The sequence below is a fragment of the Scyliorhinus canicula genome, chromosome 4 (assembly GCF_902713615.1).
Source record: "Scyliorhinus canicula chromosome 4, sScyCan1.1, whole genome shotgun sequence".
Lineage (NCBI taxonomy): Eukaryota > Metazoa > Chordata > Chondrichthyes > Carcharhiniformes > Scyliorhinidae > Scyliorhinus > Scyliorhinus canicula.
In genome coordinates, this window is record NC_052149.1 from 53,493,114 (window position 1) to 54,646,546 (window position 1,153,433).

The window sequence follows — 1,153,433 nt, forward strand, 5'->3', positions numbered from 1 at the left end:
TTGGGTTACTGTCTGTGTGGAGTTTGCACTTTCTTCCCGTGTCTGCGTGGGTTTCCTCTGGGTGCTCCGGTTTCCTCGCACTGTCCAAAGAAGTGCAGGTTAGATGGTTTGGACATGCTAAATTGCCCCTTAGTGTCCAAACGTTAGGTGGGGTTACTGGGTTACGGGAATAGGGTGGAGATGTAGGCTTAAGTAGGATGCTATTTCCAAGGGCCGGTGCAGACTCGGTCGGCCAAATGGCTTCCTTCTTCACTGTAAGTTCTATGAATGGGGACAATGTCTGAACTTAAACCCAAATGATAAGGTATTCTATAGCATTCTGTTGCAACATGTTCACAAAGTTTAATTTGAAGTGTTGACACCACAAGCTGTAAAGGCATCATTGTGCACATAAAGGATAAAACAGGCAAGTATCAGCAACTATTGTGGGATAGTTGATGTTATTTATTGTATGAATAATCAGCATTTTCCCTGCTAGTACAGTACATTTGATTAGAGAGAGGGAGAGACACTGCAGGATGTTGCAATACAGATGGATCTGTATGTCTTTGTACATGAATCACAAAATGTTAGCATCCTAGTAATTAGGAAGGCAAGGGGGATGAAGATAAAAGTGGGGACATCTTGCTACAGCTGTACATGGCATTGGTGAGATGGCAACTGGAGTACTGTGTATAGTTTTGGTCTCGGTGGTAGGGACCAAAAATCAGTCCCACCTTAGCCAGGGTGCAAAGCATCCATTTTGTGACAAATCAGGACAGATATTCTGTAGAGAGAAAATGCTGGGAAATCTCAGCAGGCCTGGCAGTAAGGAGAGAAACGAACTAACATTGAGTCCAGATGATCCTTGTTGTGAGGACTGCCAACAGCAGGAGCAGCGTCTAGCAAATTTAAAAAACGTGACACAAACCCTGGGGTCAGGTCCTGGTTAACTGGAACTCAATTGTAGGGGTGCTCCAGAACAAAGGGGAAGGAGCCCAGGAGTATGGTTTTAGAAGTCAGTGTGGAAATGTGAGTTTTAGAAAAAGTCAGTATGGGAATTTGTGCTCCGGATAGTTGGGGATTATTTCAAGGTTAAAAGAAAGACCAGTGCGTCTTGTTATATGAAGTTTTAGAAGTCAGTGTGGAAATCGGTGCACTGGGAGCACCTTAACGTTAGAAGTTAGAAAAAGCGGTTAACGTCTCCAGTCTCTGTCTAAAGGGGTTTGGTGCACGCTTTTGGGGATCAAGCGATGAATAAAGACAATGGAGGTATAGATTGGGGAGATATGCCTTTTGAATATTGGAAAAAAAGCTAAATTAACAATCTGGAAAGGGGTTTGAATTAAATTCTGAATGCATATCTGAAAGAAATTGGGAAATTATTGGTTTTAATGAAAATAAGATGAAAAGATAGTCTGCAGACTTTAATCAACTCATTCAGAGCTGTTCCCCGTTGAAAAAAAGAGAATCTGTGTTTGTTGGGTTGCTGTTTGTGTGTTAGTGTGTGTGACTTTCCCTTGTCTGTCAGTCCGCCTAGTGCCTGGGTCACTGAGGGTACCCTTTACGGTCTGGTTTTGTTAGTCATTTCAAAGTTGCTTGTTTAATGTATGTAAGAATGTAGTTGTAATTTGAATTAGTTTAAGGAGCAGGATAAGCTATAAAGCAATTGTTCGAGTGGGAGACAGAACCTTGGTTCGAATCACCCCAGAACAGGCCGGATTCGCCCTGAAGTGGAGAGGACCATTTGACATTATCCTCACAAGTGATAGATGTGTGGACATGAAAGGCAAGGGCCACTGGAAACATTGGCCTCAGCTACAGAAATGTAACTTGGGAGCACAGGGCTAGCTCTGCCATTGACTTGCGGAGTGCAGCATTTACTACCGCTTTAAAAACTGATACAGCTGACCTGTTGACAGTCTTGACAGAAAATAAATACTACCTTTTACCACAGGTCCGCCGTGGTCCTGGTGCCTGATGGTTCGGCAGCAAGGGCAGGATTCTCACATTTTTTAATCACTCTTTTCTCCCAGTTACCCGACAGCAGGAACATAGCCACTAACCCCCGGCACCGACCAGGCTTTCTGCTTGTACCTACAGGCCATGGAAAGAGCCCTAAGCTATGGCTGGTACCTACTGCTGCTAACTACATTCACAGAGGGAAGGAACAGCAACGATTCAATCCCCCATATATGACTCCATATATTTGAGGGGTTGGTTTAGCACAGTGAGCTAAACAGCTGGCTTGTAATGCAGAACAATGCCAGCAGCGCGGGTTCAATTCTCATATCAGCCTCCCCAAGCAGGTACCGGAATGTAGCGATGAGGCTTTTCACAGTAACTTCATTGAAGCCTACTTGTGACAATAAGCGATTATTATTATTACTCCATGGAGTATGGAGCCCTGTTTAATTTCACTGACCGGGTTTGCACTGCCCCAACCAAAGACTGGACTAAATACAAGACTGCATTCACTGCCTGGCAACAGGAATACCCGGGCATTGAGGAGATATGTGTCTGGTGCTCCACTGGCATTGCCACCAGCTGTGTGTACCCAAAGGAGGCCCTGAAGTCAGACGGTTGCATTTTTGGGACACCTACAAGAGGACCGACCGCAGGGATGGGTTGGTTGTCTGCAGTGGCTACGAGTAGTCGGATGCAGCTGCAATGTTGTTATACATCTGCTTCCCCCCCCCCCTCCAACAACAACACGCCCACCTACAACAACAACCCTGAGATACTGAGGGGGGACTGGTATTGCTGAATGGGGGGGTGGGGGGGGAAATTGTTTCTGAAAACGTGAAGCGGGCGATTGTGCCTATTCTGATTAATGTCTCGAGGATTCAGGTCCCGGAATATTGCACAGAACAGGCACGCAATATGTACTTAATGTTATGCAAAGTGGTCATGGAACAGGCAGTGGATGCAATGGGTGCAACCCAGTTTCGAGGTCGAACATCAACACAGAGGGGGTAGTTAAGGTATATATAATTTTTAACAACAATTTTTAAGAGGAGAAAAAACAGGGCAAATAACACCCAACCAACGTGGCTTACATACACAGTTCCCCCGTCTCCCTCTCCCACTAACTATTTCCCACCTCAACCAAACCCCCTGCCTCCCTCTTTCCCTTAACCACCTCCCCTTTATATCTGCTGACAGCTTCATTTTCCCCAAAGAAGTCGATAAACGGCTGCCACCTCTGGGCGAACTCTAGCATTGATCCTCTCAGGGCGAACTTGATCTTCTCAAGCCTGAGAAACCCGGCCATGTAACTAACCCATACCCCTGATTTTGGGGACTCCGAGTCCCTCCACGCCAATAAGATTAGTATCCGGGCTACCAGGGAGGCAAAGGACAAAACATCAGCCTCTCTCGCCTCCTGGGTCTTCCGTCACATCAAAAACCACCACCTCTAGACTCTGAACGACCCGTACCTTCAATACCGTGATCATAACATCAGCAAATCCTTGGCATAATCCCCTAAGCTTCGGACATGCCCAAAAACATGTGGACATGATTTGCGAGCCCTCCAGCACACGGCCCACACCTATCCTCCACCCCGTCAAAGAACCTGCTCATATGGGCCACAGTCATATGCGCCCTGTGGACCACCTTGAATTGTATCAGGCTAAGCCTGGCACACAAAGAGAATGCGTTAGCACTACTCAGGGCATCCTCCCACAATCCCGCCTCTAATTCCTTGCCCAACTCTTCCTCCCATTTTTGCTTTACCTCCCCTATCGGGGTTCCCTCCCATTCCATGAGTTCTTCATAAATTTCTGAGACGCTCCGCTCCCCCACTCCCGTTTTCAATTGGGGTAAACACAGGGTCTGTCATTGTCAACTCCATAGCCATACAAGGCTTCGAACGAGAAAGTCGAACAGCTAAAGGGGGTTCTGAAGGATCTACTACTGAGATCACTAAACAGGAAAATAGAATAGGCTTTTCCTGGCAGAACAATAAACCGCCTCATTGACAGAGAGAGGGAGAGAGAACACTGCCTGGTTACAACAGGGGCAGCTGTACCATGAATATGGCTTGTGGTCGTGGCACAGATTAGGCACAATTTTGACCAGATCCAAAGAGGACGTGCCCGACTGGTTCGGCAGTGCCCAGCTGGCCAAACCCGCAGATCAACAAGTGATACCGGATGACCGAACCCTGAAGGGCTTGACCAGGGTGTACCCAGTTGTCCCAGCTTGCAAGGTCAGTGAGGCCACCAGAGTGGGGATGGTCCTGTTGGTACCCCTTGTCACACAAGACTCGGGGCCATTTCCCCTGGACCAGATAGACAACCTCAGGGTCGTAAGGGACAATACCTCCCTACGTTACCACCTGATTGAAACCTCAGCTAACGGCAGGAACAACTCATCTCGTGGGCTGCAAGCAAAGGGGGAGATTACAGTGTGCCCGGGGGGGGGGGGGGGGGGGGGGGGGGAGAGATGGCTGAGTGCGGTTTTAACCGCACAATTGGTTGTGCACTGCAAATTGTGCCTGAGCCCACCCACTTTGTCCAGGCAGGATATGGAGACAAGGGTAAATACTGTCTCCACTACAGAGGCGTCCTTCCACTACAACAGCCTGCAATGGCCGATTCCCCATCCTAACATTGCTTCATCCCACGGCGAGCTGTCACTATCGGTCAGGCACACATCACACAGGTCAGGTGCAGTACGTTAATGTGATCCAGGAAGGTATAGCAAGGGATGCTGTGACATAGTAGTTGTGTTCCTGAACTAGCGATTCAAACACCTGGACATGCCCAAAACATGTGGACAGGATCTGCGGGCCGCCCCGCACAGAAGTCATCAATGCCACTGACCAACTACACAATGATTTAAAATACTACAGGGAATCTGAACAAGCCCCTATCCCCCACTTAACACAGGTACTGTGGGAACCCAGATTTAAACTGGGACCAACTGCAGGCACAAATCAAATCGCTTGAACAGGACACAGAAACAGCACTAGAGTCAGTGCTGGGTGCAAGAGGTATGGGACTGGAGTTATGAATGTAGACATTCTTCCATGGATCAGGATCATTTCACATGTGCTTGTGGGGGTGCAGTTGGTGCTCGCCATCATTTGGAGCAATATGACCTGTCACTCATTCAGGCAGCATGTGCGCAGTGCAGGAAGATTAGGACCTTAGCTAGGGCACGGGAAGTATGGGGCTGCCTGTGGGCAGGAGGACCTGAACCCACCTGGAAACAATCTTGACATTCACCGGGGCTCACCTAACCGCATGACTGCAGTGTGCTGGGGCAGAGAGTACAGGGCATACCAATCTTTCTTTATGCTGGTTATGATTCCAACCAGCAGAGGGGTTCCCTCCGCCCCCGTTTCTAATTCACTCGTTTTGCTCGGGCTTCCTGATTCCACATTTGGTTAAATGATGCCTTGATGTCAAGGGCAGTCACTCTCACCTCATCTTTGGCATTCAGGTACTTTGGACATTCTGAATTCTCCCTCAGTGTACCTGAGCAGGCGCCGCCAGAATGTGGCGACTAGAGGCTTTTCACAGTAACGTCATTGCAGTGCTACTGTAAGCCTACTTGTGACAATAAAGTTAATTATATGTGATACATAGAAGAGTCACATGAGTCAAAACACTGGCACTGTTTCTCTCAGATGTTTCTCTCAGATGTTGCCAGGCCTGCTGAGGTAATCCAGTATTTTCTGTTTTTAATTTCAGTATTTTGCTTTTATGCCAGGCTGTTATTGACATGTCTGGAACAGCCCGCTGAATTTTTGCACAATCTGGATTTTGTTCCCAAAAGGAACGGATGGATTTTTATGACATTCTAATCATTTCATAGATACCATTACTTCAACTCGGTTTTAAAAAAGAAAATCACATTTATTTAATTGACAAGTCAAATTCTCCAACAGCCATGGTGAAACTTTACCCTCTTTCTCTGGGTCGTTAATCCAGGCGTTTGAATAGCTAGTTCAGGAACATCACAATTATGTCACAGCATCCCTTGCTGTACCCACCTGGATCACATTAACATACCACCTAATGGTCAGTTCAGCAGCAAAACTAACCAAAATGTAGGAGGAGTTTGTTGGCTAATGAAGCACGTAGTGCAAACAAGTAAAAGGTACAGTTGTGTGGACTATTTTTAAAAGCTGACAATTGTTTAAGGTCACAGACAGACCTGGACATGGGTGATTGAGACGGAGAGTCACTGCTAACAGTATTTGAATAAGTCAGGACCTGACTTCAAATCAGAAAGAGGTTCAATGAGCGGCAGGTCGTCATCTCCCCAGTTAAATCAAATAGGTTTTGTTTTATTTTTAAAGTAATGGAACTGGTTAGACGAGTACACAGTAAGAACTCCACCCTCGTGTGGTGCACTCTGAAAACAGTGGCACGTGCCTGCAGTGCAGTTGTGGTACATGTGAGTCTGACAAAATAAATTTAACAAGTCATCCAGGAACAGTTGTTTACTGTAGAACAGATGAAATGTTGTGATTGGATTGGATTTGTTTATTGTCACGTGTACCAAGGTACAGTGAAAGGTATTTTTCTGCGAGCAGCTCAACAGATCATTAAGTATATGAAAAGAAAAGAGTATAAAAGAAAATGCATAATAGGATAACACAAAGTACACAATATAACTACGTAAACACCGGCATCGGATGAAGCATACAGGGGTGTAGTGTTAATGAGGTCAGTCCATGAGAGGGTCGTTTAGGAGTATGGTAACGACGGGGAAGAAGCTGTTTTTGAGTCTCTTTGTGCGTGTTCTCAGACTTCTGTATCTCCTGCCCGATGGAAGAAGTTGGAAGAATGAGTAAACCGTAAGGAGGGGTCTTTGATTATGCTGCCCGCCTTCCCCAGGCAGCGGGAGGTGTAGCTGGAGTCAATGGATGGGAGGCAGGTTTGTGTGATGGGCTGGGCTGTGTTCACGACTCTCTGAAGTTTCTTGTGGTCTTGGGCCGCACAGTTGCCATACCAGGCTGTGATGCAGCCAGATATCAAATCGGAATCTCCATAGACAAAAGCAAATTACTGCGGATACTGGAATCTGAAAAAAATCCAGAAAATACTGGACATTCAGCCGCAAAAGTGAATCCGCGGAAAGTGACGGGTCCGACGGAGTCCCTGGGTGAGCACTCAGAGCCTGCGCAGACTAGCTGCCGAGTGTATTCGGAGATATCTTCACCAAACCTCACTCCTCCTCTCTGAGGTCCCCACCTCCTTCAAGAAGACCACCATCATACCAGTACCAAAGAAGAACAAGGTAGCCTGCCTCAATGACTACTGACCGGCGGCCTTGACATCTGTTATCATGAAATGCTTCGAGCGGCTAGTCATGAGACGGATCTCTGCCAGCCTCCCAGACGATTTTGATCCACTGCAGTTTGCCTATCACCGCAACCGATCCACAGCAGATGCTACTTCCCTGGCTCTACAATTAACATTTGAACACCTTGACAACAAGGACACCTATGTCAGGCTGCTGTTCATAGACTATAGCTCCACCTTCAACACCATTATCCCAACAAGACTAATAACCAAGCTCTGCAATCTTGGACTTGACCCCTCCCTGTGCAGCTGGATCCTTGACTTCCTCACCAACAGACCACAATCTGTCAGGATAGGTAACAAAACCTCCTCCACAACAGTCCTCAACACCGGGGCCCCGCAAGGATGTGTGCTCAGTCCTCTACTGTACTCCCTATACACACAGTACTGTGTGGCAAGATTTAACTCCAACTCAATCTATAAGTTTGTGGATGATACGACTGTGGTGGGCCGTAACTCAAACAACGATGAATCAGACTACAGGAGGGAGATAAATCACCTGGCGGCATGGTGTACCGAAAACAACCTCACTCTAAATGTTGAAAAGACCAAGGAATTGATCATCGACTTCAGGAAGCGTAGCACGACTCACATTCCCGTCTGCATCAATAGCTCCGAAGTGGAGATGGTCGATTGCTTTAAGTTCCTGGGGGGGTCACCATCACCAACAGTCTGTCCTGGTCCACTCATGTTGATGCAACAGTCAAGAAAGCCCAATAACATCTCCACTTCCTATGGAAGCTAAAGAAATTTGGCATGTCTGCATCGACTCTCACAAACTTCTACAGATGTGTGACAGAGAGCATCCTATGCGGCTGCATCACAGCCTGGTATGGCAACTGCTCGGTCCAAGATCGCAAGAAACTTGGTGAACTCAGCCCAACGCATCACTTAAGCTTTCCACCCCCACAGTGATTCTGCATACACCTCCCGCTGCCTCAGTAAGGCAGACAACATTATCAGAGACCCCTCCCACCAAGGCTTTGTCCTCTTCCAGACCTTTCCATCAGGCAGAAAGTACAGAAGTCTGAAGACTCGCACATCCAGACATAGGAACAGCTTCTTCCCCCTAGCTACAAGACTCCACAACGACTCCCCCTCGGACTGATCCATTCACTGCAAGAACACTATTCACGACGCCCTATGGTGCTCTTGCTCATGCATTTGCTTTGTTTGGACCCTTGTTCCGCACTGTAACCAATCACTGTTTGTTGATGTACCATTTGTCAATGTTCTCTGTTGATTATTCTTTTGTCTACAATGTACGTACTGTGTACGTTCCCTCAGCCGCAGAAAAATACTTTTCACTGTACTTTGGTACATGTGACAATAAATTTTAAAAAATCAAACATTCTGAGCAGGTCTGACAGCATTTGTGGAGAGAGAGAAGGGAGCTAACTCATCGCCAACTAATTGAAGAGACCAGCTTGCATTTAGTGTCTTTCATGGCTTTCCGGCCTGTGGAATACTTAATTGAAGCGTAGTCATTATGGTAAGGTCTATTCAGCCGCAAACATGAAGATATGTGTCATTAAGTGCGGTTAACACTACTGACCCTTTGTCGGATTTGCTCAATGGTTTTCAACTACTTGTGAAATGTTTTGAGCGTTATACCCGGTCTAAAGCACCTGGAAGGCAGGATTTATCCGAGTTATTTTTTGTTGGTGTACAGCAACGGGGGTAATGTATTGAGTCAACTAACAGCACACGCCACACACACAAAAAACCCGGAAAGCATGGACAAATGTTAGAGCGGTTACGTGCAAAAACATGCCAATCCGCCCAACAGGTCTCCGCCTACGTTGATACTCGGCGTTAACCTGCTCCCACCTGGTTTCAGTGAATTCTCTGAGCATGTGGTTACTCAGCTTCCCCCCTGAAAGGCAGCGCTATTCCCCTCAACTCCTCCCTGTGCTAGTTCCATTCTCTCGATTTGTCCCGCCTTCTTTTTCCTCACTAGAATAATTAAACGAAAGTTGGGGCGATTTAAATTTCCAGCAGGCTGCTTGGTGGGGGGCGGGTTGATGCATTCCTGAATTTTAGATTTTTCATCGTCCAGAAAAGAGTAGTATCCAGAAAGTTTTCAGCTGTGAATAAACTTTGTTAGTTAAGGTGCGGATGGTTAGCGAGGGCGGGACCTGACTGACTGCTGACTGCAAGGTGGCTTCTGGGAGTGGCGTCTGCCTAGAATGAAGACAACATTTCTCTCCTTCTCTCACGTCCCTCACTTCAGGCACAGAAGTCACCGGGAGAGAAATCATTTGAAAGCTTTAAACCCCAACCCGGTCTAACTTTCGTGATCCGTCTGCTAGCTCAATGTCCGCATTCATGAACTTCACATCGCTGTGGAAACACAAGAGTAAGGCTGACATGAGGTTAGTGCTGAACATTAGAATCTCGGCTTGTCCCAGCCCCTCGCCAACATCTCTGTGTCTGTCAATTCGCATTATATCTCATTCGCTATGAAGGCGCATTTGTTTAACATAAATCATTTATATTTATCTGCACATGCAGGAAAAAAAACCGTGATTTTTGCAACCGACTTTGTACTGTTCCTATTTCCGCTCTAATTTTCGTCGACATTCTGAAATGTAAACTATCTGGCGATGTTGGTGTTTTAGTTATCCTCCTTACACTTTCACACTTCTGTAAATGAGGCCATGTAGTCAGTCAGCCCTTCATGTCAGTACACTATCATTGGTCTTTTCACTTATTTTACCCCCATCTGTGTTTCATAGATTCCTTTATAGTTTACCCTTTTATATTAACCTATCGTGCATACTTCCCCTTTAGCCCATCGGATTTTTCAACTCTTCTATATTTAATTCACTTGATTTTTTAAATTCACTTGATTTTCTACCAGATTTAGATTTGTTAATGTCTCTTTCTTTACTTAATACTTCTTACTTTAATGTTTCCACTCATCAAGAAATTTCGCTTTGAAGCACTGGTCTAGTTTATTTCCTGTTTAACAGTCCCCCATTGTTTGTTCACTGTCTTGGCTGCCAGTTTTTCTTCCCAATTCATCTCTCTCTCTTCCTCCTTTCGTGTTATTCGAATTGTCCATGTTTCTATTCGAGTGCCTTTGTTTTGAGTGCTTCTTACTGAACCTAACCGTTACACAGAAACTATTCAGTAGCTATTATTGCTATTAAAGTACCTTTTGTACATTGTTTTATTTCCTAAAATTAGATCCAGTTCTCAGTCGTACAATTATGCAAAGGGTTCCAAACTTATTTAATCTTAGTTTTAGCTAAGAATCACATGATTAGAATCAGCCAAGCACCAATCTTTATATATTTTGGTTATTTTGACATATTATTATACAGTGGATAACGGCAGCAACTTGATTACGTGTAGTATCATTAAAGTATTTGAATTACCAAGCCACGTAAGAGACCTTGGAGCAGCTGACCAAATGTTTGTTCAAGGAAGTAGGTTTTTAACGGCTGTCTTGAAGGAGGGCAGTGAGATGAAATCCTAGAGCTTGGGGACTAAGCTAAAGGTATGGAGCAATTAAAGTCGTGAGTGTGGGGTGCTAGACTGGAAGAGATTACAAAGACTGGGTGAATAAGGCCAGGGAGTGATTTTTAAACCAGAATGAGGCCTACTTAACTGGGTACCAGTTTGCCGATCACAGATATAATGGACAAATAATATAACGGGTCTTAACGCAAGTGAAGACATGGGCAGCAGAGTTTTAGATAACGTTAAGTTTACAGAAAGTGGAATATGGGAGGTTGGCAAGGAGTGCCATAGAATAGTCAAGACTACAGGTAACAAAAAACATGGACGAGAATTTCAGCAGCAGATAAGTGGAGACAGGAGTTGTCTGATGTTATGCGTGGCATGGTGGCACAAGGGTTAGCACTGCTGCTTCACAGCACCAAGAACCCGGGTTCAATTCTGAACTTGTGTGGAGTTTGCACATTCGCCCCGTGTCTGCAATGGGTTTCCTCCGGGTGCTCTGATTTCCAGTCCAAAGATGTGCGGGTTAGGTGGATTGGCCATGATAAATTGCCCCTTAGTGTCCAAAAATGTGCAGGTTAGGTGGGATTATGGGGATAGGGCAGGCAGTGGACCTAGGGTGATCTTTCGGAGGGTCGGTGCAGACTTGATGCGCCAAATTGCCTCCTCCTGCACTATAGGGATTTTATGGAGATAAACTGTAGTACTGAGTGATGGCCAGGTTACACAGAATGACCTCAAGATCGCGGGGAGGATGTATATCCAAGAATCCATCCGATTTCTGTATTTAGAATCTGCTGAAGGTTGTGAAATTGTTTAGCGTACTCGTACAAAGCCTGTAGATTCACAACATGCCAACTTAAGAATCCTCAAACAAAGAGAAATTGAGGTGTCTCCTACTTTGCCTTCTGCCATATGGGTAGTCACATGATAAAATAATAATGGAGGTTTGACAAATAATAGCAATGAATCTCTACCATTTAGTCAACAAAGGACCCAAGCATGATGTGAAGAACACACTGAGACCCAGTGGTGGAAAGCTTTGGGAGTCACAGGTCGAAAGTCCCATTTTCCTTCTAAGCATATCACACTTAAACACATCATATGCACTATATTACTAATTTAGTCTCGCAACATAATTTTTGTTTGAAAAAAATTGTGCAGTATTGAATCAATGCCATCTATTTCTACTGTTCCCCGAGGGAGTCTGTTCAATAGTTGTCTTTGACCTGATTAAATAATGCTCCGTTATTCATGTTAGAAGTTTACAAATGCATTGCATCAATTCACTTACTATAAATTGCAAAGGATTTGGTGACCTACTGGACTGAGACTGGTACGTTTCACAAAGATTCAGTATGTGGTTGGTGTGGGCTGAGGAGCCAATGAGTGTTCAATAGTTTGAATATTAGGTTGAATTGCTGTCACCAGGCATAATTAATGCACTAGTGCCAATTTGCCAATATTGCGCAATATTCCTAATTTATCACAGAGTTGATAGCATCACAAGTGATTGACATATAGCCATCAGTATTTCACATAAGTGTAACACAGCTTAAAATATTCTAGAGAACTTCATTTTAAGTTTTGGGAAGGTAAAATCCATAATTGGATTGCTGGGTGTTTTTCAAACTTCAGGTAATGGAGAATGTGCAAACTCTACGAGGGCAGTGACCCGAATAACAGGGAAATGGTTGTGTTAGATTGAAAACTTAGCACCATCTAGCACACAAACTTCACCTCTGCTCCCTTATTGTAAATATGTTAGATTATATTGATTCAATAGTAGCTTTCAAGATAGTGAGAGCAATTTTAATAGTAACCTTCAAAGAGAAATTGGATATCCTTGACTGCAAAATATTTGTAGGATTGTGGGAATGGAGTCGGGGCAAAGTAGTAATTTGAAAGCTAGTTCAAACAGCTGACGGACCAAATGGTTGCCTGCAGTCCTGTACAATTCTTATGTTTCACCCTGATTTTTAATTGGGTATAATCTCTCTGTAGGTAGTGCTGAAGTAGGGTAGGTACCTGCAACAATGTGTTCAGGCCTGTGTTCTGCATTCCACTTCAAATTCAGCGTGCAGCTGGTTCAAAACCACCACATTAAAAGGTCCATGTTCAACATTTCTCTGTAAGTAAGGGAGTAGGCCAGTATGTCCTCTATCTGTTCTGCCATTCCATCGGATCATCACGAACGTGTACAAAGAATCCCAAACAGCAGGTTTTTAATGGTAAATGAAGGGAACACATATTGCATAAAAGAGTGAGTCTGATGTCAAAATGAAAATTGAGGGAGAATGTGCACCAAACATGAGGAGGAGTTTAAACCTGGAGAATGGTGACCAATATGTCTAATACACCTTGAGTACCAATAGTATTGGGGAGGGAGTAACTCTTTCCTGCTATTTTAAAAGCTCTTACTATCTGTCCAATTTTCAGTTGAAGCCCCATCACTGTACCATTTTCTGATGGAACCTACATATTCTGTTTCATATTCACAATTCAGTATCCCTCAACTGAGGCTTACTTGCTTCTCTGAGTCAGAAGGTTATGGGCTCAATTTTTACTCTAGAGAATGAGCATAATTCCCTCAAGTGGTGTCAGGTACTGCATTGTGAGGCAAATAGGAAGTGAACCTACAGCTGTTGCAGGTAACATTTTAACCTTCCAGGGACCAGGGACACATGAGTAAACCAATATTTACATTAGTTGCAAAGAGAATGTAAAAACGGAATGATCCCATAGTCTATATCTTAAAAATATTTAAATTTAGTAGTGGCTGTTTAAACAATAGTGTTGATACTGGGTTAATGGCGGCAATAAAACTTATTTAAAATCCAATATACTTACCCCCCACCCTGGACCATGCCAGTATCTCAACCAAAAATGTTCTCTCTCTGCCATTGATGGAACCATCAATTCACCAGACACGTGTTTCCAATATGAATATAGGCTTTAATCGACTTGCTACAGAGCCAGCCTGTTACCCGTTGATGAACTCTCTGTGAACTACAGGCTGACTCTGGACAAGGGTATTTATACAGCAGCACTAGGGGGAAGGAGTCGTGGGCGGAGCCAAGGGTGGAGCCCTGTACAAGCTCCTGAGCATTCCCAGAGCTACTCCCCCTAGTGGTCAGATAACACTACTGCGCTTACAAAGACATAGTGTGAATTATGATATTACATTCACCACATTCACCCCCTGCAAAAAAAAAAATCAAATCCGGCGGGGGTGGTGGTCTACAACGTCAGTCTGTCAGGTTGTCGAATTGTCCGTTGTTATCTGCGGAGCACCGGGGTTGCAGCCTCTTGTGGTGGCTGGATGGGTGTTGTGCGCTGGGGTACGATGGCGGACTCCAGGGAGGGTTGTATCTGAGCTTCATACACCCCTGGTTCGACCGGGGACTGGGGGGGCTGGCCGGCGCGGGGGCACGGAACTGGTGGAGCGAGCTCGCGGGCTCGGGAGCGCGAGGGGGTGGCAGCATGGGGTGTAGGGTGAGGGATCCTTCTGTGGGGGTAGAGGGGGCGCTGGATCCAGCAGGTGCCAGATCCTGGAGGGATACCGTGTCCTGACGGCCGTCAAGGAACTCGACGAATGCGTACTGGGGGTTGGAGTGGAGCAGGCGCACCTTCTCAACAAGGGGGTCGGTTTTGTGTGCCCTGACGTGTTTCCTCAGGAGTACGGGGCCCGGTGTCCTCGGCCATGCCGGAAGTGAGACCCCCGTGGTAGTGCCCCTGGAAAGAATGAAGAGCCTCTCGTGAGGGGTCTGATTGGTCGCTGTGCACAAAAGGGACCTCATAGCGTGAAGCGCGTCTTGGAGGACTTCCTGCCACTGGGAAACTTGGAGCTTTCTAGACCGGAGGGTCAGTAGGACAGTCTTCCAGACCGTCGCGTTCTCCCTCTCCACCTGCCCGTTCCCCCTGGGGTTGTAGCTGGTAGTCCTGCTCGAGGCAATGCCCTTGTCGAGCAGGTACTGACGCAGCTCATCGCTCATGAAGGACGAACCCCGGTCGCTGTGTACGTAGCTGGGGAACCAAACAGGGTGAAGATGCTATGCAGGGCCCTAATGACTGTGTGGGAGGTCATGTCAGGGCACGGGATAGCGAATGGGAAACGGGAGAACTCGTCTACGACGTTTAAAAAGTAAACGTTCTTGTTAGTTGAGGGGAGTGGCCCTTTGAAATCAATCGCGAGGCGTTCAAAGGGCCTGGAAGCCTTGACCAGGTGGGCCCTGTCTGGTCTACAGAAGTACGGTTTGCACTCCGCACAGATGGGGCAGTCCCTGGTGACCGCTTTTACCTCCTCGTTGGAGAAAGGCAGGTTTCGGGCACTGATGTAGTGGGCGAGCCGGGTGACCCCCGGGTGGCAGAGGTCATTGTGGATGACTTTCAATCGGTCAATCTGCACGCTGGCGCATGTCCCGCGGGATAGGGCATCCACCACCCTCCGCACTACAGGACCCTCCCAGTTCCAGCCATAGTCTCAGCTTTGTTCTTTCTTTGGCCAATTTTACCATTTAAATATATTTCATGCAAGCCGCTGTAATTATTTTTGGTGGCGACATCAATTGGGATGTGGAAAGATATGATTGAGGGAGAGACAGAAAGAAGAGGGTAGACATATGCTTAGTGAGATGGGAGAAATAATCTTGGGAGAGTGAGGGGAAATAGAAAAAATAGGTAAAGGATCAGGTGAGAGGTGTGTGTAGAAATATGAGATGCATAACAGAGATATCAAGGCTGACATGACCGCCCTGCCTAAACTGATATGAATACTTACCCAGATGCCATGCTACCCACCTGCCACCCTATTGCCATACAGACTGGCCACCCCAGCCCACCGACCTTCCTGCCCGTCACTCCTTCATCCACTCACCCATTTGCCATTTGACAATTCTCTAACATTCACCCTGGACTTTAAACTTATCATAAAGGGGATGTGTCCTGCCTTGCCCCACTGCTGTGAAGTTCTCCAGTGGACACTGCACTCAGTTCTGGAGATGCCAGGTAAGGAAGACCCGGCAAGAGACGTAGAGCACCGTCCAGATGTGGAACCCGCAAATGAGAGATACAAAGCAGCATAATCCATGTCATGGGAGATCTTAAAAAAAAAATAATAATAATTCTCGAGTCCAATTGAGAACTCAAAAAAAAGTATTAGGAAAACAGCTGTAATGTTCTGTTGTTGACATGACTGAAGGTTATTAAAATTGCTTTTTGCACTAAATGTAATTATAATTACTATCCAGATTCTATTAAGTGCTGATAAATAATCATATCTTCTTAAACTATTAACATGCGTGTCAACCGTTGCACGTTGTGCTAACAACTAGCGTTCAAGCCCCAGTGATGATCAGTTCATATGTCAACATGTTTTCCCAACAGACAAGCAATTCATCTGGAAGATGAGCTTGAGACACTGAAATCCACAGGAATGTGTACGATTATTTAGTGTGACATGTCTATCGTTGCAAACCAGTGGTTAATGAGGAAGGAGGCGGGGAACGTGATTACCTTTCCCTTTTAACATTGTAACCTGAGCTGTACTGAGAGTGGAATAGGTTGTTACAGTAGAGATCACGTTGCAGGAGCTGCAGAAATGAGCTGAGGCTCCATTAACGTGTTGGAACATGGACTGAGAGTCTCTCAGCGCTTCGTGCCTGTGGATGTGTTGTGACTTTTATACATTTGCTCAGTTATACATGGATCTGTCACTGTAAACAAGTGAGACCTACTACCAAGTATGGTTTTCTTAGATGACCGTTGAAAGGTCACAGATTAAAACATTGACTGTGTTTCTTTCTCCACATATGCTGTCAGGCACACTGAGTATTTCCAGCATTTTCAGTTTTTATCTCACACCTCCAGCATCTGCGGTATTTTGCTTTAGTTCCTTTAGGGTTTGTAGGGCACCCTTACCTGATGAGTGTTAGTGAAAGAAACTGAATTCTGTGAAGGTGTTTTAAAATCTTTAAAATTTGCATCTTTGTATAATTAAACAATCAGACTAAATTTGTTTGGCTTCAAAGGCAAAATCATATTATTCTCTAAAATCTGTAACATGATGGCCCTGCAAACTTCTCATTCTGCAATTACCATTGGGCCCGGAGATTGACCTCTTTCTATCAGGAATGTCGAAAAGCTGGGGGAGTTGGAAGAGAAATTTGGGCTCCCGCCGGGAAACATGTTTAGATATCTGCAGGTAAAGGCATTTGCTAGACGGCAGGTGGAGGGATTCCCTGCGCTCCCCGCGAAGGGGGTGAGTGACAGGGTGCTCTCGGGGGTCTGGGTCGGGGAGGGGAAGATATCCGATATCTACAAGCTTATGCAGGAGAAGGAAGAGGCGTCAGTAGAGGAGCTGAAAACGAAGTGGGAGGGGGAACTGGGGGAACAGATCGAAGACGGGACATGGGCTGATGCCCTGGAGAGGGTAAATTCTTCCTCCTCGTGTGCGCGGCTTAGCCTCATCCAATTCAAGGTGCTGCATAGGGCCCACATGACTGGGACGAGGATGAATAGGTTCTTTGGGGGTGAAGATAGGTGTGCCAGGTGCTCGGGGAGTCCAGCGAACCATGCCCATATGTTCTGGGCATGCCCGGCATTGGAGGAGTTCTGGAAGGGGGTGGCGAGGACGGTGTCAAGGGTGGTGGGATCCAGGGTCAAGCCAGGATGGGGACTCGCGATCTTTGGGGTTGGGGTAGAGCCGGGAGTGCAGGAGGCGGAAGAGGCCGGTGTGCTGGCCTTTGCGTCCCTAGTAGCCCGGCGAAGGATTTTGCTACAGTGGAAGGACGCGAGGCCCCCAAGCGTGGAGACCTGGATCAATGACATGGCGGGCTTTATTAAGCTTGAGAAGGTTAAATTCGCCCTGAGAGGATCGGTGCAAGGGTTCTTTAAACGGTGGCAACCTTTCCTCGACTTTCTGGCTCAACGATAGGGTACTGGGACAGTAGCAGCAGCAACCCGGGGGTGGGGGGGGGGGGGGGGGGGGGGGGGGGGGGCGTTGATTATGTTAGCTTATTTTATTTAAATTTGATTTATCTAATTTTAATTTATGGTTAAGTTCTCTTGTTTGGGGGGGGTGGGGGAATGTGATACATGTGATGTTACGGTATGGGGGGAATTGTGGGTGTTATGGGGCTGTTAGTTGCATATTACTGCTTTTTGCTATACTTTTTGTTATATTTTCTGCAAAAAATTCCATTAAAAAAAAAAAAAAGGAATGTCGAAAAGCCTGCAAGAGGCAGAAGCAAAAGTACTTGAAAATGACGGGTCAACTTGGCGAAGCTACAATACAGCACCACGTGCATGGTAACAGAGGACAGAACATTGGGTAAAGCAAAGTGATCCCACAACCAACAGATCACCAGTCATGAATGGTGGTGGACAATTTAAAAACTAATAGTGAAGAGGCTACACCAGCATCCCAATCCTCCATGATGGCGGAGCCCAGCATGTCACTGAAAAAGACAAGACTGAAACGTTTTCAACCATCTTCAGCCCAGAAGTGCCAAGAGGATGTTCCATGTTGGCCTCCTCATGAGATTCCCACATGCCAGTCTTCAGCAAATTCAAATTTGGTCCTTGTGATGTCAAGAAATGGATGAGAGCACTGAACATAGTGAAAAATATTGGCCCTCTCAATTTCCAAATCCCAATGTATGGAACACATGTGCTCTGTTCCACTACAACTACAGCATTGGTACCAACCAAACAAAGTGGAAAATTGCTCCGGTATTTCCTGTCCTCAAAAAAGCAGAACCAATCTAATGTGGCCAATTACTGGCCCATCGGTCTAACCTCAATTTCAGCAAAGTGATGCAAGTTGTTGACAGTGCATGTAAAGTGGCATGTACTCAGAAATAACCTGCGAACTGGTGCTCAGTTTGAGTTACGCCAGGGCCGCATGCCTCCAGATTACATTACATTTGTCCAAAAGTGGGCAGAAAAATTGGAACCCAGAGCTGAGGTCCGATACGCTGCCCTTGATATGAAGGCAACATTTGTCCGAGTGTGGCTTCGAGGAGCCCTAGTAAAATTGAAGTAAGTAGAAATTGGAGGGAGGGGGGGGGGGGGGGGGGGGGGATCTCCACAGGTTGGAGTCATTATCTAGCACAAAGGAATGTAGTTGTGATGATTGGAGGCTGATCTTCTCAGTCCCAGGAGATTGCTGCAGGAGTTTTTTAGAATAGTGTCCTAGGCCCAGCCATCTACAGCTGCTTCGCCGATGTCCTTTTCCTTCACCATAAAGTCAGATATAGGGATATTTGCTGATGATTGCACAGTGATTATATTGCGAATGAAATTGAACAACCAGTCTGTGCCTGTGTGCATCTGAGACCTGGACAACATTCCGGCTTGGACTACATAGGTAGCATGTAACATTTGCTGCATGCAGGTGTTAAGAAATGGCCATATTCAGCAAGAACCATACAATGCCGAAAGAGGCACATCGAGTTAGCACCAAGCCTCTGAAACTAGCACCCTACCTAGACCACTCTTCTCCCATATCCCAGTAACCCCACCTAACCACATCTTTGGACTGTGGGAAGAAACTGGAGCACCAGAGGAAACCCATACAGACATGGAGAGAACATGCAAACTCCACGCAGTCAACCAAGGCTGGAATCAAACCTGGATCTCTGGCACCATGAGGCAGCAGTGCTAACCACTGTTCACCATGCAGCCCTAAGAGTTTAGCTACCTTGCCTTAACATTTAGTGGTATATTTCAATTGCTGAATCACCACAAGCAACAGACATGCTGGGGATTGCCATGAACCAGAAAGTTAACTGGATCAGCTACATCAATAGCATTGCTCCAAGAGCAGTTCGGAGGTTGGATATCTGTTGAGTAATTCACCTCCTGATCCCAGATCCTCCTTCCATCTGAGGCACAAGTCCAGAGTCTCCACTTTTCTGGATGAGTGTAGCTTCAGCAATACACAATAATAATAATCAATAATAATAATAATAGCAATAATCAAGCAGTCTATTTGATTGGTACCTCATTAGCAGCTTTAGCATACATTCTCTCTCTTTATTACCAGTGCAGATTGGCTCCCGTGTGTAGCATTTACAAAACGCAATGCAGCAATTCAGTAAGACTTCTTTAACAGAAACTTGCAATATCTGCCGACAAAAACAAGGGAAGTAGATGCATAACAACACCAACCCCCGCCCACCTCACACACGATCCCCCTGACGGAGCTATATTGTGGACAGTGAGAGACTTAGGGTGGACAGTGAGAGCCTTTTTCCTCGGATGGTGATGTCTAGCACGAGGGGACATAGCTTTAAATTGAGGGGAGATAGATATAGGACAGATGTCAGAGGTAGGTTCTTTACTCGGAGAGTAGTAAGGGCGTGGAATGCCCTGCCTGCAACAGTAGTGGACTCGCCAACACTAAGGGCATTCAAATGGTCATTGGATAGACATATGGATGATAAGGGAATAGTGTAGATGGGCTTTAGAGTGGTTTCATAGGTCGGCGCAACATCGAGGGCCGAAGGGCCTGTACTGCGCTGTAATGTTCTATGTTCTTTCATCTTCGCTGTGGCAAAATCCTGGCACTGTGTACCCATCGGTACTGTGGGTGTACCTAAACGATACAGACTGCAGTATTGCAAGAAGGTGGTTCACCACTGTCTTCTCAAAGGCAATTAAGGATGGGCAACAGCAGCAACACCCATTGCCCACAAATGCTGGCTATAACCTCAGACCTCCCCTGAAGTCTGCATTTTGTGCCTTCAGCACTGAGATTTCTCTATAGAATTGTCTAGCTTCAAAACCTACTGATTTTGCCTCTTCCCATCTGGTACACATGATGACGTTAGAAATACCTGCTTCTAAACTCAGCAAGCCCATGCCCCAATGCATTTTTAAACTCCTTCAAGTTGCGTCTTGTCAGCTATTTATCTTTATTGAAACTATTTTTCAGTCGTTAGCATGTAATTTGAATTAAATAGGAATCAGCTGTTCAGTTATTTAAACTGATTTCTTAAAATCCCAATCAACTTTTTTTTCCCTCAATTTACATCAGGGACAATTTTCCTCAGTTACTTGATGTGCTAATGAGCCTCTGAAGTAACCAAGACTGAATCTCAAGCTGCATTGCAAGTTTAGGAACAAGAATGAGCTATTTAATCCTTGAAACCTGTTTTCCCCGTTCAATGAGATCCTGGCTGATCTAACTCCAGGGGCACAATTCAGTGGCATTGTTGTGCTTCAGTGAGAGCACTATGAGGCCAGTGAATAGCGGGAGAGGCCAAAAATGAGAATCGCGCCGGGTGCCAAACCATTTATGATGGAACCAGCCTGCTCCCGTAGGGAAAATCAGGATCCCGCCATAGCATAGCAAGAAAACAATAATCACCACTTTAACCCCATTTCCATACAATTAATAGGCGCCACCATATATCCAATGGCCTCCCATGATCAAAAGGCCACCTCCCCAGCAAGTGGTCACGCGGGCGCTGCTTAGTAATCCTTTGTAAAAACGTGCAGGGACTCTAGGTGAGTAGCCACCTTTGCTCACAGGCAAACAGCCTGGGGACACTGGGCTCGCTACCCCTGTGCTCGGATAGGGGTGGGGGTTTCTGCTAGGGGGGCAACTGCACGTGGCTCTGCCATGTCAACCCCTGGATCGTGTGCGCCCGTTCCACCGGAACCCTAGTTCCTGCCTGTCTGCACCACTGAAAACCCATAACTCCCACTGACCGCGGTGACCTCTGGCTGTGCGGCTGAAGGGTATTGTTAATAGGGAATTGGTAATCGTGGTTAAGTGAGTACCTCGCACATCTCCAGTGGATTGCCGTGGGTGGGCATACCAGGTTTGGGGGGGGAATCAATGGGTGAATGGAGGGTCCCAAGGTGGAAGCCATCACTGTCACTCTCCCACCCTCTTCCAATCCACTTAAAGTTATTGTATGGTATGGGTGGTATTTTGGACCCCGCTGAACTTGCCCTAATGGTACTGCCGCAGGCTGGACGGCCAGGCGCCGGAGACAGCAGCAGTATCAACAAAGAGTCAGCGTGCTGGCCCATGTGCAAGGCCCCGCCCCACACATGACCCGGCCTCCCATCAGACCAGAGGGGGAGGCTCGCGACAGCCTGGGGTGTACAAGCATTGTTGGGCTTTCGAGCAAATGACAGTGCGTGCCCCAAGAGGCTCCATCTCAAAAAGCAGACGGTGCGGCACCACATGGAGGAGCAGGACACCCGCTCTTGGTAGCCATCGAGGTCACCACAGCCCTGAATCTTTACACCTCCGGATCATTCCAGGGCTCCAGTGGGAACCTGTGTGGCATCTCCCAAGCTACAGCCCACTGATGCATCTGACAAGTTTTGGATGCCCTGTTTGCCTGGGCAAAAAAATTATATAAACTTTGACGTGGACCAAGCACAACTGGATGCCCGGGCAGCAGGATTCTCTGCCATCGCAGGGATGCCCCAGGTCTAGGGGCCGATAGACTGCACGCATGTTGCCTTGTGCGCACTTGGCCATCTGGGAGTGCCCTACATCTACAGAAAGGGGTTCCCACGCTCTGAGCATTTAGGTCGTGTGCGACCACCATCTTAGGATCATGAATATGTGTGCACACTTCCCCGAGAGTGTGCACAGCAGCTACATCCTGCGGCAGTCAGACATCCCTGACCTCTGCAAGGATCACCCCAGGATGTTCGGTTGACTCTTGGGGGATAAGGGGTGTCCGCCTAGCACCTGGCTAATGGCGCCAGTACGGAAGCCGGTGACTGATGCGGAGACGGGATACAACGAGGCCCATGTGGCCACTTGGTCTGTCATTTAAGTGGTGCTTTGATCTGCTCAAAATGTGGTTCCGATGCCTTGACCGGTGGTGTCCTGCAGTACATCCTCCCCCCCCCCCCCCCCCCAAAAGGTCACCTGCTTTGTGCTGATCTGCAGTGTCCTCACAACCTGGCAGAGCAATAGGGCGACAAGGAGAGTGAACATGTTGCCACTCCAAGGAGGCGCTAGACCAGCAGGGGCTGGAGAATGATTCCGGGGTGGAACCGGAGGACCAGCCGGATGCTGCTGGAGGACAGGCAGCAGTGACGAGGGTCCAGCAAGCCTGGAGGGCCGTGGAAGCCCCCGCCGTACCCTGCTTCATGTAGCTTGTGGCCTAAGGCCTAGTCTGTCATTGCTCCCAATATTGCTGCCCCAGTGCCCCCTTAATGATCCTCAGTGCACCTTGCTCTACTGCTAGGTCTAGATGTTTCCCCAGGATGCACATCAGGGTTGGAGGCAGCCTGCTGCTTACCAAATTCCGTGGCCTTCGATGCCCCTGGCGGGTGTCCTCTGGGGCACGGAGGGCCCCGCCTCACATAACGGTGGCACATGGCTGTTCCGGGTGCTGACCGCAAAACGAGGCGTCATCAGCAGGGTGGAACTCTGGGGAGCTAGTTGCCACCGTCGCCACTCCATAGGACCGATCTGGGTGGACATCCAGCGCCCCCTCCTCATGGTCAGTACCCATAGGGCCCTGGGCTTCACCTCACAACAGAGGAAGGGCCCTAGGGTTCACCTTGGGACAAAGGGGCAGCTGGACTGAGCCCCAGCTGCCCCTGTGTTATCTGGCTCTGCCAGCCCTGGTAGCTCCACAATGTCTGCATCATGGTGTCAAAACCCTCGGCGATGCTCCTCCGTGATTGGTACATGCTCTGCAGAGCCTCAGTAATGTCCACCTGCGACTGGGACAAGCTCCGTGGGTTCACCTTCCTGAAAGTGAACCCGCAAAAAGTGATGGGCCCTGACGGAGTCCCTGGGCGAGCACTCTGATCCTGCACAAACCAGCTGGCGTGTGTACTCGCAGACTTCTTCAACACGTCACTTCTCCGCTCCAAGGTTCCCACCTCCTTCAAAAAGACCACCATAATACCAGTACCAAAGAAGAACAAGGTAGCCTGCCTCAACGACCACTGACTGGTGGCCCTGACATCTGTCATCATGAAATGCTTCGAGCGGCTAGTCATGTGACCGATCAACGCCAGCCTCCCTGATGGTCTTGATCCATTGCAATTTGCCTGTCCGGCAACCATTCCACAGCAGATGCTATCTGCCTGACCCTACAATCGACACTTGAACACCTCTAACAAAGGACACCTACATCAGACAGTTGTTCATAGACTGCAGCTCCACCTTCAACACCGTTATCCCGACAAGACTAATAACAAAACTCCGCAATCTTGGACTTGTTCCCTCCCTGTGCAGCTGGATTCTTGACTTCCTCACCAACAGACCGCTATCTGTCAGGATAAGTAACAGCACCGTCTCCACAATAGTCATCAACACCGGAGCCCCGCAAGGATTTGTGCTCAGTCCTCTACTGTACTCCCTATACACACATGACTGTGTGGCAAGATTTAACTCCAACTCAATCCATACGTTTGCAGATGATATGACTGTGGTGGGCCATATCTCAAACAACGACGAATCAGACTACAGAAGGTAGATAGATCACTTGGTTGCATGGTGTACAGAAAACAACCTCTCTTGAAATATCAGCAAAACCAAGGAACTGATCATCGATTTCAGAAAGCGTAGTACGACACACGCCCCCATCTACATCATTGGCTTCGAAGTGGAGATGGTCGATAGCTTTAAGTTCCTGGGGGTCACCATTACCAACAGTCTATCCTGGTCCACTCTTGTTGATGCAACAGTCAAGAAATCTAATAATAGCCCAACAGCGTCTCTACTGCCTAAAGAAATTCAGCATGTTTGCATCGACTCTCAAATCTCTACAGATGTGCCATAAAAAGCACCCTATCCGGCTGCATCACAGCCTGGTATGGCAACTGCTCGGTCCAAGATCGCGAGAAACTGCAGAGTGTGGTGAACTCAGCCCAACGCATCACACAAGCTTGACATCCTTCCATTGATTCTGTGCATACCTCTCGCTGCCTCAGGAAGGCAGACAGCATTATCAGAGGCCCCTCCCATCCAGGCATTGCCCTCTTCCAGACCCTTCCATCAGGCAGAAGATACAGAAGTCTGAAGACCTGCACATCCAGACATAGCAACAGCTTCTTCCCACAGCTACTAGACTCCTCAACGACTCTCCCTTGGACTGATCTATCCCCTGTGAAACACTATTCACACCCTATGCTGCTCTTGCTCATGTCGTATTTATCTGTTGGCCATTGTTCTGTACAGTAACCAATTACTTATTTGTCGATGTACTCTGTCGAAAATTCTTTTTGTCTATATCGTTCCCTTGGCCGCAGAAAAATGCTTTTCACTGTACTTCGGCACATGTGACAATCAATCAATCCACAGCCGATACTCATCTGATTCTGGGACATGTTCCACAGCACCTCATCAAGGTCTGCATGGTACTGGGTCATGTCTCCCAGTGATTCGGACAGTCTGCCAAGGCTGTCAGCCATGGCCGTCACTGACTGAGCCACTCTTTGGGACATCTCCATTCGTTACATCGTGCACCAGGCTCTCCACTGGGATTGCCACCCTAGCAATGTTAGCCTCGGTGCCATGCATTGCCGGCACCATGTCCTGTGCCCCGTGGCCTCTGGGATTCCTCCAATTGGCTATGTACTTGCTGGAGTGTTACTGACATTCTCCTCTGAATATCACGGCCGCACCCTAACGCCTGCATCAGCTCCGGGTAAACATGGTCCTGAGGCTCAGCATCAAACCTCCAACTGCAGTCTCGCCTGGGCATTCCTGCCTCCACCTGATGTGCATCTGGAACTGTTGTGGTGCTCAACAGAATGTGCCCCAGAAGTCTGACCATTGAGGAGCGTGTCTCAGCGTTGATGGAGGGTGGGGATCACAGCTGTGGTGCATCTATGGTGGCATCCTTGGACACCTTCGAGTTTTTCTCATGGGAGGCTGGGTCGGGGTCAACCCCAGATGGGCCAGCACCATCAGGTCCTGTAGAGAATGACCATGTGGTCAGTGGGAGGCATGGGTCATTCCGAATGGCATTAACAACTCGCGTTTGACAGTCCTTCTGGATGGGGCCTGGTGGATCCTCACCTCTGCGGCATGCGCCAACCTCCGCATTGGTGACCACTCTGTCCTCGGCCACTCCCACAACATGCAGGGCCCATTCCTTGAAAGTGGTAAGGATTCTGTTGTCTGACACCCCGCCACTTGTCTGGGCCCTATCTCGACGGTTGTGGGACAACTTCTCCTGCAGGGACGCAGAGAGGTAATCCGTTATCTGCACGCGTGGTCACTATGGGGAAGGAGGAGGAAGGTTTGGGGGGATTGGTTGAAGGGGCTTGGGAGAGGTGTGGTAGCGAAGGCGTCAGAGAAGGGTTTTGGGGAGGAGTCGGCGTGTGTGGCATGGGTGGCCCTCAGCACGGCCCGGTGCTGGGCGGGGGGCGGTGATAGGCGCATTCCTGTGGGGTGGGGAGTTGTGGAGGGGGGCGGGGTGGGGTGGGAGGTCCAGTGCCAACCCACCCATGCGGCCCGGTGTAGGTCGTTGACCTTCTTGAGGCACGAGGTGCCGGTCCTCCTGGCGACTCTGCCCGAGCCAACGACAGCTGCCACCACCTCCTCCCAGGTGGCACTGACAGTATCTTATCCTCTGCGACTCTCGGGGGAGCAGGACATCCTTCCTGGCCTTGACTGCCTCTAGGAGCCTCCTCAGGCTTGCATCCGTGACTCGTGGAGCTGGTTGACTCGGCGCCAGAGATGCTCTTGACAAAAGATGATTCATTTCCGAATGGAAGTTGGTTTCTCTAAAGACTGCAAACAATAAACAATTCATTAATCTGTCTTGGCAATCGATAAACACTTCAACGTGGAATTTCCTCCGATCTTTTTGCTGTAAATATGGCTGCACACCGGCTCCTTCATTCTTATTGGCTGCTTCAACGACTCACCTATTGAAACACTGTACCTCTCATTTCCATAGCTCTCAGCTCCCATCCAAGATTACAGCTGGTGCGAGGCTCCTGCTTTAACACCACTTGAGTGGGGTTAGCTGTGCAAGAGTAGTTTATGAGCTGGTCTGCCTTGTTAGCAGGGGGCTGGCGAGTGTGATCCCAGCCAATCGGCTAGTGAGCCTTGATTTGTGGTGTGAAGTTTGTGGGGCCTCCTTAAGTGGACCAATTAATGTTAGACTGCTGTGATGGTCTCACCGGGCCGAGCGCCGGGAAGCTTGTGGCAGTTCGCACTTGCTCCCACACTTAGAAACTTGTTCATTGAATTGCACCCCATATATCTGCCTTTCCCCTTCCTTTCATATCTTTGATAGCAAAAGTCTTTCATTCTAAATGTAACAATTGATCCAGCATCAGTTGCTGTTTGCAGAAAAGTTACAGTCTTTATGCTTCTGATTCCTCAACCCTCAAACCAGTAGAAATGGTTACGCTCTACCTTTTCTATTCAATTTAATATCTTGAAAATGTTGATCAAATCATCCCTTAAACGTCCAGGAAATACAACCCTAATTGGTCTAATATCTCCCTGTAATTGTAACCTTAAAATTAAGGGATCAGTCTGGTGAATCTGCTTTTCCTCCTTTCTTTCTGTGTAATTCCCAGAAATGCTGAGAATACCCCAAATGTGGCCCAGCCAAGGCTTTGGACACTTGGAGCAGGCCTTCTCCCTTCTTGTATTTGAGGTGTACACATGTAAAGGCCATTAGGTTATTATCTGCACCTGTTCATGACATTTTAATGATTTTATGTACCTGAACCCCCAAGTCTCTCTGGGTCTCCTTGTTTCTATCTTTCCACCATTTATAAAGTACTCTGATCTATCTTTTTTAGGTCCAAAGTGGATGACCTCACATTTGCCTTTATTGAAATCTACATATCACAGTTTTGCTGATTCAATGAATTAAACAATTTCTCTTTGTAATATTGTCATCTAATTCATTAAATGTGGTGGATAGTTGAGGCCCCAACACAGATACTTGTGAGATACCACTTGTCACAATCTATCTATTATCTCTACTGTCTGTCTCTTGATGCTCAGCCATTTTCCTAACAAGGTTAATAATTTGCCTTCAACCCCATGAACAAAGAACAAAGAAAAGTACATCGTGTGGAGATGCCGGCGTTGGACTGGGGTGAGCACAGTAAGCAGTCTTACAACACCAGGTTAAAGTCCAACAGGTTTGTTTTAAACACTAGCTTTCAGAGCATTGCTCACCTGAGGAAGGAGCAGTGCTCCGAAAGCTCATGTTTGAAACAAACCTGTTGGACTTTAACCTGGTGTTGTAAGACTTCTTACAAAGGAAAGTACAGCACAGGAACAGGCCCTTCAGCCCTCCAAGCCTGCGCCGACTATGCTGCCAATCTAAACTAAAATCTTCTACACTTCCTGGGTCCGTATCCCTCTATTCCCATTCTATTCATGTATTTGTCCAGCTGCCCCTTAAACGTCACTATCATTCCTGCTTCCACCATCTCCTCGGCAGCGAGTCCAGGCACCTATGAGGTGCAACTTCAGCTGAAATACTGTAGCTATAAGAGCTACACTGGCTACTTTATCAAATGTGTTCAAGAAACCATTTATTCTTATTTGTTCTTGAGTTGTGAGTGTTACTGGCAGGGCTGGCAATTTTGTCCATACATATTTGTTCTAGTGCAGATGGTGGTGAGCTGTCTTCTTGAATCGCTGCAGTCTATGTGGTGTGCTGTTAGGGAGGGATTTCCAGCATTTTGACCCAGTGACAGTGAAGAACAACAATATAGTCCCAAGTCAGGGTGATTTGTGAGTTGGAGGGAAATTTGATGGTGGTATTCCCAGGTATCTGTAGCCCCCATGTCCTTCCCAGGTATCGGCAGCCCCCATGTCCTTCTACAGATAGAGGTTGTGGGTTTGGAAGCTCTTCTAGCTACAGTATTTATATGGTACAGTAAGAGTTTTGGCCAATGATGACCCCAAGATGTAGTGGGATATTGAGCAATGATAATGCCATTGAATGTTAATGGGGATGGTTAGATTCTCTTCTGTTAGAGATGGTCATTGCCTAACACTTGTGGCACAAATGTTACATTCCACTTGGCAGTCCAAGCCTGAATTTTACCCAGGTCTTGCTGTATTTTGACATGGATTGCTTCAGTATCTGAAGGGTGCTAAATGGTATTGAATAACAACTTGTACTTCAATAGTGCCGTCAACATGATAAATGTGCCTAGGCATTTCACAGCAGCATTATAAAACAAAACATGACATTATGTAAGGAGCTATTAGGCCAGATGACCAAAAATTTGGTTAATGTGTGGAAGGGAAATTAATGAGTTGCCAACTTAGGAGCATCCTGGCAAATGCTTGACTATAGTTCAACACTGCTTTTGAATGAAAATAAGTAGGTCAGGTAACATAAATGAAATACTGCTTAATATTCTGGTATTGGCCTTATTGTCCTTCGAAAGATAACAAAATGTGTACTCGAGTTGTTTTTAGCCAAGGGCAAGAACATACGTACTACGTAATATCATCTTGCATACTTTCCAAGGTCTATTTAATATAAACATGCCTGTTCTAAAGTCAATCGAATCCGAGTGCACTGCACTGGCTTTGCAGCTGGAACACTCTCCGCAAATATATTTGTGTAAATAAATGTCCTTAAATCGAACCTTGAGGAATTTGTCTTTATTATCATTTCCACGACAAAGAGGTAGGTTTTAAGAATTGTCCTAAAGGACGAAATCAAGGTAGAGATGGAGGGAGGTGTCGAGTGTATTCCAGAGTTTGGAGCTTAGGCAACTGAAGTTGCGGTTGCCGTTGGTGATACGTTTAAAATCAGGTGCACAAGAAGCTAGCATTAGATGGGTGCAATTATCTGAGGATTGTTAGGCTGGAGGAGATTAGAGACATGGGGAGGGGTGAGTGGGTAGAATGAGGGAGACTAGTCACGAGTGCATTGGAATAGCCATATCTCAAGGCAACAAAGCCATAAACAAAGGTTTCTGCAGCAGATGGACTAAGGACAAGGTCAAAACCAGATGAAGTTAAAGAGGTGGAAGTAAGTGGTATTAGTGATGTCAAATGTGTGATGACACTGCAATCATCAGCAAACATCCATCTAATGTCATTGATGCAACAGCTGAAAATGATGAATCTTGAGGAACTCTTGCAGCATTGTCCTGGAGCTGAGAGAATTGGCCTCCAAAAATCTCAATTATCTTCCTTTGTGCTCCCTTCTAACCACCACTGTGGGTGTATCTACACATGGCCTGCAGCATTTCAAGAAGGCGGCTTACCACTATCTTCTCTAAGGCAATTAGGGATGGGCAATAAATACTGGCCTAGCCAGTGGCGCCCACATTCCATCAAAGAAGGAAAAGAAAGTTGTGATTCCAAAAATTGGTGCACTTTCCCCCTCTATTCTTCAAATTTGCTGGGGCTAGTCCAGGGGTGGGCAAACTTTTCCGTGCAAGGGCCACATTCAGAAATTCACAATTTTAAAGGGCCGCATAGTATATTAAGTAAAATAATTACTTCGCCCGGTTATGATTCTGGGCGCCTCATATAGAACATAGAACAGTACAGCACAGAACAGGCCCTTCGGCCCTCGACGTTGTGCCGAGCAATGATCACCCTACTCAAGTCAACGTATCCACCCTATACCAGTAAGCAACCCAACAGCCCCCCCCCCCCCCCCCCCATTAACCTTAAAAATACATTTTAAAAACTTTTTTTTAATGACTTGGTGGGCCGCATAAAGACCTTTGGCGGGCCGTAGTTTGCCCACCCCTGGGCTAGTCGATGTGAGACTCGGTAAAATGCATCCTTGGTGCCTAGAGTATTTGCTCTCGCCGCTCCTCTAGAATTTAGCTGTTTAGTCCATGTTTGGACCAAGGCATTGAGGAGGCTACAAATAACATCCATGAACTTTACTCTGCTCACTACTTTAGTTCCCAGACTTGATGGTGGTTGCAAAGTGGACTCGTGCACTGGCGAATAATGAGGTAGTCACCTGTCCCATTGATCTTTGAGCCCCAGTGATCAATGTTCATGGCTGGCGAATGGGTGACAGGTTTGATGCCAAGGCTGCTGATTCCCCAAACATAACTGACCACTCGCACAATGAGAACCACTCAGCTACCAGAAATATCATTGAGCAGAGTGTAGGAGTCCTGAGGCAGAGCTTTAGATGTCTGGGCCAGTCAGCACATGACCTGCAGTACTCTGCCAAAAAAGGTCTTGAGACTCGTGGCAATTTGCTGCATGTTCCACAATCTGGAGAGACCAGTAATTTCCAGCAGTTACGTCAGAGATTCACACACAGGAGCCACAAGAGAAGGAGGGGTACAAGGGGAGTACCAGAGTTTTCCAGCTAGACAGGATGCTCCTAGGAGAGACAATCGTCACCATCTAATTGAGCTATTTTGAGACACATGCATCACGATCAGATGCTGGAGCACTTTTGCTGCATGATTTAACTTCCAGGAGGAAAGCTCCATCAGGCAGTCCAGCATCTGCAGTCAATGATTTCAACCCCTTTCGAATAAAGAACACAATTTTAAAAAAAACATTGATTTTCCCCCATGCTCCAATTACCATCATCACTTTTTATCTACATCAGTAACGGTGAAAACCTGACCCAAACAGCACCTACAAATATTAAGCTATTCGCCCAGTGTTTATTCTTAGTGTTATGTGCAAGTGTTATCTTCAGCTCCTACTATTAGGAAACCGAAGATAGCTTTAAGAGATTTGTATTTGTTTTGGTAAATATGAGAAATATGATATAGTTTTAGGTGGGTTTAATTTAATGTTTCTGTGTTTGAAGGGACCTGTCGTTATATTATATATATATATATGTGTGTGTGTGTGTGTGTGTGTGTGTGTGTGTGTAGGGGGGGGGGGGGAGTTCCAACTGTGATACTTGCTTGGCAACCAGAGGTCCTTGTTGGCAATATAAGCTTCCCTTTGTTCTTGAGTTTTAGCTGGAAGCTACAGTAGTTGGTGATGGGCAGCTGGAGAGGGAACATCTCTCACAGCTTTACCAGAAGAAAAGTCATGCAATGGAGTAATAGTTTAGCGCAATCCATGGATCAACTTGGAAAAGACCTCCTCCATTTCCCCAGCCACAATGAGTAAGCATTCAGGCAGGCTGTGCATGATTACATAAGGTTTATCACAACTATTGGTCTTCTTCTGCCTGTGAAGTCTTCATCTGACTCCATACAGTGATATTATTGTGCATTGTCTGCTGGAAATGTTTCATCCACCCTGTGTGGCTGCTGCCCAGTGTGCCTCGCTGTGAGACTCCTGCTGGCTTGCAATAATCTTGCACTCTGGCAAAGCAGCAGTGCCTTTGTGTGAACATGATGCCGAGTCTATGTGTCAACGATTTTGATAACTTACCAACTTGTTACACTTTGTGCGAGTGTCTGTGCTGTTAACTGAGACAGTGGTAATGATGCAGTGCATTCTTCTTTGCCCTCCTCCTCCTCCTCTTGGGAAGGGGCGGAAGTTACCTGTTGTTCATCTTGCACTTGCTCGTGGGAGTGAGGGAGGTCTTTCTGCTGAGAGCCTGCAATGGTAATGCTGAAAGGGTTAGGGTGCAGTACATGTGACCACTATAATGTGACTACATGTGATGAGACCAAATTATCACTCGGATGTGAAGACAGCTTTGGGGGAATAGGTTTGAGATCCGATAAGTTGTGTATATGTAAGGAAGTTGACATGACCAGCTCTAGATGATATACCACCTGCTCTGCCTTTAGCCGCAACATTTGCAATGAGTGGTATAGCCTTTTAGTGCTATATTTTCTTGAAAGCAAAAGATAGGTAACACATGTGATGCCTCACATAATTAAAGAGCTGTGAGGTGCATTTGTGGTGTGAGTGCCTGTGAAGGATGCAACAGTGAGAGTTATGGTAATGTTATTCTGTTGTTAGATGGTAGATGTGTTAAAGTTGGTTGTGCATCACGTTCGATGCTGCTGTGGCCTCCTTCTACCCTGTGAATAGAGGACACCCTTCCTCCTCTGTACCTTCTCCAGCAGGACCTCCGGTGCTACATGGGAGAGCTTGGGAGCCCACTTTCTAGGTCCTTGAGTGTTCCCCCCCCCCCCCCCCCCCCCCCAAACTGACTTCTCTTCCAGCCTGTGCATCTCTTCCAGCCTGTGCATCTCTTCCAGCCTGTGCATCTCTTCCAGCCTGTGCATCTCTTCCAGCCTGTGCATGACCTCCTTCAGTGGATGTGATGTACAGTTTCAGGAAAATTGTGTTAAATCTATGCTTGAGTGACATTTTTAGAGAAACTTTAAGGAGCATGTTACAAAGCTGACTCAACTTTTCAGAATAACTCAAAAGTAAAAGATTGATCAGAATTTAAATATTTCATATAATGAAATAGCAGCCAATATCAGGGGATGTTATAAGTTGTAATTTAATTGCAAGCTTTAGTGTTCAAATATCAAACATGGCAGCACTTCTTCCAAATCCCAGATTCTGAAATAGATACAGTTGTATATAGATTATATTGTTCATGTTTTTAGTTATTTCTTAACCTTCCTTTTGAACAGGTCACCTAAAGCAGACTTGAAGGTGTCTTTGGATGAATGTGTGGCAGCCCTAGACCTCTTTCTTAGCAACAGATTTGAAGAAGCTCTGACCACACTTTGCTCAAAGTAAGTAACATTTACAATTTGGATCAATTTTTCTGAATTGTTTTATAAAAGAAGCTGAAAGTTAAGTTCACCTGATGTGTCTTGCATGAGTTGAGAAGTGTATTGCCCACTTGGTGACTCATACGCACAAAGACGACAACAACGTACATTTATCATTTATATAGCATAGTAAAACACTCCAGGCCTCTCCACAGGAGTGCTAGGATACGACAGTGATAGTTTAAAAAAAAAATTAAAATCAAATTTTCACATTTTCACAACCCCCCCCCCCCCCCCCCCCCCTTTGCTGCTGCTGCGGACCTTTTGTTTTTACCGTTCTGCCAGGAGATCTAGGAATGGTTGCCATCTCCTGAAAAACCCCTGCACTGACCCGCTTAGGGCAAATTTCACCCTCTCCAATTTAATAAACCCCGCCATATCGTTGACCCAGGCCTCCACGCTTGGGGGCCTCGCATCCTTCCACTGAAGAAGAATCCTCCGCCGGGCTACTAGGGACGCAAAGGCCAGAACACCGGCCACTTTCGCCTCCTGCACTCCCGGCTCCACTCCAACCCCAAATATTGCGAGTCCCCAGCCTGGATTGACCCTGGATCCTACCACCCTCGATACCGTCCTTGCTACACCCTTCCAAAATTCCCCCAGCGCTGGGCATGCCCAGAACACGTGGACATGGTTTGCTGGGCTCCCTGAGCACCTAATACACCTGTCCTCGGTCCCAAAAAACCGGCTCATCCTTGTCCCGGTCATATGAGCCCTATGCAGTACCTTAAACTGTATGAGGCTAAGCCTCGCACACAAAGAGGAGGAGTTCACCCTTTCTAGGGCAGCCGCCCACGTCCCCTTCTCAATCTCCTCACCCAGCTCCTCCTCCCATTTATCTTCCAGCTCCTCCACCGAGGCCTCATCTACCTCCTGCATCACCTGGTACACTTCCGAAATCCTCCCCTCTCCAACCCATACCCCCGAGAGCACCCTGTCCTAGACCCCACGCGGCGGCAGCAGGGGGAACCCTGCCGCCTGACAAACGCCCTTACCTGCATGTACCTAAAGGTGTTCCCCGGGGGGAGCCTGAACTTCCCTTCCAGCTCACCCAGGCTCGCAAACTTCCCGTCTATGAACAGGTCCCCCAGCCTCCTGACACCTGCCCTGTGCCAACTCGGGAACCCGCCAGCAATTTTCTCCGGAACAAACCGGTGCTTCCCCCGTATCGGGGACCCCATCGAGGCCCCCCCCCCCTGTGCCACCTCCATTGCCCCCAAATCTTGAGGGTAGCTGCCACCACCAGGCTCGTGGTATACCTCGTTGGAGGGAGCGGCAGCGGCGCCGTTGCAAGCGCTTCCAGGCTCGAGCCCACACAGGATGCCATCTCCAGCCTCTTCAATGCCACCCCCTCCCCGTCCATGACCCACTTACGCACCATCGCTGCATTGGCAGCCCAATAATACCCACAGAGGTTGGGCAACGCCAGCCCCCCCAATCCCTGCCCCGCTCCAAGAACACCCGTCTCACCCTTGGAGTCCCGTGTGCCCACACAAACCCCGTAATGCTCCTGTTAACCCGCCTGAAAATGGCCTTCCGGATAAGGATGGGGAGGCACTGGAACAGGAACAGAAACCTCGGGAGCACCGTCATCTTGACTGACTGCACCCTACCCGCCAAAGACAGCGGTAGCATGTCCCACCTCTTAAACTCCTCCTCCATTTGCTCCACCAGCCTTGTGAGATTTAGCTTATGCAAGGCCCCCCCAGCTCCTGGCCACCTGAACCCCCAAGTACCTGAAGCTCCTCTCCGCCCTTTTCAGTGGGAGCTTCCCAATCCCCCCTCCTGGTCCCCCGGGTGTACCACAAACAGCTCGCTTTTCCCAAAGTTAAGCTTATACCCTGAGAAATCCCCAAATTCCCGGAGAATCCCCATCACCACCGGCATTCCCCCCACCGGGTCCGCCACATACAACAATAGGACATCCGCATAGAGCGACACTCGGTGCTCCTCCCCACCCCAGACCAGCCCCCTCCAATCCCCCAACTCCCTCAGCGCCATAGCCAGGGGTTCAATTGCCAGCGCAAAAAGTAGGGGGGACAGGGGACATCCTTGCCTCGTCCCTCGGTATAGTCGAAAATACTCCGACCTCCTCTTATTCGTGGCCACACTCGCCATCGGGGCCTCATATAACAGCCTCACCCAACTTACAAACCCCTCCCCAAACCCGAACCTTTCCAGCACCTCCCACAAGTACCCCCACTCGACCCTATCAAAGGCCTTCTCCGCATCTAGCGCCACCACTATCTTCGCCTCCACTTCCACCGCCGGCATCATTATAACATTCAAGAGCCTCCGTATATTAGTGTTCAGCTGCCTCCCCTTCACAAACCCCGTTTGATCCTCGTGGATAACCTGTGGCACACAATCTTCTATCCTCGTGGCTAAGATCTTTGCCAACAGCTTGGCGTCCACATTCAGGAGTGAGATCGGCCTGTATGACCCACACTGCAGGGGATCCTTGTCTCGCTTAAGGATCAAGGAGATCAACGCCCGAGACATCGTCGGGGGGCAAAGCCCCCCCTCCTCCCTCGCCTCGTTGAAGGTCCTAACCAACAGGGGGCCCAGCAGGTCTGCATACGCCTTGTAAAATTCAACCGGGAACCCATCTGGCCCCGGCGCCTTCCCCGACTGCATGCTCCCAATCCCTTTAACCAGCTCCTCAAGCTCAACTGGCGCCTCCAGACCCTCCACCCGTCCCTCCTCCACCCTCTGGAATCTCAGCCGGTCCAAAAAGCGCCCCATCCCCCCCTTCTCCGCCGGAGTTCCGGACCGATATAGTCTCTCGTAAAAGTCCCTGAAGACCCCATTAATGTCTTACCCCCCCTCCGCACCACATTTCCTCCCCGGTCCTTAACTCCACCAATCTCCCTAGCCGCATCCCGCTTACGGAGCTGGTGTGCCAGCATCCGACTCGCCTTCTCCCCATACTCGTACACCGCACCCTGAGCCTTTCTCCATTGAGCCTCTGCCTTTCTGGTGGTCAACAAGTCGAACTCAGCCCGAAGGCTGCGCCGCTCCCTCAGCAATCCCTCCTCCGGGGCCTCCGCGTATCTCCTGTCCACCCTCACCATCTCCCCCACCAATCTCTCCCTTTATTTCTGCTCCCTTCTCTCCCTGTAGGCCCGAATGGAGATCAACTCCCCCCGAACCACCGCCTTCAACGCCTCCCAGACCGTCCCCACTCGGACCTCCCCATTATTATTGGCCTCCAGGTACCTCTCGATGCATCCTCGAACCCGCCCCCTCACATCCTCGTCCGCCAGCAGCCCCACCTCCAAGCGCCACAATGGGCGCTGGTCCCTCTCCTCCCCCAGCTCGAGGTCCACCCAATGCGGGGCATGGTCAGAAATGGCTATCGCTGAGTACTCAGTGTCTACAACCACCGCAATCAGTGCCCTACTCAAAACAAAAATCGATCCGAGAGTAGGCCTTATGCACATGTGAGAAGTATGAAAATTCCCTGGCCCTCGGCCTCGCGAACCTCCATGGATCCACCCCTCCCATCTGGTCCATAAACCCCCTCAGCACCTTAGCCGCTGCAGGCCTCCTTCCCATCCTGCAACTGGATCGATCCAGTGGCGGATCCAGCACCGTGTTGAAACCCCCCCCCCATTATCAGGCCCCCCAAATCTGGAATCCGGCCCAACATGCACCGCATGAAACCCGCATCATCCCAATTCGGGGCATATACATTGACCAGCACCACCCGCTCCCCTTGCAGCTTGCCGCTCACCATCACGTACCTCCCGCCGCTGTCTGCCACCACACTCGACGCCTCAAACGCCACCCCCCCCCCCCCCCCCCCAGTTTTTTGTATCCAGCCCCGAATGAAACACTTGGCCCACCCACCCCTTCCAGTGATAGCTTTTAATAAGGGTCTTAAATGGGATGTCATTTGGGAATGAACGTTTCATGCTATGGCAAAAGTGGGAACCTGGCCTCAGTGTATGAACATGACGTTATGGTAAAGATTGGTAACCATTCAGGAGGCGATATCCCGGTCAAGGACTTGAAAGAAAGATTGGAGCGATGACAGCAATTGCCAGGTAGGACGGTCAAGAATGAGTTTTTTTGAGGAGGGTGGTGATGATAGCAGATTTGAAGGGGCATAAAGGTAGTTGGAGCCCCAAGCTAGGGGCAGGGAGCAGTAGCAGTGTCTGAACACTGGGTCTCTTAATAACAAAAACGTCCATGGCTGCTGCAGGACCAATCCCTGGTTTTGTTAAGTTAGCTGTTCTGAGCTGTCCATTAGAAGATCTATATTTATCATTGTAGTTTGGACCAGTGAAGAACAAAGAACAGCTAGTGATTTTGCTTCTCTTTGTTACTTGGGTGATATCTACTGAAAATATAGATATTTGGTGAGGGCTAGTTTTTATTGTGATTTTCTGGGTCCCAGGTCCGATTCCTGGCTTGGGTCACTGTCTGTGTGGAGTCTGCACGTTCTCCCCCGTGTTTGCGTGGGTTTCCTCCGGGTGCTCCGGTTTCCTCCCACAGTCCAAAGATGTGCAGGTTAGGTGGATTGGCCATGCTAAATTGCCCTTAGTGTTAGGTGGGGTTACTGGGTTATGGGGATAGGATGGAGGTAGGGTGCTCTTTCCAAGAGCCGGTGCAGACTCGATGGGCCGAATGGCCTCCTTCTGCACTGTAAATTCTATAAAGAGTTGTCAGCACCCTTAGAATTGGATCTCAGTATGAGTTGATGTTCTCAAGGGAATATGCTGAAAAAAAACAGATATTTACTGCTCACAAGTAAAAAGCTACATGATGGTGCCGCAAGTTGTCCTGTGTACTTTGGCGTGTGTTTGCAGTTAGCAAATAAAAGTTTAAGGAGCTTGCCTTTACGAACACAATCCAACAATCACTTCAGAAATTTGAGTGCATGAAAAATCAGGCATATTTATAGATGTATGAACATTCACACCACCATTGATGTACCCTCCAGTTTAAAATTCACCGATTTTACTTTTATCACATTTATATTTAATGAACATACCATAAATTTTAATGAGGAAAAAAGACCTTTGGGCTCCAAATGGATTGATGTTGTGGCACATGGATAGTTAGCAGAATTGAAGATAAATTTTGTGTTCTTGACACTTCATTCAATGGCACTGCAGCTAAATTTTCTTTTTTCATTTTTAAAAATAATTTTTATTGAAAAATTTTGTATTTATATAACAACAACGAACAGCAATAAAATACCAACAATAACAATCATAAACATTTGCCCAACCTCAATGAACAACAAAACATATTAACAACAAATTAAATTAACACAATATTAAGTTAAATAACCATAGAAAAAAAATAAAGAACACCCTCCTTTACCCCCCCCCCCCCCCCCCCCCCCCGACCAAGATACCTATCTTTGAGTCAGAAAGTCCAGAAAAGGCTGCCACCGTTTATAGAACCCTTGTACTGATCCCCTCAGGGCAAATTTGACCCTCTCCAATTTTATAAATCCCTCCATGTCACTGATCCAGGTCTCCACACATGGGGGCCTCGCATCCTTCCACTGCAGCAAGATCCTCCGCTGGGCTACTAGGGATGCAAAGGCCAAAACACTGGCCTCGTTTGCCTCCTGCACTCCCGGCTCCGCCGCAACTCCAAAATTGCGAGTCCCCAACCTGGTTTGACCCTGGATCCAACCACCCTCGACACCGTCCTCGCCACCCCCTTCCAGAATTCTTCCAGTGCCGGGCACGCCCAGAACATATGGGCATGATTCGCTGGACTCCCCGAACACCTGGTGCACCTGTCCTCACCCCCAAAGAACCTACTCATCCGAGTCACAGACATATGGGCCCGATACAGCACCTTAAATTGGATGAGACTAAGCCTCGCACATGAAGAGGAAGAGTTGACTCTCTCCAAGGCATCCGCCCAAGTCCCATCCTCTATCTGCTCCCCTAGTTCCCCCTCCCATTTAGCCTTCAGCTCCTCCACTGATGACTCTTCCACCTCCTGCATTACCTTATAGATGTCAGACACTGTCCCCTCTCCGACCCACACCCCCGAAAGCACTCTGTCCATTGCCCCCCCGCGAGGGCAGCAAAGGAAATTCCTCCACCTGTCGCCTAGCAAACACCTTTACCTGCAATTATCTGAACATGTTCCCTTGGGGGAGCCCAAATTTATCTTCCAATTCCCCCAGGCCCGCAAACCTCCCACCAATAAACAGGTCCCTCAATTTACTGATGCCCACCCTATACCACCCCCTAAATCCCCCATCAGTGTTCCCCGGGATGAACCGATGATTTCCGCCTAATGGAGCCTCCATCGAGCCCCCCATTTCCCCCCCATGCCGTCTCCACTATCCCCAGATTCTTAGGGTCGCCGCCACCACCGGGCTTGTGGTATACCTATTAGGAGAGAGCAGCAACAGCGCCGTTACCAAGGCACCCAGGCTCGTACCTCTACAAGACGCCATCTCCATTCTTTTCCACGCCTCCCCCCCCCCGCCCCATCACCCATTTACGCACCATTGACACATTGGCCGCCCAATAGTACCCCACAAGGTTGGGCAGCGCCAGCCCGCCTCTATCCCTCCCTCCCTCCAGGAAAACCCTCTTCACTCTCGGAGTCCCATGCGCCCACACAAAGCTCAAAATACTAAAAAATTTGCAGCTAAATTTTCTTAAAGACATGGAGGAAAAAAATGCAGTTGCTAACTACCATCTGTTAAATTACTAGTGTTCTTTAAGCTATTGTGATACTCTGGTAATTTAATTATTCACTGATTAATTCCTATACAATATTCATTTTATTTCTTTTTTTTAATAAAAATCGTATTGTCATGTGAAAATTTATGAATTACTTTCCTGAATGTGACTGCTGGGAACTTGGTTATTGGAAGAATCCCGCAAAGCTTTTCCCATTAACTTCTCTTCAATGCATTGCAGGTCAGGTTTACAAGTAGAGGCAGAAGTAGCGTTTTACAGCACAGAAATAGGCCCTTCGGCCCATCATTTCTCTGCCGACCATCAAGCACCCATCTATTCTAATCCCATTTTCCAGCACTTGGTTCGTAATCTTGTGCCATGGCATTTCAAGTACTCACCTAAATGCTTCTTAAAAGTTGAGGGTTCCTGCCTCTACCGCCCTATCAGGCAGTAAGTTTCAGATTCTATGTAACCATCCTCTGGATGAGTAGGTTTTTCTGCAAATCTCCTCTAAGTCTCCTGCTCCTTGTGTAAATCTATGCCCCGTGGTTATTACCCCTCTACTAAGGGGAAAAGTTTATTTCTATCTACCCTATTTATATCCTTCACAATTTTGTATACCTCAGTGATGTCCCCCCTCCACATTCTCTGCTCTGAGAAGAACCCCTGCTTATACCAGCCTCTCTTCATAGCTGAAATGCTCCAGCTTGGGCAACTGGAAATATTTCAACTAAAGCTATTTTAAATAAATCCATTTAGTGAAACTTCCTTATTATACTTCGAGACAGGCTTAGTTTTGAAAAGCATGTAATGGACACTGGTTTATTGCTGCTCCAGTTCTCTACTATTCTGGCTACTGCCTTAGTGATTTTGAAAGGACTTCCTGATGATGTGGCCTCACCTACAATGCTGTCTCAATGCTGGACCCTGTAAATTGTGTTATTTTTAAAAATGCATTAATGGGATGTGGGCATCGCTGGTTAGGGCAGCATTTATTGCCCATTCCTAGTTGCCCTTCAGTAGGTGGCGATGAGCTGCTTTCTTGAACCGCTGCAAGGTGTAGGTACACCTACTATGCTGTTAGGGAGGGAGTTCCAGGATTTTGCTCCAGTGACAGTGAAGGAATGGCAATATATTTCCAAGTGAGGGTGGTGAATGACTTGAGAGTGGAACCTCCGGGTGGTGGGGTTCCCAGGCATCTGCTGCTCTTGTCCTTCTAGATGGTAGTGGTCGTGGATTTGGAAGGTGCTGTCTAAGGAACCTTGGTGAGTATTGCAGTTCATCTTGTAGATGGTACACATGGTTGCCACTGTTCGTCAGTGGTGGCTGGTTTGAATGTTTGTGGGAGGAGGAACAATCAAGTGGGCTGCTTTGTCCTGGATGGTATAGAGCTTCTTGAGTGTTTTTAGAGCTGCACTCATCCAGGCAAGTGGAGAGTATTTCATTACACTCCTGACGTGTGCCTTGTAGATGGTGGACAGGCTTTGGTGGGTCAGGAGGTGAGTTACTCACCTTTGGATTCCTAGCCTTTGGCCTGCTCTGGTAGCCACACTGCGGAGCCTGTTCGGGTACACTAAGGGAGAACTCAGAATGTCCAATTCACCGAACAAGCACATCTTTCGGGACTTCATGGGAGGAAACCAGAGCGCCTGGAGGAAACCCACACAGACACTGGGAGATCGTGTAGACTCCACACAGACAGGAGATAGCGAGGTCGTTCCCGCTGCTTGCACTCTTTCGTTTCATTTGATCGCACCCAAGATACCTAAAAAAGCATGAAGGATATTTTCTTTCCTTAGCCAAAGCATAGAATATAAGAGTAGGGAGGTTATGCTAAAATTGTAGAAAACACTGGTTAAGCTACAGCTGGAGTATTGTGTACAGTCCCAGTCACTGCATTACATGGAAGGATATGGTTGCACTCGAGAGGGTGTAAGTAAGTCTTGCTGCAGTTGTACAGTGTTTTGGTGAGACTGCATCTGGGCTACTGTGTGCAGTTTTGGTCTCCACATTTAGAAAATGATGTACTTGCATTGGAGGCAGAACAGTGAAGTTCACTAAATTGGCTTCTGTTCTCTGGAGTTTAGAAGAATGTGGAGCATTCTTCATTCTTCCTCCTCGTGTGCGCGGCTTAGCCTCATCCAATTCAAGGTGCTGCACCGGGCCCACATGACTGGGACGAGGATGAGTAGGTTCTTTGGGGGTGAGGACAGGTGTGTCAGGTGCTCGGAGAGTCCAGCGAACCATGCCCATATGTTCTGGGCATGCCCGGCACTGGAGGAGTTCTGGAAGGGGGTGGCGAGGACGGTGTCGAGGGTGGTGGGATCCAAGGTCAAGCCAGGATGGGGACTCGCGATTTTTGGGGTTGGGGTGGAGCCGGGAGTGCAGGAGGCGAAAGAGGCCGGTGTGCTGGCCTTTGCGTCCCTAGTAGCCCGGCGAAGGATCTTGCTACAATGGAAGGATGCGAGGCCCCCAAGCGTGGAGACCTGGATCAATGACATGGCGGGTTTCATTAAGCTAGAGAAGGTCAAATTCGCCCTGAGAGGGTCGGTACAAGGGTTCTTTAGGCGGTGGCAGCCTTTTCTCGACTTTCTGGCTCAACGATAGGGTACGGGGACAGCAGCAGCAGCAACCCGGGGAGGGAAAAGGGGGGGGGCCGACAATGACTATGTTTGTTTATTTAATTTTAATATTTTTTAAGTTCTTTTGTTGTTCATTAGGGTTGGGGGGGTGGGGGGATGTGATACATGCGCCGATACGGTCTGGGGGTGTCACAGTTATTATGGGTTATTTTGTTGCATTTCATTGTTTGTCGTTATGTTTTATATTTTCTGTAAAAAATTCCAATAAAAATTATATATAAAAAAAGAAGAATGTGGAGCAGTCTCTTTGAAACCGACAAATCTCTGAGGATAGATACTGAGGATTTGTCGTCTCCAACTGGGGAGTTGAAAGCACAGGATCCAGTCTCCGGTTACGAGGTTGATCATTAGGACTGTGTTGAGGAGTAATTACTTCAAAGAGTAGTGAATCTTTGAAATTCTCGATCAGAGTTGTTGATGCTCAAATGTTGAATAGATTAAGTCTGGGATACACCGATCTTCAGTCTCAAGAAATGAAGGGATATGGGGAGTGGGCAGGAAAATGGAGTTGAAGCCCCAGATCAACCATGATCTTATTGAATGACAGAGCAGGCATGAAGGGCCATATAGTCTACTCTTGCTCCTATTTATTGTGGTTTTGTGGTGCAGACACGATTTATGAGAATGTGGCCAGGTATGAAAAGTTCTAGATATCAGGAAATATTGGATATGCTGGGGTTATTTTCTTTGAAGCACAGGAAGTAATTGAAATGGACAAAACTCTGAGGGGCAGAGAGAGAGGTGACAGGAAGAACATATTTACCTTGGCAGAGAGGGTTGGGAGGGGCGGTGCCCAGTGAAGGTGGGTGGGAGAGGATAAGTATTAATTAGCAAAAGCATTAGAGAAGTGTTGAGAAGATTATTTTTCTTCTCCCAAGGAGGGCCTGGAACTCACTGCCAGAAAGGGAGGTAGAAACCCTAGTTGCATTTACAAAATAGCTTGAATATAGACATTAATGGGGGGATAACCTGGGGGCTGGGAAGTGGGATTAGACTGTGTAGTTCCTTATCAGCTGGATCAGCCTTCTGTATCAGGTAGCTTGTATGTTGCAACTTTTTGTGTTTTCATGTTTAAGTTGCAGCAGTTTGACTGTAAACCAATATCTATACTTTTTACATTTGCGCAAGGTAGAAAGGAATGCATGCTACTTTGAAGCAGTTATTTAAATGTTGCGTCACTGCATTCTTAACGTTTGTTTTGTGTGTTTCTGTATCTCGTTAAAGGGTGGAGATATCTGTTGTTGTGTTTAGCTCCTTTACTTTTCTTTCCATGAGGAAATTGCCACTGGGCTGGGTGAGTGAATGATTTATGAATTCTAATTCCAGTCTCATGAAATCATTTCACGTGGCTGAGTAAACCGAGCACATCCTGCAATAAGCAAGGTTCACTTCTCCAGGGCGATTTAGGGATGGGCAACAAATACTGGCCTCGCCAGTGCACTTGTGTCCCATGAACGCATTGAAAAGAAGAATGCATTGTAATTTCTAACAGGAAAAGTTTGGTTGTATCCATTTTAAGAAATCTTGTGATGTATACCTTAAATTGTATTTTACAAAACGTTCCCTTACATTTGTCATCCTCGGTATTAAAGATTTTTATGCACCTTTTGTCTGGCTCTCGGAGCAATAGAGATTTGCAATGCATGCAGGATAGAATTTTCTGCGACCTGAAACCTAATCGCAACGTGAATCAAGTATAATTTCAGCTTTTACTCTTAACAGTTGCATCACTCTGCTTGAAACTATTTTCTGATGTTTTTTTTGAGTTTATCCCCCTCATTTTAAATGAGTTAAAATAGCTTAAACAATATATTACGAGCTGAAAGAAACTGCAGAGAAGAAAAATTGGGCAATATGTTAAGATGCATGTATGAAAATAACAATAATGCACAACTGTGTAATTGTTAAAGACTTGTATTTCATTCCTATAACTACATGCATACTTGTCACGTTGAAGAGCGTGTCACCCTCCCACTCAATGGCACATTCTGGGAACTTGCACTTCAGACCTTGAAACTACCTTCACAGGCAAGGCAGAAAGAAATGTAACATTGGCTAAGCATTATATTTCAGAAAGTCACTTCCATTGCTATCAGTTAGTTAGCAAGACAATAAAACCTGTATCATTGTTAAAATGTATCCTCTCATCAATTTAATGACTGAACTACTGCCGAGCAACAGCCAACCTTATTTATCAAGAAAATTTGTTACTGTTTTAATATTAAAGAAACAGCATGTGTTGCACAAAAAAAATCAACTGAGGCATAAATAAGATTTGAGTGAGGATTTTGGAGAATAAATTTACAATGTGAATATATGCCAGGATGTAAATCTGCCTCAACAGAGGATGCTGGAAAAATCTCTCAGGAGAGGAACAGAGCTAACGTTTCGAGCCCATAGACTCTTCATCAAAACGGTCATTGGACCAAAATGGTCATTGCATAGGCATATGGATGATAAGGGAATAGTGTAGAGGGACTTTAGAAGGGTTTCACAGGACGGTGCAACATCGTGGGCCGAAGGGCCTGTACTGCGCTGTAATGTTCTATGTTCTAAAACTGAAAGGAGCGAGAATGTGTTGGAGCTACAGAAACTGTAATAAAATGTAGCAACTTTAAGAATCAATACGACAAAACAAATTTCCCCTCATTCCCCATCAGCATTCTGCATCCACTCCTCCATCATGTCCTACTCCCCATCCGTTTCCCATGGCACCTTCCCTTGATGTCACACAAGATGCAACACCTTCCCCTTTACCTCCTCACCATTCAAGACCCCAAATATTCCTTTCCGATGGAGAGGGGCTGGGGGGGGGGGGGGGGGGGGGGATGATGGATGAGTGGACTAGGGTGTCACAGACCAAGTCCTGGTTTCAGATTCCAGCAACCACAGTCGTTTGCTGTCCTATAAAGCTGTAAATGGAGGCAATGTTACAGGAATGGAGAGGTCCAGATTAGGTTCCTGCTGTTATGTATAGGAGAATGCAAAAGGACCAATATTAATCTCCATATTGTCCCACACTACTCCCTGTTTCTCAGCCCATCTTTGTGTACTCAGTTATAAAGCAGAACTCTTTCATTTTTTCTATCATTCTCACTACCGTTGGTCAGTAGCAATAAAAACAGACCTGATACTTAAAGCAGCCATCACCACTGTAACATGACACCATATAGATGGTTGGACTATAGCTTTGATTTCCAATCTGGTGAGTTTAGCTGAAGTCAGCTGGGACCGTGCCTAGAGCATTACAATTGGTTGCGGTGCTCTTGGGACATGTCGAAGCAAACTCAGTTGAGCTATGATGTCAATCTTTATTCCTGAAACAATCATTTAGTATTGGGATAAGTACAATGAAACTTTCATAAAAGGGTCTGTCTTTAACATGTTCGTAGATATGGTTGATTACTACAGAAATAACAGCAAAAGATAACTAAGTGCTTTCACAAATTGAGGCGAATGCACATTAAAAGATGAGATATACTGAATGATTACAAGACACTGATTTCCTATGGAGAATTGCAGTTTACAATTGTCATCAGTGGCTAGGTTCGATTCTCGGCTTTACAATTGCCCGGTTCGATTCCCGGCTTGGTTCACTGTCTGTGCTGAGTCCGCACGTTCTCCCCGTGTCTGTTTGGGTTTCCTCCGGGTGCTCCGGTTTTCTCCCACAGTCCAAAGATGTGCTGGTTAGGTGGATTGGCCATGCTAATTGCCCTTGGTGTCCAAAATAAAAAGGTTGCGGAGATCGGGTGGAGGTGTGGACTTAAGTGGGGTGCTCTTTCCAAGGGCCAGTGCAGACTCAAAGGGCTGAATGGCTTCCTCCTGCACTGTAAATTCTATGAACTGAACTCCTTCATGAGATTACCTCATGATATTCTTGGTGCATTATAATTCTCAATATCATGGGTGTTGGGGAGTTAATTTCAGTGTTTTCTAATACACGAGCAAAAATATCATAGTTATTAATATTGCACTATGAATGGCACCATGCCTTGATACTTAGTGCCAGCAATAGAGTGGAGGAGAACAAGCAAGGTTCACTTCTCAAGGACAATTAGGGATGAGCAACAATGCTGGCCTTGTCAGTGACACTTTGATCCCATGAACACATTAAAAAAAAGTGTATGTATTGTCATTGCTAACGGGGGTAAAAAGGCTGCCCTTTTTAAGAAATCTTGTAATGTATACCTTATATTGTACTTTACAATATGTTCTCTACATTTTTCAGACATCCTTGGTATTTGAGAAGGTTTTGTTTGCATATTTTCCCTGCCTCCCAGAGAAATCGAGATTTGCAATATGGGAAGATTTACCAGCAGGATGTCTTTTAAATTTTTTTTCAGCAGCTTACTGCCTGACAACTAGCCAGATTGACCGGCTATGTTAGGCTGGAAGCCAGCCAGGTAACAACGTAAGGTAAGTCTGACATTGCTGAGGCACAGAGGGAGGGAGTCTGATTTCAGGGTGGAGTTGGATATCATGTGTGGATACAGAAATTGTTCGGGGGGGACACGGACATGGAAATCAGGGATTGCTGGGTTGATGGCCAATCACTGTTGGTTGACGGTGCTTAGTTGATTGCTAGTTTCTGATTGTGGGGTGGTAAACCTGTGGGGCCTGGGGTAATGCTCCTGCACCTCTTGGCTGCCAGTTAATGCAATGAGGGGCCTTACTTCCTGGATCTGGCCCTTCTCACTTCCTTTAACATGGTTTGGGAAATCCAGGGATTAAAAATCAAAAAAATGAGGTACAGTGCAAGTAGGCAGCCTGCTTAAACAATTTTAGTGGCTGATCCAGAGAGTGGGTTGGTCACCCGCCCTTTTTAAAACCAGAAATGGGTGGGTTGAGTCTGGGGTTGAGAATTTCAAAATGTTTAACTTCACACCTACACACAATCCAACCATCCTGTCCTGTGGCTAAAATTCTTGATGTATCAAATATGGAAGGGGCAGATTTTAGACCACATGGGCTAGGAGTTAAGAAAAAGCATTACGACTGAAAAAGTAGTCCAAATTAGGAAGTTATGAGAAGATAGATGAGATGTATTTCACAGTAGATATGAGGTTAATGAAACAAAAACAGAAGCAAATAGGAAAAGAGTACTGAGGAGTACGAACGTGTCAGATTTTCAGTATTTCTATGCAAACATAAAATAACGTTTTGGTAGCCGGAAGCATGTATTAGAATAGAGGTATATTATTTTGTAGCCTTCACAAAAGCTTGACTTCAACCATTGTATAGAGTTTTCATAAGAGATAGGGAAAGAAAGACAAGGCCAGTACCCTCATTAAGTAAAGACAACGTTTTAACCATGGAGAGCAGGGTGATGGTGTACAGATGGAATCTGGCAGGAAAGCGCGAGGGCATAATGGAGCTTCTATGTGAATCGGAATATGGTATTTGAGAGATCACTGTATAGTATGAAAGAAGTTACAAATGAGACTTTTGGGTTCTTTGCGGCAGTAACAGCGTTGTAAATATAGGGAATTTTAATGAATGTTAAAATGGGATAAGAGAATAGTTTATGGGGAAAATTAAAAGGGACTGCAAGATTGCATCCAGGATAGTTACCTGTTGTGGTACAAGCCCAAAAGATTTTGTTCTTCCTTTTGATCTTTCTGGACTAATCGTGGCCTGTAAATTGCCAGACTAATTGAATTATTTCAGTAAATTGGGGCATAGATGAAAAGAAGCCTAGGGATTTATATCTATGCATTTTTTCAGCAGGCACTTGTTAATGTGCCTAAGAAGCATCAAAAATGAAGGTGTCTGTTATTCAAGGAAATACACAGCTGCATGGCTCAGCGAAAGAAAGCAAAGAGCAAAAAAACGTGTGATTTCAGATCGACAGGTCGGAGTTGATGGTGTACCCAGAGACTTGTTCAGAACCTCTTTTGTTTTCCATTTGGATGATTTTGGCTTGAGGAAGGATATTGAACTTTGCTCGTTGAAAATTTATTGGCGGGCATGACAAGCTGTGAAGAATACAGTAAATTCTAGAGTAAAGTCACCATTGCCCCAGATGACCAGCAATTAAGGATGGACAATAAATGTTGGCCTAGCCAGCAACACATGCTATGAAAGAAAGAAAAAAGTTATTTGAGACTTATGAGTGGCAGATGTGGTTCAATATAGAGAACTGTAAGGTAGTTCCAAACGTTTAATGCATTGCTATGCATGCGGTTTCATTTATTAACTTTGGAAACCAGTGGGGTATTTCCCCCCCCATTCACAGTTGGACATTGAGTATTAGATAAAGAATTCCAATGAGAATAGCATAATAATCTTTTATTAGTGTCAGAAGTAGGCTTACATTAACATTGCAATGAAGTTACTGTGAAAACCCCCTAGTCACCACACTACTGCGCCTGTTCGGGTACACCGAGGGAGAATTCAGAATGTCCAAATTACCTAACAGCACGTCTTTCGGGACTTATGGGAGGAAACCGGAGAATCCGGAGGAAACCCACACAGACACTGGGAGAACGTGCAGACTCCACACAGACAGTGTCCCAAGCCAGGAATCGAACCTGGGTCCCTGGCGCTGTGAAGCAACATTGATAACCACTGTGTTACTGTGCCACCCATTCTTGCTCATTTTAATAGTGATAAATAAAAGGAGCAGTGCAGGTAGTAGGAAAGGAAAACTGGGTTGTCGATCTATAGTTACCAACTCCAATAAGAGAGTCTAACCACCTCCCCACAACATTCAATAGCATCAGCATCATCAAACAATATCCTAGCCTAGGGTCACCATGTTTATTTTTAAAAAAACATTTTATTGAAGGCAGTTGAAATAAATACATAACCACAAAAATACGAAAGCCCCCATCCTACTGCTGCACTGGCACCCGCCTCCCTTGACCAACTTATGGTCCCCACAAACAAAAAAGTAAATACCTCTGACAACTCGATACTCCTTTAAAGAAGTCTTAAACAGCTTCTACCTCAAGGCGAACCCCTCCTCCACCACTCAAATAGCGAAATTAATTTATCCCAGATGCAGGGAGACTATACCCCCACCTTTTTGCAGTTCCAAGTCCTGCGTCACAGTAAAATCTGTCTCTGGGCTATCGGGGAGGTAAAGGCCAAGGTGTCGGACTCTCTCTCCACCTGTACTGCCAGATCCTCCAACACTCGTAGCTACCACTACCCGCAACTTTACTTCGGAAAATTCCTTTCCAGAACTATCAGTCTTTAAAAAAAAATTTGGAGTACCCAATTAATTGTTTTCAATTAAGGAGCAATTTAGCATGGCCAATCCACCTAGCCTGCACATGGGTTGTGGGGGCGAAACCCACGCAAACACTGGGAGAATGTGCAAACTCCACACGGGCAGTGACCCAGAGCCAGGATCGAACCTGGGACCTCGGCGCCGTGAGGAACTCGCTGTCAATCTTGGACACACCCAAAACATATGCATATGGTTCACTTGCCCCCACGCACACCGTCAAGAACCGACTCATACTGGATGCCATCATGTGAGCTCAATGCACCACCTTAAATTGGATTAGACTTAGCCTCACACACACCGAGGACACATTCACCCTCCACAGAGCTTCCTTCCACACTCTGGCCCCAAGGGTCACCAGAAACCTAACTGGGCTAAATACTATTGTCACTGCAAGGGCAGGTAATTCTGTGGTGAGTAATTCACCTCTTGACTCCCCGAAGCTTGGCCACCATTTGCAAGGCACAAGTCAGGAGTGCGATGGAATTACTGTCCACTTGCCTGAATGAGTGCAGCCCCAACAACAGTCAAGATGTTTGACCACATCCATGACAAAGCAGTACACTTGATCTACACCCCATCCACCACATGAAACATTCATGCGCTACATCACCGGTGCATAGTGGCATCAGTGCATACCATTTATATGATGAGCTGCAGCAACCAGCCAAGCCTCCTTTGACAGCACCTTCCAAACTGGTGACCTTTACCACCTAGAAGGACAAGGACAGCAGGCATATGAAAACACCATCAACTGCAAGTTCCCCTCCAAGTCGCACACTATCCTGGAATTCTGTACCTAACAACACTGTGCGAGTTACCCTGGTACTCGATGTTAGCTTCCTTCTCTCTCCATGGATTCTGTCAAACCTGCTGAGATTGTCTGGTATTTTCTGTTTTTGTTACACCAGTCCTGCAGTGGATTTTGACTGGCACTGCTTTACCTTGATCGCCCCTCTCTTCAAAATACCAACCCTTGATAACAGCCTCTTTGCAAACTACCATCCCATCTCAAATCTCAATTTCCTCTCAAGTCCTTGAATGTTGATGTTGCCTCCCAAATCTGTTTCCACCATTTCTGGAATTCCTTGTTTGAATCCCCCCTCCCAGTCAGTTTTCTGTCCCTGCCACAGTATTGAAGCAGCTCTTATCAAAATCACAAATGACATTGTAACTGTGACAAAGGTAAACTTCACTCTTCTCAACCTATCTGGACCCTTTGACACAGTTAGCCCACACTATCTTCTTCCATTGCGTCCAGCTTGGTGCAAGTGCTCTCACCAGGTTTCATTCTTATCCCAGCCAGAGAAGTGTAGCCACTTCCTCAAGGACTATTAGGGATAGGTAATATCCCTAATAGGTAATGGCTCTGAGGAGCCATCCTGGTTCCATTATATTACAAACTGCCCCCCCCCCCCCCCCCCCCCCATGACATCATCCAAAAGCACAGCATTAGTTTTCACACGTTTGCTCACGACACCCAGCTCTACGTCATCCCAATCTCTGTCGACTTCATCACTGTCACTAAATTATGTACTGTTATCCAATATCCAGACCTGGAAGAGCAGAAATTTCCTCCAGTTAAACGTTGGGAAGACGGAAGCCAATGTTTTCAGTCCCTGCTCATAACACTGTTCTCTAGATATCAATATCATTCCTCTTCCTGGCAACAGTTTGAGATTAAATTAGTCAATTACACTCTTGTTGTCACATTTGATCCTGAGATAACTTCAGACCTCATATTAATACCATCATTAAAACAGTCCATTTCCATCTTGAATGGCATAACCTGATTTCATCCCATCTCAGCTCACTGTTGCTGAAACCCTTAGTCTTGCCTTTGTTATCTGACTGGTCTCCCACATTCTGCCCTCTATAAGCTTGAACACATCTGAAACTCTGCTGTCCTTGTCATAACTATTTCCCATCACCCCTTTGCTTGCTGACCTCCATTGGTTCCTGGTCAAGCATCGTCTTGATTTAAAAATTCTCATCCTTGTGTTCAAATCCCTTCTTGGTCTCGCCCTGTCCTACCTCTTTATTTGCCTCCAAACCCTCAACCGTCTTGTGAAGTCTGTGATCTTCTAATTCTTGCTTCTTGTGCATTCCCAGTTTTAATCTATATCTTCAGTTGCAAAGGGCCTAAACTCGGGGCTATCTGCTCTCCCAACCCCACACACACACCTCTCCACCTCTGTACCTTGCTTTCCTTACTTAAGACACTCATACCTCCTTATGTAGCTTGGTACAGTGAGTGCCTTGGAACATTTTATTATATAAAAGGCTAGCTATAAATATACATTGCTCAAGATGGGGGCTCACCACGACCTTCTCAACAGCTTTAGGTGTCCAAAACTGATTATCATTTTAAGATTGGAGTGAGGAGGAATGGGTATAACAAGATGAGCGAGATTCTGGGTTTTACATATTTCCCAGGGCAGGTCTGATAGCACTGTGACCTCTACCATGGGTGGGGTGAGGAGGCAGGTCCAGAATCCACCCTGCCAGAACAGGGAATCAAAAACCCACATTTGTGGCACCAAATTGATCCACACGAGTCATCCAAACAACTGAGCCACCGGCTTCCCATCAAGTCCAAGTTACTGTGGCTACATGCATGTTGTAGCCTGGTGCTATGGATAGTGATAGTGGAAGCTCCAATGTTCTTTCCATCACATGATGACTGGGATTCCCTCCCATTCTTACCACTTTCTGTTGGTGTATGTTGGAAGAATTTACAAGTTGATAATCAACCTGGCTGACCACATTATTGTCATGTGAGAGTCCCTTTAAGAAAAGTGTGTTTTATCAAATGGCTGCAGTGATGTGAGTGGAGCTGGAATGTGATTATGTCCTTTACTTTCGTTTTGAGCTGGCAGCTGCTTTGTGTTTTACTTTCATTTTAGGCAGTTGGAGAGCTGCATTCAAACCAAGCAGATGTATAGTGGTCTTTCTCTCTGTAATAATAATTTAAAAGTGATAACTGTTCGCTGTAGAGAATTCAAACCTACTGTCTTTGTGAAAAAGTGTTTTGGCTTATGGATGTTGTTAGGAAAGTTACTAAGTGTTACCTAGAGTACTGTATCTTTTTGGTGGGCTTATCAGGGTTGGTAGTTGATGAGATGTTTACTGTGCGTTTATAAAATGTTAACTGGATTCAAAGAATAAACATTGTTTTTGTTCTCTGTTGTATCACACCTGTAAAGTGGGCCCTTGCGCTGCCCATAACCAAATTCAATTTAAAAGTTGTGGGTCAGACAGTGTTCTCTAAACCTGGCCTATAATATTATGAACAAATCTTCTATCGCCGTCAAGTCTTGGAGTGGGACTTGAGCTCAGAGCTTCTGGCTCAGAGCTTCTGGCTTAGAGATAGAGATGTGACCACAAGATCTGTTTTACATGGAGGGATATCAAATACACAAGAGGAGGTGGTGTGAAATTTGTACAAAACATTGACTCAGTTGGTATATTAGAGAAAGGACAAGGAACTGGTAGACATAGTGTGGATTCATTTGACTGATAACATGATGTGAGGTTATAGTTATGATTAGAGTTGTTAGCCCTGGTTAAGTAAGTGCAATAACCCAAATTATTGCCATCTCTGGTGTAATTTCCATGATTGCAAGAAATACAAGAGATAGCTTGAGAAAGACCGGCAAAACAAGTACACACTTATCGTTTGTAACATCTGAGCAATGATGAAAAGACCTATCTTTTCTCTGAAAATAAGTTTTGATGATGAAAACCAGCATCCTTTCTTCTTGGTTTCATACAGTTTTGAACAGAAATGTGTGTGCTCATTTTCAAAGTTCAGTAAGGGGTGTTGAGGTTTTCTGCAACATTTGGCAGCCTGGTTCTACTGTGACAGGCCCAAACCCATTATCCTGAATACAATAATTAGTAAGCTTTTAAAAAAAAACAATGGCAATGTTTAATGCTTTATTTGAACCCAGTTCAAGATTTGATGAATATTGCTTTGACAATCCAAAATATATTTTCCAATGCTGTCATTTGTTAAGGCAACCTGGTGAAAATGCAGGCCAATGAAAGAGTAGATAAGAATCCATGGCCCTCTTACTGTTTACTCAGATGTTGGACAATTAAGATTTTATCTTTGCTAAAGACCATCTTCAAAGAGGCTCTCCTTTAACAAAGGAATTCAGTGTATAGATGTGAAATTTGGTGGCCATTCATTTGGTATGTATGAAAATCTGCAAGCAGCTGCTTGTATATTGGGAGAGAGATTCTGTTTAAGAAAGCCCGTTGTAACTGTTTCGTCTTTAAAATTGTTGGAACATTGTAATCCAATTCGTGTTGCAAATTACGAAGGGAAAATTCTGCAGGTGCCGGGAATCTGGAATATAAAAAGAAAATGTAAATGCTTCATAAGTCAGGCAACATCTTTGACGAGAAATGGGTAGCATTTCAGGTCTGTGGTCTTAAATGAGAACTTGCAGCCCAATATCTGAATAAACTGTAGATTGAGTTCTTGCCTTCTTTCTCTGAATGCCTTGCATCTTGTCTTAACACTTGACAGCGATTGGAAAAGATATTACAGTTTGCCAATACGATACCTGTCATCAAGACTTGATGAAAGGTCATCCTGAAAAGTTAACTGCCTCTGAAAGAAAGTCCATGTGTACTCCAATTCATAACAGGGATTGACTATTGGACTTAGACTGGACTAACTTAGTACAGCAAAGAATAAAGCGTACAGAACTCAGTTCATAAGAGATGCTGCCGACTTATGAAAACTGCTAACAAACTATTCAAAACGTTGTTGGAGAGAACCCAAGCTGTTTCCTGCATGTTTTAATAGATTTTAAGCTGACTGCTCTAGACCTTCAATTTCCAATGTCCAGTTTCAAAAATTTCAGTTTAATTGCAAAAGATTTTCTTAGTCTGAGGTATCATCGTGTGTCAGTTTGTCCAAATTGAGCTCCACACCAGGACCTGACCACCTACACAGACTTGACGAAATGTACAGACTTTAGACAGTCCCATTCCTCTCATTAGGATTATCACCCTTGACTTTAAACTGACTTTGAACTATTTAACCTCTGAAGCGGGAAAGAACAGTTGGAGGCTTTGGAAGAAACTGGCATCAGTGACAATGTCAAAGACTACAGATAGGTTGAGGAGGGTTAAAGTGTAGTATGGTCACAGTCACATATGATGTTGCCTATGGCTTTGATTGGGGCTGTTTCAGTTGTTGTGTTGACTTATATTTTTGACATGCAAAAACATTAATTTGAATTTGGTTTATTTCAACTTCCTTCCAGTGGTTCCAAGAGCTGGTGCACTTCTCCAGACTGCATGAGGAAACCGCAGAACCCTGGATCATAGGTTTCTCCCCACATCCCAACTTCAAATCCTTCCACAGCTCCACAGACCCACTTGACTTTGTCAGGGACTGCTCCACCCAAACCCTTGCAGTGGTCTGTTGCTGCCTGCAATCCCCCTCTTGCTTGTCAGTCAGGTAGTGACTCTTGCTGGGTTCAGAAAGCACCTTCAATTTAAACCAGGTTCACACTGTTATGAAAGGTTTTTACAACTTCACCCTTCCCAACACACAGGTCGCACTCTAGCCCTGAATTAAAAGCAGCAGTCTCGCCGCTGTACTCGTGTCCTTATTGGGCAGCATATTGTGGAGTGATGTGTTCTCATTGTGCCAGCTATGAAAGATTTCTCTTTGTGAAATATAACCATACAAATTGCATTTGCTTCTCCAAGATGCAAGAACAGTGAGGATGGCGTTTGAACAGCTTGTGTGAAAACTGTGCTGTCAGATGGTCGAGCATTTGTCATTCCTTGAAGTATTTTCCTTTCGGAAGTTCACATGCATTAACTTAGACAATATTTCTAGAGATAGGAGAGACAGTCCTTCCACATTTGGAGTCCTTGGGCGGGTCTTTAAAAAATCCCTACCTTGCAACTTTCTCGCATGAATATTCGCCCTCAAGTTGGATTGCTAGAACCGTGAGCATGGGCTGTGATTACCCCAATGATTTCAAAACGAAAAGCTGCAAATTAACCCCACTCTTCTCCCCTTTCACAGTAAAAGTTCAAACACACCAGTATGCTTCTATGGATTGTTCCCTTCCCTTCCTTCTCAAACTGAATATCAAAATGTTCCAAAGAGATTAAAAATATATAATCAATGGAAAGACGCAAGTAATTTTAAACTGTCCTTTTTTAAAATTCAGCATTTTGTCTCATCAATTTGTTATTTTTTAAAAATCTCATAATTACCGTTGAAATCTCAAATTAGTCTTTGGGTAATTTTTCATCATCTGCTGTGTTTCACCACCCTCAATTACCTTAAATCTTCACTCCCTCCACCACCATCACACCATGGCTGCGGCTTGCACAGCTGCACCAGACTTGAATAGCACCTTCCTCAAGGGCAGCCAGTGCATGGAAACTCCACCACCTGCAGGCTCCCCTCCAAATTTCATGCTATCCTGATTGGAGCTTTATCGTTTTTCCTTCAGTAATAATCATCTTTTATCGTCACAGGTAGGCTTACATAAAGACCGCAATTAAGTTACTGCGCAAAGCCCCGAGTCGCCACATTACGGCACCTGTTCGGGTACACAGAGGGAGAATTCAAAATGTCCAAATTACCGAACAGCACGTCTTTCAGGACTTGTGTGAACACCCAGAGGGAACCCACGCAGACATGGGGAGAATGTGCAGACTCCGCACAGACAGTGACCCAAGCTGGGAATGGGACCCTGGTACTGTGAAGCAACAGTGCTAACCATTTTGCTACCGTGTTGCATTGTTGCTGAGTCTAAATCCCAGAACTCCCTCCTTAGCAGTACTGTGGGTGTGCCTACACCAAACATCTGCAGAGGTTCAAGAACCCGGAACTACACTGCCTTCTCGAGGAAATATATCCATATATTTCCAACAAATGCAGGTGTCGCCATCAATGCCCACGTCCCGTGAATGAACTTCTTAAAAACAAACTCTCAATTGTATAATGGAAGAATGACTTCTATTCTTTCAGCTTCACAGGAAGTATAACTGGAAAAAGTCAGTCAAATCAGCTGACAAATGAGTTTGGTGAACAGCCACCAAGCACCAAATACTGGGAATGATTAAAGAAAGCTAGATAAATACACAGAGGAGAAAGGAATAGAAAGTTATGCTAATAGGGTCATGTGAAGAGGAGTGGGATGGAAACACCAGCATGGACCAATTGTGCTGAATAGCTTGTATTTGTGCTGTGCATAATAAGCAATTCTAGGCATCATCAGGCTACTTACCAATGACCTAAACCAGTCCAGGTCGAATTAAGACACTTATTAAATACAAGGGCCCATTAAATACAAGGGCCCTTCAGCATTGTATTTGTTATTGCGCTCTTCATTCTTTGAGGGTTATGTCTCCATCGCACAGACTTCTCAATGATGGCTGTATTCGTTGCAGCTTTTATTTCACTGCATCAGATATAGCAGTCAGGTGCAGCTTTGTAGGTAGGATATCTACATATTTCGGAGACTGGCTGACTCCAGTGAGGATTAATGATACCAATGCCCTTCTGAGGCGCATGTGTCCATCTTTTGTAGAATAATCTATAAAATACTGAATATAAAAACTGAACTGTTGGGAGTCTTGAGACCCTGAGTACATGAATGTAAAGGATATCATGGCACTTTTAAAATTCATTCATGGGCTGTGGGTGTCGTTGTGCTGAGCCAGCATTTGTTACCCATCCCTAATTGCCCCAGAATTGAGTGGCTTGTTTGGCCATTTCAGAGGGCAGTTAAAAGTTGCATGTTAGCCTGACCAGGTAAGAACGGCAGATTTCCTTCCCTGAAGGCTATTAGTGAACCAAATGGGTTTTTACGACAATTTGCAATGATTGACTTCTAATTGCCGATTTTTTTTTTTTTAGTAATTCAAATTTCACCATTTGGGATTTAAATCAGGGTCCCCAGAACATTACCTGGGTTACTGATTGCTAGCTTACCAGTCCCAAGACAGTACCACTATGCCACTGCCTACCAAGTACAAATGGATTTCTAGTATCCTAGTCAATACTCATCCTTCCAACAAAATAAATTTGGTGGTTGTTCACCTTATTGCTCTTTGTGGGACGTTCTTGCTTGTGAATTGGCTATTTTATCAGTTATTAATTGTTACAAGTGTCTGAAGCATATGAACAACGCTATACAAATGTGTGTTCTTTACAAGTCACAGGTAAAAGGCATTTCCTTTACCAACAATAAAATCAGACTGCGTGTGATTTGTAAACTATATCTTGCAGTTAATTGCTATTTCACATATTCCTTAAAATTCTACTGTGAACATTTTCTGACGTCTCCACTACAAGCAATAGTTGTTAAGATTGACTAAGAGAGGTGCATCAATTTCAACAAATGTTTGAATGAAATATTGATCACTAACTGCAGGTATAATCGGTCGTACTGATGTACTTGCTTCGTGTTGGGCGCTGAATGCTGTGCTTCCTTTTCATAGAATCACAGAATAAGGCTGTTCAGCCCATTGTGACTCTGCTGGCTCTTTAAAGGAGCAATTCACCAAGAGTTAACCCCTTTACAGATAATCTAATTCTCTCTTGAATGCCTGAATTTAATTTGCCTCCACCACACTCTCAGCCAGGATGTTCCTGGTCCTAACCACTCGCTGTGTGAAAAAAGGTTTTCCTCATGTTGCCATTGCTTCTTTTGTCACTTACCTTCGATCTGTGTCCTCTGGTTCACAATCCTTCCACTGATGGGAACAATTTCTTCCCAAACGCTCTGTCCACACCCCCCATGATTTTGAATACCTCTATCAAATCTCAAAGCCTTTGCTTCGAGAACAGTCCCAACTTCGCCAATCTATTTATCTAAATAGTTTGGTTTCTTCACACATTTTGGTGGAATTGAAGGGGAATATTATCAATTGCTTCATTGTGAATATCTGTTTAAGGCCTGTGACTCAACTGAACAGAAGAAACTTGCACCAACCAGGTGTGTACAATGAAAATCAGTGTCATTTCTGCACGACAACCACATGATGAAGCAGAGATCTTTGTGAGCCTACAAAACTGTGTAGCTATTTCTTCAGACATGGGGAAGCATGATGATTCATACAGTTAATGATATCATTGCATAGTGCTGTGTAAAACTCTGCCATACATACATTAATGAACAAAAAATTAAAACCAGGTTTTTGAAGAGCTAGGCACATGAGCCCATCAATTTTATGGTTCTGGATTTGTCTAAATATTGTAATGAGATTTTTCTTGGGATGTTTAGACATAAAACATTTGTAGGTCCATGGTTACTGGTAGAAATCGCTAATGCATCTTTTTTATAACGTGGTTATTTTCAGCATTAAATAGTTTTCTATTAGTTTCAAATTTCTCAACTAGAATTATGTCAAATTATTTTTTTCTCTGGAAAAATATTCTGTCACGTTAATTACATTGCTTAATTCAAACTGTTGCATAATTCAATGTTTCTTTTTCTAGTGTAAATGGCATTGAATTAACAGGAATGGGCTGCAATTTATTGATTAAATAATTATTGACTATCAATGTACTTATTTTTTTTCTATAATTTTACAGAGCCAAAGACAGCATGTACCATTCTCTGACTTACGCCACTATATTGGAAATGCAAGCTATGATGACCTTTGAACCTGAGGACATTATTAATGCTGGGAATACAATGAAAGAAGCCCAAACAATCTGCCAAAAGCAAGTTGTTGTTTTTTTTTTCTGTAGAAAAAAGTAAAATTGTAAAGTTCAGTAATAATTCAATTGAACAATTTCTACTTTGCAACATCTAATAGTTCTGACACCAAATACAAACATGTAAGATTCACATTTGTCAATTATGCAGCATAATAAAGTTAAATGTAGCAAAGGATAACATTTTAAGCCTGATTTTTATAGAAAATTATATAAAATGTACAAAATTATATAATTATGTAAAAAGCACTGTTGCTTCACAGTTCCAGGGTCCCAGGTTTGACGGTGACCCAAGCCAGGAATTGAACCTGGGATCCTGGAGCTGATCTTGGATTCCTCCAGCTAATTCGAGATCTGGGAACAGGGATAGCATGGATTATGAAGAGATTTAAGGATTTCAAATATGAATATAGCTATTTGGAATAGGAACAAGGAGGAAATAGCTAGGTGGAATAGGAACGAGGAGGAAAGGAGAAAATTAAAGTGATAATATAAACTTGCTGCTCCAGATTGCATTGCAAATATTTTGAATATCATGAAAGTGTTTCACAGTACAGAGATTGATCAGCGAGCTGACTGATCAGGAAATTACAAGGGTGAGGGTGAATTTATACCTTTTTCCTGGGGTTTCTGATGTTATGGGAAATCCTGTAAAACTTTAACCCCATTGTATTAAACACAGTTCAGTGAGGGATCAAGTTGTTTATTACAGTTGAACTATAGCAACCTTTCTGTCATTGGTCTGTAAACAAGATCTAGAGCATGGTATTTATTTGGATCAGTAGCGCTGCAAACACTGACAGAGCTACTGAAACTGAAAGCTCTCCTTGGGAGTGCGGGGAATGGCTCTCATGGCACACCATTGACAGAAGGGTCCTCATGCTGGTGTACCCTGCATGCACACAAGCAACTGAATTGGCAGTGTCTTGATGCATCAAAGCCCTGCTGGTTGATGTGATGCTGGTTTACCAGATTTGGTAACATTCAGGTTAAGTCGATGTATTTGTACATCACTCAAGAAAGATTATGTGCATCACTCAAGAAAGATTAAGTGTTAAACTACAAGGGCCCAAAGCTAGTGTTATTTATAGGGTTGAGCACAAAACTTACAGCTATGGTAATTTTGAAGAATTTCTGCTTTTGCAAAATGTATGGAAGTATTTTGCAGTGTTTTTGGAGGTGATGTGGTGGGTTCTTGGATTTGACAAGGAGTGTTATTGAATTCTCCATGGAGTAGGCAGAGGAGAAAGTGGCCTGCGACGCCAGGGCTTTCACAGATGAGAGTTCTGCAATGGCCGTGCCTCTGGGTAGGGAGCATGACGAGGAAATGGAGCAAGGCTATGTAGAGAGAGCATATTCTACACAATGTCCTCCTGAAGCTGGACTCCTCCATGCTTCTTCATGGTGACTAGAGACTGCCTGGCAGGTCAGACAATTAACTCAGCATCTTTAAATGCATCCTCATCGACATCATCCTGTATGTCATGTTCTGTAGACTGGCCGATATTTAATGATGCACTACAGAACATTTGGTTTAAATAATTTATTATGAAACAACTGCATGGTAAAGATAACTGGAATAAATAAATAACTAACTATTATAGAGCTACTGCAAAATATTTCTATCCACCAACACGACTTACTCCCAACTCCCTCGAGACACAGAGCTGCATAGTAGACTTACACTGCCACCTGCTCGTCGGAGGTCGTGTATAATATAAACAGAATTGCTTTTACGCATTTCATCACTTCCCCTTTCCTTTGGAAAATTGAATTACTTACATTCATTAGATTTTTTTACAGTTCAATATGATATGCATAAATATTTACATCTAAGCTATTTACAGTCTGTCACAAATTCAATCTCTCACGTTTGCATCTTAGCCTTGTTGATCTTCTGAGTGGCTGCTGAACTTGTGAAGTTTCTTCATCTTCCTTTGTAGTTGTGGATGCTTGTTCTTCTTGTATTGTTGCGTCTGTATCTTGTTGCTCCTTATGCTGCACTGTATCTTCTTCAGCTGTCTTGGGACTGTTACATGCTTCTTCTGGTGGTTGCATGACAATGGTTGGAGACTTTTCGTGGATTCATTGTCAAACTTCTTTGTGGATTTGGCCCAAAATCTCTACTTTGCCTCCTTTTTTTGAAAGACTGGTTGCCTTTCTGCTTCTGGAGCACCGGACTCTTTTGACAATTGGAACTGAAGCATTCTACACTGTGTACAGTTTGTTTGCTTCCCGCACTGTGTGCAGACGTTCACTCTCCTGCACAGTGTATAGTTTCGTACCATTTCCTCAATATCTTGGATTATACCTGGCCAACAGACTGTGTCTTTGGCTCTTTTCTTACATTTTTTTCTTCCCGTGTGCCCTTCGTGGATTTTGCTCAGAACCACCGATCTTAAAGATTTGGGAATTACTATTCTCTTTTTTTTTTCACAGCAAAAAACAAATCTGCATCATTTAACTCTGCTCTTACGATGTAAAAACTTGAGCAGGATCCTCTGGGCCATCCTTCGTGGAGATATTGTCTCACCATCTGCAAGACTGCGTCCTTGGTGGTTTCTTTTATTCTGACACAACCGATACAGGTTAACCAGTCTGTAGGTTCTTCTATGCACCTAATACACCTAAAGCTGTCATCCTCTCTACTCGGCCTTCAAATTGTCTTTCGATGGAGCTCGTACATGTCTCGGTGCGTGAATCACTGGCTTCATGATTTTCTTCTATTGGATTTTGTACGTGTACGGTAAAGTGCCAAAGCCTTGGAAAATCTCAGGAAAATCATTTAGCATGGAGTCTCCTAGATCATGTCAACGAAGAGCATGTCTTCGAGGCACACTTCATCAACTGTGTTGGTGGCTTCGTTTGTTCCTCTTTTTGATGAGAAAAACATTGGCTAGCAAAATGATTTGTTATTCCACATTTGGAGCATACCTTCCCAAACGCTGGGCATTATTGTGGCAAATGCCGTTTTCTGCATCGCTGGCATGAAATGGCAGGTTGGGTCGGCCACTCAAAATAGCCGCTTGCGCTGGTACCACGTTTTTTATTCGACTGCGTCACCACACTAATGGCGTCGGCCGCCTCTTCTACCTTTGTGCCAAAATGCCGGAGATTAAATGTGCTGGCCTGCTTTGCTGCAAGCTCACTAGCATGACATGTGAGGATAGCATTTTCGAGTTGAAGCTCTGTTTCTCATAGAAGCCTCTCGCGTACCTTTATCGTTGGAGAAGCCGCATATGATCTGATCATTGATGACTGGAGGGTACCAAAATTACATGACTGCGTCTTCAACCGCAAGTCAGTGAGAACGCTATCAAATTATTTGCCTGCTTTCTGGGTGCATGTGCGAAATATGCAGCGCTCGAAGGTTTCATTTTTTTAATGAGAGCAATGCTAGTCAAATTGCTTGAGGACTTTGAAGTTCTTGCTATCGACCTCACTTTTGAAGACAAATCTGTTGAAAATTTCAATTGCCTGGGAACCTGTTACAGTGAGCAGCAACACGATAAGCCTCTTGTCAGGCTGTGCCTGCAGACCAAGGGCTAAAATATAGCGTTTCAGCTGCTGCTTAAACACCCGCCAATTCTCGTCTACGTTACCTGTAATCCGAAGCTGTTGAGGTACCTTGATACCTTCCATCCTTTTTTTTAATAAATTTAGATTACCCAATTATTTTTTCCAATTAAGGGGCAATTTTAGCGTGGCCAATCCACCTACTCTGCACATTTTTTTTGGGTTGTGGGGGCGAAACCCACGCAGACACGGGGAGAATGTGCAAACTCCACACGGACAGTGACCCAGAGCCGGGATCGAACCTGGGACCTCAGCGCCGTGAGGCGGTTGTGCTAACCACTAGGCCACCGCGCTGCCCTTCCTTCCATCCTGGACTTCGAAGTTTTACTGCGTGTTGAGCACCAGTTGCCAGTAGCTTATCAGGTTACTAGAGAAAAAAAAAGTGTTTTCTTCCTTCTTCAAAGTTATCTTTTAATTGTTCGGATCTGTGCAGAATCTTCTTGCTCTTAGTCGATCATTACTATAGGTACCATGTCATGTTCTGTAGACTGGCTGATTGAATACGCATTACATAACATCTAGTTTAAATAATTTATTATAAAACAACTGTGTGGTAAAGATAACTGGAATAAATAAATAACATACTACTAACACAAACTAAGTATTATAGAGCTACTGCAAAATACATCTATCCACCAACATACTTACTCCCTACTCACTCGAGGCACAGAGCTGCATGGTAGTCTTACACTGCCACCTGCTGGTCGGAGGTCATGCATAATATATATAGAATTGCTTCATGCATATCACACTGTATATCGCCCCTATTGATGTCATCATCTGCATCCCTTGTAGCATAATTCATCTGTGACCTCTCCCTACAGTGAGCTGGGGCACAAACTATTACCCCTGGCTCTGACTGCATGCCATTCACCACATACTGATCCCAACTCTATGCCCTTTGAGGCTAGTGCAGTGCCAAAATCTGAGCAAGTGGTTATTGCAGCTGGCCCTATGATGTGGAGGACCATCTCCTTCATAGGGTTCAGGAGATCCAGGCATCATTGTATTTTACTGGTGGTGACCTGCTCCCTCATGTTATGGGCCACCATATTCTGCAAGTGAGGGAAGAATGGAAGTGATTGTGATGTACTCGATGTTCCTACCATTGCTGACTAGCTGAGATATGAGGAGGCATTGAGAGGTGGGTGTGAGGCTGGCAGCATTGGCAGGTGTCTGAAGGTGAGATTGAGCAACTGGATTTTAGACGCTGGTCCTGAATACCAGGCAGTAGTGCTGGATGAGTTAGGGGTATCATGCATTGAACAACATGAGAAGTTGGCGGGGTAATGGGTAGTAAATGGCATGCAAAGCTCCATTTATTAGTCTTAACTGCCCATGTGAGGTTATTAGATGTTGTGTGGCACTGTTGAAACTCTGGTCCAAACACCCGGAATTGACCTCCCAATCTACCAATTCCCATCTCTTCTGTTGATCTGTGGGTGATCCTTGAGGGCCTCCTTTGCTCTCTGTGGAACCACAACATTGCTTCATGTGTCCACTTCCACTGTGTCTGTCATCCTGGAACCCTCTCTCTGCCTTGGTTTCCCTTCTTTTGAATTACAGCGATAGTTTTCAGCAACAACTTCTTGTGATTCATTGGACAGACTGTCTTTTCAGAACATTCCTTAAGCGAACACTGTTTGGTTCTCTGCTGAGTGCAGAGGCAGTCAGTGGCATGGCAGCCACTTGGCCCTATGCAGCAATCATGGAAATAAGGTAGCAGCATCAAATCTGTATGCTGCTTATCTCCACTGGAACTGTGGACAATTTGCGAATGGCAACCTCTGCACTCAATTAATAGTGCAATTGAACTTTTAGCCCCTAAGCTACTACTTCCCACAATAATTACTTTGTCTGACTTAAAATTACTTTCCTGGCCGAAGATGTTTTAACCCTTCCAAGTGTTGGGCCACACTGCTGTTGTACCAGACTAAAGAAGAGCACTTTTTTACTCGCTGTGTACTCTAATTACGAAACCTGTTCCGTGGTCTTACTTTATTTTGGTTTGAGCTACAGTCTACACTAAGATTAAATTGGTATTTTAAAGATCTATCAGTGGCACATCATAAACAACAACCCAAAATGTTTATCCTTTAAATTGTAAGAGTGTGATTCAATGAACCAATAACCAATTAATTTATGACTATCAGAACCATCAAGATGTAAAGTTATGTCCTTCAAAGAGCAATGTTGCTCAGACTTGAAGCAGCATGACAGAAATCAAATCAAAAATATTAAGCAACAACAGGTGAAGCAAACAAATAACTTTGTATTGCAATGTGTCAAGTTGATGTACAGATATACTTTTTTTGCTTTCAATGCTTAACATTTTAGCCAAGCCCATAGATTCTGGCTTGGGTCACTGTCTGTGTGGAGTCTGCACATCCTCCCCGTGTGTGCGTGGGTTTCCTCTGGGTGCTCCGGTTTCCTCCCACAGTCCAAAAATGTGCAAATTAGGTGGATTGGACATGATAAATTGCCCTTAGTGTCCAAAATTGCCCTTCGTGCTGGGTGGGGTTACTGGGTTATGGGGATAGGGTGGAGGTGTTAACCGTGCTCTTTCCAGGAGCCGGTGCAGACTCGATGGGCCGAATGGCCTCCTTCTGCACTATAAATTCTATGAATAATTCTATGAATAACTGTATCATTCGGCAAAATTAGAGAGCGAAGTGAACTTGTAAATTCACCTTCATTGACATAGCTACAGGCTATTAATGAAGGTTCTTTACTCTCTCCTTCTGTTAGATTTAGGAAAAAGACCAGCGTTGCAGACTCCCTCAACAACCTGATGAATAGGCATGCTGCAGAACAGTTTACTGAAGGTTAGTACAGTGTATTGTAATTTATGGTTTTATCATCCACCAATTCCGAAAATTCTTATCTTTCTTTCCCACTTGTAAAAAGGGTACACAAATTATTTAAAATGATATCTCAGCAGTGTTTTATAATGTTTCTCTTTCCTTCGAGTCTGCCACCATTGTCTGAAATAAAACCCAGCTATTATTGATGTGAGTTTTGATGGTGAGTACTGTAGGCTAGTAGCTTTCATCTGGCCTTAGCCACTCTAGGTACTGCTTTTATTGACTTTTGAACCTTAACTCCCAAATCCCTCTGCTCTTTGGGTCACCTGGCTTTTTCCTATTGTACGTATAACTATTATACACAGGGTTCGATATCCACTTTAAACCTCCTAAGCGATCAGGGATCGTGAAAGTTTCTCTTGTTTAAAAAGACAAACAATTCGTGTTGTTTGATCCAGTGGTTCATTGAGCTGCAGTCTCCTATTTCTTCTCTCCCCACACACACACACACACACACACACACACACACACAAACTGGTAGTAAGTATATCATCACCACGTCTTTCCATCTGGTCTTGGGTCTTCCACTTCTCCTTCTACCTGGGAGTCCCATTTTCATCACCCAGCCCATCATATGTCCGCTGTCACTCGCTGTCTGTCTGTCTGTCTCTCTCTCTCTCTCACTCACGCACTCACTCACGCGCACACACACACCCACCTACCTCTCAGCTACTTTCTTCAATACTCTCTCAATCTTCACTGGTCCCCTGATGAATTGCTGTCTGATTGTGTCTTTTTCTCATTGCTTCACACGTCCATTTCAGCATCTGCATCTCATTAGTATCGTCATTGTTTCTCTCTTCTTGATGTTACTCAAGTTTCTGACTATATAGCAAAACCTCTCGGAACTGCTTTGTAGATTCTTCCTTTCAGTTTCCAGTGATACCAGTGAAGCTACGTTTGCAGTAGGCAGTAATAGAGAATCCAGCAGCAGATTTCTTAACGAGTACGTCAGTGAAAGGGAGCTTGTTAGACTTCTCCATTTCAAATATGAATTTGAGCGTGGGAAGGGACACATTAAAGTGTGTAAAGAAATTCTTGCAAAAGCCTATCCTAATTGGGGCCCAAGCCATTTGCAAGTATGATATCAGGATAAGGCACACCAAAGCTACCCCAGTCTGATCATTGCTTGCTGTGTATTATGCGTTCTCACGAATGGGCCCATTGTTACCTTTTGACCTGAAAAGTGTCCAGTCTACCTCAAATTACCATGGAAGGGTAAGGCATCTCAAATATTTGAGCAACAGGTGTAGCTAGCCATTTTAGGCTGCTATTATGTGGTAGGAAGACATGTTTCCACTAACAGGATTCTGTCGTCAAGCCAAAAGCATGTCTGCCTGTCACAGAAATTTGTACTGTGGTATATTAATTTCAGCACTGGTGTGACATCTCAACGACTGATGGATTGTATAAAAGAGCACCCTTTTCTCATGCAGAATAAATTATTTTTACTTTGAAATTTGGTATTCTTACATCTAATAATAATCTTTATTATCACAAGTATGCTTACATTAACGCTACAATAAAGTTACTGTGAAAAGCCCCTCGTCGTCACATTCCGGCGCCTGTTCGGGTACACTGTGTATGAAATTAAGTATAGAGAATTCTTCAAAAAAAGGTAAGTATGGTGTTTTATTGCAGTATTTTAGTAACAGAATCTTATCTGCAATGTTTGCTCTGCACACAGAGGAGATGCATGCTGAAGTCTGCTATGCTGAGTGTTTGTTACAGAGGGCTGCTCTCACTTTCTTACAGGTAACCGTTTTTTGATCTGGGGAAGGGGAATGAAAAGTTGTAATTATTACTTGATTATCAATTCCTGTTGAGTCATATATAATTAATTGCTGAAATGATGTCTTTCAGTTGAAGTCGTTTTATTTTCTTTACAGAATCATTCCCTGTAATTACACTGATATTTAAACTGTATCTATTCCTCAGTTAAAACACAACTGAATGTACAAAATGAAGGATCAGAAAAGCAATTCGGGGCCATCAAACTTGTCTCATCCAGTAAACTGCATAACCTTGCACATTATCGCATGCAAAAATAAAGTTTGCAAGAAACGGCAAAAATTCAAGGAAAACTAAGAAATTCCTTTCCTGCCCCTGAAGTCGGTCAAGCCAGCTCCAGGAGAAGGTGTTGCCCATGCTACAACACAGTATGAGCCAACTTTTCAGAATTGACAATCTTATTTATTTAGGAACTTGTCAGGTTCCCTTTTTAAAAATCCATAACAATAACACATTTACCACATGTCTTATTTCTTTTTAGAATCTAAGTTCTTTGCCTATGAATTCTATAACTTGACCTTTAGCTATCCATATCCCTTGCAAATAATCTTGTAAATAAATCGTACATTGTTTTCTGAAATCCGTCACATCTAAGCCTGCATTTTGGTCAAATAGATAACCCTAATTCCTAGCCTATTCTCATACTTAAGGGCTTTACATTTGGCACCAACTTGGTTGCTTACCTCTATGTTCTCCAGAGCTCCAATATCCTTCACCATATGTCGAAAACAAAGTTAGTATGGCTCTGTGCTTCCCAAATGTTTGGCATCACTAATCATCATACTGTAATCATTCTGTGATTCCAAGTTATCATTTATCATTTCATACAAAATGTTGTCCAATAGTTTCCCTGCTGACATTTCAACTGCTTATAATTTTCAGGGTCCATTTTTTTCCTTTTTTAGAAGGTGAGCATTTTGTTCTCGGGAAGCACTGGGCTTAAATGTAAATTCCTTGATTTCTTTAAATAATTAAGGAAGCGTGTTATTTTGTCCTGCAGCACGATCGTTTAAAGTTTTGCTAATATCTTTTGCCGGAGGAGGGGTTTAACTCACTTGCATTTAAGCAAGAGTTGCCAAACACTCTGTCCTGTGGCATCATCTTTGTTAAGGCAAGCAAAAGCAAATGATTTGTTTAGCCGATCAGCAATTTCTTTATTTTCGCATGTGAGAAATCATTCAAAGGACCAATCCTTGATTCCCTGTCTTCAAAGATAACTGAAAGAAAGTCCTGCCACATCTACAGCCTTTGGATCTTATGTGTATGGAAATCATTTTTTGAGGGAGCAGGTCACGTTCTTATACTCCAGTTAGCCACTGAGGCTTCAGCTTCCCTTGAGCACTATTTCCAATTTGGAACATGTACACTGTGAAGCAGCCTATAAATTAGCGTTAGCAATGTGAAAATTTCTAATGAATAGGGCTGAACCAGAAAATTTTAAAAATTGGACAGTTTGAATTGGACGGAATCAAATATGTAAAAAAAAAAAATCTGGAATTTTGCCTAATTTGGTTATACACCTTCTCAAGAAAAATGTCCTGTTCTATATATTGTTTATGACGTAGAACTCCTGGGTTGAACAGGGTTACATCAGTTAGCCCAATTCTGTTCTTTTGTAGGACTTTATTTGGCATCAGCTAAAGAACGTCTGATAATTTTATTTTCCATCCTGTCCGACCCTTTGAAAAAAGTATAATATCACAAAATAGATTAATGAGCATTGGAACGAGAAGTACAGTAATAATTATTCCAATTGTAAAGTCGGTGTACCACATGAAACAGTGAAAAAAGCTTGGTCTCCACCCCTTAGGTAAAATTTAGCTGAGGAAAAACCTTGTTGATTTATTAAGTGGCTATGATGATGCAAGTTCAAAATTTTAAAATAAGGCTAGATAATAGGGTTAGAAGCTACGAGTGTAAAGAGATAAAAAATCTACTTTGAATAGATACCAGAACCATCCCGATGGTGTCATAGAGATGGAGGCCTGGATTTTCCCTGACTTGAGAGCCCTTTTAAAAATAGTGGGTGGATCCCAATTCTGGGATTCCCAACCCCATTGTCGGGCTGTGCAATTATTGGGAGGACCATTTAAAGGGTGCGGGGTGCTTCCTGCCGGAAGTTCACATCCAGCATGCCCGACCTGGCTGGTTCAATTGCGGAGAGCAGCATGTCCTAGTCCTCCACACTTTTCATGGAGTCGGAATTTTAAAGAGTCATGAGTCATGGCTCCTTAGAGGATTCGTGAAACCTAGTGTGCAGGAAGGGACTTTTAAAAAGTCTCCTAAGCCAAATTCTGGTCTTTCCCCAACTCCCTCAGGTCGATTTGGGGAGTAGGTGTTTTAGTCTGATAGATGTCACGGCTCTCGCCCAAGAGTTCATACTGAGGGAGTGGGTGGAAAGGCAGCGCTTGGCATAAAGGGCATAACAAGCCTGAGGGGGTGTGTGGTCACTGGGACAAAGACCTTTTAAACAACCCAGCAGCCCCTGCAGCTGCCTTTGCACTTTTTCCAGGGTTGGATGGCAAGATTCCAGTGCGCACCCAGTCCCCAGCAATGACAACCCTAACTTGTTGGCACTTTCTTCCTCCGTGGACTGGCTGAACTGGGAATTTTCCCCAAGTCCCCAACTCGCCTCCAGGATGAAATTCCAGGCTAGAGACTTTACGGATGTTCAAATGTAGTTGGATATTAGGTGAGAGCTAGGATGGCAGGATCAGGGTATTGAACTTGATGGTCAACCATGATCACAATGAATGGCGGAGCAGGCTTGAAGGGCCGAATGGCTTCCATCTGCTTCTATTTTCTATGTTTCTTACCACATTGCACAATGTGTTCCACGATTTAAAGCAAAAGTAATTTTTGTTTTCCAGATTAAGAAGGCAAAGCAAGTCGGTAATCTTTCTTAACAACCACATCATGTACAATACTTCAAATTCACTTCAATTAACATTTTCTTCACAGGATGAGAACATGATTAGCTTTATCAAAGGTAGCATCAAAATACGAAACAGCTACCAGACATACAAGTAAGTTGGGCTGAACTCTGGGTGGATTGTGCTTGTTAGGTGTTGGTGTGGATTTTATGTTTTGTCACTGTAAGAATAACAAATAGAACAATTAAAAGGGATGGTGGCTGTATGATTGATTTTTATAATTATAGTTCCTGCTCTGCTTTAGATCATCTTTTGAGATTGATTCAAGTACAAGGAATGAAGGATAGAATCTTAAGAATTGTACCCAGGCCATTTAGGAGTGAAATCAAGGAGCATGCTTTCACACAAAGGGTCTGGAATTTTCTCCCCTCAAGGCCTGTGGATGCCAGGACTGAGATCAATGGATTTTTGTTAAGGGATATGGAGCTAAGGCAGCTAAATGGAATTTGAGGTACAGATCAGCCGTGGTATTATATGGTAGGCAGGCTTGAGGTGCTGACTGACCTACTCCATTCCTATCTAACTTCACATTTTAAAAAATAAATTTCCCAATACATTTTTTTCCCAATTAAGGGACAATTTAGTGTGGTCAAACCACCTACTCTGCACATCTTTGCGTTGTGGGGTCGAAAACCACGCAAACCGGGTCTAACTTCACATTTAAGGGGTCCTTCAATAGGATCCTGTAAACTTATGTTTTATGCGGCTTGTATTGAGATGTGCTGGAGTGATGACAGCCCAGGCACCCCTTAAATGTGACTGCTGCACCAAATAATAATCTTTATTGTCACAAGTAGGCTTACATTAACACTGCAATGAAGTTACTGTGAAAATCCCCTAGTCGCCACATTCCGATGCCTGTTCGGGTACAGAGGGAGAATTCAGAATGTCCAAATTATCTAACCGTACGTCTGTCAGGACTTGTGGGAGGAAACCAGAGCACCCAGAGGAAACCTGCGCAGACACGGGGAGAACGTGCAGACTCTGCGCACAGTGAACAAGCCGGGAATCAAACCTGGGACCCTGGAGCTGTGAAGCAACAGTGCTACCCACATAACAAATACTGCTCCTCCTACCTTTAATAATACTGGTCTTTACTTGAGTCATGCCAAGAGTCATGCAGTAGCAGTCTGGTGTTGACCTATCCTTTCTCCCTACCTTGTGAGGAATTATTTGGCCTTCAGTTAGTGCATCCCACAGCGGGTCCAGCAAGGAATAAAGCATTGAGCAGGAATATAACCCACACCCCATCTTTCCATTAACTGTCTTATTAGGTAAACTGAGCATTTGGGTTTGTAAAGCTTGTTGATCACTTTCAATAAAGATCTCTGTTTAAAAGGACTAATATAAATAAACAATCCAAAATTAACAGCTCAAGCCACTGTGAAATGTCTCAAAAACTTGAACATTTCTAATTTCTTTATCCAATATTCCAGTTTTGGGCTTAATAAACATGTCTGATGTCTTGAGTTTCTGGAAGCCTCTTGGTCTGGCTCCAAGTACTCCGCATCATGAATATGAGATTTCTCCTAATCTTGAAATCTGGCCATCTCTATCAGACAAGGAAACATTCTATGTCCTGTTGGGAAGAATTGACAAAGAGAATCTGCAGCTGACGTCATCCTAAAATGTGCAATCGATATTACCTTGATATGAATGTCCATGGAGGTCCAGTGATGAACTTTGTCAATGCAAATAATTACAACATTAAATCTGGAAAATAAAATGAAGTCCGATTTTAGATTTTAAGCATAAACATTTAACAACAGTGGGAAGTCCATGATTATTCTGTTGTTGTAAGTTGTTATTTTCTTCACCTCTAAGCCCCAATCACTTTGTTTTATTTCCTGAAAGGGAACTTCTTAATATTGTGCAGTCATCCAACTACACAAAAGGAGAGAACTATAGCCATTTTGAAGGTGGTGTTCAACTCGGAATTGGGGCTTTTAATCTAGTGAGTACAAACATGTTCTTTATCACTGTTGATTTATTTACTTTCATCCCTCCCCTCCGCCTCAACCAGATTATAGTTTATTTTGTGTTAGAACTCCTCGCACTATACTCTACTGAAGAGCAGACAACCTGCATCTTTTATTAGTGGTTTGACTGTTGGTAACAACTGTGAACTGAAAGGCCATCCTAGCTGTGACCAGGGGTAAAATCTGCCGATAATTGCAAAATGGACTCTTGGTGAATGGACAACCCAGTCACCACAACCAATGAACGATCGATTTACAACACTTCTGAAATCCTATTCATCCCACTGTCTCTCAGATGATTTTCTCGACACCCTGTGGAGAAGTGCTTAAGTTCCAGTCATGTCTGGCTTTGATCAGAGGTTTGGCTAAATTGTAAGGTCACAGCAACAGTTGCTCTGAGTCAATCATGCAGGAATTCTTTACTAAATTGAAATCTGATGATATCATGCCACTGGACAAAATAGAGTAATTAAATCAGTTTGATTGAAAGAACAAATTCCTCATAAGCTTGTTGCTAAAAATATTTTTCTTTAAAAATAATTTTGAAAGAATCAAGACTTCGCTCTCAGTGCAGAAAATTGTAATGCTGATAGACAACTATCTTAAACAAAGAATCCTGTTCAAAGCCAAATGCTGTGAGTGCTGGGAATCTGAAATAAAAATAAGCAAATGCTGGAGGTACACGACAGGTCTGGCAACATCTGTAGAGAGAGAAACAGAGTTAACATATCAGGTTGATGATCTTTCTGTTCCTCGAGCAATTGTGCGGAAGGGCAGGATTTCTGGATAAGCTTTTCACATGTTAGTTGTCAATTCAAATTAGGGAGAAGGATTCCTGTTACAAAATAGAGTTTCCCATCTTCTCAGCATACACCATGGACCAGCAAAGCACTCTTTATATCAAACTTGCAAAATTGAAACATATGCATGGAGATTTTTGTCAGTCTTGGACTTTATCCTAATTCTTTCCATTCATTCAGTTTTGGTGAACGCTGAACATCAATTGGTCAACAAAACATTTCTGAATATTTTTTTCCTTCCTTACCTTTCTCAGACTATATCCCTGTTGCCAACAAGGATTCTCCGACTTTTGGAATTTGTTGGCTTTTCTGGAAACAAGGTAAGAATAAATATTCAAAATCTGAAATCTCGAGGATGGAATAATTTTTTTCACCTTGCAGGGTAACATTACTTTTCCCAGTTCCATATGTACAACTTGTCCAGTCTTTGGCAGAGTTTAGAGAAAACTCATGTCTTGTTTTGGGCTCAGTACTGCCCAATGCAGTATCATCAGTAGATTTAATAAAAGTGGCTGGTCCAAATCAATGCTTGCATATTCAGAGATGTGTCAAGTTCTCTTCATGTTTATGATTGGACCCTCACCTCCAAGTTTCTGATCTGTAATCCAGACTTTTGCTATAATACTCAACCTTCCATGAACCACAGGAGCCATTATACAATAGCAATAATGAAGCTTGACAAAGTACTCCTCTCGCCAGTGGAATTCTTTCTCAGCTAGAAATGTAACCATTTTTTTTTGTACAAGTCAAGAAGGCATATGGCATTCTTGCCTTCCATCAGCCGGGGCATTTAGTACAAGAGTTGGCAGGTCATGTTACAGATGTATAAAGCTTTTGTTAGGCCACATTTGGAATATTGTGTGCAGTTCTTGTCGCCACACTACCTGAAGGATGTGGATGCTTTGGAGAGAGTGCAAATAAGGTTTACCGGGGTGTTGCCTGGTCTGAAGGGTGTTGGCTATGAGGAAAGGTTGAATAAACTTGGTTTGTTTTCGTTGGAAAGACTGAGGCTGAGAGGCAATCTTATTGAGGCCTACAAAATTACGAGAGGTATAGACAGGGTGAATAGTCAGAAGCTTTTTTTCCAGGGTGAAAGACTCAATTACGAGGGGGAAAGTTTAGGGGAGATGTGTGGGGAAAGTTTTTCACACTGAGGGTTGTGGTGCCTGGAGCACGTTGCCAGAGGAGGTGGTGGAGGAAGGCACAATAGCAAGTTTTAAGATGTATCATAATAGACAGATGAACAGGTGGGGAATGGAGGGATACTAATCGTTTGGGCAATATGTAGTAGGTCTAAATAAGGAATCTGGGTCGGTGCAGGCATGGTGGGCTGAATGGCCTGTTGATGTGCTTTAATGTTCTTTGTTCTAAGTTCATATATAAAGTTTAAAAACAAGAATTTCTAGATCCCCATTAATAACCATATCCCCTTTTTGTTTCTGTTCTATCCAATTTGCCTACCTTTTTTCGAATCCTACAAATTGTCTCTCTTTCAAAACATTTTCTTTCCGACAACACAAAAAAAAATACCTTTCACTTGCTGAACCAGGATTGCTGGTGCATGATATTGATTGTTGGAAAACTGCTTCACCCATTGATCTTCACTGTTTAATCCTCCAATTCGACACTATGTACCAAAGAATAAAGTATTTTTATCTGTGACTTATGGACTGAAAAATGTAAGTGATCATGGCATAAAAGATATTTGATCGACTGTTTATTTCATAATTTTGATTGCCAGGTAGACACGGTGATATGAGATTAAGTAATAATTTATACTATCTCAGTAAAACTGCCAATCACTCTGAAATATAAGGCAAGTATGTAAGTTAACTTGTACACCCCTCGGTAACAGTATGTACTCCATGTTGGTTATGCAAAGTTGAGTTTAGCATTGACCTGCATTTTGTCACTAATATACACAAACTGAAATGGAGCTGTTATGTTAAAGAAGAAACTGCTTTTTTCAGCTCAAAATAATTAAATGAAAGCTACAAGATCCGTGTCAATTCAGTTTATTTGGTTATAGTCAGCTGCTTCTCCATTTATTGATTTGCTAACATCTGTCTCTTGTATGTCTATCTCTGAGATTTAACCCCTCAAATACTTTTCAAAAGATTTGTCCTGGAAAGATGAAAAATAAATCCTGCAAAATATGCAAGAAATACTGCATCAGAAGAAGTATATTTTTTAACCATTTAACAAAACAGCAATGCACTGAGAATATAATCTCTTTTACTGATGACATACTTTGTCTTTAGGAATATGGTTTGGAACAACTCCAGGAAGGTGCATCCACTGAGAACTTTCGGGCTCTGCTTTGTACCATGCTGCTTCTGTGTTATCACACGTTCATGAGTTTTGTATTAGGTGAGTACTGTTTACACCTGAATTAAACACGTCAGTCCTTGTGCTGTTTTTAAAAAAAATTTATACAAATTTTCAATTTTTCTGACAATGGGTGGAATCTGTGGAGTCACTGGGAGTCACAACTGGCAACAAGAGATTCCCATATCATGTCCTTTGGGAAGGGCCACTCTAGTAGGTCAGCGGTAGGCCTTTCCCCAGAAATAAGGACCCTGGGGTGCAAGTATTGCTCCTGGAGAGCTGCTGGCCAATCAGAGGTGGAAAGAGGTTGGTGGCATGGGCAAAGGGGTGGGTTTCAGTACCCTCCTCCCCACTGCCTCCTCAGATGCTGGGTTCCTCAATCAGGCATCGAGTCACTTTGAACTAGGGACAAACCCACAGCATGTTCCCAGGGTGGCAAATCATACCCGCCTGCTCACAGCTGGACCAATACCAGTGATGATGGCACGAGGCCCTTGAGTGGGAATTATTACCCACCTAAGGGCCTCAATTATTATTTTTTTTTTTTTTAAATTTAGCGTACCCAATTATTTTTTCCAATTAAGGGGCAATTTAGTGTGGCCAATCCACCTATCCTGCACATCTTTTGGGATGTGGGGGCGAAACCCACGCAGACACGGGGAGAATGTGCAAACTCCACACGGACAGTGACCCAGGGCCGGGATTCGAACCCGGGTCCTCAGCGCCGTAGGCAACAATGCTAACCACCTTGCCACCGTGCTGCCCCCCTAAGGGCCTCAATTGGCAGCAAGATGGGACGACCACCCACGTGTCCCAACCACCTGATTAAATGAACCTCCGCCACCAAACTCACCATGGAGGAGGACATGAGGCTAATCGAGCTTCAGGGATTACTATGTAGCTCAGAAAATTGGTTATTGCAAAATTATACTTCTATAACGTTGATATTTTTCTATAAAAATGAAACCTACTGAATAAAGATACAAAGTTTTCTTTTCTCTTTAAAATAAAGATTAAAATTCAGTTTGTGGTTTCCAGTGGAAGTATTCCAGGTTGAACAGGGTGTGCATGTCATCTATTGCTGAAAAATGTTAAGATCCCACTCATGCGTGCATGGGCTGGTGTCGATAAAGAACAATCTTGCATTAATCTGGCAGCTTTCACATTCTCAGGATATTGCAAAGCGCTTTACACTCATTGTTTTTAAAGTGAGTCATTATTTTGTAGGCATGTGACAATTTGCGCACAGACAATCCCTCACGCAACTATGAAATAAATGACCCCATGGTATATCCTTCAGATGAAAAACTTCAGCATGTTCCCTTTTTTCCAGCAATAAAAGTTCTGTATTACCAAATGATTATTTTTCACTATGTTGTTCAGCTAATGTGTTGGATACTCCTTTAGTTTCTGTGGTCATGTCATGGAGGTTTCTGGAGGAGGAGGCTCCACAAATATCCCCACGCTCAATAATGGAGGAGTCCAACACATGTGCAAAAGACAAGGCTGAGGCATTCACAACACCCTTCAGCCAGAAGTGCTGAATGGATGATCCATCTCGGTCTCTCCTCCGGAGGTCCCCAGCTTTGCAGATGTTAATCTTCAGCTAATACGATTCACTCCATGCTATCAAGAAACGGCTGAAGGTAGTGGATTATGCAAAGGTTATGGAGCCTGATGATATCCTAGCAATAGTGCTGAAGACTGGTGCTCCAGAACGTGCCGCACCCCTAGCCAAGCTGTTCCAGTACGTCTACAACACTGGCATCTACCTGGTAATGTGGAAAATTGCCCCAGTGTGTCCTGTACACAAGAAACAGGACAAATCCAACCCAGCCAATTACCGCCCTATCCGTCTACTCTCCATCATCAGCAAAGTGATGGAAGGAGTCATCAATAGTGCTATCAAGTGGCACTTACTCAGCAGTAACCTGCTTACGGACATTCAGTTTGGGTTCCGCCAGGGTCAATCAGCTCCTGACCTCCTTTACAGCCTTGGTTCAAACATAGAGAAACGAGCTTAATGCCAGAGATGAGGTGAGTAACTACCCTTGCCATCAAGGCAGCATTTGACCGAGTATGGCGTCAAGGAGTCCTAACTAGACTGGAGTCGGGGGAAACCTCTCCACTGTTTTGGAGTCATACCTGGCACAAAGGCAGATGGCGGTGGTGGTTGGAGGTCAATCATCTCAGTTCCTGGACATCACTGCAGGAGATCCTCAGGGTAGTGTTCGAGGCCCAACCATCTTCAGCTCCTTCATCATAAGGTCAGAAGTGGAGATGTTTGCAGATGACTGCACAATGTTCAGCACCATTCTTACTCCACAGATAATGAAGCCGTCCTTGTCCAAATGGAGCAAGACCTGGATGATATCCAGGTTTGGGCTGACAAGTGGCAAGTTACATTCGCATCACATAAGTGGCAGGCAATGACCAGCTCCGACAAAAGAGGGTCTAACCACCGCCCCTTGATATTCAGTGTCATTACTATTGCTGAATCCCCCACAATCACATCCTGGGGGTTACCATTGATCAGAAACTGAACTGGACTAGCCATATTAATACTGTGGTTTCCTGGGCACGTCAAAGGCTTGGAATTCCATGGCAGCTCACCTCCTGAACCTCCAAAGCCTGTCCACCATCTACAAGGCACAAGTCAGGAGTGTAATGGAATATTCTCCACTTGCCTGGATGTGTGCAGTCCAACAACTCCAGAAGCTCGGCGCCATCCAGGACAAAGCAGCCCACCTGCTAGCTCCTCCTCCTACAAACATTCAGCCCTTCACCACCGACAAACAGTGGCAGCCACATGTACCAACTATAAGATGCACTGCAGTAACTCAGCAAGGTGCCTTGGACAGCACCTTCCAAACCCACCTCCACCACCATATAGAAGAACAAGAGCAGCAGATACCTGGGAACCCCACCTCCTGGAGATTCCCCTCCAAGTCACTCACCACCCTGACATGGAAATATATTGCTGCTGCTTCACTGTCGCTGGGACAACATCCTGTAACTCCCTCCCTAACAGCACAGTGGGTGTACCTACACCTCCAGGACTGCATTGGTTCAAGAAGGCAACTCACCACCACCTTCTGAAGGGCAACTAAGGATGGGCAATAAATGCTGGCCTAACCAGCAACACCCACAGCCCATACATGAATATTAAGAAATCTAAATAGATGCAAGAAAACCTAGTTTAGAAAGTTAAAAGTAGCCCATCTATCAATGCAGCTCACTCACAGTATTAGCATTTAAGTTGCAGCTGAGATTATGCACCCCAGTCCCTAGTCAGGTTTGAATTCCCAGTCTTCTGACTGAGAGGTGAGGATGCTGTCCATTGTCAAGCTGCAGGACTGTGAAGACTGTTAAACAGCTGAGTGTTGGAGTTTGCACATTCTCCCCGTGTTTGTATGTTGTTTCATCCCCACAACCCACAGATGTGCAGGTTAGATGGATTGGCCATGCTAAATTGTCCCTTAATTGAAAAAAAAATTGGGTACTCAAAGTCAAAAAAAAAACATGAGTGTTTTGGTATTGGCACTGTGTATGTGGAGCCCTTGCTCAAGACAGCCGAGTATTTCCTCACATCGCAACAGAGATGTGCCTTTTGAACATAATTTATTGGATGTGAAATGCTGTGGCATGTATAGACGATGTGATAACTCTTCATTCCTTGATGAAGGAGGCTTGGAAACACTTGCATTTATACAGCAACATTCATGACCACTGGATGTCCCAAAGGATTTCACAGCCATTGAAGCACTTTTGAACTTTTGGAAAAAGTGTTGTAATGTAGGAAGCGCATTAGCCAATTCATACACCAGTTTCCACTAACAGGAATCTGATAAATGACCAGCTAATCTGTTTTTTTGATGTTGGTCAAGACACTGGAGATTTCCCCCCCCCCCCCTTCCCAATAGTGTCATGAGTTCCTTTGGGCAGCACGGTACCACAGTGGTTGGCACTGTTGCTTCACAGCGCAGAGACCCGTGTTCGATTCCCGGCTTAGGTCACTGTCTGTGCAGAGTCTGCATGTTCTCCCCGTATCTGCGTGGATTTCCCCCGGGTGCTCCGGTTTTCTCCCACAAGTTCCGAAAGACGTGCTGTTAGGTAGTTTGGACATTCTGAATTCTCCCTCACTGTACCTGAACAGGCGCCGGTGTGTGGCGACTAGGGCTTTTTACAGTAACTTCATTACAGTGTTAAGCCTATTTGTGACACTAATAAAGATTATTATTTACATCCATAAGATATAGGAACAGGACTAGGCCATTCGACCCATCACGTCTGCTCCACTTTTTGATCAAGTTCTTCATACCCATTCTCCTACTTTCTCCCCATAACCCTTGATCCCCATATCAATCAAGAAATCCCCATATTAATCAAGAACATCGGATTTGTGTTTGAGGTACTGTTACCTAAAGGGCTACAGACCAAGAGTTGGAAGGTGGAATTAGACAGAATGGTTCTTTCTTAGAACATAAGAACTAGGAGCAGGTGTAGGCAATTTAGCCTATTGAGCCTGCTCCACCATTCAATACGATCATTGCTGATCTCAGCATGGCTTTATCTCCACTGTCCTACCCGACCTACGTAATCCTTCAACCCATTACTCATTTAAAAATCTGTCTCACTCCTCAAACTTATTCACTATCCCAGCATCCACGGGGGGGGGGGGGGGGGGAATTCCACAGATTCATGAGTTTCTCCTCGGCTCTGTTTTAAATTTCTTACTCCTGGGTTGGCACTGTGGCTAGCACTGCTGCCTCACAGCTCCAGCTCATTTCCAGCCTTGGGTGTCTGTTTGTGTGAAGTTTGCAATTTCTCCCCGTGTCTGTGTGGGTTTCCTCTGGGTCCTCTGGTTTCCTCCCACAGTCAAAGGATGTGCGGGAGGGGCGGCACGTGTAGCAGCAGTGTTGCTCGTTATGCTTTCCTTAATTTGCTCTGTTTTAATTACCTTTGCTCAAGAGTCGCCAGGTATCTTTTTGATACGGCTACAAGGTTCAAAAACGAATACTGATCAATGACTCGATACACCAGTTAGTAAGTTTGAAATCAATGCACATTTATTTACACACACAGTCAATTATTACTCATGCATAAACTCTACTCACTAAACTACAACTACCACTAAAAGCCTATGCTTAGCTTCGGGTGCCCACTCAGTCAGAGGAATAATGGCCGTTGTCCGGTTCTGATACTGCTGGCTTCGAACTGGTATAGAATAGTAGCTAGGAACGCCTATCTTGTAGCGTGCGTTGACCTTAGACTTACTTGGCTGGTGCTTGGCGGGCCTCTCGTCGCTGAGAGCCAAATGCCAAGGTGAAGTTCACGAGTTCTTCCGAGAGGCCGTTCTGACCTTGGGGACTCTGCTTTATAGTCCAAAGGGTTTTGCGCCCTTCTGGGCAGACCCTGGACTTGGTCCCAATTAATTGGACCATGTCCCAATCGTTTGTATCAATTCTCTCCAATAACTGGGTCGTTCCCTGATCGCTGGGCGGGCCCTAGGTAACTGTTGGCCTGCCTTTGTTTTAATCTCCACTGGCGCCGGGGAGTCTGCCCTGGTACCGATTGTTTAAATGTTTCTCTTTTGTCCCCGGAGATAGCTCATTACTATGCTAATGGCTTGTAGTTTCAGTTCTGTCTGGGCTCTGCAGGTTCCAATCCACAGGAAACCTTGTACCTGCTTGTTTTTCTAGTGCTGTCCATTTTTCCCTGCAGTCTTTGCGAGTGTCCATTTTGGAATCTGGACGTGACCACCCCAGGTGGCTACAGCGGTTAGCACTGGGACTGCGGCGCTGAGGACCCGGATTCGAATCCGGGCCCTGGGTCACTGTCCGTGTGGAGTTTGCACATTCTCCCAATGTCTGCATGGGCTTCACCTCCACAATCCAAAGGTGTGCAGGTTAGGTCGATTGGCCACGCTAAATTGCCCCTTAATTGGAAAAAAAATAATAATTGGGTACTCTAAATTTTAAAAAAGTGATGTGTGGGTTAGGTGGATTGGCCATGCTAAGTTGCCCCTTAGCGTCCAAAAGATTAGGTGGGGTTACTGGGTTACAGGGATATGGTGGAAGTGGAAGCTTAAGAAGGGTACTGTTTCCAAGGGCCGGTCCAGACTCGATGGGCTGAGTAGCCTCCTTCGGCACTGTAGATTATCCTGAGACTTTGACCTCTCATTCTAGAATGTCCCACAAGAGGAAGCATCTGCTCCACGCCTACTTTATCCATACCTTTTCTCATCCTATATACCTACATTTGATCTCACCTATTCTACTAAACTCTAGAGAGTATAGGCTTAAACCGCTTAATCCCTCTTCATAAAACACATCCTTCATCTCTGGAATCAATCTAGTGAACCTCTCTGAACTGCCTCCAATACCACTACATCTTTTCTCAAACAGAGGGACCAAAACTGTGCACAATACTCCAGGTGTGGTCTCACCAATGCTTTATACAGTTGCATCAACACTTCCATTATACTCTATTCCTTTAGCTATAAATGTCAACATTCCATTCAATTTCTTTATTACCTGGATGCTAGTTTTCTGCAACTCTTCCTCGAGGGCACCCAGATCCCTCTGCACCGGAGCACCCCAAAGCCTCTCCCCATTTAGATAATAAGTTGCCTTTCTATTTCTCTGACTAAAATTGATGACCTCACACCTATCCACGTTAAACTCCATCTGCCACATTTAACCCACTCACCTAACCTATCTATATCCATTTGCAAGGTTCTTATTTCCTCATTGCAACTTACTGTCTCATCTATTTTTAGTGTCATCTGGAAATTTGGATAAAGAACCTTCAATCCCAGTATCCAAGTCGTTAATATATATTGTAAATGATTGGCGCCCAAGGACTGAACCCTATGGCATCCCACTGGTTACATCTTGTCATCCAGAAAAAGACCCTTTTCTCCCGACTATCTGTCTTCTGTCCATCAGCAAGTCTTCTATCCAACCTAATAAGTTACCCCTAACCCCATGTGATCCAACCTTGTGTAATGACCTTCTGTGCGACACCTCATCAAATGCCTTCTGGAAGTCCAGATACACTACATCTCTACAGGATCCCCAATTATGCACTTGGTTTGTTGCATCTTCGAAGAACTCTAGCAAAAGTCATATGGTGATGTGCCTGTAAGCAATATTGTAGATAGTTGGTGGCGGTAAAGATCCACCACGTGGTCTCGAGACAGTGGTGATGTGACAATGCAGAGTCGGTGATCCGGGGATGGTTATAAGACGTACATGAGGACAGTTGTGCATTGGGGTAGTTCCAGGGGAGTATAAACAAACTCCATGATAACTTGCTCTGTACCAGATCATTACACAAACAGTTCTGTGGATTCTTTGCTAGACAGCGAACACCAAACACAAGTTGGACATGATTTGCCCTTCATAAAATCATGCTGGCTCTGATGGATTGCGTTTGACTTTCTAACTGTCCTGATATTATTTCCTTCAAAATACATTCTAACAATTTCCTAACAAATGTTAAGCTAACTGGGCTGTAATTTCCTACATTCTGCCTCCCTCACTTTTTGAAAAAAGACATTACATTAGCATTTTTCCAATCCACTGGAACTTTTCCCGTGTCCAGAGAATTTTGGAATATTATAACCAATGGATCCACTATCACTGAAAAATGAAAATCGCTTATTGTCACGAGTAGGCTTCAATGAAGTTATTGTGAAAAGCCCCTAGTCGCCACATTCCGGCGCCTGTCCGGAGAGGCTGGTACGGGAATCGAACCGTGCTGCCGGCCTGCTTGGTCTGCTTTAAAAGCCAGCGATTTAGCTGAGTGAGCTAAACCAGCCCCTGCTACCACTTCCTTTAACATAGGATCTAGGCCATCAAGCCCTGGAGACTTGTCTGCCTTCAATTCCAACAGTTTGTTGAGACTTATTTCCCTATTAATGCTGATTGTTCTAACCTCCACCCTTTCTATTACCTCTGAATGACCCATCCCTATAGGAATGGACCTCGTGTCCTCCACCATGGAAACTGAGGCAAAATATTGATTTCACATCTCCACCATTTGTGTTCCTCACTATTAACTTTCCAGTTTCAACTTCCAAGGAACCAACATTCACTTTAACGACTCTCTTCCATTTTATTTACTTATAGAAGCTTTTGCTATCATTTTTGATATTTTGCGCTAGCTTTCTTTCGTAATTTACCTTGTGTCTTTTTATTACCTTTTAGTAACCCTTTGTTTATGTTTGAAAGTTTCCCAATCTTTCAGCCTGCCACTGGCCTTTGCAGCATTGTATATCTTAGTTTCTGTCTTATATTGTCCTTAACCTCCTTCCTTAGCCATGAATTTTTATTTTTTTTACTCTTCTTACTGCCTTTCTTCCTCTCTGGAATATATTTTAGTTGTGAAGAATTGAGCATCTCCTTGAACAGTTGCCACCGCTCATCAGCTGTCCTACCAACTGAAAACCAAATTGAGCCTCAATTTAATGTCCCTTCTGAAAGACAGCACTCCTGACAGTGTAGCACTTGCCTATAGTGTCAGCCTTGAGTGTTGCACTCAAACCCTAGAGCAGGACTTGAACCCACATCCTTCTGATTCAGGGAAAAGTTCTGCTGTTGAGTCACAACTGACACACCTTGCTGTAATTTTTCTCTTCATTTGGTCTTTTGCACACTGAAATACAACAGTGTGTGGAGAAAAAAATGAGAATGCTGTCCAAAGCTAAGTTTTCATATAGAACTGTGATACTCCAAATCTAAAATACTGTGGGATAAAGTTACTGTGGATCTTACAATGAGGATGTTGACATCTGAGGACCAAAATTTGGTCATCCATAAGTTCTGTGCTTAGTTACAAAGGAAAGTTTGAAATTATCTCTAAATCATATCATGCGTGAGAGGAAAGAGATTCCAACAATCCTAACAACATAATTAAATAAACTGTAACAAAGAAAAGTATCTATTCATTGTCCCTTCATTTAAAACACATTTTCTGGCTCTGCACTATAACTACTCAAGAATGGGAGATAGATTCTATGAACCCATTGTGTTTGTTCAAAACATTTTTCCAGGCTTTATTCTGGTTATGAATTGTTTCATGAGGACTTCCAGTGACGGTGATGTGCTGAGCAGACGCACATCAGATGGCTGTCCCTCAGAACACAACCAAATAGGCACTTTTAAAAAAAATTAGCCCAAAAATTCAGTCTTATCTCACCAACAATAAAGAAAGGGAAGGGATAGAATCACCATGTCAGCAAACAGGAGCCCGAGGGGCCGCAGAGACGGCAGGAGCGGAGGAAAAGGCCACGAGCAGCGAAGGACCCACGAAGCGAGGGATCCTCAGCCTCCCCGGAAAGAGGGAGACCAGCGACCCGAACAACGGCCTCTTCCCCCCCCCCCCCCCCCCCCCCAACCTGGAGATGGATGGAAGACGTTCCTGATAAAGGATAAAGGAACTGATGGCAATGAGTGGGGTGATAAAAGTGGAAATCAAGGCCGCAGTGACGGAGGTGTTGGTCGCCAGGAAGATGGCGATCGATAGACTGGGGAAGAAGTTGCAGGCTCGGGGGAAGGTGATCCTCAAGCTGGGAAGGTGTCGATGGACCAGAGTGACAGGATTGTCATTTTGGGGGGCAAAATCAAAATATTGGTGGTGATCCAGGGGAGCTTTAAGGGGTAAGGCGGGGACCAGGAGAATAGGTCCCGACGCCAGAATATACGGATTGTGGGCAAGCCAGATGCTGAGCAACCTAGTCAGGAGGGACAGATTCCCCAATCCACCAGAGGTCGACAGGGCGCACAGATCACTCTGACCGAAGCTCAAAGCAGGGGAGAAACCAAAGGCAATAATCACAAAACTGCATTGTTACCGGGATCGTGAGGATCCTGTGGTGGACATAAGAACATAAGAACTAGGAGCAGGAGTAGGCCATCTGGCCCCTCGAGCCTGCTCCGCCATTCAATTAGATCATGGCTGATCTTTTGTGGACTCAGCTCCACTTTCCGGCCCGAACACCATAACCCTTAATCCCTTTATTCTTCAAAAAACGATCTATCTTTACCTTAAAAACATGTAATGAAGGAGCCTCAACTGCTTCACTGGGCAAGGAATTCCATAGATTCACAACCCTTTGGGTGAAGAAGTTCCTCCTAAACTCAGTCCTAAATCTACTTCCCCTTATTTTGAGGCTATGTCCCCTAGTTCTGCTTTCACCCGCCAGTGGAAACAACCTGCCCGCATCTATCCTATCTATTCCCTTCATAATTTTAAATGTTTCTATAAGATCCCCCCTCATCCTTCTAAATTCCAACGAGTACAGTCCCAGTCTACTCAACCTCTCCTCATAATCCAACCCCTTCAGCTCTGGGATTAACCTAGTGAATCTCCTCTGCACACCCTCCAGCGCCAGTACGTCCTTTCTCAAGTAAGGAGATCAAAACTGAACACAATACTCCAGGTGTGGCCGCACTAACACCTTATACAATTGCAACATAACCTCCCTAGTCTTAAACTCCATCCCTCTAGCAATGAAGGACAAAATTCCATTTGCCTTCTTAATCACCTGTTGCACTTGTAAACCAATCTTCTGTGACTCATGCAGTAGCACACCCAAGTCTCTCTGAACAGCGGCATGCTTTAATATTTTATCATTTAAATAATAATCCCGTTTGCTGTTATTCCTACCAAAATGGATAACCTCACATTTGTCAACATTGTATTCCATCTGCCAGACCCTAGCCCATTCACTTAACCTATCCAAATCCCTCTGCAGACTTCCAGTATCCTCTGCACTTTTCGCTTTACCACCCATCTTAGTGTCATCTGCAAACTTGGACACATTGCCCTTGGTCCCCAACTCCAAATCATCTATGTAAATTGTGAACAATTGTGGGCCCAACACGGATCCCTGAGGGACACCACTAGCTACTGATTGCCAACCAGAGAAACACCCATTTATCCCAACTCTTTACTTTCTATTAATTAACCAATCCTCTATCCATGCTACTACTTTACCCTTAATGCCATGCATCTTTATCTTATGCAGCAACCTTTTGTGTGGCACCTTGTCAAAGGCTCTGGAAATCCAGACATACCACATCCATCAGCTCCCCGTTATCTACTGCACTGGTAATGTCCTCAAAAAATTCCACTAAATTAGTTAGGCATGACCTACCCTTTACGAACCCATGCTGCGTCTGCCCAATGGGACAATTTCTATCCAGATGCCTCGCAATTTCTTCCTTGATGATAGATTCCAGCATCTTCCCTACTACCGAAGTTAAGCTCACTGGCCTATAATTTCCTGCTTTCTGCCTACCTCGCAAGCGAAGGCGAGAAGCTGGGAAGGACATAGAATCCGGGTCTACCAGGACATTGGGGCAAACATGGCAAAGCGCAGGGCCGAGTTCAACCAGGTGGGTAGCAGGGGGGGGACTAAAGGGGAAATACAAGTACAAGAAAGGGACGGCTCTCAGATTAGCTTCAGAAGGTAAGGTGGCGGTTGAAGGAACAAAATGGCGTCACAAGCAGCCACTTTGGAAGGTGCCAGAGACCCTGGAGTGCAGGGGCGCACCCATGTGGCGTGCACAGTTGGCGGCCATTTTAGGTGCCCCCTCGACAAAGGGAAACCCCGGAGTGCAGGAGCACGTCCGCCAGGTAACTATGGTTGATCCTGCAGGAAGGGGGTGGACAAAAAAACCCCACCAGGATTATCACCTGTAACATTAGAGAACTTAATGGCCCAGTGAAAAGATCCAGAGTCTTCGCACATTTGAGAAGTTTGAAAGCCGACAACGTCTTCCTTCAAGAGATGCACCTGAGGGAGAAGAACTGACTGCGGGTAAGGAAAGGGCTGGGTGGGGCAGACTACAATTCATGTTACAGACGAGGGCTGGGGGTAGCTATCCTGATTAGCAAGAGTACAGTGTTTACAGTGACGAGGATGGTCAGGGACCCAGGGGGACGGTACACCACGTTTAGTGGTGTCCTGGATGGGGCACCGGTAGTACTGATGAACTTGTAGGCTCCCAACTTGGACGACACAGATTTCATGGGGCTTGGCGGGGGAGACTTTAACTGTCAACAGGACCCATTGACAGACAGATACAGGCACGGCTAGGGAACTGGGAGCATTCATGGAGCAGATGGGGGCAGTGGACCCATAGCGGTTCCTACACCCTGGTGAGAAGGAAGTCTCGTTCTTTTCACCAGTGCACAAGGTTATACACCTGTATTGACTTCTTTGAAGTGGGGAAATTGGTGATTCCAGACAAAGTAAGAGCAGATTACTCCACGATAGTCATCTCCAATCACGCTCCAGATTACATGAATGTGAGGTTAGAGACGGGCCATGCCCAATGCCCACATGGAGGTTGGACACGGCCCTCTTGGCCAATAAGGTCTTCTGCCAGAAAACTTCAAAGGCCACAGGCGAATACATCACTCACAACCAGAATGGGGAAGTCTCCCCTTCCACGATCTGGGAGGGACTGAAGGCGGTGATTAGGGGAGAGATTATAACCTACAAGTTACATAGGGATAGGAAAGAGGACGCGGCCAGGCAAGAACTGATAGACTCCATCCTGGAGGTCGACAGAAGGTACTCCCAGGCCCTGACCGTAGAGCTCCTGGTGGAGAGGGAAAAGCTACAAATCGAATTTAACCTGCTATCCACCAGGAAGGCAGTGCAACAACTGCGGCAGACACGAGGCACCTTTTATGAGCATGGAGCAAAGGCTAACCATGTATTGGCTCACCAGCTGAGAAAGCAGGCAGCCACAAGGAAGGTAACACAGATGAAGGATTGCAGAGGCGGACTGGTAGCCAAACCAAAAAAGGTCAACCGAGCATCTGAGCCCTTCTACCGGGGACTGTACATCTCTGTGTACGGGGACGGGGACTCGAGGATGAAACGGTTCTTCGATGGACTGGACGTGCAAGTCATGGGGGACAATAGACGGAGGGAGCTGGAAACACCAATAGGACTGGGAAAGGTAATGGAGAACATCAACTCCATTCAGGAGGGAAGGCTTCGGGACCCAGTAGATTCCGAGCGGACTTCTAAAAATATTTGCCCTGGCCCTGCTCCTACAAGAGATGTTCGCAGCCTTGCTAGCAAGGGGCTCCCGCCTCCAACGCTAACACAGGCCACCATATCACTGATATCCAAGAAAGACAAAGACCAAATGGAATGCGGAATATACAAACCCATTTCGCTGCTTAATGTAGATGCGCAAATACTCGCGAAAGTCCTGGCCAAGAGACTGGAAGACTGTGTATCAGAGGACCAGACGTGCTTTGTCAAGGATAGACAGCTAACTGAACATCAGACGTGCTGAATGTGATATGAACCCCATCCGGGAGAGAACACCAGAGGTGATTGTCTCCCTGAATGCAGATAAGGACTTCAACAGAATCGAATGGAAGTACCTCATGGAGGTACTGGAGCAGTTTGAGGTAGGGACGGGGTTCACCTCGTGGGTGAAACTTCTGTACAACCAACACCACCAGCTCTGAATATTTCCAGTTGCACAGAGGCTCCAGGTAGGAATGCCTGCTGTCCCCACTCCTGTTCGCCCTGGCAATTGAACCCCTGGCGATGCAAAGAGCATCCGAAGAGGAGGCAGAGAGCACAAAGTCCCTGAAAAAACAGGTGCCCGTCTTTTCGCTGCTGCCGCCAGGGGGGGATACAGGATAGAGTCGTGTCCGGTACTTGGGTGGGGGAGGGGCTAGTGTCGGATATTTTACAGAGTTTACAGTGCAGAGGGAGGCCATTCGGCCCATCGAGTCTGCATCGGCTCTTGGAAAGAGCACCCTACCCCCTACCCAAGGTCAACACCTCCACCCTATCCCCATAACTCAGTAACCCCACCCAACACTAAGGGCAATTTTGGACACTAAGGGCAATTTATCATGGCCAATCCACCTAACCCGCACATCTTTGGACTGTGGGAGGAAACCGGAGCACCCAGAGGAAACCCATGCACACACTGGGAGGATGTGCAGACTCCGCACAGACAGTGACCCAAGCCGGAATCGAACCTGGGACCCTGGAGCTGTGAAGCGATTGTGCTATCCACAATGCTACCAGAAGCTGTTGGATGCGGAGGAAACCCCGGTGGAGGAGCTTAAGGGCAAGTGGGAGGACAAGCTAGGTGGAGCGTTAGAGGCAGGTCTATGGGTGGATGCCCTAAGCAGGGTCAATTCCTCCTCTTCATGTGCCAGGATTGGCCTGATACAATTTAAGGTGGTCCATGGGGCACATGACGGTGGCGAGGATGAGCACGTTTTTCGGGGTAGAAGATAGATGTGTGAGGTGTACGGCAGCCCAGCAAACCATGTCCACATGCTCTGGGCATGCCCAAAGCTCAGAGGGTTTTGGCAGGGGGTTGCGAAGGCAATGTCCACGGTGCTCGGAACTTGGGTGGTGCCGGGTCCAGAGGTAGCGATCTTTGGAGTGTCAGAAGATCCGGGAGTTCAGAGAGTGAAAGAGGCCAACGTTCTGGCCTTTGCCTCCCTGGTAGCCTGGAGACGGATCCTTTTAATATGGAGGGACTTGAAGCCCCCGAGTGTGGAGACTTGGGTCAGTGACATGGCTGGGTTTCTCAGGCTGGAGAAAATAAAGTTTGCCTTGAGAGGGTCAATGTTGCATTTCTCTCGGAGGTGGCAGCAGTTCGTCGATTTTCTCGGGGAAAATTAAAATTTCAGCAGAAGCAGTATTCCAAAAGGGGAATAGATAGGAACAGAGCAGATAGGAATAAAGGGAGAGAGGGGGACAGCAAGGAAGGGACCCAGGGAATCATCAGGAGGGGACATGGGAGAAGACCGAGGAGGGGGCCAGAGGGCCCCCCCATACAAAGCCATGGGGGCAGCAGTAACAAATACAAACTGAAAGAGAGCCTACAGCATTTATGATGGAAGAAAGGGCCCATGATGTAGCCCGAACAGCAAAAGGGAAGGCCGACGAAAGGGGAGCATGTCAATTGTACGTATACGAACCATCTTGCTCACCTATTGTATAGTATACAGATGTAAAAATTCAAAATATTTTATTTTAAATGAATTGTTTCATTGTGCATAAAGAACATTTTCTGACACCTTTGTAATGTTGCAAATCCCTAGCACTATCAGCCCATAGACAATAAAACCCTTGTATAAAGTAATTACCTGCTAACGCAAATACATCGAACTCTCCTTGATGGTTTAACATTCCCATCCTTCATTAGCTCCATTTGTCCAGAATATGTAACATACCTCATCTTGCTCTCATTGGCTTGGGAAGACGTTGTTTAGTACCCTTTCTTAAATAGTATCCATCCTCCAGTAAATTTTAAATCATTATTCTTGCCCTTAAAATCTTTTTCAGGCCTTGTTCAACCACATCATTGTAATCTCCTCCAGTTCTATTTCGCCTACAACCATCCTGCCTCGACAATCCATTGATGGCAGAGCCTTCACTCTTTTAGATCCTATTGTCTGGCCATTTCTCCCTAAACAATTCTGTCATTTTACCACCTCCCCATCTCTTTGGTCAGCTTTCAAACCTTTCCTAATTTACCTCTATTGGCTCAGTGTCCAGTTTGTAAATGTGAAGCAGCTTGGGATGTTTTTTAGTTAAGGGTGCTATATATGTGCTATGGGGAAAGAACTTCAATAACCTCAGTTTTTGGGCATGGAGATCCTGAATCATGATTCGCCCACATCTGGTCCATGAGGCAGGCAGCTTGCAAACTCCATGCTACCTCCTCCATTTCAATGTGCAGCCCAGCACCAAGCACATCACTAGCTGGCTATGTGCTCAACATGGGGCCAGGCAACATGTGTGGCTGGTGCATGTTTCAGCTAGCTCAAGTCTAAAAGGCAGTTTGTCCCTCTTCAAGGGGAGTCACAATAATTGTGAAATGAAAGCCTGAAAGTCGCGGATGATGCTACCATGGACCTCATGCTTTCCACCCAAATTCCCTTCCTGCCATACACTCTCTTCCATATATGGTTACAGATACTAAAGATCTGCCATCTGGCGCACCTCATAAGGATGTGTGAGCTTTTAGAAACCTCTAAGAAAGAAGCACTGTCACTTGTTCTGACAGGCGCAGCCACCAGCTCAGATATACCTTAAAGAGTAATATAGAATTGAGTTCTGCATGCATTGAGTCACAGGCACAAGCGACTGCAGCCAGGTCAGGGTGAAAAGACAGTTCATGTATTTGCTCCCTGGAGAGAGAGGTTGCAGGTAATTTCTGTTACAGAACTGAAGAACTGACTCAACTGTGGACTTTGATGGATTGGCATACAGGAGAACCTTGATGAGCTTGCACACAGATGCTTGGTGAATTGGTTGGCCTGCCAGGCAGTATGTTGTTACTGTCAAGGAGCATGGAACAGCCCGGTTCCACTTTGGCAAGGGTTTTGCACAGCTCTTTTGAGCTCATTCTTTCCAGTGGCAGTAGCGACAGGACCTTCGGACCCATCCATGATACAGCATTTGATGGTCAAGGTCTCGGCTTCCATTGCCGCATAGGCAGAAGCCACCCAACATTGCAGTGTTGCAGTGGACTCTCAGACTGAGAACATGAGATCTATGCTTGGTGCCATTCAGATTGCAGACATCATTGCTGTGGATCCCAAGTGCTCAGTGATATGCAGGCTCTCTGCAATCCAGCAACCTGCCAGCAGTTTATTACTATTTCTGAGGTGCTACCACAGGGGAATGCCAGCGGCACCATGATGCCATCATTCAAGTCCCACTGCTGTTACTCAGTCAGTGCCCTTGAATGTTATTTGTCAGCTAGCCAGCCCACGCAGCTCCTGTCTATACAGATATGGTGTGGTACGAAGCCACATCCTTAATTAGGCCCAGAACTACTCAAGTTTGTTCTGTGAAGCCATCTGCAGTCTCCTCCACTGAAAGTCCCCAGCCATGCTGTAGCCACTGGGATGGCACTGAATCGGAACACCAAGTTATTCAAAGCCACCTGCAAGATTGACGCTCGGGGATTGCACAGAGCATGAAGCTGAGCAATGGCAGTATATATTCAGTAACAAAAAAAAAATCAAGGATCGAGCTCAGTTAACAAGTAGGTACTTGATAGGTATCTATTATTGTTGTTTCATTTCTCTAATTGAGAACAGTAGGTTAAACAAAGATATTTAGTTGATTACTTAGTTTGTAGCTATGTTAGGTAAATTTTAAATTTGGTATTTTTAAGTATACGCAAGTAAATAAGTCTTGTGTTCATTTAAATTAACTTCCCTATTCAAAAAAAGTGTTGTGAACACGAGAAGCAGCTGATTGGTTATTGTTTGTTTATGTAAGTTTTAAGTTAAGTCAGTTAAGGCATGTCAAGGCACCACAGGATGCACATGGGGCTTGTGCAGCAGCTGGTGTCACCCCAATACATCTGTGAGGCTGAGAGCTACATGGATGGCATATTTCCGGATAGGGTGACTCCACAGCCATCAAAGTGGGAATGGGTGAGTACAGGATGGACAAGGAGAACCAGGAAGGCAGTGGAGGAGTCCCAACCAGTATTCAGTTCTGAATTCTAATGAGTGATAGTTTCTTTGGGGAGTGCAAACAGAGCTATGTCCATGTCTATGTCAAGCAGAGGTGGTAGAATAATGCTATTGTCACTGGATCAGTAATCTAGAGATCCAGGTTTAATGCTTTGTGGCACAGGTTCAATTCCTGCCATAGCAAATGGTGAAATGTGAATTCAATTAAAAAGATCTGGACTGCAAAGTCTAATGATGGCCATGGAGCCATTGTCAATTGTCATAAAGACCTATCTGGTTCACTATAATGCCCTTTAGGGAAGGAAATCTGCAATCCTTACCTGGTCACAGCAATGTGGTTGACCCTTCTATGTCTTCTGAAATAGTTTAGCAAGTCACTCAGTTCAAGGGGCAATTGGAGATGGGCAATAAATGCTGGCCGAGCCAGCGAAGCCCACCTGTTATTTTTCAAAAATGTCTCCGCTGTACAGGGGCCTGGAAGAACATTGGAAAAACATTAATAATGGGGGTTTCTATGATTAGGGGACCAGGCAGGTGTTTCTGAGGCCGCAGAATCCAAACTGGTGAATCCTGGAAGGTATGAGGCTTCCCTGAGGTTAGGATTCAACTGCAGTGCCCTCTCTTTTTATGCCTTGGAATATTTATACAGTATTGCAGCATGCACATTATCAATTGCCTCATTGTGAATATCTGTTTATGCCTTTGTATTGTGGCATTTGCACACAACCAACAATCCAAATGCAAGAAACCTTCAGGCGTATACAAGAATGAAATGTAAATCTGACATTTCTGTGAGACAGTCTTGTGACTGGAGATCTGTAACTATAGTAGTCTTCCACAAGGATCAGTGCTCAGCCCAGTGTTGTTTTTAATATGTATAAATAATCTGGAGAAAAATTTATATGGTCTGATTAGCAAGTTTGTAGAGGACACTACGATAAGTGGAGTTGTAGATATTGAAGAGAATACAGAGAATACAGCAGAATATAGATAGATTTGGAGAATTGGGCAGAGAAATGGCAGATGGAGTACAATCCGGACAAATGTGAGGTGATGCATTTTGGAAGATCGAATTCAGGTGTGAATTACACAGTAAATTGCAGCATTGACATAGAGGGATCTGGGCGTTCTGGCCCATAGTTCTATGAAAGTGGCAATGAAGGTGGTCGAGAAGGCATACGGCATGTTTGCCTTCATCGGCCGGGGCATTGAGAACAAGAGTTGGCAGGTCATATTACAGTTGTATAAAACTTTAATTAGGTCACATTTGGAATATTGTGTGCAATTCTGGTCGGCACACTACCAGAAGGATGTGGATGCTTGGGAGAGAGTGCAAAGAAGGTTTACCAGGATGTTTCCTGGTCTGGAGGGTGTTAGCTATGAGGAGAGATTGAATAAACTTGGATTGTTTTCTGGATCGGCACATGCTTGGTGGGCCAAAGGGCCTGTTCATGTGGTGTAATGTTCTTTGTATGACAAAGCAGAAATCTTGATGTGGCTCTGTATAAATATGTAACCATTTTTTTCAGGCGTGGGGAAGCATGAAGCTAGTGATGTCATTATATAATCCTGTGTACAGCCCTGATAATCACATCGGTGAACAGAAAATTAAATCAAGGTTTTTGGAGAGCTAGACACATGATCCCATCAATTCTACAGTTTTGGATTTATTTCAGTACTGTAATGAAATATTTTTATTGGCATGTTTCTTTGCAGGCCCTTAGTTTCTAGTAGAAATCACAATTGCATCATTACGCAATAAAATTGTTTTGAGGAATAATTGATATGCTTTATGATAGCAACATTGTGGAGTACACGGCAGGTGACCAGGAACTTGGGGACCCACTCTGCTTAGTAAAGGAGTGCTCCCACTCCAGCTGTTCACGCAGCAGACCGATTGCTTTAGGATATCCATGGTTTGCTCCACAATGTTCCTTCCGACTGTATGCCATTTGTTAGAAGCGCATTGCAGTAATATAGCTGGAGATGGAGGGGAGATATGAGCCAGGTGTCAATAAGCAACCAGCCGTGGTTTGTCACGATGGCCAAAAAATGGTGGGAACGGCTGACTGCTTGAGGATGAAAGTATTATGGCTCCTGCCACGATAGCAGGCATTCACCGACATTGCGTTCTCTGCATGGCTGCACATAAACTACACACTAATAGGGTGGTAGACTTTGGGCTGGATTTTCCAATTGTGAGGCTATGTCTTCATGCCGGTTTGGGAACGGTGGCGTTTTTCTCCTAAAAATCCGACGCAAAATGGCCACTGATGCTCCGTTTAGCTGGGGGCTAGCATCCGAGCAGCATTGAGCACCCAGCTCTAGCTGCTGATATGGCCCGGAGAATTGCCGGGTCCATGGCTGCCCATGCGCACTGTGTCGGCCTGCAGCGACCGCAGCGTGCAACATAGCACCAGCCGCACGCGGACCCGGCCTGCAAAATAATGCCCCCCCTTTGGGCGGCTCACAGGCCCCGGACCACCCCCCAAACAGTGTTCCCAGCCCCTGACAAAGTCCCTCCTGCCCTCAGATCGGCCCTCCCAACTGTGGCAGTGCTGGACTGAGTCCACAGCCGCCACGCTGAGTTCCCGATGGATGATAGCACACACAACCGACACCGTCGAGAACTCGGCCGGTCAGGGGCGAAACATCGGGGGGTTGGCCTCTGGCAACGTCCTAAGGCTGTCGATATGCCCCTTTGGAGGGGGCTGGGGGCGGGGGGGAGCATCGCGAAAGTGGCGTATCCACCTGATTTGGCCGGAAACGGGTATTCTCCGGCCGATCGCGATTTTGCCATTGCCGACCTGAGAATCCCGCCCTTTGTGCTTCCGGTATGATTTCCAGTCCACATGTGGTGCCTTCAGAGTCTCATGTATGCTCTTTTCGCCATTGGGATTCCTGCCACCCTAGTAAAGTCATGTGCCTGCTCGTTCTTCTTTTTCTGATGGGATAGAAGATCAGTGATGAAAGACGATCTGGTAAATGTTGACTAAGCCACCTGATCCTGCCTGGAAGGATGTGCTTACTTCAAATCAGTGTAACAGTAATCTTGATGATCAACAGGGCATTGCCAGTTTCTCCTTGCTGTGTGGCAATAGGTCCTGTTGAAAAAAGTGGTACAGTTTAGTAACCTTCTCCTTTGTAAATTGTGGGCACCTCACACATTCTCCTGGCTGAGGGGGAGATAGGAGGAGTGCTCCCTGAATACCCTTGGTCATTAGGGCCTTGAGTGGAGAGCCATTCTCTTTTCTTTCTCTGTTGATAGCTTGCCCTTTCTGCAGCCGATCCTTTGCATCTCTGTTGTGCTGCAACCCCAGAGGGATCCCATAACTTTGGCAGGCTTTCTGTTTTCAGGGCAGACAACTCCCCATCGGGCTGTAGCAACACCGATTTCAAAATCTAGAGTTACCAAATCTCTTTGAAGAATGCACCACAGTATTTCCATAAACTTTGTATGAAGGAGAGTAGCTCAAAAGTTACAGCTGCCTCACAGCGCCAGGAACCCGGGTTCAATTCTCGCCTTGGGTCACTGTCTGTGTGGAGTTTGTATATTCTCCCTGTGTCTGCGTGGGTTTCCTCTGGGTGTTTCCTCCCACAGTCCAAAAATGCACGGGTTAGGTGGATTGGCCATGCTGAATTGCCCCTTGGTGTCCAGGGATGTGTAGGTTGTGTTATGGAGTTAGGGGATGGGGCTGGAAGGATGGGTGAGTGGACATGTGTAGGATGCTCTTTTTAAGGGTCGGAGCAGACTCAGTGGGCCAAATGGCCTCCTGCTGCACTGCAGGGATTCTAACACATGCAGACTCTGAAAATTGAATGGCTGAGAGCAAATAGGAAACGGTGTTAACTGAACCAGCGTGGTCCAAATTGGCAGAACATGCATCAAATCAGCTGGAAGGACTGGTTGACATCACCAGCCCACTATGCTTTCGGCACATCCTTGCTTGTACCCTGGCAGTCACCTTACTTGCTATTTTCAGATTCTCCCACTTCATAGCACTGGCTCCAGAGGCCTATGGAAGTGAATATTGCGGCCAAGGAGTTTTTGTTCTTATAGTAGTGAATACAGAATAATTTCTGTTCTTTTACAAGACATTAATTGGCAAGGTACATGACCTATTTAAGCTTTCTTTACATATAATATCTTCTGAGAAAGAATTATGTTGCATTTTTGATTTTGGTTGTTAGACCTCTACAGTAACCGTAAGGATGGTGGGTGGAGGGCAGGAGAGTGTGGGAGGTGTTATGAATGGAAAAAAAAAATGATAATTGAACAAATTACCTACTACCATGTCACGTTTTTATAGCCCTGGTGAAATGGTGCGATTTTAACAAATGTTGTCAAGAACTTCTGGTGGCGGCGATGACATAGGAAGCCGCACATTTGGGAGCTCCCGAGTCAAACGGACTTTTTTCGGCTCTTTTTAGAGCCCAAAGCGGAATTTTTTCGATGTCTCCCGGTGGGAGAAGGTGTGGTGATCAACTTTCTCCACATTTCATGACTCGAGTGGAAAGGGGGAAAAAAACGGCAGCAGCTCCCCAGAAAAAAACGGGGGAAGGATTCCAAGATGGTGGCCGGTGGAGCACCAGAGGAGGAGATCTCCTGCTCTGTTTTGCAGATTTTAAGGCTGAGGAATGCGAGAGGACTGAATGGGCCGGTGAAGCGGTCTAGGGTACTTGCTCATCTGAGGGGGCTAAAGGCAGATGTGGCAATGCTTCAGGAGACCCACCTGAAGGTGGCGGACCAGGTCCGTCTGAGGAAGGGGTGGGTGGGGCAGGTTTTCCACTCCGGGTTGGATGTGAAGAACCGGGGAGTGGCGATTCTGGTGGGGAAAAATGTGTCGTTTGAGGCAACTGAGGTAGTGGCGGATAAGGGGGGTAGGTTTGTTATGGTAAAGGGCAGGTTACAGGGAGAGAAGGTGGTACTTGTTAGTGTGTATACCCCAAATTGGGATGATGCGGGCTTTATGAGGCGTATGCTGGGACGTGTCCCGGATCTAGAGGCGGGAGGTCTGATTATGGGAGGGGGACTTCAATACGGTGTTGGATCCTTCACTGGATCGGTCCAGTTCAAGGACGGGTAGGAGGCCAAGGTACTGAGGGGGTTTATGGACCAGATGGGAGGGGTGGACCCATGGAGGTTTGTGAGGCCGAGGGCACGGGAGTACTCTTTCTTCTCCCATGTACATAGGGTTTATTCTCGGATAGACTTCTTCGTGGTGAGTAGGGGACTGATTCCGAGAGTGGAGGAGGCCGAATATTCGGCCATTGCAATCTCCGACCACGCTCCGCATTGGATGGAGTTGGAGATGGGGGAGGTGCGGGACCAGTGCCCGTTGTGGCGGTTGGATGTGGGGTTGTTGGCGGAGGAGGAGGTGTGCAGGAGGGTCCGGGCAAGTATTGAGGGGTACCTCGAGGTGAATGATACGGGGGAGGTCTGGGTGGGGATGGTCTGGGAAGCCCTGAAGGCAGTGATTCGTGGGGAGCTGATATCCATCCGGGCACACGGGGAGAGGAGTGAGAAGGATAGACTGGTGGGGAAGATCCTGGAGGTAGATAGGAGGTACGCGGAGGGATTGTTGGGGGAGAGGCGCAGCCTACAGGCTAAATTTGATCTGTTGACCACTAGAAAGGCGGAGGCACAGTGGAGGAAGGCACAAGGGGCAGTGTATGAACATGGTGAAAAGGCGAGTAGGATGCTGGCTCATCAGCTCCGCAAGCGGGATGCGGCTAGGGAAATTGCTGGAGTGAGAGATAAGAGTGGGAATGTGGTGCGGAAGGGGGTAGAGGTGAATGAGGTCTTCAAGGACTTTTACGGGGAACTGTACCGGTCGGAGCCAACGGTGGAGAGGAGGGGAATGGAGAGTTTTCTCGACGGGCTATCTTTCCCGAAGGTGCAGGAGGAGCAGGTGGAGGGGTTGGGGGCGCCGATTAAGCTGGAGGAGCTGGTTAAGGGGATCGGGCAGATGCAGTCAGGGAAGGCGCCAGGGCCGGATGGGTTCCCGGTGGAGTTTTATAAAAAGTTTGTGGACCTAGTGGGCCCCTTGCTGGTGCGGACACTTAATGAGGCGTGGGAAGGGGGGACTTTGCCCCCGACGATGTCGCGGGCGCTGATTTCTTTAATGTTAAAGAGGGACAAGGACCCCCAGCAGTGTGGTTCATACAGGCCCATAGCTCTCCTTAATGTGGATGCCAAGGTGCTGGCAAAGATCCTGGCCACCAGGATAGAGGACTGTGTGCCAGGGGTTGTACACGAGGACCAGACAGGTTTTGTTAAGGGAAGGCAGCTGAACACGAATGTGCGGAGATTGTTGAATGTCATCATGATGCCGGCGATTGAGGGGGAGGCTGAGATAGTGGTGGCGCTGGATGCGGAGAAGGCCTTTGATAGAGTGGAGTGGGGGTACTTATGGGAGGTGTTGGGGAGGTTTGGATTTGGTGAAGGGCTTATTAGATGGATGAGGCTGCTATATGAGGCCCCGATGGCGTGTGTGGCCACGAATGGGAGGAGGTCGGAGTACTTCCGGCTTTACCGAGGGACCAGGCAGGGTTGCCCCCTGTCCCCCTTGTTGTTTGCATTGGCAATCGAACCGTTGGCGATGGCGTTGAGGGATTCAGGGAGGTGGAGGGGCTTGGGGTGGGGAGGAAGATAGGGTATTGTTGTATGCCGATGACCTGCTACTGTATGTGGCGGACCCGATGGGAGGGATGCCGGGGGTGATGGAGCTGCTAGCTGAGTTTGGGACCTTTTCAGGCTATAAACTAAATCTAGGCAAGAGTGAGGTGTTTGTGGTGCACCCTGGGGACCAGGAGGAGGGAATTGGTAGGCTCCCGCTTAGGAGGGCAGGGGAGAGTTTTAGGTACCTGGGGGTGCAGGTGGCCAGGGACTGGGGAACTCTTCACGAGCATAATTTCACCAGGCTTGTGGATCAGATGGAGGAGGAGTCAAGAGGTGGGACATGCTGCCATTGTCGTTGGCAGGGAGGGTGCAGTCCGTCAAAATGACAGTGCTTCCGAAGTTCTTGTTCCTCTTTCAGTGCCCATCTTCATCCCCAGGGCCTTCTTTAGGAGGGTGACTAGCAGTATTTTGAGCTTTGTGTGGGCACATGGGACTCCAAGAGTGAAGAAGGTTTTCCTGGAGCGAGGGAGGGATAGAGGCGGGCTGGCGCTGCCCAACCTTTTGGGGTACTATTGGGCGGCCAATGTGTCAATGGTGCGTAAATGGGTGATTGGGGGGGGGGGGGGGGGTGGAAATGCATGGAGATGGCGTCTTGTGGAGGTACGAGCCTGGGTGCCCTGGTAACGGTGCCGTTGCCGCTCTCTCCTAAGAGGTTTACCACGAGCCCGGTGGTGGCGGCGGCCCTGAGAATCTGGGGACAGTGGAGACGGCATAGGGGGGAAACAGGGGGCTCGATGGAGGCTCCATTAGGTGGAAATCATCGGTTCATCCCGGGGAACACTGATGGGGGATTTAGGGGGTGGCATAGGGTGGGCATCAGTAAATTGAGGGACCTGTTTATTGGCGGGAGGTTTGCGGGCCTGGGGGAACTGGAAGATAAATTTGCGCTCCCCCTAGGCGACAGGTGGAGGAATTTCCTTTGCTGCCCTCGCGGGGGGCGATGGACAGAGTGCTTTCGGGGGTGTGGGCCGGAGAGGGGAAGGTGTCTGACATTTATAAGGTAATGCAGGAGGTGGAGGAGTCGTCAGTGGAGGAGCTGAAGGCTAAATGGGAGGGGGAACTAGGGGAGCAGATAGAGGATGGGACTTGGGCGGATGCCTTGGAGAGAGTCAACTCTTCCTCTTCATGTGCGAGGCTTAGTCTCATCCAATTCAAGGTGCTGTATCGGGCCCATATGTCTGTGACTCGGATGAGTAGGTTCTTTGGGGGTGAGGACAGGTGCACCAGGTGTTCGGGGAGTCCAGCGAATCATGCCCATATGTTCTGGGCATGCCCAGCACTGGAAGAATTCTGGAAGGGGGTGGCGGGGACGGTGTCGAGGGTGGTTGGATCCAGGGTCAAACCAAGGTGGGGACTCGCGATTTTTGGAGTTGCGGTGGAGCCGGGAGTACAGGAGGCGAAAGAGGCCGGTGTTCTGGCCTTTGCGTCCCTTGTAGCCTGGCGGAGGACCTTGATGCAGTGGAAAGATGCGAGGCCCCCAAGTGTGGAGACCTGGATCAGTGACATGGCGGGATTTATAAAATTGGAGAGGGTCAAATTTGCCCTGAGAGGATCAGTACAAGGGTTCTATAAACGGTGGCAGCCTTTTCTGGACTTCCTGGCTCAAAGATAGGTATCTTGGGGGGAGAATGGAGGGTGTTCTTTATTGTTTCTATTTTTTTTCTCTATGGTTATTTAACTTAATACTGTGTTAATTTAAGTTGTTGTTAATATGTTTTGTTCATTAAGGATGGGCGAATGTTTATGACTGTTATTGTTATTGTTGGTATTGTATTGCGGTTCGTTTTTATATAAATACAAAATTTTTCAATAAAAGTTATTTTAAAAAAAACAAATGTTGTCAATGTTATAACTTGTGTAACAAAGATTCTGCAATTCTCAACAGGGACAGGCGAAGGTGATGTTGATGATGCAGAGCACCTCCTACTACCATTTCTTCAACGGTATCCAAAGGTACTTTATGGGAGATTTATGAATATTTTATTTTAAACATTGCTATTAAATGATAACACATGGATTTTAATTTGAAATTCTGTGTTCCTACAGGGTGCCATCTTCTTATTTTTTGCAGGAAGAATTGAAGAAATCAGAGGAAATATTGATGCAGTAAGGAAACAGCTGGGACAAAATCTCATTTTGACAACATGGGAGTAACCTGACACAACAGTTTTGCCCACGAGTTATAGAACCCGTCTCATTTCCATTGACACAATTAGCAGATTTTATCCTTAATCATTCTAAAGGAGCATAACTGTAGCAATTTCTGTCATGTGCAAATAGAAATCTCAGCTAGTTGTTAAATAGAGTTACTAATGGTCTTAACAATGCAGTCTTGTTGTAACTATCTTGATTTGACTAATTTGTAGAAATGTATTATCATACAAGCTGCAGTAAAGTTTTGTTTTGCAGCCATGTACATTAGTGTTCTGTCAGCAGTACCAGAAGTGTAACTGTAGCATTTTTAATTGGATACACTATCATGCTGTCTCTCTCCCTCTCCAATGGAGCAACAATGACATAACACAGCATCTGTTTTACTTTATATAGCATATTTATTTGAATATGTCAGCTCATGATAAATTGGCCCTTATAGCTTGGGATGTTTTGACTCATTTTGTCTTTAATGTAGCAGAAAATATTATTTCAGGACATGGGAGTTCTTCTGTCCGTCATCTGAAAACTATAATCACAGCTACACATTTTGAGGGAAAAATGGATATTAATATATGAGATAAGAGTGCAGAACATCAGATTTTCTAGTTTGTCTCAAATTGAAGTTAATCTTCATTTTGATTGATTTATTTATACTTTTTTTGTTCAAAAATGCTCTAGGCTATTCTACGTTTTGAGGAGTGCTGTGAGGCCCAGCAACACTGGAAGCAGTTTCATCATATGTGCTACTGGGAGCTAATGTGGTGCTTTACTTTCAAACGTCAGTGGAAAATGGCATATTTCTATGCGGATCTATTGTGTAAAGAAAATGCGTGGTCCAAGGTGAGGGTAATTCTGCATGTGACATTGGTCTGAGAAAGACAGATACTTTCCCCTCCTCATCCAGCTGCTCCCCAGGACTCCCTCCACCCCTGGATGCTGAGTCTTGCTTTTCGATATATGCAGCACAGTAGTGTGTTGCCTGAGATTGCATTCAAACATTGTTCACGCAAGTAAAATAAAGATTCATGGACTACTTTAATTACTCAAGAATGAAATCCTTCTCCTTTTTTTAAGCATTATCCACGGGCAGCACGGTGGCCTAGTGGTTAGCACAACCACCTCACGGCGCTGAGGTCCCAGGTTCGATCCCGGCTCTGGGTCACTGTCCGTGTGGAGTTTGCATATTCTCCCCGTGTCTGCGTGGGTTTCGCCCCCACAATCCAAAAATGTGTAGAGTAGGTGGATTGGCCACGCTAAATTGCCCCTTAATTGGAAAAAATAATTGGGTAATCTAAATTTAAAAAAAAAAAAAGCATTATCCAGGTAAACTGTGTATTACATATTGGAAACCTTTGAATAAAGTACTCTGTAATTGTTGTACGAATCATATTTGCAGTGTGATCCACTTATTTAATCAGTAAGCCAGTGGCATTCCTAATGTTCTGGAGATCATGAAAAATGTTCAAATCTGACATAGTAATGCAGTTGGAGTGTGATGCTAGAGAAATATGAGGGCAATCCTTAATGTAGTTCTCTGATACTTTTACTAACTCATCGGGCAAAATGTGGAGAGACTTTTGCAGACAAGATTACTAACATTGCGTGAATTTTATATAATTCTGATAATTATAGGCATGTTTTATAATGGGGTAAAGAGGTTCTTGTTTGTAGCAATGCATTTTGAATAATGGCTCTATATAAGTCCACATGTACAATGATAACAAAAGTTAAAGACCCAAGTATAGTGAGTCATGCAAATATTAGGCAGCAACACTATCTATTGGAAATTTAAAGCCAAGCTAGTTGAGCTCTAGCTAAGATCAAAGCTAGCACGAGGGGACATAGCTTTAAATTGAGGGGAGATAGATATAGGACAGATGTCAGAGGTAGGTTCTTTACTCAGAGAGTAGTAAGGGCGTGGAATGCCCTGCCTGCAACAGTAGTGGACTCGCCAACATTAAGGACATTTAAATGGTCATTGGATAAACATATGGATGATAAGGGAATAGTGCAGATGGGCTTTTGAGTGGTTTCACAGTTCGGCGCAACATCGAGGGCCGAAGGGCCTGTACTGCGCTGTAATGTTCTATGTCTGCCTCCAGCAAAATTTTCCGTGGTTTATATTGAGCACATTTTATTTATATTCTTCACTGAATTGAGATTTCATCATTTTAGCTTTTCCAATTTGTTATTTCCTGATGCAAAGTAGGAAGAGGGATGCGGTAAAGAAGTTGTTAACCAGGTGCCTTCGCTATTTAAAATCAGCTCCATGGAACTGGCTGAAAATCTCGTTGTGCATCTACTTATTTTTAAGAACTCTTATTCACACTTGCAGGAATGTTTACTATACTCCATATTGATCTTTGTGGATGTTTTTGATGTGTTTCATGAATATATATTTATTGCTAATGTGCCTAATTGTGAATGACATTTCTGAAAAGTTCAAGATTGAAGGAAAGATAAATGATGATTTGGAGTTGGGTTTCAGAACATTTTTCCAAGATCATTTTACTCCTTGGTGTTGCACTGGACACAGACTGGAAAAATAAACTGCTACTGGGTTTTAAAACATTGCTGAATACAGTACAAAAGTCCCAGTCAGTAAAATGGTTTCTTAATGCATGATGGGGTAACCTGCTCCCTGGAAAAGTGAAAATCTCAAGTGCCACAAGACATAAATATCACTCCCAACAACAAGCAAGAAACCTCTTCAGTTATAGGCTGCACTAGGACAAGGAGAAGTGTGTTCAAATAAGCTGCTTTCACCATTTAAAATTAACTAAAAACAAGGTTCCTTTATTCTTTGAAACGCATGATAAAAATGTTGCTTCCGAAGTACGAGCATGGTAAATACAGAATCTATCAAAAACGAGCCCATGATGGTGTTTAAATTCAGAGTTGCAGTTGTAACAGCAATTCCGTCTGTGTGTCCTCATTTGACATTTAATGATGTCTGAGGACATGGCAAGATTACAGTGAAAAATGTGTTTGACTCCTAGAGCTAGGTTCAAATGTAAGTCGGATAGGTGGGATGAAATCTCCCCACTTTGATTGGAAAACATTGATATTGCAAAGATGACATGGAATCCAATTTCCACTGGTATTATTAGTGTTATAAATTGGCTATTTGTTTATAATCTCTGATTGCAAGAGAGAAGGATCAGGTTGGCTGTTCCTATTACTGGAAATAAATAATTTATGTAGTATCTATAATGTAAAAAAAAATCACTATAAGGAAAAAGATTTAGAAAAGATTGAAACAAAATGAAATAAATGTAAAATGGCTGGTTTTGACTGTTGCCCTAATCCTTTCCTTTAACAGTCAACATACATGTACATGAAAGCAGCCTATCTTGGCATGCTTGAGGATGAGGACTACAAACCTTTTGGGGATGATGAAATTGAGTTATTCAGGTCAGTTATTTAATTAATTAATATGTTTGTCTTCATTTGTAGTTGAATACATTTTCATTCTTGAACAATATAAAAGTTTGTGACATTGTGTGCTTTTTACTTCCTCATCTGTATTATCAAGGTTTGGAACATTCAGGTTCAGTTTAAGCTTCATATTTCAGTACATATACATCCTTTTATCAAATAATCATTTTGAAAAGTAACAGAAGCATAAGCAGGAGGCCATTCAAGCCTGCTTCCCCATTCATTATGATCATAACTGATCATTGAACTCAATAGCCTGATCCCACCTGCACCCCCCCCCCCAAGCCTTTGGTCTCCTTTGCCCCAAGTGCAATATCTAACTGCTCCTTGAAAACATAGGGCGCAATTCTCCGCACTCACGACGGTGCGGAGAATAGCGGGGTTCGTAAATTTTTATGGCCACGCTAGTCTGACGCCCTCCCGCTATTCTCTCCCCCCCCCCCCCCCCCCCCCCCCCCACGCCCGACTCCCGACACGAATCGCTGCCGCCGTTTTTTTACGGCCAGCAGCGATTCTCAGCTGGCCGATGGGCCGAAGTCCAAGCCCTTTACGGCTGTTTTTATGAACGGCAAACACACCTGGTCTGGCCGTTCGTAAAAACGGCCGTAAAGTCCCGATTTTGAAAACCATGGCACCGATTGGCACGGCAGTACCACGGCCGTGCCAAGGGTGCCATGGGCCCGCGATCGATGGGCACCGATCGCGGGCAGTGGGTCCGATTCCCGCGCACTCTTTGTCCTTCCGCCGCCCCGCTGTATCACTTCGCGGGGTGGCTGAGGGGCATCCCGGCCCGCGCATGCGCGGGTTTCGTGCAAATGCGCGATGATGTCATCCGCGCATGCGCGGGTTGGAGTCTTCCAATCCGCGCATGCGCGGCTGACGTCATGTGACGCGTCAACCGGCGCAAACTCTGGCAAGCGGGCTTAACGAAATTCGTTAAGCCCGCGATGCCGGAGTTCATGGCCGCGGCATACTGGCCCCGACTGGGGACCAGAATCGTTTCCCGGTCGGGGAGGGGGAGGCTGGCGTCAAACCCGCCTGGTTTTGACGCCAGCCTTACGATTTCTCCCTGTCTGGGAGAATCGAGCCCATAGTGTTTTAACCTCAACTGCTTTCTGTGGTAGTGAATTCCACAGACCGACCACTGAGTGAAGAAATTCTTCCTCATCTCAGTCCTAAATGGTCTACCCTGTGACCCCTTTTTCTGGACACCCTTACCATGAGGAACATTCTTCTTGCATCTATCCTGTCTAGTCCTGCAAGAATTTTATAGGTTTCTGTGAGATGCCCTCAACCTTCTGAACTCGAGCGAGTTCAATCCTAGCTGATACGTCACACGTCAGTTCTGCCATCCCAGGAATCAGTCTGGTAAACCGTCTCCCTCTATAGGAAGGACATCCTTCCCTCAGACTAGGAGACCAAAACTGCGCACAATATTCCAAGTGTGGCCTTGCCAAGACCTGTATAATTGCACCAAGACACTCCTGCTCCTGTACTTAATCCTCTTGCTATGAAGGTGGGACCGGCTCGAGGAGCTGAATAACCTCTTCCTGTCCAATGTTCTATCATACCATTTGCTCTTTACCGCCTATTGCACCTGCATGCTTAACTTCAGCGACTGGTGTATGAAGACACCCAGATCTTGTTGCATATTCCCCTTTCCTTATTTATGGCCATTCAGATAATCTGCTTTCTTGTTTTTGCTACCACTGCCTGCCATTTGGAAAAAGACCAGTTTACTCCTACTCTTTGTTTCCTATCTGCCAACCAGATTTTCTACCCATCTCAATTCACTACCCCTAATCCCATGTTCTTTCATTTTACATGCTAATCTCTTATGTGGAACATTGTCGAAAGCCCCAAATAAACCACATCCAATGGTTATCCTGCATAAACTCTACTAGTTACATCCTCGAGAATTCCAGTAGATTGGTCAAGCATGATTTTTCTTTCATAAATCTATACTGACTCTGTCCTATCCTGATACTGGTTTCCAAGTGCTCTTCTATAAAATTCTTGATAATGGATTCTAGAATTTCCCCCACTACCGATGTCAGGCTTACTGGTCTATAATTCACTGTTTTCTCTCTACCTCCATTTTTTAAATAGTGGAGTTACATTAGCTACCCTTGCAATCTGTAGGAACTGTTCCAGAGACTGGAATCTTGAGAGAATGACCACCAATGCATCCACGATTTCCAGAGCCACTGCCTTAAGTGCACTGGGATGTAGATTATCAGGCCGTGGGGATTTATCAACCTTCAATCCCATCAATTACCCCAATACCATTTCTCTACAAATACTGATCTCCTTCAGTTCCTCATTCTCACCAAACCTGTGTTCCCAACATTTTTGGTATGTTATTTGTGTCCTCCTTTGTGAAGATACAACCAATGTATTTAGTTGGTCAGCCATTTATTTGTACCCCATTATTAATTCCTGTTTCTGACTGTAAGAGACCTACATTTATTGTCTTCAATCTTTTTCTCCTCATGAAACTTTAAACCTTTACAGTCAGTTTTTATGTTCCCTGCAAGATTACACTTGTACTCTATTTTCCCCTTCATTTAAAAAAAAAATTTTTTTATTAGGGTATTTGTAACTTTCTATAGTCATAACAATAACAGCGACATAAATATGGTTTAATAAGCATTTCCATCCCCATCCCAATTTTCACACCCCCCAACAATAAAACAACCCCTCTCTTTCCCCCCCCCCCCCCCCCCCCCCCAAACTTTTGGAATTCAGCTTCTGCTAACCTTTTAATTTTCCCCGAGAAAGTCGACAAACGGCTGCCACCTCTGGGTGAACCCCATTGACCCTCTTTAAGGCAAACTTTATTTTCTCGATGGGAGGGGGAGTGCTTAGAGTCCCTCCACATTAATAAGATCCGTCTCCGGGCTACCAGGGAGGCAACGGCCAAGATGTCTGCCTCTTTCGCCCCCGGAACTCCTGGCTCTTCCGACACTACAAAGATCAACACCTCTGGAATCGGTACCACCCGTATTTTAGCACCGTGGACATTGCCATAGCGAAACCCTGTCAAAACCCTCTAAGCTTCGGGCATGCCCAAAACATGTGGACATGATATGCTGGGCTTCCTGCGCACCTCGCACACCTGTCCTCTACCCCAGAAAACGTACTCATCCGGGCCACCATCATGTGTGCCCGGTGGACTATCTTGAATTGTACCAGGCTAAGCCTGGCACATGATGAGGATGTGTTAATCCTGCTTGGGGCATCCGCCCAGAGACCCACCTTTATCTCTCCTCCTAGCTCGTCTTCCCACTTGCCCTTAAGATTCTCCACTGGAGTTTCCTCTGATTCCAAAAGTTCCTGGTAAATATCTGATACCTTCCCCTCTCCCACCCAGGTACTGGAGACTACTCTGTCCTGTATCCCCCGTGGCGGCAGCAGCGGGAAGGCCGGAAACTGCCTTCCCAAAAAGTCTCGTACCTGTAGATACCTAAACTCATTCCCTGCTGGCAATTCAAATTTATCTTCCAAGGCTTTCAAGCTGGGGAAGCTCCCGTCTATAAATAAGATCCCCCCCCCCCCATCCTCCTAATTCCTGCCCTTTGCCATCTCTAGAACCCACCATCCAGCCTACCTAGTACAAAAACCGATGGTTATTACAAATCGGGGTCCAAACCGATGCTCCCTCCACTCTCTTATATCTCCTCCACTGCCCCCAGATTCTCAAGAGCCGCCACTATCACTGGACTTGTGGAGTATCGGGCCGGTGAGAACGGGAGAGGTGCCGTTATCAATGCTCCCACACTTCTGTCTTTACATGACGCCACCTCCATCTGCTCCCACACCGATCCCTCCCCCACGACCCACTTCCTAATTATGGCTATATTAGCCGCCCAGTAGTAATTGCAAAAGTTCGATGTTTACCCCTTCTTAATCAATCCCTTGGTCCTCCTTTGTTGAATTCTAAACTGCTCCCAATCCTCGGTCTGTTGTTTTCTCGGCCAATTGTATGCTTCTTCCCTAATTTCTCTTGTAAGCAACCGTTTGGCCATCTTTCCTGTTTTACTTTTGAGCCAGACAGGAATGAACAATTGTTGCAGTTCACCCATGCGCTTCTTGAATGTTTGCCATTGCCTATCCACCATCATTTCTTTAAGTAAGGCTTCCCAATCCATCATAGCCAACCCGTGCCTCATATCATTGTAGTTTCCTGTATTTAGATTCAGGATCCTAGTCTCCGAATCAACTAAGTAAAAGTTACTCTCCATCTTGATGAAAACTTCTATTATATTATGGTCGCTCATCCCCAACTAGATTGCTAATGATTCATTTTTCAGTACACATAACTCAGTCAAAGATGGCCTTTTCTCTAGTTGGTTCCCTCAACATATTGGCTCAGAATACCATCCTGTATACACTTCCAAGAATTCCTATGGTATTGTGACTGATTTGTCTGATTTATATGCAGTCTATATTGCAGTTTTGCATGCAAGGATCTGTTTCAATTACAAATTGCTTGAATAAGCTTTCTACAAATTGATTACTATTGACTCAAGATTTCTAGAAATAATTCCAGTTAATCACATTTTATACACAACTATACTTTCAGGACGTTTCTAAATTGTTACACAGTATTCCCAATTAACATACAAACCTGAAGTGTTGTGAGAAACATTGCACCAATGTCTGTGCGGTAGTAATGGGAATCTCTTAATATTTTATAGGAAAGTATTAGCTTGAGAGAAGTCTGTTTTGCCCAATCCCAACTCTGCTGTTCATGTTAACACCTCCTCCGGGATATGGATTAGGGGTAGCAACTGGTTGCTGTTCCCCCACCCAGGTAGCATTCTTCCAGAGTAAGCAGAAAATTCAATCATATTGAGTAACTCTGAAAAAAATCCTGACCTCACAAAAAGACACAAACACGCAATCATATTGCCAATAGGGAATGCAAGGTGATGAGAAATAGTGACTTTAGCTGATTTACCCCTTCATTTAGCGAGTTGGTCACACAGCAGGTGAAAGTTACTGAGGGAGATAGAAAATGGGTGACCAAAAGACAGAGCAAGAGTAGGAAGGCAGTGCAGGTGTCCCCTCCGGTCATCTCCCTGCAAAACAGATATACCGCTTTGGATACTGTTGAGGGAGATGGCTCACCAGGGGAAGGCAGCAGCAGCCAGGTTCATGGCACCGTGGCTGGCTCTGCTGCACAGCAGGGCAGGAAGAAGAATGGCAGGGCTATAGTGATAGGGGACTCAATCGTATGGGGAATAGACAGGCAGTTCTGCGGATGCAATCGAGACTCCAGGATGGTATGTTGATTCAAATTCCTGGGACATTGGAACAGGTTCTGGGGGAGGTGGGACCAGTACAAACCGGACGGTCTGCATCTTGACAGGACTGGAACCGATGTCCTGGGGGGGGGGGGGGGGGGGGGGGGGGTCTGCTAGAGCTGTTGGGGAGGGTTTAAACTAATGTGGCGGGGGATGGGGACCGATGCAGGAAGTTGGAAGGTAGTAAAACAGGGACAGAAGCAAAAGGAAGTAAGGGGGAAAGTGTAAAGCAGAGAAGCCATAGTCAAAAATCAAAAAGGGCAACAGTACAAGGTACAGAGACTGAGGGGAGCTCAGTGAATAGGCCCAGTAATACTAAAAGGAATAAAACTGGAAGTAAAAACATCAATGATAAGCGACGCGGCAGGTTGTTACATGAAGATATGGGTTCAACGACAAGGAAAATTAGGAGAAAAGTTAAGAGGAAAAATAAATTAGGAGAGGTTACAGATCAAGATGTTAAGATTCAAAACAAGAGATAAAAAAGCCAACACAAGTGTACTTTACCTGAATGCTCACAGTATTCAAAATGAAGTAAATGAGTTGATGGTGCAAATCATCGTGAATGACTATGATTTAGTGGCCATTACTGAAACATGGTTAAAGGATGGTCACGACTGGGAGTTAAATATCCGAGGGTATCAAACTATTCAGAAGGACAGAGTGGATGGTCAGGGAGGTGGTGTAGCTCTGTTATTTAAGGATGACATCCGGGCAATAGTAAGGGATGACATCGGTGCTATGGAGGATAAGGTTGAATCCATTTGGGTGGAAATCAGGAATAGCAAGGCGGAAAAGTCACTGATAGGAGTAGTCTATAGGCCACCAAATAGTAACATTATGCTGGGGCAGGCAATAAACAAAGAAATAACTGATGTATGTAGAAATGGTACAGCAGTTATAATGGGGATTTTAATCTACATGTCGATTGGTTTAATCAGGTCTGTCAAGGCAGCCTTGAGGCGAAGTTTATAGAATGTATCCGCGATAGTTTCCTAGAACAGTATGTAATGGAACCTACGAGGGAACAAGCGGTCCTAGATCTTGTCCTGTGTAATGAGACAGGATTGATTCATGATCTCATAGTTAGGGATCCTATCGGAAGGAGCGATCACAATATGGTGGAATTTAAAATACAGATGGAGGGTGAGAAGGTAAAATCAAATACTAGTGTTTTGTGCTTAAACAAAGGAGATTACAATGGGATGAGAGAATTACTAGCTAAGGTAGACTGGGAGCAAAGACTTTATGGTGGAACAGTTGAGGAACAGTGGAGAACCTTCCAAGCGATTTTTCAGTGCTCGGCAAAGGTTTATACCAACAAAAAGGAAGGACGGTAGAAAGAGGGAAAATCGACCGTGGATATCTAAGGAAATAAGGGATAGTATCAAATTGAAGGAAAAAGCATACAAAGTGGCAAAGATTGGTGGGAGACTAGAGGACTGGGAAATCTTTAGGGGGCAACAGAAAGCTACTAAAAAAGCTATAAAGAAGAGCAAGATAGATTGAGAGTAAACTTGCTCAGAATATAAAAACAGATAGTAAAAGTTTCTACAAATATATAAAACAAAAAAGAGTGGCTAAGGTAAGGTAAATATTGGTCCTTTAGAGGATGAGAAGGGAGTTTTGATAATGGGAGATAAGGAAATGGCTGAGGAACTGAACATGTTTTTGGGTCAGTCTTCACAGTGGAAGACACAAATAACATGCCAGTGACTGATAGAAATGAGGCTATGACAGGTGAGGACGTTGAGAGGATTGTTATCACTAAGGAGGTAGTGATGGGCAAGCTAATGGGACTAAAGGTAGACAAGTCTCCTGGCCCTGATGGAATGCATCCCAGAGTGCTAAAAGAGATGGCTAGGGAAATTGCAAATGCACTAGTGATAATTTACCAAAATTCACTAGACTCTGGGGTGGTCCTGGTGGATTGGAAATTAGCAAATGTGACACCACGGTTTAAAAAAGGAGGTAGGCAGAGAGCGGGAATTATAGGCCAGTGAGCTTAACTTCGGTGGTAGGGAAGATGCTGGAATCTATCATCAAGGAAGAAATAGCGAGGCATCTGGATAGAAATTGTCCCCATTGGGCAGACGCAGCATGGGTTCATAAAGGGCAGGTCGTGCCTAACTAATTTAGTGGACTTTTTTGAGGACATTACCAGTGCAGTAGATAACGGGGAGCCAATGGATGTGGTATATCTGGATTTCCAGAAAGCCTTTGACAAGGTGCCACACAAAAGGTTGCTGCATAAAGATAAAGATGCATGGCATTAAGGGTAAAGTAATAGCATGGATAGAGGATTGGTTAATTAATAGAAAGCAAAGAGTTGGGATTAATGGGTGTTTCTCTGGTTGGCAATCAGTAGCTAGTGGTGTCCCTCAGGGATCAGTGTTGGGCCCACAATTGTTCACAATTTACATAGATGATTTAGAGTTGGGGACCAAGGGCAATGTGTCCAAGTTTGCAGATGACACTAAGATGAGTGGTAAAGCGAAAAGTGCAGAGGATACTGGAAGTCTGCAGAGGGATTTGGATAGGTTAAGTGAATGGGCTAGGGTCTGGCAGATGGAATACAATGTTGACAAATGTGAGGTTATCCATTTTGGTAGGAATAACAGCAAACGGGATTATTATTTAAATGATAAAATATTAAAGCTTGCTGCTGTGCAGAGAGACCTGGGTGTGCTAGTGCATGAGTCGCAAAAAGTTGGTTGACAGGTGCAACAGGTAATTAAGAAGGCAAATGGAATTTTGCCCTTCATTGCTAGCGGGATGGAGTTTAAGACTAGGGAGGTTATGCTGCAATTGTATAAGGTGTTAGTGAGGCCACACCTGGAGTATTGTTCAGTTTTGGTCTCCTTACTTGAGAAAGGACGTACTGGCACTGGAGGGTGTGCAGAGGAGATTCACTAGGTTAATCCCAGATCTGAAGGGGTTGGATTAAGAGGAGAGGTTGAGCAGACTGGGACTGTACTCGTTGGAATTTAGAAGGATGAGGGGGGATCTTATAGAAACATATAAAATTATGAAGGGGATAGATGCGGGCAGGTTGTTTCCACTGGCGGGTGAAAGCAGAACTAGGGGGCATAGCCTCAAAATAAGGGGAAGTAGATTTAGGACTGAGTTTAGGAGGAACTTCTTCACCCAAAGGGTTGTGAAGCTATGCAATTCCTTGCCCAGTGAAGCAGTAGAGGCTCCTTCATTAAATGTTTTTAAGATAAAAATAGATAGTTTTTTGAAGAATAAAGGGATTAAGGGTTATGGTGTTCAGGCCGGAAAGTGGAGCTGAGTCCACAAAAGATCAGCCATGATCTCATTGAATCGTGGAGCAGGCTCAAGCGGCCAGATGGCCTACTCCTGCTCCTAGTTCTTATGTTCTTATTTGTTGTCAACTGATACAAGTTGTACTGATCTGCCTGAGTTCAGGAGACATGGTACAGTTTGGGAATCAAACTTGAAGCCGTTGTTTTGTGTAAACCCTCTGAATCTTTGGGGAGTTGTTAGAAAATGTTTGCAGAACGTCTCGGTCAATATGGCACAATTGACCACATTTAACCACTAGGCCAGGTAGCGATCCATTGTGTTGAAACAATACTTATGGAGTATTTTTAAAATTGAAGTATGCATGCTTTATTTTCAAAGATTCTTTTGAGTTTTAAATGCTGTTGATCAAAGTTAAATTCTGGTACTTTCAAATAAATCCTTGAATATTATACTTTGAGTATGGTTCTATTTCTTATCTCTTCAATTCTGATTTCTACTATAATATTGGAGAAATCCCAGATGACAGTTATATGGGTTCAATAATCAATTTTGGCTGCTTCAATTAATGTAAACCGTACCATTGTGGAGCAATAGTCCTGGAGTGGAGTGCTACCCCCTGGTGGCAACATTTTAATGGATCTTTACACCAGAGAATCAGAAGCTGAGATTCTTGCTTAACTAATCTCTTTATCAGGACAACAAAGTAAAAGAGGCATAGCTTTTGCAGCAATTGTAACAATTGCACATCAATGATGGCAAAAGAAAATGAAGCTCAGAGCTATATGGAAAATCACATGTATTAACGCAATTTCAATGTTGAAGCCAAATAGGCTGGTTTAGCTCACAAGGCTAAATCGCTGGCTTTTAAAGCAGACCAAGCAGGCCAGCAGCACGGTTCAATTCCCGTACCAGCCTCCCCGGACAGGCGCCGGAATGTGGCGACTAGGGGCTTTTCACAGTAACTTCATTGAAGCCTACTCGTGACAATAAGCGATTTTCATTTTCATTTCAAATATTCTGGTTTTGATCAACTAATAGTTTAACCATTTTATATAGACTTAAAACCCAGATTGTCCAGCTTGCCACACCTGATGCGTAATATGCTGATCCGAGGTTTGTTTCCTGGGTCTGTATCATTTGACGAATATTGGAGAGCAGTTGACGAGCAAAAGATCTGTGATTAGGAACTTACCCAATGGTGACATTCAAACATAAAACATTAGAATTGACTTGGGAAGGTCAGCAGAGCATCTCGAGAAATGACAGAACGGCCCTTTACACTTTCTCCTAGTTTTCCACTGATCTTCAGTCAAAAGTGCAGTTCATGAAACTAGTTCAATGGATTCAGCAGCACACTTGAAATGGAGCAGATTGGCTAGGTTAACAGATATAAAAGGAAGTGGCTTTTTTTTTGTTAAAGCCTTGATTACAGGAATAACAAATTTAAAATTATAAGAGAAAACACCAATTTACTGCTAGAAGTATACTCGTCCGATATTTAGACAGCCAGCAGTCTCACCAGAAGGAGACCCATTGAATGGCAGCAAAATAATCCATTTAAAATTTCAATGCAATTGTCTCGTTTCAATGCAACTGCTACTTCCTCAACCCACCTTCTCTCCGTGTATGTTTACAGGGTTATGGGGAGAAGGCAGGGGAATGAATTGCACCAGGTGAATTATTAATTTGGAGAGTTAGCACAGACAATGGGCTGAATGGCCTCCTGTGCTGTATCAATTCTTTTGGGGCAGAGAGGAGAAAGTCAGTCGAGGGGAGAGTCCTGAAGTTCAAATAAATAATGCCCTGAAATCAAAGGGGCAGGTTGGTATAAACTATTTTAAAATTGTGTCTTAAGGATAGGACCTCAGACTACAAGGGTAAAGAAATAATGATGGATTTGTGCAAAATATTGGTTAGACCACAAATAGCAACATGTTCCATTTCAGGTAACCCATTATATATGTGACATTAAAGTCCTAGAGGTGATCAGCATAGATTTACCAAATATCAAATCAGGAATGGAAAATGATAGTCATGAGGAAACAAAGCACGTGAATTATTACCACAGGAGCAGGTAGATCTAAGTGGAGAGTTAATAGAGCTAACTAAATTATGAAGATTTTTGATAGGTAGAATAGTTACCATTATGGTATCAGCAATTTAAAATGTTCAAGAAACCCAATGAGGGGGGTTTTAGAGAAATGTCTTTATACACAGGTCTGTTGGAGCATTGAATGCTTTACCACAGGGAATAGTTGGGACAGACTTGGGAGCACTTTTTCCAAGGAAAATTGAATAAATATTGCAGAGGATTTAAAAGGCATGGCAATAGTGAGGTTGTGCCTGCTTATAGGAGACTGTAATCCTCGAAACTTTAGCCTGACGAGCATCTCTAATATGATGAATGTAGGAAATTGTTAAATTTTATATTTTGTTGTGGTAATGTTATTTAAAAACCTGGCTTCAAATACATACAGGCAGCATGTCTGCTAAAGCTGTGATTAAGGGATGTAAAGGCGTAATCATTGGTTTTAATCATTTACTTATTTACAGAGAGCTGGCTAATGGAACATGGTCTTGATTTGGAGGATCCCTGGGTTGTAGACAATTTGAGGGATTGTGTTTAGTCCTAGCTAAGGTTGTGGGACATCTTAGTGGGAGGAGACTGGAGGATGTCTTATGCTTGGGATACAGATGATGTAATTAATGGGAGGAACCAGGTCTGTCTGTAGTTTGCAATTTACCACAGGATTTTGGTCTGAGCAAGTAACCTTGATTGTTGTGGCATTTGAACTGTATTGGGTTGCTTATTTGGAATAGACCGTGGCAGGTGTAGATAGTGTGGTGGGAAAAGGAAAACTCAAACAATCAGTCATGAATAAGAGCAAGTTTAGTTTATTTCTTAGCTCTGCAGAGGACACCCTCCTCTCTCTACAGGAGAGAGAGGAAAGCGCGCCGAGCGTAGCAAGCTACAGTCTTTATTCATTCAAAAGATACAAGTAAATCTCCATTCCATATAAGGAGTTGTTTTTCTCCTAACTTTACTTTCTCGACCTTCAGACAGCTGGGATATCAGTTTTTCTCTCTCTCTCTAACCTTGCACACACACACACACACACACAAACGCCTGCAGCTTTAGTTAATCACACTATTAAGCAGTTATTCAATATTAAGTATTAAAATTGTCCATTACAATTCCCTCCTTTTTGTCATCCTAATGACAACATCTATCAAAATTTTAATCGCAGCCAGTCACCTAAGCAGTATCTACATTCCCTTATTGTTAAACAAATGTTTGCTCAAAGAACATATATCAGGTATCATCGTACTCCTGTAGATTTTTCAATAATACCATCATTAATCTTTGGTACATAAAATGGGAAACAGGTTGTCATTATAGCTATACGATACAGAAGATTAGTCTATTGACAGTTCATTCTCGAATGGAGGTATCCACTGGTTTGCCTCCTCGAAGTCAACCTGTTCTCTTGCTGCTGTTGGGTCAGATAGTTTCAACATCCGGTAACTGCGGGACAGGTTTGCTATAGCTGCTTTCTGTAGGCATTGGCAGATGCATGGTCCAGTTTTTGGGAGTCTTTTCGCCGTGGTCGCCACCACCAGGTTCCAGTTGTATGGGCCACAGGGGTCTCGGCATAAGTACTTATCATCTTGCAAGTATTTTGAGTCATAGGGCCACGGGTCACACGTAAATGTGCCTGTCTCTCCTCTGGTTAATGTCACTGTAACCTCTCCAGCCCAATACGCTTTTCCCATTACCAGTTCCAGCATAAGCATCATGATAAGCGACATTACCCCTTTCATGTTGACTTGTCCGGTGTGAGCTGGGGCTCCGGCACCCGCTTACAATGACTAACGTGAATCCACGTTGCTCTTTCTGCTACCTTTATCACTGTCTGCGTCACAAGGAGCACCTGGAATGGTCCCAGCCACCGTCTAGCTCTCCAGCTCTTCCTCCCGAAGTCTTTCACCACTACCCAGTCGCCTGGCTGCAGGTCATTCCCCTCAGCTGGTTGTGGCATGGCTTCCTTCACTTGAGCTAGCACCTGAGATAAAATCGCAGAGAGTTTTGTACAGTAACGTAACATTTCATCCTCACAATGGCTAGTCAGGGTCCTCGCGACGGGTTTTGGCCCAATTCCAGTGTTGGGTGGTCTGCCGAATAATATTTCAAATGGACTTAAATTTGCTCTACCTCTGACCCTAGTCCTCATGTACATTAGTACTACGGGCAGGGCTTTCATCCATGGTATTCCCATTTCATCGCAACACTTTAGAACATAGAACAGTACAGCACAGAACAGGCCCTTCGGCCCTCGATGTTGTGCCGAGCAATGATCACCCTACTTAAACCCACGTAACCCGTATACCCGTAACCCAACAATCCCCCCATTAACCTTACACTACGGGTAATTTAGCATGGCCAATCCACCTAACCCGCACATCTTTGGACTGTGGGAGGAAACCGGAGCACCCGGAGGAAACCCACGCACACACAGGGAGGACGTGCAGACTCCACACAGACAGTGACCCAGCCGGGAATCGAACCTGGGACCCTGGAGCTGTGAAGCATTGATGCTAACCACCATGCTACCGTGAGGCCCCCTAGCAAATAAACTTTGCTAGCTTATTTTTCAGAGTGGCATTTTCCCTTTCTACCGCTCCTCCACTCGCTGGATGGTATGCACAGTGTTGCCTTAGATCAATGCCTAGGTATTCTCCTACCTGCTTAAGAGCCTGGTTTACAAATGGCGTGCCATTTTCAGTGCTGATTTTCTCTGGGATGCCCCATCGTGGAATAATTTCAGTTAACAGGGCCTTGGTTACTGCGTTAGCATCTTGTTTGGCTGTAGGGAACACCTCTACCCACTTAGAGAACATGTCAACCATTACTAGGCAGTATTTCTTCCCTTCACTTGGGGTTAGCTCAATAAAGTCCATTTGAATATGCTCGAAGGGTCACAGTGGTTCTGGGTGCGCCCCTGGCCTTATCTTAATTCCTCTCCCCACATTATTGGTAGCAATATAACACATCGCTCACAAAACTTCTGGGAGTAACGAGTAAAGCCTCTGGTGTACCAATGTGCAGCGATACTCTTGAACATCCCCCCTTTTGACACATGGTCCTTGCCGTGTGTCAACTTAGCATAATGAAGAAATAGCGCTCTCGGTAGACATGGCTTATCATTGGGGCCGTACCATACCCCTTCTTTTACCTTACCCCCTGCCTTTGACCATTCTTTCTTTTCTTCCCGTGAGGCTTGTGTTTGCAGGTCTTGTATATCCGCTGTTGGGATAGGAACTGTTAGCATTGGCATGTTTACATTATCACTGATAGGTTTTCGCGCTGCTGCTTTCGCTGCCGCATCCGCCCTTGCATTTCCCTGTGAGACTGGATTGGTTTTCCCTGTATGTGCGTCACACTTACAGACTGCAATACACTTAGGTAAGAGGACTGCGTCCAAGAGATCAGAAATCAGCCCATGGTGCGTGATTGGTTTGCCTGTTGATGTTAAGAATCCCCCATGTTTCCACAAGGTTCCGAAATCATGAGTCACCCCAAAGGCATATCTACTGTCTGTGTAGATAGTAACGCACTTGCCTTCTGCAAGTTTACATGCTTCTGTAAGGGCTATCAGTTCCGCAGCTTGTGCGGAGAGGTGTCTAGGAAGTGGCTCTGCTTTTAGTATGTTGTGTGATGTGACTATGGCATACCCCACACAGTTCTGGCCCGCTTCTCGATCTCTGAACGCAGACCCATCCGCAAACAGTTCCATGTCGGGAGTTTGTAGGGGGGGTATCCTGCAAGTCAGGTCGCGGACTACAAACTTCATTAGTTAGAGCAACACAATCATGTGGTTCCCCATCACCTGTGGTGGGAAGAATAGTGGCGGGGTTAAATATGGTACACCTTTTCAACCACATCATGTTTTCCCTTTGCCCAAAGTTTCCCCGGAACTGTCTGCGGGTCATCGGCAGTAATTTGTACAAAACTTCAGGTTGTTCCCCTATGGCTCTGGTCCGAGGCGGGGACTATTTCCACCACTCTCTCTGTCTGAGATAGCCAGTTAAGATTCTTTTTATAAGCTCGCATACTCGTACTGAACCACACAGTTGTGTCTGAAAGCAGTGTCCAATCATTGACTTTGAGATTTTTAAGGACCCACGGTCCCAAATCTTTCCATTGTCTATTGCGCCCTTTCACTAACGATACATGGGGGTGTGACCCTTCTATTGTAAAGGGGTGTGGTACTCCTGATCTCAGACGTATTCTAGACAGGTCTATACTTGCAGCGCACCTATGCTCATCACAATATAACTCCGTATCAGCAGCACCTCAGACTTTTGCAACTTCCCGAGCCATTCAGTCTCATATCGATTATCTGGTCCCCCCAAGTGAATGTGTGCGGTGCAGTGCAGATTCTCCTTGGACATAAAGTCAGTGTTAATAGGGTTAACGTGTTCACGTGCTTCTCCCATGAGTGCTCGGTTTACTGAACTCACTGCCGCTGGAGTCAATCTCCATTCATAAATATACATCAGAGGTCTGGCGTCAAATTTAACTCCTTGGATTCGTGCATCACACTCTCTATAGTCTGTGTAAAGTTTTCAAGAACGTTAGTACAAGAGGTTAGCTTAAGCCGTTCTTCATTGCAAAGCACCAAGGTTTTGGACTCACCCTCTCCTTCAGGCATACCTCCATCGGCCTCTCCTCCCCTTTGTCAATTACCATTGTCATCATCGTCTCTTGGCCCTTCTTGTCTCTTTGTTGGGCAGTCTCTTGCCCAGTGGTCCTTGCTTCCGCACGTGAAACACCCATCCGTCTTACCGCGTCCTCACCTTCGACCTCCCCTGCCTCTTCCTCTTGTCTGTCCTCTACCTCTTCCTCGTTGCTGACCTTCTGCAACCTGTGTCACCATCTGCATCATAGTTAGCTGTGCTTGGTGACTCTGATCCTCCCTCCTTTTGTTCTGCTTCGCCTTTTCTTGTGTCAGTAGCTTTTCAGCGTGCATGGAGTGTTGTTCGATTAAGTTGAGTTTCCCTGTGTCCCATGTAATACATGTATTTTTCACCTTCTTAGCGATATCCTCACTTAATCCATTCATAAAACTGTTCCGCAGATGTGCCTCATACGGAGTCACTTCAGCTGTATTCATGTCAGCTGGTGGTGTAAGTCCACTATGAGTGTTATGGACTTCTGTGAGCCGGGTCAGGTACTGGGACACAGTTTCACCGTCACGCTGCTTACACATGGCAATTTTTGTCATGTCCATTCTTACCGGAAAGGCAGTTTGACAGGCGTCCGCCAGACCTGTAACAAAGGCGTTATAAGGCACATTATCTGCATGGTCTGGTTGAACTTGGCGAGCTCGTACATTATCATCTGGTCAATTGTATCGGATCTTGGATATGTCTGCGCCCAATTTCCTCCCCAATAATCGCCGCATCTCATGAGACGTGGGGCGAAACTCGAGGCAGAACTTGCGTACCTCGCCTGCAAATTTCTGTCCTCCCGCTGCTCTGGGATCCGGGAGTTGTTCATAGGCACATTCAATGTCTTTCATTGTCCATGGTCTGTGGACAAGTATCGTTGTCCTTCCGGGCCCGCCACCTCTATCATTGGAGCATTGAGGACACTGCCGAGAAATTTACTGTCTCCTTCCCTTTCTTCGTCACCTTTGTGATAATTAAACGGTTCTGGTGCATCTGGAAGGGCAGGTTTAGGTCTGCACGACGCCTTACACCGGGTATGGTGAGCTACTGGGGAGTCAGATGTAGTCATGGTACTGATATCTGGGTAAAGGGGGTGACGGTCAGCTCCTGACGGTAGAGTTCCCATGGACGTCTCAGGCATTCCCTGAGGGGGTTCACTATATGGTGGAGGGCTCGGTCGCGACTGTTGGCCTGGGTTCGTGGGGGCCACTTGTGGAGGAGCCGTTGGGCGCGGGAGGCAGCCATCCAGGTCGGGATCATCCGGAATGGGGTGACCTGAAATAGACTTAACACACTGAAGAGAGTTGGTTTTATTTGCAGTTTCTTTGGGTTTCGCCTGTGATCGTCTATTTCTTATTTCTGCCTCTGTTTTCCACATACCATAAGCCACCCAATTTATTGTTTCTCTTTTCCTTTTGCTTTTCTTTCCACTTTCTTTTGCCCTCTGTTCTAACTGAGTTTTTAATAATTCCAATTGTCTTAAACTAAAACTTCCTCCTTCAAGAAAACCACACTCCTTCACCCACATTTTAACTTGACTCACCGAGTCTTGTCCATAATTAGTAACCATGTATCGTATATTAGGGCTATTTAAACTTGCAGCATTTGTTTGTTTTTTCCCATTGCTATTACCCATGACCGGTCTCTTACTTGTGACCCAGGCTCACAGCGACCTTATCCCTTGTGACTTGATTTTCCTCCGGAGGCTCCCGCACGATAGCGCGTCTGCTTAGGTGGCTTGGTTTTCCTAAACCAGCAAACCAATACCTATCGTTTAGGTATTTTTACAGGTCCAACCTGTTTGATGATCCAAGTCTAAATCCACCCGTCACTGTGAGGCTGTTCACCACTGTCTATAATTAATAATAGAGCAATTACTTACCACAGATTTCAGTCCCGATCCCGGTGTTGAGGTGACAGTAATTCCTGGTCCTCTCACGCTGATGGCCAATTGAAGCGTTTGAGATGAGGTGAAAAGCCCACGAGGCGTCAGCGCTAACGCCTCCCCGGAATCTCCCAGTGTCTATCTCATGCACGGGATCCCATCCTCGTCGCCAAGAACTGTGGTGGGAAAAGGAAAACTCAGAAACAATCAGTCATGAATAAGAGCAAGTTTAGTTTATTTCTTAGCTCTGCAGAGGACACCCTCCTCTCTCTACAGGAGAGAGAGGAAAGCGCGCTGAGCGCAGCAAGCTACAGTCTTTATTCATTCAAAAGAGACAAGTAAATCTCCATTCCATATAAGGAGTTGTTTTTCTCCTAACTTTACTTTCTCGACCTTCAGACAGCTGGGTATCAGTTTTTCTCTCTCTCTCTCTAACCACGCACGCACACACACACACACACACACACACAAACGCCTGCAGCTTTTTAGTTAATCACACTATTAAGCAGCTGAATCATAGAATTTACAGTGCAGAAGGAGGCCATTCGGCCCATCGAGTCTGCACTGGCTCTTGGAAAGAGCACCCTACCCAAGGTCAACACCTCCACCCCATCCCCATAACCCAGTAATCCCACAACACTAAGGGCAATTTTGAACACTAAGGGCAATTTATCATGGCCAATCCACCTAACCTGCACATCTTTGGACTGTGGGAGGAAATCGGAGCACCCGGAGGAAACCCACGCACACACGGGGAGGATGTGCAGACTCCGCACAGACAGTGACCCAAGCCGGAATCGAACCTGGGACCCTGGAGCTGTGAAGCGATTGTGCTACCACAATGCTACCGTGCTATTGTCCATTACAATAGTGAATTAAAGTTTTTTTTCTCCTTTTATTTAAGAACCGTTTTAATTGTTAATTGGAAAGGTATTACTGTGTTGCTAATGTGATTGATTGTTTAAATTAAAGTCTGTTTTAACATACCTATTGGTCAGTGTTATCACTCCAGGGCTGAGTAGTCTTCCCTCATTTTGCAAATTGTTGGAATTCTCATTTGGGAGTCCTAAACTAGATCTTGTGAGATGCTGCTTTGACATACTAGTGGTGTGCTTAAAAAAGTGATAATTTAATACTTCACATTATCCTTCTGCTGAACTGGTATGATAGAATCATGGAATTTACAGTGCAGAAGGGGGCCATTTGGCCCATCAAGTCAACACCAGCCCTTGGAAAGAGCATCCTACTTAAGGCCATGCATCGACCCTATCCCAGTAATCCCATCTAATGTTTTTGACACTAAGGGCCAATTTAGTATGGCCAATCCACCGAACCTGCACATCTTTGGACTGTGGGAGGAAACTGTAGTACCCGGAGGAAACCAATGCAGACATGGAGAGAAAGTGCAAACTCCACCCAGTCACCCGACGCCAGAATTGAACCCGGTTCGCTGGAGCTGTGAGGCAGCAGTGCTAACCACTGTGCCGCCCTGTAGTGATGGAACACTACCGAGGAATCATGGGCTTTGTTGCTGTGGGAATTCTGATTTTGAGATGTGTATTATGCTGTGTGACTATCGTTTTGAGAAAATATTAATCAATTTTGACACCAGAAAAGTGCCAAAAATGAAACAGAAAATTGCTGGGAAGTCTCTGCCAACAGAAAAATTTGCAATCAGAAAGGCTCGACGGTATCTTTCACAGAATCCTGTAAAACTCCCAGTCCCTGCTCTGGTGAGTATAGGGTATGGCAATATACCTTTTTATCAGAAAAAGTTGCTATTCTCAGGCCTTTTTTTGTTTTCACCCTTTTCTTTCATGTGATTAAATTGTATCACGAGGTGTAATTGTTTTGTGAGCAAAATTGATTTTTTTACTGGTTAAATCCTACTGTAATTTATTCTCCCCCTCTTTTATATTCCTTCCTGGGATGTGAGCATCAATAACATTTGTTGCCAATTCCTAATTGCCCTTGAGAAGGTGTTGGAAAGCTGCCTTCTTGAGCTGCTGCAGTCCATTGTTCTCTTTCCCTCCTATTCCCTTCCTTATATTCAAAATATTCTGCATCTACCAAATAATTTTTGCATGTACACATTCTTTCCATTTGTGGCAGATCTAAAAGTTGCTGTGAAGCAGGGATTTCCAAATTGGGTGCTGCGGGAGCCTCCCAGGTAGTCCGCTGGAGGCCAGGTTGATTGTTACAAACTGTCTAACCAGTGACTGGATTATTCAGAATCCAGACTCTGAATGGACGAGCTAGAAACAGAACAAAACTCAAATTTCAGGATAGTGATAGTGGGAGTGGGGAATCAGAGAGCAGGAGCGAGAAGGTATCAAGGAGGAAAACTTGGCGAGGGATGGGGTGCAGGGCGAACGGACCATGTGAGTGTGTGTGTGAGCGAGGAAGAGATAGAGAGAGGTGATTGTGTGTGCAGGAGAGAGAGCCGAGTGATTATTTAAAAACAAAATGCCAATTGAGGGCCAATCTAGCTACCCTGCACATGTTTTGGGGGGGGGGGGGTGAAGTGAGAGACCCACGCAGGCATGGGGAGAATGTCCAAACTCCACACAGACAGTGACCCCGGGGCCAGGATTGCATCCAGGTTCTCGATGCCGTGAGGCAACAATGCTTTTTAAAAATAAATTTAGAGTACCCAATTCATTTTTTCCAATTAAGGGGCAATTTAGCGTGGCCAATCCACCTACCCTGCACATCTTTGGGCTGTGGGGACGGAACCCACGCAAACACGGGGAGAATGTGCAAACTCCACACAGACAGTGACCCAGAGCCAGGATTGAACCTGGGACCTTGGCGCCTTGAGGCAACAATGCTAACCACTGTGCCACCGTGCCGCCTGAGTTAACTGATTATATGTATCTGTAAGTGTGTCCAATGTGAGAATCCAAGAAGCCAACAGGACTCCCAAGTATGTTTTTTAATAAAGGGAACTTTTTAGTTGTAGTAATGTATGCATATAAGAAATAGAAAAGATTTCTGTGAATAAGGTTTTTGTATGTTACTGCCTACTTCACAAAAATAATATTTTCATGAGGCTTGGCTGTTCAACATACTGTTTATCAAGAGTTTCAGCACTCTTGGAAGTTTGGGAAACCCTGCTATACAGTAATGTTTTATTTATCTAAATAGGTAAGGTAAAGTTGCCATAGTCCCCGATGACCAAACTGCTTTCCTCTTTGAGGGGGAGAGCTAACTGGTGGTGGTTTGACCCGAGGAGCATCACCACTCAGGCGAGGGGCAAGGTTGAGAAGTGGGTCTTCATGAATAACATCTGTTATTTATCAATTAATCTAAATAACTAAAAATCTTTCCTAAAAAGAACATGCGTAATTTTAAAAAACCAGCAAAAGGAATGTAATTTAGTTGATATATTTTCAGGAAATGATGTATATTTGGAATGGCTATACAGTGATTGGGAAACATCAAGACCTGACTGAAGGTATGCTCGAGACACTTAATGAAGCAGAGAGGACACTTGAACGTGCCCCAGGTTAGTCCAGCTCCTGTTGCACTTTACGAATGTGAAGAATTTTGAAAAAGTAAGAGGCAGTTAGGGGAGGCCTATGGCGCAGTGGCTAGCAACCCTGCCTCTGAGCCAGAAGCCCCAGGTTTCGAGTCCTATGTCGGGACCAGATGGGCAAGTAAATTGAGTTTATAATTCAGACAAATGGGTTGAGTTATCAACTTGTAATTCCTTCCAATACGCCTATGACCGGTGGTAAGAGTGGGAGCATCACCTGGTCAGCCAGAACCTGCAGAAGGCAACAGCAAACCACTGCAGTACCTTGCCAAGCATAACCACAACCGACCAACATATGGGAAGTCCATGCTCACCAACACAGGACATGATAGCTGAAGAGAGAGTGGAGAGAGTTGTCAAATGGTTCTACAGCCAAGGGTTTCAAATATTCCATGAGTAAATATACATTATCTTACAATCTGGTTCGAGACCAGGAACCTTTTGTCTAAAGTAGACAAAATTTGAAATCCCAAACATTTACTAAGAGAATAAAGCTACAAGATTCCATGGTTTTGAACAAAGATCTATCTACCTTGTATTCCAACATCCAGAATTAACAGGAGGTAAACAATAGTTAACAGACAAACGACATACACAATCCAGATGGATCCCATGAATTTTCTCAGCAACCCACCCAGACATCCATGACCACTGAATCACAAAGAATCCTTCAAAATATCTCCCTCACAAAGAATTTCAGCTCCTTTTGAGGATTTAGCCTCTGAATTCCCTTCAGCAGCAGCTCCTATTCAACTTGGGTCTTACTGCATTATTTTTCTGCAAGTGGTTGTCAGGCAACAGAACTGAAATTTATATTGCCCTGGACTCTGCTTGCCTCCAAGCTTTTCAGTCTCTTTTGAAACGGTGTCCTGCTGGGTTTACAAATCTACCCCCAAGCATCTAATTACCAGCACAATCTAAGCTTCCCAGCCACACTAAGCAGGCAACCACTCATGGCCATTCCTTTGCCCAGATTCCTCACTGCTGCATCCAGTTAAATTTTATAAAATCTTTCATGGAATGTGGATGTTACTGTCAAGGCCAGCGTTTGCTGTCTATCCCGGATTGCCCTTGAACTGAGTGGCTTGCTCATCCATTTCAGAGAGCAGTTAGGAGTAAACAGTTAGGACATGTGGGTTGCTCAAGTCACATGTAGGTCAGACCAGATAAGGACAGTAGCGAACTAGATGGACTTTTACAACAATTGATAATGCTTTCATAGTACAGTAGTCACATAGTAGTCACCGTTACTAAGACGAGATTTATATTTGTTTTAAGTCAGAGAACCCAGTTTTTTTTCTTCTAATTAAGGGGCAATTCAGCATGGCCAATCTACCTACCCTGCACATCTTTGGGTTTGTGGGATTGGAACCCACGCAGACACAGGGAAAATGTTCAATTTCCACCCGGAGAGTGACCCGGGGCCCGGATCGAATCCGCGTCCTCGCTGCCATGAGGCAGCAGTGCTAACCACTGCGCCATCGTGCCACCCGAGACAAGATTTTCAATTCCAGATTATTGATTAAATTTAAATTCCGTAGGTGCTAGCTGGAAGAATTTGAACCTTTGTCCCCAGAACATGAGCCTGGATAATTAGTCCACTGACACTAACACTATGCCACCATCTCCCCAGTCTTACAACAGAGGTCATTCTCTATTCTAAGGCAGACTCTTACGTTGCAAAGCGTGGTACACTCTAACAGGTGGTAACTTACCAAGGCCCAATACCGTCACAACATACGACGTTAAAAGAGAGCTTTGTTCTCTGGGGACTGAATGGTACAATGTCCGAATTTACGGTGCTTTCAACTTTGGGCATTGTGTTTGAAACCATTAAGGCTATTATTTCCCAGTACTGTAATGGTTGTATTACTGGACTCATCCAGAGAATACAAATTCCAGTCTAGCAATTTAAAAATTTGAATTTGGCTTTAAAAATCTGGAAGTAAGACAGCTGGCTACAGTAAGGAGAATTACAAAACTGTCACATGGTTAAAAAACTCAACCAGAAACCTTCCCTCGTCTTGTCTGACCTATAGGCTATTGCCCTCTTAGGTGGCCCAGCATGACATCCACTTCTATTAAGCCACCACAAAATGGGAAACTTGTGATGGCCAAAAAGTGCTGGAATGCCAGCAAGGTGCATATCCAGAGAATGAATAAATAAAAACCTTGTTATCCTCGCCAATTGTTATGGTCCTGCTTCTTAACCCAGTTCCCGGTGGCTGTGGATATAAGCACAAAATGTCATAGCAATTTCACAGAGCCATATGGATGGTTGGTATGGAAAATGAAAAAAAAAATTCCTAGTGCAATGAAGGGAATGAATGCATAAACTGAAATTGCCATCAGACCTCTTACGCAGTGTGTACTAGGGTTCTCCTTACCTTCGGTAGAAAATCCATAGAAATCCTAATGTCACATTTAAACCATTTCACCCAGGGTTTCCATAGATTGTCTGCCAAAAGATAAGGTAGGCAATTGAGACTCCAATTAAATTTATATAAAAATTAATCAGGAATGATGATCACCTGATGAATGAGCTGGGCTCCGAAAACTAGTGATTCCAAACAAACCTGTTGGACTGTGTTATAAGACTTCTTACTGTGCCCATGCCAGTCCAACGCTGGCATCTCCACATCACAAATGATAGATAATGTTTTAATGTGAGGCTATTACAACAACGCTCGGAATTAATAGACTGAAATTAGTTTCATGTATAAATATATGAAATGTGTAACCAGAGCTCACAGAATTCACATATTACTTGAATGACCTCACTGCTGGCATGTTTCTTCAATTAGCATTTTGGCACTTCTAAAAAAACCACCTATACAAGGAGGACAATACTGATGAATAACAGTAGGCTGTGTAAAATTAAGTTTTGGCAGATGAGATAAGCAATTGTCATCAAGCATTAAAAAAACATTGCCTTGTCATGTTAATCATCTGGTTTTTGGATCAGTCATATGATCTTTTATACACTCTCAAACTGGATTAAATTGCCATTTCCCTTCTGGTCTTTGCTGGTGCCAAAAATGTTTGAGTCATCCTTATTTTTCTTATTAGATACACAATGGCAGAGCTGACTGGCTTTTCTTTGCCATTTTTATTCACTTCGTACAAACCTGCTGTCTGCTCCACAACTCTTAATAGCTGCATGACTTGAGGTTTAGATTGCGATGGCATCCTGCACTCACTCTCTCTTTCTCTCAATGCAGAACAGAGCGAGTGCTGCACTAGCACTCCATCTTTCAGGAGACCTTAAGTTCAGATCCACTTGGACAGATGTAAAAATATCATGGCACGATTTGAAGAAGAACATCAGAGTTCTCCTGGTGTCTGAGCAAGCATTAACATTTCAACCAATACCCCCATTAAAAGTAGATTATCTCATGGCTATTTGTGAGACCTCGCTATGCACAAATTCTATCGCAGATTTTCCTACATTACAACAGTAGCTGCACTTCAGACATTACTTTATTTGCAATGAAGCACTGAGGATATTCCAAGGATCAAAGAATACGGCAGAATATAGGTGGATTGAAGAGTTGGGCAGAGAATGGCAGATGGAGGTCAATCCGGATAAATGTGAGGTGTTGCATTTTGGAAGATCAAATTCAGGTGTGAATTAAAGAATCTTTTGGAGCATTGACCAGGGGCTGGTTTAGCTCACCCGGCTAAATCGCTGGCTTTTAAAGCAGGCCAGCAGCACGGTTCGATTCCCGTACCAGCCTCCCCGGACAGGCGATTTTCATTTCATTTTTCATTTCAGAGGGATCTGGGCATTCTTGGTCCACAGATCCATGAAAGTGCCAATGCAGGTGGAGTAGGTGGTCAAGAAGGCATACGGCATGCATGTCTTCATCGGCTGGGGCATTGAGTACAGGACTTGGCAAGTTATGTTACAGTTGTGTAAAACTTTAGTTAGGCTATATTTGGAATATTGCGTGTAGTTCTGGTCGGCACACTACCAGAAGTATGTGGATGCTTTGGAGAGAGTGCAAAGAAGGTTTACCAGGATGTTGCTTGGTCTGGGGGTTGTTAGCAATGAGGAGAGGTTGAATAAATTGGATTGTTTTTGTTGGAAAGATGGAGGCTGAGGGGAGACCTGTTTGAGGTCTACAAAATTATGAGAGGTATAGATAGGATGAATAGTCAGATGCTTTTTCCCCAGGGTGAAGAAAACAACTGCAAGGGGGCACAGGTTCAAAGTGAGGGGAAAGTTTTTCACACAGAGGATGGTGGGTGCCTGGAGCGCGTTGCCAGCTGCAGACATGATTGCAACTTTTAAGATGTATCATAATAGACACATGAATGGCCGTGGAATGGAGGGATACAGATCGTTTGGGCAACAAGTAGAAGGTCCAAATAAGGAATCTGGATTGGCACAGGCTTGGTGGGCTGAAGGACCTGTTCCTGTGCTGTAATATTCCTTGTTCTTTGCTCTTTGATCCTAAAGGTCCTATATAAATACACAGTTATACAAATCGTTAGGGTATGTGAGATGGAGTAACCCTTCCTGGATGACATAACACTAACGACACCCTGCGCTTATGCACGGTCAGTTCCAACACCTCTTAACCCGGAGTCGCAACACAGGTGAAATTAGATTTGATTTAAAATACCTGAGGGCCTTGATTGAGCCCAATAAACTAGTCACCAGGTTTCTAACTTTAAAACACAAGTCATCTTTTATTATGTACAGTAACTTACTATCTGACACTCCTTTTTCAATCCACCCTTCCTAACTTGCCCCACTCTCTACACAAAAACAACACAGAAGGGAAAGAATGATGGAAAGGGACAGAAAATATAAATAAAAATAAAAGCATAAGACGCACTGAGATGATTTTGTCATGTCTTTCTAAAGTTCAGGTTTACATTTTGGTACTACTTGCTCATAGGCTTGAGATGGTTTTCTCTGGCAAGATTGCAGTCTCTGCAGGATGGCTCACAGCAAAGGATGTGCTGGGCACTCTGTTTTCAGAAAACAGAGCAGTTCTTTCACTCCAGCAAGCAGGAAAGCGAGAGAGCGAGATCGTTCCTTTCACTTCCAAGGTCTAAACACTGCCCAGTTCTGTCAGAAAGCACCATGCAGAAATCAGTCACTGACCCTTGTCAGGTGGAACACTATCCCTGGCCAGCCCCCACCGGCTGCCCGTTAACTAATCAGACCGGCTCCCTCCTAAGATCCACTCGGTGCCAAGGTGTCCGGTTTCTCCTCTCCAAAATACAAATCCTGGGAACAGTGTGCCCTGGCAAGCAGGCTGTTTCAACTTTGAGTCTTTTGCTTAAAGGTACATCCTGATTATGGATCCACAGACCAAAATAATAAAAATAGGAACAAAGAAAATAAACAGGAAAGACTCTTCCAACCTGGCAGGGTTTTCTGATTCCCCCACCCCGGTGCCCTGAGATGGCTCGCCATTGGCTGCCGGCGGGACCAGATGTCTATGGCATTTTGTTTGGCGTACCCGCCCTGCTGTCTGGGAACCTCCCACGGAGGGTCACCGTCGGCAGAACCGGAAGATTCCGCCAGCAGTCAGGACCTGGAAGTCCCACCCACTGGCTTTGTTTAATATCAATATGGTATCAGAAGCAGGATGTGCACATCTTTCACAGAAGGTAAAGGTGGTTAAATAATGAGAGATCCATTTTAATTACTTCTCATTTTCAGAAACTGAGTTCCTGGTGGATGACCAGTGTTTGGTAAAACTACTCAAAGGTCTTTGTCTGAAGCACTTGGGCAAACATTTGGAAGCTGAGCAGTGCTTCCGTTGGATTCATACAAAGTAAGTACAACTGACAGAGCCTCATTTAGAATCTACACTTTTTCTCTAATATTGTTAGGGAAGCTTATGATCAGGTCAGAGGCCTCAATGCTACAGAAAACCTTTGAGTGGTATAAACATTTTAGGGGTGAAATTAAACTTTATTACATTGTAATGTAAACCTACATGTGACAATAAAATATTATAAAAATAAAAAAAGGGAATTAGGAAAGCAGAGTGAGGGCATGGAAAATATTGGGAAGCCAAATCAAGAAAAACACTTGGAATTTTTTTCACAAATACATTTAAAGAACAAAAGGATAACTAAAAGTGTCAGGCCAATTAGGGACCATAAGGACACATTGTGCTGAGGCAGAGGACGAGTATGATTTAAAAATATCTATATATTTTTATTCAAAGCATTTAATAAATATACACAGAATATCAGAAGAACACATCACCTCAATCCACAACCCTCCAGCCCCCTGACACCAATCCCCCGTCACGTCCCGCCTTTACCATTTTAACCCCCTTACCCCCCCCCTCCCCCTTGCTGACCTTTCAATTCTCCTTGAAGAAATCGATAAATGGTTTTCACCTCCGGGCGAACCCCTCTACCGATCCCCACAGAGCTAACTTGATTTTTTCTGACCTCAGGACTTCTGCCAGGTCACTCGCCCACACTCCCGGCTCCGAGTCCCGCCACCCCAGCAAACTTTGTCTCCGAGCTATCAGGGACGTACAGGCCAATACATCGGCCACTCTCCCCCTGGATTCCCGGATCATCCGACACACCAAATATCGCTACCGTTGGACTAGGAACCACCACCACATCCAGCACCTCGGACATCACGTCCAAGAAACCCCTCAATTTTGGACACGCCCAGAACATGTGGGCATGATTTGTGCTGCCCTGCCCACACCTATCTTCCACCTACGCAAACAGCTTGCTCATCGTCAACCACCGTCATATGGGCTCTATACGCACCAGTTTAAACTGGATGAGGCTCAGGTCACAATGAGGACATGTTCACCCTCCACCAGGCCTCGGCCCACGTCCTGGCCGCCACCTCCCCTCCCAGCTCCTCCTCCCATTTGCACTTAACGTCTTCTATCAGGGCGCCCTCCCCCTCCATCAGTCCCTTATAAATATCCAACACCTTCCCCTCCCCTATTTCGTCCTCCGATAACAGCTTGTCTTACAACACTAGAGGGGGGAGCCGTGGGAAGGACAGCACCTCTCTCGAACCTGTAGGTACCTAAAACCATTCCCCTTGGGAAACTCAGAATTTCTCCAACTACTCCAGCCCCGCAAATTCACCACTTAACAAATAAACATGTCCAGGGAGTACTCGCTATCCCCTGCCACCATCCGGAACCTCTCATCCAGCTTCGCCAGCACCAACCTATGGTTGTCGCAAATCGGCGCCCTCAACGACATACCCTTCAACCCAAGTGCTGCTTACACTGCCCAACACCCTTAAAGCCGACACCAATCAGCTCGCAGAGTACCTGGCCGACGAGAAGGGCAAAGGCGCCAACAACAAAGCCCTCAAACCTCTTCCCCTACACGATGCCGCCTCCACCCGCCCCAGACCGACCTCTCCTCCACAACCCATTTCCTCACCATCGCAATATTTGCCGCCCAATAATAATTTATCAAATTTAGCAACACCAGCACACCCCCCCGCCCCGTTCCTCCCCGCCCACACAAACCCATTGACTTTCCGAAAGAATGGGAAGTTCTGAAACACGAACAGAAATCTAGGCAGTGACGACATTTACAGATCCAAAGATAGGGGTAACACCAGGTTAAAGAGGGATTACCCCTATCTTTGGATCTGTAAAGATTTAATTACCTGCAAATGCTCGCATTCTAAGCATTGTCTGGCATGTTTGAATTTGGCGATATATATGTTTCTGGAACATACCTCTTCATTCACCTGAGGAAGGAGCAGTGCTCCGAAAGCTAGTGTTTGAAACAAACATGTTGGACTTTAACCTGGTGTTGTAAGACTTCTCACTATAATTACATTAAATAGCCTCCGCACGTTTGCCGACAGCTTTTCCCTTTTCAAATCCCGTCTATCCTCCCCAATCACCCCTGGCACATAGTCCTCAATCTGTGATGCAAGCACCTTTGCCAATAACTTGGCATCGGCATTCAGTAATGACATCGTGCAGCACGACCCACACTGCTCTAAGTTCTTATCCTTCTTTACAATCAGGGAAATGGAAGCTTATAACAAAGTCAGGGGAGTTTCCCCCTCCCCCCCTCGCTTCATTATATGTCCTCACCAGTAGCGGCCCCAGCTCGCCCCAAACCTTTTATAAAACTATACTGGGAACCCGTCTGGACCGGGACCTGCCCACCTGCATTGCCCACATGCCCCAATCGGGTTCCCAGACCATGAACCCACCCCACCTCCACTGTGGGAAACTCCAACCCATCCAGGAACTGCTGCATCCCCTCTTCCCCTGTTGAGGGCTCCGGTAAAAGGCCTCAAATGCCCCATTCACCCCTCCGTGTCCATCACACCTTACCCCTCTCATCCCTCATTCTACCAATCTCCCTGGCTGCTGCTTGCTTCCTCAACTGATGGTCCAGCATCCTACTCACATTCTCCCCATACTCGTACACGGTCCCCCCAGCCCTCCGCAACTGCCCCACCGCCTTCCTTGTCGACACTAACCAAAACTCCATCTGGAGCTCCTGTCTCTCGTTCATCAACTCCACCTTTGGCGCCACCGAGTATCTTCTGACCACCCTCAAGATCTCATCGATCAGCTTTTCCCTTTCCTCCTGCTCCACCCTCTCCCAATGCGCCCAAATCAAAATAAACTCCCCTCTAACTACAGTCTTGAGTGCCTCCCTTATGGCGGCTATGACCTTCCCCGGATCGTTCAACTCCACATAGCGCAGAATGGCACCCGTACCCACTCGCACACCCCCTCATCTGCCAACAGTCCTACATCTGACCTTCACTATGATCATTGGGCCTCCCCCAAAACATCCGCAACTCCACCTAATGCGGTGCGAATACCACAATCGCCGAATACTTCGAATCGGCCACCCCCCCAGCAGCACCTTGTCCGTCATGAAGAAATCAATTTGGGAATACACCCAGTGCACATGGGAGAAGTATGAAAACTCCTTCACCCCGGCCTCCAAAACCTCCACAGCTCTCCCTCCCCATGCGCTCTATGAAACCCCCTCTGCTCCCTAGCCACTGCTGACACCCTCACTGACTTCGGACTTGACCGGTCCAGACCCGGGTCCAGGATCATATGGAAGTCACCTCCCATAATCGTCCATTTTGTGTCCAGGCCCAGAATCTTCCCCAACACCCACCTCATAAAATCCACATCATCTCAATTCAGGGCATAAACGTTTGCCAGGACCACCGACGTCTCCTCCAGTTTCCCACTGACCATCAGATATCTACCCTGTGGATCGGCCACAATGCTCCCCATCTCAAACACCACCTTCTTATGAATCAACACTGCCACCCCCCTCGTCTTCATATGCAGCCCTGAGTAGAACACCTGCCCCACCCATCCCTTCCTCGGCCGCGTCTGATTTCCCAACTTCAGGTATGTCTCCTGTAAAACCACCACGTCCGCCTTCAGACTCCTTAAATATGCAAACACACACGACCGTTTAACCGGCCCATTCAGCCCGCTCACATTCCACGTGACCGACCTGGTCAGAGGGCCAGCTGCCCTCCTCCCCTGATAATCAGCCGTACCCATTTTTGAGACAGCTCCTGGCCCCAGGCCCGCTTGACGAGTATGATATTTAATGAATTCTTTACATCTGTTTTCACAAAGAAAAGGTCAGCACAGACATTGCAAACCAAGAGTGTGAAATATTAGATGAAATTAACAGAGTAGAAGTATTAAGGTGTTTAACATATTTGGTATTGAATAAGTCTCCAGGCCGGGATGGAATGTATCTTAGGCTATCAAGGGAAGTCGGAGAAGGAAAAGTGGAGGCTCTGAAAATCATTTTGAAAACCTCTCTGACGACAGGCATGTGCAAAAGGACTGGAGGACAGTTCATAAAATCATAGAATTTACAGTGTGGAAGGAGGCCATTCGGCCCATTGAGTCTGCACCAGCCCTACTTCAGCCCACGCCTCTATCCTATCCCCATAACCCAGTAACCTCATCTAACCTTTTTGGACACTTGAGGGCAATTTATCATGGCCAATCCACCTAACCTGCACATCTTGGGACAGTGGGAGGAAACCGGAGCAACCAGAGGAAACCCACACAGACGTGGGGAGAACGTGCAAACTCCGCACAGACAGTGACCCAAGCCGGGAATCGAACCTGGGACCCTGGGGCTAATAAGCAACCATGCTAACCACTGTGCTACCGTGCTGCATTGTTGTCTAGAGGTTATTCATGAAGGCCCACTTTCTCAACCTAGCCCCTTGCCTGAGATGTGGTGATCCTCAGATTAAATCACCACCAGTCCAAGGATTCATGACCAAATGGCAAGTTGGATGCAAAATTGATTCTGAGGCACAAAGCAAATGGTCATGGCCGATGGGTGCTTTTTGTGACTGGGAGACTGTTCCAGGGGTTTCTTAGGGCCAGGACCCATTCTCTGGTTTTAATCAATGATTTGAACTTCAATATCGTGGCTATGATTAAAAAGTTTGCAGATGATACAAATATTGTCCACATGGTTGATGATGAAAGCTGCAGACTGCAGGAAGGTATCAGTGGACTAATCAGGTGGGAAGAACAGCGATAAATGGAGTTTAATCTGTGAGGTGATGCATTTTGGGAAGGTGAACAAGGCAAGGGAATACACAAGAAATTGTAGGGTAGAGAAGTAGAAAGGAACAGAGGGACATTGGAGTACCTGCCAATAGATCCTTAAATGTGGCCGGACAGGGAGAGAAAGTAGTCAAGAAGGGAAGCAGGATACCTTCCTTTATCAGTTGAAGCGTAGAATATAGGAGTATGGCGGTTAAGCTGAAGTGGTGTAAGACACTGATCATGCCACAGCTGCAAAATCACATACACTTCTAGATACTTGCACCAGAAATGGTAGAGGAGATTTACCAGGATGTTGCCGAGCTGGAGAAATTTACTTTTGAGGAAAGATTGGATAAACTAGGGTTGTTTTCCTTGGAACAATGGAGACTGAGGGGAAATCTAATTGAAGTATATAAAATTATATGGGGTCTACATACGGTGGATAGGAAGGCCCTATTCCCCTTGGTTAAGGCCCATAATCAGGGGCATGGATTTAGGGTAAGAGGTTGCAGGCTTTAGAGGAGTTTCCAGGGAAAATTCTTTCACCCAGAAAGAGAGTTCTCTGAAAGGGCAGGAGGGGCAGAACTCCTCAAAACATGTATAACATACTTGTAGGTTACAGCATTTCAAGTGCTTTTCCAGGGCTACAGGCCAAGATCAGGAAAGCGGGATTAGATTACCTGGCTCCTTGGTGTGGACACAGTAGGCCGGATGCTCTCCTTCCGTGCTGTAAACTTCACTGATTCGGTATCGGAATTCTGCATTCCCCTGTCAACGAATGTGTAAATCTCCAGGCACTATTTTAAAAAGTAGCTTCTGCCAAAGCAAGAGAGATCTTCAAGAAGGCAGCTCACCGTCACCGTCTCCCATCACCTTCTCGAGGGCAATTGGCGATGGACAATAAATATTGTCCGAGTCAGCGAAGCCCACATCCCTTGAATGAATAGAAAAAAAACCTCTGAACTTACCACAGATTAACACTTGTGTTAATGTAGAGAACATTGGTATTGATACTGTTCTGTATTCCTTACTTCAAAAGAGAACCTAAAAAGGAAAGCAATGTTGGAATTATTGCTAATTCTAGCTGATTTTAATCCCAGATCATCAAATCTCTTTTTCTCTTGTTCTTGAAATTAACTTGTCTTGCTGTTACTTTCTGTTTCAGAGAACAGATGATCAAATATGACCATTACTTGATTCCAAATTCTTTGCTTGAACTTGGTCTTCTCTGTATGAAAACTGGAAAAAATGACGAGGCGATAACATTTCTGGAAAAAGCAAAGTAAGCAAATCTAATAAACGTTTGTTTTACTAATATAAAGAAACATCTCGGTTGTCCTTTATCCAGTAAATACTGCTGAAAGACCTGATACTCTTTAGTTCACATACTCCACATTCACAAGTATAATCTAACTCCACAGGTTCTAAGGAAACCTTATTTTAGTATGCACATGAATATGTTGGCACAAGATTGCAGGCATAGGCTGGTCTCCTATTCTTACACTGTTTGAAGGCTCATTACCTGTGCCGTTGCAGAAGTTCATTTTACAAAAGCTGATTTACCCTTGACTTTGACAGAAGGCCAGTGGTAAAATCTCTGGCTCCGAATCAGAATGTTGTACGTTCAAATTCTACCTCAGAATTTGAACACGTGATTTTCAGTGACGACATGTAGAGCGCAGTCGCATACAAGGTAGCTCCCACCAGAGAACTTTGATTGAAGCCCTTTGTACCCAGTTTTTTTAAGGAGATTTGGGGTGGAATTTAGTCTGTTTGATGGGTTAAGATTCCCACATCAAAGGAATGCCCAATAAGTACAAAACTGGGGAGCAGAAAAATAAGGAATCATCGAATGAAGCTTCGAGAGCTAAGTCTGCTATGAAAATTGCAGAGATTCTTGCAGTGTCGGTGACCACTCCACTAACTGCTCAGTTGCATACAGGCATCCTGGCGGGGAACTTGAGGAACTAGGGCGGAAAGTCTCTGAGGACCACAAAAGAGCAATTGAGGGGGTGATGCCCACTCGAGAGGCCTTGGTAAAAATGGATGAAGTGGTAAAGGTGTAGAGTGCGGAGCTGAAGAAGGTGGAGGTAGTTCTTGCAAGGCTAAATGACCAGATCACCACCTTGGAAGCAGATATGATGCGGGTGGCCAGTGACAACAAGACATAAGGGCCAAGGCGGACAATTTGAAATATCGCTCCAGAAGGCAGAACATTGAGAGTTGTCGGGTTGCAGAGGACTTGGAGGGTCCGAATCCAACAGTTGCTTTGAAAGATGGTAGGGGAGGGGGAAAATTGCATCCCCTCCAGAGCTGGATCGGGCTCATAGGTTGTTGAGGAAGAAGTCCCATGTTGGTGAGCCACTGTGTGTGATCATCGTGCGCTTTCAGTTATCAAGAAAAGGAGAGCTTTGCGGTGGGCAAAATATTGAGACTCCAGATGGGAGCGCCACATTGTGAGGATCTACCAGGATGTTGGAATGGAGCTCGCCAAGAGGTGTGCAGCATTCAACAAGGCCAAGGACACATTGTATCTGAACAATGTTTGATTTGGCATGATGTACCCTGCACGCTTCGTGTGACTTATGAATCAAAAGATGATTACTTTGAGACTCTGGAGGAAGCAGAGGCGTTTGTGCAGGAGCGAGATAACTGAATTATATTGGTTGGGAGATATCTGTCTGGGAATGGGAGTATGATGTTTGGGATTGGTGGGGTGTTTATTGGGCATTTTGGAGTTTTGTACTTGGATTTTTACTGAGGGATTTGTGGGATGGGTGTTGTTCTTGTTTATTTCTTTTTTCCTGGAGCAATTAAAGTTGAATTTGGGCGGATCTGGTTGGCATTATGGGTTTGTTGCTAATGTTTATTACTCTGTGTGAGGAGCCCCCCCCCCCCCCCCCCCCCCCACACTAGCTATGTAGTTAGTTTTTAAAATATTTTAATTCTCCTTTTTCATATTTTCTGCCACATTTCTGCCACAAGGGCAGCACGGTAGCATGGTGGTTAGCATAAATGCTTCACAGCTCCAGGGTCCCAGGTTCGATTCCCGGCTGGGTCACTGTCTGTGTGGAGTCTGCACGTCCTCCCAGTGTGTGCGTGGGTTTCCTCCGGGTGCTCCGGTTTCCTCCCACAGTCCAAAGATGTGCGGGTTAGGTGGATTGGCCATGCTAAATTGCCCGTAGTGTCCTAAAAAGTAAGGTTAAGGGGGGGGTTGTTGGGTTACGGTTATAGGGTGGATACGTGGGTTTGAGTAGGGTGATCATTGCTCGGCACAACATCGAGGGCCGAAGGGCCTGTTCTGTGCTGTACTGTTCTATGTTCTATGTTCAATTTACACCCACCAACAATAAACAATAATCAGTAACAAATATGTCAATCCCCATATCAATAACAACGATCCCATCCTCCCACCAAACCCCAAACATTAGCCCGCATGTTAACATAAACAAATGACAAAAAGGAATCAGGAATCACCCACAGTCACCATTAACACACACAACCACCCCCCACCCCCAACTAATGTTCGATGTTATCCAGTCCTTGAAAGTGCATAATGAATAATGCCCATGAACTGCAGAATCCCTGCATCCTACCCCTCAGTTCAAACTTTACCTTCTCAAGGGTCAAGAATTCCAACAGGTCCACCCGTCACGCCAGGGCACAGGGTGCAGAGCTCCATCAGGATCTGCCTTCGGGTGATCAACGACACAAAGGCTACAACATCTGCCTCCGCACCCGTTTCCAACCCTGGCTGGTCCGACACCCCGAATATGGCCTCCCGGGGGCTCGAGTGCAGTTTCACGTGCACCACCCAAAAAACCTCCTTCCAGTAATCCTCCAGCTTTGGACAGATCAATACATATGAACGTGATTATCGCCACCCCCCCCCCCCCCCTTGCAACGTTCACACACATCTTCTACTCCTTCAAAGAATCAGCTCATCCTCACCCTCGTGAGGTGTGCTCTGTATACCACCTTCAGCCGTATCAGCCCCATCCTCGCGCGCAAGGTGGAGGCGTTCACTCTCCAGAGCACCTCACACCAGAACCCCTCCTTCATATCCTTTCCCAACTCTTCCTCCCACTTCACTTTGATCCCTTCCAGCGGTGCCTTCTCCTCTTCCAAAATAGCTCCATAAACCACCAACACTACCCCTTTCTCCAGTCCCCCTGTCGTCAATTCTTCCTCCAGCAATGTGGAGGCCGGCTCCACCGGGAAGCTCTGTATCTCCTTTCTGGCAAAATCTCAAACCTGCATCTATCTAAACATTCCCCCCTGCTCCAGCCCATACTCCGCTTCCAGCTCCTTCAATCCTGCAAATCGACACCCAAGAAACAAATCTTTTAGTGTCTTAATTCCCCTTCTTCTCCCATTTCCGAAAATTTCCATCTCACTTCCCTGGCTCAAATCTGTGGTTCCCCCGAATCGGAATTTCCCTTGACCCTGCAGCCAACCCAAAGTGTTGGCGAAACTGCCTCCAAATTCTCAATGAAGCTATTACTACCGGACTCCCGGAGTATTTCCCTGGGGCTATTGGAGCGGCGCTGTTGCTAGTGCTTTCAATCCCGACCCCCTGCACAAACTCTCCTCCATTCTGACCCACTGGGAATCAACCCCTCTGACCCAGCTCCGCACCTTCTCCACATTCGCCACCTAGTAGTAATACATCAGGTTCGGAAGACCCAAACCCCCTGCCTGCCTTCCCCTCTGTCGCAGCACCTTTCTAACTCTGACCACCTTTGGCCGGGGGGGGGGGGGTGCCGTTCTGTAGGCCAGGGACTCAATTTAGGTACCTGGGGGTGCAGGTTGCCTGGGGGGGGGGGAAAGAGAGATCCGCAGGTACAATGATCGCTGAATTATATCAGCGATCATTGCTCGGCACAACATCGAGGGCCGAAGGGCCTGTTCTGTGCTGTACTGTTCTATGTTCACTCTCCCCGCCAAACTAGAAATGTTGTACCTGCGGAGGCCCCCCCACTCCTGGGCAACCTGCACCCCCAGGTACCTAAAGTGAGTCCCTGCTCTACGGAATGGCGGCCCTCCCCTACCCCTGCCCCCACCCCCGGCCGAGACACCACAAAATATTCACTCTTGTCTGGATTTAGTTTGTACCCCGAGAGAGACCCAAACACGCGAAGCAGCTCCAATATTCCCCCTATCGACATACTCTATACCAACACGTAGAACAGCAAGCCATCGGCATATAACGACACCCTATACTCTATCCCCCCCGCACTATTCCATTCCATACCCCCAAATTTCTTAATGCGATGGCCAATGGCTCAATCGCAGTGCAAATAGCAGGCGGGGGGGGGAACATAGGACATCTTCCTAGTCCCACGGTGAAGAGAAAAGTATCTCGAGCTGATGTTGTTTGTGCGGACACTCGCCCTCTGCTCCTTACAATAGTATCTTTACCCAGTTCACAAATCTTGGTCCAATCCAAAACCGCTCCAGAACTGCCATCAAGTACCCCATTCTACCCGGTCAAACGCCTTCTCAGCGTCCAATGCCACAACCACCTCTGTTTCCTTCCCCTCTGTCGGTGCCATAACAACGTTCAATATCCTTCTAACGTTTGAAAAGAGCTGCCTCCCTCTCACGAATGCCGTCTGATCTTCACCTATCACCTTCGAGAGGCACTCCTCCAGCCTACCCGCCAGTACCTTCGCCAATATGTGTCCACATTCAAAAATGATATGGGTTTATATGGCCCACACTCCGTCGGGTCCTTATCTTTTTTTCAGCAACAGGGAAATCGATGCCTGCACCAAAGTTTGTGGGAACACCCCCTTCCCTATTGCCTCTTCCCCACCATCAGGGGTGCCAGCTTATCCTTGAATTTTTTAATACTATTTCACTGGAAACCCATCCGGCCCTGCCACTTTCCCCGACTGCTTGTGTGTGTGGTGAAGAAAAAGAGTTTAAGCATGAGCTTAGGATTTTTGGTTTAATTTTAATTGGGGTTTGAGAGGGAGAGGTTGGGAGCCTGCTTGTCTTACTGTTGTTTGGATGTGGTATTGATGGGAGGTGTGGGGAGGGGGTAGTTTTGTGACAGTGACTATAAGCCTTTCTTTGTTCTGTTTGGTGGGGGATTTGGTGACCATCTTGGGTGGGCCTAGTGTCGGCTCTTTAAGTAGTTGCTGGACTGCTCCAGAGGGTGAGAATGGCTGACACTGGGGTGGGGTGCATGTAGACGACCTCCCTACTCAGCTGGTTACTTGGAATGTGAGAGGGTTGAAGGGCCCTGTAAAAGATATAGGGTGTTTGCGCACCTTAGGAGTTTGAAGGCTGATGTGGTGCTGTTGCAGGAGGTACATTTGCAGATTAAAGATCAAATAAGGTTACGGAAGGGCTGGTGGCAAGTATTTCATTTAGTATTTGACAGTAGGGCCCAGGAGGCTGCACTTTTGATTAATAAGAGGGTATCTTTTTTGGTGCCCGGGATGTTAAGATTTTGTTAAGATTTTGATAGATCTAAATGGAAGGTATGTAATGGTCAGTGGGTAATTGATACCCTGGTGGACTTAGTTAATTTACATACAGTGAACATGGATGATACAACTTTTGTCAACAAGTTGTTGCCTTCTATTCCCGATCTGGACTCACACCAGCTAATTCTGGGAGGGGACTTTAACTGTGCAGTGGACCCTCAATTGGATAGATCGAGGCCTAAGTTCTTGAGTCCTTCAGGGGTGGCAAAGGTACTTTTGGTCTTCATGGAGCAGATGAGGGGGCAGACCCGTGGAAATTTTTTACATTCAAATGGGAATGAGTTTCTTTTTTCCTCCCAAGATGCACCTGGTCTACTCTTGGATCGTCTTTTGTGGTGGGAAGGTCTCTGCTTCCGGAAGTGATGTGATAAGGGAGTGGGGGATTCGGCTTGTTATTTCGGATCATGCTCCACATTTTGTGGATTTGGTGTTCGTGTCAGTCCCTGCTCTGTGCCTCCCCTGGAGGTTGGGGATGACTTTGTTGGCAGATAAAGGATTCTGTGAGACTGTTTCCTCCGCCATTGGGGAGTACATTAACTTTAAGAGGTGAGGAGATTTCGCCTTCTATGTTGTGGGAGGCTCTGAAGGCAATCATCAAGGGGGTATAATCTCTTGTCGGGCTCAAAGAAAAGAGTGAAAGGTTGAGGTGGCTGAATGCCATCCTGGAGGTCGAGCGCCAATACTCACTTTCCCAGACGCTGGAGTTGTTGGCAAGCAGGAAGAAATTGCAGTTGGAATTTAGGCTGCTTTCAGTGGCAGGTCAGCGCGCCAGCTGCGATGCTGAGGGGAGGGGGAGGGGGGAGCTTCGTAGGAGCATGAGGAGAAAGCCAGTCACCTGTTAGCGCACCAGCTGAGGTGGCAGGCGACCTTTCGGGAAACAGTGCAGGTTGAAGTACTCGAGTGGCAGGTTGGTCTCTGCTCTAGGTAATGTCAATGAGGCCCGAGGCTTTTTATCTTACGATGTTATCTAAACGAGAAGGATTTTTCTTTTTATCTCCAGCAGATCACGTCTACTCTCGGATCGGCTATTTTGTGGAAGTGGTGGGGGCGAGGTATTCGGCACTTGTTATTTCGGGTCATGCTCCACGTTTTGTGAATTTGGTGTTGGAGTGAGGCCCCACTCAGTGTTTCCTCTCACAGGATAAGGATCTGATAGTGTGGGTCGTATTGCCCTATTTTGTTATTGAATACAGATGCAAAGTTGTTGGCGATGGTATTGGCAATGCACTTAGAGCTCTACCCTCCAGGGATTATATCGGAGGAACAGAATAGGTTTGGATTGGATTTGTTTATTGTCACGTATACCGAGTTACAGTGAAAAGTATTGTTCCGTGTGTATCTCAGACAGATCATTCCATACATGAAAAGAAAAACATAAAATACACAATGTCAATACATACACAGGCATATATAGGAGTGTAGTACTACTCAGCAGAGAAGATGTGTGAAAAGATCAGATCAGTCCATAAGAGGGTCATTTAGGAGGCTGGTAACAGCAGGGAAGAAGCTGTTTTTGAATCTGTTAGTGCGTGTTCTCAGACTTTTGTATCTCCTGCCCAATGGAAGAAGTTGGGGTAAGCTGGGTGGGAGAGATCTTTGATTATGCTGCCCGCTTTCCCCAGGCAGTGGGAGGTGTAGACAGTCCATGGATGGGAGGCGGGTTTGTGTGATGGACTGGGTGGTGTTCACGACTCGTTTCTTACGGTCTTGGGCTGAGCAGTTGCATACCAGGCTGTGAAGCAGCCAGATAGGATACTTTCTATTGTGCATCTGTAAAAGTTGGCAAAAGTCAATACTGAGGAAGTATAGGCGCATTTTTGCTGTTGTGCATTTTTGCGTCTGCATAGGTGGACAAAGAGAGATTTTTGGTGATGTGCATATCTAGGAATTTAAACCTGTCAACCATCTCCACCTCGGCCATGTTGCTGCAGACAGGGGTGTGCACAGTGCTTTGTTTCTTGAAGTCAATGACCAGCTCTTTAATTTTGCTAATAGATTGTTGTTGTTACACCACTCCTCTAGGTTATCTATCTCTCTCCTGTATTCTAACTCATCGTTGTGAAGGGCATGCAGCTGTTAGCCAATGATTGCTGTCTCCAGTCCCTGGTACTTGAGGCACAAATGTTACTTACCATTTGTCAGCCAAGCCTCAATGCTGATCTTGTCTTGCTGCATTTAGACGTGGACTACTTCAATATCGGAGTCATCATGAATGGTGAACAAAGGGCAGCACGGTGGCGCAGTGGGTTAGCACTGCAGCCTAACAGCACTGAGGTCCCAGGTTCAATCCAAGCTCTGGGCCACTGTCCATGTGGAGTTTGCACATTCTCCCCGTGTTTGCGTGGGTTTCGCCCCCACAACCCAAAAATGTGCAAGCTAGGTGGATTGGCCACACTAAATTGGCCCTTAATTGGAAAAAATGAATTGGGTACTTTAAAATTTTAAAAAATGAATGGTGAACATATTCCCCCTTATGTCAGGGGGTCGGCTAGTTTACCTTCCTAAAGAGACATCTGTGAATCAGATGTTTTCTTTTAAACAATATGATAGTTGCATTGTTAAATCAAGCATTTCATTATTGCATATTCAATTAAACGTAAATTCCTCAGATGTCATGGGAGGATTTGAGTTTATGACTCTCTAGTCGGTGAACATAACTCCTATATTACCAGACCCTCAAAGCAAAGCGATTCTCTTGACCAATATTCATTCCTCAGCAACAGATGAAACAGCTATTTATCTCAATGTTTGTCAAAATTTTCTGGAGCGCTAAAAACCAGAAAATGAAATCTTGGCATCTGCTAACAAACCTCAAGATACACCAACTATTTTTTAGGACAAGCTACAAAAGAAAATCAACTTCTTATTCCTTAGCTCCAATGCAAAGTCTTTGCCCATTGTGACTGGTTCTTTGCTCTATGGCCATATTGAGAATAAAAGTGGACAAAAAACAATTAGTATTAGCAGATCAAAGCCAAATCACAAATATTGAAATTTTGCAGCCAGCACAAGAATACCAGAAATTATAATACAGCATAGCTCTTCACAAATCCAGAGGTTTATTACCCAGGTTGCAAGCAAATTAGATGTTTCCAGAGTTGGAACAGATGACTTATGCAAGTTTTATTTAGTGTACAGAAGCATTGCTGACTTGCATGATTGTGTATGCAAGCTATGGTTTACTAAAATGACTTTGGATTAACTGGCGCGGAGTTACTTCATTGTGTATCCTGCATTGTTCTGAAGCCAGAATCGCCAGGAAGTCTAAAATTCCAGCCATACACAGTCAGGGGTCGCTGAGTACATATTGATATTAATTGCTGCAAACACCAATTTGCACCATGGGCTTGCTCAAACCTGGCAGCAGCAACAGCACAACTACCAACCAGCATGGAGGACTCTTTCACATCCCTACCTGCCAAGAGTTCACTGGGATCAATCAAACACTAGAACTGACTGGCACCAAAGAAATTTTAAAAAGGAACTGGAGTTGGTGTAATGATGAATGTAAACTATCCACTTAAAAAGGAGGAAGCTATCAATTTAGTAACATGTACATCTTTCAACTAGGAACTTCTTAGCTTAGAGGACCTTCTGCCATTATTTTTATTCTTTCATAGTTTGTAGAATACGTGGACGGGGTCAGCATTTATTGTCCATCCCTGTTTGCCCTTGAGAAGGTGGTGAGCTGCCTTTCTGAACCACTAGAGTCCACATGGTGTAGGTACATCTACACTGCAGTTCTGAAGAAAGTTCATGGATTTTGGCCCAGTGACAGCACGGCAGGGTGTTGTGTGGCTTGGAGAGGAATTTGTGACAATATCACTGAATCACCCCTAATGCTGGTTAACCCCCAAATAAATTACCCTTTTTGTTCATAAGGAAAGTCTTGCCCTTAAAACATTTTGCTTAGAAGCAGAAAATAGGTGCAGGCCGTTCAGCCTTTCGAGCCTACGTCAATTACATTTGATCGTGGCTGATCATGCAAATTCAGTACTCCACTCCCACTTTCTCTCCATACCCTTGATCAATTTAGCTGCAAGGGCCACATCCAGCTCCCTCTTGAATATATCCAACAAACTGGCCCCACAGCTTCTGTGGTAGAGAATTCCACAAGTTCACAACTCTGAGAGAAGTAGGGCTGGATTCTCCGTTCCTGCATCTGTGCTGACGCCAACGGAGGATCCGTGGATTCCACGACAGAAGAATTGGCGCCATATCCTGATCAATTCCGCTACCGGTGAGGAGCTAGCACCGGTGGCACGTGCAACACCCACAGAACACACGAAAAACGGTATGAGAATCACCGGGTCCATGCTGGACACACGCAGGGCTGTTGAGTTGCAGGCGCACATATACTTTACCCCCCCCCCCCAAAAGATGGCACCGGTTGTGTTGGACCGCATACCCATCCACCCCAACTGGTGGACACTGTCCGTATGCCCTCTCCTCGCAGCCACCGCGCCAGACTCACGACCATTGAGACCACACGTGGCCTGCCCCTCAGAGACTGAGCATCACATGTGGGGCCGCTTAGAGATGCGCACGTGGTTGCAACTACATGCGTCGCAATGACACCGATTTGGAGGGCGCAGAGCTTCGCGATTCGGTGACAAACCAGCACCCACTGCAATGTTGGCATCAGGCGATATTCTCTGCCTGATTGCTGTTCCTGATGTCAGCATCGGGCAACGGAGAATCCCACCCGTAGTTCTTCCTCATCTCAGTCCTGAATGACTTACCCCTTATTCTTAGGCTATCTCTCTTGTTTTGGATGTCCCCAACATCGGGAACATTCTTCCCACATCTCGCCAGTCCAGTCTCATCAGGATTTTATATGTTTCTGTGCGATCCCCTCATTCTTCTAAACTCCAGTGAGTAAAAGCCCAGTCGATCCAGTCTTTCTTCATGTGCCCATCCTGCCATCCCGGGAATTAGTCTGGTGAACCTTCGCTGGACACCTCATTAGCAAGAATGTCCTTCCTCAAACTAGCAGACCAGACCAAAACTGCACACAATACTCAAGGTGTGGCCTCACCAAGGCCCTGTATAACTGTCGCAAGACATCCTTACTCCCATACTCAAATCCTCTCGCTATTAAGGCCAGCATGCCATTAGCTTTCCTCACCACCTGCTGTACCTGTGTACCAACCTTCAGCGACTGCTCCACCATGACACTCTGGTCCCATTGCGCTTCCCCTTTTCGTAAACTGCCACCATTCAGATAATAATCTGCCTTCCTGTTTTTGCCACCAAAGTGGATAACCTCACATTAGATTGCATTTACCAATTATTTGCCCACTCAGCCAGCCTGTCCAAGTCATCCTTCAGCCTCTTTGCATCCTCCTCACAGCACACATTGCCTCCAGTTTAGTGTCACCTGCAAATCTGGAGATATTGCATGCAATTCTTTAGGTACATGTTGCTCAAGGGATACATTAATAGATCAAGTCCCCAAATAATTGTTTAATCGCAAAGTATCAGCCAATGTATAAGCTTCAGGGGACTCCATTCCACTGGCCTACACACAACTCCCCATCTAGCACTACTTATTATGCTCATATGGATCACAGTCATGAAGGTAACCATCAGCTTCCAACTCTAGCCTATCACGACTGTGAAGTGTTTGACTGTGAACCGGTTATAGACCTGATCAGAGATGATTGAGTCAAGGCAAAGCCTAAACAGAGTTGAAAAGGCTGACACACTTGAGCAATTTAGTAACATTGGTGCACAAAAAGTGCACTGATAGAGGGCAAATTAAAGAGCTACGCAAGTCAAGCAATTACTAAAACTGTTCATTATTTATTATTTTGAACTGTTTTGTCTGTAAGTCTTTACAAGCATAAGAGTGTGATGTTAAAATTGTGAAAAACCTTTGTTACATTGATATAGAGTAAATCTGAGAAAGTTAAAGGGTGACCTGATTAAGCTTTCAAAGTCATAACGGAAAGAGTAATAGGTTGTTTATCACTACAATTAGATAATGACAAAAATAATTAAAGGAGATATTAGAACATATTGCGATAGACCATGATTAGAATCTAGAATTCTTTGCTGTAGACCTTGCATGCAAAGTCTTTTAAAAGGCTTATAGTTTACTTAAAGTAAAGCAAAGGTTTGGGAAATGAGGAAAATAGTGCGATTAGTCTAGATGGCTTTTGTGGGGAAAACAGAATTCGAAGAGCCAAATGGAGGCTATTGGCTGCATTAGGAAGCAGCTGTTGGGAAGTTTTAACTGGATCAGCAACACACACTGTGGCTACAAGATCAGGTCAAAAGCCAGATATTCTCTGGTTAGTCACTCACGTCCTGACATCCCACAGCCTGTCCACCATCTACCAGGCACAAGTCTGGAGTGTAATGGAGTACTTTCCACTTGCCTGGATCAGAGCAGCTAATAACACTGAAGAATCGCAACAGTATCCAGGACAAAGCACTCTGCTTGATTGATACTCCCTCCAGCACTGCCACACCATTGCTGCAGTGTGTAGTATGTATGAAATGCACTGCAGCAACAACGTTTCAATAGCACCACAAATCCTCCCCTTTTTGTCTGTTTAAGATGCGCGCCCATCAGTCCTGCGCTGTTCCCTCGCTGCTGCTGCTGCTCCTTGCATCTTTCCATGCCTTCGATTTGTTATTTTTTCCAGCCATAAATCCTCTTGTGTGCCTTTCACCTTGGGCTGGGTTTTGGTGGGCTTTATAGGCTCACGCTGTTTCTCACTCTGAGGCTGTTCTCCCTTCCCCCACTGTTCTAACACCCTGGGCAGGGAATTATGGGACAATGCTCCGAGTAGTCAATTTGTCCTTGCCGTGTGCTAAGCTTAGCTTGATACAATTTAAGGTAGTCAACAGGATGCATGTGACTGAGGCCCGAATGAGCAGGTTGTTTGACAGGGTGGAGGATAGGTTGCGGGTGGAGTGCAGGAGGGCCCGCAAGTCATGTCCACATGTTTTGGGCATGTCCGAGGCTTAGGGGACTTTATTAGGGATTGGCTGATGTTATGTCAATAGTACTAAGGTACGGGTGGGCCAGAGTCCAGAGGCAGCGATTTTGGGTGTTTCTGAAGACCTGGGAGTCCAGGGGGCGAGAGAGGCAGATGTTTTGTCCTTTGCCTCCCTGGTAGCCCAGAGACAGATCTTATTGGCGTGGAGGGACTCGGAGCCCTCAAAATCAGGGGTGTGGGTTAGCGACATGGCCAGGTTTCTCTGGCTCAAGACGATCAGGTGCGTCCTGAAAGGATTGATGCTAGGGTTTGCCCGGAGATGGCAGCCGTTTATCGACTTTTTTGGGGACAATTAAACTGTCAGCAGAGGTGGGGGAGGGGATGCTCAACAATAACTTGTTTTCCAGCTGCCTCTATGTTACAGTTCTAAACATAATATAGAGCAACAGATGATAAACAAGCAAAATGGGTATAGGTAGAGAGGCGATGTAAATAAATGCTTTTGATTCAAAATGTTTCAAGTCATTTTGTGCATGTCCATCATTATACATCTTTTAAACTGTAACCCTTTAGGTGAATGCACCTAGATTGTACAAGTTCTCTCTTTGAGAATTCACACTGGGTTAGTTACTTGAGTGGCTTGGTAGCAGTGGTTAGCACTGTTGCTTCACAATGCCTGGGTCACTGCCTGTGCAGAGTCTGCCTGTTCCCCCCATATCTGCGTGGGATTCCTCTGGTTTCCTCCCACAAGTCCCAAAAGACATGCTTGAATTGGACATTCAGAATTCTCCCTGTGTACCCAAACTTGCGCCAGTGTGGTGACTAGGGGATTTTCACAGTAACCACATTGCAGTGTTAATGTAAGCCTACTTGTGACACGAATAAAGATAATTTTCACTGTCTTTCAGACAAAACTACAAGAATTATTCTATGGAGTCAAGGACGCATTTTCGAATTCAAGCTGCTCTTCTCAAAGTGAAGTCTCACACACACAATGGAAGTTATTCATTGCCTTCTACACCTTAAGACATGTTTAAATTATTACAAGAGAGCCACAAGAGCTGCAATGACAGGAGCAAAAGTTTCTCTCTAGAATGGTATACTGATACCACATCTACCGAAAATCTGAGATAAAAGCAGAATGCTGGAAATCTGAAGTAATAAAAACAATGTGCTGGAAATACTCAGCAGGTCTGGCAGCAGCTGCAGAGAAAGAGAGTTCATGTTTCGAGTCAAATACGACTTAAGAACCGGAGCTCTGAAGAGTCATATTCGACTTGCAATATTAACTCCATTCCACCGCTATAGATGCAAACACCTGCCGAGTATTTTCACCAGTTTGTTACTTGCTATGGTACTGAATCACTGCAAGCAGGGTCACAAAGTTTATGTACATCACTGTGCTTTACACAGTCTCAGGGAAACTGTTAATTATTATATTGGTGATCTGCAGCATAATTTAGAAACTTGCCTTTGTTGTAAAAATGTAAATACATAATCAATCTGCAAACAAGCTAGAGTCACAGTTTTAATACACTTGACAATTTCCCCCACCCCCAATCTCCAATTTATTGATCACCTTCACCACATAAACTGCCCTTGTTTGAATGGGGAAAATAGCACATTGCAGTTTCCATTATCGTTATTGTCAATTACAAAAACATTGTTAAGCCTATTTGAAGCAAAAACAACTGTTAGGTGAGCGGTTCATCTCCAGTTAAGGTGAAATTACTTATTTCCCTTTCCAAGTACTGCTGGCGTACTGGACATAGTTGAAGATATTGTGAACACTGATTGAAAAATGCATGAAATGAAATGAAAATCGCTTATTGTCACAAGTAGGCTTCAAATTAAGTTACTGTGAAAAGCCCCTAGTCGCCACATTCCGGCATCTGTTTGGGGAGGCTGGTACAGGAAAAGGAGCAGCTTTCAATTTCTAAAATAAAATAGTTGCTAACAGAATTTTTCACAGGCATATTTTTCATAAATACACTAAAGACGTACTAATTGACTTTTCACCTTTAATTGAAGACTCCTGCTAACAGTGTGGTACATTTCACTGTTCATAACCCAAAAGTGCATCTAGATTGTGTGAAATTAATTCTTTTTTTTAAAAATAATTTTTATTGAAATTTTTACAAAATAAAATACAAAATATAAACATCTTAGCTCTATTAACATACAACCGCGGTAACACCCCATGAACAATACCCCCCCAGCTTCAATAGCAACTTCAAACAAAAAGAAAAAACAGCAACAAAGAGAGAGAAAAAAGAAGAAAAACAAAAAACAAACAAGAGGGAGATAGCACCCTCCACAAGCCCATGTGCACAGTTCTCCCTCCCCCCAATCCTTCCCCCCCCCACCCCGGGCTGCTGCTGCTGTCGGCCTATTTCCCTACCGTTCCGCCAGGAAGTCCAGAAACGGCTGCCACCGCCTGAAAAACCCTTGTACTGATCCCCTCAGGGCAAATTTCACCCTCTCCAATTTAATGAACCCCGCCATATCCGAGATCCAGGCCTCCACGCTTGGGGGCCTCGCATCCTTCCATTGGAGCAAGATCCTCCGCCGGGCTACTAGGGACGCAAAGGCCAGGACCCCGGCCTCTATCGCCTCCGGCACTCCCGGCTCCACTGCCACCCCAAAAATTGGTGAAATTAATTCTTGCTTGGTCAAAAAATAACCATATGCATTGGGAAGGTTAACAAATTGAAAAATCCCAACCATCACCTCTATCTTCAAACACTTGTGTTCTCCTTATATTACACTTGCATCTCTTCATATTTATTTTTTCATCTCATGCTCCAACTTACACGAGAACACCTGAAAAGTTTGCATTGAGACAACACGCTAGCCTGAAGTGAGAGACAGACGGCAAAGTGGAATTGAGACTACAACCAGATCAGCCATGATCTTATTGAATGGCAGAGCAGACCTGAAGGTGGCTGGCTCCTGCTCCTAACTTACTTTGTATTCTCTCTGTAACTTGTTTAAGACATTAAATGTTTTAATTTTGACTCTTATTTCTATGTTCTGCTGGATTCAGAACAAGTAAATTAAGACTATCCTCATATTGTTTAATGATTAAAAATTTTAGACTGCCAGATGTATAACTGTGTCTTTCCTGATTTTCATCTTCATAAAATAATATAGCTCACAAAGTTACTGTTACAAATACTTGCATTTTTATAGCACCTTTAACATGTGATAATGTCGCAAGGCCCTTCACAGGAGGATATCCAACAAACATTTTCTTTTAAATATTTCTTTATTCTCCTCCTTTTTCACATTTTCTCCCAGATTTACACTCACCAACAATAATCAGTAACATATGTCAATCCCCGTATCAATAACAACGATCCCATCCTCCCAAACATTTGCCCGCATGTTCACATAAACAAATGACAAAAAGGAATCAGGAATCAACCATAGCCACCATTAACACCCATCGCACCCCCCCCCCCCCCCCCCACCCCACCCCCCAAACTAATGTTCGATGTTATCTAGTTCTTGAAAGTGCATAATGAATAATGCCCATGATTTGTAGAACCCTTCTACCCTTCCCCTCAGTTCAAACTTAACCTTCTCAAGAGTCAAGAATTCCAACAGGTCCCCCCGCCACGCCAGGGCACAGGGTGGAGAGGCTGCTCTCCAACCCATCAGGATCCGCTTCGGGCGATCAACGAGACGAAGGCTACAACATCTGCCTCCACACTCGTTTCCAACCCTGGCTAGTCTGACACCCCAAATATGACCTCCTGGGGGCCCAGGTCCAGTTTCAGGTGCACCACTTTAGAAATTACCCTAAAAACCTCCTTCTAGTAATCCTCTAGCTTTGGACAAGACCAAAACATGTGAATGTGATTAGCAGGTCACCCCCCGCAACGTTCACACACATCTTCTACTCCTTCGAAGAATCAGCTCATCCTCGGCCTCGTGAGGTGTGCTCTGTATACCACCTTCAGCTGTATCAGCTCCAACCTCGTGCACGAGGTGGAGGCATTCACTCTCCGGAGCACCTCACACCAGAACCCCTCCTCCATAATCTCTCCCAACTCTTCCTCCCACTTTGCTTTGATCCCTTCCAGTGGTGCCTTCTCCTCTTCCAAAATAACTCCGTAAACCGCTGACACTACCCCCTTCTCCAGTCCCCCTGTCGTCAGCACCTCCTCCAGCAATGTGGAGGCCAGCTCCTCTGGGAAGTTCTGTACCTCCTTTCTGGCAAAATCTCGAACCTGCATGTATCTAAACATTTCCCCCTGCTCCAGCCCATACTATGCTTCCAGCTCCTTCAATCCTGCAAACAACCCCTACAAAACCAATCTTTCAGTGTCTTAATCCCCTTCTCCCCCCATTTCCTACAACTTCCATCCCACCTCCCTGGCTCAAATCTGCGGTTCCCCCGAATCGGCATTTCCCTTGACCCTGCCCCAACTCAAAATGTTGGCGAAACTGCCTCCAAATTCTCAGTGAAGCTATTATTACCGGACTCCCTGAGTATTTCCCCGGAACTATCGGGAGTGGCGCTGTTGCTAGTGCTTTCAATCCCGACCCCCTGCACAAACTCTCCTCCATTCGGACCACTGGGAATTAACCCCTCTGACCCAGTTCCGCACCTTTTCCACATTCACCGCCCAGTAGCAATCGGGTTTGGCAGACCCAAACCCCCTGCCTGCCTTCCCCTCTGTAGGAGCACCTTTCTCACTCTGGCCACCTTCCCTCCTCATATGAACGACGTAATCCTTCCCTCAATCGATCTGAAAAAAGCCTTTGGCAGGAAAATCGACAGGCATTGAAAAATAAACAGAAATCGCGGCAACACGTTCATTTTAACCGCCTGGACCCGACCCCCCAGTGACAGAGGGAGACCATCCCACCTTGCCAGATCAGCTCCCACTCTCCCCACCAAGCTAGAAATGTTGTACCTGCGAAGTCCCCCTCCCTGCTCCCCCCCCCCCCCCCCCCCCCCCCCCGGGCATGGCAACCTGCATCCCCGGGTACCTAAAGTGAGACCCTGCCCTATGGAATGGCAATCCCCCCACCCCTGCCCCCACCTGCGGCCAAGACACCACAAAATACTCACTCTTGTCTACATTCAGCTTGTACCCCGAGAAAGGCCCAAACTCTCGAAGCAGCTCCAATATCCCCCCTATCGACACACTCGGTTCCGACATGTATAACAGCAAGTCATTGGAATATAAGGCACCCTATGCTCTATCCCCCCCACGCACTATTCCTTTCCATACCCCCGAACTTCTTAATGCGATCGCCAACGGCTCGATCGCGAGTGCAAACAGCAGGGGGAACATGGGACATCTCTGCCTAGTCCCACGGTGGAGAGAAAAGTATCTCGAGCTGATGTTGTTTGTGCAGACAATATCATCCTAATATCATCTTTGGTTCTGTGTCAATGTTTGGTAGATGCAGGAATTTCTAGATGTGTTGGGAGTACCCGAGGTTAGGGGAGGGGTTCAGGGCTACATTAGAAGGAGTGATAGTGGAGCAGGAGATAAAAGATGCGATTGGAAGGATGCAGTCAGGGAAGGTGGCAGGGCCGGATGGGTTTCCGGTGGAATATTATAAAAAATTCAAGGATAAGCTGGCACCCCTGATGGTGGGGATGTTTGGAGAGGCGATAGGGAAGGGGGTGCTGCCACAAACTTTGGGACAGGCATCGATTCCCCTGTTGCTAAAAAAAATAAGGTTCTGACGGGTCGTATAGGCCCATATCACTTCTGAATGTGGACGCAAACGTATTGGCGAAGAAACTGGCGGGTATGTTGGAGGAGTGCCTCCCGAAGGTGATAGGTGAAGATCAGACGGGGTTTGTGAGAGGGAGGCTGCTCTTTTCAAACATTAGAAGGTTATTGAATGTCGTTATGGCACCGGCAGAAAGGAAAGAAACAGGTGGTTGTGGCATTGGACTCTGAGAAGGCGTTTGACCAGGTAGAATGGGGGTACTTGATGGCAGTTCTGGAATGGTTTGGGATTGGACTAAGATTTGTGAATTGGGTAAAGCTACTATACAAGGAGCCGAGTTTAGAAGGATGAGGAGGGATCTTATTGAAACTTACAGGATACTGCGATGCCTGGATAGAGTGGAAGTGGAGAGGATGTTTCCACTTGTAAGAAAAACTAGAACCATAACATCGAGGGCCGAATGGCCTGTTCTGTGCTGTACTGTTCTATGTTCAGAGGACACCATCTCAGACTGAAGGGACGATTCTTTAAAACAGAGATGAGAAAGAATTTCTTCAGCCAGAGGGTGGTGAATCTGTGGAACTCTTGCCGCAGAAGGCTGTGGAGGCAAAGCCACTGTCTTTAAGTCACAGATAGATAGGTTCTTGATTAATAAGGGGATCAGGGGTTTGGGGAGAAGGCAGGAGATTGGGGATGAGAAAATATCAGCCATGATTGAATGGCGGAGCAGACTCGATGGACCAAGTGGCCTAATTCTGCTCCAATGGCGTATGGTCTTATGGAATTGGGAAAGTCTGGGTTTCAGTGAAGAGGGAGTAAAAGGTGTTTGTTTATATAACAAATGAATACACACAAATCCTGTAGACACAGGTAAAGTGAAGCATTTTCATTATCCTTCCTGGAACTTATGGCCATTTGAAAGTTGAGAACACAGCACTTGGTGGAGTTGTTATGGACAGGGGGGAGATGGGGATGGTTCCTCCTTTTCCCACTTCTCAATTGACCGAAGACACGTTTTAAAAGAAAAAAAGCCATCACGACCAGTGGGCGGGTACGTGGTCAATTCCAGCCCCCCCGTGGAGGTTTGGGAGGCCGAAGGAGTATTCATATTTCTCCCATATGCACCAGGTGTATTCTTGGATTGATTTTTTTCGTGATGCGCAAGGCACTGCTGGCGGAGTCGGCCGATTAGGAGTATGCGGCGATTGTGGTTTCTGACCACACACCATATTGGGTGAATTTGCCAATGGTTCAGAGGGAGGCCCAATGGCTGCAGTGGAGGTTAGATGTGGGGCTGTTGACGATGAGGGAGTGTGTGTGAGTGGGTGCTGTTTGCCAATTGGGGCAATGTGGAGTTGAACGACATGGGGAAGGTCACAGCCACCACACCCTGGGAGGCACTCAAGGCTATACTTATAGGGGAGTTTATTTTGATTTGGGTGCACAGGGAGAGAGTGGAGCGGGAGGAGAGGGCAAGGCTGATAGATGAGATTGAGGGTGGACAGGAGGTATTCGTTCTCACCGGAGAAGGGGTTGCTGAAGGAGAGGGACAGACTCCAGATGGAGGCTGGGTTAGTGTCTACAGGGAAGGCGGTGGGGCAGTTGTGGAAGGACAGAGGGGCAGAATATGAAGGCGAGTAGGATTCTTGCCCATCAGTTGAGGAAGCAAGCAGCGGTATTTAGGGGCGGGTAGAGATGGCGTCATGTAGGGGAACGAGTTTGAGGGTTTAGATGTTGGCGCCTTTGCCTTTCTCGCCAGCCAGGTACTCAGTGAGCCCAGTGGTGGTGTTGGCTTTAAAAGTGTGGGGGCAGTTTTGGGTTGGAGGATTGTCGCTGTGGGCGCCGATCTGCATCAATCAAAGGTTTCTGTTGGTGGGGGTGGGAGGTTGGCAGCAGGTAGGGATTCAGCACTTCAGGGACTTAGTTATAGGAGGCAAAATTGGGGGACTGGACGAGTTGGAGGAATTGTATGAGCTTCCCAAGGGGAATGGTTTCAGTTACCTGCAGGTTCAGGATTTCATGAGGAGAGAGGTGCCGTCCTTTCCTGAGCTGCTGCCTCAGGTGTTGCAAGACAAGCTGTTATTGGAGGACGAAATATGGTCAGGTCAGATATTTATAAAGAATTGATGAAGAAGGTAGATGCTCCAGTGGGGGATATTAAGCACAAATGGGAAGAGGAACTGGGAGGGGAGGTGGAGGCCAGGACGTGGGCAGAGGCCTTGTGAAGGGTGAATGCGTCCTTGTGTGCGAGGTTAAGCATCATCCGGTTTAAGGTGGTGCATACGGCCCACATGATGGTGGCGAGGATGAGCAGGTTCTTTGCAGGGGAGGATAGGTGTGGGCAGTGGGTGGGGGGGGGGGGGGGGGGGGGAGTTGCAAACCACGTCCACATGTTTTGGGTATCTCCAAGACTGAGGGTGTTCAGGTAGAAGTTCGTGGAATAAAGTCTGAGGTGTTAGGTGCAGGGGTGGTTCTGAGCCCAGATGGGCTGATATTTGGGGTGTTGGAAGACCTGGGGGGGGGGGGGGGGGAATGAGAGAAGGAGGCCGATGTTTTGGTCTTTGCCTCCTGATAGCCTGGAGACAGACTTTGTTGGGTTGGTGTGATCCGGAGCAGCTGGGCGCAGGGATGTGGGTGAATGAACTGGCAGACAAAGGGCTGGTTTAGCACAGTGGGCTAAATAGCTGGCTTGCAATGCAGAACAATGCCAGCAGCACGGGTTCAATTCCCGTATCAGCCTCCCCGAACAGGTGCCGGAATGTGGCGACTAGGGGCTTTTGACAGTAACTTCATTGAAGCCTACTTGTGACAATAAACGATTATATTATTATTAATTCCTGAGGTTGAAGATGATTAAATTCGCTCTGCGGAGGTCAGTAGAGTGGTTCACCCGGAGATGGAAACTCTACAAGATTGATCTCTACAAGGAGAATTGAGGGGTCAGCAAGTGGGAGGGGGATTTGTGGGTGGGTGTAAGGGAGTTAAAATGAGGAAGGCAGGTCATGGCAGGGTGCTTGTGTCAGGGGGATTGGAGGGGCATGGCTGTTTACTGGGTTGATGCGTTATTCTTCTGACATTCTGTGTACATTTATTAAACGCCTTGATTAAAACATTAAAAATATCACGAAGGAGGAGGAGTAGTCCCGCGTGGGGAGGGGTCAGAGGTGTGGCGGGGGTCGCTGGGGTCAGTAGAAGTTAGCTGGCTCACGGGAGTGCTACGGAGGGAGGGGCGCGGCTAGGAGGGGTCCGAGCCCTTGGGGGGGGGGGGGTACCAGGTTGCTGCTGAAATGGCCAGGAAGGAGCTGGAGTATGCGGGGGGGGGGGGGGGGGGTAGTTGCCGCCGTGGGGAACAGGCCGAGCGGGGGACGCTGGCCAGTGGCGGGCAGGGGATGGGTTATGGCTAGTCGGCAGGGGAGGGGGGCAGGGAGCCCTCTGATCCGGCTGATAACCTGGAATGTGAGGGGGCTCAACGGGCCGGTCAAGAGGGCCCGGGTGTTTGCGCACTTGAAGGGGCTGAAGGCGGATGTGGCCATGCTCCAAGAGACGCACCTGAAGGTGGTGGACCAGGTTCGACTGAGGAAGGGGTGGGTGGGCCAAGTATTTTATTCAGGGCTGGATGAGAAGAATCGGGGGGTGACGGTCCTGATGGGAAAGAGAGTGGCGTTTGAGGCGTTAAATGTGGTGGCTGACAGTGGCGGGAGGTATGTGATGGTGAGTGGCAAGCTGCAGGGGGAGCGGGTGGTGTTGGTGAATGTTTACGGCCCAAACAGGGACGATGCGGAGTTTATGCGGCGCATGTTGGGCCGCATTCCAGACCTGGAGGCAGGGGGCCTGATCATGGGGGGGGGGGGTCTTCAACACGGTGCTGGATCCCCCATTGGATCGATCCAGGTCCCGGATGGGTAGGAGGCCGGCGGCGGCTAAGGTGTTGGGGGGGTTTATGGATCAGATGGGAGGGGTGGATCCCTGGAGGTTTGCGAGGCCAAGGGCCAGGGAGTACTCGTTCTTCTCCCACGTGCATTAGGCCTATTCTAGGATTGATTTTTTTGTCCTGAGCAGGGGGCTGGTTTCGAGGGTGGAGGATGCTGAATACTCTGCCATTGCCATTTCGGATCATGTCCCGCACTGGGTGGACCTCGGGCTGGGGGAGGAGAGGGACCAGCGTCCGCTCTGGCGCTTGGAGATGGGGCTGCTGGCAGACGGGGTGGTGGCTGCGAGGGTTCGGGGTGTATCAAGAGGTACCTTGAGGCCAACGATAACGGGGAGGTCAGAGTGGGGACGGTCTGGGAGGCATTGAAGGCGGTGATTAGAGGGGAGTTGATTTCCATCCGAGCCCATATGGAGAGGGGGGAGCAGAGGGAGAGGGAGAGATTGGTAGGGGAGATGGTGAGGGTGGATAGGAGATATGCGGAGGCCCCGGAGGAGGGATTGCTGGGGGAGCGGCGTAGCCTTCAGGCCAGGTTCGATCTACTGACCACCAGAAAGGCGGAAGCTCAGTGGAGGAAAGCACAGGGGGCGGTGTATGAATACGGGGAGAACGCGAGTAGGATGCTGGCACACCAGCTCCGAAAGCGAGACGTGGCCAGGGAGATTGGGGGAGTGAAGGATAGGGATGGGAAGGTGGTGCGGAGGGGGGTAGATGTTAATGGGGTCTTTCGGGACTTTTGTGGGGAACTGTACCGGTCTGAACCCCCGGTGGAGGAGGGGGGGGGGGGGGGGGGGGGGGATGGGGCGCTTCTTGGACAAGCTGCGATTTCCGAAGGTGGAGGAGGGGCAGGTGGAGGGACAGGGGGCGCCGATTGAGCTGGAGGAGCTGGTTAAAGGGATAGGGAGCATGCAGTCGAGGAAAGCGCCGGGGCCGGATGGGTTTCCGGCCGAATTTTATAAAATGTGTGCGGACCTGTTGGGCCCCCTGTTGGTCCGGACCTTTAACGAGGCAAGGGAGGGGGGAGCTTTGCCCCCAACTATGTCACGGGTGCTGATTTCCTTGATCCTTAAGCGGGACAAAGACCCTCTGCAATGTGGGTCATATAGGCCGATCTCGCTGCTAAATGTAGACGGCAAGCTGCTGGCAAAGATCTTAGCCACAAGAATAGAGGACTGTGTTCCGGGGGTCATTCACGAGGATCAGACGGGGTTTGTAAAGGGAAGGCAGTTGAATACCAACATACGAAGGCTCCTCAATGTCATTATGATGCCGGCTGTGGAAGGGGAGGCGGAGATAGTGGTGGCATTAGATGCGGAGAAGGCCTTTGATAGGGTTGAGTGGGGGTATCTGTGGGAGGTGTTGGAAAGGTTTGGGTTTGGGGAGGGGTTTGTCCGTTGGGTGAGGTTGCTTTATGAGGTTCTGATGGAGAGTGTAGCCACGAATAGGAGGAGGTTGGAGCACTTTCGGCTGTACCGGGGACGAGACAGGGGTGTCCCCTGTCCCCCTTGCTTTTTGCATTGGCAATTGAGCCCCTGGCCATGGCGTTGAGGGAGTCAGGGAACTGGAGGGGCATGGTGCGGGGTGGGGAGGAGCATAGAGTGTTGCTTTATGCAGACGACCTGTTGCTGTATGTGGCGGACCCGGTGGGGGGGGGATGCCGGAGGTGGTGAGGCTTCTCAGCGACTTTGGGGGCTTCTCTGGGTAGAAGCTCAACCTGGGTAAGAGCGAGTTGTTCGTGGTGCACCCGGGGGATCAGGAGGAGGGGATTGGTAGGCTCCCACTGAAGCAGGCAGGGAGGAGCTTCAGGTACCTAGGAGTCCAGGTGGCTAGGAGCTGGGGGGCCCTGCACAAGCACAACCTCACAAGGTTGGCGGAGCAAATGGAGGAGGAGTTCAATAGGTGGGATATGTTACCGCTATCACTGGTGGGTAGGGTGCAGTCAGTCAAGGTGACGGTGCTCCCGAGGTTTTTGTTCCTGTTCCAGTGCCTTCCAATCCTTATCCCGAAGCCCTGTTTTAGGAGAGTTAACAGGAGCATTACAGGATTTGTGTGGGCGCATGGGACTCCGAGGGTGAGAAGGGTGTTCTGGGAACGGGGCAGGGATAGGGGAGGGCTGGCGCTGCCCAACCTCTGTGGGTACTTTTGGGCTGCCAACGCAGCGATGGTGCGTAAGTGGGTAATGGACGGGGAAGGGGCAGCATGGAAGAGGATGGAGATGGCGTCCTGTGTGGACACGAGCCTGGAGGCGCTGGTAACGGCGCCGTTGCCGCTCTCTCCAATGAGGTATACCACGAGCCTGGTGGTGGCGGCTACCCTCAAAATTTGGGGGCAATGGAGAAGGCATAGGTGGGAGGTGGGGGGCTCGATGGAGTCCCCGATATGGGGGAACCACCGGATTGTTCCAGGGAGCATCGATGGTGGATTTCTGGGCTGGCACAGGGTAGGTATTAGGTTGAGGGACCTGTTTGTGGATGGAAGGTTCGCGAGCCTGGGGGAGTCAGAGGGAAAGTTTGGGCTCCCCCCGGGGAACATGTTTAGGTACATGCAGGTTAGGGCGTTAGCAAGGCGGCAGGTGGAGGGATTTCCTCTGCTGCCCCCACGTGGGGTACGGGACAGGGTGCTCTCGGGGGTATGGGTTGGAGGAGGGAGGATTTCGGACGTATACCACGTAATGCAGGCGGTAGACGAGGCCTCGGTGGAGGAGCTGAAGGGTAAATGGGAAGAGGAGCTGGGTGAGAAGATTGAGGCGGGGACGCGGGCCGATGCCCTGGAAAGGGTGAATTCCTCCTCTTCCTGTGCGGGGCTTAGCGTCATACAGTTCAAGGTGCTGCACAGGGCCCACATGACTGGGACGAGGATGAGTAGGTTTCTCGGGGGCGAGGACAGGTGTGCTAGGTGCTCGGGGAGCCCAGCGAACCACGTCCATATGTTTTGGGCGTGCCCAGCGCTGGGGGAGTTTTGGAAGGGGGTAGCAAGGACGGTGTCGAGGGTGGCGGGATCCAGGGTCAAGCCAGGCTGGGGACTAGCAATTTTTGGGGTTGCAGTGGAGCCGGGAGTGCAGGAGGCGAAAGAGGCCGGTGTTCTGGCCTTTGCGTCCGTAGTAGCCCGGCGGAGGATCTTGCTCCAATGGAAGGATGCAAGGCCCCCAAGCGTGGAGGCCTGGATCAATGATATGGCGGGGTTCATCAAATTGGATTAGGTGAAATTTGCCCTGAGGGGATCAGTACAAGGGTTCTTTAGGTGGTGGCAGCCTTTCCTGGACTTTCTGGCGGAACAGTAGGGAAATAGGCCGGCAGCAGCAGCAACCCGGGAGGAGAGAAGTGTGTACATGGGTTTGTTGGATGTGGCGGGTGTTATCCCTTTCCTTTCTGTTGCTTGCTTTTTTTATTTTTTTATTGTTTTAATTTAGTAGTTGCTTTTGTAGGGAGGTGGGTGTTGTTCTTGGGGTTTTACCATGGTTATTCTGTTAATATTGTTTTGTTGTTTATATTTTGTGAATATCTTAATAAAAATTTTTTTTTTTTTTTTTAAATTAAAAATATATAATTGAACTGACAAAAAAATGCAACTGACTACTTAATGACCCTTTCCCAACCCCACCCACCTTATACGGAAGAAAATAATGATAAAATAAAGTGATAAAGGATCTTCGATGCACTAGGTTGGCTTCCAGTTAAGTGAAGTCTTTCAGCATTCAAGCTCTTGTTTCAATTCCTGGGTATGTCCTGTCTCACTGGCAAGATACAGTAGAGGTAATGACACAGTGGTATACAGTCGGGAAGGAGATGCCCTGGGAGTCCTCATCAGCTCTGGACCCCATGAAGCCTCATGGCTTCAGGTTAAACATGGGCAAGGAAACCTCCGGTTGATTACCGCATCGGTAGACTTCGAACAGATCTTGCAATTCAAGACTGGGCATCCACGAGGCGCTGTGGGTCATCAGCAGCAGAATTGACTCAACCACAATCTGCAACCTCATGGCCCGGCATATCTCCCACTCTACCATTATCACCAAGCCAGGGGACCAACCCTAGTTCAATGAAGAGTACACAAGAGCATGCTAGGAGCAATACCAGGCTTTACCCTTTACACTGAAAGTGAGTTGTCAACCTGGTGAAGCTACAAAACAGGACTACTCAAATGCCTAACAGCATAAGCAGCAAGTATTAGACAGAGCTAAGTGATACCACAACAAATGGATCGGACCCAAGCTCTGCAGTCTTGCCACATCAGGCGTGAATAATGGCGGACAATTAAACAACTCACTGGAGGAGGAGGCTCCACAAATATCCCGATCCTCAATGATGGAGGAGCCCAGCACATGGCAAAAAGCAAGGCTGAGGCATTTGTAACAGTCTTCAGCCAGAAGTGCCGAGTGGATGAGCCATCTCAGTCTCCTCACGAAGTCCCCAGCAATGCAGATGTCAGTCTTCAGCCAATATGATTCACTGCATGTGATATCAAGAAACAAAGAACAATGCAGCACAGGAACAGGCCCTTCGGCCCTCCAAGCCTGCACCAGTCATGATACCACCTTGGCCAAAACCCTCAGCACTTCCATGTGCCATATTCCTCTATACCCATCCTCTCCATGTATTTGTCAAGATGCTTTTTGAACACCATTAATGTATCTACTTCCACAACCTCCCCAGGCAATACGTTCCAGGCACTCACCACCCTCTGTGTAAAAAAAACCTGCCTCACACATTTCTAAACTTTGCCCCATGGATCTTAAACCTGTGCCCCCTGGTGACTGACCCTCCACCCTGGGAAAGAGTGCCTGCCCATCCATTCTATCCATGCCCCTCAATCTTGTAGACCTCTATCAGGTCACCCCTCAACATCTGTCGTTCTAATGGAAACAGTCTGAATCAATTCAGCCTCTCCACATAGCTAACACCCTCCAAACCAGGCAACATCCTGGTTAACCTCCTCTCCAAAGCCTCAACATCCTTCTGATGGTGTGGCGACCAGAATTGTGCGCAATATTCCAAGTGCGGCCTTACCAAGGTTCTATACAACTGTAGCATGACTTGTCAGTTTTTATACTCGATGCCCCGCCCAATGAAGGCAAGTATTCCATATGTTTTTTTGACAACCTTGTCCACTCCTGTTGCCACTTTCAAAGATCTGTGGACCTGCACGCCCAGATCTCTGACTTTCTATATTCCTAAGAGCTTTGCCATTTACGGTATCCTAATTTCCCCTTTATGTTAGACCTACCAAAATGCATTACCTCACATTTGTCTGGATTAAACTCCATTTGCAATTTCTCTCCCAAGTCTCCAACCTATCTATGTCCTGCTGTATTCTCTGACAATCCTCAACACTATCTGCTACTCCACCAACCTTGGTGTCATCCGCGAACTTATCAAACCAGCTACATATTCCTCCAAATCGTTTAAGGCCTCAGCAATTTCCTCCCTTGCTTCCCTCAGTATTCTGGGGTAAATCCCATCCAGCCCAGGAGACTTAACTAACTTAATATCTTTTAAAAGACCCAAACCTCATCCTTTTTGATGTCACCATGATCCAGACTGTCCACACACCCTACCCAAGGATCATCTTCCACAAAGTCCTTTTCTTTGGTGAACACTGATGCAAAGTACTCATTTAGTACCTTGCGTATTTATTCTGGCTCAAAACAGATTCTCTCGACTACTCAAGTGATCCAATCCTTTCCCTGACCACTCTCTTGCTTTTTACATATGAATATGAATTAAAAGCTTTAGGATTCACCTTAATCCTACTTGCCAAGGGCTTTTCAGGAACCCTGATAATTTCCTGCTTATGTACCTTCCTACTTTATTATACTCCTCAAGGGTTTCGACTGTCCCCACCCTTCGAGACTGTACAAACGCCTCCTTTTCCTTTTTGACGAGGTTCACAATATCCCTCATTATCCAGGGCTCCCTAAACTTCCCATACTTGTCTTTCATTCTCTCAGGAACATGACTTTCCTGAATCCTAATCAACTGTCGCTTGAAAGACTGCCACGTGCCCAATGTTGATTTACTCTCCAACAGCCGCACCCAATCCAAATTCCTCAATTCCTGTCTAATATCGTAATTGGCCTTTGGAGATATTACATTTAGTTCCCTCATCTAAATTCGTAATATTGAAAGCTGGGGTCCCAGCACTGATCCCTGCAGTACCCTGTTACAGTTGTAATGAAGTTTTATGCATAGTCCACAGAGCCTCCCATTTTAGGTCACAGATATAGGTTGGAAGGCCATAGATTTTAGAAAAGAGATGAGGAGGAACGAATTCTCGCAGAGGGTGGTGTATTTGTTGGAACTTGCTGCCCTATAGTGCGGTGGAATTGGAATAAATAAATGGTTTCAAGAAGGAGATGAATATGTTTCTGACTTTAAAATGGACTAAAGGGATATCTGAGGGAGTGGATTTGAGACCAGGAAAAAACAGGTTAAAGGAATATGGGGAACAGGTGGGGAAGTGGATTTGAGATCAGGAAGAGATCAGCCATGAATTCTAAGGTTTGAACTTCTGATGGGCAATTGCCCTGCTCTCCAGGGCCCTCCGTAAATGTCCCCAACTCTCCCTATTTAGGAGATTTCAGATAGTTCCTCTATGCTTACCCAGGAAATGTTAAAGACAGGGAAAAAAAAACCTAGTTCAGCACCTGACTTCTCAGCTACTCACTGACCCCATGACTGCCTTCCCTCACCCAACCAGCCCAAACCATCCTACCCAACGTTCCCGATCTACTTACCACCCTACTCCCTTACTTTCTCTCAGCTTTTGGACATTTAAATTCTTTCCTTACCCGAATGCGGCCGCTGGTGCCATAAATGGGGGAACGTGGCTTCTGCACAGATTCTCTATGCTGCTCCCTATGAGATTTGTTGCACTGGTCAGATGTGAGTGATCCTCCATTGGAAAATCACTGAGCAAAATAGAAATTGTGCGCCTTTTTTTTGCCTGATCAGTAATGAAAATAGGGTTCCCAAATCCTGATCAGAAAATCTAGGTCCTTGTCTCTACCAATACTGGGGTTGCCAACTGTGAATACTTGCATTCCTGAAGGTTTCATGACTTTCCCCCACGCGCCAGCCAACGGATCCATCTTTGGCGCACACTGCCTTTCTTCGTCAACTGGAAAGCAAAAAGATTCCATTACCTAATTGGGTGACGTTTGACTGTCATCTAAACAACCTTATTTCCCATGTTTAATATTTTTGGATCTGGTAAAGAGAATTGTTCAAAGGAAAGGGAAAGTATACTGTTTGAATGTCCGGATGATTTTTCTCCAAGGTTGCACAAAGTGGTGTCCTGGAGATTGTCTCAGGCCAAACCTGGAGGGCTGGCAACCCTAACCAAGACTCAGAAAGGGGTTACCAATTGTTCAGTGTTTTCAAACTTCTAACTCTGACCGTATTAAACAAACATTTACTTTAGGCTTTGATTACTTGCCTTACAACCAGTTGCTGCATTATCGTATTTTGAAACTTCAACCCCAACCTTTATTTTATTCCTAAAACAAATGAATCATGAAATCAGACCACATTTTAACAACACCATCTACCAATCGAGATTGTGTAACATGGGATCTAGATCTAGATCCCATGTTAAACAAAGTGCAGGCTTCCAGCAATATCCATCAGCCACGTTTTGTGGCAATGGAGAATTAGTGACAGGGACAGGGCAATGAGTCTGGGAGTCCCCAGTCAAGAATCTGACAAGCATGCTTGTGCCACTGCCCCCGACTCAGGGGAAGATTTTAAGGAAAAGTTCTAATCTGAAGACATCATCAAGGTTACGGTCATCCAAAAGAAGAAAAAAAAATCATTCTAGAGGACCTTAATGCCAGGGCTAGATGCGACTGACATCTGGAGCATAACCATTGGAAAAAAAGATAGGAAAAGCCAATCGACTCGGGGCTTTTCACAGTAACTTCATTTGAAGCCTACTTGTGACAATGTGATTTTTATTTCATTTCAATACAAATGGCGTCCTCCTGCTGACAAAGTTTGCCCAGCATGGCCTCATTATAATAAACACCATCTTCCACCATAAAGACAGATTTAAAATCATACAAAAATATCTTATCCCATTACTCCACAAAAAAGAGCCAACTGTATTCTGCACTGCAAGGATAGGATCATTTCCACCACTCTCCACGGTTGCCCTTCTCCTCTTTATATACAAAACAATTCACATTGCCAACTTTACTTTTTAGGTTTCTAAGTTGGGAGTAGAGTTTATCAATAATTGACTTCCGGTTGCGGCTAAGCGGAGCTAAGCCGCACTTTCAGCAGCTCCCGCCAGGAACGGACTTTTGGGCTCTTTTAAGGGCCCCCAGCTGTACTTGCTCGACGGTTCCTGACGTGGAAAGGTGTCTGGAGCGGATCCCCAGTGGTCTATGGTCTTGACCAGGAGTGGGGCCAGCAAAATAGCGGTGGCAGCGCCTAAGAAAAAGCGGGGGAAGAGAATAAAGATGGTGGCCGGCGGAGACCTCGAGGAATGGAGGCAGTGGGCGCAGGTGCAGCAGGAGACTCTCCGGCGATGTTTTCAGGAGTTAAAAGTGGAGCTGCTAGACTCGCTGAAGGCGAATGCGGACAAGCTGCTGGCGACGCAGGCTCCCGAGGGGGTGGAGATCCGGGGGCTCTGACAACAAGCCTCCGAAAGAAAGGATGATGCTGCGGCCCTCGCAGTAAAGGTGGCGATGCATGAGGCGCTCCATAAGAAGTGGCAGGAGCGGTTCGAGGAGATGGAGAACCGGTCGAGGCAGAAAGATTTGCGGATCCTGGGTCTCCCGGAGGGGCTGGGGGCCTATGTGGTCGTTTTGTTGAACTCGCTGATGGGAGCTGGGTCCTTCCAGGGGCCCCTGGAGCTGGAGGGGGCCCACAGGATACTGGCCAGGAGGCCCAAGCCGAATGAGCCGCCAGGGGCGGTGCTGGTGCGGTTTCACTGGTTCGCTGACTGAGAGTGCGAGCTTAGGTGGGCCAAGAAGGAGCGGAGCAGCAAGTGGGAGAACACGGTAGTGCGGATCTACCAGGACTGGAGTGTGGAGGTGGCTGAGCGGAGGGCCAGGTACAACCGGACGAAGGTGGTGCTCCACAGAAAGAGTGTGAAGTTTGGCATGTTACAGCCGGCGCGTCTGTGGGTCACTTTCAAGAACCGGCACTTTTATTTGGAGTCTGCGGAGGAGGCGTGGGCCTTTGTGCAGGCCGAGAAGTTGGACTCTGACTGAGGGTCAGGGGTTTGTAAATAACTGTGTTAACTTTTGGTGGGAAGGGTCTCTGTTTTATGCTGTTTCACGGGAGTGCTATGGAGGGAGTAACGCGGCTGGGAGGGGTCCTAGCTTGGGGGGAGGGGGTGGGGGGTACCGGGTTGCTGCTGAAATGGCCAGGAAGGAGCTGGAGTATGCAGGGGGGCCGGGGTGGGGGTTTGCCGCCGTGGGGAACGGGCCGAGCGGGGGGCACTGGCCTGGGGCGGGCAGGGGACGGGTTATGGCTAGTCGGCAGGGGAGGGGGGCAGGGAGCCCTCTGATCCGGCTGATAACTTGGAATGTGAGGGGGCTGAATGGGCCGGTCAAACGGGCCCGGGTGTTTTCGCACCTGAAGGGGTTGAAGGCGGACGTGGCTATGCTCCAGGAGACGCACCTGAAGGTGGCGGACCAGGTTAGACTGAGGAAGGGCTGGGTAGGCCAGGTGTTTCATTCGGGGCTGGATGCAAAAAAATCGGGGGGGGTGGCGATTCTGGTGGGAAAAAGGGTGTCGTTTGAGGCGTCAAACGTGGTGGCTGACAGTGGAGGGAGGTATGTGATGGTGAGCGGCAAGTTGCAAGGGGAGCGGGTGGTGCTGGTGAATGTCTATGCCCCAAATTGAGACAATGCGGGTTTTATGCGGCGCATGCTGGGCCGCATTCCGGATCTGGAGACGGGGGGCCTGATACTGGGAGGGGACTTTAACACAGTGCTGGATCCCTCATTGGATCCAATTCTATGATTCTATGAAATCATTGTTGTTTGTTGTAAAAACACATCTGGTTCAGTAATGTCCTTTGGGGACATTAGGGAAGGAAGTCTGCCATCTTTACTGGTCTGGCCTATCTGTGATGCCAGACCACAGCAACATGGTTGACTCTTAAATGTACTCAGGGATGGGCAATAAATGCTGGCCCAGCCAGCGATGCCCACATCCCATAAACGAATCAAGAAAGAAAATCCTTAGCACCTTGGCGCTGCCAGCCTGGCACTATGGCAGTGCCCCTGCTAGCTTGGCAGTGCCACCCGGACACCCTGGCTGTGCCACAGTGGCAATGCAAGATGACAGGATGGCAAAGCCAAGGTGCTCAGATGCTAGGGTACCATCCTGCCCAGAGTCCGATCACCTGGGGATCTCTAGCGACCCGGGAGCGCCCATCCTCGCTGAGCAGGTCATGACATCTTGTGAGGTTCCGTTAAATCTCGTGAGGCATTTCGAGCATTGCGAACCCTGAGAGAGGCCTCTCATGAGATTCAACGGCCTCATTGCATCACCAAGTCAGGTGCGACGAGGCCATTAAAACTCATCATAAGTGTGGGATATTACAGTGAGAATCTCCCCAAGCTCCAAAAAAATGAATACATGTGCGCGATGACCTTATGATTCCTGCCAAAAATGACAACTCGGGCTCGATTGAACCAAATGGGAACAAAGTCCCATCGTGAGTATGTTTACCCACGTGTTTCCCCATGCTCACAGCGCTGAGAAGCACATCACGTGGTATAAGGGACCTCAACGCCAAGTCCGCGCTTAGCCCTGTTTTGTACACTGGGGAACTCCACTCGCCAGAATTCCTCAGTGCAGTGAAAGACAGGGACGCCATTTTTAATTGGTGTCCCGAACGCCGAGGCCCCCAAAGCGATCCCTGATCCCCTAGCCTGAATGCACTATGAGAGGGTCCCCCCCAAATACCCATGCCGGGCACTCCCGGCCCATTCGTGTCTGTGCTAAAAATGGCAGCTTAGCACCTTGGCAGTGCCAGGCTAGCATCCAGGTGGTACTGCCAAGGTGCACAGCACTGTCGGGGTACCAGGTGGCACCAGCAATGTCAGGGCACCACCCTGCTCAAAGTGTATGCAAATGGGGGCCTCTGATCCCCTGGGAGATGCACACGAGTGCTGTTCCGTCTGGTCTCCGTTTGTGGGGACCGTTTGCTGAACAGCACTCGCCCGAGCTCTCTGAGGAGAAGGAGATAGATCCCAAAGCCGCAGGTACAACGGGAATCTGTAGTTAGAGTGAGACGAGCTATCTCGATCTAATATACAGATTAGCCAAAAGATAATCCCTACTTTACATTGCAACGTCTTGTCAGATCGCATTGGATCTTGAGGCGCTGCGAGCCGCGTCAATCCTTTTTTTTAAAAAATAATTTTTATTGAGAAATTTTGATTTTATACAACATTGACGCACCTTAGTAAAATACCGAAAATAACAATAATATTAACAATCATATACATTCGCCCCATCCCCATGAACAACCCAGCATTTTAACAACCACGCATATTAACACACTATAAAGTTACAGAATAAACACTACAATAATGCACCCCCCCCCCCCCCCCGGGTTGCTGCTGCTATTGACCCAGTTACCTATCTCTGAGCCAGGAAGTCCAAAAAAGGCTGCCATCGTTTATAGAACCCTTGTATTGATCCTCTCAGGGCAAATTTGACCTTTTCCAATTTTATAAATCCCGCCATGTCACTGATCCAGGTCTCCACACTTGGGGGCCTTGCATCCTTCCATTGTAACAGAATCCTTCGACGGGCTACTAGGGACGCAAAGGCCAGGACACCGGCCTCTTTCGCCTCATGCACTCCTGGCTCTACCGCAACTCCAAAAATCGCGAGTCCCCACCCTGGTTTGACCCTGGATCCAACCACCCTCGACACCGTCCCCGCCACCCCCTTCCAGAATTCTTCCAGTGCTGGGCATGCCCAGAACATATGGGCGTGGTTCGCAGGACTTCCCGAACATCTGGTGCACCTGTCCTCACCCCCGAAGAACCTACTCATCCTAGTCCCGGACATGTGGGCCCGGTGCAGCACCTTAAATTGGATGAGACTAAGCCTCGCACATGAGGAGGAAGAGTTGACTCTCTCCAAGGCATCCGCCCAAGTCCCGTCCTCTATTTGCTCCCCGAGTTCCTCCTCCCATTTAGCCTTCAGCTCCTCCACTGACGACTCCTCCACCTCCTGCATTACCTTATAGATGTCAGACACCTTCCCCTCTCCTACCCACACCCCCGAAAGCACTCTGTCCATCGCCCCCTGCGAGGGCAGCAAAGGGAATCCCTCTACCTGTCACCTAGCAAACGCCTTTACCTGCAGGTATCTGAACATGTTCCCCTGGGGAAGGCCAAATTTATCTTCCAATTCCCCCAGGCCCGCAAACCTCCCGCCAATAAACAGGTCCCTCAATTTGCTGATGCCCGCCCTTTGCCACCCCCTGAATCCCCCATCCGTGTTCCCCGGGATGAACCGATGGTTGCCACCCAGTGGAGCCTCCATCGAGCCCCCTGTTTCCCCCCGATGCCGTCTCCATTGTTCCCAGATTCTTAGGGTCGCCGCCACCACCGGGCTCGTGGTAAACCTCTTAGGGGAGAGCGGCAACTGTGCCGTTACCATGGCACCCAGGCTCGTACCTCTACATGACGCCATCTCCATTCTTTTCCACGCCGCCCCTCCCCCCTCCATCACCCATTTACGCACCATTGACACATTGGCTGCCCAATAGTACCCCAGAAGGTTGGGCAGTGCCAGCCCACCTCCATCCCTTCCTCGCTCCAGGAACACCCTCCTCACTCTCGGAGTCCCTTGTGCCCACACAAAACTCAGAATACTGCTAGTCACTCTCCTAAAGGCGGCCCTGGGGATAAATATGGGCAGGCACTGAAAAAGGAACAAGAACCTCGGAAGCACTGTCATTTTGACGGACTGCACCCTCCCCGCCAACGACAATGGCAGCATGTCCCACCTCCTGAACTCCTCCTCCATCTGATCTACCAGTCTGGTAAAGTTATGCTTGTGGAGAGTCCCCCAGTCCCTGGCCACTTGCACCCCCAGGTACCTAAAGCTCTCCCCTGCCCGCCTAAGCGGGAGCCTACCAATTCCTTCCTCCTGGTCTCCAGGGTGCACCACAAACACCTCGCTCTTGCCTAAGTTTAATTTATAACCTGAGAAGGTCCCAAACTCGGCTAGTAACTCCATCACTCCCGGCATCCCTCCCACCGGGTCCGCCACATACAGTAACAGGTCGTCGGCATACAACGACACCCTATGTTCCTCTCCACCTCGCACCAAGCCTCTCCACCTCTCTGAATCTCTCAATGCCATCGCCAGCGGCTCGATTGCCAGTGCAAACAACAAGGGGGACAAGGGGCAACCCTGCCTGGTCCCTCGGTAAAGCCGGAAGTACTCCGACCTCCTCCTATTCGTAGCCACGCACGCCATCGGGGCCTCATATAACAGCCTTACCCATCTAATGAACCCTTCACCAAATCCAAACCTCCCCAACACCTCCCATAGGTACCCCCACTCCACTCTATCGAAGGCCTTCTCCGCATCCAGTGCCACCACTATCTCTGCCTCCCCCTCAATCGCCGGCATCATAATGACATTCAGCAATCTCCGCACATTCGTGTTCAGCTGCCTTCCCTTCACAAAACCTGTCTGGTCCTCGTGCACAACCCCTGGCACACAGTCCTCTATCCTGGTGGCCAGGATTTTTGCCAGCACCTTAGCGTCCACGTTGAGGAGAGATATGGGCCTGTATGAACCACACTGCTGGGGGTCCTTGGCCTTCTTTAAAATTAACGAGATCAGCGCCCGTGACATCGTCGGGGGCAAAGTCCCCCCCTCCCACGCTTCATTGAGTGTTCGCACCAGCAAGGGGCCCACTAGATCCACAAACTTTTTATAAAATTCCACCGGGAACCCATCCGGCCCCGGTGCCTTCCCTGACTGCATCTGTCCGAGCCGCGTCAATCCTGGGAGCAGGTCTCCTGGCTTTTATCGGCCACGTTGCGCCGGAAAAGCAGCTCGGCGAGGCACAGCGTGGCCATTGGATTGCACCAGACCCACAGCAACATGGTTGACTCTTAAATGCACTCCGGGATAGACCATAAATCTGTCCCAGTCAGCGACCACCACATCCCAGAAAGGAATAAAGAAAGAAAATCCCTGGCACCTTGACACTGCCAGCCTGGCACCATGGCAGTGCCACTGCTAGATCCCCCATTGGATCGATCCATGTCCAGGATGGGCAGGAGGCCCGCGGCGGCTAAGATGTTGAGGGGGTTTATGGACCAGATTTTGGGGGGGTGGATCCTTGGAGATTCGCGAGGCTGAGGGCCAGGGAGTATTCATTTTTTTCCCACGTGCATAAAGCCTATTCCCGGATCGATTTTTTTGTCCTGAGCAGGGGGCTGATTTCGAGGGTGAAGGATGCCGAGTATTCGGCCATAGTCATTTCGGATCATGCCCCGCACTGGGTGGAGCTTGAGCTGGGGGAGGAGAGGGACCAGCACCCGCCCTGGCACCTGGAGGTGGGACTGCTGGCGGATGAGAGGTGGGCGGGCGGGTTCGGGGGTGTATCAAGAGGTACTTAGAGGCCAATGATAATGGGGAGGTCCGGGTGGGAACGGTTGGGAGACATTGAAGGCGGTGATTAGAGGGGAGTTGATTTCCATTCGAGCCCATAGGGAGGGGGAGAGCAAAGAGATAGGAAGAGGTTGGTGGGGGAGATGGTGAGGGTGGACAGGAGATACGCGGAGGCTCCGGAGGAGGGACTGTTGGGGGAGCGACGTAATCTTCAGGCCAAGTTCGACTTGCTGACCACCGGAAAGGCGGAAGCTCAGTGGAGGAAGGCACAGGGAGCGGTGTAAGAATATGGGGAGAAGGCGAGTAGGATGCTGGCGCATCAGCTACGTAAGCGGCCAGGGAGATTGGTGGAGTGACGGATAGGGGAGGCAAGTGGTGCGAAGGGGGGTGGACATTAATGGGGTCTTCAGGGAGTTTTATGGGAAATTGTACCGGTCCGAGCCCCCAGTGGAGGGGGGGGGGGGCTTTTTGGATAGGCTGAGATTTCCGAAGGTGGAGGAGGGACAGGTGGAGGGGCTGGGGGCGCCGATTGAGCTGGAGGAACTGGTCAAAGGGATAGGCAGCATGCAGTCGGGCAAGGCACCGGGGCCGGATGGGTTTCCGGTTGAATTTTACAAAATGTATGCAGACCTGTTGGGCCCCCTGCTGGTTAGGACCTTTAACGAGGCAAGGGAGGGGGGGGGGCTTTGCCCCCGACTATGTCACAGGCGCTGATTTCCTTGATCCTTAAACGGGACAAGGACCCCCTACAGTGTGGATCATATAGGCCGATCTCGTTGTTAAATGTGGATGCCAAGCTGTTGGCGAAGATCTTGACCACAAGGATAGAGGACTGTGTGCCGGGGGTCATTCATGAGGACCAGACAGGGTTTGTGAAGGGAAGGCAGCTGAACACCAATATACATAGGCTTCTGAATGTTATAATGATGCCGGCGGTAGAAGGGTAGGTGGAGATAGTGGTAGCATTAGACGCGGAGAAGGCTTTTGATAGGGTTGAGTGGGGGTACTTGTGGGAGGTGCTGGAAAGGTTTGGGTTCGGGGAGGGGTTTGTCAGTTGGGTGAGGCTGTTATATGAGGCCCCGATGGCGAGCGTAGCCACGAATAGGAGGAGATCGGAGTACTTTTGGTTGTACCGGGGGACGAGGCAGGGGTGTCCCCTGTCCCCTTTGCGTTGGCAATTGAGCCCCTGGCCATGGCGTTGACGGAGTCGAGGAATTGGAGGGGTCTGGTGCGGGGTGTGGATGAGCACCGAGTGTCATTATACTCAGATGACTTGTTGCTTTATGTGGCGGACCCAGTGGGGGGAATGCCGGAGGTGATGCAGATCCTTAGGAAATTTGGGGGCTTTTCTGGGTACAAGCTCAACCTGGGTAAGAGTGAGCTGTTCGTTGTGCACCCGGGGGATCAAGAGGGGGGGATTGGCAGGCTCCCGCTGAAAAGGGCGGGAAGAGCTTTTGGTACCTGCGAGTCCAGGTGGCTAGGAGCTGGGGGGCCCTTCACAAGCTTAACCTCACTAGGCTGGTGGAGCAAATGGAGGAGGAGTTCAAAAGATGGAACATATTGCCGCTGTCGCTAGCGGGCAGGGTGCAGTCCCTCAAGATGACGGTGCTCCCAAGGTTTTTGTTCCAGTTCCATTGCCTCCCCATCCTTATCCCGAAGGCCTTTTTTAGGAGGGTCAACAGGAGTATTACGGGATTTGTATGGGCGCATGGGACTCCGAGGGTGAAAAGGGCGTTTTTGGAGCGGGGCAGGGATAGGGGGGGCTGGCGTTGCCCAACCTCTGTGGGTACTATTGGGCTGCCAACGCAGCGATGGTGCATAAGTGGGTAATGGGCGGGGCAGGGGCAGCATGGAAGAGGATGGAGGTGGCGTCCTGCGTGGACACGAGCCTGGAGGCGCTGGTAACGGCGCTGTTGCCGCTCCCTCCAACGAGGTCTACCACGAGCCCGGTGGTGGCGGCTACCCTCAAAATCTGGGGGCAATGGAGACAGCATGGGGGGAGGTGGGGGGCTCGATGGAGTCCCCGATTCGGGGGAACCACCGGTTTGTTCCAGGGAGCATTGATGGCGGGTTTCTGGGCTGGCACAGGGTAGGTATTAGGAGGTTGAGGGACCTGATTGTGGATGGGAGGTTTGCGAGCCTGGGTGAGTTAGAGGGGAAGTTTGGACTCCCCCCAGGGAGCACGTTTAGGTACATGCAGGTTAGGGCGTTTGCCAGGCATCAGGTGGAGGGGTTCCCTCTGCTGCCCCCACGTGGGGTACGGGACAGGGTGCTCTCGGGGGTGTGGGTTAGAAGGGGGAGGATTTCGGACGTGTACCACGTCATGCAGGAGGTAGACGAGGCCTCGGCGGGGGAGCTGAAGGGTAAATGGGAAGAGGAGCTGGGTGAGGAGATTGAGGAGGGGACGTGGGCGGATGCCCTGGAGAGAGTGAATTCCTCCTCTTCCTGTGCGAGGCTTAGCCTCATACAGTTCAAGGTGCTGCATAGGGCCCATATGACTGGGACGAGGACGAGTAGGTTTTTCGGGGGCGAAGACAGGTGTGCTAAGTGCTCGGGGAGCCCAGCGAACCGCGCCCATATGTTTTGGGCATGCCCAGCGCTGGGGGAGTTTTGGAAGGGGGTAGCAAGGACGGTGTCGAGGGTGGTAGGATCCAGGGTCAAGCCAGGCTGGGGACTCGCAATTTTTGGGGTTGCAGTGGAGCCGGGAGTGCAGGAGGCGAAAGAGGCCGGTGTTCTGGCCTTTGCGTCCCTAGTAGCCCGGCGGAGGATCTTGCTTCAATGGAAGGATGCAAGGCCCCCAAGCGTGGAGGCCTGGATCAATGACATGGCGGGGTTCATTAAATTGGAGAAGGCGAAATTTGCCCTGAGGGGATCAGTACAAGGGTTCTTTAGGCGGTGGCAGCCTTTCCTGGACTTCCTGGCAGAACGGTAGGAAAATAGGCCGGCAGCAGCGGCAACCGGGGTGGGGGGGTTTGTTTCGGGGGAATGGAGAAATGTGTATATGTGTTTATTGAATATGCCGGGTGTTTATCTATTTCTTCTTTTTGTAGTTACTGGGGGGGGGGGGGGGGGGGGGGGAGTTTGGTTTGGTTTTGGGGGGGTTAGTGTGTTTTTCTTTTTGTTGTTGTTAATACTGTTTTATTGTTGTTATTTTCTGATTTTGATATGTTTTTGAAAATCTAAATCAAAATTATTTTTTAAAAAAGTTTTCATCAATTTATGATTAGTTCCCTTCCCCCATAAAGCTTTCCATAAAAATTGTTAAATTGAAATACCTTAGCTTGCCTGTTTAAATGTTCCACACCAGCGATAACCACAGAACAAATTTACTGTGAAATTACAGAGGTGCAAAACTATATAGTGGTAATGGGGGACTGTGATTACCAGAATACAGACTGGATAGCTAATCCTCTACCAACACCATATCCCCGTGCTCTCCCCATACCCTTGATGCATTTAGAGTCTAGAAATCTATTTCTATCTTAAATAGCGAAGCAGAATTAAGGGGCATAGCATCAAAATAAGGGGAAGTAGATTTAGGACTGAGTTTAGGAGGAACTTCATCACCATAAGGGTTGCGAATCTATGGAATTCCTTGCCCAGTGAAGCAGTTGAGGCTCCTTCATTAAATGTTTTTTTAAGATAAATATAGATAGTTTTTTGAAGAATAAAGGGATTAAGGGTTATGGTGTTCGGGCCGGAAAGTGGAGCTGAGTCCACAAAATATCAGCCATGATCTCATTGAATGGCAGAGTAGGCTCGAGTGTCCAGATGGCCTACTCCTGCTCCTCGTTCTTATGTTCTTATTATATTCAGTGACATGACCTCCACACCCTAGTATAGTAGAGAATTCCACAGGTTCACCACACTGAATGAAGAGATTTCTCCTAAGTTTAGTCCTAAATGGCATTCCTAGCGCCCTGAGACAGTGACCCCTTGTTCTAATATTGTCTTTGTTGGGCATTAGGGTAAAACAATTATTGATCAATAAATCAGCAAAATCAGAACAGATGCGTTTGCCACATCAATGAAAATATTTGTTCAGCAGAAAACAGGAGACAAAGGATTACTTATATTTTAAATCTTTGTGCTACTTACAGTGCTCTTCCATGCGCACTTCCTCTCTTCATATTGAAGCGACACTCCATCCCTATAGCATAAAAATCGCACCTCTGGCCACCACTCCTTGATTTACTTTCAACCACTTCTTGTGGTCCTTTATTGAAGGCCACTCTAAAGTAGGTAATCAGAGTACCACTACCCCTTTCAGTTCCTGATTCTCGGTCCTCAATATTTCTTGGGCCCCTCTGGTTTCCATGACCCAGATGCAATACAACTTGAAAGCCAGATGAAAAGCTCCCATGAGCCAGATATGGGCCTAGGCCATAGCTTTCCCTGCAGGAGAGGAACATTTAGAGTATAGTGGTCATCGTATTAAGGTTTACAGTAACTATAGAAATGGACAAGGAGCATTCCAGAATGGAAGGTGGTTAATTACTGAGGAATGAGAACAAATCTCATCCACGTAAATTGCAATCAATAACTGCAGGCTAAACAATAACAATTGGCTAACGTTCAAAACAAGAAAGTTTGAATATAGCTGAGGCACATTCCCACAACAACCAAAGCCAGAGGCCCCTGGATGACTAAAGAGATGGAGAGCAAGATGAAGCTGTGAACATCTTGGTATGCCAAATGTTAGTTTGATGATACAAAGCAAGATCAAGGCTGAATTTAGAAAGTTCCATTTTTACTTCTTCCTCTGAAATGAGGCAAAGACAACGTGTGAGAACAGATGGGCATCTTCTAAAATTATATATTGTAAAAGGGTAGTATGGGTGGGTGACTGATTACAGACGAAACAAGGCATATACATATCGTGTTAGGGGGCACACCCGAAGCACTAAATGAGTATTTTGCATGTCTTTATTAAGGAAGATGCTGGAGTAAGTGAAAGAAGAGACAGTTGAGCCACTGGTACTACAAAGGTTAGCTATATTTAAGCTAAGTCACCACAGCCAGATCAGATACATCCAAGAATATGAAGGAAATTAAGGGTGGGAAGTATCCATAATTGCCAACTCCTCCTCATACATGGGGTGGTGCCAGAGGACCAGAGAATTACAAACCTTACATCCCTATTCAAAAATGGGTGCAAAGATATACCCAGTCAGTTTAACATTGATGGTGTGAACAAGTTTTAGAAATGATCACCTGGGACAAAATTATCACTTGCACAAGTGCGGAATAATTTACAGAAAGCCAGCACAAATTTTAAAAATGTTTTTATTAAGGTATTTATATTCATACATCTTTATATTCATACATCAAACACAGCCAAAATCAAAAAGAGAACAGGTAATGGCCGAACAAATAAATAACCAACACCCCACCGTTCCACCGTCCCTGCCGTTCCCCTCCACCCTGCCACCATTTTTTAACTCTTGGGTACCCGCCCCCAGCCCACTGACAGCTTAACTATTCTTGAAGAAGTCAATACAGTTTCCAAATCCAGGCAAACCCCTCCATAGATCCTCTCAATACGATCTTGATTTTTTTTTCCAATCTAAGGAATTCCGTAGGGTCGCTCACACACACCCCACCCCGGTCTCGGTGACCTAGAGCCCCTTCATCCCAACAAGATCTGTCTCTGGGCTACCAGGGAGGCAAAGGCCAAAACATCGGCCACTCTCGCTCCCTGGACTCCCGGGTCTGCCGACACTCCAAAAAATCGCCACTTCCGGAATTGGGACAACCTTCGCCCTCAGTACTTCACGTCCGCGAACCCCCACCAAAATCCCTCCAGTTTCGGACAGGTCCAAAACATGTGGACATGGTTTGCAAGGTTCCCCCCCGCGCACCGCCCACCCCGTCAAAAATCCTGCTCATTCTGGCCACTGTCATATGCGCCCGATGGAGTTGTTTAAATTGAATAAGGCTAAGCCAAGCAGAGGATGCATTCACTCTCCTCAGCGGCTCCTCCCAAAACCACGCTTCCACCTCCATCCCCAGCTGTTCCTCCCACTTCCTCATGACCTCTCCAATTGGGACACCCTCCCAGTCCATTAACTCCTTCTAGATCGCCAAAACCTTATCTTCACCAACCCGTTTTTGACACCACCTTGTCCTGCACCTTGAGAGCGGCAGATCAGGAAAGGACGACACCTGCTTCCTCATGTAATCCCGAACCTGTAAGTACTGGAACCCAATCCCGTTGAGCAGCTCCTGCTCCTCTACCAAACCCTCAAAGCTTGAAAACGTGCCCCCTCACAAACAGGTCTCCAAACTGCTCAATCGCCGCCTGCCACTCCATCCCCACCCTCGGAATAAACCTGTAACTTAGCGCAAATCGGTGCCCAAACCGAGGTACCCTCCAGCCTCAGGTGCTGCCGTAACTGCCCCCAGACCCTCAGGGCCGCCACCACCATCAGGCTTATGGACTACTGTGTCGGCGAGAACGTCAGAGGTGCTGTCAACAGTGCCCCTAAGCCAGTGCCCTTACACGAGGCTGCCTCCATCTACTCCCACACCGACCCTTCCCCCACTACCCACTTCCTGACCATGGCTATGTTTGCTGCCCAATAGTAGTTCAAATTTGGCAAGGCCATCCTTCCCAACTGTCCTCCCATGTCCCCGTTCCAACAGCACCTTCACCATGGAGCCTTCCCCGCCCATACAAATCCCGAGATCAAAGCATTAATCCTCCTAAAGGAGGTCTTTGGAATAAAAATCGGAAGGTTCTGAAACACGAATAAAAACATCAGGGGTACCTTCACCTTCATGGACTGCAGCCGCCCTGTCAACAGGAGCACGTCTCACCTCTTTAAAATCCCCCTTCATCTGCTCCATCAACCGCGCCAAATTCAATTTATGTAGTTGCTCCCATCCCCGTGCCACCTGGATGCCCAGATACCCAAAACTCATTCTTACCACCTTAAACGGCCGCTCACCCAACCTCCGCCTCCCTTGCCTGGATCGGAAAGACCTCACTCCCCCCCCCCCCCCCCATGTTTAACTTGTATCCAGAGAACCGGCCGAATTTCTCCAAAGTATCTATGATTTCCCCCCCCCCCCCCCCCCCCCCCCCCCCCCCCCCCACAACAATACCTCCCAATGGGTTTGATATGTATAGCAACAGGTCGTCCGCATATAGTGAGACCCTCTGCTCCACCCTCCCTGTACTATCCCCTGCCAACTCCTTGATTCTCTAAGCGCCATTGTTAGTGGCTCAATCGCTTAGGCAGAAAACAACAGGCAGGCAACCCTGCCTTGTCCCATGATGCAGCCTGAAATACCCCAAACTCACCCGATTCATCCTTGCACTCGCTACCGGCACCCGATACAAAAACTAGACCCAATCTACAAACCCCTGCCCGAAACCGAACCACCCCAATACCTCCCACAGATATTCCCATTCCACCCGATCAAAGGCCTTCTCCGTGTCCATAGCGACAGCCACCTCTGCATTCCGTCCCTCCGAGGGCATTATAACATTCAGCAAGTGCTTAACATTAGCCTTCCCCCATCACCCACAGGCCAAGATCTTTGCCAACAATTTGGCGTCTACATTCAGCAGTGATATAGGATGGTAGGACGCCACCCCCCCCCCCCCCCCCCCGGCTGGAGCAAGCGGTGGAGGAACAGGTGCACTCACAAACAATCGCTGCAATAGAGATAAATGGGTTGAAGGAGCGACAGAGAAGGCTGCTTGACAGAATTGAAGACCTGGAAAACAGAGCCCTCAGACAAAACTTGAGAATTATTGGCCTCCCAGAGGGGGCCGGTGGAGTGGTCGCCACGGCGTTTGTGGCAGAACTGTTGCAGCAGCTGATGGGGGCTAACTCCTTTCCGCGACCGCTGGAGCTGACGGGGCACACAGGGTGCAGGTGGGGCAGCCGCGACCAGGGGCCCCCCCGACCAGTGGTGGTCAGGTTCCACAGGTTCACAGACAAGGAGCGGGTCCTTCAGTGGGCAAAGAGTACGAAGAGCTGTCCATGGAACAACAATGTCCAGTGGGCAGCACGGTGGCGCAGTGGGTTAGCCCTGCTGCCTCAAGGCGCCCAGGTTTGAACCCGGCTCTGGGTCACTGTCCGTGTGGAGTTTGCACATTCTCCCCGTGTTTGCGTGGGTTTCGCCCCCACAACCCAAAGATGTGCAGCGTAGGTGGATTGGCCATGCTAAATTGCCCCTTAATTGGAAAACAAAAAGAATTGGGTACTCTAAATTTTTATTTTTTTAAATTTTTTTAAAAAAGAACAATATCCTGCGCATTTACCAGGACCTGAGTCAGGAGGTGGCCAGGCGGGGGCAGCCTTTAAAATAATTAGAGATTTTGTTCAAAAAGCACGTGAAGTTCGGTCTGCTTTTCCCAGCGCGGCTTTGGGTCATACACCAGAGCCAGCATTACTACTTTATGGACCCCGATGAGGCGATGGAGTTCGCAAAGGATCAGGGACTGGTGCCGAACTGAGGACACACGGACTCGAGCCAGAGTCTGAGTAATATTGTTTGTGGGACTTCTAGTTTTCTTGGACTGACTTTATATTTTTTGCTGCTTCACAGGTACTTTGTAGTTGGTTTTTTCCGTTTTCATTACCTAGGGGTACAATGGGTGAGGTGGGGGGGGGGGGGGGGGGCGAATATCGGTATCACTCATCTGTTTGCTCAACTGGAACAGCATTACAGCTGAAGCGGTCTCGGGTATTTGTTTGATTACCCTTGTTTTTTGTTTGAACTCCCTTACTGCAGGGAGACTGCTCCAGCAGGACACATCAGGGGGATAAGCTCGGGGGAACAATGGGAGCAAGACAAGTGGGTGCCGGAGGGAGGGATGAGTCACCGGTCTAGCGGGAAGCTAGTCAAGGGAGTCAGGTGGGGGGGGGGGGGGGGGATGCATACAGCCAGTATATGGCAGGGGTCGGGTTACAGAAGGGTGTTGTTGCTTGGGGGGGGGGGGAAAAGAGTTATTTTGCTGACATGGGAGGGATCTAAAATAGGTAACAGAGTGGAGGTCGGATGTGGTAACTGCCAGGATGCGAACTGGGAGGGGCGTGGCACATGGGCTGGGGGCGGGCCCAAGAAGGGGGATAGTTGATCGGAATGGGGGGGGGGGGGGGGGTTGGGGGCAGGTGCCCTCCTACCAGGCTGATCACCCGGAATGTCAGAGGACTAAACAGGCCAGTCAAGAGGGTGCGTGTGGTTCGCGCATTTGCGGGCTGTAAAGGCAGACGTAATCATGCTGCAGGAGACACATCTGAACGTGACTGACCAGACCAGACGAAGGAAGGGCTGGATCAGCCAGGTCTTCCACTCAGGCTTGGACTCTAAGTCCAGGGGGGTAGCAATCATTATCAATAAACAGGTTAAATTTGAGGCGGAGGGCACAATTGCAGACGGAGGTGGTAGATTTCTTATGGTCCAGGGTACGCTTGAGGGGGTGAGGGTATTCCTGGTGAATGTATATGCTCCAAATTGGGATGACGCTGACGTCATTAAAAGGGTGCTGGGGAAAATCCCAGACTTAGATTCATGCAAGTTGATCATGGGTGGGGACTTCAGCACGCTCCTCGACCCAGGACTAGACAAGATATGCTCCAGAACGGGTAGGCTCCCAGCGATGGCAAGGGAACTGAAGGGGTTCATGGAGAAGATGAGGGGGGGGGGGGGAAAGGGAGATAGACCCATGGAGAGCTAGGCGGCCGACGAGAAGGGAATATTCGTTCTACTTGCATGTTCATAAAGTATACTGTAGAATCAATTTTTTTCATCACGAGCAGGGACTATGTAGTTGGGGTAAAAAATACAGAGTATTTGACGATCACCATCTCGGATCATGCCCCACACTGGGTTGATCTGCAGGTTTGCAAAGGGAGCTACTAGCGCCCGCAATGGAGGTTGGACGTAGGATTGCTAGCAGAGGAGGGGGTGTGCGAGAGACTGCGGAAGTGCTTGCAGGACTACCTGCAGGTTAATGACACAGAGGAAGTCTCAGCAGCGACCCTGTGGGAGATGCTGAAGGCAATGGTAGGTGGGGGGGGGGGGGGAGAAAGAGAGCGGATTTCAATTCGGATCCACAGAGTTAGAATGGACAAAGCGGAGATGGACAGACTGGTCAAGGAGATCCACTGGACAGATAGGGAATACGCAGAGGCCCCGAGGGAGGACCTACTTAGAGATAGACGAGACTACAGGCCGAGCTGGGAGTGTTGTCCACGAGCAAAGCAGTGGAACAATTCAGGAAGGCAAGGGATGTGGTCTATGAGCATGGGGAGAAAGCTAGTAGAATGCTTGTGCAGCAACTCAGGAGGAAGGAGGCGGCCAGAGAAATAGGCAGGGCAGTGGACGGTATGGGGAACAGAGTGGATGACCCGTCAGGACTGAACAAGGTGTTTCGGGAGTTTTACCGTAAGCTCTATACCTCGCAACCGACTGGGGAGCCGGAGGAGATGAAGCGTTTCTTAGACGGACTGACCTTCCAAAAAGTGGGTAAGGGGCTGGTAGACGGACTGGGAGCCCCAATCAGAGCTGAGGAAGTACTGGGGGGCTTAAAGGCCATGCAGTCGGGTAAATCCCCAGAGCCGGGTGGATACCCAGTGGAGTTCTACAAAAAGTTCTCGGAGATAGTGGGGCCGGTGCTGACTAGGGTATTTAATAAGGCGAGGGACAGAGGGACGCTACCCCCGACGATGTCACAGGCTACCATTTCGCTGATATTAAAACGGGATAAAGACCCGGAAGCGTGTGGGCCATACAGACCAATCTCCCTGATCAATGTCGACACCAAGCTCCTGGCTAAGGTCTTGGCGCTCAGAATTGAGGACTGTGTCCCGGAGATGATTGGGGAAGACCAAACAGTGTTTGTGAAAGGCAGGCAGCTGGTGGCCAACTTGAGAAGACTACTCAATGTGATCATGATGCCCCCGAAGGGCAGAGAGGTAGAGGCAGTGGTGGCAATGGATGCTGTGAGGGCCTTTGGCCGGGTGGCGTGGGACTATTTGTGGAAGGTACTCGGACGGTTTGGGTTCGGGGAGAGCTTTGTTGACTGGGTTAGGCTATTGTACCAGGCCCCAAAAGTTAGCGCGAGGACGAATAGGACAACATCAGAGTACTTTAGACTACACCAGGGGCCAGACAAGGATGCCCACTCTCCCCATTTCTGTTTGCACTGGCCATAGATCCGCCGGCGATTGCCCTGACAGCTGCGAGGGGGTAGAAGGGAATGATTTGGGGAGGGGTGGAGCACAGGGTATCGCTGTACGCAGACAACCTGCTCCTGTACGTATCGGACCGCTGGCTGGGATAGACAGTATACTCGGAATATTGAGAGAATTTGGCAGGTTGAGGGTACAAACTGAACATGGCTAAGAATGAGATGTTTGTAGTGCCAGGCGAGGGACCAGGAGAATAAGATGAAGTAGCTGCCATTTAGGATGGTTGGAGAAAGTTTCCGATACTGAGGGATACTGGTGGCACGAGACTGGGGCAGGCTGCATAAGCTAAATTTGACTAGAGTGGTGGAACAAATGAAGAGCAAGTTCAGATGGGATGCACTCCCGTTATCACTTGCGGGGAGAGTGCAGACGGTAAAGATGACAATCCTCCCAAGATTCCTGCTTATTTTTCAGTGCCTCCCGATTTTCATCCCGCGGTCCTTCTTCAAAAGGGTCAACAAGATTATTATGGGATTTGTCTGGGCGGGGAAGTCCCCGTGGGTGAAGAAAGCGATGCTCGAGAGGAACCGTAGCGAGGGGAGGGCTGGCGTTGCCGACCCTCAGCAACTAGTACTGGGTGGTCAACATAGCCATGGTAAGGAGTTGGATGGTGGGTCTGGGGTCCATTTGGGGGCGAGCGGAGACAGCTTCATGCAGGGGCACCAGTTTGGCAGCCCTGGTCACAGGCCCCCTACAGCTCCCGCCGGCCGGGTGCTTCACCAGCCCGGTAGTGATGGCTGCCCTGCGGATTTGGGGCCAGTGGAGGAAGCATGTAGGGGAGGTGAGAGCATCGGTCTTATGCGACAACCACCGATTCGCCCCTGGGAGTATGGATGGCGGATTCCGAGCGTGGCGGCGGGCGGGGGAAGGATGGGAGATATGTTCTTGGGGGGGGGGGGGGGGGGGGGATTCCCGAGCATAAGGGTCTTGGGAGGAAAAATCCGGACGAGTAAGGAGGAATGACTTTCAGTACTTGCAAGTGCGTGACTTCATATGTAGACAGGTCCCATCCTTCCCACCAAATGGGATCCATGACAGAGTAGTGTCATGGGGAGAGGGGAAGTCTCGGATATTTACCATGAACTTATGAAAGGGGGGGGGGGGGTGCCAGACGGAGGAACTGAAGCTCAAGTGGGAGGAGGAACTTGGTGAGGAGATGGAAGAGGGGGTATGGACGGAAGCCCTGAGTAGGGTCAATTCAACTGCAACATGTGCTAGGTTCAGTCTGATTCAGTTAAGGTCGTCCACCGGGCCCACATAACGGTGGCACGGATGAGTAAGTTTTTGGGGTGGAGGACAAATGCACTAGGTGTGCAGGAGGGCCAGCGGATCACGTCCACATGTTCTGGGCATGCCCAAAACTTCAGAGATACTGGGAGGGATTTGCGGACATCATGTCCCAGGTACTGAAAACTATGGTGGGGATGAGTCCAGTGATGGCAATTTTTGGGGTCTCGGAAGACCCGCGGGTCCAGGAGAGGGAGGCCGACGTCTTGGCCTTTGCTTCCCTGGTAGCCTGGCGACGTATACTGTTGGCATGGAGGGACTCAAAGCCCCCAAAGACCGAAGCATGGCTCTCGGACATTGAGCTTTTTAGGGCTGTACACTAACTGTTTACAATGACAAAAATACCTCAATATAATTGCTTATTAAAAACAAATGACAAGAATGGCTTCAGGGATGAGGGACTCCAGTTACATATTGTAGGTGGAATCTTTTTTGGGGGGGGGGGGGGGGGGGTGTTCTCCTTGGAGGAAGGAAAATTTGATGGAGGTGTTCAAAATTATCTTAAGACAAGAGCACGTGTTCCCATTGGCCAAAGGATTGAGGCCAGTGAATGACAAAAGGACCAGAGTGTTGAGAAATTACTTATGCAGTAAGTGGTCAGATCTGGAATGCACTGCACAAGTGTGTGAGATAGAAGCAGATTTAGTCATGGTTTTTAAAAATGGAATTAGATAAATTCATTCTATCATGGGCCAGTTATCTAACATCTGCGGTGGGGAAATTGTTGGGAGTCTGTAAGTGAACACCTCCAAAATTTTCAGTTAATCAGAGCAAGCCAGCATGGATTCATGACAGGTAGATCATGCCTGACAAACCTCATTGAACTTATTGAAGAGGTGAAGAAGGTAGTGGACAGGGGAATGTTGTTTATATGGACTTCCATAAGGCATTTGATGAAGTCCCACATAAGAAAATGTTAACTAAGGTAGCTCACAGAATTGAAGGCAAATTACTGACTCGGATAATGGGTAGGTACTCGAATTGGCAGGATGCGACTAGTCGTGTCCCATAGGGACCTGTGTTAGGGCCTCAATTATTCCCACTATTCATTTTTTTTCCAATTAAGGGGCAATTTAGTGTGGCCAATCTACCTACACTGCACATCTTTTGGTTGCGGGGGTGAGATCCATGCAGACACAGGGAGAATGTGTTCACATTATTGATGACTTGGATAATAGCACAGAAAGTCATATCCAAATTTGCTGATGACAAAGTTGGGTGGCAGTATAAAATTACAAAGGGATATAATTAATAAACGAGGTGAATGGGCAAAACTGTGGCGGATGGATTCTAATGTAAGCAAGTGTGAGGTTAACCATTTTGGACCAAATAACTATAGATCAGGGTACTTTCTCAAACCTGGAGGATTCAGATGCATAGATCTTTAAAATGCCATGAACAAGTGAAGAAAATAATTAAGGCAGTTAATGGAATGTTGGCCTTTATATCTAGGGGACTGGGGTACAAGGACGCAGAGGTTCTGCTGCAGCTTCACAAAACCCTGCCACTTGTGAGTACTGTGAGCAGGTCTGGGCGCCACTTTTTTCATAGAATTCCCAGTGCAGAAGGAGGCCAATTGAGTCTGCACCAACCCTTTGAAAGAACATCCTACCTAGGCCACTCCCCTGCTCTAGCCCCCATAACTCCACCTGACCTGCACATCTTTGGACACCAAGAGGCAATTTTCACATGGCCAATCCATTTAACCTGCATATGTTTGGACTGTGGGAGGAAACCAGAGCAGCTGGAGGAAAACTATGCAGGGATGGGGGTGGTAACCACAGTCACAAGACCAGAATTGAACCTGGGTTCCTGGTATTGTGAGGCAGCAGTGCTAATCTCTGTGCCACCATGCCCGCCCTAAGGAAGGATATTTTGGTCTTCAAAGGAGTGCAACATAGCTTTACAAGAATTATACTTGGACTTCAAGTTATGAGAAGAGATTATAAAAATGAGGCCCACTTCCTCTGGAATTTAGAAGGTTAAGGGCGATCTGATCAAAATCAAGACATTAACAGGAAAAGACCAGGTAAATAAACTGTTGCCACTGGTTGGAAATTATAGAAATAGGGGGCACTGTCTAAAACTTAGAGCCAGACCATTCAAAAGAAGTTAGGAAGCACTTCTACACAGACAGTGGTACAGGTTTGGAACTTTCTTCCACAACCAGCAATTGATGCTAGATCATGTCTTAATTTTAAACCCGAAATAGAAAAATAAGACACGGTATTAAAGGATGAGCCCAAGATATGGACTTGGGCCACAGATAAGCCATGATCTCATTGAATTGAGAGTCTGAATAGCCTACTCTGATTCCTATGTCCCTATACGCCATGACCTGTGATCAAAGATTTCATGGTCACTATTACTGAGACAAGCTTTTCCATTCCAAATTAATTAAATTCACATTTCACCAGCTGCTGTAGTGGAATTTGAATGCTTGTCAGTAGAGAATTAGCCTGGGCCTCTGGATTACTAGTCCAGTGACATTAACACTTCGCTACGGTTTCCCTCGAGAGAAAAAAAAGGTTGTAAGGCTATGGGGAAAGGGCAGGGGAGTAGGACTGGCGAGTTACTCTTACGAGCAGCAGCCCAGACAAGACAGGCCAAATGTGTTATAACCCATTTATAAAGGATTTATTGGTTTGTAAGATCTCAACACTATATTAATCTTAATAGTGGCAATTGGTGAAAACACAAGGACTGAAAGCAGAAAACCTGAAAATCTCCAAGACATTACAACAAAATATTAACCTGGAGAAAGATTTCATGGTGGGCTGCCATGCGCCATAGCCATTTTGATTTTCTACCCCTTGTTGAGAATTGATGTGATCTTGACTGATGGGCGGCACAGAAGCATGGTGGTTAGCACTGTTGCTACACAGCTCCAAGGACCCAGGATCGATTCCCGGCTTGGGTCACTGTCTGTGCGGAGTCTGCACGTTCTCCCTGCTTCTGCGTGGGTTTCCTCTAGATGCTCCGGTTTCCTCCCACAAGTCCCAAACGACGTGCTTGTTCGGTGGACATTCTGAATTCTCCCTCTGTACTTGAACAGACGCTGGAGTGTGGCGACTAGGGGATTGTCACAGTAACTTCATTGCAGTGTTAATATAAGCCGACTTGTGACACTAGTAAAGATCATTCCCACTCCCAGAGAGTCAAACTGCCTCAATTAAAATGGGAGAGATTGATAAAAAGTTATCAGATTCAGAGATACATCAACCAGTTCTTTACTTTGTGAAATGAAAGAAAGGAAGTAAAACGACACAATGTACTGATAAAAAAACCCAATGATGAATCTTACTTGTGCAATAGTTGTGGAATCTGAACCTCAATTCCTTGTAAACAATGCAAGCTATACATTTATCGTAAATTAGGATTTCCTACTTTGTGAACAATGTGCACTATGGATTTGTACGTGCCGACACAATCACCAGGTGACCAATATGAAGGTCACTACACCTCTGCTGAAGGCCTACGGCCTATAATCCATGAGATTTACATGTGATTAACCCCCACCAACCGTCAAAAGTAAATGCTACTTAAAGCATAATGGAGGTTGCAACCTGAATGATGACCAGATAATGGCTCTTAAAGCAACTCTCGCTGTCTGGCAGGAACCCTCACCCTAAGGCAGTATACACAATTCTGAACTACTTCAAGGATGGCCTTCCATACATAGTCTCAAAAATGGCTGCCATTAAAAATCAAAATCCAGCAACTGTTAATGACAGGCAAGCTTGTAATTTTGCATATAAATATCCTAATTTCCTATGGATTTTAGACTAGTCTTAGTCAACTAATTAATAACTATGCAAAAACGGGTGCTTATAGAACATAGAACAGTACAGCACAGAACAGGCCCTTCGGCCCTCAATGTTGTGCCGAGCCATGATCACCCTATTCAACCCACGTATCCACCCTATACCCGTAACCCAACAACCCCCCCCTTAACCTTACTTTTTATTAGGACACTACGGGCAATTTAGCATGGTCAATCCACCTAACCCGCACATCTTTGGACTGTGGGAGGAAACCGGAGCACCCGGAGGAAACCCACGCACACAGGGGGAGGACGTGCAGACTCCACACAGACAGTGACCCAGCCGGGAATCGAACCTGGGACCCTGGAGCTGTGAAGCATTTATGCTAACCACCATGCTACCCTGCTGCCCCATATTATAAATATATGAAATTGATTTGGCTCCAAGGGAAACAGCCAGTTTAAATCAGAGCCACCAACCTGCTTTCCTCGATGTCGCTGGATAAGGTGCATCAACTTAGTCAGATCTAGTCAGAAGCTTTTTGTTGCAGTCAGTAAAAGGCTTAATTAATAGTGAGGCGATCTTTTAAATTGACAATGCAGTTGAGGGGCTCATCACAAAAAACAAACATTCAAAATTACTTTTTAGTATTGCAGTTTTTAATACCTGCTGTCTTAAACAAGCCCATAAATAATTATACATGAATCTCATCTTATTGGAATGTGCAATGCTCTGTAAATTGAATTACTAATCCACAATTAGACACTAAAAGTTAAGCTAACCAAAGTAAAAGTATGTTTTTACCCCTCTAAAATGCAATGGTTACAACCAATGCCGAAAGTGGAATGTCTTGTACAGTACTTTACCAATAAAAGCACTGCAAGGTTCTTTACTTTTAAAACAAAATAGGTACACAACTAAAGAGGTTTAAACCAAACAAAACACTTTGCAACTTAAAATTAGTATTTCAAAATGTCAAGAATCTAAACATTGAAAAAGCATAATATTTATTGAGACAAGTTGATTACCAATAAATAAAACCAGAACAAATTTAACACATTGGTTATACAACTTGTAAAGAACTTTACAACGTTCTACATTTCAGCAAGTTGGAGTAGATAATGCAATAAAACAGCCTACAATGTGCATAGAAACATTTCATACCATATAGCCAGGAAATTTGTTTTTCACTTTTGAATATTCTGAAAATTCAAGCAAAAATCATTCCACCAAATCTGATGTCCAAAAATTTGTCATGTCACATTTCCAAAGATTCTCTATTACTTTGATTAAGAGAGTTAAGGAAGTCATGGGTAAGCTCATTAAAATTGCTGGCTACACAGTTATCACAGTAGTAGGCAGGTATTATCAGCTTGACAAACAAATATTTTGAACTAAAATATTAACACAATTGAAGGTTAACGATCATCTTCCCCCTCACGCCACAATGTAGTCAAAAAGGTGGATCATTTTTTCACTCTAGGATACATTTAAAAGCTTCAACTCTTGAGCCCACCAAGCAGCTGTAGCTAAGGTGGCACCAAGCAAAAAATAGACCCAAAACAAGTTGTGTTCAACTCCACTCATTTTCAGTAAGCTTTGGTTTTAAGCAAATAAAATATCTAAATTAGTAGTGGGGTATATTTTGCTGTACACAAAATGCATGTGCTTTTATGGGGCTGTTCAGAATCATATGGCAGTATGTGGAAGATACTATTTTTAAATGCTAATGCTTATGGTCATTTTGCTGGTGGTGTAGTAGGGCAAACGAAGGCAATAGAACACAATCTCATGGTAGCTCAAAACGTAAACTGGATTCATTCTCAAGAGTTATCAATTCTCAGGTTGAGGTACAAAAAACATATTTCGTTCAACGTAGATTTTACTGGTATGGCAGGAATTTAAAAAAATAATAATTGTTTTCAGGGTGGGGAAAGATTATGATCAGGTTGCTCATGAATTAATTACCAATTTAGTAGTTTCTCAAAAACTGTAGTGAAGTCCACACCCAATTAATTGTCAAGGAGAATGATGTAGAAGTAGAGCAAAAAATTTATGAAAGGAAAGAAAAGTTGCTTTTCTTAAAACCCACGGTGCCGAGCCATTCAAGGGGACAGGCCAATTTTTACAAACTTGGGAGCAGTAAAAGTTTTTTGAAATAGTATTAAAACAAAATTGGTGTTAGAGCTGTTAACACAAGTGCCTAGAAACATACCACCGCTAAAAAGGCTATTCAACTCACCATTGTTGCATAAATGTGTAATATGCCACTTATAAATAAAATGGAACACTCAAAAAGTTCTGTCAGTTTCACACACAACACTCTTGATTACTCCCACATATCTGTGCACTTCTAAGTGCATACTAAAAATCTGAAATTTAAACATAATTATAGCAAAAGTGTATGGTTATTAAAATGTTTGTGGAATGGTCATAAAAGAAACAGCTGTAAATACTATGGTTTCTCAATTGAAAATATTGCACAAATACAGGTCTTCCTTTACACTGATTTAAGACCGACGGCTCTTAACCATAGTGACATCTATTGCAACTTGTGTCCTTCAAGTTACATGGGGAAATGTTTGAATTTAAATCTTACTTCGCAAACAATGCCAGACCATTAAAGCTAGAGTCTTTAAACTGCTTTGAACAAACAATCTTCCCCTCGAACTATTAATTTATCTGAGCACAGTTTCCATTAGTTTGGAAGACCTGCAAGTCAGCTAATAGTACTCAAAAATTTGAGAATCTTGAATGAAAAAGGTGAATGAAGATTTTGAAAAATACATCTCTGCCTTTACAAGAACCTCTGCACACCACTGGAACTACTATATTCTTAAATGCAGTCTAACTATTCTTTAAAATGATCAGAGGTGTATCCCAAATCAATTTTTTGAGCACCATGCTAGTCTGGCTCATAAGACATCATTTCAAAAGACCTAAGGCCATGAGTTCCATTTGTAATGGAAAAGAACTGTGCAAAAAAGCTTAAATTCCTACTTCTTTGTGCCAGTGTTAAAGATTTTTTTTAAAAAGGAAAACTCCAGGTCCAATTATATGGTTTTTCTTCATTTCACAATTTGATCTTTTTGTAAGTTTTTTTTTTAAAAGAGGCACAATTTTCATGAAAAAGTATCTGCAAATTTTATAAAATGATAGGGACAAACTGCATTAAAATATTGCATTTTATCACTTACATGTGATCATAGGAATAGGGTTCACAGGCATCACCTTTCCTCAATGTGCTTGGCAAGTACCTTTTCATGAAGAACGTTCCTTCAACCAACCCACTACATTTTTGTATTTCACATTTCTTTAATGGTAGATGCAATTGGAATTTGATTAATGTCTATTCACTAATAATCTAAAGCTTCACAGCTCCTTGTCCTTGCAACTAGTGCCAGCCAGATTAAATACATTTGAATTGTGCCATGACTTCAGTTGGGATGATGCAAGTCGATTACAAAGCTGACCAACTTAAGTAAACACTGTACTGCATATTCTATCTTAACATGTACACAGAGAAAAGTACTGTGTAATTTAATTTTGATCTCAATGTTTTACAGACAACTACCAAATTTATACAGGACCAATAACCAGTTTCAGGTTGCAAAATTTCAATTTAAAATAGAGTTCAATCATTGTATCCAAAACCATGAAACAATTATATTGGTTCACTACTCATCTGTAATGTGCTCTCCAGGATTTTGCACAGAAAGTAATCTTTCTTTCAGGACAATGGTCCACAGGCTCAGCATTCTCATTTATGTCTCAATCATCATTGACATTGCTTGATGGACTGTGGGAGATATTACTGTATTATGAAGTCTGTCTTCAGCATGCATTTAGTACCACTCCATGGTTGAAGTGAAGCCAAATGATCCTTCAAAAAACAAAGGTAGTAAACAAACATTTTAATCTTTTGCACAATTTGTTTGCTATACTGGCACCTAGAGTTTTCCTGTAAACAAAGCCCTGACCAAAATGTTAGTATCCCACCAAATCATTTTTGGAAAAAAAACAAGACAAAATACTAAACAAAACATACTGCGGTACAGAAACAGTATCCTTTTAAGTGGGCCAAAAAACTAGATTTCATAACTTGAATCAACATTTCATTTGCTACATGTCAGCAATTTATAAACTTTGCGGTAGTGGAACACTTAAAATGATAATATATTACTGCCACAAGGAAACTAAAGACCCAACATGCCAATCTTTGCAGAGGCTCTTTTGGCTAAAGAGGTGCTAGAAACATTGACCACCGAGGCACTAGAAATGCTAACTATCTGCACAAAACCACAGGCAGGCACTCACATATGCATTTGTATATACACATGCATACATAAATTAAGCCTCAGCAGATGTAAAGTTTAAGATTGCCTCAAAATTATTTTTAAAGGTTGATTCCCCAGATAGCTTCCATAACAAAAGTAAGTAAGCACCAGTTGTTCCTGAGTTCTGCTGCATGGGATACTTTTGTAACCACCGATTTGTATGAGAATGGCTTTCCATACATTCAATATAAAACTATGAACAGCCATAATAAGATGACAAAGAGGATACTGTTGCTTTAACATGCAAGTACATTTTACAAAAACTTTTGAAATGCACACTGTATCATGGTTTTTGTGCCCACGTCACAAAACTACTGGTCACTTCAAACGTCTTAGCCATCTTTGTTTAGATACACATGTGGTCAGGGCTTTGTAGATTACTTTATTTTTTATAACAGCATTTAAGTATTACATACAAGTTTTTAACAACTGCAGTCATGAGTTATCATCAGTGTTGTACTTAGTACATGATCGCATACAATCAGGGTTCTCCAAATCTCTGACTCTTTGGCTCAATTGTAGAGATCAGGATTTTCTTTTCCATGGTATCTATATATAGAAGGCAAAACCTTCTCAGTTGGTCTCATATGAAGAAAGCAATGCAGCATCCACTGGTTCCATACATGAAGGGCAGGTAAAGGATCGCATCAGCCAGTCATCTATACAGTCCAGATGATAAATATGCATGCATGGAAGAAACCTAATTGGATCACCATAAACAAAGTCCATCATACATATAACACACCTGAAAGGCAAAAAAAAAGCTTTGAAGTACACAAACTAGTTTATTGCACACAAAACGATTGTTAATAATTTCATCCAATTGTCTTGCAAATGGTGCTTTGAGACCATTCAGGATACCATTAGAAAAGAAGTAAATTCTTAATATGAATATGATGTTTAACATTTCATTGTTGCTAAATGATAATAAATCATAACTTGTGGGTCTGAATTCCAGAATGGAAAACATGCCAATCAAGCCGCAGAACAAAATATGCACAATAAAGGTTAAAATTTACAACAGATCAGAAACAGTTAAAATGATGGACAGGGAATAAGGAAATACAACAGGGAGAAGGGAACTCAGATTTGACACTGCAATGGTTGAAAATCAGAATTCTGCAGGTTAATCTGAAGCATAGCACTGGTAAATGTTAAAGAAAGACATTACATCACCAGTGTTTCTTGAAGTGAAACATAAAGCAGAAGGTGGGGAGCGTTTGTTCAATTATTTTAGCAATGGCTTCCAATTTTAAGTACATGACATTACTTTTAAGAATGGTTCTGTACAAAAAATGGGGTACAGGAAGTTAATTGCACTGACAGTCTAATAGAAAAAATACTTTGTCCAACAATCTTGGGCTGAGATCAAGTGAACTATTTTAAAGGTTTTTAAAGTTAGAAAAAATTCAAGACTCACTCTCTAATTTTCTTTTCTGATCCATCTCTTCCTGGGTCATAGATCCCTTTGGGGAGGTGCTGAATGAGGCCTATTCTTTGCGCTATTCGGATCTGTTCTTCTTCGGTAAGTTGAGTGGCTAGCCGGGTCTGACTTGGAGTAGGATGGTAAACAGGAACCTGAACTTGTTCCTAAGAATAGTTCAGCGGAGAAAAACATATTGTAACAAAGTAATAATGCTTCAATTAAGGTGCACTAACAACTCTATGATACTAATACAGAATATAAAATTGTTATTTCATTACAATATTCACATGACCACTCACATTGAATCATCTGTTGAAAAAGCCCTTTATTTGTGCATGACAGCTTCCCTTCATTGGAATGAGACTGTAAGTGGCTGTATAAAATCCCACAGCACTATTTCAAGATGACCTGGGGAAGTCACCCTCAATGTTCTAGTCAATATTTATGCCTCAATCAAGATCACAACAAAAAAGATTACCTGGTCATTATCTCACTGCTGTTTTGAGTTTGCTGTGTGAATATTGGCTGCCTCTCCCAAGCCAACCTGTCCAGGATCCAAGTGCTTATTACACAACAGTTGTTCCACTGGACAGGACACGCAGTTTGTATGGTGAACACCTGACTCCCAAAGTAACTGCTCTGCTTGGAAATCGGTTGCAGCAGACTTCCAGGTGGTCAGTGAACACTTTTAGAGATGTCCCTCAAAGCATCTCTGAAGAGATCAAAATTCACCAGTGTTATGGGCCAGGGTTTAGAAAACTCCTAAAGTATATCATGGAGTTCACCTGACCTACAACTGTTTATTGATTATGGTTACGATGAGCACAAGGGCCTGCCTTTCAGGTGTTATTCAACAGAGGCCTTAAGCACTTTTAAGGAGGGCAGACATGGGTTATATGCTGGGGGGTGGGGGTGGTTGGAGGTCGAGGTAGAGGAAGAACAAAAAAGGAAAGTTCTGGGATAGGGTAGAGGACAAGGGGAATTAGATGACAAAAATGTCATGGAACAAAAGGCAATAGATGTGGTAATAGTTATGGTCAAGAAACAAAGCATTCATCAAAAGGTGAGTGTAAATTCTTGAATAAAGTACAACTTTGTACAAAAGCAAAAAACATGAAAAACAATTTATAACAACACATGTCAAACAAAGGAGGGTCAAAATGGGCAGGAGTTACACCCTCTGCGACTTTCATCTCCTTCCAATATAATCGCCCTCTCCCCTATCCCAGACCTTCCCTTTTGTCCTAGTCCCCCTCCCCACTTTTCACAGTGAATAATCCATCACAATTCTACCCTCCTTCAGTTCTGAAGAGTCATACCGACAAAAATGTTAAACTGTTTTGCAGTCCAGAGATGCAGCCAGGCCTGCTGAGTATTTCCAGTTCATTTTGTTCACACTTCAAAAAGTACTTCATCGGTTGCAAAGCCCTTTGAAACATCCCATGGTCTTGAAAAGTGCTGTATAAATGTGTCTTTTTTGTTTCGTAGTTTGATTTGTCTTCTGAAAATCTGAGCTAATTACTTTGATTCAAAATTGGTTGATTTGTTTGAAGTATTGCCCAGCAAACATTTAGTAACTAAAGTTCACGTTTAGAGATAATTGGCTGAATTTTAAGAAAATGCTAAGCAGAAACCTCTACTTGGGGGATGATGAGACATATAAAAGTAACTCTGCCAGTGTTGTTTTGGGGGAAAAAGAGAATTCTGGATGGACAGTCCTGGCTTATTGAATTGCAAGAGGCTGGCTGAGCTGACAAGTGAATGACTATTCTGTTTGAACAATGAAAGAGCAATGACTAATTACTAAAAACTTGTAACATCCATAATTACTGTAATTGGCACAAGTTAACGTGCAAGGGTTAATCGTGTAGTGTATTACTGTTAAGTTCTATACTATTTAGTGGATTCTGTAAATTCCCAGTATCAAGCAACCCAACAGATGGGCTATAAACATTTTGCTATAAAAACTCCTCCCCAAGTAGAATGGTATTTAAAAGCAAAATAATGTATGCACTTGAAATGTGCTATATAATTAAATAGACTCAACAAACAAGCCTTCAATTTTTTGCTAACTGCATTTTCTTCAAAATGTCATTACTTATCCTTTCACAATGCTATTATTTAATAGCAAGCTCTGTCAAAAGATACACGAATTAAAAGCAAATTCCATCCAATTCAACTGTGTTTCCCAGACCGTGTGCAATTTCAGAAATTAGCAGACTAGAAGTTGACCATGACCACAGACCATGGAATTCTTGCAGTGCAAGAGGTGGTCATTCGACCCATTGAGTCTGCACCAACCCTCGGAAAGGAGTACTCTAGCTAGGTCCACTCTCCGCCCTATCCCCGAAACCCCACCTAACCTCCACATCTTTGGACTGTGGGAGGAAACCCATGCAGACATGGGGAGAATGTGCAAACTCCACATATAGTTACCCGAGGCCGGAATTTAACCCTGGTCCATGGCGCTGTGATCAAAATCACCATCATGTTAGTTTCTGCAATTGGTGAAGGCCTCCAAGCCGGGCATTAAAATTAAGCTTTTGTTTTTACACGCAAAGTATATATTTAAGTTACTAAGAAGCCGATTACTGTACACAAATAGGGAATAGTTCTGCAGTATTTTAAATCATTTCAGTTATTTAAAATAAAGTTACCAGTACTTGGAAGTGGAGGATAGAACACTAATTACAAATGTTTATGTTGCGATTGCACTGGTTCAAGGCAGATTTTACATTGTGATAAACAGGGAAGCTCAAGGATGAAAATAAAAGTTAATATATTAGTTTTTGTGTGCAATTTCAGCCCCGAACTGAACCTCTATGCCAACTCATCCAGGGAACGAATTCCAGAGCTTAGGGCCCAGGCAGGTAAAAGTACAACTGCTAATCAAAGAGCAATTAAAAATCAGGATGTTCAAGGAGGTCAGAATTGGAGTGCAGATATCAAAGAATCACAGTTGTTATGGCAGAGGCAGCCATTAGGCCCATTATGTTTGTGCCAGCTCTTCAAACAAGCATCATGGCTCAGTGCCATTTCCCTGCACATTAGATGATTACTTGAACAGAAATAATGTCTTCTTGAATGCCTCGATTGAACCTGTCTCCACCAAACTTCCAGGCAATGCATTCTAAATCCGTACCACTTGCTGTGTCAAAGTTTTTCCTCACATCACACTTTCTTTTTTGTAAATCACTTCAAATCTGTGCCCTCTTGTTCTAACAGCTACTCCCTATCTAATCTGTCAAGCCCCCTCATGATTTTGAGCATCCCTATCAAATCTCCTCTTAGTCTTTTCTCCGAGGAGAACTGTCCCAACCTCTCCAATCTATCTTCATAACTGAAGTTTCTCATCCCTGAAACCATTCTTGTAAACCTTTTCTGCTCTCTCCAATGCATTTGCATGCTTCTTATTGTGTGGCATTTAGAATTGTACACAATATTCCAGTTGTGGTCTAATTAGAGTCTTGTATAAGTTCGGCATAACCTCCTTGCTCTTGTACTCTGTCCCTATTAAGAAAGCCCAGAATACTATATGCAAGGGTTTTGTGGCCAGGAGATTACAGTGCTCAAAAGGGGTAAAGCCACGAAATAATTTGAAAATGAGTGAGAATTTTCAAATGGAGATGTTGCTTAACATAAGCCAGTGTAGGTCAGCAAGTGCTGGGTGAATGGAATTTGGTACGAGCTAGGACACGGGCAGTAGAATTTTGGATGACCTCAAAGTTACAGAGGGCAGAATGTGGGAGGCCAACCAGCTATGTATGAGCATAGTCACGTATAGGCATAACAAAGGCACGAATGAGGGTTTGAGCTGAGGAAGGGGCAGAGTCCAGCAATGTTACAAAGGTGTAAATAGAGAGTGCGGGTGGGGATATGTTGTAAGCTCAAGGTCAAACATGACAAAGATTCTGAACAGTCTGGTTCAGCCTCAGACAGAGGAGAGGGATTGAGTTGGTGGCAAGGAAGCAGTTTTTTTGGCAGTGATCAAAGACAATGGCTTCAGTTTTAATCGGAGGAGATTCCTGTTCCTCCAGTACTGGATTTCAAATAGCAGTCCTCGCCAACTAAAAAAGTAACTCACGTTGGAGATAACAAAGAAAATTACAGCACAGGAACAGGCCCTTCGACCCTCCCAGCCTGCGCCGATCCAGATCCTTTATCTAAACCTGTTGCCTATTTTCCAAGGTCTACTTCACTCTGTTCCCAACCCGTTCATATATCTGTCTAGATGCATCTTAAATGATGCTATCGTGCCCGCCTCTACCACCTCCGCTGGCAAAGCGTTCCAGGCACCCACCACCCTCTGCGTAAAAAACTTTCCACGCACATCTCCCTTAAACTTTCCCCCTTTCACCTTGAAATCATGACCCCTTGTAATTGACACCCCCACTCTTGGAAAAAGCTTGTTGCTATCCACCCTGTCCATACCTCTCAAAGTTTTGTAGACCTCAATCAGGTCCCCCCTCAACCTCCGTCTTTCCAACAAAAACAATCCTAATCTACTCAACCTTTCTTCATAGCTAGCACCCTCCATACCAGGCAACATCCTGGTGAACCTCCTCTGCACCCTCTCTAAAGCATCCACATCCTTCTGGTAATGTGGCGACCAGAACTGCACGCAGTATTCCAAATGTGGCCTAACCAAAGTCCTATACAACTGTAACATGACCTGCCGACTCTTGTACTCAATACCCCGTCCGATGAAGGCAAGCATGCCGTATGCCTTCTTGACCACTCTATCGACCTGTGCTACCACCTTCAGGGTACAATGGACCTGAACTCCCAGATCTCTCTGTACATCAATTTTCCCCAGGACTCTTCCATTGACCATATAGTCCGCTCTTGAATTAGATCTTCCAAAATGCATCACCTCGCATTTGCCTGGATTGAACTCCATCTGCCATTTCTCTGCCCAACTCTCCAATCTATCTATATTTTGCTGTATTCTCTGACAGTCCTCCTCACTATCTGCAACTCCACCAATCTTAGTATCATCTGCAAACTTGCTCATCAGACCACCTATGCCTTCGTCCAGATCATTTGTCGATATCACAAACAACAGTGGTCCGAGCACGGATCCATGTGGAACACCACTAGTCACCTTTCTCCATTTTGAGACACTCCCTTCCACCACTACTCTCTGTCTCCTGTTGCCCAGCCAGTTCTTTATCCATCTAGCTAGTACACCCTGAACCCCATACGACTTCACTTTTTCCATCAACCTGCCATGGGAAACTTTATCAAACGCCTTACTGAAGTCCATGTATACGACATCTACAGTCCTTCCCTCATCAATTAACTTTGTCACTTCCTCAAAGAATTCTATTAGGTTTGTAAGACATGACCTTCCTACAGATTCTACAGATCCTGTACTCAATAGGTCACATTTGGCTGGTCAGGCAGATATTAGAAAGCCTATTATTGAGCAGAATTTCCTGACCAATATATCTGGTCATTTATCTCATTTGTTATTGTTGGGCAGTTGCTATTCAATAATAGCTGCTATATTTGACTTAATATTAAATGTACTTCTAAAAGCAATTAATTGTACATGAAATGCTTTGCAATTGGAGGTGAGAAAGCTCTATACAAAAGGCAGTAGTCTTGTTTGCCTCTCTCTCCACCCACCCGCCAATGCTGGTGCAAAGTCTGCCTCAACGTTGTAGTGATATCATCGTTGTGCTGTAATTCACTGACTGACCACTAGGAGTCTCATTAGTATATACGTGACTGTTAGAGTCAAGTGACCTCAGACTGACTAGGGAGCTGGAAGAGTCTGCTTGTGCATGTTCGTACTGTTATTCATCTGTTGTTTTTGTTTCTATTTGACCCACACTTAATGTTAATAAATCGTTTATAGCTTTAGCTACAAGTCTTCTTGTAATATAAATCACGCCACCCGACAACAACATACAAATGTTCTGCGCTTATGCAGCTAAATAACTGAACATGCAAAACAAAAAAGTTACTCAACAGTAAATGAAGCAGAATGCAAAGCAGGATCAGATCAGAAGCAAAGTATTCCAGATGCTGGAAATCTGAAATAATAGATCAGAGCTAGCTCAGCAGAGAATTAAAAATTCCCAAATGCAGGAATGGAATGGAAAACTGAATTCAGAAGGCGACCAAATACTTCAGCCAAAGAGAAAACTAATTCCTGCCCAAACCACATTCCAGCAAGAGTTAAGCTCAGCCAAGTGGGATGAGCATGAGGCTGAAACAGATCAAAACATGAAGTGACTGAGTGGCCAGGCAGAGTCATGAAATTCAAGTTTTGCAAAGCAATCAAGCACAGCAGCAGTCCTGATGGCAGAGAAATCCACAAGGCGAGGATATCAAATTTGAAGAGTTTACAACCACTAAAAAGAGCATAATAAAATGCACAGGACAAGCAGAGCTGGGCATAAACAATATATTCTGAACGTGGAACTATAAACTTGAAACTGTAGTTTGGTCTAAACTGGTAGAGCAGGGGGATACGGGTCTTTCTTGGCCCTGGATAGAATTGTGACCGAGAGAAACAAGGATCTGCATAGAGCTCAGGAACCATTTTACCTATAAAATGTAACACTGTCTATTCCTTCTACAAATTTAAAGTAACAAAGTTATTAATAGAATCCAAGGACAATAAATACGATTACTTCAGTAAACATAATTCAAATCACTAAAAAAAACAGAGAAGTACAAGAGTTCTTTGCAGGAAAATGTATTAATTGTCAATTCTTCCAGTCACGATACAGCCACTAGGCCTTCATAAAACGTCTGCATAGTTTCCAATTTAACACAATAACATTATTGAACCTTAGTCTAGTTAACATATGAATTCAGAGAAGGAATCGGATTGAACAAAACTTTAACCCTTTCTGCCTCCAGATGCTGCCACACCTGCTGAGCTTTTCCTGCACGTGTTCATTCAGATCTCCAGCATTTGTAATATTTTGCCTTTATTTTAACGTATGAATTTGCACACCTCCCCATAAAAAAGCTCAAGTGTCAATTATAGTCAATGCTTTCAAATTGGGCTTTTATTTGTAGACAAGTAATTTCATGCCTATTAAACACCTACTCATTGATGCAACATGATTTTTGAGTGCATGTTGGCATGCAAGTCCCAATATAACTTGGGGGTCAGATCAGTATGACTGCCAAACACCAAAGAAAATGCACAGACCTTAATAAGTAATCTGAATCTTTGGTAGGTCGTCTTGATCTTTGTATAGGTGCGCTACAAATTCAGTTTAGTACAAGGTTGCTTGCCAAATCTCCAGGGTTGTTCATGAACACAAGGTGGAACACTTTCACAAAGTGAAACTGAACTAGCCCTTCTGCAGTGCCCTCTGGAACTTCTAACAAGACAGCACAATGCAATCTGTAGTATGAAACTGGTAACTGTAGAATTAATTGCAGTATTAACAAAAACAGACAATTCTTTGATGAGATGCGGACAGTTCTATTGTGGTTAATCACAGCCTTCATCAGAGCTGAAATTTTCTATGTCTGCAAAATATATCTTTAAAATCAACTAAATTTGCATTTGCTGATCTATTTTAGTTGGTAAAAAGACAATCTTTTTGAGACTTTAGCTGTCATTAGTCATAGTGACTACATTTTCTAAGTGGGAGAAGATGATTGTGCATGATTTTTTCATCTTGGCAAACGCCTCGATTTTGAATTCCCTCTGTTCAGAATTGCAGATTCCCTAGGGCTACCATTTTTTGGCACTTTCAATCTGTCAGTAGTACATTACACTAAGGTTTTGGTTATGATCACAGAATAAGAGAGATTTAATATGTCTCAGGTGACCAGATAGCAGAAGAAACGTCCTCGCCAACACCTTCCTCTCCCATAAAGTTAGGCTGCTATTTAATTACCCTTTTAACGTGGAGGTGTATGTTCCAGGCATGCTACTCAAATTCTCTATCCAGAACTAAAACCATGGAGTCCCATCTTGTAACTAGTAAATTGTTGGGGGATTTTTACAAGATTAAAATTTGATTATGCTTATTTTCTACCTTCTCTCTCAAACAAATTTATTTCATTTGAGGGAATAAGGGATTATGGGCATAGTGTGGGAAGGTGGAACTGGAGATTAGACATGATCATACCGATTGGCAGAACAGATTTGAAAGGCTGAATGGCCTACTTCCACTATTGTCCATGTATAGACAGAATTCCAATAAAGGGAACTGAAATGACTAATCCTCAAAAAGGAGTTGGGTCAATGATCAGCCATCAAAGGATAGATAAATTCACATGATCAAATATACAATGGCTCTTATGCTGTTGAGATGCAGAAAGGTGTGAAATAGATTACTTATCTAGTAGGACATGCATTCTGAATGACGTGCATTCTCCAAGCACTGTAGCAGGTAGCCTCGCCTAATGGGTTTTGAAGGAAATTATGTGCTGTCCGCAGACATGTAAATTATATCCCATTTAAGGGTTCCTGTCTATGGTCTTCCACTCGGGACTCATCCCAAAGATTCAGCACCGGTACCATTGCAGTTTAGCCTGAAGGGCATGTGGAAATTGATGGATGGAATATTAATCTGGAGAAGATAACGATTAAAAACAAAATTTGCATTCTTCAACATCCTATACATATTACACGAAATATAGCAAGAGCCTATGTAGGAGCCATAACATCTTTTGTTGAGGCCAATCTGTCAGTCAAAGATATTGCTGGGCACTGCAGTTAAGTTTGGACTGCGGTGTTTAGTAAATGTAAGAAAACTGCTTCATGTAATTGCTTTGAATATGCCAAATAGCATCAAATTGAGAAGGTCCCCTGTGCAGCCATGGAATTGCTAGATGGGGTCTGTTACAAATGCTCTTCCTTGTAGCATTTAATATTTGCATATTTAAAAAAATATATTAAGGCATTTGTATGAACATTAAACACAAACCAACACAAGAGTAAGAACAAACAGGAACCTCATAATAAATAAACTATCCAACGCCCCAACCCTCCTGCCATTCCCCTCCTCCCGTCCCCATTTTAACCCCTTTTATCCATCCCCCCCCCCCCCCCCTCCCTCCCTTCCTGGAACCTCAATTTTCCTTGAAGGAATCGATGAACGCTTCCATCTCCGGGCAAACCCATCAATTAACCCTCTTACAGAAAACTTGATTTTCTCCGACTGTCGGAACTCCACCTGGACACTCACCCACACCCCCTGGTTTGGTGGCTCCAAGTCCCTCCACTTCAGCAAAATCCGTCTCTGGGCTACGAGGGAGGCAAAGGCCAGAACAACGGCCACTCTCGCCCCCTGGACTCCCGGGTCTTCCGACACACCAAATATCGGGGACTCGGGGCCACCTTCACCCTCAGCACCTTAGACATTAGATCCGCGAACAGGCGAACCCCTGCCAGATCCCTCTAAGTGTCGGAACCCGTTCCCACTGGCCACCTCAAATTCATTCTTAAAGTCCTCTAAACTCGCAACGCTGCCTGCCTACAAATAGGTCATCAAACCACTCGATCCTTGCCTGTTGCCACTCCCAAATCCTTGCATCCAACACCCCCCCCCCCCCGGTGCAAATCTGTGGTTGCCGCAAACCAGTTCAATGGAGGCCCCAGCCCCTCCACTTTGGGGAACTCCAACCCATGGGGAACTGTCCACCAGCAGAGTCTAGTCCACCAACCTGGTCATCTCGACTCGTTCCACATTTTCCTTATACGCCCAGATTGATATGAAGTTTCTCCCGTAACCACTGCCTGAGCACCTTCCATAACTTTTTTTTTTAATTTAGAGGACGCCAAGTCATTTTTTCCAATTAATGGGCAATTTAGCCTGGCCAATCCACCTAGCCACATCTTTGGGTTGTGGGGGCGAAACCCACGCAAACACAGGGAGAATGTGCAAACTCCACACAGACTGTGACCCAGAGCCAGGATCGAACCTGGGACCTCGGCGCCGTGAGGCAACTGGGCTAATCTACTGCACCACCGTGCTGCCCTAGAGCACCTCCGATAACCTGATGGCCACGACCTCATCCATATCATTCAGTTCCACATACCCTTCAAATGGCGGCCCTCACCTGCTCATACACCATTCGAATGGCAGCCCTCACCTGCTCATACACCATTTGAATGGCAGCCCTCACCTGCTCACACACCCCCTCATCCACTAACAACCCTACGTCCAGTCTCCACTGCAGGCGCTGGTTGCCCCACCCCCTGTCCACTTGCAAGTCCACCCTGTACAGCACGTGGTCTGAAACCACGATCGCTGAATACCCAGAGTCGATGACCCCCGCAGCAGCATCTTGTCCACCACGAAAAAAATCAATCTGAAGGTTATACTCTGTGCATTTGGGAGAAGTACGCAAACTCCTTTGCCCTCGGCTTCCCAAACCTCCACGGATCCAAAGCGCTAACCACTGCGCCACCGTGTTGCCCTCAATGACCTTGTTAAAGTCTCTCCCATCATCAACCGGTCCGAGTCCAGATCAGGGATCTTCCCCAGCACCCGCCTCATGGACTCCACATGATCCCAGTTTGGGGCACAGATATTTACCAAAACCACCGGCATCTCCCCAGCTTCCCACTTCATCACGCACCTCCCTCCCGAATCTGCTGCAATATTCCCCACCTCAAATGGCACCAATTTATCAGCACTGTCATCCCTGCATCTTCATATCTAATCTCAAATGAAAGACTTGCCTTACTCATCCTTAGCCTAGTCTGATCTCCAATCTTCAAGTGGGTTTCTCCACTTTCTCCTTTAGCCACTTCTGGGTCTCCCACAACATTCCAATCTCGGCCGCCAACGAGGTAAGAAGCTGCTCCTCATGCTCCCCCCACTGTCTTCTCCCCTTTCCAAATGGCCTGGCCCTTGGTCTCCAGCCTCTGTTCCACCCAATCAATTTCTGCTTTTAGTGGTTCCACCGCCTTGGTCAGGTCTTCCTGGTCCTCCCTCCTCTGCCGGCTGAGCCTCATTTAAGAAGCCCACCAGCTGCTCTGTTGACCACTAGTCAGGCAGGATTGACGCTTTACCCTCCGCCATCTTCACCTGTGGCACACAAAGAATTTCTTGCTCCTACAGCTCTTTTCTTCTCGATCCACTTCTGGTCCGTGGGTTCGCACCACCAGCGAACTTTCCTCAATCACCTCTAGCCCTTTTTTCAACCAAAATATCTGCCCACTAAACGGGGGAAAAAGACCAACAAAAAAAAAAAGCCTCGAGTGGGAGCTGCCAAATGTGCGATCACTTGCTCCATGGCCACCACCGGAAGCAATATTTGCATATTTGCAAATACCAGTCAGAATATAATTAGTTTAATTTGGTACTAAATAGGCGGTTTTCTCAAAATAAAAGTGATTACTTTTAGAACTTTCGTTTAAAAATAAATTGCACGAAGTAGCTCAGTAGAAGAAAGCCAGGTGTCTTCGACAGCACAAGCCCACAACCTCTACCACCTACAGAGACAAGGGCACCAGATGCACAGGAACACCACAACTTGCAAGTTCCACTCCAAGTCACATAGCTTTGACTTAGAACTGTATTGTCGTTCCTGGGTCAAAATGCTGGAACTCCCCAACAGCACTGTAGGTGTACCTACACCACATGGACTGCAGCGGTTCAAAGCAGCAGCTCAACAAGTTCGAGCACTATTAGGGATGGCCAAAAAATACTGGCCGGGTCAGTGATGCCCACACCCTGGGAATAAATAAAAAAAATGGAAAGAATTTAGCGAGGTTTCAACACATGCATGATCATAAACCAGATACGCACCAAAGCTCGTATGAAAATTATTTTTACCCAGTCAGAGAAACAAAAGGCATCCAAAAAAAATTGTATACTCAAGCAAATCATTGAGAGAAGTAAAGAAATTGTACATTTTTGAGTTTGAAAAAGTAGATTTGAGCAGTTCCTATGCCATATGGTTTAAAGACATTTGGAAAGCTTCTGACAAGCAGCTCTTGATAGACTAATTGAACTAAAAACCCATTGAATTTAGAACAGAACATAGTTTCAGTGGAAAAAAACAAATCAAAACAAAAATAACATGGGGGGGATGTCATCTTAGCTCCGGGGCTAGAATATTTATGTAGAGTTATACAAATGTTCTCATTTCTGAATTTATTCAAAGAATTTGAAAATCTCCCCAAAAAACTGAACAAGTTTGCTCACCACAAAGAAAGCAGTAGAGGCAGACACAACAAAGTATTTGCAAAAGTAGGAGAGATAGGACAAGGGAAACGATACAATGGTTACACGTTAAAAGGAATGTGGGCCATACGTACACAATGAAGAAACTGAACTAGAACAGGTAAATGCAGTCTTAAAATTAAGTTATGCACTTCACTTTCAATGTCAGACAATGTGGGTGAAACAACAAAAAAAAGGAGACACAAAAGCAAACATAATTCTCTATAGGTTATGCTTTCATGATGTGTAATGCATAGATAGCCATATCATATTTTGAATAGATAGTTCACATCAGCTTAGTACAGGAGATAGCAACAAGTCTAATCAAGAGAATAAGCGATAAAGATTTGTGCACAGAATTGTTATAGTGTAAGAGACCAGTGTCTAACTGAATAGCCTACCTAGTACCATTCCCCGCCTCCTCCCTGTAACCCTGCACATTCTTCTTTTCAGACAAGTCTAATTTCCTTTTGAATGCTTCAGTTGAAGCTGCTTCCACCAGACATGGGCATTCCAATCCCTAACCACTCGTCGCATAAAAAGGTTTTGCACGCTGCTTTTGCTTCTTTTACTAATCATTTCAAATGTGTCCTCTTGCTCTCGATCCTTTCACCACTGGTAACAGTTTCTTCCTTACTACTGTGTCCAGATCGCCCATTGTCCAGACCTCTCAGTCTATCTTCGGAAACACAATCCCTCATCTCTGGAACCACTCATGTAGGCTGCGCCCAGACAGGAACCCTCAGATTAAAAGTCTGATGCTCCCCAGACTTAACTAACCAGGCTAAAGTATATAAAACATAAATGGTACTGATAAGAGAATGCCACCTTACCCCATGTGCACAAAAAACTGGATTGTAGAAGTGAACCAAATAAAAAAGATAGAACCAAATATATTTTAAAATCTCCACTACAGAATGATTTGTCTTCAAACATTTTTTAAAATAAATATTTTTCTTAAAATTTTGAGTTTACAAACATAAAACAAAAAATATTCCCCACCACTCAAGCCGCCCCAATTTAAAAAAAAGTTAACAATTTTCCAGAATAACACCAATACAATAATTTATGTACAATTTATGTATTCCAACCTTTTCATCCACCCTCCCACAAACCCAAAAGAAATAACAACCATCAGGCCGACGAGCCACGTTTCTGCGCTGAGCGGGGTCGAGGACCTCCAGCCAAACCAGATTCGCTTACAGCCATCAAGGAAACAGAGGCAAGAGCATCTGCTTTCATCCCGGTCTGCTACTCCAGCATGTTTGAGACCCCCAAAACAGTCAGCAAAGCAAATGACCCCAATTCAACACCAAGAATGCCCAACATGGTGCTGAAAAAGGAGACCCAAATGTTCACAAGCCCAGGGCAGGACCAAAATATGTATGAATGATGGGCAGGGCCCCAGAGCACTGCTCACATATATCTCCTATGTCTGCAAAAAAAACAAAAAAAAAACCCAAAAAAACACTTGTTCGGGCCATGGTCAAATGCACCACCTTGAATTATATCAGGCTGAGCCTAGCGCACAAAGAGGTAGAGTTGGCTCCATACAGAGCCTCACTCCACACCCATCGTCAAGTTCCTGGCACAATGCCTCCTCCCATTTTCTTTTAATTTCATCCAACAGGACCTGATCCGACGACATCAGCCGAACGTAAATCACCAACCTCCCCTACATTTGCAGCCAAAAGAACTTTGTCCATCAACGAAGGAGGGGGGCCCAAAGAGAAGGAAGTAATCTTCTTGCGCGCAAAGTTTTGTGCCTTGTAATATCAAACTGGTTTGCTCGAGGGCTTACCTCTCTCCAGCCACTTCAAAACTCAGGAACTTACCATCAACAAACAGATCCCCGAACCTTTCCAAGCGTCCTCCTTCCAAACCCCGAAGGACGAATCCAAAACCGCTGGCATAAAAAGATGGTTCCCACACATTGGGGCCAACATTAACATAGCACCTAGTTTGAACGCTGTCTAAATTGTCCCAATATTTTCAAGGTGGCTACCACCACCAGCAGTCCATTTCAATGGGGAAAACGGAAGGGGAGCTGTAACCAATGTCCTCAAGCTGGCACCTTTACAGTCATTCCTCCTCATTCTCTCCCACCTAGACTCCATCCCTTTATGCCACCCCTCCACCTTTTCAATATTCCCCACCCAATAATATAACAGGTTGGGCAACGCAAATCCTGATTGTCTATTCCTTTGTAAAAAAGAAACTCAGATCCGTGGGGTCCTATCCACCCAAATAAAAGGACTTCATAAGGAAAATTGGAAGGCACTGAAAAAAAAACAGAACTCTTGGGGAGTTAGTAATTTTAATTGATTGGATCCTTCCAGCCAAAGTCAGCGGGAGGTTATCTCATCTCTTCAGATTCTCCTTCACCGCTCTAACCAGGATGCCAAGATTTAGCTTCTGTAATGAGGCCTAGTCGTGGGCCACCCAGACTCCCAGGTAAAAAAAAATGGGACCTAACCAGACGTAAAAGCAACTTCCTCAGGTTGACTCCCCTTACTGGGATATTCACCAGAAAACATTCGCTTTTACCCAAGTTCAATATGTACCTTGAAAAGAAGCCAAAGCTCTTGAGCAGTTTCATTATCTCCTCTGCACTGGAGAGAGAGGGCCCGTCACATACAGTAACAGGTCATCCGCATCTGCATACAAGGACACCCTATGCTCCCTGTCCACTCTATCTATTCCCCATTCTGTGGATGACCTCAGTAGGATCGCCAGAGATTTAATAGCTAGGGCAAACAGTAGAGACGACAACTGACATCCCTCTCACAGTCAGAAGTATTTAGAGTTTAAATCATTTGTATGGACTGGCAAAATGGAGGTATTTTCTTCAAATTTGACTATGTTCCAAAAGGTTTAGTGGAAAGAGCTTCTTTGGATCAGTGCTGAAGCCCTAACTATTCACAATTTATTATAATCACTTAGTCAAACAGACAGAGTAATTTATCCTTGTTTGCGGGCAAAATGATGCTAGAGAGAAACGCAAGCTGAGGAATAGTCAAGAGGATTCAAAGAGATGTAGATTGATTAAGTCAGTGAGCAACAAGGTGACAAAGTACAATGTGGAGAAGCGATAGGCAGTGAAAAGTCAAGAGATTTCATAGAGATATAGACCAATTAAGTGATTGGGCAACAAGGTGACAAAGAGTATAATATGGAGAAGCGAGAGGCAGTGCAAGCAGTATTTTTTTTTAAAGATGTGAAACATGGGGCAGCCGGGTAGCATGGTGGTTAGCATAAATGCTTCACAGCTCCAGGGTCCCAGGTTCGATTCCCGGCTGGGTCACTGTCTGTGTGGAGTCTGCACGTCCTCCCCGTGTGTGCGTGGGTTTCCTCCGGGTGCTCCGGTTTCCTCCCACAGTCCAAAGATGTGCGGGTTAGGTGGATTGGCCATGCTAAATTGCCCGTAGTGTCCTAATAAAAGTAGGGTTAAGGGGGAGGTTGTTGGGTTACGGGTATGGGGTGGATACGTGGGTTTGAGTAGGGTGATCATGGCTCGGCACAACATCGAGGGCCGAAGGGCCTGTTCTGTGCTGTACTGTTCTATGTTCTATGTTCTATTTAAATGCTGATCTTCAGAGAGACTTAGGTGTATTTGCACAAGGAACACAAAGTTAGCATGCAAAATGCAAGAGAATTGGAGTACAAGAAAAAGTCTTGCTACAGTTGTACAGGGCTTTGGTAAGACAATTAGAATACTGTACTGTGCACAGTTTTAGTCTCCATACCCAAGGAAAGATATTATTGCCTTGGAGGCATGAGATTCACTCCTGCAATGAGGGCTATCCTAATTCGCCCTATACCTGTTTGGAGTTTAAAGGAATGAAATGCGATCTCACTGTGCTTTTCAGACAGTGAGCTCAAGGCCCCAACACCCTCTAGGTCAGTGCTTCTCAAAGTGTGGTACGCGTACCGGTGCCGGTATGCGAGCCATCGTCTGCCGGTACTTGGAGTGTTTCCAGAAAAGAAAGAGACAGCAATCCTGGATTGGCTTGTTTCGCTCACCGGTCCCTGGCACATTGAAAAAAAAAACTGCCGGTCCGCCACATCAGATAGTTTAAGATGCACTGCTCTAGGTGATAAGTTCAATCCCGTCTTATTTCTGCCAGTTACTTCAAATCTACACCCCTTATTGGTCTCCCGACAAAGAGAAATAGATACTTCCCATTTACTCTCTAGAAGCCTCTGAATTTTATACACTTCAATTAAATCTCCCCTAGTTTTCTCTGTTCCAAAGAAAGCAATCCCAGCCAATCCAATCTTTCTTCATAATTTAAGCTCTCAGTTCTTGGCACCATCTTCATAAATCTCCTACACTCTCCAGCACAACAATATCCTTCCTGAAATGCAGTGACCAAAACTATACCACAGTATATGAACTGTCGTCTAATGAGTGTTTTTGTACAGTTCCAACAAAACCTCCTTGGCGCTACCAAGAGGCAAGCATCCCCTATGCTTTCTTGACTACCTTAAGAGATCTATGGACTTGCAATCCAGGGTCCCTCTACTCATCATCCTACCATTTGTGTACAATCAACTCCTGCCGTTCGCAATCCCCATTATCATGAATTTGTTTACTTGCACAAAAAAAAGTGTGCATGATCCCAAATCTTTGCCCATCCGCAATTTAGCATTTAAAATTTCTTGCCTAAACATATGTTGGTCCCGAAATAAAAAATAAATTCAAGGCTATAAAAAATGCTTCAGTTTCCAACGTAGAAAGTGCAAACTACGCATGTGCTGCGATTTACAAAATACAGTAACCCCAATCTGTATTTTGCAGTACAATACTTTACTAAATATAAGTGAAGCAGAACCCAGCAGAAAACATCCCAGGAAAGTGATGGCACTTTGAACAAAGATTTACAAGCTCAGTGGGCTAGGAAGCTGCTTTGTGATGTGGAACAAGGCCAGCAGCGTGGGTTCAATTCCCGTACCAGCTGAGAATTCTGAATTCTCCCTGTGTACCTGAACAGGCGTCGGAATGTGGCAACTAGGGGCTTTTCACAGTAACTTCATTGCAGTGTTAGTGTAAGCCTACTTGTGACAATAAAGATTATTTACATTTACAATCTTAGATAAACTGAAAAATGGTGCAAGTGCTACCATGTTGGCCAGGGAACAATGTCAGTTAATGCACAATCAAGTGATATAGGGAGTCTGAAGAAAAAATAAGAGCCAGTATTATTGTTTCTGGTCGTCATAATGCTAGGTTAATGAGTAGGAGAGATCCACACAGATGAAATGGAGAAGTTACTCAAGGTATGGATAGAGCACTGGCATCAAAAGAGGACCCAGTTAATGGTCCAATGATTTGAAACAAAGCACTTGAATTGTACCAGCACTTAAAGATTAGTAAAGAGGGTAATGTTGGTGTCACCAGTGATGATAGAGATGGTGCAAAAGATGCCTCTCCATTGACTTCCAAAGGATTCTCAGCCAGCACGATTGTTCAATCGCTTTAACAACAGTTTTGGTCTGCATAATGTTAAGTTGCTGGGGGAGGCTGCCAAACTGCTTCAGGAATATATTGAGTCGAGAATCAACCCAGCAGAGCAGGTCTTCAATGCAGATGAAACTGGCCTTTTCTGGAAGATGCTAAATAGGATCTATATTTCAAAAGACAAGACAACTCCTGGTTTTAAAGCAGCAAAGGGCAGCCCAACACTTCTATTATATGTCAATGTGGCTGGCTTTAAATGTAAACCAATGCTGGTGTATAGGTCATAACCCCTTGATCTTTTGAAAGGGAAAAATAAATCTCATCTACCAGTCTTTTGGAAGGCTAACAGCAATGCCTAGGCTTCAGCTGTAGTCATTGAAAACTGGTTTCCAATTGCCAGAGATCAGGACTAATCAGAAGAAAATAACCTGTCTTTCAAGATCCTACTGCGTACCTGGACATCCACCCACTCTTGCAAAGAGTCATCCAGATGTTGGGATTTTGTTTTTACCCCAAATACAATCTCACTTATCCAAAAGACATGGAGTCATTGCCTCATTCAAAACTTGCTACACCCATAGAGAAGTTTCAGCCACATCCTAAATTTTATGGAAGCAGACGCTTCAACCAGTCTTTAATTACTGGAAGCAATTCAACATCCTCAAACGTCAATATAATTAACGGCTCATGGGATGGATGAAGTTAGAGCTTCAACCATAAGTGCCTGCTGAAAAATATTTGGCCTGAGCCTGGAATAATTTCACAGGGTTTCCTGATGTGGATGCTGAAGTGGACAAGATTGTTGACTTAGTTGGAGGGGAGGGGTTTGAAAACCTAACCACAGATGAAGTGGGTGAGTTGCTTCAATATCATCAGAAGGAACTCTCCACTGCAGAATTGGTTGAACTGATTAAATGAAATGAAACTGAACAGGAGCAGGAAGAGGAGCTAAGGTGGTTCAAATTATAACCAAGATGATAGGAGATATCACAAGAACAGCTGAGGATTTGTAAAAACAGGTGACAAGTCATGATGCAAACATGGAAAGGAACATTCCATTTTGGGGAACAATTGACACTGCTATTGCTCATTACAGGGAACTTTACAAAATTGAGAAGGCAAAGCAGTCAGCACTAACATTGTTCTTTCTACTCATCTGCATCAGCCACATAACCCACTCCCTGTACCTACATTCTCAAGTACTGTACTGTAATTTGTATTGTACTATGATTGACAAATTTAACATTGTTCTTGCATTGCAAAACAATTTCTGCAGCAAAATGGTCTTGAATTTATTCCGTTTTTAATTACCTTTTTTCCTTTAAAAATGTTACATTTTGGAATGGCTGGAACCTATATAATTCACTCCCATTGTAAAGTATTTTACCTATCGCAAGGTACTGTGGGAAGATAACATCCTGCGAATGATAGGACATTACTTTATTCCATTGCCTCGATTGTCCTCCCAGATGCATTACCTCAATTCTGTGGATTGAATTTGATTTGCCACTCTGCTCACCTAACCATTCCAATGGCGTATTGCTGCAGTCTACAGCTTTCATCTTCATGATAACCACACTGCCATTTTTAAAAATTATCTGCAAAGATCTTAATCTTGCCCCTAAATTCCAGTCTAAATCATTGATAATTATCACAAAAAGTAAGGGGCACAGTATGAAGTCCTGTGAAACCCCACTGGAAACAGCCTTCCAGTCACAAAAACACCCAACCATTTTTTATTTACTTCCAAAGATGCAAAGACCCTCAAGACTGAGAATGGCTGGGGTCAAGCACTGATTCCTGCGGTGCCCCACTTGGCACAGTCTCCCATTTGGAAAAGATCAGTTTATTCCTACTCTTTGTTTCCCGTCTGCCAACCAGCTTTCTGTCAATCTCAGTACACTACCCCTAATCCCATACTCTTCAATTTTACATGCTAATCTCTTATGTGGAACATTGCCAAAAGCTTTTTGAAAGTCCAAATAAACCACATCCACTGCCAAAAGCTTTCGGAAATAAACAACATCCACTGGCTCCCCTTCATGAACTCTACTAGTTACATCCTCGAAGATTTGGTAAGCATGATTTCCTTTTCAAAAATCCATGCTGACTTTGTCCGATCCTGCCATTGTTTTACAAGTGCTCTGCTATAAAACTTTTGATAATGGATTCTTGAATTTTTCCCACTACCGAAGTCAGGCTGACTGGTCTATAATTCCCTGTTTTCTCTCTACTTCCCTTTTGAAATAGTGGGGTTACATTAGCTACCTTCCAATCTGTAGGAACTGCTCCAGAGTCTATCGAATCTTGGAAGATGACTACCAATATATTCACTATTGCTAGGGCCATTGCCTTAAATACTCTGGTATGTAGATTATCAGGCCCTGGGGATTTATTAGCCTTTAATCCCATGAATTTCCCCAATACCATTTCTCTACTAATACTGATCTCGTTCAATTCCTCCCACTCACTAAAATCTGTGTTCACCAACATTTCTGGTATGTTATTAGCATCCTCTGTGAAAACATAACCATAAGTAGGCATTTAGTTGGCCAGCCATTCTAACTGTAAGGGACATATATTTGCCTTCACCAATCTTGTTCTTTTCACATACCTATTAGTCAGTTTTCATGTTCCCCACAAGCTTACTCTCATACTCCCCTTCTTAATTAATCCCATGGTCCTCCTTTACCGACTTCTAAACTGCTCCTAATCCTCAGGTCTGTTGTTTTTCTTGGCCAATTTGTATGCCTCTTCCTCGGATCAAATACTGTCTCTAATTTCCCTTGTAAACCATGGTTAGGCCACCTTCCCGTTTTACTTTAGTGTCAGGCAGGAATAAACAATTGTTTCAGTTCACCAATGTGCTCCTTGAATGTTTACCATTGCAGTCATCCCTTTAGTAAGGTTTCCCAATCCATCAAAGCCAACTCGCGCCTCATATCATTATAGTTTCCTTTATTCAGATTCAGGACCTTAGTCTCAGAATCAACTATGCCACTCTTCACCTTGATGAAAACTTCCATCATATTATGGTCACTCATCCCAAAGGGGTATCGCACAATTATATTGCCAATTATTCCTTTCTCATTACCGAGTCTACGATGGCCTGTTCTCTAGTTGGTTGCTCAGTGCATTGATCCAGAAACCAACCTGTTTTCATTCCAGGAATTCCTCCTCTATGACATTGTGACTAATTAGATGTGTCTAATCTAAATGCAGATTAAAGTCACCCATAATTACAGATGTTCCTTTATTGCATGTGAATCTAATTTCCTGTTTAATGCCATTTTCAACATCACATTACAATTTGGGGGTCTACATTCAACTCTCACTAATGTTTTTCTCCCCGTGATGTTTCTCAGTTCTACCCATACAGGTTTGTTATGGGCCAGGGGTTAGAAAACACCAAAGTATATTATGGAGTTCACCTGACCTATAACTGTTAATTGATTTTAGTTATGATGAGCCTGCCTTTCAGGTGTTATTCAACAGAGGTCTTAGGCGCTTTTAATCAAAAACAAGCTTTATTCTACGAATTTAGTTAACATTTTTATAAAGACACACAATAAGCATTTTTATCAACTACAAACATAAATACCCCACACAGCTACAGTAATCCATGTATAACCCTTAATAAATTCCCATTTTTACTGCTCCAATTCTATAACAAGATACCATAAACCAAAAAACCCTTTTCAAAAGGTGTGGCCCAGCACACAGCATTCTCACTGTCTTTAAGACTTGTTAGTGATACTCTGTTTCCCTTGTCAAACAGTAGGTTTGAATTCCTTCCGTAAAGCAGTTACCTCTTTTAAGTTATCAAGTAGTCTGGAAACAGCTTTTAAAATGAAAATAGAGAGACACTTATTTTCAACCTATGCAGTACAAAACCAATTCAAACTTAAAGTGAAAGTAAAACCAACTCCCAGTGCCACAGCCCAGCTCCACCCACACAATGACATAATTGAAGTCATGTGATGAGACAAAAACATTTCTAAAAGGGGACACTCCCATGACAGGTTCTACATTGTCGGAGTTAATATGCTTCCTCCCTATTGCATTAATTTTGTTTTTAACCAGCAATGCAACTGCACCAGCTTTTCGTTTTTGTCTGTCCTGCCTAAATACCGAATACCCCTGAATATTCCAATTCTCATCCCTGGTCACCCTGCAGCCATGTCTCCATATTCCGAACTATATCATACCTGTTTACATCTACTTGCATGATTAATTCATGCATTTTATTGCAAATACTCCTTGCGTTAAGTCACAAAACCTTAACTTCCCTTATCCCATTGCCACTAATTTTAACTTGTAGCCCTGTTTGAATCTGGCCCTTGGTGTCTCTGCCTATTGCAGATAAGCCACAGTGCAGATTCGGTAGCCCTAGAGGGCTAGAGCAAGCGGATACAGGTGCAAGGGGTGAAAGATGGTCTTGATATCATCTTGCTAAAAGGTAAAGTGGTATTTTGGGGGAATTCTGTCAAACCAGATTTTTTTTTAAAAAAAGAGCAAGAATTGAGTACCACATAGGCTGTTTCCTCTCAAATGCCAGGCCACAACACAAAGAACAAGGAAGGTGATCCTGTAAAGAGGTCAGCAAATAAAAACAGTTTACATAAACCAATAATCAGAAGAACAGTAGTATGGCGGTCTTGCAAATCAAGTTTCAAGGAGTTAAATGTTAAGTTTAAAAAGGAAATGGATAATAATTGCACAATCTCAGCTAGGACAATTAACAAGCAGCAGACTGGACACAATACGACCATAACTGATGGTGTTAAAGAAATCTTGAAGATTTTCCACACAGTTGGATTTCACCAATGTCCTCCTAGTGGGAGGGGTTTCTATTTTACTCACAAGGAGGGAAACATTAAATAGCGGAAGGATCACAAAGTAGTCTAGAATTTTAGTCAGTATGAAGGCTAAATAGGATGGTGAAGGCAATGGTGGAAAGTACATGAGTCAAAGTTTTGGACTGTGGGTGTGCAAGAATTTAACCAAGCATTGGGAACAGTTGCGGCTATAGAGGCATTAAAAATAAGAAAGGAGGGATATTTAAAACAGCCCCAGAGACTTTCTTCTCTCATCACAAATACTGAGGGCTCAATGCTGTAGAAAATCGAGGGGGTAATGAAAAATGTTTTGGGGTAAAGTTAAAAGGAAAAACAGGTCATGTAAATAGGCAAATAAGTAAAACCTAAAGGTTTCTTGGATAACTAGCCAGGAAGGCCTATTAGGAACCATAGAATAACCAGAGTGAAGGTAGAGAACATAGGAATGGATCTTAAAAAAACAACTGCGGGCAGCACGGTGGCACAGTGGCTAGCAATGCTGCTTCATGGCACCGAGGTCTCAGGTTCGATCCCGGCTCTGGGTCACTGTCCGTGTGGAGTTTGCACATTCTCCCCATGTTTGCATGGGATTCTCCCCCACAACCCAAAAGATGTGCAGGGTAGGTGGATTGGACACGCTAAATTGCCCCTTAATTGGAAAAAATGAATTGGGTACACTAAATTTTTTTTTTTTAAATTGCATCTGTTTTCACAAAAGAGGGACAATACAGCCATTGCAATCAGGGAAGAGCAAGAAAGATTAGATGAACTTAACATAGTGACAGAGGAGACATTAAGGCGTTTAACATCTTTGAAACTGGATAAATCCCCAGGTCCTGATGAAATAAACCAGAAGGAAGTAAAAACAAAAAGTAGTAGGGGATCTGACCATCATCTTCTAATCCTTGCTGACTACATGCACAGTGCCAAAGGACTGGAGGACAGCTAAACTTGCACCATTGTTTAAAAATTAGAGAAAGGGATAGACTAAGTAATTACATGCCACTCAGCCAAACCTTAGTGGAGAAAATTATTCGAATAAAATCTGAGGGACAACAGAAATCTTCGCCTAGAAAGACAAATTAATCGAATATAGTCAGTACTGATTTTTTATGAGATAATAATGTCTGATGAACATGATTTTTGTGCAGGTTGCAAGGGCCATTGATGATGGTCATGCATCTGATTGATGTAGTATATATGGATTTTAGCCAGTGTTTTTGATGAGGGCCCACATGGCAGACCAATCACGAAAGTAAAACCCCTAAGGATCCAAGGTAAAGTGGCAAATGGGATCCAAAGTTGGTTCAATGGCAGGAAGTTGAGGATAGTGATCGATGGGGGCTTTTGTTTCTGGAAGGTTGTTTCCAGTGGGATCCACAGGGCTCAGTATTAGTTCCCTTGCTTTTTCCAGTATACATCAATGACTTGGATTTAAATGTAGAGGGAATGATTAAGAAATTTGCAGATTATATAAAAATTAGCTGCCCAGTTATCGTGAAGACGAAAGCTTTAGACTGCAGCAAGATATCAATACAGAGCACTGGGAGAGATCATGGAGAGCATTAGCTCCATGCAGGCGGGGAAGGCGCCGGGACCGGACGGATTCCCGGCGGACTTCTACAAAAAATTTGCGACAGCGCTGGCCCCGCACCTGCGGGAGATGTTCACAGACTCGCTAGCTAGGGGCACGTTGCCACCCACGTTAGCACAGGCCTCAATCTCGCTGATACCTAAGAAAGACAAAGACCCAACGGAATGTGGGTCATACAGACCCATATCTCTGCTGAATGCAGACGCCAAAATACTGGCCAAAATCCTAGCCAAAAGGCTAGAAGACTGTGTACCTGAGGTGGTCACAGAGGACCAGACGGGCTTTGTCAAAGGTAGACAGCTTACCGCGAACATCAGGCGCCTGCTGAACGTGATAATGACCCCCTCCGGGGAGAGAACACAAGAGGTGATCGTCTCCCTGGACGCAGAAAAGGCCTTCGACAGAGTCGAGTGGAAATACCTCATAGAGGTACTGGAGCGGTTCGGGCTTGGAACAGGGTTCACCGCTTGGGTAAAGCTCCTGTACAACGCTCCCATGGCGAGTGTACAGACCAACAATACCAACTCCCAATACTTCCAGCTGCACAGGGGCACCAGACAAGGATGCCCACTGTCCCCGCTGCTGTTCGCACTAGCAATTGAACCGCTAGCAATCGCGCTCAGGGCAGCAAAAAATTGGAGGGGATCCGAAGGGGAGGTAGAGAGCACAGAGTCTCACTCTATGCGGATGATCTGCTCCTCTATATCTCGGACCCACAAAGCAGCATGGACGGAATCATCGCGCTCCTGAAAGAGTTTGGAGCCTTCTCGGGCTACAAACTCAACATGAGCAAAAGTGAGATCTTCCCAGTACACCCGCAGGGGGGGGGGGGGGGGGGGGCAGCACTATAGGGGCTGCCGTTCAAACAAGCCCGACATAAATTCCGCTACCTGGGGATCCAAATAGCCCATGACTGGAAAGGGATCCACAAATGGAACCTCACCAGCCTGACGGAGGAAGTTAAAAAGGACCTGCAAAGATGGAACACACTCCCGCTCTCCCTCGCGGGGAGAGTTCAGACGATCAAAATGAACGTACTGCCCAGGTTCCTCTTCCTGTTTAGATCCATTCCAATCTACATCCCCAAGGCCTTTTTCAAAGCGCTGGACAAACTCATCATGGCGTTCGTATGGGGGGGTAAAAATGCTAGGATCCCAAAGAAGGTCTTACAAAAAACAAAAACCAGGGGAGGGTTAGCCCTCCCGAATCTACAATTCTACCACTGGGCAGCAACAGCCGAGCGAGTAAGGGGATGGATCCAGGAGCCAGAAGCTGAGTGGGTGCGTGCGGAGGAGGCCTCCTGCATGGGAACCTCCCTCCGGGCCCTCTCCACGGCAGCACTCCCATCCCCACCCAAAAAACACTCCAGCAGCCCAGTGGTGACAGCCACCCTCCAATCCTGGAACCAACTGCGGCAGCAACTTGGCCTGACCAAAATGTCGAACAGGGCTCCCATCTGCAACAACCATAGGTTCACACCAGCACTGACTGACGCCACCTTCAAAAGGTGGAGGCAGGACGGGGGGACACTGACAGTCAGGGACCTATACACGGACGACAGGATCGCAACACTGGACGAACTGACAGAGAAATTTCAGCTAGCTGGGGGGAACGAGCTACGGTACCTGCAGCTCAAAAACTTCCTACGAAAGGAGACAAGGACGTACCCACAACCGCCACGACAGACACTACTGGAAGACCTACTGGACGCAAGTATCCTTGAGAAAGGGAACTGTAGTGACATGTATGACCGACTGGTAGATAGGGACGACACCGTACTGGACGCAACAAGGAGGAAATGGGAGGACGACCTGGGGATGGAGATAGAGTGGGGACTCTGGAGCGAAGCACTGCATAGGGTCAACTCCACCTCCACGTGCGCAAGGCTCAGCCTGACGCAACTAAAAGTGGTACATAGAGCCCACTTAACAAGAACCCGTATGAGTAGGTTCTTCCCGGAGGTGGAAGACAGATGTGAACGGTGCCAAAGAGGCCCGGCCAACCACGCCCACATGTTCTGGTCTTGCCCCAGACTCGTGGAGTACTGGACAGCCTTCTTCGAGGTTATGTCCAAAGTGGTGGGAGTGAGGGTGGAGCCATGCCCGATAGTGGCGGTCTTCGGGGTTTCAGAACAGCCAGATCTATTCCTGGGGAGGAGGGCGGACGCCCTTGCCTTTGCCTCCCTGATCGCCCGCCGTAGAATCCTGTTTGGCTGGCGGTCAGCAGCACCGCCCAGAGCTGCGGACTGGCTGTCCGACCTCTCGGAATCTCTCCAAATGGAGAAAATCAAATTTGCCATCCGAGGGTCGGACGACGGCTTCCACAGAACGTGGGAGCCATTCATGCAACTGTTCCGGGACCTATTTGTGGCCAATGTACAAGAGGAAGAATAGTCGGGGGAAGGTAGCGGGAGGGGGGGGGGGGGGGGCTACAGGTTCGTTACGGGGGTTCGATGGCTAGCTAAGGCCCAAAACCAAACTAAAAAAACATGTTGGGGGGGGGGGGGGGGGGGGGGGCGCAGTTACTACTACGAAGATGCTTACCTGTAAATATGTATGTTAATTTTTGCGTGTTTGTTTTTTTTTCTCTCTCCTAACAATTTGTAATTTGTTCAATATAAAATATGAAAACTGAATAAAAACATTTATAAAAAAAAAGATATCAATACAGTAGTCAGATGTGCCGAAGAGTGGCAAATTGAATTCATTTTGGAGAAGGTCAAGGAAATGCATTTGGGGAAGTCTAACACTGGTTTCAACCTGCATATCCTTCAACATACACCAATGGTAGATAGTGACGGGGAGAGATTCCTCATCAGCCATGTGATGGAGAGAAAATTGGAGCTTCTATCATCACTACCCATGGCTCGAGATGACTGGGGTATTGTCACTGGACTAGTAATCTAGATACCCAAGGTAATCCTCTGGGGATCCGGGTTAGAATCCCACCATGGCAGAATTCAATAAAAATTCGGAATTCAAAGTCTAATGATGACCATGCAACCATTATTAATTGTCATAGAAACCGATCTATAATAATCTTTATTAGTGTCACAAGTAGTCTTACATTAGCTCAGTGGGCTAGACAGCTGGTTTGTGATGCAGAACAAGGCCAGCAACGCGTGTTCAATTCCCGTACTGCTTACCCCAACAGGCGTCGGAATGTGGTGACTAGGGACTTTTCACAGTAACTTCATACTTGCGACAATAAAAGGATGTTATTATTATTATTAACACTGCAATGAAGTTACTGTGAAAATCCTCTAGTCGCCACACTCCGGCACCTGTTCGGGTACACGGAGGGAAAATTCAGAATGTCCAATTCACTGAACAAGCACATCTTTCTGGACTTGTGGGAGGAAACTGGAGCACCCGAAGGAAACCCGCACAGACATGGGGAGAACGTACAGACTCCGCACAGACAGTGTCCCAAGCCAGGAATTGAACCCAGGTCCCTGGTGCTGTGAAACAACAGTGCTACCGTGCTGCCCTGGTTCACTAATATCCTTCAGGAAGGAAAACTGCAAGCCACTCAGTTCAAGGGTAATTAGTGCTGGGCAACAAATGCTGGCCCAGCCCACTTCCCAAGAATGAAATGAAATGAAATGAAATGAAAATCGCTTATTGTCACGAGTAGGCTTCAATGAAGTTACTGTGAAAAGCCCCTAGTCGCCACATTCCGGCGCCTGTCCGGGGAGGCTGGTACGGGAATCGAACCGTGCTGCTGGCCTGCTTGGTCTGCTTTAAAAGCCAGCGATTTAGCCCAGTGAGCTAACAAATAATGTTTACAAAATCCCCTTTAGGGAAGGAAACCTGCTGTCCTTACATGCATGTGACAAATATGACTCTTAGATACCCTCTGAAAGGCCGAACAAACCATTCAGATGCATTCAACCGCTACAAAGAAAACACAAAGGAATCAAACCAGACACTCAGCATCGACCTAGGCACCAGAAAGATGGGACTGCAGCAAGTGGTAAGGGAATCAACCAGAGGGGGAAACATACTTGTCCTCATCCTCACCAATCTGCCTTGCAGATGCCTCTATCCATTGTATTAAGGAGGAACTGAGGGCACTATTGCTACGTTTGCAGATGCTACAAGGATATGCAGAGGACTGGTAGTATTAAGGAAGCAGGGGGGCTGCAGAAGGACTTGGACAGGCTAGGAGCGTGGGCAAAAAAGTGGCAGATGGAATACAATGTGGAAAAGTGTGAGCTTGTGCATGTTGGTAGGAAGAATGGAGACACAGATTATTTTTAAATGGGAAAAGGCTTAGGAAATCAGAAGCACAAAGGGACTTAGGAGTCCTACCTCAAGATTCTCAAGGTTAACTTGCAGGTACAGTCGTCAGTTTGGAAGGCAAATGCAATGTTAGCATTCCTGTTGAAAGGCTAGAATGCAAGTGCAGGGATGTACTGCTGAGGCTGTAGAAGGTTACGGTCAGACCCCATTTGGAACATTGTGAGCAGTTTTGGGCCCTGTATCTAAGGAAGGATGTGCTGGCCTTTGAAAGGGTCCAGGGGAGGTCCACAAGAATGATCCCTGGAATGAAGAGTTTGTCATATGAGGAACAGTTGAGGACTCGGAGTCTGTACGGATTGGAGTTTAGAAGGATGAGGGAGGATCTTATTGAAACTTACAGGATACTGAGAGACTAGAATCTGAGGACACAGCCTCAGACTGAACTAAGATGAGGAGGAATTTCTTCAGCCAGAGGGTGGTGAATCTGTGGAACCCTATGCCGCACGCAGGAGGCTGTGGAGGCCAAATCACGGAGTGTCTTTAAGACAGAGATAGGTAGGTTCTTGATTGATAGGGGGATCAGGGGTTATGGGGAGAAGGCAGGAGAATGGGGAAGAGAAATCTATCAGCATTGATTTGAACTTTCCCAACATTAACTGGGACAGCCATAGCACTAGGGGTTTGGATGGAGAGAAATTTTGTGTGTATTCAGGAAGAATTTCTCATTCAATATGTGGATGGCCCGACTAGAGAGGGGACAAAACTTGATCTCCGCTTGGGGAATAAGGGAGGGCAGGTAACTGAAGTGTTAGTGAGGGATCACTTTGGGACCAGTGACCATAATTCAATTAGTTTTAAGATAGCTATGGAGAATGATAGTTCTGGCTCAAAAGTTAACATTCTAAATTGAGGTAAGGCCAATTTGGAGGGTATTAGGCAGGAACTTTCAAAATTTGATTGGGGGAGACTTTTTGCAGGCAAGGAGACAGCTGGTGAGTGGGAGTATTTCAAAAGTGTTAACTGGGGTTCAGGGTGACCCCATTCCTCAGACTGAAGGGCAAGGCTGGTAGAAGTAGGGAATCCTGAATGACTCAGTATATTGAGGCCATGGTCAAAAGGAAGGGGGAGACATATGACATGCATGGGCAGCTGGGATCAAGTGGATCCCTTGAAGAGTATAGGGCTTGTTAGAGTAGAATTAAGAGAGAAATCAGGAGAGCAAATGAGATTATCTTGGCAGCTAAGGCAAAGGAAAATCCAAAGAGCTTTTACAGATACATAAAGGGCAAAAGAGTGACTAGGGAGAGGGTATGGCGTCTTAAGGATAAACAAGGTCATCTATGTGCAGATCCACAAGGGATGGGAGAGGTCCTAAATGAATATTTCTCATCAGTATTTACTGTTGAGAAAGGCACGAATGTTAGGGAAATTGGGGAAATAAAAAGTGATGTCTTGAGGAGTGTACATATCACTGGGAAGGAGGTGCAGGAGGTATTAAAGTGCATTAAGATAGATAAATCCCCAGTTCCTGATGAAACGTATTCCAGGACTTTGTGGGAGGCTAGGGAGGAAATTACCAGCCCCCTAGCTGAGATATTTGAATCATTGACTGCCACAGGAGAGGTGCCTGAAGATTGGAGGGTAGCAAATGTTGTGCCCTCGTTTAAGAAGGGCTGTAAGGATAAGCCTGCAAACTACAGACCGGTGCCGTACTTCTGTAGTGGACAGGTTGTTGGAAGGTATTCTGAGCGACAGGATCTACAGGCATTTAGACAGGCAAGGACTAATTAGGGAAAGTTAGCATGATTTTGTAAGAGGAAAGTCATGTCTCACAAATTTGATTGAGTTTTTTTGAAGGGGTAACTAAGAAGGTCGATGAGGGCAGTGCGGGCGACATCATCTACATGGACTTTGACAAGGCCTTTGATAAGGTACCGCATGGTAGGTTGTAAAAGGTTAAATCTTACAGATGAGATCTTGGGGTCCAGGTTCATAGCTCCTTGAAGGTGGAGTCGCAGTGGACAGAGTGATGAAGGCGGCATTCAGCATGCTAGGTTTTATTGGTCAGAATATTGAATACAGGAGTTGGGACATCTTGAGTTGTACAAGACATTGGTAAGACCACATATGAAATACGGTGTTCAGTTCTGGTCACCCTATTATAGGAAGGATATTGTTAAACTAGAAAGACTGCAGAAGAGATTTAAGAGAATGTTACCAGGACTTGATGGTCTGAGTTACAAGGAGAGGCTGGGACTTTTCCCCCTGGAGTGTAGGAGGCTTTGGGGTGAATTAGAGGTCTATAAAATAATGAGAAGCATAGATAAGGTAGTTAGTCGACATCTTTTCCCAAAGGTAGAGGAGTCTAGATATAGAGGGCATAGGTTTACGGTGAGAGGGGAGAGATACAAAAGAGACCAGAGGGGAAATTTCTTCACACAGAGGGTGTGAGCAAGTGGAACGGGCTGCCAGAGGCAGTGGTAGAGGCAGGTAATTTTTGTCCTTTTAAAAAGCAGTTGGACAATTACATGGTCAGGGTGGGTATAGAGGGATACGGGCCAAATGCAGGCAAGTGGGACTAGCCTAGTGATAGAAACTGGGCGGCATGGTCAAGCTGGGCCGAAGGGCTGTTTCCATGCCGTAAAGATCTATGACGATGATTGAATGGCAGAGCCATATCTTCCATCGTATTATGTGACACTACCATCATGACTTGGAAAGACTGAGCATCCATGAGATGAGGTGCTGTGTCCATCAGCAGAATTGTACCCAACCACAATTTGTAACCTCATGGCCCAGCATTTGCCCACTCTATCCTCATTGCTAAGCCAGGGATAAACCCTGGTTCAATCAACAGTGCAGGAACAACACCAGGCACACCTAAAAATGATGTGCCAACCTGGTGAAACTACAACACAAGACTATTTGCATGCCAAACAGCATAAGCAGCTAATAAGTCAGAGCTCAGCAATTTGACAACAAATAGATCAGATCTAAGCTCTGCAATCCTGCCACATCCAGCTGCGAATTGTGGTGGACAATTAAGCAACTCACTGGAGGAGGAAGCTCCACAAATATCCCCATTCTCAATGTCGGAGAAGCCCAGTATGTCTGTGCAAAAGAGAAGGCATTCGCCATACTCTTCAGCCAAAAGCATCAAGTGGATGATCTAGGTCTTTTCTAGAGGTCCCCAGCATCTCCTATGTCAGTCTTTAACCAACTGAATACACTCCACTGATACCAAAAAACAGCTGAAGGCATTGTATATTGCAACGGCTATGGACCCTGATAACATTCCGGCAATAGACCTGATGACTTGGGCTCAAGAGCTTGCCACGCCCCTAGCCAAACTGTTCCAGTACACTCCAACACTGGCGTTTGCCCAGCAATGTGGAACATTGCCCAGCTATGTCCTATACACAAGAAACAGGACAAATCCAACCCAGCCAAATACCGCTCCAGCAGTTTACTCTGGATCTTCAGCAAAGGGGTCATCAAATCAACAATGCTATCAAGTGGCACTTGCTCAGCAATAACCTGTTCCTGACGTAATTACAGCCTTGGTTCAAACATGGACTACAGCCTTGGTTCAAACATGGACAAAATAGCGGAATGCCAAAGGTGAGGAGAGAGTAGCTGCCCTTGACATCAAGGCAGCACTTGACCGAATACGGCATCAAGGAGACCTAGCAAATTTGGAGTCAGTGGGAATCAGGAGAAAATCTCTCCACTGGTTGTAGTTATACCTGGAGCAAAGGAAGATGGTTGCGGTGGTCGGAAGTCAATCATCTCAAATCCAGGACATCACAGCAGGAGTTCCTCAGGGTACGGTCCTAGGCCCTCCATCTTCAGCTGCTCCACAATGACCTCCCTTCCATCATAAGGTCAGAAGTGGGGATATTCACAGATGACTGCACAATGTTCAGCATCATTCACAACTCCTCAGATACTGAAGCAATTAATGTCCAAATTCAGCAAGGCTTGGACAATACCTAGGTTTGGACTGACAAGTGGCAAGTAACATTCGCTCCACACAAGTGCCAGGCAATTACCATCTCCTACAAGAGAGAATCAATCTATTGCCCCTTGACATTCAATGGCATTACCATCACTGAATCCCACACTATCAATATCCTAGATGTGTTACCATTGACCAGAAACCAAACTGGACTAGCCATATAAATACCCAGGCTACCAGCACCAGTCAAAGGCTAGGAATCCTGTGGCGGGAAACTGACACCCTGACCTTCCAGAGCCTGTCTGCCATCTATAAGCCACAAGTCAGGGGTGTAATGGAATACACTCATTTGCCTGGATGAGTAAAACCCCAACAACACTCAGGAAGCTCAACACCATTCAGGACAAAGAAGCTTATTTGCTTGCTACCCCCTCCACAATCATTCAATCCCTCCACCACCAAAGTGGCAGCTATGTGTACCATCTACAAGATGCACTGGAAGAACTCATCAAGGTTCCTTAGGCAACACCTTCCAAACCCACGACCACTACCATCTTGAAGGACAAAAGCAGCAGATACCTGGGGACATCACCACCTGGAGTTTCCCCTTTAAATCACTCACCATCCTGACTTGAAAATATATCACCGTTCTTTCAGTGCCTCGATTGGCTTGACAGTCTGTGTTTCACATTGGTGCAAATGGTAGGCAGTTCAATCCCCATTCTTGCGGGGAAAGATTTGGAGTCTGTCTCCTTGCCATACCCACAATGGAAGTTGTTGCATTTTGGGTCGGACCTGCTTTCAGGAAGAGAACAAAAGACAACAACTGAAGTGATTGCATCATAGTCATTTGGAGCATAGAAAGCTAGGGGCCCCGACGAGGGTTGGAATAAGGTAGAGGGCAGGATCCAATGTAGATTTATAAAATTCAACTATTTAGGAGGACAAATAGTTGAACACGCTTTTGAATGGAGAGATTTATAACGGAGAAGCACAGAGGAAATGTTACTATTAAAAGAATAAAGAAGCTAATTTATTTCCTTGCCATCAGGAGAGAGGTGGTTGGGGTGGACAATTAACTAACAGGAGGCTATTCCACAAATATTCCCATTCTCAATGGGGTAAGCACCACCTTCACATCAGTGCAAAAGACTGAAGCATTTGCAACCACCTTCAACTGAAGTGTCAAGTGGATAATCTATCTCAGCCTCCTCCTGAAGTCCCCAGCACCATAGATGCCAGTTTTCAGCCAAATTGATTCATGCCACACGATATCATGAAACAGCTGAAGGCACCAGATACTGCAACTATTATGGATGAAGACTGTGCTCCAGAACTATCTGTACCCCTAGCCAAGCAGTTCCAGTACAACTACAACACTGGCATTTATCCTACAATGTGAAACAACACAAGAATTAGAAGTAGGCCAATCAGCCCCCAGCTTGCTCCATCATTCAAAAAGCTCATTTAAAAATGGCTGTTCGAAATTGTGGCCTTAAGTCCACTTTCCTGCCTACCCCCTATAACCTCTGTCAATCAAAAAATCTATCTAATCTGGCCTTGAACACATTCAATGCAATGGCCTCCAACGTTCTCTGGGAAGAGAATTCCATAGACCAACGATCCTCAAAAGATTTCTCAACTCTGGCTTAAATGGGAGACACCTAATATTTAAACTGTATCCCATCGCTCTCGACTCCCCCACAAGAGGGAACATTCTCTCAGCGTCCACCCTATCAAGTGCCCTCAGGAACTTATGTTTCAAAAGATCTCCTTGCATTTTTCTAAACTCCAAAGGTTACAAAACCCCACCCTGCTCATCCTTCTTCATAAGATAACACCATGAATCTTTGCTGAACTGCTTCCAATGCAATTATATTCTTTAAGTAAGGAGACCAAAACTGTAAACAGTACTCCAGATGTGGTCTCACTAAGGCCCAGTACAACTGTGCAACACTTCCTGACTTTTATACTCAATTTGTCTTGCAATAAAGAACATCCCATTTCTTTAACATTTCCTGTACCTGCACACTAACTTTGTGATTCATATACCAGGGCACCTGAATCCCTGTGCTCTCTCTCCATTTAAACAACATACTGTTTTTCTATTCTTTCTGCCAAAATGGGCATGTTCACATTTTTTCATATTATAACTCCATCTGTCAATTTTTTGGCACTCAGCAAACAATCCAAGACTTTTGTCGATTCTAAGCCCTCCACAACATACGCTTCTTCCTATCTTTGTCATCAGCCAATTTAGCAACCATATATTTGGTCTCTTCATCCAGGTCATTGATATAGATTGGAAAAAATTGAAGCCACAGCACTGATCCTATCCGACACTTGATTAGCTACAGTTTGCCAACCTGAAAATTTCCAATTTATCCCTCTCAGCTTCCTGTTTACTAACCAATCCTCTATCAAATAACTGGACCAAGCATATAAATACAGGTAGAGTGCCTCAAAACTGGCATCTTCAGGACTGAGTCCTTGCCACATTTCGGAACTTGCCCATTTTTGGAAAAAGGTCTTTTAAAATACCTGCAGTGTAACCAGATAAAAATCAACATCGTCCAAATAGATGTCTAAGACAGGCACAAACTGGATAATGCTTTGGCAACGCCACAACTTAAGAGTTCACTTCAGGCACTTCCGGTTGCGGCTATGCGGAGCTAAGCCGCACGTTCGGCAGCTCCCGCTAGAAACGTACTTTGGGGCTCTTTTCAGGGCCCCCAGCAGTGCTTTATCGACGATTCCCGACGTGGGAAGGGGTCTGCAGTAGATCCCCAGGGTTCTATGGTCCTGACCAGGAGTGGGGCGAGCAGAAAAGCGGTGGCAGCGCCTCTGGAAAAGCTGGGGAAGGAAAACAAAATGCCGGCCAGCGGAGCCCTCGAGGAGTGGAGGCAGTGGGCGCAGGAGCAGCAGGAGACTCTTCGGCGCTGCTTTCAGGAGCTTAAGGTGGAGCTGCTGGAGTCGCTGAAGACTACCACCGGTAAGCTGCTGGAGACTCAGACAGCCCAGGGGGCCGCAATCCGGGAGCTGCAGTAGCAAGCCTCCGAAAGGGAGGATGAGGCTGCGGCCGTCGCGGGTAAGGTGGAGATGGACAGCCGGTCGAGGCGGAAAGATTTACGGATCCTGGGCCTCACGGAGGGGCTGGAGGGGTTGGACCTGGCGGCCTATGTGGTCGTTTTGTTGAACTCGCTGATGGGAGCTGGGTCCTTCCAGGGGCCTACAGAATGCTGGCCAGGAGGCCCAAGCCGAACGAGCCGCCGCGGGCGGTGTTGGTGCGGTTTCACCGGTTCATTGACCGGGAGTGTGCGCTTCGGTGGGCCAAGAAGGAGCGGAGCAGCAAGTGGGAGAACACAGTGGTGCGGATCTACCAGGACTGGAGTGCGGAGGTGGCTAAGCGGAGGGCCGCGGACAACCGAAGGCGGTGCTCCACAGACAAGAGTGTGAAGTTTGGCATGTTGCAGCCAGCGCGTCTGTGGGTCACCTACAAGGACCGTCACCATTACTTTGAGTCCCCAGAGGAGGCGTGGGCCTTTGTGCAGGCCGAGAAATTGAACTCAAACGGAGGGTCAGGGATGGGGGTTTTGGATGTAAATGTAACTGTGTCTATTTTTTTTGAAGGGGGGGTTCTCTGTTTCATGCAGGATGTATGTTGGCTTTAGGGTGGGTGGGGCGATGTCTTTATGTCTTTTTATATGGGTCTGGTGGACGGATTTGGGCAGGGAGGGAAACTGGGAGTGCAGGGAGCTGGTGGTGGGGACCGGCAATGGGAGTTGCCCTGAGGAGGCGGGGTTGGGTGGGCGAAAGCGCGGGCTTTCCTCTGGTTTCCCATGCTGCGGGGTGATGGGGGCGGGGTCAGGGCTGAGAAGTGCGGGCCTTTGCTAGTTTTTATTTTCCTGCGCAAGAGAGGGGGGAGGGGAGGAGGGCCTGCTGATGGGCACGGAGGAGGAGTAGCCCCACGTGGGGAGGGGTCAGAGGTGTGGCATGAGTCGCCGGGGTCAGCAGAAGTTAGCTGGCTCACGGGAGTGCTATGGAGGTGGGGGCGTGGCTAGGAGGGGTCCTAGCCCCGGGGGGGGGGGGGGGGGGGTACCGGGTTGCTGCTGAAATGGCCAGGAAGGAGCTGGAGTATGCAGCTGGAGGATGGAGAGGGGGGGGAAGGGGGGGGTTTACGCACTTGAAGGTGGCAGACCAGGTTCGACTGAGGAAGGGATGGGTGGGCCAAGTATTTCATTCAGGGCTGGATGAGAAGAATCTGGGGCTGGCGATCCTGGTGGGAAAGAGGGTGTTGTTTGAGGCGTGGAATGTGGTGGCTGAGAGTGGCGGGAGGTATGTGATGGTGAGTGGTAAGCTACAGGGGGAGCGAGTGGTGCTGGTGAATGCTTACGCCCCAAACTGGGACGATGCGGGGTTTATGCGGCGCATGTTGGGCCGCATTCCGGATCTGGAGGCGGGGAGCCTGATCATGGGGGAGGACTGAGCTGGATCCCCCATTGGGTCGATCCAGGTCCCGGCCGGGTAGGAGGCCGGCGGCGGCTAAGGTGTTGAGGGGGTTTATGGATCAGATGGGTGGATCCCTGGAGGTTTGCGAGGCCAAGGGCCAGCGTTTTTCTCCCACGTGGATAAGGCCTATTCCAGTACTGATTTTTTTGTCCTGAGCAGGGGGCTGGTTTCGAGGGTGGAGGATGCCGAATACTCTGCCATAGCCATTTCGGATCATGCCCCGCACTGGGTGGACCTCGGGCTGTGGGAGGAGAGGGACCAGCTCTGGCGCTTGGAGATGGGGCTGCTGGCAGACGAGGTGGTGTCCGGGAGGGTTCAGGGGTGTATCAAGAGGTACCTTGAGGCCAACGATAACGGGGAGGTCCGAGTGGGGACGGTCTAGGAGGCATTGAAGGCGGTGATTAGAGGGGAGTTGCTTTCCATCCGAACCCACAGGGAGAGGGGAGAGCAGAGAGAGAGGGTGAGATTGGTGGGGGAGAAGGTGAGGATGGACAGGAGACATGTGGAGGCTCCAGAGGAGGGATTGCGGGGGAGCGGCATAGCCTTCAGGCCAGGTTCGATCTACTGACCACCAGAAAGGCAGAAGCTCAGTGGAGGAAAGCACAGGGAGTGGTGTATGAATACAGGGAGAAGGCGAGTAAGATGCTGGCACACCAGCTCCAAAAGCGAGACGCGGCCAGGGAGATTGGGGGGGTGAAGGATAGAGATGGGAAGGTGGTACGGCCTTTTTTAGGAGAGTTAACAGGAGTATTACGGGATTTGTATGGGCGCATGGGACTCCGAGGGTGAGAAGGGTGTTTTTGGAGAGGGCAGGGATTGGGGGGGGGGGGGGGGGGGGCTGGCGCTGCCCAACCTCTGTGGGTACTATTGGGCTGCCAACACAGCGATGGTGCGTAAGTGGGTAATGGACGGGGAAGGGGCAGCATGGAAGAGGATGGAGATGGTGTCCTGTGTGGACACGAGCTTAGAGGCGCTGGTATGGGCGCCGTTGCTGCTCCCTCCAACGAGGTATACCACAAGCCCGGTGGTGGCGGCTACCCTCAAATTTTGGGGGCAATGGAGACGGCATAGGTGGGAGGTGGGGGGCTCGATGGAGTTCCCGATATGGGGGAACCACCGGTTTGTTCCAGGGAGCATCGATGGCAGGTTTCTGGGCTGGCACAGGGTAGGTATTAGGTGGTTGAGGGACCTGTTTGTGGATCGGAGGTTCGCGAGCCTGGGTGAGCTGAGGGGAAGTTTGGGCTACCCCTGGGAACATGTTTAGATACATGCAGGTTACGGCGTTTGCCAAGCGGCAGGTGGAGGGGTTTTCTCTGTTGCTCCCACGTGGGGTACGGGACAGGGTGCTCTCGGGGGTGTGGGTTGGAGGAGGGAGAGTTTCGGACGTATACCACGTGATGCAGGGGGTAGACAAGGCCTCGGTGGAGGAGCTGAAGAGTAAATGGGAAAAAGAGCTGGGTGAGGAGATTGAGGGGGGGACGTGGGCGGATGCCCTGGAAAGGGTGAATTCCTCCTCTTCTGCGAGGCTTAGCCACATACAGTTCAAGGTGCTACATCGGGCTCATATGACTGGGACGTGGATGAGCAGGTTCTTCGGGGGCAAAGACAGATGTGCTAGGTGCTCGGGGAGCCTAGCGAACCATGCCCATATGTTCTGGGCATGCCCAGCGTTGGGGGACTTTTGGAAGGGGGTAGCCAGCACGGTGACGAGGGTGGTAGGATCCAGGGTTGAGCCAGACTGGTGACTCGCGATATTTGGGGTAGCAGCGGAGCCCGGAGTGCAGGAGGCGAAAGAGGCCGGTGTTCTGGTAGCCCGGTGTAGGATTTTGCTTCAGTGGAAGGATGCGAGGCCCCAAAGCGTGGAGGCCTGGATCAATGACATGGCAGGGTTCATCAAGTTGGAGAGGGTGTAATTCGCCCTGGGAAGGTCGGTGCAAGGGTTCTTTAGGCGGTGGCAGCCTTTCCTGGACTTCCTGTAGAGTTTGCACTTTCTCCGTGTCTGCATGGGTTTCTTCAGGGTGCTCCAGTTTCCTCCCACAGTCCAAAGATGCGCGGGTTAGATGGAGTAGCCATGCTAAATTGTCCCTTGGTATCTAAGGATGTGGAGGTTAGGTGGAGTTATGGGGCTACGAGGATAGGGCAGGAGTGTGGACTTGGGTATGGTGCTCTTTCAGACGATTGGTGCACTCAATGGGCCGAATTGCCTCTTCTGCCCTGCAGGAATTTTATGATTCTATGGGGGTTCCACACACACAAGCCAGACCCATCCAGACTTGGAACTATTACGCTGTTCCTTCACTGTAGCTGGGTCAAAATCCTGGAACTCCCTTCCTAACAGCACTGTGGATATCTACACCACATGGACTGCAGTGGTTTAAAGCGACAGCTCACCATCACCTTCTCAAGTACAATTAGGGATCGGCAACAAATGGTGGCCAACCATGATGTGGCCAACGATGCCCACATCATGTACAAAGAATAAATAAAACTCCATGTTTTCCTGTCTCAAGTGTTGCATTTGATCACTACATTAACAGATTAAGACCCAATTTTAAGGCACAAGTTATTAAAAGTAATTATTTGTCGTTCTGACTGGCTAGCAGTTTTATTTCAGGCTCCCAAAGTACTTTTCTAATTGACCAAACTACAGGTTTTGTGAAAGTCCAATGAAATATAGACTGAAAGCGCTGGTAGTGCTTACCAATACATACGTTTAACAACAGATCCTAGCAGCTCAATTTGTAGCGTGAAAGTGAATTTGTAAGAAACTAGAGAGTTGTGAACACTGCCCAGTCTATCATACAAACCCGCCTCCCGTCCATTGACTGTCTACACTACCCGCTGCCTTGGGAAAGCGGGCAGCATAAAGATCCATCCCACCTGGCTTATTCACTCTTTCAACTTCTTCCATTGGACAGGAGATACAAAGTCTGAGAACACGCACTAACATATTCAAATATAGTTCTTCTCCGCTGTTTTCAGACTCCTAAACGACCCTCTTATGGACTTATCTGATCTCTTCACACATCTTCTTTACCGAGTAGTACTTCACCCAATGCCTGTGTCTATGTATTTACATTGTGTACTTATGTTTGTCTTATGTTTTGTTTTCATATATGAAATGATCTGTCTGGACTGTACGCAGAACAATACTTTCCACTCTACCACGGTATGCGTGATAATAAACAAATCCAATTTGAATATTCCAAGTTTGCTTCCTTTGAATCTTTATCAGTTACAAGGAAGTATGAACTCATAATTAGAAACATAAAAGGAGCAAATAGAAGAATATTTTACCACAGGTATTTATTGAAGATAAGCCAACATTTGAGCAGAAGAAAAAGGCACAAAAATTGTAAGGAAATAATAGGTAACCCTAATGAGGTGAGAAAGCACTGGTATGACAGGCCAAATGGCTGTTGTACCTAAATCTGCATGTTTACAAAGTTGCAGTTGGAAGGAATTGAAACACATGGTAAAAGATGGAAATATGATTTATAAAAAGTACTTTAACTTACTGAATTGACATGTTATTTCTGCTATGGTGGACAGTACAGCAAAAGAAATCCAGCACAGAATGGATAAAACCAAATCTAATTTTCACCAAAGTGTTAACATAATTCATTTCCAGTGTTCGTTTCAACTCTGAAACACACGTAAGCCTGATTATAAATTTATCTCAAAACATTGAATAGCTTACATGTTAAGTTTATTTTTTAAAAAATAATTTTTATTCAAATTTTCAGCAACAAATTTTATCACAACAAAGAAAAAGTAACCCCCTCCAAATACAAAAACAATAAATTAAGAAAAATAAATAGGCATAGAACCATGAAAACGAACCCCCGTAACAAACCCTCCTGCACTCCCGGCTCCGATGCTACCGCAAAAATTGCGAGACCCCAGCCCGGTTCCACCCTGGAGCCAACCACCTTTGACAAAGTCCCCGCCACCCCTTCCAAAAGCCCTCCAACGCCGGACACACCCAAAACATGAGGGTGTGATTCGGTGGGCTCCCCGAACACCTGCCACACCTGTCTCTCTCTCCCCCCCCCCCCCCCCCCCCCCACAAAGAACTGGCTCAGCCTGAATCTAGCCAGTCATTCGGGGCAGCAGGGTAGCATGGTGGTTAGCATAAATGCTTCACAGCTCCAGGGTCCCAGGTTCGATTCCCGGCTGGGTCACTGTCTGTGTGGAGTCTGCACGTCCTCCCCCTGTGTGCGTGGGTTTCCTCCGGGTGCTCCGGTTTCCTCCCACAGTCCAAAGATGTGCGGGTTAGGTGGATTGGCCCTGCTAAATTGCCCGTAGTGCCCTAATTAAAGTAAGGTTAAGGGGGGGGGTTGTTGGGTTACGGGTATAGGGTGGATACGTGGGTTTGAGTAGGGTGATCATGGCTCGGCACAACATTGAGGGCCGAAGGGCCTGTTCTGTGCTGTACTGTTCTATGTTCTATATGCGCCCTATGCAGCATCTTTAGTTGGATTAGACTAAGCCGTGCACAAGAGGAGGAGGAATTCACCCTCCCCAGGGCGTCCGCCCACGTCCCCTCATCTACCTCCTCTCCCAGCTCCTCCTCCCACTTCGCTTTCAGCTCTTCCACCGAAGCCACGTCCTCCCCCTCATCACCTGATAAATTGCCAAGATCCTGCCCTCACCGACCCACGTCCCCGAGAGCACCCTATCCTGAACCCCCCTTGGCGGCAATAGCGGAAACACCGCCACCTGCCGCGTAACAAATGCCCTAATCTGCATATACCTGAAGGTATTCCCGGGGGGGGGGACACCCCACCTTCGCTCCAACTCCTCTAAGGTCGCAAACTCCCCATCAAGGAAGATACCATCCGCCTGAAACCTGCCCTAACATGTTAAGTTTATAACTGGCATTAAAAACTCAGTGCACTAAACAATTTCCTGAAAGGAGAACAATTGTCACTCAGAAGCAAGCAAAAATCAGAGTCCTCCCAAATTTCTCCCCAAAAGAATCCATAACTCTCACAAACTGAACCGAATATTACAGTTCTTCTATCTACCAACATTTTCAACTGCATGCTGGTTGGTGTACACAACTATATTTTCCCTGCTCTCTCATCTGCTCTTCCAGCACAACTATACGCAAGTGGCAATACTGCCCGCTCAACTGCAATCCGGACCGCTCCAATGCTGATGTTATATCTCTCTCCCTGCTTAACTATCTTATTTTGAATTTGCAGGAGGAGCCTGGACTACAGCCAACATGGTAAGTTGCTCTTTAAGGGCAACAGAACTGGAGGAACAAGCAACAGTTGGTAGAAATGATGTGCTATATGGTTGCTAGATTCAATATCTTTCAGCATCTTTGTCCACAAGCAAAACTATCAAGAGGGCAACTACAGTATAAAATATCAATGAAAAAAATGTGCAGATACACTTCCTCAACCCTTTTGTGAGTTGTCAGCTACTCCTCATACAGCCACCATTAACTCCTCTGCCCTTTTCAACTATATACAGTCCTTTCTTCTCCAAAGGACCTTCATTATTTTTTTGCAACCTAATTCTGTACCCTTCCCTATTTGAATCTTTACAACGTGCCTGCTGTTTTATCCACCCAAGATAACCTTCAGTCAGTCAAAGTTGCTGATGACACATACAAACAAGAACCATAGCAAGCTTTGGCTATATTTTCCTCAGCCAGTCTGCAGTATTTAACACAGTAGACCATTCCACCTTTCCCCCATGTCTGTCATAAGTGGTCCATCTTTGACTGGCTCCAACAAAGCCAACATTTTCTGTTCAGCCTCTCTTAACCACACATTATCCACTTCTGCTTGTCCACCATAATTATTTGTGGATTTCCAAACTGCTTACTGACATCAAGTTACAAACACACCGAACAAAACGAACCTTGAAAAGAGAAATCTAGAGCCAACTTCTCCCGTATCAATATCTACCCAATTCCAAGGCTGCACTCAAGTTAAGCCAGGATTGTCCACAATCAAACTGTCCTGTTCAATGTTATGTAAATTTCAGACTGCACATTCAGACTGCTAAGCAAGCATGACTCGGTCTACCAACGTAGCACGTTCAAAATTCTTGATTACTTAAATTGCCCCATGGCTTCATTCCACTCCATCTCTGCACTCTCCTCCAGTCTTGCATCCTAGACCACTTCCTACATTCAGATGGGATGAACAGTGGCAGATGGTATTTAACCCTGCTAAGTATGAGGTGATGATGCACTTTGGAAAAAGAAACAGGGCAAAGTAGTATGTAATGAATGACAGGACACTAGGAAGCTCAAAGAAACATGGATCTTTGGGTATTTGTTCACAGATCCCCAAAGGCAGCAGAGCAGATGAATAGTGTAGTTAAGGCGGCATGTGAGACACTTCCTTTATCAGTCGTGACATAAAATGCAAGAGCATGGAGGTTACGTTGCTGCTGTACAGAAAATTGGTTTGGCTGCAGCTGTAGTGTGCGCAGTTCTGGTCACCTCACTATGGGAAGGCAGTGATTGCACTGGAGGGGTACAGAGGAGATTCACCAGGACGTTGCCTGGGATGAGCCTCTGAGCTATTAGGAGAGACTGGATAAGCTTGGATTGTTTTCTTTAAAGCAGAGATGCTGAGAGGGGACACGATTGAGGTGTACAAGATTATCAGGTGTTTGGACAGGGTAAATAGGAAGTAGCTATTCCACTTGGTTGAGGGATCAATCACAGAGGGACATGTTTTAGGGTGAGGGGATTTGAGAAAAAAAAAATCACTGAGGGTAGTGAGAATCTTGAATGCCCTGCCTGGGAAGGTCGTGGAGGCTGGAAACCGCAACCTTTAAAAAGCACTTGGAACACTACCATATTCAAGGATATGGAACAAGTGCTGATAAATGGGATTAGCGCAAGATTAGGGGTGGTCGTCAGTGCAGACTCGATGGGCCAAAGTTTTGCAGCGCAGAAAAAGCTTTATGACTTGCCTCACCTGTGCATCCTGTATTTCTCACAGCTTGAAGTGTTGGCCTCTCCTCTGAAACAGTCTCTACACCTTTTTACTTTGCTTTCTATCACCTTTAAGGGCCTCAAAAAAGCCAATCTTTATTGACAATGCCCATTTCCTTTCCTCAATCCATCTCTTTCCATGGAATTCTATTTTAAAGAGCACTATAAATATTGAAATTGCTGTGACTAAGGATTTGTACACTGACGGTGTGGGGGTAAAAAAAAAAAAAATCAATAAATCCCTGAAAATCTAGACTTGTAATCGAGCTGCTCATGGCCATTCTAATAATGATCCTACAATATCAGAAGCAATATCATAGAAGTCCATTACAAAACTTTTACCTAAAACAATGATACATCTGACAAATTCAGTTGTCCCAAAAGAAATGCTGGCATGAGTTAAAAATAAAAGTTAGGAAACTAGTGAATGAGTGTGTAAAATTCTAATATTTATGACCACAAGTTAACTTTAAAAGCCATTTTTAAAATACCATTAAAAATAATGTTTTTACCAATTTGCTAACAAACCCTGAAATAAAGTTGAAATTCTATTCAGAGGATCTGCAGCATTACAAGACAATGCTTGACAAACTTTTCCCACACGGGTAAAGCGAAATCCAAATTTCATCATAGTGACACCACATCAGTGATTGAACTACACATTTGGCTAGTTTTTTTTTTAGGATTTTCTGTTAGGAAAGATGATAAAGGGTTAGACTAACTTTTTCTTAAAGATAATGCTCCTTTAAAAGATGACTTGCCCTGGTTTCTTAATCCAGTACACACCCTTTCCAAACAAAAATACTAATGAAGAAAACAAAGAATTGAGAATTAAGTCACCCTGTAGTTCAAGATGAATAAACAATCTATTTATAAACTAAGAAAGGCAACTATCTACAGATGTTTCCCAATTCACTAAAGTTGAGATAACCATTAAAAAACTAGGGTGGGAGAATGACAAAATGCACAAACACCAAGAAAGACATCACAATAGCTCAGCATAATTCCAGAAAAGAATGTGGTATATAGTATACATTCACAAGGAAGGGGAGATGGGTAGCCATAACAGGAAGAAATGAGTTACTTTGTAAATTTGTACATTGAGAATTTGGAGTTAAACGGATCAAATTTCACTACCATGCAATGACAAATATTAAACAAAAGCTTTAAGCCTCTAAAAGTCTAGGACGGAGTTTGAAAAACATGCTCATTCCTATTGAAATAGGAGGTACTGAATTCAATATCAGTGCCAAATGTAAGTGTTCCGTTTGTCCAAGACAAAGGCCGAATGTGTTTCTGTAATGAGACGAGAACAGTTGCCGAACCACTGGGAGACACAATTGTGTACTAACTTCACAAAGCTGCCTTGTTTTCTCCGGACTGCATTAACTGTGCTAAAACATAAAGATAAATAAATACCAGTGAAACAAATTGCGCAGGCTGGTTCTCGGATCAAATAAGTAGGTGTATTTAACAATTTCAGTAAATGTTGATGTTTTGTCTAATTTGCAAAAGCTCAGTGACATGCTTCTAACCGTAAGTAATGACAGGGCCTACGACTTTGTTATAGAATAATTGAAAATACAAATCTGTCACGATGAGCCAATACGGTTAAAATAGGACAGACTATTTAGCCTCCCTCGTCCCTTAAAATTACTTAATTTTAAGTTAAGCTGGAGATAGCCCAAGTTTTAGCACCGAAGGCGCTTTTTATTTCGAACGAATAAATGGCAAAGTCTTCTTTAGATGCAGTTGCTTTGATTGCGAATAACGTTAAGATAGTTACCGACGATGAACATTATGGACTTCAAAATCAAAAGGCTTAGTTCTCTTAGGCAGCTGGACACATACAGTAACAGTAGGTCCAGGGACACCAGACAGACAGACAGAGAGACGAACGGCAGAAAGAAAACTTGCCCAAACAAAAGACCAACCTGATATGGCGGCGGCGGCTCCTGGTCTATTTCGGTGCCGTCGCCGTAACTCGCTCGGTCAGAAGACTCATGTAGCAAAGAAATGTCATCTGACGTAGGAGATTTCAAACAATTCCCCATATTTCTCCTCAAATATTACACCGTATTTACCATCACTGCATGGCCCGGGGTGAGGGAAGGCAGGCGGGCTGCGGGGTGTGGGGGGGGGGGGGGGGGTTAGAAACCAGGCAAAATAAACTGGCAGAAAACGAATGTTTCAAAGAAAAACCCGCACGTCGCTTCCTCCCTCTCTCTACCACCAAAAACGGTACATTTCCTCTCAGGAAACAAGGCCGCTGGCTTCTTGTTGTCTCTCCACCGAAAACAAAACAAAAACAAGCCGCCCTGAAATGCAGGGTGTGTGTGTGTGGCGGGGGAGTGGAGACAAGGGGAAACCCACAGGCTGCTGGCTCACTACCAACTTTTCATCAAGGCAGGAAAATAAGCTCTTTATTAGTGATTTGCCGACTGAAGGGAGAGGCCGGTGTCAGCCCCACGGTCCATCTCCCCCCAGGACCGGCAGGCGGGCCAGCTACAGCTTCTCCCTTTCTGATTTGACCCTTCTCTTCTCCCCTGCGCCTCGATACGGGCCCGTCTGCGTATGACGTCACGCAGCTGTGTGCGTGAGCTCCTGCGTATCACGTCACTCGCCGGCACGCGCCAGCTGCTCTCAGCGAGGGTTGTTGGCATTGCTGTGAGGGAGGGCTGTGGGAGACGGTGTGGAGTGGACGCATTCGGCAATTCATCCACACACCGCCCCCGCCTTCCCCAGCACATTTAACCAAGTGTAGTCGCATTTAGAAATTGTAACACGGTCCTCGTTTAAACGGACGATTTTTCTCATAAACTTATTTTATTGTCAGTGTGCCATTTTCGCAGCTTTGGCGAATGCCTTTGCTGCTCAGCCTTGTCGTCTACCCAGCAGATTAGCAGGGGACGAAATTAGATTAGCATTAGGACGAAAGGAGGACTTGTATTCCAAAAGTACATTTCATGGTTGGGAAGTATGTCCTTAAGTCAGCATCACAGTGAAACAGACCGGTAAGAGTGTCCTGCAGTCAGCATTGCAGTGAAGCAGACCAGGAAGATTGTCCTGCAGTTAGCATCACAATGAAATAGACGGAGCGGGAAGAGTGTCCTGCAGTCAGCATCGCAGTAAAGCAGACTGGAAGAGTGTCCTTCAGTCAGCAACGCAATGAAGCAGACTGGGAAGAGTGTCCTGCAGTCAGCATCGCAGTGAAGCCGACTGGGAAGAGTGTCCTGTAGTCAGCATCGCAGTGAAGCCAACTGGGAAGAGTGTCCTGTAGTCAGCATTGCAGTGAAGCCAACTGGGAAGAGTGTCCTGTAGTCAGCATCACAGTGAAGCAGAATGGGAAGAGTGTCCTGCAGTCAGCATCGCAATGAAGCAGACCAAGCAGGAAGAGTAGCCTGCAGTCAGCACCGCAATGAAGCAGACCGAGCAGGAAGAGTGTCCTGCAGTCAGCATCGCAATGAAGCAGACCGAGCAGGAAGAGTGTCCTGCAGTCAGCATTGCAATGAAGTAGACTGAGCAGGAAGAGTGTCCTGCAGTCAGCATCGCAGAGAAGCAGGTTGGGAAGAGTGTCCTGCAATTAGTTCTTGTTGAAAAAACAAAAAGTGACATTGCAGGAAAACTCTAAGTTCATTGGTTGGTAAGAAACTACCGTTCGGGTTTGTCTGCAAATTGCTGTAAATGAGAAAAGTGTATATATTTTAAACAAGTAGCTGTACTTGGATTTAACTAAGAAAGTTAGTGCCACAATAAAGCGGTAACAAAAGTAGCATACGGTAAGTAAAGTTAAAACTTAAAATAAGGTCTCCAAAGACTTACGGCAATTGCAGACGGAATGTTTGGAGGGAAATTAGTATTCTTTAAGGGGACTAGCTAACAAACTTAATCTAGTGGGAAGCCATGGAAGTGGAGCTCACACCTGTGATATGTTCCTCCTGTGCGATTTGGGAAGTCATGGATAATTCCTGTGTCCCTGGTGACCATGGGTGCAGGACGTCGGTCCAACTGCAACTAGGAGAACAATGTCATGGAATCTGTTAAGTCAATTTGAGAGAGAGCACATAGAGCCTTGCTTTAACATCTCATCTAAAATGCTGAATTTCCTCAGCACAGCACTGAAGCTTCACTATCAGCATAGATTATGTGCACAATTCACTGCAGATGATAGAAGACTAAATTTTTTAAACAAGCATTTGGTCACCTACCAACAAGAATGTCTTGCTTTTTTCATTTCGTAATGAATCTGGCCACCCATACTGCTGCTCCCAAAACAGATGAAATGATGAAGCATTCTAAAAGCATTGTAGTTGATCCATTACACACCAACGACCCAGTTACCTTTTCTGCTTAAGTTCAAATCTAGTCCATGCTGTTAGGATGCACTGTAACATCAGAGCTCTATGCAACAAAAATGTTGGAGCACTCCCAATCCAACTAAATAGGCCGGGGGGGGGGGGGGGGGGGGGGGGGGGTTCGGTTGTAGGGGAAAGTAGAAAACCCTAATTAAAGGAGGAGATAAGAGTGCAGGTTAGCGATGTGGTGCATGGTTACCAGCAAATAAAAGTGACGGACAGAATAGATGAATGTCTTGATGCACTAAGGAATTATAGAAGAGTAAGGAAATCTAACATTAAAACAAATGTAAAAGCTTTGTAAATAAATGCAAGAAGCAAACTTAATGAGCTAACGGCACAAATAGAAACATAAGGTTATGACTTGGTTGGGAATACTAAAACGTGGTTACACGGAGACCAGGTCTGGGAATTGAATATCCAATGGTTGACAGTATTTTGGAAAAATAGGGTGAAAAGAAAAGGAGGTGGTGCAGCCCTGCTGGTGAGGAAAGGGATCAGTGCTATAATGAGAAATGACATAAGCACTGGAGATCAAAATGTCGAATCATTCTGGGTATAAATAAAAAATAACAAAGGGAAGAAGTCCTTGGTAGGAATAATCTATAGGTCCCCAAACAGTAGTTCTAAGTGGGCACACTATAAACCAGGAAATACTGGGGGCTTGCAAGAGAAGCACAGCAATAATCATGGGTGATTTTAATATGCACACAGACTGGAGGAATCAAATTTGCAAGGGTAGCCTGGAGGCAGAGTTCAATGGATGTATGCTGGGGAACCAATCAGGGAGGAGGGTACTCTTGATCTGGTATTCTGTAATGAGAAGGGATTAATAAATGACCTCATAGTTAAGGATCCACGAGGGAGTAGTGACCATAGTATGGTAGAATTCAAGATTCAGTTTGGGAGCGAGAAAGTGTAGTCCCACACGAGTATTCTGGAATTAAACAAAGGAAATTACATAGGCTTGAGGACAGATTTGGTCCATACAGACTGGGCAGGAAGGCTAAAAGTTGGGCAGCTGATGAGCAGTGGCAGTTTAAGGAGATACTCAATTCGTCACAGCTAAAATATATCCCAGTGAGGAAGAAAGATGGGTAGAGGGGTAAAAAACATCCATGGCTAAACAAAGAGGTGAAGGATATTATAAAGACAAAAACTAAATTATATCATATTGCAAAGGCCAGTAGCAGACTGGAAGATTGGGAAACTTTCAAACATAAGCAAAGGGATACTAAAAAAGTAATAAAAAGGCTAAGGTAAATTACGAAAAAAAGCTAGCACAGAATATCAAAAATGATAGCAAAAGTTTTTACAGGTACATAAAAGGGAGGAGAGTCACTAAGGTGAACGCTGGCCCGTTGGAAGATGAAAGTGGTGAGTTAATAGTGGGGAACACAGAAATGGCACAGATGCTAAATCAATACTTTGCCTGAGTTTTCACGGTGGAGGGCACTAGTACCATTCCTATAGGAGCGCGCAATTCAGAGGTAATAGAAAGGGTGAAACTTGGAACAATCTGCATCATTAGGGAAAGGGTACTCAACAAACTCTTGGGATTGAGGGCAGACAAGTCCCGAGGGCCTGATGGCCTCCATCCTAGGATATTAAAGGAAGTGGCAGCGGAGATTGTGGATCCGTTGGTTATAATATTCCAAAATTCCACGGACACGGGAAAGGTTCCAGTGGATTGGAAAAATGCTAATGCAACACCCTTATTCAAAAAGGGAGGGAAGCAGAATATGGGAAATTACAGACCAGTTAATTTAACATCTGTTGTTGGAAAATTGTTGGAATCAATTATCAAGGACGTATTATCTGGACATTTGGAAAGCCAAAGTGCTATCTATCAGAGCCATCATGGTTTTATGAAGGGCAAATCATGTTTGACTAATTCGCTTAAGTTTTTCGAAGATGTAACAAGCAATGTGGAGAAGGTAGTCAAGAAGGCATACGGCATGCTTGCCTTCATTGGCCACGGCATTGAGTATAAGAATTGGCAAGTCATGTTGCAGCTGTATAGAACATTAGTTAGGCCACACTTGGAGTATAGTGTTCAATTCTGGTCGCCACACTACCAGAAGGATGTGGAGGCTTTAGAGAGGGTGCAGAAGAGATTTATCAGGATGTTGCCTGGTATGGAGGGCATTAGCTATGAGGAGAGGTTGAATAAACTTGGTTTGTTCTCACTGGAACGACGGAGGTTGAGGGGCGACCTGATAGAGGTCTACAAAATTATGAGGGGCATAGACAGAGTGGATAGTCAGAGGCTTTTCCCCAGGGTTGAGGGGTCAATTACTGGGGGGCATAAGTTTAAGTTTCGAGGGGCAAGGTTTAGAGGAGATGTACGAGGCTAGTTTTTTTACACAGAGGGTAGTGGGTGCCTGGAACTCGCTACCGGAGGAGGTGGTGGAAGCAGGGACGATAGTGACATTTAAGGGGCATCTTGACAAATACATGAATAGGATGGGAATAGAGGGATACGGACCCAGCAAGTGAAGAAGATTTTAGTTTAGACGGGCAGCATGGTTGGCACGGGCTTGGAGGGCCGAAGGGCCTGTTCCGGTGCTGTACTTTTCTTTGTTCTTTGTTTTTTGTTTTTCTTTTTCTGGATGGCAAGATGTAACTAGTGGGGTGCCAGGGAATTTGGTCCTTGCGCCCCAGCTGTTTACAATCTATATTTTTTTAATGTATTTTATTACAAACATGCATCAAAGCAGGTTACAGCAAATAAACACCCCGGGAAACATACTTCCCAACAATTAACTATACCAGGGGTGGGCAAACATTTCCGTGCAAGGGCCACATTCAGAAATTCACAATTTTAAAGGGCCGCATAGTATATTAAGTAAAATAATTAACATTTTAAATAGCCAAAATAAAAGGTCTTTAAAGAAAAAAAAGCACATTTATTTGAAAAACAAAGTAACTCAGTAAGTAACAGAACAATGTCAATGAGAATGATGCATCTGGCTGCAGTCATTTACCAGTTTGTTGAAATCAGGTGTCAAGTTGCTTGTGCTGATCCTTAACACTGACAGAAGCACAGCCTAGCCGAGTCAACGATAAAAAACGCGCGTAGTGGGGTGGATGAGTGGGGCTGCCTTATTGGTCGGTTTAGTTGGGTGTGCGACCAATAGGAGTCCAGGTTACAAACAATAATAAGGCTTATTGTTTGTAACCTGGACTCCTATTGGTCGCACACCCAACTAAACCGACCAATGAGACAGCCCCACTCATCCACCCCACTACGCGCGTTTTTATGCGACCCGCCAATGAGGTGCCCGGAATCATAACCAGCATTTTTGAAAAGCCGCCGGGGAAAAGCCGCTGAAGTAAATGCGCTTATTCAATAAGCGCATTTACTTCAGCGGCTTTTCCCCGGCGGCTTTTCAAAAATGCTGGTTATGATTCCGGGCACCTCATTGGCGGGCCGCATAAAAACCTTTGTCGGGCCACATGCGGCCCGCGGCCCGCGGGCCGTAGTTTGCCCACCCCTGAACTATACAGTCTCTGTTTACAATCTATATTAACGACTTGGATACAGAAGGGATAGAAGGTTCTGTAGCCAAATTCGCAGATGACAAAAATAGGTGAGACAGTAAGTTGCAATGAGGAAATAAGAACCTTACAAATGTATATAGATAGGTTAGGAGAGTAGGCCAAAATGTGGCAGATGGGGTTTAATGTGGATAAGTGTGAGATTATGCATTTGGTTGAAAAAACAGAAAGGCGCCTTATTATCCAAATGGGGAGAGACTTTGGGTGTGCTCTGTGCAGAAGGATCTGGGTGTTCCCGTGCATGAGTCACAGAAAACGAGCACGCAGTTGCAACAGATGAGGAAATCAAATGTTGGGATTTATAGCAAAAGGAATTGAGTATAAAGGTAAGGAAGTGTTGTTGCAACTATACAAGGCATTGGTAAGACTGCACCTGGAGTATTGTACACAGTTTTGGTCCCCTTATTTGAGGAAAGATGTAGTGGCATTGGAGGCAGTTCAGAGGAGGTTCACTAGATTGATTCCAGAGATGTGGGGTTTGTCATATGAGGAGAGATTGAACAGTTTAGGCCTATACTCTCTAGAGTTTAGAAGAACGAGGGGAGATCTAATTGTGGTATACAAGATGCTAAAAGGTATGGATAAAGTAGACGTGGAGCTGATGCTTCCTCTTGTGGGGCATTCTAAAACGAGAAGTCATAATCTAGAATAAGAGGCAGCAAATTCAAAACAGATTTGAGGAGAAACTACTTCTCCCAAAGGGTTGTGAATCTATGGAATTTGCTACCCCAGTATGCAGTGGATGCAGGGGCAGTGAGTAAATTTAAGGAGGAGTTAGACAGAATTTTAATTGGTAATGGGTTTAAGGATTATGGAGAATGGGCAGGACGGTGGGGTTAAGGCCAGGATGGGATCAGCCATGATCACATTGAAGGTGTTTAGACTCGGGAAGCTAAATTGCCTATTCATGCTCTGAGGTCATGTGTTCTAGGGAGGAGATGCTCTGGCTGATTTTGTAATTCAGCTCTTGGTTTGTACCATTGTAGATAACAGATGAGGAACATATCAGCCATGATAGAATGACAGAGCAGACTTGATAGGCCGAATGGCCTAATTCTGCTCCTATATCTTATGAACTTATTATCTAACAGATGCTAACCAGAGATTAATACTCAATGGATGGCTATTGTAAAAGCAGAAACGTTCACACCGGTGTAGTCGTGATGCCAGCTAAGTTTGAGTAGATTTTCCATAAATTGGAAAGTACTGTACAAAGGTATGGTAGCATTGTGCTAATGGGTGCCACGGTGGCACAGTGGTTAGCACAGCTGCATCACAGCTCTAGGGACACGGGTTCAATTCCGGCCTCTGGTAACTGTTTGTGTAGAGTTTGCACTTTCTCCCCATGTCTGCATGGGTTTCCTCTGGGTGCTGCAGTTTCCTCCCACAGGATGATTGGCCATGGTAATTTGTCCCTTCGTGCTCAAAGATTAGGTGGTTTTATGGGGAAGTGGGCCTTGGTCGGGTGCTCTTTCAGAGGGTCGATGCAGATTCTTTGGGCCAAATGTCCTCCTGCACTATAGGGATTCTATGATTCTAATGACACCAGACTAGTAATCCAGGAGCCTGAACTAATAACCCAGAAATGGGAGTTCAAATTCCACCAAAGTAATTAGGGAATTTAAATTCAGTTAATTAAATAAACCTGGAATTTAATGCTAGTATCAGCAATGGTGACCACAGAAATGACCGGATTGTCATAAAAATCCAACTAATAACCTGAGGGAAGAAAACCTGCTTTACCTGCTCTGGCATATATGTGACTCCTGACTCACAGCAATGACTCTTACACAAACAGAAAATGCCGGACAATCTCAGCAGATCTGACAGCATCTGTGGCGAGAGAACGGAGTTAACATTTGGAGTGTGGATGAGTCATCCTGTTAGGATGAGTCGCCCTGACGTGAAATGTTAGCTGCCTTCTCGCTCCACAGATGCTGTCAGACGTGCTGAGATTTTTCAGCATTTTCCATTTTTGTTTCAGTTTCCAGCATCCGCAGTAATTTGCTTTTATCTTCGTGGTTGACTCTTAAAAGCCTCTGAAGTAACCCAGCAATCCATAGAGTTGTATTATTTTGCAATGATAGACTATAGTTGTACAAGTGTTACCACCACTTTCTCAATGGCAAATAGGAAGGGGCAATAAATCTGACATTGCCAATATTGTCAACAGCCTGTGAGCTAATGGAAGAAAAATACTGCGCTTGATCTGCAAGTATCATGATCCCAGAACTGGGTCCCAGAGTGGAAAAGTTATCTTGCTTACATGCTCCTTAGAATGTTCCTTGTCTTATTCACTACAGTAATTCATTCCAAATATCATTTTTTGAAGTATGTCTCTTACTGCGTTACTACATTAAAGTGAATGTTGGTCCCTTGGAAGATGAAACTGGAGAATTAATAGTGGGGAACACAGAAATGGCAAAGATGCTACGTCAATACTTTGCCTCAGTTTTCATGGTGGAAGACACGAGAACCAATCCTATAGGAATGGGCAATTCAGAGGTAATAGAAAGGGAGGAACTTAGAACAATCAACTGGATGGCATGGTAGCACAGGGGTTAGCACTGTTGCTTCACAGCACCAGGGACCCAGGTTCGGCCCAGGTGGCTTGGGTCACTGTCTTTGCAAATTTTTGCACGTTCTCCCCATGTCTGCATGGGTTTCCTCCAGGTGCTCCGGTTACCTCCCACAAGTCCTGAAAGACGTGCTTGTTAGGCGATTTGGACATTCTGAATTCTCCATCAGTGTACCCGAACAGGCGCCATGGTGTGGCGACGAGGATATTTTCACAGTAACGTCATTGCAGTGTTAATGTAAGCCTGTAATAAAGACAGTAATAAAAATAATTAATAAAGATTATTATTATATCAATAGGGAAATGGTACTCAACAAACTATTAGGATTGAGGGCAGATAAGTACCCCGGGCCTGAGGGCCTACATTCTAGGAAGGAAGTGGCAGCAGAGATAGTGGGCGGGATTCTCCGATATTGAGGCAGAGTGTCTGCGCCATCGTGAACGCCGTCGCATTTCACGACGGTGTGAAATGGCCGCGGGCACGATCATTTCAGGCCCCGAAAAGGGGCCAGCAGCGGGGCCGCGTGAAACGCGGTGGGCATGGCACCAGAACAGCGGCTTCATCGCGTGATGCCTGGCTGACGCCGCGCCGCGTCATTTAAAGTGCGCGATCCGCACGCAGGACCCGAAGGATCGAGATGGTGAGCCCCGCCGTGCCGCTCCCAGGTTCCGGGATAGTGATCTTGAGACGCTGCTGGACGCTGTAGAAGACCGCAAGGCCATTGTGTGCCCAAGACGTGGGCTCCGGCATCATCCAGCACTGTGAAGTGTGGCTGGCATGAGGTGGGCACCACGGCTAGCGCTGTGGGGCACACACCCCGCTATGGAGACCAGTGCCGAAAGAAGCTCCACGACCTCACGAGGGCTGCCAGGGTAAGTACCCCGAGGGTTCCCCCGGGCCACATCTTTGCCCTTGCAGGGGGGGGGGGGGGGGTTGGGGACACCACATTGTACCGACCCACTTGGGCAACACACACCCCTAGAGAGCTGCCATTTGTGGTGCACAGTGTCCCCCACCCAGTCATAATGTTGCCAACTTCTGCGCGTCTTGATGCTGACTGCCTAACTCTGACGCTTCCCCCCCCCCCCCCTGCCCCCCGCAGGATAAGACTGCTCACAACCAACGTGAGCGTACAAGAACTGGAGGGGGTTCGCTTGTGCTGCACCCCCTCACTGTCCATGAGCAGAGGGCTCTGGGCCTTGCTGGGGGAGCCGCCACTCGGGAGGTAGCGCCATGCCAGTTCAGAGGCGCACCACGAAGTGAGACTCCCCTGCCTGGCTACACTTCCTCAGCCCGTCACCCCCCCCCCTCACACTGCACCCCCTACCACTGCCACCAAGCCCCCCCTTTCAACACACCCCGTGACTCATGCCCCTCCACCCCCTAACCCCCCGACCCCCCCCCCCCTCAGAATGCCCCCTAACCCCCCCCCCCCCCCGGCACTCCACCCCCTCACAATGTCTCCTCCACCCCCAACCCCCCGACACTCCACCCCCTCACACTGCCCCCTCCACCCCCTCACCCCCCCTGACACTCCACCCCTCACACTGCCCCTCCACCCCCTAACCCCCTCCCGACACTCTACCCCCTCACACCCGACTCCGCATGTCTAATGATACATGCTTCATTGTCTTCCCCAGGGCCAGGAGCCCATAGTCCAGGGACGTCTCGGACAAGCCTCCGCCGTCGAGCTGCAAGCTCATCTTCCCCCACGGACGCACAGCCGAGGGGGGAAGGAAGACGGACAGGAGGGATCTCCTGAGGCCGGGGCACTGCAGTGGGACGCACAGAGGACGGACAGACACGAGACGGATAAACACAGGATGGGCAGGACACTGATGGCCGAGAGTCAGACGAGGAGAGGGCTGCGAGCCAGGACAGTGATGGAGAGAGGACGGGTACTCTGGACAGTGAAGAACAGAGGACGGCCAGACAGTCGACGGACACACCGGACGCGGCACCTAACATGGGCCGCAGACTAGTTTCATCGGTCCAAGGATCGACACAGGAGACCCCAGACCTGCGGACAGATGAGGACCTCGAGTTTGCGGCACTGCTGTCACCCACAACATCCACCATCCCAGATACACTTACCTCGGTTGGGCACATAAGTGATGGGTCACTGACTGGTGCGCACCACACAGCCAAACCGATACAGCCAGTGGAGGTAGGAACAGCCGAGGGGCTGGATGGTCGGAGTGCAGCCCAGTCCCAGCACTCAGCTGTCGCCCAGACGGTTCCCGGGCTCCTGGACTTACTAGAGCCACCCACAGACCCGATGTATTTGGAAACCCAGGGAGTGGACAACGGGATTACGGCCGTCTTCCAGAATCTGGAGACGCAATTGGAGAAGTTCATCCGTGTCCAGGAGCAGGGAGTGGTGCCGGTCATGGCTGCCACCCAGGCTGACACAGCACGGGTGGCGTCTGCGGCGGATGCAATGGGGGCAACGGTTTCGGCCATGGGTCAGCTTCTGCAAGGTGTGGGGCTTAATGTGCACGTGTCGTTGGTGGCCCAGGACAGGGCTGCCCTCTCACAGGCAGCCATGCACCAGAGCCAGCTGAACATTGCTCCGGAGTCTGGCTCTGTCCCAGCAGGCCATCGCTGAGAGCATCGGCGGCCTTACCCACGTGCTAGATGATGTCGCAGAATCCCAGCGGGAGGTTGCGCTGTCCCTGACAGGGATGGCGCATTCCCTGAGCTCCATCGCTGGGAACATTCAGACCCTGGTCGATGCCACAGTGGGCCTCCAGTACTGGCAGCGCCAGGTGTCGGTGGTGCCACGGCGCCTGTCTCCACGCGCACCACCATCCCATGGTGAGGCCCGGGGGCCACCAGGCTCCCCGAGGGAGGAGGAGGTTCTGGTGCCCGTCCCGGTTACTCCAGCAAGGGAGGTCCTGGAACACTTGGACTCCCCCCGTTCCGTCCCTGGTGCATCTGGTGGGCAGCGGGCAGAGCAGGGTGACACCACGCCATCTAGCACGCCCGCCGAGCAGCCTGGCCCATCCAAGCCGGGCCGACCCAGGAAACGCGCGCCCACGGGGACCAAAGCCGCAGGGCAGGAGTCCCAGCGGTCCGCCTCCACTCCTGCTGTACTGTCTGGGGAAACACCAAGGTGTAGTGGTAGGGCCCGTAAGGCCAAGAAGTTAGACACGTAGTAAGTTGGCACGGGTGCAGGGCACAGCTTAGTTATAGGAGCTTGGGCACTTGTATGTGAATGTCACGATTACAGTCACTTTTACACCAAACCTAGGTGCCTCTGTGCTATGTCCGGTGCCTGAGGGGTCGTGAGCGGGACCGAGTGACACTGGGAGTTGAATTTCTGTACAACGGTGAGGCAAGGTGTATGTTTCCTCCACCCCCCCCACCCCAAACACCCTGTCGCCCTCAGCCCACCAACGCCAGCTGGCCCACATGGCCATGTAGTGGATTGTCCGTGACGCATACAGGGACCACCGAGGTGAAGGGTTCAGATATAGCCATGAGTCAGACATTGTCTAACGATCTGGAGCTCACAGACTATCGCAGAGCGGGTTGTCATCATTCAACATGGCACTGATCAACGCCTCGCGTGCTCACTCTCCTAACTGGTGTCGTCGTGCAGCCTCCCGGCCATATCCCACCCCAGGTTATGTCTGTGCCCCCTCCCCATCCTCCTCATGTGCAGAGTGTTATTGAAAATACGGAAAGGTGTGCCATTTGAAACATGGAAGTCTGGCAATATCTGGTCTGAGAGAAACATGAGAGAATACAGTGCAAGATCCCACGAAGGGTTGACAGCAGCTGCAAAGAGCAGGATTATAAAATGCAGATTCCTTCTCCCACAGGATTTTTGTATGAAGCTAAAAACAATGGTTCACACCTTCATTGAATGTAACTATCTTAGTAAGCATCTGGAAAAGCATGGATGAGAGTTTCAGTTGAGCTAAGTGATAAATGTAAACCTTTCAAGTTATAACCAAGTGGATTTTAGCATACAGCTAAAAGCAATGTTTCACACCTTCCTTGAAATTAACTATCTTAGCAAGCAGCTGGAAAGGAAAGGATGAGGTTCTGTTGAAATTGGTGACAATTCTAGGTGTGAAATTCTGCTAACACCAAGTAAATTAAAGAAAACTGGAGACTATCAGTCTACGAGAAACATAATTTAAAGCTAAAATCAAAGTCAAAATTATGAACTGGGGACACAATTGGAAAATAAAACTATAGAAATGACAGGAATTAAAAGTAACACCTCTTGAAATCAAAGCATTTTTGAATATCACAAAGGAACTTTGAACATCACAAAGGAAACAATGTAATCAGAGACCTGAGAGGTGAGGTCATGTCAAAATGAATACTTAGTTGTATTAGAATGTTTAGATCAAAGATACTTTTTACAATCAAAGTGAAATAGTTACTTTACAATAAAGTCATAAAAACCTAATAACTGTTAGAAAGAGAATATAAACCCAGAGACCAGAGCAGGAACCAGAACTCAGAGAGAAGGAACAAGTGAAGTAAGCAGAGTCAGCTTACAGCCAGCTCGGTCATGGGTAAGATAAGACATAGCAGCCGAGCTAAAACAGCTAATACATCTAAGGAAGACTAGAATTTAAAGAGGAGGCAGAGTCAGCTCAGAGATAGCCAGCTCTCATAGCTCAGTACATGGGATCGACAAGACATAGCAACCGAGCTAATCAGCAAATACATCTAAAGAAGACCAGACTTTAAAGAAGATTGATTGTCAAGTTGGACCTGAAGGTCCCTTCAACCAACCAGAAGGATCCAGAAGCAAGATCTTTTTACCTTTCTGTAAAGAAAGTGATTGCAGCTTTTAAAACAAAAAATATAATAATAAAAAAACTTAATTTAACCTGAAACAGTGGTTATTCCTAAGTCTACTTTACTTACTTAGCAATGCGGGACCCAGGATCGATGCTACTAAGTGGTAAGTAGATGAAATCTTCGGTGAAGATATGGGTTATACCGGGGGATAACTTGAAAATATAGTTTGACCTGAATAGCACCCTGAAGCCTGCATCGGAGTCAGGGAGAGAGAATCCCTGTTCACCATTTAGAATGTCGGCCCTTTTTGGTATAGGGGGAATTCTAAGAAAAGTGGTGAGTTTCAAAAACAAGAGACGTCATCCTCATCAGGCTGCCCCTGTGCATCCTCCTCCAGGACATCGTCCCTCTGTTGGGCAATGTTGTGCAACACACAGCAGACCATAACTATGCGCCCGACCCTGTCTGGGTGGTACTGCAAGGCCCTTCCAGAGCGGTCCAGGCACTGGAATCTCATCTTCAGGATGCCAAAGCACCTCTCCACAACACCCCTGGTTGCTGCATGGGCTTCATTGTAGCGGGTCTCCACGTTGCCCTGTGGCGTCTGTATAGGCGCCATCAGCCACGACCACAACGCATAACCCCTGTCGCCCAGCAACCAGCCCTCAGCCGGGGGGTGTTCCCTCGAAAATAGCGGTGATGAAAGAATGAGCCAGTATGAAAGCATCATGCACATTGCCAGGGTATTGGGCGCACACATGCATTATCTTCCTGCGCTGGTCGCAGACCACCTGAATGTTCATCCAGTAGTTCCCCTTCCTGTCCAGGAAAACGTCCCTGTTATCCGAGAGTGGACACATGCCGACGTGCACCCCATCAATCACCCCCGGACCATCGGCATCCCGGCCACGGACGTGAATCCTGGTGCCCAGTCAGCCTGGTGTGAACGGTCCTCCGGAAAATTTATGTATCTGTTAGCGATGGCATACAGGGCGTCGGTGACGGTCCGGATGCACAGGTGCACCGATGCCTGCGAGATTTCAGACAGGTCCCTCACGGTGCCTGGAAGGACCCCGTGGCGAAGAAATTGAGGACAACCGTGACCTTGACGGTCACTGGGATAGTATGTCCTCCCACTGTTCCACGTGGTGCCCGGTGCACCATGAGGTGGCATATATATGCCACATCTCCCGACTCAATCGGAGACTCCTGCATGCCGTATCCGGAAGCTCCTGGAATGACACGCGGTCCCGGTACACTCGAGGCCGCATGGGGCGCCTCCGGTGCCTTGGCACCATCACCTGCTCCTGCTCCTCCCCCTGCACCCCATCAGGATCCGAATTCTTGTCCTCTGCATGCCCGACGATGTGGTGGTCATTGTCACCCTCCGCCTCCTCATGTACCTGTCGGGCAGGTGGGCCTGCAGCAAGAATGGCTCGCACGGGGCCCTCTGCAGCCAGTCCCTCTGCTGCTGCCGCCACTCCAGCAGCTGCTCTGAGCCGCCTGTGTTGGCGGCGCCGAATGGCTACCTGCAGGGCAGCCGCTCCCGCCACGGCGGCAAACATAGCTGGCTGGTGCGCAAACATGACAAACGACACGAAGGGGGAGCTTGGGGGGGGGGTTGGGAAGGAGAGATAGCAAAATGTTTTAATGATGGCACTTTGACACCTCGAAAGCCAGGGCCCATGGGATACATGGATGCCCCGGCTGCCTGATTTTGCTGCAGACACGCATGCAACCTTCGCCCAGCCCACAGTATCCGTCCAGCGCCTACTTCACCCAATCCCTCCTCATTGCGGCGCCACTGGCCTCAGCCCATCATCATGACCTGCACTTGGAAGCGTGTCTTCGCCACCGTCCTGCCATGGCAGGCTGGCTGGCATGTCGCTCCCGTGGGTAACCTTGCCTGCCCCCCCTCCTCCCCCCACAGCATAGCGGCATCATTTTCCCCACCCCCTCCTCATTCCTCCACCCCCTCCTCCATTCCCCACCCCCTCCTCCTTTCCCCACTCCTTCCTCCACCCCTCCTCCTTTCCCCACCCCCCTCCTCCTTTCCCCACCCCCTCCTCCTTCCTCCACCCCACCTCCTTCCTCACACCCAGCTCCTCCCCCTGACCCCCCCCCCCAAGCATGGCGGCATCCTTCTCCTACCACCCCCCCCCCCCGGACATGGCGGCATCCTTCTCTGAGAACCCTCCCACCGCCCCCCAGCACCAGCCCTGGATGTTAGTTCCTGCTGCCTACGGTGAGGCCAGCCACTCACCTCCTTCCTCCATGTCGTGGACGAATTTATTTACCAGGGGTGAACGGCAATGGCTTGACCTGGGGTCACGCCGTCGGACATCAGCCCATCGGGCCGCTGAATAGTGGGGTGCCCGGAGAATCGGCGTATTTAGTACTGTGGTTAATGTAATATAGATGTATGTATGTTAATTCACACTGTTTTTCTAAGCGCAGTAGCGCTATCCTACCACTAGGGGAGTAGCGCTGGGAGCACTCAGGAACTTGTACTGGGCTCCACCCTTGGCTCCGCCCATGACTCCTCCCCCTAGTGCAGCTGTATAAATACCCGTGTTCAGAGTCAGCCTGAGTTCACTATGAGTTCATCGACAGGTAACAGGCTGGCTCTGAAGTAAGTCGATTAAAGCCTAGATTCATATCGGAAACACGTGTCTGGTGAATTGATGGTTCCATCAAGTACCTCGGGTGATTCTCCGGCAGGCACAGTGCCGACCTTGATCGCGCCCTTCTCGCTGGTTGGGAGAATGGCGGAACGGCGTCAGACCGGCGCCGCAGGAAAAAATGGTGCGAACGGCGATTCTCCCATAGGGCGAGGCATGGGAGAATCCCGCCCAGTGGATCCATTGTTCATAATTTTGCGAAATGTTTTGGACACAGGAAAGGTTCCAATGGACTGGACAAATGTTAACACCCTTATTCAAAAAGGGAGGTAGGCAGAATGAGAGACATTACAGACCAGTTAGTTTAACATCTGTTGTTGGGGAATTGTTAGAATCAATTATCAAGGAAGTAATATCTGGACATTTGGAAAGTCAAAACACTATCCATCAGAGTCAGCATGGTTTTATGAAGGGCAAATCATGTTTGACTCATTTGCTAGAGTTCTTCAAAGATGTATCAAGCTAGGGCAGCACAGTGGCCTAGTGGTTAGCACAACCGCCTCACGGCGCTGAGGTCCCAGGTTCAATCCCGGCTCTGGGTCACTGTCCGTGTGGAGTTTGCACGTTCTCCCCGTGTCTGCGTGGGTTTCGCCCCCACAACCCAAAAATGTGCAGAGTAGGTGGATTGGCCACGCTAAATTGCCCCTTAATTGGAAAAAATAATTTATTAAAAAAAAAGATGTATCAAGCCGAGTGGATAATGGGGATCCTGTAGATGTAGTATATCTGGACTTCCGGAAGGCGTTTGATAAGGTGCCACACAAAAAGTTAATTCACAAGGTGAGATCACATAGGTTAGGGGTAATCTATTAGCTTGGATAGAAGACAGGCTGAGGGACAGAAGATAGAAAGTCGGGATAAATGGGTCTTTACACAATATGTGGAGATGGCGAAAAAGAGGAAGTAGTCAGCGACCATCTTGAATGGCCCATGAGCAAGGGCAGACTTGAACAGACAGGCCTGGCCCACAAGGTGAGTATGGTTGATCCCACAGGAGGGGGAGGGTACCCCCCCCCCCCCCCCCCCCCCCCGGCCCCATCTGGATAGTAACGGAACATGAGGGCCTCAACAGGCCGATGAAGAGATTCCAAGTCCTTTCCCATCTCGAGTCTGAGAGTGGAAGTAGCCTTCCAACAGTAAACACACTTTAGAGAGAGGGACCAACGATGCGCAAGGAGGGGCTGGATGGACAAACATTTCATTCATATTTTGACACCAGGACAAGGAGGGTGGCCATACTATTCAACAGGACTGTATCATTCACGCGACGAGCATAGTGATGGACCCAGGGGAGGCGATACGTGATGGTCAACAGGACCCTGAAAGAAGCTCAAGTAGTCTTGGTAAATATATATGCCCCACAGTTGGACAACATAGAGTTCATCAAGAAAACGGTGGCTGAAATCCCGGCACCGGACACCCACCGACTTATCATGGGGGGGACTTTAACTGTGTACAGGACCCAACATTGGACGGATCAAACCCCAGGACAGGTAACATGTCAGGCATGGCACCAGAATTGAAAGCCTTTATGGAGCAGATTGGCAGGGTAGATCCGTGTAGATTTCACCACCCAAGAGAAAATTCTTCTTCTCCCACATGCATATGGCCTTCTCACGCATAGATTTTATTTGTTGTAGGGAAAAGGGTGCTTCCAGCGTCAACAAAGGCGGAATACTCTGCAATCGTAATCTCTGACCATGCACCGCATTACATGGACGTGAGGTTGGAGAAGGGACGGGCACGAACCCCCCACCCCCACCCCCCATGGAGACTGGATTCAGCGCTCCTCGCTGATAAGGAATTCTGTACAAAAATATCCCTAGGCGTCGACGATTGTAATAATAATAATCTTTTATTGTCACAAGTATGAAGTTACTGTGAAAAGCCCCTAGTCATCGCATTCCAGCACCTGTTCGGGTAGCTGGTTTGGGAATTGAACCCATGCTGCTGGCCTTGTTCTGCATTACAAACCAGTTGTCTAGCCCACTGAGCTAAACCAGCTCATGTGTGTCCTGCAACCAGAACAGGGAGATCTCACCCACCACATTCTGGGATGCACTGAAGGCAATGATCAGGGGCAAAATCTTAGCTTATCAGGCCCTTAGAGACAGGAAAGTGAGGGTAGCCAAGCAGCGGCTGATTGACTCCATACTGAAGGTGGATCAGCGATACTCCCCGGCCCCAATACTGAAGGTGGATCAGCGATACTCCCCGGCCCCAATACTGAAGGTGGATCAGCGATACTTCCCCGCCCCAATACTGAAGGTGGGTCAGCGATACTCCCCGGCCCCAATACTGAAGGTGGATCAGCGATACTCTCCGGCCCCAATACTGAAGGTGGATCAGCGATACTCCCCGACCCCAATACTGAAGGTGGATCAGCGATACGCCCCAGCCCCAATACTGAAGGTGGATCAGCGATACTCCCCGGCCCCAATACTGAAGGTGGATCAGCGATACTCCCCAGCCCCAATACTGAAGGTGGATCAGCGATACTCCCCGGCCCCAATACTGAAGGTGGATCAGCGGTACTTCTGACAATAAAAGATTATTATGATAATCGTCAACGGCTTGGGATATTTTTGTACATAATTCCTTATCCGCGAGGAGAGCTCAATCCAGTCTCCGTGGGGGATGGGGGGGGGGGTCGTGCCCAACCTCATGTCAATGTAATGCGGTGCATGGTCAGAGATTACAATTGCAGAGTATTCCGCCTTTGTTGCCCCTGCATGGGAAAGATAACTGGACTCCTTAGGGTTACAAACTCAACCTGGGAAAGAGCAAAATCTTCCCAGTAAACACACTAGAGGGAGGAGTAGAGCTGGAGGAACTGCTGTTTAATTAACCACAAGTAGGCTTACATTAACACTGCAATTAAGTCACTGTGAAAGGCCCCTAGTCGCCACATTCCAGCGCCTGTTCGGGTACACGGAGGGAGAATTCAGAATGTCCAAATGACCTAACAGCTCGTCTTTCAGGACTTGTGGGAGGAAACCTGAGACCCCAGGAGGAAATCCACCCAGACACAGGGAGAACGTGCAGACTCCGCACAGACAATGACCCAAGCTGGGAATTGAACCTGGGACCCTGGCACTGTGAGCAACAGTGCTAACCACTGTGCTACTGTGCCGCCCAAGTGGCCCAAACCAAGTTCAGGTATCATTTGGATTTGTATAGGGGAAAGTCAGATATAGCAGATGGTCCCTTAGGTTTGGTGCAGACATTTTGGCCGGAAGAAAACGGGTGTAATATTGGCAGATATAGATCCCACATAAAAATGTGATCTTTAAAGTTTTGTTGTAGTAGCATTCCGCTCACATAAACAAAATTGTCAAGGTTTTTTGGCCAATCCACCTAACCTGAACATCTTTGGAGCGCGATTCTCCAGCTTCATTCCGCTCTCGCTCAAGTCAAACGAGGCCAGTGAATAGCCAGAGAGGCCAAAAACGAAAACCGTGCCAGGCGCCAGTTTGCGATGCAACCGGCCCACTCCCGTAAGCGAAATCGGGATCTCACCGTAGCGTGGGAAACCAATTAGCACCACTTAAGCTTTATTTCCATACAATTAACGAGAGCCACCCTTTATCCAACGGCCTCCCATCATTCATCGGCCTCCCCAGCAAGTGATCATGCTGGCACCATTAGTACTCCTTTTTAAAAACGTAAACCTGGCGGACGGGTGTCTGTGGAGAGTCGAGAAGGTGAGTATCCTTCTTTGCTCACAGGCAAAGAGTCCAGGAGTGCTGTGCTTGCCAATCCAGTGCTCGGTGCGGAGTGGGGGATCCTCGGCTGGGAATGGGGTGGGGAACAATTCAAGCTCGGGTGGGCCACCGTGGGAGGGGCCAACCGGGCGGGGGCAACTGCTCGTGGTGCCGCCATGCCTACCTCTGGATGGTGTTTACACGTTCCGGGCGAACCCTTGTCCCTGCCTGCTTGGCCACTAACCACCCATTACCATACCATCTGCTGAGGCCTCTGACTGTACAGCTGAAGGCTAATGCTAATAGGGAATTGATTTTCGTGGTTAAGTGAGCACTTCACACAACCCAAGTGGATTCCCGTGGGTGGGCGAGCCATGTAGCATGTGGGAGTCATTGCCCAGCATCCCAATCAGACCGCGATGCATGTGTGGTGATTTTATAGAAGCTCATCCCTTACTCTGCTAAACAAACACAAGTACCAGGCCTGATGGGCGGCCAGGTCCTCAGGGTGTAGGACGGGGTTTGGCACATGGGCCTCTCCCTTTCCAGGTCCAACCTACCCTTCCTGATCCAACCCCTCCCTCCCCCCCCCACCCCTTACCAGTCTGCCCCCGCCACTCCTGGTGCAACCCCCCCCCTCCCCAAACCTTTCTAGTCTGCCCCCAGTCCCTTCCCCCCCCCCACCCCTTGTCTGAACCACTTACATTTGAAAATTACCGTCTCCCTTTTAGTTTTTACGTTAAGCACCTCCTTTATGGCAGCTAGTGCCTTAAAAAGGGGATGTGTCTTTCCTCTGCGCCCCAGTTACTACACCTACTTCGCTGCTCCTGTCTCACCCAGCTTGTGTGAGGAAGGTTGGATGTGACCGAGGCAATGCAATTTCAACGTGGTTAAGTCTATTGAGAGTGGCAATCCGCAGAAGATTGCCACTCTGAGAAAGTTACAGGCCATTGTTCATGAATTTCTGGAATTTCTGGGGCATTTTGTGGTGAGTGGTGTGTGTTGGATTTTTCCATACCCTTCATTTCCACCTAATTTTGTGCTGCAAATTGCTGGAAGCGCAAGTTGATAATGATGTGGTGAGGTCAATGAGACATTCGAGATCTTGGGACAGTTTATCTCCTTAACTAATAAAATTGAGGGATGTCAGGGGCACCATCCAGGTGGCCCTTCCACCCAGTTTTGTTTTCCTTGTTTTGTATATAAAAAAAAGGAAGGGGGAAGAAAGCACCCCTCCCCCTTACTGGCATGTGTAATGAAATTGCTTCTTTGTATATATACGTCCTCAGTTTTTTTAGTCATTTAAAAAAACCTCTTTTTGGTTTCTCGGTGTGTACATTTGGAATACCATGTATAAAACCCAATAAAAACATTAAAAATAAAGAAATTGAGGGATTTGCAAGTTCATAGTTCTGAAGTACTAGCTTAAGTAACTGATTTTAAAAATAAAGTTTATTAAAATGTCATGAAACTTAATGCAAGAAAATGTGTAATTCTAGGTTTTTTGCCTTGGAAACATAACACTTAGACATAAAAATGAAGACAAGCTCCTGCCAAGAGTTCAGACTTTTTAATTCATGATATTCAGTTCCAAAGGCCAGTGCGGCATACACATGAAATCTATATAATTCATTGCAATTCGCAACAAATCAAACTGATCATCTTCTCTGATGATCATACCTTTCTTGTTTTGCTAACCTGCTACGAGCTCACATATTCTCAATCACGACATTCACATTCAGTAGTGCACTTTCTAATTTGTGCTTTCTTTGATTCCTTTCAGTTCTGTCAGTTATTTATATTCCCTCATGCATTTGTTTCTAGAAAGGATTTAATTCATTTTATAATTTCCCCTGTTTAACTTTAACATTTGTTACATGCTGTATGTGGCATGTTCATAACAACTATCATTAATTATTAATTGATTGGGAAGTGGAAGAACATTGGAAAAAAATTACTCCATTAACTCCTTTTGCTGTGGAATAGCAGATCTAACTTTCTTCAGAGAGCTTAATATGCTTTCACAGTGGAAATCCAACAATTTCTTGGGGAGGGTGACATGTTTGAGGCTAATGGTGGAGCAGTTTATTTCAGTTCACAAATCAATACATATTTCTTCTTTACCATAAATTGCTGTTTATTCTACATTAATGAAGACATGCATTGGGAACTCACTGTTATTTTTGCAACACATACATACAGTGCAGACATGAAAAAAGAAAAAGGCGTGGAGACAAGACAGATCGATGTGAGACATACAGAAAATTGGAAACAGAAGACAGCATCAAAGAAAGAACTTGCATTTACATCCTTATCTTTCTTGTTGCGCGGACATTTCAAAGCACTTCACAGCAAACAAATTACATTTTGATTTGCAGTCAATTTGCACAAAGCAGTGACCCATAGACAGCAATGAGAAAAGTAGTTATTTAATTTGCTTTTGGTGGTGTTGGGCAGGGATAATACTAACCTAGACATCAGAGGAACATCTTATTGGAAGGATCTTTGACAGTGCTACAATCTCCTAGTACCACACTAACCTTTAGCCAGAATATGTGATTATTGGAATGAGGTGTCAATGCTGACCTTGGATTCAGAAATGAGAGTGCTGCCATTGAGCAAGATTCAAAGAGGCAATTAAAGACTAACAAAAGGAGAGAGAAAGGTCATGTGTCTAATGTGATAAAAACAAACATATAGTGACAGATTTTTCTCTGGGGACAGGAATTCTGCCCACCACCCCAACTTGGCATTGACCCTGATTCATTTTCCTGGCGACGAAATAGATTCCTGTGAAACATTGAGCACCTGCGACTGCCAGGCATTCAGAGGTGCTGCAATGGGGCACCTGTTACAGGAAAGGTGAGCTATTGCTAAAATGTGAAGAAGCACCCTCAAGTCATTTTTAAAATGTAAAATGAATGCTTGTGATGAGCAATAAGCCCACAAAAAAGTGGAGGGAGGGGCCTGAGTAGATTGAATCATCTCCATTTTGCTAAACGTAGGTTTTCTATTGCCACTCCAGGATGCATTGCTAATCCTCTCCAAGGTTTCTCATGCCCCACTCACCCACCATCACTCACTTGTGGAAACATTACACTTAGACATATGATGGTTAAAAAACAGATAACTGGGATTCCTGCTGGACAAATGGGAGGAGAAGGCCCAGTGGTGATCAGAAGAGTGATGATTTAGTGACAGGTATTTAATTTATTTTCCACCATGATATTGCCCCAATTCAGATAGTATAGCAGAGGAAAGTCTAGCCTGAAGGAATGATAAATCAAGAATGTAAGGAATACAAATTGAGAGAAAGAGGAAGACCCAATAGAGAGATGGAGAGAAGAAATTAGAAATAGGCAAATAAGCTACATGTGAGAAGTATTTCTTATATTTTTTTGTCAGTAAGCAATGCCGCAACTTTTTTACTATTATATAATGCATTAAATGTTGGCATGTATAAGGTTCCGATTATTATGCACTGACATATACAGAGCTATGGAGACCAGCTAATTAGTTATAAATGTGTTAAATGAAAATAATAAAAACAAAGAATGAATGAAGGAAGAATATAGGAAATGGGAAAACAAGGCAAGCCGAAAAAAACTTATTTTGTTTCAAATTGTTTTAAATGTTTACTCATGGTGGCTAAGGATTAATAATAAAGTTACTCCTGGGATTTCAATAGCTACATTGTTTCTGTATCACAAGGTGTGTGCTGAAAACAATGCTCAGCCTCGAGACACTGGCGTTTCTAGGAGTTGCTAGCAGTTTACGGGTAAAATACATTGAGAATGCAAATTGTGAAGCAGACATCAGGTGTGAAGTTTCTCTTTTAATGATGAAATTGGTTTTCTCCATAATTAACAACCACAAATAAAATTATGGATATATGATGCTTTGAAATATGAGATTCATGAGAATGCAATTTGATAAAGCAAATGCCTGCATTTATATAGCAACTTTCTCGACCTCAGGATGTCCCAAAGAGCTTTAATGCAAATGAAGTACTTTTGAATTGTAGTCACTGTTAGAATGTAGGAAACATGGCAACCAATTTTCACACAGCAAAATTCCACAAACATCACGATGATAACCACCTTTAGCAATGTTGGTTAAGGCATAAATATTGACCAGGACATCAGAGAACTGTAGCATAGGATCTTTTACTTGCATCTGAGAAAGCAGACAGGACCTCAGTTTAACATCTGATCTGATAGACAGCATCAATGACACTGCACACTTCCTTGGTGGTGCTTCAGAATGTTAGCTGAGATTTTGTGTTCAAGGGCAGAATTTTACATCCCCCATTGGCTGGTTTGTAGGCGGGGGTGGCTGTAAACATTCTCGGATGGCCTTCCTATTGATCTCCAGCCTGTCCTGTCCTCTGCAATTTTACGCTGGGATAGACAAGGCCAGTCCACCCTTACCCCAGATGAGACCCTTAGGTGGCCAGCTATTGACCACCTAAGGGTAATTTCCCACCCAGCCTCAATTTTCAGGATGGCAGGAGGCGTTCTGGGGCAGGGAGCATGCCTGAAAATAAACTCTGTCCAGGCTTTGCGTAGGAAGTGAGGAGGTGTGGATCTCCATCAACAACCTCTTTTAATTCAGGTATTCTCTCCACCTCCCCCCCCCCCCCATGAAAGGTGTGTCCTCCACAGGTGCTTTCCCTTTTTGGCTTCTCCACCAACACCCGACCACCCTTTGGCAACCCTCTGGGGCACACCTCCCATCCTGTCCTCAGATCCACATTTACCTGGCCCTTGATTTGTGGGACTTAAGATGGAATTCTCCCATCTAGGTCTATGTCCGTGGCGGGGAGGAATAAAGAATATTTCTCACAGCGAGGCTGGTGGGTAACCATGCCATCTCTTCTGGCTGCGATCTCGTTAATTAAGTTAATTATGATGGTGCATGTCCCATCATCATATCAAACTTTCATATTGAAACGGTGCCCAATTGCACTGACCCAACATTGAAGCAAGGTGATGGACCTCCTTAAAAAGATATACCTCTAGGAAGTTTCTACGGCTGTCAGATCCACCTGTAGATGCTCCCCCACCCACTGCTGTAGTGTTTCGAGGTCCAGGGTTGGTAGCAGCCTCCACCCTGAATGCCAGAGGCAGCCTCAGGCATTGTTCAGGTGAATCCCGACGTCTGCATGCCACGTTGTTCCAGATGTGTCCTTGACCGGAGTGTTTTCCCACTCTCATTGTGGAGAATCAGGGGTGGGCGATTCCGGTCAGACCTTCATCTGCATCTGTTTAGTGGGATGTAAATAAGATTCACGCTAGCCTCCAGCAGGTTTCCCAGTCCGCCATGGTGAGCAGCAGTGGAAATTCACTGACTTTTGGACTCCCGCCGAATCCGCCCTCCCTCCCCACACCCACCACTGAACCTGCTGGCAGGGCCAAAGGAAAATTCTACGCTTTGAATCTGGGGACTGCTTGCAGTCCCAGTCCTGTCTACTTTGGCTTCTGGCACTGTAGGGATTAGCTTGCTGCTGGCCAGCCAGACTGGTTGGCAGCTCTGGGAGGTGGGACTTCCTCCCAAATGAGGAGTAGAGGTGCCACCTCTAGCTAACGCTTGGAGCATTAGATGGCTATGGGGTAAGCGGTATCACTGGGAGTATGTTCTCCACTGACCCCTCAGAGGGTGGAAAGGGAAACACCATCCTAAATATCCTGACCCAAGACTCTGGACTGCTTAACTTAAATGCCACCACTGCGCCATGGCTATATTGATGGTGGTCATTAATTAAGGAGAAACATCGTTTTTTGTTAAAAGAGGAATTTCACCCCCCCTCCCCAAAGTTCATCTCTGTATTGGACACTGGGCTCAATAATACACATATACTCAGTGTTAACTCAGTTTGTCTAATTTTTGACAAAATAGGAACACTAGTAAACACTTTATTTTTTATACCTTAAGAGAAAAATGAAATTAATAAATTATTTTATACTCTGTCATTGGTAAAGGTTAAGAGTAAACCATAACTCTAGTACCAATCCCTTAATACGACATAACTTCAGTGATGCATATTTTGTGACCTACCACTGCATATTTAGTTAGTCCTTGGGTACAGTCTCAGGCTCACAAAGTCGATATATGACTGCACCACTTTTGCTATGTCGTGGGAAGACCAGTTTTTGCTCCTTCACACAAGTAGTTTCACTGCAATCATCCTCTGCAGCATGGACTTGTGGAGGATTAAAATCAGTCGGTTTCTTTGGAATGAAAACTAAAGTATCACAGTTGTCTTGTAAAGAAATATTATTTAGAGCACAATATGTTGATTCTTCAGCACATGAACAAGAGCTGTCTGTGGACTGACTACTTGTATCACAGTCACAGTTGAATGCATCACACTGCAGGACACCATGGGAAGAGGTTTCAGAGCAGCATTCATTTATGAAGTCACTTTGACTTGGTGAGTCACCTGTCTTTTCTCTATTCACTGTGGATTTAAATTTATCAATGCTTACTAGATAATAGTGCTTTTTGTCCAGTAGGTCTTCATTTGCCATGGGGCTAGGTGTCTCCCATCCTTTGGCAGCTAAATTGCAGTCAGTGGAATTTTCAAAATCATCTCCTTTTGAAAACCAAGTTTTTGTTGAATCACCCTGGGATCTTGGTGGTAATTTTCTATTTGGCATGCTATCGCTGTCAGATGATGGCATGCTATCAACAAAATCTTTACACTGACAAACACATTGGAAGTCAGCTGGATCGTTTTCTACACCACAGCTTTCAGATACAGATTGAATCACCTCTTTACTGACCTCTTGGTCAGGACATTCACATCTGTCATTCGCTGAAGGGTCTATTCCATCACCTAAACAAAAAAAAGCAAATAATGTCATTTACTCTTGAAGAAAATAAGTTTCTTCTTTGTTCTTCTGTTTATTTCCAATTGCCTTTTTCCAAATGTAAGCTTAACTCAAACAAAGTAAGGAAAGTTAGTGACGGGATTCAACACTTGCACTTTATGCCAGCTGGGTCCCCATTTGGACTCTGCATACATGAATGTGTTTGAGTGAGTTATAGTCTCGCTGCACCCAACGCTGGGAAAAAGCTCCCCACATAGCTGGTTCTTCATTCCAGGAGCCACCCACCATGGCCACCAACTATGTGTATGCCATGTGGGCGTGCCCCTTGTCGACCACCTTAGTATATTGTATGTGTATTGTGGTAAATTGCTACTGTATTACATGTAATGTGGTAAACGACTGCCTGATGGCTCCGCCTCCCCTCGGGCTCGGTATAAAGGTGGCTGGTCTCCGCCTCTGCCCCAGTTCGGGATCAGAGGCCAGGAGGCTTTCTGTTTAGCTTATTAAAGCCTGAGTTACGTTCACTACTCGCCTTGTGTTCATTGATGGCACACCACCCCTGCACTCAGAAGTTTCCCTTTGTTTGGGGATCCTCCAGAGTGGATGTCTGCGGTACCATTTTGTTACTTGTTGTCATGCGAGGCTGGTTGCAGCCAGCCTAGGGCCTCCCACCCCCTTTGTCCCCCCTCCCCCCCAACCTCCTGATGCTAGGGTTGCCCCCCCTCCTAACGTTGATCTAAGCCTACCCGTCCCCCGCTTACATATTTACCCCCTCTTCCTCCTCCTCACCCTCTCCTGCGCTTCGCTACCCTTGCCCCTTCCTTTCTGAGTTTTGGCTCCCAGGTTCAGAGCAAGGCGTTACAGTCCTGTGCAAATTATCTCTTGGTGTTTTAGTCTCTCCGTCCGCAGGGGCTGTGAAGTAATGCTCCCTGTCCTGGAAAGTGACCCATTGTTTGGATGGGTACAGCATCCCAAATTTCACCTCACTTTTGTACAGGGTCACCTTTGCTCTGTTGAACTCAGCCTGGCGCTTGGCCGGTTCTGCCCCAATGTCCTGGTATATCCTAATCTGTTGTCCTTCCCAGTTACAGGTCTTTGTCTGCCTGGCCCAGCACAGGATTCTTTCCTAGTCCTGGTACTGGTCCGTCTTGCCGATTTTGGCCCTCGGATGCTCTCTGGCCTTGGGTTTCGGCCGGAGTGACTTGTGAGCTCTGTCTATCTCTGGTGGGTTGAGTAAACTGTCAGTTCCCACCAGGTTTCCCAGCATCTGGGCCATGTAGTCTGTAGGGTTCCTGCCTTCGGTTGTCCGGCAGGCCCACTATCCTAAGATTTTCATGCCATGACCGGTTCTCCTGGTCCTCTCTCTTCTCCTTTCGGCTTCCCTGTGTTGCCACCAACCTCACTATTACCGTCTCTAGTGCGCTATCGTTCGGGTGTGGCCGGCGTATCTTTACCTCGTGGGTCCGCCATCTCATTTGCTCTCTTCTGGCATCTGCTGCTTTTTGCCTCCCTTCGACCTCTGAACTGCTATTGCTTGGCATTGTTCTTTGTGCTTCTTTGTGCTTCTATTGGAGCGGGTGAGTGGGTGCTTTTTTTCGGGTAGTTGCAGGCTATTTTGGATACAAGAGCCGAATGTTGAATTCTTAGGAGGAGAGCCGCCTTTCATGCATCCGCTTAGCACATCCCCGTCACTGGACAGTGAAGGCAGATTCAATTGCGGCTTTCAAAAGGTAATTTGATAAGCAGATGAAGGGAAAGATTTGCAAGGCTAAGGGCAGGGAAATGGGACCAGCAGAGAGCTAGCACGGACATGATGTGTTCAGTGGCCTCCTGCGCTGTAATCATTCTATGCGTATCGAAACCAGGCGGAATTTCTGGAGGCAGGTAGTTTGGGGCAAGATTTTGGTGCCAATATCAGAGTAAGAACACAAGAACGAGGAGCAGGAGTAGGCCATCTGGCCCCTCGAGCCTGTTCCGCCATTCAATTAGATCATGGCTGATCTTTTGTGGACTCAGCTCCACTTTCCGACCCGAACACCATAATCCTTAATCCCTTTATTCTTCAAAAAACTATCTATCTTTATCTTAAAAAAACATTTAATGAAGGAGTCTCAACTGCTTTACTGGGCAAGGAATTCCAGAGATTCAAAATCCTTTGGGTGAAGAAGTTCCTCCTAAACTCAGTCCTAAATCTACTTCCCCTTATTTTGAGGCTATGCCCCCTAGTTCTGCTTTCACCCGCCAGTGGAAACAATCTGCCCGCATCTATCCTATCTATTCCCTTCATAATTTTAAATGTTTCGATAAGATCCCCCCTCATCCTTCTAAATCCAACGAGTACAGTCCCAGTCTACTCAACCTCTCCTCTTAATCCAACCCCTTCAGCTCTGGGATTAACCTCGTGAATCTCCTCTGCACACTCTCCAGCGCCAGTACGTCCTTTCTCAGGTAAGGAGACCAAAACTGAACACAATACAGGGGACACCCCTGTCTCGTCCCCCGGTGCAACCGAAAGTACTCCGATCTCCTCCTATTCGTGGCTACGCTCGCCATCGGGGCCTCGTATAACAGCCTCACCTAACTGACAAACCCCTCCCTGAACCTAAACATTTCCAGCACCTCCCACAAGTACCCCACTCAACCCTATCAAAGGCCTTCTCCGCGTCTAGTGCCATCACTATCTCCGCCTCCCCTTCTACCGCTGGCATCATGATAACATTCAGAAGCCTATGTATATTGGTGTTCAGCTGCCTTCCCTTCACAAACCCTGTCTGGTCCGCATGAATGACCCCCCGGCACACAGTCCTTTATCCTTTGGCCAAGATCTTCGCCAACAGCTTGGCATCCACATTTAACAGCGAGATCGGCCTATATGATCCACACTGCAGGGGGTCCTTGTCCCGTTTAAGGATCAAGGAAATCAGCGCCCGTGACATAGTCGGGGGCAAAGCCCCCCCCTCCCTTGTCTCGTTAAAGGCCCTAACGAACAGGAGGCCCAGCAGGTCTGCGTACATTTTAGAAAATTCGACCGGAAACCCATCCGGTCCCGACGCCTTCCCCGAGTGCCCCCAGCCCCTCCACCTGCCCCTCCTCCACCTTCGGAAATCTCAGCCTGTCCAAAAAGCGCCCCATCCCGCCCCCCCCCCCCCCCCCCCCCCCCACCGGGGGCTCGGAACGGTACAATTCCCCATAAAAGTCCCTGAAGACCCCATTAATGTCCACCCCCCTTCGCACCACATTTCCTCCCCTACCCTTCACCACCAATCTCCCTGGCCGCGTCCCGCTTATGGAGCTGATGCGCCAGCATCCTACTCGCCTTTTCCCCATATTCGGACACTGCTCCCTGTGCCTTCCTCCACTGAGCTTCCGCCTTTCTGGTGGTCAGTAAATTGAATTTGGCCTGAAGATTACGCCGCTCCCCCAGCTTTCCCTCCTCCGGAGCCTCTGCGTATCTCCTGTCCACCCTCACCATCTCCCATCAACTCCCCTCTAATCACCGCCTTCAATGCCTCCCAAGCCGTCCCCACTCGGACCTCCCCATTATCATTGGCCTGTAAGTACCTCTTGATACACCCCCGAACCCGCCCGCCCACCTCCTCATCCGCCAGCAGCCCCACCTCCAGGCGCCAGACCGGGCGCTGGTCCCTCTCCTCCCCCAGCTCAAGGTCCACCCTGTGCGGGGCATGATCCGAAATGACTATGGCCGAATATTCGGCATCCTCCACCCTCGAAATCAGCCCCCTGCTCAGAACAAAAAAACAAAAAAAAAATAAAAATCGATCCGGGAATAGGCTTTATGCACGTGGGAGAAAAATGAATACTCCCTGGCCCTCGGCCTCGCGAATCTCCAAGGATCCACCCCTCCCATCTGGTCCATAAACCCTCTCAACACCTTAGCCGCCGCAGGCCTCCTGCCCGTCCTGGACATGGATCGATCCAATGGGGGATCCAGCACTGTATTAAAGTCCCCCCCCCCAATATCAGGACCCCCGTCTCCAGATCCGGAATGCGGCCCAACATGCGCCGCATAAAACCCGCATCGTCCCAGTTCGAGGCATAGACATTCACCAGCACCACCCGCTCCTCTGCAACTTGCTGCTCACCATCACATACCTCCCGCCACTGTCAGCCACCACCGTTGATGCCTCAAACGTCACCCTCTTTCCCACCAGGATCGCCACCCCCCGATTTTTTGCATCCAGCCCTGAATGAAACACTTGGCCTACCCGTCCCTTCCTCAGTCTAACCTGGTCCGCCACCTTCAGGTGCTTGTCCTGGAGCATAGCCACGTCCGCCTTCAGCCCCTTCAGGTGCGTAAACACCCGGGCCCGTTTGACCGGCCCGTTCAGCCCCCTCACATTCCAAGTTATCAACCAGATCAGAGGGCTCCCTGCCCCCCTCCCCTGCAGGCTAGCCATAACCCATCCCCTGCCTGCCCCAGGCCAACGCCCCCGTTCGGCCCATTCCCCACGGCGGCAAACCCCCACCCCGGCCCCCCCTGCATACTCCAGCTCCTTCCTGGCCATTTCAGCAGCAACCCGGTACCCCCCTCATCTCTCTCCTCCTCCCCCCCCACAGGCTAGGACCTCTCCCAGCCGCGTTACTCCCTCCATAGCACTCCCGTGAGCCAGCTAACTTCTACTGACCCCGGCGACTCCCGCCACACCGCCGACCCCTCCCAACGTGGGGCTACTTTTCCTCCCCCATGCCCATCAGCAGACCCTCCTCTTCCCCCTCCCGCTCTCACGCGGGAAAAAAGCCCGCGCTTCTCAGCTCCGACCCCGTCCCCATTCGCCCTCAGCGCGGGAAACAAAAGAAAAGCCCGCACTTTCCCTCTGCCCGACCCCGCCTCCTCGAGGGTAGCCCCCCTTGTCGGCCCCCACCCCCAGCTCCCCACACTCCAAGTCTACCCCCCAACTGGAGCCCATCCACCGAACCCACGCAAAAAGGACAGCGCCCCACTCGCCCGAGAAACAACACACAACCAGCATAAAACAGCATGAAACAGAGAACCCCCTCACCAAAAGTTAACACAGTTATTTACAAACCCCCGACCCTCAGTTCGAGTCCAGCTTCTCGGACTGCACAAAGGCCCACGCCTCCTCCGGGGACTCAAAAGTAAAAGTGCCGGTCCTTGTAGGTGACCCACAGACGCACAGGCTGTAACATGCCAAACTTCACACTCTTTCTGTGGAGCACCGCCTTCGTCCGGTTAAACCCGGCCCTCCGCTTAGCCACCTCCGCACTCCAGTCCTGGTAGATCCACAATACCGTGTTCTCCCACTTGCTACTCCGCTCCTTCTTGGCCCACCTGAGCAAGCACTCTCGGTCAACGAACCGGTGGAACCACACCAGCACCGCCCGTGGCGGCTCATTCGTCTTGGGCCTCCTGGCCAGTATTCTGTTGGCCCTCTCCAGCTCCAGGGGCCCCTGGAAGGACCCAGCTCCCATCAGCGAGTTCAGCAAGACGACCACATAGGCCCCCAGGTCTGACCCCTCCGTGAGGCCCAGGATCCGCAACTTTTTCCGCCTTGACCGGTTCTCAATCTCCTTGAACCGCTCCTGCAACTTCTTCTGGAGCGCCTCTTGCATCTCCACCTTTACGGCGAGGGCCGCGACCTCATCCTCTCTTTCAGAGGCTTGTTGTCGGAGCTCCCGGATTGCCACCCTCTGGGCTGTCTGCGTCGCCAGCAGCTTGTCCGTAATAGCCTTCAGCGAGTCTAGCAGCTCCACTTTGAGCTCCCGAAAACAGCGCTGGAGAGTCTCCTGCACCCACTGCCTCCATTCCTCGAGGCCTCCGCCGGCCGCCATCTTGTTTTTCTTCCCCCGCTTTTTCCTAGGCGTGCCACCGCTATTTTGCTGGCCCCACTCCTGGTCCAGACCATAGAACACTGGGGATCTGCTGCTGACACCTTCCCACGTCGGGAATCATTGATCAAGTACCGCTGGGGGCCCTAAAAAGAGCCCAAAAGTCTGTTCCTCGCGGGAGCTGTCGAACGTGCGGCTTAGCTCTGCATAGCCGCCACCGGAAGTCCCGCTATTTCTTCCTTGATGATAGATTCCAGCATCTCCCCTACTACTGAAGTTAGGCTCACTGGCCTATAATTACCCACTTTCTGCCTACCTCCTTTTTTAAACAGTGGTGTCACGTTTGCCAATTTCCAATCCGTAGGGACAACCCCAGAGTCTAGTGAATTTTGGTAAATTATCACTAATGCATTTGCACTTTCCCTAGCCATCTCTTTTAGCACTCTAGGATGCATTCCACCAGGGCCAGGAGACTGGTCTACCTTTAGCCCCATTAGCTTGCCCATCACTACCTCCTGAGTGATAGAAATCATCCCAAGGTCCTCACCTGTCATAGCCTCATTTCTATCAGTCACTGGCATGTTATTTGTGTCTTCCACTGTGAAGACCAATCCAAAAAACCTGTTCAGTTCCTCAGCCATTTCCTCATCTCCCATTATTAAATCTCCCTTCTCATCCTCTAAAGGACCAATATTAACCTTAGCCACTCTTTTTTGTTTTATATATTTGTAGAAACTTTTACTATCTGTTTTTATATTCTGAGCAAGTTTACTCTCATAATCTATCTTACTTTTCATTATAGCTTTTTTGTAGCTTTCTGTTGCAGCATAAAGATTTCCCAGTCCTCTAGTCTCCCACTAATCTTTGCCACTTTGTATGCTTTTTCCTTCAATTTGATATTCTCCCTCATTTCCTTAGATATCCACGGTCGATTTTCCCTCTTTCTAACGTCCTTCCTTTTTGTTGGTATAAACCTTAGCTGAGCACTGTGAAAAATCGCTTGGAAGGTTCTTCACTGTTCCTCAACTGTTTCACCATAAAGTCTTTGCCCCCAGTTTACCTAAGCTAGCTCTTCTCTCAGCTCATTGTAATCTCCTTTGTTTAAGCACAAAACACTAGTGTTTGATTTTACCTTCTCACCCTCCATCTGTATTTTAAATTCCACCATATTGTGATCGCTCCTTCCGAGAGGATCCCTAACTATGAGATCATTAATCAATCCTGTCTTATTACACAGGACCAGATCTAGGACCGCTTGTTCCTTCGTAGGTTCCGTTATATACAGTTCTAGGAAACTATAGCGGATACATTCTATAAACTCCTCCTCAACGCTGCCTTGACTGACCTGGTTAAACCAATCGACATGTAGATTAAAATCCCCCATGATAACTGCTGTACCATTTCTACATGCATCAGTTATTTCTTTGTTTATTGCCTGCCCCACCATAATGTTACTATTCCTGATTTCCACCCAAATGGATTCAACCTTATCCTCCATAGCACCGATGTCATCCCTTACTATTGCCCGGATGTCATCCTTAAATAACAGAGCCACACCACCTCCCTTACCATCCACTCTGTCCTTCTGAATAGTTTGATACCCTCGGATATTTAACTCCCAGTCTTGACCATCCTTTAACCATGCTTCAGTAATGGCCACTAAATCATAGTCATTCACGATGATTTGCGCCATCAACTAATTTACCTTATTCCGAATACTATGAGCATTCAGGTAAAGTACACTTATGTTGGCGTTTATACCTCAGTTTTGAATCTTAACACCTCGATCAGTAACCTCTCCTAAGTTATATTTCCTCTTAACTTTTCTCCTAATTTTCCTTGTCGTTGAACCCATATCTATGTAAAAACCTGCCGCATCGCTTACCATTTACATTTTTACTTCCCGTTTTATTCCTTTTAGTATTACTGGGCCTATTCACTGAGCTCCCCTCAGTCACTGTACTTTGTACTGTCGCCCTTTTTGATTTTTGACTATGGCTTCTCTGCCTTACACTTTCCCCCTCACTGCCTTTTGTTTCTGTTCCTGTTTTTCTTCCTTCCGACTTCCTGCATTGGTTCCGATCTCCCTGCCACATTAGTTTAAATTCTCCCCAACAGCTCTAGCAATCACCCCCCTCGGACATCGGTTCCAGTCCTGCCCAGGTGCAGACCAGTTTGTACTGGTCCCACCTCTACCTGAACCGGTTTCAATGCCCCAGGAATTTGAATCCCTCCCTCTTGCACCATCTCTCGAGCCACGCATTCATCCTCGCTATCCTGACATTCCTACTCTGACTAGCTCGTGGCACAGGTAGCAATCCTGAGATTACTACCTTTGAGGTCCTACTTTTTAGTTTAACTCCTAACTCTCTGAATTCAGCTTGTAGGACCTCATCCCGTTTTTTTACTTATGTCGTTGGTGCCTATGTGCACCACGACAGCTGGCAGTTCACCCTACCCCCCCCCCCCCCTCCCCCAGAATGTCCTGCAGCTGCTCCGAGACATCCTTGACACATGCACCAGGGAGGCAACATAACATCCTGGAGTCTCGATTGCGTCTGCAGAACTGCCTGTCTATTCCCCATACGATTGAGTCCCCTATCACTATAGCCCTACCATTCCTCTTCCTGCCCTGCTGCACAGCAGAGCCAACCACAGTGCCATGAACCTGGCTGCTGCTGCCTTCCCCTGGTGAGCCATCTCCCTCAACAGTATCCAAAGCAGTATATCTGTTTTGCAGGGAGATGACCGCAGGGGACACCTGCACTGCCTTCCAACTCTTGCTCTGTCTTTTGGTCACTCATTTTCTATCTCCCTCAGTAACTTTCACCTGTGAAATGAAAAAAATGAAAATCGCTTATTGTCACAAGTAGGCTTCAGTTAAGTTACTGTGAAAAGCCCCTAGTCACCACATTCCGGCGCTTGTCCGGGGAGGCTGGTACGGGAATCGAACCGTGCTGCTGGCCTGCTTGGTCTGCTTTAAAAGCCAGCGATTTAGCCGAGTGAGCTAAACCCGCCCCTGTGGTGTGACCAACTCGCTAGAAGTGTTATCCACAATGTCCTCAGCATCGCGGATGCTCCAAAGTGAGTCCATCCGCAGCTCCAGAGCCGTCAAGCGGTCTAACAGGAGCTGCAACTGGACACACTTCTTGCACGTGAAGGAGCCAGGGATAGTGAACGTGTCCCTGAGCTCCCACATCGCACACGAGGAGCATGACACGGGTCTGGGATCTCCTGCCATGTCTTAAACCTTAGGTTAACTTATACAACTACAAGTCCAAAGAAAAAACGAAGAAAAAAATAAATATACCAATGAAAAGAAAAAGGGAAAAGAAAAACTACTTACCAGGGTTAAAAAGCACCTCCTCCCCACCCAGCTTTGAATTCCCACCTAGCTTCAAATTCCCAAACTCACTCTTTGCTGTATCTCACTCTGGCTGTGTCTTCTCTGGCTCACTGGGAGTGAGTTACAAGTTGCTCTTTTAAATTGGCCTGAGTTGACTCCCCCCTCCCCCACCTGCTTTTAGATCAAAGTAGATTAAGGTGACTGACACTTAACTGCCAACCAGTTATGGGAGTGGGTGGGGCAGCCCTTGTTAACGTTCACTGCACAATTCTAGATTAATTTAAATTCCTGAAATTTAAAAGGAACAGTCTTACCGATTGAATTTAATTCAATTCCCACCTAGCTTCAAATTCCCAAACTCACTCTTTGCTGTGTCTCACTCTGGCTGTGTATCACTCTGGCTGTGTATCACTCTGGCTGTGTCTCACTCTGGCTGTGTCTCACTCTTTGCTGTGTCTCACTCTGGCTGTGTCTCACTCTGGCTGTGTCTCACTCTGGCTGTGTCTCACTCTGGCTGTGTATCACTCTGGCTGTGTATCACTCTGGCTGTGTATCACTCTGGCTGTGTCTCACTCTGGCTGTGTCTCACTCTGGCTGTGTCTCACTCTGGCTGTGTCTCACTCTGGCTGTGTCTCACTCTTTGCTGTGTCTCACTCTTTGCTGTGTCTCACTCTGGCTGTGTCTCACTCTGGCTGTGTCTCACTCTGGCTGTGTCTCACTCTTTGCTGTGTCTCACTCTGGCTGTGTCAGTAGGAATGGAGGCGGGCAGACGTAGAATTTCCTGATGCTGGCTAGTACGCCAGTTCCCCACTATGGTCGTGATGCCCAGCCATTTGTAATAATCTTTATTAGTGTCACAAGTAGGCTTACATTGGATTGGATTGGATTTGTTCATTGTTACGTGTACCGAGGTACAGTGAAAAGTATTTTTCTGCAAGCAGCTCAAAAGATCATTCAGTACATGGAAGAAAAGGGAATTAAACAAAATTCAAGAAAATACATAATAGGGCAACACAAGATATACAATGTAACTACATAAGCATTGACATTGGATGCCTGCAAGAGAAGATAAAAGAGAGAGGTTAACACTGCAATGAAGTTACTGTGAAAATCCCCTAGTCGCCATACTATGGGTACACTGAGGGAGAATTCAGAATGTCCAATTCACCTAATAAAGTCTTTCAGGACTTGTGGAAGGAAACCAGAGCACCCAGAGGAAACACACGCAGACAAGGGGAGAACGTTCAGACCCAAGCCTGGAATCAAACATGGGTCCCTGGCACTGTGAAGCAAGCAATCATGCCACCCATTTTCCGTTTAAAAAAAATAATATTTTATTAAGGTATTTGAATTTTTTTTTAACAGTAACAAAAACAATAACATCATAGAACATAGAACAGTACAGCACAGAACAGGCCCTTCGGCCCTCAATGTTGTGCCGAGCCATGATCACCCTACTCAAACTCACGTATCCACCCTATACCCGTAACCCAACAACCCCCCCCCCCCTTAACCTTACTTTTATTAGGACACTACGGGCAATTTAGCATGGCCAATCCACCTAACCCGCACATCTTTGGACTGTGGGAGGAAACCGGAGCACCCGGAGGAAACCCACGCACACAGGGGGAGGACGTGCAGACTCCACACAGACAGTGACCCAGCCGGGAATTGAACCTGGGACCCTGGAGCTGTGAAGCATTTATGCTAACCACCATGCTACCCTGCTGCCCCAACATGGTAAAATAAACATTTCCCCCCAGCCTAATCTTCAGACACCTCAACCATACAACAACAGTCAACCCCCCCCCCCCCCCCCCCCCCCGGCCGGAATGCTGCCTCTGCTCACATTTTTAATTTTCCCCGAGAAAGTCGACGAACGGCTGCCACCTCCGGGAGAACCCTAACATTGACTCTCTGAAGGCGAACTTTATTTTCTCAAATAAAGAAACCCAACCATGTCACTAACCCAGGTCTCCACACTCGGGGCTTCAAGTCCCTCCACAATAATAAGATCCCGTTTCCGGGCTACCAGGGAGGCAAAGGTCAGGACATCAGCCTCTTTCACCCCCTGAACTCCTGGATCTTCCGACACTCCAAAGATCGCGACCTCCGGACTCAGCACCATCTGTGCTTTTAGCACCATGGACATTGCCTTAGCAAAACCCTGCCAAAACCCTCCAAGGTTCGGGCATGCCCAAAACATGTGGACATGATTTGCTGGGCTTCCCGCGCACCTCACACACCTATCCTCTACCCCGAAAAACTTGCTCATCCTAGCCATTGTGTGCCCAGTGGACTACCTTAAATTGTATCAGGCTAAGCCTGGCGTATAATGAGGAGGTATTAACCCTGCTTAGGGCATCTGCCCATTGACTCGCCTCTGTCTCTTCTCCTAGCTCATCCTGCGACCCATTTTCCTGTAGAACAGATTGGGCACATAAGCGGCAGGTAGCGTAGGTCAATTAAGGCAATTAATTAGAGGTAGATGATATTTTGCAAAAGGCTTGTGGATCCCTTTGACATTAGGAGCATGACAGATGATCCCATTCGGGCTGGCTGTGGGAGTCCTGGGGCTGGATTTTCCATTTTGGAGACTAAGTCGCCACGCCAGTGTGAAAACAGTGGTCTTTTACGCCAGGAAAACTGGCCTAAAAGGGCCACCTATTCCCGTTTTGCTGGGGGCTTGTTGGAAGCCGGCGTAGAGCTCGCAGCTCTAGCTGCCGTTACGGCCCCCAGCACTTCCGGTTCAGAGACTGCACATGCGCATGGCGGTGGCCTGCAGCGTCGTGTCATGCTCCATGGCGGATTCAACCTACAGACCTGGACTGCCAAAGTAGTGCCCCCTTCCGACTGATCGCGCGCCCCTGACCGCTCGCCCACATTGCCCCCAAGCCCCAAATGAAGCTCCCCCCTGCCCGCCGATTGGCCCTGATGGAACCATTAATTCAGCGAACACGTGTAGTTGGATCTGAACAGAGGCTTTAATACACTTACAATAGAGCCAGCCTATTCGTCGTTGAACTTCAGGTGAAATGGCAGGCTGGCTCTAAGGCACTGATCTTTATACATCGGTCCCTGGGGGAGGAGTCCTGGGCGGAGCCAAGGGAGGAGCCCAGTACAAACTCTCGCGTACTCCCAGAGCGACTCCCCCTGGTGGTCGGATAGTGCAACTGCACTTACAATGGGTAGATAACGAACATATATACATGGAGTGATATTGGCAACTATATACAGCATTGATCTTACAACGGGTAGATAATGAACATATATACATGGAGTGATATTGGCAACTATATATAGTGTGAATCACATTCACCACATTCACCCCCTGTTAAAAAAATCAAGTCTGGCGGGGGTGATGGCTCAAAGAGTCAGTCTGTCCGGTGGACGAATTGTCCGTTTTGACCTGCGGAGCACCGGGGTTGCAGCCTCATGCGGTGGCTGGGCGGGCATCGAGGTCTGGGGTACGGTTGCCGGCTCCGGGGCGAGTCTTGTCTGAGCCTCGTACACCTCCTGGTCGAATGGAGACTGGGTGCGCGGGGGGCGGGCTGGTGCTGGCGCTCGGGACTGGTGGGGTGAGCTCGCAGAATCGGGGGCGCAAGGGGGCGGCCGCATAGGGAACGGGACGGGGAAAGGAGTTCCTCGGTGAGGGTAGATGGGGGGCTGGATCCAGTGGGTGCCAGGTCCCGGAGGGATACTGTATCCTGGCGACCATCCGGGAACTCAACAAATGCGTACTGTGGGTTGGAATGAAGCAGGCGCACCTTTTCAACAATGGGGTCGGTCTTGTGCGCCCTGACGTGCTTCCTTAGGAGAACCGGGCCTGGCGCCCTCAGCCATGCCGGAAGTGAGACCCCTGTGATAGTACCCCGTGGGGGGTTTGGTTGGTAGCTGTACACAGGAGGGATCTAATTGCGTGGAGCGCGTCAGGGAGGACTTCCTGCCATTGGGAAACTTGGAGCTTCCTGGACCTGAGGGTCAGTAGGACGGTCTTCCAGACCGTCGCGTTCTCCCTCTCCACCTGTCCGTTTCCCCTGGGGTTGTAACTGATAGTCCTGCTCGAGGCGATGCCCTTGTCGAGCAGGTACTGACGTAGCTCGTCACTCATAAATGACGCACCCCGGTCGCTGTACACGTAGCTGGGGAAACCGAACAGGGTGAAGACACTATGCAGGGCCCTAATGACTGTGTGGGAGGTCATATCGGGGCATGGGATGGCGAAGGGGAATCGGGAGAACTCGTCAATAATGTTAAGGAAGTAAATGTTTTTGTTCGTGGAGGGGAGTGGCCCTTTGAAATCGATCGCAAGGCGTTCAAAGAGCCTAGAAGCCTTGACCAGGTGGGCCCTGTCTGGTCTATAGAAGTGCGGTTTGCACTCCGCACAGATTGGGCAGTCCCTGGTGACCGCTTTTACCTCCTTGTTGGAGAAAGGCAGGTTTCGGGCTCTGATGTAGTGGGCGAGCCGGGTGACCCCTGGGTGGCAGAGGTCATCGTGGATGGCTTTTAGGCGGCTGATTTGCGTGCTGGCGCATGTCCCGCGGGATAGGGCATCCGAGGGCTCGTTGAGCTTCCCCGGTCGCTATTTGATATCGTAATTGTAGGTGGAGAGTTCAATCCTCCACCGAAGAATTTTGTCATTTTAAATTTTGCCCCATTGCGAGTTGTTGAACATGAAGGCGACCGACCGTTGGTCGGTAATGAGGGTGAACCTCCTACCTGCGAGGTAGTGCCTCCAGTGTCGGACAGCCTCCACGATGGCTTGTGCTTCCTTCTCGACTGAGGAGTGTCGGAGTTCTGAAGCGGATAGGGTACGGGAGAAAAATGCAAAGGGCCGCCCTGCTTGGTTTAAAGTGGCTGCTAGCGCTACCTCTGAGGCGTCGTTCTCAACCTGAAAGGGAGTGGATTCATCCACCGCCCGCATGGCTGCTTTGGCGATGTCGTCCCTCATGCAGCTGAAGGCTTGCCGCTCCTCAGCAGACAGGGGAAATAGTGTGGCCTTGAAGAGTGGGCGGGCTTTGTCCGCATATTGAGGGACCCACTGGGCGTAGTACGAAAAGAGCCCCAAGCACCGTTTGAGGGCCTTGGGGCCATGGGGGAGGGGGAGTTCATGCGGTCCGGGTCTGGGTCCAGGACTCCGTTCTCCACGACGTAGCCGAGGATGGCTAGTCTGTTTGTGCGGAACACGCATTTCTCCTTGTTATATGTAAGGTTTAATTTTTGGGCCGTCTGGAGAAAACAGTGGAGGTTGGCGTCGTGGTCCTGCTGGTCATGGCCGCAGATGGTAACATTATCCAGATACGGAAACGTGGCCCGCAGCCCGTACTGGTCTACCATTCGGTCCATTGATCGTTGGAACACCGAAACCCCGTTAGTGACGCCGAAGGGAACCCGGAGGAAATGGAAGAGGCGCCCATCGGCCTCGAACGCCGTGTAGTGGCGGTCCTCCGGGCAGATTGGGAGCTGGTGGTATGCAGACTTCAGATCCACCGTGGAAAATACCCGATATTGGGCGATCTGGTTTACCATGTCTGCGATTCTGGGGAGGGGATACGCGTCTAGGAACGTAAAGTGATTGATGGTCTGGCTATAATCGACGACCATGCGGAATTTTTCCCCGGTCTTGACGACCACCACCTGAGCTCTCCAGGGACTGTTACTGGCCTCTATGATCCCCTCACTGAGCAGCCTTCGGACCTCCGTTCTGATAAATACCCTATCCTGCAGGCTGTACCGCCTGCAGCAGGTGGCTACCGATTTGCAATCCGGGGTGAGGTTTGCGAAGAGAGGAGGGGGGCGATGCGCAGCATGGCGAGGCTGCAGATAGTGAGTGGGGGCAGGGGCCCGCCGAATCTGAGGGTGAGACTCTTGAGATTACATTGGAAATCCAAGCCTAAGAGGAGTGGCGCGCAGAGGTCGGGCAAGACATACAGTTTAAATTTGGAATAGCTAGCGCTTCGAATCGTTAGCGTTGCTGTAGTGCGGCCTTGGATTTGGACGGAATGGGAGCCCGAAGCGAGGGCGATAGTTTGATTGACGGGATAAATAGGGAGGGAACAGCGTCTTACCAGCTCTGGGTGTATGAAGCTCTCTGTGCTCCCGGAGTCGAAGAGGCACGACGTGTTGTACCCGTTGATCTGGACCTCCGTCATCGAATTTCTCAGATGCTTGGGGCGAGATTGGTCGAGGGTGAATGTGTTGAGTTGCGGGCCGCGTGGTGGGTGCCCGGGGGAGTCAAATTCTTCCGATCGGGCGTCCTGTCGAGTAGGTGTCGCTGCGTTCTGGCGAGCTTGATGCAGGAACACTGCGCTGAGTTGCGGGCCATGTGGTGACTGCCCGGGGAGGTCGTTCTCCTCCGATGAGCTGTTTGAGTCTGGGGATGCTGCTAGGGCCCGTGGATCGCATGTGGAGGATGGTGATGAAGATGGCGTCCAAGATGGCGGCCCCCATGAATCGCATGTGGCCGGCCGCATGGTGGAGGTTTGCCAAGGTGGTGGCCCCCATGGATCTCACGTGGCGGGAGGGGGCGGAGCCTGAGCGTAGGCCTCAGCGTTTCGGGCCCCGCGGGCCTGCTGGTGCTGGGGGCGATGTTTTTGGACTGTTGGGGTGTTGAGGGCTGGGGCCCTTCTGCCGAGGCACACTTTAGCATAGTGGCCTTTCTTCCGCAGCTGCTGCAGGTCGCGGATCGGGCTGAGCAGTGCTGTCGCGGGTGCTGGCTTTGTCCACAGAAGTGGCAGGCTGGAGCAGTTGAATAACTGGTTTGGGGAGCTGAATAGTGGCAGGCTGGAGCAGTTGAATAACTGGTTTGGCGAGCTGAGTAGCTGGCTGGGGGAGCTGAGTAATTAGCTGGAGCAGCTGGATAGTTTGAGTAGTTGACTGGGACAGTAGGACCGGCTGTGGCAGCGCGATAGCTGGGGGGCCTTGTGGCACAGGCTTGGGGGGTCCTCAGGTCGGGGGCCCATGCGGGGTTAGCGGGGTCCACGGGAAACGGGTTGAGGCTGCGGAAGGAAAGTTCCATCATGATAGCAGCCTCTACAGTAGTCTCTAAGCCCTGGGCCCCATTTTCTAATAGTCTCTGGCGTACATAGCTAGATCGAAGGCCCGCTACAAAAACATCCCGCACAGCAAGCTCCCTATGTTCGGCTGCGGTTACGGCCTGGTAATTGCAGTCATTTGAGAGATTGTTCAACTTGCGTGCAAATTCAGCTAAAGTTTCAGTAGCCCGTTGTCGGCGAGTTGTGAGCACATGGCGGGCAAAGACCTCGTTCATGGGCCTAATATACATTTTGTCCAAAATCACCAGCGCAGCAGTGTAGGAACCGGCTGGATTTAATTGTGTGGAAATTCTGTGGCTTACCCTCGCATGCAGTAGGCTGAGCTTGTGTTCCTCCGTAGTTTCAGCAGTGCTGATTTCGGCCAGGTAGGCCTTAAAACATTTCAGCCAGTGGCAGAAGGTTTCTTTCGCCTCTGCATCCTGCGGATCGAGTTCTAGACGTCCTGGTTTTAGAGCGGATTCCATGCTTTACTTCGGCAGCTTCTTAAGTGTATTAAATTGATGGAACCATCAATTCAGCGAACACGTGTAGTTGGATCTGAACAGAGGCTTTAATACACTTACAATAGAGCTAGCCTATTCGTCGTTGAACTTCAGGTGAAATGGCAGGCTGGCTCTAAGGCACTGATCTTTATACATCGGTCCCAGGGGGAGGAGTCCTGGGCAGAGCCAAGGGAGGAGCCCATTACAAACTCTCGCGTACTCCCAGAGTGATTCCCCCTGGTGGTTGGATAGTGCAACTGCACTTACAATGGGTAGATAACGAACATATATACATGGAGTGATATTGGCAACTATATATAGTGTGAATCACATTCACCACAGGCCCTCCCCCAACTGTGGCGGTGGCGCCGGACTGAGTCCGCAGCCGCCACGCGAGGATCCCGGACAGTGTGAGCACACAGAACCCACGCCGTCGGGAATTCGGCCAGTCGGCAACACAGCATCGCAGGGCAGGAGTCAGGCAATGGCCTGAAGCGGTGAATACTCGGCCAATGTACTCCTCGAGTACGCCGATTTTCAGGGGGCGCAGAATTCAAATACAGTTCTGATTCTGCCGGCAAAACAGATTCTCCGTCCCATCCACGAACGCGATTTCGCCGTTGGGGGGGCGGTGAATTCAGTCCCTGGAATTTTGTGCACTGGAAACTTTCACAGTAAATTTGTTTGCATTATAAAATAAACCTTGTCATTACTGTTATTTTATTTTCTCAACAAATTGAATTACAGGTTCCAAACACAGGTTCCAAACACATGTTAATCTCAGAGTATTAATACTATAATCCTGGCAGACTGATTTTGAATCCACTACTGGTAGCAATTTACTCATATGGGCAGGAATAGACATTGGAACCGAATGACGTCCTTATCTGTCATTAAAGCGTACAACGTTTCAAATCAGGGAGCGATAGAACAAAAAAGTTCTGTTTTCTCAACCGAGCCTGGGAACATTGATACCAGTGGTGTAGTGCCCCTTGACACTAAATTATGTCAACACACCAGTGACTAGAAATCAAGTTGAGGTCTGTTTTGAAGAATGCAACACTTTGGGCCGGATTTTTCCGCCCCGCCCGCCGCAAGAACGCCATGAGTGAGCCGTGGACAATGGAGAATTCCATTGACCTCAGGCAGGATTCTCCGGCTGCTGGGTGGACGCGGCCAGAGAGTCCCGCCCTTTACCTCTCCTACCCACTGTTAACAAAATGTTTCTCCCTTTCCCCTTGCTGGAGTTTTCTCACAATGCATTTTCCCCACTGAGACTGCAGATAGATGAGAATTCTTTTGGTTTGAACGCATCCACAAATATATAAGATGGTTTTGAGCGACTGTTGATTTATTTTCCTTTCCACGGGAAAGCACCTGGATTATGCAGTGCCTCTGGAGCAATAGGGCTGATAGCTGATATGTAAAGATTCAAAGGTGAAAGCTAACCATGAAAAACAGATCACTACTATAATATTTTGCTCCAGCCTGCACTGGGATAGGCTATTGCTATACCACCTCCACATACTTTTGTGTTTTACATATCAAACATAAAATGCCAACTCAAGCCATTTTAATTTCATTAGTTACCTGGAAGTAACCTTGACGTTTTGAAGTCATGGTTACTTTCTTTCAGCCATCTTCCTTTGCTCTTTGGGTCTTGGTTGCGAAGGGCATCCAGATTTTTAATGTCATATCGTATTGGTTCAACTTGAAATCTAACATTTTTTTCTGTTGCTTCAGGATCTTTCTGATCATCCTGTCAATAAGATGTAATAACTTAAGCTCAGAAATGCTAACAAGCATAATCACTTAGCAATTGTAATTTGAATTCCCTAGAGCAATGATTCTCAAACTATCTGATGTGGCGGACCGGCAGTTTTTTTTTCAATGTGCCAGGGACCGGCAGTCTCCCGTGGCGTTGAATATCACTACTGTCTCTTTCTTTTCTGGAAACACTCCAAGTACCGGCAGACGATGGCTCGCGTACCGGTGCCGGTACGCGTACCACACTTTGAGTAGCACTGCCCTAGAGGACTGTCTTCTTTGACTGTTTAAATTCCTTTGATTCTTCAAGCCGGCAGTGGATTAACTGTGAGAGTTTCAAATTATATCCCATCTAGCTAGGAATACCAAAAACAATTTACAGTGAGGTTTATGGGCCCAAAAGTCTTAGACCTGTCTTCCACTGACTGTGCATTGGAGCAGGTGTTGCTGACCTATGTACCTGAGTCTGTTAGATGATCTATGCTCAGCTTATTTATACAACTGCCTTAGCATGGCTGCAGCATGGATATATTCTTGGAGGAACGAGATGATGGCAGAAAAAAACAAGGACAGAATTTAATGCCCTCCCCTATGGCGAGTGAGGATCCACCACCTTCCCGTGTGCACCCTGGTTAAGTCTGGTGCAGGGTGATCCACGGATGGCCTTCCTGGCCCACTGTCAATTGATGTGCTTATCCATCTCAAGGAATGCAAATATACACCAATGTATACGAATATACACTCAGCACCCATTTTGCAGGTAAAAAATAGGGATCAGAAGGTCTAATTTATGGCATTAATCCATTCAATGAACCTAAAAACATAAGGGGCCTAATCCTTGTTTTGAACCCACTCTAAGAAACAGAGCTGCCTTGAAGCTTGTGCTAGGTTTTCTTGACATTGATGTGGCCTAACCAGCAGCCACCATCAAAAACAAGTACATTTGCTCATTTTTAAAATCATGTGAAGCTAGTAGAAAGGGTGCTTGTTCTGACTCCACATTACCCCAGATGGCCACAAAATGGAACCCAATGAAATGAACCGATTTTGGACCATGTGGCTTGCTGACAGCGGCCCTCTGGTTAATCAGAGGTGGGAAGGGAATGAGGGATCAAACACCATGGGCTGGATTCTCACTTTGAGAAACTCTGACACCGGGACTGAATGGCGGGTGTTCCATTATCCTGATGACAGCGCTGACAGGGGAGGAACTGCTACTAGGGGACAAATGAGAGGTTGGGGATGGCGGATGCCCGAGGGCAGGCTCGAGGAGGCCGGGATGCGAGCTGGAGGCTGGCCCAATAAGGGTGATGGCTAGTCGGCGGGGAGGGGGGGGGGGGGGGGGGGGGGGGGCAAGGGCAGGGGTCGAGTCCCCCGACAAGGTTGATTACATGGAACGTTAGAGGGCTGAATGGGCCGGTCAAGAGGGCTCACGTGTTCGTGCATTTGAGGGGGCTGAAGGCATACGTGGCAATGTTACAAGAGACGCACCTAAAGGTTACAGACCAGACTAGATTGAGGAAGGGGTGGGTTGGCCAAGTATTCTACTCAGGGCTGGACTGAAAGACCAGGGGGGTAGGGATTCTGATTAATAAACGCGTGGCATTTGAGGTAGGGAGAATCGTGTCAGACACGGGAGGCAGGTACATAATGGTGAGTGGGAAGCTGGAAGTAGGGCGGGTGGTACTCGTGAATGTATACGCTCTGAACTGGGACAATGTGGAATTTATGAGGCAGGTGTTAGGGAAGATCCCAGACCTACTACTGGGTGGCGAATGTGGAGAAGGTGCGGAGCTGGGTCAGAGGGGTTGATTCCCAGTGGGTCAGAATGGAGGAGAGTTTGTGCAGGGAGTCAGGACTGAAAGCACTAGCAACAGCGCCGCTCCCGATAGCTCCAGGGAAATACTCGGGAGTCTGGTAATAATAGCTTCATTGAAAATCTGGAGGCAGTTTCGCCAACAGTTCGGGTTGGGGGCGGTGTCAAGGGAAATGCCGATTCGGGGAATCCACCGATTTGAGCCAGGGAGGTGGGATGGAAGTTATCGGAAATGGGAAGAGAAGGGGATTAAGACGCTAAAAGATTTGTTTCTTAGGGGTCGGTTTGCAGGATTGAGGGAGCTGGAAGCGAAGTATGGGCTGGAGCAGGAAGAAGTGTTTCGATACATGCAGGTTCGAGATTTTGCCAGGAAGGAGATACAGAGCTTCCCGGAGGAACCGGCTTACGCATTGCTGGAGGAGGTGCTGACAACAAGGGGACTGCAGAAGGGGGTAGTGTCAGCGGTGTACGGAGCTATTTTAGAAGAGGGGAAGGCACCACTGGAAGGGATCAAAGCAAAGTGGGAGGAAGAGTTGAGAGAGGTTATAGAGGAGGGGGTCTGGTGTGATGTGCGCCGGAGAGTAAATGCCTCCACCTCATGTGCGAGGTTGGGGCTGATACAGCTGAAGGTGGTATACAGAGCGCATCTCACGAGGGCGAGGATGAGGCGATTCTTTGAAGGAGTAGATGATGTGTGTGAGCGTTGCGGGGGGAGGGCCTGCTAATCACGTTTATATGTTTTGGTCCTGTCCAAAGCTAGAGGAGTACTGGAAGGTGGTTTTTACGGTAATTTCCAAGGTGGTGCACGTGAAACTGGACCCGGGTCCCCGGGAGGCCATATTCGGGGTGTTGGACCAGCCAGGGTTGGAAACGGGTGTGGAGGCAGATATCGTAGCCTTCGCCTCGTTGATCGCCCGAAGGTGGATCCTGCTAGGATGGAGAGCAGCCTCTCCACCCTGTGCCCGGGCATGGCGGGGGGACCTGTTGGAATACTTGACCCTTGAGAAGGTTAAGTTTGAACTGAGGGGAAGGACGGAGGGGTTCTACAATTCATGGGTATTATTCATTATGCGCTTTCAAGAACTGGATAACATCGAACATTAGTTGGGGGGGGATGGGTGGGAGGGTTGGGGGGGAGGGGGGCTTTGTGTATTAAGGGTGACTATGGGTAATCCCTAATTCCTTTTTGTCATGTGTTTATGTAAACATGTGGGCTGATGTTTGGGGGTTGGTGGGAGGATGGGATCGTTGTTATTATTATGGGGATTGACATATTTGTTACTGATTATTGTTTATTGTTGGTGGGTGTAAATTCGGGAGAAAATGTGAAAAAGGAGAATAAAAATATTTTTTAAAAAAAGGTTAGCTCCCAGACTTAGAGTCACATAACTTGATCATGGGGGCAGATTTTAACACAGTCATTGATCCAGAATTGGACTGGTCGAAATCCAAGACAGGGAGGATGCCAGCCGCAGCAAGGGAATTGAAGCGGTTCATGGAACGGATGGGGGGGGGGAGTAGATCCATGGAGGTTTGGACAGCCAAGAGCGAGGGAGGTTTCTTTTTTCTCCTATGCCCACAAGGTATACTCTTGGATCGACTTTTTTGCTCTCATCTACTACCAGGGGTGGCGAAGATTGAGTACTCAGCCATTGCAGTATCGGATCATGCTCCACATTGGGTGGATCTAGTTAATTTGGAGAGAGGACAATGCCCGCAATGGAGGCTGGATGTGGGGCTGTTAGCAGACAAAACGGTCTGTGGGCGGATGAACAAGTCCATCCAGAATTACCTGGAAACAAATGATACGGGGGAGGTCTCTGCAGCAACGGTCTGGGAAGCTTTGAAGGCAGTGGTCCGATCTTGATACGGGCCCACAGAGAAAAGGTGGAACAAGCTGAGAGGAATAGGCTAGTTGGTGAGATACTCCAGGTGGACAGGAGATACTGTCTTCAAAGCTTCCCACACCGTTGCTGGGGAAAAGCGAAATGTTCATGATCCAGGCGAGGGGGCAGGAGAAGAGACTGGGAGAGCTGCCGTTTAGAATGGGAGGAAGGAGCTTTCGATATTTGGGAATCCAGGTGGCTCGGGAATGAGAGGCACTGCACAAGTTAAACCTGTCCCGGCTCATGGAACAAATGAAGGATGGGACTTGCTCCCGCTATCACTGGCAGGGAGGGTACAGACTGAAAATGACGGTCCTCCCCAGATTGCTGTTTGTCTTTCAGTGCCTCCCCATCTTCATCCCGAAGGCCTTTTTTAAACAAGTGAATAAGGTTATTTCAGGCTTTGTGTGGGCGGGTAAAACCCTGCGAGTGAAGAAAGTGTTGCTGGAGCGTAGTCAGGGGGAGGGGGACTTGCGCTGCCGAACATTTGGAATTACTACTGAGCGGCTAATATAGCCATGATTAGGAAGTGGGTAGTAGGGGAGGGGTCGGTGTGGGAGCGAATGGAAGCGGCGTCATGTAAAACCACAAGTTTGGGAGCAATTCTCACCTGCCCGATACTCCACAAGTCCGGTGGTGGTGGTGGCTCTGAGAATCTGGGGGCAGTGGAGGAGATATAAGAGAATAGAAAGAGCACGGTTTGGACTCTGATTTGTAATAACCATCGGTTTGTACCGGGTAAGCTGGTAGGTGGGTTCCGGAGATGGCAGAGGGCAGGAATTAGGGGGACCTATTTGTAGTCGGGACTTTCCCCAGCTTGAAAGCCTTGGAGGATAAATTTGAATTGACAGCAGGGAATGAGTTTAGGTATCTGCAGGTACGAGACTTTTTGGGAAAGCAGGTTCCGGCCTTCCCTCTGCTGCCGCCACGGGGGATACAGGACAGAGTTGTCTCCAGGACATGGGTGGGAGAGGGGAAGGTATCGGACATCTACCGAGAACTTATGGAATTGGAGGAAACTCTGTTGGAGGAGCTAAAGGGCTAGTGGGAAGACGGGCTGGGGGGAGAGATAGAGGCGGGTCTGTGGGTGGATGCCCTGAGCAGGATTAACACATCCTCATCATGTGCCAGGCTTAGCCTGATACAATTTAAGATAGTCCACCGGGCACATGACAGTGGCCCGGATGAGCAAGTTTTTCGGGGTAGAAGACAGGTGAGTGAGGTGCGCGGGAAGTCCAGTAAATCATGTCCACATGTTTTGGGCATGCCCGGAGCTTAGAGGGTTTTGGCAGGGTTTCGCTAAGGCGATGTCCACAGTACTCAAAGCACAGGTGGTGGCAAGTCCAGAGGTGGCAATCTTTGGAGTGTCGGAAGAGCCGGGAGTTCAGGCGGTGAAAGAAGCTGACGTTTTGGCCTTTGCCCCCATGTTAGCCTGGAGACAAATCTTATTAATGTGGAGGGACTTGAAACCCCCAAGTGTAGTGACCTGGGTGGGTACCTTAGTCTCGAGAAAATAAAGTTTGCCTTAAGAGGGTCAATGCTAGGGTTCACCCGGAGGTGGGAGCCGTTCGTCTACTTTCTCGGGGAAAATTTAAATGCCAGGAGAAGCAGAATTCAAAAGGTGGTGGTGGAGGGCCAGAATGTTGTTTTATTGTTGGGGGGTGCGAGGTTTGTGATGGGGTGGAAATGTTTATTATGCCATGTGTACGTCGCTGTTATTGTTATTATTATAAAAAATTGCAAATACCCTAATAAAAATATTTTTTAAACAAATACTCCACTCTTCACACGCTCTCATTCCAGCCAAGAAGATGCCACCCCAGAGAGCAGCCCCAAGATTCGCAGATGCAGAGATGGAGATACTGCTGGATGCTGTGAGGGAGAGGTGAACACCCTGTTCCCCAGGGTGGGAAGGTGGCTACCACCCGCCAGTGTCAACTAAGCCTGGGCGCAGGTGGCAGAGGTCATGAGGCCCATGGGCCCCACCACAAGGGCCAGGCAGCAATGCCGGAAAGAGTTGCACAAACAACTTCTCAGGGCGGCCCGGGTGAGTCACCACCTCCGTGCCCCTGGCACCACCCCTATCCCACAGGCCCCCACCCCTCATTCTCAACCACCTCAACCAAACCCCCATGCGGCCCCCACTAGGTAGTTCGGTAGGCAGAGCTGGGTTAGGAAGGGCAACCACCCAGGTCAGATATGGTGAGTCACCACCTCGGTGTCACCAGCACCACCCCCCTCATCCCACAACCCCACCACCTCCGCAAGCAGCCTCCTTGAACCCAACCCTACACCACATGATAGCACCCCTACCAGCTATCATGGCCGGGTGCCTCGCACACACAGGCCACCAGCCGCAGACCCCCTGCACTGCCCGTGTCTGGGTGTCTCACACTGTACATTATTTGTTCCCCCCCCCCCAAGTGCAATCAGCCCACAACCGCATGGAAAGATAAAAGACCAGAGGTGGCCCGTCGGACCTGCGGCCCTTCACCGACGCAGAGCAGAGGGCATTGGACCCGGTCGGCAGGGTTGGAGAACCATCAGTCGCAGAGGTTGGCATGGCATAACTAAGTGAGCCCCCAATGTGTTGCAATGTCCCTATGGCACATGAGTCACCCCTCCCTGCCACACCACGCCTAGCCATGATTTAACCATCCGGCTTGTCTTGCGTCTTGCAGGATCACCACTAGAAGTTGAGGAACCAGACTGTGTCCCACTTTCCCAGCCGCATCCACGGAAGACTGCCGGGCCCATCCAGGCCTGGTTGCCAGAGGACGGCCGCCAAAGGGGACCCAGGTCACAGAGTGGAATACGCAGTAGGCCACCTCCACTTTTGCAGTAACACCTGGGGGACCACCTAGAAGGAGCATTAGGGCATGCAAGGTTAGCAGGTAGACACACGTTAAGTTGGCACAGGTGCAGCACATAGGAAAGCGTTAGGAGGATTCAGTCGTTGCGGTCCAGCTTATTATGGAGCGGGTCATCATCATCCTCCGCCCTGTGGACTGGACCCGCTAATACTGCTGACCCAGTGCCAACACCCTGTATAGCAGGCGCATACGTGCACGATGTGCATCCAGTGGTCACACACCAGCTGCACGTTGAAGGAGTGGAACCCCTTCCGGTTGATGAAGGGCACCCTCCTGGTGTCTGCATGGGTTTCCTCCGGGTGTTCCGGTTTCCTCCCACAGTCTAAAGATGTGCATGTTAGGTTGATTGGCCATGCTAAATTGCCCCTTAGTGTCCAAAAGGTTAGATTGGGTTACTGGGTTACAGGGATAGGGTCGAGGCTTGGGCTTAAGTAGGGTGCTCTTTCCAAGGGCCAGTGCAGACTCTATGGGCCAAATGTCTCCTTCTGCACTGTAAATTCTATGATTCTCTCATGCGCCTGCGCTTGTAATGGGACATATGTCCTGTCGTTCACCCCCTGGACCTTGGGCATGCCGGCGATTGTAGCGAATCCCGCTGTTCGGGCAACAGGTCCATGCTGAAGGCAATGTATTGTTCTGCCCAGACATATAGGGTATCTGTGACGGCGCAGATGCACCTGTGCACAGAGGTCTGGGAGATCCCAGACAGGTCCCCATTCTAAAAATACTCTAGGCCATTGTGGAGGACCAGGGATAATTCTCTGAAATCAATGTGCAGGTAAAGCCAGGTGAAGCCATTAAAAAGAATCAGTAACAATTTGTGTTTTAGAAGCAAGAGCATACAGTGTAAGAAAAAAGATATAATGATGAATTAAAAAAACATTGGTTAAGATGCTTTTAAACAATTTGCACAATTTTAGCTGCCCCGTTAAAGAAAGGACGTTGAAGTTCTATGAAATCGTGGTGAAACCAGAGGATTCAAATCCAGGAACTATTTCTCCTGGAGGAGATATATATATATAATAGGAAGTTTGAAAGAGGTTTCTAAAATTATCCAGTGCTTTGATAAATTGACAGGAAGTGATTTTTTTCTTTCTAAGAGCACCAAACAAAAGATTTGATGAAGTCACTTCCAGGGTCTTTCTTCTTCTGTAGCAACTATTGAATTTGCCCTACTATTTAGATCACTGCATTGGATGGAGGAAATTCTGGTGGGAGGCAATATACTATCAAGTTTGACTTCTCGTGAGACAGTTTGTCCATTTTTGGGTCTCGTCACAAAATCAGAGCTAGGATAGAGACCCTAAATTTTAGGTAATGCCTAAATTTTCAACCTGTTAAATCAGTCCTGCTGCTGTCAAATATGAGTTTGGAACTCCAACTTGGTCCTTATGTTGAGGTCCCAAAGCCCATGATAAAATGCAGCCCCTGATCTGAATAAGAATATGGTAAAAGCTGAATTTTGACTCGGATACTGGAGGAATATTTCTTGCTGCGAGTGTGTGGTGAATGTATTAACCTAATGCATGTATGATACTGTAAACTATGACCTATGACCTGGAAGTGTAACCACGGTGGGCTCCGCCTCTGGCTCCACCCTCACCGGGGCCATACATAGGCCGGTCGCCTGTTGATGGCATTCATCTGTACAACCGACTCTTGCGAAGCAAGTTCATGATTAATAAAGCCTAATGTTCACTCGCTCTCTCTGCCTCTCGGTGAATTGAAGGTATATCAATTTATTAATCATCGACAGCACTATGGAAGCCGCTCTAAAGCCAGACAGGCTCGAACCCGACGCCTGCACGTCTGAAGCCAAGGAAATATTCGAACATTGGATTCGATGCTTCGAGGCCTACCTCGACTCCACAATGCCTCCCACGGAGACCCTCAAGCTGCGATACCTCCACGCTTGGGTGAGCCATCGAATCTCAGTAATGATCGAGAAAGCGGCCACGTACGACGCGGCGGTTGCAACCCTCAAGGCACACTTCATGAAGCCCGTAAATGAGGTGTTCGCCAGACACCTCCTCACTACTCGCCGTCAACACGCCGGAGAATCGCTGGACGAGTATCTGGAAACCCTGACCCTACTCGCGAGGAACTGCTGCTATCGAGATGTGACGGCGGAGGAACACATGAACTCACAGAGCTGGGACACCTACGTGGCGGGGGTCCGCTCGAACTACATCAGGCAGCGCCTGCTGGAAAACGGGACCTCCGACTTGTGGGACACAGTAAAGCTAGCTACTTCGCTAGAGGTGGCCTGCCAGAACCTCAGTGCGTTCCCCGCGGGCCTGGCAAACCCCTCGTGGACACCCTCGTCGCGGCCCCCGTCGGACCCAACTACGTCGCGGGCCTGCGCCGCGCATCTGCCAGCCCAGCCTGGGGAACCGCAGTGCTACTTCTGTGGCCAGGGCCAACACCCCCCAGCAGCGTTGCCCAGCCTGCACAGCGACGTGCAGCGATTGTGGGAAAAAGGGGGTGCTTCGCTAGAGTCTGTCTGGGCCGACCTAAGGCTCAGAAATCGAAAACGCACCAGGCCCGACCCATGACTCGCAGCCGCACAGACCCCGCAATGTGGCTGCGTGCCTGCCCGGAACGCCCCCGTCAGATGCGTTATCAGCATCGTGCGACTCGTGGGGGCCGCCACCTTGGTCGCCGGCTCCGGCACCGACCAACACGTGCGACCCATGGGGGCTGCCATCTTGTGATTCCACCGACCACACAGGCTACCCGCAGCTGGGCGCAGTCACTCTCGACCAGTTGCAGCCGAAACAGCTGAAGAACTCCATGGTGGTCGTCCGGGTCAACGGGTACGAGACCCCCTGTCTTTTCAACTCCGGGAGCATGGAGAGCTTTGTCCACCCCAACACGGTTCAGATCCGGGCGTACTGTGTCGCCAATCTCGCGATGCAGGGTGCAGAGTATGCTCGTTTTAAGTTCCACGTCCTCCCCCACCTCTGCGCTCCCCACACTGCTCGGATTGGACTTTCAATGTAATCACCGAAGCCTGACCTTACATTTCAGCGGACCCTTGTCCCCCCTCACGGTGTGCAGCTTCGCGACCCTCAAGGTCTCCCCCCCTTCACTCTTTGCGAACTTCACTCCTGACCGAAAGCTCATCATCACCAGGAGCAGGCGGTACAGTTCGCTAGACATGACGTTTATCAAGTCGGAGGTCCAGCGACTGTTGAGTGAAGGGATCATCGAGGCCAGCAACAGCCCCTGGAGAGCGCAAGTGGTGGGCGTCCGGACCGGGGAAAAGAATTGGATGATTGTGGACTACAGCCAGACAATTAACCGGTTCTCGCACCTGGATGCGTACCCTCCCCCGCATGGCGGAGATGGTCAACCAGATTGCGCAGTACCGTGTGTTCTCAACCACCAGCTCCCAATCCGCCCGGAAGAACGCCACTACACTGCCTTTGAAGCAGCCGGCCGACTCTTCCACTTCCTCAGAGACCCGTTCGGCGTCACTAACGGGGTCTCGGTCTTTCAGAGAACGATGGACCGAATTGTGGACTAGTATGGTTTGCGGGCTACATACCCGTACTTGGACAATGTCACCATCTGCGGCCATGATCAGCAGGACCATGACGCCAACTTCCAGAGGTTCCTCCAAGCCGCCCAATTCCTCAATCTCACATACAACAAAGAAAAGTGCGTCTTCCGTACTACCCGACTAGTCGTGGAGAATGGAGTCCTAGGGCCCGACCCCGATCGTATGCGCCCCCTCACAGAACTCCCCCCTCCCCACAGCCTCAAGGCCCTAAAACGATGCCTGGGGCTGTTCTCGTACTTCGTCTAGTGGGTCCCCAACTATGCGGACAAAGCCCGCCCACTTATTCAAACCACCACTTTTCCCCTGACGCTCGGCCTTCAGCCGCATCAAGGCCGATATCACCAAGGCCGCAATGCATGCGGTAGACGAGTCCATCCCCTTTCAGGTAGAGAGCGATGCGTCAGACGTCGCACTAGCCGCCACACTCAACCAGGCGGGCAGGCCAGTTGCATTCTTCTCTAGGACCCTCCACGCTTCCGAAATTCGACACCCCTCGATCGAGAAGGAAGCACAAGCCATAGTGGAAGCCGTGCGGCACTGGAGGCACTACGTAGCCGGTAGGAGGATCACCCTCGTCACTGACCAGCGATCGGTCACCTTCATGTTTGACAACGCACAACGGGGCAAAATAAAAAATGCCAAAATCTTGAGGTGGAGGATTGAACTCTCCACCAACAAATACGATATCAAGTATCGTCCTGGGAAGCTCAACGAGCCCCCAGATGCCCTGTCCCGCGGCACATGCGCCAGCGCGCAAGCTGACCGCCTTCGGGCTAGCCACAATGACCTCTGTCACCCAGGGGTCACCTGGCTTACCCACTTCATTAAGGCCCGCAATCTGCCCTTCTCCACCGAGGAGGTCAAGGCAATGTCCAGGGACTGCCAAGTCTGCGCGGAGTGCAAACCGCACTTCTACCGGCCAGACAAGGCCCGCCTGGTAAAGGCCTCCCGGCCCTTTGTGCGCCTAAGCATTGACTTCAAAGGGCCCCTCCCCTCCACCAACCGTAATATATACTTCCTCACCATCAGCGATGAGTATTCCCGCTTCCCCTTCGCTGTCCCCTGCCCCAACATGACCTCGGCCACTGTAATAAAGGTACTGCACAGCATCTTCACACTGTTCGGTTTCCCTGCCTACGTCCACAGTGACCGGGGCACATCGCTCATGAGTGATGAGCTATATCAGTACCTGCTGAGCAAAGGCATTGCATCGAGAAGGACTACGAGCTACAACCCGCAGAGAAACAGACAGGTAGAGAGGGAGAACGCGACGGTATGGAAGGCAGTTCTTCTGGCCCTCAGGTCTAGAAGTCTCCCGATCCCCCGCTGGCAGGTGGTCCTCCCCGATGCCCTCCACTCCATCAGATCGCTCCTCTGTACAGCCACGAACGAGACCCCTCACGATCGTTTGTTTATATTCTCCAGGAAGTCCATCTCCGGGGTCTCGCTTCCACCTTGGCTGACAACTTCGGGACCTGCCCTTCTCCAGAGGCACACGAGGAGCCAGAAGACCAACCCCCTGGTCGAGAGGGTCCAGCTGCTGCACGCCAACACCCAGTACGCCTCCATCGCCTGTGGTAGTAAGTTTTAGTTTCAGAGGCAAAATGAAAAGACAAGTCGCATTAAAATGAGCCAAGGACTCATGTTGTAGTTATATTTAATTTCAGCTTGAATTTCAGCTTGGTGGCTCAAACATTATGACAATTATGTGCACAGGGTGCATTAAAATAGTGACAGCTGCAGAAAGATGGTGTGCCGATACTTTTCTCTGGTTGGAATTAAACCTGTTCAAGTGAACCTTTTGCCCTAAAAATGGACAGGTATACTTGCTGCCAGCTTTGAAAATCTCTCAATGCCCAGATGCTTCAGGGTAATTTTAGTTGTCCTGTCTTGTTTTTGCTTGGTGGATAGTAAACCTTTTAAGTGTGACTCAACTTTTGAAATTTTGAGATTTGAGTCATGTACTTGCTGATGCTGAGTGGAGTATGTATTAAGTGTGGAGTTTTATGGCTGTGATCCTTTGCTACTGCTATCCCTGTTGTGGAAGTTACAATTTGCATTTTTACTGTTAGGTGGGAATTCAACAAAGCAAGCAAAATGGATGGCTGTTAAAATCATGCTCGTTGGAGGCATCTGCTTGGAATAGGGGGAATGATCCACAAAGGGCAGTCAAGGATTCTTTATTGGACCTGGAGGAACATTTCTGCTCCAACTTGCCAACAAGTAAATGAAAATATAAAATGAAATACATCTTCTTTGCCTCTTCTAGTCTTGGTTCCTAATTATATTGGTCACAGATATAAAAAACTGTCAATTAATACGTAAAATTAGAGATGGCAACACAGGCAGTGTAATTTTTGAACTGTGACATTTGACAAGTGCCCAGGTTCAGCACATCTGCAATAAACATCTTGAGACACTCTGGCTCAGTCTTCCACCTGGAGTGTAGTCTGAGCACTCAAACACCAAAGGAAGGTGGAGGAATTTTTGGATAGCTTTCTCCATATTCCTGTCACACTCTCAAGGAAAGAAAGCCCAGATGCAGAAAGAAGACAGCAATAAACAGGGAACCAAAGGGAGGTAGAGAAGGAGGTCCCACAGACACTGGTCCTGTGTGACAGGTAGAATACTCTTGTTGTCTGTGAAGATAAAGATGCTGTGGGGTGGATAGCTAGAATGCTAAAAATGCTACTGTGGAGCAGGAAGCTGTCTGGGAGATTGGGGGGATGGGAGGAAGAGCAGAATAAAAAAGCTTGTCGTCATAGGGGATTTGATAATTGAGGGGATAAATAATCTGTTGCAATTGTGGTTTACTGGCATCAGTACTGGGGCAGGAAGGAGCTGTACTACTGCGAGGGGGTTCAACTAATCCAGAGTGGGCAAAGTGTTCAGGCAGAAAAAGACAGAGAGCAAAGTAATCAATTGGACAAAAGCTGATTTAAAAAATTTTTTTTTTAGAGTACCCAATTATTTTGTTTCAATTAAAGGGCAATTTAGCGTGGCCAATCTGCACATCTTTGTGTTGTGGGGTGAAATTCAGGCAGATACGGGGAGAATTTGCAAACTCCATGATGTACCATCACTTGGACGCGAGACACGATGAAGATTAATCAGCTAGTTGTTAGCCCGGTGGTTGACTACAGAGAAAGGCCGACCCCCGGGAAACCTGGGTACTTATACCCCGCCTCGGAGGCGGGGTCTACTTGTCTCTCGACCAACTGGTGAGCAGTCACATGACTAGTCCCAGCCAAACAGACGAGAGGCACATGACCAGCCAGAGCCAATGGGAAACCAATGCTTTGCACCAATGGCAGTGCTCCCACTCATATCACCACATCCACCCCTTGTGGAGAAAGAAGGCGGGGGGGGTGTGTGAGGAGAAGAGGGGGGGGGTCCGAGGACTGGTGATATGAGTAGAGATAATCGAAGATATGGGCTGCCCACAGGCTCGTGGCAAAATAAACAATACTACATACTACCAAAAAAAATTACAATAGAGTCCAATAAAGTCCCATGGCTGCATCAGATGGTCACGATCAGCCTGTCGGGTGCCCGTGATGTTCTGGTGGACTGTCGCAGTGGAGCCGGTGATGCCGGGCCGATGGTCGTCCTTGCCTCCGGGAGCGTCGGTCGTAGATGTGTCTCCGTACCCAGGGCCGGTGGTGGAGACACTGTAATCGGGGAAGGAGGGGTATGTGCGCTGGGTCGCGGGGGCGCTGGGGGGAATTGGGGTTGGGGGGGGGTTGTTGATGGAAGAGGAGAGGGCCGCACGCCAGCGGGTGCCAGGTCCCGGAGTGAGACCGTATCCTGCTGACCATCGGGATACTCCATGTACGCATACTGCGGGTTGGCGTGGAGTAACTGGACTCGCTCAACCAATGGGTCGGACTTGTACACCCGCACAAGCTTCCGGAGCAAGATGGGCCCGGGAGTGGCCAGCCAGGTCGGGAGAGGGGATCCTGAGGACGACTTCTGTGTCGGGGTGGACGAAACTTTCCGTGCTACCGGAGTCCAGTAGGCATTTCGTCTTGTGTCCGTTGAGCTGGATCGTTGTCGTAGTCTTGGCGAGTGAGCGTGGTCGCGACTGGTCGAGAGTGATGGAAGCAAGTCGTGGCGGAGTTCCAGGTCATCCTCGGTGGCAGAGTAAGCGCTGGCAGGGCCTTCCGTGTTGGCCCAAGATGGCAGCTCCCAGGACCCGCACGTAGAATCGGGGTCCCAAGGTGGCGGCACCCAGGACCCGCACGTGGAGCTGGGGCCCCATATGGTGGCCCCCATGACCCGCACGTGGCGTCCGGGGCCCAAGATGGCAGCGCCCGTGGGAACCTCGTGGCAGCTGGGGGCAGTGTCAGTGGCGTCTGCGGGCCGGTCGGGGCAGCTGGGAGCGGGGGTCGGGAGGACCGTGGGCCTGTTGCGGGGGCCGGGAGGCGGGCCAGAGAGGTCGGTGCGTGGCACGGGGCCCTGGGGGGGCCCAGAGGAGGCGACCCATGGTCGCTGCGTGGAACAGCAGCGACCGACTTGGTCTGACAGACCACCGCGTAGTGGCCCTTCTTCCCGCAGCTCTTACACGGAGCCGGCCGGGCACGCGAGCGGGGGTGCTTGGAGAGGCCACAAAAATAGCAGCGGGGCCCCGATAGCTTGTCGGAGCGTCCCGCAGCGCAGGCCTGGGGGGGGGTCGGGGTCAGTGGAGGACGGGGGTGGCGCGTGCCATGATCTCCAGGGGGTTGCTGCGCGGCCGGGGGCGTATGAGCGGGCATTTAGGTCAGCGACCTCCAGGGAGGTTGCAAGGGTCCGTGCCTCAGCTAGGCTGAGGGCGTTCTTCTCCAGTAATCGTTGGCAGATAGAGGAGGATTGCATGCCAGCAACATAAGCGTCTCTAATTAAAAGTTCCATGTGCTCTGTCGCCGAAACTTGGGGACAGGCGCACATTCTCCCTAGAGCTGTGAGGGCCTGGTAGAATTCGTCGAGTGACTCACCAGGGAACTGCTGTCTAATCGTTAGGAGATGCCGTGCGTATACTTCGTTGACCGGCCGGAGAAAGTGTCCTTTCAGGATATCCATGGCCGCATCATAATCGCTTTCGTCCTCAATCATTGAATATACCGCCGTGCCCACACACGAGTGGAAGATGTGGAGTCTCTGCTCCTTGGAGGGTTTGCTGGCTGCAGTTGTCAGGTAACTGTTGAAGCACGCCTGCCAATGTTTAAAGATTGCAGGCGCCTTTGAGGCATGCGGGCTGGTGCGGAGGCAGTCAGGCTTGATGCGAAGCTCCATTCCAAAATTCTAGCTGATTAAATTGATGTACCATCAATTGGACGCGAGACACAATGAAGATCCAAACTGTGGCTTTTTAATCAGCTAGTTGTTAGCCTGGTGGTCGACTACAGAGAAAGGCCGACCGCCGGGAAACCTGGGTACTTATATCCCACCTCGGAGGCGGGGTCTACTTGCCTCTCGACCAAATGGTGAGCAGTCACATGACTAGTCCCAGCCAATCAGACGAGAGGCACATGACCAGCCAGAGCCAATGCGAAACCAATGCTCTGCACCAATGGCAGTGCTCCCACTCATATCACCACACTCCACACAGACAGTGACCCGGGTCGAGATCGAACCCAAGTCCTTAGCGCCGTAGGCAGCAGTGCTAACCGCTGCGCCACTGTGCCGCCCCGGACAAAAGCTGATATAAAGAGAATTAGAATGGAAATGAAAACTAAATTGGTACAGCTTACTGACAAAAAGTCAATAGCAATGAGAAACATTTAAAATTATGATTAATAAGGATCCAGGAGAAACATATTTCACAAACAAAATCAAGAACAAACTAGCCAGTAATAATATATCCCAGATGAAAGAATGGTTGGATTTTGGTGAACCTCCTGGGAATGGGAAATGAGGTGGGTTGGGGCACTTAATTGTGTGGGCGGCAAAATGTCAACTTCCTGATGGTGGGATGAAAGTTGTGAATTGGCAGTGGGAAGCAGATTGCAGCTCCAGTCGTAAGCAATGGGAACCTATACACATTGAACATATGCATTGAAACAAATGGTCGCCAGATTAAATTGTACGTTTGTGATTAAGTCAGCAGCAAATGAAAAACAGGCACTTTCAGATTCATGGCTGGTTAAAGGTGGTGTGCAGCAGGCAAGGTAGTTTTCCAGGTGGGTTTGGAACAAGTAAGAGCTGTGCTTTTTGTATGAAGAACTTTGTTGCACCAAGGAAGAGGAAGTTGAGCTGTTGCATTGAGGATGGGTACCGGCTGTCCAGGGAGACTGGAGCATGGATGACCAAGTGGTGGATCTAAGAAGAGTGATGGGAGACAAAAGGAGGGAGCTGGAGGACAACGGGAAGGACAATCTCTACCTAAGGCTGCTCAAGCATGATAGAGGAGAGATCAGGGGTGAGAGCAGGTTAACAGTGTGGTTGGGGGAGTTGAGGGTATCCAAGATTAGGTCCAGGGTGATGGGGGAGGATCCAGGATGACGGTCCACAGGTTGACAGTGGCAGGGGCAGTTCTAGGGTGCCGGGGGCAATTCAAGATTGACAATTTTGATCAATGGCGATAATGGGTGGCGTGGCGATCACAGAAGGCAGGGTTAGGATGATGGAGAGTAGTGGGTAATGGAGGGGAGATCAAAGGTGACTGAGGGAGAGTGCAGGGTGATTGCTCACAGCTCAGTGTCAGAGTGAAAATGTCAAGGGAAACAGCTGTGACAGCTGGAAGATGCGGTTGGAGACCTAATTGAGATGTAAATTGGCCACGGGTGGGTTGGGTGAAGATCAGGGTGTGGTTGATACCCAGCAGTGGGCTCCTCATTGATTCACGGTTCTCCAGTCAGGAAGGAGGGCGAAATCAGCTGTGCTGATTAGATCTCTGCCGGCCTTCTGTCTAAAGTTCACATCAGGGAAACAGATCAGTCTTGTGCACCCAATATCTTGTGATGCCATATTGAAGGAGGAGAGGAAACAGCAGAAGGTAGCCAACGACCAGGCGCAGCATTGGGCAACAGGATAGCAATGGCCAACAGGACAGCAGTGGATCAGACTGCCCAGGATGTTGCCAATTAATGGTGGTGCAACGCTGAGAAATGGTCCGTAACCTAATATATCATGCATAGAGCAATTACCTGCAAATGCCAGGCAGGCAGTGTCAAAGATGGTTAAGTATGGCGCAGCAGTCACTGACCAACGGCAGTTTCTGCAAGATGACCTAAGGTCCTATGGAACATAGAACATTGAACATACAGTGCAGAAGGAGGCCATTCGGCCTATCGAGTCTGCATCGATCCACTTAAGCCCTCACTTCCACCCTATTCCCGTAACCCAATAACCCCTCCTCACCTTTTTGCTCACTAAGGGCAATTTAGCATAGCCAATCCACCTAACCTGCACGTCTTTGGACTGTGGGAGGAAACCGGACCACCAGGAGGAAACCCACGCAGACATAGGGAGAATGTGCAGACTCCTCACAGACAGTGACCCAGCAGGGAATTGAACTTGGGGCCCTGGCGCTGTGAAGCCACAGTGCTATCCACTTGTGCTACCGTGCTGCCCAATATGGAAGCGCCCAATGTGGAATGGGAGGCAATCATGGGAGGTGCTTTAAAAGTCACCGTGGCCGTGAGTCTTTGTGCCATCAGGAAATTTCAGGGTTCCATGGGGGACGTGTGGTATCTCCCAGTCAGCCACACACAGATGCATAAGGCAGTTCAACAATGCCATGTTCAAAAGGGCTGATGATTTTGTGCTACCCCCTTCCAAAACTCCCCCAGCGCTGGGCATGCCCAAAACAGATGGGCGTGGTTCGCTGGGCTCCCCGAGCACCTAGCACACCTGTCTTCGCCCCCGAAAAACCTACTCATCCTCGTCCCAGTCATGTGGGCCCTATGCAGCACCTTGAACTGTATGAGGCTAAGCCTCGCACAGGAAGAGGAAGAATTCACCCTTTCCAGGGCATCCGCTCACGTCCCCTCCTCAATCTCCTCACCCAGCTCCTCTTCCCATTTACCCTTCAGCTCTTCCACCGAGGCCTCGTCTACCTCCAGCATTATGCGGTATACGTTCGAAATCCTCCCTCCTCCAACCCACACTACCGAGAGCACCCTGTCCCGTACCCCACGTGGGGGCAGCAGAGGGAACCCCTCCACCTGCTGCCTGGCAAACACCCTAACCTGCATGGACCTAAACATGTTCCCCGGGGGGAGCCCAAACTTCCCCTCTAACTCCCCCAGGCTCGCGAACCTCCCATCCACAAACAGGTCCCGCAACTTCCTAACACCTACCCTGTGCCAGCCCAGAAATCCGCCATCGATGCTCCCTGGAACAAACCGGTGGTTCCCCCGTATCGGGGACTCCATCGAGCCCCCCACCTCCCCCCTATGCCGTCTCCATTGCCCCAATATTTTGAGGGTAGCCGCCACCACCGGGCTCGTGGTATACCTCGTTGGAGGGAGCGGCAACGGCTCCGTTACCAGCGCCTCCAGGCTCGTGTCCACACAGGACGCCATCTCCATCCTCTTCCATGCTGCCCCTTCCCCGTCCATTACCCACTTAGAACATAGAACATAGAACAGTACAGCACAGAACAGGCCCTTCGGCCCTCAATGTTGTGCCGAGCCATGATCACCCTACTCAAACCCACGTATACACCCTATACCCGTAACCCAACAACCCCCCCCCCCTTAACCTTACTTTTATTAGGACACTACGGGCAATTTAGCATGGCCAATCCACCTAACCCGCACATCTTTAGACTGTGGGAGGAAACCGGAGCACCCGGAGGAAACCCACGCACACAGGGGGAGGATGTGCAGACTCCACACAGACAGTGACCCAGCTGGGAATCAAACCTGGGACCCTGGCGCTGTGAAGCATTTATGCTAACCACCATGCTACCCTGCTGCCCCCTGCTGCCCCCACTTACGCACCATCGCTGCGTTGGCAGCCCAATAGTACCCACAGAGGTTGGGCAGCGCCAGCCCCCCCATCCCTGCCCCGCTCCGCAACACCCTTCTCACCCTCGGAGTCCCATGCCCCATACAAATCCCGTAATACTCCTGTTAACTCTCCTAAAAAAGGCCTTCGGGATAAGGATGGGAAGGCACTGGAACAGGAACAAAAACCTCGGGAGCACCGTCATCTTGACGGACTGCACCCTACCCGCCAGTGACAGCGGTAACATATCCCACCTTTTGAACTCCTCCTCCATTTGCTCCACCAACCTTGTGAGGTTGAGCTTATGCAGGGCCCCCCAGCTCCTCGCCACCTGGACTCCCAGGTACCTGAAGCTCCTCCCTGCCTGCTTCAGTGGGAGCCTACCAACCCCCTCTTCCTGATCCCCGGGTGCACAACGACAGCTCGCTCTTACGCAGGTTGAGCTTATACCCAGAAAAGCCCCCAAATTCGCTGAGAATCCTCATTACCTCCGGCATTCCCCCCACTGGGTCCGCCACATACAGCAACAGATCATCCGCATAAAGCGACACTCGATGCTCCTCCCCACCCCGCACCAGGCCCCTCCAGTTCCCCGACTCCCTCAATGCCATGGCCAGGGGCTCAATTGCCAACGCAAAGGGCAAGGGGGACAGGGGACACCCCTGTCTCGTCCCCTGGTGCAGCCGAAAGTACTCCGACCCCCTCCTATTCGTGGCTACACTCGCCATCGGGGCCTCATAAAGCAACCTCATCCAACGGACAAACCCCTCCCCAAACCCAAACCTTTCCAACACCTCCCACAGATACCCCCACTCGACTCTATCAAAGGCCTTCTCCGCATCTAATGCCACCACTATCTCCGCCTCCCCTTCCACAGCCGGCATCATAATGACATTGAGAAGCCTTCGAATGTTGGTATTCAACTGCCTCCCCTTTACGTCTGGTCCTCGTGAATGACCCCCGGCACACAATCCTCTATTCTTGTAGCTAAGATCTTTGCCAAAAGCTTGGCGTCTACATTTAGCAGCGAGATCGGCCTATATGACCACCACTTCAGAGGGTACTTGTCCCGCTTAAGGATCAAGGAAATCAGCGCCGCGACATGGTTGGGGGCAAAGCCCCCCCCCCCCCCCCCCCCCCCCCCCCCCTCCCTTGCCTCGTTAAAGGTCTGAACCAACAGGGGGTCCAACAGGTCCGCATACATTTTATAAAATTCGGCCGGAAACCCATCCGGCCCCGGCGCCTTCCCTGACTGCATGCTCCCTATCCCTTTAACCAGCTCCTACAGCTCAATCGGCGCCCCCAGTCCCTCCATCTGCCCCGCCTCCACCTTCAGAAATCGCAGCTTGTCCAAGAAGCGCCCCATTCCCCCTCCCCCCCCCCTCCACCAGGGGTTCAGACCGGTACAATTCCCCATAAAAGTTCCTAAAGACCCCATTAACGTCTACCCCCCTCCGCACCAAATTCCCATCTCTATCCTTCACTCCCCCAATCTCCCTGGCCGCGTCTCGCTTTCGGAGCTGGTGTGCCAGCATCCTACTCGCGTTCTCCCCGTATTCATACACCACTCCCTGTGCTTTCCTCCACTGAGCTTCCGCCTTTCTGGTGGTCAGTAGATCGAACCTGGCCTGAAGGCTATGCCGCTCCCCCAGCAATCCTTCCTCCGGAGCCTCCGCTTATCTCCTATCCACCCTCACCATCTCCCCTACCAATCTCTCCCTCTGCTCTCCCCTCTCCCTATGGGTTCGGATGGAAATGAACTACCCTCTAATCACCGCCTTCAATGCCTCCCAGACCATCCCCACTCGGACCTCCCCGTTATCGTTGGCCTCAAAGTACCTCTTGATACACCCTCCCGGCCACCTCCTCGTCTGCCAGCAGCCCCACCTCCAGGCGCCAGAGCGGACGCTGGTCCCTCTCCTCCCCCAGCCCGAGGTCCACCCAGTGCGGGTCATGATCCGAAATGGCTATGGTAGAGTATTCAGCATGCTCCACCCTCGAAACCAGCCCCCTGCTCAGGACAAAAAAAATCAATCCTGGAATAGGCTTTATGCACGTGGGGAAAAAACGAGTACTCCCTGACCCTTGGCCTCGCAAACCTCCAGGGATCCACCCCTCCCATCTGATCCATAAACCCCATCAACACCTTAGCCGCCGCCGGCCTCCTACCCGTCCGGGACCAGGATCGATCCAATAGGGGATCCAGCACCGTGTTGAAGTCCCCCCCCCCCACGATCAGGCCCCCCCGCCTCCAGATCCGGAATGCGGCCCAACATGCGCTGCATAAACCCCGCATCGTCCCAGTTTGGGGCGTAAACATTCACAAGCACCACCCGCTCCCCCTGCAGCTTACCACTCACCATCACATACCTCCTGCCACTGTCAGCCACCATACTTAACGCCTCAAACGACACCCTCTTTTCCACCAGGATCGCCACCCCCGGATTCTTCTCATCCAGCCCTGAATGAAATACTTGGCCCACCCACCCCTTCCTCAGTCGAACCTGGTCCGCCACCTTCAGATGCGTCTCTTGGAGCATGGCCACATCCGCCTTCAGCCCCTTCAAGTGCGTAAACACCCGGGCCCGCTTGACCGGCCCGTTCAGCCCCCTCACATTCCAGGTTATCAGCCGGATCAGAGGGCTCCCTGCCCCCCCCCCCCCCCCCCCCCCCCTGCCAACTAGCCATAACCCATCCCTTGCCTGCCACTGGCCAGCGCCCTCCGCTCGGCCTGTTCCCCACGGCGGCAACTCCCCCTCCCCCCCCCCTCTAGGCTGGGACCCCTCCTAGCCGCGCCCCCCCCCCCCCCTCCATAGCACTCCCGTGAGCCAGCTAACTTCTGCTGACCCCGGCGACTCCCGCCACACCTCCGACCCCTCCCCATGTGGGGCTACTCCTCCTCATCCGTGCCCATCAGCAGGCCCCCCCCCCCTCCCCCCGCTCTTGCGCGGGAAAATAACAACCAGCAAAGGCCTGCACTTCTCAGCCCCGACCCCGCCTCCATCACCCCGCAGCGCGGGAAACCAGAGGAAAGCCCGCACTTTCGCCCTGCCCAACCCCGCCTCCTCTAGGGCAACTCCCATTGCCGGTCCCCACCACCAGCTCCCCACACTCCCAGATTACCTCCCTGCCCAAACCCGTCCGCCAGACCCATACAAAAAGGCAGAAAGACATCGCCCCACCCACCCTAAAGCCAACACACATTCTGCATGAAACAGAGAAACCCCCCCCTCCAAAAATATAGACACAGTTACAATTATATCCAAAACGCCCATCCCTGACCCTCAGTTTGAGTCCAATTTCTCGACCTGCACAAAGGCTCACGCCTCCTCCGGGGACTCAAAATAATGGTGACAGTCCTTGTAGGTGACCCACAGACGCGCCGGCTGCAACATGCCAAACTTCACACTCTGTTTGTGGAGCACCGCCTTCGTCTGGTTGTACCCGGCCCTCCGCTTAGCCACCTCTGCCCTCCAGTCCTGGAAGATCCGCACCTCCGTGTTCTCCCACTTGCTGCTCCGCTCCTTCTTGGCCCACCGAAGCACGCACTCCCGGTCAACGAACCAGTGGAACCGCACCAGCACCGCCCACTGCGACTCATTCGGCTTGGGCCTCCTGGCCAGTATTCTGTGGGCCCCCTTCAGCTCCAGGGGCCCCTGGAAGGACCCAGCTCCCATTAGCGAGTTCAGCAAAACGACCACATAGGCCGCCAGGTCCAGCCCCTCCGTGAGGCCCAGGGTCTGTAAATTTTTCCGTCTCGACCGGTTGCCCAGCTCCTCGAGCCGCTCCTGCCACTTTTTATGGAGTGCCTCGTGTATCTCCACCTTCCCCACGAGGGCCGCGGCCTCATCCTCCCTTTCGGAGGCTTGCTGCTGCAGCTCCCGGATTGCGGCTCCCTGGGCTGTCTCAGTCTCCAGCAGCTTACTGGTGGTAGCCTTCAGCGACTCCCGCAACTCCACCTTAAGCTCCTGGAAGCAGCGCCCAAGAATGTCCTGCTGCTCCTGCGCCAACTGCCTCCACTCCTTGAGGGCTCTGCCGGCCGCCATTTTGTTTCCCTTCCCCAGCTTTTCCAGGGGCGCTGCCACCACTTTTCTGCTCACCCCACTCCTGGACCGGACCATAGAACCCTGGGGATCTACTGCAGACCCCTTCCCACGTCGGGAATCATCGAAAAAGCTCCGTTGGGGGCCCTGAAAAGAGCCCCAAAGTCCGTTTCTAGCGGGAGCTGCCGAACGTGCGGCTTAGCTCCGCATAGCCGCAACCGGAAGTCTGCTCCCAACAGCTTCAAGAGGCTGTGGCCACTTAAGATACTGCAACTTGAAGGGTTGCGAAAATGCCCGAATAACTGTTCCTGTTTCAGACAGTCCTAATAATCCTGCGAAACAGCCGCAGGGTTACTATAACATTTCCAACTTTCAATTTGAAGGCAATGGATCTCCTGAGTTTACTTTCTTCCGAAAAAGCATAGAGCTGTTTTCTGGACCTCAACATTTCTCAACCAGATAAACAAGCTATTAAATTTTAAATTGCTATAAACAATAAAAGTCTCCACAGACTTTTGATAAACACAGATGATGAACTTAAAAATCCTGATTAAATACGGTCAATATTCGAAGATCGAGTGAAGCTCAACTTCTGAATACACCATCTAGAATTCATGTCTTTTAGGCAACAACCAACATTGACCACTGATTAATTCATAAGTAGATGCAGAAACAAGGGACATGATAGATCTCCCATGGCAACAGAGCTGGCTGACAGAATAATCGAGTTGGTGATAGCATCTATCCCAATAGAAGTGTTCCAAACAGATCCCCTTGGACCAACCCAAAGGTTATATTGTGGAAGCACTACCACCAAGTGGAGTCAAGTAGTTAGAATCTGTATGCGATGTGTCGTTCATCCACCGATATCCAATACAGACAAGCCCAGCAAGCAATATGGGTGGTAGAGCTTCATACATGCTCCCAGAAATTGCCCAGATTTTAATAATGTATACAAGTCTAGTGACACCAGAGGATATTGGAAGCACCAATGCAGAAAGCAACGGCCTGAACATGTGGTTCAATGTGTACTGCATTCCAATCAATCAAGAGTGTGTAATAGACATTGTACAAATGTAATCCTTGAAGTGTCTAGCCAAGCTACACAGTCAAGGTAGGTTCTTTACTCAGAGAGTGGTTAGGGTGTGGAATGGACTGCCTGCTGTGATGATGGAGTCGGACACTTTAGGAACTTTCAAACGGTTATTGGATAGGCACATGGAGCACAGCAGAATGACAGGGAGTGGGATAGCTTGATCTTGGTTTCGGACAATGCTCGGCACAACATCGAGGGCTGAAGGGCCTGTTTGTGCTGTATGTTCTATATGTTCTATGTTGACCATAACCAGACCATTGATGCACAAAGTAAGCAGACATTCAGCACAGTGGTACCAACAGAAGCCTTTGTCACCGTCCAATGATATGCCCACAGATGCAAGGATAGCAATAATTGTTTCCAAAATTGGATACTGGTGCAAGTGGAAATATCCTTCCAATTGACACACTGAAATATATGCACCCATAGAAGTGGCAAGTGATGGTTCAACCAATCACTTCCAAACCATTCTGTAAAATGGCTCCGAGATTCCATCCCTGGAATCCATTACACTCAGTTGTTGCTGCTCATCCTGGTCACTTTGAATTATTCATGTGGTGAACACCATGGGTCAGTGATCGCAGGCCTACTGGTGTGAGGGACCTGTCCTTGGTCACCATTCATGGTGTCATCAAGAAAATGACCATAAACCCCTGGGAGAACCATTGGAAATATTATGCTTAACTGGGAGACTGCCTAACCCTGCAATGCAGATTGTCATGGTAGCGTCCCTTTAATAAATGTGTGTATTATCAAATGACTTCAGTGATGTCATTGTGTGGGTGGAGCTAGGCTGTGGCTCTGGATTCTACTTTTTTTTTAAACTGGGAGCTGGGCTGTGGCTCCAAGTTTTACTTTCGGTTTACACTGTTGGAAGCTGGATTCAGAAAAAGAAGGCTTCTTCTCTCTCTCTGTATGTTTTTTTTAGAGAATATTTTATTGAAGCATTTGTAATTTTCACAGTTTTAACAATTTAACATTTCTTAAACAACCGAGCGGGCCGACACATGCACCAACATTAAAATAACATAGCCTACTACCCCCCCCCCCCCCCCGCCCTATCTCCTGATTACCCGTATATTAAGTTCCCTGTCCTTGTCTTACACTACCATGCCTCCCATTTTCTTCCCCCCGCTGCCCCCCTTGTTGCCGATGTTCAATTTTCCTTAAAGAAGTCGATGAACTGCTGCCACCTCCGGGCGAACTCCTGGGTTGAACCTCTCAACGCGAACTTAATTTTTTCCACACTGAGAAACCCTGCCTTGTCGCTAATCCATACGCCTGACTTTGGAGGATCCGAGTCCCTCCATCCCAGCAAAATCTGTCTCCAGGCAACCAGGCAGGAAAAGGCCAGGACATCGCCCCCCCCCCCCCCTCCCCCCGACCCACGGATCTTCCGATACCTCAAATATTGCCATTTCTAGACTCGGAGTCACCCTCCCTTCCAGGACCTCTGACATGATGTCTGCAAATCCCTGCCAGAATCCCCTCAACTTCGGACACGCCCAGAACATATGCACATGTTTCGCCGGGCTTCCCTCGCAGCGTCAGCTCCAGTCGTCCACTTCCTCGAAAAACCTGCTCATCTGGGCTACCGTCATGTGGGCCCGATGAACCACCTTGCACTGGATCAGGCTAAGCCTGGCACATGACGAGGATGAATTAATCCTCCTCAAAGCCTTTTCCCATAGTCTGACTTCCAACTTCCCTCCCAACTCTTCCTCCCAATTCCTCTTCACCTCCCCGATTGGGACCCCTTCCAACTCCATCAATTCCTTGTATATCTCTGAGACCCTCTCCTCCCCAACTCCTGTTTTTGACAACACCTTATCCTGTAGTCCCCTCAGGGGGAGGCGAGGAAAGCTTGGAACCTGCCTCTGAACGAAGTCTCGTACCTGCAGGTACCGAAATCTGTTCCCACCCGGCAACTCAAACTCCTCCTCCAATGCCTCCAGGCGCGGGAAACCCTCCTCAATGAAGAAATCTCCCTGCCCGCTGCTGCCTCCTAAAGCCCCCATCCAGCCCCCCCCGGAACAAAACGGTGTTTATCACAAATCGGTGACCACACTGACACCCCTCCAATCTCATGTGCTGTCTCCATTGCCCCCACACCCTCAGGGCTGCCACCACCACTGGGATTGTGGAGTACCGAGCCGCGAGAACGGCAGGGGCGCCGTTAGTAAAGCCTCCAAGCTCATGCCCTTACAAGATTCCGCCTCTACTCGCTCCCAAACTGACCCCACCCCCACTATCCACCTCCTGACCATCGATATGTTGGCCGCTCAGTAATAGATAATAAAACTCGGGAGGGCCAAGCCGCCCTCCCACGACCCCATTCCAGGAGTGCCTTCTTCACCCTCGGGGTTTTACCAGTCCACAGAAAACCCGAGATCATCGCATTCATTTTCCTAAAAAAGGCCTTCAGGGCAAAAATCGGGAGACAGTGAAAAAAGAACAGCAGGGTAGGGAAGACTGTCATCATCTGCACCCTCCCCGCCTGTGTCAGTGGGAGCATGTCCCACCTGCGGAAATCCCTTTTCATCTGATCGACCGCTCTACCCAAATTTAACTTGTGAAGCTGCCCCAATCCTTAGCCACCTGCATCCCCAGGTACCTGAAACTTCACCCCACCACTTTAAAAGGTAACTCCCTCAATCTCCTTTCCTGCCCCTGTGCCTAAATCACAAACACCTCGCTCTTTCCCATACTGTAGCCTGAAAACCGCCCAAATTCTTCCAGTGCCTCTATAATTCCAGCCATCCGCCCCCGCCCCACCAATGGATCTGTGATATACAGGAGTAACTCGTCCGAGTAGAGCGAGACCCTATGCTCCACTCCCCTCTCACTATCCCCCGCCCGGCATTCTATGACCTAAGGGCCATTGCCAAGGGCTCTAGGGCCATTGTCAAGGGCTCTATGGCCAGAGCAAACAGCTGTGGGGAGAACGGACATCCTTGTCTTGTACCCCTACAAAGATTAAAATATTCTGACTGGACCCGGTTGGTTCTTACATTCACCACCAGAGCCTGGTATAGCAGCTGGACCTAATCCACAAATCCCTGTCCAAAGCCAAACCTGCCTATTGGTACTTCCACTCCACCCGGTCAAAGGCCTTTTCTGCAACCATGGCTACTACCACCTCAACCTTGTGCCCCTCCATTGGAATCATTATAAAATTTAAGAGCCGTCTAATGTTGGACGTCATGTGCCTCCCCTTCACAAATCCCATCTGATCCTCCCCGATTACCTCCAGGACACAGTCCTCTATAAGCGTGTCCAAGATCTTTGCCAGCAATTTAACGTCTACATTCAAAAGGGAGATTGGCCTGTATGATCCACAGCTCTCTGGGTCCTTATCCCGCTTCAAAATGAGAGAGATCGATGCTTGTGATAACATTGTGGGGAGCACTCCCAGTTCCTTAGACTCGTTAAAATCCTTAACCAGGAGTGACCCCAGTATCCATTGGGTCCTGGGGCCTTACCCGATTGCATCGCCCCAATCCGTCTATCACCTCCCCAAGCCAATTAGGCTCCCGAAGCCTTCCACCAGCTCCTTGTCTACCTTTGGGAACTTTAGCCCCCCACCCCCCCAGAAATCGCTTCATACCCTCTTCCCCGGCTGAGGATTCCGATTCGTAAAGTCGACTATAGAATTCACTAAACACATAATTTAGCGCTCCTGGTCCACCACCATCTTCCCGCTCATATCCTTTACCTTCTCAATTTCCCTCGCTGCCTCCTGTTTCCTCAGCTATCCTACTGGCTTTCTCCCCATATTCGTACGCCACCCCTTTTACCCTCCTCAGCTGCCCCTCTGCCATACCTGTGGAAAGGAGCCCAAATTCCATTTGAAGTCTTTGACACTCCTTCAGGAGCTCATCCGGAGACGCAGCCATATCTCCTGTCTACCTTTAAAATTTCCCCTACCTGCCTGTCCAACTCCACTCGTTCAGTCTTCTCCCTGTGGGCCGGAATCGAGATAAATTCCCCTCTGATAACTGCCTTCAGTGCTTCGCAAACCACCCCTGCCGCAGTCTCACCCATGCCGATGCTCTTTATGTACCCTCAGATGGCCTCCCTCACCCGCTCACAGATCTCATTCTCCGCTAGCAGCCCTACATCTAACCTCCATTGCGGACGCTGGGTCTTTCCTGCGCTCACCCGTAGGTCTATCCAGTGTGGGGCGTAATCCGACACCACGATTGCTGAATATTCAGTGCCCTCCACCCCAGCTAACAGCGTTTTGTCCAGCACGAAAAAGTCTATCCTGGAACCTTGTGCACATGGGAGTAAAATGCTCCTTGCTCCTTGGCCTCCCGAAACTCCACGGATCCACCCCTTCCATGCGCTCCGTGAATCCCCGCAGCTCTTCTTTAATTGCTGACACCTTTCCCGACCTGGAACTCCACCGGTCCAGTCTCGGATCTAGAACCATGTTAAAATCTCCCCCCATAATCAGCCGGTGCGAGTCCAGGTCTGGAATCTTTCCCAGCACTCTCATGAAAAATGCAACATCGTCCCAGTTTGGGGCATATATATTCACCAACACCACAGCCATTCCCTCCAGCTTCCCACTAACTATAATAAATCTACCCACCGGGTCTGCCTCTATCTTTCCCACCTCGAATGCCACCTTTTTGTTAACCAGATTTGCCACACCTCTTGTTTTAAAGTCCAATCTCGAATGAAAGACCTGCCCGACCCATCCCTTCTTCAGTCTAACTTGGTCTCCCAGCTTCAAGTGCATCTCTTGCAACATGACTACGTCTGCCTTCAGCTGCCCATTCAGCCCACGCACATTCCACGTGACCAACCTGGTCAGGGGACACTCAACCCCCCTCCCCTGTTGATCAGCCATAACCTTTCCTAGGCCAGCCCTTGGCCCATGCCCTGCACCTCACCTGGCCGCTCCCCCTGGCAGCTATCGTTGTCCACTCTCCTCCTCCAACACCTTGAAAGTCCCCCCCCTCGTCAGCAGTCTATTTCCCCTCCCGTGTCCCCTCTCCCCATCCCCCTCCGCTATATTGATCTTCAGCTCACCCCCCCCACTCTGCTTCCATGAATCAGCCCTCCGAGCTAGCCTGGCAGCTCTCACCCCTTGCCTCTAGCATCCTATCACCTGATGGTTCCCCCCCCCCCCCTTCTTAGTATAAGTTCCTAGAACAATGGCAAAAAACAAAGAAAACCGAACAAACAGTCCCTCCCAAGGTCTGAGCACAAAGTCCCACCCCTCCTCCCTCAACAAAATCTTATCTAGTCAAATACCTTCAAACAAAACCAAATGAAAAAGACCGGAGACAAGATCAAGAATTATACCTGCAGAAACTCGCCCTCCTCTTCGCAAGTTCTACTCCCAAGTCCTGATACACCCGGATCCCAGCATCTTCCCACATGCACCATTTCTTCTGCCTGACCCACCTCATGATGCATTGCTTATCTAGGAACCGGTGCAGTTGTACTACCATCGCCCTCAGGGGCTCATGCCCCTAGGGCTTACGCATAAACGCCCTGTGGGCCCGGTCCACCTCCAACGGCTTAGAGAATGAACCCTCATCCATCAGCTTCTCCAATGTAGCCACCTGGGTTGGCCACTTACCGACTTTAAAATGGAGATCTGCTAAGAATGCAGGGAGAATGCAGGGCCAAACGCAGGAAAACAAGCAGGTGCAAAATCTCCTGTATATTAGAACTTGCAGAAACCCAGACAGCACTGAAACTGATGACCATCTACATATTGATGAGCGATCCCCAGGAACAATTGAAACAGTTAAGATAATCGAGGCAAAGTCAGACTCCTCGGCGCCAGCGGGAGCCAAAACAAAGGGAGGCCAACGGACACTTAGGAACCGCCCAGCGACCAGGGAACAGCTCCAGTATTGGAGAAATCGATCCAAGTGATCAGAACTCAGTCCAATCACTTGGAACCAGGTACGGGGTCCGCCCAAAAGGACGCGAAGCCCCTGGGGACTATAAAGTAGAGTCCCCAAGTTCAATTTGTCCTTCTTGGCAGGGACTCTCAGCAGCTCGAAACAACTCTTGACCGTGACATGCCTAGCAGCTGCACCAACCAAGTAAGTGTCCAGTTAATGCATGGTACGAGATAGGCACTTCTAACTATTAGTCCACACCAGCTGGAAGTCTGCAGACTCAGGATAGAACGAGAGGCCAATTGTTCCCCTGACCTAGTGGGTCCCTTTTCCAAAGCTAAGTATTGGCCTGTTAGTGTTAGAAATAGTCTAGTGAGTAGTATTTTATGCATGAGTAACGATTGACTGTGTATATAATAAATGTGTTTTGATTTGAACCTTACTAACTGGTGTATTGAGTTATTGATCAGCACTTGAACTTGAACCTCGCGGTGGTATCGTAAAGATACCTGGCGACTCTAGAGCAAGGTTATAAAACAGAGCAATTAAGTGTAAAGCACACTTAGCAACATCTAGCAACACCAACATCTTCCCCACATACACACCGGCATCCGCTCCTTCCTTCCCCTCTGGCAGGCCCAAGATCCGGATATTCTGCCTCCGTGAATGATTCTCCAGGTCCTCCACTTTCTCTAGCCGTTGTTTCTGCTGGTCCTGTAACATCCTGATCTCTGCTGCCATCGCGGTGCATTGCTCCTCTCGTTCCGCCGCCAGCTCATCCAGCTTCTGGCTCGCCTGTACCTTGGTCATCAATCTCTCCTCCACACGGTCGACCACAGGCCTGACGAGTCCACCGCCCAGGCCAGGTCGTCCACACACTCCTTGCGATGTTGAATAAACTTCTCAGTCAAGAAGCTCACCAACTTGTCCGTCGACCACTGAGTTGTCGCGGTAGGACACTGCGTTCCTGCCATTGCCTCCCTCGAACTCTGGTCCACACTTCTAAACAACTTTTGAGTCCTCCTTTTTCGATTTTTTTTCCTTGTGCAGCTCCATAAACTAGGGTTCACCTCCTTCTCTTGCTTTTACACCTTTATTTTGAAAAATTCCTGTAGAAATACAGTTTAAAAGCCACAAAAAGATGACTAAGAACGGGTGCTGCCAAATGTGTGACCTTTCACTCCATAGTCGCCCCCGGAAGTTCTCTCTCTCTGTATGTTAAAAGGTGCCCAGATCACTTGATAATTTAAAAGTGATAACTGTTTTCTGTAAAGAATTCAAACCTACTGAATTGTTAAAAGGGTTTTCCTGGTTTTATTGGATGTTGTTATCAAGTTGAAACAGCAGAAAGGAAAGTTATTAAGGGTTACATATATATATACATATATATATAGAGAGAGAGAACTGTAGCTGTGTGGGGAATTTATGTTTGCAGTTGATAAAAAAAATGCTTACTGTGTGTGTTTAATAATAATAATAATAATAATCACTTATTGTCACAAGTTGGCTTCAATGAAGTTACTGTGAAAAGCCCCTAGTCGCCATATTCCGATGCCTGTTCGGGGAGGCCAGTACGGGACTTGAACCTGCGCTGCTGGCCTTGTTCTGCATTCAAGCCAGCTATTTAGCCCACTGTGCTAAAATGTATATAAAATGTTAACTGAACTTGTAGAAAAAACTTTGTTTTGTTTAAAAGTGCTTAAGACCTCTTGTTGAATAACACCTGAAAGGTACACCCTTATGCGTGTCGCGTCTTTTCGTCCGATGTCACTTCGTCCAACGACACTTCGTCCACGTCTTTTGGTCCAACGTCTTTTTGTCCGCACGTCTTTTGGTCCAACGTCTTTTTGTCCAATTATCCAATTACAAATAAACTCCGTATAAAACCATTTAATTGATAAAATGCAAGTACAATACAGCAAGTAAATCTAAAAGTTTACTATGAGAATTTAATTGATAAAATGCAAGTAATTGATAAAATACAAGTAAAATACAGCAAAAGTTTAAAAATGCAGTTAAAAAATCTAAAAGTTTACTAATTACTTAAAATTCCCGAAAGATTCTTAAAGTCAAAGTTACTTAAAATTTAAAGTTACTTAAAATTGATGTAATTTGTAAGCAACATTCCTCAAGAAATCAATTTTTGTTGTAGAATCATATTCAACGACCAATCTTTTGAGGCGTTCAGTTATTTTCTTATATCGCGTACATGAAGTCGACTGATCTCCCTGAAGAATTTGAGCCTTTTTGCCTATTATGAACCCTTCCTCTTCCTTCAGAGTTTTGAGTAACCTCCAGATATTCAAATGAGCTCCACCCGCCGAACGCTTTATCGCAGAATGAAACCCCTCAGCAGCATTATTTGTTCTCGGTAGATCTTGTAGAATACGCTGATTAACATTCCATACAGCTGTCGGGAATGTAGGTGTTTCTCTCCTTCGTCTGGCACCACGTCCTCTCACAATGCCTATGTAAGTCAAGTCGAAGTAAACGATGAATTCAGCAGGTATTTCTTCATCGTCTATCAAATCTTCATAAACCTCTTCGACATCTTCAACGGGGAGGGAAGCTAATGCTGAAAAACATCGAATTCTATGACAGAATTCAGAGTCTGTATTGTATTTTTCTTTGAGGCCTAAATCTGTAATTTTTCAAAACACAGATTGGCTCAAATGAAACAAACATGCCACGAGAGATGAATTAAGGAATGATGAATTAATTGCCTTGTGAACTGCAACTTCGAAATCTGCCATGATATCAATCGGATCTGCATTAGGTTGCATAATTTTCAATTGGTCAAAAAATAATTTGTATGTCTGCTTTCTTATATTCGGCAGTAATGCAAAGACCCGTGGAAAACTGCTACCTTTAACTTGTACATGAATGCAGAACAGTTGAAACCACTGTTGTGGCACAATCTTGAATGTTCCATCACATGCCCAATGACGATATGATGCTAAATCCTGAAGAGCACTTTCTGATGCGAATACTAGTAAGCGCTGTTGATCCTCGGCGCCCGAATCGTATCTCAGAAACTGTTCGCCATTGTCAAGTTTACAATATTTTTCAGGTATTTCAAAACCGTGTCTAGCCGCTGGATTAGCGGGAAATCCAGAATTTTTTTGTCGGCACCTTTGAATAGTCCTTGAGACGACGGGCAACCTAGGTCGTTGAGAGCAGGTATTTTCTGATAGCTGCGTAAACTTGGCCGCTAGAATGCTACGCGAACCTGCTGCTATGTTTTCCACTGCTTCATGCTTTATTTCTGCAACTGCTTTTCTAGCATTTAACGAATCAACATCAGCTGGATTAAGGTGCTCATTAGAAAAATAAATAATTTTCGGCTCATTGTTTTCCGTTACCGTGTGAATCCGCACTGAACACAGCCTTCTTTTCTCACATCTCCAGTATTCTTTTCCTAGGTTTGTACTGCTTGAATGAAAATCGTAGATGTAGTTACTTTCATCAGCTACCTTCCTTTTGCTCTTCGTTGACACAATGAACTTTGCCATTTCGGGATGGGCGAATTAAGAAAGAGAACGATAATATCTATCCTTTAACGAGGCTCGTTAAAGGAAAGAGAACGATAATAACTATCCTTTAACGAGGCTCGTTAAAGGAAAGAGAACGATAATAACTATCCTTTAACGAGGCTCGTTAAAGGAAAGAGACCGGTAATAAAAATCCTTTATTACATATTATACCTTGCTATGTGCATTAGAGAAGATTTCTATTTACAAAAAGTCAAGTTACAAAAAGTCTTTGACAAAAAAAATAATCCGACAAAATAACGTAACAAGTCACAAAAAGTCTTTGACGAAAAAAATCATCGGACAAAAAGACGTAGGACCAAAAGACGTGCGGACAAAAAGACGTTGGACCAAAAGACGTGGACGAAGTGTCGTTGGACGAAATGACGTCGGACGAAAAGACATAGCACCACCCTTATGCTCCTCATAACCAAATTCAATACATAGTTGTTGGTCAGGTGAACTCCTTGATATACTTTGGAGTTTTCTAAACCCTGGTCCATAACAAGATCATCAGCTGACAGACAATGTAGAACAGAATACTATCATTCTGAACTTGCAAACTTCATCGTACTGCTGAACCAACACAGAATTATTGTTTGGGAGACGAGTGTGGACGTCTCTCTCCAGTCACTACTCATCGATATTCCCAGGAGTACGAGATACATTAATCATTAATCAAACAAAACAGAAGAAGATGAGAGTTGCCCATAACCAGCATTAGGATAATGAACTGCCCGGTCTAAACATCGGGCAAAAGGTTTGAGTGCAAAACTCAACTGATGGCACATTCCATCCAGCAGAAATTGTCAGCATATTCCCACAACCAAAATCATATCAAGTATAACCACCAAATGGCATGAAGTGCAAAGAAACAGAAAAAGGACAATACCATAACCTGAAAGACCATGTGTTAATATTGCACTAAAACACTGTCTAAGATGCAGCACCAACACACCACTCCGAGACAGCATTGTAAATACATACAACAGCCTCCAGCCAAAATCACTGTAATTAAATCTGGACGGGCGAGCAAACTGCCAATATGTTTCAGAGACTTGTAAATTTGCTGCTTTCTGTCAGGGTATATTCACATACAATGGCCTAAATACAATGCCTCACAGTGCCAGAGGTCAAGGTTCAATTCCAGCCTTGGGTCAGTGTGTGGAATTTATATGTTCTCCCTATGTCTGCATGGGTTTCCTCCAGGTGCTCTGGTTTTCTCCCACAGTCCAAAGATGTGCGGGTTAGGTGGATTGGCCATGCTTAAGTGTCCCTTAATGTCCAGGTTAGGTTATGGGGATAGAGCGTTTTAAAAAATAAATTTAGAGTACCCAATTATTTTTTTCCAATTAAGGGGCAATTTAGCTTGGTCAATCCACCTATCCTGCACATCTTTTGGGTTGTTGGGGTGAAACCCACAACCCACGCAGACATGGGGCAGAATGTGCAAACTTTACACAGACAGTGACCCAGTTCTGGGATTTGAACCCGGGTCCTCAGTGCCGTAGGCAGCAGTGCTAACTACTGCATTTAATCCAGACTTTCAAACAGGTGTGTCTTATTAGTACCACGACCCTTTAGCAAGTTTTCATCCTTCGGCCAAAAGAACCTCCTACAGTTCCCACTTTGCCGTTGATGGAAGTCTCATTTGCATGTGTAAATTAATGTAAATTACATTCAAAATCCTAATGCTAGTGCCATTCATTACTCAGTACCCTGAGATACAAGGTCATCTCTATCCCATGATTTTCCATTAGAAAAACTGCAGTCCACCACGATAAGTGTCCTTCCCACCCACAGACAAGCAGAAATACTTACAGCCGAGTGCGGTTGTATGCTAGGTGCAGAGGATCTGTTACTATATCTGATTTGTGCTTGGTCTGCGTTTTCAAAAGAGTAAGTGCAGGGCATGCGGGAGGCTTATGCTGCTCCATGGCACAAGCCTCAGGGCAGAATTCTTTCAGGGTGTTTTAGGGATGTTACTTTGCTGCCTGGGTATTCCAATAAAAGTGCACCCTTGCCACCAAGCCTGTATTATGCACAGTTAAAAGTTGGAATAAAGGACTTCTTTTGGCGGCTATGAAGGAGTAGTCGCACATTTGGTGGCTCCCGCTCAGGTCGGACCTTTGGACCTGTTCCCCCGATTTTTTATCGGACTTGATTCGGAAACTTGATGGTGGAGGCAATTGTGGAGTGGATTCCTACATCAGTGCATGGAGAGGCGGACTAGAAGTGCTCGCAAAGGAAGAAATAGACGAACAGAGAAGGCTTGGGCTGAAGCTGCAGTGGGAGAAAGCATGGCGGATGACCGGAGTCCTGGCTTGTCGACCCAGCGGTCGACGGAGCAGCTGATGCAGTTTATTCAGGAGGGCTTCGCCAAGCAGAAACAGGAATGCTTGGACCCGATTAAAGATTCGATTGCACGGTTGGAATTTAGATTGGATGCCCAAGACCGGGCAATCCAGAAAGTAGAGAAGGTGCTGGCTGAGAAGGAGGAACATCAAACTGCGGTGGAGTTGGGGGTGGGGATGCTGAGAGACCAGAAGAAAAGGCTCCTGGAGAAGGTGGAGGACCTAGAGAACAGGTCCCGCCGGCAGAACTTGAGAATCGTTGGTCTCCTGAAGGGGCCCGAAGGAACGGACACTGGGACATACATAGCGGGCATGTTTGAGAAGCTGCTGGGGACGTTCTCCCGACCCTTGCAGGTGGACAGGGCTCACAGAGCGCTCGCGAGGAAGCCTCGAGTGGGGGACCGCCCCCGAGGGCTATGGTGGCGAGATTCCACAGGTACTGGACAAGGAGCGTATTTTACGGTGGGCCAGGTAGACACGGAGTTGTAAATGGGAGAACAGTATCCTGTGGATCTATCAGGACCTGAGTGCAGAGGAGGCCAGGAGAAGAGCCGGGTTCAATCAGATAAAATCAATTCTTTTTAACAAAAAGGTGAAGTTTGGACTGCTGTATCTGGCCCGTCTTTGGGTCACGTATGAGGAGCGACATTTTTATTTTGAGTCACATGAGGAAGTGATGGACTTCGCCAGAAGGAAAGGACTGGTGGCGGACTGAGGACTTTGAACTTTGCTGCAGCGCTCATGTTAAAAAAGTTTCTTGTTTTTTGGACATTATCTGTAATGCCTTCTTTATTGATTTGGGGCCTGCTGCAGAGCTGAGTGAGTTAAAGTTTACATTTGCACAGATGGGGATGGAAGTGTGTTTGTTAGACGTTTGATCTTTTCTTTGTTTTCGTTTTTGTTTCTGGGCAATTGTGTTGGGATTGCTTTTCTTTTGAATATGTGTTTTTGAGCGGGGCGGGGGGGGGGGGACAATAGGTGGGAGAATGTCTGGCGCCATGGGCCACGGTCACCAAGCTAGCTGGGCGGGTTAGCTCACGGAAGCGCAGTGGGGGATGAGCAGATGTTATGCTTGTTGAAGAGATTGATTTACATTGTGTTGTTACTGGTGGGGGAGGGGGGGGGAAATGTTCTGCTGACGGGGGAGGGACGTTTGCTGTGGGACAGAAAGGAGGTCGGGAGCGGAGGCTGCCTGGGGGCGGACCGGCGGATGAGTGGGGCGCGGGCTGGAGACTGCCGCAAGAAAGGTGATGGCTGATCGGCTAGGGAGGGGGGGGGGGCAATGAGCCCCCCAACTAGACTGATCACCTGGAATGTGAGAGGGCTAAATGGGCCGGTTAAGAGGGCACGCGTGTTCGTGCATTTGAGGGGACTGAAGGCGGACGTGGTAATGTAACAGGGGACGCACCTTAGAGTAACTGATCAGATTAAGGAAGGGATGGGTTGGACAGGTTTTTCACTTGGGGCTGGACTCTAAGACTAGAGGGGTCTTGATCCTGAATAACAAGCAAGTGGTATTTGAGGTGGAAGAATAGTTTCGGATGTGGGAGGCTGGTACATTATGGTCAGTGGGAAGCTGGAGGGGTTGCCGGTGGTGCTAGTGAATGTGTACACACCAAATTGGGATAATGTGGAGTTTATAAAGAGGATATTGGGGAAGATCCCGGACCTGGATTCACATACATTGGTCATGGGAGGGGACTTTAACACAGTTATCGACCCTGGGTTATACTGGTCGAGCTCAAGGACAGATAGGTGCCAGCAATGGCAAAGGAGCTAAAGGGGTTCATGGAGCAAATGGGAGGGGGGGGGGGGGGGGTAGACCCATGGAGATTTGGGCAGCTGAGAATGAAGGAATTCTCCTTCTACTCACACGTGCATAAAGTGTACTCCCGGATTGATTTTTTTAATTTTGAACAGGGCTCTACTGACGGGGATAGTGGACACGGGGTATTCGGCTATCACAATCTCAGATCATGCCCTGCACTGGGTTGACCTCCAGGTTAGCAAGGAGAGTAGCCAGCGCCCGCACTGAAGGCTGGACGTGGGACTATTAGTTGATGAAGAGGTGTGCGGGTGGCTGAGGAAATGTATTCAGAACTACCTGGAAGTCAATTACATGGGTGAAGTTTCAGCGCCGGTGATCTGGGAGGCATTGAAGGTGGTGATTAGAGGGGAGCTGATCTCAATACAGGCCCACAGGGAGAAGGTAGACAGAGCAGAGACGGACTGACTGATAAAGGAAATATTGAGGTCGACTGGAGGTATGCGGAGACCCCAGAGGCAGGGCTTCTAAGGGAGCGACGGAGGCTACAGGCGGAGTTTGGCTTGTTAACTACAGAGAGGGCGGTGGAGCAGCTGAGGAAGGCGATGGGGGTGATCTGTGAACATGGGGAGGAGGCCGGCCGAATGCTTGTGCAGCAGCTTAAAAAGAGGGAGGCATCAGGGAGATAGGGAAAGTAAAGGACGGGGACGAGAACCTGATCGGAGATTCAGCAGGGGTTAATAGGGCGTTTAAGGAGTTTTACACTGGGTTGTATGAGTCGGAATCCCCAGGTGGGCCGGAAGGGATGAGGCACTTTTTAGGGGGGCTAAATTTCCTGAATGTAGAAGGGCTGGGGGCCCCAATCGGGTTGGAGGAAATAGCAGAGGGGCTGAAGGCCATGCAGTCGGGTGAAGCCCCGGGGCCGGACGGTACCCAGTGGAGTTCTATAAAAAGTTCTCTGGGATATTGGGGCCGCAGTTGATGAGGACATTCAGTGAGGCGAGGGAACGTGGGGTGCTTCCCCCGACGATGTCACAGGCCACGATCACATTGATCCTGAAGCGGGACAAGGACCCGGAGCTATGTGGGTCCTACAGGCCGATATCCCAACTAAATGTGGATGCCAAACTGCTGGCCAAAATCTTGTCCTCTAGGATTGAAGACTGTGTTCCGGACGTGATTGGGGAGGACCAGGTAGATTTGTACGGTAGGCAGTTGGCGGCCAACATAAGAAGGTTGTTAAATGTGATCATGATGCCCCCAGAAGGTAGGGATGTGGAGGTCGTGGTCGCAATGGACACAGAGAAGGCTTTTGATTGGGTGGAATGGGAATATCTGTGGGAGGTACTGGGGCGGTTTGGATTTGAGCGGGGCTTTATTGGCTGGATCAGGCTGTTGTATCAGGCTCCAGTTGCGAGCATACGGACGAACAGGTCAACATCGGACTATTTCAGGCTGCATAGAGACAGGGATGCCCCCTCTCCCCACTGCTGTTCGCGTTAGCCATAGAGCCGCTGGCAATTCGCTGAGTGCCTCAAGGGGCTGGAAGGGGCTGGTCCGGGGGGGAGTGGAACACAGAGTCTCGCTTTACACAGACGACCTGCTCCTGTATGTATCGGACCGACTAGAAGGGATGGAAGAAATTATGAGGATTCTGGGAGAATTTGGCCGGTTTTCGGGGCATAAACTAAATATGGGGAAAAGTTATATGTTTGCGGTCCAGGCAAGGGGGCAGGAGAGGCGACTGGGGAAACTGCTGTTTAGATTAGTAGGGGGAAGCTTTCGATATCTAGGCATCTAGGTGGCACGGGAATGGGAACGGCTGCACAAGTTAAATTTGGCCCGATTAGTAGACCAAATGAAGGACGATTTCGAAGGTGAGACACGCTCCCGTTGTCACTAGCTGGGAGGGTGCAGACAGTGAAAATGACAGTTCTCCTGAGATTCCTGTTTGGGTTTCAGTGTCTCCCCATCTTTATTCCACGATCCTTCTTTAAACGGGTCAATAAGGTGATCACTGGCTTTGTATGGGCGGGTAAGACCCTGCGACTAAAAAAGGGGATGTTTGAGCGGAGCCGGGGGGAGGGCGGGCTGACGTTGCCGAATTTTGGTAATTATTATTGGGCGGCGAATATAGCCATGATCAGGAAGTGGGTGGTGGGGGGAGGGTTGGTATGGGAACGTGTGGAGGCAGCATCATGCAAGGGCACCAGTTTGGGGGTGTTGGTAACATAGCCTCTGCCATTCTCGCCGGCACGGTACTCCACCAGCCACGTGGTGGTGGCGGCCCTGAGAGTCTGGGGGCAATGGAGGAGGCATGTGGGAGCGGAGGGAGCTTCGGTGTGGTCTCCAATCTGTAATAATAACTGGTTTGCCCTGGGAAGTCTGGGTGGAGGATTCTGGAGATGGCAGAGAGCAGGGATTGAGAGGATGGGGGATATGTTTATAGAGGGGATCTTTTCTAGCCTGAGGAAGCTGGAGGAGAAATTTGGATTGGCGAGGGGAAATGAATTTAGGTACCTGCAGGTGCGGGACTTTCTACGCAGGCAGGTCTCAGCTTTCCTGCACCTACCACCAAGGGCGATACAGGATAGGATAATCTCATGCGGGTGGGAGAAGGGAGGATTTCTGACATTTCCAAGGAACTCATGGGGTCAGAGGAGACGCAGACCGAAGAGTTGAAACGCAAGTGGGAAGAGGAGTTAGGAGGAGAGATAGAGGATGGTCTCTGGGCGGATCCATTGAGTAAGGTCAACACATCCACAACATGTGCCAGGCTCAGCCTGATACAATTTAAGGTCGTTCACCAGGCCCACATGACAGTGGCCCGGATGAGCAGGTTCTTTGGGGTAGAAGATAGGTGCGCAAGGTGTGCGGGAGGACCAGCGAACCATGTCCATATGTTCTGGGCATGCCCGAAGCTTAGGGGATTCTGGCAGGGGTTTGCGGATGTCATGTCCAAGGTGTTAAAAACAAGGGTGGCCCCGAGACCAGAGGTGGCAATTTTTGGGGTGTTGGAAGACCCGGGAATCCAGGAGGAGAACATAGAACATACAGTGCAGAAGGAGGCCATTCGGCCCATCGAGTCTGCACCGACCGGTTTAAGCCCTCAATCTTCCACCCTATCCCCGTAACCCAATAACCCCTCCTAACCTTTTTGGACACTAAGGGTAATTTAGCATGGCCAATCCACCTAACCTGCACGTCTTTGGACTGTGGGAGGAAACCGGAGCACCCGGAGGAAACCCACGTAGACACGGGAGAACGTGCAGACGCCGCACAAACAGTGACCCAGCGGGGAATCAAACCTGGGATCCTGGCGCTGTGAAGCCACAGTGCTATCCACTTGTGCTGCCATGTTGCCCCGTGCTGAAAGAGGCAGACGTTCTGGCCTTTGCTTCCCTGGTAGCCCGGAGACGGATATTATTAGCTCGGAGGGACTGAAAGCCCCCGAAGTTAGAGACCTGGCTAACTGACATGGCTGGAGAAAATCAAGTGCGCCCCGAAAGGATCACAGTTCGGGTTTGCACGGAGGTGGCAACCGTTCGTCGACTTCTTTGGGGAAAATTAACCGTCAGAAGAAGGGGGGGGGGGTTAGCTTAGTTTAGAGTAGGGGGTTAGTAAAGGTGGGAGCTGTAAGGGTTTTTGCACTATGTTTATAATTTCATGTACATTGTTTATTTTGTTGTTGTAAAACCATAAATACCTCAATAAAATGTTTATAAATAAAAAAAAGTTGGAATAAAGCAGGCTTCAGCAAAAGCACAGAAGCAAAAAGTAATTTTAGAAGTTTCCATATTGACAAGTCATTGTCTACTTTTATATCTCTTATTTACTTTTTGCCAATTTGGGATTAAAGGCACTGCAGTATTTGTTCTGACTATTTTTAATTTTACACTTACTCATCAATACCTTGATTAAGATCATTTTGCCTCTTAGATGTGAGTGAACATCTGCCCTAAGAACACAAAACATGGCAACAAAGCCTATTTGCTAATGCTGCTGCCAAAAGGAAGTATAGGTGCCACTTTAAGAAGCAGCACCAGCACAATTATGCTCCTTCCCAGAAATTCTGAGCTTTGTGCTCCAAATTATGCTTGGCAGATATCCGCTGCATTTAAATCAGGGCATGAGGAAACCCAAGGAAATGTCCTCCGGGAACCAGCAGTATGGAAGTCAACAATCAGCGCCGCCCATATGTACAAAGTAGAATTTCAGCCCGCTAAGATATGTTATAGCGTCATCTTGGGTGTGGTATTAATTAGAAGAGATAGCACTCTGACCAAGGGAACAGTGATACTCTTGGACGGAAATGCAACTCTCAACAATAGCTCCAAGCAATCACTTGTGCCTGGTGATTGACACATGCTGGAAAGCAGCGTTGGCTTGCAGACTAAACTAGGTAAGGGTAATTCACGAATGTGAATGCCATGTGACAGAGATATCTGTTTCATTAGTGCACAATGTGACATTATACAAATGTACAGCATGTGAAGAGTTAATGTTATGTTAAGCCTAGCCACTAGAGGGAGCTAAGGGACAGTACTATAAATTGCACTGGCTCTTAAGCAAAGGGGAGATTAGACTGGAACTGATAAAGATAAGATTCATAGTGTATTTGCAGAGTTAGTTAAGACATAATAGAGATAATTAGTAGATAGAGATAGTGTTAGTGAGTGTAGTTTAATTCTTACATGTATGTTTGCTGTTCATAATAAGTTTCAAACTCAAATGTAATAGTGTTATTAAATTAGTTTAGTTCTTCAAAGGAACTTTGTGTATCTTTGTGATCACTATGCCTTCCATCCTGGAAACCCCTCAAAAAGATCTCCACTCACGACATTAACTGTGCCAAAATAGGTAGACTGGGCAGATATACTGACTTCTACAGCTAACACAAAGTAACAATGTGTTATGGAAAACTCACATCTTCACTGTAAATGCATCAGATTGGGGTAAAATGGCCAACAACCTGAATTTTAGGCACGATATGGAATTGAACACTTTAAATTAAGAGTTGGACATTTTTAATTAAAGCACAGTCAGAACCACAGACATGCCTGATAGAAATTCGAACAGTCAAGTAGACGGAGAAAGACAACCGGGGCAAGTATGGGCCTGCCCTGTAAACCAGACATCAGTCCCATTCAAATGGATTGATGTCATGGATTGCTCAAATGAAACCAGGCTTTCTGGCACCTAGATTTCCCACCAGTACCATATATGGGATAAGGTTATGTCTGGACAATGCATCTGAAGATGCACCCCTGGGGGTTGGTTCCTGGTATCTTGCAGAGTTGCAATCGGCAACTCCATTGAGTGTTACGACCCCCTCCCTGAGACCACATTGCCTGAAGGCCAGAGAAGCTTCTGGAGGGCGCAAAGAGGGGTACAAGGAAGAAGCATCCAGAGACCCTCTCCAATGAAGACTCGGGGCAGAGGTAACAGAGAAGACTCCATGGCAGACTAGAGGACAGAAGAAAGCAGCGAGTGAGACCCACCTTTGCAGATGAAGGTCCTCTATACCCGCCGCATGTCAATGGGATTTTCCATTGAACCTACCCCACACTGTCTGGAAACCCGCAGGCAGGAATAGAGAATCTCAATGGCTGGAGAATTCCGTCCAGTATTTCTATGAACATTTCAGACCCCAGGTGAGGATTGCAGCAGGCCACCTCCACTTCCGATGTGCCGCCTAGATGAACCATTAGGACACATAGGCTCGAAAGTTAAGTTGGCACGGATGAAGCACATAAGTTAGTGGTAGGGGCTAGGGCATAATACTTCTATATAAATACATGGTCGCCAATGCTGAAACCTGCCTCGGTGCTCTGTCTAGGGTTGTGAGGGATGGGCTGGGCAGGGTACAGAGGATGTGCCGGGGGGTGGGGGCGGTGAGGCCACTGGTGCAAGGCATGGGCATTGGAGGTGGGCCAGGGCCACAGTGATGCCCCCTGAGGCAGCAGGGGACGGGGCTAGTTATGTGGGGATGCCTTGTGTAGGGCCCACCCGGTGCATGTTCTACCACCGCACACTGCCCAGGCACCCCCCCCCCCCCCCCCCACCTAATGCGACGCTGGCTTGCCACCTCCTCGGCCTGATGGGTGACTGGCTCTCCATCCTCTCTGGCTGGCTCCCCGTTCCTCTGGAGCAGGCTGCGCTACTGCAGAGACCTCCCCGAGCAGCTCCTGCTTGTACAGTCTCATGGCATCCACCAGGGCTGTGGCAGCCAGGCAGATGCTGACCACTCCTGGTTGGATACCAAATTCCATTGTGTGCAGGAGGTGAAAGGTGGACATGTAAGCATTGCGGGTGCCTCCATGCCCAACCAGATCCACCAGGCTGCACGGTGGCACCAGCCTGCATTGCAGGCCCTGCCCCCACATGTTTCCCCCCCCCCCCCCCCCCGACCATTCCCCCTGACACGTTGCTCTCAGCACTGCACCCTGGCCCCATCAGTGCCTGGCACTGGGAAACCTCTGGCTCTGGCACCCATTCCTGCCAGCATGGGTAGCGCTAGCTAGCACTACCCATGCCACCTGTACCCTCTGTGGCCCCTGTCCTGTTCCCTCTTATGGGGGTCCTCTTTGGGTGGGCCGTGTGTTGCCCCACTAGCAGGGTGGTGCCTGGCTGTGGGGGGGAGGGGGTGGCAGGTCAGTGTGTGTCCACAGGCCACGATGAGAGGTCAGTGAGGTGTGCAGCTGATGGCTGCCTTCCAGGCGTGGCAATGGCGGTCTGTGCCTGGACACCCCACCCCTCGGCCCATCCATTGCTCGGCGCCTGCTAATATCACCCCCCCCCCCCCAGGACCAGCAACCTACGGCTGCGCCTTTGGGGACATGTCTTACCTCCCCTCTCATCCTCATCAGCTACGGCACCTGATTCCCGATTTTAAATGGTTATTCTGATGAGCGGAGGCAGAGCATTGTGGGAGGTCCGGAGAATGCCGGGTCGGTCCCATTAATGTTATGTCAGCAGCCTTCACTGTACAATATGCATGCCCATGCTGGCGTGTGCCATTGAGCGCATTCAAGCCACTGTCGAGGCACCGAAGCATGCATTCTGATGGGGCCGGCCTCATTTTTCTGCTCACGCGTGATTGTCCACCCAATCGTGGTTCGCCATTTCATGAAGAATCCAGCCCAAAAACTTGGGTAGGGTTAGCACTTCCTGTAGAAGTGAAGTGCATTGCAGTATGAAGTCTTTGGGCTGGATTCTCCGTTGCTGCGTCTAAATGCTGACGGCAACGGAGGATCCATGGAGTTCAATGATGGAAAAATCGGTATCCCACCCACACCGATTCCACTACTGGTGATAGGCTAGCACCGGTGCCGCGTCAAACACCCGTGGCACACGTGTAAAACGGTGGGAGAATCACCGGACATATGAAGGGCTGATTAGCTGAAAAGTTGGTGGCAATTGTGCTGGACCACGTACCCGTCCACGCAGACCCCACAGCCCACCTCCCACTACTCCCCCCAGCCCTGACAGAAGCCCCCCCCCCCCCCCCCCCCGGCCAGCGGCATAACTGTCGGTGAAGTATTGCGGTACTGGACACTGTCGGTACATCCTCTCTCCGTAGCCATCACGCCAGGCTCACGACTGTTGAGACCACACGTGGCCCGCTCTATTGGGAACTCGGCCCATCGGAGTCGGAGCTTCGTTGGTGGGCCCAATAATGAGATGCGAACGCGGTCGCAACTACACAAGACGCATATTGCAATGACGCTGATTTGGAGGGGGCAGAGCATCACAACCGAGCGTCCAACTGCGCTGCTGCGATTTCTGTGTCGGGAGCTATTCGGCACTCAATCGCTCTTCCCGATTTCAGCATCCAGCGACAGAGAATCCCGCCCTTTGTGTTTTTCCTTAAAAATCATACCAGGGTATGTGCCACTATGTGTATTCTGCAGTACATATCTATATTAAGCAATGTGTGACAATGGGAGTGGCTTCAGTCTATTGACTGCTGGCTTTCCCAATGATGTTCTCAATTATCTTGCATTCTGACATTGTTTCTAATGCCTTTACTGAATTAGATAAATTGTTCATATATAGAAATGTCAGCATATGCCTGATTCTCAAATGGAAACTCCAATGCATTATCCAAACATGAATCCTGAATTAGTGGTCAGTTAATTAGGGATTAATTTAATTTTCTAACAAATGGGTCTTGGAAAGCCCCATTTTTGTGAATCCCAATTCTTTATTCAGAAACCATGATCATTGGGAATATTGTTTATATTTGTTTTTCCTGGTTGGCATCAAACTTTACTCTGAAATCTACCAATGTTAATTTTGGGAAAAATGTCTATGTGGTTAGAGGAAGACTTAATGAGACAGGAAGTAAATGCCCATCTATTTCCAAATGTGTATATTTGTCTTTTTTTCAGAAATGATTTTTATTGAATGTTTAACATTTCATACAAAAGATGACAAAAGTTTCCCAAATACTCACCATCCTTGCCTCCCCCTCCTCCCGCTCTCCCATCCAAACTACCACCCCAACAATGAGTAAATGCCCTCCCCAAAAAGCTAGCAGTGACCAATTCTTTAAAGTATACTATAAACGGTTGTCATCTATGATAGAACCCCTCAATCGACCCTCACAGTGAATTTGAGCTTCTCGAGATGTAAAGACTCCATCAAATCACCTATCTATGCCAAAGCCTTCGGCGGTTCTGCCAGCCTTCAGCCCAACAGGATATGCCTTGGTTCCACCAATGAAGCAAAGGACAGGACATCCGCCCCTGTCCCCGTCCGCAGTTCCAGCACATCGGAGACACAAAAATCGCTGCCAGTGGACAGGGTTCCACCCTCACTCTAAGGATCGCTGACACGGTGCCAGCTTGGGGCTTGACCAGAACATGTGTGTATGGTGTGCGAGCCCCCTCGAACAGAGCTCGCACCTGTCCTCCGACTCTTCAAAAAAGCGGCTCATCCTTGCTTTAGTAAAGTAAAAAAGTACCTTTAACTGAATGAGGCTTAACTGTGTGCAAGGTGATGTCGCGCTCACCCTCCTCAACGCCTCACTCCCACACCCCTTCTGCCAGCATTGGCCCCAATTCCTCCACCCATTTTACCTTTGATGCGACCATCAATTCATGCGACACGTCGTTATAAGTGAACAGTGGTTTTAATCATCTTACAACAGAGCCTGCCTGTGACGAGATGAACTCTAGATGAACTGGCAGGCAGGCTCCAACTGCCAAGTTTTATATAACCAGTGGGGGGGGGAGGAGTCATGGGCGGAGCCAAGGGTGGAGCCCAGTACAAACTTCCATACATTCCCAGTACACCTCCCCCTAGGGGCAAAGCCGCGCAACTGCTTGTGTGCCGAGCTTACAGAGGCATGGTACAACATGTGTGATAACAGTGTGAATTATGCTATTATGATTCACCACATTCACCCCCTGTAAAAAAATCAAGTCCGGCGGGGGTGATGGTTTACAGATTGAGCCTGTCCGGTGGTCGAGTTGTCCATTGTGATCGGCGGAGCACCGGGGTTGCAGTTTCTTCTGGTGGCTGGATGATCACGGTCGGTTGGGGTACGATGGCGGACTCCGGGGGTGATTCTGTCCGAGCTTCGTACCCGTCTGGTTTGACTTGGGAGTGGGGGCGCTGGGAGCTTGCGGGCGCGCGGAACATGTGTAGCGAACTGGTAGGCGCGGGGCGCTGCGAGTTGGGTGGGATGTAGTGTGAGGGGTACCTCGGCAGTGGTAGTGGTGGGGTTTGATCCTGCAGGTGCTAGGTCCCGGAGGGATACAGTGTCCTGACGGCCGTCTGGGAACTCTATGAAGGCGTATTGGGGGTTCGAGTGTAGTAGGAGCACTTTTTCCACAAGCGGGTCAGTTTTGTGTGCCCTGACATGCTTCCTGAGGAGCACTAGGCCCGGTGTCTTCAACCATGCCGGGAGCGAAACCCCCGTGGTAGTACCCCTGGAAAAGATAAAGAGCCACTCGTGAGGGGTCTGACTGGTGGCGGTACACAAGAGGGACCTAATAGCGTGGAGCGCATCTGGGAGGACTTCTTGTCAATGGGAGATCGGGAGATTCCTGGACCGGAGGGTCAGTAGGACGGTCTTCCAGACTGTCGCATTCTCCCTCTCCACCTGCCCGTTCCCCTTGGGGTTATAGCTGGTAGTCCTGCTCGAGGTGATGCCCTTGTCGAGCAGGTACTGACGCAGCTCGTCCCTCATGAAGGATGAACCCCGGTCGCTGTGTACATAGCTGGGGAAACCATCAGGTGGGCCCTGTCTGGTCTGTAGAAGTGCGGTTTGCACTCCGCGCAGATCGGGCAATTCCTGGTGACGCCTTTTACCTCCTCGGTGGAGAAAGGCAGATTTCGGGCTTTAATGTAGTGGGCGAGCCGGGTGGCCCCCAGGTGGCAGAGGTCATTGTGGATGGCTTTCAGGCGGTCGCTCTGCGTGCTGGCGCACGTGCCGGGGGACAGGGCATCTGGGGGCTCGTTGAGCTTCCCCGGTCGATACATAATATCGTATTTGTAGGTGGAGAGCTCGATCCTCCACCTCAGAATTTTATCATTTTTAATTTTGCCCCTTTGCGAGTTGTCAAACATGAAGGCAATCGATCTTTGGTCGGTGATGAGGGTGAACCTTCTACCTGCGAGGTAGTGCCTCCAGTGACGAATAGCCTCCACAATGGCTTGTGCTTCCTTTTCGACCGAGGAGTGTCGAAGTTCCGAAGCAGAGAGGGCTCGGGAGAAAAATGGAACTGGTCTCCCTGCCTGATTTAATGTGGCTGCAAGAGCTACCTCTGAGGCATCGCTCTCAACCTGGAAAGGGACGGATTCATCCACCGCCCGCATGGCCGCTTTGGCGATGTCCTCCTTGATGCAGTTGAAGGCCTGAAGGGCCTCAGCTGACAGGGGAAAAAGTGTGGCCTTAAAGAGTGGGCGGGCTTTGTCCGCATATTGAGGGACCCACTGGGCATAATATGAAAAGAACCCCAGGCACCGTTCGAGGGCCCTGGGACAATGAGGGAGAGGGAGTTCTAAGAGGGGGCGCATACGGTCCGGGTCGGGGCCCAGGACTCCGTTTTCCACGACATAGCCGAGGATGGCTAGTCTGGTTGTGCGCAAAACGCATTTCTCCTTGTTGTACGTGAGGTTAAGCTTCTGGGCCGTCTGGAGAAATCGATGGAGGTTAGCGTCGTGGTCCTGCTGGTCATAGCCGCAGATGGTGACGTTGTCCAAGTACGGAAACGTGGCCTGCAGCCCGTACTGGTCCACCATTGGGTCCATTGCTCGTTGGAACACCGAGACCCCATTTGTGACGCAAAAGGGAACCCGGAGGAAGTGGAAGAGGCGGCCATCGGCCTCGAACGCCGTGAAATGGCGGTCCTCCGGGCGGATTGGGAGCTGGTGGTATGCAGACTTCAGATCCACCGTGGAGAAAATCCGATACTGGGCTATCTGATTCACCATGTCTGCAATCCTGGGGAGGGGGTACGCGTCGAGGAGCGTAAACCGATTAATAGTCTGACTATAGTCTACGACCATGCGGAATTTTTCCCCGGTCTTGACAACCACCACCTGAGCTCTCCAGGGACTGTTACTTGCCTCTATGATCCCCTCACGTAGGAGCCTCCGGACCATGGTTCGAATGAACACCCTGTCCTGTAGGCTGTACCGCCTGCTGCGAGTGGCTACGGGTTTACAGTCTGGAGAGAGATTGGCAAAGAGAGGAGGGGGGGGGGGATTCGCAGCGTGGCTAGGCTGCAGATAGTGAGTGGGGGTAGAGGTCCGCCGAAGCTGAGGGTGAGACTCTTGAGATTGCACTGAAAATCGAGTCCCAGTAACTGGGGCGCAGAGTTCGGGCAGACGTATAGTTGAAAATTAGAGTAACTAGCGCCTTGGATCGTTAGAGTCGCGACGGTGCGTCCTTGGATATGGACAGAGTGGGAACACGAAGCGAGGGAGATAGTTTGCCGTGCAGGAAAAACAGGGAGCGAACAGCGTTTTACCAGATCTGGGTGTACGAAGCTCTCGGTGCTCCCGGAGTCGAAAAGGCACGGTGTACTGTACCCGTTGATTTGGACCGTCGTCATAGAGTTGTGGAGATATTTTGGGCGCGATTGGTCCAGTGTGACTGCTTTGAGTTTCGGGTAGTCGCCGGCTCGGTCGGCTGTGCTGGGGTGGCCCCGCGATGAGTGCCCGCTGAGGTTGCAGTCTTCAATCAAATTTTCTGAGTTTGGAGAGGATGGAGCCCAAGATGGCCGCCCCCGTGGATCGCACGTGGCGGGCGGCGAGGAAGATGGCGTCCAAGATGGCGGCCCCATGGATCGCACGTGGCGGGCGGGGGCGGAGTTGGGGTATAGGCCGCAGCGTTCCGGGGCCTGCGGGCCTGCGAGTGCGGAGAGCGGTTGCTTTGTGCCGCGGGAGGGTTAGGGGCTGGGGCCTTCCTTGCCAGACACACTCTGGCGTAGTGACCTTTTCGCCCGCAGCTGCTGCAGGTCGCGTTGCGGGCCGGGCCGAGCTGCCGCGGGTGCTGGGACTGGCCACAAAAGTGGCAGGCTGGGGCAGCATGGTGGCTGGGCGGCCGCACGGCGCAGGTCTGGGGCAGTCGCTGGTCGGGGGCCCATGACGGGGTCGCGGAGTCCGCAGGAAACGAGGTGAGGCTACGAAACGAGACCTCCATAGTTGTAGCGAGTTCAACAGTATCTTCTAAATTTTGAGCCCCTTTCTCCAGCAGTCGCTGGCGCACGTAATTTGATCTAAGGCCTGTAACAAAGACATCACGGACAGCAAGTTCTCTATGTTCAGCAGCATTTACTGCTTGGTAATTACAGTCCTGGGATAAGGTTTTTAAGTCTCTTAGAAATTCTTCTAGCGATTCTGTGGGGCGCTGGCGGCGATTAGTAAAAACGTGGCGTGCATAGACCTCATTGACGGGCCTCACGTACATTTTGCCGAGTAGGGCCAGGGCCTCTGTATATGAGCAGGTACAATTTAACTGAGTAGATATACGATGGCTCACCCTTGCGTGCAGTAGGCTGGGTTTCTGCTCCTCCGTCGTTTCTGTGGAGCTTGCTTCAGCCAGGTAGGCCTTAAAACATCGGAGCCAATGTGAAAAGATTTCTTTTGCCTCTGAATCCTGTGGGTCGAGTTCCAGTCGATCAGGCTTGAGGGCTGATTCCATAGTCGTTCCTTACTGTTTCTTAAGACGATTAAATTGATGAGACCATCAATTCACGCGGCACGTGGCTATAAGTGAACAGTGATTTTAATCGTCTTACAACAGAGCCTGCCTGTGACACGATGAACTCTAGATGAACTGGCAGGCAGGCTCCGACTGCCAAGCTTTATACAACCAGTGGGTGGGGAGGAGTCATGGGCGGAGCCAAGGGTGGAGCCCAGTACAAACTTCCGTACATTCCCAGTACACCTCCCCCTAGGGGCAGAGCCGCGCAACTGCTCGTGTGCTGAGCTTACAGAGGCATGGTATAACATGTGTGATAACAGTGTGAATTATGCTATTATGATTCACCACAGCCTTCACTCCCTCAACTGAACTCAACTCCTTTCTGACTATTTGTTGGTACATTCCGGACATAATACCCTCCACCGATCCCGCGTATGATAAAATTCACTCTACTAAGGTAGGTGGCTGTACCACCGGAAAGGCTGGCAGCAACCACTGAACCCAGCTCTGCACCTGGAAGTACCTGAACCCGTCCGTTAGCCCATACATCTCCTTTAGCTCCTCCAAACTGGCAAACTGCCCTTCCAAGGGTAGATCCCCCACCTTCTCCAACCCTCTTTCCCTCCATGCACTAAATGTGGCATCCAGCCTTGCGGGTCAAAGAGTGTGATTAGTACAAATGAGAGCCTGCTGTGAAACTGCTACCAATTCAAAATGTTGGCAGAGCATTATCCCCATAATGTTCCCAATAGATGCTTCAGATCCCTTACGTGTAACAGCAAATCATTAGCATATAATGATACCCTGTGCTCCACCCCTCCCTCTAACTATCCCAAGCCATTTCTTCAAGGTCCTCAACGCCATAGCCGATGGCTCAATTGCCTTTACAAACAGTAAAGGAGACAGCAGGCAGACCTGCCTCGTGCCCTGATGTAGCCTAAAAGTCTCAGAGGTCATATCATTAGTACAGACACTAGCATACAGCAGCCCCACCCAGGACACAAATCCCGGACCTAGCTCAAATTTCTTGAATACAGTAAAATACCCACTCCACCCGGTCAAACGCCTTCTCCGCGTCCAGAGATACAATGATCTCCGGCTCCGGGCTGGTTGCAGAAGTAAACATCACATTAAGTAACCGCCGTATATTCGTGATCAACCTCCGCCCTTTCACAAACCCCGTCCGAACTTCTCCTATCACGTCCGGGAGGCACAACTCCAGTCTTAAAGCCAACACCAAGGCCAGCAATTTGGCATCGACATTCAACAGGGAAATCGGACAGTATGATCCACACTCCGTGGGGTCTTTGTCCTTCTTCAAGAGTAGTGACATACCTAGACACCTGCCCCAATGTCCCCGGGAAAGCGCCCCACTCCAAGGAGTCTCTAAACATGCCCAGCAACAGTGGACCCAACTGATCCTTGGACTTTTTATAGAACTCCACCGGAAACCCATCCGGCCCTGGTGCCTTCCCTGATTGCATCTGTTCCAATGCTCTGGATCTCCTCCAAACAAAGCGGAGCCTCCAACGCCTCCTGCCTCACCTTGGGAAACTCCAGACCCCCCAAAAACTTCACCATCTCTCACCCATCTTTTGATGCTTCCGACTGATATAACTTCTCATAAAAAGCCTTGAACATACCATTCACCTTCTCGGATCGCAGACCAACTTACATCCCAATTCCTAACTTGAACAATCTTCCTATCCACCTCCCGCTGCCTTAATTAATGTGCCAAGAGCCGACTCGCCTTCTCCCCATACTTGCAAACTTCCCCTTTTGCCCACCTCAACTGCCACATCGCTTTGTCCGTTGACATCAAGCCGAACTGCATTTGCAGTTCCTTCCTGCACACCAACAGTCCTGGGGTCAGATCCCTCGCACATCTATGATCCATGCTTAAAATCGTATCCACCAATTCATGTCGCTCCTCTATAGCTTCCGCATCCGCCTTAACTGCTATAATCTCTCCCATGATCACCACTTTCAGTGCCTCCCACAGATTTGAGGGTGAAACATCCCCATTATCATTATTTGCAATGTGTTCCATTATGGCCCTCGAACACCTCACATAGACCCCCAAGTTTGATAACAGCCCTACATCTAACCGGCAACCCCTGCAGTGCTCTTCACCCACTCCCCGCACCAGACCCTCTCCATGCGGGACGTGATCGAGATATTCGGCCGCCCTAACCCCAACCAGCAGTGTTTGACTCATAAGGAAGTAATCAATCTGCGAATACACTTTGTGTACTGTGGAGAAAAATGAGAATTCCCTCTCCCCCAGGTGCGTGAACCTCCATGGGTATGGCCCTCCACCTGCTCCATGAACAATACTCTTACCATCCTCCCGTGGACAGTGATCTCGGCATCGATCGTTCTGCCTTCGGGTCCAGCACAAAGTTCATATCACCCCCCCATAATAAGCTGGTGAGTGTCCAGGTCTGGCACCACCGCCACCCACTGCTTCATGAATGACACACTGCCCAGATTTGGGGCATATACGTTCACCAGTACCACTGGTTTCTCCACCAAGACTCCTACCACTGTCACATTTTGTCCCCCTCCCGCCCTGGATCTGCCGTCACCTTTTCCACGTGGAACTGCGCCCACTTGTTGATTAGGATCGCAGCCCCCCCCCCCCCCCCCCCCCCCCCCCGGGCCCTACTGATTAGGGGCTGATTTAGCTCATTGGGCTAAATCGCTGGCTTTTAAAGCAGACCAAGCAGGCCAGCAGCACGGTTCGATTCCCGTATCAGCCTCCCCGGACAGGCGCCGGAATGTGGCGACTAGGGGCTTTTCACAGTAACTTCATTGAAGCCTACTCGTGACAATAAGCAATTTTCATTCATTTCATTACTGTCAAAGCCCGAGTGGAACATCAGGCTCACCCAGGCCTTTGGAACCTGATCTGGTCTCGTTCTCGCATGTGTATCTCTTGTGTGTCCCTTTAGATGGGCAAAAACCCTTGCTTTATTAACAAGACCCCCCAGACACCGTACGTTCCAGGTGACCAGCTGTGTCAGGGGCTTCAACCCCCCACAACCTCAAGTCAGCCATTACCACTGCGGTAGGTCATACAGTCCTCAACAATACTCTTGGACAACGTAGGTGACGACCTGCCCCACCTCAAAGATGAGACAAAGAAAAACTTCTGATCGCTGCTAAGTCCCTCCTCCCTCCCCCACTAGATCAGCAGGCAACATGCCACCTCTATTAACCCTGTTCTTCTCCCAACCGACCGCACTAGACGCATCGAGCCTTGTCTAACTGTCGCAGACCCAACCCCATAACATTCCTCTTAACTAGCCTAACTCCAAGCAATGTGACCACCCCCAAGGTCCAACCCCAAACATCACTAAACCCAAGGCCTGTGATCACTGCCCCCTGCCCATATCCCTCATCTTATCATCCACCATGGACCTAATCTCCTATAGAAAAAAGAGAAAACAGAGTAGAAAATCTCCCCCATCATCAACAAACGAATGACATGGCCACAAAGAACCCGACAAACATAACATACATTATTACAATACTTACAATTACACCAGCCCAGCTTGTCCAGATAGAAAAAGACACCCAACAACCCTCCTCAAACCATTCCCAGTCCTTGTTCCTTGACAAAGGCCTCTGCCTGCTCCAGTGAGTCGAAGTAATGGTCCTTCAAACCCTACCTCGCCCTCAGCTTCACCGGGTACTGCACCGCATCCACCCTCTTGAAGGCTGTCCTCCTTTTCACCAACTTGGTATTGATGTCTTGGTAAATATGCATAATGTTGTTGTCCCAGTCGATATTCTGATGCTGCCTGGCCCACTCCAGGACCCGTTCCTTCCTCTGGTAGTTTTGAAACCAAACAATCACCCCATGTAGTGGCTCATTCGTCCTCAGCTTCTGTCGCAGGACTTGCTGTGCCCTAATAAAATCCGGCAGAGCAAACACATCATCCCTGCCACCAGCCGAGAAAACATCGCCAAAGATTGTTTGATCGGTTCGTACCCTCCAGCAGGTCCATACGCCTCGACCTGTTCTCCAGCTCATCTACCTTGGCTTTCAGGCCCTTGTTTTAATCCGCCAGAATCTGCATTTCAGCCTCCAACTAAACCAGTCGGTCCTCATGGTTCGACAGGGCCTCCTCAACATCCTTTAACGTCTCAGCCTGCTCCCTCACAACCCTGCAGTTTTGTCAAGCTGCTTCTGGAGTGGGCCCAATGTCTCCTCACCAGTGGCTTTGAACGACCTCTTAAGTCCCCTGCCTTGCCGCTCAAATCTACCATCCATCTGTCTTCTGAACTTTTCCAGCTCCTGCGCCATTGCCCTTTGCAAGGTTTCCAGCATGATAGGTGCAGCCGTATCCTCCGCCATCTTGTCTCCCTTGAGTTCCTTTACCAGGCTACCCGTCAACGATTTCTTCCCTGCAGCCTTCTTCAATGCTGCTTTAGATATCCTCTCAGCACCTTAACCATCCTCCCCATGGTAAGCTACCAGGTTAAAACCCAAAGTTTTACAAAGAACAATACAGCACAGGAACAAGCCCAACAGACCTCCAAGCCTGGACCGGTCATGATACCACCCTTGGCCAAAACCCTTAGCACTTCCTCGAGCCATATCCCTCTATACCCATCCTATCCACATATTTGTAAAGATGCTTCTTGAACCCCGTTAATGTATCTGCTTCCACAACCTCCCCTGGCAGCTCGTTCCAGGCACTCACCTGTGTAAAAAAACCTGCCTCACACATCTCCTCTAAACTTTGCCCCACGGACCTCAAACCTATGCTCCCTAGTAACTGACCCCTCCAACCTGGGAAAGAGTGCCTGCCCATCCACTTTATCCATGCCCCTCATAATCTTGTAGACCTCTATCAGGTCGCCCCTCAATCTCCATCGTTCCAATGAAAACAGTCCGAGTCTATTCAGCCTCTCCACATAGCTAACACCGTGGTCCTGGTAAACCTCGTCTGCACCCTCTCGAAAGCCTCCACATCCTTCTAGTAGTGTGGTGACCAGAATTGTGCGCAATATTCCAAGTGCAGCCGTACCAAGGTTCCATACAACTTGTAGCATGACTTGCCAGTTTTTATACTCGATGCCCCGTCCAATGAAGGCAAGCATTCCACATGCCTTGTCCACTTGCTTGGCACTTTCAAAGATCTGTGGACCTGTACCCCCAGATCACTCTGACTTTCCATATCCCGAAGAGTTTTGCCATTTACTGTATATTTCCCCTCTAGTTAGACCTACCAAAATGCATTACCTCACATGTGTCCAGATTAAACTCCATTTGCCATTTCTCTGCCCAAGTCTCCAACCTATCTATGTCCTGCTGTATCCTCTGACAATACTCAACACTATCTGCCACTCCACCAACCTTGGCGTCATCCGCGAACTTACTAATCAGACCAGCTACATTTTCCCCCAGATCGTTTATGTATACGACAAACAACAGAGGCCCAGCACCAATGCCTGTGGAACACCACTAGTCACACACTTCATTCAGAGAAATACCCTTCTATTGTTACCTTCTGCCTTCTGTGATGGAGCCAGTTCTATATCTATCTTGCCACCTCAGCTCTGATCCCGTGTGACTTCACCTTTTATACCAGTCTGCCACGAGGTACCTTGTCAAAGGCTTTACTGAAGTCCATGTACACAACATCCACCACCCTTCCTCATCAATCATCTTTGTCACCTCGTCAAAAAACCCAATCAGGTTAGTGAGGCACGACCTCCCCTTCACGAAACCATGCTGTCTATCACTAATGAGTCCATTTGTTTCAAAATGGGTATAAATCCTGTCCCTGAGAAGTCTCTCCAATAATTTACCTACTACTGACATGAGGCTCACTGGCCTATAGTTCCCTGGATTATTCCTGCTACCTTTCTTAAACAGTGCTACCACATTAGCTATTTTCCAGTCCTCTGGGATCTCACCTGTTGCCAATGAAGATACAACGATGCCAGTCAAGGCCCCAGCAATTTCCTCCCTTGCTTCCCTCAGTATTCTGGGGTAAATCCTATCAGGCCCAGGAGACTTATCTATCTTAATGTCTTTTAAAACACCCAATACCTACTCCTTTTTGATATCAATATGACCCAGACTATCCCCACACCCTACCCAAGAATCATCTTCTACAAATACTTTTTCTTGGTGAACACTGATGCAAAGTATTCATTTAGTACCTCGTCCATTTCCTCTGGCTCAACACATAGATTCCCCAATGTCCTTAAGTGGTCCAATCCTGTCTCTGGCCACCCTCTTGCTTTTTACATATGAATAAAAAGCTTTAGGATTCACCTTAATCCTACTTGCCAAGGGTTTTTATGACCCCTCCGAGTTATCCTAATTTCCCGCTTAAGTACCTTCCTACTTTCTTTATACTCAAGATTTTCGACTGTCCCCACCCTCCTAGACCGTAGATCTCGTCCGTAGGATCAGTTTAAAAAAAAATAATTTATGGGATGTGGACATCGCTAGTTAGGCCAGCATTTATTGCCCATCCTTAGTTGCCCTTCAGAAGGTGGTGGTGAGCTGTCTTCTTGAACCACTGTAGTCCTTGAGGTGTAGATACATCCACTGTGCTGTTAGGGAGGGAGGCAGTACCGGGACCTTAGTGGAAGCCACCTTTTGTGCGATACACCCTCCTCCAAGTCTCACCAGAGGTCTCGAACAATTAATATTAAAATGCATGGTGAATACAGTTAAAATTCTTAGCTTAAGAATGTCTATTCAGAATGAGACTTTTACCGTGGCTACAATTCCTTAAGTACTGGAATATTTTGTAGCTTTCATTAGGCATACCTTTCTTGTTCCGTATGCAGAGTTGCAATCTTCCTGGAAATAGATAAAGATTATAATTATATATAGTTATGAAGCAATATTCAGCAATTTGAAACTTAAGAAAATGTCTTAATTCATGATATTTTGAAAAATGAATTCACCAGGTTGCTCCTATTCATACCTGTTCTTGCCCATGGTTTTCTTTGGTCCACCCCCATTGCACCCACCACGGTTCAAACCTTTGGCTCTCTTAAGCCGTGGACATATTCCTCATATTCTTTGGCCGTGATATAACGGCCGTGTTGCGTGGGGCGTGAATCTGAGCCATCCAGTTAGATTCTGAAATCGGAAACAGCAGGCTTGCACAGGAGGGGGGGTTGACTGCCATCAGTGTGGGGTTGCCCACAGCTGGGCTGGGAAGGGGCTGAGCACCCGCGGGTCCGATATGCCACCCCCAAGATATTGTGTACCCATACCAGGGGTAACCTCAGCTGCTGCCGGTCCATCCCACCGAACACTCCCAAGATAGACGCCATCCGTGGAAAAATGGTGAAGGTCACTTTAATCCCCACTGGCCATGGGCAGCGTCTGACCGCACAGCTGAAAGCTATCGCTAGCAGGGAATTGGCAATGTTAGTAGTGTGAGCACCTCACAGCTCCCATGTAGATACCCGTGGGTAAACCTGCCATGTCGCAGGCAGGTGATAATTGAATTTAATTCTTTTTTTTCCTAATTAAGGAGCAATTTAGCATGGTCCATTCAGCTACCAGGCACATTTTTGGGTTGTGGGGGTGAGACCCACACAGACACAGGGAGAATGTGCAAATTCCACATGGACAGTGACCCGGGGCCGTGATCAAACCCGGGTCCTCAGCGGCGTTAGGCAGCAGTGCTAACCACTGCGCCACTGTGCCGCCCAGAAGGCAGGCGTTACTGCCTGTGGTAAACCACTGTTAGTGTATTATATGTATTGTGGTAAACTGTTACTGTACTACATGTATTGTGGTAAACCACTGCTTGATGGCTCCGCCTCCCCTCGGGCTCGGTATAAAGGTGGCTGACCTCCGGCTCTGCCCCATTCGGGATCAGTGGCCAGGACGCTTTCTGTTTAGCTTATTAAAGCCACAGTTTCGTTCACTACTCATCTTGTGTTAATTGATGGCACATCACTGCCTAGCATCCCAATCAGATTGTGAAGCCTGGACACATCGCCGTAACACTGGAGGCACCAACACTACAGGGGCAGCAGCCAACAATCGAACACCCAATAGCCAGGCAGCAGTAGTGGGGATATCCCACAGCCAGAGGGCGATGTGTGAATCACGAAAGGGGGGGGGGGGTTACCTGAGCCCAGTCCCACTATGGTTCCCGGCGGGGGTCTTGGGTTCCGGTGCCCAGGGGCCCTCCAGAATAACCGGCTCGTTGGCTGGCACCTGAGAGATGGCAGGGAATGTAAGGTTGAAGGAGGCTTGGGGGATTTGAGGGTGCAGGGGTGGAAGGCCTCACTGATTGTCAGCCTCTCGCCCACTCCAATCCCTTACAGATGTCAGACCCAGCAGCAACTGCCGTCGCCCTGAGGACCCGGCCCCCCATCAGGCCTGGGAGAGACCCTGAGGGGGAGGCCGGGGATGGCCCAAGGTGTCACTGGTCATTCGAAGAGATGTCGCATAGCATGTGCCGCAGGAGACTCATCTGACATGTCCAGAGGGCCAGGGAGGCCCTCATCCTCATTCGCTTCACATAGGATGTGGCTTCGTCCGTTATCTCATTCCTTTCCCACCCACCATGCCCCTCAGCACATGTCGCTTTCAAGCGACAGTTGATTAGAATTCAGGAAAGTCACGTTCCTGAGAGAATGAAGGATAAGTATGTGAAGTTTATGTCACCGTGGTCAACGAGGGATATTGTGAACCTCGTCAAAATGAAAAAGGAGACTTTTATATGGTCTAGAAAGGTGGGAACAGTCGTCCCAGGTTCGATCCGGGCTCTGGGTCAGTGTCCTTGTGGAGTTTGCACATTCTCCCCGTGTTTGCATGGGTTTCGCCCCACAACCCAAAAGATGTGCAGAGTAGGTGGATTGGCCACGCTTAATTGCTCCTTAATTGGGAAAAAAAAATGAATTGGATACTCTAAATTTATAAAAGAAAGAAAGACAGCAGGGATGATCCAGGAAACTATAGGCCGGTGAGCCTCACATTGGTAGTAGGTAAATTATTGGAGAGAATTCTCAGGGACAGAATTTATACCTATTTCGAAACAAATGGACTCATTAGTGATAGACAGCATGGTTTTGTGAAGGGGAGGCCGTGCCTCACTAACTTGATCGGGTTTTTTGAGGAGGTGACAAAGATGATTGAAGAGGAAGTGTGGTGGATGTTGTTTACATGGACTTCGATAAAGCCTTTGACAAGGTGACTCATGGCAGACTGGTATAAAAAGTGAAGTCACACGGGATCAGAGGTGAGGTGGCAAGATGGATACAGAACTGGCTCCGTCACAGAAGGCAGAAGGTAACAATAGAAGGGTGTTTCTCTGAATGGAAGGCTGTGACTAGTGGTGTTCCACAGGGATTGGTGCTTGGGCCTCTGTTGTTTGTGGTGCACATAACCAAATCGGAAGAAAATGTAGCTGGTCTGATTAGTAGGTTCACAGATGACACCAAGGTTTGTGAAGTGGCAGATAGTGTTGAGGATTGTCAGGAGATACAGCAGGACATAGATAGGTTGGAGACTTGGGCAGAGAAATGGCAAATGAAGTTTAATCCAGACAAATGTAAAGTATTGCATTTTAGTAGGTCTAAAATAGAGGGAAAATATACCGTAAATGGTAAAATTCTTAGGAACATAGAAAGTCAGAGAGATCTGGGCATGCAGGTCCACAGATCTTTGAAGGTGGCAACACAAGTTAATAAGGTAGTTAAGAAAGCATATGGAATGCTTGCCTTCATTGGACGGGGCATTGAGTATAAAAACTGGCAAGTCATGCGACAGTTGTATAGGATCTTGGTACGGCCGCACTTGGAATATTGCGCACAATTCTGGTCACCACACTACCAGAAGAATGTGGAGGCATTTGGAGAGGGTGCAGGGGAGGTTTACCAGGATTCTGCTTGTCCAGAGGGTGTTAACTGTGTAGAGAGGCTGAATAGACTCTTGTTTTCATTAGAAAGACGGACGTTGGGTGGGGGTGACCTGATAGAGGTCTACAAGATTATGAGATGCATGGATAGAGTTGATGGGCAGGCGCTTTTTCCCAGGGTGGAGGGGTCAGTCACCAGGGGGCATAGGTTTAAGGTACATGGGGCAAACTTTAGAGGAGATGTGCGAGGCAGGTTTTTTACGCAGAGGGTGGTGAGTGCCTGGAACACGTTGCCAGGGGAGGTTGTGGAAGCAGATACATTAACGCCGTTCAAAAGGCATCTTGACTAACACATGGATAGGAAGGGGATAGAGTTATACGGCACTAGGAAGTGCTGAGGGTTTTGGCCAAGGTTGGTATCATGACCAGTACAGGCTTGAAGGGCCGAAGGGATTGTTCCTGTGCCGTATTGTTCTTTGTTTTGTCAGCGGGTCAATATACAAAGCAGAAGGATGCTGATAACCTGCTGTGAGGTGAGCTCTGGTGCTCATCTGTGCCATTGTCTGTCCCCTGACAGCTCATACTCATCACCTGCATGTGGTATGCATTGGGTGGGGGGGGAGGCAAATCTAGGACTACTATGCCCAGGGGCTGGGGCTGGGGGAGAGCAGAGGGCAAATGGGAGGGAAATGCAGGCCGGCCCACAGTGCAGAATAACATGACAGAGGCTACGCATTTCGTGGGTGTAACGGGTTTTAATGGTGCACAATCATGACCCTAACAGTTCCAAGCTACCGATGGTGCCATCTCCCATTTCCGGCCACCTACCCCCCCCCCCCCCCCCCCCCAGTGCCCGCTCAGTGATCCTCAATCTTCTCAGCCCCCCATGCTCTGGTACTACGTCTAAGTGTGTACCCAGTATGCGCATCAGAGGTGGAGGCAGCCTGCTGATTACCGTGTCCTGTGATGCCCCTGGTGGGTGTCCTCTAGAGGGCTTGGTGCCTGCGGGTCCCAACCAACTTGCCGGTGGCACACGTATCGTCATGCCATCCTGTTTCGCCACGGACCCCAAGACGTGCCGTTGTCAGGAGGGGGGCGGGGACTTGGAAGAGCTGGTGACCATCGTCTTCTCCCTGTAGGGAAGCTCCGAATTGGTCTCCAGTGCTCCCTCCTCCCAGTTGATGGCCGTAGGGCCTGGGGGAGGTTACCTTGGGATGGAGGGGCAGCTGGATTGTGCTCAGGAAGCTGCTGTATCATCCAGCTCCCCATTCTCTGCACCATGGTGTCGATGCCCTCAGTGATGCCCCTATGTGATGAGGCCAGGTTCTGCAGTGCCTCGCTAATGTCCGCCTGCATCTTGGACATGGTTCTCAGCGACTGCGACGTGCTCTGGAGCGCCTCGGCAATGCCCACTTGAGACTGGGACACGTCCCCCAGCGACTGGGACATGCTGTCAAGGCCCTCAGCCATGGCCGTGACTGACTGAGCAACACCTTGGACACCACTCATGGTGCTGATGTCATGCTCCAGGCTTTCCACTGAGGTTGCCGCCCTAGCAGTGTTGACTCCTGAGCCCGCAGCCTTTGGGACTCCTCCAACCGACTATGGACCCGCTGGGGTGTCACTAACATCCCCCTCTGAATCTCACGGCCGCACCCTATCGTCTGCATCAGCTCCAGGATAACCTGGTGCAGAGACTCAGCTCCTGACTGGGACCCAGTTGGGTCCTGGGGTCCAGCAGACTTCTGACTGCTGTCCCCCCCCGGACATTCCTGCCTCCAGTTGCATCAGCAACTGTGTGGTACTCATCAGATTGAGCCCCAGACCCTGCCCGCTACATTCGCCCATCGAGGTGTGTGTGTCTGCGCTGCTGGAGGGTGGGGTCTCAAGGTGGCATCCTAGGAGCTCTCGTCCATTCTCTTGGGATGTGGGGGGGGTTGCCCCCTGGATGGGCTGGCACCATCGGATGGAGATCCTGAGGGAGAGTGGACATGTGGTCATGGAAGGATCATTATGTCAGGCATGAACAACACACGTGTGACAGTCATCCAGGTGAAGGTGGTGGATACTCACCTTTCCAGCGCAGGCCAATCTCTACGTCAGTGACCAATCTGTCCTCAGACACCCCCACGACCTCCAGGGCCCATTCCTTGTCGGGGGTGAGATTAGAATGGATTTGTTTATTGTCACATGTACCGAAGTACAGTGAAAAGTATTGTACTGCTTGCAAATAGATCATTTCATCCATGACAAAAAGCATAAGGCGTCCATAAATATGCAATGTAAATACATAGACACAGGTACCGGGTGAAGCATATGGAGTGCAGTACTACTCAGTAGAGAAGATGAGTGGACTTCCGGTGGCGGCTATGAAGAAGTAAGTCGCACATTTGGTGGCTCCCGCTCTGGTCGGACTTTTGGACCTGAATTGTAAAACTGAGGATGGAGGCAAATGTGTACTGAATTCCCACATCGGTGCATGAAGAGAAGGACTAGAAGTGCTCATAAAGGTAGAAACAGAAAGTCAGGGAAGACTTGGGCTGAAGCTGCAGCAGGAGACAGCATGGCGGAGGACCGGACCTCTGGTTTGTCAACCCAGTGGTCAATGGAGCAGCTGATGCAAGTTATTCAGGAAGCCTTTGCTAAGCAGAAACGGGACTGCTTGGACCCGATAAAAGAGTCAATTGAGCGGCTGGAGCTTAGATTGGACGCCCAAGATCGGCGATCCAGAAAGTAAAGAAGGCGCTGGCTGAGCAGGAAGAACATCAAACTACGGTGGAGTTGGAGGTGGGGATGCTGAGAGACCAGCAGTAAAGGCTCCTGGAGAAGGTGGAGGACCTAGAGCACAGGTGTCGCCAGCAGAACTTGAGAATCGTTGGGCTCCAGGAGGAGTCCGAAGGAGCGGACGCTGGGGCATACATCGCAGATATGTTTGAGAAGCTGCTGGGGGATGGGACATTCTCTCGACCCTTGGAGGTGAACAGGGCTCACAGAGCGCTTGCGAGGAAGCTGCAAAATGGGAGACCCCGCCGAGGGCAATGATGGTGAGACTCCACAGGTACTTGGATAAGGAGTGCATTCTCCAGTGGGCCAAGCAGACACGGAGCTGTAAGTGGGAAAATAGTATCCTGCGGGTTTACCAAGACCTGAGTGTGGAGGTGGCCAGGAGAAGAGCAGGCTTCAACCAGATTAGGTCAATCCTTTTTAAGAAAAAGGTGAAGTTCGGACTGTTGTATCCGGCCTGTCTCTGGGTCACGTATGAGGAACAGCACTTTTATTTTGAGTCGCCTGAGGACGCGCTGGACTTCGCAAAAAGGAAAGGACTGGTGGTGGACTGAGAACTTTTGAACTTTGCTGCAATGTTCTTGTTTTGTTTTTTGTTTTGTTTTTCTGTTCTTTTTTTTAAAAAAAGTTTCTATTTTTTTAGTTTTGTGGAAGCTGTTTGTAATGCCTTTTGCATTGATTTGGAACCAGCGGTAGAGCTGAGTGAGTTAAGGTTTTCATTTGTACTGTTGGGGGAGGGAGGTGTGCTTGTTTAGATCTTGGTGTCTTTCTGTCGGGCAATCGCGTGAGGATTGTTTGATGTTGGAGTATGTGTGTATGGGGGGAGAGAATAGGTGGCAGACTATCCAGCGCCAGGGATGGGGGCCACCAAGCTAGCTGGGTGGGCTAGCTCACGGAAGCGCAATGGGGGTTGTGCATATGTTCGGTTTATTATAGGAGTTGGGTTACAGAGTGTTGTTACGGGGGGGGGGGGGGTTAATGTTCTGCTGACGAGGGAAGGACTTGGGCTAAGGGACAGAGAGGAGATTGGGGGCAGAGGCTGCCTGGGGGTGGACCGGTGGAGGCGTAGAGCATGCCCAAAAAAGGGGATGGCTGATCGACGAAGGAGGGGCAATGAGCCCCCCAACTAGGCTGATCACCTGGAATGTTCGAGGGTTAAATGGGCCAGTCAAGAGGGCACGCGTGTTCGCGCATCTTAGAGGACTGAAGGCGGACGTGGTAATGTTGCAGGAGACGCACCTTAGAGTAACTGACCAGATTGGATTGAGGAAAGGCTGGGTCAGTCAGGTCTTTCACTCAGGACTAGACTCAAAGGCTAGAGGGGTCGCGATCCTGATCAATAAGCGGGTGAAGTTTGAAGCGGGTAGAATAGTCTCGGATGTGGGAGGCCGGTACATTATGGTCAGTGGGAAACTGGAGGGAGTGCAGGTGGTATTAGTAAATATGTATGCGCCAAATTGGGATGATGTGGAGTTTATAAAGAGGATGCTGGGGAAGGTACCGGACCTGGACTTGCACAGGTTGGTCATGGAAGGGGACTTCAACACAGTTATTGACACTGGCTTAGACTGGTCAAGCTCGAAAACGGGCAGGGTGCCAGCAATGGCGAAGGAACTAAAGGGGTTCATGGAGCAGGTGGGGGGGGGGGGGGGGGGATCCATGGAGATTTGGGCAGCCGAGGGTGAAGGAGTTCTCCTTCTACTCATACGTGCATAAAGTGTACTCCCGGATTGATGTCTTTATTTTGAGCAGGGCCTTACTGGCAGGGGTGGTGGAAACGGGTAACTCGGCGATTACAATCTCAGACCATGCTCTGCACTGGGTTGACCTACAGGTTAGTAATGACAGTAACCAGCGCCCGCAATGGAGATTAGATGTGGGACTTTTGGCGGATGTAGGGGTGTGCGAGCGGCTGAGGAAATGTGTTCAGAACTACATGCAGGTCAACGACACGGGGGAAATTTCAGCAGCGGTTGTCTGGGAAGCACTGAAGGCGGTGGTCAGAGGGGAGCTGATCTCGATGCAGGCCCATAGGGAGAAGGTGAACAGGGCAGAGATGGACCCACTGGCAAAGGAGATACTACAGATCGATAGGAGGTATTCGGAGACCCCAGAGGCAGGGCTTTTAAGGGAACGGCGGAGGCTACAGGCGGAGTTCAGCTTGCTAACCACAGGGAGGGTAGTGGAGCAGCTGAGAAAGGCGAGGAGGGCGATCTATGAGCATGGAGTGAAGACCAGCAGAATGCTTGCACAGCAGCTTAGAAAGAGGGAGGCAACCAGGGAGATAGGGAAAGTAAATGACGGAGATGGGAACCTGGTTGGAGATTCAGCAGGGGTGAATAAGGCGTTTAGGGATTTCTACAGTCGGCTGTGCAGGTCGGAACCTCCTCTGGGGCTGGAGGGGATGAGGCCCTTCTTGGAGGGGCTGAATTTCCCAAAGGTGGTAGAAGGTCTGGGGGCCCCGATTGGGTTGGACGAGATAGTGGAGGGTCTGAAGGCCATGCAGTCAGGTAAAGCCCTGGGGCCGGACGGGTACCCAGCGGAGTTTTATAAAAAGCTCTCTGGGATATTGGGGCCGGTGTTGATGAGGATGTTCAATGAGGCAAGGGAAAGAGGGGTGCTGCCCCCGACGATATCACAGGACACGATTTCGCTGATTCTGAAGCGGGACAAGAACCCGGAGCTGCGTGGGTCCCATAGGCTGATATTCCTGTTGAATGTGGATGCCAAATTCCTGACCAAAATTTTGTCCTCCAGGATTGAGGATTATGTTCCGGATGTTATTGGGGAGGACCAGACAGGGTTTGTTAAGGGTAGGCAGTTGGTGGCCAATGTGAGAAGGTTGTTAAACGTGATCATGATGCTCCCCCGGAAGGTAGGGAGGTGGAGGTAGTGATCACAATGGATGCAGAAAAGGCTTTTGATCGGATAGAATGGGATTATCTGTGGGAGGTACTGGGATGGTTTGGATTTGGGCGGGGCTTTATTGGCTGGGTCAGGTTGCTGTATCAGGCTCCTGTGGCAAGCATACGGATGAATAGGACAACATCGGACTATTTTAGACTGCACCGGGGGATGAGGCAGGGATGCCTCCTCTCCCCACTGTTGTTCGCGCAAGAGATAGAGCTGTTGGTGATGAGACCATCAATTCACGCGACACGTGGTTAGAAGCGAACAGTGGTTTTAATCGTCTTACAACAGAGCCTGCCTGTGACGAGATGAACTCAAGGTGAACTGGCAGGCAGGCTCACAACAGCAACCTTTATACTTCCGGTTAGGGGGAGGAGCCATGGGCGGAGCCATGGGCGGAGACAAGGGTGGAGCCCAGTACAAGCTCCTCATCTCCCCCTATGGGTAGAGCCGCGCAACTACACATGATCTAGTACAAGGTACAGGTTCAACACATGTTGTACAATACAGTGTGGATTATTAGTGTTTATAATTCACCACAGTTGGCAATTGCTCTGAGCCTCTCAAGGGGCTGGTTGGGGGGAGGGGGGGGGGGGGGGGGGAAAAGGTGGAGCACAGCGTCTCACTCAATGCAGACGTCCTGCTTTTGTATGTATCGGACCCAATAGAGGGGATGGAAGAAATCATGAGGATTTTGGGGGAATTTGGCCGGTTTTTGGGGTATAAGCTAAACATGGGGAAAAGTGAGATGTTTGCAGTCCAGGCGAGGGGACAGGAGAGGCGATTGGGGGAGCTGCCGTTTAGATTAGTAGGGGGAAGCTTTAGGTACCTAGGCATTCAAGTGGCGTGGGAATGGGACCGGCTTCATAAATTAAATCTGGCCCGACTAGTTGATAAAATGAAGGATGATTTTCGGAGATGGGATGCACTTCCGTTGTCACTGGCTGGGAGGGTGCAGGCGGTGAAGATGACGGTCCTCCCAAGATTCTTGTTTGTATTTCAGTGTCACCCCATCTTTACTCCGCGGTCCTTTTTTAAACTGATCAACAAAGTGACCACTGGCTTGTTTGGGCGGGCAAGACCCCGCGAGTAAGGATGGTAATGTTTGAGCGGAGTCGGGGAGAGGGTGGGCTGGCGCCGCCAAGTTTTAGTAACTATTACTGGAAGGCGAATATAGCCATGATCAGGAAATGGGTAGTGGGGGAGGGGTCGGCATGGGAGCATATGGAGGCGGCTTCATGCAAGGGCACCAGTCTGGGGGCGTTGGTAACTGTGCCTCTGCCATTCCCGCTGGCACGGTACTCCACCAGCCCCATGGTGGTGGCAGCCCTGAGAGTCTGGGCACAATGGAGGAGACATGTGGGAGCAGAGGGAGCATCGATCTGGTCCCCAATCTGTAATAATCACAGGTTTGCCCCAGGAAGTATGGATGGTGGTGTACGGATATAACAAAAGAACAAAGAAAATTACAGCACAGGAACAGGCCCTTCGGCCCTCCCAGCCTCCCAGCATGGGATATGGCGGAGAGCAGGCACTGAGAGGATGGCGGACATGGTTATAGAGGGGAGCTTTCCGAGTATGAGTCCGCTGGAAGAGATGTTTCAGTTGGCGAGGGGAAACAAATTTACATATAATTTACATAGAATTTACAGTGCAGAAGGAGGCCATTCAGCCCATCGAGTCTGCACCGGCTCTTGGAAAGAGCACCCTACCCAAGGTCAACACCTCCTCCCTATCCCCATAACCCAGTAACCCCACGCAACACTAAGGGCAATTTCGGACACTAAGGGCAATTTATCATGGCCAATCCACCTAACCTGCACATCTTTGGACTGTGGGAGGAAACCGGAGCACCCGGAGGAAACCCACGCACACACGGGGAGGATGTGCAGACTCCACACAGACAGTGGCCCAAGCCGGAATCGAACCTGGGACCCTGGAGCTGTGAAGCGATTGTGCTAACCACAATGCTACCTTGCTGCAGGTATCTGCAGGTGCGGGACTTCCTACGTAAACAGGTGTCAACTTTCCTGCTCCTACCGCTAAGGGGGATTCAAGACTGGGTAGTTTCCAGAGGAAGTAGGAGGAGGGAGCGTCTCTGACATTTACAAGGAACTTATAGTGTTAGAGGAGATGCAGGCCGAGGAGCAGAAGCGCAAGTGGGAGGAGGAGCTGAGAGGAGAGATAGTGGATGGTCTATGGGTTGATGCGTTGAGTAGAGTCAACGCGTCCACAACATGTGCCAGGCTCACCCTGATACAATTCAAGGTTGTTCATCGGGCTCACATGACAGTGGCCCAGATAAGCAGATTCTTTGGGGTGGAAGATAGTTGTGCAAAATGTACGAGAGGACCAGCGACATGTTCTGGACATGTCCGAAGCTTAGCGGATTTTGGCAGGGGTTTGCAGATGTCATGTCCACGGTGTTCAAAACAAGGGTGGCGCTGAGTCCAGAGGTGGCGATTTCCCGGGTGTCGGAAGACCCGGGAAGCAGGAAGAGAAAGAAGCAGACGTTCTAGCCTTTGCTTCCATGGTAGCCCGGAAGCGGATATTACTAGCACGGAGGGACTCAAAGCCCCCGAGGTCGGAGACCTGGCTATCGGACATGGCTAGCTTTCTCTGTTTGTAGAAAATCAAGTTCGCCTTGAGAGGATCAATGTTAGGGTTCGCCCGGAGATGGCAACCGTTCGTCGACTTCTTCGCGGAAAATTAATCGTCAGCAGAAGCGGGGGGGGGGGTTAGTTTAGGGTAGGGGGTTAATAAAGGTGGGACCTGTAAGGAAGGGAGACGGCTTTTGCACTATGTTTATAGTTTCATGTACATTGTTTATTTTGTTGTTACAATACCAAAATACCTCAATAAAATGTTTATTAAAAAAAGTAGAGAAGATGAGTGAAGAGATCAGAACAGTCCATAAGAGGTCATTTAGGAGTCTGGTAATAGCGTGGAAGAAGCTGTTTCTGAATCTGAGGATTCTGATGTTCGGCACCCCACTGCCCAAATGGGTTCTTTCCCGTCTGTCATCCCGTGCCAACTTCTTCTGAGGGGACAGAGAGAAGGCATCAGGAGTAGCAGGCTTCCTGCATCGCAGGGTTCAGAAGCTATGGTGGGGATCAGGATGGGCACCATCGCTGGGCATGGGTGCGGTGCACAGGTTGGTGTGCTGGGGCACAGGCCTGGTATTGAGCTGGGGGGGGGGGGGGGGTGTCATAATATGCACCCATGCACATCATGAGGAAAAAGCAGGCAGTGACAGACACCCAGGTGAGCCAATCAACATACACGACAGAACACAAGCAATCACCAGACAGAACACCAGAGGGGGGCTTCCAACTATAAACACATGAGGCATCAGCACTCCGCCTCTTTCCACTGGTGACAACTGTAGTGACAGTCAGGGTGTACATATCAATCAGCACCTTCTACACGTGGATCAGAGCTAGCCTGGTCTAGATAGTTAAAGTTAGTTTACATAGAGTAGTAGAGAGTCAACCCACAGCCAGCTGTGTGCATTGTTACAGAAGTTCAATAAATCACATTGAACCAGAGCCTTCATTTGGTGTATGCTTTATAGTCTATCTGCATTGTGTTGCAGTCCATGTTACCCCAGGGCGAATAACACGACAGGGGGGAGGGGTGGTGGTGCGCTGCCAACCGCAGTGTCGTCAGGAGCAGCAGCCAAGGGGTGGCAGATGGAACCGGTGGCAGGGAGCCGATGCCAACTAACCAGTGTGACCCGATGGAGGGCGTTGAACTTCTTGTGTTACTAGATGGTAATCTCTGTGCTGATGGCTGCTGCCAGTGCCTCCCAGGTGGCACTGGCTGCCCTGTTGTTGACCAGCCCCATCGGGAGAACAGGGTATCCCGTCTGGGCTGCACTGTGTCCAACAATCAGGCCATGTTGGCATCACCGAGACGTGGGGCAGACCTGCGTGGTGGCATGGCTACGTGCTGTCTGGGGTTTGCTCTGTGAGATTTGTTCAAGAGTTGCTGTCTGCCCCCTTATTAGTGGGGAGCTGCCAATCGCGATCCAGGCGAATCAGCTGGCGGGGCAGCCAGTTCCAGCGTGAAGACTATGGGGCATCATTAAGTTATATAATTAACGTTAGATACTGGTGACAGCCTTGCCGGGTCAGCCGTTGGGAAACACTCGGCAATTCCCGTTCACCACCACAGTTAGAAAGCTCTCTGTTAAGCGGGGGGGGGGTGGTGGAAGGCCCCCATCCAGGCTGATTACGTGGAACGTGAGAGTGCTGAATGTGCCGGTCAAGAGGGCTCACGTGTTCGCGCATCTAAGGCAACTGAAGGCAGACGTGGCAATGCTACAAGAGACACATCTTAAGGTCATAGATCAGACAAGATTGAGGAAGGGATAGGTCAGCCAGGTGTTCCACTCAGGGCTGGACTCAAAGACCAGGGGGAAGCAATTTTGATTCGTAAGCGAGTGGCATTTGAGGCTGGGAGGATTGTGTCAGATGGGGGGGGGGGGGGGTAGGTACATAATGGTGAGTGGCAGGTTAGAGGGGCGACGTGTGGTGCTCGTGAATATATGTGCTCCGAACTGTGACGACGTGGAATTTATGAGGCGTGTGCTAGGCAAAATCCAGGACTTAGAGTCACATAACCTGATCATTGGGGGGAGGGGGGGGGGGGGGGGGGGGGGGGGGGGTATAGACCCATGGAGGTTGACATGGGCGAGGGCGAAGGAGTTTTCGTTTTTTTCTCATGTCCATAAGGTTTACTCCCGCATTGACTTTTTTGTTCTGAGCAGGGCGCTAATACCGAAGGTGACGGGGACGGAATACTCAGCAATTGCAGTGTCAGATCATACCCTGCATTGGGTGTATTTGTGGGTTAGTGAGGAGAGAGGGCAACGTCTGTTATGGAGACTGGATGTGGGTTGCTTGTGGATGAAGCGGTCTGCGGACGGGTGAATAAGTCCATCCAGAACTACCTGGAAACAAATGACATGGGAGAGGTATCTGCAGCGACAGTTTGGGAAGCTCTGAAGGCGGTTGTTAGAGGGGAGCTAATTTCGATTCGGTCCCGCAGGGAAAAGGGGGAACGGGCAAAGAGGGCGAGATTAGTGGAGGAGATACTCCGGGTGGACAGGAGATACGTAGAGACCCCGGACGCGGGGCTCCTGAGGGAGCAGCGGAAGCTGTAAATGGAGTTTGAGTTGCTGACCACAGGGAAAGCAGTGGAACAGTTGAGGAAGGTAAAGGGGGCGGTTTATGAGTATGTGGAAAAGGCGAGTAGGATGTTGGCGCAACAGCTTAAGAAGAGAAAGGCGGCCAGGGAGATTGGTAGAGTGAAGAATAGGGAGGGTAACACGATCTTGGACCCAGGGGGTTGAACAAAGTTTTAAAGGATTTTTACAGTAAATTATATGAGTCGGAACCCCCGCTGGAGTGGAGGGGATGAGACAATTTCTAGATCAGTTGAGGTTTCCGAGGGTAGAGGAAGACCTGGTGGAGGGGCTGGGGGCCCCAATTGAGATTGAGGAAGTTATCAAGGGGCTGGAGGACATGCAGTCGAGCAAAGCTCCGGGGCCGGACAGCTACCCGGTGGAATTTTATAAGAGTTCTCAGAGTTGTTGAGCCCACTTCTGGTGAGGACATTTAACGAGGCTAGAGAGAAGGGAATCCTCCCCCCGACAATGTCGCAGGCCTCGATTTCACTTATTCTTAAACGGGAGAAGGATCCCGAGCAGTGTGGGTCATATAGGCCGATCTTGCTTTTGAATGTGGAGGCCAAGTTGTTGGCTAAGATATTGGCCACAAGGATAGAAGACTGAGTTCTGTGGGTGATAGGGGAAGACCAGACGGGATTCGTTAAGGACAAGCAACTCAAGGCCAACGTTCGGAGGCTTTTAAATGTTATTATGATGCCATCAGAAAGAAGAGAGGCGGAGGTGGTGGTAGTGATGGATGCGGGGAAACCTTTTGATTGGGTGGAGTGGGAGTACCTGTGGGAGGTGCTGGGAAGATTTGGGTTTGGTGAGTGCTGGGTGCGGTTGCTCTACCAGCAGCCTGTAGCGAGCGTACGTATGAACCGGCTGAGGTCGGGGCATTTTAAATTACATCGATGAATGAGGCAAGGGTGCCCCCTCTCCCCGTTACTGTTTGCTCTAGCTATAGAGCCACTGGCCACGGCGCTAAGGGCAGGGGCTGGTTCGGGGTGGGCGGGGGTGGAGCACTGGCTCTCGCTGTACACGGAACATTTGCTTTTGTACATTTTGGACCCGTTGGAGGGGATGGGGCAAGTTATGGGGATCTTGGGGGAATTTGGCAATTTTTGGGGGTATAAATTGAACATGGGGAAGAGCAGGGTGTTTGTGATTCAGGCTAGAGGGCAGGAGGAGAGACTGGGAGAGCTGCCGCTTAGAATGGTAGGAAAGAGCTTTCGCTATCTGGGAATCCAGGTGGCTCGGAAATGGGAGGCACTGCATAAGCTTAATCTATCCCGGTTCGTAGAGCAAATGGAAGGGAACTTTAAGAGGTGGGACATGCTCCCGTTGTCACTGGTGGGGAGGGTACAGACCGTTAAAATGATGGTCCTCCCTAGATTTCTGTTTGTCTTTCAGTGCCTCCCCATCTTCATGCCTAAGGCCTTTTTCAAGCGGGTGAACAAGATCATCTCAGGCTTTGTTTGGGCGAATAAAACCCAAAGGTGAAGGAAATGTGGTTGGAGCGCAGTCGGGGGAGGGTGGGCTGGCGCCGCCGAACCTCTGCAACTACGACTGGGCGGCTAACATATCATGGCTGAGGGGTCGGCATGGGAGTGGTTGGAAGCGGTGTCATATAAAGGCACCGGTCTGGGAGCATTGGTAACGGCACCTCTGCCATTCTTGCCGGCCCGATACTCCACAGGTCCGGTGGTAGTGGTGGCACTGGGGATCTGGGGGCAATGGAGGAGGTATAACAAGGTGGAGGGTGTGTCGGTCTGGACCCCAATTTGTAACATCCACAGGTTTGTACCGGACAGGCTGGATGGCGGGTTCCAGAGCTGGCAGAGGGTGGGAATTAGAAGGATGGGGGATCTGTTTACAAATGGAAGCTTTCCCAGCTTGAAGGCACTGGAGGATAAATTTAAACCGCCGTCAGGGAATGGTTTTAGATATTTGCAACTGCGAGACTTGCTGAGAAAGCAGGTGCCGGCCTTTCCGCTGCTGCCGCCAAGGGGGATGCAGGATAGAGTAGTTTCTGGTACCTGGATGGGGGAGGGGAAGGTGTCGGATATCTACCAGGAGCTGTTGGAGGCGGAGGAAACCCCGGTGGAGGAGCTTAAAGGCAAGTGGGAGGATGGGCTAGGAGGAGAGACAGAGGCGGGTCTATGGTCAGACGCCCTAAGCAGGGTTAATTCCTCCTCCTCCTCATGTGCCAGGCTTAGCTTAATACAATTTAAGGTGGTCCACCGAGCACACATGACGGCGGCGAGGATGAGCACGTTTTTCGGGGTAGAAGATAGATATGTGAGGTGCGCGGGAGCCCAGTGTGGTGGTATAGATATGAGCACTGCCATTGGTGCAGAGCACTGGCTTCCCATTGGCTCTGGCTGGTGATGTGCCTCTCGTCCGATTGGTTGGGACTAGTCATGTGACTTCTCTCCAATTGGTCGAGAGGCAAGTAGGCCCCGCCTCTGAGGCGGGGTATAAGTGCCCAGCGTTCCCATTCTCTGTAGTCGACCACCGGGCTAACAACTAGCTGATTAAAGCCACAGTTCGGATCCTAAATGTGTCTTGAGTCGAATTGATGGTACATCAATATAATCAGCTAGAATTTTGGAATGGAGCTTCGCATCAAGCCTGACTGCCTCCGTACCAGCCCGCATGCTGCAAATGCGTCTGCAATTTTAAAACACTGGCAGGCGTGTTTTAATAGCTACCTGACGACTGCAGCCGGCAAGCCCACCAAGGAGCAGAAACTCCACATCCTCCACTCATGTGTGGGCACATCGGTCTACGCAATGATCGAGGACGAAAGCGACTTTGATGCGGCCATGGAGATTCTCAAAGGACACTTTCTCCGGCCGGTCAACGAAGCATACGCACGGCATCTCCTGACGACCAGACAACAGTTCCCTGGTGAGTCCCTCGATGAGTTTTACCAGGCCCTCGCAGCTCTAGGGAGAACGTGCGCATGTCTCCAAGTTTCGGCGACGGAGCACATGGAACTTCTAATCAGAGACGCTTACGTTGCTGGCATACAGTCTCCTTCTATCCGCCAATGATTGCTAGAGAAGAACACCCTCAGCCTAGCTGAGGCACGGACTCTTGCAACCTCCCTGGAGGTTGCTGACCTGAACGCCCGCGCATACGCCCCCGGCCGCGCAGCAACCCCCTGGACTTCATGGCATGCGCCACCCCCATGCTCCGTGGACTCCGACCCCCCCCCAAGCCTGCGCCGCAGGTCGCTCCGACAAACTAGCGTGGCCCCGTTGCTATTTCTGTGGCCTCTCAAAGCTCCCCTGCCCTCGCTGCCCGGCCCGCTCCGCTCTGTGTAAGAGCTGTGGGAAGAAGGGCCAATACACGGTGGTCTGCCAGACCAAGTCGGTCGCTGCTGTCCTGCGCAGTGACCGTGGATCCCCCCCCCCCCCCCCCCCCGGGCCCTCCCAGGGCCCCACGCCATGCACCAACCTCTCCGGCCCGCCTCCCGGCTCCCGCAACGGCCCCACGGTTCTCCCGACCCGCGACCCCAGCTGCCCCGACCGGCTCGCGGACGCCGCTGACACTGCCCCCAGCCACCAAGAGGCTCCCACGGGCGTTGCCATCTTGGGCCCCGGACGCCATGTGCGGGTCCTGGGTGCCGGCATCTTGGGACCCCGACTCCATGTGCGGGTCCTCGGCGCCGCCATCTTGGGCCAACTCGGAAGGCCCTGCAAGCGACTACTCTACCACTGAAGAGGATCTGGAACTCTCACCACGACTGGCTTCCATCAAGCTCGACCAGTCCCAACCACGCTCGCTCGCCAAGACTACAACAACGGTTCAGCTCAACGGACACAAAACAAGATGCCTGCTGGACTTCGGGAGCACGGAAAGTTTCGTCCACCCCGACACGGTAAGACGCTGCGCGCTCCCCATCCACCCAGTTAAACATAAAACTGAATTGGCCTCAGGTTCGCATTCCGTCCAAATCACCGGGTGCTGCATTGCGGACCTCACGGTCCAGGGGAGGGTTTTCAAAAATTTCAAACTCCTCATTCTCCCCCTTCTATGCGCTCCGGCACTCTTGGGCCTGGACTTCCAGTGCAACCTGCAGAGCTTGACCTTTCAATTCGGCGGCCCTATTCCCCCTCTTACTGTTTGCAGCCTCGCGTCCCTCAAAGTGGACCCCCCTTCCTTGTTTGCTAATCTCACCCCAGATTGTAAACCTGTCGCCACTCGGAGCAGACGATACAGTGCCCAGGACTGGACCTTCATCAGGTCTGAGGTCCAGAGGCTCCTTAAGGAAGGAGTTATCGAGGCCAGCAACAGTCCCTGGCGAGCCCAAGTGCTGGTAGTTCGGACTGGGGAGAAAAACCGGATGGTCATCGATTACAGTCAGACCATCAACAGGTTTACGCAGCTGGACGCGTATCCTCTCCCCCGTATTTCCGACCTGGTTAACAGGATCGCGAAGTACAAAGTCTTCTCCACGGTGGACCTTAAGTCCGCCTACCACCAGCTCCCCATCCGCGCGAGTGACCAAAAGTACACCGCGTTTGAGGCAGATGGGCGCCTCTACCACTTCCTCAGGGTTCCATTCAGTGTCACAAATGGAGTCTCGGTATTCCAACGGGAGATGGACCGAATGGTCGACAAGCACGGTTTACGGGCCAGCTTCCCGAATCTCGATAACGTCACCATCTGCGGCCACAACCAGCAGGACCACGACATCAACCTCCAAAAATTCCTCCGAACCGCAAAACACCTTAATTTAACTTACAATAAGGATAAGTGCGTGTTTAGCACCGACTGTCTAGCCATCCTTGGCTACGTAGTGCGTAACGGAGTGATCGGCCCCGATCCCGAACGCATGCGCCCCCTGATGGAACTTCCCCTCCCCAACTACCTCAAATCCCTCAAACGCTGCCTGGGCTTCTTCTCATACTACGTCCAGTGGGTCCCCAACTACGCCGACAAAGCCCGCCCCCTCATCCAGTCCACCTCCTTTCCCCTGTCGATGGAGGCCCTCCAGGCCTTTAGCCGCATCAAAGCGGATATTGCAAAGGCCACGATGCATGCTATCGACGAGTCCCTCCCATTCCAGGTCGAGAGCGACGCGTCTGACGTAGCTCTGGCGGCCACCCTGAACCAAGCGGGCAGACCCGTGGCCTTCTTTTCACGAACCCTCCACGCTTCCGAAATCCGCCATTCCTCGGTGGAAAAGGAGGCACAGGCCATAGTTGAAGCTGTGCGATACTGGAGGCACTATCTGGCCGGCAGGAGGTTTACCCTCCTCACAGACCAACGGTCAGTAGCTTTCACGTTCGACAATGCACAGAGGGGCAAGATCAAGAATGACAGGATCTTGCGGTGGCGGATCGAGTTGTCCACGTACAACTACGATATCTTGTATCATCCTGGGAAGCTCAACGAGCCTCCCGATGCACTGTCCCGCGGTACCTGCGCCAGGGCGCAGATTGACCGCCTCCGCTCCCTCCACACGGACCTCTGCCATCCAGGGGTCACTCGTTTCTACCATTTTATTAAGACCCGCAACCTGCCCTACTCCGTCGAGGAAGTCAGGACCAACACTAGGGACTGCCACGTCTGCGCCGAGTGCAAACCGCACTTCTACCGCCCCGAACGAGCGTATCTGATCAAGGCATCCCGCCCCTTTGAACGTCTCAGTATAGACTTCAAGGGTCCCCTCCCCTCCAACAACCGTAACACTTATTTCTTGAGTGTTATCGACAAATACTCTCGATTCCCTTTCGCCATTCCCTGTCCCGACATGACCACAACAACCGTCATAAAGGCCCTCCTATCCATCTTCTCCCTGTTCGGTTACCCCGCGTACATCCACAGCGACCGGGGGTCCTCTTTTATGAGTGACGAACTGCGTCAGTTCCTGCTCAGCAGGGGCATAGCCTCTAGCAGGACGACCAGTTATAACCCCTGGGGTAACGGTCAGATCGAGCGGGAGAATGGCACTATTTGGAAGACCATCCTGCTGGCCCTACGGTCCAGAGATCTCCCTATTCCCCGTTGGCAAGAAGTCATTCCCGACGCCCTGCATTCAATCCGGTCTCTCCTCTGTACTACCACTAATCAAACACCTCATGAACGTCTTCTTGTTTTCCCCAGGAAGTCGTCCTCAGGATCCCCTCTCCTGACCTGGTTGGCCACCCCCGGGCCCATCTTGCTCCGGAAGCATGTGCGGGTGCATAAGTCCGACCCATTGGTTGAGCGAGTCCAGTTACTCCACGCCAACCCGCAATATGCGTACGTGGAGTATCCCGACGGTCGGCAGGATGCGGTCTCGCTTCGGGACCTGGCACCCGCTGGCGTGCGGCCTTCTCCCCCTACACCAACACCTCCCCCCCAACCCCAATTCCCCCCAGCACCCCCCGCGTCCCCGCGCACATGCCCCCTCTTCCCCGATTACAGCGTCTCCACCACCGGCCCGGGGTACGGAGAAACATCTACGACCAACGCTCCCGGAGGCAAGGACGACCATCGGCTCGACCACCAGCTCCACTGCGATGGTCCTCCAGAACACCAGATCATGGGCACCCAACAGGCTGATCGTCTCCATCTGATGCGGCCATGTGACTTTTATTGGCCATTTTTGTGTTATATTGTTGTTATTAGTAGTAGTAGTATTGTTTTGCCACGAGCCAGTGGGCAGCTCACCCCTATCGATTTTCGTTGCTCATACCACCAGTTCTCGGACCCCCCCCTCTCTCTCCCACTTACACCCACCCCCGCCTTCTTTCTCCACACCCACCCCCGCCTTCTTTCTCCACAAGGGGTGAATGTGGTGGTATGGATATGAGCACTGCCATTGGTGCAGAGCACTGGCTTTCCATAGGCTCTGGCTGGTCATGTGCCTCTCGTCCGATTGGTTGGGACTAGTCATGTGACTGCTCTCCAATTGGTCGAGAGGCAAGTAGGCCCCGCCTCCGAGGTGGGGTATAAGTACCCAGAGTTCCCGGCGGTCGACCATTCTCGGTCGTCGACCACCGGGCTAACAACTAGCTGATTAAAGCCACAGTTCGGATCCTAAATGTGTCTTGAGTCGAATTGATGGTACATCACCCAGCAAACCATGTCCACATGCTCTGGGCATGCCCGAAGCTCAGGGGCTTTTGGCAGGGGTTTGCAAAGGCAATGTCCACGGTGCTCAGAACTTGGGTGGTGCCGAGTCCAGAGGTAGCGATCTTTGGAGTGTCAGAAGATCCGGGAGTTCAGGGAGTGAAAGAGGCCGCCGTTTTGGCCTTCGCCTCCCTGGTAGCCCGGAGACGGATCCTTTTAATATGGAGGGACTCGAAGCCCCCGAGTGTAGAGACCTGGGTCAGTGACATGGCTGGGTTTCACAGTCTCGAGAAAATAAAGTTTGCCTTAAGAGGGTCAATGTTGGGGTTCTCTCAGAGGTGGCAGCCGTTCGTCGACTTTCTCGGAGAAAATTAAAATGTGAGCAGATGCAGCATTCCGGGGGAAGGCGGATAGGTGTTAGATAGTTGAGGTGTGTGAGGAATGGGTCGGGTGGGGAAATGTTTATTTTACCATGTTAATGTTTTAAATATATTATTAAAAATATATTAAAAAAAAGAAAATTTTCCATTAGATCGTGCCCTTTATTTCTAAATTAGGTATGCACGGAAGGGTCTCTGATCCTAGAAAAATTGGACGTTTCCTTAGGATAAGTGCTGTAAATACAATTTTATAGCAAATGCTCTATCATGTTGTATATACGGGATCTATCCAATGAGATAAAAAGTTTTGTAAGAAGGGGGAGTTCACACTGAGTTAAGTGAAATAATAACGGTTTATTTCAAGAACCCTGGATACACAGCACTTGGCCCTACCAAACCGAGTGAGCTTTATACCAGAAGTGCTCAAGTTGCCCCTAGCGGGGAAGCATTTATTCCCTCAAGGTTTCTGGGAATACGAGATCCCTGACAGTGTAAGTCTCGTTTGGACATAGGTTATGAAAAAAAAGGGTAGGTTAGTTGAAGGGATGTAGAGGACTTGGGAAGATTTTGGAGTAGATTTTAGTTTAAAGCACTCGTCTAGTATCATAAGTCTGGTAGGTTAGCAAAAAAGAGGGTGTATGCCAGGTGAAAATTGAGAATGTGGTGTGAATAAAGAAGCTTTGATGAATACAGTACGGTATTATTCTAACATCATTATTTGCATTACTGGCTCATTGAGGAGTTCTCTGTGGCCATATTTATTGTTTGCGCTGAGTGCTTAGTTGTATTATTTTACTCATCAAGACTCAAAAATTACTTTTTTAAATGAAGTTTGAACTACGTAAGCTTAAATATTGCAAAGAACTTGCTTGGCATTTCATATACTATTCACCTGAACAAAAATCTTGCAATGTTATGAAAAATGATGGAGCCCTTACTTTCTGTTAATTTCACAAATGTACTTAATAAATAGTTAATGTAATTGTAGGGTATCAGAATGCTTTCTACAAACATTTTTTGTAGGAATTTCAATATCGTCGTAACTGGAATCTGGAGATTTGTGCTTGGGACCTTTGGATGATGTTTTTGAATGCGGCTTTCGAATCTTTGTTGTTTTTTCTGTGCTATCATGACTCCTATAATGTTGAAGGAAAAAATTAAACTGTAATTCCACACTCACACTTGACGAGAAATCACTCCAAAAGAGCAACATTAAATTGCAAGAAAATCTTTACCTTTCCTTGAAAAAATGCAAGTAGACAAGGCAACCTATAATAATGAGAAGAAACAATACTACAATGCACCCAGAAGTTAGAAATGAAGACGTAGAAGTATTTGCACCTGCAGAGAGAAATAAAAATGCCAATTTAGAAACTATTTTCTTTCATCAAAACAAAATTCAGAAAAGAACAGGCAATCGAGAATTCAAAAGGAATACGGTGAGACCAGCAAATATCTATCATTTGCATAAACTAAAAATATTAAAATTTCTGGTGAAGTACTTACTAGATGCACACTGACAGTTGTCTCCAGAATATCCCGAGGAGCAAATGCATACATATCCAAGGGTGCTCTCTGGTTTCAAAACACACTTTCCATTGTTCATGCATGGATGAGCATTACAGCCGTGTTTCTCATTAATTACTAAAAATGGATTTCACAATAAAAATCATCATTTGATTTTATTACTGATGTATTTATATATTTTTCCTTATTTACCATATCGAAACAAGCAAATGAGTGCATGAATCTGGAAATTCCAGGTTTTGGATGGCAAATACAATGCAATATGAGCAGGGGGGCGGCATGGTAGCAGTGGTTAGCACAGTTGATTCACAGCTCCAGTGTCCCAGGTTCGATTCCCGGCTTGGGTGACTGTGCAGAGGCTGCATGTTCTCCCCCTGTCTGCGTGGGTTTCCTCCGGGTGCTCAGATTTCCTCCCACAGTCCAAAGGTGTGCAGGTTAGATGGATCGGCCATGCTAAATTGCCCTTAGTGTCCAAAAAGGTTAGGTGGGGTTACTGGGTTATGGGGATAGGGTGGGCTTAAGTGGGGTGCTCTTTCTAAGGGCCGGTGCAGACTCAATGGGCCAAATGGTCTCCTTCTGCACTGTAAATTCTATGATTCTATGACTACAAAAGGAACTAATTTCTACTAGGATTCTGCTCTTTTCTGGCCTTACTGATAAACTCTGGTGAGTTAGTGTACACCCATTCCTTTGCAATACCATTTCTCAAAGCAGGATATCAAGCAATTCTGAAAAGCGTACAAATCATGCAGCCATGATAGACATGACACAACCATACTGGACTATGCTGTATGTGATAAACACACACATGCATCCAGAAAAAAGGATCTGTGCATACATAGGCTATATCCGTTCACAGCTCCTATATTATTTTAAAATATTTTTATTCAAGGCATTTTCAAAGTATTTACAGAACACAAGCAATGATCATTCACAGACCATAGTCCGATTACAAAACCCCTCCATTTCACAACCCAATCCACTTTCCAATTATAATAAAAAAACAAAACACAAAAATAGCATACAACACAGTAGAACAACCCCAACTCTATCCCCACCCGCTACGTAGCTTTTTTCAAAATTGTATTTTATTCCAAACATATATAAAAAGTTACAACACGCACACAGTTCGGGAAACAAACTCCCCAACACACAACTATACAGTTTGTACAGATTTTCCCCTTTTTCGCCCCCTCCTCCCCTCACCCCCTGCGACGAACAACTCCTCATACATGGCCACGAACATTCCCCACCTTGCCTCCAAACCCTCCGTAGAACCCCTTAACTCATATTTGATCTTTTCCAGCCAAAGAAAGTCATATAAGTCACCCAGCCAGGCCACTGACCCCGGTGGTGTTACCGACCGCTATTCCAATTCGTCACTGGGCAATCAGAGAGGCGAATGGCGGCACAACATCGGCCCTCCTCCCCTCCATCAGCTCCGGCTTCTCCGATATCCCAATTATCGCCACCATTGGGTCCAGCTCGACCTCACTATCCTTGCTAGTGCCGCGAACACTCCCAACCACAATCTCTCCAATGTTTTGCAGCCCCAGAACATATGTGCGTGGTTCGCTGGTCCCCACCCATACTTCTCACACTCAAAGAATCCACTCATTCATGCCCACACCATATGTACCCTGTGTACCACCTTGAATTATATCAGACTCATACTTGCGCACGAGGTCGCATTTACCCTTTGCAGCGCCTCACTCCATACTCACCAATTTATTTCCCCTCCCAGCTCCCCCTCCCATTTCTCCTTAATCTTCACCACCCGGTCACCTCCCTGTCTTCCCAGCCACCTGTATATGTCTCTTAGCCTGCCTCCCCTTCCACAACTGGAAGCAAAAGTCGCTCCAGCAAAAGGTACCTCGGCAACTTGGGGAACTCTTTCCAAACCTTCTGCACGATGTTCCTGACCTGCAGGTACCTAAACTCACTTCCTCTCGGGAGCTCTACCCTCTCCTTCAATTCATCTATACTGGAAAACCCTTCTTCCAGATACAAATCCCTTACCTTAACCAGCTCCACTTCGCTCCACTTCCTATACATGCATCTATCTCCTTCGGCTCAAAACCGTGGTTTTCACACAACAGCATTAACCGACATGGGCAGCACAGTGGCACAGTGGTTAGCACAATTGCTTCACAGCTCCAGCATCCCAAGTTCGATTCCTGGTTTGGTTCACTGTGTGTGTGGTCTGCACATTCTCTGCGTGGGTGCTCAGGTTTCCTCCTACAGTCCAAAGATGTGCAGGTTAGGTGGATTGGCCATGATAAATTGTCCGTAGTGTCCAAAAAGGTTAGGTGGGGTTACTGGGTTACGGAGATGGGCTGGGCTTAAGTGGGGTGCTCTTTCCAAGGCCCGGTGCAGATTCGATGGGCTAAATGGTCTCCTTCTGCACTGGAAATTCTATGATCCCCTCTATCCTATAGTTCCTCCTCAGCTGGTTCCAGATCTTCACTGTGGACTGCACCACAGGGCTCTCCGAGTATCTGCTTGGCACCTTGACAACACCACCGTCACCATAGCCCTTAAGCAGGAACCCTTACAGGATTCCTTCTCCATCCTAACCCATTCTACCCCTTCTCTTTCCCACCATCACCTCACCTTCTCCACGTTCTCCGCCCAATAGTAATGTAGCAGGTTCAGCAACGCCAACCCTTCCTGTTGCCTCTGTAACAGGGACCTCTTAACCCTTGGCACCTTGCCTGACCATACAAAGTCCGAAATAATTGTGTCTAGCTTTCAAAAGAGGGCTTTAGTTATAAAGATCGGGAGTGTCTGGAATGTGAACAGGATGTTCATCTTCACCACTTGGACCCTCCCTGCCAAAGTCAAGTGCAATGTGTCCCACCTCTTCAGATCCTCCCTAACCTCCTCCACCAGTTCTGTGAAATTCCATTTGTGTAGCATCGCCCATTCTCTCACGACCTGAATGCCCAGGTATCTAAACCTGTCTCTGGCCACCTTAAATGGCATCCTCCAAAAATTGGCTTGCCACATCGACTCATCCACCGGCGACCTTCGCTTTTCCCGACATTTAACTTATATCTTGAGAACGCCCCAAGTTTCCCCAACAGGCCCATCCTCTCCAGCGGGTCCGAAAAATAGAATAGTCGGCCTTCTGCACATAGTGACACCCGATGTTCCCTTCATCCCTTCATACTCCCTCACCACTCTGGCGACCCCCTAAGAGCCATTGCCAGAGGCTCTATAGCCAGCGCAAACAACACCGGCGACAGCAGGCTCCCCTGTATAGTTCAAAGTTCTATGAACCCATGTCATTAGTCTGCACACTTGCCCTCGGTGACACATATAACAGGTGCACCCATGCCACAAACTTCGGCCCAAACCCAAACCTTCCCAGGACCTAAAACAGGTACTGTCACTCCACCTGGTCGAATGCCTTCTTCGCATCCATGGACACCACTACCTCCGGTACCTGAGCTCTCGACAGGGTCAAGATCACATTTAACAGCCTCCTTATATTGCTAGAAAGCTGCCTGGCCTTTACGAAGCGTGTTTGGTCCTCCGCAACCACCCCCGGAATACAACCTTCCATCCTTCCCACCACCAACTTAGCCAGCACTCTCATGTCTATATTTAACGATGATATGGGCCTATACGTACACATTCCAATGGGTCTTTCTCTTTTTTAGTATTAATGTGATTGTTGCCTGCGTCATCGTCTCTGGCAGCTCCCCCTTCTCCAACGCCTCATTAAATGCTCCCAAGAGATGTGGTGCCAGGTCCGTCGCGAACTCTCATCGGGCCCCAGGACCTTCCCTGACTTCATACCCCTTATACTGTCCAATATCTCCCTCAGCCCAGAGGTTCCTCTAGCGCCTGCCTCTTCTCTTCCTCCAACTGTGGAAATTCCAGTTCATCTAAGAACCGTCACATGTCCCCCTCTTCATTCCCCAGCTCCGCCCTGTACAGCTCACAGACTAGTTAAGCTATCATACCTGCCAATGTTCCAAACACCACTATTACCATTCCTGGATATGCCTCACCAGCAGGACAGATCCAGCAGAGGTGGCGACACAGTGGCATACAGTCGAGACAGAGTTGCCCTCATGGCTTCAGGTTAAACATGGGCAAGGGAACATCCTGCTGATTACCACGTATCGGCCGTCACCAGCTGAGGAATCAGTACTCCTCCATGTTGAACACCACTTGGAGATAGCACTGAGAGTAGCAAAGGTGCAGAACATGCCCTGGGTGGGGGACTTAAATGTCCATCACCAAGAGTGGCTCAGTAGTACCACCACAGGCCAAGCTGGCCGAGTCCGAAAGGACATAGCTGCTAGATTGGGACTGCAGCAGATAGTAAGGGAACCAACAAGAGGGAAAAACACACTTAACCTGATTCTCACCAAGTCCCATCTTCACATATAATAATAAATTTTACTGTCACAAATAGGCTTACATTAACACTGCAACAAAGTTACTGTGAAAAGCCCCTAGTCGCCACATTCCGGCGCCTGTTCGGGTACACAGAGGGAGAATTCAGAATGTCCAAATTACCTAACAGTACGTCTTTCGGGACTTGTGGGAGGAAACCAGAGCATCCGGAGGAAACCCATGCAGTCTCAGGGAGAATGTGCAGACTCCACACAGACGGTGACCGAAGTCGGGAATCGAACCCGGGACCCTGGAGCTGTGAGGCAAGAGTACTAACCACTGTGCTACCGTGCCGCTCCAATTGAGGATACCCTCCATCGTGTTGTGTGGCACTACCACCGTGCTAAATGGGATAGACTTTGAACATATCTAGCAACTCAAGACTGAGCATTCATGAGGCGCTGTGGGCCATCAGCAGCAGCAGAATTGTATTCAACCACAATCTGCAAAGAGCTGAATGCCAGAGATGAGGCGAGAATGACTCCCCTTGACACCAAGGCAGCATTTGAGTGAGTATGGCATCAAGGAGCCCTAGCTAAACTGGAGTCAATGGGAATCAGGGGGAAACATCTCCGCTAGTTGGAGTCATAACTGGTACAAAGGAAGATGGTTGGTGGTTGGAGGTCAATCACCTCAGCTCCAAGACATCACTGCAGGAGGTCCTCAGGATGGTGTCCTAGGCCCAACCATCTTCAACTGCTTCATCAATGACCTCCCTTCCATTATAAGGTCAGAAGTGGAGATGTTTGCGATGACTGCACAATGTTCAGCACCATTCGCAACTCCTCAGATAATGAAGCTGTCCATGTCCAAATGTATCAAGACCTGGACAATATCCAGGCTTGGGCTGACAAATGGCAAGTTACAGTCGTGCCACACAAGTGCCAGGCATGACAATCTCCTACAAGAGAGGATCTAACCACCGCTCCTTGACACTGAATGACATTACCATCGCTGAATCCCCCACAATCAACATCCTGGGGGTTACCATTGATCAGAAACTGAACTGGACTAGCCACATTAATACTGTGTCTACTAGGGCAGGTCAAAGACTAGGAATCCTAAGATGAGTAACTCAACTCCTGGCCTCCCAAAGCCTGTCCACCGTCTACAAGGCACAAGTCAGAAGTGCAATGGAACACTCTCCACTTGCCTGGATGAATGCAGCTCCAACAACACACAAGAAGCTTAACACCATCTAGGACAAAGCAGCCTGCTTGATTGCTCCTCCTTCAATAAACATTAAAACCCTGCACCACTGACGAACATTGGCAGCCATGTGTACCATCTACAGGATGCACTCCAGTAACTCACCAAGGTTCCTTCGGCAACACCTTCCAAACTCACGACCACTACCATCTAGAAGGACAAGAGCAGCAAATACCTGAGAACCCCACCACCTGGAGGTTCCTCTCCAAGTCACTCACCACTGACTTGGATATGTATCGCCTCTCCTTCACTGTCGCTGGGGTAACATCCTGGAACTCCCTCCCTAATAGCATAGAGGGTTCACCTGTACCTCAAGGACTGCAGCGGTTCAAGAAGGCAACTCACCACCACCTTCTGAAGGGCAACTTGGGATGGGCAATGAATGCCGGCCTAACCAGTGATGCCCACATCCCGTAAATGAATAAAAAAGTCCTTCGAAGCTTTCAGGAAAGTTACAAATTGGATTTTGATGAGCAAGGATCTCCCTTGAATGGACATGCCTGAGCAGCACTCTTCTGTGGAATTTCACATCTGTTATTGTCAAGGCGTACTCCAAAACAAAGGGACAATAAACTCCCAGACTCTCTGACTCCAGGTCTGCCATGTGGCGTGGCTAGGGGTCCATTGACAGATGCCCTTTCCCCCACGACTCTCCGGGCGAAACTGACCGAGTTCCCGACAGCGTGGTTCTAACCATGTGTTGGCCGTCGGAAACCTCGGGTGACGGCTGCGGACTCAGTCCGTGGCCGCCCTGGTGGGAGATGGGGGGGTGGGGGGGGGGGGGGAATCGAGCACCGGCGGGGGGGGGCCTCATGGGTGGCCAGGGCAGCGATCAGGCAGCTCGGTTCCGCGGGCGCCATCTCAGAGGGGCCTACATTATCGATGTCGGTCTGCGATCCGAGTCTGCCATCGCGCACGGAGCGTCCGCTGCAGGTCACCACCGTGCGCTTGCGCGGACTCGCGATCGGAAGTGTGGGGGCCCGTGTCCGTAGCTGAAGCTGCGAGAAGCATTCCGGGGCCGTGCCAGCCCCTGCAAGGTAGGAAAATAGCTGTAGATATTTCTGAGGAAAGTCAAAAGTGAAACGCCAGCGTTTTACGGCGTGGGGACATAGCCCCATTTCTGGAGAATCCAGCCGAGGATGTCCTGTCTCACATCGCCGGCTTCGAGAAGTCTGGCTAGGTCGGCATCCCCAAAGCGAGGCATAGGTCTACACGCTGCCATGCTTGTGGTGTTGGCTGGGAGTGAGTGATGAGGGAGCACATAAAAGCAACTCGCCCTCGTTAGCGGCAAGACGCTGAGGCGCGAGTCTGATGAATTAGATGGCGAAACAGTCTGTAATGGTGAGAAGCACATGGGGGCTTGTTTCCGCCACTAACAGCCATTAAATATGGGTCACAATCTTGCCAATCCAGCTGTCGAGATACACCCCACAAAACCACACTCAGAAATATTTCCATTAAATCGTGCCCGAGGTATTAAAAAAGTGTTTTCATACCAGTGTTCTCTATGAACAAGGACAATGTATGTATAGAAATGAGGGAGGGGATCTGACATTAATTTTTAAATTCTCTCTGGCTACAGGTGAGGTGCCAGAGGACTGGTGGACAGCTAATGTTTAATAAGGAAAGTAGGGAAAACACGGGTAATTACTGACAAGTGAGTCCAATATCAGTGGAAGGGAAATAACTGGAAAAATTTCTGAGGACAGAATTAATCCCCATTTGGAGAGGCAAGGATTATTCAAGGATATATGTGGGCAGCAGGTAGCATAGTGGTTAGCACTGTTGCTTCACAGCTCCACGGTCTCAGGTTCAATTCCCAGCTTGGGTCATTGTCTGTGCGGAATCTGCACGTTCCCCCCCTGTCTGCATGGGTTTCCTCTGGTTTGGTAATTTAGACATTCTGAATTCTCCTTCCGTGTACCCGAACAGGTGTCGGAATGTGGTGACTAGGGGCTTTTCACAGTAACTTCATTGCAGTGTTAATGTAAGCCTACTTGTGACAATAAAGATTACTTTTACTTTAGAATAGTCACCGTGGCTTTATCTGGGCGAGATCATGTCTAAAAATTTCATTGAATTTTTCAAGGAGGTGACTAGATGTGTAGATGAGGGCAGTGCAGTTGATGCAGTCTAGATGGACTTCAGTGAGGCTTTTGACAAGGTCCTGCAGATCAAGAAGGCTAAGAGCCCATGGGATCCAAGGCAATTTGGAAAATTGGATCCAAAATTGGCTGAGCGGCAGGAGTAGGGTGATGGTTGAGGTTGCTTTTGTGACTGGAAACCTATGATCAGTGGTGTACCTCAAGGATTGCTGCCAGGTCCCTTGCTGTTTTTAGTGTCCATTTATGAGCTATGAGGAGAGGTTAGATAAACTCAGTCTGTTCTCACTGGAACGACGGAGGTTGAGAGGCGACCTGATAGAGGTCTACAAGATTATGAGTGGCATGGACAGAGTGGATAGTCAGATGCTCTTTCCGAGGGGAGGAGAGTCAAGTACTAGGTAACATAGGTTTAAATTGCGTGGGGAAAAGTTTAGAACAGATGTGCGAGACACGTTTTTTACATAGAGGATGGTAAATATATGGAACGCGCTGCTTGGGGAGGTGGTGGGAGCAGGTACGATAGCGGCATTTAAGGGGCATCTAGACAAATATCTGAATAGGGTGGGAATGGAAGGATAGGGACTCCGTAAGTGCTTACTTTAGTTTTAATTTAGTCAGGTACCATGGTCGAGCAGGATTGGAGGGCCGAAGTGCCTGTTCCTGTACTGTACTTTTCATTGTTCTTTGGAGATGTGAATGGGGGAATATGATCATTAAATTCGCAGATGACTGTTACAACACCCTAGGGCTAGTGCGTGGTCAAATTCAGCTCCACTTGACCTGGAGGTGAAATTACACTATATATTAATACGCCGTGGCTTTGGTTGAGGTAAATTAACTATAGTCACATGGTTTGTAAAATTTAAACACAAGTAACCTTTTATTATTAACAGCAATTATAATTAAATAGGCAAAAATATACAACTGGCTGTTACTATCTGATTCCCCACCCTCACAAAAAGAGGGAAAAGGGTGGTTGAGAGGTAAAGAAAATATAATAAAATAAAGGAGAAGGATCTTTGATTCAGATGAATGTCTTCCAGTCGTCATAATATCCAGTCGTATATAATGAGATGCAGACAGGCAGTGATTGACACATAGGATGACCAGTAAGCACACAACACAGTACAGCCAATCACCAGACAGGACACTACCACTATAAAGCCAGAGGGCACTAGGTTTCCCGCTCTCTCGGGACCCAGCTACTGGGACAGTCAGAATCCACGAGCTAGCAAGTGCAAACACCATGCGGTAGCTAGTAAGTCTGGTCAGGCTACTACAAGGTCACCAGTCAGTTCAGTATAGTGTCGACCCACAGCCGAATATGTAGAGCAGTTCTACCGTTGAATAAAACAGTGTTGGATCTTCTCCAGTGTTAGACGTCTGTTTCTAACTTCCCTGCATCGAGTGCAGTCCACATCGAACCAACCTGCCTAACACATCACCAGTTAGTTTCTTTCTCTCAAGTTAGGCCTTCAGTTGGGTACTTCCTTTTCCTTCAGCTTGTAATGTTCACTGCAGACTCACAAAGACAGCAGGCAACCGGTAGCAAAGAGAGGGGAAATACAGCTCCTCTTCCTTCGAGGGTGTAGAGGCTTCTGCCAAGTTCCCTCAATAAGTTTCAAGCAGGAACCAATCAATGATTGTTGTCAGGCAGAATACTGTCCCTACCAACCCACCAGTTGGCAGTTGGCCAGTCGTAACCGACTTCCACCAAAACAGGTTCCTAAGATTCACCTGGTGCCGATGAGTCTGCTTTCTCCTCTCCAAAATACAAAACCCAGCAGCACACCTTCCTGGCAAGCACTTGTCCAGAACACGTGGGCGTAGTTGGCCAGGCTTCCCTGGCACAGTTCACATTTATCGTCCAGCTCAGGGAAGAACCTGCTCATTTGGGTTCTGGTTAGGTGAGCTCTGTGCACCACTTTGAAAGGCATGAGGCTTAGCCTAGCGCAGGATGAGGTGGAGTTGGCCCTAAGTGCTTTGTTCCTGAGTCCCCAACCCACTTCCATCCCCAATTCGTCCTCCCATTTTCGTCTGGGTTTGTCTAGTGGTAGTCTTGCCCTATCCAGCAGCCGTCCCTGTATGTTCCCACAGTTCCCCCTCCTTACTGTCCGTGTTGATCAATTCCTCCAGTTGTGCATCTCTTTGGGCCCCGGGGTGTCTTGCCGTCTCCTTGCAGCGAAAGTGTTAAATTTGGAGGTGCCTGAGATCCTGTTCTGTCGGCAGGTCCAGATCCTCCGTCAGTTCATCCAAGGTCGTGAGTCTGCCCCCAATGTGAAAGTCCCTGACTGCTGGCACCACCCCGTCCTGTCTTCATTTTAAAAAGTGGCGTCGAACATGGCTGGTGGAAATTTGTGGTTCCTGCAGATGGGGGCCATCTCGGTTAAGCCAAAATGCTGCCTCATTTGATTCCAAGTTTTCAGTGTGGCTATCACCACTGGGCAGGATATGTACTTTGTCGGGGGATGGGAGCGCTGCCATGGTGAGGGCACTGAGGGTCGTTCCCTTGCAGGAGGGCTCCTCCAGCCTCACCCATTCCGTGTTATGTTCTCATATCCATCCCCTCACCCTCTCGGCTGTGGCAGCCCAGAGATAGCATTGTATTTCAGCAGGGCCAGACTGTCCATGTTTTTCCTTCCTTGCAGTGTCGACTTAGGAATCCTAGGGTTCTTAGAGCCCCCCACACACACAAAAACGGCATCATCATTTTGTCTACCTTGGGGATGAAGATCAGTATGGATCTAAACAGGAAGAGGAACCTAAGCAGTACTTTCATTTTGATCGTCTGCACTTTCCCTACCAGGGGAAGCGGGAGTGTATCATATCTGTCGGTCCTTTTTAACTTCCTCCGCCAGACTGGTCAGATTCCACTTGTGAATCCGTGTCCAGTCATGGGCTATCTGGATCCCTAGTTAGCGGAATTTGTTCTGGGCTAGTGTGAATGGTGATGGAACCAACAATTCACCAGACACGTGTTTCCGATATGAATATAGGCTTTAATCGACTTACTACAGAACCAGCCAGTTACCCGTTGATGAACTCTCAGTGAACTGCAGGCTGACTCTGGACAAGGGTATTTACAGCAGCACTAGGGGGAGGAGTCATGGGCAGAGCCAAGGGTGGAGCCCTGTACAATCTCCTGAGCATTGCCAGAGCTACTCCCCCTAGTGGTCGAATAACGCTACTGCGCTTACAAAGACATAGTGTGAATTATCATATTACATTCACCACAAATGGTAGTCCCTTCAGCTCTGACGTCCCCCATTCGGGTTCACCAGGAATGCCTCGTTCTTGCCCAGGTCGAGTTTGTAACTCAGGAAGGCTCCAAACTCTTTCAGATGTTGCACGATTGTTTTCAGGTCATTCTGTGGGTCCAAGATGTAGAGGAGCAGGTCATCCGTATAAAGCAACACTGAGCTTTCTGTCCCACTTTGGATGCCCTTCCAGCTTTTTGTATCTTGCAGGATGATTGCCAGGGGTTCAATTGCCAGGGAGAACAGGAGTGGGTATCCCTGACTTGTGCCTCTGTGTAGCTGGAAATATTCAGAGCTGGTGGTGTTGGTCCGAACGTTTGCCTTGGGGGGGGGGGGGGGGGGGGGGGGGTACAGGAGTTTCACCAACAAGGTGAACCCTGTCACAAACCCAAACCGCTCCTCAAAGAGGTACTTCCACTCGACTGTCGAAGTCCTTTTCTGCGTTCAGGGAGACAATCACCTCTGTTATTCTCTCTCTGGATGGCCTCATTATTACATTCAGCAGCCACCTGACATTCGCAGTTGGCTGTCTACCCTTGACAAAGCCCATCTGGTCCTTTGTAACCACCTCCGTTACACAGTTCTCCAGTCTCTTGGTCAAGACTTTCGCGAGTATCTTTGCATCTACGTTGAGCAGCAAAATGGGTCTCTTTGATCCGCATTCTATCGGGTCCTTGCCTTTTTTGGGTATCAGCGATATCATGGTCTGTGTTATTGTGGGTGGCAGGGTGCCCCTCGCTAGTGAGTCTGAGAACATGTTCCGCAAGTGTGGGGCCAGGGCTGGTGCAAACTTTTTATTGAAGTCCTCCGGGAACCTATCAGGTCCTGGCGCCTACCCCGCCCGCATGGTGTTGATACTCCCCATGACCTCTCCCAGTCCGATTGTGCTTCCAGTTATCCCAGTCTATCGTTCCCCAAGACTGGCATGTCAAGTCCATCAAGGAAACGTTTCATCCCAGTGTCCTCTCCGGGGGTCGGGGGGGGGGGGGGGGGGGGGGTCGGAGGTGTACAGTTCTCGGTAAAAGATCTTGAATGCTCAGTTGACCTCTTTTTGCTCAGTTACCAGTCTGCTTCTGCTATTCTTCACCTTAGCTATCTCTCTTTTGACAGCCTGATTTCTCAGCTGGTTAGCTGGTAGGCGGCCAGCTTTTTACTGTGTTTATAGAAGGTCCCCAGTGCCTGGTGGAGTTGGTGCACTGCTTTCCAGGTGGATAGCAGGTTAAAGTCCATCTGTAGCTATTTCCTCTCCGCCAGGAGCTCTACAGTCAGGACGCAGAGTACTTTCTGTTGACCTCCAGAATGGAATCGATCAGTTGTTGCCTGGCTTCCCTCTCTTACCTGCCTCCATGCGCCTTGGAGGCTATAATTGCTCCACTAATCAGAACCTTCAGTGCCTCCCAGAATGTGGAAAGTGAGACTTCCCCGTTCTGGTTATCAGTAACATACTCGCCTGTGGCTTGTGATGTTTTCTGGCAGAAGACCTTATCGGGCCAGTAGGTCCAAACTCCACGCAGGGCTTTGGGCACGGCGCTTCTCCAACCTCACATCCACATGATGTGAAGCGTGGTCGGAGATAACTATTGTATTCTGCCCTTACTGTTCCTGGAAGCACCGCTTTTCCCACCTCAAAGAAGTCTATCCTGAGTATGCTTTATGGACCGGTGAAAAGAACGTGAATTCCTTTTCACCCATCTGGGGTTTGATTGATTCATCAGTGGGTCCTCTAGACAGTTGAAGACCATGATCAGTTGGTGCATGTCAATGTCGGGGATTTCTGCCATGGTCTATTTTATGCAATCTGTGTCATCCCAGTTGGGCATGTAAGCATTTACCAGAACTACCGTTGCACCGTCCAGGACACCGCCGACCATGACGTACCATCCCACTGGGTGCATGACCGTCCTTGTCGCAGTGAACCTTGTCCTCTTCCTAGTATGGCTACTCCCCTGGCCCTCATCCCATATCATGAATGGTACGTCTGTCCCACCCAGTCCTTTCTTACCCACGGTCGGTCCTTTTTCCTCAGGTGCCTCTCCTGGAGGAAGACTATGTCGGCTTTCAAACTTCTCAGGTGGGCAAAGACCCTGGATCTTTTCACTAAGTCCCCTAAAATTCCAGGTGATAATCCTGTTGGGATTTTTTGTCCCCTGCTTCTGCAACTATACTTACCTGGTGGATGTGCCCCTGCACTCCGGAGTTTCCCTTTGTTAGGTGGCTGTCCAAAACGGCCGCAGTCACCGTTCTCATCATGAGGTCAGCCCCTGCGCTCCGGGGTTTCCCTTTGTCCAAAGGGCACCCAACGTGGCGACCGTGTGTACACAATACAGGTGCACCCAAGCATTCCGGGTTTCGCTTTGTTTAGGAACCCTCCCATGTGGCTGCTTGCGGCACCATCTCGTTTCCTCAACCTGTCCTTTACCCGCCGAAGCTCATATAAAGACCAACTCATTTTCCAGGTCTGTTCAATTTGTGCTCTTCTCTACGCCCGCCCGCCCCCCCCCCCCTGTCCCCAGTCCCTATGTTGCCCTTTCCCCATCTCCTCCTATGCATTTCCCTTCCACGTCCCTGTGTCTCCCCCCCCCCCCCCCCCCACACGACCAGGTGCTCCATCCCAGTTAGGGAGCGTGCCGTGCTCCCTGTTGCTGTCTGCCTTCCGGTACTGGCTATTTCTGCTAGTGTGGTGGCTCCCCTCCCAGGGCTGGTTTAGCCCCTTTCTTATGCCCACAGACTGCCCGCTTTCTCTTTCTAAACCCTCACCTGCCTTCCCGTGATGCACTACCAATTACGACGAGACGAGAGTAGAGTGTAATCGAGGCTTTTTTTATTACGCAGAGATGTGGAGGCACCCGCAGCTGCTGCTGAAATGGCTGCAGCTCGGAGAGCACACACATTTATACTCCGCCTACTGGGTGGAGCCAGCAGGCAGAGATCAACTCCAGTACCTGTAATACAGGGGCCTTACCGTAATACCCTCAAATGCAGTATACACAATACAGCAGTGGTGACTACCACATTCACCCCTGTTAAAAAAGAGTCCAGTAGGGGTGGTGGAAACTATTTACATACAGGTTGTTTAAAATTTAAGAAAGAGGTTACAAATTTAGACGGTCGGGCTTTTGATCTGTTGTTGCGAGCGCCTCAGATGTGGTGGCGATTCAGGCCGTCGGTTCCGTCGTCGGTGACTCCGGGAGCGTAACGACCTCATCTTCATCCACGGGTGGGACTAACGGGAGGGTGGACCAAGGGGAGGGCGGATCGTCAAGGAGCGGGGGCTGTGGTGGGGTGTGCCGGGGGGAGGGAGGGTGGCGCCGGGGCGGAGGGTGTGTGGGGGCCCAGCTGGTGCCAGGTCCCTGAGGGAGACTGTGTATTGGCAGCCATCGGGGTACGCCAGGCATACTGCAGGTTTGCGTAGCTGTACCCTCTCAACCAACGGGTCTGCCTTGTGGAGCCGCACGTGCTTGCGGAGGAGAACGGGTCCTGGAGCTGCCATCCATGTTGGGAGCGAAACCCCGGAGGTGGACTTCCTAGGGAAGGCAAAGAGACATTCATGGGGAGTTTTGTTTGTCGCAGTGCACAGGAGCTACTGAATAGAGTGAAGGGCATCGGGGAGGACCTCCTGCCAGCAGAAGGCTGGGAGATTTCTGGACCATAGGGCCAGCTGGACAGCCTTCCAGACCGTTCCATTCTCCCGCTCCACCTGACCGTTTCCCCGGGGGTTGTAGCTGGTCGTCCTGCTCGAGGCAATGCCCCAGTTGAGCAGGTATTGGCGCAGCTCATCGCTCATAAATGAGGATCCCCGTTCGCTGTGGACGTAGGCGGGGAAACCGAACAGAGCGAAGATGGTTTTAAGGGCTTTGATGATGGTGGCAGACGTCATGTCGGGGCATGGGATGGCGAGGGGGAATCTCGAGTACTTGTCGACCACATTGAGAAAGTACGTGTTGCGGTCAGTTGAGGGGAGTGGCCTTTTGAAATCAATGCTGAGGCGTTCAAAGGGGCAGGAGGCCTTCACCAGGTGCGTACGGTCTGGCCAGTAGAAGTGCGGTTTGCTCTGCCAAAATAAATTGATGCACGATCAATTACGACGAGACGAGAGTAGAGAATAATCGAGGCTTTATTACGAAGAAATGTGGAGCCTCCCACAGCTGCTGCCGAAATGGCTGCAGCTCGGAGAGCCCACACATTTATACTCCGCCTACTGGGCGGGGCCAGCAGGCAGGGATCTACCCCCGTACCTGTAGTACAGGGGCCTTGCCGTAATACCCTCGTATGCAGTATACACAATACAACAGTGGTGACTACCACACCCTGTCCTCGCTTCTTTCTGTGACCGGGTCTTTTCTTTTTGAGCAGAGTGAGGCAGCACAGTCCTGAGCAAACATTCTCACTGTCTAATTAGTCTTTGATTCTTTTGCCATCCTTCCCTGATCAATGCTCATGGTTGCCTTACCTGCCCCTTGTCCAGGCCATTGGTTCACACAAATTCATTTGCTTCCTCCCGGGTGTTAAAGCAATGTTCTTTCTTCTTGGACATGACCCAAAGCCAAGTTGGAACAGCATACCAAAACGTACCCCTTCTTCTACTGGGCAAACTTTGCCTGGTTGAACTCGGCTCTGCGTTTCGCTAGATCTGCCCCAATGGCCTAATAAATTTGGATTTTGTGTCCTTCCCAGGTGCTTGCTTTCATCTGATGTGACCACCACAGGATCCTCTCAATATCCTGATATCGGTGGAGCTTCGCGATGATAGCCCTCAGCTGCTTTGGGGTTCGGCCTAAGGGACCAGTGTGCTCTGTAAAACTTTGGGGGCGTTGGGGACACTTTCTCTCCCGACTAGGTTACCCAGCATTTGGGCAATGTAGCCTGTCGGATCTTTACCCTCGATGCCTTTCGGCAAACCCATGATATGAATGTTTTGTCATCGGGGCCTGTTTTCTTGGTCCTCGACTTTCCCCTTTAAGTTCCATGGGCCGCCACCAACCTTTTCACTTCTGCTTCCAGGGCGACAATTCTGTCACTCTGGTCTGTTGAGGCCTTTTCCAGGTCGGAGATCATCTTCTCCTGTGTCTCCACATTCTTCCCCAGCCCGTCGATTACCTTTTGCACGGTGGCCTTCACCTCTGCCACCTTGATTTCAATCTTGATCGCCTCTGTGGTGATTGTGTATCAGTGTAGATGCAATACAACTGAGCAAGCACTAGAGGGAGCACGGGAGAGCTATAAATACAGAGGGACAGGAAGTGAGGACACACTTCACGGAAGGGAGAACTGGTAGCAAGACACAGACACACAGGCAGGCAGAATTTGAGGTAGCCGTAAGTTAAGCTCTAAAGACAGAACAAATTCACAATAAAGCACCTTCTCCACCTTTGAGACTACGAGCATTATTAAGACACAAGGAACAACACAGCCTCTTTCATGGCGGTCAGTTTATTCATAAGGAAGTTCTTCCATCCGTCTCAGGTGGTGGGGGGCCGGGGGGAGGCTGATGCTCGGATCGTTGGTCTCCCTCTCTCCTGAGTGGCCAGGGCTCCTTCACCTTGTGGGTCCGCCATATTGTCCGCCAGCTGCTCATGGCCCTTTCCGCCACTTCTGCTATCTCTTCAGCCCCTCAAGCTCCCGTTTGCTGGCATTTGTTCGTGGTTATTCTCTTCTTGCCATTGAGGTAACTCGGTCTTCAACTTTTGGGGCACAATTTGACTAAAAGTGCCTTTGCGGTTCTGGTCTGGAGGAGAGCCATCTGATGTGCGTCCACTCAGCACATCACTGTAAGTCATCCGTGGTCATTTTAAGGGTCTGGAAAAATTAGGGAGACAAACACTGGTTCTCTTAACAATGTGGCCCTCAATTTTTCAAACACTGTTTGACATTCTGCGAACCATACCATTTTAAAAATATGTTTTTATTGAGGTGTTTTATATTATATAGAACAAAGATAAGCATCTACATATATTTAAAAACAGAAGAAAAATAAAGAGAAATATATACACATCGGTCAGCTCTGTTATTTACATTGGTTGTCTTCAATTATTTACAATGCTTACAGCTTCTTGATTTTCATTTTCCAGTCAGTGTTTGGCTCTATTTGGGTCCCCTGCTCCCCTCTCCCCCTTTTCTTCCTGACCCCCCTCCCCCTCTGGCTGTCTGGCATGCCTTCTTCACTTATCTGCTCTTGTGTCCTGCTCCAGTTGGATTGGCGTGGTGCCGTGTATTTTGCTATTTACTGGGCGTGGTTGGGTTCCATACCTCCCTATTCCCCCCCCCCCCCCCTTATTATACCGTAACTACCGTCTCGCTTCCTTTGGCTTATTGGCCCTCTTCCAACCCCCGAATGGCAAATTTATTTTCCACAAGTTCGGACAGCCAGTCTGCAGCTCTGGGTGGTGCTGCTGACCGGCAGCCGAGCAGGATAATCCGGCGAGCGATTAAGAAGGCAAAGGCAAGGGTGTCAGCCCTCCTCCCCATGAAGAGCTCTGGCTGTTCTGATACCTCGAAGACTGCTGCTTTCGGGCAAGGCTCCTCCCTCATCCCAACCACCTTGGACATTGCATCAAAGAAGGCTGTCCAAAATCGAGCAAGTCAAACCAGACATGTGAGCGTGGTTGTCCAGGCCTCCTTGGCACCATTTGCATTTGTCCTCCACCTGCGGGAAGAACCTGCTCATTTGCGTTCTAGTTAAGTATGCTCTGTGCACCACTTTTAGCTACATTAGGTTTAGCCTTGCGCATGTGGCGAGTTGACCCTGTGCCGTGCTTCGCTCCATAATCCCCACCCTATTTCAAACCCCAGATCCTCCTCCCACTTTTCTCTCGTCTCATCCAGTCGGGTGTTAACCCTCCTTACTAGTCGTCCATATATGTCTCCATAATTTATCTTCCCTAGGAAGTCTGCGTCCAGTAGGTCTTCCAGCAGCAATTGTTGTGGTGGTCGTGGGTATGTTTTTGTTTCCCTGCATAAGAAGGTTTTGACCTGCACATATCTTAGTTTGCCCCCCCCCCCCCCCCCCCCCGCCGTTAGCTGGAACTTCTCTGCTAGTTCCTCAAGCGATGTCAGTCTGTTGTCTGTGTAGAAGTCCCCAACTGTCAGCGTCCCCCAATCCTGTCTTCACCTTTTTAAGGTGGCGTCCACTGTCCCGGGCGAGAACTTGTGGTTATTGCAGATAGGGGCCTTGTCGAACATTTTGGTTCGCCGGAAGTGCCGTTGCAGCTGGTTCCATGACCGGAGTGTTTCTCCCAATACTGGGCTCATTGAGTATTCATTTGGTGGGGATGGAAGTGCCGCCATGGGTAAGGCCCGGAAAGAGGTCCCTCTGCAGGGGCCCTCCTCCATACGCACCCCTCAGCTTCTGGCTCTTTCATCCACCCATTTACCCTCTGCGATTGCTGCCCAGTGGTAATATTGTACATTTGGGAGGGCTAGGCCCCCCATGGTTCTCGCTCTCTGCCGTACCTTTGTGGGTTTTGGGATCCCTGAGTTCTTCCCCCCCCCTCCCCCCTCACACACAAACGCCATGATTTTTTCAATTAGTAAGTTGAAAAAGGCCTTGGAGATGTAGATTGGGATGGAGCTGAATAGATAGAGGAACCTGGGCAGTATGTTCATCTTGATCATCTGCACTCTCCCTGCCAGGAAGAGTGGGAGCGTGTTCCATCTCTGCAGGTCCTTTTTAACTTCCTCCATCAGGCTGGCATGGTTCCATTTGTGGATCCCTGTCCAGTCATGAGCGATTTCGATCTCCAGGTAGTGGAATTTGTGTCGGGCTTGTTTAAATGGCTGTCTCTCCAGTTCTGCCCCTCCCCCTTGCGGGTTCGCCGGGAAGATCGCGCTTTTGTTCAGGTTGAGCTTGTAGCCCGAGAAGGCTCCAAACTCTTTCAGGAGCGCCACGATTCCTTCCATGCTGCTTTGCGGGTCTGAGTTGTATGGAAGCAGGTCATCAGCGTAGAGTGAGACTTTGTGCTCTCTGTCTCCTCGCTGGATCACCTTCCAATTCTTTGCCACCCGGAGCACAATGGACAGTGGTTCGATCTGTCATGTGAGAGTGCTTTTAAGAATTGGATGTTTAAAAAATGTACCTTTCAGAAATGAAGCTGATCATATTACTGAAGTGATGTCACAGGGGGGGGGGCAACTGAGCTCACTTCTGCTTTTTGGGAGTTTTAGTTTCGAGTTTGATGAAAGCTTGGGTGTGGCTGTGAGCTGCATTGCTGGTGATCTCTGCCATGAAGGACTATCTCTTAATCCTTTGGTGAAATCGGAATTGTAAAAAGGTCTCAGTATTGAATATAAATCTAATGTACTTCTGTTTGAAGGATTTGTTAAGTCTTTTGGATGTGTAAAGGAGCAGTTTGCAGGATTGGGTAGTGTTGTATTATTTTCGGGGTTATCTTTGAAGTTAGGGGTGCTAAGAGATCCAATGTTTATTTGAAAGGTTAATTTGAGTTCATGGAATGAACATTGTTTTGTTTTAAAAACCACGTGTCCATAATTGTAATACTACACCTGGGCAACAATCCATTAAAGGTGTAGGGTTGGTTGAACTCCTTGATACATTTTGGGGTTCTGAAAACAACTCTCACATGACAGATTACTATAGCAAACAACAGTGGGGATAATGGGCATCCCTGCCTTGTGCCTCTGTGCAACTGGAAGTACTTAGAGTTGGTGGTATTTGGCCGTATGCCCGCTGTGGGAGGGTTGTACAGGAGTTTCACCCAGACGGTTAATACCGCTCCAAGCCCAAACCAAGACCTCTATGAGGTACTTCCATTCGACTCTGTCACCAGCCTTTTCTGCGTTCATGGAGATAATCACCTCAGTTGTTCTCTCCCCGGATGGGCTCATCATCACATTCAGCAGATGCCTGATGTTCAATGTTAGCTGTCTACCCTTGACAAAGCCAGTTTTGTCTTCTGCTGCCACCTCTGGTATGCAGTCTGTAGGACCTGCATTCTGTCGGGTCTTTGTCGTTCTTGGCTATCAGCGAGATTGAGGCTTGTGCTAGCATATGCGGCAGGGTGCCCTTCGCCAGTGAATCTATAAACATCTCCAGATTCATCAGTCGCATTCACAAGACAGCCCCGAACGTCACCCAAGCACAACGCAACACCATCCGCGCTCTCAAGACCAACCGCAACATCGTCATCAAACCAGCAGACAAAGGAGGGGCCACCGTCATACTGAACAGAACGGACTACTGCGAAGAAGTATACCGACAACTCAACAACCAGGAACACTACAGACAGCTACCTGCAGATCCGACCAAGGAACACATCCGCCAACTCAACAGACTGATCAAGACCTTGGATCCAGACCTTCAGAACACCCTACGTGCTCTCATCGCACATACTCCCTGCATTGGAGATCTCTACTGCCTCCCGAAAATACACAAGGCCAACACACCAGGCTGTCCTATCGTTTCAAGCAATGGGACCCTGTGTGAGAACCTCTCTGGCTACATCGAGGGCGTCTTGAAACCCATTGTACAAGTTACGCCCAGCTTCTGTCGCGACACGACGGAATTCCTATAGAAACTCAGCACCCATGGACCAGTTGAACCAGGAACATTCCTCGTCACAATGGATGTCTCGGCACTCTACACCAGCATCCCCCATGACGACGGCATTGCTGCAACAGCCTCAGTACTCAACACCGACAACTGCCAATCTCCAGACGCAATTCTGCAACTCATTCGCTTCATTCTGGATCACAACGTCTTCACCTTTGACAACAAGTTCTTCATCCAGACGCATGGAACAGCCACGGGGACCAAATTCGCACCTCAATACGCCAACATCTTCATGCACAAGTTTGAACGAGACCTCCTCACCGCACAGGACCTTCAACTGACGTTATACACCAGATACATCGATTACATTTTTTTCCTTTGGACCCACGGCGAAGAATCACTGAAACGACTACATGATTACATCAATAAGTTCCATCCCATGGACTACTCTCCAAAATCAGTTGCATTCTTGGACACACTCGGCTCCATCAAGGACGGTCACCTCAGCACTTCGCTTTACTGCAAGCCCACGGATAACCTCACGATGCTCCACTTCTCCAGCTTCCACCCTAAACACATTATAGAAGCCATCTCCGATGGACAAGCCTCTGTATACACAGGATCTGCTCAGACAAGGAGGACCGTAACAGACATCTACAGACACTGAAAGATGCCCTCGTACGAACGGGATATGGCGCGCGACTCATCGATCGACAGTTCCAATGCGCCACAGCAAAAAACCACACCGACCTCCTCAGAAGACAAACACGGGAAACGACCAACAGAGTACCCTTCATCGTCCAGTACTTTCCCGGAGTGGAGAAACTACTACATCTTCTTCGCAGCCTTCAAGACGTCATCAATGAAGATGAACATCTTGCCAAGGTCATCCCCACACCCCCACTACTTGTCTTCAAACAACCACGCAACCTCAAACAAACCATTGTTTGCAGCAAACTTCAGAACAGTGACCACGACACCACACAACCCTGCCATGACAATCTCTGCAAGATGTGCCAGATCATCGACATGGATACCACCGTTACATGTGAGAACACCACCCACCAGATACGCGGTACATACTTGTGCGACTCGGCCAACGTTGTCTACCTCATACGCTGCAGGAAACGATGTCCCGAAGCATGGTACATTGGCGAGACCATGCAGATGCTGCGACAACGAATGAACGGACATCGCGCGACAATGAACAGGCAGGAATGTTCCCTTCCAGTCGGGGAACACTTCAGCAGTCAAGGACATTCAGCCTCTGATCTCCGGGTAAGCGTTCTCCAAGGCGGCCTTCAGGACGTGTGGCAACGTAGAATCGCTGAGCAGAAACGTCTAGCAGAACAGTACAGCAGAGAACAGGCCCTTTGGCCCTCGATGCATTGTCCGAATCCAAGATCAAGCTATCCCACTCCCTGTCATCGTGGTGTGCTCCGTGTGCCTTTCCAATAACCGCTTGAAAGTTCCTAAAGTGTCCAACTCCGCGATCACAGCATGCGGTCCATTCCACACCCTAACCACTCTCTGAATAAAGAATCTACCTCGGATATCCTTCCTATATCTCCCACGCTGAATCTTATAGTTATGCCCCTTTGTAACAGCTACATCCACCCAAGGAAATAGTCTCTGAACGTCCACTCTATCTATCCCCCTCATCATCTTATAAACCTCTATTAAGTCGCACCTCATCCTCCTCCTCTCCAAAGAGAAAAGCCCTAGCTCCCTCAACCTTTCCTCATAAGACCTATCCTGCAAACCAGGCAGCATCCTGGTAAATCTCCTTTGCACCCTTTCCAATGCTTCCACATCCTTCCTATAATGAGGTGACCAGAACTGACACAATACTCCAAATGTGGTCTCACCAGGGTCATGTATAGTTGCAGCATAACCCTCTTAAACTCGAGCCCCCTGTTAATAAACGCTAACACACTATAAGCCTTCTTCACAGCTCTATCCACTTGAGTGGCAACCTTCAGAGATCTGTGGACATGAACCCCAAGATCTCTCTGTTCCTCCAAATTCCTCAGAACCCTGCCGTTGACCCTGTAATCTGCATTCAAATTTTTTTCTACCAAAATGAATCACCTCGCACTTATCAGGGTTAAACTCCATCTGCCATTTTTCGGCCCAACTCTGCATCCTATCAATGTCTCTTTGCAGCCTACAACAGCCCTTCACCTCATCCACTACTCCACCAATCTTGGTGTCATCAGTAAATTTACTGACCCACCCTTAAGCCCCCTCCTCCAAGTCATTGATAAAAATCACAAATACCAGAGGTCCCAGCACTGATCCCTGTGGTACACTGCTGGTAACTGGTCTCCAGTCTGAAAATTTTCTATCCACCCGTCTTCTATGTGAGCCAGTTACTTATCCAATTGGCCAAATTTTCCTCTATCCCATACCTCCTTACTTTCTTCATGAGCCGACCATGGGGAACCTTATCAACTTGTAGCCAAGTTCCACACATGAGTGCAGCCTCAACCGGGACCTGGGATTCATGTCGTATTACATTCATCCCCCACCATCTGGCCTGGGCTTGAGAAATCCTACAAACTGTCCTGGCTTGAGACAATTCACACCTCTTTAACCTGAGGTTACCCCTATATCTGGATCTGTTAAGATTTAATTACCTGCAAATGCTCGCATTCTAAGCATTGTCTGGCATCTTTGAATTTGTCTATATATATGTTTCTGGAACATACCTCTTCATTCACCTGAGGAAGGAGCAGTGCTCCGAAAGCTAGTGTTTGAAACAAACATGTTGGCCTTTAACCTACACTTTTTTTTTCTTTTTTTTAATAAATTTAGATTACCCAATTATTTTTTCCAATTAAGGGGCAATTTAGCGTGGCCAATCCACCTACTCTGCACATCTTTGGGTTGTGGGGGCGAAACCCACGCAGACACGGGGAGAATATGCAAACTCCACACGGACAGTGACCCAGAGCCAGGATCGAACCTGGGACCTCAATGCCGTGAGGCAGTTGTGCTAACCACTAGGCCACCGTGCTGCCGACTTTAACCTACACTTGATATTTAGTTTTATCTTCAGTATCACCATACGTAAAGAAGTTGTAAATGTCTACCGCCTGCCGTTGAGAGTAATATTCCAATCTTTCTCTCGTTGGTGGCTGCATTTAGGTCTGTAACTGCCATGTATGTCTGAAGCTGCTGTTTATACATTTTCCAGTTACTATTTAAATTACCGGTAGTTTTCAGCAACTCTGGAAGAAGGCGCAGTTGTTTGCAATCAAAATGCTGCGAAGTCTTCCACAGTCGAGTTGCTTTTGCTGGTTGCTTTGGTTCTTTCTGGTCTCTAACCTAATCTATCTAGTGCTGTTCAATTAAAGCCACTCCTGTACCATGTTTTGTTACCTGTAGAGATGGTAATCTGTGCTGCTCAACTCATTTACAGCAGGTGCTCTGGAAGAAGGCCCGGAGTCATCCAGAAGTTTGAGCTCTTTCTTAAAGAACTGCACTAGTAAAAAGGTTACAACTTTTCTATGCTCTGCAATTAGGCCTGACCATACTAGCCGCCCTGAGCTAAATTTCTGTTCCTGTTCTCCTCACAGTCACATCAGCCAAAGAGCAGGAGAGGGCTGTCAGCGTCCTACTTTTATCCACGGCATTGCTGCCCCCTGGTGGTCTTTCCATCACCCATCAGCCCCTTCTGTACATACCCATGTAAGGACCACTACAATGTGCACAAGGTCTACTCCAGGATAGATTTCTTTGTACTGGAAAAAACACTGATAGCGGGGGTGGAGGTCACTGAGTACTCAGCAATTGTGGTGTCAGACCACACGCCACATTGGATAGACCTGCGGGCAAGCACGGGGAAGTCTCAGCACCCACAGTGGAGATTAGATGCCGGGCTGTTAGCAGATGATAAGATTTGTGAGGGAGGCCATCCAGGGGTACATAAAAAACAATGATATGGGAGAGACTGCGGCTGGAGTCGTATGGGAGGCATTTAAGGCAGTTATCAGAGGGGAATTAATTTTGATTCCAGCTCATAGTGAGAAAACTGAGCGGGAGGAGCTGGACAGATTGGTAGGAGAAATCTTACAGGTGGACAGGATATAGGCGGAGTCTCCGAATGAGAAGCTCCTGAGGGAGCGTCAGAGACTCTAAATGGAATTTGGGCTCCTTTCCACATGTAAGGCGGAGGGACAGCTGAGGAGGGCAAAAGGGGCAATATATGAATATGGGGAGAATGCTAGCAGGATGATGGAACATCAGCTGAGGAAGCAGGAGGCGGCGTGAGAAATAGGGAAAATAAAGGAAATGAGAGGGAAGGTAGTGATAGACCCGGGGGCGGTTAATGATGTGTTCCATGAATTTTATAGTCGATTATATGAGTCGGAACCCCCAGCTGGGGAGGAGGGTATGAATCAATTCCTAGAGAGGCTGGAGTTCCCGAAGGTAGATGAGGAGCTGGTGGAAGACCTGGGGGGCCCCAATTTGGCTCGGGGAGGTGATAGATGGGTTGGGGGGCGATGCAATCAGGTAAGGCCCTAGGACCTGACGGATTGCCAGTGGAATTTTATTAAAAGTTCTCTGGGTTACTGGGGCCGCTCTTGGTTAAGGCTTTTAACGAGTCTCAGAAACTGGGAGTACACGCCCAAACTTCCCCTCTAACTCTCCCAAGCTCGCGAACCTCCCCTCCACAAACAGGTCCCTCAACCTCCTAACCCCTGCCCTGTGCCAACCCAGAAATCCGCCATCAATGCTCCCTGGGACAAACCGATGGTTCCCCCGTATCGGGGCCTCCATCGAGCCCCCCACTTCTCCCCTATGTCGTCTCCATTGCCCCCAAATTTTGAGGGTAGCCGCCACCACCGGGCTCGTGGTATACCTCGTTGGAGGGAGCGGCAAGGGCACCGTTACCAGCGCCTCCAGGCTTGTGCCCACACAGGACGCCACCTCCATCCTCTTCCATGCTGCCCCTTCCCCGTCCATTACCCACTTACGCACCATCGCTGCGTTGGCAGCCCAATAGTACCCACAGAGGTTGGGCAACGCCAGCCCCCCCCCCCCCATCCCTGCCCCATTCCAGGAACACCCTTCTCACCCTCGGAGTCCCATGCACCCACACAAATCCCATAATACTCCTGTTGACCCTCCTAAAAAAGGCCTTCGGGATAAGGATGGGGAGGCACTGGAACAGGAACAAAAACCTCGGGAGCACCGTCATCTTAACGGACTGCACTCTCCCCACCAGTGACAGTGGTAACATATCCCACCTCTTAAACTCCTCCTCCATCTGCTCCACCAACCTTGTGAGGTTGAGCTTGTGCAGGGCCCCCCAACTCCCAGCCACCTGGACCCCTAGGTACCTGAAGCTCTTTCCTGCCTGCTTCAGTGGGAGCCTACCGATCCCCTCCTCTTGATCCCCCGGATGCAGCACAAACAACTCACTTTTCCCAGGTTCAACTTATGCTCAGAGAAACCCCCGAATTCACTAAGAATCCTCATCACCTCCGGCATCCCCCCCACTGGGTCAGCCACATACAGCAACAGGTTGTCCGCATACAGCGACACTCGATGTTCCTCCCCACCCCGCACCAGGCCCCTCCAGTTTCCTGACTCCCTCAATGCCATGGCCAGGGGCTCAATCACCAACGCGAAGAGCAAGGGGGACAGGGGGCACCCCTGTCTCGTCCCCCGGTACAGCCAAAAGTACTCCGACCTCCTCCTATTTGTGGCTACACTCGCCATCGGGGCCTCGTAGAGCAGCCTCACCCACCGGATAAACCCCTCCCCAAACCCAAACCTCTCCAGCACCTCCCACAAATACTCCCACTCAACCCTATCAAAGGCCTTCTCCGCATCCAATGCCACCACAGTCTCCGCCTCCCCTTCCATGGCCGGCATCATAATGACATTGAGGAGCCTTCGCACGTTCGCATTCAACTGCCTTCCCTTCACAAACCCCGTCTGGTCCTCATGAATGACCTCGGGCACGCAATCCTCTATTCTAGTGGCCAGGATCTTTGCCAGCAGCTTAGCGTCGGCGTTTAGCAGCGGAGTCGGCCTATATGACCCGCACTGCAGAGGGTCCTTGTCCCGCTTCAGGATCAAGGAAATCAGCGCCCGTGACATAGTTGGGGGCAAAGCCCCCCCACCCCCCCCCCCCCCCCCCCCCCTTGCTCGTTAAAGGTCCGAACCAACAGGGGACCCAACAGGTCCAAATACCTTTTATAAAATTCCGCCGGAAACCCATCCGGCCCCGGCACCTTCCCCGACTGCATGCTCCCTATCCCTTTGACCACCTCCTCCAGCTTGATCGGCGCCCCCAGTCCCTCCATCTGCTCCTCCTCCACCCTCGGGAATCGCAGCTTGTCCAAGAAGCGCCCCATTCCACCCCCCTCCACCGGGGGTTCTGACCGGTACAGTTCCCCATAGAAGTCTCTGAAGAGCCCATTAACATCTACTCCCCTCTGCACCACCTTCCCAGCCTTATCCGTCATTCCCCTGGCCGCGTCCCGCTTTCGGAGCTGGTGTGCCAGCATCCTGCTCGCCTTCTCCCCATACTCATACACCGCCCCCTGTGCTTTCCTCCACTGAGCTTCCGCCTTTCTGGTAGTCAATAGGTCGAATCTGGCCTGAAGGCTACGCCTCTCCCCCAGCAATCCCTCCTCTGGAGCCTCCACATATCTCCTATCCACCCGCACCATCTCCCCTATCAGTCTCTCCCTCTCCCTCTGCTCCCCCCTCTGCCTATAGGTTCGGATGGAGATCAATTCCCCCCTCATCACCGCCTTCAATGCCTCCCAGACCGTCCCCACTCGGACCTCCCCGTTGTCATTGGCCTCAAGGTACCTCTCGATACACCCCCGAACCCTCTCGGCCACCTCCTCATCTGCCAGCAGCCCCACCTCCAAGCGCCAGAGCGGACGTTGGTCCCTCTCTTCCCCCAGCCCGAGGTCCAACCAGTGCGGGGCATGATCTGAAATGGTAATGGCGGAGTATTCCACATCCTCCAGCCCCGAAACCAACCCCCTGCTCAGGACAAAAAAAAAAATCCTCGAGTAGGGACAGCAGGGTAGCATGGTGGTTAGCATAAATGCTTCACAGCTCCGGGGTCCCAGGTTCGATTCCCGGCTGGGTCACTGTCTGTGTGGAGTCTGCACGTCCTCCCCCTGTGTGCGTGGGTTTCCTCCGGGTGCTCCGGTTTCCTCCCACAGTCCAAAGATGTGCGGGTTAGGTGGATTGGCCATGCTAAATTGCCCATAGTGTCCTAATAAAAGTAAGGTTAAGGGGGGGGTTGTTGGTTTACGGGTATAGGGTGGATACGTGGGTTTGAGTAGGGTGATCATGGCTCGGCACAACATTGAGGGCCGAAGGGCCTGTTCTGTGCTGTACTGTTCTATGTTCTAATAGGCTTTATGTACGTGGGAGAAAAACGAGTACTCCCTGGCCCTTGGCCTCGCAAACCTCCAGGGATCCACCCCCCCCCCCCCCCCCCCCCCCCCCCCAATCTGGTCCATAAATCCCCTCAACACCTTAGCCGCCGCCGGCCTCCTACCTGTCCGGGACTTGGATCAATCCAATGGGGGATCCAGTACTGTGTTGAAGTCCCCTCCCCTCCATGATCAGGCCCCCCACCTCCAGGTCCGGAATGCGGCCCAACATACGCCGCATAAACCCCGCATCGTCCCAATTTGGGACATAAACATTCACCAACACCACCCGCTCCCCCTGCAGCTTACCACTCACCATTACGTATCTCCCGCCACTGTCAGCCAACACATTTAACGCCTCAAACGTCACCTTCTTCCCCACCAGGATCGCCACCCCCCGACTCTTCTCATCCAGCCCGGCTGAAATGATGGAGATACTTGGCCCACCCATCCCTTCCTCAGCCGAACCTGGTCCACCACTCTCAGGTGTGTCTCCTGGAGCATAGCCACATCCGCCTTCAGCCCCTTCAGGTGCGCAAATACCCGGGCCCGTTTGACCGGCCCATTCAGCCCCCTCACATTCCAGGTTATCAGCTGGATCAGAGGGCTCCCTGCCCCCCACCCCTGCCGATTAGCCATACCCCATCCCTTGCCCACCACCGGCCAGCGTCCCCCGCTCTGCCAGTTTCCCACGGCGGCAACTCCCCCCCTCCAGCACCCCCTGCGTCCTCCAGCTCCTTCCTGACCATTTCAGCAGCAACCCGGTACCTCCCCGCCCCCCCCCCCCCCCCAAAGGCTAGGACCTCTCCTAGCCGCGCCCCTCCCTCCATAGCACTCCCGTGAGCCAGCTAATTTCTGCTGACCCCGGCGACACCCGCCCTACCTCCGACTCCTCCCCACGTGGGACTACCCCTCCTCCATCGTGCCCGTCAATGGGTCCTCCTCCCCCCCCCCCACCCACCCTCCGCTCTTGCGCGGGAAAAGAAAACAGCCAGCAACGACCCGCGCTTCTCAGCCCCGACCCAGCCCCCACCATCTCCCAGCGCAGGAAACCCGAAAAAAGCCCGCGCTTTCGCCCTGCCCGGCCCCGCCTCCTCCAGGGCTACTCCCATTGTCAGTCCCCCCCACCAGCTCCCCGAACTCCCCGTTTACCCCCCTGCCCGAACCCGTCCACCAGACCCCTACAGAAAAACCCATATAGAAAAGACAAATCGACATCACCCCACCCACCCTAAGGCCAACCCACATCTTACATTAAACCAAGCAAATACAAATACAGTATTATACAGCATCCCCCATCCTAGACCCTCAGTTTGAGTCCAATTTCTCAGCCTGCACAAAGGCCCACGCTTCCTCCGGGGACTCAAAATAATGGTGCCGATCCTTATAGGTGACCCACAGACGAGCCGGCTGCAACATGCCGAACTTCACACTCCGTCTATGGAGCACCGCCTTCGTCCGGTTAAACCCGGCCCCCCGCCTCGCCACCTCTGCACTCCAGTCCTGGAAGATTCGCACCTCCGTGTTCTCCCACTTGCTGCTCCGCTCCTTCTTGGCCCACCGGAGCACACACTCACGATCCACGAACCGATGAAACCGCACCAACACCGCCCGCGGCGGCTCGTTCGGCTTGGGCCTCCTAGCCAGAATTCTGTGGGCCCCCTCTAACTCCAGGGGCCCCTGGAAGGACCCAGCCCCATCAGCGAGTTTAACATAACCGTCACATAGGCCGCCAGGTCCGACCCCTCCAGCCCCTTCGTGAGGCCCAGGATCCGCAAATTCTTCCTCCTCGACCGGTTGTCCAGCTCCTCGAACCACTCCTGCCATCTTTTATGGAGCGCCTCGTGCATCTCCACCTTCCCCGCCACGGCCACGGCCTCATCCTCTCTTTCGGAGGCCTGCTGCAGCAGCTCCCGGATCGCAGCCCCCTGGGCTGTCTGGGTCTCCATCAGCTCCCTGTTGGTTACCTTCAGCGACTCCAGCAGCTCCAACTTAAGCTCCTGGAAGCAGCGCAGCAGAGTCGCCTGCTGCTCCTGAGCCCACTGCCTCAGCTCCTCAAGGCCTCCGCCAGCCGCCATTTTGTCTTCCTTCCCCCGCTTTTTCAGGGGGGCTTTCTCTGTTTTTCTCCTTACCCCACTCCTGGTCCGGACCATAGGACCGTAGGGGTCGACTCCTGTCCTCTTCCCATGTCGGGATTTGCCGACACAGCTCCGTTGGGGGCCCTGAAAAGAGCCCCAAAGTTGGTTTTCAGCGGGAGCTGCCGAATGTGCGGCTTAGCTCCGCATTGCCGCCACCGGAAGTGATCAGATGGGATTTGTGAAGGGCAGGCACCTGACGTCCAATATTAGACGGCTTCTTAATGTTATAATGATGCCGGCTGAGAGGCGCGAGGTTGAGGTGGTAATAGACATGGACATGGAAAAGGCCTTCGACCGGGTGGAGTGGAAGTACCTATGGGATGTTTTAGGCAGGTTTGGGTTCAGACAGGGATTTATGGAGTGGGTCTGGCTGTCATATCAGGCCCTGATGGTAAATGTAAGAACCAACTGAGTCTGGTCAGAGTATTTTAGTCTCTGCAGCGGGACAAGGCAGGGATGTCCGCTCTCCCCATTACCGTTTGCCCTGGCCATAGAGTCCTTGGCAATGGTCCTGAGATCATCAAATGCCTGGCAGGGAATAGTGAGGTTGGGGGGGGGGGGGGGGGGGGGGGGGAGAGAGAGAGAGAGAGAGAGAGAGAGAGCACAGAGTCTCTCTCTATGTGGACAATTTGCTGCTCTGAGTCACAGACCCGGTGGGGGAATGGCTGAAATCATGGAGATACTAGGAGAATTTGGGCAATGTTCAGGTTGCAAGTTAAATATGGGAAAGAGTGAGATGTTCGTGATCCTGGCATGAGGGCAAGAAAGTGGACTGAGGGAGTTGCCGTTCAGAGTGGTTGAGAGGAGCTTTAGATACCTGGGAATTCAAGTGGCTAAGGATTGGGCCAGCTTCATAAGTTAAATCTGGGCAAAGTGGTGGATGAAATGAAAAGGGATTTTCGCACATGGGACATGCTCCCGCTGACACTGGCGGGAGGGTTCAGACGGTGAAGATAACTGTCCTTCCTAGGCTGCTCTTCTTTTTTCAATGTCTCCCGATTTTTATCCCAAAGACATTTTTCAGGAAAATGAACGCGGCGATATCGGGTTTTGTGTGGGTGGGTAAAACCCCGAGAGTAAAGAAGCCACTCCTGGAATGGGATCGCGGAGAGGGGGGCTTGGCCCTCCCGAGCTTTATTAACTATTACTGGGCGGCCAACATATCGATGGTCAGGAACTGGGTAGTGGGGGAGGGGTCGGTGTGAGAGCGGCATCCTGTAAGGGTACGAGGTTGGAGGCTTTACTAACAGCGCCTCTAACGTTCTCGCTGGCTCGGTACTCTACGAGTCCTGTGGTGATGGCAGCCCTTAGGGTGTGGGGGCAATGGAGGCAGCAAATGGGATTGGATGGGGCGTCAGTGTAACAATCACCGGATTGCCCGGGGGGGGGGGGGGGGGGGGGGGGGGGGGGCTATAAGGGATGGCGACGGGCAGGGATTGAGAGATTTGGGGACCTATTCATTCAAGAGGGTTTCCCGACCTTGGAGGCATTAGAGGAGGAGTTTGAGTTGCCGGGCGCGAACGGGTTTCGGTACCTCCAGATACGGGATTTTTCCGGAGGCAGGTTCCTGGCTTTCCTCGCCTCCCCCTGAGGGGGTTACAAGATAAGGTGATGTTAAAATCAGAGGTTGGAAAGGGGAGGGTCTCGGAGATATACAAGGAGCTGATGGAGTGGGAAGGAGCCCCCATTAGGGAGGTGAAGAGGAAGTGGGAAGAGGAGCTGGGTGGAGAGATAGAATTCGAGCTGTGGGAAAAAGCCCTGAAGAGAGTCAATTCATCCTCATCTTGTGCCAGACTTAGCCTGATCCAGTTCAAGGTGGTCCACAGGGCTCACATGATGGTAGCCCGGATGAGCAGGTTCTCTGAGGAGGTGGAGGACAGATGTGGGCGGTGTGGGGGTAGCCAAGCGAACCATGTACATATGTTTTTGGCATGTCCGAAATTGAGGAGATTCTGGCCGGGATTTGAGGACGTTATGCCAGAGGTCCTGGAAGGAAGGGTAACTACGAGTCCAGAATTGGCAATATTTGGGGTATCGGAAGATCCAGGGGCCAAAGTGGGGAGGGAGGCCGATGTTCTGGCCTTCTCCTCCCTAGTAGCCTGGAGACGGATTTTGCTGGGATGGAGGGACTCGAACCCCTGAAGTCAGGAGTGTGGGTCGGCGATATGGCAGGGTTTCTCAATCTGGAGAAAATTTAATTTGGTTCGAGAAGATCAATTCAAGGGTTCGCCCAGAGATGACAGCCGTTCATAGACTAGTTCAAGGAAGGTGGAGGTTGTATCTCTTGGCTGGAGACCCCAGAGGGTTTTAAATACTCCTTTGTTGCACATATTCAAGGCAAAGATAATTTTGGTCTCTCAGCAAATCAAAGCACATGAAGAGTGAGCAGCAAATTTAAGGTGAGGTAGGAGACCAGTCATGACTGTAGTAAGGGGCTCTATTGTTTATTCTTACTCCAATTTATATTCTTATGCGCCTTCAGCTCTCTAGGCCACAAAGCTCTAAAAGTGCAACCCTGAATGTCTCCGCATTCCGATTGCATCTTTAAGATGATTCTTAAAAATTAGCAAGCTTTAGGTCACCCAGTTCTAATATCCCTTTACATGGCTCGGTCTCACATTTTATCTATAAAGTGTACTGGGGACATGTTACACTAAAAGATTCTATATAAATGTAAGTTGTGTTGTTTTTGCTTATGATTGAACATTAACTGTATGTTGTCTGTATGTTATCAGCGTAGAATATGTTTCAATTGATAAGAATTGTAGGCTAGTGATGGGGGACATACAGTCCATGACAAATTGGGGAAGCCTGCCATGTCGGTGACATGTAGCCCTCTTCCACCCTGCTGCACTCTGTCAAACAGAAGGAGATGGCATAGTTCTTCCTCTTGGCATAGCCAACCTCGGTACCTCTCTGATAAATCAATATATTATGAACTGGAAGATGTAGTTGATATCACCTGATCAGCCTGAAAGGACCCTGTGGTATAAAAGGTGAAAAGCCAGGGTGACTATGGCGACCACAGAGCGTCTATTCCCTAATTCAACATGTAGCACTAACAATTATACTCAAAGCCGAGAGACTGGTACAATAGAGGCTTTATTATTGTACGATGCTGTCCCTCCATCTGCAGCTGTAGACTAAAGGTCTGAGTGACTCACATGCATATTTATACACAAGCTCCCTGTGGGCGGAGCTAGCCAGCAGGGGCTTACCGGAGGAACCTGTATTACAGGTACAGGCATACATCCCCCTACTGTAAGTACACATAACTACAGTGGTTCTATCACCACATTCACCCCCTGTAAAAAAAATGAGTCCGGCGGGGGTGACATGTAACTCTAATACAAAGGATGCTATTTACAAGAGGGTCCAAACAAGGAAAATCAAGAGTCCATCCAGTTAGCAGGTTACAGGTTGAGCCGAATCGGTGGTCGAACGTTCCGCTGTGATCGGCGAAGCTGTGGTGGTGACGTCGGCACAGGCGGTGATGGCAACGATGGTGCAGGTGTTGGCGGTGTTGGTGCTGGCTGGATGACTCCGAGAGCGAGCCGCAATCTTCCGTGTTCTCCAGGGTGGGCAGGGGGATGAGGGATGGACCTGGTGGGGACAAATAGGGGGGCGCCGGGGTTGGCGCGGGGGGAGAAAGGGGCGTGGGCATGGGATCGGCACCTGAGGGAGCCAGGTCCCGGAGCGAGATTGTGTCCTGGCGGCCGTCGGAGAACTCCACGTAGGCATACTGAGGGTTGGCGTGGAGGAGGCGTACTTTGTCCACCAGGGGTTCCGCCTTGTGGTGCCGTACATGCCTCGGAGAAGGACTGGGCCCGGAGTCGTGCGCCACGTCGGGAGCAACACCCCGGATGTGGACTTCCTAGGGAAGGCAAAAACACGTTCATGGGGTGTACTGTTAGTTGCGGTGCACAGTAGCGACCGAATGGAATGAAGCGCATCAGGGAGGACCTGCTGCCAGCGAGCGGCTGGGAGGTTCCTGGACCGTAGGGCCAGCTGGACGGCCCTCCATACCGTCCTGTTCTCCCTCTCTACCTGCCCGTTTCCCCGGGGGTTGTAGCTGGTCGTCCTGCTGGAGGCGATACCCCTGCTGAGCAGGAAATGACGCAGCTCATCGCTCATGAACAAGGATCCCCTATCACTGTGGATGTAGTCGGGGAAACCGAACAGGGCAAAAATGGAATCCAGGGCCTTGATGACGGTGGCAGACGTCATATCCGGGCATGGGATGGCGAATGGGAACCTAGAAAATTCATCGACCACACTAAGGATGTAGGTGTTGCGGTCGGTGGAGGGAAGGGGCCCTTTGAAGTCCACGCTGAGGTGTTCAAAGGGGCGGGACACTTTCACCAGGCGCGCGCGATCTGGCCGGTAGAAGTGCGGCTTGCACTCGGCACAGATCTGGCAGTCTCTGGTGACTGTCCGTACTTCCTCGACGGAGTAGGGCAGATTGCGGGCTTTCATTGGATGGTACAAGCGAGTGACCCCCGGATGGCAAAGGCTCTCGTGCAAGGCACGGAGCTGGTTCACTTGTGCGCTGGCACATGTACCTCGGGAGTGGGCGTCTGGGGGCTCGTTGAGCTTGCCGGGGCGATACAAGATCTCGTAGTTAAAGGTGGAGAGCTCGTTTCTCCACCGCAAGATTTTGTCATTCGTGAACTTGCCCCACTGCGTGTTGTTGAACATGAAGGCTACCGACCGTTGGTCAGTGAGGAGAGTGAATCTCCTGCCGGCCAGGTAATGCCTCCAGTGCCGCACCGCTTCAACGATTGCCTGGGCCTCCTTTTCAACAGAGGAATGCCGAATTTCAGAGGCGTGGAGGGTGCGTGAAAAGAACGCCACGGGTCTGCCTGCCTGGTTTAGAGTGGCGGCAAGTGCGACATCTGAAGCGTCGCTCTCTACTTGGAAAAGCAGTGTCTCGTCTACTGCGTGCATCCCGGTCTTGGCTATGTCAGATCGAATGCGGGCGAAGGCCTGTTGTGCCTCGGCCGAGAGGGGAAAATGTGTGGACTGGATAAGTGGGCGGGCCTTGTCCGCGTATTGTGGGACCCACTGGGCGTAATAATAAAAAAACCCAAGGCAGCGTTTGAGGGCCTTGGGGCAGTGAGGGATTGGGAGCTCCATGCGGTCGGGATCGGGCCCCAGAACTCTGTTTTGGACTACGTAGCCGAGGATGGCTAAGCGGTCTGTGCGGAACACGCATTTCTCCTTGTTGTACGTGAGATTAAGGAGAGATGCGGTGTGGAGGAATTTATAAAGGTTGGCATCATGGTCCTGCTGGTCATGGCCGCAGATGGTGACATTGTCGAGGTATGGGAAGGTGGCCTGCAGTCCGTACCAGTCAACCATTCGGTCCATTTCTCGCTGAAATACCGAGACTCCATTCGTGACGCCGAAAGGAACCCTAAGAAATTGGCACAGACGACCATCTGCCTCGAAGGCAGTGTAGGGACGGTCCGATTTACAGATGGGGAGCTGGTGGTAGGCGGATTTCAGGTCAATAGTAGGGAAGACCCGGTACTGTGCAATCTGAGTGACCATCTCAGAAATGCAGGGGAGTGGATACGCGTCGAGCTGCGTGTACCGGTTGATGGTCTGGCTGTAGTCCACGACCATCCTGTGCTTCTCCCCGGTCTTAACCACTACCACCTGGGCTCTCCAAGGGCTGTTGCTGGCCTCGATGATACCCTCCCGAAGCAGCCGCTGGACTTCGGACCTGATGAAGGCCTTGTCCTGGGTGCTGTATCGTCTGCTCCTGGTGGCGACGGGCTTGCAGTCTGCGGTCAGATTGGCAAAGAGTGAGGGAGGCTCGACCTTGAGGGTCGCGAGGCCGCAAACGGTGAGGGGAGGTAGGGGGCCGCCGAATTTGAGGGTGAGGCTCTGGAGATTGCACTGGAAATCCAGGCCTAGTAAGAGTGACGCGCAGAGATTGGGGAGAATGTACAGACGGAAATGGTCGAATTCCACGCCCTGTCCAGTATGTTTAACCTGGCAGAAACACCGGATCGGGACAGAGTGGGACCCGGAGGAGAGAGAGATCTGCCGGTTGGCGTGATGGACCGCAAGGGAATAGCGCCTTACCGTGTCCGGGTGGACGAAGCTCTCGGTGCTCCCGGAGTCGATGAGGCAGGAGGCCACGTGGCCGTTGACCAGCACCGATGTGGAAGAGGGTGCCAGGTTGCGAGGACGGGACTGGTCGAGCGTAACGGAGGCGAGCAGCGGTCGATCGGCGGTTGAGTCTGATGAGTCCGACGAGGAGTGGTAGCGACCCGTGTCCCCGTCCCGGGGAGAGGACAAAATGGCGGCACCTGGAGACAAGATGGCGGCATCTGCAGTACCTGTGGATAAAATGGCGGTGCCCATGGAGCGCACGTTGTGGGGTCGGAACCAAACAGCGGCGCCCATGGAACGCACATGGCGGTGGTGGATGAAGATGGCGGCGCCCATGGAGCGCACGTGGCGGGGGAGGCGAAAGATGGCGGTGCCCACTGATCGCACGTGGGATCGGGGGAAGCGGACGGCGGGGTCCATTGAGCGAGCGGCTGAGGCGAGGGGACCGGGGGCGCGATAGCGGCGACCGTCCGGGACTGACACACCGCTGCAAAGGGGGTGCGGTGCGGCGGGCAGCGCAGGCATAGTGCGCGGGGGCGGCTGCTGGGGGGGCCGTTTGCGGGGTCCACGAGGGGTAGGTCGGGTGGGCCGAGTGGCTAGCGGAGTAAGTTCGCGCACTACGGGAGGCGGCCGTCATGGAAAGCACCAGGGCCTTTGCGGCCGCGAGGTCGGGGGCGGCCCCTTCCAGCAGTCGTTGCCGGATGGCGTCCGATGCAATGCCTGTAACAAAGGCATCACGCATGAGTAAGTCAGAGTGTTCCGTGGCTGTGAGGGCCTGGCAGTCGCAGTCTCGTACCAGAGGTATAAGGGCCCTCCAGAAGTCCTCAATCGACTCACCCGGATGCTGGACGCGAGTAGAGAGTTGATGCCTCGCAAACAGGGTGTTCGCCGACGGTGCATAGTTTTCCTTGAGCAGTTCCATAGCTGTGGTGTAGTCAGTCGCATCTCGAATTAGCGGAAAGACACTTGAGCTAAGTCTGGAGTACAGGAATTGCTTTTTCTGAGCCTCCATTGGGGGAGGGTCCGCTGAAGAGATGTAGGCCTCGAAGACTGCGAGCCAGTGAACAAAGTCTTTTCTGGCATGAGGCGACTGCGGATCCAGCTGCAGACGGTCAGGCTAGATTCTGATGTCCATGGTGAATGGGAAATAGTACAACAATAAATTGTAGCGCTAACAATTGTACTCAAAGCCGAGAGACTGGTACAATAGAGGCTTTATTGTTGTACGATGCTGTCCCTCCACCTGCAACTGTAGACTAAAGGTCTGAGTGACTCACATGCATATTTATACACAAGCTCCCTGTGGGCGGAGCTAGCCGGCAGGGGCTTACCGGAGGAACCTGTATTACAGGTACAGGCATACATCCCCCTACTGCAAGTACACATCACTACAGTGGTTCTATCACCACACACCGCTACAGCTTTGGTTATAAAAATTGAAAAGCTTGGTGACTGCCTTCTTGATAAAATGATGGTGCCTAAAATGTTTCTCCTGTGCAAAGGTGAATGTTACAGAAGTGCTCCCTGAACAATTGTCGTGATACAGCTTCCTGCTGAGTGCCACCTCCTCCTGCTCTGTGCTGTGATCTATGCTGCTTCTCGTTTGCCAGGTCCAAAGGCAGCCTACTGAGCCATCCATAACTACAGCCAAATTATTTCTGAGATAGCCAACAACGATACAACTCCAACAAATCCTTCTCTATTTACACAAAGTGAACTAGTGGTAGACTTAATAAACTGCAGTTTAGCAGCAGCCTGCAATAAGGAACCAGCAACTGCCTGGTGCTGCATGATTCTTATAAATATGCAGATATTGGACCTTCCTTCTGGTTAACTGTGTAGATATGAAATGTTATTTGTTAATTGTTAACTGTTATGCTGTAAAAGTGTAGCAGATGGTGAATGCAGCATGAGGGTATTCAAAAATGGAAAACTGTATTGCAAAAAGTTCCATTTAAATGTTCCCGATGTGCATTACTGATGACAGTGGAATTACCTTCATCAATATGGCAGGCACTTCCTCCCCACCGAATTGTGATCTTAGTAGGTGCCTTAGTGCCTGAAAAATGGGTGCCATGTGACCAAATTTCTAGGGCCTGGTGTTTAATACTCTAACTATCCAGTACATAACCACAAGAGCATCTGCTGAATTATCCTCTTGCTATTTCCAATCATATTTCAACAGTCTAATCATAGCACTTAGAGTGCAGAAGGAGGCCATTCAGCTCATCGAGTCTGCACTGGCCTTTGGAAAGAGCACCCTATCTAAACCCTCACCTCCACCCCATCCCCGTAATCCAGCAACCCCACCCAACCTTTATGGACACGAAGGACAATTTAGCATGGCCAATCCACCTAACCTGCACATCTTTGGACTGTGGGAGGAAACTGGAGCACCCGGAGGAATCCACGCAGACACGGGGAGAAAGTGCAAACTTTCCGCACACACAGTGACCCAAGCCGGGAATCGAACAAAGAACTGAAGCTGTGAAGCAACTGTGCTAACCACTATGCTACCGTGTCACCCTATTTATCAATATTTTCAACTTTCTGTGGTAAGGATCATGTGATGGATTCTTATATTTACGATGTGCCTGGCACTAAATCTTATAAAATACTGAAGGGAAGACAGTTCACAACCTCTTCTTTAGTTGCAGCAGTGCATCTTCCCTTTCCAGGCCCCACCAGCACTTTTACTGACCCTGTCACAAATCATGGAGAAGGGGATGTTTGAATGCTGGGACTTGGATGGTCAGTAGGGTATCACGGGTCAGCACGTGGCACAGTGGTTAGCACTTCTGCCTCACAGAGCCAGGGACCCAGGTTAGATTCTGACCTCGGGTGACTGTGAAGTTTGCACTTTCACGTGTCCACGTGGGGTTCCTCCGGGAGCTCCGGTTTCCTCCCGCAGTCCAAAAAGGTGCAGGTTAGGTGGATTTGTCATGCTAAAGTGCCCCTTAGAGTGGTGTTGCAAGAATGGGGCAGGGGATAGGGCCTAAGTAGGATGGTCTTTCAAAGAGTCAGTGCAGATGCGATAAGCCGAATGGTTTCCTTCTGAACTGACAGGATTCTATGATTCAATAAAGTGCAGGCAGTACGGACAAAGCGATGAAAGGAGAGAAAAATAATGAATTCCTGGGTCCTTCACCATTGTGCAGCCCTGTAAACAGCAATACTTTTCTCTTGCATTGATTTATGTTTACATTGTGGTGCCCAGTTATGGCACCAGTGCGGCAAGCATGCCTGTTTCATGCCTCTAACATGAAGTCACAATAGAAGGGGTGCAAGGGTAAGAAACAAATTCTGTCTTAAATTTCTTGGCTGGCCAGATCAGACTAATTCTGCAACAAAATTTTTCAATTCATGCAGGCATAAATTATAGTGTTGAAATAGTTATACGCATGCACTCTTATGCTGTTCACAAGATACCTTGAATGGTTGCAAAATTACCAGTGTCCTACCTGCAGGATCATATCCTCGATACGTAAGTGGTTCAATATTAACTGTTTTTATAAATTTCTTAGTGTCAAGAAGGTTTTGTAGAATGACTTCAACATTATTATAAGGAGCTCCTGGTGTATTGCACCATAGTTTATCCCTATAAATTAGGAAAAACAGTGCTAATTATAATTACATTCTTTTCTTGGTGTTCCATAATTGGGGCTGCTCATCTTCTCAGCACTTATTTCCTAATATCTAAACAACATAATATAATTAGAACAGCAAAAAGTCTTCAGCTGCCATTCTCCGTTATGAGTCCATCTGGTTACTGCTGCTGGCGAGGACGGAGAATTTGACGCTCATCCAAATCTTCCATTCACTGCAATGGGACCGGAGAATCCCGCTGCCGTGAATGGACGGAGAATCCCACCCATCCCATGTTTAGGCCACAAAGTTCCATACAGCTATCTATTTTGTAAAATGTATAAAATTCTGCAACAGAATTTTAAGCACATGGGAACTTATTGTGCGGGATTCTTCATCCCACCGCTTCTGTTTTCTGGTACGGCGTGTCCCCACTGGCAGCGGGATCCTCCGTCCCACCAGCTGACCAATAGGAATTCCCACTGTGGGCAACCCCACGCCGTTGGGAAATCCGCGGATATGAGTGGACTGCCGGCAAAACGGAGGATCATGCTGACGAAGAATCCAACCCATTCTGTTTTGGTTGCCAGTTGTGAAATTACGTAGAAAATAAGGCACAGAAACCGACCATTTGGCACATGTGTGCTGGTAAGTGATTCCATGGGCGGGATTCTCCATTTCTGAGACTAAGGGCAGAATTCTCAGATTTTGAGGCTATGTCCGGAGGACGTATCTAGTTTTACAATGAAAAAGTTGTTGGCCCCCCCCCCCCCCCCCCCCCCCACCGATGCCCCGCCCGTTGCCAGCAGCACGGCTGCGCTGGACACAGTCTGCAGCAGCCACGCCAGCTTTACAAAAACTCAGACCGCACCTGCAACCTGCCTGGTTGTGAACTCGGCCCATCAGGGGCGGAGCATTGGGAGAGGGCGTCAAAGCGAATTGCATGCTGACATGGGCGCAACCGCGTGCGGCATGCTCCTAGATGATGCTGATCTGGAGGGGATGGAGCATTCGTAAATTGGCACCGACCCAGTTTCGGTCACAAACGGGGATTCTCCGCCCAATCGGCGGATACGATTTTGGCGTCCTGCAATGTACAATCCCGCCTTCAGTGTTGATGCCGGTGCATCCACCTATGCGTAGTATTAGGGTCCGTAAAGCCAGAAAGTTAGACACCAGTTAAGTTAGCACAGGTGCAGAGCACAGTTTAGTGATAGGGGCTAGGGAACAAATCTGTACATACATTGTCACATAAACACTTGTTCACAGTTACAACCTGCCTCAAATCTGCTCTTTCTCCTCGAATTGGTGCATCCTATCACTGTCTTCCCTGCTCTTGGCCCCTGCCTTAGCGATCGATGTGCCCGATCCACCTCCGGCGCCTTCTCACAGACCCCCTCATTCACCAGCTTCGCCAACATCTTCGACACATTGGCCGTGGCACTCGTTCCCTCCACCACCGGCAGCAGGCCTACAATGTACAGATTCTGCCGCCTGGATCGATTCTTCTGGTCATCCATCCTTGTTTTCAGCTCCACACCCAGCATTGCCACCTCTGCCTCCAACTCTACAATCCGATCACTATGGTCCATGACCGCACTTTCCACCTCTTGGATAGTCGCACCTTGCGACTCCAGGCGTTTCTCCACCCACTCCATTGCACCTCAAAGAGGGGCAAATGCTCCCTTAATCACACTAGACCAATCGTCCTGCGTCTCTAGCAGCTGTCACCCAAGTTCTCCTTTAATCATCCTTTAATCATCCCCATAAATTGCTCCACTAGCAATAGGATGGATGACGCCACAGCCTCCACCATGTCTCCTTTAACTGCGCCATGCAGACTCTCCACCTCCAACACCGCCGCCTTATTCAACCTCTGCTGGGTGGGGTAACCTGCCGACATTCCACCTTGGAGAATTCACTTCCTACCACCTATTGCACAATCTTTCCGACCAAATAGCCCATTAATCGGGTAAAAAGTGCAAAACTGAAACCTTCAAGCAGGAGCTGGCTTATGTGCAACCGATCCATACATGGCCCCACCAGAATTCCCTCATCTCCTTTCTTAAAGTGAGGAGACCAAACCCGAACACATTACTCCAGATGTCCATTAAACATTAAAGTTACATTAACTCTTTTCTTTCACAAAGTACTCCTTCTCCATCACTCTGCATAAATATTTGGTGATTCCCAAAGGTAATTAAAGCAAACCTTTATCATAGATCATCATAGAATTTACAGTGCAGAAGGAGGCCATTCGGCCCATTGAGTCTGCACCGGCTCTTGGAAAGAGCACCCTACCCAAGGTCAACACCTCCGCCCTTTCCCCATAACCCAGTAACCCCACCCAACACTAAGGGCAATTTTGGACACTAAGGGCAATTTATCATGGCCAATCCACCTAACCTGCACATCTTTGGACTGTGGGAAGAAACCGGAGCAGCCGGAGGAAACCCACGCACACACGGGGAGGATGTGCTGACTCCGCACAGACAGTGACCCAATCCGGAATCGAACCTGGGACCCTGGAGCTGTGAAGCAATTGTGCTATCCACAATGCTACCGTGCTCATCCTCATATATCTTCTTTGTTTTTCCAACTATGATTTTTTCCAATCATGCCCATAGGCTCTGAACAATGGTAATGATATTGCCAGCCAGGTCCCGCCGAAAGCAGGAGGCCTCTTCCAGGATTCCCAACAGTCGTTACACCTTGCGAGATCTAATGAGATCTTGTGAGGCGTCACGATCTGGATCCTGCCGACAAGGGCTTAAAAGTTTACTTAACTCTGTCGAAGCCAGACCAAACAGCCTCTGGGACCTACTAGCCTCGCCGAGGAGACCCCAGCCGGATGCCGTTTAGCACTAGATCCCCACAAACAGGGACCAAGTGGAACGGTACTTTGGGGGTCACCCAGGCGATCGGAGGCCCTGGATGGTTGGTATCTGGGCGGGGTGGCACCATGGCACTGCTGATGCCACCTGGGCACCTTGGCACTACCAGCCTGGCACCCTGGCAATGCTACCTGGGCATCCTGACTGTGCCACCAGAGTGCCAACCTGGCACTGACAGGTGTCAGGCCAGCAGTGCCAAGGTGCCTAGGTGGCATTTTTCCCACGCCAGGGATTGGGCCCGGGGGTGCCATGCATGTATGAGGTGGGGTGCAGCGGGCTCGAAGATCCCCAACAGGAGAGCTAGGGTGTTGGGTGGATCCTATGTCCCATGGGTGGGGGGGAGGGAGGGGGGGGGGGGGGGGGGGGGAGTCGAAAGATCGGGGCTGCATTTAAAAACACCGCCCCGATATCTTCCTGCACGATCAAGCAGGAAATGCGGCATTCTCAGCTGAGGGCCGGGAAAAAAAAATGCCATTAGAGAGCAGGATCATTCCCAGAGCTAAACGACCCCGGTATTCCCATCCACTTTTTGGTTAGATCGCACCCATAGTGTCAATTATATACATTTGAGGTTTCCTTAGTATTGTGGTTACTGGACTGAGTTAAAATTTTCCAAATTAATTTTACTTTGACCTTTCAGGTTGACAGTTGAACCTGATTTTGATTCCATGACATTCATTACATCATCTGGAATAGATGTCAACCGAGTTTCGGGGTGAAAATGCAGTGCTCTCACTACTCACTGTGACACTCAGAATCTGCTTTATTTAAAAAGAATATTTTTGTATCAAGGAAACTTACTTGCATTGCTCAATATCTTTTGCAATTACCCTTTCCTTGTGTCTAATTTGCACAGCCTTCCAATCAATTTTGTAGTTACTTTTCACTTTGCTTGCAAATGTAATTGCAAGTACTATTCCTGTTGGTGTATCAAATGACACAACCTTAAACATGGCTGCACCTCCATTTTCAAACAAATCTGGAAGAAAAACACCATATGAATGCATTTTAATATTCCAACAGTAAATGTATGAATGTTTTGCTTATCATTTAATTTTTAAGTAGAAAAAGACCTGAAAGAACAAAATAATGGAATGCAAAAAGATCCATCAGGGTTACTTATTCCAGAGATCAAGCACAATTTATCTAATTTCTTCGATTTTCTGAAGGGAATTTCTTATTCACCAATCTCCAAGGAGTACCAGGCAAAACTATATATAAAATTCATCCAGTTTCTTACCTATTCAAGGTGCCCTTCATACAAAATGTTGCTGTCCCAGCAGCATTGAAACCATTGTGCCACGGAATGTTTGATTTCAAATTATTTATTCCAATAACCTTAACTTCAATGCTAATTAAATTTACCATACAAATGTAAGTTGTTGTCTAACTGTGATTCCATCCCAATTCATCAGCACATGATCGTCCCATGCGCCTTCTCTAGCCACCAAAGCCAATATCGAGCACTTACTGCATCTGCCTCAATAGGACAGGTGCTATAAAGGTAACCGTACATGAGAAACCAAAGAATTCTGTCAGAAGATAGGGCAGTGCCAGTCTCCAAAACCACTCTGGAAATCTGAAATAAAAATAGGAAGAAAACACTGGAAACACTCAGCAGGTCAGACAGCATCTATGGAGAGAGGAGCAGAGTTGATGGGTGGAATTTAACACCCTCCCGTGAGGTGAGTTTGGAGGCTGGGGGGAGGGCGGACATTTAATCAGTCTATATGGTAAAGGGTGGGGACCCGCCACTCTCCCCGACTCCTTCAAGGCTCGTTGATGCCTTCCCACCCCAATGCCAATTGAGGCCCTCAAGTGGACAATTAATGCCCGCTTATTCAACCAGCAGGAAGCATGGCAGTAACGACTTGGGGAACTTGACTCCTGTGTTGGGGGGATGGGGGTGTGTACTTAGTGTTAAGCACTCCACCTAATCAAGGGCCCTGGCATCAGGAAAAGGAAGGAGAGGCACTGAGAGTCACTCATTGCCCTTTCCCCTTTCTTCCTAACCACCAACCTCCTCCCTCCCTAAACAAATAGTGGTGATGTTTTACAGGGCAATGCCAGATGCAAAGTTCCCTACCACTCCATTCAACTAATCATACAGACATCGCTAACATGAAGGTTGAAGAAACCACATGACTTATTGTTATACTGCAGTTGTAAGACTATTTTTTGACCCACCACCTAATTTCTGGAGGAAAGTAATGACAGCAAGCAGCTGCTGTCCTCACTATTTACTCCCATATTCCTTCCCACTGAAGGAATGCATCGGGACAAACTGCATTGGCCACATTTACATCATAAACTGTTACGGTTGTTAAAAATTGGCTTCACTGATACTGTGATGCAGATTCATAGAATTCAGTGCAGAAGGAGGCCATTCGGCCCATCGAGTCTGCACCGGCTCCTGGAAAGAGCGCCCTACCCAAGGTTAACACCTCTAACCTATCCCCATAACCCAGTAACCCCATAACCCAGTAACCCCACCCAACACTAAGGGCAATTTTGGACACTAAGGGCAATTTAGCATGGCCAATCCACCTAACCTGCACATCTTTGGACTGTGGGAGGAAACCGGAGCATCCGGAGGAAACCCACGCACACACAGGGAGGATGTGCAGACTCCGCACAGACAGTGACCCAAGCCGGAATCGAATCTGGGACCCTGGAGCTGTGAAGCGATTGTGCTATCTGCAATGTTGCCGTGCTGCCCTTCAGCGTGATTCTCTGGTCCGCCAGCCATGTTTCCGAGCACAGCGCAACCCCTGCCGGCAGCAGGATTCTCTGTTCCCACAGCTGGCCAATGGAGTTTCCCCATTGTGGCTACCCCGCGATGTTGGGAAACCCGTAGGAATGGGTGTGCTGCCGGCAGACACGGATGATCCCACTGACAGAGAATTCCATTGATGATCTTTATGGATGACGTCAAAGGAGGCAAAGCTTCAGTTGCTATGAATGCTGCATTCTGTCCCAATTGCTGCACCTATCATTTGCCACAACACCACTGTGCTCCACGAGATAGAAATTGTTATGAGCAACACCAACTTTCTTACTCACAAAAATTGAGAAAAGTCACCATGGGTGGCCTTTTCCTGGGGGAGGGAACAGACAGTGTTAGACAGTCCAACGCATGCAGCCCAATGACCCTCCAGGTGTGTGGCCGTGGATTTGTGTCGAGACACAGTGTTGCCTACTCATCCTGGTCACCTTGAGGGGGTAGTGCAGTTTTTTCTGGCACTACTGGCCAGTCCAAACAGTGTTGCTCACGGCGCTGACTGCCACCTCCGTCCAGGCACGGCAAACGGCAGCGGCTGGCAGCCTCCTTCCCAGGCAGGGATACAGGGTCAACCACCTCTCCTTCACCATGTTCAGCATCAATGAATCTTGGTGCTACTCTCCTCACTGTCATCTTGTTGGCTGGGATGGTGTGTGTGGGGAGTGGTGTGACTACGCGGCTGCAGCTCGTTAGCCTCCTGAATGTCAATCTCGGATGCAGCGAATCCTGATGACAACACTTAGTCTCAGGAACGGAGAACTCTACCATCTATGTTTTCAAGAAACAGATATTGCACTTAGGGCGAAAGGGATGAAAGGATATTGGGTGGGGGGGTGGGGGGGGGGAGATTAGGCTATTGAATTGGATGATCAGCCATTATAATGAATGGCGATGCAGGCTCGAAGGACCAAATGGCCTCTTCCTGCTCCTATTTTCTATGTTTTTTTGGGGGGGGGATTAATGCACTTTATTACAACTTTGTTAAAACAATGCTTCCATTTCTGATCATAAATCAGCTCAATGATACCAGTCCTATTGCAGGTAAAATGGTGAGCAGCAGGCCGCTAGGATCGATGAATTCAACATGATGAACTGCAGGCAGCAGATTTAGCATTTTACAAATTCCAAACTATCCTTGAAGAAAACCATGTATGGAGTAATACCATCCACACGATAGTTTAACAATCCAACCATGCCATCATAGTTCATACCCTCGCCTAAGAAAAACTGATTGGATAGAATCTCTTGAAGAAGGGGCCCTTGGCCTGAGGCAGGACGACCACCTCTGACCCCCACAGAATCTTACTGTCTTTACAGGTTAACTCATCTTGATGAGTGATGTAGGGCCTCAGCTGTTCAGACTTCTTGTAGCACCAGCCAGACTGTTTCATTTGTTTGACCTTTGAAAGAATGGTCTCTTTGGGTCACCTGTGGATATGCTCTGTGGACACTGGCAGGGTGTCCAGGAAGTTTATGGCTATAATGATCTCCTTGGATACCAATGCTCTTGGGTAGGGGCAAGCAACTTAATGCATCCGCATTAGCAATTTGCATCCAATGCTGGTGCTGAAAGGCATAGTTGTAAGTCGCCAACAACAGGGCCCAACACTGCCAAGGCTATAGGCAGTATGGATTTATCTCCCCTTAACAGACCCAGTAATGACTTGTGATCAGTCAGCATGTTAAACCACGGACCGTATATGTACATATATATGGAATTTCTTTACACCAAATATAAACACTAAACCTTCCTTCTTAATCTGGGTGCAGTTTTGTTCCTGGGTGGGGCCTCCGCTGTGGCCTGGCCCACGATCGGGGCCTCCCGATTGGCGGGCCAGTTTCTCGGGCTGGGGGCCTCTTTTGTTCCACGCTTGTCCCTGTAGCCCTACGCCATGTTGCGTCGGGGCCTGTGTGGAGAAGAGAGCCACTGCGCACGCGTGGCAATCGCGCCAGTCCCACTGCGCATACGCGTTTTGGCTCCGGCCCCACTGTGCATGCGCAGGCCCACGGCGCCTATCTGACACCGGGATCGGCAGCTGGAGCGGAGTGGGTCGCTCCAGTGCCGTGCTGGCCTCCTGTAGGATCAGAATTGCTGCTCCTGAGGCCATGTTGACGCCATCAAGAAACACGACGACGTTTACGATGGCGTCAACACTTAGTCTCAGGATCAGAGACCCCGCCCAGGGACTATCGCCATCATCCACTCTGAAAACTGAACCGGCTTCATTATACCCAACTCTTCCAATCTCTTTAGCTCTGCTTCAACCTTCTGATGCAATGGGTATGGCACTGGCCTGGCTCTGAAGAACTTGGGTCTCAAATCTGGATTGGCATATATCTTGGAAGATCTGCGCACCCACTCTAGTCACCAAAGCCTCAATGTCGACTTCCATTTTTAAGGGTCTGCCATTTTCCCTCAAGACAATTTCAATCAGAGCCGTATTGTTCAATTGGACTGCATTCAAGTGATGCATCACATGCTCCTCTCCAGAGCTCTTCTCCACTGTGTTCAGTGGCGCTGTGGACTACTGTTGCTGTTTCTTTTTGCATTGACACGCTTTGTTTCGCACAGCAACATGCTTTAATGTGCCCAATCGATTGCAACGGAAGCACACAAACTTTTTTTTAAAAATAAACATTTTATTGAGGTATTTTCGGTACAGTAACAACAAAATAAGCAATATACATGAAACCATAAACATAGTGCAAAATCCATTTACCTCTCGTACAGGTCCCACCCTTATTGACACCCTACTCTAATCTAAAGTAGCCCCCCCCCCCCCCCCCCGTCTGCTGACGATTAATTGCCCACAAAGAAGCTGACGAACAGCTGCTATCTCCGGGTGAACCCTAACAGTGACCCTCTCACGGGGAACTTGATTTTCTCCAAGCAGAGAAAGCTAGCCATGTCCGATAGCCAGGTCTCCGACTTTGGGGGCTGTGAGTTCCTCCATGCTATTAATATCCGTCTTCGGGATACCAGGGAAGCAAAGGCCAGAACGTCTGCCTCTTTTTCCTCCTGGATCCCGGGTCTTCTGACGCCCCGAATATCGCCACCTCTGGACTCAGCACCACCCTTATCTTTAACACCATGGCCATGACGTCCTCAAACCCCTGCCAAAATCCCCTAGCTTTGGACATGTCCAAAACACATGGACATAGTTTGCAGGTCCTCCCGCACATTTTGCACACTTGTCCTCAACCCCAAAGAATCCGCTCATCCGGGCCACTGTCATGTGAGCCCGGTGAACGACCTTAAATTGTATCAGGCTGAGCCTGGCACATGTTTATCATAGAATTTACAGTGCAGAAGGAGGCCACCCGGCCCATCGAGTCTGCACCAGCTCTTGGAAAAAGCACCCTACCCAAGGTCAACACACCTCCACCCTATCGCCATAACCCAGTAACCCCACCCAACCATAAGGGCAATTTTGGACCCTAAGGGCAATTTATCATGGCCAATCCACCTAACCTGCACATCTTTGGACTGTGGGATGAAACCGGAGCATCTGGAGGAAACCCACGCACACACGGGGAGGATGTGCAGACTCCGCACAGACAGTGACCCAAGCCGGAATCGAACCTGGGACCCTGGAGCTGTGAAGCAATTGTGCTATCCACAATGCTACCGTGCTGCCCATGGTGCGGATGTGTAGACTCTACTCAACGCGTCTGCCCATAGATCATCCTCTATCTCACCTCCCAGCTCCTCCTCCCACTTGCGTTTCAGCTCCTCGGTCTGCGTCTCCTCTGACCCCATAAGTTCCTTGTAAATGTCCGAGACGCTCCCTGCTCCTACCCACCCTCTGGAAACTACCACACATATATACACACACACATACACACACATACACACACATATGCAGGCACACACACACATACACACACATATACAAACACACGCACACATACATACATACACACACACATGTCCTGAATCTGCCTTAGTGGTAGGAGTGGGAAGGTTGACACCTGTTTACATAGGAAGTCCCGCACCTGCAGATACCTGAATTTGTTTCCCCTCGCCAACCCAAGCTTTTCCTCTAACCCCCTCACACTTGGAAAGCTCCCCTCAATGAACATATCCTCCATCTTCTCAATCCCCGCTCTCCGCCATAACCGGAACCCCCCCCTCCCCGAGGTAAACCAGTGATTATTACGGATTGGGGCCCAAACCGATGCTCCCACTGCTTCCACATGCCACCCCCACTGGCCCAAAACTCTCAGGGCCGCCACCACCATTGGACTGGTGGAGTACCGTGCCGGCGGGAAAGGCAGAGGTGCAGTTACCAATGCCCCCAGACTGGTGCCCTTACATGAAGCTGCCTCCATACACACCCATGCCGACCCCTCCCCCACCACCCACTTCCTGATCATGGCTATATTAGCCGCCCAGTAATAGTTGCTAAAATTTGGCAGCGCTGCCCGCCCTCTCCCCGGCTCCGCTCAAGCATTACCTTCCTTACTCGCGGGGTCTTGCCTGCCCAGACAAAGCCCGTGATCACTCTGTTGACCCACTTAAAAAAGGACCTCGGAATAAAAATGGGGAGACACTGAAATACAAATAGGAATCTCGGGAGGACCATCATCTTCACCATTTACACCCTGGAAGCATACAAACTTTTAAACATGGCAGGTCTGCTACAATGATATAGCAGTCCACCTCGGATTTGGTTTGATGCCCCGATTCCTTCCTGCTCTTTGGGTTCTGGTCCTGTCGCTAAGCCCGGTCCCAAACGCACAGTGCTCAGCAAGCTAGCGAAGCTTGGCTAAGAAGCCTGAGACAGATTTGTCATGATCCCTCACTGCAGAGTTCAACTTATAACATTGGAGGATAATCGAGGGCCTTGAGTTGCAATGTTCTTTAACCAATTTCACGATCTTGTCAAATGTCTTCGAGTCGGGTTCCTCCAGGTACATGAGGTTTCTAATCAAATTATATATTTTGGGCCCGCAAACTGTCAGAAGTATCACTTCTAGAGACTTCCGGTTGCGGCAATGCGGAGCTAAGCCGCAAGTTCGGCAGCTCCCGCTAGAAACGTACTTTGGGGCTCTTTGCAGGGCCCGCAACGGAGCTTTTTCGACGATTCCCGACATGGGAAGGGGTCTGCAGTAGATCCCCAGGGTTCTATGGTCCGGACCAGGAGTGGGGTGAGCAGAAAAGCGGTGGCAGCGCCTCTGGAAAAGCGGGGGAAGGAAAACAAAAAGGCAGCCAGCAGAGCCCTCAAGGAGTGGAGGCAGTGGGCGCAGGAGCAGCAGGAGACTCTTTGGCGCTGTTTCCAGGAGCTTAAGGTGGAGTTTCTAGAGTCGCTGTAGGCTACCACCGGTAAGCTGCTGGAGACTCAGACAGCCCAGGGGGCCGCAATCCGGGAGCTGCAGCAGCAGGCCTCCGAAAGGGAGAATGAGGCCGTGGCCGTCGCGGGGAAGGTGGAGATGCACGAGGCGCTCCATAAAAAGTGGCAGGAGCGGCTCGAGGAGCTGGGCAACCGGTCGAGGCGGAAAAATTTACGGAACCTGGGCCTCACTGAGGGGCTGGAGGGGTCGGACCTGGCGGCCTATGTGGTCGTTTTGCTGAACTCGCTGATGGGAGCTGGGTCCTTCCAGGGGCCCCTGGAGCTGGAGGGGGCCCACAGAATACTGGCCAGGAGGTCCAAGCCGAATGAGCCGCCACGGGCGGTATTAGTGCGGTTCCACCGGTTCGTTGACCGGGGGTGCGTGCTTCGGTGGGCCAAGAAGGAGCGGAGCAGCAAGTGGGAGAACACGGTGGTGCGGATCTACCAGGACTGGAGTGCGGAGGTGGCTAAGCGGAGGGCTGGGTACAACCGGACGAAGGCGGCGCTCTACAGACAGAGTGTGAAGTTTGGCATGTTGCAGCCGGCATGTCTGTGGGTCACCTACAAGGACCGTCACCATTATTTTGAGTCCCCGGAGGAGGCATGGGCCTTTGTGCAGGCCGAGAAATTGGACTCAAACTGAGGGTCAGGGATGGGGGTTTTGTATGTAAATGCAACTGTGTCTAATTTTTTTTTTGGAGGGGGGGTTCTCTGTTTCATGCGGGATGTGTGTTGGCTTTAGGGTGGGTGGGGCGATGTCTTTATGTCTTTTTATATGGGTCTGGTGGACGGATTCGGGCAGGGAGGTACATTGGGAGTGCGGGGAGCTGGTGGTGGGGACCGGCAATGGGAGTTGCCCTAGAGGAGGCGGGGTTGGGCAGGGCGAAAGGTTTCCTCTGGTTTCCCGCGCTGCGGGGTGATGGGGGCGGGGTCAGGGCTGAGAAGCGCGGGACTTTGCTGGTTGTTATTTTCCCGCGCAAGAGCGGGGGGGGGGGGGGGGGGGGGAGGAGGGCCTGCTGATGGGCACGGAGGAGGAGGAGTAGCCCCACGTGGGGAGGGGTCGGAGGTGTGGCGGGAGTCGCCGGGGTCAGCAGACTCACGGGAGTGTTATGGAGGGGGGGGCGCGGCTAGGAGGGGTTGCTGCTGAAATGGCCAGGAAGGAGCTGCAGTATGCAGGGGGTGCTGGGTGTGGGGGAGTTGCCACCGTAGGGAACAGGCTGAGTGGAGGGCGTGGCCAGTGGCGGGCAGGGGATGGGTTATGGCTAGTCGGCAGGGGAGGGGGGCAGGGAGCCCTCTGATCCGGCTGATAACCTGGAATGTGAGGGGGCTGAACAGGCCGGTCAAACGGGCCCGGGTGTTTACGCACTTCAAGGGGCTGAAGGCGGATGTGGCCATGCTCCAAGAGACGCAAGTTCGACTGAGGAAGGGATGGGTGTGCCAAGTATTTCATTCAGGGCTGGATGAGAAGAATCGGGGGGTGGCGATCCTGGTGGGAAAGAGGGTGTCGTTTGAGGTGTCAAATGTGGTGGCTGACGGTGGCGGAAGGTATGTGATGGTGAGTGGTAAGCTGCAGGGGGTGCGGGTGGTGCTGGTGAATGTTTACGCCCCAAACTGGGACGATGCGGGGTTTATGCGGCACATGTTGGGCCGCATTCCAGATCTGGAGGCGGGGGGCCTGATCATGGGGGGGGGGGGACGACTTCAATACGGTGCTGGAATCCCCATTGGATCGATCCAGGTCCCGGACGGGTAGGTGGCCGCCGGCGGCTAAGGTGTTGAGGGGATTTATGGATCAGATGGGAGGGGTGGATCCCTGGAGGTTTGCGAGGCCAAGGGCCAGGGAGTACTCGTTTTTCTCCCACGTGCATAAGGCCTATTCCAGGATTGATTTTTTTGTCCTGAGCAGGGGGCTGGTTTCGAGGGTGGAGGATGCTGAATACTCTGCCATAGCCATTTCGGATCACGGCCCGCACTGGGTGGACCTCGGGCTGGGGGAGGAGAGGGACCAGCGTCCGCTCTGGCGCTTGGAAGTGGGGCTGTTGGCAGACGAGGAGGTGGCCGGGAGGGTTCGGGGGTGTATCAAGAGGTACCTTGAGGCAAACGATAACGGGAAGGTCTGGGAGTCATTGAAGGCGGTGATTAGAGGGGAGTTGATTTCCATCCGAACCCATAGGGAGAGGGAGAGATTGGTGGGGGAGATGGTGAGGGTGGACAGGAGATATGCAGGGGCTCCGGAGGAGGGATTGCGGGGGAGCGGCATAGCCTTCAGGCCAGGTTCGATCTACTGACCACCAGAAAGGCGGAAGCTCAGTGGAGGAAAGCACAGGGGGCGGTGTATGAATACGGGGAGAAGGTGAGTAGGATGCTGGCACACCAGCTCCGAAAGCGAGACGCGGCCAGGGAGATTGGGGGAGTGAAGGATAGAGATGGGAAGGTGGTGCTGAGGGGGGGTAGACGTTAATGGGGTCTTAAGGGACTTTTATGGGGCATTGTACCAGTCTGAACCCCCGGTGGGGGGGGGGGGATGGGGGGGGGGGGGGGGGGGGAATGGGGCGCTTCTTGGAAAAGCTGCGATTTCCGAAGGTGGAGGCGGGGCAGGTGGAGGGACTGGGGGCGCCAATTGAGCTGGAGGAGCTGGTTAAAGGGATAGGGAGCATGCAATCGGGGAAGGCGCCGGGGCCGGATGGGTTTCCGGCCAAATTTTATAAAATGTATGCGGACCTGTTGGGCCCCCTGTTGGTTCGGACCTTTAACGAGGCAAGGGAGGGGGGGCTTTGCCCCCAACTATGTCACGGGCGCTGATTTCCTTGATCCTTAAGCGGGACAAGGACCCTCTGCAGTGTGGGTCATATAGGCCGATCTCGTTGCTAAACGTAGACGCTATGGTGAATGAGATTCACACAATATTCTAAGTTACCAATGTCACTCTGTTCCATTGTATATACGTACCGATATTGTAAGTGCAGTTGCACTACCCGACCACCAGGGGGAGTAGCTCTGGGAGTACTCGAGAGTTTGTACTGGGCTCCCCCCTTGGCTCCGCCCAGAACTCCTCCCCCTTGAGCTGCTGTATAAAGATCCATGCCATAGAGCCAGCCAGCCAGTTTATCGAAAGTTCAACGGCGAACAGGCTGGCTCTGTTGTAAGTATATTAAAACCGCTATTCTAATCCTACAAGCGCGTGTCCGTAGAATTGATGGTTCCATCAAATCTTACTTACGAAACAGTCGAAGTAAATCATGGAAGCAGCCCTCAAGCCCGGATGCCTAGAACTCGACCCGCAGGATGCAGAGGCTAAATACATTTTCTCGTACTGGCTGAGATGTTTTAAGGCCTACCTGGCAGAAGCCAGCACCGCTGAAACAACGGAGGAACAAAAGCTCAGCCTACTGCACGCGAGGGTAAGCCACAGAATCTCCACACAGCTAAATCCGGCTGGTTCTTACACCACAGCGCTGGCGATATTGGACAAAATGTACGTTAGGCCCATTAATGAGGTTTATGCACGCCACGTGTATACGACTCGCCGTCAGCGGCCTACAGAAACGCTAGCCGAATTTGTACGTGAACTGAACAATCTCTCCAATGACTGTAATTATCAGGCCGTTACCGCGGCTGAACATAGGGAGCTTGCTGTGCGGGACGTTTTCGTAGCGGGCCTTAGATCGAACTATGTGCGCCAAAGACTGCTAGAAAAGGGGCCCCAGGACTTAGATACTACTGTGGAGGCTGCTACCACTATGGAAGTCTCCTTCCGCAGCCTCACCACGTTTCCCACGGACTCCGCGACCTCATCGTGGGCCCCCAACTAACAACTCCCCCAGGCCTGTGCCGCACGGCCCCTCAGCTACCGCGCTGCCAAAACCAGTTACCCTGCGGCCCCAGCCAGTCACTCTGCTACCCCAGGCAGCTACTCAGCTGCTCCAGCCTGCTATTTATGTGGACAAAGCCAGCACCCGCGGCAGCACTGCCCAGCCCGATCCGCTACCTGCAGCAGCTGCGGGAAGAAAGGCCACTATGCCAGAGTGTGCCTCGCGAAAAGGGCCCCAGTTTCTAACTCTCCAGTAGAGAGAACAAATCGCTCCCAGCACCAGCGGGCACGCGGGGCCCGAAACGCTGCGGCCTACGCCCCGACTCCGCCCCCTCCCGCCACGTGCGATCCATGGGGGCCGCCATCTTGGCAAACCCCCACCATGTGGCCGGCCACGTGCGACTCATGGGGGACGCCATCTTCCTCGCCGCTCACCACGTGCGATCCACGAGCCCCATCTGCATCTCCATGCTCAGATAGCTCATCAGAAGACTACGACTTCCCCGGGCACTCATCACGCGGCCTGCAACTCAGCGCAGCGATCCTGCATCAAGCTCGCCAGAACGTACCGGCATCTACTCGACCGGACGTCCACTCGGAAGACTACGACTTCCCCGGGCACCCATCACGCGGCCCGCAACTCAACACGGTCACCCTAGATCAATACCACCCCAAGCACCTACGAAGTTCGATGGCGGAGGTCCAGATCAACAGGTACAGCACGCCATGCCTCTTTGACTCCGGGAGCACTGAGAGCTTCATTCACCCAGAGCTGATAAGATGCTGTTCGCTTCCTATTTTTCCTGTGAGCCAAACTATCGCCCTCGCTTCGGGCTCCCACTCAGTCCAAATCCAAGGACGCACCGTCGCTACGCTCACAATTCGAGGCGCTAGTTATTCTAAATTTAAACGTTATGTCCTGCCCGACCTCTGCGCGCCACTCTTATTAGGCCTGGATTACCAGTGCAACCTCAAGAGCCTCACCCTCAGCTTCGGCGGGCCCCTGCGCCCACTCACTATCTGCAGCCTAGCCACGCTGCGCATCTCCCCCCCCCCCCCTCCGCTAATCTCACTCCAGATTGCAAACCAGTAGCTACTCGCAGCAGGCGATACAGCCGACAGGATAGGGTCTTTATCCGATCGGAGGTCCGACAGCTGCTCAGTGAAGGGATCATAGAGGCCCGAAATAGTCCCTGGAGAGCTCAGGTGGTGGTCGTCAAGACCGGGGAAAAATTTCGCATGGTCGTCGACTATAGTCAGACCATAAATCGCTTTACGCTCCTAGACGCGTATCCCCTCCCCAGAATTGCAGACATGGTTAATCAGATCGCCCAATATCGGCTATTTTCCACGGTGGATCTGAAGTCTGCATACCACCAGCTCCCAATCCGCCCGGAGAACCGCCACTACACGGCGTTCGAGGCCGATGGCCGCCTCTTCCATTTCCTCCGGGTTCCCTTCGGTGTCACTAATGGGGTCTCGGTGTTCCAACGAGCAATGGACCGAATGGTAGACCAGTACGGGCTGCGGGCCACGTTTCCGTATCTGGACAATGTTACCATCTGCGGCTATGACCAGCAGGACCACAACGCCAACCTCCAGCGTTTTCTCCAAACGGCACAGAAATTAAACCTCACTTATAACAAGGAGAAATGCGTTTTCCGCACAAACAGACTGGCCATCCTCGGCTACGTCGTGGAGAACGGAGTCCTGGGCCCAGACCCGGACCGTATGCGCCCCCTCTTAGAACTCCCCCTCCCTCATTGCCCCAAGGCCCTCAAACGGTGCTTGGGGTTCTTTTCATACTACGCCCAGTGGGTCCCTCAATATGCGGACAAAGCCCGCCCACTCTTCAAGGCCACACGATTTCCCCTGTCAGCTGAGGCGCGACAGGCCTTCAGCTGCATCAAGGGGGACATCGCCAAAGCCGCCATGCGGGCGGTGGATGAATCCACTCCCTTTCAGGTTGAGAACGACGCCTCAGAGGTAGCTCTAGCAGCCACTTTAAATCAGGCCTTTATGTTTGACAACTCGCAAAGGGGCAAAATAAAAAACGATAAAATCCTTCGGTGGAGGATCGAACTCTCCACCTTTAGTTACGATATTAAATATCGACCGGAGAAGCTCAACGAGCCCTCGGATGCCCTATCCCGCGGGACATGTGCCAGCGCGCAGATCAGCCGTCTGAAAACCATCCCCGATGACCTCTGCCATCCATGGGTCACCCGGCTCGCCCACTACATCAGAGCCCGAAACCTGCCTTTCTCCAACGAGGAGGTAAAAGCGGTCACCAGGGACTGCCCGATCTGTGCGGAGTGCAAACCGCACTTCTATAGACCAGACAGGGTCCACCTGGTCAAGGCTTCTAGGCCCTTTAAACGCCTTGCAATCGATTTCAAAGGGCCACTCCCCTCCACTAACAAGAACATTTATTTCCTCAACATCATAGACGTGTTCTCCCGATTCCCTTTTGCCATTCCATGCCCTGATATGACCTCCCACACAGTCATTAGGGCCCTGCATAGTGTCTTCACCCTGTTTGGGTTCCCCAGCTACGTGCACAGCGACCGGGGTTCGTCCTTTATGAGCGACGAGCTGCGTCAGTACCTGCTCGACAAGGGCATCGCCTCGAGCAGGACTACCAGCTACAACCCCAGGGGGAACGGGCAGGTGGAGAGAGAGAACGCGACGGTCTGGAAGACCGTCCTACTGACCCTCCGGTCTAGAAAACTCCCAATGGCAAGAAGTCCTCCCAGACGTGCTCCACGCAATTAGATCCCTCCTCTGTACAGCGACAAATCAAACCCCTCACGAGCGGCTCTTCATTTTTTCTAGGGGCACTACCACGGGAGTCTCACTTCCGGCATGGGTGAGGACACCAGGCCCAGTTGTCCTGAGGAAGCACGTCAGGGTGCACAAAACCGACCCCCTTGTTGAAAAGGTGCGCCTCCTCCATTCCAACCCACAGTACGCATTTGTGGAGTTCCCGGACGGTTGCCAGGACACAGTATCCCTTCGGGACCTGGCACCCGCAGATCCAGCCCCCCCCCTAGCCCCAGCGAGGAACCCCTTACACCGTTCCCTATGCTGCTGCCCCCTCGCGCCCCCGATCCCGCAAGCTCGCCCCACCTGTTCCACGCGCCAGCACCAGCCCGCCCCCAGTCTCCGGTCGAGCCAGAGGTGTATGAAGTTCGGATGAGACCCGCCCCGGAGTCTCCCATCATACCCCAGCTCTCAATACCCACCCAGCCAGCGCAAGAGGCTGCAACCCCGGTGCTCCGTAGATCGCAACGAACAATTCGTCCACCGGACAGACTAACTCTGTGAGCCACCACCCCCGCCGGACTTGATTTTTTTCACAGGGGGTGAATGTGGTGAATGAGATTCACACGGTATTCTAAGTTACCAATGTCACTCTGTTCCATTGTATATACGTATCGATATTGTAAGTGCAATTGCACTACCTGACCACCAGGGGGAGTAGCTCTGGGAGTACTCGAGAGTTTGTACTGGGCTCCCCCCCTGGCTCCGCCCAGAACTCCTCCCGCTGGAGCTGCTGTATAAAGATCCGTGCCACAGAGCCAGCCAGCCAGTTTATCGAAAGTTCAACGGCGAACAGGCTGGCTCTGTTGTAAGTATATTAAAAGCGCTATTCTAATTCTACAAGCACGTGTCCGTAGAATTGATGGTTCCATCAGACGGCAAGCTGTTGGCAAAGATCTGGCTAAGAGGATTGTGTGCCGGGGGTCATTCACGAAGACCAGACGGGGTTTGTAAAGGGAAGGCAGTTGAATACCAACATACGAAGGCTTTTGAATGTCATTATGATGCCGGCTGTGGAAGGGGAGGCGGAGATAGTGGTGGCATTAGACGCGGAGAATGCCTTTGATAGGGTTGAGTTGGGGTATCTGTGGGAGGTGTTGGAAAGGTTTGGGCTTGGGGAGGGGTTTGTCCGTTGGGTGAGGTTGCTTTATGAGGCCCCGATGGAGAGTGTAGCCACGAACAGGAGGAGGTTGGAGTACTTTCGGCTGTACCGGGGGACGAGACAGGGGTGTCCCCTGTCCCCCTTGCTTTTTGCGTTGGCAATTGAGCCCCTGGCCATGGCGTTGAGGGAGTCGGGGAACTGGGGCGGCCTGGTGCGGGATGGGGAGGAGCATCGAGTGTCGCTTTATGCGGACGACCTGTTGCTGTATGTGGCGGACCCGGTGGGGGGAATGCCGGAGGTGATGAGGATTCTCAGCGAATTTGGGGGCTTTTCTGGGTATAAGCTCAACCTGGGTAAGAGCGAGTTGTTCGTGGTGCACCCGGGGGATCAGGAGGGGATTGGTAGGCTCCCACTGAAGCAGGCAGGGAGGAGCTTTAGGTACCTAGGAGTCCAGGTGGCTAGGAGCTGGGGGCCCTGCATAAGCTCAACCTCACAAGGTTGGTGGAGCAAATGGAGGAGGAGTTCAAAAGGTGGGATATGTTATGATGGAACCATCAATTCACCAGACACATGTTTCCGATGTGAATCTAGGCTTTAATCGACTGACTTCAGAGCCAGCTTGTTACCTGTCGATGAACTCGTAGTGACCCAGGCTGACTCTGGACATGGATACTTATACAGCTGCACTAGGGGGAGGAGTCGTGGGCGGTACCAAAGGTGGAGCCCAGTACATGTTCCTCAGTGCTCCCAGCGCTACACCCCTAGTGGTAGGATGGCGCTACTGTGTTTACAATAACAGTGTGAATTATTATATACATTCATATATTACATTCACCACATGTTACCACTGTCGCTGGCGGGTAGGGTGCAGTCCGTCAAGATGACGGTGCTCCCGAGGTTTTTGTTCCTGTTTCAGTGCCTTCCCATCCTTATCCCGAAGGCCTTTTTTAGGAGAGTTAACAGGAGTATTACGGGATTTGTATGGGCGCATGGGACTCCGAGGGTGAGAAGGGTGTTCTTGTGCGGGGCAGGTATGGGGGGGCTGGCGCTGCGCAACCTCTGTGGGTACTATTGGGCTGCCAGCGCAGCGATAGTGCGTAAGTGGGTAATGGACGGGGAAGGGGCAGCATGGAAGAGGATTGAGATGGCGTCCTGTGTGGACATGATCCTGGAGGCGCTGGTAACGGCGCCGTTGCCGCTCCCTCCAACAAGGTATACCACGAGCTCGGTGGTGGCGGCTACCCTCAAAATTTGGGGGCAATGGAGACGGCATAGGGGGGAGGTGGGGGGCTCGATGAAGTCCCCGATACGGTGGAACCACCGGTTTGTTCCAGGGAGCATCAATGGCGGATTTCTGGGCTGGCACAGGGTAGGTATTAGGAGGTTGAGGGGCCTGTCTGTGGATGGGAGGTTCACGAGCCTGGGGGAGTTAGAGGGGAAGTTTGGGCTCCCCCCGGGGAACATGTTTAGGTACATGCAGGTTAGGGCGTTTGCCAGGCGGCAGCTGAAGGGGTTCCCTCTGCTGCCTGATGTACCATCAATTGAACGCGAGACGAGTTGCTGGACAAAAGTATGGCTTTAATCAGCTCGATGTTAGCCCTGCGGTGGATTACAGTACAAGGACGACCGCCGGGAGTACTGGGTATTTATACCCCGCCCTGGATGCGGGGTTAACTCAGCCTCTTGACCAATCGGGGAGCCGTCACATGACTGGTCTCAACCAACCGGTCGAGAGGCACATGACCGACCACGGCCAATGGTAAGCCGGTGTTCTGCACCAATGGCAGGCAGCTATGCTAATCATACCACCACATTCACCCCTTGCGGAGAAAGAAGCCGGGGTGGGGGGTGTCAACAAGACCTTGAGGGGGTGGGGGGGGGGGGGGAGAACTAGTGGTATGAGTAGTAAGGAGAGAAGGAAAAAAAAATGTATCCTTGGCTTCCCACTGGCCCAGACATTTAGCAACAGTACATAGTGTCCATACAAGGTCCATGGTGGTGTTGAAAGTTAAATGGACTCGATCAGCCTTTTTGTTGCCCGTGACGTCCTGGCAGACCGCCGCAGTGGAGTTGGTGACGTTGGTTCAGCCGATGGTGGTGGTTCAGCTGATGTCCTGGACTCCGGGAGCGATGGTCCTTGAACTGTCTCCGTAACCCGGGCTGGTGGGGGAGAGGCCATGGATGGAGGAGGGGTGGCCTGGGTAGGGCGCTGGGGGAAAAGGGGCAGGGGGGGGTTCTGTGGTGAAGGGGGGGGAAGGCCGCACGCCGGCGGGTGCCAGGTCCCGGAGGGAGACCGTGTCCTGCCGACCGTCGGGGTACTCCACGTACGTGCGGGTTAGCGTGGAGTAACTTAACTTGTTCCACCAACGCACATGCTTCCGGAGCAAGATGGGTCTGGGGGCGGCCAGCCACGTCGGGAGAGGGGATCCGGAGGACGACTTCCTGGGGAAAACAAGACGACGTTCATGAGGTGTCTGATTAGTTGTGGTACAGAGGAGGGAGCGGATAGAATGTAGGGCATCGGGGATAACCTCTTGCCATCGGGAAATAGGGAGATCTCTGGACCGGAGGGCCAGTAGGATGGTCTTCCAGATGGTACCATTCTCCCGCTCGACCTGTCCGTTACCCCGGGGGTTAGAGCTGGTCGTCCTGCTAGAGGCAATGCCCCTGCTGAGCAGGAATTGACGCAGCTCGTCGCTCATAAAGGAGGACCCCCGATCGCTGTGTATGTACGCGGGGTAGCCGAACAGGGAGAAGATGGAGAGGAGGGCCTTAATGACGGTCGATGTGGTCATGTCGGGGCAGGGAATGGCGAAGGGGAAGCAGGAGTATTCATCGATCACCGTCAGGAAGTAAATGTTGCGGTCGCTAGAGGGAAGGGGCCCCTTGAAGTCTATGCTGAGACATTCGAAGGGGCGGGATGCTTTGATCAGATGCGCGCGCTCGGGGCGGTAGAAGTGCGGTTTGCACTCTGCGCAGATGTGGCAGTCACGGGTTACTGTCCTGACTTCCTCGATGGAGTAGGGCAGGTTGTGGGTCTTTATGAAATGATAGAAACGGGTCACCCCTGGATGGCAGAGGTCCGCGTGGAGGGAGCGGAGGCGGTCTATCTGCGTGCTGGCGCAGGTACTGCGGACAGGGCATCAGGAGGCTCATTGAGCTTCCCAGGACGATACAAGATATCATAGTTGTACGTGGACAACTCGATCCGCCACCGCAAGATCCTGTCGTTCTTAATCTTGCCCCTCTGTGCATTATCGAACATGAAGGCCACTGACCGTTGGTCTGTGAGGAGGGTAAACTTCCTGCCGGCCAAATAGTGCCTCCAATTTCGCACAGCTTCGACTATGGCCTGGGCTTCCTTTTCCACTGAGGCGTGGCGGAGTTCGGAAGCCTGGAGGGTTCTGGAGAAGAAGGCCACGGGTCTGCCCGCTTGGTTCAGGGTGGCCGCCAGAGTTACTTCTGATGCGTCGCTCTCGACCTGGAAGGGGAGGGACTCGTCGATGGCGCGCATCGTGGCCTTTGCGATGTCCGCTTTGATGCGGCTAAAGGCCTGGCAGGCCTCTGTCGACGGCGGGAAGGTCGTGGACTGAATGAGGGGACGGGCTTTGTCAGCGTAATTGGGAACCCATTGGGCGTAGTAAGCAAAGAAACCCAGGCAGCGTTTAAGGGATTTGAGGGTATTGGGGAGAGGGAGTTCCATCAGGGGGCGCATGCGTTCGGGGTCGGGGCCTATCACTCCGTTACGCACTACGTAGCCGAGGATGCCATGTGCGGGTCGGTGCCTATCACTCCGTTACGCACTATGTAGCCCCGGACGCCACGCACTTATCCTTATTGTAAGTTAGGTTAAGGAGTTTTGCGGTTTGGAGGACTTTTCGGAGGTTGGTGCCGTGGTCCTGCTGGTCGTGGCCGCAGATGGTGACATTATCGAGGTACGGGAAGGTAGCTCGTAATCCGTACTTGTCGACCATTCAGTCCATCTCCCGTTGGAAGACCGAGACCCCATTTGTGACACCGAATTGAACCCTTAGGAAGTGGTAGAGGCGCCCATCAGCCTCGAACGCGGTGTACTTGCGGTCACTCGCGCGGATGAGGAGCTGGTGATAAGCGGACTTGAGGTCCACAGTGGAGAAGACTTTGTATTTCGCAATCTCATTTACCATGGCGGAAATACGGGGGAGTGGATACGCGTCCAGTTGCGTAAACCGGTTGATGGTCTGGCTGTAGTCGATGACCATCCGGTTTTTCTCTCCAGTCCGGACCGCCAGCACTTGGGCTCGCCAGGGACTGTTGCTGGCCTCGATGACCCCTTCCTTCAGCAACCTCTGGACCTCGGACCTGATGAAGGTCCGGTCCTGGGCGCTGTACCGACTGCTTTGGGTAACGACAGGTTTGCAATCGGGGGTGAGATTAGCAAACAAGGAGGGGGGGTCCACTTTGAGGGGCGCGAGGCTGCAGACAGTGAGGGGGGTATAGGGCCGCCGAATTGGAAGGTCAAGCTCTGCAGTTTGCACTGGAAGTCCAGTCCTAGGGGTGCCGGTGCACAAAGGTCAGGGAGGATAACCTTCCCCTGGACTGTGAGGTCGGCGATGCAGCACCCGGTGATGCGGACGGAGTGCGAACCTGAGGCTAACCCGATTTTGTGTTTTACAGGGTGGACAGGGAGTGCACAGCGTCTTACCGTGGCAGGGTGTACGAAGCTTTCCGTGCTCCCGGAGTCCAGCAGGCAGCCCGTCTCGTGCCCGTTGAGGTGGATTTGCGTCGTCGTCTTGGCGAGCGTGCGTGGACGTGACTGGTCGAGCTGAATGGCCGCGAGCCGTGGAGAAGATCCATTGTTGGCGGCGGCCGCCGCCGCCGAGTGGGTGCTGGCAGGACCTTGTGTGCCAGTCCAGGATGGCGTCGCCCAGAATCCGCACGTGGAGTCGGGGCCCCAAGATGGCGGCGCCCAGGAACCGCACGTGGAGTCGGGGCCCCAAGATGGCGGCGCCCAGGACCCGCACGTGGGGTCAGGGCCCCAAAATGGGGGCGCCCAGGACCCGCACGTGGAGTCGGGGCCCCAAGATGGCGGCGCCCAGGACCCGCACGTGGCGTCCGGGGCCCAAGATGGCGGCGCCCGCAGGACCCTCGTGGTTGCTGGGGGCGGGGTTAGCGGTGCCGGCGGGCCGATCGGAGCGGCTGAGAGCGGGGGCAGAGAGGCGCGCAGGCCAGGCGCAGGGGCCCGGGGGAGGGGGGGGGGAAGATTGGTGCGGTGCACTGGAAGAGCCCGGAGGAAGAGATCCCCGGTCGCTGTGTGGCACAGCAGCGACCGATTTGGCCTGGCAGACCGACGAAAAATGGCCTCCTTCCCGCAGCTCTTACAAAGGGCGGAGCGGGCCGGGCAGCGCGGGTGGGATGTTTGGCGAACCCAAGTAGCAGCGGGGCCCCGCGGACTTGTCGGGGCATCCCGCGGCACAGGCCTGAGGGGAGTCGGGAGCGACGGATGGCGGTGGGGAAGCGTGCCAGGAGGCCCAGGGCGCTGCAGCGCGGCTGGGACATAGGCGCGGGCGTTTAAGTCGGCGACCTCCAGGGAGGTGGAGAGAGTCCGTGCCTCAGTCAGGCTGAGGTCGTCTTTTTCCAGCATCCGCTGGCGGATAGCGACGGACTGCATCCCAGCCACGTAAGCATCTCTGATCAAAAGTTCCATGTGCTCGGTGGCTGAAACTTGGAGGCAGGCGCAATTCCTCCCCAGGACAGCGAGGGCCCGGTAAAAATCGTCTAAGGACTCACCGGGGAACTGTTGTCTAGTAGCCAGCAGATGTCGGGCGAACACTCGGTTTACCGGCTTAAGAAACTGTCCTTTTAGCTTATCCATGGCCGCGTCGTATTCCTTTTCTTCCCCTATCATCGCGTAGGCCGCCATGCCCACACTGGAATGGAGAATATGAAGCTTCTGTGCCATGGTGGGGGGGCTGCTTGCGGTCGCCAGGTAGCTATCGAAACACGCCAGCCAATGCTTGAAGATTTCCGGTGCGTTTCGGAGTTTGCGGGCTGATGCGGAGCATTCGGGCTTGATCCGGAGCTCCATCTTCAAATTTCTAGCTGTTTAAATTGATGTACCATCAATTGAACGTGAGACGAGTTGCTGGACAAAAGTATGGCTTTAATCAGCTAGATGTTAGCCCTGCAGTCGATTACAGTGTAAGGACAACCGCCGGGAGTACTGGGTATTTATACCCCGCCCTGGAGGCGGGGTTAACTCAGCCTCTCGACCAATCGGGGAGCCATCACATGACTGGTCTCAACCGACCGGTCGAGAGGCACATGACCGACCAGGGCCAATGGTAAGCCGGTGTTCTGCACCAATGGCAGGCAGCTATGCTAATCATACCACCACACTGCCCCCATGTGGGGTCCGGGACAGGATGCTCTCGGGGGTGTGGGTTGGAGGATTGAGGATTTTGGACGAGGCCTCGGTGGAGGAGCTGAAGTGTAAATGGGAGGAGGATCTGGGTGAGGAGGTTGAGGAGGGGACGTGGGCGGATGCCCTGGAAAGGGTGAATTCCTCCTCTTCCTGTGCGAGGCTTAGCCTCATGCAGTTCAAGGTGCTGCATAGAGCCCACATGACGGGGACGAGGGAGTAGGTTTTTCGGGGGCGAAGACAGGTGTGCTAGGTGCTCGGGGAGCCCAGCGAACCACGCCCATATGTTTTGGGCATGCCCAGCGCTGCGGGAGTTTTGGAAGGGGGTGGCAAGGACGGTGTCGAGGGTGGTGAGATCCAGGGTCGAGCCAGGCTGGGGACTCACAATTTTTGGGGTTGCAGTGGAGCCAGGAGTGCAGGAGGCGAAAGAGGTCGGTGTTCTGGCCTTTGCGTCCCTAGTAGCCCGGCGGAGGATCTTGCTTCAATGGAACGATGCGAGGCCCCCAAGCGTGGAGGCCTGGATCAATGATATGGCGGGGTTCATCAAATTGGAGAAGGTGAAATTTGCCCTGAGGGGATCAGTACAAGGGTTCTTTAGGTGGTGGCAGCCTTTCCTGGACTTGCTGGCGGAACGGTAGGGAAATAGGCCGGCAGCAGCAGCAACCCGGGGGGGGATGGGGTTTGATTCGGTGGGAGTGAGAATTGTGTACATGGGGTTGTTGGATGTGGCGGGTGTTATCTCTTTCCTTTTTGTTGTTTGCTTTTATTTTTGTTTTTGTAGTTGCTTTTGTAGTTGGGTGGTTGTTGCTCTTGGGTTTTTACCATGGTTGTTTTGTTAATATTGTTTGTTGTTTATATTTTGTGAAAACCTTAATAAAAATTATTTTTTAACAAAAAAGTAGTATCACTTCTACTTGTCCTTGCCTGCGATCTTGTTTGCAATAAAAAGAAGAAACCGAGGCATTCAATGCACTGACTCGATGACTCAATCCCTGGGTCAAATGGGTCTAGTTTCCCAATGATAGGCACTTCCACTCACGGTTGAAATGATTGTGACTCGTGCTGGAGCTTCCCTACTTTCTTAACTGTTCCTTCCATCCCCCTCAATTCACAATTGTCAACTGCAAGCGAAAACTTGTACCTCGTTGCCAATGTGGTGACTCGAGACATCCACTGGACACTTGGCTTCCAGTAGTGAACAAAGGGGTTTATTGATAAAAGGCAAAGACAGTTAGATAACAGGCACAGGGGCGGGCGAGATTCAACATACAACAGGGGCGGACAGGATTCACCATCCTGCCAGACCCATTCTCTGGCACAGCACGCACCCGCTGGCAGCAGGATCCTCCGGCCTGCAGCCGGTCAATGGGGTTTCCCATTGTGGCCACCCTCACGTCTTCAAGAACTCTGCGTGCATGAGTGTGCTGCCGACAAAATGGAGGATCCTGATGATGGAGAATCCAGCGCAAAATCTTTACATTCAGCTGCCTGGACCACACTGCCCAGGGTCTGCTCCCAGGGCCCCATGCAAACTCTCCATTGGCCGGGGTTCACATGCCGGGGTTCACTTGCTCGTGTGCAATTAGCCCAGAGCTGGTCACGTGATCTGTGGACCTTAAAGGGGCCAAGTCACCACTCTCAGCAAACCAGGATGTCCCTCATGCAGTTGGCCAAGGACTCTACTACACAAGCACAGAGGAATAATCACAAGATAATAGAACTTCATTCTGCACTGTCAACTCAAGTCTTCAGCACGGTAGTTCAGTGGTTAGCACAGTTGCTTCACAGCTCCAGGGTCCCAGATTTGATTCCCACCTTGGGTCACTGTCTGTGCGGAGTCTGCACGTTCTCCTCTGTGTGGGTTTCCTCCGGGTGCTCCGATTTCCTCCCACAGTCCAAACATGTGCAGGTTAGGTGGATTAGCCATGATAAATTGCTCTTGGTGCCCAAAAGGTTTGGTGGGGTTACGGGGATAGGGTGGAGGTTTGCGCTTGGGTAGGGTGCTCTCTCCAAGGGCTGGTGCAGACCCGATGGGCCGAATGGCCTCCTTCTGCACTGTAAATTCTATGATTCATGTGATGTAGGGCTTGAGGTCTGGATTTTTCCAATAGAATGTCTGACAGCATTCCTTTTTGGACTGTCAATCACCTTCCCCATCACTGGATTGATTCTTATATATCTTTGAACTTGAGATCAAGTCACAGGTACACTATCCACAAGCAAGAAATACAAAATATTCTTCAGGGTGATGCTTGATTGTAACAGCAATCGTGACATTTGCATGCTGCTTTGACTTGCAATATTCAACAGCATAATGTGTGTGACATTGATACTGTATCAACGACCATCTTTGCAATCTCCCAGCTGCCAATAATGATAATGGTGGAACCTTCATATAACGCAAATTATGTTCAGAGCTTCTTTTTCTAGCTGAGCATAATGAGTTAGTAAGAGTTCATGAAGCAAATACTATTTATTGTTCCTCTCCTGAAGGCATCATGTACGACACGACAGTACCAACCCCAATGGATAAGGCATCACAAGCAGGTTGCAACTTCATCTTGGAGTTATAATGAACCAACAGATCTGACTTCTGTAAGCTTCATTCACTTCATTGTATGCATTCTTCTGACCAGTGCCATGCCTGTTTGGCACATAGCACGGTGTGTAAAGATTTCAATGGTATTGCTAAATTCAGCACAAATTTACCATAATAATTAATCAATCCTAAAAACCTTAATTCTGTCACATTTTGAGAATGTGGTACTTTTAAGATTGCTGACATTCTTTGGCTCCTGGTGTAAATTGTATTTTTCCTTTGTAACTCTCAGGTTGTGGCTATGTAAATGTTTTAGGTTAGCTTCTAAATTCTTCAAGTATTCCTGTTGACTTGAAACAGTGATGAGTATGTAATCTAAATGACATTGCACTTCAGTCAACCCACTTAGAATTTCATCCATGGATCTTTGAAAAAGAGCAGGCACAGATGTTGGGTGCGATTCAGCGACCCCATGGCGCTCGGCACGAATCCAGACGCAATGGGTAAATTGTGCACAAGCCCAAAATCGGGCTCCAAGCTGGGACGATTGCAAGTTACCAGACTCATTCTGGCCAGCGTGATCTGGATCTCGCCCTCGCTGGGCAGTTCTCGAACTGCATATTTAAAGAGCCAGATGGCGGATTCACCCGGTGCTCGGGACTAAACAGCCGTGCCTGGGAGACATCGCCATGGCGCCATTTAGTACTGGTCCATGCAAATGTGGACCAGATGTAACAGCACCTGGGAAGGCCTCCAAGGCCATTAAAGGCCCCTGGGTGTCATGGACAGGGCAGGGTGGAATTATGGCACTCCGGCATCTTGGCATTGCCAGGGTGCCCAGGTGTCACTGCCAGGGTCCAGCAAACAAGTATTTAATTTGCAGCATCGATAATGATGTGTACAATATTGGGTTAATAGCAATTTTGAAATCTTCACAAATTCTCACTGAGTCATCCTGTTTCAATACAGGAACTACTCGTGTTGCCCAATCACATGTAGTAACAGGTTCAATGACTCATATTCATACTAGTCTTTCTAGTTCTTCTTAAGCTTTAGGACTGATGGCATATAGTATGGTTCTAAATTTGAAAACATTTAGGTGTGTTGTCGCGCTTGATTTTTAAGTGTACCTCAACTCCAGTCATTGAGCCTAGCGAATCTTTAAACACCTTCTTGTACTTCATCAGAAGTTGTTGCATGTTGCTCTTTGAATCAACCAGTTGATTAAATGTTTCCCAGTTAAACCTAACTTAGCCATAGATGCTCTGCCAAATAGAGCAGGGAATTTTCCATGGACAATGTGAAGAGGCAACTTTGCCGTCTCTCCATTTGCTTCTACTTTAACCAAAATGCATCCTTTTAATGGTACGACCTCTTCGATGTACATCCTTATGATCACATTTGGCGGCTTCAAAGGCTGATGCTTCAGCTTTTGATGATAAATTGTCACAGGTATAAACGATACTGCTGCACCTGTATCCATTTCCATTTTAATTTCTTGATCTTAAATATTGGATATAACCAAAAACATTGCTGATCGCCCTGTATTGATAAAACACCTAGCTTTAGCTCTTGCAGCAGCTCGTTTGCACTGCCTTTTGAGCGATCTTGAACTTCATCCACAAATTGGTAAACATAACGACTGCTGAGCTGTGCTTTTCTTTTTCTTGCATCTTGGTGCAGGAGAACTCTTCTGAGCCCAGCATGCCTTGGTAATGTAGCCGTTCTGGCCACAGTCCTCACATCTGTTTGTTTTACTCCAGCATTCCCCCGCTGAGTGTCTAACCGGTAAAGGTGACATGATTGCACCTTTGCAGCCTTGTTTCTTGCGGAATCCATTTTGTGGATCTTCGTTCATGTCCCTATCTGTGAAACGTCTCTTGTTGCTAGCTCCAAGGATGTGACAACTTCCACTGCAGCCTTTAGACTTAAATCACTTACAGTAAGCTGCTTCCTCTGAATAGCTTCACTACGAAGTTCACAAACCAGCCTGTCATGACAAGTATCATCAAGTGTTGCACCAAATTTTCCAATATTTAGCTAACCCTCTTAACGATACTACGAACTACGGCCCTGGAAGATGCAAAAAGCAAAAACCCCTGGCCATTTTAGGGGAAAGGAATTAGGAAAAGTCTTCTCCAATCCCATTGGGCAATCAGATCTGCTGCAGGAGGCCACATTACCCATGATTATATTAATTGCTGTTCCAGTTATCTTTGTGTACCATGATCTCTGCCCCACCCAAGATCTGTTGCAATTATCTTTTGTAGGCATGCAGCGAAGCATTCAATGCATACATCTTGTTCCTTATGTCTATTATTCTCTAAGAAAATAATCCCCTGACAAGTAACTTATTTCTGTCCTTGGATAACTTATACATTTTATCCCTGGTCTTCCCTGCCCTACCTAATTTAAAAATTATGACAATATGAACAGTTTATTTCCTTAATTATTTTAAATATCACTCCTTTAATGTAAATAGACCTTCCAAGTCACCCACTCTGTAAGGCAGGGTTTTTCAAAGTGTGGGTCGAGACACTCAGGTGGGTCGCAGACAGGTGTCAGGTCAGAAGGTCGTGGAGCCGGGGGCCGGTAACAATTCTGTAATTCATGGGGAGAAGCCGCTCCTTTGTAAAAACAAGAATTTAACAAGATTCAACATGAAGCTCAGAGATAACACCACTGGCCCACCTGGCCACACTGTCTATACTGTGTGGACAGGAACGGTTTCTAATTTGCTCCAACTTTATGTGGATAAGACTGGGAAACTGGAACATACCGGCTCGAGGAATAACAACCAACTAAGATCTAATCTCAGATTTAAAAACAAAACCATGAGAAGGAATTAGTTGGTCTCAATTGTCAAAAGAACAACACGCACAAGCCTCAAATAAAACTTCCCTATAATGTTCGACAGAAAGGGGACGTGATACTCTGTGTATTTGCCAATTTCTAAAAACCGACAACATGAAAATGACTTATTGTCACAAGTAGGCTTCAAATGAAGTTACTGTGAAAAGCCCCTGGTCACCACATTCCGGCACCTGTTCGGGGAGGCTGGTACGGGAACTGAACTGTGCTGCTGGCCTGCCGTGGTCTGCTTTCAAAGCCAGCGATTTAGTCCTGTGCTATATGCTGCATCAAATATTAATGACTTGACTGTAGGTACTGAGCACACATAATCTGGTTTTATGGATTTACAAAACCCAGAACACTCCCCCAATATAATGCCATATCAGGACAAAAGATACGGTATTGATATACATGCAATGTGTTTAAAAGTTGAAGGTTGGCGGGCGTGGTTGAATTTGGACTAGTTATCGATGCCTGGGCAAATTATTAAACTTCCACCTTCCCCAGTCGGTTGTTGCTCCTTGAGCGGAGAAGTTCCAATTTCCCAGTCTTATCCACACAAAGGTGCCCTTGAGGAAAACGTGAGACATAACTTAAGGGAATGGATCACTTTTGCAACACCCATTTATATACTTAGCCTATATACTTAGCCTATTTTGTGCTGCTCAGTCCACTAGACTACATAGCAACAATGTACATATTAGCATTTAAAAAATCCAAGGCACTTCACAACAGCATTATCAAAATGGACACTGAGCCCAAGGCAGAGATATTTCGGGGAAGTGGCGAAAAGCTTGGTAAAAGTGCTAGGTTTCAAGAAAACTCTGAAAGGAAAAGAGGAAGGTAAAAGGCAGAAAGGTTATGAACGAATTTCCATCAAACATAAGGCCTAGTTAGCTGAAAGTACAGCCATTAATGGTGGGTGAAGAGAGGTAGAAATGTTATGGGCCAGGGTTTAGAGAACCCCAAAGTATATCATGGCGTTCACGTGACCCACAACTTTTAATAGATTGTGGTATGGGGAGCGCACCGCTCACTCTATTGGTGTGGCACAGCAGAAATGGAAAAGTAGTCTTCCGGTGGCGGCGATGACGTAGGAAGCCACACATTTGGGAGCTCCCATTTTAAACGGACTTTTCGGCTCTTTCAGAGCCCAAAACGGAAATTTTTCGACGTATCCCGGTGGGAGAAGGTGTGCTGATTGACTTTCCCCGCAGTCCATGACTCGAACTCGGAGTGGAAAGGGGGGAAAAAAACGACAGCAGCTCCCCAGAAAATACGGGGGAAGGAATCCAAGATGGCGGCCGGCGGAGCTCCAGAGGAGTGGAAGCAGTGGGCCCAGGAGCAACAAGCTGCTCTCCTGCGCTGCTTTACAGACTTCAAGGCTGAGGTACTGAGCTCTCTGCAGGAAACGAACAGAAGGCTGTCGGAGATTCAGACGACCCAGGGTGCTGCCATCAAGGAGTTGCAGACGCAGGCTACTGAACGAGAGGAGGAGGCCGTGGTCCTCGTGAGTAAGGTGGAGGGGCACGAGGCACTCCACAAGAAGTGGCAGGAACGCTCCGAGGAGCTTGATCACCGCATGAGGCGGAAAAACCTGCGGATCCTGGGCCTTGTGGAGGGGCTGGAGGGGTCGGACCTGACAACCTACGTGGCTACAATGCTGAACTCGCTAGTGGGGGCCGGGTCTTTCCATCTGCCCTTGGAGCTGGAGGGAGCACACAGAGTACTGGCCAGGAGGCCTAAGGAGAATGAACCCCCGCGTGCGGTGCTGGTGAGGTTCCACCGGTTCAGTGATCGGGAGTGTGTGCTGCGCTGGGCCAAGAAGGTGAAGAGCATTAATTGGGAGAATGGGGTAGTACGGATCTACCAGGATTGGAGTGCGGAGGTGGCTAAGCGGCGGTCTGGATTTAATCGGACGAAAGAGGTGCTTTACAGGAAAAAGATAAAGTTCGGAATGTTGTAGCCCGCGCGCCTGTGGGTAATTTATTCGGACCGGCATTATTATTTTGATTCCCCAGAGGAGGCGTGGGCCTTCATGCGGACGGAGAAACTGGACTTGAACTAGGGGTTGGGGGTTGCGGGGTCGGTTGTAATGCTTTATTGCTGGTTTCTGTTGTTGCTGTGTTCTTTTTTTTTGTTTTTTTTGTACTTTTGTAATTTTGAAATGGTTATTTATGGGGGTGTTGTTCTGCTATGTTTTTTTGCTGTGGGGCATTGTTTGAGTTTTGTATCTTGCGGGGAGGGTTGGGGGGGTTTGTTGTATTCTATGTCGGGTTAGGGGTATGGAGTGGGGCGGGAATTTGGGAGCTGCGTCAGAAGGGTGTGGTGGGGCAGTGCGAAAGCGCGGGCTCTCCTCTGGTTTCCCGCGCTGCGGGGCTGGGGGGCGGAGATGATGATGGGGGGGAGGCGGGGCCTTAACTGGTTCTTCCCCGCGCTGGAGCGGTGCCTGGAGGAGGGATAGATTGGGGGATGATCCCACTTTGGGAGGGGCCGGGTTATTGGCGGGAGTTTCCGGGGTCAGCAGAGGTTAGCTGACCCACGGAAGTACAATGGAGGACGGTTCGCGGCTGGGAGGGTTCCTAGCCTGGGGGGGGAAGGGGGGGGGGGGGGAAAGGGGAATACCGGGTTGCCGCGGGTAGGGTCAGGAAGGAGCTGGTGGGGGCTGGGGGGACAGAGGTGAGGTGTTGTCGCTGTGGGGACTGGGTCGGGCAGGGGGTGCTGGCCTGGGGCGGGCAGTCGACGGGCTATGGCTAGTCGACGGGGGAGGGGGGCGGGATGCCCTCTGATCCGGTTGGTCACCTGGAATGCGAGAGGATTGAATGGGCCGGTGAAGCGGTCAAGGCTACTTGCTCATCTGAAGGGGCTAAAGGCAGATGTGGCAATGCTTCAGGAGACCCACCTGAAGATGGCGGACCAGGTCCGCCTGAGGAAGGGATGTGTGGGGCAGGTTTTCCACTCTGGGTTGGATGTGAAGAACCGGGGAGTGGCGATTCTGGTGGGGAAAAATGTGTTGTTTGAGGCATCGGAGGTGGTGGCGGATAAGGGGGTAGGTATGTTATGGTTAGGGGCAGGCTACAAGGAGAGAAGGTGGTACTTGCTAGTGTGTATGCCCCAAATTGGGACGATGCGGGCTTGATGAGGCGTATGTTGGGACGGGTCCCGGATCTGGAGGCGGGTGGTCTGATCATGGGGGGGGGGACTTCAATACGGTGTTGGATCCTTCACTGGATCGGTCCAGCTCTAGGACGGGTAGGAGGCCGGCGGCGGCCAAGGTACTAAGAGGGTTTATGGACCAGATGGGTGGGGTGGATCCATGGAGGTTTGTGAGGCCGAGAGCACGCGAGTACTCTTTCTTCTCCCACGTACATAGGGTCTACTCTCGGATAGACGTCTTCGTGGTGAGTAGGGGACTGATTCCGAGAGTGGAGGAGGCCGAGTATTCGGCCATTGCAATCTCCGACCACGCTCCGCATTGGATAGAGTTGGAGATGGGGGAGGTGCAGGACCAGCGCCCGTTGTAGCGGTTGGATGTGGGGTTGCTGGCGGAAGAGGAGGTGTGTAGGAGGGTCCGGGCAAGTATTGAGGGGTACCTCGAGGTGAATGATACGGGGGAGGTTCAGGTGGGGATGGTCTGGGAAGCCCTGAAGGCAGTGATTCGTGGGGAGCTGATATCCATCCGGGTACACAGGGAGAGGAGTGAGAGGGATAGACTGGTGGGAAAGATGCTGGAGGTAGACAGGAGGTATGCAGAGGCACCAGAGGAGGGACTGTTGGGGGAGAGGCGCAGCCTACAGGCTAAATTTGATTTGCTGACCACTAGAAAGGCGGAGGCACAGTGGAGGAAGGCACAAGGGGCAGTGTACGAACATGGTGAAAAGGCGAGTAGGGTGCTGGCTCATCAGCTCCGTAAGCGGGATGCAGCTAAGGAAATTGCTGGAGTGAGAGACAAGAGTGGGAATGTGGTGCGGAAGGGGGTAGAGGTGAATGAGGTCTTCAAGGACTTTTACGGGGAACTGTACCGGTCGGAGCCAACGGGGAAGAGGAGGGAAATGGAGAGGTTCCTCGACGGGCTTCCTTTCCCGAAGGTGCAGGAGGAGAAGGTGGAGGGGTTGGGTGCGCCGATTGAGCTGGAGGAGCTAGTTAAGGGGATCGGGCAGATGCAGTCAGGGAAGGCACCGGGGCCGGATGGGTTCCCGGTGGAATTTTATAAAAAGTTTGTGGACCTAGTGGGCCCCTAGCTGGTGCGGACACTCAATGAAGCGTGGGAAGGGGGGACTTTGCCCCCGACGATGTCACGGGCGCTGATCTCGTTAATTTTAAAGAGGGACAAGGACCCCCAGCAGTGTGGTTCATACAGGCCCATATCTCTCCTCAACGTGCATGCTAAGGTGCTGGCAAAAATCCTGGCCATCAGGATAGAGGACTGTGTGCCGGGGTTGTGCACGAGGACTAGAGAGGTTTTGTGAAGGGAAGGCAGCTGAACACGAATGTGCGGAGATTGTTGAATGTCATCATGATGTCGGCGATTGAGGGGGAGGCAGAGATAGTGGTGGCGCTGGATGCGGAGAAGGCCTTCGATAGAGTGGAGTGGGGGTACCTATGGGAGGTGATGGGGAGGTTTGGATTTGGTGAAGGGTTCAGTAGATGGGTAAGGCTGCTATATGAGGCCCCGATGGCGTGCGTGGCCACGAATGGGAGGAGGTCGGAGTACTTCCGGCTTTACCGAGGGACCAGGCAGGGTTGCCCCCTGTCCCCCTTGTTGTTTGCACTGGCAATCGAGCCGCTGGCGATGGCGTTGAGGGATTCAGAGAGGTGGAGAGGCTTGGTGCGGGGTGGGGAGGAACATAGGGTGTCGTTGTATGCCGATGACCTGTTACTGTATGTGGCAGACCCGGTGGGAGGGATGCCGGGGGTGATGGAGCTGCTAGCTGAGTTTGGGACCTTTTCAGGTTATAAATTACATTTAGGCAAGAGTGAGGTGTTTGTGGTGCACCCTGGAGACCAGGAGGAAGGAATTGGTAGGCTCCCGCTTAGGCGGGCAGGGGAGAGCTTTAGGTACCTGGGGGTGCAGGTGGCCAGGGACTGGGGGACTCTTCACAAACATAATTTCACCAGACTTGTAGATCAGATGGAGGAGGAGTTCAAGAGGTGGGACATGCTGCCATTGTCGTTGGCAGGGAGGGTACAGTCCGTCAAAATGACGGTGCTTCCGAGGTTCTTGTTCCTCTTTCAGTGCCTGCCCATCTTTATCCCCAGGGCCTTCTTTAGGAGAGTGACTAGCAGTATTTTGAGCTTTGTGTGGGCACATGGGACTCCGAGAGTGAAGAGGGTGTTCCTGGAGCGAGGGAGGGATAGAGGCGGGCTGGCGCTGCCCAACCTTCTGGGATACTATTGGGCGGCCAATGTGTCAATGGTGCGTAAATGGGTGATGGAGGGGGGAGGGGCGGCGTCGAAAAGAATGGAGATGGCGTCATGTAGAGGTACGAGCCTGGGTGCCATGGTAACGGCGCCGTTGCCGCTCTCCCCTAAGAGGTTTACCACGAGCCCGGTGGTGGCGGCGACCCTAAGAATCTGGGGACAGTGGAGACGGCATCGGGGGGAAACAGGGGGCTCGATGGAGGCTCCACTGGGTGGCAATCATCGGTTCATCCCGGGGAACAAAGATGGGGGATTTAGGGGGTGGCAAAGGGCGGGCATTAGTAAATTGAGGGACCTGTTTATTGGCGGGAGGTTTGCGGGCCTGGGGAAACTGTAAGATAAATTTGGGCTTCCCCAAGGGAACATGTTCAGATACTTGCAGGTAAATGCGTTTGCTAGGCGACAGGTAGAGGGATTCCCTCTGCTGCCCTCGCAGGGGACGATGGACAGAGTGCTTTCGGGGGTGTGGGTCGGAGAGGGGAAGGTGTCTGACATCTATAAGGTAATGCAGGAGGTGGAGGAGTCGTCAGTGGAGGAGCTGAAGGTTAAATGGGAGGAGGAACTCGGGGAGCAGATAGAGGACAGGACTTGGGCGGATGCCCTGGAGAGAGTCAACTCTTCCTCCTCATGTGCGAGGCTTAGTCTCATCCAATTTAAGGTGCTGCACCGGGCCCACATGTCCGGGACTAGGATATGTAGGTTCTTTGGGGGTGAGGACAGGTGCACCAGATGTTCGGGGAGTCCAGCGAACCACGCCCATATGTTCTGGGCATGCCCAGCACTGGAAGAATTCTGGAAGGGGGTGGCGAGGACGGTGTCGAGGGTGGTTGGATCCAGGGTCAAACCAGGGTGGGGACTCGCTATTTTTGGAGTTGCGGTAGAGCCGGGAGTGCAGGAGGCGAAAGAGGCCGGTGTCCTGGCCTTTGCGTCCCTAGTAGCCCGACGAAGGATCCTGCTACAGTGGAAAGATGCGAGGCCCCCAAGTGTGGAGACCTGGATCAATGACATGGCGGGATTTATAAAATTGGAAAGGGTCAAATTTGCCCTGAGAGGATCAATACAAGGGTTCTATAAACGATGGCAGCCTTTTCTGGACTTCCTGGCTCAAAGATAGGTATCTTGGTCAATAACAGCAGCAACATGGGGGGGGGGTTTCCTTATTATAGTTTCTATTCTGTAACTTTATATTGTGTTAATTTGTGTTGTTAAAATGATGTGTTGTTCATGGAGGTGGGGCGAATGTTTATGATTGCTAATATTATTGTTATTTTTGGTATTTTACTATGGTGCGTTATTGTTGTATAAATTCAAAATTTTTCAATAAAAATTATTTAAAACAAAAGGAAAAGTATTTTTTAAAGCAAAACAATGTTTATTCAATGAACTCAAGTTAACCTTTTTAAAACATAGTGAACAATTTAGCAACCATTAATTCAAATTCAACCCCCAAAGAATACTAAGTAATCCGTAAGCTGTCCTTTTAACATCCAGAAGACTTAAGAAGCACATGAGCTTTATATTCACTACTGAGAACATTTATAATCCTGAATTCACCAAATGATCAAGAGATAGTCTTTTCATGGCAGAGAGATCAACAGTACACCTGCTGTGTCTGGCTTCAGCTGCAACATTGAAAACGAAACTAAAACACACCCTGCAGCAAACAGCCTAATACGAAAGCTGAAAGACAGCCCAGCTCCACCCACTCTCTGACATCACTGCAGTAGTAAACACCCATTTTATTAAACGTACTCTCACTCCAGATATTTATATACACACCCATTTATAAACACCCATTTCTTAAAGGTACTCTCACATGACACCTCCCCCAAGAAAACAAATAAACCACCAACTTCAAGATGGTTTCATTTATCACCTTTTCACTATCCTTTAAGAAATGCACACCGTAAATACACTTTTTCATTTCAAAAAACAACTCAAGCAAACAGGTATAATAATATGGTCCATTTTCTTTTACGTTCTTCCTCCAACTGAAATCCATCTCATTGACAGTCTCTTTGAACAAGAAGGTCTCTGCATGATCCGTCCATTTCTCTACGCCTCGGCAATTCTCTTTAAAGTCAGATACTTTTGTTCAATCTGATCACAGAGTCCCTTGTAATTCTCCAACACAGGAGCATTGGTTATCACAGCTTTCAGGCCGTCAAATGCCTATTGAAAGTCTGCTTTCCACTGAAATTTTCGACGTTTCTTCAGCAAGTCCATCAGTGGAGCAATCACGCTACAAAACTGTTGCACAAATGTTCAATCAAATCCACTCATGCCAAGAAATCGCATTATTTCCCTTTATCTTGAGGGTATCGGCAACTTCTCAAGGAAAGTGACTTGGGCTTTTCCAAATTCACTTTTGGCTAGATTTATCACCGAACCCGCCTCCTGAAGTCAATCGAATAACTCCATCAGATGTTTTAAAAGTTCTTTCCATGTCTGGCTGAAAATTACCAGATCATCGATGTATAGCGCACAATTGGGTAATGCTGAAACAACTTTGTTAGTTAACCGTTGAAATGTGGCTGGGGTGTTTTCATACCAAATGGCATAACTTTGAATTGGTATATACCATCTGGAGTCACAAAAGCTGAAATATCCTTCGCCCTTTCAGATAAAGGTACCTGCCAGTAACATTTAAGTAAATCCAGTTTGGAAATAAAAGCTGATTGTCCCACTTTCTCAATGCAATCCTCCAAACGTGGGATAGGATAAGAGTCCTTTCTTGTAACTGCATTAACCTTTCTATAGTCCACACACAACTGTTGGGTATTGTCTGGTTTAGGTACCATCACTATGGGTGAGCTCCATTGGCTGCCACCCACTTCAATCATGCCATTTTTAAGCATATTCTCAATCTCTTTGTTAACCTGTGCGAATTTTAACGGGTTAAGTCGGAGTTTGATTGGAACAGCATTACCCACATCTACATCATGTATAGCATTTTAGTACTTCCCAATTTATCTCTACAAACTTGCCCATGTGATATCAAGAATTCTTTCAGGTCAGTTTGTTTTTCCTCTGGAAGGTAACTTAACAATTTGTTCCAATTTTTAAGAACATCTTCGTTTTCCAATTTAATTTGAGGTATGTCAAATTCACAGTCATCTGGATTTGGTTCGTCACTTTGAGTTAGAATCATTAAAACGTCCTCCTTTTTCTCTCCATCCCTTTCAAAGTATCTTTTAAGCATATTCACATGACACAGTCGGTGAGTTTTCCTTCTATCTGGTGTTTTTAACCACATAATTCACCTCACTTAATTTCCTTTCAATCTGATAAGTTCCACAAAACCTTGCTTTTAAAGATTCACCTACCACTGGTAACAACACTAAAACTTTATCTCCACTTGCAAAACTACGAACTTTGGATTTCTTGTCCGCTACCTGTTTCATCACATTTTGTGCAACTTTTATATGTTGTCTAGCCAATCCACCTGCTCGATTTAATCGTTCCCTAAAATTTGACATGTAATCCAATAATGTAATTTCCGATTTCTCACTCAAAAATTTTTCCTTGATCAATTTAAGTGGTCCTCTTACTTCATGACCAAAAATTAGTTTGAATGGACTAAATTTGGTTGATTCATTGGGTGCATCCCTAATTGCAAACAGTACGAATGGAATTCCTTTATCCCAATCCTCTGGATAATCTTGACAATAAGCCCTCAACATTGTCTTTAATGTCTGATGCCATCTTTCTAATGCCCCCTGTGATTCTGGATGGCACGCAGTTGATTTAAATTGTTTTATTCGTAAGCTATCCATAACTTCTTTGAATAACCTGGAGGTAAAATTTGATCCTTGATCCGATTGTATTTCTGTGGGTAGTCTATATCTCGTAAAAAATGTAAGTAACTCCTCAACAATCTTTTTAGCTATAATATTACGTACTGGAATGGCCTCGGAAACCTAGTAAACACATCCATTATAGTCAAAAGATATTGATTCCCACTTTTCGTTTTAGGAAGCAGTCCTACGCAATCCATTAGGACCCTTGGAAAAGGTTCCTCAAATGCTGGAATGGGTATTAAGGGCGCTGGTTTTATCGCTGCTGGAGGTTTCCCTATCACTCGACATGTGTGACATGATCGACAAAATTTAACCACATCTTTATGTAGTCCTGGCCAATAAAAATGTTTTTGGATTTTAGCTTGAGTTTTCTTTATACCCAAATTACCTCATGTGCAACTCGCAACAACTCATTTCTATACCCTACCAGCAACACTACTTGATCAACTTCTGCCCTCTTTCCATCCGCTTGCATATGTAAAGGTCTCCATTTTCTCATGGTAATAACAATCTGGTATACACGCAGATTCCTCTTCCATGTATGCATTCTGATACATCCGTTTTATTTCTACATCTTTTTGTTGTAATTCCACCACTTTTCCTGAACTAAAAATATCCGCCTCATCCTCCACCTGTTCTTGTTCTTTTTCAACCATCTGATCAAAAATCGTTTCTGATAATTGCACTTGAACTTCCTCTTCACTCTTTGATTCCTCCTCTTGTTTTAAACTGTGACTTTGTGACCTTGTTACTACGCAATCCGTAAACATAGAACATAGAACAGTACAGCACAGAACAGGCCCTTCGGCCCTCGATGTTGTGCCGAGCAATGATCACCCTACTCAAACCCACGTATCCACCCCATACCCGTAACCCAACAACCTCCCCCCTTAACCTTACGTTTTTTCAGGACACTACGGGCAATTTAGCATGGCCAATCCACCTAACCCGCACATCTTTGGACTGTGGGAGAAAACCGGAGCACCCGGAGGAAACCCACGCACACACGGGGAGGACGTGCAGACTCCGCACAGACAGTGACCCACCGGGAACCGAACCTGGGACCCTGGAACTGTGAAGCATTTAGGCTAACCACCATGCTACCGTAAATCCCAGGATATTCGTCCTTCAACACTTCAGTTGTCTGATTTTCTACAGGCTTATCAACCACAGTAAGCATGACTCCCACCTGTGATCCAGCTATATAATTACCCAAGATAAATTGTATTCCTGGAAAAGATAGTTTCTCTATTGCTCCTACTACCACTTCACCACTCTTCACTCGACTTTCCAACCTTACCTTATGTAATGGAACGCTACTCCTCTCACCCTGAATTTCACATATTACCACCTTTTCTAGCAACATTCTTCCCAAACTACATAATTCCTCATCTCTTACCATTAAAGATTGACTAGCTCCAGTATCTCTTAAAATTGTGACTTCTTTACCCGCTCCTCCTGATACACATGAGTAAACTTTACCCACACAAGTAAATTCTTTTTTTTTTCTTTTTTAAAATTTAGAGTATCCGCTTCATTTTTTTTCCAATTAAGGGGCAATTTAGCGTGGCCAATCCACCTCGCCTGCACATCTTTGGGTTGTGGGGGCGAAACCCATGCAAACATGGGAGAATGTGCAAACTCCACACGGACAGTGACCCAGAGCTGGGATCGAACCTGGGACCTCGGCACTGTGAGACATCAGGGGTAACCCACTGTGCCACCATGCTGCCCTCACACAAGTAAATTCTTTAAAGAGATCTGGCACCTTCTTTTCAATCACCTCTTGATCAGGCTATATAATCTTTTGAACCTCCTTCACTTCACTTGGGCTTTCCTTTACCACTTTAACAAACCCCACTGTCTTATCCTGTTTTAGCACATCCGCCTTCCCAGTGCTTTGCTTCAACCACCAACACTGTGACTTTACATGGCCTAGTTTATTGCAGTTTAAACATTTGAATTTTTTCATTTCTTTTCCACCCTCCTGGATTTCTTTTTTAATCTGATGTACACTCTACTTATCATCTCCCATCAGATCTCCTTTACCTTTACCACTTGAGTATTTCTCATGTCCCCAGTTTCTATCCTGTACAGGCTGTAACTGATGTCGGAAACCAAGCTTTGATTTATTAACTAATTCATAATCATCTGCCATTTCTGCTGCTAATCTCGTAGTTTTAACCCTCTGCTCTTCCACATGAGTTCTCACTACATCAGGAATTGAATTTTTAAACTCCTCCAAAAGTATAATTTTTCTGAGAGCTACATACGTTTGGTCTATTTTCAAAGCCATTATCCACCTATCAAAATTACTCTGTTTGATCCTTTCAAACTCCATGTTTGTTTGCCCAAGATTTTTCCTCAAATTTCTAAACCTTTGTTTGTAGGCTTCAGGCACGAGTTCATATGCACCTAAGATGGATTTCTTCACCTCCTCTTATGACCCAGATACCCCCTCCGGGAGTGATGCAAACACTTCACTCGCCCTTCCTACCAGCTTTGTTTGAATCAGTAATACCCACATGTCCTGTGGCCATTTCATTTGTTTAGCCACCTTCTCAAATTAAATGAAAAAGGCTTCCACCTCCTTCTTGTCAAACCTTGGCAATGCTTGGACATATTTAAATAGATTCCCACCAAGCCTTCGACTTTGATGCTCTTTCTCACTATTCTCATCACTATCAACCAACTGTACGTTTCCCTTTACGTCTGCCAATTTTAACTGACTGTCATGTTTCATGGCCATTTTCTGAAGTTCAAATTCTCTCTTTATCTTTTCCCCTGATCTGTACTCCCTTTCTCATTCTTTTGTTCTGCTAGGGCTATTCTTTTTGTTTTTCTTTCTTCTCTCTCTTTTTCCTCTCTCTCTTTCCTCTCTCTCTCTTTCGTACTCAAGCTGCTTTAATTCTTTCTCATGTTCCATCTGTTTAATTTGTAACTGAAGTTTTGCAATTTCCAATGAGTCAAACTGTATCTCAGGCAATTTTAAATGCTTAGCCACCACCATAATTACCTCATCTTTTTGCATTTTGTCAAGTAATGTTAACTGCAATCTTTTCGCCAATCTAACAGTCTTCTTTTACTCTGTGCGTAAGGTACTGCGTGTGACCGTCTCCACCCCCAGAAACGTCTGAGCCTCTGAAAGAGGCATTGTCCACAACACACTCCCTACTTAAACTAAAATACCACACCTGAAAAGCACCCACAATATGCTCACCCCTCACTGTCTTTAAATTCACAAAGCCAATCCAATAGATAGACTTTTATCTCCCTCGAGCCCCCAATTTGTTATGGACCAGGATTTAGAGAACCCCAAAGTGTATCATGGTGTTCACCTGACCCAGAACTTTTCATAGATTGTGGTATGGGGTGCACACGGCCCACTCTACAGGTGTGGCACAGCAGAAATGGAAAAGTATTTTTTAAAGCAAAACAATGTTTATTCTATGAACTCAAATTAACCTTTTTAAAATATACAGTGAACGTAGCAACCATTAATTCAAATTCAACCCCCAAAGAATACAACTAAGTAATCCGTAAGCTGTCCTTTTAACATCCAGAAGACTTAAGAAACACCTTTTAACAGAAGCACATTAGGTTTACATTCACTACTGAGAACATTTATAATTCTGAATTCACCAAATGATTAAGTGATAGTCTTTTCATGGCAGATACATCAACAGTACACCTGCTCTGTCTGGCTTCAGCTCCAACACTGAAAATGAAACTAAAACACACCCTGTAGCAAACAGCCTAAAACGAATGTAAAAAGCTGACAGACAGCCCAGCTCCACCCACTCTCTGACATCACTGCAGTAGTAAACACCCATTTCTTAAAGGTACTGTCACTACAGATATTTATATACACACCCAATTATAAACATCCATTTCTTCAAGATACTCTCACATGACAGTAATGTATAAGAGGCTAGGGTTGAAGTGCAAGAATTATTTGAGATGGTGCATTGCTGAAAGAGGTTAAAGCGATGGAGAGGTACCAACTCGGAATGATCATCTTGTTTAAATGAGATTCAGCTTATGAACAAGCCTCGTCTGCAACTGTGAAGAATGCTTCCTTATTAATGATAATATTATAATAATCGCTTATTGTCACAAGTAAGCTTCAATTAAGTTACTGTGAAAAGCCCCTAGTCGTCACATTCCGGCGCCTGTTCGGGGAGGCTGGTACGGGATTGAACCCGTGCTGCTGGCATTGTTCTGCATTGCAAACCAGCTATTTAGCCCACTGTGCTAAACCAGCCCCTGATTACATGCTTATATACAGAATCACAGAATTGTTACAGCACAGAAGGAGGCCATTTGGCCCATGGTGTCTGCACTACCTCTCCAAATGAGCATCATGGCTTAGTGCCACTCCCCTGTATTTTTCCCCATACCCCTGCACACTGTTTCTCCTCAAGTAATCAACTAATACCCTTCTGAATGCCTTCATTGAACCTGCCTCCACCACACTTTCAGGCAGTGCATTTCAGACCTGAACCACTCATTGTGTGAAAAAGCTTTTTCTTACATCACATTTACTTATTTTGCGAATCACTTTAAATCTGTGCCCTCTCATTTTTAGTAAATCACCTTAAATCTGTGCATATAGTTGACCTCAGATTTGCAGAAGAACGAGGTATAGAGATGAGAAGGATAGTGAAGAAATTCGAGAGCTTAAGGTCGAGACAATAGAAGGCATGATCTTCAATAGGAGTCTGTATCCAATTGCATTATTCACCCCAAAAGGTGCAACAAGTAAGTATTCGTCAAAATGGTACAAGATAACGTAGAGGTAATTTGTGTTCCTGAAAAACATTTGATTAAAGAGGAAAACAACACTGGTGATTTGTTACGTGCATGTCTGCAGTTTGCCATGTGGCAAGACTACAGACTTATATTCAAAACATCAAGGGATAGTAATGAATAAAACTGAAGTGAGTGCAGAGGGGTAAGAAGGGAAAAATCATGACTAAATGAACCAAAGTTTGCTTAAGGGAGGCCTAGCAAATTGCTACTCCAGGCTGAGGAAAATCCACTTAAACTAATTATTTTTAATAATAAATTCAGACGTACATCTTAGTGCTCACAAAATATGCTTTCCTGGTATGGAGAATGCTTAATCTAAGCATGAGACCTAAAGGCCATTCAAAGGAGTTTTTAAATCAAAAATAGCCACAAAAATGGCAATTATTTTTGTGCAATGGAAGATAAATACGCTCAGAATTAATGAAACCTCTTACCCACGCCAGTGTCTGCATCAGGTTTCTTCATTAACACCCGGTTCTGGATGGCCTCGAAAATGAAGATGTAAAGAAACAATTGTTTTTTTAAGTTTGACAGCATTTGTCCAACAGGAACAGAAAATGGGGTTAAAATGCCACTTGAAGGAAGGAGCATCAGTTATTCCTCAGCACCAGGAGATTCAGGCCAACAGTGCACGCGACCCTCCCGCCCCATTGCACATTCCCACGGCCCCGAGACTCCCTCCCGCGCGCGCGCATTCACCTTTTGTGACATACAGGTTTAAGTCTCGCGACGTTTCCTGGTTGACACCAGGATGGCACGCGGGCTTCCCGGCCCCGCCACAGGTGCCACCCCTGCTCCATCTGGCGGTGTTCTGCCAACAAAAAGAGGGTGGTTTGGAGGTCTGAAATTTCCTGCAACGGCGAACGCAAATCCATCCGTCACGTCCGTTTGGAACTTTTTAAAATGCAACCCATGGTCACACGTCTCATAAAATGAGTTGCCCACATTTGAAATAATTTGTCACGGGGGTGTTAACTCTTGGTCAGCCCGAGGTAGTAATATTTACAATCAGCTCTGAGGTGTCCAGTTAGAGCCAAAGGATAATCATGAATGCTGCAAAAAGTGTACCTTGCATGGGCTGCAGTTGAAATCGAGCGGTGTTAATTCATCATTCTTTAATCTTCTATTCCATCTTTTATCATGCGTTCCTTTTCTCACTATTTTTATACTTTTCAAAATGCCATCTTATTTTCAATTTAATTTTTGTTAGTCAGGTAAGTTCCAAAAAACGTGCTAATAGGTAATTTGGACATTCTGAATTCTCCCTCTGTGTACCAGAACAGGCGCCGGAGTGTGGCAACTAGGGCTTTTCACAGTAACTTCAATGCAGTGTTAATGTAAGCCTACTTGTGACACTAATAAATATTATAACATTTACTTAAGCATATACAAACCCAGGTTTCAGGAGAATCCAATAGTTAGAATTCCAGTTTCCTGCATGTGGAATGCACATTCTAAGCAGCACCGACCGATTACTGCGGGACATCGAGGAATCCAGGACTGATGGAGAAAGCTCAAGCTCCATGACAACTCCAGATCACCGGTAAACTTGATGTTAACTGGAGAGTGTTCAAGCACAGTTTCAATTGTATTTGGATGCTTCAGATTTTAAAAATACGAGTAATGCACGTAAAATAGCTGTTTCTAACTATGGCTGGCCCACAAGCCACAGAAATATATAACTCTTTTCAATTTGCTGCGGATCAAGATGAGACCAAATTTGAAGCAGTTAGAGAAAAGTTTGATCTTCATTGCAAAGTTCAGACAAATGAAATTGCTTTCAACAGAAGAATGCAAAATAAAGGTGAATCAAACTGTTAGCTATCTTGTAACTTCTTCGTGTTAAATGATTCAATGATCAAGTATCAAATTGTCTTCAGAATAATCGATGACACGCTCAGGGAATATTTGCTGAGACAGAAAGCTCTCAAGCTTGAAAACGCGATTGAAATGTGCCGTTTACATCAATTATTCAAAAGGCTGGTTTTTTTTCAAATATTTCTTTATTCTCCTTTTTAACATTTTCTCCCAAATTTACACCCACCAACAATAAACAATAATCAGTAACAAATATGTCAATCCCCATATCAATAACAACAATCCCATCCTCCCACCAAACCCCAAACATTAGCCCGCATGTTCACATAAACAAATGACAAAAAGGAATTAGGGATCACCCATAGTCACCATCAAAACACACCGCCCCCTCCCCCCAACTTTCCCACCCACCCCACCCAACTAATGTTCGATGTTATCCAGTTCTTGAAAGTGCATAATGAATAACACCCATGAATTGTAGAACCCCTCCATCCTTCTTCTCAGTTCAAACTTAACCTTCTCAAGAGTCAAGAATTCCAACAATTCCCCCCGGCACGCTAGAGCACAGGGTGGAGAGGCTGCTCTCCATCCCCACAGGATCCGCCTTCGGGCGATCAACAAGGCGAAGGCTACAACATCTGCCTCCGCACCGTTTCCAACCCTGGCTGGTCCGACACCCCGAATATGGCCTCCCGAGGACCCGGGTCCAGTTTCACATGCACCACTTTAGAAATTACCCCAAAAACCTCCTTCCAGTAATCCTCTAGTTTTGGACAGGACCAAAACATATGAATGCGATTAACAGGGCCCCCCCACAATGTTCACACACATCTTCTACTCCTTCAAAGAATCGGCTCATCCTCGCCCTCATAAGGTGTGCTCTGTATACCACCTTCAGCTGTATCAGCCCCCACCTCGCGCACAAGTTGGAGGCATTCACTCTCTGGGGCACCTCACACCAGACCCCTCCTCCATATCTTCTCCCAACTCTTCCTCCCACTTTGCTTTGATCCCTTCCAGTGGTGCCTTCGCCTCTTCCAAAATATGTCCGTAAACTGCTGACACTACCCCCTTCTCCAGTCCCCCTGTCTTCAGCACCTCCTCCAGCAATGTGGATGCCGGCTCCACCAGGAAGCTCTATATCTCCTTTCTGGCAAAATCTCGAACGTGCATGTAGGGGCTGGTTTAGCTCACTGAGCTAAATCGCTGGCTTTTAAAGCAGACCAAGCAGGCCAGCAGCACGATTCGATTCCCATACCAGCCTCCCCGGACATGCGCCGGAATGTGGCGACTAGGGGCTTTTCACAGTAACTTCATTGAAGCCTACTCGTGAAATTAAGCGATTTTCATTCCATTTAATTTTATTTCATCTCAACATTGCCACCCGCTCCAGCTCATACTTCGCTTCCAGCTCCTTCAGCCCTGCAAACCGATCCCTAAGAAACAAATCTTTTAGCGTCTTAATCCCCTTTTCCTCCCATTATGAAAATTTCCATCCCACCTCCCTGGCTCAAATCTGTGGTTCCCTTGACCCTGCCCCCAACCCGAAGTGTTGGCGAAACTGCCTCCAGATTTTCAATGAAGCTATTATTACCGGACTCCCTGAGTACTTCCCCAGGGCGATCGGGAGCGGCGCCGTTGCTAGTGCTTTCAATCCCGACCCCCTGCACAAACTCTCCTCCATTCTGACCCACTGGGAATCAACCCCTCTAACCCAGCTCCACACCTTCTCGACATTCGCCACCCAGTAGTAATATATCAGGTTCTGAAGACCCAAATCCCCTTCCTGCCTTCCCCTCTGTAGTAGCACCTTTCTAATTCTGGCCACCTTCCCTCCCCATATGAACGACGTGATCCTTCCCTAAATCTCTCTGAAAAAAGCCTTTGGCAGGAAAATCGGCAGGCATTGAAAAATAAACAAAAATCGCGGCAACATGTTCATTTTAACCGCCTGTACCCAACCCGCCAGTGACAGAGGGAGACCATCCCACCTTGCCAGATCAGCTTTCACTCTCCTCATCAAACTATAAATGTTGTACCTGCGGAGACCCCCCCCCCCCCCCCTTCCCCCACTCCCAGGCAACCTGCACCCCCAGGTACCTAAAGTGAGTCCCTGCCCTATGGAATGGCAGCACCCCACACCCCTGCCCCCACCCCCGACCGAGACACCACAAAATACTCACTCTTCACAGAGTGTGAATACTCAAAATACTCATGCAGCAGGGTAGCATGGAGGTTAGCATAAATACTCACAGCTCCAGGGTCCCAGGTTCGATTCCCGGCTGGGTCACTGTCTGTGTGGAGTCTGCACCTCCTCCCCCTGTGTGCGTGGGTTTCCTCCGAGTGCTCCGGTTTCCTCCCACAGTCCAAAGATGTGCAGGTTAGGTGGATTGGCCATGCTAAATTGCCCGTAGTGTCCTAATAAAAGTAAGGTTAGGGGGGGGGGGGTTATGGGTATAGGGTGGATACGTGGGTTTGAGTAGGGTGATCATGGCTCGGCACAACATTGAGGGCTGAAGGGCCTGTTCTGTGCTGTACTGTTCTATGTTCTATGTTCTTGTGTTCTTGTCGAGATTTAGTTTGTACCCCGAGAAAGACCCAAACACTCGAAGCAGTTCCAATATTCCCCCTATCGACACACTCGGTTTCAACACATTTAACAGTAAGTCGTCGGCATAGAAGGACACTCTATGCTCTATCCCCTTCCCCCCCACTATTCCTTTCCATATCCCCAAACTTCTTAATGCAATGGTCAATGGCACAATCGCGAGAGCAAACAGCAGGGGGGACATCAGACAGCCCTGCCTAGTCCCAAAGTGGAGACAAAAGTATCTCGAGCTGATGTTCTTTGTGCGGACATTCGCCTTCGGCTCCTTATATAATAGCTTTACTCAATCCCAAACTGCTCCAGAGCTACCATCAAGTACCCCCATTCTACCCAGTAGACTTCCTTCTCAGCTTCCAATGCCACAGCCACCTCTGTTTCCTTCCCCTCTGCCGGTGCCGTAACAACGTTCAATACCCTTCTAACCTTTGAAAAGAGCTGCCTCCCTTTCACGAACCCCGTCTGATCTTCACCTATCACCTTCGGGAGGCACCCCTCCAGCCTACCCGCCAGTACTTTCTCAAATACTTTTGCGTCCATTTTCAGAAGTGATATGGGCCTAAACGACCCACACTCCATCAGATCCTTATCTTTTTTTATCAACAGTGAATTCAAAGCCTGCCCCAAGGTTTGTGGTAACAGCCCCCTTCCCTATCGCCTCTTCAAACATTCCCACCATCAGTGGTGCCAGCTTATCCTTGAATTTGTTTATAATATTCCACAAGAAACCCATTCGGCCCTGCCACCTTCCCCGACGGCATCAGACTAAAACTGATCTGCGCATGCTCAAAGAAGTTTTGTGCGTGATGATGTGTACATAATGATGTGTGGAAGGTGTGAAACACCACTCTCAAAAAAAATGTCCTGCTCGAGGAAAGATAAGCTCACAATTTGGCAAACACAACCACTTTGCAGGTCAGTGCAGGTCCACTCACAAATTTAAATCTTCCAATTTAAATTCAAAACAAATGAATGTTAGAAGTGTGGTTACAAAGAACGAGGGTTTCCAAGAAAATTTTTTCAATGATTTAGATGTTTATTCTTTGGAAGACTCATTCTTCGTAGGCATCATTGAGAAGTATGATGGAACCACAGAAGTCACATCTCCTCTCAAGATAGTTTACTCTATCAACACAGATACAGAACGGAACACAGTTAATAATTCTCCAATCAGTTTTAAGCTTGATACTAGCGCTTCTGAAAATTTGCTCAATACGCTTGACTTCTCAAAGCTGAAGCAAACTCTGAAAATTAATAAATTGACTTGTCAATTGCGTGACACAATGGCAATGTCATCACTCAATAGGATCTTGCTACTTGTTAGTTACCAATAATGACACAGCGGTATCTCTAAGATTTGAGATTGTTTATTCAAACAAATCTTAATTCTTAGGTGCACAAGCCTGCAAGGATCTACACCTAATTCAGAGGATTTATGGTGCGAGTTCATCTTAACCACCGATTCAAGACGACATTCAAGGGATTCTGGGTTGTTTTCCGGATGTCTTTGAAGGCATGGGTACTCTTTCCTACCGATACAAAATTCAGTTACAACTGGACGGCAAACGTGTGGTACACCCGCTGAGAAGAGTTCCTGCACCACTTCGAGAGAGATTGAAACTTGAACTTGCAAGATTACAAAGTCAAGGCATTATATCAAGAATTATAGAACCGACTTACTGGGTCAGTTCCATGGTTTGTGTAAAGAAATCTTCTGGTGATCTGAGGATATGCATCGATCCTAAAGATCTTCATAAGAATATTAAGAGAGAGCACTATCCTATACCCAAGAGAGAAGAAATCACGAGCGAAATGGCTAATGCCAAAACATTTTCCAAACTGGATGTCTCCAAAGGATTTTGGCAAATACAGTTAGATGAATCCAGTAGAAAGTTATATACTTTCAACATGCTTTTTGGTAGGTACCGTTTTAACAGGATGCCATTTAGGATTATCTCAGCATCAGAGATTTTTCATCATGTGATGGAACAGATGACTGAAGGTATTGAAGATATACTGTATTTGTGGATGATATAATTGTGTGGTCCTCTACAAGAGAAGAACACAATTCAAAATTATTACAAGTATTTCAAAGAGTACATAAATTTAGTTTGAAAATGAATAGAACAAAATGTAGTTTTGCTATTTCGACTCTGAAGTTCCTTGGAGACCAGGGCCGGGATTCTCCCCTATCCGGCGGGGTGGGGGGTCCCGGCGTGATGAAGTGGCGTGAACCACTCCGGCGCGGCCCGTCCCAAAGCTGCGTAAGTCTCCGCACCTTTAGGGGCCAGGCCCTCACCTTGAGGGGCTAGGCTCGCGCTGGAGTGGTTGGCGCTCCGCCGGCTGGCGTGGACGACCATTGGCGCCACGCCAGTTAGGGCCGAATGGACTTCGCCGGCCGGCGTAAGTCCGCGCATGCGCCAGAGCGTCAGCGGCTGCTGACATCATCCCTGCACAAGCGCAGGGGAGGGGGTCACTTCTGCCTCCGCCATGGTGAAGACCATGGCGAAGGCGGAAGGAAAAGAGTGCCCCCACGGCACAGACCCGCCCGCTGATCGATGGGCCGTGATTGCGGGCCAGGCCACCGTGGGGCCACCCCCCCCCCCCAACAGGACTCCGGAGCCCGCCCGCGCCGCCTGCTCCCACCGGTAAGGTAGGTGGTTTGATCCATGCCGGCGGGAGAGGGTTGACAGCGACGGGACTTCGGCCCATCGCGGGCCAGAGAATCGCTGGGGGAGGGGGGGGGGGTGACCGGCGCGGCACGATTCCCGCCCCCGCCGAATCTCTGGTGGTGGAGAATTCAGGACATGGCGGAGGTCGGAGAATCCCGCCCCAGATTTCAGAACGTGATGTGTGACCTGACAATGACAAGACTGCTGCCGTACAACAAATGAAAGTCCCAGAGGACAGAAAGGCGGTTTTAAGATTTTTAGGTGTTGTGAATTTTCTAGGAAAGTTTATTCCCAACCTCTCGTTCAGAACTACTGTTCTCAGAAATATCATCAAGAAGTCTACCACGTTTGATTGGAGTGACAATCATCAAAAGGAATGGCTCGATTTAAAGTCTCAACTGATGACTGCATCTCTTTATTCGTTTTTTGACCCAGACTAAAAAACAAAAATCTCAACTGATGGCCGTCAGAACGGAATAGGAGCAGTTCTGCTACAGAAGGATGACAATTCATTATAGTTACCAGTTGCCTATGCTTCGAGAGCAATGGCACGGACTGAACAATGGTAAACGCGAATAGAGAAGGAATGCTTGGGTTTACTGACAGGTGTTTTAAAGTTTCATGGTTATATTTATGGTCTTCCTACCTTTACTGTTGAAACTGACCACAGACCACTTGTCCATATCATACAAAAGGATCTAAATGATATGACACCAAGATTACAATGGATCTTGATGAAGCTTCGTAGATACAACTTCAACCTTAACTATTTTCCAGGCAAGGACTTGATAATTGCTTATGCTTTATCACATTCAATTAATTCTGAAGAAGAACCTCATGAATTTATACAGCACATAGAAGCCCAAGTGCAGCTTTGAGCTGAAACTCTTCCTGCTTCAGATGTGAAACTGAACATCATCCGTGAAGAGATCAAGAAGGATTCAATGCTTCAAAGATTCATAGACCATCTCAACAATGGTTGGCCAAAAGGCATTGTTCCAAGTTCAGGAATATTCAAGCAGACTTAGTTGTGGATGGATTGTTACTTCGACTTGATCGGATAGTAATATCTTTGTCTCTCTGACCCGTGATTCTTAACCAGATACATGAAGGTCACCTTGCCATTGAAAAATGCAAGAGAAGAACAAGACAAGCTGTGTATTGGCCAGGTATCAACTGAGACATCATTGATATGATACTTGGATGCAAAACATGTCAGAAATTTCAACCAGCTCAATGCAAGGAAAAACTTCAACAGCATGCATTGGAGACATCTCCATGGTCGAAAGTAGGAATTGATTTGTTTCATTGCCATGGTCGTGATTATGTGTTAATCATAGACTACTTTTCGAATTATCCAGAAGTCATAAAGTTGTCAGATCTCACATCCAGATCTGTTATAAAAGTGACAAAGGAAACTTTTACCATACATGGTATTCCAACCACTGTCATGTCTGATAACAGGCCGTGCTTTTATAGTCATGAATTGGCTGAACTCTCTCGAGAATACAACTTCACTCACATCACCAAGTCCACACTACCCTCAATCGAATGGTAAAGTTGAGAAGGGGTTCATATCATGAAACAACTTCTTTATAAAGCTTTAGATTCTCATGCAGACATGAATCTTGTGTTTTGCTCAACTATAGAACAACTCCGCTTGCCATGGGTTTATCACCAATGCAATTGTTGATGAACCGTGAGTTAAGGACTACTCTACTGTCCATTACACTACCTGATCCAGATCATCGACCCATAATACAAAAAATGCAACATCAACGAGATAAACAACGACTGTATTATATTATGATCAACATGCAAATACACTGGACACACTGATTCCAGGTGTCACAGTCAGTATCAAAATACCTGATGAAGGTTAGTCTGCTCCTCCAAAAGTTATTTGACAAGCAGCACCACGCTCCTATATCATTCAATCAATGAAGAATCAATTGTTCAACATAATTGATGAGCACTATTGAAACTCAAACAACATAATAACATCTTTCCACATCTACAACTCCATGAAAGTATTTTCAAAGGTACAATAACAACTTCCAAAGTTTATGAAGATTCACAGATGGCAGTAAAAACTTCTGAGTCTCCTCTTTGTGGTTAAGAAGGTCAACCAGGAAAAGAAGGAAGCCGGACAGACTCAATTTGTGAATCGTACCTGTTGAACTTTTTCGTTACTGATTTTTGACTACATGCCAAAGTCATATACATATCATGTATTGTACCAATATGATACATTTTTTCCTTTGTAAATAGAAAAGAAATGTTAAAAAAGGGGGGATGTAATGATATGTATATAGGCAAGCTAGTGAAGGGTTAATTATTGCATCTCTGTGTAATTTAAACACTAGAAGGCACCACCATTTCTCTGTATATAAATATATATAAATCAGACCTCAGGGAATGATGGGTAATGTCAGTGAAGGGGACAACCTGAGAACAGCACTAGGAGAGTATTAGATTAGAGAGTTAACATGAGGATATTATTAGTGACTATAAAATTAATGATTACTGCTGGACAGATTCAATATTACTTTATTATTAACTATCGCTCAGTAGCATTGCAAACTTCGTTTAATTAATCATGATTCAATAAATTCGTTTTATTTCAATCTGATGATTGGTGGATTCTTTGTCATCAACTTGACTGACCAATCTGGAACAAAAGACAAATAACACAACATATCACCACCAAGGGTAATTTAACAGCCATCTTCTCCAATTCTACTTCCAAGCAAGTAATCTGATCATTCTGCCTCAACAGAGCAGCCCCTATCTCCTGCAGTTCCTCACCTGCTGCTTCACTACCTCGTCTACCTTGGTCAGGGCCTCGCGGATCGAAGAAATCGCGCCTTGATCGTGTTCTTGTGGTCCTCCGATACCTCCTGGTGCAGCTTCTGTAACTCAGCTGCCAAAATCTCCAGTTAGTGGGGTGGCCCCTGGCACTGTGACCATCTCTGCCGCCATTTTGTTTTCTTTCGATGGCCTTGAGGTCTCCGATTTTAAATTTGTTTCTTTCTTTTTTTGGTGTCTGGTTTGACACCTTTTCTGTATCTCCTTGCTGTGGCGGGCTTAAGCAAGTATGCTTGTGTGTTTTGGGTGCACGTTCCCAGCAGAAACAGAACAAAATCATGATCCCAGGCGAGAATCCTCCACATGCAGCCGCTCCACTACATGCTGCTCCAGACTTTTGGGTGACTGTCACCTGGGAGCAGGTGTCTCTTCCATACCCCAGAATGCCCGGTGTGCCACCATCGAGCAGAGGTGGCGCAGGGAATCCCTTGTGATCCAGAGTCACCGGCTGCACTCATGGTCTAGTAGCGCCTTGAAGAATAGGTGCTGGTGGTATCCACTTGGATTGATGCGGCGCTTCCTTCAGGGAAGTGGTGGCATAGTGGTATTGCCACTGCACTAGTAAACCAGAGACCCAAAATAATGCTCTGGGGACCCACGTTCATATCCTGCCACTGCAGATGGTGAAATTTGAATTCAATGAAAATCTGGAATTAAAAGCCTGATTACAATGAAACTATTGTCTTCAGTGTTTCCCTCCCTGCCTCCTCCTCTAACCAAAAAAAAACAATCACTGTAAGGATCCCAGCTGAGTAAAGATAAAGAGGGAGACTTGAGGGCAGGTAGAAGTAGAAAGAAGTTGAACCGTGACATCACAGCCTGCAGGTAAGTGATTGGCTGGTGACTGGTAAGTAGTTTTTCTTTTCCCTGAGGTGTTATCGTGCAGGGTGCAATGGTTGCTGAGTGAGTGCTTGCTGAGAAGGGGAGTAAACTTTTAAAAAACTTACTGTTGGGAGTTTCCAGCTGAATCTGGTCGGAGTGAGGACACAGTGACTGCTGGTAAGTAGTAAAAGATTTAAATTGTTTGCGCAGGCCCACACAGCTGATTGCTGTTCTTGTGTGGGGCGCAGTGGTTGCTGGTTAAGTGTTTTATTTTTTACCTGTATTTAAGTTGGGTAGTTCCTAAACCCTAGACACTACACTTGTAGTGTCCCCACCCTTCCGCCTCCTTTAACCTAAGGTGTAGAGCGAATAACAGGTAAGCTCTTTCTTTCTTCTTTTTTTTAATCTCGAGGGAGATGGCAGGGAAGGCTGTGCAATGTTCCTCCTGCAGAATGTTTGAAGTGAGGGACGCCGTCAGTGCTCCTGCTGATTTCACCTGTGGGAAGTGCACCCATCTCCAGCTCCTCATAAACCGCATTAGGGAACTGGAGCTGGATGAACTTAGGATCATTCGGGAAGCAGAGGTGGTCATAGATAGTAGCTTCAGGGATGTAGTTACTCCGAAGAATCAAGATAGATGGGTAATGGTGAGAGGGGCTGGGAGGAAGCAGTCAGTGCAGGGATCCTCTGTGGTTGTTCCCCTCAGTAACAAGTATACCGTTTTGGACACTGTTGAGGCGGACGACCTACCAGGGGTAAGCCACGGTGAACGGATCTCCAGCACTGTATCCGTCCCTGTGGCTCAGAAGGGAAGGAGGGAAAGCAGGAGAGCAATAGTTATTGGGGACTCAATAGTTAGAGGGACAGATAGACGGTTCTGTGGCAGCGAAAGAGAATCAAGGATGGTATGTTGCCTCCCGGGTGCCAGGGTCCGTGACATCTCGGACCGTGTTTTCAGAATCCTTAAGGGGAAGGGGGAACAGTCACAAGTCGTGGTACACATCGGTACCAATGACATAGGTAAGAGAAGGGACAGGGATTTAAAACAGGAATTTAGGGAGCTAGGGTGGAAGCTGAGAGCCAGGACAAACCATGTTGTCATCTCTGGTTTGTTGCCGGTGCCACGTGCTAGTGAGGTGAGGAACAGGGAGAGAGTGCAGATAAACATTGGCTGCAGGGATGGTGTAGGAGGGAGGGTTTCAGGTACGTGGATAATTGGAGCACATTCTGGGGAAGGTGGGACCTGTACAGACAGGATGATTTGCACCTGAACCAGAGGGGCACCAATATCCTGGGAGGGAAATTTGCTGCGGCTCTTCAGGGGGGTTTAAACTAATTTGTCAGGGGGCTGGAAAAACGGGCTGTAGTCCAGAAGTCAGTGTTGAGAGTAGTGAGGTACTGAGGAGGATATCAAGGTCGCAGGAGTGTATCGGTAGACAGAAAGGTGGGTTGAAGTGTGTCTACTTCAATGCAAGGAGCATCCGGAATAAGGTAGGTGAACTTGGAGCGTGGATTGGTACTTGGGGCTACAATGTTGTGGCCATTACGGAGACATGGTTAGAACAGGGACAGGAATGGTTGTTGGAAGTTCCGTGGTATAGATGTTTCAGTACGAGTAGGGAAGGTGGTAAAAGAGGTGGAGGAGTAGTATTGTTAATCAAGGATTGTTTAACGGCTGCAGAAAGGCAGTTCGAAGGGGATCTGCCTACTGAGGTAATATGGGCCGAAGTTAGAAATAGGAAAGGAGTGGTCACGTTGTTAGGAGTTTTCTATAGGCCGCACAATAATAATAGAGATGTGGAGGAAGAAATTGCAAAAGAGGCTATGGATAGGTGTGGAGGTCTCAGGGTAGTTGTCATGGGTGATTTTAACTTTCCAAATATTGATTGGAACCTCTATAGGTCGAACAGTTTGGATGGGGCAGTTTTTGTACAGTGTGTGCAGGAGGGTTTCCTGACACAATATGTGGATAGGCTGACAAAAGGGGGGGCCACATTAGATTTGGTACTGGGTAATGAACCGGGCCAAGTGTTAGATTTGTTTGTGGGAGAGCCCTTTGGAGATAGTGACCACAATTCGGTGTCTTTCACTATTGCAATGGAGAGGGATAGGGCCATAGGGCAGGGCAAGGTTTATAATTGGGGGAGGGGTAATTATGATGCGATTAGGCAAGAATTAGGAAGCATAAGATGGGAACAGAAACTGTCCGGGAAAGGCACAAATGAAAAGTAAAGCTTGTTCAAGGAACAAATACTGCGTGTCCTTGATAGGTATGTCCCTGTCAAGCTGGGAGGAAATGGCCTTGTGAGGGAACCATGGTTCACAAAAGAGGTTGAATATGTTGTCAAGAGGAAAAAGGAAGAGTATGTAAGGATGAGAAAACAAGGTTCAGTTGGGTCGCTTGAGGGTTACGAGGTAGCAAGGAATGAGCTAAAAAAGGGCTCAGGAGAGCTAGGAGGGGCATGAGGAGTCCTTGACGGGTCGGATCAAGGAAAACCCCAAGGCTTTTTACTCTTATGTAAGAAATAAAAGAATGACCAGGGTGAGGGTAGGGCTGGTCAAGGACAGTAATGGGAACTTGTGCAAGGAGTCAGAAGAAATAGGAGGCGTTGAATGAATACTTTTCTTCAGTGTTCACCAAGGAGAGGGGCCATGTTTTTGAGGATGAGAGTGTGATACAGGCGGGTAGGCTGGGGGAGGTAGATGTTCTGAGGAAGGATGTATTAGCAATTTTGAAAAACCTGAGGGTCGACAAGTCCCCTGGGCCAGATGGGAAAAATCCAAGGATTCTTTGGAAGGCAAGGGATGAGATTGCAGAGCCTTTGGCTTTGATCTTTGGGTCCTCACTGTCCACGGGGATAGTGCCAGAGGACTGGAGAGTGGCGAATGTCGTTCCTCTGTTCAAGAAAGGGAATAGAAATTACCCTGGTAATTATAGGCCAGTTAGTCTTACTTCGGTGGTCGGTAAGTTAATGGAAAAGGTCCTGAAAGATAGGATTTATGACCACTTGGAAAGATGCAGCTTAATCCGGGATAGTCAACACGGATTCGTGAAGGGTAAGTCTTGCCTCACAAATTTGATTGAATTCTTTGAGGAGGTAACTAAGTGTGTAGATGAAGGTAGAGCAGTTGATGTCGTATACATCACACACATAGAGCAGCACGGTAGCATTGTGGATAGCACAATCGCTTCACAGCTCCAGGGTCCCAGGTTCGATTCCGGCTTGGGTCACTGTCTGTGCGGAGTCTGCACATCCTCCCCGTGTGTGCGTGGGTTTCCTCCGGGTACTCCGGTTTCCTCCCACAGTCCAAAGATGTGCGGGTTAGGTGGATTGGCCATGCTAAGTTGCCCTTAGTGTCCAAAATTGCCCTTAGTGTTGGGTGGGGTTACTGGGTTATGGGGATAGGGTGGAGGTGTTGATCGTGGGTAGGATGCTCTTTCCAAGAGCCGGTGCAGACTCGATGGGCCGAATGGCCTCCTTCTGCACTGTAAATTCTATCTATGTAAACATGTTTACATGCTCCGGTTTCCTCCCACAGTCCAAAGATGTGCGGGTTAGGTGGATTGGCTATGCTAAATTGCCCTTAGTGTCCTAAAAAATAAGGTTAATGGGGGGGGGGGGGGGGGGGTTGATGGGTTACTGGTATAGGGTGGATATGTTGACTTGAGTGGGGTGATCATTGCTCGGCACAACATTGAGGGCAGAAGGGCCTGTTCTGTGCTGTACTGTTCTATGAGTTCTATGGATTTTAGTAAGGCGTTTAATAAGGTTCCCCATGGTCGGCTCATGAAGAAAGTAAGGAAGTGTGGGATAGAGGGAAATTTGGCCAATTGGATAAGTAACTGGCTATCACATAGAAGACAGAGGGTGGTGGTGGATGGAAAATTTTCAGACTGGTGACCAGTCACCAGCGGTGTACCACAGGGATCAGTGCTGGGTCCTCTGCTTTTTGTGATTTTTATTAATGACTTGGAGGAGGGGGCTGAAGGGTGGGTCAGTAAATTTGCTGATGACACCAAGATTGGTGGAGTAGTGGATGAGGTGGAGGGCTGTTGTAGGCTGCAAAGAGACATTGATAGGATGCAGAGCTGGGCCAAAAAATGGCAGATGGAGTTTAACCCTGATAAGTGCGAGGTGATTCATTTTGGTAGAACAAATTTGAATGCGGATTACAGGGTCAATGGCAGGGTTCTGAGGAATGTGGAGGAACAGAGAGATCATGGGGTTCATGTCCACAGATCTCTGAAGGTTGCCACTCAAGTGGATAGAGCCGTGAAGAAGGCTTTTAGTGTGTTAGCGTTTATTAACAGGGGGCTTGAGTTTAAGAGCCACGGGGTTATGCTGCAACTATTCATGACCCTGGTGAGACCACATTTGGAGTATTGTGTGCAGTTCTAGTCACCTCATTATAGGAAGGATGTGGAAGCATTGGAAAGGGTGCAAAAGAGATTTACCAGGATGCTGGCTGGTTTGCAGGATATGTCTTATGAGGAAAGGTTGAGGGAGCTAGGGCTTTTCTCTTTGGAGCGGAGGAGGATGAGAGGCGACTTAATAGAGGTTTATAAGATGATGAGGGGGATAGAGTGGACGGTCAGAGACTATTTCCTCGGGTGGATATAGCTGTTACAAGGGGGCATAACTATAAGATTCAGGGTGGGAGATATAGGAGGGATATCCGAGGTAGGTTCTTTACTCAGAGAGTGGTTAGGGTGTGGAATAGAACAAAGAACAAAGAAAATTACAGCACAGGAACAGGCCCTTCAGCCCTCCCAGCCTGCGCCGATCCAAATCCTTTATCTAAACCTGTCTCCTATTTTCCAAGGTCTACTTCCCTCTGTTGCCACCCGTTCATATACCTGTCTAGATGCCTCTTAAATGATGCTATCATGCCCGCCTCTACCACCTCCGCTGGTAAAGTGTTCCAGGCACCACCACCCTCTGTGTAAAAAACTTTCCACGCACATCTCCCTTAAACTTTCCCCCTCTCACCTTGAAATCGTGACCCCTTGTAACTGACACCCCCACTCTTGGAAAAAGCTTGTTGCTATCCACCCTGTCCATACCTCTCCTAATTTTGTATACCTAAATCAGGTCCCCCCTCAACCTCCGTCTTTCCAATGAAAACAATCCTAATCCACTCAACCTGTCTTCATAGCTAGCACCCTCCATACCAGGCAACATATTGGTGAACCTCCTCTGTACCCTCTCCAAGGCATCCACATCCTTCTGGTAATGTGGCGACCAGAACTGCACGCAGTATTCCAAATGTGGCCTAACCAAAGTCCTATACAATTGTAACATGACCTGCCGACTCTTGTACTCAATACCCCGTCCGATGAAGGCAAGCATGCTGTATGCCTTCTTGACCACTCTATCAACCTGCGTTGCCACCTTCAGGGTACAATGGACCTGAACTCCCAGATCTCTCTGTACATCAATTTTCCGCAGGACCCTTCCATTGACCATATCGTCCGCTCTTGAATTTGATCTTCCAAAATGCATCACCTCGCATTTGCCTGGATTGAACTCCATCTGCCATTTCTCTGCCCAATTCTCCAATCTATCTATATTTTGTTGTATTCTCTGACAGTCCTCCTCGCTATCTGCAACTCCACCAATCTTAGTATCATCTGCAAACTTGCTAATCAGACCACCTATACCTTCCTCCAGGTCATTTATGTAGATCACAAACAACAGTGGTCTGAGCATGGATCCCTGTGGAACACCACTAGTCACCCTTCTCCATTTTGGGACACTCCCTTCCACCACTACTCTCTGTCTCCTGTTGCCCAGCCAGTTCTTTATCCATCTAGCTAGTACACCCTGAATCCCATACGACTTCACTTTTGCCATCAACCTGCCATGGGAAACATTATCAAATGCCTTACTAAAGTCCATGTATATGACATCTACAGCCCTTCCCTCATCAATTAACTTTGTCACTTCCTCAAAGAATTATGAATGGACTGCCTGCTGTCATAGTGGAGTCGGACACTTTAGGAACTTTCAAGCAGTTATTGGATAGGCACATGGAGCACACCAGAATGACAGGGAGTGGGATATCTTGATTTCGGACAATGCTCGGCACATCGAGGGCCGAAGGGCCTGTTGTGTGCTGTACTGTTCTATGATTGTTGCAAAAACCCATCTGGTTCTCTAATGTCCTTCAGGGAAGGAAATCTGCTGTCCTTACCTGGTGTGGCCTACATGTGACTCCAGACCCACAACAATGTGGTTGACTCTTAACTGCCCCCTCAAAGGCAATTAGGGATGACCAATAAATGCTGACCCAGCAGCGATGCCCACGTCCCATGAACAAATAAAAAAAAACCTCCTCAGCCTGTTGCACGGCCGGCACTTCAGACTCATTGGCTTGCTCCTGCTCTTCTGGGGCAGGCTCCTCTTGTGCACGGTCCTCCCTGGGCTGATCCTGGTGTTTTAGTTGCCGTGTGTTCGCTACGGCAGCTAAAGAATGTCAGCAAGATGAGGATTCCCTTGGCCATCCAAAGCCACTGGGGTTACATGGTCAACGTGAATTGTACTGCTGCTGAGCCACCCTCAAAATATCGTCCGTCTCCCCCCCCCCCCTCTCAATCTCACCCCCGAATATTCGGGAAGATGCAGTCTGCACTGCACCACTTTCCTCATTAGTGATGGTGGAACCTCTATTGCGGTGGACAGACAGGGCTAATTGATAGTGTCACCGGTGAGGCTTTTACTCTGAGAAGGTTATATGTGCCATGGAAAGTTCCAACAGCCGCAGTACATGTGTCCTTTGTCTGGGGTGAGTTCTGCGAGTCCCCTGCTTCCTCTGCTGTGGGTCTGCGCTTAGTGCGACCAAAAAGGTTAGAGTTACTGGGTTATGGGGATAGGGTGGAAGTGAGGGCTTAAGTGGGTCGGTACAGACTCGATGGGCCGAATAACCCCTTCTGCACTGTATGTTCTATGTTCTGAAGAGTGCCAACACTTGGTGGGCCAGCAATTTAGCATGGCCACATCCATCCCTTTGATGATACAGCTGGAGTCTGAGGGTGTCCAAATGGATGGGCTGTGTGGATTTTCACATGACCAGAAGCCCTCAGGGCATTTACAGGATCCTGTCAGCAGTCTCAACAGCTAGGAGCCTGTGTCAGTTGTAGGTCAGTTAGTGGCACATTCATCGCTAAGTCAGCAGTTTGTAGATTTTAATCAGATTCCAGGGTTTAAGCACAAATAATCTAGAATGCTACTCCAGCTACTGTCAAGTGACCACCTTTTAATGTGGGATGTTAAACCGAGGGCTAGTTTACTTATCGGGTGAATGTAAAAGGTCCCATGGCACTATTTCAAGAAAAGCATGGGAGTTTTCGCCTCGTGTCCTGTCCAATTTTTAGACCTCAATGACAAAAACAGATTACATACTCGTTATCACATTGTTGGTCATGGGAGCTTTCTGTTTTTGGAAAAGTACTTCATTGGTTGTAAAGCATACAGAGGTGTCCTATGTTTGTCAGATACTATGGGAGGGAACCCCTCCCTCCGCGGTGTGTTTTGCGGCAGTGGAGGCAGCCTGCCATTAGCTGGACTGGAATTATATTCCAGTCCTGCTGCTGTCAACGGGGTTCCCATTGTTCACACCCTCCACTGCCAGGAGGATGGTAGTAGTGCCCAAGAACTCTGTTAAGATGGGAAGGAAATTAGCCAGGAACCTCCCCATTCTGCATGTATTAAGTGGTAATGCCAGCAGAGACCAGGGTTAGCTGTAGGCCTCACCACCTACCTTTCCCTACTATTGTGCCAAGACATTGGAGAAATATCAAGTTATTTGAGACAGAGGGATGCATTCTCCGTTCCTGAGTCTGTGCTAACGCCAACGGAGGAATCAGCGGCAAACTGGCACTGATTCTGCTACCGGAGAGGGGTTAGCACCGATGGCGCATGAAACACCAGCAGAACACATAAAAACGGCGCGGAAATCGCCGGGTCCTCATAGGACTGACTGCAATGCACTTAAACTATTCCCCCCCCCCCCCCCCCACATACACAATGATCGGCAGCCGAAAAGATGGGACAGGTTGTGCTGGAACACCCATACAGCTGATGGGTCGGGGCTGGAGCCAGGGGGCACCCGGGGGGGGGGGGGTCATCTATATGGCCCAGGGCACCAGGTTGAGAGCAGGCTGTCAGTGGCATGCGCAGCGGCATGGCTGCCCTGCCGGCTGCAATAATAGTGTTGTGTACCCATCCACCCCGACTTCACAGCCCACCCCTCTTGGCCATGCCCCACTACTCCCCCCAGCCCTGGCAGAAGCCCCCGCGGCAGCGGCACGACTGTCGGCCAAGTATGGCGGTGCTGGACACTCTCCATACTCCCTCTCTCTCAGCAGCCACCACGCGAGGTTCATGATTGTTGAGAGCACACATGGACCGTGCAGTCAAGAACTCGGACCATTGGAGGTCGAGCATAGCCCATTAATGAGATGTGAATGGGGTTTCAACTACACGTGACGTGTATCGCAATTACACCGTATTCAAGGAGGAGGAGCATCGCAATTCGCCGTCAAACCGATGGTTGGTTCGATTTCGGCATCGGGAGCTTTCTCCGCCCGATTGCACGCCCCGATTTCAGCGTCGGCCAATGAAGAATCCTGCCCAGAGACGGTGACATAAAGCAACATAGTGCTTTGGGAGATTTCACTTTGTGCAGTTTTAGTCATCAAGTCACAAGATAAGCATTCAAGCCCTGGACTGAGTACTGTAAAATGTAAAACTAGCTGATTTTTATTTGTCTTTGTTGGCTGTCAGTAGGATTAAAATAGTGTTATTCCAGTAATCACTTCTACCTAAGCCATACAATTAAAGTGATTTTAGTTCAGTGATTTACATATATTTTGTAAGCTACAATAGCTATATTTAAACATCAGTTTCACTATCAGTAAACACATATCTAACTGTAGTAGTTTTGCTACATGGTTCCTTATCATCTGCACAATACCAGTCACTTGAACCACCCACCATCGACGGGATTTGTAAATCAAAATGAACAGCCTTTTGTGAATCAAGACTAGAACTGTTTCTTGCAGAATTTTCAACTGAAGCCAAGGATCGTTCCACATCTGTTGAGTCATTTCCACCATGCAGAAAACCACATTTATTTCTTAAACCTATTTTTGAATATTGTTCAGAATCTATTGGAGAATCCTTTTGGTAAGAAGATCCATTGGTGTTTTCTTCCACATTGCTACTGCAACTTGAGTTATCAGCCTGGGATTTATCCAGAAGTATTGAAATCTTCACAGACTTAACATCATCACCAGTTGCAAAATAACTCTGCATTAAGTTTATAAGTGCTTCACTTGGCATTGAGCTATTTACAGAGCATTCAGAGTTGTTCACAAAATCATCTATCATTTCTGAACTCAAAGAAATTTGAGAAGATGACTCAGATCTTGGTGTTGAAATGTCAGTTGGTAAACTAGATAGATATTCTTGGTAAGAACTTTGAGATGAAGAAGTGCTGTCTGATAAATCGTCACATGGTATAAACCTTGGTTGAATTTTGCTTTGTACCATTGGAAAATTTGAAACTGCTTCTTCAACTTTGTTTGGGCATGGAGCAAGACTGATAAATTTGCAGTCTTCCGATGGCACTCTAGAAGCTAAAACAAATAAAAAAAACATTTTGGGATCATATTTTATCCAAAGCCAAGCTATGTTCTGTTTATTTCTGAATGTTTATTATGGTTATCATTTGATAAATATGTATATTTAGTTTCAAATTAAATATGAACTAAATTATTTTGCAAACGTAAAAATAAATGTAATTAGAAGTGTAAGTAAAGCAACAGGCTGCAAAAGTGAGAATACTAAAAGTACAAATTATACTGTTAATGTGTATTCTGTGGTAAAGTCAAAATAAACTTGACAAGGTCAAACATTATGTAGGAATAGTGTTAACAAAATCAATTTACCGTTTCCATATACTTAATGGCAATGGAATGAGTGATCTTGAAATTCAACCTGCTTGGTAATCGATAACCAGCTGGCAGTGCATTAACTGTAACCACCTCTTAACGTTGCCTCAGAAAGCACACAACATTCATAGTGTTTAATAAATATAGTAATACAGACTTGTAGCCAGCACTTTCCATAGTATTATCATATTTTGGGCAGCACAGTGGTTGGCACAGTTGCTTCACAGCTCTAGGGTCCCAGGTTCGATTCACAGTCTGCATGTTCTCCCCGTGTCTGCTTAGGTTTCCGCCGGGTGCTCTGGTTTCCTCATAGTCCAAAAATATGCAGATTAGGTGGATTGCCAAACTAAATTAACTTTAGTGTCCAAAAAGGTTGGGTGGGGTTACTGGATTACGGGGATAGGGTGGAGGGTGCTCTTTCCAAGGGCGTGCAGATTCGATGGGCCAAATGGACTCCTTCTGCACTGTAAATTCTATGATTCCCTATGATTATTTGGGTACCTTGACACCAATTAAAAAGGGAGGTTCAATATGTCTTCTGGATAAAGGAGATGTTCAGCCTCTGGCTGTTGTTGAGTAAAGTAGATAAGAGTTCTGCTTCTCCACAAAACACCTTTAGTTACTTTGATCGCACTCCACAAAAAATTCCACCACAACTAAAGCCACCTGTAACCCCTTTACATATCAGTGACTTTATTGGATACTTAACATCAAATTAATATGTAATTGGAAGATCTGTTAACCCATTCCAAACAAGCTATTCTTAAATGCTTAAATAGCTGCAATACACACTGAGAGAGCACTAGAGTTCTCTGATGCTTCCTTGAAAGCTCTAATGCAGGAAGTGGACAGATGGAGGCACATTCTCTACTTCCGAGATATTGGCTGAATTATCCGCCGTCAGGACGCTCCATTTTGCCGGCAGCCCGGGGGTTTCCTGATGGCGCGGGGTTGCCCCACAATGGGAAAACCCATTGACCAGCCGGCGAAACGGAAAATCGCGACTGCGTGCTGAATCAGAAATCTGGTGCGCGGGATGGGGAAACCCGCCCATTGACTCAGGATCCAGTGGGAAGAGGTTGCAGAGCTGTTAATGCCAGAAGTATAGCATCCAGGACATTGACACATTGTTATTAATAAGTTCATTGACCTCACAAGAACTAACTTTCTTTGCTCTAAGAGAAACAATCTCATTTTCTCTAGCTTTACTGCATAACTGAAGTTTCTCATTCTTGGTTCAATTCTCGCAAATTCCAAAAAACAAACAAAATGTGCTTACTGTCAAGAGATGTTGCTTACGATTCTTTCACATCGAGTCTTCTTTTTCATTTTTAATTTCTGTAATTTTCATATTTGTACCCCTTGGCGATACTGAAATGTATACACGTACGCTTCGAGCAACAAGGCCCAGCGCTGGATTTGGGCTGCGATTATGTGGGCAGAGGCTTATGGTCCATATGATCAAGAAGTGGCGCCCATAGATGTATTGATGGAATATTTTCACCGTATATATCAAGGGCGACCTTTCTTTCATTGGTGGGAAAGCACTGCTTAGAGGCCGCATGGGGAGGTGTTGCACATGAGGACGAAGGGCCAAAAAGGATCATAATGGATCAACAGCTGGGAAGATAGCAGCTACCTCTTCAACTTCGCAAACGCTTCCCCTTGTGGTGCTCCCCAGGCCCACCTTTGATTCTTCTTCAATAGTCCATGAAGAGATGCCAACAAGGTGGCCAAATTCAGGATGAACATATAGAGAAATTAAGAGCAGGAGACCTTTCGGCCCTTCATTCTGCCATTCATTATGATCACAGCTGATCATCCAACTCAATAGCCTAATCCAGCTTTCCCCCATATCCTTTGATCTCCTTCGCCCGAAGTGCTATATCTAACTTCTTGAAAAATTGCAATGTTTTGGCCTGAACTCCTTCCTGTGGTAACAAAGTCCACAGGTTCACCACTCTCTGGATGAAGAATTTCTCATCTCTGTCCTAAATAGTCAACCGCACATCCTCAGACTGTGATCCCTAGTTCTGGACACAGCTACCATTGGGAACATACTTTCTGCATCTACCCCGTTTCGTCCTGTTAGAATTTTATAAGTCACAATGAAATCCCCCCTCACTCTCCTGAACTCCAATGAATACAATCCTAACTGTTTGAATCTCTCCTCATACATCAATCCCGCCATCCCAGGAATCAGCCTGGTAAACCTAGGGTAAGAACAATCTTCCTCAGATAAGGAGCGCAAAACTTCACACAATATTCCAGGTGTAGGCTCATCACGTTCTGCATAATTGCAGCAAGATATCCATGCTTCTGTACTTGAATCCTCTCGCAATGAAGGCCAGGGTACCATTTGCTTCTTTACCGTCTGCTGGACTTCCACGCTTACCTTCAGTGACTTGAGTACGAGGACATCCAAGTCTCACTGCACATTCCCCTCTCCTAATTGTGGCAATTCAGATAATAATCTGCCTTCTAATTTTTGCTCCCAAAGTGGATAACCTCACATTTATCCAAATTATACATCATCTGCCATTCATTTGCCCACTCACTCAACTTGTTCAAATCATACTGAATGATCTCCTTCACAGCTCACCTTCCCTTCCAACTTGGGTGAAATCTTCAAATTTGGAGATATTCCATCTTGTTACCTCATCTAAATCATTAATATATATTGTGCACAGCTGGGATCCTAGCACCAATCCCTGCGTTACCCCACAAATCACTGCCTGCCAATTTGAAAAATACCCGTTAATTCCTACTCTTTGTTTCCTGTCTGCCAACCAGTTTTCAATCCATCTCAATGCACTCCTCCTAGTCCCATGCACTTTAATTTTACATGCTAATGGGCGGCATGATAGCACATGGTTAGCACTGTTGCTTCACAGAGCCAGGGTCCCAGGTTCGATTCCCGGCTTGGGTCACTGTCTATGCGGAGTCTGGACGTTCTCCCTGTGTCTGCGTGGGTTTCCTCCGGGTGCTCCGGTTTCGTCCCACAAGTCCCGAAATATGTTAGGTGATTTGGACATTCTGAATTCTCCCTCCGTACACCCAAACAGCCACCGGAATGTGGTGAACTAGGGGCTTTTCACAGTAACTTAATTGCAGTGTGTCATAACTTAAATTGAGGGGTAATAGATATAGGACAGAGGTCAGAGGTGGGTTTTTTACGCAAAGAGTGGTGAGGCCGTGGAATGCCTTACCTGCAACAGTAGTGAACTTGCCAACATTGAGGGCATTTAAAAGTTTATTGGATAAGCATATGGATGATAAGGTTAGATGGCCTTTAGTTTTTTTCCATGTCGGTGCAACATCGAGGGCCGAAGGGCCTGTACTGCGCTGTATCGTTCTATGTTCTATAACCTGCCTGATTACTACTGGCTGGGGACTAATGGCAATCCCACAATCCTTAGTGAGTATGAGCTTCGCCAATGAGGGTGGGCAGAGAAATCATTAGTAGAGTCGCCTGCATAAATAGAGCTGGCCAGAGTGCAAACAGCTAGAGAGGAATAGCAGTAGTGGAGTTCTGCAGTACTGCTGCTGTTGTATATATGTAATTGTAAATAAAGTTATTTCTTTCAATTCTACAAACTGTGGCCCTCACAAAACAGTGTTAATGTAAGCCTACTTGTGACAATAAAGATTATTATTATTGTATTATTATAATCCCTACTGCCGGGCTATATCAAAACCTTCTGAAATAGGGCAGCACGGTGGCGCAGTGGGTTAGCCCTGCTGCCTCACGGCGCCGAGGTCCCAGGTTCGATCCCGGCTCTGGGTCACTGTCCGTGTGGAGTTTGCGCATTCTCCCCATGTTTCCGTGGGTTTCGCCCCCACAACCCAAAGATGTGTAGGCTAGGTGGATTGGCCACGCTAAATTTACCATTAATTGGAAAAAATATATTGGCTACTCTAAATTTTTTTTAAAACCTTCCGAAAGGCCAAATATACCACATCTACTGCCTCCCCCTTGCCAACTCTACTCGGTACATCCTCCAAGAATTCCAGTAGATTTGTCAAGCACGATTTCCCCTTCATAAATCAATGCTGATTCTGTCCAATCCTTCCACTGTTTTTCTAAGTGCTCTGCTATAAGATCTTTGATAATGGACTCTAGAATTTTCCCACTACTGACGTCATGCTTACTAGTCTATAACTCTCTATTTCTTTCTACCTCTCTTTTTAAATAGTGGAGTTACATTAGGTACCTTTCAATCTGCAGGAACTTCCAGAGTCTATAGAATCTTGGAAGATGACCACCAATGCATCCACTATTTCTAGAGCCACTTTCTTAAATATGCTGGGATATAGATTACCAGATGCTGGGAAGTAATTAGCTTTCAATCCTATCAATTTCCCCAACAACATTTCTCTACTAATATTGATATCCTTCAGTTCCTCCCTCTCACTAAACTCTGCGTTTCCCAAACATTTCTGATTTGTGTCCTCATTTGTGAAGACAGAACCAAAGTATGTGTTTAGTTGCTCAGCCATTTCTTTGTCCCCCATTATACATTCCCTTCTTTCTGACTGTAAAGGACCTACATTTGTCTTCACCAACCTTTTTTTCTTCGCACACCTATATAAAATTTTGCAAGCTTACTCTCGTACTCTATTTTCCCCTTCTTAATCCCTAAGTCCTTCTTTGCTGAATTCTTAACTGCTCCCAATCCTCATATCTATTGTTTTTCTTGGCCAATTTTTATGCTTCTCCCTTGGATCGCATACTATCTCTAATTTCCCTTGTAAGCCATGGATTGGCCACCTTTACCCATTTGCTTTTGATCCAGACAGGAATAAATAATTGTTGCAGTTCCTCCTTGCTCTCCTTGAATGTTTGCCATTGCCTATCCACTGTCTTCCCTTAAGTAATGTTTCCCAATCAATCAAAGCCAACTCACGCCTCATATTATCGTGATTTTGTTTATTAAGCTTCAGGAGCCCAGTTTCAGAATCAACTACGTCACTCTCCACCTTGATGAATAATTCTATCATATTATGGCCGCTCATCCCATAGGGATCTCGCACAATAGATTGCCAATTAATCCGTTCTCATTAACACAGTACCCAGTCAAGATAGCCTGTTCTCTATTTGGTTCCTGACTCCTTATTTAAGGAAGGATGTTAAAGCCCTGGAGAGAGTGCAGAGGAGATTTACTAGAATGATACCAGGAATATGGGGCGGGATTCTCCAATAATGGGTCTAAGTGTTGACGCTGTCGTAAAAACCGAAGCGTTTTACGGCGGCGTCAACGGGCCCCATTGTCCACTGATTCAGGGGCCCACAAGGAGCCAGCACGGGCGCCACAAGAAGCGTGGGTGGGTGACCTGTGATCGGCGCCTTCAAAAGAACGCATCCCCCAAACATAGCTGTCGGAGGGAAGATGGCTGCCCCTGCACAGCGCCCAATTTCAGTGATGGCGATCTCGACACGCTCCTGGACGCCATGGAGCAGAGGCCGGGGGCACTGTACCCCGGGACCGAGTGCAGGATCCCAGGCAACACCGTTCGGCGTTTGTGTCAGAAGGTGGGCACTGCCGTCAGCGCCGTCGGAACGGTAGCCAGGACAGGCGACCAGTGCCATAAAAAGCTGCACAACCTCCTCAGGGCAGCCAGGGTGAGTACCCAGCACTGTGCCCCGGCATTAAACCCTCTACCTCCCACACATGTGACACGGCCCACCTCCCAGGGGGACGGTTCAACCGCATCCCTGACCCACATGGCTGCACCCACCCATGCCAGCCGCATTGGCTGGGTGCCCTGTGCACCTATGCCATCATAGACCCAACCGCTGGGCCGCATGCGTCAGACCACCTAACACTGTTGATGTTGGTGTGCCCCCCCCCCCCCCCCCCCCCCTCCAGGAGAAGAACACCCACAACCGCAGCGAGCGGGACAAAACCAGAGGGGGTGCACCTGTACTGCAACCCCTCACTGTGCACGAGCAGAGGGCACTGGAGCTTGCTGGCAGACCCAAGGACCGGGTAGTTGCCGATGCCCAGATCTGAGGCACGCCACCAAGTGAGACCCCACCCCCTCACCCCCGTCCGCCTGTCTAACCATACATGCTGTCTTGTGGCTTACAGGAGCAGCCTGCGGTGGTCACGGCCCATCTGGCGCCCCCAGCCAGTGCCAGAGACGGTGGCCCACACAGGGACGCAAGTAACGACGGGGAGGGCAGCCGTCACAGCAGCCCTGCGCCGATACTGAGACCCAGGACATTGATACCCAGGACACTGAGACCCTGGACAAAGGGACACAGAGACCCAGAGGACGGACACACAGAGGACAGACACACAGAGGACAGAAACACAGAGGACAGGAACACCAAACCAGATGACACGGGAGACCCTGGACTTTGCCTCTGATGATGACCAGACTTAGACTTACCGTCACTGCTACCTCCTTCACCCTCCACCATCGCAGAGGCTATTACCTCGGTTGGGTAATTTAGTGGAGAGGTTCCTGGGACACACACTGGTGAGCAACACACAGCCGCTCTGGTACAGCAGGTGGAGGTAGGAGCCGCCGAGGGGCCGGACGGTCAGAGGGCAGCCAGGCCCCAGCAACCAGCTGCCGCCCAGACAGGTTCTGGGTTCCTGGGATTTCCACACCCACCCATAGACCCGATGCAGTCATGGACCCAGGGATGAGAGAATTAGATGACGGCCGGTTTCCAGCACCTGCAGACGCAGGTGGAGGAGTACATCCGGGTGCAGGAGCAGGGAATGGTGCTGGTCATGCATGCCACCCAGGCTGAAACCCCACGGGTGGCATCCGCGGTGTAGGCAATGGGGGCGACGGTGTCGGGCATGGGTCAGGTTATGCAAGGCCTGGGGCTTTCTGTGCACGCGGCTTCCATTGCCCAAGACAGGGCTAGAGCCAGCTGCAGATTGCAGCGGCGCTCCTCATGGTGGCTCAGTCTCAGCAGGCCATCGCTGAGAGCATCAGCGCCATTGCCCAGGTGCTGATCGGCGTCTCACACACCCACAGGGATGGCCAATTCCCTAAGCTCCATGGCCGCTAACATGCAGACCCTGGTCAGTACTAGAGCAGGCCTCCTAAACTGGCAGCGCTAGGTGTCGGGGGTACCTCGGGGGATTGCTCCGTTCGCACCCATGGAGAAGCCCGTGGGAGGAAGAGATGCTAGGGCCCGTGCCAGTGACTCCGACAGTGGAGGTCCCGGAACACCGCGGCACCTCAGATCCGCCCCCCTACTGTCCCTGCCAGATTTGGTGGGAAGCGGGCAGGACAGGGCGGCACCACGCCAGCTGGGACGCCCGAGGTGCAGCCTGGCCCATCCAGGCCAGGCTGTCCCAGGTACCGTGCACCAAAGGTGACCTGAGTCGCAGGACAATAGTCTCAGCAGTCCGCCTCCACTTCTGCTGTACCATCTACGGAACTACAGAGACGTAGTGATCGGGCCCGTAAATTAGACACCAAGTAAGTAGGTATGTGTGCAGGGTACAGCTTAGATATAGGGGCTAGGGCACATGTGTATACCGTTTTTAATTAAACACACTACCACTGATGAATGCTGCGTCTGTGCTCTGTCCGATGTGTGCGAGGGTGGGGCGGGAACTGAGTGCCACTGTGGGTGAGGGGTGATGGGACGTTGAGCCCCGGTGTGCGTGACCACCACCCCACCCCCCACCTACCGGATGTCCCCATCACCCCGCCCCCAGCGAAACGACAGGGCCATGTGATGGAGTGTCCAGCCCGCATACAGAGACCACCTAGGTGGAGGGTGTTACTGTGGCCATGAGTCAGACATGTCTAACGATGTGGAGCTCAGAGTTCATTGCAGAGCGGGCTGTCATCATCCTCCATTGCATGGACCAGACCCCGCAGTCACTAGCAACCGTGTGAGCCCAGCCCATTGTGCTGCAGGTGGATGTGTCATGGAGGGGTGGGGCGCATGTGGGTGATGCGGTGGTGTGGGGGGGGTAAGGTTGGTCGGAGGTGGGGGAGGTGCGTCTCATTGGTGTTGTGGGAGGTGAGGGTGGTGCACTACGGTGGTGCCAAGGTTCCTTAGACAGAACCTTCCAAACCCACAACAACTACCATCGAGGAGGACAAGACATATATATGAGAACCACACCACCTGGAGGTTCCTCTCCAAGTCACTCACCACACTGGCTTGGAAATATATTGCTGTTCCTTCACTGTAGCTGGGGCAAAATCCTGGAACTCCCTTCCGAGCAGCACGGTGGGTCTACCTACACCTCAGGGACTGCAGCAGTTCAAGAAGGCAATTCATATCACCTTCTGAAGGACAACTAGGGATGGGCAATAAATGCTGGCCTAACCAGTGATGCCCACATTGTTAGCCCCCATGGCTCCACACCCTCACCCCCCCCCCCCCCCCCCCCCACCCCCACAACCCAGTATAAATCTGACCCCATTTCATGTTCTCTCCAGCTTTGACAAAGAGTCATCCTGACTCGAAACATTATCATAGAATCAAAGAATTTACAGTGCAGAAGGAGGCCATTCGGCCCACTGGGTCTGCACCGGCCCTTGGAAAGAGCATCCTACTTATGCACACAGCTCCACCCAATCCCGGTAACCCAACCTCACCTTTTTTAGGACACTACGGGCAATTTAGCATGGCCAATCCACCTAACCTGCACATCTTTGGACTGTGGGAGGAAACCGGAGCACCCGGAGGAAACCCATACAGACAGGGGAGAACATGCAGACTCCGCACAGACAGTGACCCAAGCCGGGAATCGAACCTGGGACCATGGAGCTGTGAAGCATTGTGCTAACCACTGTGCTACCGTGCTGCCCAAAATATAACGATACTATGGAAAGTGCTGGCTACAAGTCTGCCCTTCTCTCTCAACAAATGGTGTCAGACCCTGCTGAGATTGACCAGTATTTACTGTATTTGTTTCTCATGAGTATGGGGAGAAGGCCAGCCATCCACTAGCTCACCAATTGAGGCGGCAGGCGGCTTCCTCGGGCGGCAGTCTGGTTTCCACCCTGAATGAAATCAACTTTTATATGAGTCCTTTTATAAACACCTACATGACAGGATTCTCTGGCCGTGTCCGCCTGGTGACTGGGGAATCCCGCCCGAGGTCAATGGAGTTCTCCATTGTCCACCTCTCACTGGTGACGTTCTTTAGTCGGGCGGAAGAAGCCAGCCCAATAACTCAGAGCCCCTGGACAATACGTCATGTTGCCGTGTTTGGATGGGTTGTGTTTTCTGATGGTGGAGAGGGGTGGGAAGAGTTGGGGGCCCTATTGGGCCTGGAGGAAATTCTGAAGGGCATTGGATCAATGCAGTCGGGTAAGGCCCCAGGTCCTGATGGGTTTCCTGTCGAATTTTACAAGACGTGTGTGAGCCAGTTGGTGCTATTGATAGTGGACATGGCTCATGATTCCTTGTCGCGAGGGTCCTTACCATGTACATTCTCCCAGGCTTCCATATCCCTCATTTAAAAAAAGTCAAAATCCCATGGAGTGTGATACTTATAACCCATTTCTTTCCAGAATGTCAATCTCAAATTGATAGCTCAGGTGTTGGCGCTGCGTTTGGAGCCATGTGTTCTGGAGGTGGTGAGCAGACAGGTTTCATTTAAGGCTGACAGTTATCGGCTAATGTGCAGTAACAATTGAATGCTGTCCTTTCCCCTTCTCCAGCTTCTAAACCAGAAGTGATTGTGTCTTTGGACCCAGATAAGTCATTCAGCAAGGTGGAAGGGAATACCTCTTTGAGGCCTTGGGAAGTTTTGGTCTTGGACACAAGATCATTTCTTGTGCTTTGGTGCTTTGGATTTGGGTGCTATATACTACCCCTATGGCCAATACATGTATCAATGTCTCAAGTTTGGGATATTTCTCATTAAGTAGGGTTACTAGGCAGGGTTGCCCCCTTGTCACCACTCTTCTTTGCTCTTGCGATTGACCCATTAGTGATAGCGCTGAGGTCCTCTGGTGGGGGATGGAGAGGATGTGGGGAGGAGTATAGGGTGTCCCTATATGCCGATGACCTGCTTCTGTATATTACAGACTCAATCTTCTCTAGGGATGAAATAATGAAGCAATTCAGGAGCTTTGGTTCTTTTTTGGAATACAAACTGAACCTGGAGAAGAGTAAATGCTTAACACCCCCCCCCCCCCCCCCCCCCCCCCCAAAGGGATGGGGACTGATCTGGGGATATTACCATTTTGTCTTGCCAGAGGTAGGCCCACAACTGGCCATTACTCCTAGATTAAATTACACTTGCCTGGTGAGCAGGGTGAGGTCCGAATTGCAGAAGTGGGATAACCTCCCTCTCCCCTTGGCAGGCAGGATTCAGACTATAAAAATGAATATTCTCCCGAGGTTTTTATTTCTTTTTCTGTGCCTCCCGATCTTTCTCCCTAAATTCTTTTTTGCTAAGATTAATAAGTTTGGGTACTCTTTTATTGGGGAGGTAAGGCTCCAAGTGTCCAAAGAACAAAGAACAACAAAGAACAAAGTACAGCACAGGAACAGGCCCTTCGGCCCTCCAAGCCTGTGACGATCATGCTGCCCGTCTAAACTAAAATCTTCTGCACTTCCTGGGTCCATATCCCTCTATTCCCATCCTATTCATGGGCTGTCCCTTAAACATCACTATCGTCCCTGCTTCCACCACCTCCTCCGGCAGCGAGTTCCAGGCACCCACTACTCTCTGTGTAAAAAAACTTGCTTCGTACATCTCCTCTAAAACTTGCCCCTCGCACCTTAAACCAATGCCCCCTAGTAATTGACCCCTGTACCCTGTGGTCTTTCGTTCAGAGGGATGGGCAGTCAGGGAGTTGGCATTACCCAAATTACTTGCTTACTAAATGACCACTATCAATGATGTTAGTGGAATGCCCTGCCTGCAACAGTAGTGGACTCGCCAACACTAAACACATTAAAATGGTCATTGGATAGGCATATGGACGATAAGGGAATAGTGTAGAGGGTCTTTAGAAGGGTTTCACAGGACGGTGCAACATCGTGGGCCGAAGGGCCTGTACTGCGCTGTAATGTTCTATGTTCAAGAAGGTATTGGGATGGTTTGGGGTGCCTGGGCCATGTGGGGACAGATGGAGGCAAGCTCCTGTAAGCGGCTCTAAACCAAGGGCTTTGGCAATGGCCTTGCTTCCCTTCTCTTTGATGAAATTCTCCTTGAATCCGGTGGTTGTGTCCATTCTTAAAATAGGGCGGCAATTTAGACAGCATGACAGATTGGGATCCATGTAATTGATGGCCCCTATCTGTGGCAACCACTTATTTGCTCCGTTGGCCTTAGATGCAATGTTTAGGTCATGGGAGAGGAAGGGCATTGGGATTTTTATGAATGTTTTTGGGGAAAGACAGTTTGCTAGTTTTGGAATTTTATCGACCAGGTTTCAACTCTTGGGGACAAATTTGTTCTGTTACCTCCAGGTGAGTGATTTTGTTTGAAAGACTTTTCCCACATTCCCCTTGGCTCCAAAGCCCTCCTTGTTGAGTAGGATCCTATCATTTGCAGTGACTGATGGGGGGAGCATTTCCAACATCCATTGGCAAATCCTATCAACGGAGATGGCCCTGCTAGACGAGGTACGGGAAATATAGGAGGGAAAACTGGGACCTGTTATAGATGAAGACGTGTGGTGAACTCCATGTCCTCCTGTGCATGACTTAGTCTAATCCAGCTCAAGTTAATACATAGGGCTCACTGTTGAAATCTACCATGCGGTTTAAGTGTAGTCTCGTATACACTTTTGACTCAGTAGAAATTCAAGCTACACGTCTCGGGTGCAAAATTAAATCTTTTACTGTGTCTATTGATTATAATTGAGAGTTTAAAATCTTCTTGTGGTTTCCAAATTAAATGTTCTCAGTAAAGCCCCTGCCAGCAGAAGACTTTAAGAGATATAATTAACTTAATGGTTTACAAACAAACTGAACTTTCAAAATACAGTAATGGTTTCTTGCTCAAAGCAAATCAGCCTATGCAGACTTTAGAGTTAGAGTAGAACTATGAAAATATGAAATAAGGATAGCGAGTAGTTAGGTAAAAAGTATACAGTGATACCGGAATGAAAATGGCTGCCTCTATCTTTAAGGAAAATGTTATCAATCTGAAATTATCTGTACCTACCCCTGTGTCATACTGATTGGTTTGGCGAGTTTCAAATACATTTGATTGGATGGTTAGTTGCCAATCCTCAATGTGCAACATATACGTGAATATGTTGCGTCTTTGGGTGCTTTTTATGTGTTGGAATGTAACTTACACTTTTTATCAAGTTTGGTATTCGCTGTTATACTATTCATATTTTGAACAATGGCAGATTCATGTTCGCCATGGTGCTTATTTTGACCTTGATCAGATTGTGATACTGTTCAATACTTTTAATGAAACTAATTTGAACTTCTGCAATTCTGTTCATTAGAACAATGGACTGTTTATATCAATTTCACCTTTCAGTAGAAATGTTGCATTTGTCTCTTGCTAGCCTGTAAATGTTTCAAATGGATTTCAAACTAGGCTTTCGTATTTACATAAAAATGGCTAAATCACTGATCCTTTTACCTATCAGAAATAGCTGGTTCCCTTCACTCACCTAACTAAAACTAGATTGAGCAGTTTCATTGTGGGGGTGGAAGACAAATGTGAGCTGTGTTCTTTGGGACCTGCTAATCACGCCATATTTTGATCATGCCCCAAGATGGTAAGCTTTTGGGTCTCCTTCTTTAGCACCATGTCAGTGATACTTAAAATGAATCTTGTGTGACATAAATGGTACTTTCCACTTATTAACCCAAGCCTATTGTCCAAGTCTTGCGGTATGCGGACACAAACTGCTTGAGGTGTTGCAAATTGAACGTTGCACAGTCATCAGTGAACATCCTCATTTTTGACCTGATGTTGGAGGGAAAGTTATTGATAAAGCAGCTGAACTAGTTGGATCCAGGACATCTATACCTTGAGAAACTCATGCAGCACTATTCTTTGCCCTAAAATGATTTATCTCCAACAACCTCAGCCATCTTCTTTTGTGTTAGATATAACTCCAACTAGTGGAGAGTTTTGATCTGATTCCCACTATGTTCAATTTTTTGTGGGCTTCTTGATGCCACATTTGGACAAATGCTGTGTGGATGTCAGGTTAAGTCAATCTTGCCTCACTTCTTGTGACAAAGCAGCATCGAGATATCACTTAAAAAGGCTTTGGGTTTCATAGGATCTCCTATTCAGCATATCCTGCTGTCCACTCTGAAAGAAAGTTAATTTTATCTCCTATTCATCTTTAGAAGGATCACTTAATAGCCATTATGCAAAATGCCAGTGACATTTAACTGGAATATGGAATACATAATTGGAAATCAAGCTAACAACCTATCTCTATCAAAATCCAAATTTTCTATCTTATGTTGCCACAATTCATATGCTCATATTTCACCATAATGATGGGAATTCTACTAATTAGGACCAGCAGCTTGGCAGGTTCTGCAGTGCCAAGGATAAAGGTAGCTACAGCAGATGTTGCAGGGAGGAGGCTTCAAAGGCCTGGAGAAGTATTTTATAATGAGTCAGGCAGGTAAGCCCTGGCAATTGGAAGGCTGAACCCTCAAAGGATGACGTTGGAACCACAGAGCTGGCCATTGTCACTAATGGGCCCTCTGTGGAACATGAGACGTGGGAAGGAAAGTTGCCCCCACATCACCACCGGAAAGCTGCTGGGTGGCAGTGCTGATGTACAGGGTAGTAAAGGCTGGTAAAACATTGATGGGGGCATGAAATGGCCTTTAATAGGCTTGTGAATTACCTTCAAAGGCCAGTCAATGAGTGATGAGTCGCTGCTATTACTGCCTGTATCCCATGGTAGTAGGAAGATGTTTGGCTGCCTTCCCAACATCTTCTGCTGCCATTTTACCAGTCTTACCTGGTTCTTCTCCAGAGGGCTGGTAAAATCCTGGTCTGTGTATTGTTTCAAATAGAGACATTTGACAGATCATGTATTTGAGCAACAATGTAAACAATTAATCTGGCTATCTGCAATAGAGAATGGGCTATTTCAATTTTATAAGGGCTAAAGTCTGGAAGCAGAAGAAATAATCCACAAATGTATCTGTAGCTTATTCTGCTGCTGTTGGTGCAATGGACTGAGGCATTCACTCACCCCAAATTGTACCATGATCAGTTCCCAGTCTTTCTTGCATTAAAATATATCTGCAGGGAACTGCACTACATATATTGGGATTCCCTTCTCAGGTGAAGGATTGGAAGCTAGTTGTTTTGCGCAGTTATAAGCAGAGCCCAAAACTCCATAACGGTATTCAAATATGCTGAACAGGAGATCCCCTGAAACCCAAATATTTTTGGTTTTAATTTGCTGGTTTCAATCTAGGAATCAATTGCTTTGTGAAGGATTGTGTTAGGGAAACCCCAGTCTCTTTAATTTTAAGTACCCTGAATGATCTCTGCAACATGGGATACCAGAAAAGCAATGAGAAAATGTTACATCCTATAATGGAATATTGTCATTTGTACGGTGTCCTCATATGTCTACCCATGCAAACACATTTGGCATCTGTCCCCACTATTCTTCAGAAATTCTAATGGGTGGTAGAAAAGATGGGAGATCTAATTCCTTACCTTCCACCGCTCAGGTAACAGGAGTTTAACATCAGAAAAACAACCTAATTTCAAGGTCATTGTAATTTTCTTCTCATTTTAGCACCCTGGAATGACACGTGTGAAGCACATGGGAAGTATCCACACCATGGAAACAGTACAGAGAAGGACAAATGGGAACAGGAGTAGATTATATGGACCACCTAACCGGCGCCTTCATCCAATACAGTCAAGACTGACCTTTATTTGGGTTTGAAAAAACAATTCAAGAAAGACTCAAGAAACCTTATAGATGACAAAGAAGTAATCTAAAATATACATATTCACCTTGAAAAGTAGATTGACATTCAGCATCGCGTTTATCCACCAACATTTCTTCACATGATTCTGTTGTACTAGTACTATCCTCAGAATCTTCAAATGTGTCAGATATACTTATTTCTGGACAGATTAATTCACAAGCTGCACACAAAGGAATGCAATTTTAGAAAATATTTTATTTGCTGATGTCAGCTTGGCTGAGATTGAGTTCTCAACTCCACTTTGAAACATTTCCTGGGCTGACTCTTGACTGCAGAAGGAAGAGTGGCAGGGCTGAAGGTGCTGCCGTTTGCATAAGATATGGGTTAACAAATTATTTGGAACTGCTTTTACTCTACCTTGTAAACAACATCTGTCTGAACTGTGACCATTAAATCATGACACTCATTTGCCTCTTGCCGATACAAAAGATTCCACATGACCTTATGAAGAACAGCACAGAATTCTTGGCCACCACTGTTCCCGCAGATGAACTCTTCATCTAATTTGCTATTCATATGATTTTGCAGTGTGCAAGTTTCCAATGTAACAACAGTGATTTCACTTAAAATAATATTTTTGGGGCAGAAAGCATTTGGAATATCCAGAGGAGATGATAATAATAATCTTTATTAGTGTCACAAGTAGGGTGACATGAACACTGCAAAGGACTTCCGGTAGCGTTTGCAATCGGGTAGGCCGCATCGAGAAGAGCTCACACGGTGGCCAATATTTGCGGCACTTTCAGGGGTTTCCCCGATTCTTCGCTCCTCCCCCCCGATTATTGGTGGCCTTTGGGGCTGTCCCGGGAAGCAAGTGGGGCCGGTTTGAAAACCGGCGAGGAACCCCGCGCGAGTGTCGGGCGGCTGGTGCTGAGGTATCGGGCCCAGCGCGCGCGTGGGTCGGAGCAGCAGGGGCGGAGCTAAACGGAGGCCAAGGCGGCAGGCCCGAAGCCAGGGCGCAATGTAAGTGAGATGTCCCACATTGGATGGCTCCCGCCTAGAACGTGGTAAGAAGATTGAAGTCCGGTCCCAGGGAAATTCTGGAGGAATACAAAAAAGAAGAGAAAGAAGTTTTCAAGTCATTAGGTGAAAGGTTTTTTCCCCTTTTTTTGAAGGAAGGAAAACATTTTTTTTTGTTTTTTCTATGAAAAAAAAAAGAAAAAAAATGATTGAAGAAGGAAAGAAGGGTGGAAAGAAAAAAGGAAAAATGATAAGCCATTTGATGGAACCATCAATTCAGCGAACACGTGTAGTTGGATCTGAACAGAGGCTTTAATATACTTACAACAGAGCCAGCCTATTCGTCGTTGAACTCCATGAACTGGCAGGCTGGCTCTAAGGCACTGATCTTTATACATCGGTCCCAGGGGGAGGAGTCCTGGGCAGAGCCAAGAGAGGAGCCCAGTACAAACTCTCGCGTACTCCCAGAGCGACTCCCCCGGTGGTCGGATAGTGCAACTGCACTTACAATGGTGGATAGTGAACATATATACACGGAGTTATATTGGCAACTATATACAGCATTGATCTTACAACGGGTAGATAACGAACATATATACATGGAGTGATATTGGCAACTATATATAGTGTGAATCACATTCACCACATTCACCCCCAGTTAAAAAATCAAGTCCGGCGGGGGTGATGGCTCAAAGGGTCAGTCTGTCTGGTGGACGAATTGTCCGTTTTGATCTGCGGAGCACCGGGGTTGCTGCCTCTTGCGGTGGCTGGGCGGGCGTCGAGGTCTGGGGTACGGTTGCCGGCTCCGGGGCGAGTCTTGTCCGAGCCTCATGCACCTCCTGGTCGAATGGAGAATGGGGGCGCGGGCTGGTGCTGGCGCTCGGGACTGGTGGGGTGAGCTCGCAGAATCGGGGGCGCAAGGGGGTGGCCGCATAGGGAACGGGGAAAGGAGTTCCTCGGTGGGGGTAGATGGGGGGCTGGATCCAGCGGGTGCCAGGTCCCGGAGGGATACTGTGTCCTGGCGACCATCCGGGAACTCAACAAATGCGTACTGTGGGTTGGAATGAAGCAGGCGCACCTTTTCAACAATGGGGTCGGTTTTGTGCGCCCTGACGTGCTTCCTTAGGAGAACCGGGCCTGGCGTCCTCAGCCACGCCGGAAGTGAGACCCCTGTGGTAGTGCCCCTGGAAAAAATGAAGAGCCGCTCGTGAGGGGTTTGGTTGGTAGCTGTACACAGGAGGGATCTAATTGCGTGGAGCGCGTCAGGGAGGACTTCCTGCCATTGGGAAATTTGGAGCTTTCTGGACCTGAGGGTCAGTAGGACGGTCTTCCAGACCGTCGCGTTCTCCCTCTCCACCCGTCCGTTCCCCCTGGGGTTGTAACTGGTAGTCCTGCTCGAGGCGATGCCCTTGTCGAGCCGGTACTGACGCAGCTCGTCATTCATAAAGGACGAACCCCGGTCGCTGTACACGTAGCTGGGGAAACCGAACAGGGTGAAGACACTATGGAGGGCCCTAATGACTGTGTGGGAGGTCATATCGGGGCATGGGTTGGCGAAGGGGAATCGGGAGAACTCGTCAATAATGTTAAGGAAGTAAATGTTTTTGTTAGTGGAGGGGAGTGGCCCTTTGAAATCGATCGCAAGGCGTTCAAAGGGCCTAGAAGCCTTGACCAGGTGGGCCCTGTCTGGTCTATAGAAGTGCGGTTTGCACTCCGCACAGATCGGGCAGTCCCTGGTGACCGCTTTTACCTCATCGTTGGAGAAAGGCAGGTTTCGGGCTCTGATGTAGTGGGCGAGCCGGGTAACCCCTGGGTGGCAGAGGTCATCGTGGATGGCTTTTCGGCGGCTGATTTGTGCGCTGGCGCATGTCCCGCGGGATAGGGCATCCGAGGGCTCGTTGAGCTTCCCGGGCGATATTTGATATCGTAATTGTAGGTGGAGAGTTCAATCCTCCACCGAAGAATTTTGTCATTTTTAATTTTGCCCCTTTGCGAGTTGTCGAACATGAAGGCGACCGACCGTTGGTCGGTAATGAGGGTGAACCTCCTACCTGCGAGGTAGTGCCTCCAGTGTCGGACAGCCTCCACGATGGCTTGTGCTTCCTTCTCGACTGAGGAGTGTCGGAGTTCTGAAGCGGATAGGGTACGGGAGAAAAATGCAACGGGCCGCCCTGCTTGGTTTAAAGTGGCTCCTAGCGCTACCTCTGAGGCGTCGCTCGCAACCTGAAAGGGAGTGGATTCATCTACCGCCCGCATGGCTGCTTTGGCGATGTCGTCCCTGATGCAGCTGAAGGCTTGGCGCGCCTTAGCAGACAGGGGAAATAGTGTGGCCTTGAAGAGTGGGCGGGCTTTGTCCACATATTGGGGGACCCACTGGGCGTAGTACGAAAAGAGCCCCAAGCACCGTTTGAGGGCCTTGTGGCCACGGGGAGGGGGAGTGGGAGGGGGAGGGGGAGCATGCCGTCCGGGTCTGGGCCCAGGACTCCGTTCTCCACGACGTAGCCGAGGATAGCTAGTCTGTTTGTGCGGAACACGCATTTTTCCTTGTTACATGTAAGGTTTAATTTTTGGGCTGTCTGGAGAAAACGGTGGAGGTTGGCGTCGTGGTCCTGCTGGTTATGGCCGCAGATGGTAACATTATCCAGATACGGAAACGTGGCCCGCAGCCCGTACTGGTCTACCATTCGGTCCATTGCTCGTTGGAACACCGAAACCCCGTTAGTGACGCCGAAGGGAACCCGGAGGAAATGGAAGAGGCGGCCATCGGCCTCGAACGCCGTGTAGTGGCGGTCCTCTGGGTGGATTGGGAGCTGGTGGTATGCAGACTTCAGATCCACCGTGGAAAATACCCAATATTGGGCGATCTGGTTTACCATGTCTGCGATTCTGGGGAGGGGATACGCGTCTAGGAGCGTAAAGCGATTGATGGTCTGGGTATAATCGACGTCCATGTGGAATTTTTCCCCGGTCTTGACAACCACCACCTGAGCTCTATGATCCCCTCACTGAGCAGCCTTCGGACCTCCGTTCTGATAAATACCCTATCCTGCAGGCTGTACCGCCTGCTGCGGGTGGCTACCGGTTTGCAATCCGGGGTGAGGTTGGCGAAGAGAGGAGGGGGGGGGCGATGCGCAGCGTGGCGAGGCTGCAGGTAGTGAGTGGGGGCAGGGGCCCGCCGAAGCTGAGGGTGAGACTCTTGAGATTACATTGGAAATCCAAGCCTAAGAGGAGTGGCGCGCAGAGGTCGGGCAAGACATACAGTTTAAATTTCGAATAGCTAGCGCCTCGAATCGTTAGCGTTGCTGTAGTGCGGCCTTGGATTTGGATGGAATGGGAGCCCGAAGCGAGGGCGATAGTTTGGTTGACGGGATAAATAGGGAGGGAACAGCGTCTTACCAGCTCTGGGTGTATGAAGCTCTCTGTGCTCCCGGAGTCGAAGAGGCACAACGTGTTGTACCCGTTGATCTGGACCTCCGTCATCGAATTTCTCAGATGCTTGGGGCGAGATTGGTCAAGGGTGACCGTGTTGAGTTGTGGGCCGCGTGGTGGGTACCCGGGGAGTCGAATTCTTCCGATCGGGCGTCCTGTTGAGTAGATGCCGCTGCGTTCTGGCGAGCTTGATGCAGGAACACTGCGCTGAGTTGCGGGCCATGTGGCGACTGCCCGGGGAGGTCGTTCTCCTCCGATGAGCTGTTTGAGTCTGGGGATGCAGCTAGGGCCCGTGGATCGCACGTGGAGGGTGGTGATGAAGATGGTGTCCAAGATGGCGGCCCCCATGAATCGCACGTGGCCGGCCGCATGGTGGAGGTTTGCCAAGATGGCGGCCCCCATGGATCGCACGTGGCGGGAGGGGGCGGAGCCTGAGCGTAGGCCGCAGCGTTTCGGGCCCCACGGGACTGTTGGTGCTGGGGGCGATCTTTTTGGACTGTTGGGGTGTTGAGGGCTGGGGCCCTTCTGCCGAGGCACACTTTAGCATAGTGGCCTTTCTTCCCGCAGCTGCTGCAGGTCGCGGATCGGGCTGTGCAGTGCTGCTGCGGGTGCTGGCTTTGTCCACAGAAGTGGCAGGCTGGAGCAGTTGAATAACTGGTTTGGGGAGCTGAATAGTGGCAGGCTGGAGCAGTTGAATAACTGGCTGGGGCAGCTGAGTAATTAGCTGGAGCAGCTGGATAGTTTGAGTAGTTGACTGGGACAGTAGGGCGGCCGGCTGTGGCAGCGCGATAGCTGGGGGGCCTTGCGGCACAGACTTAGGGGATCCTCAGGTCGGGGGCCCATGCGGGGTTAGCGGGGTCCACGGGAAACGAGTTGAGGCTGTGGAAGGAAAGTTCCATCATGATAGCAGCCTCTACGGTAGTCTCTAAGCCCTGGGCCCCATTTTCTAATAGTCTCTGGCGTACATAGCTAGATCGAAGGCCCGCTACAAAAACATCCCGCACAGCAAGCTCCCTATGTTCGGCTGCGGTTACGGCCTGGTAATTGCAGTCATTTGAGAGATTGTTCAACTCGCGTGCAAATTCAGCTAAAGTTCCAGTAGCCCGTTGTCGGTGAGTCGTGAACACATGGCGGGCAAAGACCTCGTTCATGGGCCTAATATACATTTTGTCCAAAATCGCCAGCACTGCGGTGTAGGAACCGGCTGGATTTAGTTGTGTAGAAATTCTGTGGCTTACCCTCGCGTGCAGTAGGCTGAGCTTTTGTTCCTCCGTAGTTTCAGTGGTGCTGATTTCGGCCAGGTAGGCCTTAAAACATTTCAGCCAGTGGCAGAAGGTTTCTGTCGCCTCTGCATCCTGCGGATCGAGTTCTAGACGTCCTGGTTTTAGAGTGGATTCCATGCTTTACTTCGGCAGCTTCTTAAGTGTATTAAATTGATGGAACCATCAATTCAGCGAACACGTGTAGTTGGATCTGAACAGAGGCTTTAATACACTTACAACAGAGCCAGCCTATTCGTCGTTGAACTCCATGAACTGGCAGGCTGGCTCTAAGGCACTGATCTTTATACATCGGTCCCAGGGGGAGGAGTCCTGAGCAGAGCCAAGGGAGGAGCCCAGTACAAACTCTCGCGTACTCCCAGAGCGACTCCCCCCTGGTGGTCAGATAGTGCAGCTGCACTTACAATGGTGGATAGTGAACATATATACACAGAGTTATATTGGCAACTATATACAGCATTGATCTTACAACGGGTAGATAACGAACATATATACATGGAGTGATATTGGCAACTATATATAGTGTGAATCACATTCACCACACCATTAAAGGATGCAAAAAGCAGCGTCGAGGAAGGGAGGAAACGCGGACTCGCCGTTGAATGAGAGGATGAGCAGAAGTGCTGACAAGATGGCGGATGCCGGACTGCATGGTGGGGCCGCATTACTTCCGGTGGAGAAGGTGACCAAGGTGATGATGGTGGAGCTGGAAAAGCAGTTTGCGAGGCACATGGAGGCTTTGAGGAAGGAAACGGTGGTTGCATTGAAGTCATTGGTGGAGGAGGCAATCGCCCCGGTGAGGGTAGCTGTGGCAAAGACATCGGCCGAGCTGAGAGAGCAGGGCGAGAAGATGAAGGAAGTGGAGGAGGACTTGTCACAGCACAGCGACCAGTTCACCTCGATGGGGGACAAGCTGCGGAGGGTGGTGAAGGTCAACAGAGCACTCCGAGCAAAGCTCGAGGACTTGGAGAATTGCCCGAGGCAGCACAATCTGAGAATTGTGGGCATGCCCTAAGGGGCAAAGGGTCCAAGGCCAACAGAGTACTTCGCTAAGAAGTTGGCGGAGCTGATGGGGGAGGGTGAGAACCCCTCCCGGTACGAACTGGACCGAGCTCATCGGTCATTAAGGCCGAAGCCCAAAGTGAATGAGCCGCCAAGAGCAGTAATTATCTGCTTCCATAAATAATGCCTGAAGGAGAAGGTGTTAAGCTGGGTGAAGCAGAAGCGTGTGGTGCAGTGGGATGGTGCTGGAGTTCGGATCTACGAGGACCTGACGCTGGAGTTGGCAAAAAGACGAGCGGCGTTCAGGCGAGTGAAGGCGGCACTATACAAAAAGGGGATGCGATTTGCTATGGTATACCCGGCGAAGCTGAGGGTGACGTATAATAACAAAAACTTTTATTTTGAGAAAGCGGAGGTGGCTGAGGCGTTCGTGAGGGCAGACGGCTTGGGACAGACGTGAGGAGCGGAGCTGGAAGAGAGACTGTGGACTGTGGTTGGGGAGCTGGAAAATGTATAAATGCTACAACTTTCTTTTTACTGATGTGTATTGTAATTTACTTCTCTTCACATTATTACAGAGTTCAAGTTATTGGTTGGGTTGATTGGCATTCTGTGTTGCGACAGTTATATCTTATTTTAGTGAATTATATGGGTTGAATTGTTGTTTTTATTTTTTCTTTCTCTGGGACTGGGTGGGAGGTGATGGTGTATCTTGGCGGGGGGAGCCACCTGCGCTAGCTAACTAAAGTCAGCTAGTGAGAGGAGGTGAGGTGAGAGGAGGGCTGCGGACATTGGAGCCTGGTTAGCAGGCGTAGGCTGGGCTAATTGTGAAAATGGGAGGGGTGGGCCCTTGGAGGTTTCTGCACCCGAGGGAACGGGAGTACTCGTTTTTATCAGCAGTCCATAAGGTATACTCGCGGATCGACTTTTTTGTGGTGGGGAAGGCTTTGCTAGCTGGGGTTAAAGGATCGGAATACTCGGCAATTGCAGTATCAGATCATGCTCCACATTGGGTGGATATGGTACTGGAGAAGGGGGTAGTGCAGAGGCCGGGGTGGAAATTAGATGTGGGACTTTTGGGCGACCAAGTGTTCTATGACAAAATTGAAACGGTAATTAAGAAATATGTAGGTTTCAACTGTACAGGTGAGGTGTAAAAGGCAGTTGTCTGGGAGGCTCTAAAAGTGGTGGTGAGGGGTGAGGTGATCTTGTTTTAGGCCAGGGTGGACAAAGAAGAGAGGTTTGAGCGGCAGAGGGTAATAAATGAGATGTTGGAGGTAGATAGGAATTATGCAGAAGATGGGGACCCAGCGAAGCTGGAAAAAGGAAGGAACTACAGATGAGCTTTGACCGGCTATTTCCCAGGAAGACGGTGCGCAAACTGAGACGAGCAAGGGGTGCAGTTTACAAACATGGAGATAAGGCGTATGTCAGCAAGTCAGCTCCGGAGGGAAGCATCGGCAAGGGAAATTGTTCAGGTGAGGGATAGGGCAGGGAAGGTGGTGGTGGCTCCGGATCTGATTAACAAGGTTTTTGAGGAATTTTATGAGAGGTTGTACAGGTCAGAGTCACCTGGGGGAGAACATGAGATGCAGGAATTTCTAGAGTACCCGAGGTTAGGGGAGGGGGACAGGGCTACATTAGAAGGAGCGATAGTGGAGCAGGAGATAAAGGATGCAATTGGGAGGGTGCAGTCGGGGAAGGTGGCGGGGCCGGATGAGTTTCCAGTGGAATATTATAAAAAATTCAAGGATAAGCTGGCACCCCTGATGGTGGGGATGTTTGAAGAGGCGATAGGGAAGGGGATGTTGCCACAAAATTTGGGGCAGGCATCGATTTCCCTGTTGCAAAAAATGATGAGGATCCGACGAAGTGTGGATCGCTTCTGAATGTGGACGCAAAACTATTGGCGAAGGTACTGGCAGGTAGGCTGGAGGAGTGCCTCCCAAAGGTGATAGGTGAAGATCAGACGGGGTTCGTGAGAGGGAGGCAGCTCTTTTCAAACGTTAGAAGGGTACTGAACATTGTTATGGCACCGGCAGAGGGGAAGGAAACAGAGGTGGTTGTGGCGCTGGACGCTGAGAATGTGTTTGACCGGGTAGAGGGGGTACTTGATGGCACTTCTGGATCAGTTTGGGATTGGACCAAGATTTGTGAACTGGGTAAAGCTACTATATAAGGAGCCGAGGGCGAGTGTCCGCACAAACAACATCAGCTCGAGATACCTTTGTCTCCACCATGGGACTCGGCAGGGATGTCCTATGTCCCCCTGCTGTTTGCACTCGCGATTGAGCCGTTGGATATCGCATTAAGAAGTTCGGGGGTATGGAAAGGAATAGTGCAGGGGAGGGGATAGAGTATAGGGTACCCTTATATGCCGATGATTTGCTGTTATCCGTGTCGGAACCGAGTGTGTCAATTGTGGTGATCTCTACCACTGTATATATGTGTGTGCTTGCATTAGGGGATGTATGACAGTACCTGTATTACAGGTTTGCTGGTAAGCCCCTGCCGGCTAGCTCTGCCCCCAGGGAGCAGTATAAATATTCATAACTTTCCCTGAGATGCCATTCTACAGCTGCAGCCGGAGGAATAGCATCTCACTGTAATAAAGCCTCTCTTGTACCTTATCGAGTCTTTTGTGTGCAATTGTTAGCGCCACATTGATAAGGGGAATATTGGAGCTGCTTCGAGTGTTTGGGTCTTTCTCGGAGTACAAACTAAATCTAGTCAAGAAGTGAGTATTTTGTGGTGTCTCGGCCGGGGGTGAGGGCAGCGGTGGGGGGGCTGCCATTCCGTTGGGCAGGTACTCACTTTAGGTACCTGGGGTGCAGGTTGCCTGGGAGTCGGAGGGGCTTTGCAGGTACAACATTTCTAGTTTGGTGGGGAAAGTGAAAGTTGATCTGGCGAGGTGGGATAGTCTCGCTCTGTCACTGGCGGTTTGGGTACAGGCGGTTAAAATGAACGTATTGCTGCGATTTCTGTTTATTTTTCAATGCCTGCCGATTTTTCTGGCAAAGGCATTTGTTTCAGAGAGATTGAGGGAAGGATTACTTCGTTCACATGGGGAGGGAAGGTGGCCTGAGTTAGAAAGGTGCTGCTGCAGAGGGCAAGGCAGGCAGGGGGTTTGGGTCTTCTGAACCTGATGTATTATTACTGGGCGACAAATGTGGAGAAGGTGCGGAGCTGGGTCAGAGGGGTTGATTCCCAGTGGGTCAGAATGGAGGAGAGTTTGTGCAGGGGGTGGGGATTGAAAACACTAGCAACAGCGCCACTCCCGATAGTCCAGGGTAAGTACTCAGGGAGTTCGGTAATAATAGCTTCATTGAGAATTTTGAGGCAGTTTCGCCAACATTCCGGGTTGGGGGCAGGGTGAAGGGAAATGCCGATTTGGGGGAACCACAGATTTGAGGCAGGGAGGTGGGATGGAAATTTTCGTAAATGACCCCCCCCTCCACTCTTTGCTAACATCACTCCGGACTGCAAACCCGTAGCCACTCGCAGCAGGAGGTATAGCCTGCAGGACAGGGTGTTTATCAGAACCGAGGTCCAGAGGCTCCTACGTGAGGGGGGTCATAGAGGCTAGTAACAGCCCCTGGAGAGCTCAGGTGGTGGTCGCCAAGACCGGGGAAAAATTCCGAATGGTAGTGGACTATAGCCAAACCATTAACCGGTTCACGTTCCTCGATGCGTACCCCATTCCCAGGATTGCACACATGGTGAATCAGATCGCACAGTACCGCATCTTCTCCACGGTGGATCTGAAGTCTGCATACCACCATACCACCAGCTCACAATCCGCCTGGAGGACCGCCACTACACGGCATTCGAGGCAGATGGCCGCCTCTTCCATTTCCTCCTGGTTTCCTTTGGCGTCACGAATGGGGTCTCGGTGTTCCAACGAGCAATGGACTGAATGGTGGACCAGTATGGGCTGCGGGCCACGTTTCTGTACTTGGATAACGTTACCATCTGCGGCCATGATCAGCAGGACCACGACGCCAACCTCCATCGATTTCTCCAAACTGCCCAGAAACTTAACCTCATGTATAACACGGAGAAATGCGTTTTCCGCACGACCAGACTAGCCATCCTTGACTATGTCGTGGAAAACGGAGTCCTGGGCCCCGACCCGGACCGTATGCGCCCCCTCTTACAACTCCCTCGCCCTCATTGTCCCAGGGCCCTCAAGAGGTGCCTGGGATTCTTCTCGTATTATGCCCAGTGGGTCCCCCAGTATGCGGACAAAGCCCGGCCACTATTTAAGGCCACACTCTTTCCTCTGTCAGCTGAGGCTCGCCAGGCCTTCAACTGCATCAAGGAGGACATCGCCAAAGCGGCCATGCGGGCGGTGGATGAATCCGTCCCCTTCCAGGTGGAGAGCGACGCCTCAGCGGTTGCTCTCGCAGCCACTCTGAATCAGGCAGTGAGACCAGTCGCCTTTTTCTCCCGAACCCTCTCCGCTTTGGAACTTCGACACTCCTCGGTCGAAAAAGAAGCACAAGCCATCGTGGAAGCTATACGTCACTGGAGGCACTACCTCGCAGGTAGGCGGTTCACCCTCATCACCGACCAAAAATCGGTTGCCTTCATGCTTGACAACTCACAAAGGGGCAAAATTAAAAGTGATAAAATCCTGCGGTGGAGGATCGAACTCTCCACCTACAAGTATGATATTATGTATCGACCGGGGAAGCTCAACGAGCCCCCAGATGCCCTGTCCCACGGCACGTGCGCCAGCGCGCAAGACGACCGCCTGAAAGCTATCCACAATGACCTGTGCCACCCGGGGGTCACCCGGCTCGCCCACTATGTCAAAACCCGAAATCTGCCTTTCTCCACCGAGGAGGTAAAAGCCATCACCAGGGATTGCCCGATCTGCGCGGAGTGCAAAACGCACTTCTATAGACCAGACAAGGCCCACCTGGTAAAGGCCTCCCGGCCCTTTGAACGCCTGAGCATCGATTTTAAAGGGCCACTCCCCTCGACCAATCGAAATGTGTACTTTCTGAACGTCATCGATGAGTTCTCCCTCTAACCGTTTGCCATCCCGTGCCCCAATATGACCTCCCATACAGTCATCAGAGCCCTGCACAGTATCTTCACCCTGTTCGGTTTCCCCAGCTACGTACACAGCGTCAGGAGTTCGTCCTTTGTGAGCGACGAGCTGCGTGAGTACCTGCTCGACAAGGACATCGCCTCGAGCAGGACTACCAGCTACAACCCCAAGGGGAACGGGCAGGTGGAGAGGGAGAACGCGATGGTCTGGAAGACCGTCCTACTGACCCTCCCGTCCAGGAATCTCCCGACCTCCCATTGGCAGGAGGTCCTCCCCGACGTGCTCCATGCTATTAGGTCCCTCCTATGCACAGTCACCAACAGACCCCTCACGAACGGCTATTTGTTTTTTCTAGGGGCACTACCACGGGGGTTTCGCTCCCAGCTTGGTTGAAGGCACCGGGCCCGGTTCTCCTCCGAAAGCACGTCCGGGCACACAAAACTGATCCACTCATAGAAAGAGTGCTCCTACTCCATTCGAACCCCCAATACGCTTTCATCGAATACCCTGACGGCTGTCAGGACACTGTTTCCCTCCGGGACCTGGCGCCTGCAGGATCCAACTCCACCACCACTACCACCGAGATACCCCCCACGCTACACCCCATCCAACCCTCCGTGCCCTGCCCGTGCTCCGCGCCCCCGCGCCTATAGGTTTCCTGCGTTCCCCGTCGCCCGTCGCACCACTCGGGTACGAAGCTCAGACAAAATCACCCCCGGAGTCCACTATCGTACCCTCGCCGACCGCCCCCACCCAGCCACCCGAAGAGGCTGCAACCCCGGTGCTCCGCCGATCTCAAAGGACGACTCGGCCACTGGACCGGCTCAATTTGTAGATCCAGCATCCCCGCCGGACTTGATTTTTTTACAGGGGTGAATGTGGTGAATTATGGGCGCAATTCTCCGCACTCACGACGGTGCGGAGAATAGCGGGGGTTGTAAATTTTTACGGCCACGCTAGTCTGATGCCCTCCCGCTATTCTACCCCCCCACGCCCGACTCCCGGCACGAATCGCTGCCGCCGTTTTTTTACGGCGAGCAGCGATTCTCAGCTGGCCGATGGGCCGAAGTCCAAGCCCTTTACGGCCGTTTTTACGAATGGCAAACACACCTGGTCTGGCCGTTCGTAAAAACGGCCGTAAAGTTCGGATCTTGGCAACCATGGCACCGATTGGCACGGCAGTACCAGCGGGTCCGATTCCTGTGCACTCTTTGTCCTTCCGCCGCCCCGCTGTATCAATTCGCGGGGCGGCTGAGGGGCATCCCGGCCAGCGCATGTGCGGGTTTCGCGCAAATGCGCGATGACGTCATCCGCGCATGCGCGGGTTTGAGTCTTCCAATCCGTGCATGCGCGGCTGACGTCATGTGATGCATCAGCCGTCGCAAACTCTGGCAAGCGGGCTTAACGACATTCGTTAAGCCCGCGATGCCGGAGTTCACAGCCGCGGCATGCTAGCCCCGACCGGGGACCAGAATCGGTTCCCGGTCGGGGAGGGGGAGGCTGGCGTCAAACCCGCCCGTTTTTGACGCCAGCCTTATGATTTCTCCCTGTTTGGGAGAATCGCGCCCTATATACCTCGTAATTCACACTGTATTGTATTACATGTATTGTGTCCTTGTGGGCTCTGTATACGAGCCGTTACGCGGCTCTGCCCATAGGGGGAGATGAGGAGTTTGTACTGGGCTCCACCCATGGCTCCTCCCACTAACCGGAAGTATAAAGCACTGCAGTCATAAGCCTGCTCTCAGTTCATCTCGTCGCAGGCAGGCTCAGTTGTAATCTATTAAAACCACTGTTTACTTCCAATCACGTGTCTTGTGAATTGATGGTCTCATCACCTTAGGTAACGAAGGTGCGGAGGAAGGCACATATGTGGCCAAAATGTTGGAGACGTTGAAGGAGGAGGGGGCCTTTGACTGACTCCTGGAGGTCAATCGAGCACACATGGAGCTGAAGACTAGGCCGCAAGCGGGCGAGCCGCCAAGTACGATGGTGGTGAGATTGCATCGCTTTCTGGATAAAGAGACGATACCCCACCACTGCTGTACCCCACCCTCTTCAATACCCCCCCAAAATGGCCACCACCAGCCAGCAGGGCATCAAGCAGCCCACCAAGGGGGACGTGAACAGTAGCTCCTACAGGGGGGCGCCGGCAGGGGCCGCAGAGCGTACCGCGGGCATGGGCAACACCAGCCAACAGTAGCCTTGGCAGCAGGGACGGGCGCCATGGTCAGAGGCCCCCATGGTGCCGGGCACCGACACGGCCAGGGGTGTGGGAACGGGATATGTGGGGGCAGAGTCCGTAGTGCCAATGGGGATCACTGTGCAGCCCAGTAGACCTGATTGGGTACGGGGATACGCAATATGCTAACATGTCGGTCTTTCAGCCCCTGCAGACAATAGATATTAGAATTCAACCAGCGGTAACAAACGGGAGGAGGTCAGAATATTTTGGGCTCCATCGAGGTACTAGGCAGGGATGTCCCCTATCCCCCTTACTCTTTGCATTAGCGATTGAGCCGTTGGCGATGGCACTGAGGGGTTCAGGGGGGTGGAGAGGACTGACAAGGGGAGGGGAGGAACATCGGGTCTCGCTCTATGCGGATGATTTGTTGTTGTATGTGGCAGACCCGGAGGGGGGAATGCCGGAGGTAATGGGGATACTAGCGGAGTTCGGGGACTTTTCGGGGTATAAATTAAATCTGGGGAAAAGTGAGGTCTTTGTAATACACCCGGGAGACCAAGGGGAGGGAATTGGGAGGCTCCCCTTCAAAAGAGCAGTTAAAAGTTTTAGGTATTTGGGGGTGCAGGTGGCAAAGAACTGGGGGACCCTCCACAAGTTGAACTTTTCCAGACTGGTGGAACAGATGGAGGAGGAGTTTAAGAGGTGGGACATGGTGCCGCTGTCGCTGGCAGGGAGGGTGCAGTCAGTTAAAATGACGGTCCTCCCGAGGTTCCTGTTTTTGTTCCAGTGTCTGCCCATCTTCCTCCCCAGGGCCTTTTTCAAGAAGGTAACGAGTAGTATCATGGGGTATGTGTGGGCACATGGCACCCCGAGAGTTAGAAGGGTCTTTTTGGAGCGGAGTAGGGATAGTGGAGGGCTGGCGTTACCCAACCTTTCAGGATATTACTGGGCGGCAAATACATCGATGGTACGAAAGTGGATGATGGAAGGGGAGGGGGCAGCCTGGAAGCGCATGGAGAGGGCGTCCTGCGGCAACATAAGCTTAGGGGCACTGGTAACGGCACCATGGCCGCTCCCTCCCACGAGGTATACCACGAGCCCGGTGGTGGCGGCCACCCTCAAGATCTGGGGGCAGTGGAGGCGACACAGGGGGGAAGTGGGAGGTCTGATAGGGGCACCACTAAGAGGGAACCACAGATTTGCGCCGGGAAACACAGGAGGGGGATTCCAGAGCTGGCAGAGGGCGGGTATTAGACAACTGAGGGACTTGTTTATAGAGGGGAGGTTTGCGAGCCTGGGAGAGCTGGAGGAGAAATTTGGGCTCCCCCGGGGAACACGTTCAGGTACCTCCAAGTGAAGGCATTTGCCAGACGACAGGTAGAGGGGTTCCCCGCGCTCCCCGACAGGGGGGTGAGTGATAGGGTGCTATCAGGGGTCTGGGTCGGGGAGGGGAAGATCTCGGACATCTATAAGATTATGCAGGAGGTGGAGGAGGTACCAGTAGTGGAGCTGAAAGATAAGTGGGAGTTAGAGCTGGGGGAACAGATAGAGGACGGGACATGGGCAGACGCCCTGGAGAGGGTCAACTCGTCGTCGTCATGTGCGAGACTAAGTCTCATTCAATTTAAGGTACTGCATAGAGCCCACATGACGGGGACAAGGATGAGTCGGTTTTTCGGGGGTGAAGACAGGTGTATTAGATGTTCGGGAAGCCCTGCGAATCATGCACATATGTTTTGGGCATGTCCGGCACTGGAGGAGTTCTGGAAGGGGGTGGCAGGGACGGTGTCGAGAGTGGTGGGGTCCAGGGTCAAGCCAGGATGGGGACTTGCGATCTTCGGGGTTGGGGTGGAACCGGGGGTACAGGAGGCGAGGGAGGCTGGAATATTAGCCTTTGCGTCCTTGGTGGCTCGGAGGAGGATCTTGATTCAGTGGAGGGACGAAAGGCCTCCGAGTGTTAACACCTGGTTAAACGACATGGCAAACTTCATCCAATTGGAAAGGATCAAATTCGCCCTGAGAGGGTCGGTGCAGGGGTTTTTCAGGCGATGGCAACCCTTCCTAGACCTCTTGGATCAGAGATAGAAACTGAGGCCGTGACAGCAGCAACCCGGGAGGGGAGGGGAGGGCGGGAGGGAGGGGGGGGGGGGAGAGGGGGGGGGGGGGGAGGGGGGGACAAAGACGAAGGAAGTACGGTAGCGGTGGTGGCACGGGCAAGGCCTGCCCGAGGACGCTGCTAGAAATGATAAGTTGTTCTGACTGTCGGTTCGCCGGCGGGGGGGGGGGGGGGGGGGGGGGGGGGGGGACGCGCGAGTAGGGGGGGGGACTTTTCTCTTTTTTTTTTGTTAAGTAGGGGGGTTTGACTTTGTTTTGTTATAATTTAAATGTAAATGTAGGGGGGGTTAAAATGTTTGTATTTTGAAAAATTTCTTCAATAAAAATTATTTAAAAAAAAAAAGAATTCAACCAGCAATGGTGGCCTTCCTCCTGGTCGCCGCAGCCCTGGAGGATGCACTGCGGCTGTACGAGCTGGAGATGCTCAAGGAGGAGGAAGCTGCAGCAGCGGATCATGCCCCAGAAGAACAGGAGGCAGCCGCTGAGGATGGAAAGCCAGCCACCCGACAGGATGAAGAGGAGGAGGAGGTGCAAAGGAGGTGCCACAAGAGGCCTCTTGTGTACCCGGCAGCGCCTGTCATTTGAGGACCTGCTGGACATGGCATGCCTTCGAAGACTCGGCTGAGCAGGGGGACAGTGCGACATATCTGCCAGATCATGGCGCACTTGGCATTGTGGGGGAAAGAGGGAGGCCACCCTTTCCTGGTGGCTGTCAATGTAACGGGCGCCCTGATCTTCTAAGCCATGGAGTCCTTCCAGACGCGAGTGGGAACCTGTCCAAGATCTCACAGAGCTCATTGCAGAGGTGATCTGCATTGTCATAGAGGCCCTATATGCCCAGTCGGTACAATAAATCCATTTCAATGAGGATTGAGCCCACCAGGATGCCAGGGCAGCGGGGTTCGCCACCATCACCGAGATGCCTCGGGTCCAGCGAGTGATCGACGGGATGCATGTCCACCTACGAGGACCTGCATATGAGAGGCCGCTGTATACAAACTGAAAGGGGTTCCATTCAATGAACGTGCAGCTGGTGTGTGACCATCAGATGCGCATTAAGCATGTCTGCACCTGATACCCGGGAAGTGTGCACGACGCCATCGTCCTGGCACACTCGACAATTCCCGGCCTCTTTGAGGCACACCCCTGGCTGAGGTGGATGGCTCCTGGGCGCAGGGGTTATCTGCTGCGGCCATGGCTGATGCTGCCTCTCCGGAGACCACAGCTGACGCAGAGACTCGTTACAATGTAGCCCATATAGCGACTTGGGGCATGATCGTACAGCCGCAGTGCTTCGGCATGCTGAAGATGCGGTTCAGGTGCTGAAGATGCGGTTCAGGTGCCGAACCGCTCTGGAGGGGTCCTCCAGTATGGCGCTGTGCTGCAGGAGGAGGATGAACGTCAGCCCATGTCCAGCGAGGAGGGTGTCGGGGAGGGCGAGGATGGGGCCCGAGTGCGCACAGGAGGTGCAAAACGTGTGCGCCAGGGGACAATGCGCATGGGACGCTCTGATCGCCTCTAGGTTCATCGACTGGGGGGGCGGGGAGACTGGCCAGGGACATGGACACTCATCCCACCCTCCCCTGCCTGTAACCCTCTCCATGATACATACCTGCCACACTATGGGGTGTGGGGTCTGGGTTGGCAGTAATAACAGGTCTGGTCCATGGGATGGAGGAAATGACAATCTGCTCTGCAATGAGCTCTGGTGCGCCGCATAGTTTGACAACGGTAGCAATTTCTAACCCCCGCTTGGGTGATTCCTGCATGTAAGCTGGCCATTCCATCACATGGTCCCATCGGATCCCCTGGGCGGCGGAGGTGGGGGGATGGGGCGAGAGGAGAGGCTGTGGGATATGGGAGCAATGAACGCTGGCTGAACTGTGGTCTCCAAGCAAAACCCACCCTCAACGTTGACCATTCCGCCCCTACCCTCTATGGCCAGCCCAGATCAGCCCACCCCTCACACCTTCTGAGAGAGCACCGAGGCAGATTGTAACATTGTGCCCAGGTGTTTAATGTGAAAACATATATACAGATATTTACCCTAGCCCCTATCACTATACTGTGCCCTAGACCCATTCCAACTTAACTGGTTTACTTTTCTGGCCTTACTGGCCCTAACGCTATGTCGACGTGGATTCCCAGACGGTACATCAGGGTGGAGGCGACCTGCTTTAAATCCCGACCTGTGACCTGGGTCCCCTGGTGGGAGTCTTCTGAGGCAACTGGGCCTGATGGGCCCGTATGCTGCTCGAGTGTCCCAGGTGGCGTGGTGCCGCCCTGTTCTTCCCACTGCCCACCAGATGCACCAGGGATAGGGGGAGGGGGGAAGAGTCTGCGGTGCTGGGGTGTTCCAGCTCCTCCCCTGTGGGAGTCTCCAGCATGGGTCCCATCACCTCTTCCTCCGTCGGGGTGCCCGATGACCCCCAGGCTACTCCATGGGACGGGGATGCGAGTGGAGCTATCTCCGCCACCTGCCCAAAGCCCAGGACAGGGCTGATGTCTTCCAGGCATCCATGTGCCACATCCAACCGGACATTGCAGTGACGCTCATGAGTGAGGCCCGCTCTCATTTCGGCCAGGGTTTGCATGCTCACATCCATGGACAACAAGGAGTGGACTACCTATGCCTGGGACTGCACCACTGGTCAACGCTTGTGGAGACTAGAAAGAATCGGTACTCAGTTGAGGCCTTGCCAATGTAGCCTGTGACTTCCAGACGGCGCTGAATATTTAATATATGGCATATTTAATAGAGTCATTATCTGGATCACGCCCAGTGATGGCGTGAACCAGATCCCGCTGGGCGCAGCGAGTTGGGTGACTTGAAATTGGCTTGGCGCCCAGCCCAATTTGGCCCCACTCGATTCATCCGCATTGCTTGAATTACACACCCACTTTCTTAAAGTTATTCATATACCAGACATAGGGTGGAATATTACGGCTCCGTATGGCAGCGGCAGTGCTGGAAAATGCTGCAAGCTGTTCAAAGATCCATTGACTTCAGTGGGACTGGAATATTGCGGCAGTGGGAGAGGTGCAAAATTTCACCCATAGAATCCAGGAGAAAGGGAAAATAATTCTAAATTGTCCTGATGTTTGCCAAGAAGGAACAAGCGCAATCATTCAGAGATGCCAGAAGAGGGGAAGGGTAAGAAGATAAGTCCTTCATCTATTGACATATTTTATTGTATCCTTAGCACTTTAGTTGACTTCTAACCAGTAAAATAGGAATTAAAACTGGTTCCAAAATCATTCACCTTCTTTGGAAATAAACTTTAGCACAATGCTTATTGGAAACTCAATGATGAAACATCACTTGTGATGATGGGCAATTAATTATTTCAGTAATTCTAATAAAAACAAGTACCTGTAACATCAGATTGACATGCAGCATTATTACTAGCCATCCCTGAGTTGGTACCCCTGCATTGTTCTGATAATGTAGTCAGATTTTGTTGATTAGATTTTTCATCTGAATACAAAAGATATTAAGTTTTAAGAAACAAATGAATCTGAATCTTTGGTCTGCTTTTATTAAGAACTAAAATCAACTTTCCTTGTATATAACAATGATAGCCATGATGTGGAGATGCCGGCGTTGGACTGGGGTGAGCACAGTAAGAAGTCTTACAACACCAGGTTAAAGTCCAACAGGTTTGTTTCAAACACGAGCTTTCGGAGCACGGCTCCTTCACCTGAAGAAGGAGCCGTGCTCCGAAAGCTCGTGTTTGAAACAAACCTGTTGGACTTTAACCTGGTGTTGTAAGACTTCTTACTATAACAATGATGGTCTTCATATTATGAAACGGCAGACATGTACACTTACAGATATTCAAGTAAAATTCCTTCCTCTAATATAAATAGTTCCACAGTACAGTCACATCATCTTGGGGGTGATGCACAATGAAATTATTTGAAGGGCATGCACAAACATCAGGCCTGAACAAATGTCAGTTGGAAGAATTAATAAATAACTGCATCAACACCCAGGTATCTTAAGAATCCAGAGAAGACTGAATAGTGCTGCTGTTTTCCTGCACCTGCCAAGTGACCAGTTTACATCCTGGAGTAACAACTGCTCAATGAATTGTAGGTTGTGGAATTCCTGACCCCTCTGTTACATGCTGGAAGAACTGCACTACCAGCGTGCTGCTCAGCATTCATGCAGATTTTTGGACCATGCATCAAAATTTTACCTAATACTAAAAGCATTAAGCACTTTGTATGTACTTATCTTTTCACTCCCTTACTAATTTCCTTTTATTCCAATTCTTGTTTTCAAACGTAACTTAATTTTAACTGAATTTTTCTTTAACTATTAAACTCTGTTTTAGATATCCAAATGTCTGTTACCTTTCAGTTTAAAATGCAATCTAACTTTAATCTCCTGTTTTATTGTTTTCAACATACATTTTGACAATGAAAAATTATTTTTTCTTGATTGAAAATTGGCTTGGATATCCTGAAGATTGACAGGTATTTCAAATAAGCCAGAGGGTGTCTTGACAAATAAACGCATTGGATAGAATTTCCTGGACCCGCCACAAGTGGGTTTGTGGAGGGCATATGCAGACAATTCGGAATGAGGCCGACTCAATTAAAAAAATTAATTTTACTAATTAATTAATAATGTGGGCGCCGTTGGCTAGACCAGCATTTTTATTGTCCATCCTTAGTTGCCTTTCAGAAGGTGGTGGTGTGATGCCTTCTTTAACCCCTGCGGTTCCTGGAGTGTAGGTATATCCACAGTGCTGTTAGGAATAGATAGGAGTGGAGTTCCAGGATTTTGACCCGGCGACAGTGAATGAATGGCGATATAGTTCCAAGTCAGGGTGGCGAATGGTTTGGGGGGGGGGGGGGGGGGGGGGGGGAACTTCCAGGCAGTGCTATTCCCAGTTATCTGTTGCTCATCTTTCTAGATGGTAGTGGCTGTGGATCTGGAAGGTTCTGCCTAAGGAACCTTGTTAAGTTCCTGCAGTGCATCTTGTAGATGGTACACATGGCTGTCACTGATCGTCTGTGGTGGAGGGTGTGAATGTTTGTAGCAGGGGTAGCAATAAAGTGGGTTTCCTGAGTGTTGCTGGAGCTTCACTCATTCAGGCAAGTGGAGAGTATTCCATTATGCCTTGTAGTTGATGGACAGGTTTTTGGGAGTTAGGAAGTGAGTTATTTGCCACATGAATCCTAGCCTTTGACCTGCTCTGATAGCCATGGAGCCTGATTCTCCATTTTGCTGGCAGCCCAGGGGGCTGCCCCACAATGGGAAACCCCATTGACCGGCCGGCGTAACGGGGCATCCTGCTGGCGGGGTGAAATAGAAACATGGCGTGGCGGGGCGGAGAATCCAGCCCATGGTGTTTATATGTCCTTTAGGACCCAGCCAGTTCAGTCTGTGATTATACTACCTGTCAGGGGCCTCACGGTAGCATGGTGGTTAGCATCAATGCTTCACAGCTCCAGGGTCCCAGGTTCGATTCCCGGCTGGGTCACTGTCTGTGTGGAGTCTGCACGTCCTCCCCGTGTGTGCGTGGGTTTCCTCCGGGTGCTCCGGTTTCCTCCCACAGTCCAAAGATGTGCGGGTTAGGTGGATTGGCCATGCTAAATTGCCCGTAGTGTAAAGGTTAATGGGGGGATTGTTGGTTAGGGGTATGTGGGTTTAAGTGGGTGATCATTGCTCGGCACAACATCGAGGGCCGAAGGGCCTGTTCTGTGCTGTACTGTTCTATGTACCGGGCCACTCTTCGTGATGGACATTGAAGGCCCTCATCCAGAGTACATTCTGCGCCCTTGCCACCCTCTGGGCTTTCTGCACATGGTGTTCAATATGGAGAAGTACTGATTCATCAGCTGACAGGAGACATCTAATGGTAATCAGCAGAAGGTTTCCTTGCCCATGTTTGACCTGGTGCTATGAGACTTTATGGAGTCCAGAGTCGATGATCAGGACTCCCAGAGCATCTTCCCCCAACTTTGTACCACTGTGCCTCCCGCTACCTCTGCTGGGTCTGTTCAGGATGTAACCAGGAATGGTGATGGTGGTATCTGGAACATTATCTGTAAGGTATGAATCTATGAGTATGACTACATCAGGCTTTTGCTTGACTGGTCCATGAGACGCCTCTCCCAATTTTGGCACAAGCCTCCAGATGTTAGAAAGGAGGACTTTGTAGGGTCGATAGGGCTGGGCTTGCCTTTGTCGTTTCTGATGCATAGGTCAATGCCGAGTAGTGCGTCAAGTTTCATTCTTGTTTCCTTGCAGCAGTTGAATACAACTGAGTGGCTCGCTAAGCCAGATCAGAGGGCATTTTAGAAATCAACCACATACTATGGGTTCTGGAGTCACATGTAAAACCAGACCAGGTAAGGACAGCAGGTTTCCTTCCCTGAAGGCCATTAATGAACCCAGTTAGTTTTTACAATATTGACAATGGGATTGGTTATCATTAGACTTTTAATTTCAGATGTTTATTGAGTTTAAATTTCACCATCTGCTGTGATGGGATTCGAACCCGGGTCCCGAGGGCATTACCTGGGTCTCTGGATTACTAGTTCCCCATAGCAATTCCTGGGAATTGATGGAAGGTTGGCATTTGCATGTCGTGAATACTCATTAAATATGCAAGTTACCAGCAATCATGTTCTTCTTCCCCAATTACGTGCCTCGTCAGCGGGAAATTAGATGGGACTGGATCACAACTAAATATGTGTGGCATACGTGTCCATCTTCACTTCGCTTATGACTTTAAGGTGCATGAAACGTTAAGTGGACCAATTAATGGTGCATAGCATGGCCGGCCTCACTGGGCTGAGCACCAGGAAGCCTATGGCAGTTCCCGCTTGCTGCAACACTTAGAAATCTTTCCAGAGAATTGCGCCAACTGTGTGCTTTGAATCGTAGGCAGGGCTGCACTCTACCAACAGAAACTACCATGCGGACTGGAGTTTGTGAGTGGTGGAGTGTTGACAGAGCAATGAAGATGTAGGGAACAGGAAGAGGGTTGGTCGTTGGGTTAGAGAAAGATGGCAGGCAGAGGTTAAATGGGGTGGAGGAGCTGGAGAGTCACATGGAAGGGGTGAACACAGGCACAGCAGGAGGGTGTGTGGGTTTCCTTTGGCACAAGAGGGACGGGATACATGCAGATTCTAGAATAGGAAATGTGGCGAGAGTTGGGGACATTAGTGTAGAACAAGAAGGAAGGGTTGCATGCACACTCATGACTGGGAGGGTGGTTAGGGCTTGCACAAGAGGGAAGGGTTATGAGACTCATTATGTCGGGGAAGGAAATTTTGTCAACATCAATCCTGAAGGATTAGCGGGGCTGAATGACAGACAGTGTAATCCCAGGATTGAGGCCAAAACATCGTGTTGAGAGATTAGAGACAGTCCTGGAATTCAGTGGACCTCATTGGTGGGTTGAGAGATTAAATCAGATGACTACAGAAATACAGCAGTTTCAGTTGTATTCCAGTGAAGTTCACTTTTGGTACGTTCCACATCAATAGCCTTTGGGAGGAATGTTGGTCCCATTAACTCTTGGTTATTTTCACCTCAACAAATCATTGCGTTGTCAAATTTTCACTCAATCCTACATCTTCCTACTATCTCAATTGGACTAGTAAAGTTGTTTCTAAATTGTTTCAGTATCACCTTGTGTCAAAGCAACTGATTTTGATGCAGACTATAAATTTTGACAATTAAATATAACTTAGGATACTAAAGGAATATTTTCAGCAGAAACTGATAATTCAATGCTTTCTTATAAGCAAGTCAGTACCTGGATAATCAGGGTGACATGGAGTAGGATCTTTGTTGGTCAATGAACATACACTTCTATCTTTTGAGAGAGTAGATATTCCATGGCAACTTCCTATCGGAGAACTCAATTTATTATCTGAAATAATTATATGTTTAAGAAACATAGTATGAGTGTTCTGTATGCTTCAAGAAGATGTAGTCTGAATTTTGCATTTCAGTTAAGTGAAAGGCAAAAATTGATTTTTAAATCCCAAGCAGTTTTCATTAAATTTAGTATGCTCACCTCCCACCTGTTCTACATGCTGTGAAACCAACATTATTTTGAGGCCCCATCTCAATGGCATTCAATGGTGAGCTTGCACTTATCAAACCAGAACTCTGACACAGCTCCAAGTTACAGAGCTGGCAGACAGTCAGAGTTCAGTGAAATCTGGGGAGGAGATAATCTTAAAGGCAGCTATGCACAGACTCGATTATTTGTGTGAAGTCCAGCAAAGCATTCTAGCTCTTTTGGCCCCACAAAAAGAAACACTAAACATTTCTTTGGGCCATATTTTGAATGGCCTGCAGGCATTCCCTTTAAGACCGTTGACAATGTTCATGCCACTACAAGTAGGTGCAAAGTATGCAAGACCCTATGTCACTGGACTCTAATTTGTCTAAAAACAGACGGGCTCTGTCTCATCTTCCCAAGTCCCGATCTAGGATAGTATTGGTTTGCCTCTGCACCACCAACTCTTTTGTAATTTAACCTCTCCTACTTCCACCTTATCGTCAAACTTCCCTTTTATTATTTTTCAAACCGCCCCCAACCCCGTATTTGCTTAAAACCTACTTTATTTCTAACTTTTCTGATGGAAATTCATCAGTTTAAAATGTTAACTCTGTTTCTCTCTCCACAGATTCTACCTGATTCTGATTATTTCCTGAATGTTCTGCTTTTGTTACACCGATAGAATCACTACATGCAGAAGGATGCCATTCGGCCCATTGAGTCTGCACTGACACCCCCCCAAAAGAACACCCTGCTCAGGCCAACAACCCATCCTATCCCTGTAACCCAATAAGCCCACCTAACCTATTGAACACAAAGGGGTAATTTATCATGGCCAATCCACCTAACCTGCACGTCTTTGGACTGTGGATTGTGGGAGGAAACCGGAGCACCCAGAGGAAACCCAAGCAGACACGGGGAGAACGTACAAACTCCACAGACAGTGACCCAAGGTCGGAATTGAACCCTGCTTCCTGGCGCTGTGTTGCAGCAGTGCCAACAACTGGATGAAAATTGGCAATTAAATATAACTTGTGATAGTAAGGGCAGCACGGTGGGGCAGTGGGTTAGCCCTGCAGCCTCACGGCGCCGAGGTCCCAGGTTCGATCCTGGCTCTGGGTCACTGTCTGTGTGGAGTTTGCACATTCTCTCCGTGTTTGCGTGGGTTTTGCCCCCACAACCCAAAGATGTGTAGGCTAGGTGAATGGCCACGCTAAATTGCCCCTTAATTGGAAAAATGAATTGGGTACACTAAATTTATAAAAAGAAAAAAAAGTGATAATAGATAAATATTATTGTTAAGAACTTTAAATTATTAGTTTTTGATGAATACCTGGGCAATTGGACTGTGATGGTACATTGTCTACCAATGAGCTTACACTTCCGGCAGGTTTCTGGAGAGTATTCCTACTTTGGCAACTTCCTACTGGAAAATTAAATCTATCATCTGAATACAGAAGAATTATAGTTTTAATAAACATACATAATTCGATTGCACTCTTGGTCAGTTTTTCTCTTTTTTTCTATTCACTCATTCGTTGTGAGCATTGCATACAAGCTTCATTCTTAATTGTCATTGAGAAGGAGGTGGTGAGCTGTCTACTTGATTACAAATGTGAATAGCTTGCTCATTCACTTCAAAGAGTCAGTCACATTGCTGGAATCAAATATCAGCCAGGCCACGTAAGATCGGCAAATTTCTTTCTGATAGGAATTTATAACAATCCAATAGTTTCATTATCATCACTGCTACAGGAATCCACTTTTAATTTCAGATTTGCTTAATTAACTGAATTTTAAATTCCCCAGTCGCCATGTTGGAATTTAAACTCATATATGCAGATCATTAGTTAGGCATCGGAATTACTGGCTCAGTCATATAACCATTATACTTAGAAATATCTATGTGATATACTGTTCACTCTTGGATGTGTGCCACACATATGTGCCACACCAGTGCTATAGAATGACATCTCTAACAGAAGAGAATCTAATCGTTTTTCCTTGACATTCAACATTGCCAATCCCCCATCACCGACATCATGGGGGTTACCCATCTCCAAAGTCTTAACGGATAAGCCATTCAAATACTGTGACTACAAGAGCAATTAGAAGTTGGGATTCAGCAGCGAGTAACTCATCTGACTCATTTACTATTTACAAGACAATAGTATGATGAATCCCTCTACTTACCTGGATGAGTGTTACTCTATGATAATAATCTTTATTGTCACAAGTAGGTTTACATTAACACTGCAGTGAAGTTACTGTGAAAAGCCTCTAGTCACCACATTCCGCCACCTGTTCAGGTACACAGAGGGAGAATTCAGAAAATTCAAGTAACCTAACCGCATGTCTTTTGGGACTTGTGGGAGGATACCGGAGCACCAAGAAGAAACCCACGCAAACACAGGGAGAACGCACAGACTCCACACAGACAGTGACCCAAGCCGGAATCACACCTGGGACACTGGAGCTGTGAAGCAACAGTGCTAACTACTGTCCTACTGTGCAGACAACAAAAGAACAAAAGCTTGACATTCTCCAAGACAAAACAGCCCACATGATTGGCACCTCATCTACCAGCTTAAACATTTTCCCCCTCCACCATTGGTGCAGTGGCAGCAGTATTATCATCTCCAAATGTACAGCACTATCAACAGTATCAACAGTACATACCAAACCCCTGACCTCTACCAACCAGAAGAACAAGGGCACCAGATGCCTGGTAAGAAGTTATTGTCCATTCCTAGTTGACCTTGAGCAGATGGTGCTATCTGCTTGAACTATTACTGTCCATGTGGTGTGGATATCGACAGTATCAGGAAGTTGAATGAGAACTTGGAGATGGTAGTATTTCCAGACATCTGATGCCCTTGTTCTTCTTGTTGGTAGAACCCTAGAGAGAAGTGCCAGGGTGTTGCACAGGCATGACCCTCTTTCCCCGGGACTGTATTTACCTGTGCACCTTTGGTAGGTTCTGCTTGCCAGGTGCACTTCGTGGAGGACCTTTTGTGATTCATGTTGGCATGTAATGGACAGTCTAATGTGGAGGACTATCAGCATAAAACTTGCTCTGCATTAGTAATTAAGTCGGGATCCCCGTTACGTCACTGGTGGGGGCTGGGACAATTGAGTGGGGAAATCCAACCAGCGTAAAAGACACATTTTGGGATTCCAGATTGATTCTCTGCACCCTCCGCCATCCAAGCCCTCCTCCCCAAACAAGCCTCTGATTGCTCATGTAGCTACAGTATTTATATGGCTGGTCCAATTAAAATTTGTAGAGTGGTAGCAACCATGATGTTAATAGTGGTAGATTTGGTGATGTTGGATGTCCAGAAAAAATGATTAAATTCTCTGTTGTTAGAGATGGTCATTGTTTGGCACTGATGGGACACAAATGTTAATTGTCATTTTTCAGTTGTTCGGGTCTTGTTAAATGAAGCATGGGTGGAAATGGTACTGAATACTGTGTATTCATCAGAGATCTTACGTTTTACGTTGGAGGGAATACATTGATGAAACAGCTGAAGATGGTTCTATCTAGGACACTACCCTGGAAACTGAGATTGTGATATCTGGGGCTGAGACGACTGGCCTTCAAATGCCACACCATTTTTCTGTTTCAGGTAGGTCTCCAATCAATGGAGATTCTCATCAAGGCAAGGCACACTCACCTCTTGAATTCAGCTTTTTAGTCCATGTTTGAACCAAAGCTAGTCTGATATTGACCCTGGCTGAACCCAAACCGAGCACCCTTGAGCAGGTTATTACTGAGTAGTTCTGTTGATAGCACTGCCAATGAAACATTCTATCACTTTACTTATGATTGTGAGTAGGCTCATGGGACCGGAAAAGGCTGGTTTGGATTTTTCCTGCTTTTTTGTGTAAAGGACATAGCTAATTTTTCATATTGTCGGGTAGATGCCAGTGTTGTACCAGTTTGGTGAATGGGGCACAGCTAGTTCTTGAGCATGTCTTCAGTATTACAGCTGAGATGGTGTCAGAGCCCATGGTCTTTGCCGTATCCAATTCCTTCAGCTGCTTCCTGATACAACATGGACTGAATCAAATTGTCTGAAAATTGAAACTGTAATGGTAGGGCCTGCAGGAGGAAACCAAGGTGGATCTTCCACTCTGCACTTTTGGCTGAAGATGGTTGTAAATACTTGAACTTTGTCTTTATCATTTAGGATAAGAATGTTTTTGAAGCCTCCTCCTCCGGTTAGTTGATTAATTATCTACCACCATTCATTTTTTTGTTTTTAAAATAATTTTTATTCAAATTTTCACATTTTCACAAAAAAGAAAACAATAACAGAAAATTCTAAGAACAAAAAAAAACAGAACCCCCCCCGCCGTAAATACAAAAGAGAAACAATAAATTAACGCCCGTCATTGGCAAAAAACAGATATTCAACCCAAAACAAAAACAAAGAGACAACCCCCCTCCCCCGGGTTGCTGCTGCTACTGACCTTTTGTTTTTACCGTTCTGCCAGGAGATCTAGGAATGGTTGCCATCTCCTGAAAAAACCCTGCGCTGATCCCCTTAGGGCACATTTCACCCTCTCCAATTTAATAAACCCCGCCATATCATTGACCCAGGCCTCCACGCTTGGGGGCCTCGCATCCTTCCACTGAAGAAGAATCCTCCGCCGGGCTACTAGGGACGCAAAGGCCAGAACACCAGCCTCTTTTGCCTCCTGCACTCCCGGCTCCACTGCAACCCCAAATATTGCGAGTCCCCAGCCTGGATTGACCCTGGATCCTACCACCCTCGATACCGTCCTTGCTACACCCTTCCAAAATTCCCCCAGCGCTGGGCATGGCCAGAACATGTGGACATGGTTTGCTGGGCTCCCTGAGCACCTAATACACCTGTCCTCGGTCCCAAAAAACCAGCTCATCCTTGTCCCGGTCATATGAGCCCTATGCAGTATCTTAAACTGTATGAGGCTAAGCCTCGCACACGAAGAGGAGTTCACCCTTTCTAGGGCATCCGCCCACGTCCCCTCCTCAATCTCCTCACCCAGCTCCTCCTCCCATTTATCTTTCAGCTCCTCCACCGAGGCCCTGTCTACCTCCTGCATCACCTGGTACACTTCCAAGATCCTCCCCTCTCCAACCCATACCCCTGAGAGCACCCTGTCCTGGACCCCACGCGGCGGCAGCAGGGGAAACCCCGCCACCTGCCGCCTGACAAACACCCTTACTTGCATGTACCTAAAGGGTTCATCTCTGCACCGGCCATCGGGGACCGTTACACCAACCGGCGCGGAGGAATAGAGTGCCCCGCGGCACAAGCCTGCCCGCGGATTGGTGGGCCCCGATCGTGGTCCAGGCCAGCGTGGGGGCACCCCCTGGGGTCAGATCCCCCTGCGCCCCCCCCCCCCCTTTACGCCGGCGGGATCCGCCAAATACGGGCGGCCACACGGCCCATCGCGGGCCGGAGAATTGCCGGGGGGGCCGCTGCCAGTGCCACCGACTAGCGTGGCGAGATTCCCACCCCCGCCAAAACCCCGGTGCCGGAGAATTTGGCAGCCGGCGGGGGCGGCATTCACGCCCCCCCCCCCGGCTATTCTCTGACCCGGCAGGGGGTCAGAGAATCCCACCCCACAGATCTGATCCATTGGTTGTGGGGGTCATATAACACTTATGTTCCAGTCATTAGGTCCAGGGCAATACAAGGCTCTGGCCCAAGCTGAGTTGGATGTGCAGAGTCGGGAGATTTCCCGGTTTGGCAAATTTCACCTTTAAAAATGTCCACCTCGGACTCCCGGTGGCGGCAATGGAGTGAGTGGTCGTATATTTAGCAGCTCCTGCATGAGTTGTTTTTTTGGTCCTTTCCCCGTTTGCTGGGCAGACGTTTTGGTGGAAAAAGGTGCAGAGGTGATTGAGGAAAGTTAAACTCCAGTGGTGGTGCTGGTGGAAGGACCCACGGACCAGACGTGGGTCGAGAAGAAGGGAACTGCAAGAAATTCTTTGCGCATCATGGGTGAAGATGTCGGAGGGTAAAGGGTCAGCCCTGCCTGCCCAGTGGTCAACGAAACAGCTGGTGGACTTCTTAAATGAGAAGTTCAGCTAGCAGAGGAGGGAAGCCGAGGAGGACCTGGCCAAGGTGGTGCACCATTAAAAGCAGGGATTGATTAGGTGGAGCAGAGGCTGGTGTCCCAGGGTCAGGCCGTTCGGAAAGTGGATGAGGTACTGGGGGACCATGAGGAGCAGCTTACCTCGTTAGTGGCCGAGATTGGAATGATGCGGGAGAACCAGAAGCGGCCAAAGGAAGTGGAGGATCTGGAGAACCGCTCCCGGAGATAAAACTTAAGAATCGTGGGGATGCCAGAGGGCATCGAGGGAGCTGAGGTGCTGGAGCAGTTGCTGCGGAAGGGGGCCTTCAACCGGCCCCTGGAGGTCGGCCGGGCGCATAGGCCGCTGATGAGGAAGCCGCAGGCGAATGAGCCACTGAGGGCAATGGTGGTGTGGCTCCAGCGATTCTTCAACAAGGGGAAGATATTGCAGTGGGCTAGGCAGATGAGGAGGTGCACCTGGGAGGTAATGAGGTCCGAGTGTACCAGGACCTGGGTGCAGAATTGATGAACAGGAGAGCCAGGTTTAATCGAGTGAAAGCTGTCCTCTTTAAGAAGGGGGTGAAGTTTGGGATGCTGTACCCGGCTCGCCTCTGGGTGACTCACAATGGCCGAGAATATTACTTTGGGACACCAGAGGAGGCACGGAGTATTTAAGAGATGGTGGACTGGCAGGAGAAGGAGGACACTGAACTGTGGAGGAGGTGTGAGAAGATGTTGGTTCTCTATACCTTTTGCGTTTTTATTGCCTTTTGTTTGTTGGTTATGGGATAACCTCTCTTCTTTGAGAGGTCTTGTTGGATTCTGTGGTGGGATGTTTGAGGAATGTGGAAGGTGAGTGCACCTTTTTCATATTTGATTGTTGTTTGTGCTATGGAGTTTTGCGAGCGGGCAGGAAGGGGAATCAGTGGGGGGGGGGGGGGAGTAGGAGGTTTAGGCGCCATGACTGGGGTGCTGCCAGGCAAGCTGGGTGGGATAGTTAACGGAAGCGCATTGGGGGGGGAGGGGGGGTGACCAGGTGGTTAGTGTAGCAGAGGGGAATGGGATTATTGTTTTGTTGAGGGGTGTGGGGGGGGGGGGGGGGGGGAGTGCTGCTGACAAAGGTGTGCCTGCTGTGGTGCAGCAAGAAAGGAGGTGGTGACGGTGGACATCCGAGGCTGGGCCTGGAGGGTCATGTGACACGGGCTGGCCCAAGAAGGGATATGAATGATCAGCAGGAGGAGAGGGCGGGGTGCTCCCCAGCCAGGTTGGTCACATGGAACGTCACAGGGTTGAATGGGCTAGCCAAGCGGTTGCGGTGTTCGCGAACATGAGGAGCTTGAAGGCGGACGTGGCCTTTTTGCATGAAACGCACTTGAAGGTCGGGGACCAGACTAGGATAAGGAGAGGGTGGGTAGGGCAAGTATTTTATTTGGGATTAGATATGAAGACGCGGGGGGGGGGGGGGCACTGATAAAAAGCAGGCGGCGGTCGAGGTGGGAAATACTGTGACAGACTCGGGAGGAAGATTTGTGATGGTGAGTGGGAAGCTGGAGGGGATGCCAAGTGATCTTGGTGAATGTTTATGCCCCAAACTGGGATGATTTGCAGTTCTTGAGGCGGTGCTAGGGAAGATCCTGGACCGGTTGATCATGGAAGAGAACTTTAACACAGTTATTGAACCAAGTTTGGACCGGTCGAGCCCAAGGTTGAGGAAGGTGTTGGCAGTGTTAAAGGAGCTGAAGGGCTTCATGGAGCGCATGGGGGTGGACCAGTGGAGGTTTAGGAAGCCAAGGTCAAAGGAGTTCTTGTACCTCACCTATATGCACAGGGTGCACTTATGGATTGATTATTTTGTGGTGGACAAGACGCTGCTGGCGGGGGGTGTCGACTCGGGGTACTCAGCAACTGTGGTTTCAGACCACTGGGTGGATTTGCAAATAGATTGGGGGGGCAGCGCCTGCAGTGGAGGCTGGATGTGGAGCTTTTAGCTGGTGAGATGTGCTTGTAGTGTGGGTCGCCATCTGGGGCTATATGGAACTGAATGATTCAGATGAGGGTTTGGCTGCCACGCTACAGGAAGTGATCAAGGCAGTGGTCAGGGGGAGGGGGGAATCCTATCGATCCGGGCACAGAGGGAAAAGGTGGAATAAGCAGAGATGGGAGGCTGGTGGACGAGATTCTGCGGGTGGATAGGAGGTATTCGGAGGCCCTGGAGGTGGGATTGTTGAAGGGGAGGTAGAATCTCCAGATGGAATTTGGTTGGTGTCCACGGGAAGGCAGTTGGCCAGTTGCGGAGGGCCAGAGGGGCAGTGTACACTACGGGGAGAAGGCAAGTAGGATGCTGGTCCACCAAATTAGGAAACAGGAGGCGGTGAGGAAGATTGGGAGAGGGACGGGAGGGGAAGAGTTGTACTGGGCCCAATGGGGTTTTTGATGAGTTTTATAAGAGGATCTATGAATCGGAGTCCGGGGGGTGGGGGGGATGCGGCAATTCCTAGGCAAGTTGCAGTTCCCCAAGGTGGAGGAGGACCCGTGGAGGGGTGGAGGGCCAGGGGCCCCAATTCGACTGGTGGAGGTGATAGAGGGCATGGGTGCAAGGCAGGCAGGGAAGGCCCTGGGCCTGGGCGGGTTCCCTGTAGAATTTTATAAGACGTTCGCTGGGGATCTGAGGCCGCTGCTGGTAGGGGCATAAAATGAGGCAAGGGGTAAGGGGGAGCTCCCCCCAACATTATCACAGGCTTCCATTTCCCTAATATTAAAGAAGGATAAAGACCCCAATATCGTTGCTAAATGTGGATGTCAAATTGTTGGCAAAGATCTTGGCATTGCAAATCGTGAAATGTTTGCCAGGGATGATAGGGGAAGATCAGACAGGATTTGTAAAGGGGAGGCATCTGTCGGCGAACATCAGGAGATTACTGAATGTGATAACGATACCCCTGGAGGGACAGAATGTGGAGGTTGCAATGGATGCAGAAAAGGTGTTAGATCGGGTGGAATGGGAGTACTTGTGGGAAATGAAAATATAATGGTGATCCCGAGCCTTTTATTTGTTTTTCAGAACCTCCCGATCTTAATCCCAAAATCATTCTTTCGGAAAGTTAATGCTTTGATCTCGGGGTCTATGTGGGCGAGGAAATCCCCATGGGTAAAGAAGCTGCTGTTGGAGCGGGGCGCAGGAGATCCGGGTTGGCCTTGCCAAATATAAAGAATTAATAATAATACAATAATAATAATCTTTATTGTCACAAGTAGGCATACATTAACACTGGAATGACGTTACTGTGAAAAGCCCCTTGTCGCCACATTCTGGCGCCCATTCGGGTACAAAAGAGAGAGAATTCAGAATGTTCAAATTACTTCACAGCACGTCTTTTGAGACTTGTGGGAGGAAACCGAAGCACCCGGAAGAAACCCGCGCAGACACGGGGAGAACGTGCAGACGCTGCACAGACAGTGACCCAAGCTGGGAATCGAACCTGAGACCCTGGAGCTGTGAAGCAACAGTGCTACCCATCGTGCTACGGTGCCGCCCATATTATTATTGGGCAGCGAATATTGTTATGGTAAGGAAGTGGGTAGTGTGGGAGGGGTCAGCGTGTGGGCAGAGTGGACGACCTCTGACAGGGGTATGAGTTTGGGGGCATTGTGACAGTGCCTCTGCCATTTTCGCCAGCCAAGTACTCCATGAACCCAATGGTGGTGGCGACCCTGTGGGTGTGGGGATAGTGACAGCAGCATTTGAGGTTGGAAGGTTTCTCGGTGTGGGCACCGATTTGTGGTAATCATAGATTTGAACGGCGGGTTTGGATGCGGGATTTTGGGGGTGACGACGGACAGGGATTGAGCGGTTTGGGGACCTGTTTGTGGGGGAAGCTTTTCGAATTTACAGAAATTGGAGGAGAATAAAGAGCTGCCCAGTGGGAACAGGTTACTATTCTTGCAGGTGTGGGACTATGTAAGGAAGCAGGTTCCGTCCTTTCCCAATCTGCCACCCCCGGGACTACAGGATAAGGATGGAGTGGGTGAGGGTAAGGTGTTCGAGATTTATTAGGAGTTAATGGATTGGGAGGGAACCCCGATAGGAGAAATTAAATGGAAGTGGGAGGAGGAACTGGTGGGGGAAATGGAAGCTGGGTTGTGCGAGGAGGCTCTGAGGAGGGTGAATGCATCCTTGTCATGCACAAGTTTAAGGTAGTACATAGGGCACATATGATGACGGCCAGGATGAGCAGGTTCTTTGAGGGGGTAGAGGACATGTGTGGGCAGTTTGCTGGGAGGCCCGTGAATCATGTTTACATGTTTTGTGCATGTCCGAAACTGAGGAGGTTCTGGCAGGGGTTTGTGAACGTAATGTCCATGGTGCTGAAGGTGAAGGTGGCCCCGAGTCCAGAAGTGGTGATATTTGGTGTGTCGGGTGATCCGCCAGTCCAGCGGGCGAGAGAGGCCGACGTTTTGGCCTTTGCCTCTCTGGTAGCCCGGAGACGGATTTTGCCGGAGTGGAGGGACTTGGAGCCACCGAAGCCGGGGCTGTGGGTGAGCGACCTGATGGAGAAAATGAAGTTTGTCTTAACAGGGTCAGTTGATGTGTTTGTCTGGAGATAGAAGCCATTCATCGACTTTTTCAAGGAGAATTGAGGTGTCAACAGGGGGGTTCGGGATAAAGGGGTTAAAATGGGGAAGGCAGGACAGGAAGAGGGGAATGGCAGGGAGGGAGGAGCGTTCGAGTAGTTATTTATTTATTGTGAGGTCTCTTTGTTCTTACTCTTGTGCTGGTTTGTGTTTAATGTTTATACAAATTCCTTAATAAAAGTATATATTTTTTAAATGTCCACCTGCAGATTTCCACTGCCATGTGGCAATGGGGGAGTATTTGAGTATTAGCGATCACAACACGGTATGGTTCAAGTTTGTTCTGCACAAGGAAAAAGATGACCTGCAAAAGACGGTTTGGGATTGGGGCAAGGCAGGTTTTACTAAAACAAGGCAGGATCGGGCCAAAGTTGAATGGGAATAACTTTTTGTGGGAAAATCGCAGTGGAGCAGTGGAGGGAATTCAAATAAGAAATGGGGAGAGTGCAGGTCCAACATGTTCCCTGTAGGGAGAAATGTAGGATCAATAAGTTCAGGGAACCCTGGGTGTCTAGGACCATCCAGGACTGGGTGAGGAGAAAGAGAAAGGCTTTTAGCAAGTCCAAAGGGAGAAATTAAACTGCAGCACGAGAGGAATGTGGGAAGTGCGAGAGGGAAGTTAAGGAATCAATTAGGAAAGCTAAAAAGGGGCATGAAAAATGACTTGCAAATAAGATTAGAGAAAGCTCGAAGATATTCTATAACCCAAAGAGCCCTCACTTCGGGTGCAAGTCCCCCCACTTCCCTTGCCCAAATTGGCTCCTTTAGCACACCCACCCGCACGCAGTGAAACAAAAAAGAAGAAAATACAGTCCTGAGGTTACATCGGCACATGGCCATTTCTTAATTTCTCAGTTGTGCCACAGTCCTTCTGCCTTCGCAAACTCCTCCGCTGTTTCCGCTGTTCCAAAATAAAAGTCTTTGAGCTTATAAGTCACCCTCAGGTTCGCTGGATATACAATGCCGCACTGCACCTTGCTAATGTACAGTGCCCTCTTCACCCGGTTGAAAGCAGCCCACCTCTTCGCCAGCTCCACCGTAAAGTCCTGGTATACACGTATACCAGCACCAGCCCACTGCACCACCCGCTTCTGCTTGGCCCAGGACAGGACCTTCTCCTTCAAACTGTACCTACAGAAGAACAGAGTCACTGCCTTGGCGGCTCACTCGCCTTTGGTACAGGCCTCCACGACCGATGAGCCCTATACAGTTCATATCGGGGGGGATCCTCCCCCTCCCCCAATAGTTTTGCCTATTCGCGGCAAAATACTCAGTCGGCCTCGGCCCTTCAACTCCTTCGGGCAACCCCACAATCCTCAAATTCTGTCGCCTGGATCAGTTTTCCAGGTCTTCCATTTTCCCTCGTAGATCCTTGTTAATCTCCATCACCTTCCGCATCTCCTTCCCCATCGAGGTAAGTTGATCACCATGCTGCACTAACGTCTCCTCCACTTCCTTCAGAGCCTCACCTTGCGCCTGCACCTCCGCCACTGCATCCGCCACTGCTGTCATCACCGGGGAAATCGCCTCCTCCACCAGCACACTCAAAACCTCCCTCATCTCCTTCCTCATCGTCCCCAAGTGTTTTGTAAACTGTCTTTCGAATTCTGCAGCCACCACCTTGGTTATCTCTTCAGCCGTAGGCAATGCGGCCTCCCCTGGTGCTCCAGCCTCCTTTTTTCGTGGTGACCTCTCCATTCCCCGCCGGACCCTCAGCTGTCTTTTTAATGGCCGTCTTCTTGCAGATCCTGGACATCCTCTTCTACTGTGCATCCTGTGTGGCTTCTACCTGCCTTCTGCCTGCAGGAGCCTTCTGTTGCGCGGCGGCCTCCCGCCTGCCGTCATCGGAAGTCCCTGATGGGGTGTTAAATGAATACTTCTCATCGGGCTTCACTGAGGAGAAAGATGATGTAGGTCCAGAATTCAGGAAATGGGACTGTGAGCACCTTCAGCAGTTTGACATAGGAAGTGAGGAGGTATTGGAGGCTTTGACGTCACTGCCGGTGCATGCGCCGACCGGTGAAAGCCTTTCGGCCAGCCCCGCTGCCGGGGGCGCCGGTTTTTTGCGCCAGTCTTCTGGTGCCAACCGCTCCGGCGCGGGGCTGGCCCCCAAAGGTGGTGAGAATTCCCCCACCTTTGGGGAGGCCCGACCCCTGAGTGATTGGCGCCACTCCCCTACGCCGGGACCCTCCATCACGCCGGGTAGGGGAGAATCCAGCCCAATGTCTCTGAGGGCTTTAAACACAGGTCACAGCTGTTCTCCTTCCAGGAATGGATAGGTGGAGCTTCCAGCTAAGTGTTACAGCTGTAATGTTTTTCACTGCTCCTGTCTGGACTGCTTTCTAGCTTCCAGACAGGGTTCTCTTTTCTGGGGGGAGGGGGGGCTCCCCATTAAGCGAGTGGGCGGGAGGGTCTCCATATTAAGGTGCAGGTGCCTTGGAGGGGGGGGTCTCCCTAATTAGTGAGTCCTTGGGAGGAGGTGGTTCACCCCATACTTGAGGAAAGGGAAGCTCCCAGGTAGTACAGGGTGGTAAAAGGGGGCGCAAACTCGGAATGACAGCCCAAAGCGGAGGAATCCCTTGTACTCCTCGCCATGCATATAGTTGCATGGCAAGGAGTACTGAATTGTTTCCCAACTTGCGCTCCCAGGGGGAATGTAAGTCGGCAATAATTTTCCTCCTGTGGGAGAGCATAGGGCGGGATTCTCCATTTAGTGACGCTGGAATTGTAAATTGCAATTGGGCGGAGAATCAAGTGTCAGCCAATAATCGAGGTTGGAGCCAGGCACCCAACAAAACGCCATGCTCCGAGTGCCTCGATGGTGGTGTGGATGCGTTCCACACCCCGCGCCAGCATGGGCATGCCAATTGTACAGTAATCATTAACAGTTAGAACATAGAACAGTACAGCACAGAACAGGCCCTTCGGCCCTCGATGTTTTGCCGAGCAATGATCACCCTACTCAAACCCACGTATCCACCCTATACCCGTAACCCAACAACCCCCCCTTAACCTTACTTTTTAGGACACTACGGGCAATTTAGCCTGGCCAATCCACCTAACCTACACATCTTTGGACTGTGGGAGGAAACCGGAGCACCCGGAGGAAACCCACGCACACACAGGGAGGACGTGCAGACTCCGCACAGACAGTGACCCAGCCGGGAACCGAACCTGGGACCCTGGAGCTGTGAAGCATTTATGCTAACCACCATGCTACCGTGCTGCCCACTAACCGCTGGCTGGGGAGACGTCTGGCAGGGCTGGGAGAATAGCAGGGCAGCCAGGAGATGTGCCGTGGGTTTGGAATGTCCCCTCGGGACCGGTGCCTGGGCACGGGTCGCCATTGCTATGGCCTTCAATGGAGTCACCTCGCTTTGAGCTCCACGGACTGCCCACTGCGATCTGTAAATGTGCAGAGCACGCCAAGCATATGGGTACCCCCCTCTCCCCCCCCCTCTCAGTGCATCCATCTGAGATGTTGCCCAATGCAGAGGGGAGCGGTGCACCTTGTCCCTTGTCACCCTTCCTGACACATGCCCCACCAGTGCCACTAGCAGCCAGCCCACCACTCAGGAACACCGGCCGGCACCAAGGTCCACCTGTCCACTGCGCCCTGCTCCCATCCATCCTACCCCTGGGCAGGTGGGCACCGTCAGTGCGATGCAGAGGACCCAGAGCGCAGTACAGCGACAGTCTCAATAGGTGTCCAACCCCTAACGCGGTTCGTGATTCCTGCCCGCACCCATGCCACCAGGCAAGATGCCGGTTGGTGGCACACAGTGCCACCCTCCCAACACAACCAGGTGGTATCCTGCTGGTTGTGTATCACGCGGCTCACCCAAGGAGGGCACCCACTGTAGACCCCAAAGGGGTGCGGGACAGAGGCTGCAGTGCTAAATCCTGGCAGGAATGGGTAGGGGGCAGGAGGCCCCCCCCCCCCCCCCCCCCCCCCCCCCCGGTGACAGGCACTGGTGAGTCCAGGGGCGTGGTGCCGGAGGCAGCCACGGGGAACGGCCAGGGGTTGGGCTAGGCTCAGGAGGGGGGGGGGGGGAGAGGAACATGAGGGGGCAGGGACTGCTCTGCAGGTCAGGGCCACCTTGTAACCCATTGGACCTGTTGGGAATGGGAGTAGTCACCATGCAAACATGTTTACCCCTTTTACCCCCTGCAGAAAATGGATCTTAGTGTACAGCCGGGTGTGGTTGGCATTTGCCTGGCTGCCTCAGCCCTGGTGAATGCACTGAGGCTGCATGAGCAGATGTTGCTCAGGATGGGCCCTGCAGGACAGGAGCCAGACCGTGATAATAGAGAGCCGGCCGGCAACAGGCCGAGGAGGAACAGGGAAGGAGGCATCGCATCAGGCCCTGTTTAATCCAGCAGCACCTGTCGTACGAAGACCTGCCAGACCGGGAGTGGTGCTGCCGTCGCCTGCGGCTGAGCAGGAAGACTGTGCAACATCTGTGCTGGACCATGGAGTATCTCACTGTTTTTCAAACTTTGTTTCCGGGGACACATTTTTACCAACTGGCCAACCTTCAGGACACAACCTGGCCGTCCTTCGCGACCCACGCCGGCCGACGTTTGCGACCCACGCAGGCCAACCTTTGTGACCCACGCCGGCCGACCTTCGCGGCCCACGCCGGCTCACCTTCGCAATCCACCATTTTCTCTTACCTTGTTTGCTGGTGACAAAATGGAGGAATCGCAATTGCGCCCAAAGCACGTGATGTCAATGTTCAGGGGCTGTGACTTGCTCTCTGCCTCCTTTCAGGCAGGAAGATTACATAGAATTTAAAAAAAAATCTTTTGCGTCTCTGATTGCGTAGGTCCGCGGGCGACAGCCGACTTTTTTTTTACAAATTTGGGGGGGGGGGGGGGGGGGGAAAGAGTTTATTTGATAAAACTTTACAAGAAAAAAAATGCAGAAACTAAAAATGTTTTCATCCTCTAGAAATTGGAGGTTCATCACATTTCACCTAAACATTACAATTAAAAATGTAAAAAATAAAAGACACTTAAAAACAATTAATTGACAAAGCTTCCAAATACGACCTGCAGGCACTTTGTTTTGGAATATTTAAATATCAAGATTTAAAAAGTTGACATCTCTTGGTAGAAGTTACAGCTGCGGTGAAACCATCGTTGGATCACTCACCATTCTTGGAGTAAGAGACTTCTACTTCATCAGCATCAAAGTTCAGAAAGCAACAAATCAAATAATTCTCCCCGAACCTTTTGCAGCTGGCTTTTAACAATGCCAGCTGTGAATGACCTTCAAAAAGGCTACGACCAGATTTTAAAACATGCGGCCGCACTGAGCATGCGTGCCCGCTCATCGCGGGTCGCGCCCCTGACTTTGACACTGCCTTGTGTATCTGGAACCACAGGGGAATGGGAGAGGACACCAGTTCCTGGTGACTGTCAAGATGACAGTAGTCCTGAACATTTTTGCCATGTGGTCCTTTCAGGTGTTGAGTCGGGACCTATCTGAGATTCCCAGACCTCCGACCACAGGTGCATCCATGCCATAATGGATGCCCTGTATGCCTGAGTGGCATAATATATTATCTTCAGCATGGACCGAGCCCATCTGATTGTTGCCCGAGCAGCAGGATTCACCGCCATGTCCCAGATCCGGAGGCTGGGCAGCACGGTAGCTCAGTGGGGAGCACTGTTGGTTCACAGCTCCAAGGTCCCAGGTTCAACTCCCGGCTTGGATCACTGTCTGCTTGGAGTCTGCACGTTCTCTCCGTGTCTGCGTGGGTTTCCTCCGGTTTTCTCCCATAAGTCCCGAAAGACATGCTGTCAGGTGAATTGGATATTCTGAATTCTCCCCGTGTGCCCGAACAGGCGCTGGAGTGTGGTGACTAGGGGCTTTTCACACTAACTTCATTGCAGTGTAAATGTAAGCCTACTTGCAACAATAAAGATTATTATCATGATTGCCATGATACATGTCCTCGAGTGCACCGTTTTTGAGGGGGCGGAGCAGTGGAAAACGGCGCCGCCCCCGGTTCCAGCGTAAAAGTGGATTCTCCGGCCAATCGGCAAAATCGATTTCAGCGTCGGTGATCGGAGAATCCAGCATAGTCTCCTGAATGGAAATTCCTGCGAAGGATCTTACTGTCATTGTTACAATAATGATATTCTCTAGATTATAGGGGATGCAACGTTTATTTATGAAAAATAAATTTTGTAAATGCGACAGGTTGAGTGCAGGCAGTCTAACTTTCATGTTTCCGATCCTCCCCAGTCTACCTAATCAGAAGCTTCAACATTTATTCAGAGAGAGTGACAAATCAGCGGCGGGATTCATAGAATTTATCATAGAATTTTACAGTGCAGAAGGAGGCCATTCGGCCCATCGAGTCTGCACCGGCTCTTGGAAAGAGCACCCTACCCAAGGTCAACACCTCCACCCTATCCCCATAACCCCACCCAACACTAAGGGCTATTTTACACTAAGGGCAATTTATCATGGCCAATCCACCTAACCTGCACATCTTTGGACTGTGGGAGGAAACCGGAGTACCCGGAGGAAACCCACGCACACACGGGGAGGATGTGCAGACTCCGCACAGACAGTGACCCAAGCGGTTGCCATTGCTGAAATCGCGTTCGGAGATCGACCAGTGAATCAACGTTCGCGCCAAAATCAGAGACGGCGCCGCTTTGGCGATGCTCTGCCCCCTTTCTAACAGGCGTACTCCATGTAGTGTCGGCGGCCTCAGGACTTTGTCTGAGCACCATAGCTCGCATGCTCTGAGGAATTACGATCCTGTTGAGTTTCAGGAGAATGCCTTCCACCACCGTCAGGTTGTGTTTTACGTTGTAGAACTGGGGACATTGTCCCTTTGCCAGCCATTGGTAAGGTGCTGCATCACACGATGCAGCAGAGGATCTTTGGCCGTTTCTCCACAAATTTGGACCACCCGCTTGTCAGAGGCCGGAAGGTTGGTGGCACACAATTGCACTTGCGCTTCTATGTGGCAGATGAAGTCAGTTTGTTCACACGGTGTGGTAATGTACCTGGAGAGGGCATCTGCAACAATGAGCTCTTTGCCTGGCGTGTAGACAAGTTTGAAGTCGTAGTGGCGTAGCTTAAGAAGAATTCGCTGTAACCGAAGCGTCATGCCATTTAAATCTTTCTGGATTATGTGGACGAGAGGCCTGTGGTCCATTTCTACCGTGAATTTTGGCAGGCCGTAAACATAGTCGTGAAACTTGACTATCCCTGTCAGGAGGCCCAAACATTCCTTCTCAATCTGAGCGTACCATTGCTCAGTGGGCGTCATGGCCCTGGAGGCATACGCCACTCGAGCCCAGGACGAGGAGTCATCTCGTTGAAGGAGCACAGCCCCAATGCCGTCCTGGCTTGCATCAATTGATATCGTGGTTTCCTTGGTTGGGTCGAAGAACGCCAGACCCGGGGCTGTGGTGATCTTTGCTTTCAGCTCACGCCATTCCTCTTCATGCATGGGCAGCCACTGGAATTCCGTCGACGTCTTGACGAGATGGCGGAGGGCCGTGGTGTGGGATGCTATATTGGGAATGAATTTCCCGAGAAAGTTGAACATCCCGAGAAAACGGAGGACCGCCTTCTTGTCTTCCGGGGTCTTCATGGTGTTGATCGCCGAGGCCTTGTCGGCATCTGGCCACATGTCCTGCTGCGAGATGAGGTCACCTAGGAATTTTATGTCCGATTGACCAAATGAGCACTTGGCCCTGGTGAGGTGGAGACCATGTTCATGGATTCTCTGGAACACCTTCTTGAGGCGAGCGATGTGTTCCTGGGGCGTTGTGGACCAGATAATGACATCGTCAATGTTACTCGCATCCCCTCGATGCCCTCCATCATCTGTTGCATGATGCAGTGAAATACTTCTGAGGCAGAGATGATGCCAAAAGGCATCCGGCTGTATCAGTAGCGACCGAACGGGATGTTGAATGTGGACATCTTGTGACTGGACGCGTCCAGCTGTATTTGCCAAAAACCCTTGGAGGCGTCCAGCTTTGTAAAGAATTTGGCATGAGCCATCTCACTGGTCAACTATTCACGTTTTGGTATTCGGTAATGCTCCCGCATGATGTTGAGGTTTAGATCCTTGGGATCAATGCAGATTCGAAGCTCCCCTGACGGCTTCTTGACGCAGACCATGGAGCTGACCCAGTCTGTGAGCTCTGTGACCTTCGATATGATGCCCTGGTCTTGGAGGTCCTGTAATTGCTTCTTCAGACGATCCTTGAGGGATGCCGGCACCCGGCGCGGTGCATAAATTACAGGAGTGGCATTTGGCTTGAGCAGGATTTTATATCGGTATGGGAGCGTGCCCATTCCATCGAATACGCTGTGGTACTGCGTGATGATGTCATCTCTGTCAGCTTGCAAGTTTCCATCAGGCGAGGCCGTCGCCGGTGATGATGACATGGTGTGGACTCGCTGAACCAGATTCAGGAGTTTGCAGGCTCGAGCACCGAGCAGGGATGCTCTGTCAGGCCCGACGATTTTAAACCGCAGCGTGCCTTGATCGCCTTATTTGACACCCCTAGTTGACACGAGCCACTGGCAGTTATGGCATTGCCATTGTAGTCAAGGAGCTGACAGGCTAGAATACTTGGTCTCATGAGGATGGTGTCGAGATCGGATTTCGAGATGAGGTTCGCCGATGAGCTGGTATCCAGTTTAAACCGGATGCGAGCCTTGTTAACTGTGAGGACAGCACATCACTCGCCGTCGGGATCCACACTGAGGATCGAGAGGTGCTTCACCGGCATGGTGGAGGGCAGCGCATGCGTCGTTATGATACCCACCCGGAATGGGGACTTGAGGCACTCAGCATCAGGGTCTGTTGGGTTGTCGGGATCGGAATCTGGCATGCCTTGTTGTATTGAGCGGACACTTCTGCGCCGCAGCTGGGATTGCTGGCTGCTGAGAAGTGGAGCAGATCTGCAAAGGGCTGCGTAGTGGCCAAGCTTGCCACACTGTAGACACCGGCGTCCTTTCGCTGGACATTGCTGCTTTAAATGGGCGGAGCCACAATTCGGACACAGCATGATGCCTACGTCAGCGCGTTCCGTGCGCCATTGCGCATGCGCAGTCGATCGACGTACGCACATGCGCAGTCGGGTCGTCGTTCACTCGGTCGTGGCGCGCATGCGCAGGGACCCGGGAGAAGCACGCGAAACGGCCACTCTCTCGATGCTCAGGCCCTGCACCTGTACGATGGCCTGCATTCGTTCCGCCTCGTGGGAGGCCAGCTTTGCAGTCTCTGCCGCCCTGATGTGAGAGTATTGATTGTTAGCATGTTCATGGACAACGCACATCTCGATAGCGATAGTGAGGGTCAACTGCTTGACTTTCAGGAGCTGCTGGCGAAGGGAGTGGGAGTGGACCCTAAAAACGATCTGATCTCGGATCATGGAATCAGCTGTCGAGTCATAGTTACATGACTGCGCGAGGATGCGGAGTTGGGTCAAGAAGGACTGAAAAGGTTCATCCTTGCACTGAAGCCTCTGCTGGAAAACGTACTGTTCAAAGCTTTCAGTCACCTCAATGTCGCAGTGGCTGTCGAACTTCAGCAGGATTGTTTTGAATTTCGTCTCGTCTTCGCCTTCAGCGAACCTAAGGGAGTTGTAGATGTGGATGGCTGGTCCACCGCTGTGGAGAGAAATAGCGCGATCTTCCTGGCATCCGATACGGCCTCGAGGTCGGCAGCCTCAATGTATAAGAGGAACTTTTGCTTGAAGATCTTCCAATTGGCGCCGAGGTTGCCGGAGATGCGGAGGAGGGTGGATGTTTTCCATGTCACTGAATGGCTGCTTGCTGGTCAATGCTGATTCACTCGAGGTAGGTCCGTCAAATTTCTATTTCACTCCGGTACCATCATGTGTTAGGCAGGTTGGTTCGATGTGGACTGCACTTGATGCAGTGAGGCGAGAAACAGACCTTTAATACTGGAGAAGATCCAACACGATTTTATTCAACGATATAACTAATATACATGCTCAGCTGTGGGTCGACACTATATTGAACTGACTGGAGACCTAGTACTAGCTTGACCAGACTTACTAGCTACCGCATGGTGTTTGCACTGGCTAGCTTGTGGACTCTGACTGTCTCAGTGGCTGGGTCCAGAGAGAGCAGGAAACCTAATGCCCTCTGGCTTTATAGTGGTAGTGTCCTGTCTGGTGATTGGCTGCACTGTGCTGTGTGCTTACTGGTCATCCTGTGTGTCAATCACTGCCTGTCTGAACTTCATTATATACAGGAGTGGATATTATGACACAGAGGATAGGGTAGCTGTTGAACAGGCAGAAATATGCAGCGAGTCTGTGAGGAAGGATAGACAGTTCATAGGGCAAAGTTGCACTCAATGGGATGGGTTAAAGTGTGTCTATTTCAATGCAAGAAGTGTCAGGAATAAGGGAGATGGATCAGTACTTGGAACTACGATGTTGTGGCCATTACGGAGACATGGATTTCACAGGGGCAGGAATGGTTGTTAGATGTTCTGGCGTTTAAATGTTTTAAGAATATGGAGGGAGGTAAAAGAGGAGGAGGAGGAGGAGGAGTGGAACTGTTAATTAGGCAGTGCATCACAGCTACAGAAAAGGAGGTAGTCGAAGATGGTTTGTCTACTGAGTCAGTATGGGTGGAAGTCAGAAACAAGAAAGGAGCTGTAACTTTATTGGGCATTTTCTATAGTCCCCCCAATAGCAGAAGAGAGATGGAGGAACAGATTGGGCGGCAGATCTTGGGAAGGTGCAGAAGTAACAGAGTTGTTGTCATGGGTGACTTCAACTTCCCTAACATTGACTGGAAAGTCCTTAGTGCAAATGGTTTGGATGGAGCAGATTTTGTCCGGTGTGTCCAGGAAGGATTCCTGACTCAATATGTAGGTAGGCCGACTAGGGGGGAGGCCATATTGGATTTGGTGCTTGGCAACAAACCAGGCCAGGTGTCAGATGTCTCCGTGGGAGAGCATTTCAGTGACAGTGACCACAACTACTTGACCTTTACCATAGTCGAGGGATAGGAACAGACAGTATGGGAAGGTATTTAATTGGGGGAGGGAAAATTATACTGCTAATAGACAGGAGCTGAGGAGCATAGAGTGGGAACAGTTGTTCTTGGGGAAATGCAAAACAGTAATGTGGGGGTTGTTTAAGCAGCACTTGCTGCAAGTGCTGGATAGTTCTGTCACACTGACACAAGGAAGAAATGGTAAGGTGAAGGAGCTTTGGATGACAAGTGAAGTGGAGCTTCCAGTCAAGAGGAAAAAGGAAGCTTACTTAAGGTTGAGGAAGCAAGGATCAGGCACGGTTCTAGAGGGTTACAAGGTAGCCAGGAAGTAACTAAAAAATGGAATTAGGAGAGCTAGAAGGGGGCATGAAAAAGCCCTGGTGGAAGGATTAGCGAAAACCCCAAGGCGTTCTACACATGTGAGAAATAAGAGGATGATCAGAGTGAGAGTAGGGCCGATCAGGGATAGTGGCGGGAACTTGTGCCTGGAGTCTGAGGAGGTAGGAGAGGCCCTAAATGAATATTTTGCTTCAGTATTCATTAGAGAGAGGGACCTTGTTGCTCGTGAGAACATCGTGATATTGTTTGCCATTGGTGAACTTGTAGATAGTGTCACGGACTGTTGCAGGTTGCAACAGGACATTGACAGGATGCAGAGCTGGGTTGAGACGTGGCAGATGGAGTACAACCCAGATAAATGTGAAGCGATTCATTTTGGAAGGTCAAATTTGAATGCTGAACACAGGGAAGTGTGGAGGAACAGAGGGATCTTGGGATCCACATACATAGATCCCTCAAAGTTGCCGCCCAGGTTGATAGGGTTGTTAAGAAGGGGTATGGGGTGTTGGCTTTCATTAACAGGAAGACTGAGTTTAAGAGCCGCAAGGTTTTTCTGAAGCTTTATAAAACCTTAGTTAGACCACACTTGGAATATTATGTCCAGTTCTGGCCACCTCATTATAGGAAGGATGTGGATGCTTTGGTAGGGTGCAGAGGAGATTTACCAGGAGATTTTCTCTTGAAGAAAGTTTGAGGGAGCTAGGGCTTTTCTCACTGGAGCGAAGAAGGAAGAGAGGTGACTTGATCGAGGTGTACAAGGTGATAGAGGCATGAATAGAGTGGACAGCCAGAGACCTTTCCCCAGAGCAAAAAGGGCTGTCACTAGCAGACATAATTTTACGGTGATTGGAGGAAGGTACAGGGGAGATGTCAGAGGTAGGATGTAGAGAGTGGTGGATGCGTGGAATGCACTGCCTGCGGAGGGAGTGGGAGGCAGAGTCATTAGGGACATTTAAGCGACTCTTGGATAGGCACATGGGCAGCAGTAAATTGAAGGGGTGTAGGTTAGGTTGATCTTAGTTTAGGATAAATGGTCGGCACAACATCGTGGGCCGAAGGGCTTGCACTGGGCTATACTGTTCTATGTTCTAGACTGCAGAATTGCAAAGAAGACCATTATAGGCTGTAGGCCAGAGACTTTACACCATGCTCATACTCAGAAGAGAGTGCACAGAACTCATTATCTGAAGCAAGGACACTTACTTTTTCTCCTTAATCCTTATTATTTTCATCATTTTCCTTCCCCACCGTGTTTTTCTGTCTTGCAAGGTGTATTCAGGAAGGTTTATTGATGAAATATGTAGACAGTCCAACTAGGGAAGGGGCAGTACTGGACCAGTATTGGGGAATGAGCCTGGACAGGTGGTTGAGGTTTCAGTAGGGGAACATTTTGGGAGTAGTGACCACAATTCCGTACGTTTTAAGGTACTTTTGGATTGGGATGAGGGTAGAGGGTAACCCTCGTGTTACGGTGCTCAATTGGGGAAAGGCAAATTACGATAACATTAGACAGGAATTGAACAATTTGAATTGGGTGCGGCTGTTGAGGGTAAATCAACATCGGACATGTGGGAGTCTTTCAAGCAACAGTTGATTAGGATTCAGGAAAGTCACGTTCTTGAAATAATGAAGGATAAGTATGGGACGTTTAGGGAGCCTTGGATAACAAGGGATATTGTGAAACTCGTCAAAAAGAAAAAGGAAGCTTTTATACGGTCTTGAACGGTGGGGACAGTTGAAACCCTTGAGGAGCATAATAAAGTAGGAGGGTACTTAAGCGGGAAATTAGGAGGGCTAGGAGGGGTCATGAAAAGTCCTTGGCCAGTAGGATTAAGGTGTATCCCAAAGCTTTTTATTCATATGTAAAAAGCAAGAGGGTGGCCAGGGAAAGGATTGGACCACTTAAGGACAGTGGAGGAATCTGTATGTTGAGCCAGAGGAAATGGGCGAGGTACTAAATTAATACTTTGCATCAGTGTTCACTAACAAAAGGGACTTTGTGGAAGATGATTCTTGGTTAGGGTGTGTGGACAGTCTGGGTCATGTTGACATCAAAAAGGAGAGGTATTGGGTCTTTTAAAAGATATCAAGGTAGATAAGTCTCTTGGGCCGAATGGGATTTACCCCAGAATACTGAGGGAAGCAAGGGAGGAAGTAGCTGGGGCCTTGACTGGCATCGTTGTAGCCTAAATGGCTACAGGTGAGATCCCAGAGGACTGGAGAATAGCTAATGTGGTACTGCTGTTTAAGAAAGGTGGCAGGGATAACCCTGGAAACTATAGGCCGGTCAGCCTCATGTCGTTAGTTGGTAAATTATTGGAGAGAATTCCCAGGGACAGGATTTATACCCATTTCGAAACAAATTGACTCATTAGTGATAGACAGCATGGTTCTGTGAAGGGGAGGTCATGCCTCACTAACTTGATTGCATTTTTTGAGGAGGGACAAAGACGATTGATGAGGGGAGGGCAGAGGATGCTGTTTACATGGACTTCGATAAAGCCGTTGACAAGGTGCCTCATGGCAGACTGGTACAAAAGGTAAAGTCACACGGGATCAGAGATGAGGTGGTAAGATGGATCCAGAACTGGCTTGGTTACAGAGGGCAAAGAGTAGCAGTAGAAGGCTGTTTTTCTGAATGGAAGGTTGTGACTAGTGGTGTTCCACAGGGATCGGTGCTGGGGCCTCTGTTGTTTGTAATATACATAAACGATTTGAAGGAAAATGTAGCTGGTCTGATTAGTACGTTTGCAGATGACACCAAGGTTGGTGGAGTGGCAGATAGTGTTGAGGATTGTCAGAGGATACAGCAGGTCGTACTTAGGTTGGAGACTTGGGCAGAGAAATGGCAAATGGGATTTAATCCAGACAAATGTGACGTAATTCATTCTGGTAGGTCTAACATAAAGGGGAAATATACTGCAAATTACAAAACTCTTGGCATATAGAAAATCAGAGAGATCTGGGCGTGCAGGTCCACACATCTTTTGGAACACAAGTGGACAAAGTAGTCGAGAAAGCATACGTAATGCTCGCCTTCATTGGATGGGGCATCAAGCATAAAAACTGGCAAGTCATGCCAGTTGTATTGAACCTCGGCACGGCTGCACTTAGAATGTTGCGCACAATTCTGGTTGCCACACTACCAGAAGGATGTGGAGGCTATGGAGAGGGTGCAGAGGAGGTTTACCAAGATGTTGTCTGGTCTGGAGGGCGTTAGCTATGTGGAGAGACTGAACAGACTCAGACTGTTTTCATTAGGGTGGAGTGGTCAGTCACCAGGGGGCATTGGTTTAAGGTCCATGGGGCAAAGTTTAGAGGAGATGTGCGAGGCAGGTTTTTTTTACACAGAGGGCGGTGAGTGCCTGGAACACATTGCCAGAGGAAGTTGTGGAAGCAGATACATTAATGGTGTTCAAAAGGCAACGTGACAAATACATGGATAGGATGGGTTTCAAGGGATATGGTACAAGGAAGTGCTGATGGTTTTGGCCAAGGTTGGTATCATGGCAGCTACAGGCCTGGAGGGCTGAAGGGCCTCTTCCTATGCTGTATTGTTCTTTGTGGTGTGGGTAGAGGGTGGGAAAGTTAACTCCTAAACAAATCAATCTCATTTTTCAGGGCAGTCAGGTGTTAAAGGACATTTAACCAACTGTATTCACTGCATATTTCATATTTGTTCCCTTTATAAATAAATAGTGATTATGTTTAAATTTACAAACATGGTGACTGTAAATATTAGGCTGCCAAGGGCCAAAGATTTAAGGTTTTTGCAAGAATTGTTGGTTAATTCATTTGCATTGTGTGTCTGGGGCTCGTGGGGCTGAAATCGGCCGCTTGCCCAGGGTGGCATAAAAACTTGGACGGTGTGGTAACTCCTCTTGCCTTGACTTGTAAGATCATTGAACTTCTTGCCACACTGAGTTGCCATGTGTGCCATGAAGGAATCAGCTGCCTTTGCCACCTTCTTTCACCAGCTTGGGCATTTCCTTTAGCTATTTCTCCTTTCTATCAAAAACTGGGCAGGATTAACTACACAAATTGAATCTGGTGCGGTTGATAGAGCAGATGAAGGGGGATTTTAAGAGATGGAATGTGCCCCCGCTGTCACTGGCAAGGCGGGTGCAGACCGTGAAAATGACGGTGCTTCCGAGGTTTTTAATTTGTTTTTCAGAACCTTCCGAAGCACCGGTCTGGGGACTGATTTGTGGGAATCATAGATTTGCACCAGGGGGGTTAGACGCGGGGTGTGGTGAATGTAATTTAGTAATTCACACTGTATTTACCAATACCATTGTAAGCGCAGTAGCGTTATCCGACCACTAGGGGGAGTAGCTCTGGGAATGCTCAGGAGTTTGTATAGGGCTCCACCCTTGGCTCCGCCCATGACTCCTCCCCCTGGACTTGCTGTATAAATACCCTTGTCCAGAGTCAGCCTGCAGTTCATAGAGAGTTCAAGGGTAACAGGCTGGCTCTGTAGTAAGTAGATTAAAACCACTGTTCATATCTTAAAGCACGTGTCTAGTGAATTGATGGTTCCATCAATTTAATCTACTTAAGAACAGTCAGGATCGATCATGGAATCAGCCCTCAAGCCTGGACGCCTGGAACTCGACCCACAGGATGTAGAGGCAAAATAAATCTTCTCCCACTGGCTGCGGTGCTTTAAGGCCTACCTGGCAGAAGCGAGCACAGCCAAAACAACAGAGGAACAGAAGTTAAGTCTACTGCACACGAGGGTGAGCCACAGAATCTCTACGCAACTAAACTCGGCCGGTTCATATACTGCAGCGCTAGCGATACTCGATAAGATGTATGTAAGGCCCAATAACGAAGTTTACGCACGCCATGTGTTCACGACTCGCCGCCAGCGGCCTACTGAATCACTCGCCGAATTTTTAAGAGAGCTCAATAATTTAGCAAATGACTGTAACTATCAAGCGGTTACCGCGGCTGAACATAGAGAACTTGCTGTACGCGATGTTTTTGTAGCGGGCCTCAGGTCTAATTATGTGCACCAACGACTGCTGGAAAAGGGGGCCCAAGACTTAGAAACAACTGTGGAAATTGCTACCACGATGGAGGTCTCCTTCCGCAGCCTCACCTCGTTCCCTGCGGACCACGTGACCCAATCGTGGGCCCCCGACCAGCGACTCCCCCAGGCCTGTGCCACGCGACCACCCAGCCACCATGCTGCCCCAGCCAGCCACTATGCTGCTCCTGCCAGCCACTATGCTGCTCCAGCCTGCCATTTCTGCGGCCAGAATTAGCACTGTCCGGCCCGCAACGCGACCTGCAGCAGCTGCGGGTGGAAAGGCCACTATGCGAGAGTGTGCCTCGCAAAAAGGGCCCCAGCTTCCAACTCCCCAGCGGCACGAAGTAATCGCTCCCCACACCCGCAGGCCGCTAAACGCTGTGGCCTATGCCCCGACCCCGCCACCTCCCAACACGTGCTATCCATGGGGGCCGCCATCTTGGCAAACCTCCACCACGCGGCCGGCCACGTGCGACTCATGGGGGCCGCCATCTTGGACGCCATCTTCCTCGCCGCCCGCCACGTGCGATCCACGGGCCCGACCTGCATCTTCACGCTCGGACAACTCATCGGAAGAGTACGACCACAAAATCAGAGGGCAGTCATCACGGGGCCACTCCAGCACAGCTGATCGAGCCGCCGACTACCCGCAACTCAGCGCAGTCACTCTGGACCAATCACGCCCGAAGCATCTGCGAAATTCGATGGCAGAGGTCCAAATCAACGGGTACAACACGCCATGCCTTTTCGACTCCGGGAGCACTGAGAGCTTCATACACCCAGACCTGGTAAGACGCTGTTCGCTCCCCGTTTTCCCCGTGCGGCAAACTATCTCGCTCGCTTCAGGCTCAAATTCTGTCCAGATCCAGGGGCGCACCGCCGCGACACTCACAATCCGAGGAGCTAGCTACTCAAAATTTCAACTCTACGTTTTGCCCGACCTCTGCGCGCCACTCTTATTAGGCCTAGATTTTCAATGTAACCTTAAGAGCCTCACCCTCAGCTTCGGCGGGCCCCTGCCCCCACTCACTATCTGCAGCCTCGCTACGCTGCGAATCTCCCCCCCCCCCTCCTCTCTTCGCCAATCTCACACAGGACTGTAAATCCGTAACCACTCGTAACAGGCGATACAGCCTGCAGGATAGGGTATTTATCAGATCAGAGGTCCGAAGGTTTCTCAGTGAGGGGATTATAGAGGCCAGCAATAGTCCCTGGAGAGCTCAGGTGGTGGTTAAGACCTGGGAAAAATTCCGCATGGTTGTCGACTATAGTCAGACCATAAATAGATTTATGCTCCACGACGCGTATCCCCTCCCCAGGATTGCAGACATGGTAAATCAGATCGCCCTGTATCGGCTCTTTTCCACGGTGGATCTGAAGTCTGCATACCACCAGCTCCCAATCCGCCCGAGGTCCGCCACTACATGGCATTCGAGGCCGATGGCCGCCTCTTCCATTTCCTCCAGGTCCCCTTCGGCGTCACTAATAGGGTCTCGGTGTTCCAACGAGCAATGGACCGAATGGTGGACCAGTACGGGCTGCGGGCCACGTTTCCGTACTTGGACAATGTCACCATCTGCGGCTATGACCAGCAGGACCACAACGCCAACCTCCACCGTTTTCTCCAGACGGCACAGAAATTAAACCTCACTTTTAACAAGGAGAAATGCGTTTTCCACACAACCAGACTAGACATCCTCGGCTATGACGTGGAAAACGGAGTCCTAGGCCCAGACCCGGACCGTATGCGCCCCCTCTTAGAACTTCCCCTCCCTCATTGCCCCAAGGCCCTCAAACGGTGCTTGGGCTTCTTCTCCTACTACGCCCAGTGGGTCCCTCAATATGCGGACAAAGCCCACCCACTCTTTAAGGCCACACGATTTCCCCTGTCAGCTGAGGCATGCCAGGCCTTCAACTGCATCAAGGAGGACATCGCCAAAGCGGCCATGCGGGCGGTGGATAAATCCACTCCATTCCAGGTTGAGAGCGATGCCTCAGAGGTAGCTCTAGCAGCCACACTAAATCAGGCAGGGAGACCAGTCGCATTTTTCTCCCGTACCCTTTCCGCTTCAGAACTCCGACACTCCTCAGTCGAGAAAGAAGCACAAGCCATTGTGGAGGCTATTCGTTACTGGAGGCACTACCTCGCAGGTAGGAGGTTCACCCTCATCACCGACCAAAGATCGGTTGCCTTTATGTTTGATAACTCGCAAAGGGGCAAAATAAAAAAATGATAAAATTCTTCGGTGGAGGATTGAACTCTCCACCTATAGCTATGATATTAAGTATCGACCCGGGAAGCTCAACGAGCCTCCGGATGCCCTATCCCGCAGGACATGCGCCAGCGCGCAGATTGACCAACTGAAAGTCATCCACAACGATCTCTGCCACCTGGGGGTCACCCAGCTCCCCCACTACATCAGAGCCCAAAACCTGCCTTTCTCCAACGAGGAGGTAAAAGCGGTCACCAGGGACTGCCCGATCTGTGCGGAGTGCAAACCGCACTTCTATAGACCAGACAGGGCCCACCTGGTCAAGGCTTCTAGGCCCTTTGAACGCCTCGCGATTGATTTCAAAGGGCCACTCCCCTCAACTAACAAGAACGTTTACGGGCAGCACGGTGGCCTAGTGGTTAGCACAACCGCCTCACGGCGCTGAGGTCCCAGGTTCAATCCTGGCTCTGGGTCACTGTCCGTGTGGAGTTTGCACATTCTCCCCGTGTCTGCGTGGGTTTCGCCCCCACAACCCAAAAATGTACAGAGTAGGTGGATTGGCCATGCTAAATTGCCCCTTAATTGGAAAAAATAATTGGGTAATCTAAATTTTAAAAAAAACAAAAAACAAAACAAGAACCTTTACTTTCTAAACGTCGTAGATGAGTTCTCCCATTTCCCATTTGCTATCCCGTGCCCCGACATGACCTCCCACACAGTCATTAGGGCCCTGCATAGCATCTTCACCCTGTTTGGTTTCCCCAGCTACGTGCACAGTGACCGGGGTTCGTCCTTCATGAGCGACGAGCTGCGTCAGTACCTGTTCGACAAGGGCATTGCCTCGAGCAGGACTACCAGCTACAACCCCGGGGGAACGGGCAGGTGGAGAGGGAGAACGCAACGGTCTGGAAGACCGTCCTGCTGACCCTCCGGTCTAGAAAGCTCCAAGTGTCCCAGTGGCAGGAAGTCCTCCCAGACGCGCTCCACGCTATTAGGTCCCTCTTATGCACAGCGACCAATCAGACCCCTCACGAGAAGCTCTTCATATTTTCCAGGGGCACTACCACGGGGGTCTCACTTCCGGCATGGCTGAGGACACCGGGCCTGGTACTCCTGGGGAAACACGTCAGGGCACACAAAACCGACCCCCTTGTTGAGAAGGTGCGCCTGCTCCACTCAAACCCCCAGTACGCCTTCATCGAGTTCCCTGACGGCCATCAGGAAACAGTATCCCTCCGGGATCTGGCACCCGCCGGATCCAGTGCCCCCTCTACCCCCACAGAAGGACCCCTCACCCTACACCCCATGCTGCCGCCCCCTCGTGCTCCCGAGCCCACGAGCTTGCTCCACCAGTTCCGTGCACCTGCGCTGGCCAGCCCCCAGCGCCCCCAGTCCCCGGTTGAACCAGAAGAGTATGAAGCTCGGACACAACCCTCCCTGGAGTCCGCCATCGTACCCCAGCACACAACACCCATCCAGCCACCGCAAGAGGCTGCAACCACGGTGCTCTGCAGATCACAGCGGACAGTTCGACCACCGGACAGACTTACTTTGTAGACCACCACCCCCGCCGGACTTGATTTTTTTGTAGGGGGTGAATGTGGTGAATGTAACTTAGTAATTCACACTGTATTTACCAATACCATTGTAAGCGCAGTAGCGCTTACAGACAGTTCACAGACAGTGAACTATAACTAGGATCAACACTGGGATCTCAGTACTGTGAGGCAGCAATGCTAGCAACTGCGCTACTGTACTGCCCCTGGGTTCTGGTACTTAGAGGCATGGGATGATGTCAGGAAGCAGGTGTCATCCTTTCTTGACCTGCCACCCCCGTGGCTGCAGGACAAGGTGGTGTCAAACACAGGAGTTGGCGAGGGTAGGGTGTCGGAGATTTATAAAAAATTAATGGATTCGGACGGAGCCCCGATAGGAGAAGTTCAACGGAAGTGGGAGGAAGAGCTGGGAAAGGAGGTGGAGGTTGGGTTATGGGACGAGGCTCTGAGGAGAGTGAAAGCATCCTCTTCGTTTGCTAGGCTTTGCCTTATTCAATTCAAAGTGGTTTATAGGGCGCATATGACAGTGGCCAGAATGAGCAGGTTCTTTCAGGGGGTGGAGGATAGGTGTGGGTGGTGCACGGGGCACCCGTGGACCATGTCCATATGTTTTGGGCTTGTCCAAAGCTGTAGGGATTCTGGCAGGGGTTCCTGAGGTAATGCAGTACTGAAGGTTGCCCTGAGTCCAGAAGTGGTGATTTTCAGAGTGCCGGAAGAACCGAGATACGCCGATGTCTTGGCCTGTGCCTCCCTGGTAGCCCAAAGACGGATTTTGTTGTAATGGAGGGGCTCGGGGTTGCCGAAGCCAGGGGTGTGGGTGGGCGACCTTGCGAAATTCCTTAGGCTGGAAAAAAAATCAAGTTTGCTTTGAGAGGGTCTGTGGGGTTGGGCTTCAAGGATAGTTAAGATCTCAACAGTGGAGTGGGAGGTGGATATAGGGTGTAAAAATAGGAGAGGCTGTTTGGGCTGAAGGGAACGGCAGGGAAGGTAGGTGTTATTTATTTGTTAAGAGATCTCCTATTTGTTCTCTTTTTGGTTTTGGTTGTGTTTCATGTATATGTATAAATGCCTTAAAAAAATATATATTTCTTTTAAAAACTGAGAGGGATTTTATGGCTGGCGGGCTGCCCTGCAGCCATATAACGCTCTGAAGAGCACAAAGATTAAATTTTAAACCTGTGGTATTGGACAGAGCCTGTAGATTAGCAAGAACAAAGGATGAGCAATTGAGATTAAGTGCAGGTTAGGGTATGGAAGCAGAGTTTTGGATAAGTTAAAGTTCACATAATGTGAAGAATCGAAGGCTGAAAAACTAGAGTAATTGCATGTGGAGGTTATGATGGCACAAATTAATGTTTCAGTGGCATGCGCAAAGATAAGATCAGAGGCAGGCAATATTAATGATAGGGAAGGAGTTATTCTTTGTGCTAAAGTGGATATGAAAAATACCTTGCATTATATAGCATCTTTTGTAACGACAGAACATGCAAAAGTTTTAACAGACAACTAAATACTTTTGAAATTTAGTCACTGTTTGTAATATAGGAATATATTAGAAACCCAGATTGAGGATGAATAAAAAGACAAAATGGGAACCAGTCTGGTTTAATTTGAGATTGTGGGATTATTATTTTTGTTGACTGATGAAGCAGAAACCAGCAGGTGCTGGTTCTGGCCACTCACTCATATGGCTAAAATGTGTGACAGATTTTAATATCCAGACATTATTGGCAGTTCTTTGCAGAATACCATTTTATAAGGTGCATTGTTAGGCAGTCCAATCAATTAGGAGGTAGGACTTCCACTTGAGACCTCTCGTTTTGAAATACTGAATTTAACTCTTCAAGAGAAATGTAAAGGCGTCATCAGAAAAGTCTTGCCTGCTACTTGGATATGGTTTAACATAAGCCTTCATTGTTTCACTGGCTTCCAGGGTTTCGGGGCATATGGTTTTATTTTAATTTCTGTAATTTCTCTGTGCTTGTTCTGTGGCCCTCAGAAATGTGTCTACCGTTTCTCCACTTGATTGCAGTATCTGAAAAAGTTTGAGTACAAGAGCTCCACTCTTCAGTGCTATTGTGGTGGAGATGCGAGTAGAGCAGGTACAGCAGAGGAGGTTAGTCCTCGTCCAAAAAGATAGAACAAGAATGCAAAACACACCCAATGCCAGGCCTGGAAGGAGGTTGCAGAAGTGATGAATGCCCGTAACGTTACCCTAAGAAATGTCTTCAATACATGAACTGTCTCAATAGCATGTCCAAGGCACTAAATTAGAAGTCTCTCTGGCTCCATACATGTGTCAAGCATTTCCATTGCAGTTTTTGTCTGTGCATGCATCTCTCTTCTCCCTCTGATGTCCTTTGGTCATTTTGAGCAGCAAAACCAGCTAAACATCAGGCACATCAATAGATAGTTAAGGCTTCTCCCCCTGGAGCCAGGAGGCATAGGAATGCTCTGTGAGCCCGACAATGAAAGTCTGTATGCCTGCTGCCATGGTCTCCTCCTTCCCACGTGCAGAACCCTGGATAATTCCCCTTCCACCCCGTATCATTTGAGTGTTGATGGTAACCTACAGGGATGTCTGATCTTTGCCTGCCAACCAGCAACCTCTCTAAACGATTTTGGGTAGGTAGCTGAATGACGAATGTTAATAGGCCCAGACATTAAAATTGGCCAGGTGCTAATGGGTAATGCTGGGTGAGAAGTTTTCTTTATTTACTCATGGATGCCACTCTAAAGGCTAGTAATTATTGCCCATCCCTAATTGACCAATTGAATTGTTTGCTAAACTATTTCAAAGGGCAGTTAAGTGTCAACCACATTGCTGTTGATCAGGAGTCAAGATTGGCCAGACTTTTGTAAGGACAGCACGCTCCCTACCCTAAGGATCTTTAGGACAATCCAGAGGTTCCATGGTCATGATTACCAATACTAGCTTGTTATTCCATATTTATTTTGTTAATTGAATTTACATTCCTAGCTGCCATGATTGTGTCTGAACTAATATCGACCAATCATTAGTCCAGGTCTGTGGGTGACTAGTTGAGCAACATAACCCCTAAGCTACTGTACCTGGAATGAGGAGGCTCTGCTGCTTTTCCACAAGTAGTTAAAATTCTCACTGTATTAACTGACATTAATAAAGAGGGAGGGAGGAAGGAAGGAAGGAAGGAAGGGAGGGAGGAAGGAAGGAAGGAAGGAAAAGAGAGTACCTTGCTGACTGAATTCACAGGTGTCATTTTTAGAGACTTCAGTCATACATTGTTTACTTTGTATTGGAGATTTTGATGTAACATCTAAAGACAGAGAAATTGCAGTTTTAGGAAAAATATTGTTTTCAGAAACATATATTTTAAGAAGCATTACATACAAAATGTTACATATACAAAAAAAATTACTTTCACAGAAAAGTTACAAACTTCCTTTAAATTTCTCCAATCTTTGTGTCAATGGCTATGACCTGAGAAACAGACTGACAAATGTGATAGCAAGGAAAATTAATAATGGCAAAATAGTGTAGAAATAAAATGAATCATAGAATTTACAATGCAGAGGGAGGCCATTTGGCTATCGAGTCTGCACTGGCCCTTGGAAAGAGCAACCCAATTAAGTCCATACCTCCAACCTAACCCAGTAACCCCACCTAACCTTTTTTGACACAAAGGACAATTTAGCATGACCAATCCACCTAACCTCCACATCTTTGGAGGAAACCGGAGAACCTGGAGGAAACCCATGCAGACACGGGGAGAAATCGCAGACGCCTCACAGACAGTGACCCAAGCCAGGAATCAAACCTGGGACCCTGGAGTTATGAAAAAACTGTGCCAACCACTGTGCTACCGTGCTGCTCCACAAACTGGTAGAGGAAAAAAGAAAGTACCAACAATAGTCATATAAAATTATGTTCAATTCTGAGTATTACATTCTATAAAGGACATCAAGGCTTGGGCAGAGTGCAAAGCAGATTTACCAGAATGATAGTAATGATAAGGGACACTTCAGTTACATGGATAGACTTTAGAAGCTGTGGGTGTGCCAACACCAGGTAGACTGCAACGATGCAAGAAGGCAGCTTCCCAACACTTTCTAATGGGTAATCAGAGATGGGCAACAAATGCTGGTCTTGCCAGCGATACTCACATCCCAAAAGAATTGTTCTCCTTCGAACAGAGAAGGAGTTTTAATGGAGGTGCTCAACATTATGAGGGATTTTGATAGAAAAACTGTTTCCATTGGCAGATGTGACAATAACTAGGTGACACAGATTTAAGATAATTAGCAAAAAGTGTACCTGAGAAACTGAATTGACACAGTAAACTATCTTTGTCCATCAGTGAATGCCCATCATTTTTTGAGATTGTCCCTGGCATTTCCATCGAAGAGTTTTGTCTGATATCTGGGCACAAAAGAATCATAGTTTTTTTCCACAGGTGGCACTTAAAGTTTACTATTTTTATTTTAAAATATTTTTATTCTCCTCCTATTTCACATTTTCTCCCAAATTTGCAACCACCATCAATAAACAAAAATTAGTAATGAATATAATGTCAATCCCCATATCAATAACAACGATCCCATCCTCCCACCAAACCCCAAACATCAACCCACATGTTAACATAAACAAATGACAAAAAGGAATCAGGAATCCCCCTCCCCTCAACTAACGTTCAATGTTATCCAGTTCTTGAAAGTGCATAATGAATAATGCCCATGAATTGTAGAACCACTCCATCCTTCCCCTCAGTTCAAACTTAACCTTCTCTTTTTAAAAAAAATTATTTTATTCAAATTTTCACAAAATATCAATAACAGAAAATACTAAGAACAGAAAGAACAACCCCCCCCACTGTATACAAAAAATAAATAAATTAACGCCCGACATTAGCAAAAAACAAATATACACGTCCCTTCAGCTCAAAACAAAAGGGACGCCCCCCCACCCTCCCCTCTCCGGGTTGCTGCTGCTGCCGGCCTTATTTCTACCGTTCTGCCAGGATATCCAGGAATGGTTGCCACCTCCTGTAGAACCCCTGCACTGATCCCCTTAGGGCAAATTTCACCCTCTCCAATTTAATAAACCCTGCCATATCGTTGATCCAGGCCTCCACGCTTGGGGGTCTCGCATCTTCCACTGAAGAAGAATCCTCCGCCGGACTACTAGGGACGCAAAGGCCAGAATGCCGGCCTCTTTCGCCTCCTGCACTCCCGGCTCCTCTGCAACCCCAAATATTGCGAGCCCCCAGCCCAGTTTGACCCTGGATCCTACCACCCTCGACACCATCCTTGCTACGCCCTTCCAAAATTCCCCCAGCGCTGGGCATGCCCAGACCATATGGGCATGGTTTACTGGGCTCCCTGAGCACCTAATACACCTGTCCTCGCTCCCAAAGAACCGGCTCATCCTTGTCCCGGTCATGTGAGCCCTATGCAGCACCTTAAACTGTATGAGGCTAAGCCTCGCACAAGAAGAGGAGGAGTTGACCCTTCCGAGGGCGTCCGCCCACGTCCCCTCCTCAATCTCCTCACCCAGCTCCTCCTCCCATTTACCCTTCAGCTCCTCCACCGAGGCCTCGTCTACCTCCTGCATCACTTGGTACGTTGCCGAGATCCTCCCCCCTCCAACCCACACCCCCGAGAGCACCCTGTCCTGGACCCCACGCGGCGGCAACAGAGGGAACTCCGCCACCTGCCGCCTGACAAACGCCCTTACCTGCATGTACCTAAAGGTGTTCCCCGGGGAAGACCGAACTTCCCTTCCAGCTCACGCAGGCTCGCAAACTTCTCGTCTACAAACAGGTCCCCCAACCTCCTAACACCTGCCCTGTGCCAACTCAGGAACCCGCCATCAATTCTCCCCGGGACAAACCGGTGGTTCCCCCGTATCGGGGACCCCATTGAGGCCCTCGCCTCCCCCCTGTGCCGTCTCCATTGCCCCCAAATTTTGAGGGTAGCCGCCACCACCGGGCTCGTGGTATACCTCGTTGGAGGGAGCGGCAGCGGTGCCGTTACCAGCGCCTCCAGGCTCGTGCCCACACAGGACGCCATCTCCATCCTCTTCCATGTTACCCCTTCCCCATCCACTACCCACTTACGCACCATCGCTGTGTTGGCAGCCCAATAATACCCACAGAGGTTGGGCAGTGCCAGCCCCCCCCTATCCCTGCCCCGCTCCAAGAACACCCTTCTCACCCTCGGGGTCCCGTGCGTCCACACAAACCCCGTAATGCTCCTGTTAACCCGTCTGAAAAAGGCCTTCGGGATAAGGATGGGGAGGCACTGGAACAGGAACAGAAATCACTGGAGCACCGTCACCTTGACTGATTGCACCCTACCCGCCAGAGACAGCGGCAACATGTCCCATCTCTTGAACTCCTCCTCCATCTGCTCTACCAGCCTTGTGAGGTTAAGCTTATGCAAGGCCCGCTAGCTTCTGACCACCTGGACCCCCAAGTACCTGAAGCTCCTCTCCGCCCTTTTTAGCGGGAGCCTACCAATCCCCCCGTCCTGGTCCCCCGGGTATACAACGAACAGCTCGTTCTTCGCCAAGTTGAGCTTGTACCCCGAGAAATCCCCAAATTCCCGGAGAATCCTCATCACCTCTGGCATTCCCCCCACCGGGTCCGCCACATACAGCAATAATCCGCATAGAGCGACACTCGGTGCTCCTCCCCACCCCCGCACCAGCCCCCTCCAGTTCCTCGACTCCCTCAGCACCATGGCCAGGGGTTCAATTGCCAGCGCAAAAAGCAGGGGGGACAAGGGACACCCCTGCCTCGTCCCTCGGTATAAGCGAAAATACTCCGACCTCCTCCTATTCGTGGCCACGCTCGCCATTGGGGCCTCATATAACAGCCTCACCCACCTGACAAACCCCTCCCCAAACCTGAACCTTTCCAACACCTCCCACAAGTACCCCCATTCAACCCTATCAAAGGCCTTCTCCGCGTCCAACTCCACCACTATCTCCGCCTCCCCTTCTACCGCCGGCATCATTATAACATTCAAGAGCCTCCGTATGTTAGTGTTCAGCTGCCTCCCCTTCACGAACCCCGTTTGATCCTCGTGGATAACCTGCGGCACACAGTCCTCTATCCTCATGGCTAAAATCTTCGCCAACAGCTTGGCGTCTACATTTAAGAGTGAGATCGGCCTGTATGACCCACACTGCAGGGGATCCTTGTCCCGCTTAAGGATCAAGGAAATAAGCGCCCGCGACATCGTCGGAGGCAGAGCTCCCCCTTCCCTTGCCTCGTTGAAGGTCCTAACCAACAGGGGGCCCAACAGGTCTGCATACATCTTATAGAATTCGACCGGGAACCCATCCGGCCCCGGTGCCTTCCCCGACTGCATGCTCCCTATCCCTTTGACCAGCTCCTCCACCTCAACCGGCGCCCCCAGTCCCTCCACCTGTCCCTCCTCCACCCTCGGCAATCTCAGCCGGTCCAAAAAGCGCCCCATCCCCCCCTCCTCCGCTGGGGGTTCAGACCGACACAGTTCCTCACAAAAGTCCCTGAAGACCCCATTAATGTCTACCCCCCTGCGCACCACATTTCCTCCCCTATCCTTAACTCCACCAATCTCCCTGGCCGCATCCCGCTTACAGAGCTGGTGCGCCAGCATCCTGCTCACCTTCTCCCCATATTCATACACCGCTCCCTGTGCCTTCCTCCACTGAGCTTCCGCCTTTCTGGTGGTTAGCAAGTCAAACTCAGCCTGGAGACTACGCCGCTCCCTCAGCAATCCCTCCTCCGGAGCCTCCGCGTATCTCCTGTCCACCCTCACTGTGATGAATGGTATTAATAACTGCTGTAAACGGTACCTAACCTTTAATACCATGCCCCTTTAAGATGCTTGGAACCCTGGGGGACTCCGCCTCTGGCTACGCCCCCAGGAAACGGTATATAGGATAAGGCTCCATGTGGTGAGCACATTTCTCTTGGATGCTGTTCAGTTCTCTGTAGATTAAAGCCTTTTGATTACCGATCTCGCTCTCGCGTCGTAATTGAGGGTGCCTTAATTTAATCTACAGACACATCAAGATGGACAGCGCTCTAAAACCGGAGAAACTCAACCTGGACGCCAGGTCGCCGGAAGCCCCGGAAATGTTTAAATATTGGCTCCGGTGTTTCGAGGACTATCTGGACTCCTCAACGACTGATGTCAACAGCACTCGCAAGCTGCATTTACTACATGGCCGGGTGGGCCACCGACTCTCCGCCGTGATCGAGAACGCTACGACCTATGATGCGGCGGTCGAAATACTGAAGAAACGCTTCATAAAACATACTAATGAGGTACACGGCAGACATTTGCTCTCAACCTGCAGCCAGCGTTCCGGGGAAACGCTGGACGAGTTTGTGGAAAGACTCACTGCGCTCGCGAGGAACTGCAACCACAAAGCAGTGACGGTAGAGGACCACAGGAACTTGCATATTCGCGACGCCCTTGTGTCCAGTATCAGGTCCTCGTACATCGGCAGCGGCTCCTAGAAGACGGGGCAAAGGATCTCCAGGGCACGGTAACGCTCGCCTCTTCTCTCAAAACGGCTCACCGTAACCTCCGTACGTACTCCGCGGACCTTGCGAACCCCTTTCGATCCCCTCCAGACTCGGCCACGCTACAGGCCTGTGCCGCGCGGTGATCCGCTCACTCCGGGGGTTCCCCATGCTATTTCTGTGGGCAAGGCCAGCACCCACATTAGCGTTGCCTGGCCCGCTCCGCGATCTGCAACGACTGAGGGAAGAAAGGGCACTTCGCTAATGTCTGCCTGGCTGGGCCCAAAGGCCACAAACTAAACTCTCACCACCAGGCCCAGAAATCAAGCTCCCGATCTCACAGACTCCGCAACGTGGCCGCGCTGCGGCCGGGCATGCCCACTTCCGACGCATCATCAACCTCGTGCGAGTCATGGGAGCGGCCATCTTGGCGGCGGCCATCTTCGAAACCCGACACGTTCGACCGGCGGCGGTGGCCATCTTGTGAGTTCGACTCTGACGGCCCGCAACTAGGAGCGATCACACTCGATCAATCGCGGCCAAAGCACATGCGGAACTCGATGATGCGGGTTCAAGTCAACGGTCACGACACTCCCTGCCTATTTGACTCCGGGAGCACGGAGAGCTTTATCCATCCAGACATGGTAAGGTGCTGCTCCCTGTGCACCCACCCCGACTCCCAAACTATCGCCCTCGCTTTGGGGTCCCACTCGGTACAAATCACGGGGTATTGTGTCGCTGACCTCGCAATTCAAGGCGCTGAATACACCCGATTTAAATTCTTCATCCTCCCTCGCCTCTGTTCCCCCCTGCTGCTCGGTCTGGACTTTCAGTGCAGCCACCGGAGCCCGACACTGAAGTTCGGCGGGCCCCTGCCCCCACTCACGGTCTGCACCCTGGCGACACTCAAAGTTGCGCCACCCTCCCTCTACGCGAACCTCACTCCCGACTGTAAGCCCGTCGCCACCAGGAGTCGCCGGTACAGTACCCAAGACATGACTTTCATCAAGTCAGAGGTTCAGCGGCTACTAAAAGAGGGGGTCATAGAGGCCAGCAACAGCCCTTGGAGGGCTCAAGTACATAGAACATAGAACGATACAGCGCAGTACAGGCCCTTCGGCCCTCGATGTTGCACCGACATGGAAAAAAAACTAAAGGCCATCTAACCTACACTATGCCCTTATCATCCATATGCTTATCCAATAAACTTTTAAATGCCCTCAATGTTGGCGAGTTCACTACTGTTGCAGGTAGGGCATTCCACGGCCTCACCACTCTTTGCGTAAAAAACCCACCTCTGACCTCTGTCCTATATCTATTACCCCTCAATTTAAGGCTATGTCCCCTCGTGCTAGCCACCTCCATCCACGGGAGATGGCTCTCGCTGTCCACCCTATCTAACCCTCTGATCATTTTGTATGCCTCTATTAAGTCACCTCTTAACCTTCTTCTCTCTAACGAAAACAACCTCAAGTCCATCAGCCTTTCCTCATAAGATTTTCCCTCCATACCAGGCAACATCCTGGTAAATCTCCTCTGCACCCGTTCCAAAGCTTCCACGTTCTTCCTATAATGAGGCGACCAGAACTGTATGCAATACTCCAAATGTGGCCGTACTAGAGTTTTGTACAACTGCAACATGACCTCATGGCTCCGGAACTCAATCCCATTACCAATAAAGACCAACACACCATAGGCCTTCTTCACAACCCTATCAACCTGGGTGGCAACTTTCAGGGATCTATGTACATGGACACCGAGATCTCTCTGCTCATCCACACTACCAAGAATTTTACCATTAGCCAAATATTCCGCATTCCTGTTATTCTTTCCAAAGTGAATCACCTCACACTTCTCCACATTAAACTCCTTTTGCCACCTCTCAGCCCAGCTCTGCAGCTTATCTATGTCCCTCTGTAACCTGCAACATCCTTCCGCACTGTCTACAACTCCACCGACTTTAGTGTCATCTGCAAATTTACTCACCCATCCTTCTGCTCCCTCCTCTAGGTCATTTATAAAAATGACAAACAGAAACGGCCCCAGAACAGATCCTTGTGGTACGCCACTCGTAACTGAACTCCATTCTGAACATTTCCCATCAACTACCACTCTCTGTCTTCTTTCAACTAGCCAATTTCTGATCCACATCTCTAAATCACCCTCAATCCCCAGCCTCCGTATTTTCTGCAATAGCCGACCGTGGGGAACCTTATCAAACGCTTTACTGAAATCCATATACACCACATCAACTGCTCTACCCTCGTCTACCTGTTCAGTCACCTTCTCAAAGAACTCGATAAGGTTTGTGAGGCATGACCTACCCTTCACAAAACCATGCTGACTATTGGTAGTCCGCTCCGGGGAAAAGCAACGAATGGTCGTGGATTATAACCAGACCATAAACTGTTTTACGCAACTCGATGCGTATCCACTTCCCTGCATAGCAGAAATGGTGACCCAAATCGCCCAGTATCGGGTATTCTCCACGGTCGACCTTAAATCGGCCTATCATCAACTCCCTATCCGCCCACAGGATCGCCCCTACATGGCTTTCGAAGCAGCCGGTCGGCTGTTTCACTTCCTCAGGGTCCCTTTGGTGTCACAAACGGAGTCTCCGTTTTCCAGAGGGCAATGGATCATATGGTGGACCATTATGGCTTACGGGCCACCTTCCCGTACTTGGACAACGTCACCATCTGCGGCCATGATCAGCAGGACCATGAAACAAACCTGAGGAGGTTCCTCCAGACTGCCCGAGCCCTCAACCTCACGTACAACAAAGAGAAATGCGTGTTTCACACAACCCGGCTAGCCATCCTCAGCTACGTCGTGGACAATGGGGTCCTAGGCCCAGACCCCGCCCGCATGCGTCTCCTTAAGGAACTTCCCCTTCCCCGTAGCCTCAAGGCACTCAAATGGTGCTTGGGGCTTTTCTCCTATTACGCCCAGTGGGTCCCCAGATATGCGGACAAAGCCCGACCACTTATTAAGACCACGTTTTTTCCCTGACGGCTGAGGCCCAGTCGGCTTTCAGCCGTATCAAGGCCGACATCATCAAGGCCGCCATGCACACGGTGGACGAAGCCATCCCCTTTCAAATAGAAAGCGATGCATCAGACGTCGCCCTGGCTGCTACCCTCAACCAAGCGGGCAGACCAGTAGCGTTCTTCTCCCGAACCCTCAACGCCTCAGAAATCCGGCACTCTGCAGTCGAGAAGGAGGCACAAGCCATAGTGGAGGCCGTGCGAGACTGGAGGCACTACCTAGCCGGTAGGAGGTTCACCCTCGTCACTGACCAACGGTCGGTCGCCTTTATGTTCGATAACACACAATGGGGCAAAATAAAGAATGACAAAATTCTGAGGTGGAGAATAGAGCTCTTCACCTATATGTACGATATTAAATATCGCCCGGGGAAGCTCAATGAGTCCCCAAATGCCCTGTCCCGCGGCACGTGCACCAACGCGCAATTGGACCACCTGAGATCCATCCACGATGACCTCTGCCACCCGGGGGTCACCCGGCTTGCCCACTTCATCAAGTCCCACAACCTATCCTACTCCACAGGGGAGGTCAAGGCCATGACTAAGGCATGCCAGATCTGTGCGGAATGCAAACCGCAATTCTATCGACCAGACAAGGCCCGCCTGATAAAGGCCTCTGCGCCCTTTGAGCGACTAAGTGTGGACTTCAAAGGGCCTCTCCCATCCACCAACCGCAACATCTATTTCCTCACCGTCATCGATGAGTTCTCCCGCTTCCCTTTTGCTGTCCCCTGCCCCGATATGACTTTGGCCTCAGTGATCAAGGCACTGCGCAGCATCTTCACACTGTTTGGTTTCCCCGCTTATATCTACAGCGACCGGGTTACATAGTTCATGAGCGATGAGCTGCGTCGGTACCTGTTCAGCAAGGGCATCGCTTCGAGCAGAACGACAAGCTATAACCCGCGGGGAAACGGGCAAGTGGAGAGGGAGAACGCAACAGTTTGGAAGGCTGTCCTCCTAGCCCTAAGGTCAAGGAGTCTCCCACTCGCAGGAGGTCCTACCCGATGCCCTGCACTCCATTAGGTCGCTCCTCTGTACGGCCACGAACGACACCCCTCACAATCGTTTGTTTGTCTTCCCCAGGAAGTCCATCTCTGGGGTCTCGCTTCCACCCTGGCTGACGACTCCGGGTCCAGTCCTACTCCGGAGACACGTGAGGAGCCATAAAACGGATCCAATAATCGAGAGGGTCCATCTGCTGCATGCAAACCCTCAATACGCCTACGTCGAGCACCCCGACGGCAGGCAGGATACCGTCTCCCTGCGAGACCTGGCACCCGCTGGCTCTCCCACCGACCCCACCGACTCTCCCACCGACCCCGACGTTTTCCCCACCGACTCCCCCCTTCTACCGATGCTCCCCGCCCCGACCGCCGACTCCGACAGCGCCCCCTGCCCCCCAGCCGGCGCCGGCACCGATCACCCTAATCACCCCTGATACCCCCCCCTTCCAAGGCGGGCAAAGGCTCAGTCAACCGTGCTCTCGGATATACCACTATCGGAACCAACCGCATCCACGGCGCCACCTCCGGAGCAGCGAAAGTCAGCACGGACGATCAGACCACCACAAAGACTGAACTTATAACTCCACTGCACCCCCGACGGACTATGTGTTTCTTTTAAACAGGGGGTGAATGTGATGAACGGTATTAATAACTGCTGTAAACGGTACCTGACCTTTAATACCTTGCCCCTTTAAGATGCTTGGAACCCTGGGGGACTCCGCCTCTGGCTACGCCCCCAAGAAACGGTATATAGGATAAGGCTCCATGTGGCGAGCACACTTCTCTCGGGTGCTGTTCAGTTCTCTGTAGATTAAAGCCTTTTGATTACCAACCTCGCTCTCGCATCGTAATTGAGGGTGCCTCACTCACCATCTCCCCCACCAGTCTCTCCCTCTCTCACTGCTCTCTCCTCTCCCTGTGGGCTCGAATGGAGATCAGTTCCCCCCTAACCACCACCTTCAGTGCCTCCCAGACCGTCCCCACTCGGACCTCCCCATTGTCATTGGCCTCCAGGTATCTCTCGATACATCCTCGAACCCGCCCGCCCACCTCCTCATCCACCAGCAGCCCCACCTCCAAGCACCAAAGCGGGCACTGGTCTCTCTCCTCCCCCAGCTCGAGGTCCACCCAGTGCGGGGCATGGTCAGAAATGGCTATCGCCGAATACTCAGCATCCTCCACCCTCGCAATCATCGCCCGACTCAATCAAAAAATCAATCCGGGAATAGGCCTTATGCACATGGGCGAAGTATGAGAATTCCCTTGCCCTCGGCCTCGCAAACCTCCATGGATCCACCCCTCCCATCTGGTCCATAAACCCCCTCAACACCTCCTACCCGTCCTGGACCTGGATCGATCCAGTGGCGGATCCAGCACCGAGTTGAAATCCCCCCCCATTATCAGGCCACCCGCCTCCAAATCTGGAATACGGCCCAACATGCGCCGCATGAAACCCGCATCGTCCCAATTCGGGGCGTATGCATTGACCAGCACCACCCGCTCCCCCTGCAGCTTGCCGCTTACCATCACATACCCCCCACCGCTGTCTGCCACCACATTCGACGCCTCAAACGACAACCTCTTCCCCACCAGGATCACCACCCCCCCCCAATTTTTTGCATCCAGCCCCGAATGAAACACTTGGCCTACCCATCCCTTCCTCAATCTAACCTGATCCGCCACCTTCAGGTGAGTCTCCTGAAGCATGACCACATCCGCCTTCAGCCCCTTCAGGTGCGCAAACACGCGGGCCCGTTTGACCGGCCCATTCAGTCCCCTCACATTCCAGGTTATCAGCCGGATCAGGGGGCTACCTGCCCCCCTCCCCCGTCGACTAGCCATTACCCTTCCTCAGCCGCCACGTGCCCGCGCCCCCCGCTGAGCCCATTCCCCACGGCGACAGACCCCCATCCCGACCCTCTCTACATGCTCCAGCTCCTTCTCGGCCATTCCAGCAGCAACGCGGTACCCCCCCCTATATCCCCCCCCCCCCCCCCCCCCCCCAAGCCTCCCCCCCAAGCTAGGGCCCCCCCTAGCTGCGTAACCCCTTCCATTGTACTTCCGTAAGTCAGCCGACTCCTGCTGACCCCGGCTGCTCCCGCCACCCCAATGACCCTCCCCAGTGCAACACAGCCACCGCCCTCCCCCCCCCCCCCCCCGCCAGTGCCGGCCCCACCCACTGCTCCTCCAGCACAGGAGAGAAGCCTGCGCTTCCATCCCGAGCCCCGCCCCCTCAAGCCCGCCCCCCCGACCCAACACGCGGGAAAATACGGGCACATGACCCAACAGGACCGCAAACCACTCCCGAACTCTGAACCAGTGAAAAAAAAAAACAGACGTGACAAAACGCCCAAGTAAACAGATAACAGTCCCAAAAAAGCGACAAAGCAGAACAACATAAAGACATCATCAAATAGAACCGATAAAAGCGAAAGGATACCAAGGAGGACAAAGTCTCCGAGGCTGTGTACACCGTTCCCCAGTCCCCAGTCCTCAGTTCAAGTCTAGCTTCTCTGCCTGGACGAAAGCCGAGGCCTCTTCCGGAGAGTCAAAGTAGAGCTGGCGGTCTTTATAAGTGACCCAGAGGCGTGCCGGCTGTAACAGGCCAAACATGACCCCCTTCTTGTGGAGCACTGCCTTTGTCCGATTAAAACCAGCCCTTCTCTTTGCCACCTCCGCACTCCAGTCCTGGTAGATCCTGACCTCCGCATTCTCCCACTTACTACTCCTCTCCTCCTTCGCCCATCTCAGCACACACTCTCGGTCGACAAAGCGGTGAAAACGGACCAGCACCGCCCAAGGCGGCTCGTTTGGCTTGGGTTTACTCAGCAGCACCCGATGGACACCCTCCAGCTCCAAGGGTCCCTGGAACGACCCCGCGCCCATTAGCGAGTTCAGCATCATAGTCACATAGGCCCCCAAATCCGAACCTTCCAGCCCCTCTGGGAGGCCTAGAATCCGCAGGTTCTTCCGACGGGCGCGGTTCTCCATCTCCTCCATCCTCGCTGACCACTTCTTGTGGAGCGCCTCGTGCGACTCCACCTTCACTGCCAGGCCCAGGAGTTTGTCCACGCTCTCCGAGGCCTTTTGCCGAATGTGATGATATGATCTGCATACTCGTCTGCCATTGGGCCAGAACGTCGGCTTACCATTGGCCCTGGTCGGTCATGTGCCTCTCGACCGATTGGCCGAGAGGCTGAGTTAACCACGCCTCTATCAACGAGGTATAAATGCTCAGAAGCCTGACGATCGTCCCTTTCCACTGTAGACGATCGCCAGGCTGTGTTCTAGTTAATTAAAGCCTGACATTGGTAAATCACTCGCCTCGCGTGCAATCGATGGTACATCAATTTAATTAACTACAACTTTGAAGATGGAGTTCTGCATCAAGCCCGAATGCCTCCGCATCAGCCCGCAAACTCCGAACTCTACAGAACTTTTCAAACTCTGGCTGACTTGCCTCGAAGGGTTCCTGGCATCTACAACCACCCCCCCCACCGGGGCACAGAAGCTGCACGTTCTCCACTCCAGCGTGGGTATTGACGCTTACTCAATAATCGAAGACGAAACAGATTATGATGACGCTATACGGAAGCTAAAAGGACAATTCCTCAAACCGATCAACAGGGTATTCGCTCGACATCTGCTGGCCACCAGAAAGCAGGTCCCCGGTGAGTCTCTAGACCAATACGCCCGGGCCCTCTGTGCCCTGGGGAGAGGTTACGCCTGTGAAGCGGTGTCCGCTACAGAGCACATGGAGCTACTCGTCAGAGACGCTTACGTGGCTGGGATGCTGTCTCCCGTGATCCGCCAGCGGATGCTGGAAAGAGACGAACTCAGTTTAACGGAGACACTGACTCTCTCCGCCTCCCTGGAGGTCGCAGATCTAAGCGCTCGCACCTATGACCCTGGCCAGGCCGCCTCCTGGCACGCTTCCCACCAGCTACCCACCGCTCCCGGCCTCCCTCAGGCTTGTGCCGCGGGGCGCCCCGATAAATCCGCGGGGCCCCGCTGCTACTTTTGTGGGTACGCTAAGCACCCTCGCTCGCGCTGCCCAGCCCGCTCCGCCCTCTGTAAGAGCTGCGGGAAGAAGGGCCACTACTCCACGGTCTGCCAGGCCAAATCGCTGGCTGCAGCGCTTCTGGAAGCTGCACAGCACTCCCCCCCCCCCCCTCCCCCAGGCCTCTGCAAACGGCCTGTGTGCCTCCCTCTCTCCCCCAGGGCCGCCCCAGCCGCTCCCGACTCGCGCCCCGCCGGCCGACATGCGCACCTCCCCGGCCCCTCCAGGCCTCTGCCTGCCCGCCGCGCACGTTTCTCCCCCCCGCCCCCGGGCCCCGGCGCCCGACCGGCTCGCCTCTCCGGGCCCCCCTGGTCCCTGCCTGCCCGCAGCGGCCCTGCTTCCGCCGCTCCCGGACCCCGGCTCCCCCCACCCCCGGCCCCGGCGCCCGACCGGCTCGCCTCTCCGGGCCCCCCGGTCCCTGCCTGCCCGCAGCGCGACTCGGCTCCCCCCCGCCCCCGGCCCCCCGCACCCGGCCCGCGCGCCTTACCTCCGCCCACAGCTGATGCACCTAGCCGGCGTCCTGGAGCCGGCTTCCGCATTCCCACAGCTGATGCACCTAGCCGGCGTCCTGGAGCCGGCTTGTGCATCCCCGCAGCTGATGCCGGTCACTCACCTCCTGGAGCCGGCCTGCGCGCCTCTCCGCTCACAGCGCCGGCAACGCTAGCTCCGCCTCCAGCGGCCACGAGGGCTTCCTGGGCGCCGCCATCTTGGGGTGCTGACCCCACGTGCGGGTCCTGGGCGCCGCCATCTTGGGGCCCCGACCCCACGTGCGGGTCCTGGGCGCCGCCATCTTGGGGAACAGACCTCACCTGGGGATCCTGGCCACCGGCTTCCACATCTGCCACGTAAGGTCCCTCCAGCATGGAATCGGACAGCGACGACGGATTTTCTCCACGGCTCGCGGCCGTTCACCCCACATATGGATCCTGGCCACCGACTTCCACATCTGCCACGCAAGGTCCCTCCAGCATGGAATCGGACAGCGACGACGGATTTTCTCCACGGCTCGCGGCCGTTCAACTCGACCAGTCTCATCCACGCACGCTCGCCAAAACGACTACGCTGATCCACCTCAACGGCCACAAGACGGACTGCCTGCTGGACTCCGGGAGCACGGAAAGCTTCGTTCACCCTGACACGGTAAGACGCTGCGCGCTCCCTGTCCATCCCGTAACACGCAAAATCGGTTTAGCCTCAGGTTCGCACTCCGTCCACATCACCGGGTGCTGCATCGCGGACCTCACGGTCCAAGGGAAGGTTTTTAAAAATTATAATTCCTTGTCCTCCCTGACCTTTGCGCACCGGCACTCCTAGGACTGGACTTCCAGTGCAACCTGCAGAGCTTGACTTTTCAATTCGGCGGCCCTATACCCCCCCTCACTGTCTGCAGCCTCGCGTCCCTCAAAGTAGACCCTCCCTCCCTGTTTGCTAACCTCACCCCCGATTGCAAACCCGTCGCCACACGGAGCAGACGGTACAGCGCCCAGGACCGATCCTTCATCAGGTCCGAGGTCCAGAGGTTGCTGACGGAAGGGGTCATCGAGGCCAGCAACAGTCCCTGGCGAGCCCAAGTGCTGGTGGTCCGGACGGGGGAGAAAAACCGGATGGTCATCGATTATAGCCAAACCATCAATCGGTTTACGCAACTGGACGCGTATCCTCTCCCCCGTATCTCTACCATGGTAAACGAGATCGCGAGATACAAGGTCTTCTCAACTGTGGACCTTAAGTCCGCTTACCACCAGCTCCCCATCCGCGCGAGTGACCGACTGTACACCGCGTTCGAGGCTGACGGGCGCCTCTACTACTTCCTTAGGGTTCCGTTTGGCGTCACGAATGGGGTCTCGGTCTTCCAAAGGGAGATGGACCGAATGGTCGACAAGTACGGATTACAGGCTACCTTCCCGTACCTTGATAATGTCACCATCTGCGGCCACGACCAGCAGGACCATGACGCCAACCTCCAGAAATTCCTCCAAACCGCAAAACTCCTTAACCTCACGTACAATAAGGATAAATGCGTGTTCAGCACCGACCGCCTAGCCATCCTCGGCTACGTAGTGCGTAACGGAGTGATAGGCCCCGATCCCGAACGCATGCGCCCCCTGATGGAACTCCCTCTCCCCAATACCCCCAAATCTCTCAAACGCTGCCTGGGGTTTTTCGCATACTACGCCCAATGGGTTCCCAACTACGCGGACAAGGCCCGTCCCCTCATGCAAACCACGACCTTCCCACCATCGACGGAGGCCTGTCAGGCCTTTAGCCGCATCAAAGCGGACATCGCAAAGGCCACGATGCGCGCCATCGACGAGGCCCTCCCCTTCCAGGTCGAGAGCGACGCATCTGAAGTAGCTCTGGCGGCCACCCTGAACCAAGCAGGCAGACCCGTGGCCTTCTTCTCCAGAACCCTCCAGGCTTCCGAACTCCGCCACCCCGCTGTGGAAAAGGAAGCCCAGGCCATAGTCGAAGCCGTGCGACATTGGAGGCACTATTTGGCCGGCAGGAGGTTACCCTCCTCACAGACCAACGGTCAGTAGCCTTCATGTTTGATAATGCACAAAGGGGCAAGATCAAAAATGACAAGATTTTACGGTGGCGGATCGAGTTGTCCACGTACAACTATGATATCTTGTATCGTCCTGGGAAGCTCAATGAGCCTCCTGATGCCCTGTCCCGCGGTACCTGCGCCAGCGCGCAGATAGACCGCCTCCGCTCCCTCCACGCGGACCTCTGCCATCCAGGGGTGACCCGCCTATACCACTTCATTAAGGGCCCGCAACCTGCCCTACTCTATCGAGGAAGTCAGGACAGTAACCCGTGACTGCCACATCTGCGCCGAGTGCAAACCGCACTTCTACCGCCCCGAGCGCGCACACCTGATCAAAGCATCCCGCCCCTTTGAACGTCTCAGCATTGACTTCAAGGGGCCCCTTCCCTCTAACAACCGCAACATTTACTTCCTGGCGGTTGTCGACGAACACTCCCGCTTCCCCTTTGCCATTCCCTGTCCCGACATGACCACATCAACCGTCATTAAGGCCCTACTCTCCATCTTCTTGCTGTTGGCTACCCCGAGTACATTCACAGCGACCGGGGGTCCTCATTTATGAGCGACGAGCTGCGTCAATTCCTGCTCGACAGGGGCATCGCCTCTAGCAGGACGACCAGCTATAACCCTCGGGGTAACGGACAGGTCGAGCGGGAGAATGGTACCATCTGGAAGACCATACTACTGGCCCTCCGGTCTAGAAATCTCCCTATTTCCCGATGGCAAGAGGTGCTCCCCGATGCGCTGCACTCTATCCGCTCACTGCTCTGTACTGCTACTAATCAGACACCCCATGAACGTCTTCTTGTTTTCCCCAGGAAGTTGTCCTCCGGATCCCCTCTCCCGACGTGGCTGGTCACCCCCGGGCCCATCTTGCTCCGGAAGCATGTGCGGGTGCACAAGTCCGACCCGTTGGTGGAGCATGTCCAGTTACTCCACGCTAACCCGCAGTACGCGTATGTGGAGTACCCCGACGGTCGGCAGGACACGGTCTCCCTCCGGGACCTGGCACCCGCCGGCGTGCAGCCCCCCCCCACCACAGACCCCCCCTCCCCTTTTTCACCCCAGCACCCCACTCAGCTTCCCCATCCCTCATCCATGGCGTCTCCGCGGCCAGCTCAGGTGACGGAGACTACTCGAGGTCTATCGCTCCCGGACTCCAGGACATCAGCAGGACCATCAGCCGATCCGACGACACCTCCTCCACTACGGCGCTCGGCCAGGACGTCAAGGACCACCAAACGACTGATCGAATCCTTCCAGAGTTCTACGGTCCCATGGACTTCCTTTTGTAAATATTGTTATGTCTGGGCCAGTGGCAAGCCCCCAAATTCGACAAGGATACGGAGAGAAAATTATTCTCCCGACGGCTACTCATATCATCAGTTCTTCCCCCCCCCCCCCCCCCACCCCGGGTCTCGTTCACACCCCCCGCCTTCCTTCTCCTTAAGGGGTGAATGTGATGATATGATCTGCATACTCGTCTGCCATTGGGCCAGAACGTCGGCTTACCATTGGCCCTGGTCGGTCATGTGCCTCTCGACCGATTGGCCGAGAGGCTGAGTTAACCACGCCTCTATCAACGAGGTATAAATGCTCAGAAGCCTGACGATCGTCCCTTTCCACTGTAGACGATCGCCAGGCTGTGTTCTAGTTAATTAAAGCCTGACATTGGTAAATCACTCGCCTCGCGTGCAATCGATGGTACATCACCGAAGCTCTCGGATCTCCGCACCCTGAGCCATCTGGGTCGCCATGAGCTTGTCCAGGGAGGCCTTAAGCGGTTCCAGGATCTCTGCCTTCAGCTCCCTGAAGGAGTGCTGAAGCAGCTCCTGCTGCTCCCGCGCCTACTGCTGCCACGCTGCTGATTCCCCGCCCGCCGCCATCTTGCCTTTCCTGCCTCGCACCTTTCTCTGCTCCAAAGCCCATTTTTTGACCGCTCCGCTCCTGGTCCAGGCCATCCACCGGTGGAGAATCTTAGAGGAAGTGTTCCCACATGGGGAAAAGTCCAACCAGTACCGCTGCGGGCCCTTAAAAGAGCCCAAAAGACCGAAAATAGCAGGAGCTACCGAACGTGCGGCTTAGCTCAGCATCACCGCAACCGAAGTCCAAACTTAACCTTCTCAAGAGTCAACAATTCCAACAGGTCCCCCCGCCACGCCAGGGCACAGGGTGGAGAGGTTGCTCTCCAACCCATCAGGATCCGCCTTCGGGCGATCAACGAGGCGAAGGCTGCAATATCTGCCTCTGCACCCGTTTCCAACCCTGGCCGGTCCGACACCCCGAATATGGCCTCCCGAGGGCCCAGGTCCAATTTCACGTGCACCATTTTAGAGACTACCCAAAACATCGCCTTCCAGTAATCCTCCAGCTTCGGACAGGACCAAAACATATGAACGTGATTTGTCCCCCTCCTCCCCCCCCCACACACACACACACACAACGTTCACACACATCTTCTACCCCTTCAAAAATCGGCTCATCCTCGCCCTTAAGGTATGCACAATATACCACCTTCAACTTTATCAGTCCCAACCTCGCGCATGAGGTGGAGGCGTTCACTCTCCGGTGCACCTCACACCAGAACCCCTCCTCCATACCCTCTCTCAACTATTCCTCTCACTTTGCTTTGATCCCTTCCAGTGGTGACTTCTCCTCTTCCAGAATAGCTCTGTAAACCGCAGACACTACCGCCTTCTCCAGTTCTCCTGTCATCAGCACCTCCTCCAGCAATGTGGAGGCAGACTCCAGCGGGAAGCTCCGTATCTCCTTTCTGGCAAAATCTCGAACCTGCATGTATCGAAACATTTCCCCCTGCTCCAGCCCATACTTCGCTTTCAGCTTCTTCAATCCTGCAATCCAACCCCCAAGAAACAAATCTTTCAGTGTCTTAATCCCCTTCTCCTCCCATTTCTGAAAATTTCCATCCCACTTCCCTGGCTCAAATCTGTGGTTCCCCCGAATCGGCATTTCCCTTGACCCTGCACCCAACCTGAAGTGTTGGCGAAACTGCCTTCAAATTCTCAATGAAGCTATTATTACCGGACTTCCTGAGTATTTCCCCAGGGCCATCGGGAACGGCGCTGTTGCTAGCGCCTTTAATCCCGACCCCCAGCAGTGTAATTGGACGGCAGGTCTGCTGCTCCGGGTACTTATCCTTCTTTAAAATTAAGAAAATCGATGCCTGCGATAATGTGGGGGAAGCTCCGCCTTTTCCTTCGCCTTATTAAGTGTCCTTGCCAGCAGGGGCCCCAGGTCTCCCCCAAAAAACTGTACAGGGAAGCCATTCGGACCAGAGGTCTTCTCTGCCTGCATCGCCCTTCGTCACCTCCACCAGTCCAATGGTGCTCCCAGCCCCTCTATCATGTCCTCCTCCACCTTGGAGAACTCCAACCAGTCTAAAAAACACCTCATTCCTTCCCCCCACAGTTGAGGGCTCAGAATTGTATAATGTCTTGTAAAAGTTCTCGAAAACCCCATTCACCCCACCGAGACTAAGATCATATTTCCCTTTCCGATCTTCCTCGCTGCCTCCTGCTTCCTCAGTTGATATGTCAACATCATTCTCACCTTCTCCCCATACTTATAGACTGTCCCCATGGCCCTCAGCAACTGCCCCACTGCCTTACCCGTAGACACCAGCCGAGCTCCAACTGGTGTTTCTCCTGCTCTTTCAACAGTCAAGCCTCTGGGACCTCCGAATACCTCCTGTCGACATGCAAATCTTATCCACCAGCCTCGCCATCTCTGCCCGTTCCATCTTGTCCCCATGTGCCCGTATCGATAGGAAACTCCCCCTGACCACTGCTTTAAGCGCCTTCCATAGCGTGGCGGCCGAAACCTCACCCATATTCAACTTCACATACCCGCGAATACCAACCCTCACCCGCTCACACACATCACCTAAGACCATAAGACCACAAAACATAGGAGCAATATTAGGCCACTGAGTCCATCAATCTGTTCCGCCATTCAATCATGGCCTTCTGTGGCACAGAGTTCCACAGATTCACTACCCTCTGGCTAAAGAAATCCCTCCTCATCTGTGTTTTAAATGATCGTCCCTTTAGTCTGAGATTGTGTCCTCTGCTTCTAGTTTTTCCTACAAGTGGAAACATTCTCTCCACATCCACTCTATCCAGGCCACGCAGTTTCCTGTAAGTTTCAATAAGATCCCCCTCCACACCCTTCTAAACGCCAACGAGTACAGACCCAGAGTCCTCAACCATTCCTCATACGACAAGCTGTTCATTCCAGGAATCATTCTTGTGAACCTCCTCTGAACCCTTTCCAAGGTCAGCACATCCTTCCTTAGATACGGGGCCCAATATTGCTCACAATACTCCAAATGGAGTCTGACCAGAGCCTTATATAGCGTCAGAAGTACATCTCTGGTCTTGTATTCTAGCCCTCTTGATGGGAATGCAAACATCGCATTTGACTTCCTAACTGCCGACTGAACCTGCAAGTTAACTTTAAGAGAACTGTGAACATGGATTCCCAAAGTCCCTTGGTGCTTCTGATTTCCTATGCATCTTCACATTTAGAAAATAGTCTATGTCGCCATTTGTCCTTCCAAAGTGCATAACCTCACAATTGTCCAAATTGTATTCCATCTGCCACATCTTTGCCCACTCTCCTAGCCTGTCCAAGTCCTTCTAAAGCCCGCCTGCTTCCTCAATACTACCTGCCCCTCTACAGATCTTTGTATCATCTGCAAACTTAGCAACCGTGACTTCAGTTCCTTCCTCCAGATCATTAATGTATATTATGAAAAGTTGTGGTCCCAGCACCAACCCCTGAGGTACACCACTAGTCACCAGCTGCCCTCCTGAAAAACACCCCTTTATCCCCGCTCTCTGCCTTCGGGCTGCACAAGCGCATTGTGGTTAGCACTGTGGCTTCACAGCACCAGGATCCCAGGTTCGATTCCCTGCTGGGTCACTGTCTGTGTGGAGTCTGCACGTTCTCCCCGTGTCTGCGTGGGTTTCCTCCGGGCACTCCAGTTTCCTTCCACAGTCCAAAGATGTGCAAGTTAGGTGGATTGGCCATGTCAAATTGCCCTTAGTGTCCAAAAACGTTAGGAGGGTCTATTGGGTTAGGGGGATAGGGTGGATGTGAGAGCCTAAGTGGGTCAGTGCAGACTCAATGGGCCAAATGGCGTCCTTCTGCACGGTATGTTCTATGTTCTACCAGTCAGCCAATCCTCTATCCATGTCAGGATCTTACCCTGAGCACCATGGGCTCTTAACTTATTTAACAGTCTCCTGTGCCGCACCTTGTCAAAGGCCTTCTGGAAATCTAAATAAATCACGTCCACTGGTTCTCCTTTATCTAACTTCCTTGTCACTTCCTCAAAGAACTCTAACAGATTTGTCAGACATGACCTACCCTTTACGAAGCTGTGCTGACTCAGTCCTATTTTCTCATGCACTTCCAAGTACTCCGCAATCTCATCTTTAATAATGGACTCTAAAGTCTTACAAATGACCGAAGTCAGGCGAACCGGCCTATAATTTCCCATATTCTGCCTCCCTCCCATCTTAAACAGTGCTGTTACATTAGCCATTTTCCAGTCCTCTGGGACCCTTCCTGCCTCCGTTGATTCCTGAAAGATCATCACCAATGCTTCCACAATCCACAATACCCTGGGGTATAGTCCATTTGGTCCAGGTGATTGATCCACCTTCTGACCTTTCAGTTTCCTTCTCCTTAGTAATGGTTACTGCCCCCTGGAGCTCTGGCATCCCACTAGTGTCTTCCACCGACTGATGCAAAGTTACTATTCAGTTCATCTGCCATTTCTTTGTTTCCTTTTATTACTTCTCCAGCCACATTTTCCAGTGGTTCAATGTCTATTTTTGCCTCTCTCTTATCTTTTATATATTGTGGAGCTGAGTCCACAAAAGATCAGCCATGATCTCATTGAATGGCGGAGCAGGCGCGAAGGGCCATATGGCCTACTCCTGCTCCTAGTTCTTATGAGAAAAACTCTTCCTAGCTTCCTTTATATTACTAGCTAGCTTGCACTTGTACTTCATCTTCTCCCCCCTTATTGCTTTTTTAATTGTCTTCTGCTCGCTTTTAAAGGCTTCCCAATCCTCTGGCTTCCCACTAATCCTCGCCACTTTGTTTGCTTTTTCTTTTGCTTTTATGCTGTCCTTGACTTCCCTCGTCAGCCATGGATGCCTTGTCCTCCCCTTAGCATGTTTCTCCCTCCTTGGGATAAATTTCTGTTGTGCCTCCCGAATAACCCCCAAAAACTCCTGCCATTGTCTTCCCTCCTCTGCTTCTTTGCCAATCAACTCTGGCCAACTCCTATCTCATGTCTTTGTAGTTACCCTTATTTAATTATAATATCGTTACATCTGATTGCAGCTTTTCCCTATCAAACTGCAGGGTAAATTCTATCATATTGCGGTCACTACTCCCTCAGGGTTCCTTCACCTTAAGTTCCCTAATCAGGTTCGATTCCGGCTTGGGTCACTGTCTGTGCGGAGTCTGCACATCCTCCCCGTGTGTGCGTGGGTTTCCTCCGGGTGCTCCGGTTTCCTCCCACAGTCCAAAGATGTGCAGGTTAGGTGGATTGGCCATGATAAATTGCCCTTAGTGTACAAAATTGCCCTTAGTGTACAAAATTGCCCTTAGTGTTGGGTGGGGTTACTGGGTTATTGGGATGGGGGGAGGTGTTGACCTTGGGTAGTGTGCTCTTTCCAAGAGCCGGTGCAGACTCGATGGGGCGAATGGCCTCCTTCTGCACTGTAAATTCTATGAAAAAGTCTGCCTCATTACACATCACCAAATCCAGAATTGCTTGTTCCCTAGTAGGCTCTGTCACAAGCTGATCCAAAAAACCATCTCTTAGACATTCCACAAATTCCTTTTGTTGGGATCCGCTACCAACCTGATTTCCCAGTCGACCTGCATATTGAAGTCTCCCATGATTATTGTAATATTGCCTTTTTTACATGTCTTTTCTAGGTCCTGATTTATTTTATGCCCCACCTCCTGACTACTGCTAGGGGACCTGTACATAACTCCCATCAGGGTTTTTTTTAAACCTATGCGATTCCTCAACTCTACCCACAGAGATTCTGTGCCTTCTGATCCTACTTGCTATCAATTTAACTTAATTCCTTACTAACAATGCAACCCTTTGCCCATCTGCCTGTCTTTTCGATAGGACACAGATCCTTGGATATTTAGATCCCAGCCCTGATCCCCTGGCAGCCACGTCTCCATGATGCCCACAACATCGTACCGGCCAATTTCAATGTGCTCAACAAGCTCATCTACCTTATTCCGTATACTACACGCATTTAGGTACAACACCCTCAATCCTGCATTGACCACCTCCCTTTTCACACTTGTCACTTTTTTGCTCTGCCTGAGAGTGATGTTGTTCTTTTATTTTGGTTCTCTATTTCCCCTTCAGTTATTACACCTTCTAAACTCACATTCTGGTTCCCACCCACCTGCCATACTAGTTTAAACCTCGGTCCATTTGCAAGTCCACCCAATGTGGCGCGTGGTCCGAGACCACAATTGGCAAATACTCTGAGCCAACTACCATTGCCAGCAGAGTCTTATCCATCACAAAGTAGTCGATGTGGGAGTACACTATGTGCATATGAAAATCTCTTATTGTCACAAGTAGGCTTCAAATGAAGTTACTGTGAAAAGCCCCTAGTCGCCACATTCCGGCGCCTGTTCGGGGAGGCTGGTACGGGAATTGAACCGTGCTGCTGGCCTACCTTGGTCTACTTTCAAAGCCAGCGATTTAGCCCTAAACCAGCTATGGGAGAGGTACGAAAATTCCTTTGCCCTCGGCCTCTCAAACCTCCATGGGTCCACACGCCCCATGAGCTACTTTGTCACTGTCGATACCCTTCCTGATGGCGGACTCGAATTTCAGCTCAATAACTGTGTTAAAATCCCCCCATTATCAGTCGGTGTGAGTTCAGATCCGGAATCTTCCCTCGCACCTGCCTCATAAATTCGATACCATCCTAATTTGGGGAACAGACGATCACCTGGATCACTGGCATCCCCTCTAGTTTCTCACTCACCATCACAAACCTTCCATCTGAATCTGCTCCTACATTCCCCACCTCAAACGGGACCCACTTATTTATTAGGACCGCCACACCACACGTCTTCATGTCTAATCCTGAGTGGATGACCTGGCCTATCCACCCTTTCCTTAGCCTAGTTTGATCCCCGATCTGCAAGTGTGTTTCCTGTAAAAATGCCACATCCACCCGTAAGCTCCTCAAATACGCGAACACGCGCAACCGCTTGACAGGCCCATTCAGTCATCTCGCATTCCATGAGACCAGCCTGATTGGAGGACACCCCCCCTCCCCCCTGCCGATCAGCCATAGCCCCCCTCTTGGCCAGCCACCTGGCCCACGTCAAGCGACCGTCCAGATCCGCCTTTGTATGCCCACCATCACCAAACCCCTCCTTATCTCACTACAACAACCCGACCCTTGTTAGCAGTCCCCCCTCTAAATAAAAGAACAATCCCAACCCCCTCTAGCACTCTAACCACCTGCTCACCCCAACTGTGCTCCAGTGAACTAGCCCGCACTGCTAGCCTGGCAGCCCCCCGCCCATGGCGCCAAACATCCTACCCTTCACTGATTCCCATCTCCCCCGCTCGCACGTTCCCTTGATACAATCAACAATAACAATGATGAAAAAGGTGCACTCACACATCATGATCCTCCAACATCTCACCAAGGAACCCCACAAGAAAGAAAAACGACCCGAGTGAAAGAAGGTTCTCCTCTGACCTTCCCCCCCGCAAAGAAACAGAGCAATAACAACAATAACAAAAAGAAACAAGGGAGGCAGAGAGAACCAACATCTCCTTACACCTCCTCCAAAGTTCGACGTCCTCTTTCTCCTGCCAGTCCATTGTCTCTCATAAACTCTATTGCCTCCTCCGGTGTTCCAAAATAATACTCACGACCATTGAGGGCAGCACGATAGCACAATGGTTAGCACAGTTGCTTCACAACTCCAGGGTCCCAGGTTCAATTCCCGGCTTGGGTCACTGTCTGTGCCGAGTCTGCTCATCTCCCTGTGTCTGCGTGAGTTTCCTCCGGGTGCTCTGATTTCCTCCCATGGTCCAAAGATGTGCTGGTTAGGTGGGTTGGTTATGATAGATAGATTGATTTGATTTATTGTCACATGTACCGAAGTACAATGAAAAGTATTTTTCTGCGGCCGAGGGAACGTACACAGTACATACATAGTAGAAAAGAAAAGGGACAGGGATGGAGAGCTCATAGAGAGTCGCCATGCTCTGGTGCCATCTTGAATCTTGATCTTATTGCCCTTAGTGTCCGAACAAGAGGTTCGGTGGGGTTACGGGGATAGCGTAGAGGTGTGGGGATAGGTTGGAGGAGTGGGCTTAGGTAGGGTGCTCTTTCCAAGGGCCTGTGTAGACTTGATGAGCCAAATAGCCTCCTTCTGCACTGTAAATTCTATGATTGTGGGTCACCCATATGCGGGCCGGGAATAGCATACCAAACTTCAACCCTTTCTTAAAGAGGGCAGCCTTGGCCCAGTTGAAACCCACTCTCCTCTTGGCCAATTCCGCACCCAGGTCTTGGTATATCTGGAGCTCATTACCATCCCAGGTACTTCTCGTCTGCCTGGCCCACCTCAAGATCTTCTCCTTATCCATGAATCAATGTAACCTCACCACTATCACCCTCAGCAGCTCATTCGCCTGTGGCTTCCTCGTCAGTGCCCTATGCGCCTGATCAACCTCTAGGGGCTGGTCGACGGCCCCCTCCCCCAACAGCTTCTCCAGCATTTTGGCTACATAAGAGCCTGAGTCTGCTCACTCGATGCCCTCAGGCATCCCCACAATTCTCAAATTCTGCCTTCGACAGCGGTTCTACAAGTCCTTCATTTTCTCCTTGAGCCGCTTATGGGAATCCCTCAACAACCCAATTTCGGCCAGCAGGTAAGCTGCTCCACGTGCTCTTCCACCACCTCCTCCACCTTCTGAATCGCTTGGCTCTGGGTCTCCAGCCTCAGCTCCACATGGTCAATCCCCGCTCTCAGCAGGTACGCCAGATCCTCCAGAGCCTCCCTCCTCTGCTGACTGAACTTCACGTTCAGAAAATCCATCAACTGCTCCGTCGGCCATTGGGCTGGTAGGGCCGACATCGTGCTCTCCACCATCGTTCCGTGTGTCGCACTAGGTGTTTCTTGCTCTTGCAGCTCCTTTCTCCTAAATCCACAAATCCATTCACCGGTGGAGTATATCTTCTTCCAACACTCCTGCACCCTTAAAAAAATTATTTTTTTTAAGAACTTTAAAATTTTTTTTAGAGAACCCAATTAATTTTTTCCAATTAAGCGGCAATTTAGTGTAGCCAATCCACCTACCCTGCACATCTTTGGGTTGTGGGGACGAAACCCACGCAAACACAGGGAGAATGTGCAAACTCCATACTGAAAGTGACCCAGAGCCGGGATCAAACTTGGGACCTTGGCGCCGTGAGGCAATAGTGCTAACCACTGTGCTGCCTTCACTCCTGTACCCTTTTCCTTCAAAACATCCGCCAGGCAATTGGGAAAAAGGACCAAAAAGACCGCCTCAAGTGGGAGCTGCCAATGGCTGCCAGCAGATGTCCCCTAGAGTCTCCGTTTTTGAGGCTAAGTGTTGATGCCATTGATGCACGATCAATTGTACAAAGACTAAGGTTGGATACAACTGTGGCTTTATTGCAGTAAGATGTGTGGCCTCCCACACCAGCTGGCGAAATGGCTGCTGAATAGAGGGCATGCTCCTCCTAATGGGCGGAGCCAGCAGGCAGGGGCTACTGGCGAACCTGTAGTATAGGTCCTACCTTACATCACCTAATACAGTTGTAACAGTGGTTTACCACAGCCAAGACAGAATTTGTGCAATTTCACGACATCAAAACTGGCGCCTCACCTGTGCCGATTCTGCTACTGTTAAGGGACTAGCACCGACGCCACGTGTAACAATCGATTCTGATGAGAAATGGTGCCATATTTGCTGGTTTTGCGGTTGACATTCAGGAGGCTGACAAGCTTCAGCCGCATATACACACTTCACTCCCCACACACACCATCCCAGCCAACAGCCAAAGAGAAAATGCTGGAAAATCTCAGCAAGTCTGGCAGCATCTGTAGGGGGAGAAAAAAGGCTAATGTTTCGATTCCAGCTGACCCTTGAAAAAGGGTCAACAGGACTCGAAACATTAGCTCTTTTCTCTCTGCACAGATGCTGCCAGACCTGCTGAAATTTTCCAGCATTTTCTCTTTGGTTTCAGATTCCAGCATCCGCAGTAATTTGCATTTCTCCCAGCCAACAAGATGGAAGTGAGGAGAGCGGCCCCGAGATTTATTGATGCTGAACTGGAGACCCTCTTGGAAACCGTGGAGGAGAGGACGATGACCCTGTCCCCAGCCTGGGAAGGCGGCTGCCAGCTGATGCTGTTCGCCGTGCCTGGATGAAACTGTGACTAATTACTTACTTGCCGATTGTCACGTGGGTGTCCTTTTAAGAAAGGTTTTGTTTTACCACATGCCTTGTAGCTTCAGTGATGTCAGTTGTGGGTGGAGCTGGGCTGTGGCTGTCAGATGAGAGGGGATTTCGTTTTTTGGTTTCATTTTTGGTTTGTTTGTTTGGACTGCAGAAGAAGAAGCAGTGTTAAGCTGCAGGACATTTCCCTGTTTTCTCTTTATTTTAAAGCTGTTCCAGTGAACTGAAAGCACATTGGGTGTTGCAAACTGCCTTGGTAACCTTAAAGCTAGAGTTGCTTTCCTGCAGAAGTTTTGAATCTGCTGATTGGAACTGGATCAGAATCTTAAGGAAAGGACCAGTCCCATTCAAGTGAGATTACAGTGTGCTGGACTATGCCCTTGAAAGGATTTTGTATTTTGTATTGAATTGGAACAGCTAAGGGGGATTCATAAGAGTTATATACAAAGATTTCTGTAGCTGTTGTGTTTTTTTTCATGTTTGTAATTGATAACAAATTCTTGCTACGTGTTTTATTCTGTTAACCATATTCTTTTAATAAACTTTGTTTTGATAAAAGTGCCGAGGAAGTCAGATGAATTACACCTGAAGTGAAGGCTTTTGTGCTCATCCTAGCAAAATTCAACATACATGTTATAGGTCAGGTGAGCTTCATAATACACTTTGGAGTTTCCAATCCTGGGCCCATAACACAATGCAGTTTATCAATTATTCTTTTTGTCTACTGTGTACGTTCCCTTGGCCACAGAAAAATACTTTTCACTGTACTTCGGTACACATGACAATAAATCAATCAATCAATCATGGTCACAGCGCGATGTGGCGCAGTGCCCGATGGAGATGGTCCACTCCCTGTGCTCCATGGCCGCGAGTGTGCAGACCCTGATCGAGTTCAGAGCGGCCTCCAGGACTGGCAGCCTCAGGGGTCACCTCTGCTCACACCCCAGTCAAATGAAGAAGCTCAAGGGCCGTCGTGCACCCCGAGGGAGGAGAAGGTGATGGGGTCTGTGCTGGTGACTCCCGCAGGGGAAGTACCGGAACACCGCAGTAGCTCGGACTCCCCCCTCCTGTCCCTGATGCATCTGGTGGGCAGTGGGCAGAACAGGGCGGCACCACGCCGCCTGGTACACCTGGGCAGCAGTTGAGCCCATCCAGGCCCAGTCATGCCAGAAGATGCTCGGCAACAGCAACCTTAGTCACAGGGTAGGAAACTCAGCAAGCCACCTCCACTGCTGCTGTACCGTCTGGAGAGCCACTTAACGCAAGGCCCCATAAGACCAGAAAATTAGACACTAGCTAAATTGGCAGGAGTGCAGGGCACAGTTTAGTTATAGGGCGAGGGTGCAAAACTGTAAATATTTGTTAACATTAAACACCTGTTACCACTGTTAGAACCAGCCTCTGTGCTCTGTCAGATGGGTGTGAGGGGTGGGTTGGTCTGGGCTGTCCACAGAGGGGTGGGTGAATGGGCGGACGTTGTGGGTGGCCCAGGTTCCCCACCCCCTCACCCGTCCCCACCACCGTCACCCCAGGGATTTGATGGCATTGCGGGATGGAATGGCTAGCTCGCATGCAGGGATCGGCCAGGTGGATGATGAACAGTGGTACCGTGGGCAGGAGTCAAACATTATCAAATGATGTGAAGCACCACAGCCCATTGCAGAGTGGGTTGTCATCGTCCTCCATCCCATGGATCAGACCGCCGTTACTGCCAACCAAGGGTCACACACCATCATGCGGCAGGTATGTATCAGGGAGGGAGTTGCAGGCGAGAGAGGGAGAGATGCGGTGTCCGTGCCCCTGGCCAGTCACCCACCTCCAGTTGAACCTGGAGGTGATCAGAGCCTCCCGTTCGCGTTGGCCCAGGCACACACGCCGTGCAGTCCCGTGACTGCCTGGGCTCTATGTCTTGCCCATCTTCCCCCCTCCCCTGCATCCTCCTCATCGGACGAGGCCTGGTGTTCCTTCTCCTACAGCACATTGCCCCTCTGCTGCACGATGTTGTGGAGGAGGCAGCAGACCACCAAGATGCAGGTGACCCTCTTAGCAGTATACCTGAGCGCCCCTCCAGAGCGGTCCAGGCACCTGAACCGCATCTTCAGGATGCAGAAGCACCCTCGATCACGCTCCTGGGTGTCCTTGTAGTGGGTCTCCGCATCAGTTTGTGGCCTCGGGATGGGTGTCATCAGCCATGACTGCAGTGGGTAATCCCTGTTGCCCAGGTGACAACTCCCCAGCTAGGTGGGGGGGGGGGGGGGTCTCATACATGGCAGGAATCGTCGAGTGATCCATTTGATGGTGTTGTGCATACTGTCCAGGTATCGGGCATAGACGTGAATGATGTGCAACTGATGGTCACATAACAGCTGCACGTTCAGCGAGTGGAACCCCTTTGGGTTTGTGTCGAGTGGCCTGTCATCTGTAGGCGCTCCTAAGGGGACATGCATCCCGTTGGATCACCCCCGGGACTCGGGGCATGTCGGCGATGGCAGCAAACCCCGTTGCCCAGGCAGCCTAATTCACATTGAAATGGATGTATTGAGCTGCCTGAGCATATACGTCCTTCGTGATTCGCCTGAACACGGAGGTCTGCGAGATCCCGGACAGGTCCCCACTCGGCGCCTGGAAGGACCCCGTGGCGTCAATGTTCACCTTGACGGCCACCATGAGCGGTTCTTCTCCCCCATACTCTCCTGGTGCAAGGTGAGCCATCATTTGGCAGATATGTCGCACTGTCTCTGCTCAGCCGGAGTATTCGACAGCATGACCGATTCAGCAGGTCCTCGAATGTCAGACGCTGCCGGTACATGCAAGGCCTCATGTTGCGCCTCCTTGGAACCTCCTCCTCCTTGGCCTGTTGGGCGGGTATCTCTCCATCCTGGGTGTCTGCAACCTGTCCCTCTGCGACACACTCTGCTGCAGCACACTCCACTGCTGCACACTCCACTGCTGCGGCTTATCCTCCTCGAGCAACTCCAACCCCTGGAGGGCCACAGCCAGCCCGGCCAGTGTCCGCGGTCACGTCGCTCTGTGTCCTATCACCTCTCTCTGTCTCCCTCATCAGCCATGATGCGGTTTCACGATTTTTAAAAGCACATGTGAACGCGCCATCGGGAATGCGACCTATCTGAGGCGGAGAATCGCAGAAGCCCCCAAGAATACCAGGTCAGGCCCACTCATGATATGCTAACGGTGTTCACTGTACCTGCTTTCTGGAATGCATTGATGCTGCTGTCGAGGTGTTGGAGAATTGCTGTTTGGCGTCAATTCGGCACCTTCCACGATTCTCCATACAATCGCGATTCACGATTTCGGCGTCCCGCCCGTCAGTCAGCAAATCTTCAATCCATGCCAGTGTAGAATCATAGAATACTGAAAGTGCAGCAGGAGGCCATTCAGCCCATCGGGTTTGCACCACCCTAATCTAGGCTTATTACCCCTCTGTTTCCTCATAATTTCACCTGTCCTTTTGGACACTAAGGGGCAATTTTATCATGGCCAATCCACCTAACCTGCACATCTTGGACTGTGGGAAGAAACCGGAGCACCCGGAGGAAATCCACACTTACATGGGTAGAACGTCCAAATTCCACACAGTCGCCGAGACCAGAATTGAATCCAGGTCCCTGGCTCTGTGAGGCAGCAGTGCAAAGCACTGTGCCACCTCAGCGGCCCGATATGTTATCCCCTTATACCAAGAGTTTTTAATTTCTGCAATAACCTTTGAGGTGACACTTTATCAAATGCCTATGGGGAGGGATATTTTAGGAGGAGAGATTGAACAGACTGGTCTGCATTCTCCAGAGATTAGAAGAATGAGATCTCATTGAAATCTTAAAAGGCTCGACAAGGAAGACGCAGGAAAGGTGCTTCTCTTATTTGGGGGTTCCAGAACCAGGGATTAAATGGCCTCGCCTCAGAGACCCTGAGTGGGCATCCTTTAGCACCGATTTCCACAACTGTAGACCAGACATACCGGCACCTGCGGAGGGGGGAGCCTCCCAGACCATCGGGGTCCCTGGGTAGTCGGCCTCCGGGCAGGGTGGTAACCTGGCAACCAGATGCCACCCAGGTACCTTGGCACTGGTTGACAGGCACTATGGCAGTGCCACCCAGACAACTTGGCAGTGTCAAGGTGCCCAGGTGGCATCATGCCTGTACTGGGGATTGGGCCCTGCCCTTATGTGGTGGGGTACAGGGGCTCAATTACCCCCTTTTTTTAAATGTATTTATTCAAAATTTTTCAATAAATTTACAGTTTAACAGATTAACACCCAACTCAAAACAAAATAGGGCAAGCGCCCCTTTCAAAAAGGAAAAACAAATCAACCCCCCCCCCCCCGGGTTGCTGCTGCTGTTGACCCCCATCTAACGTTCCGCGAGAAAGTCAAGGAATGGTTGCCACTGCCTGGAGAACCCCTGCAAAGACCCTCGCAAGGCAAACTTTATCTTCTCCAACCTGACAAACCCCGCCATAATCATTGATCCAAGCCTCCACACTTGGGGGCTTTGCGCGCGGGCTACCAAGGAGGCAAAGGCCAGAACTCCGGCCTCTTTCGACTCCTGCACTCCCGGATCCTCCGATACCCCAAATAACGCTATCCCCCAATTCGGTTTTATCCGAGTATCCAAGACCATGGACATAACCTTTGCGAAGCCCTTCCAAAACTCTGCAAGCGCTGGGCACGCCCAGAACATATGGGCGTGGTTTGCTGGGCTCCACTAACACCTCACACATCTGTCCTCCACCCCAAAAAATTTACTCATCCTCGCCCCTGTCATATGCGCCCTGTGTACCACTTTAAATGGATCAGGCTGAGCCTGGCGCAAGAAGAGGAGGAATTGACCCTGCCCAGGGCGTCAGCCCATAGGCCCTCATCCAGCTCCTCACCCAGCTCCTCTTCCCATTTGCCCTTCAGCTCCTCCGCCGAGGCTTCCTCCGCCTCCTGCAGCTCCTGGTATATCGCCGAGATCTTACCCTCTCCGACCCACACGCCTGAGATCACCCTGTCCTGTATCCTTCGGGCAGGCAGCAACGGGAATTCTCCTACCTGCTTCCTGACAAACGTCCGAACCTGCATGTACCAGAAGGCATTTACCGGGGGTAACCCTAATTTCTCCTCTGGTGCCCTTAAACTGGCAAAAGTTCAGTCAATGAATAGATCCCCCAGCCTTTTAATTCCCACCCGGTGCCAGCTTCGAAACCCACCATCTATCCGGCCTGGAGAAAACCTATGGTTATTTTGTATCGGGGACCAGATGGAGGCCCCCGTCTCCCCACTGTGCCGCCTCCATTGCCCTCAAATCCTCAGCGTCGCCATCACCACCGGGCTCGTGGTATACCACTTCGGCGGAAGCGGCAAGGGTGCCGTTACCAGTGCCCCCAGGCAATTACCTACACAAGACACTGCCTCTAGTCTTTTCCATGCCACCCCCTCTCCCTCCACCATCCACTTCCGAATCATCAACACGTTTGCTGCCCAGTAGTAGCTGCACAGAATCGGCAGCGCCAACCCACTCCCCCCCCCCAACTGCGCTCCAAGAACAGTCTCTTAACCCTCGGGGTCTTATTGGCCCACACAAATCCCATCACTCGCTTGAAAAAGGCCTTAGGGATGAGGATGGGTAGGCACTGAAACACAAACAAAAACCTAGGGAGGACCGTCATCTTGACAGACTGCACCCGACCCGCTAGGGAGAGCGGTAGCATGTCCCACCTCCTAAAGCCCTCCTCCATCTGGTCCACCAGCCGTGCCAGATTGAGCTTATGCAAGACCCCCCAACCCTTGGCCACCTGAATACCCAAATACCAAAAACTCCTCTCCACCATCTTGAGCGGTAGCTCCTCCAACCTCTTTTCAATGCACCACAAAGAGCTCGCTCTTCCAAACATTAAGCTTATACCCCGAGAAGTGTCCAAACTCCCTGAGGGTCTGCATAACCTCCATCCCCTCCACCGGATCTGTAAAATATAAAAGCAGATCATCCGCTTTTAGTGAGACGCGGAGCTTCTTCTCTCGCTCCACCCCCCACCCAAACCCCTCCAGCTTCTAGATTCCGTCAGCGCCATTGCCAATGGCACAATCGCCAAGGCAAACAGCAGGGGGGACAGGGGGCACCCCTGCCTTGTTCCACGATATAATCTAAAGTATTCTGACCTCAACCGGTTCATCGATACACTCGCCACCGGGGCCTGGTATAACAATTTAACCCATCCTCTGAACCCAAACCCAAACCTTCCCAGCACCTCCCACAGGTACTCCCACTCCACCTGGTCGAAGGCCTTCTCCACGCCCATAGCCGCCACCACCTCTGCCTCCCCCCCTCCGAGGGCATCATAATCACATTCAGGAGCCTCCGCACATTTGCATTCAACTGCCTACCCTTCACAAATCCCGTCTGATCCTCATGTATCATTCCCGGGACATAATCCTCAATCCTGGTGGCCAGGACCTTTGCCAACAGCTTGGCATCCACATTAAGGAGTGAAGTCGACCTATACGAGCTACAATGCAGCGGGTCTTTGTCCCGCATGAGAATAAGCGAGATCAGAGCTCGCGACATCGTCGAGGGAAGAATTCCTTTTTCTCTTGTCTCGTTAAAAGTTCTCAACAGCAACGGAGCCAACAGTTCCGAAAATTTCCTATAGAATTCAATTGGGAACCCATCCGGTCCCGGGGCCTTGCCCGCCTGCATGCTCCCCAACACCTTAACCAGCTCCTCCATCCCAATCAGGCCCCCCAAGCCCTTTACCTGCTCCTCCTCCACCCTCAGAAACCTCAATCGGTCCAGGAACTACGCATTCCCACCCCCCCTCCTCTCCGGGGGCTCTGATTTGTACAAGTTCTCATAAAAGTCCCTAAAGACCTCATATATTTTGCCTGGACTCCGCACCATATTCCCTCCCTTGTCCCCGATTCCCCCAATTTCCCTAGCCGCCTCGTTCCTCTGCCGCTGATGCACCAGCATCCGACTCGCCTTCTCCTCATATTCATACACTGCTTCTTGTACCTTCCTCCACTGGGCCTCAGCTTTCCCCATAGTCAACAAACCAAATTCCGTTTGGAGGCTCCGGCGCTCCTTCAGCAGCCCCTCCTCGGGGGATTCCGCATATCTCCTATCCACCCTAAGTATCTCTCCTACCAATCTATCCCTCTCCCTCCTCTCCCTCTTTTCTCTGTGAGCCCTGACGGAGATCAGCTCCCCTCTAACCACCGCCTTCAGCGCCTCCCAGACCACACTCACCGAGACCTCCCCGTTGTCATTGGCCTCCATATACCTCTGTATACACCCCTGGATCCGCCCACAGACCTCCTCATCCGCCAATAATCCCACGTCCATAATGGGCGCTGGCCCCTCTCTTCTCCCAATTCCAGCTCCACCCAGTGCGTGGCGTGATCCGAAGTCGCGATGGCCGAATACTCCGTCCCCTCTACTCTCGGGATCAGTGCCCTGCTCACCATGAAAAAGTCTATCCGTGAATAGGCCTTGTGCACATGGGAAAAGGAGAACTCCCTCGCCCTTGGCCTAGCAAACCTCTATGGATCCACTCCCCCCATCAGATCCATAAACCCCCTCAGGACCTTGGCCGCAGCCGGCCTCTTACCTGACCTAGACCGATCCATTGCCGGGTCCAGTACCGTGTTGAAATCCCCCACCATAATCAGGTGCCCCACCTCCAAATCCGGGATCCGGCTTAGCATCCGCTTCATGAACCCTGCATCGTCCCAATTTGGGGCATATACATTCACCAGCACCACCCGGGCCCCCTGCAGCCTACCACTCACCATCACATACCGGCCCCCTTTATCCGCCACGATGCCCACCGCCTCGAAAGTCACCCGCTTGCTCACCAAAATTGCTACCCCCCTATTCTTCGCATCCAACCCGGAGTGAAAGACCTGCCCTACTCATCCCTTCCTCAGCCTGGTCTGATCTGCAACTTTCAGGTGCGTCTCCTGTAACATGGTTACGTCTGCCTTCAGTCCCTTTAAGTGCGCAAACACCCGGCCCTCTTGACCGGCCCATTTAGTCCTCTCACATTCCACGTGATCAGCCGGATTGGGGGACTACCCGCGCCCCCGCTTCCCCCCGGCCGACTAGCCATCTCCTTTTTTGGGGCAGCCACGTGCACACGCCTCCCGCACTTTCCAGCCCCCCAGGCGGAGGCTCCACGCCCCAACTCTCCCTATTATCTCCAGCTCCCCCTCATTCAGTACAGCAGCAACTCAGTAGCCCCCCCCCCCCCCCAACCTCCCCCTCCCAAGCAATTGCTTAACCCCCCTGCTCCCCCCATTGCACTCCCGTAAGTCAGCTGACTCCTGCTGACCCCGGCCGCTCCCACCTCTGCCACCGATCCCCATAGAATTCCCCCCCAAAGCCCAAATTTCTGATATGTGACCCACAGTCACGCGGGCTGCAACAGCCCAAATTTCACCCCTTTTCCGTGGAGAATCGCCTTGACCCGATTGAATCCTGCCCTCTTCTTGGCCAGCTCTGCACTCAGTCCTGGTAAAGGCAAATTTCAGTATTGTCCCACCTGCTGCTCTGCTCCTTCATCGCCTATCTCAAGACGCACTCCCTGTCAGTGAAATGGTGAAACCTCACCACCACAGCTCTCAGCGGCTCATTCGTCCTCGGTCTCCTCGCCAGGACTCTGTGCGCCCCATCCAGCTCCAAGGGCCTCGGGAAGGCTCCCGCGCCCATCAGCATCGTAGCGACATACGCCCCAGAATTAGACCCCTCCACACCTTCAGGGAGACCCAGAATCTGCAAATTCTTCCTTCTCGACCTGTTCTCCAGATCATCGAATTTCGCCTGCCACTTTTTATGGAGCGCCTCGTGCGCTTCCACTTTCACCGCCAGACCCAGGATCTCGTCCTCATTATCAGAGGCCTTCAGTTGCAACTCTTTAATCGCTGTCCCCTGCATCCTCTGGGTCTCTACCAGCCTTTCGATCGACGCCTTCATAGGGGCCAACATCTCTGCCTTCAATTCCGCGAAGCAGCTTCTTAGAAACTCTTGCTGCGCCCGTGACCATTGAGCCCACGCTGCCTGGTCTCCGCCCGCCGCCATTTTGCTTTTTTGCGCCCGTTCTCCTCTCTTCTCTAATGCCCCTCTTTTGACCGCACCGCTACTGGTCCACTCCATACAGTGCTGGAGGAACCTTACTGCTGTCTTCCCACACCGGGAATCGTCAACCAAGTGCCGCTGGGGCTCCTTAAAAGGCCCAAAAGACAGGGATAGTTAGAGTGTACAAGGTCATGAGCACCTTCTCCATGTGACAGAGAGCTACTCTGGTCAAGCCAGTTTAGATTAATAGAGTGTCAACCCACAGCAGATTATGTACAGCAACAAGCAAGTTCAATAAAACAGTGTTGGGCCATCTCCTGTGTCGGAAGCCTGATTCGAGTCTCACTGCATCCAGTCGCAGTCGATGTTAGGCCAACTCAGATAACACAACATGGTACCAGGGAACTATTAACTCTAACGAACCAACCTCAAGTGACTCTGCAACGACCAGCAAGCAAACATCCAGCGGCATGGAAAAGATCCAGCCTCCTCCGCAACTCTGGATCTCCGGCAACCTCGGCGCCAACTGGAAGATCTTCAAACAGAAGTTCCTCCTGTATATCGAGGCATCCGACCTTGAGACAGGATCGGATGCCAGGAAGTTTGTGCTGTTCTTGTTGACTGCGGGGGATCACGCCATCCACATCTTTAACTCGCTCATGTTTGCCGATGGCGAAGACAAGACGAAGTTCAAGACAGTTCTGCTGAAATTCGACAGCGACTGCAAAATTGAGGTGAATGAGAGCTTTGAACGGTACACCTTCCAACAGAGGCTTCAGGATAAGGATGAATTTTTTCAGTCCTTCTTGACCCATCTCCGCATCCTAGCGCAGTCATGTAATTATGACTCAGCGGCTGATTCCATGATCCGGGATCAGATCGTTTTCGGGGTCCAGTCCGACTCCCTGTGGGAGTAGCTACTCAAAATCAAACAGTTGACCCTCTCCGTTGCCATTGAAACGTGCGTTGTCCATGAGCATGCCAGAAATCGTTACTCCTGCATCAGGGTGGCAGAAACTGCAAAACTGGCCTCCCACGAGGCAGAAAGGGTGCAGGCCATCGCAAAAATGCAAGGCCTGAGCATCGAGCAGAGTGGCCATTTCCCGCGCATTTCCCGGGTCCCCATGCATGCGTGCCAGGACCGGGAGGACGATGAGGCCAAAGTCCCTACTGCGCATGTGCGAACGTCGGCCGACCCCGCTGCGCATGCGCAATGACGCACAGAACGCACTGACGTCAGCGTCATGACATGTCAAAATTGTGGCTCTGCCCATTAAAAGTGGCAATGTCCAGCCAAAGGCAGGCGATGTCTACAGTGTGGAATGCCTGGGCATTATGCGGTCCTCTGCAGGTCCGCTCCACTGAGCAACAGCCAGTGATCCCAGCTGCAGCGCAGACGTGTCCGCCGCATACAACAAGGCATGCAGGATTCTGATCCCGAAAGCCCAACAGACCCTGATGTTGACTGCCTCGAGTCTCCGTATCGGGTGGGCATCATCACCACACGCAAACTGGTCTCCACCGTGCCTGCAAACTGCCTTTCAATCCTGAGTGTGGATCCTGACGACGAGTGATGTGCTGTCATCACGGTCAACCAGTGTCGCATCCGATTAAAATTGGACACTGGCGCGTCTGCGAATCTCATATCACAGTCAGACCTCGACAGCATCCAAAACCAACCTTGCATTCTTTCACCAGCCTGCCAGCTCCTTGACTACAATGGCAATGCCATCGCTGCTAGTGGATCATGCCAGCTCGCTGTATCTCACAAGTCAATCAAGTTGACGTTAGGATTTGAGGTCGTCTGGCCTGACAAGGCATCCCTGCTCAGTGCTCGCGCATGCAAACTCCTAAATCTGGTCCAGCAAGTCCATGCCATGTCCTCCACACCTGCGACTGCCTCGCCCAATGTGAACTTACAGGCTGAAATAGATGACATTCTCACGCAATACCACAATTTGTCTGATGGGATGGACACGCTCCCATATCGCTACAAGATACTACTCAAGCCGAATACCACCCCAGTCATCCATGCACCACGTTGGGTGCCGGCTCCTCTCAAGGATCGTCTGAAAACGCAGCTACGAGAACCCCAAGACCAGGGAATCATTTCAAAGGTCATGGAACCAACAGACTGGGCCAGCTCCATGGTCTGCGTCAAGAAACCCTCTGGTGAACTCCACATTTACATCGATCCCAAAGACCTGAATCGCAACATCATGCGAGAGCACTACCCGATCCGGAAGCGAGAAGAATTAAGCTGTGAGATGGCTCATTACAATTTTTTTACCAAGCTAGATGCCTCACGGGGTTTATGGCAGATACAGCTGGACGAGTCCAGTAGGAAGCTGTGAACGTTTAACACTCCGTTCGGCAGGTATTGCTACAACCGCATGCCTTTTGGCATCATTTCAGCTTCCGAAGTCTTTCATCGAATAATGGAGCAAATGATGGTGGGCATCGACGGGGTGCGAGTCTATGTGGGCGACGTGGTCCACGACGCCCGAGGATCACATCGCTCGCTTCAGACAGGTTTTCCAGAGGATCCACGAAAATGGCCTTCAGCTCAACAGGGCCTAATGCTCATTTGGTCGGTCCGCTATCAAGTTTCTGGGTGACCACATTTCCCAGCAGGGTGTGAAACCTGATGCTGACAAGGTACTGGCAATCAATGCCATGAAGACCCCAGAGGACAAAAAGGCGGTCCTACGTTTCCTTGGGATGGTAAATTTTCTCAGAAAATTAATTCCTAACATGGCATCCCATACCACAGCCCTCCGCATCTCGTAAAAAAAGTCCACAGTGTTCCAGTGGCTTCCCGCACATCAAGCGGAGTGGCTTGAGCTGAAGGCGAAGCTCACCACAGCCCCAGTACTGGCATTCTTTGACCCAACCAAGGATACCAAGATATCCACAGACGCAAGCCAGGACGGCATTGGTGTGGTGCTCCTCCAGGGAGACGACTCCTCGTCCTGGGCTCCAGTGGCATATGCATCCAGGGCCATGACTCCCAGCGAACAACGGTATGCCCAGCTTGAAAAAGAATGCTTGGGTCTCCTGACAGGAATAGTCAAGTTTCATGACTACGTATACGGTCTGCCAAAGTTCACGGTGGAAACAGACCATAGGCCCTTAATCCATATAATCCAGAAGGATTTAAATGATATGACATCTCGGCTGCAGTGAATTCTTCTTCGTCTCCACCGATATGACTTCGAACTCGTCTACACACCGGGTAAGGAGCTGATCATCGCGGATGCCCTATCCTTATCCATCGCCATGCCGTGTGAACAGGGAGACTTCATTCACCACATTGAGACACAAGTACAGTTGTGTGCCAGCAACCTCCCAGCCACTGATGAACGAGTTATCCAAATACGCGAAGAAACTGCCAAAGACCCTCTACTGCACAGCGTGATGAAGCACCTCGCCCATGGCTGGCAAAAGGGGCAGTGTCCCCAGTTCTTCAACGTTAAGGACGAGTTAACCGTTGTTGAAGGTATCCTTCTGAAACTGGATAGAATCACATTCCCCAAAGCATGCAAACCATGATGCTCAGACAGATCCATGAGGGTCACCTTGGGGTCGAGAAATGTCGACGCAGAGCTCGGCAGGCAGTTTACTGGCCTGGCATCAGCCAGCACATTGCCAACATGGTCCTCAACTGCACGACAAGCCAGAAATTCCAACCATCCCAGCCCAAGGAAACACTGCAACAGCACGAGATTGTGACCTCTCCGTGGTACAAGGTGGGGATAGACCTCTTTCACGCAAATGGGCGTGATTACGTGCTTTTAATCGACTACTTCTCCAGCTACCCGGAAGTGGTGAAACTGTCGGACCTCACGTCCAAGTCCATCATCAAAGCTTACAAAGAGGCGTTTGCCAGGCACGGGATACCACTCACAGTAATGAGTGACAACGGTCCATGTTTCTACAGCCAAGAGTGGTCCGACTCTGCACGGTCCTACCACTTCAGGCATATCAGATCCAGTCCCCATTACCCGCAATCAAACGGGAAGGCCGAGAAGGGGGTCCATATTGTCAAGCAGCTGATTTGCAAGGCTGCAGACTCAGCCTCTGATTTTAACCTGGCACTGTTGGCATACAGGTCAACCCCTCTGTCGACTGGTTTGTCTCCGGCGCTGCTGCTCATGAACCGCAACCTGCGGACGACTGTTCCAGCCATCCATGTTCAAGATCTTGACCACCTCACGGTGCTGCAGACAGTGCAGCGATCCAGGGACCAGCAGAAGATCAGGTATGATGCTCATGCCACTGGTCTGCCTGCATTGGCTCCAGAAGATGTTGTTCGCGTCCAGTTGCCTGAATGAGGCTGGTCAGCCCCAGCTGTTGTCGTCAGACAGGCCGCCCCCAGGTCTTTCGTTGTTCAAAAATGGCTGATGGCTCCATTCTTCGGCGCATCAGGAGGGCGCTGCGTAAAGTTGCCTGCCCACCACCTGACCGCACTTCTCCGCATGCCACCATGCCGCCCCAGCACATCTCGCACCACGTGGCCACCGATCTGGTAGCAGTCCCGCCTGCCCACGAGGCCACCGATCTGGCAGCAATCCTGCCTGTCCAGGTGCCAGCATCCCCCTTCCACCTCTGAGGCGATTGACAAGAATTCGTCGCCCACCACAAAGACTGAATCTATAGACTTGAATCCTGTAAATTTTGCTCAGTTTGCCCTGTATCTGCACGATAGACACCTTCCCATGTAAATATGTTCATTCACTCACCACTTGTACATAGTCACACATGTATATACAGCCACATTCCAAAATTTATTTCAAAAAGGGGAGATGTCATAATATCCACTCATGGATATTATGAGATGCAGACAGGTAGTTATTGACACACAGGGTAACCAATGAATACACACGACACAGAACAACCAATCACCAGACAGGACACTACCACTATAAAACCCACGAGGCATTGAGATTCTGTCTCTTCTCACTGGATACGGCGACAGAGATAGTTAGAGTGTACAAGGCCATGAGCACCTTCTCCATGTGACAGAGAGCTACTCTGGTCAAGCCAGTCTGAGGTTATCAGTTTAGATTAATAGAGTGTCAACCCATAGCAGATTATGTACAGCAACAAGCAAGTTCAATAAAACAGTGTTGGACCATCTCCTATGTCGGAAGCCTGATTTGAGTCGCACTGCAGCCAGTTGCAGTCGATGTTCGACCAACTCAGATAACACATCACAGGATAATCTACAACACCCATCCTCATGCTCACATCTTTCAATCACTTGCAGGAGAAAAGACAACACAAAATCTTAAATAATCAACAACATAATCGCAAGGGGGAGTTTGCACATTCTCCCCATGTTTGCATGGGTTTCAACCCCCCAATCTAAAGATGTGCAGGTTAGATGGATTGGCCACGCTAAATTGCCCCTTAAATTGGAAAAAAATAGTAATTGGGTACTCTAAATTTATTTTTTAATATAATCACAAGTGAGTAACATCCAGCATTGTGGAATAATTATAGGCTAAATTGCAGGGTAAAGACATCAACCACATTGCACGAGAAGATAAAGGATAAGCCAGGATCAGCGAGCACTCTTCAGGATATCTCAAGGATAGGGGCAGCACTGTGGCAGAATGGTTAGCACTGCTGTCTCACGGTGCCAAGGAACTGGGTTTGATCCCGGCCCTGGGTCACTGTCCATGCGGAGCATGTACATTATCCCCATGTCTGCGCAGATCTCACCCCCACAACCCAAAAGATGTGCAGGGGAGGTGAATTGGCCACGCTAAATTGGGGGGAATGACTCAACCAGCTCGGTCACCTCCAAACCCTCAACAACCAACATCATGAATAGGACGATATAGGACCAGCGATCGGTGGGTCCAACTGACTCCTGACCTCCAAAAACAGAATTATTGATCTCCATGGAATCTAATGCCCCCAGTGTCAAAATCAAGATGACCAAAAATGGCAGCCAATTTTCAAACTCATTTGGGAACTTGCCTCCCACCTCTCGCCATGGACTCAACCCAAGAACTGACTCCTGGCCTCCAAAAACAGAATTATTGATCTCCATGGAATCTAATATCCCCAGCTTCAAAATCAAGATTGCCAAAACATGGCAACCAATTTTCAAACTCATTTGGGAACTTGCCTCCCACCTCTTGCCATGGACTCAACCCGAGAACATACCTTGGCCGGCCCCTACCTCTTGAACCCGTTAGGATAAAGGACACACCATGCAATAGCGTCTCAACAGCACAAAGGCAGAACCTCACCAGGAAAAGTGCTCTTTCGAGTGCAAGGACTCTCTCATCCGCTTTTACTGCTCTCCCAAAGGTACCCCACAATTCCTCCAAGTGAGCTCTGGTGACCTGCATTGCAGAATCGAGATTTTCACCCAAGACAATATTTTCAATGGCGGCCATCATCCAGTACACACAGCACCACCAAAGCAAGGGTCTGCAACAGCAAAAACGCCAGCCCACTCTGACCATCACAAACAAACGAGGATTTTTACTATTTATCTTGGCTCTTCTTGCGAAACACCAATCAGGAACCTCCAGGGACATAGCAAGCCAGATAACCCAAGAGAAAGCAGGTATGAGATGTGCACCAGGATAAAATGAAGATGAAAAAATGAGTTGAACCAGAGCTCGCAAAAACGCAACCACTCCCACGTTCACATCACATCACTCACCCTTTCTGTAATTAATGGCTGCACTTCTCAAACATGTTTGAAAAAAAACGGTTTTGTAATACTGTTTGCAGAATGACTCTTTAGTTGAAATACAGAGAATGGGTGCGAAGAGCCCTATTTATCACAGGCGATAAACATACTCCATTGTCATCCAAACCAATTTGTTAGGACAATAGTCACATGACATGAGATACCCTCAATTACGACACAGGAGAGAAGATTGGTCATTCAAAGGCTTTAATCATCAGAGAACTGAACAGCAGCCGAGAAGTGTGCTCACCACATGCTGCCGAGTGAGCCTCATCTTATATACCGATTCCTGGGGGCGGAGCCAGAGGCGGAGTCCCCCAAGGTTCCAAGCCCGGTCTTAAAGGGCCAATGTATTAAAGGTAAGGTACAGTTACAGCAGCTACTGATACCATTCATCACATGACAGAAACTAGGATCGGATTTTCCACCCCCACCTTGATGGGGCCCCCTGTGGGCATGTGGTGGACCAGCCAAAAGACCACTGATTTTTGGTGGATTCAGAAGAATCCAGCAGTGGACAGGGCACAGAAATCCTAGCTTAGGTAATCAATAAGAAGATTTAATAAGGCACAGCAGCACAGTGGTTGTCACTGCTGTCTTACAGCGCCAGAAGCGCTGCGTTCAATTCCGGCTTTGGGTGACTCTTTATTGAGTCGGTATGTTCTGTCTCTGTGGGTTTCCTCGCACTGTCCAAACATGTGCAGATTAAGTAGATTGGCTGTGCTAAAAATTGCCTCTTAGTGTCCAGCGATGTGCAGGGGATAGGGTGCACTTTCAGAGGATTGGTGTGGACTCGATGAGCCGAATGGCCTCCTTTTGCACTGTAGGGATGCCATGGATTTTTGGAGTGGAGGAAAGAAACATCTAGACCAGTGAAAGAACAAGACCCTGCATAAGAAACACCAATAGGCAGAAATTTGGGCTTGCCTTGAGCTTCCTACCTGAGGAACTGGACTGTGGGACCCCACATGGCTTTCATACTGCACCTTAACTGGAGTGGAACGTGAAAATGAAGGAACAGCAAAGCCATCTTTCTAAAACCTCCAAACTGTTTCCTTCATTGGACCATAAAAGAATTACAGCCCTACATAATTTTAACACTTCGCCCAGGGATAGCAAGTGTGGCAAAGAAGTCTTGAACTCATTGTCACCTACTGCCTTGAACTATTTTGGACTTTCTCCAATGTCAGTAACTTCCAAACTGTGCAACTGTCCAAACTCATGCCACATTCTGACCAAGGTAAAGACGGAATCTGTTGTTCTTTGTAGTCTTTGCTGATTGTGCCTGGTGGCACTATATTGTTTTGCCAGTTCAGTCTCTAATCTGGTATGCTTGGGCAGTGATAATTTCATACTTAACTCAAATTCAGATATGTGGGCCGCGATTCTCCCTTCTGGGGACTAAGTCCCCACGCTGGCGGGAGAACTGGCACCAACCACTCTGCGTCAACAGCCCCCGAAAGTGCGGAATTCTCTGCACTTCTGGGGGCTAGGTGGACGCCGGAGGCGTTGGCACACCAACTGGCACCAAAGGGACTGTGCGAGTTCGCGCATGCGCCAAAGGGCCGGCATGATTTTGCGCATGTGCAGAACTACCGCCGTGTTTTTGCGCATGCGCAGGAGGTTCTCTTCTCCGTGCCGGCCATGGTGGAGCCCTACAGGGCCGGCATGGAAGGCAGGAGTGCCCCACGGCACAGGCCCGCCTGCAGATCAGTGGTTCCCGATCGCGGGCCAGGCCACCGTGGGGGCCCCCCCCGGGGTCAGACCCCCCCCCCCCCCCCCCCCCCCGAGGACCGCACCAGCCGACTTACCTGTCAGGTCCCGCCGGTGCGCGATTTGAGTGATTCACGCCTGCAGAACTGGCCAAAAACGAATGGCTGCTCGGCCTATTGGGGCCCGGAGAATTGCCGTGGGCACCGCTGCCAACGGCCCCGACCGGCGATGTGTGAACCCCGCCCCAGCCCGAAAAATGGCGCCGGAGAATACAGCAGCTGGCGTCAGGGTGGCGGGGCGGGATTTGCGCCGCCTCCTGGGGGATTCTCTGACCCGGCCCGGGGGGGGGGGGTTGGAGAATCCCGCTAATGTGCTTTGTTTTTTTAAGTAATTAAATTTTCATAAAAATAATTATTATTATACCACAAAAATACAGTAAGGTAACAGCCTCTCCTTCATAAGATGGAGTAATTGTGAGTAAACAATCTGGTTCGGTTAATCTGTGACAGTTAAACAGCTTGAAATATTATATAACATTACCGAATGCGTTGTTAATTAGGGCTGCACACATGTATAACATAATTAATTCTAACGTATTACATCTATACTATGTAAATTCAAGATATCTACAAACACATCAAGCACAGCCAGGACAGGCTGCCAGTATAACATTATGCAAATTTTATCAATGGGCAAATTAACATGATATGAATTCAACTGTGATTATGCACTGTTACTGCGCAAACTATAATCATACATGTTATCAAAAATGTTCATTTGTCACTGTTTCACTGCTTTATGATGTGGGATGTGCAACACATACAAACGCATATCTATTAGAGTATTATTAAAAATCAGAAACTGAAAGCAAAGTGGTCCTATTTTCAAAAGTGTTAATTATGAATGGATAGGATTACATGGGTAGGGGAGTATGCAGATAGGTAAATGAGTACCTGTACTTGGAGAGCGGTTGATGGCATTTGATGAACATATACTTTCACATTGTTCTATCATATTTGGTATCTTCTCTTTTTCTATAAGAGAGATTAGTTTCATTAGCTGGATAGAAAATATGATTACATACTTGATATACTTTGTCTCTGAATTAAACAAAATATCTGCATTCTTTCACATCAATGTTCCAACTATTTTCAGTTAAAGTAAATGCCTAAGGTTTTAGAATTTGGGTTTTTTGTTTGTTAATACTTAGGTCTTTGGGTACAAATTAGCCGGCACAGTGCTTAGCACTGCTGCCTCACAGCACCACGGACCTGGATGGAATTCCGGGTTTGAGTGACAATCTGTATGGAGTTTGCACTTTCTCCCCGTGTCTGTTTGGGTTTCCTTACGGGTGCTCTAGTTTCCAACACGTTTTCTTAGTTGAGGGGCCATAACTGCAGGTAGGAATGATGGGTTATCATGAAATGATAAAAGGAGGGAATGAGGAAGTGAACAAACGAACAGGGTGGACTTTAGGACCATGAGGGTACTGTGTTCACAGACAGAACAAAGGAAAGCAGAAGTTTCATAGCTCGGGGGAGGGGAGCTTTGCCTCGTGGTGAGCATGGTGCAAAGGATGATGGGATTACAAATGCAAAGCGACCAATCTGGATATAGGGCCAGGTCAGGAGGTGTATAGAATGACCAATAGGAAGCTTATATGTGAATCTTACTGTGATTTTGAATATATCAGCAGAAGCTTTTTTGTATTCTGTCTCTCTTTATTCTGGGCTCTCAGAAGACAGTGTGTGTGTCCTGAGGTCCTATGGATTAAGTCAGCCTTGCAAGTTAGTTATTATTAAATGATATGATACCTGCAAATCCATCTCAGATTTTATTGAATCTAGACTGACAGCAAATTAACCAGGAATCCACACCCACAGTCTGAAGAAGTGCAGGCTAGGTGGATTGACCAGGCTAAATTGCCCCTTTGTGTCCAAAGACCGGCAGGTTAGGTGGGGTTATAGGGATAGAGTGGGGCAGTGGACTTCGATAGGTTGCTCTCTCAGAGCCCGCCCAAACAGTGGGAATCCTTCGTATTACACGGCATGCATAAATCTGCATGAGAGAGAAGCTGGAGTGGTTTCCTCACACAGTCCCAAAGATGTGCAGGATAGGTGGATTGGCTATGCTAAATTGCCTTTTAGTTTCAAAAAATGTTTAATGGGATTACAGGAAAAGGGTGGGGAATGGGCCTAGGTAGTGTACTCTTTGAGAGTATTGGTGCAGATTTGATGGTCTGAATGGCCTCCTTCTGCACTGTAGTGATTCTATGAGAAGTGGGTGTGAGTTTGACAGCATTGGTAGGTGTACTTTTATTCATTCATGGTATGTGGTGTTGCTGGCTAGGCCAGCATTTATTGCTTGTCCTGAATTGCCTTTGAGAAGGTGGTGGTGCGCTGCCACCTTGAACCGCTGTAGGCATTCCCATAGTGCTGTTAAGCAGGGAATTCCAGAATTTTGACGCAGTGTCAGTGATAAAATGGTGAAAGATTTCCAGGTCAGGATGGGTGTGTGGCTTGGAGGTGAGCTTTCAAGGGATGGGATTCCCATGTGCCTGATGCTCCTGTCCTTCCAGATGATGGCAGTCATGGATTTGGAAGGTGTCGTCGAAGGAGGCTTGGTGAGTTCCTGCAGTGCATCTTGCAGGTGGTACACACTGCTGCCACTGTGTGTTGTTGGTGGAGAGTCAGAATGTTTGTGGATGGGGGCCTATCAAGTGGGCTACTTTGTCCTGCATAGTGTTGAGCTTCTTGAGTGTTGTTGCGACTCATCCAGGTAGGTGAAGAGTATTCCATCACATTTCTGCCCTGTACCTTGTAGATGGTAGACATGCTTTGGGAAGTCAGGAGCTGAGTTTCTCATCACAAGATTCCTAGCCTCCGAACTGCACTGGTAGTCACAGAACTTATGGTTTATCCAGTTTAATTTCTAGTCTATGGTAACTCCCAGGATGTTGATAGTGGGGGATTCAGTGATTGTAATGTCACCAATTGTCAAGGGATGATGGTTAGATCCTCTCTACATTGCAATGAAGTTACTGTGAAAAATCCCTAGTCGTCACATTCTGGTGCCTGTTCGGGTACACAGGAGAATTCAGAATGCCAAAATTACCTAACAGCACGTTTTTCGGGACTAGTGGGAGGAAACTGGAGCACCCGGTGGAAACCCACGCAGACACAGGGAGAGCGTGCAGACTCCGCACAGTGACCTAGCCAAGAATTGAACCTGGGTCCCTGGCACTGTGAAGCCACAGTGCTAACCACTGTGCTACCGTGCTGCCCTATCTGGCACTTGTGCGGCACAAATGTTACTTGTCACTTGTCAGTGCAAGTCAGGGTATTATCCAGGTCTTGTGAAATGTGCTTTGGTATCTGAGGAGTCACAAATGATGATGAATACTTTGGAAACATCAGGGAACATTTGACCTTGTGATGGCTAAAGTAGCTGAAGATGATAGGGCCGAGGGCAGCACCCAAGTAATTCTTGCAGTGATGTCCTGGAACTTAGATGATTGACTGCTAACAAGCATAAAATCCTCCTTTGCACTAGATATGACTGCAACTAGTGCAGAATACCCCCAACTCCCCCCCACCTCACCCCATTGACTACAGTTTTGCTGTTGCCGCCCTCAGTCAAAGGCTGCCTTTATGGCAAGGGCTTTCATTCTGACCTCACAAGTTCAGATCTTTTGTCCATGTTTGAATCAAGGCTGTAATGAGGTCAGGAGCTGAATGGCCCTTGCAGAACCGAAGTAGACCTCTCAACAGCACTTTTGTTGTCCCCTTCAATCACTTTACTGAAGATTGACAGTAGACTGATGCAATGGTAATGCAACAGGTTGTATCTGCCCTGCTTTTTGTTTCAGGACTGTGGTAGTATGACTAGGGGTATTACGGTACCTGGAAGTGTGAGCTGCCAATGGTGCAGAGGACTCGCTGCCCATTGGCCCGGGTAAGTCATGTGCCTCTCAGCCGACTGGCTGAGAGGTAGGTAGCTCCGCCTACGAGGCAGGATATAAGAACCCATGCTTCCCGGCAGTCGGCCTTTCTTCTGTACGTCTGCTGCCGGGTACACTTCTTGTGTATTAAAGCCTATCGTTTGGACTTCATCTACGTTTCATGTCCATTGATTGTGCATCAATTTAATACACAAGATTTTAAAGGATGGAGCTTCGCATCAAGCCGGAGTGTCTTCGACTCAGCCCACACCCAGCAAATGCAACAGCAGCACTTAAAACTGGCTGGCTTGCTTCAATAGCTACTTGAGGACAGCCGAAAACGACCCGACGAGGGAACAGAAATTGCACATCCTCCACTCGTGCGTCGGCACCGCCGTGTACACGCTCATAGAGGACACGACAGACTACGACGCGGCCATGGACTTGCTTAAAGGACATTTCATCCGGCCAGTGAATCAGGTCTACGCTCGGCACTTACTGGCCACGAGGCAGCAACTTCCCGGTGAGTCTCTAGACAAATTTTACCGGGCCCTCCTCGTCCTGGGGAGGAACTGCGGCTGCCACAAGTTTCTGCGGCCGAGCACACCGAACTTTTAATCAGAGATGCTTTTGTTGCGGGTATGCAATCTTCGCAAATCCACCAAAGACTTTTAGAGAAAGAGACTTTAAGCCTCTCCGAGGCACGGGCCCTCGCCTCCTCCCTAGACGTTGCGAATCGAAATGCCCGTGCGTACGCCTCCAACCGCGCGGCGGCCTCCTGGGCAGCGTGGAACGCGACACCCCTCACCTCCGCAGACTCGGACCCCCACAGACCTGCGCCGCAGGGCCACCTGATAAACCCACGGGGCCCCGCTGCTACTTTTGCGGCCAGGCAAAGCACCCACGCCAGCGCTGCCCGGCCCGCTTCACAACCTGTTAAGGCTATGGCAAGAAAGGCCACTTTGCGGCCGTCTGCCAATCAAAAGCGGTCGCTGCGGTTCCAAGCAGCGACCGCGGGTCCCTCCCCCCAGGCTCTCCTCAGGGGACCTGTACGGCCCGCGGACCTCGCTGCCCCCACAGCCCACACCCATGAGTGATCCCCGGGCGCCGCCATTTTGGGCCCCCGACGCCACGTGCAGCCGCGGGCACCGCCATCTTGGATCGGCACCGAGGACCCCGCAGGCGACTGATCTCTGCCAGATGATGACTCGGAGTTCCTGCCACGCCTCGCCTCAGTCACATTGGACCAGTCGCGGCCTCGCACACTATCCATGGCAACCATGAAAATCCTTCTCAACGGCCACGAGACAAGCTGCCTGCTGGACTCCGGGAGCACAGAGAGTTTCTTCCACCCCGCCACAGTAAGACGCTACCCGGTCAAACAAAAAATCCCTCTGGCCAGTTCGCACTCCAGTTCGCACTCCAGTTCGCACTCGGTTCAGATCACAGGGTGCTGCATAGCGGACGTCACGGTCCAGGGGACGGAGTTTAAAAACTACAAGCTTTTCGTCCTTCCCCATCTCTGCACGGCAGCACTCCTGGGGCTAGATTTCCAGTGCAATCTCCAGAGCTTAACATTTAAATTCGGCGGCCCTATGCCCCCCCTTACTGTCTGCAGCCTCATGTCCCTCAAGGTCGATCCCCCATCCTTGTTTGCAAACCTCACCCCGGATTGCAAACCCGTCGCCACCAGGAGCATACAGTACAGTGCCCAGGACCGGACCTTTATCAGGTCCGAAGTCAAAAGGCTTCTGAAGGAAGGGGTTATCGAGGCTAGCAACAGATCCTGGCGAGCACAAGTGCTGGTGGTCAAGACTGGGGAGAAAAATAGGATGGTCATAGACTACAGTCAGACCATCAACAGGTTTATGCAGCTGGACACGTATCCTCTCCCACGTATCTCCGACCTGGTCAACAGGATCGTGCAGTACAAGGTCTTCCCCACGGTAGCCCTCAAGTCCGCCTACCATCAGCTCCCCATCCGCGCGAGTGACCGAAAGTACACCGCGTTCAAAGCGGATGGGCGACTCTACCACTTTCTAAGGGTTCCCTTCGGTATCACAAATGGGGTCTCGGTCTTCCAACGGGAGATGGACCGAATTGCCGACCAATACGGTTTACGGGCAACCTTCCCGTATCTCGATAATGTCACCATCTGCGGCCACGACCAGCAGGACCACGACACCAACCTCCGAAAATTCCTCCGTACCGCAAAACTCCATAATCTGTCCTATAACAAGGATAAATGCGTGTTTAGCACCGACAGTCTAGCCATCCTCGGCTACGTAGTGCGTAACGGAGTGATAGGCCCCAACCCCGAACGCATAGGCCCCAACCCCGAACGCATGCGCCCCCTAATGGAGCTTCCCCTCCCCCACTCACACAAAGCCCTCAAGCGCTGTTTGGGCTTCGTTTCATATTACGCCCAGTGGGTCCCCAATTACGCCGACAAAGCCCGTCCACTCATCCAGTCAACCACCTTTCCCCTGTCGATGGAGGCCCGCCAGGCCTTTAGCCGCATCAAAGCAGACATTGCAAAGGCCACGATGCGTGCTATCGACGAGTCCATCCCCTTCCAAGTCGACAGCGAAGCGTCCGATGTAGCTCTGGCGGCCACCCTCAATCAAGCGGGCAGACCCGTGGCTTTCTTCTCCCGTATCCTCCACGCTTCTGAAATCCGCCACTCCTCGGTCTAGAAGGAAGCACAGGCCATAGTCGAAGCTGTGCGACATTGGAGGCACTATCTGGCCGGCAGGAGGTTTACCCTCCTCACAGACCAACGGTCAGTGCCTTCATGTTCGACAACGCACAGAGAGGCAAGATAAAGAACGACAAGATCTTGCGGTGGAGGATAGAACTGTTCACCTACAACTACGACATCTTGTATTGTCCTGGGAAGCTAAACGAGCCTCCCGATGCCCTGTCCCGCGGCACCTCTGCCAACGCACAAGTGGACCGCCTCTGAACCCTCCACGCGGACATCTGTCACCCAGGGGTCACCCGCTTTTTCAACTTCATAAAGACCCGCAACCTGCCCTACTCCATCAAGGAGGTCAGGACAGTGACCAGGGAATGCCACATCTGCGCGGAGCGCAAGCCGCACTTCTACCGCCCTGAACAAGCGAATCTGATAAAGGCTTCCCGCCCCTTTGAATGTCTCAGCATGGACCTCAAAGGTCCCCTCCCCTCCAACAACTGCAACATGTACTTCCTCAACATGATTGACGAGTACTCCCGCTTCACCTTCACCATCCCCGGCCCTGACATGACCACAACCACCATTATTAAAGCCCCACACACCATCTTCTCCCTGTTCGGTTTCCCCGCCTACATCCATAGCGATAGGGGGTCCTCCTTTATGAGTGATGAGCTGTGTCAATTCCTGCTCAGCAGGGGCATAGCCTCTAGCAGGACGACCAGTTACAACCCCCGGGGTAACGGACAGGTCAAGAGGGAGAATGGTACAGTCTGGAAGACCGTCCTGCTGGCCCTACGGTCCAGAAATCTCCCAGTCTCCCACTGGCAAGAGGTCCTCCCAGACACCTGCCATTCTATCCGGTCACTTCTCTGCACCTCCATTAACCAAACGTCTCACGAACGCCTTCTTGTTTTTCCCAGGAAGTCTTCCTGAGGGACCCCGCACCCGACCTGGCTGGCTACCCCCGGGCCTATCCTGCTCTGGAAGCACTTGCGGGTGCACAAGTCGGACCCGTTGGTCGAAAGAGTTCAGCTACTCCACGCAAACCCACAATACGCATATGTGGAGTATCCCGACGGCCCACAGGACACGTTCTCCCTTCGGGACCTGGCACCCGCCAGATCCCGGCCACACCCTCTGGCGCCAGCACACCCCCCCCCAACCCCAACTGCCCCCAGCAAGCCGCCCCCCTGACATCCATGACCCAGCGGACAGGATGCCCCTTCCCCCGGCCTGGCCCCCGCTACCTCCGACAAGGGGTACGGACACAGGAGGAGGATCATCGCTCCCGGTGTCACGGACGACCACTGCTCCAACGTCGCCAGCAAACCTACGCAGGTCAAGCAGGACGTCCAAGGCGGCCGATCGACTGACTGAATCAATATGACCTGCTGATGGACTCTTGTTTTCCTTGTCTGTTCTCCAATTTTTTTCTCCCCCCCCCCCAATTTTTATACACTGTACAGAGTTTTGTTGTATTTTGCACATAATTGCGGGCCAGTGGGCAGCCATCATTTACAAAGTGAACACCAGCACAGAGAATGGAACAGAGAATTCCATGGTGATGGATGCTGTCCTAGGTGCATTAGTGGTGCAGGACAGTGGGAGAGGCATTTTGGGTCCACAAAGATATGCATGCTAGGTGGATTGGCCATGCTAAATTGTCCCTTAATTGAAAAAAAAATGAATTGGGTACCTTTTTAAAAAAAAATTTAGAGTACCCAATTCATTTTTTTTTCAATTAAGGGGCAAGTTAGCATGGCCAATCCATCTAGCATGCACATCTTTGGGTTGTGGGGGTGAAACCCACGCAAACACGGGGAGAATGTGCAAACTCCACACGGACAGTGACCCAGAGCCGAGATCGAACCTGGGACCTCGGCGCCGTGAGGCAGCAGGGCTAACCCACTGTGCCACTGTGCTGCCCATCAAGGACATACCTGAACAATTTTCCACATTATTGGGTAAATGCCAGTGTTGTAGCTGTACTGGAAATCTTGGATAGGTGTGCGGCAAGTAGGGTGAGTTGGAGTATTTGCATGTTAGACATGAATCCTGAGTTCCAAGGAGTGCTCCTGGGTGAGAGATAGGATGTGGTGCATTGAACAATATTAGAGTTGTTGTTGTGATGGGTAGAAGATGGTTATATGAAAATGCATTTACTGTTGTTGACAACTAGCACAAGTTAATTAGACTGCCATTGGCACTGCTGCCAGGTCTTCGGGTTGATACTTCTGGCTATCTGTTTCCACTCCCTTCTGAGGATGATCCTTGAAGTTCTCCTGGCCCTTGTGGACCCAAAATGCCTCTCCCACTGTCCTCCTGCACCACTAATGCACCTAGGACAGCATCCATCACCATGGAATTCTCTCTCTGCGCTGGTGTTCACTTTGTAAATTTGTTTTACATCTTCCCTTTAACATACAGGCTGACTTTAAGAAGAACAGGCTGACTGCACCACATGAATGGCAAACAATGTTGGGCTTCCTGTTGTGGAAAAAGCAGCAGACAGTATGGAGGACAGAGTGTTGGAGCTAAGCAGGCCAATGTCACAATCATTCAGATGAAGTGGATACATCATGCTTGCATGTTGCTGCTTAGTGGGCCACTTGCCAACATTGAGCCTAAAGGTATGATGGTAAATCGTCAGGGATGAAGGGAAACAAGGTCAATGATTAACTTTAAAAAAGTTGGGACTTGCGGTTGCGGTGATGCGGGGCTAAGCCGCACGTTTGGTAGCTCCCGCTATTTTCTGTCTTTAGGGCTCGTTTAAGGGCCCGGTGCGGTGCTGGTTGGACTTTTCCCAGTGTGGGAACACATCCACTGCGCTTTTCTGCTGGTGGATGGACTGGACCAGGAGCGGAGCAGTTAAAAAATCGGCTTTGGAGCAGGGAAAGGTGCGAGGCAGGAGAAACAAGATGGTGGTGAGCGGGGAGCCAGCAGCGTGGCAGCAGTGGGCGCAGGAGCAGCAGGAGCAGCTTCAGAGAGCTGAAGGCTGAGCTTTTGGAACCGCTTAAGGCCTCGCTCGACAAGCTCATGGCGACTCAGACGGCTCAGGGTGTCGAGATCTGAGAGTTACGGCAAAAGGCCTCGGAGAGCGAGGACAAAATCCTAGGCCTGGCAGTGAAGGTGGAGTCGCACGAGGCGCTCCAGAAGAAATGGCAGGCGAGGATGGAGGAGATGGAGAACTGCTCCCGTCGGAAGAACCTGCGGATCCTGGGCCTCCCGGAGGGGCTGGAAGGTTCGGACTTGGGGGCCTACGTGGCTGTGATGTTGAAGTCGCTCATGGGTGTGGGGTCATTCCAGGGGCCCTTGAAGCTGGAGGGTGCCCATCGAGTGCTGATGAGGAAGCCCAAGCCGAATGAGTCGCCTAGGGCGGTGCTGGTCCGTTTTCACCGCTTCGTTGACCGTGAGTGTGTGCTGAGATGGGCGAAGAAGGAGAGGAGCAGCAAGTGGGAGAATGCAGAGATCCGGATTTACCAGGATTGGAGCGTGGAGGTGGCGAAGAGTAGAGCTGGTTTTAATGAGACGAAGGCAGCGCTTCATAAGAAGGGGGTGAAGTTTGGCCTGTTACAGCCAGCACGCCTCTGGGTCACTTACAAAGACCGCCAGCTTTACTTTGATTCCCCGGAGGATGCCTGGGCCTTCGTCCAGGCAGAGAAGTTGGACTCGAACTGAGGACTAGGGCTGGGGACTGATGTACATGGTTCGGAGGCCTTGTCCTCCTTGGTATCCCTTCGCTTTTTTGGTTGTGGTTGTTAATGTCTTTTGCTTTTTTGGGGCTTTTATTTATTCATTTTGGTGCTTTCTTGTTTTTTCACTGGTGGAGGGCTGGGGAGCTGTTCGCGGGCCCGCTGGGTCATGCGCCCTTCATTTTCCCGCGTGTTGGGTCGGGGGGGGCGGGGTCTGAGATAGAACCGTAGGCTTTCTTCCCGTGCTGGAGGTGTAGTGGGCGGGACCGGCACTTGTTGGGGCGAGTGGTGGTTGTGTTGCACCGGGGAGGGTCGTTGGGGTGGTGGGAGCAGTCGGGGCCAGCAGGAGTCGGCTGACTTACGGAAGTACGATGGAAGGGATTATGCAGCTAGGGGGGCCCTAGCTAGGGAGGGGGTGGGGGGTCGAGGAATAGGGGGGTGGTACCGGGTTGCTGCTGGAGGGGCCGGAGGGGAACTGCTGGTGATGGGGGGAGTTGGGAGAAGGGTCTGCCACTGTGGGGAACGGGCCTGGGGGGTTCTGCGGGCACGTGGTGAACCGAGGGAGAGTTATGGCTGGTCGCCGCAGAGGGAGGGGGAAGATCCCCCCCGATTCAGCTGGTCACATGTACGTGAGGGGGCTGAATGGGCCGGTAAAGCGATCCCGGGTCTTGGTGCACTTGAAAGGGCTGGGAGCTGACGTAGCCATGCTCCAGGAGACGCACCTTAAGGTGGCGGATCAGGTGAGGCTGAGAAGAGGTTGGGTTGGACAGGTGTTCCACTCGGGGTTAGATGCGAAGAATCGAGGGGTGTCGATTTTAGTTGGTAAGAGCTTGTCATTTGTGGTGTCGAGTGTGGTGGCGGATAGCTGTGGTAGGTACGTAATGGTGAGTGGTAGGCTTCAAGGGGAGCGGGTTGTTCTGGTTCATGTGTACGCCCCTGTGGTGGTATGGATATGAGCACTGCCATTGGTGCAGAGCACTGGCTTCCCATTGGCTCTGGTTGGTCATGTGCCTCTCGTCCGATTGGTTGGGACCAGTCATGTGACTGCTCTCCAATTGGTCGAGAGGCAAGTAGGTCCCGCCTCCGAGGCGGGGTATAAGTACCCAGAGTTCCCGGCGGTCGGCCATTCTCTGTAGTCGACCACTGGGCTAACAACTAGTTGATTAAAGCCACAGTTCGGATCCTAATTGTGTCTTGAGTCGAATTGATGGTACATCAATTTAATCAGCTAGAATTTTGGAATGGAGCTTCGCATCAAGCCTGACTGCCTCTGCACCAGTCCGCATTCTTCAAATGCGTCTGAAATCTTTAAACACTGGCAGGCGACCTGACGACTGCAGCTGGCAAGCCCACCAAGGAGCAGAAACTCCACATCCTCCACTCATGCATGGGAACATCGGTCTACGCAATGATCGAGGACGAAGGCGACTTTGATGCGGCCATGGAGATTCTCAAAGAACACATTCTCCGGCCGGTCAACGAAGTATACGCATGGCATCTCCTGACGACCAGACAACAGTTCCCTGGTGAGTCCCTCGACGGGTTTTACCAGGCCCTTGCAGCTCTAGGGAGAACGTGCGCATGTCTCCAAGTTTCGGCGACGGAGCACATGGAACTTCTAATCAGAGACGCTTACGTTGCTGGCATGTCTCCTTCTATCCGCCAACGATTGCTAGAGAAGAACACCCTCAGCCTAGCTGAGGCATGGACTCTTGCAACCTCCCTCGAGGTTGCTGACCTGAACGCCAGCGCATACGTCCCCAGCCGCGCAGCAACCCCCTGGACTTCATGGCATGCGCCACCCCTGTCCTCTGTGGACCCCGACCCCCCCAAGCCTGCGCCATGGGTCGCTCCGACAAACTAGCGGGCCCCGTTGCTATTTCTGTGGCCTCTCAAAGCACCGCTGCCTGCGCTGCCCGGCCTTCTCCGCTCTGTGCAAGAGCTGCGGGAAGAAGGGCCACTACGCGGTGGTCTGCCAGACCAAGTCGGTCTCTGCTGTCCCACGCAGCGACCGCGGATCGCCCCCCCCGGGCCCCACGGCGCGCACCAACCTCTCCGGCCCCCCTCCCGCAACGGCCCCACGGTCCTCCCGACCCGCACTCCCAGCTGCCCCGACCGGCCCGCAGACGCCGCTGACACTGCCCCCATCGGCCACGAGGCTCCCACGGACGTTGCCATCTTGGGGCCCCGGCTCCACGTGCGAGTCCTGGGCACCGCCATCTTGGGACCCCGAATCCACGTGCGGGTCCTGGGCGCCGCCACCTTGGGCCAACACGGAAGGCCCTGCAAGCGATTACTCTGCCACTGAGGAGGATCTGGAACTCTCACCACGACTGGCTTCCATCAGACTCGACCAGTCGCGACCACACACACTCGACAAGACTACAACAACGGTTCAGCTCAACGGACACAAAACGAGGTGCCTGCTGGACTCCGGGAGCACGGAAAGTTTTGTCCACCCCGACACGGTAAGACGCTCCGCGTTCCCCATCCACCCAGTTAAACATAAAATTGAATTGGCCTCAGGTTCGCACTCCGTCCAAATCACCGGGTGCTGCATAGCGGACCTCACAGTCCAGGGGAGGGTTTTTAAAAACTTCAAACTCCTCATTCTCCCCCGTCTATGCGCTCCGGCACTCTTGGGCCTGGACTTCCAGTGCAACCTGCAGAGCTTGACCTTTCAATTCGGCGGCCCTATTCCTCCTCTTACTGTTTGCAGCCTCGCGTCCCTCAAAGTGGACCCCACTTCCTTGTTTGCTAATCTCACCCCAGATTGTAAACCTGTCGCCACTCGGAGCAGACGATACAGTGCCCAGGACTGGACCTTCATCGGGTCAGAGGTCCAGAGGCTCCTTAAGGAAGGAGTTATCGAGGCCAGCAACAGTTCCTGGCGAGCCCAAGTGCTGGTAGTTCGGACTGGGGAGAAAAACCGGATGGTCATCGATTACAGTCAGACCATCAACAGGTTTACGCAGCTGGATGCGTATCCTCTCCCCCGGATTTCTGACCTGGTATCAGGATCGCGAAGTACAAAGTCTTCTCCACGGTGGACCTTAAGTCCGCCTACCACCTCTCCCCATCCGCGCGAGTGACCGCAAGTACACCGCGTTTGAGGCAAATGGGCGCCTCTACCACTTCCTCAGGGTTCCATTCGGTGTCACAAATGGAGTCTCGGTCTTCCATTGGGAGATGGGCCGAATGGTCGAAAAGCACGGTTTACGGGCCACCTTCCCGTATCTCGATAACGTCACCATCTGCGGCCACAACCAGCAGGACCACGACATTAACCTCCAAAAATTCCTCCGAACCGCAAAACTCCTTAATTTAACTTACAATAAGGATAAGTGCGAGTTTAGCACCGACCGCCTAGCTATCCTTGGCTACATAGTGCGTAACTGAGTGATAGGCCCCGAACCCGAACGCATGCGCCTCTTGATGGAACGCCCCCTCCCCAACTTCCTCAAACGCTGCCTGGGCTTCATCTCATATTACGCCCAGTGGGTCCCCAATTACGCCGATAAAGCCTGCCCCCTCATCCAGTCCACCACGTTCTCCTTGTCGATGGAGGCCTGCCAGGCCTTCAGCCGCATCAAAGTGGATATCGCAAAGGCCACGATGCATGCAATCGATGAGTCCCTCCCATTCCAGGTTGAGATCGACGTGTCTGACGTAGCTCTGGCGGCCACCCTGAACCAAGTGGGCAGACCCGTGGCCTTCTTTTCACAAACCCTCCACGCTTCCGAAATCCGCCATTCCTCAGTGGAAAAGGAGGCACAGGCCATAGTCGAAGCTGTGCGATATTGGAGGCACTATCTGGCCGGCAGGAGGTTTATCCTCCTCACAGACCAACGGTCAGTAGCTTTCATGTTCGACAATGCAGAGGGGCAAGATCAAGAACGACAAGATCTTGCGGTGGCGGATCGAGTTGTCCACGTACAACTACGATATCTTGTATCATCCTGGGAAGCTCAACGAGCCTTCCGATGCCCTATCGCGCGGTACCTGCGCCAGCGCGCAGATTGACCGCCTCCGCTCCCTACACACGGACCTCTATCATCCAGGAGTCACCCGTTTCTACCATTTTATTAAGACCCGCAACCTGCCCTACTCCTTAGAGGAAGTCAGGACCGTCAATAGGGACTGCTGCGTCTGCGCCGAGTGCAAACCGCACTTCTACTGCCCCCGAACGAGCGCATCTGATCAAGTCATCCCGCCCCTTTGAATGTCTCAGTATAGACTTCAAGGGTCCCCTCCCCTCCAACAACCGTAACACTTATTTCTTGAGTGTTATCGACGAATACTCTCGCTTCCTTTTCGCCATTCCCTGTCCCGACATGACCACAACAACCGTCATAAAGACCCTCCTATCCATCTTCTCCTTGTTCGGTTACCCCGCGTACATCCACAGCGACCGGGGGTCCTCTTTTATGAGTGACGAACTGCGTCAGTTCCTGCTCAGCAGGGGCATAGCCTCTAGCAGGACGACCAGTTATAACCCCCGGGGTAACGGTCAGGTCGAGCGGGAGAATGGCACCATTTGGAAGACAATTCTACTGGCCCTACGGTCCAGAGATCTCCCTATTCTCCGTTGGCAAGAGGTCATCCCCGCGCCCTTCACTCTATCCGGTCTCTCCACTGTACTACCACTAATCAAACACCTCATGAACGTCTTCTTGTTTTCCCCAGGAAGTTGTCCTCAGGATCCCCTCTCCCGACCTGGCTGGCCACCCCTGGGCCCATCTTGCACCGGAAGCATGTGCGGGTGCACAAGTCCGACCCGTCGGTTGAGCGAGTCCAGTTACTCCACGCCAACTCGCAATATGCTTACGTGGAGTATCCCGACGGTCGGCAGGATACGGTCTCGCTTTGGGACCTGGCACCCGCTGGCGTGATGCCTTCTCCCCCTACATCAACACCCCCCCCCCCAACCCCAATTCCCCCCAGCGCCCCCACGACCCAGCGCACATGCCCCCTCTTCCCCGATTACAGCGTCTCCACCACCGGCCCGGGGTACTGAGACACATTTATGACCAACGCTCCCGAAGGCAAGGACGACCATCGGCACGACGTCACCGGCTCCACTGTGACGGTCCTCCAGAACACCACGGGCACCCAACAGGCTGATCGTCTCCATCTGATACGGCCATGGGACCTTTGTTGGACATTTTTGTGTATTCTATTGTTATTAGTAGTAGTATTGTTTTGCCACGAGCCAGTGGGCAGCCCACCCTTATCGATTTTCGCTGCTCATACCACCAGTCCTCGGACCCCCCCCACCACCCCCTCTCTCTCCCACTTACACCCCCCCCCCCACCTTCTTTTTCCACAAGTGGTGAATGTGGTGGTATGGATATGATCACTGCCATTGGTGCAGAGCACTGGCTTCCCATTGGCTCTGGCTGGTCATGTGCCTCTCGTCCGATTGGTTGGGACTAGTCATGTGACTGCTCTCCAATTGGTTGAGAGGCAAGTAGGCCCCGCCTCGAGTTCCCGGCTGTCGGCCATTCTCCACCGGGCTAACAACTAGCTGATTAAAGCCACAGTTCGGATCCTAATTGTGTCTTGAGTCGAATTGATGGTACATGTGCGCTGGGTCGTAGGGGCGCTGGGGGGAATTGGGGTTGGGGGGGAGGTGTTGGTGTAGGGGAGAAGGCCGCACGCCGGCGGGTGCCAGGTCCCGAAGTGAGACCATATCCTGCTGACCGTCGGGATATTCCACGTACGCATACTGCGGGTTGGCGTGGAGTAACTGGACTCGCTCAACCAACGGGTCGGACTTGTGCACCCGCACATGCTTCCGGAGCAAGATGGGCCCGGGGGTGGCCAGCCAGGTCGGGAGAGGGGATCCTGAGGACGACTTTCTGGGGAAAACAAGAAGACGTTCATGGGGTGTTTGATTGGTGGTAGTGCAGAGGAGAGACCGGATTGAATGCAGGGCGTCGGGGATGACCTCTTGCCAACGGGGAATAGGGAGATCTCTGGACCGTAGGGCCAGCAGGATGGTCTTCCAAATGGTGCCATTCTCCCCCTCGACCTGACTGTTACCCCGGGGGTTATAACTGGTCGTCCTGCTAGAGGCTATGCCCCTGCTGAGCAGTTCATCGCTCATAAAGGAGGACCCCCGGTCGCTGTGGATGTACGCGGGACAACCAAACAGGGAGAAGATGGATAGGAGGGCCTTTATGACGGTTGTTGTGGTCATGTCGGGACAGGGAATGGCGAAAGGGAAGCGGGAGTATTCGTCTATACACTCAAGAAATAAGTGTTACGGTTGGTGGAGGGGAGGGGGCCCTTGAAGTCTATACTGAGACGTTCAAAGGGGCGGGATGCCTTGATCAGATGCGCTCGTTCGGGGCGGTAGACGTGCAGTTTGCACTTGGCGCAGATGTGGCAGTCCCTGGTGACGGTCCTGACTTCCTCAATGGAGTAGGGCAGGTTGCGGGTATTAATAAAATGGTAAAAACGGGTGACCCCTGGATGGCAGAGGTCCGTGTGGAGGGAGTGGAGGCGGTCAATCTGCGCGCTGGCGCAGGTACCGCGGGATAGGGCATCGGAAGGCTCGTTGAGCTTCCCAGGACGATACAAGATATCGTAGTTGCACGTGGATAACTCGATCCGCCACCACAAGATCTTGTCGTTCTTGATCTTGCCCCTCTGTGCATTATCGAACATGAAAGTTACTGACCGTTGATCTGTGAGGAGGGTAAACCTCCTGCCGGCCAGATAGTGCCTCCAGTATCGCACACCTTCGACGATGGCCTGTGCCCCCTTTTCCACCGAGGAATGGCGGATTTCGGAAGCGTGGAGGGTTCGTGAAAAGGCCACGGGTCTGCCCACTTGGTTCAGGGTGGCCACCAGAGCTACGTCAGACGCATCGCTCTCGACCTGGAATGGGAGGGACTCGTCGATAGCATGCATCGTGGCCTTTGCGATATCCGCTTTGATGCGGCTAAAGGCCTGGCGGGCCTCAATCGACAGGGGAAAGGAGGTGGACTGGATGAGGGGGCGGGCTTTGTCTGCGTAGTTGGGGACCCACTGGGCGTAGTATGAGAAGAAGCCCAGGCAGCGTTTGAGGGATTTGAGGAAGTTGGGGAGGGGGAGTTCCATCAGGGGGCGCATGCGTTCGGGATCGGGGCCTACCACTCCGTTAGGCACTACGTAGCCAAGGATGGCTAGACCGTCGGTGCTAAACACGCACTTATCCTTATTGTAAGTTAAATTAAGGAGTTTTGCGGTTCGGAGGAATTTTTGGAGGTTGATGTCGTGGTCCTGCTGGTCGTGGCCGCAGATGGTGACGTTATCGAGATACGGGAAGGTGGCCCGTAAACCGTGCTTGTCAACCATTCGGTCCATCTCCCGCTGGAAGACCGAGACTCCATTTGTGACACCGAATGGAACCCTGAGGAAGTGGTAGAGGCGCCCATCAGCCTCGAACGCGGTGTACTTTCGGTCACTCGCGCGGATGGGGAGCTGGTGGTAGGCGGACTTAAGGTCCACCATGGAGAAGACTTTGTACTTCGCGATCCTGTTAACCAGGTCGGAAATGCGGGGAAGAGTATACGCGTCCAGCTGCGTAAACCTGTTGATGGTCTGACTGTAATCGATGACCATCCATTTTCCTCCCCAGTCCGAACTACCAGCACTTGGGCTCGCCAGGGACTGTTGCTGGCCTCGATAACTCCTTCCTTAAGGAGCCTCTGGACCTCGGACCCTATGAAGGTCCGGTCCTGGGCACTGTATCGTCTGCTCCTCGTGGCGACAGGTTTACAATCTGGGGTGAGATTAGCAAACAAGGAAGGGGGGTCCACTTTGAGGGACGCGAGGCTGCAAACAGTAAGAGGGGAAATAGGGCCGCCGAATTGAAAGGTCAAGCTCTGCAGGTTGCACTGGAAATCCAGGCCCAAGAGTGCCGGAGCTCATAGATGGGGGAGAATGAGGAGTTTGAAGTTTTTGAGAACCCTCCCCTGGACCGTGAGGTCCGCTATGCAGCACCCGGTGATTTGGACGGAGTGCGAACCTGAGGCCAATTCAATTTTATGTTTAACTGGGTGGATGGGGAGCGCGCAGCGTCTTACCGTGTCAGGGTGGACAAAACTTTCCGTGCTCCCGGAGTCCAGCAGGCACCTCGCTTTGTGTCCATTGAGCTGAACCGTTGTCGTAGTCTTGGCGAGCGTGCGTGGTCACGACTGGTCCAGTTTGATGGAAGCCAGTCGTGGTGAGAGTTCCAGATCATCCTCATTGGCAGAGTAATCGCTTGCAGGGCCTTCCGTGTTGGCCCAAGATGGCGGCGCCCAGGACCCGCATGTGGAGTCGGGGGTCCCAAGATGGTGGCGCCTAGGTCCCGCACGTGGAGCCGGGGCCCCAAAATTGCGGCGCCCATAGCCCACACATGGTGTCCGGGACCCAAGATGGCAGGGCCTGTGGGAGCCCCGTGGCGGCTGGGGGCAGTGTCAGCGGCGTCTGCGGGCCGCTCAGAGCGGCAGGGAGCGAGGGTCGGGAGGACCGTTGCGGGGGCTGGGGAGATCGGTGCACAGCCAGGGGCCTGGAGGGGGGGGGGCGCGATCCGCGGTTGCTGCGCGGAACAGCAGCGACCGACTTGGTCTGGCAGACCACCGCATAGTGGCCCTTCTTCCCGCAGCTCTTACACAGAGCAGAGCGGGCCGGGCAGCGCGGGTGCTTTGAGAGGCCACAGAAATAGCAACAGGGCCCCGCTAGTTTGTCGGAGCGACCCGTGGCGCAGGCTTGGGGGGGGGGGGGGGGGGGGGGAAGTCGGGGTCCATGGAGGACAGGGGTGGCGCGTGCCATAAAGTCCAGGGGGTTGCTGCGCGGCCGGGGGCGTATGCGCGGGCGTTCAGGTCAGCAACCTCCAGGGAGGTTGCAAGGGTCCGTGCCTCAGCTAGGCTGAGGGCGTTCTTCTCCAGCAATCGTTGGCGGATAGAAGGGGACTGCATGCCAGCAACGTAAGTGTCTCTGATTAATAGTTCCATGTGCTCAGTCGCCGAAACTTGGAGACATGCGCACATTCTCCCTAGAGCTGCGAGGGCCTGGAGAATTCCTTTGAAAATCTCGATGGCCGCATCAAAGTCGCCTTCGTCCTCGATCATTGCGTAGACCGATGTGCCCACGCATGAGTGGAGGATGTGGAGTTTCTGCTCCTTGGTGGGCTTGCTAGCTGCAGTCGTCAGGTAGCTGTTAAAACACGCCTGCCAGTGTTTAAAGATTGCAGACGCATTTGCAGCATGTGGGCTGGTGCGGAGGCAGTCAGGCTTGATGCGAAGCTCCATTCCAAAATTCTAGATGGTTCTGGTTAATGTGTACGGCCCCAATTGGGATGATTCCGGACCTGGAATCGGGGGGCTTGATTTTGGGAGGGGATTTTAATACGGTGTTGGACCCAGCTCTGGATCGTTCGAGGTCTAAGACGGGCAAGAGGCCGGCGGCGGCCACAGTGCTGAGGGGGTTTATGGATCAGATGGGAGGGGTAGATCCTTGGAGGTTCTTGAGGCCGGGAGGTGTAGCCACCGATGTTGGCCATTCCCTCAATACAAAATGGAGGAATGCAAAGCTTGCAGGTTAAAATGGATAATGTTTGCAGCACAAGCAGGCTGCACCAAGCCAATGTATATTCTGCCTGCTAAGAGAGCAGACAGCACCGAAACGAACATTCCGCATACTAATGAGGCAATCTCCGGGATAGTTAACATAGCAATGGAACGATCCCAGGGACAATGGACACAAATAGAGAAGTGATTGCAATAGTGTATGGGAAACCAGACACCCCGGCACCAGCGGGATTCGAAAACAAAGTACCTGAAGGCCCGCCCAGTAGCCGAGAGATAGCCTCAGTATTGGGGGGATTCAAACAAATCGATTGGGAAGAGACTGGTGTTGGACTGGGGTGAGCACAGTAAGAAGTCTTACAACACCAGGTTAAAGCCCAACAGGTTTGTTTCGAAACACTAGCTTTTGGAGCACTGCTGTGATTCACCTGAAGAAGGAGCAGTGCTCCGAAAGCTAGTGGTTTGAAAGAAACCTGTTTGAATTTAACCTGCTGTTGTAAGATGTCTTACTAAGAAAACTGCAGTTCTTTGCAAAATGGATTTCATGAGAACCAGGGACAATAACATCACTGATAACACTTTTGTTGTCTGACCACGGAAGACAGGCCCGAATGGCGTCTAGAATAACGTCCTTGTTCATGCAATGTGAAGGAAAAGTTTGAATGATATCTGAAGCTTGAAGGATTGTTTAACTGAAACCGTATAAAATATGGTACCACCAAGATTTAACCAACGTATTGTCGTATGCACAGACCTGACTTTCAAAGTTCATCAGTCTCTCAGAGTGAACCTGCCAAGCTCTCTTGAAAGAAGTATACTTTCAATGGGAAGTATACTCGATTCAAGCCGTGAGTCTTAAAAGTTATGTAACTGTTTAAATAAACACATAGCTGTCGTCTTGGTGAATCTTAGAGAAATAATAAAGCTATGTTTAAAGGCAAATCAACCTGACGGTTGAGTATTCAATTCTGTCTGCATTCATCAGTCGCGGCACAACATAATAATAATCTTTATTGTCACAAGTAGGCTTACAATAACACTGCAATGAAGTTACTGTGAAAAGCCCCTAGTCGCCACATTCCAGCACCTGTTCGGGTACACGGAGGGAGAATTCAGAATGTCCAAATTACCTAACAGCACAAGTTTCGGGGCTTGTGGGAGGAAACTGGAGCACCCGGAGGAAACCCACGCAGACACAAGGAGAACGTGCAGACTCCGCACCGACAGTGACCCAAGCCTGGAATCGAACCTGGGACCCTGGCGTTGTGAAGCAACAGTGTTAACCACTGTGTAAGTTGGTGAAGAGAGCACAAGATAAAGAGCTGGGTAGCTGATTAGTTCTGGGAGCATGTTCAAACTACAGACGTTGCAGACAGAATTGTTAAGAGTTGAAAGATTAAAGTGACTAATGGTTAATAGCAAAAGCAAGCTCCAATAATCAGCATTGAGGAGTGTTCAGCAAACCTAAAGTGCGTAGGTGAGGAGAGACCGGATGGGAAGTTAGTGATAATGCTCTCTGGAAAGTAGTTTAAAAGGATTAAAGAGAGACACTCTTCTATACCTCTCTATATATGGCCCCCAAAAATTGTTACTTACTGCGTTGATTAACTGAACTGATAAATGGCTGGATCTCGGCAGAGAATGGGAAAAGGCACTCAGGGAGTACCTCAACTATAAACGGCCCAAATGGACAGATAGTTTGAGAAAAAAATGAACGGGTCTGCGATTCATCAGACAAAGATAGTGGGAAGAAGCCCACTCAGAGTCAGGAAACCAAGCATCAAAATATGAAACAGCAATAGCTATAATTAGTTGCATGCAAGAATTAAGTGATAAAGAAGTGGAGAAAGCAATTTTGAGACATAATAAAGAAATTGAGATAGAGAATTCAAAACAAGAGTGGAAAGCTGCAAAATCAGATTCACTCAGAGGCTCAGAAGAATCAAGTGACTTCTGCACGTCACCCAATTCCTAAACGTAAACTAAGAAAGCTCATCAGGAATGTTAGTGAATGAAGCTCAGCCCAGAAAGAAATTAAAAAGTTGAATAGGAGATTTGTTAATTTACGAGTAAACAAACATAAAAGTGTTGCATCAAACGAACAAACCTTTCGATATCAAACCACTACCCACAAATGTCAGCATGAGATAGATAGATACATCAGAAGGATCTAATGTACACATTTGGAGTTGTAGAATTAAAGAATACGGAGGGAGGTGAGGTACATCATAGCGTACTGGACGAAGTTGAGCAAAAATACGGCGATCGGGAGGAAATCACAAGGCCTGACCATCCTCCTCATTGGCTTGAACATTCTAGCACCAGCCCTACCGCTCCGCAACCTATTCTCATTACAACACAGACCGGAGACATGGAGTATGACACACCATATATAGTGGCTCAGTTAGCAGAAATAGCAAAATAGATCCCAGTATATGAACCATTTGCGGGTGCTCATGAGTTCTTTAATTACATCCATCAATGGGGGTTCCTTCAGAGTTTAAATGCAGATGAGGAGAGGAAACTCATGTTTATGTGCTTAGGTTCGGCTGTTTGCTCAGCCTTACCAGACCCCAGGAGGGGGACACTTGAGAAAATGAAAATGGCCATACTAATGGCTGTGGAATACAGTAGAGAGGAACTGTAGAAGGTCTGTTTAAGTGCAGAAAAGGAAAGGGGAGCATCACACTTACTTTGCTAACCGCCTGTGGGCGCTAATGTTCCAGTGTTACAGATAAGAAATTCAGAACACCTATCTTTCTCTCAGACAATCCCAGTTATGAGGGGGAAACAGCATGAATATCAGGACTTGACAATGAATGACCCCCAGGGGCCATTTGTGTCAAAACAAAAAGGTGGGAAGATCTGGGCACCAAGGCCTGGGCCAAGGAGGCCAAGACTGCGCGGTTGGGGCTGCAGCTGGCTCCAACCCTAAATGTTTTTGTTGAGGCACAGCAGGCGGCTGATGATTTGGAGCAGATCAGGGCTCGGGTGTTTTTAGCATCTTATAAATATAGAGCTAAAATAGAGACAAAGGTCGTTAGCCTCCTTAAGGACGGATATTATGTAATTTATCAATGTCATGATGACCAGGGACCCCAAAGTGTGAATACAACCACAGAAAGAATTAAAGGTTTATGTTGGTGGCCCGAATAGATGGAGATGTAAAGCATTATGTGGAAAATTGTCTAGTTTGTGCCCCAAATAATCCAGATCACAATGCTGAGAAAGGAGAGCTTAGACACACCAGGCTGGTGAATGAGCTGTGGACAAATTTACAAATAGACTATGTGGGCGGCTTTCTAGCATGTAAGGGGGGTTACAAATACATTCTGGTCATCATTGGTACCTTTAGTAGTGGATTGAAGCATTCCCTACTGGGACGAACATGGCAAACATAACAGCTGATGTGCTGGTACAGGAGGTGTTTACTAAATGGGGACTCCATAGTACAGAATACAGTACCCAGCTCAAGAGGTTTTACTCCTCACCTCCTGACAACAAGATGTCCCATGAAAGGTGTGGAACCCTTGTTGGGATTGGATATGTCAGAGCTAGAATTGACAGCTGTTATCCACGAAAAGGCTGCACAACTGATGGATAATATCCAAGCTGCCCTTATGGCTAATGCAGTTAAAGTGGGACAGAAATAGAAGGGTGGCAAAGCAAATTTTGATAAGAAGTTCGAGCCTGTGGAGTATGAGACTGGGAATAAAGCTGTGCTCCAAATTCACCAACAAGTAACTGCCCCTAAACATAGCGGACCACATTCTATAGTAGACAAAGCAAAGCCCTCGGTTTACAGTTTTATTAGACTATGGTAAAACCGGGTGGTACCATGTAAACCAGCGACAGCTATTCAACCCCCAGGGCAATCACCAGCACCATGTGTTGTTGGATGCGGGTGAGGAAGACACAGCTACACTTTCTGCTCCTCCCCTAGTCGAGAATGGAGCATCTGCAGTTGCTGCAGCCAACTTTTCTCAGGCGCAGGCTTATAGAGGCGCCAAGAGGCAAAATCTCAAAGGAGCCATCCCCCCAGGTTGAGCAAAAAAAAAAAGGGAAAGGGGAGAAGATGAATCCGACAAGATCCGAGTGAAGAAGACATTTTGGCTGATTTGGTAGCAAATTCAAAACTGTAGATAAGAGCATACACAATCTTGACCCCAATAATAGGTACAAAAAGATGGACTGGTGAAACCACAGCGTTAACTGAGATAACTGTCCATGAAAATTATGTCATGATTTCTGGAACTCATGAAAGCATGAAATAGTGTCCGATGGGGAAACAACAAAAATTAATAGACTGTGACAGTGTAACAGAACCTGAAAATGGTACTATTTTGAGGAATATTGGAAAAACACTGTATGGTGACGTACACCATGAATTGGTACCAGTAGTTTTGAATGTTGCAAAGATAGGACTCCCGAATTGAAGTCCTACCTAGATCATGAGATTATAGTCGGGATTTTTCGGCCCTGTCTGCACGCTGACAAGAAATTCCCACCAGTGGTCAACGGACCTTTACATGGTCCCCATCCCTTCCGTGGCAATCTTGTGGATGGCGAGGCCAAAATATCAAACCCTACATAACCGACAGACTAATTTATCGTTTGGCCAAGAAGCAGGGAATGACAGGATAGAGAGATAAAATGTACGATACAGGACTGTTAAAATTTTAAACTTGCAGAATCTGGATGAAAATTTCAGAGTTTTAACAAAGCAAGTGAAAAGTATGTTATGGAAATTAAACAAAAATGTTGAACAAAATATCTAGAAAAAAAAAATTAACCAGATTTGAAAGCTAATGATTGAGACCAGAATTAGAATCAAATTATTGCAGTATTTATGGAAATTGGATGATAGAGCAATTGTGAGGGGATATTTAGAAGAAGTGAATAATGAATTAGTTTGGAAAGGGAACTAAATTAATTTAATTTAAAAAACTGAGGTTCTGTTTAAAATTCAAAAGGATTGTGCTTGAGTTTGAGACAAAACAAGCAGGACAAATTTCGAACTGTGAAAGTCTGATCCAAAACACAAGATAAGACGAATTTGGCAGCAATCCAATTTGAGTGTTCCAAAAGCATTTAAGCTATAAAAAAAGTTGAGTCAATTTTTAAAAATCCATTTCACCAAAAATATCTCTTGTAACTTGATTGGGAAGCAAAAATTGGAAATTAAAATTAATTATGAAAAGAATAGGAAAAAATGATTAAGTTCAAGCAAAAGTGAAGGAATAAGAACAAAATAAGTTTTTAAATTGCATAAAGGGGCGCAATGGCATACCAATTTCCTCCGCCCACTCTCCGTCCCTTTAGGTTCTGGAGGAAAATTAACCATTTCAGCAGACAGCAGATTTGTTCTAAATCGTCCGGAAAGTTGTGCATCTATGATTATGTATTCATCTGTGCTAATTTATATAAAGTTTAATTGTGAATTTGTGGGAATTCAACAAGATCAGTTAAATGTGAAATTTTAAACATAGTCCAGAGGAATTTGGAATAAGTGTGAGAATTATATTGGGCTGGATTCTCTGATGTCGGGGTCCTCTGTTGTGCCGGCAGCCCAGGGATTTTCCGACGGTGTGGGGCTGCCGGCACAACAGAGGACCCCGACATCAGAGGAAACGGAGATGGAAAATCCCGTGGCCGTACTGCACCAGGGACGGAGAATCCCGCCCATTATGTTTGTCACATTCCCCCTAGATAACGGAACAAAACATTAGTAGGAACTATGCTGGACAAATCTCAGCAAACCAGCAAAATTATAATCTGTCCGTATCCAATATACCCCTCTCAACAAGACAAGTGTGGATTTAAGACAAATGAGAATATAACGTATCCGTGAAGTTAGAACCCTAAAAACAGAGATCACAAGAGTTGCACATGTGGGTAAAGGAGAATATTGCGTTACCACCTCAATGAGAAGATATTGGTATGGTACTAGAATATGCCCTGTTGAGAAACCCATTTTGTATAAAGCCCCAGGTTACAGCCAGAATTGGCAAAATTCAGTTAGCTGATATTCAGAAACAAAATTAAGTGAAATGAGGACATGGAAGTAATTAAATCTGAATTTAAGATTATTGGGAAAAATATGTGACAAATATACAATTGTTGCCAGCAACATTAAGAAATATTAAAAAGTGCCTTAAATATGCTCATACGACATATCAGAAAATGTTTCAAGAAGTAAGTATAGTCAAAACCAATATAAATGAAATTAAAGTTGGTAGATTTAACCAACAATAACCTGGATCAACCATCATATGTGCAGATCTGACTTTTGAAACCCATCAGTGCCTGGCCAAGCTCACTCTAATAGGAAGTATACTTGATTCAAACCGTGAGTCTTGAAAATGATGCAACTTTTTAAATAAACACATAGCTGTAGTCTTGGTGAAGTCTTAAAGAAATAATAAAGCTATGTTTAAAGGTAAATTAATCTGACTGTCAATATTCAATTCTGTCTGCATTTGCCAGTTGCGGCCAACATTGCTTGGCTCAATCAAAACAGATGCAGGCAGGTAGAAAGTAATGAGCCTATTCCCAACAACTGGGACACAACGATTCTAATTCTGGATGTGCGTCACACTCAAAAACAGTTGTGGTGATTGATGGAACCATCAATTCAGCGAACACGTGTAGTTGGATCTGAACAGAGGCTGTAATACACTTACAACAGAGCCAGCCTATTCGTTGTTGAACTCCAGATGAACTGCAGGCTGGCTCTAAGGACTGATCTTTATACATTGGTCCCAGGGGGAGGAGTCCTGGGCGGAGCCAAGGGAGGAGCCCAGTACAAAGTCTCGCGTACTCCCAGAGCGACTCCCCCTGGTGGTCGGATAGTGCAACTGCACTTACAATGGTGGATAGTGAACATATATACACGGAGTTATATTGGCAACTATATACAGCATTGATCTTACAACGGGTAGATAACGAACATATATACATTTTTTTTTTAAAATTTTTTTTTATAAATTTAGATTACCCAATTATTTTTTCCAATTAAGGGGCAATTTAGCGTGGCCAATCCACCTACTCTGCACATTTTTGGGTTGTGGGGGCGAAACCCACGCAGACACGGGGAGAACGTGCAAACTCCACACGGACAGTGACCCAGAGCCGGGATCGAACCTGGGACCTCAGCGCCGTGAGGCGGTTATGCTAACCACTAGGCCACCGTGCTGCCCACGAACATATATACATGGAGTGATATTGGCAACTATATATATATATATATATATATATATAGTGTGAATCACATTCACCACAGTGAAATTGGTCATGATGGTCTGCGACAAAGTCCTTTCCTTTTTTAACCTTGATGACCATTTTGCAGCCTTTGTAGAAACATAGAAAATAGGAGCAGGAGTATGCCATTTGATCCTTCAAGACTGCTGGGCCATTCATTATGATCATGGCTGATCATCCAACTTCAACAGGGATGGCACGGTAGCATATTGGTGAGCACTGCTGCCTTACAGTGCCAGGGACCCGGGTTCAATTCTGGTCTCTGGTGACTGTCTGTGTGGAGTTCGCACTTTCTCACCATGTCTGCATGGGTTTCCTTCGGGTACTCCACTTTCCTCCCACAATAGTGTCTAAAAGATTAGGTGGAGCTACTGGGCTATGGGGATAGGGTGGGACATGGGCCTAGGTAGGGTACTCTTTCCAAGGGTTGATGCAGACTCGATGGGCCGGATGGCCGCCTTCTGTACTGTCGTGATTCTATTGAATTCAATAGCCTGCTTCCGTCTTCTTCCCATATACTTTGATCCTTTCATCCCAACAGCTCTATGTAACTCCTTGAAAACATACAAGGTTTTGACCTCAACTACTCTCTGTGGGAGCAAATTCCAGAGCTCACCACACTCCAGTGAAGAAATTTCTCCTGACCTCAGTCCCAAATGGTCTGCCTCATATCTCATGGTTCTGGACCCCCCCACCCCACCATCGGGGATATCCTTTCTACATCTACCCCGTCTAGTCCTGTTAGAATTTTATAGTTTTCTATGAGAATCCCCCCTCATTCTTCCGAACACCAGCAAAAATACTCCTAACCGACTCAATGTCTCCTCATATGTCAGACCCGCCATTCCAGGAATCAGTCTGCTAACCTTCGCTGCACTCCTTCCATATCAAGAACATCCTTCCTCAGATAAGGAGACCAAAACTGCGCACAATATTATGGAATCATAGAAGTCCTACAGTGCAGGAGGCCATTTGGACCACCAGGTCTGCATCAACCCCCTGAAAGAACACCCCACCCAGGCCCAGTCCCCACCCCATCCCTGTAACCTCACCTGGGGACAATTTAGCATAGCCAATCCACCTAACCTGCACATCTTTGGATTGTGGGAGGAAACCGGACCTCCCGGAGGAAACCCATGAAGACACAGTGTAGCCACCTGGGTTGGCCACTTCCCGACTTTAAAATGGAGATCCGCTAAGAATGCAGGGAGAAATGGCCAAACGCAGGAAAACAAGCAGGTGCAAAATCTCCTGTATATTAGAACTTGCAGAAACCCAGACAGCACTGAAACTGACGACCATCTACATATTGATGAGCGATCCCTGGGAACAATTGAAACAGTTAAGATAATCGAGGCCAAGCCAGACTCCAGGCGTCAGCGGGAGCCAAAACAAAGGGAGGCCAACGGACACTTAGGAACCGCCCAGCGATCAGGGAACAGCTCTAGTATTGGAGAAATCGATCTAAGTGATCAGAACTCAGTCCAATCACTTGGAACCAGGTACGGGGTCCATCCAAAAGGGCGCGAAGCCCCTAGGGACTATAAAGTAGAGTCCCCGAGTTCAATTCGTCCTTCTTGGCAGGGTCTCTCAGCAGCTCGAAACAACTCTTGACCGTGACCTGCCTAGCAGCTGCACCAACCAAGTAAGTGTCCAGTCAACGCACGCTACGAGATAGGTGCTCCTAACCATTAGTCCATACCAGCTGGAAGCCTGCAGACTCAGGATCGAAGGAGAGGCCAATTGTTCCCCTGACCTAGTGGGTCCCTTTTCCAAAGCTAAGTATTGGCCTGTTAGTGTTAGAAATAGCCTAGTGAGTAGTATTTTATGCATGAGTAGCGATTGACTGTGTATATAATAAATGTGTTTTGATTTGGACCTTACTAACTGGTGTATTGAGTTATTGATCAGCACTTGAACTTGAACCTCATGGTGGTATCGTAAAGATACCTGGCGACTCTAGAGCAAGGTTATAAAACAGAGCAATTAAGTGTAAAGCACACTTAGCAACATTTAGTGGCGACCTCTGATGGGACTCGACTTAGAAGTGGCCCCCCCCACTCTGAGAGAACCCAAAAATTTGAAATTAGAATCCAATTGGGAACAGAGATAACCACAAGTGTTCAAGCAGTTCTGATCAATCCTCATAATTCGGAAGTGTGTCAATGCATGCGTAACTAACAGGGTTATACAGTAAAACTGATAGATTTTGTTGCGAAAAACTGTCGGGAGTTTGTATTCCGGAAATTAGCGAAAGCTGTACCCATGTTTACAGCACCGCCTTTGTACCCCTTGTTCCAAATTTAAAAGAGAGCATTCAGATAGGAAAATGGCAATGAAGGCAATGGAACGCCTCATGAACCCTCAAGAATTTGTGGTCGCAGCGACCAGCAGCAGAGTAGGACAGTGTCCCATTTGGGAAGAAGAAATAAGGAAGTACCTCAAAGGGAAGGGATGGCCCCTTTGGAGTGACTTTTGTTCAAATGAGGAAACAGGTCCCGGGAGTATAGGACATACTTGGTGGGAGAACCTGAGCGAAATACATAAGAAGAGGTTAGGGAAAGCTCGCAAGCCGATGGCAATTGTGTCCTGTCTGGCACAATTGCGAGGCACAGAGGAGGTCGTTCGGACGCTCCGCAAAGAGTTAGAGATGAATCGAATGAGCAAGGTTGATGTCAGTGAGATAGAGAGAGAGAATGTAGAATTAAGAAGGAAGTTAGCAGCAAAGGACGGAGAGGTGGATGATGCCAAGAGGGCACACCAGTCTTGTCTGGCGCATCTGAGCAGCTTCCAAACCCAATACGATAAGGCCTATCAGGACACACAATGTGCAGTCCTGGTAAGAGAAGAGACAGAGAAACAGGTAGAGGCATTGCAAAAGCAGTGCAGCAATCTAAAAGCAGCGTTAAGAGCACTCCATGCTGCCACCACGGAGCAGAGACAAAGCTCAGTGGATCATGCAAAATGCCAGAAGCAGATTGCAGAACTGCAGTCTTTGCTTTCAGTTCAAAATGGGTTTCAAAGCACCTTTGGATCCCAGTTAGATGAAGAAGACGGCCCTGATTGAAAACAGCGCATAGATATGTGCAGGGCACATGTGCGCAAGGAAAGCCCCAAAAGAGAAAAGCACCCCAACCCCCCACAGAGCAGATAGATCAGGCACCCACCGCACAGCCACATCAGACAGAGAAGCGCAATTCCTGTACACGACCCCCTTAACCGTGACCCAATTACGGGACGCGTGCGACAAGATCACACCGTTCCTCCCCACCTCAGACCCCCACCAATTCTTTGCTAGAGTAAAGCAGCAGGCGACCATGTACGGCCTGGATGAGCGTGAGCAAGTGAAGCTCACAGTTTTAAGTTTAGACCCTTCTGTTGCAGCAGCCCTTCCCGACCCACAGAATGTAGGAGGAGGCACCCTTGCAGAGATGCACACGGCAATCCTAGACGCGATTGGATATAATAGAGGTGACCCCGTAGAAGGCCTGAATAAGTGCAGGCAGAAGAAAACTGAACACCCCACAGCGTTTGCTGGATGCCTGTGGATCCATTTTACAGCAGTATTCGGAAATTTATTCTGCGCCCATTTGACCCCCGATGACGTGGCCAAATGGACCCGCACCCTTATCTCCCATGCCACAGAGGCAGGACAAAGAGCTTGTACTAATTATGACCCCTCGGAAGAAGCGCACAATGAAAAGTGGGTTTTAAAAAGGTTGTCCCGCGCTTGGGCGCAATCTGTCCACAACAAACCCACGATTAGAAAACCCGAGGAAGGACTTCCGGTGGCGGCGATGCCTGAGTGAGCAGCACATTCGGTGGGCTCTCACTCCGGCGGGACTTTGGAGCCGATTCCCCGCGATAGCGGGACCTCGGGGGCGGCAAAAAGGCTGCCAGGAAAGGGCTGGAGAGCGGGCTGACAGCGATGGAAGCGTGGGAGGCCAGCAGGTAGGGGAAGAGAGAGAGAGAGAGACGGAGGCAAGGAGCAGAGGAAACGGACCTGGAAAGTGAGATGGCGGACCCACGGACCTTCCTTCCTCCAGGAGAAGAAAATAAGTTTTGGAGTTGTTGAAGCAGGACAACTTGGACCCACTTCAGAGGCCCAGAAGGTAAAATTCAAGGAGCTGGGCGAAGGAAAGCGGCAGCGAAGGCGCTGAGGAGCAGGCTGCGGCATATGGAACAGCGAGAGTCCAGAAGGCAGAAAAAGGAGAAAAAGGGACAGAGACAAGGACCTGAAGAAATTTACCTGGCACCTAAGATGGCAGACACACGGACCCTGGACTCAGCAATCCAGCAGGCGCTAGATAACATGCTCCAGGTAATGAAGTCCAGTTTTGAAGCGCTGAAGCGGGACAGCTTGGACCCAATCCAGAAAGCGGTGGATCAGCTGAACCAGAGGCTGGACGCGCAGGATGTTAAAGTTAAGGCGCTGGGAGAGGCGGTGGAGGAGCAGGCGGATGCGCAGACGATTGCAGCGATAGAAGTTGACGGCCTGAAAGAGCGGCAGAGAAGACTGCTGGACAGAGGAGCTGGAGAATAGAGTCCGCAGGAATAATCTGAGGATGGTCGGCCTCCCGGAGGGGGCTGAGGGAGTTGATGCTGCAGCGTTTGTAGCAGACCTGCTGAAGCAGCTGATGGGGGCCGAAGCCTTTCCGCGACCGCCGGAGCTGGAGGGGGCGCACAGAGTGCAGGCAAGGCAGGGGCGGCCGGGCGGACCCCCCGCCCGATGGTGATTAGGTTCCACAGGTTCGTGGACAAGGAGCGGGTGCTGCAGTGGGCAAAGAGCGCCAGGAGCAGCACGTGGAACAACAGTGTTCTCCGCATTTATCAGGACCTAAGCCAGGAGGTGGCTCGGCGGCGAGCAGCCTTTAAGAATGTCAAGGAGGTGCTGTTCAAGAAGCACGTGAAGTTTGGTCTGCTGTTCCCAGCTCGTCTATGGGTCACGCACCAGGGTCAACACCACTACTTCTCCGAGCCCAAAGAAGCGATGGATTTTGTGAGGGACCTGGGGCTGGTCCCGAAAGGAGGCCCCAAGGACGCGAATTAGGGCCCGAGGATTACTGTGGGAAGGAACGCCGAATGTGCCTGGACTGCTGCTCAACGGTTTGCTGGGCCAAAGGGGCCAAGCGGAACATTTGGGACTCTTACCTTTGTTCATGGACATTGGTTGGGGGGGGGGGGGGTTAACCCCCCCCTTTTTTTGGTTTTTTTTGTTGGGATCTCTCTTGTTTCTTAGGGGGGGTTTTTTGGGTTTATTTTTGTGCTTTTACTCTTTTTTCTGTTTTTGTTTTCCTGTTTGGGCTGGTTGGTACTTTTTGTGCAGCTCACAGAAGACACTGGAGCCGGCGCTCCCCCCAGCGCTGGGCACGCCCAAAACATATGGGCGTGGTTCGCTGGGCTCCCAGAGCACCTAGCACACCGGTCTTCGCCCCCGGAAAACCTACTCATCCTCGTCCCAGTCATGTGGGCCCTATGCAGCACCTTGAACTGTATGAGGCTAAGGCTCGCACAGGAAGAGGAGGAATTCACTCTCTCCAGGGCATCCGCCCACGTCCCCTCCTCAATCTCCTCACCCAGCTCCTCTTCCTATTTACCATTCAGTTCCTCCACCGAGGCCTCGTCTACCTCCTGCATTACTCGGTATATGTCCGAAATCCTCCCTCCTCCAACCCACACCCCGAAAGCACCCTGTCCCGTACCCCACGTGAGGGCAACAAGGGAAACCCCTCCACCTGCCACCTGGCAAAACGCCCTAACCTGCATGTACCGAAACATGTTCCCCGGGGGAGCCCAAACTTCCCCTCTAACTCCCCCAAGCTCGCGAACCTCCCCTCCACAAACAGGTCCCTCAACCTCCTAACCCCTACCCTGTGCCAGCCCAGAAATCCGCCATCAATGCTCCCTGGAACAAACCGATGGTTCCCACATATCGGGGCCTCCATCGAGCCCCCCACTTCTCCCCTATGTCATCTCCATTGCCCCCAGATTTTGAGGGTAGCCGCCACCACGGGGCTCATGGTATACCTTGTTGGAGGGAGCGGCAACGGCGCCGTTACCAGCGCCTCCAGGCTCGTGCCCACACAGGACGCCATCTCCATCCTCTTCCATGCTGCCCCTTCCCCGTCCATTACCCATTTACGCACCATCGCTGCATTGGCAGCCCAATAGTACCCACAGAGGTTGGGCAGCGCCAGCCCCCCCCCCCCTATCCCTGCCCCGCTCCAAGAACACCCTCCTCACCCTCGGAGTCCCATGCGCCCACACAAATCCCGTAATACTCCTGTTAACTCTCCTAAAAAAGGCCTTCGGGATAAGGATTGGAAGGCACTGGAACAGAAACAAAAACCTCGGGAGGACCGTCATCTTAACGGACTGCACCCTCCCCGCCAGTGACAGCGGTAACATATCCCACCTTTTGAACTTCTCCTCCATCTGCTCCACCAACCTTGTGAGGTTGAGCTTGTGCAGGGCCCCCCAGCTCCCAGCCACCTGGACTCCTAGGTACCTGAAGCTCTTCCCTGCCTGCTTCAGTGGGAGCCTACCAATCCCCTCCTCCTGATCCCCCGGGTGCACAACGAACAACTCGCTCTTGCCCAGGTTCAGCTTATACCCAGAGAAGCCCCCAAATTTGCTGAGAATCCTCATCACCTCCGGCATCCCCCCCCCACCGGGTCCGCCACATATAGCAAAAGGTCATCCACATAAAGCGACACTCGATGCTCCTCCCCACCCCGCACCAGACCCCTCCAGTTCCCTGACTCCCTCAACGCCATGGCCAGGGGCTCAATTGCCAACGCAAAGAGCAAGGGGGACAGGGGACACCCCTGTCTCGTCCCCCGGTACAGCCGAAAGTACTCCGACCTTCTCCTATTCGTGGCTACACTCACCATCGGAGCCGCATAGAGCAACCTCACCCAACGGACAAACCCCTCCCCAGACCCATGTTATTTACATCCTCAAACATTTGGATGATAAATTACACAGCCTGCGAGACGGCTCGCACTGTTTCAGTATTTTTAAGTATGTCTGGTCCCTAAATTCGTTTAAAAAAAAAAATTAGTGAGTCACAGATGGTGACCAATTATAAAGGGAAATTGGCACTAAAGGACAGACATGCTAACGTACAAGATATTAAACAAGGTAGTAACAGACACTATGCTTGATCCACAGAATTCCAGAAGCTCCAGGAAGAGAACAGAGGAAGAGAAGGAAGCAAAGAGAAGAAAGAAGAGAACAATGAAGACATCCTACGTGTTTTTCGTTATTATAATTTGTATTCGGTTGCGCACGAACGCGAACCCCCTCACCCCCACTCCACCGGCCGTTAATGATTCACTTCCCCATAGCACCCAGAGCCCAGTGACAAGTAACACACCATCATGGTGTGATAGGTTTATAACGTGGTACTCCTTCTCATATGTAATTAAATCCCTTTTAGCATTGGCGATACTCTGCAGCATCGTGCAGACTATCCGCATGAAAAAATGGCGAAGGAGAGCCTACCGCTCTCGCACCCCGGTATACAGGATGAGATCCCTATTTTCGGTTTCCACCAGGCCCCCGAACCCCTTGAGATGTAATAAAGAACTTTTGTTTTGTTTGTGCGTCATTTGTAAATAAAGAAATGTGTTTTGTTTGCAACTGAAAGATTATACAACTCTGTCCTTGACTGCCAAGCCAGAGAAAAATGTGAATGCTGCTATTATTTTGTACTGATAGGAACTTATGTTTGGATGATTTAAGTGAGAGTAGTTTATTGAGGATGGTTAGAGGTTCCAGTTCTTGTTCTGTAATGCATGTCCCTTTTATGACATAGCGCCACTTAGAATTGTCAGTTAAAATTTCTTGCACAGTTATGATCAGTGTAGAGGCCATGGAAGAGTGCTCGCTGGGTCAGGGAGGGAAGACGACGTAGTTATGTGATCCTTCACGCTTCGCATTAGGGATCACAAGGAGGGAATGTAGCCACCTGGGTTGGCCACTTCCCGACTTTAAAAAGGAGATCCGCTAAGAATGCAGGGAGAAATGGCCAAACGCAGGAAAACAAGCAGGTGCAAAATCTCCTATATACAGTAGTCCCCCGTTATACAGCGCTCCGTAATACCGCGGTTCGCGATATACGGCGGGGGTGCTTATGGACCCCAACTTTTTTCGTGGGCTCAACCCACACTTTAGTCTGTAAGGGAACTTGGGAGGTTTTGGTCCAAAAAGGCTGAAGTCCAAGCCATCCCAGCCTGAGACTTGAAAGCGCAGAAAAAGCAATCAACATTGTCTAAGTCGGAAACCATGCAGTTGTGATGAAAAACGCCTAAGAACAAGAAAGTCAGGATTGTTAAGCACTCTACCTTGCAATGGTGGTCCTCAACCTAGGATGCCCCGCTGGATGTGGAGCGTCACCTTCCTGTGCTGTAATTCAGGACTCCCGCCAAAGGAGACACAGTCCTAGTGACCAGCACCAGCGACAACACTTTCTCGGCAAGAGTCGGCATCACTCCCCCATACCGGAGACTCCCAACCTGCGAGATGGACGCGTAGGTACCCGGATAAATCGGCAAACCGGGCACCAGTGGGTAAGCCTGCCCAATGATCATCTCGGGGAGGACACATTTTGTGGACGATTCTCAGTCTTTCAAAATTTTCGTAGGCTTCCGCGGCTCGGATGCAACGCGGGTGGCTGACTTGGACCTCAACACCCACGGTATAACGGTATTGGAGAAATCGATCCAAGTGATCAGAACTCAGTCCAATCACTTGGAACCAGGTACGGGGTCTGCCCAAAAGGGCGTGAAGCCCCTGCGGACTATAAAGTAGAGTCCCCAAGTTCAATTCGTCCTTCTTGGCAGGGTCTCTCAGCAGCTCGAAACAACTCTTGACCGTGACCTGCCTAGCAGCTGCACTAACCAAGTAAGTGTCCAGTTAACACACGCTACGAGATAGGCGCTCCTAACCATTAGTCCATACCTGCTGGAAGCCTGGAGACTCAGGATCGAAGGAGAGGCCAATTGTTCCCCTGACCGAGTGGGTTCCTTTTCCAAAGCTAAGTATTGGCCTGTTAGTGTTAGAAATAGCCTAGTGAGTAGTATTTTATGCATGAGTAGCGATTGACTGTGTATATAATAAATGTGTTTTGATTTGAACCTTACTAACTGGTGTATTGAGTTATTGATCAGCACTTGAACTTGAACCTCGTGGTGGTATCGTAAAGATACCTAGCGACTCTAGAGCAAGGTTATAAAATAGAGCAATTAAGTGTAAAGCACACTTAGCAACATTTAGCAACAACGGGAAGAATGTGCAAACTCCACACAGAGTCACCTGAGGATGGAATTGAACCTGGGTCCCTAGTGCTGTGGAGCAGCAGGGCTGACTACTGTGCCACCCTCAATATTCCAGGTGTGGCCTCACCAAGGCCCTGTCTAATTGCAGCAAGACATCCCTACTTCTATACTCAAATCCTCTTGCAATGAAGGCCAACATACCATTTGCCTTCATCGACTGTTGCACCTACATGCTTAACTTCAGCGACTGGTATATGAGACACCCAGTTCTCATTGCACATTTCCCTCTCTCAATTTATAGTCATTCGCATAGTAATCTGCCTTCCTGTTTTTGCTACCAAAGTAGATAACTTCACATCTATCCACATTATACTGCATCTGCCATGCATTTGCTCACTCACTCTGCTTGTCCAGATCACACTGAAGCATCTCTGTATCCTCCTCACGGCTCACCCTCCCGCACAGTTTAGTGTCATCTACAAATTTAGAGATTTTACATTTAGTTCCCTCATCTAAATCATTTATATATATTGTAAATAGCTGGGGTCCTAACACCAATGAATTTACAAAGGGGAAATCATGCTTGACAAATCTACTGGAATTCTTCTAGAATGGAACCCGCAGAGTTGATGAGGGGGACCAGTGGATGTAGTTTATTTTCAAAAGGCTTTCGACAAAGTCCTACATAAGAGAGTAGCATGTTAAATTAAAGAGCAAGGGATTGGGGATAGTGTATTGAGATGGATAGAAAATTGGTTGGCAGACAGGAACTAGAGTGTAGGAACGAACAAGTCATTTTCCAAATGGCATACAGTAACTAGTGGGGTTATATTAGCTACCCTCCAATCTGTTCCAGAATCTGTAGAACCTTGGAAGATGACCACCAATGCATTCACTATTTCTAGGGCCACTTCTTAAGAACTCTGGACTGTAGATTATCAGGCACTGGGAATTTATCGTCCGTCAATTGCATCATTTTCCCCAACACCATCTCCGTACTAATACTGATTTATTTCAGTTCCTCCTTTTCACTAAACCTTGTGTTCCCAACACTTTTGGTATAACAACTGACTACAGCATCTGTGTCCACTGTTGTCCAGGTTGGTAGTACAGTGTTAATTTGTTTTGTGAGGGCCACGAAGAATCCAGCGTGAGTTTTCAGGATACAAAGAAATAACATATACATATATATATATATATATATATATATATATATATACACATATCACAGGGAGTCTGCTAATGATTTCTCCGCCCCCTCATTGGGGAAGCTCATACTCCCATAGGATTGTGGTATTGTCATTAGTCCCCAGCCAATGGTAAGCAGGCAGGTTATAACATCCCTCCCCCCCCCCCCCCCCAAAGTCCAAGGAATCCACCAAAGACCCTGGCGAAGGAGGGCGTCGGACTCGTTTTGCCGCAGGCCGGACACCATTTGCACAAGGCGCTGGATCGGGCGGCGTGTAACGAGATGGAGACTGGCGCTTCCGTGATGAACGGCATAATGGTTGTACATCCACGGCCCGTGGGCCCGAGGATTCCCCCTCTGAGGTGTCTTGTGTCTCCATCTCGGAGTCAGAGTCTGCTGTGCGCAGACTTTGAGTGAAGCACCAGAGGAAGATTGTGAGGAATACTTTCCATTGTGTCTCGTCTCTGTGGCTGTAGAAATGAGCTCCTGGGGTGGGGAATCTTTGGAAGGGATAGTCTTCTGGACTGAATATGGTCTACATGTTTGTGCTGGAGACGACCCTGGGCTTGCACCTGGTAAGAGATATGGCCCGTTTGGCGAAAGATTACGCCAGGGACCCACTGGACACCACCAGCAAAATTCCGAACGAACACTGGGTCACCGGGCGTAAACTGCTGAATCGGCTGATGCCGAGAAAAACCATGTCCCTGCCGTTCTTGTGTGCGGCATACTTTTGCGCCAATGTCCAGGAAAACCATGCTAAGGCGGGTGCGAAGTCTCCGGCCCATTAGTAGTTCTGCGGGAGCTACCCCAGTCCCCGTATGGGGGGTGGTCCTATATGAAACCAAAAAATGAGCCAGTCTCGTGTCCATCGACCCAGAAGACTGCTTCTTTAGGCCTCATTTGAATGTCTGCACTGTGCGCTCCGCCAACCCATTTGAAGCCGGGTGGTAAGGGGCAGTGCGGATATGGCGTATGCCGTTCATCCTCATGAACCTCGCAAACTCCTCACTTGTGAACGGCGTGCCGTTGTCCGTGACCAGCACCTTGGGGAAGCCATACGTACTGAAAGACAAACGCATCTTCTCGATTGTTGTGCAGGACGTTGTGCCTCCCATCTTATGCACCTCTAGCCATTTAGACTGGGCGTCGATTAATAGAAGGAACATGGATCCTTGAAAAGGGCCGGCGAAATCCGCATGCAAGCGCGCCCAAGGCCGCCCTGGCCTTTCCCAGTGATGTAGGGGGGCGGCCGCGGAAGCTTCTGATGCTCTTGGCAAATGGAGCAGTTTTGGGCCACCTTTTCAATGTCGGTGTCGAGGCCTGGCCACCAGACATAACTCCGGGCCAACATTTTCAATTTGGTCACGCCCAAATGCCAATTGTGCAAGTCTCTCAGTATCAGCTCCTGACCTTTCCCGGACAATCACACGCGTCCCCCACAAAAGGATGCCGTCTTCCACGCTGAATTTGGACAGTTTGGAGGAAAATGCCCGCAACTCGCCTGGGAGCTGTCTATGCTGCCCACCATACAGGACTATGTGCCGAACCTTTGACAGGACTGGGTCCGTCTGGGTCCACTCACGGATCTGTGATGCTGTGACAGGCAAGGTGTCTATAAAATTTAGGGTTGCAACCACCGGTCGTGGGGGTCGACATGGGGCCGGTCGATAAAGGTAATCGGCTCAGTGCGTCCGCATTCCCTATCTGGGTTCCCGAATACTCGTATGCAGCGAGCAACAAAGCCCAGCGATGGATCCGTGCGGAAGCAATGGGCGGTATTGGCTTATCCGCTCTGAAAAGTCTCAGCAGAGGCTTATGATCAGTCACGATAGTGAAGTGGCGGCCATATATGTACTGGTGGAAACGTTTCACCGCAAAGTCCACTGCCAGGCCCTCCTTCTCGATCTGCGCGTACTTTTTTTCCGCTGCAGTCAATGTGCGGGAGGCGAAAGCTATCGGCCGCTCGGCCCCGTTCTCCATCTTGTGGGACAGGAAGGCCCCAATACCATACAGGGATGCATCACATGTGACGAGCAAAGGCTTTCCAGGATCATAGTGGGTTAGTAACCCAGATGACGACAATTGTTTTACCCGCCAGAAAGCGGTTTCTTGCGGCTGACCCCCAGCCCAGGTGTGATTCTTCTTTAACAGAAGGTGCATCGGGGCCAGCGTAGTTGCCAGATTGTGGAGGAACTTTCCGTAATAGTTTACAAGGCCGAGAAACGAACGAAGATGCAAAGTGTCAGTCGGGGCGGGGGCCTGTTGAATCGCACGCACCTTCTCTGCGATGGGGTGCAAACCTTCACGGTCCACCTGATAACCCAGGTAGACTACCTCCTTCACCTGAAAGATGTAAACGGACTCCAGCCTCCGAAAAGTGTCTCAGGACAGCCTCCAAATTTTCCAAATGTTCCTGCTCCGACGTCCCTGTGTTCAAAACGCAATCTAAGTAGACAGCAACATGCGGTAAACCTCTCAAAATGCCCTCCATAACGCATTGAAAAATAGCGCAGGCACAGGATACTCCAAAGGGCAAATGTGTATATTCATACACGTTACATATTAATCGTTACATATGGCCGGGAGGCAGGGTCCAGCTCCAACTGTAGGTAGGTGTGACTCATATCTAATTTTGTGAATGAGAGTCCACCTGCAAGCTTCGGGTAGAGATCCTCTATGCGAGGCATTGGTCGAGTTGGGAAGCTGTATTCACTGCAAGTTTATAGTCGCCGCACAAGCGAACTGTGGCATCTGGCTTCATTACAGGTACAATTGGTGCTGCCCAGTCAGCGAAACGGATGGGCCTGATGATACCCAAAGTCCAAACGAGTGAGCTCCCCTTCTACCTTCTCGAGCAAGGTGCAAGGCACCGGGCGCACCCGGAAATAGCGCGGCGTAGCTCCTGGCTCGACTTGGATACGGGCTACAGCCCTTTATTTTCCCCAAACAGGGATGGAATACATTTGGGTATCGTCCTAGCACCTCAGTCAACCCTCCAGAAACTGTTTGGAGGATGTGCTGCCACTGCAACTGCAAATGGCACAACCAGTCCCGACCCAATAGGCTGGGCCCATGGCCGCGCACCATGATAAGTGGGAATCACCCCTCCTGGCGTCCATAAACAACTGGGGTCATCGTATTTCCTGCAATGGTTCCCCCGTGTAGGTGGCCAACCTGGCCTGTGTGTCGGTTAATGTAAGGGTCTGTATACCCTTCTTGATGCGGTCGAATGTCCTCTGGACGATCATGGAGACCGTTGCACCAGTGTCCAACTCCATCACAAGCAGGTGACCATTTACCGTACTGTCACTTTAATGGGGGCCACACGGGGAGCTGCCACACAATGCAGCTGCAGGCAGTCATCCTCCGTCTCCACGTCCTCAGGAGTAGTCGCCGCAGGTTCATCCAAATGAAAGGTATGGCCCCTGGGCTGGCCCCAGTTTCGGGCGGAACGACGGCACCTCTGGCGCCCCCAGGACCAGTGTCGGGGTTGGCGCCTACAGGTCTGACACGGACATCGCTCCTCATCCATTGGTTCTGGAGAAGGCTCCCTTTTAGGAGGAATGTCCGACGGCCACTGCCGTCGATCCGGACGTCGCCTCACCCAAGGTACCGCAGGGGTGCAGGGGGACGGAAGAGGTTGCGCCCCAAGGCATGCACCTCCATTCCCTGTAGCTCCTGCACTCCTCATTCTGCGCTCTCTCGGGACAATGCTATTTGAACAGCCTGTTGAAAAGTCAATGTTGGCTCGGCTCACAACTTTCTTTGGGTGGCCGCATTGTTTTTTTTTAAAAAATAAACAATTTTATTGAGGTAGTTTTTGGCTTTGTAAACAGTTACAGACATCAACAGAAAGAAAGCAAAAAAGGCAAAAATGTGCAAACATCCATGTACTTTCAATACTTCAATCGTAACATACTGCACAAGCCCGCTACTCTCCCACCGGTACTACCCGCCATATTTTCCCTCCTACTCTACTCGACCCCCCCCCCCCCCCCCCCCCCCCCCCCCCCTGCTGATGCTCACTCTCCCGCAAAGAAGTCAATAAATGGTTGCCACCTCCGGCCGAACCCCTGTACAGATCCCCTCAAGGCGGTGGCCACATTGTTAATACCGCAAACCAAACGGTCGCGTAACATGTCTGACAAGGTCTCACCATAGTCACAGTATTCTGCAATCCTGCGTAGCCTGGATAGAAAGTTGGCAAGGGATTCTCCTGGGGTCCTCTCAGTGGTATTAACCCGGTACCGTTGGAGTATTGTGGATGGGGTTGGGTTAAAATGTTGCCCCACTAAGTTCACAAGTTCATCAAACGTTTTGGTGTCCGGCACAGCTGGGTATGTAAGGCTCCTAATCACCCCAAACGTATGCAGGACGCATGCAGTGAGCAATATGACTACCTGGTGCTCGTTTTCAGTGATGTTGTTTGCCCGGAAATAGTAACGCATCCGTTGTGCGTACTGGTTCCAGGTTTCCAGCGCAGCATCAAAAACATCCAAACGTCCATACACAGGCATGGTGTAATAGAAAACAACTGCCAACCTGTATCCAACAAAAATCCAGGGAGGTGGCTTCAGCTAAACTTCCCTTACTGCTCACTCCTCTCTCTGCTGGTTCCAAACTGGCCAGCTCTATTTATGCAGGGAGTCTGCTAATGATTTCTCCGCCCCCCCCCTCATTGGGGAAGCTCATACCCCCATAGGATTGTGGGATTGTCATTAATCCCCAGCCAATGGTAAGCAGGCAGGTTATAACAATTTGGTTCTATTTTTAATTGTCTAATTGCATCACCAGTAATGGCTTCTTTCCTCAGCACTTCTACCTTTGGTGTCACTTAATAATTTTCCTTTGGTTCCCTCTTATTTCTCATCAACATGTTTTCCCTAATATTTCATCCAAAAACATGTACAGAGATAACACCCAGCTCCACTTCAGCATTATCTGTTTCAGCCCAACCATGTCTTTAAATTGTCACACTGCTAGACTGACATCTAGTTCTGGATGAGCAGAAATTTCCTCCAACATAGGGAAGACTGAAGCTGTTATTTTTGGTCCATGAGATAAACTCCGCTTCTGAGCCACCTGTTTCAGTCCTCTCTGGCAACTGTCTGAGATTGAGTCAGACTGTCTATAACCTTGATGTAATTTTGATCCCAAGATGACCTTCTTACCATATATCTGTACAAACACTAAGACTGCCTGCTTCCACCTCTGCAACATCACCCAGGCTTCAGCTTGCCTACATCAGAAACTCTCAGCCATGTCTTTATTACCTCCAGACTTGATGATTCAAATGCACGCCTCATGAACCTCCCAGATTCTCCCCTCCATAGCCTTGAGGTCATTCAGAAGCCTTATGCCTTTGTCTTAATTCACACAAAGTCTCAGTCACCCATCGCCTCAATGCTCATTGACCTGCACTAACTCCATGTTAAAGTGATTTTAAAATTCTCATCCTCCTTTTCAAATTCCTTGACAGCTTCTGCCTGCCTATCAAAACTCACCGAGTGGCAGCAAGACTGACTGCCTAAATCCAGGAATTTGGTTAAAAAAATTGGTGCAATCAGGAAAGGCGTTGTTCCGGCTTTTTACTAAAAAGGAGTAGCCCAAGATAGGGGGCTAGAGACAATGGGGTCTGTGAGCTGAAGGCGAGAGGCATTAAATAGGCATGCAGACAAATAGTCGGTGAGTTTTAGGTTTCTTTTACTCCTCTAACTGGGACAGTATTTAATCTGGTACTTGTTCGATATAAGCAGATAACATTTATAGCGTAACTAGTTAACTCCATAATACAAGCACAGATAATCATTGAGGGGTAATCTAAACTTCAAACCTGGTTGGTCAAATATAAACAAAATAAAGATGACAGGGCAGATGAAATGTTGCAGCTGTAGCATGGGAGCTGGTAGATATCAGTTTGATCCACGGCAATCACATTTGCAGTAAACGTATGCAACCCATAGGAACTTTGGCTCCTAGTTGATGAAGTGGAGTCCGAGTTTTGGGCATTGCAATGCAGCCAGAAGGAGTAAAGTTGCCTGGACATTATGTTCCCGGAAACAGTCACACCTATACGAGTGACATTTAAGGGGCATCTTGATAAATACATGAATAGGATAGGAATAGAGGGATACGGACCCAGGAAGTGTGGAAGATTGTAGTTTAATCGGGCAGCATGGTCGGCACGGGCTTGGAGGGCTGAAGGGCCTGTTCCTGTGCTGTACTTTTCTTTGTTCTTTTTGTTCTATTAGCTTCGGTACATGGTCTAAAACAGGATGATGTGACTATAAGAGAGGCAGGTATTGGGATCCAGAAGTTAGCAATGGAAGATTCTCAGCCCTTGTAATTGTCCAACAAGTTTAAGGTTCTTGCAGCTTGTCTGGATGAAGGGCATTCACATGAAGAGAAATTAGGAAAGTTTAAAAGCAAGGACAAGCAAATAGTGCAGGATCGTGTTGCAAGCAATGAATCAGAATGTGACGGGAAGTGACAGAGCCTTTAAACGTGACAGTGCATCAGCGTCAGAGTAGGGAAAAGTGGTAAAAAGACAGATTTAAAAGCTCTTTATTTGAATGCACATAATATTTGTAACAGGATGGATGAATTGATAGCAAAATAGAAAGAAATGAATATATTTGACAGGCATTACAAAGACATGGGGTTGGGGGGGATCCTTTGGCGCCGCCAGCCAGTGGTGGGAATTGTGACGGTCTGGTGAATCGGGCGCGAGTCCAAAAACAGGATTGACACCCGTTGCAAGTCTCCTGGCCATGGTGAGATTGCTGCCCAGTCTCAACGGGCATATGGAAATTACTTGCCTTCCGGGATACTCCAGCAACCCTGGTCGGGTGTCCCACTGGTCTGAATCGGTGAAAATCCTGGGAAACAAGGACCTGGTGGCTTACACTTGGGGGGCGGGGGGAGTTGGAGCAAGCCTTTAAACTGTCTTACAGCTTGTCAACATCAAAGATCTGCGTGGAGGTTGCATGGCCTCCTTGTGTCGGTTTTCTCTGATTGTTCAGGGTTCCCCCCACAATCCAAAGAAGTGCAGGTTAAGTGGATTGGCCATGTTGAACTATCCCTCAGTGCAATGCGCAGGGTTACGGGGATAGGGTGGAGGAGTAGGCCGAGGTGGTAGACAGCAATTGGGGGTGCGCCATGCCTGCGTTCCGGGATCCAAGCAAGGAGATGCTGCAATGGGATTCTGAGATCGGGGCACCCTTCAATCTCTGAGAAGCTGATCTGGTCAGGGGGCCCTGCCCCCTCAGCTCCAGTGAAAACCCCAAACTTGTCAAAAGATTTTCTATTTAGCATTGAAAGGCACGTTGGCTTTGCTCCGAGTGCCAGTGGGATTCGGTCTTGATTCTCCGCTGGCGGGAGCACTTAGCCTTAAATGGGAGAACTGTGTCCATGGTTGTGATCTAAATATTGAAGGATATTTGACATTTCAGAAAGACAGGGCAAAAGAAAAAGGTGAGCAGTTTTACTAATCAAAGATGAGATCCATAGAGTTGTGAGAAATTATCTTAATTCTGGGAATCAAAATGTAGAATTCGTTTGGATGAAGATAATAAAAATAAGTCACCGGTGGGAGTAGTTTATAGCCCCCCCCCCCCAACAGTAGCTACACCTTAGGACAAGAGCATAAATTAAGAGCTTGTAAGGTGCTGTAATAATCGTGGGAGATTTTAATTTTGATATAGATTGGATCATAGTGTATTTGGAACAGTTTCTAAGAACAATATTTCCTGGAACAAAGCAGAAAACAGGACTATTTTAGACCTGCAATGTGTAAGGAGACAGGGTTAATATATGACTTCATTGTAAAGGATCCTCTAGATAAAAGTGAACATAATATAGAATTTCATACTCTGTTTCAGGGAGTATTTTCTTTTGAAAACCCACATAATTAATGAGGCAAGGATCCTATATATAGGTGAAATGCCCAGAAAAGTCAGGGGTGGAAAAGACTGATACAGTAGTAGAAGTTCATCGACAGAATAGGAGGTTTTACTAAGCTCGTCGGTAGATAAAATGGTGGAGACAGCCTCTGGGGCTTCGGCAGCTTTACTAATGGCCGAGGTACTTTCGAGTATCCTGACAAAAGAATTCGATAATCACTGGTGGGTTGTGTCGGACAACCTCCGGACATCGATGGAGGAGGCCTTGGTCTCCATCTGAGTGGCTCTGGAGATGACCAATAAAACCATGAAAGCCCATGGGGCCATGATAAAAGACATGGAGGTTGCCATTTAAAGACATAATGATCAGCTTGCCTCACTGGGAATGGAAATGTCTCTAGCGGTTGAAGCGAATAAATCGCTGAAGGCCAAGGTAAATTATTTAGACAATCAGGAAGCAAAATGCTCGAATTGTGGGGCTGCCAGAGAGGATGGAAGGCCCAACACTTCCGGAGTACTTTAGAGATGTTCGGGACGATGGTGGGGGAAGATGGATCCACGTCTGCTCCTGAGTTGGACCGAGCCTACCATACACTCCAGCAGAGGCCTCATCCTGAGGATTCACCACGTGCGGTAATAGTGAAGTTCCATAGCTTCAAAGAGAAAGAGTGGGCTCTGAGATGGGCGAGGGAGCATCGTAACTTCAAATGAGAAGGCCATTCCAGCAGGTATTATCAAGGATTAGGAGCAGAGCTGGTGAAGAAGATGGCTGCATTAAACAAAGCAAAGTTTGCCCTGCACAGAAGTGGAGTCCAATTCAGTTTAGAATTATGAGGGGCAGAGACAGAGTGGATAGTCAGAGGCTTTTTCCCAGGGTTGAGGGGTCAATTACTAGGGGGCATAGGTTTAAGGTGTGAGGGGCAAGGTTTAGAGGAGATGTACAAGGCAAGTTTTTTACACAGAGGGTAGTGGGTGCCTGGAACCCGTTGCTGGAGTAGGTGGTGGAAGCAGGGACGATAGTGAGATTTAAGGGGCATCTTGACAAATACATGAATAGGATGGGAATAGAGGGATACGGACCCAGGAAGTGTAGAGGATTTTAGTTTAGACGGGCAGCATGGTCGGCACAGGCTTGGAGGGCCATAGGGCTTGTTCCGGTGCTGTACTTTTCTTTGTTCTTTGTTCATTGTGCTGTAACCAGTGCAGGTAAGAGCAACTTTCTAGGGAAAGGACTATTAATTTGATGCGTCAAGATAGGCGGCCTCCTTTGTTAAGAAGCACTGGTTGGGCGTGGTGTAATTGAGTTTTTTGGGTGCTGTGGACGGGAATGTTGAATTGGAGGGTTTCCATGTTTATTTTTGCATTTTCTCATTATTGTTGGGGTTGAATTTGTAGAGTTTGGGCTTTGATTTTATGTGGGGCTCTATTCTGATTGTTCTGAATATATATGGCTCCCTGTTGGAGCACAATGGTTTATGGAGTTTTAGTAGTTTGTTGTTTGTAACCATTTTTCTTCACTCTAGTTGGGAGCTGTGACGATATGCATCAAGCAAGTTTGTACATAATGTTATGCAACACCTTCCACCACCAGGTGGCAGTATAAACCCATCACATGACCCTGTAGTTACGGAGTTGGGAGTAGGTCGTACTGGAGGTTGGGTGTATTTTGGGTGTAGCTCTACAATAGTTAATTAGTGTTAGTAGTTTATTATTTTATTTATCCTGGTTATCTTATCACGTAGTTGTTCCATAATAAATTATTTATACATGATGTTCTGCAGTTCAGCATTTACTTTGGCCAGTCTACAGAACATGATATGGTACCAGGATTGATGATTTACTAAGAACTCTATGATTCTATACAAAAAAATTGGAACCACTAAAGATAACTTTGAAGGATAAGAAAGAAAACCCGTATTTGCTACTAACGTTGCTAGCTACTGGCATCTGGTTCTCAATGCGCCATAAAATTTCAAAGCCTGGGATGAAATGCATCAAGGCCCCTCAACAGCTTCAGATAACCAGTAATGTAGACGGGAATTGGGGGTGTTTAAGCAACAGTTTAAACTCAATGTTTCAGCCCTTGGTCTGCAAGCACAGCCCGATGAGAGGCATATCGCATTGTTGCTCACTGCAGCAGGTCCCCAAGCAAATGAAATTTTCAACACTTTTACCATTGAAAACAAGGTTGACAGCAAAAGCTTTGACAAAGTTTTTAAACGATTAGGTTGGCATTGCTCTCCTTATAAAAATGAACCCTCGAGCGTTATACATTTCGCACGCGCACCCAGAATGCGGGAGAGGCATTCAATAGCTTCCTCAAAGACGTGCAATTGAAGGCGCAGTCGTGCAACTTCAGCACACTCCAGTTGTCAATGATAAGTGATCAGATAGTTTTCGGAATCTCCAATGATAAAGTGCGCGATCAGCTTCTGCGGAAACAGTCCTTTAACTTGAAAGTGCAATTCAAATATGTTAAGCTAGTGAGCTTGCAGCAAAGCAGCTCAGCAAGTGGAATCTCCGGCATTTTGGTGCAAAGACAGAAGAGGTGGCAGATGCCATTAGTGTGGTGGCGCAGCTGAATAAGAAACGTGCTCCCAGTGCGGGTGGCCATTTTGAGAGGCCAGTCCGATCCTCCATTTAATGTCCGCGAGGTGGCTTATGGAAAGATAGGTACTATCTATAATGGCAGGAATCATTTTGAATCATAGTTACCAGAATGGTATTGTTAAGAGATTACAATGGTAATGAAATCTCGTTGTTCAGAGCATGTGAGCTTGATATCGATGTCAATTACAAAATTCACAAGTTGAAATTTTCTGTGGTGGCAGCAGACTGCAAGTCTTTAATTGAAGTTGAGGCATGTGAGGAGCAACAGCTGGTCCAACAAGTCTATAGTGCAGGCAATGCTGCAACAGGCCCTCATCCCTCAGGAGACTTCATACTGAATGATTTTCTTGAAACTTTCCAAGGTTTTAGTATGTTACCATACACGTACAAGATTCAATTAAAGAAAGATGTGAAGCCTGTGATTCATGTATTGAGACGTGTGCCGGCACCATTCAGAGATAAACTAAAGGCAGAGCTATAAAGAATGACTGCTTTGGGTGTCATTAAGCCTATTGAAGCCCCTACAGACTTGGTTACTTCCACGGTCTGTGTAAAAAAGCGCAATGGGGACTGAAGAATCTGCATAGATCCGAAGGATTTGAATCTCAATATTAAAAGGAAACATTACCCTATACTAAAAGGGAAGGAGATAATGTGAAATGGAAATTGGACGGATCACAAAGCTTCTGGCAACTGAAAATAGATAAAGAAAGGACCAAAATGTACACGTTCAACATACCTTTCGGGAGATATTGCGTTTTCAGAATGCTATTTGGCATCATCTGGTTTCAGAGATCTTTCATCGTGCCGTGGAGCATATAGTTGAGGGAATTCCAGGGGTCCCTGTGTATGTGGGTGAAATTATTATTTGAGGGTCAACCCAGGAAGAGCATGATAAACGGCTTCTCAGGGTCCTAAGAAGTATCAAGAGAAATGATCCGAAGTTGAACAGGACAAAATGTCAAGTTGGGTGCACAGTATCACCTTCCTGGGAGACAAGCTGTCTGCACAAGGTGTTCAGCCCGATGAAGATAAGGGCAATTCTGCAGATGCTACGCCCTACGGATAAAAAAGGCATTTTAAGAATTCTAAGCATGATAAGATTTTGTGGGCAATTTCATTCCCAACTTGGCTGCCAAAACAAGCACATCTGAAGGAGACCAGAAAGAAGGATGCAGAATTCCAGCGGTCCAGCAACCACAAACACGATGCCAGTTCTCACGTTTTTTGACCCAGCCAAAAATCTCAACTGGTGCATCACAGGATGGTTGGAGTCAGTCCTACTCCAGCAGGATCTGGAAGGAGACTGGCTGCCAGTGGTGTATGTGTTCAGGGCAATGTCTGACACTGAACGAAGATACATACAAATCAAAAAAGAGTACCTCGGGCTCATTAATGGGCTAATCAAGTTCCATGATTTGTGTATGGGCTTCCAACTTTGATTGTGGAGACTGACGACAGACCACTAGTCGCCATCGTAAAAAAATCGTTGCGAGATGTCGTTGAGACTTCAGCAAATGATCATGAAGTGCAATGGTACAACTTTGAGTTGGTATATACGCCAGGTAAACATCATATTGTGGCTGACATGCTTCCCAGAGCTACCAGCAATGAGGTGCCACTTCAGCTGGATAAGTACATACAGGTCCACATAAACATGGTGACAGAGTCTCTGCCAGGTCAAAAATAATTAAAGAAGAAACTGCCAAGGACACTATCGTGCAGAAAGTGAAAAAGTATATCCATGAAGGATGGCCCAAAGGATCCTGTTCAAGTTTCTACAAATTTCGAGCAGAATAAAGTGATATGAATGGATTTTTGTTGCGGAATCAACAGATTGTATTTCCACAGGCCCTACTGTCAATGATCCTCGTGATGTTACATGAGGGGCATAAAGGAATGGAAAAGTGCAAGAGGAGAGCCAAGGAGGCAGTTCCTTCATGGCTTGGGATCAACCACGACATTGAGTTGATGGTGGAGAACTGTGAAACATGCCAAAGATGTCAGCGCAGGCAAAGCAAGGAACCTATGCAGATGGGCGAGACAGTCACAACTCTATGGCAGAAGGTTGACGTGGATCTTCTCCATTTCAACGGAAAGGAGTACCTTCTGGTCATAGGTTATTTCTCTAACTACCTTGAGATTGCGCAGTTGTCGAATTCTAAGGCAAGATGTGTTATTAGAATGTCAAAGAAATCTTTGCGCGACACGGCATTCCGAATGTGATCATGAGCGCTAATCTGCGCGGCAGTATGATTTCCAACATGTTATTTCCAGTCTGCATTACCCTCAGTCAAATGGCAAGGTTGAAAAGGGCGTGCATATTGTGAAGCAGATCCTAAAGAAAACACTGGACAGTCGCAATGATACATATCTTGCGCTCCTCAGCTATCGTTCTGCACCACTAGTCAATGGCCTCTCGCCTGCACAAATGTTGGCAACTGTAATGACTCTATCTCATTTCCCTCATGAACCCGTGAACCATTCGTTAACAAGACAATTGGTCTCTCAGAAAAGCAGGCAGAAGGGATTCTATGACAGGTGTGCTAAAAGACTTCAACCTTTGCAGCCAGAAGATACGGTGAGAGTAAAAGACTCCAAAGTAAATGGATGGGCTAAACAGGCAAGGGTACTGCAACAAGCAGGTCCAAACTTGAATCTCATTATTACGAATGAAGATGCTGTTTTGAGAAGGAATAGAAGAGCTTTGCTCAAAGTACGGCAACAGTTTGTGATGCAAACACAAGAAGAAGAATGCAACAGTCCTAAAACATCTGAAAAACATACGGAACAAATACAACAAGAGGATGAAATATTAATACATGAAAAACATCAAACACAAGCAATAAACAATAAAGAAAATGAAGAACCTTTGCAAGTTCAGCAGACACTGATGACTACAAGGATAAGGCGCAAGCCGGAAAGATTGAACTTGTGACAGACTGTAAAAAAATTCTGAACATGTAAATAGTTATGCATATCATGGTGAAATGTAAAAAAGTAATTTGATGTATGTAAATAATTTCATTTTCCAAAGGAAAGGGGAAGTGATGATATGCATAAAGCAAGTCTGTACATGTTATGCATGACCTCCAACCACCAGGTGGCAGTGTGAACCCACCATATGACCGTGTGGCTGGGGAGTTGGGAGTAGGTTATGTTGGAGGATAGACATATTTTGCAGTTGCTCTTCAGTCGTTAATTAGTTTTAGTATTTTATTATTTTATTATCCTAGTTATCTTATCATGCTGTTGTTCCATAATAAAATATTTAAACTGTAGTTCCATCACTTATTTCAGCCAGTCAACAAAATATGACAGGAGCCTCCCTGCTAACCTACGAGTTACCTCATGGAATGGTGTTGAAGGGTTGTTTTGTGAGGGCCACGAAGAATACAGCATGAGTTTGTAGAATGAAAAGAAATAACTTTATTTACAATTACATATATACAATAGCAGCAGTACCCCACCACTGCTCACTCCTCTCTAGCTGGTTCCACACTAGCCAACTCTATTTATGCAATAGACTCTGCTAATGATTTCTCTGCCCACCTTATTGGGGAAGCTCATACTCACTAAGGATTGTGGGATTGCCATTAGTCCCCAGCCAGTAGTAATCAGGCACGTTACAACATCCCTTCCCCCCTGAAGTCCAGGGAATCACCTAAGACCCTGGTGAAAGAGGGCGTCAGACTCGTTTTGCCGCAGGCCGGACACCATTTGCACGAGGTGTTGGATCGGGCGAGATGGAGAATGGCGCTTCCGCAATGAACGGCATAACGGTTGTACATCCACGGACTGTGGGATCAAGGACTCTCCCTCGCAGGCGTCCTGTGTCTCCATCTTGGAGTCGGAGTCTCTGGTATCTTGGTGTCCCTATCTCCACGTGGTTCTGCAACGACCTGCGCAGGCTTTGAGTGCGGCACCAGAGGAAGAACGTGAAGATGATCCTCCACTGTGTCTTGTCTCTGTGGCAATAGAAGTGAGCTCCGGGGGCGGGGAATCTTTGGAAGAGGGAGCCTTCTGGATTGAACGTGGTCTATATGCTTGTGCTGGAGACAGCCCTGGGCTTGCATCTGGGAAGAGATAGGGCCGTTCATCGAAAGATAACAGCAGGGCATCACCAGCCAAATTTTGAACTAACACCGGGTCACCAGGCGCAAACTGCCGAATATGCTGATGCCGAAAAAGGCCATTCCCCTGCTGTTCTTGAGTGCGGCATGCCTTTGTGCCAATGTCCAGGAAAACCATGTTATGGCGAGTGCAAAGTTTCTGGCCCACTAGGTGTTCCGTGGGAGCTATCCCTGTCACTGCATGTGGAGTGGTCCTAGATGAAAACAAAAAATATGAGCCAGTCTAGTGTCCATAGGACCGGAAGACTGTTTCTTAAGGCCCCAATTGAATGTCGGCACTGCACGCTCCGCCAACCGATTGGAAGCCGGGTGGTATGGAGAGGTGCGGATATGGCGTATGCCGTTCATCTTCATCAACCTTGCAAGCTCCTCACTTGTAATGCCGTTGTCCGTGACAAACACCTCGGGAGGCCATGCGTACTGAAGGGCAAACGCATCTTCTTGATCGTTGCGCAGGTCGTTGTGCCTACCATCTTATGCACCTCTAGCCATTTAGATTGGGCATCGATTAATAAAAGGACCATGGATCCTTGAAAGGGATCAGCAAAATCCGCAGGCAAGCGCGCCCAGGCCATTCCCAGTGAAGTAGGGGTGTGACCGGCGGAAGCTTCTGATGCTCCTGGCAAATGGAGCAGTTCTGGCACAGCTTCACAATGTTGGCGTCGAGGCCTGGTTCCCAGACATAACATCCGGGCCAACATTTTAATTTGGGTCACACCCGGATGCCCACTGTACAAGTCCTGTGGTGTAAGCTCCTGTCGTTTTTCCGGGACGACCACACGCATTCCCCACAAAAGGATACCATCGTCCATGCTAAATTCTAACAGCTTGGAGGAAAATGCTCACAACTCGCCTGGGAGCTATCTATGCTGCCCACCATACACGACTATGTGCCGAACCTTTGACAGGACAGGATCCATCTGGGTCCACTCACGGATCTGCCATGACAGGCAAGGAGTCCATAAAATGTAGGGATGCAACCACCTCACCGGTCATGGGGGTCAACATGGGCCAGTCGACAAAGGCAATCGTCTCAGTGCATCGGCATTTGCTATCTGGGTCCCTGGTTTATGCTGTAGAGAATACTCATAGGCAGCGAGCAACAAAGCCCAGCATTGGATCCGTGCAGAAGCAATGGCGGGAATTGGATTATCCTCTCAGAAAAGTCCAAGCAGAGGCTTATGATCAGTCACAATAGTAAAGTGGTGGCCCTGAACACACTGGAGGAAATGTTTGACCGCAAAGACGACCGCAGGCCCTCCTTCTCGATTTGCGCGTGCTACTTTTTTGCTGCAGTCAATGTGTGGGAGGCGAAAGCTATTGTCTGCTCGGCTCTGTTCTCCACCTTGTGAGTCAGGACAGTCCCAATACCATATGGGAATGCATCACATGTGATGAGAAAAGGCTTTTCAGGATCATAGTGGGTTAGTAACCCAGGCAACGACAATTGCTGTTTCACCTGCAAGAAAGCGGTTTCTTGCGGCTGACCCCAAACACAGGTGTGATTTTTCTTCAACTGAAGGTGCAACAGCGTAGTTGCCAGATTGGGTAAGGAACTTCCTGTAATAGTTTACGAAGCCGAGAAAAGAATAAAGATGCGAAGTGTCATTTGGGGCGGGGGCTTCGCGGTTGGTGCAAACCTTCGCGGTTGACCCGATATACCAGGTAGACCACTTTCTTCGTCTGAAAGACATACTTTGTACGACGTAAACGGACTCCAGCCTCTGAGAAGCGTCTAAGGACAACCTCCAAATGTTCCCGCTCCGACGTACCCGTAATCAAAACGTTGTCTATGTAAACAGTGACATGTGGTACCTCTCAAGATGTCCTCCATGACGCACTGAAAGATAGCCCAGGCAGACGATACACCAAATTACAAACATGTGTTTTCATACAGGCCCCTGTGTGTATATAGTCATCTAATCATTAACTTCAGGAAGCGTAGCACGACACACAGAAGTGGAGATGGTAAGCTCTAGTGGTAAGCTTTACGTTCCTGGGGTTCACCATCACCAACAGTTTGTCCTGGGCTACTCACGTTGATGCAACAGTCAAGAAAGCCCAACAATGTCTACTTCCAACGGAAGCTAAAGAAATTCAGCATGTCTGCATCGACTCTCACAAACTTCTAAAGATGAGCGATAGAGAGCATCCTATCCAGCTGGATCACAGCTTGGTCTGGCAACTGCTCGCTCCAAGATTGCAAGAAACTGCAGACTGTGGTGAACTCAGCCCAACGCATCACACAAGCTTGCCACCCTCACATTGATTCTGTATACACCTCCAGCTACCTCAGGAAGGCAGATAGCATTATGAGAGACCCCTCCCACCCAGGCATTGCCTTCTATCAGATCCTTCCATCAGGCAGAAGGTACAGAAGTCTGAAGACCCGTACATCCAGACATAGGAACAGCTTCTTTCCCACAGTTACATGACTCAACGACTCCCCCCCCCGGACTGATCTGTTCCCTGTAAGAACACTACTCACGGCGCCCTATGCTGTTCTTGCTCATGTATTTGCTTTGTTTGGCCCCTTGTTCCGCACTGTAACCAATCACTGTTTGTCAATGTACCACTTTCAATGTACTTTGTTGATTATTCATTTTGTCTCCTGTGTGCGCACTGTGTACGTTCCCTTGGCAGCAAAAAAATACTTTTCACTGTACTTCGATACATGTGACAATAAATAAAATCAAATTAATAGTTACATATGGCTGGGAGGCAGGGTCCAGCTTCAACTGTCGGTAGGCATGACTCATATCTAATTTGTGAATGAGTCTGCCTGCAAGCTTCGCGTAGGGAACTTCTATGCGGGGCATTGGATATCGGATGAGCCGGGAAACCGTATTCACTGTAAGTTTATAGTCGCTGCACAAGTGAACCCATCTGGCTTTATTACAGGTACAATTACCGCTGCCCAGTCAGCGAAATGGACGGGCGTGATAGTACCCAAGGACTCCAAACGAGTGAGATCCACTTCTACCTTCTCGAGCAAGGCGTAAGACACCCGGAAATAGCGCGCGTTGATCCTAGTTCAACCTGGATACGGGCCCCTTTTACCTTCCCCAAACCAGGCTGGCATACAGTCCTTGTACCACCGTCAACCCTCCAGAACCTGCTTGAAGAATGTGCTGCCACTGCAGGCGCAAATGGCGCAATCAGTCCCAACCCTGCAGGCTGGGCCCGTGGCTTTGCACCACGATAAGCAGGAAACACCTCTCCTGGCGTCCATAAACAACAGGGGTCATTGTAGTTCCAGCAATGTCCAATGGTTTCCCCCGTATAGGTGGCCAACCTGGCCTATGTATCAGTTAATGTAAGAGTCTGTATACCCTGCTTGATGTGGTCGAATGTCCTCTGGGAAATCACAGAGAGCACTGCGCCAGTATCCAACTCCATCTCAAGCGGGTGACCATTGACCCACACCGTCACCTTAATGGGGGCCACACAGGGAGCTGCCACATAATGCAACTGCAGGCAGTCGTCCTCCGTCTCCACATGTAGTCACCGCAGGTTCATTCAAATGGAAGGTACAGCCCCTGGACTGGCCCCAGTTTCTGTCGGAACGACGGCTCCTCCAGGACCAGCTTCCACGACGGGGTCAGCGCCCACAAGTCCGAAACTAACATGGCTCCTCATCCATCGCTTCTGGAGAAGGCTCCCTTCGGCAAGGAACATCCGGCAGCCACTGTCATCGATCCTAAGGTACGGCAGGGGTGCGGGGAGACGCTTTTGGATAGAAGGGGTTGCCCCCCAAAGCATGCACCTCCATTCCCTGTAGCTCCTGCACTTCCTGTTCTGGGCTCTCCCGGGCCAACGGTATCTGAATGGCCTGTTGAAAAGACAATGTCGGCTAGGCTAACAACTTTCTCGGGGTGGCCGCAAATCAAACGGTCACATAACATTCTGACCATAGTCACAGTGCACCGCAATCCTGCGTAGTCTGGATAGAAACTCAGCAAGGGATTTTACTGGAGTCCTCTCTGCGGTATTAAACCGTGGACGAGGTTGAGTTAAAATTTGCCTCACCAAGGTCACAAGTTCATCAAACATCTTGGTGTCCGGCACAGCTGGGTATGCAAGGCTCCTAATCACCAAAACGTATGCAGGCCATAGGCGGTAAGCAAAATGACCATCTGCTGCTCGTTTTTAGTGATGTTATTCACCCAGAAATAGAATACATCCATTGTGCGTACCGATTCCAACTTTCCAGTGCAGCATCAAAGACATCCAAACATCCATTAAGAGGCATGGTGCAACAGAAAAAAAACTTCCAATCTGTATGCAATAAAAATTTAGGGAGGTGGCTTCAGCAGCGTAGACAGCTATCCACTTTAACCCTTGTCGCCAGTTTTGTCAGGGCCACAAAGAATCCAGCACGAGTTTGCAGAACCAAAAGAAGTAACTTTATTTACAATTACATATACACAACAGCAGCAGTACTCCACCACTGCTCACTCTTCTCTATCTGGTTCCACACTGGCCAGCTCTATTTATGCAGGTGACTCTGCTAATGATTTCTCTGCCCCCCCCCCCCCTTATTGGGGAAGCTCATACTCACTAAGGATTGTGGAATTGCCATTAATCCCCAGCCAGTAGTCATCAAGCAGGTTATAATAGTTTGACTGCAGCTCATTATAGTAGTTCTTTAGATAATGAGCTTAGAGTTATTTTGTTTAGGTTTCTTGGAAGTAGTTGTTTGCATTCATCTTGCTTTTATTTACATGCGTACATCGGTGTAGTAGTGTCTGAGGGCGAGGACAAGGGGTGGGGTGGGGGAGTAGTGTTTGCTCATGGTGCCTGCAGATTTTTCTGTGATTAGTCTTGTGAGTTGGTTTAATGGCCATCTTGGGTGGGCTTGATTACTGTACCTGTTACCTATATGTTGGTGAATATGGCTGACGCTGATTTAAGGGGGGTGGGAGACTCACAATTCTTTTGATCACCTGGAATGTCAGGGGGTTGCATGGCCCAGTGAAAAAGTCGAGAGTATTTAGTCACCGTAAAGTTTAAATCACATTTTTGCAAGAGATTTATTTGCGGGTCAGAGACCAGACATTGCTGCAGAAGGGATGGGTCTTTGATGGTAGGGCCCGCTGTGCGGCAATATTAATTTAAAAAAGGGTTCAGATTTCTGCCGCATCTTGGCCATCACCAATGGCAGACATGTTGTCTGTGGCTCTCTAGCAGGCAATTCGGTAGTTCTGGTTAATATCTATGCTCCACACTGCGACAATATGAATTTTATTAATAATCTGCTGGTCTCTCTCTCCGAAAATGGATTCGCATCAGCTAATTTTGGGTGGGGACTTAAATTGTGTTCTGAACTCGAGTCTGGATTGGTCAAATCCCAAATCTCTCACTCCATCAGGGGTGGTCAGAGCTTTGCTGTCTTTAATGGAACAGATGCGTGGTGGGGGGTTATCCGGGGCACTTTTTGCACCCAGGTAAGAACATTTTCCATTTTTCTCACATGTGCATCAGGTATACGCATGGATTGATTTTTTTTGTGGTGGATAGGTCACTCTTCCATTCTGTAATGGCGGCTGGTTACTCAGCGATTGTGATTTTGGACCATACCCCGTACTTTGGGGATTTGGCACTAGAGTCGGGTCCGTCTCAACGTCCGCCATTAAGCTTTGACACATTATTAGCGGACATAAAATTTTGTGGATGCCTGTTCACTGCCATTGGGGAATATATAAAATTTAATAAAAATGAGTCAGTCTCACCATCTGCACTGTGGGAAGCCTTTAACATGGTCATTAGGGGGGGAAGATTATCTCCTACCAAGTGAACATGGTGAAGGCAGCAAGGGCGGAGCAGCGGAGGCTGGTAGATTCCAGTCTTGAGGTGGATCACCTGACTTGCCCAACCTGAGTTGTTAGCAAGTAGGAAAAAGCTTCAGACGCAATTTGAGCTATTGTCAATAGAGCGGTGGGCTAGCTGCGATGCTCTAGTGGTATGTTTTATGAATGCGGGAAGGCCAGTCACCTCTCAGCTAACCAGCTGAAGCAATAGGTGGCTTCCCGGGAGATCGTACAAGTATGTAACACGAGCAGAAGCCTGGTTTCCACCCCTCCTCAGGTTAATGCAGCTTTTGAATCGTTCTATTGGGGTCTCTACAGATTGGAGCCAGCTGAGGGATTGGTCATGATTGGGTTTTTAGACAGCGTATGCATCCCAGCGGTGGAGGGGGAGAAGAGTATGGAGTTTGAATCCCTGTCAGGCTCAGAGGAAATCATGAAATGCATTGGGTTGATGCAGACTGGTAAAGCCTATGGCCCGGATGGCTTCCCCATTGAATCTTTTAAAAGGTTTGCAGCGTAGTTGGTACCTTTAATTCTGGATATGTTTAATAATTCCTTATCGCGGGGTTCATTGCTCTCTACCCTCAGACAGACCACTGTCTCCTTGATTCTCAAAAGAGGCAAAGACTCAACAGGGTGCTCAACAGGGGTTGGTTTAGCACATGGCTAAATCGCTGGCTTTGAAAGCAGACCAGGGCAGGCAAGCAGCACGCTTCAATTCCTATACCAGCCTCACCGAACAGGTGCTGGAATGTGGTGACAGGTGCCGGAATGTGGCGACTAGGGGCTTTTCACAGCAACTTCATTTGAAGCCTACTTGTGACAATAAGCGATTTTCATTTCATTTTATTTCAGTGTGGACCGTATTGACCTATACCACTCTTAAATGCGGGTGTTAAGTTACTTACCAAAGCTCTGGCGCTGCAGCTGGAGTCTTGCCTCCCAGAGATGATCTTGAAGGATCAGACATGTTTCGTTAAGGGTTGGCAATTGTCGGCCAATATACGTTGCCTGCTGAATATTGTCCTTTTCCCTCCTCGGTGCCCAAACGGGAGGTGATTATTTCCATAGATGCCGAAAAGGGCTTTGATAAAGTGGAGTGGGAATATCTGTTTAAGATTCTTGGGAGGCTCCGATTTGGATACGCATTTATATCCTGGATAGGGTCCCACTACTAGTGTTCGTACGAATGCTCTGAACTCTGGCTACTTCCCATTGAATAGGGACACAAAAAAAGGGTGTCCCCTGTCTCTGTTCTTGTTTGCTTTGGCAATAGAACCGCTTGTAATAGCACTGGGTTCTCTGTTAAGTGGAGGTGGATAATTCGAGAGGGTCTCTAAATTATGGACCAAGTACCCTCTATGGATAAGGAGCCAAAGCTACTTGCCAGTTTTGGCTCCTTCTCTGGGAACAAGTTGAGCTTGTACAAGAGTGAATGCTTCCCAGTTGAGTGAAGTGAGGGCGAAAGGGGACGGTGAATTGTCTCCCTTTCTGGAAGATGTGGTATGGAGAGAGGCCCTTCAGAGGGTCAACGCCATATCTTCATGTGCTCGGCTAGGTCTGATACAAATCAAGATGTTGCATTTGACTAAAGAGAGGATGAGTGGATTTTTCTTTGAGGGATGGAGGACAAATGTGCATGTTGCTCTCAGGGGGCTGGCTAACTACACTGATACGTTCTGATCAAGTCCCAAGTTGGAAAACTTTTGGGCCTCTTCAACACCATGTCGGAGATACTCAATGTTGATTTGGGTCCATATCCCATGGTGGGCATTTTGGGGTATCAGACTCGCTGGTGCTTCAGACGGGGGTGAAGGCAGATGTCCTCACCGTCACCTCGTTGATATCCTGGAGATGAGTTCTGCTTGGGTGGAGGTCTTCTACTCATCCCAGTGCCTTGGCTTGGTTGAATGACCTCATGTCTCTCTTATATTTGGAGAAGGTTAAGTACATCATTAAAGGGTTGGCAGAAGGGTGTGACTCAAGATGGCAGCCATTCATTTTCATTTTTAAGGAGCTAGTCACCGTCAGCTGTTAGGGAGTATAGTTTCGTTTTTTGGGTTTTGGGGTGCTTTTGATTGTCAGTCTTTTTCTTTTATTGTGTAACATTGGTCAATTGTTTTGTATGATTGTGTTTATTATGAACACTTTTCAATAAACATTTTTTAAAAAGGTAACATGGTAGCGGAGCAGTGACAAACATTTAAAGCGATATTTCATAACTATCAACAAGAATGTATTCCATGTAGAATGAAAAGATCTATGGGAATGATGCACCTCCATGATTAATTAAGAAAGTTAAGGATGGTAACAAGTTAAAGACAAAGATTAGTGATAGATCAGAAGATTGTGCAAATGTTGTAAACCAAGAAAGGATGTCCAAAATAAAAGGAAGAAATTGGAGTATGAGAAAAAACTAGCAAGAAATATAAAACAAATAGTAGAAGTGTTTACAGGTATATAAAAAGGAATACAGCAGCAACAACAATGAATGCTGGCCCTTTAGAGAGTAAGACTGGAATTAATACAGGTACAGAATCTTAAATTCAATAATCTGAAAACCAGAGTTGTCAAAAAACAAACATTTTTATAAGATGCCGTACATCAAGTTGAATAAAATGACGTAACTTGATAATATGGCCAGGTGCTGAATTGGCATGTTTGTATGTCGGACTAACTACTGGCTTTGTTGTGGTCATTTCCCACACTCTCACAACCCTTAACCCTATCCAATCATGCTGAGAATGCTTGTAGTTTGAATCCAGCACAGTCTGCTTTACTTACCAGATGATTTAATGCTTTTTTTGAACATTATTTATTCAATGTAATGTATTTTTTTCAAACTTTAATAAAATATCCTTATCCACTTTCATGCATCTCCTATTAATTGAATTAAAGTTCTATTTTTCTCTCAGAGAACTGGGTGGCACTATGGTAGAGTGGTTAGCACAGCTGCTTTACAGCTCCAGTGACCCGGGTTCAATTCCGGCCTCAGGTGTGTGAAGTTTGCACTTTCTCCCCACATCTGTGTGGGTTTCCTCCGGGTGCTCCAGTTTTCTTCCACAGTCCAAAGAAGTGCAGGTTAGATGGATTGGCCACGCTAAATTGCCCCTTGGTGTCCAGAAGGCTAGGTGGTGTTACTGGATTATGGGGATAGGTTGGAGGCATGGGCCTAAGTAGGGTGTTCTTTCCAAGGGCCAGTGCAGACTTGATGGGTTGAATAGTCTCCTTCTGCACTGTAAATTCTCTGATCGTATAATATCCAAAATTTGGCGCAGACTCGGTTCTGAGGTTGCAGGGATTGAGACACTATAATTGTTATATGGGAAGCATGTAAATGGCAGAGACTTTGAACAAATATTTAGTATCAAGTGTTCACAAAAAACATCCCAATAGTAGAAAATCAGGGGTCAAATGGGAGAGAGGAACTCAAAACTCTCATGATCACTAGAGAACAAATACTACGATCAATAGTGTCTCAAAGTGATTCACTGCAAAGATAGTAGATGCATTGATTATCATCTTCCAAGGTTCTGGAGAATTCCCAGTCAATTTGAAAACTGAAAATGTAGCAACAATATTCAAGAAAAAGTGAATAGTCAAAGCAGGAAACTACAGGACACTTTCTTAAATCTGTCATTGGGAAAATGCTTGAATTCATTATTAAAGAGGAAGTAGTTAGGCATTTAGAAAAGCTTGGGCATTTGGAAAAGTATAATAGAATCAAGCAGAGTCAACATGGTTTTGTGAAAGGGAATTTATTCATTGGGAAGATATCCTGCAGGCTGGATAAAGGAGAACCAGAGGATGAGAATGTCTCATTTCTTTGTCAACTCAGGTGGGAAAAGCAGGATGTAGCCAGACAGTTCTACTGCCCGCTTTTCCTGCCATATCTTTTGATTCAGGTCCTATGATGCCATGCTGGTGTGGCGGGCTCTGAATGAGCCTGCCTGCCAGCAACTATGGTTCTTGACAGCTCAGGGAGCCATTTTCAAAGGTCTCCTCAATCTCTAAAAATAAAAAAGGAACCCACACCAATTTCCCAGGGAAGAGGAACCTCCTTCTATCCCAAACCCACCAGCAGGGGAAGCCTCCCTGGTAGTGCCCCCTGACACTGCCTGTTCTGGTACTAATTGGATGGATAACTTACAGGAAAGAGAGGTAGCATAAATGGGTTATTTTCAGGTCAGCAAACAGTAACATGTAGATTGCCATATGGATTAATGCTGGGGTTTCAACTATTTAGAAGTTATTTTAAAGACTTGAATTAAGGGGCTAAGACTACTGCAGCCAAGCTTGCTGACAATGCAGGTAGGAAAGCAAGTTGTGAAAAGGATACCAACAGAACATGGAATTTTCCCCTCCAGCCCGCAGAGGATTTTGTGATGCGTGGGGTCAGAACATCTGCAGAGGCGAAGAAGGGTCGAACTTTCCATTTATGAGACTAAATGTGGTGGTGGGTGTTTCCAGCGGCGCCCTTTCCATTGCCAGAATGGCTGGAACCCACCTCAATATTGCATTTAGAAGCTCATTAATTATGCACAGGTGAGTATCAGGCCAAATCACTTGGCGGGTCTGGAACAGAATCATCCGTCTGTCTTCATGTGACCATGCAGGATGTCAGGAACCAGAAGAACAAGGCGAGCTTCATCAAGAAGAAGGCTACACCACGACTAACCCACCAGGCCTTGATCTGAGGACTCTGGATACAGAGGCATGTCCTATACCTGAGGGATGGTTCTAAGAAGCACCTGAATGTCATCTCTCCAGTCTGGAAGACCGCCACCCTGGAGACCAGTGTGGCTGGCAACCATGCCCAAAGCAGTGAAGGAAGCAGATGAATGATCTCATCCCATCACCAGGGTAAGCCATCCTTCAACTCCCTCCAGTATCAAATTTATCATGGCATCACGTAATCAAACAACTACTCTCGTCACAGGTTTCACACATTATTGGGGGTGGGGATACATATCAAAACTCATATTCTCACTGACACTTTTACATCACCAACAACCCATCTATTTTATTGCTCATACTCTATCCTCTGGCCCTTCAGGGAAGAGCTCACCACACAGGCTCCATCCCCTCTGATCACATGCGTTTATTCTGTCCATTTACAGGCCAAGCTGGTGCATATTCACAAAAGAGCCCAGACCAGGGGAGGGAGGGCCGAGATCATTGCCCACATGGAACCTGAGGAGTGCAAACACCCTTGTGGGGAAGATAGGGATCGCTGCTGTGGGGAAGGGGAGATTGGCCTCTCCAACAACGGAGTAGGATCACAGCTCCATCATTTCATCAACTCTTGACAATAACAGTGAGTCATATGTAGGGCCCGATTATACGGCTTCATCGCCTGACTCGGTGACGTGGTGAGGCCATTAAATTTTGCGAGGACTCTCGCGAGATTTACGATGTTCAGAACATCTCGCGAGACCTACTGAGGTCTCACAAGATGTGACAATCTGGATCTTGCCCTCACTGGGCGGGATACAGATTTGAATATTTAAGTGAGCACTTAGGTCAAGGCCCAGGATCGAATGCCTGCGCCTGGGAGACCTCGCCGTGGTGCCATTTACCACTGGTTCCCATAAATGTGGACCAGGTGGGGAGGGGTCTCTCAGGTGACTTGAGGTCCCCAGGTAGTCGGGCTCTGGTCAGGGAGGTACACTGGCCCACTCTATGCAGCCGGGGACTGCCATGGTGTCCAAGTGGCATTACGAGGCTGGTAGGGCACTAATAGGGTGCCAGTTTGTTCATGCCGGTTATCGGGGCCCAGGGTGCCTTCCCTTATAAGGTGGGTGTGAGAGGGGGGTTACCCACTAATCAGTACGTTGGGGTGTCTGGGGAATCCAGAGGCAGCAGCGGGGTCGGGAGATCGGAGCGGCTTTTAAAAACGGCACCCTGATCTCCGCCTGCATTGACGAGCTGAAGTGAGGTAAATGCAGCCTCGGCATGGTTTTCCCCGCAGAGGCCCAAATGAAACAAAGTCCCGTTTGATAGAGGGGTCGTTCTCGGTGCTGCAGACTCCGAGAAAAACTCTGTTATTCGTGCCCAAAACGGGTCTGTTTTTTTTGTTAAATCGTGCCCATAGTTGGTGCAGCTTATCGAACATGACAGCGCAATACAGACCCTTCAGCCCTCCATGTTGCGCCGACCTGTGAAGCAATCTAAAGCCCATCTACACTATTCCATTATCATCCATATGTTTATGCAATGACCATTTAAATGCCCTTAATGTTGGCAAGCCCACTACTGTTGCAGCAAGGGCATTCCACGCCCTTACTACTCTCTGAGTAAAGAACCTACCTCTGACATCTGTCCTATATCTATCTCCCCTCAATTTAAAGCTATGTCCCCTCGTGCTAGCCATCACCATCTGAGGGAAAGGCTCTCACTGTCCACCCTATCTAATCCTCTGATCATCTTGTATGCCTCTATTAAGTCACCTCTTAATCTTCTTCTAACGAAAACAGCCTCAAGTCCCTCAGCCTTTCCTCATAACATCTTCCTCCATACCAGGCAACATCCTGGTAAATCTCCTCTGCAGCCTTTCGAATGCTTCCACATCCTTCCTATAATGCGGCGACCAGAACTGCACACAATACTCCAAATGCGACCGGACAGCACCAGAGTTTCTGTACAGCTGCAACATGACCTCATGGCTCTGAAACTCAATCCCTCTACCAATAAAAGCTAACACACCGTACGCCTTCTTAACAACCCTCTCAACCTGGGTGGCAACTTTCAGCGATCTATGTACATGGACACCGAGATCTCTCTGCTCATCCACACTACCAAGAATCTTACCATTAGCCCAGTACTCTGTATTCCTGTTACTCCTTCTAAAATGAATCATCTCACACTTTTCTGCATTAAAATCCATTTTCCACCTCTCAGCCCAACTCTGCAGCTTATCTATGTCCCTCTGTAACCTGCAACATCCTTTCGCACTGTCCACAACTCCACCGACTTTAGTGTCATCCGCAAATATACTCACCCATCCTTCTACGCCCTCCTCCAGGTCATTTATAAAAATGACAAACAGCAGTGGCCCCAAAAAGGATCCTTGTGGTACACCACTAGTAACTGAACTCCAGGCTGAACATTTCCCATCAACCACCACTCTCTGTCTTCTTACAGCTAGCCAATTTCTGATGCAAACCGTCAAATCACCCTCAATCCCATGCCTCCATATTTTCTGCAATAGCCTACCGTGGGGAACCTTATCAAACACTTTACTGAAATCCATATACACCACATCAACTGCTTTACCCTCGTCCACCTGTTTGGTCACCTTCTCAAGAGAACTCAATAAGGTTTGTGAGGCATAACCTACCATTCACAAAACCGTGTTGACTATCCCTAATCAAATAATTCCTTTCTAGATGATTATAAATCCTATCTCTTATAATCCTTTCCAAGACTTTGCCCACAAGAGAAGTAAGGCTCACTGGTCTATAGTTACTGGGGTTGTCTCTACTCTCCTCCTTGAACAAGGGGACAACATTTTCTATCCTCCAGTCTTCTGGCACTATTCCTGTAGACAATCACGACATAAAGATCAAAGCCAAAGGCCCTGCAATCTCCTCCCTAACTTCCCAGAGAATCCTAGGATAAATCCCATCCGGCCCTGGGGACTTATCTATTTTCACACTTTCCAGAATTGCTAACACCTCCTCCTTATGAACCTCAAACCCGTCTAGTCTAGTAGCCTGTATCTAGTATTCTCTTCGACAGCATTGTCTTTTTCCTGTGTGAATACTGACAAAAAATATTCATTTAGCACCTCTCCTATCTCCTCGGACTCCATGCACGACTTCCCACTACTGTCCTTGACTGGCCCTACTCTTACCCTAGTCATTCTTTTATTCCTGACATCCTTATGAAAGCTTTAGGGTTTTCCTTGATCGTACCTGCCAAGGACTTCTCATGTCCCCTCCTTGCTCTTCTTAACTCTCTCTTTAGGTCCTTCCTGGCTAACTTGTAACTCTCAAACGCCCTAACTGAACCTTCATGTCTCATCTTTATATAAGCCTCCTTCTTCCTCTTGACAAGTGATTCAACTACTTTAGTAAACCATGGTTCCTTTGCTCAACCACTTCCTCCCTGCCTGACAGGTACATACTTATCAAGGACACGAAGAAGCTGTTCCTTGAACAAACTCCACATTTCAATTGTGCCCATCCCCTGCAGTTTCCTTCCCCATCCTATGCATCCTAAATTTTGCCTAATCACATCATAATTGCCTTTCCCCCACCTATAACTCTTGCTCTGCGGTATATACCTATCCCTTTCCATCGCTGAAGTAATCCCTGTACTGACTGCTTCTTCCCAGCTCCTCTCACTGTCATCCATCTATCTTCATTCTTCGGAGTAACTATGCGCCGGAATGTGGCGACTGGGGGCTTTTCACAGTAACTTCATTTGAAGCCTACTAGTGACAATAAGCGATTTATGTTATGTTATCCCTGAAGCTTCTATCTATGACCACCTCCACCTCCCGAATGATCCGAAGTTCATCCAGCTCCAGCTCCTTAGCACAGTTTCAGAGGAGCTGGAGATGGGTGCACTTCCCACAGGTGAAATCAGCAGGGACACTGACGGTGTCCCTCACCTCAAACATTCTGCAGGAGGAACATTGCACTGCCTTCCCTGCCATCTCCTCTCGGTAACTTGCGGATAAAACAAGAAAAAGAAAGCGCTTACCTGATATTCACTCAACCTCTTAGTTTCAAGGAGGTGGAAGGGTGGGGGACACTACAAGTGTAGTGTCTCGGGTTTAGGAACTGCCCAACTTATATACAGGTACTACAATCCTTCCCAGAACTCCCCACGGCCGACTTCCGGTTTCCTGCTGCTCTGAAAGTAAAACAACTCCGAAACAAGTAAGTTAAAAACAAAATTCAGCTTACCTTCAGCTCTCCTTACCGAAATATCGCTCCCCCCTCTCTGCCTGCTCCGCTGGAAGAATGAGCTTATGTTCATCAACTAAATTTCTATTCTCTATTTTTTAGGCTTGAGCAGTTTGAAAATGAAATGCCCTCCAGGCACTTGCGCAGCACTCCGAGCCTCCAGAGAACGTCCGAGGATATGGAGGCTCAGGAACAACCATCATAGTGCTCACCCGCACCCTCCAACAGAGCAGAGGGACACACCTCAGTGGTATGTAACTAGATTAGACTGAGGGTCACTGGAAAACACCTCATTTACATATCCCCTCAGCAATCAGTGGCAAGGACAGCCAGCTCAATAGTGGAGTACTAACGGCAGGCAGCAGGGCATCAGGCAGAGATTCGAGAGTCATTCAGCAGACTAGAGCAAACAATCTGCGTTCTGTCTGATGCCTTGACTCCAACATATGAATGCATAGAGGCCGAATGGGATGGTGGCCGTCCACCATAGAGACCATGGTCCCGTCGGTCGCACTCGATTTGCGCTCAGCCCTGAAGTCCATGACCAAAAACCAAGTGTGGTACCCTCAGGTTTAGGTGACATGAGGATGAAGCACCTTGTCCTCCCTCCAAGTGCACCACCTCCTGAGGAATCAGGCCAGGACGCTTCTGGTACTCGCAGAGAGGATGAACATCAGCTGGAGACACCACGCGGGGGGGCTCTCAGAATTCTCAAAGTGTGTGCGGCCACTCATGGCCACCTTTGCCGACACCTTCTCCAGCAATGCAGGCCCATGAGGGCAATTTTGCCCCTGAGCAGGAGATCTTTATTAGGCCAGGGCTCTCTAGGCCTCTGGCCGCCTCAGGATGTCTGTCAAAGTTATCACAGTTAGCAGGCACCTTCCACCTTGGCCACAGATATCAGAGCTGCAACTACTTGTAGAGGTAGGGTTAAGAAAGTTAAAAAATGTTGATGCCACTTTCACAGGTGTGCTATCACTCCAAATAAATGGCACTTCTGTGAAATCATTATATGGGTATGTGAATATATTGATCAACTGAAGATTTTATAATTTTGTACTCTGGAATCCTCTTATGTCATGGTTTAGCCAGCTTCCCACCCAGAGATAACGTCCCACCCTGAGATTAAGATTCATATGATGTGAACCTCAATTGAATTAGTCTCCATGCTCTTGTGTGCAATCAGGGAGAAGTGTTTGAATCTTAATTAGAATTGTATGATGGAACCATCTCTAAAGCTTCTTTCTCTGGGGACACCAATGAATGAGGGCAGCTCATCAGCACTGAAACATCTAGTAACATTTGTTTCCTCAGTGGTAGTGCCCGAACCGAATGTACTTTTTGATGAGATCCTGAGGCTAGTCATCATCTACACCGTGGCAATGTGAGCATTATTCAGTGATGGTGAAAGCATCAAGGCTTGCCTCGCATCGCTGTTGTTCCTCAGTGGATTTGAAGTTCACAGAGTGAGCACACTAGTGGGGCATTATTAACCAAAGCTAAGATCACGGCTCAGCAAGTCCTGAGGTCAGAGCTGGCAAGTGTGAATGCAAGACACATTTTCTGAGCGTTTGTTTGCCCATATCCGGAGATGATAGGAGATAGGTTTGCGGGCTAGGGAAGATGTGAGCAATGACCTTAATGACTTTATGCTTCCTGTCACCTGTCAGCAATTGAAGTATGATGGGCATGTCTTCCTTCGTCCAAGGCATCAATGTGCTCATAACGTCGTCCAACAGCCTCCTGGCCTTGAAGGACCTCCACACCTTCATCTTTGAACGATGTCTCATCCTCTTTAGTTTACCCACTGGCAAGGTCTCACTTCTTTGCAAAGTCAGATTGTGAAGGATAGAACTCACTGTAACTATGCATAAAAACCTCTTGGGTGTATTGCATTGAGCCATCTGAGCAGTCCAAGCATGTGAAGTGCATCTTCAGAAGCCCGATGGTCTGCTCAATAATGGAGTGTGTGGTGCAATGAGCAGCACTGGACTTCTCCTCGGCACAATATGAGAGTGACATGTCCAAGTTATCAGCCAGTGTTTCTGTGGGTACCTCTCATCCCTAAGCAGTGATGCCTGCAGACCACCTTGACCCCTCAAAACTCCCAAGCACTTGAATGTATGTAGGAGTCATGGTAACCCCTAGTGCCATGCACTCACATGCAGGATGTGTTTATGATGGTCACACTCCAGTTGCACATTGATGAAATGGTAGCCCTTGGGGTTTAGAAATATTAGGGCCTGCTGCCCTATAGCCGTATGGGCGCTGTCTATTGTGCTCTGCACTTTTGGGAAGCCTGATATAGATGCAAAGCCAGTGAATCTTTGAGCCTGACTATCTTCGTCCAGAGCAAACCTGACATAACAATGGGCCTTTCTGTAAAGGGCATAGGTCACCTCCTTTGTAATTGAGAGATGCCACGTAGGTCCCCTATTGATCATTGGAAAGATTCAGGGACAAAGAAATTAGTGCTGCCATCACCTTCAAAGCCTCTGGCAAGGGGAAGAATCCAACCCCACATGGTCTCAGATTGTCACAAAGAATGTGGCATATGTGATATGAGGTTTTGGCATCTGCACAGGTGTGCCCAGCACTGCCTCTCACTCATTTATAAGTAGGATATGTGACAATAAAACTTCTGAGATTGTCCTCCTCTCTCTTGATCTCTCCTCCTCGCCCTTCTATTTATGCTCAGGCTTCCCTTGATCATGTCCCCCAGGGGTGTCTCCTGTTGGAGCTGTGCTCAGTGACATCTGTCCCTCCTTCACTTCCTCCATTGAATGAGGACTATGAGAAATGCAGCAGTGAGCACTGGATCCACTGGTCCTTCTGCCTTCTCTCTGAAATGAAATGTTGAAGATGACATTGATTAAAGGGTGCAGAGAGAGCTCTAATTTAAAAACCTTTGGGAAATATTATGTTCCATAGCTTTGTTTGCTTTATTTGCATTGTGCCTTGCCTGAGAACCTAACACGCACATTGAGTTGATCAAGATGCCAGAAATGTGACATCTGGGGCCCTTTGTGGTGATAAGGTGTGGATGAGATGATTAAACCAAAGTAGCTCTGTGCTCCATTGTGTAAAGTGGCATACTAATGAACCTTTCAGTTGCTCATAGTCAATCAGAACAACCCGTTTGACGAGGAATGAATGCCGTTGATTGTGGACCCGTGACTACTCTTCATTGATGGGATACCAGATATGATGCAGGTATGCCTTTTCACTATTACTTGCATTAACAAGGTTGCATTCCTACGTATACTCTGCTGAGGTTGCGACTTTGATGTGAAGCTAATGAGTTATGTCTATCCCTTTAAAAGCACTGAAGGAAAGGATTCATTTTCAGTTTGCTTCCTGGGCAACAAGGTGTCTCTCCTTTGTATCTGACCTGGATCCTGTCCACTGTAGTGACAAGTGACAGTGCGTCCCAAGAAGGACCGAATGGCGCAGCATGGTGGTTCTCCCCAATTGCTTGATACCCTTCCCAATAGAACTGATGTTACTTTTGTTTTAACTGGATGCATTTGCTCTGGGAACTCAAAATGCTGCTACACCTTTACTTCAGGACCAAGTTCGATGATGGCTCCCTCATTGCTGGTGTGCATCCGATTTACCTGGAGCCTCACGGTGTGAAGATAAAACTATCTCCTATTATTCTCTAGCCTCCTCCAATAATACTGGATCCCATTGTGGCTGTGGTGGATCTTATGACCATCCAAACTCTGAGCCCATCACCTGAGAAGTGCCCATGCCCCTGGTGGACCTCTATCCAATTATAGTACCAGTACAAACCATACTACCAGTACCAAAGAAGAATAAGGTAGCCTGCCTCAAAGACTACCGACCAGTGGCCCTGACATCTGTTTTCATAAAATGATTTGAGCGGCTAGTCATAGAAAATAGAACATACAGTGCAGAAGGAGGCCATTCGGTCCATCGAGTCTGCACCGACCTACTTAAGCCCTCACTTCCACCCTATCCCCAGAACCCAATAACACCATCTAACCTTTTTGGTCACTAAGGGCAATTTATCATGGCAAATCCACCTAACCTGCACGTCTTTGGGACTGTGGGAGGAAACCGGAGCACCCGGAGGAAACCACGCAGACACGGGAGAGAATGGTGCAGACTCCCGCACAGACAGTGACCCAGTGGGGAATAGAACCTGGGACCCTGACGCTGTGAAGCCACGGTGCTATCCACTTGTGCTACCGTGCTGCCATGAGACGGATCACTGCCAGCATCCCAGATATCTCGATCTACTGCAGTTTGCCTATCACCGCAACTGGTCCACAGCAGATGCTATCTCCCTGGCTCTAGATGTCATATACATGGGCTTCAGTAAAGCATTTGATTAAATTTCCCATGGCAGGTTGATGGAAAAAGTGAAGTCGTATGGGGTTCAGGGTGTGCTAGGTAGATGGATAAAGAACTGGCTGGGCAACAGGAGACGGAGAGTAGTGGTGGAAGGGAGTATCTCAAAATGGAGAAAGGTGACTAGTGGTGTTCCACAGGGATCCGTGCTCGGACCACTGCTGTTTGTGATATAAATAAATGATCTGGACTAAGGTATAAGTGGTCTGACGAGCAAGTTTGCAGATGATACTAAGATTGGTGGAGTTGCAGATAGCGAGGCGGACTGTCAGAGAATACAGCAAAATATAGATAGATTGGAGAGTTGGGCAGAGAAATGGCAGATGGAGTTCAATCCAGGCAAATGCGAGATGATGCATTTTGGAAGATCTAACTCAAGGGCAGACTATAAGGTCAATGGAAGAGTCCTGGGGAAAATTGATGTACAGAGATCGGGGAGTTCAGGTCCATTGTACCCTGAAGGTGGCAACGCAGGTCGATAGAGTGGTCAAGAAGGCATACAGCATGCTTGCCTTCATCGGACAGAGTATTGAGTACAAGAGTCGGCAGGTCATGTTACAGATGTATCGGACTTTGGTTAGGTCACATTTGGAATACTGCGTGCAGTTCTGGTCGCCACATTACCAGGAGGATGTGGATGCTTTAGGGAGAGTGCAGAGGAGGTTCACCAGAATGTTGCCTGGTATGGAGGGTGCTAGCTATGAAGAAAGGTTGAGTAGATTAGGATTGTTTTCATTGGAAAGACAGAAGTTGAGGGGAGACCTGATTGAGGTCTGCAAAATTATGAGAGGTATGGACAGGGTGGATAGCAACAAGCTTTTTCCAAGAGTGGGGGTGTCAATTACAAGGGGTCACGATTTCAAAGTGAGAGGGAGAAAGTTTAAGGGAGATGTGCGTGGAACGTTTTTTACGCAGAGGGTGGTGGTTGCCTGGAATGCTTTGCCAGCGGAGGTGGTAAAGACGGGCATGATAGCATCATTTAAGATGCATCTGGACAGATATATGAACGGGTGGGGAACAGAGAGAAGTAGACCTTGGAAAATAGACAACAGGTTTAGATAAAGGATCTGGATCGGCGCAGGCTGGGAGGGCCGAAGGGCCTGTTCCTGTGCTGTAATTTTCTTTGTTTTTGTTCTATCTTGGACTTGACCCCTCCCTGTGCAGCTGGATCCTTGATTTCCTCATCAACAGACACAATCTGTCAGGATAAGCAACAGCATCTCCTCAGCAATAGTCCTAAACACCGGGGCCCCGCAAGGATGTGTCCTCAGTCCTCTACTGTACTCCCTATACACACATGACTGGGTGGCAAGATTTAACTCCAACTCAATCTATAAGTTTGCGGATGATCTGACTGTGGTGGGACTTATCTCAAACAACGACGAATCAGACTACAGGAGGGAGATAAATCCTTTGGTTGCATGGTGTACCGAAAACAACATCTCTCTAAATGTCGTAAAGACCAAAGAACTGATCATCGACTTCAGGAAGTGCAGCATGACACACCCACCCCCCGTCTGCATCAATGGCTCCGAAGTTGAGATGGTCGATAGCTTTAAGTTCCTAGGGTCATCATCGCCGACAGTCTGTCCTGGTCCTCTCACGTTGATGCAACAGTCAAGAAAGCCCAACGTCTACTTCCTACGGCAGCTCAAGAAATTTGGCATGTCTGCATCGACTCTCACAAACTTCTACAAATGTGCGATAGAGAGCATCCTATTCGGCTGCATCACAGCTTGGTATGGCAACTGCTCAGTCCAAGATCGCAAGAATGTGGTGAACTCAGCCCAACGCATACAAAAGCTCGCCACCCCCACATTGATTCTATATACACCTCCCGCTGCCTCAGGAAGGCAGACAGCATTATCAGAGACCCCTCCCACCCAGGCACTGCCTTCTTCCAGACTCTTCCATTGGGTAGAAGGCACAGAAGTCTGAAGACCCGTACATCCAGACATAGGACCAACTTCTTCCCCACAGATACAAGACTCCTCAACGACTCTCCCTCGGGCTGATCTATTCCCTGTAAGAACATTATTCACAACGCGCTATGCTGCTCTTGCTCATGTATTTGCTTTGTTTGGCCCCTTGTTCCACACTGTAACCAATCATTGTTTGTCGATGTACCATTTGTCAATGTTCTCCGTTGATTGTGCACTATGTATGCACTGTGTATGTTCCCCCGGCCGCAGAAAAATACTTTTCACTGTACTCGGCACGTGACAATAAATCAAATCAAATCAAATGAAATTCATCTGGTGTGCATCATTACTTACAAAGGTAACGTCCCCACCCCCACCATGAGAGCTTCACACATCTACCCCCACTCCCCTCCCTGTTTAATGCCTCTATGGGCTGCAGATGCACCCAGTCACTATCACCATTCCTTCTGCAGCCCAGAACAGAGGCCACCAAGCCCAGGGGCATCGATTGTAAGACAGCCCTGCACTCCAGACTGTGATTTTCCCCTATGGAGCACATAGCCCTTGCCCCTCCCTGCAGCTGAAGTACAACATGGTTCCAAGGATTGCTCCTGCTGCATGCCTTCTGCGCTGTCTCCAATCAATGACCTGACCATAGCGTCTGGACTGCCTGTCATCTGAGATTCCTCTCAACAAGAGTGACCCTCCCTAACCACACCACTTCCGATTTATGAGTCTAACAATGCCTAATGGGCCACACTAACAATTCCCCACTCCCCAATTCCAGGGTCTGCATATATCCACCTTCAATAAACGATATATTCCTTTGACCTCCCTTGTTTGTCAGCGTTTAGTGCACACTTGTCAGGCTCAAGCTTCCCACCTGTCTTCCCTCTGTCATCCATTACTCCTCATCCTTCCTTGCCCCATTCTACCCCCGCCCCTCTCGCAACTGCCCTTGCCAGCCTTCCTTCCTCATTGTCTCTCTTTTGTTTGTCAACCTCAATCTCCTTGTCCTTGCTGATCTTGTGCACCATGGTGTCATGCACTGGCAGCAGAAGCCACTGCACTCCTCAACCCCGGGTGTGGTACTGGGGAGTGTCTGAAAGTGGAGGCTACAGTGCTGCCCTTACAGACAATGTTGGCAGAGAGCAGGAGGGCACAAACCGCTCAGCTCCAGGAACATTGCTACTTATGTTGTACTCAAAGACAAAAGTAAACTGATGCCCAACTTGTGGGTTTGAGGCTGACGTAATATTCTGCTGGCATGAAGTTGTAGGGAGATTTAGGCGAGCAGCTCTTTTAGTGAGCATTTATGAGATGCAAAGCAGGCAGTCAGTAATCCGAGCAGCCATTAACGTGTTACTGGGAATTGCAAACAGCTTTTACACTGGTGGATTTTTGACTTTTTCATTGCCACCTAGATTCCCCAGTCCCACCAGCCAAGTAAATGTTGTGGTTAGGATGGGAGAATTCACCCCACAAATCAGAAACCCGTCGGCAGAAAAAGTTTCGAATTTTCACCCTATTACTATCATGGCAGGCAAATGGCGGATTGTTTTTATCACTGATTCATGATGGAATGCTTTTACATGCCTTACCATGTCATGAATGTTCATTAAGAACATTACTCACTAGAATCACGTACTCCCTCCAAATGTAGTGGCATGTAACATTTGGAAATAAGTGTCATGCTGCTGGTGGGCAACACTCTGGGAATATGGTGGCGCAGTGGTATTGTCACTGGACCAGTAAACCAGAGACCAAGACTAATGCTCTGGGGACCCAGGTTCAAATCCCGCAACTTCAGATGGTGAAATTTGAATTCAATAAAAATCTGTAAATAAAAAGTCTAATGATGACCATTAAATCAGTGTCGATTGTCCTAAAAACCCATCTGGTTCACTAATGTTCTTTATGGAAGGAAATCTGCTGTCCTTACCTGGTCTGGCCTAAATGTGACTCCAGACCCACAGCAATGTGGTTAACTCTTAACTGTTCCCTCAAGGGCAATAAGTGCTGGGACAGCCTGTGATGTCCACGTCCCATGAACGAATAAAAAAAACGCCTATCTATAACAATGCTGCTCCAGATTTTCATCAATGCCTGTGAGTCGCTACGTTGGTGGGGTTTTCGGGTTTCTCTGCTCACTGGCTTCCAACGGTCTCTGGGAGGGTGTCTTCTGTGGAGGAAGAAGACATGGGGGGAGACAATGGGCAATGGTGGGGCTGGAGGACATTGCAGACGGAGAGGACACCAAAAGTGGGGAAGCTAGAGCCCCACATGCAATATTAGAATGCATCCACAGAAAGGGGTGAATGAGAATCAAACTGTGAGTGGGAGGTGGTGCATGCAGACTCCAGAATATATGGGAGGGGGATTGTGTTGTGATAGTGGGCACGAAAGAGATGGGTTGCACTCACTCATGAACATACGGGAGGGGGAGGATTTACACGAGGGATGGATTACACAGAAACTCATGGAGGGGGTGGGGGAGGGAGACTGTGTTGTCATCAATAAATAAGCAATGAGAAAGCTCAACTAAAAACAGTCATTGTCCCTGGTTTAGGATAACGAGGGCAGGTTGAGAGATTAAAGGCATTCCTGAGTATTAGTGGACCTCATAGGGATTAAAGGCAGTGCTAGGGTTTTGTAGCCACGCAAAAAGGTAATGCATGGCACATGTGTCATAGTCCCACTCCAGGAAGGGGAAAGACCTGTGTGCTCAACTGGGATAAGAACAGCTTGGTGTGCAGGGTGTGGTCTATGTCTTACAGTCTTATTCATCTTGGTATTGGGCTGCAGACAGGATGGTCAGGGTTAGGGGAGGTCTCTGCAGCCTGTAAGGTGGAATACGATTGGACGGGGAGCAGTAATCAAAACTCTCTTGGAGAGGGTGCTCCCTTTGCATGTGACCATGCACAGCCGCTTGAGATGGGAAGGGATGAGGTCCAGATTGGGCATGGGGGCATCCAGTGTTGGATTCAGGTGGGAGGGTTGGATTGTCGACCACAACAATGATGGGATCCAAGGTTACTGGAGGATTCTGCAGGATAACGGAAGGGAACTCCACCTGTACACTGAGGATCCCAGGGTGGGGGGCCTGAGCACTCACAAAGGGAGGGGCAGAGTTGGTCTCAAAAGAGGTGCGGTTAGAAATGAAAACTGGAAAATCGGCATAGGATGGATCTGACTCAGTGCGGAAAGAGTCCTGGGCTGCACTCAGGTGCCCATTTCAGGGGGAACCCTCAAACAACTTGGACTCCAAACACTGAAATGGAGTGAGCTGAGAGAAAAGAGGAAGGCTTCCTTGAGAAGCTGCAAAATTGGAGCCTTTTATTGCACTTTAACAAGAGACTGCAGGAGTCATTAACTGCATAACACAATCACACCTTTCGAGGTTTAACAGATATGTGAGAATCGAAAATGCAGGAAGCTGAAGGAAACACAGCTTCTGCATATCTGCTGGATTATCAATTAATGACTCTCATGTGTTTTCTCCAACTGGCATGGGTGACGGGTCAAACGGCATCCATTTATTGCTGTAAGATTCTTGATTTCAGGAATGTATTGGTAAGGTGGCACATTTCTTGAATGTGATCAAACCTCTCCTGAACTCCATGGGATTAAGACGTGAATTAGCAGGGTTGACATTGTGGTGACTTAAATATATTAATGTGCACCTCAGCTTCAGGGCTGTCAAAGTGAAAATCTAGTTGTGCAGACGTTGTGACATTGGCTTTCTATATGCATTTGGAAATTCTGTTATATTTGCCCAGTTCATTTTGATCGTCTGGAGTTCAGACGATCAAAATGAATGTGCTGCCCAGGTACCTCTTCCTATTCAGATCCATCCTGATCTACATCCATAAGGCCTTTTTCAAAGCATTAGATGAATTAATCATGATGTTTGTATGGGGGGGGGGGGGGGGGGGGGGGGGGGTGCTAGGATCCCAAAACACAAAATCAAGGGGTGGGCTAGCCCTCCCGAACCAACAATTCTACCACTGTGCGACGACGGCCGAGCGAATACGGGGATGGATCAAGGAGCCAGAAGCCGAGTGGGCACTCGCGGAAGACGCCTCCTGCAAGGGGACCTCCCTCCGGGCCCTTACCACAGCGGCACTCCCATGCCCGCCCAAAAAACACACCAGCAGCCCGGTGGTGATAGCCACCCTCCAGTCCTGGAACCAACTACGGCAGCAATTTGGCTTGACCAAAATGTCGGACAAAACTCCCATCGACAACAACCATAGGTTCACACCAGCACTGACTGACGCCACCTTCAAAAGGTGGAGACAGGATGGTGGGACACTGACAGTCAGGGACCTATGCACTGACGGCACGGTCGCAACACTGGACGAACTGACAGAGAAATTCCAGCTAGCCAGGGGAACCGAGCTAAGGTACCTGCAACTCAAAAACTTCCTATGAAAGGAGACAAGGACCTTGGCCACACCGCTACGACAGACATTACTGGAGGAGTTCTTACGCAAGTATACTAGAGAAAGGAAACTGTAGCGACGTTCATCGACCGACTGGATAGACGGGCCGACACCGTACCGGACGCACAAGAATGAAATGGGAGGAGGATCTGGGGATAAAATATGAGTAGGTTCTTCCAGAGTGTAGAGGATAGATGTGAATGGTGCCAAGGAGCCCGGCCAACTATGCCCAATGTTCTGGTCTTCCCCAGACATGTGGTAGTATGGACAGCGTTCTTCGAGGCAATGTCCAAATGGTGGGGTGAGGGTGGAGCTATGCCCGAAATACAGGCGGAAGACGGGAGGGCTGGCTTGAAGCTGGTATTGAGCACGAGACGACAACAGCAGCGAATTCCGTCCGGAGAATCAAGGGACAACACCAGCACTAGAACCATCGAGGGTTGCCCTCCAGAATTGTCTCTCCGGCACAAACATATGCCTATTTATGTGTGTAAGTAATTTTGACAAGGTACAGAGTTGCTGCGGTCTGGGCGGGTGCATTATACCCTACTAGTTATATTATTTTGATTTTGTACTTCTCTTGTGTTTTTTACTGTTTTTTTCTCTTTTCTCCTCTCCCTTTGTCATTGTGTGTGTGCGCCCTTCCCTTCTATATAGGTATATATATCATATCCTGTGTACATAACGGCAAATGTACTTTGTTCAAAAATAAAAAAAAAACATTTATAAAAAAAATATATTTGCCCCGTTCAATCATTTCTAAGGAGAAGGAGAACTGAATAATGGAGCCTGTGCTCAATGCTGCCCTCTAGATGGCAGTGATCCTATTGAGGAAGAGAAGGGTCTGGCATTGCTGAGCCCTCAGATCCATTGTCCAGGGAGCCCCAGCAACACACAGATATTTAACAGGTTAAACCCAATCAACGAAGGCAAATTGCACCGCCAAGGGCATACCCAAGAAGGGTCTCCTATCAGGTGAGTGGCAAAACAATACCGCGCAAGTCTGTGCTTGTCAAGTGATGACATGGATCATTTTTTTAAAAAGTAAATTAGAGTACCCAATTAATTTTTTTTCAATTAAGGGCCAATTTAGCGTAGCTAATCCACCTACCCTGCAGATCTTCTGGGTTGTGGGGGCACACATGGGAATAATGTGCAACTCCACAAAGACAGTGACCCAGGGCCGGGATCAAACCTGGGACTTCAGCGCCGTGAGGCTACAGGGCTAACCACTGTGCCACCATGTTGCCCCCTGAGGTGGTGGATTATAATTGCCATGGACTGGAAGGACACCTTTGCCAGTGGCTCTGAAAGTAATCACTGTGCTCAATTTGTTTGCCTGGAGATTGTTCCAGGGATCCACTGGCATCTCAGTCCTCAACACATAAATGTATCAAAGTGGTCACCCATGTCCTCTACAGTAAGGCTCGTTATTATGTGAACTTCATACTCAATGAAGCTGGACAGGCTGCTAGATATCTGGATTCTCAGGCGTCACTGGGAAAGCAGAGGGCAATTGGTTTGAGAGCTCCATGGCACCAGCCCCTTATGTCATTAACAAGAGAGTGGTTCCACTCCATCGACATTCAATTGATGTGCAACCCTCAGAAGCAATATCATGCCACGTTTGTGTCAGGTACCTGAAAGTTGCCATGATTCAGACATCCTGGGCGGGATTCTCCCAGCCCGAACGGGCCACACCACCCTGACGCCGGCACGCTCTGCCGAACTCGGCGCCAGCGTGGTTGGATGGCACCGCGTCGCGGGCCGCCTCTACGCGGCCAGCACGCTTGCTTCTCCGGCCCAGATGGGCTGAGCGGCCTTGAGAAACGAGCCGAGTCCCGCTGCTGCTGTTTCTAACCTGCTCTGAGCCGGTTGGGACCTCAGTGTTGACAGGGTAGGGGTGGCAGCCTGTGGGGCGGGTGGAGGGGTCCGACCCCCGGGGGGGGGGGGGGGGGGGGGGGGCCTCCGATGTGGCCTGGCCCGCGATCGGGGCCCACCAATCGGCGGGCTGGCCTCTGTTACTGGGGGCCTCCTTTCCTACACTCCAGCCCCTGTAGTCCTGTGCCATGTTGCGTCGGGGCTGGTGCATTGAAGGAGGCCACTGCGCATGCACGCATTGACGCCGACGCCACTGTGCATGTCCTCGTTGGCGCAGGCGCAACTGCGCATCCGTGGCACACAGTTCATGCCGGGATCGGCAGCTGGAGCGGCGCAAACCGTTGTTTACGAGGGCGTGGACACTATGCCACGGGATTGGAGAATCCCACCTCCTGAGGCATTCCCAAGGGCTTTAGCGAAATACATGGATGGCTGCTTGGGGATAAGGGCAACTGCTCATAGAATCTACAGTGCAGAAGGAGGCCATTCGGCCCATGAGTCTGCACCGGCCCCTTGGAAAAAGCATCCTACCTAAGACCACACCTCACCCTATCCCCATACCCCACCTAACCTTTTGTTTGGACATTAAGGCCAATTTAGCATGGTCAATCCACCTAACCTGCACATCTTTCTGGAATATGGGAAGAAACCGGAGAGCACCTGGTGGAAACCTACGCAGACACGGGTTAAACGTGCAGTCTTGGCATAGTGACCAAGCTGGGAATCGAACCTGGGACCCTAGAGCTGTGAAGCAACTGTGTAACCACTGGTTACCGTGGCGTTCAAACGATGGTTCATGACAGCAGTGTGTTGTCATAGAATGTCCCGTGCAGGAGGCCATTCAGCCCATCAGCCCTTGGAAAGAGCACCCAATTAAACTACGCCTTCACCCTATCCCCATAACCCAGAAACACACATAATCTAGCTCAGCACAGTATCATAGTGGTTATCCACTGTGAATTCACAGCGTTAGGGTCCCAGGTCTGATTCCCAGCTTGGGTCACTGTCTGTGCAGAGTCTGCATGTATTTCCACTGTCTGCGTGGGTTTCCTCCCACAGGTGCTCTGATTTTGTCATAATATCCACTCATGTATGTAATGAGATGCAGATAGGCAGTGATTGACACATAGGCTAACCAATGAACACACAACACAGAACAACCAATCACCAGACAAGACACCACCACTATAAAGCTCACAGGGCATACCCGCAATCAAACGAGAAGGCCGAAAAAGGGGTTCATACGTCCAATCGGTTGTTGTGCAAGGCTGCAGACTCAGCATCCGATTTCAACTTGCCACTGCTGGCCCTAGGTTTGTAGTCTGTCGACTGGTTTGTCTCGCGGCGATGATGCTCATGAACTGCACTTGAGGACGACTGTTCCAAGCCATTCACATTCCAGACATTGACCACCTCACGGTGCTACAAAAAGTGCATCAGTCCAGGGAACCAGCAAGAAGATCGCATATGATGCTCATGCCATGGATCTGCCTGCGCTGGCTCCTGCAGATGTTTGTTTGCGTCCAGTTGCCTAAGCGAGGTTGGTCGGCCCCAGCTGGTGTTATCATGAGGGCCGCCCCAAGGTCTTTCATTGTACCATTGGCTGATGGCTCCATTCTCCGGCGCAACAGGAAGGGTGCTGCGGAAGAGTTCCCGCCCACCACCCTAACCGCATTGCTCGTCGACTATCGTGCCTCCTCCGGACGTTTCCTGTCACGAGGACACCGATCATGCCATCGATCCCGCCTGCCCATGACACCGCAGCAATGCCAACAATCCCGCCTGTCCAAGTGCCAGCGTCTCCTGCTCCACCTCTGCGGCGATCGACCAGAATTCGGCATCTGCCTCAAAGACTGAATCTATAGACTTTACTTTTGTAAATTTGGTTCAGTTTGCTCTATATCTGCACGAGACACCTTCCCATGTATATATGTTCGTAACTCAACCATTTGTACAGGAGTCAGGCATGTATATACCTTCACCGTTTCATAACTTATTTTTTAAAAAAAAGGGGAGTGTCATAATATCCATCATGTATGTAATGAGATGCAGACAGGCAGTGATTGACACATAGGATGACCAATGAACACACAACACAGAACAACCAATCACCAGACAAGACACCACCACTATAAAGCTCACAGGGCATTAAGACTCCCGCTCTTTTCGGGACCCAGACACTGAGACAGTCAGAGTGCGCAAGTCAGTGGACATTATTGCCATGTGGTAGCTAGTAAGTCTGGTCGAGCCAGTAAGAGGTCGTCAGTAGGATTAGTAGAGTGTCAACCCACAGCTGAACATGTACAGCCGTTCATAGTTTAAATAAAACCGTGTTGGATCATCTCCGGTGTTAGACGTTTGTTTCTAGCTTCCCTGCATTCAGTTGCAGTCAGCGTCAAACCAACCGGCTTAACACATCAGGTGTGCTCCCACAAGTCCCAAAAGATGTGCTGTTAGGTCATTTGGACATTCTGAATTCTCGCTCCGTGTACCTGAATAGGCGCCAGAATATGTCGACTAGGGGCTTTTCACAGTAACTTCATTGCAGTGTTAATGTATGTCTACTTGTGACAATAAAGATTATTATAATAATATTTTGAGGTACTCGGGGATAGATACAAGGAGGCAAATAAAGCTACACAATCCATCATCAAACAGCCCACTGGCATCCTGAAATGTGCTTCCGTTGTCTGGAGCGCTCTGGTGGGACTCTGCAGTACATTCCACTGAGGCTGATCTGCATCATAGTGGTCTGTTGTTTTCTTCGCAACCTGGCCCTTCAAAGGGACGGAGGAAAAATTCCTTGCAAGAGGAAGACAATGGATGGGATTCTCCCTTATGGGAAGTGAGTCCCCATGCCGGCAGGAAAACTGGTGTGAACCACTCCTGCGTCAACAGCCCCTGAAAGTGCGGAATTCTCTGCATTTCCGGTGGCTAGGAGGACACCGGAGGGGGTGGCACCGCGCCAGCCGGTGCCGCAGGGACTGCGCTAGTTAGCACATGCGCTGAAGGGCGGCGTGATCTCACGCATGCACAGAACCGTCAACGTGGTTCCGCGCATGTGCAGACCGGACGGCGTATTCTGGTGCATGCACAGGGGGTTGTCGTCTCCGCGCCGGCCATGGCAGAGCCCTCCAGGGGCTGACGCGAAAGGAAGGAGTGTCCCCACGGCACAGGCCCGCCCATAGATCTGTCCCCAATATCGCGGGTCCGGCCACTGTGGGGGCCCCTCCCGGGGTCGGATCCCCACCGAGGACCGCACCTGCCGGCCTACCTGCCAGGTCGCGCCGTGTAGGACCATGTCTAATCCCACGCCGGCGGGACCTGGCATAAATGGATGGCTTTCGGTCCATCAGCGCCCGAAGAATTGCCAGTGGGGGGGGGGGGGGGGGGGTGGTGGCTGCCCACGGCCCCCGACTGGCATGGCATGATTCCGCTCCCGCTCGAAAACCGCGGCGGTTAATATGGTCAGCTGGCATCGGGGCGGGATTCGCGCCGCCCCCCCGGGATTCTCCGACCCCCCCGCTGAAAGAGCGGGAACCAGAATTGGGAGAAAAGGGTCAGCTTCCATGTGAAGGTGCCATTGAAGAAATACAATGTGTAAGGTATGCCTGTGCCGAATTGATGGTCACACAATTCCAGGATGATAAACGTACAGGCAATGGGACCCAGCAATGTTTCTTCTGTCCCTTAGTGCCATGCCAGTGGACTGAAAGGTCTTTACATACATTGACATTGAGGGTACACCCTAATCACTGTAAAGGTCAGCATCAAATCCTGTATTGGTGCACACTTAAATGTGATATTTGGCACAAAAGCACAGAGGCTGTGTCAAAAGACTTGATACAATGGTGGCCACCTTTGCAGACACTGAGATGTATGCATGGTTGGAGAGAGAATCATGGTTCCAGGTCTTGTGCTTTGGCACTACCAATGAAGATGGCCTTCTTATTTGGTACAGCAATTACAGCTACCCCATCAAGGTTATGCTAACTTCATAGAATTCCTACAGTGTAGAAGGAAGTCATTCGGCCCATCGAGACTGCACCAACCCTCAGAAGGAGCACTCCAACCAGGCCCACGCTTGATCCCCATAACTCCACCTAATGTTTTTTGGACATGAACAGGCAATTCAGCCGTGCTAATCCACCTAACCTACACATCTTTGGACTGTGGGAGGAAACCGGAGCACACAGAGGAAACCCACGCAGATACAGGTGAATGTGCAAACTCCACACAGACAGTCACCCAAGGTCGGAATCAAATCCAGGTCCCTGGTGTCATGAGACAGCAGTGCTAACCACCGTGCCTTGGCGATGTCTTGTTTGCTAAGGCATTTTGCAGACAGTTCAATAAAAGGTTTGGCGTATCTCCATGACAAAGCACAAGGCAAGGTAAATATGAGCCAGATCACATCACATAAATGTGAGGCGAACACTTGAGTGGAAGCATGACTCACTCTTGCAATAAAAGGGCATGTAGATGCAAACGTAAGGTAAAGTTGCCATAGTCCCAGATGACCATAGGCTGCTTTCCCCTTTGAGGGGGAATGGTGACTGGTGGTGGTTTAACCTGAGGATCACCACACCTCAGGCGAGGGGAAACGCTGAGAAGGTAGACCTTCTAGCTAAACCAGCCCTGCTCACTAGGCTAGACAGCTGGTTCATGATGCAGAGCAAGGCCAGCACAGAATGCCTGCACAGAACAATGCAGAAGGCCATTCGGCCCATTAAGTCTGCATTGACCCTCTTAAAGAGCCCCCATCCTGTCCCCATAACCCACTAACCCTTCCTAACTTTTTGGACACTGGTGGAAATCTAGCATGGCCAATCCACCTAACCTGCGCATCTTTGGACTGAGAGGGGAAACCGGAGCACCCGGAGGAAACCCACACATACACGGGGAGAACGTACAAACTCCACACAGACTGTCACCCAAGGCTGGAATTGAACCTGGGTCCCTGACGCTGTGAGGCAGCAATGCTAACCACTGTTCCATCGTGCCAGGTTTAATTTCCTTACCAGCGGAGGTTATTAATGAAGGACACCAAGGTCTCACTGAGTATCCACCTCTCAATTTACACCCATTCAAGTAATAATCTGCCTTCAGACTTCCAGTGACAGTGATGTGCTGAGCGGAGGCACATCAGTTGCTCTCCTCCCAACCAGAATCAAAAAGGCACTTTTAGGTGAATTTTGCCCAAACAATCGACAGCAAAGTAGCCCCAATGGAAGAAAAAGAATGACTGCAAAAATGCCAACAAATGGGAACGCAAGGGGCCGAAGGGATGGCAGAAGTGAAGGAAAGGGACGGCAAACAGCGAGCACATGAACGGCGGGACCCAAAAGACGAAGGGGGCACTGGCCGCCCAAGAGAGGGGGAGATTATCAACCCGATATCATCCTCCCCCTCGCCAACCCAGAAACAGATGGAAGACCTTGCTCAAGGAGTTGGCTGCCATGAAAGAGGCGATCAGAATTGAATCCAGGTGGCGAGTTAAGATGGTGGTGACAGAGGCGATGGTTTGCCCTACAAAGACAATTGATGGACTGGGGAAAGAAAGTGGAGGCACAGTAGAGGATGATTCATGACCTCGAGAAAGTCTCGACGGACCAGAGCGTCAGGATCATCGCTCTGGAAGCGGAGGTGAAAAAGGTTGATGGCAGCTCAAGGGAGCTTGAAGGGGAAGGTCAAGGGCCAGGATGACAGGTCCCGACGCCAGAATGTGCGGATTGTGGGCCTGCCAGAAGGCATCGACGGTAGAGACCCGACAGGCTACATTGCCCAAATGCTGGGCAACCTAGTTGGGAGTGACAGCTTCCCCAACCCCCCAGAACTCAATAGAGCACACTCAGACTGAAGCCCAAGGCGGGGGAGTGGCCGAGAGCAATCATCGCGCAGTTGCACCATTACCAAGATGATGAGAGGATCCTGCGGTGGGCAAGACAGACAAAAGAGAGCACATGGGAAGGACCCAGAATCTATATTTATCAGGACGTTGGGCCAAGTTTAGCCAGGCAAAGTCGGCACTATATAAAATGGGGTGCGATTTGGAATGTTATTCCCAGTCAGACTCTGGGTCACACACCAGAGCAAAGAGTACTATTTCAATACCCCTGTGGAGGCAAATGATTTTGTGCGGGCCAATGGCCTGGACAAAGGATAGGAGAGGCAGCGATGAAGGTGGATCGGAGGAAGATCGCTGAAAGAAACAGACTTACAGAACAAGTTAACATGTTTGCACGGGACTGTACTGCTTGTTCAGATCAGAAAGACCGGGTCACAGGAGAGAGCAAGGATAGGGAAATGAAGGTGAGGGGCAGGCAGAGAAAGCAAACAGTCGACGGGCATAGGCAAGGGCTAGACCAGTCCTGGGATGAGAGCCACTGTATGATCAGGAATGGCTAGCATTGGATGACAGGCAGTAAGGGTACCACAATGCACCTCTCGGCATGGAGGGAGCACCTGACCAGAGGGGAGGGGGACACAGGGGCACGGAGGAGGAAAGCAGGCGGGGGGACGGGGAGGGAAAGACGCAGAGAGGGGGAGACGGGAGGAGGGGGGGAGCAGGAACACTAGGAAACAGGACGGAAAAAAAGAGTTGCCGCTTAGATGGGCTTTGGCAGCTAGGAGGCAGGCCAAGGAAACAGATGCAATGCATTGCAGCCACTTTGGAGGGTCCCCGAACAAACGGGAAGCCCTGGAGTGCAGGGGCGCACCACGTGGCATTCACATAAGTGGCGGCCATGTTGGATGCCCCTGGACAAAGGAAACCCCGGAGCGCAGGGGGCAGGCCTCAAGGTTGTAATGTCAACCACAGCCATCAGGATTATCACCTGGAATATCAGGGGACTCAACGGCCTGGTGAAAAGGTCCAGAGTCTTCATCCACTTAAGAAGCCTAAAAGCTGATATGATCTTCCTTCTGAGGGAGAAGGACCAACTGCAGATTAGAAAGGGCTGGGTATCCATGCGGAGTTTGCACATTCTTCCCGTGCATGGGTTTCGCCCACAACCCAAAGATCTGCAGTGTAGGTGGATGAGCAACGCTAAATTTCCCCTTAATTAGAAAAAATGAATTGGGAACTCTAAATCTATTTTTTAAAAAGGGCTTGGTCGGATAGTGCATTTCATGTTACTGGACGAGGAGATTCTGGAAGCACCAATAGATCTGGGAGAGATCATGGTGAGCATCAGCTCCATGCAGGTGGGGAAGGAGCTGGGACCCAACAGATTCCCGGCCGACTTCTATAATAAATTTGCACCGGCCCAACCCCATAATCTAAGGGATATGATCGCAGACTCGCTGGCAAGGGGCACCCCACCTCCTACATTTTACACAGGCCACAAATCGCTGATACCCAAAAAAGACAAAGACCCAATGGAATGCGGATCATATAGACCCATTTTGTTGCTTAATGTAGACGCAAAGATACTTGCAAAAGTTCTGGCCAAGAGATTGGAGAGCAGAATACCAGAGGTGGTCGCAGAAGACCAGACAGTCTTTTTCAAGGGTTGGCAGCTAACTGCAATCATCAGGTGGCTGATGAATGTATTAATGACACACCCCCCCCCCCCACACCCCTGCCGCCTCCGGGGAGAGAACACCAGAGATGACCATCTCCCTGGATGCAGAAAAGGCCTTTGACAGAGTAGAGTGGAAGTACCTCTCTGAAGTACTGGAGCGGTTTGGGCTAGGAACAGGGTTCACCTCCTGGGTGAAACTCCTGAACAACACCCCAAGGCAAGCGTTCGGATCAACACCACCAGCTCTGAATACTTTCAGCTGCACGGAGGCACATGACAGGGATGCCCACTGTCCCCGCTCCTGTTCTCCCTAGCAATTGAACCATTGGCGATTGCTCTGCGAGACACAAAAACCTGGAACGGCATCCAAAGAGGAGGCAGAGAACACAGAGTCTCACTCTATGCGAATGACCTGCTCTTCTACATCTCGGAACCACAGAAAAGTCTTAAAGCAATTAAGCAGCTCCTGGAAGAGTTCAGAGCCATCTCGGGTTACAAACTCATAGAATTTACAGTGCAGAAGGAGGCCATTCGGCCCATCGAGTCTGCACCAGCCCTGGAAAGAGCACCCTACTCAACCTGTGGCCTCCACCCTATCCCCATAACCCAGTAACCCTACTTAACCTTTTTGGACACTAAGGGCAATTTAGCATGGACAATCCACCTAACCCGCATATCTTTGGACTATGGGAGGAAACCGGAGGAAACCCACCCAGTCACGGGGAGAATGTGCAAACTCCGCACAGACACTGATCCAAGCCAGGAATCGAATCTGGCACCCTGGCGCTGTGAAGAAGCTGTGCTAACCACTGTGCTATCGTGCTGCCTCTGGGCAAGAGCGAGGTTTTCCCAGTGAACCCAAACGGAGGTGGGACAAGCTGGAGGGACTTCCATTCAAACTAGCCCAAAACAAATTCCGCTGGCAGGGGGAGTGCAGACAATCAAAATGTACATACTGCTGAGGTTCCTCTTCCTGTTCAGATCCATACCGATCTTCATCCCCAACGCCTTCTTCCACAGCATAGACAAAAAGATCATAGCGTTTGTGTGTGTGTGTGTGTGTGTGGGGGGGGTTAAGAATCCAAGAATCCCCAAATCAACACTGCAAAGGAGGAAAACTAAGGGCGGTCTGGCTCTGCCGAATCTACAATACTACCACTGGGCAGCTGCATCGGAGAGAATGAGGGGATTGATACGTGAACCCAACATGGAATGGGTAAAGATGGATGCTGCAAGGGGATGATCCTTTGGGCTCTTGCCCAGGCAGCGCTCCCATTCCCCCCCGCCGAGGAAATACACATCCTGCCTTGTGGTGGTAACCACACTTATGGAATCAAATGAGGCAGCATTTTGGTCTAAATAAGATGTCCCCCATGGCCCCCACGTGCGGAAACCACAAATTCCTACCAGCCATGCTCGACATCACCTTTAAAAGTGGAGACAGGACAGCAGGACGTTAACAGTCAGGGACTTTTATATTTGGGAAAGACTAGCGACCCTGAACTAACTGACGGAGGACCTGGAATGACCAACAGGACAGGAACTCAGGCACCATTAAGCACTTTCTCCGCAAAGAGACAGCAAGGTACCTCAGGGCCCCGAGAGACACACTGATAGAGGAACTGATAAGCACGGACAGTAAGGACGGGGGGAACTGTCGGAACATCTATGAACAGTTACTGAACAGAGCAAGACTACCACTGGACGAAACAAGACGAAAATGGGACGACAACCTGGGAACGGAAGTGGGTTGGGGAATCTGAGCAAAGCACTGAACAGGGCCAACTCCACCTCCTCCTGCGCAAGGCTCAACCTCATGCAGTTTAAAGTGGTGCACAGAGCGCACCTAACCAGAACCTGAATGAATAGGTTATTTCCAGAAGTGGAGGATAAATGTGAATGGTGCCAGGGAGGCCCGGCCAACCACGCCCACATGTTCTGGGCTTTCCCCAGACATGTAGGGTTTTGAACAGCCTTCTTTGAGGTGATGTCCAAGATTGTGGGATGAGGGTGAAGCCTTGCCTGAGAGTGGCAGTCTTTGGGGTATCGGAACAGCCAGAGCTATACATGGGGAAGGGGGCCGAAGCCTTTGCTTCCCTAATCGCACGCTGGAGAATCCTGCTTGGCTGACGATCGGCAGCACCACCCACAGTTGCAGACTGGCTGGCAGACCTGGCGGAATTTCTCCACTTGGAGAAGATTAAGTACACCATCCGAGAATCGGAAAAGGGCTTCCACAAAGCATGGGGGCCATTCGTTGGCCTGTTCCAAGACCTGTTTGAGGCCAACAGCGATTAGGGAAAGAGGGGGAGAGCAGACAGGAACACACACTACAAGGAGTAACAAGGGGGAAGCGGGGAGGAGATAAGGAGGAAACCCAGGGGAGCCACAGAGAGAAGCACGAGGGGAAGGAGGGGGGAGGAGAGGGGGCAAGAAGACCCCTCCCCCCGAACCTACAAGGTCTACAACAAAAGCCGCAGAAAAGAGGATAGGACATCAGCAATAGAACACCCAGAGCAGAAGAGGGGATACCAACGAGGGGACAGAGAGGGGGAATGGGGAGAAGGTAAACCAATCGAACATTGGCTTTGATGTTTCGAGGCCCGATGCATGATCAATAACTCCAGTAGCGAGATTTGAGACAGTTGAAGTCTTTATTGCACTAGATGTTTCCCCCAGCAGCGCAGGTACAGAAGGAAGCTGCTGGGGGAAACGGGCTCTTATACTCCGCCTTACTGGGCGGAACCAGCAGGCAGGCTTAACCAATGAAACAGCAGTCTCAGGTACCTCCCACACAATGGTCTTACAGCATTATTCAGAGGTACCGTAATACCTCTAATACCGACTACCACATTCACCCCGTTTAATAAAAAGTCCAGCGGGGTGGTGGCCTTGCATTTCACAGTGGTAGAGGTTAAGGTTATGGAGGTACCCGGTATACATCAGTACAGTGTTTTGCCTCGTTACGTCGCAACTATTTTCAAATTTATTTACAGTTCAGAACGAAGCAATAAGTCGATCGGGGGCCCTGGTCATCCTCTGCGATCGATGTAGCTCCGATGGTGATGCAGGCACCGGGTCGGGCGTCTGTGGCTCAGGGAGCTTTGCTTCGGCTTATTCTTCATCACCCCTAGATGGGGACTGGTGGGAGGACCGATACACCTGGGAAGGGGGCGACTGTGGGGTGCGCTGGTGGGAGGGAGCGGGTGGTGGGGGTGTGGGTGGGGACCCAGCGGGCGCCAGGTCCCGAAGGGAGACCGTGTCCTGTCGGCCGTCGGGGTACGCCACGTAGGCGTACTGAGGGTTAGCATGAAGGAGGTGGACAATCTCGACCAATGGGTCCGACTTGTGCGCCCGCACATGTTTGCAGAGTAGGATGTGTCCAGGAGCTGCCAGCCAGGTTGGGAGCGAGGTCTCGGAGGAGGACTTCCTAGGGAAGACAAGGAGACGTTTGTGAGGTGTTTGGTTGGTCGTGGTACACAGCAGTGACCGGATGGAACGGAGAGCATCCGGGAGGACCTCCTACCAGTGGGAGACTGGGAGATTCCTGGACCGTAGGGCCGGTAGGAGGGTCTTCCAAACCGTTCCGTTCTCCCTCTCTACCTGCCCATTTCCCCGGGGGTTATAACTGGTCGTCCTGCTCAAGGCGATGCCCTTGATGAGCAGGAATTAACGCAGATCGTCGCTCATAAAGGAGGACCCCCTATCGCTGTGTATGTAGGCGGGGAAACCGAACAGTGTAAAGATACTGTGGAGGGCTTTTATGACAGTGGCTGCGGTCATGTCGGGGCAGGGGATGGCGAATGGGAACCGGGAGTAATCGTCTATCATGTTCAGGAAATACGTGTTGCGGTCGGTGGAGGGGAGGGGGTCCTTTGAAGTCCATACTGAGGCGTTCAAAGGGATGGGAAGCCTTTATCAGGTGCGCTTTCTCTGGCCTGTAAAAGTGCGACTTGCACTCCGCGCAGATTTGGTAGTTCCTGGTGGCGGTCCTTACCTCCTCGATGGAGTAGGGCAGGTTGCGGGTTTTAATGAAATGGAAGAATCGAGTGACCCCTGGGTGGCAGAGGTCCTCGTGGAGGGCCTGGAGGCGGTCCATTTGTGCATTGGCACATGTGCCGCGGGATAGGGCATCAGGAGTTTCGTTTAGCTTCCCGGGAAGGTACAAGATCTCATAGTTGTAGGTGGAGAGTTTGATCCTCCACCGTAAGATCTTGTTGTTCTTTATCATGCCCCGCTGTGCATTATCGAACATGAAAACCACCGACTCTTGATTGGTGAGGAAAGTGAATCTCCTGCCGGCCAGGTAATGCCTCCAGTGCCGCACAGCTTCTACTATGGCCTGGGCCTCTTTTCCACTGAGCAATGCGGATTTCTGAAGCATGGAGGGTGCGTGAGAAGAAGGCCACAGGTCTGCCCGCTTGGTTGAGGGTGACTGCCAGAGCTACGTCGGAAGCGTCGCTCTCGACTTGGAAAGGGAGGGATTCATCGATGGCATGCATCGTGGCCTTTTCAATGTCCGGTTTGATGCGGCTGAAGGTTGGCGGGCCTCTGTGGACAGGGGAAAAACCGTGGATTGGATTAGTGGGCGGGCCTTGTCCGCATAGTTGGTGACCCACTGGGCATAATACGAAAAAAAATCCCAGGCAGCGTTTCAGGGCCTTGGAGCTGTGGGGGAGGGGAAACTCCATGAGGGGGCGCATGCGTTCGGGATCTGGGCCTATAACTCCATCGTGCACTACGTAGCCGAGGATGGCTAGGCGGTCGGTGCTGAATACGCATTTGTCCTTGTTGTAGGTTAGATTAAGGATTTTTGCTGTATGGAGGAATTTCCAGAGGTTGGTGTCTGTGGTGAATGTAATATAGATGTATATATGTTAATTCAAACTGTCTTTGTAAGTGCAGTAGCGCTATCATACCACTGGGGGGAGTAGCGCTGGGGGCACTCAGGAACTTGTACTGGGCTCCACCCTTGGCTCCGCCCACGACTCCTCCCCCTAGTGCAGCTGTATAAATACCCGTGTCCAGAGTCAGCCTGAGTTCACTACGAGTTCATCGACAGGTAACAGGCTGGCTCTGAAGTAAGTCGATTAAAGCCTAGATTCACATCGGTAACACGTGTCTGGTGAATTTATGGTTCCATCAATTTAATCGACTTAAGAACAGTAAAGATCGATTATGAAATCGGCCCTCAAGCCTGGACGCCTGGAACTCAACCCGCAGGATGCAGAGGCTAAAGAAATCTTCTCCCACTGGATCCAGTGCTTCAAGGCCTACCTGGCCGAAGCGAGCACAGCCGAAACTACAGAGGATCAGAAGCTAAGTCTACTGCACGCGAGGGTGAGCCACAGAATCTCTACACAATTAAACTCGGCCAGTTCATATACTGCGGTGCTAGCAGTTCTCGAAAAAATGTATGTAAGGCCCATTAATGAAGTTTACACTCGCCATGTGTTCACGACTCGCCGTCAGCGGCCTACGGAATCACTCGCCGAATTCCGAAGAGAACTTAATAATTTGTCCAATGACTGTAATTACCAAGCGGTTACCGCGGCTGAACACAGGGAATTGGCGGTAGGCGATGTTTTCGTAGCGGGCCTCAGGTCTAAATATGTGCGCCAACGACTGCTGGAAAAGGGGGCCCAGGACTTAGAAACGACTGTGGAAGCTGCTACCACGATGGAGGTCTCCTTCCGCAGCCTTAACTCGTTCCCCGCGACCCAATCGTGGGCCCCCGACCAGCGACTCCCCCAGGCCTGTGCTACGCGGCTGCCCAGCCACCATGCTGTCCCAGCCAGCCACTATGCTGCTCCAGCCAGCCACTATGCTGCTCCAGCCTGCCATTTCTGCGGCCAGAATCAGCACCCGCGGCAGCACTGCCCAGCCCGCAACGCGACCTGCAGCAGCTGCGGGCGAAAAGGGCATTACGCAAGAGTGTGCCTCGCAAAAAGGGCCCCAGCTTCCAACTCCCCAGCGACTCGCAGTAATCGCTCCCCTCACTCGCAGCCCCGTTCAGCCCGAAACGCTGCGCGCAACTCAGCGCGGTCACCCTGGACCAATCACGACCAAAGAATCTACGAAACACGATGGCAGAGGTCCATATCAACGGGTACAAAACGCCATGCCTCTTCGACTCCGGGAGCACAAAGAGCTTCATACATCCAGACCTGGTAAGACGCTGTTCGCTCCCCGTTTTCCCGCGAAGCAAACTATCGCGCTAGTTTCAGGCTCCCACTCGGTCCAGATCCAGGGGCGCACTGCCACGACACTCAAAATCCGAGGCACTAGCTACTCGAAATTCAAACTCTACGTTTTGCCCGAACTCTGCGCGCCACTCTTATTAGGCCTAGACTTCCAATGCAACCTCAAGAACCTCACCCTCAGCTTCGGAGGGCCCCTGCCCCCACTCACGAGCTGCAGCCTCGCTACGCTGCGAATTCCCCCCCCCCTCCTCTCTTTGCCAATCTCACTAAGGACTGTAAACCCATAGCCACTCGTAGCAGGCGGTATAGCCTGCAGGATAGGGTATTTGTCAGAGCAGAGGTCCGAAGGCTACTCAGTGACGGGGTTATAGAGGCCAGCAATAGTCCTTGGAGATCTCAGGTGGTGGTCGTTAAGACCGGGGAAAAATTCCGTATGGTGGTCGACTACAGTCAGACTATAAATAGATTAACGCTCCTCGACGCGTATCCCCTCCCCAGGATTGCAGACATGGTAAACCAGATTGCCCAGTACCGCCTCTTTTCCACGGTGGATCTGAAGTCTGCATACCACAGCTCCAATCCGCCCGGAGGACCGCCACTACACGGCATTCGAGGCCGATGGCCGCCTCTTCCATTTCCTCCGGGTCCCTTTCGGCGTCACTAATAGGGTCTCGGTGTTCCAACGAGCAATAGACCGAATGGTGGACCAGCACGGGCTGCGGGCCACGTTTCCATACTTGGACAATGTCACCATCTGCGGCTATGACCAGCAGGACCACGACGCCAACCTCCACCGTTTTCTCCAGATGGCACAGAAACTGAACCTCGCGTACAACAAGGAGAAATGCGTTTTCCGCACATCCAGACTAACCATCCTCGGCTATGTCGTGGAAACGGAGTCCTGGGCCCCGACCCGGACCGTATGCGCCCCCTCTTAGAACTCCCTCCCCTCATTGTCCCAAGGCCCTCAAACGGTGCTTGGGATTTTTTTCCTACTACGCCCAGTGGGTCCCTCAATATGCGGACAAAGCCCGCCCACTCTTTAGGACCACACAATTTCCCCTGTCAGCCGAGGCACAACAGGCCTTCGACGGCATCAAGGAGGACATCGCCAAAGCGGCCATGCGGGCGGTGGATGAATCCACCCCATTTCAGGTAGAGAGCGACGCCTCAGAGATAGCTCTTGCAGCCACTTTAAATCAGGCAGGGAGACCAGTCGCATTTTTCTCCCGTACCCTCTCCGCTTCAGAACTCCGACATTCTTCAGTCGAGAAAGAAGCACAAGCCATTGTGGAGGCTATCCGTCACTGGAGGCACTACCTCGCAGGTAGGAGGTTCACCCTCATCACCGACTAAAGATCGGTTGCCTTCATGTTCGACAACTCGCAAAGGGGCAAAATAAAAAACGATAAAATTCTGAGGTGGAGTATCGAACTCTCCACCAACAATTACGTTATCAAATATCGACCCGGGAAGCTCAATGAGCCTCCGGATGCCCTATCCCGCGGGACATGCGCCAGCGCGCAGATCGACCGATTAAAAGTCATCCACAATGACCTCTGCCACCCGGGGGTCACCCGGCTCGCCCACTACATCAGGGCCCGAAATCTGCCTTTCTACAACGAGGAGGTAAAAGCGGTCACCAGGGACTGCCCGATCTGTGCGGAGTGCAAACTGCACTTCTATAGGCCAGACAGGGCCCACCTGGTCAAGGCTTCTAGGCCCTTTGAACGCCTCGCGATTGATTTCAAAGGCCACTCCCCTCAACTAACAAGAACGTTTACTTCTTAAACGTCGTAGACGAGTTCTCCTGTTTTCCATTCGCTTTCCCGTGCCCCGACATGACCTCCCACACAGTCATTAGGGCCCTGCATAGCATCGTCACCCTGTTCGGTTTCCCCAGCTACGTACACGGCGACCGGGGTTCGTCCTTCATGAGTGACGAGCTGCGTCAGTACCTGCTCGAAAAGGGCATTGCCTCGAGCAGGACTACCAGCTACTACCCCAGGGGGAACGGGCAGGTGGAAAGGGAGAACGCGACGGTCTGGAAGACCATCCTACTGACCCTCCGGTCTAGAAAGCTCCAAGTCCTCCCTGACACGCTCCACGCTATTAGGTCCCTTTTGTGTACGGCGACCAACCAGACCCCTCACGAGAGGCTCTTCATTTTTTCCAGGGGCATTACCACGGGGGTCTCACTTCCGGCATGGCTGAGGACACCGGGCCCCGTACTCCTGAGGAAACACGTCAGGGCGCACAAAACCGACCCCCTTGTTGAGAAGGTGCGCCTGCTCCACTCCAACCCCCAGTACGCATTCGTCGAGTTCCCTGACGGCCGTCAGGACACTGTATCCCTCCGGGATCTGGCACCCCGCCGGATCCAGCGCCCCCCTCTACCCCCACAGAAGGATCTCTCACCCTACACCCCATGCTGCCGCCCCCTTGCGCTCCCGAGCTTGCTCCACCAGTTCCGCGCCCCCGCGCCGGCCAGCCCCCAGTCTAACCAGGAGAGTACGAAGCTCGGATACAACCCTCCCTGGAGTCCCCCATCGTACCCCAGCACACTACACCCATCCAGCCACCGCAAGAGGCTGCAACCCCGGTGCTCCGCAGATCTCAGCGGACAATTCGACCGCCGGACAGACTGACTTTTTAGGCTAGACCACCACTCCCGCCGTACTTGATTTTTTTTGAAGGGGGTGAATGTGGTGAAAGTAATATAGATGTATATGTTAATTCACACTGTCTGTGTAAGCGCAGTAGCGCTATCCTACCACTAGGGGGAGTAGTGCTGGGAGCACTCAGGAACTTGTACTGGGCTCCACCCTTGGCTCCGCCCATGACTCCTCCCCCTAGTGCGGCTGTATAAATACCCGTGTCCAGAGTCAGCCTGAGGTCACTACGAGTTCATCGACAGGTAACAGGCTGGCTCTGAAGTAAGTTGATTAAAGCCTAGATTCACATCGGAAACACGTGTCTGGTGAATTGATGGTTCCATCAATGTCATGGTCCTGCTGGTCGTGGCCGCAGATGGTAACGTTATCGAGATACGGAAACGTGGCCCGCAAACTGTACCAGTGAACCATTCGGTCCATCTCTCGTTGGAAAACTGAGACTCCATTCGTGACACCAAAGGGAAACCTTAGGAAGTGGTAGAGCCACCCATCTGCTTTGAAAGCAGTGTATTTGCGGTCGCTAGGGCGGATGGGGAGCTGATGGTAGGCGGACTTGAGATCCAACATGGAAAAGACCTTGTATTGTGCATTCTTGTTGACCAGATCGGATATGCGGGGGAGAGGGTACGCGTCGAGCTGCGTATACCTGTTGATCGTCTGACTATAATCGATGACCATCCTATGCTTCTCCCCGGTCTTTACAACCACTACTTGAGCTCTCCAGGGACAGTTGCCAGCCTCAATGATACCTTCCCTCAGTAATCGCTGGACACCCGACCTAATAAAGGTCCGGTCCTGGGCACTGGACCGTCTTCTCCTGGTGGCGATGGGTTTGCAATCCGGGGTGAGGTTCGCAAACAGGGAAGGCTTTGAGGGTCACGAGGCTGCAGACAGTGAGGGGGGGGGGGGGGGGGGGGGGGGGGGGTATAGGGCCGCCGAATTTAAAAGTTAAGCTTTGGAGGTTACATTGAAAATCTAAACCTAGGAGCGTGGCAGCGCAGAGGTGGGGAAGGACATAGAGTTGGTAATTTTTAAACTCCCTTGGACTGTGAGGTTAGCTATTCAGAACCCTTTGATCTCCACTGAATGAGACCCGGAGGCTAGGGAGATTTTTTGGTTAACTGGGTGGATGTGAAGAGAACAACTCCTTACCGTGTTGGGGTGTATGAAGCTTTCTGAGCTCCCGGAGTCGATCAGACAGGATGTTTCATGCCCGTTGATGAGCATGGTCATCGTTGCAGTCGAGAGAGTTCAGGGCCGAGACTGGTCCAGGGTCACCGAGGCGAGTCCTGGCAGAAGTTGGAGATTTTCCTCGGGCTGTGTGCGGTCATCCGAGTCGGGGTCCTGAGAGTCCAGCCAAGATGGCAGCGCCCACTGGTCGCACATGGCTGGGGGTGCACAAGATGGCGGCGCCCATCCATTGCATGTGGTGTCCGAGGGGCAAGATGGCGGCGCCCGGAGGCCACACGTGGCTCGGGAGAAGGAAGATGGCGGCGTCCGCTGGCCGCACGTGACCCCTGGAGAGGGTTGTGATGACGGTCCCGATTCGCCTCCGGAGACCGCAGCGACCGCCCGGGCCTGGCATACTGCCATGAAATAGCCCTTTTTGCTGCACCCTTTGCAGATGGATGAGCGGGCCGGGCAGCGCTGTCGGAGGTTCTTGGCTTGCCCGCGAAAGTAGCAGCGGGGCCCCCTAGGGTTGCTTGGCAGTCTCGCAGTGCAAGCTTGTGGGGGGGGATGGGGGATGCCTCGGGGTTGGCCGCGGAGGGATTCCACACTGCCCAAGGGCTGCCGCACGGTCGGGGCCGTAAGCGCGGGCGTTTTGGGAGGCCACATCTAGGGAGCTAGCAAGGGCCCGTGCCTTCTTTGAGGCCTAGTGTCTCTTTCTCCAGCAATCGTCGGCGGATTTGGGAGGATAACATACCTGCAACAAATGCGTCCCGGATCTAAAGTTCTGTGTGGTCATTGGCCGAAACTTGGCGGCAGTTACAGTTCCTCCCTAACACCAGGAGCACACGGTAGAACTCCTCCAGCGATTTCCCCAGGGATTTGTCGCCTCGTCGCTAGTAAATGTTGGGCGTAGACCTGGTTTACAGGGCGAATATAGTGTCCTTTTAGCAGATTCATCGCAGCCTCGAAATCGTCCGTGTCCGCGATGAGGCTGTAGATTTCTGTGCTCACTCTTGAGTGCAGAACTTGCAATTTCTGGTCCTCTGTGGGTGTAGTTGTGGCCATCCTGAGATATCCATTGAAACACGCGAGCCAGTTGCTGCTGCATTTGCCGCGTGGGGGCTGAATTGCAGACACTCCGGCTTGATTCGGAGCTCCATTCTTTAAAATCTAGTGCAATAAATTGATGCACGATCAATAACTCCAGAAGCGAGATTGCAGACAATTGAAGGCTTTATTGCACTAGATGTTTCCCCCAGCAGCGCAGGTACAGAAGACTGCTGCTGGGGAGACACGGGCTCTTATACTCCGCCTTACTGGGCGGAACCAGCAGGCAGGCTTAACCAATGAAACAGCAGTCTCAGGTACCTCTCACACCAATGGTCTTACAGCATTATTCAGAGGTACCGTAATACCTCTAATACCGACTACCACAAGGCCTATCTCGACTTCCCCACAACGCCTCTCACGGGGACCCTCAATCTGCGACTCCTCCATGCTCGGGTGAGTCATCGAATCTCAGTAATGATCGAGAAAGCGGCCACGTATGAGACGGCGGTCGCAACCCTCAAGGCTCATTTCATAAAGCCCGTAAACGAGGGGTTCGCCTGACACCTCCTCACTACTCGCCGTTAACGCGCCGGAGAATCGCTGGACAAGTATCTGGAAACCCTGACTCTACTCACGAGGAAGTGCAGCTATCGAGATGTGACGGCGGAGGAACACATGAAGTTACAGATCCGGGACACCTACGTGGCTGGGGTCCGCTCGAACTACAGCAGGCAGCGCTTGCTGGAAAATGGGACATCTGACCTGTGGGACACGGTAAAGCTAGCTACCTCGTTAGAGGTGGCCTACCAGATCCTCAGTGCGTTCCCCGCGGGCGCGGCGAATCCCTCATGGACGCCATCGTCATGGCCCGTCGGACCCGACGACGTCACAGGCCTGCGCAGCGCGCCTGCCAGCCCAGCCCGGGAAACCGCAGTGCTACTTCTGCGGCCAGGTTCAACACCCGCGGCTGCGTCGCCCAGCCCGCACAGCGACGTGCAGCAACTGTGGGACAAAGGGCACTTCGCTAGGTTCTGTCTGGGCTGACCGAAAGCCCAGAAATCAAAAAACGCCACCAGGCCCGACCCATGGACTCGCAGACCCCGCAATGTGGCTGCGTGCCTATCCGGAACGTCCCCTTCAGACGCGTCATCAGCCTCATGTGATCGTCAACACCGATCGACACATGCGACTCATGGGGGCCGCCATCTTGACCGCCGGGCTCCGGCACCGACCGACACGTGCGACCGATGGGGACGGCCATCTTGGTCACCATCTCCGCTCCAGCCCCGACACGTGCGACTCATGGGGACCACCATCTTGTGACTCCACCAACCACACAGACTTCCCGGAGCTGGGTGCCATCCGCACGACCGTCGCAGCCAAACAGCTGAAGAACTCCATGATGGTCGTCTGGGTCAACGGGCAGGAGACCCCCTGCCTTTTCCGGGAGCACGGAGAGCTTTGCCCACCCCTACACGGTAAGGCATTGCTCCCTCCACCCAGCCTCCCAATCTCCCTTGCCTCCGATTCCCATTTGGTTCAGATCCGGCGGTACTGTATCGCCAATCTCGTGATGCAGGGTGCAGAGTACGTTCGTTTTAAGCTCTACGTCCTCCACCACCACTGCGCCCCCCCTACTGCTCGGATTGGACTTCCAATGTAATCACCAAAGCCTGACCCTACAGTTTGGCGGACCCTTGCCCCCCTCACGGTGTGCAATTCGTGACCCTCAAACTCTTTGCGAACCTCACTTCCGACTGTCAGCCCATCGCCACCAGGAGCAGGCGGTACAGTTCGCTAGACATGACCTTTATCAAGTCGGAGGTCCAGCGACTGTTGAGTGAAGGGACCATTGAGGCCAGCAACAGTCCGTGGAGAGCGCAAGTGGTGGTCGTCCGGACCGGGGAAAAGAATCGGATGGTTGTGGACTGCAGCCAGACAATTAACCGGCTCCCACAACCAGATCGCGCAGTACTGTGTGTTCTCAACGGTCGATCTGAAGTCGGCCTACGACCAGCTCCCAATCCGCCTGGAAGAGCGCCACTACACTGCCTTTGAAGAAGCCGGCCGACCCTTCGACTTCCTCAGAGTCCCCTTTGGCGTCACTAACGGGGTCTCGGTCTTTCAGAGAACGATGGACCGAATGGTGGGCCAGTACGGTTTGCGGGCTACATACCCGTACTTGGACAATGTGACCACCTGCGGCCATGATCAGCAGGACCATGACGCCAACCTTCAGAGGTTCCTCCAGGCCGTCCAATCCCTCAACCTTACATACAATCAAGAAAAGTGCGTCTTCCGCACTACCCGACTGGCCATCCTCGGCTACGTCGTGGAGAACGGACTCCTTGGGCCCGTCCCCGACCGTATGCGCCCCTCACAGAACTCCCCCCTCCCCACAGCCTCAAGACCATAAAACGATGCCTGGGGCTGTTCTCCTACTACGTCCAGTGGGTCCCCAATTATGCAGACAAAGCCCGCCCACTTATTCAAACCACCATTTTTCCCCTGACAGATGAGGCCCGCTCAGCCTTCAGCCGCATCAAGGCCGACATCACCAAGACCGCAATGCACACGCTGGACGAGTCCATCCCCTTTCAGGTAGAGAGCGATGCGTCAGACGTCGCACTGGCCACCACACTCAAGCAGGCGGGGGGCCAGTAGCATTCTTCTCTCGGACCCTCCACGCTTCTCAAATTCAACACTTCTCAGTCGAGAAGGAAGCACAAGCCATAGTGGAAGCCGTGCGGCACTGGAGGCACTACCTTGCCAGTAGGAGGTTTACCCTCGTCACCGACCAGCGGTCGGTTACCTTCATGTTTGACAACGCACAACGGGGCAAAATAAAAAATGACAAAATCTTGAGGTGGAGGATCGAATTCTCCACCTACAATTACGATATCAAGTATCGTCCTGGGAAGCTCAACAAGCCCCGAGATGCCCTGCCCCCCGGCACATGCGCCATCGCACAAGTTGACCGACTTCGGGCTATCCACAATGACCTGTCACCCGGCTTACACACTGATGCGACCATCAATTCACTCGGAGACTCGAGTCGAAGGAAACAGTGGATTTAATCAGCTTACAACTTTGCGTGCCTACAACTGGTACATTACTGAAGGCGGTCCCGCAGGTCAGCTGCTCTTATACTTCCTATAAGGGGCGGAGCCATGGACGGAGCCCGTACATGCTCCACATCTCCCCCTGTGGGTGAAGCCACACAGTGGCCCATAGATGGAGCCCACAGGGTTAATGGCATGGCATAATGCAACAGAGTATACTGTGAATTACTAGTGCTTATACATTCACCACATTCACCCCCTGTAAAAAAAAATTAAGTCCAGCGGGGGTGACAGGTTCACAAATTCAGTCGGTCCGGCGCCCGGATCATATGTTGTGACCGACGAAGCACTGGTGTCGCAGCCGTTTCGGATGGCTGTGGAAGTGTGTTTGGTGCAGGCCCGGTGGTGGACTCCGGGGGCGGTTCTTCCGGAGCTTCATTCCTGCGGACTGGTGTGCCAGGTGGAAGGGAGCGCGGAAACCAAATAGGTGCGGGGGTGCAGGACACGGGGGGTTGGGCGGGGTATAGTGTGGGGGGTACATTAGTGGTAGTGGTGGAGGAGCCTGCGGGCGCCAGGCCTCGGAGGGAGATGGTATCCTGCCAGCCGACGGCATCACCCATCACGGACGCGCGCGGCGTAAAATGGATGTGGGGGAAGGGGGACATGGGAGGACGATATGGGTGGAGGGGGGACAGACCCTGCCCATCAGGCATACGACGCTCCCAGGACATTCCAGGGTGGCCACGAGCCAGGGACAGACCCGGAGCACCAGGCGGACGCCGCCCCCTGGACATTCCAGGGTGGCCACGAGCCAAGGACAGACCTGGAGCATCAGGCCGACATCGCCCACATCTAGTGTGAGTGCGGCGATGCCGGCGGGCCACACCCAGCAGCAAGGAAGTCAGCCACAGCAACAGGCCCCCGTTGCAGCCGACCCAAGACACTGACGCACAGGACACTGACGCACAGCGACACCCACACACAGGGGACGGATGGATAGGAATCACCACTCCAGGGGACCCCGGACTTCGGGTCGGATGAGGAGCACGCCACTGCTATCTCCTACACCCTCCACCATAACAGAGACACTCACTTTGGTTGGGCACTTTAGCGATGAGGCATCTGGGACACTAACTGGTGCGCACAACACAGCCGTCCCGATACAGCAGGTGGAGGCAGGAGCAGCCGAGGGGCCGGGCAGTCGGAAGGCAGCTCAGCGCAGGCAACCATCTGCCGCCCAGATGGGTCCCGGGTTCCTGGAGTTACCAGGTCCACCCACAGACCCAATGCAGTCACGGACCAAGGGACGACCGAAGGGGGTGACGGCCGGCTTGCGGCAGCTGCAGACGAAGGTGGAGGAGTCCACCCGTGTGCATGAACAGGTAGTGGTGCCGGTCATGCATGCCACCCAGGCTGACATTGCACGGGTGGCGTCCGCAGTGGAGGCAAAGGGCGCGACGGTGTCAGACATGGGTCGCAGTATGCAAGGTGTGAGGCTTTCCATGCAGGCGGCGTCCATGGTCCAGGACATGGCTGCCCTCTCACAGGCAGCCATGAGCCAGAGCCAGCAGCAGATCGCAGAAGCACTCACTGCCGTGGCCCAGTCTCAGCAAGGCAATGGCACAGTCTCTGCAGGCCACCACTCAGGGCATTGGCGCCATTGCCCAGGTGCTGGCTGGCGTCACCCAGACAGACAGGGATGGCCAACCCCCTGAGCTCCATGGCTGCAAACTTGCAGATCCTTGTTGATACCAGGGCGGGCCTCCAGAACTGGCAGCGTCAGGTGTAGGGGGGGAAGGGGGGCGTTGGGTGCTCGGTCCATTTCCATCCCCAACCCATGTAGAGGCTCAGGGGCCATCGAGCATCCCGAGGGAGGAGGAGATGCTGGGGCCCGTTCCGGAACACCACAATACCTCAGACACTCCCCCTTCTGTCCCAGGTGCATCTTCGTGGGCAACAGGCAGGACAGGCTGGCAGCAGATCTGGCCCATCTAGGCGGGGCCGCCCCAGGAAATGACCGCCCCAGCGGTCCCTAGTTACAGGGCAGGAATCACAGGACTCCAGGAACCCGGGACCCGTCTGGGCGGCAGATGGTTGCCTGCGCTGAGCTGCCTTCCGATTGCCCGGCCCTTCGGCTGCTCCTGCCTCCACCTGCTGTACCGGGACGGCTGTGTTGTGCGCACCAGTTAGTGTCCCAGATGCCTCATCGCTAAAGTGCCCAACCAAAGTGAGTGTCTCTGTGATGGTGGAGGGTGTAGGAGATAGCAGCGCTGTGCTCCTCATCCGACCCGAAGTCCGGGGTCCCCTGGAGTGGTGATTCCTATCCATCCGTCCCCTGTGTGTGGGTGTCCACCTCCAGTTCTGCTGTACCATATGGGGAACCACCTAGATGTAGTCATAGGGCCTGTAAGGCAACAAAATTAGACACTGAGTAAGTTGGCACGGGTGCAGGGCACAGATTAGTTCTGGGGCTAGGGCACGTGTATGAACTGTTTGTTATTAAAATCACTTTCATACCTACAGAAGCTGCCTTTGTGCTCTGTCTGAAGCGTGCGGGGTGTGGTGTGAGGTGAGCGCCAGTGTGTGTATGAGGTGTGATAGAACGTCGGCCTCAGGTGAGTGTGCCCACCGTACCCGGGTCGTCCTCGCCATCCCCCCACGCAGACGACAGGACCGTGCGCTGCAGTGTCACGGCTGCATGCAGGGACGGTCCGGGTGGAGGGTGGTACTGTAGCCATGGGTCAGACATTGACCAACGATGTAGAGCCCAGAGCTCATCACAGAGCGGGTTGTCATCATCCTCCATGGCCTCCAATAGACACGCCTCCACCGGCAACTGTGTGAGCCTGGCACGTTGGGCCGAAGGTGGATGTGCAATGGAGGGGTTGTATGCACGCGGGTGGGGTGAGGGTGGTAGGCTGGCGCCGTAGTGTGCAGTCTGTGCCCATACTCTGCGATTCCCACGTCCCCCCAGCCTGTGAACCGGTAACGGTCGGCAGCCTCCCGTCCATGTCCAGCCCATCTGTCCTGACCGTTGCCGTCATCCTCCTCATCTGGGGAGGTCTGCGCCTCGTCTTGCTGCTCCTCCCCTTCCCCCATCTCTGCCTGCAGCACATCGCCCTTCTGCTGGGCCATGTTGTGCAAGGCGCAGCAGACCACAACAATGTGGCCGACCCTATCTGACGGGTACTGGAGGGCCCCTCCAGAGAGGTCCAAGCAACTGAAGCGTATCTGCAGCAGCCCAAAGCACCTCTCTATCACACCCCTGGTCACTGCATGGGCATCGTTGTAGCGGTTGCCCGCGTCAGTCTGTGGCCTCCGTATAGGTGTCATCAACCACGACTGCAATGGGTAACCCCTGTCGCCCAGCAACCAGCCCCTCAGTCGGGGGGGGGGGGGGGGGGGGGGGGGGGTCCCTCAAACATGGTGGGAATGGAAGATTGCACCAATACGGTTGAGTCATGTACCCGGGTGCCGGATCCTCATGCGATGGTCACAGACCACCTGCATGTTCATGGAAAAGGTCCCCTTCCGATTCGTGAACACGGCCCTGTTATCCGCAGGTGGCCGCACAGCGACTTGCATCCCGTCGATCGCCCCCTGGACCATGGGCACCCTGGCCACATCGACGAAGCCTGCAGCCCGGGCATCCTGGCTGGCCCAGTCCACAGGGACCTGGATGTGGTGGTCCGCAATGGCATACAGGGCGTCCGTCACTGCACAGATGCACAGGTGCACCAATGCCTGTGAGATGCTGGACAGGTCCCCACTCGGCGCCTGGAATGACCCCGTGGCATAAAAGTTCAGGGTCACTGTAACCTTGATGGCCACGGGGAAGGGTGTCCTCCCCCAGTTCCACGGGGTGCCAGGTGTGCCATCAGGTGGAAGATATGGGCGACGGTTTCCCGGCTCATCCGGAGTCCCTTCCTGCATGCCCAGTCCGTGAGGTCCTGGTACGACGAGCGTGGCCGGTACACACGGGGCCTCATCGGGCATCTCTTGTCGCCATGGCACCACCTCCTCCTCCTCCTCATCCTGTTGTGCGGGTGGCCCTCCAGCCTGGGAGGCTGCCACCTGTCTCCCTGCGGTACGCTCCTCTGCGGCAGCCTCCACCGCCTCCCTGGCACGCTCCTACTCCAACTCAACGATTCACGTTAACGGGATTTTTGGGGGGGTCGGAGAATATTGCGGGGCGGCCGAGTGGGATTTACGCCGCCCCCAGCGATTCTCCGGCCCGCCAGGGGGGCGGGAATCCCGCCCCAGATACAAACTTGCCGTATGCATATCATCACATCACCTTTCCTTTGTAAAATGAAATTATTTACATGCAAATTACTTTTTACATTTCATCATGATGTGCATAATACATGTTTCAGAAGTTCAGTCTTTCTGGCTTGCACCTTATTCTTGTATACCTTCTCAGTGTCTGCTGAGCTGGCACAGGTTCTTCATGTTCTTTAGTGTAATTTGCTTGTGTATGATTCTCCTCATGTAATGATGTGTCATCTTCTTGTTGTATTTGTTACGTATGTTCTTCAGATGTTGTAGGACTGTGGCATGCTTCTCTGGTGGTTGCATCACAATGGTTTGAGGCATTTCGTAGACTCATTGGCAAACCTCTGAGGATTTGACTTGAAATTTCTCCATTGCCCCCTTTTTTGACAGTGGTTGTCATATGAGGAACTGTTGAGGACTCTGGGTCTCTACTGGTTGGAGTTTAGAAGGATGAGGGAGATCTTATTGGACCTTACAGGATACTGCGAGCCATGGATAGAGTGGATATGGAAGGATGTTTCCACTTGTAGGAAAAACTAGAACCCGAGAGGTTCTCAGACTGCAGGAATGATCCTTTAAAACAGAGATGTGGAGGAATTTCTTCAGCCAGAGGGTGGTGAATCAGTGGAACACTTTGCCGCAGAAAAGCTGTGGAGGCCAAATCACTGAGCGTCTTTAAGACAGATAGATAGGTTCTTGATTAATAAGGGGATCAGTGCTTATGGGGAGAGGGCAGGAGAATAGGGATGAGAAAAATATTAGCCATGATTGAATAGCGGAGCAGACTCGATGAACCTGGTGGTCATATCCCTTAACGTCTCTTCACAAAAATCTCACATACAAAAGAAAATTGACCGAATGCCAACTACTGTTTTGCAGAAGAGTGCTGTGTCTACTGCCCTTTACATGTAGAATTGTTTCCTCACCTCATTCCTGAAAGAAATGTGCCCAGCTATGCATCGGCAGCTGACCCAGATTATCTAAATTATAATTTAGATGACAAATAGCTGAGGGCCTGTGGTGGTATGAATGTGAGCACTGCCATTGGTGCAGAGCATTGGTTTCCCATTGGCTCTGGCTGGTCATATGCCTCTTGTCCGATTGGCTGGGACTAGCCATGTGACTGCTCACCAATTGGTCGAGAGGCAAGTAGAACCCGCCTCCGAGGCGGGGTATAAGTACCCAGAGTTCCCGGCGGTCGGCCTTTCTCTGTAGTCGACCACCGGGCTAACAACTAGCTCATTAAAGCCACAGTTTGGATCTTCATTGTGTCTCGAGTCCAATTGATAGTACATCAATTTAATCAGCTAGAATTTTGGAATGGAGCTACGCATCAAGCCTGACTGCCTCCGCACCAGCCCGCATGCTTCAAATGCGTCTGCAATCTTTAAACACTGGCAGGCTTTAACGTGTTTTAACAGTTACCTGACAACTGCAGCCAGCAAGCCCACCAAGGAGCAGAAACTCCACATCCTCCACTCATGCGTGGGCACGGCGGTCTACTCAATGATTGAGGACGAAAGCGATTATGATGCGGCCATGGAGATTCTCAAAGGACACTTTCTCCGGCCGGTCAACGAAGTATACGCACGGCATCTCCTGACGACTAGACAACAGTTCCCTGGTGAGTCACTCGACGAGTTTTACCAGGCCCTCACAGCTCTAGGGAGAACGTGCGCATGTCTCCAAGTTTCAGCGACTGAGCACATGGAACTTTTAATTAGAGACGCTTACGTTGCTGGCATGCAGTCCCCTTCTATCCGCCAACGATAGCTGGAGAAGAACGCCCTCAGCCTAGCTGAGGCACGGACCCTTGCAAACTCCCTGGAGGTTGTCGACCTGAACGCCCGCGCAGGCTCCCCCGGCCGCGCAGCAACCCCCTGGACTTCATGGTACACGCCACCCCCATCCTCCGTGGACCCCGACCCCCCCCCCCCCCCCCCCCCCCCCCCCCCCCCCCCCAAGCCTGCGCTGCGGGTCGCTCCAACAAACTAGCGGGGCCCCGTTGCTATTTTTGTGGCCTCTCGAAGCACCCCCGCCCGCGCTGCCCGGCCCGCTCCGCTCTGTGTAAGAGCTGCGGGAAGAAGAGCCACTACGCGGTGGTCTGCCAGACCAAGTCGGTCGCTGCGGATCGCCCCCCCCCCCCCCACCCCCGGGCCCCCCCGAAGCGAGATCGTATCCTGCCGACCGTCGGGATACTCCACGTACGCATACTGCGGGTTGGCGTGGAGTAACTGGACTCGCTCAACCAACGGGTCGGACTTGTGCACCCGCACATGCTTCCAGAGCAAGATGGGCCCGGGGTTGGCCAGCCAGGTTGGGAGAGGGGATCCTGAGGACTATTTCCTGGGGAAAACAAGAAGACGTTCATGAGGTGTTTGATTAGTGGTAGTACATAGGAGAGACCGGACTGAATGCAGGGCGTCGGGGATGACTTCTTGCCAACGGGGAATAGGGAGATCTCTGGACCTTAGGGCCAGCAGGATGGTCTTCCAAATGGTGCCATTCTCCCGCTCGACCTGACCGTTACCCCGGGGGTTATAACTGGTCGTCCTGCTAGAGGCTATGCCCCTGCTGAGCAGGAACTGACGCAGTTCGTCACTCATAAAGCAGGGCCCCGGTCGCTGTGAATGTACGCAGGGTAACCGAACAGGGAGAAGATGGATAGGAGGGCCTTTATGACGGTTGTTGTGGTCATGTCGGGACAGGGAATGGCGAAAGGGAAGCGGGAGTATTCGTCGATAACACTCAAGAAATATGTGTTACGGTTGTTGGAGGGGAGGGAACCCTTGAAGTCTATACTGAGATGTTCAAAGGGGCGGGATGCCTTGATCAGATGCGCTCGTTCGGGGCGGTAGAAGTGCGGTTTGCACTCGGCGCAGACGTGGCAGTCCCTGGTGACGGTCCTGACTTCCTCAATGGAGTAGGGCAGGTTGCGGGTCTTAATAAAATGGTAGAAACAGGTGACCCCTAGATGGCAGAGGCCCGTGTGTAGGGAGCGGAGGCAGTCAATCTGCGCGCTGGCGCAGGTACCATGGGATAGGGCATCGGAAGGCTTGTTGAGCTCCACAGGGCGATACAAGATATCGTAGTTGTACGTGGACAACTCGATTCGCAACCGCAAGATCTTGTCGTTCTTGATCTTGCCCCTCTGTGCATTGTCGAACATGAAAGCTACTGACCGTTGGTCTGTGAGGAAGGTAAACCTCCTGCCGGCCAGATAGTGCCTCCAATATCGCAGGGCTTCGACTATGGCCTGTGCCTCCTTTTCCACCGAGGAATGGCGGATTTCGGAAGCGTGAAGGGTTCGTGAAAAGAAGGCCACGGGTCTGCCCGCTTGGTTCAGGGTGGCCGCCAGAGCTACGTCAGACGCGTCGCTCTCGACCTGGAATGGGATGGACCTGTCGATAGCATGCATCGTGGCCTTTGCGCTATCCGCTTTGATGCGGCTGAAGGCCTGGCGGGCCTCCATCGACAGGGAAAAGGAGGTGGACTGGATGAGGGGGCGGGCTTTGTCGCCGTAGTTGGGGACCCACTGGGCGTAATAGGAGAAGAAGCCCAGGCAGCGTTTGAGGGATTTGAGGGAGTTGGGGAGGGGGAGTTTCATCAGGGGGCGCATGCGTTCGGGATCGGGGCCTACCACTCCGTTAGGCACTACGTAGCCAAGGATGGCTAGACGGTCGGTGCTAAACACGCACTTATCCTTATTGTAAGTTAAATTAAGGAGTTTTGCGGTTCGGTGGAATTTTTGGAGGTTGATGTCGTGGTCCTGCTGGTCGTGGCCGCAGATGGTGACGTTATCGAGATATGGGAAGGTGGCCCGTAAACCGTGCTTGTCGACCATTCGGTCCATCTCCCGTTGGAAGACCGAGACTCCATTTGTGACACCGAATGGAACCCTGAGGAAGTGGTAGAGGTGCCCATCTGCCTCAAACGCGGTGTACTTTCGGTCACTCGCGCGGATGGGGAGCTGGTGGTAGGCGGACTTAAGGTCCACCGTGGAGAAGACTTTGTACTTCGCGATCCTGTTAACCAGGTCGGAAATACGGGGGAGAGGATACGCGTCCAGCTGCATAAACCTGTTGATGGTCTGAATGTAATCGATGACCATCCGGTTTTTTTCCCCATTCCGAACTACCAGCACTTGGGCTCGCCAGGGACTGTTGCTGGCCTCGATAACTCCTTCCTTAAGGAGCCTCTGGACCTCGGACCTGATGAAGGTCCGGTCCTGGGCACTGTATCGTCTGCTCCTAGTGGCGACAGGTTTACAATCTGGGGTGAGATTAGCAAACAAGGAAGGGGGGTCCACTTTGAGGAACGCAAGGGTGCAAACAGTAAGAGGGGGAATAGGGCCGCCGAATTGAAAGGTCAAGCTCTGCAGGTTGCACTGGAAATCCAGGCCCAAGAGTGCTGGAGCACATAGATGGGGGAGGATGAGGAGTTTGAAGTTTTTGAAGACCCTCACCTGGACCGTGAGGTCCGCTATGCAGCACCCGGTGATTTGGACGGAGTGCGAACCCGAGGCCAATTCAATCTTATGCTTAACTGGGTGGATGGGGAGCGCGCAGCGTCTTACCGTGTCGGGGTGGACGAAACTTTCCGTGCTCCCGGAGTCCAGCAGGCATCTCGTTTTGTGTCCGTTGAGCTGGACCGTTGTCGTAGTCTTGTCGAGCGTGCGTGGTCGCGACTGGTCGAGTTTGATGGAAGCCAGTCGTGGTGAGAGTTCCAGATCATCCTCAGTGGCAGAGTAGTCGCTTGCAGGGCCTTCCGTGTTGGCCCAAGATCGCGGCGCCCAAGACCCGCACGTGGAATCGGTGTTCCAAGATGGCGGCGCCCAGGACCCGAACGTGGAGCCGGGGCCTCAAGATGGCGGCGCCCATGGCCCGCACATGGCGTCCAGGGCCCAAGATGGCGGCGTCCGTGGGAACCTCGTGGCGGCTGGGGGCAGTGTCAGCGGCGTCTGCGGGCTGGTCGGGTCAGCTGGAAGCGAGGGTCGGGAGGACCGTGGGCCGTTGCAGGAGGCGGGCCGAAGAGGTTGGTGCATGGTGCGGGGCCCTGGGGGGGCGATCTGCGGTCGCTGCGCGGAACAACAGCGACCGACTTGGTCTGGCAGACCACCGCGTAGTGGCCCTTCTTCCCGCAGCTCTTACACAGAGCGGAGCAGGCCGGGCAGCGCGGGCAGGGGTGCTTGGAGAGACCACACGAATAGCAACGGGGCCCCGCTAATTTGTCGGAGCGACCCGCAGCGCAGGCCTGGGGGGGGGGGGGGGGTCGGGGTCCACGGAGGACGGGGGTGGTGCGTGCCATGAAGTCTAGGGGGTTGCTGCGCAGCCGGGGGCGTATGCGCGGGCGTTCAGGTCAGAAACCTCCAGGGAGGTTGCAAGAGTCCGTGCCTCAGCTAGGCTGAGGGTGTTCTTCTCCAGCTATCGTTGGCGGATAGAAGGGAACTGCATGCCAGCAATGTAAGCGTCTCTGATTAAAAGTTCCATGTGTTCAGTCGCCGAAACTTGGAGACAGGCGCACGTTCTCCCTAGAGCTGCGAGGGCCTGGTAAAACTCGTCGAGTGACTCACCAGGGAACTGTTGTCTAGTCGTCAGGAGATGCCATGCGTATACTTCGTTGACCGGCCGGAGAAAGTGTCCTTTGAGAAACTCCATGGCCGCATCATAATCGCTTTCGTCCTCAATCATTGAGTAGATCGCTGTGCCCACGCATGAGTGGAGGAAGTGGAGTTTCTGCTCCTTGGTGGGCTTGCCGGCTGCGGTCATCAGGTAACTGTTAAAACACGTTAAAGCCTGCCAGTGTTTAAAGATTGCAGATGCATTTGAAGCATGCGGGCTGGTACGGAGGCAGTCAGGCTTGATGCGTAGCTCCATTCCAAAATTCTAGCTGATTAAATTGATGTACCATCAATTGGACTCAAAACTCGATTAGGATCCGAACTGTGGCTTTAATCAGCTAGTTGTTAGCCCGGTGGTCGACTACAGAGGAAGGCCGACCGCCGGGATCTCTGGGTACTTATACCCCGCCTCGGAGGCGGGGTTTACTTGCCTCTAGACCAACTGATGCGCATTCACATGACTAGTCCCAGACAATCGGACGAGAGGCACATGACCAGCCAGAGCCAATGGGAAACCAATGCTCTGCACCAATGGCAGTGCTCACATTCATACCACCACAAACACTAACAATATAACAAACAACCAACCAAGATATAAGGGTATAATTTCATAAGGTTACAACCATATCTTCAATAGAATCTGACAACGGAGCACCAACAAAACGTTGTCAACTGACTCAACAGCCTCGGACACACCCATATCTCCCGTCACAGCCTTCAAAGTCAGATACACCTTCTTGAAAGTGTACCCACGGAAAGCAACGGGTCCTGACAGAGTCCCTATTTCTGCACTCAGATCCTGTGCGGATCAATTGGCGGATGTGTTCACGGACATCTTCAATCACTCCCTACTCTGTTCCGAGGTGCCCATCTGCTTCAAGAAGACCACCATCATACTGGTGCTAAAGAAGAACCAGGCAACGTGCCTCAACAACTACCATTCGGTGGCCTTGACATCTATCATTATTAAGTGCTTTGAGAGGTTGGTCATAAGACACATCAGGCTGGATTCTACACCAGCGGGATTCTTCGTTGTGCCAGCAGTGCACCCACGCCCGGGAATTTCCAGATGGCGTGGGGCTGCCCACAAAAGAAAATCCCATTGGTCGGTTTGTGGGTCAGAGAATCCTGCTGCCGACGGGGCTGTGCCGGAGCAGAGAATGCCACCCATCAACTCCATACTCCAAGAATGCCTTGATCCACTGCAATTCGCATACCACCACAACCAGTCCACAGCAGATGCCATCTCCCTGGCCCTACACTCATCCCTGGAGCATCTCGATAACAAGGACTCCTACGTGAGACTCCTATTCATTGACTACAGCTCCGCCTTTAGCGCCATAATCCCAGCCAAGCTGATATCCAAACTCCAAAACCTCAGACTTGTCTCCTCTCTCTGCAACTGGCTTCTCAACTTCCTGACCCAGAGACCACAATGAGAAAGGATGAACAACGACGTCGCCTCCATGATACTCAATACTGGGGCTCCACAAGGCTGTGTACTTCGCCCCCTACTATACACACACGACTGTGTGGCGAAATCCGGCTCCAACTTCATCTACAAGTTTGCTGAATACACAAAAGTAGTGAGTCAGATTTCGAACGGTGATGAATCAGCGTACAGGTGGAAGATAGAGAACCTAGTGGGGTGGTGCAATGACAACAATCTCTGCCTCAATGTCAGCAAAACTAAGGAGCTGGTCATTGACTTCAAGAAGCGAAGTCAATGGCCAGCCCTGTCTGCATCAATGGTGCCAAGGTGGGTGGTTGACAGCTTCAAATTCCTAGGTGTACACATGACCAACATTTTGTCCTGTCCACTCACTCCGACGTTATTACTACAGTACTACTAATAATAATATTTTTTTATTGTCACAAGTAGGCTTACATTAACACTGCAATTAAGTTACTGTGAAAGCCCCTAGTTGACACATTCCGGAGCCTGTTCGGGTACACAGTGGGAGAATTAAGAATATCAAATTCACCCAACAGCACATCTTTCGGGTCTTGTGGAAGGAAACCGGAGCACCTGAAGGAAACCCACAGACACAGGGAGAACGTGCACAGTCTGTACAGACAGTGACCCAAGCCAGGAATCGAATCTGGGACCCTGGAGCTGTGAAGCAACAGTGCTACCCACTTTGCTACCGTGCCGCCCACAACCAAGAAAGCACAAAAGCGCCTATACTTCCTTCGGCATGTCCACATTGACTTACCGATTTTTACAGATGCACCATAGAAAGCATCCTATCTGCCCGCATCACAGCTTGGTATGGCAACTGCTCGGCCCAAGACCGTAAGAAACTACAGCAGAGTCGTGAACACAGCCCAGTCCATCGATTGACTCTGTCTACACCTCCCGCTGCCTTGGGACAGCAGGCAGCATAATCAAAGGCCCTCCCACCTGGGTTATTCTCTCTTCCAACCTCTTCAATCAGGCAGAAGGTACAAAGGTCTGAGAACACACACTAACAGATTCAAAACAGCCTCTTCCCCACTGGTACCAGACTCCTGAATGACCCTCTTATGGACTGAACTGATCTCTCCAAGCATCTTCTCTACTGAGGAGCAGGACACTTCACATGCTTCACCCAATGTCTATGTATTTACTTTGTGTATTTATCGTATGTCTTATGCTTTTTACGTATGGAACGATCTGTCTGGACTGTATACAGAACAGTACTTTTCACTGTACCTCGCTATATGTGACAATAAATCTAAATAAAAAACACAAACCAAAATCTATAACTAAACAAACAGCTAAGAGCGTCTAGATCATTAAAAAAGGAAATAAAAGGTTGCCATCGGAGGTTGAACTTCCCCACCAACGACTCCATGATTGTATATTTAAATTTTCAAAGTGGAGGAATATCATTAAATCGACCAGCCAGGCAAAAGCACTGGGCGGGATGTGAGACGTCCAGCTGAGCAATTGTCGCCTCCGGACTACCAGTGAAGAAAACACAACTACATCTGCCCCATACCCCAGAGAGCAACGGCGGAGTCTGAGACCCCAAATAGGGCTATCAATGGACATGGTTACAGAACCACCCGAAGAATCTCCGATATAGTGTTGAAAAAGGAAACCCAGAAGCTGGCATGTTTGGACAGGACCAAAACATATGCATGTGGTTCGCTGGGGCAAGTGAACAATGATCACATTGTCCTCCAGGTTTGGGAAAAGCACACTCACCTTTCCTTGGTCAAGTTAGCCCTGTGTAAAACTTTGAGCTGGATTAAACTTAACCAGACACAGCAGGATGTGGAGGTGACCCTGTAGAGGGCCTCCAGCCAAACCTCATCAGTAAGCATAGGACCCAGCTCCCTCTCCCATCTCGCCCTCACACGATCCAATGGGGCAGGATCCGACGAGAAATTACAGCCACATGGGTCCAAAACAGACCCTCACCAGGTTAAGCCAAGGATAAAATCTTCTTCAGCAAGGAGGAGGATGGGCCAAAAGAAAGGAAGGAAAAACTTTACGGGAAAAATCACACATTTGGAAATAATGCAAGAGGATAAAATTGGGCAACTGAAATTTGTCAGCCAGCTCTCGAAAACTGGCAAATCTCCTCTCTACAAATACGTCCCTAAAAATACAAGTCCATTGTTTTCCAAGATTTAAATGAAGAGTCCAAACCAGAAGGTAAGAAGCAGTGATTGTTACAAATAGGGTTAAAGAGGGCAGGGAAAAAAGCTTAAAGTGTGGCTGAACTTGTTTCTAAATCCTGAGGGAGGAGACCACCACCGAATTTAGGGAAAATCTAGCAGCGAGAAGGGTAGTGGGTGCAGTAATTATGGCATGAAGCTTGGAGGTAGTATATGAGCGAGCCTCCATTCTGCCCCAAATCGAGTCAGGGTCACTATCCATTGTAAAATTTTTGGATATTAGCCCAATAACAAAACAAAAAATTTCGGAGAGCCAAGTCTCCCACCCCCTGTCTCTCTGGAGCAGAACAGGCGGATTATGGGTCTCTTAGCCATCTAAATGAAAGCAGAAATCAATTTGTTAACCTTAATAAAAAATGATTGAGGCAAAAAAATAGGGATACATTGAAAGAGAAAGAAAAACCTGGGAAGTACATTTATTTTAATCATTTGGATTCTACCCACCTCTACAGATTCGCTGACATTATTGATCAGGCATGAGTAGTTTAATTTGTGACATGGTGCCCAACTGTGGGCCACCCAGATCCCCAAATAATGGGAACTGGAAATGTGGAAAGATAATGGGCTAAACTGGGCTCTTCTACCAGGGGTAGGGGCATTATACAACAGATAAATCCAGGAGGCAAATTTTGGCTAAATCCAAATCTCCCGAGAATTTCAGATAATCCCATTCCTCACTATCAAATGCTTTTTCAGAGTCCAGATATGCTATAACCTTAGGTTTGGGCCCTGGGAGGGAGAAAGAATAACATTTACAAGCTGACGTATATTGGTTGATAATTGTCAGCTTTTCACAAAGCCTGTTTGATCCGAAATTATACCTGGGAAGCAACGTTTCAGCCGAGCCGCAGGACCTTACCCAACAGCTTAAAGTCCATGTTTAAAAGTGAGATGGATCGGTATGAACCACACTTCTGGATGGATCCTTGTCCCCGTTAAGGAGAAAATAAATTGAGGCTTCTGTGAGGGTCGGAGACAATGAACCCTGAGACAGTGAGTCATTAAACATATCCAATATTTAAGGTACGAGCTGTTCTGAGAATCTTTTGTAAAATTCGACTGGGAAGCCATTAGGACCCGGGGCCTTGCCAGATTGCATCAGGCCAATACATTTAAAAATCTAGTCCAGATGTAATGGGGAATCCAATTCAAAGTTCTTGCCCACTTCAACAGTTGGAATATGTAGACCATCCAAGAAGTCAGTCATGATCAATTTGTCTGCAGGGAGTTCTGACTTATACAGGTTGCAGTAATGAGATCGAAAAGCTGCGCTGACTTGGAGAGGGGCGGAAACAAAATTGCAGTCCTTATTGCATATCCTAGGGATCTCCCGTGAGGCTGCTTGACATTTGAGATGATCAGCCAGAAGACGACTGGCCTTCTCTCCATGCTCCTAAAATTTATCCCTGGAACGCAATTACAGCACTGCCAATGGACACCAGCTCAAACTGGTCCTGTAATTTTTTCTTGTTTGTCAGTAGTTTCAGAGTAGGATCAAGCAAGTGTTGGTGGTCCACCTCTAGGATGAATCCACCAAACTCTGCTGCTCCAACTTTGCCATCATCAGCATATACACCCTATAAGAAATAATTTCCACCCTAATGATGGCGTTAAGAGTCTTCCAAAGCGTGGAGGGAGAGATTGAGTCTGATTTGTTTAGTTCAATATAATCCTCTATGGAGGTAGACAAAAGCTAACAAACGTTATTGTCTGAAAAGAGTGATCTCTAGTCTCCAGGGTGGGCATTGGGCAGGGCCAGACTCTAACAGCAGATCGTCAAAATGTGGGATGCGGTCGGAGATAACAATCGCTGAGTAGTAAGCCGCAACCACCAAAGGGAGGACAGCCCTATCAAAAATAAAAAAGTCATTACGGGAAAATGCATGACAGACATTTGAGAAAAAAAAGAAAATTACTTATTGTTCCGGTGCCAAAAGTGCCACGGGTCAAGACACCCCCGCCCCCACCTGTGCCATAAAAGAGAACAATGCCCTGGCCATCCCAGTTGGGACAAGGGATTAAGGTTTGGAACAATCCAATTTTGGGTCCAAAACTCAGTTCAGGTCGCCTCCTCAAGTCAGCTGGTCCGGGAGGGTTTAAAAGAAAATTGATACAATTTGAGCCATTCCAGTTAGGGGCATAAACATTAACCATGACTACCATTCATCAGCGAGCCACAAACAATAATATAATAATCATTAGGGTTGGCTACAATCTGGGAGGAGGAGAATTAAACTCTCTTATTAATTAAAATAGTGCGCCCTTAGCCCTGCCATTAAAACCGGAGTTAAAAAGCTGCCCACTCCAACCTTTATGCAACCTGGTCTGGTCTTTGACACACAAGTGGGTTTCCTGCAAGAAGACAAAATCGAGGCGGCACAGTGGTTTGCACCGCTGTCTCACGACGCCGAGGACCCGGGTTTGTTTCCGGCCCCAGGTCACTGTCTGGGTGGAGTTTGCACATCCTCCCCATGTCTGCGTGACTCTCACCCCTGTGGTGATCCACTGTGTGCACCTGCATTAGGGGATGTAAGGTAGGACCTGCACTACAGGTTCGCCGTAGCCCTGCTGGCTAGCTCCGCCCACAAGGAGCAGTATAAATATGCATGACCTTGACCTGATCAGCCATTTCGCCAGCTGCAGCAGGAGGCCATGCATCTGACTGTAATAAAGCCACAGTTGTACCAATCTGAGTCTTTCGTGCAATTGATCGTGAATCAACTTATTACAGTCAGATATTTCTACATTATGGACATCAGGATCAAACCAGATCGCCTGCAGCTGGATCCGAACTCGCCAGACACCAGAAAGGACTTTAATCACTGGCTGGCTTGCTTTGAGGCCTACATCAACGCTGCGACCCCCGCGCCACGGAAGCTCAGAACATCCAAGTTCTATACTCCAGGTTGAGCTCCAGCACGTTCCCATTGATCCAGGACGCCCCGAGTTACGCGGGGCACTCCTTAAAGAGAACTACATTCAGAAGACAAACACACTCTTCGCAAGGCACGTACTCGCCACTCGCGTACAACTACCTGGTGAGTCGATCGAAGACTTCTGGCGGGCTCTTATTCCACTCGTACGGGACTGTGACTGTCAGGCCGTCACGGCCACTGAACATTCCAATCTCCTCATGCGTGATGCATTCGTGACGGGGATTGCGTCGACCCCATCCGACAACGACTGCTGGAAGGGGCCACGGTCGACCTAGCGGAGACAAAAGCTTTAGCACTCTCCATGACGGTCGCATCTCGCAACGTCCAATCCTACCCCGCTCGCCGCGCGGCCCACCGCTCCTAGACCCCAAAAACGACCCCCCCCGACTGGGGCCTCTCGTACTCAATATGCCTGCGCCGTCCGCCAAACCACGCACCCTGGGGGTCCGCGCTGCTACTTCTGCAGCTAGCAGAAGCACCCCCGCCAGCGCTGCACAGCCCGCGCCGCCACTTGCAAATCCTGCGGTAAGAAGGGCCACTTTGCGGCGGTGTGCCAGGCCCGCGCAGTCACCGCTACCACGCCCGCAATCGCCCCCTTCCCCCAGTCGATCGCATAATGGGCACCGGCATCTTCTCCCCCCAGGTCCACGTGCGGCCCGTGGACGCCACCATCTTGCCCCGCCCCCACAACGTACGCACCATGGGCGCCGCCATCTTGCCCCGCAACGTGCACTCCATGGACGCCGCCATCTTGCCCCCCCACAACGTGTGCTGTATGGGCGCCGCCATCTTCTCCTCAACAGGTCCCCCAGATGCCGCCATTTTGTGTTCCCCACGGGACTGGAACACTAGATCCGGGTCACCATCGCTCCCCATCTGAATCCTCGGACGACCACCCGCAGCTTGCCTCTATGACACTGGACCAGTCCCGTCCTCACGACCTGGCCACCACTTCGACGACAGTGGAAATCAACGGCCACGCAACTTCTTGCCTACTGGACTCCAGGAGTACCGAAAGATTCATCCACCCAGACATGGTAAGGCGCTACTCCCTCGCGGTCCACCCCGCTAACCAACGGATCTCCCTGGTCTCCAGATCCCACCTGTCTTGATCCGAGGTTTCTGTGTGGTCAATCTCACTGTCCCGGGCGTAGAATTCAGTAGTTTTCGCCTCTACGTCCTCCCCAACCTCTGTGCTGCACTATTGCTGGGTCTGGATTTTCAGTAATCTCCAGAGCCTCACTCTCAAATTTGGTGGGCCCCTACCCCCACTCACAGTATGCGGCCTCACGGCCCTTAAGGATGACCCCGCCTCCCTCTTTGCCAATCTAACTGTGGATTGCAAACCTATCGCCACCAGGAGCAGACGGTACAGCGCCCAGAACAAGGCCTTCATCAGGTCCGAAGTCCAGCGGCTGCTTCGGGAGAGTATCATCGAGGCCAGCAATAGCCCCTGGAGAGCCCAAGTGGTAGTGGTTAAAACTGGGGAGAAACACAGAATAGTCGTGGACTACAGCCAGACCATGAATCGGTACACGCAGCTCGACGCGTACCCCCTCCCTCGCATATCTGATATGGTCAATCAGATTGCACAGTAACGGGTCTTCTCAACGATTGACCTTAAATCCGCCTACCACCAGCTCCTCATCCATAAATCGGACCGTACATACACCGCCTTCAAGGCGGACGGTCGCCTCTATCAATTTCTTAGGGTTCCCTTCGGCGTCACCAAAGGGTTGAATGGTACGGACTGCGGGCCACGTTTCCGTACCTGGACAACGTCACCATCTGCGGCCACAATCAGCAGGACCACGACGCCAACCGTGCCAAATTTCTCCACACCGCCACTGTCCTGAACCTCACCTACAATAAGGAGAAGTGCGTGTTCAGCACAACCGCTTAGCCATCCTCGGCTACATAGTCCAAAACGGACTCCTGGGGCCCCGATCCCGACCGCATGCGCCCCCTCATGGAGCTCCCCCTTCCCCACTGCCCCAAGGCCCTCAAATGCTACCTTGGGTTCTTCTCCTACTACGCCCAGTGGGTCCCAAACTACGCTGACAAGGCCCGTCCACTTATACAGTCCACTCAATTTCCCCTCACGGCCGAGGCACAACATGCTTTCGCCCGTATTAGAGCAGACATAGCCAAGGCCAGGATGCACGCAGTAGATGAGACACTGCCCTTTCAAGTAGAGAGCGACGCTTCAGATGTCGCCCTCGCCGCCACTCTAAACCAGACAGGCAGACCCGTGGGATTCTTTTCCCGCACTCAACATGCCTCTGAAATTCGACACTCGTCTGTTGAAAAGAAGGCTCAGGCTATCGTTGAAGCGGTGCGGCATTGGAGGCATTACCTGGCCGGCAGGAGATTCACTCTCCTCACTGACCAACGGTCGGTAGCTTTCATGTTCAACAACACGCAACGGGGTGATGGAACCATCAATTCACCAGACACGTGTTTCCGATGTGAGTCTAGGCTTTAATCGACTTGCTTCAGAGCCAGCCTGTTACCTGTCGATGAACTCGTAGTGAACTCAGGCTTGGGCCTTGGGACAATGAGGGGGAGGGAGTTCTAAGTACGGTCCGGGTCGGGGCCCAGGACTCCGTTTTCCACAACATAGCCGAGGATGGCTAGTCTGGATGTGCGGAAAACGCATTTCTCCTTGTTGTACGTGAGGTTCAGTTTCTGTGCCATCTGGAGAAAACGGTGGAGGTTGGCGTCGTGGTCCTGCTGGTCATAGCCGCAGATGGTGACATTGTCCAAGTACGGAAACGTGGCCCGCAGCCCGTACTGGTCCACCATTCGGTCCATTGCTCGTTGGAACACCGAGACCAACACTATTGCTGACCTCTATAACCCCCTCACTGAGTAGCCTTCGGACCTCTGCTCTGACAATTACCCTATCCTGCAGGCTATACCGCCTGCTATGAGTGTCTACGGGTTTACAGTCCTTAGTGAGATTGGCAAAGAGAGGAGGGGGGGGGGGGAATTTGCAGCGTAGCGAGGCTGCAGATCGTGAGTGGGGGCAGGGGCCCTCCGAAGCTAAGGGTGAGGCTCTTGAGGTTGCATTGGATGACTAGGCCAATAAGAGTGGCGCGCAGATCTCGGGCAAAACGTAGAATTTGAATTTCGAGTAGCTAGCGCCTCGGATTGTGAGTGTCGCAGCGGTGCGCCCCTGGATCTGGACCGAGTGGGAGCCTGAAGCGAGCGCAATAGTTTGCTGCACGGGGAAAACGGGGAGCGATCAGTGTCTTACCAGGTCTGGATGTATGAAGCTCTCCGTGCTCCCGGAGTCGAAGAGGCATGGCGTTTTGTACCCGTTGATATGGACCTCTGCCATCGAGTTTCGTAGATTCTTTGGTCGTGATTGGTCCAGGGTGCCGGCGCTGAGTTGCGGGTAGTCGGCGGCTCGATTAGCTGTGCTGGAGTGGCCCCGTGATGACTGCCCTCTGAGTTCATAGTCTAATTCGAATTCCTCCGCTGAGTTGTCTGAGCGCGGAGATGCCGATCGGGCCCATGGATCGCACATGGCGGGCAGCGAGGAAGATGGCATCCAAGATGACGGCCCTCATGAGTTGTACGTGGCGGGCGGCGAGGAAGATGGCGTCCAAGATGGCACCCCCCATGAGTCGCACTTGGCCGGCCGCGTGGAGTAGGTTTTCCAAGATGGCGGCCCCCATGGATCGCACGTGACTGGAGGGGGTGGAGTCAGGGCATAGGCCGCAGCGTTTCGGGCCCCGCGGGGCTGCGAGTGAGGGGAGCGATTACTGCGAGTCACTGGGGAGTTGGAAGCTGGGGCCCTTTTTGTGAGGCACACTCTTGCGTAATGCCCTTTTTGCCCGCAGCTACTGCAGGTCATGTTGTGAGCCGGGCAGTGCTGCCGCGGGTGCTGGTTCTGGCCGCAGAAATGGCAGGCTGGAGCATAGTGGCTGGCTGGAACAGCATAGTGGCTGGCTGGGGCAGCATGGTGGCTGGGTGGCCGCGTAGCACAGGCCTGGGGGAGTCGCTGGTCGGGGGCCCATGATTGGGCCGCGGGGTCCACGGGGAACGAGTTAAGGCTGCGGAAGGAGACCTCCATCGTGGTAGCAGCTTCCACAGTCGTTTCTAAGTCCTGGGCCCCCTTTTCCAGCAGTGTTGGCGCACATAGTTAGACCTGAGGCCCGCTACGAAAACATCGCGTACCGCCAATTCCCTGTGTTCAGCCGCGGTAACCGCTTGGTAATTACAGTCATTGGACAAATTATTAAGTTCCCTTAGGAATTCGGCGAATGATTCCGTAGGCCGCTGACGGCGAGTCGTAAACACATGGCGAGTGTAAACTTCATTAATGGGCCTTACATACATTGTTTCAAGAACTGCTAGCGCCGCAGTATATGAACTGGCCGAGTTTAGTTGCGTAGAGATTCTGTGGCTCACCTTCGCGTGCAGTAGACTTAGCTTCTGATCCTCTGTCGTTTTGGCTGTGCTCGCTTCGGCCAGGTCGGCCTTGAAGCACCGGATCCAGTGGGAGAAGATTTCTTTAGCCTCTGCATCCTGCGGGTTGAGTTCCAGGCGTCCAGGCTTGAGGGCCGATTTCATAATTGATCTTTACTGTTCTTAAGTCGATTAAATTGATGGAACCATCAATTCACCAGACACGTGTTTCTGATGTGAATCTAGGCTCTAATCGACTTACTTCAGAGCCAGCCTGTTACCTGTCGATGAACTCGTAGTGAACTCAGGCTGACTCTGGACACGGGTATTTATACAGCTGCACTAGGGGGAGGAGTCGTGGGCGGAGCCAAGGGTGGAGCCCAGTACAAGTTCCTGAGTGCTCCCAGCGCTACTCCCCCTAGTGGTAGGATAGCGCTACTGCGCTTACAAAGACAGTGTGAATTAACATATATACATCTATATTACATTCACCACACGGGGCAAGATCAAAAATGATAAAATCTTGCGGTGGAGAATCGAGCTCTCCACCTACAATTACGAGATTTTGTATCGCCCTGGTAAGCTCAACGAGCCCCCAGACGCCCTCTCTCGAGGTACATGTGCCAGCGCACAAGTAAACCAACTACGTGCTCTGCACGACAGCCTTTGTCACCTGGGGGTCACTCGATTGTACCACCTCGTCAAAGCCCGCAATCTGCCCTACTCCGTCGAGGACGTACGGACAGTCACCAGAGACAGCCAGGTCTGTGCGGAGTGCAAGCCGCACTTTTACTGGCCAGACCGTGCGCACCTGATGAAAGCGTCCCGCCCCTTTCAACGCCTCAGCGTAGATTTCAAAGGGCCCCTCCCCTCCACCGACCGGAGCACATATATCCTCAGTGTGATCAATGAATTCTCCAGGTTCCCCTTCGCCATCCCATGCCCCGATATGACGTCTGCCACCGTCATCAAGGCCCTCAACTCCATCTTCGCTCTGTTCGGATTCCCCGACTACATCCACAGTGACAGGGGATCCTCATTCATGAGCGATGAGCTGCGTCAGTTCCTGCTCAGCAGGGGTATTGCCTCCAGCAGGACGACCAGCTATAATCCCCGGGGAAACGGGCAGGTAGAGAGGGAGAATGGGACGGTTTGGAGGGCCGTCCAGCTGGCCCTACGGTCCAGAAACTTCCCAGCCGCTCGCTGGCAGCAGGTCCTCCCGGATGCACTGCACTCCATCCGGTCTCTACTGTGCACCGCCGCAAATAACACACCCCATGAACGTGTTTTTACCTTCCCTAGGAAGTCCACTCCCGGGGTGTCGCTCCCGACGTGGCTCGCAGCTCCAGGACTGGTTCTTCTACGTAGGCATGTCCGATTCCACATGCCCTTGGTGGGCAGGGTGCACCTGCTCCACACCAACCCCTAGTATGCCTATGTGGAGTTCCCCGATGGCCGCCAGGATACAGTCTCACTCAGGGACCTGGCTCTCTCAGGTTCCACTCCCACACACGCGCCACCCTCCCCTCCCCGGCGCTCCCAGCATTAGCCCCACCAGGTCCATCCCTCCTTCCCCTGTCCACACTAGAGGACGAGGAAGATTTCGACACGCTCCTGGAGTCATCCAACTACTGGCCAGCACCAACGTCGTTGACGCCGACACCGACATCTCCACCACCGCTACGTCGCTCCCAGCGAACCGTCAAACCACTGGACAGATTTAACCTCTGACGGGTGCCGGACTACAAGATTGACATATATTTTTCCCCCTCCCCTCTGTAAATTATTTGTAAATCTGTATATAGTACCACGCCACCCCCGCCGGACTCATTTTTAAGAGGGGGTGAATGTGGTGATCCACTGTGTGCACCTGTATTAGGGGATGTAAGGTAGGACCTGCACTAAAGGTTCGCCGGTAGCCCCTGCCGGCTAGCTCCGCGCACAAGGAGCCGTATAAATATGCATGACCTCCTCCTGATCAGCCATTTCGCCAGCTGCAGCAGGAAGCCACGCATCTGACTGTAATAAAGCCACAGTTGTACCAATCTGAGTCTTTCGTGCAATTGATCGTGCATCAACCCCCACAGCCCAAAGATGTGCAAGGTAGGTGAATTGGCCGTGCTAAATTTCCCCTCAATGGGGAAAAAGACAAAATCGGAGTTTAAGCTTTTAAGATGGGCCAATGCCCTAGACTGTTTAATTGGGCCATTCAGACCCCGATCATTCCAGGTAGCCAAACGAATTGAAGGTTTCCAACCACTCCTTAATCTGGAGTCAGCCTTTCCTACAGAGAAATACAAAACAAGGGACATTGAAAAGGTAAAGTAAAGAATCCACCCAAGACGGCCTCCGAGTCAAGTCAGATGACTCGACAAAGGAGAACCCAGGCTCCGTCTGCAAACTAGCACTAAAACGCCACCCTCCCCCCACTTCAATAATGCAATATTGAAACAGTAAAAAAAATACTGGGCGCGATTCTCCGAAATGGGGACTAAGTGTTTGCGTCGTCGTGAACGCCGTCGCGCTTCACGACGTCGTGAAACGGGCGCAGGTCAACCAATTGGGGGGGTCAGCATGGCGCTGGAGCGGTTCATGCCACTCCAGCCTCCCTTCCCGGTGCCAAATGGGCACTGCGCCAACCCGCGCATGCGCGGGGGACTGCTTCAGCACGCCGGCCCCAACGCACCATGGCGTGGGGGTTTAGGGGTCGGCCGCGCAACAAAGCAGGCTAGGGGGCCATAGGCCGGCCCGCCGATCGGTGGGCCTCGATCGCGGGCCAGACTCCATCGTAGGCCCCCCGCCCTCCCAGCTCCAAACACGCCGCCGCAAAGGCCGCCAATTCTCCGCACCTCGGAGAATCACGCGCCGGTATCGGGGCGCGGTTGCGGCTATTCTCTGGCCCGGCGCGGGGCTGGGAGAATCGCGCCCACCGTATCCCAAAACCTTTGGTTAACAAAAACACAACTAAGTATATGCTCTTAAACTCATTCTCACAGTCTATTGTGAAGAGATGCAGGAAACCCTCTTTCTCTGCTTCTGTTAGCTAACTCATTTGATTTTTTTTAAATTTAGAGATTAAATTATTTTTTTCCAAATAAACGGCAATTTAGTGTTCCCAATCCACCTAGCCTGCACATCTTAGTGCAAACCGCTGCGCCACCGTGCCAGCTAACCCATTTGCTAGCAGTAAGACTCCCAACTAGAAAGTAAAACTTTATCTTGTTTACAAGACCACATTATTGTTCAATTATCAAGCCCAACAACAACAATGAAAAGAGGAAGTGAACAATGAATTGATAAAAACCAAAGAATGGACCAACTAGCAGAAAACCCTTAAATTTGTGAGAACGTCCAAACCCCGAACATTAAAAATTATAAAATGTAAAGTGCCCCTCCGCGGGGCCAGTCAGGTTGCAGCCCACAATCCCTTCTGGCAATCCCACAATGCGAATGTTTTGCCTCCTGGATCTATTTTCCAGTTTGGCCTTCAATGACTTGTTGCACTCGACCACTTAAGTAAGATTGGCTTCCAGAGAGGCGGTCCGATCACTGTGGCCTGTTTCTGCTGTCTCGATGCCTTCAATTGTGGTAAGAAGTCTTACAACACCAGGTTAAAGTCCAACATGTTTGCTTCAAACACTAGCTTTCGGAGCACTGCTCCTTCCTCAGGTGAATGAAGAGGTATGTTCCAGAAACATATATATAGACAAATTCAAAGATGCCAGACAATGTTTAGAATGCGAGCATTTACAGGTAATGAAATCTTTACAGATCCAAAGATAGGGGTGACTTGAGTGGGTTTGTGATATGTAGCCCTTTAGGGATCTTGTCTGCTTTCTTGCATCTTTGTAGAAACTTAATGTCACTGTCTATATGCGCGATCTTCCTGGAGATCCTCTCCACTTTGAGCCGGCAGTTTGCAGTGTCGATGGTAGCCAAGGAGTAGTGCTCCGAAAGCTAGTGTTTGAAACAAACATGTTGGACTTTAACCTGGTTTTGTAAGACTGCTTACTGTGCTCACCCCAGTCCAACGCCGGCATCTCCACTTCAATTGTGTGCTATGAACCTCGATGGTCTCATTTGTGCTTTTTAAGGCCAAACGAACATGGGCCAAAGCCTCTTCAATCAATCTTTTAAGATCTATCACCAACCTTGATGGTGTTTCTCTAGTTTGTGCGCCAAAATGTGAGCAAGGTCCTTGGCTATTAGTGGAGTGGTCGGAAAATGAAAAGGAGAAGCCCCCCACCAATCTTACTTCCAGAAGAATCCTGAGAGGTTTCATAGTCCGTCGACATATTTCAGCCTGAATCCTTCTTATTTTTGTCTCTCCTGGCTATTTCCATAAGGTACAAGCTCTATTTCATTAAATTATTAAGTTTTTAAAAGGTAAACGGTTTGTGACGCCAGAAAAGAGGGGAAGAAAATCAGCTTTTTAGTGGGAGCCACCTCGTGCATGTCCTGTCCCTACATTGTGTCAGCGGAAATTGAAGACAGTATTAATGACTTTGTGACTTATTGTAATCACTACATTGTGAATAAACTGCTCAACCAACTCATGTGATCGGTCTTAGCTGTATCTGCCATTTAATGTGCAATTTATAGCTTACATTCAAAATCCATTTGCCTGTTATTCATGTTCAACGCGTTTGTTCTGGATTGTAGATATAACATAGACAGTATTTAGTGTTTGTCTTGTTGACTCCTTTCTAACAAATATTGTTCTATTTTAAACCATGGAGTCTTGTGGATTCATTCCTTTAGTAAATAACTTTATTTTATATTTCTTCAATTTAAAAACAAGGCACTGGTCTTGACTAAGATCGTCACAAAATCATGCTGGCTGCTTTGATTTGGATGGTGCCGTGCTTCCTGAGAGCTGTTGGAGCTGCATCCATCTAGGCAAATGGAGAATATTCCATCACACTTCTGACTTGTGCCTTGTAGTTGGTGAACAGGCATTCATGAGTCAGGAGATGAGTTACTTGTCTCTTGTCTGAATCCCACGCCGCTGACCTGCTCTTGTAGTCACAGTGTGATGATCGGAATACCTTGCCCCTTTAAGAGGCTTGTGATGATCGGAATACATTGCCCCTTTAAGAGGCTTGGAACTCTGGGGGACTCCGCCTCTGGCTACGCCCCCTGGGAAACAGTACTTAAGATGAGACTCCATTTTGCGAGCACACTTCTCATGGAGGCTGCCATTGTTCACTGCTTATTAAAGCCTTTGATTACTGACCTAACTTTCGTGTCGTAATTGAGAGTGCCTCAATTTAATAAGCAGTGCACATCAAGATGGACAGCGGTCTGAAACCAAAGAGACTCAACCTGGAAGGCAGGACGCCTGAAGCCTCGGAAATCTTTAAACATTGGCTCCGGTGTTTTGAGGATTATTTGGACTCCTCACCGTCTGATGTCGACAGCGCTCGCAAGCTGCGCTTCCTACATGGCCGGGTGAGCCACCGAATCTCTGCCATGATTGAAACCGCTACGACCTATGAGGCGGCGATCGAAATATTGAAGAAACGCTTCATAAAGACTACCAATGAGGTACATGCCAGGCATTTGCTCTCGACCTGCAGCCAGCGCCTTGAGAAATGCTGGACGAGTTCGTGGAAAGACTCACCGCGCTCGCGAGGAACTGCGACCACAAAGCAGTGACGGCTGAAGAACACAGGGACTTACACATTCGCGACGCCCTTGTGTCTGGCATCAGGTCATCGTACATCCGGCAACGGCTCCTAGAAGACAGGGCGAAGGATCTCCAAGGCACGGTAACGCTCGGCTTTTCTCTCGAAACGGCCCACCGTAACCTCCGTACGTACTCAGCGGACCTTACGAATCCCTCTCGATCCCCTCCAGACTCAGCCACGCTACAGGCCTGTGCCACGCTTCGATCCACTCATTCCGGGGGCTCCCCATGCTATTTCTGTGGGCAAGGCCAGCACCCACGTCAGCGTTGTCCGGCCCGATCCGCAACGACTGCGGGAAGAAAGGGCACTTCGCGAAAGTCTGCCTGGCTGGGCCCAAAGGCCACAAACAAAAGTCTCACCGGGCCCAGAAATCAAGCTCCCGGCCTCACAGACCCCGCAACGCGGCTGCACTGCGGCCAGACACGCCCACTTCTGACGCGTCATCGACCTCGTGCGAGTCATGGGAGCGGCCATCTTGGCGGCGGCCATCTTCGAAACCCGACACGTGCGACCGGCGGCGGCGGCCATCTTGTGACTCCGGGTGGCCATTTTGTGAGTCCGACTCTGACGGCCCGCACCCTGGAGCGATCACGCTTGATCAATCACGGCCGAAACACCTGCGAAACTCGATGATGCGGGTGCGAATCAACGGCCAAGACACTCCCTGCCTGTTCGACTCCGGGAGCACGGAGAGCTTTATCCACCCAGACACGGTAAGGCGCTGCTCCCTGCGCACCCATCCCGCCTCCCAAACTATCGCCCTCGCCTCAGGGTCCCATTTGGTTCAAATCACGGGGTATTGTGTCGCTGACCTCACAATTCAAGGCGCGAAATACTCCTGTTTTAAACTGTACATTTTTCCTCAACTCTGCGCCCCCCTGCTGCTTGGCCTCGACTTTCAGTGCAGCCACCGGAGCCTGACACTGAAGTTCGGCGGACCCCTGCCCCCACTCACAGTCTGCAGCCTGGCGACACTCAAAGTTGCGCCACCCCGCCTCTTCGCGAACCTCACTCCCGACTGTAAGCCCATCGCCACCAAGAGTCGCCGGTACAGTACCCAAGACTTGACTTTCATCAAGTCGGAGGTTCAGCGGCTATTAAAAGAGGGGGTCATAGAGGCCAGCAACAGCCCTTGGAGGGCCTAGGTATTAGTAGTCCGCTCCGGGGAAAAGCAACGCATGGTTGTGGATTATAGCCAGACAATAAACCGCTTCACACAACTCGATGCGTACCCACTTCCCCGAATAGCTGAAATGGTGACCCAAATTGCCCAGTATCGGGTATTCTCCACGGTTGACCTCAAATCGGCCTACCACCAACTCCCTATTCGCTCAGAGGACCGCCCCTACACGGCTTTTGAAGCAGCCGGTCGGCTGTTTCACTTCCTCAGGGTACCCTTTGGTGTTACAAACGGAGTCTCCGTTTTCCAGAGGGCGATGGATCAAATGGTGGACCAGTACGGCTTACGGGCAACCTTCCCGTACTTGGACAATGTCACCATCTGCGGCCATGACCAGCAGGACCACGACGCAAACCTGAGGAAGTTCCTCCAGACTGCCCGGGCCCTCAACCTCACCTACAACAAAGAGAAATGCGTGTTCTACACAACCCGGCTCGCCATCCTCGGCTACGTCGTGGAGAACGGGGTCCTAGGCCCGGACCCCGACCGCATGCGTCCCCTTAAGGAACTCCCCCTCCCCCGTAGCCTCAAGGCACTCAAACGGTGCTTGGGGCTTTTCTCCTATTACGCCCAGTGGGTCCCCAGATATGGGGACAAAGCCCGGCCACTCATTAAGACCACGGTTTTTCCTCTGACGGATGAGGCCCAGTCGGCTTTCAACGGTATCAAGGCCGGCATCATCAAGGCCGCCATGCACGCGGTGGACGAAGCCATCCCCTTTCAAATAGAAAGCGATGCATCAGACGTCGCCCTGGCTGCTACCCTCAACCAAGCGGGCAGACCAGTAGCGTTCTTCTCCCGAACCCTCAACGCCTCGGAAATACGACACTCTGCAGTCGAGAAGGAGGCACAAGCCATAGTGGAGGCCGTGCAACACTGGAGGCACTACCTAGCTGGTAGGAGGTTCACCCTCATCACCGACCAACGGTCGGTCGCCTTTATGTTCGATAACGCACAACGGGGCAAAATAAAGAACGACAAGATTCTGAGGTGGAGAATAGAGCTCTCCACCTATACGTACGATATTAAATATCGCCCGGGGAAGCTCAACGAGTCCCCAGATGCCCTGTCTCGCGGCACGTGCGCCAACGCGCAATTGGACCGCCTGAGAGCCATCCACGATGACCTCTGCCACCCGGGGGTCACCCGGCTTGCCCACTTCATCAAGTCCCGCAACCTGCCCTACTCCACAGGGGAGGTCAAGACCATGACTAAGGCATGCCAGATCTGTGCAGAATGCAAACCGCAGTTCTATCGACCAGACAAGGCCCGCCTGATAAAAGCCTCTGGGCCCTTTGAGCGACTAAGCGTGGACTTCAAAGGGCCTCTCCCGTCCAACAACCGCAACATCTATTTCCTCACCGTCATCGATGAATTCTCCCGCTTCCCTTTTGCTGTCCCCTGCCCCGATACTACCTCGGCCTCCGTGATCAAGGCACTGCGCAGCATCTTGGCTCTGTTTGGTTTCCCCGCTTATATCCACAGCGACCGGGGTACATCGTTCATGAGCGATGAGCTGCGTCGGTACCTGCTCAGCAAGGGCATCGCCTCGAGCAGGACGACGAGCTATAACCCGCGGGGAAACGGGCAAGTGGAGAGGGAGAACGCGACAGTTTGGAAGGCTGTCCTCCTAGCCCTACGGTCAAGGAGTCTCCCTATCGCCCGCTGGCAGGAGGTCCTACCCGATGCCCTGCACTCCATTAGGTCGCTCCTCTGTACGGCCACGAACGAGACCCCTCACAATCGTTTGTTCCCCAGGAAGTCCACCTCTGGGGTCTCGCTTCCACCCTGGCTGACGACTCCGGGTCCAGTCCTACTCTGGAGGCATGTGAGGAGCCATAAAACGGATGCAATAGTCGAGAGGGTCCACCTGCTGCACGCAAACCCTCGTTATGCCTACGTCGAGCACCCCGATGGCAGGCAGGATACTGTCTCCCTGCGAGACCTGGCACCCGCTGGCTCTCCCACCGACCCCGCTGGCTCGCCCACCGACTCCACCGATCCTCCCACCGACCCCCCCCCCTTCTACCGACGCTCCCGGCCCTACACTGAATGCCGACTTCGACAGCGCCCCCTCCATAGCGCCCCCTGCCCCCCAGCCGACACCGACCACCCTAATCACTCCTGATACCCCCCCCTCTCCAAGGCGGACAAAGCTTCAGTCAACCGTGCTCCCGGATAGACCACCATCGGAACCGACCGCATCCAAGGCGCCACCACCGGAGCGGCGAAAGTCAGCATGGACTATCAGACCACCACAAAGACTGAACTTATAATTTAAAAACACTTCATCCCCGACGGACTATGTTTTTTTTTAAACAGGGGGTGAATGTGATGATCGGAAAACCTTGCCCCTTTAAGAGGCTTGTGATGATCGGAATACATTGCCCCTTTAAGAGGCTTGGAACCCTGGGGGACTCCGCCTCTGGCTACGCCCCCTGGGAAACAGTACTTAAGATGAGACTCCATTTTGCGAGCACACTTCTCATGGAGGCTGCCATTGTTCACTGCTTATTAAAGCCTTTGATTACTGACCTAACTTTCGTGTCGTAATTGAGAGTGCCTCACACAGTATTTACATTGCTGGTCCAATTCAGTTCCTAATTAACAATAAGCCCTCCGATGTTGATAGTGGGGGATTCAGTGAAGTTAATATCATTGAAAATCAAGGGGAGATAGTTGAATTCACTCTTGTGGTTTTAAAGTGGCAAATCAGATTCTAACAGCTATTCTATATTACAACTTAAGTCCAAAAATGAACAGATTAGATGTATTGGCCATGCTAAAAAATTTCCCTTTTGTGTTCAAAGATGTGCAGGTTAGGTAGAGTTACGGGGATAGGGTGGGGGAGTGGGCCTAGGTAGGTTGTACTTTCAGGGGGCCGATGCAAAACTGATGCGCCAAATGGCCTCCTTCTGCACTCTAGGGATTCCATGGAAATGCTGACAAGAGAGACGACACTGACACAAAATTCATGACTCGGTTCCCCGATCACCATATTTGGGAGCAAACATTGCCTACTTATATAAAGAGCTTATGCCTCGCACCCAAGTTACAACTGCCAGTGCTAGCTAATTAACGCTTACTCAGGCGATCACATTCAGTTGATTTGTCAACATCCTGTTCCTTAAACACCAATACAACGTGCTCATTAAGGATTACAGTCTTGCATCGTGCCTCCAAAACAGGTATCATGTTCCTAATTGATTTCAACCCACTTCTTAGAATCTGATTATTTATTGCCTGTATATGACTTTTTGGTTCCCTGTTATGTTAACTGCCAGTTTTGTTTTCAGTTTCACATCCCCTCTCAACTTGTTGTAATTAGACCAGTTCTCGCTTTAAGAATGTTTCATTTTCTGTACCTTTCTCATCATCCAAGGAACCCTCAGTTTGATTCCTTTATATTTCCCTCTTGCTGCAATGTACCTAGCCCATATCTGAAGCATTTCTTCCTTCAAATTCACCCATTGTTTCATTACAGTTTTTCCTGTTAGTCTTTGGTTTCATTTTACCCTGGCTAGATCCTCTCTCAACCCTTTGAAGCGAGCCCTCTTCCAAATTAGAAGTTCCAATTTAAATTGTTCCTCATTCTTCTGCATTACGAAGCTAAACCTTCTGATACGAATATCATTTTTATTCAAGTGTTTCCCCATACTTGATCCACCTTATTCCGCAGCATCAATTTTTAGTTGGTCCGAAAACATGCTGGTCAAGGAAGTTCACCTGAAAACAAGTCTGAAATTCATTTTCCTGCTTACCTTTTACTCTATCATGATCCCTATCGATATTTGAGTAATTAAAGTCCCCCAGTATCGCCATTCTATAGTTCGTGCACATCTCTAGTGTCCCTACAGATTTGCTCCCTCTCATTATGTGGAGGCCAAAAGATATGCTCCCCGTTGAATCGCCATGTCCTTTTCAATTCTCAACTATATAAGCAAACGGATTCTGACCTTGTGTTCGCAAAGAAAAAAGGGGCGGGATTCTCTGAAATGGAGGCAGAGTGTCTGCGCCGTCGTGAACGTGTCACGCCGCTTCAGCCTCCCTTCCTGGTGCCAACTGGGTGCCACGCCAACCCGCACATGCGCGGGGAACTTCCTCAACACGCCGACGCGACGCAACATGGCTCGGGGGTTCAGGGGCCGGCTGCGTAACAAAATAGGGCCGGGGCTGGAGAGGCCTGCCCGCCGATCGGTGCGCCCTGATCGCGGGCCAGACCCCATTGGAGGACCCCCGGTGAAGGAGCCCACCCCACAGGCCGCCCCCCGACCCTGCGTGCAGAGTTTCCACCGGCTGCGAGCAGATGTGGACAGCGTGGGTGGGACTCTGCTGTTTCCGCACGGCCACTCGGCACATCAAGGCCGGAGAACCGGCGGCCTAGCTGCGGACAGCGGCCCGCAACCGGCGCCGTGCCAAACTTGCTGGCGCAAATGGCGCCGATTCTCCGCTCCTCGGAGAATTGCGTGCCGGCATCGGGGCGGCGTGGCACGGTTGCGGCGATTCTCTGGCCCTATGCGGGGCTCGGAGAATCCCGCCCAAGGTTTCTACAAACTGACATGTGGCCGCACATCCCTGTCCTTCCCTATCATTTCAGGGCACCTTGTATCTGTGAATATTAAGCATACAATGCTCAGCATTTCAAAGCCACATTTGCTTTGCCATTAGGGCAAAGTTAATATCGATTTATAAAGACCTCATTAACATCTCACCTGCAAGAATTAAAATCCTCTATATACAATATATACATCAGTGGTGACTACCACATTCACCCCTGTTAAGATTGAGTCCGGCGGGGGTGGTGGGGAACTATATACAGGTAGACTTTTCAAAGTACAGAGAGCAAAACAAAATTGAGTCCAGTGGGGTGGAGGGGAAAATTATGTACAGAGGGATGGTGTTTTAAAAGTCCAGATCATGTTACAGATTCAGTCAGTCCGGAACCATGATCTGCCTTCGGGAGTGCCGCAGTGTTGGCGGTGATTCCGGTGTCAGTTTGGTCTTCGGTGACTCTGGGAGTGTGTCGAAATCCTCTTCATCCTCGGGTGTGGGCAAGGGGAGAACGGACTGTCCCAGGGCGGGGTCTGCGGTGGGGTGCGCCGAGGGAGGGGAGGGTGGCGCCGGGTCGGAAGATGGAGGGTGCGTGGGGAACCAGCTGGTGCCAGGTCCCTGAGGGAGACAGTATCTTGGCGGCCGTCGGGGTACGCTACATAGACGCACAGTGGGTTGGCGTGAAGTAGCTGTACCCTCTCAACCAACGGGTCTGCCTTGTGGAATCGTACTATTTACGGAGGAGTACAGGTCCTGGAGCTTCAAAAAGTGAGCCAAGTCGGGAGCGACACCCCGGAGGTGGACTTCCTAGCGAAGGCAAAGAGACGTTCGTGGGCTGTTTCATTCGTTGCAGTGCTTCATTAGTTGCAGTGCACAGGAGCGACCGAACGGAATGCAAGGCGTCTGGAAGGACCTCCTGCCAGCGGGAGGCCGGCAGATTTCTGGACCGTAGGGCTAGCTGGACGGCCCTCCAGACCGTCCCATTCTCCCTCTCCACCTGTCCGTTTCCCCGGGGGTTACAGCTGGTCGTCCTGCTTGAGGCAATGCCCCTGTTCAGCAGGAACTGACGCAGCTCATCGCTCATTAATGAGGATCCCCTGTTGCTGTGGACGTAGGCAGGGAAACCGAACAGAGCGAAGATGGTGTTGAGGGCCTTGATGACTATGGCAGACGTCATGTCGGGGCACGGGATGGTGGAAGGGGATCTGGAATACTCATCGACCACACTGAGGAAGTACGTGTTACGGTCGATGGAGGGGAGGGGCCCTTTGAAGTCCACGCTGAAGCGTTCAAAGGGGTGGGAGGCCTTCGCCAGGCGCGCACGGTCTGGCCGGTAGAAGTGGGGTTTGCACTCCGCGCAGACCTAGCAGTCTCTGATGATAGCCCTGACTTCCTCAATGGAGTAGGGCAGGTTGCGGTCCTTGATGAAATGGTAAAAACGGGTGACTCCTGGGTGACAGAGGTTGTCATCCAGGGTGCGGAGTCGGTCCACTTGTGCGCTGGCACATGTACCTCGGGATAGGGCATCGGGGAGCCTGTTGAGCTTACCGGGGCGATACAAAATCTCGTAGTTGTAGGTGGAGAGCTCGATTCTCCACCTCAAGATTTTATCGTTTTTTATCTTGTCCCGCTGTGTGTTGCTGAACATGAAGGCTACCGACCGTTGGTCAGTGAGGAGAGTGAATCTCCTGCCGGCCAGGTAATGCCTCCAATGCCGCACAGCTTCAACGATGGCTTGGGCCTTTTTTTCGACGGAGGAATGCCGAACTTCGGAGGCATGTAGGGTTCGTGAGAAAAATGCCACAGAGCGCAACGTCTGATGCGTCGCTCTCAACTTGAAATGGCAATGGGGGAGGGGGAGTTCCATGAGGAATGGCATGCGGTCGGGATCGGGCCCCAGACCTCCGTTCTGGACCACATAGCCAAGGATGGCTAAGCGGTTCGTGCTGAATACGCACTTCTCCTTGTTATAAGTTAGGTTGAGGAGAGTGGCGATGTGGAGATATTTGGCAAGGTTGACGTCATGGTCCTGCTGATCGTGGCCGCAAATGGTGACATTGTCCAGGTACGGGAAGGTGGCCCGCAGTCTGTACCGGTCAACCATTCGGTCCATTTCCCGTTGGAAAACCGAGACCCCGTTGGTGACGCCAAAGGGAACCCTGAGAAAGTGGTAAAGGCGGCCATCTGCTTTGAAGGCAGTGTATGGGCGGTCCGCCTTATGGATGGGGAGCTGTTGGTAGGCAGATTTCAGGTCCACAGTTGAGAAGACCCGGTCTGTGCAATCTGATTTGACCATATCAGATATGCCTGGGAGGGGGTACGTGTCGAGCTGCGTGTACCTGTTGATGGTCTGGCTGTAGTCCACGACCATCCTGGGGCTGGTTTAGCACACTGGGTTAAATCGCTGGCTTTTAAAGCAGACGAAGGCAGGCTAGCAGCACGGTTCAATTCCCGTATCAGCCTCCCCGAACAGGCGCCGGAATGTGGCGATTAGGGGCTTTTCACAGTAACTTCATTTGAAGCTTACTTGTGACAATAAGCGATTTTCATTTCCTGTGATCCTCCCCAGTTTTCACCACTACCACTTGGGCTCTCCAGGGGCTGTTGCTGGCCTTGATAATGCCTTCCCGTAGCAGTCGCTGGACTTCGGACCTGATGAAGGTCCTGTCCTGGGCGCCGTACCGTCTGCTCCTGGTGGCGACGGGTTTGCAATCCGGAGTTAAGTTTGCAAATAGGGAAGGTAGGTCGACCTTTAAGGTCGTGAGGCCACACACAGTAAGGGGTGGTAGTGGCCCGCCGAATTTCAGTGTTGGGCTCTGGAGGTTGCACTGGAAGTCCAGGCCAAGTAGCAGGGCAGCGCAGAGGTTGGGGAGTACGTAGAGGCGGAAGCCACCGAACTCCACGCCCTGGACGGTGAGAGTGGCTATGCAGTACCCCTGGATCGCCACAGAGTGGGACCCGGAGGCCAGGGAAATTCTCTGGTTGGTGGGGTGTACAGCGAGAGAGCAGCGCCTTACCGTATCAGGATGAATGAGGCTCTCGGTGCTCCCGGAGTCCAGCAGACAGGATCTCGTGCCAATCGATTTTCATGTTGGTGGAAGCAGTTGACAGGTTGTCAGGGCGAGCCTGGTCAATCGTGACGGAGGCGAGACGCGGCTGGTCGTCGTTGGTGGCAGGCGATGAGGCGCCAAGAGGGCAGGGGTCCTGGTAAGATGGCGGCACCCACGGGCCGCACGTGTCGTGAGGAAGACAAGATGGGGGCGCCCAATGATCCTGGGGAGAACAAGATGGCGGCGCCCAATGATCCTGGGGAGAACAAGATGGCAGCGCCCACTGGTCGCACGTGGTCCGAGGAGGGGAAGATAGCGGTGCCCACTGGTCGCACGTGGGGGGAGTCGGAACAATAGCGGCGACTGCGCAGGCCTGGCACACCGCAGCAAAGTGTCCCTTTTTGCCACAGGCCTTGTAAAGGGCGATCCGGGCCAGGCAGTGCTGTCGGGGGTGTTTAGGCTGCCCACAGAAGTAACATTTGGGACCCCTGGGGTTGGTTGGCTGCAGCACGGCACAGGCGTGGGGTTGGCTGGGGGGGGGGGGGGGTCGCTGGTGAGGTCCACGATGGGGCGGTCACCTGCGGAGTCCACAATGCGCAGGAGGGGTGGGCCGCACGGCCGGTAAGCGAGAGTGCTAGCTTTTTTGTCTCAGCGAGGTCGAGCGTGGCCCCTTCTAAGAGGTGCTGTCGGATGTAATCGGACCCTATCCCTGTGACAAAAGCGTCTCTCATGAGCAAGTTCGAGTGTTCCGTTGCCGTGAAGGCCTGACAGTCACAGTCTCTAACTAGGGGAATCAGGGCACGCCAGAAATCTTCCACTGACTCACCAGGAAACTGACGACGAGTGGAGAGGATGTGCCTGGCATAGAGCGTTTCGTCCGCTGAGTGTAGTTTTCCTTCAATAGTGCCATTGCTTCCGCGTAGGTCGGCGCGTCCTGGATAAGTGTAAAAACGTTGGAACTCAGCCGTGTGTAGAGGATCGGAATCTTCTGAGCTTCTGGAATTTTGTCGGGCGCAGATCCGATGTATGCTTCGAAACAGGCTAGCCAATGTTGAAAGTCCTTTTTGCGGATCCAGCTGCAGGCGATCCGGCTTGATGCGGAGGTCCATCTTCTGACAACTTAGTGTAATAAATTGATGCACGATCAATTACAAAAAGACGAGAGTTGGATGCAATCGAGGCTTTATTACACTGAGACGTGTGGCCTCCTACAGCAGCTGGCGAAGTGGCTGCTGTACTGGGAGCACACATATTTATACTCCACCTACTGGGCGGAGCCAGCAGGCAGGGAACTACCCCCGTACCTGTAGTATAGGGCCTTACCACAAAACACCTACACCAACATCCTCTATATACAATATATACATCTGTGGTGACTACCACAATAGTTAAGTTTCTAGTTAATGGTAACCTGCAGGCAAAGCCTGTGAGAGGGGATGCAGATAGTCCCAATCACCAGGACCCACGTCTCTACGGCAGCAATTCCCAACTGTTGTGCCATAGCAAACTGGTGTGCTATGAACACAAGTGTGCTACAAAATAAAATTCAAAACAGGTGAATATTAACGTAAGTAAACTAAATCTAACCTTTGTCTTCAGCTCAGTGGTCGACATCTCCAAGTATCAATCAATTCTGGGCCTCCCGTGTCTGCGTTGGCCAGGAAAGGTTGGTAACTCTGTGCTGCATGGTGTTGGAGCAAGGATACACCTTTGAAGGAGTAGTTTTTGGCTTGGCACAGCTGAAGTGCTGAAACTGTGCTTGTAAGTTCAAGCCTCAAGGCATTTATTGTGCAGTGTGTTTGACCATAGTTTGCCATGGATAAATTCTTTAAGAGAAGTGAAGAATCCTGCTCTGATTCAGATGGAGCCAAAAGAATGGAACCACAGGAGAAAAAAGCGAGGTTCACACACCAACATCACAATGATAGCTAGTTGGCCATTGGATTTTCGTGGACTGATGATTCTTCTTGACCTTTCCCAGAATTCCTAATTTGCAGGGAGAAGCTCTCAAATGCAATGGCACAAAGTAAGTTGAAGTGCTATTGCAATACAAAACACCCAGAGGGTCCCAAGGGACTGGAAAGTGGCTAACGTAACACCGCTGTTTAGGAAGGGAGGGAGGCAGAAGACGGGAAATTATAGGCCGGTTAGCCTAACTTTGGTCATTGGTAACATTTTAGAGTCCATTATTTAAGATGAGATCGCAGAGTACTTGGAAGTGCATGACAAGCACGGCTTTGTCAAGGGGAGCTCATGTCTGACAAATCTGTTAAAATTCTTTGAGGAGGTAACAAGAAAGATGTACAAAGGAGAACCAGTGGACATGATTTATTTAGATATCCAGAAGGCCTTTAACAAGGTGCCATAGGAGGAAGTTAAATAAAGCACCCATGGTGTTAAGAATAAGATCCTGGCATGGATAGAGGATTGGCTGACTGGCAGAAGGCGGAGAGTGGGGATAAAGGGGTCTTTTTCAAGATGACAGCCGGTGACTAGTGGTATATCTCAGGGGTTGGTGCTGGGACCACAACTTTTCACAATATACATGAATGATCTGGAAGAAGGAACTGAAGGCACTGTTGCTACGCTTGCAGATGATAAAATATTTGTGGAGGGAAAGATAGTATTGAGGAAGCAGGGAGGTTACAGAAGGGTGTAGACAGGCTAGGAGAGTGGGCAAAGAAGTGGCAGATAGAATTCAATATGGAAAAGTGAGAGGTTATGCACTTTGGAAGAAGGAATGGAGGCATAGACTATTTTCTAAATGGGGAAATGCTTAGGAAATCAGAAGCACAAAGGGGCTTGGGAGTCCTTGTTCATAATTCTCTTAAGTTTAAAGTGCAGGTTGTCGGCAGTTTGGAGGTTCACAAGAATGATCCCTGGAATGAGAGCTTGTCGTATGAGGAACGGTTGAGGACTCTGGGTCTGTATTCATTGGAGTTTAGAAAGATGAGGGGGGATCTTATTGAAACTTACAGGATACTTCGAGGCCTGGATAGAGTGGAAATGGAGAGGATTATTCCACTTGTAGGAAAAAATAGATCCAGAGGACAAAATCTCAGACTCAAGGAACGATCCTTTAAAACAGAGATGAGGAGAAATTTCTTCAGCCAGAGGGCAGTGAATCTGTGGAACTCTTTGCTGCAGAGGGCTGTGAGGGCCAAATCACTGAGTGCCTTTAAGACAGAGATAGATAGGTTCTTGATTAATAAGGGGATCAGAGGTTATGGGGAGAAAGCAGGAGAATGGGGATGATTGAATGGCGGAGCAGACTCTATGGGCCGAGTGGCCTAATTCTGCTCCTATGTCTTATGGCCCTAAGCTCTCAAATGTAATGGTACGCAGTAAGTTGAAGTGCTATTGCAATACAAAACACCACTTGCTTTCCAGAAAAGATATACAATACTTGAGAAAACAAACAATAAAGCAACATCAGGTGTAATGGAGTGTGTGCAGGTTTCCGATAGTGTGCAGACAGTGAGTTAGCTGCTGGCTGAGCTCATAGCAAAATCAAAGAAGCTATGAACCGTTACCGAATTCCTACTTCTAGCATGCAAAAGTATTGTGAGAGTAATGTTGGGAGTTCAACTTCTTAAACGAATGAAAACTGCATTAAATGGAGGCTTGATCTGTTTTTAGGAGGTTATAAAGATAAATGGCTTTGCTCGGGGATAGGTCAGTTGGAGAAATAGGAGGTATGCCACAAAAGGTTTTATTGTATAAAGATAACAATAATAATATCTTTATGTCACAAGTAGGCTTACATTAACATTGCAATGAAGTTATTGTGAAAAGCCCCCAGTCGCCACATTCTAGCGCCTGTTCGGGTCGACAAAGGGAGAATTCAGAATGTCCAAATTACCTAACAACACGTCTTTCAGGACTTGTGGGAGGAAACCGGAGCGCCCGGAGATAACCCACGCAGTCACTGGAAGAACATGCAGACTCCGCACAGACAGGGACCCAGCTGGGAATCCAACCTATGACCCTGGCGCTGTGAAGCCACAGTGCTAACCACTGTGATTTGTAATTTCTCTTTAACTGTTAGCCAGCATACTAAGAACTCTTGTTATTTATTGAAATACGATCAATAATGTTACATGTTGCTAGGTTGCAGTTCAATATTCAGATTGCTAAGCTATAGTTTTATTATTTGTTTTATTTTTCCTCCAATAGAAATCAGAAAAACAAATTTGAACCTAGGTTTTATTCACAACTTGAATTATTGTTGCCACCAAGAAAATAGATAAACACATGCACTCAGGCGAAGAATCAGTAAAGGGAGGTCTAAGCAAGGCCTGGACACAGACATTCTCTTGGCTGTTAGTTTGAGTTTATGAGATATATTCTATAGGATTTTAATCTCTCCTGGTGGAGCACACCAGACAGGTGACGGGCAAATGTGAATGGACAACTTGGGAAATGGGCGATGCCTTCGAACCAAACTACAACAAAGGGGAATATAATTATCAATGGTATTTTGTAAAAAAAAAATTTTTTAATTTAGAGTACCTAATTAATTTTTTCCAATGAAGAGGCAATTTAGCGTGACCAATCCACCCACCCTACATATCTTTGGGTTGTGGGGGCGAATCCCATGCAAACACGGGGAGAATGTGCAAACTCCACACGGACAGTGACCCAGAGCCGGAATTGAACCTGGGACCTCGGCGCCGTGAGGCAGCAATGCTAACCACTGTACCACAGTGCTGCCCCTTATTTTGTAAATTATTGCTTAAAATACTGTAATGTATTTATTCTTGCTGATATAAAATGAAGTTATACAATTATAACTAATATCATGTCAGCCATGAATTCAATAGACAGTCCCAAAATGAAACACTACAAAATGTTAACTCATTTATAAATGGCTGTTAAGTGTTCATTCATCCAACTTTAACTGTGATTGTAACAAATAATAGTGTTTACTGGTCTACTTTTTCTTACAAAAGTTAATTGAATCATTCAGCAGCTTCAGTATAAGCTAAAAAATTGCTAATCTTTTGATCAGGATTGGTTAGTGCAGACGATTTAGGGTACTGAGTTGAGTATCGTACACCTCTGGACCTTTTCTGGAAGGTAAAATCTCAACAGATTCTTCATAAAAAGTTTGCAGAGGGCATTAAGGTGCCAACTGGTTCTTGCCATATGTTGTGGGGAACGAAATCCCAGCTTTCTTTTAGGTTGAGCAATGGTTATAAATAATTTAATCTTGCACCGTATATGGCTTGCATTCTTTTACAGAAATTAACTGTGCCTTTTTGGCACACTTAATTTAATGCACAATGTGTATAAAAATTATTTCATTCCATGACCATTCTGCACAGCTGCACAGCTTTGTACAAATTGCAAAATTATTTGGAGATATGAAGCTGTGGTTTAATAAAACTAGCAAACATCAATATAGATAGCAATTTTAAACCAAAATAAGCTAAGTTCACACTAAATGAGAAACATTTCATTAATCATTCTTCCAAATTCTGCAATGAATTACAGTATCAGCTGGCACAGGTCAGAGGTTGGACCTAACGCTGCTAATCGGTCAAATGGGGTAAATTTTTAAAAAATAGTCAAGCACATCACTTTAATAGCGGTAAATCCAAGTAGAATGTAAAACTATATGAGTAAACACAAAGCATGAATGCAAGCACCTGCAATTTGGTGACATACCAGTGAACTCAGGATTGCATTTAGAATGGTCATTTCTTGAGGCACAGAGATGATGATCCACATTTTCATGTTCAACTTGATGTTTACAATCTCTTTCCTCATATTTTTCCTATAAAACATATTTTCCATATTCATCACATGAATAAGATTTAGTAACATAGCTAGGAAAAAAGAATACTTATCCATTCAATAGTCGACATATTCTGAAGTCCTATTGTTCGTACTAAATTGGGATAAATTCGTGTATCGATCTCTCTCTTCAGGCGCCATGACTTCGCAGCATGTTGGCGACCATGGACTTCCATGTGCTGGGACATAGCTATGCTATGCAAGGTGCTTCAGTAGTTTGCCATTGTCTTCTGCGGGTTCTAACTGACCAATAGACTCTCCTGCTCTTACCACCTGCCATTGGCACATTGGATGGATTTGCAGGTTGATAATCAACCTATTTGGTCACAGTATGAACACACCTCCCATGGCAATAAAGCCTGGAATGGGACTCAAATCCAGAATTTCTGGCTCAGAGATAGCTACCACTAGGCACAAGACCTCCCCAATATAGAACTAGATTTTCATAAAGAATTAATTTTCCCTAAAAATGACAACCCTTACAACAGATTCCTGATGCAATTGAATGGTTCAAAATGGCAAAAAATAACATGTTGTATGTACACCCTCTGCCCACTTCTAACTAATTCATGAGAATATGAGAGAGCAAGGACAGGAACTTATTATATGACAATTAAGGAATGATGTTCGAGAAAGAGCGAGGGACAGCATGACAAAGGCAGACCGAAAGAGGCAGAGCATGAGAGACAGTGAGACAGAGCGTGAGAGCGAGTGAGACAGAGGGAGACCATTGCAAGAAATACCAAGACTATGATTTGATAGGTAAGGATGGAATTCAATGAAGGAACTCAGGTTGCAGACAGATTGAGAGGATTAATAAGGATAGTGTACTGTTTTCATCTTCTTGAACGGAAGATTCAAATACAGAGTTGTGGGAAAGGTGGCCACACCTTTGAATGAATTCATTCAACATTTTCATTGTAATAGAGATGTTGGAAATAGGCTTAGAAGGATCAAAGATTCATTGATTGAGGAAGACTGGTGATGTCAGTTTTGAGAGGGAAAAAAGATGCTACCGGAGGAAGGTGAGCCATTTATGTCAATCAGCATGCTGGCTCGAAATGGGTGTAAGTGGTCAGCAATTTAAGATAATGATGTCAGAGCAGAACGTGACCCTCAAGAACAAACAAGCCTGCAGAGCATTTGAGAAAGAGGAGAGAAGGTTGCAAAAGTTGCAGACTCAAGGCAAAGACAGGAAGAAGCTGTGTGGGAGGTTTGCTTTGGTGTGACAAAGGGATGATTTTGGGAGAGCCATGAATAGGAGAATGTGAAAAAGGCTTTTGGATAGGTGGTCTCAATCTTTGTGACAAAGTCCATGAGCCACTTGCACCTGGTTAGAGCAAAGGATAGTAGGAGCAGGGCCAAGATATCTTAAGTGGACACTGTAGTGGAGAGAGGGATTAGCATTGCATCCCAAGATAACACTGGAGCAGTGAGTAGTTTTAGCAAAGGACAGCAGAGCCCAATATGTTTGATCTGGTCCAGTCAGATCTTGCCATAGACTGAACCAATTGTCACTTGCGACTTGTCAGCCCAAATCTGAATATTGTCCGAGCTTCTTGGGACTTGTGAGAGTTAAGTGCAAGTGCAAGTATTGCACAACAATTTATTAAATTTGTATTTGTCTCACATTTGAAGAAGATGATCTCAACAATTAAATTGAATTATTTTAAATAATAAATGGGTGGAATTGCCCCAACTTGCTCATGGCGGGTTTGGTGGCAGGCAAGAACAGAGAATCTAGCAGGAAACCCACCATCGTAAAATCAAGGTGCAATTCAACCAATGGGAGTTTAACGGTGAGTTGGTCTTCCAACTGGCTGATGGCATGAATGTCATTTGCATCTCAGGACATCACTGAAGGAGTTCCTCAGGATAGTGTCCAAGGCCCAACTAACTTCAGCTGCTTCATCATAAGGTCAGAAGTGGGGATGTTTGAAGATGACTGCACAATGTTCAGCACCATTCGCGACTCCTCACATAATGAAGCAGTCCGTGTCCAAATGCAGAAAGACCTGGACAATATCCAGATTTGGGCTGACAAGTCGCAAGTTACATTCGTGCCACACAAGTGTCAGACAATGACCATCTCCTACAAGAGAGGATTTAACCATCGTCCCTTGACATTCAATGGCATTACTATCACTGAATCCCCCACAATCAACATCCTAGAGGTTACCATTGATCAGAAACTGAACTAGACCAGCCACATTAACACTGTCAGAGAATAGAAATCCTATAGCGAGTAACTCACCTCCTGCTCTCACAAAGCCTGCCAACCATCTACAAGGCACAAGTCAGGAGTGTAATGGAATACTCTCCACTTGCCTGGATGGGTGCAGCTCCAACAACACTCAAGATGCTTGTCACCATCCAGGACAAAGCAGCCCTCTTGATTACTCCACCTTCCACAAACATTGAAACCCTCCACCACCGACGAACAGTGGCAGCTGTGTGTACCATCTACAAGTTGCACACCAGTAACTCACCAAGGTTCCTTCGACAGCACCTTCTAAATCCACATCCACTACCATTTAGAAGGACAAGTGCAGCAGATACCTGGGAACCCCACCACCTGGAGGTCTCCCTCCAAGTCACTCACCACCCTGACTTGGAAATATATCACCTTTCTTTCGCTGTCACTGGGACAAAATCCTGGAACTCCCTCCCTAACAGCACAGTGTGTATACCTACACTTGAAGGACAGCAGAGGTTTAAGAAGGCAACTCACCATAACCTTCTCAAGGGCAACTAGGGATAGGCAATAAATGCGGGCCTAACCACCGACGCCCACATTCCGGAAATTAATTCTTAAAAATCATAAATGTTCATCAAAACAGCTGCCTGCCGGCATCCCTTCAGGACTTCCAATCTTGTGTCACGGCAGCAGGAACTCATGTTGGCGTCAAATCTTATGCCTAAAGAATGGCTTGCACAAGGTGGTATTCAATTCGCAACAGATTTTGATTTTGACGTCAGTGCAACAAAGCATTTCTGCCATAATGCTGTGCCTGATGCATTGCATACCACTCTCCGGGGCAGACCGGTTCCTTTAGCCCATCTCCACGCCAAGCTGGTTTTCATGGCCAACATCATATTGCTGTGTCACTGAGTCAGATCAGTACAGTCCCTGAGATTGGGGAGCACGTGGGTCTCTTTCCCCTGAGTGCCACAATGTCTATCGGACAAAACTGTGCTGTATGAATCATGAAGCCACTGGTACAAAGGGGGCGGCTGGGATGGACTGCGGTGGCCTTATGAAAGCAAGGAGGGCTGATCAGAAGGCTGAGGTTGGGCAAGAGATTATGATGGCAGACAGAGGTACAAGGAGGTAGATGAGGAAGACAAACAATGGAAGGCAGAGGGAAAACTGAGGGGAGGGAAGATAAACCCTGTCGAGCTGCATGAAAATTTCATAAACATGATCAAAGGGATACCACATCATTTACTGGAAGGGGGTGTACAAAGGGGCCAGCAGATGCAGTGGGTAAAGTCAAAGTGGAACATGGGCGCATTTCAGGTGGTTCAATTGAGAAACAGACTTATTCTTGAGGTTGCTAGCCTTTATCATCTGGGTTGCTGATATCCTACATAGTCTGGTGAAGACTGATGGGCTGGAGAGCGTGATATGTTTGTGCTGGACTTGTGTTTAAGCATGATGCTGGGGCTTTTGAACCCACCAGCTGACAGCAGCGGACGCATCAGCTGCCGGTCTGCCAAGTGAATCGGAAGGCAACCCGCCTGTGCATAATTAAGGAGGTTCCAAGTGCAGAAGATGGTGCAGAATTCTGGCCAATGCTAAAGGTGCCACCAGCGTTATCCACCACTGCACTTAGTCTCAAAATGGGAGAATTCAGTCCAATAAGATGAATATCATTAAATGTTAAATTCGATTAAGATATTGTCTTAAATAGAATTAAGAACTTGAAAATATTTTTAAAATTCAGTTGTACAATATCCAACGCAGGACCTCAGGATGATGGAACAAGCTGGGCAACTCTTTGCCCATATTTTTAACAGCCCACTGCACACCAAAATGGTTTTCATGTCTGGAAGGAAGTTAATACTGACCCCCACCTTTAAAAAAATAGTCAGATCCTGGATATTACAGAGCATGCAATATATGATTGTTTGGACCAGGGCTTCTCAAATTGGTGTGCAGTGGGCTGTTAAAAATATGAGCCAAGAGTTGCACAGCTTGCTCCATCATCCTGAGGGTCCTGTGTTGGATATTATACAATATCTTAATCTAAGATGGTCCTAACCATCAATGGTGTTGCAAAACGAGATTTTGGGCTCATGAACTCCATAGCAGCAATGGGTATTCTGCGGGGGTGATGGTGGAGTAGTGGTATTGTCATTGTACTCATAATCCAGAGACCCAGGGTAATGGTCTAGGTCTCTGGATAATGGTGGAATTTAAGTCCAATAAAATATCTGGAATTAAATGTCTAATGAAGACAATGAAACCACTGTTGATTGTCGCAGAAAGATCCTCCTGGTTCAGGGAAGGAAACCTGCCATTCTTACTTGGTCTGGCCTACACGTGACTCCAGACCCAAAGAAATGCGATTGACTCTTAAATGCCCTCTGAAATGGCCTAGTGAGCCATTTAATTGTATTCAATCACTTTAAAAGGAAAAAGGTATGCAACCGGATGGACCACCCAGCATCGACCTAGCCCCCAGAAAGGACAACGGCAAACCAAGCCTTCTAGATGCTGCAAAGTCCTCCTTTCTAACATCTGGAGGCTTGTGCAAAAATTGGGAGAGTTGTCTCACAGACTAGTCGAGCAATAGCCTGATATAGTCATACTCACCGCATCATACCTTCCAGATAATGTCCCAGACACCACCATCACCATTTCGGGGTATGTTCTGTCCCACCGGCAGGACAGATCCAGCAGAGGTGGTGGCACATTGGTATACAGCCGGGATGGAGTTGTCCTGGGAATGCTCAACATCGACTCTGGATCCCACAAAGTCTCATGACACTCGATTAAACATGGACAAGGAAATCTCCTACGAATTACAAGGTACAAGGAAATTTCCTACTGGTTACAAGGTACCTTCCCCATTTAGCTAATGAATCAGTACTCCTCCATGTTGAACATCACCGCGGAGGGTGGCAAGTGTGCAAAATGTACTCTAGGTGGGGGATTTGTATGTCCATCACCCAGAGTATCTCGGTAGTACCACCACAGAGCTGGCCAGGTCCTAAAGACCAAAGCGGCTAGACTGGGACTGCGGCAGGTAGTGAGGGAACCAACAAGACGGAAAATCGTCCTCACTAACCTGCCTGCTGCTGATGCATCTGTCTATGACAGTGTAGGTAAGAGAGACCATTGCACAGTCCCTGTGGAGACAAAGTCCCATATCCACATTGAGAATACTCTCCAATGTATTATGTGCACTACCACATGCTAAATGGGACAGACTCTGAACAAATCGAGCAACTCAAGTATGAGTATCCATGAGGTTTTGCAGAATTGTATTCAGTAAAAACCTGTAACTTCATGGCCCAGTACTCCACGTGATATCAAAAAAAGGCTTGTGCACATATTGCAAAGGCTATGGGTCCTTACAAAATTCTGGCGATAGCACTGAAGACTTGTGCTCCAGGACTTGCCACACCCCTAGGAAAGCTGCTCCAGTGCAGCTACAACACTGGCATCTACCCGGCAATGTTGCAAGTTGCCCAGCTATGACCTGTACACAAGAAACAGAACAAATCCAATCAAACCAATTACCTCATCGATCTCTCGATCATCAGTAAAGCTATGGAAGGGGTAATTAACAGCGCTATCAGGCAGCACTTACTCAGAAATAACCTGCTTATTGGCGCACAGTTTGGGCTCCGCCAGGGCCACTCCGCTCCTGACCTCATTACAGCCTTAGTTCAAACATGGAAAAGAGAGCTGAACGCCAGGGTGAGGTGAGAATGGCTGCCCTTCTCAACAAGGTAGGATTTGCCCCAAGTAGGGCATCAAGGAGTCCGAGCAAAAGCGGAGTCAATGGGAATCAGGAAGAAACCGTTACACGGGTTGGACACAAAGAAAGATGGATATAGTGGTTGGAGGCCAATCATCTCAACTCCAGGTTATCTCTACAGGAGTTCCACAGGGCCAACCATTTCAGCTGCTTCATTAATGACCTTCTGATGTACCATCATTTGGACGCGAGACACGATGAAGATCCAAACTGTGGCTTTAATCAGCTAGTTGTTAGCCCGGTGGTCGACTACAGAGAAAGGCCGACCACCCGGATTACCCCACCTCGGAGGCGGGGTCTACTTGCCTCTCGACCAATTGGTGAGCAGTCACATGACTAGACCCAGCCAATCAGCCGAGAGGCACATGACCAGCCAGAGCCAATGGGAAACCAATGCTTTGCACCAATGGCAGTGCTCCCACTCATATCACCACATTCACCCCTTGTGGAGAAAGGGGGGAGGTATGTGAGGGGAAGAGAGGGGGGGGGGCTGAGGACTGGTGATATGAGTAGAGATAATCGAAGATATGGGCTGCCCACTGGCTCGTGGCAAAAATAAACAATACTACATACTACAAAAAAAATTACAATAGAGTCCAATAAAGTCCGATGGCCGTTGCATCAGATGGTCATGATCAGCCTGTCGGGTGCCCGTGATGTTCTGGTGGACCGTCGCAGTGGAGCCGGTGACGTTGGGCCGATGGTCGTCCTTGCTTTCGGGAGCGTCGGTCATAGATGTGTCTCCGTACCCCGGGCCGGTGGTGGAGACGCTGTAAACTGGGAAGAGGGGGTCTGTGCGCTGGGTCGTGGGGGCACGGGGGGCGCTGGGGGGAATTGGGGTTGGGGGGGGGGGTGTTGATGGAAGAGGAGAGGGCCGTACGCCGGCGGGTGCCAGGTCCCGGAGCGAGACCGTATCCTACCGACTGTCGGGATACTCCACTTACGCATACTGCGGGTTGGCGTGGAGTAACTGGACTCTCTCAACCAACGGGTCGGACTTGTGCACCCCACATGCTTCCGGAGCAAGATGGGCCCGGGAGTGGCCAGCCAGCCCGGGAGAGGGGACCCTGAGGACGACTTCCTAGGGAAAACAAGAAGACGTTCATGAGGTGTTTGATTAGTGGTAGTACAGAGGAGAGACCGGATAGAGTGAAGGGCGCGGGGATGACCTCTTGCCAACAGGGAATAGGGAGATCTCTGGACCGTAGGGCCAGCAGGATGGTCTTCCAAATGGTGCCACTCTCCCGCTCGACCTGACCGTTACCCCGGGGATTATAACTGGTCGTCCTGCTAGAGGCTATGCCCCTGCTGAGCAGGAATTGACGCAGTTTGTCACTCATAAAGGAGGACCCCCGGTCGCTGTGGATGTACGCGGGGTAACCGAACAGGGAGAAGATGGATAGGAGGGCCTTTACGAATGTTGTTGTGGTCATGTCGGGACACGGAATGACGAAAGGGAAGCGGGAGTACTCGTCGATAACACTCAGGAAATATGTGTTACGGTTGTTGGAGGGGACGGGATCCTTGAAGCTCGATACTGTGGAAGCTTCAAAGGGGCGGGATGCCTTGATCAGATGCGCATCGTTTCGGTGCGTGGCCTAGGAAGTGTCGGTTTGCAACTCGGGCGCAGACGTGGCAATGGTCCCTGGGTTGACGGTCGGGGACTTCTCTCACGGAGTAGGGCAGGTGCGGGTCTTAATAAAATGGGAAAAAAGGTGACCCCTGGATGGCCAGAGGTCCGTTCGTGAGGGGAGCGGAGGCGGTCAATCTGCGCGCTGGCACAGGTACCGCGGGATAGGGCATCGGAAGGCTCATTGAGCTTCTAGGACGATATAAGATATCGTAGTTGTATGTGGACAACTCGATCCACCACCGCAAAATCTTGTCGTTCTTGATCTTGCCCCTCTGTGCATTATCGAACATGAAAGCTACTGACCGTTGGTCTGTGAGGAGGGTAAACCTCCTGCCGGCCAGATAGTGCCTCCAATATCGCGCAGCTTCGACTATGGCCTGTGCCTCCTTTTCCGCCGAGGAGTGGCGGATTTCGGAAGCGTGGAGGGTTCGTGAGAAGAAGGCCACAGGTCTGCCCGCTTGGTTCACGGTGGCCGCCAGAGCTACGTCAGACACGTCGCTCTCGACCTGGAATGGGAGGGACTCGTCGATAGCACGCATCGTGGCCTTTGCAATATCCGCTTTGATGCGGCTAAAGGCCTGGCGGACCTCCATCGACAGGGGAAAGGAGGTGGACCGGATGAGGGGGCGGGCTTTGTCGGCGTAGTAGGGGACCCACTGGCCGCAATAGAAGAAGTCCAGGCAGCGTTTGAGGGATTTGAGGGAGTTGGGGAGAGAGAGTTCCATCAGGGGGCGCATTCGTTCGGGATCGGGACCTATCACTCCGTTACGTAGCCGAGGATGGCTAGACGGTCGGTGCTAAACACGCACTTATCCTTATGTAGGTTAGATTCGCGGTCGGAGGAATTTTGAAGGTTGATGTCATGGTCCTGCTGATCGTGGCCGCAGATGGTGACATTATCGAGGTACGGGAAGGTAGCCCGTAACCCATGCTTGTCGACCATTCGGTCCATCTCCCGTTGGAAGACCGAGACCCCATTTGTGACACCGAATGGAACCCTGAGGAAGTGGTAGACGGCGCCCATCTGCCTCAAACGCGGTGTACCTTGCGGTCACACGCGCGGAGGGGGAGCTGGTGGTAGGCGGACTTAAGGTCCACCGTTGGAAAAGACTTTGTATTTCGCGATCCTGTTAACCAGGTCGGAAATACGGGGGAGAGGGTACGTGTCCAGCTGCATAAACCTGTTGATGGTCTGACTGTAATCAATGACCATCCAGTTTTTCTCCCCAGTCCGAACTACCAGCACTTGGGCTCGCCCAGGGACTGTTGCTGGCCTCGATAACTCCTTCCTTAAGGAGTCTCTGGACCTCGGACCCGATGAAGGTCCGGTCCTGGGCACTATATTGTCTGCTCCGAGTGGCGACAGGTTTACAATCTGGGGTGAGATTAGCAAACAAGGAAAGTGGGTCCACTTTGAGGGACGTGAGGCTGCAGACAGTAAGGGGGGGAATAGGGCCGCCGAATTGAAAGGTAAAGCTCTGCAGGTTGCACTGGAAATCCAGGCCCAAGAGTGCTGGAGCGCATAGACGGGGGAGAATGAGGAGTTTTAAGTTTTTGTAAACCCTCCCCTGGACCGTGAGGTCTGCTATGCAGCACCCGGTGATTTGGACAGAGTGCGAACCCGAGGCCAAATCAATCCTATGCTTAACTGGGTGGATGGGGAGCGCGCAACGTCTTACCGTGTCGGGGTGGACGAAACTTTCCGTGCTCCCGGAGTCCAGCAGGCGTTTCATCTTGTGTCCGTTGAGCTGGATCGTTGTCGTAGTCTTGGCGAGAGCGTGGTCGCGACTGGTCGAGAGTGATGGAAGCAAGTCGTGGTGAGAGTTCCAGGTCATCCTCGGTGGCAGAGTAATCAATGGAAGGCCTTCCTGTTGGCTCAAGATGGCGGCGCTCATGACCCGCACGTGGCGTCCGGGCCCAAGATGGCGGCGCCCGTGGGGACCTCGTGGCAGCTGGGGGCAGTGTCAGTGGCGTCTGCGGGCCGGACGGGGCAGCCGGGAGCAGGGGTCGGGAGGACCGTGGGCCTGTTGCGGGGCCCAGGAGACGGGCCGGAGAGGTCGGTGCGCGGCGCGGGGCCCTGGGGACAGGCGCACATTCTCCCTAGAGCTGAGGGGGCCTGGTAGAATTTGTCAAGTGACTCACCAGGGAACTGCTGTCTAGTCGTCAGGAGATGCCGTGCGTATACTTCATTGACCGGCCGGAGAAAGTGTCCTTTCGGGATATCCATGGCCGCATCATAATCGCTTTCGTCCTCAATCATTTAATATACCGCCGTGCCCCAGCACGAGTGGAGGATGCGGAGTTTCTGCTCCATGGAGGGTTTGCTGGCTGCAATTGTCAGGTAACTTTTGAAGCACGTCTGCCAATGTTTAAAGATTGCAGGCGCATTTGAGGCATGCGGGCTGGTGCGGAGGCAGTCAGGCTTGATGCGTAGCTTCATTCCAAAATTCTAGCTGATTAAATTGATGTACCATCAATTGGACGCGAGACACGATGAAGATCCAAACTGTGGCTTTAATCAGCTAGTTGTTAGCCCGGTGGTCGACTACAGAGAAAGGCCAACCGCCGGAAAACCTGGGCACTTATACCCCGCCTCGGAGGTGGGGTCTACTGGCCTCTTGACCAATTGGTGAGTAGTCACATGACTAGTCCCAGCCAATCAGACGAGAGGTACATGACCAGTCAGAGCCAATGGGGAACCAATGTTCTGCACCAATGGCAGTGCTCCCACTCATATCACCACACCTTCCTAGCATCATAAGGTCAGAAGAGGGGATGTTCGCTGATGACTGCACAATGTTCAGTACCACTAGTGACTGCTCAGATAATGTAGAAGTCCATGTCCAAATGCAGCAAGACCTGGATAATATCAGGCTTTCCATGACAAGTGGCAAGTAACATTTGCTAATGACTATCAACATCCTGGTAGTTACCGGGAACAAAGAAAAGTACAGCACAGGAACAGGCCACTCGGCCCTCCAAGCCTGCACCGACCATGCTGGCCGTCTAAACTAAAATCTCCTATGCTTTCGGGGTCCATATCCCTTTATTCCCATCCTTTTCATGTATTTGTCAAGATGTCCCTTAAACGTCACTATTGTCCCTGCTTCCACTACCTCCTCCAGCAGCGAGTTCCGGGCACCCACTTCCCTCTGTGTAAAAAACGTGCCTTGTACATCTCCTCTAAACCTTGCCTCTCGCACCTTAAACCTATGCCCCCTAGTAATTGACCCCTCTACCCTGAGAAAAACTCTCTATCCACTCTGTCTATGCCCCTCATAATTTTGTAGATTATCAGGTCGCCCCTCAACCTCCGCCGTTCCAGTGAGAACAAACAGAGTTTATTCAACCTCTCCTCATAGCTAATGCCCTCCATACCAGGCAACATCCTTGTAAATCTCTTCTGCACCCTCTCTAAAGCCTCCACATCCTTATGGTATGGTGGCGACCACAATTGAACACTATATTCCAAGTGTGGGCTAACTAAGGTTCTATACAGCTGCAACATGACTTGCCAATTTTTACACTCAATGCCCCAGCCAATGAAGGCAAGCAATGCCCTATGCCTTCCTGACTACCTTCTCCACCTGTGTTGCCCCTTTCAGTGACCTGTACACCTAGATCTCTCTGAATGTCAATACTCTTGAGGGTTCTACCATTCACTGTATATTCCCTACTCATATTAGACCTTCCAAAATGCATTACCTCACATTTGTCCGGATTAAACTCCATCTGCCATCTCTCCGCCCAAGTCTCCAAAAGATCTAAATCCTGCTGTATCCTCTGACAGTCCTCATCGCTAACTATCTGCAATTCCACCAACCTTTGTATCGTCTGCAAATTTACTAATCAGCCCAGTTACATTTTCCTCCAAATCATTTATATATACTACGAACAGCAAAGGTCCCAGTACTGATCCCTGCGGAACACCACTAGTCACAGCCCTCCAATCAGAAAAGCACCCTTCCATTGGTACTCTCTGCCTTCTATGACCTAGCCAGTTCTGTATCCATCCTGCCAGCTCACCTCTGATCCTGTGTGACCTCACCTATTGTACCAGTCTGCCATGAGGGACCTTGTCAAAGGCCTTCCTGAAGTCCATATAGTGTTATGGGCCAGGGTTTAGAGAACCCCAAAGTATATCATGGAGTTCATCTGACGCACAACTTTTAATAGAGTGTGGTATGGTGAGCACATGGCTCACTCTACAGATGTGGTACAGCAGAAATGGAAAAGTATTTTTTAAAGTATTCAATTAACTCAAGTTAATCTTTTTAAAACATACAGTGAACATCTTAGCAACCATTAATTCAAATACAACCCCCAAGAATACAACACTAAGTATTCCTTTAAGCATTCCTTTTAACATCCATAAGACTTAAAACATCTTTTACTAGAAGCACATCAGGTTAAAGTCACTACTGTTATTAGTTTTAAATCACCAGGATCGATTTACGGTCTTTAGATTACAGAGACTCTAATACACCTTCTGGCTGTGACAGCAGCTATCCAGCTCTGAAAATGAAACTAAAACACACCCTGCAGCAAACAACCTAAAACAAAAGTTAAAAGCTGACAGACAGCCCAGCTCCACCCACTCTCTGTCATCACTGCAGTAATAAACACCCATTTCTTAAAGTTACTCTCACAACAGATACTTATATACACACCCATTTATAAACACCAATTTCTTAAAGGTACTCTCACATGACAAAAGACAACATCCACTGCCCTACCTGCATCAATCATCTTTGTGACCTCCACAAAAAACTCTATCAAGTTAGTGAGACACGATCCCCCTTTCACAAAACCATGCTGCCTCTCGCTAATACGTCCACTTGCTTCCAAATGGGAGGAGATCCTGTCTCAAAGAATTCTCTCCAGTAATTTCCCTACCACTGACGTAAGACTCACCAGCCTGTAATTCCTTGGATTATTCTTGCTACCCTTCTTAAACAAAGGAACAATATTGGCTATTCTCCATCCTCCGGGGACATCACCTGAGACAGTGAGGATCCAAAGATTTCTGTCAAGGTCTCAGCAATTTTCTCTCTTGCCTCTTTCAGTATTCTGGGTAGATCCCATCAGGCCCTAGGGACTTATCCACCGTAATATTTTTCAAGGTGCCCAACACCTCATCTTTTTGGATCTCAATGTGACCCAGGCTCTCTACACACCCTTCTCCAGACTCAACATCCACCAATTCCTTCTCTTTGGTGAATACTGATGCAAAGTATTCATTTAATACCTCACCCATTTCCTCTGGCTCCACACATAGATTCCCTCCCCTGTCCTTCAGTATGCCAACCCTTCCCCTGGCTACCCTCTTGCTTTTTATGTACGTATAAAAAGCCTTTGGATTTTCCTTAACCCTATTTGCCAATGTCTTTTCGTGACTCCTTTCAGCCCTCTTGACTCCTTGCTTAAGTTCCTTCCTACTTATCTTATATTCCACACAGGCTTCGTCTGTTCCCAGTCTTCTAGCCCTGACAAATACCTCCTGAGGCCGACAATATCTCTCGTTATCCAAGGTTCCCAAAATTTGCTGTATTTATCCTTCTTCCGCACAGGAACATGCCGGTCCTGAATTTCTTTCAACTTACATTTGAAAGCCTCCAACATAAGAACTAGGAGCAGGAGTAGGCCATCTGGCCCCTCAAGCCTGCTCCGCCATTCAATTAGATCATGGCTGATCTTTTGTGGACTCAGCTCCACTTTCCGGCCCGAACACCATAACCCTTAATCCCTTTATTCTTCAAAAAACTATCTATCTTTACCTTAAAACATGTAATGAAGGAGCCTCAACTGCTTCACTGGGCAAGGAATTCCATAGATTCACAACCCTTTGGGTGAAGAAGTTCTTCCTAAACTCAGTCCTAAATCTACTTCCCCTTATTTTGAGGCTATGCCCCCTAGTTCTGCTGTCACCCGCCAGTGGAAACAACCTGCCCGCATCTATCCTATCTATTCCCTTCATAATTTTAAATGTTTCTATAAGATCCCCCCTCATCCTCTAATTCCAACGAGTACAGTCCCAGGTCTACTCAACCTCTCCTCGTAATCCAACCCCTTCAGCTCTGGGATTAACCTAGTGAATCTCCTCTGCACACCCTCCAGTGCCAGTACGTCCTTTCTCAAGTAAGGAGACCAAAACTGAACACAATACTCCAGGTGTGGCCGCACTAACACCTTATACAATTGCAACATAACCTCCCTAGTCTTAACTCCATCCCTCTAGCATGAAGGACAAAATTCCATTTGCCTTCTTAATCACCTGTGCACTTGTAAACCAACCTTCTGTGACTCATGCACTAGCACACCCAAGTCTCTCTGAACAGCGGCATGCTTTAATATTTTATCGTTTAAATAATAATCCCGTTTGCTGTTATTCCTACCAAATGGATAACCTCACATTTGTCAACATTGTATTCCATCTGCCAGACCCGAGCCCATTCACTTAACCTATCCAAATCCCTCTGCAGACTTCCAGTATCCTCTGCACTTTTCGCTTTACCACTCATCTTAGTGTCATCTGCAAACTTGGAACATTGCCCTTGGTCCCCAACTCCAAATCATCAATGTAAATTGTGAACAATTGTGGGCCCAACACAGATCCCTGAGGGACACCACTAGCTACTGATTGCCAACCAGAGAAACACCCATTTATCCCAACTCTTGCTTTCTATTAATTAACCAATCCTCTATCCATGCTACTACTTACCCTTAATGCCATGCATCTTTATCTTATGCAGCAACCTTTTGTGTGGCACCTTGTCAAAGGCTTTCTGGAAATCCAGATATACCACATCCATCGGCTCCCCGTTATCTACTGCACTGGTAATGTCCTCAAAAAATTCCACTAAATTAGTTAGGCATGACCTGCCTTTAACGAACCCATGCTGCGTCTGCCCAATGGGACAATTTCTATCCAGATGCCTCGCAATTTCTTCCTTGATGATAGATCAAGAGATAGATGATGAGATGATACAAGTGCAACAGGTGATGTTGATTTACCCTCAAACATCCGCCCACAATCTAGGTTCTTAAATTCCTGCCTAATATTTCTATAATTCGCCTTCTCCCAATTTAGCACATTCACCCTAGGACCACTCTTATCCTTGTCCACCAGCACTTTTAAACTTACTGAATCGTGGTCACTGTTCCCAAAATGCTCCCTTACTAAAATGTCTACCACTTGGCCCGGCTCATTCCCCAATACTAGGTCCAGTACAGCCCCTTCCCTAGTTGGACTATCTACATATTGTTTTAAGAAGCCCTCCTGGATGCTCCTTATAAACTCTGCCCTGTCCAAGCCCCTAGCACTTAGTTAGTCCCAGTCAATATTGGGGATGTTAAAGTCTCCCATCACAACAACCGTGTTGCTTTTACTCCTTTCCAAAATCTGTCCATCTATCTGCTCCTCTCCCGCTGGCTGTTGGGAGGCCTGTAGTAAATCCCCAACATTGTGACTGCATCCTTCTTATTTCTGATCTCTATCCATATAGCCTCGCTATCCTCTGAGGTGTCCTCCCACAGTACAGTTGTGATATTCTCCCTAACCGGTAGCGCAACTCCTCCACCCCTTTTACACCCCCCTCTATCCCGCCTGAAACATCTAAATCCTGGAATGTTTAGCTGCCAATCCTGACCTTCACTCAAACAGGTTTCTGTAATGGCAACAACATCATAGTTCCAAGTGTTTATCCAAGTTCTGAGTTCATCTGCCTTACCTGTTATACTTCTTGCATTAAAACATATGCACTTCAGGCCACCAGTCCCGCTGTTTTCAGCAACATCTCCTGTCTGCTGTTCCTCAGAGCCAAACTGACCCCATTCCCTAGTTCTCCCTCAATTTTTTCACCTTCTGACCTATTGCTCCGATACCCACCCTCTGCAGTACTAGTTGAAACCCTCGCCTGTGACACTAGCAAACCTCGCGGCCTGGATATTTATGCCTCTCCAGTTTAGATGCAACACGTCCTTTTTATACAGGTCACACCTGCTCCGGAAGAGCTCCCAGTGGTCCAGATAACTGAAACCCTCCCTCCTACACTAGTTGTTTAGCCACGTGTTTAGCTGCTCTATCTTCCTATTTCTAGCCTCACTGGCAAGTGGCACAGGGAGTAATCCCTAGAGGTCCTGTCTTTTAACTTTCTGCCTAGCTCCCTGAACCCCTGCTGCAGGACCTCATCCCCCCTTCCTGCCTATGTCGTTAGTGCCAATATGTATCACAACCTCTGCCAGTTTGTCCTCCCCCTTCAGGATGCCCGCTACCCGTTCTGAGACATCCTGGACCCTGGCAGCAGGGAGGCAACATACCATCCTGGAGTCTCTTTCACGTGTGCCTCTGACTATAGAGTCCCCTATGACTATTGCTCTTCGGCTCTTTGACCCTCCCTGCTGAACATCAGAGCCAGCCGTGGTGCCACTGCTCTGGCTACTGCTGTTTTCCCCTGATAGGCTATTTCCCCCCAACAGTATTCAAAATGGTATACCTGTTCGAGAGGGGGACAACCATAGAGGATTCCTGCACTGACTGCCTGCCCCTTCTGGTGGTCACCCATCTCTTTGCCTGCACCTTGGGTGTGACCACATCACTATAACTACTATCTGTGACGCTTTCTGCCAACTGCATGCTCCTAAGTGTATCCAACTGCTGCTCCAACCGATCCATACGGTCTGAGGAGCCGCAGTTGGGTGCATGTTCTGCAGATGTAGCCATCCGGGACGCTGGAAGCCTCCCGGACCTGCCACATTTCACAGTCAGAGCTCTGCATCCCTCTTACTGACATTGATTTAACTAATTAATAAAATAAATTAACAAAAAAACACAAGATACTGTTAACTATTTGTTTCCTAGCACTAATAATAATAATCGCTTATTGTCACAAGTAGGCTTCAATGAAGTTACTGTGAAAAGCCCCTAGTCGCCACATTCCGGCACCTGTTCGGGAAGGCCGGTACGTGAATTGAACCCGCGCTGCTGGCATTGTTCTGCATTACAAGCCAGCTGTGTAGCCCACTGTGCTAAACTAGCCCTAAACTAGATTTCAACTATAAATGTAAATGCTAAATACAGCACTCTCCGGTCTCTGGCTTAGGTACCCCTCTAAATTATGATTAAGTAATTAATTAATTATGTTTAGTTTGTTTAACAATGTTTAATTTTTAAGTTTAGTGCAGATCCCCTACCAGCCAATCAGGTCACAGCTTTCCTGTGATGTCACTTTTCAGTTTGTTTCCCCCCCCCAGCCGGAACACTCAGAATAGCAGATTATCTATCACTTACCTGTTCCCAAGCTGCTCCCGGCTCTCTCTCTCTCTCTCTCCTGCTCCCAGAAATGAAGGCCGCTGGAACCTGGGGGTAAGTTTTTGTGGCTCTGGAGGCAGAGGTGGAGGTTGGTGGCGGCCCAGGGGATCTTGAAAGGGAAGAGCGAGGACCAAGAGAATAGCTCTCGATGACAAAATGTCTGGATTGTGTGTTTGCCAGAGGGCATCGAGGGCAGGGACCCAACACACTACATCGGTCAAATGTTGGGCAACTTAGTCAGGAGGGACATCTGCCCCAGCACCCTCAGAACTCGACAGGGCATACACGTCACTTGGCCGAAACCCAAAGCAGGGGAGCAGCTGAGAGCGATCATCGCTCAGCCAAACCGATAGAAGGACCGGGAAAAGATCCTGAGGTGGGCCCGGGAGACAAAGGCATGCTCATGGGAAGGGTCCGCCAAGACATTGGGGCAGACCATGCAAATAAAAAGGGCCAAACTTAATAGAGCAAAATCGGCCTCTATAAAAATGGGGTGAGGTTCGGCATGTTCCCAGCCAGACTCTGGGTCCCACACCAGGGGAAGGAACATGTTTGGCACCCCGGCGGAGGCCAACGGTTCGTTAGAGCAAGCGACCTGGAGCGGGACCAAAACGGCAGCGGTGCGAACACGCCGAAAAAGCAGGAAAAAGTGGAGACCAGAGACCACTGTGCGGACTTTGTGTTTGCGTGGGACAGTACAGCCTCATTTTCAGTTAAGAGTTGGAAGACAGAGAGAAGGGAGCGGTGAGAGGGAAAGCAGGTGAGGGGGCGAGGAAAGGAACAGAGGCAGGGAGACAAAACGGATACAGGGCTGAACCAGCCCAGGGAGGGGAGCCACTGTACTAGCAGGGAGGACTAGCATGGGAAGACAGGTAATAAGGAGGACTGCGGCGCACCTCTTGGGGAGAGCATCTGGCCAAGGTCTTTTTTTGGGGGGGGGGCAATCCAGAAGGGAGGGATCTTGTTTCTACAAGATCTGCCCCCCGCATCCTTCTAAATTCCAATGAGTACAGTCCCAGTCTACTCAACCTCTTCTTGTAATCTAACCCCCTCAACCCTGGGATTAACCTAGTGAATCTCCTCTGCACACTCTCCAGCACCAGGACGTCCTTTCTCAGATAAGACCAAAACTGAACACAATACAACTAGGTGTGGCCTCACTAACACCTTATACAGTTGCAGCATAACCTCCCTAGTCTTAAACTCCATCCCTCTAGCAATGAAGGCCAAAATTCCATTTGCCTTCTTAATCACCCGTTGCACCTGTAAACCAAATTTTGCGACTCATGCACCTAGACACCCAGGTCTCTCTGCACAGCAGCATGTTTTAATATTTTATCATTTAAATAATAATCTCTTTTGTTGTTATTCCTATCAAAATGGATAACCTCACATTTGTCAACATTGTATTCCATCTGCTAGACCCTAGCCCATTCACTTAAACTATCCAAATCCCTCCACAGACTTCCAGTATCTGCACTTTTTGCTTCATCACTCATCTTAGTGTCGTCTGCAAACTTGGACACATTGCACTTGGTCCCCAACTCCAAATCATCTGTGTAAATTGTGAGCAATTGTGGGCCCAACACTGATCCCTGAGGGACACGACTAGCTACTGATTACCAGGCAGAGAAACACCCATTAATCCCCACTCTTTGCTTTCTATTAATTAACCAATCCTCTGTCCATGCTACTACTTTACCCTTAACGCCATGCATCTTTATCTTATGCCGCGACCTTTTGTGTGGCACCTTGTCAAAAGCTTTCTGAAAATCCAGATGTACCACATGCATTGTCTTCCTGTTGTCTACACCACTGGTAATGTCCTCAAAAAATTCCACTAAATTAGCTAGGCATGACTTGCCCTTTATGAACCCCTTCTGCGTCTGTCCAAAGGGCCAATTTCCATCCAGACGCCTCGCTATTTCTTCCTTGATAGATTCCAGCACCTTCCCCACTACCGAAGTTAAGCTATCTTTTTTAAACAGTGGTGTCACGTTTGCTAATTTCCAATCTGCCGGGACCACCCCAGAGTCTAGTGAATTTTGGTAAATACGAGTGGTGAGAATTAGTCGGAGGCCACAGGATTGGGCAGCCTTTAAAAGCTAGCAGAGGACTACTTAAAAAGCAATAACGGGGGAGAAGATGAAGTATGAGTGCAAGCTAGCTAGTAATACAAAGGAAGACAGGAAGAGTTTTTTTCAACATTTAAAAGGTAAGAGAGAGGTAAAATTTGACATTGGACCACTGGAAAATGTGGCTGGAGAAGTAATAATAGGAAACAAAGAAATGACAGATGAACTGAATAGTTACTTTGCATCAGTCTTCACAGTGGAAGACACCAGTAGGATGCCAGAGCTCCAGGAGCAGAGGTGAGTGCAGTGAGCATTACTAAGGAGAAGGTTCTGGGGAAACTGAAGGTCTGAAGGTGGATAAATCACCAGGACTGGATGGACTACACCCCAGTGCCCACAAATCACTGGCTGATACCTCACACCCTCCCCATATCGGATCATCGTTCTTGCTCCACAGAACCAACTGGCACATTCCAGCACAACCGCTTCATGTCCAAGTTGGCATCCACAAATGCTACCTGTTATACCCCCCCCCAACAACTTCATCAAGCAATGGTTCACAATGCCCCCTCTTAATCCCCACAGGAGAAGAAGAAGATAGCCTATAATAAGCGAAAAAGGAACAAGACGGGGGACGGAGTACTGGATATTCGAGCCCTCACCCCCTCGCAGGGACGGGGCCTGGCAATCACAGGGCTTCCCAAGGCGAGAGCAGTCACCGACAGCAGGGTTGACCTGCACCACAGAGGTGAGGATTCATTGCCCCTTCACCCAGATGACCTGTCTCAAACGAGTTGTTCATGTCAGATAAAATGATCCTTCCCTCTCACCGAACATATTGGGCGCGATTCTCCGCACTCACGCCGGTTCGGAGAATAGCGGGCCGCACATATTTTCACGGCGATGCAGGTCCGACGCCCTCCCGCTATTCTCCGAACCCTGCACAAACTACACGTCGGCATTCCCGGCAAAGGCCTCGAAAGCCCCCCCAACACGACCAGAATCGCTACTTATTGGCCCCCCGCTATTCTCCGGCCTGGATGGGCCGAAGTCCCGACGTCATCACGCAATGTTTTCACGCCGGCCAACACACCTGCTTTTCAAGTTCGTCAACCAGTCGTGCTGGCTGACGAGAGCTTCGAGTAGGTGAGCGCACCGCTCAGCGCACCGCTGGAGTCTGGCCACAACGGGGAAGGCATCCCCGAGAACGGGAGGGGGGTCCAGAGCGGGGGGAGAGTGGGAGGAGACTGGAGGGGGAGAGTGGGGGAGACGGAGGGGGGGAGACGGAGGGGGGAGTGGGGAGACTGAGGGGGGGAGTGGGGAGACGGAGGGGGCAGTGGCGGAGACTGAGGGGGGGAGTGGGGGAGACTGAGGGGGGGAGTGGGGAGACTGAGGGGGGAGTGGGGGAGACGGAGGGGGGGCAGTGGGGGAGACTGAGGGGGGAGTGGGGGAGACTGAGGGGGGAGTGGGGGAGACGGAGGAGGGAGTGGGGAGACGAAGGGGGGAGTGGGGGAGACGGAGGGGGAGACGGAGGGGGAGTGGGGGAGGACGGCGGGGGAGTGGGTGGTGTCGGAGGGGGAGTGGGGGAGACGGGGCAGCGGGAGTGGGGGGGGGGGTAGGGCGAGAGTGAGCGAGTGACCCGTCCAACCCCGTTACAAAATGTCTGCCACCATGCCATGGCGTGCCGGTCACGAGGACAAGGCCGCTGTTTGCCCTGTGGCTTAAGGCCACAGACGCACCGGTGAAGAGGACGTAGTTAACTGCCTGTTGGATGCAGAAAGTGACCAGGGGTTAGGCTGCCCGCGTGTCAGCAGCGCGACCAGGCCACCGGGACACACAGGTATCCCGTGGCAGGCGGCTGCCGAGGTATCGACTAACCTCCGTCTAACATGTCCCGTTTCTCTGCCCCCCACCATCCTTCTGTAGGTTAGCACAATGTCTGCGAACAGAACGGCTATGTTCTGCACAGTGGTTGGGGCCGCTGCACTGCATTTGGAGATGCAGCAGCATCCACAGCCACAACCCGCAGTGGATGCAGGGCCAGCTGCAGCAGCAGAGGGAAGGGCCGAGGAGTTGCCAGTCGTCAAGCAGCATGGGGGGGGGAGGAGGAGGAGGAGGGGGGGAGGGAGGAGAGAGTGAGGTGCAGCCCACGGGCCAGAGGCGACGACCAAGGCCGAGGGTGTACCGTGCCCGGATCTCTTTCATAACAATGACGGACATCACCTGCAGGAGGAGACTCCGGCTGAGTAGGCGGACGATGATACATATCTGTCACCTCGTGGCGCACCTCGCCCCACGTGGAACGGGGGGAGGACACGCGATCCCAGTTGCCATCAAGGTGACGGTCGCTCTTAACTTCTATGCGACCGGCTCCTTCCAGTCTCCGAGCGGGGACCTCTCCGGGATCTCCCAGTCATCGGTCCACAGGTGTATCCGGGATGTGACCGACGCCCTCTATGCCATCGCCGATCGCTACATCACCTTTCCTGAGGACCGAGCAACTCAAGACTCACAAGCTTGTGGATTTGCCAGCGTGGCCGGGATACCGATGGTGCAGGGGGCAATTGATTGTGTTCACGTCCCCATGCGCCCACCTGCAGGGGACAGGGAGGTGTTCACAAACAGGAGGGGGACATGAACGTCTGTGCAAGGTTCCCAGGGAGTGTGCATGACTCCTACATACTGGCGCAGTCGTACATTCCTGTGATGTTTGAGGGAGGTCCCCCCCGGCTGAGGGGCTGGTTGCTAGGCGACAGGGGTTATCCGCTGAGGTTTTGGCTGATGACGCCTATACGGAGGCCTCAGACCAATGCGGAAACCCGATACAACGAGGCCCATGCAGCAACCAGGGGTGTGGTGGAGCGCTGCCTTGGCCTCCTGAAGATGAGATTCAGGTGCCTGGACCGCTCCGGAGGGGCCCTGCAGTACCAGCCCGACAGGGTCACTCGCATTGTTGTGGTCTGCTGTGCGCTGCACAACATCGCGATGCAGAGGGGAGATGACCTGCTGCAGGAGGCGGAGGGAGAAGCCAGTGGCAGTGGTGCAGCACAGAGGAGGAGGAGGAGGAGGAGGAGAGGGAGGAGGACGAGGAGGAGGAGGCTGGTGGAGTGGCGGGCGCAGCACGCAGACACGACGCAGGTGCTGGTGATGTCCAGGAGGCGGCACGACGGACCCGGCGAGGACGGCGGGCACGCGACGCCTTGGTGGCAGCACGGTTCACGCGTCGTATGCGACGTCCCCACTGAACACCAAACCACCACCTGCATCGCTAGTCGTGCAGAGGGTCAACACACAACTGCCACCGCCACAGCCCCCCCCCCCCCTCCCTCTCAGTGTACACTGCTTCCACTTCGACATCACCCTTACCACTGGGTCCAGTACGGTATGGCACAACATCGATGGCTGTGTCAGCGGGTGTGATCAGTGCCATGTGGAATGATGACAGCCCGCTCTGCGAAGAGCTGTAGCTCAGGAATCGCTAGAGAGTCTGACCCATGGCAATAGCTGAACCATCCACCTTGGTGGCCGCTGAGGATCGTCACGGACACTCCATCACGTGCCCGCGTGGGCTAGCTGTGGGAGGGTGGGGGGGAAGGGACTGCACAACCCGGCCCCGAAGTTCACCGCTCGTCAACCCCCAGCGACACTCGGTCCACCATCAGCGATTCTGTGGTTGTGGACTAATCACACGGTATTACAAGGTGGAACAGTGCGTTTAATGTGAACAAAAATTTACAGGTGCCCTAGCCCCTTCACCCGTGCCAACTTACTCAGTGTCTCTCTTTGTGCCTTACGGGCCCTACCACTACGTCTAAGTGATTCCCCAGATGATACAGCAGGAGTGGAGGAGGACTGCTGCGAATCACCCCCTTCGACTGTTTCTCCTTCGGCAAGCGTTTTCCTGGGGCAACCCGGCCTTGATGGGCCAGGCTGCTCTGCGGGCGTCTCCGAGTGATGTTGTGCCACACCTGCTCTGCCTGCTGCCCCACCCCGATGCACCAGGGATGGGACGGGGGAGGCCGAGAATTCCGGGACGTTCCCATGATGGAGTTAATGGGGACGGGCCCCGAAACCTCCTCCTCCCTCGGGGAGCCCGGTGGCCCCCGGGCCTCACTTTGGGACAGAGGTGCAGAGCGGGGAGGTGCCCCGTCGCGCCACCGACACCTGGCGCTGCCAGTCCTGGAGGCCTGCAACGGTATCCACCAGGATCCGAAGGTTTGCAGAGACGGAGTCCAGGGAGTTAGATATTCCCGCCAGGGACTGTGCGATCTCAACCTGTGAGTGCACGACACCATCCAGCACATGTGTCAGGCGGTTGATGCTCTCCGCAACTGACTGCTGGGACTGTGACATCGACTTCTGGGACTGTGCTATCGACTGATGTGACTGTGCCATGGCGTGCTGCGACTGGGCCATGACCTGCTGAGACTCGGCCAAGGCCCGCAGCCGCGCCGGCAGTGTCGTGTTGGCTCTGGCGCATTGCTGCCTGTGAGAGGGCAACCCCTGTCCAGGGCCGAGGATGACGCGTGCACATTAAGCCCAACGCCTTGCATAACCTCACCCATTGCCTCCACCGCGGATGCCACCCGTGCGGTGTCGGCCTGAGTTGCTGTCATGAGCGGCACCACTCCCTGCTCGTGGACGCGGTTCAACTCCTCTAACAGCGTCTGCAGAGTCTGGAAGACAGCCCTCATCCCGTCATTGTGTCCCTGGGTTTCTTGATGCATCGGCTGTGCGGGTGGGTTGAGAAAGTCCAGGAACTCGGAAAACGTCTGGGAGCCAGCTGCATGCTGGGCCTGGCCTGGCCTCCGCCAGTCCGGGCCCTCGGCTGCTCTGACCTCCACCTGCTGTACCTGCTCAGCTGTGATGTGCGACCCAGACTGTGACCCAGGAGCCTCATCACTAAATAGCCCAACCGGGGTGAGTGTCTCTGGGATGGTGGATGTGTGGGATATAGCTGTGCCACAAGCTCGAGGTTGTCTTGGGTTGACGCCTCCTCTATGTCATCAGCCCGCTGAGAGGCCGCAGGGCGTTCGCGGGCCATTTCTCTCTCTTGCTCTGTCGCCGCCCTCTGGGCGTCCTGCTCCACAGATTTGGTTGGGGAGGATGGGACTCCCCGCTGATCGGGCACCCTCTGTTGTGCGGCCCTGGGTAAGGTGGGGGCAGATGCCTGTGTCCGTCTGCAGCCAGACGGCCCTGGTCGTTCGGCATCATGTCCTAGGAAGAGAATGAAACGGGTTATTTAGATTTGCTCGGCCGGGCGCTGGACGGTCCCAGTGGGCAGGGTGTGAAGGGACAGAGGATGGGGGAGGTGTCCAAGTGGGCAGAGTGTGTGAAGGGACAGAGGATGGGGGAGGGTGTCCAAGTGGGCAGGGTGTGTGAAGGGACAGAGGATGGGGGGAGTGTCCAAGTGGGCAGGGTGTGTGAAGGGACAGAGGATGGGGGAGGTGTCCAAGTGGGCCGAGTGTGTGAGGGACAGAGGATGGGGGAGGTGTCCAAGTGGGCAGGGTGTGTGAAGGGACAGAGGATGGGGGAGGTGTTCCAGTGGGCAGAGTGTGAAGGGACAGAGGATGGGGGATGTTTGTCATGCAGGGTTGCCTCACTTGTTGCAGCTCCGCCAACCTCGCATTGCGCGATCTCCCGGGTGGCATATCCCCCAACAAGGTCCAGTGCCCTCTGCTCAAACGTGGTGAAGGGGTGCAGGATGGGCGAACCTCCTCCAGTCTTGTTCCGCTCACGGGTGTTGTGAGCGGTCTTGTCCTGTTGGGGGAGGGGGCATAGGTAGATCATTACAATACGGCAGGTATCAGCAGTCCGTTCAGACACTGGTACAGTTTGGGGGTCAAGTTGTAATAAGACCATTGCATCTCTCCACGGGGGCCAGAGCGCTGGTCTGTGACTACTTTGTGAACCACCCTCAACTCACTCTGCCCAAATCCCCCTCCACCCCCCGTGCCGGGGGGGAGGTGGGTATTAAGTAAAGGGGGGAGGGATGGTTGTGACCCGGGGCACCCTCTTGGCACTTACCCTGGCAGCCCTAGTGAGGTCGTGCATCTTCTTCCGACATTGGTCTGCAGAGCGAGGGGTCTGCCCCACAGCACTGACGGCAGCAGCCACCTCACGCCAGGCCTGGCGCACCGCGCTGGCAGGGTGGCGATGCCCTCTATGCTGGCAGATGATGCCCCTCCTCTGCTCGATTGATTCGAGCAGCGTCTCCACGTCAGCCTCAACGAATCGCGGGGCTGCTCTCCTGAGCTCCGACATCCTGGCCTAGTTTCTGTATCACGTGGCGTGTTCGTAGCGTCGCCGCGTTCCGGCGTCATCGCGCACGTTGATTGACGCGGCCCCGTTCCTAGCCCATTACCCAGACGTGAATACCTCGGGAAATGGGCCGTGTCGGGCCGTCGCAAAAGTCGGCCTTGGGTGGCAGTGGTTAGCATTGCTGCCTCACAGGCCAGGGATCTGGATTCAATTCCGGCCTTGAGCGACTGTGTGGAGTTTGCACTCTCTCCCTGTGTCTGTGTGGATTTCCTCCAGGTGCTCCGGTTTCCTCCCACAGGCCAAAGATGTGCAGGTTAGGTAGATTGGCCATGCTAAATTGTCCTTTCGGAGTCCAAAAACGTTAGGTGCGATTACTGGGTTACAGGGATAGGGTGGAAGCGTGGGCTGAAGTAGGGTTCTCTTTCCAAAGGCCATTACAGAGTCGATGGGCCAAGTGGCCTCCTTCTGCACTGTAAATTCTATGATAATTTTGTTGAGGAGCACCTTAAGGGATAGATTCTATGATTCACATGTCCACTATCTCCATTTGATGGGGCCGAGCCATCTGGAGTCATCTGCCATCGCCAAGGTGAAGGAGAGCTTTGAGAAGACCACCATCAACGCATCACAGCTATTACCTACATCCTCCACCGTGAAGAAATACACCTCGGTGGGCGATCTTAGTAGACAGGCTTTTGTGGCACAATCTGGTGAGCATCACACAGCTGCTGATGCTTGACACCAGCGCATCTCAAGGGCAGCGGGCAGAACAGAGTGGCACAGAAACACCTGTGACACCAGTAAATCGACTGGGGCACTCCAGTTCCAAGCCCTCCAGAAGATGTCCTCCAAGACCATCAAAGGCCACAAGGCGCAGAAAGCAGCAGGCTGCCTCCACGTCGGTGTGCATCCTGGGGACACACCTAGACATAGCAGTAGACAAATGGAAATGTCAAATGTTCACTATTAAAACATGTTACCTCTTATACATGTGAAGTTTCTTTCACGTTAATCTTTACAGTGGGCCTGTCAGCATTCCTTCCCGCTGTTGCCCTCCACTCCCCCACCCCCTGGGCACAGTTCCAAGATCAAACGCCCCTGGTGCAGACCCTGTTCAGAGGATGGGTGTCAGCACGGTCCACTGTCAGCGAAAGACAGGAGTCAGACTTCGGCATAAACTGAGCAGCACGAGAGCTAACCACACATCGAGTTATCATCACTCTCCTGCCTTGTATATTGCTGTGAAGTACTGACTTATACTGTTTCACAGACCCTTGGAGAGAGGAAAAGGTTAGTCATGGCCGATGAGAATTGGGTAAGGATGAGGGCCACCCTGGACCTCTGGGCGTGTCAAAGCCTTGTTGCTACCTCCTTTATCCTCTGGCTCCTCCTGTGGGTCCTCCCCAGGAATATCCTCCATCCCTTCCTGGTCCGCCTCCTCCTCAGAGTAGGCCATATGTTCCTCCTCCTCCAGAAACTCATCTCCAAGCTCCATGGCCTGGGCCTTGGCTCCTCCCTCTGCGACTGGATCCTGAACTTCCTAATCCACAGGCCACAATCAGAAAGGATAGGCAACAACACCTCCTCCATGACCATCCTCAACACCGGTGCCCCACAAGGATGTGTGCTCAGCTCCCTAGTATAATCCTTATTCACTTAAGACTGTGTGGTCAAATTCCCCTCCAACTTGATTTTCAAATATGCTGATGACACTACCCTAGTGGGTCGGATCCCAAACAATGACGAGACCGAATACAGGAATGGGGTAGAGAATCTGGTGAACTGGTGCAACAACAATAGTCTCTCCCTCAATGTCAACAAATGAAGGAGATTGTCATCGACTTCAGGAAGCATAGTGGAGAACATGCTCCTGTCTACATCAATGGGAATGAAGTAGAAAGGGCCACGAGCTTCAGGTTTTTAGGTGTCCAGATCACCAACAACCTGTCCTGGTCCTCCCACGCCGACACTATAGTTAAGAAAGCCCATCAATGACTCTATTTTCTCAGAAGACTAAGGTAATTTGGCATGTCAACTACGACTCTCACTAACTTTTACAGATGCACCATAGAAAGCATTCTTTCTGGTTTTATCACAGCTTGGTATGGATCCTGCTCTGCCAAGACCGCAGGAAATTACAAAAGATCGTGAATGTAGCCCAAGCCACCATGCAAACCCCCCCCCCCCCATCCATGGACTCTGTCTACAATTCTCGCTGCTTCGGATAGACAGCCAGCATAATTAAAGACTCCACGCACCCCGGATATTCTCTTCCACCTTCTTCCGTCAGGAAAAAGATACAAACGTTTGAGGTCACGTACCACTGACTCAAGAACAGCTTATTTCCTGCTGCCATCAGACATTTGAATGGACCTACCTCGTATTAATTGATTGTTTCTCTGCACCCTAGCTATGACTGTAACATTACATCCTGCAATCTCTCCATCCTTCCCTATGCACGGTATGAGTTGTCTATATAGCATGCAAGAAACAATATTTTTCACTGCCACATGTGTCACTAATAAATCAAATCAAAAAGTGCAGTGCAACACCTAAGCAGTCCGGGCACCGGAACCGTATTTTGAGTAGTCTGATGCACCACTCAATGACAGTACGGCTGGCAGCATAGGCCTCGTTATATCGGGTGTCCGTCTTGATCACAGGACTCCAGGCTGCCGTCATCAACCAGGACCTCAGCGGGTACCCCTTATCCTCCAAGAGCCAACCGTCATCCTGGAGTGGTCCTCAAAGACGCTAGGGATCTCAGAGTGTCCCAGGATATAGCTGTCATGCACGCTCTTTGGGAAGCGTGCACACATGTGCATGATATGGAAGTGGTGGTCACACACAGGTTTTAATATTCAGGGGGTGGAACCCCTTCCTGATGCCCCAATGCACGCAAGACGACACACCTGCCATCAATTACTTCCTGAACTTGGGGAATCCTGGCAATGGCAGATATCATGCAGCCTGGGTGTTTTTGTGAACCTGGTCCCGCTCAAAGTTGATAAAGTCTGATGTCCGGTGTTATGGGTCAGGGTTTAGAGAATCCCAAAGTGTATCATGGAGTTCACCTGACCCACAACTTTTAATACATTGTGGTATGGGGAGCACACGGCTCACTCTACTGGTATGGTACAGCAGAAATGGACCAGTATTTTTTAAAACAAAACAATGTTTGTTCTATGAACTCAAGTTCACCATTTTTAAAACAAACAGTGAATATCTGAGCAACCATTAATTCAAAGACAACCCCCAAAGAATACAACACAAAGCAACCTGTGTGCTGTCCTTTTAAACCCAAAAGACTCAACAAACCTTTAAACAGAAGCACATCAGGGTTTACATTCAATACTGAAAACATGTATAATTCTGAATTCACCAAATGATTAAGAAATAGTCCTTCATGGCAGAGATCAACAGTACAGCTGCTTTGTCGGACTTCAGCTGCAACATACTGAAAAACGAAACCAAAAAGACAGACACACCCAAGCTTTTCTCAAGTGAAACTAAAAAGCAGAAACAGAGCTCAGCTCCACCAACACTCTGACATCACTGCAGTAACATGAGCAGCCAAACATTTCTTAAAGCGACATTCTCATGACAGGGCATTTGTGACTCACGGATGCACTTGTGGTCTGTAACTTGTGAAATGCTGCACTCAAGCCCTGGAATGATCCGGTTGTATAGAAGTTCAGGGCCACTGTTCAGGCTTCAAAGTGTGATTGAAATGCAAGTCAATATTCATCGTCTGAGATATGGCACATGGACCCACAAGAAGCCACTTGAGAATATTTTATTTATTAAATGGTCAACAGTAACAAAGATTCAGACAGCACGGTGGTGCAGTGGTTAGCACTGCTACCTCACGGCACCGAGGTCCTCGGTTCGATCCCGGTGCTGGGTCAGAATCCATGTGGAGTTTTCACATTCTTCCCGTGTTTGCATGGGTTTTTCCCCCAGAACCCAAAGATGTGCAGGGTAGGTGAATTGGCCACGCTAAACTGCCCTTAATTGGAAAAATGAATTGTGTACTATAAGTTTATTGAAAAAAAACTGTAACAAAGATTTGAAATCAACTGAAATGAAATGAAAATCGCTTATTGTCACAAGTAGGCTTCAATGAAGTTACTGTGAAAAGTCCCTAGTCACCACATTCCGGCACCTGTCCGGGGAGGCTGATACGGGAATCGAACCGTGCTGCTGGCCTGCTTGGTCTGCTTTAAAAGCCAGTGATTTAGCCCAGTGAGCTAAGTCAGCCACTATGTAACATTCCACATATCACACTAACCATTAAACAAGGAAACATTGCCTGTCCATATTGGTAGCAATACAAAGCTATATCAGCTCATTTTCATTTAAAAAAACCAAACACGTGGGCCTGGATTCTCCACCCCGCCGGCATTATGCTCCGTTACGCCGGCCGGTCAATGGGGTTTTCCATTGCGGGGCAGCCCCATGCCGTCGGGAATTTCCCGGGCTACCGGCAAAACAGAGCATCCCGCCGGCGGAGAATCCAGCCCATGGTATCACACCTCACAGGTTCCTCAACTGAAATAGTGGATAAGCCTCAGAATGTGTTATCATGTCATAGCTTTGTCATAGAATGATCTGTCCATCAATGTGTTACTTGTTCCACGTATCAGTGCCATTCTCCATCCAGGAGCCACAGCTGGCCCTCCCACATGGCCCAATCTCACCGGAACCAAATCCTGACATCAACATATTCCACTGGCACTCAAGGTGCAGTTGAACATCCTTGACTTCCAGCGTGTTTAAGCCGCGGTGACGTGCCTATTACGTGCAGCACTCATCACACCAGCAAGAAAAGCATCAGCAATCTGCAAAAGCATTTCTTCAACAACGTTAGCAGGTGACCCATTTGGAACAATGTCACATAATAGGTCCCACAGCAACATCTTGCTTCAAACCGGATTTCCTAATGGAGTTGCACGTCCCCTTGAGCCCGGTGTTCCAGGACCCAGCTACAGATAAGGAAGGAAACAGCATCAGCAGCATCCAGGCTTTTGCAACCACTCGGAGCAAGCAGCAAACACAACGTACAACACTGAAGTGCTCACATTACTAACAAGGCCAATTCCTCATTAGCAATACAGCTGAAGGCTGGTCACAGTCAAAGGGGGTGAAATTGACTTTGTAGAATCATAGAATCCCGATAGTGAGGAGGACATTCAGCCTCTGAGCCTGCACCAACTCTTGGAGAGAACTCCCTACCTAGATCCATTCAGCCACCCATCCCCGTAACCCGACCTAACCTTTTGGACACCAAGGGGCAATTTAGCATGACCAACCACCTGACCTGCGCATTTTTGGACTGTGGGTGGAAACCCGGGCTCCCAGAGGAAAGCCATGCAGACATAGGGGAAAGTGTAAACTCGACACAGGCAAACACCAGGGGCCGGAACTGAGCCCGGGTTTCTGCCCTCTTCAGAGTACTGGGTCAGCAGCTCCAATGCCCTTGTGCTGCATGTCGGAAAGTGAAATAGCTGCTCCCCATCTCACTTCTCCTCAACAGTTATTGCACCAGCTTCACGATTTTAAAAGAGTTCTAAATGACGCCCACTGATTTCTCACTGGGGAGTTGGTTAATTCCTGGGAGGCCGTTGCATTCGACTCGGTCTCGCAGATGAGATCGAAATTAATGCAACTGAGGGTTAATGATGGGCGGGATTCTCCGCTTGACGACGGTGAAATCACAAAACACGATTGGGCGGAGAATAGCTTCCGACACTAAAATCGGGGTACGCGCTGGTTTGGAGCCAAATCGGGATGCTCTGGCCCCCTGGAAATGGCGTAAATGCGTTGCTTGCGGAGTGGGGTAAAAGTACACTAGGCATAACATTAGTGGGCCTGACACCTGATGTACCATCAATTGAACGCGAGACGAGTTGCTGTACAAAAGTATGGCTTTAATTAGCTAGATGTTAGCCCTGTGGTCGACTACAGTAAATGGACGACCACTGGGAGTACTGGGTATTTATACCCCGCCCTGGAGGCGGGGTTAACTCAGCCTCTCGACCAATCGGGGAGCCGTCACATGACTGGTCTTAACCAATCGGTCAAGAGGCACATGACCGACCAGGGCCAATGGTAAGCCGGTGTTCTGCACCAATGGCAGGCAGCTATGTTAATCATACCACCACATTCACCCTTGCGGAGAAAGAAGCCCGGGGGGGGGTGTCAATGAGAGCTGGGGGGGGGGGGGGGGGGGGAGAAAACTGCTGGTATGAGTAGTAGCGAGAGAAGGAAAAAAAAATGTATCCTTGGCTTCCCACTGGCCCAGGCATTTAACAACAGTACATACTGTTCATACAAGGTCCATGGTGTTGTTGAAAGTTAAATAGACTCGATCAGCCTTTTCGTTGCCCGTGACGTCCTGGCAGACCGCCGCAGTGGAGTTGGTGACGCTGGTTCAGCCGATGGTGGTGGTTCCACTGATGTCCTGGAGTCCGGGAGCGATGGTCCTTGAACTGTCTCCGTAACCCGGGCGGGTGGTGGAGACGCCATGGATGGGGAAGGGGTGGCCTGGGTGGGACGCTGGGGGAAAAGGAACGGGGGGGGGGGGGGGGGGGGGGGGGCTGTGGTGAAGGGGGGGGAGAGCCGCATGTCGGCGGGTGCCAGGTCCCGGAGGGAGACTGTGTCCAGCTAACCCGCAGTAACTGGACTTGTTCCACCAACGGGTCGGACTTCTGCACCCGCACATGCTTCCGGAGCAAGATGGGTCCGGGGGCGGCCAGCCACGTCGGGAGAGGGGATCCGGAGGACGACTTCCTGGGGAAAACAAGAAGACGTTATGAGGTGTCTGATTTGTTGTGCTACAGAGGAGTGAGCGGATAGAATGTAGGGCATCGGGGATAACCTCTTGCCATCGGGAAATAGGGAGATCTCTGGACCGGAAGGCCAGTAGTATGGTCTTCCAGATGGTGCCATTCTCCCGCTTGACCTGTCCGTTACCCCGAGGGTTATAGCTGGTCGTCCTGATAGAGGTAATGCCCCTGTTGAGCAGGAATTGATGCAGCTCGTCGCTCATAAATGAGGACCCCCGATCGCTATGTATGTATGCGGGGTAGCCGAACAGGGAGAAGATGGGAGAGGAGGGCCTTAATGACGGTCGATGTGGTCATGTCGGGGCAGGGAATGGCGAAAGGGAAGCGGGGGTATTCCTTTCGATTACCGTCAGGAAGTAAATGTTGCGGTTGCTAGAGGGAAGGGGCCCCTTGAAGTCAATGCTGAAACGTTCGAAGGGGCGGGATGCTTTGATCAGATGCGCGCGCTCGGGGCGGTAGAAGTGCGGTTTGCACTCTGCGCAGATGTGGCAGTCACGGGTTACTGTCCTGACTTCCTCGATGGAGAAGGGCAGGTTGCGGGCCTTTATGAAATGGTAGAATCGGGTCCGCGTGGAGGCGGTCTATCTGCGCGCTGGCGCAGGTACCGCGGGACAGGGCATCAGGAGGCTCATTGAGCTTCCCAGGACGATACAAGATATCATAGTTGTACGTGGACAACTCGATCCGCCACCGTAAGATCTTGTCATTCTTAATCTTGCCCCCCTGTGCATTATCGAACATGAAAGCCACTGACCGTTGGTCTGTGAGGAGGGTAAACTTCCTGCCGGCCAAATAGTGCCTCCAATGTCGCACAGCTTCGACTATGGCCTGGGCTTCCTTTTCCACTGAGGAGTGGCGGAGTTCGGAAACCTGGAGGATTCGGGAGAAGAAGGCCACGGATCTGCCCGCTTGGTTCAGGGTGGCCGCCAGAGCTACTTCTGATGCGTAGCTCTCGGCCTGGAGGGGGAGGGACTCGTCGATGGCGCGCATCGTGGCTTTGGCGATGTCCGCTTTGATGCGGCTAAAGACCTGGCAGGCCTCCGACGACGGCGGGAAGGTCATGGACTGAATGAGGGGACAGGCCTTGTCGGCGTATTTGGGAACCCATTGGGTGTAGTAAGCAAAGAAACCCAGGCAGCGTTTGAGGGATTTGAGGGTATTGGGGAGAGGGAGTTCAATCAGGGGGCGCATGCGTTCAGGGTCGGGGCCTATCACTCCGTTACGCACTATGTAGCCGAGGATGGCTAGACGGTCGTTGCTAAACACGCACTTATCCTTATTGTAAGTGAGGTTAAGGAGTTTTGCGATTTGGAGAAATTTTCGGAGGTTGGTGTCATGGTCCTGCTGGTCGTGGCCGCAGATGGTGACATTATCAAGGTACGGGAAGGTAGCCCGTAATCCGTACTTGTCGACCATTCGGTCCATCTCCCGTTGAAAGACCGAGACCCCATTTGTGACACCGAATGGAGCCCTGAGGAAGTGGTAGAGGCGCCCATCAGCCTCGAACGCGGTGTACTTGCGGTCACTCGCGCGGATGGGGAGCTGGTGATAGGCGGACTTGAGGTCCACAGTGGAGAAGACTTTGTATTTTGCGATATCGTTTACCATGGCGGAAATACGGGGGAGGATACGCGTCCAGTTGCGTAAACCAGTTGATGGTCTGGCTATAGTCGATGACCATCCGGGTTTTCTCCCCAGTCCGGACCACCAGCACTTGGGCTCGCCAGAGACTGTTGCTGGCCTCGATGACCCCTTCCTTCAGCAACCTCTGGACCTCGGACCTGATGAAGGTCCTGGGCGCTGTACCGTCTGTTCCGGGTCGCGACGGGTTTGCAATCGGGGGTGAGATTAGCAAACAAGGAGGTGGGGTCCACTTTGAGGGACGCGAGGCTGCAGACAGTGAGGGGGTATAGGGCCGCCGAATTGGAAGGTCAAGCTCTGCAGGTTGCACTGGAAGTCCAGTCCTAGGAGTGCCGGTGCGCAACGGTCAGGGAGGACAAGGAGCGTATAATTTTAAAAAACCTTCCCTTGGACCGTGAGGTCCGCGATGCAGCACCCGGTGATGCGGATGGAGTGCGAACCTGAGGCTAACCCGATTTTGTGTTTTACAGGATGGACAGGGAGCGCACAGCGTCTTACCGTGGCAGGGTGTACGAAGCTTTCCGTGCTCCCGGAGTGCAGCAGGCAGACCGTCTCGTGGCCGTTGAGGTGGATCTGCGTCGTTGTTTTGGTGAGCGTGCGTGGACGTGACTGGTCGAGTTGAATGGCCGCGAACCGTGGAGAAGGTCCATCGTCGCAGTCGTCGTCGGCCGAGTAGGTGCTGGCAGGACCTTGTGTGCCAGTCCAGGATGGCGGTGCACAGGATCCGCACGTGGAGTCGGGGCCCCAAGATGGCGGCACCCAGGACCTGCACGTGGAGTCGGGGCCCCAAGATGGCGGTGCCCAGGACCCGCACGTGGAGTTGGCGGCCCAAGATGGCGGCGCCCAGGACCCGCACGTGGTGTCCAGGACCCAAGATGGCAGCGCCCGCGGGACCCTCGTGGTTGCTGGGGGCGGGGTTAGCGGTGCCGGCGGGCCGAGCAGAGGAACTGAGAGCGGGGGCAGAGAGGCGCGCAGGCTGAAGGGCCCGGAGGGGGGGATCCCCGGTCGCTGCGCGGCACAGCAGCGATCGATTTGGCCTGGCAGACCGACGAAAAATGGCCCTTCTTCCCGCAGCTCTTACAGAGGGCGGAGCGGGCCGGGCAGCGCGGGCGAGGGTGTTTTGCGAACCCACAGAAATAGCAGCGGGGCCCCGCGGACTTGTCGGGGCGTCCCACGGCGCAGGCCTGAGGGGGGTCGGGAGTGGCGGGTGGTGGTGGGGAAGCGTGCCAGGAGGCCCAGGGTGCTGCAGCGCGGCTGGGGACATAGGTGCGGGCGTTTAAATCGGCGGCCTCCAGGGAGGTGGAGAGAGTCCGCGCCTCAGTTAAGCCAAGGTCATCCTTTTCCAGCATCCGCTAGCGGATAGCGGCAGACTGCATCCCTGCCACGTAAGCATCACTAATCAAAAGTTCCATGTACTCCGTGGCTGAAACTTGGAGGCAGGTGCAATTCCTCCCCAGGACAGCGAGGGCCTGGTAAAAATCGTCTAATGACTCACCGGGGAGCTGTTGTCTGGTAGCCAGCAGATGTCGGGCGAATACTGTTTACCGGTTTAAGAAACTGTCCTTTCAGCTTATCCATGGCCGCGTCGTAATCTTTTTCCTCCCCTATCATTGCGTAGGCCGCCATGCCCACGCTGGAGTGGAGGATATGAAGCTTCTGTGCCATGGTGGGGGGGCTGCTTGTGGACCCCAGATAACCATCGAAACACCCCAGCCAATGTTTGAAGATTTGCGATGCGTTCTGAGTTTGCGGGCTGATGCGGAGGCATTCGGGCTTGGTCCGGAGCTCCATCTTCAAAATTCTAGCTGATTAAATTGATGTACCATCAATTGAACACAAGACGAGTTGCTGTACAAAAGTATGGCTTTAATCAGCTAGATGTTAGCCCTGCGGTCGACTACAGTAAATGGACGACCACCGGGAGTACTGGGTATTTATACCCCGCCCTGGAGGCGGGGTTAACTCAGCCTCTCGACCAATCGGGGAGCCGTCACATGACTGGTCTCAACCAATCGGTCGAGAGGCACATGACCGACCAGAGCCAATGGTAAGCCGGTGTTCTGCACCAATGGCAGGCAGCTATGTTAATCATACCACCACAACACCAAATGCTATGGGGCCTCCGCAGTTCACCGCCTCCGATGGGTCGATTTCCCGATGGCGTCAATTCACTTGTGGTTTTTGAAAATCGTGAACCTGGCGTCCTGGCTTTTGAGCGAGAGGATGAGGTAAGAAATGGCATGGTGTGACTGCGGGCTACCTGCCCAGACACCAGCCATGTTTACTGTGGCAGGGGAGGCGGGCTGAGCAGCCGAGGTGCCCCCCACAGGACTGGGGCGATGCCCAGGCATCAACTGCCACCTTGCAGCATACCCACTGACCACCCACACTGGCTCCTGCTTCTACACTGTGGCACCAGCCCAGTCTCCGGGCGGATTTTGCCATCGGAAAGCAGAGAATCCCCCCCCCCCCCCGTCACCCCCGGCCAAACTGGCAGCCACCCAACGGGGAACCACCCAGGGCCACATCAAAGGCAGCCCCATGTGAGGGCAGTGCCAGCCAACGGTGGCCTTGGGAGCAGGGACAGGCACCAGGACCGGGGCACCGATGGGGCCTGATACCGACGAGGCAAGGATGCGGGTGGGGGACATGCATGGGCAGGGCCCGCAGTGCCAAACGGGACCACCGCCAGGCCCACGGTACCTGGATGGGCACAGGAGTATGCGCCATGCTAACATGTTGGCCTTTCACCCACTGCAGACAATGGCATTCGGACACCAACCCTCGATGTTGGCCGCTGTGGTGCTGGCCGCAGCCTTGCGAGATACCCTGCGGCCGTGTGACCGGGGGCCGCTCAGAGAGGAGAGGGAAGCTGCAGCAGCGGAACGGGCCGCAGAGGACTGGGCTGCAGAGGGGCAGGTGGCGGTCGCATAGGCTGGAGGGCCGGCTGCCCCAAAAGGCCGAGGAGGAGGTGCCATGGAGGAGCTGCACGAGGACCCGTGTGTACCAGCGCCGCATGTCGTTCGAGGACCTGCTGGACCAGGCATGCTGACGGAGACTGCCGATGAGCAGAGGGACTATGTGGCACATCTGCCCGATGATGGCACACCTGGCACTGCAGATGTATGTGGGAGGACAGCCGCTCCCAGAGACCGTCAAGGTGACTGTCGCCCTCAACGTTTACGCAATGGGGTCCTTCCAGGCACCGAGTGGGGACCTGTCCAGGATCTCGCAGGCCTCGGTGCCCAGGTGCATCCGCGCCATCACAGACGGCCTATTCGCCCAGGCTGACGAGTATATCCAGTTCCAGGTGGACCAAGCCCACCAGGATGCCCCGTCAGAAGGGTTCACTGCCATCGCCAAGATGCCCCGGATCCAAGGGGTTATCGACAGACTGCATGTCGCCCTCGGGGCACCGGTTGATAACAGGCCACTCCACAAACTGAAAGGGGTTTCACTCCATGAACATACAGCTGGTCTGCGATCAACAGCTGCACATCATGCACGTCTGCGCCCATTACCCGGGCAGTGTACATGACTCATTTGTCCTGGCACACTTGGTGATCCCCGACAGGTCCAAGGGGCACAGCCCCGGCTGCTGGGCGTGGCTGATGACGCCTATCCAGAGGCAACTGACCAACACCGAGACTCGATACAATGACGCCCATGCAGCCACCAGGGGTGTGGTCGAGCAGTGCTTCGGCGTCCTCAAGATGCACTTTAGTCGCCTGGACTGCGCTAGTGGGGCCCCCTGATAGGACGCTGAGAGGGTGGCCTGCATTGTGGTGGCCTGCTGCATCCTCCACAATATAGCACAGCAGAGGGGCGATGTGCTGGAGGAGGATGAGGAGAAACAGCAGGCCTCATCCAACGAAGAGGATGCAGGGGAGGGGGACTATGAGCAGGACATGGGGTCAAGGCAAGCACTGGAGGCCGCACAACGCCATTGCCAGGGTCAGCGCGCACGGGACGCCCTGATCGCAACACGATTCACCGACTAGCAGGGCGGCCGGGGGGAGGGGGGGGGAGTCGCTGGAAAGGGGCTCGGACACCACATCCCGGACCCACACCTCCTCACCTCCCGGACCACCAAACCGCTCGCATGCACAGCCCCTCCATGATACATGCGCGATGTAGTGATCGACCACTGTATATATATGTGTGTGACAAGAAAGTTCACTGCCATCGCATATATGTGGCAAGAAAGGCCACTTTGCAGTGGTGTGTCAGGCCTGCGCAGTTGCCGCTATCGCGCCCGACCTCTCCCCCTTTCCTCAGCCGATCACACAATGGGCGCCGTCATCCTCTGCTCCCGGGGCCAAGTCCGACCAGTGGGCGCCACCATCTTCTCCCCCCAGGTCCACGTGCAATCAGTGGGCGCCGCCATCTTCCTCCCCCGACTCCACGTGCGATCAGTGGGCTCCGCCATCTTGTCCCTCCCCCACAACGTGCACTACAGGGGCGCTGCCATCTTCTTCCCCGCAGGTACTTCGGACACCGCCATTTTGTCTTCCCCTCGGGACTGGACCACGGGACCCGGGTCGCTGCCGCTACTCATCGGGCTCTTTGGCTGATCGCCCGCTACTTGCCTCCATGACGCTCGACCAATCCCATCCTCGCAACCTGGCTACCGCTTCAAAAATGTTGCTCATCAACGGCCACGCGACCTACTGCCTACTTGACTCCGGGAGCACCGATAGCTTCATCCATCCAGACACGGTAAGGCGCTATTCCCTTGCGGTCCATCACGCCAACCAGCGGATCTCCCTGGCCTCCGGATCCCACTCTATCCCGATCTGAGGTTTCTGTCTGGTCAAACTCACCGTACAAGGCATTGAATTCAGCCATTTCTGCCTGTACGTTCTCCCCAACCTCTGTGCGACACTTTTACTGGGCCTGGACTGCCAATGTAACCTCCAGAGCCTCACCCTCAAATTCGGCGGACCCCTACTCCCACTCACCGTTTGCGGCCTCACGACCCTCAAGGTTGACCCTCCCTCCCTCTTTGCCAATCTGACTGCAGATTGCAAGCCCGTCGCCACCAGGAGCAGACGGTACAGTACCCAGGACAAGACCTTCATCAGGTCCGAAGTCCAGCGGCTGCTTCAGGAGGCTATTATCGAGGCCAGCAACAGTCCCTGGAGAGCCCAAGTGGTGGTGGTTAAAACTGGGGAGAAATACAGGATGGTCATGGACTACAGCCAGACCATCAACCGGTACACGCAGCTCGACGTGTACCCTCTCGCTCGCATATCTGATATGGTCAATCAGATTGAACAGTACCGGGTCTTCTCAACAATTGACCTGAAATCCGCCTACCACCAGCTCCCCATCCGTAAATTGGACCGTCCCTACACTGCCTTCGAGGCGGACGGTCGACTCTATCAATTTCTTCGGGATCCCTTCGGCGTCACTAACGGGGGTCTCGGTATTTCAACGAGAAATGGACCGAATGGTTGACCGGTACGGACTGCGGGCCACGTTTCCATACTTAGACAATGTCACCATCTGCGGCCACAACCAGCAGGACCATGATGCCAACCTTGCAAAATTTCTCCACACCGCATCTTTCCTCAACCTCACTTATACCAAGAAGTGCGTATTCAGCACACACCGCTTAGCCTTCCTCGGCTACGTAGTCCAAAATGGACTACTGGGGCCCGATCCCGACCGCATGCGCCCCTCCATGGAGCTTCCCCTCCCCCCCTGCCCCAAGGCTCTCAAACAATGCCTGGGGTTCTTTTCTTACTACGCCCAGTGGGTCCCACAATACGCGGACAAGGCCTGCCCACTAATCCAGTCCATGCAATTTCCCCTCACGGCCGAGGCACAGCAGGCCCTCACCTATATTCGCTCAGACATAGCCAAGACCGGGATGCACGCAGTAGACGAGATACTGCCCTTCCAAGTAGAGAGCGACGCTTCAGGTGTCGCCCTTGCCGCCACTCTAAACCAGGCAGGCAGACCCATGGCATTCTTTTCCCGCATCCTCCATGCCTCCAAAATTCGACATTCCTCTGTTGAAAAGGAGGCCCAGGCTATCGTTGAGGCGGTGCGGCACTGGAGGCATTACCTGCCGGCAGGAGGTTCACCCTCCTCACTGACCAACGGTTGGTAGCCTTCATGTTCATCAACACGCAGATGGGCAAGATCAAAAACGACAAAATCTTGCGGTGGAGAATCGAGATCTCCACCTATAATTACGAGATCTTGTATCGCCCCGGCAAGCTCAACGAGCTCCCAGATGCCCTCTCCCGAGGTACATGTGCCAGTGCACAAGTGAACCAGCTCCGTGCCTTGCACGAGAGCCTATACCATCCGGGGGTCACTCGGTTGCACCATCTAGTCAAAACCCGCAACCTACCCTACTCCATCGAGGAAGTACGGGCAGTCACCAGAGACTGCCAGGTCTGTGCGGAATGCAAGCCGCACTTCTACCGGCCAGACCGCGCGCGTGGTGAAAGCGTCCCGCCCCTTTGAACACCTCAGTGTGGATTTCAAAGGGCCCCTCCACCGACCGCAACACCTACATCCTTAGTGTGGTCGATGAATTCTCTAGGTTCCCCTTCGCCATCCCATGCCCAGATATGAGATCTGCCACCCTCATCAAGGCCCTCGATTCCATATTCGCTCTGTTCGGTTTCCCCGACTACATCCACCGTGACAGGGGATCCTCATTCATGAGCAATGAGCTGCGTCAGTTCCTGCTCAGCAGGGGTATCGCCTCCAGCAGGACGACCAGCTACAACCCCCGGGGAAACGGGCAGGTACAGAGGGAGAACGGGACGGTATGGAGGGCCATCCAGCTGGCCCTACGGTCCAGTAACCTCCCAGCCGCTATTGGCAGCAGGTCCTCCCTGATGCACTCCACTCCATTCGGTCACTGCTGTGCACCGCGACTAACACACCCCATGAACGTGTTTTTACCTTCTCTAGGAAGTCTACATCCGGGGTGTCGCTCCCGACTTGGCTCGCAGCACCAGGGCCAGTCCTACTTCGTAGGCATGTCAGACTCCACAAGGCAGACCCTCTGGTGGACAGGGTACGTCTGCTCCACGCGAACACCGAGTATGCCTACGTGGAGTTCCACAACGGCCACCAGGATACAGTCTCGCTCAGGGACCTGGCTCCCTCGGGTGCCAATCCCACGCCCACACACCTCCCCACCCACGCGCCACCCTCCCTTTTCCCGGCGCCCCCGACATCAACCCCACCAGGTCCATCCCTCGTTCCCCTTCCCACACTAGAGGACATGGAAGATTTCGGCACGCTCCCGGAGTCGTCCAGCCACTGGCCAGCACCAACACTGCCACCACCGATGCCGTCGATGCCGACATCGCCTGTGCAGACGTCGCCACCACTGCTGCGTCGCTCTCAACGAACCGTCAGACCGCCGGTCAGACTCAACCTATGACGGGTACTGGGTTGCAAGATGGACAATTGATTTTTTTCCCCCCCTCCCCCTCTGTAAATAAATCACGGATTATGTATAATAGTTTCACGTCACCCCCGCCGGACTCATTCTTAACAGGGGGTGAATGTGGTGATCCACCACTGTATAGATATGTGTGTGCTTGCATTAGGGGATGTACGACAGTACCTGCTATTACAGGTTTGCCGGTAAGCCCCTGCTGGCTAGCTCCGCCCACAGGGAGCAGTATAAATATTCATGAGTTCTCCTGAGCTGCCATTCTACAGCTGCAGTCGAAGGAATAACATCTCACGGTAATAAAGCCTCTCTTGTACCGATTCGAGTCTTTGTGTGCAATTGTTAGCGCATCACGCGACGAGCTGGGAGCCCTGACTGGCCCACCCCCTCACACAGCAGACTGAGCACCGAGGCAGGTTTCAACGGTGTTAAAAGATGTTTATTATGGGGAAATATATAGTCCCTATATATATATAGTCCCTAGCCCCTATAACTCAACTGGGTCCTGCACCCGTGCCAATTTACTGGTGTCTAACTTTCAGGCCTTATGTGCCCTAACACTACGCCGAGGCGATTCCCCAGATGGTACAGCAGGGGTGGAGGTGGCCCGCTGTGACTCCTGCCTTGCGGCAACGGTCCCCGTCGGCGCACGTCTCCTGGGGCGACCCGGCCTGGACAGGCCCAGTCGCGGCTTGGGTGGCGTGGTGCTGCCCTGTTCTGGCTGCTTCCCGCCAGATGCACCAGGGACGGGGGTGGGTGGGGCGGGGGGGAAGAGAGAGTCCAAGGTGCTGTAGTGATCCGGCACCTCCCCATCCCCTCCATTGGGTTGCAAGCGGTGCCATCCCGAGCCCCCCCCCCTCCTCCCCACCACCTGCCGCTGCTCGTCCTGGAGTGCTCTGGTCTCGATCAGGGTTTGCATGTTCACGGCCATGGAGCACAGAGAAGAGAGTGGACCATCTCCGTCTGGGACTGCACTGCGCCACATCACACTGCGACTGTGCCACCACCCTGAGCGTCTGCGTCACATCAACCAGTGACGGGGCCACCCCCCTCTGAGACTGGGCCACCTCCCTCTAGGACTGCGCAGCGCTGGGCAGCGCCTGGACAATGTCGCCGCCGCAACGTTCAGGAGGATCTGGCACATGGCTACCTGTGAGAGGGTAGCTCTGCCCTTGGCCCCCGCTTGCACAAAATGTTCCACGCCAAGGACACTCTGACCCATAGCAGATACCGTCGCCCCCATTGCCTCCACCGCGGATGCCACCCGTGTGGTGTCGGTCTGGTGGCACGCATGACCAGCACATCACACTGTGACTGTGCCACCACCCTGAGCGTCTGCGTCACATCAACCAGTGACGGGGCCACCCCCCTGCTCCTGCACGCGAATGGACTCCTCCACCGGCACGTGTATCCTCTACTGAAGTCCCTGGGTCTCTGACTACGCCTGCACAATGGCTGGGACTAGATGCTCGTGGTGCGCACCAGATAGTGTCCCAGGAGCCTCTTCAATAATGTGCCCAACCGAGGTGATAGCCTCTGTCATGCTAGAGGGTGTTGGAGACAACAGTGACGGAAAGTCCGTGTCCTCCTCCGACCTGAACTCCGGGGTGTCCTGAATCTTGGGCAAAGGGCGGTTTTGTTTGGGCTGCTCTCCCTGTCAGTGCTCAGCCATCTGGGGGGCACTGGCTCTGGAACTGGCTGGGGCTCCGGATGGACCGGCCCCATCTCCAAAAGGTCCTGTAAGACACAAGGCGACATGTATGGTTAGAGAGTGGGCCGGAGGGGAGTGTGGGGGGTGGTGAACGCGGTGTGGGATGAGAGTGGGTGAGGGGAATGTGGGGTAAGGGGGGGGGGGGTCCACACATGTGTCAAGGGGATCCACAACTAAGCGGGGTATCGCTTGCTCGACTGCCGCCAACCTGCACCTCAGTGACCTCCCTTTCCTCCAGGCCGCTGATCATGTCCAATGCCCTCTGCTCGAGCATGGTGAGGGATCAATCTGGCGGTCCCTCTCCGGTCTTTTCCTACTCCCAGCGGTTGTGTGCGGCCTTCTCCGATGGGGGACGGACACAAACAGCAACAGTGTTAGGCGTTCCGACACTTGCAGTCCAGGGATTGGGTAGATGTTGGGATCAGTAGTCAGGGCACCGGGCCATTGCGGCTGGCATGGGTGTTCGCATGGGGGGGTAGGGTGGGGGTTTGGCCGTCCCCCGGGTCGCAGGAGCGGGGTTACATGTGTGTGTGTGTGGAAGTGGCGGTAGTACCTGGCAGCCTTGAGGAGGTCATAGAGTTTCTTCCGGCACTGCATGCCAGTCCGGACGATATTTCCCATGGCGCTGACCGCCTCTGCCACCTGCGCCCAGGCACGGTGAACAGTGGCGCCTGGCAGCCTTCCTCCAGGGTCGAGATACAGGATCATTATTCTCTCCTCCACGGCATCCAGGAGGGTCTTCAGCTCAGCGAACCTGAATCGTGGCGCTGCTCTCCTTCCAGCCATCTTGTTGATTGGGATGGTGTGTGTATGGGGGAATGGATCGTTTAAGTGCGACTGCGGCGTGTGAGCCTTAATGGCGCCAATCACGGGCCTGGCGAATTTCGCGCCGTTTTGCATGGAACCGGTTGTGTTCGATGTGGCGATGGTGCTAGCTCATTTAGACTTGCTGAATCGGTGCAGCTGTTGCACCGTTTTTCCTGTCGTAAAACACTACTGTTCCCATGCCGGCATCAGCACTTAGACTCAAAATCGGAGAATCCAGTGATAGAGCTCGGAGGGAAAAGCACATCGAGGATCATTGAGGGGGTAGGTAGGGAATGAGGGGGCAGCATCATCAGGAGGGTCGGGAATTGTAAATCACAATAATAATCTTTGTGCACAAGTTGTATGATGCCTCTGTCACTTTCTTCCACAATGCATGCCGGCCTCCCTTGGCCGTCTCTCCAGGCATCCATCCCCCCTGAGTAAAGATGGCTACTTGGCTCCTCACAGAAGCCCTTCCACCAGGTTCACGTTTTTAAAAAGGAGTACTAATTGTCACGAGTATGACCGCTTGCTGGGGAGGCCGCTGAATCACAAGAGGCTGTTGGATCTGGGGTGGCTCCTGTTAATTGTATGGAAGTAGGGCTTAAGTGGTGATATTTGGTTATTTGCCACACTACGGCGAGATCCCGATGTCACCTACAAGAGCTGGCCGGTTGCATCGCAAACTGTTTGGCGCCTGGTGCAGTTCTCGTTTTCTGCCTCTCCCGCTATTCACCAGCCTTGTTTACCTTGAGCGAGAGCGTAACGAACCGGAGAATCACACCCTTTGTTTGCTTTCAAAATCAAACTTCTTGTTTTCTTCAATAATAATATAAGTAAGAATGAAGAAATACAGATAGCTCTCTGATAGCTGTTAGCAATTAGAATCTCGCACATAGCTAAGAATTTATCCTTTACCTTTCATTACGGTCAACAAAATAGACACGAAGATTCGCCTCGAAATTCAACTTTTTTGAAAACTGACAAAATAGCTGACCAGTCCTCTTGGGAAGCAATACTTTTCCAAGTGTTATGGGATATTTATAGTCTCACTCTAGATTTCGTGTTGTAGCAAATTTTCAAAAGATGCAAGTGGCATTCCCGCCCAAAGCTGATAAATTATGGTTCCACTCTGCATTTAGGACCCCGATTTAATCCTCCCTGGGCAGAGCATGCCTCGTGGAAATGAGCATTGTGGGGTCTCAGCAGAAGTCCATAAAAGGCATTTCAGAAGAGTGCAAAGAAGATTTGACACTGAGCAACATAAGATATATATGATGACCAAAAGATTGGTAACTAAATTTGCTGAGAACACAAAGGCAGGTAGTTGTCAAGAGAAATTTACAAAACGATTTAGAAAGGTTAAGAATGCGCAAAATCTTGCCGGACGGGGCTAGAATGTGCGAAAATGTGAATGGATTCACTTCAGCAAGAAGGGTAGAAAACAGTGAGCAGAATTGTCTATGATATTGGCAAAGTCCGATGTTGGGAAGGACATAGAAAGAAATTGGTAATAATAATAATCTTTATTAGTGTCACAAGTAGGCTTACATTAACACTTGTTATGGGCCAGGGTTTATAGAACCCCAAAGTGTATCATGGAGTTCACCTAACCCACAACTTTTACGAGATTGTGGTATGGGGAGCACACGGCCCACTCTACAGGTGTGGTACAGCAGAAATGGAAAAGTATTTTTTAAAGCAAAACAATGTTTATTCTATGAACTCAAGTTAACCATTTTAAAACATACAGTGAACATCTTAGCAACCATTAATTCAAATACAACCCCAAAGACTACAACAATACGTAAACCTTTAAGCTTTCCTTTTTAACATCCATACGACTTAAAACAAAACCTTTATCAGAAGCACATCATGTTAAAGTCACTACTGAAAACATTTATAATTCTGAATTCACCAAATGATCAAGAGATAATCTTTTGATGGCACAGAGAACAGCAGTACACCTGCTTGGTCTGGCTTGAGCTCCAACACTTAAAACAAAACTAAAACACACCCTGCAGCCTGCTCAAAAACAAAAGTAAAAAGCTGACAAACAGCCCAGCTCCACCCACTCTCTGACATCACCCATTTCTTAAAGGCACTCACTAGAGATGCTTATATACATACCCATTTATAAACACCGATTTCTTAAAGGTACACTCACTAGAGATATTTATATACACACCCATTTATAAACGCCCATTTCTTAAAGGTACTCTCACGTGACATCTCTCTCCCCAAGAAAAAAAATAAACCATCAACTTCAAGATGGTTTCATTTTTCACCTTTTCACTATCCTTTAAGAAATGCACACAGTAAATATACTTTCTTGTTTCAAAAAAACAACACACGCAAACAGGTATAATAATATTGTTTTTTTTTTTTAGTTTTTCTTCCTGCAACTGAAATCCTTCTCGATTGACAGTCTCTTTGAATAAGAAGGTCTCTGCACGATCCGTCCATTTCTCTATGCCTCGGCATTTCTCTTTAAAGTCAGATTCTTTAGTTCAATCTGATCACAGAGTCCCTTGTAATTCTCTAACACAGGAGCATTGGTTATCACAACTTTCAGGCAGTTAAATGCCTGCTGAAACTCTGCTGCCCACTGAAATTTTTGACGTTTCTTCAGCAAGTCCATCAGTGGAGCAATCACTCTACCAAACCTTTGCACAAATGTTCGATCAAATCCACTAATTCCAAGAAATCGCATTATTTTCCTTTGTCTTGAGGGTATCGGAAACTCCTCAATAACTGTTGGTTTCACATCCCATGTGACCATTTGACCCTGTCCGATTGGATGGCCAAGGAAAGTGACCTGGGCTTTTCCAAATTCACTTTTGGCTAGGTTTATCACAAAACCCGCCTCCTGAAGTCGATCAAATATCTCCATCAGATGTTTTAAATGCTCTTTCCATGTCTGGCTGAAAATTACCAGATCATCGATGTATACCACACAATTGGGTAATCCTGAAACAACTTTGTTAGTTAACCGTTGAAATGTGGCTGGGGCGTTTTTCATGCCAAATGGCATAGCTTTGAATTGGTATATACCACCTGGAGTCACAAAAGCTGAAATATCCTTCGCTCTTTCGGATAAAGGTACCTGCCAGTAACCTTTAAGTAAATCCAGTTTCAAAATAAAAGCTGATTGTCCCACTTTCTCAATGCAATCCTCCAAACGTGGAATAGGATAAGAGTCGTTCTTGTAACTGCATTAACCTTTCTATAGTCCACACACAACCGTTGGGCACCATCTGGTTTTGGTACCATCACTATGGGTGAGCTCCATGGCTGCAACCCATTTCAATTATGCCATTTTAAAGCATACTCTCGATCTGTTTGTTAACCGGTGCCAATTTTAAATGGTTAAGTCTGTATGGATGTTGTTTGATTGGAACAGCATTTCCCACATCTACATCATGTATAGCCATTTCAGTACTTCCCAATTTATCTCTACAAACTTGCCCATGTGATAGCAATAATTCTTTCAGGTCAGTTCGTTTTTCCTCTGGAAGGTAACTCAACAATTTATCCCAATTTTTAACAACTTCCTCATTTTCCAATTTAATTTGAGGTATGTCAAATTCAGTCATCTGGATTTGGTTCGTCACTTTGAGTTAGAATCATTAAAATCTCCTCCTTTTCCTCTCCTTCCCTTTCAAAGTACCTTTAAGCATATTCACATGACACACTTGGTGAGTCTTCCTTCTATCTGGTGGTTTTACCACATAATTGACCTCACTTAATTTCGTTTCATTCTGATAAGGTCCATAAAACCTAGCTTTTAAAGGTTCACCTACCACGGGGAACAACATTAAAACTTTATGTCCACTGGCAAAACTATGAACTTTTGCTTTCTTGTCCGTTAGCCCTTTCATCACATTTTGTGCAACCTTAAAATATTGCCATTCACCTGCTCTATTTAATCTTTCCCTAAAATTTGACACGTAATCCAATAATGTAAGTTCTGATTTCTCACTTACCTTAATTTTTCCTCAATCAATTTAAGTGGTCCTCTTACCTCATGACCAAAAATGAGTTCAAAAGGACTGAATTTGGTTGACTCATTAGGTGCATCCCTAATTGCAAACTGTACGAATGGAATTCCTTTATTCAATTCCTCTCGATAATCTTAACAATAAGCCCTCAACATTGTCTTTAATGTCTGATGCCACCTTTCTAACGATCCCTGCGATCCTAGATGGTATACAGTTGGTTTAAATTGTTTTATTCCTGAGCTATCCATAACTTATTTGAATAACATTGAGGTAAAATTTGATCCTTGATCCGATTGTATTTCTATGGGTAGTCCACAATCTTTTTAGCTGTAATATTACGTCCTGGAATGGCCTCTGGAAACCTATTAGACACATCCAATATCGTCAAAAGATACTGATTCCCACTTTTCGTATTCAGAAGTGGTCCTACTCAAATTAGGACCCTTGTAAAAGGTTCCTCAAATGCTGGAATGGGTATTAAGGGCGCTGGTTTTATCACTGCTTGAGGTTTCCCTATCACTTGACATGTGTGACATGATTGATAAAATTTAACTGCATCTTTATGTAGTCCAGGCCAATAAAAGTGTTTCTGGATTTTAGCTCGAGTTTTCCTTATTTCCAAATGACCTCCCACTGGTACCTCATGTGCAACTGGCAACACCTTTCTATACCCTATCGGCAATACTACTTGATGAACTTCTGCCCACTTTTCATCTGCCTGCATATGTAAAGGTCTCCATTTTCTCATCAGGACATCACTTTTACGGTAATAACTCTCTGGTATACACTCAGATTCCTCTTCCGTGTATGCTTTCTGATACATCCGTTTTATTTCTATATCTTTTTGTCGTAACTCCGCCAATTTTCCTGAACTAAAAATATCTGCCTCATCCTCCACCTGTTCTTGTTCTTTTTCAACCATGTGATCAAAAATCGTTTCTGATAACTACACTTCAACGTCATCTTCACTCTTTGATTTCTCCTCTTGTCTTAACCTGTGACTTTGCGACCTTGTTACTACACAATCCGGAAAAATCCCAGGATATTCGTCCTTCAACACTTCAGTTGTCTGATTTTCCACTGGCTTATCAACCACAGTAGGCATCACTCCCACCTGCGATCCAGCTATATCATTACCCAAGATAAACTGTATTCCTGGACAAGATAATTTCTTTATTACTCCTACTACCACTTCACCACTCTTCACTGGACTTTCCAGCCTTACCTTATATAATTGAACATTACTCCTCTCACCCTGAATTCCACATATTACCACCTTTTCTAGCAACATTCTTCCCAGACTACATAACTCCTCATCTCTTACCATCAAAGCTTGACTAGCTCCCGTATCTCTTAAAATTGTGACTTCTTTACCAGCTCCTCCTGATACACATGAGTCCACTTTACCCATACAAGTAAATTCTTTAAAGAGATCTGGCACCTTCTTTTCAATCACCTCTTTCTCAGGCTGTACAATCTTTTGCACCTCCTTCGCTTCACTTGGGCTTTCCTTTACCCCTTTAACAAACCCTACTATCTTATCCTGTTTTACCACATCAGCCTTCCCAGTGCTTTTCTTCAACCACCAACACTGTGAATTTACATGGCCTAGTTTATTACAGTGAAAACATTTGAAACTTTTCATTTCTTTTCCACCGTCCTGGATTTCTTTTTAAATCTGAGATACACTCTCCTTATTATCTCCCATCAGATCACATTTATCTCTACCACGTGAATATTTCTCACGTCCCCAATTTCTATCCCTCACAGGCTGAAATTAATGTCGGAAACCAATCTTTGATTTCTGAACTAATTGATAATCATCTGCCATTTCTGCTGCTAATCCCGAAACTTAAAGTCTCTGCTCTTCCACATGAGTTCTCACTACATCAGGAATTGAATTTTTAAACTCATCGAAAAGTATAATTTCTCTGAGAGCTTCATACGTGTGGTCTATTTTAAAAGCCCTTATCCACCTATCAAATTTACTCTGTTTGATCCTTTCAAACTCCATGTATGCTTGACCAAATTCTTTCCTTAAATTTCTAAACCTTTGTTTGTAGGCTTCAGGCACTAGTTCATAAGCACCTAAGATGGATTTTTTCACCTCCTCACCTCCTCCGGTAGTGATGCAAACACTTCACTAGCCCTGCGTACCAGTTTTGTTTGAATCAGTAATACCCACATGTCCTGTGGCCATTTCATTTGTTTAGCCACCTTCTCAAATGAAATGAAAAAGGCTTCTACCTCCTTCTCGTCAAACCTTGGCAATGCTTGGACATATTTAAATATATCCCCAACAAGCCTTCGACTATGACGCTCTTTCTCACTATCCTCATCACTATCAACCAACTGTACATTTCCCTTTACGTCTGCCAATTTTAACTGACTGCCATGTTGTTGCGACCATCAAGTCACACGAGACGATTAGTAGAAGTGAACAGTGGTTTTAATAAGCTAGATCTGAGCCTGCCTGTGACTGCTCTGTGCTGAGTGCCGCCTACAGGCTGCAGGTTTATGTACCATCCCCGAGGAGGCGGAGCCACAGGTGGAGCCCACAGGGGCATCAACATAGTACAGTATAATACAGTGCTGAATTGTAGTAGCAATACGTTCACCACACATGTGCAGACTCCACACAGTCACTGACCCAAGCTGGGAATCGAACCTGGGACACTGGAGCTATGAAGCAACTGTGCTAACACTGTGCTAAATAGCCGCCCTTATGCTGGCACATCACAAAAGAGTGAGGTCCCAATCCGGTGGAGGAATCGCTAATGTAAAGGTCCTCGCAGACTTAGGAATTGCCTGGAGAGGACACGGACTACATCTGTATTGATGCTGAGACCGGTGGCACTCAACCATGTTAAGGATCTACTGCTGTGCGTCATGTCCCTGTTCCTCAGGCCCTTGCCATGCACTAGTGATTGTGGTGGTATGATTTTCATAGCTGTCTGCCATTGGTGCAGAAGACCAGCTTACCATTGGCCCTGGTCGGTCATGTGCCTCTCGACAGATTGGTTGAGACCAATCATGTGACGGCTCTCCGATTGGTCGAGAGGCTGAGTTAACCACGTCTCCAGATCGAGGTATAAATAGCCAGAACGCCTGGCGGTCGTCCATTTACTGTCGACCGCAGGGCTAACTTCTAGCATATTAAAGCCTAACTTTTGTACAGCAACTCGTCTCGCGTTCGATTGATGGTTCATCAATATAATAAGCTAGAATTTTGAAGATGGAGCTCCGGATCAAGCCCGAATGCCTCCGCATCAGCCCGCAAACTCAGAACACTTCAGAAATCTTTCAACATTGGTTGGCATGTCTCGAGGGATACCTGGCGTCTGCAAACAGCCCCCCCACCATGGCACAGAAGCTTCACATCCTCCACTCCAGCGTGGGCACGGCAGCCTACGCGATGATCAGGGAAGAAAAAGATTATGATGCGGCCATGCTTAAGCTGAATGGACAGTTTCTTAAACCAGTCAACACAGTATTCGCCCGACATCTGCTGGCCACCAGACAACAGCTCCCCGGTGAGTCATTAGACCAATTTTACCAGGCCCTCGCTGTCCTGGGGAGGAATTGCTCCTGCCTCCAAGTTTCAGCCATGCAGCACATGGATCTTCTGATCAGAGATGCTTATGTGGCTGGGATGCAGTCTGCCGCTATCCGTCAGCGGATGCTGGAGAAAGACGACCTCAGCTTAACTGAGGCACGGACTCTCTCCACCTCCCTGGAGGTCGCCGATTTAAACGCCCGTGCCTATGTCCCCAGTCGTGCTGCACCACGCTGGGCCTCCTGGCACGCTTCCCCACCACCATCCGCTGCTCCCGACTTCCCTCAGGCCTGCGCCACGGGACGCCCCGACAAGTCCACGGGGCCCCGTTGCTATTTCTGTGGGTTCGCGAAACACCCTCGCCCGCGCTGCCCAGCCCGCTCCGCCCTCTGTAAGAGCTGCGGGAAGAAGGGCCACTTCTCCTCCGTTTGCCAGGCAAACTCGGTCGCTGCTGTACCGCGCAGCGACCGGGGATCCCCCCCTCCGGGCCGTTGCTGGCCCCTCCAGTACGCCGCGCCGATATCTCCCCCCCGCCCCCGGGCCCGTGCGCCCGGCCTGCGCGCCTCCCCCTCTCCTCCGGGCCCTTCCGGGCCCCCCAGCGCACCGCGCAACTCTCTCCTCGCCGCCCCCGGGCCCCTGCGCCTGGCCTGCGCGCCTCTCTGCCCCCACTCTCAGCCGCTCCGGTCGGCCCGCCGGCACTGCTAACTCCGCCCCCCTCAACCACGAGGGCCCCGCGGTCGCCGCCATCTTGGGGCGGCGACTCCACGTGCGGGTCCTGGGCGCCGCTATCTTGGGGCGCCGACTCCACGTGCGGGTCATGGGCGCCGCCATCTTGGGATCCCGACTCGACGTGCGGATCCTGGGCACCACCTTCCGGGACTGGCACGCAAGGTACTGCCAGCTACTACTCAGGCGCCGACGACTGCGACGATGGTTCTTCTCCACGGCTCGCGGCCATTCAACTCGACCAGTCACGACCACGCACGCTCGCCAAAACAACAACGCTGATTCACCTGAACGGCCACGAGACGGGCTGCCTGCTGGACACCGGGAGCACGGAAAGCTTCGTTCACCCTGCCACGGTAAGACGCTGTCCATCCTGTAAAACACAAAATCGGGTTAGCCTCAGGTTCGCACTCCGTCCGCATCACCGGCTGCTGCATCGCGGACCTCATGGTCCAAGGGAAGGTTTTAAAAATTACAAACTCCTTGTCCTCCCTCACCTTTGCGCACCGGCACTCCTAGGACTGGACTTCCAGTGTAACCTGCAGAGCTTGACCTTCCAATTCGGCGGCCCTATACCCCCCCTCACTGTCTGCCGCCTCGCGTCCCTCAAAGTGGACCCCCCTCCTTGTTTGCTAATCTCACCCCCGATTGCAAACCCGTCACGACACGGAGCAGACGGTACAGCGCCCAGGACCGGTCCTTCATCAGGTCCGAGGTCCAGAGGTTGCTGAAGGAAGGGGTCATCGAGGGCAGCAACAGTCCCTGGCGAGCCCAAGTGCTGGTGGTCCGGACTGGGGAGTAAAACCGGATGGTCATCGACTATAGCCAGACCATCAACCGGTTTACGCAACTGGACGCGTATACTCTCCCACGTATTTCCGCCACGGTAAACGATATCGCGAAATACAAAGTCTTCTCCACGGTGGACCTTAAGTCCGCTTACCACCAGCTCCCCCTCCGTGCGAGTGACCGCAAATACACAGCGTTTGAGGCAGATGGGCGCCTCTACCACTTCCTTAGGGTTCCATTTGGTGTCACAAATGGGGTCTCGGTCTTCCAACGGGAGATGGACCGAATGGTCGACAAGTACGGATTACGGGCTACCTTCCCGTATCTCGATAATGTCAACATCTGCGGCCACGACCAGCAGGACCATGACGCCAACCTCCAGAAATTCCTCCAAACCGCAAAACTCCTTAACCTCACATACAATAAGGATAAGTGCGTGTTTAGCACCGACTGTCTAGCCATCCTCGGCTACGTAGTGCTAACGGAGTGATAGGCCCCGACCACGAACGCATGCGCCCCCTGATGGAACTCCCTCTCCCCAATACCCTCAAATCCCTCAAACTCTGCCTGGGTTTCTTTGCTTACTATGCCCAATGGGTTCCCAATTACGCTGACAAGGCCCGTCCCCTCATTCAAACCATGACCTTCCCGCCGTCGACAGAGGCCAGCCAGGCCTTTATCCGCATCAAAGCGGACATCGCAAAGGCCACGATGCGCGCCATCGACGAGTCCCTCCCCTTCCAGGTCGAGAGCGGCGCATCAGAAGTAGCTCTGGCGGCCACCCTGAACCAAGCGGGCAGACCCGTGGCCTTCTTCTCCAGAACCCTCCAGGCTTCCGAACTCCGCCACCCCTCTGTGGAAAAGGAAGCCCAGGCCATAGTCGAAGCTGTGCGACTTTGGAGGCACTATTTGGCCGGCAGGAGGTTTACCCCTCCTCACAGACCAACGGTCAGTAGCCTTCATGTTTGATAATGCACAGAGGGGCAAGATTAAGAATGACAAGATCTTACGGTGGCGGATCGAGTTGTCCACGTACAACTATGAGATCTTGTATTGTCCCGGGAAGCTCAATGAGCCTCCTGATGCCCTGGGGCATTGCCTCTAGCAGGACGACCAGCTATAACCCTCGGGGTAACGGGCAGGGCGAGCGGGAGAATGGTACCATCTGGAAGACCATACTACTGGCCTTCCGGTCCAGAGATCTCCCTATTTCCCGATGGCAAGAGGTTATCCCCGATGCCCTACATTCTATCCGTTCACTCCTCTGTACCGCAACAAATCAGACACCTCATGAACGTTTTCTTTTTTTCCCAGGAAGTCGTCCTCCGGATCCCCTCTCCCGACGTGGCTGGCCGCCCCCGGACCCATATTGCTCCAGAAGCATGTGCGGGTGCACAAGTCCGACCCGTTGGTGGAACAAGTCCAGTTACTCCGCGCTAACCCGCAGTATGCGTATGTGGAGTACACCGACGGTCGGCAGGACACGGTCTCCCTCCGGGACCTGGCACCCACCGGCGTGCGGCCTTCCCCCCCTTCACCACAGACTCCCCCCCCCTGTTTTTTTCCCCCAGCGCCCCACCCTGGCCACTCCTTCCCCATCCAGGGCGTCTCCGCCGCCAGCTCGGGTGATGGAGACTGTTCAAGGACCATCGCTCCCGGACTCCAGGACGTCAGTGGAACCACCACCATCGGCTGAACCGACGTCACCTACTCCACTGCGGCGGTCTGCCAGAACGTCACAGGCCACGAAAAGACTGATCGAATCGATTTAATTTACAACAACCCCATGGACCTTGTTGGGACATTTTGTACTATTGTTAATTGTCTGGGCCAGTGGGAAGCCAAAATTTTTTTCTCCCTTCTCTGGCTGCTACTCATACCACCAATTCTGATGAAGACATCAGTCATGCCTGTATCTTTTTTTTTAAATTTAAGTACCTAATTCATCTTTTCCAACTAAGAGACAATTCGATGTGGCCAATCCATCTACTCTGAAAATCTTTGGGTTGTGGGGGCGAAACCCACGCAAACACGGGGAGAATGTGCAAACTCCACACGGACAGTGACCCAGAGCCGGGATCGAACCGGGAACCTCGACGCCGTGAGGCAGAAGGGCTAACCAACTGCGCCACCGTGCTGCACTGTCATGCCTGTATCTTGATGGGAATTAGAATGTCTACAAAAGGTACTGGGCTAGGATCACAGATTCCAGTCATTCTCAATGTGTGCTCTCTGCAGCTTTGAGGTGCGGCTGACACCCCCATCCCATCTATTTCAGGCTCTGGTGACATGGTTCCTCAAGGGTTCAGTTCACAAAGAGTACCGTAGGATCAGGAGAGGTTAAACATTCCCCACTGCATTGTTGTAGGATCAGGAGAAGTTAAACTTTCTCCACTGGATCACCATGCCATGGCCTTGGTCATTGCGAGCAAGCAAGCTGGACAGGATTCAGACATTCAGATACGCTCTATGAGGATCTATGGACAGACCCTACTATAATTAGTCATTACACTCTTAGAATTTCAGGACTAGGGCCATCTGATAAGTCTCCAAGACAAAAGCCTTATCACAGAGTTTGTGTGGTGCTATCAGAGAAGAGTACAATGCTCACAGGTGCCATGTGAAGGTAACGGGGTGTCCTCATTGGATGCCGTCATCACCCTCTATGAATCTAGCACATACTTAGCTTGTCTGCCTTGTCTGGACATTGCCTCATGGCTCACACTCAAAGACCTCCTTAGCTTCAGCCCCTCAATGTCCTCCTTACTGGAGGGGATGTGTCACTCCTCAGTCTCCACCTCAGGCAATTCCTCCCCCTGTTATGGTGCCAGATTGAGCAGAGCACAGCAGGGGACAACGATACATGACACTCTCTGTGGATTGTATTGCAGATCACCTGCTGACTGGTCCTGGCACCATAACCTAATTTTCAGCATCCCTATGGTCTGCTCGACCAAAGTGCGCGTTGGAGCATAAACTTCATTGTATCTTGTCTCAACTCCATTCTGTGGGCCGCTGCACAGCTGACATCAGCTACGTCCTCAGTAAGTAACCCTTGTTCCTGATGAGCCAACCCAACAGCCTCTGTGAACCTTGAAAGATGTCAGAGATCTGAGAGCGGCTAAGAATGTAGAAGTCGAACATGCTCCCTGGGAATCAAGCACACATCTGCAGCATGCATTTGATGTGGTCGCAGACCAGCTCAACATTCAGCCAGTAGAATCCATAGTTGACAACGTCATGCCACAGAGCTCTGAGTGCCATTTGAGTGCATTCAATGGCACCATGTACCTGTGGAAAACCAGAGATGAGCACATATTTCATTGCTCTTGCTTCCTGGCTTGCCTGATCCCAGTCAAAACAACTGAACTGGTGTGCCCTCACGATTCCGTCCACTTCCTGGTACACATGTGTGGCGGGTTGCAAAATCCCATAGAGGTCATGTGTGGAGCCTTGGAAGGATTCACTAGCGTACAAATTGAGCGCCGCAGACATTTTCCATGACATTAGCAGTGGACGCCCTCCAAATCCCAATGGTGTTAAATCCTGCAGTAGGTAGCAAATGTGACCAACATTTCCCTGGAAATGCAGAATCTTCGGCAACACTGGTTCTCAGTCATCTGTGGGTATGTCAGGCGGCATATAAAGACCGTGGATCTAATAAGGTGTCTCCACGCAATGGAGCAACACCAGAAGGCAGCCTCAAATATCCTGCAGTTCAGACTTGCCGTGACACACCCTCTGCCCTCTTCAGTCATCCCTTGGCCCCCATCCACTCACGCTCTGTCCTCCTTCACTCTGGGATTCCTGTTCTGCATGTGGAGCAGGCCCTGCTACCCCTTCCTCTTAACGGTTTTCCTCCTGCTGTTGGCAAGCCTAGCGCCACCATTAATGTCTTCTCTCCTGCCTACATGCAAGAATAATGACAGCAAGATCATTATGCTCATTGATCCAGACATTCTCCTCACTGTAGTGTCAAAGAGAGAGACTTGGACTTCCGGTGGCGGCGATGTACGAGTGAGCCGCACATTCGGCGGGCTCTCACTCCGGCGGGGCTTAACAGCTGATTCCCCGCGATAGCGGGACCACGGGGGCGGCAAAAAGGCTGCCGGGAAAGAAGAGGAGAGCAGGCTGCAGCAGATGGAAGTGTGGGAGGCCAGCAGGTGAGGAAGAAAGAGAGAGAGAGAGAGAGAGAGAGACGGAAGCAAGGAGGAAGCTGACCTGAAGGGTAAGATGGCGGACCCACGGACCTTCCTTCCTCCAGGACAAAGAAAAAAAGTTTGGAGTTGCTGAGGAGGGACAGCTTGGACCCACTTCAGATGCCCAGGAGGTAAAATTTAAGGAGCTGGGCGAAGGAAGGCGGCAGCGAAGGTGCTGAGGAGCGGGCTGCGGCACATGGAACAGCGGGATTCCAGAAGGCAGAAGAAGAAGGAGAAAAAGGGACAGAGACAAGGACCTGAAGAAAATTACCTGGGACCTAAGATGGCGGACACACGGACCCCGGACTCAGCAATCCAGCTGGCGCTGGATAACATGCTCCAGGTAATGAAGTCCAGTTTTGAAGCGCTGAAGCGGGACAGCTTGGACCCAATCCAGAAAGCGGTGGATCAGCTGAACCAGAGGCTGGACGCCCAGGATGTTAAAGTTAAGGAGCTGGGAGAGGCAGTGGAGGAGCAGGCGGATGCGCAAACGGTTGCAGCGCTAGAAGTGGACGGCCTGAAAGAGCGGCAGAGAAGACTGCTGGACAGAGTGGAGGAGCTGGAGAATAGAGTCCGCAGGAACAATCTGAGGATGGTCGGCCTCCCGGAGGGGGCGGAGGGAGCTGATGCTGCAGCGTTTGTAGCAGACCTGCTGAAGCAGCTGATGGGGGCCGAAGCCTTTCCGCGACCGCTGGAGCTGGAGGGGGCACACAGAGTGCAGGCAAGGCAGGGGCGGCAGGGCAGACCCCCCCCCGCCCGATGGTGATTAGGTTCCACAGGTTCGTGGACAAGGAGCGGGTGCTGCAGTGGGCAAAGAGCGCCAGGAGCAGCACATGGAATGTAAGTGTTCTCCGCATTTATCAGGACCTAAGCCAGGAGGTGGCTCGGCGGCGAGCAGCCTTTAAGAATGTCAAGGAGGTGCTGTTCAAGAAGCACGTGAAGTTTGGTCTGCTGTTCCCAGCTCGGCTATGGGTCACGCACCAGGGTCAACACCACTACTTCTCCGAGCCCGAAGAAGCGATGGATTTTGTGAGGGACCTGGGGCTGGTCCCGAAAGGAGGCCCCAAGGACGCGAGTTAGGGCCCGAGGATTTCTGTGGGAAGGAACGCCGAATGTGCCTGGACTGCTGCTCAACGGTTTGCTGGGCCAAAGGGGCCAAGCGGAACATTTGAGACTCTTTCCTTTGTTCATGGACATTTATGTGCTTTTTCTCTTTTTTCTGTGGTTTTTTCTTTTTTTTTTTCCTTTTGGGCTGGTTTGTGCTTTTTGTGCAGCTCGCGGAAGACACTGGAGGCGGATTGCCCCAGTGGGTGGGGAGGAGGACGGGGAAACAAGGGGAATGGGACAGGAAGGCGCCGGAGTGTTGAGTCACCGGGCTAGCAGATTGGCTACTCAAGGAAGTCAGATGGGGGGGAAGTTACAGCCAGTAGATGGCAGGGGTGGGGGTATCGGGGGATGGGGTTAGGGGATGGGGGGGTTGTTCTGCTGACGGGAGAGGGACTTGAAATAGGCACTGGAAGGAGGTCGAGGGTGGAGGCAGCCAAAGGGCGGGCCAGGAATGGCGCGACGCACGGGTCAGGGGCCGGCCCGAGAAAGGCTATGGCTGGACCGGCAGGGTGGGGGGGGGGGGGGGGGGGGGGGGGGGTGGGATGTGCCCCCCAAACCAGGCTGATCACCTGGAAGTCAAGGGACTGAATGGGCCGGTTAAGAGGGCGCGGGTGTTCGCGCACTTGCGGGCCCTGAGGGCGGACGTAATTATGTTGCAGGAGACACATCTGAAAGTGTCAGACCAGACCAGGCTAAGGAAAAGCTGGATTAGCCAGGTCTTCCACTCGGACTTGGACTCGAAGTCCAGAGGGGTGGCAATCATGATCAACCAAGCGCGTGCAATTTGAGGGCAGAGGGCATATCCGCAGACAGGGGGGGCAGGATACCTGATGGTACGGGGCAGACTGGAGGGGAGAAGAGTGGTGCTGGTGAATATATATGCCCCGAACTGGGATGACGTGGACTTCATTAAAAGAGTGCTGGGGAAGATCCCGGACTTGGATTCTCGCAGGTTAATAATGGGATGGGACTTTAACATGGTCCTTGACCCGACTTTGGATCGGTCGTGTCCCAGAACGGGTAGACTCTCAGCAATGGCAAGGGAGCTGAAAGGGTTTATGGAGCAAATGGGGGCAGTGGACCCCTGGAGAGAGGGACAGCCAACAGGAAGGGGCTACTCGTTTTACTCGCACGTCCATAAAGTATATTCCAGGATAGATTTCTTTGTACTAAGCAGGGACTGTATGGGGGAGGTAAAGAACACGAAATACTCAGCAATTACCATTTCAGACCATGCCCCGCATTGGGTGGACCTGCAGTTCGGGGGAGCGAGCTATCAACGCCCGCAATGGAGGCTAGATGTGGGACTGCTGTCGGAGGAGGGGATCTGCGAGAGGCTTCGGAAATGTATAAAAAAATTACCTGCAGGTGAATGACACTGGGGAGGTCTCAGCGGCGACCGTGTGGGAGGCGCTAAAGGCAGTAGTGCGGGGGGAGCTGATTTCAATTGGGGCCCACAGAGCCAAGGCAGACCGGGCAGAGATGGATAGATTGGTCAGGGAAATGGGTCGGATAGATGAAGAGCACGCGGAGTCCCCAGGGAGGTTTTACTCAGGGAGAGGCAGAGGCTACAGGCGGAACTGGGGACACTATCCACGAGCAGGGCCGTGGAACAGCTTAGGAAGGCGAGGGGAGTGGTGTACGAGCATGGGGAAAAGGCTAGCAGACTGTTAGCGCAGCAACTCAGGAGGAGGGAGGCGGCCAGGGAAATAGGTAGAGTGAGGGACGAGGGGGGGCGCAAAGTGGAGGATCCGGCAGAATTGAATAGGGTATTCCGGGACTTCTATCGTAAGCTGTATACTTTGGAGCCGCCGGAAGAACCGGAGGGGATGAAAAGGTTTCTGGACGGGTTAACATTCCCAACAGTTGGGGGGGGGGGGGGGGGGGGGGGCGAGTGGGGGGGGGGGGGGGGGGGGGGGGGCGAGTGGAAGAGCTGGAGGCCCCGATTAGAGTAGAGGAGGTATTGGGGGGCCTAAAGGCCATGCAGTCGGGGAAGTCCCCGGGGCCGGATGGATACCCAGTAGAGTTTTATAGGAAGTTCTCTGAGCTGGTGGGCCCAGTCTTGGCGAGGGTTTTCAATGAGGCAAGGGACAGAGGGACCCTGCCGCCGACAATGTCACAAGCCACCATATCTCTGATATTGAAGCGGGGTGAAGACCCGGAGGTGTGCGGATCCTACAGGCCAATCTCCCTGATTAATGTAGACGCCAAGCTCCTGGCAAAGGTACTGGCGGGTAGAATGGGGGACTGTGTACCGGAGGTGATTGGGGAGGATCAAACGGGGTTCGTGAAAGGTAGGCAGCTGGCGGCCAATCTGAGGAGATTGCTCAATGTGATAATGATGCCCCCGGCGGGTAGAGAGGTGGAGGTAGTGGTGGCAATGGACACCGAGAAGGCCTTTGACCGGGTGGAGTGGGACTATCTATGGGAGGTGCTCGGACGGTTTGGGTTCGGGGAGGGATTGGTGGATTGGATCAAATTATTATATCAGGCCCCGAGGGCCAGCGTCAGGACCAATAGAGAAGTGTCGGAGTACTTTAGGTTGTACCGAGGGACCAGGCAGGGCTGCCCGCTCTCCCCGCTGCTGTTTGCGCTGGCCATAGAGCCGCTGGCGATTGCGCTGAGAGCCGCAGAGGGTTGGAAGGGGATGGTGAGGGGCGGGGTTGAACACAGGGTTTCTCTTTATGCAAACGACCTGCTCCTGTACGTGTCGGACCCAGTGGCCGGGATGGGAACTATACTGGGAATGCTGAGGGAGTTCGGCCAGTTCTCAGGATACAAATTAAATACGGTCAAGAGTGAAATGTTTGTGGTCCAGGCAAGGGGCCAGGAGAACAGATTGAGAGGGCTACCGTTTAGGCTAGTTGAGGAAAATTTCCGGTATTTGGGAATCCAGGTGGCACGAGACTGGGGCAGGCTGCATAAGTTAAATTTGGCCAGGGTGGTGGAGCAAATGAAGGGAGAGTTTCGGAGATGGGATGCACTCCCGCTGTCGCTGGCAGGGAGGGTGCAGACTGTAAAGATGACAATCCTCCCTCGATTTTTGTTTATTTTTCAGTGCCTCCCGATCATTATCCCACAGTCCTTCTTCAAAAGAGTTAATGGGCTGATCATGAGCTTTGTCTGGGCGGGAAAGTCTCCGCGGGTGAAGAAGGCGATGTTGGAGAGGAACCGCAGCGAGGGAGGGCTGGCTTTACCGAGTCTGGTCAGTTATTACTGGGCGGCCAACATCGCTATGATAAGGAAGTGAATGGTGGGTACGGGGTCTATTTGGGAGCGGGTGGAGGCGGCTTCGTGCAGGGGCTCCAGTTTGGAAGCCCTGGTCACGGCTCCTCTACCGCTGCCGCCGGCCAAGTACACCACCAGCCCGGTAGTGGTGGCGACCCTGCGGATATGGGGCCAGTGGAGGAGGCATGTGGGGGAGATGGGGGCGTCTCTTTGGGCGCCAATCTGCGACAACCATCGGTTTGCCCCCGGCAGTATGGATGGGGGGTTCAGAGTATGGCGGCGAGCAGGGGCGGGAAGGGTGGGTGATATGTTCCTGGAAGGGAGCTTCGCGAGTTTGAGGAGCTTGGAGGAGAAATTTGGGTTGGTAAGGGGAAATGATTTTAGATACTTACAGTTGCGGGACTTTGTTCGTAGACAGGTCCCATCTTTCCCGCGCCTCCCGCCAATGGGGATCCTCGACAGAATAGTCTCTAGGAGGGAAGAAGGGGAGGGCAGAGTCTCGGGTATATATAAGGTGCTCATGAGGGAGGAAGGGTCCCAGACAGAGGAACTGAAACTTAAATGGGAGGAGGAGATAGGCGGAGAAATGGAGGATGGGCTGTGGGCAGAGGCCCTGAGTAGGGTAAACGCGACCGCAACATGTGCTAGGCTCGGGCTGATCCAATTTAAGGTCGTTCACCGGGCCCATATGACGGTAGCTCGGATGAGCAAATTTTTTGGGATAGAGGACAAATGCGCTAGGTGCGCGGGAGGACCAGCGAACCATGTTCACATGTTTTGGGCATGCCCTGAGCTGAGGGGGTACTGGGAGGGATTTGCGGGGGTCATGTCCCAGGTGCTAAAAACAAGGGTGGTGATGAGTCCAGGGGTGGCAATTTTTGGGGTTTCGGAAGACCCGGGGGTCCAGGGGGAGAAAGAGGCCGATGCGCTCGCCTTTGCTTCCCTGATAGCCCGGCGACGAATATTATTGGCGTGGAGGGACTCAAAGCCCCCGAAGACGGAGTGGTGGCTTGCGGACATGTCGAGTTTCCTGGGGATGGAAAAAATTAAGTTCGCCTTGAGGGGATCTGTGCAGGGGTTCACCCGGAGGTGGCAACCATTTATTGACTTCTTTGCGGGAGAGTGAGCGTCAGCAGGGGGGTGGGGGGAGTAGAGTAGAGTAGGAGGGAAAATATGGCGGGTAGTACCGGTGGGAGGGGAGCGGGCTTGTGCAATATGTTACGATGGAAGTATTGAAAGTACGTGGATGTTTGCACATTTTTGCCTTTTTTGCTTCCTTTCTGATGATGTCTGTAACTGTTTATAAAGCCAAAAACTACCTCAATAAAATTGTTTATTAAAAAAAAAAGAGAGACTTGCGGATTAGCATTTATCTCCTAAGAACCACTCTTTGTCCATTCATCATCTGCAACTGCCTCTCAAAGCCCATTGACTCATGTCCTTGCCATAGCAATAAAGCCCAGTCCCACCCAGTTTGCATGATGGTTGGGCAAGACCCACATCACATGACTGATTGGCCACAGCTTTGGCCACTATACTACATCCTGAACTGAGATATTTCCTAAACATAATTCGAAGGCCTTGTGCTCAACTTGGAGCATGGCGGGGTGGGGGCACTTGTTAATAGGCACTTCGGCATAGAGCCAAGGATAAGGAGCGTGATCCTCGGGCAGCGTGACATGGCCACCTTTCTAAAGGGATATAGTTGCTTTCCCAGTTGAGCAATGGTGGAGCCAGACAATGGCAGTCATTAATTTTAGAAATCCATGTGCCAACAGTTAAACAGCAATCATTGGCACTCTCTCACAAGTGCTGCTTGAGTGGGCACAATTGCACGACTAATCTGATTCCAAGAATGTCCACTGAGCTGACATTGAATGGTCTCAGCTGCAACCAGGTACATACGATTGACATGTTTTTCCATTAGACTTTCCCTTATCTGCATGGCACCTTCAGAAGCAAACCCCCCCCCACCAAGTGATTGCATTAAACCTTCAGACGCTTCAATCTGTGATGACTCCACGCCTTCCCTGTGTAGCCCTTCCAAAAAGCCATGGTCCAGCACCAGAAGGCAGCCTCAAATATCCTGCAGTTCAGACTTGCCGTCAGACACACCCCCTGCCCTCTTCAGTCATCCCTTGGCCCCCATCCACTCACGCTCTGTCCTCCCTCACTCAATATGTATATTCCCCCAACTCATCCACTGCGTGAATCCCACTCCCCCCCACGAAAGATGTGGAGCTGATGAACGCTGCTTGCTCCAGCTTGAATGCACTCACCTCCGAGCTCCCCAAGAGTTCTGCTTGCCAGCTGCACGCAATTTGAAACTAGTCATACATGGCACCATTCTGACAGCAAGCTGCTGTTGGTGCATTAATGACCTAGGGAAATTATTCTGGCGTATGGGCCTGATAATGATATGCTTATGTATTACAATGATGTTCCTGACTGGGCTTGGGGAAACCCGCAAATAATCGGATTTAGGCATCATGCAGGAAGGGGGACGCCTCTATCAGACACCTGCTTTTAACTTTGCACCCCCCTCCCCGCCTTAAGGTCCGGTAACGGGTGGACAACCCTGGCCCCCTCACAACTTCTCTCACAACACCCTAATTTCCTACTGTTCCACCCGCCCAAGCATACCATACACATCCCACCCTGAAACCCAAAAAACTTGCTTTTTCCTGGAATCCCAGAACTTAGCTCTGGGAACTGCATACAGTCCCAGTCCTGCCCACTGAATCCGCTGTTCGGACTGGAGAGCTGTCTGCCAATTTGATTGGCCGGCAGCACTCTTAAGGTGGGACTCCATTTGAGCGAGGGGTGGATGTCCTGCCAGCAGCCAATTAATGCTCATTTCAGTGTGATATTGGTGCAGGACACGCAGAGTTGGCAGGGATGTGTTCCCCGCCAACTCTTCGGATGGTGGGATAGGATACCCCGCCATCCCAAAATTCTTAGCCATATCAGCTCCTGAGGGATCTTGACGGGGTGGATGGTGAGAGGATGTTTTTCCTTTGTAGAGGAATTTAGAACTATGGGACACTGTTTAAAATGAGTGTTCTGCTATTTAAGACAGAGGAGGAGCCATTTTCTCTCACAGAGTTATTAATTTGTGGAATCCTCTGCCCGAGAGAGCCGTGGAGGCTGAGTAATTGCCTATTAAAGGCTGTGTTAGATAGATATTTGATCATGAAGGGAATCAAAGAGTTATGGGGGCAGACAAGAAATTGAAGTTGAGGCTACAAATACATCAGCCATGATCTAATTGAATTGTGGAGCCTGCTCAACAGACCAAATGAACTACTCCTGCTCCTAATTCTTGTGTTCAGAAAGGCCAGGGACCCAGGTTCAGATTCAGCCTCGGGTGATTGTGTGGAGTTTGCAGTTTCTCCCCGTGTCTGTGTGGATTTTCTCCGGGTGCTCCGGTTTCCACCCACCGGTTTGCCCCTTAAGTGTCCAAAAGGTTACGGGGATAGGGTGGAGATATGGGCTTCCATCGAGTGTTCTTTCCAAGGGCCAGTGCAGACCTCATAGGCTGAATGGCATCCTTCAGCACTGTTAATTCTATGATAATTTCTATGGGGAGCACCTTAAGGGATAGATAGATAGAATTGAAGATGTTTGGAGAAAAAGTTCAAGAGTGTAGGCTCTGGGCACCATAAGGCCGGGCAGTCAAATGTAGGGTGATAGAAAATGGAGATGCGCCGGTGGAAGAAACAAAGGAATACAGAAATCGCTCAGAATCGTAGGAAGGAGGTAACAAAAGTAAGAAGGGCCGAGACCAGAGAACGATCTCAATACATGGTGGAAAATTTTAAATGTTAAATGCTCCTCTTGGGATTAAAAATCTTTTCACTGCTCTCAATCTCTTGACACCAGTTCTCCTGGGATTGTTTCCTTTCCTTTCAGCTTCCATCTCAACTCCGTGTAGAAGCTGCCTTCCCCACCTTTCATCAATCTGCGAGTGAGTACTCATTCAAACAGCAGCCGGCCAATATTACTGCAATGAGGCTCAATCATGAAAATCATTGGATGTACAATGTGGTAATTCCATCCATCATCTAGTCTTATTGAATGGTATGCAAAAAATTCACTCGTATTCACCTATCTGTCTTGCTCAACTTCATATACTTTAATGTTTCATAGAGTATAAAGTAAAAAAAAATCAAAAAGCGCAGTTGGAAAATAAACACCCAATAAAGCTTTTCAAAATTGTCATCCAGCTTTTCTTCAAATAATTTTGAAAATTAATTAATAAGAAATTTCCAGAAACTAAGGGCATAATCTACCCGAATAGGAGCAGAGTCCTGTAGCACGAGATTGGCTAGGTGGTTAGGAACGCTGGAAAGCACCCCACTGTCTAACGCCCATCCAGGTAGATCGGAGGCCTCAGCAGGGAACTCCCCGACGAGGCTGCACTTAGCCCCGTATTCTGCACTGAGGAGCTCCGCTGGCTGAAACTGCTCAGTGCAGCGAGAGATCGGGATGTCATTTTTCAAAGGCCCTGATGCGACCGAATCTCCCCATCCTCCCCAAGCCACAATTCACTAAGGAGTCTCCCCCCCCCCCCCCACCCCCACACACCACCCCCTGCACCCTAGGTTAAACATGGGCAAGGAAAGCTCCTACTAATTACCACATACCACCACCATCAGCTGATGAATCAGTACTCCTCCATGTTCAACACCACTGAGAGGAAGCGCTGAGGGTGGCAAGGGCGCAGAATATGCTCTGGGTGGGGGCTTCAATGTCCATCACCCAGACTGCAGCAGGTGGTGAGGAAACCAACAAGAGGGAAAAACATACTTGACCTCATCCTCACCAATCCGGCTGCTGCAGATGCATCTATCCATGACAGTATCAGTAGATGAGACCGCCGCACAGTCCTTGTGGAGACAAAGTCCCGTCTTCACATTGAGGATACCCTCCATCGTGTTGTGTGGCACTACCACTGTGCTAAATGGGATAGACTTCGAAAGGATCAAGCAACTCTGGCACAAAGGAAGATGGTTGTGGTGGTTGGAGGTCAATCATTTCAACTCCAGGACATCACTGCAGGAGTTCCTCAGGGAAGTGTCCTCGACCCAACCATCTTCAGCTGCTTCACCAATGACCTGCCTTCCATCATAAGGTCAGAAGTGGGGATGTTTGCGGATGACTGCACAATGTTCAGCACCATTCGTGACTCCTCAGGTAATGAAGCAGTCCATGTCCAAATGCAGCAAGACCTGGGCAATACCTAGGCTTGGGCTGACAAGTGGTAAGTTGCATTCGCGCCACACAAGTGCCAGGCCATGACCACCTCCCACAAGAGAGGATTTAACCACCGCCCCTTGTCATCCAATAGCATTACCATCGCTGAATCCCCCACAGTCAACATCCTGGGGGTTACCATTGATTAGAAACTGAACTGGATCAGCCACATTAATACTATGGCTACTAGGGCAGGTCAGAGGCTAGAAATCCTATGGCAAGTAACTCATCTCCTGATCCCCAAAGCTTGTCCACCATCTACAAGGCATAAGTCAGGGTGTAATGGAATACTCTCCACTTGCCTGGATGAGTACAGTTCCAACAACACTCAAGAAGCTCGACACTATCCAGGAAAAAGCAGCCCACTTGATTTCTCCCCGCCTTCCACAAAGATTTAAACCCTCCACTACCGATGAACAGTGGCAGCCGTGTGTACCATCTACAAGATGCACTGCAGTAACTCACTAAGGTTCCTTAGACAACACCTTCCAAACCCACAACCACTACCATCTAGTAGGACAAGATACCTAGCAACCCCACCACCTGGATGTTTCCCTCCAAGTCACTCACCACCCTGACTTCACTGTCGCTTGGTCTCCCTCCCTAACAGAACAGTGGATGTACCTACACTTCAAGGACTGCAGCCGTTCTAGAAGGCAACTCACCACCACTTTCTGAAGGGCAATAAATGTTTGCCTAACCAGCGACACCCAGATCCCGCAAATGATTTTTTTTTTAAACGTCCCCAGATTTTGAGACAAGTCTTCAGTCAGAGCCCAAATCCATCCGATATTGCAGCAGAGCATTTTTATTGCGTACATGTTGATACAAGAACAATATTCACAAATCATGACATAGGGAAGATTAATGGGGGCGGAACATGCACATCATACATAATATTTCTAGCATGTTACAAATATAGGGCTTGATTCACCAAAAATAATTCTCTGTCTGGTTTTGGGAACGATCAGTGGGGTGTTTCTCGCTGGCCCCACTATTCAAAGCACTTTGCTGGATGTTAATTGGCCTTGGCAAGGAATTCCCTGTCAAAGCCGCACTTAGTCATTTAGTCAAGACTAGTCGGGGATGGAGGCCCATTTTGAATGTCAGCCCCAATCTTTCAATGTCTCTCAGCCACCGTGGCCTCCGAAGTCCCCCACTTCACCCAACTTACCTCTTCCAGGGTCCCCGAGCCCCCTTCACCCCACATCTTATAGGTAATGCATCCCTGGGTCCCACCCCTGGTAGTCAGTCTTGAGCATTGCAAATCCCGTGAGAGGCCTCTTGCGAGATTCAACAGCCTCATCACACCAGGTCGGGCACGATGAGGTGGTTAAATGGTGCCCATAATTACTATTTCATTTGGAAAAGACAATTTCCACGTGTGCTATTGCTCCTCACATCAAAATTTGTGATACTGAATAAAAATAAATCAAATTGGAAACTTTCAGCCCATTACATGACATCACTGTGTTTGAATTTGAAGTCTTGTTACAGATTGGTATTAGAGAATTTCTCATATTTTCTCATTGAGCAACAGTGCAAATAAAATGATTCTATATTCTTTTATCACATTACGTGACACCTTTACAACATTGTCATCCAAATCAGCCAGTAAAGCAAATCTGAATTTCTCACTGACTGCATTATTACATCATTATTTTATGTTCATACTAATCTGAGAGTGTAAAATCATTGAAGAGGACTTCCACCATCATTAAATATCTGTAAAATAGTTCCATTTTGAAGATAATGGGTGCAACCTAACCGAATTGCAACAGAGTCCCGTGTCGAGAGTGTTTAGTCGGGTGTTTCCCGGTGCTGAAAGACCACCCTATCGAATGGGACTTTGCTTCTGGAGCCTCAGCGAGGAATGCCATGCCGAGGCCGCCCTTAGTCCTGTTTCCTACACTGAGGATCTCCGCTTTTCATAACTCTTCAGTGCAGGAGGAAATCTGGGTGCCATTTATAAATGGTGTCACGATCTCTAGACCCCTGGAAACCCAGATCACCTACCAATAAGGAGTCGTTGGGCCCCCCCTGGACCCCACCTCACGTGGGCAGGGCAGTCTGGGCCAGATTCCTGGCACACAATGCCAGCCAACTGGCACCAGCTTGGCACTGACAGGGTGCCAGGCTGGCAGTGCCAAGGTGCCCTAATGGCACCAGCAGGGCAACCTCCTGGGGGCCTCTGACACCTGGGAGACACCCCCAGTGCCATTCCACCTGGTCCCCGTTTGTGGGGACCAGTACTGAACAGCGTTGCCTAACGTCTCTGAGGCAAAGGGTTCGATCCCAGCACCTCAGCTAGATCAGGCGAGCTGCATATTAGAGTGAGACTAACTACTCACTCTAATATGCAGATTTGCCAAAAACTGATCCCGTCCAAAATGGGCAAGATTCAGATTGTGATATCTCATGAGTCGTGTTGAGCCGGGTAGAGCCCAGAAGAGATCTCTCCAGGCATCTGCCGGCTGCGACGCGCAGCCGATTCGCCCGAACTGGGGCGCAATGCGGCCATTAGGTTCCGCCCAATATTGCTTGCATCTATTATCCAATCACTTGTCAAAAAATGAGAAATTTCTAATAGGATTCTTGGCAATAGAGGCAATAAAAGCAAAGAGATGTTACACCTCGACAAATCATTGGTCAGACCAATGGGTGCTAAAGCCCTGGAGAGAGTGCAGAGGAGATGTATTATGATGATACCAGGAATGGTGGATTTTAGATACAAGGAAAGATTAGAGAAATTGGGCTTGTTCTACTTAGAGCAAAGATGATTAAAAGGTGACATATTGAGGTGTTCAAAATTATGACCAATTTTGACAAGGTAAAGAAGGATAATCTGTTTCCACTAGTTGGTAAGTCAGTGACATGGGGGTCACAATTTTAAGATGGTCAGCAAGAGAGCTAGGAGTGGGATGAGGAGAAACTTCTTGACTCAGAGAGTTGTTGGGATTTGGAATGTGCTGCCTGGGAGAGTGGTTCCACAGGAGGTTTCAAAAGAGTTGGATATATATTTGAAAGTGATGAATTTAGAGGGCTATGGAGATAGGGGTGGGGAATGGGACTAGCTAGATAGCTCTTTTGGAAGGCGGTGGAGACATGATGGGCAAAATAGCCTCTTCCTGTGCTGTAAAATTAGATGATATTGTGTTAGTACACAGTGATTTTAGTGAGCATTAGGAAGTAAAGGGTAATGGTCTTGTGTATATTTTCTTTCAATGATTTTGAAATTTGCATCTTCAGAAACTGACATAATTTTTAAACATTCAGATCAAAAAATGTAAAATTCATTTTGATTTGAGCATCTGGAGTGCTAATGAACTCCAAAATAGAGTCCAAATACCATCAAACTAGGAATAATGGTTCATCATCTTACTAACATCAATAAAGTTAAACATTTGTACTGGCACATAGACTTGAAGAATTAACTAATTAAGACTACAGTTTAAAATGGTATAAAAATGATCAGGCTTGCTGGGAGAATCGCGGGAGTGCCAGGTGATTCACGCCATGCCGCCCTGGCACCCGCACGCGATTGGCCCACCCACCCCCCCCCCCCAAAATGGCGTGTCGCGTTTTGCGACAGGCCGCTCGGATAATCCGGTCGAGGGCCGATTCTCCGGCCCAAATGGACCGAGCGGCCTGCCGAATCCGACCGGTTCACACCGCGCCAACCACACCTGGTCGCTGCCGCCGTGAATATCGCGCAACCGCTGCGTGTGGGGCCTGTGGAGGGCGGAGGGAGGATTGAGCACCAGGGGCGTGCTCAGGAGGGGTCTGGCCCACGATCGGTGCCCACCGATCGTCGGGCCGGCGTCTCTGTATGAAGCACTCTTTTCCCTCCGCTGCCCCGCAAGATCAATCCTCCATGTCTTGCGGGGCAGCGGAGGGGAAGACGGCAACCGCGCATGCGCGGGTTGGTACCGGCCAACCTGCGCATGCGCGGGTGACGTCATTTAGGCGCCGCCGGCCTAGTCATTCAGGCGGTGCCACTTTGATGCAAACGTCAAGGCCCGGCGCGCGAGATTGACGCGCCTCTGCTCCTAGCCCCCCGGGGGGGAGGGGGGGGGACAGGGGGCGAGGAGCGGCCTACGCCGGAGTGAAACACTCCGGGTTTCACTCCGCCGTCGGCACTTTGGGCGCGATTCTCCGCAAAAGTCGTAAAGGCTGCCGTGAAACCGGCCGTGTTTCACGGCAGCCTCCGCGCCCCCTCCCGGGACCCGATTCACCCCCCCCGGTCGGGGCTAGCATCGCGGCTCCGGGAAGAACGGCAACGCGGGCTTAGCGAACGCTTGCTAAACCCGGCCGCCAAGACTCACGGCGGCTGACGCGCACAATGACGTCAGCCGCGCATGCGCGGGTTGGACGGCTCCAACCCGCGCATGCGCGGATGACGTCATCGCGCATATGCGTCAAACCCGCGCATGCGCGGTCCGTCATGCCCCTCAGCCGCCCCGTGGACTGATCCTGCGGGGCGGCGGAGGGACAAAGAGTGCGCGGGAATCGGACCCGCTGCCCGCGATCGGTGCCCAACGATCGCGGGCCCATGCCACCCTTGCCGGCCGTGCCAATCGGTGGCATGGTTGTGCAGAACGGCACTTTGCGGCCGTTTTCACGAACTGTGATAGCAGGTGTGTTTAAATTCGTGAAAACGGCCGTAAAGGCCTGGGAAATCGGCCCATCGGATAGGGGAGAATTGCTGCTCGCCGTAAAAAAACGGCGAGCAGCGATTCGTGTCGTGGGGCGGCCCTGGGGGGGGGGGGGGAGGGGGGGGGGGGGGGGGGGAGAATAGCGGGAGGTCAGGAAAAATGTCGGGAAGGCCCTCCCGCTATTCTCCGAGAGATTTTCGTCCCATATGTTTACCTTTCTGAAAGTCAATCAATATAATTTAGACTATCAATTAAAAGATACATTTATTTCTGAAATCAGAAGAAAGTAATCGCAGGTTAACAGAACCAAATATATTTGAAAATACAGGTTACCATTACCTGATATCCTTCAGTACCTGGGCAGGAACAGCATGGAGTCTTTAATGCACAAGCAATTGGTAACGGTTTCAAACAAACATCTGAGCTTCTTCTTTGTTTGAAAACACGATGGTGTTTTCTGCAAATTAGCAAGAGAGGGAGAATGGTAATATTATTCATGCTAGTTCATGGGATATTTACATTACCAGTGTTTTTCTAATACAGGATGCATAAGTGGGGGAAAATTCCATACCTTTCTCTCCGACAAAGGCAGAAGATGGCAAAGCATAAAGCAACAATAAGAACCAATATAACGACGATTCCAATAAGTGAAACTGCAGTAAACCATTCTGCATGGAGAAAAACATAAGGAAGCATGGATAAGAACAGACAATTTGAACTTCAAGGGCTGTTCCTGCACATACCATGCAGAATTTACCTATCATTTATTGTAACCCACTAATGAATCAGTTGAGGGAAAATGCTGCAAATGACTCCCTTCCTCCTGATAGTGTGTGTATATCTGTTTCTGTGCATGATTCATCTGCATGCTCTGTTTGATGAAAATATAAACTCACTCATCAAAATAAGTATAGTCGTTAAACCATCAAAAATGCACATCAGCATCATCCAGCCAAATCCCTGCAGACTACTGGAACTTTAGACAAGTATAGAGCGATCTAAAGGTGCATAAAATTGTTATCTAGCGTGGCAATTTCTCATTTTCTGACTAAGTGTCAGCTCGGTCGTAAAAGCGGGGTGTAGCCCGTTGTGTCCACTGCCAGCTTTTCTCACTACATTTGTGACATTTAGTGGGGAGCCTTACCATGTTTTTTCAAAGTGTCAAGCTCAGTCCAGTTTCCCTCCCGATCTTAGGCCTCTGATTGAAAGTCACTATAGCAGGGCGAGGCCTGAGAGAGTTGGCACCCGGCTCCACAGAGATTGGTGTGCCATCTTTAAAGGTTGCCCCTATCAGGACAAAAGTGGAACCCTCATCTCCCAACGGACAATCATCAGGGGTTCCCCACCCCAACAATCATCCCCCCACCACTGCGGAAGTATCGCTGGCGTTCCCCCCCATACCTGCAAGTTCCCCACTAACTGCCCATTCTTACCCCCCCCCCGAGCTATATGTACTTTGTACCCACAGGGGTGCCCTCGACTGAATCTCTTTTTTAAAAAACTGTTGTAAACCTTGCCAATGTGATTTGAATAATTAGTGGGGAGGGTGGGAGAAATCATGTGGCAGGGGGCTGGGTAGCGATATTTAAATTTATTCAAATCCATTAAAAAGGGGTTCTTACCCTATTGTGAGATTCACAATTCTCACAGAAGGAATGCCTCCATACCAGTCTTAAAAGGTCAACCCCATTGTAAGTTCTAGATTTCCTCCCATGAGGGGAAACATACTCTTATCTTCTATCCAGTGTGATGAATATTAGGAATTTCAGATATATATTGTATTTTAAGTATGTGATAAAGCAAGGATTAAAAGCCTGGGTTAGAGTGTGCTTGTCTGCTGAAATCACGGGGGCGATTCTCCAATATGGAGCCCAAATGTTCGCACCGTCGTGAACGCCGTCGCGTTTCATGACGGCGCGAACCGGGCCCGGGTATGACCGATTCTGGCCTCCACAGGGGGCCAGCACGACGCTGGAGCAGTTCAGGCCGCTCCAGCTTCCTTTCGGGGAGGCAAATGGGCGCCGCGCCAACCCGCGCATGCCCAGTTGGGCTGCGCCAACCTGTGCATGCACGAGGGACTTCTTTAGCACGCCGGCCCCGACCAACATGGCGCCGCGGCCGCTCATCCCATCCGGGCCTGAGAATTGGCGGCCCCACCGATTCCAGCGGCCCGCGCCGCACCAAACGCGCCGGTGCAAATGGCTCCGATTTCCGCACCTCAGAAAATCGCACCCTGGCGTCAGGGCGCGTTTGCGGCGATTCTCCGGCCTGGCGCAGAGCTCGAAGAATCGCCCCCCCAGGTTTTAAAAGATACTGAGGTTGGAACACAAGAAAGATTTTGGGAGCCAGAGGTGCAATTAACCATTGTAAAAAGCTTGGGTTAATGTAATTTTGTTCTGATTAAGATGATTCACTGGGGAGTTAATTAGTTTTCAACTTGGTAAGATGATGGGTGGAGCTATGGCATCAGGCTTTTTGAGAAAGTATTTTGAGTTCAGTTCCAGATGAAGCTGGAACCACAAGTCAGGTTTTGCTCGCTATAGTTTAGTTAAAAAGAGATTAAGAGTATTTAAAACAGTGCAGACTTGTCAGAGAACAAGGAGGAGCTGAAACAGCTTTTGAAGACATACAGCTAGAATTTCTGCATGGGTCTGACAGGAGTCAGATCTCCAATAAAGCAGTGTCAAAAAATGTGTTTCTCAAAGTATAACTCTGTAAAGCAAGTATTCCTCTGTGCCACTGGGATTTAAGGTGGATTCAGAGCTGAGATGGTTTATTTTCTTGTTTAGATGAATAAAGGTAGCAATTAAGAGTGTTGTATTCACTGTACTGAGTAGTTTTGTTTAAGGGGTAATTGGAAGCTATTTTCAGGTGTGACGTTAAAATATTTTAATAGTGCATTAGTAATAAAGTTTATTTTAATATACCATATCTCTATTTCTTCGTGCAATCACTCCAGGAGAGAAGTATCCTTTCCTCACAGTCTTACAAAATTAAAATAAAATATTGGGTTTCTGTCCAGTATCTTAACCACTGTTGCTCGAGGATCATAATACTAGTCAAGCCCTCTATGAACATAGGTTTCAATAGGTTTACCTCTCATTCCTCTAAGCTTCAAAGAGAATAAGCCAAACCTATTCAATCTTGCCTCATAAGATTACCCTTCAATCAACCAGGAACCAACTGAGGCCAGGAGTTTTAGGATGGTGGGATTTCTCTTTGCACCATCCAAATTGTCAGTGGAAAACACATCCCTGCTAATACTCCCTGCCTCACAGTCAATTAACAGTTCAACAAGCTTTAATTAGCTGGAGCTAAGACATCTGCCGAGGAGAGGAGAGGAGAGGAGAGGAGACGAGACGAGACCTAGGGCTATTGGGGAGGGGGGCTTGGAAGAGAGATTGGAGGGCAGAGATGGGGAAGCTTCAAGGGGCCATACCTACCTGGAGTTTGTGGGTAGGTGGGGTATGGTGTTAAAAGGTGGCTGCTATGGAGGCGCACCTCCACCACCTCCTTCCTACTGGTTCATTCTTGGGTCTCCCCCTGACCCTGAACTCCTGCCATCAAATTGAGGTTGGGTGGGGAACCAAGTAGTCAATCATTGGCCACCAAAGGGCTTTAACAGGGGCAATGCTCAAGCATAAAATTGCAGATGTTAGGTCAGGTGGGTACCCTGTGCGAAGGCCTTCCAAACGTTTTTACAGTCTTTCCCTGCCTACTAACCTGACAGTGGGGGGAAAGTTAAAAAACTGCCCCTCGTGAACCTTCACTGATCTGACTTCAATGAAAGTATAGCTCTCCTTGAGCAAGATGTTTGTAGTAAGGTGTAAGCAGTACCTTACTTGTGGTCTCATTAAAGCCGTAAGCAATTCAGCAAAATTCCACTTTCATATACCATTATCCTGCAATAAATGCAAACATTTTATTTGCATTCCTAATTACTTGCTGTACCTTCAAGTTGACCTGCACTGTGGGGATTCTATGGGTTCTAGTAAAACCTCCCAAGACTTGGGCAGATGGCCAAAAACGGAAACATTGAACAGCTTTTTCAATCACCAAGACCACCCCCACCCCTGACAAAACTGTGTTATAAAAAAGAAAACACATGCAGCGGAATTCTCGGTTCTAAGTGTTGACGCCAGCACAGGATACGTGGACCTCCACAACATCAAAACTGGCTGCTTCTGGACCGTTTCAGTGACTGCTGAGGGGTTAGCACCAGAGCCACGTGGAACACAATTGATTCGAATGAGAAACGGTGCAGGATTCGCGACTGACATTCAGGAGTCTGACAAGCTGCAGCCGCATATACACACATCAGCCCCCACACACACCATCGCAGCCAACAAGATGGCAAAAATGAGAGCGGCTCCATGATTCACTGACACCGAGCTCGAGACCCCCTGGACGGGTGGAGGAGAAGTGGGCCACCCTGTATCCCGGCCCGGGAAAGAGGCTGCCAGCTGGCGCCTTTCGCCGTGCCTTGGCCCAGGTGGCAGAGACAGTAACACCATCCGGACCGGCCTGCAGTGCCGTAACATGTTTCACGACCTCCTCAGGGCGGCCAGGGTGAGTAAGCAGCACTGTGTCCCTGTCACCAATCCTCGTCCCATACCCCCATATCCTGACACCACACCAGAAGGGCAACGAAACACCCACACTGCACCACATGCTTGCACTCATAATAGCCACCAAAGCAGGGTGCCCTGGCCCCTGAAGCCACCAGCTACCCACCCCCTGGGGTGCATGCGTGGGACTGTCAAACACTCCACTGTTTCGTAAATACAGGCAGACCCCAGGGATTAGCTGCCGTCCAAACAGGTTTTGGGCTTCTCGAACGGACGGTCCCATCGATTGCGGAGCTGCAGTCGCAGAGCCAGGAACTACGTGAGGGGTTGTCGATCGGCATTCAGCACCTGCAGGTGGAGAGACCAACCATGTGCAGGATGTGGTGCCGGTCATGTGTGCCACGCATGCCAACACCACATGGGTGACGTCCGCGGTGGAGGCCTTGGGGGCTTGGGTTGCGGATATGGATCCGAGGCCTGGGGCATTCTGTGCAGGCGGTGGCCGAGGCCCAGGACAGGACTGCCATCTCACATGCAGCCATATGCCAGAGCCACCTGAACATTGCAGTGGCGCTCCTGAGTGTGGCACAGTCACAGCAGACATGCCTGAGAGTGTTGGCAGCACTGTCCAGGCGCTAGCCAACATAGCACAGATGCAGAGGGAGGTGGCCCAGTCCCAGAGGGAGATTGCACAGTCACTGGTTGCTGATGTGGCACAGACCCAGAAGGCGGTGGCACAGTCGCAGCATGATGTAGCACAATCCCAGACGAAGATGGAGGTAGTCCAGTCCCTGTGCTTCATGACCGTAAGCATGAAGAGCCTGGCCGAGACGGCAGCGGGCCTCCAAAATTGGCAGAGCCATGTGGCGGGGGTGCCTCAGGGGCTAGCTCCGCTCGCACCCTTGTCCCATGGAGTAACCCGGGAGCCACTAGGCACCCCGCTGGAGGTAGGGATGGGGTGATGGTGATGGGGCCTATGCCGGTGACTCTCACAAGGCAGGTGCTGGAACACCGCAGCATCTCGGACTCTTCCCCCTCCTGTCCCTGGCACATTTGGCGGGAAGCAGGCAGAACAGGGCAGCACCATGCCATCTGGGACAGTCAAGCAGCAGCCGGGCCCATCCAGGCCCGGTCACCCCAGAAGGCAGCCGCCAAAGGGGACCTGGGTCACAGGGCGGGAATCAAAGAAGGCCGCCTCCACTCCTGATGTACTGTTGGGGATCCAATGAGACATAACATTGGGGCCCGCAACGCCAGAAAATTAGACACCAGTTAAGTTGGCACAGATGCAGGGCACAGTTTAGCGATAGGGCTAGGGCACAAATCTGCATACATGTTGTCGCATTAAACACCTGTTCACAATGTTACAACCTGCCTCGGTGCTCCAGAAGATGGGTGTGAAGGGTGGGCTGGTCTGGGCAGGCCGCAAAGGGATCAGGGAAATTGGCGGATGTTGGGGTACAGTTCAACCAGCACTCGCCGATCCAGTGTTCCACTCCATCCCATCCCATCCCTCATCTCCGCCAACCCAGGGACTCGATGGAACAGTGGGATGGAATGGCCAGCTCGCATGCAGAGATCATCCAGGTGGACAGTGGAAAGTGCTATGATGGGCATGAGTCAGACATGGTCAAACGATGCGGAGTACCAGAGCTCCTCGCAAAGGAGATTGTCATCATCCTCCATCCCATGGACCAGACCTGCTGTTATTGCCAACCCAGGGCCCGCACCCCTGTAGTGCAGCAAGTTGGCCCTGGCGCACACATCATGCGGCCTCCCTTACCTGCCTGTGCCCCATGTCCAGCCCATCTTCACCCTGCCCTGCACCTTCCTCATCCGATGAGGACTGGTGTTCATCCTCCTCCAGCATGTAATCACTCTGCTGTGCGATGTTGTGGAGAACACAGCAGGCCGCAATGATGCAGGCGACCCTCCCAGCATCATACTGAATGGCCTCTCCAGAACTGTCCAGGCACATGAATCGCATTTCAGGGTGTCGAAGCACTCCTCGATCTCGCCCCTCTTCACTGCGTGGGCATCATTATAGCGGGTCTCCTCGTTGTAGCAGGTCTCCGAATCCATCTGTGGCCTTCGGATAGCTGTCGTCAGCCACGACCGCAGCAGATAACCCCTGTCACCCAGGAGCAAAATCCCCAGCCGAGGGTGCGCCTCGAAGAGGCCGGGAATCGTCAAGTGTGGCAGAATGAAGGTGTCATGCACACTGTTGGGTATCGGGCGCAGGCGTGCATGACCCACATCTGATGGTCGCACACCAGCTGCATGCTCATAGAATAGTAGATATCATCCATCGATGATATTGTTTACAGGCATATCACCACAGCGGTAGTTTCACGATTTTTAATAGCAGAAGTGAATCTCACTGTTGGGAATTCACCTCGGTGGAGGCGGAGAATCGAGGAGGCTCTCGAGAATACCGGGTCAAGCCCACAATAATATACCACGATGTTCACCATACATGCGAGTGGAGCGCATTGACGCCGGTGTCGAGGCATCGGAGAATTGCGATTTGGCGGGAAACCAGCACCCGCCACGATATCAGCGTCAAAAACGATTCCCCGCCCAATCAAATTTCCCAATTTCGGTGTTAGCCGACGGAGAATCCCGTCCATGGACAACAACAGTCAAAAAAAGCTTGGATACAGACAGGTCATGTAGCGCATCAACTCCATACTCCCAGAACGCCTTGATCCATTGTAATTTGCATACTGCTGCAACAGGTCCACCGCAGATGCCATCTCCCTGGCCCTACATTCATCCCTAGAGCATCTCGACAACAAGGACTCCGATATTTATTGACTACAGCTCCGCCTTCAACACCATAATCCCAGCCAAGCTTATAACTAAGCTCCAAAACCTAGGACTTGGCTCCTCACTCTGCAACTGGATCCTCAACTTTCTGACCCACAGACCACAATCAGTAAGAATAAACAACACCTCCTCCACGACAGTCCTCACAACCGGGGCCCCGCAAGTGTGCGTACTTAGCCCCCTACTATACTCCCTGTACACACACGACTGTGGGGCAAAATTTGGTTCCAACTCCATCTGCAAGTTTGTTGACGACACAACCATAGTGGGCCAGATCTCGAATGATGACGAGTGAAAATACAGGAGGGAGATAGAGAACCTAGTGGAGTGATGCAACGACAACAATCTGTCCCTCAATGCCAGCAGAACTAAAGAGCTGGTCATTGACTTCAGGAAGTAAAGTATTGTACACACCACTGTCTGCATCAACAGGGCCGAGGTGGAGATGGTTAACAGCTTCAAATTCTTAGGGGTGCTCATCACCAAAAATCTGTCCTGTTCCGCCCATGTCGACACTACCACCAAGAAAGCACAACAGCGCCTATACATCCTCAGGAAACTAAGGAAATTCTGCATGTCCACATTAACTCTTACCAACTTCTATAGATGCACCATAGAAAGCATCCTATCTGGCTGTATCACAGCCTGGTATGGCGACTCTCGGCCCAGGACCACAAGAAACTTCAGAGAGTCGTGAACACAGCCTAGTCCATGACACAAACCTGCCTCCCATCCATTGACTCCATCTACAACTCCCGCTGCCTGGAGAAAGCGGGCAGCATAATCAAAGACCCCTCCCACCCGGCCTATTCACTCTTCCAACTTCTTCCATTGGGCAGGAGATACAAAAGTCTGAGAACACGCACGAACAGACTCAAAAGCAGCTTCTTCCCCGCTGTTACCAGACTCCTAAACGACCATCTTATGAACTGACCTGATTAATACTACACCCCTGTAAGCTTCACCCGATGCCGGTGTTTATTTATTTACATTGTGTTGCCCTATTATATATTTTCTTCCTTGTGTTGCCCTATTATGTATTTTCTTTATTTTCGTTTCTTTTCATGTACTAATGATCTGGTTGAACTGCTCGCAGAAAAATACTTTTCACTGTACCTCGGCACACATGACAATAAATCAAATCCGATTTCTACAGTAGTAACTTTCAAAGAAAAACGAAGGGCAACAAAAGAAGCTGGATTGCCTAAAATATTTTTCTTCCTCCACCCCAAATCTCTGTATTTTTTACATTTACATACAAAATAATTAATTGACCAATATAAAAGAAGAAAGCCACTGGAAAGGTCTTTTTTTCCCCTTTTTTGTGTGGCTATTGTTGTTCCAGCAGTACTTTGTTAACTTGAAAGCCAGGCCCATGTGGAGGGTTTTAGAATGAAAAGAAAAGATATTTAAAAAAAGAGTTGGGACATCATATACATAAATAAATAAGCTGCAAGTGTGAAAGTGAACAATTTCTGTTGCCGTGAGATGCCACCTTCACTCTCAAACCCCGGCTTTTTCTCAGTTTCCCTCCCTCTTTTACTTCCTCACTTCCCTCTCCCATTCCCTCTGTCGCACACAGAGCAGAGCCATTTTAGCTGCACTACATGTGACCATCTTGGCCTCCCTCCCTCATCCAGATCCATAAATATCAATGCCAGGGTCCGAACTCTCTTTTTTCTTTAATGTTGAAATAGGAGAGTTGCTGTAACTGTGAGAGGAGTAGGTGATGGGAAACAAACTTTATTTATAGATTTTTTTTTAAATGATTAACCTCAGAGCATGCCTCCTGGTGTCTTCCATAAGCAGCAGCTCTCCCTTTCTCCCTCAAAAACGTACAACACTAAAAGGATTTTGAGGAATATTTCAAATGGAAAAAAGTGCCAACTGTCCATTAACTACCAAGTTCTGAGGATCTGCTCTGATGAGAATTATTTCCAACTCTAACGGTTTCCTTCCCTTACTGCTCCAATCACAGATTCGGTCTCTGGAGGCGTGCAAGGAGTGGGAATGGAGGAAACCTGTGATCGGAGGAGTTGGAACAGCAGCATGGGGGAGACAGAGCGTGATTGAACTGCACCACTGCAACCGCAAAGCAGCGTGCCGCAGTGCAGCATGACCGATAGAAGCCAGGAAACCCCGCTCCCGGGATCTACCCAGCTGCAACGCCTTGCAAGATCTAACGCGATCTCGCAAGTTGCTGTGATGTAAATCCTGCCAATTGTAGGCAGGATCACTTTTGGTAAATCTGCATATTAAAGCGAGTCAGCTAGTCTCACTTTAATATGTAGTTTCCGAGGCATTGGGATCTATCCTCCTTGCCTCGGAGCTCGTACTGGTCTCCACAAACAGGGACCAGACAAAACGGCACTCGTGAGGGTCTCCCACGGAATTGGAGGCCCCCATGTCCATGGCTTTTGGGTAGGGTGGTACTCTGGAACTGCTGGTGCCACCTGGGCACACTGGCACTACCAAGTGCCCAGGTTGGCACTGTAAAGGTGCCTAGGTTGGCACTGTCAGCTGGCAGGGGCACTGCTAGAGTGCAAAGATTGTATTTTTTGCATGGTGGCGATCGAGCCAGAGGTGCCCTGCGCGGGTGTTGGGAGGAGGTGCGGTGGAAGCCCAGGGACCCTCCCATAGTGCATATAACTTTAGATCAGAAGAAATGAAATACTCCCTCCAACCACGATATGACATGACTCTGGTCATTGACAGCAAGTGAGTTGCCATCTGTCAGACAAGAGTCAGACATTCACAGTACCTCTAAGGATCTATGCACTATCCCCACTGCAAGTTGTCATCAACCTCCTGCAATGAATGGACCATGGGCAACCACCCTCTTCCCATTACATGAGCCTTATTACAGGGGGTGTGCCCCCTCTCATCAGTCACATGGGAGAGCAATGCTCACAGAAGAGGTAAAGACGATTTGATGTCCTCAATGGTTGGCCTCATCACCCTCCATTAATCTGGCAGCAATGAGCACTACCATTGCCACTGCCTTAAAGCTGACATTCTCTCCCTCCAGGACCTCCTCTTCCTTGTCCACCAATATCTTCCACAGCTGAGCAAACGTGTTGTTCCTCCATCTTCTCCTCAGGCACTTCCTCTCCCCCACTTAAACGTCACTTTGTGCAGGACACAGCAGATGACCACTGATGTGTGACACCGTCTGTGGACTATTGCAGGGCTCTACCAGAACCTCATCTTCAGTATTCCTACGGTATTTTCTACCAAAGTACAAGTAGCAGCATGAGCCTCATTGTATACATTCTTAGCTATACTCTGTGGTCTCCGCATAGGCATCACCAGCCGCATCCTCAGTGGATATCCCCTGTCATTGTGTTTCTCCAACTTTGAGGAGCCAACGCTGTAGCCGCTGTGGAACATCAATCATGTCGGGGACTTAAGAGCTGCTCAGGATGCATGGGTCGTATGCACTCCCAGGGAACAGAAGAGATACTGGTGGATTTGCTTTGTGTGGTGGTCGACCAGTTAAACATTCAGGGAGTGGAAGCCCTTGTGGTTCACAAACTGTACTCCATGATGTCCCGGAGATCTGAGAGCCATGCAATTGCAGTCAATGGCACTCTGCACTGTGAAAAGTCAGATATCTGCGCAAATCCCATGGCCCCTGGCTTTTCTGATCCCAGTCAAAGTGAACAAAGTTGTGTGCCTGCGTGAAGATTGCACCCATCACTTCCTGGATGCACTTCTGTGTGGAGGCGTGCAAGGTGCCGCAAACGTCACCCGCAGAGCCTTGGGAGAAACCAGTCGCATAAAAGATGAGCGTTGCTGTAACTCTCAACGCCACGGACAGCAGATGCCCTCCTGGTCCCTTTGGCGGCAAATCCTGCAAAAAGGTGCATACGTGAGCAACCAGTTCCGTTGACAAGAGTCGGCTTTGGAGACACTGGTTTTCACCCGTATGCATGAATATCAGGCACTGTTAATACACCCTGGGTCTTGAAAGATGCATCTGAGTGGCTGGTCAAGAGGTACCTTCTCTGCCTATGGAGCAGGCCCTGCCACCCATTCCTCCTCAGGGTTTTGCCCGTGTATCTGGAGAATCAGGTGCCTCCATTGACATCTTCTCTCCTCTCCATGAGCCAGAAGAATGATCAGCAGTTTAACAGACTGCATCTCGCCCTCACTCGCCTTATTGCAATGTGAAAGAGAGACTTGACAGTTAGCATTTGTCTCTCAGGGTGCATCGTTTTCCCAATCAGTGTCAGGAGCTGCATCCCCATGGCCAGTGATCTATGTGTGGCAACCACATTGATGACTAGTCCTTCAGTCACTCCCTGAATGAGCATGACCCCACACCACCCTTGCTCCACGCAACTTGACCGAGTGGCCACAGCTTTGGCCACCCGACATCACCCTGAAGCCTCATCCCAGACGGACGCTGCGTCCCAATTTCCACTCAAACACCTTGCTTGCAACCCAATCAATGAGATATACCTGACATAATGCACCTCAGCACATGTCTTATGGGTCGGCACACTCTCCTCAACCAGTGTGCCCTTGCTAACTGTCCACAACGATGGATGTACTTGCCCAATTGTCAATGGTACTGAATCTGGAGGTCAGCACGTCAACGGTTAACTGCTGAGCACCAACCAATGGCAACCACACACATCAGTGGTGATTTAGTGGGCATAATCGAGTGAGCAGTTAGACAGTTAGGTTTGTTGATAGAGTTGTAGCTGAACGATCTCAGCTGCAAAGGAATGTACATCACTGAAAAGTGTTACTATTAGGCCTGCCCTTGTCAGTAGTAAGCCTGCAGACCGATACACCCCAACAATGGATTTGTTTGAATGGGTCCGTCAATCAGTAATGACTGGCCATCCACCCACAGCACAGGCTTCCCTTTTATGTGTGATGACCTTCCCACAGTTGTGGCCCAGTAGTAGAAGGCAGCCTCGAGAATTGTGGTTTTCTCACTTGCCTGTCTTCTTCCTTCTGGCCTGGACTCATAGCCCCTCAACTCTGAGGGGCTTATCCCTTCCCTGACAGGCCTTTGTCCCTTTCCCCGAGGCAGAGGTTCTTGTCTGTTTCCTTTTGCCCCTTACCCAAAGATCTTCCCCGATATCCACATGTCCTTCCCCAGTACCTGAGTCATTCCCCTTTACCTTTTGAGACCTTCCCTGGTACCCGTAACTCCTTCCCTATTGCCTGCTCTCCCCTCTTTTTTACTAGCTCTCCGCTCATCTCCAAATGCCCTTCGCTGGTCAGTTCACCAGATACACGCCTTTTGAAAGAAATCTGTGGGAAGACTTTTTGACAGGCAGGGAATGATTCCTACATAAAGCTTCAATGATGAGATGCAAATAAATGCAAATTAGGTTCCCAACGTTGCATGGAAGGAAATCTGGCCAGTCACTGACAGGGGAATCGCGGTGAACTTTGCCATCAGCATAAAACGCGATTTGGGATTCTCATGAGAGTTTCCGGTCCTATCGGTAATCTGTCTGAGAAAAATGGGAGGGGAAAATCTAGTCCTTAGTACCTGGCAGGCAAGTTGCTGGCTAGCTAGCAGTACGATTTTCTTCATTGTTGTTGGCACTATAATTCTTTCGAGACTTTCTACTTCTTCTTAGTTAGAACGAGGGAGAATAAACTGTTTAAGTCATCTGACTGAGGTTGACACTGCATTCACCTGCTGCAGCAAATGTCATGACTATTTTAACTTCCAGGTGCAATGTCAGCAGTAAGCAATTGTTGGCTTCTAAAAATTCTCACTCCGGGAATTGCAAGAAAATGGTCTATGAGAAGGGAGGGTGAAAGGGCAGTACGGGGCAAGACAATGTTCTGTGAGATACTTTAAGTACGACTGCTGCACATGACCCTAGAAAAGTAAAAAAAACTTGCCTCATCTTCATGACAGAAAAGGGGCAACTGCTCCCCTGCTCAGACCTAAGTTTAAAATTGCATTTAGGGCACAGTGATGTCATCAGGCCCCAATCTCGATATTTGGGTGGGCAACTTCATCACCCAGCAAAAGGCCTGCACAGAATGTTGCAATTGGTAGGATCCAGGTGGCACAAGATATGTGGGCAGTTCCAGCTTGTAATTATTAGATGCATATGGTTAAAATCTTTATCTATGTATTGGATATTATAAAAAAATCATGAAGTGATACAATAAATAAAACCACATGAAAAAGTCATTTCAAGTAAACCACCTCTAAACATTTAACGGTTTTCACATAATGTAGATAAATAATAAACACTTGAGAAACTGTTCAGTACATTTAAATAATTGAAAGTTCTTACCTATTGCACGATGTTGACAAAAGTCGCCATAATATCCAGAAGGGCAAATACAAAGAAATCCAAGACTACTGAAGGGATATGAAGTACATGTGCCATAGTTCAGACAAGGTGCGAAGTCACAGTCAAGTTTGTCTTTAATTATTAAAATAAAAATAAACAAAATATCTATATTAATATATAAACTTGATCATCCATGGATGTTAGCTACACTGTTATAAAGCCACTGATGTTATGCCAAATAACACACACTGTAGGATCAAGTGCAGATTTAAAAGTGACAAAATAAGTTAAATTCTAATTTTATTGCACCAAGGGTTCTCAACCTTTTTGCTTTCGACACTCCCATTGCATGTTGTAAAAAATTCAGTCCTCTGTAACACAAGTATTTTTCATATTTTTAACTTCGTCTGAAATTTATTATGTAACCCAACTTGTTAACACCATCAGTTTATTTAGACTTGTAATTGGTATGCAATGGAGACACTGCAGAGCAATTCTGGTACACCACAACCGGAAAAATGGCTGATAAAAGCAAATTAATAACAATAATAATCGTTATTGTCACAAGTAGGTTTACATTAACACTGCAATTAAGTTACTGTGAAAAGCCCCTAGTCGCCACATTCCGGCACCTGTTCGGGTACACAGAGGGAGAATTCAGAATGTCCAATTCACCTAACAGCACGTCTTTTGGGACTTGTGGGAAGAAATCGGAGCACCCAGAGGAAACCCACGCAGACATAGGGAGAATGTGCAGACTCCACATAAGACAGTGACCCAAGCCGGGAATCAAACCTGGGACCCTGGAGCTGTGGAGAAACGGTGCTACCCACTGTGCTGCCCTTACTGTGGATGTCAGAATCTGAAATAAAAACAGAAAGTACTGGACAATCTCAGCAGGTCTGACACCATTTTTGGAAAGAGAAGGCAGCTACGTTTTGAGTCTGGGTGACTCTTCATCATAGGGTGAGATTTATACTTTTGTGTGTGTGTGGATGGGGTGGAGCAGTGAGAATGAAGAGAGGGTCAGCGATAGGTTCACATTAACAAGGATGCCGTGGACAAAAAGACAAGGGAATGTAAATGGTGAGGACAATGATTTTTTTTTTATAAATTTAGATTACCCAATTATTTTTTCCAATTAAGGGGCAATTTAGCGTGGCCAATCCACCTACTCTGCACATTTTTGGGTTGTGGGGGCGAAACCCACGCAGACACGGGGAGAATGTGCAAACTCCACACGGACAGTGACCCAGAGCCGGGATCGAACCTGGGACCTCAGCGCCGTGAGGCGGTTGTGCTAACCACTAGGCCACCGTGCTGCCCGTGAGGACAATGATTAAGAAGGGTGCTGATAGTGGCACGCCAAGAGATCAGAATGTGGTAATGGCAGAACAAAGTAAGTAGAGTGTCAAAGGACAACTTGGAATGGGGAACAGATGGCCCTAGTGGTGTTGGGAGGGGAATAATGGTGAGGGGAAGATGAATCGATGGAAGAAATGAAAATAAATTGATCGAAATAAAAGTGGGGTGAAGGTGGAGGAGAGTACACGGTCTGAAGTTGTTGAACTCGATGTTAAGTCCAGAAGTCTGGAACGTGCCAAATTGGAAGGTGAGGTGCTGTTCTTCCAGTTTGCGTTGTGCTTCACTCCAACATTGCAGCAGGCCAAGGACAGATATGTAGACTTGGACCAGGACAGTGAGTTAAAATGGCAAGCAACAGGAAGATCTGGGTCCTGCTTATGGTTGGGCTGAACATCTTCTGCAAAGTGGTCACCCCGTCTGCGTTTAGTCTCTCAGTGTAGAGTAGGCTGCATTGGGAGCAGCAAATGTAACAGATCAGATTGAATGAGGTGTGTGGAAAATGTGAGTTTGCAGCGGAAGGGGAAAATGTCCCAAGGAATTTGCCTCAGCTATCTTCATAAAATTATAATTAAAATAGCTTAAGGAGCTATATGATTCTAAATCGACATAATTCAACATGCAAATGTCTATAAAATAATATACATTCATCATTTTATAAAAGTTAGGCAAAAGTAACTAAATTCCCAAAGAGGTTTGCTAACTTTTAAAAAATCATCATAATATTTGCAACTAACTCTCAAACAAGATCAAGGAAGGCTCAGACAATGCACAGTAAGGAAGTCGGACTGGGTCCCAGTTCCTTAATTTGGCACAAGGATGGACGGTGGGCCCATCTTCTTCAAGGCATTCTCTGCAAGGCATTCCAAATGGCTGTCTAGAAATTCTGATGGCCAGGCTTCTGCCAACAGGTCATGTTGATGGGGGAGAACACAGGGCAGGGGAACAATTGGACTCTGTGGACCCCTCGGTGCAGGAAGCAGCCTGTCTTTGGCAGGCTAGGTGGGGGATGGAGCTGACGTCAGGAAGAACGGGCAATAGTAGAAGCTGAAGAGGTCAGTCTGATCCCTTTGCCAGGCCTGGAAACTAGGAGAAGCAAACTGGACTAAGCATTCAGCTTCGAGGGACACAGGGGGATGATTTGGACAACATGGAAATTCCTCTGAAACTAAGGAGTCCCAAAAAGCTGAAGGGCACTATCGTCCAGAAAAATTTCCAAGTTGTGGTAAACCACTGTTGCACCTCTATTAGGTGATGTATGGTAGGACCTGTACTACAGGTACGTTGGTAGTCCCTGAGTATAAATATGTGTGTCCTCCATACTGCAGCCATTTCACCAGCTGTTGTGGGAGGCCATACATCTTAGAGCAATAAAGCCTCAAGTTGTACCCAACTCAAGTCTTTGTGCAATTGATCGTGCATCAATTTATTGCTCTAAGATTTTCAAAAGATGGACCTCCGTATCAAACCGGATCGCCTGCAGCTGAATCCGCATTCAAACAACGCCAAAAAGGACTTTCAACACTGGCTAACTTGTTTCGAGGCGTACATCAACTCGGCGCCCAGCCCTTTCACGGAGGCTCAGAAGATACAGATCCTGTACTCAAGGTTGAGCTCCAGCATCTTTCCGCTAATCCAGGACGCGCCGAACTATGGCGAAGCAATGACGCTTCTCACAGAGATTTACGCTCAGAAAACGGACACGCTCTTAGCCAGGCACGTATTCGCCACTCGCTCTCAACTCCCTGGTGAGTCCATAGAAGATTTATGGCGGGCCCTCATCCCACTCGTCCGGGACTGTGACTGTCAGGCCATTATGGCCACTGAACATTCAAACCTCCTCATGCGGGACGCTTTGTTACGGGGATTGGAACGGACATCATACGCCAGCGACTGTTAGAAGGGGCTACGCTCGACCTAGCAGAGACAATGAAATTAGCGCTCTCTATGATGGTCGTCTTGCGCAACGTTCAGGCCTACACCCCCAGCCGCACGGCCCACCCCTCCTACGCATCGTGGACCCCACAGACGGCCGCCCCAGCGGGGGCCTGACCCAGCCAATATGCCAGCGCCACGCGCCAGCCAGAGAACCCCGGGGGTCCCTCATGTTACTTTTGCGGCCAGCAGGAACACCCCCACCAACACTGCCCTTTGTAAGGCTTGCGGCAAGAAGAGGCATTTCGCCACGGTGTGCCAGGCCCGCGCAGTTGCCGCCACCCCCCTCGTTTACGGACAATGGGCGCCACCATCTTCACATCACCGGACCACGCGCGGCCAGTAGGCGCCGCCATCTTCTCCCCCTCAGACCACGGGCGGCCAGTGCGCGCTGCCATCTTCCCCTCCGAGCAACACGTGCGGCCCATGGGTACCGCCATCTAGTTCAACACCCGCCACGTGCGGCCTATGGGCGCCGCCATTTTGTCCTCCTCAAGATCTTCAGCCGCCGCCATCTTCTCTCCCCCACGGCACATGGGCACCGCCAGCGTTCCAGGACCTGTGCCCCACGGGCTCTCCATCATCCGACACCAGAGACGACCGACCACAACTCTCCTCAGTGACCATCGACCAGTCTCGTCCTTACAACCTGGCCACTGCATCGACCAGCGTTAAAATCAACGGACACGTGACCTCTTGCCTGCTGGACTCCGGGAGCACCGAAAGCTTCATCCACTCGGATACAGTCAGGTGCTGCTCCCTCCCTCCCTCCCTCCCCACCAACCAAAAAATCTCCCTGGCCTCCGGATCCCATTCCGTGGTACTGGGGAACTGGGGTACTGTACAGTCACACTCACGGTCCAGGGCGTAGAATTCAGCGGCTTCCGCCTCTAAGTCATCCCTAACCTCTATGCTGCCCTACTACTCGGCCTGGACTTCCAGTGCAACCTCCAGAGCCTAACCCTGAAATTCGGCGGGCCTCTACCACCTTTCATTGTGTGCGTCCTCGTGACCCTAAAGGTCAATCCGCCTTCCCTCTTCGCAAATCTAACCTCAGATTGCAAACCCGTCGCCACCAGGAGCAGACGGTACAGCATCCAGGATAGGACCTTCATCAGGTCCGAGGTCCAGCGGCTGCTTCGGGAAGGCATCATCGAGGCCAGCCTTAGCCCCGGTGAGCCCAAATGGTAGTAGTTAAAACTGGGGAGAAACACAGAATGGTTGTGGACTACAGCCAGACCATCAATCGGTACATGCAACTTGACGTGTACCCCCTCCCACGCATATCTGATATGGTCAATCAGATTGCACAGTACCGGGTCTTCTCAACGGTAGACCTCAAATCCGCCTACCACCAGCTCCCCATTCGTAAATCGGACCGTCCATACACTGCCTTCGAGGCAGGCGGCCGCCTCTATCACTTCCTCAAGGTTCCCTTCAGCATCACCAACGTGGTCTCGGTCTTCCAAAGGGAAATGGACCAAATGGTCGACCAGTACGATTTGCGGGCCACCTTCCATACCTAGACAACGTCACCATCTGCGGCCATGATCAGCAGGACCACGACGCCAACCTTGCCAAATTTTTCCACACTGCCACTCTCCTAAACCGCACCTACAACAAGGAGAAGTGCATGTTTAGCACAACCTGCTTAGACATCCTCGGCTATGTGGTCCAGAACGGAGTTCTGGGGTCCGATCCTGACCGCATGCGCCCCCTCATGGAGCTCCCCCTCCCCCACTTCCCCAAGGCCCTCAAACGTTGCCTGGGGTTCTTTTCGTACTGCGCTCAGTGGGTCCCAAACTATGCAAACAAGGCCCGCCCACTCATATAGTCAACCCAATTTCCCCTGACGGCCAAGGCACAACAGGCCTTTGCCCGTATCAGAGCCGATATCGCCAAGGCCGGGATGCACGCAGTAGACGAGACACTGCCCTTTCAAGTAGAGAGCAACGCATCAGACGTTGCCCTAGCCGCCACCCTCAATCAGGCAGGCAGATCTGTGGCATTCTTTTCCCGCACTCTTCACGCCTCAGAAATTCGGCACTCATCCGTCAAAATAGAGGCCCAAGCTATCGTTGAAGCTGTGCGGCATTGGAGGCATTACCTGGCCGGCAGGAGATTCACTCTCCTCACTGACCAATGGTCGTAGCCTTCATGTTCAATAACACACAGCGGGGCAAGATCAAGAATGATAAAAACTTGAGGTGGAGCATCGAGCTCTCCACCTACAATTACGAGATTTTGTATCGCCCCGGTAAGCTCAACGAGCCGCCAGACGCCCTATCCCGAGGTACATGTGCCAGCGCACAGGTAGACCGACTCCGGACCATGCACGACAACCTTTGTCACCTTGGAGTCACACGGTTGTACCATTTCATAAAGGCCCGCAATCTGCCCTACTCTGTCGAGGAAGTACGGACAATCACCAGGGACTGCCAGGTCTGTGCGGAGTGCAAGAGCGCACTTCTACCAGCTGGACCGTGCGCGCCTGGTGAAGGCCTCCCTCCCCTTTGAGCGCTTCAGTGTGGATTTCAAAGGGCCCCCTCCCTTCCACCGACCGTAACACGTATTTTCTCAGTATGGTCGGAGTACTCCAGATTCCCCTTCGCCATCCCATGCTCCAATATGACGTCTGCCACGGTCAGCAAAGCCCTCAACACAATCTTCGCTCTGTTCGGTTTCCACGCCTACATCCACAGTGACAGGGGATCCTCCTTCATGAGTGATGAGCTGCGTCAGTTCCTGCTCAGCGGGGGTATCACCTCCAGCAGGACGACAAGCTACAACCCCCGGGGAAACAGACAGGTAGAGAGAGAGAATGGGATGGGATGGAGGGCCGTCCAACTGGCCCTACGGTCCAGGAACCTCCTAGCCTCCCGCTGGCAGGAGGTCCTCCCTGATGCACAACACTCCATTTGGTCACTTCTGTGCACTGCCACTAGCAACACACACCATGGACGTCGTTTTGCCTTCCCCGGGAAGTCCACATCCGGGGTGTCGCTCCCGACTTGGCAGGCAGCTCCAGGACCCGTCCTGCTCCGTAGGCATGTCTGACTCCACAAGGCGGACCCGTTGGTGGAAAGGGTGCGATTGCTCCATGCAAACCCCCAGTATACCTAAATGGCGTACCCCGACACCTGCCAGGATACTGTCTCCCTCAGGGACCTGGCACCAGCAGGTCTCACACACGCACACATACACCCCCGGCCCGGCACCACCCTTCCCTCCCTTGACGCTCCCAGCAGCAACCCCCCCCCCCCCCGGGACCATCCGTCCTTCCCTTGCCCGAGTATGAAGAGCATTTCGGCACGCTCCCGGAGGCTCCGGACAACAGACCAGCATCGCCGGCGCCTCCACTACTACATCGCTCCCAACGGCACATCAAGGCCCCGGACCGGTAAACCTCTAACTGGTCCACTGGACGTCAAAAGACATTTTTGTTCTCTCTATCAAATATTGTAAACGTAAATGTAAAAAGAAAACCAATTGAGCCGGACTCAATTTTAACAGGGGGTGAATGTGGTAAACCACTGTTGCACCTCTGTTAGGTGATGTATGGTAGGACCTGTACTACAGGTACGTTGGCAGTCCCTGAGTATAAATATGTGTGTCCTCCATGCTGCAGCCAATTCGCCAGCTGCTGTGGGAGGCCAAACATCTTAGAGCAATAAAGCCTCAGTTGTACCCAACTCAAGTCTTTGTGCAATTGATTGTGCATCACAAGTGTTCCCGGCGCTCGGCCCAGCGAAACCAGCAACGCAATTCAATGATAATTGGTCCACTTGAGCAGGTCTCACCAGATTCTCAACGCAAATAATGTCTCGCCAGCCGATTTGCCGGGATTGCGCACGCCAGCCACCCCCCACTAACAAGGTCACACAGCACTTAAACAGCACCTGCTCGGCCAACCCCAGCCAGCTCGCAATAATGGCAATAATAGCACAGAGGAGACCAGCCCCAGGATTCTGGGATGCTGACCTGGGGAGGCTCCTGGATACGGAGACTAGGAGGAATGTCCTGCTCCCCTGGGTGTCCCGGAGGGTGAGCTGTTGCCTGGTACCAGGTGGCGGCAGCAGTCAGCTCCAACATTATGTCCAAGAGAACTAGCCAGCAGTGCAGGAAGACGGTCAACGCCTACACCAATATTCCTCCCCCCCCCAAAGGGAGCATCCAGCCCCCAACTCTCCAAGTGACCCCCAGCACACCCTCTCTCAGAATACTGAACCACGTGTGTGGCTAATGATGCTCTCTCGATGCCTCCTCAGGAAAAGCTCTCCCTCAATTGGCGGGAGAGGGCCCAGACTGGCGTAGGGGTGCCAGACTTGAGAATCCTCACCTCCTTCGAGAAGCAGGCCCTGTAGATGACCGGTGCGGCAGAGATCAGGAGCCACCGGGATCCACCCGGAGGACCTGTCAAATGTGAGTAGTGATTGCCTTTCTGACTGACCCATGCCTCTCACCGACCACATGTCCATTCTCCTGCAGGTCCTCCAGCCGAGAGCGCCGGCCCATCCCAGGTGGACCCCTCTCCTGACTCGGAGGAGAACACATCGGAGGACAGCTCCGAGGATGTAATCGATATAGTCACGGCACAGTTGTCTTCTCCACCCTCCACTAGCACAGATACACGTGCCTGGGTGGGAAATACTAGTGTTCAGGCATCTGGGATACAATCTGGTGAGCACCACACTGTTGATGATGCACATCTGGTGGAGGCAGAAACTTCCAGGCAAGACAGCAGTTAGAGGGCTGCTGGATCCCAGGACCCAGCTGGGTCCCAACCTGATGCTGACCCTCTGGAACTGGGTTACCCGGAGCTGATGGAGACAATAGGGAACGACCGGGACATTCAGAGGGAGATGTCAGCATCACTCCAACAAATTTGTAGCCATTTGGAGTCCCAGAGGCTATGGGCGCAGATGGCGCCGGCAATGAGTGGCACCGAGGCCAAAATACTCGGGTGGCGACCGCAATGGACAGCCTGGTGCACGACTTCGGCACCATGAGTGACCACGGGGAATCGCCAGGGCTGGCAGAGCTAGAAGATGCAGGAGCAGCCGGGGCTCAAAGTAGCTGCGCCTCCATCCCAAGGTGAACCTCAGGGCCCTATGGGAACCAATCGGGAGGAGGGGGCACCGAGTGTCAACCTGGATGCATCCCATGGAGCCTCAACAGTGCCCCCCCCCCCCCCCCCAAGGAAACCCGCCAACGGAATCAAGGGCCATCGGGCGAGGTAAGCAGCTGACTGCCTCCACCTCAGATGTGCATCCTGGGGAAACACCAAGACATAGTGGTAGAGCTAGGAGGACCAAGCATGTTGAGGATCATGGAGGGCACCGGGATAGGGGTTGTGGAGCGGCACTATCAGGAATGGGGCATTGTAGAGCACACTAAACAGCTTTTTACACAACCATTATGATAACTCTGTCACTTTCTTCTGAAATCCGAGCTGATCCCCAGAACATATGCCCATCTCCCCAGGCAACCCTGCCTCTTCATGGCACCCCCCGGCCATGGTTATGTCCCCGAAACTGTGTCCCATCCCCTTGATGTTCAGATGCGTGTGTGGTATTGCCTCCCAGTGTTTAGGCACAGCATCCAGGCACCAAGGTGCGATCGGAATGCTAGGCAATGACTCCCACATGCTAGATGGTCCGCCTACCCACGGGAATCCACTTGACATGAGTCAAGAGCACTTTAACCACGATTGCCAATTCCCTATTAGCGATAACTTTCAGCCACACAGTCCTCAGCAGTCGGTGGGGGTTATGGGTGATCAGTGGGGCAGACGGTGCAAAGTGCTGCAGTGGCATGTTGAGATACTCCCAACTTTTGGATCAGCCAAGAAAGCCCAGAGCCACAGCTGTTATTGGTTGTTCGGAGTTGTTCCCACAGTTCCATTTTCCCTCCATAAATAAGGATGCAATGGCCACTGCTGTCAGTCAGTGGTAAGAGGTAATGTTGGGTGAAAGGCAGTGTTAGCTAGAACTTTATTTTTGGAGGACTGCTCAAAACCTTTGAGGGTCCCTAGTGGGTGCAGACATGTACTGACAACCCCTTAACACACAATATTCTATCACTGATATTCATATCTTCAGGAATTTATTTTGTGATCCTGTCTAACTGTCTGTGAAAATTGTAAATCTGGATTATGTTGTGAACCTTGCATTTTGTGTTTAAAAATTCTCTTTTACCATATTAAAGGCCCAGGTTACTAGCTAGATGGTAGGGAACATTTATCAGGTTGGGGTTAGGTATCTGGTGTTCAGCATCATCAGAGGGAAGATGATCCTGGGTACAGAGGCACTGAAGGTATACTGTGCTTTAATTACACTGTATGAGGAAAGTTTAGGTGATTTAGAAATAAATATTTGCATTCACATAGTACCTTGTATGGATACACATTCGTCAATGTTGGACTGAAGTTTAATCATCTCCCTTGGAGTTGTACTGAACTCCCTCCCCCCCTCTCTCTCCCCCCTCTGGATACTAAAGCAGCTACTCCTTGTTGCTTTATTCATTATTTAGTTTAACTACTGTCTAAGTAAAGAATGCTTAAAGAAAGAACTTGAAATTATATCATCATCCTCATGATTGCAGAATGTCCCAAAATGATTTGCAGCCAACTGATCACTTTGGAAGTGCAGGTACTCTGGCAAATCAAAAGCACAAAACGCCAATTCACACAAGGCCTCAGAAACAATTTGAGATAAGAGCCAAATAATATGCTTAAATAACATTCGATGCAAGATATTTACAGGGAGAAATTCCTTCCTTTTCTAAAACAATAGTGTCATCAGATGTTTAGAGAATTATTCTCCAAACCCTTTACATCATGTGGTATAGATCTAGCTACTGCTTGGAGCTTCATCTATACCTATTACTTACAGCATCTCTAAAGCGAGAAGGAAATACACGTTGTCCTGATTCTCCAGGGGCAACACCATAGGAGGTCCACCTATAAAATATACAAACAATTCAAATCTACCAGCTAACCTACATTTCATATGAAGGCAGGAAAGCTTTAGGGAGTGGTTCCTATTATGTATCAAATAATAATCTCCGCTGGTGGAATGTCAAGTGATCTATAGTGACTCAGCAGAGTGCTTGCATGGGCTTCAGTTCTCCATCTTGGATTGTATGAGCAACACCCAATAAAACCTTGCATCATGTTTGTAAGAAATCCAAGTGTGCAGTACCTCCATATCTTTTCTCGTTGCAGCACTTAGAGGATACAGCAAAAGAGAAAAATGGCAACAAGGATTGAGGCAAGAAACAAAACCTCGGAGGCCAAAATTGTGAACAAGAAAAGTGGAAATGGCGAAGAGACAGGAGAAAAGATTCTCAGGACTGGACACGCACGTTGGGTGAAGCAAAAGTTGCCAATGCTGAAGGTTTAAAAAAAAATTGGAACACACCTGTGAGTAAGTGGAACAACTCGAACATTTATTTGCTATTGGAAGTGGCCAGATTTTAGGTGCCGGGACCATGCACGTGGAAAGGTGAAACAGGCTGTGGGAATAGGGATTCCTAAGGCTCTAGACTCTGTACAAACCACTACTCGGGTAAAAGACAAATCCACAATGCAAAAGTTTGCATTGTGGATAAGGAAGTCTTGTTCATACATCAAAAAGAAACGGAAGGGAGGAAGGTCAATTTAAGTATGGACCCTAGAAGCAAGTATCCGAATGACGGTAAAACTCATAAGAAGAGAGAATTCAATTTTATCACCTAGCAAATCAAACACCAGAAGACGTAAAGTTTATAACATTTCTCCATTCAGAAGGGTGCAAAACTTTTATGCTGTTGCAAAATTTACTTCATCCAACAAAGCCAGGAGATAAGACCTATGTCAAATTAAGAAAGATTTTAAAAGGACATTTCTCGCCAAGATGTGGAGATGCCGGTGTTGGACTGGGGTGAGCACAGTAAGAAGTCTTACAACACCAGGTTAAAGTCTAACATGTTTATTTCAAACACTAGCTTTCGGAGGAGCACTGCTCCTTCCTCAGGTGAAACAGCTTGCCAAAGTAGAATCAAACTATACGCCATCAGATCAAAAGTCAAAGAGGAACTAGAAAGACTAGTCCAAACAGGAGTCATTGAACCAATTGCTACAAGTGACTGAGTGAGACCAATAGTTCCTGTATTGAAATGTGATGGCTCAGTAAAGATGTGTAGAGATTTTAAACCAACTATTAACCCGTATTGTGCAAGATCCACTGTTGCTGATTGAAGACTTGTTTACTGGACTTTCTGGAGAGCAGAAATTCAGTAAAATTGATTAATCACAAGCCTGTTTACAGAAGAACGTGGCTGCAAAATCACAACCTCTACTTTCTATTGTGATGCACAAAAGGTCCATTCTGTTACAAGAGACTTCCATTTTTGATAACATCTCTTCTGCTTTTTTCCCCCAAGAGGTGCATGGATCAAATTCTGAGTGGGCTAAATGGGGTGCAATGTTATCTCAATTACATTCTCATCACCAGTTCAAATGAACAAGACCACTTGGTGAAGTTGGAAGCTACACAAAAACATTTACAAAACCATAATCTCTAAGCGTGAAAGAGTGTGACTTTTTCAAGACATCTATAAACTAATTGGGTATATCACAGATAAAGATAGCTTGCGTAAGGAGCCAAAAATGATGTCAGCTCTCTTAGAAGCAGTAAGTCCTCAAAATGTGATACAACAAGGATTAATAAATTATTACAGTCAATTTGTTCTTAATTTGGCAGTTCAGGGGCAGCAGGGTGGCACAGTGGTTAGCATTGCTGCCTACGGTGCTGAGGACCCGGGTTTGAATCCCGGCCCTGGGTCACTGTCCGTGTGGAGTTTGCACATTCTCCCCGTGTCTGCGTGGGTTTCACCCCCACAACCCAAAGATGAGCAGGATAGGTAGATTGAACACTCTAAATTGCCCCTTAATTGGAAAAAATAATTGGGTACTGGAAATTTTTTTTTTAAATTTGGCACTTCAACTGAAGTCTTTGCACATTTGTTTTGCAGGGAATACACTGGTCAGAAGAATGTGAAAGTACATATAAAGAGGGGAAAGAAGTCATATAGAAGCCAGAGTTATTGGTTCATTATAATCGTAAGCTAAAGTTACAACTCACTTGTGATGCATCACCCTATGGGGTTGATGCAGTTGTCTCGCACATTATGCCTTCAGGAGAGGAACGGCCAATAGCATTTGCTTCACAAACTCTTACTAGTGCAAAAACTGGAAAAAGAAGCTTTGAGCATCATGGGCGAAATTCTCCCCTACCCGGCAGGGCGGGGGGTCCCGGCGTAGCGGAGTGGCACCAACCACTCCGGCGTCGGGCCTCCCCAAAAGGTTTAGGGGCTAGGCCCGTGCTGGAGTGGCTCCCGCTCCGCCGACTGGCGCTAAAACTGGTGCCAACCGCCTTTGGCACTACGCCAATCGGCGTCAGGGCTGGCCAAAAGACCTTTTCGCCGGTCGGCGTGAGTCCGCGCATGCGCCGGAGCGACAACGGTCGCCGACGTCACCACCAGCGCATGCGTGGTGGAGGTGGTCTCTTCCGCCTCCGCCATGATGGAGGCCGTGTCGGCGGCGGAAGAAAAAGAGTGCCCCCAAGGCACTGGCCCACCCGCCGATCAGTTGGTCCCGATCGCAGGCCAGGCCACCGTGGGGGCACCACCCAGGGTCCGATCGCCCCGCGCCCCCCCTCCAGGACCCCGGGGGCCCGCTCGCGCCGCCAATCCCGCCGGCACAGAGGTGGTTTAAACCACGTTGGCGGGAGAGGCCTGACTGGCGGGACTTCGGCCCATCGCGGGCCGGAGAATCGCCATGGGGGGCACGCCAGGGGAATTCCGGCCACGGCGGGGGCGGGATTTACGCTGGCCCCGGGCGATTCCCCGACCCAACGGGGAGTCGGAGAATTCCACCCCATATTCGGGGTAAGAAGGTTTCACCACTACCTTTATGGACATCATTTTACTCTCTTGATGGATCACCGTCCCTTGACAACAATCTTCGGGCCGTGTCAAAGTATTCCTTCTTTAGTAGCCAGAAGATTAGAGATAGTTTTTGACATTATCGGAACACACAAACGATATCCAATATCATAAATCAGAACATGAAAATGCTGATGCTTTGTCAAAATTGCCATTACAAATCGAGCAAGAACCTGATGAAACTTTTGTCAACATCCTATATTTCTCACTCGTGGATAATATACCTGTGACTTCATCTCAAGAAGAAAAGTATACAAGAACCGATCCAGTAATGGGGAAGTGATGGACATGGTCCAAAAAGGAATGATGACAGACGTAAATTGTAAAAATCCAGACTTCAAGCCCTGCAGCACAATAAGACTCGAGTCTAGAATGGAGGTTCACTATAGGGAATCTAAGTGATTATCCCTCCGTGTTTGTGTAATAAAACCCTTGACCAACTACATGAGGGACATCCTGGTGCAGTGAGGATGAAGGAACAAGCAGGCAGTTATTTTGATGAACAGGATTAGATGCTTAAATTCAAGAGAAAGTGGGGCAATGTCAGTCCTGTGCAAAACTAAGAAACACTCCACCTCTGCAACCCTTACATTTGTGGGACTGGCCAACACAGCCATGGCAGAGAATACACACAGACAACGCTGGTCTAACTGAGGGACACATGTTCCTCGTAATTGTGGATGCACGCTCTAAATGCTGGAAGCAGTGATTATGAAATTTACGACGAGAGAACAAACTATTGAGAAGTTGGATGAAATATTTGCAAGATTTGGTACACTGGAGACTGTTAAATAAGGTAAGAGCCCATTGTGTTAAGCTTAAGATTGTGGCACGGATAGAGGTTTAGCTGACTGGCAGAAGGCAGAGAGTGGGGATAAAGGGGTATTTTTCAGGATGGCAGCCAGTGACTAGTGGTGTGCCTCAGGGGTCGGTGCTGGGACAACAACTTTTCACAATGATGCAACCATCAATTCACACGAGACGGAGAGTTGAAGTGATCAGTGGCTTTAATCAGCTAGAACTGTGCCTGCCTGCGACTGCTCTGCACTGAGAGCCGCCTGCAGGGCAGCAGCTCTATATACCTCCCCTCAAGGGAGGAAGTTCTTCAGGCAGAGGATGGTAAATCTGTGGAACTCTTTGCCGCAGAAGGCTGTGGAGGCCAAATCACTGAGTGCCTTTGAAACAGAGATAGATAGGTTTTTGATCAATAAGGGGATCAGGGGTTATGCAAAAAAGGCAGGAGAATGGGGATGAGAAAAATATCAGCCATGATTGAATGGTGGAGCAGACCCGATGGGCCGAGTGGCCTAATTCTGCTCTTGTGTCTTATGGTTGTAAGTGAGAATGGAACAAAGTTCACTTGTAATGCGTTCGAGGGCTACTTATAGCACATAAATTCAGCTCCATACCATCCAGTAACAAATGGATCGGCCAATGCGATTCGTACATTCACTTAAACATTCCATCAAGGTATCAAAGGGCCAAGGTACATTGTCAAGAAGAGTGAATTACTTCTTGATGTCATACCGGAATACCACATACACACAACAGAACTCACCAGCAATGCTGCTGTTCAAAAGGAAAACGAGGACTTCCATTGAGGGCCATGGAGTGAGTGGTCACAGATAGGTTCATAAGATATAGGAGCAGAATTAGGCGATTTGGCCCATCAAGTTTGCTCCGCCATTCGCTCATGGCTGATCTCATCCTGGCCTTAACTCCACCATCGTACCCGTTCTCCATAACCCTTCAACCCATTACGAAGTAACCTGCTTAAATTTATTCACTGTCCCTGCATTGACAGCACTCTGGGGTATTGAATTCCACAAATTCACAACCCTTTGGCAGTAGTTTCTCCTAAACTCCATTTTAAATTTGCAACCTCTTATCTTGAGACTCTGACCTCTCGTTCTAGAATGCTCCATTACATTAACAGTACCGTTTATCATCCTGTCTACCTTTGGTGGTTCCCACTCGAGGGGGATTGCTTGGTCTTTTTTCACCTGGATCAAGAGGTGTTTGTGGTGTAAGGTGCATGAGCACTGGGAAATAGAAGTGTTCCATCGGTAGGGCCAATTTATGTATTACCAGATGAGGAGTGTAGCGAGCAAGAGGCAGCACCTGGACGAGAAATTATTCGAGGTGCAACAGAGGAAAAGATGGCAAATGGTTCTTGAGTGTCAATGCCCATCCAGTGGTCTCCTGAACAACTAGTGAACTTCTTGAACCCAAAGTTTCAGTAGGAGGCCTCAGAGGACCTGGAAAAGGCTTTGGAACCGCTTAGGGAGAGTGGAGCAGAGACTGGAGGTGCAGAGTCTGGTGCTCCAAAAGGTGGAGGAGTCGGTGGGAGAGCATGAGGACCAGCTGGCCTCGTTGGAGATAGAGATGGTGTTCGTGGCGGACAGCCAGAAGATGTTGAGGGAGAAAGTGGAGGAACTGGAGAATCGTTTAGGAGACAGAATTCCGGATCGTGAGACTTCCTAAAGGGATTGAGGGAACGCAAGTCACAAAGTACATGGCAAATATATTTGAGAAGTTGGTGGGGGACGGGACGGTCTTTGACCATTTCTCCCCCCCACCTCCCGCCGAGGTGGATCAAACACACAGGGTGTTGAGCAGGTGGATGAAGGCAGGAGGTGTGTGAGGACATTGAACTTTGTAGATGATAATGTGGGTAAAATGGATCTGCACGCTGGCTGCATTGTTGTATTAAATGTGTCTGGGTGTGGAGTGAGTAAGTGTTTTACTGTTTTTGGCAAATTGCAGCTGAAGGGCGGCTAAGGGGACGTTGCGTTTCTTCAGGAGGTGCACCTGAAGCTGGAGGGCCAGACGAGGCTGAGGATGTGTTGGTTGGGTCAGGTGTTCTATTCAGAGTGGGACATGAAGGCGAAGGGGGTGGCGGTGCTGATCAATAAGAGGGGCGAGTGGGAAGTTGGAGGGTACGCCTGTGCTGCTAGTGAATGTATATGCCCCAAATTAGGATGATGAGGATTTTAATACAATGCTGGATTCTTGGTTGGACTGGTCGTGCCCTAAGTCCCTGAAGGTTTCGGCCATGGCGAAAGAGCTGTTGGGTTTATGGAACATGTGGGGGAGGGCTGACCCGTGGCAGTTTGAGAGGCTGAGGGTGAAGAAGTTTTCATATTTCTCACACATGCAACAGGTGCATTCCCGGATTGATATGTTTTGTTACAGATAAGGTGCTGTTGGCAGGGATGGTTGGATCCAAGTATTCGGCTATTGTGGACTCTGACCATGCGCCACATTGGGTGGACTTGCGGGTGGCGAAGGAGACCACAGTGGAGGTTGGAAGTGGGGTTATTGGCGAATAAGGGGGTATTGCAAGAGGGCGAGGATGGCCACCCGGAACTTTGTGGAGCAGAATAAGATGGGAGAGGTTTCTGTCTCCATGTTGTGGGAGACCTGAAAGCAGTGGTAAGGGGGGTAATTTATACTGATTCAGGCACACGGGGAGAGGGTGAAGTTGACTGAGAGGTTGAGGGAGGACATTCTGAGGGTGGATCAGTGATATTCAGCAAAGACGTGTTAGTGAGTGTTGTTGATTTATCTCTACTACTTGGTCTTTTCTGTGGCTCTGTTCCAATTAGGGCAATCGGTGGATTTGCCCTCTCTCCATATTGTCTATGTCCGAATGCTTAGAGTCGCCAGGTATCGAATGATACCACAACAAGTTTCAACCGGCTATCGATCAAAGAGCCAAACACCAATTAGTTAGTTCAAGGTCAAGGGTACTTTATTTACATACAATCAATCATGCAACATAAACACTACTAGTCAACTACACCTATTACTAAGACAACCTGTACTTAACTTCGGGCACCCAACTTCGGGCACCCGGCTTAGGTCAGGAAACAGTGGCCGCTGTTCAATTCTGGATCTCTTGGGTTCGAAGTGGTAACTGCTGCTCAGCTGGGCTCATCCGTCTGGTAGTGGGCGTTGAACTCAAACTTGCTTCTGGTGTTGCTGCAGTTGGCGATGGCTGTGACTGGGGTACCAAGGCTAAAAGAGAGCAAACATATGGCGAACTCTTCCTTTATACTCGGGGGGGCTTTCGTGCTCTTTTGGGCGGTCCTTCGATTTGGGCCTTACTAATTGGGTGATCCCTGATCACTCCGTTCGATTCTTTAACCAATAAGTGGGCGGGGTTTTGGATGGCTGGGTGTCCCCCAAGCGGTCATTGACCCCATTATTTGCGTTTCCCTTGGACAGGGAGTGGCGCTGAAATGTCTGGGACTGTCCCGGTTGCTGGAGTACCAGTCCTTTGTGTTGAGGGAGATGGGCCACCACCTGCTGATCGGCCTGATTAACATGCTAATGGGACGGAGTTTCGATGCTGTCTGGACTTTGCTGACAAATATGCATTTCAGGCTCTGAACCTGCCTGACTCTTGGCTTGTCCATTTTACCCAACAGTCTTCGCGAGTTGCTCAGTACCTAGTTGGAAGTGGCCATCCAAGATGGCTACACTCCATCCTCTTGATCCTCAACGCAAAGCGTGAAGGATCACCATACTGGGTCTTCTTTGTTCTCTTGGGATGCCGGGTACCCTTAACCAAGGACAGGTTCTACTCTACTCTGTCCTTTGGGTCCAAAAACATTTACCTAATTTCCCTAAACACCACATGTCTAAGAATTTCTAGGTGGTCATTTAACATTCAGTAAAAGGGGAACCTCTAACTGTCTCCAACTAGACTACACTCATGCTGCTATTTACAATCAAAAACTTATCTTACAATACAAAAATATCCGATAGCAGCATCACATTTCTTCCCATCACTGACACTTACATACACAGAAAAATAAACTTTATTCACAAAATAACCACCACAGAATTTATTAAAGAAAATGTTCAGAAAGAGTGTGGGGTCTGCTGGAGTCCGAGAAAAGGGGCTCTGAGTGTATATACTGGGGGGACGGAAGGCTCTCCGTCTCCATTTCCGCAATCTAATTGTCTGAACGACACTGTGTAGGACAGTGAATACCACTTGATGAGGTTCTCACACCATGTGGGGGTACCGGTGGCTGGGTGTGTGCACGGTATAGTGTCTGGTTTGGGGGTGTTGTGTTGAGTGGTCGTGTTCGGGACCTGTGTGGTGAGGGGGGTAGAAGTGGGTAACGCGCGCAACTGGACTGTTCCAGTGATGATCATGATGCCAATCATCAGGGTCGTCTTCATATTGTTTTGGTTTTCCATCACCGTCGAGTGTCTTCGTATCTCTTCTAAGGGAACAAGCATAGTGTCTGTTATCATTGTGTTGTTCAACATCTCGTATTTCAGTCTGTGTCTCTTTAACGTCAATTCTCCCATTATAATCGTCACCATATGCGACCCCCTCATTTTTTTTTTTAAATAACCATTTGCGGAGGCAAGACATCCCAAAAATGTTCTGTGTCACAGCGCGAGCACTCTTGCAGCCAGTGGTCAATGAGCTGAGTGGGCGGACAATTTCTCCGTCCTCTGCAAACTTGTTTTTCCAAACAAGTATTTCTTGCACGTAAATAATATGTGGGGGAATAGCAACCGAAGGGTTGCCGGGAACGGCAAAAGTAGTGGCAAAGAGCATTCTTTAAACCACAGGACTTGGAAAAAAAAACAGAAAAAGAGTTTTGAAACTAAGTAGTCGAATGGGTGCGTATGCTCCACGGCAGGGCAAGAATGGGTGGGATCCCCGGATAGGGCGATCATCAGTGCCGTTGCTCCACTGCCAGAACTTGGCTGACCAAGTGTATCAGGGGTCCCCAGGCAGGGCGGGGATCAGTGCCATAACTCCACTGCCTGAGTAACCTTCCAAGAGCGGTATGAATTTGTAACTATATGGGTTGCAAACAAACTTGTTTCACTAACTGCCATGTGGCGTCAGAAGTGTAATTATGACTGCATCAAGAAATTTGGTGTGAGACCGAAAGAAGAAACTTTGTCAAGAAATTCAGTGAGATCGACACGAGTAGTCGCACAAATAAACAAACATTCAACATTTAAAAATAACAAATTAAAGAAAAAAAAACGGGCAGACTCCATCAGGGTACAGGATACCGTAAATCTCCATCGGTTCCTGACTCTCATCATCTGGACACCTCAAGATTCTATTTCAACAAGATATGCCAAGGGCTTACCATGGTGGGAGTCAGACTCGTAGCTGTCACCATCTCCCGGGTGCCAAACTCTTTCATGGAGTTTGCGTGCTAACACGGCGTGCGCCGATGTGGGGTCCATTTCGTCATTTCTCGTCAAGCGACAGGAATTGTCACAGTGCCAGTGCTTCATGGTCCGTAGGGAGGTTGTCAGGGTGGTGTCGCTATCGTCGGGTGGCGGGTCAGGTTCCGGATTGGGCAGATAAATTGCTTCAAAGGGGCTGAGTGTATCGTCTTCTGGGTAGTGACTGGGGCCTGGTTCGAGGGATCGTTGTTCGGGTCTCTCAGGGGCTTCGGTAGTGCTGTCGCTGTCGCTAGCAGCTGAATCAAGCGTCAGGGTGAAATTTGATTCTGGTGGGCGTGGTAAAGGTCTTGTCTGTGGACGTGCTGCTGCTGCTGGGGGAGGGGGAACTCGTGTTGTCAGTGGGCGCATCCTCATTGTCTACCATCGCCAATGAGAGATGGTGCGAGTGGCTGCACTGCATTCCATAAACCTTAGGCTGATTAACATGGAACCATCCTGATTTTCCGTTTAGAAACATGATTTTATAAACCGATGGGCTTGTCTTGTCTGAAATTGAATAGAGTCCTGCAAATTTAGGGAAGAGGAACGAACTAGGGTTGTACAAGGTGATCATTACTTGCTGTCCGACTGTATACACTGTCGGGTGTACTGTTTTGTCAAAGCAGGCCTTACTCCGCTTTCGTTTAGCGCCTAGTCGAACAGCTGCAGTGAGTTGTGTTGCTTTAATATTTTCTACCATGTGCTGGACTGCTTTCTCATGGCACAGTGGTGACTGCGGGGCTGGCCAAATCAAGTCCAAATAAGTATTCGGTACCCTACATGGGTCGTCCGGTCATGAGGGTATGGGGGGGTATATCCTGTGGAGCTCGACACTGTGTTCCTAATAAACATCAGTGCGAATGGGAGCACTGTGTCCCATGTTGTGCTGCTGCACCATTTTCCTATGGGTGGCTTTTAGCTTACGATTCATGCGCTCCACAATGCCGCTGGACTGCGAGTGATAGGCAACCTGGAACTTTTGTTTAATTCCAAAGATTGTCATAACATTTTTCATGACCCTTCCCGTAAAGTGGGAACCTTGGTCCGATTCAAAACTACGGGGGAGTCCCCATCTTGTAAAAATCTGTTCTGTTAAGACCTTTGCGGTGGCCCTGGCTGTGTTTGTTCTCAATGGGAATGCTTCGACCCATTTCGTAAATGTGTCTATCTCCACTAACACATACTTGTAACCATTTCTGCAGTGGGGGGGGGGGGAAGGGTACCAATATAATCTAATTGAAGGTTTGTCCACGGGCCATTTGCAGGGCGGGTGTGTCGGAGCTGAGCTTTTCTCGCATACCTATCGGGGTTGTGTGGTAGTCACTACTATTGTATTGTATATATTGGTATTACGGTAAGGCCCCTGTACTACAGGTACGGGGGTAGATCCCTGCTTGCTGGCTCCGCCCAGTAGGCGGAGTATAAATGTGTGTGCTTTCCGAACAGCAGCCATTTCGCCAGCTGCTGTAGGAGGCCACACATCTCTGTGTAATAAAGCCTTGATTATTATCTCTACTCTCATCTCGTCGTGCTTGATAGTGCATCAATTTATTACACAGAGATTTTTCAGAGATGGACCTCCGCATCAAGCCGGATCGCCAGCAGCTGCATCCTCAAGCAGACAAAGTCAAAAAGGACTTCGCACATTGGCTAGCTTGCTTTGAAGCATACATCGGGTCTGCGCCAGACCCAATCTCAGAAGCACAGAAACTCCAGATTCTGTACACGCAGCTAAGCTCCAACGTCTTTCTCCTTGTACAGGACGCGCCTACCTACGCAGAGGCCATGGCGCTACTGAAGGGGAATTATGCTCAGCAGACCAACAAGATCTACGGCAGGCACATCCTGTCCACGCAACACCAACTTCCCAGTGAGTCTGTGGAAGATTTCTGGTGTGCCCTGCTCGCCCTGGTGAGAGACTGTGATTGCCAGGCCGTTTCGGCCACTGATCATTTGAACCTGCTAATGAGAGACACGTTCGTTACGGGCATAGGGTCTGACTACATCCGCCAGCGCCTCGTAGAAGGGGCCGCGCTTGACCTCGCAGTGACCAAGAAACTAGCGCTCTCGATCACGGTTGCCTCACGCAACGTACAGGCTCATGCCCCCGACCGCATGGCCCACCCCCCCTGTGCATCGTGGACCCCGCCAGCGGCCACCCCATCGTGGACCTCATCAGCGACCGCCCTCAGCCAACCCCACGCCTGCGCCGCGCGGCAGCCAACCAACCCCGGGGGACCCAAGTGCTACTTCTGCGGACAGACAAAACACCCCCGGCAGCGCGCTCTGCATGGCCTGTGGCAAGAAGGGACATTTTGCTGCAGTGTGCCAGGCCAGCTCAATCGCCGCTATTGTCCCTGCACCCACCACGTGAGGCCAGTGGGTGCCGCCATCTTCCTCTCCTCAGACCACGTGCAGCCCTGGGCGCCGCCATCTTGCACCACCCACGACACGTGCGGCCCGTGGGCGCCGCCATCTTGCTTGCCTCAGAACCAATGGGCGCCGCCAACTTGCTTGCCCCAGGACACGTGCGGCCCGAGGGCGCCGCCATCTTGCCTGCCCCAGGACACTTGCGTCCCGTGGGCACCGCCATCTTACCCGCCTCAGGACCCCTGCCCGTCGGGCACCTCATCGGGCGGCTAATCACCTGCAACCGGCGACAACCAGCCGCGTCTCGCCTTAGTCACGATCGACCAGTCTCGACCGCACAACCTCGCGACCACGTCGACAAAGGTGAAGGTCGATGGGCACGTGATATCCTGCCTTCTGGACTCCAGGAACATAGAGAGCTTCATCCACCCCAATACGAGAAGGCGCTGCTCCCTCGCGGTACACCCCGTGAACCAAAGAATCTCCCTGTCCTCCGGATCCCACTCCGTGGCGATCCGGAGGTACTGCATCGCCACCCTCATCATCCAGGGCGTAGAGTTCAGCGGCTTCCGGCTCTACGTCCTCCCCAACCTCTGCGCTGCCTTTGTACTCGGCCTGGACTTCCAGTGCAACTTCCAGAGCCTAACCCTGAAATTTGGCGGGCCCCTACCACCCCTTACTGTTTGCGGCCTCACGACCCTTAAGGTCAACCCGCCATCCCTGTTTACAAACCTCACCCCGGATTGCAAACCCGTAGCCACCAAGCGCAGACAGTACAGCGCCCAGGACAGGACCTTCATCAGGTCTGAAGTCCAGCGGCTGCTGCGGGAAGGTATCATCGAGGCCAGCAACAGCCCCTGGAGAGCCCAAGTGGTAGTGGTGAAAACCGGGGAGAGAAACAGGATGGTCGTTGACTACAGTCAGACCATCAATCTGTACACGCAGCTCGACGCATACCCCCTCCCACGGATATCTGATATGGTCAATCAGATTGCACAAACCGGGTCTTCTCGACAGTGGACCTGAAATCTGCCGACCACCAGCTCTCCATCTATAAGGCGAACCACCCATACACTGCGTTTGAATTAGACGGCCGCCTTTACCATTTCCTTCGGGTTCCCTTCGGTGTCACCAACGGGGTCTCGGTCTTCCAACGGGAGATGGACCGAATGGTTGACCGGTACGGGCTGCGGGCCACTTTCCCGTACCTGGACAACGTCACCATCTGCGGCCACGACCAGCAGGACCACGACGCTAACCTTTCCAAATTTCTCCACACCACCACACTCCTCAACCTAACTTACAACAGGGAGAAGTGTGTGTTCAGCACGAACTGATTAGCCATCCTCTGCTATGTGGTTCAGAACGGAGTTCTAGGGCCCAACCCTGATCGCATGTGCCCCCTCATGGAACTCCCCCTTCCCCACTGCCCCAAGGCCCTTAAACGATGCCTGGGGTTCTATTCATACTACGGCCAGTGGGTCCCTAACTATGCGGACAAGGCCCGCCCACTCATGCACTCCACCGCCTTCCCACTGACGGCCGAGGCTCACGAGGCCTTCAAATGTATCAAGGCCGCGATGCACGCGGTCGACGAGACGCCCCCCCCCCCCCCCCCCCCCCCCCCCCGCTCTGGCCGCCACCCTCAACCAGACAGGCAGGCCCGTGGCATTCTTTACCCGCACCCTCCATGCCTCCAAATTTGGCACTCCTCCGTCGAAAAGGAGGCCCAAGTGATCGTTGAAGCTGAGCGACATTGGAGGCATTACCTGCCGGCAGGAGATTCACTCTCCTCACTGACCAACGGTCGGTTGCCTTCATGTTTAACAACACACAGATCAAAAATAAGATCTTGCGGTGGAGGATCGAGCTCTCCACCTTTAATCACGAGATTTTGTATCGCCCCGGTAAGCTCAACGAGCCCCCCGATGCCCTGTCCCGAGGTACATGTGCCAGCGCACAAGTGGACCGACTCCGGACCCTGCACGACAATCTCGATCACCCAGGAGTCATCCGCTTTTACCACTTCATTAAGGCCCGCAATCTGCCCTACTCCATCAAGGAAATCAGGGCTATCACCAGAGACTGCCAGGTCCGTGCGCGCCTGGTGAAGGCCTCCCGTCCCCTTTGAATGCCTCAGCTTGGACTTCGAAGGGCCCCTCCCCTCCACCGAAACACATATTTTCTTAATGTGGTCGACGAGTATTCCCGATTCCCCTTTGCCGTCTGCCACCGTCATCAAAGCCCTCAACACCATCTTTGCTCTGATCAGTTTCCCCGCCTACGTCCACAGGGGATCCTCATTTATGAGCGATGAGCTGCGCCAGTACCTGCTCAACAGGGGAACTGCCTCGAGCAGGACGACCAGCTCCAACCCCAGGGGAAACGGGCAGGTGAAGCGGGAGAATGGGACGGTCTGGAAGGCCGTCCAGCTGGCCTTACGGACCAGAAATCTCCTGGCTTCCCGCTGGCAGGAGGTCCTCCCCGACGCACTTCGCTCCATTTGGTCGCTCCTGTGCATCGTAACTAACGAAACCCCCCCCATGAACTTCTCTTTGCCTTCCCCAGGAAGTCCATCTCCGGGGTTTCGCTCCCAACGTGGCTGGCAGCTCCAGTATCCGTTCTCCTCCGCAAGCACGTGCAGCTCCACAAGGCGGCTGGTTGAGAGGGTACAGCTACGCAAACCCGCAGTACGCCTACGTAGCGTACCCCGACGGCCGCCAAGACACAGTCTCCCTCAGGGACCTGGCACTAGCTGGTTCCCCACACACCGCCCCCCTCTGCCCCGGCGCCACCCTCCCTTCCCCAAGCACACCCCACCGCAGCCCATGCTCTAGGACAATCCATCCTCCCCTTGTTCCGACGCGGGGATGAAGAGGATTTCGACATGCTCCCGGAGTCACCGAAGACCAAGCCGACGCCCGAGTTGTCACCAGCACTGCAGCGCTCTCAACTACAGATCAAGGCGCCCGATCATCTAAATTTGGAACCTTCTCTGCAATTTTAAAACCAGTCTGTTTGGATATAGTTTTCCACCACCCCCACTGGACTCATTTTTAACAGGGGGTGAATGTGATAGTCACCACTGTTGTATTATATTGTATATATTGGTATTACGGTAAGGCCCTGTACTACAGGTACAGGGGTAGATCCCTGCCTGCTGGCTCCGCCCAGCAGGCGGAGTATAACTGTGTGTGCTCTCCGAACAGCAGCCATTTTGCCAGCTGCTGTAGGAGGCCACACACCTCTGTGTAATAAAGCCTCGATTACTCTCTACTTTCGTCTCGTCGTAATGGATAGTGCATCAGGTTGTTTTGAGCACAAGTTAAACAATTCTTGACGTAGTGGGATATGTGGGTTTTCAACTCGGGCCACCAGCAGAGGGTTCTGAGGTGCGCAAGGGTGGATTCAATCCCTTGATGTCCATGTCCTTCATGGAATTTACAGATTATCTTGTTCCTGTCCTGGGTGGGGACTACATAAACTCCATCTTTTAAAACGATTCCCTCATGGACCGTCAAAGAATTTCTGAACTTTTCATAGGGGGCTGGGAGGTTTCCTTTTAAAATGTCCTTTAATGCTTCGTCTTCTTTTTGTGCCCGGGCTAGGTCTTGGATGTTAGTCTGTGAACCTGAACTGCATGTACTGGGGCACTCTCGGGGGATTGCCAAAAGAGGCCATGTCGTGAGCCTGCCTTCGCTAGGACGTCAGCTTTCACATTACCGGGTGGGGAATTCTTACTTTGATGATGCCGTATCCTCTGCCTTTAGCTGTCTGGAGGATATGTTTTAGTAGTGGGGCTTCCCACAGGGGTAGGAATTCCGTATGGCTGTTGCAGACGTGTAAACTATCCGAATATATGTCTGTAGGAGTGGGGAATGAATCGGGGTGCTGGACAATGTAAGCAATGGCCACTAGCTCGGCTGCCTGCAAACCTCAGTGTCCAGGCAACTTTGAGGCTACCTCTTCTAAAGCGCAGTCTACATAAATTCTCAGGGCTTTGTCTGTGGGCTGGGGTCCGATACCTGTCTTTCTTGGTACTGACTTTGGGACAAAGTTACTGTGGTGTGTTATGGGGCTCTGATCTCGCACTCATGTGGGGTCCCTGAATAATGCACGTTTTTGCCAGAAACGTGAGCGTTCTGGTCCGTTTGACCATGATGTTGCGTCCCTGTAGGAGTAGGGTTTACCGCTCTGCTTGAATTTGGCTTCACTGTGCCGTCTTTTAGTCTGCCATCCAATAAAAGCTGTGCGGGGTGTGCTCGGTCAATATGGTGATAGGGTTGAGTTCGGTTATGTACGAGAAGTACTGTACTGTCCAGAAAACTGCTAATAGGTGCCTCTCGCAGGCTGAAAATCCTTATTCAACCGGATCTAAGACTCGTGAGGCATAGGCCACGGGTACCAGACGATCGGGTCTTTCCTGCAGGAGTACGGCCGAAAGGGTGCGATCTGTGGTCGCTACCTCTATCGCGCATGGGTAGTGGGGATCGGGGGCTTGCAAAGCGAGGACTGTGCTCAGGGCACGGTTCAATGCATCCACGGCATCAGTGTGCTGTGGAAGCCATTTCCATGGTGCCTATTTCTTTAGTAAATCGGAGAGTGGGGCTGCCTTTGTGGCGAATCCGTCGATCTGGTTCCGACAATAGCCAACCAGTCCTAAAAATGACCGGAGGGCTATAACGTTTTGGGGCAAGGGCAAATTTACAATGGAATCAATCCGTTTGAGTTCTATTTCACGCTTCCCATGCATGATGACCGTACCTAAGTAAGTGACCTTTTCCTGAAGAATTCGGGCTTTCTTGGGGTTAATTTTGCATCCAATCGTTGCAAGGAGTTCCAGTAATTCAGAAAAAAGCGAGATGTGCTCTTCCTTGGTGTCAGTCTGTAGGAGCAAGTCGTCCACATACTGAACAAGGCATTCAGGGCAGGAAAATTTAGATAAACCGTTTGCCAATTGTCTGTGGAAAATGGAGGAGGAGTTGTGGTAGGCCCGTCCACGTGTACTACTGTCCCTGGATGGTGAACGCAAATTTATACTGGCATGCTTTGTCCAGTGGTATGGACCAAAAGCCATAACTGGTGTCTAATGCCGAAAAATATTTTGACTGGAGTCCCTGTCTCAACATGGTCTCGGCACTTGTGGCAACGGTGGGGGCTGCCAGGGGAGTTACTTTGTTCAATTCTCTGTAGTCGATGGTCAGTCGCCATGATCCATCAGATTTTCTTACGGCCAAATCGAGGCATTATTTGTCGATGCAACGTGTCGAATCACGCCTTGCGTCAATAAGCTTTGAATTACCTTGGCTGTCTCCTTCGGCTTGCTGGGGGAGCCATACTGTTTCTGGGGCTTGGGATCGGGACCTGTAATTTTTACAACACCTGGGATTTTACCGCGGTCGTGCTTGTGCTGGGCAAATGCTGTCTTATGTCTTTTCAAGACCTCTCTAACTGCTTTGTCTTGGTAATGGTTTATGGATCAACCCAGTACTCTCCTACTGAGCTGATTCTATGGGCATAATCTCCTACTGTGAGCGTGGCGGCGGCTCTAGCCATTTTCCATATGCATCGGTTAACTGGGTTGAATGAGAGGTTGCGTGTATTCATGAAATCGATACCTAGAATGTGTTCTGCTGCCTGGGGCAAGTCTACTAAAACAACCGAATGTTTTGTCCTAATATTACCGGACTGTACGTCCACAGGGGCTGTGATGTGTCCCTGCTGGAGGTGCCTGTAAAGCCACTAAGGGTAATGGTATCCGTTGTGGGCCAAATCTCTTTCTGGAACATGATGGAGGAGTTTAGAGTAGTTCGGGACCCTCCTGTGCCCCAAAGGAACTCTACGGGGTGTCCCCAGAATGTGCCTGCGACTACCGGTTTTCCGGACTTATCCCAAAGCGTATCGCAGACCCAAGTTGGGGAGCCCGAACACCGTCAGTCAGTGCCACTCGTGGCTGAATTATCTGGTCGGGCGCTAACGCTGTGAATGGATCGTGTATTGTTTCTGGGGGGGTGCGTTTGGGCATTGATCCCTTTGCTGCTTGGGGGGGGGGGGGCATTGCATTCTCGAGCATAATGTCCTTTGTGTCTGCAATTATAGCATTCCCGTGTCTTGGGGTGCTGCGTTGTACCTCTGCCTCCATTTACCCATGCGGGGTCTTGGTGTGCCCTTACTGGGTTCATTGTGGCGTCTACTCTCTCATGATCTGTCTTTTTCTGTACCGACTGGTCCCAAGCTCTGGACAATCGTTTCAGAACCCACACTTCATTGTGCGCTGGGTCTGAGGGGTCATAATTGTGGCAAGCCTTCTGTCCTGCCTCTGTGGCGTGGGACACTAATGTGCGGGTCCACTTGGCCGTATTGTCTGCTGATTAAATGGGCGCGGGATAACTCACCGATACCGCAGTGAAACGGATCCAAAGGCATCCAGCAAACGCTGTTGGATGCTCTCCCTTTTTCTGCCTGCACCGGTTGAGTCCGTCTAATGGATCTCCTCTGTTATATCCTATGATGTCGAAGATGGCCGTTTTAATTTCTTGGGGGCTTCCTCCTCTTCCATTTTGTGGGTCGGGAAGGGCTGAACTCACTGAGGGGACTAAGCACATAACTATGAGCTTAACCTGCTCCAGCTCGTCTAAACCATACATCAGGGTTTGTTGTTTTACTAACTCGAAAAAGTGATGTGGGTCCGATGTGGGGTGGAACGTATCTATGTTCTCGCGGGCATCTCGTAAATGGGTGACCAATAGTGGGGTGGTGTACACGAAATCGGATTGGTCTTCCGTGGTCACCCTGCGCTGCGTGGTGATGGGGTTCATTGGGTTGGGTACTGCCTGTGCAGTCGGTGGTGCGGGTGCTTTTCTCTTCGGGGCCTGAGGGCCTCTAATTTGATTCTCGGTCTCGCTTACATACCGTTGGGCCATTTCACTGAGTTCCTGCCAATCGTGGCTGTCTTCCTGGTCTAGCTGTGGGCCAAAGGTGTTTCTAAACCCATTCTGAACTGATAGCAGGAATTACAACCTTGCAATTTGCTGCCTGCATTTGGCATCGTCCACCAAACTCTGCCTCTGTTCCGTGATGGAACTGTGGAATGCTCGGAGGGCTGCTTTTAAATCATCGCATTGTTTCTTTAAGATCTGTACCTGATTCTCTGTCTCTTACCAGTACAGCACGCTGTGTGTCCTTGTAGGCCTTATCATATTGGATTTGGAAGCTGCTAAGGTGGGAGAGACAGGATTGGTGTGCCCTCTTGACATTATCCATTTCCTTGTCCTTCGCTGCAAACTGCTCCTGGACCTGTACATTAAATTTCTCACACTCACTTAAATCTCCCTCTCTACTTTTCTCTTTCTCCTCTAGCTGCTTGCGGAGCGTCTGCACGACCTCCTCTGTGCCTCGCAATTGAGCCAGACAGGACACGATTGCCATCGGCTTAGGAACCTTAGTCAAACTCTTTTTATGGATCTCAGTCAGGCTGTCCCACCAAGTCTGTCCTATGCTGCCAGGACAAGTCTCTTCATTCGCCCAAAACTCAAGACCATAGAGGCCATCCTTTCCCCTTTAGGTACTTCCTGATTCCTTCTTCCCATACAGGACACTGTTCTGATCTATTGGTCGCTGCGACCTTGGGCTCTTGTGGATGCATAAGGCGTTCCATTGGCTTCATGGCCATCCCTACAAATAACTCTTCTGTCTCTTACCGGAAATTTGGAACAAGGGGGAATAAAGCGGTGGTGCAAACACGGGTACGGCTTAAGCTATTTTCCGGTTTACGTAAATCCCGAAAGTTTCACGCAACAAAATCTATCGAGTTTACCTTATATCCCTTTGTTAGTACGCATGCAAATTACACACTTCCAAATTCTGGAGGTTTGATCGATAATAGTTTCGCTTGTGGTTTCTTTACTTAGACCAGGGGTGGGCAAACTTTTCCGTGCAAGGGCCACATTCAAAAATTCACAATTCACAAAGGGCCGCATAGTATATTAAGTAAAATAATTACTTCACCCGGTTATGATTCTGGGCGCCTCATATAGAACATAGAACAATACAGCACAGAACAGGCGCTTCGGCCCTCGACGTTGTGCCGAGCAATGATCATCCTACTCAAGTCAACGTATCCACCCTATACCAGTAAGTAACCCAACAGCCCTCCCATTAACCTTAAAAAAAAAAAAAAAAAAAAATTTTTAATTAAAAAAAAATTAAAAAAATTTTTTTTTTTTTTTTTTTTTTAATGACTTGGAGGGCCGCACAAATACCTTTGGCGGGCCGCATGCGGCCCGCGGGCCGTAGTTTGCCCACCCCTGACTTAGACAATATAGAGAGAAGGCAAATTGGCAATGTCCGAATGCTTAGAGCCGCCAGGTATGGAATGATCCCACAAGTTTCAACCGGCTATCGATCAAAGAGCCAAACACCAGTTAGTTAGTTCAAGGTCAAGGGTACTTTATTTACATACAATCAATCATGCAACATAAACACTACTAGTCAACTACACCTATTACTAAGACAACCTGTACTTAACTTCGGGCACCCGGCTTAGGTCAGGAAACAGTGGCCGCTGTACAATTCTGGATCTCTTGGATTCGAAGTGGTAACTGCTGCTCAGCTGGGCTCATCCGTCTGGTAGTGGGTGTTGAACTCGAACTTGCTTCTGCTGTTGTTGCAGTTGGCGATGGCAGTGACTGGGATACCAAGGCCAAAAGAGAGCGAACATATGGCGAACTCTTCCTTTATACTTGGGAGGCTTTTGCGCTCTTTTGGGCGGTCCTTCGATTTGGGCCTTACTAATTGGGTGACCCCGGTTACTCCGTTCGATTCTTTAACCAATAAGTGGGCGGGGATTTGGATGGCTGGGCGTGTCCCAAGCGGTCATTGACCCCATTGTTTGCGTTTCCCTTGGACAGGGAGTGGCGCTGAAATGTCTGGGACTGTACCGGAGGGGGTAAACGGGGCATTTGAGGTTTTTTACTGGAGATTGCGTAGTTTGGAGTTCCGGTGGGGAACGAAGGGATGAACCGGTTTTTGGACGAGTTAGAGTTCCCGACTGTTGAGGAGGTGAAGAAGGACAAGGCATGTGAGCAGTGTGGATTGTACCGCCTGATCTCGCTGTTGAATGTAGATGCAAAGTTATTACCGAAGGTCCTGGCGACACAAATAGAGGATTGGGTGCCGGGGGTGATAGGTGAGGACCAGCTGGGTTTGTGAAGGGGCAGCAGTTATCAGCGAATGTACAGAGGTTGCTTAATGTTATAATGATGTCCTCGGAGGACCAGGAAGTGGTAGTGGTTGTGGCAATGGACGCGGAGAAGTTGTACAACTGGGTCAAATAGGCGTATTTGTTTGAGGTTTGGGCAGGGGTTTGTGGATTGGGTTTGGTTGCTGTACAAGGTACGCAAGGCGAATATTCAGGTGAACGAGAACAGTTCGGATTATTTTGGGTCACACCGGGGGTCAAGGCAGGGGTGCCTGCTCTCTCCACTGCTCTTTGCCCTGGTTACCTTTGTGATTCAACCACTGGCAATGGCGCTTAACGGTTCGAGGGGGATTGAGCAGGCGGAGAGCATGGTTGAGTACTAAACTTCTCTAGCCGAGGTCGATGGCGTTTGTACTTTTTGGATATGTATATATTGAAAATGCCTTCAATAAAATGTTTTTCAAATAATAAAGAAAAAGGAAACTGAGAACACAGTTTCATCTTTTGATACCACCTGATACTCCAGAGATACTTCAGAGATTGTCAAACGACAACAAGCATAGATTGCTAGGAGGGAGCAAAACTTTAAAGAGTGAGTGCTAATAAGAAGCTACACCACCAATGAGAAATGGGTACTTGCCATTATCCTTGCAAAAACGGGTCCAATATACACCGTAATGGATTATGAAAGAGTTTGGCAACATCATAATAACCAACAACTAGCTTCACCAGGCAAAATCGCTGAAATTTCTCAAGAAATATTTTTAATCGGAAATTCTAAGCAGTGATACTTCTGAACAGAGACCAAGCACAAACAAATTCGGATTCTGTTTCGGAGGACTTTTCAATACTCAGAGACAGACACTGGATTAACTTCACAGGAAGTACCACCTACTGAAGAAAGAGGACACTTCAAAGCTCTCAAATAGCCAGGTTCCAGAACGTTGAGTACAACCCAAAAGAAATAAGACAGCCATCTGAGAGACTTATTAAGTTGTTTCTATGTAAAGGGATAATGTATAAGAGGGTCTGTGTAAAAACGTTAAGAAAGTTGTCATTGTACTAAAGAAGTAAAGGGGAATGGATGTTGTGTATCAAGAAATACATCCCTACTGATGGAATGTTATGTAATCTGTAGTGACCATAGAATTTACAGTGCAGAAGGAGGCCATTTGGCCCATCGAGTCTGCACCGGCCCTTGGAAAGAGCACCCGAACTAAGCCCAAATTTCCATCCTATCCACGTAATCCCACCCAATCTTTTTGAGCACGAAGGACAATTTAGCGTTGCCAATCTACCTAACCTGCACATCTTTAGACTGGGGGAGGAAACCAGAGCACCCGGAGGAAACCCACGCAGACACGGGGAGAACGTGCAGACCAGACACAGGCAGTGACCAAACTGTGCCAACACTGTGCTACTGTGCTACCCATGTGACGTCAGCAGTGTGTTTGCATGGGCTTCAGTTCTCCATCTTGGATTGTATGAGCAACATCTCCTAATAAAACTGTGCATCGTGTTTGTAAGAAATCTCCATACCGTTTCTCTTTGCTGCACTTAAAAGAGAATATAACATTTCCATTTTGGAGCTGTAAAAGCTTTGAAGTTGCCTGGGTTTTACCCAAGAGGAACTGTAACTTCTCAAGTTCCATCTAGTGGTAAAAATGCAGCTCATGCATGACTTGATGTCCAGAAGAATTGTTCATTCTTGCTGCCAATGGGTTGATAAAATGGCCAGGAGTCTGTAATGTACATAACAATGTTAATGAATCATCGATTTGCTGGAGACTTGTCATATTTTGGGATGCACATACAAAGTTCTTTGAAGGTTTCAGTAAAGGTACAGAAGGCTGTTATAAAGCCACATGGGATCATTGGCTTTATAAATAGAGACGTTGGTCTGGAGTTTCATTCTCAGGACTGGTAGTGGGAACTGGGAAAACTCCCAGCTCAGGAGAAAATGCGCTCATTATGTACGCTTGGATGATGCTCAGCCAACCATTACAGTCGTAAAATACCTGCCCCCCAGAACAAAATAGTTTGATTGACAGCTTAAGTCAATTTAACAATGTTTGCTTACACAAATGGTTTCAAGGGTTTGTGGATTGTGTTATTGATATTACAATGTTTGCTTACACAAATGGTTTCAAGGGTTTGTGGATTTTGTTATTGATATTTGAGGATAAAGATGATCGACACTTTTATTAGCCTGTAATGAAATTACTTGTTTATCAATGTAAGAGAAAGTTGTGAATGTAGTCGCTTTTTAAAAGTTTATTTCTTTACATATATCACCATAGGGTTAATTGATTCCAGACAGCGGGCGAGGTTCTCTGGCCTCTCTGTGGCGTGTTTAAGCAGCAAGAGGTGGCTTATCGTTGGCGGGATCTTCTGGTCCCACCGCGGTGAATGGGATTTCCCATTGAATCCACCCCACGCTGCTAAGAAACTTGTGACGGGGTTGCGCCATCAGCAGATCGGACAAACCCACTGGTGTGAATAGCCCAAAGATCTCACCTGATATATAATGGGTCAATGGGCAGGGGAGAGTTATAACTTAGCATCAGGGACATAAAGGGGCATGGGACTGCGTGGAAGAGCAGAGCGTGGCATAGGGTACATGAGGGGCCACAGAGGTTGAGTGGAAGGGCAGAGATTGGCTTGGAGACCATTTAAAAACTTACCTGTTGAAAAATCTCTTCATGCAGACTAAGATATGTGACTGCTCTGAGGAGCCACGAACAACGACTCTTTAAAACACAGTCCCACCTCCACGAAAATCTCAAAAGGAGTTGGAGCTGCTCACCTCAACACTAAGTGCTGGAAGCAAGTGTCGTGGATCTACCCAGCAACAGACAGAAATTTGCCCAGTAATATCAATGTAACAAAGCATGATGTGATCTGCCCTGCAACTGGTGTCATGGGTTTTCCAGTAGAAATCTGCCGAATAACAGCTGTAGCCAATATTTAAAAGGTTGAATGATATGATATTTTAAAATAGAGCTTCAGAAGTTTAGAGCATGAAAACAGGTCCTTTGGCCTGTTGTCCATGTCACTCAGCTTTTACCTCTAAACTCGTCCCAACTGCCCGCATTTGGCCCATATACCTCCATATCCATCTTTCGTACATAACTGTCTAAATGATTTGTAAAAGACAAAATTTTACCCGCCTCTACTACTGCCTCTAGCAGTTCATTCCAGACACTCGCCACCCTCAGTGTGAACAAACTGCCCTCTGGACCCTTTTGCATCTCTCCTCTCCCACTGTAAACCTATGCCCTCTAGAGTTAGAATCTCCTACCTTTGGTAAAAGATGTTGACTATCCACCTGAACCATGCTCCTCATTATTTTATAGACTTCTGTTGTGGGTCAGGGTTTAGAGAATCCCAAAGTGTATCGTGGAGTTCACCTGACCACAACTTCTAATAGATTGTGGTATGGGGAGCACACGGCTCACTCTACAGGTGTGGTACAGCAGAAATGAAAAGTATTTTTTAAAGTAAACAATGTTTATTCTATGAACACAAGTTAACCTTTTTAAAACAAATAGTGAATATCTTAGCAACCATTAATTCAAATACACCCCCCCAAAGAATACAACACTAAGTAACCTGTATGCTGTCCTTTTTCACCCAAAAGACTTAACAAACCTTTAAACATCAGCACATCCAAGTTTACAGTCACTACTGAAAACATTTATAATTCTTCTGAATTCACCAAATGATCCAGAGATAGTCTTTGGATGGCAGAGATCAACAGTACAGCCCTTTGTTTTAACTCCAGATGCAGCTCACTGGAAAATACAGACACACCCAAGCCTTTTCTCAAACTGAAATAAAAAGAAGTAGAGCTCAGCTCCACCCACACTCTGACATCACTCCAGTAACATGAGCAGCTCTCATTTCTTAAAGGTACATTTCTAAAACACCCTTTTCTTAAAGGTACATTTCTAAAACACCCATTTCTGAAAGGTACTCTCACATGACACTCCCCCCCCCCAAGAAATAAAGATAAACCATCAACATCAAGATGGTTTAATTTTTCACCTTTTCACCATTCTTTAAGAAATGCACACAGTAAATATACTTTCCGTTTCAAAAAACAACACACTCAAACAGGTATAATAATATAGTCCATTTTTTTTCATTCTTCCTCCAACTGAAATCCTTCTCAATTGACAGTCTATTTAAACAAGAAAGTCTTTGCATGATCCATCCATTCCTCGCCATTTCTCTTTAAAGTCAAATACTTTAGTTCAATCTGATCCCAGAATCCCTTGCAATTCTCCAACACAGGAGCACTGGTGATCACAGCGTTCAGGCAGTCAAATGCCTGTTGAAAGTCCGCTGTCCACTGAAATTTTTGATGTTTCTTCAGCAAGTCCATCAGTGGAGCAACCACGCTACAAAACATTTTATGAAATTTTCGATCAAATCCACTCATGCCAAGAAATCGCATTATTTCCCTTTATCTTGAGGGTCTCGGAAACTCCTCAAGGGAAGTGACTGGGGCTTTTCCAAATTCACTTTTGGCTAGGTTTACACCAAACCCGCCTCCTGAAGTCGATCGAATAACTCCATCAGATGTTTTAAATGCTCTTCCCACGTCAGGCTGAAAATTACCAGATCGTCAATGTATACCGCACAATTGGGTAATCCTGAAAAGACTTTGTTAGTTAACCATTGAAATGTGGCTGTGGCGATTTTCATGCCAAAAGGCATAACTTTGAATTGGTATATACCACCAGGAGTCGCAAAAGCTGAAATCTCCTTCGCCATTTCGGATAAAAGTACCTGCCAGTAACCTTTAAGTAAATCCAATTTGGAAATAAAAGTTGATTGTTCAACTTTCTCAATGCAATCCTCCAAACGTGGGATAGGATAAGAGCTCGTTCTTATAACTGCATTAACCTTTCTATAGTCCACACACAACTGTTGGGTACCGTCTGGTTTTGGTACCATCACTATGGGTGAGCGCCATTGGCTGCAACCCAGTCAATAATGCCATTTTTAAGCAAATTCTCAATCTCTTTGTTAACCTGTGCCAATTTTAAAAGGTTTAGTCTGTATGGATGTTGTTTGATTGGAATAGCATTTCCCACATCTACATCATGTATAGCCATTTTAGTACTTCCCAATTTATCTCTACAAACTTGCCCATGTGATATCAATAACTCTTTCAGGTCAGTTTGTTTTTCCTCTGGAAGATAACTCAACAATTTATCACAATTTTAAAGAACATCCTCATTTTCCAATTTCATTTGAGATATGTCAAATTCATAGTCATCTGGATTTGGTTCGTCGCTTTGAATTAGAATCATTAAAACCTCCTCCTTATTCTCTCCGTCCCTCTCAAAGTACCATTTAAGCATATTCACATGACACACTCGGTGAGTCTTCCTTCTATCTCACTTAATTTATCTCACTTAATTCACCTCACTTAATTTCCTTTCAATCTGATAAGGTCCAAAAAACCTAGCTTTTAAAGGTTCACCTACCACTGGTTAACAATACTAAAACTTTATCTTCACTGGCAAAACTACGAACTTTGGATTTCTTATCCGCTACCCGTTTCATCACATTTTGTGCAACCTTTAAATGTTGTCTAGTACTGCTAAACACCTGCTGTTTAATAGTTCCTTAAAATTTGACACGTAATCCAATCATGTAATTTCCAATTTCTCACCCACCAATTTTTCCTTATTCAATTTAAGTGGTCCTCTTACCTCATGACCAAAAATTAGTTCAAAAGGACTCAATTTGGTTGACTCATTAGGTGCATCCCTAATTGCAAACAGTATGAACGGAATTCCTTTATCCCAATCCTCTGGATAATCTTGACAATACGCCGTCAACATTGCCTTTAATGTCTGATGCCACCTTTCTAACGCTCCCTGCGATTCTGGATGGTACGCAGTTGATTTAAATTGTTTTATTCCTAAGCTATCCATAACTTCTTTGAATAACGTCAAATTTGATCCTTGATCCGATTGTATTTCTGTGGGTAGTCTATATCTAGTAAAGAATATAAGTAACTCCTCCACAATCTTTTTAGCTGTAATATTACGTACTGGAATGGCCTCTGGAAACCTAGTAGACATATGCATTATAATCAAAAGATATTGATTCCCACTTTTTGTTTTAGGAAGCAGTCCAATGCAATCAATTAGGACCCTTGTAAAAAGTTCCTCAAATGTTGGGATGGGTATGAAGGGCGCTGGTTTTATCACTGCTTGAGGTTTCCCTATCACTTGACATGTGTGGCATGATTGACAAAATTTAACTACATGTTTATTTAGTCCAGGCCAATAAAAATGTTTCTGGTGGTGGCGACCCTGCGGATATGGGGCCAGTGGAGGAGGCATGTGGGGGAGATGGGGGCGTCTGTCTGGGCGCCAATCTGCGACAACCATCGGTTTGCCCCCGGCAGTATGGATGGGGGGTTCCGAGTATGGCGGCGAGCAGGGGCGGGAAGGGTGGGTGATATGTTCCTGGAAGGGAGCTTCGCAAGTTTGAGGAGCTTGGAGGAGAAATTTGGGTTGGTAAGGGGAAATGATTTTAGATACCTACAGTTGCGGGACTTTGTTCGTAGACAGGTCCCATCTTTCCCGCGCCTCCCGCCAATGGGGATCCTCGACAGAATAGTCTCTAGGAGGGAAGAAGGGGAGGGCAGAGTCTCGGGTATATATAAGGTGCTCATGAGGGACGAAGGGTCCCAGACAGAGGAACTGAAACTTAAATGGGAGGAGGAGATAGGCGGGGAATAGGAGGATGGGCTGTGGGCAGAGGCCCCGAGTAGGGTAAACTCGACCGCGACATGTGCTAGGCTCGGGCTGATCCAATTTAAGGTCGTTCACCGGGCCCATATGACGGTGGCTCGGATGAGCAAATTTTTCGGGATAGAGGACAAATGCGCTAGGTGCGCGGGAGGACCAGCGAACCATGTTCACATGTTTTGGGCATGCCCTGAGCTGAGGGTGTACTGGGAGGGATTTGCGGGGGTCATGTCCCAGGTGCCAAAAACAAGGGTGGTGATGAGTCCAGGGGTGGCAATTTTTGGGGTTTCGGAAGACCCGGGGGTCCAGGGGGAGAAAGAGGCCGATGCGCTGGCCTTTGCTTCCCTGATAGCACGGCGACGAATATTATTGGCGTGGAGGGACTCAAAGCCCCCGAAGGCGGAGTGGTGGCTTGCGGACATGTCGAGTTTCCTGGGGATGGAAAAAATTAAGTTCGCCTTGAGGGGATCTGTGCAGGGGTTCACCCGGAGGTGGCAACCATTTATTGACTTCTTTGCAGGAGAGTGAGCGTCAGCAGGGCGGTGGGGGGTAGAGTAGAGTAGGAGGGAAAATATGGCAGGTAGTACCGGTGGGAGGGGAGCTGGCTTGTGCAATATGTTACGATGGAAGTATTGAAAGTACGTGGATGTTTGCACATTTTTGCCTTTTTTGCTTCCTTTCTGATGATGTCTGTAACTGTTTATAAAGCCAAAAACTACCTCAATAAAATTGTTTATTAAAAAAAAAAAGTTTCTGGATTTTAGCTTGAATTTTCCGTATTTCCAAATGACCTCCCACTGGTACCTCATGTGCAACTCGCAACACCTCCTTTCTATACCCTACCGGCAATACTACTTGATGAACTTCTGCTCACTTTTCATCCGCCTGCATATGTAAAGGTCTCCATTTTCTCATCAAGACATTATTTTTACAGGAATAACACTCTGGTATACACTCAGCGTCAGTTAGCGCTGGTGTGAACCTATGGCTGTTGCAGATGGGAGCTTTATCCGACATTTTGGTCAGGCCAAATTGCTGCTGTAGTTGGTTCCAGGACTGGAGGGGGGCTATCACCACCAGGCTGCTGGACTGTTTTTTGGGTGGGGATGGGAGTGCCGCCGTGGCGAGGGCTTGGAAGGAGGTCCCTTTGCAGGAGGCCTCTTCCACACGCAACCACTCGGCTTCTGGCTCCTTGATCCATCCCCTTGTTCGCTCGGCCATCGCTGCCCAGTGGTAGAATTGTAGGTTTGGGAGGGCTAGCCCCGCATGGATTTTGTTTTTTGTAGAACCTTCTTTGGGATCCTAGCATTATTCACACCCCCCCCCCCCCCCCCCCCCCCCCCGCTTCCATACGAACGCCATGATTAGTTTGTCTAGTGCTTTGAAAAAGGCCTTGGCGATGTAGATCGGGATGGATCTAAGTAGGAAGAGGTACCTGGGTAGCACGTTCATTTTGATCGTCTGGACTCCCCCCGCGAGGGAGAATGGGAGTGTGTTCATCTTTGCAGGTCCTTTTTTACTTCCTCTGTCAGACTGGTGAGGTTCCATTTGTGGATCTCTTTCCAGTCATGGGCTATTTGGATTCCCAGGTAGCGGAATTTGTGTCGGGCTTGTTTAAACGGCAGTCCCGTTAGTGCTGCCCCCCCCCCCCCCCCCCCCCCCCCCCCCTCCCTCTCCTTGAGGGTGTACTGGGAAAATCTTGCTTTTGCTCATGTTGAGTTTGTAGCCCAAGAAGGTGCCAAACTCTTTCAGGAGCGCGACGTTTCCGTTCATGCTGCTCTGTGGGTTCGAAATGTAGAGTAGGTCATCTGCATAGAGTGAGACTCTGTGCGCTCTGCCACCCCTTTGGATCCCCCTCCAGCTTTTTGCTGCTCTGAGAGCAATTGCTAATGGTTCGATCGCTAGAGCGAACAACAGCGGGGACAGTGGGCATCCTTGTCTGGTGCCCCTGTGCAGCTGGAAGTTGGTGTTGTTGGTCCGCAAGCTTGTCATGGTAGCATTGTATAGGAGTTTTACCCAGGAGGTGAACCCTGTTCCAAGCCCGAACCACTCCAGTACCTCTATGAGGTATTTCCATTCGACCCTGTCGAAGGCCTTTTCCACATCTAGGGAGACGATCACCTCTGGTGTTCTCTCCCCGGATGGGGTCATTGTCACATTTAGCAGGCGCCTGATGTTTGAGGTTAGCTGCCTACCTTTGACAAAACCCCGTCTAGTCCTCTGCAACAACTTCTGGTATGCAGTCTTCTAGCCTTTTGGCTAGGATTTTGGCTTCTGCGTTCAGCATTGAGATGGGTCTGTATGACCCACATTCCGTTGGGTCTTTATCTTTCTCAGGTATCAGCAAGATTGAGGCCTGTGCTAGCGTAGGTGGCAGTGTGCCCCTCGCTAGGGGGTCTGTGAACAGCACCCGCAGGTGCGGTGCTAGTGCTGTCGCAAATTTTTTGTGCAAGTCCGCCGGGAACCCATCTGATCCCGGTGCCTTCCCCGCCTGCATGGAGCTAATGCTGTCCATGATCTCTCCAAGTGCTAGTGGTGCTTCCAAGCTCCGTTTTCTGCCCTCCCCCACGACTTGTATGTCCAGTCCATCAAAGAACCGTTTCATCCCAAACTCCCCCATCGGGGGCTTTGAGGTGTACAGCCCTTGGTAGAAGGCATTGAAGGTTTTGTTAATCTTTTCTGATTCTGTTTCTAATGTGCCTCTGGTATCCCTGATTTGTGCAATTTCTCTGGTGGCTGCCTGCTTTCTCAGCTGGTGTGCCAACAGGCAGCTGGCTTTGTCTCCGTGTTCGTATGGGGTCCCACGTTCCTGGCGGAGTTGGTGCACTGCTTTCCTGGTGGAGAACATATCAAAGTTCCTTTGTAGCTCTTTCCTCTCCGCCAGGAGCTCTACTGTCGGGGCCTTGGAGTATTTACGGTCTACCTCCAGTATGTAGTCAACCAGCTGCTGCCTAGCCGCCCTTTCCGCCCTGTCTCTTGGAGTTTTGAAAGCAATAATTTCCCCTCTTATTACGGCCTTTAGCGTTTCCAGGACTGATCAGCGCCACTCCCTTGCCCAGAAAGCTCAACTGCCAAGGTCAACGATCGCTAAGGACCCGCCCAGCTACCAAGGCACCCGCCCCTTTATTGGCCGAAATCGAAGACAGTGATCAGGGCCCTGCCGAACTATTGGGTCCAAGTTTAAGGACCACCCCAAAGAGCGCAAAATCCCAGGAGGGATAAAAGAGAGCACAGACATGTGTTCCGTCTCTCTTGGATCCGGCCTGTGCCACCCAATTGCAGCAGGAACAGTTAGCTAAGTTCAAGACCAACGATCACTACCTGACGGATGAGCCCAGCAGAGACAGAGCCACTTTCTTCGAACCAGCCAAGTAAAATCCAGACAAAGGCCTTTATAAATTTTCACAGTGCCGGTCACCCTAAAGTTAAATATAGGTTATTGTAGCTGATAGGTGTAGTTTAACTCGTAGTAGATATTGTGTTTGCATGTTGAGATAACTCTTGTGTACGCTTTTGAACTAACTAATTGGTTGTGTAGTCATTTGATCGATATAAGGGAAAGGCTTGTGGTTCACCGAGATAAATAAATAGAGCAACAGATCTTCCCGTTTTGGTTGTTCTCCGTGTACTCTGCTATGGGCTGTGATATCTTTTTGTTGAAGGCCTTGTCTGCTAGTAGGGCAATGTCCAACCGCCATGTGGGGCGTTGGGCCCTGCCTGTCTCCAGCCTCATGTCCATGTAATGTGGAGCGTGGTCGGATATCACAATTGCACTTTGTCTATCCCTGGAAGCACCGTTTTCCCCACCACAAAGAAGTCAATTCTGGTGTATGTGTTGTGCACTGGGGAGAAGTAGGAGAACTCCTTCTCCCTTGGGTGGGTGAACCTCCAAGGGTCCACCGCTCCCATCTGTTCCATAAAGTGACCGAGTTCCCTTGCCATGCTTGAACTTTTCCCCGTTTTGGAGCTTGATCTGTCAGTCGTTGGGTCCTGTACACAGTTGAAGTCCCTCAATAATTAGTCAGTGCGTCACTGTGCCATGGTCTTTTTGATGAAGCTCGTGTCGTCCCAGTTGGGCGCATACACGTTAACTAATACTACTGGTGCCCCATCCAGGGCCCCGCTAACCATGACGTACCGTCCCCCTGGGTCCGTAACCATCTTTGCTGCCCTAAACATAGTCTTCTTGCTGATCAGTATTGCCACACCCTGGCCCTCGTCCCATAGCAAGAATGGTAGGTCTGCCCCATCCAGCCCTTTCTTACCCGCAGTCAGTCCTGCTCTCTAAGGTGTGTCTCTTGGAAGAAGACTTTGTCGGCTTTCACATTTCTTAGGTGGGTGGGGACTCTGGATCTTTTCACTGGGCCATTGAATCCCCTTACATTTCAGGTGATTATCCAGGTGGGGGGCTTCTATCCCCCCGCTCCTGTGGGATTAACCATACTTACCTGGTGGACGCGCCCCTGCCCTCCGGGGTTTCCCTTTGTTAGGGGGCCATCCAGGATGGCTGCTGTCCCTGCTCTCTCCATGCGTTCGGGCCCCTGCGCTCCGGGGTTTCCCTTTGTCCAGGGGGCACCTGACATAGCCGCCCACTGTGCGTCTGCCACGCGGGTAGTTACCTGGACTCTGGAGACTCCCTTCGCCCAGAGACCGTATTGGGTGGATGCTTGCAGTGATTCCTTGTTCCGAGCCTTTGGTTGTAGCACTTTGTAGCTCTATTGCTATTCTCTTTCTGGCCTTGTTTGTCCCTCTTTCTCTGTGACTCCACCCCCCCCCCCCCCCCCCCCCCCCGGTTCCTTCCCTTTCCCCCTTTTTTCTCCCCTCTCCCGTATACCTCTCTTTTGTCCCTCTTTCCCCTGCTCCTATCCCTACTTGCTCTCCCGTCTCTGTTAAGTGGTCGTCCCCCACCCCATCTGGCGCCGTCCCCCTTGTTGGGGGCGCTGCGACCCTGCTTTGTTGCATGCCTCCGGCACTAGCTTTCCTGCTAGTGCGGTGGCCCCCCTCTCGGAGGTTACTGTCTCGCTTCTCCCTCACCCGACCTCTACAGTTTTCTGCCTGCTCTTCCCCCGTCCTACTCTGCACTCCTCTCGCTTGCTCTCCCTTCTCTGCTACTCTCGTTCCCTCATGCTGGGGCCTGGTCTCCCACCTGAAGCGGTCCCTCGGGTAGTGGTTTGCTTTTTGTTCAGGGTGTGCTTGCTGTGGCGGGGACAGGGGGGCCTGACGTTGCCTCACCCCTATCTCCCCCCCTCGCCCCCCCGTTGGCGTGCTGTTGGTAGGTCTGCCCCAATGTCCTCGTAGACTCTAATGAAGTGTCCTTCCCATTCGCAGGTTCTGTTTTGCCTGGCCCCGCGGAGGATTGTTTCCCTGTCTTTATACCGGTACAGTTTAGCTATAACTGCCTTCTGATGATCCCCTGCCTTGGGCTTCAGGAGCAGAGACCGGTGTGCTCTGTCCATTTCTGGTGGGTTGAGGAAAGTATTCCTCCCCACTAAGTTACCCAGCATCTCAGCCACATATTCCGTGGGGTTTCTACCCTCGATCCCCTCTGGAAAGCCCACTACCCTGACATTTTGCCTTCTCGAGTGGTTTTCCTGATCATCCACTCTGCCCTTCAAGCTCCCCTGCATTGTGACCAGTCTCGCCACCTCCTTCTCCAGGACCGTGATCGGGTCGCTCGTCAGTCGCGGCTTTTTCCAGCTCCTTAATGGTCGCCTCTTGGGCTTCCAGTTTCTCCTCTTGGGCTTTCAGTCTCTCCTCTGCTCCTCCCAGGGCGAACTGCACCTCCGCCAGGGCCTTGGCCATTGCTGCCTGCACCGCGGCCTCCATGTCTGCCCTAGCCTCTGCCTTGTTTTCCTGCTGATGTTTGCACAGTGCCTCGGCAAAGGCTGTCTTTCAGTTCCAGTTCCCTCCTGGCCCAAGGGGATAAAGCTCCTATCTGCCCAGTTCTTTTCGTTTCGGCGGGCCTTCTGTTCCGCCGGTTCGTGTGTCGATTACCTCATCTGAGTGGGCTCGCCCATGACCCCTTCTGCTTCTGGTGCCCTTTCTTCCTCCACTTTGGCTACCTTCTGGCATTTTATTTTTTCCCTTTTTTTCTCCCCCCTTTCCCTTTTCTTTTCCCCTTCCCTTCTTTAACCCTTTTTTTTCCCCCACGATCCCCTTTTTCAAAAAAGTTTTTTTTAAAAAGGGGAAAGAAAAAATGTTTCTTTCTCTTTACAAGTTTCCTCCTCAAAACCTTTTTGGGGAATTTATTTTTTTGTTTCTCTCACTCACCCACACGCGGGTCAGGAGGGTCGAGAGAGAGAGGTTTCTGACTGGGCCGGGTGTCCTCCTTCGTTCCGCCACCTGCCTAGTGGTCGCTGCCAGGGGAGTGGAGGGGGGTGTCGGTCCTCACTCGGTCCCTTGTTCTCCTGCCGTGCGGGGGATCAGTCCCTGCCACTGGCTCGGTCCCCCCGCTGGCTCGGTCCTCGCTCGGTCCCCACGTTCTCCCATCATGTGGGGGGGTCGATCCCTGCCACCAGCTCGATCCCTGCCGCTGGCTCGATCCACGTCGCTGGCTCGATCCTCGCTCAGTCCCCGCGTTTCCTCCTGCCGTGCGCGAGGGGGGGCAGTCTGGCCGGTTTGCGCGTTTTGTTTTTTTATCTCTCCCCTGGGAAGGGTACGCGACTGTTGGAGCTCCGTTGCCCGCGACTGCTCTCCTACCCCGCCGGAAGTCCTATCACCCATACCTTTCTCAACACTGAATGAGAAATATTCATTTCGGATCTCATCCATCTCTTGTGGGTCCGCACATAGATGACCTGTAGATCCTCAAGAAGCTCTACTCTCTCCCCAAGTACTCTTTTTGTCCATTGTGTATTTAATAATAATAATCTTTATTGTCACAAATAGGCTTACATTAACACTGCAATGAAGTTACTGCAAAAATCCCCAAGTCTGCACATTCCAGCACCTGTTCGGGTACACAGAGAACTCAGAATGTCCAAATAACCTAACAGCACGTCTTTCAGGACTTGTGGGAGGAAACCGGAGCACCCGGAGGAAACCCACGCAGACACAGGGAGAACGTGCAGACTCCACACAGACAGTGACCCGAGCTGGAATCGAACCTGGGTCCCTAACCACTGTGGAAGCTCTTTGGATTCTCTTTTGCCTCATCTGCTAAAGCAATCCCACGTCCTCTTTTTGCCCTCCTGATTTCTCTCTTAACTCTACTCCGACAACCTCTTTATTCTTCAAGGGATCCACTTTATCCCAGCTGCCTATGCATGTCATATGCTTCCTTCTTCTTTTTGACCAGGGTTTCAATATCCCGAGTCATCCATGGTTCCCTACTTCTACCAGCCTTGCCCTTCACTCTAAAAGGAATGTGCTCACCCTGAACCTTGGTCAACACACTTTTGAAAGCCTCCCACTACCAGCCGTCCCTTTGCCTGCCAACAAAATCTGCCACCATTTAAAAGTTCCTGTCTAATACCATCAAAATTGGCCTTGCTCCAATTTAGAATTTTAACTTTTGGGCCAGACTTTTCTTTCTCCATAGAACATAGAATATACGTGCAGAAGGAGGCCATTCGGCCCATTGAGTCTGCACCGGCCCACTTAAACCCTCACTTCCACCCTAGCCCCCTGACCCAATAACCCCTCCTCACCTTTTTGATCACTAAGGGCAATTTATCATGGCCAATCCACCTAACCTGCACATCTTTGGACTGTGGGAGGAAACCGGAGCACCCGGAGGAAACCCACGCAGACACGGGGAGAACATGCAGACTCCACACAGACAGTGGCCCAGCGGGGAATCGAACCCGGGACCCTGGCGCTGTGAAGCCACAGTGTTATCCACTTTTGCTACCGTACTGCCCACCTTAAAACTAATGGAATTATGGGGCGGATTCTGTGATCCTGAGGCTAAGTGTTGACACCGTCAGAAACCCGGTCGCATTTCTCGACGGCATCAACACGGCCTCAGGATGAGCAATTCTGGCCCCTACAGGGGGCCAGCACAGCACTGGAGCGGTTGACGCCGCTCTAGCTGCTGATCCTGGCGTGAACTGGGCACCGTGGGATCCGCGCATGCGCAGTGGCACCGGCGCCAACGTGCGCATGTGCAGTGGCTTCCTTCAACATCGGGGCGGTATGGCGCAATTCGTGCCAATCGTGGGGATTCTCCGGCCCAGCCCATGGTCATGGTCCCAATGTGATCCCTCTGGGAACACTTCAGTCACCTAATGCTATGGCTGTCCCAGTCAATGTTGGGAAAGTTAAAGTCCACAACTATTACCACCCTACTTTTCTTGCAGCTATCTGTAGTCTCCTTACGTATTTGCTCCTCAATTTCCCACTGACTATTTGGGGGCCTTTAGTACAATCCTATCAAAGTGATCTCTCCCTTCTTATTTTTTAGTTCTACCCATTTCGACTCAGTGGACGAAGCCTCAGATATATCCCCTCTCAATACTGCCATTATATTCTCCCTAACCAAAAACGCAACTCCCCCTCCCCACTTACCTCCTGCTATGTCTTTCAAATTGCATCTGTACCCTGGAACATTGAACATTCTGTCCCTTGCTTAGCCACGTTTCAGTAAGAGCTATAATATCCCAGTCCCAAGTACCCATCCATGTCCTGAGTTCATCTGCCTTGCCCGCCAGGCCTCTTGCATTGAGAAAAATGCAGTTTAATCTAGTCTTCTCTTGCTCTTTGCCCTGCTTTCTCAGACTATCTGTCGGTCATATTTTGTGGACGCTCCCTGTGTTTTATCTCTCTTAGCCTTACTAGATCCATTCATTGAGTCCTCCACAGTCTCTGTATTGTGCTCCTTTTTGATTTTTGACTTTGGTTTCTCTGCCTTTCACTTTTCCCCTTACTGCCTTTTGTTTCTTTCCCCACTTTAATTCCCTCTGACTTCCTACATCGGTTCCCATCCTCACCACGTAAGATTAAACCCCCCCGCAACACTTCCTCTAGGACATTGGTTCCAGTCCTGCCCAGCTGCAGACCATCCGGTTTTGTACTGGCCCCACCTCCCCCAGAACCAGTTCCAATGTCCTTGGAATCAGAATCCCTCCCTCTTGCACCATCTCTCAAGCCACGTTTTCATCTTATCTATCCAGAAATTCTACCCTGACGAGCACGTGGCACTGGTAGCAATCCTGAGATTACTACCTTTGAGGTCCTACCTTTTAGTTTAACTCCTAACTCCTCATCTTCAGCTTGTAGGACCTCATCATGTTTTTTACTGATATAGTTGATGCCTATATGCATGACAGCTGGATGCTCCTCCCCTCTAGAATGTGCTGCAGCTGCTCGGAGACATCCTTAGCCCTTGGACCAGGAGAGCAACATACCATCCTGAGTCTCGTTTGCGTCCGCAGAAATGCCTGTCTATTCCCCTTACCATTGGGTCCCCTATCACTATAACAGTACCATTCTTTTTCCTGTCCTCCTACACAGCAGAACCAGCCACGGTGTTATGAAACTGGCTTCCGCCACCTTCCCCTGGTGAGCCACCTCCCCCAACAGTATCCAAAACTGTATATCTGTTTTGGAGGGAGATGTTCACAGGGGGCCCCTGTACTGCCTTCCTACTCTTCCTCTGTCTTATGATCTCCTATCTCCCTCAGGTGATTTAACTGTGGAGTGATCAACTCACTGAACATGCCATCCACAACTTCCTCATCATCTTGGATGCTCCAAAGTGAATCCATCCGCAGGTCCAGAGCCGTCAAGCGGTCTAACAGGAGCTGCAGTTGGACACACTTCTTGCACGTGAAGGAGGCAGGGATACCAGAGGGATCTCTGAATTCCCACATTGCACAAGAGCAACATGACATGGGTCAGGGATCTCCTGCCAAGACTTAACCCTTAAGCTAACTTACAATGCCAAGAGAAAAAGATAAAAAAGAAAACTACTTACCAGTCACCAGCTGATCTCTTGCCTGGTGGTCGAGGTGACTGAGTTGACTTCTCCCAGAATCGTCTTCTGTCGCCTCGGCTGGATGATGTTCTTCCTCCTCTTTGTCACTGGAGGGGTTATTCTGCGACCCACAGTACTGACGTGGTGACTGAGTTGACTTCTCCCAAAAGAGTCTTCTGTCGCCTCTGCTGGATGATGATCTTCCTCCTGTTTGTCACTGGAGGGGTTCTTCAGCGACCCACAGTACAGTCGAGGTGACTGAGTTGACTTCTCCCAGAATCCTCGTCTGCCACCTTTACTGGACGATGATCTTCCTCCTGTTTTGTCACTGGAGGCAGGTGTCTAGACAAATGATAGAAAGTTGCCAGCACCCTCAGAAAAAGAGGGGCAGTTTACATCTGACAGCCAGTGAAGCTAGTCCCTAATCTCATAGCCAAGAACCTAGGCCAGCATCTAACTCTTAGAACCAAGGAAGTGCACAAACCTTCGAAAGGGCAGTTGAAAATATTTTCACTGGACGAGGAAAAGATATTTCCAGGACCTGACCATAAGCCCCGTATTGTGTGTTAATGATAACCTGAATTTGACTCATACATTTCATTAATTTGGATGTTGTTTAGGGAAAAGGGGAAGTTTTAAGGAGTTCAGGAATCGTAAATGTAGTTTGGAACAAGGAGTAAGTTCTACATAAATGGAGTGTGTTTAGAGATCCATGTACTTAATTTCCCAAGAGTATTTAATTTAATTTAATTTAATTTAATTTAATTTAATAAATAATCTTTAATAAATATTAAGCAATGACTGGACTGGTTATTCTCACTGGGGCTTCATTTCGGAAATTACATTATTGGATTACGTGTAAAATTTTAGGGAAAAAGTAAATAGAGCAGGTGAATTGTCTAGACAACATTTGAAAGTTGCACAAAATGTGATGAAACGGGTCGCGGACAAGAAGTCCAAAATTCATAGTTTTGCCAGTGGAGATAAAGTTTTAGTGTTGTTACCAGTGGTAGGTGAACCTTTAAAAGCTAGGTTTTGTGGACCTTATCAGATTGAAAGGAAATTAAGTGAGGTGAATTAGGTGGTAAAAACACCAGATAGAAGGAAGACTCACCGAATGTGTCATGTGAATATGCTTAAAAGGTACTTTGAAAGGGAAGGAGAGAAAAAGGAGGTTTTAATGATTCTAACTCAAAGTGACGAACAAAATCAAGATGACTGTGAATCTGACATACTTCAAATGAAATTGGAAAATGAGGATGTTCTTAAAAATTGTGATAAATTGTTGAGTTACCTTCCAGAGGAAAAACAAACTGACCTGAGTTATTGATATCACATGGGCATGTTTGTGGAGATAAATTGGGAAGTACTAAAATGGCGATACATGATGTAGATGTGGGAAACGCTGTTCCAGTCAAACAACATCCATATAGACTAAACCCTTTAAAATTGGCACAGGTTAACAAGGGATTGAGAGTATGCTTAAAAATGGCATAATTGATGTGGTTTGCAGCCAATGGAGCTCACCCATAGTGATGGTACCAAAACCCGACCATACCCAATGGTTGTGTCTGGACTATAGAAAAGTTACTGCAGTTACAAGAACGGACTCTTATCCTATCCCACGTTGGAAGTGGGTCAATCAGCTTTTATTTCCAAACTGGATTTACTTAAAGGCTACTGGCAGGTACCTTTATCCGAAAGGGCGAAGGAGATTTCAGCTTTTGTGACCCCAGATGGTATGTACCAATTCAATGTTATGCCAGTTGGTATGAAAAATGCCCCAGCCACATTTCAATGGTTAACTAACAAAGTCGTTTCAGGATTATCAAATTGTGCGGTATACATCGATAATCTGGTAATTTGCAGACAGACATAGAAAGAACATTTGAAACATCTGATGGAGTTAATTCGATGGACTTCAGGAGGCGGGTTTGTTGATTAACCTAGCCAAAAGTGAATTTGGAAAAGCCCAAGTCACTTTCCGTGGCCATACAATTGGACGGGGTCGAATGGTCCCACGGGATATGAAAACAAAAGTTATTGGGGAGTTTCCGATACCCTCGACACGACGGGAAATAATGCGATTTCTTGGTAAGAGTGGCTTTTACCGGAAATTTGTGCCGAATTTCAGCAGTGTGGTCACTCCATTGACGGACTTGCTCAAGAAGCGTAACAGATTTTCAGTGGACAGCGGAGTGTCAACTGGCATTTGATGGCCTGAAGGCTGTGTTAACCACTACTCCTGTGTTCGCCATCCCAAATTATACGAAACCATTCAAAATGGCGGTTGATGCGAGTGATGTGGGTGTCGGTGCGGTGCTTCTACAAGACGACGACGAAGGACTAGAGCTGCCTATTGGTTATTTTTCAAAGAAATTGAATTCTCACCAGAAAAAGTATTCAACGATTGAGGAGGAGATGTTGAGTTTGGTGCTAGCAACATTTTCACATTGATGGTGACCAGCAATCCATCTGACACCATTATATATACTGATCATAATCCGTTGACGTTTTTGGAGCGATTCCAGAATAACAATACAAGGCTGTTTCGCTGGAGTTTATTTTACAGCCATTTCATTTAAAAATAGTACATGTGGCGGGACAAGAAAACACGATAGCTGATGCTTTGTCACGAATGTGATGAACGGAAGCAGTTTCAGTTGGAGGAAGAACAAAAAGAAAATGGACAATATTATTACACCTGTTTGCGTGTTTTTTTTAACGATAAAGTATATTTACTGTGTGCATTTCTTAAAGGATAGTGAAATGGTGAAAAATGAAACCATCTTGAAGTTGATGGGTTTTTTTTCTTGGGGGAAGGTGTCATGTGAGAGCACCTTTAAGAAATGGGTGTTTATAAATGGGTGTGTATATAAATATATGTTGTGAGAGTACCTTTAATAAATGGGTGTTTATTACTGCAGTGATGTCAGAGAGTGGGTGGAGTTGGGCTGTCCGTCAGCGATTTACTTTCGTTTTAGGCTGTTTGCTGCAGGGTGTGATTTAGTTTCGTTTTCAGAGCTGGATAGCTGCAGTCACAGCCAGAAGGGGTATTCGTCTCTCTCTCTAATCTAAAAACTGTAAATCGATCCTTTGGTGATTTAAAACTAATAACTGCTCTCAGTAGTGACTTTAACCTGATGTGCTTCTGTTAAACATTTTTTTTTAAAAGTCTTATGGATGTTAAAAGGACAGCTTGAAGGATGACTTAGTGTTGTAGTCTTTGGGGGTTGTATTTGAATTAATGGTTGCTAAGATGTTCACTGTGTGTTTTAAAAAGGTTAACTTGAGTTCATAGAATAAACATTGTTTTGCTTTAAAAAATACTTTTCCATTTCTGCTGCACCACACCTGTAGAGTGGGCCGTGTGCTCCCCATACCACAATCTATTAAAAGTTGTGGGTCAGGTGAACTCCATGATACACTTTGGGGTTCTCTAATCCGTGACCCATAACATAATGTCTTCGGGAGAGTACAGAGGAGATTCACAAGAATGGTACCATGAAAGGGGGACTTTAATTAAGGAGAGGCCAAAAAAATGGGGTGTTCTCTTTATAGTTAAGAAGATTAAAGAGATTTGATAGATTTTTCATTCATTTGTGGAATGCAAGCAGCACTGCCAAGGCCAGCATTTATTGCCCAGAAAAGGTGCTAGGGACCTGATTTCTTTTCTACAGTGCTATAGGTACATCAATAATGCAATAGTTGGCGATCTCAGTTGGCTAGACAGCTCAATTGGCTAGACAGCTGGTTTGTGTTGCAGAGGTCAGCAACAAGGGTTCAATTCCTACAGGGGGGCTGCATTGCTGATTAGCGAGCAGATCACAGCTGTGTTGAGGGAGGATAAATTGGAGGTATCTTGTAGGGAGGCATTATGTGTGCAGTTCAGGAATATGAAGGGTGAAACCACAATGTTGGGAGTGTACTGTAGACTTCTCAACGGCCCGCAGGAGACAGAGGAGCAGTTGTGTAGTCGGATACTGAAAAGGTGTGAAAAAAAAGGAGGGTAGTTGTGATGGGTGATTTTAACTTCCCCATAATGACTGGCAATCCCTGGGGCTTGGATGGAGAGCAATTTGTTAGATGTGCCCAAGAGGGCTTTTTGATATAATATGGCAATAATCCAACCAGGGAGGGGGGCCACGCTAGGCTTGGTATTAGGGAATGAGCCAGGCCTGGTGATTGATGTTTTAGCAGGGGAGCATTTTGGGATCAGCAACCATAATTCCATAAAATTTTGGGTAGTCATGGATAAGGATCAGAGTGGCCTGCGGGTGAGGGTGCTTAATTGGGTGGGGGCCAATTACATCCCAATAAACAGGAACTGCGGAATGTGGTTTTGGAGCGGCTATTTGAGGGCAAATCCACATCTGATATGTGGGAGGCTTTTAAAGGCCAGTTGACTAAAGTGAAAGGGACAGGTATATCCCTGCAAAAATGAAGGATAGAAATGGCAGGATTCGGGAACCGTGAATGACAAGAGAAATTGTAAGATTAGTCAACAGGAAAAAGGAAGGATACGATAGGTCTAGGCATCTAAAATCTGACAAAGCCCTTGAGGTGTACAGTGAAAGTAGTAAGGAACTTATACGTGGAATTAGGAGGGCTAAAAGGGGACATGAAATGTCTTTAACCCTTTAGCAAACATGGTCATGGAGAATTCCAAGGCTTTTTATGCATATATTAGGAGCAAGGGGGTAGCAAGAGAAAGAGTAAGCCCACTAAAGGACAATGGAGAGAAGTTATGCATGGAACCACAGGAAGTGGGTGAAATCCCTAATGAGTACTTTGTATCGGTATTCACCAGAGAGAAGGACATGGTGCATGTTGAGGTCAAGGATACGTGTGTGAACGCTCTTGAGAACATCAATATATCAAAGGAGGAAGTGTTGAGTATCCTAAATTGCATTAAGGTAGAGATGTCCCCGGGGCCGGATGGGATCTATCCCAGGTTACTGCGGAGGCAAGGGGAGAAATAGCTGGGGCCTTAACAGATATCGTCACATCTTCTTTGACCACTGGCAAGGTTCCAGACAATTAGAGAATAGTCAAATTGTGTTCCCTTGTTTAAGAAAGGAAGCAGAATTAATCCAGCAAACTATAGGCCAGTGAGCGTAACATCAGTGGTGGGGAAACTTTTGGAAAAGATACTGAGAGACAGGATATATGCACATTTGGAGGAAAATTGACAAGTTACAGGCAGCATGGTTTTCTGAAGCTCATGTCTCAGCATTTTGATTGAGTTTTTTGATGAGGTGACAAAGAAATTAAATGAAATTAAATGAAAATCGCTTATTGTCACAAGTAGGCTTCAAATGAAGTTACTGTAAAAAAAAACAATTGAGGAGGGAAGGGCTATGGATGTAGTAAGGCATTTGACAAGGTCCCACATGGCGGACTGGTACAAAAACTAAAATCACATCGGATTCAGGGTGGGCTGGCTAGATGGATACAGAACTGGCTTGGTTATAAAAGACAGAGAGTAGCGGTAGAAGGGTGTTTTTCAGAATGGAAATTTGTAGCCAGTGGTGTTCTGCAGGGATCAGAATGTGGAGAAGGTGCAGAGCTGGGTCAGAGGGGTTGATTCCCAGTGGGTCAGAATCGAGGAGATTTTGTGCATGGGGTCGGGACTGAAAGCACAGGCAATTGCGCCGCTCCCGATAGCTCCAGGGAAATACTCAGGGAGTCCGGTAATAATAGCTTCATTGAAAATCTGGAGGCAGTTTCTCCAACACTTCGGGTTAGGGGCAGGGTCAAGGGAAATGCCGATTCGGGGGAACCACAGATTTTAGCCAGGGAGGTGGGATGGAAATTTTCGGAAATGGGAAGAGAAGGGGATGAAGATGCTTAAAGATGTGTTTCTTAGGGGATGGTTTGCAGGTTTGAAGGAGCTGGAAGCGAAGTATGGGCTGGAGCAGGGAGAAATGTTTAGATACATCCAGGTTCAAGATTTTCCCAGAAAGGAGATGCAGAGCTTCCCGGAGGAACTGGCCTCCACATTGCTGGAGGAGGTGCTGACGACAAAGGGATTGGAGAGGGGGGGTAGTGTCAGCGGCGTACGGAGCTATTTCGGAAAAGGATAAGGCACCAATGGAAGGGATCAAAGCAAAGTGGGAGGAAGAGTTGGGAGAGGTTATTGAGGAGGGGGTCTGGTGTGAGGTGCTCCCGAGAGTAAATGCCTTCACCTCATGTGCGAGGTTGGGGCTGATACAGCTGAAGGTGGTATACAGTGCACAGCTCACGAGGGCGAGGATGAGCCGATTCTTTGAAGGAGTAGAAGATGTGTGTGAGCGTTGCGGGGGGGGGGGGGGGATTGGAAACGGGTGCGGAGGCAGATATCATAGCTTTTGCCTCGTGGATCGCCCGAAGGCGGATCCTGTTGTGATGGAGAGCAGCCTCTCCACTCTGTGCCCTGGTGTGGCGGGGGGACCTGTTGGAATTCTTGACCCTTGAGAAGGTTAAGTTTGAACTGAGGGGAAGGACGGAGGGGTTCTACAAGTCGTGAGCATTATTCATTATGTACTTTCAAGAACTGGATAACATCGAACATTAGTTGGGGGGGGGATGGGTGGGAGGAGGGGGGCTGTGTGTATTAAGTGTGACTCTGGGTAATCCCTGATTCCTTTTTGTCATTTGTTTATGTAAACATGCAGGCTAATGCTTGGGGGTTGGTGGGAGGATGGGACCGTTGTTATTGTTATGGGGATTGACATATTTGTTGCTGGTCATTGTTTATTGTTGGTGGGTGTAAGTTTGGGAGAAAATGTGGAAAAGGAAAATAAAAATATATCTTTTTTAAATTTTAAGATTTTATATACTTGTGTCGGCTTCAGCATAGCTCTTCATATTTTCTGATGACACAATATTCAGTGAAGCAAGCCCTCCTAACCTCACATACACATTCTAATCAGCTCCTCCACGCACCACACACACACATCTGCCCGTCTTCCAACTCCCATTAATGCAGCATCTATAAGATCGTAAGACGTAGGAGCAGAAGTAGGCCACTCAGTCCATCCAGTGTGCTCCACCATTCAATGGGATCATGGCTGAACTGATAATTCTCAACTCTACTTTCCTGCCTTATAACCATTACCCTTGATTCCCTTACTTATTAGAAATCTGTCTATCTCAGTCTTGAACATACTTAACAACCCAGCCTCTCCAGCTCTCTGCAGTAAAGAATTCCACAGATTCACTACCCACAGAGAAGAAATTCTTTCTCACCTCGGTCTTTATTGGATGACCCTTTACTGAGTTTGTGCTCTGGTCCTAGACACTCCCACAAGAAGAAACATCCTCTCAGCATTTACCCTGTCAAGCCCGAGAATCCTATATGTCTCAATAAGGTCACCTCTCATTCTTCTAAACCCAATGAGTAGAGGCCCAATTTATTCACCTCTCTTCAATTCGAGATCAACCTCATGAACATTCTTTGGACTGCTTCCAATGCGAGTATATCTTTCCTTAGAAAGGAGACCAAAACTGTGCAGTATTCCAGGTAGTGTCTAACTAGTGCCTTACATAGTTTTAGCAGGACGTCCCTATTTTTATACTCCATTCCCTTTGAGTTAAAGGCCAACATTCCATTTGCCTTCCCAATTACTCGAACTTGCATGCTGGCTTAATGTGATTTATGCACAAGGAGCCCCAAATCCCTCTGTTCTATCGTCTTTCACCATTTAAATGATATCAAAGGCTCAACACTCACCTCCAAGCCCCCTATTCTGATTCTTCCCCAATAACGTCTACTCCTTAAATAATGCAACAAAAATGGGAAGCAATACTTTAGGTGTGGTCTCACCATGATTGTAGCAACTTTTATACTCCATTCTCGTTGCAAGAAAAGCTAACATTCCATTTACCTTCCTCAATACTTGCTGTTGTATGTTACTGTTCGGTGTTTCATGTACAAGGATATCCAGACCCCTCTGTACTGCAGCATATGGAGACTCGCTCTTAAAGTTATATCATGTGACAGGGTTTTCTGGCCATTTACACTGACAGAATCTTACAGTCAGGCCGACAACACACCCCAGCCAAGGGTTTTGCAGTTGAAAGGGATGCATTCAATGGGAAATCCCATTGATGGGACCAGATGAACCCGCTGTCGGCCACTGGTGAGCCGCCCTCCACCACTGCAGAACAAGTCACAGAGGGGAAGGAAAATCATGACCATGGTTTCAAATTCTTCTTGCCAAAGTGAACAACCTCACATTTTTCCACAATATAAACACCTTTTATAAATTTTTGCCCACTCATTTGCAGTCTTCTACGATTTTTATAGTCAGAAAATTTGTCTATAATACACGCCGTTCCTTTATCCAAGTCATTAATACAGATTGTAAATAGTCGAGGCTCCAATAAAGATCCTTGAGGCACCTCACAATTACCCATTTATCTCAATTCTGTCCTGTTAGTTAAGCCAATCCATTTTCCATGCTAATATATTACCCTCAACAAATTAGCTCTTAACCGGTGTAGTAACTTTTTACGTGGCTCCTTAATGAACTTCTGGATATCCAAATACACTGGGCTGGATTCTCCGCTGTCGGGTTTCTCCGTTGCGCCGGTAGCCCGGAAGTTTCCTGACAGCATGGGGCTGCCCACAATGGGAAACCCCATTGGCCGGCTGGTGAGACAGTGAATCCCGGGGGCGCACTAGGGACAGAGAATCCTGGGCTGGATTCTCGGCTGGCGGAATTCTCTGTTGTGCCAGCAGTCCACCCATGCCCAGGAATTTCCCAACGGCGTGTGGCTGCCTACAACGGGAAACCCCTTTGCCCGGCTGGCGAGATGGAGAATCCTGCTGCCGGCTGGGGGGCACCACACCAGAAAACTGGTATGGCGGGACAGAGAATCCAGCCACATTTCTCTTGTATAAAACATGTTGACTTTGCTTGGTGGAATTATGATTTTCCAAATTTCCTGCTAGTACTTCCTAATGGTTTCTGTAATTTACCCAATGACACACAATAGGCTAACTAAAGTTTATTGCATTCCATCTCCCTACTTTCCTGAATAGTGGCATCATGTCGAACCATTGAATCTAAGAAAATTTTCAAAGATTACAGCCATTGCTTCCGTTACCTCTGCAGCCACTCCTTTTAGAACATAGGATATCAGGTGATGGGGTTTGTCAGTTTTTACCTCTATTATAGAACAGGACAACACAGAACAGGCCCTTCGGCCCTCGATGTTGTGCCGAGCAATGATCACCCTACTCAAACCCACGTATCCACCCTATACCCGTAACCCAACAACCCCACCCCCCTCTTAACCTTATTTTTTAGGACACTACGGGCAATTTAGCATGGCCAATCCACCTAACCCGCACATCTTTGGACTGTGGGAGGAAACCGGAGCACCCGGAGGAAACCCACGCACACACGGGGAGGACGTGCAGACTCCGCACAGACAGTGACCCAGCCGGGAACCGAACCTGGGACCCTGGAGCTGTGAAGCATTTATGCTAACCACCATGCTACCGTGCTGACTAAGATTCCTTGTACAGTAATCATTTTAAGTTCTTGTTCTGTTGCCCCTTGATGTTCTAATATCATTGGGCCACAAACATTGCCAGACTTGTTGAATGAAGGGGCTGGTTTAGCACAGTGGTCTAAACAGCTGATTTGTAATCCTGAACAATAGCAGCAGCGCGGGTTCAATTCCCGTACCGGCCTCCCCAAACAGGTGCTGGAATGTGGCGACTAGGGGCTTTTCACAGTAACTTCATTGATGCCTACATGTGACAATAAGCGATTATGTTTCCAGCATTTACTATTTTTATGATAGATTTTCAGCATCCACAGTATTTTGCTCCTGGACATTCGAGGGAAATCATATTTACAGGCGTATATATTCTCAAATATAAATTTCTTCCAATTATGTTCTGATTGATGTAAATCGGATGCGAATTTTAACAGAATGAGGGCAGGACTCCGATTAAGTGAATGGTAAAGACACGTGCAGGCAGGATTCTCCGGAATCGACCCAATGGCCGGCATCAAAAACGGCGTGAACCACTCCGGCATCGGGCCGACTGGAAGTAGCAGATTCTTCCGCACTTCCAGGGGCTAGGTGGGTGCTGGAGGGGTTGGCGCCGCGCCAGCCGGTGCCGAAGAGATTGCGCAGGTCCGCGCATGCACCAAAGGGCTGGTGTGATCCCGCGCATGCGTGGAACCGCCGCCGTATTCTGGTGCATGCGCAGGGGCGTGTCTTCTCTGCGCCGGCCCCTGTAGGGCTCCGCCATGGCCGCCATGGAAGGAAGGAGTGCCCCCATGGCAGCGGCCCGCCCACAGATCTGCATGCCCCGATCGTGGGCCAGGGCATTGTGCCCCCCCCCCGGTCGGATTCCCCTGCGTCCCCCTCCCCCCCGGTCGGAACCCCCCTGCGTCTCCCCCACCCCCCACCCCAGGACTGCCCCAGCTGACTTACAGCCAGGTCGCGCTGTGTGGGACCGTGTCTGATCCACGCCGGTGGGACTGGCCAAAATCCGACGGCCGCTCGGCCTGGAGAATTGCTGGGGGTGTCCCTGCCAACGACCCCTGAACGGCATGGCGTGAACCCCATCTCCGCCCAAAAACTGGCACCGCAGAATAGGGCAACCAGCGTCTGGGAGGTTTCGCGCCGTGCCCCGGAAATTCTCCAACCTGGCGGGGGTCGGAGAATCTTGCCCATGAATTGGGGTAGAAAATAAACCTTGAAAACACAGGGGCTTTTGAATTTTAAAATTCTGTGCTTTGCAGACTGTGTTGATCAATGTTGGAAAATTCTAAATTTTAAGTTCTCCCCTTTCATTTGGAATATAGAAAACCTTGATCACAAAGCTGAGGTGAATGAAAAATGCCAAGATCCTAAAAAGTCGTAAAAAGAAACACATTGCTGGATGGTTTCAAAATGTCCTCAGCAATGACCGATGGAGAAGCCAACCAGAAAGGAGCCAACATGCAGTATATTAAAAAACAGTTCAAACAATAGATTTTTTTAAAAATACAACATTTGTGCAGATAAAAATCTGCATAGAGCAAGTTTTGAAGTCGCCCGAACATTGTAATCATCAGAAAGGTTATATTCAAAGATCAGTGTACGTGAATGCAACACAATTTCAGTCAACAACCACCAGCACGAGATGAAGATAACGCAGCAACTTCTCACCTGCCCGGCTAAACCTGTTGAGTTTGGTTTGGCTTTTCATTAACATCGAGCCTCCAAAAGACTCAAAACCGAGGAGCTGGAGAAACCGTGTCCCTCCGTAACATTTATGGGTTATTTCGAGATTGCCATTAATAATCAACAAGGTGAAGCGGGCTCGTGCTCTCCAGCCGTTGCCCCCATGTCCTGAGTGCCACCATGATGGGAAAGGCCAACGGTCTCTGCACGCGAGCCGCGGCTTTTGTGACGCGACAGTTGAAATCTCGCGGAGATAATTTCCCGTCGAAGGGTTGGGCCACGTGCTTTCGGCTGCGCAGCCTCCAAATGCGGCCTTGAGTTTTCTGACAACGGGGAGGGTGCAGCTGTGCAAATGTCGCCTCCTCAGTGGTACCACCACAACTCCCCGCCCTTTAATCCGAGCGGCAGACCTTGTGAACGAGTGCTGGCTGGGGGCGGGATGGGGACAGATCACTTGGATTTATTTCTGAAACGTTTACAAACTCTAGGGGTGAGTAAAGGAGAGAAAATTGGAAGTAAAACACATTTAATGTAGTGTAGTAAATCGCATATTTTTGTTTATTAATCCACGGGATGTGGGGCATCACTAGCTAGGCCAACATTTATTGATAGTCCTTTGAAAGGGTGTGATCGTGAACAGTCTTCTTGAAACTTTGTAGTCTACGTGGTGTAGTTACACCCAAAGTGCTATTAAGGAAGGAGATCTATGATTTTGACCTACAAGGAAGGAACCATGATATAGTTCAAGTCAGCATTGCGCATGGCTCGGAGGGGAACTCGCAGGTGGTGATGTTCCCATGATATCTTTGCCATTCACCTGAGAAAGGAGCTGTGCTCTGAAAGCTTGTGATTTGAAACAAACCTGTTGGACTTTAACCTGGTGTTGTAAAGCTTCTTACTGTGCTCACCCCAGTCCAACAGCATCTACACATCATGTCTTTGCCCTTGGAGGTGGTCACAGGCTTTGAAGAAGCCTTGGTAAGTTGCTGCAGTGCATCTTGTATAATATACACGTTGATATCAATGTGCATCAGGAGTGGAGAGAGTGAATATTTAACGTGATGGATGGGGTGCCAATCAAGCAGGCTGCTGTGTCCTGGATTGCGTTGAGATTCATGAGTGTTGTTGGAGCTGCACTCAAACTGGCAAGTAGACAGTATCCTGCCACACTCCTGACTTGTGTCTTGTAAATGGTGAACAGGCTTTGGGGAGTCAGGGGGTGAGTTACTCAACACTGAATTCCCAGCCACAGTATTTCTATGGCTGGTCTAATTCACATTTTCTGGCAATATTCCTCTCAAACTACATAACTCCTCATCTCACCATCAAAGATTGACTAGCTCCCGTATCTCTTAAAATTTTGACTTCTTTACCTACTCCTCCTGGTAAATAATTTCAAGAGATCTGGCACCTTCTTATCAATCACCTTTTGATCAGGCTGTACATTCTTTTGCACCTACTTCGCTTCAATTGCGCTTTACTTACAACTTTAACAAACACCACTGACTTATCCTGTTTTATCACATCAGCCTTCCCAGTGCTTTTCTTCAACCCCAACACTGTGACTTTTCACGGCCTAGTTTATTATAGTAAAAATATCTGAAGCTTTTCATTTCTCTTATGCCCTCCTGAATTTCTTTTTTAATCAGAGGTACACTATCCTTATTATTTCCCATCAGATCTCCTTTACCTTTACCACTTGAGTATTTCTCTTTTCCCCAGTTTCTATCCCTCACAGGCTGAAACTGATGTCGGAAACCAAACTTTGATTTATGAACTAATTCATAATCATCTGCCATTTCTGCTGCTAATCTCACAGTTTTAACCCTCTGCTCTTCCACTACATCAGGAATTGAATTTTTAAACTCCCCCAAAATTATCATTTCTCCAAGAGCTTCATATGTTTGGTCTATTTTCAAAGCCCTTACCCACCTATCAAAATTACTCTGTTCAATCCTTTCAAACTCTATGTATGTTTGACCAGGTTCTTTCCTTAAATTTCTAAACCTTTGTCTGTAGGCTTCTGGCACTAGTTCATATGCACCAATGATGGGATTTTTTTACCTCCTCATACCTCCCAGATACCCCCTCTGATAGTGATGCAAACACTTCACTAGCTCTATCTACCAACTTTGTTTGAATCAGTAAAACCCACATGTCCGGTGGCCATTTTATTTGTTTTGCCACCTTCTCGAATGAAATAAAAAAGGCTTCTACATTCTTCTCATCAAACCTTGACAATGCTTGGACATATTTAAATAGATCCCCACTAAATCTTCGACTACAATTCTCTTGCTCGTTCTCACTATCCTCATCACTATCGTCAAACTGTATTTTTCTCTTTACCCCCACCAATTTTAACTGCCGTTCACTTTGCATATCCAGTTTCTGAAGTTCAAAGTCTCTCTCTTTTTCCTCACTCTCCTTTTTCCCTGATCTGTACCTCCCTTTCTCTAGCTTTTTGTTCTGCTGGGGATATTCTTTTTTCCTTTCCTCTCTCCTTTTCTTTTTTCCTCATTTAGAATTCAAGCTGCTTTAATTCTGTCTCATGCCCTTGCTGCTTTATCTGCAATTGAATCCTTGCAATTTCCAATGATTCTAACTGTGTCTCAGGCTATTGTAAATGCTCAGATACAGCCAAAAATACCTCTTCCTACCGTACTTTGTCAATGTTAACTGCAATGTTTTTGCCAATTCTAAAAGCCTTGTTTTAGTTTCCATTTGGAAAGTACTGTGTGTGACCTTCTTCACCCCCAAAAACCTCTGAGCCTCTGAAAAACCATTGTCCACAACACACTCCCTATTTAAACGTGAATACAACACCTGAAAAGCAAACACAAATATGCTCACCCCTCACTGTCTGTACGTTCACTAAGCCAACCCAATGACGAAAGATAGACTTTTATCCCGGATGAGCCCCAATTTTGTTATGGGCTTAGAAACTCCAAAGTGTATTTTGAAGTTCACCTGACCTGCAAACCTTTATGTTGAATTTGGCTACGTTGAGCACAAAAGCCTTCATTGCAGGTGGAATTCATCTGACTTCCTAGACACTTTAATTAAAACGAGGTTTATTCTGATAATGTAGTTAACATATATATATCTGTATATATAAACACAGCAAGAATATTTATCAATTACAAACATAAACTCACCACACAGCTACAGTAATCTAATGATAACTATTAATAAATCTCCCCTTAGCTGTTCCAATTCAATAACAAAATCCAATTAAAACAAACCCCCTTTTCAAGGGTATGGCCTAGCACACTGTATTCTCCCTTGAATGGAACTGGTCCTTTTCCTGAAATTCTGATCCAGGTACAACCAGCAGATTCAAACTCCTTCCGGAAAGCAACTATATCTGTAGAGTTACCAAGGCAGTTAGCCATACCCAATGGGCTTTTTACCGGAACAGCTTTTAAAGTGCAAACAGAGAAAAACACTTCTTTCTCCTTCTGTCGTCCAAAGCAGTCAGACTGAAACTGAAACCTTAAAAAAACTCTCTCACCTGACAACCTCAGCCCAATGTGCTACAAGTCACATGGTAAGAAACTAAACCTTTCTTAAAGGGACACTCACATGACAACAGATCAAGCATCTCTAAAACTGAGCTGATGTGGTGAAACTTGTTAAAGGAAAGCCCAAGTGAAGTGAAGGAGATGCAAAAGATTGTACAGCGTGATCAAGAGATGATTGCTGAGAAGGTGCCAGATCTCTTTAAAGAATTTACTTGTGTGGGTAAAATCTATTCATGTGTACCAGAAGGAGCAGGTAAAGAAGTCACAATTTTAAGAGATACGGGAGCTAATCAGTCTTTAATGGTAAGAGATGAGGAGTTATGTAGTTTGGGAAGAATATTGCCAGAAAAGGTGGTAATAAGTGAAATTCAGGGTGAGAACAGTAGTGTTCCATTATATAAGGTAAGGTTGGAAAGTCCAGTGAAGAGTAGTGAAGTGTTAGTAGGAGTAATAGAGAAACTATCTTGTCCAGGAATACAGTTTATCTTGGGTAATGATATAGCTGGATCGCAGGATGGGGTGATGCCTACTGTGGTTAATAAGCCAGTGAAAAATCAAATAACTGAATTGTTGAAGGACAAATATCCTGGGATTTTTCCTGATTATGTCGTAATAAAGTCATAAAGTCACAAGACAAAGTCACAAGAGGAGAAATCAAAGAGTGAAGATAAAGTTGAACTTCAATTATCAGAAATTATTTTTGATCACATGGTTGGAAAAGAACAAGAACAGGTGGAGGATGAGGTGTATATATTACACACATGAAAGAGGAATCTGAATGTATACCAGAATGTTATTACCTTAAAAATGATGACTTTATGATAAAATGGAGACCTTTACATATGCAGGCAGATAAAAAGGAAAACTCAAGCTAAAATACAAAAACATTTTTATTGGCCTGGACTACATAAAGATGTAGTTAAACTTTGTCGATCATGTCACACATGTCAAGTGATAGGGAAACCTCAAGCGGTGATAAAACCCAATGGCCTGAATACCCATTCCAGCATTTGAGGAACCTTTTACAAGGGTTTTAATTGATTGGCGGGACCACTTCCTAAAACGAAAAGTGGGAATCAATGGGCTGAATTCTCCCAAAATGAGGCTATGTCCCCACGCCAACATATAAACGGTGGAGATTTACTCCAGAAATTCCTTACAAAAAGTTGAACAAAATCAATGCCCTGCAGGGGGTTAGCAGGGACCCGCGTTAGCAGGGACCCGGAGTGAATCTCGCAGCTTTTGCTGCAGATATGGTCCCCCGCACCTCCGGTTCGGAGTCCGGGCATTCGCACGGCAGCGGCCTCCATCGGCCGCGATGAGCTCCATGGTGGACTCAGACCATGAAGCCACACAGAGAAAAGAGACCCACCCCCCCGATAGGCTATGCGCCCTGAAACCGCGAATCTCCGGCCTCCGATTCCCTCGACCCCGACCAGGGCGTCCATGGACTGAGTCCGCAACCGCCACGTCAGCATCCCGATCGGCAATAGGTGGTTAGTTCCACGCCGTCGGGAACTTGGCCGGTTGGGAGCGGAGGATTGCTGGGTGGGCCTCTGGCAATGGCTCTCAGGCGGCGCGGCATACTCCGCGGTCGCACCAATTTTTGGGGCTGGAGAATCGACGGACCGGCGCCGTGCCTGATTATGGCATGAACGTGGATTCTCCGGCCCCACGCTGGCCGCGATTTCTGCGCGGGGCTGTGGAGAATCCAGACTAATATTTTTTGACTATAATGGATGTGTCTACTAGGTTTCCAGAGGCCATTCCATTGTGCAATATTACAGCTAAAAAGATTGTGGAGGAGTTACTTAAATTCTTTTACTAGATATGGACTACCCACAGAATTACAATCGGATCAAGTATCAAATTTTACCTCGAAGTTATTCAAGGAGGTTATGGATAACTTAGGAGGAAAAGTTAAATCAACCGCATGCCATCCAGAATTGTAGGGAGCATTAGAACGGTGGTGTCAAACATTAAAGACAATGTTGTGGGTTTATTGTCAAGATTATCCAGAAGATAATCCAGGGATTACTGTTTGCAATTAGGGATGTACCTAATGAGTCAACCAAATTCAGTCCTACTGAACTAATTTTTGGTCATGAGGTAAGAGGACCACTTAAATTGATGAAGGAGAAATTGGTGAGTGAGCATTCTGAAACAACATTATTGGATTATGAGTCAAATCTTAGCGAAGGTAAAATAGAGCAGGTGAACTGGCTAGATAACATTTGAAAGTTGGACAGCATGTGATGAAACATGAAGCTGACAAGAAAGCAAAAGCTTGTGGTTTTACCAGTGGAGATAAAGTTTTAGTATTGTTACCAGTGGTAGGTGAACCTTTAAAAACAAGGTTTTGTGGTCCTTATCAGATTGAAAGGAAATTGAGTGAGGTGAATTATTTGGTAAGAACACCAGAGAGAAGGAAAACTCACGGAGAGTGTCATGCAAATCTGCTTAAAAGGTATTTTGAAAGGGAAGGAGAGCAAAAGGAGGAGGTTTTAGTGATTCTAACTCAAAGTGAAGAACCACATCCAGATGACTCTGAATTTGACATTCCTCAAATTAAATTTGATAACAAGGATGTTCTTAAAAATTGGAATCAATTAAAAGTCTGCTTAAAAATGACATAATTGAAGGACTGTTTGTCAAAGCTCCACTTCAAATGGTAAGTGACAGGAAGGTCAGAGAATGTTTTCTTGACTAATACCAGGAATAGGTGAGTGAGTATCTCATGAGGAAAGATTTGGAGATGTTAGGTTTATATCCGTTAGAGTTCAAAAGACTTGATTTTTCTCGCATTGGGCCGTGATTCTCTGAAACTCTTCCATCAATCGGCAATGGAAGCAGAATATTTGAATATTTTTAAGGCTGGGCTAGATAGATCCTTGATAACAAGGGGGTGAAGGGTTATCGGGGATAGGGAGGAATGTGGCGTTGACGTTATATCAGATCATCACGATCTTATTGAATTGTCAGAGCAGGCCCACTCCTGCCCCTGATTCATATGCTTGAAAGCCATCACCCAGTCTGCATTTAATTTCCCCAAAATAGAGGAGACCTCACTGAGCAGCAAATACAGAAAACAAAATTAAAAGAAGCGCAAGTAAATCATTGCATGAAGGAGTGTTTGGGACCCGGATAAGGAGGAGGAAATAGGTAAAAGGGCAGATGCTACTCCTCCTGTGAATGCATAGGAAGGTGCTGTGGGAAGAGAGGAGGTGCTGGGAATTATAGAGGACAGGAACGGATCCTTTGGAGTGCTTACAGGGTATGTGATGGGACGATGTGTTTAGTGATGGCATCATGCTGGAGTTGATGGAATGGCGGAAGACGATCCTTTGAATACGGAGGCTGGTGGAAAGTGAGGACCAGGGAACCCTATTATGTTTCTGAAAGAGAGGGAATGGGGTGAGGGCAGAAGTGAAAGAAATGGGTTCGACACGGTTGAGAACCTTGTCAACCACAGTGGGGAGTAATCCTTGGCTGAGGAAAAGGAAGACATGTCAGAAGCACGATCATCAGACGTGATGGAGAAACTGGGAGAATAGAATCCTGACAGTAAGTAGGGGTGTGTAATGGAGATAGCTGTAGGAGTCTGTGAGCTTGTAATAAATATCGGTACACAGCCGATTCCCGGAAATGGAGACCGAGAAGTCAGGGAAGGGAAAGCAAGATGGACCATGTGAATCAAGAGAGGGATGGAAATTGGAAGCAAAATTGAATACTTTTCCCAGTTCCAGATGAGAGCATGAAGCGGCATTGATACATAAATCGATGTACTGGAAAAAAAGTTGTGGTAGGGGGTCTGAGTAGGACTGGAACAAGGATATGTTCCACACACCCCACAAGATAGGCCTTCTGGATCCATGTGGGTGTCCATAGCTACACCTATTGTTTGGAGGTGTGAGACAAGTTTAAGGAGAAATTGTTCAATGAGTGAACAGGTTCAGCCAGGGGGAAGGGGGATGGTGGTGAATGGGGATTTATTTGGTCTCCATTCAAGGAAGAAGCAGAGTCCTCAGACCAGGTGGATGATGGAAGTGTAGAGGGATTGGACATCCATAGTGAAGAGGAGGCAGTTAGATCCAGGTTGAATATAGGTGGGAAGAGACTGGACTAGGGACCCGTGGCACCCACCCACCCTTCAGCCGTGGACATGTCCTCGGAGCTGTGTCCCATCCCTTGGGTGTTCGGATGTTGGCTGCTTCGTGTGTGGTGATGCCTCCCGCAGTAGTCAGGCGCAGTGCCCAGGCATCAAGGTGTGATTGGGATGCTAGGCAATGACTCCCACATGCTACTTGGCTCGCCCACCCACAGGAATCCACTTGAGATGTGTGAAGTGCTCACTTTTCACAGTAACTTAATTGCAGTGTTAATGTAAGCCTACTTGTGATAATAAAGATTAAAGATTATTATTATTAATAACCACAATTGCCAATTCCCTATTACTAATAGCCTTTAGCCGCACAGCCAGAGGCCTCGGCAGTCGGGGGGGGGGTTATGAGCGGACGTTAGGGCAGACAGGCAGGGTCAAGGGATGCCTCCGGAAAGGATAAATGATCCAGGGGTTGATATGGTGGTGCCATGAGCAGTAGCCCACCCCACCTGGCGGCTCCCCTCTCCCCCCCCCCCCCCCCATTCCTATGGTGACCCACCCCTGCGGAGGATCCCACAACAATGGGTTCTTTGCTTGAGCAAAGATGGCTACTGCCCTCCTCGGCTTCCCACAGAAGCCCAGGTTCACGTTTTTCAAAATTAGAACACCAATGGGGTTGGAGGGGGTGTTGTTCAACAGAAGTGGCTATTTCTGTGGGCGAGGGTGGCTTTGTTGAGAAAAGAGAGCCTGGACAGGAGGGCTGCCTTTGGATGGACAGGATGGAATCCCCATCCTGAGCCTGCAACCAAACTCCATTTGGTGTGGACTCCTTCCTCTGCTGGTAAAATTCTGCCAGCCTGCTCGGGTGGGGGGCTGGGTGCAGAGAGCGTAAAATTCCGGTCAAGTCCAGGGGACTCATTCAGTTGAAAAGAAAAGAACTTTCACTCAGATAGTGCTCAGCAAATTCCTAAAAGCAGTCAAGTTCTCAGAACACTTTAAAATGATTGAAATGCGGCTTCCGGTGTGCACCATGGAGTAAGTGATCACACAAAAGGCAGCTCCTGCCCAAGGTTACAGAAAAGAGCTCTTTTTTAAGCAATACGGGGTGGAATTTTGATGAAAAGGCGTAGGTGAATGTTGGAGGAGTACTTTCCCCCAGGAATGGTGGGCGCGATTCTCCGCTCCCCACGCCGGGTGGGAGAATCGCGGGAGGGCCGGGCGAATCATGACACGCCCCCCCTCTCCCATCACTCGCTCGGAAGAATCGCCGCTCGCCGTTTTTCACGGTGACCGGCGATTCTCCGGCCCTGATGGGCCGAGCGGCCTGCCATTCCCGACCGGTTCACGACGGCGGCAACCACACCTGGTCGCTGCCGTCGTGAACATGGGCGCCAAATGCCAGTTTGAAGGTTGTGGGGGCGGAGACGGGAGTGAGCACCACGGCCGTGCTCGGGAGGGGACTGGCCCGCGATCGGTGCCCACCGATCGTCGGGCCGGCATCTCAAAGCGACGCACTCTTTCCCCTCCGCCGCCCCGCAAGATCAAGCCGCCACGTCTTGCGGGGCAGCGGAGGGGAAGACGGCAACCGCACATGCGCGGGTTTGAGCCGTCAGCCGTCGTGACGCCAGCCACGCATGCGAGGGTTGGAGACGGCCAACCTGCGCATGCGCGGCTGACATCACTTAGGCGCGGCCGTGAGTTACGGAGCGCCGCTCCTAGCCCCCCGGGTGAGGGTGAATAAGGTGAGAGGAGCGGCCTCCGAGGCCGTTGTGAAACTCGGCCGAGTTCAGGACGGCCATCCCGATTTTTCGCGGGAGCGGAGAATTCCGCCCGGTATGTTTCTTGGTTACCAGACCCGCAGAAACAGTGAAAGATTTGGCTCAAGCTGCAGCAGAGACAAAACCCTCATCCAGCATGCAGGCAGGGGAAGGGCGAGCTTAAAGGCCTCAAGCTGACTTGAGGGCCTTTGTGAAAGCTGAATTCTAGCAGCAGAGGGAACAACTATGACAAGATCTCACCAAGGCCATTGAAGAAGCGGTGACGGCTGACTTCTGGTGATGGTGGGCGGGAGGCAGCCGCGCGTTGGAGGGCTCCCGTTCAGGAACGGCATTGTCGGGGATTGACGCCCGGTCCTAGGGGCAGCGAAGGCGGTGAAGGTCAGGAGAAAGTACAGGGAAGGGATATGTCGAGGTCCAGTAAGAAAACGGCTGTGAAAACAGCTGAAAGTTCGTCGGGGTGTAGAAAGGTCACCGCGGGGTCACCAAGGAAAATGGAGGCTGGAGCACCAGGGGAGGCCGCACTGCTTGCGGCTGAAGAAATAACTAAGGTAATGGGTGCGGAATTCAAAAGGCAGTTTACAAAATACATGGAGACAATGAGGAAGGAGATGAGGGAGGTTTTGAGTGTGCTGGTGGAGGAGGCAATTTCCCCGGTTACGACGACGGTGGCGAGTGCACGTGCGGAGGTGTGGGAGCAAGGGGAGGCGCTGAAGGAAGTGGAGGAGACATTATTGCACCATGGTGATCAACTTACGTCGATGGGGAAGGAGATGTGGACGATTAAGGAGATTAATAAGGATCTGCGAGGAAAAATGGAAGACCTGGAAAACAGGTCCAGGCGACAGAATTTGAGGATTGTGGAGCTGCCCGAAGGAGTTGAAAGGCCGAGACCGACTGAGTATTTTGCTGCGATGCTGGCAAAATTATTGGGGATGGGGAGGATCCCTCCCAATATGAACTGGATCGGGCTCATCGGTCGTGGAGGCCTGTACCAAAGGCGAGTGAGCCACCAAGGGAAGTGACTCTGTGCTTCCGTAGGTACAGTGTGAAGGAGAAGGTCCTGTGCTGGGCCAAGCAGAAGTGGGTGGTGCAGTGGGCTGGAGCTGGTATACGTGTATACCAGGACTTTACGGTGGAGCTGGCGAGGAGGCGGGCTGCTTTCAACCGGGGGAAGAGGGCACTGTACATTAGCAAGGTGCAGTGCGGCATTGTATATCCAGCGAAGCTGAGGGTGACTTACAAGCTCAAGGACTTTTATTTTGGAACGGTGGAGGCAGCAGAAGAGTTTGCGAAGGCAGAAGGACTGTGGCAGAACTGAGAAATTGAAAAATGGCCATGTGCCGATGTAACCTCATGACTGTGTTTTCTTTTTTTTTTGTTTGTTTGTTTCACTGCGTGCGGGTGTTGGGCTAAAAGAGCCAGTGTTGCATATATATGGACAAGGGAAGTGATGGGACTTTCACTCGAAGTGAGGGCTCTGTGGGGTGTAGGTGGAATGCGGGGTTTGTGCGCTGAAAGGATTTTTGGGCTTTCCTAGGGTTGGGCAAGGGGGAAAGGGACCCGGGTGGGGGCCTCCACGCTGGCCGGTCTAAGCCGGCCAGTGAATGGGAGTGAGGTGGGGGGAGGGGCTGCGGCCATTGGAGCCTGGCAGAACAGGGTCCGAGTGGTCTAGCCGGGGTGGAAAGTTGGAGGGGAAGGAACCGAGGTTGGGGGAAGGAGTTTTACAAGAGGCAGTGGACGGGAGGAGTTGGGAAGGAGTGGTGGGGGGGGGGGGGGGTTTACAACTCTTGGGTATCATGTACGGCACTCTTTCAGAGGTTGGACGGCGTTGAGTGTGTGGTGGGTGGGGGGGGGGGGGGGGGGGGGGAGGAGGAGAGTGGACTCTGGTGACCATGAGTACTCCCGGACTCCTTTTTTCTTTTTCTCCTTTGCTTTTTGTTTCCACCGTGGGAGGGTTTGTTTTATTGGATGCATATATTGACAGGTGGGCCGTTGTTTGGGGTGGTGGGAGGGTGGGATCGTTGTTATTGTTAAGGGGATTGATTTTGTATTTGTTACCGTTTACTGTTTGTGGGTGGGGTGTAAATTTTGGAGGAAAATGTAGAATAAAAACGTTTTTTAAAAAATGATTGAAATGCTATGACTCTCTGGTAACTGATTATACAGCACAAAGTCCCATAAACAGCAAATCTTTTTTTTTATTAAACATTTTGTTGAGGTATTTTTTGGTATTGTAAACAACAACACAATAAACAATGTACCTGAAACTATAAACATAGTGCAAAAGCAGTCTCCCTCCCTTACAGGTCCCACCTTTATTAACCCCCTACTCCAAGCTAAACTAATCCCCCCCCCCCCCCCCCTTCTGCTGACGATTAATTTTCTGCGAAGAAGTCTACGAACGGTTGCCACCTCCGGGCGAACCCTAACAGTAACCCTCTCAAAGCGAACTTGATTTTCTCCAAACAGAGAAAGCTAGCCATGTCCGATAGCTAGGTCTCCGACTTCGGGGGCTTTTGAGTCCCTCCAAGCTAATAGTATCCGTCTCCAGACTAACAGGGAAACAAAGGCCAAAACGTCTGCCTCTTTCTCCTCCTGGATTCCCGGGTCTTCCAACACCCTGAAAATTGCCACCTCTGGACTCAGTGCCACCCATATTTTTAAGACCCTGGACATGACATTTGCAAACCCCTGCCAAAATCTCCTAAGCTTCAGACATGTCCAGAACATGTGGACATGGTTCGCTGGTCCTCCTGCTCATTTTGCACACCTGTCTTCCACCCCAAAGAATCTGCTCATCCGGGCCACTGTCATGTGAGCCCGGTGAACAACCTGAAATTGTATCAAGCTGAGCCTAGCACATGTTGCGGACGCATTGACTCTACTCAACGCGTCCACCCATAGACCATCCTCTATCTCTCCTCCCAGCTCCTCCTCCCACTTTCGCTTCAGCTCCTCGGTCTGCATCTCCTCTGGCCCCATAAGTCCGACACGCTCCCTTCTTTTTCCTTTCCCTCTGGAAACTACCCTGTCCTGAATCCCCCTTAGCGGTAGGAGCAGGATGGTTGACACCTGTTTACCTAGGAAGTCCCGCACCCGCAGATACCTGAATTTGTTTCCCCTCGCCAACCCAAACGTCTCTTCCAGCGCTTTCATACTCTGAAAGCTCCCCTCTATAAACATATCCCCATCCTCTCAATCCCTGCTCTCCACCATATCCGGAACCCCCTATCCATGCTTCCCGGGGCAAACCGGTGATTATTACAGATTGGGGACCAGACCGATGCTCCCTCTGCTCCCACATGTCTCCTCCATTGCCCCCAGACTCTCAGGGCCACCACCATCACACATGGAGTACCGTGCCGGCGGGAACGGCAGAGGTGCAGTTACCAACGTCCCCAGACTGGTGCCCTTGCATGAAGTAGCCTCGATACGCTCCCATGCCGACCCCTCCCCCACCACTCACTTCCTGATCATAGCTGTGTTCACTGCCCAGTAATAGTTACTAAAATTTGGCAGCGCCAGTCTGCCCTCTCCCCGACTCCGCTCAAGCATTACCTTCCTTACCCGCGGAGTCTTGCCCACCCAAACAAAGCCAGAGATCACTTTGTTGACCCGTTTAAAAAAGGACCGCAGAATAAAGATGGGGAGACATTGAAACGCGAACAGTCCAAAGATGTGCGGGTTAGGTGGATTGGCCATGCTAAATTGCCCGTAGTGTAAGGTTAATGGGGGGATTGTTGGGTTATGGGTATACGGGTTACGTGGGTTTAAATAGGGTGATCATTGTTCGGCACAACATCGAGGGCCGAAGGGCCTGTTCTGTGCTGTACTGTTCTATGTTCTAATCTCAGGAGGACCAAATGAGGCAATTATGATGCTATTCGGCAAGATTTAGGATGTATAGGATGGGGAAGGAAACTGCAGGGGATGGGTACCATCGAAATGTGGAGCTTTTTCAAGGAGAAGCTACTGCGTGTCCTTGATAAGTATGTACCTGTCAGGCAGGGAGGAAGTTGTCGAGCAAGGGAACCGTGGTTTACTAAGGAAGTTGAAGCACTTGTCAAGAGGAAGAAGAAGGGACCTGTTTGTGGAGGGGAGGTTCGCGAGCTTGGGGGAGTTAGAGGGGAAGTTTGGGCTCCCCGAGGAACATGTTTAGGTACATGCAGGTGAGGGCGTTTGCCAGGCAGCAGGTGGAGGGGTTCCCCTTGCTGCCCCCACGAGGGGTGCGGGATCGGTTGCTCTCGGGGGTGTGGGTTGGAGGAGGGAGGATTTCGGACATATACCGGGTAATGCAGGAGGTAGACGAGGCCTCGGTGGAGGAACTGAAGGGTAAATGGGAAGAGGAGCTGGGTGAGGAGATTGAGGAGGGGACGTGGGTGAATGCCCTGGAGAGAGTGAATTCCTCCTCTTCCTGTGCGAGGCTTAGCCTCATACAGTTCAAGGTGCTGCATCGGGCCCACATGACTGGAACGAGGATGAGTACGTTTTTCGGGGGCGAGGACAGGTGTGCTAGGTGCTCGGGGAGCCCAGCGAACCACGCCCATATGTTTTGGGCGTGCCCAGCGCTGGGGGAGTTTTGGAAGGGGGGTAGCAAGGACGGTGTCGAGGGTGGTGGGATCCAGGGTCAAGCCAGGCTGGGGACTCGCAATTTTTGGGGTTGCAGTGGAGCCGGGAGTGCAGGAGGCGAAAGAGGCCGGTGTTCTGGCCTTTGCGTCCCTAGTAGCCCGGCGGAGGATCTTGCTCCAATGGAAGGATGCGAGGTCCCCAAGCGTGGAGGCCTGGATCAATGATATGGCGGGGTTCATTAAATTGGAGAAGGTAAAATTTGCCCTGAGGGGATCAGTACAAGGGTTCTTTAGGCGGTGGCAGCCTTTCCTGGACTTCCTGGCGGAACGGTAGGGAAATAGGCCGGCAGCAGCAACCCGGGGGGGGAAAGGGAGAGGGGGGGAAAGGGAGGAGGGGGGGAAAGGGAGGGGGGGGGGAAGGGAAGGGGGGGGGGGAAAGGGAGGGGGGGGGGGGGGGAAAGGAGGGGGGGGGGAAAGGGAGGGGGGGGGAAAGGGAGAGGGGGGGGGAAAGGGAGGGAGGGGGGAAAGGGGAGAGGGGGGGGGAAAAGGGAGGAGGGGGGGGGAAAGGGAGAGGGGGGGAAAGGGAGGGGGGGGGGGAAAGGGAGGGGGGGGGGGAAAGGGAGGGGGGGGGGGAAAGGGAGGGGGGGGGGAAAGGGAGAGGGGGGGGGAAAGGGAAGAGGGGGGGGGAAAGGGAGGGGGGGGGGGGAAAGGGAGAGGGGGGGGGAAAGGGAGAGGGGGGGGAAAGGGAGAGGGGGGGAAAGGGAGAGGGGGGGGAAAGGGAGAGGGGGGGGAAAGGGAGAGGGGGTGAAAGGGAGAGGGAGGGAGGGAGGGAGGGAGAGGGGGGGGAAAGGGAGAGGGGGGGGAAAGGGAGAGGGGGGGGAAAGGGAGAGGGGGGGGGAAAGGGAGAGGGGGGGGAAAGGGAGGGGGGGGGGGGAAAGGGAGGGGGGGGGGAAAGGGAGGGGGGGGGGAACAGGGAGAGGGGGGGGGAAAGGGAGGGGGGGGGGGGAAAGGGAGAGGGGGGGGGGAAAGGGAGAGGGGGGGGAAAGGGAGAGGGGGGGAAAGGGAGAGGGGGGGGAAAGGGAGAGGGGGGGGAAAAGGGAGAGGGGGGGGGAAAGGGAGAGGGAGGGAGGGAGGGAGGGAGAGGGGGGGGAAAGGGAGAGCGAGGGGGGGAAAGGGAGAGGGGGGGGAAAGGGAGAGGGAGGGCGGGAGGGAGAGGGGGGGAAAGGGAGAGGGAGGGAGGGAGGGAGAGGGGGGGGAAAGGGGGAGGGAGGGAGGGAGAGGGGGGGGGAAAGGGGGAGGGAGGGAGAGGGGGGGAAAGGGACGAGGGAGGAGGGGGGGAAAGGGAGAGGGAGATGGGGGGGGGGAGAGGGAGGGGGGGAGAGGGAGAGGGAGGGAGGGAGGGGGGGGGAGAGGGAGGGAGGGGAAAGGGAGGAGGGAGATGGGGGGGGAGAGGGAGGGGGGGAGAGGGGGAGGGAGAGGGGGGAGAGGGAGGGAGGGAGGGGGGGGGGAAAGGGAGAGGGAGGGAGGGAGGGAAAGGGAGAGGGAGTGGGGGGGGGAGAGGGAGGGGGGGAGAGGGAGGGGGGGAGAGGGAGGGGGGGGAGAGGGAGGGGGGAGAGGGAGGGGGGGAGAGGGAGGGGGGGAGAGGAGAGGGGGGGGAGAGGGGAGGGGGGGAGGGAGGGAGGGAGGGGGGGGGGAAAGGGAGAGGGAGGGGAGAGGGGGGGAGGGAGGGAGGGAGAGGGGGGGAGGGAGGGAGGGAGGGGGGGGGAAAGGGAGAGGGAGGGAGAGGGGGAGGGCGAGGGAGGGAGGGAGGGGGGGGAAAGGGCAGGGAGGGAGGGAGGAGAGGGAGGGAGGCGAGGGAAAGGGAGAGGGAGATGGGGGGGGGAGAGAGGGAGGGGGGGAGAGGGAGGGGGGGAGAGGGAGGGGGGAGAGAGGGAGGGGGGGGAGAGGGAGAGGGGGAGGGAGAGGGGGGGGAGAGGGAGGGAGAGGGGGGAGGGGGGAGAAGGGGGGAGGGGGGAAAAGGGGAAGGGGAGAGGGGAAAGGGGAGAGGGGGCAAGGGGAGAGGGGAAAGGGGGAGAGGGGAAAGGGGAGAGGGGAGGGGAAAAGGGGAGAGGGGAAAGGGGAGAGGGGAAAGGGGAGAGGGGAAAGGGAGGGGGGAGGAAAGGGGAGAGGGGGGAAAGGGGAGGGGGGGAAGGGGAGGGGGGGAAGGGGGGGGGAGGGGAGGGGGGGAGGGGAGGGGGGGAAGGAGGGGGGGAAGGGGGGGGAAGGAGGGGGGGGAAGGGGAGGGGGGGGAAGGGGAAGGGGAGGGGGGGAAGGGGAGGGGGGGAAGAGGGGGGGGAAGAAAGAGAGAGAGGGGAAAAGAGAGAGGAGGGGGGGAGAGAGGAGGGAGGGGGGAGAGAGAGGGGAGGGGGGAGAGGGGAGGGGGGGAGAAGAGGAGGGGGGGAGGGAGGGGGAGATGAGGGGGGGAAAGGGAGAGGAGGGGGGAAAGGGGGGGGAGGGGAGGGGGAGAGGGGAGGGGGGGAGAGGGGGGAGGGAGGGGACGGGAGGTAGGGGGAGGGGGGAGAGGGAGGGGGGAGGGGAGAGGGGGGAGGAGGGGGAGTGGAGGGGGGGAGGGAGAGGGGGAGGGGGGAGGGAGGGGGAGGGGGGAGAGGGGAGAGGGAGGGGACGGAGGGGAGAGGGAGGGGGGGAGGGGGGAGGGGAGAGGGGGGGAGGGAGGGGGAGTGGAGGGGGGGAGGGAGAGAGGGAGGGGGGAGAGGGAGGGAGGGAGAGAGGTGAGGGAGGAGAGGGAGGGGGGAGAGGAGAGGGGGGGAGAGGAGGGGGGAGGAGGAGGGGGGGAGAGAGGGGAGAGAGGGGGGGAGGAGGGGGGGGAGGGGAGGAGGGAGAGGGGAGGAGGGGAGGAGGGGAGGAGAGGGGGAGGAGAGGGGGAGGGAGAGGGGGGGAAAGGGAGAGGGGGGGAGAGAGAGGGGGGGGAGAGAGGGAGGGAGAGGGGGGGAAAGGGAAAGGGGGGGGAGAGAGGGGGGGAGAGAGAGGGGGGGAGAGAGAGGGGGGGAGAGAGGGAGGGGGGGGAGAGAGAGGGGGGGGAGAGAGGGGGGGAGAGGGGGAAAGGGGGAGGGGGGAGAGGGGGGGAGAGAGGGAGGGGGGAGAGAGGGAGGGGGGGGAGAGGGAGAGGGAGATGGGGGGGGGGAGAGGGAGATGGGGGGGGAGAGGGAGAGGGGGGGAGAGGGGAGAGGGGGGAGAGGGAGAGGGGGGGAGGGGGGAAAGGGAGAGGGGGGAAAGGGGGAGGGGGAGAGGGGAAAGGGAAAGGGGAGGGAGGGGAGGGAGGGGGGAGGGGGGGGAAGAAAGAGAGAGAGGGGGGAGAAGAGGAGGGGGGGGAAAGAGAGAGGAGGAGGAGAGAGAGGAGGGGGGGAAAGAGAGGGGAGGGGGAGAATAGGAGGGGGGAGAAGAGGAGGGGGGGAGGGAGGGGGAGAGGAGGGGAGGGGAGATGAGGGGGGGAAAGGGAGAGGAGGGGGGAAAGGGAGGGGAGGGGAGGGGGGAAAGGGGGGGAGGGGAGGGGGGAGAGGAGGGGGGGGAGAGGGGGAGGGAGGGGACGGGAGGGAGGGGGAGAGGGGAGAGAGAGGGGGGAGGAGGGGGAGTGGAGGGGGAGAGGGGGGGAGGGGAGGGGGGAGAGGGAGGGGGGGGGAGAGGGGGGAGAGGGGGGGGGAGGGGTGAGGGGGGGAGGGAGGAAAGGGAGGGGGAGAGGGGGGGGAGGGGGGGGGGAGAGGGAGGGGGGAGGGGAGAGGAGGGGGGGAGGGGAGGGGGGGAGAGGGAGGGGGGGGAGAGGGAGGGGGGGGGGAGAGGGAGGGGGGGGAGGGGGGGGAGGGGGGGAGGGAGGAAAGGGAGGGGGAGGGAGGGGGGAGAGGAGGGGGGGAGGGGAGGGGGGGAGAGGGGAGAGAGAGGGGGGGAGGGGGCGGGAGAGGGAGGGGGGAGGGGAGGGGGGAGGGGGGGAGAGGGGGGGGGGAGGGGAGGGGGGAGGGGGGAGAGGGAGGGAGAGGGGAGGGAGGGAGGGGGGGAGAGGGAGGGAGGGGGGGAGAGGGAGGGAGGAGGGAGGGAGGGGGGAGAGGGAGGGGGGAGAGGGAGGGGGTGTAAGAGGGAGGGAGGGGGTCTGGGAGGTGCGGAAGGCAGTGGTGAGAGGGGAGTTGATATCAATCTGAGCTCATAGAGACAGGACGGATAGGGCAGAGACGGACGACTGATCAAGGAGATCCTATGGATAGATAGGAGGTATGCGGTGACTCCAGGGGTGGAACTGTTAAGGGAGCGTCGGAGGCTGCAGGCTGAGTATGGGGTACTGTCCACGGCAAGGCAGTGGAGCAGCTTAGAAAGGTGTATGAATATGGGTAGAAGGCCAGCAGAATGCTGGCACAGCAGTTGAGGAAGAGGGAGGCGGCCTGGGGAATTGATATGGTGATCGACGGGAATGGGAACCTGGTAGGGGATTCAGCTGGGCTAAATAGGACGTTCAGGGATTTTTATAGCAGACTTTACCGCTCGGAGCCCCCCACAGGGCCCGAGGGGATGAAACACTTTCTGGACGAGCTGACTTTCCCAAGGGTAGGCAGGGAGCAGGCGGAGGTGAGTTGGGGGCTCCGATTAGGGCCAAAGAAGTTTCTGAGGGCTTGAAGGCGTTGCAGTCAGGCAAAGCTCCGGGGCCGGATGGGTTCCCGATAGAATTTTACAAATTATTTTCGGGGATATTAGGGCCGTTGCTGGTTAAGGTTTTTAATGAGATGAGGGGTAGAGGAGTGCTGCCCCCAACGATGTCACATGCCACAATTTTGTTAATATTGAAGCAAGACAAAAACCTGGTGCTGTGCGGGTCCCACAGGCCGATCTTGCTGCTCAATGTAGATGCAAATCTGCTGGCCAAAATGTTGGCCTCCAGGATTGAAGATTGTGTGCCGGAGGTGATTATGGAGGACCAAACCGGATTTGTCAAGGGTAGGCAGTTGGTGGCCAATATTAGAAGGTTACTTAACGTGATTAGGATGCCCCTGAGGGAAGGGAAGTAGAGGTAGTTGCGTGACCATGGATGCAGAGAAGGCATTTGACCGGGTAGAGTGGGACTATCTATGGGAGGTGTTGCGATGGTTTGGGTTTAGTAGGGGCTTTATCGACTGGGTCAGGCTGCTGTACCAGGCCCCGAGAGCTAGGGTAAGAACAAACAAGTCCACCTCGGACTATTTTAGGCTGTACCCTAAAATATTTTAGGAAGTCCCCTCTCCCCGCTGCTGTTTGCGCTAGCCATAGAGCCGCTGGCAATTGCTCTGAGAGCTTCTAGGGGCTGGAAAGGGCTGGTTTGGGGGGGGGGGGGGGGGGTTGGAGCATAGGGTATCGTTGTATGCGGATGATTTACTCCTATATGTAGCGGATCCAGGGGCAGGGATGAGGGAGATTATGACGATTCTGGGGGAATTTGGCCGGTTTTCGGGATACAAACTGAATATGACGAAGAATGAGATGTATGTAGCCCAGACAAGAGGCCAGGAGGGTCGGCTGGGGGTGCTACCGTTCAGGTTATGAGGGACAACTTTAGATATCTGGGGATACAAGTGGCGCGCGACTGGGGCCGGTTACACAAGTTGAACTTGTCCCGGCTGGTTGAGCAGATGAGGGGCGAGTTTTGGAGTTGGGATGCGCTCCCGCTATCGCTGGCGGGGAGGGTGCAGACGGTTAAGATGACGATATTGCCAAAATTTTTATTTGTGTTCCAATGCTGCCCGATTTTTATACCGCGGCCTTTTTTTAAGAGTATCAACAAAATCATTTTGGGCTTTGTTTGGGCAGGTAAGTTGCCACGGGTGAAAAAGATCAGAGGAATCGGGGGGGGAGGGGGGCTTGCCCTGCCAAATTTTAGTAATTATTACTGGGGGGCCAATATTGCGATGATAAGGTAGTGAGTGGTGGGGATGGGGGTGGCTTGGGTGAGGATTTGAGCGGCCTCATGCAGGGGCACCAGCTTAGGGGTGCTGATAATGGCACCATTGCCATTCCCGCCGGCGAGATATTCCACCAGTCCCGCGGTGGTGGCAGCCCCGAGGGTCTGGGGTCAGTGGAGGAAATTTGTTGGTGCAGTGAGGGTGTCGGTTTCATCATTTCACTCCGGGGAGCTTAGATGGGGGATTTCGGGTATGGCAAAGGGCAGGGATTGAGAAGATGGGGGACCTGTTTCTGGAAGGGAGCTTTCCTAGCGTAAGGGCGCTGGAGGAGAAGTTTGGGCTGACAGCAGGGAATGATTTCAGATATCTACAGGTGCGCGACTTTCTGCGCCGGCAGGTACCATCCTTCCCACTCCTGCCACTAAGAGGGATTAAAGATAGGGTAGTGTCGAGGGGATGGGTAGGGGGGGGGGGGGGGGAGCATCTCAGACATCTACAAAGAATTAATAGGGGCGGAGGAGACGTATGCAGAGGAGCTGAAGCATAAGTGGGAGGAGGAACTGGGGGGTGAGATGGAGAACGACCTATGGGCGGAGGCGCTGAGCAGGGTCAATGCGCTACATGCGCAAGGCTCGGCTTCATCCGGTTTAAGGTGGTGCACCAGGCGCACACGACAGCGACCCGGATGAGTAGATTTTTTGGGGTGTAAGACAAGTGTGTCAGATGTGCGGGTGGACCAGCGAACCATGTCCACATGGTCTGGGCCTGCCCAAAACTTAGGGGATATTGGCAGGGGTTCACGGATGTCCAGGGTATTGAAGACAAGGGTGGAAATAAGCCCAGGGGTAGCGATCTTTGGGGTGTTGGAGGACCCAGGAGTAAGGAGAGGCAGATGTTCTGGCCTTTTCCTCCTTGGTAGCCCGGTGACGGATACTACTGGCTTGGAGGGAGTCTAGGTATCCGAAGTCAGAGGCCTGGTTAACCCACATGGCGAGCTCTCTCGGCCTGGAAAGGATCAAGTTCGCCTTGAGAGGGTCGGTGTCAGGGTTCGCCTTGAGGTGGCAACCATTCATTGGCTTCTTCGCGGGGAATGAATCGTCAGCAGGGGGGAGGGGTGGCTGGGGTAATATAGAGTAGGGGGTTAAATAGGCGGGCCTTGGAGGGACAGATGTTGGTGGTTTCTTTTTGATTACTGTTCTTTATACTTTATTGTTTTTTGTATTGTGGTTCGTTATGCCAAAAATACCTCATTAAAAATTGTTTGTTTAAAAAAAAGTACCTGGATGAGCACTTGGCCCATAGCCTTGAATGTTATGACATGTCAAGTGCTGGTAAATGGGATTAGGTAGGTAGGGAAGCTGTTTTTTCATGTGTCAGTGCAGACTCAACGGGCCAAAGAGCCTCTTCTGCATTGTTGATTTGGTGATTAGATATCATTGAATATTAAATATTGAGTATTTCCAGTATTGAGAAAAACACAAACGGGGCACAGTAATATTGTAATATTGTTGAAGAAGGCGCGTCCATTCTTCTGATTTAAAAAAAACTGTAGGTAATTTCAATACTTATCATTAAAAATGTCTTAGAAGTACATGAAGTTAGAGTTTGAGATCAGGTATCCCAACAGGTTCTGTAAGGGGTTTGTTGCATCACTTATATTGGGAGTCAAGGCTACCGATACATGGTTATTTTTCTGAGCATCATTGTACTTAATAAAGGTCTAATTTACAGCATTCTTGAATTGTGCAGAAGGGTTGACAACCTTAGAACAACTCTTGGACCTAACTGTATGTGGCATGGCAAAACATAGGAGGGAAAAAATGAAATAACTTATGTGGGAAAATAAAATGTTGAATCTTTATGCTCCTTGAATTGTTCTTTTTCACTGAGTCATCACATTCAGCAAGAGAAAGGTGCTAGTTACTGAGACAGTAAAAATCAGCAGGCGTCACCTACAAAATGAGTGGCATTGACAGAGGTCATAAAAAGGTCTCTAGCCACCCCACATAGTTTGTCAGTCAGACTTGCGAATGCTTGACTCTGAATGCCACGAACAGGAAGCAAAGCAAACTAAAACACATACAAATAACATTTAAAATAAACCAAACAAAAAAATGATTGAACTGTGTCTTCTGACCCTTGCTCTGCTTTCCTGTTCTTGATATTCTCTCAGCCTTTGTTTCTGTATTGTATTATGCTTTTATTTATGTACAAAAAATGCAGGATACCGTTTTTCTACCATGAGTGAAACTTGATGGATTTGATTGTTTTGCTCACAAGTGTGGTAAAAGTGATATCAGAGTACAGCACAACTGACACGTGTTGTGTTCAAAAAGTTTTCTTAAGTATTTGTTCTCCAAATGTTGTGATTGCTTGCATTGCATTTATATCACATCAATCAAATTACGAGGAATATGGACTATTTTCTGATCTAACCCTTCAAGCAACAGCACAGAAATAGATGATTCACTGGGCTAAATCACTGGCTTTTAAAGCAGACCAAGCAGGCCAGCAGCACGGTTCGATTCCCGTATCAGCCTCCCCAGACAGGCGCCGGAATGTGGCGACTAGGGGCTTTTCACAGTAACTTCATTGAAGCCTACTCGTGACAATAAGCGATTTTCATTTCATGTGGAAAATAATCACCATTTTTGAGAAACGTCTGCACTGATGGATTTCCTCTGACAGCCACAAGCATCTTCTTTTGTCAAATATGACTCCTGTTACTGGAAAAATAGGCCTTGTTTTTCTGGGACTGGTTGGTGTCATGCTTGGTCAAAAATTGCCTTGTAGGGTTGCCAACCCTCCAGAATTGACCCGGAGTCTCGAAGAATTGAAGATCAATCTCCAGCACAGTACTGTGTGCAATCCTGGAGAAAATAGGGCCATTCAAAAAAATTACTTTTAACAATATTGCTTTGAACATTCCTCTTAATTAGATAAAAAATACTGAAAATTGGGTGGAGCAGGGAGGAGGCTATTGGTTGACAGTCAAGCACCACCTAATTGAGTAATTAATCTTTGCTTTCCCAATGGCATTGTCACAAGGTTGGATGTGTTGATCAGCTAATGGCTGGAGCGTCGGGGCAAGTCATGTGTTGAAACCACCAGGAATGCATTTAATCACAGTTGGCAACCCTTCCGCCTTTGCATCAAGACCAGCTACTCTCACCTCTCTTCTTGCACTCAGTTGCTATGTCTATATTAGGATCAAAGCTGTGATGAGGTTTGAATCATGTAGATTTAGTAAAACCCACACTCCACTTTGCATATTAATGGTGAGTAAGTGTTGATAGTTGGTACCAATGATGATTCTTTCCATCGCTATATTAGTGATTGTGGGATGGGGTGCAGGAGGAAGAGAAATAGGGTGACTTATTGGCATGACGGGATGTGGCAGGTAGATCCCGGGAGAGGCTTCCCCCGGGATTCCCGACTGCCGTTATGCCTCGCAAGATCAAACCAGATATCACGGGATGTTGTGATCTGGATCCCGTCCACAATGGGCAGGACCCTGTCTTGCATGGTTAAGTGAATTTAAACCCCACTTAGCCATGCTGATGCCCGATTGAATGGCTACCCGGCATCTATCAGCCTTGTCGACATTATTGGAGCTTGTAACAAAGAAAATGTTGTAATTGTGCGGGACTTTAATCTTCATACAGACTGGGACAATCACATTGGTAACAGTGATCTAGAGGTGAAGCTATAACCTTCACTCCTGCCAAATCATTCCCCTGAAATCCAAGGGAAGACGTGGGGACCTTGGCAGTGGCACTTGGTTGTGCAAGGTGCCAGGCTGGCATTTTGCCCACGGCGGGAATTGGGCCTGGAGTGCCCTGCTGGTATGTGTTGGGGAGGGGGTCTGGGTGTCACGTCGGCAGATTGGATTGGATTGGATTTATTTATTGTCACGTGTGCCAAGAACAAAGAACAAAGAAAAGTACAGCATAGGAACAAGCCCTTCGGCGTTCCAAACCTGCGCCGACAAGGAGGGTGGCAGTGCTGGTTAATAAGAAGGTGCCCATTGCGGTTGGGAGCATAGTAGTGGACCCTGAGGGTAGATTTGTGATAGTGAGCCGGGGGGCTCGTGGTGCTGGTCAATATTTATGCCCGAGGTTGGAGACACATAGTGCGTCACTCCAAAAGTGAAAGCGTCAGTGGCAGACCATGAGGACCGGCTGGCCTTGTTGGAGGCAGAGATTACACTGGTGGCGGAGGGTCAAAAGAGGCTGAGGGAGAAAGTGGATGATTTGAAGAATCAGTCCAGGAGCCAGAATCTCTGGATTGTGCGATTGCCTCGAGGCACTGAGGAAACACAAGTCACGAAGCATATAGCGAGCATTCTTGTGAAGCAGTTGGGGGAGGGGGAGGGAATACGCCAGAGGAGGCGAGTGTGTATTTGCGAGACCATGGACCTGGGGACTTGTAAGAAATTTGGACTATGGAGATACCAATCGGTGGAGTTGGCAGTTTCTGGCCGTGTTGAATGTTGTATCAGGTTTTGTATCATGTGGGTTATTGAGATTGTGGGTATAAGTGGGAATGTGGAGGAACGGATACGAGGATTGGGGTGATCTGAGGGAAGGCAGTTGCCTCAAGTGGGGACCACCATACTAGCGGATGGGCTAGTTAATGGGATTGAAGTGGGGGATAGATCTGTTGTGAATGGGGGGAGACCTGGTTTTCTTTGTCTTTATCTCTGTTAGGGATGGCGGGGGGTGGGTTGGTGACGTGGACGAAGTTGGTGTGATGCAGTTGCATAAGGGATGGTGGCGGTGGACATCATGGAGGAGGCCCATGGGGAACCCAGAGTGTGGACCTGGGGAGTGGCTGATCGATGGAGGTGGGGGGAATGTTCAAGAAATATTCAGGGATTAAATTGACCGATTAAGTGATCGTGCATGTTCGTGCATTTGAGGAGCTGGAAGGTGGATGTTGTGCTTTTGCAAGACTCATTAAAAGGCGTGGATCAGACGAGGCTGAGGAAGGGATGGGTGGGACAGGTGTTTCATTCGAGGCTGGATATGAAGACAAGGAGGGTGGCAGTGCTGGTTAATAAGAAGGTGTCCATTGCGGTTGGGAGCATAGTAGCGGACCCTGAGGGTAGATTTGTGATGGTGAGCCAGAGGTTGGACAGGGCGCTCGTGGTGCTGGTCAACATTTATGCCCCAAATTGGGACGATGTGGCATTTATGAAGTGAGACCTAGCAAAGATCCCGGGCCTGGACAGGTATTGGAAGATCATGGGGGGTGTGGGGGATTTTAATATGGTGCTAGATCCCAGCTATATTGGCCTATGTGGGTGTTGGCAATAGTTAACGAGTTGCTGGGATTTATGGAGCGAATGGGGCGGTGGACCCGAAGGTGATGGAATTTTCATTTTTTTTGCATGTCCACAGGGGGCACTCCCGGATTGATTTTTATTGTCCTGGACAAGGCACTGTTGGTGGGGATGGTTGGGACCGGGTATTCACCGATCATGGTATCTGACATGTGCCACATTGGGTGGACTTGCAGGTGGAGGGGGCGAGCTCCCAGAGGTCGCAGTGGAGAATACGCTGGATCTGGGATTATTGATCGATAAGGAGGTCTGAGAAGATACGAGTGGCTATCCGGAACTATGTGGAGCATAATAAGATGGGGGAAGTCTCTGCGACTACGTTGTGGGAGGCATTGAAGGCAGTGGTTAAAAGGGAGTTTATTTCGATTAGGGCACATAATGTGAGGGCGGAGCAGGCAGAGAGGCTGATGGAGGCCAATCTGGCGGGGTACCGGAGATACTCGGCGGCGCCGCCTGAGGAGGCGCTACTGAAGGAGAGGCAGAAGCTCCAAATGGTGTTTGGGCTAGTGTCAACAGGGGAGGCAGTGGGACAACTGCACAAGATCAGAGGGGCAGTGTACAAATATGGGGAGAAGGCGAGTAGGATGCTTGCGCATCAGCTGAGGAGGCAGGCAGCGGAGATTGGGCGGATGAGGGATGGGGGGTCAAGCTGGTTACGGAGCCGGAGGAGGTAAATGGGGTGTTTGAGGCTTTTTATTTTATTGGAAGTTGTACAGTTTGGAGCCTCTGGCAGGAGATGAGGGCATGGGACAGTTTCTGGATGGGCTGAAGTTCCACGAGTGGATGAGGCGAGAGTACAGGGCTGGGGCCCCGATTAGGTGATGGGTTGAATGGAGTGGATGGAGTCAAGGAAGGTCCCAGACCCGGACGGATTCCCAGCGGAGTTTTATAAGAGGTTTGGGTCGAAGCTGGGGCTCCTATTAGTGGACATGTACAACGATTCGGTGTTCCCCCCATGCCGTCTCGGGCGTCTATCTCGCTCATTTTAAAGAAAGACATAGAGCCAGAACAGTGTGGGTCATAGTTAAATGTGGATGCGAAACTATTGGCAAAGGTGCTGGTGTTGCAGATAGAGAACTGTGTGCTGGGTGATAGGGGAGGACCAGATGAGCTTTGTGAAAGGGTGGCAGTTTTTCGGCCAATGTTCGGAGGCTATTGAATGTGATAATGATGCCCTCAACGGTTGAGAAGTGGAGGTGGTTGTGTCTATGGACATAGAGAAGGTGTTTATTCGTGGTGCTGGGGCTGTTCAGGTTTGGGCATGGGTTTGTCGACTGGGTGAGATTGTTGTATCGGGCTCTTAAAGCGAATGTGCAGACCAATAGTGCCAATTTGGAGTATTTTGAGTAGCACCAGGGAATGAGGCGTGGGTGCAGACTCTCCTCTCTGTTCTTTGCCCTAGCACTTGAACCCTTGGCAATGGCACTTAGGTAGTATATGATGCAGTATGTAGATAGGCCAACAAGAGGCGAGGCCATATTGGATTTGGTACTGAGTAATGAACCAGGACAGGTCTTAGATTTGGAGGTAGGTGAGCATTTTGGTGATAGTGACCACAATTCGATTACGTTTACTTTAGCGATGGAAAGGGATAGGTATAAACCGCAGGGCAAGAGTTATTGCTGGGGGAAAGGCAATTCTGATGCGATGAGGCAAGACTTAGGATGCATCGCCTGGAGAGAAAAACTGCAGGGGATGGACACAATGGAAATGTGGAGCATGTTCAAGGAACAGCTACTGCGTGTCCTTGATAAGTATGTACATGTTAGGCAGGGATGAAGTGGTCGAGTGAGGGAACCATGGGTTACTAAAGCAGTTGAATCACTTGTCAAGAGGAAGAAGGAGGCTTATGTGAAGATGAGACGTGATGGTTCAGTTGGGTCGCTTGACAGTTACAAGTTAGCTAGGAAGGCTATAAAGAGAGAGCTAAGAAGAGCCAAGCGAGGACATGAGAAGTCTTTGGCAGGTAGGATCAAGGATAACCCTAAAGCTTTCTATAGGTACGTCAGGAATAAAAGAATGACTAAGGTAAGAGTAGGGCCAGTCAAGGACAGTAGTGGGAAGTTGTGCGTAGAGTCCGAGGAGATAGGAGAGGTGCTAAATGAGTATTTTTCGTCAGTATTCACACATGAAAAAGACAAAGTTGTCGAGGAGAATACTGAGATACAGGCTACTAGACTAGAAGGGCTTGAGGTTCATAAGGAGGAGGTGTTAGCGATTCTGGAAAGTGTGAAAATAGATAAGTCCCCTGGGCCGGATGGGATTTATCCTAGGATTCTCTGGGAAGCTAGGGAGGAGATTGCTGAGCCTTTGGCTTTGATCTTTAAGTCATCTTTGTCTGCAGGAATAGTGCCAGAGGACTGGAGGATAGCAAATGTTGTCCCCTTGTACAAGAAGGGGAGTAGAGATAACCCCGGTAACTATAGGCCAGTGAGCCTTCTGTTGTGGGAAAAGTCTTGGAAAGGTTTGTAAGAGATAGGATGTATAATCATCTGCAAAGGAATAATTTGATTTTGTGAAGGGTAGGTCGTGCCTCACAAACCTCATCGAGTTCTTTGAGAAGGTGACCAAACAGGTGGATGAGGGTAAAGCAGTTGATGTGGTGTATATGGATTTCAGTAAAGCGTTTGATAAGGTTCCCCACGGTAGGCTATTGCAGAAAATACAGAGGCATGGGATTCAGGGTGATTTAGCAGTTTGGATCAGAAATTGGCTAGCTGATAGAAGACAAAGAGTGGTGGTTGATGGGAAATGCTCTGACTGGTGTCCAGTTACTAGTGGTGTGTCACAAGGATCTGTTTTGGGGCCGTTCCTGTTTGTCATTTTTATAAATGACCTGGAGGAGGGCGTAGAAGGATGGGTGAGTAAATTTGCAGATGACACTAAAGTCGGTGGAGTTGTGGACAGTGCAGAAGGATGTTACAAGTTACAGAGGGACATAGATAAGCTGCAGAGCTGGGCTGACAGGTGGCAAATGGAGTTTAATGCAGAAAAGTGTGAGGTGATTCATTTTGGAAGGAATAACAGAAAGGCAGAGTACTGGGCTAATGGTAAGATTCTTGGTAGTGTGGATGAGCAGAGAGATCTCGGTGTCCATGTCCATAGATCCCTGAAAGTTGCCACCCAGGTTGAGAGAGTTGTTAAGAAGGCGTACGGTGTGTTAGCTTTTATTGGTAGAGGAATGGAGTTTCGGAGCCATGGGGTCATGTTGCAGTTGTACAAAACTCTGGTGCGGCCACATTTGGAGTATTGTGTGCAGTTCTGGTCGCCACATTATAGGAAGGATGTGGAAGCATTGGAAAGGGTACAGAGGAGATTTACAAGAATGTTGCCTGGTATGGAGGGAAGATTATATGAGGAAAGGCTGAAGGACATGAGGCTATTTTCGTTAGAGAGAAGAAGGTTAAGAGGTGACTTAATTGAGGCATACAAGATGATCAGAGGATTAGATAGGGTGGACAGTGAGAGCCTTTTTCCTCGGATGGTGATGTCCAGCAAGAGGGGACATAGCTTTAAATTGAGGGGAGATAGATATAGGACAGATGTCAGAGGTAGGTTCTTTACTCAGAGAGTAGTATGGGCGTGGAATGCCCTGCCTGCAACAGTAGTGGACTCGCCAACACTAAACGTATTCAAATGGTCATTGGATAGGCGTATGGCGATAAGGGAATAGTGTAGAGGGACTTTAGAGGGCTTTCACAAGACGGTGCAACATCGTGGGCCGAAGGGCCTGTACTGCGCTGTAATGTTCTATGTTCCAAATTGTGAACCCGGTTGAAAGTTTCAACACGATTTTGGGAATTTTGGGGAAGTTCAGTCTTTTTGGGGGTATACGCTCAATATGGGGAAAAGTGAGGTATTTCCGATCAATGTCTGGGGACAGGGGGGTAGTTTAAGGAAGTTGCTGTTTCGGTTGGTAGGGGCGAGCTTTTATTATCTTGGGATACATGTGGCACAGAGCTGGGCCCAGCTGCACAAGTTGAATTTGGCAAAGTTGGTGGAGGGAATGAAGGAGGACTTTAGGAAATGGGTGTGTTGCCTTTGTCGTTGGCTGGAAGGGTCCAGACTGTAAAGATGACGGTGTTGCCGACGTTTTTGTTTGTGTTTCATAATCTCCCAATTTTCATATCCAAATCTTTTTTTAGCAGCATGAATAAGATGATACTGGGGTTTGTGCGGGTGGGTAAGATCCCCCAGACCAGGAGGGTGTTTTTGGAAAGGGATAGGCGAGGGGGGGGTGGGGGGAGCTCACATTGCCAAATCTGCAGAATGTTTATTGGGTGGCGAACATAACTATGGCTTGGAAGTGGGCAGTGGAGGAGAGGTCGATGCCGGGACGGATGGAGGAGGTTTTGTGTAAAGGGACCAGTCTGAGAGTGCTTTGTTGGCGCCTCTCCCATTCTCGCCGGCCAGGTACTCCATGATGTTAAGTAATGGGTTAAGAGACATTGCAATTAGTTGTCTCATTTATGTTAAGTGTTCAATGATTGACACTGATATGTAAAGGGGCTTCAGGTGGACTCTGGATCTGGTGATGTGATGATAGAGTTTAGTGCAGAGTCTGTTAAAGTGAAATAAAGGTGTTTGTGAAAAGGAGCTGGACTTTTGTCTCTTCATACCACAGCATCGATTACGTCTAACAATTGGTAGCAGAGGATGGTTGCTGTGTAAATGTGAAGGGTTGAAAGATACAATTTTTCCAGATCAAACCAAGGAATGAAAGAATAAAAAGGGATATATAATAGAACCCAGGACGAAGATGGCTGGATATGATTATCCTCCCTTATTTTCTGAAAGGGAATCATACGACCAATGGAGAAGTGCGGTAGTTATGTGGACTAAGGTGACTGCTTTAGGAAAGAGAAAGCAAGGTATGGCATTGGCTCTTTCTTTACCGTATGGCAGTAAAATCCGAAACAAAGTGCTTTCTGAGCTGGAATTTGAAGAGTTAGACTCAGAAGAAGGTCTGGCGACTTATTACTTTATGTGGATAAGATTTATAAGAAAGATGACTTGTTAGGTGCGTATGATGCATGGTCGGATTTTGATAAGTTCCGGAAAATGGAGAATTTATCTATGAAAGACTATAAAAGGAGACCGAGACAAGGAAATTATGAAGTACAGAAGGACAGCAGCATGACCGATAGTAACCCTACCTTTGGCCAGGGATTTTAATGACATTGTGGCCATGGACCTAAAGATCTGGGATAAAACAAATAATATATTTATTTAGCATTTTGTAGATTTAGCAACCAGATTTAGTCAATCAACGATTGTACGAAGTAAAGAAAAGAGAGTAATTTTGGATAAAATTGTGGAAAAATGGATCGGGACAGGAATGGGTCCACCAGCAAAATTCTTTACGGACAATGGGGGAGAATTTGCTAATGATGAGTTTAGGGATATGTGTGAAAACATGAATATCAGAGTTATGAACACGGCTGCAGAAAGCCCATTTAGTAATGGTATCTGCGAAAGAAATCATGATGTTATCGATGACATGCTTCGGAAAATTTTGGAAGATCGACCAAACTGCACGCTAAATTCAGCTTTAGCATGGGCGGTACATGCAAAGAATTTATTGCAGATGGTTGGGGGCTATAGTCCTTATCAATTAGTGTTTGGTAGAAATCCTAAAATTCCCTCCATTTTGGATGACCAGCCTCCAGCTTGGGAAGGGACTACAATTAGCTCAGGTTTTGCTGACCATTTAAACGTGTTACATAGCAGTAGAAAAGCTTTTTTGGAAGCAGAAGTCTCTGAAAGAATTCGCAGAGCTTTAAGACATAATGTACAGCCATCAGATGCCGTTTCTCAGCAAGGAGACATGGTATACTATAAGAGAGACAATTCTAATGAATGGAAAGGCCCAGGGAAGATCATAGGCATAGATGGCAAAACATTTATTTTGCAACATGGTAATCAAACTGTTAGGGTACATTCCTCAAGGATAATGGGTACCGATTACAAATTTTCAAATTTAGACAGAGCAGACAGACATGACGAGGAACCAGTGTCATCTGGTACGCATGTGTTACAGAACTATGAGGACCAGTTAACTGATATAGAGAGGGTTTCTGTAGAGGAACACGACACTTCTGATAAATTAGATCAGGCCATTTTTCCGAAAGGGCAACTGCCAAAGGTTGATACAAAAGTGACATGCTTGCCTGAAGGGTCTAGTCAATGGAAGGATGCAACTGTTATTAGTAGAGCAGGGAAGGCCACTGGAAAGTATAAACATTGGTTGAATGTACAGCATTCAGGGGAGGAAGTTAAGACAATGGATTGGGAAAATGAAGTTAAAAAATGGAGGGCACAGAAACGCAGTGCCAGTTCAGACCGTACATCAGATAGTGAACAGGTTCGCAGGAAAAGGTCGAGAACTATTGAAAGGACATCCCGCTACAGAAGAGAAAGATCAAGCAGTAGCAGTACAGAACGAGATACCAGGCAGGAGAGGGGACGTAGTTTATCAAGATTTCGGAACAGGAGTAAGACTACGAATAATAATAGAAGTAGAAGCCCACATGCACGTGAGATTTTGGTGGCTTCAAATAAATTAGATGAAAAAGTTATCAGAGATGCTAAACAGAAAGAGTTGCATAGGGAGTGAATTTGGGGTATACACGGAAGTACCGGATGGGGGACAAAAAGCTCTATCCCACAGATGGATTTGTACAGAAAAGGTTCTTCCAGATGGAACTTATAAGGCAAAGGCCAGGCTTGTGGCGAGGGGATTTGAAGAAAACTTAGAAGATCAGGACTTAAGGGTAGATTCACCTACAGCAGGAAAGGTTATTTTAAAGATCTTCTTGGCTCTATTAGCCACAAAGGCATGGGAATGCAAATCTATAGATATAAAAGCTGCCTTTTTGCCGGGGCATCAGCTCCAGAGAGACATTTTTCTCCGTCCTCCTAAAGAAGCAGCTAACACAGAAGGGGTACTCTGGAAGTTGAACAAATGTGTATATGGATTAAATGATGCATCTAGAGTGTGGTACTTTTCGGTACGGTCAGTCTTGTTAAAGTTAGACTGTTGTCAGTTGAAAGCGGATCCTGCAATGTTTTACTGGCACTATAAAGGAAATCTTGCTGGCATCTTTATGATGCATGTCGATGATTTTTTGTGGGGTGGGACTAGTGATTTTGAAGCTATTGTAATCTCTGGTTTGAGAAAAGAATTCAGGGTTGGGAGTCAGGCTTCCGGTGCATTTAAATATATTGGACTGGACATCGGACGGACTAAGTTAGGGATAACTTTACGTCAGTAATCTTATTTGGAAAGCATCAGCCCAATATCAATTAGTCGTGGCCGGGTTTCACAAAAGACGCAATGGTTTCGAAGATAGAATAAGAGCAACTGCAAAGTTTAATTGGGCAACTGAACTGGTTAGGTAGACAGACTAGACCAGACGTGAGTTTTGATATCTTAAGAGTTGAGTACAAAAATGAATGATCCCAAAGTGGAAGACATAATAAGAGCAAATAAAGTGTTGGCCAAACTAAAAATGCAGGAGTGTGTTTTGAAGTTCCCGGTTTTAAGTGATCTTAGGCATTTGAAACTCATAGTTTATAGCGATGCGTCCTATGCAAATTTATGTGAATTGAGTTTCAAGCGCAGGAGGTTTTATAATTTTCCTTTTGGGGAACAATGGTAAATGTTGCCCTCTTGTGTGGGAAACAAAGAAAATAAGGAGAGTGGTCAAAAGCACTTTGGCTGCTGAGACGTTAAGCTTAGTGGAAGCGGTGGATATGGCCTTTTATATAAGTCAGATATTGACAGAAATTTTGGGATTAGGGGATCTGGGTAATATACCTATTGACTGTCACATTGACAATAAATCTCTGTGGGAAAATGTGCACTCTACAAAAAGTGTCAATGAAAAGAGGTTACGGGTAGACATCGCAAGTTTGAAGCAGATGTTGGACAGAGGGGAAATAACAAAAATAAATGGGTTGACAGTAGCTATCAACTGTCAGACTGTTTTACGAAAAGAGGGGCTAGTTCACAGAAACTTTTGGATATTGTGAATGAAGGGCGCCTGTTTCTGTGAATGTTTTTTTTTCTTCTACTCAAGAAAAAAAGGGGGGAATCACGTGTGTGTTTTAATTTCTTGAAATTTTTGTTTCTTGAAATTTTGTCTTCACCTAATTGTTTTTTTTCTCCAAGGAAGGGGAGATTGTTAAGTAATGGGTTAAGAGACATTGCAATTAGTTGTCTCATTTATGTTAAGTGTTCAATGATTGACACTGATATGTAAAGGGGCTTCAGGTGGCCTCTGGATCTGGTGATGTGATGATAGATTTAGTGCAGAGTCTGTTAAAGTGAAATAAAGGTGTTTGTGAAAAGGAGCTGGACTTTTGTCTCTTCATACCACAGCATCGATTACGTCTAACACATGAGCCCTGTGTTGGTATCTGGATTGAGGGTGTGGAATCATTGATGGCAGCACTGTAGGATTGAAGGCATGTCCCGATGGCCGCCGATCGCAACCACAGGTTTGTTCCAGCAGGGTTGAATGCCAGGTTTCGGGGACGAGGGCAGTTGTGGATAGAGTATTTCCGGGACCTGTTCGTTGGGGAGTAAGTTTGCGTAATTGGAGAAGCTTCAGGAGGTCTACTTGCTGCCAAAGGGGAATGGGTTCAGGTCCCTGCAGGTGAGCGACTTCTTGAGGAAGGAGTTGGGTTCCTTCCGCAGCTGCCAGCTCCATCGCTATAGGACAAGCTGCTGTCCAAGTATGAGAAAGGCGAGGGCAAGGTGTCAGATATATATGGGGAGCTGTTGAAGAGGAATGGGGCCCTGGATGAGGACTTGGGAGGGGCGATGCAAGCTGGGGTGTGGAGTGAGGCTCTGTAGGGAATAAACGTGTGTTCAAGGCGGAGTCTCATACATTTTAAGATTTTGCCTACGTAATGTCGAAGATTTTGGGAGTGAGGTGGTGCCGAGCCCTTGGGTGGTGGATGATATTTGGGGTGCCGGAGGATCTGGGAGTGCAGGTGGGGAGAGAAGCTGATGTGGTAGCCTTTGCCTACTTGAAAGCACGGAGCGGACCTTGCTGTGCTGGCAGGGTTCAGAGCCTTGGAGGCATAGGTGAGCGACTTGGCAGAGTTCCTCCCTCGAAAAAACAGCATAACTGGGGTGGAGGAGGGATTCTCCACAAGGTGGAGGCTGTTCATTACTTATTTAGGGGGCATTAACACGTCAGCAGGGGGAGGGGCGGGTCTTTGTGTTTTGTTTGTGTTGGAACCAATAATTCTACGGACACGTGCTTGTAGGATTAGAATATCGGTTTTAATATACTCACAACAGAGCCAGCCGGTTAGCCATTGAACTTTCGGTGAACTGGCCGGCTGACCATGTGGCACTGAGCTTTTATACAGCAGCTTCCGGGGGAGGAGTCCTGGACAGAGCCAAGGGAGAAGCCCCATACAATTCGAGCATTCCCAGAGCTACTCCCCCTGGACGACAGGTAGTGCAACTGCACTTACAATACAGATACATGTATATACCGATTATAATCTGGTGTGAATCACATTCACCACATTCACCCCCTGTGAAAAAATCGAGTCCAGCGGGGGTGGTGGCTCACAGATTTAGTCCGGTGGATGAATTGTTCTTTTCGATCTGCGGAGCACCGGGGTTGCAGCCTCTTGCGGTGGCTGGGTGGGTGTTGAGAGCCGGGGTACGATGGCAGACTCCGGGGCGGGTCCCGTCCGAACTTTATACACCTCTGGCTCGACCGGAGACTGGGGGCGCTGGGGGCGGGCTGGTTCTGGCTCATGGAACCAGTGGGGTGAGCTTGCGGAATCGGGGGCGCGAGGGGGCGACAGCATAGGGAACAGGGTAAGGGGTTCCTCAGCGGGGGTGGGGGGGGCTGGATCCAGCGGGTGCCAGGTCCCGAAGGGATACTGTGTCCTGGCGACCGTCCGGGAACTCCACAAATGCGTACTGGGGGTTGGAATGGAGGAGGTGCACCTTTTCAACAAGGGGGTCAGTTTTGTGCCCCCTGACGTGCTTCCTCAGGAGGACCGGGCCTGGTGTCCTCAGCCACGCCGGAAGTGAGACTCCCGTGGTAGTGCCCCTAGAAAAAATGAAGAGTCGCTCGTGAGGGGTTTGATTTGTAGCTGTACAGAGGAGGGATCTGATTACGTGGCGCGCGTCTGGGAGGACTTCTTGCCATTGGGAGACTTGGAGTTTTCTAGACCGGAGGGTCATCAGGACGGTCTTCCAGACCATCACGTTCTCCCTCTCCACCTGCCCGTTCCCCCTGGGGTTGTAACTGGTAGTCCTGCTCGAGGCGATGCCCTTGTCGAGCAGGTACTGACGCAGCTCGTCGCTCATAAAGGACGAACCTCAGTCGCTGTGCACGTAGCTGGGGAAACCGAACAGGGTGAAGACACTATGCAGGGCCCTAATGACTGTGTGGGAGGTCATATCAGGGCATGGAATGGCAAAAGGGAATCGGGAGAACTCGTCGATGATGTTGAGGAAATAAATGTTCTTGTTAGTGGAGGGGAGTGGCCCTTTGAAATCGATCGCAAGGCGTTCAAAGGACCTAGATGCCTTGACCAGGTGGGCCCTGTCTGGTCTATAGAAGTGCGGTTTGCACTCTGCACAGATCGGGCAGTCCCTGGTGACCGCTTTTACCTCCTCGTTGGAGAAAGGCAGGTTTCGGGCTCTGATGTAGTGGGCGAGCCGGGTGACCCCTGGATGGCAGAGGTCAATGTGGATGGCTTTCAGACGGCTGATCTGCATGCTGGCACATGTCCCGCGGGACAGGGCATCCGAGGGCTCGTTGAGCTTCCCCGGTCGATATTTAATATCGTAACTATAGGTGGAGAGTTCGATCCTCCACCGAAGGATTTTATCATTTTTTATTTTGCCCCTTTGCGAGTTGTCAAACATAAAGGCAACCGATCGTTGGTTGGTGATGAGGGTGAACCTCCTACCTGCGAGGTAGTGCCTCCAATAACGAACAGCCTCCACGATGGCTTGTGCTTCCTTCTCGACAGAGGAGTGTCGGAGTTCTGAAGCGGATAGGGTACGGGAGAAAAATGCAATGGGCCTCCCTGCCTGATTCAAAGTGGCTGCTAGAGCTACCTCTGAGGCGCCGCTCTCAACCTGAAAGGGAGTAGATTTACCCACCGCCCGCATGGCTGCTTTGGCGATGACCTCCTTGATACAGCTGAAGGCCTGGCGCGCCTCAGCTGACAGGGGAAATCGTGTGGCCTTAGAGTGTGCGCGCTTTGTCCGCATATTGAGGGACCCACTGGGCGTAGTATGAGAAGAACCCCAAGCAACGTTTGAGGGCCTTGGGGCAATGAGGGAGGGGGAGTTCTAAGAGGGGACGCATGCGGTCCGGGTCTGGGCCCAGGACTCCGTTCTCCACGACGTAGCCGAGGATGGCCAGTCTGTTTGTGCGGAAAACGCATTTCTCCTTGTTATAAGTGAGATTTAATTTCTGTGCCGTTTGGAGAAAACGGTGGAGGTTGGCGTCGTGTTCCTGCTGGTCATAGCCGCAGATGGTAACATTGTCCAGATACGGAAACGTGACCCACAGCCCGTACTGGTCTTCCATTCGGTCCATTGCTCGTTGGAACACCGAAACCCCATTAGTGACGCCGAAAGGGACCCGGAGGAAATGGAAGAGGCGGCTATCGGCCTCGAATGCCGTGTAGTGGCGGTCCTCCGGGCGGATTGGGAGCTGGTGCTTTGCAGACTTCAGATCCACCGTGAAAAATAGCCGATATTGGGCAATCTGATTAACCATGTCTGCAATTCTGGGGAGGGGATACGCGTCTAGGAGAGTAAAGCGATTTATGGTCTGGCTATAGTCGACGACCATGCAAAATTTTTCCCCGGTCTTGACGACCACCACCTGAGCTCTCCAGGGCCTATTACTGGCCTCTATGATCCCCTCACTGAGCAGCTGTCGGACCTCCGATCGGATAAAGACCCTATCCTGTAGGCTGTATCGCCTGCTGCGAGTAGCTACTCGCTTGCAATCTGGAGTGAGATTGGCGAAGAGCGGAGGGGGGGGTGGAGAAGCGCAGCGTAGTTAGGCTGCAGATAGTGAGTGGGGGCAGGGGCCCGCCGAAGCTGAGGGTGAGGCTCTTGAGGTTGCACTGGAAATCCAGGCCTAATAAGAGTGGCGCGCAGAGGTCGGGCAGGACATAAAGTTTAAATTTAGAATAACTAGCGCCTCGAATTGTGAGCGTAGCAACGGTGCGTCCTTGGATTTGGACTGAGTGGGAGCCCGAAGTGAGGGCGATAGTTTGGCTCACCGGAAAAATAGAAAGCGAACAGCGTCTTACCAGCTCTGGAGGTATAAAGCTCTCGGTGCTCCCGGAGTCAAAGAGGCATGGCGTGCTGTACCCGTTGATCTGGACCTCCGCCATCGAACTTTGCAGGTGCTTGGGGCGGGATTGATCCAGGCTGACTGCGCTGAGTTGCGGGTAGTCGGCGGCTTGATCAGCTGTGCTGGAGTGGCCCCGTGATGACTGCCCTCTGAGTTCGTAGTCGTCGAAGTGAGTTTCAGAGTTTGAATGGGATGGATCCCAAGATGGCCGCCCCCATGAGTCGCACATGGCCGGCCGCATGGAGGAGGATTTCCAAGATGGCTGCCCCCATGAGTCGCACATGGCCGGCCGCATGGAGGAGGGTTGCCAAGATGGCCGCCCCCATGAGTCGCACATGTCGGGTGGGGGCGGAGTCGGCATACAGGCTGCAGCATTTCGGGGCCTGCAGGCCTGTGAATTCAGGGAATGGGTGCTTTGAGCCGTGGGAGGGTTACAGGCTGGGGCTTTCTTCGCCAGACACACACTTGCATAGTGTCCTTTTCACCCGCAGCTGCTGCAGGTCGCGTTACGGGCCGGGCAGTGCTGCCGTGGGTGCTGGCTTTGGCCACAGAAATGGCAGGCTGAAGCAGCCGAGTAGCTGGCTGGGGCAGCAGAGTAACTGGGTTTGGCAGCGCGGTAGCTGGGGGGCCGTGCGGCATAGGCTTGGGGGGACTGTTGGTCGGGGGTCCACGATGAGGTCGCGGGGTCCGCGGGAAACGAGGTGAGGCTGCGGAAGGAAACTTCCATAGTGGTAGCAGCTTCCACAGTAGTGTCTAAGTCCTGGGCCCCCTTTTCTAGCAGTCTTTGGCGCACATAGTTAGACCTAAGGCCCGCCACGAAAACGTCCCGCACAGCAAGCTCCCTATGTTCCGCCACGGTAACGGCTTGATAATTACAGTCATTGGAAAGATTGTTCAATTCCCTTACAAACTCAGTTAGCGTTTCTGTAGGCCGCTGACGGCGGGTCGTAAACATGTGGCGTGCATAAACTTCATAAATAGGCCTAACGTACATTTTGTCCAATATTACCAGCGCTGCGGTGTAAGAACGGGCCAGATTTAGCTGTGTGGAGATTCTGTGGCTTACCCTCGCGTGCAGTAGGCTGAGTTTTTGTTCTTCCGTTGTTCCGGCGGTGCTGGCTTCTGCCAGGTAGGCTTTAAAACATCTCAGCCAGTGGGAAAAAATGTCCTTAGCCTCTGCATCCTCTGAGTCGAGTTCTAGGCGTCCGGGCTTGAGGGCTGCTTCCATGATTTCTTCGACTGTTTCCTGAGTATATTAAATTGTTGGAACCAACAATTCTACGGACACGTGCTTGTAGGATTAGAATAGCGGTTTTAATATACTCACAACAGAGCCAGCCGGTTAGCCATTGAACTTTCGGTGAACTGGCCGGCTGACCATGTGGCACTGAGCTTTTATACAGCAGCTTCCGGGGGAGGAGTCCTGGGCAGAGCCAAGGGAGAAGCCCCATACAACTCGAGCATTCCCAGAGCTACTCCCCCTGGAGGACAGGTAGTGCAACTGCACTTACAATACAGACACATGTATATACCGATTATAATCCGGTGTGAATCACATTCACCACAGTTTGGGCTTTGGGAGAGGTTATCTGTTCCAGCCCACCTCCTAGAACTTTATTTTGGTATACTCAAGGCCAACCCACCCAATATTTCCTGAAATAAAGATGTGAGTTACCTGTCGAAGCATGACAGGCATTATCATTTTATGCAGTAAATTTTAATGCAGTCCAAGGAACAATTTTAGCCCATCGCCTGCACAACCTCATTTTGTGGGTCACATTGTCAGGTACATGTGAGTGTTACAACTGCACTGCAACAAACAGCTTTACTAACTGTAGTTAACCCTCTCACGTCCCTTTTAAACACTTTAGGGCATTCTATTACATTAAAGGTACTATTGATAGAAGTTATTGTTTAGTGTACAGTCTTCATTGTTCTGTACTGAGCAATTTATTAGGCCTCATACAACTCATGGATTGCTGTAACTCAACAGGTGGGTGTTTTATTATTTCATGCTATGCACTCTCACAGGCTGAAATCCAAATTGGGCCTAAAGCCTGTGCACCTGGCTGATGATGTCATCAGTGCTCACGTGACTCATCTTGTAAAGAGACGCTGCCTCAACACATACACCAACAATGATACATAACATTCATCATTACAACTGCGATATTGTCAGAGCTCTTAGCCTTTGCTATTGTAACCCTCAGTTCTACAGGACGAGCCATCCTATGTAAGGTCACCTGCTGCAAATGGCACTGTTCTGTGAAATTCTGTCTTTTGCAAAGCAGAGAAAGCAAATACAAGGCGGGACCTATAAATGTGAACCTTAGAGTGGTGAAGGGTGCAAACAAACCAGCTCAGATATCATTGTATCTGTATTTGTTGGTTTCTTAGCAGCTCCTTCTCATCTGAATCATATAACGTACAATGTTCAAAAGGTCGAAAGGAAGCAATGACCTTATAACTTGGTATTGTGAGATATAAATGAAAGCAGTAACCAAAAGTAAGAATTGCAAAATAACAGTTTACTCAGCAAAAGCAACTAATTCTGGGAGCGAATCACAGCAAAATAATATTCAAAATATAAAAAAAATCAACCATACCTCAAGACTCTACTTGCCTGTATCATAACTTTGTGCCTGGACATCATACTTTACAAATTGCATTGTGCTGTGAATTGGGTGCACAAGATAATTAATTCAATCGGATTCTACACTTGTCTTCATTATCCTTAGAAATGAGCTTCTCCCAGGAATTTGTATACCGATCTGTGTCATATTCAAGCCAGCTGTGACAGTGTGAGCAGTAATGGTTTGTGCTCCAGTGGTATTGGTGTTTGCATATTTTTCTGCATGTTTTTGACCAACTCACCAATTTACTGCAACTGGGAGCCTTAACCTAATGGAACAATTGTGCAGACATATCTTAGTGCTGGTAAAGTGCAGACATTATCCTGATCATTGAGGTATTTAGAGGGCAGATGATGGGAGTAAAAAATCTGGGTCAGGAACCCCTTGCTGGTTCAGTTTCAAATCCCGAACCAGTGGCACGCCCATATCACTGACACAATCCACTTTTTAAATGGAGATACCCTAATTGGCCCAAAGTTGGTTTGGTTCCCCATTGGCACCAACAAAAACAGCTGGAACAGGTCACAATCACTGCTTGGAAAAGGTGAGCAGCAGCCAGCTCTGGGCCTGCCACTCACTGAGGAGATGACTGCTGAGAGAGGAGAACACATGTATGGAATTCAATCCCGATAAGTGTGAAGTGATGCACTTGGGCAGGACAAACATAGGGCGGCACGGTAGCACAGTGGCTAGCATTGTTGCTTCACAGCGCCAGGGTCCCAGGTTTGATTACCGGCTTGGTCACTGTCTGTGTGGAGTCTGCACGTTCTCCCTGTATCTGTGTCGGTTTCTTCCGGGTGCTCCGGTTTCCTCCCACAAGTCTCGAAAGATGTGCTGTTCGGTAATTTGGACATTCTGAATTCTCCCTCTGTGTACCCGAACAGGCACTGGAATGTGGCTACTAGGGGCTTTTCACAGTAACTTCATTGCAGTGTTAATATAAGCCTACTTATGACATTAAAGATTATTATTATGATAAAATGCAGAACCACGGGAAGCACCGAAGATCAGAGGAACCTTGGTGTGCATGTACACCGTTCCCATAAGGTAGCAGAGTAGGTGAATACAGTGGTTAAGAAGGTATATGAGGCGGGATTCTCACATGCCGCAACGTTTGGGAGAATCGCCGTTCCCACCGGAATTTCGCGCGACGCCGTTCCACCATTATCCCAACCGGCGAGAACGGCGTCATCGGGTTGGGCACCGCGCTGTCCAGAGAATCGCCAAAAGGCTAAGTTTGGCGATTCTCCAGGCACCCTGGTATTCAGCGGCCCGAATGGGCCGATGTCTACGGCGTGACCCCAGGTTACGCCGTCGCGGTTCACACCTGCAAAATAAAATCGTCAGCCAGTCATGCTGGCTGAAGATGCGGGGGGAGGAGTTGACCGGCCGCCGTTTTTAGAAGCGGTACGTTGTGGCGTCCACGGCCGGGGCTGGCGGTTGGTTGGGGAAGGGTGCCGCCATGCTCGGGGGGGGGGGGGGGAAGGGTTCAACCATGCTCGGGGGAGGTGGAGGGGGGTGGTGAAGTGTGCAGCCATGCTCGGGAGGGGGGGGAAGGGTGCAGCCATGCTCGGAGAGGAGGGGGGGGTGGGGAAGTGTGCAGCCATGCTCGGGGGGGGGGGGGAGGAGGAGAGGGGGGCAGGGAACAGTCCAGCCCATGCTCGGGAAAGGGTGCAGCCATGCTCGGGGAGGGGCGGTTTCGGGGCAGGGGCCTCCAAACTCCAGGGAGGGGCTGGGGAGGGTTTTCCGCGGGAGCGACATGCCAGCCGGCCTGCCATGGCAGGGCGGTGTCATGATGTGCAAATATGCAACCAATGAACACTTAGAAGAGGACACAACCAATGGGCAGTCAGGACACTCAGAGGTGGTATCACCACAAGGGGGAATGGCATAAACACTATAAAAGGGATGAGGCACTCGCACCCTGCCTCTTTCCACAAACAGACATCTAGTGAGTTAGACAGGGTTGATCAGCAGCATCACACCCCTGCACGTGGTTTTGAGCAAGCTGGTACAGTTAGACTGAGTTACTACAGTTAGATTAGCAGAGTCAAATTCATTTGTGAACTGTGTTAATAGTTCAATAAACACGTTAAACTCATTTCAGAGTCTGGAGCATCCTTTAGTTTAGACTGCATCAAGTAGCAGCCTGTGTTATCCGAAGCAGCATTACACAACAGGCGGTGGCAAAGCCACGCCCACAAGTTGAGGTCATGCTGATGGGCAAAGGCCACTGGTGCTGCCATCCCGCACGGCCACACGCCTTGGATCTGTCGCGACACCAGCCAACCAGGACACACATGTATCCCATGAGACCTGGCTGTTGAGGTGTCAATGTGCTATCCTTAAACATGTTGCATCTCTCTCCCCCCCCCCCCCCCCCCCCATCCCGCAGATCCTGATGTTTGGGCACCAGCCAGCGATGTTTGCCACCGTGGTGGGAGCCACTGCCATACAAGTGGCCCTTCGGCAGTGTCAACTCAGGTGGCTCAGAGCAGCTGCGGCAGCGGCGGCTGCAGCAGAGGGACAGGCTGCAGAGGGCCAGGTGGCACCCGCTCAGGCTGCAGGAGCAGGAGGAGGCGGAGGGGGACGATGACCACCATATTGATGGTGATGCACAGGATGAGGATACCGATCCTGATGGGATGCAAGGGGGGGGAGGAGTGGGTGGTGGTACCAAGGCACCGGAGGCGCCCCAGGAGGCCTCGAGTGTATCGTCACTACATGTCCTTCGAGGAGCTGCAGGACAGGGCATGCAGAAGGCGACTCAGGATGAGTAGGGCGACCGTCGCCCATATCTGCCACCTCATGGCACCACGTGAAACGGGGGGAGGACATGCAATCCCGGTTGCCATGAAGTTGACGGTTGTCCTCAGTGTGGCGCTAACAATCGCATTCAAAGACGAGAGACCAGTTCAATCAAGGCTTTATTGCTGTGTGATGCTATTCTCCGGCTGCAACTGTAGACTAGGGTCTGAGTGACTCACACGCATATTTATACACAAGCTCCCTGTGGGCAGAGCTAGCCGGCAGGAGCTTACCGGAGGAACCTGTATTACAGGTACAGCCATACATCCCCCTACTGCAAGTATGCATATCTATAGTGGTTATCACCACATTCACCCCCTGTAAAAATGAGTCCGGCGGGGGTGACGTGTAACTATAATACAAAGGATGATATATTTACAAAAGGGTTCAAACAAAGAAAACCAAGAGTCCATCCGGTTAGCAGGTTACGGGTTGAGCCGAACCGGCGGTTGAACTTTCCGCTGTGATCGGCGTAGCTGTGGTGGCGATGCGGTGCAGATGCTGGCAGCGTTGGTGCTGGCGGGATGACTCCAAGAGCGAGCCAAAATCTTCCGTGTCCTCCAGTGTGGGCAGGGGGACGAGGGATGGACCTGGTGGGGACGAATAGGGGTGCGCCGGGGAAAAGGAGGGTGGCGTGGGGGGGGAAAGGGGCGTGGGCATGGGATCGGCACCTGAGGGAGCCAGGTCCCAGAGCGAGATTGTGTCCTGGCGGCCGTCGGAGAACTCCACATAGGCATACTGAGGGTTGGCGTGGAGAAGGTGTACTTTGTCCACCAGGGGTTCCGCATTGTGGTGCCGGACATGCCTATGGAGAAGGACTGGGCCTGGAGTCGTGAGCCACGTCGGGAGCGAAACTCCGGATGTAGACTTCCCAGGGAAGGCAAAAACACGTTCATGGGGTGTACTGTTATTTGCGATGCACAGTAGTGACCGAATGGAATTGAGCACGTCAGGGAGGACCTGCTGCCAGCGAGCGGCTGGGAGGTTCCTGGACCATAGGGCCAGCTGGACGGCCCTCCATACCGTCCCGTTCTCCCTCTACCTGCCCGTTTCCCCGGGGGTTGTAGCTGGTCGACCTGCTGGAGGCGATACCCCTGCTGAGCAGGAAATGACACAGCTCATCACTCATGAACGAGGATCCCCTGTCACTGTGGATGTATTCGGGGAAACCGAACAGGGCGAAAATGGAATCCAGGGCCTTGATGACGGTGGCAGATGTCATATCCGGGCATGGGATGGCGAAGGGGAACCTAGAAAATTCATCGACCACACTAAGGATGTAGGTGTTGCGGTCGGTGGAGGGGAGGGGCCCTTTGAAGTCCACGCTGAGGCATTCAAAGGGGCGGGACGCTTTCACCAGGCACACGCGATCGGGCCAGTAGAGGTGCGGCTTGCACTCGGCACAGACCTAACAGTCTCTGGTGACTGTCTGTACTTCCTCGACGGAGTAGGGCAGATTGCGGGCTTTGATTAGATGGTACAAGCGAGTGACCCCCAGATGGCAAAGGCTCTCGTGCAAGGCACGGAGCTGGTTCACTTGTGCGCTGGCACATGTACCTCTGGAGAGGGCGTCTGGGAGCTCGTTGAGCTTGCCGGGGCGATACACGATCTCGTAGTTAGAGGTGGAGAGCTCGATTCTCCACCGCAAGATTTTGTCATCCTTGATCTTGCCCCGCTGCGTGTTGTTGAACATGAAGGCTACCGACCGTTGGTCAGTGAGGAGAGTGAATCTCCTGCCGGCCAGGTAATGCGTCCAATGCCGCACCGCTTCAACGATTGCCTGGGCCTCCTTTTCAACAGAGGAATGTCGAATTTCAGAGGCGTGGAGGGTGCGTGAAAAGAATGCCACGGGTCTGCCTTCCTGATTCAGCTTGGCGGCAAGTGCGACATCTGAAGCGTCGCTTTCTACTTGAAAAGGCAGTGTCTCGTCTACTGCGTGCATCCCGGCCTTGGCTATGTCAGATCGAATGCGGGCGAAGGCCTGTTGTGTCTCGGCCGAGAGGGGAAAATGTGTGGACTGGATAAGTGGGCGGGCCTTGTCCGCATATTGTGGGACCCACTGGGCGTAATAAGAAAAGAACCCCAGGCAGCGTTTGAGGGCCTTGGGGCAGTGGGGGAGTGGAGCTCCATGAGGGGGCGCATGCGGTCGGGGTCGGGCCCAGTAGTCCGTTTTAGACTACGTAGCCGAGGATGGCTAAGCGGTCTGTGCGGAACACGCACTTCTCCTTGTTGTACGTGAGATTAAGGAGAGATGCGGTATGGAGGAATTTAGAAAGGTTGGCGTCATGGTCCTGCTGGTCATGGACGCAGATGGTGACATTGTCGAGGTACTGGAAGGTGGCTTGCAGTCCGTACCGGTCAACCATTCGGTCCATTTTTCGTTGAAATACCGAGACTCCATTCATGACGCCAAAGGGAACCCTAAGAAAATGGTACAGACGACCGTCTGCCTCAAAGGCAGTGTAGCGACGGTCCGATTTACGGATGGGGAGCTGGTGGTAGGCGGATTTCAGGTCAATAGTAGAGAAGACCCGGTACTGTGCAATCTGATTGACCATATCAGAAATGCGGGGGAGGGGGCACGCATCGAGCTGCATGTACCGGTTAATGGTCTGGCTGTAGTCCATGACCATCCTGTGCTTCTCCCCGGTCTTAACCACTACCACCTGGGCTCTCCAAGGACTGTTGCTGGCCTCGATGATACCCTCCCGAAACAGCCGTTGGACTTCGGACCTGATGAAGGCCTTGTCCTGTGTGCTGTACCGTCTGCTCCTGGTGGCGACGGGCTTGCAATCTGCGGTCAGATTGGCAAGAGTGAGGGAGGCCCGACCTTGAGTGTCGCGAGGCCGCAAATGGTGAGGGGAGGTAGGGGTCTGCCGAATTTGAGGGTGAGGCTCTGGAGATTGCACTGGAAATCCAGGCCTAGTAAGAGTGAAGCGCAGAGGTTGGGGAGAATGTACAGACGAAAACGGTCGAATTCCATGCCCTGTACAGTAAGATTAACTAGCAGAAACCCCGGATCGGGACAGAGTGGGAACCGGAGGTGAGAGAGATCTGCCGTTTGCCAGGATGGACCGCAAGGGAATAGCACCTTACTGTGTCCGGGTGGACGAAGCTCTCGGTGCTCCCGGAGTCGATGAGGCAGGAGGTCATGTGGCCGTTGACCAGCACCGATGTGGAAGAGGGTGCCAGGTTGCGAGGACGCATCTGGTCGAGCGTAATGGAGGCGAGTAGCGGGCGATCGACAGTCGAGTCAGATGAGTCCGACGAGGAGCGGTAGCGACCCGTGACCCATGGCCCCGTCCCGGGAGGACAAAATGGCGGCATCTGGAGTACCTGTGTGGGAGAAGATGGCGGCGGACAAAATGGCGGCGCCCATGGAGCGCACGTTGTGTGGTCGGGACAAAATGGCGCCGCCCATGGAACGCACATGGTGGTGGGGATGAAGATGGCGGCGCCCATGGAGCGCACGTGGGGTCGGGGGAAGCGGACGGCAGGGCCCATTGTGCGATCGGCTGAGGCAAGGGGATCACGGGCGCGATAGCGGCAACCGTCCGGGACTGACACACCGCTGCAAAGTGGCCTTTCTTGCCACAAGCTTTGCAGGTCGCGGTGCGGGCCGGGCAGTGTTGGCGGGGGTGCTTCTGCTGACCGCAGAAGTAACAGTGGGGACCCCCAGGGAACGCGGTGCAGCGTGCAGCGCAGGCGTACTGTGCGGGCGGCTGCTGGGGGGGCCGGTTTCGGGGTCCACGAGGGGTAGGACTGGGGGGCCGTTTGCGGGGTCCACGAGGGGTACGATGGGTGGGCCGAGCGGCTAGCGGAGTAAGATCGCGCACTACGGGAGGCGGCCGTCATTGAAAGCGCGAGAGTCTTTGTGGCCGCAAGGTCGAGGGCGGCCCCTTCCAGCAGTCGTTGCCGGATGGGGTCCGATGCAATGCCTGTAACAAAGGCATCGCGCATGAGTAAGTCAGAGTGTTCCGTGGCTGTGAGGGCCCGGCAGTCGCAGTCTCGTACCAGAGGTATAAGGGCCCTCCAGAAGTCCTCAATCGACTCACCCGGCTGCTGGACGCGAGTAGAGAGTTGATGCCTCACAAACAGGGTGTTCGTCGACTGTGCATAGTTCTCCTTGAGCAGTTCCATAGCTCTGGTGTAGTCAGTGGCATCTCGAATTAGTGGAAAGACACTGGAGCTAAGTCTCGAGTACAGGAGTTGCTTTTTCTGAGCCTCCGTCGGGGGAGGGTCCGCTGAAGAGATGTAGGCCTCGGAAGACTGCAAGCCAGTGAACAAAGTCTTTCCTGGCGTGAGGCGACTGCGGATCCAGCTGCAGACGTTCAGGCTTGATTCTGATGTCCATGGTGTATGGAAAATCACACAGCCATAAATTGTGGCGCTAACAATTGCACTCAAAGACGAGAGACAAGTTTAATCGAGGCTTTATTGCTGTGTGATGCTATTCCTCCGGCTGCAACTGTAGACTAGGGTCTGAGTGACTCACACGTATATTTATACACAAGCTCCCTGTGGGCGGAGCTAGCCGGCAGGGGCTTACCGGAGGAACCTGTATTACAGGTACAGCCATACATCCCCCTACTGCAAGTATGCATATCTACAGTGGTTATCACCACACTCAGTTTCTATGCAACGGGGTCGTTCCAGGCGCTGAGCGGAGACCTGTCCGGTATCTCCCAGGCATCGGTGCACCAGTGCATCCGAGCAGTCACAGACGCCCTGTATGCCATCGCAGACCGGAACATCCAGTTCCCAGAGGTCTGCACCCACCAGAATGCCCGGGCAGCGGGATTCAACTCCGTGGCTAGGATACCAATGGTCCAGGGGGCGATTGATAGGGTGCACGTCATCATGCGTCCACCAGCTGAGAACAGGGGCAGTTCATAAACAGAAAGGTGGTTGATGGCAAATGTTCAGAATGGAGTTCAGTTACGAGTGGCGTACCACAAGGATCTGTTCTGGGGCCGTTGCTGTTTGTCATTTTTATAAATGTCCTAGAGGAGGGCACAGAAGGTTGGGTGAGTAAATTTGCAGATGACACTAAAGTCGGTGGAGTTGTAGACAGTGGGGAAGGATGTTGCAGGTTACAGAGGGACATAGATAAGCTGCAGAGCTGGGCTGAGGTGGCAAATGGGGTTTAATGTAGAGAAGTGTGAGGTGATTCACTTTGGAAAGAATAACAGGAATGCGGACTATTTGGCTAATGGTAAAATTCTTGGTAGTGTGGATGAGCAGAGGGATCTCGGTGTCCATGTACATAGATCCCTGAAAGTTGCCACCCAGGTTGATAGGGTTGTGAAGAAGGCCTATGGTGTGTTGGCCTTTATTGGTAGAGGGATTGAGTTCTGGAGCCATGAGGTCATGTCGCAGCTGTACAAAACTCTGGTATGGCCGCATTTGGAGTATTGCGTACAGTTCTGGTCGCCTCATTATAGGAAGGACGTGGAAGCTTTGGAACGGGTGAGAGGAGATTTACCAGGATGTTGCCTGGTATGGAGGGAAAATCTTATGAGGAAAGGCTGATGGACTTGAGGTTGTTTTCGTGAGAGAGAAGAAGGTTAAGAGGTGACTTAATAGAGGTATACAAAATGATCAGAGGGTTAGATAGGGTGCACAGTGAGAGCCTTCTCCTGCGGATGGAGGTGGCTAGCACGAGGGGACATAGCCTTAAATTGAGGGGTAATAGATATAGGACAGAGGTCAGAGGTAGGTTTTTTACGCAAAGAGTGGTGAGGCCGTGGAATGCCCTACCTGCAACAGTAGTGCACTCGCCAACATTGAGGGCATTTAAAAGTTTATTGGATAAGCATATGGATGATAATGGCATAGTGTAGGTTAGATGGCCTTTAGTTTTTGACTTCCCATGTCGGTGCAACATCGTGGGCCGAAGGGCCTGTACTGCGCTGTATCGTTCTATGTTCTATAAAGGGGACCTACTCCATGAACATTCAGGTGGTCTGCGACCATCGCATGAAGATCATGTATGTGTGCACCCAGTACCTCGGCAGTGTTCATGATGCCTTTATACTGGTGCAATCTTTCATCCCTTTCATCCCCACCATGTTCAAGAGACCCCCCCGGCTAAGGGGTTGGTTGCTGGGCGACAGGGGTTACCCATGGCGGTCGTGGCTGATGACGCCTATACGGAGGCCACAGACCAATGCAGAGACCCGCTACAATGAGCAACCATGGGTGTGGTCGAGAAGTGCTTTGGCCTCTTGCAGATGCGCTTCAGGTGCCTGGACCGCTCTGAAGGGGCCCTCCAGTACCTTTTGGAGAAGGTCGGCCGCATTGTTGTTGTCTACTTCATTCTGCACAACATAGCTCAGCAGAGGGGCGGTGTCCTGGAGGAGGAGCAAGAGGAGGCACAGGGGGAGCCCGATGAGGGCGACGCATCTCAAGAAGAAGAGGATGGGGAGGGGGCACAGACACGACATGGGGGCTGGATATGGCTGGGATGCTGCACAATGCCACCGGCTTGGCGAGCAAGCACACGAGGCGTTGATCACCGCACATTTCACCAACTAGGGGGGAGGGCCTCTCTGAGCACGGGCACTTGCACCACCGTTCCGCCCAAACGCTCACCCCACCTCCCGCACCATCTGACAACCCTAGCTCCCACACCTGCGGCACAACGGGATGGACTCACACGATTGCTTGTGGAAGCGGGTGTGATCAGTGCCATGTTGAATGATGACAATCCACTTTGCGATGAGCTGTGAGTTCCAGATTGTTGTACTATGTCTGACTCATGGCCACAGCTACACCCTACACCTGGATGGTCCCTGTATGTGTCACGGCACTCCATCACATGACCATGTGGGGTAGCTGGCGGCGGTGTTCCGGGGACGACGGGGGGTTGGGGCGGGGGGAGCACACACCTGGCCTCACCATTGTACCGACCTTCGACCCCAGTGCCACTTGGTCCCCTTCACGACCCCTCTGGCACCGGACATAGCACAGAGGCATCTAGGTTTGGTGTAACAGTGACTTTAATCGTAACAGTCACATACAAGTGCCCAAGCTCCTATAACTAAGCTGTGCCCTGCACCCGTGCCAACTTCTTTGCCTTACGGGCCCTACCACTACGCCTTGGTGTTTCCCCAGACGGTACAGCAGGATGGAGGCGGATTGCTGAGACATCTGCCCTGTGACTTGGCTCCCTGTCGACGTGCGTTTCCTAGGGCGGCCCGGCTTGGATGGGCCAGGCTGCTTAGCGGGCGTGCTGGATGGCGTGGTGCCACCTGTATTGCGCTCATAAAGTGATGCGGCGCCGCGTCATCCAGGCGTTGTGCTCTGACGGCGTCACTGTGGCGCCACGCCCACTGCGTTTCTCGCGGCGCCGCTGCTGGCCCCTTTTTAGGGCCTGAATCGATGCTGCCGGCGGCCCGTTTGTGAAACGCGACGACGTTCACGATGGCGCGGACACTCTGACGTGGCAGCGGAGAATCCCACACATTGTATATTTGTCTTTATTGGCCAAGGCATAGAGTTTAAGGACAGGAAGTTATGTTGGAACTGTATAAAATATTGGGAATGCCACAACAAGAGGATAAAGAACAAAGAACAAAGAAAATTACAGCACAGGAACAGGCCCTTTGGCCCTCCCAGCCTGCGCCGATCCAGATCCTTTATCTTCCAAGGTCTACTTCCCTCTGTTCCCCGCCCGTTCATATATCTGTCCAGATGCATCTTAAATGATGCTATCGTGCCCGCCTCTACCACCTCCGCTGGCAAAGCGTTCCAGGCACCCACCACCCTCTGCGTAAAAAAACATTCCACGCACATCTCCCTGTTGGGGAGGTTTTAAACTAATGTGGCAGGGGGATGGGAACCAGATTAGGACGTTAGAGGTCAGTAAAGAAGCAGCAACTAAAGCCAGTAAGGTACTGGATAATAAACAACCTTGAATAAAACCCCTCCTCCGACCCCCTAATGGCATACTTAATTTTCTCCAGATGCAGAAATTCCGGCAGATCTCCTCCCCACGCTGTCGCCTTTAATGGTTCTGGAGTCTGCCATAGGAGCACAATCCTCCTCTGGGCTATCAGGGAGGCAAAGGCCTTTTTTCTTTCCTGTACTCCTGGCTCATCCGATAGCCCAAATATCGGCACCCACTGGCCCAGTGCCATCCTTACCCCTAAAATCTCTAACATGGTCTCAAAAAAATGACTCCCAGAACATTCCCAACTTTGGACAGAACCTGAACATGTGTGTATGGTTTGCTGGGCCTCTTGAACACCGCTTCTCGACCAGTTCCTCCAACCCTGCAAACCTACCCTCTACAAACATCCCAAAAACTCTCTACCGCTCCTGCCCCCATTCCCCGTCCGTCGAGTCCAATCCCGTCGAGTCCAATCCTGCTGTGATAAATCTGTGGTTTCCACATACCGGCGCTCTCAAGGACTTGTCTCTAGCTTTCCTCTAAACTCTTTCGAAAATCTTAACGAGGCTACCACCATCGGACTCGTAGAGTACCTGGCCAGTGAGAATGGAAGAGGAGTCATCACCAATGCCCTCAAACATGATCCTGTACAGGAAGCTCCGCCATGCGTCCCCACACCGACCTTTCCTCCACGACCCATTTCAGAATTCTCTCTATATTTGCTGCCCAGTAGTAGTCCACTAAATTCGGCAATGCCAACCTCCCTGACCGCCTATCCCTCTGCAAAAGCGCTCTCCGAACCTGAGATGACTAGCCTGCCCAAACAAAGATCGAAATCAGCTTATTAATCTCCCAAAGAAGGATTTAGACAACAAGATGGGAAAACTATGAAAAATAAATAATAATTTTGGGAGTACCGTCATTTTCACCGTTTGAACCCGCCCAGCCAGCTATAGCAGAAGGGCATCCTATCTCTTCAAACTGCCCTTCACCCCTTTTATCAGGCTGGCCGAATTCAACCTATGCAACAATGCCGAGTACTGGGCCACCTGTATTCCCAAATACCTGAAGCTTAGCCAGCTGAAATAGCAATTTCTCCAGACCACCTCCTTGTCCCTGAGGGCTCCCTGGAAATACCTAATTCTTTCCCATATTAAGTCTACACCCTGAAAAGCAGCCAAACTTCCTCAACATCTCCATAATCCTTCCTACACTGGAGACACTAAAGTAGCAAGTCGTCCATGTAGCTCTAAACCAGTGGTTCTCAACCGGGGTCCACAGTCCATGTAACATTACTGGGGGTCCACACAAAAAAAATACCGAATTGGGGGTCCACGGTGATATTTTAGTGGTCCATAGAACAATTCTACTTCAGAACAATTGTTATTACTGAGAATAAAATTTTTACAGTAATCTACGCCATATTAAAATATTAAAAGTAGAAATATTCATGTAGCTATGAATTTTTTATGGCAATCAAGTAGAAGAAAAAAAACTTTACATTTGACAGTGTTGTAAATTTAAAGTTACCTAGAACAAACGGAGGTGAAAATCACCCATCTTTTCTCAGGTAGCAGGCAGCGACCTTAGATGTTTGTTTTCATGATGAATATTCACCTTTCTCTCTCTCTCTCTCGCACTGACAAAGGTCAAAGAGAGATTATAATCTATCTAATTTACCTTGAGGGCTGAAGGGGCTCAGAACCAAAAAGGTGCATTTGCTGTGGCCTAATTGTCCCACTAATCTCCCTTGGAATTCATAAACTTATGGGTGAAGAGAATATGCCTTGCTTTGCCTGGAACACAGTTTTCATATGTTTAATAAAGTTCATAGTTCGATTCAAACTATTTTTCTTTCAGATTTTTCATCCTAACTCAAGTTATGAATAACATTTCTTTACAGGAGACCCTCATTGAATTACAAAGTGATGAAATATTGCACGCAAAATTCAAAGATGGGAAGCATAATATATGGAAAACAAATGACACTGCTAAAAAGTACCCACTACTCTGGGATAAAGCACAGCTCTACGTTATAGCTTTTCCATAATCTTACCTTGTTGAATCAGGATTTAGTCGTGTTTTTCACTTATTATCAAAAGCTCGTAATAGACTCGACATTGTGAAAAAGGGTGATCTTCGACTATCATTGACCTCGATGGAGCCGAATATAAAAAAACTCGCTGAGCAGCATCAACCACAGGGATCTCATTGAATAAATCTGCATTTTTTTCTTAATTACTCACTATGGGGGTCCACAAAAAAAATTAAGAGGAAAAGGGGTCCATGGGTTAAAAAAGGTTGAGAACCACTGCTCTAAACCCTTCCAGTCTGTTGATGACCTAAGTACAATAGCCAGTGGCTCAATTCCCAATGCAAAAAATAATGGCGCAAGTGGACACCCTGCCTTGATCCCCTAAACAACTGAATGTAAGACAAGCTTAATTTGTTAATACAAACACTCGCACGGGAGGCCCAATGCAGCAGTCTTATCCAAGAAATGAACTTGGGTCCCAGAACTTCATAGAGACATTCCCATTCTACCTGATTGAACGCTTTCTCCACATTCATGGAGATTATTCCTTCGACTCCAAACCCGACCAGGGGGGCGGAGTCATTACCTTATCCAATAATCTCCTTATATTGGTTGCCAATTGTCTGCCTTTCACAAAACCCATCTGATCCTCAGCCACTACCCCTGGCAGACATTTCTCCAATCGAGTTGCCAACACCTTGGCCAATAACTTGCCATTAGCATTCAATGGAGATATTATGGGCCGATAAGACCCACTCTTCTCTGGACCCTATCCTTTTCCAAGACTAGAGAGATGGAAGCCTGAGCTAGTATGGTCAGCAACTCTCCCCGTGATAATGAATCATTGAACATCTCCATTAAATAAGGCCCCAACTCCATTGCTAATCTTTTTATAAAGTTCCACTTGGAATCTGTCCGATCCTGGAGCCTTTCCTGACTGCATAGAACTTCATAATTTCCTCCAACCCAAGGGGAGACTCCAATTCCTGTACCTTCACCTCCACCGCCAGGAAGTCCAAACCATCCAAGAACCGATTCATGTCTGAATCCCCCTCCTGGGGCTCAAATCTATATACACCCCAGGTAAAAGGTCTCAAACGCCCCATTTACTTTTCCTAGATCAGTGTCCACACTGTGCTCTCCCCCTCCCCCTGATCCTCCCCCTGGATCCTTTCTTTGTACAATCTCCCTTGAGGCTGCCTGCCGCCTCGATTGGTGTGGCAATAACCTACTGGCCTTCTCCCCATGTTCGTACAACGCCCCTCGTACACGATGCAACTGGCCAACCATTTTCCCTGTCGATACCAATTCAAACTCCATCTGGATCCTTTTCCTTCTCCTTCAGTAGCTCCTCCTTTGAGGTAGCCAAGTACTGCCGGTCCACGGCCGCAATAGAACCCAAGCAACTCCTTTGCCACCTCCAGTGTCTTCAGGGATTTGGGGCACGACCTATACAGTGTGGTGTCAAGCACACAATTAAAATCCCCTCCGATAATCAGCGATGAGAATGCAAATCCGGTCCCGCTCCCAACACTCTCTTAATAAACTCTATCTTCCCAATTAGTTGCAAACATGTTCACTAACACCACAGGAGCCCCCTCCAACATTCCACTCACCATCACATATCTTCCCTTGGGTCTACCACTATGTTACCCACTGAAAAGGCTACCCTCTTATTAATAAGCACCTTAGTTCCCTTTGTCTTTGCATCGAATCCAGAATGGAACACTCATCCCACCCTCAGTTTGTTTGATCCTTAATCCTGAGGGGAGTCTCCTGTAAGAAAACCACATCCGCCTTCAAGCTCTTCAAATGGGCGAACACCCCGATTTCTTAATCAGCATGTTCAATCCCTTCACATTCCATGTGACCAGTCTGTTCGGGGACCTCACATCACACCCCCCCCCCCCCCCCCCCCCCCCCCCCCCCCCCCAAATCTACCGTATCCTAGTTTTATAGGAATCCCACAATGACAGCACGGTAGCATTGTGGATAGCATAATTGCTTCACAGCTCCAGGGTCCCAGGTTCGATTCCGGCTTGGGTCACTGTCTGCACATCCTCCCCGTGTGTGCGTGGGTTTCCTTCGGGTGCTCCGGTTTCCTCCCACAGTCCAAAGATGTGCGGGTTAGGTGGATTGGCCAGCTAAATTGTCCTTAGTATCCAAAATTGCCCTTAGTGTTGGGTGGGGTTACTGGGTTATGGGGATAGGGTGGAGGTGTGGGCTTGAGTAGGGTGCTCTTTCCAAGAGCCGGTGCAGACTCGATGGGCCGAATGGCCTCCTTCGGCACTGTAAATTCTATGAAATTCTATGAAGACTCTGCCTCACCCCAATTCCAGACCCATTTTGGAGAATTAGTCTTGCATGAATGGCCATGGTTGTCTTACTTTCCTGATTCCCTACATTGTCAGGGAAAAGCTCCTAACTTGTCTTGGCAATGCCCATTTTCTCATCTGGGAATGCACAATTCAATTGGGCGCCCCTTTTAGCAGCCCCCCCCTCCCCCGCCCCCTCCCACCCACAGCATCCCAGTGGATGCACTTGCCCTTCACTCTGTCTGCACAGCCTTCACCAGCAGGACCTCTACTAAATTTAATGTTATACAGCGCCACTGCTCCATGCTGGAAGATGGTGACGTAGAACTCACTCTGCCAGATCAGCTTGGACACTTCCTGTCTAAATAAGGTGATGTACCATTAATTCACTGCAAGACGATGAGATTGAGTGAACCAAGAACTTGCCTGCCTGTGTCTGCTGTACAAATGAGCACCGCCTCCAGGCGGCCAGTCTATATACTGTCTGAGGGGGGGAGGGGGGGGGGGGGGTCGGAGCCAGAGGCGGAGCCCACCAGGTTCCAGTACAATACCTGTAAGGATGATGTGTCTATGCCAGCGTTGGACTGGGGTGAGCATAGTAAGAAGTCTTACAACACCAGGTTGAAGTCTTACAAAACCAGGTTAAAGTCCAACATGTTTGTTTCAAACACTAACTTTCGGAGCACTGCTTCCTCAGGTGAATGAAGAGGTATAAGAACATAAGAACTAGGAGCAGGAGTAGGCCATCTGGCCCCTTGAGCCTGCTCCGCCATTTAATTAGATCATGGCTGATCTTTTGTGGACTCAGCTCCACTTTCCGGCCCAAACACCATAACCCTTAATCCCTTTATTCTTCAAAAAACTATCTATCTTTACCTTAAAAACATGTAATGAAGGAGCCTCAACTGCTTCACTGGGCAAGGAATTCCATAGATTCACAACCCTTTGGGTGAAGAAGTTCCTCCTAAACTCAGTCCTAAATCTACTTCCCCTTATTTTGAGGCTATGTCCCCTAGTTCTGCTGTCACCCGCCAGTGGAAACAACCTGCCCGTATCTATCCTATCTATTCCCTTCATAATTTTAAATGTTTCTATAAGATCCCCCCTCATCCTTCTAAATTCCAATGAGTACAGTCCCAGTCTACTCAACCTCTCCTCATAATCCAACCCCTTCAGATCTGGGATTAACCTAGTGAATCTCCTCTGCACACCCTCCAGTGCCAGTACGTCCTTTCTCAAGTAAGGAGACCAAAACTGAACACAATACTCCAGGTGTGGCCTCACTAACACCTTATACAATTGCAACATAACCTCCCTAGTCTTAAACTCCATCCCTCTAGCAATGAAGGACAAAATTCCATTTGCCTTCTTAATCACCTGTTGCACTTGTAAACCAACCTTCTGTGACTCATGCACTAGCACACCCAAGTCTCTCTGAACAGCGGCATGCTTTAATATTTTATCGTTTAAATAATAATCCCGTTTGCTGTTATTCCTACCAAAATCGATAACCTCACATTTGTCAACATTGTATTCCATCTGCCAGACCCGAGCCCATTCACTTAACCTATCCAAATCCCTCTGCAGACTTCCAGTATCCTCTGCACTTTTCGCTTTACCACTCATCTTAGTGTCATCTGCAAACTTGGACACATTGCCCTTGGTCCCCAACTCCAAATCATCTATGTAAATTGTGAACAATTGTGGGCCCAACACGGATCCCTGAGGGACACCACTAGCTACTGATTGCCAACCAGAGAAACACCCATTTATCCCAACTCTTTGCTTTCTATTAATTAACCAATCCTCTATCCATGCTACTACTTTACCCTTAATGCCATGCATCTTTATCTTATGCAGCAACCTTTTGTGTGGCACCTTGTCAAAGGCTTTCTGGAAATCCAGATATACCACATCCATCGGCTCCCCGTTATCTACTGCACTGGTAATGTCCTCAAAAAATTCCACTAAATTAGTTAGGCATGACCTGCCTTTTACAAACCCATGCTGCGTCTGCCCAATGGGACAATTTCTATCCAGATGCCTCGCAATTTCTTCCTTGATGATAGATTCCAGCATCTTCCCTATTACCGAAGTTAAGCTCACTGGCCTATAATTTCCTGCTTTCTGCCTACCTCCTTTTTTAAACAGTGGCGTCACGTTTGCTAATTTCCAATCCACCGGGACCACCCCAGAGTCTAGTGAATTTCGGTAAATTATCACTAGTGCATCTGCAATTTCCCTAGCCATCTCTTTTAGCACTCTGGGATGCATTCCATCAGGGCCAGGAGACTTGTCTACCTTTAGCCCCATTAGCTTGCCCATCACTCCCTCCTTAGTGATAACAATCCTCTCAAGGTCCTCACCTGTCATAGCCTCATTTCTATCAGTCGCTGGCATGTTACTTGTGTCTTCCACTGTGAAGACCGACCCAAAAAACCTGTTCAGTTCCTCAGCCATTTCCTCATTTCCCATTATTAAAACTCCCTTCTCATCCTCTAAAGGACCAATATTTACCTTAGCCACTCTTTTTTGTCTTATATATTTGTAAAAACTTTTACTGTCTGTTTTTATATTCTGAGCAAGTTTACTCTCATACTCTATCTTACTCTTCTTTATAGCTTTTTTAGTAGCTTTCTGTTGCCCCCTAAAGATTTAGTATGTTCCGGAAACAAAAATATAGACAAATTATATATATAGAAACATATATATAGACATATATATAGACAAATGGCATCCCTGGACTGGGACAAGGACAATATTTTCAAGCTCAACAATTGGGGCAGCAGGGTAGCATGGTGGTTAGCATAAATGCTTCACAGCTCCAGGGTCCCAGGTTCGATTCCCGGCTGGGTCACTGTCTGTGTGGAGTCTGCACGTCCTCCCCCTGTGTGCGTGGGTTTCCTCCGGGTGCTCCGGTTTCCTCCCACAGTCCAAAGATGTGCGGGTTAGGTGGATTGGCCATGCTAAATTGCCTGTAGTGTCCTACAAAAAGTAAGGTTAAGGGGGGGTTGTTGGGTTACGGGTATAGGGTGGATACGTGGGTTTGAGTAGGGTGATCATGGCTCGGCACAACATTGAGGGCCGAAGGGCCTGTTCTGTGCTGTACTGTTCTATGTTCTATGTAAACTGAAGGGCTTCTTCACTCAGTACTACTCCTATTCTGGTCCGAGGTGGTTTATGGCAATTTGTAACATTCTCTCTCTCCATCCTGGTGCTGAGGATGTTAACCTCCCTATAGTCATGTGTCTGAGTAAAACTTTCCTCACATTTATACTCTCTCTTGTATATCTTGTGTTGCCCTATTATGTATTTTCTTGTATTTCTTGAATTTTGTTTAATTCCCTTTCCTTCCTATGTGCTGAATGATCTATTGAGCTGCTTGCAGAAAAATACTTTTCACTGTACCTTGGTACACGTGACAATAAACAAATCCAATCCAATCTTTCTCCCCCACCCCAGTACAGTAAGAAGTCTTACAACACCAGGTTAAAGTTCAAAAGTTCAGGTAAACTGAGGAAGGAGCAGTGCTCCTAAAGCTAGTGATTCGAAACAAACCTATTGGACTTTAACCTGGTGTTGTAAGATTTCTTACTGTGCCCACCCCAGCCAACACTGGCATCTCCACATAATGATCACCTCAGTTCAGGCCTAGTCCTGCAATCCTTCTCCTATGTTCTCGACATGCTGCGGCAGGAAGTGTGACCCACTATTGACAAGTGGGGAGGATGATCACGACCTGGTTTGACGACAATGTAGACTAATTTTTGGCTTTCTCCTGATATTTTCCACTCAGGCCTGCCATGACACTCCACAAACAAGGCAGGAATATTCCACCCATTATTTTCATCAGGATTTAGAATTGGACTGTACATCTGAAATACACAGACATTGTTTATTATTCTGAACATGAAATAATGGCAAGGGTGGCACGGTAGCATGGTGGTTAGCATAAATGCTTCACAGCTCCAGGGTCCCAGGTTCGGTTCCCGGCTGGGTCACTGTCTGTGCGGAGTCTGCACGTCCTCCCCGTGTTTGCGTGGGTTTCCTCCGGGTGCTCCGGTTTCCTCCCACAGTCCAAAGATGTGCGGGTTAGGTGGATTGGCCATGCTAAATTGCCCGTAGTGTCCTAAAAAGTAAGGTTAAGGGGGGGTTGTTGGGTTACGGGTATAGGGTGGATACATGGGTTTGAGTAGGGTGATCATTGCTCGGCACAACATTGAGGGCCGAAGGGCCTGTTCTGTGCTGTACTGTTCTATGTTCTATGTTCTATTAATACATTGAATCGGTAAAATGCTGAATTGCACTGGTAGCACACTGCGTGATTCATTGTCAGGAGGAAACTGTTAAGGATTTTAATTCCATCCTGTGGAATAGAGTTCTGAATGTGGTTTCAGGACAGTTACTTCATTTAGTCTCTTCTGGTCAATGTGGTTAGACACAAATGTTTCAGTTCTGGCTGTGCTTGTCACCACACACTTAAAGGAATAACATTCTGAGAATAAAGTTGTGGTGAGATGCCTGTCGACAATACCACAGATGGATGGTGTGCGCTCTCCAACCAGCAGGTGGCATTGCAGACGCACCATGCTGTCTCAAGACTGTGGTCATGTGATAGGGACTCTCTTATAAGTGAAGACACATCTGGCCATCAGCCGATGGCGGCAAGACAAACAGGTGAATGGTCGATGCTAGGTATAGTTCCAAAGAAGTAATAAGGAGGGGCAGCAGGGTAGCATGGTGGTTAGCATAAATGCTTCACAGCTCCAGGGTCCCAGGTTCGATTCCCGGCTGGGTCACTGTCTGTGTGGAGTCTGCACGTCCTCCCCCTGTGTGCGTGGGTTTCCTCCGGGTGCTCCGGTTTCCTCCCACAGTCCAAAGATGTGCGGGTTAGGTGGATTGGCCATGCTAAATTGCCCGTAGTGTCCTAATAAAAGTAAGGTTAAGGGGGGGGGGGTTGTTGGGTTACGGGTATGGGGTGGATACGTGGGTTTGAGTAGGGTGATCATGGCTCGGCACAACATTGAGGGCCGAAGGGCCTGTTCTGTGCTGTACTGTTCTATGTTCTATGAGACTCCATGATATCATGCTCTGTATCAGATTGCTATTTTACCGCACAGGACTTAATAAAGATCCTGGTTTGGACAAGTCAAGGTGTTTGGTGGATTCCTTTGCAAGGTATAGAAGGCCAAACACAACAAAAATGACTACTTAATGGCAGAGATTGTAATGTTGGGCGGGATTCTCCGTCCTGCTGCACCAGTTTTCTGGTGGGCATGCCCCCGCCAGCTGGCCAATGGGGTTTCCCATGTGGGCAGCCCCACACCGTAGGGAAATCCCCGGGCGTGGGTGTGCTTCTGGTGAAACGGAAAATCCCGCCAGCAGAGAAAAAGCCCATTATATCTGCAAATATTTTCATTTTTAAATCAATGGAAGTAAATTAGTTATAACAATTATAAGTTAGCTGTAGCATCCATTAACAAAACATATTCAAATTTAATTAGGATAAATAATATCATATTTTGCTTTGACCATAATCAGAAATTAAGAACAATCACAGGTAATGTTTGACAGCATGGAATAAGGTGTCAGCCGAACACCAATAATGTCCTGGGAATGGACCAGTGACTCAGAAATGCTGTAAAAGAGCAGAGACAGCAAACACAAGGGAAGTAGCTTTTCATCTGGTGAAAGTCCAGGAACAGGCCAGATGGCAGCAGAGAATGGGAAAGGAGAGGCCCCAAAGGCAAATCAGCAATATAAATGGGCAGCAAAGAATGGGCAACAAGAGATTTATTGATGGTGGGGAAGACTGCAGCGCCGACACTTGTGGTAGAGTTGGGAACAGGTCACAGAGGGACTCCAGTGTCATCAGCGGTGGAAGGCTGCATGTGCTGTATCGCTGACCTAATTACCTCCCAGTTCCACACACCTCAGATTTAAACTTCTCATCCTTTTTTGTTTGAATGCCTTGTGACTTTGATTCGTCCTAACACTGTTGTAAAACTGTACTCTCCCCACTGAAACATTTGGTTGCTCTTTTCTTTCTCTATTTACCTCAATAATAGAACCTATACGAGGAGCTGTTCCAGACCCTTCACTCTGAAATTCCTTCTTTACATTTTTCTATCTCTTTGCCTTCCCACTCTCCATTCAGACTCTCTAATCAGAAGTAGTTTCTGCTATTTTTGGATTTGGGATAGATTTCTTCTTGAGCATTCTTCTTCAAACAAGTTCATTATTCTCATTATAGCTCAGACAGAATGTACTTGGAAGACAAAAACTATGAAGTGCCTGGGGAGGGAGTTTTCGTTGGCTGACGGTAGAATCAGGAAGCGCAATTGGGCGGAGAATAGGTTCCAACGCCAAAATCACGGCGGGCGCCGATTTGATGTCAAATCGCAATTCTCCATCACCTTGGCAGCGGCATCAGTGCATTCCAGAATGCACATACAGTAGATACCATTTGTATATCATTAGCGGGCCCGGCCCGGTATTCTCCGGGGCCTCTGCCTCCGATGGGCTGAGTTCCCGACGGCGCGGTTCGCGTGTGCTTTTAAAAATTGTGAAACCAGGGTCATGGCTGATGAGGGAGAGAGAGGAGATAGGACACAGAGAGGAGTGACTGCAGGCTGCTGGCCAGAGTTGGGGGAGGCCCTGCCAAGGCTGGGGAGGGGGAGTGATCGGGTAACGGGTCGGGGTGACCCCCCCCCCCCCCATGGGACTGGGGTGGTGCCCATACACAGACCACTAGTCCCTCAGCCTGCATGGCAGCCATCTTGCTACGTTCCCCACTGACCACCCACATTGGCCCCTGGTTCTACAGAGTGACACCGGCCTTATGGGTGTCCCCACTCACCCTCTGCCATACCCCCCAACCCGGCTGCACGGGCGGCCCACCCAGGGAAACAACCACTGTAGCCCCAACAGGGGCCCCGAGCAGAATGTATCTCTGGCAAGGGCAGTGCCAGCCGATGGTACCCCTGGCATTAGGTACAGGCGCCAGGGCCAGAGGCCCCCATAGTGCCCGTCATATAGTCCCTGGCTCTGCGACTGCATCTCCACAATCAATGGGACTGTCCGTTCCAGAAGCCAGAAACCAGTCTGGATGGCAGCTAGTCCCTCGGGTCGGCCCGCTCTCTGACCGTCTACTCCCTCTGTGTTCCTACCTCCACGTAGTCTCAGTAATGGAGAATCCAGCCCCTGATCTCTGAACACTGTTCAGTACTATTCCATCTATGCTTTTGAAAATCAGGTGAAACAAGAATTAGGCTCAGACAACACTAATACAACAATCTGTTGGTTGAGGTACTGGAACCATCCAGTCAAAGCTTTCAGAAAAGAGACATAGAAGGGAGAACATTGGAAAAAATTGATTATTTATACTTGTATTTTGAGACAGGACAAGTTATTTTCTCAGAAATTAAATTGTCACTTGATTAGTATACTGTAACCTCTCCAATCTGGAATGTTTAGAATCAAGGCATTCCTGGATTTTGTAAATTTCTAGATTGTAGGTAGAATATATTAGAAAACCGAGCCCATAAGTATGTGAACTGGATATGAATATGTACCCGAGACATAAAACTGACAAAACATTATAAAGCTCTAATATTAATCATTTTATTTATCCAAATACTGTTTCTTCCATGTTTCCAGACTATTACACTGTACCAAAATGATGGCAATGATGTCAAGGGAACAGATGATTCGAGATGACCCAGAATTAGCACCAGCAAAAGACCCAAGCTAGGGAAAATAGGGTCATGATTATTTACTGGACATTCAATATAAAAAAAAGAGAACAATTTCCTTTCACAGAAAAATTAACGATTTATTACCAGTCTGAAAGATTTTCCATTCCTGGCCTAAGTCCCGTGGCAGGGGCAGAAACTGGGAGTATTTCCTGTTGCAGAGGCTGGTGGGAATTCACACCAAATTGTGCAATGTTGGCCTAATTAATTATGGTTTCCCAAAAAGTTGCATGGTGGGGCAGGCTGGTTGTCGCACATCCACCATTATATCCATTTAAAAAGCATCCAAACTTCAACTTTTTTGTTTGTGAATCCACTGCGGAAGGAGATAGGCCGGCGATCCCAGGGAGTACCAGCCCCCAGATTCACCAACACATCCCTCGATGTGCTGCTCAATGCACTGGAGGCCAGGAAGCACGTTCTGTGCGCCAAGGAAGGAAGGAAGAGACTGAGCCATATGACCAACTCTGCATGGGAGGATGCCACCAGGGTGGTCAATGCCCATGGCTTCCACAGGAGGACTGCCTTGCAGTGCTGGAAAAATATGAATGTCCTAATCCGTGCCACCAGGGTAAAGTGATCCCTCAACTGATTACACTCGCCTCACTGAATGGTAGGGGGAACATGGGTGCCATCTGTGCGGCTCATATATAAAAAAGCTACTCAACCTGATACAGTGCTACCTCATAGTGTCACTGCAGTCCATCTAGTCTGCAGGTCGAGAGGCCATTGTAGCTCAGGTGCTCTATGGGTTGGAGGGGGGTGAGAGGAAGGTTAGGTGTTGAGGGCACCACCAGGCACCGTACGACATGCCATTGTGAACCTTCTCCTTCTATCTGCATGGACTCAACGCTCTGCAGGGTGCTGGCCAAGAGCCCTGTGGACAAGTGCATCAACCACTTGCCACACAATCAAGTGAATTATTTGTGAGGGTGGAAGCATTAAAAGTTACTGAAACAATTGCTGTCAACACCAGCTTCTCTCTTTGCACAGGAAAAGTTGTGGCACAACAGGAGAGACAGTGAGAGAAGATGGGAAGGAGCTGGCCTGACCTACAGAGCTGAAGGAGGGGGCAGCCGAGCTGGCAGAGGAAGAAACGGATGAAGATTTGTAAAAGAGCAATTTAGCAGTCGGCAGCCAGACATTTTGCAACTGTTTCAGTACAGCTACAATACTGGCATCTACCAAGCAATATGGAAACTGCCCAGATATGTCCTGTAGACAAAAAGGAGGACAAATCTAACCTGGCCAACTGCCCGTTAGTCTCCTCTCAATCATCAATAATGATGCAAGGAGTCATAAAAACAAAGAGCAGGAGTAGGCTATTCAGCCTCTTGAGCCTGCTCCGCCATTTTATTAGATTATGACTGCCTGATAGTAACTTCAGACTTCCGGTCTACTCGTGATAACCTATCACCTCCTTGCTTACCAAGAATTTATCCACCTCTAACTTTAAAATATTGAGACTCTGCTTCCACTGCCTTTTCAGGAGGAGAGTTCCAAAGACTCACGACTCTGAGTGAAAAGATTTTGCCTCATCTCCATTTTAAATGGGTGATCCCTTATTTTTAAACCATGGCCACTAGTTCTAGAATCTCCCACAAGTGGAAACATCCACTTCACATCAACCTTGTGAAGACCTCTCAGGATCTTCTTTGTTTCAGTCAAGATATAAGCCTAGTCGGATACAAGCACAGTCTGTCCAGCTTTTCCTCATAAGTCAACCCACCCATTCCAGGTATTAGTCTGATAACCTTCTCTGAATTACTTCCAACGCATTTACTTTCTTCTTTAAATAAGGTGACCAATGCTGTACACAGTACTCCAAATGTGGTCTCACGAGTGCCCAGTATAACTGAAGCATAGCTCCCCTACATTTGTATTCAATTCCCCTTGCAAGGGTTGATAATATTCTATTTCCTAATTACTTGCTGTACCTGCATACTAGTCTTTTGTGATTCATGCACTAAGACATCCAGATCTCTCTGCATCTCAGAGCTCTGTAATCTCTCACCATTTAGATAATATGCTTCTATTCTATTCTTCCTGCCAAAATGGACAATTTTGGATTTTCCCACATTATCCTCCATTTACCAGAAGTTTGCCCACCCACTCATATCAAGCCTCCTTCTGTCCTCCTCACAATCTAGTTTCCTCCTAATTTTGGGTGATCATCAGCGCTTTCAAGCAGAACATTCTTTGCAATAACCTGCTCCCTGATGCTCCGTTTGGGTTCCATCAGGGACATTCAGCTCCTGACCTCACTGTAGCTTTGGTTCAAACATGGTGAATGCCAGAAATGAGGTGAGAGTGATTATCCTCGACATCAAGGCAGCATGTGTCTAAGTGTGGCATCAAAGGCCCCAGCAAAACTGGAGTCAATGGGAATTGGGGAGAAAACCCTCCACTGGTTGGAACCATACCTGGCACAAAAGATATCACTGTTAGAAGCATCTCAGTTTCCGCACATCTCCACAGGAGTTCCTCAGGGTAGTGTCCTAGGCCCAGCCAACTTCATCAATGCATCATCAATTACCTTCCTTCTATCATAAGGCCAGAAATGGGAATGTTCATTGATGACTGCACAATGTTCAGCACTATTCACAACTCCTCAGATATTGAAACAGTCCATGTTCAAATGCACAAGACTTGGACAATATCTAGGCTTGGGCTGAAATGGTGAGTAACATTTGCGCCACACAAGTGCCAAGCAGGCTTCAATCAGGCCAAGCTCAAGAGTGTACTACCAAGTTACCACCAACACGTCACCTGGTCCACCAGAGGCCCAAACATCCTGGACCACTGCTACACAAATATCAAACATACCTACCGATCTATTGCCTGCTTTGGCAAATCTGACCAAAAGGCTGTGCTTCTGCTCCTGGCTAATAAGCAAAAACTGAAGCGGGAGAATCCGTCAAAGAAAGTCATGCAATTTTGGTCTGAGGAATCAGATGATCTCCTACGGAACTGCTTAGAGTCAGTGGACTGGTCAGTATTGAAAAACACTGCGACCAGCCTGAACGAGTACGCCACTACAGTAACTAACTTCATTAGTAAGTGTGTAGAAGACTTGTGCCAAAGAAGCAAATCCGTGTGTTTCCCAACCTGAAACCCTGGATGAACAGGGATATCCACTGCTTGCCGAAGTCTAGGTCTGAGGCATTCAAGTCAGGTGACCCTAACCTATACATAAAGCCAGATATGATCTAAGGAGATCCATCAAAGATGCCAAAAGACATCAAGCTCGAGTCCCAGTGTTATGGGAGCGGCGGTTTCAGAACCCCAAAATGTATCATGGAGTTTAACCAACCTCTCCCTTTAATGTATTGTTGCTTTTGAAGCACACTGCTTGGTCTCCAGGTGTGGTATTACAATTATGGACACGGGTTTTTAAAACACAAAACAATGTTTATTCCATGAATTCAACTTAACCTTTTTAAATAAACATTGGATCCCTTAACACCCCTTACTTCAAAGATAACCCCGAAAATAATACAACACTAAATAATCCCTCAAAATGTTCCTTCAAACCTCCAAAAGACTTAACACCTTTAAACAGAAACACATCAGATTAAAGACATTACTATTATGAGTTTAAATCACCCAAATGATTCAGAGTTAGTCTTTCATGGCAGAGATCACCGCAGATCCAGCTTACTGCAAAACACAGACACACCCAAGCTCTTTTCCTCAAAACTGAACAATGCAAAATGGCTGAGCTAAAAACCCAGCTCCACCCACACTCTGACATCACTTCAGTAATATGAGCTGCCTCATTTCTTAAAGGTACTTTGCTTAAACATCCATTTCTTAAAGGTACTCTCACATGACAACCAGGCTAGCCACACAGACCCCTGCCGAATATGGCAAGGTCAGCAAGACATAACGGACTACAAGATGAAGGCATGTAAAATTACCTGCTCCAACACACCCCTCCCTGATGAGCTCAATGCATTCTATGCCCGCTTTTAACAAGTGGTCAGCGAGAACACGTCCTCCACCCCGGAAGAACTTGTATCTGAGGTCACAATTGCAGATGTCAGAGCAGCCTTCTCGAAGGTCAAACCATGGAATGCCACTGGCCCGGATGGAGTACCTGCACGAGCACTCAGGTCTTGCGCGGATCAGCTGGCAGGGGTATTCGCAGACATTTCCAACCTCTATTTACAACAATCATAGGCTCCCTATCTGCTTCAAGACGACGACCATCATCCCTGTACTAAAGGAAAACCAAGCAGCGTGCTATAATGACTATCATCCAGTGGCTCTGACATCCATCATTATGAAATGCTTCGAAAGGTTATTCATGGCACAAATCAACTCCAACCTCCCGGATTGCCTTGATCCACTACAGTTCGCCTACCGCTGCAGCAGGTCCACAGCAGACACCATCTCCCTGGCCCTACACTCAATCCTGGAACACCTAGATAACAAAAACACCGAAGTCAGACTACTATTTATTGACTACAGCTCAGCCTTCAACACCATTATTCCTACGAAACTCATCTCCAAACTCTGTCACCTGGGCCTCGGCTCTTCCCTCTGCGACTGTATCTTCAACTTCCTAACCCACAGGCCCAATCAGTAAGGATAGGCAAAAACACCTCCTCCATGATCATCCTCAACACCGGTGCCCCACAAGGCTGTGTCCTCAGCCTCCTACTACACTCCTTATTCACCTATGACTGTGTGGCCAAATTCCCCTCCAACTTGATTTTCAAATTTGCTGATGACACCACCGCAGCGGGACGTGATTCACACGGCCCGCCAGCGATTCTCCGACCCAGCGGGAGTCGGAGAATTCCGCCCACTACGTCTACAAGAGCAAGTTAAAGGCTAGGAGTCCTGCGGTGAGTAACTCACCTCCTAATACCTCAAAGGCTGTCCAGCAGCTACACGGTACAAGTGAGGAGTATAATGGAATACTCTCCACTTGCCTGGATGAGGCAAGAGACTTGATACCATCCAGGACAAAGCAGCCCTCTTGGCACCTGTTTCACAATCATTCACTCTCTCCACCACCAGTGAACGGTGGCAATGGTGTGTACCATCTACAGGATGCATTGCAGGAACTTGGCAAGGCTTCTTAGGCAGCACCTTCCAAACTAACCACTCCATCTAGAAGGACAAGGGCAGCAGACACATGGGTACACCACCACTTGGAACTTACCGTCCAAGTCACTCACCATTCTGACTTGGAAATGTATTGATGTTCCTTCACTGATGCAGGGTCAAAATCCTGGAACTCCCTCTCTACCTACACCTCAAGATGGCAGCTCACCACCACTACCTTCTCAAGGGCAATTAGGAATGGGTAATAAATGCAGCTACCCACATCTCGTAAATGAATTAAGGAAAGGTAAGATCAACGGTCATAACCAACTGCATAATCCCTTTAGGTTTATAGTAAATAGATCTTTGTTAATAGTTGTTTAATATGTTAATAGTTGTTTAATAGTGTGATTGTAACTGCTTCAATCTGGCACTGAACACAATTTACTTAATTATATTGTAATAACACAGCTGAAGTATATGCAAGTATACCCTGTACATAGTTCTTCAGCAATGATCCTTAGCAACAGGAACTAAATATCATTCTGAAGTACATACTGACTTACACCAGACCCAGGTAAACATTCATTGTATCAACTTTGCAGAATCTTCACTGATCCTGAAATATCATCTCATCTTTTAGAACAGAAACTATTTAAACTATTTACTTGTGTTCCTAATTTGTATGTTCATAAACAAGAGGGTGAAAAGTTATTGGAGATAGGTGAGAATGTGGGGTTGAGGTTACAATAAGATCAGCCATGAGCTTATTGAATGGTGGAGCAGGCTTGATGAGCCAAGTGGCCTATTCCTGCTCCTAATTTTAATGTTTGTATCAACCAATTTTAATTATTTCTGCTTCCCATTTTTGATATTACATTAGTGATTTCTGTCAGAAGATCTCAGCCCTGAAATCTCAATGAATATTTGTGGGGGCTGTTAAATTACCCAGACTATTATAATCCTGGATGAGACCCCAACAGTGGCTCGGATACTGGACCAAAACCCCAATGTTTTATTTCATAAGACTGTGCGGAAAGAATACTTTGCCCCAGGAGTGATTGCACAAATAAAGAGATAGGGATTGGGTATTGTAAAAAAAAACTTATTATTAGCACATTATTAAAATCTGAAACCTCACACCCGAAAATAGCTTACAATTATCCCCTAAACAATACTACTCAATTCCCAATTAAACAACAAGAAAAACACATACAGCTCTCAATCCATCCTACATCCCAATGGCACAGGGACTGGTTTAGCTCACTGGGCTAAATCACTGGTTTTTAAAGCAGGCCAGCAGCACGGTTCAATTCCCGTACCAGCCTCCCCGGACAGGCGCCGGAATGTGGCGACTAGGGGCTTTTCACAGTAACTTCATTGAAGCCTACTCATGACAATAAGCGATTTTCATTTCATTTCAGAGTAATACTTACTTTCCAAAACAGATTTGGCTCCTGTTAGAACCCCTGAAGACTCTGGCTGGGTGTCTTCAAAAACCTGTTTCAACTGGTTTGTTTCAGCTTCCCCCTTGCCCTCTGGAAAGTCTGCACTGCTTTAAATACTATTAAGCTTTTTTAACTATCCTACTGTTAGAGGAAAATACCTTACTTCTGGACTCAATATTAGCCAGAACAGAACTCAACTCAAACTTTTTCTCAAAAGATCTGAATACAGTCCTTTCAAAATAAAAAGATCTTTGAACTCACTTCCCCATGTACTTCTAAACTTTCAATTAAGCAAAGTCCACACACACCGCTCAAATGCCACCTATTAATAAATTTAACACTCAGTGGCTTACAGATGTATTCACAAAGTTCTTGGGAGAGTATCTTTCAGAAGTCAGTCTGAGACACACACCTCCTTTCCTCAGAAACCAGAACAGAACTCAAAAATGAAACTAAAATCAACAAACACAGGGCAGGGCTGAAAACAAAACTAAAAATACAGATCCTGCTCCTCCCATGAGTGGCATAGCACCCTGCCTAGCTGTTAGCTCCTTAATCATAGCTTTAGCGGACGTATAATCTGTATACGTGAACCCAAGTTCTTTTAACAGCATGACTGCAACAGACACATAACACAAAATATATATGAACATTTCCTGCATCCATCACAGGGCCACATTATTGCTGTCTGTCTAAGGACCCAGTATCATTTAAAATTTAGACTGAGATAAAAAATGGCTTGGCCAGTTGAGGAAGCCCCTGTCGACTGTACCCCAAAAATGACCCAGCACTTTTAGACAAGATGGAAAATTAGAGAATCAAAGAACCATTTAAAAGTTCTATTGTTAACCTGACCGATTAGCTGCTGGTGGTAGACTCCATTAGACTTTCAACAAGTAACCAACAATTGAATGTGATGAGCAGGAAGAGTTGAATTTTGTGGAAGATCAAAGCCTCGTGGGGTATGGAAGAATTTCAAGAAGCTTCTGCAGAGCTTCACCAGGTTGCCTAGTTAGTCTTCAGATATAGACGGTACCCGGACATCATTAAACTGTAATGTCTTAATTTATAAGTTAAGTTAAATCATGCTGAATGCAGGTGTTAACATTGATCCCTCTATTTTCTGTGGATTCTGCTTAATAATATGCAGGATAATACGGAAATGACAGTGTCTGATGTCAGTGAAGAGTATAGTTTGGTTTATGGATTGAATCAAGCAGAACATTTAATTTCTGGCTTCAATAGTTTGTTGCAAGCTATGCACTTACAGAGGAATGATTAAAACTATCCAGTTTTTCCCATACAAGTTACACTTTTAAAATATACTGTATCTTTTTCTTCGGTGATCACTCACAAACGAGTATGATTGTCCACCGAAGAAAGTCTGTGTTACTGCTCATGGGTTCTGTGGCCCTTACATGACTTATGATGCCCATCCGAGAGCGACATCATCGACCTCATGCTTGGCAGGTGTTTTCAGGAGGTGGAATCAGTCCTTGGACTCCAAATCGATGACATTCTTTTCTCAGGCTCCTTTTTTGGTCCTCCTCTTGGCGCCGGGTGTCTTCGAAGAATTAGGGTCTCCCAAGCGTTGAAGTCAATGTTGCATTTCTTGAGGTAATCCTTCAGGGTGTCTTTGAAGCGCTTCCTTTTTCCACCTCTTGTTCGGGGATCTTCCTTTAGTTCGGCGGAAACGATTTGCAGTGGGACTGTGACATCCTAAGCACATGGCCGTCCCAGAGGAGTTGACTTCCACTGATCATGGCCTCAATGCTAGTTCTCTGGGGACAGTAAGAAGTTTTACAACACCAGGTTAAAGTCCAACATGTTTGTTTCAAACACTAGCATTCGGAGCACTGATCCTTCCTCAGGTGAATGAGTTCCCTGGGGGGGGGGGGGGGGGGGGGGGGGGGTAGGTAGCACAGTGGTTAACACAAATGCTTCACAGCTCCAGGGTCCCAGGTTCAATTACCGGCTTGGGTCATTGTCTGTGCAGAGTTTGCATTTTCTTCTGGGTGCTCCGGTTTCCTCCCAGTCCACAAATGTGCAGGTTACATGGATTGGCGATGCTAACTTGCCCTGAGTGTCCAAAAAGTTTGAGTTGGTGGGGATATGGGGGGGGGTGTGGACTTAGGTAGGGTGCTCTTTCCAAGGGTCAATACAGACTTGATGGGCCGAATGGCCTCCTTCTGCACTGTAAATTCGATGATATTCTCTTAACTTCATCAGGGCCACTAATATTAGTATGTTTGTCCTCCCAGCTGATGTGGAGAACCTGCCTCCAGCGGCATTGATGGTACCTCCCCAGGGCCTTGAGGTCCAAGTCTGTGAACAGTAAAAAAGAGTTGGGAGGGTGGCTGCCTTGTACACAAGGATTTTGGTGTCAGCATGAATGTGGTCATCAAAGACTGTTGTCCTTGGGCATCTGATGGAGTTGCTCACAAAAAATACAATTTTGGATCTCCGCATCGATGTCAGTCTTAGATGAGAGATGGTTCTTAGGTAGGTGAAATGGTCATCATTTGTTCAGATTTCTCCACTGAGCATGATGGAGGAAGAAACCTGATCTTTCCCTGGGGCAGGTTGGTAAAGGACTTCAGTCTTCTTGAGGTTGAGGCTGAGGCCAATTCTTTGATTTCTTCCGCAAAGGTGTCATGCATGGCTTGGAGATTCTGTTCTGAGAGAGTGGAGGTCCAGTTCCAGTGGCAAGGGAACCTCAAAGACTGGCGGCTTTCATCTGCCATCACAGCCATTGATACCTTACGAGTATCTTCCGCCTGATCCGCCGTTGAGGAATTGTTTTGGATTGCACTTTGTCTGGTTCCTCCCCTCCGATCTTACCATCATGGGTGACCCTGCCAGGAGTATAGAACTCCCAGCGACATTGCTCTTGGGATCAATGGAATGTTCAAGCCTCCCTGTAATAAGTCCATGGAGGCAGAAGTCTCTTCACCAGAATTCCTTTTATTAACAAAACCAACAGCAGTACGACAAGGTGCACTCAGCTTGCTGTCTACACTGGGGGTGCAAAGGATCTGACACTCCCTTTTATATACACATAAAGGAGTTCGCTGATTGCGCCACTAATCAGGGAACTCGTATTCCAATTGGTCAATCTCAAAGGCCTGGCCTAAGTCATTACACTCTCTACCATGGCAAGGTGGCAGTCCAAAGAACGGTTTTCAAAGATAGGTTAAAATAATAGAACAGAGCATTGTGTTTGATGGTTAGCTGTGTCAATGGCACAAGTTTTATTAATTGAATGGCTGGTTGGTGGTGACAAGCTGCAACATAGGACCCAAATCATTTCAGCACCGAAGCAACCTGTTAAAACCTCACTTAAGCTTTACTGCCTAATGGAATTCAAAATCTACAGCTCTAGTTCCTAGAGGATTGAGAATATAGTGAAGATGATAGCTTCCTCAGGTGGTTGCTGTGCTCGTTGGTACGCTGAGAAAAAACAGAAACAATATAGGGAGATGAAAGGAGTGGCTTTGTTGGGAAAGTCCCAAAAATAAACAAATACTTCAAGGAGCTGGAGAAGCAAGGGGCGGAATTCTCCCAAAGGCCTGACGCCGTCGTGAAACCCGTAGAGGTTCACGACGGCGTCGGAGGCCTCTCCTGGCCCCCTATTCTCCCCCCGCTGGGGGGCTAGGAGGGCCGTGCCGGGAAACTCGGCCACGGGGCCTTGTCGCTGGCGTCAAGGCCCTGCGCGCCGAGAATGACGCGGCCAACACGCCTAATGACGTCAGCCGAGCATGCGCAGGTTGGCCGGCTCCAACCCGTGCATGCGGGGCGGCAGAGGGGAAAGAGTGCGTCTCTTGGAGACGCCGGCCCGACGATCGGTGGACACCGATCGCGGGCCTGTCCCCTCCCGAGCACGGTCGTGGTGCTCAGTCCCTTCTAGGCCCCCCACAAGCCCCAAACGGGCATCTCATGCCGTCGTGAAACAGTCGCGAACCACAGGCCACTCGGCCCATCTGGGTCGGAGAATCGCAGGCCGCCAGGTGGGAGAATCGCGGGTGGTGCGAGAGCGGACCTCCCGCGATTCTCCCACCCAGCGTGAGGAGCGGAGAATTCCGCCCAAGGTTCTTTTGAAGCAACTAATGCTATCTAAAGATCTTATTTTCATGCTAACTGTGTAACAGTGGGAACTTCCGGTTGCGGTGATGCGGAGCTAAGCCGCACGTTCGATAGCTCCTGCTATTTTGGTCTTTTGGGCTCTTTTACGGGCCCGTAGCAGTACTGGTTGGACTTTTCCCCGTGTGGGAACACTTCCTCTAAGATTCTCCACCGGAGGATGGCCTGGATCAGGAGTGGAGAGGTCAAAAAACCGGCTTTGGAGCAGAGAAAGGTGCGAGGCAGGAAAGGCAAAATGGCTGCGGGCGGGGAATCAGGAGCGTGGCAGCAGGAGTTGCTTCAGCACTCCTTAGGGAGTTGAAGGCAGAGATCCTGGAACCGCTTAAGGCCTCCCTGGACAATCTCAAGGCGACCCAGACGGCTCAGGGTGGGGAGATCCGAGAGCTTTGACAAAAGGCCTCGGAAAGCGAGGACGAACTCCTGGGAGGATGGAGGAGATGGAGAACTGCACCCGTCGGAAGAACCTGCGGATTCTAGGCCTCCCAGAGGGGCTGGAAGGTTCGCATTTGGGGGCCTATGTGTCTATGATGCTGTACTCGCTAATGGGCACGGGGTCGTTCCAGGGACCCTTGGAGCTGGAGGGTGGCCATCGGGTGCTGCTGAGGAAACCCAGGCCAAACGAGCTGCCTCGGGCGGTGCTGGTCCGTTTTCACCGCTTCGTCGACCGTGAGTGTGTGCTGAGATGGGTGAAGGAGGAGAGGAGTAGTAAGTGGGACAATGCGGAGATCAGGATCTACCAGGACTGGAGTGCGGAGGTGGCAAAGAGAAGGGTTGGTTTTAATCGGACGAAGGCAGTTGTAATAATCCACGGGAGGCAGGAGTTCCGTCACCACACCAATATTTATTTACAATAACGATATTACAGGAGCAGCTACAAACAGTGCTGCTAGCAGTCCAGTCAACTTAAGACTGCTCACAAAACCTACACAGGTGCTTATATGGGCCCCCTCAATGAGCTATCATTGGGGGAGCTCATACTCCAATTGGCCAACCAATAAAGCCAATTGGAGTTCATTACATCCCTCCCCCCCAAGGTCCGAGGAATTCCTGCCAGCTGGCTTCTTCCTGCTCCTCATGTCTGGGTCTGTCACCTCTGTGTCGTCCGCCGGGTTGTTCTCCGAAGTGGGCGGGTTGTACCTTATAGGTGCCCGTCTTTTCCTTGACGACCTCCTTGGAAGTTGTTCTTCCTCCTCCTTGGGGAGAGGTGTCATGTCGGCTCGTCGAACGTGTCCATCTCCGACTCCGACGACTGGATGACGTGGTCTGGAGAAATTGCTCGGGCTGGGGTGTGGGTATCCTTTCCGTCTGGGCTATCCCAGCTTGAGGCGGTCCTGCTTTGCCTGCCTCCAGGTGTGGTTCCGCTGCCCTTATTTGGTCTAGGTGTTTCTTCAGCACCTTACCTCCTATCGAAACCTCATACGATATGGGCCCCATTTGGGACTCTACTGTGCCTTTGACCCACGTTGGTCCATTCCCATAATTTGTGACCCAAACCGGTGCCCCTACCTGGATATGTCTCTGCTGCCGACTATTATCATGCCCATTGCGTTGGGCCTCCTGTTGTTTCTCCACTTTCCCCGTTAAATTTTGGAAAAGGAGACTCAGCCTCGTTCGCAGCTGCCTTCCCATTAAGAGTTCACCTGGCAGTATGGCCATTGTGGAATGCGGTGTGGTCCTGTAATCAAACAGCTAGCGGGAGAGCTTTGTGTCCATTAATGCTGCCGGCTGCTTCTTGAGTCCCGCTTTAAGTGTCTGGACCGCTCTCTCTGCCAGGCCGTTGGTCGCTGGATGGTAAGGGGCCGTTTTGATGTGACGGACTCCATTTTCCTTCAGGAATATTCCAAATTCCCCACTTGTGAATGCCGTTCCGTTGTCCGACACCAATACCTCCGGAAGTCCATGTGTTGCAAACAAGGCCCTGAGCTTTTCAATTGTCGATGCTGTGCTTGCCGCGTTTACCCGATGGACGTCCAACCATTTGGAGTGGGCGTCCACTATCACCAAAAACGTTGAGCCCATGAAAGGGCCGGCGTGGTCAGTATGCAGGCGGGTCCACGGTCTGCCTGGCCATTCCCACGGGTGCAATGGCGCTGCTGGTGGCACTCTTTGCCCCTGTTGGCACTCCTGGCACCGACGGACCAAGGCTGCTATGTCTGTGTCCAAACCTGGCCATCAAACGTAGCTTCGAGCTAGCATCTTCATTTTAGACACCCCTGGGTGTCCGTGATGTAACTCAGTTAAGATTGCCTGACGGCCCTGAGCTGGGACGATTACCCGGGCTCCCCATAATAGGATACCGTCTTCTACAGTTATTTGGTCCCTTCTGCTCCAGTATGGGTGCATCTGGGGCTCCACTGGTCTTTCCAGTTCCCCTGTTAGCAGTAAATGCTTCATCTTGGCTAAAACTGGGTCTTTTTGCGTCCACAACCGAATATGTTGTGCGTCTACTGGTAGGGTGTCCAAAAAATTTAGAGTCATTACTGTCTCCTCTACTTTTGGTATTTGTGGCGGAGTGTCCGGGTGGGGAAGTCTGCTCAAAGCATCTGCATTTGCTACTCGCGTTCCCGGTCTGTGCTCCAGAACATATCTATACGCCGCCAGTAGCAACGCCCAGCGTTGGATTCTAGCTGATGCAATCGGGGGTATTGACTTGTCTTCTTTTAATAACCCTAATAACGGCTTATGGTCCGTCACTATGGTGAATTTCCGCCCGTACAGATACTGGTGAAATTTTTTTACTGCGAATATTACCGCCAGTCCTTCCTTCTCGATTTGGGCGTACTTCCTCTCCGCCATCGCCAAGGTCCTCGAAGCATAGGCTATTGGCCGTTCTTCCCCATTCCTTCCTCTATGGGTTAAGACGGCTCCTACCCCGTAGGGGGATGCATCACAAGTGACCACCAACTGCTTCCTTGGGTCATAATGCTCTAGGACATTTTCGGATGACAGCTGTTCCTTAATGTCCCTAAATGCTCGGTTTTGGCGGGCGGACCATTTTGATTCTTGCCCCTTTTTTAGTAGCTGGTGGAGGGGTTCTAGGATGGACGCCCTATTTTCAATAAATTTTCCATAATAGGTTACCAACCCTAGAAATTATCGTAACTCCTGGACCATGGTGGGAGCTGGGGCTTCTTTTATTGCCCTTACTCTGTCTTCTAATGGGTGTAAGCCTGACTCGTCTACTTTATATCCCAGGTACGTCACTTGTGGGGCAAATAAAACAAATGTTTCCCTTTTTAGCCGTACGCCTACCTTTGCCAAACGCCTGAGCACTTTCTCCAGGTTCTTTAAGCGTTCCCTGTTTGTCCTACCCGTGATTAAGACATCGTCCGAATAAATCGGCACCTGCGGTAGTCCCTGCAGAATATTTTCCATTGTACGCTGGAATATAGTGCGGGCTGATGGCACTCCGAAAGGTAGCCTAGTATAACGAAAAATGCCCTTCAGGGTGTTGATCGTAGCGAACTTCTGGGAGTCCTTGTCCAGTTTTAACTGCAGGTAGGCGTGGCTCATGTCCAGTTTCGTGAACAAAAGCCCACCTGCCAATTTGGCATATAGGTCGTCTATTTTCAGGATTGGGTATTTGTCCAGCAGTGCGTATTTGTTTATCGTCTGTTTGAAATCTCCACAGAGACGTATCGAGCCGTCTGGCTTCAAAATTAGTACCACCGGCGCTGCCCATTCCGAGAACTGTACTGGTCTGATAATGCCATCGCGCCGTAACCTTTCTATTTCGTCATCTACTTTCTTCCTTAATGCAAAAGGTACCGGCCTGGCCTTACAAAATTTCGGAAGGGCTTCTGGGTCCACGTGCAAAGTTGCTTTGGCGCCTATGATTTCCCCCCAAACCTTCCTGGAAGACCTCAGGGTATTTTTGGAGTATTCCACTCAACTGCCCGCTTCCACTCTGGAAAATTTTCATCCAATCTAATTTTAGGTCTTTCAGCCAGTTTCGTCCAATTACTCTTGGTCCGGAGCCCTCTACTATCGTCAACGGTAATCTGAGCAATTGTTTCTCATATTCCACGGGTACATGAATCGTGCCTAGAACTCCCAGGGGTTCCCCCGTGTAGGTTTTAAGTTTCGTCGATGTTTTTGTTAGGGTTAGTGGCTGGAGTCCATCTTTGATTTTTCTAAATGCTGCCACTCCCATTACTGATACGGCCGCACCCGTGTCTATTTCCATTATTGTCGGCCGCCCGTTCACCCGTGGGGTAATCTTAATGGGTTCTGCTTTCTTTGTTGCAATATTATATAATTGTTCCCCTTCGGAGGAAGATAGGTTGTGTACTTCCCTGCATCCCCACCTGCTATTCCTCTTTTGCCACCTCCTTCTAGGGTTTCTGTCGCTGTTACCTCACTCTGTCTGGCACCAGAAACGGTCCTTCTCTGTTGGGGGAGCCTGAGCCGGTACTTCCCTCTGTCTCCAGTTAGTCCTGGTAGACTTGGGGGCAGTTCTGGGGTTTTCCTTTTTCCCTCTATTCCTCGGGTTTTTCCTGAGAGCGGCTATCTGGTAGGAGGACCCGTTGTGGTAGTCCCTCTCACAGGTATCTACCTCCATTGGCGTGCCCTGTAGTTCCTGCGCCCCACTTGCTGCCTTTTCTAGGGACAGTGCGAGCTGTAATGCCTGCCTGCAGTCTAGCTCCGTTTCCGCCAACAGGCGTTTCTGTATTGTGTGGTCGTTTATACCAGACACTAACCGGTCCCGAAGCATTTCATTTAGCGCGGGCCGAGCTCACATTTTTCTACCAGCCTTCTCAGGCGGGTCAAGAAATTTGTGACTGACTCCCTGTCTTCCCGCTTCGCTGTGTAGAATCTGTACCTACGCAAAATGAGGGGTGGTTTTGGGTCGTAGGTCTCTTTCACCAATTCCGTTAACTCTTGGAACGTTTTCGTGTCCGGCGCATCGGGTTAAGTCAGACTACGTATAATGGCGAAAGCTGAGGGTCCGCACGCCGACAGCAGGATAAGCCGTCTCCTTTCGTCCATCAGTATATCATTTGCCCGGAAGAAGTAACACATTCTCTCCACGTACAGGGACCAGTCCTCAATAGCCGGGTCGAAAGCCTCTAATCTCCCAAAAAACGGCTTTTTTAAAATGGCAAGGCTTACCCTCCGAGTGTGGCAGCTGGTCTCCGCAAAATTCTTAGTTTACCTCGTCGCCACTGTAGTAATCCACGGGAGGCAGGAGTTCCGTCACCACACCAATATTTATTTACAATAACGATATTACAGGAGCAGCTCCAAACAGTGCTGCTAGCAGTCCAGTCAACTGAAGACTGGCTCACAAAGCCTACACAGGTGCTTATCTGGGCCCCCTCAACGAGCTATCATTGAGGGAGCTCATACTCCAATTGGCCAACCAATAAAGCCAATTGGAGTTCATCACAGCAGTGCTCCACAAGAAGGGGGTCAAGTTTGGCCTGTTACAGCCGGCACGCCTCTGGGTCACTTATAAGGACCGCCAGCTCTACTTTGACTCTCCAGAGGAGGCCTGGGCTTTCGTCCAGGCAGAGAAGCTGGACTTGAACTGGGGGCTGGGGAACGGTGTACACAGCCCGGAGGCTCTGTCCTCCTTGGTATCCTTTCGCTTTTATCGGTTCTATTTGCTGTTCTGCTTTTTCGTTTTTTGGGACTGTTATCTATTTACTTGGGCGTTTTGTCACGTCTGTTTTTTTTTTTCACTTGTTGAGTGTTTGGGAGTGGTTCGCGGTCCTGTTGGGCATGTGCCCTTCTTTTCCCACGTGTTGGGTCGGGGGGGTGCTCAGGATGGAAGCACGGGCTTCTCTCCCGCGCTGGAGGAGCAGTGGGCAGGGCCGGCACTGGGAGGGGGAGGGCGCGGTAGTTGTGTTGAACTGGGGAGGGTCATTGGGGTGGCGGGAGCAGCCGGGGTCAGCAGGAGTCAGCTGACTTGCGGAAGTACAATGGAAGGGGTTACGCAGCTAGGGGGGCCCTAGCTTGGGGGGAGGGTGGGGGGGCGGGGGATTAGGGGGGGGTACCGGGTTACTGCTGGAATGGCCGAGAAGGAGCTGGAGCATGTAGAGAGGGTCGGGATGGGGTTCTGTCGCCGTGGGGAATGGGCTGAGCGGGGGGCGCGGGCACGTGGCGGACTGAGGAAGGGTAATGGCTAGTCGACGGGGGAGGGGGGCAGGTAGCCCCCTGATCCGGCTGATAACCTGGAATGTGAGGGGACTGAATGGGCTGGTCAAACGGGCCCGCGTGTTTGCGCACCTGAAGGGGCTGAAGGCGGATGTGGCCTTGCTTCAGGAGACGCACCTGAAGGTGGCGGATCAGGTTAGATTGAGGAAGGGATGGGTAGGCCAAGTGTTTCATTCGGGGCTGGATGCAAAACAATCGGGGGGTGGCGATCCTTTTGGGGAAGAGGGTGTTGTTTGAGGCGTCGAATGTGGTGGCAGACAGCGGCGGGAGGTATTTAATTGTAAGCAGCAGGTTACAGAGGGAGCGGGCGGTGCTGGTCAATGTATATGCCCCGAATTGGGACAATGCGGGTTTCATGCGGCGCATGTTGGGCCGGATTCCAGATTTGGAGGCGGGGGGCCCGATAATGGGGGAGGATTTCAACACGGTGCTGGATCCGCCACTGGATCGATCCAGGTCCAGGACGGGTACGAGGTGTTGAGGGGGTTTATGGACCAGATGGGAGGGGTGGATCCATGGAGGTTTGCGAGGCCGAGGGCAAGGGAATTCTCATACTTCTCCCATGTGCATAAGGCCTATTCCCAAATTGATTTTTTCATTATGAGTAGGGCGATGATTGCGAGGGTGGAGGATGCTGAGTATTCGGCGATAGCCATTTCTGACCATGCCCCGCACAGGGTGGACCTCGAGCTGGGGGAGGAGAGAGACCAGTGCCCTCTTTGGCGCTTGGAGGTGGGGCTGCTGGCGGACGAGGAGGTGGGCGGGCGGGTTCGAGGATGTATCGAGAGATACCTGGAGGCCAATGACAATGGGGAGGTCTGAGTGGGGACGGTCTAGGAGGCGCTGAAGGCGGTGGTTAGGGGGGAGTTGCTCTCCATTCAAGCCCACAGGGAGAGGAGAAAGCGAGGGAGAGACTGGTGGGGAAGATGGTGAGGGTGGACAGGAGATACGCGGAAGCTCCGGAGGAGGGATTGCTGAGGGAGCGGCGTAGTCTCCAGGCTGAGTTCGACTTGTTGACCACCAGAAAGGCTGAAGCTCAGTGGAGGAAGGCACAGGGAGCGGTGTATGAATATGGGGAGAAGGTGAGCAGGATGCTGGCGCACCAGCTCCGCAAGCGGGATGCGGCCAGGGAGATTGGTGGAGTTAAGGATAGGGGAGGAAATGTGGTGCGAAGGGGGGTAGACAATAACGAGGTCTTCAGGGACTTTTATGAGGAACTGTATCGGTCCGAACCCCCAGCGGAGGAGGGGGGATGGGGCGCTTTTTGGACCGGCTGAGATTCCCGAGGGTGGAGGAGGGACAGGTGGAGGGACTGGGGGCGCCGGTTGAGCTGGAGGAGCTAGTCAAAGGGATAGGGAGCATGCAGTCGGGGAAGACGCCGGGGCCGGTTGGGTTTCCGGTCGAATTTTATACGATGTATGCAGACCTGTTGGGCCCCCTGTTGGTTAGGACCTTCTCGGGCGCTGATTTCCTTGATCCTTAAGCGGGACAAGGATCCCCTGCAGTGTGGGTCATACAGGCCGATCTCACTCTTAAATGTAGATGCCAAGCTGTTGGCGAAGATTTTAGCCACGAGGATAGAGGACCGTGTGCCGCAGGTTATCCACGAGGATCAAATGGGGTTCGTCAAGGGGAGGCAGCTGAACACTAACATACGGAAGCTCTTGAATGTTATAATGATGCCGGCGGTAGAAGGGGAGGCGGAGATAGTGATGGCATTGGACGTGGAGTAAGCATTCGATAGGGTTGAGTGGGGGTAGTTGTGGGAGGTGCTGGAAAGGTTCGGGTTTGGGGAGGGGTTTGTCAGGTGGGTGAGGCTGTTATATGAGGCCCCGATGGCGAGTGTGGCCACGAATAGGAGGAGGTCGGAGTATTTTCGGTTATACCGAGGGACGAGGCAGGGGTATCCCTTGTCCCCCCTGCTTTTTGCGCTACAATTGAACCCCTGGCCATGGCGCTGAGGGAGTCGAGGAACTGGAGGGGGCTGGTGCGGGGTGGGGAGAACACCGAGTGTCGCTCTATGCGGATGACTTATTGTTATACGTGGCGGACCCGGTTGGTGAGGATTCTCAGGGAATTTGGGGATTTCTCAGGGTACAAGCTCAACTTGGGGAAGAGCGAGCTGTTCGTTGTACACCCGGGGGACCAGGAGGGGGGGGATTGGTAGGCTCCCACTAAAAAGGGCAGCGAGGAGCTTCAGGTACTTGGGGGTCCAGGTGGCCAGGAGCTGGGGGGGCCTTGCATAAGCTCAACCTCACAAGGCTGGTGGAGCAAATGGAGGAGGCGTTCAAGAGATGGGACATGTTGCCGCTGTCTCTGGCGGGTAGGGTGCAATCAGTCAAGACGACGGTGTTCCCGAGATTTCTGTTCCTGTTCCAGTGCCTCCCCATCCTTATCCCGAAGGCCTTTTTCAGGCGGGTTAACAGGAGCATTACGGGGTTTGTGTGGGCGCACGGGATCCCAAGGGTGAGAAGGGTGTTCTTGGAGCGGGGCAGGGATAGGGGGGGCTGGCGCTGCCCAACCTCTGTGGGTATTATTCGGCTGCCAACGCAGCGGTGGTGCGTAAGTGGGTAATGGACGGGGAAGGGGCAGCATGGAAGAGGATGGAGATGGCGTCCTGTGTGGGCACGAGCCTGGAGGCGCTGGTAACGAGGTATACCATGAGCCCGGTGGTGGCGGCTACCCTCAAAATTTGGGTGCAATGGAGATGGCACAGGGGGGAGGTGGGGGCTTCGATGGGGTCCCCGATACGGGGGAACCACCGGTTTGTCCCGGGGAGAATTGATGGCGGGTTCCTGAGTTGGCACAGGGCAGGTGTTAGGAGGTTGAGGGACCTGTTTGTAGACAGGAAATTTGCGAGCCTGGGTGAGCTGGAAGGGAAGTTCAGGCTCCCCCCGGGGAACACCTTTAGGTACATGCAGGTAAGGGCGATTGTCATGCGACAGGTGGCGTAGTTCCCTCTGCTGCCACCGCGTGGGGTTCAGGACAGAGTGCTCTCGGGGGTGTAGGTTGGAGAGGGGAGGATCTCGGAAGCGTACCAGGAGGTAGACGAGGCCTCGGTGGAGGAGGTGAAAGGTAAATGGGAGGAGGAGCTGGGTGAGGAGGAGACGTGGGCGGATGCCCTGGAAAGGGTGAACTCCTCCTCTTCTTGTGCGGGGCTTAGCCTCATACAGTTTAAGGTGCTGCATAAGGCTCACATGACCGGGATAAGGATGAGCCATTTTTTTGGGAGCGAGGACAGGTGTATTAGGTGCTCAGGGAGCCCAGCAAACCATACCCATATGTTCTGGGCATGCCCAGCGCTGGGGGAATTTTGGAAGGGCGTAGCAAGGACGGTGTCGAGGGTGGTAGGATCCAGGGTCAAACCGGGCTGGGGGCTCGCAATATGTGGGGTTGCAGAGGAGCCGGGAGTGCAGGAGGCGAAAGAGGCCGGCATTCTGGCCTTTGCGACCCTAGTAGCCTGGCGGAGGATTCTTCTTCAGTGGAAGGATGCGAGGCCCCCAAGTGTGGAGGCCTGGGTCAACGATATGGCGGGGTTTATTAAATTGGAGAGGGTGAAATTTGCCCGAAGGGCATCAGTGCAGGGGTTCTTCAGGAGGTGGCAACCATTCCTAGATTTCCTGGCAGAAAAAGGCCAGCAGCAGCAGCAGCAGCAGCAGCAACCCGGGGGGGGGGGGGGGGGGGGGGGGGTCTCTTTGTTTTGGGCTGAAGGGACGTGTATAGCTGTTCTTTGCTAATGATGGGCGTTAATTTATTTCTTCATTTTTGTATACGTGGTGGTGGGGGGGGGGGGTTGTTCTTTCTGTTCTTAGTATTTTCTGTTGTTGATATTTTGTGAAAATTTGAATAAAACATTTTTTTTTTTTAAACCGTGTAACAGTGAACTTGTTATCTGGGAGTGGCATATTTACTGACCCTCTCCTGGAAATGTTTGCTGGCCTACCTACCGAGATCTTGTGGTTCAGGTGTTCGTACCTTTGCCTCTGAACCAGAAGCTCTGGGTTCAGGGCCCGATCCTGTACTTGTTGGTTGTGGAATTCTTCAAACACGTCTCCAAAGGGAGACAGTATGCATGAAGATATGAAACAAACTCCCAACCAATTTTAAAAGACAAAGTCGATGCTTTTACCTAAAGGTTCAGTGACATGAGGGGCACAGTGTAACCGAATTGCAACAGAGTCCCATGTCGTGCATGTTTAGCCAAGTGATTCCCGGTGCTTGCAGCGCCGAGAAAGACCACACTATTGAATGGGACTTTCTTGCAATCTGGGGTTTCAGTGGGGTATGCCAAGGCCCCACTTAGTCCTGTTTCCTGCACTGAGGAGCTCTGCTCATCAGAACTCCTCCGTGCAGGAGGAGATCGTGATGTCCAGACCCCCAAAGCCCCAACTCACCTATAAGGGGGTTCTCGCAACCCCGCAGCCTACATGAGGAGGGCACCCCCGACTGATCCCTGGCACAGACACAATACCAGCCTGGCATCTTTACACTGTGAGCCTGGCGCCCAGGTGGCACCAGCAGTGCCAAGGAGCGACCCTGGGGATAACCCCCCTCAAGAGCCATTCTGTCTGGCCCCCATTTGTGGGGACCAGCACTGAACGGCACTCGCCTAAAGTCTCTAAGGTGAAGAGATCAATTCCAAACACTTCAGGTAGATCAGGCGAGCTGCAGATTAGAGTGACATGCTACTCATTCTAAAATGCTGATTTGCCAAATGCTGATCCCACCCACAACAGGTGGGATCCAGATCGCAACATCTTGCCCGATCCCATTAGATCTCGCGAGGTGTAGTGAGAAGAGGCCTTTACCGGATTCTACCGGCCGCATTGCGCTCCAGTTCGCCCAAATGGGAACACAATGCGGCCAGTAGATCATGCCCGAGATAAACTTGGAACACGAGTGGAAATGCTATGCAAAGGCAATGGGTAGAGTGGGATGCAGATAAAGCTTGACAGTTTCTGCCAGAGTTACAGTAATGGATAAATGTCCTTAACACTCGATCGCGTGATCAGGTTTTTCATTCCATAGTGACTGTTGGGCAGCACCCGTTTCCCCAGCACAAAGACACCGATCCCAACCGTGGACGGGTGAGCAGCGACACAGCGTAATCAATTGAACACATACACCAGTAATCAATTAAACACAGTGGGAAATGCAGCAATAGCAAACAAACAACCCGGCATAAACGCAATCCCTTCCCTCACAGGTATCACCCTCACAGGTATCACAGGTTCCCCCAGTGCATGATCTCTCATAAACTTTATCACCTCCTCCGGCATATCAAAATAAAACTCCTGATTCCGTAACGTGACCCACAAATGAGCACGATACAACACACCAAACTTCCCTTGATCCAAATAATGGTGCAACTGCACCACGATCACCCTCAGCAGCTCACCTGCTTTTGGCTTCCTCCTTAGTGACCTGTGCGCTCGATCCACCTGAGGAAATGGGTTAAAAACCCCCTTCCCCACTAACCTCTCATCCATCTTCTCACTTAACTTCTTCTGGCCCTCCACCACCAGCACGATATTCGCCTCCCACGAAGACAACTGATCCTCATGGCTGGCCACAGACTCCTCCACTTTCAGGAGTAACGCATGCTGCACCCTTAGTCTTTGCTCCACCCTCTCTATGGTTGCTCGGATTGGCCCGCCCACCCTGGCTCGGTGCCCCGAAGCCTGCTTTCTTTCCTGCTCAAACATACCGGTCAGGAACTCCACCAACCATGGACCACTGAGTGGGCAATGACGCCATCTTTCCCTTTGTCGCAGTTGAGAGATCTCCTGGTCTAACGGTTGCTCCTTGTTGCACTCCTTTTGAAAGGCCCCAGACATGCCCTACTGAAGGAGAATTCACTTTCCACCTGCATAATTCCTCTCGAAACAGGCGAAAAGACCCAAAACAATTCCACTTTGAGCAGAAGCCACCTAATGTGCGACCACTCACACCAATGGTCGCCACCGGAAGTCTATTTATAACATATATTAATGAATTGAACAAGGGAAGTAAATGCACAATTGCCGAGTTTGTGGATGACACAAAAACAGGTGGGAAGGCAAGTGGTGAGGAAGACACAAAGCGTCTACAGAGGGATATAGACAGGTGAGGTGAGTTGGCAAAAACTTGGCAGATGGAATATAATGAAGGAAAATATGAAGTTATGCAGTTTGATAGGAAGAATAAAGGAGCCGAATATTATTTTAATGTAGAGAGACTGCAGAAAACTGCAGTACAGAGGGATTTGGGGCTCCTCATGCATAAATCACAAAAACATAGCATTCAAGTTCAGCAGGTAATTTGGTAGGTAAATGGAATGTTGGCCTTAATTTCAAAGCGAAGAGAGTAGAAGAACAGGCAAGTCCTGCTAAAACTATATATGCTCAGTGGGCTAGACAGCTGGTTTGTAATGCAGAACAAGGCCAGCAGCACGGGTTCAGTTCCCGTACCGGCTTACCCGAACAGGCGCCGGAATGTGGCGACTAGGGGCTTTTCACAGTAAGTTCATACTTGTGACAATGAAATATTATTATTACAAGGCATTTGGTGTACTGTGAACAGTTTTGGTCCCAAATCTAAGGAAATATACACTGGCATTGGAGGCTGGCAGAGAAGGTTCATTAAGTTCCTGGGTACGGAGGTTAATTAGATTGGGTCTGTACTCAATCGAGCTTAGAAGAATGAGAGATGACCTTATTGAGACATAGCGTTCTCAGAAAGCTTGACAGGTGGATCAAGCTGAAAGGAAATTTTCTCTTGTGAGAGCGTCTAGGATCAGAGGCATAGGCCGGGATTCTCCAATAATGGGGCTATGTCCCCAAACCCGCCAGAAAACGGGCGCAAATCACTCCTGACTTTTTTCTAAAACGTCCGGAGTGATTTTCCGACTTTAAGGGGACTTCAGGGCTGCGGCGTGCGCTATGCGGCTCCTGCTGCTGATATGGGGCCCTGCATTTCTGACCGCGGGTCCACGCATGCGCAGTGGCCACCTGTGGTGCCGGCTCCGCGCGACATGGCAGACCCACACAGCGCGCCAGCGCAGAAAAAGGTAGGCCCGCCCCAGATAGCGCACGCCTGCCAATCAGTGGCCCCCAATCACGGGCCTGGCCGTCATGGACGTCCCTCCCGGAGATCGATCTCCCTGACCCCCCACCAGTACAGCCACCGCATCTGCGACGGTGACAACCATGCCGCCGGGAACTCGGCTGGCCGACCGCAGAGAATCATCGCGGTGGCCTCTTTCAACGGCCCCCGACTGGCGCCGCGTTGACCGGGGTCGGCCATTTAAGATAAATGAGGAGGTCCTATGTTTTTTCATGTGTGGAACAATCTATCTGGACTGTATGCAGAACAATACTTTTCAATGTACCTTGGTACATGTGACGATAAATCAAATACAAATCCCAATTTCACTCTGCGGGTTGTGAATCTGTGGAATTCTTTACCGCAGAGAGCTATCTCAAGGCAGGGTCATCAAGTATGTTCAAGGTTGAAATAGACATATTTTTAATCAGTGAGAAAATCAAGGATTATAGGAGAAGGTAGAAGAGTGGAGTTGAGGATTGTATCAGGAGAGTGGCACAGTAGCACAGTGGTTAGCACAGTTGGTTCACAGCTCCAGGGGTCTGGGTTCTGAATGTTCTCCCCATGTCTGCACTTGTTTCCTCCCACAAGTCCTGAAAGACGTGCTTGTTAGGTGAATTGGACATTCTGAATTCTCTGTGTACCCGAACAGGTGCCGTCGTGTGGCAACTAGGGGATTTTCACAGTAACTTCAATGCAGTGTTAATGTAAGCCTACTTGTGACACTAATAAAGATTATTATTATTAAGATCAGTCATGATCTCATTGAATGGTGGAGCAGACTCAATGGCCGAATTACTTACTTCTGCTCCTACGTCTTAAGGTCTTAGGTATATCATCTAAATGATGAGAGATTGCAGAGCTCTGAGATGCAGTGGGAACTGGGTGCCTGAGTGCATGGATTGCAAAAAGTTATTTTGAAGGTACAAAAAGTAATTTGGAAAGCGAATAGAATGTTGTTTGTTTATTGCGTGGAGAATTGAATAAACAAAAATAGCGCAGTTATACTTCTATTATACAAAACATTGGTGAGATCACATCTGAGTACTATGTATAGTCTTGGTCTACTTATTTAAGGAAGGATGCGTTGGAATAAGTTCAGGAAATATTTATTAGACTAATACCTGGATTGGGAGGGTTGTATTATGAGGAAACATTGGACAACCTAGCCTTGTATCTGCTAGGGTTTTAAAGAGTAAGAGGTGACTTAAATGAAATGCATTAGATCCTGAGAGGGCTTCACAGGGTTGATGTGGAGAGATGTTTCCTCTTGTGGGAGAATCTAGAACTAAGGGTCACCCATTTAAGACAGAGATGAGGGTTGTGAATCTTTGGAAATCTGATTCTCAAAAGGCGGTGGAAGCAGAGCCTTTAAATATTGTTAAGGTAGAGCTAGATAGAATCTTGATAAGTGAAGGCAGGGTGTGAAAGGTATCAGGGGTATTTGGAGTTGATGTTACGATCAGATCAACCATGATCTTTTTGAATGGTGCAGTAGACTCAAGGGGCCGAGTGGTATACTCCTGCTCTTAATTCATATATTCCCAATGAATTTCTGAACAGTTGAAATCCCCATTATTAATCAGTTAATTTCCCTAATTTGTTTGCATTTTGCTTCTTCCCTTTCCTTTTGACTATTAGGTGTAGACCAGGGTTGTCCAAGCCTGCTATGCCTCTCTTTTCAGCCTGCGGAGCCAGTGTGCAAAATACAAGTAAGTGCAAGTAAAAGGTTCTGCCAGGAGCTGCTCCTTCAATCACAGGCCATTTCTCTCTCGCTTTAATGTTGATAAACCCCCTGAGCCTTTTAGCAGTAAATACAGGACAGAAACAGTCTGGAATTTGCAGAGCAGTAAAAAGTCTAAAGGTGAGTAGCTTTCTGCAGACTGAGACCTGAACATGAGCATTGGTGAGACTGCTGGTGAAGAAGTGAAGCTTGTCGGGAGGGGGGCGGTGAGAACAGGTTGCTAGTCAGTCACCAGAGGCTTATAGCTTGATGGGCCTCAGTCCGCATCAAGTGTAGCTGACCAGCAGTTTCTTGCACTTTTTTTTTTTCGAAAATATTTTATTCCGGCATATATAATTTTCACAATTTTCAAGAGGAAAAAACAAAAAAGCAAATAACACCCACCCAACCAACAACCAAACCGAGCCAGCATGGCTTACATGCACAATCCCCCTTTCCCACTAATATTTTCCACCTCAACCAGCCCCCCCCCCCCCCCCCCCCCCCCCCCCACCGCCCTCTTTCCTTTCACACACCCCACCCTTTCTGCTAACAGCTTCAAGTTCCCCAAAGAAGTCGATAAACGGCTGCCACCTCCGGGCGAACCCTAGCATTGATCCTCTCAGGGTGAATTTGAACTTCTCAAGCCTGAGAAACCCAGCCATGTCACAAACCCATACCCGGTTTTGGGAGTTCCAAGTCCTTCCACACCAACTAGATCCATCTCCGGGCTACCAGTGAGGCAAAGGCCAAAACATTGGCCTCTCTCACCCCATGGACCCCCGGGTCTTCCAACACACCAAGAAACGCCACCTCTGGACTCAGAACCTTCAAATAACTTTGACATGACATTGGAAAATCCCTGCCAAAATCCCCTAAGCCTCGGACATGCCCAAAACATATGGACATGATTTGCTGGCCCACCCGCACACCGCCACACCTATCCTCCACCCCTTCAAAGAACCTGCTCATACGGGCCAGTCATATGCACCCTGTATCTGAAATGAAAATGAAATGAAATGAAAATCGCTGATTGTCACAAGTAGGCTTCAAATGAAGTTACTGTGAAAAGCCCCTAGTCACCACATTCCGGCATCTGTTTGGGGAGGCTGCTATGGGAATTGAACCCGCACTGCTGGCTTGCCTTGGTCTGCTTAAAAGCCAGTTATTTAACCCTGTGCAAGCCTGGCCTACGATGAGGACGAGTTGACTGTACTCAGGGTGTCCTCCCACAACCCCGCCTCTAATTCCCAGCCCAATTCTTGTTCCCGTTTTTTTTTTTTTTAATAATTTTTATTCAAGTTTTCAAAAATTTTTAACCAACAAGATCGTCGATCTCCTCTCCCAGCTCCTCCTCCCACTTACCTTTCAGCTCTTCCACCGAGGCCTCCTTTTCATTTCATTTTTCATTTCATTTTCCTCCTGCATTACTTGATAGGTCGCCGAAATCCTCCCCTCTCCAACCCACGTCCCCGAGAGCACCTAGTCCTGAACCACTCTAGACGGCAACAGTGGAAACTCCGCCACCTGCCGCCTGACAAACGCCCTTACCTGCATGTATCTGAAGGTGTTCCCCGGGGGGGGGGGGGGGAGGCCAGACCTCCCCTCCAACTCACCCAGGGTCGCAAACTTCCTGTCTACAAATAGATCCCCCATCCGCCTAATACCTGCCCTGTGCCAGCTCAGAAACCCTCCGTCCATTCTCCCTGGGACAAACATGTGGTTCCCCCGTATCAGGGATCTTGTTCCCACTTTCGATGCACCTCCTCTATCTCCCACTCCATCAACTCCTTATAAATCTACAATACCTTCCCCGCCCCCACTCCCGTTTTCACCTGGGGTGGCAGGTGCGGAAAAGTCGAACCCTGCCTTCACAAAAAGTCCCTCACATGCAGGTAGTAGAACCCATTCCCACCGGGCAGATCAAACGCCTCCTCTAAATCCTCTAAGCATGGAAAGCTGCCGTCGATAAACAGGTGCCCAAACCGCTCGATCCCAGCTCGCTGCCACTTCCGAAACCCCCATCCAGCCCCCCGCAGTGCAAATCGGCGGTTGACACAATTGGTGTATATACCGACACCCCCTCCACTCACATGTGCTTCCGCCACTATCACCTCACCCTGAAGGCAGCCACTATCACCGGGCCTGTGGAGTACCGAGCAGGCAAGAACGGCAGAGGTGCCATTACCAGTGCCCTTAAACTTGTGCCCCTACATGAGGCCGCCTCCACCCCCTCCCACACCAAACTCTCCCCCACTACCCACTTCCTGACCATTGCTATGTTCGCCGTCCAGAAGTAGTTTCTAAAATTCAGTAAAGCCAGGCCCCACCGACCTGTTTCATTGTCATGTCCGCCTTTAAGCTTTTCAAATGTGCGAACACGGGCCCTCTTGACTGGCCCATTCAACCCTCTCACATTCCAAGTGATCAGCCTAGTCAGGAGGCACCTCTCCCTCCTGCCGATCAACCATAAACCTTCCGGAGCCAGCCTCCAGCACGCGCCTGCACCTCCTCAGGCCTGCACTGTGGCGCCCACCGTAATCGACACTCCCCATGTCACCTTTTAACAACCCCTCCCCTGTCAGCAGTCTCCTCCTCCTCCTCTCGCCCCATCTCATAACAAAATAACAATCAACGCACTAACCAGCTGCTCCCCCCCCACTGCGCTTCCGCGAGTTAGCCCGCCCAGCTAGCCTGGTAGCCCCACCCTTGGCGCCTAGCATCCTACCCCCCACTAATTCCCTTGCCCCCCACTCAATAATTTTCCCAGTGCAAACTTTACAATCCCCACCAAACGCAAAGAAAAGAGAAACCCGCCATCCCCCATCATGAACAAAACAAACCCAGAACAGCCCAAGGACCCCTAGCCCAGTTCAACAGTGGTTCATACAAACCACAAAAATACAAAACAGGAACATCTCCTCCAGAGTTCAATGTCCTCCTTCTCCTGCCAGTCCATTGTCTCTTAACAAATTCCATCGCCTCCTCTGACGACCCAAAGTAAAGTTCCTGGCCTTCATATGTTACCCACAAGCGCACTGGGTATAGCATGCCTAACTTCACCCCTTCTTAAAGAGGGCCGTCTTCACCTTGAAGCTCGCCCTCCTTTTGGCACCAGGTCCTGATAAATACGCAGCTCACCACTATCCCAAGTGCAGCGCCTCGTCTGCCTGGCACATCTCAAAATCCGCTCCTTATCCAAGAACCGCACCACCATCCCCTCGGCGGCTCATTCCCTTGCGGTTCCCTTATCAGCGCCCTGTGCACCCGGTTCACCTCCAGGGGTCGAGCAAATGCCCCTTCACCCAGTAGCTGCTCAAACATCCTCGCACATATGCACCGGCATCCATTTCCTTGCTGCCCTCTGGTAGGCCAACGATCCTAACGTTCTGCCTGTGCTATCTATTCTCCAGGTCCTCCACCTTCTCCTGTAGCCTCCTTTGTTCATCTAGCATTAACCCCATCTCCGCAGCCATCAAGGCAAGTTGCTCCTTATGCTCTCCCACCGCCTCCTTCACCTTCTGGATTGCCTGGCCTTGGGCCTCTAACCTCATTTCCATGCGGTCGATGCCCACCTTTATTCGGTCCACCACCCTGGCCAGGTCCTCCAAGTTCTTCTTCCACTGCTGGCCGATTTCTCATGGAGGAAGCCCACGAGCTGATCCATCCACCACTGGGCGGGCAAGATCGGGCCCTGACTTTCCGTCATCTTCCCCAGTGTCGCAGGCATCACACCAGCTTTCGACCTTTGTTCTCTCCTTTCTCAACCACTTTTGGTCCACAAATCAATGCACCGGTGGGATACTCTCTTCTTGCACCCCTTCTGCACCTTTTACAATCTCGCAGCTCCCCCGTTAGCCGGGTAAAAGGTCCAAAAGGTCCACCACGAGCAGGAGCCACCAAATGTGTGACCACTCACACCATGGCCGCCACCGGAAGTCTCTCACACTTTTACAGCCAGCCATTGCTGTGTTGGAAGGAGTTGTATGCTGACACTCAAATCTATTTGGCCAGGCGATAGACCTATTTGGACCTCAAGTCATGGTTGGGACTCTCATGCAGAACCTCTGGCTCCGAAGCAGGGACTCTACCCGATGCGCCATAAGACCTCCCAAAGTACTTAACCTGTTCCAATTTCAAGGTTATCCTGAGAACCAACAAAGAACAATACAGCACATGAATCGACCCTTCAACCCTACCTTTGCCAAAACCCACAGCACTTCCTTGTGCCGTATCCCTCTATACCCATCCTATCCATGTGTTTGTCAAGTTGCCTTTTGAACGCTGTTAATGTATGTGCTTCCGCAACCTCCCCTGGCAACGCATTTCTGGCATTCACCACCCTCTGCGTAAAAATCTGCGTTGCACAGCTCCTCGAAACTTTGCCCCACAGACCTTAAACCTATGCCTCCTGGTGACTGACCTGTCCACCCTCAGAAAGAGTGCCTGCCCATCCACTCTATCCATGCCCTATATAATCTTGCCGACGTCTATCAGGTCATCCCTCAACCTCTTTCTTTCTAATGAAAACAGTCCGAATCTATTCAGCCTCTCCACATAGCTAACACCCTCCAGACCAGGCGAACATCCCATCGATTCCCGGCTGTGTCACTGTCTGTGCGAAGTCTGCACGTTCTCCCCGTGTGTGCGTGGGTTTCCTCCGGGTGCTCCGGTTTCCTTCCACAGTCCAAAGATGTGCGGGTTAGGTGGATTGGCCGCGCTAAATTGCCCTTGGTGTCCTAAAAGGTTACGTGGGGGTTGCTGGGTTATGGGGATTGGGTAGATATGTGGGCTTGAGTCGGGTGATCTTTGTCAGAGCTGGTGCAGACTCGATGGGCCGAATGGCCTCCTTCGGCACTGTAAATACTATGATACCTTGACTTCAACTTTAAGCCATCAAATCCATTCAAGAAACCAGAGACCTGCCACATGGGAAACCAGGAATGGTTAATTAGAGACTGTTGCGCAATCTGCAGGATTTTGGACGATGACAACTAACTGAAGTAACTATAATCTATGAAAGTGCGCTATTTTAGTTCTTGTTCTAAGATTTCAAATTATTGGCCTTTCTCGTTAAACTGCTTCAGACATTTAAACGATCCATGATTGTTGAACATTTTGCACTCCATAAGGTCCACTACAGCACAAAGAGGTGAAATCCTGATATATATATCAGCTTTGACAAAGAGTCACTGGACTCGAAACGTTAGATTTTTTCCCTCCCTACAGATGCTGCCAGACGTGCTGAGATTTTCCAACATTTTCTCTTTCATTTCAGATTCCAGCATCTGCAGTAATTTGCTTTCATCCTGATATATATCACATTTAGCTCTAGAAACCAACCATCACTATTACAACTGTTGCCAATTTAATGGAATACTATCCCACGAGCGTCACCAATAATGTTGCTCTTTAGAATCACCAATATGATACTGAGCCTCTTTTTATGATATGATGCTATGTCCCAACAGCGTCGCCAATACTGTAGGTGTTTCTGTTTCTCTTACTGAACCACAAGGCTTCCATATAATCGGTCAAATGACCATACAACCAGTTAGTCAGTTCAAGTTCAAAGATGGTTTATTTACACACAAGGGTTACTTTAACGTGCAAGCACAATATACTACAAGTTAAACTACACCTGTCAACTACAATAACCTATCCTTAACTTCAGGTGACCGGCACTGTGCAAATGGATAAGGCCTATATCTTGATCTTGCGTGGCTGGTTTGAAGACGTTGCTCTGTCTCTGTTGGGCTTATCAGTCAGGTAGCGATCGTTGGTCTTGAACTTGGCTGTCTGGTCGTTATGCTGCAATTGGGCTGGCACAGGCCTGATCCAAAAGAGACTGAAAACATGACTGTGTCCCCTTTTATCCCTCTAGGGTTTCACGCTCCTTGGGGCGGTCCTTAATCTTGGACCCAATAATTCGACAGGGCTTTGATCACTGCCTTCGATTTCGGCCAATAAAGGGGTGGGTGCCTCGGTGGCTGGGCAGGTCCTTAGCGGTCATTGACCTTTTCAGTTGGCCTCTCTGAGTAAAGGGAGTGGCGCCGATCAGTCTGTGGCTGTATTGGTTTCTTGGGTGCAGACCTATTGTTCTGGGGAAATGGGCCATTAGAATGCAAACGAGTTGGGGTTTCGACCAGGTCTAGCTACCTGCGTTTCAAATACACAGAAGATCTGTCTGAGTCTTGGGTTGACCATAATTCCCATGGTCCTTTGCAGATGGCCATCTCAGATGGCTACATAACAATGACACAAAATTTGGTGAAATCCCACCAAGTGGTCAAATCTGGCCTAAAGTCTCAATGCAGCCTACAATGTAAAAGCCAAAGAATGAATAAGAGTCTTTTTGCGATATTATCATTACCCTTTCCTGTTTTCTCTCTTGAAGGCTGTGACGCATACTTGTTGTGATGCAGAGTGAGACCAACAGCCCGGGTTCAATTCCTGTACCAGCTGAGGTTATTTAGGTTGAGATTATTCATGAAGGGTTCGCCTTCTCAACCTAGCCACTCGCCTGAGGTATGGTGATCTTCAGGTTAAATCACCACCAGTCAGCTCTTCCCCTCAAAGGGGAAAGCAGCCTATGGTCAGGTGACACCATGGCGACTTTACTTACTATTGTAACAAAACAGTAATTCTTTATTGCCAATATATTTTCTAGATAGGGAAATAACTGTAAAAGGCAAAGTGCAAAATTAATCATTATCAAATCATGTTGACATTTCATAAAACAAACATAAAAAAATATCTAAAATAGAACCTGAAGTGCTGGAAAGCCCAGCAGGTCTGGAAACATCTATGTTGAGAGAAACTTTTGTGAGGGCCATGAAGAATCCAGCACGAGTTGAAGGATAGAAAGAAATAACATTTATTTACAATAACATGCTGCAGCAGCAGCCAAGGCAACGACAGCAGCGGCAACAGCAGCAGTAGTTCCAAACTGGCCAGTTTTATTTATGCAGGGAATCTGCTAATGATTTCTCCGCCCCCTCATTGGGGAAGCTCATGCTCCCAAAGGATTGCGGGATGCCATTAATACCCGGCCAGTGGTAAGCAGGCAGGTTATAACAGAAACAGAGTTAACAATTGAAGTCAATATGACTTATTTTCAGAACTGCAGAAGTAGAAATTTGATGGATTTTTATGCTGTTGAAAAAGAGGGGGTAGAGAATCAGGTGGGAGAAAAGGGAAGGTCAGGGATGCGTTAGAGGACAAAGGAGATTAAATACCAAAGATGTCATGGAACAGAAGGCAAAAAAAGTGGCAATGGTTGTAGTAAAGAAACAAAGCATTGCTCCAGAGTAGATTTTAATAGCAGAATAAAGGGTCAGCTCAGTCTGAAAGCAAAAACAAGGGCCGGGATTCTCCGAACACGCTGCTATCGTGCTAGGCGCGGGGGCAGTGAATGGGGCATCGGAGCCGCGACGCCTTCACGCAATTCTCTGGTGACCGGAAAATCGGCGCCAGCCACTCGCGCGCGGTCGATGCGGCACCGGTCAGGGACCATTGAAAGAGGTCCCTGCAGCAATTCTCCACGGTCGACCGCCCATGTTCCCGCCGCCGTGGTTCTCGTATGGTTCCACCCGGTGGGAGCTCAGCGTCACGGCTGCGGTTGCCGTTCTGGTGGGTCGGGTGTGAATAGCGTGTCGGGGAACGTCGTTTCTGAGATTACCGTCTAGAGGGTACGGTGCTATGTCTTTTCGTCCGACGTCATTTTGTCCAACGACACTTCGTCCACGTCTTTTTGTCCAACGTCTTTTTGTCCGCCCGTCTTTTGGTCCAACGTCACTTCGTCCAATTATCCAATTACAAATAGTTTAATTTAGTTTTTCAATGTTACTGCTCAAGGATCCTCTCCACCTTTTTCGCCTCTTGAAGTTGAGTTCTGCATTTGTGCTGCTTGATCTCCAGACATTATTAAGATAAGCTGCAGGATATTCACCCATGTATGCTCCAGCGTGATGAGAGCCATTGTATCTGATGGAATATTTGATCATTTCAGACCTGTAATGTCAGAAGCCACTGCCAACCCTAATCACTCGACGAAAATCGAGTTTAAATCTGCTTCTTTCAGAACTGCACTCATTGTCTAAATCCAAATAGACTCCCACTTATATCTGTGTCTGTCGGAATTGTAGAATATCAAATCATCTTGTCCTCTCCCCATGATTCTCTCTCGGGTACAGTTCTGGAAATGTAACTTTTAGGGTATTTCGGGAATTTACCATTTACATCAATTTTAAGTAATTTCGGGAATTTTAAGTAATTAGTAAACTTTTAGATTTTTTAACTGCATTTTTAGATTTTTTAACTTTTTAACTGCATTTTTCAACTTGCATTTTACTTGCATTTTATCAATGACTTGCATTTTAGCAAGTAAATTAACGGAGTTAATTTGTAATTGGATAATTGGACGAAGTGACGTTGGACCAAAAGACGGGCGGACAAAAAGACGTTGGACCAAAAGACGTGGACGAAGTGTCGTTGGACGAAGTGACGTCGGACGAAAAGACGCGACACGAGAGGGTACTGCCAGTACTTGACCTCTGGCAAGGTTGCCGTCGGACGCCTCAGATGACTGGGTCTCCATCTCAGAGTCTGAGTCTGCACCTTGGTGTCAGTGCCCCCAGGTGGCAATGTCCCCATGTGCCGGGGCGACATGGCTGGAAGATGATTCCTCTGGTGGGGCATGGCTTAACGCTGGTCACCTTCTCCTGAGGTGGCCAAGGTGCTTCTGCACCGTCCGTTCGCACATCTTCATCTGGTAGGAGAGGGGTCCGTTCTGCTGTACCACTGTCTCTGGAATCCATCGGACACTGTCCCCAAAGTTTCAGATGTACACAGTGTCCCGTGGTTCGAAACTCCTGGTCTGCACCCATGTGCCTTGTCTTTGAATCTGCAGATCCTGAGAACACTACTTTCCTGCCAATATTTGAAAACGCAAGGCTGAGGTGGGTCCTGAGCCTTTGGCCCATCTGCAGTTCCACCAGTGCTACACTGCAACATGTGGCGTGGTCCAGTAGCTAAACAAAAATCTTGTTGGTCGTATTTCCACAGACCGGTGGTCTTTTTCCACATACCTCTCTTGAACGTCTGCACCAATCGCTCAGCGAGCTCATTCGAGGAAGGGTAATGTGGGGCACCCAAGTTCGGTTTGGCCATTCCCATGGATGGAAAGGGGTGGCAGACTGAAGCTTCTGCTGCTCTTGGCATGTGGTGCATTGTTGGGCCAGTCTTTGGACTGTACTATCCAGGCCTGGCCACCAATAAGTTTCTGGTCAGCATCTTCATTTTCAACCCCCCGGGGTGTCCATTGTGAAGATCCTGGAGAATCGCCTGTCAATCTTGGTTCGGGAGCACACCCCAAGCCCATCACAGGAGAATGCTGACTTCTACACCGAGCTCCTACATAGATCATAGAATTTACAGTGCAGAAGGAAGCCATTTGGCCCATCGAGTCTGCACCAGATCTTATGAAGAGCACGCAACTTAAGCCCACACCGCCACCCTATCACCGTAACCCAGTAACCACACCTTACCTTTTTTGGACACGAAGGGCAACTTAGCATAGCCAATCCACCTAATCTCCATATCGTTGGACTGTGGGAGGAAACCGGAGCACCCGGAGGAAACCCACGCAGACACAGGGAGAACATGCAGTCTCTGCACAGACAGTGACCCAAGCCGGGAATTGAATCTGGGACCCTGGAGCAGTGAAGCTCTTCTTGGCATCAGTGGCCCATAGGTCCTCGGACAGTCTCCCTTGTCCCCTGTGCAAGTTGATGTGGCATACATTAATCGATACTGGGCCGTTCTACATTCAGTCATGTATATGGACATGTATCAGGTGACCTGCAAGATGTCCATAAAGTTGAGTGTCGAACCAACTTTGTTGGCCCTTGGTGGGGATGGAGGGCATGTCAGCAACAGGAGCCTGCTCGGCACACCCGCGTTTGCAATCTGCGAACCTGGATGATGCTTCAAAGTGTACATGTAGGCTGTTGGCAACAGGGCCCATCGCTGAATCTGTGCAGTCTCTATTGGCGGGATCATCTTGCCTTCTTTAAAAAGGCCTAGCAATGATTTATGGTACATCACAATGGTGAATCCATGCCCAGACACATACTGATGAACTTTCTTCACCACAAATACGACAGCCAAACCTTTTTCAGTGTGGGCGTAATCGCATCCTGCAGCTGCCAAAATCTTTGATATGTATGCCATCAGCCTTTCCCTACCGTCTACAATGTGGTGGAACAACACTGCTCCGATTCCATAAGGTGAGGTGTTGCATGTCACCAACAGGGGCTTGGAGGGGTCGTAATACAAAGGCCTCCATCTGAAGCCCTCTCCATGCCCGTTAGAATTGAATATAATTACTACAGTGCAGAAGAAGGCAATTCAGCTCATTGGGTCTGCGCCAACCATCTCCCCATCCTATCCCCGTAATCCCACCTAACCTGCGCATCTTGGACTGTGGGAGGAAACTGGAGCACCAGGAGGAAGCCCATGCAGACACGAGGAGCAAGTGCAAACTCCTCACAGTTACCCAAGGCTGGAATTGCTAACCACTGTGCCACCTTGTTCTTGGTACTTCTTCAGCAGAGTGTGTAGTGGGCTGGTCACTGGGCCAGGAATAAATTTCCCATAGCAGCATACGAGACAGAAAAATGACTTTAATTGTATTGAGTTTTCTGGTGTGGGGGCTTGTTTTATCGCCCACAACTTCTCCTCAACAGGGTGTAGGCCCTCCCGATCCATGTGATGGCCCAAGTATGTACCTTCCTTGGCATAGAAAATGAACATTCCCCTCTTGAGGCAGATGCCCATCTCGGAAAACCAGCGGAGGACTTTATCTAGGTTACTGCGGTGCTCTCTTTCCATGGCTCCGGTGACCAGGACCAGCACACATGGTAGCCCTCTCAGGTGTTTCCATAATGCACTGAAATGTTACTCAAGCCGAAAGGGGGTCGTGCTCCAAACGGTTAGCAGCGCTGACTGTAGTTCCTTTTTATCCTCGTCGCCAATTTCATAGTCATGGAGGAGTCTGGAAAGGAGAGTCGAAAACAAGGTTTATTTTCTAGACGACCATCCAGGGCATCTCCTACTGTCCTCTCTCCAGGAACCCTGCCACTCACCTTGGCACCGCCTGCCTGCCCTTAGTCTCAGGTACAGCACTGCAGTACCTCTTCTGGCCACTGTAGCACTGTGTCTGGATGGGCTGGAGAGCTGGAGGCTAATTGTAGAATCTGCAAAAGCAGCACGCATTGACCAGGTGGGTAGAAAAACAAGATTATGTTTATTTACGATATTACACTCTACATTCCTCGAATGGTCTCCTTCCCCAATATGTTCCCAGGTCAGGGTTTTTATACTAAAGGATTAATTCCCCCAGTTAAAGGGGAAACTCTCCCCTCATTACCAGGGGAGTTTATATTCAGCAGGGGCCACCTGAAATCTAATTATCCTGATACTGTGGCCTCCTTGAGGGTTACTGTTATGACCCCCTATGGGGACAGAACTTGTACTATATCCAATTCCCCTCCTACAGCTCAGAGCCTGAGCTACCCATGTGATGAGAGGGTGGAGCTTTCTACCAATTGTAGGAACTCCCCACAGAATATAAATCCCACCCAGGGAGCACTTCGGGGAAGGTGACCCTGTGGGGACTGGAGAGGAGTTATTGTTTGTGTCTAGTATGAGAATAATGGAGTTGTATTCTGTTAACCTGGCATCTTGTGGAGTGTTTGCCTATGTCTACAACAGTTATAACACTAATCTGATTGGCTGACATCTCTCCAAGGCGGGACTTCCTTCCAAGTGACGACAGAAGTCCTGCCTGCAGCCAATCGACACTCACTGGAGTATGAAAAGGCAGCGGACCTGTCAGGGTTAGCAGGGATGCATTCCACCTCAACCCTCCAGATGGTGGGTACCAAGCATCACCAACTTGAACACTCAGGCCATGGCTTAATTACTGATTGACACAAACTAAGATTAGGGTGCACCAATATCAGAGCAGCAGTTAGATTGTGTAACAAGTATATACATACGAGTGATTGACCACTCACAATCAAAGCCGAGACCTTCAATTTATGTATTTCGTTTCTATTATCTCGGTCCCATCTGCCCGCTTAGTTCCAGTTACTTTGAATTTTCAAATTGTATAGATAGCTTAAGATACAAGAGACTTTCAGATTGATAACATGTCATTGCTTTTTATTTCAAATGGGCACTATGGGCGCTGTAGTATCTGAACTTTTTTGTGAACAGTCACTCACTAATTTCTTTTAATGTTTTTCAGTTAAATTGGAAAATACCAATAAAGAACTGTTTTTATAAGCTCACAGAATTACCAGTATTATAGAACAAAAAAACCTTTGTGTGCTACAGACTATAAATTCTATCCTGAATTCAGAATGGACAAAGAGAAAGGATACCTGCATTATGCACAAAATGGTTTCACCTCCCACGTGTACACCAACATCTGTGCATTTAAAGTACTTATGTTTGGTGGGAAATTGTACAAGACCCTTGTAGGAGGAACATTAGAAATTGAATGTGAATTAGTTAAGTATTCCTTATACACAAGTAAAATATGTTTTGCATTAGAACAAGTTTTAAGGTTGGTGCACAGTAGTCCTGTAAGTACACAAAGACCTTTCTCACAAACTATTCAGTAGGAGTTTCAGAGTTGGCAGAAATTCAGTTCAGAGGCTTTCTTTAGTTCAGATAAATCTAACGGCATTAGTCTCCCAGAAAAACTGGGCGGGATTCTCCGTTTCTGAGACTTAAGTGATGACGCCAACGCAGAATTCATGGATTTTAACGACAGAAAAACTGGCGCCACACCTGGACCGATTCCACTTCTATTACGGGGCTAGCACTGGTGCCGCATGGAACACAATCGATTCCTATGAAAAATGGTGCAGGATTCACCGGGTCCGTGATTGACACTCGGAAGGCTGAAAAGCTGCAGCCGCACAGACACATTACACTCCCCACACACACTTATCCCAGCCAACAAGATGGCACTGGTTAGGCTGGAATGTGCACATACAGCTGATGGGTCGGCTGGGGCCAGAGGGCACCCGGGGGGGACATCTATACGAACCGTGGCACTAAGCTCAAAGTGGGCTGATAGCGGTCAATGCAGCTGCCATCTTGTTGGCTGGGATAAGTGATAAGTCCACTGGCGGTGTGGAGGATGTTGTTAACTGACCGTTGGACCCAGAAAGTGACCAGGGGTTAGGCTGGCCGCGTGTCAGCAGCGCGACCAGGCCACCGGGACACACAGGTATCCCGTGGCAGGCGGCTGCCGAGGTGTCGACTAACCTCCGTCTAACACGTCGTTTCTCTGCTCCCCCCAACTCTTCTGTAGGTCACCATAATATATTTGAACCGAACAGCAATGTTCATCGCAGTGGCTGGGGCCGCTGCACTGCAGTTGGACATCCAGCAGCGTCCACAGCGACATCCCACAGTGGATGCAGGGGCAGCTGCAGCAGCAGAGGGAATGGCCGTGGAGTGGCCCGTCATCGCCGTACAGGCCGCAGGCACTCGTGGCCAGTATGTCCAGGGGGATGCCGAGGGGAACATTGACCCCCAAATGCTGAGGAAGGCACAGGATGCGGGCACTGATGTCGAGCAGCATGGGGGGGGGGGGGGGGGGGGGAGGAAACACTGATGGTGGATCCAGGGCGCCAGAGGCGACAATCGAGGCCTAGTGTGTACCGTGCCTGGATCTCTTTCGAGACACTGCTGGACATTACCTGCAGGAGGAGACTCCGGTTCGGCAGAGAGCCGGTCGCACAAATCTGCCACCTCGTGGCGCACCTCGCCCCGCGTGGAACGGGAGGAGGACGCGCGATACCGTTTGCCGTCAATTTGATGGTGGCACTTAACTTCTATGCTACCGGTTCCTTCCAGTCTCCGAGTGGGGACCTATCCGGGATATCGCAGGCATCAGTCCACAGGTGCATCCGGGACGTGACCGACGCCCTGTTCGCCATCGGGGACCGCTACATAACCTTTCCCGAGGACCGAGCAAATCAAGAAGCACGAGCCCATGGATATGCCAACGTGGCCGGGATACCGATAGTCCAGGGAGTGATTGATGGTGTTCACGTCCCCATGCGCCCGCCTGCAGGCAACAGGGAAGTGTTCACTAACAGGAAGGGGACATACTCCATGAACATCCAGGTGGTATGCGACCCCCCCCCCCCCCATTAAGATCATGCACGTGTGCGCAAGGTTCCCAGGGAGTGTGCATGATGTGTACATTCTTGCGCAGTCGTTCATCCCTGCTATGTTTGAGGGCCGGCCCCCCCGGCTGAGGGGCTGGTTGCTGGGCGACAGGGGTTATCCACTGAGGTCTTGGCTGATGACGCCCATACGGAGGCCTCAGACCAATGCGGAGACCCTTTACAATGAGGCCCATACAGCAACCAGGGGTGTGGTGGAGCGCTCCATTAGTATGCTGAAAATGAGATTCAGGTGCCTGGACCACTCTGGAGGGGCCCTGCAATACCAGCCCGACAGGGTCACTCGCATTGTTGTGGTATGCTGTGTGATGCACCATCAATTGGACACAAGATGAAGTTGTGATCCAAGCAAAAGGCTTTAATGCACAATATGTGTGCCCGGCAGCAGACGTACAGAAGAATGGCCGACTGCCGGGAAGCACGGGTTCTTATATCCCGCCTTGTAGGCGGAGCTACCTACCTCTCAGCCAATCGGCTGAGAGGCACATGACTTACCCGGGCCAATGGGCAGCGAGTCCTCTGCACCAATAGCAGCTCATTTCTAAGGTACCGTAATACCCCTAGTCATACTACCACACTGTGCGCTGCACAACACCGCAATGCAGAGGGGAGATGCCCTGGTGGAGAAGTCGGAGGGAGAAGCCACTGGCAGTGGTGCCAACACGGAGGAGGAGGTTGAGGAGGACGAGGACGTGGAGGAGGTTGGTGGTGCATCAGGCGCAGCACACAGACACGACCCGGGTGTTGGTAATGTCCAGGAGGCTGGACGACGGCACCAGCGAGGATAGCGGGCACGCGACGCGTTGGTGGCTGCAAGATTCACGCATCGCGTGCAACGGCATCGCTGAACACTACCACTACCACCTGTATCGGCAGTTGTGCAGACGGACAGCACATAACTCCCACCCGCACCCCCGCTCCACGTACACTGCTCCAATTCGAGATCACCCTTACCACTGCGGCACAACGGTATGACACGACATTGATGGCTGTGTCAGCGGGTGTGATCAGTGCCATGTTGAATGATGACAGCCCGATCTGCGATGAGCTGTGAGCTCAGAATCGTTAGACAAATTCTGACTCATGGCAATAGCTGAAACATCCATCTCGGTGGTCGCTGAGTTCGTAAGGGACACTCCATCACGTTCCCGCGTGGCGTAGCTGGCGTCGGAGTGCCGAGGACTATGGTGTCCGACTGTGGGAGGGGGGGAGGAAGGACGTTTCACCACTCGTCAACCCCAGCGACACTCGGTCACCATCACGATCCCCGTGGCAACGGAAAAATCACAGTCTTACAAATTAGGTGCAACAGTGAGTTTAATGGTGAATATTATGTACAGATGCCCTAGCCCCTACAACTAAACTGTGCCCTTCACCTGTGCCAACTTACTCTGTGTCCCTCTTCATTGCCTTACGGGCCTACCACTACGTCTTAGTGAATCCCCAGATGGTACAGCAGGAGTGGAGGCGGACTGCTGAGAATCACGCCCCGCGACATGTCTCCCCGTCGGCACTCGTTTCCTGGGGCGACCCGGCCTTGATGGGCCAGGCTGCTCCGCGGGCATTTTGGATGACGTGGTGCCACCCTGCTCTTCCCGCTGCCCACCCGTGCACCAGGGATGGGACAGGGGGAGGTCGAGCGTTCAGGGATGTCCCGTGATGGAGTTAATGGGACGGGCCCCAGAACCACCTCCTCCCTCGGGGAGCCCGGTGGCCCCCGAGCCTCACTGTGGGACGGAGTTGCGAGCGGGGAGGTGCCCCGTCGCACCACCGACACCTGGCGCTGCCAGTCCTGGAGGCCTGCAACGGTATCGACCAGGGTCCGAACGTTCGCAGAGACGGAGTCCAGGGAGTTAGACATTCCCGCCAGGGACTGTGCGACCTCAACCTGTGAGGGCACGACGCCATCCAGCACGTGCGTCAGGCAGTTGATGCTCTCCGCGTCCGACTGCTGGGACTGTGCCATGGCCTGGTGAGACTCGGCCAGGGCTCATAGCGCGCCGGCAATGTCATGTTGGCTCTGGCGCATTGCTGCCTGTGAGAGGGCAGCCCTCTCCAGGGCCATGGATGACGTGTGCACGTGAAGCCCAACGCCTTGCAGAACACGACCCATGGCCGATACCGTTTCACCAATTGCCTCGACCGCGGACGCCACCCGTGCGGTGTCGGCCTGGGTGGCTGCCATGAGCGGCACCACTCCCTGCTCCTGGACGCGGTTTGACTCCTCTAACTGCGTCTGCAGCTGCTGGAAGATGGCCCTCATCCCGTCATTGTGTACCTGGGTTTCAAAATGCATCGGCTGTCCAGGTGGGTCGAGTAAATCCAGGAACCCGGGAAACATCTGGGCGCCAGCTGGATTCTGGACCTGGGCTGCCCTCCGACCGTCCAGCCCCTCGGCTGCTCCGTCCTCCACCTGCTGTACCGGCTCAGCTGTGTGGTGCACACCAGACCGTGACCCAGGAGCCTCATCACTTAATTTCCCAACCGAGTTGAGTGTCTCTGGGATGGTGGATGGTGTGGGAGACAGCAGTGCCGCAAGCTCCAGGTCCTCGTCCATCAGAAATTCAGGAGTGTCCTGGTCCCAGTCATGTCCCAGCGCAGGGCGCACACGGGCCATGTACGGTTCAGCATCAGGTGAGTCCGTTGACTGCGTCGCCGTCCTCTGTGCGTCTGGGTCCACTGACCCCGTCTTGTCCTGTCTCACGGCCCAACCTTCGGGCAATGCACAGCCATGAAAGTCGTCACTGTCCGCCCTCTGTACATCCCACTCGAGAGTCCCGGATTTGGAGGATGGCACTCCTGGCCGACCTCCTGCCACCCTCTGGCGTGCGATCCTGGGTGCGGTAGTCGTCGTGGATGGTCGCCTGTGTGTGGCACCAGACGGCCCTGGACGTTCGTCAGCTGGCCCTGGGGAACAGAATGATACGGGGTTAGTTAGACACGCTCGGCCGGGCATAGGATGGTCCAGTGGGCAGAGTGTGAGGGGACAGAGGATGGGGGGTCCAGTGGGCAGAGTGTGAGGGGACAGAGGATGGGGAGGTCCAGTGGGTAGAGTGTGAGGGGACAGAGGATGGGGGGTCCAGTGGGCAGAGTGTGAGGGGACAGATGATGGGTCCAGTGGGTAGAGTCTGAGGGGACAGAGGATGGGGGGTCCAGTGGGTAAAGTGAGAGGGGACAGAGGATGGGGGATCCAGTGGGTAGAGTGTGAGGGGACAGAGGATGGGGGATCCAGTGGGTAGAGTGTGATGGGACAGAGGATGGGGGGTCCAGTGGGTAGAGTGTGAGGGGACAGAGGATCGGCTGGGGGGGGGGGGTTGTTGTGCAGGGTTGTCTCACTTGGTTCTGCACCTCCAACCTCGCATTGCGTGACCTCCCGGGTGGCAGATCCCCCAGCAAGGTCCAGAGCCCTCTGCTCGAACACTGTCAGGGGGTGCATAACGGGTGAACCCCCTCCAGTTCTGTTGCGCTCCCGGCTGTTGTGAGCAGTCTTGTCCTGTTGGGGGGGAGGGGGGCATAGATAGAGCATCACAATTAGACGGGTATCATCAGGGCGTTCAGATATTGGCAGAGTGTGGGGGGAAAGTTGCAGCCACACCATGGCATCTCTCCAGGGGGTTGCAGCGCTCATGTGGGTCTGTGAAAACTTTGTTAACCACCCTCACCTCACTCTCACCCCCTCGTGCCTGTGGGGGGGGGTGGGTGATGAGGGACATGGGGGGGATGGTTGTGACCCGGGGGCACCCTCGTGGCACTTACCCTGGCAGCCCTGGTGAGGTTGTGGAGCTTCTTGCGGCACTGCTCCCCAGACCAAGGGGTCTGCCCCACAGCACTGACTGCCGTGCCCACCTCATGCCAGGCCCGTCGCACAATGCTGGAAGGGTGGCGATGCCCTCGTATTGGGCAGAGGATGCCCCTGCGCTGCTCCACCTCATCGAGGAGGGCCTCCAGGTCCGTATCTCAGATCGGCTGCAGGACATACTGAAGGGGGAGGGTGAACAGCCAGTTGTTGTGGTGCATATAGACACCAACGATATAGGTAAAAAACGGGATGAGGTCCTACAATCAGAATTTAGGGAGTTCGGAGATCAGTTAAAAAGTAGGACCTCAAAGGTAGTAATCTCAGGATTGCTACCAGTGTCACGAGACAGTCAGAGTAGAAATTCAAGAATAGTCAGAATGAATACGTGGCTTAAGAGATGGTGCAGGAGGGAGGGGTTCAGATTTTTGGGACATTGGAACCGGTTCTGGGGGCGGTGGGACCATTACAAATCGGATGGTCTACACCTGGGCGGGACTGGAACCAATGTCCTAGGGGGTGCTTTTGCTAACATTAGTTTTAAACTAATGTGGCAGGGGAATTAGGAAGTTAGAGGCCAGTAAAGAGGCAGCAACTAAAGCCAGGAAGGTACTAGATAATAAACTCAATGTGACTAAGTGGAAGAGTAGACAGGGAAGAGATGATGAACGCTAAGGGACAGGTGGTCTGAGGTGCATTTGTTGTAATGCAAGAAATGTAGCAGGTAAGGCAGATGAACTTAGGGCTTGGATTAGTACCTGGGAATATGATGTTATTGGTATTACTGAGACTTGGTTGAGGGAAGGGCAAGACTGGCAACTAAATATCCCAGGGTATAGATGCTTCAGGGGGGATAGAAAGGGAGGTAAAAAGGGTGGAGGAGTTGCATTACTAGTCAGAGATGATATCACAGCTGTGATTAAGAAAGGCACGATGGAGGATTCGAGCACTGAGGCAATACGGATAGAGTTAAGAAATAGGAAGAGTGCAGTAACATTGTTGGGACTTTACTACAGGCCTCTCAAAAGCGAGCGTGAAGTAGAGGTACAAATATGTAGACAGATTAGAGAACAATGTTGGAGCAATAGGGTGGTTGTGATGTGAGATTTTAACTTCCCCAACATTGAATGGGACTCATGTAGTGTTGGATGTGTAGGTGGAGCAGAATTTGTAAGGAGCATCCAGGAGAGCTTTTTAGAGCAGTATGTAAATAATCCAATTCGGGAAGGGGCCATACTGGACATGGTCTTGGGGAATGATCCCGGCCAAGTGGTTGAAGTTTCAGTCGGTGATTACTTTGGGAATAGCGATCACAATTCCGTAAGTTTTAGAATATTCATGGACAAAGACGAGAGTGGTCCTAAAGGAAGAATGCTAAATTGGGGAAAGGCCAAGTATAACAAAATTCAGCAGGAGCTAGGGAATGTGGATTGGGAGCAGCTGTTTAAGGGTAAATCTACATTTGAAATGTTGGAGTCCTTTACGGAAAGGTTGATTAGAGTGCAGGACAGACATGTCCCTGCGAAAATGAGAGATAGAAATGGCAAGATTAGGGAACCATGGATGACGGGTGGAATTGTGAGACTAGCTAAGATGAAAAGAGGAAGCATACATAAGATCAAGGCGACTCAAAACTGATGAAGCTTTGGAGGAATATCGGGAAAGTAGGACAAATCTCAAACGCGCAATAAAGAGGGCTAAAAGGGGTCATGAAATATCTTTGGCTAACAGGGTTAAGGAAAATCCCAAAGCCTTTTATTCGTATATAAGGAGCAAGAAGGTAACTAGAGAAAGGATTGGCCCACTCAAAGACAAAAGAGGGAATTTATGCTTCAACCACTTGGAGTCAGAGGAAATGAGTGAGATTCTTAATGAGTATTTTGCATCGGTATTCACCAAAGAGAGGGACATGACGGATGTTGAGGCTAGGGATGGATGTTTAAATACTCTAGGTCATGTCGGCATAAGGAAGAGGGAGGTTTTGGGAATTCTAAAATGAAATGAAAATCGCTTATTGTCACGAGTAGGCTTCAATGAAGTTACTGTGAAAAGCCCCTAGTCGCCACATTCTGGCGACTGTCCGGGGAGGCTGGTACAGGAATCGAACCTTGCTGCTGGCCTGCTTGGTCTGCTTTAAAACCAGTGATTTAGCTCAGTGAGCTAAACCAAGGCATTAAGGTGGACAAGCCCCCAGGACCAGATGGGATATATCCCAGGTTACTGAGGGAAACGAGGGACGAAATACTGGGGCCTTAACAGATATCTTTGCAGCATCCTTGAGCACGGGTGAGGTCCCGGAGGATTGGAGAATCGCTAATGTTGTCCCTTTATTAAGAACGGTAGCAGGGATAATCCAGGGAACTATAGACCTGTGAGCTTGACGTCAGTGGTAGGCAAACTGTTGGAGAAGATACTGAGGGATAGAATCTATTCACATTTGGAAGAAAATAGACTTATCTGTGATAGGCAGCATGGTTTTGTGCAGGGAAGGTCATGTCTTACAAACCTAATAGAATTCTTTGAGGAAGTGACAAAGTTAATTGATGAGGGAAGGGCTGTAGATGTCATATACATGGACTTTAGTAAGGCGCTCGATAAAGTTCCCCATGGCAGGTTGATGGAAAAAGTGAAGTTGTATGGGGTTCAGGGTGTACTAGCTAGATGGATAAAGAACTGGCTGGGAAACAGGAGACAGAAAGTAGTGGTGGAAGGGAGTGTCTCAAAATGGACAAAGGTGACTAGTGGTGTTCCACAGGGATCCGTGCTCAGACCACTGTTGTTTGTGATATACATAAATGATCTGGACGAAGGTATAGGTGGTCTGATCAGCAAGTTTGCAGACGATACTAAGATTAGTGGAGTTGCAGATAGCGAGGAGGACTGTCAGAGAATACAACAAAATATAGATAGATTGGAGACTTGGGCAGAGAAATGGCAGATTGAGTTCAATCCAGGCAAATGCATTTTGATGCATTTTGGAAGATCTAATTCAAGAACAGACTATATGGTGAATGACCGGGTCCTGGGGAAAATTGATGTACAGAGAGATCTGGGAGTTCAGGTCCATTGTACCCTGAAGGTGGCAACACAGGTCGATAGAGTGGTCAAGAAGGCATACAGCATGCTTGCCTTCATCAGACGGGGTATTGAGTACAAGAGTCGGCAGGTCATGTTACAGTTGTATAGGACTTTGGTTAGGCCACATTTGGAATACTGCGTGCAGTTCTGGTCACCACATTACCAGAAGGATGTGGATGCTTTAGAGAGGGTGCAGAGGAGGTTCACCAGGATGTTGCCTGGTATGGAGGGTGCTAGCTATGAAGAAAGGTTGTGTAGATTAGGATTGTTTTCGTTGGAAAGACGGAGGTTGAGGGGGCACCTGATTGAGGTCTACAAAATTATGAAAGGTATGAACAGGGTGGATAGCAACAAGCTTTTCCCAAGAGTGGGGTGTCTATTACAAGGGGTCACGATTTCAAGGTGAGAGGGGGAAAGTTTAAGGGAGATGTGCGTGGAAAGTTTTTTACGCAGAGGGTGGTGGGTGCCTGGAACGCTTTACCAGCGGAGGTGGTAGAGGCGGGCACGATAGCATAATTTAAGATGCATCTGGACAGATATATGAACGGGCGGGGAAGAGGGAAGTAGACCCTTGGAAAATAGGCAACAGGTTTAGATAAAGGATCTGGATCAGCACAAGCTGGGAGGGCTGAAGGGCCTGTTCCTGTGCTGTAATTTTCTTTGTTCTTTGTTCAAAGTATAAGCTGGAGCAGGGGGAAATGTTTAGATACATGCAGGTTCGAGATTTTGCCAGGAAGGAGATACAGAGCCTTCCAGGTGGAGCTAACCTCCACATTGCTGGAGAAGGTGCGAACAACAAGGGGAATGGAGAAGAGGGTAGTGTCGGAGGTTTACATGGCTATTTTGGAAGAAGAGCAGGCACCACTGGAAGGGATCAAAGCAAAGTGGAGGAAGAGTTGGGAGAGAGTATGGAGGAGGGGTTCTGATGTGAGGTGCTCCGGAGAGTGAACACCTCCACCTCGTGCGCGAGGTCGGGGCCGATGCAGATGAAGGTGGTATATAAAGCACACCTCACAAGGGCGAGGATGAGCTGGCTCTTTGAAAGGTTAAAAGATGTGTGTGAACATTGCGGGGTGGGAACCAGCAAATCGCGTTCATAGGTTTTGGTCCTGTCCAAAGCTGGAGGATTACTGGAGGGAGGTTTTTCGGGTAATTTCTAAAGTGGTCCACGTGAAATTGGACCTGGGCCCTCGGGAGGCCATATTCGGTGTGTCGGACTAGCCGGGGTTGAAAACGGGTGCGTAGGCAGATGTAGCCTTCGCCTCATTGATTGTCCGAAGGCGGATCCTGTTGGGATGGGGAGCAACCTCTCCACCCTGTTGGGATTCTTGGCTCTTGAGAATGTTAAGTTTGAACTGAGGGGAAGGATGGAGGGGTTCTACAATTCATGGGCGTTATTCATTATGCACTTTCAAGAATTGGATAACATCAAACATTAGTGGAGGGGTTTGGGGGAGGGGAACGGTATGTGTTAATGGTGACGATGGGTGATTTCTGATTCATTTTTGTTATTTGTTTATGTTAACATGCGGGCAGTTGTTTGGGGGTTGGTGGGGGGATGGGGTTATTGTTGTTCTGGGGATTGACATTATATTCGTTACTGCTTATTTGTTATTGTTAGTGGGTGTAAGTTTTGGAGAAAATGTGACAAAGGAGGAGAATAAAAATATTTTTTAAAAATATATATAGGAGCAGAATTTGGCCCATCGAGTCTGCTCTGCCATTCGATCATGACTGAACTCATCCTGGTCTTACCTCCACTGTCCTGTGCATTCTCCATAACCCTTCAACCCATTACCAATTAAAAATCTGTCTAACTCCTCCTTAAATTTACTCACTGTCCCAGCACCTACCACATATTCACAATTCTTTGGGAGAAGTAGTTTCTCCTCAACTCTGTATTACATTTGCTACCTCTTATCCTAAGACTATTGTTGTTATATTTATCTGGTTATAAATACAGCGGTCAATGTGGTCGCCTTCCTGATCCTAATTATGTTTTCTCTAGAGTCGCCAGGTCTGGAATGTCTGTGTGTGGAATCAGAGGCGATAGGGGAAGCGTTAAATGGATATTTTTTGTCAGTGTTTACACTGGAGAAAGACAATGTTGTCGAGGAGAACACTCGGGTTCAGTCGACCAGGCTAGATGGAATTGAGGTTCAAAAGGAGGAGGTGTTAGCAATTTTGGAAAATGTCAAAATAGATAAGTCCCCTTGGCCAGATGGGATTTATCCTAGGATTCTCTGGGAAGCCAGGGAGGAGATTGCAGAGCCTTTGTCCTTGATCTTTATGTCGTCTTTGTCGACAGGAATAGTGCCGGAAGACTGGAGGATAGCAAATGTTGTACCCTTGTTCAAGAAGGGGAGTAGAGACAACCCTGGTAATTATAGACCTGTGAGCCTTACTTCGGTTGTGGGTAAAATGTTGGAAAAGGTTATTAGAGATAGGGTTTATAATCATCTTGAAAAGAACAAGTTGATCAGTGATAGTCAACACGGTTTTGTGAAGGGTAGGTCATGCCTCACAAACCTTATTGAGTTTTTTGAGAAGGTGATCAAACAGGTGGATCAGGGTAAAGCGGTTGATGTGGTGTATATGGATTTCAGTAAGGCGTTTGGTAAGGTTCCCCACGGTAGGCTATTGCAGAAAATAAGGAAGTATGGGATTGAAGGTGATTTAGCGGTTTGGATTAGTAATTGGCTAGCTGAAAGAAGACAGAGGGTGGTGGTTGATGGCAAATGTTCATCCTGAAGTTCAGTTACTAGTGGTGTACCGCAAGGATCTGTTTTGGGGCCACTGCTGTTTGTCATTTTTATAAATGACCTGGAAGAGGGTGTAGAAGGATGGGTTAGTAAATTTGCAGATGACACAAAGGTCGGTGGAGTTGTGGATAGTGCTGAAGGATGTTATAGGATACAGAGGGACATAGATAAGCTGCAGAGCTGGGCTGAGAGGTGGCAGATGGAGTTTAATGCGGTAAAGTGTGAGGTGGTTCACTTTGGAAGGAGTAACAGGAATGCAGAGTACTGGGCTAATGGCAAGATTCTTGGTAGTGTAGATGAACCGAGAGATCTCGGCATCCAGGTACATAAATCCCTGAAAGTTGCCACCCAGGTTAATAGGGCTGTTAAGAAGGCATATGGTGTGCTAGCCTTTATCAGCAGGGGGATTGAGTTTCGGAGCCACAAGGTCATGCTGCAGATGTACATAACTCTGGTGCGGCCGCACCTGGAGTACTGCGTGCAGTTCTGGTCACCACATTATAGGAAGGATGTGGAAGCTTTGGAAAGGGTTCAGAGGAGATTTACTAGGATGTTGCCTGGTATGGAGGGAAGGTCTTACGAGGAAAGGCTCAGGGACTTGAGGTTGTTTTCGTTAGAGAGGAGAAGGCTGAGAGGTGACTTAATAGAGACATATAAGATAGTCAGAGGGTTAGATAGGGTGGACAGTGAGAGTCTTTTTCCTCGAATGGTGATGACCAACACGAGGGGACATAGCTTTAAATTGAGGGGTGATAGATATAGGACAGATGTCAGAGGCAGTTTCTTTACTCAGAGAGTAGTAGGGGTGTGGAACGCCCTGCCTGCAACAGTAGTAGACTCGCCAACTTTAAGGGCATTTAAGTGGTCACTGGATAGACACATGGATGAAAATGGAATAGTGTAGGTCAGATAGGCTTCAGATGGTTTCACAGGTCGGCGCAACATCGAGGGCCGAAGGGCCCGTACTGCGCTGTAGTGTTCTATGTTCTATGTCTCTTTCGATACCGCCACAAGGTTCAAACCCGAAAACTGATCAAAGTGTGGTGATCCTCACCTGAGTCACCAGGGGGCAGCGCGGGGACACCCATAAAAGGAACGCCGAAGGCCCGCCTCGGCCACTTGAAACCGGAGGGGTTGGAGTGGCAAGAGGTGCAAGTAACTGAAGGGTGCTAGTCTGTTTGGGGCCTAGTTGCAGAACATTGAAGAGCAGCTTTTTCTCAAGTGTAATCTGTAATTTATTGTGGGACACAATAAATCATCCTTAACCTAAAGACGACTTCGAGCATTCTTTCAAGAAGCATAACATGGTACAGGAGTGGCTTCTCTGAACAGAGGGAACCAGCGCTACCAGCAAGACAAAGAAAGAAAAAGACAGCAGACAAAGAAGAAGCACCAGCAACAGGCAGGCCACCAGACTTTGCAGCCTCTCAACTTCAGACGACTTTCTGCAACAATGGAACACACGCTACTTCCAGCGCCAATGAGAGCTACAGGTAATTTAAATTATAATTGGAAAATGTTCAAACAACAATTTGAAATGTACTTGTTAGCTCAGGACTTACATACAGCCACCGATGGAAAGAAAATTGCACTTTTAATCAGATCGGGTGGCCAGCAACTGGTAGACACATATAACTCTTTCACATATGCGGATACTGAAGACAAAACTAAGTTTCAAGTGATAATGGCAAAATTGGATGAACACTGTAAGTCTCAATCCAATGAGATCATTGAAAGATTCACCCTCCGTCACAGACTCCAAAAACAAGGGGAGACTATCACCCACTTGGTCACAGAGTTACGCTTGCTGGCACGAGGCTGCAACTTTGGTGATTTAACAAACTCACTCATCAGAGATCAGCTAATCTATGGTCTTGCTGACAAAAAACTAAGAGACTCACTATTACTTCAAAACGATTTAACACTAAAAACTACCATAGAAAAATGCTTGTTACAGGAGCAGAAAATGCAGCAGGTACAGGAGCTATTTGAAAAACATTCCTTACAAAACACCCACCACGAGGACGATATAAAGATGGTGAATTCCCCTCACAGGTCGTCTCTTCCGTTTTCCAGGCCGTCTCTTCCGTTCTCCGGCCCGTCTGCGCATGCGCAGCATCTTGAAAGACGCGAACCCGGAAGTGATCGGTCCGCGCATGCGCACTACTCACAATACCGGCCCTGGTCTGAAAACCGCAATGCGCATGCGCGAACGCAGCATACGCGTGACGTCATGACGTGTCATTACTGCGGCTCCTCCCACTTAAAAGGGCAATGTCCTGCCCAAGGAAAAAGGTGCAGAAAGTGTTCAAAAATGAATCACTTCGCCTCCCAATGTCAATCCACAGCTAAATTTCACTCGTCCACTCAACGGCATGGCAACCTGAAAGTCCGCACAGTTGATGTCACGAACACTCAGGCTCCCGACGACAATTTTTCCGACCATGAAGAATTCAACTCCTGGGAGCACACGTACAGCATTGGCATTATTAATGCCACAGCGGGACCACAGGAGCTGACGACACAACCTCGACACGTGCATGCCATCAACTCTGCAAGTGAATGGACTGCCACGGTGCACGTACAGGACTTCCCCATCACATTCAAACTGGACACGGGAGCATCAGCAAACTTGCTAACGAGCAAAGATCTCGCATCGGTCCCAGGGACGCACGAGGTGTTACCTGCAGCATGCAAGCTCACTGACTACAACGGCAACCCGATCATCTCAAAGGGATCCTGCCACCTACAAGTTGCCAACAAAACTGTCGTAACAGGCCTACGCTTTGAGATTGTGGAAGACAACAGGTCCTCGCTGCTCGGCGCTCAAGCCTGCAAGGATTTGCAGCTCATTCAGCGGATTTTCATGCACACGGCTGCATCATCACGCATTTACGAGGACATACAGCTGCTACTCACCGACTACCCCGACGTTTTCTCGGGCATGGGTACACTGCCCTACACGTACAGAATCTTGCTCAAAGAGACAGCCATACCGGTTGTTCATGCCCCACGGAGGGTCCCGGCTCCATTGCGGGACAAGCTAAAAGCCGAACTTCAGCGTCTCCAGACTCAAGGCGTCATCTCAAGAGTCACACAGCCGACTGACTGGGTCAGCTCGCTGGTGTGCGTCAAGAAGCCATCTGGTGAACTTCGGATCTGTCTAGATCCCAAAGACCTGAATAAGAACATTCGCAGGGAACACTACCCGATCCCCAAGCGCGAGGAAATCACGAGCGAAATGGCAAAAGCTCGCATCTTCACCAAGCTTGATGCCTCACAGGGTTTCTGGCAAATGCAGCTCGATGAGTCCAGCCGCCTGCTATGCACCTTCAACACGCCGTTTGGAAGGTACTGCTATAATCGGATGCCCTTCGGCATTATATCTGCATCCGAAATATTCCACAGAATCATGGAGCAGATGGTAGAAGGCATCGAAGGCGTACGTGTCTATGTGGATGACATCATCATATGGTCGGCGACGGAGAAAGACCATATTGCGAGGGTGAAGCAAGTCTTCCAGAGGATCCACCACTTTGGACTCAAGCTCAACCGGGCCAAGTGCACTTTCGCACAGTCCTCTCTGACATTCCTGGGCGACACAATCTCAGAGCACGGGGTGAAGCCGGACGCTGAGAAGATCGCTGCAATTCAGAGCATGCAGCGACCACAGGACAAGAAAGCGGTCCTAAGGTTCCTGGGATTCGTCAACTTCCTTGGTAAATTCATACCCAACCTGGCAGCACGGACAACGGCGTTGAGGAACGTGACAAGGAAGGACACGGAGTTTGCCTGGACCCAGGCTCACCAGGCTGAATGGGATGATCTAAGATACCAGCTGATGGCAGCTCCAACGCTTGCATTTTTTGACCCGGTGAAACCTACCAAGATCTCCACTGACGCCAGTCAACATGGGATTGGTGCTGTGCTACTGCAAAAGGATGACCAGTTGGACTGGGTTCCAGTGGCTTACGCTTCACGGGCGATGACCGCCACAGAGTGCAGGTATGCACAGATAGAAAAGGAGTGCCTAGGGCTAATAACAGGAGTGACCAAATTCCACCACTATGTGTACGGTCTCCCCACTTTCATCGTGGAAACGGATCATAGGCCGCTGGTCAATATCATTGACAAGGACCTCAATGATATGACGCCGCGCCTACAACGCATGATGATGAAGTTGCGCAGGTACGACTTCACGCTGGTCTACACCCCTGGCAAGGACCTTGTGATAGCTGACACGTTATCACGAGCCATGGACGCTGACAACCCGCCACTGGCGTCCATCAATGATGTGGAAGCTCATGCACAGTGGTGCAAGGAGACACTCCCGGCAACGGACGAGAAGCTGCAGCAAATTCGTCAGGCGACACAGGAGGACGCCACCCTCCTTCAAGTCCTACACAACCTGCAGCATGGCTGGCCAAAGGGGCGGTGCCCACAGTTCCAGAATGTCAAGACTGAACTATCCGTGGTCGATGGCATTATACTGCGGAACGACAGGATCGTCATTCCAATGGCTCTCCGGGCGGACATCCTCCACAGGATTCACGAGGGGCACCTTGGTGCCGAAAAATGCAAAAGGAGAGCGCGCCAATCTGTTTACTGGCCAGGGATTAACGAGGACATCACCAACATGGTGCTCTCCTGTGACACGTGCCAAAGACATCGACCGGCACAATGCAAGGAGCCACTGCAGCAGCATGAGATGGCCACGTCACCATGGGACAAAGTGGGCATTGATTTGTTCCACTCCATGGGCCGCAACTATGTCCTGATCATTGACTACTTCTCCAACTTCCCGGAAGTCCTGCAACTCCCGGATCTCACAGCCGCAGCCGTCATCAAGGCCTGCAAAGAAACTTTCTCCAGGCATGGCATTCCACGGACGGTCATGTCCGACAATGGTCCTTGTTTTGCCAGCTGGGAGTGGACGGACTTCGCCAAGATTTACAATTTCCAGCACATAACGTCGAGTCCCCACTTTCCGCAATCGAATGGCAGGGTGGAGAAAGGTGTCCACATAGTTAAGCAACTCATCAGCAAGGCTGCGGACTCAAAATCTGACGTACACTTGGCCCTCCTGTCGTACCGTTCGTCACCTTTGAGCTCGGGACTATCACCAGCTCAGATGCTTTTCAACAGGGATGTGCGGACAACTTTACCAGCGCTACACTTCACCAATCCTGATCACTCGCCTGTCCTGGATCAAATGCGTCAACAGCGGCAAGCGCAAAAGCAGCACTATGACAAGCAGGCCAAGGTACTGCCACCGTTGGCCATCGGCGACACAGTGAGGCTGCGAAACCCAGCTGGGGGTTGGTCCAAAATGGCGGTGGTCCTCCGCCTAACATCGCCACGGTCCTACGTCGTGCAGTCGGATGATGGAACAATGGTTCGACGAAATCGGCGAGACCTTCTGAAGGTCACACCTCGTCCACGGGTCCTTCCGACACTCGATCTGCAGGACACACTGGATCCACAGGACACGGTCATACATCTTCCTGACACCCCAGCAGCAGAGGACACAAACGACCCTGGATCTCCAAGCCCACTCAGGAGGTCTACACGGATCAGACGTGCACCTGACCGTCTGAACCTGTGAACATGGACTGACAAATGCATCGCCCTGCCCTGTTCTGTGTATATATATATAAACCTAACTCTTTACCTTTGTGTTTTACTACAGCTCTGCAACTACGAAAAAAAAAAAAAAAAAGTGAAGAAGGGGGATGTGGTGATCCTCGCCTGAGTCACCAGGGGGCAGCGCGGGGACACCCATAAAAGGAACGCCGAAGGCCCGCCTCGGCCACTTGAAACCGGAGGGGTTGGAGTGGCAAGAGGTGCAAGTAACTGAAGGGTGCTAGTCTGTTTGGGGCCTAGTTGCAGAACATTGAAGAGCAGCTTTTTCTCAAGTGTAATCTGTAATTTATTGTGGGACACAATAAATCATCCTTAACCTAAAGACGACTTCGAGCATTCTTTCAAGAAGCATAACACAAAGAACCAATGCACCAATTAGTTAGTTCAAAGTCAATACTATTTATTTACACATGCAGTAATATCTACTCATGCACAAAATACCATAAACTAAACTATGTCTAACGCTAACGCCTATACTTAACTTTGTGTGCCCACGCAGTCAGAGGAACAATGGCCTTTGTTCGGATCTAAGGCTGTTGGGTACAAAGATGTAACAGGAGAACAGCTAAGGTCGTCCGTCTGATGCCGAGCGTCGACTTTGGACTTACCTGCTTCGGGTGCAGCTGGTGGACGGGTCTCTCTGCTTCGAGAGCCAAGCCCTCAAGTAAATCTTTAAAGGGACGTGGGAGAAGGGGGCAACTGGGAGAGAGAGAAAATAGGAGAAGGGTGAAAACAGAAAGGTGGAGGGCGTTAAGGAATGGGTTAAGAAACATTCCAATTAGATGTCTCATTGATCCAATAATTGACACTGATATGTAAAGAGGCTACAGGTGGCCTTTGGGGCATATGATGTGATGATAGAGTTTGGTGCAGTGTGTTCAAGGAAAAATAAAGGTGTTTGGGAAAAGGAGCAGAGCTCTGACATGGATACATAGAAGATAGGATCAAGGGGTGGCCTTTTGGCCCTTTGAGCCTGCTCCGCCATTCATCACGATCATGGCTGATCATCCAACTCAATAGCCTAATCCTGCTTTCTCCCCATAGCCTTTGATCCCATTCTCCCCAAGTGCTATATCCAGCCACCTCTTGAATATATTCTTGACTCTACTCAACAGCAGCCAGAGGCTAACAATGGTAGCAAAGGATGGTTGCTGTGTAAATGTAAAAGGTTGAAAGATACAACTTTTCCAGAAGAAAAAAAATTCTGCATCAACCAAGGAATGAGCGAGAAGGAAAAAAAAATATGGCTGAACCTAGGATAAAGATGGCCGGATATGACTATCCGCCATAATTTTCTGAAAGGGATCATGTGACCAATGGAGAAGTGCAGTTGTTCTGTGGACTACGGTTTTCCCAACTCCCTTGGGAAATAGGAAACACGGTATGGCATTGGCACGTTCACTACCTCATGAGAGTAAAATTCGAAGCAAAGTATTTTCTGAACTGGAATTGGAACAATTAGACTCAGAAGAAGGTCTGGAAACTCTTATCACTTTTTATAGATAAGGTTTATCAAACAGATGACTTGATAAGTGTGTATGAAGCCTGGTCAGAATTTGATACATTCCGGAAAACAGAGGATATCTCTATGGAGAGCTATATAATGGAATTTAGAAGACTATACAGAAGGCTGCACAAACACCGCCCAGAATGTCCACAGTCTGTGTTGGCTTTTAAGTTACTGGACTGTGCTGGAGTGTCCATTATGAATTGGCTCCTGGTTTTGACAGGCGTTAAGTTTGCGGATAATGATACGTTATTCGAACAGATGATAGAGGCCTTAAAGAAGTTTCTGGGGAAACATTCAATTCCTATGGCTCTTATGACACAAATGGGTCAGTCAGCAATAAAGCAGACTATGGAAGCAGACTGACAAGATGGCGAGATTGTACGGTTCCGAACAAGTTACGAGAGTATGGAAAGAGATCGGGACCTGGAAATTATGAGGACAAAAATCCCATTTAGTAATGGTGTGTGTGAAAGAAACCTTGCAGTAACAGATGACATGCTCCAGACACTTTTGGCAGCTAGACCAAATTGCAAGTTAAATTCAGCCTTAGCATGGGCGGTACATGGTAAGAATTTGTTGCAGATGGTTGGGGGCTATAGTCCCCATCAATTAGTGTTTGGTAGAAATCCTAAAATTCCATCCATTTTGGATGACCAGCCTCCACCTTGAGAAGGGACTACAATTAGCTCTGCCTTTGCTGAGCATTTAAATGCATTACATAGCAGTAGAAAAGCTTTTTTGGAAGCAGAAGTCTCAGAAAGAATTCGCAGAGCTTTAAGGCATAATGTACAGCCATCAAATAACGCTTTTCAGCAAGGAGATATAGTATACTATAAGAGAGACAATTTTAATGAATGGAAAGGCCCAGGGAAGATCATAGGCATAGATTGCAACATGGCAATCAGACTGTAAGCATACATTTATCAAGCATAATGGGTACAGATTACAAATTTTCAAATTTAGACAGAACAGACAGACATGATGAGGAACCAGGGTCATCTGGTACGCACATGTTACAGAATGATTAGGACGAATTAACTGAGATAGACAGGGTTTCTGTAGAGGAGCACAATACTTCTGATGAATTAGAACAGGCCATTTTTCCGAAAAGACAACTGCCAAAAGTTGGTACAAAAGTGACATACTTGCATGAAGGGTCTAGTCAATGGAAGGATGCAACAGTTATTAGTAGAGCAAGGAAGGCCACTGGAAAGTATAAACACTGGTTGAATGTACGGCATACAGGGGAAGGTGTCAAGACAATGGATTGGGAACACAAAGTTTAAAAATGGAGGGCACAGAAACTCAGTGCCAGTTCAGATTGTATATCGGATAGTGAACAGGTTCACAGCAAAAGATTGAGAAATATTGAAAGGACATCCCATAGCAGAAGAGAAAGATCAAGCAGTAGCAATACAGAACAAGATACCTGGCAGGATAGGGGACGTAGTTTGTCAAGGTCTCGGAACATGGATAAGACTACGAATGCTACTCAGAGTAGAAGCCCACATGCACGTGAGATCTTGGTGGCCCCCAATAAATTAGATGAAAACGTTATCAAAGATGCTAAACAGCAAGATCTGCATAGTTGGAATGAATTTGGGGTAAACACGGAAGTACTGGATAGGGGACAAAGAGCTCTGTCCCACAAATGGATTTGCATGGAAAAGGTTCTTTCGGATTAAACTTATAAGGCAAAGGCCAGGCTTGTAGCAAGGGGATTTGAAGAAAACTTAGAAGATCAGGATTTAAGGGTAAATTCAACTACAACAGGAAAGGTTATTTTAAAGATCTTCTTGGCACTAGATATAAAAGCTAGCTTTCTGTAGGGGCATCAGCTTCAGAGAGATATTTTTCTCCGTCCTAGTAAAGAGGAAGCTAACACAGAAGGAGTACTCTGGAAGTTGAACAGATGTGTATATGGATTAAATGATGCGTCTAGAGTCTGGTATTTTTCATCAAGGTCAGTTTTGTTAAAGTTAGACTGTTGCCAGTTGAAAGCAGATCCGGCAATGTTTTACTGGCACCATAGGGAAATTTTTCTGGCATCTTTATGATGCATGTCGATTATTTTTTTGTGGGGTGGGACTAGTGATTTCAAAGCTATTGTAGTCTCTGGGTTGAGGAAAGAATTCAGGGTTGGAAGTCAGGCAGGTGCATTTAAATATATTGGACTGGAAATCGGACAAACTAAGGGGCAACTTTTCATCAGCAATCTTATTTGGAGAACATCAGTCCAATAGCAATTAGTTGTGGTTGGGTTTCACACAAAAAAACAGTGGTTTCGAAGATGGAAAAAGAGCAACTGCAAAGTTTAATTGGGCAACTGAATTGATTAGGTAGACAGACTAAACCGGACGTTAGTTTTGATGTCTTAGAGTTGAGTACAAAAATGAATGATCCAAAGTGGAAAATGTAATGAGAGCAAATAAAGCGTTGGTCAAACTAAAAATGCAGGAGTGTGTTTTGAGGTTCCTGGTTTTAGGTGATCTTAGGCACTTGAAACTCATAGTTTATAGTGATGCGTCCTATGCAAATTGATGGGGTTTCAAGCGCAGGAGGTTTTATAATTCTCCTTATGGGGAACAATGGTAAATTTTTCCCTCTTGTGTGGGAAACAAAGAAAATAAGGAGAGTGGTCAAAATCACTTTGGCTGCTGAGACTTTAAGCCTTGTAGAGGTGGTAGGTATGGCTTTTTATATATCTCAGATATTGACAGACATTTTAGAATTAGGGGATTTGGGTAACATACCCATTGAGTGTCACATTGACAATAAAGCCCTGTGGGAAAATATGCAATCTACAAAAAGTGTCAATGAGAAAAGATTAAGGATAGACATAGAACATAGAACATAGAACAGTACAGCACAGAACAGGCCCTTCGGTCCTCGATGTTGTGCCGAGCAATGATCACCCTACTTAAACCCACGTAACCCGTATACCCGTAACCCAACAATCCCCCCATTAACCTTACACTACGGGCAATTTAGCATGGCCAATCCACCTAACCCGCACATCTTTGGACTGTGGGAGGAAACCGGAGCACCCGGAGGAAACCCACGCACACAGGGGGAGGACGTGCAGACTCCACACAGACAGTGACCCAGCCGGGAATCGAACCTGGGACCCTGGAGCTGTGAAGCATTGATGCTAACCACCATGCTACCGTGAGGCCCCACATCGCAAATTTGAAGCAGATGTTGGACACGGAGGACATAGCAAAAATTAAATGGGTCGACAGTAGCTATCAATTGTTCAACTGTTTAACAAAAAGAGGGGCTAGTTCACAGAAACTTTTGGATATTGTGAATGAAGGGCGCCTGTGCCTGTGACTGGGGTTTTTTTTCCAAAACAAAAGAGGTGGGGAAATTGCATGTGTTTTTGAGTTTCTTGAAATTTTGTTTTCACCAAATTATTTTTTTTCTCAAGGAAAGGGAGACTGTTTAGGAATGGGTTGAGAAACATTCTAATTAGATGTCTCATTGATCCAAAAATTGATACTGATATGTAAAGAGGCTACAGGTGGTCTTTGGGGCATGTGATGTGATGATAAGAGTTTGGTGCAAAGCGTATTCAAGGAAAAATAAAGGTGTTTGGGAAAAGGATCAGAGCTCTTGACTCTTTACTCAACAACAGCCAGAGGCTAACAGAGGAAATGATCAGGAGGGAAGTAACTTGTAACGGTAGTGGTGGTAATTGAGATGGTCAAAATGGCTATCAAGGTCACAACAGCAGGAAGCAATAGCCAACGGCAGTCCATGCAGTTTGAATATAGAGCCACGTTGTGCCATATTCAGTTTAAAAACCCAACACTTTTGGTGATGGCCGACAAAAATCCCTTAAAAGATTCCCTGTTACAGGGCGGCACTGTTGTCTCACGGGTCACTGTCCGTGTAGAGTTTGCACATTCTCCCTATGTCTGCATGGGTCTTACCCCCACAACCCAAAAATGTGCAGGGTAGGTGGATTGGTCATGTTAAATTGCCCCTTAATTGGAAAAAAAATGATTGGGTACTCTAAATTATTATTTTTTTTGAATGATTGCCTGTTAGGCTGCAGAGCACAGGCGGCAGCCGTTTCAAGGAAATCCAGATTTGCGCACAGGGCTCTAAAAGGTATCAGACCCCTTATTTGCCCAGGGGCCTAACACTTGCAGTAAAATATTTGTGCCAGATTTTCAAATCAGTGTCATGAACCATAATCTGCATGAGGAAACATTTTGAAAGATAGATTCAAAAGATGCTCTTCATGCGCCTTGTGCCAAGCCTTGTCTCACGAAACATCCCCTATTTCTGCTCAAGCTAAGGTATGCCCCCAAACAACTCCATTGGTCCCTCAATCCCTCAAGTTGAGATTTACCCCAAAGCAGTGTTTTCTCTGGGGCTCATGTGTTTCAACAGGCTAATGAATTTCTCGGCTATCATCCAAGCTTCATTTTGTATATTTGGCTGAGAACTCAAGAACCCACGAAAGTACATAAACACCTGAGCCCCAGGGAAAACGTAGCTTGATCGATATCTCTGGTTCTCTTGTCTCTTCTGTCAATTTCACAATGGTTATTTATACAAGATAAAGAGATTTGAAGTGCTTGGGATTTCAGAAAGGGTCTGGATGATTGACACTTTTATTGAACTGTAGTGAAAAGGAATTTAAGTAAGTGGATAGGCATCAATGACTGACTGTTTTAAAGTTTTTTTCACACATTATAATGTCATTGTAGGGTTCATTGATTATATACGGTGTATTGTGGGTGAATGAACATGTAAGTGCCATAGCCTGGAGTAGGCTCATGAGAGACCTAAGGAGTTGTTTGGCAGGCTACCATTGCATAGGGGGCATGAATAGTCATAGGAGGCTGGTGGTGACATGAGGTAGTATGGATGGGGAATGGGGAGAGTGTGGAGGTGAGGGTGGGGTGAGGGCTTGAGGGCCCTTTTGTTTTATTATAACTGAGAAGTTCCACAGCACCGAGGAGGGCATTTTAAAAAGCCTGCCTTCACAGGTGACAGTCCTTTTAGCTGCATCCAAGCTTTTTCCCAGATCAGTTGGCCTGATTGCAGGCCACATCTGCCACCCATAATGAAAATCCAATCCTTGCAGGCACTTTCTCCCAAGGCGGGCAGACCGAACTAGGAGCTGGACACTTCCATGTTCTTGATTCCCACTACCCGCATTAAGGATGACAATCCAACCCGCTGTGAAGGGTAAAGCTTGTTTATTTTTAAAGTATTTTTGTTCATTTGTTTTGTTTTCATAAAATTCTGTCACAAAGTGATTTTTTTGTCACCCAACAACACAAATGGCACAAATCAGTTTTGTAATGGCAATCTCCTTGCCGTATTAGTTCAGATGAAGTGGAACTGCAAGAGACCAGTGGAGTGTGAACACCGAGGAGAGCATTGTTTAATCTCTGTAGCAAAGGTCGAGCCATACGTACTATTTTTCTGTATTTTCATGCTACTTCTAACCATTCAATAGTAACAATTGTTTAATTTTGTTGATTTGATGGGCTGCTTTAAGTAAGGAACAGGTTAATTAACTGGGCATTATTGTACATAAAGAGCATGATTAATTGTGTTCTCATTGGGTGATTTTTTCCCCCCCCATGTGTCAGTTGGGGTTATTATATAAATAAAGACAGCTGTACACACATTACTCAGTATCAGCATTACATTGGGCCAGACAATGCCTGTCCTGGCTTTGCAAAACAGAAAGTGAAATCCTGCAGAGAAAGAAGGCAGTTGTCAAGTTGTGCTGTCTACTAGAAAATGGCCTGAAGATCACATCCAGCAGAAGGACCCGCCTATCAAAGCCACTACTGCACCAATAAATTATGTTACAGGTGCATTTCAAGCCGCCACTGTTGACAATTGCCAGATCAGTCAGATGTTCATACACTTGTATTAAGTAGTATAACAAAGCCTCATTTGTCAAATGCAATGACCCATAACTTCCTCAGAGTGGCAATCTCCGGCAGATTGCAACTCTCGACAGACTTACCCACGCTGAGATTCCAAAGCCCCTGTCTCACCCAATCTCCTTCACTTAGGCTGGGTGACACCAGGAGCAGTGAAGCCTGCCATAAAGAAGGTGTTTAAAGGAACAATTAAAAGGTAAGTGATTCAGACAATGAGGAAGGGGGCAAAAGGGGGAAGGATCAATCTGGATGGTGGGTCCCCTGGGGGAGGGGTTGTGTGTGTGGAGGGGGGTGTCCCGTGTGAGCCTGGGTCTGTGTGTTTCAATAGGTATTCTGGAGTTAGAAGAGTTTCCCTCTAACTCTTTCAGAGTAACTATGTAGAACTATCCAAAGTTAATGATTTAAATTGCTTCTGTCGGATGGTTCCCAGCTCAGCGCAATTGCCCAGGAGAAGTTAGCACTTCTGGGCAATTGCCAGGTAAACCCTTACCTCGAGGGATTCCCCAGCACATCATTGGAGGACCCCCTGAATACAACATTGGGGAACCTAAAAGTTGTGGGCCAATACCTTTTTCACTTTCCAAATGTTCAGGAGGTAAAAACTCAAAGAAGGCCTTGAATTTCTACAAAGGTTGAATTTTTAATTTGGAAATTTATAAAGGTCTTTTCCATTTATTTTATAGTAAAATACTGTAATAATAAATTTCTGGAATGTTATCACAGATCCTGTAAGTTAATGTTTACTAGTTTCTTTGACATTGCAATAACATGGAATCGTACAACACAAAGGAGCCTGCTTGGCCCATCATGCCGATGCCAACATTCTGAAAGAGGGATCCAGTTACTTGCACTCCCTTGCCCTTTCCCCATATCTAGGCAGTTTTTTTAACCTCAAAAATAAATGATACAATCCCCTTTTGAAAGTTAATATTGAATCTGCTTCCACTGCCCTTTCAGGTATTGTTTTCCAGATCTTAAAATAAAATCGCCTCACCTGGTTCTTATGTTAATTAGCTGAAATCTGTGTCCTCTGCTTTCCCCTGCAATTTGAAACAATTTCTCCCTTTATTAAAATTATGAACATCTTCATTAATTTTGAACTTCTTCATTAATTTTGAATGTCTTCATTCAGTTTCTTCTTAACCTCCTTTGTTCTGAGGGAAAAAATCCAATATTCTCTTTTCTCTCCATATCACTGAAGTTACTCATCCCTGGTACTGTTGCAGTAAAACTCCTTTGTACCCTCTCCAGGGGATTCTTTTCTTTTAGGAACTAAATTGAACTTTGGAGAGGTGGAATTTGGAACCTGAACATATTCAATGAAAATAAAAGAATGATATCAGTAGTCATAGATAATACAGACAGTTCACAGATGAAAATTATTGTGTGAAAATTCCTGGGTGGGATTCTCCGAGCCTCAGCGCCAAAATCGCGCTCGGCGCGAGGGCGGTGAATGGGGCGCTAGACCCAAGATCAGGTCCGAAGCCTTCCCGCAATTCCACGCAGACCGGATGAATCGCTGCCAGTCGCACGCTTGCGGTCGACGCAGCGCCGGTTGGGAGCCATTGAAAGAGGCCTCCACGGCGATTCTCAGCCAGTAGCTGGCTGAATTCCCGCCAGCGTGGTTCACTCATGGTTCCACCCGGCGGGTGCTCAGAGTGGCAGCTGTGGACCCAGTTCCTCCAGGACGGCCAAGCTCGCGATCGGGGGCCACCAATCAGCGGGTGCGCGCGATCTGGGATGGGGGCCTATATTGTTGGGGCCGGCTTGCTGTGTGGGTCCGGTGGCCGCTGCGCGCATGCACGGACCCACGGCCGGAAGTACAAGGCCCCATATCGGCAGCCGGAGCTGCGTGGGTTACTCCAGGGCCCTGCACGCACCCGTTTCAAAAGGGGGAATCACTCTGGACTTTCCTGGAGAGTTTGTGGGGACCAGTACCAAACGATGTTTGCCCGTTTTATCGCAGGTGTGGGGAAATAGCCCCATTTTCAGAGAATTCCCCCTTATTATCTAAACGGCATATCTGGGGAGAGGTGAATGAGGCTGCCGTCTGCAGAAATGTAGAAAAATTGTAGTTGCAACTTCAAGACAATGGAATTGGAAAGTGATAGCTAAAGTCAAAGCTAGAAAATTGGTAAGCTTTGATAATAAGTCACAGAATTATGTTCATTAAGAGATAAAAGAAGAAGATAAAAGACTGAGGGCGCAATCTTCCCAAAAGGGAACAAAGTCCCCGAGCGAGTGTGTTTAGTGCACTATATGTACCGAGAAACACATGGCTATTCAACAAGGCCGCACATAACCCCGTTTTTTACAGTAGGGAGCTCTGCTCACTGGAACTCCCCATTATAGAGAGAGATCAGGACACCATTTAAAAATGGATTCCTGATTTCTGAGGCCCCGAAAAGAATCCCCGACCTCCCACTCCACCCCCAAAAAGAATCCCCAGTACCCATCAGCATCAGCAGTGCCAAGGCACCATCCTGCAGCTGAGGTCTCCCATCCACTTGGAGACCCCCACGGGTGCCGTTCTGTCTGGTCTCCGTTTGTGGGGGCCAGTATCAAAGGACGCTCACTCGAGATCCCCGAGGTGAAAGGTTTGAATCTCAAACCCTCAGGTACCTCCAGAATCTGCACATTAGAGTGAGGCTAGCTGCCTCTAGTGTACAGATGTACTAAAAAGTGAACCCGCCCATTGTGGGCGGGATTCCGCTTGCAACGTCGCACGAGATTGCATTGAATCTTGCGAAGCGTTGCGAGCCGGGTAGATCTCGAGAGCGGGGTCGCCCAGCTTTCACATCCAGCTTTTCTGGCACAGTGTGATTTAGCGGACTCAAGTTAAAGACTGATTTGGGTATGTTTGGCAGGGTATTTCATGATGGCCACGTGGCGATGTTGTGGTCCTTATTCACCGGCACTTCGTGCCAACATTGAGCCTCCACGGGATTCTCGACATCACTGGTTCCCTCGCCCTCTGATTCACCAGACTCGCCTCAGTTACTTACTGCTAACAAGGGAGAGCTGCTTTTAAGCAGTTCCTCTCCACTCATTCCCAGTCACCCCACAAGCATTGCAGCTCCCAGACCTGATCCTCGCTTTAGAGATGCCGATCTCACAAAGTTTCTCAATGCTCTGGATGAGAGGTGGGGCACCCTGTTCCCCTGAAGGGCTTGGAGGATCAGCAACAAGGTCTGCCTGGGAGGCAATGGCAGTGGCTGTCAGTGTGGGCAGCATGACAAGGAGGTCCGCCGACCAATGTTGGAAGAAGACCAATGAACTGTAAGGTTAAATTACCACTTCCTGGAATCAGTTCCGCCTGCCACCCCTCAAATTCCCAAACCCCTTCCTCCCCACCAATTGACTGGCTAACACCCCACCCTCCCCACATCCAAGCTTCGTGCTTGTTCTGCAGAACCCCTGGCACTCACCAGGACAGCCCCTTCATGTCCAGGTGTAGTGCCCACAGATGCCACCTGGTACAGACCCATCAAACATGTGGCTCACAATGCCCTCACTTTGTCTCCAGCAGAGGGCAGCAGAGCAGAGCTACTGATCAGCTGTTCTGGGGAAATTTGCATACATGCAGTGCGGTCAGCCTAAGTTGAAGGTGGTTTGTGGAGAGGCTGTTGGCAAGTGACAGTTAAACCCGAAACACTTCGTGAGTGTTTCCCACCCTACCTCCTCCTCAAACCAACCCCCCCACCCCACGGTGGGAAGCGGGAACAGGGGCCTGTCGTGAAGGTGAGTGAGTGCCTTTAAATTTGCTTACCTTTGAGCGGGAGCAGGGTTTGAGGTAATATCAGGTAAGCTCTTCCTTTCTTTTTCTTTTTCTTGTTTTTTTTTAAATCTAGAGGTGATGTCAGGGAAGGCAGTACAATGCTCCTCCTGCAGAATGTTTGAGGTGAGGGACGCCGTCAGTGTCCCTGCTGATTTCATCTGTGGGAAGTGCACCCAACTCCAGCTCCTCAAAAACCGTGTTAGGGACCTGGAGCTTGAGCTGGATGAACTTCGGATCATTCGGGAGGCAGAGGGGGTCATAGATAGGAGCTTCAGGGAAATAGTTACACCAAAGACTGGAGATAGATGGGTAACTGTCAGAGGGACTGGGAAGAAGCAGTCAGTGCAGGGACCCCCTGCGGTCGTTCCCCTGAGTAACAAGTATACCGTTTTGGATACTTGTGGGGGGGACGACTTACCAGGGGTAAGCCATGGGGTACGGGCCTCTGGCACGGAGTCTGTCCCTGTTGCTCAGAAGGGAAGGGGGGAAAGGAGTAGAACATTAGTAATTGGGGACTCAATAGTCAGGGGCACAGATAGGAGATTTTGTGGGAGCGAGAGAGACTCACGTTTGGTATGTTGCCTCCCAGGTGCAAGGGTACGTGATGTCTCGGATCGTGTTTTCCGGGTCCTTAAGGGGGAGGGGGAGCAGCCCCAAGTCGTAGTCCACATTGGCACTAACGACATAGGTAGGAAAGGGGACAAGGATGTCAGGCAGGCCTTTAGGGAGCTAGGATGGAAGCTCAGAGCGAGAACAAACAGAGTTGTTATCTCTGGGTTGTTGCCCGTGCCACGTGATAGTGAGATGAGGAATAGGGAGAGAGAGCAATTAAACACGTGGCTACAGGGATGGTGCAGGCGGGAGGGATTCAGATTTCTGGATAACTGGGGCTCTTTCTGGGGAAGGTGGGACCTCTATAGACAGGATGGTCTACATCTGAACCTGAGGGGCATCAATATCCTGGGGGGGAGATTTGTTAGTGCTCTTTGGGGGGGTTTAAACTAATTCAGCAGGGGCATGGGAACCTGGATTGTAGTTTTAGGGTACGGGAGATTGAGAGTATAGAGGTCAGGAGCACAGATTTGACTTCGCAGGAGGGTGCCAGTGTTCAGGTAGGTGGTTTGAAGTGTGTCTACTTCAATGCCAGGAGTATACGAAATAAGGTAGGGGAACTGGCAGCATGGGTTGGTACCTGGGACTTCGATGTTGTGGCCATTTCAGAGACATGGATAGAGCAGGGACAGGAATGGTTGTTGCAGGTTCCGGGGTTTAGGTGTTTTAGTAAGCTCAGAGAAGGGGGCAAAAGAGGGGGAGGTGTGGCGCTGCTAGTCAAGGACAGTATTACGGTGGCGGAAAGGATGCTAGATGGGGACTCTTCTTCTGAGGTAGTATGGGCTGAGGTTAGAAACAGGAAAGGAGAGGTCACCCTGTTGGGAGTTTTCTATAGGCCACCTAATAGTTCTAGGGATGTAGAGGAAAGGATGGCGAAGATGATTCTGGAAAAGAGCGAAAGTAACAGGGTAGTTGTTATGGGAGACTTTAACTTTCCAAATATTGACTGGAAAAGATATAGTTCGAGTACATTAGATGGGTCATTCTTTGTACAATGTGTGCAGGAGGGTTTCCTGACACAATATGTTGACAGGCCAACAAGAGGCGAGGCCACATTGGATTTGGTTTTGGGTAATGAACCAGGCCAGGTGTTAGATCTGGAGGTAGGTGAGCACTTTGGAAACAGTGACCACAATTCGGTGACCTTTACGTTAGTGATGGAAAGGGATAAGTATACCCCGCAGGGCAAGAGTTATAGCTGGGGGAAGGGCAATTATGATGCCATTAGACATGACTTAGGATGTGTTGGTTGGAGAAGTAGGCTGCAAGGGTTGGGCACACTGGATATGTGGAGCTTGTTCAAGGAACAGCTATTGCATGTTCTTGATAAGTACGTACCAGTCAGGCAGGGAGGAAGGGGTCGAGCGAGGGAACCGTGGTTTACCAAAGAAGTGGAATCTCTTGTTAAGAGGAAGAAGGAGGCCTATGTGAAGATGAGGCGTGAAGTTTCAGTTGGGGCGCTTGATATTTACAAGGAAGCGAGGAAGGATCTAAAGAGAGAGCTGAGACGAGCAAGGAGGGGACATGAGAAGTCTTTGGCAGGTAGGATCAAGGAAAACCCAAAAGCTTTCTATAGGTATGTCAGGAATAAAAGAATGACTAGGGTAAGAGTAGGGCCAGTCAAGGACAGTGGTGGGAAGTTGTGTGTGGAGGCTGAGGAGATAAGCGAGATACTAAATGAATACTTTTCGTCAGTATTCACTCAAGAAAAAGATAATATTGTGGAGGAGAATGCTGAGACCCAGGCTATTAGAATAGATGGCATTGAGGTGCGTAGGGAAGAAGTGTTGGCAATTCTGGACAAGGTGAAAATAGATAAGTCCCCGGGGCCGGATGGGATTTATCCTAGGATTCTCTGGGAAGCCAGGGAAGAGATTGCTGAGCCTTTGGCTTTGATTTTTAGGTCATCATTGGCTACAGGAATAGTGCCAGAGGACTGGAGGATAGCAAATGTGGTCCCTTTGTTCAAGAAGGGGAGTAGAGATAACCCCGGTAACTATAGGCCGGTGAGCCTAACGTCTGTGGTGGGTAAAGTCTTGGAGAGGATTATAAAAGATACGATTTATAATCATCTAGATAGGAATAATATGATTAGGGACAGTCAGCATGGTTTTGTGAAGGGTAGGTCATGCCTCACAAACCTTATCGAGTTCTTTGAGAAGGTGACTGAACAGGTAGACGAGGGTAGAGCAGTTGATGTGGTGTATATGGATTTCAGTAAAGCGTTTGATAAGGTTCCCCACGGTCGTCTATTGCAGAAAATACGGAGGCTGGGGATTGAGGGTGATTTAGAGATGTGGATCAGAAATTGGCTAGTTGAAAGAAGACAGAGAGTGGTAGTTGATGGGAAATGTTCAGAATGGAGTTCAGTTACGAGTGGCGTACCACAAGGATCTGTTCTGGGGCCGTTGCTGTTTGTCATTTTTATAAATGACCTAGAGGAGGGCGCAGAAGGATGGGTGAGTAAATTTGCAGACGACACTAAAGTCGGTGGAGTTGTAGACAGTGCGGAAGGATGTTGCAGGTTACAGAGGGACATAGATAAGCTGCAGAGCTGGGCTGAGAGGTGGCAAATGGAGTTTAATGTGGAGAAGTGTGAGGTGATTCACTTTGGAAAGAATAACAGAAATGCGGAATATTTGGCTAATGGTAAAATTCTTGGTAGTGTGGATGAGCAGAGGGATCTCGGTGTCCATGTACATAGATCCCTGAAAGTTGCCACCCAGGTTGATAGGGTTGTGAAGAAGGCCTATGGTGTGTTGGCCTTTATTGGTAGAGGGATTGAGTTCCGGAGCCATGAGGTCATGTTGCAGTTGTACAAAACTCTAGTACGGCCGCATTTGGAGTATTGCGTACAGTTCTGGTCGCCTCATTATAGGAAGGACGTGGAAGCTTTGGAACGGGTGCAGAGGAGATTTACCAGGATGTTGCCTGGTATGGAGGGAAAATCTTATGAGGAAAGGCTGATGGACTTGAGGTTGTTTTCGTTAGAGAGAAGAAGGTTAAGAGGTGACTTAATAGAGGCATACAAAATGATCAGAGGGTTAGATAGGGTGGACAGCGAGAGCCTTCTCCCGCGGATGGAGGTGGCTAGCACGAGGGGACATAGCCTTAAATTGAGGGGTAATAGATATAGGACAGAGGTCAGAGGTGGGTTTTTTACGCAAAGAGTGGTGAGGCCGTGGAATGCCCTACCTGCAACAGTAGTGAACATGCCAACATTGAGGGCATTTAAAAATTTATTGGATAAGCATATGGATGATAAGGGCATAGTGTAGGTTAGATGGCCTTTAGATTTTTTCCATGTCGGTGCAACATTGAGGGCCGAAGGGCCTGTACTGCGCTGTATCGTTCTATGTCTCCATAGGAGAAGGGGTAGCCCACAGTAAATGGTAAAGGGCCAAGATGGGGGGAATAATCCCCAAAATTCAAGTCCTCACCCTCTATGAGGAACAGAATCTGGAAATCGTTGCGTTGCTCGAGGAGAGCGCATTCACCGACAGCGAGGTCAACCTGCACCAGAGAATTGAGGATCCACTGCCCCTTCACCCAGATGATCTGTCTCAAGTAAGTTGTACATGTCAAAAAAAATTATCCTTTCCTCTCACTTACCACATGTTCATTGTCTCGCAGGATCACCATCTGATGAGGCTGGGCAATTCAGAGTCGTCGTCCCCCCCCCCCCTCCCCCCCACCAATCCAGCGAGCAACTCAGAGGAGAGCTCCGAGCAGACCACTGGCAAGGCGTTACATTCACCTTCCACCACCGCAGAGATACCTTGCGATTGGGGAGGGGAAGACAGGGAAATGGGGTGACCGGGGGGGGGGGGGGGGCGTTGAGCTGCCAAACACAGCCTCGTCCTAGGAAAACCTGGAGACAATGAGGGCCTCCCTGGTCCTCCTGGCCTGTTGGACCTTTGCCGCTGTCTGTCTTCCATCCTGCTGGACCTCCTCAGATGAGGCCGCACATCCCTCCTGCTCCTCGTCAAGCATGTCATCCCACTGCTGTTCCAGATTGTGGAAGGCACAGCAGACCACTACAAAGTGGGAGACCTTCTGGGGGTGTACCGCAAGGCACCGCCAGAGTGGTCAAGGCATCAGAACAGTTAGCAAAGTGGGCCTTATTGTAACGGGCCTCCACTTTAGTCTCAGGCCTCCGCACCGGCATCAGCAACCATGACCTAAGCGAATATCCCTTGTCCCTCACAAGCCAACCCATCATCCTGGGTGATCCTGGAAGAGATTGGAATCTCCAAGTGCCCCAGGATGTAGCTTTCATGCATGCTCCTGAGGTAGCGGGTGCTTTGTTACCTGTAGAGATGGTAACTCAGTTACAGTAGATGCTCTGGAAATAAGGCTAGAAGTTGTCCAGATGTTTGATGGTAGGTTTATTGTGCAACACAACTTAAATAATTGCGTGAGCTCTTACTTAAAGAACTGCACTTGTACATGAGGTTACAACTTTTCTATGCTCTGCAACTAGGCCTGACCACACTAGCAGCCCTGCGCTCAATTTCCGTTCCTGTTTCCCTCACAATCTGTTCAGCCAAAGTGAGGGGGAGGGCCTTCGGCATCACTTTTATACATGAGCGTGCTGTCCCCTGGTGGTCTTTCCATTACCCATCAGCCCCTTCTGTACACGCTCAAGTAAGGATCACTACATCTCCCTTTTTCACTTTTTTTTTCATAGTTGCAGAGCTGTAACTAAAAGCAAATTCAAACACAGGTTCATGTACAAAGACAGAGCAGAGCAATGATTGTATCAGTCCATGTTCACAAGTTCAGGCGGTTGGGTGCACGTCTGATCCGGGTAGACCTCCTGAGTGGACATGGAGACCCAGAGTCTTTTAAGTCCATTCGGGCACCCACTGCTGGAGTCCCAGGATGTCGCATGATAGAGTCCTGCAGATCTAATGTTGGAAATGCAGGTTGACGAGGTGGAACCTTCAGCCGGTCTCGCCGATTGCGTCAAAACAGTATTCCATCATCACACTTCACAACGTAAGATCGTGGCGATACTTGGCGGAGAACCATCGCCATGTTAGACCAACCCCCAGCCGGGTGTCGCAACCTCACCGTGTCGTTGATTGCTAACGGATGCAACACTTTTGCCTGCCAGTCATAGTGCTGCTTTTGTACCTGACGTTGGTGACGCATCTTGTCCAGGACTGGCGAGTGACCGGGATTGGTGAAGTGTAATGCCGATAGCATTGTCCGCACATCTCGATTGAAGAGCATTTGAGTCGGTGACAGCCCAGAGCTCAAAGGCGACGAACGGTATGACAAGAGGGCCAAGTGTATGTCGGACTTTGAGTCAGCAGCCTTGCTGATTAGTTGCTTCTCCATCCTGCCATTTGATTGAGGAAAGTGTGGACTTGACGTCACATGCTTGAAGTTGTACTGTTTTGCGAATTCCAACCACTCCCAGCTGGCAAAGCAAGGACCATTGTCGGACATGACCGTCTGTGGGATGCCATGCCTGGAAAAGGTTTCTTTGCAGAATTAATAACTGACGCCGATGTGAGATCCGGGGGTTTCAGTACTTCCAGAAAGTTGGAGTAATAATCGATGAGAAGAACATAGTTTTGACCCATGGAGTGAAACAAGTCTATGCCAACTTTGTCCCACGGTGATGTAGCCATCTCATGCTGCGCAGTGGCTCCTTGCATTGTGCCGGTCGATGTTTTTGACACGTGTCACATGTGAGCACCATGTTTGTTATGTCCTCGTTTATCCCAGGCCAATACATGGATTGCCGTGCTCTCCTTTTGCACTTTTCGGCACCAAAGTGCCCCTCGTGAATCCTGCGGAGCATGTCCGCCCGGAGCGCCAGTGGAATGACAATTCTGTCATTCCGCAGTATGATGTCATCCACCATGGACAGTTCAGTTTGGACGTTTTGCAACTGTGGGCACCGCCCTCTTTGCCAGCCATGCTGAAGGTTGTGCATGACTTGAAGCAGGGTGGCATCTTCCTGTGTCGCCTGACGAATCTGCTGCAGCCTATCGTCCATTGCCAGGAGTGTCTCCCTGCACTACTGTGCATGAGCTTCCACATCATTAATGGAAGCCGGAGGCGGATTGTCAGTGTCAATGGCTCGGGATAAGGTGTCAGCTATTATTAGGTCCTTACCAGGGGTGTAGACCAGCGTGAAGTCGTACCTCCGCAACTTCATCATCATGCGTTGCAGGCGCGGCGTCATGTCATTGAGATCTTTGTTGATGATATTGACCAGTGGCCTATGATCAGTCTCCACGAGAAATGTGGGGAGACCATACACATAGTGGTGAAATTTGGTCACGCCTGTGATCAATCCCAGGCACTCCTCTATCTGTGCATACCTGCACTCTGTGGCGGTCATCGCTCGCGAAGCGTAAGCCACTGGGACCCAGTCTGACTGGTCATTCTGTTGAAGTAGCACCACACCAATTCCATGTTGACTGGTGTCGGTGGAGATCTTTGTGGGTTTTGCCGGGTCAAAGAATGCCAGCGTTGGAGCTGCCATCAATTGGTGTCTCAGATCGTCCCATTCATCTTGGTGATGTTAGGTCCAGTCAAACTCCGTGTCCTTCCTTATCACTTGCCTTAACGCCGTCGTCCGTGCTGCTAGGTTCGATATGAACTTGCCGAGGAAGTTGATGAATTCCAGGAACCTGAGCATCGCTTTCTTGTCACGTGGTCGCTGCATGCTCTGAATTGCTGCGATCTTCTCAGCGTCCGGCTTCACCCCATGCTCTGATATTGTGTCACCCAGGAAAGTCAGAGAGGAATGTGCAAAGGTGCACTTGGCTTGGTTGAGCTTCAGCCCAAATTGGTGAATTCTTTGGAAGACTTGTTTTAACCTGGCAAAGTGGTCTTCCTCTGTCGTTGACCATATTATGATGTCATCAACACATACACGGACGCTTTCAATGCCTTCTGTCATCTGCTCCATTATTCGGTGAAATACTTCGGATGCAGATATAATCCCAAAGGGCATCCGGTTATAACAATAACGTCCAAACGGCGTGTTGAAGGTACACAGCAGTCGGCTGGAATCATCGAGCTGGAATCATTTGCCAGAAGCCCTGTGAGGCATCAAGTTTGGTGAATATGCGAGCTTGTGCCATTTCGCTCGTTATCTCCTCTCGCTTGAGGATAGGGTAGTGTTCCCTATGAATGTTTTTGTTCAAATCCTTGGGATCTAAACAGATTCTGAGTTCACCAGATGGCTTTTTGACACACACCAACGAGCTGACCCAGTCAGTCGGCTGTGTGACTTGTGATATGATGCCTTGAGATTGGAGGTGTTGGAGTTCTGCTTTTAGCTTGTCCCGCAACGGAGCTGGTACCCTCCTTGGTGCATGAATGACAGGTATTGCATCCTCTTTGAGCAGGATTCTGTATTTGTAAGGTAACGTACCCATGCCAGAGAAGACGTCGGGATACTCACTGAGAAGCAGCTGTATGTCATCGGCCAGTCGTGATGAGTCAGCCGTGTGCATGAAAATCCTTTGTATTAGCCGCAAATCCTTGCACGCTTGAACACCTAATAGTGAAATTCTTTTGTCGTCCATGACCTCAAAGTGTAGTCCTTTTGTGACTGTCTTGTTGACTACTTGTAGGTGGCATGATCCCCTCGAGGTGATCTGGTTCCCATTGTAGTCTGTTAACTTGCATGCAGCAGGTAGCATCTCGTGTGTCCCTGGGATGGATGCGAGATCTTTGCTTGTCATCAAGTTTGCGGGTGCTCCCGTGTCCAGCTTGAACGTAATTGGTGAGTTGTTCACTTGCACCGTGGCACCCCATTCACTTGTGGATTCAACGGTATGCACGTATCGAGGCTGTGTGGTCAGCTCATGTGGTTCCGCTGTGGCGTTTATGATTCCAACGCCGTACGTGTTCTCCCAGGAGTGGAACTCTTTGTGGTCGGAAAAATTTTCTTCAGGTGTCGGAGTGTCCATTGCATCTACTGGGCGTACCTTAAAGTTTCCATGCCTTTGCATTGGAGAGTAGTATTTGGCTGTGGACTGACACTGGGAGGCAAAATGATTAATCTTAGAGCATTTTAGACACCTTTTCCCTTGTGCAGGACATTTCCCTTTTAAATGGGCGGTGCCACAGCGGTAGCACGTCATGACGTCCGTGATGTCACGTGCTGGCAGTGTTCGTGCATGCGCAGCGCGATCTTCAGACTGGGGCCGGTATTGTGCATACTGCGCATGCGCGTACCGGGTCCTTCCGGGATCGCGCCTGTCCTGATTGCGCGCATGCACAGACGTGCCATTATGGGCGCCAGCCACCAGAAAAGAAGGCCTGTGAGGAGAGGCCACCATTCTTACGTCTGCCTCGTGGTGAGTCTTCTCCATGTTTTTTTTTCAAGAAACTCCAGGTACTTCTGCTTTTTATGCTCTTGTTGTAAGCATTTTGCTATTGTGGTTTTTAGTGTTAAATCATTTTGCTGCATTAATGATTCCCTTTAATTTTCGTCGGAAAGACCATAGATGATTTGATCCCTGATGATGGAGTTTGTTACATCAGCATAGTTGCAGCCTTGTGCTAGCAAGCGGAGATCTGTGACAAAATTGGAGATAGTCTCCCCGTTTTTTTGGAATCTGTTACGCAGGTTAAATTGTTCCATGGTTTCATTTGATTGTGATTTACAGTGGTCATCAAATTTTGCCACTATCACTTGATATTTAGTTTTATCTTCAGTATCACCATACATAAACGAGTTATAAATGTCTACCGCCTGCCGGCCTGCCGTTGAGAGTAATAGTCCAATCTTTCTCCGTCGGTAGCTGCATTTAGGTCCATAGCTGCCATGTATATCTTAAGCTGCTGTTTATACATTTTCCAGTTACTATTTAAATTACCGGTAGTTTTCAGCATCTCTGAAGTAGCGTGTGATCCATCGCTTCAGTAGGTTGTTTGGAATCAAAATGCTGCTAAGTCTTCCAGTCAAGGGCCGACCCATTGCTTTTGCTGGTTGCGTTGGTTCTTTCTGGTCTCTAACCTGATCTATCTAGCGCTGTTCAAATAAGCCACTCCTGTACCATGTTTTGTTACCTGTAGAGATGGTAACTCAGTTACAGTAGACTCTCTGGAAATAAGGCTAGAAGTCGTCCAGAAGTTTGATAGTGGGTGTATTGTGCAACACAACTTAAATAATTGCGTGAGCTCTTACTTAAAAAACTGCACTTGTAAATGAGGTTACAGCTTTTCTATGGTCTGCAACTAGGCCTGACCACACTAGCAGCCCTGAGCTCAATTTCCATTCCTGTTCCCCTCACAGTCTGTTCAGCCAAAATGAAGGGGAGGGCCTTCGGCATCACTTTTATACATGCCCATGCTGCCCCCTGGTGGTCTTTCCATTACCCATCAGCCCCTTCTGTACACACTCAAGTAAGGATCACTACAGTGGGCACATATGTACATGATTTGGAGGTGGTGGTCACACATGATCTGAACATACAGGTTGTGGAACCTCTTTTAATATAGGATGATGCTCCAGTGCTCACAGGGCAACATGCATGCCATCGATCGCCCCTGGACATGGGGCATTCTGGCGCTGGCAGCAAATCCTACAGCCCAAGCATCTTGGTGAGTCTGGTCCAACTCAAAGGTGATATAATCTGATGCCCATGCATACAGAGCATCCGTGACTTCCCAGATGCAGCTGTGGGCAGAAGATTGGAAACAGGTCCCTGCCTGAGCCCTGGAAAGATCTAGTGACAAAAAACTTGAGGGCTGCTCCACGGGGTGCCACATGGATTTGACACAGGTGTCTCACTGTTTCCCTGTTGAGACGCAGTCTTCTGCGGCACATTGTATCTGTCAGCTCATTGAATGACCAACAATGCCTGCACACCTTGGACCGTCACTGACCTCCCCTTCTGGGTCCCTCCTCAGCTTGATGGGCGGCCGTGTCTTCAGGGTGTGTGGCGGCCCCCTGCACATGAGGTACTGCCTCCAGCCTGAGTTGTCGCTGCTGCTTTCCATGGCACCACCTCAGTTGCCACAACCAATGTGAGGGCAGCCTCCGAGGGACCTACACCAGCAAACATAGTTACATCTGGAAGAATTTGGAGGAGAGAGACTGACAATCAGCTAGGTCTTCCATCCTGGGACCCTCAACTCCCCTAAGCCTCCCCTACCCTTATCATGACTGACCTGCCTTCTCTCAGAATGCCATCCAATGAGCCACTTGTGCTGGTAAACCTTGCTCTGCACACTCTCCCCCCTAGCCACACCAGGAGCCCCTCTACCCCAGACCTCTGCCAGGAGCATTAGGGAGGCCATGCTCGGCTGCCCTCCATTCATCCACAAACTTGTCCTTTGGTCGCAAGAGGATCCTCAGTGCTGAAGCCCTGCTCTTTTCGTGTTTAATTGTTGGCAGTTGCCTCTACAATGCTGACACTCCTGGACTACAGGCACACTGTTCAGGTATAAAGGTTATTGGATGTGCAATGCACTAATCATCCTCTGAGACATGGCACATGTGCCCTCAAGGAGGCACTTGAGAATTGAGAAGTGTGCGGTACTCTCACAACTGACAAGGCTAATTCCTCATTTGAAATAGCCTTTAGCTTCACAGCTAAAGGCTGCTCTCAGTCAAAGGGAATGAAGTTGAATTTCAGGATCGAAGCTGCAGCAGGGCTCTATCCTGGAAGAGTCTCGTAGGAAAGACAGGCTGCCGCTCTGGTAGTCCCTGTTATAGATCGCCACAATATTTATAGATGGCTTGAAGGCCTCATAAATGCAAAGCCCACCCGATCAACCCCAATCACTGATGTGACCATCAATTCACTCGAGACAGGAGTAGAAGTAAATTGTGGCTTTAATCAACTTAGAACAGTGCCTGCCTGCGACTGATCCAATACTGAGAACCGCCTACAGGTCGACTGCTCTTTATACCTCCCTTAAAGGGGAGGAGCCATGGGTGGAGCCCCAACATGTTCCCCTATGGATAATGCCATACAATGGCCCATAGGAGAAGCCCACAAGGCCAACAGCATAGCACAGATACAAATACAAGGGCAACAGCACAGATACAAATACAATGGTGGATTATTGGCATAATACATTCACGACATTCACCCCCTGTTAAAAAAATAAAGTCCAGCGGGGGTGATGGGTTCATAAGTTCAGCCGGTCTGGCGCACGGATTGTGCGCTGTGGTTGCTGAAGCTCTGGTGTTGTTGCTGGCCCGGGTATCAAACTCATCCGTGCTGGCATCGGTAGTGAGGGCGCCGGTGCAGCTGCAGATGTGGACTCCAGGAGCGTCTCTTCTGGAGCTTCATTCCTGTGGATTAGTGAAGGGGGGATGGTGGGCGGGAGGGAGCACGGGAGCCATATAGGGGCAGGGGCTCTGGTCATGGTAGGTTGGGTGGGATATGGTGGAGGGGCGGTGGTGGTGGAACTGGCGGGCGCCAGGTCCCGGAGGGAGACCGTGTCCTATCGGCCATCAAGGTGTTCGATATAAGCGTACTGGGGGTTGGAGTGTAGGAGCTGGACCCTCTCTACCAGAGGGTCGGACTTATGGCTCCTGACGTGCTTTCTGAGTAGGACTGGCCCCGGTGTCTTCAGCCAGGACGGAAACGAGGCCCCTGAGGTGGATCTTCTGGGAAAAACAAATAGGCGGTCATGAGGGGTCTCGTTTGTGGCCATGCAAAGTAGGGACCTAATAGAGTGGAGCGCATCAGGGAGGACCCCCTGCCAGTGGGTAACTGGGAGATTCCTGGACCGCAGGGTCAGTAGGACGGTCTTCCAGACCGTCACATTCTCCCTCTCCAACTGCCCCTTTCCCCTGGGGTTATAACTGGTAGTCCTGCTTGAGGCAATGCCCTTACTGAGCAGGTACTGACGCAGTTCATCGCTCATGAACGACAAGGCCCGGTCACTGTCGTCATAATTGGGGAAACCAAACAGGGTGAAGACACTATGTAGGGCTTTAATGACTGTGGCCACGGTCATGTTGGGGCAAGAGATTGCAAAGGGGAAGCGGGAGAACTTATCAATAATATTGAGGAAATATGTATTGCGGTTAATAGAGGGGAGGGGCCCTTTGAAATCGATACTGAGGCGCTCAAAGGGCCGGGATGCCTTTACCAGGTGGGCCTTATCCGGTCGATAGAACTGCGGTTTACACTCCGCACAGATCTGGCAGCCCCTGGCTCTGACCTCCTCGGTGGAGTAGGGCAGGTTGCGGGCCTTGATATAGTGGATAAGCCGGGTGACCCCTGGGTGGCAGAGGTCATCGTGGATAGCCCGTAGTCGGTAATCTTGCCCGCTGGTGCATGTGCCACGGAACAGGGCATGTAGGGCTCGTTGAGCTTCCCAGAACAATATACTATATCGTAATTATAGGTGGAGAGTTCGATCCTCCACCTCAAGATCTTATCGTTCTTAATTTTGTCCCGTTGCATATTGTCGAACATGAAGGCTACCAATCGTTGGTCGGTGATGAGGGTAAACCTCCTACCAGCGAGGTAGTGCCTCCAGTGCCGTACGGCTTCCACAATGGCTTGGGCCTCATTCTCGACTGAGGAGCGTCTAATTTCGGAGGTGGTGAGGATGCGCGAAAAAAAACGCTACCGGTCTACATGCTTGATTGAGGGTAGCGGCGAGAGGACCTCTGATGCGTCACTGTCCACCTGGAAGGGGACGGACTCGTCCATCACGCGCATCGCGGCTTTGGCAATGTCCGCCTTGATGCAGCTGAAGGCCTGGCGGGCCTCAGTTGCCAGTGGGAAGATGGTGGCCTTGATTAGTGGGCGGGCTTTGTCCGGATAGTTGGGGACCCACTGGGCATTATATGAAAAGAACCCGAGGCACCTCTTCAGGGCCTTGGGGCAGTGGGGGAGGGGAAGTTGCAGGAGGGGGCGCATACAGTCAGGGTCGGGTCCTGGAACCCGTTTTCCACGATGTAGCCGAGGATGGCTAGTCTGGTTGTGCGTGAGGTTTAGGGTTTGGTCGGTTTGGAGAAATCTGTGGAGGTTGACATTGTGGTCCTGCTGATCATGGCCGCAGATGGTAACATTGGCCAAGTACGGAAATGTGGCCCACAGCCCATACTGATCCACCATTTGGTCCATTGTTCTTTGGAACACCGAAACCCCGTTCGTGATGCCAAAATGGGACCCTGAGGAAGTGGAAAAGGCAGCCGTCTGCCTTAAAAGCTGTGTAGTGGCGGTCCTCCGGACGGATTGGGAGCTGGTGGTATGCAGACGTCAGATCCACCGTGGAGAACACCCGGTAGCGTGCGATTTGGTTTATCATGTCTGCAATTCGGGGAAGGGGGTACGCATCGAGTTGCGTGTACCGGTTTATGGTTTGGCTGTAATCTACAACCATCCGGTTCTTTTCCCTGGTCCTGACGACCACCACCTGAGCTCTCCAGGGGCTATTGCTGGCCACAATGACTCCCTCCCGCAAGAGTCGCTGGACCTCGGACCTGATAAAAGTCCTGTCCTGTATGCTATACCGCCTGCTTCTGGTGGCAACTGGTTTGCAGTCAGCGGGGAGGTTTGCGAAGAGTGGGGAGGGTCGACTTTTAGGGTCGCGAGGCTGCATATGGTGAGTGGGGGTAGGGGCCCCCTGAACTTCAGGGTTAGGCTCTTGAGATTGCATTGGAAATCTAGTCCCAATAGGAGAGGGGCGCAGAGGTCTGGGAGCACATATAATTTAAAATTGGCGTACTAGGCGCTCTGTATTGCTAAGGTTGCGGTAGTGCACCCTCGGATTTGCACCGAGCGCGACACAGAGGCGAGGGAGATGGTTTGGTGCGCCGGGAAAATTGTGAGCGAGCAGCGTCTTACCATGTCCGGGTGAATGAAGCTCTCTGTGCCCCCGGAGTCGAAAAGGCAAGGGGTCTCGTGCCCGTTTACCCGGACGGTCATCATAGAGCTCCGGAGGTGCTTGGGTCGCGACTGGTCCAGGGTGACCGTGCTGAGTTGCGGGTTGCCGGTGTGGTCGGAGGTGCTGGGGCGGCTCCGCAATGGCTGCCCTTGTTGATCGTACGTGTTGAGCGGCGTAGCAGATAGCGGCCAAGATGGCGGCCCCCGATGTTCGAGCGTGGCGGGCAGTGAGGAAGATGGTGTCCAAGATGGCGGCCCCCATGGATCGCACGTGGCCGGCTGCGTGGGGGAGGATGGCCAAGATGGCGGCCCCTGTGAGTCGCAGGTGCTGTGAGGGCTGGAAGATGGCTGCCCCCACGGATAGCCCGAGGCTGATGTCGCATCTGCAGGGGGCGGAGTTGGCAGACACGCTGCAACACTGCGGGGTCTGCGGGCCTGTGAGTCTGAGGATCGGGCCTGTGAGTTAGAGTTCTTGGACCTGGCCAGACAAACTTTGGCGAAATGTCCTTTTCTCCCGCAGCTGCTGCAGTTCGTGTTACGGGCCGGGCAGTGCTGCCGGGGGTGTTGGGACTGGCCACAGAAATAGCAGGGTGGGCCGTGCAGCACAGGCCTGGGGTAGTCTTTGGTCGGGGGTCCACGAGGGTGTCGCGTGGTCAACCGGGAACACGTTAAGGCTCTGGAACGCTACTTCCAGAGAGAAGTCTAACTTTACCGTCTGAGCCAGGTCTAGGGCCCCCTGTTCAAGTAGGCGCTGTCTCACGTAGTTCGACTGGACTCCCGCCACGTAGACGTCTCGGACGGCGAGTTCCATATGTTGAGTGGCCGTAACGGCCTTGTAGTTGCAGCTGCGTGTGAGGACTTTGAGGTCGCGTAGGTAGTCTTCTAGTGATTCCCCAAGATGCTGGCGGCGAGTGGTGAAGATGTGTCGCGCATAGACCTCATTCACGGGCCATACAAAGAGGCGTTCGAGCATCGCGGGGGCGTCTGCGTAGGAGGAGGCCTCGTGAGTTGAACAGAGATTCGATGGCTCACCCGTGCGTGGAGGAGGCTGAACTTCTGTTTGTCGGTGACGGAAGGCATGGAGAAGGCTGTGAGATAGGCCTTGAAGCAGCGGAGCCAGTGCAAAAAAATGTATTTTGTCTCCGGGGCCTGGATCGAGTTCCAGTCTATGAGGTTTGAGGGCCGATTCCATAGTTGCGTTTAAGCTGATTAAATTGATGCGACCATTAATTCACTCGAGACATGAGTAGAAGTAAACTGTAGCTTTAAACAACTTAGAACAGTGCCTGCCTGCGACTGAACCAATGCTGAGAACCGCCTGCAGGTCGACTGCTCTTTATACCTCCCTTCAAGGGGAGGAGCCGTGGCCGGAGCCCATACATGCCCCAACATGTTCCCCTATGCATAGGAGAAGCCCACAAGGGCAACAGCATAGCACAGATACAAATACAAGGGCAACAGCATAGCACAGATACAAATACAATGGTGGATTATTGGCATAATACATTCACCACAATCACCCTAAGGGGACCTCCACTGTCCCCCCCCCCCCCCCCCCCCCAAGCACTAGAACAGCTCCGATGCCCTTGAGCTGCGTGCCGGAAAATGGAAATGGCTACTCGCCTCCGCACTTCCTCTCAGCAACCATTGCGCTAGCTTCATGTTTTTGAAAAGGGAAACAATGCCCACGTGATTTCTCGCTGGGAAGTCGAATAATTCCTGGGAGGCCGCTGCATTCAACTTCAATCTTGTTAATGACATTGAAATGAATGAAAATGAGGGTTATTGATATTCTCGCCATTTTTGGGCGAAATCTGGAACTCGCCATAAGGAGTGGGCCGGCTGAATTGCAAAATGGTTCACACCCGGCGCAATCTTTATCTCTCCCGTTATTCACCCGGTGCACCCTGATCTGTGCTGGGTACAATGCGGTCACTGAATCGCGCCCTGACAAAGATGTGGATAAAGCAAAGATTTCTAAAGGAGGTTTCCGTGATATTACACATCTAATACTGTGAATTTTATTGAAGTTCCTAGTAATATGGATTTGCAATACAGCCTTCATATACATCAAGATGAAGGTTAGATAAAGAATCACAGTTAATCTCAGTTAAAATAGGTAATACAATTTTCTAGCTACAGATTACATCAAATGCAACAAGATAAAAAGATTACCACATACATTATTAAGTATCAACAAATACAGTCACTTAAGTTTTCCAAGTTGCGACCTTCTGCATTAAACTGCTGAGAATCTGATCAACCTCTAGGTCACAATTTTGGCTGTGGGTGTCACAATTTGCGATCTGCCTACCCTCAATCCCATTGAGGCATGGAAGCTTTGGGTATCTCTCATTTACTTGATTGTAATGTGCAGCTAAGCATGACCTGTGCTGCTGGCTGGCTGCATGTTCAACAGGGGGACTAATAGCATTGGGACTAGCCTGAGTTCCAGCCATTCTCCAAATCTCAAAAGCAGGATGCTAGGGCAGCATGGTGGTGCAGTGGTTAGCATTGCTGTCTCATGCGCTGAGGTCCCAGGTTCGATCCCGGTTCTTGGTCACTGTCCATGTGGAGTTTGCACATTCTCCCTGTGCCTGCGTGGGTTCGCCCCCGCAACCCAAAGATGTGCTGGGTAGTGGATTGGCCACGCTAAACCACAAAGGTTTTCTGTGTTGAACGTGGGAGCCCATTCTCTACCCCAATGCTTCATTTGTTTTGTTTCTCGCAGCAAATTGTAGCACTGGCTGTCAATAGCAGCTTTCTTTCAATCAGTGCAACTGCTCTTTTTGAGGAGCATCCTGCTCTTTTGTTTTATAAATTTAGAGTACCCAATTCATTTTTTCCAATGAATTGGGTACTCTAAATTTATAAAACAAAAGAGCAGGATGCTCCTCAAAAAGAGCAGTTGCACTGATTGAAAGAAAGCTGCTATTGACAGCCAGTGCTACAATTTGCTGCGAGAAACAAAACAAATGAAGCATTGGGGTAGAGAATGGGCTCCCACGTTCAACACAGAAAACCTTTGTGGTAGAGGTAAACAAGAGGAGAGAGGCCATGTTTACATGTGGGTGGCCTCAAGGAAAGCCTTCCATAGGGTAAGTGGCCAGTGAAGAGGTCAACTCCCCATCTCGTCCTGAGGACCTGGCAGCAATGCTCGAAAAAGTTCAGTAATCTCATACAGTTCTCAAGGTCAGTGAATACATTTGCAGATGGCATCTCCTACCCACCGCAGAATTTATTATTCACCCATTAGCTGTACCAAGCAATCAGGATCAGGCCGAACATTCAGATTCTCTACCTCATTGTCACGTCTTCCAGTAACAATCCAGCACAAACTTGGTAACGTGCTCCAGCAAACATTATAGTGCTCCTCCTGTGGAGTCCAGGCAAGAGCACTGTTGCTTGAGAATATAATTGTTCATTTAACTTCATGGCTTTTGTAATACAGCTGTTGTCCTCTTGAGCTCATGTGGCGGAGAGTGCTCATTGTAATATGTCGAGGAGGTGGCTCGTATCTCTGAGCAGCTACACTCTGGTTCCTCTTGGAGACCCAGAGATTTTCTTTCCCAATTAAGGGCCAATTTAGTGTGGCCAATCCACCTACCCTTCACATCTTTGAGTTGTGGTGATGAGGCTGACTCAGACACGGGGAAAATGTGCAAACTCCACACGGACAGTGACCCGGGGCCAGGATCAAACCCGGGTCCTCTGCGCTGTGAGGCAGCAGTGCTAATCACTGCGCCACCGTGCCGCCCCTTGAAGACGCAAAGATGGCAGGAATGGCGGACTTTCAGATCATGAAGACTTCATAGCTGCTGCCAGGATGGTGTTCATTCATCAACATAATGGCTTGTGCATCATTACACACCAAGTGCACATTGATGGAAGATAGCCTTGGCAGTTCCAATATCTCTCACTGTTGACATGTGGATTCACAGATCCGTATGCATGCAGTCGCTGAGAGAAGCCTGCAACCCCTTTGCCCATTCAGCCTGCTTCCTTCTGCTTAATGAGAGCACAATTAAAATGCCTCACTTCACGCAGAGGACTTCCATCACCTCCCATATACAGCTATGGATGGCATACTGGGAGATGTTCGCTATGTCACGTGCTCCCACCTGGAATGACCTGGTCATGTGGAGGTTTAACACGAGTGTGACATTTATGTCCACTAACAGCTCTATCCTCACCCTAATGGGGAGCTGCAAGTGCTGTTCAAGGAGGTGACACAATATTTTGAATGCCACCTAATGGAATCTGAGCCACCTCAGACATTGCTTCAGGGTGAAGTGGAGATATGAGAAGTGCTCTTTGAAAACCCATGGTGGTAGGGCTTTCTGTGTAGTGCCGTCCTCATCCTCCCTGTTTGCAAAGCTTCTATTCTCTGCAGATTCTGCTTGATGTGTTGGTCATGTTATGTACCCAGAAGCACTGCAATTACAGCAATATCTGTTACAGACTTGGGCGGGAATTTTCCAGCCTTTCCCGCCGGCCGGATCTGCCAGGCTCATCAAAGTGAATGGATCGCCACATTTAATGAATGCATCTTCAGCTGTGAGTGATTAGCATAGGATCTCAATCGACCCATATGAGACAGGTCTCGGAAACTGTATCACACCAGCCAGAATGGAGCACACGCAGGGTATGCCCACGCTAGTAACTTTCCCAGCCTGGGCGCTGCATGGATCATGCCATAGATGACAGAACCAGCTGTGTGCCTTTTGCAGACTTTAGGTCTTGTAGCACCTACACAAACAGCACTAGACAGTCCAATGTTGTCGTCCCTTGTTTATGAGCTATGAGATGTATACATTGCTGCAGCTCTTAATATGTTAATTGCTTGATCTCTTGTCGGCTATAACTGGAGATGCAGGGCCAAGCTTAGTCCTGTTTATAGTGAGGGAAACTAGAAGACAAGTCAATGTAGCCTAGTTGCTGGAAAGCCACTTCTGGGAATAAGCCATTTGTTAGCTAAGTGATAACAAAAAATTATTTAAACAGGCCAAAATACATTATAATATAACATGTAAGTAAAAAGTTTTAGACATCTCTTTACACATAGGGTGGCACAGTGGTTAGCACTGCTGCCTCACAGCACTAGGGACGTGGGTTCAATTCCCACCTCGGGTGACTGTGTGGAGTTTGCACTTCCTCCCGTGTCTGTGTGGGTTTCCTCCGGGTGCTCCAGTTTCCTCCTACAGTCCAAAGATTTGAAGGTTAGGTGGATTGGCCATTCTAAATTGTCCTTTTGGGTCTTAATGTTAGGTGGGGTTTCAGGGATAGGATGGGAGGGTGGGCCGAGATGGAGTATTCTTTCAGAGGGTCAGTGTAGACTCAATGGGCCAAATGGCCTCCTTCTGGGCCATAAGGATTCTAGGTATCAACATTTCTGATTCTTTACATAGTCCAAATATTATTCTAATTTGGGAATATTCTAATGATACTTTTACAACCAATGATTCTTCTTAACTGTGTGCATATATATGCAATACAAAACTTTATTAACTTCCCTTTTGGTTTATTTCCATACTTTGTAAACTTTGCAGCTGTTCTAAGGTGTTGCCACAGCTAGCAGCAGTAAATTCCAAGCATGGACAGATTCCACTTCATCATACTGTAGTATTCCTCCTGACTTCAACTTCTAGAAGAACAAATTGAGTAAGTATATCTCATAGAATACGGAAAAACGGTGATTTCCAGGGGAAATAACTCACAGATCAACCAAAAATCATATTAGCAAGTTGAATGAAGAAGCATCATTAGAAAGTTTCAAATAACTCCCATGGTATTGCTTAGTAGTGGTCTGGAAGCTAGCTGGTGGGTTTCAGATGTTTACTGCACACCTGGCATAACCTGAATGCCCACTTTTGAAACACGGAAAATTTGCTGAAGTAATATATCACATTATGGACAATGAAATAAAATATTGCACACCTTAATAATAAAAAAAAACCAAAAGCATCGCACACAGAAAGCTTGCAATGGTGTTTACCTACAAATATATAAAATTTGCTTATGATAAAAAAGTGAAGAAGTATGGACACACTCATTTTTAGGCACACTGTGTGGGGACGCAGGTAAAATGAATGGTGAGGTTCAAGGTGACCCTTATTCTTGGCCTTTTACCTTCTAATGGAACTGGCAAGCAGCAACAGCCAGTGAATAATAGTGAAAGATTGAGCTATTGCTAGCATCATAGCAACGCTCACATATGTTCACCCGGGAGTGGGGCCAGGGATCAGATTGGGTTTGAGTCCTGTAATCATAGGAGCTGAGGTTTCAGGGGTCGGAAGAGGACTTGGGTTCAAGAATAGTTGCGTTTAGATGGGAGTTGGAAGTCGTGGTGATCAGAGGAGTGGGGTCAAGAACAGTGGCAGAAATTCTCTAAATATGGGATCAGGAGGGGCATACCCACTTCTCCTGGCTCCATATTCAGATAAGTAAATCTGAAAATCCTAGGTTGCAAATCGTTCCAATGCGGTTGGTTTCAGTGCAGAGGACCTCACGCCAAATTATTCTTGAAATGGGGGCCTCAAACATACAACAGTGCCATTACTTGTACATGCAAAGTATTACAGATGGGAGAGTGCATAGAATGGTTATATCGCAAATGGAAGCCATTCAGCTCATAGTGTCCATGCAGACTCTCTGCAAGTGCAATTTATCTATTTCCTATTTTCTCCCGTGGCCCTGCACATTTTTCCTTTGTAGATAATGATCTTTAGAATGCAATGATTAAATCTGCCTCCACCACAATGTCAGCCAGTGCATTCCGGACACTAAACACTCGCTCTGTTAAAATATTTTTCCTCATGTCACCGTTGCTTCTTTTGCCAATCACCATAAATCTGTGCCCGCTTCATTTCAACCCTTACGCCAATCGGTACATTTACTCCCCCATCCAGTTCCCTCGTGTTTTTGAATCTCCTTTCAAAGTTCTCTTCCCTATGGAGAAATGTCCCAGCTTCTCCAATCAAGCTAAGTATTGAATGTGGGATAATTTCCCACTCATTATCTCACCTCATTCGCACAGATACATACGTTCACAAGAAAATATGATTCCCAAAGATGTAACATGCATTTAATTACCTTATGTTGACCAACATCCTGCTTGGTCAATATAAAGCATTTAAATTTAGTACAACTGTACTTTATTCAGAAATCATGATTTCTGAGAATATACTACAGTGACGACTTAGACTCACTGGTGAGATCTAGATAATTTCTGCTCTGGTGAGGAAACTGGCCAGTCTTCAGCCTATTGATATGGATATCTTCTTCTCTGAGCTCAGGGTAATCTTCCTGCAATGGTTATTCTTCTTTTCTGAGCTCCAAGATAAGCGCCCTCCTTCTGTAATGGTGGTTCCCAAATCATAATGCTTTCCTTTTCTTTTTTGCTTGCCCCAAGAGCCCTTCTGTTATACAGAATCAGTGAAGCGATGAACCACGACATGCCAGTAAAGTGATAAACCATGACATGCCCCGACTTGCGTCTGTGAAGTTTCTGCTCTGGGCTCACAAGATGTCCTTAGTTGCCATTTTTCCTGTTATATTTGCCTATCTGCCTGATATACTTAAGTGTCAAAAAGATAACGTCTCATCTGTCCTCAGGATGGTAGTTGAAACATTGCAGGCCTGAAATATTATCTTTTGATGCACTGAAGAAAAATGAAGGTCAGATGATTCTAGTGATGAATTCACACTTGGCCTCTGAAAATAAATTTCCGGATCTGAATGAAACTGCTTGAGCTCCTGCAGCGAAGAACTACAATTTTGCAGGGAAAATGAGTAAGCCCCACTTCTCTGCCGAAGATGACTTTTGAGACAGGTCCTTTAGCTGGACAAAAGATGGTTTCCCTCTTGACCTTGTATCCCAGACTGACCCATTGGGCTGCCCTTGTGGCTTAATCAGATATTGAAAAATCTACAGCCAGTTTCAGTCATGTGACAACAGCACTGATTCATTCCATTGTCCACACAAAGGATTCAATGTTATAAGCAATTGCCACATAAGGGGGAATGAGTGGCGGCTGTTCACATCTGCATATGATAAAGTTGTTCCTTCACAAATCACTTTGTTAGATTTCAAATTTGCAAACAGCAAGACTAGTCAATTGAGTTTCTGTAAATATCCAGACAATAGTACCTGTAAATTCCCCAAGTGACCCTATTCCATTCTGATTCTCTTCAATGGAATGTCTTCCACTAGGACAAGTACGTTCTAATTACTTAACAGAGGCATGTTCAGACATGTGTAAACCCTTGTCTGCATAGAAACCATTAATTAAGTCACATTACTCTCCCGAGTCCATTTGTTAATGTAAATTTTCCATTCTATGCTGCCTTTGTTTAAAAAAACAGGTAAAGTGTCCATCTTCCCAATACGTTTAGCAGGCATGGGACATGACCATGACAAAAGGCCTAACAAAGCAAAGGCATGCTTCAGGCATGCATAAAGAGTACTTATTTATTTTTATTTCCCGAAATGGCAAATTACATACTTCTGGTAATAAATGTCTCTGTGCATCTTCCCTGCCAGATTGGGGGTTTAATGGTGTATTGAGTTAAAAATAGGCACTGCATATGTATCTTTGTCCTTCATTCATCTTAAGGACTTGTTAATAATTGATTACATTTTTGCTTTACTGACTTTGCAGTGGGCACTTGAGATTTTGGTATTATATGTGTTTATTTCTTCCTCGCCCATCTGTAAAAGCTTCAATTTTTAAAAATTCCTTAATTCTAAAGAAAATCCTTTTCTTTGATCGATTTACTGTTCTCTGCTGTGTTTTATTCTGGAAAGCAAGTTGGTGAAGGACGATACCAGAGCATTTAATCTTTATTTGGTCTAAGAGAGAGTGAAACATTATAAGCATATACTTCCTAACTCAGTAATTCAATCATCCAACCTGTGCTCGCATGAAACTCTAATTCATGCCCTCCACTTGCATATAATTAAAATGTGTTGACATACAATTAACATGGTGTGCCACAGCACCAGATAGACTATTGAAACGTGAGCTATCACTGGCATCTTTAACAAATTGATCATTCCTCCGAGGTCCCAGGCTCTGGGTCACTGTCCGTGTGGAGTTTGCACATTCTCCCCGTATTTACGTGGGTTTCGCCCCCACAACCGAAAAAGATGTGCAGGGTAGGTGAATTGGCCACGCTAAATTGCCCCTTAATTGGAAAAAATTAATTGGGTATTCTAAATTTATTTTTAAAAAATTTTTAAAAACAAATTGATCGTTCAATTTGCTGTAAGCCTATCTGGCTTCCTGGGCCAAATTCTACCAAATCCCTGCATTTGGGACCAAGAGTGGGTCCCAAGGTCACGTGGATGGATGACAAGACTATGGGGAGGATATTCCCAGCAGCAACCAATGAAGTGGTTGCAACTCTCAAAGATGCAGGGCCAGTCAGAAGACTGACAGTTTGGTAGCCATTGGAGCGCTACAAATCTGATGGTTGCTGCTGAGATTGCAGGAATAGCAAGACAGTGGGCGGGATTCTCCATTGCCTGACGCTGATATCGTAATCAACGATCAGGCGGAAGATCCACTCCGATACCCAAATCGGGGCCCGCAGTGGTTTGACGCCGATCAGCCATACTCTCTGCCTCCTCAGAAGTGGCATAATCACGTCGCTCACCGCACGCTGTTGCAACGAGTTGGCCCATCATCAGCAGGCCCTCCCACGATGCTCCACCCCGATGGGCCAAGTTCCCGACTGCGTGGGGACATGTGGTCCCAGCGGTCGGGAACCCGACGTGGCAGCTGTGGACTGTGTCCAACGCCGCCACACTCGCCCGGGATCCTTGTCACTGGCCGAGATGGGGGCTTCCGTGATGGCTGGGGAGTGGCCTATGGGGTCTTGGATGGCGGGTCGGGTCCACGCACGGCCGGCGCCATGTTGTACGGCGCAACCGCTGCAGGTCGTCGTGTGTGTGTGCGCGGCCAGGGAGCTGGGAGTTTCGGCACGGGAGCTGGGAGTTTCATCTGGAGCTGCTGCGAGCCCCTCACCGGTCCTGGATTCAGTGAGTGTTCAGCCCAGATTTTCGGGTCATAAAACGCCCGGGAATTCTCCGTTTGAGCCGGCACATAGCCGCTGAAACGGAGAATCCAGCCCTGTGTCTCTATGTTGGGCAGTCCTTGAATTCCAGATAAAAATCAATCTCGCTCTATGGCACAAAAATAAATTGTATTTATTTCATAGTTTAAATTGTATATCAAATATGCTGCTGCTCCTCATGCCTCACTGTTGTCATTTGTAAATATTCTGTCTGATTGGCATCATTGCTCGTCAGCTGTAGGTTAAAAACAACTCTCACGGTACAGTGCTCTGATCCTCACAGAATTTGTCAACAGAAACCACAACCTTCTATCTGCACTGCACCTCCCCCAGACCAACTATAGAGTCCTATTGTTTAACCCTGCTGCCATGTAACATGGGTTATCAGAGCTAGTTCACTCTGGATATTACTATTTGAACAGAGTGAAAACTATAACTCTTAAGATGCAGGACTCTCTCACTTTCTCTGTCTCACACAGAGACACACTAAATCTACCCACCTCTCTGACCTCCCCCCCCCCCCACACACACACACACACACACACACACATAGGCAAAGCATTTGTCCACAGTGACTATAAATCCCCAGTGTCCAATGTTCAGATGAAGTTTATAATTCTGAAAATGAAGCTGAAATCAAACGTTAGGCCCAGGTGGATAAGGTATTTCTAAAATGAAGGACAATCTGTCTATGTTGTTTCAAGCTCTTCTCACATTAAATGAATAATGGAAAGCACACAGGATTGTATTTTTGTATGTGTTTATTGTATAACCCTCTGAGCTTCCTACGCTTTGACCTGTCTGCTTCTCTACCCTCCTTTAAGGTGCTCCTTAAAACCAAACCTTTTGACTCAAATGCCCTAATTTTTGGCTCATTGTCAAATTTTGTCTGATAACTTTGGAATGTTTTACAAAGATTATAGGTGCTAAATGAATACAAGTTGTTGTGAATTTTATTGTTAGCTGAATACACTGAATTGAGAGGAGTCGGAATATGATGTGAAAAGTATGAAGAAATTCTTTGAGTTTGTTAGTTCACCTCCTCCTACTCAACAGTTGTCTATTCGTACCTTTTTGCTGCTTCTTAGTTCTATTTTAGTTCAACAAACAATGATTTTTTTAAATATAAATTGAGCCAAACTGAAGCAAATGTAAAATGAAAACAGAAAATGCTGGATAACTCAGAAGTTCTGGCAGCATCTGTGGAGAGAGAAACACAATTAATGGGCGTGATTCACCCAAAAAAAACTGATTAAGAATGTGATGTAATGGAAAAGTTTCTAAGTGTCATTTGCGGTGGGTTTTGCTGGGAGTTTTCCCCGGCGAAGTCATCACTGCTATCTAATGACACTTAGTCACTTTTTGGGCCCTGGCGAGTTTCTCTCCGGTTTAGCCCACTTTTTCATCATTGGGGAGCTGAACGCGCTGGCCAGACCAACTCGTCAGAGATCGGGTCACCATTTTGAAAGGGTACCCCAATCCCGAAGTGAGCTTGTGGGTTCCTCACACCCCATACCCATGGGCATTGTCACTCCTCACACACATGGGCAATACCCCCCCCCCAAGTAATGACATCCCACAATAGGGTCCCTGGGGGCCCTCACCTTCAGGCCCCCCCTTCCAGAACCCCCAACCATCACCCACGAATGTCCCAGAAGTTCCTTCTTACCTGCCCTCCACCATCCCACCCTACATACACTCCTCCACCCTCCTTTCATGGGCTTGGCCCCGCTCAGGATCTGACTTTTGGCAGTGATTCCTGGGCACCCTTGTAATGGCATCCTGGTAGTGCTTCTGCCAGCTTGGCAGTGCCACCGTGGCACATTGGCAGTACCAGGACGGCAATGGCAAGGTGCCAGTGATCAGGAGGAAATGCCAGGGGGTTACCCTGCTACATTCTTGGCCACCTAAGGGCATCCGATGGTCTGGAAGACGCCCCAGGTGTGTTCTACCTGGACCACTTTTGAATGGCACCCGGTTGTGCCATCTCTGAAGGGGTCGGTAGACCGTGGGAGACCAGTATATACCAGGTAAGCTCGCCTAAGTAGGTTCAAACCCTACTTAGGCGCGCCGTTTGTTGATGCCCATTTTTGGTGAGATTTTGATTCCAACACCTTGTGAGGGTAGATCGCGTGAGGCGTCAAGGCTGCCAGGAAGCCCATGGAAGGCCTCTCTCGGAATCAACTGCTCTCGCTCGAGCGCAATACAACCAGTAGATCGCGTCTTGATGTCATTTTGAGTGAGTTTGGAGGGGTGATTTGAGCCAGTTTAGGGTGCAATTTAATGGAAAAGCATCTAAATGTGGCAGCGAGCCGGAACTGCCGTGGGCATCCCGACGCTCAACCTGTCGAGGCCGTCACCAGTATCAAACGTTAATTTGCCCACTTAATGAGGCTCCATGGGCTTCACGCTGCAAATGTCTCAGTGGCTGAGACATGTCTGCAGCACCTCGGCAATGTCCACCTGGAACAAGCTTGAGCGGGACATATCCCACAGAACCTCATCAAGGTAGCCTGATACTGAGTGACATCCTTCAGCGAGGCAGACATTCTGCCGAGGCCCTCAGCCATGGCCATCACCGATTGAACAGCACCTTGAACACTGGTGCCAACGTCGTGCACAGGCTCTCCACTGCAGCCGCCACCCTATCAGTGTTGGCCTTGGTGCCATGCATTTCCGGAACATCTCCTGCACCGTAGCCTCTGGGACTCCCACAAGCAAAATGGATCTGCTAGAGTGTTGCTGACATCTGCCTCTGAATGTCCCGGCCGCTCCCTAATGTCTCCATTAGCTCCAGATAACCTGTTCCACAGGCTCAGCATGAGGCTGGGATCCAGCAGACCTCAAATTGCAGTCTTGCCCGAGGGTTCCTGCTTCCACCTGATGTCCAACAGCAGCAGTGTGGTGCTCTCCAGATTGTGCTCCAGACGCCTCACCACTAACATTTCGCACCGAGGTGCTTGTATCTGCACTGGTGGAGGGTGGGGATGGCAGCTGTGCCTCGACTATTATGGTGGCATCCTCGGAGCTCTCCTCGGAGATAGTCTCCTGGGAGGCTGGAGTGGTAGCTGGCCGGGATGGCCCAGCTCCGTCAGCTGGAGGACCTGCAGGAGAATGGACATGTGGTCAGTGGGAGGGATGAGTCAGTCAGTAAGGCAATAACAACACACGTTTGACAGATCCCCCAAGTGGAGCTCGGTGGTTCATCACCTCTGCGGCGTCCGCTAGCCTCTGCATGAGTGACCGATCTGTCCTCAGCCACACCGGTCACGTTCCTCGAAGGGGGTGAGGATTCCGGGCCGGGATTCTCCCCTACCCGGCGGGGCTGGGGGTCCCGCCGTATTGGAGTGGCGTCAACCACTCAGGCGTCGGGCCTCCCCAAAGGTGCAGAATTCTCCGCACCTTTAGGGGCCAAGCCCTCACATTGAGAGGCTAGGCCAGTTGCGGAGTGGTTGCCGCTCCGCCGACCGGCGCAAACGGCCTTTGGCGCCCCACCAGCTGGGGGTCGGGTGCTTTTTGGCGCCGCCTTTTTGGCCCCGATCTTTTGGCGCTGTTTTTTTGGCGCCAGTTGTTATGGCGCTCATTTTCATTTTCATAACAACTGGATGTTATGGCGCTCATTTTCTTGGCCCACCACGGTTTGGCGCCAAAATCAAAATTAAAGCATGTAATAAACCTCCGTTAGTAACCTCGGAAAGCCCGTGTATGTGTCCCACAAGAGGCACCCCCCCCCCTCTCTCGCACAAGCGCCCCCCCTCTCTCTCACAGGCTCCCCCCCTCCGTAGTCCTTAGAAGCCTGAATAGTCTATAGAATCTAGTTATTTAACTTCAACGCCGAAATTATCAACGCCGAAATTACAATTAGCACGGCGGCATACGAGTGTCACGCCCAGTGACACCAGGTGATATTGAAGGCGGGCGGCTGGAAAGGTGATCAGAAGAATCTTAAAGGAAGCGAGATAAGCAGAGGTTCGGGGGGGGGGGTTCCCAAAGATTGGTGCCAAGGCAGCTGGGGGCGCGGTCGATGGTGAATCAATTTATATCGGGATGCTGAAGAGAGCAGGAATAGATCTGCAGAGACATCTGGGATTTTACACGGGGCATGGTGACCCCTGAAGGGTTAAACGGTTCCACTTTCCATTTTGAAAGTTTCATGAGCTACCTTCGCATTAAACGTTCGCAACTGTGACCCCAAAAGGGATCCCCCATTAATTAAAACTTTCTTAAAAAAAATAATAGCACCTGCTGCGAATCATTTCTTCACTGTGCGATGCAATGTTTAACTCTGCTCCTGGAAGCCGTTTGACTTTCTAACCTCCTGCCGATGGCGAGAGTCAGTAAATAGACACACAGCCTTAAAGGCACATTCACCTCCACACCCACACTTGATTGCGGGGCAACCTTTTAGCTCACGTTTCAAAAGATTAAAAAAGCAGGAAGGTAGATATGCATTTATGTAGCCTTTCAGGGCCTCGGGGGCAACTTAAAGCCCTTTAAACAGATAATGAAGTACGTCGGAAATGTTGGCGGCGCCAAAAAGGCCAGCGCCAAAAAAGGCCAGCGCCAAAACAGGTGAGTGGCAAAAGGTCGGCGCCGAAAGGTCGGCGCCAAAAGGACGGCGCCAAATAGTGCCATTCCCCCAGCTGGAGCCGAAAAGCCTTCGGCAGCCGGCGGAAGTCCGCACATGCGCCGGTGCGTCAGCGGCTGCTGACGTCATGCCGGTGCATGCGCAGGGGAGGGGGGTCTCTTCCCCCCCCCTGCCATGGTGAAGGCCATGGCGGGGCGGAAGAAAAAGAGTGCCCCCACGGCACAGGCCCGCCCACCAATCGGCGGGCCCTGGCCGCGGGCCAGGCCACCGTGGGAGCACTCCCCGGGGCCAGATTGCCCCGCGACCCCCATAAGGACCCCGGCGCCCGCCTGCGCTGCCAAACCGGCCGGCACCAGAGGTGTTTTGATTCCCGCCGGTGGGAGAGGCCTGTCAGTGGTGGGACTTCAGCCCATCGTGGGCCGGAGAATCGCCACGGGGGGCCCGCCGACCGGCGCAACGCGATTCCCGCTCCAGCCAATTCCCGGGTGGCGGAGAATTTGGGCCACGGCGGAGGCTGGATTGACGCCAGCCCCGGGCTATTGGGGGTCGGAGAAATCCGCCCCTGATGTCTGGCACACCTCCACCTGTCTGGGCCTCTCCAGGCAATTATGGGAGAGCTTTTCTTGAGGAGACAAAGAGAGGACATCATTAGCCACATGCGTGGTTCACAGTGGTGGGAGGTGGGGCATGAAGGGAGGATTATGGGGGGGTTTGAAAGAGAGGGCATCACATGGAGAGTTGGGGGGATGCTCCCGTGTGGCGGACAGATCTCGGGTGGGGTGGCGTTGGTGTCTACTCACTCGTGCTGCCCGGTGTAAGTTATTGACCTTCCTCCTGCACTGGAGGCCAGTCCTCCTGGTCACACATTGCCGGCGCTCACAGCTGCTACCCCCTCATCCCAGGCAGCACTGGCTGCACTATGGCTAACCCTCCTGGACCCTTGATGGAACAGGATATCCCTCCTGGTCTCCATGGCATCTAGCAGCCTCCCACGTCAGTGTCCCCAAATCTTGGGGCTGGACTCCTCGGTGCCATTGTTGTGAGCTGGCTGGGTAAATGCTGCTTAAAAGCTGCTCGACCTTGTTAGCGGGGGGCTGGCAAGCGCAGTGCTGGCGAATCAACTGGTGAGCCTTCATTTTGTAGCGAGAAACCCATGAGGTCTTTTTAAGTAGACCAATTAACATTGAATAAAATTGCTGCCTCGCTGGGCCAAGCGTAGGGAAGTTTGTGGCAATTCCCGCTCACTACAACACTTCGAAATCCTTCTGGGAAATCACACCCTTCGTCATTTTTTGGGTGAATCGCACCCTTAGAATTTATTTCTGTAGTGGGGAACTAAACTCGTCAACAAGACTGGCTCCTGAGAGATCCGGGCACCATTTTGAAAGGGTGCCTGATCTCATTGTGAGTTTGAGGGTCCCCCACCCACAGACAATGCGATCCCCTCCTGCAGACTGGGCAACAACCCAAACGCTCAACCTCTGGGAGGCAACCTAACCATTAAAGGTTAGCATGAGCCCAGCACCACCTTGGCATGAGGGTTTTTCTGCCCCACACTCATCCATCCTTGTGGGCATCACCACACCCTAAATGAGGATACCCCACTATAGGGTCGCTGAGGGTCCCAGACCATGAGGCCTCCTCTTTCAGGACCCGCTTTCAATATCCACTCTTCATGATGCCCCTTCATATGCCCCTTTCACCCTCCCCACCTTTCATATCTCCCTTCACACCCCTTTCATGGGCCTGGCCCCTCTCATGCCCATTTCTTGGAAGTTCCAAAGTGGCTCCTTGGCCCTGGCACTTGGGAACTTACCTTGGCAGTGCCAACATGTCATACTGGCAGTGCAAGGTTGGCATAGGTGTCTGGAGCAGTACCAGGGCACTGCCCTTCCCTGTCGCTGACCAACCAGGGGGCTCCAATGGCCTCCGATCATGGATCCATCATGCCTGGTCTCCGTTTATGGAGACCAGTACTAATCCGCGCCCAAGTGAGGTCTTGCTGGTGGGGCTGGTGACTTCTGGGAGAATGCGGCCTCAAACAGGCCGCGTATATTTAGATGAGTCCAGTGGTTCATTTAAATATCATTATCTGGATCACACCCAGCGAAGGCATTATCCAGATCGCGCTGGGCGCAGTGAGTTGGGTGACTCATGATCAGCTCGGCACCTGGAGCTGACGCGTTTTGGGCCTCTCCCATGATGCACCTGGTGCAACAGGATTGGCACGTCCGCAATGCGGTTGGAAAATCTCGCCTAATGTTTCAAGTCCATGTGACCCTTTTCCACAAATGTTGCTAGACCTACCCAGCAGGATTCTCCGCTGGCAGGATTCTCCCCTGCACCGGCAGCACAACCACGCCCATGGTTTCCCAGTGACGTGGGGTGGCCACAATGGTGCCGGGAATGGAGAATCCCGCTGCCGGCTGGCAGACTGGAGAATCCCGGTCACTGTATTTATCCAGCATTTTCGGTTTTCATTTCAGATTTCCAGCATTTGCAGTTTTATTTCTTATCGAAGCAAATGTAACATGTACATTTCCCATGTGATGACTTACGGTATCTTGAACATTTTGCTTTGCGGCATTTTAAAAATATGATGCCGACATTTCCTGCGTAGCACTTTGAGATGTAATAGGCATAAGCAAAATGCAACACCTTTAATTCCGAAAGTTATGAAATTAAGAAATTGAATAAAATTATTTTCCATGTTGCCAAGATTCTAATATTCCTATAATACTGCAGTTTTGCACTGATGTAATGTAATTTTTATGTCATTGATAAAAAAACACGCACACAACGAGCAAATTAATTTCCTTATCTGATGGTGCAGCAAATTCTGGCAGTGTAACTGCAGTCTGTGCAAAGTGAATCTGAAATCTGAAAATTTTGTTTGGCTCAATATGCTGTCTTTGAACTACCTGTGCCTTTTTAATGTCAGCTGTTCATGAACATTGTAACTCAACTAGTATTTGGACACCAGTGAGTGAAGTGCTGTCGTGCATGCATATATACATATAGCCTTCTTTGCCAGGCTAGAGAACATGCAAAGTTAGTTTGACAGCTCCTGTCATTCTAAAGCAGGTGCCATTATTGAACCAGTACCTGCAGTATAACAGCACAATAAAAATATTTCTCCATAACATTTTATATTTTGGTATTGAACAATGGCTTTACAGTTTCTCCAACAATCCATTAAAAATTTTAATAGTACTGAACCACACTGATGGTTCATGTTATCTTCTAGTCTACATGTTCATTCCTGCACTGAGGCAACGGCAGCGAGGTGTCATTTGTCAACACCTGCTTCCAGTTCTTTTCAAACAGGGACCTGTTTCATAGTTGACTGCTGCTGGCATAAAATGCAGCTCCCACAAAGGTCACAGGCATTTGCTAACCATTATTCTCTCCCACATCAAATGCTGTACTGTTTTTGAAGATATTACTTCTCTTTGTTTTGGAAGTTTCAATCTACAATGAGTACTTCAAAGCAAATCAGTACATAACACACAATTCTCTGGATACTGCCATTCCTTCTTCATTCAAGGTGTGTCTGCAATGCAAGACTGTGCCTGGAGAATGGCCAGCAAACCATGATCTGGCGTGCACCTCATTTATGGACATACTTAATGTCTTGCTGACCTGTCACTGATTGTGACCTGCAGTATACCAAAGATACCACAAACTGTGACCATTGACTACTTTTATTGTGACATATATAGATAGCGTGTTACACATTAAATGTGTAGACTTGAAAATAAAATTAAACAATCGTGCACCTTTTTTGGTTGACTTAAGAAGAAATTCAAACATCCTGACTTTTCTAAAATATAGATCAAGAAGTGACAGAAAAGCAATCAAATCAAATTTTTATAGCACGGAAGGAGGCCATTCAGCCCATCATGCCTGCACCAACTCGCAAAAGAATAACCTAGCTAGTCCCATTCCGCAGCCCTATATCTCCGAAGCCCCCTAAATTCATTACATTCAAATATATATCCAGCTCTCTTTTGAAACCTCCTATGGAATCCGCTTCCACCACTCTCCCAGGCAGCACATTCCAAACACCAACAACTCTCTGAGTCAAGAAATTTCTCCTCATCCCACTCCGAGCTCTCTTGCTGACCATCTTGAAATTGTGACCCTTCGTCACTGACATACCACTAACACAGTGGAAACAGAATGGGCGGGATTCTCTAATCCTGCGGCAGTGTCCACGCCGTCATAAACGTTTTATGACAGTGTGAACGGGCCGAGCTGAGGACTAATTCTGGCCCCTTCACGCCACTCCAGCTGCTGATCCCGGCGCGAACTGGGACTGGGCGCCGCGAGATCCGCGCATACGCAGTGGTGCCGGCACCAACGCGCAAATGCACAGTGGCACCAGCGCCAATGCGCGCATGCGCAGTGGTCTCCTTCAACGCGCAACATAGCGCAGGACTACAGGGGCCAGCACATAGAAAAGGAGGCTCCCAGCCAGAGAGGCCAGCCCACCAATTGGTGAGCCCCATTCACGGGCCAGGCCACATTGGAGGCCCCCCCTCCCCGGGTCGGACCCCCCCCCCCCTCCCCCACAGGCCGCCCCCCCGACCCTTCAGCGCCGAGTTGCCGCCGGCTGAGAGCAGGTATGGATGGTGCTGGCGGGACTCAGCGTTTTTACGACGGCCGCTAGCCCATCCTGGGCCGAGAATCGGGAGGCTGGCCGCGAAGAGCGGCCCCGACCGGCGCCGCGCCAACCACGCCAGCGCCAATGGTGCCGATTCTCTGCTCTTCGGAGAATCGCATGCCGGCGTCGGGGCGGCATGGCGCGATTCACGGCGATCGCAGGGATTCTCCAGCCTGTCCCCGGGCTGAGAGTATCCCGCCCAAAATCTTTCTTTACCCTGCCAAAATTGTTCAGAGTTTAAAACACCTCAGTAACGCCGGAACGCCTCTTAATCTTCTCTGCTCCAAGGAGAACAAGCCCAATTTCTCCAATCTTTCCTCGTTCCTAAAATTCCTAATTCCTGGTATAATTCTCGTAAATCTCCTCTGCGCTCTCTCAAGGGCTTTAACAGTCTCCCTTAAATAAGCTGTTTGCAATGAGTGCTGAATTTGGGTGCATTTGAGTGCTATAGTGAGAGTTTGGTGACTGAGGGATATTAAGGGTTTATTTTTTATTTGTATCTAAAGTCTAGTCTTTTATTTAGTTAATTAACTTAAAAGTTGCTGTTTGGGTTCAGAAGAAGGTGAATTTTCAAACAGTTTTAAACAGAGGTTCTACTTTCAGCTACTTGCAGCTGGAGCCTGTTAATTAGTTAATTGGATTAGGCCAGTTTTCAGAGGCTAGAGTCACAGTATAAATCTGAGCTAGTTACAGTGCAGACTTTGTTTGCACTGAGTGCTGAATTTGGATTCATTTGAGTGCTATAGTGAGAGTTTGGTGACTGTGGGAGTGCTGAATTTGGGTGCATTTAAGTGCTATAGTGAGAGTTTGGTGATTGAGAGAGTGCTGAATTTGGGTGCATTTGAGTGCTATAGTGAGAGTTTGGTGACTGTGGGAGTGTTGAATTTGGGTGCATTTGAGTGCTATAGTGAGAGTTTGGTGATTGAGAGTGCTGAATTTGGGTGCATTTGAGTGCTATAGTGAGTGTTTGGTGACTGTGGGAGTGCTGAATTTGGGTGCATTTGAGTGCATAGTGAGAGTTTGGTGATTGAGAGAGTTAGGTGAGGAGGGAGTAAGCTACTTTCATTTCATTTCCTACATTTCTTCAAAGAGCGTGAAGGGAGCCGGGAGTTTACAGAGAGTATAGCTGACTGGGAGCAGAGTCGGAGGGTGGAGTTCCAGTTGGTCCACAGTGCAGCTGTATTCTGTAAGGTCAGAGGGGATGGAGGCTAGGGCAGTTGCATGCTCCTCCTGTAGGATGTGGGTGGTGAGGGATACCATCAGTGTCCCCACTGACTATACCTGCAGGACATGCACCCAACTCCAGCTCCTCAGAGACCGTGTTAGGGAACTGGAGCTGGAGCTGGATGAACTTCAGATCATCCGGGAGGCAGAGGGGGGTAACAGACAAGAGTTATAGGGAGGTAGTCACACCCAAGGTACAGGACAAGAGTAGCTGGGTTACAGTCAGGGGAAAGAAAACGAACGGGCAAACAGTGCAGGGATCCCTCATGGCCGTTCCCCTTCAAAACAAGTATACCGTTTTGGATGCTGTTGGGGGGGGATGACCTCCTGGGGGAAGGCCCTAGCGGCCAGGTCTCTGGCACTGTCTGGCTCTGGGGCTCAGAAGGGAAGGGGGGAAGAATAGAAAAGCATAATGATAGGAGACTTAATGGTTAGGGGAATAGATAGGAAATTCTGTGGTCGCGAGCGAGACTCCCGGAAGGTATGTTGCCTCCCGGGTGCCAGAGCCAGGGATGCCTCGGATCGTGCCTTCAGGATCCTTAAGGGGGAGGATGAGCAGCCAGAAGTCGTGGTGCACATTGGTACCAACGACGTAGGTAGGAAAAGGGGTGTGGATGTAATAAATGAGTTTAGGGAGTTAGGCTGGAAGTTAAAAGCCAGGACAGACAGAGTTGTCATCTCTGGTTTGTTGCTGGTGCCATGTGATAGAGAGGCTAGGAATAGGGAAAGAGTGCAGTTGAACACATGGCTGCAGGAATGGTGTAGAAGGGAGGGCTTCAGGTATTTGGATAATTGGAGCGCATTCTGGGGAAGGGAGGGTTTAAACTAATTTGGCAAGGGAATGGGAACCGGACTTGTAGTCCAGCAACTAAGGTAGCCAATGTTCAGGACGTCAAAGCATGTAGTGAGGCAGTGGGGAAGGTAACACTGACAAAGGAGAGTACTTGCAGGCACAGAGATGGGTTGATGTGTGTATACTTCAACGCAAGAAGCATCAGGAATAAGGTGGGTGAACGTAAGGCATGGATCGGTACTTGGGACTACGATGTGGTGGCCAACACGGAAACTTGGATAGAAGAGGGGCAGGAATGGTTGTTGGAGGTTCCTGGTTATAGATGTTTCAATAAGATTAAGGAGGGTGGTAAAAGAGGTGGGGGGGGGGGGGTGCATTATTAGTTAGAGATAGTATAACAGCACGGTAGTATTGTGGTTAGCACAATTGCTTCACAGCTCCAGGGTCCCAGGTTCGATTCCGGCTTGGGTCATTGTCTGTGCGGAGTCTGCACGTTCTCCCCGTGTGTGCATGGGTTTCCTCCGGGTGCTTCGGTTTCCTCCCACCGCCCAAAGATGTGCAGGTTAGTTGGATTGGCCGTGCTAAATTACCCTTAGTTTCCAAAATTGCCCTGAGTGTTGGGTGGGGTTACTAGGTTATGGGGATAGGGTGGAGGTGTGGGCTTGGGTAGGGTGCTCTTTCAAAGAGCTGGTGCAGACTCGATGGGCTGAATGGCCTCCTTCTGCACTGTAAATTCTATGAACAGCTTCAGAAAGGAAGTTCTAGGAGGATCTGCCCACTGAGGTAGTATGGGTTGAAGTCAGAAATAGGACAGGAGCAGTCACCTTGTTGGGAGTTTTCTATAGGCCCCCCAATAGCAGCAGAGATGTGGAGGAACGGATTGGGAAACAGATTTTGGAAAGGTGCTGCAGTCACATGGTAGTAGTCATGGGTGACTTCAGCTTCCCAAATATTGAGTGGAAACTCTTTAAATCAAATAGTTTGGATGGGGTAGTGTTTGTGCAGTGTGTCCAGGGTGCTTTTCTAACACAGTATGTAGATTGTCCGACCAGAAAGGAGGCCATAATAGATTTGGTACTTGGTAATGAACCAGGGCAAGTGTTAGATTTGTTAGTGGGGGAGCATTTTGGAGATAGTGACCACAATTCTGTGACTTTCACTTTAGTAATAGAGAGGGATAGGTGTGTGCAACAGGGCAAGGTTTACAGTTGGGGGAAGGGTAAATACGATGCTGTCAGACAAAAACAGAAGTGCATAAGTTGGGAACATAGCCTGTCAGGGAAGGACACAATTGAAATATGGAACTTGTTCAAAGAACAGGTACTATGTGTCCTTGATATGTATGTCCCTGTCAGGCAGGGAAGAGATGGTCGAGTGAGGGAACCATGGTTGACAAGAGAGGTTGAATGTCTTGGTAAGAGGAAGAAGGGCACTTATGTAAGGCTGAGGAAACAAGGTTCAGACAGGGTGCTTGAGGGATACTAGTTAGCCAGGAGGGAACTGAAGAAAGGGATTAGGAGAGCTAAGAGAGGGCATGAAAAATCTTTGGCGGGTAGAATCAAGGAAAACCCCAAGGCCTTTTACACATGTAAGAAATATGAGAATGACTAGAGCGAGGGTTGGTCCGATCAAGGACCATAGTGGGAGATTGTGTATTGAGTCAGAGGAGATAGGAGAGGTCTTTAACGAGTACTTTTCTTCCGTATTTATGAATGAGAGGGGCCATATTGTTGGAGAGGACAGCGTGAAACAGACTGGTAAGCGCAAGGAGATACTTGTTAGGAAGGACGTGCGTTGGGCATTTTGAAAAATTTGAGGATAGACAAGTCTCCTGGGCCTGACGGGATATATCGAAGGATTCTATGGGAAGCAAGAAATGAAATTGCAGAGCCGTTGGCAATGATCTGTTCGTCCTGTCAACAGGGGTGGTACCAGGGGATTGGAGAGTGGCAAATGCCGTGCCCTTGTTCAAAAAAGGGAATAGGGATAACTCTGGGAATTACAAGCCAGTTAGTCTTACTTCAGTGGTAGGCAAAGTAATGGAAAGGGTACTGAGGGATAGGATTTCTGAGCATCTGGAAAGACACTGCTTGATTAGGGATAGTCAGCACGGATTTGTATGGGGTAGGTCTTGCCTCACAAGTCTTATTGAATTCTTTGAGGAGGTGACCAAGCACGTGGATGAAGGTAAAGCAGTGGAAGTGGTGTACATGGATTTTAGTAAGGCATTTGATAAGGTTCCCCACGGTAGGCTGATGCAGAAAGTAAGGAGGCATGGGATCGTGGGAAATTTGGCCAGTTGGATAATGAACTGGCTAACCAATAGAAGTCAGAGAGTGGTGGTGGATGGCAAATATTCAGCCTGGAGCCCAGTTACTAGTGGCGTACCGCAGGGATCAGTTCTGGGTCCTCTGCTGTTTGTGATTTTCATTAATGACTTGGATGAAGGAGTTGAAGGGTGGGTCAGTAAATTTGCAGACAATGCGAAGATTGGTGGCGTTGTGAATAGTGAGGAGAGCTGTTGTCGGTTGCAAAGAGATATAGATAGGATGCAGAGCTGGGCTGAGAAGTGGCAGATGGAGTTTAACCCTGAAAAGTGTGAGGTTGTCCATTTTTGGAAGGACAAATATGAATGCGGAATACCAGGTTAACGGTAGGGTTCTTGGCAATGTGGAGGAGCAGAGAGATCTTGGGGTCTATGTTCATAGATCTTTGAAAGTTGCCACTCAAGTGGATAGAGCTGTGAAGAAGGCCTATGGTGTGTTAGCATTCAATAGCAGAGGGATTGAATTTAAGAGCCGTGAGGTGATGATGCAGCTGTACAAAACCTTGGTAAGGCCACATTTGGAGTACTGTGTGCAATTCTGGTCGCCTCATTTTAGGAAGAATGTGGAAGCTTTGGAAAAGGTGCAAAGAAGATTTACCAGGATGTTGCCTGGAATGGAGAGTAGGTTTTACGAGGAAAGGTTGAGGGTGCTCGGCCTTTTCTCATTAGAACGGAGAAGGATGAGGGGCGACTTGATAGAGATTTATAAGATGATCAGGGCAATAGATAAAGTAGACAGTCAGAGACTTTTTCCCCGGGTGAAACAAACCATTACAAAGGGATATATATTTAAGGTGAATGGTGGAAGATATAGGGGGGATGTCAGAGGTTTACCCAGAGAGTAGTGGGGGCATGGAATGCACTGCCTGTGGAAGTAGTTGAGTCGGAAACATTAGGGACCTTAAGCGGCTATTGGATAGATACATGGATTACGGTAGAATCATGGGGTGTAGATTAATTTGTTCTTAATCTAGGACAAAAGTTCGGCACAACATCGTAGGCCGAAGGGCCTGTTCTACGCTGTATTTTCCGATGTTCTAACTTCTAGAACTGAACACAATACTCCAAATGTGGTCTGAGCATTGATTTGTAGAGGTGTAGCATCACTTCCTTGCTTTTATATTCAATCAGCGGGATTCTCCGACCCCCCCCCCCCGGGGGGTTTCACGACGGTGTGGGGCTGCCCCACAATGGGAAACTCCATTGACCAGCCGGTGTAACGGAGCATCCTGCCAGCGGGGTGAAACAGAAATGTGGTGTGGCGGGGTGGAGAAACCAGCCTCTGGTCTTTCTATACAAGGGTCTCACTATACTGAGTTCACTAGAGTCCATTGACCTTTGAAGTTCCTGGGCTCCTTTCTCAGCATACTCCAGGGTCAATGCCAGTTCTCTGACTCTTTTAAGGTTGAGGGTAAGTTCTGATAATAGCTTTCTCTGTGCCGTCGTCATGCCCACACATCAATCGGCCCTGTAGCAATTTTTTTTAAATTAATTTATGAGATGGCGTCGTGATTCAATCAGCATTTATTGCCCATCCCTAGTTGTCCTTCACAAGGTGTTGATGAGTTGCCTTCTTGATTAGCTGCTGTCCCTGAGTATAGGTACACCCACAGTGCTGTTAGGGAGGGAGTTCCAGGATTTTGCCCCATCGACAGTGAAGGAACGGCAATATATTTCCAAGTCAGTGTGGTGAGTAACTTGGAGTGGAACCTCCAGATGGTGGGGTTCGAAGGCATCTACTGCTCTTGCCCTTCTTGATGGTAGCGGTTGTGAGTTTGGAAGCTGCTGTATAAGGAACCGTGGTGTGTTACTGCAGTGCATCATGTAGATGGTACACATGGTGGACACTGTTCGTTGGTTGTGGAGTGTTTGAATGTTTGTAGGAGTAGCAATCAAATGGGCCTGCTTTCTCCTGGATGGTGTCGAGCTTCTTGAGTGTTGTTCGAGCTGCACTCATCCAGGCAAGTGGAGAGTGATCTTTTACACTCTGACTTGTGCCCCCCCTTGGGGGGTCAGGAGGCGAGTTACACGCCGTAGACTCCCTCGCCTTTGACCTGCCCTGGTAGCCACAATATTAATACGGCTCGTCCAATTCAGTTTCTGATCAATGATAACCCCAGGATGTTGATTGTGGGGGATTCAGTGATGGTAATGCCATTGAATGTCATGGGGCGATGGTTAGAGCCTCTCTTTTAGGAGATGGTCATTACCTGGCACTTGTGTGGTGCGAATGTAACTTGCCACTTGTCAGTCTAAGCCTGGATATTGTGCAGCTCTTGCTTCATTTGGACATGGACAGCTTCATTATATGAGGAGTCGCAAATGGTGCTGAACATTGTGCAGTCATCTGCGAACATCCCCACCTCTGACCTTATGTTGGAAGGGAGGTCATTGATGAAGCAGCTGGAGATGGTTGGGCCTAGGACACTGTTTTGTTACCTGTGTGGTAGGTAACTCGTGCTACTCCATCCTTGGTTGATGGTGAGGTCTCCCGAATCTCGATGAAGAAGACTCAAACTCATCCAGTAACAACAAAGGTTTATTGAGTAACTATAACAAGAAGTGTATGAGTTCTTAACCTTAACTTTGATATTAGTGACAAGGTTAACAAGATCTAACTACAATAACTATACGTAACACCACTAGCCATCTGAACTATTCTGATATTGCCCTGGTCACAGTGCACCCGAGAGAGAGAGAGAGACTGAGGGAGACACAGTGTGGTTGCTTTTTATAACCCTGTTAGTCCGGCCCTCTAGTGATCACGTGGTGCTGCTGATTAACCCCTTGTGTACATGCACATACAGAGATCACTACAGACACTACTCTGAGGAAGTCCTGCAGTGATGTGCTAGAGCTGAGATGATTGACCTTCCAGCTGCCACAAACATTTTCCTTTGTGCCAGGTGTGACTCCAACCAGCGGATAGTTTTCCCCCGAGTCCCACTGGCTCCAGTTTTGCTCGGGCTCCTTGAGGCCATGCGCTCAAGTGCTGTCTTGATGTCAAGGGTAGTCACTCTCACCTCAGCACCTCAGGAAGGGATGGTCCACACTCAGTATTCTGCCAGTTTCCTGAGACTGGTCAGGAACTCCATCACGGATTCTCCAGGGTCTCTTCCAGCCATGTTACATCTGTAAAGCTGGCAAATTATCAATGGCCTTGGGTTACAATGGTTTGCCACTAGCACTAAAAGTTCCTTAAAGGTTTTTCTGCCAGCTACATCAAACACTTAATGATGTCGAATGTTGGGGCTGCATAAGTAATTAGGAGCATTACCTTGTGTCGCTTGTCACCTTCTATGCTGTTTAGACAAATAAAAAATGCATTCTTTCAGTATATTGGAGCCAGATCTCTACACTCGCATCATACGGATCGGGTTTCTGAATTGAGGTATTTCCAGGTTATCCTGTTCCTTATTGGGGTTTCTTGGACGGCTGTCCAGAATCTTGTACTTGATTCTTGTCTCCAATGTAGTAATCCAGGAGACATGTAGAAGAAGGTTTATTTGAACTCAAAAGATAAAGCTGCTACTGTGCCATACAACACAAATCTCGCAGCCCGGGACTATTGGAATTCCCGGTCTAGGCCTGGGAGCAGTATTTAAAGGGCTCACTAATGAGTCCCAGTTGGGTGGGCCTCCGTCCACTGCCACAGGAACTCATATTCTACAAGCCCCATGAGGAGATCGATTAATGATCTCCCGTGGTGCCCGTGAGGGGTGTCACAGGAAGTAAAGATCTTTGCCTTGGCAAGTTGTGGCAAAATTCCTTTGATGGTTGGCATAGGGAAGTGAGATCTCTTCAGCACTTAATTTAGATCCTTTGGGTCTGAGCATACTCACAGATTTCCAGGTAAATTCATTGCTAGCATGCTGCCAATCCAGTCTGCAGGAGTTGTCACTTTTTTGATTACTGCCTTCATTACCACCTCTTCTATCTTGTCTTCTAGGCTTAACTTGAGAGCAGCTGGAATTTTTCTCGGCAGATGCTGAATTGGTCTTACACTCTCATCTACTTCCGGATGATATTCTCCTGGTAAAAGTCCCAAACACATCTTTATAGTCTTCGTGTATCTGTTTGGTGGTCAGTTGGTTCGTGTACTGCATTGTAAACCTGTGTTGGCAGGCACATTCAGAGTTACAACAGGACATGTAAACTGATTGCATTACAAACCCAAACACCCTGCAGCCATCAACTCTCCTGGGAGAAGTAAAACTACTGATTTAAAAACCCAAAGCCAATTTAGGGAGGAACAAATGTAAAAAACAAAATCCTCAATTCTCTACTGTGATTAAAACTGATTATTTTAATCACCTCAATCAAATATGCCCAGTGTCCATGGGCAGGATTCTCCATGAACCGACGGGCTGGGCCACTCCTGCACCAAGGAGTGGCGTGAACCATACTGGCACCGGGCCACCCCGAAGGTGCGGAATCCTCCGCACCTTTAGGGGCTAGGCTTGCGCCAAGTGTTTGGCGCTGCGCCAACTGGCACGGAAGGGCTTGATGCCACACAACTGGCGCCGAAGGGCCTCCGCCATCCGGCGCGAGTTGGCGTCATCCCAGCGCATGCGCAGGGGGGTTCTACTCCGCACTGGCCATGGCGGAGGTTGACAGAAGCCTATGCGGAGGGAAAGAATGCCCCCACGGCACAGGCCCGCCCATGGATCGGTGGGCCCTGATCGCGGGCCAGGCCACTGTGGGTGCACCCCCCGGGGCCAGAACCCCCCCCCCCCGATGACTCTGCAGGCCACCCATGGAGCCAGATCCCACCGGGAAAGACCTGTTGCAATTTATGGTGGTGGGACTGGCCGAAAACAGGCGACCACTCGGCCCATCGCGGGCTGGAGAATTGCCGGTGTGGGGCGCTGCCAATGGCCCCCGACCAGCGCAGCGCGTTTCCGGCCCCCGCCAAAACCCCGGCAGCAGAGAATTCAGCAGCCGGCGGAGGGGGGATTCATGCCGCTCACCGGCGATTCTCCGACCCGGCGGGGGTTCGGAGAATCCCGCCCCACTTCTCTCCAAAGTAAATAGAGCTAGGGCGGGATTCTCCAGACTTTCAGCCATGTGTTTATTGGCTGCACGCCATTCGCTGGTAGCAGTATTCTATCTACCCGCCAATTGTCAATGGGATTTTCCATTGTTCGCTGCCGAACTTTCGCAACTGCTGCTGGACGGCCAATAGAGCTATGATTAGGAAGAGGGCGATGGGGCGAGGGGTGGGGGTGGGGGGGCGTGGGAGCAGCTGGAGGCAGCTTCATGTAAAGGTACTAGTCTGGGAGTTTTGATAACGGCTCCTTTGCTGTTCTCGCCGACCTGTTACTCCACAAATCCAGTGGTGGTGGCGACACTGCGGATCTGGGGACAGTGGAGGAGGGACAAGAAGGTGGAGGGAGCGTTGGTCTGGACCCCGATATGTAACAACCACAGATTTGTCCCGAGTACAATGGATGGTGGGTTCCAGAGCTGGCAGTGGGCAGGCATCAGAAGGATGGGAGATCTGTTCATAGACAGAAGCTTTCCCAGTTTGAAGGCGCTAGAGGACAAATTTAATCTGCCACCAGGAAATGCCTTTAAATATCTGCAAGTACGAGCTTTCCTGAAAAAACAAGTAGTGGCCTTTCCGACGCTGCCGCCACTGAGGATACAGGACAGGGTGGTCTCCGGCACCTGGGTGGGGAGGGGAAGGTGCCAGATATCTACCAGGAACTGCAGGAGGCGGAGGAAACCCCAGTGGAGGAGCTCAAGGGCAAGTGGGAGGAGGAGCTAGGCGAGGAGTTGGAAGTGGGTCTGTGGGCAGAGGTCCTGGGCAGAGTTAATTCCTACTCATCATGTGCCAGGCTCAGTCTAATTCAATTTAAGTTGGTCCACCGGGCACACATGACGGCAGCGAGAATGAGCAAGTTTTTTGGGGTACAAGACAGTTGTATGAGTTACAAGGGCAGTCCTGCAAACCATGTCCACATGTTTTGGGCATGCTCGGAGCTCAGAGTGTTCTGGCAAGGGCAATGTCCAAGGTGCTTAACACACGGGTGGTGCCGAGTCCAGAGATAGCGATCTTTGGAGTGTCAGAAGACCCGGGAGGTCAGGGGGTGAAAGAGACCGACGTCTTGGCCTTTGCCTTCCTAGTAGCCCGGAGACGGATTTTATTAATGTGAGGGGACTCGAAACCCCCATGTTGGGTTAACAACATGGCTGGGTTTCTCAGCCTTGAGAAAATAAAGTTTGCCTTAAGAGGGTCTACGCTAGGGTTCTCTCAGAGGTGGCAGCCGTTTGTCGACTTTCTCGGGAAAATTAAAATGTCAGCAGCAGCAGCAAACGTTGGGGGTGGGGGGTGAGTGCTTCATTGGGATGGTGTGGGAAGACTGGGTCGCGTGGGGTAATGTCTATTTAATTGTTATTGTATATTCTCTTTTTGCACTATGTTAATGTTCACTCTAGTTTGTTTTGTTATTATTGTTACTACTGTTGTATTATGAAAAATTCTGCAAAACCTTAATAAAAATACTTTTAAAAAAATAGTAAGAAGTCTTACAACACCAGGTTCAAGTCCCTGAGGAAGGAGCAGTGCTCCGAAAGCTCGTGTTTGAAACAAACCTGTTGGACTTTAACCTGGTGTTGTAAGACTTCTTACTGTGCTCACCCCAGTCCAACGCCGACATCTCCACATCATAAAAAAATACAACTTAACACTTGAATTGCTTTGGCTAATTCTTCACAGTACTGCTCACAAATCTGAAGGGAATTATGTCTTCAAACACAGAAATCATTTTCTTTTTCAACAGATTAGCATTTTGTACCCTGTAGACATTGTCTCTGCCCACGTGGATAATATTTATCCACATTAAATTGCATTTTCTGAATTCAAGCCTATTTCCCCACTGCAGAAAAGTCAAATCCTGCAGCATATTTTCGTCAATAGTTTTCACTTGCCCTGATTTTTGCATCATAACCGTTTCAGTAACTCTTCCATCAGTGCCATCAGACACCAATGTAACTAGCCTCTAAGCAGATATACAGTCTTCAATCCTATGGTCAAACAGTTGCTGAACTTAATAGCAATACAGGAAATTAGTGCATTACTAATTGAGGTGGTAATTTGTTTATTAATGTTAACTGCAGATACTTAAACTAAAATGACTTCTGCTTAATGGGGAAGATTTTTCAGATAGCCAGGTTTACCAACCCACAACCCAAAGAGTTGGCTGGAAAGACATCTCAGCCGATACCAGCTGCTCCGCAGCCACTTAAGTCTCAACGGAGCTTTAATTGGCTGGAGGTGTAACTTCTGTCCCTCATTCAGGAGGAAGTCTCATCTTAGAGAGCTGTTGGCCAATCTGATTTGTCAGCGGCTCTGTAGTCCCAGCAGCACCAGGTTTGAATGTTGGCCACTGCTGGCACCAGTAGTTTGCAGAAGAGGAGCTAATGAAGGGCAGACATCAGGTAAGTTCAAGATTTTGGCCATCCCTGTGAGGGGGCTGGGCGGCTGGTTTTGAGAGCTCGGGTGGGAAGGTTAAGGGTGGCATATGACCTTGTGAGGGGAATGGGTTACCTCTGATGAGCACAGGGGACCCTTAAGGAGATCACCTCCCCCCCCCCCCCCCCCCAACCCTGCATTGTCTGATACCAACTTGCCCAGTAAAAATTGATGTGGGCCTCCCCCTGTCATGGATAAAGTAGTGGAGGGCCAGATGAGGAACATGATCATTAATTGGTCACTTTAGGGCCTCAATAGGCCCAAGAATGGGTGAGCCACCTCACACCTCCACAGGCCCCGTAAATTGAGAGACTGGTCAGGGCGGGCGAGATGGTCGGCAGGCCACATGCTGCATTTTAAGAGCTCCCCTCCACCTTCAAATTCATCAGGTGGGACCATACATTTCTGCCCAATTAATCACAAGATGTGTATAAAATCTTCTAAATAAAAATCGGCACTAAAGTTTTGCAAAGTTTGAGTGGGTTTACCCTTGGAATTAGGGAGGACAATATTAATATTTCGAGATGATCCAAAAATAGTGGTAAGCTCACCTCAACATTTTGCTATTGGTAATGGATGGCTGCTACCAGGTGCCATTATGTTTTGTGGCTTTGGCATGGTGTTTGGGAGTTGCAGTGTATGTTCAGTGGTTACATGGTTGACCTGCTGTACCATCGTTGGAGCTGTAGGTTGAGGCTCATCAGGCTGCTGGTCACTCTCTTTTACATCCTCCGCAGGAGGCGTCATGGTTACCTCCTGGGTGGTGAGCTGATCTCACCATTGAAGGTTTCCCAGCACCTGTAACGAGAATGGACAAACTATTCCACAAAGAGAAAGAGCAGTTCTGAGCTAAAGTCTCAATAAGAATACTTTTTTGTTTCAATACGCAGGATCATGCGGTCCTATAAGATTAATGATGGTGGTTGTCTTGGCATCTTCTTCCATTTTGAGGAGAACCAGGGCTACACAGGCATCTCTGCTCAAGAGAGAGAAAGATTGGTTGCAGATGGCATACATCACCTCAAAGATTCCTTTGCCGCCATATCTTTGCGATGCCCATGGCTGGAAGTCAGATTCCTCTGTGTCCATAGATTGGTTCATAACCACACATTTTTAGCTACGGTTCTTTGTCGAACAGCACTGTTATGCTGGCTCCAGTGTCAAATTTAAAATTTGTTAAATGGCCATTCACTGAAATGTCTGCATTTCAACCTGAGAAACTAAGGGCTGGCATTTTCCATTCTGGGCCTCAGTCCCAATGTTTGGGCAGAAATCAGGATTTTTTCCTGATCCAGAGGCTGATGGGAGTTTGTGCCAAATCAAATAATGCTTACCTAATAAATTGTGCAGTTGGGGCTTTTCCTATGTATTGTGCAGTGGGGCAGGCTGTATGACAACGCCCCATGATAATATCTTGGTGCCAATTTAAAAGGTGCCCAAACAGCAACTTCTTTGTTGCAAGCCCACCGTCAAAGGAGAAGATGGTCCGGTGATTCCGGGGAGCGCCGGCCCACCAAAATTCAGCAATGCTCCCCTCGATGTGCTGCTCAATGTAGTGGAGGCAAATTCTGTACCGGGAGGATGAAAGGAGAAACGAACCATGTAACCAACAATGCATGGGAGGAAGCCGCTAGGGTGGTCAGTGCCCCTAACCTCTACCAGAGGACTGCCCTGCAGTGCCAGAAATAGATGAATGACCTCATCTTCACCGCCAGAATATGTGAACCTGTAACTGTTCAGATTCACGTCACTGCCCCTCTCTATAGGCCTCAACACCTGCCCCACGTCTCCATTCCACTGCTCCCTGTCTAATCCCCCTCACAGCACAGACCATTACGATCCAATATTACCTGATGCAGCTGTGCACCAACAGCGCAAAGAACCACATCCTGGAAGTAGCTGTACCGCTACGATCCATGTGGTTGGCGCTCCATTCTCTAATGCTCCAGGGTCTACAGGCACTGGCTCCCTCCATCTACCGATCTCCACAAGCTTCCCCAGGCATTCTTCTAGGAGACGTCCACACCACATTGGTCTGGATGTGTTCTGGACCGGCATGATATCCCACTGGCAGCGCTAATAATGGATAGGGAGACAATTCTGGTTGGGCCTTCACCCACAACCCATTCATGGGATGTTAAACGGCTTCAAGTCAGCCTCTGGTAGCAGAATTTTAGTAAGGCGTTTGACAAGATTCCACATGGCAGACTGGTACAAAAACTAAAATCACGTGGGCTGGCAAATGGATACAGAACTGGCTTGGTTATAGAAGACAGAGGGTAGCGATGGAAGAGTGTATTTCTGAATGGAGATCTGTCGCCAAAAGTGTTCCGCATGGATCAGTGCTGGTACCTGTTGTTTGTAGTATATATAAATGATCTGGAGGAAAATGTGTAGTCTGATTAGTAAGTTTGCAGATGACACAAAGATTGGCGGAGTTGTTGATAGTGCCGAGGATTGTCAGAGGGTACAACAGGATACAGATAGATTGGAGATTTGGGCACAGAAATGGCAGATGGAGTTTAATCCGGACATATGCGAGGGGATGCATTTTGTACAATCAAATCTAGGTATGAATTATACTGTAAATGGCAGAACCCTCAGGAACATTAACATACAGAGGGATCTAGGTGTGCAGGTCCACAATTCCAAAAAGTGGCAACACTGGTGGCCAAGGTGATTAAGAAGGCATATGCTTGCTTGCCTTCATCAGGCAGGGCATTGAGTACAGGAGTTGGGAAATCATGTTGCAGCTATATAAACCTTGGTTAGGTCGCATTTGGAGTATTGCGTGCAGTTCTGGTCACCACATTATCAGAAGGATGCTGAAGCTTTAGACAGAGTGCAAAGAAGGATCACCAGGATGTTGCCTGTGAGGAGTGGTTGAATAACTAGGATTGTTTTCACTCTAAGAGCGACTCAACTAGTCCCCCTTTCTGCCTTTTCACTATAATCATGTCAATTCCCTTTTGAATACCACATTTCAGTTTGCCTCCACCACACTCTCAGCTATATATTCCATATCATAGCCACTTTTTGCACACAAATATTTTTCTCATGTCACCGGTGGTTCTTTTGCCAATGACTTTAAATCGGCATCCTCTGGTTTTCGGCCCATGTGCTAATTGAAAGACTTTCTCTCTATCTACTCTTTTCTGACCCGTCATGACTTTGAACGCTTTTATCAAATCTCCTCTCACCCTTCTCTTCAGAAAACAACGACAGCTTCACCACCAGGGCAGCATTGGATCGCGAATAGTACTAGGAGCCCTAACAAAATTACTTAATGGAAATCAAGTGGAAATGTCTCTGGTTGTAGTGGTTTTAGTCATACACAGCTCAAAGGAAAATAGTTGTGGTTGTTAGAGGCCAAGCATCTCAGTCCTAAGACATCACTTTTGAGACTTCCGATGGTAGCCATGGAGTGAGTGGTTGCACATTTAATGTATCCAGCTCGAAGTGGAATTACTTGGTCCTTTCCCGTCCAATTTGGAGGGTGTTTTCTGGTGTGTGGTGCGTGAACACTGAGGAATTGCAGTATTCCATTGGTGGGGCTTACCAGATGAGGAGTGTAACAAGTAAGAGGCAGCAGCTTGAGCAAAAGTTTATTTGAGATGCAACACAGAAAAAGATGGTGGAGGGTTCTGGGACGTTGTTGCCTGCCCAGTGGTCTACCGAACAGTTTGTGGACTTTTTAAATGCAAAGTTCCAGCAGATGAGGTATGAGGCCTGGCAAAGGTTGCGTAGGGCGGCTATTGAGAGAGTGGAGCAGAGGCTGTAGGTGCAGGGTCTGGCTCTGCAGAAGGTGGAGGAGTCATTGGGGGAACATGAGGACTGACTGGCCTTGTTGGAGGCGGAGATGGTGCTTGTGGCAGATAGTCATAAGAGGTTGAGGGAGAAGATGGAAGACCTCGAAAACATTCCAGCGACAGAATCTCAGGATCATGGGGCTGCCTGAGGGGATTGAGGGAACACAGGCCACAAAGTATGTAGCGAGTATGTTGTAGAGGTTGGTAGGGGAGGAGGTCTTTGATCGTCCCGTGAGGTGGATCGAGTACACAGGGCGCTGAGGAGTAGGCCGTAGGCGGGGGAGCCACCGAGAGCGATGGTGGTACGGCTGCATCATTTTCTTGATAAGGAGAAGATATTGAGGTGGCCAAAGCAAACAAAAAATTGCAGCAGGGAGGAAAACATGCTGAGGATCTACCAGGACCTGGGTGTGGAGTTGGCCGAGCAGCAAACCGGTTGGATTCAGGTTGCTCTCTGCAAGAAAGGGTAAAGTTTGGGATGTTGTATCCTGCTCGTCTGTGGGTCACACTCCAGAATCGAGAGTTTTTATTTTGACACGCCGGAGGAGGCGAGTGAATTTATGTGAACCATGGACTGGGAGGTGTGTGAGGACATGAACTTTGGAGATGCTAAAGTGGGGAATGTGGGTTTACACAATGGGCAGATTGTTATATTCAATGAATATGTGGAGTGAGTGAGTGTTTTTTTTACTGGTTTGGGGGATTTGCGGTAAGGGGCGGTTGTGGGGAAGGGGGTAGACAAAGGCCTCGAGTGGGTGCCATCATGCTAGATGGTTGGCTAGTTAACAGGAATGAAGTGGGGGTCAACCTGGGGAGGGGTGGTTGGGTTTTCTTTGTCTCTGTTTTTTGGAGGGGGGGGAGGCGGGGGGGGGGGATGCTGACATGGGTGGTGATGATGTGGCGCATTTGGTTAAGAGGAGATGGCATCGGACATCTTGGGGAGGGCCCAAGGGTCAGCGGGACGTGGACCTGGAGGAGTTGGATAAAGAGGGTATATGGCTGATCGCAAGGTGGGTGAGCCCCATGGTGCTTACGTGGAACGTACGGAGTTTAAATGGCCCGGTCAAACGGTGGCGCGTTTTCACAAATTTAAGGAGCTTGAAGGCGGAAGTTGTATTTCTTCAAGCTGGAAGCTGGGGGACCAGACGAGGATCTGGAAGGGCTGGGTGGGCAGGTGTTCCTCTCAGGGCTGGATATGAAAACAAGGGGAGTAATGGGTAGCCTTCGAGGTCGGCAGTATTGTAACCGATCCTGAGGGTAAATTTGTGATGGTTAGCGGGAAGCCAGAGGTGACGCCTGTGGTGCTAGTGAATGTATATGCCCCAAATTGGGATATGTGGATTTTGTGAAGCGAGATCTAGGGAAGATTCCTGGCCTGGACAAGCATCGGTTGATTATGGGGGGAGATTTTAATACAGTTCTCGATCCGAGGTTAGTCCGGTCGTGTCCAAGGTCCCTGAAGGTTTCAGCTAGGGCGAGGGAATTGTTAGGGTTATTACGCGTATGGAGCACGTGCACTGGATGCACACCCGGATTGATTTCTTTGTTTAGAAAAAGCATTGTTGTCAGGGGTGGTTGGATCGGAGTATTCGGCGATTGTGGATTTGCAGGCGGTGCAGATGGAGGCTCACCAGCGGAGATTGGGTGTGGGATTATTGGCGGACAAGGGGGTCTGTGAGAGGGTGGGGGCGGCCATCCAAAATTAAGTGGAGCTCAATAATGGGGGCAGATTTCTGCCTCCATGCTGTAGGAGCCGCTGAAGGCGATGGTAAGAGGGCTGGTGTCCACTGGAAAAGTGGTGGGACAACTGCGAAGCCAGAGGGGCGGGTTATGAATATGGGGAAAAAGAGAGTTGGAAGGGTGAGGAATGAGAGGGGATCAGTGAAATCGGAGCTGGAGTAGGTGAATGGGGGTTTTGAGGCCTTCTATCGGAGGTTGTATAACTCGGAGCCGCAGGTGGGGGATGAAGGAATGAGACAGTTTGGGGACGGGTTGGAGTTCCCGAGGGTTGAGGAGGCGAAGGTACAGGGCTTGGGGCCCCGATTGGGCCGAGGGAGGTGATGGATTGCGTGGGGGTGGTGCAGGTAGGGAAGGCTGGAGTGGGTTCCCAGCCGGGTTTTATAAGATGTTTGGGTTGGAGCTGGGATCCCTGCTATTTGTGATGTATAATGAGTCAATGGTGATGGGGAGCTCCCCCCACGCTGTTGGAGGCCTCAATATTGCTAATTTTAAAGAAGGTCAAAGTGTGGAACATACCGCCCAATCTTGTTATTCAATGTAAATGGAAAGTTCTTGGCAAAGGTGTTGGCATTACGGGAAAGGATTGCGGGCAGGGGATGACTAGTCGGGATTCATAAAGGTAGCCGTCGTCGAATGTATGGAGGCTGCGAAGTAGAAGTGGTGGTAGCAATGGATGTGGAGAAGGCGTTTGATTGGGTTGAATGGGCGTACATGTTTGAGGTGTTGGGTTGGTTCGGGTTTGTGGATTGGATTTGGCTACTGTACAAGGTGCCTAAGGCGGGTGTTCAGACGAACAAGGTTAGTTCAGATTACTTTCGGTTGCACCAGGGGACAAGGCAGGGGTTCTTGCTTTCTCCGCATTTCTTTGCCCTAGTGATAGAGCCATTGACAATAGTGCTTAGGGAGTCGATGGGATTTGAGTGTGGGGGGGGGGGGGGGGGGGGGGGGAGGGGGTGCTGTTGAGCACCGAGTTACTTTGAATGCAGATGTCCTCCTGTTGTATTTACCTGGTTGTGAGCTTCGATATGATCATAGGGATTCTAGGTGAGTTTGCCACTTTTTGGGGTGCAAGTTGAATATGTGGAAAATCAAGATGTTCCCAATTAATGTGGGAGGATAGGAGAGGAGGTTGGGGGAATTGCCGTTTTTCGTGGTGAAGGAGAGCTTTCGCTGTCTTGGGATAATGGTGATGCGGAGTTTGGCCCAGCCGTACAAGCTGAATTTGGCGGCAGGTGGAAGGAATGAAGGTGGACTTCAAGAGGTGGGATGCATTTGATGGGGCGGGTGCAGACAGTGAAGATGGTGGTGCTGCTGGAGTTTTTGTTTGTGTTTCAAAATCTCCTGATTTCTGTCCCAAAGTCCTTTTTTAGGAAGCTAAATACGTTGATTTTGTGGTTTGTGTGGGTGGGAAAAGCTTTGCGGGTGAGGAGGGTGTTCTTGGAGATGGATCAATGGTGGTGGGGGTGGTGGGGTGGTAGCAGTGCCGGGCTTGTTGAATTACTACTGGGCAGAAAATATTGCAAAGGCTATTAAATTGGCGATGGAGGGAGGAGTGGTTGGTTTGGGGGCAGATGGAGGCGCCCTTGTGTAAGGGAAGCAGCTTCAGGGCACTGCTGTTCGTGCTCATTTGCTTCTTGCCGGTTCAGTACTCCACGAGTCCCGTGGTGATATCAGCACTGAGGGTTTGGGACCAGTGTCGACAGCACTTTGGACTGGGAGGCATTTCGTGTTTGCGCCGATTTGCGACAATCATAGGTTTGCGCTGGTGGAGTTGGATACGAGGTTCTGGGGTGGTGGCAGTTGGGGAAAGAGTAATTCAGGGATTTGTTCATGGGAGAAAGGTTTGCAGACTAGGAGGAGTTCAAGGAGTTCAATTTACCAAAGTGGAATAGGTTCAGGTATCTGTAGCTTAGGAACTTTGTTAGAAAGGAGGTGCCGTCCTTTCTAGCACTTCCGACCCTCGGTGCTGGAGGATAAGCTTCTGTCCGAGGATGAAATTGGGGAGGGTAGGGTTGCGGACATGTACGGGGAGCTGATAAAGAGGGAGTGTGCTTCCTTGGAGGAAGTCAGGCACAAGTGGGAGGAGTTGGGGGAGGATGTTGGGGGCCTGAGTGTTGAGGGAAGCAATGCTTTCTCATTGTGTGCTGGGCTAAGTCTTATTCAATTTAAGGTGGTGCATAAAACTCACATGACAGTGTCCAGGATGAGTCAGTTCTTTTGGTGGGTGGAGGATAGGTGTGGGTGGTGTGCCCGGTGAACCATGTGCATATGTTTTAGACGTGTCCGAGGTTGAGGGAGTTCTGGAAGGGATTTTCAGACGTAATGTCAGATCTTGTGGAAGAGTTAGCTCCGAGTCCGGAGCTGGTGAAATTTGGAGTGTCGGAAGATCTGGGGGTACAGGAGGGGAGAGAGGTTAATGCCTTGGCCTTTGCCTCCCTGATAGCCCAGAGACGGATTTTGTTGTGTTGGCAGGACTCAGAGCTGCCAAAGGCTTGGGTATGGGTGAGCGATCTGGCAGAGTTACTGCATTTGGAAAAAATTAAGTTCACCATTCGAGGGGTGGGGGGGTTCACCCACCTTGTGGTGGAAGCTGTTTATCGACTTCTTTAAAGAGTATTAAGTCACGGGAGTTGGGAGAGGTGTTTATTCGGGGGACGGGGTGATAAGTTGGAGAAGGGAGGCGGATATCCGGGTGGCAGCGAGATGGGTGGGGGCTGTTGTTGGGGGAAGCTGGAAGAAGAGGGTTTTATTACCTGTTGCCGTGGATAGCTTTTGTATTTTTGTGATTATGTATGTATTTAAAATGCCTTCAATAAATTGTTATTCAATAAAATAAAATAACCATCCCTTCTATCATAAGGTCAGAAGTAGGGATGTTGATTAATGATGGCAATGTTCAGTACCATTTCCAACTGCTCAGATGCTGAAGCAGTCCATGCCCATGTGCAGCAAGACCTGGACGACATTCAGTCTTGGGCAAATATGTGGCAGTGCCAGGCAATTGATATCGCCAGAAGAGAGAATCTAGTCACCTCTCCTTGACGTTCAATAGCATTACATTACTGAATATACCACCATGAACATTGAGGTTATCATTGATTGGAACCTTAACGGAAGAAAATGTAGCCTGTCTGATTAGTAAGTTCACGGATGGCCCCAAGGTTGGTGGAATGGCAAATACTGTTGAGGATTGTCAGAAGATACAGCAGGACATAGATAGGTTGGAAACTTGGGCAGAGAAATGACAAATGGAGTTTAATCCGGACAAATGTGAGGTCATGCATTTTGGTAGGTCTAACATAGAAGGGAAATACACTGCAAATGGCAAAGCTCTTAGGAATATAGAAAGTCAGAGAGATCTGGGCATTCAGGTCCACAAAACTTGACGGTGGCAACACAAGTGGACAAGGTAGTCAAGAAAGCATACAGAATGCTTGCCTTCATTGGACGGGGCATTGAGTATAAAAACTGGCAAGTCATGCTATAGTTGTATAGAACCTTGGTAAGGCAGCACTTGGAATATTGCGCACAATTCTGGTCGTTACACTACCAGAAGGATGTGGAGGGGTGACCTGATAGAGTTCTACAAGATTATGTTGTGCATGGATAGAGTGGATGGGCAGGCACTCTTTCCCAGGATGGAATTCAACGGCATTACATTGTTGAATATCTCACTATGTACATTCTGAGGTTATCCCTGATTGGAACCTTAACCTTAACCAGTCACCAGGGAGCATAGGTTTAAGGTCCATGGGGCAAAGTTTAGAGAAGATGTGCGAGGCAGGTTTTTTACGCGGAGGGTGGTGAGTGCTTGGAATGCATTGCCAGTGGAGGTTGTGGAAGCAGATACATTAACAGCATTCAAAAGGCATCTTGACAAACACATGGATAGGATGGGTATAGAGGGTACAGCACAAGGAAGTGCTGAGGGTTTTGGCAAAGGTTGGTATCATGACTGTTACAGGTTTGGTGGGCTGAAGGGCCTGTTCCTGTGCTATATTGTTCTTTGTTCTTGCTACTGCTATCAATAATATGTCTAGAAGAGTGTGTCAGAGGTGGGGAATTCTGAATAAATCACCTTCAGATTCCCCAAAAACTGTTCACCATCTAGAAGGCACAAGTCGGGGTATGATGAAATACTCTCCACTTGCCTGAAAGAATGCAGCTCCAACAATACTCAAGAAACTTGACACCATTCAGGAAAAAGCAGGCCAGCCATCACAGTGGCAACAGTGTGTACCATCTACAAGATGCTGTGCAGGAACATGTCAAAGTTCCTTCAACAACACCGTCCAAACTTTCAACCTCCTCCACCCAGAAGAGCAATATCAACAGGTACATGGGAACACCACCTGTAAGTTTCTATCCAGGTCACACACATTGTGACTTTGAAATTGTTCCTTCACCGTTGCTGTGTCAAGATCCTGCAACTCTAGCTTTAACAGCACTGTGGGTTTACCTCACCAAATGGACTGCAGTGTTTCATGAAGGTAGCTCAGCACCAACTTCTCAAGGACAGTTACAGGTGGGCAATAAATGCTGGCTTTGCCAAGTAGAAAAAAGACCTGCTTGGTGTAAAAAGAATTATTTGAAAATTTTCTCTTCTGAGGACTGTCATCCATAATAATGGGCCTCCAACTGCTGTTACACATGTGAAGATCCCAACAAAGGTAGTACTAACAGAGTAAAAATGTTGCAACTTTTCACAATGAAGGGTATCATAATTAATCCGCTGTTGAAATCAAGTCAACATGACTGAGTACTGTATGACATGCTGATACTTTATTGTATTGTCAGGTATCTGGGTGTTCCCAGCTTCCAATCTCCTCTGGGTCAAGTTTTCAAAGCATCGATTGCCAGTGGCTCCTCCGCTGCAGTTGTGAACTGCAAAATTGTGGAGACCCACCTTTGGTTCTCTACCTTTCCCTTGTGTCCTATGTTGCTTTCTCTTGCAACAGGGAAAAACACACCAATGAGTGAATGTAATAAGCATGTATTCACCCAATGGATGCAGTATATTCAATAACGGTAGCATTGCCTCAGGATGTGGTGACAAGGATGCGAGAAAATGCATAGACAGAAGAATAGGTTCATGTACAAGGTAAGTGGCTGTGAACAGTGATGTGATGCAGTAGACTTGACAAAACAGAGTAAAGGCATATGGGAATGCAGAACTGTATTTATGTTTTCTGACATAGTCTGATTATTTAAGTGACTACTTCATTGAATCCAGGAGCTTGGCGCTTTGCAACTGCTGCTGAACTCTTAGACCACCTTCAGTGAGGTGTAATTGAAGAGAGTCACAGCCTTTGGTCATTCTGATGCCATCCTGACAGTTTTTCCTTTGTTCTTCCCAAAACTGAACTGCATGTTCCACTGCTGCACAATCAATACCAAATCTAGAAATAAAATGATAATGAGGTGACTGAATTAAAAAGATTCAGACAGACCTTACTTCCAGGTTTCCGAAACAATATCAGCTAATCCTGCTTCAAATACATCCCTAAGTATGCAGGCCCTGTGTTTCAATTCAATTCATGATCACTTTACAAGCAAAAATTTGGAATGTTCCCAAATGAGCTTAACTACCATCACACCCCCAACTTCTTATTAACCTATTCTGTCCGTGTGAATGATGTTCATTATGGGTTATCACACATCCTTCATCGTCCGTCATTATCCCAAAAAAGAGAATTGTAGGAGTGGTTGCAATAGATTCAGTGTAAGGGTGGAGAATAAATCTTAATAACAATATACATGTGTAAGATTGATAACATTACAGATGTCCTATAATTAAAGAAGTACCTATTTGAAGTGAGAATTTCCACTGGCTGTAAACAACTATATGAATATGTAAAGGAGCTGAGTTCATAGGGGTCAAACATTTGGCAACAAATGTTTCAGACCTTGAACCGAGCCTGGAACACTTCCTTCTAATGATGGTTATAGTACACCTGTATCATGCCAACAGTATGTTGCAGCACACAAGTCAAACTAAAGGCAATTTCCCACAGATAAAACTGTCCTGTTGTCCCACTTCCTTTTACAATGTCAAGCTACAAGAGGGAAGACCCACCCACCATCAGGAGAAATTCCTGCATAAATTTCATAATCTAATCAAGCAGCTTTCATGGATTCATGAAAGGGAAATTGTATCTGACTAATTTATTAGGGTTTTTTGAGGAAGTCTCAACCAGAGTGGTTAAGGGGAACCAGTAGATGTCTATTTGGACTTCCAGAAGGCATTCAACAAGGTAACTCACAAAATGTCCAAAGATGTGCGGGTTAGATGGATTGGCCATGCTAAATTGCCCGTAGTGTCCTTAAAAGTAAGGTTAAGGGGGGTGGGGTTGTTGGGTTACGGGTATAGGGTGGATACGTGGGGTTGAGTGGGGTGATCATTGCTCGGCACAACATCGAGGGCCGAAGGGCCTGTTCTGTGCTGTACTGTTCTATGTTCTATGTTCTATGTAAAGTCGTAAGATGAGAGCCCATGGTGTTGGAGGTAGAATATTGACATGGATGGCGAATTGCCTAATGCGCAGGAAACAGCAAGTGGGGATACCGGATTATTTTACAAGTTGGCAACTGTAACCAGTGGGGTTCCACAGGGATCAGTGCTGGACCCGCACCTGTTTACAATATGTGTTCGTGACTTGAAGGAAGGAAACAAATGTACTGTAGCCAAATGTGCAGGCGACACAAAAATAGGTGGAAAGTTGCGAGAGGGATACAAACAATTTGCAAAAAGAAATTGATCGATTAAGTAAGTCGGCATAAAGTAAAGAACCGGGTATTATTTTAATGGAGAAAAAGTGCAAAAAGCTGCAAAACAAAGGGACTGGAAGTACTTGTGCACAAAACACAGAAAGTTATTACAGGTGCAGTAGGTAATCAAGAAAGCTAATGGAATCTTGACCCTTGAATCAAGGGGGTTGGAGTATGTAGCAACCTAGCAAGGCCTAGAATTAGGCCTGATTAAAATTGGGTATTTTAAATGAAAGAATTTGCCGATTAAATTGGATATCCTAAATTAAAGAATTGGGCATTTTAAGATCATACTGCAGTCAAACCTGAGGAAGGCTGTTAGAATTCAGACCTGACCAAAGTCAAATACACAACCAACAGACAAGCTGCCAGAACATGTCAACGCCTGTCCCATTCAATCACACATCAAAGATCATCGCACTCTACTGAGACCCAGCAGGAGATCGCCGTACCACATTGAAATGCACATGTCTATTACCCGTAGCCCAGATCGAGCCAGGATTTCCGTCACCCAGAGTTTCCACTGTTACCTTGGCACGGTTGCACAGTGGTAAGCACTTTTTTTCACAGCTGCAGGGTCCGAGATTCGATTCCCGGCTTGGGTCACTGTCTGTGCGGGGCCTGCACGTTCCCTCCCGTGCCTGCGTGGGTTTCCTTCGGGTGCTCTGGCTTCCTCCCACAGTCCAAAGATGTGCAGGTTCGTTGTTTGACCTTGTTAAAATTGCCCGTAGTGTCCAAAAAAGTTAAGTGGGGTGTGGTGAATGTAATTCACACTGTATTGTATTGTATAGTATTATGTCCTTGTGGGCTCTGTGAGCCGTTGCGCGGCTCTGCCCATAGGGGGAGATGAGGAGCTTGTACAGGGCTCCACCCTTGGCTCCGCCCATGGCTCCACCCATGGCCCCTCCCACTACCGGAAGTATAAAGTGCTGCAGCCGTGTGAGCCTGCCCTCAGTTCTTCTGGTCGCAGGCAGGCACAGTTGTAAGACTATTAAAACCACAGTTTACTTCCAATCATGTTCCGAGTGAATTGATGGTCTCATCATGGGGTTACTGAGTTACGGGAATGTGGTGGAGGTGTGGGCTTGGTTGGGGCGCTCTTTCCAAGGGCTGGTGCAGACTCATTGGACTGAATGGTCTCCTTCTGCATTGTAAATTTTATGATGCGGGAACAGGTTTTGCGCAGCCCACATCACCAGAGATAGGCCACCTGGGGGCGGGCTCAGGTGGCCTGTCAAAAGGTCATCAACTTGACCACTGGCTGTTGGGACCCCCCTCCCGAGACCTCATTGGCCAGAAGCTAGAGAAGTTTCTGGAAAGGTGGGGAGAGAGGGGGTTAAACGTACGCATCTCAGACACATCAGCAGCAAAGACTCAGTGTGTGAGGTGACCTTGACCAGACCAGAAGGAAGGAAGGAAAAGACCGCCAGTGAGAACCACCTTTGTGAACAAGGGCCAGAGGAATTCCAGCGATTAGATCCACAGACTACCAAGCCACCTTTGCGGGTAGTATACTTGAATCTGGGGTATCCTCTTGTTTTATGTGGGTAATATAAGGGTTAATAGTAGTAACAAATATTGTTGAATTTTGAACTTGTTTGTGGTTTGTTTCCTCGTAAATTAAGACACCCTAGAAAAAACCTTTGAATAAGTAAACTGGTCGAAAGTACCTGAGGTTTTACAGGTACAACAAGTACGAGAGTAGAGAAGCCTTGCTGCAACTGTAAAAGATGCTGAAACACATTTGGAATACTGTATGCCATTTTGATCCCCTTATTTAAGCAAAGATATTTTATTGGAGGCGGTTCAGAGAAGGTTGCCTGGGATGATCCCTGGTATGGAGACATTGTCTGACAAGCAAGGGCTAAACAGGTTGGGACTCTACTCATTGGAATTTAGAAGAATGAGAGGTGATCTCATTGAAACATACAGGATTCTTAAGGAGCACAGGGTTAATGCTGAGAGGATGTTTCCCCTCATGGGAGAGTCTGGGACCAAAGGACAAGGTCTCAGAATAAAGGGGTGTCCCTGTAAGAGAGGAATTTTTTCTCTTCGAGGGTTGTAAGTCTTTGGAACTCTTGGCCACAGGGAGCTGTGGGGGAAGAGTCCATGTGTATATTTAAGGTTGAGATAGATAGACTCTTGATCAGTATGGGAATCAATCAAGGGTTACAGGGGAAGGACAGGAAAATGAACGTGCGGAATGTTGGATCAACCATGATCCTATTGAAAGGCGGAGCAGACTCAAAGGGACGTACAGCCTACACCCGTTCCTCTTTCTTATGGACTAATTTCTTTGGTTTGAAGATCCAAAATTGTTGGGTCCCTCATATAGAACATAGAACATAGAATAGTACAGCACAGAACAGGCCCTTCGGCCCTCAATGTTGTGCCGAGCCATGATCACCCTACTCAAACCCACGTATCCCCCCCATACCCGTAACCCAACAACCCCCCCCCCCCCCCCAACAACCTTACTTTTATTAGGACACTACGGGCAATTTAGCATGGCCAATCCACCTAACCCGCACATCTTTGGACTGTGGGAGGAAACCGGAGCACCCGGAGGAAACCCACGCACACAGGGGGAGGATGTGCAGACTCCACACAGACAGTGACCCAGCCGGGAATCGAACCTGGGACCCTGGAGCTGTGAAGCATTTATGCTAACCACCATGCTACCCTGCTGCCCCTGATATATATTTTGCTCGTCTCTGCTTCTTGTTATTATACTGGCCTTCCATCACAGCCCAGTGGAAAATATGAGACCGTTATATCTCTGAGTCCTGCATCTTTCAGTATCAGCATTATGAATTACTTTTTACATTGTGTCTTGTTTTACAGCCTTCTAAATACTGCTCGAGAATCATTAAAAAAGCACAAATTGAGAACTAAAGCCATGTCCAGTTTGGGCTTCCATGTGAGCAGCTGATACTGTCTTCCGGGCCCCAGATAATTTGTGAGCAACAACACAGGAGATAAATAATGATATAAGGTGGGGTGGCTGAGGACAGATCTGTCACTGACGTAGAGGTTGGCCTACGGCACAGAGGTGAAGTTCCACTGGCCCCCACAGCCAGATGACCTGTCACGCACGCACACACACACACACACACACACACACACACACAAGTTGATAATGCATTACAGAATGACCCATCCCTCCCATGGGCCACATGTTCATTCTCCCGCAGGATCCTCATCCGACTGTGCCGGCCCATCCTGAGTGGTTTCCCCACCACCCCCTCCCATGAGAACTCCTCGGAGGGGAGCTCCGAGGAGGCCACAGTATTTGCAGCACAGCTGTCATCCCCACCCACCACCACCGCAGAGAAACACACCTCGGTGGGAGTCAGTGATGGTCAGTCTTCTAGATTCTGGTAGGCACCACACAGTTGCCAATGTACATCAGGTGGAGGCAGGATCGCCCAGGCGAGACAGCATGGAGGTCTGCTGTATCCTAGGACCCAGTTGGGTCCCAAACAGATGCTGAGCCTCCAGATGAGGTTCACCCAGGGCTGATGCAAACGCTAGTGTGCAGCTGTGATATTCAGAGGGGGATGTCAGCCACACTCCAGGAGGTCCATAGCCGATTGGAGGAGTCCCAGAGGCTGCGGGTGCAGGAGATGGTGCCGGAGTTGCATGGCACTGCTAGTGTGTTGACCGCAGTGGAGAGCCTGGTGCACGACGTCGGCATCATAATAGGAGGTGTCCATAACAATGCTTAATCAGTGGCAGCCATGGCTGAGCGCCTCGACAGCATGTCCCAGTCCTAGGTGGACTTGATGAGGTGCTGTGGAGCATATCCCAGTCTCAGTTGCGCATTGCCGAGGTCCTTCAGAGCATGTGCGGTTGCAGGAGAAGGTGTCCCAGTCTCAGGTGGGCATAACCAAGGCGCTGCGGAGTATGTCCCAGTCACTGAGGAGCATCACCGAAGGTGTCAACACTGTGCTGCAGACATTGGGGAGCCGCCAGGTCTGGCAGAGCCAGATGATGAATTGCAGCTGGGGCTCAATCCAACTGCCCTCCGTCCCGAGGTGAACCCCAGGGCCCTATAGGCAAAGACTGGGAGGAGGGAGCGCTGGGTGCCAACCCAGAACCACCTTACAGAGTGGCAACGGCAGCCACCAGCTCGCCCAAAACTACGGTGCATCACGGAGTCAGCATCCGGAACAGGTGGTACAGTGGGGCATGTGGTGCCGGCCCCCAGAGGACACCCGCCAGGAGCATCGAAGGCCACAGACACGGTAGGCTGCAGGCTGGCCCTACCTCTGATGTTCATCCGGGGGACACATCCAGGCGCAGTGGTAGAGCGTGGAAGGTTGAGCAGGTCAGGGATCACCGAGTGAGCATGAGGGGGGTTTGTGTTAAGGGTGCGATAATGGGGGTGGGAGGGGTTGAGAGGAGGGGGAAGGTGGGACCGTACCATCGGGGGATTGGGGCAGTTGGGGACCCATATATAAAGCATTATAAAAAGTTGCACTCTAGAAATATGGTGCCTCTGGCATTGTTTCCGTCATGCGGGCTGAGCACCAATCCCTTGCCCCAGATCCCGGGCATGGAGGTCCTGCATGCCTCTTTGCACCCCCCCCCCCCCCTCCCTCGGCATACCACATGTAGGCAATGTGTATGAGCAAGCACTCAGCGGACAGACAGGGGTCAGACTATGGCATAGATTGAGGAACACCAGTGCCCACTTCTCAGCAGGTTATCATCACTTCCTGCCCTCGACAGTGATATGCTGACATCGCCGACACAGTCCCATCGCCCTGAAGTTATGTTACACAGACCCTGGGAGAGTGGAACAGAGTGGGGGGGAGAGAAGGGGAAGGGGTAAATTAAGGGAGGGGAGAGGCTGGGGGAGGGGAATGACGGATGCGACTACGTCCTATGTATTTCTTTTTAATTAAGGGGCAATTTAGCATGGCCAATCCACCTACACTGCACATCTTTGGGTTGTGGGGGTGAGACCCACGCAGACATGGGTAGAATGTGCAAGCTTCGCACGGACAGTAACCCGGGTCGGGATTGAACCTGGGTCCTTGGCGCCATGAGGCAGACCATGTCCTATGTAAAGCTGGCAAGCATGAGGGCCTCCCTGGCTCTCTGAGCTTGCCGGATTCTCGCCACTGCTGCCTGCCTATCCTTTGGCTGGTCCTTGCGGATCCCCCCTGGGCTTGTCCTCCAGAACATCCTGGTTTGTCTCATCCTCTTTAGAGATGGCCATTAGTTCTTCCATCTCCAGCATGTTGCTACACTGCTTTGCCAGATAGTGGAGGGCACAGCAGACCACCACAACGTGGGCGACCCTCTGGGGCTGGACTGCAGTGGACAACCAGAGTGGTTGAGGCATCGGAACCGCAATTTGAGTCTGATACACCGCTCAGTGGCAGCATGGGCCTTGTATCGGGTCTCCGTATCGGTCACCAGGCTCCCCATTGGCATCATTAGCCAGGTCCTCAGTGGGTACCTCTTATCACTGAAGAGCCAACCAGCCATCCTGGGGTGTTCCTCGAAGTGGCCGGGGATGACAGACTGACCCAGGTTTCAGCTGTCGTGTACACTCTCTGGGAAGTTTGCACTATACGTACATGATCTCCATGTGGTGGTCACACACAGACTGGACGTTCAGGGAGTGGAACCCATTTCTGTGGATGTAGGGCACTCCCAGATGGCCCGGTGAGCGCACGGCGTCATGTGTGCCATCCACTATCTCCTGGACCTGGGGCATATCGGCGATGTCGGAGTATCCTGTTGCCCGGGCATCCTGTTGGGCCTGATCCATGTCAACATTTATATAGTTGGCTGCCGGGACAAACAGGCCATTTGTGACCTCAAGGATGCATTTGTGGGCTATAGGTTGTGAGATGCTGCATAGGTCTCTGCTCAAACACTGGAATGATCCTGAGGTGTAGACATTCAGGGCTGCGGTGATCTTGACGCCCATTGGGAGCGGGTATCCGCCTCCATGTGGTGCCAAGTCTGCAAGGATACGGAGCAGGTGCCGCACCATCCCCGTGTTGAGGCGGAGCCTCCTGCGGCACACACTGTCCATCACCTGTTCGAAAGGCCAACGATGCTTGTACACCTTGGGCCATCAGCAGCCTCCCCCTCTGGGTTCCTCCCTGGCCTGTTGGGCGGCAGGGTCTTCAGGGTATGGGGTGAGGCCTTGCACATGGACCACCGTCTCAAGCTTCTGTCGATGCCCCTGCCACCGCCTTCTCTGGTGCCCCGCTTGACCTGCTAGCAGCATCGCGAGGGCAGCTTCTGTGGGGTCCAAGACATCATCCATTCCATGTAATATTTGTAAGGAATTGGAGAGGGTGTGAGACTAACAACCAGCGGCATCTTCCACCCCGGGACTCTCCATTGATCTCCCCTCCCCCCCCCACACCCCCTGCCCACACAGCCCAGACAGCAGCGGGGGCCCCTGCTCACCAGACCCCATACTCTATACCCCAGACATCTGCACGTAACGTTACCTGAACCGGGTGCTGGTCCCCTCCTCGGTGCACCCATCCACCCTCTGGTCGCCAAAGTGTCCCTGGTGTTGGGGCCCAAACCCTGGGTGTTAAGATGTTGGCTGCTGCGTCCGTGGGTTTGCCTCCCAGAGTGTTCAGGCACAATGTTGAGGCATCACGGTCTAATTGGGATGCTGGGCAATAACTCCCACATGCTACATGCACACACGCCTACCCATGGAAATCCACATGGGAGCTGCGAAGTGATCATTTAACTATGCTTGCCAATTCCCAATTAGCAATGGGGCGTGATTCTCCGCTCCCACTCGGCGTGGGAGAATTGCGGGAGAGCCCCCCGACAAAATTCACCCACTGCGGGAATCTCCCCCCCCCCCCCCCCCCCCCGGCTCGGAAGAACCGCCGCTCGCTGTTTTTCACGGCGAACGGCAATTCTCCGACCCGGATGGGCCAAGCGGCCTGCCGTTTGCAGCCGTTTCACGACGGCTGCTAACACACTTGGTCGCTGCCGTCGTGAAACGGGAGTGAGAAGCCCGTTTGGGGCTTGTAGGTGGCCTAGAAAGGAAAGAGCACCACGACTGTGCTTGGGAGGGGACAGGCCCGTGATCGGTGCCCACCAATCGTCGGGCCGGCGTCCAAATCGGACGCACTGTTTCCCCTCCGCCGCCCCGCAAGATCAAGCCACCACGTCTTGCGGGGCGGCTGAGGGGAAAGACGGCCACCGCGCATGCGCGGGTTCGTGCCGTCAGCATCATGATGTCAGCCGCGCATGCGTGGGTTGGAGCTGGCCAACCTGCACATGCGTGGCTGACGTCATTAGGCGCGCCGGCCGCGTCATTCTCGGCGCGACGCCCCCGTGGCCGAGATTTACGGACCGCCACTCCTAGCCCCGCCGGGAGGGGAGAATATGGGGCGAGGAGCGGCCTCCCGATTTTTCTCGGGAGCGGAGAATTCCGCCCATGGTCTTCGGCTGCGCAGCCAGAGGTCTCTGTGGTCAATGGTAGTCATAGGTGGTCAGTGGGGCAGACTGGCAAAGGCTGGGGTTGCCCCTGGAATGGGGACTCATGATCATGGCATGGTGGACCCGGAGGTGCTGATACACCCATCCCCCACCTAGGCCATGGGCGGGAACCCCCCTTCCCCCTTCCTGCTGTGCACCTCCCCCCTCACCACTGCTGATGGGCCACGCCGACCAAGACCGGCCCCCCTGGGGGCTCCTGAACTCCCCTCCGAACATCAGGCAGCAACCCCAGTGCCCCCGGCCTCAGTGCCCAGGAACAAAGTTGGCTGCTCACCTCCTCAGATCCCCACATCAGCCCTTCTGCCAGCTTCACATTTTTAAAAAGGTCTACTAATCGGTGCTTGCGTGACCACTGGGGAGGCGGTTAGATCATGGGAGGCCGTTACACAGAGGGTCACTCCGGTTAATTTTATGGAGATTGGCCTTCAGTGGTGATTATTGGTTTCTCGCCATGCTACAGCAGGTTCCTGATTTCGTCAATGGGAGTGGACTAGTTAGATCGTAAACTGATTGCTGCCCGGCGCAGTTCTCGTTTTTCACCTCATCCTGCAATCTAACAGCCTCTTCATGCTCTCGCTCAAGCGCAACATGGCCATGATCTCCCCTGATTTATATGCCAATGATCAAAAGTATTTCTAATAAAGTTAAATTAATGACTTTGCAAGAGTTCTGATGTCACACTGGATAAGGATTATGTTAACAGTACATTGTTTAATTTCAAGCAAATTACCATTCTGTTTCCAACCTCACTTTCCCCTTCAAAGTCCTTGAACATGCTGCCTCTAAAATCTGTTCCCATCTTTCCCAAAACTCAGTATTTGAATTCCTCAAAACGGGTTTCTGCCACTGCCACAGTACTGAAACCATTTCTATCGAGGCCTTAAATAATGTCCGATATGATGGGTGACAAAGATATACTTTCAGGTTCATCCTTCTCACTTTATCTGTAGTCTTTGACATGGTTTGTTTTTAATATTTTTTTATTGTCCTCCTTTTTCACGTTTTCTCCCGAATTTACACCCACCAACAATAAACAATAATCAGTAACAAATATGTCAATCCCCACATCAATAACAACGATCCCATCCTCCAACCAAACCCCAAACATTAGCCCACATGTTCACACAAACAAATGACAAAAAGGAATTAAGGATCACCCATAGTCGTCATTAACACACAGCCCCCCTCCCCCCAACCCTCCCACCCACACACCCCACCTGATGTTCGATGTTATCCAGTTCTTGAAAGTGCACAATGAATAATGCCCATGACTTGTAGAACCCCTCCATCCTTCCCTTCTCAAGAGTCAAGAATTCCAACAGGTCCACCCGCTACGCCAGGGCACAGGGTGGCAAGGTTGCTCTCCAACCTATCAGGATCCGCCTTCGGGCGATCCACGAGGCGAAGGCTATAACATCTGCCTCCGCACCCGTTTCCAACCCTGGCTAGTCCGACGCCCCAAATGTGGCCTCCTGGGGGCCCGGGTCCAGTTTCACGTGCACCACTTGAGATATTACCCCAAAAACTTCCTTCCAGTACTCCTCTAGGTTTGGACAGGACCAAAACATATGAACGTGATTAGCGGGCCCACCGCCCCGCAATGTTCACACATATCTTCTACTCCTTCAAAGAATCGGCTCATCCTTGCCCTCATGAGGTGTACTCTGTATACCACCTTCAGCTGTATCAGCCCCAACCTTGCGCACGAGGTGGAGGCATTCACTCTCCGGAGCACCTCACACCAGAACCCCTCCTCCATATCCTCTCCCAACTCTTCCTCCCACTTTGCTTTGATCTCTTCCAGCAGTGCCTTCTCCTCTTCCAAAATAGCTCCTTAAACCGCTGACACTACCCCCTTTTCCAGTCCCCCTGTCGTCAGCACCTCCTCCAGCAATATGGAGGCCGGCTCCACCAGGAAGCTCTGTATCTCCTTTCTGGCAAAATCTCGAACCTGCATGTATCTGAACATTTCCCCCTGCGCCAGCCCATACTTCGCTTCCAGCTCCTTCAATCCTGCAAACCGACCCCTAAGAAACAAATCTTTTAGTGTCTTAATCCCCTTCTCCTTCCATTTCTGAAAATTTCCATCCCACCTCCCTGGCTCAAATCTGTGGTTCCCCTGAAGCGGCATTTCCCTTGACCCAGCCCCCAAGCCGAAGTGTTGGCAAAACTGCCTCCAAATTTTCAATGAAGCTATTATTATCGGATTCCCTGAGTACTTCCCCGGAGCTATCGGGAGCGCGCTGTTGCTAGTGCTTTCAATCCCGACCCTCTGCACAAACTCTCCCCCATTCTGACCCACTGGAAATCAACCCCTCTGACCCAGCTCCGCACCTTCTCCACATTCGCCGCCCAGTAGTAATACATCAGGGGCTGGATTCTCTGACCACCTGCCGGGTCGGAGAATCGCCGGGGGGGGGGGGGGGGGGGGGGGGCCGGCGTGAATCCCGCACCCGCCGTCTCCTGAACTCTCCAGCACCAGAGATTCGGCAGGGGCGGGAATCGCGCTGCGCCTGTTGGCGATTCTCCGGCCCGCGATGGGCCAAAGTCCCGCTGCTGTCATGCTGGGCCCGCCAACGGGAATCAAACCACCTACCTTACCGGTGGGACCAGGTGGCGCGAGCGGGCTCCGGGTCCTGGGGGGGCGCGGGGCGATCTGGCCCCGGGGAGTGACCCCATGGTGGCCTGGCCCGCGAACGGGGCCCACCGATCGGCGGGCGGGCCTGTGCCGTGCGGGCACTCTTTTCCTTCTGCGTTAGTCATAGCCTTCATGATGGCAGACGTGGAAGTGACCCCCTCCACTGCGCATGCGCGGGGGTGATGCTCCGGCGCATGTGCGGACTTCCGCCGGCCAGAGTGGTTCACGCTACTCCATGCCGCTGGGATCCCCCGCCCCGCCGGGTAGGGGAGAATCCCAGTCCAGGTTTGGAAGACCCAAAGCCCCTGCCTGCCTTCCCCTCTGTAGCAGCACCTTTCTAACTCTGGCCACCCTCCCTCCCCATATGAACGAAGTAATCCTTCCCTCAATCTCTCTGAAAAAAGCCTTTGGCAGGAAAATCGGCAGGCATTGAAAAATAGACAGAAATCGCGGCAACACATTCATTTTAACTGCCTGTACCCGACCCGCCAGTGACAGAGGGAGACCATCCTATCTTGCCAGATCAGCTTTCACTCTCCCCACCAAACTAGAAATGTTGTACCTGCGCAGCCCCCCCCCCCCCCCCCCCACTCCCGGGCAACCTGCACTCCCATGTACCTAAAGTGAGTCCCTGCCTTACGGAATGGCAGCCCCCCACCCCTGCCCCCACTCCGGCCGAGACACCACAAAATACTCACTCTTGTCTAGATTTAGTTTGTACCCCGAGAAAGACCCAAACACTCGAAGTAGCTCCAATATTCCCCCTATCGACATACTCGGTTCCGACACGTATAACAGCAAGCCATCGCATATAGGACCCTATGCTCTATCCCCCCCTCGCCCCGCCGCACTATTCCTTTCCATACCCCTGAACATCTTAATGTGATGGCCAACGGCTCAATCGCGAGTGCAAACAGCAGGGGGAGGACGTAGGACATCCCTGCCTAGTCCCATGGTGGAGAGAAAAGTATCTCGAGCTAATGTTGTTTGTGCGGACACTCGCCCTCGGCTCCTTATAGTCGCTTTACCCAGTTCACAAATCTTGATCCAATCCCAAACTGCTCCAGAACTGCCATCAAGTACCCCCATTCTACCCAGTCAAACACCTTCTCGGCGTCCAATACCGCAACCACCTCTATTTCCTTCCCTTCTGCCGGTGCCCCATAACGACGTTCAATATCCTTCTAACATTTGAAAAGAGCTGTCTCCCTCTCACAAACCTCATCTGATCTTCACCTGTCACTCCTCAAGTATACCTGCCAGTACCTTCACCAATATTTTTGCGTCCACATTCAGAAGTGATATGGGCCTATATGACCCACACTCCGTTGGATCCTTATCTTTTTGTAGCAACAGTGAAATCGATATCTGCCCTAAGGTTTGTGGCAATACCCCCTTCCCTATCGCCTCTTCAGACATCCCCACCATCAGGGGGGCCAGCTTATCCTTGAATTTTTATAACATTCCACCGGAAACCCATCCGGCCCTGCCACCTTCCTCGACTGCATCCTCCCAATCACATCCTTTATCTCCTGCTCCATTATCGCTCCTTCTAATGTAGCCCTGACCCCCTCACCTAACCTCGGTTACTCCAACCCATCTAGAAATTCCTGCATCTCACGGTCTCCCCCAGGTGGCTCTGACCTGTACACCCTCTCATAAAATTCCTCAAAAACCTTGTTAATCAGATCTGGAACCACCACCAACTTCCCTGCCCTATCCCTCACCTGAAGAATTTCCCTTGCCGCTGCCTCTCTCCGGAGCTGACCTGGTAACATACCGCCTTATCTCCATGTTTGTAAACTGTACCCCTTGCTCGTCTCAATTGGCACACCGCCTTCCTGGTAGATAGTCGGTCAAAGCTCGCTTGTAGTTTCTGCGTCTTTTCGAGCTTCTGGGTCCCCATCTTCTGCATAACTCCTATCTACCTCCAACATCTCATATATTACCCTCTGCCGCTCCAACTTCTCCTCTTTGTCCACCCTGGCCTTAAACAAAATCACCTCACCCCTCACCACTGCCTTTAAAGCCTCCCAGACAACTGCCTTCGACTCCTCACCCGTACAGTTGAAACCTACATATTCCTCAATTACCTTTTCAATTTTGTCACAGAACCCTTGGTCCCCCAAAAGTCCCACATCTAATTTCCACCCTGGTCTCTGCGCTGTCCCCTACTCCAGCACCATATCCACCCAATGCGGAGCAATTGCCGAGTATTCCGACCCCTTAACCCTAGCCAGCAAAGCTTTCCCCACCACAAAAAGTCTATCTGAGAGTATACCTTATGGACTGCTGAGAAAAACAAGTACTCCTGCTCCCTCGGGTGCAGAAACCTCCAAGGGTTTACCCCTCCCATTTCCACCATTAGCCCAACCAATGCCTTCGCCCCCATGATGGGACCAGCGAGCACGGCCGTGACCTGTCCAACCTTGGCTCCTGCACCAAGTTCCAGTCCCCCCACACTATCAGTTCGTGTGTGTCCAAGTTGGGGATGGCCCCAAACACCTTCTTTGCGAATCCCACATCTTCCCAATTGGGACCGTATACGCTTAATAGCGCCACTAACCACCCCTCCAGCTCCCCTGTCACAATCACATATCTACCCCCCTGATCCGCCACCACATTCTCCATCTGGAAGCGTACTGTTTTGTTGACTATTACCGCTACCCTTCAAAACCTTCCGTCAAATCCAGAGTGAAACACCTGACTAACCCAGCCCTTTTTAAGTCTCACCTGGTCCTTCACCCTCAAGTGAGTCTCCTGCAGGATTGCTACATCGGCTTTCAAACTTTTCAGATGTGCAAGCACCCTTGACCTCTTGACCGGACCTCCTAACCCCCTCACGTTCCACATGACTATCCTAACTGGGGGGTCTCTCACCCCTCCCCCCCACCCTTCTTATCCACCATTATCATACCACCGGGCCCTGCCCCATGAGCCTGACGCACCCCTATCCATTATTAACATCGAACCCCTTCCCCCCTTCCCCCCCTCCCATAACCCCCCCTCCATTTCATCTCGAAAAAACATCTTGCAGCATCAATCCCTTCACTCCCACCCTCGCTCGCCTCGTGGGCCCGTGAAACCTGCTAACCAGCAGCCCTCCTCTCACCTCACCTCCGTTCACTAGCCGACTTTAGTTAGCTAGCGTGGGTGGCTCCCCCTGCCAAGGTATACCATCCCCTCCCACCCAGTCCCAGAGAAAGAAAAAACAAAAACAACAATCCAACCCATACAATTCACTAAAGTAAGATATAACTGTCACAACACAGAATGCCAATCAACCCAACCAATAACTGGAACTCTGTAATAATGTGAAGAGAAATAAATTACAATACACATCAGTAAAAATAAAGTTAGCGCATTTATACATTTCCCAGCTCCCCAATCACAGTCCACAGTCTCTCTTCTAGCTCTGCTCCTCACGTCTGTCCCAAGCCTTCTGACCTCACGAACGCCACAGCCGCCTCCGCTGTCTTGAAATAAAAGTCTTTGGCATCATACGCCACCCTCAGCTTCGCCGGGTATACTATATCAAATTACACCCCCTTGTTGTACAGTGCCGCCTTCACTTGCCCAAACGCCGCTCATCTTTTTGGCAACTCCGCCGTCAAGTCCTGGAAGATCTGAACTCCAGCACCATCCCACTGCTTCTGCTTCGTGCTTCTGCTTCGCCCAACTTAACACCTTCTCCTTCATGCAGTACTTATGGAAGCAGATAATTACTGCTCTTGCTGGCTCATTCACTTTGGGCTTCGGCCTTAATGACCAAAATCAGATTAATTGATTATTTACTTTGGGGCAGAGCTTTCAGGAGAAACACTCATTAACTAGGAAATGAAAGAAGTGAAAATACACAGTGGCTAGTTCTAATGTAGCAGAAAACTAGTCTGGATTCACTGGTCAATAAACCAATGGATGTGTGTGTGTTGGATACCATTGGGCATGGATGCATGTGAGGAGCATGTATGTAGGATTATGGTTGTGTGTGGTGTGAGTGGGTGAATGCATATGCTTAAAGAGGACTAATCTGCAGGATTATGGGGAAAAAACAGAGTTGTGTAATTGAATTGGGCAGCTCTTTCAAAAAGCTGGAACAGGTAGGACAGGCCTGATGACGTCTTCCAGTGCTATAAAATCATATGATTCAGATACATACAATCTTGTGCTGTAACTTAATCAGGTTGGCATCTCATTTGCAGAGAAGCCTGATGCTGCTCCTGGCATGCTCTTCCATTTTCCTGATTACACCAGGATTGACCACTGACTTGATCATGAATGGTAGAGTGCTGATATGCCAAGCCACGAGATTACAGATTGTTTTGCAATACAATTCTGCTGCTGCTTAGCGGCCAGAACTATTCCAAAACCTATTGCCATTTGTCATAAGGGTAGGGCCGTGCACACTGTGATAGAGGGTATCCTCTCTGCAAAGATGGAACATGTCTCCACAAGGACTGTGTGGTGTTCATTCCTATCAATACTCTCATGGATACTTGCAGCTACAACAGGTTGGTTGGTGAGGATGTATACACTCTGTGCCTTCGCTACCTTCAGTGCTTCCTCCAAGTCATATTCAACATGGAGGAGGAATAATTCATCAACTGGAGAAGAGCAGTAGTTGACAATTGAAATGAAATGAAAATGAAAATCGCTTATTGTCACGAGTAGGCTTCAATGAAGTTACTGTGAAAAGCCCCTAGTCGCCACAAGAAGACTTCCCTTTCCATCTTTGATCTGTTTTAACACCTCACAGGGTCTGGAGTCAATGTAGATGACTTTCATGGCCGTATCTCCCTTACACTGCCACTGCCCCTAGTGGGCCTGTCAACAACAAGTTTGCATTTGTTTCGTGCCTTTAATGTTATAATCTTCCCCAAGGTGCTTCACATGAATGTTATCAAACAAAACATGACACTGAACCACATAAGAAATGTTTAGGAAGGATGACCAAATGCTTGATCAAAGTGATAGGTTTTAAGGAATTTCTTAATGGGAGAGATAGAGAGACAGAAATGTTTAGAGAGGGAATCCCAGAGTTTAATGTCTTGGCAGCTGTAAGGTGAAATGAATCAAACTGGGGCTGCACAATAAGCTGTAATTGAAGGAACAAAGAGATCTCAGAGGCCGATGGGCAGAGATAACGAGAGGTGAGGTCATGGAGGGATGAAATCATGGCTGAGGATTTTAAAACCGATTGTTATTTGGTTGTATTAATAAACTCATTCAATACAAATCCTACTATCATTTTACAGATAGCTGATAGACTGCATTATGTCATAGGATGATCATTCTGAGGCCATTCACCCAATTGTGCTGACAGGATTAATTTTGTTGGTGTGAAAATTTCAGAGGCAATTGTAATTTTGTGTACTTACTTTCAAAATGTGTTGGAGTATCCTGAGCTGCATCTCAACTTCTTGGCAGTAATCATCCGGTGGCCATAAGCTGAACAGTTGAAAGAAAGGTAGCTCTCGCATTAAATCTTCGACTACTGCCTTCTAACCTCACCAAATGGGCACCAAAAGTACCTACAAACCCCCAGCCTAACTCCCGGCAACTACACTGACAAGAAGAATGGGAAAAAGTCAGCCACCCAGCCGAAAAGCCGCAAAGACAATAAGCGGGTGACCTCAGCGTCAGAGCCAGCAGCCACACATGGTGGCACGAAACCAGGGAGGGCCGTCCCCACAAAGCTCCCAGCACAGACCCAGGTGCTGATGGACAAGCTTATGGGCTTCATCACCTCCGAACTCCAGAGACACAGGGAGGAGTTGAGAAATGGCCTCCTGGCAGCCGTCAGAACAGCAGTGGAAACTGCAAAGGCTCCCATGAGGGAAGCAATGGGCAAGATTGAGTGGAGGCTTGATGCCCAGGAGATGATGGCAAGAGACCTCGGGAAGGCCGCCACGGACAAAGGGGTCCGGATCGTGGCGCTCGAGGCCGAGGTGACGATCCTGATCAGAACCCAGAAGGGGCTAAAAGAAAAGGTTGACGACCAGGAAAACAGATTGCGTCGACGGAGCTGAATAATCGTGGGGCTGCCAGAGGAACGATGGGGAGGAACCCAACGGAGTACGTAGCGGCGATGCTCGGGAAACTGGTCAGCAAATAGGGCTTCGCCAACCCCCCCCCCCCCCCCCCCCTCCCCCCCGAGGTACACCACGCCTACAGGTCGTTTCAGCAGCGGTCCAAAGTGAGGGAGCCAACCCAGACAAAAATTGTGAAGCTCCAAAAATACCAGGACAAAGAGGATCCTGAGATGGTCGAAAGGCACAGGAGGATGCAAGTGGGAAGTTCATTCTATCCATTTGTATCAAGATATGGGACAGACCTGGCCAAGCATCAGGCCAAATTCAACAGTGCTAAATCCACCCTGAACAAAACTGGAGGGCTGATTGGCATGCTCCACCCTGCCAAGCTATGGGTTACATACCAGGGGAAGGAACATTATCTCGACACCCCAGAGACACCCACTTTTGTCCAGAAGAACAGACTGGGCAAACAGCGATAGAGTGCAATGACCAGAATGCGGGCTGCAAAAAAGACGAGAGGGGCATAGATGAACACAGAAAAAGGGGCGGAGAAAGCAGGGGAGGGGAATAAGCAATCGGGGGTTATATTGGGGAACCTGGCTAGTAGGGGAGCCGTTACACCAGCAAGCAGAAATATAGCGTTTCGTTCATGCTTCGACACCAGGACAGTGGGTGGCCATACTAATCAACAGTAGTTTAATTCATGGTGACGAGCACAGTGACGAACCCGGGGGGCTATACATGACAGTCAGCGGCAGCCTGGAAGGAGCCCGGTAGTCGTGGTAAACATATAGAACATAGAACAGTACAGCACAGAACAGGCCCTTCGGCCCTCGATGTTGTGCCGAGCAATGATCACCCTACTCAAACCCACATATCCACCCTATACCCGTAACCCAACAACCCCCCCCCCTAACCTTACAGGACACTACGGACAATTTATCATGGCCAATCCACCTAACCCGCACATCTTTGGACTGTGGGAGGAAACCGGAGCACCCGGAGGAAACTCACGCACACACGGGGAGGATGTGCAGACTCCGCACAGACAGTGACCCAGCCGGGAATCGAACCTGGGACCCTGGAGCTGTGAAGCATTTATGCTAACCACCATGCTACCGTGCTGCCCTGAATATACTCCCCTGAACTGGGACGACGCAGAATTTGGCAAGAAAACGATGGCCGAAATCTCGGACTTGGACACACACCGATTTATCATGGTGAGGGAGGACTTTAATCGTGTACAGGACCAGACATTGGTCCGATCCAACCCCAGGACAGGGATGTTAGGGATGGCATGAGAATTGAACGTCTTGATGAAGCAGATTGGGGGGGGGGGGGGGGGGGGGGGGGACACCTGTGGAGGTTCCACCACCTGAGAGAAAAATAGAAAAATAATTATTCTCCCACGTGAATGCGGCCTACTCACGCATAGGATTTTTGTTGGACAGAAAAGGATGCTTCCAGGGGTAACAAAGGCGGAATACACCGCAACAATAATCACCGACCGCACGCCACATTACATAGACGTGTGATTGGAGAAAGGACGGGCCCAACGCACCCCATGGAGGCTGGACACAATTCTCCTTGCCAATAAAGAAATCTGTACTAAAATATTCCACGCCATCAACAATTATGTATCCATAACCAGAATGGGAGGTCTCACCCTCCAAATTCTGGGAGGCACTGAAGGTGTGATCGGGGTGAAATTATAGCCTTTTGGACCCTTGGAGACAGAAAAGAAAGGGTAGCTAAGCAGCGGCTGATTGACTCCATACTGGAGGTGGATCGGCGATACTCCACGGCCCGAACCGCGGAACTTCTAGCTGAAAGGAAAAATCTGCAGATGGAATTTGATCAGCTCTCCACACAGAAAGCAATCCACCAGCTCCGCCAGGCACGTGGGGGCCTTCTACAAACATGTAGACAAGGCCAGCCACATGCTGGCACACCAGTTGAGAAAGCAGGCAGCTGCGAAAGAGGTAGCACAAGTTAGGGACAGAAACGGTAGGATGGTAGAGGACCCAAATGAGGTTAATGAGGGCCATACACCTCCGAGCCACGGGAAGGGGACTCGGGGATGGAACAGCTCCTCGACAGACTGGATATATCGATGGTGGGGGTGGACAGCAAACAAGGGCTGGAAGCATCGCTAGAGCTCGTGGAATGCATCAATTCCATGCAGTCAGGGCAAGTGCCGGGACCGAATAGGTTTCCGGTAGACGTGTACAAGAAATTCTCAGCAGTGCTGGCCCCACACCTGGAGGTTTTCAATGATTCATTGTTAAAGGGGGGCCTGCCGCCCATGCTGGCCCAGGCCTCTATTTCTCTGATCCCCAAAGAAAGATAAAGACCCTACAAGAGTGTGGATCGTACAGACTCATCTCTCTCCTAAATACTAATGCGAAAGCACAGGTGAGGCACCTGGAGAGTTGCCTGCCAGGATGATCGCGGAAGATCAGACTGGGTTTGTTAAGGGCAGACAATTAACAGCGAACATCAGATGCCTGCTGAACATAATAATGACCTCATCAATGATCCCATCCAGGGAGAGGACACCAGAGGAGATCATCTCTCTGGGCGCTGAGAAAGCCTTTGATTGAGTAGAATGGAGGTACTTCATGGAGGTGCTTGAATGGTTTGGGTTCGGAGTAGGGTTCACCACGTGGGTTAAGCTCCTGCACAGCGAGCGTACGGACAAACGCCACCAGCTCCGAATACTTCCAGCTGCACAGGGGAACAAGGTAGGGGTGCCTGCTGTTCCAGCTCCTGTTCGCGCTGACAATCAAACCGCTGGCTATCATCCTTAGATCTGCGGATTGGTGGACGGGCATTCGGAGAGGGGGCAGAGAGCACAGAGTCTTGCTCTATGCAGATAACCTGTTCCTCTACATGTCGAACCCCTTAGGCAGCATGGGAAATATAACCGGACTCCTTAGAGAGTTTGGCGCCTTCTCAGATTACAAACTCAACCTTGGAAAGAGCAAAATCTTCTCAGTAAACCCCCAAGAGGGAGGAGTGGAGCTGGAGGAACTGCCGTATATAGTGACCCAAACCAAGTTCAGGTACCTGGGGATCCAAGTGGCGCACATCGGGGAGAGGCTCCACAAATGGAACCTCTCCAGCCTGGTGGAGGATATGAAGAGGGACCTGCAAAGATGGGACTCACTCTATCTTTCACTGGCTGAAAGGGTACAGACAGTCAAAATGAACATGCTGCCTCCGTTCCTCCTCGTATTAGGAACACTCCCAATCTTCATCCGCAAATCCTTCTTCACCAGGGTCGACATGTTAATCACAGCCTTTGTCTGGGGGCAAATATTTCCCCGGATATGCAAGACTATTTTACAGCAGGAGCATGTGGGAGGCCTGGCCCGACCGAACCTACCTTACCACTGGGCAGCAAACACTGAGAGGGTGAGGGGGTGGTAAAGGGAACCGGAGGTGGACTGGGTCCAAATGGAGGAGGCTTCCTGCACGGGACGTTTATCCGAGCAATGGCTACTGCGGCACTCCCGGCCCCACCCCCACACACACTCCAGGAGGCCAGTGGTAGCAGCCACCCCAAGGAGATGGAACCAGTTCAGGTGCCACTTCGAACTTGGTGAGATGACCATAGAGGCCCCATCTGCAACAACCACAGGTTCACACCGCCGAGCATAGGCGCCATATTTTGGACATGGAGGGAGGACAGAGGGACACAGACGGTAGAGGACATGTACATGGACGACAGAGACTGGCGATCCTGGGGAAACTCAAGAGAGGTTCCAACTCCCAAAAAGGAACGAGCTCAAGTATCTGCGGCAGCATGACTTTCTCTGTAAGGAGACAAAAACAGTCCCCCAGATAACTGGACACACATTTCTGGACACGGTGGTAGGGTTGGACTGGTTAGAAGGTGGCAAGTGTGGCAACATCTACAGATGACTCAGAGAAAAGGTAGGGACCCCACTGGACGAGACCAGATGGAAATGGGGGGGGGGGGGGGGGGGGGGAGAGATAGGAGGAGGACTCTGGATCGAGGTGTTGCACAGGGTCAACTGCACGTCCTCCTGTGCCGGGCTAAACCTGATGTAGTGCACAGAGCGCACCTAACCAAGACACACATGAGCGGGTTCTTCCCGGAGGTGGGGGATAAGTGCCAATGGTGTCAGGGGGTGTAGCAAACCACACCCACATCTTCTGGTCCTTCCCAGACGTGTCGGGTTCTGGACGGCCTTCTTTGAGGCTATGTCCAAGGCAGTCGGAGCCGAGATGGAGCCGTGCCCATCTGTGGCGGTTTTCGGGGTGTCAGAGCACCCAGAGTTCTGGACGGGGAAGGGGGCGGACGCCCTGGCCTTCGTCTCACTGATCATCAGGCAGAGACTTCTGCTAGGTTGGAAGTCGGCAGCGCCACCCAGAGACTCGGATCTCTGGTCTGGCCGAGTTCTTGAGACTAGAAAAACTAAAATTTGCAACAAGAGGGTCCAAGGAGAAATTCCAGGACACTTGGAAAATTTCACGAGCCTCTTCACAGACCATTTTGTAACCCTAGGGTGTGGGGGGGGGGGGGGGGGCAGTTAGGGAAGCAGGGGAAGGGAATGTCGCCTGGTGGAAGGGAGTTCGCAAATAGTGGAGAAGGAATGGGGAGGTGGACCACCCACGGGAGAGAACACAAACTCCAACAACACAGGCTAATCTGGGGAAATGGACCAGCCCACCCTCCCTCAAAAACTACAGGGGGGGGGGGGGAAACGGTCTCAGCCTCCCCACCAGTGGAACAAAGACAATTGACAAGTGAGGGGAAGGGTCTCAGCAATCTGTGTAAATACATGGGCAAAGCTGGGTGTAACTCCTATCACTAAGCAGTAGGAATCCCAGGAAGAGCCCTTCAAAATTCTGTGCAAACGAACATTTGTAAATAATGTAAAATAGGACGGGGGCAGCACGGTGGTGCAGTGGTTAGCACTGCTGCCTCACGGTGCTGAAGCCCCAGGTTCGATCCCGGCTCTGGGTCACTGTCCGTGTGGAGTTTACACATTCTCCCCGTGTCTGCGTGAGTTTCGCTCCCACAACCTAAAGATGTGCAGGGTAGATGGATTGGCCACGCTAAATTGCCCCTGAATTGGAAAAAATGAACTGGAAACTCTAAATTTATTTTTAAAAAGAAAAAAAAATAGTATTGGGACCTCAGTCACGGACATGGTGACAGTGTGGGGCTGATGGTTTGTCGGTTTACTGTGATAACTTTTATTGCCATTGCTCTTGTCTTGTTCTTTGTCTGCAAAGCTCTTTTTAAAAACAAATGCCAATAAAAATATTTTTCAACAATTTCTTGGCAGTATGACAATAGATAACACACTGCAAATTATGAGCAACCTATGCAACACTAAGCTGGATCTCTGAGGAGGAGCAGCAGGATCAGCCACCCCAACAAGGAGCAAGAGCTACAGGTGCCTTCTCCACAGTCACCTCCACGTGACAGGAAATGGACAGAGAGCTCTAACTCGAAGGAGGCAATTGCCCTAGCACAAGGCATATAGGCCAACGATGAGCTCCCTCAACCTGTCAGAGCAACAATGCCTCAGATACCTTAGCTTCTAACAACAGATGGTGGCCGACATGTACAGACTTCTGGAAGCAGAGCCCAAAGAGGAACAGGAGTGCTACACATTGCCAATGGCCAAAAAGATCACAGCAGTGCTAAAGTCTTCTCCCCAGACTCTTTTCAGGGACCTGCAGGATATCAGATGTTCACAACTGATTACCGATTCTCATTTATTATACTTTGCCACGGATGAGAATGCTTAACTCAAGAGTTCTGTCAGTTTCATAACATCGGTACACACAGAGCAGCTATACTTAGGAGTTAGAAGAGTCCCTGAAAATCCAGCTACTTTGGGACCATTGACTGTAAGGCCATCATGCATGTCTATGCCAGGTACCCAGGGATGTGGGCTGGACCAGGATTTATTACCCATCCCTAATTGCCCTAAACATATAGCTTGCTATGTCATTTCAGAGGGCATTTGAGTCAACCTCTCAAAGCTGTAGGTCTGGAGTCACATGTAGGCCAGACCAGGTAAGGATTACATATTTTCTTCCCAAAAGGACATAAGTGAACCGGGTTTTTTTACAACAACCAACATCGTTCATGATCTTCATTGGACTTTTAATTTCAAGTTTTTATTGAATTCAAATTTCACCTCTGCCATGTTGGGATTCAAACCCTAGGTCTCTGCAATCCTAGTCCTAGTTCTAGGCCACCGCCTGCCCTAATTCCATGAACGTTGCACCTTCAGCAGGTTTTCTCTTTACCACACAACCTCAGTGGGTGTCAGGACTACCCATTGAGGACCTGGTTGCTAACCCAATGAAGAACACTACCACTATGCCGTAGGAGAGATACAATAGTATTTCTGGCTGGACTTTCAGTGCTTTGATGACTATGTAAGTGCCTGGCCTGAGGGAATCCATCAGCGGCGGTGAACTCTGATGCCCTTTGTTTTCACTCTCTGTCTCAAAATGAATGCAGTCCCCTGCCGTAGGGCATGTGTGACCTGCCTCATGGCAATAAGTTACCAATTGCAAGATGCCTCCCAGATTTACAACTGGTCTTTGAAAAACTTGAGTGATGGTGATATTGATGGTTGCAGATAAGGGACTGCCATGGGGTCCTTGAGGCCTCAGGTTATGTTGGCCAGAGCACAAGTGTTACAGATACTAAGTGCTTAGATGTTGCAATCTCCTCCTGGCATTGATACTCTTGTCATTTGTAGGTAGATGACTATTAGATGGTACACCTTCAGTTTTGGGTAGCACCTTTTCTATGCTCGTCTGACTTCTTCTGGGCCTGAAGCTCCTCCTTGCTCCCCTGTCCAAATGTCAGTGTTTCATGCAGTTCAGCTCCCTGATCCGTTCACTCGGGCTTCCCTCTGTCAACTTCTACTGTCCACATTGTCTCAGCAGCCTCACACAGCTCTCAGGTGCCCTCCCACTCTTTTCAAAAATGCAAGCCTCAGTACCAGGAATGCCAACTCTGCTACTGGTAGAGCAGCTGAGCATCCGTCCATTTGCCCACATAGCTTCCCGCTCTGTTTGCACCAGCTGCACCCTGACCTGTGCCTGCCGATTGAAAATTCAAAATTGCTCCTTAGAGACGTTCAACAACCAGTTGATTGGAGGCGAGCAGGTACCAGGGCCCCATTTCTCGCCTCCCCTTTGAAAATTGCATTGTCTTTTGAAAATGTCGAGATCCAGTGACGCCTTCCAGAAAGATGTTTTCCAATGTGATGCTAATATCCCATGAAGTAATTTTTAAAATATATTTTTAGTGGACAATTCCTTATAGGCAAATGTAACATTGAGTGTATATTTACTCAATTTACCGCCATTTAGTCCCAAATGTTACACTCTTTCACCAAAGTTTGGGATTGTGACATAAATTTCAGACACACAACATCCCAGTCCAATTATCATGTTTTGTCCAGCAGCTGGGAGTGATACTTTGACTTTATGTTAAAGATTACTGAGAATATTGACTCTCAGGAGGGTTCCCCTTAGCATTCAAAGATATTCGTTGTCGTTTGCTATGCTGTTGAGTTTACTGGTTGGACTTACTTGCTTCAGCCAGTCTGGAGTGGTCATTCCAGTCGACCAAACTAGGCGGTATTACAGCTGCCTTCTCCGTGTTTCCATGATGCAGAAATCTGGCATTCTCACCTGTACAACAGACCATTTTAGCGACCAATAAGCAGTAGCTAAGAAAATGAAGCATACACACTTTTTTAAAAATGGCACTGCTTTTCCCTTCCCATTGTACCAACGAACCCACTCACATAACGTACGTGCGTGCTCCCGCCGTGCGAATACATGCATTGAGATCTCAGGTCAGCTCTTTTATTTGCGTTTAGAAATCAAAAACGCGATTAGCAGTTTCTGGAATTCTAATTAGCCACAATGTGGCTGGTGGTTAACAGATTGGACAATCCAGTTCGCATTAGTGTCACAACACCACACATAAACTCTCTGGGAAAACCGGCATTCACTGAGTTGAAAATCGGGGCTTAGATCAGACCTCGGGGAGGGTTTTTGCGGTGATGATATTTGCTGACTTCATTCTGTGATTGCGCGGCTTGTTGTGTGAAAGTGAACGAACCGACGTGCGTGTGTTTTGTGTGCGGAGGGGCCAGAGGGAGAGGAAGTGGCTGAGTCGGGGACGGGTTCCTCACTCAGGTTTTCACAAGTTTGTCAGCAGTTGTCTGTCCTCTTGGCAGTGAGCAGACTCACACACACACAAACACACTTTCAATCTCCGGGGCTTGAGCTGTCACGCCGAGATTCAAGTGTTTTCCTTCACTTTTAGGTGACCCTGTGCATCCTCACTGGCCCAGCGCTCACCGCCTCTGGGCGGGAGAGCCAGCACAGTATAAACATTGGTCAATCTGTCTTTAAGATGTTCATCCAAAATCTTTATTTTACCAGAAAAAAAGACAGCGTTAACTTAGTTTTGCGGACATTTCTGCAACAGGAAGCAGAACGTTTCACGTAAGGACGCCAGGAGGTGTGGTGAATGAAATTGGACGTTGCCCCCCTTCATTTTAACGTCTTTTTTTCCGAAATCAAATTTAGCAATAAAAAAAATTCTGAAAGTTTCACCCAAAACTTAAACGTTTGAATTGACGATCAGAGTGGGCGGCGGGAAAAAAATATTTGAAATGTTTCAAACAAGACCCCCCCCCCCCCCCAAAAAGAGGAAAAGAAACTCGGCACAAATTGTAACGGTTCTTTTAAAATGTCAGCAATTGCGTTTTTAAAAATTTAATCCGTTGAGAAACTCGAAACAAATGACAGGGTAATGTCCTTAGTTTGGAGTCTTTGTTTCATTTTACAGAAGTATCGGTCTGCAGATTGTCACTGGCAGGCGTGTAAACATGTTCTCTGTATTCATATTGTAACAGTTTTCATGTTGCCACATTTCGGATCACTTTCACTTACATATCACGCTGATTAATTTACCTTCCTATTTATCACAACGACGTATCGACAGCATTTTATCCCACGCATTTAACTTTACGATCTCAATTGCAAATTAAATGTCTCATTTTTCCGAGATACTTCAATTACGATATTGCAATTCCTCATAAAGATATCAATAAACTTGTATTTTGCGGAAAGCTAATGCGGTAGTTTGAACAAACTGACAAAATAAATAAATAGCCGGTGTTATTTTCCAAATGCTGTCATGAATCTGTTATTTGCATGCACACGCTATTATTCAAAGCGCCAGGAAACCTTTGGATTTTGTATAATTGATAGGTTTTAATTTATATATTCGCATCTACTAACGTGTTGAGAATTACATAACAACATTTGTGAGATTGTCCGAATACTTGCTTCAATGCTACTTTGTCACCTTCCTCAGGCATTGTGGTCAAGTGAAATGGAGGAGCTTTGCTATTTATTCAAGTGACATGCCCCGAATTTTAGGAAACATCGTTCTTTAAGATTTTTCGTTAAAAGTTATGTTACGCCACAGTCATGAAATAATTTCGCTGATGAAGTTAAAAGATTACTTTCGATAAAATAATCGAACTGAGTGAAACCACATTTAAATGTCGAAATATTGATTTATTTAAACAAAACTGCGTGGTGTGAATGTATAGTGCAGAAAAGATTTCCATCTATTTTTAAGCCATGGCTTCTTCCGTGAAATTATTGATCACTATTTAGCTTGGACTACAGAAAACGTGATCTGCCAATTATAACAATATTAGAAGAGACAAAACGCACACGACAATTAAACCATGTTAATAAATTACGGAGCAGTTATCAAGATAATTTTTTTTATTCCACACATAGATCCTTGTGAATGACAAGCTCTATTGTTCAGATCTATTATAAAAACATCCTTTATTATATGATGTGATGTGACTTGTAGAGGGAGCTAAACGTTAAATTGTACCTTTTATGTTACCAGCCACAGTAATAAAATAAATTAATTCAGGAAACGCAAAACCATTCACAGCATTAAAATAGATAACTGCTTTACAATTACAAGGAAGCATTTATTGGAACAAAGAAGCAGTTAAATCTTTTATAAATTATATAGCCTATTTTGGTACATTTCAACTCCACGAAAGCAATGCAATATTTACATCGAGTAAATACAAAGCTTATAACTTAATTTTCATTAAAACAAACGAAAACATTAAATAATGTTTATCAGCTACATCTCATGGCTTCACTTGGGAAGACGGGCAGGAAGTAATGTATCCATACCAGTCCACTGAAATCTTTTTAAAAAATCAAATGAAACAAACACGAAAAATTATACGTTTAAAATAATGTAGAAGCACTTTTGTCTATATGAACATTAAAATAGCGGTGTTCCCTAGAAAGGGCAAGGTCTCAAGCAACTAATGCAATCATTTCAAATTATCCCTTGTGTTAGCTTCATTGTTTCATGTAACAATTTAATCTCAAATATTAAACATTGCAACATTAAACCTTGCCCTTAATAACCGATGGAACAATAATATTTGCCAGATTCTATTTAATACTAATTTGCAACATACAAAGCAAATTCAGCATGATGACAAGAAAAACATAAACATGTTTTTAAAACATCGATGAAAGTACTTTTTATATGGAATTAAAAATAATGGAAACAAATTTATATAGGTTAACTGATAATTACAATAAATACTGTAAGACTGCACTTGCTTATCACGCTTGTTTTATAGATTCTGTTCCATCCATTGCACAGTCTCCGTCCTCTTGTACATCTGGGCTAGCTCAAATGGAGTTTGTCCCTTTTCATTTTTATGCGCGAGGTTTGATTTCTTTGCCAAAAAAATAATTACATCGGTGTGGCCTTCCTGTGCAGCAAGATGGATGGGCAGGTTGCCCTCAGAATTTTTAATATTTACGTTTGCTCCAAAGTCCACCAAAATTTTCAAAGTGTCCAGAAAGCCTTCCCGAGCTACATCGTGAGCTGGTGCGTATCCTCCAGGATCCTGCTGGTTTGGTTTAGCTCCAGCTTTCAGCAGTGATTTGGCTATTATTGTGTTACCCATTTGCATCACCTGGAAATATAGAAAGGTGGATGGAACGTGTGTGATGGAAAGAAAACGTGAGTGTACCACCATACACATCTAAAAATCACTAATTTTTAACACTGCCGGATTAAAGATTACACGGTCAAACTGACACTTTTATCTCTACAAAGCTATTTTAAAATCTGAAGCAACTCTGTTAATCACACATAGTGTAACAAACATTTCCTCATTGTTTCTTATTGTGTAGCGAACAGCAGCTGTTGCACTGTAAACATTTCCAACTAACATTTGATTTAACGAAATTTGTGATAGCTTTTCTTCACAATTGTCGTTTAGCTGTAATTGGACCAACCTGTTTCTATATTTTGCCTGAACACTTTCCAAAAGAAAATATTTACTACAAATCGATACGAAAGAAAACGAAATTTTATTTTACAGATGTTTTCGGGTTATCTATAGAGGCATTAGAGGATTTAATTAATTAATTGGAATCAAAATGTTTTACGATATTACATCTTTTCACCGCACAGTTAAAACGCGACTCGAGGTAAACCACAAAAGTGTTTCGAGAGTCACGACAGTAACGCATAAACAAACCATGAACTCCTATTTTCACAACATTTAGTACAATCGACATTTTAATATAAAATGGAAACAATAATTATCACGTTTTCTAAAACAATAATATTTATAATATGCAAAAATGAAACCCATTATTTAAAATCGTCACTCTCAGCTGGTGTCCTGTCTTGCAAGTGTAGGAGGTAATTGTGGGACGGGCGATTTAAAAGTTAATATACAAGAGATAAAATATGAACATTATAAAATATATTGTTTATTTACTGAGACTTAAAATTTAGGGTTATACTATTGTTCAAAACAAATGAGTATCAGCATCTCAAATTAATAGTAACGACACAATTTTGTTTATAAAGTTTTAATTTTACTGTGACTCCTAGAAAAGTGATTCCAGAAAAGTGATGTTTGAAATGAAATATTAAACGAAGTAGTCCAGAAAACTAAATTTTTGTTGTGTTTAAAATTTTACTAACGTAGCTACTTTATTATTTAACAGGAGAGCTTCATTTTTCCGTTTTGCAAATCATAGCTGTGTTGACTGCGATTGACCCACCGGAATACCCGTCCAACAATCAACCTCAACTGGTTTTAGCCAATATCTACTTTTCATAAGATCCTTTCAAACCTACGATAACAAAAATATTTTAATTCGAATAAAATATCGTGGCTTGCTGCACGTTAAATATTTAATGCAAGTATTTAAGCAAAATAATCTATTTATTCTAAACAGTTGTTTTATTGCAGTAAACTACTTATTCTGCGTTCAAGTAATTTCCACCATCCAGTTACCTAATAGCTGTTGCTTAATCCTGAATGAAACTAACCTCAAATTTGCGACCATCAGGGGTGTGGGAGTCGCTGGCAAGACCAATAATCTTTACTTTGTCGAAAAATAATGAATGATTGTAACGAAGAAAGGTGAAGATATATAAAGCCATATTTCTATATTCTGTGCAATGTGCCATCAATTAAACTAGCGTGGGATTATTCATACTTACCATCCGAGAACATTGATGGTATGTTTGAACCCAGTGTCACTGAAACGTATTTCTTCATAGCAAAATCAATTGCCTTCGTTTGCCAATTATGGGGCATGTTTGTTACTTGAGAACGTTAATACTTATTTACAAAAAGGCTTTGAATCAGTGTCGCTTCTGCAATGATGTATACTTGTCAGTGCTTCAGCTGTTTGAAAAGGGGTGAATGCACGGGCACGATCTGAAACATTACATGCATCCGAATGATGTACACTGCAAAATAAAAATGTGCTGTCCAAGACAGTCCACGTTGCAATTCTACATTTCTGTAGGTGTCATTCAACTGAAAACGTGAACTTTTATCATTTCTGGGAATTTCACCTTTAGAAGTGGGAAAATCGCATCGCCAAAAATATACTTGCAGAGAGAATCGTACTACCAAGCAGCGTTACCTTCAAAGCAAAATGTGTTTGTTTTTAACCAAGATGTTTTTAAATTCAGTGGCTATTTCAGCAATGGGTCCGCTACTGTAACTACAGCTGACACATAGCCGAAAATAGGTGCTCATTCTTGTTTTTAGAAAATAAAATATGCATTATTGGACGGTGGAGTTTTTTTTCTGTCAGACGAAAATGCAATGCATAGGATAGGGGGAAAAAAGAATAATTAGACTAACCTGAAGTGCAGTTCTGCCAAACTTATTGAGTGCACCCACTTTCACCCCGTTTTCTAGCAAAGCGTTGACTTCTTTCGAGTCTCCTTTGGCTGCAGCGCTTGTTAATTTGTCACCGTCTGATGCATCTGCTGTTTCCATTATTAATACTTCAAAAAAATGTCGAAATCCGATAAGCACAGACACCAACAGGTATGGTGGAGATGAAGAATCTAGTCCCGCTCTGTTAGTATAGTATTTACTAACCTAGAGTAATTGATGTGTGAGCCTAGTAATGACGTTGCCCGGTCCGCCCCCTTTTTCTCATCAATATAATACACGTGATACAAGTCAAAGGATAGCTTGGCTATCTCAAAGTTAACATTTTCAAGTGATTTGTACCCACGTTACCCCAAAGCAGAGAAAAAAAAATCAAAATACGGTTAACTTCTTCCCGGACACTGCGTGGATAGTTTGTATCTCTCCTTCGCAATTGTAAAAACAAATCTCGAAATAATGTCGGAAAATACAACAGTAGAATCGGTTACTGTATCCCCGATAGAGATGCAATATTTGAATGTTTAGCAGTTTTCCCGCCCATTTTGCAACTGTTACTTCACTGTAAATGAAAGGCTGCTCTGGGCAGCAAACTCCAGCTGGTTGATAGATGTCTCTCCTTTTTTGTTGTTGGTTCCACTTACTCTTTCAGTCAAACTAAATTGCAGAAAAATGCCACGAAGCCGCGCCGTTCAAAGAGAGTGAGTCCCGCCAGCTCTGACATCTCCAGTCCCGGGCTTGCGAGGCAGCTGCTGCTCATTGCGATACACTGTGCTCGTTTCAAAAACAGGAAAGTAACTCGCCGTCCGGTTAATGTCCAAATGTTCCCGGTTAAAGTCGCCGCTGTGAACGATCCAGTCACAGTTGTCCTCACAGCGATCAGCCTTTGCCGTCTTTCTCCCCCCAGAAAATAAATACTGGCGGTTCCGTAATTGTTGGTCGCTCGCAGCAGTTTTGGGGAGGGAAAAAAAAACTTATTGACATCATCAAATTTTAAAAATGAGCGCTCCTCCGGCTGCTGCCAGTGCCGCCCACACTGCGTCGTAACGGAAATGGCAGCTACGGTTTATAGCTGGAAGCTCAGCCCAGTGCGTCGATTCACTCCTCGGCTTCTCTCACTGTCGGTGCTCGCTCCCCCTCGGCTCGGGCGTCCACCTTATCATTTTGAGCTGACGGATTCACACTAACGGACGCGGACGAATTTTAAAACTGTACCATGTAAACTGAAAGAGCCAATCCCCACTCCACTTCTTAACCTACTGATTTGCATTTTACGCGAAGGTCAGAGATTCCTTGTCCGGGCCTTCGGTGTGTCAGAGCTGGAGGGTTTTCAGGCATTTCGCTCTTATGGCGGAGCGTTTGCAAGGAACCCGGGTGGGTGGGTTGGTGTGTGTGTTGGCGGGCCGGGGGGGGGGGGGGGATGGTTAGGTTAGGTTTTTCCACAATGTTAATAAACTGGCCGCCCGAGTAAAGGCGCGCACCGTCCCTCAATCCAGGTTGTAACGTTTGTAAATGCTAACGAGATCTGTCGAAAATGACAAGTGGTGTAAAGGGCGCGATGTGGCCGGTCCCCTCAGCAGCGCTCACTGCAGGCAGCTGTCACTGCAGGAGCAAGTTCAGCCATGCCTGACGTAGCTGAGCTGAATGTGTCTTCAAGATGGTATCCTGCAAATCATCGCATGTATGTCTAAGGCAGCAGTATCAGGACCCGATATTCCATTTAAATTGGGCGCAGCACTCTGGTGTGAAGCAACAAGAATTTACTTCGTTTTTTAAAAAAGTATGAATGTTATGTTTGAATACGACATTCCCCTTGCATGGGATCAGACCAGGGAGCCAAGTCAAGAGGACTGAAAAAAAATCACTTTCTCGAGAGGGACTGACCAATTAAGCATGCGATGACCAACGGGTGCATCTTCAATGTCAAAACCCTTAAATCATGACATGCTGTAACAGTACCTTGAATGAAAGCAGCCCACACTGCTATAAACTATGACTTTTAAAACTTTATTTTTTTTCCTTTTATACAAATATTTCCTCCCTAATATCCTGAAGATGCTAACCCTTCCTGGGACATGTTCCTTTGGACATCAGTGGTCCTCTAATCTGTACAAAAGTAACAATTTTTTAATGTGTTGGTTTTTAACATTTGTTCATGGCATGTGAATGTTGCCCATCCCTAAGTGCTCTTGAAAGGATGGTGATGGGCCTCCTCCAACCGCTGCAGTCCATGCAGTTTAGGTACACCCAGATTCTTGGTTCAGAAGCGAGTTGAGGATTTTGATCCAGTGACAATGAAGGATTGGCAAAATGTGACTTGGAGGGGAAGTTGCAGGTGGTGATGTTCCCATATTGTTCTAGGTGGTAAGGTTGCAGATTCAGAAGGTGATGTTGAAGGAGTCTTGGCAAGTTGCTGCAGTACATTTGTAGATGATACACACTATTGCGACAGAGTGCCAGTGATGGAGAGAGTGAATATTAAAGGGATGGCTGAGGTACCAGTGAAATGGGCTGATTTGCCTTGCCTGGTGTCAAGCTCATCCAGGCAAATTGACAGTATTCCATGACATTACCGACTCGTAACTGGTAACTCGTGGAGAGGCTTTGAGGAGTCAGGAGTTGACTCCATTCTTGTAGCCACAGTATTTATGTGGCTAGTCCAGTTATGTTTCTCGTCAATGATCATTCCCAGGGATGTTGATGGTAGAGTATTCACCTATGGTAGTGTGTTAAACATCAAAGAGAGATAGTTAGTTTATAACCTGTTGTGTTGGAGATGGTCATTGCCTGACACTTCTGTGAAGTGAATGTTACTGGCCACTTATCAGTCAAATATAGTCCAGGTCTTGTTGCAAGTGGACACAAATTGTTTCAGTATCTGAGGATTTACAAATAGTGCAGAACATTGGCAATCATCGGTGAACATTTCCACTTTTGATCCAACAACAGAGGGAAAATCATTGATGAAGCAGCAGGTTGGGCCCAGGACACTCCTCTGAGAAACTCCTGCAGTGATGTCCTGGTGCTGAGATGATTGGCCTACAACAATCACGACCATCTTCCTTTGCGCCAGGTACAACTCAAACTAGCAGAGAGCTTTCCCCCTTTTCCCATTGACATCAATTGTATTCGGACTTATTGATGCCACATTCAGATGTTGCCTTGAAACCAAGGGCAATCCTTCTTGCCTCACTTCTGGGGCTGGTTTAGCTCACTCAGCTAAATCGCTGGCTTTTAAAGCAGGCCAGCAGCACGGTTTGATTCCCGTACCAGCCTCCCCGAACAGGCGCCGGAATGTGGCGCCTAGGGGCTTTTCACAGTAACTTCATTGAAGCCTACTCGTGACAATAAGCGATTTTCATTTCATTCTGGAATGCAGCTCTTTTGTCCATGTTTGAATTAAGTTTGTAATGAGGTCTGGAGCTGTATGCCTCTGGTAGAACCCAAACTGAGCATTTTTGAGCAGATTATTGCTGAGTAAATATCACTGAAAAGCACTGTCGATGAAAACGTCCATCGCTTTACTGATGATTGTGAATAGTCTGATGGAGTAGTAATTGACCAGATTAGATTTGTCCGCGTTTTCTGGACTCCTGGGTTTTGTGGACTGGACTTACCTGGGCAATTTTCTGCATTGTTAGGTAGATACCAGTCTTCTAACCTGTACAGGCATAAGTTGATAAAGTATGCATCCTGATCTGGAGCACAGGCCTTCAGTATTACAGCCAAGATGTTGTTGAGAAGTTGACAAAGTCCATAGCCTTTGCTGTAGACTGGCCAGGTTTTCAATCATGAAAAAATATCACAATCAAATTTAGCCATGACTCTTTTAGATACCTGCACACATATACTTTAGGTCAGAATTTATTGCACAGCTATCAGGAGCAGAAACACTGACTGCTTTCTCGCCTCCTGTAGCCTAATTGTAGTGTTACATACTGCCATCTCAGTCAAGATCTCCCACTCATTACAGACTGGGGATTAAGTCTGCCCATATTTAATAGGTAACACACAATTCCATATTGGACAATTGAGCAATTGATTTTTATCGATGAGTTCCGATTTTTGAGCATTACCTTAGTTCTTTAGTTCGCTCCTGCAATTCATTCTCAAGATTTTATTGAGCTTTAAATCAGGAAATAAAATGGGCAGAAAGGTCTAGTTCACCACAACTGTTCTTATTTCATTCATTCAATAATGCCACTATTTGTCATTTTCATTGATGTGGGGATTTAACAACTATTGGTACCTAACAATAACCAGCAGTGTTTCTGCTGAGAAGTCAATCAGGCCAACAAACAGGTCTAACCTCTGGAATTATACATTTTACAATATAGATATCTGTAAAGAAGCTGATATAGATATACTGCAGTCAGTTTTAGCAATAGTCTCCCAAATAGTGGCCTAATCCTGATGTTTCTCAACGTGCAATTTAAAGTACTGAGTCCACACTTCAGGTTCACGTACAAAAAGGCAATATAAAATTAGGACAGTGTACAATTATCAAACAATGTTATACAGCACCATGCTATGGACGGTGACTTCTGGGAAACAGGCTAGGCCCAATCCTGCACAATTCAGTCAATCGCATGAGATGGTTGCAAAAACAGACTGCATCTCACAGAACATTGGTTGTTTCAAAGCTCAGTCTCAGCCCTTCCCCTTTTTCATAATTGTATGCTAATAATTTTGAAGCGGGGCTGATTGAATAAAAATGACCTTATTGAAACTTGTTAAGTTGATATGCAAAGAATGGAACGTGAGGGTAATCATTGGTACGGTTTGAAAATTTACTCCCTAATCCCAAAGAACCGCAGCACTTGCGGTTGGATTGCCATAAAGAATGGTAAATTTATGCTTTTTTGTATTTTTGGAAGCAGAACAATTGCTGCTACTTGATATTAATTTAGGACATTATTTCGAACTTATTTTTCTTCACATTCAGTGTCGCAGGGAAACACGGTCCAGAAATGCTTGCAGAGCAACTTGGAAAGCTGTTTAAATTAGATCTTAAAAGGACTTCCGGTGACGGCGGGAGGCAGCTACGCATTGGAGGGCTCCCGTTTGGGAACGGCATTGTCGGGGGTTGACGCCCGGTCCTAGGGGCAGCGAAGGCGGTAAAGGTCAGGCGAAAGCACAGGGAAGGGATATGTCGAGGATCAGTAAAAAACACAGCCGTGAAAACAGCTGAAAGTCCGTCGGGGAGTAGAAAGGTCACTGTGGGGTCGGTAAAGAAAATGGAGGTTGAAGCACCAGGGGAGGCCGCATTGCTTACGGCTGAAGAAATAACTAAGGTGATGGCTGCGGAATTCGAAAGGCAGTTTACAAAATACATGGAGACAATGATGAAGGAGATGGAGGTTTTGAGTGTGCTGGTGGAGGAGGCGATATCCCCGGTGACGATGGCGGTGGCGGAGGTGTGGAAGCAAGGGGAGGTGCTGAAGAAAGTGGAGGAGACATTCTTGCAGCACGGTGATCAACTTACCTCGATGGGGAAGGAGATGCGGAAGATTAACAAGGATCTTCTGCCTTCGCAAACTCCTCCGCTGCTTCCGCAGTTCCAAAATAAAAGTCCTTTGGCTTGGAAGTCAAAATGGAAGACCTGGAAAACAGATCCAGGCGACAGAATCTGAGGATTGTGGGGCTGCCCGAAGGAGTTGAAGGGCCGAGGCCAACTGAGTATTTTGCCCCTATGCTGGCAAAACTATTGGGGGAGGGGGAGGATCCCTCCCAATATGAACTGGATCGGGCTCATCGGTCATGGAGGCCTGTACCAAAGGCGAGTGAGCCACCAAGGGTAGTGACTCTGTGCTTCCATAGGTACAGTGTGAAGGAGAAGGTCCTGTGCTGGGCCAAGCAGAAGCGGGTGATGCAGTGGGCTGGAGCTGGTATACATGTATACCAGGACTTTACGGTGGAGCTGGCGAGGAGGTGGGCTGCTTTCAACCGAGTGAAGAGGGCACTGTACATTAGCAAGGTGCAGTGCAGCATTGTATATCCAGCGAAGCTGAGGGTGACTTACAAGCTCAAGGACTTTTATTTTGGAACTGCGGAAGCAGCGGAGGAGTTTGCAAAGGTGGAACGACTGTGGCAGAATTGAGAAATGGCCATGTGCCGATGTAACCTCATGACTGTATTTTCTTTTTTTTTGTTTGTTTGTTTCACTGCGTGCGGGTGTATGGGCTAAAGGAGCCGGTGTTGCATATATTTGGACAAGGGAAGTGTTGGGACTTTCACTCGAAGTGAGGGCTCTGTGGGGTGTAGGTGGAATGCGGGGTTTGTGTTCTAAAAGTGGATTTCTGGGCTTTCCTCTGGCCGGGAAAGGGACCGGGGGGGGGGGGGGGGGGGGGGGGGGCTCCACGCTGGCCGGTTTAAGCCGGCCAGTGAACGGGAGTGAAGTGGGGGGAGGGGCTGCGGCCATCGGAGCCTGGCAGAACAGGGTCCGAGTGGTCTAGCCGGGGTGGAAAGTTGGGGGGAAGGAACCAAGGTTGGGGGGGAGGAGTTTTACAAGAGGCAGTGGACGGGAGGAGTTGAAGAGGGGAGGAAGTGGGGGGGGGTTACAACTCTTGGGTATCATATACGGTACTTTTTGAGAGGTTGGACGGTTTTGAGTGTGGGGGGGGAGGGGGGGGGGGGGTGAGTGGACTCTATGGTGCCCATGGGCGGTCCAGGACTCCTTTTTTCTTTTTCTCCTTTGTTTTTTGTTTCCACCGTGGGAGGGTTTGTTTTATTGGATGCATATATTGACAGGTGGGCCGTTGTTTGGGGTGGCGGGAGGATGGGATCGTTGTTATTGTTAAGGGGATTGATTTTGTATTTGTTACCGTTTACTGTCTGTGGGTGGGGTGTAAATTTTGTAGGAAAATGTGAAAATGGAGAATAAAAACTTTAAAAAAAAAAAAATTAGATCTTACAGAAAAAAGGCAAAACCAGTTTTAGGTTAGGAACAGTAGATGTCTACTATTGGAAACATGTGGATTGTCAATAAAAGTGAAGAAGTTTGTCAATAGTACCATGAGTAGGCCCGAGGCAGCAATTAGAAGCAGGGCCAAGCTGCAGCCTTTCCAAAATTATCTAAAGTTATTGTCTTTTCTTTTAAAAAAATACTGAATATTTACCTTTGCAATTTATGACTGAAAGTTTCACATGATTTGACAGAAAACTTTTCAAGAAAACTATTCCTCTGCACAACCTGATGTTTATGAACAGGTCATATTGAGTATTCAGAAACTTGGATTATGCACAGACGCCACCTCAAGGCCTGGAGAGGTACCATCAACGCAGTCTGAGACAGATTTTCCACATCAACTGGGAGGACAGGCGTATTAATATCAGTGTTCTTGAAGGAGCCAAGAGCACCAGCTTCGAGGCCATGATCATCCAAAGCCAACATCGCTAGGCCAGTCACATGCTTAGGATGCCAGAGCCCTGAAGAAGCAAATTTTCTTCGCCCAGCTCAAAGATGGCTCCCAAAGAAGAGGAGGACAAAGGAAGTTCTTCAAAGACAACCTGAAGGCTTACCTCAAGAAATACAACATAGATGTCAACATCTGAGACACCGTTGCTCAGAAGAGACCTACTTGGAGGAACCTCCTGGTTGAAGGGACACAAATCTTCGAGAACACCCAACGGCAAGAGTAGGTCTGGAAAAGGAGCCTGAGAAAGGAATGCCAGCGATCTCGAGTCCATGGACGAAAACCACCTCCCAGAAGTACCTGCCAAGTGTGTAGTTGGAGATGCGGCCTGAGGATCGAGCTTATGTTCATTCCCTCTTCCAATTGCTGGCCTGGTATTTTCTATGTCAATTTTCAATAATGTGATCGGGGATTGCTTGAAATACATTGACTTCTAATTCCCCTGGGATGAGATGGTCATTCCCACCATAAGACTATCAGAAGTGTGACACAATGGAATCAAGGAATCAGGTTGGGCTCATATATGCCAATACCAACCCAGATTGCTTGTTAAGAGTAGGCCAATGAGGTTGGAGAGAGTGGGAAAGAAAGTCCTATGCTGGGATTCTGGAAACTTTGAAGACTGAGTAATTTGGATACTAAGATTAACTTACCCTCCCAGAAGTAGATATGGACCCACCTCATGTTCAAAATACTGAGAAAATAATTATTTTCAAGCCCCTTATGATTGCAGCAGTTTTAGAATTTTTTTAATGGTCATTGGCATTCACTATAGGGCTAATGATTTCCAAAACAGGACTAAAGGGATACCAGAACATCAATCAGGAATAATGAAGAAGTGACTACATCCTAACACCAGATACTCCTGTGGGGTCAAGAGAGAATGTCATTGTTTGGGCTACAATGGTGGGACAGACCGAGGTCTTTAATATTTTTTTTTCTTACATGGGATGTGTACGTCACTTGCAAGGCCAGCATTTGTTGCCCATTCCTAATTGTCTTTAAACTGAGTGGTCTCCTAGGCCATTTTAGGGGGCAGTTAAGACTCAACTGCATTGCTGTAGGTCCGGAGTCACATAGTGGCCGGACCAGGTAAGGCAGATTTCCTTCTCTGAAGGACATCAGTGAACCAAATGAGATTTTGCAACAATTGTTAATAGTTTCATGCTCACTATTATGGAGACTAGCTTTATATTCCAGATTTATTAATTGAATTTAAATTCCACAGCTGCCATGGTGTGATATAAACATGTGTATCCAGAACATTATCTTGGACTTTTGGATTACTAGTCTAATTACATTACCTGTACAACACTGTCTCTTCTTGAGTTCATAGCCTCGGTTTTTCAGGTCATTTAATTTTTAAGAATTCATTCACAGAGATAGGTGTCACTGGTCAGGCCAACATATATGCTCTAATTGCCTTTGAGAATCAGCATTGTCAATGCAGCGCTATTATTTCACTAAAATATTATCAGCATATTAATCTTTATTAGTTATTAGTGTCTCAAGTAGGCTTACATTAACACTGCAATGAAGTTCCTATGAAAATCCCTTAGTTGCCACACTACGGCGCCTGTTCTAGTATACTGAGGGAGCATTCACTTTTAAAAAAAATAAATTTTATTGAGATTTTCAAAAAATATCAAAAACAGAAAATATCAACAAGAAAACAGTATTAACAACAAAAACAAAAAAAAGAAAACCCCCCAAAACCAACCCCCCCCCCCCCCCCCCCCCCCCCCAGTAATTACAAAAAGAAGAAATAGAGTAGCACCTGCGAGCCCCGACCTGGCTTGACCCTGGATCCCACCACCCTCGACACCGTGTTTGCTACCCCCTTCCAAAATCCCCCCAGCGTTGGGCATGCCCAGAACATACGGGCATGGTTCGCTGGGCTCCCTGAGCACCTAGAACACCTGTCTTCGCCCCCGAAGAACCTGCTCATCCTCGTCCCGGTCATATGAGCCCTATGTAGCACCTTGAACTGTATGAGGCTAAGCCTCACACAAGAAGAGGAGGAATTCACCCTTTCCAGGGCATCCGCCCACGTCCCCTCCTCAGTCTTCTCACCCAGCTCCTCTTCCCATTTACCCTTCAGCTCCTCCACCGAGGCCTCGTCTACCTCCTGCATTACGTGGTACACGTCCAAAATCCTCCCTCCTCCAACCCACACCCCCGAGAGCACCCTGTCCCATACCCCACGTGGGGGCAACAGAGGGAATCCCTCCACTTGCCGCCTGGCAAACACCATGTACCGAAACATGTTCCCCGGGGGGAGCCCAAACTTCCCCTCTAACTCACCCAAGCTCGCAAACCTCCCATCTACAAACAGGTCCCCTAACCTCCTAATACCTACCCTGTGCCAGCTAAGAAACCCGCCATCAATGCTCCCTGGAACAAACCGGTGGTTCCCCCGTATCGGGGACTCCGTCGAGCCCCCCACCTCCCCCCTATGCCGTCTCCATTGCCCCCAAATTTCGAGGGTAGCCGCCACCACCGGGCTTGTGGTATACCTCGTTGGAGGGAGCGGCAACGGCGCCGTTACCAGCGCCTCCAGGCTCGTGTCCACACAGGACGCCATCTCCATCCTCTTCCATGCTGCCCCTTCCCCGTCCATTACGCACCAGCGCTGTGTTGGCAGCCCAATAGTACCCACAGAGGTTGGGCAGCGCCAGCACCCCCCTATCCCTGCCCCGCTCCAAAAACTCCCTTCTCACCCTCGGAGTCCCATGCGCCCATACAAATCCTGTAATACTCCTGTTGACCCTCCTAAAAAAGGCCTTCGGGATAAGGATGGGGAGGCACTGGAACAGGAACAAAAACCTCGGAAGCACCGTCATCTTGACTGATTGCACCCTGCCCGCCAGCGACAGCGGCAACATGTCCCATCTTTTAAACACCTCCTCCATTTGCTCCACCAGCCTTGTGAGGTTAAGTTTGTGTAGGGCCCCCCAGCTCCTAGCCACCTGGACTCCCAGGTACCTAAAGCGCCCCCCTGCCCTTTTCAGTGGGAGCCTACCAATCCCCTCCTCCTGAACCTCCGGGTGCACAACGAACAGCTCACTCTTACCCAGGTTGAGCTTGTACCCTGAAAAGCCCCAAATTCCCTGAGAATCTTCATCACCTTCGGCCTTCCCCCCACTGGGTCCGCCACATATAGCAACAAGTCATCTGCGTAAAGTGACACTCGGTGTTCCTCCCCACCCCGCACCAGACCCCTCCAATTCCCCGACTCCCTCAACGCCATGGCCAGGGGCTCAATTACCAACGCAAAGAGCAAGGGAGACAGGGGACACCCCTGTCTCGTCCCCCGGTGCAACCGTAAGTACTCCGATCTCCTCCTATTCGTGGCTACGCTCGTCATCGGGGCCTCATATAACAGCCTCACCTAACTGACAAACGCCTCCCCGAACCCAAACCTTTCCAGCACCTCCCACAAGTATCCCCACTCAACCCTATCAAAGGCCTTCTCCGCGTCTAGTGCCACCACTATCTCTGCCTCCCCTTCTACCGCCGGCATCATTATAACATTGAGAAGCCTACGTATATTGGTGTTCAGCTGCCTTCCCTTCACAAACCCCGTCTGGTCCTCATGAATGACCCCCGGCACACAGTCCTCTATCCTTGTGGCCAAGATCTTCGCCAACAGCTTGGCATCCACATTTAACAGCGAGATCGGCCTATGTGACCCGCACTGCAGGGGGTCCTTGTCCCGTTTAAGGATCAAGGAAATCAGCGCCCGTGACATAGTCGGGGGGCAAAGCCCCCCCCCCTCCCTTGCCTCGTTAAAGGTCCTAACCAACAGGGGGCCCAGCAGGTCTGCGTACATTTTATAAAATTCGACCGGAAACCCATCCGGCTCCGGCGCCTTCCCCGACTGCATGCTGCCTATCCCAGTGACCAGCTCCTCCAGCTCAATCGGCGCCCCCTGCCTCTCCTCCACCTTTTGAAATCTCAGCTTGAGCCAGCTAACTTCTGCTGACCCGGGCGACTCCCGCCACACCTCCGACCCCTCCCAACGTGGGGCTACTACTCCTCCCCCATGCCCATCAGCAGACCCTCCTTGTCCCCCTCCTACTCTCGTGCGGGAAAAAAGCCCGCGCTTCTCAGCTCCGACCCCACCCCCATCCTACGTGTGGAAACCAAAGAATAGCCCGCGCTTTCACCCTGCCCGACCCCGCCTCCTCTAGGGTAGCTCCCATTGTCGGCCCCAACCACCAGCTCCCCACATCCAAGTCTACCCTCCGACTCGAGCCCATCCACCGAACCCACGCACAAAGACAGCGCCCCACTCGCCCGAGAAACAACACACAACCAGCATAAAACAGAGAACCCCCCCCCCCCCCACACCAAAAATTAACACAGTTACATACAAACCCCCGCCCCTGACCCTCAGTTAGAGTCCAACTTCTCGGCCTGCACAAAGGCCCACGCCTCCTCCGGGGACTCAAAGTAAAAGTGACGGTCCTTGTAGGTGACCCACAAACGTGCCGGCTGTAACATGCCAAACTTCACACTCTTTCTGTGGAGCATCGCCTTCGTCCGGTTGTACCCGGCCCTCCGCTTAGCCACCTCCGCACTCCAGTCTTGGTAGATCCGCACCACTGTATTCTCCCACTTGCTACTCCGCTCCTTCTTGGCCCACCTAAGCACGCACTCTCGGTCACTGAACCGGTGGAACCGCACCAGCACCGCCCGTGGCGGCTCATTCGGCTTGGGCCTCCTGGCCAGTATTCTGTGAGCCCCCTCCAGCTCCAGGGGTTCCTGAAAGGACCCAGCTCCCATCAGCGAGTTCAGCAAGACGACCACATAGGCCCCCAGGTCTGACCCCTCCAGCCCCTCCGTGAGGCCCAGGATCCTCAAATTGTTGCGCCTTGACCGGTTCTCCATCTCCTCGAACCGCTCCTGCCACTTCTTATGGAGCGCCTCATGCATCTCCACCTTTACCGCGAGGGTCGAGGCCTCATCCTCTCTTTTGGAGGCTTGTTGTCGGAGCTCCCGGATTGCCACCCCCTGGGCTGTCTGCGTCTCCAGCAGCTTGTCCGTATTAGCCTTCAGCGACTCTAGCAGCTCCACTTTGAGGTCCCGAAAGCAGCGCTGGAGAGTCTCCTGCTGCTCCTGCGCCAACTGCCACCATTCCTCGAGGCCTCCGCCGGCCGCCATCTTGTTTTTCTTCCCCCGCTTTTTCCTAGGCGCTGCCACCACTTTTTTGCTGGCCCCACTCCTGGTCCAGACCATAGAACACTGGCGATCTGCCGCTGACACCTTTCCACGTCGGGAACCGCGAGCAAGTACCGCTGGTGCCCTAAAACGAGCCCAAAAGTCCGTTCCTAGCGGGAGCTGCCGAACGTGCGGCTTAGCTCCGCATAGCCGCAACCGGAAGTCCCCCTGAGGGAGCATTCACAATGTCCAATTCACCTAGTATGCATGTCTTTCGAGACTTTGTGGGAAGAAAGCGGAAAACCCGGAAGAAACTCACGTAGGCACAGGAGAATGTGCAAACTTCACACAGACAGTGACCCAAGCTAGGAATCGAACCCGGGTCCCTGGCGCTGTGAAGCAACATTGAGAACCACTGTGCTACTGTACTGTCTTATTTCATAAAATATAGCTGAATCCTGTATTTATGCAGTATTGCATCAATTTAAAAAGTATTTACTGTGCCATAATAATACTGTAATTCTCAGATGTATTGAATGTTCGTAAAATATTACACCACCATTGATCTTATTTAATGTTACTGACATACAGTAAAATTAGAATTTCATAAAGTCAATATTTAATTATTCAAACTTTTCTTTTGTGATCAAAATCAACAAGTAACAGTATTAATGAAATGAAAATCGCTTATTGTCACAAGTAGGCTTCAAATTAAGTTACTGTGAAAAGCCCCTAGTCGCCACATTCTGGCGCCTGTTCAGGGAGGCTGGTACGGGAATTGAACCGTGCTGCTGGCCTGCCTTGGTCTGCTTTCAAAGCCAGTGATTTAACCTTGTGCTGAACCAGCCCCAGAAGGCCAAAATCACACAAACTAGCAGCGATAAAATGTCACGGGATGGAGTCAATAATTATGTGATGAAAGCAGCATTAGGCCTAGATTCAGTATGTCTTATTGACTAACTCATATTGAATCTCTGTTTTTAGTTTACAGCTGGATCAGAGATCAGTTGTGACTCATGGCCTCGTTTTGAATCGTTAAATACATATCCAAATCGGAAGAAATGAAAATTTTACTGATTCTGTGGATTTTATGTCTTGTGATACAAGCATAAATATATCTAAATAGCATTTAAACTAGATTAAGATACAGCTAAAAAGGATCATTTCATGTTATTGGTGACATTTTCTCTGAGCATTAGGAGGTCTATATTGGCACAGTAGGTTATAGTGAAATTCATATTCTTGCTTTTAACATCAATTTACCCTTATATAATCCAGCTAATTTTGTCAGACACCAAGCAGTAATTGGGGGAAGAATTAGGGGAGGATACTAATAAGTTGCTTTTGAAAAGGTTTTGAAGATGGCGAGGAACAAAGCAAGGCAGAAGCATTTGGGACAGATCCAGAGCAAAGGCCTGTGATGGCTGAAGTCAACCCATCAATTGCGAAAGACAAAGAGTGAGGGTATACATTAATCAAGATTTAGAACAGTCGAAGATGAGGGAATTTCTGGAGCAACTGGAGTGTCCGGAGGTGGGAGAGCAAGAGAGGGCCGGGTTGGAGGAACCATTGGGGGTGATGGAACCTTGTTTTACAACTCTTCCATTCCTGGACTGAGCTAAGTATTTATTTCATTTAAAATAACAGTAAAAAAAAAAATCTCCCATATTTACTCATTCTTTGGAAATTTTAGGACAAATAATTAATATAAACATCTTACATAAAATGGCCGAGCAAGTAAATCAGCTCAAGGGCAATTAGGGATGGGAAACATCCCAAGAACTAATTAAAAAAAATAAACATCTTTAGAAAATAGTGGAACATGGAAAAATATTCAGAATTGTGCATAGTATGGTGGGATTTTAACTCTTAAAATCGGTGATTGGGGGCAAGTGAGGAGTTAAAACGTTTGATTTCTGGGATGGAATACAGCCCAGGTCCAACATGTCCACTTAACGTGTTTAAAGGAGGCATATATGGATGCTGGCAAGAAATGCACACCAACTCCATGGATGTATTATATAGAGGCGAGTGCTTATTGGCACAATTAACATCTTTAGGAGAAGATTATGAGGTCTTTTCAGATTGTTTGGAACTCTGCTCTAAATTTAACCTGCACAATTAAAGTTCCCAGAGCTCAAATAACTAACCAGGAAAACAGAGGTGTTTCAGCAGCAATTCAGGCGGCTATTTAAACTTGACATTGTCACACCTGAATAAAAGCTCATTTGGGGTGGCGTGGTTAGCACTGTTGCTTCACAGCGCCAGGGTCCCAGGTTCGATTCCCAGCTTGGGTCACTGTCTGTGCGGAGCCTGCATGTTCTCCCTGTGTCTGCGTGCGTTTCCTCCGGGTGCTCTGCTTTCCTCCCACAAGTCCCGAAAGACCCACTGTTTGGTCATTTGGACATTCTGAATTCTCCCTCTGTGTACCCGAACAGGCGCCGGAATGTGGTGACTAGGGACTTTTCACAGTAACTTCATTGCAGTGTGTTAATGTAAGCTTCATTGTGACAATAAAGATTATTATTATAGGTTTTGCTGCAGCTTTATAAAACTCTAGTTAGACCACACTTGGCATATTGTGTCCAGTTTTGGTCGCCTCATTATAGGAAGGATGTGGATGCTTTGGAGAGGGTACAGAGGAGATTTACCAGGATGCTGCCTGGACTGGAGGGCATGTCTTACGAAGAAAGGTTGAGAGAGCTTGGGCTTTTCTCACTGGAGTGAAGAAGGCAGAGAGGTGACTTGATATAGGTGTACAAGGCATGGATAGAGTGGATAGTGTGCTAGTCACCACTGTTTGTATATATTGCGTATATGAGAAGTAATACGGTAAGGCTCCTGTACTACAGGTATGGGGGTAGATCCCTGCCTGCTGGCTCCACCCAGTAGGCGGAGTATAAATGTGTGTGCACACCGAGCTGCAGCCATTTTGGCAGCAGCTGCAGGAGGCTACACATCTCTGCTTAATGAAACCTCGATTACTCTCTACTCTCGTCTCATCGTAATTGATAGTGCATCAATTTATTAAGCAGAGGTTTTACAGCGATGGACCTACGCATCAAGCCAGATCGCCTGCAGCTGCACCCTCAAGCAGACAACGCCACGCCGGCCTTCGACCACTGGCTAGCTTACTTTGAAGCCTACATTGGATCAGCGACAAAACAACCCTCAGAAGCACAGAAACTGCAGATCCTGTGCACACGGTTGAGCTCCGATAGTTTTCCCCTTATCCGGGATGCGCCCACTTACGCTGAGGCCATGGGGCTTCTGAAAGAGAACTACACCCGGCCGATTAACAAACTCTACATCAGGCACCTCCTGTCCACATGGCAACAACTCCCCAGTGAGTCATTGGAAGATTTCTGGCGGCCCTGCACGCCCTGGCGAAGAACTGCGATTGCCAGGCAGTTTCGTTAAACATTCCGAACTCCTAATGAGGGACGCTTTTGTTACGGGCATAGGGTCGGCGTACATCTGCCAGTGCCTCTGAGAAACTCGCAACCCCACTAATGGTAGCCTCCCATAATGTACAAGCGTACGCACCCGACCGCACGGCGCCCCCCTCCTGGACATCATGGACCCCACCAGCGACCGCCCCCAGCCAACCCCAAGCTTGCGCCGCGCGGCAGCCAGCCAACCCCGGAGGGGCCCCAAGTGCTATTTCTGCGGGCAGACAAAACACCCCCGGCAGCGCCGCCCGGCGCGGAGCACAATCTGCAAGGCCTGCGAGAAGAAGGGACGTTTCTCTGCGGTGTGCCAGGCCCGGTTGATCAGCGCTGTAACCAGGCCCATTGTTGCTGCACCCCCCACGTGCGGCACGTGGGCGCCGCCATCTTTGCCGCCATTTTGGACGGCGCCTCAGGACCGCTGCTCGTCGGGCACCTCATCGAGCCGCTCATCGCCTGCAACCGCCACCGACAAGCCCGGGGCCCACCAACACCAGCCACAGCTCGCCTCCATCACGCTCGACCAGTCCCAGACACATAACCTCGCAACCGCGACAACGACAGTGAAAGTCGATGGCCACAAGGCACCTTGCCTTCTCGACTCCGGGAGCATGGAGAGCTTCATTCACCCCGATACGGTGAGGTGCTGCTCCCTCGCTGTACACCCCATTACCCAACGAATCTCCCTTGCCTCCGGCTCCCACTCCATGGAGATCCGGGGGTACTGCACCGCCACCCTCACCGTCCAGGGTGTAGAGTTCAGCAACTTCCAGCTCTACGTCCTCCCCAACCTCTGCGCTGCCTTGCCACTCGGCCTGGACTTCCAGTGCAACCTCCAAAATATAACTCTGAAATTCGGCGGGCCCCTACCACCCCTTACTGTATGCGGCCCACCTTCCCTGTTTGCAAACCTCACCCCGGATTGCAAACCCGTCGCAACCAGGAGCAGACGGTACAGCGCCCAGGACAGGACCTTCATCAGGTCAGAGGTCCAGCGGCTACTGCGGGAAGGCATCATCGAGGCCAGGAACAGCCCCTGGAGAGCCCAAGTGGTAGTTGTAAAGACTGGGGAGAAACACAAGATGGTTGTTGATTACAGTCAGACCATCAATCGGTACACGCAACTCGACGCATACCCCCTCCCACGCATATCTGATATGGTCAATCAGATTGCACAGTACCAGGTCTTCTCTACAGTAGACCTGAAATCTGTCTGCCACCAGCTCCCTATCCGCAAGGCGGACCGCCAATACACTGCCTTCGAAGCAGACGGCCGCCTTTACCACTTCCAAAGGGTTCCCTTTGGCATCACTAATGGGGTCTCGGTCTTCCAACGGGAGATGGACCGAATGGTTGACCGGTATGGACTGCAGGCCACATTCCCGTAACTGGATAACGTCACCATCTGTGGCCATGACCAGCAGAACCACGACGCTAACCTTTCCAAATTTCTCCACACCGCCAAACTCCTCAACCTAACTTATAACAAGGAGAAGTGCGTGTTCAGCACCAACCGCTTAGCCATCCTTGGCTTTGTGGTGCAAAATGGAGTTCTAGGGCCCGACCCCGACCGCATGCGTCCCCTGATGGAACTCCCCCTCCCTCACTGCCCCAAGGCCCTCAAACGATGCCTGGGGTTCTTCTCATACTGTGCCCAGTGGGTCCCAAACTATGCGGACAAGGCCCGCCCACTCATTCACTCCACTGTTTTCCCCCTGTCGGCCGAGGCTCACCAGGCCTTCAACCGTATCAAGACCGACATCGCTAAGGCCGCGATGCACGAGGTTGACAAGACGCTCCCCTTTCAAGTCGAGAGCGATGCATCAGACGTTGCTCTGGCCTCCACCCTCAACCAGGCCGGCAGAACCGTGGCATTCTTTTCCCGCACCCTCCATGCCTCCGAAATTCGGCACTCCTTCGTCGAAAAGGAGGCCCAAGCCATCGTCGAAGCTGTGTGGCATTGGAGGCATTACCTGGCCGGCAGGAGATTCACTCTCCTCACTGACCAGCGGTCAGTTGCCTTCATGTTCAATAACACACAGCGGGGCAAGATCAAAAATGATAAAATCTTGAGGTGGAGGATCGAGCTCTCCACCTACAATTATGAGATTTTGTATCGCCCCGGTAAGCTCAACGGGCCCCCTGATGCCCTATCCTGAGGTACATGTGCCAGCACCCAAGTGGACCAACTCCGGGCCCTACAGATGGTCTCTGTCACCCAGGGGTCACCTGGTTCTTTCATTTCATAAAGGCCCACAACCTACCCTACTCCACTGCGGAGGTCAGGACGGTCATCAGAGACTGCCAGGTCTGCCCGGAGTGCAAACCGCACTTCTACCGGCCAGACTGAGCACACCTGGTGAAGGCCTCCCATCCCTTTGAACGCCTCAGCATGGATTTCAAAGGGCCCCTCCCCTCCTCCGACCGAAACATGTACTTCATTAACGTGATCGATGAATACTCCAGATTCACCTTCGTCATCCCATGCCGATATGACGTCTGCCACAGTCATCAAAGCCCTCAATAGCATCATCACTCTGTTTGGTTTCCCCGCTTACGTCCACAGCGACCGGGGATCCTCCCTTATGAGTGATGAGCTGCGTCAATTCCTGCTCAGCAAGGGCATTGCCTCGAGCAGGACGACCAGCTACAACCCCCGAGGAAACGGGAAGGTGGAGCGGGAGAACGGGACATTCTGGAAGGCCATTCTGTTGGCCCTACGGTCTAAAAATCTCCCAGTCTCCCGCTGCCAGGCGGACCTCCCCGACGCCCTCCACTCCATCCGATCTCTACTTTGCACTGCAAATAATGCAACCCCCCATGAACGTCTTCTTGCCTTCCCTAGGAAGTCCACCTCCGGGGTTTTGCTCCCAAAATGGCTGGCAGCTCCAGGACCCGTTGTCCTCGCGGCTCCACAAGGCGGACCTGTTGGTCGAGAGGGTACAGCTACTCCATGCAAACCTGCAGTACGGCGTACCCTGACGACTGCCAAGACGTAATCTCCCTCAGGGACATGGCACCAGCTGGTTACCCCCCCCCCCCCCCCCCCCCAACAGCCCTGGCGCCACCCATCCTCCCTCCAGCGCACCACAGCTCCCACTCCAGGACGATCCGTCCTCCCCTTGGTCCCAGCTGGGGATAAAGATGAGGACTACACGCTCCCGGAGTCACCGGCAACCAAGCCGGCGCCTGCATCGCCACCGGCAACCAAGCCGGCGCCTGCATCGCCACCGGGACTGAAGTGCTCGCAATGGAGGATCAAAGCACCCGACCGGCTAAATTTATGAACTTTCCCCAAACTGTACACTTTAAAAATGCTCACATACATGTAAATTGTTTTTCCACCACACCCGCTAGACTCTTTTTTAACGGGGGTGAATGTGATTGTCACCATTGTTTGTATATATTACATATATGAGAAGTAATACGGTAAGGCTCCTGTACTACAGGTACGGGGATAGATCCCTGCCTGCTGGCTCCGCCCAGTAGGCAGAGTCTAAATGTGTGTGCTCACCGAGCTGCAGCCATTTCGGCAGCAGGTGCAGGAGGCAACACATCTCTGCTTAATAAAGCCTCGATTACTCTCTACTCTCGTCTCGTCGTAGTTGATAGTGCATCACAGAGACTTTTCCACAGGGTGGAAATGGTTGTCACGAGGGGAGATAATTTAAAGGTGATTGGAGGAAGATTTAGGGGAGATGTCAGAGGTAGGTTCTTTACACAGAGAGTGGTGGGTTTGTGGAATGCACTGCCAGCAGAGGTGGTGGAGTCAGAGTCATTAGGGACATTCTTAGACAAGCACATGGACAGCAGTAATTTGAAGGGGTGTAGGTTAAGTTGATCTGAGATTTGGATAAATGGTCAGCAGAACATCATGGGCTGAAGGGCCTGTACTGTGCTGTATTGTTCTATGTTGTATGTGCTATTGTTCAGTTCTCTCTGACAAATAAATGCCAGAGTACTTGTGCAGATACAGTTTTTTTACAATCTTGAGGATTCAAAGTGATAAGATCAGGATGTATCTGACACACATCAGACAAATACATGTTATTTTTACAACATACATTTCATAGAATCGTAGAATATACAGTGCAGAAGGAGGCCATTCAGCCCATCGAGTCCGCACCGGCTTTTGGAAAGAGCACCCCACTTAAGCCTTTAAATGTCTAAACACTTCATGTCCAAACATTCTCTGGTTCATACAGCTCAAGATGTTTTTCATGTGTTCTAGCCTCTCAGTATACTACGGTGGGGAAGCTTAGACCGGGCTTGTCAAGCGTGCAGCCCTTGGGCCACAGCTCACCACGCATTTCTATTCGGCCTGCTGACCTGCTGTTTAAAATGCCAGTAAGTAACTCCAAAGATTCTGCTCCTCCAATCACAAGCTGTTTCTCTCCTGCGTTTGCTGTTGATATGATCACTAGTAGACGTGCCAGCAGCATAGGTCAGAGAGACCCAGTCTCCGATTGGAGGAGAAGCTTCCTTCAGTCTTAGGCCTGAAAAAATGGTGAGTGTAGGGAGAGCAACTGACTGTCACAGAGATACAGCGACTACCAAGCAGAAGGGAGGAGATGACCACCGAGTTGGGGGGGTGAGGGACAGAGTGACTACTAGCAGTGTCAGAGGGAACCTACTGAGTGGACAGAGCAGACTGTGACTGTGGCCATTCTCCACTGAGCCTTTCTAGTGGCTCCACCAACTATATTCCTGGACCTTGGAAATTGCCAGCTTACACCCCTTGGGCCTGGACAGCTCATTGCACTGGAAGATCAACAAGCTTTAGCCAGACCAAAGAGTGTCTTTCACCAAGTTGATAGTCCTCTAGAAGCAGCTTAGGGTTGTCTCGGTGCACATCCTGGGAACAGCCCACAGAGAGCAAAGTCCTGCGTTACGAAGTAGCTCAGGATGAACTTTGACAAAAACCATTGCAGAACCCGACGGGTGAGACAGCAGGAATGCATGGTAGGGTAGAAATGAACAACTGGTTTATTACGGTATACACAAATAACAAAACTATAACACCTCTCCCCGAAGGGCCACATTCCCTGACTTGCACCCAGGTCAGGTTTTCTATACTGAGTAGTTTCTCCTTGTTAAGGGGAAACCCTGCCCCCAAATTACCGGGGAGTTTATACTCAGCTGTGTAAGGGGGAATCCTATACACCATAGTCCTTGGCCCCCTAAGGGGTCGTAACAACCCCCCGGCCCCCATAGAATCATACTGTACAGAAACAGGCCCTTTGGCCCATCATGTCTGTGCGGACCATCAAATACCAATCTGTACTAATCCAATTTACCAGCATTTGGTCCATAGCCTGCTATGGTTTGGCGGTTTAAGTGATCAATCAGATGCTTCTTAAATGTTGCGAAGTACCTGCCTCCACCATCGTCTCAGGTAGCACGTTCCATATTTCCACCACCCCCTGGAAGTCCGGAGAAACATCCATGTCCTCAGGGCGAGGTCCTCTTGTTCATTTTGAGAGCGGACGACGGTCCGACATTGACGGGATAGGTCTGGGAGGTGTGTAACGCACCAATGACCAAAACCTTTGGTGGAGCATCGAGGCAGGAGTGGTGCGACTGGCAACAGTGCCAGCAGCAAGGGCGCTGAACGACTACGGTGGATGGGCCTGTGACCTTGTCTGAATCAGTGTCAGAGCCTTCTGTCTGGCATCTCAGCTTCCTGGACTTCGACGGGAGGAGGTGATGGTGGCGAGCTAGGCAGCGCCGAGGACCCCAGGTGGACCCGCATTGGCGTATCTAGAACCTGTTCTGGAGGGTCCCGTGTGCGGCGCTAAATGTGGTCCAGGTGGCAGCTGGCTTCACGTTTCTGTATCCAGTCCGAATCGGAAACTGGACCAGTTGCCCACAGCAGCACATGCTGCCGTTGAAATTGCACCTGAGTTTGAAATGACGCAGCGGCGAGTGTCGATCTATGTCCGCCTCGGAGCGGTCCTCTCGCTGGCAGATCCAAATGTCTATGTCAGGAATGATGAGGTTGAGGAAGGTCCGGAGCTGACGTCCCTTCAGCAACTCTGCTCGTGCCACATCTATGGTACCATGAGGGATCGTCCAGTAACTGAAGTGAAAATGAACCAGTCACAAGTCCCTGTGATCAGTTTCTTCATTTCCCTATTGACAGTTTGGACCGCCCGCTTGGCCAAACTGTTCGAGACTGGGTGATATGGGGCGGTCCGTACATGCCGAATTCCGTTTGAGGCCATGAACGACTCAAACTCCTTGCTGGTGAACTTGGTGCCGTTATTCGACACTAATACTTCGAGCACCCCATGAGTGCTGAATATGTGCCACAGCCTTTCCACGCTTGTCATTGCGGTCACAGTTTGTACCTTGTGGGCTCTGAGCCATTTTGAGCGGCCATCTACCATAACTAAGAATTTTGCCCCCTGAAATGGGCTGGCGAACTCTATGTCGATGCGGGACCAAGGTTTTCCCAGCCATTCCCAGGGTGCATTGGCACAGTTGGTGGGGCCTCCTGGTTCTCCTGGCACATCCCGCTGCGCTGGGCCATCTCTCAATCTCCGAGTCTCCCAGGCCACCTGACATAGCTGCGGGCAAGCATATTCATCTTGGATACCCCTGGGTGTCAACTGTGGAGGTCATGTAACAAGAGTGCACAACCACCTTCTGGGAATACCACCTGTGTCCGCCACAGTAAGACACCATCCTCATGCTCAGCTCCAGGAGCTTCATTGGATAGGCCTGCAGATTGTTGTGAAAAGCTCTGTGTTGGCCCCCATACTGTCAGACCTCAGATAGCTGTGGATCCATCTGGGTCCACTCTTTTATGCAGGCCACTCGAGACCGGCAAAGAATCCATGAAGTGGAGGGCCACTACTCCTTCCGCGGCTGAGGCAGGAGCCGGCTGTCTTATGGAGAGGAGCAGACGGCTTGGTGCGTCCGCATGTGGGATCTGTTGCCCGGGTGGTTTTATAGTGTGTACTTGTAAGCTGCTGGGAGTAACGCCTGTCACTTGACCCTGGCGGACGCGATTGGGGGAATCTCTCGATCCTCTTTAAATAGGAGGTTTGTAAAGGTTTGTAGTCGATATAGACCTTGAATGCATGGCCATAGATACACTGTTGGAACTTCCTCACCCCAAATACAGCAGCGAGACCCTCCTTCTCGATTTGGGAATAGTTCTGCTCAACATCGGCTATTGTACGCGAGACAAAAGCTATTGGCCGCTCTGACCGGTCGGGCATCCGATGTGTGACAACAGCTCCTACGCCATAAGGGGAAGCATTGCACGTCAGGAGAAGCCGGTTTTCTGGGTCGAAGTGTGTCAGCAGCTTCTTGGATAACAACTGCCACTTGATCTCTTGGAATGCCTTCTGGTGTGGGGGGTTCCATTCCCATTGCTGTCCTTTTTTTAACAATTGGTGGAGCGGACTAAGCAGCGTGGCCAAGTTGGGGATGAATTTCCCGTTGTAGTTAATGAGTTCCAAAAAGGAGTGGAGTTCGGTCTGGCCTTGAGGATTGGGAGCCTGCCAGATAGCCTGCACCATGCCTTCCATTGGGTGAAGCCCCTCCTGTTTATCCAGTACCCTAAATAGTTGATTTTGTGGGCGTTAAAAATGCACTTCTTCCTGCAGAGGTGGACGCCGGCCTGTTCAAAACACCAGAGGACTTTGGCCAGGTTCTCCAAATGTTCTTTGTCCAAGGCCCCATTGAGGAATATACGGTATACAGCCACCCTGGGTAGGCCTCGCAGGATGTTTTCCATCACGCGTTGGAAAATTGCACAGGCTGATGAAACCCCGAAAGGATGTATTCATACAGCGCTCTGTGGGTCTTGACTGTCATGTACCTCTGAGAGTCAGGGTCCAGGACCAGCTGTAGGTACGGTGGCTTATATCAAGCTTTGTTCCACCACTGAGATTTGCATACAGGTCCTCGATACACGGGACTGGGTAATGGTCAAGGCGAGAGACCAGTTCACTGTCATCTTGTAGTCCCCACACAGACCGATAGACCCGTCAGGTTTTAGCACCGAGGCCACTGGCGCAGCCTAATCGGCGTCCTCATCCACACTGATTTTGGCCACTGCTCCATTTATCGTCCTGAGACCTTCAGTGAAAACTCCTGGAAGCTTTGCCAGCACTCCTTCTGGGCCATGGGGGTACACGCGGCAGATGCATTACCACTCCAACTTTAAGTGGCGCAGCCAATCATGGCCCAGTAAGCTGAGTCCTCCTCCACGGACTACCACCAAGGGCAAACATGCCGACTGGTCACGTGGGTGGTACTCTCAATGGCCAAAGGCTCTCCAGTGTAAAATCGCCAATCCTGAAGGTCCAAGGTTGGAGAACGGAGTTGATCGTGGCGAATGTCCGGAGGCTGATTAGCGGGACTGCTGCTCCGATATCGAGCTCTATTTCAATTGGGTGGCCTTTCACCTTTCATGTAATCCGGATGGGTGCGATCCTGGGGACTGTAATGCAGTACAACTGCTGGTACTCGTCCTCTTCGTCTTCAACATAGTATGCTTGGCCTCTAGGGTGGGCGATAATATCCAGGGGTTTGGTAGGGAACAGGCACCTTCACGGGCCTGCCCGGCATTCTGATTTCTGTTTGCGGGGTCCAGCCCATGGTCTGTGGCCCCCATCTTGGCGTTACAGTTCAGGGAATTCTCCAAGGTGTGCCATAGCAATGGCCTTAGGTCCTACGGTCCCATTTCGCAGAAGCTGGCGCCGTTCAGACCTGGGAATGGTCGGTCAATGGCCAAGTGACCAAGGTTCAGGATCAACAAGTCCCGCACGTCCTGGACCCCTTGCACTGCTCTCTCCCGGGAATTGGCAATGTTCCTTGCCCACTGGAGGGTTAAGTGGGCCTCCATAAAGAGTTTTCTTTGGGTATCGACGTCTTGGAGCAAACAGATGAAATGGTCCCATAAGGATTCGAACAGTGCAGCCTGAACTCACATGAGGCGGCGACAGTCCTTCAGGGCACCAAAGTTCATCATTTGATTCTCCTTGGGCCTGCAAGCCTGTGTGAAAATGGAACCGGCGGAGGATTATCGGGAGCTGCGGGTTAAGATGTGCCTCGACCAGTGCCACCAATGCGATGAAAGACTTGGAGTCCGGTCTGTCCGGGTGCGTGAGGCCCTTGATGAGCGCATAAGTGGGTCCCCTGACTACAGTCAGCTGGGTAACAGTCTGTCGTTCTTCTCTAACAGTGGCGTTCGACTGAAAAAAATATTGCACCCGCTCTATGTTCTGGGTCCAGTCATCAGTGCCAGCATCGAACTGTTCACGTTTCCCAATGTGCAGCATATCACCGTTCGGAGTGGAGGCGTCTGTGAGTCTTGACAAAGTGGATTGTCGATATAATGCATGGCGGCTGCAGCAGTTCCATTCCACTCTTGCCATTGTGGTAGTATGACTAGGGGTATTACGGTACCTGGGAGTGTGAGCTGCCATTGGTGCAGAGGGCTTGCTGCCCATTGGCCCAAGTATCGTGTTCTCTGTATTCTCGTTGGTCGAGAGGAAGGTAGCTCCGCCTATGAGGCGGGGTATAAGAACCCATGTTCCCCAACAGCCAGGTCATTTCTGTACTCCTGCTGCTGGGCACACTTCTTGCTGATTAAAGCCTGCGATTCGGACTATTCCTTCGTTTTCGTGTAAATTGATTGTGCATCAGTCATCAATGTAGAACCCAACAGGAGAGACAGCAACAGGAACACAAGGTGGGGTAAAAATGAAGAAATGGTTTATTACGGTAAACACAAATAACAAAACTATAACTCCTCGAAGGGACATCCTCCCTGACCCGCACCCAGGTCAAGGTTTTTATATTCAGTAGTTTCCTCTTGTTAAGTGGAAACCCTGCCCCCAATTATTGAGATCATTCTCAGCTGTGTAAGAGGGGAATTAGATAGAGCACAGTCCTTGGCCCCAAATGGGTCATAAGACCCATTACCTCTTTTTCCAGACCTTTTTTGCAAAGGGCACATTCCAAAAGGAGGTGGGTGATGATATCTTCCCCAGCGCACCCTTATTGTAGGTAGCACATGATTATGTTGAGACTCTGGGGGTGGAATTTAATGGGTCCTTTGGATGCGGGTTGGGAGCCGCATGGGACGGACCATAGAATTGGAAGGGGACATGCTGGATTGAAATCCTGACATCGTGAGGTTGGTTCTGCATTCTTCCAGCAGCACAAAATTTCCAATTGGCACTATGAAAGGGCTCATTTAGCAGGTACTTTAGACTTGCAAATTGTCAACAATTTAATGCAGAGTCTGGGATCTAATGAGCAGCGCATCAGGATCACGGGCAGTCAGATTTCTGCAATTAAAGTTGTTGACAGGCTGGCAAGGCCTCAGTTCCGTGTGCAGAAGACTGCAATTGTCATATTGTGGATCGCCTTGATTTGTCTTTGATCTTTGGTGGAAGAGAGGGGAAAGAGGCAATTGTTGGCCTCTGGTGACAGATGCCAAAGAGTGGGAGATTAGTCTTCTGGTGGGCTCACAGCAACATTGGGAACTGATTGTGGTGGGCCCTCAGGAAGGAATGTTGGCCACAGGTAAACCTGAATGACCAGCTGGCCACTGGTCTGCTAAACATGATATTCTGATGCTTCGACTGATCCAGTGGAGCCTTACAGGATTCTCCAGTGGGGATCCTTTGTGCCATAATAGTCTTCTGTGCCGTGCACAGCTGAGCACTACAGATGGGGAAGTCAGAAAGATACAGTTGATGACCACACCTTTCCAGCAAGGAGAATGTGGAGGAGGGATTTGAGCAAATGAGTCAACATGATTAGCCCCTTGCATCCGAGGCAAGGAAGGGGTAGGACAATTCATTCACACCCACTTCCTGCATCCATGTTACAAACATATATGAATTAGGAACAGGAGTAGGGCCCTTGAGCCTGCTCCACCGTTAAATAAGATCTTGGCTGATTGTCACCTCAATTCCACATTCCTATCTACTCCCAATAACCTTTCACCCCCTTGCTTATCAAGAATCTATCTACCTCTGCCGTAAAAATATTCAACAAATATTCAAATATTTGAATATTCAGGAGAAGCGGCCTTCAGTTTTTCAGCGGTAGCAGCGAGAGCAGTAACTAGGGGTCTGTCGGGAAGGTACGTTTCCCGCTTTAAAAACTTACCTTTCGGGAGAAGCAGCCTTTGTTTTTTAACTAACTTTTTTTTTCGGAGTTCTTTTTTGTTTCAGAGCAGCAGGAAACCGGAAGTCAGCTGTGGGGATTTCTGGGAAGGTGTGTAGTACCTGTATATAAGTTGGGTGGTTGCTAAACCCGAGACACTACACTTGTAGTGTCCCCCACCCTTACAAATCCTCTAACCTAAGAGGTTGAGTGAATATCAGGTAGGCTCTTCCTTTCTTTTTCTTGTTTTATCTAGAGGGGATGGCAGGGAAGGCAGTGCAATGTTCCTCCTGCAGAATGTTTTAGGTGAGGGAGGCTGTCAGTGTTGCTGCTGATTTCACCTGTGGGAAGTGCACCCATCTCCAGCTCCTCAGAAACCGCGTTAGGGAACTGGAGCTGGAGTTGGATGAACTTCGGATCATTCGGGAGGCAGAGGTGGTCATAGATAGAAGCTTCAGCAATGTAGTTACTCTGAAGAATGAAAATAGATGGGTGAGGGTGATAGGGGCTGGGAGGAAGCAGTCAGTACAGTGATCCCCTGTGCTCGTTCCCCTTAGTAACAAGTATACCGCTTTGGATAATGGTTGGTGGGGGAACGTACCAGTAGCAAGCCATGGGGCACAGGTCTCTGGCACAGAGTCTGTCCCTGTTGCTCAGAAGGGAAGGGGGGGAGAGGAATGGAGCATTAGTCTTTGGAGACTCCATAGTTAGGGGGATAGATAGGAGATTCTGTGGGAACGAGAGAGACGCACGGTTGGTGTGTTGCCTCCCAGGTGCCAGGGTCCGTGATGTCTCGGATCGTGTTTTCGGGATCCTTAAGGGGGAGGGGGAGCAGCCCCAAGTCGTGGTCCACGTGGGCACCAACGACATAGAAGGAAAGGGATAGGGATGTAAGGCAGGAATTCAGGGAGCTAGGGTGGAAACTTAGAGCTAGAACAGAGTTATTATCTCTGGGTTGTTACCCGTGCCACGTGCTAGCGAGACGAGGAATAGGGAGAGAGAGCAGTTGAACACATGGCTGCAGGGATGGTGCAGGAGGGAGGGTTTCAGATACCTGGATAATTGGGGCTCATTCTGGGGTAGGTGGGACCTCTACAAATGGAATGGTCTACACCTGGACCAGAGGGGTACCAATATCCTGGGAGGAAATGGCCCCGTGATCGGGGCCCACCGATCCGCGGGCGGGCCTGCGCCATGGGGGCACTCTATTCTTCCGCACCGGTGGCTGTAGCGGTCTGCCATTGCTGGTGTGGACCGCTGCGCATGCGTGGGGATGACGCATGCGCCAACTCGCGCCAGCCGGCGGAAGACCTTCGGCATCGGTTGGCACGGTGCCAAGCCCCTTTCCCACCGGCCGACAGGGCGCAATCCACTCCGGGGCGGACCTAGCCCCTGAAGGTGAGGAGGATACCGCTAAGACACAGGGTGGAGAAGCTGACCTCCACCTTAACAAGAGCTGCATGCAAGCAATCAGTGAGGTGAAGACTAAGACATCTGCCCCCGCACCCATCTGTAACTCCGGCTGGTCCGACACCCCAAATAGGGCTTCCAGGGGACCAGGCTCCACATCAATGTGCCGAAAACCCCCGAAATGTTACTAAAAACCACCCTCCAAAACCTTTCCGGCTTTAGGCAAGACCAGAACATACGCACATTATTTGCAGAACCCCTCCCACACTGCTCACAGATGTCCTCCATCTCCTCAAACAGCCGGCCCATCCTTGACTTTGTCAGGTGCACCCTACACACCACCTTCAGCTGTATCAGCCTCAGCCTCACATACGAAGTTGAGGCATTCACCCTCCGCAGCACCTCACACCATCATCCCTCCTCCAATGCCGCCCCCAACTCCTCCTCCCACTTAGCCTTAACTCCTCCATATCCTCTTCCAAAATCCTCTGATAAATCGGCAAGACGACCCCCCCTCCCCCCCATCTCTCCGACCACCCCAACCTCCCCGCTGACAGGAGGCAGGCGCCAGCAGGACAGTCGGGAAGACCTTCCTCGCAAAGTCCCTCACCTTCATGTATTTGAAATTCTCCTCCGGCGCCAACCCAAACCTTTCATTCAGCTCCTCCAGGCTCACAAACCGTCCTCCCAGAAACAAATCCTTCATCTCCCTGATCCCCCTCTCCTCCCATCCCCAGAATCTCGCATCAATCCTCCCCAGCTCAAATCCGTCACTTCCCCTGATCGACATCTCCCTCGACTCTACTCCCAACCTAAAATGCTGCCGTAACTGCAAATCTTCAGCATGGCCACCACCACCACCAGACTCACCGAATACTTCCTTGGAGCCAACGGGAGTTGTGCCATTGCCACTGCTCACACCCCGACCCCCTACATGAACCCGCCCCCATCCTTGCCCACAAAGCCCCAGCCTCACTGTTCCATCCTTGAATTTTCTCTGCATTCACCGCCCAATAATAGTACATCAGGTTTGGGAGGTCTAAACCCCAACCCCCCAGCCCCCCACCCCCGACTGCCATCCCCTCTGCAGCACCACCATTCTTATCCTGGCCACCTTCTCCACCCATACAAATGAAGAAATCAGCCTCTCCACCCCCTTGAGAAAAACCTTAGACAAAAAGACTGTCAAGCACAGAAACAAAAATTGCGATAAAATGTTCATCTTCACTGCCTGTACCCGGCCCGCCAGCGAGAGAGGAAGATTATCCCACCTCAACAATTCAGCATTCACCCTCCCCACCAAGCTAGAGAAATTCAACTTCCGAAGCCCTGCCCACTCCCAGGCCACCTGCACCCCCAGATACCTGAAGTGAGACGGAATGGCAACCTCCCTACCCCAGCTCCCGCCCCTGGAGAGGAAATAACAAAATACTCGCTTTTCCCCAAATTCAGCTTATAACTTGAAAATGTCCCAAATCTTGAATAGAATCATAGAATTTATAGTGCAGAAGGAGGCCATCCAGTCTCCACTGGCCCTTGGAAAGAGCACACAACCTAAGCCCATGCCTCCACCCTATCCCCATAACCCAACCTAACCTTTTGGACACCAAGGGGCAATTTAGCAATTTTGAAGCAAACCCAAATGTCCCCCACCGAGGAGCCCAGCTCTGAAATGTATAACAGCAAATCATCTGCATACATGGACACCCTATTTTCCACACCCCCATCCCACTACCCTCACTAACCTTTCCACAACTCCAAGCGCCTCAGCCCAATGGCCAAGGGCTCTATCATCAATGCAAATAGAAGGGGGGACATGGGACACCCCTACCTCATTCCCCGGTGCAATAAAAAAATACCCTGAATTCACATCATTTGTGCGCACGCTCACCATCGACTCCTTCTATTCAGCTTTACCCATGCCACAAACGTAGGCCCAATCCCAAACGTTTCCAACACCGCAATTAAATATCTCCACTCCACCCATCAAATGCCTTCTCCGCTTCTAATGCCACCACCACCTCCAACTCCCTTCTCTCTGCCGGATAGAGCACCCCATTCAGCCTCGCATGTGATCCTCCCAAATCACCCTTGGAAGGCCCACGTCCAACCTTAATGCCAGCACCTTTGCCAGTATCTTGGCATCTACATTCAGCAGAGAAATGGGCCTATCCGGCCCACACTCCACTGGGTCCTTATCCTTCTTCAGCAGCAACAAGATGGAGGCCTGTCCCATTGTTTTTAGCAAAATTCTCCTGACCATTGCATCCTCGAACATTTCCACCAACAACAGCACCAGCTTATCCTTAAATTTCTTGTAAAATTCCACTGGGAACCCATCCGGCCCCGCCACTTTCCCCACCTGAATCTTCCCAATTGCTGCCTTCCCTTCCTCTACCCCCATTGGCTCCACCAGCTCCACCTTCTTCATTTCACCCAACCTCAAACACTCTTAGCCCCCACCAAAATCTCTCTCATCTCCTGCTCAACCTCTGGTAGTTCCAATTTATACAATTCCTTATAAAACTCCTCAAACACCTTGTTAATCCGCTCCGGGGCCACCACCAACTCCCTCATCCTGTCCTGAACCCTTTGTACGCAAGCCCTTGCCGTGGCTTGCCTACAAAGCTGACCTGCCAACATGTGACCTGCCTTCTCCCTGTGCTAAGAGAGAGCCTCTGTTGCCCTTCTCAGTTGATGCACTGCTTTCCCTGTGAACAGCACATCGAACTTCGCCTGCAACTCCTTCCTCTTTGCCAGGAGCTCCGGATCCAGGTCCCTGCGTACCTCCTGACCACCTCCAAAATCTCTTTTATCAACCGTTGCCGTTCCTCCCTATCCTCCCGCATCTCACATCTGATGACCAGGTTATGAACTGCAATGCAGAGGGAGTGTTGCCCCCACATGCCAGTCAGGGTTTACCTTGGCTGTACATTCTTCCTAGTTTTTGGTGCACGCCCCGGTCCCTCCAAATCACATGGTCGTCAAATTTGATCGTGATGGAGACAAAAGATCAGTCTGCCCAGTTCACAAAACACATAGCCTCACGCATGACTTGATTTACTTTGGCTCCCGAGGCCTGTTCAAACTGGTCTGCTAATTTGCAGAAGATCTAAGCAACTACTAACTTATCCATGGATAGGGGGGCTTTCATCTTTTTTTAAATTCTCTTTTGCCTTCTGAATGCCTTTGAGGATGAAGAACCTATTGATGTTCACTTTGGTTGTTTCCCACCAGTGTATCAGGGACTCAAAGAGGGGTTTCATGAAACTGCAAAACTTGGAATCCCTTTTGCATGACTCCATTTTTTCTGGTGTCAACAATTTCACATTCAGCTTCCATGTCCTGCTGTGGGTTGTCTAGTGGGTGTCAGTCAGTCAGTGGACAGCACGGTAGCATTGTGGATAGCACAATCGCTTCACAGCTCCAGGGTCCCAGGTTCGATTCCCGGCTTGGGTCATTGTCTGTGCGGAGTCTGCACATTCTCCCCGTGTGTGCGTGGGTTTCCTCCGGGTGCTCCGGTTTCCTCCCACAGTCCAAAGATGTGCAGGTTAGGTGGATTGGCCATGATAAATTACCCTCAGTGTCCAAAATTGCCCTTAGTGTTGGGTGGGGTTACTGGGTTATGGAGATAGGGTGGAGGTGTTGACCTTGGGTAGGGTGCTCTTTCCAAGAGCCAGTGCAGACTCGATGCGCCGAATGGCCTCCTTCTGCACTGTAAATTCTATGTTATTCTATGTTATTTTAGGAGGCATCAGTCAGAAAAGAACACAAATCAGTGTCTCCAGCTATGCATGCTTGGCACACAACAGTCAGTCTGTCCTGCAACAGATGGACCTGTCTGGCTTCATCTACATTGCTCTTCATCTGTCGGATTACTGAAGACATTGTGCAGCTTGACATCTTTTACCGCTTCCATCAGCAGTCTGGATGTAGTCCTGGTTGGCTGTCTGCCCTCCTGGACATCCAGCCACATTGATGATGCAGTTGAAGTCACCTCCTAGCATTATCAGCCGAGGCATTGCTGACGAGCATGGGAGCTGCTGGAAGATGGCTAATCGGTCATTCTTTTGAGCTGGGTATACACATTGATTAAACAGAGCCAAATGTTTTTATACAATATGTTTACTATGTGGGGTGGTCGTCTAACACTTCCTTAAATTTGATGATACTGACAATGTCTTTCCCACATCAGAATATCTAGGCCAGGGGAATGGCAATCTTTCCCTGCTGACCAGATCGATGACCCATGGGACTGTCACCCATTGCTGGTAGGTTCTGAAGTGCTACATCACTCTGCAGTTTAGTGGAGCTCAGTGGCATGGATATAGTATCTGTTGTCATGCATACAATGAAAATTTCTACATAGTCTATTTGGACTCATTTAAGAGCTATGCCTGAAGCTGCATGAGGTAGCTACTTTTTCCATGATATTCTCCCAATTTCCACTAACGATCGAGTTGGACTCCTTAATGCTCTCTGCTATTATGCAGTGTATGAATGTCTGTCAATACTTAACTGAGTTGCTGATACAACATTAGAATAGTTCTTCATTTGATACCTCTCTAAGAGTGCACCATTTGGTTCAGCTGACCCAGTGTTGGAAAAAAACAGACGTGTGAGAGTGAGAAGGTCTGGGGCAGGATTCTCCGTTTCTGAGACTAAGTGTTGACGCCAACACAGGATTCGTGGACTTTCACGACAGCAAGACGGGCACCGAACCTGGATCGATTCAGCAACTGTGGAGGGGCCAGATCCACGTGGGACACAATCGATTCCAATGAAAAATGGTGTGGGATTCGCTGGGTCCGTGATTGACACTCGGGAGGCTGACAAGCTACAGCTGCACATACACATTACACTCCCCACACGCACTCATCCCAGCCAACAAGATGGTACTGGTTATGCTGGAGCCCGAGCATACAGCTGATAGTTGGGCTGGGGCCAGAGGGCGCCCAGGGGGGTGGCCTGGAGGGACACCTATACAGCACATGGCATTAAGTTCACAGTGGGCAGTCAGCAGTGTGTGCAGCTGCATGCCTGCCTTGCCGGCCACGGCAATAGTGTTCCATGCCCATCCATCCCAAACCCACAGCCCACCCCCTCGCCACCCCTCCTCCCCGTTACTCCCCGGCCCTGGCCAGTAGCACAACTGTCAGATGTTGGACACTTTCCGTATCCCCTCTCCCTCCCTCAACAGCCACGGCGCCAGTTTCATGATTTTTAAAAGCACAAGTGAACCGTGCTGTCAGGAACTTGGCCCATCAGAGGCAGAGCATCGCAGAGGCCCCGGAGAATACCAGGTTGGGTCTGCTAATGGCATACAAACGGTGTTTACTATACATGCATTCCAGACCGTATTGACACCGCTGTTGAGGCGACAGGAGAATTGTGGTTTGGCGTCAAATCGTCCCCCGCCGTGATTTTGGCATTGGAACCTATTCTCCGCCCAATCGCATTTCGTGATTTTGGCATCAGCCAATGGAGAATCCCGCTCCTGGTCTTTACCAATGAAAATGAAATGAAAATTGCTTATTGTCACGAGTAGGCTTCAATGAAGTTACTGTGAAAAGCCCCTAGTCGCCACATTCCGGCACCTGTCCGGGGAGGCTGGTACGGGAATCGAACCGTGCTGCTGGCCTGCTTGGTCTGCTTCAAAAGCCAGCGATTTAGCTGAGTGAGCTAAACCAGCCCCTGAATACAGTGTATTAAGTTATGGGGTCAAGGAGACACATGAATCACATTGCATAAAGGATTAGGGTGAATGTCAACAGTGGATTGATAAAGAGGGAAGTGATGAAATAAATAGAAAATGAAAGCTGAAATTTGAATAGTGGTGAGGAGTGATCTAGTGGAGAATGCTCAGCAAGATAGGATGGTAGTTGAACTTTGCAGTTGAGAGATTTTCTGGCAGAACTGTAGCAAGATTACTGCAACATCATAAGAGGCACCATATTAAGAGACAGTTCTCCTAATGATGGCCTCGGATGAGACCATGACCTTCAATAGATAAGTACTGGGTGAGAATATGGTGAGCGAATAGTTTGCCGAAAGGTTTTCTTCCTTCATTTAAGGATTCTTGGCATTTCACTCTCACCCCAGAAACTATCACCATGTGAAGCCTGGTGGTTCTGGGGAGCAGCAAGAGCAGATATGGACACACCAAGCCCAGAACTGGGGCCTCTTTGCTCTCTGATATTTCCACATGGTGGGCAGGAAAGGAGTAATGAGCAGGGTCAGGATCGGGTTAGAACAGTGAGGTGACGGCCAAATCTGTACTGCTATCTCACCTGGAGAATCTAACCCTCACAGTTCACTGGAAGCATCAGCGGTACATGTTTCGTATTTAAATTTTGCCTTTGATAATAAATATTTAACTTGGTTAACACCAAGATGAGAATGACAGTGACTGGATACTAGTGAAAATGCAGATGCTGGGTTGGATGTGTGGAGTAATGAGAAAGGACAAATCAGAAACCAGCACATCAGTGAGTCAATGAAGATTATGGGAGCATCAAAGAAAGTACCTGAGAAGAGATTGAAATGGTATGGTCACCTGTGCAGGGAGAGAAAAGAAATGTGGTGAGGTGAGTGATGGAGATGGGACTCCCAGGAGGAAGACCTAAAATGCGGGGGAAGCGGTAGCACAGTGGTGAACACTGTTGCTTCACAGCTCCAGGGTCCCAGGTTTGATTCCCGGCTTGGGTCACTGTCTGTGCGGAGTCTGCAAGTTCTCCCCATGTCTGGGTGGGTTTCTGCCAGGTGCTCCGGTTTCCTCCCACAGTCCAAAGATGTGCAGGTTAGGTGGATTGGCCATGCTAAATTTCCCTGAGTGTCCAAAGGGGTTGGGTGGGGTTGCTGGGTTTCGGGATAGGGTAGGGGTGTGGGCTTAGGTGTGGTGCTCTTTCCAAGGGGCGGTGCAGACTCGATGGGCTGAATGGCCTCCTTCTGCACTGTAAATTCTATGATTCTAAGACCAGATGGAAAGGTGCGACGGTGCGAGACTTAAACACAACAGGATTGGAATAGAAATGGGGTAACAGGGATGCAGGAGATGGTGATCAACCAGTATTGTGGCAACCCCAAACAAAATGGGAGAATGTAAAAGAAGTGTCAAAGATTTAGGGTGGAATCTTCTGCTCCCGCCAGCAGCGGGTATCGTCGTGGATGGGAGGAATAATATCTATTTTCTGAAGGTGGGATAAACCGCTGGAATTTTGTTCTCCTGACTTTCAAAGCAGGTAAAAGACAGGCTGAGCTTCCCAACAAACAATGTCGAGAACTCTGTTTGCATGCTCATTAAAAGACCACTTTGGTGGAATTAAGCACCTCCTCGAAGTTAAGATCCCCACCAGTGAGAATTTAGAACTTTCAGTTTTATGACTATAGATAAGTGACATGCATCTAACAAGCGTAACCTCTTCCACAACTTTGAGATCTGTAAATATTGCTTCTCCTTCTTGGGGACCTTGTATAACTTCACTCATATTGAGTGCGATTAACTAACAGTGATCCAAGTCTGGACAAGGGAGGCAGGTAAAGGCAGCAGGAGATGGGGGGGGGGGGGGGGGGGGGGGGGGGGGGGGGAGTGAAAGGGTGGAGTGAAGGCATGTCAGGGCAGCAGGCCTATGGAACAAGGATGGGAGAGTGCCCAGGAAAGGGGGGCAATGTCAGGGGAAGGCAGAGGGAGAATGCCTGGGGAAAGGAGGGATGAGAGTATCTGATAAGTGGAGGATGGAGGAGTGTTTTAGTGAGTGTGGTTGGTGTCAAGGGTGAGGTCCTGGGGGGAGAACTCCGGGTACTGCTATTCAGAGGGACCAGCCACAGACAGAGGGGGGAGTGAGATGTGGCAGGTCAAGGGTGAGAATCTGGCAGGTGAGGATATCATCAGGTGGGTCAGATAATGAGAGGGGGCAGGGAATATTTAACCCTCAATCAACAACACAATAATAGATTATCTGGTTGTGGGCGGAATCTCCTGCACCTGCCAGCAGTGGGAATCATGGTGGGCGAGGGCACTTAATTTGGCAGGATACAAGATTATCCTTTCCTGACAGCGGGATAAACTGTTGGAATTCTGTTCCCCTGACTTTCAAGGTGGGTTGAAGGCAGGTCGAGCTTCCTGCCGAACAATGTAGAGAACTCTATTTGCATACACTAGCATCTCATCCGTACTCATTGTGGTGATCTACCACTGTATATATATGTGTGTGCTTGTATTAGGGGATGTACGACAGTACCTGTATTACAGGTTTTCCAGTAAGCCCCTGCCAGTTAGCTCCGCCCACAGGGAGCAGTATAAATATTCATAAGTTCCCCTGAACTGCCATTCTACAGCTGCTGCCGAAGGAATAACATCCCACGGTAATAAAGCCTTTCTTGTACCGATTCGAGTCTTTGTGTGCATTTGTTAGTGCCACAATTTATTACCGTGAGATTTTCCAACATCACGGATATCAGAATTAAGCCTGATCGCCTGCAGCTGGATCCGCAGTCGCCAAACGCCAGGAAAGACTTTAACCACTGGCTGGCTGTTTTCGAGGCCTACATCACCTCAGCAGACCCTACACCATCGGAGGCTCAGAAGGTACAACCCCTATACTCAAGGTTGAGCTCCAGCGTGTTCCCGCTGATACAGGACTCGCCTAACTACACCCGGGCCATGGAACTTCTCAAAGAGAATTACGCCCAGTCGACGAACACTCTGTTTGCGAGACATGTACTCGCCACCTGTGTTCAGCAACCGGGTGAGTCGATTGAGGACTTCTGGCGGGCCCTTATCCCTCTAGTACGGGACTGCGACTGCCAGGCCGTCTCGGCTACGGGACATTTGAATCTCCTCATGCGGGATGCCTTTGTGACGGGTATTGCATCGGACCCCATCCGGCAACGACTGCTGGAAGGAGCCGCGCTCGACCTACCGGCGACAAAGACTTTAGCGCTCTCGATGATGGCTGCTTCCCGTAATGTGCAATCCTACCCCGCCCGCCGCGCGGCCCACCCATCCTACCCCTCGTGGACCCCGCAACCGACCCCCCCGACTGGGGCCGCTCCCGCGCAGTATGCCTGCGCTGCCCGCCGCACCACGCACCCTGGGTGTCCCCGCTGCTACTTCTGCGGTCAGCAGAAGCACCCCCGCCACCTGCAAATCCTGTGGCAAGAAAGGCCACTTTGCAGCGGTGTGTCAGGCCCGCGCAGTTGCCGCTATCGCGCCCGAACTCTCCTCCTCGACTCAGCCGATCGCGCAATGGGCCCTGCCATCCGCTGCTCCCGGGGCCACGTGCGATCAGTGGGCGCCGCCATCTTCCTTCCCCGACTCCATGTGCGATCAGTGGGCGCCACCATCTTTCGCCGCCCCTGCCATGTGCACACCATGGGCACCGCCATCTTCATCCTCCAACTCCATGTGCGTTCCATGGTCGCTGCCATCTTTTTTTTTAAAATAATTTTTATTAAGAGTTTCACAAAATATAAACAACAAACAATATTAACAAAACAACCATGGTAAAAACCCAAGAACAACACCCACCCAACTACAAAAGCAACTACAAAAACAAAAAAAGCAAACAACAAAAAGGAAAGAGATAACCCCCGCCACATCCAACAAACCCATGTTCACAATTCTCCCTCCCACCGAACCAAACCCCCCTGCCGGGTTGCTGCTGCTGCCGGCCTGTTTCCCTACCGTTCCGCCAGGAAGTCCAGGAAAGGCTGCCACCGCCTAAAGAACCCCTGTACTGATCCCCTCAGGGAAAATTTCACCTTCTCCAATTTGATGAACCCGCCATGTCATTGATCCAGGCCTCCACGCTTGGGGGTCTCGCATCCTTCCACTGAAGAAGAATCCTCCGCCGGGCTACTAGGGACGCAAAGGCCAGAACACCGGCCTCTTTCGCCTCCTGCACTCCCGGCTCCACTGCAACCCCAAAAATTGCGAGTCCCCAGCCTGGCTTGACCCTGGATCCCACCATCCTCGACACCGTCCTTGCTACCCTCTTCCAAAATTCCCCTAGCGCTGGGCATGCCCAAAACATATGGGGGTGGTTCGCTGGGCTCCCCGAGCACCTAGCACACCTGTCTTCGCCCCCGAAACACCTACTCATCCTCGTCCCAGTCATGTGGGCCCTATGCAGCACCTTGAACTGTATAAGGCTAAGCCTCGCACAGGAAGAGGAGGAATTCACTCTCTCCAGGGCATCCGCCCACGTCCCCTCCTCAATCTCCTCACTCAGCTCCTCTTCCCATTTACCCTTCAGTTCCTCCACCGAGGCCTCGTCTACCTCCTGCATTACCCGGTATATGTCCAAAATCCTCCCTCCTCCAACCCACACCCCCAAGAGCACCCTGTCCCGTACCCCACATGGGGGCAACAAGGGGAACCCCTCCACCTGCCGCCTGGCAAACGTCCTAACCTGCATGTACCGAAACATGTTCCCCGGAGGGAGCTCAAACATCCCCTCTAACTCCCCCAAGCTCACGAACCTCCCCTCCACAAACAGGTCCCTCAACCTCCTAAACCCTACCCTGTGCCAGCCCAGAAATCCGCCATCAATGCTCCCTGGAACAAACCGATGGTTCCCCCATATCGGGGCCTCCATCGAGCCCCCCACTTCTCCCCTATGCCGTCTCCATTGCCCCCAAATTTGAGGGTAGCCCCCACCACCAGGCTCGTGGTATACCTCGTTGGAGGGAGCGGCAACGGCACCGTTACCAGCGCCTCCAGGCTCGTGCCCACACAGAACACCATCTCCATCCTCTTCCATGCTGCCCCTTCCCCGTCCATTACCCACTTACGCACCATCGCTGCATTGGCAGCCCAATAGTACCCACAGAGGGTGGGCAGCGCCAGCCCCCCTATCCCTGCCCCGTTCCAAGAACACCCTTCTCACCCTCGGAGTCCCATGCGCCCACACAAATCCCGTAATACTCCTGTTGACCCTCCTAAAAAAGGCCTTCGTGATAAGGATGGGGAGGCACTTGAACAGGAACAAAAACCTCGGGAGCACCGTCATCTTAACGGACTGCACCCTCCCTGCCAGTGACAGCGGTAACATATCCCACCTTTTGAACTCCTCCTCTATCTGCTCCACCAACCTTGTGAGGTTGAGCTTGTGCAGGGCCCCCCAGCTCCCAGCCACCTGGACTCCTAGGTACCTGAAGCTCTTCCCTGCCTGCTTCAGTGGGAGCCTACCAATCCCCTCCTCCTGATCCCCCGGATGCACCACGAACAACTTGCTCTTGCCCAGGTTCAGCTTATACCCAGAGAAGCCCCCAAATTCACTAAGAATCCTCATCACCTCCGGCATCCCCCCCCCCCCCCCCCCCCCCCCCCCCCCCCCCCCCCCCACCGGGTCCGCCACATACAGCAACAGGTCGTAAGCATAAAGCGACACTTGATGCTCCTCCCCACCCCGCACCAGACCCCCCCAGTTCCCTGACTCCCTCAACGCCATGGCCAGGGGCTCAATTGCCAACGCAAAGAGCAAGGGGGACTGGGGACACCCCTGTCTCGTCCCCCGGTACAGCCGAAAGTACTCCGACCTCCTCCTATTCGTGGCTACACTCACCATCGGGGCCTCATAGAGCAACCTCACCCAACGGACAAACCCCTCACAAAACCCAAACCTTTCCAACACCTCCCACAGATACCCCCACTCAACCCTATCAAAGGCCTTCTCTGCATCTAATGCCACCACTATCTCCGCCTCCCCTTCCACAGCCAGCATCATAATAACGTTGAGGAGCCTTCATATGTTTGTATTCAACTGCCTTCCCTTCACAAACCCCGTCTGGTCCTCGTGAATGACCCCCGGCACACAATCCTCTATTCTTGTGACTAAGATCTTTGCCAGCAGCTTGGCATCTACATTTAGCAGCGAGATCGTCTATATGACCCACACTGCAGGGGGTCCTTGTCCCGCTTCAGGATCAAGGAAACCACCCCCCTCCACCGGGGGTTCAGACCGGTACAGTTCCCCATAAAAGTCCCTAAAGACCCCATTAACGTCTACCCCCCTCCGCACCACTTTCCCAGCTCTATCCGTCACTCCCCCAATCTCCCTGGCCGCGTCCCGCTTTCGGAGCTGGTGTGCCAGCATCCTGCTCGCCTTCTCCCCATATTCATACACCGCCCCCTGTGCTTTCCTCCACTGAGCTTCCGCCTTTCTGGTAGTCAATAGGTCGAACCTGGCCTGAAGGCTACGCCTCTCCCCCAGCAATCTCTCCTCCGGAGCCTCCGCATATCTCCTATCCACCCTCACCATCTCCCCTATCAGTCTCTCCCTCTCCCTCTGCACCCCCCTCTCCCGGTCGGTTCGGATGGAAATCAACTCCCCTCTAATCACCACCTTCAATGCCTCCCAGACCGTCCCCACGCGGACCTCCCCATTATCGTTGGCCTCAAGGTACCTCTCAATACACCCCCGAACCCTCCCGGCCACCTCCTCATCTGCCAGCAGCCCCACCTCCAAGCGCCAGAGCGGACGTTGGTCCCTCTCCTCCCCCAGCTGAGGTCCACCCAGTGCGGGGCATGATCCAAAATGGCAATGGCAGAGTATTCAGCATCCTCCACCCTCGAAACCAGCCCCCTGCTCAGGACAAAAAAAACTCAATCCTCGAATAGGCTTTATGCACGTGGGAGAAAAACGAGTACTCCCTGGCCCTTGGCCTCGCAAACCTCCAGGGATCCACCCCTCCCATCTGATCCATAAATCCCCTCAACACCTTAGCCGCCGCTAGCCTCCTACCCGTCCGGGACTTGGATCGATCCAATGGGGGATCCAGCACCGTGTTGAAGTCCCCCCCCATGATCAGGCCCCCCCCACCTCCAGGTCCGGAATGCAGCCCAACATGCGCCGCATAAACCCCGCATCGTCCCAATTTGGGGCGTAAACATTCACCAACACCACACGCTCCCCCTGCAGCTTACCACTCACCATCACATACCTCCCGCCACTGTCAGCCACCACATTTAATGCCTCAAACGTCACCTTCTTCCCCACCAGGATCGCCACCCCCCCGATTCTTCTCATCCAGCCCTGAATGAAATACTTGGCACACCCATCCCTTCCTCAGCCGAACCTGGTCCGCCACTTTCAGGTGTGTCTCTTGGAGCATGGCCACATCCGCCTTCAGCCCCTTCAAGTGCGCAAACACCCGGGCCCGTTTGACCGGCCCATTCAGCCCACTCACATTCCAGGTCATCACCCGGATCAGAGGGCTCCCTGCCCCCTTCCCCTGCCGATTAGCTTTAACCCATCCCCTGCCCACCACTGGCCAGCGTACCCCGCTTGGCCAGTTCCCCACGTCGGCAACTCCCCCCCCCCCCCCCCCCCCCCAGCACCCCCTGCATCCTCCAGCTCCTTCCTGGTCCTTTCAGTAGCAACCCGGTACCCATTCAGTTGCCATGGCCCCCCGGTTGAGTAGTGCGAATTGCACCACGGTTGCCCAGGAACTTCATTTTAATATATTTGCATGTCATTAGCGAGCACTCTCTCCAGACCTACCCCCCCCCCCCCCCCCCCCCCCCCCTCACTAAATATTGACCAGGCATTATTTACAACAGGTTTGGCCAGGTGTGGGGCACGAGGGGATTACTCCGGGGACGTAGAGTTGAGTATAGCCCCTGGGGTGAGGGGGGCAAGGGATAGAGGGACATGCTGAGGCAGAATGCTGGCACTGCACTGGCACAGGTTTTGGCAGTGCCAATCTGTGCTTGGGCAGTGCCAGGGCCACACCAATGGGGGGGTGGGAGCAGATGTTGAGTGGGGAGTGACGCTGGCGATGAATGTCGGGTTTGGTGGGGGGCTTGTCGAAGGCGGGGGGGGGGGTGGGAGGTGACTTCCATGATGTGGCTGAGTGTCATTAGACTGCAGTGCTCATTGCAGTGCCCTTTAAAGGTGGCGCCCTGATCTGTTTGGAGTCGATTCCCGGCTTTAAGAAGCCCCGTGCCACTAGAGCGATGGTGTACACCACGCCCACTCATTTTCTCTTGGCAAAGAGGCTCAAAATTCCGTGAGAACTCCCATCGTGTTATCGGCAGGATTCACACCATTTTTCCCACCAGAACTGACACTTTGCCTTTTTTTGGTAAGATTCTGCCCTTTATAGAGTTTCGAGGGTAGTGAAGACAAGCAAAAAAGTGTCCACATGAGGCATGGCACATGGCTCTCAACCTGGTCAAATAGCAATGCCTCCATACGTATTCGTGAATGAACAGGAGGAACACCCATCTGTGGTCCTCCAGGATGTCCTTTGCATGAAAGGGATGGGGCTGCCATGTCTAGACAGAGGCAAGGTGAAGGGCTGAGCAATTGCCTACTGGCTTTGAGATAGAGGGAAATACGTTAAGAACATACTCACTTAATGCATCACCAATCCGTTCACACATCCACTGAGGCATCGATGATGCAGGCTGCAGGCAACCCTGCCTTGGTAATGGCTCTCATGCAGATGAGGGCCCATCGCAGGTTGGCACAGGGTCAGGAGGAGCAAGGGCCTGAGCAGCAAGCGGCAGCAGGACCTCTATTCAGACAGGAGGCTGGCCAACATGGAACACTGCAATGGCGAGCATTGCCTGACCATGCGTGCATCGCTGGCTGTGCTCTTATCTGGAGATGAATAAAAGGTAATGTTGGAGGTGCCCTCTTATGTCCCAGGATGTGCTTGCTCACACCTGCCAGCTTTTCCCACGATGAACTGTGACACAAGGGCTCTGGAGAGTACTGCAGAGCCCCTGGTCTGCATTGAGTCAAAGTCTGACTGGATGCCCTCTAGGACTTTCAACTCTGAGGTAATGGCAGGGCAGGTGACTTCCTACTGACCCCACCACAAGATTCATTGAGCTCCTCACAGATGCATAATTAATTAACTGAAATTCAGAATATCGCATGTGTTCACCTTCGCTACCACCCAGTGGAAATCACACCGACCTTCCCACCCACCATCGGACTTAGTCTCCAGAATGGAAAATTCCGCCCTTAGTTCGTATGATAAGCCTATTTTAATCTTGGCATTTATTATGGAATGAGGAGGAAGATGCTATTTCATCGTAAAATAACACAAACTATCATCTTTATCCATTTAACAATGAAATTGTATATAATCCGTAACACTTTACACTGGAAAAGCTTTTGTACATTGCTGTTATCACTGTTGATCATAAGTACACTTCACATTATAACCCTTGCAATAGGTCAATAGAAATATGTTAAAAATAAAACAGAGGTTTTGTGGTTGAAACAGGAAAAGTAACAGGTCTACAATCAAGCATTTGTTTTACTGGTTGCATGCAGTTCTTGTTAAATCAGGTGGGTCGGAAGTATATTTTGAGCAAAATGATCAGAATTCAAATACTGTATCATTCTTGATACATAAACCTTGCAGTAAACAAATTTATTTTTAAAATGTGGTTACACAGAGTGTGAGATAAATTTGTGCTGTTGCACTTTGTTCCTCGTTCTGGTGAGTGTGCTTTACACTCAATTGGCTCTGTTTTATTACCTTGCTCTAGAGTTGCCAGGTATCTTAATGAGACCACCACGAGGTTCAAGATCAAGTGCTGATCAATAACTCGGTACACCAATTAGTAAGGTTCAAATCAAAACACGTTTATTATATACACAGTTAATCGCTACTCATGCATAAACACTACAAAACTAGACTATCTCTACCACTACAGGCCAATACTTATCTTTGGAAAAGAACCCACTGGGTCAGGGAACAATGACCTCTTGTTCAATCCTGGGGCTTCCAACTGGTACGGACTAAGGGTCAGGAGCGCCTATCTCGTAGTGTGCATTGACTGGACACTTACTTGTCGGTGTAGCTGTTAGCCAGGCCTCTCCTTCTCACGGTCAAGAGTTCTTCCAAGCTGCTAAAATGTTCTGCTGGGAGGGCCGGCCATGAGACTGAATTGAACTTGGAACCTGTCTTTTATAGGCCCCCAGGGGCTTCGCGCCCTTTTGAGTGGACACCGTTCCTGACTCCAATCGATTGGATCACGTACCAATCGATCGGTTTGAATTCCCCAATACTGGGGCTGTTCCCTGATCGCTGGGCGTTCCTTGGGTGCTCGTTAGCCTATTTTGTCTTGGACTCCTGCTGGCACCGAGGAGTCTGACTTGTTATTGAGTATCTCAAATGTAGATAATTGTTCCCTGGGATCGCTCATCAATATGCAGATTACTGCTGGTTTCAGTGCTGTCTGCTTTCTGCTGACTGAATATACAGGAAAACTTTGCAAACTGCTTGCTTCTCTGAGCCTGTCCATTTTTCCCTGTGTTCTTTGCTAATCTTCATTTTAAACTAGGGAAGTGGCCAACCCAGGTGGCTACACTCCCTCCTTGTGATCCTAACACGAAGCATGAAGGATCACACAACTATGTCATCTTCATTCCCTGACCACGGCAAACCCTCTTCCATGGCCTCTACACTGTCCTCAACTATGCAAGAAAAATTTTACCTAACGATTTCTGAGTGGCGCTATGTCATAACAGGGATATGCACTACAAAACAACAAAAACGGTACCTCTAACTATCCTTCATAAACTATACTCACTCAACATCCAAACATACTAGCTTCCTAACAATAGACAAATAAAACAGCAATAACATTTTTTTTTCTGGCTCGGCAGTCAAGCTCAGAGCAATACATTCTTATAGTCGCAAAACGAAACACATTTCTTTATTTACAAAATGCGAACGAATGAAAGTTCTTTATTACATCTCTAAGGGTTTGGGGGCTTGGTGAAAACTGAAAATAGGGGATCTAATTCTGTACACTGGGGTGCGAGAGCGGTAGGCTCTCCTTCGCCATTTTCTCATTCGGATCGATAAAAGTGATTCGATTACATAGGAAAGGGAGTACCATGTTATGAACTTCTCACACCATGATAGTGCGTTGCTACTCGTTACTGGGCTCAGGGTGCTATGGGGAAGTGAATCATTAACGGCCGGGGGGGGTTGGGGTGAGGGGGTTCGCGTTCGCACGCAAATATACAAAAACAGTAGCTAATAATACAGTTGGCTTCATCGCTGTGTTCTTTCTTCTCTTCTCTTCCTTCTTCTTCTGATCTCTTCTTGGAACTTCTGGAAATCTGTGGGATCAAGCATAGTGTCTGTTACCATCTTACCTAATATCTTGAACATTAGATGCCTGTCCTCTAGTGCCAATTTCCCTTTTACAATTGGTCACTCTGTGTGACTCCCTCATGTTTTTTTTTCAAAAAACGAATTGCAGGACCAGACATACTCCAAAAATACAGTATCTGTGCGAGCCGTCTCGCAAGCTTTGCGATCTACCATCCAAATGTTCGTGGATGTAAATAGCATGGGGAGTGGCAACCAAAGGGTCACCTGAAACTAAACAAAACAAAACCAAACTTTTAAAACCAAGTGTGCCGAAATGAGGTGCGTATGGGCCGTGACGGGTAAGATTTGGATGGAATCCCCAGGTAGGGTGGGCTGTGCCGTACCCGAGCTTATCTGACGGGAGGGGGGGTCCTCAGACAGGGCGGGAACCACTGCCGTTACTCCACTGCCTGAGTGACATGACAAGAACGGGCAAGAGTGTAGTCATCGTGGGGGTTGCTGTAATGGTTCTACCTTTGAACCAGAAGAGCAGTTACGGACGGGTCTCTGGCAAGTTCCCAGAGGTTTCTGCTGAAAAGAGTACCCTCAAATCAGAAGAGCAATTATGAATGGGGGTGGCAAGCTCTCAGCAGTTCTCAGCTGACATGCATGCCGACAAGGTGTCAGAGGTATCTGTGGACAAATGGGCGTGTGGCCGCAGGGCTGTTGTACCTGGGAAAAAAAACATACAAACACAAAACAAACAAACATGCAACACAAATCGTGCAGGTTCCATCAAAAAAGGATACCGTTTCTCTCTCAAGCGGTTCCTCTTTTTACATCATCTGGACACCTCAATTATCATCTGCGAACAGGGTCTCAAAGGGGTTCTGGTTTTGGGAGTCAGACTCATTGTCATCCTCTTCTCCCAGATGCCATACTCGCGAATGAATAATGGCTGCTAAGGCTGCATGGTGTGACCTTGGTTCCATCTCGCCATTCCGGACGAGCCTGTACGAGTTGTCACGGTGCCAAACAGTGTTATCTAAATTCGAGTGTACAAAGTCGGGGTCGTCATTGTAGGGTGGTGGTCTTAGGTGGGGTTTGTTGAGGAAGGTGATGAGGAAGGGGTCACTAGAATCGTGTTCAGAATCATCGGGTGTGGGGCCTGTTGCTGGGGAAAAGTAGGGAGGCGTGCTGTGGCTGTTGTCTAAGTCACAGTCGTTGTCTCTGCTGCTGCTGCTTGTGGGCGTTTTGAGGTGGAGCCTGGAGTTCGGGGGTGGAGTCGAGGTCGAGTCCGTGGGTGTGCCAGTCGTGCTGGGGGAGGGTGGAGTTGAGTTTGCTGTGGGTGGGGCGTGGTGTCCTACGTCAAGCATGACGTGGTGTGTGTGGTTAGACTGCGGGCTATATGCCTTTAGTTGGTTTATATGAAACCACACAGTCTTCCCGTTGGGGTACTTTATTTTATAAACTGAGGGGCTAACTTTGTCCGCAATCGAAAACGGACCCGAATACTTGGGATACAGGAATGTGCTAGGGTTGTAGATAGACAGCATGACCTGCTGTCCTACCTGAAACTCAGTCGCATGTACTGTCTTATCGAAACAGGCCTTGCTCTGTTTCTTTCTCGTGCCTAATTTTACTGCGGCTGTTAGCTGAGCCTTCTTTACATTTTCGTTCGCGTGGGTGAGGGCCGTCACTTCGGGGCTGGTCAAGTCAAGTCCTAAGAGATATTCGGTACCTTTTATGGGGCTTCCAGTCATGAGGGTGTGTGGGGTGAAACCTGTAGAAGTCGAAATAGTATTTCGCAAAAACATGTCTATCACTACTAAAACATACTTGTAACCATTCCTGCAAGGGGGCAATGGTCCTACGAAATCAATCTGGAGGTTAGTCCAGGGGCCATTAACGGGGAGCGTGTGGCTAAACTGAGCTTTCTTCGAATATCTGTCCGGATTATTTTGGGCACAGATAAGGCAATTTTCCATGTAATGAGTAACGTCTTCTTTCAAATTTGGCCACCAACAGAACTGTCTCAGGTGGGCTGTAGTGGGGTCAATTCCCTGGTGTCCATGACCATGGAACAAAGAAATTAGTTGATTCCTGTCCTGTTCAGGAACCACATAAAGGGTGCCTGTGAGAACCTCACCATCATGTGTGGTCAGTGCATTTCTGAAGCTATCATACGGGGCTGTAAACTTTCCTTTTAAAATCTCTCTGAGATTACTATCCTGCTTCTGGGCCTGCGCTAAATCCTCGATATTAGTTTGCAAGACCTGAACTGCATTCACTGGGGTGCTTTCGGGGGGGGGTTCCAAAAATGTCCATGCCTGGAACCTGCCTTAGTCAGTGCGTCGGCTTTCACATTTCCAGGGGGGGATGAACAGTGGTGACTTCTTACTTTAATTATTCCAAAAGTCCTATCTTTCGCTTTCTCTAAAATGTGGCGGAGCAATGGGGCTGAAGGAATGGGTTTACCGTCCGCGGAAACAAATCTTCTTGCTTTCCACAGGGGTAGGAATTCTGTGAGGCTGTTGCAGACATAAAGGCTGTCCGAGTAAATGTCTGCCGGGTTGGGGAAGGAATCTGGGTGCTCTACAATGTACGCAATGGCCGCTAGCTCTGCTGCTTGCGCGCCTAAGTGACCTGGTAACTGTAACGAAATTTCATCGAGGGCGCGTCCCTGCGCATCCTCAACATAGATACCGCATCCTGTAATGCGCCTTCCGTTTAAAATGGTGGACGAACCATCCACATAAATCATTAAAGGTGCGCAAGTGTCTGTGAACTTTGGGGTGAACTTCCTATCTTTCTGGGGGGTGTCTTTGCAATAAAGGGGCCTGTGTTACTAAGTGGGGAGATGATTTCACATTCATGGGGGTGCCTGGGTACTGGAGGTTATCTGCTAAAAAAGTGTGAGTCTTTGTCCTTTTTACAGTGATGTCCCGTCCCTGCAAAATAAGGGTCCATCTCGCTGCTCTAATCTGACTAACAGTTCCGTCCTTTAGTTGTCCGTCTAACAAAAGCTGTGTGGGGATGTGTTCGGTCAGAATTGTGATGGGGTTCAGTCCGGTTATGTAGGAAAAATATTGCACTGCCCAGAAAACTGCGAGCAGGTGCCTTTCACAGGCTGAAAATCCCTGCTCCACAGGACCTAAGATTCTGGAGGCCTAAGCCACTGGTCTTAACTGCTCGTGCCGTTCCTGGAGGAGCACGGCCGAAAGGGTGTGATCCGTACTAGCTACCTCAATAGCATAGGGGGAAAGCGGGTCTGGAACTTGTAGTGCGGGGGCTGCGATAAGGGCTCTTTTCAAGTCGTCCTTAGCATCCGTATGCTGCGGAAGCCATTCCCAAGGGGCTCCTTTCTTAAGGAGGTCGGAGAGGGGTGCTGCTTTGTTTGCAAAACCGTCAATATGGTTTCTACAGTACCCAATCAGTCCTAAAAACGACCGGAGGGCTGATACATGTTGGGGAAGGGGCAATTTGACAATCGAGTCAATCCTTTTGTGCTTGATCTTGCGTTTGCCGTGCGTGATAATCGTACCCAAATATATTACTTTACTTTCCAAAATTTGGGCCTTTTTGGGGTTTAATTTACAACCAATTGTCTGTAGTAGTTCCAGGAGTTCAGACAGAAGCGCAATGTGCTCTGCCTTGGTGTCTGTCTGCAGTAATAGGTCGTCCACATACTGGACCAGACATTCGGGGCGACAGAATTTAGACAAACCATTTGCCAGCTGTCGGTGGAAAATGGAGGAGGAGTTGTGGAATCCTTGTGGAAGGCATGTTCACGTATACTGCTGACCTTTAAATGTGAAGGCAAATTTGTACTGGCACGCCTTTGCCAATGGAATGGACCAGAATCCATTACTGATATCCAAAACCGTAAAGTATTGTGAGTTGAGTCCCTGTTTGAGCATGGTCTCGGGACTTGTGGCTACCGTGGGGGCTACTGCGGGGGTAACATTATTGATTCCCGATAATCGATGGTCAGTCGCCATGACCCATCGGGCTTTCTCACTGGCCAAATCGGGGCATTATTAGTAGAGGCTACTGATCTGAGTACGCCCTGCTCTAATAAGCTGCCGATAACTTTTAGGATTTCTCCCTCTGCCTCTTGGGGAAATCCATACTGTCTTTGGGGTCTAGGGTCAGGTCCTGTAACTTGATCCGGTCCAGCCATTCTGCCGCAGTCGTGCCTGTGACTGGCAAATGCTGGTCTGTTCTTTTGCAAAACTGCCCTAACCTGTTTGTTCGTACTAAGTGTGGTCGGATCAAAGCAAAATTCTCCGACTGCACTAATCTTGTTTGCATACTCACCTACTGTGAGCGTTGCGGGGGCTGTTGCTGACCTTGCCATTTTCCAGACACATTGATTCACTGGATCAAATGACAGGCTGTGTGAATTCATAAAGTCTATGCCTAAAATGTGCTCTGAGGTGTGGGGCAGATCCACTAAAATTATGGAGTGTCTTGTCGTGATTTTATCTATCTGAATGGGTACAGGGGCTGTAATGTGTCCCTGCTGTGAGTGGCCTGTGAAGCCGCTGAGGGTGATTGTGGCTGTAGTCGGCCACGTGTCCTTTTGAAACATATTGGAGGAATTAATTGTGAATTAATTGTGAATTAATGGTGCCAATAATGAAGCCTGACAAATCTGTCTGTCTCTGTGGCAATTACAAGCTCACAGTAAATGGAGCTTCAAGCCTGGAGCATAACCCGATGCTGAAAGTGGGGGTTTTTATACAAAACTAGCTGGAGGGTGTTCTTTTACAAAACTTGACATGCACCACGCCTCATTACACTGGAGCTAGGTCCAGGGTCCAGAACATTTGTGACCATAAGCATCCATAGGGGGTTATTTGAATACACCCACCTCCTATTCAGGGTCTCATCTGCCCTGGCAATTTTCCAGCATGTGATGGAAAATATCTTGCCGTGGTCGTCTATCTAGGCAATGTGCTCATCACGAATACCATGGAGAAGGGGCATATGGACAACCTGCAAAATGTGTTCGGGCGGTTTTCCCAGTGGTTTTCCCGGCAGTTTTCCCCGGCTTAAGAGGAGCATTAGTGTGCTCTGCGCTAGAGCGGTAACTTACCTAGGGTACAGAGTGGACAGGGCTGGTTTACACCCAATGGATGACAAGGTCCAGGTCATGAAAGGGGCCCCAACCCTGAAGAATACCACTAAACTCCGGCCGTTCCTAGGACTTGGAAATTATTATGGAAAGTTCATTGCCGACCCGGCCACCATATTGGCTCCACTCCACGTAAAAAAACAAACCACAGACTCCATGGACACGCGCCTGGTGTAACTTTTTAATTATCGCACAACGCCACACATGACAATGGAAACCATCCCTGCAGAACTGCTGATGGGCCGAAGGCTTCAAACCTGATTGAACCTTACATTTTCGAACCTCGACAGAAAATGGAGGTACAGCAGGAGGCACAGAAGTGATGCCATGACTTGAGGATGCCATGGCAGCAGTTTCACTCAGAGGACATGGTCTATGCCCGCAACTTTGGAGACAGGACACTCTGGCTCCCAGGTGTTGTGTTGGAGAGAACAGGACCTGTATTCTACAAAATTAAAATCCAGGGGAGAGTCTGGTGGAAGGATTTGGATAATCTCAAAAAGCAGGAGCCCGCACTACAGGATGCCCAGCTGGCAGCATTGGCATCCCTTCACGTCCCTTCTGTGCCAGGGGCCAGCCCTCAGCTAGGGGACCCAACCATCTATATCGGCAATAACACTTTGGGGGTTGGCAGGAAAAGGCGGTCGACTAACCAATATACATCATACGACCCAGTGACACCGCAAATTGAAGCACAGCCTTGGGAGAAGCGGCACAGAAGGCGGCTGAAGGAAATCCCTGCTCAGGGAAGCCTTAGCAATTTTAGGGCAATGTAAAGTGTTGGGGGTTGTTCCTCTATTTCATGTACTTTGGTCTTGGGTATATTTGACACATCGAAAATTCAGTTCTGGAGTCAATTCAGCTACTTAAAGACTCCTGTTGTCACCTGTTTACCATTGATGTCCTATATAACTAAAACCACAACTGCTTTGCCTCACTTTCATTTTCAGGGCGACTTCCTTTAATTAGTGTAAGGCAGAACATGTCCATCTTCAGGAGGAAGTCCTGCCTCACTGAGCTGCTGGCCAATGGGAAACTGGCAGTTCTGCACACTTGGAAACACCAGCAGAAGTGGTGGCCCCTGCTGGTTCTGCATGGAGGCCAAGGAGATGGTACTCAGCAATGGATCTAGAAGACACTAAAATATCGCAAGAATCTCCCAAGGACCAGGCTGGCAGGCCCTAGCAAGGGGTTGCTGGGGAGCATGTTGGATGGGGCAGGCCTCTGTTGACACAGAGGGACCCGGCAAGAGACCACCCCCTCATTTTGTGGCCAGCAGCTTGCAGATTTATATTACCAAGCTACACGTCAGGCCTTTCTCATCGCCCATTAACACAGAACAGCAGCTGGAAGAAATTCTTAATTGGGTATTAATTGTCCATTTATGGACTTCAATTGGGCCATGGGTAAGCTACCCATCTGCAACTTCCCTGGCACTTGTAAGGTTGTGGTGGCGTGGGGGCGGTGGGCCAGCAGTGGACATGCTGCCGATTGCTCAGAACCCTAATTTATGGGTTGTGTTGGTTGATGGAGGAAACTTTTCCAAGATACTGGTAGAACTTCTTATCCTTCTTCAAAAATAATCCACAACATCTTTTACAACCAAAGACTGGCCCTCAATTTTTACATTTTATCAAAAGACACCACAGTCTCACAATGCAATGCTTTCTCAATAATGGGAGTTTTACAATGAAGTGTCAGCCTTGATTATGTGCTTTAACCCTGCAGTAGAGCTCGAATGCACAACCTTTCAAAGTGAGAGTGCTACTGCCTTGCAAAGCTGACAATTAAGGGGAAAATCTCCAGCTTCTTTAATATAACTACCCTTGGCCTGCTCAGGGAAGCCTTAGAAATTCCAGGTTCTGGACAGCCTTCTTCGAGGCAATGAAACTCAACCAAGCCCAACAAGAGAAAGATGAGATATATGGGGAGGGGGGGAGGTTTGTCAACGGGGTGTCCCCACTTAATTAATTATGCACCAAAGCGTTTTACGTTGTGTTCAGTGGGAGGGCAGATCTGGATGACGCATTGTCTGACATCCTATCTGTGAGCCATGTTGAAAAGGTATCAATATCATTGACCTGAAGAAAGAAAGTCATCTGGGAGCACTCTGAGACCAGACGATGAACCTCTTGAGAATAAAGATGGATCTCCTGGAGCATTCTGAGGAAAGAAAATGACACCTAATTTGTGATGCGACCATCAATTCACACGAGACGGAGAGTTGAAGTGAACAGTGGTTTTAATCAGCCAGAACTGTGCCTGCCTGCGATTGTTCTGTACTGAGAGCTGATGCAGGCAGCAGATCTATATACCTCTCCCGAGGGTGCGGAGCCCACAAGGGCACCAACATGATACAAAGTAATGTAATGTAACACTGTGGTGAATGGTCGCAGTAATACATTCACCACATTCACCCCCTGTTAAAAATTGAAGTCCAGCGGGGGTGAAGTGGCTCACAGGTTGAGTCTGTCCGGCGCCTTGATCGTTCGCTGTTATCGCCTGAGCTTTGGTTTTGCTGCGGGCATGGGTGTTGAACTCGTCGCTGCGGGCACGGGTGTTGAACTTGTCGCTGCGGGCGCGGGTGTTGACTCCGGGAGTTTGCTTCTGGAGCTTCACCCCTGTAGGTCAGCGATGGGGGGGGGGTTGTAGGAGGGGGTGTGTAGGCCATGCAGGGGCAGGGGTGATGTTCGGTGTCGGTTGGGGGGATGGGTGATGGTTGTAGGGGAACCTGCGGGTGCCAGGTCCCGGAGGGAGACAGTATCTTGTCGGGGGTTGGCGTGAAGGAGCTGGACCCTTTCGACCAGGGGGTCGGACTTATGGCTCCTCACATGTTTTCGAAGGAGGACAGGCTCCGGTGTCATCAGCCAGGACGGAAGCGAGACCCCGGAGGTGGATTTCCGAGGGAAAACAAATAGGCGGTCATGAGGGGTCTCGTTCGCAAAGGAGTGACCTGATGGAGTGGAGCGTGTCGGGGAGGACCTCCTGCCAGCGGGAAACTGGGAGATTCCTAGTCCGCAGGGCTAGGAGGACGGCCTTCCATACTGTCGCATTCTCTCTCTCCACCTGCCCGTTTCCCCGGGGGTTGATACTGGTAGTCCTGCTCGAGGTGATGCCCTTACCGAGCAGGTACTGACGCAGTTTGTCGCTCATAAACGAGGAGCCCCGGTCACTGTGGATGTAAGTGGGGAAACCGAACAAGGTGAAGATACTATGCAAAGCTTTAATGAGAGAGGCTGTGGTCATGTCGGGGCAAAGGATTGCAAAGAGGAAGCGGGAGTACTCGTCAACGACGTTGAGAAAATACGCATTGCGGTCAGTAGAGGGGAGGGGCCCTTTGAAGTTGATGCTGAGGCGCTTGAAGGGCCGGGATGCCTTCACCAGGTGGGCCTTATCTGGTCGATAGAAGTGCGGCTTACACTCCGCGCAGATTTGGCAGTCCCTGATCATGGCCCTGACCTCCTCGGTGGAGCAGGGCAGGTTGTGGGCCTTGATGTAGTGGAGAAGCAGGGTGACTCCCGGGTGTCAGAGGTCGTTGTGGATGGCCCGGAGTCGGTCATCTTGCGCGCTGGCGCATATGCCATGGGACAGGGCATCTGGAGGCTCATTGAGCTTCCCTGGACGATACACAATATCGTAGTTCGATCCTCCACCTCAAGATTTTATCGTTCTTGATCTTGCCCCGCTGTGTATTGTTGAACATGAAGGCTACCGACCATTGGTTGGTAACAAGGGTGAACCTCCTACCCGCGAGGTAGTGTCTCCAATGCCATACAGCTTCCATGATGGCTTGAGCTTCTTTTTTAACTGAGGAGTGTCGAATCTTGGAGGCGTTGAGGGTGCGGGAGAAAAAGGTTACGGGCCTGCCCGCCTGGTTAAGGGTAGCGGCGAGTGCGACCTCTGACGCATCGCTCTCCACCTAGAAGAGGATGGACTCATCCAACGCGCGTATCGCGGTTTTGGCAATATCTACCTTGATGCAGCTGAAGGCCTGGCGGGCCTCAGCCGCCAATGGGAAGATGGTGGCTTTGATCAGTGGGCGGGCTTTGTCCGCATAGCTGGGGACCCATTGGGCACAATACGAAAAGAACCCGAGGCATCTTTTCAGGGCCTTGGGGCAGTGGGGGAGGAGGAGTTGCAGGAGGGGGTGCATGCGGTCAGTGTCGGGCCCCAGGATTCCGTTTTCCATGACATAGCCAAGGATGGCCAGTCAGGTTGTGCGGAAAACGCATTTCTCCTTGTTATAAGTGAGATTGAGGGCTTGGGCGGTTTGGAGAAACATCTGAAGGTTGGCGTTGTGGCCCTGCTGATCGTGGCCGCAGATGGTGACGTTGTCTAAGTACGGAAATGTGGCCCGCAGCCCATACTGGTCGACCATTCGGTCCATCGTTCTTTGGCAGACCGAGACCCCGTTGGTGACACCGAAGGGGACCCGGAGGAAGTGGAAGAGGCGGCGGTCTGCCTCAAAGGCCATGCAGTGGCGATCTTCCGGGTGGATTGGGAGCTGGTGGCATGCGGACTTCAGGTCTACCGTAGAGAACACCCGGTAATGTGCAATCTGATTCACCGTGTCCGCTATCCGGGGGAGGGTGTACGCATCAAGATGCGTGTACCGGTTTATGGTTTGGCTGTAATCTACAACCATCCGGTTCTTCTCCCCGGTCCTGACGACCACCACCTGGGCTCTTCAGGGGCTATTACTGGCCTTGATGATCCCTTCCCTCATGAGCCGCTAGACCTCGGATTTGATAAAAGTCCTGTCCTGGATACTGTACCGCCTGCTCCTGGTGGCGACGGGTTTACAGTCGGCGGTGAGGTTCGCGAAGAGAGGGGGAGGGTCGATCTTAAGGGTCGGGAGGCTACATATGGGTGAGATGGGATAGGGGCCCGCCGTACTTCAGGATCAGGCTCCTGAGGTTGCACTGGAAGTACTGTCCCAACAGGAGAGGAGCGCAGAGATCGGGGAGGACATATAGTTTAAAACTGGCGTACTCGGAGCCCTGTATCGTGATGTTCGCGACACAGTACCCCCTGATCTGCACTGAATGCGATCCAGAAGCGAGGGAGATTGTTTGAAATGCGGGGGAAATCTGGAGCGAACAGTGCCTTACCGTGTCTGGATGTACGAAGCTCTCCGTGCTCCCAGAGTCAAACAGGCAGGGCGTTTTGTGCCCATTGACCCGGACGATCATCATCGAGTTCCTGAGGTGCTTGGGACGTGACTGGACGAGGGTAACTGCGCCGAGTGGTCGGAGGTGGTGTGGTGGTCCTAAGATGGCTGCCCCCTTCGGCCGCACGTGTCGGGCGGCGATGAAGTTGGCGGCCAAGATGGCGGCCCCCATGAGTCGCACATGGCGGGTCACGTGGGAGATGGCAGCTAAGAAGGCAGCCCCCTCGAGTTGCATGTGTTGGGTAGAGTCAAGAGGCAGTACGAGGCGGATGACGCGTCCGAAGGGGGCGGTGCCGGCAGGCACGCAGCCACGCTGCGGGGTCTGCGGGCCTGTGAGTCTGAAAGTCGGGTCTGTGATTTAGAGGTTTTGTGTCTGGCCAAAAGCGAGACTTTGACAAAGTGTCCTTTCTTGCCACTGTCGCTACAGGTTGCGTTCCGAGCCGAGCAACGCTGCCTTGGGTGCTGATGCTGGCCACAGAAATAGCAGGGCAGCCCCCCGGGTTGGGCGGGCAGCCGTGCAGCACAAGCCTGGGGCACCATTCTGGTCGGGTGTCCACGAGGGGATCGCGTGGCCGGTGGGGAAAGCGTTGAGGCTCTGAGAAGCTACTTCTAAGGTGGTGGATAGTTTTACCGTCTCTTCTAGGTCGAGGGCGCTCTTTTCAAGCAGGCACTGTCTGACAGAGTTGGCCGGACCCCAGCCACATAAGTGTCCCAGAAGATGAGTTCCATATGCTGTGAGGCTGTGACATCCTTGTAGTTGCACTTTCGCGCGAGTACTTTCAGGTCACGTAGGTATTCCTCCAGCGATTCCCCGGGGCGTTGGCGGCGAGTGGTGAGGAGATGCCGCACAAACACTTTGTTCACCGGCCTCACGTATTGCCTTTTCAGGATTGCGACCGCGTCTGTGTACATGATCGCTTCCTCGATCTGCAAGGAGATTCTGTGGCTCACCCGGGCGTGGAGGAGGCTCAGTTACTGTTCCTCGGTGACAGTGGGCAAGGAGGAGGCGGCGAGGTAGGCCTCAAAACAGCGGAGCCAGTGTGAAAAAATCCCTTTAGCTTCAGCGGCCTGTGGGTCGAGTTCCAGTCGATCAGGTTTGAGGGCTGCTTCCATTGCGATGTTGTAGCTGATTAAATTGATGCGACCCACCAATTCACACGAGACGGAGAGTTGAAGTGAACTGTGCCTGCCTGCGACTGCTCTGTACTGAGAGCCGCCTACAGGCTGCAAATCTATATACCTCCCCCGAGGGGGCGGAGCCAGGGGCGGAGCCCACAAGGGCACCAACATGATACAATGTAATGCAATACAATGATCCATCGGTGCAGCCCACAAGGGCATCAACATAATACAATGTAATGTAATACAGTGGTGAATGGTCGCAGTAATACATTCACCACAATTTGGAAGGTCCACCTGCGATGCTTCACTGATCCACTCTGTGGTGTTCCAGGGTCCAAAGTTGCGGGCAGCCTTCATCCTGAACTCCAGACATAGTCTCAGGCATTGTTCAGATGAGTCCCAACATCAGCATGGCACATTGTTCCGAACGTCCTTTAACACTGGCATGTTTTCCTGCCGGCAACATGGAGAATCTGACGTGGGTCTCAGACCTTCATCTGTGTCCCATTAATGGGATGCAAATGAGGTTCACACTGGCTTCTGGTAGATTTTCTAACCCACCATGGCAGGCACCAGCAGAAGATCCTGCTGTAAATTGGCATAAAACCAATTTCTGGGCCTCCCACTATGCTCGCCGTTGAACATGCCTGCAGGGACTTGGGAGAATTCTACACTTTAGATATACTGCACCTGCAACAATGTAGTGTTTACTCAGCTGGTTCATTTATGACTGGCAGTTTGGTTAAATGGTAGACTTGGTGGCGACTGCTATTGATTTCTCACCACTGGCATCTAGGATTCACATCAGCTAACCCATCTCAAGAGAAGTAGTACTAATTGATGATAGAAGCACGTATAGATATGCCACCACTGCTGTTCCTGCCTTTAGGAGCAATCGCAAGTCCTTCTGTAAATTCTCAAGAAAGCAACCACTTGGAAGCGACGACTGTAGAAAAGGTTAGATTTATTTCCTTTTATACTTACACCTCCTACTCTCCGAAGGGTCTCCCGCGCCCGGCTCACACTAGGGCCGAGGTATTTATGTCCCAGCAGTCTCTGGTTTAAGGGATTTATGCCCCCCTCATCTGGATAGATCATACTCAGGTGAGGCCACAAGGACTCTGAATTTACAGATCCTTGGGCCTCCTGTAGGGTTATAACACCTTCAAAATAAACATTTTGTTCTGAAGTGGGGATAATGGGCACTAATGGTTTGTGAGCTCTAAGAATTGTGTTGTGACTGTCCCAAGTAATTTCATGTTGAATTATAGGCTTTCAGGTGAAGAGGTTTTGTTGGTAACTGGATATAGCTCATGTGAAAAGACAGTGTACTGTGCCACTGCATTATTCAATTCCTATGTGCATGCATTAATGTGTGGATCTGTTCAAAAGAAAAAATCAAACTGAACTCCTCAATGAGCTCCTCACTAATTTTTCAAACCAACATTTACTTGGTGCAAATTGCAGATTACTATTGATGGATTCTGTTTCAGGTTCGATCAAATTCATGAGGTTGGGTATCAACACAATGCCTGCTGTTATGTCACATGCTGTATGACATCACTTCCTGTCGTACATAATGGTGCACACTCACTTTTTACAGATTGTATTCAAGCAATGTCACAACTGCTTTTTGCACTTTTTGCTCTGAAAATAAATAGGATCACGTTTTCGACAACCCCTGAGCTTTGTTGTGCTTTCAAAGCTGCACCATGCTCAATTCCTGAGGAATTCCCCGATTACTAAATCAGATCACTTTAATCCTGAAATTAGGACAAATGCAGTTTGCTGGGAGAATAGTGGCGTTTTGACCAACTTTTCAATCATTATAACACTCTATTAGTCAGTAACTTGATGACTGTTTACTTTGCACAATGCTATGTTTGTCCTTGTGGAATCTAGCCAGCTGGGGTCTTGCCCATATCCTGTTCTATTAACACTAGCAGGATCATCAGGAGTGCATTGTGCATGAGTTAACCAGGACTTCACCTTTTAACTTTCATAACTGAACAAATATCAGAAAGCATTCTTACAAGATAAAAAACAATCAAGGTGCTTGAAACAACTAAGTACTTTTTCTTCATAGTTTGACTACATAATTGATTTTTCTAAAGCTTACCACCATTTGTTCACTAATTCACTTATTTAATTGCTCATTGTGCAGTGTATCAGGAGGATGTCATTTCAGACTTGAAACGTTGT

At 49.3% G+C, this 1,153,433-nt stretch overlaps 5 protein-coding genes and 2 long non-coding RNA genes across 16 annotated transcripts; 2 read left to right on the forward strand and 5 right to left on the reverse strand.

Annotated features, from left to right (window-relative positions):
* The first annotated feature begins 9,305 nt into the window (after positions 1-9,305).
* ttc39a (tetratricopeptide repeat domain 39A) lies at positions 9,306-152,571 on the forward strand. The gene is made up of 18 exons (XM_038794269.1): positions 9,306-9,676; positions 33,255-33,359; positions 59,526-59,657; positions 65,976-66,052; positions 67,779-67,846; positions 70,844-70,908; positions 72,670-72,769; positions 73,849-73,914; positions 75,856-75,964; positions 101,995-102,062; positions 102,156-102,215; positions 102,942-103,103; positions 105,586-105,677; positions 124,507-124,627; positions 126,291-126,402; positions 132,113-132,227; positions 138,145-138,261; positions 151,335-152,571. The coding sequence occupies exons 1-18, from the start codon at positions 9,618-9,620 to the stop codon at positions 151,450-151,452; spliced, it is 1,746 nt and encodes a 581-aa protein (XP_038650197.1). The 5' UTR covers positions 9,306-9,617; the 3' UTR covers positions 151,453-152,571.
* Positions 117,240-123,069, reverse strand: LOC119964591. The gene is made up of 2 exons (XR_005460333.1): positions 122,892-123,069; positions 117,240-118,341 (listed from the first exon to the last, which is right to left on the reverse strand). It is a non-coding gene; the product is annotated as an uncharacterized LOC119964591 (long non-coding RNA).
* A 38,990-nt stretch (positions 152,572-191,561) lies between the features above and the next one.
* rnf11b (ring finger protein 11b) lies at positions 191,562-242,994 on the reverse strand. Its single transcript, XM_038794270.1, has 3 exons — positions 242,354-242,994; positions 196,682-196,851; positions 191,562-196,006 (listed from the first exon to the last, which is right to left on the reverse strand). The coding sequence occupies exons 1-3, from the start codon at positions 242,471-242,473 to the stop codon at positions 195,835-195,837; spliced, it is 462 nt and encodes a 153-aa protein (XP_038650198.1). The 5' UTR covers positions 242,474-242,994; the 3' UTR covers positions 191,562-195,834.
* A 20,673-nt stretch (positions 242,995-263,667) lies between these two features.
* LOC119964594 lies at positions 263,668-452,919 on the reverse strand. 4 transcript variants are annotated; one of them, XM_038794272.1, is made up of 10 exons: positions 452,699-452,919; positions 411,390-411,567; positions 407,571-407,707; positions 367,927-368,064; positions 367,656-367,761; positions 367,433-367,556; positions 345,045-345,077; positions 287,181-287,349; positions 268,124-268,904; positions 263,668-263,886 (listed from the first exon to the last, which is right to left on the reverse strand). In XM_038794272.1, the coding sequence occupies exons 1-9, from the start codon at positions 452,853-452,855 to the stop codon at positions 268,138-268,140; spliced, it is 1,809 nt and encodes a 602-aa protein (XP_038650200.1). In that variant the 5' UTR covers positions 452,856-452,919; the 3' UTR covers positions 263,668-263,886; positions 268,124-268,137. The 4 variants fall into 4 exon arrangements, with proteins under 4 accessions (XP_038650200.1, XP_038650201.1, XP_038650199.1 ...); XM_038794273.1 differs by lacking the exon at positions 263,668-263,886 and adding an exon at positions 437,879-438,005 and having other exon boundaries at positions 266,725-268,904; positions 452,699-452,768; XM_038794271.1 differs by lacking the exon at positions 263,668-263,886 and having other exon boundaries at positions 266,725-268,904.
* Positions 452,920-471,783: 18,864 nt separating this feature from the next.
* On the reverse strand, positions 471,784-877,572 carry LOC119964595. Of its 7 annotated transcripts, none has more exons than XM_038794278.1 (13): positions 877,355-877,572; positions 818,434-818,565; positions 805,327-805,423; positions 805,095-805,212; positions 733,405-733,513; positions 591,998-592,078; positions 547,140-547,244; positions 546,058-546,141; positions 513,306-513,395; positions 511,718-511,834; positions 507,310-507,414; positions 487,932-488,066; positions 471,784-472,689 (listed from the first exon to the last, which is right to left on the reverse strand). In XM_038794278.1, the coding sequence occupies exons 1-13, from the start codon at positions 877,398-877,400 to the stop codon at positions 471,944-471,946; spliced, it is 1,965 nt and encodes a 654-aa protein (XP_038650206.1). In that variant the 5' UTR covers positions 877,401-877,572; the 3' UTR covers positions 471,784-471,943. The 7 variants fall into 7 exon arrangements, with proteins under 7 accessions (XP_038650206.1, XP_038650205.1, XP_038650207.1 ...); XM_038794277.1 differs by having other exon boundaries at positions 513,306-513,398; XM_038794279.1 differs by having other exon boundaries at positions 511,718-511,810; positions 513,306-513,419.
* An 88,363-nt stretch (positions 877,573-965,935) lies between these two features.
* On the forward strand, positions 965,936-1,093,047 carry LOC119964598. Its single transcript, XR_005460334.1, has 3 exons — positions 965,936-965,992; positions 1,026,761-1,026,872; positions 1,092,967-1,093,047. It is a non-coding gene; the product is annotated as an uncharacterized LOC119964598 (long non-coding RNA).
* Positions 1,090,660-1,095,541, reverse strand: cdkn2c (cyclin-dependent kinase inhibitor 2C (p18, inhibits CDK4)). The gene is made up of 2 exons (XM_038794283.1): positions 1,094,124-1,095,541; positions 1,090,660-1,091,918 (listed from the first exon to the last, which is right to left on the reverse strand). The coding sequence occupies exons 1-2, from the start codon at positions 1,094,259-1,094,261 to the stop codon at positions 1,091,571-1,091,573; spliced, it is 486 nt and encodes a 161-aa protein (XP_038650211.1). The 5' UTR covers positions 1,094,262-1,095,541; the 3' UTR covers positions 1,090,660-1,091,570.
* Between the last annotated feature and the right edge of the window lie 57,892 nt (positions 1,095,542-1,153,433).

Excerpts from the sequence above, each read along its gene's own strand:
- rnf11b (XM_038794270.1), bottom strand. The coding sequence starts at position 242,473 with ATGGGGAATTGTTTGAAATCTCCTACGTCAGATGACATTTCTTTGCTA. Across the intron at positions 196,852-242,353 it reads AGCCGCCGCCGCCATATCAG|GAACAAGTTCAGGTTCCTGT; the intron begins GTTGGTCTTTTG and ends AACTATTCTTAG. Across the intron at positions 196,007-196,681 it reads TCAGAAAAGAAAATTAGAGA|GTGTGTTATATGTATGATGG; the intron begins GTGAGTCTTGAA and ends TTTGCCTTTCAG.
- LOC119964595 (XM_038794276.1), bottom strand. The coding sequence starts at position 877,400 with ATGTTAATGAAAAGCCAAACCAAACTCAACAGGTTTAGCCGGGCAG. Across the intron at positions 592,079-733,404 it reads ATGCAATCCTGAGTTCACTG|AAAAAGAGAAGATACCAAAT; the intron begins GTATGTCACCAA and ends TCTCTCTTATAG. Across the intron at positions 547,245-591,997 it reads CAACCGCTCTCCAAGTACAG|ATATCAGACAAAACTCTTCG; the intron begins GTACTCATTTAC and ends TTTTGTGCCCAG.
- cdkn2c (XM_038794283.1), bottom strand. The coding sequence starts at position 1,094,261 with ATGGAAACAGCAGATGCATCAGACGGTGACAAATTAACAAGCGCTGCA. Across the intron at positions 1,091,919-1,094,123 it reads TTGGCAGAACTGCACTTCAG|GTGATGCAAATGGGTAACAC; the intron begins GTTAGTCTAATT and ends CTATATTTCCAG.
- LOC119964594 (XM_038794272.1), bottom strand. The coding sequence starts at position 452,855 with ATGCTCCTTCCTTCAAGTGGCATTTTAACCCCATTTTCTGTTCCTGTT. Across the intron at positions 367,557-367,655 it reads TTGCATTTTTTCAAGGAAAG|GAGTCATGATAGCACAGAAA; the intron begins GTAAAGATTTTC and ends TCAACATTATAG. Across the intron at positions 345,078-367,432 it reads TTGAAATTCCTACAAAAAAT|GAAGATTGCAACTCTGCATA; the intron begins GTTTGTAGAAAG and ends ATCTATTTCCAG.
- ttc39a (XM_038794269.1), top strand. The coding sequence starts at position 9,618 with ATGTCCGCATTCATGAACTTCACATCGCTGTGGAAACACAAGAGTAAG. Across the intron at positions 67,847-70,843 it reads CTGCTCTCACTTTCTTACAG|GATGAGAACATGATTAGCTT; the intron begins GTAACCGTTTTT and ends TTTTCTTCACAG. Across the intron at positions 105,678-124,506 it reads GATGAAATTGAGTTATTCAG|AAAAGTGCCAAAAATGAAAC; the intron begins GTCAGTTATTTA and ends TTTTGACACCAG.